Source organism: Nomascus leucogenys, chromosome 9, assembly GCF_006542625.1.
Source record: "Nomascus leucogenys isolate Asia chromosome 9, Asia_NLE_v1, whole genome shotgun sequence".
Taxonomy (NCBI): Eukaryota; Metazoa; Chordata; class Mammalia; order Primates; family Hylobatidae; genus Nomascus; species Nomascus leucogenys.
In genome coordinates this window covers 49490896-50644328 of record NC_044389.1, presented here as the reverse complement: position 1 = coordinate 50644328, position 1153433 = coordinate 49490896, and the positions used below count along the sequence as shown (strand labels likewise).

The 1153433-nt window shown below is 40.4% G+C and overlaps 6 protein-coding genes, 3 long non-coding RNA genes and 5 other non-coding genes across 30 annotated transcripts; 9 read left to right on the top strand and 5 right to left on the bottom strand.

Annotated features, from left to right (window-relative positions):
- Positions 1–50061: 50061 nt before the first annotated feature.
- LOC115836875 lies at positions 50062–50165 on the top strand. Its single transcript, XR_004031867.1, has one exon. It is a non-coding gene; the product is annotated as a U6 spliceosomal RNA (small nuclear RNA).
- A 12919-nt stretch (positions 50166–63084) lies between these two features.
- LOC115836829 lies at positions 63085–63188 on the top strand. The gene has a single exon (XR_004031836.1). It is a non-coding gene; the product is annotated as a small nucleolar RNA U13 (small nucleolar RNA).
- An 81104-nt stretch (positions 63189–144292) lies between these two features.
- USP46 (ubiquitin specific peptidase 46) lies at positions 144293–218277 on the bottom strand. The gene is made up of 9 exons (XM_003268371.4): positions 218061–218277; positions 189593–189673; positions 186496–186709; positions 184588–184817; positions 169111–169187; positions 157832–157915; positions 155179–155376; positions 151959–152037; positions 144293–151077 (listed from the first exon to the last, which is right to left on the bottom strand). The coding sequence occupies exons 1-9, from the start codon at positions 218094–218096 to the stop codon at positions 150976–150978; spliced, it is 1101 nt and encodes a 366-aa protein (XP_003268419.1). The 5' UTR covers positions 218097–218277; the 3' UTR covers positions 144293–150975.
- Positions 218278–271838: 53561 nt separating this feature from the next.
- On the top strand, positions 271839–273616 carry LOC115836699. The gene is made up of 3 exons (XR_004031718.1): positions 271839–271977; positions 272278–272417; positions 272961–273616. It is a non-coding gene; the product is annotated as an uncharacterized LOC115836699 (long non-coding RNA).
- LOC115836821 lies at positions 272716–272837 on the top strand. Its single transcript, XR_004031829.1, has one exon. It is a non-coding gene; the product is annotated as a small nucleolar RNA SNORA26 (small nucleolar RNA).
- Positions 273617–303094: 29478 nt separating the features above from the next.
- Positions 303095–311954, bottom strand: ERVMER34-1 (endogenous retrovirus group MER34 member 1, envelope). Of its 2 annotated transcripts, XM_030818434.1 has the most exons (4): positions 311652–311954; positions 311239–311378; positions 311019–311138; positions 304065–306502 (listed from the first exon to the last, which is right to left on the bottom strand). In XM_030818434.1, the coding sequence occupies exon 4, from the start codon at positions 306066–306068 to the stop codon at positions 304377–304379; it is 1692 nt and encodes a 563-aa protein (XP_030674294.1). In that variant the 5' UTR covers positions 306069–306502; positions 311019–311138; positions 311239–311378; positions 311652–311954; the 3' UTR covers positions 304065–304376. The 2 variants fall into 2 exon arrangements, with proteins under 2 accessions (XP_004089019.2, XP_030674294.1); XM_004088971.2 differs by lacking the exon at positions 311019–311138 and having other exon boundaries at positions 303095–306502; positions 311652–311734.
- Positions 308442–308564, top strand: LOC115836822. The gene has a single exon (XR_004031830.1). It is a non-coding gene; the product is annotated as a small nucleolar RNA SNORA26 (small nucleolar RNA).
- A 104205-nt stretch (positions 311955–416159) lies between the features above and the next one.
- RASL11B (RAS like family 11 member B) lies at positions 416160–420712 on the top strand. The gene is made up of 4 exons (XM_003268375.3): positions 416160–416511; positions 417132–417188; positions 418351–418427; positions 419210–420712. Exons 1-4 carry the CDS (start codon positions 416370–416372, stop codon positions 419678–419680), a joined length of 747 nt encoding a protein of 248 aa, XP_003268423.1. The 5' UTR covers positions 416160–416369; the 3' UTR covers positions 419681–420712.
- A 3954-nt stretch (positions 420713–424666) lies between these two features.
- SCFD2 (sec1 family domain containing 2) lies at positions 424667–952482 on the bottom strand. The gene is made up of 9 exons (XM_003268376.4): positions 951480–952482; positions 926486–926654; positions 872571–872698; positions 824622–824797; positions 700995–701244; positions 462065–462210; positions 449007–449141; positions 437465–437584; positions 424667–425833 (listed from the first exon to the last, which is right to left on the bottom strand). The coding sequence occupies exons 1-9, from the start codon at positions 952315–952317 to the stop codon at positions 425741–425743; spliced, it is 2055 nt and encodes a 684-aa protein (XP_003268424.1). The 5' UTR covers positions 952318–952482; the 3' UTR covers positions 424667–425740.
- LOC105738269 lies at positions 488023–500451 on the top strand. The gene is made up of 3 exons (XR_001114043.2): positions 488023–488094; positions 490627–490899; positions 498323–500451. It is a non-coding gene; the product is annotated as an uncharacterized LOC105738269 (long non-coding RNA).
- LOC115836873 lies at positions 810434–810540 on the bottom strand. Its single transcript, XR_004031865.1, has one exon. It is a non-coding gene; the product is annotated as a U6 spliceosomal RNA (small nuclear RNA).
- A 12454-nt stretch (positions 952483–964936) lies between the features above and the next one.
- FIP1L1 (factor interacting with PAPOLA and CPSF1) lies at positions 964937–1039642 on the top strand. 12 transcript variants are annotated; one of them, XM_030818936.1, is made up of 19 exons: positions 964938–965251; positions 966410–966454; positions 966562–966601; positions 970289–970346; positions 971787–971890; positions 977824–977888; positions 978535–978642; positions 979022–979152; positions 979443–979511; positions 987781–987890; positions 996841–996948; positions 1007838–1007931; positions 1010015–1010171; positions 1022572–1022598; positions 1024634–1024688; positions 1026033–1026088; positions 1032887–1033100; positions 1038601–1038738; positions 1039269–1039640. In XM_030818936.1, the coding sequence occupies exons 1-19, from the start codon at positions 965167–965169 to the stop codon at positions 1039414–1039416; spliced, it is 1812 nt and encodes a 603-aa protein (XP_030674796.1). In that variant the 5' UTR covers positions 964938–965166; the 3' UTR covers positions 1039417–1039640. The 12 variants fall into 12 exon arrangements, with proteins under 12 accessions (XP_030674801.1, XP_012354965.1, XP_012354967.1 ...); XM_012499505.2 differs by lacking the exon at positions 1022572–1022598 and having other exon boundaries at positions 1039269–1039642; XM_030818938.1 differs by lacking the exon at positions 996841–996948.
- Positions 1039643–1040230: 588 nt separating this feature from the next.
- On the bottom strand, positions 1040231–1152671 carry LNX1 (ligand of numb-protein X 1). Of its 5 annotated transcripts, none has more exons than XM_030818933.1 (11): positions 1152237–1152290; positions 1136256–1136281; positions 1102097–1102338; positions 1101428–1101580; positions 1092714–1092916; positions 1090112–1090483; positions 1074941–1075075; positions 1071799–1071976; positions 1069994–1070222; positions 1041369–1041527; positions 1040399–1040976 (listed from the first exon to the last, which is right to left on the bottom strand). In XM_030818933.1, the coding sequence occupies exons 3-11, from the start codon at positions 1102200–1102202 to the stop codon at positions 1040841–1040843; spliced, it is 1671 nt and encodes a 556-aa protein (XP_030674793.1). In that variant the 5' UTR covers positions 1102203–1102338; positions 1136256–1136281; positions 1152237–1152290; the 3' UTR covers positions 1040399–1040840. The 5 variants fall into 5 exon arrangements, with proteins under 5 accessions (XP_030674791.1, XP_030674793.1, XP_030674792.1 ...); XM_030818932.1 differs by lacking the exon at positions 1136256–1136281 and adding an exon at positions 1102827–1102973 and having other exon boundaries at positions 1152237–1152284; XM_030818934.1 differs by lacking the exons at positions 1136256–1136281; positions 1152237–1152290 and adding exons at positions 1107875–1107877; positions 1117468–1117471.
- Positions 1093798–1117435, top strand: LOC105738258. Its single transcript, XR_001114032.2, has 4 exons — positions 1093798–1093848; positions 1094139–1094232; positions 1095668–1095796; positions 1117151–1117435. It is a non-coding gene; the product is annotated as an uncharacterized LOC105738258 (long non-coding RNA).
- Positions 1152672–1153433: the final 762 nt, after the last annotated feature.

The window sequence follows — 1153433 nt, the reverse complement described above, 5'->3', positions numbered from 1 at the left end:
ATGACTATGGGGAAGTGTGAGGGTCAGTTTGTAGCTTCTCATACCCATGCTTAGTTTAGAGTAAATGTGGCTCAAGAATGTAATAGGTCCCCTTAGTTTTACTCAGACAAATAAGAGTAGGCAAAGCTGGTGCAGAGTGTACAGAATTGGGAGAAGGGCAGCACTGTTCTGGAAGCAACTATAGCAGATGGATGAAATTCTGGGGCAGGGTAGGCTGGGGTTGGGAGAGGAGAGGTCCCACTGGTTATTCTGCAGAGAAGTTCCTGGGCAGGGAAGACTGCTTAGGTGAAGTCAGCTCAGGTAGGAAGGGATTCATCATTACCATAGGCCAAGGCAAGCAAGATTCAACAAGAGTCCCAAGGCTAATAGCTGGGCATAGTGGCATGCACCTATAGTCCCAGCTACTCGGGAGGCTGAGGCAGGAGCATCACTTGAGTCCAGGAGTCCAAGGCTGCAATGAGCCATAATGGCTCCAGGGCACTCCAGCCTGGGTGAAGAGTGAGACACCACCCCAAAAAGGAAGAGCCCTGAGGGTGAGAGAACCAATACCAATGGCAGTAATGAGCAACTGCCAATGAAACCAATTTCTGGCCCAGGAGCTGACACTAGAACTGTGTCTCCTGCCTCCACATATTATGCACTGTTTCCCGGCTCTGCTTTATAATTACATCTTTACTGTACACTAACAGCTTTCTGTGGTGGTATTCCCAGAGGGATGCTTTGGGCTGCAAAATTGTAGAAAACCTGACTTAGAATGACCTAGACAACAAGAACATTTATTATCTCAGATTACAAGAAGTCCAGAGGTAAAAGTGGCTTCAGGTTTGGCTAATTCAGGGGATAAATGATGTGGCTGGGCGTGCAGGTTCTCCTCTTCTTTCTGCTCTTCTATGGTTGGCAGGTTGGCTTGCCTTTGCCCAATTCCCTTTATGGCTCTAGAATGTCTGCCACAGCTTTCAACATCACACATAGAGACAACAACTGGCAACGGCAGAAGGAATGAGTTCCTGTATATCTCTAGCAAAAGGAGGGACCTCTTGTGATTGACCTCCCTGGCCTGGAGCTGGAGCTCAGCGACCCTGAGCTTGGGTTCTGCAGATCTCCAAACAAAAATGGGTCCTTCAGCAAGGAAGAAATGGAGAACTACTACTGCGTAGGCATCCAAGGATACAACTGAATTTAATTTAAACAGTACAGTTCTATAGGGAGGCACTATTTTTTTTCCTTTATTTTCTTTTTTTTAAATTATTATACTTTAAGTTCTGGGATACACGTGCAGAATGTGCAGGTTTGTTACATAGGTATACACATGCCATGGGGGTTTGCTGCACCCATCAACCTGTCATCTACATTAGGTATTTCTCCTAATGCTATCCCTCCCCTAGCCCCCTACCCGCCAACAGGCATGTATGATGTTTCCCTTCCTGTGTCCTGTGTTCTCATTGTTCAGCTCCCACTTATGAGTGAGAATATGAGGTATTTGGTTTTCTCTTCCTGTGTTAGTTTGCTAAGAATTATGGTTTCCAGCTTCATTCATGTCATTGCAAAGGACATGAACTCATCCTGTTTTATGGCTGCATATTCCATGGTGTATATGTGCCACATTTTCTTTATCCAGTCTATCACTGATGGGCATTTGGGTTGGTTCCAAGTCTTTGCTACTGTGAACCGTGCTGCAATAAACACACGTGTGCATGTGTCTTTATAGTGGAATGATTTATAATCCTTTGAGTATATACCCAGTAGTGAGACTGCTGCGTCAAATGATAGTTCTGGTTCTAGATCCTTGAGGAATCACCACACTGTCTTCCACAATGGTTGAACTAATTTATGCTCATGGGGTTGTGCTATTATTAACTTCATTTTATAGATAAGAAATGTTGGCTAAGTTAAATGTCTCATCCATGGTCAAGGTCAGCAGGGAAGTGGTAAGGTGAAAATTCAGATAAGTGGTCTGACTTCAGACCCCATGTCTCTTAAGAGTCATTCTATGCTATAATAATTTACTCTCAACTGCACCAACACATTATGTGTTCTGGACTGGGCTGCTGCTAGCACCCTGTCCTATTAGTTTTTGGAAGTAAACCACACTTCAAGGTCCTATCTGAAGAAGCCTTTCACAAGTTTTTAAAAAATATAAACACAAAAACTACTAGGAGACTTTTTCCTTTCTTCTTCCTTTCTTCCCTCTCTCCCTTCATGTCTCCTGACTTACCCTTTCTTGTACTCTTTTTAAGCACCTAAGTCAACAAAATAGATCCTTAAGAGGATATCGCTTCTCTTGTCTTAACACCCCACACAGAAATCTGTGGAAATAACTCCTAGGCCACCCAAGAAACTGATAGCATTTCTCCAAGATGCAAATAGTTTGATCATGATGTGTTAAAAAGGAGTTTCATTGAGCAAAAAAGAAAACCCAATAAACATATATTCTGCAACAAACCACAGTAGTGTAAAATCCTGCTGTCCTTGATTTTATTTATTATTTATTTATTTATTTTAAAAGAGTTTTAGTTTCTGCATATGTTTAAAAAGGAAGCAGACCAATTCACCAAAGCCGATTCAACAGAAGCTAATTCATTGAGTTTACTTGCTTCTGTTAAGTACTTACAGAATGTGCAATGCCATTTCGTAATATAAGGCAGCTTTTGGGCAAATTAAGTGTTCGAGCCTTGTCTTTTCTGTCTGAACTTAGCGACAATGATGCCTAGTTCTGTGGGCAAAGCTCATGTTCAATGCTGAAGGAGATTATGCAGATTGTATATGTACACATACTATAGGGCCAGACTATACTGCATACATTGCATATGTAGTATAGTCTACCGTCTACAGTGGCCCATTGCATACTACATATGCCATGTATGTAGTGCTGTCTGGCCCATGTAGAAACTCAGTTTACTTTAGTTCTTGTCATTCTCCAGCTTGGTAATAAGTTACCCATCAGGGATTCTCTTCTCTTGAGTTTCACCTCTACCCCTGCCCCTGATTTATGGTGCATATGTCTGGGAATACCAGATTTCAGTTCTGCCATACTTCTTCCTGAGTGTCTGTGATCATGCTACTCTGTGTGTGTGGACCCCCTTCCCACCACCCACTCCTGAGTCCCCTTCTCTTAAATAACTCTTGCTCATCCTCCATGTCTTGGCTTAAATCACTTCTTAAGAAAGCCTTCTTTGACTCTACACCAAGTCAGGTCCTCCTGTTGAATGCCCTCTTGATACCCTGTGTTTCTCCTTCACAGCACTTACTACATTTGCGATCAAAGTATTGGCATGCTTTATGTCTGCCTGACATTGGGACCTAAAGCCACACAAGGGAAAGGACTATGTCTGTCTTGTTTGCAGCTGTATTGGCAGCATATACAACAACTGAATGACTGAGCCCCAGGGAGTGCCCTGCCAACTTTGTCATTTCTGTAAGACGTGAGCTTCAGTTTGAAATACATGAGCATTCCTGTAAAACTGCCTTGGGCCAGGCACAAGGGCACTATGCTTAGAGTGCCCTGCTCTGGCCAACATCTGGTTGCATCCCTGCCCACTAGGCAAGGAATCTGTGTGTCAAAAGGATGTGTCCCCAGGAGTCTGTGCTCTCAGAAGGGACTAAGCTACAGTATCCATGCAGCCCTATATCTGGGGAAAAATCAGGGAGTAGCTGTTTGCAGTGCAGTGACAGGAGCTTGGACAGAAAGGCTGGGGGTGTGGGGTAAGACTGGGGCTGGAGGAAAAGTGGGATAGACTTCAGTTTATGCCTGGGAATTGATCTTCCTGTACTGCCATGTTCAGGCTCAACCCTCCGAGGAGTCCAGGAATTATAATTCACACCTGGCCTTCCAGACCTTAACACAAGTATATCTGGAAAGGTCGGAGGATATGACCTTTTATTTAATAGTTCGTTAAGTTGATTTATAACTTCTAAATGTTTAGACTGAAAGTATACAAACCTCCATTTGTACCTTGTCCTAGTCCTGCAAATGTTGAGGCGTGCCTGTCTAGCAGGAGATGGGAGGTTTCTGGGCCCCATTCCTATGTCCCCATTGATCTGGATGCTCCTCCATTGGCCCCATGCTTACTTGGGCATTGGTTAGCAATGTCCCCCAAGGTCTCCCTCTGTTTACAGTTGCTTCTGAGGTAAAGAGTCCCCTCTCAGAACCAGGATGCGGTGGCAAGCTTCTATCTTTCCTAAACCAGATTTTCATTAGTAGCTAAAGTCCTCATCATAGCAGTGGGATAGCAAAGTGGGAGGAGGTAGGAGGCCACTTCAGTGAACACCAGGAGACAGGAACCACTGCTCAGAATCCTCAGCTGCAAGAGAGCTCAGGGGTCTAAGAGAGCCCTTCTGTCTTGCCTTGAGACAGACAGAAAAAGGCAAGACCTTATTTTTATAAGTTAAGACCAATCAGACAGGAAAAATTTTATGAGACCATCCTCAGTGGTAAACAGAGGTGGTCAGGGCTCACTACTGAGTGGAAATCTAGGGGAAAAAATTGGACTTCCATGAAATGTATTGGATGTTAAACCCACCGAGAAAATGCTATGCTTGTAGTTAGGTCAAACATGGAATTAGCAAAACAGACACCAAGATGATTTGCCTCTCAGCATTCTCAAAGCTTCTTAAATATTTTCTCCTAAAAGTAGACTTATTCTGATGTGCTCAGAATGCCGAGGGACAAATCAACTAATTCCTCATCACATGGCCACTTCTTTATTATATTTTGGTAGTGGGAGTGCTAAGAGCTTTGTTTTCTCTGGCACTCGGATTTCTATAAATTACTAGAAATAGCCTGTGGCAGCCAGCCTTTCACTTACTGGGGAGGTAATTGGCTTGTTAGTAAATTATCCAGAATGCTGAGACAACAGCCCGGCCAGATGAAGAACTTCTGTCTTTGTAGACTGAAACTTCTCTTCCATTTCTTCTGCCTTTGTCAAGATTAGCTATAGGGAGACACAGAAAGAGAGAGAGAGACACACACACACACACACACACAGAGAGAGAGAGAGAGAGAGATGAAACCTCTACAGCCATATTAGAGATGGGTTTTGGAGATAAATGCTCTTCTTGGGGGATAAACAACTTTATAAGCCTTCTTCCTGTTGGCGAAAATTTCAGGGCTTAGAGATTTGTTTTGTACCATCATCATAAGCTGTGCCATCAATGTGTCTTTATTTTTCTGAGCTTTAGATATAAAACACTGAAATTTATCCAAGTGTTGAATTGCAATTACATTATTTTTTTCTTCAGAAATCCAAGGACTTTATTTTCCTCTCCAAATAATGTGATTTTTAAGTTCTTTTGCTCATAAAAGATTTTCATCACTCTATTTAATACGTGCTGAAGCCCTTGAGGGGAAGTACACTGATGTCTGCAACTTCCTTTGAAACAGACAAAAAATAAGATGGCTGAGAAGTGAGGAGTGCCTCTGCCCGACCGCCCCGTCTGGGAAGAAGTGAGGAGCGCCTCTGCCCAGCCGCCCAGTCTGGGAAGTGGGGAGCACCTCTACCCAGCCGCCCCATCTGGGATGTGGGGACCGCCTCTGCCGGGCCGCCCCGTCTGGGAAGAAGTGAGGGGCGCCTCTGCCCACCCACCCAGTCTGGGAAGAAATGAGCGTCTCTGCCCGGCCACCCCATCTGGGAGTTGAGGAGCGTCTCTGCCCTGCCGCCCTGTCTGGGAAGTGGGAAGCGCCTCTGCCTGGCTGCCCCATCTGGGAAGTGAGGAGCGCCTCTGCCCTGCCGCCCCACCTGGGAAGTGAGGACCTCCTCTGCCCAGCCGCCACCCCGTCTAGGAAGTGAGGAGCGCCTCCGCCCAGCCGCCCCGTCTAGGAAGTAAGGAGCGCCTCTGCCTGGCAGCCCCGTCTGGGAAGTGAGGAGCACCTCTGCCCGGCTGCCTCATCTGGGATGTGGGGAGCGCCCCTGCCCGGCCACCCCGTCTGGGAAGTCTACCACGGAGGCCAGACGCAATGTGGGGGCTGGACGTGGTGGCTCATGCCTGTGGTCCCAGCACTCTGGGAGGCCGAGGCGGGTTGATCACTTGAGGCTAGGAGTTCGACACCAGCCTGGCCAACATGGCGAAACATATGAAAAATACAACAGACAAACCAACCAGCCAACCCAGTGACAACAAAACAGGTCTACCCTGGAGTCATACTCTAATTTTTTCTATTTTCCTCCCTTTCTGATCCTTTATCCCACTTTCTTTTTCTTCCTCTTCCTTCTTCTTCTTTGTTAAATAGAGGATTGAGTTATTATCATTGATCCATACAAAGTCCCTCTCTCATTTATTTTCTTTAATTCCCACCCCCCATTTCTATTCCCCATCTTCCCATGTGCAACCTTCCTAATATGTTTGATATGCATCTTTTTGTTTGTATGTACTTTTAGAAAATGTTTATTGTTTTGTGTGCAAAAAAAAATTAATAAAAAAATAAATAAATAAATAAGATGGATTGGTGAATGCATAGGGGACTGGTTAGCTGGAGAGAACAGTGATAAATCCGGAATAGGAAAATGCTAATTCTAGAATCTGGGTGTGGGATATGTGAGGGAATCACTGTAAAATTCTTTCATGTTTTTTATATTTTTTATTATTTTCTTAATAAAATGTTAAGTAAAATTTGAAAAGACTTTTACAAACTCCCTTATTGTGAATAGGCCAACTATTCCCTCAGTCAAAGCATTTGAACTGTTATTAACCTCAAGCTCCATTACACAAATAACAAGAAACAAACCAAAAATATTTGAATATTTTTGTCTGGTTTAAGATAATTAAAAATGACATTGTGATTTGTCTTTTAATAAAGAAACATTTAAAATTTTTATAGATCAAAATGTGTAGTGATTTCACACCCTTGAATGATATTCTCAAAGTTATAGTATTGTATAATATCTTAAAAGCAAGGGTTGCTGTAGCAGTAAGGGTTCATCTTATATATTTTCTTGTATTAGTAACCTGTATAGATTTCCAAAATAATGTAAATCCAGAGAAGTGATAGTCTACATTTCTTCAGAAGTTTCCTTTTCCAATATCTAGCCTGCTTTTAATATTTTAATATTTTAAAGCTCACATGCAAATTAAGATTTATAATCATGTATCACTTTCTTTGTTAAATTTAATTATTACATGTCCATGAAAGATGAAGATTTTATAGACAAACCATCATATATTTTTTATTTCATTAGCATGATCTTATCACGTCTCTCAACCTAAAAATCATGATAATCTCAATTCAACTGGAACATATAAAAGGGAAATTATTTTCAATTCCCCACACACTTTCAAAGTAAAACCTAGGCATAGAAAAACTAAAAGAGATACTATGCTCTGCAAAATGAATTTCTATTTTGTTAAATAAATAATTACTCAATAATTATTTTTCTTAAGATGGCCTTAAACTAATTGAATGGTCTATTAAAAGTTTGATTAGTGGGGAAAAAAAACAGACACCTAAAAAATAAAGGAATATATTTTCTTTGGCTCAAAGTTATTAAAAAGAATTGATGTATTTTTTAAATAGCCAAGGTCATTTCCTTCTCCATTTTTAAAAAATGTCTTTTGCTCACTGAAAGAAAGATTCAGACTTGACAATTTTGTCTAGAGAAGAGAAAATTATACCTACTGAAAAACCTGATTCAATTAATTTGCCAAGAAGAGTTAGTCAGCTAAAACAATACCTCCTGCTCACAGAATCTATATCTTTAAGTGAATAGCTTTATAATACTGAGGAGTTTGAGAACGAGTTTATATGAGAATGGAAGCAGATCCAACACATGCACATATGAAAATCACATGTGTGTCTTGAGGGTGCCACATGCATCCTGAGAAAGGGAGTATATAGCACCTGCAGGTTGGCACTAATAACATGCATACACTGTACAGACACTAATTACATACAAATCAATAAAAGTGATATAACAGGAAAAGAGACTTGTTTAATACTTGTTCCATCTTTACAGCATGAAAGCAGTTCAATCAACTGGGTTTTTTTTCGTTTTTGCAGTAATTCCTTATCAATGATTTAGTATTTCTATGAGGGGCATAAAAATGGCTTGCATTTGTACTCATCATTCTATTGGCTCTAACAGGTACTCTGCCTGAAGTTCAGTTTCCTTGGCTTTGACATTCACTACAAATGCTGATCCCTGCTGCTTTTCACATTGCCTCATGCTCTCTGAAGAAGTTTTACCTGAATATGGGTGAAGTTAAGAGCACAAAGTGAGCTTTGTGCTTATGAGACCACCAGGAACACAGCTAATCTTCCATACATGATTAAAACCACGTCTTCCAACGGAAGGGGCACTTGGAGAGGGAGCAACCTGTGAGTGTTATGCTGCCCAAGATGAGGTTAGGGCTGTTTCTCTTCCTCCAAGTAAAAGACTAAGGGCTGTTAACCTTGTGGGTTTGTCCTCTGGGAAACACTTCACAGGCACTGTGCATGTGGCCTCTCAGGGCCAGGTGAGGCTGAAACCACCCAATAACTTCTGTAAAGCCTCGAGAAAGCACATGACAGTTATCCTTAAGCCAGTACAATCTTCCGCACAACATGTAGTGTCACTTCTCCAATACAGTGGGTCAGGGTGCAGGACTTGGCTGCAGCTAGCAGTTATGGCTTATGTCAACACTGGCTGGAATGATGTTCCAGCTGGTGGGAGAAATTCAGTATGTGAGAAATTTCAAGGAGTTCAGCTAATATGGCAGAGCAGTTGCTGCAACCATCCCCTTTTGGTGCAGGGCTTGCCACCATAGCATAGCCCTCTACAAGAAAACAGCTTTTTAGAGTTGAAAACGTTCTCAAATCATCTTACTTTGCACCTCTTCCTCTGATAGTGGAAGCCAGTGTCATGGCTGCCAGCAGCTACCTGGAGCTGCATATGCGGTGGATGGTTGAACAGTAAGACATCGTGCCACATCTTCTGTCAACCTGGCAGAAACACCGTCTTCCCACATCCACAGCGTCTCATGGAGTAAAATCAATTTCAGGTTGCAGCAATCATCAACGGTGTGGAAGGCCCTCTCCGTGTGCCATGTTCCTTATAATCTGTCCATGCAGTAATCTCATTGTCTCAAGTGAGAGGCTGTCAGCCGGAAACATGATCTTCAGCACAGGTTCTAGACACCGCTGTTCTCAGGCCCACTATGTTGAAAGATCACTAAGTAATGATTAAGCATTCACAAAATAGAAGAGCTGAAAAGGGAACATCTATAAGCTTCAGCTGCAAATAGCTCTTGAACAGGAAAAGAACTAAAAAAGTTCTGGAAAATCGCTTGAAACCAGGAGGCAGACATTGCAGTGAGCCGAGATCATGCCATTGCACTCCAGCCTGGGGGACAGCAAAACTCCGTCAAAAAAAATACAAAGTTCTGCCTTCTAAGTTCTAATCTGATTGGAGCCTTTCCTCCAGCCTGTGTCTTCCAATGGTAATCTGTAAAATCCAGTAAGAATTTGCCATGAGAAATACTTCGAAATACCAAGCAAGATGGATATGTCCAGATGTCAGCTAAATATCTGGTACATAGGCTCCAAGTTGGCACATATGCACCAGAAAAGACTGTGTTTATATATGCTTTGTATTTCTCCAATTGTCAAATGCTTTACCATTTTCAGTTTTTAAAAACTGTTTATATCTTCTTTGGTCCTTAGCATGGTCATTTATTTATTTTTTTTATTTTACTTTTTTATTATACTTTAAGTTTTAGGGTACATGTGCACAACGTGCAGGTTTGTTATATATATACATGTGCCATGTTGGTTTGCTGCACCCATTAACTCATCATTTAGCATTAGGTATATCTCCTAATGCTATCCCTCCCGCCTCCTCCGCCCCAAAACAGGCCCCGTTGTGTGATGTTCCCCTTCCTGTGTCCATGTGTTCTCATTGTTCAATTCCCACCTATGAGTGAGAACATGGGGCGATTGGTTTTTCGTCCTTGCAATAGTTTACTGAGAATGATGGTTTCCAGTTTCATCCATGTCCCTACAAAGGACATGAACTCATCATTTTTTATGGCTCCATAGTATTCCATGGTGTATATGTGCCATATTTTCTTAATCTAGTCTATCATTGTTGGACATTTGGCTTGGTTCCAAGTCTTTGCTATTATGAATACTGCCACAATAAACATACCTGTGCATATCTCTTTATAGCAGCATGATTTATAATCCTTTGGGTATATACCCAGTAATGGGATGGTTGAGTCAAATGGTATTTCTAGTTCTAGATCCCTGAGGAATCGCCACACTGACTTCCACAATGGTTGAACGAGTTTACAGTCCCACCAACAGTGTGAAAGTGTTCCTATTTCTCCACATCTTCTCCAGCCCCTGTTGTTTCCTGACTTTTTAATGATGGCCATTCTAACTGGTGTGAGATGGTATCTCATTGTGGTTTTGATTTGCATTTCTCTGATGGCCAGTGATGATGAGCATTTTTGCATGTGTTTTTTTGGCTGCATAAATGCCTTCTTTTGAGAAGTGTCTGTTCATATCCTTCACCCACTTTTTGATGGGGTTGTTTGTTTTTTTCTTGTAAATTTGTTTGAATTCATTGTAGATTCTGGATATTAGCCCTTTGTCAGATGAGTAGATTGCAAAAATGTTCTCCCATTCTGAAGGTTGCCTGTTCACTCTGATGGTAGTTTCTTTTGCTGTACAGAAGCTCTTTAGTTTAATTAGATCCCATTTGTCAATTTTGGCTTTTGTTGCCATTGCTTTCGGTATTTAGGACATAAAGTCCTTGCGCATGCTTATGTCCTGAATGGTATTGCCTAGGTTTTCTTCTAGGGTTTTTATGGTTTTAGATCTAACATGTAAGTCTTTAATCCATCTTGAATTAATTTTTGTATAAGGTGTGGCAAAGGGATCCAGTTTCAGCTTTCTACATATGCCTAGCCAGTTTTCCCAGTACCATTTATTAAATAGGGAATCCTTTCCCCATTTCTTGTTTTTGTCAGGTTTGTCAAAGATCAGATAGTTGTAGATATGTGGCATTATATCTGAGGGCTCTGTTTTGTTCCATTGATCTATATGTCTGTTTTGGTACCAGTACCATGCCGTTTTGGTGACTGTAGCCTCGTAGCGTAGTTTGAAGTCAGGTAGCATGATGCCTCCAGCTTTGTTCTTTTCGCTTAGGATTGACTTGGCAATGCAGGCTCCTTTTTGGTTCCATATGAACTTTAAAGTAGTTTTTTCCAATTCTGTGAATAAAGTCATTAGTAGCTTGATGGGGATGGCATTGAATCTATAAATTATCTTGGGCAGTATGGTCATTTTCACCATATTGATTCTTCCAACCCATGAGCATGGAATGTTCTTCCATTTTTTGTGTCCTCTTTTATTTCGTTAAGCAGTGGTTTGTAGTTCTCCTTGAAGAGGTCCTTCACATCCCTTGTAAGTTGGATTCTTAGGTATTTTATTGTCTTTGAAGCAATTGTGAATGGGAGTTCACTCATGATTTGGCTCTCTGTTTGTCTGTTATTGGTGTATAAGAATGCTTGTGATTTTTGTACATTGATTTTGTATCCTGAGACTTTGCTGAAGTTGCTTATCAGCTTAAGGAGATGTTGGGCTGAGACAATGGGGTTTTCTAGATATACAATCATGTCATCTGCAAACAGGGACAATTTGACTTCCTCTTTTTCTAATTGAATACGCTTTATTTCTTTCTCCTGCCTGATTGTCCTGGCCAGAACTTCCAACACTATGTTGAATAGGAGTGGTGAGAGAGGGCATCCCTGTCTTGTGCCAGGTTTCAAAGGGAATGCTTCCAGTTTTTGCCCATTCAGTATGATATTGGCTGTGGGTTTGTCATAGATAGCTCTTATTATTTTGAGATACGTCCCATCCATACCTAATTTATTGAGAGTTTTTAGCATGAAGGGCTGTTGAATTTTGTCGAAGGCCTCTTCTGCATCTATTGAGATAATCATGTGGTTTTTGTCTTTGGTTCTGTTTATATGCTGGATTACATTTATTGATTTGCATATGTTGAATCAGCCTTGCATCCCAGGGATGAAGGCCACTTGATCATGGTGTATAAGCTTTTTGATGTGCTGCTGGATTCGGTTTGCCAGTATTTTATTGAGGATTTTTGCTTCGATGTTCATCAATGATATTTGTGTAAAATTCTCTTTTTTTGTTGCATCTCTGCCAGGCTTTGGTATCAGGATAATGCTGGCCTCATAAAATGACTTAGGGAGGATTCCCTCTTTTTCTATTTATTGGAATAGTTTCAGAAGGAATGATACCAGCTCCTCCTTGTACCTCTGGTAGAATTCAGCTGTGAATCCATCTGGTCCTTGACTTTTTTTGGTTGATAAGCTATTAATTATTGCCTCAATTTCAGAGCCAGTTATTGGTCTATTAAGAGATTCAACTTCTTCCTGGTTTAGTCTTGGGAGGGTGTATGTGTTGAGGAATTTATCTATTTCTTCTAGATTTTGTAGTTTATTTGCATAGAGGCGTTTATAGTATTCTCTGATGGTAGTTTATATTTCTGGGGGATCAGTGATGATATCCCCTTTATCAGTTTTTATTGCATCTATTTGATTCTTCTGTCTTTCCTTCTTTTCAGTCTTGAGAGCAGTCTATCAATTTTGTTGATCTTTTCAAAAACCCAGCTCCTGGATTCATTGATTTTTTGAAGGGTTTTTTGTGTCTCTATTTCCTTCAGTTCTGTTCTGATCTTAGTTATTTCTTGCCTTCTGCTAGCTTTTGAATTTGTTTGCTCTTGCTTCTCTAGTTCTTTTAATTGTGATATTTGTGTGTCAATGTTAGATCTTTCCTGCTTTCTCTTGTGGGCATTTAGTGCTATAAATTTCTCTCTACACACTGCTTTGAATGTGTCCCAGAGATTCTGGTATGTTGTGTCTTTGTTCTCATTGGTTTCAAAGAACATCGTTATTTCTGCCTTCATTTCATTATGTACCCAGTAGTCATTCAGGAGCAGGTTGCTCAGTTTCCATGTATTTGAGCAGTTTTGAGTGAGTTTCTAAATCCTGAGTTCTAGTTTCATTGCACTGTGGTTTGAGAGACATTTTGTTATAATTTCTGTTCTTTTACATTTGCTGAGGAGAGCTTTACTTCCAACTATGTGGTCGATTTTGGAATAGGTGTGGTGTGGTGCTAAAAAGAATGTATATTCTGTTGATTTGGGGTGGAGAGTTCTGTAGATGTCTATTAGGTCCACTTGGTGCAGAGCTGAGTTCAATTCCTGGATATCCTTGTTAACTTTCTGTCTCACTGATCTGTCTAATGTTGACAGTGTGGTGTTAAAGTCTCCCATTATTATTGTGTGGGTGTCTAAGTCTCTTCGTAGGTCTCTAAGGACTTGCTTTACCAATCTGGGTGCTCCTGTTTTGGGTGCATATATATTTAGGATAGTTAGCTCTTCTGGTTGAATTGATCCCTTTACCATTATGTAATGGCTTTCTTTGTCTCTTTTGATGTTTGCTGGTTTAAAGTCTGTTTTATCAGAGACTAGGATTGCAACCCCGGCCTTTTTTTGTTTTCCATTTGCTTGGTAGATCTTCCTCTATCCCTTTATTTTGAGCCTACTTGTGTCTCTGCACGTGAGGTGGGTTTCCTGAATACAGCACACTGATGGATCTTGACTCTTTATCCAATTTGCCAGTCTGTGTCTTTTGATTGGAACATTTAGTCCATTTATATTTCAGGTTAATATTGTTATGTATGAATTTTATCCTGTCATTATGATGTTAGCTGGTTACTTTGCTTGTTCGTTGACACAGTTACTTCCTAGCCTCGATGGTCTTTACAATTTGGCATGTTTTTGCAGTGGCTGGTACCAGTTGTTCCTTTCCATGTTTAGTGCTTCCTTCAGGAGCTCTTGCAAAATCTCTCAGTATTTGCTTGTCTGTGAAGGATTTTATTTCTCCTTCACTTATGAAGCTTAGTTTGGCTGGATATGAAATTCTGGGTTGAAAATTCTTTTCTTGAAGAATGTTGAATATTGGCCCCCACTCTCTTCTGGCTTGTAGAGTTTCTGCCAAGAGATCCACTGTTAGTCTGGTGGGCTTCCCTTTGTGGGTAACCCAACCTTTCTCTCTGGCTGCCCTTAACATTTTTTCCTGCATTTCAACTTTGGCGAATCTGACAATTATGTGTCTTGGAGTTGCTCTTCTCGAGGAGTATCTTTGTGGCCTTCTCTATACTTCCTGAATTTCAATGTTGGCCTGCCTTGCTAGGTTGGGGAAGTTCTCCTGGATAATATCCTGCAGAGTGTTTTCCAACTTGGTTCCATTCTCCCCATCACTTTCAGGTACACCAATCAGATGTAGATTTGGTCTTTTCACATAGTCCCATATTTCCTGGAGGCTTTGTTCATTTCTTTTTATTCTTTTATCTCTAAACTTCTCTTCTGGCTTCATTTCATTCATTTGATCTTCCATCACTGATACTCTTTCTTCCAGTTCATCAAATCAGCTACTGAGGCTTGTGCATTCATCACGTAGCTCTCGTGCTGTGGTTTTCAGTTCCATCAGGTCCTTTAAGGACTTCTCTGCATTGATTATTCTAGTTAGCCATTTGTCTAAACTTTTTCAAGATTTTTAACTTCTTTGACATGGTTTCAAACTTCCTCCTTTAGCTCAGAGAAGTTTGATCATCTGAAGCCTTCTTCTCTCAACTTGTCAAAGTCATTCTCCATCTAGCTTTGTTCCATTGCTGGTGAGGAGCTGCATTCCTTTGGAGGAGGAGAGGCTCTCTGATTTTTAGAATTTTCAGTTTTCCTGTTCTGTTTTTTCCCCATCTTGGTGGTTTTATCTACCTTTGGTCTTTGATGATGGTGACATACAGATGGGGTTTTGGTGTGGATGTCCTTTCTGCTTCTTCATTTTCCTTCTAACAGTCAAGACCCTCAGCTGCAGGTCTGTTGGAGTTTGAAGGAGATCCACTCCAGACCCTGTTTGCCTGGGTATCAGCAGCAGAGGCTGCAGAACAATGGATATGGGTGAACAGCAAATGCTACTCTCTGATTGTCCTCTGGAAGTTTAGTCTCAGAGGTGTACCTGGCCGTGTGAGGTGTCAGTCTGCCCCTACTGAGGGGTGCCTCCCAATTAGGCTACTCAATGATCAGGGACCCACTTGAGGAGGCAGTCTGTCTGTTCTCAGATCTCCAGCTGCGTGCTGGGAGAACCACTGCTCTCTTCAAAGCTGTCATACAGGGACATTTAAGTGCCATGATAAACATACACATAATGTGTCTTTATAGTAGCATGATTTACAATCCTTTTGGTCTATACCCAATAATGGGATGGCTGGATCAAATGGTATTTCTAGTTCTGGATCCTTGACGAATTGCCACACTGTCTTCCACAATGGTTGAACTAGTTTACACTCCCACCAACAGTGTAAAACCATTCCTATTTCTCCACATATTCTCCAGCATCTATTGTTTCCTGACTTTTTAGTGATCACCATTCTAACTGGTGTGAGATGGTATCTAATTGTGGTTTTGATTTGCATTTCTCTGATGACCAGTGATGATGAGCATTTTTTCACATGTCTGTTGGCTGCATAAATGTCTTCTTTTCAGAAGTGTCTGTTCATATCCTTTGCCCACTTTTTGATGGGATTGTTTGTTTTTTTTCTTGTAAATTTGTGTAAGTTATTTATAGATTCTGGATATTAGCCCTTTGTCAGATGGGTAGATTGTAACAACTTTCTCCCATTCTGTAGGTTGCCTGTTCACTCTGATGGTAGTTTCTTTAGCTGTGCAGAAGCTCTTTAGTTTCATCAGATCCCACTTTTCAATTTTGACTTCTGTTGCCATTGCTTTTGGTCTTTAATCCATTTTGAATTAATTTTTGAATAAAGTGTGAGGAAGGGATCCAGTTTCAGCTTTCTACATATGGCTAGCCAGTTTTCCCAGCACCATTTATTAAACAGGGAATCCTTCCAAATTTCTTGTTTTTGTCAGGCTTGTCAAAGATCAGATGGCTGTAGATGTGTGGTGTTATTTCTCAGGCCTCTGTTCTGTTCCATTGGTCTATATATCTCTTTTGGTACAAGTACCATGCTGTTTTGGTTACTGTAGCCTTGTAGTATAGTTTGAAGTCAGGTAGCATGATGCCTCCAGCTTTGTTCTTTTTGCTTAAGATTGTCTTGTCAATGCAGGCTCTTTTTTGGTTCCATACAAACTTTAAAATAGTCTATTGAGATAATCATGTGGTTTTTTTCATCAGTTCTGTTTAAGTGATGGATTATGTTTATTGATTTGCATATGTTGAACCAGCCTTTCATCCCAGGGATGAAGCCCACTTATTCATGGTGGATAAACTTTTTGTTGTGCTGCTGGATTCAGATAGCCAGTATTTTATTGAGGATTTTCACATTCATGTTCGTCAGGGATATTGGTCTAAAATTCTCTTTTATTGTTGTGTCTCTGCCAGGCTTTGGTATCAGGATAATGTTGGCCTTGTAAAATGAGTTAGGGAGGATTCCCTCTTTTTCTATTGATTGGAATACTTTCAGAAATAACGGTACCACCTCCTGTTTGTACCTCTGGTAGAATTTGGCTGTGAATCCATCTGGTCCGGGACTTTTTTTGTTTGGTAGGCTATTAATTATTGCCTCAATTTCAGAGCCTGTTATTGGTCTATTCAGAGATTCAACTTCTTTATGGTTTAGTCTTGGGAGGGTGTATGTGTCCAGGAATTTATCCATTTCTTCTAGATTTTCTAGTTTATTTGATAGAGGTGTTTATAATATTCTCTGATGGTAGTTTGTATTTCTGTGGGATTGGTGGTGATATCCCCTTTATCATTTTTTATTGTGTCTATTTGATTCTTCTCTGTTTTCTTCTTTTTAGTCTTGAGCGGTCTATCAATTTTGTTGATCTGGTGCTAATTTTGTGATGTGGTGCTAAGAAGAATGTATATTCTGTTGATTTGGGGTGGAGAGTTCTGTAGATGTCTATTAGGTCTGCTTGGTGCAGAGCTGAGTTCAATTCCTGGATATCCTTGTTAACTTTCTGTCTCGTTGATCTGTCTGATGTTGATAGTGGAGAGTTAAATCTCCCATTACTATTGTGTGGGAGTCTAAGTCTCTTTGTAGGTCTCTAAGGACTGGCTTTATTAATCTGGATACTCCTGTATTGGGTGCATATATTTTTAGGACAGTTAGCTCTTCTCGTTCAATTGATCCTTTTACCTCATGTAATGGCCTTTGTCTCTTTTGATCTTTGTTGTTTTAAAGTCTGCTTTATCACAGACTAGGATTGCAACCCCTGCCTTTTTTTGCTTTCCATTTGCATGGTAGATCTTCCTCCATCCTTTTATTTTGAGCCTATGTGCGTTTTTGCATGTGAGATATCTCTCCTGAATACAGTACACTGATGGGACTTGACCCTTTATCCAATTTCCAAGTCTGTGTCTCTTAATTGGGGCATTTAGCCCATTTACATTTAATGCTAATATTGTTATGCAAGAATTTGATCCTGTCATTATGATGTTAGGTGTTTTTTTTTTGCCTGTTAGTTGATGCAGTTTCTTCCTAGCCTTGATGGTCTTTACATTTTGTCATGTTTTTGCAGTGGCTGGTGCCAGTTTTTCCCTTCCATGTTTAGTGCTTCCTTCAAGAGCTCTTGTAAGGCAATCCTGCTGGTGACAAAACCTCTCAGTATTTGCTTCTCTGTAAAGGATTTTATTTCTCCTTCACTTACAAAGCTTAAGTGAAGCTTATGAAATTCTGGGTATGAAATTCTGGGTTGAAAATTCTTTTCTTGAAGAATGTTGAATGTTGGCCCCCACTCTCTTCTGGCTTGTAGAGTTTCTGCCGAGAGATCCGCTGTTAGTCTGATGGGCTTTCCTTTGTTGGTAACCCAACCTTTCTCTCTGGCTGCCCTTAACATTTCTTCCTTCATTTCAACTTTGGTGAATCTGATAATTATGTGTCTTGGGGTTGCTCTTCTCGAAGAGTATCTTTATGGTGTTCTCTGTATTTACTGAATTTGAATGTTGGCCTGCCTTGCTAGGTTGGGGAAGTTCTCCTGGATAATAACCTGCAGAGTGTTTTCCAACTTGGTTCCATTCTCCCCATTACTTTCAGGTACACCAATCAAATGTAGGTTTGGTCTTTTAACATAGTCCCATATTTCTTGGAGGCTTTTTTCAATTCTTTTTACTCCTTTTTCTCTAACCTTGTTTTCTTGCTTTATTTCATTAATTTGATCTTCAATCACTGATACCCTTCCTTCAACTTGATTGAATCTGCTATTGAACCTTGTGCATGCATCACATAGTTCTCATGCCATGGTTTTCAGCTCCATCAGGTCATTTAAGGTCTTCTCTACACTGTTGATTCTAGTTAGCCATTCTTCTAACCTTTATCCAGGTTTTTAGCTTCCTTGCGATAGGTTTGAACATCCTCCTTTAGCTCGGAGAAATTTGTTATTACTGACCTTCTGAAGCCTACTTCTGTCAGCTCATCAAAGTCATTCTCCATCCAGCTTTGTTCCATTGCTGGTGAGGAGCTGCGACCCTTTGGAGGAGAAGACGTGCTCTGATTTTTAGCTTTTCTGCTCTGGTTTCTCCCCATCTTTGTGGATTTATCTACCTTTGGTCTTTGATGTTGGTGACCTACAGATGGGGTTTTGGTGTGGATGTGGATGTCCCTTTTGTTGATCTTGTTGCTATTCCTTTCTGTTTTTTAGTTTTCCTTCTAACACTCAGGTCCCTCAACTGCAGGTCTGTTGGAGTTTGCTGGAGTTCCACAGCCATGGTGTCACCAGCAGAGGCTGCAGGACAGCAAATATTGTAGAACAGCAAATATTGCTTCCTGATCCTTTCTCTGGAAGTTTCATCCCAGAGGGGCACCCGTGAGTGTGAGGTGTCAGTGGGCCCCTACTGGGAGATATCTCCCAGTTAGGCTACATGGGGGTCAGGGACCCACTTGAGGAGGCAATCTGTTCTCTGAGCTCAAATGCCATGCTGGGAGAAACACTGCTCTCTTCAGAGCTGTCAGACAGGGATGTTTAAGTCTGAAGAAATTTCTGCTGCCTTTTGTTCAGCTATGCCCAGCCCCCAGAGATGGAATCCACAGAGGCAGCCAGCCTTGATGAGCTGAGGTGAGCTCCCCCCAGTTCGAGCTTCCCTGGCTGTTTTGCTCACCTACTCAAGCCTCATCAATGGTGGATGACCCTCCCCCTGCTAAGCTGCTGCCTTGCAGGTCGATCTCAAGCAGCTGCCCAAGCAGCGAGCAAGGCTCCATGGGTGTGGAACTCATGGAACCGGGCATGGGATATAATTTCTTGGTGTGCCATTTGCTAAGACCATTGGAAAAGCACAGTATTTGGATGGGAGTGTCCCATTTTTCCAGGTACCATCTGTCATGGCTTCCCTTGGCTAGGAAACGGAAATCCCCCATCCCCTCGCTCGCGAGGCGACACCCGGCCCTGCTTTGGCTTGCCCTCCATGGGCTGCACCCACTGTCCAGTGAGTCCCAATGAGATGAACCAGGTACCTCAGTTGGAAATGCACAAATCACCCGTCTTCTGCTCGATCATGCTGGGAGCTGCAGACCAGAGCTGTTCCTATTTGGCCATCTTTAGTTTACATTTTTAATGTATTTTTCTTATCTTATTACACTGGCTAGGGTGTCCACTATAATATTAAATAGAAATGGTGAAAGGAGGCAACCTTACATTGTTCCCAGTCTCTGAGGGAAATCATTTAGTCTTTCACTATTAAATATGATGTTAGATGAGTTTTCTGTAGATGCTCTTTATCAATTTACCAATGGATGTATGTTGAATTGTAAAAAAAAGTTTTGCATCTACTGAAACAATCTTATTTTTTTTTCTTTTTCAGTGTGTTAACATAATAAGGTAAGGGCGGTTCCAAGATGGCCAAATAGGAACAGCTACAGTCTACAGCTCCCAGCGTAAGCGATGCAGAAGATGGGTGATTTCTGCATTTCCAACTAAGGTACTGGGTTCATCTCACTGGGGCTTGTCAGAGAGTGGGTGCAGGACAGTGGGTGCAGTGCACCAAGCATGAGCTGAAGCAGGGCGAGGCATCACCTCACCTGGGAAGCACAAGGGATCAGGGAATTCCCTTTCATAGCCAAGCAAAGCTGTGACAGATGGCACCTGGAAAATTAGGTCATGCCCACCCTAATACTGCACTTTTCCAATGGTCTTAGCAAATGGCACACCAGGAGGTTATATCCCACGCTTGGCTGGGAGGCTCCCATGCCCATGGAGCCTCGCTCATTGCTAGCACAGCAGTCTGAGATCGAACTGCAAGGTGGCAGCGAGGCTGGGGGAGGGGTGCCCACCATTGCTGAGGCTTGAGTAGGTAAACAAAGCGGCCAGGAAGCTTGAACTGGATGGAGCACACCACAGCTCAAGGAGGCATGACTGCCTCTGTAGACTCTACTGCTTGGGGCTGGGCATAGCCAAACAAAAGGTAGCAGAAACCTCTGCAGACTTAAATGTCCCTGTCTGACAGCTTTGAAGAGAGTAGTGGTTCTCCCAGCATGGAGTTTGAGATCTGAAAATGGACAGACTGCGTCCTCAAGTAGGTCCCTGAACCTCAAGTAGCCTATTTGGGAAGCACCCCCCAGTAGGGGCAGACTGACACCTCACATGGCCAGTGGAGGTTTCTGAGACAAAACCTCCAGAGTAACGATCAGACAGTAACATTTGCTGTTTGGCAATATTTGCTGTTCTGCAGCCTCTGCTGCTGATACCCAGGCAAACAGGGTCTAGAGTGGACCTCCAGCATACTCCAACACACCTGCAGCTGAGGGTCCTGACTGTTAAAAGGAAAATTAAAAAACAGAAAGGACAACCACACCAAAAACCCATCTGTACATCACCATCATCAAAGACCAAAGGTAGATAAAACCACAAAGATGGGGAAAAAACAGAACAGGAAAACTGAAAATTCTAAAAATTGAGTGCATCTCCTCCTCCAAAGGAACACAGCTCCTCACCAGCAATGGAACAAAGCTGGGAGGAGAATGACTTTGATGAGTTGAGAGAAGAAGGCTTCAGATGATCAAACTTCTCCAAGCTAAAGGAGGAAGTTTGAACCGATGGCAAAGAAGTTAAAAACCTTGAAAAAAGATTAGACAAATGGCTAACTAAAATAACCAGTGCAGAGAAGTCCTTAAAGGACCTGATGGAGCTGAAAACCATGGCATGAGAACTACATGACAAATGCACAAGCCTCAGTAGCCGATTCGATCAACTGGAAGAAATGGTATCAGTGACGGAAGATCAAATGAATGAAATGAAGCCAGAAGAGAAGTTTAGAGAAAAAAGAATAAAAAGATACAAACAAATCCTCCAGTAAATATGGGACTAGGTGAAAAGACCAAATCTACATCTGATTGGTGTAACTAAAAGTAATGGGGAGAATGGAACCAAGTTGGAAAACACTCGGCAGGATATTATCCAGGAGAACTTCCCCAACCTAGCAAGGTAGGCCAACATTCAAATTCAGTAAAAACAGAGAACAACCCAAAGATACTCCTCAAGAAGAGCAACTCTAAGACACATAATTTTCAGATTAACCAAAGTTGAAATGAAGGAAAAAATGTTAAGGGCAGCCAGAGAGAAACGTCAGGTTACCCACAAAGGGAAGCCCATCAGACTAACAGCGGATCTCTCGGCAGAAACTCTACAAGCAAGAAGAGAGTGGGGGTCAATATTCAACATTCTTCAAGAAAAGAATTTTCAACCCAGAATTTCATATCCAGCCACACTAAGCTTCATAAGCGAAGGAGAAATAAAACCCTTTACAGACAAGCAAATACTGAGAGATTTTGTCACCAGCAGGCCTGCCCTACAAGAGCTCCTGAAGGAAGCACTAAACATGGAAAGGAACAACTGGTACCAGCCACTGCAAAAACATGCCAAATTGTAAAGACCATTGAGGCTAGGCAGAAACTCCATCAACGAACAAACAAAATAACCAGACAACCTCATAATGACAGGATCAAATTCACACATAACAATATTAACCTGAAATGTAAAGGGGCTAAATGTTCCAATTAAAAGACACAGACTGGCAAATTGGATAAAGAGTCAAGACCCATCAGTGTACTGTATTCAGCAAACCCATCTCATGTGCAGAGACACACATAGGCTCAAAATAAAGGGATAGAGGAAGATCTACCAAGAAACTGGAAAACAAAAAAAGGCAGGGGTTGCAATCCTAGTCTCTGATAAAACAGACTTTAAACCAACAAATATCAAAAGAGACAAAGAAGGCCATTACATAATGGTAAAGGGATGAATGCAACAAGAAGAGCTAACTATCTTAAATATATATGCACCCAATACAGGAACACCCAGATTCATAAAGCAAGTCCTTAGAAACCTACAAAGAGACTTAGACACCCACACAATAATAATGGGAGACTCTAACACCCCACTGTCAAAATTAGACAGATCAGCGAGACAGAAAGTTAACAAGGATATCCAGGAATTGAACTCAGCTCTGCACCAAGTGGACCTAATAGACATCTACAGAACTCTCCACCCCAAATCAACAGAACATACATTCTTTTTAGCACCACACCACACCTATTCCAAAATCGACCACATAGTTGGAAGTAAAGCTCTCCTCAGCAAATGTAAAAGAACAGAAATTATAACAAACTGTCTCTCAGACCACAGTGCAATCAAACTACAACTCAGGATTAAGAAACTCACTCAAAACTGCTCAAATACATGGAAACTGAACAACCTGCTCCTGAATGACTACTGGGTACATAATGAAATGAAGGCAGAAATAAAGATGTTCTTTGAAACCAATGAGAACAAGGACACGACATACCGGAATCTCTGGGACACATTCAAAGCAGTGTGTAGAGGGAAATTTATAAGACTAAATGCTCACAAGAGAAAGCAGGAAAGACCTAAACTTGACACCCTAACATCACAATTAAAAGAACTAGAGAAGCAAGAGCAAATACATACAAAAGCTAGCAGAAGGCAAGAAATAACTAAGATCAGAGCGGAACTGAAGGAGATAGAGACATAAAAAACCCTTCAAAAAAATCAATGAATCCAGGAGCTGCTTTTTTTTTTAAAGATCAACAAAATTGATAGAACACTAGCAAGATTAATAAAGAAGAAAACAGAGAAGAATCAAATAAATGCAATAAAAAATGATAAAGGGGATATCACCACCAATCCCACAGAAATACAAACTACCATTAGAGAATCTTATAAACACCTCTATGCAAATAAACTACAAAATCTAGAAGAAATGGATAAATTCCTTGACACATACACCCTCCCAAGACTAAACCAGGAAGAAGTTGAATCTCTTAATAGACCAATAACTGGCTCTGAAATTGAGGCAATAATCAATAGCTTACCAACCAAAAAAATTCAAGGACCAGATGGATTCACAGCTGAATTCTACCAGAGGTACAAGGAGGAGCTGATACCATTCTTTCTGAAACTATTCGAATAAATAGAAAAAGAGGGAATCCTCCCTAACTCATTTTATGAGGCCAGCATTATCCTGATACCAAAGCCTCACAGAGACACAACAAAAAAAGAGAATTTTAGACCAATGTCCCTGATGAACATCGATGCAAAAATCCTCACTAAAATACTGGCAATCCGAATCCAGCAACACATCGAAAAGCTTATCCACCATGATCAAGTGGGCTTCATCCCTGGGATGCAAGGCTGGTTCAACATACACCAATCAATAAACATAATCCAGCATATAAACAGAACCAAAGACAAAAACCACATGATTATCTCAATAGATTCAGAAAAGGCCTTTGACAAAATTCAACAACCCTTCATGCTAAAAACTCTCAATAAATTAGGTATTCATGGGACGTATCTCAAAATAATAAGAGCTATCTATGACAAACCCACAGCCAATATCATACTGAATGGGCAAAAACTGGAAGCATTCCCTTTGAAATCTGGCACAAGACAGGGGTGCCCTCTCTCGCCACTCCTATTCAACATAGTGTTGGAAGTTCTGGCCAGGGCAATCAGGCAGGAGAAAGAAATAAAGCGTATTCAATTAGGAAAAAAGGAAGTCAAATTGTCCCTGTTTGTAGATGACATGATTGCATATGTAGAAAACCCCATTGTCTCAGCCCAAAATCTCCTTAAGCTGATAAGCAACTTCAGCAAAGTTGCAGGATACAAAATCAGTGTACAAAAATCACAAGAATTCTTATACACCAAAAACAGACAAACAGAGAGCCAAATCATGAATGAACTCCCATTCACAATTGCTTCAAAGAGAATAAAATACCTAGGAATCCAACTTACAAGGGATGTGAAGGACCTCTTCAAGGGGAACTACAAACCACTGCTTAACGAAATAAAAGAGGATACAAACAAATGGAAGAACATTCCATGCTAATGGATAGGAAGAATCAATATCATGAAAATGACCATACTGCCCAAGATAATTTATAGATTCAATGCCATCCCCATCAAGCTACCAAGGACTTTCTTCACAGAATTGGAAAAAACTACTTTAAAGTTCATATGGAACCAAAAAAGAGCCTGCATTGCCAAGTCAATCCTAAGCCGAAAGAACAAAGCTGGAGGCATCATGCTACCTGACTTCAAACTATACTGCAAGACTACAGTGAACAAAACAGCATGGTACTGGTACCAAACAGAGATATAGACCAATGGAACAGAAAAGAGCCCTCAGAAATAATACCACATGTTTACAGCCATCTGATCTTTGACAAACCTGACAAAAACAAGAAATGGGGAAAGGATTCCGTATTTAATAAATGGTGCTGGGAAAACTGGCTAGCCAAATGTAGAAAGCTGAAACTGGATCCCTTCCTTACACCTTCTACAAAAATTAATTCAAGATGGATTAAAGACTTAAATGTTAGACCTGTAACCATAAAAACCCTAGAAGAAAACCTAGGCAATACCATTCAGGACATAAGCATGCGCAAGGACTTCATGTCTAAAACACCAAAAGCAATGGCAACAAAAGCCAAAATTGACGAATGGGATGTAATTAAATTAAAGAGCTTCTGCACAGCAAAAGAAACTACCATCAGAGTGAACTGGCAGCCTACAGAATGGGAGAACATTTTTGCAATCTACTCATCTGACAAAGGGCTAATATCCAGAATCTACAATGAACTCAAACAAATTTACAAGAAAAAAACAAACAACCCCATCAAAAAGTGGGTGAGGGATATGAAGAGACACTTCTCAAAAGAAGATATTTATGCAGCCAAAAGACACATGAAAAAATGTTCATCATCACTGTCATCATCACTGTCCATCAGAGAAATGCAAATCAAAACCACAATGAGATACCATCTCACACCAGTTAGAATGGCCATCATTAAAAAGTCAGGAAACAACAGGTGCTGGAGAGGATGTGGAGAAATAGGAACACTTTTACACTGTTGGTGGAACTGTAAACTAGTTCAACAATTGTGGAAGACAGTGTGGCGATTCCTCCGGGATCTAGAACTAGAAATACCATTTGACCCAGCCATCCCATTACTGGGTATATACCCAAAGGAAAATAAATCATGCTGCTATAAAGACACATGCACACGTATGTTTATTGTGGCACTATTCACAATAGCAAAGACTTGGAACCAAGCCAAATGTCCAACAACAATAGAATGGATTAAGAAAATGTGGCACATATACACCATGGAATACTATGCCGCCATAAAAAAGGATGAGTTCATGTCCTTTGTAGGGACATGGATGAAGCTGGAAACCATCAATCTCAGCAAACTATCACAAGGACAAAAAACCAGACACCGCATGTTCTCACTCATAGGTGGGAATTGAACAATGAGAACACTTGGACACAGGAAGGGGAACATCACACACCAGGGCCTGTTGTGGTGTGGGGGGAGGGGGGAGGGATAGCATTAGGAGATATACCTAATGTAAATGACGAGTCAATGGGTGCAACACACCAACATGGCACATATATACATATGTAACAAACCTACACATTGTGCACATGTATCCTAGAACTTAAAGTATAATAAAAATATATATATTTTAAAAAACCCATCAAACATTAGAGAGTTTTTTTTCTAAGTGCTGCAGAATTAAAGTCATGTATTAATGCATTTTACTGATGTATCCCAAGGACCTACAACTATACCAGACATATATTAGGTGCTCAAAAATATTTATTGAACAGATTAAAGTAATGAATCATTTCTCAAAAAAAAACATAATAAGGTAAGTTACATCGATTGATTTTAGAATGTTGAACCAACCTTACATTTCTGGGATAACCCTCTTCCCTTTCGTAGTAATATATTGGATTTGCACCATTAATATTTTACTGGAGGTTTTTGTGCCTATGTTGCTATGTTTGCGAGTGATATTGAAATGTTCCATTGATCTCTTTTTCTATTCTTTCACCAATATCATACTCTCTTGACTACTGTAGCTTTACGTTAAGTCTTCAAATCAGGTATTTTGAGTCCTCCAACATTTTTCTTCTTTTTAAAAATTATTTTAGCTATTCTAATTACTTTATGTTTCACATAAATACTCCTCTTCCTTTTCTTCCTTCTTCTTTTTATTCTTCTATTCTATTTCCCTAATTTTGCATGCAAGTTATGTTGGTCCCATAAGATGAGTAGAGATCATGTAAAACTGGCATTATTTCCTCCTTATGTATTTGCTAGAACTCACAAGTAAAGACACTTAGGTTTGAAGTTCTCCTTGCTGGAAGGTTTTTAACTATAAATTCTGTTTCTTTGATAGGGATAAAAGTACTCAAGTTTTCCATTTCTTTTTCTATAAACTTTAGCAACTTGTGTATTTCAAATAATTGGCCTATTTAATCTAAAGTGTTAAATGTATCAGCATAGTTCCCTTGTTGTATTTTTAATGTCTGTGGCATCTATTGAGATATCTCCTTTTTTTGTTTCTGATACCTGTAATTCTTGTGATATTTTTTTCCTCTCTCTCTTTCTCAACTCATTCGGGATATTACTGGTCTTTTCAAGAACAAGCTTTTGGTTTTGATTATTTTTTCCATTATTTTTCTGTTTTAAATTTCATTGATTTCTGTTCTTTATTGCTTCCTTCTTTCTACATACTTTGGGTTTGACTCTTTCTAGCTTCTTGAGGTACAATATTATATTTTGATTTCAGACCTTCTTTTCTAATATGAGCATTTAATGTTCCATATGTTCCTATAAGCACTGCTTTGGTTGCATCCCACAAATTTTGGTATGTTCAAAATGTTTTAAAATTTTCCTGGAAAATTTTTATTTATCTATTTTCATGTTTCTCAACTCTGGTATCTCCATTCTGCTATTGAATAATTCCAGGGAACTTTTTTTCCAGTTCTTGTAGTTTGAGGTCAAAAATCCTCATTCGGTTATTTCTTTTAGTTTTTACTTATTTGCTGAAAACTTGTATCTTTCCCTTCATTTCAAGAGTATGTGCCCTTACTTCATGGAACATAGCTATAATAATTGCTTTAAAGTCTTTGTCCGATAGTTCCAACATCTGGATCATCTGGGGTTGCAATCTGTTGATTCTTATTTTCTTGTGAGAATTACTGAGATTTTTCTGGTTCTTTGTTGAGTAATTTCAGATTATATCTTAGACATTTTAAATTTTGTTTTGAGTCTCTGACTCTAGTTTAAATGCTCTGGAAAATGTCTATTTTTATTTTTGTAATCAATCTGAGTAGGTTTGGAGTGCAAGTTCTCACCCGCCTTTTGCATGTTTCTGTTTCAATGTCAGTTTTTATTTTTCAAAACGTTTGCTCTGTTATTGGGTCTGCTCCATGGGAGCACCACCCAATCTAGGACATAGGAGGCATTCTACACTGTAGTTCAGTTCTCCAAGCCTTTGCTGTGCTGCTTCCGATCAGTTTTTTGCATGTGCAACTCAGTGGTGAGTTTAAGATTTGATACACAGATTCAAGGGATTTCTTCGTCAATTCCCTTCTTTCTGTGATATTTCCCCCACACTTTCCAGAACCCAGAGCCCCTTTTCCCAGTACTATAACTTAAAAACTGGGTTTTTATCCTCCCTGCACTGTTTACACACATCAAGGACTGAGTCCACCTTAAGGGCAGGGCAACAAGACCACAGGGTTCACTAATCGGAGAAAAAGGCTTTCAGAGAGTTAGGTGCCTTTATGGCCTCTGCCGCTACTACAGAAGTACAGCTTCATGACTGGGGCTTGCCTCAAAGCAGGCCTCAGAGAATAAAAAGAGAGAAAATGAAGAGAGGAGGTATTTCTACTGAACAATTTGTCCTGTAAGAAACCCACTTCCTGCTTTCTTTCCTCTGTCCAAAAAGTAAGCGTTTTTCTTGGAGCCTTTTCTATCCACAACTGCTGCAGACTTCCAGCATTCAGGCTGCTCTTGAGTATAAACCAGAAGATATGGCAGAGTTTTTTTAAAGGTGGGGGAGCAAGAGGGATAGGGGGTGGGCATGGTGGCTCATGCTTGAAATCCCAGCACTTTGAGATGTTGAGGTGGGAGGATTGCTTGAAGTTGGAAAACGGCTTCGGTAACAAAGTGAGACCCTCATCTCTACTTTTTTTAAATAAAAATTAAAATTCAAATAATAGGAAACTTGCTCCTGTATCAGTCATGATCGTCAAGATTTTATTTCCCTCCTCAATATGCCTACTATTACTCTTCAAAGTTCTCAGATAGTTGCTTTATATATTCTGTCTAGTTTTTAGTTGTAATCAAAGAGATGGGCAGACTGTGCTTAATCTATCACAGGCACTCAGAATTAATTTTGTCTACTTTCATTTTATTCACCAACTTTAGAATCTAAATCTTAATTTAAGATTTTTCCTCTCTTTGTTTTCTGAATCTCTTGCCATAGCAACTTTGATCAAAGTGTCTTCAGATTTTGGAAGTTGCCTTTGCTCATATGAAAGCACTTAAAGCTGTAAAGGGACTCACAAATTATAGGAACATTGTGTCATGTTACCTGTGTTTGATTTGGTGTGAGAAGCACTTGGGTCAGGTCCACTTCTGCCCTTATCAGCTAGAAGATCTTGAGTAAGTTATCAAACCCCTCTGAACTGCAGTTTCCCCATCTTTAAAATAAAGATCATCATACAAAACTCACAAGTTTGTTGTAAGAATTAAATCAGACATTGGGGTGCTAAGTCTGCCTATACGAGGTACTCAATAAATGGTAACTATTTTTATCATTATGAACAGTTTGTATTGTTGATGTTTATTTAACCAATTTTGGTCAAAGGATACTTTGCTTTATAGCCTTGTTTCAGTGTTATGGTAACTAATCATTAGACCTCAATCAAGATAATTGCAAACTATGGATGAGATCAGTCAGAAGTATCTCAGTAATGAAGATCCACAGGGGATCTGTTTGCTTGTACAGTAGCACACTTTGTCCTTCATTTCACCTTCTTTGGTTTCAGTTACCTGTGGTCAACCACAGTCTGAAAATATTACATACAGTAAGACATATTGAGAGAGAGACTATAGTCACATATTATATTATTATAATTATTCTATTTTATTATTAGTTATTGTTGTTAATCTCTTACTATGCCCATTATAAATTAAACATCATCATAGGTATATATGTATAGGAAAAAAACATGGTATACATAGGGTTCTGCACTATCTACAGTTTCAGGCATTCAATGGGGATCTTGGAATGTATTCCCCATGGATAAGTGAATACTATTTTTACTCTTGGTAAAAATAGTATATTTTTCAAAGAGGTGCAATTACAGAAGATGGCAGTGCCTCAATGACCAGAAAAAACCAGCACCTTCTGGAGAAACATTTAGCAGGGATCTGACAATACAGAAAAGAAGAATCGAAGTGGTTGTAGAAACACAAAGAAGAGTATAAGAGTACAGTGATATATTCTGTCTTTGGTAGAAAACTTTTCCTCCAGTACCTTTTTTTGTTAACTGTTGTAGCTTCAACTCATGTATTTCTTTGTTTCCTGAAATATCCAATTCTCTTCTATTCATCAATCCTCATTATAAATTCAAAACCATGTCACTGCCTGGAATTTCTTTGTTGAAATGGAGGTCACATTTTTAATAATCCAGCTTCCTTGGGGGCCTCTGATTATCTTTTTCCATATGCTAATTAATGATCATAACTGGTTGTTTTTTTTTTTTCCTTTCTGGTTTTCTATCACCTTTGTCACATCTGGCAGGTTATAACTTGCTTCAAGATTTGCTTCTTGATTTTTTTCTTCTTGCTAGCTCTCTTGTTTATGAGCTTATAATGCTTGCCTGGGACTTTTTAATTGCATTCTATTTGAATACAAATGGCTTCTGAACTTTTTATTCTTCACATTTCTGGAATGATAATAAGTAATAGAGTCAAATTTAACTGAGGAAGAAGAATATCGAAAGTTCGCTAGAGCAGAACACAGAATAATACAGCAATTCATTAGTTTTCAACACCCACACTAGAAAGCTCACTAGTGATCATTCTTTTCCATTCTGTTGCCATCTCTCCTGCATTCACAATGTCTGCTGCTATTTCAAAAGTGCCAAAATACAGTGATGATTTCTTCCACAGGGCAATGTAGGATGGAAAATGAGCTGGCCATTATTAAAGGGAAAGTATCAGTTATACTGAATATGAAATTCCACATCAACCAATAACCGTGTCTATTAAGTGCCTACTGTATACCTAAAAATGAATGAAAATGACATATGTCAAAAGCTCTTTCTTTCTCTATTCCACCTCCTTTGATACTCCCTGGTGGTCTTTAGTGCTCTCCCTCTATACTCTCCTGTTCCCCTCATTCTAATCAGCAATTTTTATCCCAAATATTCTTTCTCGAGAAACATAAACCTTAAAAACTTCACAGGTTTGACTTGACAGCCCCTCAGATCATGTGGGTGCAAAAAATACTGACAGTCTGCTATAGACTGAATGTGCGCCCTTAAAATTCATAGGTTCATAGGTTGAATCTTAACCCCCAAGATGATGGTATTAGGAGGTGAAGCCTTTGAAAGATAATTAGATCATAAAAGTGGAGCCCTCATGAGTGGGATTAGTGCCCTTATAAAGAAGTGCCAGAGAGCTCCATTGCCCCTTCTATGTGAAGACACGACAAGAAGACAAGCATCTTTGAACTAGGAAGTGGCTCCTCACCAAATACTGAATCTGCCGGCACCTTTATCTAGACCTTGCAGCCTCCAGAACTTTAAAAATATATGTGTGTAACTTAAACCACCCAGTCTATGCTATTTTTGTTATAGCAGCCCAAATGGACTGAGACACAGTCCAAAGGAGTGGGTAACAGGAGCACCCACTATTATAAATGTGGCAATGCCACTTGGGTTTGGGAGGGTTCCTGCTGAAATGGCTCAGGAGTAGAGATGAATTGTGAAGGGAGGTAGAGTGGGGCTCTTCTGTTTTGGCTGAGGACTCTGGAAATCTGCCATTAAGAACTGCTTATGTGATTAATTTTATTTTTTAAAAAGGAATCTGGTTATGGTGATGGACAGGGAGAATGGACATCTGAGAAGGGGCCTACATTAGCAAAATAATCCAAGCTGTGGTCTGGATTTATGGCTTCCTTTTGTACTTCTAAGACTTTAAAACTCTTCTAGTCGGCTAAGGAAAAATCTATCTTAAAATTATAATGTTGTGTCAAAAATGAATTCCTAATAAAGTTAATAAAAATAAATGTCTACATAACTAGCTGACAAAAGCTTAACTAAGAATTTTTCTTCTCATCATGATGGAGTAATTAGTTCTGGACCAGCCCTTCTATTGAAGACAACTATAAAACTGAAAAAGATATATGAAATGATTATTTTCCTGAGTATAGAAAGCACAGAACTACGATCCATCAGTGAAGTGAAGCAAAGATGAGACCCACAACCAGTGCTGATCTTTCTGGACTGTGGCACAGAGAGGGAGACCCTTCATGGTGATTGGCCACCTTGGTAAGCTGAGAGACAGAGATTAGAACTCAGATACCAAGTTCACTAAGATTGGTGGGGCCACCTCCACTACAGAGTGCTGTCTCCTCCATTGTCACAGGCTTTCTGGAGTGGCTCCCATGTAAGGACTGGGCAGGGCAAGGTGTGAAGGCTGTACCTGACTCTACTCCTTACTCCAGAGTACCCTGCTGGGTTGGCCCACATTCACTGGGCCTTCATTGAAGTTCATTTTCTGCCTTTGCCCAGTCTTCTTTCCTCTCCCTTCATAGCTGTTGATCCCTAGAAAACATCTTTCACCCCTAAACTCTACCTCAGTCTTTGCTTATAGAGAATCCAACTTGCTGTACTGGTTCTGCTGTACTGAATTCCATCAAACGTTGAAAGAGAAAATAATAACCATTTTATACACACCCAGAAAACAGAGGAGGAAAGAATACTCCTAACTCATATTATACAGACAGAATAACCTAATACCAACATCTGACAAAGACATTACAAGAAAACTAAAGATCAATATCCTTTATAAACATAGATATAAAAAAGGCTTAACAAAACAATTAGTAAAACAAATCCAACAATTTATAAAAAGGAAACTATTGTACGTCATGACAAATGTGGTTTCTACTAGGAATGCAAGATAGAATTACCTGAAAATCAATCAGTGTAATGTACTACGTTAACAAAATAAAAGAGGAAAGTAATATGATTATCTCAATGGATGCAGAAAAGGCATTTAACAAATTTCAACATTCCTTTATGATTAGAAACTCTCAACAAAATGGGAATAGAAAGAAATATTCTCAATTTGATAAAGGGCACCTATGAAAACTCTACAGATAATGTGATATTTAATGGTGAAAAAATGAATACTTTCTTCCTTAAGTCAGGAATGAGGCAAGGATACCTAATACCACTACCTCTATTCAACATCATACTGGATGTTCTAGCCAGTGGTATAGGCAACAAAAATAAATAAAAGGCAAAGTGTCCAGAAAGACAAAAGTATAATTGTCTTTATTCATATACAACATGTTTGAATGTGTAGAAAATCCTATAAATGTATAAAAATGCTAAAATAACTAAGTGAATTTAGCAAGTCTGTAGGATGTAAGTTCAATAACTTTAAATCAAATTTATCTATTTATACTAGCAAGAAAAAAGTGGAAGATAAATATTAAAACAATACCTTTTATAGTAACATATAAGAAAACAAAAATACGTGAGGATGGATGTAATAAAAAACACATTATCTCTATATTGAAAACCGAGAGAAATTAGAGAAGACTGAAATAACTAGTAAGTTTTCCTATGTTCATGGATTGGAAGATTTGACACTCTTAAGATCTTATTTCTCTCCAAGTTGATCCATAGATTGAAAACAATCTCAATCAGAATCCCAGAAGGTTTTTTGTAGTAATTGATGAGATGATTCTAAAATTTATATAGAAATACTAAAAACATAGAAAAGCCAAAGCACTGTTGAAAAAGTAGATCAAAGTTTGAGGACTTACTCTACTTGATTTTATGGCTTACTCTAAAGCTACAGAAACCAAGACAATAGGGCACTGGTGAAAGGCTAAACACATAGATCAATATGGATTAATGGAACAGTATAGAGAGTCCAGAAATAGATATATATGGCCAATGGATTTTCATTAAGTTGTCAAGGAAATTCAGTGAGGAAATGATAGTAGGTGGTTTTGAAACAATTTGATATCATATGTAGAAAAGAAATCTCAACTTTTAACTCATACTATGCAGAAAAATTAACTTAAAATGCATCATGGACTTACACTTGAAAGCTAAAACTCTTAAACCTTTTAAAAAAACTAAGGATGTTTTCACAACCTTGGAATGAAAAAAATAGCATAGACAAAACACCAAAACTACAAACCATTAAAAAAATTGATAAATTAGACTTGCATCAAAATTTAAATTTCCTTCTATTTGAAAGACATCATTAAGAAAAAGCAAGTTACACACTGGGAGAAAATCGCAATAAATGTGTTACATCTGACAAAGAAATTATTTAAAGAACCCCAAGAATTCAGTATTTTAAAAGGCAGACAATGCAGTTTTTTAAAAGGACAAAATACTTAAACAGACACTTCACAAGGGAATGGGAAAATGGTCAGGAAACAAGTAAAAAGCTACATGACATTATTAATGATAAGGGAAATGCAAATTAAAACCACGAGATACCACTTCATGTGCACTAGGATGGCTATAATCAAACACACAATGACAAGTATTGGTGAGAATGTGGAGAAATTGGAAACTTAATACATTGATGATGGGAATGTAAAATGATGTAGCCATTATGAAAAATAGTTTAACAGTCCTTCAAATGTTAAACCTACAGTTATTATATGACCCAGAAATTCTACTACTGGATATATACCAAAAAGAATTGAAAATACATGACCACACAAAAACTTGTACACTAATGTTATTTTAAATAGCCAAAAAGTGGAAACAATTCAAATCATCAATTCATCAATTGGTGAATCGATAAATAAAATGTGGTATAGCCATGCAATGGAAGGTAATGTAGCCATAAAAAATAATTATCCTCTGATACATGCTGCAACACGGATGAACCTTGAAGATATTATAATTTGTATGATTTTGTTATTCTAGCATTTCATACACTAAAAGCCCTGACTTCATCACCATGCAATATATCCATGTAACAAAATTACACTTATACCCCATAAATTTATACAAATAAAAAATTCTTAGAGGAAATATTGTGTTAAGTGAAAGAAGCTAGTCACAAAAGGTCACATATTGTAAGATACCGTTTCTGTGAAAAGTCCAGAATAGACAAATCCATATAGACAGAAAGTTGGTTATTGATTTCCGGGGACTAGGGAGAGAGGGAAATGGAAATCCATGCTAATAAGTAAGGGACTTATTTTGGGGGTGATTAAGATTTTCTGGAATTAGAGAGTAGTGATTGTTTCACAACATTGTGAATATACTAAAAACCATTAAATTGTACACTTTAAATGAACTATTTGGTATTTTAATTATATCTCAAAAAAGCTGGGTTTTTGATAGTATAAAAATAAAATAATTGGTACAAATTTCTAAGTCATTATCAGATTTTACATTATCTCCTTCCTAAAAGCCATTGCTGACTTGACCTAATTTTTGGTACAGAAAAATATTGTCATTGTATGCATAGAAGTTATGATTCATCTCAATTCTGTTTCAGAGATACTAACAGCTCTCTCCTTCCACCCCCACACAAGGGAGAACAGGGCACTGTATTACTTATATAAACTCTGCCACAGCAAGAGGCTAATTTATTTCTGAGCTTTGACAAATCAAATCTGGAGTCTGGTCTGCTTAATGCAGAGGGCTTACAGTGTTCCTCTGTTCTAACACTGTGTTTTCACTTTGGTAATGTTGGCATTTGCTCATGGAATTCAATCACCAATTCAGCTACCAGACAGATTTTAAAGGATGTTTTGTTCCAGTACTGACCATTAAAATAGCAAGATGGGTTTGTTTTTCACATCTTTCCATCACTTTAGCCTAGAAAAAAACTTCCTATGAAAAGTGAATTTGTATTTTACAGTTTCTATGGAGATTGTACAAATAATAGGAAGCCTAACATCAACTATGCTTGAGAAGCAGTATGCGAATGTACCTTTTGGTAAAACATGGTGCATTTCCATCTGTAATGTGACCTGCAAGACAAGGAGATATTCTATGGAGCAAAGATTAGACTGATTATTAGAAGATCTAGATCTAGTCCTGAATTTGTGGCCGCCTAACTTGTAGGAGCTACTTAGTGGCTCTGGGCCCCAATTCCACCATCTGTTACTTATAGGGACTAAATCAGTGGCTTCCAGTTTATTTGTTTTTTAACTGGCATATTAGTCAGGTGGATTGTCCAGAGAAACAGAACCAACAGAGTGTGTGTGTGAGGCTGGGGGGTTGGGAGCAATAGCAAGGGTGAGAGAGAGAGAAAGATTTATTAGACTTGTTACAAGACATCAGCTCATGTGATTATGGAGGTTGATAAGTCCCAAGATCTGCAGTCAGCAAGCTGCCCCTCCAGGAGAGCCAATGGTATAGTTCCAGTCCCAAGGCCAGTGGACTTGAGACCCAAGAAGAGCCAATGTCTCAGTTTGAGTCAAGAGGCAGGAAAAGACCAATGCCCCAGCTCAAGGCAGTCAGGCAGGAGGCGTTTTCCTCTTAGTGAAAGAAGAATCAGCCTTTTTGTTCTATTTAAGTCTTCAATGAATTGGATGAGGCCCATCCACATTAGGGAGGACAATCTACTTTACCCAGTCTACCTGTTCAAATGTTCATTTCATCGAAAGCACCCTCATAGACACAATCAAAGTAATGCTTGACCAAATGTCTGGGTATCCTGTGACCCAGTCATGTTGACACATAAAATTACCCATTACAACTTGGGAACCCTTACTTTAAATGGCATCTTGCTCAGAAGTCACGTCAGTGAAACAAATGCAAGAGATGCTACACTTATTGAAGATTTAATGTAGGGTCACCCCTGCACCTCCTCCTTATCCCTGTAGTGATCCCAAAGATAGATGCAGAGAAAGGGGCAGGCCAGCCACATGCCCAAGTGCCAGTCTCTAAGAGAACACTGGAAGCCTAAAACATCTTAGGTAAGGTACTCAGTTGAACAGAAGCTGCTGGTTTTGCATCAGTAGCCATCTTACTGTCTTCCACAGTGATTTTTTTAGTGATTTGTTTTGAGCATAAGGCCACTCTGAATAAAGACTATATTCTCTAGGCACCTTTGTGACTGAGTGTGGGTGGGTGCTGGCCAAAGGGATGAGAATAAAGTAATGTATGCAACTCTAGGTCCTGCCTGCCCCTAAAGGAAAGAGCACACCTACTCCTTCCTCTTTCCCTATTGCCACTGGCTAGAATACAAACATGATGGTGAGTCACCTTGGGTCATATGGATGACATCACCACCACACAACAAGAGAGAAGGAGCCTGGGCCCCCAGTGATCTTGCAGTACAAAGCCGCTATACCAGCACAGACCTTTATGTGAGAGAGAAATACGTTATTTCATTTATGCCATTGTTATTTTGTCTCTGTTATATGGAGTTGAATTTATAGCCTAACCAAAAATATGGATCTATCAGAATTTTTCTGAGAGAATAATATGTGTGTTTAGAAGGAATATTTTGGTAAGCTACTTAGAGTATAGAAGTGAGGTTCTTAATAAAGAGTATGATTTATAAAGCCATTTTATATCTGTGAGCTAACCACATTGGGTCATTCCTAAACTATTTGGTTCAAAAGAGGGAAGTCTAATAATGACCATCAGTCATCCATCCTCCCACATACAGAACAGAGTTCGGTGTCTTCTCCAAATAAAATTAAACAAATGTTTTAAAAATATCATTATGAAAAGGTGCTAAAGTATTATGCTCAAAGTGACTGTGTGTCCTCATTTAATCCTATCTTGAGGGTCAGCCACATGGATTTTGTTAGAGCCCCTATTAAAAACCACTGGAGGAGATGGTTCCTGTGTTCTCTTTCAACATCATCATTCTCTGGTATATTCTCCCTAAATAATAGTGTTCAAGGCCCACAGCATTGCTTAAATATAAGAAGCAATTATGTCGTCTCATTTAAGCAACATAGACACACATTTTCTTGAAAGAGTTTTCTATACTCATTGTCTCATCAGATATTTTTCTTAACCCAGTCCAATCAGGCTTGCATTTTGCTCTTTTTATGTATCTTCTCTTACAAACTCACCGGTGACTTCCACCATGGAAAACTGAAAAAATTGAAAAAGGTTATTACATCTTACGGTATTTCTCAATAGAATTTGACATAATCATTCTGTCCTCTTTGAAACACTTTCTTAATTTGACTTCTATATCCTCCCAGTTTCACTCCTATCTCCTTAGTTGATTAATCTTGATGGTCTTTACTGATTTATCTTTATTGTCCCAAATTCTAAGAGTTGGCATGGCTTTTCAAGCCTTTGACCTCAGATGTCATCTCTATTTTCAATACCTAAGGGATTGTTCAGTCTCTTGGATTTAAATACCATCTATATACTAATGACTTTCAAAATGTAACCCCAGTACCAACCTCTCCCTTGAGCTCCAGATTCACATATCCAACTTACATATCCCTCTGATATCTCCACTTTGATATCTAACAGGAATTCTAAGGATAATATATCTAAAACTAAATCTTACCAATTTATTTCAAATTTAAATATTGAGCATAGTTTACCTACAGTAAAATGCATAGATTTTTAAGTGTAAATTTTGATGAATTTTGATAAATGCATATACCTGTCCATTGATGATATCAACATATAGGACATTTCTATGACTCCAGAAAATTTCCACATGTCCTTTTTCAGCTAACCTCCTTCCCCTCACCCCTGCAGAACTAATCACTGTTCTGATTACTCTTACTAAGGATTGGTTTTACTTATTCTGACAATTACTGAGAAACAGGTGTTAAAATCTTCAACCGTAGTTTGTGTGTTTTTTTATTCATTTCGGCTTGGTTTCATGTAGTTTGAAATTCTGTTATGAAGTACCTACATGTTTAGTACTTATATGCCTTCTGATGCAGATCCTTTCATCATTATCTATATTTTGGTCTTCAGCTGGGTTAGAGTTGCAGTAGTCTAGTCTAGTCTAGTAGTGTAGCCTACTTTAAGGGCAAAGTGCATATGTTTTCAACCCTACTCCACTTCTAAATATTTTAGACAAGGAATATACTATTTCTCCAATTTGGTGATGTTTTCCTATATTTCAAAACAAGACTAAATTAAATGCATCCCTTTTCACATTAGTGGAATATATTACAATAACTCTCCTGGAGTTATAATAGTTTATTATCCTCTTTTGCCTGCTCTGTGAAAATATGCTATACTTTGGTTGGGAACATGCAGAAAAGGCCTACAGAAATCCAGCCACATGGATCTAATGTTTTGTCAACTTCAATAGAGTCTGTTTATTGTCTTAGTCACAGTAATTATGGAACAACAGCTTTTAACAATTCCAGTGGAGGAGGTGTCTTGTTTTGGCCTTTTAGTTTCTGCCTGTTTCTTCACTGATAAGAAAGACAAATTAGGTTTACAATTAAGCTAGAACTCTACTTCATTTGGAAAGGTCACATATCCCAGCCAAACCAACAGCCTGATGTTTAATTACAGAGCTAAGAAGCCAAAGGGCTTGCCACTCTTGTTTGCAACTCTGAAATTTACAGCTAACATTGATGCAATGCCACTGTGAGTATAACTGTAGAAATATTTGTGTGACATTAACACTATGCACCCTTATATTCTCCATTAGGGTAGAGAGTCCAAGTGTGTTTAAAATGCAAATACACAGGACATTTAGTTGTTTTGGTAGGTCAATGATTCAAGCACCAAAATTAAATTTTCTTGACAGAAGTGGCATCATTAATGATCTGATTGATCCCAGCTTTTTCCCCTTCTTCCATCCTTTGTCACTTCTCCACTCCCAACAATAAGCCAAGCATCATCAAAATCCTAAAATTTTAACTTATCTTTCTAAAAGGAGTCAACTTATACAAACAAGCAAAGGCCATCCTTTTAAAAATTTTATAGAGTTGCTTGTGAACATCTGCTATTGTTCAAATGTTTGTCCCCTCCAAAACTCATGTTGAAATGTGGTTGCATTGTGGTAGTTGGAACTTCGTGAGGAGACTGGGCCATGAGAGCTCCCCTCATGGTGGGATTAATGCTGCAATAAAAGACCAGGTTTGGCCCCTTTTGCCTTCTTTCCTTTCTGCTTTCTGCCACGTGAGGACACAGCAAGAATGCCCTCATCAGATGCTGGTACCTTGACCTTGGACTTCCCAGACTCCAGAGTTGTGAGAAAATACATCCCTGTTCATTACAAATTATCCAGTGTGTGGTATTCCATGATAGAAGCACAAAACAGACTAAAACAACATCCTAAACACAAAAACTCTAGTGTCTGCTCGTTAAGCTAGAAAATCTTGAATATTTATTGCAAATAAACAAAGGACAAAGGATGGGAAGAGGAAAAGAAGGAGAAAGAAGGAAATGGAAGAGATTGAGGAGAAATAGGCAGGGAAGGAAGAAGAGGACAAAAAAGGACTAGACAGCCTCTGATAAGCCAAATGGAGTAGTGAACATAGCCTGTTAATATTTCCTGTTTCTTCCCCTCTTCACCAAGTTAATTACTTGCCATCTCTTAGCTCTGAGTGTAATTATTACTGCCACAGGGAAAGCTTCCCTGACCTTTCTGCCCAGGTCAAATTTTTCATTACAGATTCCCTTGACACTATATACCTCTCTTTCTTTGCATTTCACCTACTGGTGATTTCAATTTTGTACTATTTGATTGATGCTTCCCTCCCCAAATAAATTGTAAGTTCTTCCAAGGCAGCAACTATTTCTGGTTTTTCTCACCATTGTACATCCTGTTCTTAGCACAACATGTTCCACAGAGGAGAAAGTCAATTAATATTTACCGAACGAATCTACTAAATAACCAATAAAAACACATGTGGGAATTAGAGCAAAGAAAAATACTTTTGCTCCTCTCCTGAGAAATACTGTCCCTAGCTTAGTGGTCCTAAAGTGTTTTGGTTGTAACACCCTTTACACTCTTAAAACTATTGAAGATCACATGAATGTTTATAGCAGCTTTTATTTACAATTGCAAAAAAATTGAAAGCATCCAAGATATCCTTCAATAGGTAGAAGGATAAGTAAATTGTGATATATTCATACAATAAAATATTACTCAATGATAAAAAGAAATGAGTTATTGAGCCATGAAAAGATAGAGGAAACTTAAATGCATATTTCTATGTAAAAGAAGCAATCCCAAAAGACTACTTACTGTATGATCCCAACTATGTAACATTTGGAAAAGACAAAACTATAGAGACTGGAAAAAGATCAATGGTTGCCAGGGGTTTAGGGGAAGAGAGGAATACATAGGAAGAACACAGGGAATTTTTAGGGCAGTGAAACTATTTTATACAATACGATAATGTTGGATACATGTCATCATATGTTTGTAAAAATCCATAAAATGTACAACACAAAAGCAAACTCTAATGTAAATTATGTGCTTTGTCTGATAATGTATCAGTGCTGTTTCATTGATTGTACCAAATGTGTCATACTGATGTAAGATGATGATTGCAGGGAAGGCTGGGATGAGGGTGATGAGGAATATATAGGAAGTCTCTGTACTTTCTACTCAATTTTTCTGGAAATCAAAAACTGATCTTAAAAATAATTTGTATCAGGAGACTGAGGCAGGAGAATTGCTTGAACCTGGGAGGTGGAGGTTGCAGTGAGCCGAGATCATGTCACTGCAGCCAGGCAACAAAGTAAGACTCTGTCACAAAAAATAATAATAATAATAATTTATATCAATTTTTAAAAGCCTATTGAAGATCTACAAAGAGCTTTTGTTTATATGAGTTAGATCTATTGATGTCTACCAAATTACAAACTAAAATGAGAAATTTTTTAAATATTTATTTTTAATTCATTTAACAAATCAATGAACCCACTACATGTTAACATTAAAATGTGTTTTATTACATATAACTATATTGGAGGCATTCACTTGCAGCCAAGATGGAGTTAACAAAGATCAGATTTACCCTCCCACCTGAGCTTTTTTTTTTAAGTTTTTTTTAAGTTTAAGTTTTTTTAAGTTTTTTTTTAAGGTTTTTAAGCTTTTTTTTTTTTTAAGTTGAGGTAAACCAAGGTTCACAGGGCAAAGTACTGTAGAGCAGTGGTCCCAACATTTCTGGCACTGGAAACCAGTTTCGTGGAGGACTATTTTCCCATGAACAGGGGATTGGGGTGGGGGATGGGTTTTGGATGTGCAATTCACAATAGGGTGCATGCTCCTATGGAGAATCTAATGCTGCCGCTGATCGGACAGGAGGCAGAGCTCAGGTGGTAATGTTTGCTCACACACCCCTCCCTCACCTCCTGCTGTGTGGCCCAGTTCCTAAGAGGCCATGGATGGGTACCAGTCTGGGTCCCAGGGGTTGGGGAGCCCTGCAGAGGACAGAGTAGCATGGGAGGTTAACTTCAGAGATCTTCCAGAGGCATCTTCAAGTATTCAGATGAATACTGAGCAGCCCATGTGTGTGTGACCATCTAAGGCTAGGGGAAGAACAACTTGAAAGCGTTGGAGGGGAACAGTGCCCGCTGCTCACATAAGACCCGGATTACTGTCTCATTTCAACAACCAGAGCAGAAAACTGTATAACTTATGAGGCCCTGGATTGGGCACTAAGAAGGGCCTTGCCTCAGTAGTGGGGTAAATTAATGGTAGATAAAATGCTGCTCTGATCCAGCTAAACAAACCTTAAATGTAAGACCCCAAAGAATCAAACTGTTGCTAAGTAACTTCACTGCATTCCAAAACAAAGATCAAGAATATAGGAATACAGAAATATGTGACGCCCTACAGGGCAAAATTCACACTATGTGGCATATAATAGAGAATTACCTGGAATAAGACAAAGTGGGAAAATATAATCCACAATGAGAAAAAACAATTAATTTACATTAACCTAGAAATGACAGAATGATAGAATTTGTACAAAAGGACACTAAATATTTTCCAAATGTAAAAACTACAAACCCACAGATCCAATAAGTTCAATGAACATCAAACATAAGAAGCATGAAGAAAACTACACCAAAACATAATAATCAAATTGCTAAAAGCCACTGATAAAGAGAAAACATTTTTTAAAAACACCCAGGAAAAAAGACACATTATTTATAGAAAAACAAGATAAAGATGTCTCATCAGAGACAATGCAACCTAGAAGATAGTGGAGCAACATCTTGAAAGTACAGGAAGAGTAAATCTAGAATTCTTTGCCCAAGAAAAACATCTTTTAATAAAGAAGGCAAAATAAAACTTTTTCAAACATACAAAAGCTGAAAGAATTTATCACTAACAGACTTACACTATGAGAAATTTTAAGAAATTATCCTTTAAGCAGAAGGAGAATAATACCAGATGGATACTTGGATCCTCACCAAGTAAATAAATGGTACCAGAAATTCTAACTAGACAGGTAATTTTCTTATTATTTAAATCTCTTTAAAGTTAAAGAGATAATTGAAATTTAAAGAAAAATTAATATTGATATATTGTGGGATTTATGTAAATTGTAGAAGTAAATTGTATGATAATAGCAGAGAAGCCTGGAGGATCAAAATGGAAGTGTCCTGCTGCAAAGTTCTTATACTGTACATCAAGTAGTATTGAAGGTAGACTATATTGTTAAAGACAAAACTCAAAAGCAACCACTTAAATAATGCAACAAAGAATTATAGTTAATGAGAAAGAAAAGGAGATAAAATGAAATCATAACAAATCCTCAATTCATCTAAAAACTGTCAAAAAAAGTAGAAAAAAGGAAACAAAAATAGAAAAAATTAAAAGCAAATCACAAGAAGATAGATTTAAAAGAAACCATGTCAATGATCACGTTCTGTATAAATGAACACCTCAATCAGAAGGCAGAGGTTTTCAGATTAGAAAAAAACAAATAAACAAGATCCAACCCTATGCTGTCTAAAAGAAATCTGCTTTAATTATAAAGACACAATAGAAACAGCCTAATTGATATAGAACACTCCAGCCAACAGTAGAATGCTGATACTTTTCAGGTATACATGAAACATTTGCCAAGATTAATTATATTCTGGGCCATAACATAAATCTATCTAAGTTTTAAATGACTTACATCATATAAATATGTTCTCCAACAGAAAAAAAAAAGGTAGATTAGAAATTAATAAAAGTATCTAGAAAATTCCTAAAGATTTGGATACTAAATAACATGCTTCAAAATAATCCATGGGTCAAAGAAGAAATCAAAAGGGAAATAAGAAAACATTTTGAACCAAATGAAAATGAATATACATATATCAAAATTTGGGGGTTACCACCAAACCATTCTTTAGAGGGAAACTTGTGCACTGAGAAGAAACAAACAATTAAATAATCCTAACTTTCACCTTAGGGGAAAAAAGAGCAAACTAAACAAAGCAGCAAAAGAAAGAAAATATAGACAGTTCTTAATTCACAATGGTTCAATTTAACAACTTTTTGATTTTATAATGGTGCAAAAGTAATATGCATTTAGTAGAAAGCATACTTGGAGTACTCATACAGCCATTCTATTTTTCACTTTCAGTAGAATTTTCAATAAATTACATGAGATATTCAACACTTTATTATAAAATAGGCTGTGTGTTAGATGATTTTGCCCAGCTGTAGGCTAATGTAAGTGTTCTGAGCATGTTTAGGGTAGGCTAGGCTAAGCCAGGATTTTAGTAGGTTGGGTGTACTCAATGCATTTTCAACTTATGATATTTTCAATTTATGATGGGCTTATCAGAATGTAATCCCATTGTAAGTCAAGGAACATCTGTAATAAAGATCAGAACAAAAGTCAGAAAACTGGAAAATGATGCCAGTTCAAATGGGTGGAAAAGGAAACTCCAAAAGTTTGTTCCTCCATAAAAGCCACAAATAAATTGGCAAAACTGTCAGAATTAGTTTTGTCAGAACTCTGAATACTAAGACAAAATTTACAGTAAACAGATGAACACCTAATCAAAAATAAAAAACAAACAAACAAAAAACAAAAAAATCTGCCTCTACGGAAGAGAGCTTTGTGGTGCTTTAATTAGCTTCAGCCCCATCTTCTACTCTCTAGCTCTGCAGGCTCCCCAGCAATGTGGGGAGAAAACAATAGCCCCCATTACCAAGATAGGATCTTAGTATGAAGGGAGCAGAACAAGCCTCATTCTTAAAGAATTGTAGTTGTTTTGACCTATGTCTCCCTGAATAAGTGGCTCAAAGGGCTTGTCTTTATTTCACTTAACCTGAAATTCTCCCAGAGCTAAGTCTACTCAGGAGGCATTAGTAGAAAATATTCCAAGGCAAATGTATGAGCTGCTGCCACCTGGGGCAAAAGATAAGAGTTTGGACAAACCACTAATTACTCTGGCAGGAAAAGCCAGGGAATAAGATGCCTTGGGAAATAAGGGCTTTGAAAAAGTAGCATATATTTCTGGGAATTTAGAAGGCAACACTAATGCCCAGGAATGATGCAGTATCAAAAAAGACCTGAGAACCTAATCTCTCATCTATGACTGACCTGCAGACCATGTTCAAGCCAGAAGTGAATGAAGGCAAAGGCAGAGCTGTAAACTGCCTGGCTGAGGAAGGTGTCTTCCAAAACACACACATAGCCCATCTGCAAATGCTAGATTTTTTTGTTGTTACTTAAGGCATTTAAGGAAATTTCTGTCAAATTTAGTTTAGTTGTCTACCTGATAACTAAACTAACAAAATGGAGATTTCAGTGGCTAGATGTAACAAAGAATACAGACTTTACAAAATTTATTCAAAAAGTCACTAAACAAACAAGTGACAACTACACAAGCAACAATGAAAGAGAAAGAAGAGAAAGAAAAGAAAGAAAGAAAGAAAGAAAGAAAGAAAGAAAGAAAGAAAGAAAGAGAAAGACAGAGAGAAGGAGAAAGAAAGAAAGAGAAAAAAGAAAAGAAAAGAAAGGAAAAGAGAAAAGAAAAGAAAAAAGAAAAAAGAAGGAAAGAAGTGAAGGAAGAGAAAGAAAGTAAAGAAAGAAAGAAAGAGGAAGGAAGGGGCCAGGTGCGGTGGCTCACGCCTGTAATCCCAGCACTTTGGGAGGCCGAGGCGGGCGGTTCATGAGGTCAGGAGATCGAGACCATCCTGGCTAACATAGTGAAACCCCATCTCTACTAAAAACACAAAAAATTAGCTGGGCGTGGTGGCAGGCACCTGTAGTCCCAGCTACTTGGGAGGCTGAGGCAGGAGAATGGCATGAACCCAAGAGGTGGAGCTGGAAGTGAGCTGAGATCTCACCACTGCACTCTAGCCTGGGTGACAGAGTGAGACTCCATATCAAAAAAAAAAAAAGGAAGAGGAAGGATGGAAGGACGGGAGGGAGGGAGGGAAGGAAGGAAGGGAGGGGAGGGATGGAGGGAATGAGGGAGGAAGGCAGGAAGTCAGGGAGGGGAGGAGGGGAAGAAGGAAGGAGGGAAGGAGGGAAGGAGGGAGGAGGGAGGAGGAAGGGAGGAAGGGAGGAAGGGAAGAACTGAAGACAGGGGAGAATAAGAACTCAAATGGTAACACTACAGAGAACTGCCAAACCACAGTGACAAACAATAAGAGAAAAAGAAAGGAAAATAAAATATATAAAACAACCAGAAAACAACAATATGACAGAAACAAAACCTAATATATCAATATTAACCTTGTGTATAAATATATTATTAAGTTCTCCACTTAAAAGATATAAACTGGCTAAGTGGATTTAAAAAAAAACTTGATCCAATGTTGCCTAAAAGAAACACACTTTACCTATAAAAACCCAATATAAACTTAAAGAGATGGGAAAAAGATAAGTCACATAAACAAAAATCAAAAGCAAGAAGGAATAGCTATATTTATATCAGATAAAACAGACTTTAAACCAAAAAGAGTTTTAAAAGGCAAAGAAAGTCATTATCTATTGAAGAAAGGATCAATCCAGCAAAAGAAAATAATTCTAAATACATATGCACCCAACACTGGACCACTCAGATTCCTAAAGCAAATGTTACTAGATCTAAAGAGACAGACTCCAATACAATAGTAGTAGGAGACTTCAATTCAGCATTAGACAGGTCATCTAGACAGAAAATCAGCAAAGAAACACTGGATTTAAACTGGACTTTAGACCAAATGGACCTAACAGCTATTTACAGAGCATTTTATCCAACACTGCAGAATACACATTCTTCTTATCAACACATGGAACATTCTCCAAGATAGGCCATATGTTGGGCCACAAAACAAATCTCAACAAATTTTAAAAATTGAAATTATATCAAGTATCTTCTCAGGCTACAATGGAATAAAATAGAAGTCAATACCAAGAGGAACTTTGGAAACTACTAAATACATGGATAAGAAACAATGAGTTCCTGTACAATCACTGGGTCAGTGAAGAAATTAAGATAAAAATCAAAAATTCTTGAAACAAATGAAAATGGAAACACAACATACTAAAACCCGTGAGATACAGCAAAAGCAGTACTAAAAAAGTTTATAGCAATAAGCCTACATCAAAAAACTAGATTTAAAATAAATGATCTAACAATGCACCTCGAGGAACTAGAAAAGTAAGAACAAACCAAACCTCAAACTGCAGAAGAAACAAAGAAATAATAAAGATCAGAAGAGAATGAAATAAAATAGAGACTAAAAAAAAATACAGTGGATCAATGAAGCAAAAAAAAATGGTTCTTCAAAAAGATAAACAAAATTTATAAACCTTCTGTCTAGACTAACCGAAAAAAAGAAGACCCAAATACGCAAAATCAGAAATGAAAAAGGAGGCATTACAACTCATACCACAGAAATACAAAATATCATCAGAGACTTTTATGAACAACAATACACTAACAAATTGGAAAGCCTAGAGGAAATGAATAAATGCCTGGTAATCTACAACCTACAGAGACTGAATCAGGAAGAAATAAAAAACCTGAACAGAACAATAACAAGTTGCAAGATTGAATCAGTAATAAAAACTCTTCCAACAAAGGGAAAGCCTAGGACTGGCTGGATTCACCACCAAAGTCTTCCAAACTTATAACAAAGAACTAATAAAGAATTAATCCTTCTCAAACTATTCCAAAAAACTGAAGAGGCAGGAATTCTCCAACTCATTCTACAGGGCCAGAATTACCCAGATACCAAAACCAGACAAGGACAGGACAAATAAAGAAACTTACAGACCAATATCCCTGATAAATGTAGACTCAGAACTCCTCAACAGAATACCAGCAAACTGAATTCAACAGCACATCAAAAAGATAATACACCATCATCAAGTGGGATTTATACCAGGGACACAAGTATGATTCAAATACACGAATCAATAAACATGATATACCACATCAACAGAATGAAGGGCAAAACCATATTATCATCTCAATAGATGCAGAAAAAGCATTTTATACAATTCAACATCCCTTCATAATAAAAGAAAAAAAAACTCTCAATGAACTAAGCATAGAAGAAACATGCTGCAAAATAATAAAGACCATATATGACAAACCCATAGCTAACATCATACTGAATGGGGAAAAGTTGAAATCCTTTCCTCTAAGAACTAGAATAAGACAAGGATGCCCATTTTCAGGACTCCTATTCAACATAGTACTGGAAATCCTAGCCAGAGCAATCAGGCAAGAGAAAGAAATAAAAGGCTCCCAAATTGGAAAATAGGGAGACAAATTGCCCCTTTGCAGATGACATGATCTTATATTTAGAAAAAAAAGCCAAAGACTCCACCAAATATCTCTCAGAACTCACAAACAAATTCAGTAAAGTTGTAGAATACAAAATCTACATACAAAAGTCGGTAGTGTTTCTATACAACAATAATGATCTAGCTAAGTAACAAATCAAGCAGGCAATCCCATTTACAATAGCCACAAAAAAAAAAATAAAATAAGAATAAATTTAACCCAGGAGGTAAAAGATCTCTACAGGAAAAACTACAAAACCCTGATGAAAGAAATTAAAGATGATACAAACAAATGGAAAGACATCCCATACTTATGGATCAGAAAAATTAATATTGAAATGATCATACTGCCCAAAACAATATACAGATTCAATGCAATCATTATCAAAATACCAATGTTATTTTCACAGACAAAATAAAAACAGGCCAGGCGCAGTAGCTGATGCCTGTAATCCCAGCACTTTGGGAAGTCGAGGCAGGTATCAGCCTGGCCAACATGGCGAAACTCTGTCTCTACTAAAAATACAAAAAAAATTAGCTGGGCATGGTGGTGGGCACCTGTAATCCCAGCTACTTGGGAGGCTGAGGCAGGAGAATCACTTGAATCTGGGAGGCAGAGGTTGCAGTGAGCCAAGATTGTGCCACTCCACTCCAGCCTGGGCAACAACAGTGAAACTCCATCTCATAGAACCAAAGAGCCAGAATAGCCAATGCAATCCTGAGCAAAAAGAATAAAGCTGAAGGCATCAGACTACCTGATTTCAAAATATATTATGAGGCTATAGTAATCAAAACAGCATAATATTGGTATAAAAATAGACATATTGACCAATGGAGCAAAATAGGGAACCCAGAAACAAACCCAATTATTAACAGCCACCTGATTTTTGACAAAGGTGGGGAAAAAACATCCTGTTCAATAAATGGTGTTGGGAAAACTAGATATTCACATGGAGAAGAATGAAACTGGATCCCTATTTCTCACCACATACAAAAATCAACTCAAGATAGATTTAAATGTAAAATAGGAAACTAGAAAACTACCAGGAGAAAACGGGGGAAAGGACATTGGTCTAGGCACATATTTTATGGCTAAGCTCTCAAAAGCACAGAAAACTAAAACAAAAATAGAGAAATGAGATTGATACAGTTTGGCTGTGTCCCCACCCAATTCTCATCTTGAATTCCCACATTTTGTGGGAGGAACCAGGTGGGAGGTAACTGGATCATGGGGGCAGGTATTTCCCCTGGTATTCTTGTGATGGTGGGTGGGTCTCACAAGATCTGATGGTATTATAAGGAAGAGTTCTCCTGCACAAGCTTTTTCTTCTTTGCCTGCTGCCATCCATGTAAGATGTGACTTCTTCCTCCTTGCCTTTTGCCATGATTGTGAGGCTTCTCCAGCCGTGTGAAACTGTAAGTCCATATTAAACCTCTTTCTTTTGTAAATTGCCCAGTCTTGGGTATGTCTTTATCAGCAGTGTGAAAACGGACTAATATAGAGAAAATATTAAGCTAAAAAGCTTCTGCACAGCAAAGCAAACAATCAACAGAGGGAAGAGAAAATCTGTCGAGTGGGAGAAAATATTTGCAAACTATCCATTCAACAAGGGACTAATATCCAGAATATACAAGGAACCCAAACAATTCAACAACAGAAAAAAATCACATTAAAAAGTGGACAAAAGACACAAATAGACAACTCTCAAAAGAAGACATACAAATGGCAAACAGTATGTTTAAAAATGTTCAACATCACTAGTCATCAGAGAAATACATATCAAAACCACAATGAGTGCTTCCTTCAGCATCACGTATACTAAAATTGGAATGATACAGAGATTAGCATGGCCCCTGCACAAGGATGACATGCAAATTCATGAAGCACTCTATATTTTCCAGAAAACAACCACAATGAGATATCACATTACTCCAGTTAAAATGGCCATTGTTCTAAAAATTATAGAAGGGAGGCTGATGAGGATTTGGAGAAAAGGGAACTCATACAATTTGGTGGGAATGCAAATTAGTACAACCACAATGTAAAACAGTATGGAGATTTCTCAAAAAACTAAAAATAAAACTACTACTTGATTCAGCAATCTCACTACTTGGTATCTACCCAAAGGAAAAGAAAACAGTGTATGAAAAGGATACCCCCACTTGCATGTTTATCACAGCACTATTCACAATAGCAAAGATATGGAATCAACCTAAGTGTCCATCAACTGATGAATGAATGAAGAAAGTGAGATATATGTATGTATACAATGCAGTGCTATTTGGCCATTAAAAAAATGAAATTATATCATTATCAGCAATATGGATGGAACTGGAGGTCATGTTCAGTGAAATAACCCATGCACCAACAGGCAAATATCACATGTTCTCACTAATATGTGGGAGCTAAAAACTTAATCTTATAAAGGTAGAAGAGCAGAATGATAGATACTGGAAGCTGGGAAGGTTGGGTGCATGGGAAGGGGAATGAAGTTAAGAGGTACAAACATATAGTTAGATAAATGGTGTAAGCTCTGTTGTTCAACAGCAGTTAACAACAATGTATTGTATATTTCAGAGTAGCTAGAAGAGAGAACTTGAAATCCCAACACCTAGAAATAATAAATACTTAAAGTGATGGACACCTCAAATGCCTTGACTTGATCATTACATATTCTATGCATATAACAAAACATAATATGTGCTCCATAAATATGTAAAATATTATGTATCAATTTAAAAAATCCCAATTTAAAATGGGCAAAATATTTGAACAGACACTTCAACAAAAGATACACAGAGAACAAATAAACCCATGAAAATATGCTCAACACGATTAGTTGCGGGGACAAGTATCACTCCATTTTAGATGCTAATCCACCATGTGACTCCTGACTAACCCCAAGTCCAGGAATACATCCAAAATGTCTAGTTGATAGTATTACTCCTTACATAGAAACACCTAGTTACTGGAGTCTCACCTTTCCTCCAAAACAACTCTTGATGTTGTTGCATGCATCATAGGCTGTGAGGCCCACAGCATTCTTTCAATTCACCATTATTTCCAGAGCACATGGACTTTCTCCCTAATATAGAAGTGCTGGGTCTGGAGGGTTGTGGTGTGGAGATCTACCTTTCTTGCAGCCACGCAAGACCAGGCTTCTGCCTGTAAGTTCCCTAATAAATCATGCTTTACGAACAAACTGGATTTGTCTGCATTGTTCTTTGGCTCCTGCATTTGGGGGCCACTTTACATATGTGGCCCTTTTATAGAACATTAGTAATTCAATTAAATATTAATAAGATGTCAATACAATCTCAAGGAAGAGCTTCAGAGAAGGGCAAGATCAATGTGCACCAAGGAGGCCTGGAGGTATACTGTTTTATGTGTGTGCTCAGTAAACAGACTGAATGAAAAGAAGAAAAAACAGATGTCAATATACACCCCTTGGAATGGCCAAGTGTTTGTGACGATGTGGAGGAACTTGAACCTTCATACACTGCTGGTTGGAGTGTAAAATGGTACTACTTTGGAAGCCTGTTTGCAGTTTCTTAAAATGTCAAACATATGCCTAGCATATGGCCCAGGCATTTCTCTCCTAGGTATTTACCCAGAGAAAGGAAAGAATATACCCATACAAAGTCTTATACACCAACGTTCATAGCCACAATGTTCATAGCCACTTTAATTATAATAGCCAAAACCAGAAAACAATCCAAATGTCCATCATCAGGTGAATGGATAAATAAATTATACAGTAACCATACAATAGAAGAGTACCCAGCAATAGAAATTAATGAGCTTTTGATACAGGTAAAACCATGGGTGAATCTCAAAATAATTATGCTGTGAGGAAAGCCAGACAAAAAGGATACATAGACTGTGATTCCATTCATATAAAATCCTAGAAAATGAAAACTAAAACAGACTGACAGAAGATCGTGATTTCCTAGAAATCAAGGAGTCAGGAAGGGGAGAGATGTAGGGATGAAAAGGAGCACAAGGACACTTTTGGGGGTGGTGGCTATGTTCATTATCTTGATTGAGGTGATGGTTTTGTAGATGTATTCACATGTCAAAATTTATTAAATTGTATATCTTAAGTATATGTCATTTACTACATTTTAATTATACCTTATTAAAGCCATTTAAAGAAATATCTATATTTTCCAAAACAACTTAATGAGAAAAGTGTCATTGCTTGATATTTTTGCACATCTGGTTTATGTCTTACTTAATACAAGGCAGCTGGATTCTCATATCTGCTTGCTGCATTCAAAATGTTGCATTATGTTGTTTTAGTTTAAGTATATAAAGAAAATCCATCTTCACACAAATATGTAGTGGGAAAGGGACAGAAGTTTTAATAGCTTTTTGAGATAATTGTGGATATTCTTCTTTGATACCACATCAGAGCTTGACAAGTGGTAGTGTCCTAAAGTTTAGTTGCAGTATGGAATCTAAAACCAAATTAACAAACTTTTCATACTCTCTTATGTTAAAATCTATTGATCCATTGTATAACTGGAATGGGTCTTTTTCCATTTATAGTATTATAATAGCGTGGTCATTTGGCAAATACTGGTTTGCTGAGTTATATAGATCTTCCAAATATTGGTACATAATGTTGTACGTGTATACAAGTTTACATATGTACACACGCACAATATGCATGTAAATAATATACCACTGATATTATCAAAAAAAGTCATCAAGTATTGGAAAGCTATCAAACTTACTTTATTCATCAAGTATTGGAAAGCTATCAAACACAAGTTTACCAAAATTCTAATTGTCACTTGAAAATTCAAATTTTATAATTGGCAACAAATACTGGCAGCTATTTTTCTTGAGATGACAGCTTCACTTTATTCATTTTCTAGAAAAGTCTGCCAAATATTCAAATCTAAAAAACACAATTGCTACATCAGTGCTATGGCCTGAATGTTTGCGTCCCTCCAAAATTCATATGTTGACACCCAATCACCAATGTGATAATATTAGCAGGTGGGGCCTTTGGGAGGCGATTAGATCATGAGGGAAAAGCCTTCATGAATAGAATTAGTGCCCTTATAAAAGAGGCCCAGAGAGCTGCCTCGTACCCTTTCACCGTGTAAGGAAGCAGCAAGAAGCCACCGTTCTAGGAACCAGCAAACGGGCCCTCCCCAGACATTGAAAGTGCCGGCCCTTTGATCTGGACTTCCCCGCCTTCAGAACCATAAGAAATAGATTTCCATTGTTTATAAACAGCCCAGTTTATGGTATCTTGTTATAGCAGTCTGAACAGACTAAGATAGTCACTCTAAAAACAAAAAAAATGGTTTTCCCTAAAAAAAGTGACTAGTTTGGCTTGCAGTTCAGTCTCACGAGAGCTTTCCTTCAAAACAATCATTATACTTTGGTATAGAGCAAATGTGTTATATGCATACTTACCATTTTGTAACACCAAATATTAAAGTTATTGATTCAAGGGTTGAGATTTAAAACAGTTAATTTTTACATCAAGAACATTCTGAACTGAAAGCAGTAAGTTTTTTATATGAGTGAATGGTGAACTAGGCATTGGGCACAATGCCTCATAGTTCAGTGTGATGCCAGTGCTTTCATTTCTGCTATGTCATCAGCAGTTTACCCACTGTCATATGTGAACTATCAGGTCAAATGTCAACACAGTGGAAAAGGGTCTCTGGCACCTCTTGGTGCATGGATCATACTTCAGGGACCATGGTCCTAGCCTGAAAGCACAACACTTCGTGTTTGCCCAAAGTTATCCTGAGAAGTTATCTAATCCCAAGAGATCTGAATGTGCCCTTAATGAGACCTTAAGAGTCCTATCTCATTCATCTAATGAGTATTTTTTTAATTAATAAATATCAGAGTTTAATTCACAAAAGTATAGGTGTAAGTTTTACAGATTTTCAACAGGATTGTGCTTGAAAAGATAAAATTGACCACATTAAATGTTAGATGATTTTTCTGTTCTTGTCCTCAAAGGAGCAGGTGCCAAATGGAATTAGACATGCAAAAATTATGACAATTTGGGACATTTTTAAAGGAAGGCTGTGTGAAAGTTTTCCATCATATATGCTTTGAGACCAAAATATTCTAATATGGTAAAAATTAATATAATAGCTTTCATACACACAGTAGGATACCCAAAGTAACTTTTTCATGACTGTGAGACTCATGTGTACTGTATGTTGCTGTATACTGAAGGACACAAAGCCCCAACCCAGGTCTGACAGTGCCTGTAAGAGCAAGGCTACAGACACCATCAGAGCTCTCTGATGATCCGGTGTTCACATAGTAGCCATTAATGGCCTTTTCCTTTTTTTTAAATATATATTTGTATTATACTTTAAGTTCTAGGGTACATGTGCAGAATGTGCAGGTTTGTTACATATGTATACATGTGCCATGGTGGAGTGCTGCACCCATTAACTCTTCATTTTCATTAGGTATATCTCCTAATGCTATCCCTCCTCCCTCCCCCCACTCCACAACTGGCCGCCATGTGTGATGTTCCCCTTCCTGTGTCCATGAGTTCTCATTGTTCAATTCCCACCTATGAGTGAGAACATGCGGTGTTTGGTTTTTTGTCCTTAAGATAGTTTGCTGAGAATGATGGTCTCCAGTTTCATTCATGTCCCTACAAAGGACATGAACTCATCATTTTTTATGGCTGCATAGTATTCTATGGTGTATATGTGCCACATTTTCTTAATCAAGTCTATCATTGTTGGACATTTGGGTTGGTTCCAAGTCTTTGCTATTGTGAATAGTGCTGCTATAAACATACATGTGCATGTGTCTTTATAGCAGCATGATTTATAGTCCTTTGGGTATATACCCAGTAATGGGATGGCTGGGTCAAATGGTATTTCTAGTTCTAGATCCCTGAGGAACTGCCACACTGACTTCCACAATGGTTGAACTAGTTTACAGTCCCACCAACAGTGTAAAAGTGTTCCTATTTCTCCACATCCTCTCCAGCACTTGTTTCCTGACTTTTTAATGATGGCCATTCTAACTGGTGTGAGATGGTATCTCACTGTGGTTTTGATTTGCATTTCTCTGATGGCCAGTGAGGATGAGCATTTTTTCATGTGTTTTTTGGCTGCATAAATGTCTTCTTTTGAGAAGTGTCTGTTCATATCCTTCACCCACTTTTTGGTGGGGTTGTTTGTTTTTTTCTTGTAAATTTGTTTGAGTTCATTGTAGATTCTGGATATTAGCCCTTTGTCAGATAAGCACGTTGCAAAAATGTTCTCCCATTCTGTAGGTTGCCTGTTCACTCTGATGGTAGTTTCTTTTGCTGTGCAGAAGCTCTTTAGTTTAATTAGATCCCATTTGTCTATTTTGGCTTTTGTTGCCATTGCTTTTGGTGTTTTAGTCATGAAGTTCTTGCCCATGCCTATGTCCTGAATGGAATTGCCTAGGTTTTCTTCTAGGGTTTTTATGGTTTTAGGTCTAACATTTAAGTCTTTAATCCATCTTGAATTAATTTTTATATGTTTCCTGTCTTTTTAATGATCGCCATTCTAACTGGTGATCTCACGAGTATTTACTGAGTGGTTTCTGTAGGTCAGGTCCAATTCTAGGTGCTGGACATTAGGGGGTATGATAGTTAATTTTATATGTCAACTTGGCTAGAACACAAGGTGCCCAAATTTGGCTGAACATTATTTCTGTATGTATCTCTGAATGTTTTCAGATGAGATTAGCATTTGAATCCTTGAAGTGGTAAAGCAGAGTGTCCTCGTCATTGTGAGTGAGAATCATTTAATCTGTCGAGGGTTTGAATAGAACCAAAAGGTGGTAGAAGGGAGAATTCTCTTTCTCTCTGCCTGGCTTCTTGAGATAGGATGTCAGGTTTCTTCTGTCCTTGGACTGAGACTTGGAGTGGAACTTACGCCATCAGCATGCCTGTTTCTCAGGACTTTGGACTTCTACTAGAACATCCACTACCAGTTCTTCTGGTCCTCAGGTATTTAGACTCAAGACTGTAGCTACATCACTGGCTTTCCTGGGTCTTCAGCCTGGAGATGGCAGATCACGGGACTTCTCAGCCTCCATGATCACATAAGCCAGCTCCTTATAATAAATCATATATCTATATCTATATCTATATCTATAAAATTGTTTCTGTTTCTCTGGACAACCCTGCCTAATATGGGGCTAAAAAAGGAAGCATGGAAATCAATGCAGAGGCTATTCCATAACTCCAAGCACCAGACCAGAACAGGAGCAGTAGAAGAGATGAGAAGTCATCACATATGCTGCTGATGTGTATGAGAGACAAGTGACATTGAACTCCAAGATCTGGGCCTGAGCAACTATAAAAATCAGATTGCCACTTACTGAGATGGGGAATCCTGTCAAAGGAAAAGGTTTGGAGGATCAGGGAGATCAGGAGCTATGGTTTTGGATATCTCATGTGAGACATTTTTGGGCACAGAAGTCTCCCTTGCTCTTCCCCTCCCTATTCACCTTGCAATTGTAGAGTGCTTTATGTGCTGTGGCACCAGGGCCAGTTTCACAATCACACAATCTATGCAGCTGGAGAGGGCTCCTCTCTCAAGGGGATCCCATGCTTAGTTTAATGCTCTACTGTTACTGTCTTAAAATTCTTGATAATTTTATCTTCAAACTTGTGTTTTGTCAGTGAAATCCAATGGGACAATGGAGCACACATGCGAGCAGCCAAGGTGCAGCAGGAAGCAACACACACACTCATTGACACAGTGGCAGCTCTTGTTCTGAGTAATTGGCCATGCAGCCTGGAGCACATGTGTATGTCTCAGTCTAGAGTGTCAGACCCCAAAGTAGCTGGCAGGACCTGGCAACACTGGCAGCTGGAACAAAGGCAGCAGAAGCAGCAGCAGCAATGGCAGCGGTGGACATAGCCAAGGGAGAAAGAAGGGGCTCACGTGGGAGCAGCAATGAGATCTTTGGTGGGAGGCCTGCTTGCCCATCCTCCTCCAGAGCCCATCCCTGCAACATGGGACAGATATTAAGTTTCTGGACTAAGTACCAGGATCAAATTGCTGGCTCTCAAGCGATGACCTTTGTCAGTAAATTATAACAAAATAGAAGCATACACATGGACATTGCAATAATATATCAGGGAGTTGCAGTAATTCTTCACAGAATCTCCAGTTTTGAACACTGGCATATGTTGCAAAGCAAATATACACAACTTTAGAAACCAAAATTAAATTTAAACATTATCACATTTGATAGAAAAGAGCACTATTTTCATCCAAAGCTTTGGATGAACCAATTATTAATGAAGAAGACAATTTTAAAATATTTTTTCCTGTATTGAAGATACATCATAGAGTGCATAAATGGAGGTTTTAAATTCTGTATCTTAAACTGCCTCCACAAGAATTTAGAGCAGGAACTGTCAGATGAAACACCAAAATGTTACTGTATACATTTCCAATTAAAATTTAATTCAAACTTAGGTGAAACTGATATGTATGAAGAGTTAAATCTCTTTAGAAAAATTGTTCTGAAACCATCATCAGTTCTAGATGTACTAAGGTTGATATTTTGAAATGACTTATTAAGATGCATCCTAGTATTATCACAAATCATAAAATAATCTTAACAGCTCTAGAAACAGTGTGTCAACAGAAAGATACTTTGCAAAATTAAAAATGTTCAGAAATTATTTACAATCTTGCATTTGCCAAGAGTAATTGACATCATTTTCAATTATATCAATTGAAAATGAAGTTATTAAATGTATACATTTTGATGAACTAATAAATTAATTTGCAGGAAGGTGACCCAGAAAAATCTTGTGATCAAGAAAGATTTTATATTAATTACTATTATGTGTTGCATCATATAAAAATGACACCTTTTATGAAATTTGCAAGTTTATATTGTTATTCATGTATCATTCCTATTCTTTTTATAGGTAATAAAATATTACATTTTATAGGTAATAAAATATTTTTAATGGAGAAAGATTTTTCCTTTAGTAACTTTCACAGGACTTTTTTCCCCCACTTTTTTTTAAAAAGCCTCACCTAACACTGTGGCAAAGAAGTCTGACAAACTTTTGCTGGTCTCAGTGTACTCTAACCAGCAACACACATCAGATTCTCCACATTGTCCACAAACCAACAGTGCTATGACTTGATCAGGACATTCCCATCAGATGCCTGCCTAAATTAACAATGAGTGATGTGCATTCACAGGTGCATCCTGGCTTCTTTTATTGTCAATGACAGGCACATTTGGAAGCTATTTTCTAAGGGCACTGATTTGAGTATGGAGACTAAAAATAACAAACCAATTATTACACATAATTTATTTAACTATGAAGCATATTATTCTCAGAGTGTGGAAATCTTTTCCATATGAAAGTAATTTTACTCAAGACCAATATTAAATGTCATTCACTGGGGTCAAATTATATGGAAGAAACTTATTCATAAAACTTACAGGTTCCAGTTGGAACCTATATAAGAGTCAGACTTGTCTGGGCACATCTGCAAATAGGTGAGGTGGGTTTGCTGACCATTGACTATAGAACGGAAGACTTCAAGGGAGTACTCATCCTGGGGGAAGAGGATGCCAGGTAAAACAACAAAACACCTGTAGTACCTGGGAGGTAGGTGCGGGGGAAGGCGGTTCTGTTTAGAGCATGATGATTGTAACTCTGATCCTTTTCTGTGTAGCCCCATTTCTGGGTCCAAAGGTTAAAAAGAACAAAGTAAAAGCTGTAATAGCTATTCAACTAAACTGTACAATTGGAGCACAAGCAGCACTACTATAAGACACCTCTAACAGAGTGCGGCACAAAGGAAATCCAGACAACCACATAATGAGAGACTGTGGAGGGGTATGTGTGTCTATACACTTTACCCATCTTCAATCCATTCTACAACCAGCAGCTAAAGGAGTCTTTAAAAAATGTTCAAACACACTTTGGCTAGACCCTCTTAGATTGCTCTAAGAAGAACATGGTTTCTCTGTGATAAGGTATTGGGGGTGGATACCAAGCTTAAGCCAAAAACGCGTCCCTAAATTGCTACGAAGAAGACAAAAAGGAATTTTTTTTCTCCTAGAAAAGATGGAGGAGAAAAGTGAAGAAATGAAGGCTCTATCCCAAATCATCAGTAGAGTCCAGGACACAAAGAATATTTGGTATAAAGACACCATGACGGAATGGATGAAGCTGGGGTCCAGGATATAGAGGAGGCCAGAAGAACCTACGTCCACTGGAATTTGGAGGAAGTGCTTGTGAGATGCTGGACTTTCACATGCCGTAGAAAGGGGCTGTTCAATTAAATCTCCTCTATATCTCAAGGAACAGGGAGTTGCTGGCTGACAGCTGAGCTAGAGCTGATGGGTGGAATGAATAAGATAATGGATGAATGAGTGAATAAATGAACAAACGAATGAATGAATGAATGAATGGGTGGGTGGAAGGCATCCAGTACTGTGAAGCTAGACTGGAGGATTTCAGCATGGTGCATTCTTCAGTACTTATAGGATAGATTAGGGGAATGATGTTTGAGTGTCAGAGACTCTAAAGTCTGTCTATTTGACTAAAAATGCCTTTTGATAATATTTCTAGCCACTTTAGCATGAGATTTCTAGTTATTATGGGCTTAAAATCTTAAGGTCATCCTTTCCTCCTCTACTTCCAAGCTGTCAGTAGATCCTAATGATTCTACTTCAAAACCTAGCTGGAATCCAACCACTGCTTACCCGTCCACTGCTACCATCCCAGTCCAAGCCATCATCTCTTACCTGGATTACGGCACTAGCTTCTTGGCTGGGTTTCCACTCTTTCCCCACTTTGAATTATTCTTGACCTTATTATAAGGTCAAGTGGCTTTTCTGCTAAAACCCTCAATGACCTCTCATTTCACTCACAAAGTCCAGTCCTTATGATGGCCTACAAAGACTGACATGGTTGCCTACCCCACCACTGCCTGCTGTCTCACCTCATCCCACTGCTATTGTCTTGCCACTGTTTCCTGCTTCTGTCACACCAGCTCCTTGCTTCTGCATGTACCTCAGGACATTTGCACTAGGAAGCCCTCTGCCTGGAACACTCTTCCCCCAAATACCTTCATGGCTTGCTTCCTCACTTTCTTCAAGACTCTACCCAAATATCACTTTCTCAGTGACATCTTTCCTGACCACCCCAGACAACTGCAAAGCTGCCCACCATCTGGGGCGCTTCCTAGTTCCATTCTCTGCCTTATTTTTCTCCATAATATATGTCACCATATGACAAAAGATATATTCCACTTAATGGTTTTATTTATTGTCTGTCTCTGCCTGATAGAATGAAAGCTCTATGGGACCAGGGACTTTTGTCTCTTTTTTCTGAAGTGTGTCTCTGGTTCCACCAAGGGTGCCTTACCCTATATTAGGTGCTCAGTAAACAAATAAATGCATTGGTCATTCTAACTCTGATTTGAAGTCCTTGCTCTTTGCAAACCTCCATTTATTATTGTAATGTTTGGAGCAAGTGTCTTAACCCCAGTCCTATTCAGGCAGTTGACAAGGCATGAGAAGTAAATTGTGCCCGGAAATGCACAGTCCACCCTCAGAAGCCCCAGAGGCATTGCTAGGGCAACAAAGATTATGTTTTAGCCAGTTTACTGGTTCCTCAACTGTTTCCTCTCATCATTCATAAATTTGCTGCAGAGATTGGCAGAGAACAAATTGGCTCAGGCTGCACGGCAGTTAGAGTTACAGGGGGCCTTTGGTAAGTTCCCCTAAGAAGTCCAATGACCTTGTCTGAGAACCAGCAGGACTCTGGCAGAATCCCCAGAATTCTGGGATGCCTCAGCACAGGAAGCACTAATTCTCCTTTGCTGGGCCTGCTGATTAGCCATTCCCCACAGAAAAGCCCTTCTTTGTGAACAATCACCACCATAACGCCAATACCAGTCCAATACCCCTACATTGCTTGTGATATTTATGTTCACTACCTATCTGTTGGTTTTGAGATTAAAACAATAGTGTATCTTGGATTGTGCTGTGCCTCTGTCCATACAACCTAATAATTAAGTTGCATTTTCATAATGCTTTCTGTAAGGACAGTCTTTGTTGGGAGACATTCTGCAGTACAGAAGCTAACCTTGCCTGCCCAGTCTGGATGCTAATGTTGGATTAAAAAAAACCCAAAGCCCAGAAAATCTTCTTTCCTCTAACTCACCAAAACAACAGATAGATTAGAGGAAGTCTTACTGCCTTGACAGGACAGATTTCATCACCTATTTTAGGCTGAATTGTATCCCCTACCCAAATTCATATGTTGACATCCTCCAATACATGAGAATATGATATTATTTGGAAATAGGGACTTTAAAGAGGTAATTACATTAAATGAAAAAAATAGAGTGGGACCCTATGCTGGGAAAATCAAATATCCACATGCAGAAGAATGAACCTGAATCCATATCTCTCACTATATACAAAAATTAACTCAAGATGGATTAAAGACTTAAATGTAAGACCTGAAACTATAAAAATCCTAGCAGAAACACCTAGGAAAAGCTCTTCTGAACATTGGCCTTGGCAAAGAATTTATGACTAAGAATTTATGACAAAGCAAATGCAACAAAAACAAAAATAGACAAATGGGACAAAATGAAACTAAAAAGCTTCTGTACCACAAAAGAAATAATCAACAGAGTAAACAGACAACCTACAGAATGGGTGAAAATATTTGCAAACTGTGCATCTGACAAAGGACTAATAGCCAGAATCTACAAGGAACTCAAACAGCTCAGCAAGGAAGAACAAATAATCCCATTAAAAAGTGAGCAAAGGGAAGGGTAGTGGGAGGGAGGGGGAGAGGTGGGATAGTTAATGGATAAGAAAAAAAAAAAATAGAAGAATGAATAAGGCCAGCAGTGGCTTTTGCCTATAATCCTAGCCCTTTGGGAGGCTGAGGCAGGAGGATCACTTGAGCCTAGCCTGGGCAAGGCTTGTGAACAGCCTGGGCAACAAAGTGAGACCTCATCTTTACAAAAAATACAAAAACTAACTGGGTGTGGTGGCTCATGCCTGTGGTCCCAGCTACTCAGGAGGCTGAGGTGGAAGGATCACCAGAACCCATGGAAGTCAAAGCTGCAGTAAGCTGTGATCTAGCCCACTGCACTCCAGCCTGGGCAACAGAGTGAGACCCTGTCTCAAAACGAACAAACAAAAAAGAATGAATAAGACCTAGTACTTGATAACACAACAGGATGACTATAATCAATAATAATGTAATTGTACATTTAAAATAATTAAAAGAGCATAATTGGATTGTCTGTAACACAAAGGATAAGTGTTTGAGGGGATGGATGCCACATTCTCTATGATGTGATTATTACATATTACATGCCTGTATCAAAACATCTCATATACCCCATAAATATATACACTTATGTACCCACAGAACTCGAAATTTAAAAAAAAAAATTTAATGGGCAAAGGACATGAACGTTTTCCAAAAGAAGATATACCAACAGTTAACAAACATATGGAAAAAATGCTTAATATCACTAATCATCGGGCAAATGCAAATTAACACCACAGTGAGATATCATCTTACACCAGTCAGAATGGCTATTATTAAAAAGTCAAAATCAGTAAATGTTGGCAAGGATGCAGAGAAAAGGGAATGCTTATACACTGTTGGTGGGAATGTAAATTAGTACAACCTCTATGGAAAACAGTACGGAGATTTATCAAAGAACTAAAACTAGAACTACTATTTGATCCAGCAATCCCACTACTAGGTATCTAACCTAAGGAGAAGAAATAATTATATAAAAAAGATACCTGATCCTTTTGTAGTTCATGAGCATGATGATTGGGTGTTCACGTACATGTGTGAGATGTGTCACCCTTCAATCTTGTGGCGATGTTGGAATATTACCTGTCTGACATGAGGAAAATTTAAAAATTTTTATAAGTTTAAAAAGATATCTGCACTCATATGTTTATGATAGCACCATTTATCATAGCAAAGATATGGAATCAACCTAAGTGTCTATTAATGGATGACTGGATAAAGAAAATGTGGTGTGTATATATATATATTTATACAAATATGATTCATCCATAAAAAGAATGAAATCATGTCTTTTACAGCCACATGGATGGAAATGGAGGCCACTATCTTAAGTGAAAAAACTTAGAAACAGAGAGTCAAATACTACATGTCGTCATTTATAAGCAGGAGCTAAACAATGGGTCCACATGGACCTACAGAGTGGAATAACAGACACTGGAGACTCCAAAAGTGGGAAAGTGGGAGAGAGGTGAGGAATGAGAAGTTACCTAATGGATACAATGTACACTATTCAGGTGATGGTTACACTAAAAGCCCAGACTTCACCACTCCACAGTACATCCATGTAACAAAATTGCACTTGTACCCCCTAAATCTGTTTTTTAAATAGGAAGGGGGGCAAACCCAATATGACTGGCATCCTTAGAAGAAGAAGAGTCCTGCATGCACAGAGAGAAGACCATGTGAAGAGGCAGCAAGAGGCGAGCCATCTGTAAATCAAGGGTAGCCATCTACAGAATCCAGGATAGAAGCCTCAGAGGAGCCCAACCCTGCTGGCACCTTGATCTACAACAAGCTTGTCCAATCCGCAGCCCACTGGCTGCATGTGGCCCAGGATGGCTTTGAATGTGGCCAAACACAAATTGACAAACTTTCTTAAAACATTAGCACATTTTTTTGAGATTTTTTTTTTTTTTAGCTTGTCAGCTATCGTTAGTGTATTTTATGTGTGGCCCAAGATAATTCTTCTTCTTCCGATGTGGCCCAGGAAAGTCAAAAGATTGGAAACCTCTGAATTCAAGACCTTCCTGCAACCAAAACTGTGAGAAAATAAATGCCTGTTGTTTAAGCCACCGAGGCTGTGGTATTTTGTGATGGCAGCCCTAGCAACCTAATACACCACCTTATTTCTCACGTTCTATTTCTGTTCCTGTGTGCTCTATCACAAGTGAAATGCTGGAAATTCTGAAGATATGAATGCTTCCAATATAAACACATTTCTTAAGTACCTGCTGCAAAGTTTGTGTAAATGTCTTTAGAAATTATGGCCCACAAGATTATTCCCATGGCAATGGAGAGATGGTTTTTAAAATAAACTTCTATGGTAATATAGATGACTTAGGAGCAACCGTGAAGTTGATTTGTGGTAGGCTAACAGCCAGGATCTTACACTTAGCTTTATTAGTGCACCAGAGTTGGCTGAAAACAAGAATGCTGAAGTTTTGCCATTCAAGCTCATTGAAATGTACAAACCAGACAGAAAATATGTTACTTTTCAGTAAAGGATATTTCTTTCTAGTGGCTAAAATACTCCTACTCCTTTCTAAGACATTGTCTTCTAACGAGCAAAATACTGAAGAAGATATATTATCAAATTGGCCAGGGACGCTGGCTCATGCAGGTAATCCCAGCACTTTGGGAGGGCGAGGCGGGTGGATCACTTGGGGCTAGAAATTAGAGACCAGCCTGGGCAACATGGTGCAACCCCATCTCTACAAAAAATCAGAAAGTTAGCCGGACATGGTGGCATGTGCCTGTGGTCTCAGCTACTCTGGAGGCTGAGGTGGAAGGATCGCTTAAGCCCAGGAGGTTGAGGCTTCAATAAGCCATGATCACACCACTGCACCCCAGCCTGGGCAACAGAGCAAGACCCTGTCTCAAAAAAAAAAAAGTGATGGGAGTGTAGCATTAGAGCAAAGGAGGGTGGTGGACAGTTGTAGAGGTGTTCATCCAGGTCACTATCCCTGTCTCAGCAGAGCCACCCTCCAGGCACAGAAAGCTGGTGCTCTCCAGAGCAGCATCTCTCATCCAGACAGTGCCAGGTTGGCACTACCAACTTTGAATGCTCCAAGGTGACCCTGCTTTTTCTGTTTAACTACTGCTTATCCAAAAAGGACACAGTTTGACTTGTGTCAATTTGATTTGGAAAAGGAAGGATTTGATTTCCTCTTTCTAACGACAAATTGCCTTCAGGTTGACATTTTAGCTGTTCACAAATTCTTCAAGTCCTCATTTATAGGCAGTTTCTTGCTTTACTCTGGGAGACATCAATCATACCCACTATATGTGGATTTTACTAAGCACTGAGAGCGGCCTTTCCTCCAAGTTTTGGAAAGCGCATTGCTGTGATCTCATGAATGGACAATTACACCTGGTTTCCAGCAGAAAAAAAATATCTATTCTAGGCACTAGCGTTCTTTATTTATCTCCATCAGCAATTTCCTGGCTGCCCCTTGCTGCTCTTTAACTGTGTCCTGCCCACATATGTGTGTGCTCAGTTTCTGTGGCAAGTTGGACTTAACCACATCCAAACATCCCTCTTGAATACCAGGGCACAGTTTACAACTTCTATTTCACATAGGAGTAACAAAATATCCAAGTAATTCTAGTGAAAGTTTGTTTGGTTGCAAGAAATACACAAACTAGTTTGAATGAAAGTAGGATTTTTGGGGGGCAGGGGGGAGGGTTGCAGGGGGACAGGGTCTTGTTCAGTTGCCCAGGCTGGAGTGAAGTGGCGCCATCATGGCACACAGCAACGTTGATCTTCTGGGCTCAAGCCATCCTCCCGCCTCAGCCTCCTGGGCATCTGGGACTACAGGTACATGGCACCACACAGCTAATTTTTTTTGAAGTTTTTTTGTAGGCTGGGCACGGTGGCTCATGCCTGTAATCCCAGCAATTTGGGAGGCTGAGGCGGGCAGATCACGAGGTCAGGAGATTGAGAATATCCTGGCCAACATCGTGAAACCTCGTCTGTACTAAAATGCAAAAAATTAGCTGGGCGTGGTGGCATGTGCCTGTAGTGCCAGCTACTCGGGAGGCTGAGGCAGGGAGAGTCGCTCGAACCCAGGAGGCAGAGGTGGCAGTGAGCCGAGATTGCACCACTGCACTCCAGCCTGGCGACAGAGCGAGACTTCATCTCAAAATAAAAAGGTTTTTTGTAGAGCCAAGGACTTGCTATGTTGTGTAAGCAGGTCTCAAACTCCTAGCTTCAAGAGATCCTCCCACCTTGGCCTCCCAAAGTGTTGTGATTACAGGTGTGAGCCACTGCATCCAGCCAGGACTTCTTATAAGAATACACAACTTATGGAAATTGAAGGCACTAAACCCAAACCTCACCCAGGCAAAGCAGCTTCCCTCAAGTTTGGCTCTAGTATGCAGGGTGAGAAGAGGGGGAGCTTGTAAGAAAGACTGGGGCTTTCCCAGAAATGCCACTCACAAGATCGTGTATAAAACAATCTTCAAAGTTGGTTGGAGGCCTAAGGAGGAAACAAAATTGTTGCAATGTATCTTTATGTGTGATGTGGTTTGGCTGTGTCCCTACCCAAATCTCATCTTGAATTGTAGCTCCCATAATTCCCACATGTTGTGAGAGGGATCCAGTGGGAGGGAATTGAATCATGGGGGCGGGTCTTTCCCATGCCGTTCTTGTGATAGTGAATAAGTCTCAGGAGATCTGTTGGTTTTCTAAAGGGTAGTTCCCTTGCACATGCTTTCCTGCCCGCCTCCATGTAAGATGTGACTTTGCTCCTCATTTGCCTTCTGCCATGATCATGAGGCCTCCCCAGCCACGTGGAACTGTGAGTCAATTAAACCTCTTTCCTTTATAAATTACCCAGTCTTTGATATGTCTTTATTTGCAGTGTGAGAACAGACTAATACAATGTGACTTTTTTTTTAATTATAAAAAGCATTCTGTACTGCCTCTGGGTGACACAGTGATTTTAACTACATAGGCCCTTTCTGTTCACCTTTCCTGCTCTTTCTCCAACAATTGTTGGAAGATGGGTTAATAAGAGTCTCTTGCAGAGCTCTCCCAGGCAACCTTTCTATCCGTGTCACTGCCTCATCCAATCTTTCATCTCCTCTCCTCTTTTTGCTGCTCTTCCATTCTTATCCTTTGCTTGCTTGGTCAGTTGCCTTTCTCAACTTTATTTCTGCACCTTCTCTCTTAAGTTTAACTTGATCCACAGCTTCATGCCTTTATTAAGCCACAAACTTATTTTTTTTTTCTTTTTTGAGGCTGGAGTGCGCAATCTCAGCTCACTGCAACCTCCGCCTCCCGGGTTCAAGCAATTCTCCTACCTCAGCCTCCTGAGTAGCTGGGATTACAGGCACGCACCACCACTCCTGGCTAATTTTTGTTTTTTTTAGTAGAGATGGGGTTTCACCATGTTGGTCAGGCTGGTCTTGAACTCCTGACCTCGTGATCCACCCACCTCAGCCTCCCAAAGTTCTGGGATTACAGGTGTGAGCCACCATGCCTGGCCGCCACACACTTATTCTATATGATCTTTCAATGCAAATCTTGTCTCTGTAACCATTGGGTCAGATTCCCAAGAGGGAAAATCTGACTGGTCACTTTCCATCCAGTAGGTTTATAGGTATGGGCCACGTGTCCACCAAGATCTAATCAGAGCAACTGAAGGAGGAAGGGGGTCACATGCTAGCTCCCTAGGTTAGGGCACACAATGCTAGGATGGAGTGTTGTAAGAGGCAACAAACAGACTGCTATGTCCTCCACTCCCAAGTCTCCCCGCTCTCCCTGGTAAAACCAGCCCAAGATGCCAGAGCTTCTGATGCTTAACCCAATGCAGTATCCACTAGAATATTTACAATGAATATGCTAAAAATGAAGTTTCTCCATCCAGAAATAGACCCACATATGTGCAGTCAATTGATTTACAACAAAAGTAATACTGAAGTGAGAAAGTATAGCCTTTTCATAAATAGTGCTGGAGCAATTGGATCTCTTTATGGGAGGAAAAGTAAACCTTGACCCCTACCTCATATCACACTCAAAAGTTAATTTGAGATGCAGTATAGATAGGAATGTAAAAAGTAAAATAAGGCTTATAAAAGATATATAGGAGAATATATTCTTGACCTATGGGTAGGCAAAGATTTCTTCAACAGTATACAAAAAACCCTATAATAGCAAAATAAAAAGTTTTTAATAAATTGAGGGTCAATAAAATTTTTAATAAATTGAGTCTCAATAAAATTAATTTCTGTTCTTCACTATAAAGATGGTAAACAAAAAAGCCACAGAATGAGAGAAAATTTGGTAATACATAGTACAAAAAAGGATTCATTTCAAGAATATATTTAAGACAGTGTTTAATAGATCAACAGGTGATTAGGGTGACTGTAGTTTACAATAATCTATTGAATATTTCAAAATAGCTGAAAGAGAATAATTCAAATATTCCTAGCATAAAAAATGACAAATATTTAAGATGATGGCTATCCCAATTACACTGATTTGATCTTTACAAATTATACAGATGTATTAAATTATCACAGGTACTCTGAAAATATGTACATCTATTATGTCTCAATGACAAACAAATAAATAATTTTTAAACAAAATTAAATTTTTAAAAAAGAAGACATAAAGAACTTCTACAAATCAATAAGAAAAAGACAACAAAAATAAAAATGGGCAAAGGTTAGGGACTTAACGTTAAAAAGTATCTAATTGGCCTATAAGCATATGAAAAGTTGGTCAACATCGTCTTTGACCAGGGAAATGCAAGTTCAAACCACAGTGAGATACCACCACACATCCACCAGAATGGGTAAAATTAAAAAGACTGAGCTACAAAGTATTGGTCAGGATAGAGAGCAACTGTAGCTCTTATATGTACATTATTGCTGAGAGTTCAGCCATTTTAGAAAACAGTTTGACAATAACCACTAAAATTAAACATATCTTATGATCCAGCAATTCCACTTCTGGGCATACACTACAGAGAAATTAGTGCTTCTGCCAATTAAAAGACATATGCCAAAGTTTTTTGGTTTTCTGTTTTTTGGGGGGATGGGGGGTGGGATGTTTCTGTTTTTGTTTTTGAGACACAGTCTCACTCCATCACCCAGGCTGGAGTGCAGTAGTGCAATCTCGGCTCACTGCAACCTTCGCCTTCAGGATTCAAGTGATTCTCCTGCAGCGATTCTCCTGCCTCAGCCACCCAAGTAGCTGGGATTACAAGTGTGCACCATCACACCTGGCTAATTTTTGTATTTTTAATACAGATGAGGTTCAGTCAGGCTGGTCTCGAACTCCTGACCTCAAGTGATCCACCCGCTTTGGTCTTCCAAAGTGCTGGGATTACAGGCATGAGCCACTGCACCTGGCCAGCATATATATTCTTAACAGTTTTATTTATAAGTCAATACTGAAAACAATCTGGATACCCATGAACTGGAAACTGGATAAATTCTGATATACTCTGATAATGGAATGCTATCTACAAATTTTTTAAGTCTACTGATAGAAGCAACAACATGAATGAATCTCATAGACATGTGCAGTGAAAGAAGCTAGACACAAAAGAGAAATACTGTGTGATTCTATTGATAGGAAGTCCACAAAGAGACAAAACTAAAGGATTATGCTAAAAATCAGAATAGTGGTTAATTCCAGCAAAGGCCAGGGATGGACAGGGAAGGAGCACGAGGGAGCATTCTCAGGTGCTACAGACTTTTTTATCTTGATCTAGATGGTAGCTACATGAGTATATACATACATGAAAATGTATTGAGCTATATACTTATGATATATTTTGTGTACTTCAATGTGAACTTCAATTTTGTACCTAAATAGAAAACTAAGTAAATAAATAAGTAGATTCTGAGTAAGAGACTAAATGGGCAGAAGCAATGATCCTTCTCATTTTTTGTCTTTCATAGACTATATTTAAAGCCATATGAAATAAAGGAGTAGAAATTAGTAGTACTGACACAGTAATTAATAATCTCTAAAATAGCCATGGCAGGTTGGGTGCAGTGGCTCAGGCCTGTAATCCCAGCACTTTGAGAGGCCAAGGCAGGAAGATCACTTGAGCCCAGGAGTTCAAAACCAGCCTGAGCAACATAGCAAGACCCGCCCCTACCTACATGTTTTTAATTTAAAAAATATATATAATAAAACAAAATAAAATATCCATGACATCTGATTATTAGGATTTTTTAATAAATAATTTTTTAATAAATCTGTATATTTTCTCATATGGAAATGAAAAATACCATTCCATTTTAAATGCTCTGGGGGTCTTGATTTTCCTCACAGTCTGCAGTTTGATTTCACGATCAAACACACAGCGCCATCTCTGCCCTTAAACTATGCTTGAAATCTCTGTTAGATTTGGAAAAGTGATGCAGGGAAACAGTTTTTAACTTCTCAAATCTGAAAAAGACCAAATGGATTTCTGTAAAGAAAGAATCAAATGGAATTAATGCTTTTTAGCCATGTTCCCTCTCTGGTGGGAAATGCAACCTTGACACAAGTACTTTCCACACTTGGCCTCCTGTTTGTTAGGAAAACAGGAAACAAGAAGTTGACCTTGGGAGGATGAATCTTGAGCAGAACTCTGCTCCAGGCAAAAGAGGTAGCAGGAGCAGCCACCAGCATGGGACTGAAGTGGGAGGAAAGGTGTTGTACACCTTGAGATAAAGTCTAGGAAACTTGAGCTTTTGTCTGGAAGCAATGTGCAGAAAAGCAGAAATGCACTTGAGCAGAAGGAGGCACTGGAGTTTGAATGACAGCTTGTCTTCATCCTTAGTGCCCTCCTGCTGACCTCCTGGAAAATTAGATTTTCACCCAAGGGAGAAAGTGTGCATGCATTCCCTCAGCCATAATTTACTTTTTTAAAAAAGATGGTATTAGACAAGAAAATAATTAGACTTTGAAAAGAAAAAAAAAATATGGTATGATGGAATAGAAAGAACTATCCAAAAGTTTCTTTGAAGACCTTGTTCTTCCATAAGTGGGTTATGTGGCTTTGTGTGACCCGCTCCCCATCCAAGTTTTCTGGGTCACAGATTCCTCATTTGTGAAATGAAGGGATTGAGTCTGATGATTTCTATCAGCCCTCCCTGCCCTAACACTAAGTTGTGTTTCATATTCTCTATTTAAAGAACATGGAAAGGATGTGATAAAGTTTTAAAAAGAGTTCCGTCAAATATCCTTTAAAAAGGAAAGTTAGTGCTTAGAGGGATCTGCTTCCACCAATGTGACATTTTACCCCTCTGAGCACCTCCTCTGAGCTGATTTCATTTTGATACTTTTTTTCTCTCTGTATACAACTCTTCCAAATGCCAGTTCCTCTATTAGCATCAGCCTCAATTCAGAATACCAACCACCCTCCTGTACCATCTCAGGAGCTCCAAATAGAATGTTACTAAAAGAACAATTGTTTTTTGTCTATTCACAGACACAGAGAAATGGATGAAGGCAATCATCAAAGCCTCAGCTCCCTTTCTTGAGCCCTGGAACATGCACCAGCTTCACTCAGAGCAAAGCTCTGGCTCAGCAGCCTGACTAGGATGTCTCCATTGAGAACCATTTATACAGGCTCACTGGCCTGAGCAAAATTGAGGGTTCACTGTTCAATGTCAACAGAAACTAAAAACAAACAAAAATAGAGCCCTCTAGAAAACAAGTTGAAATGACCATAGCTTCATTCCTATAATACAGGGTATAATTGTTATTAAGTGCTTTTCATGTGCCCAGTGCTACTACAAGTATGAGTCACTGAGCCCGGCCAGGACTCCTTATAAAAATACACAACCTATGGGAAATTGAAGGATTTGAAATTGGCAAGACCCCCTCACCTGGGAATCTTGTCAAAATGCAGATTCTGATTCAGAGGGTCTAGGGCACGTCACAACCTCCTGCAGCTCTGACAAGCTCTTGGTGCTGCTGGGGCTGCCGATCCACAGTCCACACTGAGTAGGAAGGGTATAGAGCCTTTCAGATTCATTCTGGATTCTGCATCTATCTCATAACTAATGGATCTAGTCTCTGGCATTCTATTAACCAAGACATCCTCTGATCAACAATCCTGCATCTGTAATATTTTGGTCATTGACTTAAGACTGCATTTTCAGGTGCTAGTAGTATTCTAAAAACAGTGACTAGAGTTTGGAGGTTGTAAGTTTGGTTTCATGTCCTACCTTCACCACCCATTTCCAGTGTATGACCTTGGGCAGTATAGTTAATAATCTGTGCCTCGGTTTCTTAGCTTCTTCATCTCTGCAGTCTCTAGAATTCAACAGAGCCATCACCTTGAGACAGGGCTTCAGTTTCCTCATCGGCACAATAGACCTGTCTCAAGGAGATGTTAAGAGAATTAAATCAGATAATGTGCCAGCACATAATTGATATTGGTTCAGTGTTAGCTAAGAAAATTTATATTATTTTTTGTTTCACTACCCCAGGTGTTTTAGTGCACTCTATTTTTCTTTGGTAGAAAATATGTATAGAGCCTGTAATCCCAGCACTTTAGGAGGCTGAGGCAGGAGGATTGCTTGAGCCCAGGCTGGAGTTCCAGACAAGCCTGGGCAACAAAGTGAGGCCCTATCTCTAAAAAAAAATAAAACAAAATATCCAGGCATGGTGGCATGCACCTGTAGTCTCAGCTACTCAGAAGGCTGAGGCAGGAGGACCCATTGAGCTCAGGAGTTTGAGGTCACAGTGAACTATGATTGCACCACTGTACTCCAGACTGGGTGACAGAGAGAGACCTTGAAAAAAAAAGGAAAGAAGGAAAGAAGAAAGAAAAAGAAAAAGGAAAGAAAGAAAGAGAAGAAAGAAAGAAAGAAAGAAAGAAAGAAAGAAAGAAAGAAAGAAAGAAAGAAAGAAAGAAAGTTCCAAGATGGCCAAATAGGAACAGCTCCAGTCTGCAACTCCCAGCATGATCTATGCAGAAGATGGGTCATTTCTGCATTTCCAGCTGAGGTACCCAGTTCTTCTCATTGGGACTGGTTGGACAGTGGGTGCAGCCCATGAAGGATGAGCCAAAACAGGGCAGGGCATCACCTCACTTGGGAAGCAAAAGGGGTTGGGGTATTTCCCTTTCCTAGCCAAGGGAAGCCGTGACAGACTACCTGGAAAAATGGGACACTCCTGCCCAAATACTGTGTGTTTCCCAAGGTCTTAGCAACCAGCAGACAAGACGATTCTCTCCCATGCCTGGCTCTGTAGCTCCCAAGCCCATGGAGCCTTGCTCACTGCTAGTGCAGCAGTCTGAGATTGATCTGTGAGATGGCAGCCTGGCTGGGGGAGGGGCATCTGCCATTACTGAGGCTTGAGTAGGTAAACAAAGTGTCTGGGAAGCTCAAACTAGGCAGTGCCAGCCGCAGCTCAACAAGGCCTACTGCCTGTAGACTCCACCTCTGTGGGCAGGGCATAGCTGAACAAAAGGCAGCAGAAAATTGTGCAGACTTAAACATCCCTGTCTGACAGCTCTGAAGACAGCAGTGGTTCTCCCAGCATGGCATTTGAGCTCCGAGAATGGACAGACTGCCTCATCAAGTGGGTCTCTGACCACCACATAGCCTAACTGGGAGACACCTCGCAGTAGGGGCCGACAGACACCTCATATAGGTGGCTGCCCTTCTGGGACGAAGCTTCTAGAGGAAGGATCAGGCAGCAATATTTGCTGTTCTACAATATTTGCTGTTCTGCAGCCTCCACTGGTGATGCCCAGGCAAACATCATCTGGAGTGGAACTCCAGCAAACTCCAACAGACCTGCAGCTGAGGGACCTGACTGTTAGAAGGAAAACTAACAAACAGAAAGGAATAGCATCAACATCAACAAAAAGGTCATCTACACCAAAACCCCATCTGTAGGTCACCAACATCAAAGGCCAAAGGCAGATAAAACCACAAAGATGGGGAGAAACCAGAGCAGAAAAGCTGAAAATTCTAAAAATCAGAGCTCCTCTTCTCCTCCAAAGGATCATAGCTCCTCACCAGCAATGGAACAAACCTGGATGGAAAATGACTTTCACAAGTTGACAGAGGTAGACTTCAGAAGGTCAGTAATAACAAACTTCTTCAAGCTAAAGGAGGATGTTCGAACCCATCACAAGGGAGCTAAAAGCCTTGAAAAAGGTTAGAAGAATGGCTAACAAGAATAAACAGTGTAGAGAAGACCTTAAATGACCTGATGGAGCTGAAAACCATGGCACAAGACTTTGTGACGCATGCACAAGCTTCAATAGCTGATTCAATCAACTGGAAGAAAGTGTATCAGTGATTGAAGATCAAATTAATGAAATAAAGTGAGAAAACAAGGTTAGAGGGGGTGGAGCCAAGATGGCCAAATAGGAACAGCTCCGGTCTACAGCTCCCAGCATGAGCAACACAGAAGATGGGTGATTTCTGCATTTCCATCTGAGGTACCAGGTTCATCTTACTAGGGAGTGCCAGACAGTGGGCACAGGACAGTGGGTGCAGCACACCATACATGAGCTGAAGCAGGGCGAGGCATTGCCTCACTCACAAAGCACAAGGGGTCAGGGAGTTCCCTTTCCTAGTAAAAGAAAGGGGTGACAGATGGCACCTGGAAAATCGGGTCACTCCCACCCTAATACTGTGCTTTTCCGATGGGCATAAAAAATGGCACACCAGGAGATTATATCCCGCATGTGGCTTGGAGGGTCCTACACCCACAGAGTCTCACTGATTGCTAGCACAGCAGTCTGAGATTAAACTGCAAGGTGGCAGCAAGGCTGGGGAAGGGGAGCCCACCATTGCCCAGGCTTGATTAGGTAAACAAAACAGCAAGGAACCTCAAACTGGGTGGAGCCCACCACAGCTCAAGGAGGCCTGTCTACCTCTCTAGGCTCCACCTCTGGGGGCAGGGCACAGACAAACAAAAAGACAGCAGTAACCTCTGTAGACTTAAATGTCCCTGTCTGACAGCTTTGAAGAGAGTAGTGGTTCTCCCACCATGCAGCTGGAGATCTGAGAACAGGCAGACTGCCTCCTCAAGTGGGTCCCTGACCCCCGAGCAGCCTAATGGGGAGGCACCCCCCAGTAGGGGCAGACTGACACATCACACGGCCGGGTACTCCTCTGAGACAAAACTTCCAGAGGAACCATCAGGCAGCAGCATTCGCAGTTCATGAAAATCCGCTGTTCTGCAGCCACTGCTGCTGACACCCAGGCAAACAGGGTCTGGAGTGCACCTCTAGCAAATTACAACAGACCTGCAGCTGAGGGTCCTGTCTGTTAGAAGGAAAACTAACAAACAGAAAGGACATCCACACCAAGAACCCATCTGTACATCACCATCATCAAAGACCAAACGTAGATAAAACCACAAAGATGGGGAAAAGACAGAACAGAAAAACTGGAAACTCTAAAAAGCAGAGAGCCTCTCCTCCTCCAAAGGAACACAGTTCCTCACCAGCAATGGAACAAAGCTGGTTGGAAAATGACTTTGACGAGTTGAGAGAAGAAGGCTTCAGACGATCAAACTACTCCAAGCTACAGGAGGAAATTCAAGCCAAAGGCAAAGAAGTTAAAAACTTTGAAAAAGAATTAGATGAATGTATAACCAGAATAACCAATATAGAGAAGTGCTTAAAGGAGCTGATGGAGCTGAAAGCCGAGGTTTGAGAACTACATGAAGAATGCAGAAGCTTCAGGAGCCGATGCGATCAACTGGAAGAAAGGGTATCAGCAATGGAAGATGAAATGAATGAAATGAAGCAAGAAGGGAAGTCTAGAGAAAAAAGAATAAAAAGAAATGAACGAAGACTCAAAGAAATATGGGACTATGTGAAAAGACCAAATCTATGTTGGAATGGTGTACCTGAAAGTGATGGGGAGAATGGAACCAAGTTGGAAAACACTCTGCAGTATATAATCCAGGAGAACTTCCCCAATCCAGCAAGGCAGGCCAACATTCAGATTCAGGAAATACAGAGAATGCCACAAAGATACTCCTCGAGAAGAGCAACTTCAAGACACATAATTTTCAGATTCACCAAAGTTGAAATGAAGGAAAAAATGTTAAGAGCAGCCAGAGAGAAAGGTCGGGTTACCCACAAAGGGAAGCCCATCAGACTAACAGGGGATCACTTGGCAGAAACTGTACAAGCCAGAAGACAGTGGGGGCCAATATTCAGCATTCTTCAAGAAAAGAATTTTCAACCCAGAATTTTGTATCCAGCCAAACTAAGCTTCATAAGTGAAGGAGAAATAAAATACTTTACAGACAAGCAAATGCTGAGAGATTTTGTCACCACCAGGCCTGCCTTAAAAGAGCTTCTGAAGGAAGCACTAAACATGGAAAGGAACAACCAGTACCAGCCCCTGCAAAAACATGCCAAATTGTAAAAACCATCGAGGCTAGGAAGAAACTGCATCAACTAATGAGCAAAATAACAAGCTAACATCATAATGACAGGATTGAATTCCCACATGACAATATTAACTTCAAATGTAAATGGACTAAATGCTCCAATTAAAAGACACAGACTGGTAAATTGGATAAAGAGTCAAGACCCATCAGTGTGCTGTATTCAGGAAACCTATCTCACGTGCAGAGACACATATAGGCTCAAAATAAAAGGATGGAGGAAGATCTACCAAGCAAATGGAAAACAAAAAAAGGCAGGGGTTACAATCCTAGTCTCTGATAAAACAGACTTTAAACCAACAAAGATCAAATGAGACAAAGAAGGCCATTACATAATGGTAAAGGGATCAATTCAACCAGAAGAGCTAACTATCCTAAATATATATGCACCCAATACAGGAGCACCCAGATTCATAAAGCAAGTCCTTAGTGACCTACAAAGAGACTTAGACTCCCATACAATAATAATGGGAGACTTTAACACCCCACTGTCAACATTAGACAGATCAACGAGACAGAAAGTTAACAAGGATATCCAGGACCTGAGCTCAGCTCTGCAACAAGCAGACATAATAAACATCTACAGAACTCTCCACCCCAAATCAACAGAATATACATTCTTCTCAGCACCACATCACACTTATTCTAAAATTGACCACATAATTGGAAGTAAAGCACTCCTCAGCAAATGTAAAAGAACAGAAATCACAACAGTCTCTCAGACTACAGTGCAATCAAATTGGAACTCAGGATTAAGAAACTCACTCAAAACGCACAACTACATGGAAACTTAACAACTTGCTCCTGAATGACTACTGGGTAAATAACAAAATGAAGGCAGAAATAAACATGTTCTTTGAAAGCAATGAGAACAAAGACACAGCGTACCAGAATCTCTGGGACACATTTAAAGCAGTGTGTAGAGGAAAATTTATAGCACTAAATGACCACAAGAGAAAGCAGGGAAGATCTAAAATCCACACCCTAACATCACAATTAAAAGAACTAGAGAAACAAGAGCAAACAAATTCAAAAGCTAGCAGAAGGCATGAAATAACTCAGATCAGAGCAGAACTGAAAGAGATAGAGACACAAAAAACCCTTCAAAAAAATCAGTCAATCCAGGAGCTGGTTTTTTGAAGAGATCAACAAAATTGATAGACTGCTAGTAAGACTGATAAAGAAGAAAAGAGAGAAGAATCAAATAGACACAATAAAAAATGACAAAGGGGATATCACTACCGATCCCACAGAAATACAAACTACCATCAGAGAATACTATAAATACCTCTACGCAAATAAACTAGAAAATCTAGAAGACATGGATAAATGGATAAATTCCTTGACACATACCAGGACTAAACCAGGAAGCTGAATCTCTGAAGAGACCAATAACAGGCTCTGAAATTGAGGCAATAATTAATGGCTTACCAACCAAAAAAAAAGTCCAGGACCAGATGGATTCACAGCACAATTCTATCAGAGGTACAAAGAGGAGCTGGTACCATTCTTTCTGAAACTATTCCAATCAATAGAAAAAGAGAGAATCCTCCCTAACTCATTTTATGCGGCCAACATCATCCTGATACCAAAGCCTGACAGAGACACAACAATAAAAGAGAATTTTAGACCAATATCCCTAATGAACATCAATGCGAAAATCCTCAATAAAATACTGGCAAACTGAATCCAGCAGCATATCAAAAAGCTTATTCACCACAATCAAGTCAGCTTCATCTCTGGAATGCAAGGCTCGTTCAACATATGCAAATCAATAAACGTAATCCATCATATAAACAGAACTGATGACAAAAACCACATGATTATCTCAATAGATGCAGAAGAGGCCTTTGACAAAATTCAACAGCCCTTCATGCTAAAAACTAGGTATTGATGGGACATATCTCAAAATAATAAGAGCTATTTATGGCAAACCCACAGCCAATGTTATACTGAATGGGCAGAAACAGGAAGCATTCCCTTTGAAAACTGGCACAAGACAAGGATGCCCTCTCTCACCACTCCTATTGAACATAGTGTTTGGAAGTTCTGGCCAGGGTGATCAGGCAAGAGAAAGAAATAAAAGGAATTCAATTAGGAAAAGAGGAAGTCAAATTGTCCCTGTTTGCAGATGACATGACTGTATATTTAGAAAACCCCATTGTCTCAGCCCAAAATCTCCTTAAGCTGATAAGCAACTTCAGCAAAGTCTCAGGATACAAAATCAACATGCAAAAATCACATATACACCAATAACAGACAAACAGAGAGCCAAATCATGAGTGAACTCCCATTCACAATTGCTTCAAAGAGAGTAAAATACCTAGGAATCCAAATTACAAGGGATGTGATGGATCTCTTCAATGAGAACTACAAATCACTGCTCAACGAAATAAAAGAGGACACAAACAAATGGAAGAATATTCCATGCTCATGGATAGGAAGAATCAACAACATGAAAATGGCCATACTGTCCAAAGTAATTTATAGATTCAATGCCATCCTCATCAAGCTACCAATGACTTTCTTCACAGAATTGGAAAAAACTACTTTAAAGTTCATATGGAACCAAAAAAGAGCCTGCATTGCCAAGACAATCCTAAGCAAAAAGAACAAAGCTGGAAGCATCACGCTACCTGACTTCAAACTATACTACAAGGCTATAGTAACCAAAACAGCATGGTACTAGTACCAAAACAGAAATATAGACCAATGGAACAGAACAGAGGCCTCAGAAATAACACCACACATCTACAACCATCTGATCTTTGACAAACCTGACAAAAACAAGAAATGGGGAAAGGATTCCTTGTTTAATAAATGGTGCTGGGGAAACTGGCTAGCCATATGTAGAAAGCTGAAACTGGATCCCTTCCTTACACCTTATACAAAAATTAATTCAAGATAGATTAAAGACATAAATGTTAGACCTAAAACCATAAAAACCCTAAAAGAAAACCTAGGCAATACCATTCAGGAAATAGGCGTGGGCAAGGACTTCATGGTTAAAACACCAAAAGCAATGACAACAAAAGCCAAAATTGACAAATGGGATCTAATTAAACTAAAGTGCGTCTGCACAGCAAAAGAAACTATCATCAGCATGAACAGGCAGCCTACAGAATGGGAAAAAAATTTTGCAATCTACCCATCTGACAAAGGGCTAATATCCAGAATCTACAAAGAACTCAAACAAATTTCCAAGAAAAAATGAAACGACTCCATCAAAAAGTGAGCAAAGGATATGAACAGACACTTCTCAAAAGAAGACATCTATGCAGCCAATAGACACATGAAAAAATGCTCATCATCACTGGCTATCAGAGAAATGCAAATCAAAACCACAATGAGATACCATCTCATGCCAGTTAGAATGGCAATCATTAAAAAGTCAAGAAACGACAGATGCTGGAGAGGATGTGGAGATATAGGAACGCTTTTACACTTTTGGTGGGAGTGTAAACTAGTTCAACCATTGTGGAAGACAGTGTGGCAATTCCTCAAGGATCTAGAACTAGAATTACCATTTGACCCAGCAATCCCATTACTGGGTATATACCCAAAGGATTATAAATGATGCTACTATGAAGACACATGCACACATATGTTTATTGAGGCACTATTCACAATAGCAAAGACTTGGAACCAACCCAAATGTCCAAGAATGATAGACTGGATTAAGAAAATGTGGCACATATACACCATGGAATACTATGCAGCCATAAAAAGGATGAGTTCATGGTTTTTGCAGGGACGTGGATGAAGCTGGAAGCTGTCATTCTGAGCAAACTATCACAAGGACAGAAAACCAAACACCACATATTCTCACTCATAGGTGGGAAATGAACAATGAGATCACTTGGACACAGGGCAGGGAACATCACACACAAGGCCCTGTTGAGGAGTGAGGGGCTAGGGGAGGGATAGCATTAGAAGAAATACCTAATGTAAACGATGAGTCGATGGGGGCAGCAAACCAACATGGTACATGTATACCTATATATCAAACCTGCACATTATGCACATGTACCCTAGAACTTAAAGTATAATGAAAGAAAGAGAAAAGAAAAAGAAAGAAGGAAAGAAGAAAGAAAGAAAGAAAGAAAGAAAGAAAGAAAGAAAGAAAGAAAGAAAGAAAGAAAGAAAGAGAGAGAGAGAGAGAGAGAAAGGGAGGGAGGGAGGGAGGGAGGGAGGGAGGAAGGAAGGAAGGAAGGAAGGAAGGAAGGAAGGAAGGAAAGAAGGAAATAAAATAGATACACATTCATTACTCAGATTAGTAAACCTTGGCTCCTAATACGACAACATTCCCTGAGTTTACCTAATGTCTACACCTAGTTAAAATAGGAACCTGCTGAAAAAGATCATTAAGGAATCAGTGGTGGAAGCTGGGGTTAGAAAGAGTGTGATGGGCTAAACTGTGTCCTCCCTACCCCTGCCAAAATTTATATGTTAAAACCCTAACTCCCAAGACCTCAGAATGTAACCATATTTGGAGATGAGGTCTTTAAAAAGGTGATTCTGTTAAAATGATCTTTAGTGTAGGGCCCTAATCCAACAGGACTGGTGTCCTTGTAAGAGAAAAAGATACCATAGGTGTGTGTGTACAGAGGCCATGTGAGGACAAAGCAGCAAGAATGTGGCCATGCACAAGCTGAGGAAAGAGGCCTCAGAAGAAGCCAACCCTGCTGATACCTCGATCTTAGACTTCCAGCCTCCAGAAGTGTGAGAAAATAAATTCCCATTGTTTAAGCCACCCATTCTGTAGTATTTGCTGTGGCAGCCCTAGCAGTGAAATGCAGGAGAAAAAAGAAACCCTGAAGCAAGAGGAGCTTTTATCATGCATAAACTTTACTCCACAAATATGCTGACATTTTCCAGGAGAGCTTCCGTTGCACATCATTTTTGTTATGTTCAATAAAATTATTTAATGCACAGCTAAAAGTGCCATTTTCATACATTCATATCAATAACTTTTTATAAATCAAGGATGGAGGAAGCCCTTGTTGGGCTGCTGTATGAATTTTAATTCATTCTCTGGTCTTCTTTCCTGTAGCTGAAAGGCAGACTTCTACATGAAGCTTGGGGCAACCACACATGGGATCAGCCCCTTAACTGCCAGGCCTGAGGAAATGGGCAGTTTGATAAGGGTGGTAGGCAGAAAAACAGCCCCCACCCCCACCCACCACCAGAGATGTCCACATCCTACTTCTTGGAACCTGTGAATATGGTCCACAGGGCCTTGCAGATGTGACTGAATTAAGGATCTTGAGACAGGGAGATTGTCCTGGATTCTCCAGGGAAGCCCAATGTAATCACAAGAGTCCTTGTAAGAGTAAAACAAGGGAATCAGAGTGAGTAGTAGGAAATGTGATGACAGAAGCAAGAAGTAGGAATGATGCGAAGAAGGTGCTATGAACCACAGAATGCTGGCAGTTTCCACAGGCTGAGAAAGGCAAGGAAACAGATTCTTTCCTGAAGCCTCCGGAAAGGACAGAGCCCCACTGACACCCGGATTTTAGACTTCTGACCTGTGTTGCTTTAAGTCATTAAATTTGTGGCAATTTGTTACAGAAGCCATAAGAAATGAGCACACTGAATATTCTGGTTTCCAGGCAGCAGGCTGTGATGGGTTTCTCAATTTAATGCAGATTTAGGGTTTGATGCATTGTTTTTGTTTTTGTTTTTGTATTTGTTTTTGAAACAAGATCTCACTCTGTCACCCTGGTGGTGGATAATACAATAATGCAATATCATATGTTGTACTATTATTCTTTACATTGTACAGAAATGCTTCATATACTCTAGTATAAAAAGTATGTTTTATAATAACATTTTAAAAATAAAAAAATTGTTAAGAATTTTAAGACAAAGAAATCTGTGAATTGGCTCAAGTCTAAGGTCCATGAAAGAACCAAGAACAAAACTCAGTCTTCTGATGCATGTAGATTACAACTGTTATGGACAATTCTTCCCTAAATATGCCTAGATCAACATTAACCCACCAAATGAGGATTCCTAAGCTTTGCAGAATACTCAGTGCACATAACCTTAATTCTGAAGATCCAAGGGCTTTGTATAATGGACCTGAAAATCACTCTTGTTTTTTAGGGTTAATGTGTCTTAAAAATGATAATACATATAAAGTGCTAAAAGTGATTCCTAGTACAAAATAAAGATTCAATAATTGTTAATTGTTATTATTGACCTAGAGCTAAAGAATCATTTCAGAAAGTTTAAATTTCAGGGTGTTTATGGAGTTGATGTTTTATACCTTTTAACACTTTTATGCTGAGAACTGGATGTGGACTATGGTCTTTCTGAAATAAGAAATTAATAAAAAGAGAAATCTAAATTCACAGCTATTGGAAGATTTCGCTGTGGTTATGATGCATTCAAATGGTAGAATCTGGGAATCACTAGGTTTCAAATGTTCAACTGTCAGAGGCTCTGGTGTATTTAACCTTCCACCTGCCTCCCATCTCTTTTCGTGCTTGAATATTCAGGGATTCTATTGCCCTCAAGTTCCTTCCCAAACTGAGATGTCTCTTGGGATCTTTTCACATTAGGGGTCTTTATCCTCTCACTCAACTACCTGAGCCAGGGGTCTGCACATTCTTGTTGATATTAACTTGAACAAGACAGAACTGGACAGGCAAATCTGTTCCCCAACCAGGGCCTCCAACACCCACCTCCTTACTTCTTAAACTCCATCCTTATTTGGTTTCTCAGATGCCAAGAGAGCAAGCTAACTTGGGGTGAGAACAGAGACCTTGAAGTACAACAAATCTGGGTCCAAGTCCTGAGTCTGCCATAGGCTAACAACATGACCTTTGCTGAGTTACTTACTCTCTAAACTTCTATTTCCGTATCCATACAAAGAGCCTAATATCAATTTCATAACAATTCATGACAATTTCATTGTCATGAGCATCAAATCACACAATGCATGAGAAAGTATTTAGCACAGTAGCAGGCATATAGTAAACACTCAATAAAATGTTAACTATTTTTGTACTCTCTTAGTTTCTATCCAGACCCTGCAACACCTCTCTTAGTTTCACTGCCTGGTTCCTCCTTCTCTACCTGCACCCTTAATGTTAGAATTCCTTTTCTCCCCCACTTTGCACACCTGCCCAAGGGGACCTCACCCAATCTCAGGACTTTCACTGACACCCACCTACTATGCACAAAACTCTGGGTGACAGCACCCAGAGCTCTCTGTCCAACCCTGATCTTTTATCCAAGCTCTAGATTTGCATTTCCAATTATTTATTTATTGTGTCACCTTAGATACCCTATAGTCACCCAAACAGAACCCACCATCATCCTCCTCTAACCCATTTCATTTCCTGTCTTCTCAAGCACACTTAATGGGGTCTCCCAAGGTAGAAATCATGAAGACATTCACAACTCCTCATGTCCACTCACCAAGCCCTGGAATTAAAAAATGTCTCCTGGCTCCAATGCTGTCCCAATCCCTCTACCCTGCCACTGCCTTGGTTCTGGTCTTCCTTATCACAAACCAGGAAAAGGAAATAGCCTTCTATTTGTGGTCTGTCAGCCCTCACACACCAAGTCTCCCATATCCATTCGTCCTCTAGTCCCCTACCCAATTCATCATCTTCAGTATATGCCAATGACTACAAAGATACTCTGAATGTCGGGAAAAGTGAACATCTTAACATACATTTCACAGTGAAATATTGGGGGCATAAACATTAAGTTCAAGAAAAAATAAAAAAAACACCCAGTGATATTATTATTATTTAACATGGTTCTGTTTTTTAGTTTTTACCATATTGTTTAACTACTACCCTGATAGAACTAGTTGCTCTGTCTTCTGGGGCCCCATTGTGTCTTCATTACAGATTTGCTTTAGCCTTTAACATGTATGGTAATTCATCTGCCTTTCTCTGTTTAGCCTACATCATTTGCATCTTTTTACACCCAGAATCTGGTATCATGCCTACACAGAGTCAAAGCTTGCTAACCAGTAGCAAACAGTCTAATAATGACTTTTGATGCTTCCTATTAGAAACTAAGAAAATTGACACTTTTCTTGAAATCACAAAATGGTAGCATAGGTTTTGTTTTGTTTTGTTTTGTTTTGAGACGAAGTTTTGCTCTTGTTGCCCAGGCTGGAGTGCAAAGGCACGATCTGGGCTCTCTGCAACCTCCGCCTCTTGGGTGCAAGCAACTTTCCTGCCTCAGCCTCCCGAGTAGCTGGGATTACAGGCATGTGCCACCACGCCTGACTAATTTTGCATTTTTAGTAGAGACGGGGTTTCTCCACCTTGATCAGGCTGGTCTCGAACTCCCGACCTCAGGTGATCCGCCCGCCTCAGCCTCCCAAAGTGCGGGAATTACAGGTGTGAGTCATCAAACCCAACCAGTGTTTTTGTTGTTGTTGTTGTTTGTATCAAAGTATTTTCCCTTCTTGAGAATTCAGGGTTTTTTATTTTGTTTTTATTTTGATCTTTTTTCCCTTCTAACATTAAGTCTAGGCCCTAGGAACAGAAGGGAGATTCCACCTATAACTTTGAGTTTCAAACTAGACTTTTTATTAAAGTAAGTAAGAAGAAAGTCTTTGAAGGAACCAGAGCTTGGACGATTGACCATGGAGTTTATCACAGAAGGAGATACTTGAGGGAAGCTCCTGCCTCACTAGAAGGGAAAAGCCTTTCCAGTGCTAAGAGGGAATCTGTTTTTCTCCTCTGCACACTCTAAAATTCAGCATTATCAGTGATCATGGAACAATGAAGCTTATGATATCAGGCTTCATCCTAACTAAGTTCGTAAAAGAGCAGTGCAGAAAGCACAATGTCACTTGTTTTATAACTGATTCACTCATTTAACAAGGAAATGCGGCACAAGATTAAGAATGCCAGCTCTGGAGTCAACAGCAAGTGTGACTGGGGCCACATGACTCAGTCAGATTTTTTATTTAGTCCTTTAGCACAAACCTAAGATTTTCCCTCCAATCTATAGAGTCTCAATCCTCTATTCTCTTTGTACATATAAGATCCTTAGATTAGCACATAGAACATAAGAAGAGATCTAGAAATATCAGCCATACAAGCTGACAGCCGAATCACATATGAACTCCCATTCATGACTGCCACAAAAAGAATAAAATACCTAGGAATACAGCTAACAAGGGAAGTGAAGGACCTCTTCAAGGAGAACTACAAACCACTGCTCAGAGAAATCAGAGATGACACAAACAAATAGAAGAACATTCTATGTTCATGGATCGGAAGAATCATTATGATGAAAATGACCATACTGCCCAAAGCAATTTATAGATTCAATGCTATTCCCATAAAATTACCACCGACATTCTTCACAGAATTAGAGAAAACTATTTTAAAATTTATATGGAACCAAAATAGAGCCCGAATAGCCAAGGCAATTCTAAGCAAAAAGAACAAAGCTGGAGGCATCATGCTACCCAACTTCATACTATACTATAGGGCTACAGTAACCAAAACAGCATGGTACTGGTACAAAAACAGACACATACACCAACGGAACAGAATAGAGAACACAGAAATAAGATGACACACCTACAACCATCTGATCTTCAACACACCTGACAAAAACAAGCAATGTGAAAAGGATTCCCTATTTAATAAATGGTGCTTGAAGAACTGGCTAGCCATATGCAGAAAATTGAAACTGGACCCCTTCCTTACACTATATACAAAAATCAACTCAAGATGGATTAAAGATTTAAATGTAAAACCCAAAACTATAAAACCCTGCAAGAAAACCTAGGCAACACTATTTAGGACATAGGCACGGGCAAAGATTTCATGACAAAGACACCAAAAGCAACTGCAACAAAACAAAAATCAACAAATGGAATCTAATTAAACTAAAGAGCTTCTGCACAGCAAAAGAAACTATCAACAGAGTGAACAGGCAACCCGCAGAATGGGAAAACAATGTTGCAATCGATGCATCCGACAAAGGTCTAATATCCAGCATCTATAAGGGACTTAAACAAATTTACAAGAAAAAAACAAACAACCCCATTAAAACGTAGGCAAAGGACATGAACAGACACTTCTCAAAAGAAGACATAGATACATGCAGGCAACAAACATGAAAAAAAGCTCAACATCACTGATCATTAGAGAAATGCAAATCAAAATCACAGTGATACACCATCTCACACCACTGAGAATGGCTATTATTAAAAAGTCAAAAAATAATAGATGCTGGTGAGGTTGTGGAGAAAAAGAAACACTTATGTGCTGTTGATGGGAGTGTAAATTAATTCAATCATTGTGGAAGAGAGTGTGGTGATTCCTCAAATACCTAAAAACAGAACTGCCATTCAGCCTAGCAATCCCATTACTGGGTATATACCCAAAGGAATATAAATCATTCTATTACAAAGACACATGCACACATATGTTCAATGTAGCACTATTCACAACAGCAAAGACATGGAATCAACCTAAATGCCCATCAATGATAGACTAGATAAAGAAAATGTGGTACATATACACCATGGAATACTATGCAGCCATAAAAAGGAATGAGATCATGTCCTTTGCAGGAACATGGATGGAGCTGGAGGCCATTATCCTCAACAAACTCATGCAGTAACAGAAAACCAAATACCGCATGTTTTCACTTGTAAATGGGAGCTAAAGGATGAGAATACATGGACACATGAGGGGAACAACACACACTGGGGCCTGTTGGAGGGTGGGAGTGAGAGGAGGGAGAGGATCAGGAAGAATAGCTAATGGATACTGGGCTTAATACTTAGGTGATGGTATGATCTGTGCAGCAAATCACCATGGCACACGTTTACCTATGTAACAAACCTGCACATCCTGCACATGTATCCCTGAACTTAAAATATAAGTTGGAATTTATATATATATATATATGTGTGTGTGTGTGTGTGTGTGTGTATGTGTATATATATACACATATATAAATTATATATGTGTATATATGTCTATATATACACATATATACAAATTATATATTTTTTATATAATTATATCTAATAAATTATATATGTAAATTATATATATACAAATTTTATGTGTGTGTGTGTGTGTGTGTGTATATGTATATATCAGCCATGGTTATCATCTGGGCCAGGCGATGAGCTGAAGTTGTGGACACCTGATCCCTGTCCCCAGTGTGCTTCCTGAAGGCTGAACTAGAGTTCTGCTGCTCTTAGGCGATGTGTTACTTCTCTTTGGGCAATCTGTGGAAGCCAGATCATTAGTTGCTGCTTGCTTGGTAGCCATCTTGGCAAATAAGATTAAAAACCAGGATATCTGTCAGCTCACTGAGTCCTCCTATGTGCCAGTCTCAGGCTGTCTTACTCTGAAGTATCCTCCACTTCTCAAAATCACAGATGAATGCTTCTGGGAAAAGTGGCATCTTGTCTATTTTCACACAAACTGCCATGTGTGCATCAAATCCATTTCCCCTTCTGCCTGGGAACACACCTAACCTTGTCTCCCAGCTTCCTTTGCAGTTAGGCCACGTGACATGCATTAGCCAATGCCATTGGCATGGAAGTGATGTGCACCCTTCCTGGTCTTGCTGATAAAGTCCCCCCACAGACAACCCTCCGTGCTCTATAGGGACTTTGGAAGCCACATGCTGAAGACATGAGAGCCACAGGCAAAAGACATCTGGGTCCTCACATATTACTTGGGTGAGGCATCCACTCATCAGCAATGCCCATTGTGAACTTTATGTGAGGGAAAACAAACTTCTATCACATTTGAGCAATTACACATTCTTGAGTCTGTTTGTTACAAGTTCTAGGATTACCTTAACAAATACATCTGTCTCAATCATCATGAACCTATCATTCCCATAGCAGTGCCTGGTACACAATAAGAATTCATGTCTGTGGAAACTCTAGATTTTACTAGAAATCAGAGCCTGGTGTTTACACAGATTAAGAGTAATCATTGACATGCAGGAGACAGACTCTGGAACTCTGCAGAAGAGTTTAGTTGTCTACATTTCTGAAACATCAGGATGCCACCAGGAGAGGAAATATAAGATATTTTTTCCCAATTTCAGTTCTCCTCAGATTTCATCAGTCTGATCATCCAGACTCAGAATTATCTGAAGTTATTTCATTCAGAGATGATAGAAACCAGGGCATTTAAGTATGCAGAGAGCAATTACATTCTGAGAAGAAACCTCTGAATAGCACAATCACTAGCAGCTATTTAAAGAGAATAGAAGATTGAGACTGCATAGGTGGGAAAAAGATCTTAGGTTTGACCTAAAGGGCTGAATAAAAATCCTAAAGGACCCTTATGGCCCCAGAGCTGGTGCTTTCTGGGGGTGTGAGGCCTGGACAGTTGGAGAACAGGCAGTAGTGACTAGAAAAGGATAGTATTTGGACAGATGCCTGAGGTTACATTCCAAATTCCTTCCACCTCACCCCACTTCTCATTCCTCAAAACATTATTCTCAAGGGAGGAGTCACGGTATATTGAATTTACCACTGAGGCCATTAAGAGAGGTGTGTGTTGTTATACATCACCAGAAAACATTTCCTTATTTCTCAAGGTCTTTTTTGATTAAAGAAGCAGAATCACACCAGCTCTTCCCAAACTCATCCTTCACTCTCCGTTAAAGAGAAAAGCAAGACTATCAAGTAAGGCAAGCAGCAACCTACAAAATGCAATCTTGGACCACATGAGCAAGAAGATGAGCGATGGACAAGAGAATGGCATTGCAAGTGGGAGTTGGAGGTAGTACGTATGTGGGACAGAAAAAGCCTTGAAATCCATGACCCTCATTGACCCCTCATAAGGGGTTATACTCAAAGCACCTCACCAAGCTTCTGCTCCATAAGCATAAACGGCCATGCCCTGCACCATGTGACCCCACCCCAGGCTATAACTAATTGAACCACAGGTGGACACCCAACCCAAAGGCAGCCAATTTAGAATTGCCCAATAGCCTGTGAGATAGCCTGGTAAGAAATCTCTGTCATACACCAATAATGATGATAAAGGCATCAAGTTATCTTTCTCTGGAATAGAAAATGAAGATGAAATAAAGATATGATACAAAATGAAAATATGGAGAAATTCTCAGGAATACAAAGAAGAGATAGAGGGAGAGAATCCATCTTCATTAGCAAGAAAGAAAGAAAAAAACAGAAAAGGCAGGCAAGATTCGAAAGAATAATGAAAGGTCAAGAGAAAGCAGAAATTATTAAATTAGAGTAAGCAGAAGTTGTGAGGAGGCAGAAGTCTAAATATACGTTAAGTAGAGCACGAGGGAGATGTTTAGAGCAGGTTCAAGATAAAGGCAAAAAGGAGGTGGGCCCCATAATGCTAGACCTCTTGAAGATCAACAAATTCCAACTTCTGGTATAAGCAGGGAGACAGGAGAGAGGGCCAGCAGCAAGATCATCGGTGTCCAGGACATTTAACTGGACACTGAGTGACCTTCTGCATGGGATGGTTTATTCTGGGCTCTCTGATGCTCTGCTGTCCTGTGGGTCTTACTCTTCTTTGGCTATTATGTGGCTTTCCCTCGATTCCCAGGTGGCCTGGCAACAAGCTTGAGATTCCTGTTTTCCTTAGTCCCACAAATATGCTAGCAAACTGTCCCCTACTTTTACTCGAAGTAACACAGGTTAAGTGTACTCCTTGCTACCAAGCAGTGGGGTGTGTTATTTGTACGGTGTGGATGTATGTGTTTGTCCAGTGTGTTGTATGCTGGGAGGATGAGGTGAGAAGCCAAATGCAGAGAACAGAATCACCTTGATAAGTTTGGGAGAACAGGGAGAACAGGGAGGTGATAAGGTAGGGAAGTCTGGGAATGGGAGTAATAGGAGTGAACAAACTCGTTTGGCCTTCTTCACATATGTCTGACACCTGGTCTATGGCTTCCTGTGTCCATCAGTTTCCCTATCTCTTAAATATGCTGCATATCAAGAGAAAAGGGTACATGTCTCTTCTATGGACATTCCTAATCTATTGTTATATTTATTCAGAAAGTCATCTCATCTTCTTCTAAAGAATGTGTTGTAGGCCTGGAGTGGTGGCTCATCCTTGTAATCCCAGTACTGTTCAAGGCTGAGGCAGGAGGTTTACTTGAGCCCAGGAGTTCAAGATCAGCCTAGGCAACATAGTGGGACCTCGTTTCTACAAAAGAATACAAAAATTAGCCATGTGTGGTGGTGCATGCCTGTACTCTCAGCTACTCAGGAGGCTGAGGCAGATGATCACTTGAGCCTAAAAGGTTGAGACTACTGTGAGCTATGATCGCACCACTGCACTCCAGCCTGGGCAACTCTAGAGGAACCCCGTCTTAATACAACAACAACAACAACAAATGCTTTATAGAGTGTACTGGTCAGGACTCTTGGTCAAACGGGGAAAAACCTCAATTTGGACTAGCCTAAGCTAACACTCTCCTCTCTTTCTCTCCTGTCTGTCTGTCTGTCTGTCTCTCCCTCTCTCTCTCTCTCTGTCTTTGAGGCAGGGTCTCCGGGTTGGAGTGCAATGGTGCAATCACAGCTCACTACAACCTCCAAGTCCTAGACTCAAGCGACCCTCCCAGCTCAGCCTTCCCCAAGAGCAGCTTGGACCACAGGCCTGTTCCAACACACCCGGCCCCTCCTCCTGAGTCTGCTCCTCCTGGCTTGTGGGGCACCTTCTCACAGGCCTGCTGTCTCCTTGAGGCTGAATCCTGAGAGCACAGATACTGTGTCCACATCCTCGCAGCTTCACCTGCCCAGATGACAGACACTCAGAGCAATTGCTATGACCAGAAGGGGACGGTCAGCTCCTATTTGAATCAAATGTTGAACTTTTGGCAAGAGATATGGGGCAGACCAAGCAAGCCCATTAAAGGAGTTGCTGGGGTCCCCCACACTCACACTTTGCATCCGCTGCCGGAGCCGTTATTGCCCTCACTGTCTCGGATTTGGCCAGCACTTAGTGGCTGCACGGGGACACTTCCCCTGTAGACCTGCTGCTCCCCTTTAGCCCAGTAGGAGGCAGCATTGCCCCTCCTTGCCCTACGCCTCGCCGGGCTGATTCCAGGCATCCCGCTCAGCAGGAAGAGGGTCCATTAAAAAGATTTTATCTTCGGAAAACCTTACCACCCCTCAAATGTCAAGACTTTCAGAAATTAATCTAGAGTTTTCTCCTTTTCAGCCCTCGAATTTTAAAACAGAATCATAAAATCCTAGAGCCAGGAGGAGCCTCTGGAGTCCTGTCTCATCCAGCCCTCTGTTTTAAAGATGAATAGATCGACCAACGCAGAGACTCAATTACATATTCTAACATTTGGTACCAGATTGCGAAGTCATTGGAACCAAGCATAAAAAGCTATCAAGGAGAGATAAAAGATCTGAAGGAAAGGTTGCTTATCAATTTCTGGAAAGCTGGACTAAACTTTTAATGGGAAAACAATTTATAAAATAACACCCAAGCAAGCTTTAAGAATAAACACTTGTAAATGATTTGGACAAGCATTGTGCAATAGAAATACGATGTGAGTCACAAATGCAGGTCATAGGTGGAATTTTAAAGTGGCTACTAGAAATTTTTAAAAAGGTAAAGAAAAAAGGTGAAATTTAAAAAACAGGTTAAGTAATATTTCAATAATATTTAACCTACATATCAAATATATTATTATTTCACCATGTAGTCAGTAAAGACACCTGTGAATAAGATCTTTTGCATTCTTTTCCTGTACTAAATCTTTGAGATCTGGTGAATATTATACAGTTATAGCACATCTCAATTTGGACAAGCCATGTCTCAAGTGCTTCGTAGCCACATGCAGCCAGTGGCTACTGTGTTGGATGGTGCAGAATTGAAAAACAGCTTCGTACAGAACCTTGTAGAGCCCTCAGGACAAGCTGCACAGACATTTGAGCTCACCCAGGGCATTCTGGGGAAATGTCTTATACGAACAGAATATAAGGGGCTGATATATTTTACCAAAAAGAGCTTCCTGTTTGAAAAAAATATATACTTTTCACTCCATCTCCTCTCCTCAGATACGCTGCAGAAGGATGCATGATCATTGCATCATTATTATTCTTAAACAATGAACTAAAGTGGACCAGTCAAGTTAATGCCAAAGGGAGTTTGATGGAAGAGGCTGTCCTGTTCTCGCCTAGAGTGACCTCACAATCCATGGCCCAGGAGGATTTTATAAGATATCAGCATGCCTGCAGAGAACAAATGAATAGTTTTTTCCTTAGTGCTAAAAACACCAGAGGCAATTTTCACATACCCACCCTTCGTTTTTACAGGACGTGGTGGGGGAGTCAGGCTGTAATCACAGTGTGTTAACTGAGGATAAAATAGAGAGCATCAGCTAGATTGCTCTTTCTTGAAAACAACAGCCAAAAAAGAAAAACAGCACTCGGGATTTTGAGTCGCTTTGCATGCTCAGGAAAGGATGGCAGTTTGAAGCACAACATCAAGAGGAAGACAAAGTTGAGCCCAACTGGGCACCAGCAAGGAGTGGGTGCACCCATCCGTGCCTCCCTGCTCCTTCCTCCACAGTAAAAATGAGGGCTCCCGTCATTTTGGGGTAGTGGGTGTTTCACAGTCTGTTCTCCTCAGCAGCTTTGAAATTCTGCGTTCTGAGTTCTCGTATTGTAGCCTGGCACAGAGTTGCAGGGACAAGGTCTGTTCACACCCTAATCTCCTACCCCAGCCTGCTGTCTTCCGGGCTGCCCCACAATCTGAAGTCGAGGGTTTCTCACTAAACACTGAGCAGAGCTGCAGGCAGACCTTGACCTTGCCTCATATGTTCAAGTGAAATAAGCAACCACCCTAAAAAAGAAACCAAGTTTTGCCTTTGCTGATGGATTCCTCCTTCTTTTTTTTTTTTTATTATTATACTTTAGGTTTTAGGGTACATGTGCACAATGTGCAGGTTTGTTACATATGTATCCATGTGCCATGTTGTTTTGCTGCACCCATTAACTCGTCATTTAGCATTAGGTATATCTCCTAATGCTGTCCCTCCCCGCTCCCCCCACCCCACAACAGTCCCCGGTGTGTGATGTTCCCCTTCCTGTGTCCATGAGTTCTCATTGTTCAATTCCCACCTATGAGTGAGAACATGCAGTGTTTGGCTTTTTGTCCTTGCGATAGTTTACTGAGAGTGATGTTTTCCAGTTTCATCCATGTCCCTACAAAGGACATGAACTCATCATTTTTTATGGCTGCATAGTATTCCATGGTGTATATGTACCACATTTTCTTAATCCAGTCTATCATTGTCGGACATTTGGGTTGGTTCCAAGACTTTGCTATTGTGAATAGTGCCACAATAAACATACGTGTGCATGTGTCATTAAAAAGTCAGGAAACAACAGGTGCTGGAGAGGATGTGGAGAAATAGGAACACTTTTACACTGTTGGTGGGACTGTAAACTAGTTCAACCATTGTGGAAGTCAGTGTGGCAATTCCTCAGGGATCTAGAACTAGAAATACCATTTGACCCAGCCATCCCATTACTGGGTATATACCCAAAGGACTATAAATCATGCTGCTATAAAGGATTCCTCCTTCTATGGAAGTACCTGTGATAAGGATACTGTCATTCTGAACCACTGAGTCCTTTGTTCCAAAAATAGTGATTGACAGTCATTGATCACTTACTGCCGGGTCCCTATAGTAACTCATTTAAAGCTCTGCATAATAATAGTCCTTCCATAGCTGGTTGTGGTGGCTCACGCCTGTAATCCCAGCACTTTGGGAGGCTGAGGTGGGCAGATCACTTGAGGTCAAGAGTTCAAGACCAGCCTGGCCAACATGATGAAACCCTGTCTCTACTAAAAATACAAAAATTAGCTGGGCTTTGTGGCAGGCGCCTGTAATCCGAGCTACTCGGGAGGCTGAGGCACAAGAATTGCTTGAACCTGGGAGGCAGAAGTTGCAGTGAGCTGAGATCACACCACTGCACTCCAGCCTGGGCAACAAGAGCAAAACTCCATCTCAAAAAATAATAATAATAATAAATAAAAATAAAATAAAATAAAATAAAAATAAACTAACCAGTTATGGTGGCTCACACCTGTAGTCCCAGCTACTCAGGAGACTGAGGCAGGAGAGTTGCTTGAACCAAGGAGGCAGAGGTTGCAGTGAACTGAGATTGTGCCATTGCAATCCAGCCTGGGCAACATAGAGAGATTCTGTCTAATAATAATAATAACAGTAATAGTCCCTCCCAACTATCCTAAGTGCTTTGTATACTGTATTAAAGTCCTAGGTTCACCATAACAAAGTACCACAGACTGGGTGGCTTCAACAACAGAAATTGTATTTTTCTGCAGTTCTGGAGGCCAGGCATCCAAGATCTAGGTGTCAGCAGTTTTGGTTTCTTCTGAAGCTATGGAGGAGGCTCTGTTCCACAGCCCTCTCCCAGCTTCTAGGGGTTTGCTGGAAACCTTTGGTACTCCTTGGCTTGTAGATGCAACACCCTAGTCTCTGCCTTTGCCTTCACATGGCATTTTCCCTTTGTATGTCTGTATCCAAATCTCTCCTTTTCAAAAGGGCACTGGTCATGCTGGATTACGGCACACACTAATGACTTTATTTTAAGTTGATTACTTCCGTGAAGACCCTGTTTTCAAATAAGGTCACCTTCTGAGGTCTTGGAGGTTAGGACTCCAGCATGTTTTGAGGGGGACACAATTCAACCCATAGCACACATATTAACTCATTTGTCTTTCCAACAGCCCTTCAAGGCAGCTTCCTGGATAATTTGCAGAAGAGGGCACCTGGGACACAGAGAAAGTAAATGACTGGCCGAGGTCACTGTCTTAGTCGGTTTTCACGCAGCTGATAAAGACATACCTGAGACTGGGTAATTTATAAAGAAAAAGAGGTTTAACGGACTCACAGTTCCATGTGGCTAGGGAGGCCTCACAATCATGGCAGAAGGCGAAAGTCACTTCTTACATGGCGGAAGCAAGACAGAAAACTTGTGCAGGGAAACTCTCCTTTATGAAACCATCAGATCTTGTGAGACTTATTCACTATCACGAGAACAGCACAGGAAAGACCTGCCCCCATGATTCAATTACCTCCCACCGGGTCCCTCCCAAGACACGTGGGAATTGTGTGAACTACGATTCAAGATGAGATTTGGGTGAGGACACAGCCAAACCATAGCAGTCACCGAGCTGGCAGTTGGTGGAGTCCCACAAGCTGTCTAGTTTGAGTGAGTCTGCTGTGCAACCCCATATGTATTGTTATTACTGTCTCAGACTTACACCTGAGGAAACCAAAATATACAGGTCACAAAACCCACCAGTATTACACAGTGAGTCATTGGTAGAGTTGGAGTTTGAACCCACTGCTATTCGGCTTCAGCACCTGAGCTGGTAAACACTAAACTATGTGACTTCTCTTACATAAAAATGTCTTCCCAGAATTCAGGAAAGGCTAACTTGCCACTCCACACTTTCCAAGGACTGCACAATTTTTTGGTGGTGTTGGTTATGCATCACAGTCACTGTTGGAAGGGGCTGGTGTCGGTCACTGGCGCGGGGCAGCAGGGTGAGTATCAGGAAAGAGCAAAAGGACCCAGGGGGTCTGCAAGCCCTTGACCCCCACCTCTAGCACTGCCCTTAACCACCTTGGGCTCTGTCAGGGAACCAGGAAGAGGATGGGCAAATAGGAGGGCAATTCTGGCCTGCTTTGGGTAAAATGAAAAGGGGACAGGAAATGAAAGGATTCAGGCTGTTAAGAGAAGCGACTGAACAGATCCTCCCTATCCTTTCTTCCTTACTGGAAGGAAGCGGGTCTTACTGTTGCGTGAGGAAAGCGGGGAGCCCAGCTCCTGAGCATTCAGGCCAGTCTTGGTGTGAGTCATAGGGTAATGATTTCTCTCTCTGAAAAATTTAAATGTAGAGACACAAAAGCTGGGAGTGGAGAGCTGTGTCTCATGAATGTCACAACTGGGGTCCACACCTACCCTCCTCAGGATTAACTATTCAATTCCTCCTGGAATTTTGGGAGAAATCCATTGAATCCCACCCCCCACTCCCTGTTACTAGTTGTTAGTGTTGGTTAAGAGAGCTTGAGTTGTTTTCTCTATTCACTTAGTTTGAGTCCTATACACTCATAAAAGTTATATCATTACCTTTCATTTCATTGAATCTAAACTATCTTTTCCCCATTTGCCCAATTTAATGAATTTCCTCCATTTAGTTCTCACTAATTACACACCATACTCAGTATCTAAAATAAATCCATTTGTTTTACACCCGTAGTGTAAAAGCTCCCTGAGGGTAGGGATTTCATCTTCTGTTTACTTCTATATCCTGAGCACCTAGCAATATTGATAATGAAGGAATGGCTATGTGTAAATTTTTTCTCCCATTTTATATACATGGTAACTTGCCATACGTACTGTTCTGCATATGTGTTTGTCCGCTTATCAATATATCATGGAGATTGTCAACATTTAGTGGGTCAACAGGCAGGGGACGGGATGTTTATTAAAATTACCTGCTTAGAGTTCCAAGCAGAATAAAAGCAATTCTCCATCCATGCATGCACAGGCTAATCCCAGGAAGTAGCTGTCACCCAGCATGAATTAAATTCGCTGTGCAAGGCATGCCTGGTATGCAATAGAGCTCTCTCACTTTTTCGTTGTTTTTAAACTACATGACCAACACCACAGCCACTGTTTCTTAGTACACACCATTCAAGATACAGCTAATTTTGAAGTATCTACTTCACTCCATAGAATCCTTTTATCTTGCAATCACACTAAACATAGGTGCCTTATACCTGACAGGTATTCAAGTGTGGGGAAAGGGTGTGAATGAAAAGTTAAGATATACTAAACCGCAAAGTATATTAACGTTTTTTCCAAGTTAAGGTAGAAAAAGGGAGGAAGCCAATACATTTTAATTTCTTTAAGTGAAAAACTTTGGAATAACCACAGGATTTAACCCAATAAGCTATGGCAAAATCATTTTGGTGACTTGTGCCTGGTGCCTGCCCATCCATCTACTTCGTGACTTAGCACCAAGTTTTTTATCTGAATTTGGGTGTGTACCACTTCTGTAAGACACAGCAAATTTAAGTGTGTCATCCCCAGATTGCAATGTCAAAGTTCTCATTTGTGGCCTGTCGACAAAAACATTGTAGGATGGAATAGAGGGGCATAGGCAGAATGATTGGAGTTTCAAAACTGGAACGATGTGAGATAAATGGGTGATCAGGGGTCAAAAGGGCTATTTATGAGGCTTACTCTTCTCCTAGACTTTAATTCTCCAGAACACTTATATCACCCCGTGGAAGTATCTTGCCTGTGAGTTTTTGTTTATTCTCTATCTCCTCCCACCGGAAAGTATGTTCCATGAGAGCAGAGACTTCATCTTTGTTCACTACTATATGCCTAGTTGCTGGCATATGGTACATGCTTAGTATGTATTTGTTGAATAAATGAATACACAAGAGAAGGATGAAGGTGACTTTTGGCTTCATCCCATTCCTATTGCTTAGGGGTCATTCATCTTAAGAACACTTCTAGAAATTACCAAAAAAAGTTTTTTTCCATACAAACAAGTGGGAGTGGAGCAGGTTCACTGTGCACTGATTACCAGTTTATCTGAGTACAGTGAGACAGAACACCCACAGGCAAGTTACATGAAGCAGGTTTATCACTTACAGGTAGGCAGCAATGGACAACAGAAGATAAGGCTTCATCCTGAGCTGGTCTCCCAAGGCTCACAAAGCTGCTTGGGGAACATAGAGTCTCCAAGGCACGTGCCCCTCTTGCACTGCATCTGAGGGAACTGGAAAAGCAGTCTACCTTGGGCTTTATGCCCAGGGGCAATGAGATTCTGGGCCAAAGCATTGAAAGACATCCTATTTCTAGGGTGGGCTGGAACAGAGCCCAGGCTGTTCTGGCCAGTCCCCTACTATCTCACAACATTGCATTCCCAGCACATTCTACAGTTATTCTTAAGAATTACAAGAAAGAAAGTAGGGAGAACTGGGTAAGTCCAAGGCCACCTGGAGAACGGTCCTGCAGGAGTCATTGAGAAAGGAGTGGCCATGTGGGGTTCAGTGGAAATTTTTCTCTTAAAATGTAGCTACAGCCCAAGGTCCATGGAGCTTGACTTCAATCTCACCAGTATTCTTTAGTTTTTCACTAACACTCTTTCCAAAGTCCTGCCCACCACCCCATGCCAAAGCCACATCCACACTTTTAGGCTTCCATTGACTCTTCCAGATACCTACCTCTGGATTAGTTACCAAATACTGAGTGAAATATTACTTCACAGTTAATGCCTTAAAATAAATACAGTATAATGGGAAATAGATATTTGGTCTTTATCCCCAGTTAGTGACCAACAGTTCTGAAACCCTTGGAATCCCCAGAGTGATAGGAGTGTTTCTGGTATGTTAATGGAGATGACTGGTGGCTGGGGGGCCCTAGATAGCTTCAGGATGGAGGCTGGTCACCCAAAAGACCAAGGCATGATTAGAGGGTTAGAACTTTTAGCCCACCTCAAACTTCAGGACCAACAGCTAATGATTTAATTAATCATACCTTCATAAACATCCCCAAACAACAGGGTTCAGGAAGCTTCCAAGTACTGGGAGGGTGGCATGCTAGAAAAAGGAATGGAAGCTCCGTGTACCCATCCCTGTCCCTATACTTTGCCCTATGCATCTCTTTCGTTTGGCTATTAGAATAAACCAGTAAAAGTGGTAATGTGTGCTCCTGAGTTCTGTGAGCCATTCTAGCAAATTATCAAACCTGAGGCGATAGCAGATATGTGGCTGGTTGGTCAAAAGCACAGGAGGCCTGGGACTGAAGACCAGCATCTGAAATAGGAGGGACTGAGTCCTTCACCTGGAGGGCCTGCACAGGTAGAGTCAGAATTGGTTGGAATTGAACACTCAGCGGGTGTCCAGAGAATCAGAAAATAGGATGTTGGTGTGGGGGGAAAGGTATGGGGGGAAAACCCCCATACCTTTTGGGTCAGAAGTGTTGTGAGGAGACACAGCTCAACAATAAACATTTATTATCTCATCATTTCTGTGAGAAAGGAATTTGGGAGCAGCTTATCTGGTTGGTTCTGGATTGGAGTCTTGCCAAGAGGTTGTAATCAAGATATTGTCCTGGGCTGCAGTCATCTGAAGGTTTGACTGGGTCTGGAAGATTTACATCCAAAGTGACTCACTCATATGACTGTCCGGTGGTTACAGGTGCAGGCAGGAGGCCTCGTTTCACCAGTTGGGCCTCTCCAGGGCGCTGCTCAGTCCATGACAGCTGGCTTCCTTCCCAGCAAGTGCCCAAGAGAGCAAAGTAAAAGCTGTAATGTGTTTTATTCCTGGCCTCCTAAGTCACAGCCTGTCACTTTAACAGTGTCCTATTGGTTACCCAAGTCAGCCCAACTGATTATAGAAGGGAATTACACAAGAACATGAAGACCAGGAGGTGAGGCTCTTCAAGGGCCATCTTGGAGGCTGCCAACCCACAGGGCTCACATACACTTTTCAAATAAATGAACAAAATATTTAATCAACTCCAAGTCCTCTGTACTCAGTCCATTTGGATCTAACACAAGAGTTTAGGCTTCTGACGACATACAACTTTTTACTGGCTTTAGCATTTTCACTCTGGAAAACCTCTGACAAGTGATCTACTTTCATTGTGCCTCAAGTCTTAAAACAAGAGCTGTAAAATCACCATGAAATTAAATAATTTTAGTGCCACGGAGAATGGTCATTAATGAGACCTTCCCACAGGATTGGCCCCACACAAAATCATGAAGCTAAGGTAGCTTGCTTTTTCTAACCCATCTCCACAAATCTCCCCAATTTCCCCCATCCCTGCTCCCCTACCCTACACATGCAACATTCAGTTTAATGGACAGAGGCGCGTATTTTGCAGGATTTGCTTCCACATGCCTTGAAAAAGTACCAGTTGGAGATAATAATTGTGTATACTTGCATGTTCCAGTAAACGCAATAAGGCCAATTTTTCCTGTAGCTTTAAGACATGTCACTGAATCTCAGTTGAACACCTGATGAAAACGGCTTACAAACGGAAGTTGAGATATGTGAAAATCCTGAACACTGGAGACGTTTGTTGGGGAGAGATCATCAAGGAGTGAGATCTCACTGAGGGGCAGCGGATTCCTACAGCTCATCTCAGGCTCACCTGGAGGGTACATGAATTGAGCGGAAGGATGGATAGAGTTCGCTTGTTTGCTCATTTAACACATATTTTCCAAGCACCTACTTTGTGCCAGGCACTGTTCTAGGTGTTAATCTATGCTCACTTTGGGTTTTTGCTCAAATATCATCATTTCAAGAAAGCCTAGCCTGACTGCCATATTTTAAATTGCAATTTTAATTGCAGTCTTCCCAATCCCTTATTCCGCTCTACATTTTCTTGTTTCATAACATGTGTTATGTTTTACTACATACCGTGAGTTACTTCTCTATTGCCTTTTGTTGTCTTTCTTCCCCCACCCAACTCCATGCCAGAATTTCAGCTCCACAATGGCAGGAATCTCAATCTATTTTATTCATTGATACAGTGCCTGACTCATAGTAGGAATTGAATTGAATGCCCAGCTGGTGTCCAGAGAATCAGAAAATAGGTTATTGGTGTGGAAAACCTCCATACCTTTGGGGTCAGAAGTGTTGTGAAGAGATACAATACAGCTCAACAGTAAACATTTATTATCTCATCATTTCTGTGAGAAAAGAATGTGGGAGCAGCTTTTCTGGTTGGTTGGTTGGTATTGAATACTTGGTGAATGAACTGATGAGTACTGGCAGCATAAGAATGAGTAAAATATATCAAATTCTCTGTCTTCTACAAATTCATTCATTCATTTATTCTCTCTCTTTCTCTCTTTCCATGCATATAGTTGCCATTCACTGGGTTAAGTCCAGCTATGATGCTATCACATTGTTCTGACCTGCAAATATCATTTTCTACAAATGCCCCAGGCAATCTGTGGCTTCTTTCCAGAGCAGCCTAAATGCCCTTGCTACAAAACCTAGATCCCTAGTGCACTGCATATTCTAATTTCCCATTTGTTTTTATGAAAATAAAGTTTGCCTTTGAAATGTAAATGCTCCAGGGCCCCAGTCAGGCTTCCTGAACTCTCTGCACAGCAGTACCTCTGGGTTTAGGGAAGAAAACAGATTTATTTTTACTTTCATATTGGTCTAACAAGGTTACAAAGCTATTACACACTTTTTTCAATAAAGTTAAGATTACCACCACCCCCCTTTCCAAACTATGAAAAAGACAAAACTCATTACTCTCCAAAAGCCACATAAAAGCAAAAACATTCCACTGACAGTTTAATAAAAAACAGGACATGCCAAACAGGAAGCATACAGAGAATGATAACTGGGATTAAGCAAGGGGGCTGGAGAGGACAGATTAAAGATTCTCAGTGAGCACAATCAACAACAGGAATGTTTAAGGGAGGGTTTCATTAAAGTGCATGAAAATGGTAACTGACTTCAGTAATATCTACTGCCTTTCAACACAGATAATGACATTAGTGTATGAGATACAGAATAGACATCAGGAACTATTTTTCCAGATAGAAGACAAAACGAGAACAAAAAGCCTTATATGTCAAGACCCACTGGGTACAAAAACAGTGAAATGAAAACAGAATGTGAATAGAAAGGGAACTTTGCTGAAACCAGCAATTAAGAGCTGTCTCAGGAATTTAAAGGAGTGTTTTGGTGGGAGGCATGGAGCGGGAAGGGACACAAAAAAATCTTTGTGGCTTTGTTTCTTTTGCTGAGGGATGAAAGGCCAATAGTGGTTGGTCTTGTGAAGGAGGGAAAGAATTGTCAAACCTGCATTTCAAGGGCTGAGCTGTTTAACAAGGTAGCCACTAGCCACATATGTGATTGAAAATTAAACAGAAATAAATTTTTTTTATACTTTAAGTTGTAGGGTACATGTGCACAACATTCAGGTTTGTTACATATGTATACATGTGCCGTGTTGGTGTGTTGCACCCATTAACTCATCATTTTCATTAGGTATATCTCCTAATGCTATCCCCCCCCCCTCCTCCAACCCCACGACAGGCTGCCGTGTGTGATGTTCCCCACCCTGTGTCCAAGTGTTCTCATTGTTCAAATCCCACCTATGAATGAGAACATGCAGTGTTTGGTTTTTTGTCTTTGCGATAGTTTGCTCAGAATGATGGTTTCCAGCTTCATCCATGTCCCTACAAAGGACATGAACTCATCCTTTTTTATGGCTGCATAGTATTCCATGGTGTATATGTGCCACATTTTCTTAATCCAGTTTATCATTTATGGATATTTGGGGTTCCAAGTCTTTGCTATTGTGAATAGTGCTGCAGTAAACATACGTGTGCATGTGTCTTTATAGCAGCATGATTTATAATCCTTTGAAATGAAATAAAGTGTAAAATTCAGTTTCTCAATCACACCAGTCACATTTCAAGTGCTCAGTAGCCACACGTGACACATTGGACAGCACAGGGCCAGAACATTTGTTTCATCATCACAGAAAGTCCTCTAGGACAGCACTGCCATGGAGCATGGCAGGTAGGAAAGCAAGTCTTGGTCAGTATTGACTCCAGCTTTACCTGTGGTTCTCTTACCCTCTAAAGAGCTACAGACTCCTAATGTTAGAGTCTGCAAGGACCGTGCAACTGAAGTCAAAATTCTCATCACCCTTGAGGCTTCCCCCTCCACACACGCAAATGAGGTTTGGAGTGATTAGAATAAGGCATTTATTAAACATATCTTCATAAAGGTGCCAGAGATACTAAAGTGAATAAAACACAGACTAAAACCTCCAGGTACTTGCACCCTTCAGCCAGTAGGGTAGACATGAAAGAGATTAATGACATCAAGATGGTCAATACGAGAATAGAGATGCATATGAGGCACTGTAGCATACTGGATTTTCAAAAAAAAAAAATGGCCATGGCAATATTTCCAGTTTCACATGTCTTTCCAGATGCTTCCCTCTCCATCAAGAGTGGGAATCCATTTCTTCTCCTTTTCCACCTAGGGAGCCTCATGGCTGCTCAGACCTACACAGTGGAATGGAAGTGATGCTATGTGACTTCTGAGGCTAGGTCATATAAAAGACACACATTCCTCCTGGCTTGCTGTCTCTCTCTCTCTGCCACGTGAAGTGCACACCTTTGTAACCCTCAGCCACCCTGTAAAAAGTCTAGCTACTTTGAAGTTGTAATGCTAAAAAGACCATGTGAGGAAACAACAGAAATACAGAGAGAGATGCCCAAGGAGCCCCAGCTGTTCCATACTCTGGAGATTTGGCCTTTCCCAGCATCAGTCAAGTGAGTGAATGTCCTCTCAAATGATTCTAATTCAGCCTTTAAGTCTTCCAGATGAGGTCCTGTTAACACTCAGGGATGGCTGGAGTGTAGGCAGATGTAGTAGAGGTAGGAGTTTCATTTATTCATTCTCTTATTCATTTATCCAATAAACATATATATTGAACCCCATTGTGCCAGGCACCTGGCTTGTGCATCAGTTAAGATTGCTTTTGACTGAAAACAGCTGCACTCCCAAAAAAGTGGTTTAAATGCTAAGGACAAGTTGCCTATTTAATGAGAGAATCAGAGGGGAGCAGTCCCTGGAATATGTTGCTGTTTCCAGCTAGCCTCTTGCTATCTTTCACCAACCTCAGAATGTTGGCTTTTTATCTGAATCCCTCATGGTCACAAGGTGGCTATAATAGCTCCACGCATCACACCCTCTCAAGCTTCTCATGCCACATCCAAATGTAGGAAGAAGAAGAACACCAGAGTTTCCTCTTGTGTGTTCTCAACTTTTATCAGAGAGAAAAACATTTATCTGAAGTTCCCACCAGCCAAGTTCCCCTTATATCAAATCAACCAGGAGCAAATCACACAGCCATCCTAGCAGAGGGTAGATGAAACAGGGAGGGTGCTGGGAAAGTGAGTATCTGGCCTTTTCAGCTTCTATAGTGGAAAACAGATGAAGGAAAGGGGAATTGGAAAAATTAGGGAGAAGACAACCAGCAGGGCCTGCCGCAGCGAGGCTCAGCAAAGCAGTTGGGACATAATCCTGCCTTCAGAATGCCAAGGTAGGAAACATCCAATTATGCAATGCACAACCATGGAAAAGTATGGAAAGGCTGCAAGCAGCACACTTGAGATGTGGCCAGTAGCTAATGGGAGGCAGAGGAGAGGAAAGGAAGGGAGAAGGGAGCAATAGCTATTCCCTGGTGGTGATACCTTTGCAACAGGCACCCCCTACACACACACACACACACACGCACACACACACACACACACCACACACACACACACACACATCACACAATTACCATTTAATTCAATAAGAATAATAGGATGTATTAGAAAACTCTGCTGCCATGTGGAGAGAGGTTGGATGGGACCAGGTCAGAGGCAGAAGAAAGACTAGATTTTTCTTTCTTTTTTTTTTTTTTGTTTTTGAGACAGAGTCTCACTCTGTCACCAGGCTGGAGTGCAGAGGCACGATCTCGGCTCACTGCCACCTATGCCTCCCAGGTTCAAGAGATTCTCCTGCCTCAGCCTCCCGAGTAGCTGGGACTACAGGCATGCACCACTACACCCAGATAATTTTTGTATTTTTAGGAGAGACAGGTTTTCACCATGTTGGCCAGGATGGTCTCAATCTCTTGACCTCGTTATCTACCCGCCTTAGCCTCCCTAAGTGCTGGGATTAGAGGCATGAACCAGCGCGCCCAGCCTAGACTAGACTTTTGAAAAAAAATCTACCTTAGTTTCAAAACAGAAATGGGAAGCGGAGTTTGAAGAGCCTACTTTGTTATTATGTATGTCTTAGTCCATTGGGGTTGCTGTAACAAAGTATCATTAAGTGGGTGGCTTATAGGCAACAGACATTTATTTCTCACAGTTCTGGAGACTGGGAAGTCCAAGATCAAGGCATCAGCAGATTTGGTGCTTAGTGAGGCCCTGCTTCTGTGTTCTCACATGGTGGAAGGAGTGAATGGTCTCTGTCTGGGTCTTTTATGAGGGTTCTAATCCCACCCAAGAGGATTCTTCTGCCCTTGTGATCTAATCAATGCCCAAAGACCTTGCTTCCTCATACCATCACCTTGGCAGTTAGGATTTCAATGTACGAATTTGGGGAGACACATTCAATCTAAAACAATATAATCTACAGAAACATTAAAAATACCCTCCCTGGAATTCCTTTAAATTCAAATGCTTTATTTAATCAGAGAAATAGAATAGGAGAGGCAGAAATCAATTTCTTTAGATTAAAAAAGCTTTGCAATGCATTAAGAGGGAACAAAGGAATTTAATAACACAAAGATACATGACAGTGGCAGACAATCCCCCAACCCTGACTCTCACACAAACGGTACACTTTTTCCCCATTCAGGAGGGGAAATGCTACTAATTTTTCACTGAACTATTTTCTCTTCTCCAGTCCAGGCTGGACTTGATAAATAGAAAGTATACAAACAAGAAATGGCTGTGAGATATTGTAAAATAATAATTAAACCACATACAAAATTGCTCTAGTTGAAAAGGACTCTAAGCATTTTTCTGTGGATAAGAAATGCCCACGTTTACCTGGGGGCTTCTATGTGTTCATAGGATATGGAGAGTGCGATTAAACTGGAAGGTAGGCAAAACATAAAAGTAAACTGGATTATTCTACTAAGAAAAGTTACCTTTTTGTTGAAAAATGAATCTACTACTAGGTCTTGCTTTTGTCCCAAATAAGTGTTCAACCAGGAGATTTGAAGCTTCCACAGGATAAAAAAGGAAAATACAAACATGCTATGCATATGGATTTTGAAAGGGGTTTGTGTATAGGTCATTAGTTGAGGAAGGGGAAGGGAGGTGGAAGATTATATCTGAGATGCTTAAATCACTCTTCAGGCTTCTCTTCATCACTGAGTTGCCCCAGCCAGGTGTAACCCTGGATAAACTGAGGAGACCTCCAGGTACAGTGACAATGGGGCCTGAAAAAGACAGGCAAATAAGTGTCCACTCAATTGCCTAAGTTGCTTGGCACTGTGCAGAGGCCTGATGGAGCCATACTCTACTCTTCCTGAGAACTCCATGCCCCTGGAACCAGTTGCCCAGTCCCAGCAGGGGCATGGTCATGTGAGAGTGACATGTTTGGTCACAAAATAGAGAGAAGAGTGACAATGAAACTGCTTCCTCCTACTCTCCCACAACCCAAGTCCCCCCACCCCTCTCTAATATAAGTATTGATGGTTAATTTTATGTATCAACTTGGCTAGGCCATGGTACCCAGATATTTGGTCAAACATTATTCTAGATGTATCTGTGAAGGTACTTTTTAGATGATATTAACATTTGAATCAACAGACTTTGAGTAAAGCAGTGTATCAGTCCATTTTCACACTGCTATTAGGTTAGCATAAAAAATAGTTACCTTTAATTATTAATTTTAAATGGCAAAAAACGCAATTACTTTTGCACCAACCTTATATAAAGATACTACCAGAGACTGGATAATATAAATTACCCAGGAATTCATATTATATTAAAGGAAAGAGGTTTAATTGACTCACAGTTCCACATGGCTGGGGCGGCCTCAGGAAACTTACAATAATGGCAGAAGGCGAAAGGGAAGCAAGCACCTTCTTTACGAGGTGACAGGAAAGAGAGTGAGCAAAGGGGGAAAAGCCCTTATAAAATTATCAGATCACATGAGACCTCAGCCACTATCATGAGAACTACACGGGGGAAACTGCCTCCATGATCCAATCATCTCCCTCCCTCAACATGCGGGGATTACAATTTGAGATAAGATTTGAGTGTGGCCACAGAGCCAAACCGTATCAAGCAGATTATGCTTCGTAGTGTGGGTGTGGGTGAGCCTAATCCAGTCAGTGGAGGCATTAACAGAACAAAGTCTGACTCCCCAAGAACAAGCAGGAATTCTGCCAGCACATGGCCTCTGGACTGTGACTCCTCCCCAGGTCTACAGCCTGCCTGCCCACTCCGCAGATTTTCAACTTGCCAGTCTTCACTATTGCTTGAGACAATGCCTTAATCTCTCTCCTCTGTCTCTTTACACACACACACACAGGCACCCACACACATTCCATTGGTTCTGTTTCCCTGGAGAACCCTGACTAATACACACACACGCACACACACACACACACACACGCACGCACCCACACGCACTCCTCCAAGGCATCAAATTCTTACTATTTAATTCAACAAGACAAACTTGGGGTTTCTTAGGTGTATCATCCACGGGTTTAACTGTGAACTATCCTTATAGTCATGGCTCATCATTCATGACAAAGAATCCCTATTTCACAGTTTGCCTGTGATGATTAAACCACCCCCTCCATCCCCCACCCCAGGAGGAAGCACTCCTTCCCGTAGTGCCTGGGAGTGTTGGCTTTTGACAGCTGTCAGCTGAGTCTCTCACCAGAAACTGTCCTTGGCTGAAGAGAATGATCTCAGCCAAGGTCATACACCCTCCCTGAGGCAATCCCACGCAAGTCTGGAATGATGTGTGGTAAAGGGGTGGGATTACGGTTTACCCACTTTGCCTCAATTTGGGATAAATCTGAAAGGTCCTCCAGCTCCAGAGCTCCCCTTGGAATCAGCTGTGGCCTTTGTTACACTGCACCTTGGTTCAGCTTCTCTCTCTGCCCAAAATTGCTTCACTTACCACTGCCTTCAGCCACCACACTTGCCGATATTGAGACCACTCCCCAGTATACCTCCTGCATGCAAATCTCTGCCTCAGAGTTCACTTCCAGAATCCCTGTGCTGTGGGCCCAGCCCACCCCCAAGCAGTCTTCTCACCATTAGTGGAATCCCGTATGTGAGGATTTGCAAAGATCTCAGACGCTGCCAATGGCTTGCTGTGTCAATTGCCTACCCCTATATGGATAAAACCAAGGAGGTTGTTGTGGGCAGCACTGTCCTTAGACTTGTGCCTAATAGAGGGCCCTGTACCTTGGAATGCCTTTATCAAAATTTTCTTTTTTTTTTTTTAGATGGAGTCTCACTCTTGTCACCCAGGCTGGAGTGTAGTGGCGTGATCTTGGCTCACTGCAACCTCTGCCTCCTGGGTTCAAGCAATTCTCCTGTCTCAGCCTCCCGAGTAGCTGGATTAAGACCACACCAGCTTTTTTACTTTTAGAGACGGTTTGCATGTGGCCAGCTCGAACTCCTGCCAGGACCTCCCCCAAAGTGCTGGGATTACAGGCATGAGCCACCATGCCCAGCTGCCTTCATCAAAATTTTCTAAGTCTCCCTCTGATGCCTGAGGGCAGTCAGGGCCAGCAGTGCCATCCAGGTAGGCCACCTCCTTCCTTGAGGGGGCTGCACCTCTATCTTCCAAGGGTATTCTAGCTACTAGGCCACATGATTAGGCTAATGGCAATTTTTACAGGATGCCTAACAAGCATGATCTTATTTGTATTCTGCTCTGAATAAAAAGTGAAATATAGATGTTTGTTAGTATTAGGTTGATGCAAAAGTAATCGCAGTTTTGCCATTACTTTGCATGGACTATTAGACTTAGACGTGGTCTCTGGGCACTCCCACTTTTCCCCTGCCACCACTTTGACCAGGCTGTATTCTTTTCCTTGGCTCTTAGCTTAGAAGTAACCTCCTTTGTGAAGCCTTCCATACTCCACCCTAGCCCATTAATTCTCCTGCCACATGTCATACCATATGTGCTTGCCTGTGTACCTGCCTGTTGCCTTGAGGGCAGGATCTATGACTTACTCATTAATAAATGCCTAGCACCCAGCAGATGCTAAGCACATGGTAGAGAGTTGTTGAATGAATCTGGTCCAACCCTTCGTAACACCTGAATATCTTTTTATCATTGCTTTACTTGATGGAAACAAAGCACAAGACAGTTAGTTATAGGTTTGGGAATCCTAGATATCAAAAAATGCTTTCATTACAATGGGCTCCCATTGGCTTTCTTGTGAATTCCACCCATCAGCCCTATCTCTGCCTTCCTGAGCTACTCAGAACAAGCCTGGATCCCTACTCCATGAATCACTCCTTGAGCATTTGGGGTCACATCCTCCCTTCCCAGACGAGGCAAATTATTTTCTCTTGGAGTCCCTAAGTTAAACATCTGGATACTTATCAACACATGAGAAGTATGTATTTCCCTAATGAATAGTGTTTATAGGAAACCAAATAGATTTCAGACCCAAAAAGGGTAACACATTTCTCAAGACCAAGAACTGTACATCTCTTTATATGCACTGCCCAGCACTCAATAGATGTTCAGATTAAACTACCTTTCACTCTTCTTTTTCTTTTATTGTATAAATGAAAAAATAAGCATGGCTCCACTAAGTCTTCCATAACATCACTCTTCCTTGACCCGCTCCCAGCCCTGTGGAAGCAATTCAATGAGCCTTCATGTACTTCTACAGCATGTTGTAAACCAATTTGAAAGTATTGGCCAGGCATGGTGGCTCACGCCTGTAATCCCAGTGCTTTGGGAGGTTGAGATGGGAGCATTGCTTGAAGCCTGGGCAACAGAAAAATAAAAAAAATAGCTGGCCATGATCATGCATGGCTGTAATCCCAGGTACTTGGGAGGCTGAGCGAGCCATCAGTACCTGGAGGCTGCAGTGAGCCATCATCGCACCACTGCACTCCAGCCTGGGTGACAGAGATACAGAGACAGAAAGAAAGAAAAGAAAGAAAGAAAAAAGAAAGAGAGAAAGAGGAAAGAAGGAAGGAAGGAAGGAAGGGAGGAAGGAAGGAAGGAAGGAAGGGAGGAAAGAAGGAAGGAAGGGAGGAAGGGAAGGGAAGGAAAGAGAGAGAGAAAGAAAGAGAAAGAAAGAAAGAAGAAAAGAAAGAAAGAAAGAAGAAAGAAGAAAGAAAGAACAAAAGAAAGAAAGAAAGAAAGGAAAGAAAGAAAGAAAGAAAGAAAGAAAGAAAGAAAGAGAGAAAGAAAGAACAAACTGACCAATGTGTGTTATCCTGAAGTGCTTATGTACATGTATGTTTCCCCACTAGACTGGGAACACCTTAAGGAGGGAAAGGTTTTATTTGTTATTGTATCACCAACAGTTAGCACAATGACTGGTACATCATAGGTACTAAATATATGTTCTGCGTGTGTACAGTAGAGTATTTGAACTAAAAATACCTTATTTGTGTACACAATTCTTTGTTCTATCCATTTTTAATAAAGAGATAAAGTTCTGCTTTGCTGGGCCATTTTGCGGCAAGACAAGATGTGCTATTGTACATATTGTACTGTTTAGATATTTGAGAAACATCAGACAGGAGTCTTGTTGGGCTTTCAGAGGAAAATATATGTGCTTTATGCTTCCACATAGTCAATGTAGAGTGCACAGGGTGTGCCCTGAGTTGAGTTGAATCACATCATTGCTTCAGTGAGAGCACTCTGAAGTTCCAAAACACGACTCCGAGAGAATGCAAATCACCCTTGCTCCTTCATGGGAACTTCTGTGGCAAAACAGACGTCTAAGCAATACTCCCCCTGGAGCAGGAAAGCTTTAGAAGTCAACCCTTACAATGAAATATTTTTTCTTTTTAAAATTAGTCTCCATCATCTCTTTAATCTTCTTTAGGGATCTAACGGATTGTTGGGTTAGAAGTCAAAACCCATGACAGAATTTACCCAAGAGGTATCTTCATCAGCTGTAATGGAAACAGAAATGTGTATGCTAATAGTAACAGACACATCAGAGCAACATCAGTTAAAATAGAAGCAGAGCTTACTGGAATTTTGTTGAGGCACCCCCAAGGCCAGACACTAAATCTACAGAAGCAGAGTCCTGATGAAGATTCCATGGCAACCATCACTAGGGGAGATGGGCATAGTAAGAGCGAAGACTAACTGCCCCGTTCCCTTTTAGAATTGTCCATTGAAAGAGCAAGCCAAATGTATGTCCCCCTTAGCAAGTGAGTTTACATTTTGTTTACATTTTGTCAGCCTGTTTGCTGGCACCATTTTAGATCTCTGTTGTATATTTATTTATTTTTTTTTTTTTTGAGACGGAGTTTGGCTCTTTTTGCCCAGGCAAAAAGTGCAATGGTGCAATCTCGACTCACTGCAATCTCCGCCTCCCAAGTTGAAGTGATTCTCCGGCCTCAGCCTCCTGAGTAGCTGGGATTACAGGCACGTACCACCACACCCAGCTAATTTTTTGTATTTTTAGTACAGACGGGGTTTTACCATGTTGGCCAGGCTGGTCTCGAACCCCTGACCTCAGGTCATCTGCCTGCCTCGACCTCCCAAAGTGCTGGGATTACAGGTGCGAGCCACCACGCCCAGCCTATTGTATCTTTATAAGCCCTCATAAATTAGTTTGGGAACAAAATGAGGAATAATGGAAAAGGAGAGCATAGGGCTGTTGACTGGTGGGCTTCTCTGGCATGATATCAAGCTAGAGATCACTAATTTTTTGCATGATAGGGCTTGATACCCTTAATTCTTTTCTCCTGGACTGATAGGTTTTGCCAGAGAGAAATACTCCAATTTCGGCCTGGGATAGAGGTGGCTGTAAAGCCTCTTTTCTGTTTTCATGTTTTTTCAGAACCTAGTGGAGAAAGGAATTAGGAAAGAGGGCATTAACTATTTAGTTGGTGTCCTCCTGTGATTTTGCCTTTGGTCGTTCCTTTACTATACACTGATTGTGGGAGTGGGGTGGTAGACTGAGGTAAGTGTATGATTTCAACCTGCCAGAATTAACTGTAAATCTTCCCAATGATGTCAGAGAGGTGTAGGTGCCTATAAGTGATTGAATGAGTGAGAATATCTAGTGGCCATATGACATAGAGAAATATTCAACTGAACTTTCTCTATTGGAAGCAAGGCTGTTCTTCAGTTTCTTGGACCATATTAACCTAGTGTTTTTCTAGGGCACTTAAAGAAGTCATCACTGAAAGATCCAGAAAGGGCCACACTCTTTGTCTGCCATTGAGGCTCTTATCCACCTTCACTCTGTAGGGACTCCACATCTTTGAAACCACTGTCAGAGAGGTGTGGGTGCATGTCAGGACAGTATGAGTTCACTTCCTCAAAAGTGCTCCTCCAGATTTCATTACATGCTAGGGTCCCGCTGGTAGGTGCCTTGTCTCCTTCTCTGTGACTGTCATCTCTACAGTCCTCCCAGAGTCCCTCCCAGTGACAGCCCTCCAGGTTCAAACCCAAAAAGATTGGAGAAGGTGGAGGATTTGGGGAGGCTGCCTATTTTATGTGAGGCCCTCTCTTTTCCACATACCAAAGATACAACAGGGAAGAAAACAGGAAAACTCCTTGTTTTCATGGAGCTTACATTCTCATGGGAATGAAATTTAAAGGTAGCAAGACCAATTTTAGGAAAAATTTACCCACTCATTCTAACTGTAAGTGAAGGATGACAAGTGGTGCATTTAGGCTTCTCAATCTTAGGAAACACAAGGTCTTTATAAACTCAAAAAGAGTGAAAACAGTGGCCACCCAGAAGCAGAGTGGCAGGTTGGTGAGTGGACAATGAGTCAGCAAGGATCCCTGACCCCCAATGAGGTCTCGACTAGATGTCCCTGGCCCATCCATGGAGGAGCTGGTGATCTCACATTCTCATTTCTAAGGTCTGCGTTTTCTCTGTTGGACATAGAAACACATGGATGTGCTGAGCACAGTGCCCAGGGACAAATGCTGATATTACAGCTGCTGGAGTCAACACCTCTTCTTTCTACCCTTTCTTGCTCAAGGCTGTGAAGATAAGTGTAACGTAACAGCCACTGGAACCCCCAAAACGCTTTAAGTCTTGAGAAAGATGTGACTGTGATCTGAGTCACATATGGTTACAACATCTGTTCTCAGATTATAGATTAACTGACCAGATGATAGAAAACTCATGACTATTACATCCTCTGTTTAAAGAAAAGTGAAATAGAGAGTGACACCTCACACGGCCGGGTACTCCTCCAAGACAAAACTTCCAGAGGAACGATGAGGCAGCAGCATTTGCAGTACATGAAAATCCACTGTTCTGCAGCCACCGCTGCTGACACCCAGGCAAACAGGGTCTAGAGTGGACCTCTAGCAAACTCCAACAGACCTGCAGCTACTTGTCCTGTCTGTTAGAAGGAAAACTAACAAACAGAAAGGACATCCACACCAAGAACCCATCTGTACATCACCATCATCAAAGACCAAAAGTAGATAAAACCACAAAGATGGGGGAAAAAACAGAGCAGAAAAACTGGAAACTCTAAAAAGCAGAGCGCCTCTCCTCCTCAAAAGGAACGCACTTCCTCACTAGCAACAGAACAAAGCTGGACGGAGAATGACTTTGACGAGTTGAGAGAAGAAGGCTTCAGATGATCAAACTACTCCAAGCTAGAGGAGGAAATTCAAGCCAAATGCAAAGAAGTTAAAAACTTTGAAAAAGAATTAGACAAATGTATAACTAGAATAACCAATACAGAGAAGTCCTTAAAGGACCTGATGGAGCTGAAAGCCAAGGCTCAAGAACTACGTGAAGAATGCAGAAGCCTCAGGAGCCGATGCAATCAACTGGAGCGATGGAAGATGAAATGAATGAAATGAAGCGAGAAGGGAAGTCTAGAGAAAAAAGAACAAAACAAAACGAACAAAACCTCCAAGAAATTTGGGACTATGTGAAAAGGCCAAATCTACGCATGATTGGTGTACCTGAAAGTGATGAGGAGAATGGAACCAAGTTGGAAAACACTCTGCAGGATATTATCCAGGAGAACTTCCCCAATCTAGCAAGGCAGGCCAACATTCAGATTCAGGAAATACAGAGAATGCCACAAAGATACTCCTCGAGAAGAGCTACTCCAAGACACGTAATTGTCAGATTCACCAAAGTTGAAATGAAGGAAAAAATGTTAAGAGCAACCAGAGAGAAAGGTAGGGTTACCCATAAAAGGAAGCCCATCAGACTAACAGCTGATCTCTCGGCGGAAACTGTACAAGCCAGAAGAGAGTGGGGGCCAATATTCAACATTCTTAAAGAAAAGAATTTTCAACCCAGAATTTCATATCCAGCCAAACCAAGATTCATAAGTGAAGAACTAAAATCCTTTACAGACAAGCAAATGCTGAGAGATTTTGTCACCACCAGGACTGCCCTAAAAGAGCTCCTGAAGGAAGCACTAAACATGGAAAGGAACAACCGGTACCAGCCACTGCAAAATCATGCCAAATTGTAAAGACCATCGAGGCTAGGAAGAAACTGCATCAACTAACAAGCAAAATAACCAGCTAACATCATAATGACAGGATCAAATTCACACATAACAATATTAACTTTAAATGTAAATGGGCTAAATTCTCCAATAAAAAGACACAGACTGGCAAATTGGATAAAGAGTCAAGACCCATCAGTGTGCTGTATTCAGGAAACCCATCTCACGTGCAGAGACACACATAGGCTCAAAATAAAAGGATGGAGGAAGATCTACCAAGCAAATGGAAAACAAAAAAAGGCAGGGGTTGCAATCCTAGTCTCTGATAAAACAGACTTTAAACCAACAAAGATCAAAAGAGACAAAGAAGGCCATTACATAATGGTAAAGGGATCAATTCAACAAGAAGAGCTAACTATCCTAAATATGTATGCACCCAATACAGGAGCACCCAGATTCATAAAGCAAGTCCTGAGTGACCTACAAAGAGACATAGACTCCCACACAATAGTAATGGGAGACTTTAACACCCTACTGTCAACATTAGACACATCAACGAGAGAGAAAGTTAACAAGGATACCGAGGAATTGAACTCAGCTCTGCACCAAGTGGACCTAATAGACATCTACAGAACTCTCCACCCCAAATCAACAGAATATACATTTTTTTCAGCACCACACCACACCTATTCCAAAATTGACCACATAGTTGGAAGTAAAGATCTCCTTAGCAAATGTAAAAGAACAGAAATTATAACAAACAGTCACTTGGACCACAGTGCAATCAAACTAGAACTCAGGATTAAGAAACTCACTCAAAACCACTCAACTACATGGAAACTGAACAACCTGCTCCTGAATGACTACTGGGTACATAACAAAATGAAGGCAGAAATAAAGATAGAGATGTTCTTTGAAACCAATGAGAACAAAGACACAACATACCAGAATCCCTGGGACACATTCAAAGCAGTATGTAGAGGGAAATTTATAGCACTAAATGCCCACAAGAGAAAGTAGGAAAGATCCAAAATTCACACCCTAACATCACAATTAAAAGAACTAGAAAAGCAAGAGCAAACACATGCAAAAGCTAGCAGAAGGCAAGTAATAACTAAAATCAGAGCAGAACTGAAGGAAATAGAGACACGAAAAACCCTTCAAAAAATTAATGAATCCAGGAGCTGGTTTATTGAAAAGATCAACAAAATTGATAGACCTCTAGCAAGACTAATAAAGAAGAAAAGAGAGAAGAATCAAATAGATGCAATAACAAATCACAAAGGGGATATCACCACCAATTCCACAGAAATACAAACTACCATCAGAGAATACTATAAACACCTCTATGCAAATTAACTAAAAAATCCAGAAGAAATGGATAAATTCCTCGACACATACACTCTCCCAAGACTAAACCAGGAAGAAGTTGAATCTCTGAATAGACCAATAACAGGCTCTGAAGTTGAGGCAATGATTAATAGCTTACCAACCAAAAAATAGTCCATGACCAGATGGATTCACAGCCGAATTCTACCAGAGGTACAAAGAGGAATGGTAATTCCTTCTGAAACTTTTCCAATCAATAGAAAAAGAGGGAATCCTCCCTATCTCATTTTATGAGGTCAGCATCATCCTGATACCAAAGCCTGGCAGAGACACAACAAAAAAAGAGAATTTTAGACCAATATCCTTGATGAACACTGATGCAAAAATCCTCCATAAAATACTGGCAAACCGAATCCAGCAGCACATCAAAAAGCTTATACACCATGATCAAGTGGGCTTCATCCCTGGGATGCAAGGCTGCTTCAACATACGAAAATCAATAAATGTAATCCAGCATATAAACAGAACCAAAGACAAAAAACACATGATTCTCTCAATAGATACAGAAAAGGCCTTTGACAAAATTCAACAACCCTCCATGCCAAAAACTCTCAATAAATTAGGTATTGATGGGACATATTTCAAAATAATAAGAGCTATCTATGACAAACCCATAGCCAATATCATACTGAATGGGCAAAAACTGGAAGCATTCCCTTTGAAAACTGGCACAAGACAGGGATGCCCTCTCTCACCACTCCTATTCAACATAGTGCTGGAAGTTCTGGCCAGGGCAATCAGGCAGGAGAAGGAAATAAAGGGTATTCAATTAGGAAAAGAGGAAGTCAAATTGTCCCTGTTTGCAGATGACATGATTGTATATCTAGAAAACCCCATTGTCTCAGCCCAAAATCTCCTTAAGCTGATTAGCAACTTCAGCAAAGTCTCAGGATACAAAATCAATGTACAAAAATCACAAGCATTCTTATACACCAATAACAGACAAACAGAGAGCCAAATCATGAGTGAACTCCCATTCACAATTGCTTCAAAGAGAATAAAATACCTAGGAATCCAACTTACAAGGAATGTGAAGGAACTCTTCAAGGAGAACTACAAACCACTGCTCAATGAAATAAAAGAGGATACAAACAAATGGAAGAACATTCCATGCTCATGGGTTGGAAGAATCAATATTGTGAAAATGGCCATACTGCCAAAGGTAATTTATAGATTCAATGCCATCCCCATCAAGCTACCAATCACTTTCTTCACAGAATTGGAAAAAACTACTTTAAAGTTCATATGGAACCAAAAAAGAGCCCGCATTGCCAAGTCAATCCTAACCCAAAAGAACAAAGCTGGAGGCATCCCACTACCTGACTTCAAACTATACTACAAGGCTACAGTAACCAAAACAGCATGGTACTGGTACCAAAACAGAGATAGAGATCAACGGAACAGAACAGAGCCCTCAGAAATGATGCCGCATATCTACAACTATCTTATCTTTGACAAACCTGACAAAAACAAACAATGGGGAAAGGATTCCCTATTTAATAAATGGTGCTGGGAAAACTGGCTAGCCATATATAGAAAGCTGAAACTGGATCCCTTCCTTACACCTTATATAAAAATTAATTCAAGATGGATTAAAGAGTTACATGTTAGACCTAAAACCATAAAAACCCTAGAAGAAAACCTAGGCATTACCATTCAGGACATAGGCATGGGCAAGGACTTCATGTCTAAAACACCAAAAGCAATGGCAACAAAAGCCAAAATTGACAAATGGGATCTAATTAAACTAAAGAGCTTCTGCACAGCAAAAGAAACTACCATCAGAGTGAACAGGCAACCTACAAAGTGGGAGAAAATTTTCACAACCTACTCATCTGACAAAGGGCTAATATCCAGAATCTACAATGAATTCAAATTTACAAGAAAAAAAACAAACAACCCCATCAAAAAGTGAGCAAAGGACATGAACAGACACTTCTCAAAAGAAGACATTTATGCAGCCAAAAGACATGAAAAAGTGTTCATCATCACTGGCCATCAGAGAAATGCAAATCAAAACCACAGTGAGATACCATCTCACACCAGTTAGAATGGCCATCATTAAAAAAGCAGGAAACAACAGGTCCTGGAGAGGATGTGGAGAAATAGGAACACTTTTACACTGTTGTTGGGACTGTAAACTAGTTCAACCATTGTGGAAGTCAGTGTGGCAATTCCTCAGGGATCTAGAACTAGAAATACCATTTGACCCAGCCATCCCATTACTGGGTATATACCCAAGGGACTATAAATCATGCTGCTATAAAGACACATGCACACGTATGTTTATTGCGGCACTATTCACAATAGCAAAAAGTTGGTACCAACCCAAATATCCAACAACGATAGACTGGATTAAGAAAATGTGTCACATGTACATCATGGAATACTATGCAGCCATAAAAAATGATGAGTTCATGTCCTTTGTAGGGACATGGATGAAACTGGAAAACATCATTCTCAGTAAACTATCGCAAGGACAAAAAACCAAACACCGCATGTTCTCACTCATAGGTGGGAATTGAACAATGATAACTCATGGACACAGGAAGGGGAACATCACACTCCAGGGACTGTTGTGGGGTGGGGGGAGGGGGGAGGGACAGCATTAGGAGATATACCTAATGCTAAATGACGAGTTAATGGGTGCAGGAAATCAACATGGCACATGGATACATATGTAACAAACCTGCACATTGTGCACATGTACCCTAAAACCTAAAGTATAATAAAAAAATAAAAATTAAAATTAAAAAATTTAAAAAAAATTAAAAAAAATGCTCATCATCACTGGCCATCAGAGAAATGCAAATCAAAACCACAATGAGATACCATCTCACACCAGTTAGAATGACCATCATTAAAAAGTCAGGAAACAACAGGTGCTGGACAGGATGTGGAGAAATAGGAACACTTTTACACTGTTGGTGGGACTGTAAACTAGTTCAACCATTGTGGAAGTCCATGTGGCGATTCCTTGGGGATCTAGAACTAGAAATACCATTTGACCCAGCCATCCCATTACTGGGTATATACCCAAAGGACTATAAATCATGCTGCTATAAAGACACAAGCACACGTATGTTTATTGCAGCACTATTCACAATAGCAAAGACTTGGAACCAACCCAAATGTCCAACAACGATAGACTGGATTAAGAAGATGTGGCACATGTACATCATGGAATACTATGCAGCCATAAGAAATGATGAGTTCATGTCCTTTGTAGGGACATGGATGAAACTGGAAATCATCATTCTCAGTAAACTATCGCAAGGACAAAAAACCAAACACCACATGTTCTCATTCATAGGTGGGAATTGAACAATGGGAACACATGGACACAGGAAGGGGGACATCACACTCCGGGGACTGTTGTGGGGTGGGGGAGAGGGGGAGGGATAGCACTAGGAGATACACCTAATGCTAAATGACAAGTTAATGGGTGCAGCACACCAACATGGCACATGGATACATACGTAACAAACCTGCACATTGTGCACATGTACCCTAAAACTTAAGGTACAATAAAAAAAAAAGTGAAATAGTGAAATGTACCCTTTCTAAATAGAAAAACTGCCTATAAGCAATTAAATTGCTGTAACTATGCACCAACCTTGTCTGAATAATGTTGTAATCCTGCTAAAATCCCCTCTGTCTCGGCCAATATAAATAAGTGAAACCTTAACTTTCCTATTCGTGAACGCTTACTCCATGCCTTTGGAGTTGGTGTTTCTGGGTGGTCCATCCTCACACTTTGCACTTGAATAAACTCTCTTTAAATTTGATGCTGACCATTTTGATTATTTTAAGTTGACAAGGCTGACAGCATATCCATATTTCCAGAAACATCTTTCTTATCTGAAACTTTATTTCCCCAGGGCACTTGGATTCACACTCTAGATAAAATTTATCAAGCAACTCTGAGTAAAACTGTTGGGAAAATCGAGGTCTCCCCTTAATATTTAGGGGATTAAAGACTTCTGTTGTCTTAACGTAGAGCACAGGTTTAGGCAGGAATGGCAATGGGCATTTGTTGATTTGGTGTCATCCAGTATCCATAACAGGTCCTGTTTTCATTTTCTTTTGGAAATCCACGCTCGCCTATTCTTAGGTCATGTGGTTCAGATGCACACCAGCCCTCCCGCTGCTCCCAAGACGTCACCCTATGAAGCCCAGGGATGAAGAAGCATGTGACTTCAGCCAAGTGGCTCATTCAAACTCCTCACCACAGTGATTAGTCTGAGGTAGCAACATGGGTTCTAAGCAGAGCTAATGAAATGCAAGGAGACCTTTTGTGGAAATGCCAGAAGAGAAGCAGGTGCTCCTTGATGAACTTGAACCTCAGACATTGGAAGACCTAGGACTACAGCCATCTTTTAACCAGCTGGGCACTTGAGCTAAAATTGAGGAAAGACAGAGAGAGAGAGAAAAGGAAACATAAATGATATCAAAGAAAAGAGGGAAGACAGATTGGATCCTGGTGCCATTATTTGAGCCCTGAATCAGATTGTACTTGAAACTGGATATAGAGCTCAAGTTTTCATCCAGATGAATCAATAATCTCCCATTTTTACTTAAACTAGCTTGCATTACGTTTACTGTCATAAAGAAGAAGCCTAGTTCATAAGCTAATGTGGATATCCTCACAGAGTAAGCGGGGGAAGGGACGCCTCACTGATGTGACTTGAAGGGAAACAGGCCCAGGACCAGCAGACTTGATTAAAGAGATGTGCAAACAACAGATCTCCTTGGTCCTCCTCCCAGAACTTAGGACTGCTGAGAGCTTGGGAAGAGGATGTCACTGTTTGTCTCAGGTAACACAGTGTCTATTTGTTTATAAATCTGGGGAGGACAAGTGATTTGAGTGATTGCAATTAGGAAATAACGAACTGCCTAATAAAGTAGATTTCCTAGATCTCTCAGACTCCAGAAAGGAATGTGATTCTCATAAAATTCTACCATCTGGATTCACCAAAAAAATTCTGCAGCAAGAAAAAGAACCCAGTTCCTGCATGCTAAACACAGAAACTCTTCTCAATCTGAAATATAAAGTAAACCACTGTAACGCCTCAGAGATTCAGTGGGCTCCTGCCATATTTCCGCTCTTTAAATTTCATACTATGACAAACCCCTTCCGGTTGTTTAGAGGTTGCTGCCATGATTTTGATGGCTGAGATTCCTGACCTGCAGTTTTTCCTGCCTCCCAAAACCAAGGTGCCCTTGTTTTCATGGGGCAGGTTTCATTTTGTGGTTTTCTTCAATTCCAAGTTTGAGCCTGGTGTCTAAAATAGATAGGCTGCCCTTTGCTGCTGATCACGGTGACCTTCTAAAGGGTTTAGCCAAGAGAGTAATCCCTGTTCATGTGAAGTACCCCTGCTGCGAAAGCTTAACTTAAACCACATTCCACAAATCACACACCCCCCCAGGAAAAACCTCCATCATAAAGAGATGATTGCACTTTTTGTTTTTCAAATAGAACTCAAGCCCCTGTAAATTGTGTCAGGGATTCTCCATAGGATAATGAGATTTGGGAATAGGATTAATACCAGAGCATGTATCCCCAAAGTTTCAAAGAATTATTATTTTTTAAATCCTGTTTTTCATTTTGTTAGAAAGTGAAGTTAAAGGGACAGCAAATTATTTGTTGGCTTGTTTGTTAGTTAAAACAGTATGGAGCAAGAATTTCATCTTTGGTCAGCTTATTTTAAAAAAGGATTCTCTACCCAACTAATGTACTCTTGAATTCTAGAATGTGGTTGCTTTTTGGTCTGGGCAAAAAAGTAAAATAAAATAAAATAAAATAAAACAGTTATATATTGTCATCTGTTCGATCAGGTATGCTCACAAATAACCCCACTCTCAGTGGCATCACAGAAGACAATTGTATTTCTTGCTCATGTAAAGCTCAACTGGCTGTTGGGGAGGCAGCCTAGGGAGCTGCCTTCTAGCTGAGTCTTGGGGTTACTACACGGAACTTCTGCATCTGGCCCGCAGAAGAGGGGAGAAGGTAGAGCAAGGAGGAGTATGTGGGAGGATTTAGGGGCAGGCTGGAAAGAAGTAAGAATCGCTTACACCCCTCTGACCAGAGCTCAGTGAGGAGTCCCTGTTAACTGCAAGGGAGGCTGGGAAATGCAATCTTCTTCTGTTCCCAGGAAGACAAGGACATGGGTTTTGTGAGCCTCCCGCTGTTCTTTGTCACCTCTGCTATGCCCATCACTCTAAGTCAGCATGCTGGCTTCTCTTTCTTCTGGGTCTTCTCTGTAATCCTCATCAAAATTACAATATTTGCATAATACTTTGTAGTTTTTAAAGCTTTTGCATGACCATTATTTCAATTAATCCTCACAACCACTCTGAGAGATAGCAATCATTAATCCCCACTTTAAAGATGAGCAAACTGAAGCAGGAGTAAACGAACAGCAGAGCTCAGTCTTGAACCCAAGTCTTACTGCTCTACTCTTCCAGGGAGGCAGTGTAGTGAGGTGGCCAAGGGAACTGGCTCTGGTCGCAGACTGCCTGGGATGAAATCCCAGCCCTGCCACTGGTTGACCACAAAACCTAGGGCATGTTGTTAGGAAGACACATCCCTGGGGACCCAGAATGAGGTGGCCTTTGAACTGGGGACTCACATGCACTTTAACTATTTCATTTCAACAACATGAAAAATCTCTAAGTATACCAACTCCACACCAGGTTTCTGTGGACTGTATAATTTACAAAGACATTTTCTCATTTGATCCTTGCCCCACATTCACCCCATGAGGGAGGCATGGAAGATATTATTCCCCATCTCTAAGGCTAAAGAAACTGAGTTCTCAATTAAATGATCTTTCCAAGGTTATATGGCTATTAAATAGTAGGGTCCACACTAGAATGTGCTAGCATATGAAGTGTTACTGCCTTTCTTACTATGGAGTCTCCCAGAAGCATACCTGAGACAAGGACTGGAGGTCAAGTAGTTAACTTTAGAGGCAATCCCAGGAAGTGAAGAAATGAGAGAAGAAAGGGAAGGAAGGCAGTGAAGCGTGCATTATTGAGCAGGTGACTCCTGTGGGCAACTGAGGCTTATCCTGCAGGGGAACTCTGGGAGATGGTGTAAGACACGACCCTTGAGGGTATTTATCCTCTAGCCCCATCTCTGCTCTCATTGGCTGAGACCTCTTCCCAGCAGCATTCCCTCCCTGGCCCATTCACGCTCCCTCTAGCCAGGCTGAGAGCAACCCTTTGTGTGAAAAATCCCCAGGACTTGCAGTAGGTGACTCTGACATGTTCCTGAATGGTGAGGGTGACAGGGATGTGTTTGGGCACCAACGCCTCTGCCAGCTTCCTATGTCTGAACAGAGGCCCCCACGATGCCCCTTCCTCTACCTCTACCCTATTCCTACTGCTTCCTCTACAGTGAGGCTCTTGGTAGAAATTGTGACTTTCCCAAGGGCTGCAAAGGGTCCTGAGTGGGAAGGAATTCTAAATGCTACATATCTAATAATGGTGTATAGATTAAATATTGAATCCAGGCCATTTCCTCAGTTAAATCAGCTTAACCTATTGGAGACTATTTCCCTGCCTGCAAAATAGGGATAATACAGATTGTAATGGATCGGTAGCAGGATTTTTTTAAAAACTGAAGTGTAAGCCCCATGACAGCAGGGACCATGCAGGTCTCAATCATAATCACCAATGTATTCTCAGCACTTAACACAGTGCTTGAGACATATAAATGAGTGAATGGGTGAGCAAAAGAGAGGAAGGAAGGGAGGGAAGGAGACAGGACAAGCTAAGAAACTAATGAAAATATTAAACTGCCTAGCACAGTACCTAGCCCACTGAGGATCTCACGAAGTGTTGATTCTTATCCTGCCTTCTGGTTTCTTGGCCTCCTGATATACAATATTATAACAGCTGAATCAGGGAGAAGATGGAAACTTTAAGCACCACTAAATATTGTTTTATTTCTCATGGAAACCATGAGGTACAGAGCTAGAAAAGCATTTCCCCAAAAAATGGGCCCCATGTCTCTACCCTCTGCAGCCTCTCAAGCATCACACGTCCCTGCCCTCTCTCCTTGCCCAGCCTCCATCCTGCTGTTCCTTCTCTGACTGGTAGTTTACCTGCCCAGGACTGTCAAGTGCAAAGTTCAGAGGAAGCCAAAAGCTCTACTTTTCTTGCTGCTTTTGCACCTTTCTCCTTAGCATCCTGCCTGCCATGCACCACCTCTACCTGTCTCCTTCTCTCCCAACCTCCACCATACCCTAGCTGTGTGCCCAGAGGAGAACACAGACTCTTCTACCCATCTTGGGTTTCAGTGAATGTTACTGTGAATGCCTAAAACCTAAATATAATGAACCTTAAAGCCAGAAATATCCACTTTTTTTTTTTTCCACAAAACACGTTCTGCATATTGATAGCCACAAAGCAATGCTGAGACACCACAGGGCAAATTCACTCATTCCACCATTATTAAGCAACCATTATGTACCAGGCACTATGCTTGGCTCTGGGGATATAGTGGTGAATAAGTGGTGAACAAAGGAGCCTGTCTCTCTTCCTCTGGAACTTTAAGTCTAGTAGGCGTGGGAGAGAGTAAATAACTAATCACCAAATAAATATATAATGACAAAGTCATATGCAATGTGAAGGAAATGTACAAAATCTTATGGGAGCCTGTAATAGGGACATGCCACCTCATCTGTGACATTTCACTAGGTGTCCTTGTAGTCTGTTTAGGGCCATAATAAATACCATAGACCAACCAGCTTATAAACAACAAAAATCTATTTCTTACAGTTCCAGAGACCGGGAAGTCCAAGATCAAGACACCAGCAGATGCATGTATGGGGAGGGCCTGCTTTCTGGTTCGCAGATGGCACTTTCTCCTTACATGGCAGAAGAGGCAAGCTAGCTCCCTCGGGCCTTGTGTGTGTATACCAGCACTAACCCCATTCATGAGGGTTCCACTCTCATAACTCAATAGCCTCCCAAGGACCCCACTTCCTAATAACATTACATTGGCAATTTGGAATCAACATATGAATTTTCAGGGAACACAAACATTCAGACCATAGCACTAAGAAAGTGGCATTTGGTGTGTAGATGCTAGGGGAGAAGATGTGAGATGTGAAAGGGAACTTCCTGGTAAAAACCCTTGAGAGAAAAAGGAACCACACAGATGCAAAGACCCTAAAGCCCACTGTGGCTAACACACAGTAAATAGTCCAGGAGGGGTGGGACTCTGGATGAAGCCTGAGAATTTCAATGATTTTCCTAAGTCACACGGCCAGTTCACTGGGACCAGACTAGATCCCGAGGTAGATTACACAGAGCGTTGTAGTTTAAGTCATTCATTACAGTGTGCCACGCATTGTTTTAGGCACTGATATAGAGGAAAGAAGAAAACAAGGCCTCATCTCTCAAGGAGTTTGGTTTTTGTCCAAGGAGCCCTAGGGGCCCCACTGAAAGAGAAAACACAATCAGACTTGTATTGTCACAAGACTGTGCTGCACTGCAGTGCAGTGAATGGGATGGGGGGACCATTTCAGAGACTGCTGCAGTTGTCAGAGAAAGAACAAATGGTGGCTTGGATCCAAGAGAGACAGAGAGGACAGAAAGAAGTGGATGAACTCAAGAGATATTTAGAAGGTAATGTTTATAAAACTTGGTGATTAATCGGATGTCAGCTTGAGAATGATGAAGACATTACAGGTGCTAGGATTTGAATGTGTCACCTCCAGAATCCAAGCGTTGCCAACGTGACAGTATTAAGAGGAGGGGACTTTAAGATCTGATTAGGCCACAAGGATTCCTCCCTCATCAATGGGATTAAGACTCTTATAAATCTGCATGCTCTCCCTTCCACTGTGTGAGGAAATCGTGTTCCTCCCCACTGGAGAATGCAGCAACAAGGTACCATCTTGAAAGCAGAGCGCAGCCTTCACCAGACACCAAACCTGCTGGCACCTTGATCTTGGAATTCCCAGCCTCCAGAACTATGAGGAAATTAATTCCTGTTCTTTATAAGTTACCCAGCCTGTGGGATTTTGTTACATCAGCAGGAAAACACTAAGACAGCAAGTAACTCCCTGATTTCTGAAGAATGTGGAATGCCTTCTGAGTCATCTAAGAATGATTAGTTTATATGCATTGCAGTTTAAATATTTGGACTCCTTAAAAGCATAGACATTGATGTATGACACGGTAGCTAACTAGAACTTGCCCTTTTCCCAAATGCATTTAGTTTAGGGTAAACAAAAGATGTATGGGGGAGGTGGGTGTTTGTTCTGGAGAAGTAGAATGTCTAGATTTGCCTCTAATTTCTTTAGCTTTGATTTTTCTTAAATGTTCAGCATATCCTTTATATCATGAGGGTTATATTGGCTTCCCAGGGCTGCCATGACAAAATAGCACAAACCTAGCAGCTTGAAACAACAGAAATGTATTCTCTCCCAGCTCTGGAAGCCAGAAGTCCAAAATCAAGGTGTTGGCAGGGTTGGCTCCTTCTGCGGGCTCTGTGGGAGAAGCTGCTCCATGCCACTCTCCTGGCTTCTGGTGGTTGCCAGCCCCTATTGTCATTCCTTGGCTTGTAGACATAACACTCCAATCTCTTCCTGGTTTCACTGGCTTTCCCTCTGTGTCTCTGTGTCTGTTTCTCCTTTTCTGTCTCTTAGAAAGAAACCAGTTGTTGGATTTAGGATTCAGCCTAAATACAGAATGATCTCATCTTGAGATCTTTAACTTAGTTGTACCTGCTAAGACCCTATTTCTAAATAAGTGCACCTTCCCACGTATCAGGGGTTAGGACTTGGATATATTGTTTTGGGGATTCAATTCAACCCACTACAAGGGTATAACCACCTATATATTAGAAAATATAATTGCAGACTTAGGGAGAGAGATTTCTGGGTTTTAAAGATGTGCACAGAAATATATTTGTTTCCTCTTTGTTGCCGAATTTTAATTACTATAGTCTTTTTCTTCTTCTTCTTCTTCTTCTTCTTCTTGATGCCCTAGAGCAGAGCTGTGGTTTCAGTAGTTACATTCCGAAGTTTATGTATAAACAGAGGAAACAAAAGATTTGTTCCATTGTGCACGGCCTTAGAGATTATTTACAAATTCTTTCAAGCTGGGACTAATTGTTTAGTTTAAAGGCTGATAATTTATTTGCCGAAGAGTCAGAAAATAGCCAGAGATTAAAGAACGGCTGTGGATGAATTAATTTTATCCTCATCACATGAATAAGAGCTGGAAATGTACCAGGAGTAAAAGTGAATAAATGAATTGAAAATCCTGGGCATGTACATTAAACTTAAATTGATCATTTTCAATCTGTTCTCCATTGCAAAGAATAGTAACGGAAGCTTAAAATATTAAGCATTTACTCTGTGCTTGCCAACCACTTTTCAAAGCACTTTATATTTATTATCTCATTCGGCCCTCACAACAACCCTGTGCCAATCATCACCTCCGTATTACAGAAGAGAATACTGAGGCACCAAGAGGTTAAATAACTTGTCCAAGGTCACAAAGCCACTAAGAAATGGACAGGCCAGGATATAAACTGAGGCAGACCATCAGAGCACCTACTTTTAATCAGTAAGCTATTTTTAAAGCCATCTTTCTTCAAAAACTAGATATAACATATATAAAATGTAGAGTTTTTTCTGCTAAAGGCAAAAATATGGGTAAAATTCTGCCAGTCACTACCAAGTGCCTACACTTCTATTCAGCCTTGATCTTCCTGCCTTCCCAAAATGATTTGATTGTTTACAATATGTCTTTCTCCAAAAAACAAGAGGAGAAAATATAGGAGAGTAGAATGACGGTTACCTGAGGCTGGGAAAAGTTGGCAGGGAACAGGTAGGTATGGTTAATGGGTATTAAAAAATAGAATAAGATCTAGTATTTGATAGCACAACAGGGTGACTATAGTCAATCATAATTTAATTGTACATTTAAAAACAATTTAAAAAGTGTAATTGGATTGTTTGTAACACAAAGGATAAATGCTTGAGGTGATGAATGCCTCATTTACCCTGATGCAATTATTATGCATCATATGCCTATATCAAAATATCTCATAACTCATAAATACATACACCTACTTACTATGTGCTCACAAACTTTTTTTATTGAAAAAAGAAAAAAAATATGTTTCTCAGGGTAAGCAGTCTCTACTTGCATATCTAGCCAATGCATAAAAGACTCTGGGCATTAGGACAAGGTCACATAAAGGATACTCTCCAAGATTAACAGTAAGAATATTCAAACTGTGGATTTTGTAAAAGAAAGGGAAGGGAAAGGAAGGGAAGGGGAGGGGAAGTGAGGGGAGGGGAGGGAGGGAAGAGGAGGGGAGGGGAGGGGAGAGGAGGGGAGGGGAGGGGAGGGAAAGGAGGGGAGGGGAGAGGAGGAGAGGGGATTTTAAGGAAAAGAAAGGGATGGAGAAGAAACCTGTAAATTAAAAGAGACTTAAAAAATTAGCCAGACATGATGGCATGCACCTGTAGTCCTAGGCTGCTTGGGAGGCTGAGGTGGGAGGATCACCTGAGCCTGGGAGGTCGAGGCTGCAGTGAGCTGTGATTGTGCTACTGCACTTCAGCCTGGGCAACAGAGTGAGACCCTGTCTCAAAAAATAATAATAACAATTTTTAAATGGTTAAGACTAAACAAACCATAGTGCTCAACAATGTACACTGGGTAATAAAACTATTTTTCAAAACACAAGACAATTATAGCTATAAAAGTCAGGAGAGTGCTTACTTCTGATTAGAACAGGGCAGGTGGAGGGGCTACTAGCATGTTTGCCAACATTCTGTTTCTTGTCTTGGGTGGTAGTCACAAAAGTGCTCAACTCACAACATCCAATTAAATCATTCATTAGTTTTGTGTGGTGTTGTGTGTGTCTTATTTTACCTCTAACATATTTTTGCGTTTTTAATAATAACTTAATTTCAAAGTAATTTAATACAAGTTAGGTAATTTGTATTACTTATAAATACAGAGGTAAACACCAGAAGTGGCCAAAACCAGCAAGCGTGGTTATTTCTGGGGTATTGCATAGATTACGGCTGATGAGCTCCTATTTTGCATTGTAAATCTTTTGGCGCTAGTTGGGTTTTTAAATTATATGTGTGTACTATGTTGATAAAAAAAGACTTTTAAAATAAATTCTCCCAGACTGGGGAAGACTAAGAAGACATGACAAATAAATTCAGGGTAGTAACCTGGATTGGATCTTCAGACAGAAAGAGAACATAAGTGGAAAACAAGTCAAATCTGAATGAAGTCTGAAGTTGTTTTAGTCCGTTCTCACGCTACTGATAAAGACGTAACCGAAACTGGGTAATTATGAAACAGAGAGGTTTAATTGACTCACAGTTCCACATGGCTGGGGAGGCTGCCACAATCATGGCAGAAGGCAAGGAGGAGCAAGTCACATCCTACATGGTGGCAGGGAAGAGAGACAATGAGAGAGCCAAGCGAAAAGGGAAACGCCTTACAAAATCATCAGATCTCATGAGACTTATTCACTACCATGAGAACAGTATGGGGGAAACTGCCCCCATGATTCCATTATCTCCCACCAGATCCTCTCACAACACATGGGAATGATGGGAGCTACAATTCAGGACAAGATTTGGGTAGGGACACTGCCAAACCATATCAGAAGGTTAGTTAAAAATAATGTACCAATGTTGGTTTCCTAGTTTTGACAAATGTACCAAGGTAACGTAAGATATTAAAATTAGGGGAAACTGTGTGAAGAAAATCAGGAACTCTCTGTAATATCCTTACAACTTCTCTGTAAATCTAAGTTATTCTAAAATTCAAAATCTATGTTTGCCCTTCTGCTATGTGAGGACACATAAAAGGTGCCATCTATGAGGAATCAGCCCTCACCAGACATGGAATCTGCTGGCACCTTGATCTTGGACTTCTCAACCTCCAGAATTACATCTTTGTAAACATCTTCACCCCATGATACCCCCACACTGCTTCATCTCATAAAGCAACAGTAACACAAGGCTCTTCTGGGAAACAGACTTATGGTGATGATTTCGAATGGAATTTGAGAAGACCTATTAGGAATAATTGCTTATGATTTTCCCAAGAATTCTAAATGGAATTATTTAACCAGATTATCTAGCTTTATAAACATGAATATACTTACTTTTTATAACTAAGGTGCCAAAAATATTTCAAATAAAAACATAAAAAATATTTTTAAGTTATTTTTATGAGCTGCCTTTTAGATTGTCTTATTGCAAGAATTTTAGACACACACACATGCACACACACACACACACACACACAAAACAACCAACTAAACCTGTCACATGGGAGAGGGATGAGTCATACTTCTGAATACGTCAAGTACTAGAATGGCTTATTCTGACTTTGGGGTAATCCAAAAGCTATAGGGGGGTAAAAGAAAAAATTTTAACAAAATTCACCTTTGCAGTCACTTCCATTTCAAGGTAATGGCAATTTCTTACTCTGTCTCTGTTCCACAGCTGAACTCCTGGAACGTACAGGCCTATCAGCTGGAAGCAGAATGGAGCGAGGAAGAGGTTTTAAAGGAGAGAGTTTGACCTGCTCAAGGAACTGGACAAAGCCCAGTGCGGCCAGAGCTCAGTGCAAGGAAGAAGCATGGCGGGATAGAAGGAGGGGCTGGCGTGTGTAGGACCTTAGTGTGGAACAGCTGACTCCATGAGATGCCACTGGAGGATGATACACCCGGTGGGAGCACAGTCTGACCCACTAGGTTCAAAGGTCCTTCTGCTCCTGATGTGATAACCTGAGAGGGACCCTACCAAACATGCATCACCTGGATTTACTCATGAGGAAATCTCAGACAAACCCAAATGGGGGAGTGTAGTATAAATTACTGGCCTGTACTCTTCAAAAGTCCTAATGTTACAAAAGACAAAGAACGCCTGAGATTAAAGAAGGCTGAAGACACATGACAACCAAGTATCTGTCCAGGATTGGATTCTGGAAGAAAATAACATTTTAGGTAGGACATTTTGGGGACACTTGGTAAAATTTGAATTTGGACTCTATAGTAGAGAATAGTATTGAATCAATGTCAAATTTCCTGATCATTTTAACTGTGGTTATGGAAGAAAATGTCCTTGTTAGAGGTTACAGACTGAAGTAATCAGGAGCAAAGGGTTATGATGTCTCCACCATACTCATAAATAAATCAGCAACAATAATGTAATAACAGTAATTGTAATAATCAAAACATGCATGTATAAAGAGAGATAAGATGACAAATTATTAAAATTGGTAAATCTAGATGAAGGATAGTTGCTTGTTGTCTATTCTTGCAACTTTTCTGTAGGTTTACAATTTTTCAAAATAAAAAGACAAAAGAAAGCCCTCAGGTTGCTGTGCCATGAATGGATTGAGGAAGCAAGACAGTATGGTGGCGTGGACTAGGGGGTTGGCAATAGACATGAAGAGATACCTCTGTGGTTGATGTATATGTTGGAGGTGAAGGAATGAACCTGGAGGAATGAAGGAAAGGAGGTGTTTTATTTATATTTGCCATCATCACAAATCTACCTGGTCAGTTTTTTTTTTAACTGGTCTATCAATGTAATACCTTTCAAGGTATGACAATAATCATTAAAATCACCATAAGCATAAATGTAATAAGTATCATCATTCATGTGACTATCAGAAACTCCACACAAATAACTTATTTCCATTGAAATATAATTTACTATAAATGCTCATGGGTGAGCTGGATCCATGCCAGAGTCTGGGATTTGGTAGATGTTATGGTCATCATCTATGTTCCAGGAGTTCAGCTATGGAACAGAGATAGATTAAGAAATTGCCATTATCTTAGTTGAAAAATTTGATCAGGTCATAGTTTTTCATTAGGTAGATGAGAAACTATGTTATTGTTGCTGGTGCTGGTGGTGCTGGTGGTGCTGCTGGTGCTGGGGGTGTTGCTGGTGTTGCTGGTGGTGGTGAAAGCGTTCTGCGGCTCTGACACAGTCAGGCTGGAGAACCCCTGCTCTAGGCATAGTCTGGGTTTGGCATTCAGATTCTACTCCTGCTGCACTTTGCCTCTCTCAGTGTTTCAGCACAAACCCACCCTCAGGCTAGAGTGGGTTTATTAATCATTGACGCAGGGATTGTCTGACAGATGAACAAGATCATTCAAGAGACTTTCAAGTCAAAGCAAGCAGGTGATATAATTCCTTCATTAAGGATTTTGAAATGGTAACTTCTTAAGTTCTCTTCCCAAGTCCTAGCCTTCAACTTTCAGATTTCCATGTTTTATCACAAGAATAGCAGAATAAATTTTGTGGCATTTACAATTTATGTCATATGACTTTGGCAATAATTTCAAGAAAACCCCAAATCAAGGAAAAACATTTCAGCAAGAAGACAAGTTTCACAATTAGACCAGTTGGAAATTCTAAAACCTGTTGAAAGAGCAACAGTGGAAAAACACACATTATCAACTTTCAAGCCTCTCTTAGGCCTGGAATACTCAAGAGGAAAGAATTTCAAATACCAGATGAGGACAGACATCAAGCCTATTACACTGTCTTCCAGTAATCTTAAAATTATATATCGAATTACTATACTTAGATGATGGTTCCAGGGCCTGTGTTCATTAAACAAATATGAAACTAAAAAAATCTCTTTTGGCATTCATAAAACCAGGTAGCTCTAGGGTTCAGTGTTAGCTCTTGGTCCAAAAGATTTAATGAGTTCCTCTAATTTCCCCAAGTACTTTCTCAGGACGAATTCAACACTTGCACATGGATACAGCTAAGCCTTCCGAGGCTACTGGTGTAAGTCCTTCCTGCCCTATAGGGAAAATGTTTAAGTTTAAAAATGCGGTTTACATATGTGCAAAGATATTCACTCCAAGGTTTTTGTTGCGTTGTTGTTGTTGTTTGTGGGTTTTGTTTTCATTTGTGTTTTGAGACAAGGTCTCATTCTGTCACTCAGTTGCCCAGGCTGGAGTGCAGTGGCACAATCATGGCTAACTGCAGCCTCAACCTCCCTGGGCTCAAGCAATCCTCCCACCCCAGCCTCTGGAGTAGCAGAGCATGCACCATCACACCTGGCTAATTTTTATATTTTTTGTAGAGATGGGGTTTCGCCATGTTGCCCAGACTGGCCTTGAACTCTTGAGCTCAAGTGATCTACCCACCTTGGCCTCCCAAAGTGCTGGAATTATACATATGAGCCACCGTGCTTGGCCTTGCAAGATTCTATGTATATATAAAAGTAGCTATGATACATCTATATTATGGAATTATATGCAGTAATTTTTTTTGAGATGGAGTCTCACTCTGTCTCCCAGGCTGGGCTGCAGTGGCATGATCCCGGCTCACTGCAACCTCTACCTCCCAGGTTCCAGTGATTCTCCCACCTCAGCCTCCCAAGTAGCTGGGATTACAGGCACACGCCACCACACCTATCTAATTTTTTGTATTTTTAGTAGAGATGGGGTTTCACCCTGTTGGCCAGGCTGGTCTTGAACTCCTGACCTCAAGTGATCTGCCTACCTTGGCCTCCCAAAGTGCTGGGATTACAGGCGTAAGCCACCGTGCCTGGCCCAGTAATTTATTTTAAATGAAGTCACTCTAGTATAGAAAAATCTTTAAGACTATTAAGTTGAAAGAAAGACCAAGTTGCAGAATAAAACTTAATAATCTTTGTTTAAAAATTAAAACTAAAAACATATATTTATATATATCTATGTGCAAATATACATGCGTTAATGCAAAAACAGGTCTGTAAGGGCCTACCACAAATTTTCATTAGTAGTTATCTTTGGGGGAAAAAATGGAATTGGAATAAAGGGGAACTTTCGGTTTTCACTCTATTTAACTGGATATTTTTGGTGAATTTTTAAATATGATCATGATTTATGTGTCAAAATTACTGCATACAATTTCATAATATGGATGTATCGTTATTTATTTAAAGAACATTTAGATCTTTTTGACATTATATGCAACTTTGCAGTGACTATCTTCACACACATGTAAACAGCATTTTTAAACTTAACACTTTTCTACATAGAGCAGGAAGGACTTACACCAGTAGGCTCAGAGGCTTAGCTATCCACATGCACATGTTGAATTAGTCAAGTAACTTTATTTTAAAAAATGCATATGGAAGTCAAACTACAAAAATAAGAAGAAAAAAAGCCTTGTGAAGATTCTTTTTTATTATGTTTTCCTAACTGCAGACAATAAGCATTTAGTACTTTCATCTTTTAAATAATACAAACATGTTTTAATAAAACCAAACATGTGATCTGACTGGAACTAGAGAAACCCAAGAGTGTTTCTGTATAAGAAGTTTCCTAAATGGCTCAGGTAAGAGGTTGCCAAATTGCTATGATTTGGAGCCACTCGTGTTGCCAAGGCCATCTTCAGTAGATGAATAGGGGCAGAGAAGGCTGCCCTCATCTTGGGCCCCACTGACTTGAAGCTCTGGAGAGGTTCTAATAGCTGTGAATCCGGACCTATGTGAGCACCGACTGCCCCTCTCTGAGTGGGTCCCTGGCATACATGTGAGGAAGGCTTGTGTCGGGCAAGACCCTCTGTCCTTCAAGAAGTGCAGAAACAGCACTTGTGAATAAATGCTGACTTCAATGGACACTGGCAGCATGATTGGCTCCCAGGGGCAAAATTTGTCACAAAGCTGGGTATAGAAAAAGTTTGCTCGAAGAACAAGAAGCATGACTTGGTGATATCAGCTCTTTCTGCCCTGTCTTTCATTGGCTGACCAAAGCAGCATCCATCTATGTGCAAGAGCCCAATCTGCAGAGTTTGTTGCCCTAAAAGAAAAGAAGATATTAGAGCTAATTTTGGAACCAGGCCACAGCAGAGACTGTATATGATTCAAAGGGTGATCATAACTTCAAAGAATAAAGGAATTAAGCTAAATGATGTTAGCACAGTCTCATTTTGTTTCTTAAATTATTCCAAATAACTTATACTTATTCCTATTTTAAACATGTGCTTCAGTGGAAGATTTGAGTGGTTCTTCCATGTTCAGCTAGCTCAGGCTTAATAATGAGTTTATAATAATAAAATAACAGCTAACACTTTCTGACCACTTACATTCCAGCATTGAATGCATTGAATGCACTGAACATAGTGACAGGCATCATGTTATGTGTTTGACACACTTTATCTCATTTAATCCTCACAACAACACTTAGACGTAGGTACTGTTGTTTATCTCCCATTTTACAGATGAGGAAACTGAGTTTCATACAGTTGGTAAGTGGCTGAGCCGACATTCAAATTTGTGTTATTTTTACTTCAAAGACTGTGCTCTTAACTGCTGTGTTATTGGGGAAAGCTCCATTCTTTCAGATGAACAAAAGCTTGCTTCTAAACCACCTCATCATTTGTACCTGAAATTTGCACCAGGTGGCCTGGATGGTCACCAAAACAAAGGCTTCCGAAAGGACTCTCAGAAAGCTCTTTTAAATCCTGGCCTCAGTGTTCTCATCCCTAGATGGGAATGATAATCAGAGAGAGAACATATCTCACAAGGTTGTTGTGAGAACCCAATGATCATGTAAAGTACTCAGCTTATTACTCATTGCAGATTAATTGCTTAATAAATGTGTGAGAAAAATAACTAACATTGGCAAAAGAGCACCAGTAAACCTATCAGCTGGATTAGCTTTCTGCTGCATATATGCTAAACATATTAGCTAGAAAACACCTAGCAGAAAGCAGTGTCTAAGTCATGGGACACTTCCCATTCTGTAAGTTTTGATAAGGCAGAAGAAAAAAATCTGGATCACAGCCCCCAGGGATCTCAGTGTGTGCTGGGGGCACAGGGAGCACAGAATGTCCAAATAGAGCAGCTTGCTACCACGTCTTCCTAAAGGGAAGGGGATGCCAAAAACAGTAGGTAGACTTCCTCCTCACAGCTTCTTCAGTCCTGGAGCTGAAGTCCACCTGCTTCACGATTTTACTTGGGGCTGACTCGAACCTACCTCCTTTATGCCATGGGATGGAGGGGAAAGAAGGAAGGGAGGTGGGAATGCAAGGTCCCAGGCAGAACAAGCAGCCACTTTACCCTTTTTTCCATCCTCCTACCAACAACAGTGCTAACTTAATGAAATTTAGTTAAAATGAGTTCAACACCGCTCTAAAGGGGAAAATAAGCCAAGAAAGGGCAGCGGGAGAGGCTGAAAAACTTTTGGGGTGAGGAAATAAAGGAGGCCTTACTTCTTCAACACCAGATTAGTGGTTTTCAAACTCTGTTCTACGGACCCCTGCTTCAGGGGTTCCACAGATGTTTTCATTAGAGTTTCACTTTTAAAATATAACTTGGCTTAATAACCAACAGATATACTCAACTGGGTTATAAATCAAATTTGAACTCCTTGGAGACTCTAACCGAGGTAATCTCAGAGGTTAACTTATTTTAATGAGAAATCATAAAAATAAAAGTTTCTGCACTATTTTGGTTTTATTGAAAAGACCTTGGAGATTGCAAGGCAGTCGTTTAAAAAACAAAATGAAACACAATATGCAACCATGTATCAGTGCAAACTTGAATTTTCATAATTCCATGTGAGTGAAATAAAATTTCAGATGTAAATTGGGTGCTAAGACCAATAAAAGAATACTGTTGGCATTGACAATCCTTGATTTCAAAATTTCATGTTCCTCAGATAGTTGCATTGTTCTTATTCTAAAAAGAATTTATAAAAGGAATGTATACTAATAAAATGCCACATAAAACACCATATATACACAAGTGGTCAACAGATATATGAAAAGATGCTTAACATTACTAAGCATCAGACAAATGCAAGTCAAAATCACAGTGAAATATCACTTCATGCCTGTCAGGGTGGTTATTTCCAAACAGTTGAAAGATAAGTGTTGGCAAGGATGTGGAGAAAAGTGAACCTGCTACGATTTGAATATGTCCCCAAATAAGCACGTGTTAGTAACTTAACCCCCAATGCATCAGTGTTGGGAGATGAGGCCTAATGGAAGGTGTTTAGGTCACGAGGGCTCCACCCTCATGAATGGATTAATGCAAATAATAAAGTGCTTGAGGCTGTGATTTTGACCTCTTGTTCCCTCTTGCTTGCACTCTCTTCCCTTTCCATCTTCCACTGTGGGATGGCACAGCACTGAAGTCCAGGCCCAGAGGAGGGCCCCTTGATCTTGGACCTCCCATACTTCAGAACTATAAGAAGTGAATCTTTGTTCTTTATAGATTACCCAGTCTCAGCTATTTTGTTATAAGCAGCACAAAATGGACTAAAACGGAACCCTTATATATTGTTGGGGGGAATGCACATTGGTACAGCCATTATACAGAAAAAAGTGTGGAGGTTCCTCAAAAAATTAAAAACAGAAATACCATATGGTCCAGCGGTCCCACTATTGGTTATATACCCAAAGGATATAAATTTGGTAACTTCCAAGACATATCTGCACTACCATTTCATTGCAGCATTATTTACCGTAGCCAAGATGCAAAACATCCTAAGTGCCCACTGACAGATGAATGGATAAATACATGTCATATATATATATATATATATATATATATATATATATAATGAACTATTATTCAGCCTTCAAAAAGGAGGAAATCCTGTCATTTGCAAGAACACGAATGAACCTGGAGGACATTATGCTAAGTGAAGTAAGCAAGACATACAAAGGCAAATACTGCATGATATCACTTATATATGGAATCCAAAAAACTGGAACTCATAAAAACAGAGTAGAATGGTGGTTACTAGGGCTAGAGAAGGGGAAAATGAGGAGGCATTAGTCAAAGGTTACAAATTTCAGTTTAAGATGAGTAAATTCTGATAATCTAATATATAGCATGGTGACATAGTTAATAATAATGGATTACATACATGAAATTTGCTAAGAGGGATCATAAATGTTCTCATCACACATACACAAAAGAGTATTTGCTAATTAACTTGACTGTAGTCATCTCACAATGTACACATAGGCCAAACCAGCCTGTTGTACACTTTAAATATATACAATACTTATTTGCCAATTGTACCTCAATAAAGCTGAGGGAAAAAAAATGCCATATACACACAGTTAGGTTCTGCATTAGATTTTATTTTTCAAAAAGGTTGTGCTACTGAAACAAAGCTTGAAAACAGCCCTAGATCATTTGGGTGATGGACTGGAGAGGGTGAAATTCTACATATAAGACCCTCTGGTTTCTGCTCTACCTCCTTATTGCTAAGACCAGCTCTTTCTCTTTCCTTGCCCTAAACCCTGCAGCTCAGGCCTCCACATGCTTCTTTGAGCAGGCACCAGGGAGAGATGGAAATTTCAAGAGCTACAATTGAGCTTGCATTCCCTTCCTCCTGCAAGCACCCACCACACAGAACAGTGACTCTGCTTCTACTCTGGGCAACCGTCACCAGTCCCTCCTTTCTTGCTTTAGGTAAAACCAACTAGGAAACTGATGCAAGCAAGTCTTGATAAGATCTCAGGGCTTCTGTTTCCTTATCTTGACTTTGGAAAGTTTGAACTGTTTTCCAGGAACTCTCTTTCCGCTCTAGCATTCTTTGATTTAACGCATTGATCAGTAAAATCTTCTAATGACATGCCACAAGAGAAAACATCAACAGGAAAGGGGCAAGACAAACAGAAATTTTGAGTCTGGCCCCATCCTTTTGGGATAATTCCAGAAAAGTAAGGGGTAGATGGAAAAGTGAAAACATAGAAGGCATGTAAAACAGCTGTGAGAGGTAGAAGTTGTCACTTTTGCGTATATATATTCATAGAACTATATTCTATAATCTACATTAGTTATAAAGTGCTATTGTTTCATTATAATTTTCCAAATAAATGTAGTTACTTCCTTATACTGCAGCTTCAGTCTCATTATTTTTTTATATTATTTAGCCACTGTAAAAGTTAAGGCCATTTCAACAATTAAACCTCTGCATCACAAAAATGTTTTTGCATTTATGCTAATGATTATGTTACTTCAAGTTAGAGGAATGACAAAATACATGGAAAATCCCTTAGAGTTGGTTGTCAGTCTAAACCACATCAACACCGAATACATTTGTCCTTTATGGGTTTAGAGATCCTGAATAGCTGAAGGCTTGTTCATTTGGTAACTTTCCAGTACCATCTGAAAATTCTAGCAGTATGAAACAAGATTGGCTATAATTAACTGTTGAAGCTGAGTCGTGGGTTCATAGAGGTTGTGTTCTATTCTACTTTTGTACATGTTTAAAATTCCCCATGATAAAGTTTTAAAAATAAACTATATCTACTTTCCCAGAAATCTATTTTAAAATACATTCTACCAGGCAGCTTTCTTTAAATGTTAGTGTGACAGAAGTCACTCACTCACCAGCCATGCCTAAGAACGCATGAAATCTCTGTTCCCTTCAGCTCTACTTTGCCATTTTTCTTTATTGAATATTCTCCCTGCACTTCCATCATTCACTTATTCACAATGCTTGTTCTCAGAATGTCACTATAGACATTTTGTTTTTTTAAGACAGGGTCTTGCTCTGTCACCCAGGCTGGATTGCAGTGGCACAATCATGGCTCACTGCAGCCTCTACCTCCCCAGGCTCAGGTGATCCTCCCACCTCAGCCTTCCAAATAGCTGGAACTTCAGTTGCATGCCAGGAAGCCTGGCTAATTTTTCTAATTTTTGTAGAGATGGAGGTTTCACCATGTTGCCCAGGCTGGTCTCAAATTCCTGGGCTTAAGCGATCTGCCTGCCTTGGCCTCCGAAAGTCCTGGGATTACAGGTGTGAGCCACCATGCCCAGCCGACTTTCTGTCCAATACTTCATTCCTCCATATATGTAAATGGAGAAGAGAAAAAAATCCTGTACCTAATGTAATTAAAGTTCTACTATGTAGCTTATAGTCTGGGGTCAGCAGACATAATTACAAATAAATGCCTCTAGCGAAAATAAAGCAGGAAAGCTTCAAAATGCAAAACTATTTCCCAAAAATTCTAAAAGAGTAAATGAGTTCCTATCCCATATCACTTTTTCTAACACCATAAATGAATCCCTATCCCATATCATTTTTGAGAGGTCTCACAGTTTTTGCCTACAAAAATCAAAACTTAAAACAATTGGGCCGGGCGCGGTGGCTCACGCTTGTAATCCCAGCACTTTGGGAGGCCGAGGCGGGCGGATCACGAGGTCAAGAGATCGAGACCACGGTGAAACCCTGTCTCTACTAAAAAAAAAATACAAAAAAATTAGCCGGGTGTGGTGGCGGGCGCCTGTAGTCCCAGCTAATCGGAGAGGCTGAGGCAGGAGAATGGCGTGAACCCGGGAGGCGGAGCTTGCAGTGAGCCGAGATTGCGCCACTGCACTCCAGCCTGGGCGACAGAGCGAGACTCCATCTCAAAAAAAAAAAAAAAAAAAAAAAAAAAAAAAAAATTGTAACCAAAACTTGAATAGCAGAAACAAAATAGGATATTTGTTCTCAGGTAGGGGAGGACTATAAGGATTAAAATTCTGCTTTGCCACTTTAGCTGGCTTGCCATGAGGCTCTTTTCCTGTACCTCCCAAAATCAGAAAGTGGCTTTCAGATCTTTTATTTAAACCCTTGCATCAATTTCTCAAATATTCCATTTTCTTTCCTTTCTTACTCTTCTTTGTTCTTCTGTGAAAAGAAAATTTCAGGACCTTCCCTATTTATTATGCCAAGGGCAAAAGTTAAGCCCTGGAAACTGAGTCACAGTCGTTTTTCTTCTCTGGTGAATGACCGTTGCTTCTTGAACTTTGTGTTGAGATGTTAGACATTAACGAGACTCCCTAATCTTTACTCAAACCTAGGCGAAATGAGTTGGATACCCTCATGATTTTCACCTCTTTACAACTGGATGTTAAGCAATCCTTTGGAGTGTAATCAACCGTAGCCAATCAAATCCTATATCTCTGTGTTAGCCTTTTTATGGAGAATGTTCTGATTCTGTTCTACACCTGTTTTTGCCTGTATAAATAATCTTCACTTATCCCCACACCGGAAGCACTAATAATCATTCTCTGGTATCCGGGTGTGCCTGGACAGCTACCCTCAATATTTGCACTTAAACTCTTTTAATTGGATCCTGACTCTTTTAAATTATTTTAGGTTGACCCTTCCTTTCCTGCTTTGTAACATTAAAAAGCTAAATAGGAATAAGAATCACCTCTCCTCTCTTCTTCTGTCTTAGATTTCTCCACGTTAGCCCCACACCCCTTGTCACACATTTGTTTTAACTCGACAACCCTTTCTAGGCACAAGCTTCAGAGAGGGACAGGACACTGTCTTCATGGAGCCTGTCTTCTCTCTTTTCATGATCTCTTGTTCCATTGCCCCATCTTGCAGAAAGGTAAGGGCTTGTTTAACTTCAGCCTTGGTTTGGATTCAAGATCACTGTTGTCACATTTGGGATTTAAAAAAAAAAAAAACACACATAGACAAGTAATGCAAACAAAGTAAGAGCAAGACTTGTGCAGCAGCTCTTTTGAGGACAATCAGAAGGTGTTTGGGGGGCCCTTCCCACTAGAGGGCACTGGACCCTGTCCCTGCATCTTCAATGGTCTCTACTGCCACCTGCCCTGTCCACACCAGGATGTCCCCACCCCAGCCCTATGACTCTGGAAAGCTCTTCAGCACACATAACAGGATCCAGACAGAACTTGGACCTTCTCTATTGGAACAAATTGGAATTCCTGAAATTGTTTGAACCCTCCATACAGAGGGAACTCAGTCCCCATCTCCTCGGTTTAAGGCCCTGCCTCAACTAGGGGTTCTGACCCCTCAGGAAAGCAAGGGCTCAAGACACAGACACACCTGAGCGTGAGGGACTGTAAGGGGAGGTGTGGAGGTGCCAGGAACTATGAACAATGAGCAAAGCATGTCAGTCGTACCAGGGCATGCCCACCATCACACTACATGCTTTCCAGAATTTCTATTCATTACAAAACTGCTTTGACCTTGTTTTACAGGTTAGGAAAAACTGAAGTCCAGATTTCTCCAGTTACTTGTAAGAAGCCTCCTTTGGTGTCTGGGCCAACATCACCAACCCCGTGGGCAGGATGAATTGCTGCAGATCAATGAGGCGCCAGCACACCAGTAGCCATCCTGTTTGTATGACTCTCCTTTCCTCCTTGCCCTCATGAGAACAGCAGACCTCAGGAAATGACTTCTCAGTCTAGCCCTCTCCAGCCAGACCACTAGGAACACAACTGTGGTTGAACAAATGCTCAGTGCATTGGAAGACCACACACTGGGGGACTGTGGGGCATCTCAGTAAGCAGCTGTCAGAAAGAACTTTGAGGATGGAGGCCCTGCTTAGGTCATTCGTGGGAGTGTTCCATGGATAGGGGTGTGCTTTGGATTGGGTGCTGTCAGGAAGTGGGGGAGATTATCTGATTGAGATCATAGTAAATCTCAGGTAGCACAGATGAGAGCAAAGCTAAAATGGCAACAGGTGAAGGGCAGCAGGCACTCGGATGAAGAGAGAGTTTGTGATTTCGTGGTTTACATGGTGGCCTTGTGTTTGTCTATGCTAGGATGAAATTATAAAGTGGTCTTGTTTTTTGTCTCATTTTATCACAGTCACGGCATGACCTTGTCTGAGGGTGGTGTTTTGTGTGATTCACGTGGAACAAGAAACACCACAGCCCAGTGATGAGCTCCAGGATGCCTCCTGACAACATCAGAGGGCGGCTGTCTCAGGCTAGCCCCTGGCTGTCAGGGGATGCTTGTTTTTCTCACATCTTCAGCGTCGTCTTTCATGCCCAGGAAATGTTAGGAAATGTTGTGGGGAATAAATAAAACAGTAGAGCCTAGTATCCCAGAACTACTTATGATTTGAGTAGCTAATATTATATACTTTCCATTGTTTTGTCAATTGGTCTCTCTCCTTTGGGGACTTGTGTGGAAAATGGCCCCTTCACCAACTACCACTCATCAGCACCCTACCCCAATACTATGTCCAACATCTGACTTAGGCAAACCAGGAAGCAAAGGCCAGGACTGAACTAGGATCTCATGCCTCCTGATCCTTTGCTTTCCCATATGCTAGGGGTATTGCATCGGCTGGTGACCAACCCACACTGGAACCTGAACTCCATTGAATTGAATCTAAAATTCCATGGGAGAGCGAGGTCAGGGAAACAACAGAAAGAGCAGAGAATGTGTAGGTTTCCTGTCAGCGAGGGACAAAGTGGGGTTTACCTAAGTCCCAGCTAACCTTGCAAAGCACACACACACAGGTGTTGGGCAGTTGTTGCGGCAAGACCCAAGGCTAGAAGCTAAGCAGAATTAGAAGTCTTAACCTTATTCCCTTCCTCTTACCCCCGAAACTCACAGCCCCTTATTCTTCTACATTATGTACACATTTCCATCTGAGGGGAGGTTGTATGGTGAATTCATTCTTCATAAACCTTCACAGACTCCTCAGATGACATAATCAGTTAAAAGACCAAGTCAATCAATAGCCATGCAGGAAGAGGGTTTTCTCTCCATTCTACAGCCTTCACCCTTCTGCTGAAGTCTCATACATCTGTGAAAGGAAAAGAACATCTCGGGACCCCAAACTCACTATACCAAAGGGAAAAGTTAAGCTTGGAAGCTGGGTCACAGAACACTGTCTTTCCTTTTGTTCCTAAACAGATAGCTATAAGAGGCCACGTCTCCCCAGGTGGCCTCCCAGAGTATGGGACAAGAGGAGTGTACAAATCATCCCCACTGCCCACCGTTAGATAAATGCATATTTGACTTCTTCCCCTATTCTGTTTATCTCTTGTAAAGTGCAGTTTTACTGAGCAGGGGACATACATAATCAACTGTTCCTCTACCCATTCCTTTCCACGTGCAACATGTGGATTTAGTGAGTGTGAATCAAAGCCTCCTAAGAATGTGACCATACTCTCCTTTTTTTTTCTTTCCTCCTTTCTCCTCTTGCCTACTTTTCCCCTTTAAATACTGAAGCCCTCAAAATCCTCTTTGGAAAAAGTAGGGGCCATAGATCATACTGTGGCTTGTGTCTCTTTTCCCTGGTGTGTCTTCAACCTTGGCAAAATAACCTGTACATTGATTGAGACTTGGCTCAGTCCTTTGGTTCATGTCAAAGCTGGCACATATGACATACCTAGCCTAGCAATTCATATTTAATATTTGTTCTCCGGGCTTTGGGGTAGCAGAGATAGAACAATATACCGAAGCAATTTCTCTTCAAAGAGTTTTCAAACAATTTATTTCACAGGAGAGGTGGAGAAGGCCAATCTTCTTCACACAAGTTTTATAACCCATTAAAACAGTATCTTTCTAATCCCCTCAGAGTGGAAAACAGGTAATTCTCAACCTGGAGACAAGCTCTAAAGTACAGAGCTATCACCTGCTGCAGGAGGTGTGAAGGCTCATTCTTAAAGTTTTCTCGCATTTATTTTCCATTTTCTTAGCACAGAATGTTCTTTCCAGCAAGGTCCATTAAGAGAGACTGAAATATGAACACGGCTGCATTGGATTCCAGAGGAGGACTTGATCAAATACATAGAAATGGTGGCTTCAATGATCAAATTATTTTGCTTCTAGTCAAGTCAGATACAAGTCTGAGTTTTCTTTTCAAAGCTCCCTTATGCTGAGAGGAAGTAAGAACAGAATCAGACTGCAATCTACAACACAAGTGCCTGAACTCCTTTTCCATGAAGAGCTTCTGTAGAATTCCACACTGCCTTAAGCACAACCTCACTCTTTCTCTCACTCTTGGGAAAGAAAAGAGTGAAAGATGCATCCGTGTAATTTACAACCTGAGTACGATCCCCCCAAGGTTGTTAATACATAGTTTATTATAATCATGTGGGAAGTAAGCACACAATTAGAAGTCTTTTCTATACAATCTAATGTCATTTCTGACTCTGGTATCTCATAACCAAAATGAAGCTATTTTTCCTTTGTAAGCTCCTGATGTCTTTTGTTCAAATCACTTTAAAACATAAAGGAACCTTAAAAAGCAAACAAAGGCTGATGCACAAATAAATTGCTTATGCCCTATCTTATTTTGGTAAGTCTAGATAGGCTCTAATTATTTGGTCATAATGTAAACAGATTGTTTAGAAATAACAGATATTTGATTCATAAAGCCCACTGTTGAGGCTTTCATGATACTGGCTCTTTTAACATGAGAAGAGGCAAAACGTGAAGTTCATTGCTGCAACATAATCAATTTATACTTTGTTTTTCAAAATGTGTTGTCCCTGAGCTAGAAGGCAGGCTGGGAAGAGTGTGGGGCTCCCAGGAAAAAAGATGGGGTGGCTTCATCCAACAGTGCCATCTGCATGGTGAGGCTGGGGCTGAACACCAAACTGTGCTGAATTGCAAGGAGTTTCCCCCACACGTGTTATTTCCACAACTTAAATTTTAAATTTCTTTCTCACCCAGACTTGTCTTCTGAGACAAAAAACGAGTCCGTAAGAGGGACCCAATCTGTGTCACCTTTTTATCCCCCAGCTCCTATCACAATGCCTAGAATGCAATAGGTGCCAAATAAATGCCTAATTAAAAATCTCTCCACCTGGGGTATCTTCAGAAGAAATCTACATGGGCTATCTTTAGTACTAACCCCACAACCAAAATTTTCCCTCAGTAAAAGAAAAATGACTGATACAGTTTGGCTCTGTGTCTCCACCCAAATCTCATGTTGAATTGTAATCCCCAGTGTTGGAGGTGGGGCCTGGTGGGAGGTGATTGGATCATAGGGGGTTTAGGACAATCCCCCTAGTACTGCCTCATGACTGAGTTCTCATGAGATTCGGTTGTTTAAAAGTGTGTAACCCCAGACGAGCAAGGTGGCTCTTGCCTGTAATCCTAGCACTTCAGGAGGCTGAGGCACCTGAAGTCAGGAGTTCCAGACCAGCTTGGCCAATGTGAGGGAACTTTCTATCTACTGAAAATACAAAAATTACCCGGGTATAGTGGCACATGCATGTAGTCCCAGCTACTTGGGAGGCTGAGGCAGAAGAGTCGCTTGAACTTCGGGAGGCAGAGGTTGCAGTGAGCTGAGATCGCATCACTGCACTCCAGGCCTGGGTGACAGTGAGACTCCATCTTAAAAAAAAAAGAAAGAAAAGTGTGCAACCCCTCGCCCTTGGCTCTCTTTCTCTTGCTCCTGCCATGTAAGATGGGCTTGCTTTCCCTTTGCCTTCTGCTGTTATTGTAAGTTTCCTGAGGCCTCTCCCAAAACAGAAGCCTGTACAGCCCATAGAACCATGAGCCAATTAAACCTCTTTTCTTCATAAATGACCCAGGCTCAGGTGTGTCTTTATAGCTCTGCCAGAATGGACAAATACAACGACTTAGTAAATATTTTTATCTTCATGTAAATATAAGGGAATGGAAATGGAAGGCTTCATTTTTTTAGTAAAGGTATTTTAAGTATCAATAAAAAGAGAGGAAAGGAAATTTGAAGAAATGGGAAAATACACTCTCTAGAATTTGTGTCACCTTGGTAGTGACAGGCCTATCCTATAAATCCCATGACAAAGTGAGGCCGAGGAAAGAAAACCACAGTCCCAAGAAGGTCTTCTCTTCCCTTGGCCTTCATGGCAGACAGAAGTGACCTTCCCAACAGTCTCTGTTCCCGCTCAGTCAGGTTCAACTGCACTGCCCCGAGAAGATGGACAGCAGCTGGGAGACTCAACACTTACTGGCACATTCCCTGCTCTTGGTCTATGAGGTTTTATTCCCATAATAGGGCCCAAGCAAGTACTCAGATGACAATCTTCTGTCCACCCACAGATGCCCTGGGTGATTGACGAGGAAAAGCAGCCCTACCCGTGGTTACTGTAGGCTTCACTGAGGCCACATGGCATGGACCTGTGCCTGCCCTCCTTCTGGGGCAGGGAGTGCTGTGAACCCCCCTGAGTATCTCTGAAGCTGGGGGTCCCCCATGGCTCAGAAACAGGCCCAGAAGTCAGGACACCAGGGACCAACCACACTCCTACTCCTTCCTAGAAACCAGATGCTGGAAGCTGCCTCCTTATTTGGGGAATGGATCTTTCATTTCATAACTGGTTAAAAGGATTTTATATGCAAAGTCCCCAAAAAGAAATTCACTGCGATGCCTAGTTAACTATCCCTAAATTCTTTTCACTGATATTCTCAATTTGCTATTCTCCAGATACCATTTCCTGAATTAAATTCTGTTGATCTTTTTCACTCAAAAAAAGTGATGAGTTATCTCCAGAACATTGATTTTTATCAACCTTGAGAGTAACACTGCCTTTATATATTATAATGATCAGAATGTTCTGTACATTTCCACTGCTTCAAAATTGTTTGTAATAATTACTTGGACATAAGACCTGCCACTGACTCACACTTTATAAAAAGGATTTTAAGTCCATGTGTGTAGCATTACCCAGATATAATTCTCTAGAAAGAGAATTCCCATTTTATTCATTTATTTATTTTTTGCAAACAATTTTAGAGGCAGGGTGTTAAACTGATTAAAATTTCACAAGATTGACATTATTGCTTAAAGTGCTTGAATTGGTTACATTTTAAAAAATTAAGGTACAGATTATTTTAAATAAAAACTACAATATTTTTAGCAACAAAATAATAGGAATGCCACACAAATACAGTAACTATTTTGGTTATACAGAAATGGAAGCCAAAAATAAATTAATGTAATACTGGAAAACAGAAATTTAATTAGGCAGAAAAGTAGGAAATAATTTTCCCTGACCCATGCCATTTACATGAGTTCATTACAATAGTGCTGATAAATGCCTTGACCATATAATAGCAAACAAGGGCAAAACATTTAGTGCACAATATTTTAATACACATGAATATACAAAGTTGATCAAAATGCAATGTTGAAAGATAAAATCCATCTGTAATAAAGCTACACTCCAATATCTAAAATAAGCCCTAAGCTCCAGTTAGAACATAGATCATTATTAGGCATGCCCATGAAATTAAGGGTATCCATGAAAATAAATGCATAGGGAGCATTTCTGACATTTTTTCCCTATTTTACCTTAAATCCAAAATATACCAGGCCATAAAACCAAATATGATTGACTTCCTATTCAAGCTAATGCCCTGCTTGTGTTGTGCCTCACTCTCTTTAGACCAGTCCATTTCCTATGACCACAGAAGGGAAAATGCATCAACACAATAGGACCAGATGCCAGCATTTTACCAACATTTACTTTTAAACACATGATTTTTTTAGCATGCTATGCCGTAACCTAGAGGCTAAACTAGTAAGTAACCAATAAAGCAAATGTTCCTTCTGTATTTTTTTAAAGTGTGAAACATTGTAACTTATTTTGTAACACCCAGCAGTTAAAAGAAATACAGCAGGCCTACTCACTCCTGCAGAGGACACAAGAAATCCTTCGCCGTTGCAGGGAGTACTGCGGAGCCTTTGGGCTATCGCTGACCTCACAATGGTCTCACATCTCCCACACCACTTCCTGCTTTACACTATGAATGAGGGATGTAAACTAAAAGTGTTTGCATGTTACTGTCTTTACATAAAGAGACGTGATTGGGAGAAACCTGCAGCTGCCTAGTGTTTGTTTCATTTATTGAGGAGGAAGAGGGAAAAAATTAGCAGATAGCTCTAAATTTTAAAAAGCTGATGGAGTGTTGCTGGAGAAGTGTGTTTTGGTCTTTTTCCAATCTTCTTTTCGTGCACCATACAACTGTTTCAATGTCTTTGCGATATTTTCTTATACTTACCCTTTTTCGTTCCAAAAATCTATCCATGAATGCTGAATTTTAACTGACTCTTACTATTCAAAGGAATTACCTCGATTAAATCACTGGGAAAAACATTTTGCACAACCAAATAGAAAAGAAATATCCTGAACTTATGACTTAGCATTTAAACATTACTTCTACAGGCTTCCAACTGAAATATTTTTTCTAATAAATTAGCTTCAAGAGGTGTTTCAAAGATAATTTTAATAACTTTTCGTATGAATCAGTTCCAAATATATTAGAGACCAACCATCATGTTCTTAAAACTTTGTAACTTGCAGTCAAATATATGGATTCTATATAGTACAAACATTCCCCTACATCAATCACCTTCAGTTGGAAAGTGCCTCTCCTTAAAAAGAGATCAAGACTCACCTTCCAGGTAGTGATTACTGTGTAAGTTTCATAGAGGAAAAAAAAATATTTATAAATGTGAAATTGCCTCTAAACAAGGCAAGGTACATTTCCACCACTTGTATAAAACAGTAACATGAAGATCACCCTGTTTTGTTTTCTCCAGTGAAAAGTAAAACATTTCACTTCAAGCATAAACAAACGAAATGTTGGCATGCTTACTTAAGTTCTGAGCAATAAACAGTTCAAGATATTTCAAAGATAAGAAATCCAGTTTTCATCTAGATAAAGTGCTATCCTCTTCATTGTTGCAAAATGGCCACTAACATTTTCCATTTCAATTTTAGTTCACATTATGCCCAAAGTTTGCATGTTCATTAGCAGATGCATTAGGTAACAAAAATATGTTCACAGTTTATTATAGTTTATGGAAGTTAAGTGACTTCCAAAGGAAGCCAAGATCTATGACTCAAAAACCAGCTCAACGGCAAAACACCAAATGACCCTTTTAAAGGTACCAATATTCAAATGCTCTAATAAATACATATATAACAAAAGTGAAAAAAGTAACTATAGTGAGATGAGGTTCTTCCAAAAAAATTCGGTCTTGTCAAGCATTCTAGGTGTCTTAGCCAAAGAAACAGCGCCATTTTGTTCATTCCCCCCTCCTGCCCACGGACACTTCCTTTGAGCCACCTCCATACCCAGCTAACTCTGGTATTCCCTCTAGGGAAGGTTCTGTATCAGCCCTGGGACTTGCCAGTGCCTCAGTAAACAGATGGACTATGTTAAAAAGTTAAGTTGTACAATGTGCTGATGGCTGGAAAGATGCAGTACCTTTGTTATTCCTGATAAGGAACAATGCCGTGCTGACTGGCTAAGGGGAGGTTTGCCAGCCCTGCAGCCATTGACTGCGACACATCAGCAGGATTGGAAAGATACCTTGAAAAGCTTAGCAGTGCCAGATACAGGATAAATACAACTCACAGGGCCTTACGTAAGTGTCGCTGAAAATAAACAACATAGAGTTATTTTCCTGAAACTTGGTTTTGGTAGAAAGGTACGAAAATAACTTTTCATTGTCCACAAAAACTTCTTCCTCTTGACTTTGCCTGCCCTGAGCCTTCTTAGCCCCTGGAATTCTAAATGGCTAGGTCAGCACAGCCCAGGGCCAATGCCAGCCAACACCAGCCACCATGGACAGCTTCTCTTCACCCTGTTTCATGTCAAGGATGATTTTAGTATCGAGGTTACTCACTTTTCAACATTTTCACTTGCACAAACTTAAAGCTATAGTTGCACCCCTAAAAGGTGAATATCTACCCAATTCTTCTGTCTTTGTATCAGAAGAGAGGCAGAGAAGCTGAAAATGGGTAGCAATGCTTCCAGGGACAAGTTAAAGGAATGCATTGTAAGAAGACCCTGGAAGCCATAGAAGTTTAGCAAACACCTAAAATAGACCGTAGACATTCATAGGAAATGTCATTCTAATACAGCCAGACATAATGAATGGCATAGCTTTCACCCAGTCCTAAAATTAGCAACTGTTATTCATATAAATCAGACTACCATCTGATTGCAGTTAACTCTATGTCAGACTGAAATAAAACCAAGAGTAGTGCTGCATGTAAAAACACAAAAGGAGAGAGTCTAACACAGCCAGACCATTGAGACTCGGAGTGATACCATTAGTGGGCCACTGGGGAAGAAGAAAGACTGCAGAGAAACCAGGTAATGGTGCTTTGAACATTTTCCCCCACTTGAATTAGTCCCACAGTTCTTTAAGTTACTCTCTTGACTGATAGAATAAAATATATCCAGATTCTGAATTTTTTGATATATCTGACGTCAGGCCATAGAATTCTTCAATAGCTTGAGCATCTATTTTCTGCAATAAAGGAGAAAGAAAACAACACAATTACTTAACATGATTCCTGGGGAAAGGAAATAAAAACTAATGGAATATATATTAAAATGCAAGGAACACAATTTGTTATGAAATCATGATTAGGAACTTTCAATAGCAAATAGAGAATTCCACAGACTTGGCTAAAGGACATCATCACATAAATTGTACATCTCTGGGAAAGAAGGCAATGCCTTCATGCATTAGCAACCCTGTGTGGGCACTCTTTGAAGAACAAGCCAAGACATCTCCCAAATGGTAAACTGATGGGTCCTGGAAATAGCCTTAAGTCTTTTCGGCCACCAGAGTTCATCTCTTTTAGTGTTATTCCACTAAAACTGCTACCCTAGTGGGTTAAAATAGATCATGTCTTTGAGTGTAGAATTCATTCCAGCTAGTATTCTTTTATAACAAAATCAATACATAGAATGTATTGGTGTAATATAAAGATTTCCAGATCCAACAGACTGAATATTTTAAACAATAATCAATACAAGAAAAATTTGTTATAATAATTTTAATAGAACTTTGAAGTCTATTGTTTGCCCTGTGTCAGAGGGGGCTTTAGTCATGATAGGAAACAAGACTTACACTGAAGTATGATTTACGGTGGCACAGATAGAGAGATCCCATGTCTATGGCTGAACCGTGGAGAACACAGCGTCAGTGAGTCCATGATCACACCCCTTCTCCCTTTCCATGGAGCACTGGGATTAGTAGAATTTGGTTTTGAATACAAATTTAAGTTGTTTTCAAATTATATTATGGGGAAACAGGCCCATTTTAGAAAATGTCTATACATATACATTCTCCGAAATACTACTGATGCTCTATGACTACTGGAGAATAATCTGCGAACCAACCTCTACAATGTCATCATCAAACAAAAGCCAGAAGCCGTGACTTTTCACAATAGTGATATAATGCCCACGATTAGGACCACTGGAAAAGAAGAAATAAAAGACAGTTAGCAAGTTAACATTTATCTCTTTATAAAACTCTACTTAGCTCTTTATAAGCAGTGATTCTCTGGGAAAAAAACTATGTCATCAGCATAAAGAACTTGGCATATAGCTCATGTCTATGTTCACAACACCACGCTGGACACAGGGGAATACAAAAGTGTGCAGAAGAGATGTCTCTTAAGGACTCATAATCCAGCAGCAAAAACAGACACTCAAATTCAGCAAATATTAACAAAAAATTACTCTCTACGTATTCTGTGCCAGGCCCTATTCTAGCTGTCAGGGGAAGAAGCAGTGAACAAAACAAAGACCTCACTTACTTGGGACTTGGGGTAGGAGCTAGATTGGCAATACACAAACTAAACTTATAAATGTATGTCAAGCGGCGAGAAGTGTCATGGAGAAGGATGAAGCAGGGTAATGGGATATGAGTGATGGGAGGAGGTAATATTTGATGGAAAGTGAAGGGAGGCCACTTTGATAATGTGAGCAGAAGGAAATTTCCCTGCAAGGAAATGGCAGGGGTAGGGGTAGGGGTGGGGGTCAGGGCGTGGGGAGAAGCCATGTGACTCTGGGATGGAAGTTTCAGAAATAGGGAATAGCAAGTGCAAAGGCCTGGGGTGGGCGAGTAGCACTTGGTGTGTTCAGGAACAGCAGAGAGGCCAAAGGAGGCCAGAGCAGCAGAGTGAGCGAGGAGGGGAAGACCAGAGGGGGCTGAAGGGCAAGTGTAGTAGGAGGAGTCACAGTTAAGATTTTAGGCTTTGCTTCGAGCAAGCCAGGAAGAAATGGGGAATTTTAAGGAGCTGTATGATATATGCTTTAGAAAGACATTAATAAACCAATATGCATAGTAACAAGTGTTAAAAAGCCATATACCATGCTATATGGAAAAAAGCAGAAAGGACAACTAAGCGGCTGTTACTATGTAGTTAGGTTAGATTTGCACAAGTGAGGAGATTTTAATCCTAAACCTAAAACTGTTTTTTAATGCACTGTTAAAGTTGAAAAAGCCAAACTTCCCCCTTTGTTTACCCTCTTTCAACACAAGATGATGCCAGTGATCTGTTCCTGCCCTTTCTCCAGCCTCCTCCAGCTACTGTCTCCCTTTCCCTCTGAGCTCCAGCCCATCGGGCTCCTCTCACACGCTGCCCCCTTCATATTATGGGCCTTTGTATTGCTGTAAACTCTGCCAGAGATAATCCTCCCCCAAGTGCATTCTATTTAGCCCTCTGCTCAAATGTCACCTCCCCAGATAAATCTCTGCTGACCACCTCACCTGAAGATGTATCTCCCATCACTCACTCATCTCCCTGTTTATTCCTGATAGCACTGATCAAAATCATAAATTATCTTGCAGTGGTTTGTTTTTGGGGGTAGCAGGGTGGTGTGTTTATTTGTTCATTATCAGTCTTTCCAGATAGATTATAAGCTTTGTGAGGGCAGGGTCCCTGTGCTGTGTGTCTTTTCATTACTCTATTTTCAGATCCTGGCATGGAATCCAGAATATACGAGCTTAAAAAAAAACTTGCAGCAGAAATCAATGCATGAGGCTATGCACCTGCTGCAACTGTGGGCCAGGAGGTCCTGGCATGGAAGAGAAGGCAGGCCCAGCTCCCTAACCTCAAAGCTTTCCAGTGCTACCTGGAAGCCACCCAATCCGCATGCATAGGCCAGCCCTGCTCCACATAGGAGAACAATGCTACTTCTGTGGGGAGGAGTTTGAAGAATCCTAGTTAGTGGCATGCATGACTTGGCACCAACTGAGCTCTGCTACCAGGGCTCTTCTGACCTTGTGCTCACATTACAGAAACTGACCTTAGAGAACCCAACCACCCACTGGACGTCCAGTTCCCTCACCTGGGTCTCTGCCAGTCCTCCCAAGGATTTGAATTGGGCACCCACAGAGACCCACACTGAAAGTCCTGTGTACCCTGTGCAAGGGGCCCTCCTGTCCACACCACTCCTGCCACCCACTTTAGCCACAATGCCCACCAGGTCGCAGGCTCTGCCTGCCCTAAGATCTTCCCCAACCCTGCACTAATGTCAGGCCTCATCCAGTACTCAGGGCTAGGTTCCAGATCACTGGAACCCTGTGTTCTTCAAAAGAATAACAGCTGTTCTTTAGGGAGAACACCACAAAACTGGCATATAACTAGCCAATAAATATCATTGTACTGAGAATACAAGAAAATATCCAGTGACTTAAAGTTAATACACACAGGATAAAATATGGGGTACTTCAGATGTGAAGTTCCAGTTTCTGATGCCATCTACCCTAGTACACAATTAGAAATATATCAACCTATTCCTCTGCATGGCAATGGTAGTCTCCTGGTAATGGTGTATTCACCATAATCCGATCTTAGCAGATGGAGGAGAAAGACTCTTGCTCTATGACATGCCCCAATCTAAAACCTATGAGGTCAGGGGGAAAGCTGTGCCTGCTCCCAAGACAGAAAATAAACCTGTCCCAACCGAGCAAAGAATAACAAACAGGTGAATTTTCAAGATACTTTTCTTCCCTTATACCAAATTATGGAATAAAAAATATCTGCTCAAAGGAATTTCGGCAAAACGCTTTGCCTCTCCGTATCTAGAGGCCTTCTCTCTCTTATCTTTTTTCTGATTATATACTTATTACAGAATGTTGGGGAAAGACCAAAAATAACAAAGAATATTTTTTAAGAATATATTTTTAATCACTCAAAGTGCCAAAAAATTATTAAATTTGATCCATTGCTTCTAGTCTTTATTTACACATCTTAAAATACTTTTGAGATCATACTATAAATGCAACTTGGCTTTTTAAAAATTAAAATCATAGCATAGACATTTATTTCTCCATGTTATTTCAAATTCTTCATAACCATCGTTTTCATGCAATGGAGATTTATTAAGTTATTTCTCTCATGATAGAACATTTAGATGATCATTATCGGAATGCTCTTTATGTGTCTGCAGGCATGTTTATATATTTTTTGTGATGATCAGTAAGAGTTTGGCAGAGATCCCAAAAGTACTGAGTGCCACGGCCCAGGAAAGGTGCAGCCGGGTATACTTCAGCGAAGGGGCGACCCTTACACTTACCCTGTATACCTGCTTCCGGTCTTGCCCTTACCTGCCACAGTGAACGACCACGGCAACCAGGTCATACATGCGGTCCAGGTTCACTGCATCACTGGAGGTGTTGAAGAGCCGGAGTTCCAGAGGGAAGACCACACGGTAAGACAGCTTGGTGTATCTGTGCAGCTGCTCCATGTACTTGAACCGCTTTAGGTGCAGGGCCAAGATCATGGGCAGCTTTTTTACCCTCATCCTAAGAAACCATGAAATAGAAAATCAGTTGTACCCAACACCTATTAGGGGAAGAGAATACACTGTCATCTGCACAAACAGAACAGGAGGAGTTTCTATCCAACTTCAAACCAGCAAACAACCAAACAGTTTGCAAGGATAAAGGTATGCTGGCTTATATAGAGCTGACTTATCCTATATCCCTGGCTCCCAGCAGGAGAAATGTACAACGGTGTGTGTCTATTTGTTGAAAGGAGATGTTCCAGAATTTTTGTACAAATAAAAATAGGCTGTGCAATTGTTCTCCATCACTGCTCTGTGCCTTCCAGAGACAAATGATATTTGGACAATCTACCCCCTGAGATGATGGTGAGGAGGGTTGAGAGCTTTTGAGAACAGGAAGCTGGGAAGAGGACAAGGTAGACGGTGCCGACTGCTGGACTTACGGGTTCTGAGGATTGGCAGGAGGATGGATGCTTCTGACACACACTCTTGGGCATCGGGACACCAAGCGTGCCAGGCTCACTCTCATTCTGACCCTTGTGATCTCGGGCAAGTCACTTCCCTTCTCTAGCTCTCAGTTTCCTCATTTACAAAATGCAGGGGTTGGCTTAGGGCTACATTTCACAAACTGGGCTCAGGAGAGCACTGGAGATGTTAACAGATGTGGTGTTTCTGTGGCTAAGTAAGTTTGGATGATGCTACTTTCTGCTTTGAAGATCCTATGTGTACATTACCAGACTGAAGATTTTGAGAAATCCTGCAGTAAAGGAATTGTTCTGTTGTTTGATGTTGGACTTCCCAAACTTATATAAATATAGAAAGGTTTGTTTACTAGGTGACCATTAACATTCCTCAGTAAAAAGTCATAAAGGTAACAGTTTATGCAGAGTACACTGCTAGAATAGAGGGTCTTCCAGTTACCTTCCAGCCCCCCATTCCATGAATGTACTGAGTTAAGTGTAAATGTCATTTAGTTTGCGTACATTTTTAATGCATAGTATGTGAAACGGACAAATTTTAGAAGAATAGTTTTAAGGAATCTATTAAGGAAAAGCCCTGTTCATACAAATAAGCAAGTAAAACAACAGTAGAGAAATAAGAAGTATGGGGAACCCCATATTTTATGGGAACACATGACATTGTAATATATAAACCCCCCAGGGCTGAATAAAAAATGTCTTAATGCCACAAAGGAAGACCCAAGGCCAGCCTTAGGCAGACTGAGGTTATAAGGATGGGGGACAGACATGAGTGACCTTCTTTATTAACAAAAGGTATCTGCCTACCTCCTTGAGGCCTGCCTGCTACAGTGACTAACCATCTGTAAGTTTTGCAGCAAAGAAAAGTGTACATGTTTGGAGTGAACGCCTGGGAAGGCTGGGCAGAGAAATGATCTCAACCTCAGGTCTAGACCCCTGAGGGTTTTAGACAGCAGTATTGAGCATCTGCCAGCTGCCTTGAATACTCCAGAACCACTGACAAGATAGATTTAACTCACAGGAAGCCTTCGCAGGATGACTGAAATGGCAACTTTCCTGGCTTGTAGGAGCAGATTAATGGGGGACAACTGGTTATTCCAGATTTTCCAAGAACTGTAACTGTCTGGTGTGTGGAAAAGGTGGTGCAATAACTTTCTAACTTTCTTATCACCTGTTCTTTTTCTTTTTTCTTTTTTTGATATGGAGTCTCACTCTGTCACCCAGGCTGGAGTGCAGTAGTACAATCTCAGCTCACTGTAACTTCTGCCTCCTGGGCTCAAGTGATTCTCCTACCTCAGCCTCCCGAGTAGGTGGGATTATAGACACCTGCCACCACGCCCAGCTAATTTTTGTATTTTTAGTAGAGATGGGGTTTCACCATGTTGGCCAGGCTGGTCTCAAACCCCTGACCTCAAATGATCGGCCTGTCTCGGCCTCCCAAAATGCTGGGATTATAGGTGTGAGCCACTGTGCCCAGCCTCTAATCACCTATTCTTATAACTGATGTGTTAATAATTTCCTCATGAGTCCCTATGAAATGATATATATTTTTTAAACCTCTGTCTCTAAATAAGAGGTCCTAATGTTTAAGCAATACAAACAAAAATAATATTGGGTGTCTACTATGTGTTATATACTCTGCTAAGTACTTTATATAATTTACCTTTAATCTCAAGAGAATAGTGATTATATTTAATCATTACTTGTTTATCTAGCATAGTATCTGGCACATGGCAGGGCTCAATAAATATTTGCTGAATGACTGAATGAATAAACAAATAAGTAAACAATCGGACAGACAACTCTCCAAGTTGTTCTCTCCAAGGTCAGCGTTCTTATCCCAGTTTCACTGGTGAGGAGGGTAACTGACTTCCCCAAGGCTCCATGGCTACAAGCCCAGGAAGCTGAGATTGATTCAAAGCCAACCCTGCTGGGCTGCACAGTCGGGACCCTTCTCACCACACAAAGATAACCCTGAGCTAAATCTTTACCTACCTTTTCTGGGCTTCTTGTTTGCTGCAGCATGTTTCACAATAATATTTTTGTTCACTACACAGTGTTTCTGTGTTGCTGAAGTCTCTGTAGAGGAAAATATTTCCATCTTTAAAAAATGTCCACATCTACTTGGTATACCATGTTTTAAATCCCCCAATTAACCTGTAGGGTAATTTTTAAGTAAAAATGGAAGAAGAAGTAATCAGAAAAAAATCCTACTTAAGACTAGGATGGTGGAGAAACTACAGGATGAAAAACAAAAATAAGAAGACTGGGTACCATTATGGTGGGGGACATGTGCTTTTCATTGAATCATGAATTTACTATGAGAGATTCAAATATAGTTTTATTTAATGGGACACAGGCAGATACAAATTAGGGTTTCCAACTGGATTCAGAAAAAAAACTCATGATTTAATGGAGAATACCTATAAGCCAGAAATTAAAATTATAATAGAAAAATACTGTTGAGTAAAAGTTCACCATAAACACTAAAACTTAGATCCAGAAAGTAAATCACATAACATGCAAGGTGACATTATTGTGTAGTTAATGAAAAACAGTATTTCTCTGGTAGTCCATATTTTCAAAGAGCATGAAAGTAAAGATAATGAAATTTAAACCATATACAAAACTGCCCTCTCAGTGAACTAAAGAAAGCTTGAATTAATCAGATGACCACCTCCTACAACACCTGTTCCCCCGCCGGAGGATAAGAACTTTTGCCTGCCTCCTTTGGAGAACAAAAGCCATTGTGTTTGTCATATGTGTATCTGCCTTATCATGAGGCTCTACTCTGCTACTTACGGTTTTTATTTTTTAAATGTCATGGTTTTTCATTCTTTTCCAGCCACCGAGATTCTACTTAACATTTCTGTGGTACTGCTTCAAAGGCTGAAAAGAACATCTGGACTAATACCCTACAGTTTTGAAAAATTCTGGGGCATTTCCTTGTTCATAGTGTCCTAGTACCATAATGACCAGATTTTATTAAACAGAAAATGTTATTTAAAATGTGTTAAATGCATTTTATGAGGCCAGCATCGTCCTGATACCAAAGCCTGGCAGAGACATAACCAAAAAAGAGAATTTCAGACCAATATCCTTGATGAACATTGATGCAAAAATCCTCAATAAAATACTGGCAAACCGAATCCAGCAGCACATCAAAAAGCTTATCCACCATGATCAAGTGGCCTTCATCCCTGGGATGCAAGGCTGCTTCAACATACGAAAATCAGTAAATGTAATCCAGCATATAAACAGAACCAAAGACAAAAACCACATGATTATCTCAATAGATGCAGAAAAGGCCTTTGACAAAATTCAACAACGCTTCATGCTAAAAACTGTCAATAAATTAGGTATTGATGGGACGTATCTCAAAATAATAAGAGCTATCTATGACAAACCCACAGCCAATATCATACTGAATGGGCAAAAACTGGAAGCACTCCCTTTGAAAACTGGCACAAGACAGGGATGCCCTCTCTCACCACTCCTATTCAACATAGTGCTGGAAGTTCTGGCCAGGGCAATCAGGCAGGAGAAGGAAATAAAGGGTATTCAATTAGGAAAAGAGGAAGTCAAATTGTCCCTGTTTGCAGATGACATGTTTGAATATCTAGAAAACACCATTGTCTCAGCCCAAAATCTCCTTAAGCTGATTAGCAACTTCAGCAAAGTCTCAGGATACAAAATCAATATGCAAAAATCACAAGCATTCTTGTACACCAATCACAGACAAACGGCGAGCCAAATCATGAGTGAACTCCCATTCACAATTGCTTCAAAGAGAATAAAATAGCTAGGAATCCAACTTACAAGGGATGTGAAGGACCTCTTCAAGGAGAACTACAAACCACTGCTCAATGAAATAAAAGAGGATACAAACAAATGGAAGAACATTCCATGCTCATGGGTTGGAAGAAACAATATCGTGAAAATGGCCATACTGCCCAAGGTAATTTATAGATTCGATGCCATCCCCATCAAGCTACCAATGACTTTCTTCACAGAATTGGAAAAAAACTACTTTAAAGTTCATACGGAACCAAAAAAGAGCCCGCATCGCCAAGTCAATCCTAAGCCAAAAGAACAAAGCTGGAGGCATCACACTACCTGACTTCAAACTATACTACAAGGCTACAGTAACCAAAACAGCATGGTACTGGTACCACAACAGAGACACAGATCAATGGAACAGAACAGAGCCCTCAGAAATAATGCCACATATCTACAACTATCTGATCTTTGACAAACCTGACAAAAACAAGAAATGGGGAAAGGATTCTCTATTTAATAAATGGTGCTGGGAAAACTGGCTAGCCATATGTAGAAAGCTGAAACTGGATCCCTTCCTTACACCTTATATAAAAATTAATTCAAGGTGGATTAAAGACTTACATGTTAGACCTAAAACCATAAAAACCCTAGAAGAAAACCTAGGCAATACCATTCAGGACATAGGCGTGGACAAGGACTTCATGTCTAAAACACCAAAAGCAATGACAACAAAAGCCAAAATTGACAAATGGGATCTCATTAAACTAAAGAGCTTCTGCACAGCAAAAGAAACTACCATCAGAGTGAACAGGCAATCTACAAAATGGGAGAAAATTTTCGCAACCTACTCATCTGACAAAGGGCTAATATCCAGAATCTACAATGAACTCAAACAAATTTTCAAGAAAAAAACAAACGACCCCATCAAAAAGTGGGCAAAGGACATGAACAGACACTTCTCAAAAGAAGACATTTATGCAGCCAAAAAACACATGGAAAAATGCTCATCATCACTGGCCATCAGAGAAATGCAAATCAAAACCACAGTGAGATACCATCTCACACCAGTTAGAATGGCCATCATTAAAAAGTCAGGAAACAACAGGTGCTGGACAGGATGTGGAGAAATAGGAACACTTTTACACTGTCGGTGGGACTGTAAACTAGTTCAACCATTGTGGAAGTCAGTGTGGCGATTCCTCAGGGATCTAGAACTAGAAATATCATTTGACCCAGCCATCCCATTACTGAGTATATACCCAAAGGACTATAAATCATGCTGCTATAAAGACACATGCATATGTATGTTTATTGCGGCACTACTCACAATAGCAAAGACTTGGAACCAACCCAAATGTCCAACAACGATAGACTGGATTAAGAAAATGTGGCACATATACACCATGGAATACCATGCAGCCATAAAAAATGATGAGTTCATGTCCTTTGTAGGGACATGGATGAAACTGGAAACCATCATTCTCAGTAAACTATCGCAAGGACAAAAAACCAAACACCGCATGTTCTCACTCATAGGTGGGAATTGAACAATGAGAACTCATGGACACAGGAAGGGGAACATCACACTCTGGGGACTGTTGTGGGGTAGGGGGAGGGGGGAGGGACAGCATTAGGAGATATACCTAATGCTAAATGATGAGTTAATGGGTGCAGCACACCAACATGGCACATGGATACATATGTAACAAACCTGCACATTGTGCACATGTACCCTAAAACCTAAAGTATAATAATAAAAAATAAAAAATAAAAAATAAAAAAATAAAAATAAAAATAAAATGTGTTAAATGATTCTACCACTTACACAGAACACATCAAAAGAAAACACGGATTCTTTCATTCATTAAGTCCCCAAATGTTTCCTGCCAGTCCTCTGGGCTAGGTTCTGGGGATCCACAGAGAATAACTGCCCTCATATGGCTCACACTTTAACAGAGATGCGTGCAAATGAATCACTGACAACATGAAACGATCAGTGCAGCTTCAACAGAAAGCATTACATGATTCCCCTGCTGAAACCCTCCAGCAGTTTCCAGTGCACTTATCCACCCTGCCTCCTTCTCTCTGCTCCAGCCACACTGGCCCTGGGATATCCTCTTCTCACCTTAGGGTGTTTGCAGGTGCGATTTTCTCAGCACTGAGAGCTTCCTCCCAGAGGCTTCTATGGCTGGCTAACCCAGTTGTTCAGCCTAAACATCCCCTCTTTGGAGAAAACTTCTCTGGCCACTTTGTCCACACCTATCCAGCCCCTATCACATTGCCGTCTTATTTCTTCCCAGCATCTGAAACCATTCTTCTGTTCATTTGATTACTTGCCTCCCCTCTATGTGCGCAGTACACTTATCATTCCTATATCCCCAGCACGACACACAATGGAACACATTAATATTTGTTGGTTGAATGAATGAACCAACCAAGACAGAAGCAGATGTAAAGTCCAGGAGAAAGCACAGAGAAAGAGGGAAAGTGTGCCAGGTGAACAAGTGAATAAGAGTCAATGACTCCAGAGAGAGAACACTGCAGTGCAGAGGCCTGGAGGTAGGGAAAAGCAGCGGGGGCGTATTAGTCTGTTCTCATGCTGCTAATAAGGACATACCTGAGACTGAGTAATTTATAAAGAAAAAGAAGTTTAATGAATTCACAGTTTCACATAGCTGGGGAGGCTTCACAATCATGGCAGAAGGCGAAGGAGGAGCAAAGTCATGTCTTACATGGCAGCAGACAAGAGACAGCAGGTGCAGGGGAACTCCCATTTATAAAACCATCAGATCTTGTGAGACTCTTTCACTACCATGAGAACAGTACGGGAAAAACTGCTCCCATGATTCAATTATCTCCGCCTGGCCCCACCTTTAACACGTGGGAATTATTACAATTCAATGAGATTTGGGTGCAGACACAGCCAAACCATATCAGGCAGCAAGTCACATAGCCTGAAATATGCTACCAAGAAGCCAGCGTGAACCCTAACCAACAGTCTCAACAAAGAAAAGACATAATCATGTAGTGCTTTTTAGAAATTCCACTTTTGACAGCATGGTGGAGGGGAGATTGGAGAGGGTTGAAAGGCAAGAAAGCCATTAGAATGCAAATGTACTAAACTTTCAGATTTCAAGTACATGGTGCATAAAACAAACTCATACTTAGCTGAATGAATGCTTCAATTGAGTAAGTGCTGTGGAATCTTGTTTTGGCTGCATGGGATTGACTGCAGTGGAATGGGGGAGTCAGAGGCAGGGAGGTGAGTATAGGTGTGATGGAGCTTCATATCCTCCCAATGTCTACTGCAGAGAAACTGTACTACCAAGCTAAAGGGTTACAATAGCCAAAGAAAGGCCAGCAACAAATAAGGAATCATTCATTCCTACTCATTCTTATTTTCCCCAAAAAGTTGTTTGATTTGTAGACCCAGGCAGGTGGAAATATAGCAGAAGTTAATACCTAATGTAAAGACCCATTTTACAAAGAAGCTCACTGACAGAGTAATGCTCTTAGGGTATCCATGAATTGAGAATTAGAAAATGAAGGTAAGTTAGGAGAAGGCGAGGACCCCAGCAGTAAATACTGAGGCAGAGCAGCTGTCAGTTAATGTTCTATACCTGTTGGAACAAAAGTGGGAACAATGGTATAGGAAACTCTTCAATGAGAAAGACAAGAGGGGCACTTGCTCTTTCCAACACTTGGGATAAATTATCAAAGCACAGAGCAGAGGTTGGGAGAAAAACACAAAATTCTTTGTATTGCTTTAAAAAGAGGCAGAGCAGCAATAAAACATTACTTAAAAATACACTTTGGGGCTTGATACAATTTGGATCTGTGTCCCCGCCCAAATCTCATATTCAATTGTAGTCCCCGATGTTGGAGGTAGGACCTGGTGGAAGGTAACTGGATCATGGGGGCAGAATTCTCATGAATGGTTTAGCACCATCCTCCCGGTGCTGTCCTCGCCATACATCGTGGAGAGTTCTTGCAAGATCTGGCCATTTAAAAGTGTTCAGCCCCTCCTCCAACCCCTGGCTTCTGTTCCAGTTATGTGATGTGCCTGCTCCCCCTTCACCTTTTGCCATAATTTTAAGTTTCCTGAGGCTTCCCCAGAAGCCAAGCAGATGCCAGCACCAAGCTTTCTGTACAGCTTGCAGAACAATGAGCCAATTAAACCTCTTTTCTTTATAAATTACCCAATCTCGGGTATTTATTTACAGCAATGTGGGAATGGACTAATACAGGGCTGGTCCAAAAGTAGTGAGTTATCTCAATTGATGGTTCACAGTCAGTTATAGATCAAATTCCTTGTTCTACTTTTTCCTTCGTTCTCAGGAAGGAAGGAAGGAAGGAAGGAAGGAAGGAGGGAAGGAAGGAGAGAAAGAAGAAAACGCACTTTGGGAACAAATCTAATAAGAAATGCACACTTTTACAAAAAAGGCACTAAAGCCTTATGCAAATATTTTAAAACTTCAAAAAATGGAGAAAGACTGTTTTTGGATGGGAAGGCTATCATTTTTTGTAAACACAGCTATTGTGTCCAAGTTAATGTCTATCTTTGATACATTTTCAATTAAAATCTTCTTTTCCACTCACCACAATAATTCAAAATTGATATTAAAAATCCTCAAGCAATGCTTCCCGATAATTTCCATGTCATGATCCACACAGAAATACTACATAAGAAACACACTAGGATATACTGACGAGGCTGCTCCTATGGCTGGCCATGGACTCTGGCACGGCCAGGCCCTCCCAGCCTCCCAGGAGCCAAGGAGATGAATACATCTAATCCATTTTCCCTGGCTCACCAGTTGGGAAGCTTTGTTCTAGAATCTAGTGCAGTGGCTCTCCTCCTGCCCTCCTGGCTGCTCATTAGAATCATCTGGGAGCTTTAAAAACAATCCCGATGCCCAATCCTGCACCCCTCCACCCCCCACTCTCCCTCCATTCAGTTACATCAGAATCTCTCCAGGTGGAACCCAGGCATTACTGTTCTTAAATCTTCCCGGGTGATTTCAAGGTGCTGCCAGGGCAGACAGCCATTGCTCCAATGCTTCCCAATAACCTGCGGATCTTGTCGGCACTGGGAGAATGGGAATTTAAAATGAAAGGAAGACAGAGGAAACAGAAGGTGGTGGTTTTAGGGCACTGAGCATTTGGAGGAGCAAGGGGAGATTCCGGGAAGGAGTCATGGAGAGGGTCTAAGGCACTCAAGTGGAAGACAAAAATAACCAAAAAGGCCATGCAAGGATAATTAAGATAAACTTCACATAGTTTAAGTTTTTGCCTGAGGTCACCCCTGAACTTCTCACAAGGAAAAAACATTTTTCTTTCTCAGTATTCTCCTATGACACAAATGGCTTACTCTGCCTAAGACACAGTAATGAGGTTTGAAATATTAGAATTATAACTCAGCTACCATACAAACTTAACAGCTTCTCCAGACCTGTATCCTGAATTTAAACACTATTTATATCATTTCTCTGGAATAAAAGTTCAGACACCAACTAAAATCCTTCTGGAAGAAGGTGGCAGAGATCTTACATTCAAACCCCACCATTTTAGCTTAAATTTTTATTTTTTAAAGTTATCAAAATGAAAGAAACATATCAGAAGAGGTATGCAGACATAACATTAGAGAAGAAAATTCATAATTCTAGTTTAAAAAACAAATCCTCAAAAATGCAATCCACATTAAACCATGAAAGGGGCCAAGAAAGAGCCCACCCTTCCCTTATCTTTTGTCTGAGAGACAGAGAAAGCTAACGACTCCACTGGCATTATTTGCTCCCTGCATCTTCCTCCCGCAAGTCCTTCTCCCATCATGGAACTCTGAGTGGTGAGTGGCAACACCTGGCAGCCTTCTCGTTCTGCTGCGGAGGTGACACCTCACACGCATGTTAGGGCAGGTATAGCCGAGTTGGTCAAGGTCTAGATTAGGTGTGATGTAAAATAGGGGATGGGGAGGCACTTCAGAGATATCAGCCTGCACAGTGCAATAAGACAGAGTGGAATATGTTTAAAAGGCACTCAGAGGCTACTTCATACTCACCCACCCTAGCCTGAACATTTCCAAGTGCCTCTAGCCTGCCTTCACCAGGTATGGATGACAAATATACACAATTTCTCCAGGAAAAAAAAAAATTATGGAAACCTAAACCTCAATTCTATTTCTTATAACAAGGTTTCCCAAAGGTGGAAATTATCACCAATCACTTAACACTTTACCTGGCTGATCTCAAATCTACAGCCACTGCCACCTGCCCTTTTGAACAGTTCAAGTAATTCCTGGAAAAGAGGGAAAGCAGCCAACCTCCCTAACTCCAAATTCTCACCAAGGACAGGAATGGGCATATAATGGCTTTCTCCCATTCCCTCATCAGCAACTAATGGTGGTACACCCTTAACGTTTTCCACAAACCCAAAGAATGGACTTAGAGTCACAAAGAACAGTGGAAACAAGACTTTTAATGGTGGTCTTGCAATATTGGATGTCTGGTTAGGCAGGCACACCAGGGGCAGGTACAGCAGGTAATTTCAGCAGGTAATTTACCTCCTAGCATGCAAGTCCCTCCCCCAGTTCCTCACTGGTTGAATACTATGGGGTTACAATCTTCCCGGACATTGCCTAAGTTTCATTATTCCCTCCTAAGGTCATACACCAGTCCCCTTTCTTGCTTAAGTTTCAATTTCCCAATAACAAAACTTTCTTCCCTTTTATGTGCTGACCCCTCCTCTACATCCTGTTCATTTATCGTGACTTTCTAGGTGCATGAGCCATGCAGTTTGTCACATCTGCAGGCTGGCTGACAGTACTTAGATTTATTATACCTTGAAAACAAACCATTTAAAATGTTTTCTCACAGAGGGAAAAACGGTTTCATGGGCCAGGCCTAGGGCCTCTACTGCACCATGCAGCCTCAGGACATGGCATCCTAGGTCCCAGCCACTCCAGCTCCAGCTATGGCTAAAAGGCACCAAGGTACAGCTTGGGATGTTGCTTCAGACGGTGCAAACCCCAAGCCTTGGCAGCTTCCATGTGGTGTTGGGCCTGCGGGTGTGCAGAAAGCAAAAGTTGAAGTTTGGGAGCCTCCGCCTAGATTTCAGAGAATGTATGGAAATGTCTGGCTTTCCAGACAGAAGTCTGCTGCAGGGGCAGAGCCCTCATGGAGAGCCTCTACTAGGGCAGTGTGGAGGGGAAATATGGGGTTGAAACTCCCACACAGAGTCCCCACTGGGGCACTGCCTAGTGGAGCTGTGAGGAGAGGGCCACTGCCCTTCAGACCCCAGAATGGTAGATCCACCAACAGCCCACCCTGTGCACCTGGAAAAGCTACAGGCCTCAATGCCAGCCTGTGAAAGCAGCTACAAGGGCTGTACCCTCCAGAGCCACAGGGGTGAAGCTGCTTGAGGCCTTGGGAGCCCACCCCTTGTGTCAGTGTGCCCCAGATGTGAGACATGGAGTCAAAGGAGATTATTTTGGAGCTTTAAGATTTAACGACTGCCCTGCTGGGTCTCAGACCTGAATGGGGCCTGTAGCCCCTTTGTTTTGGTCAATTTCTTCCATTTGGAATGAGAGCACTTACTCAATGCCTGTACCTCCCATTGTATCTTGGAAGTAGCGAACTTGTTTTTTATTTTACAAGCTCAGAGGCAGAAAGAACTTGCTTTGTCTCTGATGAGACTTTGGCCTTGGACTTTTGAGTTAATGCTGGAATGAGTTAAGACTTTGGGGGACTGCTGGGAAGACATGATTGGTTTTGAAATGTGAGAAGGGCATGAGATTTGGGAGGGAACAGAGGAGGAATAATATGGTTTGGCTCTGTGTCCCCACCCAAATCTCATGTTGAATTGTAATCTCCAACGTTGGGGGAGGTATCTGGTAGGAGGTGACTGGATCATGAGGGCAGATTTCCCCCTTGCTGTTCTCAAGATAGTGAGTTCTCATGAGATCTGGGGGTTTAAAAGTGTGTAGCGCTTCCCCTTTTGCTCTCTCTCTCCTGTGCCTACTTCCCCTTCGCTTCCACCATGATTGTAAGTCTCCTGAGACCTCCCTAACCATGCCTCCTGTACAGCCTGCAGAACTGTGAGTCAATCAAACCTTTTTTCTCCATAAATTACCCAGTTCAGGTATGTCTTTATAGCAGTCTGAGAATGGACTAATACAGAAACTCATGCCGTAAACAGAAGCATTCAGAAGGAAAAAGAGGCCACCATGGCCTATAAAACTCTTCGCAAACAAGGAAATTACAAACTTGTCCTAGACTCCTGGACACAAGCAGAAATGCCAAACCAATAAGAAGCATTCAGGTCACTATCAGTGCCAGGGTGGGGTACTCTCAGAGCCCTGGGAAATGGAACACAATCAGCCCCCAGCTCACACAATACATTACACCCAGATGAACCAAGAAGCTCTTCCAAGCTGTTGTTGGTGCCTTTGCCCTGAAAGATGGCCTTCTAACTGCAACAACCATAGCCAAATCCTTTTAATCTATTCTTCTAAAAGGTTCCAAGTAACCTAAGCTCCTGAAATAAAAGTTCTGTCATCTGGCCCTTACTCATAAAAATGATGATACTCTAACAATGTCTCTGACACCCTGCTGGAACACCCCAAGCCTTGCGGAGGCCCATGCTGACCACTTGGTCTACACGGGCACCTCCACTACCAGCCACTCTCTAGACTTGTTTTATTTCCTTCAAAGCACTGATCATTGTCTGTGCATTCCCACTAGAATGTAAGTGCTGTGAAAGCACAGCCCGCGTCAGGTTCACTTCTCTATCCCCAGTGTCTACAACACAACCAGGCAAATTATAAGCACTCATGGCCTCTTGTTGAAAGGAAGAAAGGCAGAAGGGGGTGAGGGCTCAAAGGGAATTATGTCTTTACAGCAACTCTGAGCACATTTTCAATGCACAAGTCAATAAAAATGTCTACAGTAATCCTGGGCAAGTATTATTGTTACACTCAGGGCTCCTTATCTTCTGTCCACCCTCATGAGAAAGAGTTTCTTTCCATGCATGATCTCCACAGAATGCTTAAAAGATGGAGGAACAAGCAACTCCCTCATTAGTTCTCAGCCCAAAGTGCATATTTAAAATAATAAAATAGATTATCTTAGAAAAAGAGTAATGGTAGGCATCTATAGCCCTTATTAACTTAATTGTATGGGAGAGCGAGACCGTGGGGGTGTGGTGTGTGTGTGTGTGTAAGAAAGAGAAACACTGATTGATGAAGGCCAAAGCCTACATCTGCATTAAAGATTAACACTTTATTTTTAAATTTAACGACCATTTTATGCTCTTTTTTCTCAGTAGGACTCTTCTCCAGACCACATAATCTCTCTTGGGAAAGGAGAGATAGAAAATAATAGGATCATATTGGTTTAAGAGAAGGGAAGATTATGTCCTGAAGAAATACAGGATTTTCTCTCCCACTTAGTTACAAGCCTGATCAAAAGCTCAAACTGCCTCAGAGTTCATAAGGTTACCTTAGACAGTGGGTAATGGATGTATTCTGCTCCACATCAACAGAAAGGTCAAGAAAATCTTCATCTTTGCTACTAACCTGAAACAAAAAAAGGAAAAAATATATTAGGCATGAAATATGTAGTAGATAAAACTTTGAACATGTATAGGTAATCACTGACTGCAATAAAAACCATAACTGCAGTTAAAGTCCTGCATGGACATGTATACTCATTGGCACCCAGTTACCTCAAAAACAACCCAATCTAGAGAAAATCCCAAATTTTCAATTTAACCTCATCCCTATCCCAGCTTTGACTTACAGCTTTTAATAGTTAAAAACCAGATTTTTCTCTGTTCATTTTTCCCATCGTTTCAAAGTAGGGAGTATTAAATATCCATATAGCCCAGATTGCAGAGTGATAAAAATGGAAATGGAAAAAGGACAAGAGACTTATAAAATCTACCACCCAGATGACCATCCTTGTTGAGTCGTTTCCACTTTTTGCCAGTCCCTTTCTCCCTTGCCCCATCATTCAAACTGTGTGGTAGGCCAGGGAGCCTGACAGGCAATGGGCTGGAGAATCGCACTGACCACACACAAAGCTGTCCTTTGGCCAGGAAGTGGTCATCACATGCAGAGCCCTGTGCTGTCCATGACAATGACCAGACCTGGGGCTGGCCTGCAGCCTGGGCTCACACAGGCCCGCCATACCGTGGGCAGCTCTCAGCTGAGCCGGTTCAGTGGCCCAAGCTGTGTCTCAGCCTTCAACAGCTCACTCCACACTAATTCTAGATCTCATATATCTCAAGGCTAACTGAATAAGTGCTTACTTCCCACTAACTCACCGACAACCCTGGGGTTTTACTGTCTTGTTCCCGGAGTAGCAGGAACAGGTGGCAACAACCTTCAGGTGCTCAGTCATTTAGCAGCAAAATGAAAACAACATTCCTTTTAAAGTGTGACAACTACCCTATGACCCAAAATTCCAGAAGTTATCTGAAGAAATATTCAGAGATGTGGATACACTCTTCTATACTTTTAGAAGTACACACGGGGGCCAGGCGTGGTGGCTCACACCTGTAATCACGGCACTTTGGGAGACTGAGGCAGGTGGATCACTTGAGGTCAGGAGTTCAAGACCAGCCTGGCCAACATGGCAAAACCCCGTCTCTACTAAAAATTCAAAAAATTAGCCAGGCGTGGTAGCACATGCCTGTAAAAATCCCAGCTACTTGCGAGGCTGAGGCAGGAGAATTGCTTGAAGCTGTGAGGCAGAGGTTGCAGTGAGCTGAGATTGTGCCACTGACTCCAGCTTGGGTGACACAGTGAGACCCTGTCTCAAAAAAAAAAAAGTACACACAGGAATGGATACTGAGACACAAGAATGGTTATTGCCCAGATCCGTATCCTGTCTCTGCCATTTATAAAGTCGATGGCTTCAGGCCAGTTACTCAGCCTCTGTTTCCTCATCTGTAAAGTGGGGACAGCAAGAGTGTCTATCTCATAAGGCTGCTGTAGGGAGGAAATAAGATAATACATGTGAAGTGCTTTAAAGAGTAAGGAATCAATAAATTAGGAAGGGATAAAACATTTTAAGTGGCTTAAAATGGTCAAAAAGTTGGGAATGGCTTTCTACATTGTGGTTATCATACTAATTGAAAAAGTAGGTTATACAACCACATATAAGTTAATCCCAATTTTGTATAAAAAAGGCATCTTTATACTTACACACACGCATCCCCTCCCTTGGCATTCTCTACCATCCTGTTTTAACTTTTTAATGACATTTATTCCTACCATGGTAGAATGCATTAGTAGCCCCAAATCCTCACCATTGCCTCTACTGGCTTCTTTGTCATATGGCTTCGCAGATACTCTCATCAAGAGGTGATTATGTTTTGCCACCCTTGAGTCTGAGTGTGACCATGTGACTTGCCTAGGCCAGTGGGATGCTAGAAGGCAGGTTACCACCAGCAAAGGCCAGAACAAGCATTTGTGAAACTGCTGTCTTGTATCACCGTAAGAAGGATAACCCCAGGCTGGCCTGCTGTTCCCAGGAAGAGGAGAAATCCATGGAGGAAAGCTGTCCTAACTAAGGCATTCCAGCCAAGCCCAATCTAGAGTAAAACCCCTAGTGATCTTGCAGACACGTGAGTGGGCTAGCTGAACTACAAACACACAAGTTTAGCTGAGTCCAGCCTAGACTAGTCAACCATAAGCCAACCCACCATTGCATGAGTTATAATAACAAATGATAATTTAAGGCTCAGAGTTTTGGGGTGGTTTGTGACAAAGCAATAGGTAACTGATACAACCACTTATCCTTTTATATGTTTTATTTTTATATGTTTACTGTCTGTCTCCCCCTCACTAAAATGAAAGTTCAAAAGACTGGCTTCCATAGTAACTAAGATCCCAGTACACCAATACGCCTCCAGAAAACTAGAAATTATAAACTCACATAACCAAAAACTAAAAGCAGCTACCTGAAGGCACTGGAGAGTGAACACAAGCAAGCACATGGGGAGTCCACACTTGGAGGAGGAGAGCTGTACACAACGAGTTCATGATTTCATGGCCTTTAGCTTGGGGTGCTGAGGGGGCAATGCAGTCTTTCTGGTCTGCAAGCCAGAAGACTAAATCTGGGAAACCATGCCCACTGGAAAGAAAGGAAAGAGGGTATCTCCAACTCTGCCCACATGTGGCTGACCCCTGATCCACCCATGCATGGAATACACACAAAGCAACTTGGCTATTAACAAAATGGCTGCCACCCAAGATTCAAGCTGTCACCCAAGAAACATAGTGAATAGTTTGGGTCCAACCAAGATAAGTGACTGTTAAAACTAAAGAAACTCAATATGCATTAAAGAAAACTAACAGAATCCGGCAGGGTGTGGTGACTCACACCTGTAATCCCAGCACTTTGGGAGGTGGAGGCAGGTGAATCACGTGGTCAGGAGTACGAGGCCAGCCTGGCCAAGATGGTGAAACCCCATCTCTACTAAAAATACAAAAATTAGCTGGGTGCAGTGGTGGGCACCTGTAATCCCAGCTACTTGGGAGGCTGAGGCAGGGGAATCACTTGAACACGGGAGGCGGAGGTTGCAGTGAGCCGAGATCTCGCCACTGCACTCTAGCCCGGGCGACAGAGCAAGACTCCATCTCAAAAAAAAAAAAAAAAAAGAAAAGAAAACTAACAGAATCCAGAGTCTCTGCTACTTAACATTCTCAATGTTCTGAATAAGATCTAAAGTTACACTATGTGACAAATGTCTTACCTAAGACATTGCTAAAAGAAAATAAACTGAGACCAATCCTGGGATGACCCAGATATTGGAATTAGCAGACAAGGATTTTAAAGAGGCCATTATAATTATCATCAGTAAAATAAAATATACTCGCAATGCACCAAAATAACGTGAAACCCCAGTAACGAAATGGAAACAATAAAAAAGAATCCAATAGAAATTCCGGAACTGAAAAACACAATACATTGAATGAATTTAATAGCAAAGTGGAGGTGACAGAGGAAAAAACAAGTGAATATGAAGACAGATCAATGGAAATTATCCAATGAGGACAAAAGAAAAAAGACTGAAGTAAAAATTAACAGATACTCAGGAATCTTTTAGCTAATACTGTACATATAATCAGAGTCCTAGAAGGGGAGAAAAGGGAGAATAGGGCAGTAGAACTATTTGAGAAAATAAAGGTCGAATATTTCCCAAATTTGGTGAAAGACATCCATTAATAGATTCAAGATACTCAACCAACACCAAGCAGGATAAATACAAAGAAGGTCAGCCAAGGTGCCTCACAGCCAAACTGTTGAAAACCAAAAATAAAAAGCAAATCTGAAACATCTACCAAAAAAAAGACAATAGGATGATCCAATTGGCAGCTAACGTCTCATCAGAAACTATGGAGGCCAGAAGACAGTGAAGCATCTTTCATGTGCTGAAAGAAAAAAATGATTAGCCTGGAATTCCTATATGCCACAAACAGATCATTCAAGAATGAAGGCAAAATGAGGAGAATTCATTGATATAAGAGGCCTGCATCACAAGAAAGGTGAAAGGAAATTCTTCAAGCCAAAGAGAAATGACACCAGTTTGAAATCCAGATCCTTAAGAATAAAATGCATCGATAATGATAAATATTTGTGCAAATACAAAATACTTTTTTCCTCTTAATTTTTGTATAATATTCACACCTCTTTAAAGGAAGAGGCATAACACTGTCCTGTGGGATTTATATTCTACATAAATGTAATATATATAACAACTACAGCATAAAGAACAAGGTAGAGTGGGAGCAGAGGGAATATACACCTATATATTTATACGCTTTCTATATTTTATGTGAAATAGTATCATTATTATATGTAAGGATACTGTGAAAAGTGAAGAATGTCTATTGTAATCTCTAGCAAAATCACTAAAAATACACACAGGCATGCGAAAATGTACTCAGAAAAGATCAAGAGGAAAATTAAAATGGAATTATAAAAATATATTCAAAAAGACTAAAATATGTTCAAAAAATAATTCAAAAAGAAAATATAGAAGAGGAACAGAAGAACAAAAAACAGAGGAAATAAATAGAAAGCAAATGAAATGGCAGCCCCAAACCCAACTATATCAATAATTACCATAAACATTAATGGACTAATAATTACAAATGAAAGACAAAAATTGAAGGAAGGATTTGTTTTCTTAAGGCAAGACCAATTTCTATGCCATCTGCAAGAGCTAAACTTTATATATAAAGACACAGGTTGAAAGTAAACGGTTGGAAAAACGACATACTATGCAAAGAGTTAGCATAAGTTTGTAGAGGGCTAATATCAGATAAAATAGATTTTAAGATAAAGTTATTAAGAGAAATAAAAGAGGACATTTCCTAATGATAAGAATGTCAACTTATCAGAAAAACACAACAGTCAAATATGGAAAGCCCCCATAACAGAGCCTCAAAAACACATGAAGCTGGAACACTATTTCACCAACAAAAGGGAATAAACTCCTAATACATGCTACAACACCAATGAATCTCAAAAACGTTACATAAGTGAAGGAAGTCATACATAAAAGACCACATATTGTATGATTCCATTTACATGAAACATCCAGAAAAGGCAGATCTCTAAAGACAAAAAGTAGATTAGTAGTGACCTCAAATGAAACAGGAATTAACTGCCAGTTATGAGGGATCTTACTGGTGTGATGAAAATTTTCTAAAACTAGGTTACAGTACTGGTTACACAACTCAGCAAATTACTTAAAGAAAAAAAATCACTAACCGGATAGGTTTATGGCACGTAAATTATACCTCACCAAAGTTGTTTTTTAAAAAGTCAAAAAATTCATAAAACAAAAATTGACAGAATTAAAAGGAGAAACAGGACAATCCCACAAAAATATTTTAATGCTCCTTTCTCAGCAACTGGTAGAAAAGCTAGTAGGGGGAAAGTCAACGAAGACATAAAGGATCTGAATAACTTTATTAACCAACATATCTAACTAACAATTATAGAATGCCACACCCAACAACTGCCAAATATTCTTTTCAACTCAGTAGTTCTCAACAGGGGAAATCTGGCTTCCAGGAGACATCTGACAATGTCTGGAAACATTTTTCAATGTTGTATCTTGGGAGATGCTACTGACATCTAGCAGGTAGAAGCCAGAGATGCTGCTTAACATCCTATAATGCACAGGGCTGTCCCCAACAACAAAGAATTATCTGATCCAAAATGTCAATAGTTCTGACACTAAGATATCCTGTTTTCTTTCTTTCTTTCTTTTTTCTTTGAGATGGAGTCTCGCTTTGTCACCCAGGCTGGAGTGCAGTGGTACAATCTCAGCTCACTGCAACCTCTGCCTCCTGAGTTCAAGTGATTCTCGTGCCTCAGCCTCCCAAGTAGCTAGAATTACAGGCATGCGCCACCACACCCGTCTAATTTTTGTATTTTTAGTAGAGACAGGGTTTCACCATGTTGGCTAGGCTGGTCTCAAACTCCCAACCTCAGGTGATCCACCCGCCTCAGCCTCCCAAAGTGCTAGGATTATAGGCATGAGCCACCGTGCCTGGCTGAGAGATCCTGTTTTCAATGGCAGATGGTACATTTACCAGGACAGACCATGTGGAAGGACATAAGACATATCTCAATAAATTTAAAATTGAAATCATACAGAATATATTCCCTAACCACAACAAAATTAGAAATCAATACTATTAGGATATATATGAAAATCCCAAATATTTGGAAATTAAACAGCATACTTCTAATTAGTATATGGATCAAATAAAAAAGATCACAGGAAGAATTAGAAAATATTTTGAACTAATGCCAAAGAAAACATACCATCAAAATTTGTAGCATGCAGCTAAACCAGTGCTTAAAGGGAAATTTATAGCTTTATATCTGTATGTTAGTAAACAAAAGAAAAGGGACCATTTTTCTACTTTAACTGCTATATCCTTAGTACCTAAAATAATTTCCAGCATTTAATAGGAAATAAATATTTACTAAATAAATAATAACTTAACAGAAGACTGAACAAATGGAAAGATATCTAAATGACAACAGTGGCATCTGAGTGGCAGAGTTATGATTTTTTTATTCATTTCTGTTTCTAATTTTTAAAAATAATCCACAGTATGTTCCTTAATTAGCAGAACTTTTTTCTTAACCTAAATGGCCCTTCTCTTCTCTGAAATAAGAAGATTATAGCCAACTGAAACCATAAATAAATTAGATAGCTAGGATCTCATTCTACTTAAGCTCTTATACGAAGAAGGTAATAAAAACAAAAACATTTTGTCCTGTTGGATGCAAATCTTTTTCTGAACTTAATGGTTTTGGAGAGAAGGAGAAATGGAACAAATGTAATTCATTAACTGAAAAAAGTCACTGTACTTCTCTCAATTCCAAATGCAAACTGCTACTAGAATTAGAGTGTGTGAAAGCACTGCTCAGAGGAATCACCCCTGCAGGGGCTACCAAAACATGGCACTAAACCTTTCCGTTTGGATTTTTCTCTCTCCTTGCCCTAGACTGACACAGTCAAAAGCAATTAATGATCAAATAATGTGGTTTTTTTGGGGTGGGGCGTGGAGGAAGGGTGTTGGTTTGGGGGTTCTGTGGGGTATTTTTGTTGTTGTTGGGTTTTTTTGCTTCTCTCTCTTCTAAGAAAGCTGCCAGAAAAGAAAACCATTTTCTTCCCACACACAAGGATCTCATTCTGGTCTAACTGAAAATACAGCTTGTCTCCAAGGAAACATCTATCACTAAGAGACTCCAATACTCTTAGCAAGTACAAGCTATATCTTATTCTCCTTTCTTCTCCCTCAATTTTGAGCATGGAGGTCTCTCAAAAACTCTTAGTTTAAAAGCATAAAGAGACCTCACTTAATATTCTTTTTAAAGTAATTAACTACAAATCAATTGGTAAAATAGATTACATACAGGGTATACATATAAATCATGAGCTTTGCTAAATTCTTAAGTAATTAAAATCATATTCAGGCCGGGCACAGTAGTGGCTCACACCTATAATCCCAGTGCTTTGGAGGGCTGAGGTGGGTGAATCACTTAAGGCCAGGAGTTCAAGACCAGCCTGGGCAACACAGTGAGGCCCAGACTCTACAAAAACGCCTGTAATCCCAGCACTTTGGAAGGCTCAGGTGGGCAGATCATCTGAGGTTGGGAGTTTAAGACCAGCCTGGCCAACATGGTGAAACCCCGTCTCTACTAAAAAATACAAAAATTAACCAGGCATGGTGGCAGGCACCTATAATTCCAGCTATTCGGGAGGCTGAAGCAGCAGAAGCGCTTGAACTCGGGAAGCGGAGGTTGCAGTAAGCCAAGATCACGCCACTACACTCCAGCCTAGGTGACAGAGTGAGACTCCATCTCAAAAAAATTCTTATTGAATTGGTGGTGTGCACCACTGTATTCCAGCCTGGGCAACAGAGAGAGACCCTAACTCTAAATAAATAAATAAATAGTCAGCTTCTAAATCCCCATATTCCTTTCTTGGGCTTAGTAGAAAAGGTGATGAGTTGGCAGTTCTGCGATGTTCAATCATGAGCCAAAAATGTGCTGGCTTTAAAAGGTACCCAATGGTGGGCTTTGGAAAAGTGCAACTACAACCAATTTGAATGAATCTCTGGGACTCAGAATCTCCACTAAGTATCACACCTCCCTCCATTACCCAGCCCTACTCCTATCTGCAAAAGCCTCAGAAGCTCTACTGAATCAATTTGAACCTCTGCAAACAAAGCAATGAGGAGCTGTAAAATTGGTACTTAATAAAGCAGTTCTTAAAACAACCTTTTGGCTCCAGTAACAGATACAAACATGTTAAAGCCACTGAGAAGCATGGAAAAACCAGAGATTTGTAGAGCAAAAGCTCAGCTTAAATGGAAAGAGGGAAAAGTAAAATAAACAGTGGCAAAATTAAGCTCCAACTGGGCTAACAAATCTTACGAACCAGACAAAAGAATAACCACAGGAGCATGCACGGCTACAGTGGAAAATCCCCAAGCCCCAAATCTGAAGTGCCTTTATCAAGGTTATCCGGAAAAGTCAGCAATGAATTACCCCTTAAAATAGTCTCTCCAAGTCTATTGCAGAATGAAACTGTTTGTCTCCATAAATCCCTCAGTTGACATTTGCACTGCAATCATAAACAACATTTACAAAGGGTGAGACCCAGGAAAAAAAAAAAAAAGAAAAAGAAAATCATTGTTTTCTGAAAGCATGAAGGCTGGCAAAAAGGTTTTCCAGGATTGAAGGAACTAGCAGCTGAGGCAGCGACAACGGCAAGGTGCTCCCAGGGGCTAATTTGCTGCTCAGGATCTAGTGCCATTTAATCCTACAGTGAGACTTCACAAACATGGGTCTTGGCAATTCTGAGTGAAGCACCATCTAAAGGCTGTCTGCCCTAGGCAAAGGATGTTACTCAAAAGAGGCTCCCTGTTTCTCATCCAGGTGAAGGAAATCTTTCCCATTTGGTCTTCTTGCACACTAAGTCCTCAACACTTTATAGTAACAGAAAAAGACCGCAGGCTCTGTGTTTTCTTAGAAAGTACAGGGCTTTCTAACAATTAAAGCTTTCTAAAAATGGAATGCAACGCCTTGGGAGATTGATTCCCTGCCTCTGGACGGGGTCCATCAGATGCTGTTGACCAATGGCTAGGATATCATAGAAGGGACTCAGCACTGGTAGAAAAAAAAGATTAAATGACTGCTAGGATCCCATCCAGTTGAAGGATCTAAGAAAATGGAGGTGATTATCCAAGTAACTCCAGAGAAAAAACACTCTTGCCTGAAATCATCTCATCATTTCAGGGGGAAGAAAAGTAGGTTTTTCAGATGGCCCCATTTTCCAGAAAGACATACCCGCACACTCATCTACTTCTACAAAGCAAGTATAAACAGTTGGAATCCCATTATAACAAATACTACAGTATCATCCAAAATTTTCAAAGGCATTTTTGGGCACAGGCTTCCCACTCATGATAACCCTCCAGGAAATAACAAGCTAGGTAAAAGCTTTTGCAATATAAATACTTGACAATGCAATATTTGCATTTATTGGGGTCAGCTGACCTTTTCATAGAAAAACAACAACAACAACAACAACAACAACAACAACTACAGATGTGTCTGAGCCCATCTTCTGAGTCTCCCTGAAAATCCACATAGAGTAAAGATGGATTTAGCAACAGTGTTACTGTAGAGTCTGGTGCAGGTTTTCTGGCTACAAATGTAAGAACTGAAGCCCCCTTGTTCTGGTTTCCATATCATAAACTCATGAAGTACTCTGTTCTTCTTCTTCACGGCATCTTGCAATTATAATTACTTAACTAATTATTCATTTTGTCATTAAAGTCTGTCTCCACGCTGGAAGTTCCAGAAAGGCAGGGCTCTCACTGTACCCTCAGTGCTTCAGGCTTTTACATAGCAAATGTGGAAAAAAACCCCACATATTTACTGAATAAAAGAATACTGTACAAAGCCACTAGATTAGCAAAAGTGAAGACATGAGAATAGCAGGGACAGATGATGTAGATAAATTAAAGCACTCACTCATATACTGAGTGTGTAAAGTGGTATAACCATTTTGGGAATTTGACACCTTCTAATCATGTTAATGAAAAGCATACCATATGACCTAACAAATTTACTTGATGTGCATATCCTAGAGAAACTGGGTTCAGGTGCACTAGAGTATATGTATTAAAATGTTCATAGCTGCATTGTTTATATTGCCCAAAACTGGCAACAGCCAACTATCCATCAACAGTAAAATGAATTAGTAAACTGGCATATTCATGCAATAGAATACCATACAGCAATAAAAATGAATAAACTAAAGCATCATGCAGCAACACAAATGAATCTCACAAGGGATACTGAGCAAAAGGCAAAACGCAAAGGATACATATTTATGATATGTATCAAAATATCAAAAACAAGCCAAACTGAACTATATATTTCAGATATGCAAAAATAGGTCATCAGTTCTATCAAACATTCAAAGAACAGATAGATAAAAACTTATAGAAGCTCTTCCAAAGAAAAGAGGGAACTAATTTTACAAGAATGTTGATAGCAAAACCAGACAAGTACGGCACAGAAAGGAAAAGTTCAAGCCAATCTCACCAATAAACATAGTGGCAAAAAACCCTAAAAATCTTAGATCTCACAATCCAACAATGTATATAAAAGATAAAGCCCCAATTCAGTTTATTACAAAAATACAAAGTGGGGTCAACATTAGAAACTCTATTAATGTGACTGCGTGCTGTGGCTAACGAATGTAATCCCAGCACTTTGTGAGGCTGAGGTGGGCAGATCACCTGAGGTCAGGTGTTCAAGACCAGCCTGACCAACATGGTAAAACCTCATCTCTACTAAAAGTACAAAAATTAGCCGGGCATGGTGGTGTGCACCTGTAATCCTGGCTACTCCAGAGGCTGAGACAGGAGAATTGCTTGAACCTGGGACGCAGAGGTTGCAGTGAGCCAAGATCGTGCCACTACACTCCAGCCTGGGTAACAGAGCAAGAGTGTCTCACACACATAAAAAAAAAAAAAAAAAAAAAAAAACAAAACAAAAAAAAAAACCTCTACTAATGTAACTAACTTACCACCACTTTAGAAACAATTTGGCACTACCTAGGAAATCTGAAGATGCACATGCCCCGTGGCCAAAAATTCTGCTCCCAAAAGGATACCCCCGAGAGAATTTTGCTCGTGTGGGCCAGGAGATAGTTTGTAGCAGCACTGTCTACAAGCCAAAAACTAGACACACCATAGAAGAATAGAAAAACAAACTGCAGTATATTCCTACAATGGTATACTACAAAATGATAACAATGAATGAACCATGCTACAAAGAAATGGCCAATTCTCAAAAATATTAATATAACCTTTAATGATAATAGCAAGTTTAGAAGAATACATGTATGCGATTTCATCTATATAAAAGCCATAAACATGCAGAACTAAGTAAATGTCTAGAAATACACATGCATATGTATGTACAACTACAAAGAAAAGATAGTATTGACACACAAAATGGAAGACAGCAATTACCTCCCGGGCAAAGGATGAAATTGAGAGGAAAATTAAATTGCAAAGAAGTACACAGAGGGTTTCAAAGTTATTGTTAACGTTCCATTTTTTCATAGGTGTTGGGCATATGGATTTTTTAAACTATTCTTTAAAATGTATATGTGGCCTATATATAAACATATGTTAAACACACACATATACTTATTTATAAAAATGATATATTTCCTAATTTAAAAAATAATTTCCGGACTTACCAGTCTAGACCAGGCTTTACTATGAATCATTCCTCAATTCTACCTCATGAAATAAATCAAAATCTTTTCCCATAGCATATAGTTTTCTTCTTCAAGAAACATGACAAACATTTTCATTTATTTATTCACTCAACTATTTATTGAGTAATTATTATATGTCAAATACTCCTTGGGCACCAGAGAGAGAAGCAAGACTGACACTATCCCTGTCCTCATCAATCTTACAGTTTAGTAAGGAAGACAGATGCTGCATACGAAATACATATAGATAAATATATGAATACAACATAGTGCTATCACAGAAAAGTAGATTATTGTAAGATTATACAAGGTGACTTCATTATTTGGAAGTTCAGAGAAGGCCTCTCTCGGGTTTTAACACAAGCTGAAACCTGAAGAGGATTTAGTCAAGCAATAGGGGTAGGTGGTGTGCATTCCAGACAGAAAGTGGCATGTGCAAAGGACCTGAAGCAGGAAGGGATTTGAAAGGCTTGAGAGGCTACACTAAAGCTAGAGTAAGAAACAGAATGGCAAAGATGACCCTGCAGAGACAGACAGAGCCAGCTTACATAAGAATTTGTAGGCAGTGGTATTTTCAGTGAGACTGCAGGCCACTACTATACTTTAGGTAGGAGAGTAACATGGAGGAAGGCCAGAGGAAAAAACAGAGAATCTAGTAGGAGTTACTACAGTAGTTTAGTTGAGACTGCCAGCCAAGAGTTGATGGGTGCCTGAGCCAGGATGGGAGTAGCAGGGAGGAAGAAAAGTATCTTAAGGGAGATAGAGCAGACAGGAGTGGCAACAGAATAGATATAAGAGGTGAGGTAAGGATGGTGCGAAGGAGTACACCCTTATTAAATGAGAAAGACTGAAAATCTGTCAATTGTCATATTTACAATACAGCCCTAATTTCGATGTTTAAAAGTACACAAAGTTATTCTGAAAATAAGCTGAATATCAAAAGGAATAAAAAACTATAATGGATTAAAACACATGAAATATGTTAAAATTCATGAGTTCATCACAAAATGGTAACACAAAAGACAGAGAGGGCAATAAAGTATATTAAAGGCTCTAACTGTTGGAAAAGTGGAAAAAAAATGAAATAAGTCAAGGATGCATGTTGTAATTTCTAGAGTAACCTCTAAATGAATTTGGAAATGTAATACATTAGATGCCAAAAAAATGAAAAATATTTCATTGATCCAAAAGAAGAGAGAAAAATGAATATAAAATAGATGAATTAAATAAAAACAAAGAGTAGGGGCCAGGTGTGGTGGTTCATGCCTGTAATCCCAGCACTTTGGGAGGCCAAAGCAGGCAGATTACTTGAGGTCAGGAGTTCGAAACCAGCCTGGCCAACAAGGTGAAATCCCATCTCTACTAAAGATACAAGAGTTAGCCAGGCGTGGCGGCGGGCGCCTGTAATCCCAAGTCCTGCTTAGGCAGGAGAATCACTTGAACCCGGGAGGCAGAGGTTGGAGTGAGCTGAGATCAAGCCACTGTACTCCAGCCTGGGCAGCAGAGTGAGACTCTGTCTCAAAAAAAAAATAAAAAAATAAAATAAAAATAAAAACAAAGAATAGGGTGGTAGAAACTTTCTGCCATTTTACCGTACACGTTAAAGTACACCACAAGAATGTTTCCAGAATGTGAAAAATGCTGTAGGACAAACACTCTGATTTCTTCAAAAAATAAATTGCAAGGAAAAAAGGGTGGGTTGGGGGGTGGTTTGGCGGGGAGGATCAGGATTGGCCAAAGTGTTAACAATCACTGATCCTGAATAATACACACATGGGAAATACCATACTACTGCCTCTACTTTTGTATTCATTTGAATTTTACTGGAATATAAAGTAGAAAGGAACAGAGGGAAAAGGGGAGGGAGAGAAGAAGAGAGAGCAATACAGAGACAGTGGCAGGGAGGGAAGATCTCTGGATACTTATTGGCATATTTATGTGCAGAAGATGTTTTGACAGGATATATTTTTAAATGTTCAAGCGGTTATCTCTGGACTAATGTGATCACAATTTTTAGAACGTTACAAATTCATCATCTCTGGGTGGGAAGATTACCGGTAACTTTTAGTCTCTTTTTGTTTAGCTATGTTTTCTCATTGCTTTTACAATGGGTAAAACAGAATGCTTGACTCAAAAATTGTCTAAAAGGATGGAAGAAAGACTGCCAAAACCTAAAAACTTCTCCCTTTTCATAGATGTTGATGTGTAAATCTACATTTCTTAAACATTTCTGCATCACAGCTCGCAATGGACTGAATGTGTGTCCTCCCAAAATTCATACGTTGAAACCCTCATGTCTTGAAATCCTCATCTCTAATAGGATGGTATTTGGAGATGGGCCTCTGGGAGGCAAACAGGTCATGAGGGTGGAGCCCTCATGATAAGATTTGTACCCTTATAAAAGGAGACCCAAGAGAGCTTGCTTTCTCTATCTCCACCAAGTGAGGACACAGCCAGAAGGCAGCTGTCTGCAAGGCAAAAAGAAGGTCCTCAACAAGAACCCGACCCTGCTAGCACCTTCATCTGGGACTTCCAGCCTCCGGAACTGTGACAAATGAATTTCTGTTGTTTAAGCAATCCATGATGGATTGCGTTGTGGCAGACCAGACTAAGACACAGGCTCTTTGCAGAATCTGACAAAAGCTACTAACTCTCTTTCCAGAAAAATGCACAATCTTACAGAATTTTCCATACAATGTCAGGAAACTTTGAAATCCCTAATGAACCCATAGACTTTCTATGCTGTCAGTAGTAGTTATAATAAAAAAAAACCTGACATTTATTGCCTACTTGCCATATGCCAAGCATGGCCCTAGGTGTCAACTCATTTAATCCTCCCACCAACCCTCCAAGATGGGCATTCTCATCATCCCTATTTTATAGATGAGGAAAGTGAGGACAGAGAAGATTAATAATTTGCACAGGGTCCACTAGCTAATAAGCAGAAAAGCCAGCATACAAACTTGGGCAGCCTGGCTCCAGAGCTCAGATCTTAAGCAGCAAAATATGAGGCCACCCACAGAGTTGAAGTTAAACATGCCAAGCAAATATGACACCCTGAATCATGCTCTGGAGAACATGTCTTCAAATTCAATTAACATTATGTACGTACCATGTGTCAGACCCATCCAAACACACAAGCTCATCCAACCCTCAAAACAATGCTATAAGTAACTCGCCCCAAATACCCAGTTAACTGCTGTAAAAACAGGAGTCTAACCTGTCTTCTGACTTCAAGTTCAACATACCACAGCTGATTGCCTCTAAACTGGGGTGATGGTCCTGTTCTACATCACACAAGACCTCCCCATGACCAAAATCTTTGCAAGGTAACTGGTTGACATCCAATTCAATAGGTTAAATCTGTAGACCCCAAAATTTGCCCATGCTGTAAAGCAATTCAGCATTTGAGGAGATTTTCCTTTATTATTCAGCTTTGGCCTGCTGAAACATCCTGGATGGATATGTGCCTCCAAAAGTTTGTACTTGAGTTTCATATGCATAAATAGGATTATTTACATATACTGCAAATAATTGCTAAATGCTATAATACCACATTGCAATGACATGCAACACAGCCTACATAAACATGAACATGCGAGTTACATGAGAGCCCCCCTAGTACTTACAGTTTCACAGTTCAAGCATCGAGTTTCATTGGTAAGCGTTCCCTGAAAAATCTCATGGACCCAGGTGAGTTCTGGTTTATTATTTTCTGCAGGTTCGTTCATGTTGCCATTTTTTAATTTTCCATTTTGTTTTTCCTGTTTCTTCTCCTCCTGCAGGATGTCCGCAATAGTGTTTAGCAAATAATTTAAAAATTCATGAGCATCCTGCTGCATGTAGTTATCAAAGAGATCTGGAAAAGAGAAGGTGGTTATTTCAGTCTCTGGTTCTTGAAAAGCAAATGGACATAATTAGTGTTACATGCCATACTTAATTTTTTTTTTTTTTTTGAGACGGAGTCTCGCTGTGTCACCAGGCTAGAGTGTAGTGGCATGATCTCGGTTCACTGCAACCTCTGCCTCCTGGGTTCAAGCAATTCTCCTGCCTCAGCCTCCTGAGTAGTTGGGACTACAGGTGCGTGCCACTGCGCCCAGCTAATTTTTGTATTTTTAGTAGAGACCAGGTTCACCATGTTGGCCAGGATGGTCTCGATCTCTCGACCTTGTGATCTGCCTGCCTTGGCCCCTCAAAGTGCGGGGATTACAGGCATGAGCCACCACGCCTGGCCCATACTTCAACTTTTATACTGAAAGGATGGACAGGTATGGAATATAAATACACTCATCTCTACCAGGCAGCTTCAATGAGTAAGTTTCCAAAGAATTTTTTTAATTCATTTCCATTTTCCGCCACGCACCAAGAAGAAAATTTCCCATATCTCCCTAAAGTCATCACATTTATATAAAACTACCAAAAGTTCTATTTGATAAGTTCCCTGATAAAATATCAATTTTTAATATGATGTAACTACCAATGATCAATTAATTATTCATTGGGTAATTTATTCAGAGCAACTGGGGTGTCTTCCCAAAGAACATATTAAACCCTGGACCAGCCTGGAAGCAGCTCAGATGAAACACAGAAGGGAGATGAGGGATATGTGTGAGCATGCATCTATCTGATAGTGTTCTGAAACCAAATACAAATGATTCCAGAAGCCTAGTGCTGCTCCCTGCCATAAGGACAAACAATCAAGAGATGAATGCAGCTGTGAAACTTCATTATTAATCACGTTCACAACTCGACAGAGTGCTCTGCTTCCTTCTCCACTCAAATTAGTTTTATTCTGGTATGTATAAACTGTAACTTCAAAATATAGCAATCAAATTAAAAGAGACTTTATAAAACAAATACCTGATTAACCATGCATGCCTGATGAAGGAAGGCTGAATCTAAGATAAATAGTAATTGCCATAACAAATATCTTTATAGTCTTAAAAATTGCCAATACAAAACTTCTGGAATACACACCTAGTTTCTACTACCAATCCCCCAGAGGAAGAAGATAGAAAAACCAGAAATATCAGGATTTTTAAAAACCATATAAAGCAATCAATTTGATATCCTTCAATTACCTTAGGCAAATGAAAATCAGAGGTATTATGTTTAAAACAGCAGAGGCTCTGATTAGATAATAGGCACTTATTTTAATCACCTATGACAAGTTTATAAGCCAGTACTATTTTATTCAATTATTGCATCAACCAATTTAGGCCAATGAGTATCCCACTACAAAGGCTGCCTTGGACACTATTCTCTCTTACAATGATCCTGCCCAGAATGGAGCAAATAAAATGGTCATTCTAAATTGGAATAATAAATGTGCGTTTTTAAGCATGTTTCTAACCCAGTTTTGTTTTATGTTTACTGGGCAGAGAAGAAATGTTGTTTCTTAAAAAATGACACCGAGTAGTTAACCATGCTTATGTTCCCTTTTCAAAAAAATCCCAGCTCTTCCTTTTGAGGAGATATAGAACCATCAATTCTCCTTATTTCAGAGGCTTAAATACATTATACTGCACACTACTCACCATTCTCTTTTCTCAGCCTTGAAATGAACTTCTTTGGTGGGATGACACCAACCTTCTTCTTCTGCGTGGCAATGCTGTGGAAAAGGTCCGCCAGGCATGTCAGCAAGTTTTCCTTCTTCTTTTGCTGGGCCTTGTATGCCAACACATTCTCCCGGAATGGACGGCAGAAGTACAATGCCTGAAGCACGGAGTTACAGTAGCATGTGTTTCCAAACTACCAAGGGACAAGACAGATGGTTCAAGTCATCGCCTGGGGATAAGCCACCTCTGGAATAAGTGGTAAGGGTGAGAAGGTCCCCGCTCCGTGAACTGGCCCAGATGTCCCTGTATTGGAGTCCAGCTCACCATATTAGAAAACTAGTTAACTACTCTAAACACCAGTGACCATCTGATCCACAGAGAAATGAAAAAAATGCACATCATTCCGGCGCTTCTCTAGCCCATCAAAGTCTCTAAAATGATAATAAGCACTCTGCCTCAATAAAGAGTCTAATGAGACCTGCTGGTGCTTAAAAAAAAGAGAAAGAGAAGGGAAAAAAATCTACATACTGCGGAGACCAGGAAAGCAGCTGGCTAAATAAAAGATGCACATTGCAACACATCAAAACTCCCACGACAGGGAAAATAAAAATCTGACTCGAAAAGAAATCCAGTAATTAGGAACCACTTGCTCGGCTGAAACAGCCTAAACTGAACGGGGGCTGGTTTTCATTTTTCAATATTCCAGTACTCCTGCCCACTGGCTCAGACCACATTTCCTCACTTAATCCCAAGCAACGCAGGCAAAAATATGCTGCCTCATGTCACTCTCCCAGCTTCCCACCCTCTGGACTTCTAAATGGCCCTTGCTCTTGCTTCTGCCAAGGCAGCAATTGTGCCAATACAATACTACCCAAGTTCCTAGCCTGCAAGCACATTAGGGCCCACCAGTAACATTTTATACCTCTCACAAAGCATGGATACTGAGATTATTATTAAAGAGGGAAAACGTCTCACTGATTTTCTACTGACTATAAGACCACCTCTGTAGAAGAACACAGCTGAGACTATCACTTTAGAATTTTTTGTGCACAATAAAATTTAAAGAAAAAAATTCTGAGGAAATAACTAACAAGATTAATAACACAGATTATGAAATGCTATGTAAGATTAAAATAGAACATGAACACCTTCTCAAAACTGGTTGTTGGCTTGTGTGTCGTTTACCCAAGAGCGAGACAGATGCTCTGCCATACTTAACATGACATTTCTACGTATGCTAAGATAGAAGGCTTCCTATTTTTATATTTTAATCTACTTTGACACAATTATGTAACAGGAGACAAACCTCTTTGTACAGAGAAGCTGGAACTTTCATAAATTACCATTCACAGGGAACATAAATGAAGCTATTAATAAACACACATCCCACAATCCTTATACAAACTAGGAAATGGCCTTAATTCTTTCTTTTTTCTCTCTCTCTCCACTATCTGCATTTGTATTTTTCTTAGCCAGGGCAGAATCCCCATGCCTTGAATAATTCACTTCACAGGGCTAAGCAGAGGCCTGTGCAAAATGGCAAAACGTTTGTTTTAAAATTATAAATCAGTATTTCACCAACACAATGCCCTATATTCCAGGACTTAGGTTTCCTCCTTCCATTCTTTTCTCTCCTACTCAGTATCTCACCTTTCCCCAGACACCCTTCAGTAACGCTTGGCCCCAATTCAGTGGACAACTCCTGGGAAGGGAAAGGAACTAACATTTACCGAGTGTCCACAGTATGTCTCAGCTTCATGTCAGGGTTTTAAACAGGCGCTCTCATTTACCCTTCATTATCACCCAAAGGGTAGAAGCCATTATGACCCCCACTTTACAGATGGGGAAATGGAGGCTCAGAGAGCGCAAGTAACTTGCCCAAGATCACACAAGCTAGGGAGTAGCACAGGCAGAATTCAAACCGAGGTCTGTATTACATTAAAGCCAATGTTCTTCCTATAATATCATGGGCAGCATTTACTTGCAGAGAATTATTTCCAGCTTTCCCAGTGAAAATTACTACTTACCACACCTGGGCATTGACAGACTACGTTCAGCATAATTATTCAGAAAACAAATTGTTTTTGAGTTAATATTTGATGTCACTTAACACCTACATCCCAGAGAAAGAAGGATCAAGTGAGGAAGAAAGCTCACGAGGATGGAGGGCACACCGTCTCTACCGTGTTACTACTCCGTTATCATTAACCTACCAAGGAAGCAGAGCTGCTGGGTCCAGCCTTCTACAAAGGAGGTTACTGCTGAGTGCAAAAAAAAAATGAGGCCAGGAATTCTGAGATAAAATGGTCCCAGTTTTCCCTCCCAGCCTGTCCTGCTTCAGGTACATCACCAAGTTACACTGTTAAAGAAACACACTGGCAATGTGCTGGTAACATTTTTAAAACACTGGTTGTACTGATGCATACTTAAACAAAGACTGGCTGAACAGTTCATCCAGATGACACAGGGAGAACATATAAAAGCAGATTTGGGGCCTGGTGCAGTGGTTCACGCCTGTAATCCCCACACTTTGGGAGGCCAAAGCGGGTGGATCATCTGAGGTCTGGAGCTCTGGCCAACATGGCAAAACCCCATCTCTACTAAAAAATTAGCTGGGCATGGTGGCGCATGCCTGTAATCCCAGCTGCTCGGGAGGCTGAGGTAGGAGATCGCTTGAGCACAGGAGATGGAGGTTGCAGTGAGCTGAGATTGCGCCATTGCACTCCAACCTGAGCGACAGAGCAAGATTCTGCCTCAAAAAAAAAAAAAAAAAATCAGATTTGGCTACAAAGACTAATGAAATTATTATGAAAGTTATGTGTGCAAAGCAAATTCCTTAAAGCATAGGGCGGAAAATGTAAATTTGACCCAAAATGCAATAATTAAATGTTTTTTGCTGGGACAACTCATACTTTCAAAAATAGGTTAAGTTGCTTTCTCCCCAACATTGGCATTCTACTAACTAAGGAGCATGACCAATCATTTAAAAATTGGTAGTGATAAAAATGCACTTAAAGTGGAGTTGCTTCATATACCCTAAAACATTTGATGAAAATAATACATTTTACATACTTACATTGACCAATCCGAAATAGTGTTCATTGATTGGAAACTGCTCTGGACCAATGTCTTTTTCCAGAGCAGAGGCATTGGTGCCCTAAAAGAGAGAAATAGCAAAAGTTCTGTTGCATGTAAAATAGACAAAAAGTAAAATCATACTTAAAAGAGTCTACGATTGAGACAAGCATCTCCCCTGGTCAACACGGTATTTGGTGATGTTTGCGCTGAAGGAAAATGTGTCAGAAGTAAAGCAGAAGAGTAGTTAATAATGTCAGCCTTATTCTTCTCCTCATTCAACTTATTCATCCCCTCAAACCTACTCTACTTGACTTCAAATTTCTATTTAGAAAACAAAGTTTGAGACAGGCAAACGAACAATCGCCAAGAACTTCTGAATAAAACACGGGCATTTCAAACAGCTACAGCAGCTTTTGTAATATTTGATGGCATACAGAATCATATTACCACTATCAAAGTCAATGTCTTCATTTTAATAAAGATTTACTGAGCACCCACTAAGCCAGACACACTGTTCTCTAGGTCTGGGCATGGATAACAGAACAGTGAGCTAAACACACAATGCCTGCTCTCATGGATTTCACATTTTAGCAGATGAAGACAGACTGAAAGGAAAGTGTTTTGGAGAGTTTATTTAAAAATAATAGTGCAGGGTCTGGGTGCAGTGTCTCATGCCTGTAATCCCAGCACTTTGGGAGGCCAAGGCGAGCGGATCACTTGAGGTCAGGAGTTTGAAACCAGCCTAGCCAACATGGTAAAATCCCATCTCTACCAAAAATACAAAAATTAGCCAGGTGTGGTGGCAGGCATCTGTAATCCCAGCTACTCCGGAGGCTGAGACATGGGAACTGCTTGAACCCGGGGGCTGGAGGTTGCAGTGAGCCAAGATTGTGCCGCTGCACTCCAGCCTGGGTACAGAATGAGACTCCATTGGAAAGGGAAGGCAAGAGAAGGGGAAGGGGAAGGGGAAGAAGGGGAAAGAGAGGTAAGTGAGGTAAGTACTATTACTATCCCCATTGCACATACAAGGAACTTAAGACTCAGAAGCATTTAAGAATCCACCCAAGGTCCATTGTAAGTGGTAGAGCTAGGATTTGAACCCAAGAGGCAGACTTGATAGTCCACAATCATAAGCAAATGCTGTACAGAGCAATTCTACTATTAAACCTTTTGTTGAGCCCCACTAAGGGTCAGTTACTGGCAAATGATTATCATCACTCCCTAAGACCTGAATGAGTCTTCTAGGATTAGGAAAAGTGACCCATGTTCAGTCCAATAAGGTAAGTAGTTTGGGAAGCAGGTAAAATAAGGCTCCATTTGTACCACAGACTCTATCATCATTCTAGAGAAGGCTCTGTCTACCTTCACAGGCCATCATGGAAGACCAACACCTCACAGAAACTCAAGACTTGAGAGACAGGTATTTTTAAATGAATAAGAAAAAGTTTTGGCCGGACATGGTGGCTCACACCTGTAATTCCAGCACTTTGGGAGGCCGAGGTGGGCAGATCCCTTCAGCCTCAGTGGTTCGAGACCAGCCTGGGCAACATGGTGAAATCTTGTCTCTACAAAAAATGTAAAACTTAGCAAGAGTGGTAGCACAAACCTGTAGTGCCAGCTACTCAAGAGGCTGAGGTGGAAGGAGCCTGGGGAGGTAGAGGCTGTGCAGTGAGCTGTGATGGCACCACTGCACTCCAGCCTGGGCAACAGAGCGATACCCTGTCTCAAGAAAGAAAAGAAAAGAAAGGAAAAGAAAAGAAAAAAGAAAAGAAAAGAGAAAAGAAAGAAACAGAGAGAGAGAAAGAAAAAGAAAAGAAGAAAGAAAGAAAGAAAGAAAGAAAGAAAGAAAGAAAGAAAGAAAGAAAGAAAAGAAAGAAAGAAAGAAAAGAAAGAAAAAGAAAAAGAAAGGGAAGTTACATTTTTAAAAATTGATCTGCTGCTACTACTTATTTTGGACTCACAACTGGCATCTCCTCTCACAGAAAGAAATGACCAAAACGTAACTGAGAACTAGTCGAAATGGCCACTTGTCCCTAAGCAAACATTAAATGCAAAACGACCCTCCTCAGGCCACAGAACTACAGTAGAAATGGCACACAGCCTCCCCTCATCATAACATCCTTCAAATTCCACTTGTCTCCTAGGTCCTTAATACTGTTCCACCAAACTAATAACTCCCTTTACCTGTCATCTGAGACTTAAGAGTTCAAGGATCATTTGCATCTAGGATAGTTTCCATGTCTTTTCATTAGTACGGGGGAGTCTGGGAGTGCTCACTGCCTTCACAATAATGTGACACTATATACAAGGCTGAATTTTTGAAATAACACATCAAATTATGGTAGGACTTTTTGGTATAGACAAAAATCACTAAAACTTTTCAATAAAGTTATATCTCAAGCATAAATCAATGTAAATAATGCATATTAAATATAACCCCATAGCCATTTTTCAAGCAAAATTAGGCTATATTGCTTAGAGCCCAGGAGGAATGTCAGATATAAAAGTACAGCACATGGAGAGAGATACCATTAAATCTTTCTTTATGATGTAGGAACATATTCAAGTTATGGAAATTCTTAAGTTCGGTTTTTTTGGGAGGCAGGAACCTGGAGGTGATGACTCATACTAAGGATGGCAACCCAGGGGTCAGTGTTCAAGAGAAATATGCTGAAGACAGAGGCCTGGCCCACTCAGGCAGGAGGCTGAGTGTACCACAGCACAGCACAGCCCAAAACAGCACAGCGAAAAATCAAAGTGAGCGCTCTGTGCTTTCAGTGAAATCTGGCTCTACTCTAAGGCCAACACTTCCTCACCACCCCTCAGGCTGAGCTTGCTTGGATCGGGAAGGGTCATGAGGAGAAGTTGGCTGGGCCCTGATCCTTGGCACTGCTTCTAGACCATGACACCCTCATCCTCGTGTAAAAACATTTCCCTGTCTTTTTTTTTTGAGACGCAGTCTCACTGTGTCCCCAGGCTGAAGTGCACTGGCTTGATCTTGGCTCACGGCAACCTCCACCCACTGGGTTCAAACAATTCTCCTGGTCCGGGCGCGGTGGCTCACGCCTGTAATCCCAGCACTTTGGGATGCTGAGGTGGGCAGATTGCCTGAGGTCAGGAGTTTGGTCAGGAGTTTGAGACCAGCCTGGCCAACATGATGAAACCCTGTCTCTACTAAAAATACAAAAATTGACCGGTCATGGTGGCAGGCGCCTGTAATCCCAGCTACTCAGGAGGCTGAGGCAGGAGAATCACTTGAACCCAGGAGGCGGAGGTTGCAGTGAGCTGAGTTCACGCCATTGCACTCCAGCCTGGGCGACAGGAGCGAGACTTCGTCTCAAAAAAAAAAAAAAAAAAAAATTCTCCTTCCTCAGCCTCCTGAGTAGCTGGGATTACAGGCATTCGCCACCATGCCCAGCTAATTTTTGTATTTTTACTAGAGATGGGGTTTCACCATGTTGGCCAGGCTGGTCTCAAACTCCTGACCTCAAGTGGTCCACCTGCCTCGGCCTCCCAAAGTGCTGGGATTACAGGCGTGAGCGACCACGCCCAGCCAAAACATCTCCCTTTCTGAGGTCTATGCCTCCCACCACTGTGAAGCTCCTTCCTTGACCCTTGTCTTGGCTGACCTGACTCATGGAAGACCTACAATTGTACTACAACTCTTGGTATCATCCCAGGTGATTTCAACACCCACGTGGATGGATGAGCCATCCCACGCATGCTCTCGCAGCAACTTGATGTCCTATTTTTCAATTGTCTTTTATTTCACTCCACTTTTTAAAATTCCATTCCACTTCAGCTACCCCTCCCATACACACCCCAGATCTGGCCATCACCCTGAAATCCTCAAATGCAGCTACCCACAGTCTACCCAAACTCAGCTGTCAGCCGGCTGCTTCTACTTCTTTTTTTTTTTTTTTTTTTTTTTTTTGCCTCCTTATACCCTCTAGGCAATGTTACCACTGGCTTCTTTTAAGCCCACCATCACAGCCACACCTACATCTCTCCAGAACCTCTAGTCCTCTACTTTCTCATTGAGCTTTGAGTCTATGGATAACGGACCCAGCTGCTCTTCTCAATAGCCCTCACCCTGCCCTTTGGCCATACCATCTGGCAAGAAAGCCAAGCCAGTGTAAACCAAACATTTTCCTCTCTGAACATACACCCAGACAAATGTGCAATGCTAGAGGGAAAAAAAGTCAAACAACCAAGCTGACTAGATTCACTGGAATGCCCCCATTTCAAGTGGCTCACAACAGGTCCCACATTTCAGGGTTTCTCCAGTGCATTCGCTCTCCACTCCACAGTACTCACTTCCAACGGTCCCCAAGCTCCTCAAAACCTCGCCATCCCCTTGACCCTTCTCACTGGCCTTCCACTCAACAGAAAAAAAAACATTAACTATTAGACAGGGACTCCCCCAACTTCCTACATGCCTCTTGCTTGCTAATGACAGAGAGGTCTCTCCTATCCAAGGGCAATCTCTCCTCCTCTATCAGATCCTTCCCATCAGCATTTAAACATGCTTCAGCATCTCCCATATCAAAAATACACACACGCACACTGCCCCAAACATCACCTCCAGTTACCAGCTCCTCCTCACTTCCCCCTCAGAGCTAAACTTTCTTAAACAACTGTTTATTCTGAAACATTTATGGATGAATCAGATGATTTCTGAGATGGGTTTCAACCAATCTGGTGGTGAGGTGGGGAGAAGTGAGGGTGGGGGATAAAGCTGTGTTGTTGAAGTTGAGTGATGGGTGTGTAGGGGCTCACTGTGCTTTCTGTTTATTTTTCACGTAGATGTATATAAGCAGAATAGTAGTCCCCCTAACCTCCATAACTAGAGAATACATGACCTGACATGGCAAAAGGAAATTCAGGCTGTAGATGGAATTAATTTGGTAACCCAGTGACCTTACAATAGAGAGATTGTCCTGGATTCTCCAGGTAGGCCCAATGGGATCAATCACAAGAGTCCTTCCAAGTGAGAGACAGAAGCAAAAGAGATCAGAGTGAGGCAATGTGTGAGGTCTCAGCTCACCCTCGCTGGCTTTGAAGATGCAGGAAGAGGCCAGAGGCAAGCAAGGCAGGCAGTCTTTGGAAACCAGCAAAGGCAAGGAAATGGGTCTCCTTACAGCCTCCCAGAAGAGCACAGCCTGGTACCACCTTAATTTTAGCCCGGTGAGACCCATTTCAGACTTCTGACCTCCAGAACTGTAAGATCATAAATGTATATTGTTTAAGACACTAAGTTGGCCAGGCACGGTGGCTCACTCCTGTAATCCTAGCACTTCGGGAGGCCAAGGCAGGCGGATCACAAGGTCGGGAGTTCAAGACCAGCCTGGCCAATACAGTGAAACCCCATCTCTAGTAAAAATACAAAAATTAGCTGGGCACAATAGCAGGCACCTGTAGTCCCAGCTACTCGGGAGGCTGAGGCAGGAGAATCGCTTGAACCCGGGAGGCGGAGGCTGCAGTGAGCCAAGATGGTGCCACTGCACTCTAGCCTGGGTGACAGAGTGAGACTCTGTCTCAAAAAAAAAAAAAAAAAAAGACACTAAGTTAATGGTAATTTGTTACAGCAATAATAGTAAATTAATACAAAATGTCTCAGGTGTTCCATAATAAAATCTTTTTTTTTTCTTTTTTATGAGACACGGTCTCACTCTATTGCCCAGACTGCAGTGCACTGGTGTGATCTTGGCTCACTGCAGCCTTGACCTCCCAGGCTCAAGCGATCCTCCCACCTCAGCCTTCCAAGTAGCTGGGACTACAGGTGCATACCCCCACACCCAGATAATTTTTGTACTTTTTGTAGGGACAGGGTTTTCCATGTTGCTCAGGCTGGTCTCAAACTCCTAGGCTCAAGCGACCTGCCCACCTTGGCCTCCCAAAGTGCTGGGATAACAGGTATGAGCCACTGCACCCAGCCTCCTAATAAAATCTTAAGACTTGTCTCTACTTCCTTATCTCCAAATCACTCCTTGAAAAGCCCCTTCTGGGCTCTACCCTCACTTCATCAACTGTTGAGCTTCAAATCTGGCAAACTCCATGGCACTTTTAGGTGGCTGGCTTTTTCCAAGGGCTGTCTGGGGCCCTCCACCCTTTCCCAGGCCCAGGCAGGAACCACTCACATGGCTTCAATCAGCTGCTACATGCCAACCATTTCCAACTCTTTCTCGGCAGCCTGGACACCTCATTTCTGAGCTCCAGGCTGAATGAATACTGGCAAATCCACTTACTTGTCTTACAGGATCTCAAAATCAATTTAACTAAAACTAGATTTTTCACTTATCTGGTGTTTCCCTGCTCAGAAAAGAACAATACCCTCCTCCTCTTCTTGGCTCATGCCAGAAACCTACGGGTCACACCGACATCGTCCTCTGCACTCTCCACCCATCCATCACTGTCCTATTGCCTCACCCTCATTAAGTCTCTCAATCCCGTGTGCTTCTCTTTTACTCTACTGCCACCAGCTAGGCCAGACTACCAGATCTCTCATCGGAATTACAACCACATCCTGAATGGCCTCTACTGCCCACTTTACCTACCTCTAACGCCACTGTCAATGCTGCAAAAATTGCATATGAAGCTGCTTAAAATCCTCCAGTGACCTTCATTGCTGTTTCCAACCTCATCTCTTGCCCCATCCCCTGTTCCAATGGCCCTCCTGCTGTTCTCTGGTACCTCAAATGCCCCCTGCTTACCATCTGAGTGCTCCTCCTTCCCTGCTTCTTCAGACGCCTGTGTCCCAGCATCCTGCAAGGCCAGTTTAAAGGTCAGCTCCCAGGAGAATTCTACACTGGCACCCCTAGGTTAAGTCAGCCTCTGTGACAGAGAGAATACTGCCCCTCCCAAAGGTGTCCACGCCCTAATCCCTAGAACCCATGACGACGTTACCTTATGTGGCAAAAGGGACTTTGCAGATATGATTAAATAATTAAGAACCTTGAGATGGGGAGATTATCTTGGATTATCCCAGGAGACACAGTGTAATTACAAGTGACTTCAAGAGAGGGAGGCAGGAGGGTCAGAATCAGTGATGGGACGTGACAACAGACATAGAGGTCAGACGGATAGACTGAAGATGCCATGCTGCTGGCCTTGAAGATGGAAGAAGGAGTCATGAGCCAACGGATGCAGGCAGCCTCTACAAACTAGAAAAGGCAAGGAAATAGATTCTCCCCCAGAGCCTCTGGAAGGTGTACAGCCCTGCTGTCCCTGGATTTTAAGGCTTGTGACCTCCAGAACTCTAAGATAATATATTTTTGTCTTTTTAAGCTACTAAGTTTGTGGTAATTTTTACAGCAGCAATAGGAAAGTAATATATCCCCCCCCAAGCTCCATTCCCCACTCATAGCATCCTGTATGCCTCCCTTATATATTCCAGTTATTATTTATATAATTAGTAACATCTGTCCAATGCCCTAAATTATATATATAATATATATAATTTTATATATTTTTTTTGTAAAAAATATATATATATACTGCTCATGGGAGCAAAGAATGTGTCTGACCTGCCCAATACTGCGTTCTCAGTGGCTAGCACATAGTAGTCCCACAATACCTGCTGCATGGACTGATGGCTGGATGAATGCATGCATGGACAGGGATGGGTAGGGCTGTCTGGTTAGCTTCCACGTGCATGATAATTTGGAAACATATGTTCATGCTCTCCCTATGTACTGTTCAGTGAGGCATAAGCAGTACCCTTCACCACTTCCCCATTCTCCCTTCCCTTTTATAGACACATACTCTAAGAATTGGTTTCCATGGATACAGAATGTCACTGATATTGACATTTGGAACCAAACTCTTACTTCACATGCTAGCATTTTTCATTGGTAACATGAATCTTTGTGCATCCTTAACAGACTTAGGGCTTAAATATGTTAAATATAAATGTTTGCATAATAAAAGAATACAGACATGATGGGGAATGTTTCATGAGATGATGATGATAATTGCTTACAGATAAATAAAGCAGTAGCATCAAAGTTTTAAATGACCATATCCTTCAACCCTGCAATTTGACTCTTTTTATTCTACTATATTTTCACAGAAGTGGAAAAAGAGATAGAGGCTGTAAAAAGACCCAAATAATATTAAGTGTGGCTTAAACAAGATGAAAATTTATTTTTCTCTCATGTAAGTATGCAAGGGGATGCAGCGTGGGCCTGATACAGCCGCTCTGCGGTGTTGAGGACTCAGGGTCCTTTTATCTTGTTGCGCTCTCATCCTCAAGAGCCAGTTTCCATCTTTGGAACCAATATGGCTACTCTAGCTCCTACCACCAAATGACCTCTGCCAGGGAGAAGCAGGAAAAAAAAATGGGAAAGGACTGATCCTCCTCTTTCAAGGATGCTCCCGGAAGCTCCACACATTACTTTTGCTCACAATCCTGCTAGCTAGAATCTAATCTAGTCATATGGCCACACCTAGCTGCAAGGGAGCTTGGCAAAGGTGGTCTTTACCTGGGCAGCCATGACCAGGTAAAATGTCTCTAGAAATGAAAAGTGAATTTTTTTTTTTCAGACAGGTTCTCACTCTGTCGCCCAGGTTGGAGTGCAGTGGTGCTAACAGGGTTCACTGCAGCCTCAACCTTTCAGGCTCAAGTGATCCTCCCACCTCAGCCCCATGAGTAGCTGGTACTACAGGCAGGTGCTACCATGCCTGGGTTTTTTTTTTTTTTTTTTTTGGTAGAGTCAGGGTCTTGCCATGTTGTCCAGGCTGGTCTCAAAATTCCTTGGCTCAAACAATCCTTTCCCCTTGACCTCCTAAAGTGCTGGGATTACTAGTGTGAGCCACTGTGCCTGGCTGAAAAACGGATACTGAAGGGAAAATCAGTAGTCATATCCCTGCAGCAAGGTTTGTAACAGGAAAAAAAAAAAAAAGGAAGTAACTTGAACTGGGTAAATAATTATAGTAATCCATATGGTAGAATACCACGTAGCTAATTTAAAAAGTAAAGTTACCCTACGGGTACTGCTATGAAAATTTGCCTAAGATACAATAAGTAAAAACATGTTACGGAGTAACAACGTGTTGTATAGGACAATACTGTAAATGTGGTTCATTCCATCAACAGACACTGAGCCCTGCGATGTGTCTGGCTCTATTCTACATCTGAGGGACACAAGGTAAACAAGACCAGGCCACTGTATTCAACATCTACATTTAATGGAAATTTCTGAAAGAAGACTTGAGAGATTATAACAGTGGTCTCCAGCATCAGGGAGTAGGCCTAGAAGAAGAGCAGGTCAAGAAGAGGCTTTTCTTATTATCTTCTTAACTCTTCGAATTTTTACTATGAGCTTATATTATTTTTTATTAAAATTTTAGGCCAGGCTCATGGCTGTAATCCCAGCAGTTTGGGAGGCCAAGGTGAGTGGATCACCTAAGCTCGGGAGTTCGAGACCAGCCTGACCAACAAGGAGAAACTCCATCTCTACTAAAAAAAAAAGAAATACAAAATTATCCAAGCATGGTGGCGCATGCCTGTAGTCCCAGCTACTCAGGAGGCTGAGGCAGGAGAATTGCCGGAAGCTGGGAGACAGAGGTTGCAATGAGCCAAGATCGTGCCATTGCACTCCAGCCTGAGCAATAAGAGCAAAACTCCATCTAAAAAAAAAAAAAAAAAAAAATTTAACAAATTTTTAAAAATGTAATAAAAGTTTAGTAAACAAATGTCCTGCAGACCAGTTGCCTAAGGCCCTCAGCAAATACCTCAGAGCTGTATTTGGCCATTTTTTTTTTTTTTTACCACTATGAAATGCCTTTGATTTCAGTCATTTTACCTCTCTGTGGCCTTAGCTTCCTGGCTGAGAGGTTGGGCTGCTGATTTCCAGCCTGACTATTCCTCAGGGCAGCAGAGAGAATGAAGCAAAACTGGGAATGTTATCAGCACTGTATAAATTGTAAAGTATGTTACAAACCCAAGAAACTGCAATTCTATTGCTAGCACCCTGCACAAGACACAAAAGGCAATGAGGGGCACTGAAAAATAATTGTTATATGACCAGATGGTGAACAAAGTACCTATCTAGGGGGGTAAATCACAGGGTCTGGAAGCATAAGAAACATAGGGTTCTTATTTCCATCAGTAAAAAATGTAGTAACCTTTGAAAAACAGTGGAGCCAACTTTATTAAAAATAGCATCTGAGCTGGGACAAGTTCCAACAAGGCTAGAATGTTAGCTCCTCAAAGCGCCTCTGAAAGCAATGCTATGACTGCCAAAGGGTGCTACCAAAACACAAACAACAACAACAACAAAATCCCAGGAAGGATGAGTCATAAATGCATAAGAAGGATAAAGAAAGAAATGTTTTGAAGCAACTTACAAGGAAAACAAGTTAGAATTTCTTCCTTGGTCAGGGGGTAAAGGATGAAGATGGCCTTGCCTAGAAAGAGGAAATAATCAAAACGATGGCATTAAAAGGTCTGGAAAAACCAATGAGAACACTGTCAAAATATGGAAGAGACTAAAACAAAAACACAGAGACCAGGAAGCGTCCTTGGAGAAGAGCCAGACCATGCCACAGATTAAAAAACGAAGGCCCAGAGAAGTAAACTTACTCGCCCAAGATCTTTCTTTTTTTTATTTTTATTATTATTATACTTTAAGTTTTAGGGTACATTTGCACAATGTGCAGGTTTGTTACATATGTATACATGTGCCATGTTGGTGTGCTGTACCCATTAACTCGTCATTTAGCATTAGGTATATCTCCTCATGCTATCCCTCCCCCTCCCCCCACCCCACAACAGTCCCCCGAGTGTGATGTTTCCCTTCCTGTGTCCATGAGTTCTCATTGTTCAATTCCCACCTATGAGTGAGAACATGCGGTGTTTGGTTTTTTGTCCTTGCGATAGTTTACTGAGAATGATGATTTCCAGTTTCATCCATGTCCCTAAAAAGGACATGAACTCATTATTTTTTATGGCTGCATAGTATTCCATGGTATATATGTGCCACATTTTCTTAATCCAGTCTATCGTTGTTGGACACTTGGGTTGGTTCCAAGCCTTTGCTATTGTGAATAGTGCCGCAATAAACATACATGTGCATGTCTCTTTATAGCAGCATGATTTATAGTCCTTTGGGCATATACCCAGTAATGGGATGGCTGGGTCAAATGGTATTTCTCTTTCTAAGGCAGCTCATTTATCTGAAATCCTAGGACATGCAGCCTTTCTTTCAAGTTTGTACAAGGAAGGGACACAAGAAAGGCCAAAGATAACATGTAAGGATTTCTAAGTACATAGAGAAGAAGTCATTAATTATAGACCATAAATTAAAGTAGATGACAGGAGAGGTGAACATTGCTGCTAAAACCACATTTGTAGATCTATGGTTCAAAAGGCTACTCTACTTATCAACTATACTTTCAAAGTACAAAGCACATAAAGGACCTATTTTCAAAAGGCCTAGTGTTCCCAGAATTCTGATGACAAAGATCATTCCTATAGTCTTAGGAAGAAAGTGAAGCAAAAATGAAGTGACTCAGCCCAAGATCTCATGATGAGTCAGAAGACAACTGACAGAATTCAAGGGTGATTACAGAGGAATTATGGCTGCCGATGCCTCTGATGTAATTAATAATAATAGAGAACTCATAAATAGCATAGACTGTGTACAATCACTGTTCTAGGGATTTTACTTGTATTTCATTCATTTTAATCTTCATAATAACTCTATGAGGCAGATGCTGCTACTGGCCTTATTTTAAAGATAAGAAAACTGAGAGGGCAGGGAACTATTCAAGTTCACACAGCTACTAAGTACTGGAATTGGGTTTGAACTTGAACAATCTGGCTCCAGTGTGTGTGCCCCCAACTACTACATAATATTGACTCTCAGGGAGGCAGTCTCCTTGGAACCACAGAACTGAAAGAACTGAAGAAACCGAAGAGGTCACAAAGTTGTTGGGAGAACCCCCTTCCTTCTGAAGCACCCCTTAAAATTTTCTAGAATGAGAACACACAAGTCCTTTTCCGTGGAATCTCTGCAGAGTACTGGCAACTCGTTTAGAGAAAACATAAAATTGAGGTTGGGAGTCAGAGGAGACATGAGATGTAGTTAAGAGGAAAGCAGATTTTTTTTTTCAAAAATCATTTCAAGGACTGTGGACCTTTTATCTAGCCAAATAACAAAAACAAATAATGTCAACTTTTAAAACGCTAAAAGAGAAAACCGTACCAAAAAGCAAATTTGAGTTCTAGAGAGTAAACCATTCTACATCTAATAATGAAATAATGTGCAATCTTTACTAAATACTTGGATAGATACTGACAATAACATAACAAAAACAATGGAAAAGGGAGAGAGAGAAAGTGCATATGCAGAACAAAATGTGTTAATATATTAATATAGTTTATCTCTTGGTAACATAGCTTATCTCTTGGATTACTGCAGGGAGAGGGGTGGGGGAGGAGAGAACTGGCAATGAATTAAATAGAGGAAAGAAATTATTTATTTTAATCCAAAGAAAGCTGCAGAATATCTGGTATGCCTTTAAAAGATACGAACCCACAGACCAGCCTGGAGCACCCTCCATCTCCTCCTCTGGCTGCCTCTCCTCATCATTTGGTTTCAATGTCACTTCTTCAAAGCTACCTTCCCTGACCCTTCCCACTCATAGAATCCTGTCTGTTCCTCCACAGCCCTTAGCACAATCTGTAACATCATAATTGTAATTATTTAACAACTGTCTTCCCACTAGACCACAGGTCTGCAAATTACAGCCCATGGGCAGAATATGACCCACCAATTGTTGTCATAAATAAAGTTTCACTGCAACACAGCCATGATCATTCATTTACTTATGGCAACTACTTTCACAATATTAAGAGCAGAATTGCATAGCTGTGATAGACACACTACAGCCCACAAAGCCTAAAACATTTACTGTCCAGACATTTACAGAAAAGCTTACCAACCCCTGTACTAGGCCATAAACTTTATAAGGGCAGCAATTAGGTCTGATTCATTTGCCAGCACCTAGTAGAATGTCTGGTTGTACAGAAGGCACTTGATAAATTTGCTTACTGAATAAACTTGGGAAGCAGGGGGAAAGTCAGCAGTAGGTGCCACTCATTCAGAGAACTTCACATCTACAGATTCGTTTAACTTTGCCTGCCAACCAAGGCAGATTACTCTTAATATCCCCATTCTACACATGAAAAAAATGTAGGGAACCTGCCCAAGCTCACTCAGCCAATAAGAGCAGATCTGGGATTCAAACATACGTAAATTCGGTTCCGGAGTCTGAGCTCTGGACCACAAGCCAGGAGAGAAGATATTTTCATTCACATTTTCAGTAATTCTTTAGCTACAGATGTAAGGCTTGGGCAGACAGCCAGAACTGTCTCTGAGTATGTCCACTTTGGCTGCTGGCTGTCACACATTACCTAACCACCGGGCACTTACCCGGAGTGGCTACGAATGCCTGACCTGTTTAGTTAGCAACATGTCACCACGGAGCCCCTGTCCCACTGAGCAATACTGAATGTGACTCTCTCTGCCAAATAAATCACTGATGGATACTCATTATCCCCATGTCATAGCTGAAGGAAATGAGGTTAACTAACTTGCCAAGGTCAAGTGTTAGCATGAGGCAGAGGTAAGTGGTGAACCTATGATCTTAACACCATTATTCTACAACCCTGGCTCCTGTTTCAACAGCCCATTCCTCTCCAGGCTTCAACAGGGAAAGCAATCATGAACAAGAAGGCAGTCAAGGGGCATTTTCATCCCACAGCATGACAACATGTCACTTCTATGTCTTATGTCAGGAGTCCCCAACCCCCAGGTACAGTTCTGTGACCTGTTAGGAACCAGGCGGCACAGCAGGTGAGCAGGCATTACCACCTGAGCAATACCTCCGGTCAGATCAGCAATAGTATTAGATTCTCATAGGAGAGTGAACTCTATTGTGAACTGCGCATCAGAGGGATCTAGGTTGCATACTCCTTCTAAGAGTCTAATGCCGATAATCTGAGGTGGAACGTTCATCCCAAAACCATCCCCAGCTCTGCCCAGGTTTGTGGAAAAATTATCTTCTACAAAACCTGTCCCTGGTGCCAAAAAGTTTGGGGACCGCTATCTTACATGATATTGAATTAAAAAAAAAAAACCTGAAAAAAACTTGGCCGGGCGTAGTGGCTCACGCCTGTAATCCCAGCACTTTGGGAGGCCGAGGCGGGCGGATCATGAGGTCAGGAGTTTGAGACCAGCCTAACCAACATGGTGACACCCCGTCTCTACCAAAAATACAAAAAATTAGCCGGGCATGGTGGCACGCGCCTGTAAGCCAAGCTACTAAGGAGGCTGAGGCAGGAGAATCGCTTGAACCCAGGAGGCGGAGGTTGCAGTGAACTGACATCCTGCCATTGCACTCCAGCCTGGGGGACAGAGAGGGACTCCATCTCAAAAAAACAACAACAAAAATTAGCCAGACATGGTGGCATGCGCCTATAATCCCATGTACTCAGGAGGCTGAGGCAGGAGAATAGCTTGAACCCGGGAGGCAGAAGTTGCAGTGAGCCGAGATTGCGCCACTGCACTCCAGCCTGTGAGGTGAAGACAGACTCCATCTCAAAAAAACAAACAAACAAACAAAAAAAAAAAACAAAAAGAAAACCTCAACATGACTTCATTTAATAATTGTACACAGAAGCCAAAACATCTCCACTGAAGAAAGCTGACCTGGGATTGACTACATGACCATCCCAAGTCATTCTAGCAAGGAGCATTAAAGAACATCTAGAAAGAAGCTATGGCTGGCAAAACAATTCTCCATGTATTTAGAGATAACGAAATGAAGTCCTCATGCAAAACTAAAACTTCAAGTCAAAAGCAGAACAAAGAATCTTGAGACCATGCCTGTTTTCTAGCTGCAGGTGGAAGACAAGGAAATAGCCACTTATGTCACTGAACTCAGTGAGCTAGAAGCAAGAACCTCATTTTCAATCCAATCTTTCTACAAAGCCACCAAGATGCTGCCTGAATTATCATGTCCCCTAAGCTCCTACTTTACCCACAAATACACCTCCCATCTGTTCCCAGAAAGGCAGCAGAGGAGGCTGGGGTCCTTGCAAAATCCTAAGTCAAAGAGGCCTCGATATGGTTTGGCTCTGTGTCCCCACCCAAATCTCATCTAGAATTGTAATTCCCACAATTCTAGGGGCCTGGTGGGAGGTGAATGGATCACTGGGGTGGTCTTTCCCCTTGCTGTTCTCATGATAGTGAGTTCTCACAAGATCAGGTTGTTTGAAAGTGTGTGGCACTTTCCCTTTCTCTCTCTTGCTCTCTCCTGCTCCACCATGGTAAGATGTGCCTGCTTTCCCTACGCCGTCTGCCATGATTTTAAGTCTCCTGAAGCCTCCCAGTCATGCTTCCTGTTAAGCCTTTGGAACTGTGAGTCAATTAAACCTCTTTTTTCCATAAATTACGCAGTCTCAGGTAGTTCTTTATAGCAGTGTGAGAATGGACTAATATAGGCCTGCTCTGCAAATTTTATTAATAGGGTGATTTCATCCTCCCATCTTCTCATCCAAGCTCAAGGTCTTCATCAGTGAAAATCACAACACCTGCATTCCCACCTCACAGCATGGGGAGCACTGCAGGAGTCAACGTGCCTCAATGCACTTGTGCAGCAACCCTGCCCTCGGGAACCAGTCCCTCCTGGGTCAGTATTGCACCATCAGAGATATTTTCCACTAATGTAACAAAAACATCCTGAAATGTGCTGATTATGAAATGCAAAATATAAAATTCTGGGCTCTCTCCTCCCACCCTCAAATAGGGTAGCAATGGGAGAAAAAATATGAGTAAGTTGTTCTTTACAGCAATGTTATTTACTCAAAACTCTCTGTGGTGAGCTACATCCAGAAACTGAAAACATGCAGATAAAATGAGTGGATAGAGTAATTTTCTATCTGTCAAGTTTAGTAACAAAAAATTAAGGCTTGCATTTTATTTCTCTTTGGGTTTTTTTATTCCATTTTGCTAGTTATTCCTTTTTATTGTATTTTACAAATATATTGGTCTGAGACGGATTGAAAATAACAATAAAACTGGTCCTTCCCTACAGACGCTGAAAATAATTACCAACAGCAAGGTATTTAAATAAAATTGAGTTTATTTTCCTAAATATATGAATAGCTGCTGAAGCTCACTTCTAATAAGAGAAATGCAAACTACAAATATACTAAGACACCATCTTTCCCCTGACTGGCAAAGATCAAAAGGTTTCTGGGTAGCACACTGCTTTGGCAAGGCTGCAGGCAGCCAGAGTCACACATATTGCTGATGGAGGGCAATTTGGCAAAATCCATCCCAGTTACAAATGCAAATCCATTTTTAGGAAGTCGGTCCACAGATATACTCCCACATATGGACAAAGTTGTTCCTTACCGCCTTGTTTGTAAAAACCGAAGACTAGAAAACTACCTACAACATGTCCTGCTAGTCAGTGAGGGCCTGGTTCAGTGAATTCAATACACTCAAGCAACTGAATACTCTGCAGCCATAAAAAAAGAATGAGGCGGCTCTTCCCACAGACCCTCCTACAAGATACAAACAGCAAGGGGCAGATCGAGACAGATCAGGGTATACTCTGTGCACCCTTGTGTTTTTAAAAACTAAGAGAAAAATATAAAAACAGTTGTTTGTATATGCGTATAACTCTAAATGGAAGCATAAGAAACTATAACTATTGATAGATAACAGAGATAAGAATTGGACACTGGGTCTATTTTCAACATACAATCTTGTGCACATTTTGAAATTTCTGCCACATAATACCTAGTACATAGTACCTATTCAGACACTTTACTTAAAATTTTAAAAAAGAAACTGCGCTTAGCTACTTCATGTATTTCTCAGGAAGGCTGTGTGCGCCAAATGACACAAAAGAGTGTGGTATAAGCTCACTCAAAGACAACATATCTTTTACTACAGGACGTGCTCTCATTCTCAGGAAAAGGAAAAACATTTGTGTCTTCACTAGTGACAACAAAAGCTTGGCCACACACCACCAGCATGTGTCTTCCAATGGCATTTTGGTGAGAAATCATAGCTTCTTCCTCCCTTTCTCCTGCAGCCCTTCCCTAGTTCTCCTTGACTGAAAACCACAGCTGATTCATAACACACATGCTCGTCTTCTCGCCACTGCTCATCAGCAGGAGTGGTTCTTATTTTATAGACCCAGAGAAGCCTCAGTGACCTGCCCAACACCGCTGAAGCTGGAAAGCAATCAGAGCCTGGGATTTCTGAGTCCTAGCTCAGGGCTGTCTACTACAGTGTTCGGTGGACTCTTTCACTAATGGAAACAAGAAGGGCACTGGAAGAAAGTGGTAATGCAATGCCCAGGCAACAGGCTAAGCACTAGCCATCAATCTCTCCGGTTAAGCCCCACAATGACCCAGGAAGGTAAGTTCTCTCATCACCCACAGGCTATGGATAAGACACATGTCTTTGCAAGGGTAGAGAACATCAAGCTCTCATACCCAATCAACAGTGGTGTAGAAAGTCCAACCAGATCTCAGCCATGTGCTCACTTGCCTCCCAAGGAAGCTCACCGACCAGACCATCATCTACAAAGCAGTTCAACAAATGGTGCTCCTCCAAGAGCCGATTATTTGAGCCACTACAAAAAACCTCTTATCTGAGCCAATGTCACCCAAACTATGGGCCATGAATCCTGGAGGGAGGGGAGTTACTCTTAGGTGGCACCAGTATGAACAGTTTTAACTGTAGCAATAATGTTTTTGAAAAGGATTAGAAAAGCATAAAATTAGCTCATCAAACACATCATTTTGCAGATGTTTCAGAATAAGGTCAAATTAGGGTGAACAGATTTAAGGAAAACTAAGTAAATAAGTTCAAGTGATACATAGATGTAACAAAAACCATGAACAATGATGACAAACTGACATTTGAGTATCACTGACCTAAGCAACTGGATCCATCCGACAGTTTTTCTCTAGAGTAAGAAAAGCTTGGAAATAATAGGTTATCCACCCCTACCCTGCCAACCATACAATATGCATTCGTTCTGAATGTTATTTATTTATTTATTTATTTATTTATTTGTATTTGCCTTCTCTCCATTACTACATTACCCCTGATTGATGAGGCAGGGAAACCCAGTTCCCAAAGCATCCTGAAACTCTGCATTTAAATGGGAGTGTCCTGTGGTGGCTTAACCTTAGAGTGACCTACCTCTAGTTTGCCCTGAATAGCTCAGATTACACCTACAGATCAATTAGTATTTTATAATTACTCTGAGCATTCTTTTCACTTTGAAAAGTACCTGACTTGGGAAGTCAATTAGACAGTTTCCTGTTGTCCTGTCACCCACTACAGCGCTGATTAGAGGAGTCCTGTGGGCCTCTCTCTACCCGTTTCTCCCAATACCACAGAAACAGGGAGACGGGGCCCCCTCACCACCACAGCACCCACAGTCAGAACCAAACCATGTGTTGAATTTGGCCTCTGCTTTTGCCAACTTCTTTCCCCAATGTCACTCCTCCCAAAGTGCCCCACTAAATGTGGATAGCAGGTCAAAATGGAAGTAGAATTTCACTGGATCCTGAAATACCAACAGCTTTGCACTTTGAGCAAACAGAAGGAAAATAATGATTAACTAAAAGAGTGAGAATAATTATGAAAATTAACATGCATGAAGGCATCACAGCTCACACAGTGCTTCCATGGGCAGGATCTCTTCTGATGCTCCCCAAAAGGCTTTAAAGAAGGTATTTCATTGACTACCTTTGTTGTAAAAAGATAAATAGGATCTGAGATTTACCAAACAGGATTCTGAATTCCAAACTCCTCCACTTTACAACTATATGGAAAATAGAAGTTGTTTTGTTTTCCCCAAAGCCTTGCTGCTCTAAAAATGGTCCCGAAACCAGCATTATCTATATCACCAGAGAGCTTGTTAGAAGTGCAAAATCTCCACCCTACCCCAGACCTGCTGAATCCAAATCTACATTTTAACTAGACCTCCAGCTGATGCCTATGCATAATAAAATTGGAGGCATACTGCTTTACTGCAAGCCAATTCTTCCATTCTACCAAATTACATCCCTTCATTCATTTATCAATATTTATTTATTGAGCACCAACCACATATGTGCTAGGCACTATGCTGACAGCTGGGAAATCAACACTGAATAATACAAATAAATATAGTGCCTGCCCTCATAGAGTTGTCAGTCTAACATGGTGGTTTCTCAACCTTGGATGCTCACATCGGAATCAACTGTGGCACTTAAAATACACACACACACATACACACACAGGTGCCTAAAATTCACCCCAGACTACCTACATCTACATACTGTCAGAAACGCTGGAGACTGTGACCCTAGAAGCTGCATGTCAATAAAGCTCCAATTGGTGGAACCACTTTGGAGAGCAATTTGACACACCTAGCAAAGCTGCAGATGGGCGCATCCTGAAAGCAGCTCATTGACTTCCAGGGTTATACCCTAAAGAAATGAAGGCACCTGAGCAAAGAAGACAGCAGCCAGAACATTCACTGCAGCACTGTTTCCAGAGAGAATATTGTAGAAACTACCAAACTGCCCCTAAATAAGAGAATGAATAAGTAAACCATGGTTAAGTCAAAGAATCCTGTTACAGAGCAGTCAGAATGAATAAACTCGATCTCTATGTGTTGACATAATCTCAAATATACTTGTTGAGTAAAGAGACAGTTGCAAAAGGCTACACGGTTTTATCCACACACAAACGTTGCAATCCATGGCTTATGAATTCATAAATACGAAGTAAAGTATAAGACATGTTTGGTAGACACCATACACCATACCAACTTCAGGAAAGTGGTTTGCTCTGGGAGGAAGAGAAAGGAAAGAGATTGGGGTGAGTTAGTGTCTGTTTTTAAGGTAAAAGAGTCTAAAAAGAGTTAGTGCTATTTTTAAGGTAATGTGTCTAAAAATAAAAGTAAACAAATATGGCTACATTTTAATATCTGTTAAATGTGAAGGGTAGGTAAACATATATAACATTTTTTTCATGCTTTTTTGTATGTTAATGTTTTGTGATTTAATTATTATTTTTAAATTTTCTTTTAAAAGCTTCACAGGTGATACAATATAAAGCCAGTGCTGAAAATCTCTGTTCTGGGAATATAAACTAATAAAAAACCTGGCTATTTAATATCAAGAAAAAGTTAAGTTGGTCGGGCGCAGTGGCTCACGCCTGTAATCCCAGCACTTTGGGAGGCCGAGGCGTGTGGATCACGAGGTCAAGAGATCAAGACCATCCCAGCCAACATGGTGAAACCCTGTCTCCACTAAAAATACAAAAATTAGCTGGGCAAGGGGGCATGTGCCTGTAGTACCCTACTCAGGGGGCTGAGGCAGGAGAATCACTTGAACCTGGAAGCAGAGGTTGCAGTGAGCTGAGATCGTGCCACTGTACTCCAGCCTGGCAACAGAGTGAGACTCCATCTCAAAAAAAAAAAAAAAAAAAAAGAGAAAAAAGAACAGAAAAAGTTAAGTTACTAGCTTAAATAATTTTACATTCATTTTTTAAAAACTTTCACATGGCAGGTAATTTCTTAAGCAATATTTTTTAAGAGGCGGAGGTTATTACCCAAGGGAAGCAGTATTTCTCCAAGCATGGTCCTCAGCTCACCTATAACAGAATGTGGAGGGAGTAGAAGGAGGAGGGAACACTAATTTAAAAGGCAGATTCCAGAGCCCCAAGAAGACCTACTTAATCAAACTCTCTGGGTGTTGAACCCCAGAGTCTAAATTTTTAATAAGAGAATGCACATGTGGGCACCATTCTTTGGTACACCAAAGAACCTAAAACCATACATTCTTTGTTTAATGAGGTAATACTCGTCATACTCTGAAAATTAAAATGAAATGTAGAGAATACTTTCTAAATATTTGAGACAGTAATTCCACCAGTATATATTCAAGCAGATCCAGATAAAAATTTTCCTGCACTGTGTACCTAACCTGAAGGACAGAGAAATGTATTTTAGGAAGACGACCATCATTTCACAATGCCTTTCTAAAAGAACTTGAAAAAGCAACTGGGTAAACAGGAAAACTCCGCAAGTCCAGCTTTGCTGCTGTTCTCACCAGAACAGGCCCCAGACACTATTTTCACTATAAGCCAATTTCAATTAAACAAAGCAAATGTGGCTTGAACAAGGCCTGCCTGGCACAGACAGGTCTCCCAAATTTACTCTCAAAACTCAAGATATCTTCTCAATGCTACTCTATTGTCTTTTTGTTACTAGTTTTCACCCCTCCACAGTGATTATCTTGTCATCATTTTTTTCACCTGCATCTTCCAATCCATCCCTACCTTTCATGACTTTTGCTTTGGTCTCCTTGATTTTCCTCTTCATTGTCCCTTCTTCTTTGTCCCTGTTTTCAGACAAAACCAGAACTACAATCCTGACTTTCAAGCCCTGGAAAACTGTTCTCAGGCCCCTGAGTTGAAAACAAACCAGCATAACAAACACATGAAAAGATGTTCAACCTCCCCTAGCAAACAGGAAAAGTGCAAATTTTAAACCACAAAGGCACAATTTCACACCCATCAGATTGGCAAAACATCAAGTCTAGCAATATCAAATATCTGCAAACATGTGAAGCAACTGGAACCCCCAAACGCTGCTTGGTGGGAATTCAAATTGGTATAACTTCTTTGGAGAGCAATCAGGCAACTTACTAAAGAAGACAATCAAATTCCTTTGACCCAGCAATTCCCTTCCAGGTTTACACCACAGAGAAACTGTCAACTGTCAACTGTGTATACTATACACAGGGAGATGAGTTCACAACCGTTCATTGCACTAAAACAGCACACTCGCAAATTTGTAAACCTGCTTACAACATTAAAATGAACGTGTCATAGCATATTTATATAATGGAATGTTATACAGCAGTTAAAATAAACTAGGATTATGTGTCTCTCAATGAATAGCAAAATCACAATTTAAACAATAAAAGCAAACTGAGAAGAATGTTTAGTATTATAAAGCATGTTTAAAACATGAAAAAATACACTATATCTAGTTTATGAATGCATACAAACCTAGTAAAAATATAAAAATATAAAATAAACACCAAATGTAGAACAGTGGTCACTCTGTGGGGAGAGGCAATGAGATCAGGAAGGACTCATAGGTGGTTTTAAATGTATATATAGTATTTTATTTCTTCACTGGTTGGGGAGTACACAAGTATTCACTCTATTACTCCACATTTCTATATGTCTAAAATTCACTATCACTCAGAAAAAAAGCCAAAGTCTGAGCTAATTTAAAAAGTATCTGAGGGTTCTGAAAGTGGCATTGGAACTTGAGGAAGAAAAGGAAGGTTGGCCCCATGAGGGTAAAGTGAAGCTTTGGGGACCACAAAGTCCCATCACCGTGATCTTAAAACTATCCATTGCAAAGAATCATTCTCAGAATTGGGGTAAACTTCCATGTACAGCACTTACAACATCCCTCAAACTTCAAGCCATAGTCCCAGAAGAGAAATATTCCAAAAACTCTTTACTGTTAGGGTTGTTCGCTAATACAGAGTTCGTCTCAAGAATGTTTTCGTGGATGGGCACAGTGGCTCACACCTATAATCCTAGCACTTTGAGAGGCTGAGGCGGGCAGATCACCTGAGGTCAGGAGTTTGAGACCAGCCTGGCCAACATGGTGAGACCCTATCTCTACTAAAAACGCAACATTAGCCAGGCATGGTAGCAGGCACCTGTAATCCCAGCTGCTCAGGAGGCTGAGGCAGGAGAATCACTTGAATCCAGGAGGCAGAGGCTGCAGTGAAGCCATCGCACTCCAGCCTGGGCAACAAGAACAAAACTCTATCTCAAAAAAAAAAAAAAAAGATTTTGCTGATTGATTTTTGGGTGGCCTTTTCTCTTAAAGACCACCAAGGCCTTTCAAACCCTCAGATCAGCATTTGGTTCCACCATAACTGAAGGTTTGTTATAAGAAGCTGCATTAAAATAATTAGACCAGAAAAGTTAACTAGACTAAAAGACACCATCTTTTACATCTCTTCCAGTTAGTTAGCTTTGGGTGGCTTCATGGGTAGGCTAGAGATAGAGATAGGTGGTTACCAAATACCTTTCTGATGATACTAAAGAATTTAATACCATCATGGAAGCCCAATCTATTCACACTAACTAGAAAGACCAGGAGGGGGAGAAAAAGACATCTGAGCTAGAGAAATTTCTCTTAATTGCTAAGAGAATCAAAATTGAAAATGCCTTTCAATTATAACCCAAACATACCAAAATTCCACTTAGTGAAGAATAAATAAACAGGTTTTATGGTATGAGTGAACTGAAGCACATAGTTGCTATACAGAAAAGGTATCATAATCTTTCATTCTAACTAAATACCAGCATTCAATTTTGTTTTCTCTGAGGAGTCCAAGAAAAACAGAAAAATCCGCAGAACTAATTGTCAGGTCCCGACCTAACATAAACCTCTACATATGAGACCAGTGGGGCCAGAAAAACAGAATTTCTTTTCTTTAAACATTAATCCACCTCACCTCAGATTGTATTTTCTAACCCCAGCAACTATCAGAGTAGACCCTCACATGACTTTACACCTAGCTGATACATTAACTAAACTTACAGTTGGCAACTATCTTTGAGAATGGAAAGCATGAATAACAGTTACAGAGGAAAAGGCAAGATATCTGTTCCCCCAAATCACAAGATTGACATATTTTTTAATAATTAAAAAATTGTTTCCAACCATTCTCAAAATACTTGCCTTAGGTAAGTAGTTGACTTATCAAGATAAAACTATAAAAATTCTCTAGTTTTGTTTCAAAATGTTGATGTTTACTTTCCCTTTATTTCAAGATAACTTCATTTATTTATATGTATATGTTTTTATTTACATGATTTTATTTGTTTGTTTTTGGTAGAGATCGGGTCTCACTATGTTGCCTAGGCTGATCTTGAACTCTTGGGCTCAAAGAATCCTCTTGCCTTGGCCTCCCAAAGTACTGGTATTACCAGTGAGCCACCATGCCCAGCCTACTTCATGTATTTAAAGGAACTAAAATCTGGCACTCAAACTGATGTCAAAAATTATCCTGAGGCTGTTCTACAGATGCTAAAATGCTAATATGTCATAAGTTCAATACAGTTTTAACCAAGGTAGTTAGGTAATGAAGTGGTTGCTAACCAATTAAGAGGTGCAGATTTTCATAAAGGCTTTATCTAAGAAATTCTACTACGAAGCTTTTTATGACCAAAAACAGAAAATCAGTTTTACAAGATGAGAAAAACTAAGGTCCCCGGAAATACAACAATTTGCCCAAAAGCACCATTAGATTCATGCTTAACTGGAGAGACACCCAATGGTGCAGATTTCAATTCTAACTCACATTGACTATAATCATGTCCTCATATAAAATAAAAGCCAGAAGTAGAACATGTATCCAACTTTGGTCAAACAAGAATATATTTTTAAAATGTACTGTTGTGTTAATTGGTCTTTCCACTGTACAGCTGCTGGGAGTTTGTTCAACTTCTATCTCTGCTGATATAACACTGTATTGAAATTGTTTCATCTTTACCAATGTTACACCCCCAAGATAAGGAACAGCTGAGCCCCTTGGGGACAGGGACTCACCTCATTCATTTATTAAGCACTTGAGTATAGTCTGTGCCAACACCAATATAGCAGGTCCTCAACAGACGGCCATTTATCGGAACAAAACTCGTAATCATTTGATACACAGCATTTTCTCACAGGTACATCTTACAGCATTATTAACAAATGAAGTAAGATTAGACGATCTGGACCAATTTGCATTGGTATGTCACATTTGGTTTCTTCTAACTAATGCTTCCTTTTTAGAAAATTTCTCAAGCTCTTCAAACAGAAAACTTAAAAAAACCCAAAAACAAAAACTTTCCATTTGCAGGGCCATAAAAATATATAGGAAGTTAAATCCATTGGTCTGGACAAAAATCAGAGGATTATCAACAGAAGACATTTCCTCATGCTTGGTAGCAGCTAGTGCATTATGAAAATTACAACACACCAGCCAAACAAGCTTTACTATCTCTGAACCAGACACAGCTGTGTGGCCAAGCTGCCTTGCCCTGAGCAAGTTCATCAAGAATTACCATGGCAGGAATTCACACGGAAGAAAAATTAAAACAAATAGAAACTAGTACTAAACTTCCAGTGGACAATAAAACTTCAGCAAGTGGGTGGGTAAGTGGAGGAATGAAGATATTTTCCAAGTTTCCTATATCTAAAACTGGCACAAGAAGTATGGGGAAAAGAGGGGATGTTTAGTTCTCAATCACACGAAGTATCTGCTACAAATTTGGTTTCTGCTCTGCTGGGTCCTTTCTTATCTGGTGGAGGAAACAAATCCGCTTTCAATGATAGATCTTCGTTTTTTCCTGTCACCCAGAAAAATGGTACCTTCTAACATCCTTTCTGAACACATATCAGCCTGTTCAAAATATGTTAAATGATCTGCTTAAAAAAAAAAATGCAATCACCACTTGCTCTTACTACAACTACTCAAACCAGCTGGAACCAAACAAAGTTAGGAGCCCGAAGGGTCAGTAAGAGGCCCACAGAGGAGCTAAGCAGTGAGGAGGGACCTGTAAGACACCTACCTGGAAACAATTCATTATTGAGCAAAGAATCTAAAGAGAAGTCCAGTGAATATTTAGGTCTGATCCAGTGAAACGACAGCAGTTTCCTCATACCCAGCCTTCTCCTCTGGGAAGGAAGACTGGGAGGGGCAGCAGGGGCGGTGGGTGGGGGATTGACCTGAGCAGGGGGCGGGGTTAAAGATTCCCACTTCAGCCTTCCTGTACATGGGAGGTGTTTATATTAGTGGTTGCTTCCACCAGGTCTGAAATGGCATGATCTCCACTGTCCCTCAAACACCTGGTAGGTGACATAACAATGAGAAAGATGATGTTGACAATGACACTCACTGAGTTCTAGCCATGTACCAGGCCCTGTGCCCGAGTAATACAACAATATTAACATCTCCTTTTGGTAGATAAGGAAAGTCTAAGACTGGGCAACTTGTTCAAGGACACAAAGCCAACATGTGTTAGAACCAGGACCTGCCAGGCATGGTGGCTCACGGCAGTAATTTGGCACTTCGGGAGGCTGAGGTGGGAGGACCACTTGAGCCCAGGAATTAGGGACCAGCCTGGGCAACATAGGGAGACCCAGTCTCTATGGAAAATTTAAAAATTAGCCAGGCATGGTGGCACGTGCCTGTAGTCCCAGCTACTCAGAAGGCAGAGGTGGGAGAATCGCTTGAGCCTGGGAAGTGGAGGCTGCAGTGAGCCACCATGTTCACGCCACTGCACTCCAGCCTGGGTGATAGTGTGAGACCTTGTCAAAAAAAAAAAAAAAAAAAGAACCAGGACCTGAACCCAGGAAGTCTGACATTAGAACCCAAACTCTGTCACTCTCTCTAGACACGGCATCTAAATAGAACATCAGACTCCTTCCTTAATGAATTACTGGTTCCTCACTTAATCTGGGTGATGGTCCTAAATTTGGTACCTTTTTAGGTCTCCGCCTGAGATGTCAACTCTCAGGGCAGTATTGGCCTGCTCCTTTCAGGTCCTCCCCACACCCTGTCTCCCTGACTGAGTTTCACTGAAACACGTTATGACATTCAGCCCAAGTGTGCCAGAAAGCCCCAGCAGCACTGAGGGCGGGTGGGGGGGCGCGTGGGGGGAGGTTGGGGGCTGGCTTCCCCTAGGGGCATGCTAGCTCTCAAGTTTCCAGCCTGCTTCTGCACAGAGAGGTGTAACCACACACAAGCAGGACAAGAACACCACCAAGGGCTGGGACGGAGCCTCACTACCCTGTGGTATCCTTAGGCCTGCGGCCACACCAGCAGACACAGAAGAAAGAGTATTCAAGCTGCTCCCGATTCACAGTTCCCTCAGGAGCTGGTCGTAGGAGAGAGAAACTGAGAGGGCATCACCTCTTCACAAGCAGGCCCTCCACAGGAATAAGAGGAAACCTGTCTCCTCGCAGAGAAAGGGAAAAAGAGAAAACAGAAAGGCTCCAGGATCCACTTCCGTATGGAACTCGCCCGGCACCAACCCGTACCTGTGCAGCTATCACTCTGGGAGGCCCCAGCATTTGCTCTGCTGGCCGTGACAGTGGCACGTCCCACTGTGCTGAAAGCTGAAGCGGGTCTCAATTCCACCCCTGAGCTAACATAAGGCTCCTTAATGCTCCTCTGCCATGTGTTGATCTTGCAACAGAATGTGGGACAGAAGATTTAAAAAGCTATGTGATGGGGGAAGGGCAGCCAGATCACCTTACACCAGGGCTTCTCCATCAAGCTTCCCTGGATTCCCTTTAGGGGCCAGTATTACTAGCTTCAAGGGAGGTTTTCCTCAAACTGGCACTGTAAGAGCACGTGTTGCCTCCGGGGACCCGCTTGGGAGGGGGCTGGAGGGGGAGGCGGGGTGCAGTCTAAAGAGTGTAGGCAAAACACACATCATCTCACCCTGCAAGGGACAGCAATGCCTTACTCCAATCTGAGCTCCCCAAAGGCTCTGACAAGTGGAGGTGCCAGCAGGGTCCAGCCTGGGGACCCAAGGGCTGGAGGTTCTTCCTACAGAAAAAGGGAAAGCAATGGGGGAAACCCAAATTAAAGTGACCACCACGTCCTGGGATCTGACTGCATCAGAACCCAGTGATGTCCCTGGCTGTATCCATGCCCGCCGGCCTCCCCTAGGTCTACAGCGGATCAGGCAGGATAACCCTGCAGACCTCCTCCAAGCCCACGGCCGGCCCCACCCTTAGGGCCTGCAAATATTACCGCCACAGAGCCTTGTCCCTTTTTCACAGATGAGGAAACTGAGGCATGCGGAGCAAATTACGGTGCTTTTTCAAACCAGGTTGAAGTTCACTTCTCCAGCCACAATTTTGCACTTTTTTACAGCTTTATTACATTTCCGATTTCTCCAGATACACAATTGCTGTTGCAAAGTGAATTTTAAACACCTCGGAAGGACTGAACTCAAAATGAGATGAGGGTGCCCCCCACCTCCAGCTTATCCCCCACCCCCTCCCCGGGGACGTTCAGGTTCGGTCGCTTCCCTTCCCTCAAGCCGCTTCCACCGCAACCCGAGGGCGGGGGGCGCAGCAGCGCGGCCCCGGGATCGCCGGGCGGGCTCCGAGGTCCCGAGGCTGAGGCGGGCACGGGGGGCTCGGGGACCCTCCCCGGCCGCTGAGGGGGCTGCGGCGGCCCGCCCAGCTCGGGGGCCGGGAACTTCTGGCGGCGCGGACCCCGCCGCCCCCGCCGCCCCCGCCGCCCCAGCCACCGGGAGTGTGTGCAGCTCGGGCTTCCCTTTCTTTGCCTCGCCGCGAGTCGGGCGCGACCCCGAAGCGGCTCGGCCACTCACCATATTACAGATGGAGGCGATGTTTCGGACAGTCATTAGTCTAAAGGTTGCAGCGATCCCTCACCGCCATCTTTACAAGGGGAAACCGGGACTGCCCATGGTGGCGCGCTGGCGGGGAGGCCGGGCGGCAGCGCGGCGGCCTGGGGTCCGGCTTTCAGTTTGGCTGGGAGAGGGAGGCCGGGAGGAGGAGGCGGCGGCGCGGGGAGGGCGGGGAGGGCGGGGAGGGAGCGCGGAGGGGCGGGGAGTGGCGGAGCGAGGGAGCCTGGGCCGCGGCCGGCGGCGCGGGGAGGAGGGGCGGCCCGGGCGCGCCGCGTGAGTCCGAGCCGGCCGTTCAGAGCGCTCGGGGCTGGGTTCCCGGGCCCCGCCGCGCCGCCTCCCTCCCCGCCCGCCCTCCCGGGCCTGGCCTCCTGCTTTTCCATTTGATTCCCTGCCTCTCTCTATTCGGACTGGAATGCCGGGCCAGGCTCCGGGGCGCGCCGCTGCGGCAGCCGCACCTCGCAGGTACCCCCGGCCGACCCCGACGCGGAAGCGGCGGCCCTCGTCGGCCCTCCTTGCCGTCGGGGAGCCCGGGAGCCAGGGAGCCGGGGACGGCACAGGGCGCGGGGTGGGGAAGCGGGCGGCCCGGGCGGGGGCGAACCCGGGGCCGCCTTCCGTCCTCGCATTTTCCTCGTCGCCTTCCTCCCACCGCGCCTTGGCAGCCCCCAGTGTTTATTTTTTGGCGAGGGGTAGGGGTGGCAACGTCCAACTTTTAGTTTCTCCCGAGGGTTCCAACCAGATGGCACCGGCGGGGACCCAAGAAGTAAAATGGGGCGAGGACACTGGAGCGGTCAGAGAGCCCTCGCCAGCTGCGGGCCGGGCGCCCGAGAAAGGGCGCCGAGAAGTCAGAGGAATCCGGGTCTGGGCGGAGGCCAGCAGCGGCGCGCTCGGGCAGCTTGTGACTTTAGCGGGTCCAAAGGAGACGTTCCGGTTCCGCGCAAGCACTAGGGACTGTCCAAAGAGCGGAAAGAACGAAAACGACACTTTTCCATATCTTCAAGGCAGGCATACCCCTCCCGGTGGCACCCAGCCTCTAGTTGTTGAGATGGGCGCTGTATGGGATCGTGCACATTTCCCGCATTAAAGGTCGTGGCTGCGGGCTCAGAGCGCGAGTCTATGCCCCACTTAGCGGATAGGTCCACGCGAATTGAAGGGGCCCGTTTCTGAATGTGTGGAAAAGTTACACATACAAGGTTGCAATTCGATGCTTTCAAAGGAGAAATTGTACAAGCGAGATGCGTGATAAATTCTTAGATCAATATATTTAATGACAAATTGAATCAGAAGAAAAATTAGTTGAAGATAGCTTTTATCTAACCAAGAGTAAAGATCTAAGAGCCGTTGATTGCTAATATCCCTAGAGTCTGGGGAGGAAACAGTAAAACAGACTTGTTGACTGAAGGTTTTGGGAGTCATGTCACTGTATTTTCCAGTGGACATGAGAAATAATATTCCTGCTTAAGTCTTTCAACCTAAATATTATTTCCAAATACATCTTGATAATAATTTCTTCCATTGTAAGTCGTGACTGATTTTCTTCTCTCTCTCTCTTTGTTTTTTTAAGAGACAGGGTCTCGCTATGTTGCCCAGCCTGATCTCAAACTCCTGGGCTCCAGCGATCATCCCACCTTGACCTCCCAAAGCGCTGGGACAACAGGCATGAACCACTGCACCCAATGTTTACATTCCTGATCTCCTTTAATCGCCACCATAACGATCAGCTGGTAGATGCTGTTATCTCCTTTTTTGCAGATCAGTCACTAAGGCTTAGAGGATCAAGTATCCTGCCCAGATGCCTTACCGAAATGTTACAGTTGGTGTGGTAACCTGGGCTGAGCACTCTGGGAGAGGAAGAGAAGAGAAGACAGGAAACAACTGAGCTATGACCAATCCCAGCACGGAGGCCCAGAAAACTTTAAGATTTGAGGATTAATGTCTCAAGGTCAGGAGCAACCTGAAGGCTAAAACTCAGATCTCAGGACTCAGTTTCACAGAAGTTCCACTATAAAGGCATTAATCTAAAGCTTTAAATGATATGAAAATTTTATAATAAGAGTTCAGTATTTCTGCCAACATGGGCACATGGATTGCAAAGTTCACAGGATTGAAAATACCATCGACATAATGGAAATTGAACAGCATCTGATTACTGAGTGCTATATCAGCAAGTTAAAAGGATCTTTTGCATACCTTTTAATGGTACATATCCTAAAACTGAAGTGTTCAATATAGACATCCAGATTGAAACTCAGGCAGTGAATTATATACACAACAAATCAATTGAACATGGCAGAGTTTGTCAGACTCATGAAAGATTAAATACATTTTACATTTCCACAAGTGTGGTATTCACAGGTCTAAATTGGAAAATTCTTGGGTTGAAGAAGAATAATCATAATCTTAGCTTCACTCATTGAGGAAACATTATTCAGGGATAATAAGAGGTAAAACCTTAAAAATATTGACAAGCTAATGAGAGAACTTTGAGGTAAGCTGATATGCAGGTATAGTTGGGACTGGGAAAAGCAAGAAAATGGAAGGATGGGTTAGAGGGTGGCAGTAAACGGCTGATATAGTTTGGATATCTGTCCCCACCCAAATCTCATGTTAAATTGGAATCCCCATTTCTGGAGGCAGGGCCTGGTGGAAGGTGTTTGGAACATGGGGGAGGATCCCTCATGACTTGGTGCTGTCTTAACAATAATGAGTGAGTTCTCCCGAGAGCTAGTCATTTAAAAGTGTGTGGCACCTCCCCACAACCCCTCCAACTCTCTCTTGCCCCTACTCTGCCATATGAATGTGTGTTCCCCCTTTGCCTTCTGCCGTAATTAGAAGCTTCATTAGGCCTCCTCAGAAGCAGATGTTGGTGCCATACTTCCTATATAGCCTGTAGTACCATGAACCTCTTTGCATTATAAATTACCTGGTCTTGGGGATTTCTTTATAGCAATGCAAGAATGACCTAATACAGAAAACTGGTACCGAGAAGTGAGTCATTGCTGTAGAGATACCTGAAAATGTGGAAGCAGCTTTGGAACTCAGTAACAGGCAGAGGTTAGAAGAGTTTGTAGGGCTCAGAAGAAGACAGAAAGATAAGGGAAAGTTTGGAATTTCTTAGGGACTGGTTAAATGGTTGTGACCAAAATACTGATAGCTAGGCCATGAACAGAATGCACCCAAGCACTTTGCTAAGGCTAAACATGTGTGACCTTTGCTCTAGTTCCCAGTAAGTTCCTTGTTTCCATTCAAGACCTCAGAAGCCTGGACTTCAAACCAAAATGCTGATAGTGATGTGGACAGTGAAGTCCAGGCTGCTGAGGCCTCAGATGGAAATTAGGAACTTACTGGGAACTAGAGCAAAGGTCACGCAATGTTACGCCTTAGCAAAGAGCTTGGCTGCATTCTGTTCATGCCCTAGGAATCTGTGGAAGTTTGAACTTGAGAGTGATGATTTAGGGTATCTGGCAGAAGAAATGTCTAAGTAGCAAAGTGATCAAGAAGTGGTGTGGCTGCTTCTAGCAACCTATATTCAGATGTGGGAGCAAAGACAAAAGGTAGAACTTATATTTAAAAGGGAAGCAGAGCAAAAAAAGTTTGGAAAATTTGCAGCCTGGCATGTGGCAGAGAAAGAAAAAAGCTTTTTCAGGAGAGGAATTCAAGCAGACTGGAACAATTACTTGCTAGAGATGTTTGCAGGATTAAATGGGAGCCAACTGCTACTATCCAAGACAATAGGGAAAAAGGCTTGAAGGCATTTCAAAGAACTTCAGAGTAGCTTCTCCCATCACAGGCCCAGAGGCTTAGGAGGAGAGAATAGATTCATGGACTGGGCCCAGGGCCCTGGTACCTTGCACAGCCCTGGGACACTGCTCACCACATCCTAGCTGCTCCTGTTCCCACTCTTGCCATGGCTCAAAGGGGCCTACATACAGCTTGGACTGCCACTTTGGAGAATGCAAACAGTAAACCTTGGTAGCTTTCACGTGGTGTTAAGCCTGCAGGCACACAAAGTGCAAGAATCATGGATTCTTGGCAGCCTCTGCCTAGATTTCAGAGGATATATGGAAAAGTCTGTCCAGGCAGAAGCCTGTTGCAGGGGTGGAGCCCTCTCAAAGAACCTCTACTAGGGCAGTGTAGAGGGGAAATGTGGGGTTGGAGGCTCCAACAGGGTCACCACTAGGGCACTGCCTAATGGAACTATAGGAAGTGGGCCACTGCCCTCCAGACCTAAGGATGATAGATCTACCAGCAGCTTGCATTCTGCACCTGGAAAAGCCACAGCCACTCAACTGCAGCCCATGAGGGCAGCCTTGGAGTCTTTACCCTGCAAAGCCATAGGGGCAGGACTGCTCAAGGCCTTGGGAGCCCACCCCTTGTACCAGTGTGGCCTGGATATGGGACATGGTGTCAAAGAATATTATTTTGGAACTATAAGATTTAGTGACTTCCCTACCAGGTTTTGGACCTGTGTGGAGCCTGTAGACTCTTTCTTTTGGCCGATTTCCCCCTTTTTGGGATGGAAACATTTACCCAATGCCTATACCCCCATTGTATCTTGGAAGTAAATAATTTGTTTTTGATTTTACAGGCTTATAGGTAAAAGTGACTTCCCTTGTCTCCAGTGAGGCTTTGGACTTTGGACTTTTGAGTTAATGCTAGAATGAGTTAAGATTTTGGGGGCCTATTGGAAAGGCATGATTGTAGTTTGCAATGTGAGAAGGACATGAGATTTGGAGGGGCCAGAGGTGGAATGGTATAGTTCGGATATTTGACCCAGCCCAAATCTCATGTTGAATTGTAATCCCCAATGCTGGAGGTGGGGCCTTGTATGATGTGTTTGGAACATGCAAGCAGATTCCTCATGGCTTGGTGCTGTTTTCATGATAGTGAGTGAGTTCTCCTGAGATGTGGTCATTTAAAAGTGTATGGCACCTCCCCCCACTCTATCTCTCTTGCTCCTGCTCTGCTATATGAGACACCTGTTCCCCGTTTGCCTTACACCATGATTGAAAGCTTTGTGAGGCCTCCTCAGAAGCCGAGCAGATGCCAGTGCCATGCTGCCTATATAGCCTGCAGAACCATGAGCCAAGTAAACCTCTTTTCTTTATAAATTACTTAGTCTCAAATATTTCTTTACCTCAATTTAAGAATGGCCTAATACAATAGCCTAAACTAATTTGAGGGAGGTGATGTGTCTCTTGCTACACAAAGTATGGTTCACGGACTAACAGCATTGGCATCACCAAGAGGTTGTCAGAAGTGCAGACTTTCAGTTCCTATCCCAGACCTAATAAATCAGACTCTCCAAAAAGTTTGGGGAGCACTGCTCCAGCTAATGACTTGTGGTAGAATTCTGTTTTTGCCTCACCAGCATCCATTCTCCTTTCAGTAACAACTCCTAGCTTCTACTTTGGGGAACTTTCCATCTCCCACACTCAGACCTAGGGTTCAGATGTGGCTAACCTAGCCCCATGCAGCCAGAGGAAGGCACATGATCCAGGCCTGGCCAATGACAGTGCCTTATGACCCAGCCAGAGTGACTGGTTCAGCAAAGAGGATGTAATATGAGCTGAGCCAATGAGACTTAGCCCTGGTACTTTTGGGAAAGAAATGCTCCCCTTCCTGAGTTTGCTGAGCTGATAAGATACTCATCTATAGCAGCCATCTTTCCACTACCTGAGAATGAAGCCAACATAGGAAAATGGAGCTGAGAAATGAAAGAGATCCTAACAAATTCATTTGTCCACTCACTACCAGATCTAAATCCTGGGCTTTTTAGTAACTCAAGCCAATATAGTCTTCATTTTCTTTGGCCAGTTCAAACTGGATGTCTACTAGTTACAACTGAAAGAATCCTAATACATCAGTCTCTTCTGGTCCCTGAAATTCATTAGGCTCATTCTGAATCTTTGATATTTCCTTTTCCTCTCTTCTTTGTCTGCGTTTAATCCATTTTGCACTGCTATAAAGGAATACCTGAGACTCAGTAATTTATAAAGAAAAGAGATTTATTTGGCTCACAGTTCTGCAGGCTACACAAGCATGGCACCAGCATCTGCTCAGCTTCTGGTGAGGCCACAAGAAGCTTTCACTCGTGGCAGAAGGTGGAGGGAGAGCAGGTGTGTCATATGGCAAGAGAGAGGGGAGGGAGAATTCGCTTTTTTTGGCAATCAGATCTCGTGGTAACTAATAAAGCAAAAATTAATTCATTACCGTGGCAAAGACACCAAGCCATTCCAAAAAGATTCATCCCCATGACCCAAACACCTCCCACCAGGTCCCACCTCCAGTGTTGGAGATCACATGGGAGACAAATACCCAAACTATATCACTGCTCTCTAAACCAGTTTAGAGGGTTCAAACTTTGCCTCCTCCAGTTTGTCTCTTCCTGAGACCTTCCTGGATAGCTTCCAACACATACTGCTCTCCCCAGCCCATCAATGAATTCCTGCATCCAGGTGACTAATGGTTCCATAGTTACCCTTCAGCTGTGACCAGTTTTGTGTCCACCTCTGTCTTCCTCCCTCTTTTTGCTTAGATGACAGCCACTCAACCTCTAGATGTCCGCTGCTACAGGTGGGATGCCCTTGTTATATATTCTTATAGCACCACCTGTCTTCCCTTCATGGCACTTATATTTGTAAATATATTCATGCCATAGAGTACTGCATGAAGGCAGTCAAGTGGGTGGTTCAAACGTAGACCCTGGTGTCAGCCTGCCTGGACTAGCTATATGACCTTGGACAAGTTTCTTAACCCCTCTATACCTCAATTTCCTTATTTATAAGGTGAAGATACTAAGAGTACCCCCTCAGAGCATGATTTTGTTAATTTATGTAAAGTACTAAGAACATGCCTGGCACATAATAGGCACTGTATAAGTGATATCTATTATTATTGTACATGGGATTATTTGATGTCTGTATCCCATCCCCCATCAGACATGAAAAAATAGGTCTGCTTTTGATCACCATTTTACACTTAAAAGAAAAGGGCCAGGCTGGGCGTAGTGGCTCACACTTGTAATTCCAGCCCTTTGGGAGGCTGAGGCAGGTAGATTGCTTGAGCCTAGGAGTTTGAGACCAGCCTCGGCAGCATGGCAAAACCTCATTTCTACAAAAAAATAAAATAACTAGCTGGGTGTGGTGGTGTGTGCCTGTGGTCCCAGCTACTCAGGAGACCAAGATGTGAGAATCACTTGAGCCCGGGAGGTCAAGGCTACACTGAGCCATAATTGTGCCACTACACTCCAACTTAGGTGACAAAGTGAGACCCTGTCTCAAAAAAAAAGAGGGCAGCCAGGCATGGTGACTCATTCTTGTAACCCTAGCACTTTAGGAGGCTGAAGCAGGAGGATTGTTTGAGGCCAAGTGTTCAAGACCAGCCTGGTCAACATAGCAAGACCCTATCTCTACAGAAAATTTTTAAAAATTTGCTAGAAATGGTGGTATGTGCCTATAGTCCTAACTACTTGGCAGGCTGAGGTTGAAGGATTGCTTGAACCCAGGAATTTGAGGCTGCAGTGAGCCATGATCGTGCCACTGCATTCCAGTCTTGGGCAACAGACCAAGACTGCCTCTAATAACTAAGTAAATAACTAAATAAAAAGGAAAGTACAGTCCGGGCATGGTGGTTCATGTCTTTAATCCCAGCGCTTTGGGAGGCCCAGGCAGGCAGATCACCTAAGGCCAGGAGTTTGAGACCAGACTAGGCAGTATGGTGAAACCCCATCTCTACAAAACAAAAAGCAAAGAACAACAAAAGTTAGCTGGGCATGGTGGTGCTTGCCTGTAGTCCCAGGTACTCTAGAGGCTAAGCTGGGAGGATTGTCTGAGCCCAGGAGGTGGAGGTTGCAAAGACCCTGTGTCAGAAGAAGGAAGGGAGGAAGGAAGGAAGGAAGAAAGGGAGGGAGGGATGGAGGGAAAGAAGAAAGAAAGAAAAAGAAAGAGAGAGAGAAAAGAAAAGAAAAAGAAAGAAAGAAAGAGGAAAAAGGGAAGGAAGGAAGGAGGGAGGGAGGGAAAGAAAGAGAAAGAAAGAGAAAGGGAGAGAGAAAGAAAAAGGAAGAAAGAAACAAAGAAAAGAAAGAGAAAGAGGAAGAAAGAGAAAGAAAAAAAAAGAAAGGAAGGAAAGAAAGAAAGAAAGAAGAAGAAAGAAAGAAAAAGGGAGTGAAGGAAGGAAGGAGGGGGGAAGGGGAAGGGGAGGGGAAAGAGAGGTCCATAGGAGTAGCCAATAAATTGAATACTGAATATTTGGACAATTGCCTCTCTCTAAGTGGTCTAGAAGCTTCTAGAGGGAAGGAATCTTGTCTTGTGCATTAAAAAAAAAAAAAAAAATCTTATCCAGTCTTAAGTACTGTGCCTGGCACATTAATTCCTTTCCTCCTTTCCCCTCACTGCCAAATGAGCTATTGCCACTCACTTGATATGCGAACACTGGCTGTCTGGTATGGAAAAATATTTTTCTGGCTGTAGACTTGAGTTTGATTACCAAATTGATTTCTGTGAATTATATTTCAATTCTGTGCAGAACTTTTTGACAGCGCTTTTCTTTAATCACCACGTATCCAATAAATATTTATTAAAGACATATTCTGTGCCAGACACTGTGTGAGGCACTTGCCATCCTGGGATAAAAGAAGGTGGAACCGGCGCTTACATAACTCAATTTCTAATGCAGCATACATTGGCATTGTTAATGTCTTTGCTACTTTTTGTGTGCTATTAGTATAAGGATAAGATAACTTTGGCATGAGTATCAAATTAGAATTCCTACAATGGAAACTACATCTAAAACCATGGGTGTATTTATGGGTGGTTAAGATTCCTTAAGTTAGCCAGGCAGGGTGGCACACGCCTATAGTCCCATGTACTTGGGAGGCTGTGACAAGAGGATCAATTGAGCCCAGAAGTTCGAGCTCAGCCTAGCTGACATAGTGAGACACCATTTCTATTAAAATAATAATAATAATAAAAGTTGTTTAAGCTTTTGAACTGCCAAGTAAAAGGCCATTGAAGGATTTTTAAGCTAAGTTGGAACATGATTAGATTTTTATGTGATAGTACCTTTTGATTAACTGAAAGAATGGATTACTCTAGTTGGCTACACTCTGGGGAAAGAGGGTTAAAAGACAGCAACATTTTTCTTGGTGAGGCCAGTTAGAAATCTGTGGTGAGAAAGTCCTAGAGTTGTTGATAGTCTGAATTTAGGGGAGTAGCCTTGGAAGAAGAGAGGTAGACATACTGAAGACCTTTTCTGGAGGTAGTCAGCTGAATTTGTGATTGACTGGGATGAAGGACAAGGGCTAGTCCCAGATTTCTGAGATTTCTGACTGGAATGAAGAGAAATGTCATTTTGGGTTTTTTGTTTTATTTTGTTTAACAATTGGGAATGCTGAAGGAGAAGGTTCAGGTGAGGTAATGAGGGAGAAATGAGTTTGGTTCAGAAATGTCGACTTTTAGATAACAGTGATACACCTGAATCATTATATCAAGTAAGCCCTTCACTATACACATGTAGGGCTCAGAAGAAAAGTCTGCACTGTAGAAATAAATCTAAGAGTGATTAATATATAGAAGATAATGGAAGACATGCAATTATAGATTAAAATGCCCAGAGAGTGTCAAGTGAGATACAGACAAGCATGTAGGCATGAAGAGCTCCACCATGCAGAGAGCAGGTGGATAAAGAGTTGCCAATGAAAATCAAAAGAGAAATTCCAAAGTGGCAGAAGAAAAGCCAAATTGGCCTGGCACAGTGGTTCATACCTATAATCCCAGCATCTTGGGAGGCTGAGGCAGGAGAATCGCTTGAGGCCAGGAGTTCAATACCAGCCTGGGCAACATAGTGAGATACCCATCTCTACAAAAAAAAAAAAAATTTAATTAGCCAGGCATGGTGGCACATGCCAGGAGACCTAGTTACTCAGGAGGCTGAGGACAAAAGATTGCTTGAGCTCAGGAGTTTCAGGCTGCAGTGAGCTATGATCACACCACTGCACTCCAACCTGGGTGACAGAGCGAGACCCTGTCTCTAAAACTAAATAAATCAATTTTTTAAAAAAGAAAATCCAAATTAACACACAACATCACAAAAGCCAAAGAGTATTTCAAGATGGAGGGAGTAGTCAAATGTATCAAATACAGCCAAGTGATCAAGGAAGATAGATAATAATATTAACAATGGTCACTTCTTGAACAAGACTTTAAGATGCATTTAATCCTTTTGACGACCCTGTGAAGGGGTAATATTAAAATCCCTATTGCAAGGACCACTTGGGGCCAGGAGTTCGAGGCCAGCCTGGGCAACATAGCAACACTCTGTCTCTTAAAAAATAAAAAATAAAAAAATTAGCCAGGCATGGTGGCACACACCTATAGTCTAGCTACTTGGGAGACTAAGGCTGAAGGATTGCTTGAGCCCATGAGTTAGAGGCTGCAATGAGCTATGAACATACCACTGCACTCCAGCCTGGATGACTGGATGACCAGAGTGAGACTCCATTTCTAAAAAAAGACGTTTTTAAAAAATCCCCACTGCAAAGAAGAGAAAGCTGAAGCTGAGAACTTAAGTAACTTTCCAGAGTCCGGTGAGCATTGTCTTAGGAGAGCCTATTACTAAAGAGTTCTTTGAATTACATCAAGGGCAGTCTGGATGGAATGGTTGGGAGATAATACATATGGGAATGGGTTGATCAGTGAAAAGCACATGAAAAGACACACTCTAAAGATGTTTGGCTGTGAAGGAAATGAGAGATAGGTGGTAGACAATTGGAGACCTCAAAAATGCCTTCAGTGAGTGATTCTCTGCCTGGTCTGCAAAGAACTCTTCTGATCTAGCTCTTTCCTGCCTCTTCCAACTTTTAAGCCAAAGACAGCACTCGCTTCATAATTCCAGGCCTATAGGCTCACAAATCCTCCCGTCATCTTCCTTTTGTTTCAAGTTGACTCGTTGCTCAAAACTCAGCTCAAACTTCACTTCCATAGGAAGTCTTCTCAGCTTCGTCTTCCTCAGTAAGTTTTCATCAAAAGTCACTTTTTGAAATTCTTTAAAAACCTAAACTGCCCAGCACAGTGCTAGGCACCTGCACAGGTGGTTCTCAGATACTCAGCGTGTAATGAATGATTTTTCCTGAAACACTTGGCTCACTTGATCAGAACCAGCATACTCACCACCCTGCTTTCCTGATGGTTCTCTCTCTTCTCCACATTCTGGTCTGAATTATGTGGAGCTGAGAGCCCTTGAGTGTATGGGAGGATGGAATTTAGAAAGTAAGTGCATGGTAAGGAAATTGAAGCCAAGAAGATTCCATAGGAATGAGACTTAGAGAGGTTTAGCCATAAAGAGAGATCTCAGACAGCAGCTTTAGGAGAGAATAAAGAGGTTTGTTGATTTGTTCCTTTTATCAAAATAGTTCATGTGAAAAACCTTGAGTATGTTTGTCATCAAAAGGTGAGGGGCTCATGAACGGGGGGCTTGATGGGGGAAGTTATTAGAAGGAGTGGGGGTGGGGCAGATCAAGAGCCCGGAAGCTTTCGAAAGGGGGAAGTCCTTCCATTAGGTTGAAGAAATTAGTCTGAGATGCCCTCCATCTTCTCCGTAGACAGAAATATCTTCTCCTTCATTACCCTCAAGGAGTTCCACTGCCTTGTTTACTGCTCAGTCCCCCAGAATGGCAGGCACATAGTAGGGCTCAATAAATATTTGCTGAATGAAGTTATGATCGAAAGAGGATAACTCTGGAAGAATACTAAGCATAGATCCTAGGATAAGGTAAGTAATATAGAGTTCCACAGTGGGCAGGTCTATGCAAACCTACCCCAAAGTCTGAGGCAGCTGAGAAGGTGAAGAAAGAGGCTGAGAAATCCGGTTTCTTAGAAAGAAACATTTAATAGGTACTTATGAACAGTAGCCTTATATGTGTCTCAGGTGGCATGAGGCAAAATGGTGGATTCCCCACCATTACCCCCATGACCCAGGGCTTAAATACTACAGGGAAAGGAGTGGCTCAGAAGGGATTTGTAGAACAATTGAAGTATTATAACGTCAAGGTTATTTGACCTAAGGGCAGGACCGAGGGTCAATATGTGCTCTTACACAGGGAACAACAGATAAATTGGAAATCTCAGAGGCCTTCCCAGAACTGGGGTTAATCAGAAGCTAACATGGTGAATTAGCACCCAAGATAGAGTTGCTTTGGCCTTCTTCACATGTAGCCTGGTCTTATTTGGAACAGAATTTCTTTGGGAACGTTTACATTCCTTCCATGTCCACAAACACTGTTTACGATAAAGGCAAAGCTGTTTCTTCTACCCAGATTATACTTCAGGGTCCTCCCAGCCCCTCACTATGGGTCACTTCCACAGCTTTAACAATCCCACCACCAGCTGGTGGGAGGGCCAGGATTCCGAAGCGGCACGCTGAACGAGACTTCTCTCAGAGGGGCAGCACCCTATAATTCTCTTTGGTCCTGTCCTCCTAGGAAGCTGTAAGCCATGTGGCCCATTGAAAACAAGGTAAGACCATTCTAAATGCCCTTGCTGTACAGTTTTGTCCCCAGTCAGGAGTGAGAGTTTCACTCTTCCACTTCTCAGAAAATTAGGTAGACAGCCAGATTAGGGTTTACACTGGCAGGGACACAGGCATAGCATCCTCCTAGTGGCGGCTGTGGTACTCTATACTCACAAAGCACTAAGCAAATTCTGGACATTGCTTACCGTCACCAGTGGCCAGAAGGAGGTAGGCTGTAAGGAACTGACCAGCGCAAAATTCTTTACTCAATTGTTAAGCCTTTCAAGATCTACATGAACTAGGTAAATGGATTCAAAAGTCTCAAGGGTGCTGATGGATTCAAATGATCACAAATGTCTTGTGCTTTTTTTTAAATGGAATTCTGGTTCAACAGAAACCTTTGAAAAACGTGACACTGTAGATGCTTCCATTTTCAGCATTGTGTTCATTGCCATTTGGACTTTTTAAATAAAAAGGGAAACAAGGATAGCTTAATTATCTTTGAGGGGCAGAGTGATTATGACCATTTGACAGAAATCACTGATAAAATAATGAGTTTCAATTTATAAATAGAGTAGATTCCTATAGGTTATTACAACTTTTTAAAGAGCTATTGTTTTTATATCTAAGCACAAAGCATCACAATTTCTGTATGTTTTTATATTTTTAATTAAATCATAACATGCATACAGAAAAGTACATAAGTCTTAAGTAAATTGTCACAAAGGAAATACACTTGTGTAATTACCAGGCAGGGTGAAAGAACAAAACATTATCAGCATCACTAAACCCCCACCCTTCTCTGATTCTTCCGATCACTAGCCCCTCTTCCCCATGGGTAACCCCTATTCTGACTCCTAACACCATAGCTTACTTTTGCTTGGGTTTTTTGTTTGTGTATGTTTATATAACTAAAACCATGTAGTGTGAAGCGGGTGTAGTGTGGGTTCCTTTAATCTCAGCCACTTGGGAGGCTAGGGGAGGAGGATACACTTGAGCGCATGTTTGAGTCAGGCCTGGGCAGCAAACGAAATCATATATATATATATCCACATATATTACAGGCATATATCATATATATATAATATATATACACATATAATATGTATAATATATACATATATATATAATATAGACATATATTACTATATTACAGGCATGAGCCACTGCGCCCAGCATGCTGGGCGCAGTGGCTCATGCCTGTAATCCCAGAACTTTGGGAGGCTGAGGTGGGCAGATCACTTGAGGTCAGGAGTTCAAGACTAGCCTGGCCAACATGGTGAAACCCCATCTCTACTAAAAATATAAAAATTAGCCAGGCATGGTAGCAGGCACCTGTAATCCCAGCTACTCAGGAGACTGAGGCAGGAGAACCTGGGAGGCAGAAGTTACAGTGAGCTGAGATCGCACCACTGCACTCCAGCCTGGGTGACAGAGCAAGACTCTGTCTTAGAAGTAATCATAATAGAGGCCGGGCGCAGTGGCTCATGCCTGTAACCCCAGCACTTCAGGAGGCCGAGGCAGGCAAATCACAAGGTCAGGAGTTTGAGACCAGCCTGGCCAACATGGTGAAACCCCGTCTCTACCAAAAATATAAAAAATTAGGTGGGCGTAGTGGCAGGCGCCTATAATCCCAGCTACTTGGAAGGCTGAAGCAGGAGAATCGCTTGAACATGGGAGGCAGAGGTTGCAGTGAGCCAAGATCTCACCACTGCACTCCAGCCCTGGTGACAGAGTGAGACTCTGTCTCAAATAACAATAAAAATAAATAAATAAATAGTAAAATAATGCAGCATATTCTCTTGTGTCTGGATTCTTTTGCTTAATATTATATTTATGAGATTCAGTCATGTTGCTCAGAAAAGCTGTAGTCATTAGTTTTCATTGCTGTATAGTATTCTATTATGTGAAGATGCCACAGTTTATTTACAAATTCAACATTGATGGATTTGGGCTTGTTTCTAGTTTGAGGCTATTACCAAAAATGCTACTATGAACATTCTTCTGTGTATCCTTTAGTGTGCATATGCACACATATCTGATTGGTAGATACCTAGGTAAAATTGCTGGGTCATAAGATGTGCATATGTTCAACTTTATAATGCCAAGCAGGTTTAAGGTATCATATTAACATTCCCACTAGCAGAGTGTCAGAGTTCTGATTGTTTCACATTGTCCTCATACTTAGTATTGTCAGGCTTTTTTTTTTTTTTTTTTTTTTTTTTTTTTTTTTTTTTTTTAAGACAGAGTCTCACTCTGTACCCCAGGCTGGAGTGCAATGGCATGGTCTCGTCTCACTGCAACCTCCGCCTCCCAGGTTCAAGTGATTCTCCTGCCTCAGACTCCCAAGTAGCTGGGATTACAGGTGCACACCACCATGCCTGGCTAATTTTTTTTGTATTTTTAGTAGAGACAGGGTTTCGCCATGTTGGCCAGGCTGGTCTCAAACTCCTGACCTCAGGTGATCCACCCACCTTTGCCTCCCAAAATGTTGGGATTACAGGCATGAGCCACCACACCTGGCTGGCTTTTTAACTTTAGCCATTTTGGTGAGTATACAGCTGTATTTCATTGTGGTATTAATTTAAAATACTGTCTTTTAATAAACAACCAATTGGGTTTCCTTTTATAGCAGAAAAGAGGGAACCATTTATAACTTCGTAATGCTCATAAAAATATTTTTGGCAATGAGTCCACATCATCCTATTTCCTTTTAGGATGGTGTTGATGATGAGTCCATGTCCTAACTAATACAAAAATAACAACATAGGATGTGACAGGGCCGTCCAAACCATCTGTTAAGCAGAAGGACTCATTTAGTCTCTTTGAAACAAAGAATGATAGAAAAATGAATAGCAGCCGGGTACAGTGGCTCATGTCTGTAATCCCAGCACTTTGGGAGTCCGAGGCAGGAGGATTGCTTGAGGCCAGGAGTTTGAGACCAGCCCTGGCAACATAGCCAGGCTAAAGTTTGCTAAAGTTAAAAAGCCTGACAATATTAAGTATGAGGAGAATATGAAACATTCCTTAAACTCTCATCTCTACAAAAAATTTTTAAAATTAGCTGCCACTTAGGAGGCTGAGGTGGGAGGATCACTTAAGCCCAGGAGATCAAGGCCACACTGCAGCCTGGGCAACAGAGCAAGACCTTGTCTCAAAAAAAAAAAAAAAAGAAAGAAAGAAAGAAAAAAGAAAAATGAATAGTCAAAAACTATAAGCAATAACAGAAAACCACCTTTTAAAAAATTAAATGTAAAATGTAGAATAATTATATAGTTCAATTTGGCTCATCTAATACAACCAAATGAAAGCCAAGAGATTAAATGATTAAGACCCATACCAGTTACAGACAGAGCCAGAACTAGTAGTCCATACACCCATGGCTTTTTATACCCTAACCAGAATTTTATTCAACATACTTAAGTCTAAAATTTCTCTTTAAACTCAATTTAGTTGGCCAAAGTTCAGATTAATTCTGTAAATGCACTTAGCTAAGCGTGAAAAAGATCAGTATGTTCATATGCTGTAATTATATAGCCATGCTTTCTCTCCCTGACTAATTAGGAGACAACTCAACACTGAAATCCAGTCCCAACAGAACATGTTATCTGGCTATCACTCTGCAGAAAGACAAAAGCAGTCTATCTAAATTCCCACTACTTTCTTTGCCAGCAAGTCAAGGCTTAGAGTTTTATAAAGCAATCCATGTATATACTTAGCTTTCTTTTCCTCTGTGAACTCGAGGGGGCTAGCTCCATAATGCGATAGCTTTCTTGTAGGAAGATGTCACCACTGGCCAACTGTCAGTAGGGCATGGACTTTAAGTCAAGGCTCTGCACCAATCAAATACATTCATCCAGAACTGCTAGGTAACAAAATAAAGCTAATTTGTCCCTATAAAGTTTATGGTTTGAGTCTCTGCTAACAGCATCAGCAAACCAGCTACAGACTCTTTCACTCACCTGGATCTGGGAAATAGACATTCTTTTCTATTTCACTGTGGCATTCAGGTACTATACCCCCTAAATCAAAGGCCCCACAATGGTAGCTCACAGACATATTTGGTTTCACTATCACTGGTTTAAATTTGAATTAGAGCCAACACTTGAAATCTAGCGAGTTTACACAAAAATTCAGATTATCATCTTCTCTTGAACCATGAAAAGCTTTAGCCATTCAGGGTCAGGATTCCTGTTAAGGGCCAGGTGTAGCTGAAAGAGAGTGGCCTCCCTGAGTGGAGACAGGTCTCGGTAGTTCACCACAGTCTCTTGTCCAGGCCTCTTCACTGCTTTATTCTCCCTTCCCTGGCCTCCACAGGCATTTGAGTTTATAACCCCTTCCCTAATCAAATGGCCTCAAGGTCAGGTTTCTGCCTGGAGAAAACAATGGTTGCACATTGCCAGCAATTATTTAAAGTCTCAAAACAGGCTGCATATGATTGTGATACCTGCAGGGCCCTGGTGGATTGCCCAACCCTGCCCTTATTCATTCCCTTTCTATGGATTGGATATTGGTATCACACAGAGCTCCACTGGCATACAACCCAGCCAGAGAGATCTGGAACTTCCGTCGTGCCCCATGAACCCAACTTCCATTCCTTCTTCCCAAGTACTGCACACGGGCAGAAAAGTGCTGAGGGATGTAATTCAGTTTTCTGTAATCTACAAGAAATCCAATTGACAAGGAGATCTGCGCGTCTGACTCTCCTTTTAAGCCTCTGTATGTTCCCCCTGTGAATCAGTGAATTCAACAATGCTATTTAAAATTCAATAAAGACAAATGAAATTATAAAAATGGATAATCACTTTTATGGAAAATCAACTAAACAAATGTTTTGCTCAGAATGTCAAGTACTAGGGGACTTGAATAAAATATTGAAAGTGCATTCCCTAGGGGAGATGAACAATTCAAAAATAGAGCATATGGCAACAGTGCTAATTGATATTTCAAATACAAATGGCACTCCATGTCCTAATGGAAGAGGAGCTGTGTTACCTGATGAGATGACACAAATCGTGCAGTGGGAGTCTCAAGGGCCCGGTGGACAGCAGCTGTGCAGGATCTGAGGCTATGGATATGAGCAACACTGTGTCCCTGGCAATCCACAAGGGAAATTAGTTCACATATAGAACTGTATTTTACAGGATTTACTGTGGTAAAAGCTTCTTAAGTTCCAGTAACAATAGATAGGCCAGGCACAGTGGCTCACACCTGTAATCCCAGCACTTTGGGAGGCCGAGGCGGGTGTATCACCTGAGGTCAGGAGTTCAAGACCAGCCTGGCCAACATAGTGCAACCCCGTCTCTACTAAAAACACAAAAATTAGCTGGGCATGGTGGCAGGCACCTATAATCCCAGCTATTCAGGAAGCTGAGGCATGAGAATCGCTTGCTCCCAGGAGGTGGAGGTTGCAGTGAGCCAAGATCGTGCACTGCACTCCAGCCTGGGTGATAGAGAAAGATTCTATCTCAATAAAACACACAAAAAACAGATGGCCAGAACCCAGATTATCTCAACAAAAATGCAGCACCACAAGGAGTTCAGCACTGCATAGCACTACTCCTGTCTGTTGGGCTCTTGTTGAAGGATCTAATTTATCTACCCTCCCTTCTCTTGAATCACCAGTAGTTGATCGTGTGGTATCATTTTGGAGTCTCTGCTAACAGCATCAGCAGACCAGCTACAGACTCTTTCACTCACCTTGATCTGGGAAATAGACTAGACGTTCTTTTCTATTTCACTGTGGCATTCAGGTACTACACCCCCTAAATCAAAGGCCCCACAATGGTGGCTCACAGACATATTTGGTTTCGCTATCACTGGTTTAAATTTGAATTAGAGCCAACACTTGAAATCTAGCGAGTTTACACAAAAATTCAGATTATCACTGAATTATCACCTGCTAGGGTGTGCATCCACTCAGTCATTTATTCCCAAGCTCTTTTTTGTGGGTTTTTTTTTTCAACCGGTCTTATGGAGCTGACATTCCCAGGCTCTAATGAGGTTGCCCCATAAGGATATCCATTCCACAGCCATTTTAGAAATCTCTAGAGAAGTGTGTTAGAAGTGAAGATTATTTTTCTTTTTTTTTTTTTTTTTTTGAGACAGAGTGTCTCCCAAGCTGGAGTGCAGCGGTGTGATCTTGGCCTCACTGCAACCTCTGCCTCCTGGGTTCAAGCAATTCTCCTGCCTCAGCCTCCCAAGTAGTTGGGACTACAGGTGCATGCCACCATGCTTGGCTAATTTTTTGTATTTTTAGTAGAGAAGGATTTTCACCATGTTGGCCAGGCTGGTTTTGAACTCCTGACCTCAAGTGATCTGCTCACCTTGGCTTCCCAAATTGCTGGGATTGCAGACGTGAGCCACGGTGCCTGGCCCAGAAATGCAGATTTTAGGGCTCTACTCCAAAAGACTCTCACCTAGTAGGTCCAGGTGAAGACCAGGAATTTACATATGAACCAGTACCTCCAGAGGATTCTGACTTACATGGTCTGTGGCGATACTTTGAGAAACATTATCTCAGAAGGCTGATGGCGAAATTTCATAATCCCATCTCCAGCATCAATTTTTAAAACATGCATTTAATACACGTCAAATATATGTCTTGAATTCATAATAATACAAAACCTGTCCCATCATTATTGAAGGTTGTTTTCCTATGAAATTTGATAAATAAAGGAAAAGAAAAATAATGTGTCCTGGCTTTGCTATATGAACTGTTTTTCAGAGTAACCAAATAGTGTATGAGGAAAAATCCATCTTATAGAAGCCTGGCTAATAAATACAGAAGGAATGATTTAAAAATTTTTAAATCACTATTTTACAATTACTCACATAAAAAAGTTGTGTAAGGAATGAATATAAATGGATGTCAAGGCCATTTAGTGAAAGGATGATGGCTAACTTTATTTTATTTATTTATTTTTTTTCAGATGGAGTTTCACTCATCGGCCAGGCTGGAGTGCAATGGTGTGATTTCGGCTCACTGTAACCTCCGCCTCCTGGGTTCAAGCTATTCTCCTGCCTCAGCCTCCTGAGTAACTGGGATTATAGGCGCCTGCCACCATGCCCAGCTAATTTTTGTATTTTTAGTAGAGTCAGGGTTTCGTCATGTTGGCCAGGCTGGTCTGAAACTCCTGACCTCAGGTGATCCAACCACCTCATCCTTCCAAAGTGCTGGGATTACAGGCATGAACCACAGTGCCTGGCCTGAGTGATGGCTAACTTTATACTGAAGGGATCAGATTTACACCACCTGAGCCCACTGATGAAGCCCAGAAAAATGGGGCAAATATGACAACATGTACCTTGTGATATGATGTACCAGGAAGTATGAAGTTTTCTTGTGCAAAAAAGTCAACATGAATTTCATCAAGCCACTTTATAGGAAATATGGGAGAAAAAGAAATAAGTTAAATTACACTAAAATGATGTAATAAGACAAATCCAGAATGTGGGTCATATGTAAAATTTGGACAGTTAATCCAGTTTCTACAACAAATCACTGGTCAGATGAGGGAAGAGGGTTGTTACAAACTAAAAGAGACTTATGGACATAACTAAATGCTATGTGTAGGTCTTATTTGAATCCTGATTAAAAGAAACTGACTGTAAAAAGACAGCTCTGAGATGCTCAGAGGAATCAAGTATTTTTGCAAACACTTGAGCAAAAGTAAGGGTAGATGGACAGATGAAATTAGACTGACAAAATATTGCTAACTGCTGAAGCTTGATGCTGTGTATATGGTTTATTATACTGTTTACTTTTGGGTATGCTTGACATTTTCCACAATAAAAAGTTTTTAAAATATGCTTTAGCTCTAGGCACCTGCCTCTTCCAAGTCAGGCTAATGAAGTCAAGAAGACTTAGCAAGAAGTTGAAGTTCTTATTACTCAGGAATTAAACATTTCTTTCAGGCAATAACTCCCCTATAAATGTCCTTCTAGAAAGTCAAAACTCAGTTTTCATATCCTGAAATCTATTATTTTTCTCAAAACCCAAAAAAGCCAGGCGTGGTGGCTCACGCCTGTAATTCCGGCACTTTGGGAGGCTGAGGCGGGCCGATCACTTGAGGTCAGGAGTTCGAGACCAGCCAGGCCAACATGGTGAAACTCCGTCTCTACTAAAAATACAAAAATTAGCCAGGTGTGGTGCCGTGCACCTGAAATCCCAACTACTCGGGAGGCTTAGGCAGAAAATTACTTAAGCCTTGGAGGCGGAGGTTGCAGTGAGCCGAGATCACGCAATTGCACTCCAGCCTGGGTGACAGAGCGAGAGTCTGCCAAAAAAAAAGAAAGGAAGGAAGGAAGGAAGGAAAAAAAAAGGAAGGAAGGAAGGAAGGAAGGAAGGGAAGGAAGGAAAAAAAAAAAAAAAAAAAAAAAAAAAAAGGAAGGAAGGAAGGAAGGAAGGAAGGAAGGAAGGAAGGAAAGAAAGAAAGAAAAGAAAAAGAAAAAAATCCTTGAGTCAAAGCCTAAAAAAGCACTGGCGGTTTTTCCCTGTACTCCATTACCCTCTTCTCTAAAAGCTTAATGAGATGCAGGGAGTAACTGGAACTCCATTTATAGTGTTGGCTACTCAAGAACCTTTAAAGACCCTAAAAAGCATCACACAGCTATTAAGTGAAAGCAAACTCTTTTCATTAAATAAGAAAAAAACAGCTGTCCAGACTCAGGAGTTTTTGGTGTTGTAAAATGCATTATTTAAATAATGATAAAATGTTGAAACAACAATGGTTGTACTTCACTGTCATATTTCTAGAATAAAAGGATAGTTACCTTAGAATGCTGCATCTATAACTTACTTTGTTCTTGTTCACCTTGAATAAAATGGATTCAGATTCAGAATTTAAATTTCCCGAATGAAAGCTACTCTAATTAATTAATCTGAGTGCATTTGTAAATTTTGAAGTCACTACTGTAAAAGTGTGTGTAGTAATTTAATTCTTAGAGACCATTTGGTTTTCATTGCCTTTAATGTTAAATCAGCTACTTCACTTACTCCCGGGTAGTTAACATTCACAACACAATTCTCTTGTCCAACATCCTTTCAAATGTCTGTTTCCACTCCAGAAGACATCGGCCAGTATACTTAGGCCTTTTTTAGTAGTTCTGTAAGTAATATTTCTAACTTTATTTTTTAAAAAGTCTTCATCAAGGCTGGGTGCAGGTCTCATGCCTGTAATCCCAGCACTTTGGGGAGGCCAAGGTAGGAGGATTGCTTGAGTCAAGGAGTTCAAGACTAGCCTGGGCAACATAGTGAGACCTTGTCTCCACAAAATATAAACAAAATTAGCTGGGCATGGTGGCACATGCCCATAGTCCTAGCTACTCAGGAGGCTGAGATGGGAGAATCATTTGAGCCTGGGAGGTCAAGGCTATAGTAAGCTGTGATGGTGTGCTGCACTCCAGCCTGGGCAACAGAGTGAGACCTGTCTCAGAAAAAAAAAATTCTTAGTCAATAACCTTTTTGTGGCTCTCCTGTGAAATGCCAAGTGCCATTAAAATAAAAATTTTGGATACCTGCCAGTGTTGCTCATATTGTGTTCTGGGAATACCTACATCAGAATCAAGAGGTGTGTTAATAATGGGCCAGGCAGTGGTGGCTCATATCTGTAATCCCAACAGTTTGGTAGGCCAAGGTGGGAGGATTGCTTGAGCCCACAAGTTTGAGACTAGCCTGGACAACATAGGGAGACCCTGTTACTATAAAAAGTAAACAAAATTAGCTGGATATGGTGGCATGGACTTGTAGTCCCAGCTACTTGGGAGGCTGAGGGAGGATTGCTTGAGCCCAGAAGGTCACAGCTGCAGTGAGCCATGATCATGCCACTGCATTCCAGCCTGGGCAACAGAGTGAGACCCTATCTTTAAAAAAAAAAAAAAAAGTAGATTTTTGGGTCTCCCTCTTGAGCCTATGAAATCAGACTTGTGATGGGGCCTGGAATTCTTTACCTTCAGCCAGTGTGTCAGGTGACTCTTTCACACACTAAAGTTTGACAACCAAGTTTCCAAGATCATGGGGTTCATGGGGTTTCTCTTGCATTTACAAGAAAAACAGAGGATAGAGAAACAAGTTTAACGGTACCATGAATAAAGCAATCAGCCAAATCTGGCATGTGGAAAACTCTGCAGGAAAACTGACCTGCTTTCTTCAAAAAGTCCAAGGCATATCCATCAACTCATGAATACATAAACAAAATATGGGTCCATACAATGCAATATTATTCAGCCATGAAATAGAATGAAGTACTGATATCTCCTACAACATAGATAGACCTTGAAAACATTATGCTAAGTGAAAAAAGACAGATACAAAAGGCTACATCTTGTGTGGATTTCATTTACATGAAATATCCAGAATGGGGCAAATCCATACATAGAAATTAGGGCTGCTGAGGGGAAGAGAGATGGGGAAAAGTTAAACATAAAAACGTTCTGGAATTAGATCATGGTGAGTGATCACATAACTATGAATATACTAAAAGCCACTGACTTGTGCATTTAAAAGGGTGACTTTTATGACACCTGAATTATATGTCACAAACTGTTATTAAAAAGTTAAAGGCATAAAAAAGGGTCATTTTTTCTAGACTAAAAAAGGCTTAAAAAATACAAAGGAGGCATAAGAATTAAATAAAATGAATAGATTTTGTTTGAATCTTAATTCAAGTAAACTTTAAAATGACAGTTTTAGACAATGGGGGAATTTGAATGTGGACTTGGAGTTACTTTTAAATTTCTTGGCAATCATCTGTCATTGTTGTCAGGTATGATTGTCTTTTTGTATTAGGGTTCTCTAGAGGGACAGGATTAATAGAATAGATGTATATATGACGGGGAGTTTATTAAGGAGTATTGACTCGCACGATCACAAGGTGAAGTCCCCCAGTAGGCTGTTGGCAAGCTGAGGAGCAACGAATCCAGTCCCAGTCCCAAAACCTGAAAAGTAGTGCAGCCTTCAGTCTGTGGCCGAAGGCTCAAGAGCCCCTGGCAAACCACTGGTGTAGGTCCAAGAGTCCAAAAGCTGAAGAACTTGGAGTCTGATGTTCAAGGACAGGAAGCATCCAGCATGGGAGAATGATGGAGGCCAGAAGACTTAGCCAGTCTAGTCCTTCCATGTCCCTCTGCCTCCTTTTATCCTAGCCGTGCTGGCAGCTGATTAGATGGTGACCACCCAGATTGAGGGTGGGTCTGCTTCTCCCAGTCTGCTGACTCAAATGTTAATCTCCTTTGGCAACACCCTCACAGGCACACCCAGGATCAATACTTTTAATCCTTCAATTCAATATTAAGCATCACACTTTTCTTTTGAGATGAATACTAAAATATTTAGGAGTGAAATAATGTAATATCTGGGATTTGCTTTAAAAATACTTTGACAAAAAGTGGTGATAGATGGGACAAATATGCAAAGTAAATGTTTTTGGCTGATGATTGTTGGCTGGAAGATAAATATATAGGGGCTTATTGAACTTTTTTTGTGTATGTTTGAAAATCTTCATAATAAAAAGTTTAGAATAGCCCAGAAGTTCAAGACCAGCTTGGGCAACATGGTGAAACCCTGTTTCTACAAAAATTAATATAATTAGCCAGGTATGGTGGTATGCACCTGTAGTCCCAGCTACTCAGGAGGCTAAGGCGGAACAATCACTTGAGCCCTCTTGTGATCAAGGCTGCTTTGAGCTGAGTGCACCACTGCACTCCAGCCTGCGTGAGAGAGTGATACCCTGTCTAAAAATAAAAAAGTTAAAACTAAAGGAACTCAGGACTTTTTGATTGTCTTATTTTGCTGTGATTCAAAAAATTTCACTTGTACTACTGAACACCAAAGGTGTTAGGGTAAGTTTGAAGGGCAAATATTAGAAGCTAGTTCTTACTTTTTAGCTCTTCTGCAGGGAAGGGCCAGAGGGATGAATTTTGAATGCTTCCATTAACTGGGAGAAATTAATGGACAGAATAGAAAGGCATTGGGTTTAAAGTTTCTTGGTCATTTTTTTTAAAGAAAGACCACTTAAATTGAAATTCTAAGCCACTTGAAATTCTAAGAGCATGAAATTATTGTTTACTAAGTATTCTGTTGATACCCATTCTAAGTAATGAATTAATTTTGCATCAAAATAAACTTGTGTTGGATTCGACATTTTATTTTGGAGGGCTTCGTATGGTGATACATTGCTTCTAGAACCTAGTTTTGCTCTTATAATCTTGTCAAAGATATTTAACTGCCTTAAAAATATACTACTGTTTATATACATACGCACATAAACATAGGCACTGAGAAAAGAAAAATAGTTTAGAGCAAGTAATCCCATTACTGAGTATATACCCAAAGGAATATAAATCGTTCTGTTATAAAGACACATGCACATGTATGTTCATTGCAGTACTATTCACAGTAGCAAAGACATGGAATCAACCCAAATGCCCATCAATGATAGACTGGATAAAGAAAATGTATTATATATACACCATGGGATACTATGCAGCCATAAAAAGGAACAAGATCATGTCCCTTGCAGGGACATGGATCCTCAGCAAACTAACACAGGAACAGAAAAACAAACACTGCATGTTCTCACCTATAAGTGGGAGCTGAACAATGAGAACACATGGACACAGGGAGGGGAACAACACACACTGGGGCTTCTCTGTGGGGGTGGGGTGGTGGAGAGCATTAGGATAAATAGCTAATGCATGCAGGGCTTAATACCTAGGTGATGGGTTGATAGGTGCAGCAAACCATCATGGCACACGTTTACTCATGTAACAAGCCAACATATCCTGCACATGTATCCCAGAACTTAAAATAAAATTTTTTTAAAAAAGAAAAAAATACTTCAGGACAGTTTGAGCTATGTGAAGTATGCAAAATTTATAGTGCCCAGAGAGACATGAGTATGGAACTTCGGTCATATACCCTGACCAAGTGCCTATGCCTTGGGGATCATTGTTTAAAGTCATTTTGTTCCTAGCTAGCTGCCTCACCCATTATTTTTATGTTCCTGGAATTTGTGACATAAAGAACTATTTGTAGCCAATCAATAGCTTATGTTATTTTAATGTAAATTCTTGATAAACAAGTTACAAACTGCTTCTTTTTTCCTTTAAAAACTCACTTGTAACTGCCACTAATCAGAGTGTACATTCAGGGCAACTTGAATTTATTTGAGCTCAGAGCTTGAGGATGGCCTCCTCAAGCTCTGAGCTCAAATAAATTCTCTACTTAATTATAGTTTCTGAATCTCATTATGTAAGGTTGACATTTTGGTGATTCAGCTGGGACCTGAAGCAGACCTCCAGTGATCCTCAGTGTTTTGCCTACAGCCCTGGTATCAGCACAAATGACTTTGTTCATCTAACCTTGCCAGAGTCACTAGGGTTCTCTGGTAAGGCCCTTGGTGGGTTTAAATCCTCTGTGACGGTTAAGGACTCAGAACTGATTCAAGCTACACACATTTCTACCCAATGGGGTTGGAATTGAAGCTCTACTTTAAGGTAGGTGGTACATGTGTTATTCTCTAGAGATTCTGCTGATTGCAGATTTGTGACTTTCATATTTCTCTGAGGTTAAGGGTTTGTTTCTAATTACTCCTTAGAGTTTTTCAACTTTTCTGTATTTGAAATTTTGGTCAGGGAGAAAACAGTTTCCTTCTGAAAAAAGAAAGTGAAACCTCTGTGGCTGAAGCAAAAGAATTATAATTTGAAAAACTGGCCAGATTCTGAAGCTCGGTTCAGTTGACAAATCTAAATTTTTTCCTTGAATGACCAAAATTTCTCCCAGTAGGTCTTTCAGAAGGAAAGTCTAAATTATAGACATTAGGACTATGATAACCAAGTTCTGTTAGTCCATTCTTGTGTTGCTATAAAGAAACATCTGAAGCTGGGTAATTTATAAAGGAAAGAGGTCTATTTTGGTGCATGGTTCTGCAGGTTGTACAGGAAGTGTGGTACCAGCATTTGCTTATGGTGAGGGCCTCAGGAACCTTACAGTCATGGCGAAAGGTAAGGAGGAGTAGGCACATCACATGGCAAGGTGGCAGGGGGAGGTGCCATATTTTTTTAAACAACCAGCATTCATGGGAACCACCAGAGCAAGAACTCACCCTTTACCATGGGAATGGTATCAAGCCATTCAAGAGGGATCTGCCCTGATAACCCAAACACCTCTCACCAGGCCCCACCTTCAACATTGGGGATTACATTTCAACATGAGATTTGGAGGGGCAAACATCCAAACTATACTGTGAGACTTTCTCTTTAAGAAGAAATCTACCACTAGAAACACCAGCTGAATTCATGTTTAATAATTACGTTGCCTCTTCATGCAAGTATTTAGGAAAATATGGGTCTCACATAACTTGAGATGAAGACCCTGAGTTACAATGGTCAAAATGGGGTGCCTTGGAAACACCTAAACTAGTTTATCTGCATGCTCAATTAGAAAAACCCAGCTCTAAAATAAAACAAAATAACTGGGAGAGCTATTTTCAATGGAAAGTAGAAACTTTTTTAGAAGCTTCTAAAAAAGTTTCTAGTAAAGGCATTTATTTGCAAGCGGAGAACAAAGGATTATTTAAAACAATTTCTAAATTGAAAAAGACTGCTGAAATTTCTCCCCCTTTTTCAACTCTTCCTTCCCTTTTGTCAGAACATCCTTGTCTGGACTTTACCTCCCCTTCCTCTTCCTCCTCTTTGTCCTGCTGTTCTGGTTCCATTTTGGGAACACCCTCTGTCCAGTACAGAAGAACCTGCCTTGGTTTATCAACCATGGTAAAAATAGAACTTAAAGGGATAACTAAAGAATTCCCAGATCCTTTTCAGAACTCTGTTGGATTTGCTAGAGGTTTTGAATTAAACATTTGAGCTTATGATCCAGGAATTTCTGATTTATATCAACAGGTTCACATCTTAGTGTCAGAAAATAAAGCCAAAGATTGGATAGCAAAGGCAAACTGGAGAAATCTTTTAAAGGACTTCCATAAGTTTTTTGAAGCCGATTGCAAATGGGCTCACAATACTGTCAAAGCTTTAGTAGACTCTATCCCCTTAGTTTTCCAACAAGTGGTTGATTGGAACAAAATACAACATGCTGAAAAAATCCTGTTGATCACATCATACTATGGGAAATTTGAAAGAATGTTTAAACACTATTCAGGCCTATCAGAAGAAAGTTATGCTAACCATCAAAATGATACTCTCCTTAACTCAAACTTTATACATGAATCAGATAAAGAAATGGCAACTATAATAAAGAAACAATGCCCCGGTTAGGCTACCTCTTAAACTCATAATCTAGTTAATTTTGCCAATCCAATGTTCTATACTGTAACCAAAGAAGAAAAGGAAAGGGAAGTTAAATCAAGAGGAAAAGTAAATAAGTCATGAGCTTACAACTAAAACAATTGTCCAGGCCTGGTGTGGGGGCTCATGCTTGCAATCCCAGCACTTTGGGAGGCCAAGGTAGGTGGATCACTTGAGTCCAGGGGTTCAAGATCAGCCTGTGTGACATGGCAGAATCCCATTTCTACAAAATAAAATAAACAATTGTCCAATCAATTTATAACCCCTACACAACCTAATAAGTGCCCAAACTGACCCAAATCAACCACTTTTCAATTACTAAAAAAAGCCTGAACATTTCAGAAAGGATTGTATAATACCTGCATCTCCTTTCAAGAAGAGGGATATGTATTTAGAATTAGAATATAAAATAGAATTATTATGTTCCAAAAGGTGTTCCAAACCTGATCATTTTAAATCATAAATTGCAATTCATATTGTCACAGAGGAAACTAAATTCATAAATAATTAAAAATTACAAGAGCTGTTACAAGTAGTATCTGATCTCACAGGGCCAGGTGGCTCATTCCTATAATCTCAGCTCTTTAGGAGCTCAAGGCAGGCAGATCACTTGGCCAGGAGTTCGAGACCAGTCTGGCCAACATGGCAAAACCCCATCTTTACTAAAAATGCAAAAATTAGCCAGGCGTGGTGATGCATGCCTGTAATCCCAGCTACTTGGACGATTGAGGCACGAGAATCACTTGAACCCGGGAAGTTGAGGTTGCAATGAGCTGAGATCACGCCACTGCACTCCAGTCTGGGTGACAAAGTGAGACCCTGTCTCAAAAAAAAAAAAAAAATTTATATCTGATCTCTTTGGCTTTGGGGAACCAAGGATTACTTTGTGCTGTGAGAGAGAACTTGACTTTAGTGTATGCAGTGTCTGACAAGCCACTGCAAAAGCTGCAGTTTGGGGAGTGGCTGACAATGGTCTCAGTGAATGCTTGTTAATGCAGAGTGCTACTTATTTCTTTGTGCACTTAGGTAAAAAGGTGGGTTTGAACATTTGGAGGTTGTGGGGACACTTGCCACCAAGAGATAAGACTCCTGACAGGGAAGGGCTGATCACAGAAGGGGCTGATTGGCATCATTTCACCCGCCAGCGACAAAGGAATGTCTTCATGGTGAAAGGCACTGTGGAAGCATTGCATGGCCCAGACCAGGAGATTTCCTTTTATTAGGGGACCTGGGATTGTAAAAGTGGGATCCTTGATTTTTTGTTTGTTTGTTTTTGAGACAGAGTCTCACTCTGTCGCCCAGGCTGGGGTGCAGTGGCACGATCTTGGCTCACTGCAACCTCTGTCTCCCAGGTTCAAGTGATTCTCCTGCCTCAGCCTCCTAAGTAGCTTGGACTACAGCCGCGTACCACCACACCCAGTTTTTTTTTATATTTTTAGTACAGACGGGCTTCATCGTGTTAGCCAGGAAGGTCTCGATCTCCTGACCTCGTGATCTGCCTACCTCGGCCTCCCAAAGTGTTGGGATTACAGGTGTGAGCCACTGCGCCTGGCCAGGGATCCTCGATTTTTAAAGAGCTAGATGTGCTGCCTTCCAGTTGTGCTTGCTTTTCATATATTTAAATATTAGGCCCTGGTAACTGCAAAGGCTTTCTTTGTTTGCCTTATTCATTAAAGGACTCCACCTTGAAGTTAGTAATCTAATCAAGAGACAAATTAAGTGGAAAAGAACACCTATCTAACCAGATTGGTATCCAAAATACAATGTTCTTAGCTGGCTGTACTGAAACTCTTTGTAAAATAAATCTACATCTATGAAGGAAACCTCCAGTTGTAAGTACATCTCCCTCACTGTACCTAAACCACTAGAAACTTTTGGGAAAACATTAGTTTAAAGTTTACCTGACAAATCTTGCCTTTATTTAAGATACTTAACATAGGCCTTTACCTATGCCCTTTTTTGTGTCAGCAAATAATGGTGTTTACATCTAACTTCTGTGTCTTTAAATAAAAATTCTCACATAAGAGTCATATCTTTAAAAGTACAAATTTAGGGTTGCCTAGCTAATATTGTGTAGAGCTTGATTATCTATAGAGGGTAGAAAAACTATTTGATAATTGGCCTAAAAAGGACGTTATGGAGCTGTAAAATATACTTCTGTGTGTATGTCTATATGTTTATAAGTATCGTGTATGTGATAGTTCCTTACAAAGATATATGAAAAAGCTCTAATAATTGGCTTTTAAAAAGTAAACACTTAAATATTTAATCAGAAAAATAGAAACAAACTCAAATGCCTTTAGTTTACATGACTTGGGTAAACGCTTAGTAAATAAGACTAGTTTAATATTGTTGGTTTAATGAAAACAGCTGTGTCTTCTAATCAACAAAATATGCATGTATTTAACTTCAGGGTTCCTGCTTAGATGGCAACTACCTAACATTCACAGGCTGTAAAAATGATTAAATAACTTGAGATAATAGCTAGTTTTGTTTAATGAACTATTCAAGCATAATTGTTACAGATGAATAAATTAGGCCGGGTGTGGTGGCTCACAGCTGTAATTCCAGCACTTTGGGAGGCCAAGGCAGGTGGATCACCTGAGGTCAGGAGTTTGAGACCAGCCTGGGCAACATGGTGAAACCTCATCTCTACTGAAAATACAAAATTAGCCAGGCATGGTGGCACATGCCTGTAATCACAGCTACTTGGGAGGCTGAGGCAGGAGAATCACTTGAACCCGGGAGGTGGAGGTTGCAGTGAGCTGAGATCGTGCCACTGTACTCCAGCCTGGGCAATAGAGTGAGACTCCGTCTCTCTCTCAAAAAAAAAAGAATGAATAAATTACATGAATGTAAATGGGATGCAAGTTTATACATGAACTCCATAGTTCCAAAACTCTTTTCAGAAACTTGATCTTAAAGTCATGTTGTATTAAATCAAGTAATAGATAATCAAAATGTCTAAGTCATTTATATGATATAGAATAGCTATATCTAAATCTGTTAATTAGAAAATTGAGGAAACATCTTTCTAAAAATTATGAAATGGTTTAAATTTATAAATACAGGCATAAATTACACACCAAAAATAAAATTCTAAGCCCCCGCCAACCAACTGGACCCCTTTTTGGCTAAGGCCATTCTAAAGTAAACCTGATTGAATAGGAGAATACTTAAGGGAAAAAATAGGGGTCCAGGTGTGGTGGCTCATGCCTGTAATCCCAGCACTTTGGGAGGCTGAGGCAGGCAGATCACCTGGGGTCAGGAGTTTGAGACTAGTCTGGCCAACATGAAACCCCATCTCTACTAAAAATACAAAAATTAGCTGGGCATGGTGGTGGGTACCTGTAATTCCAACTACTCGGGAGGCTGAGGCACTATAATCGCTTGAACCCAGAAGGCGGAGGTTGCAGTAAGCCGAGATCACACCACTGCACTGCAGCCTGGGCGACAGAGTGAGATTCAGTCTCAAAAACAAACAAAAAACAAAAAAGGGGGAGAAATATTAAGGAGAAAGAGAGAGAGAGAAAAAAAAGAAAAGGAAAAAAAAGAAGAGAGAAAAGAAAAGGCAATTTGGAATTCAGGCACAGCTGACCAGTATTAACATAAAAACAGAGACTTTGAGACTGACAGAACAGACTTTTTGTGGCAGCAAGACATCAGCATGACAGATAGCAGGCCCTGAAAGGAATTGAAGTATTTTACCCCCAAATATATTTCTTTTTTCTTTTCTTTTCTCTCTCTTTTTTTTTTTTTTTTTTTGTTTGAGACAGGGTCTCACTCTGTCACCCAGGTTGGAGTGCAGTGGCGCAATCTTGGCTTACTACAACCTCCACCTTCCAGGCTCAAGCAATCTTCCCACCCCAGCCTCTCTAGTAGCTGGGGCCAAAAGACATGCTCCACCATACCTGGATAATTTTTTTTTTTTTTTTTTTTTTTTTTGTAGAGATAGGTTTTGCCACGTTGCCCAGGCTGGTCTTGAACTCCTGAGCTCAGGTGATCCACCTGCCTCAACCTCCCAAAGTAATGGGAGTACAGGCATGAGCCAACATACATGACCTCCCAAAATATATTTCTTTGACATATTTTGAAGTGGCACTGCAAAGCTATCTCTTGTGCAAAAAGTATACCTTCTGTCGAGAACCACTTTCCCTTTCCAGGTCTTCTTTCTGATCCAGGAGTGAATTAACAGAGTTTGGCACCTTAAAGAAACACAATCTATTTATTTTGAAGCCTGCTACCTGGAGACTTCATCTGCATTATAAGATCCTTGGTCTGCACAACCCCTTACCTTAGCCCAGATACTCTCTTCTACTGATTTCAGGTCTTTCATTAAGATCTTTTAACCAATTGCCAGTCAGAAAACCTTTGAATCCAACTATGACCTGGAAACCTCTTCTTTGAGTTGCATGAGGGGGAACTTTATGTGTTCAAAATGACAATAGGAAAAAAGAGTAAATTTTTGTCCTAAGGTAAGTTGCCAATATAGAAAAGAAATACAGGACAAAACTGACTCCTTAAGCAAATTTTAGAAAATCTGTGGAAAACTCAACTTGTGAAAGGAATTTGGTTTGTGATCGAGTTGGCTAAAATTAGAAGGGAATTATATTTAAATTATTTTTCTAAAAATTGAGCCATAGGCACACTCATGGGCATAGAGACTGCCATGCCCATACCCACCAGTGCCCTGTCCCCATGCCAACATTGCCACCAGTGCAAAACTGTGCAGGAGACCAGTAGACCCATCCCCACCCCCAGCAGCAGCTGCCAGCTGCACAGAGGGTGCACAGAGTTTCATGCCTACCAGCATCCCACCCTTGTGCTAACACCAGCCCTGGAGCAAACACATGCACAGACACTGGGGGGACCCCTGGCTGGCCACACTATCCTGCCACCATCACCACTGTGAATACCCACACAGAAGTTGGCACCCCTGAACCTGCCAGCACCTCACTGCAGCCAATGAGTGTGCACCCTGCCATGCTACTCATGCTGCTGGCACACGCAAACAAGGATGGATCCCATTGCCACCTTCCTACAAAGTTCTGTGGCTGGCACCACCCATCAGACTCTTGTGAACACTGCCTCGGGAACAACTTGGCCCTTCCAGCATGGCAGGTTCCTAACTTCCAGAGACCACAGAACAAAGCCAGGTGTCTGAAATCAACACCCCAGAGTTAGAACACACAGTCCAGGAGTTCTGAGCTGAGCCTTGGCTCCCTAAAATCCTCCAGAAACAAATCCAGTCAATTGAACCCACCTTATACCACAATTAAATCTCCCAGAACATAAAACGGAATAAAAGAAAAAAAAACTTATCTAAAAGTCAGCAACTACAAAGATTGAAGGAATATTAGCCCACAAAGATGAGAAAGAACCAGTGCAAAAACTCTGGCAACTCAAAAAGCCATAGTGTCTTGTTACCTCCAAAGGATTGGACTAGTTCCTAAACAGGCTGAGATGGCCAAAATTACAGAAATAGAATTCAGATTCTGGACAGAAATGAAGATTATTGATATACAGGATAAAGTTGAAATCTAATCAAAGGAATCTAAGGATTACAATAAAATGATACAGGAACTGATAGACAAAATGGCCATTAGAACAAAGAACCAAATTTATCTGGTAGAGCTGTAAAACATTCTATGAGAATTTCATAATGCAATCCCAAGTATTAACAGCAGAACTGACCAAGCTGAGGAAAGAATCTCAGAGTTTGAAGACCTCTTTGAAGACCTCTGAAATAACTCTACCAGAGAAAAAGAGAGGAAAAACAATAAACAAGAAGGAACAACCTCTGAGTAATATAGAATTATGTAAAGAGACCTGATATATAACTCATTGATGTGCCTGAGAAACAGGGAGGGAAACCAAGCAACTTTGAAAACATATTTCAGGGCCAAGTGTGGTGGCTCACGCCTGTAATTCCAGCACCTGTGGGAGGCTTGAGGTGGGTGGATCACTTGAGGTTAGGAGTTCGAGACCAGCCTGGCCAACATGGTGAAACCTTGTCTCTATTAAAAATACAAAAATTAGCTGGGCATGGTGGTGCATGCCTGTAATCCCAGCTACTCAGGAGGCTGAGGCAGGGGAATTACTTGAACCCAGGAGGCAGAGGTTGCAGTGAGACAAGATCATGCCACTGCACTCCAGTCTGGGCAACAGAGTGAAACTCCGTCTCAAAAAAAAAAAAAAAAAAAATTTCAGGATATCGTCCATGAAAATGTCCCTAACCTCACTAGAGGCCAATATTCAAATTCAGGAAATACAGAGAACCCCTGCAAAACACTGCATAAAAAGACCATCCCCAACACACATAGCCATCAGATTCTCTAAGGTTGAAATGAAAGAAAAAAAGGCAGCTGGAGAGAAGGAGCAGGTCGCCTACAAAGAGAACCCCATAAGACTAACAGCACACCTGTTAGCAGAAACCCTATAAGCCAGAAGAGATTGGGGGTCTATATTCAGCATTCCCAAAGAAAAGAATTTTCAACCAAGAATCTCATATGTGGCCAAACTAAGCTTTATAAGTGAAGGAGAAATAAGATTCTTTTCAGACAAGCAAATGCTAAGGGAATTTTTTATCATCAGACTTGCCTTACAAGACGTTTTGAAGGGTTTGCTAAATATGGAAAGGAAAGATTGTTACAAGCTGCTAAAAACCACATTTAAATACATAAACCAGTGACGCTATAAAGCAACCACACAAACAACTTTGCATAATAACCAGCTAACAACATGATAACAGGACCAAATCTACACACATTAATACTAACCTTGAATGTAAACTGGCTAAATACCCCAATTAAAAGGCACAGCATGGCAAGCTGGATAAAGAAGCAAAACCCAATTGTATGCTGTCTTCAAGAGACCCATCTCACATGCAATGACACCAATGACATCCCTTCAAAGTAAAGGCATGGAGAAAAACTCTACCAAGCAAATGAAAAACAGAAAAAAAATGAGAGGTTGCTATTCTAATTTCAGACAAAATAGACTTTAAACTAACAAAGATTAAAAAAAAGACAAAGAATGCATTACATAATGGTAAAGGGCTCAATTCCACAAGAAGATCTAACTATCTTAAATATATACGCACTCAGCACAGGATTGCCCAGACACATAAAGCAAGTTCTCAGAGACAAATGAAGAGATTTAGATAACCACACAATAATAGTGGAAGACATTAATACCCAACTGACAGTATTAGATGGATCGTTGAGGCAGGAAACTAACAAATATATTCAGGACCTTAACACTTGACAAAATGGACCAAATAGACATCTACAGAACTCTCCACCTGAAAACAACAAAATATACATTCTTCTAATTTGTACATGGCACATACTATAAAATCAACCACACAATTGGGCATGAAACAACCTTCAGCAACTACAAAAATACCAAAGTCATACCAACCACACACTGAGACAACAGTTCAATAAAAATAGAAATCAATACTAAGAAAATCATTCAAAACCGTGCAATTAAACAAAAATTATACAACTTGCTCCTGAATGACTTTTGGGGAAATAATGAAATTAGAGCTGAAATCAAGAAATTCTTAGAAACTAGTAAGAACAAAGATACAATGTACCAGAATCTCTGGGACACATCCAACACGGTGTTAAGAGGAACATTTGCATAACTAAATGTCCACTTCCAAAAGTTAGATCTCAAATTAACAACCTGACATAAAGTCTACAGAAGCGAGAGAAACAAGAGCATACTAACCCCAAAGCTAGGAGAAAACAAGGAATAACCAAAATCAGAGCTGAACTGAAGGAAATTTAGATGCAAAAAAAAAAAAAAATACAAAAAGATGAATGAATCCAGGAGCTTATCTGAAAGAATTAATAAGATTGATAGTTTGGTAGCTAGACTAATTAATAAAAGAGAGAAGATCCAGATAAATACAATCAGAATTGACAAAGGGGATGTTATCACTGAACCCACAGAAATTACAAAAATACCCTCAGAGACTATTACAAACACCTGTATGCACACAAACTAGAAAACCTAGAAGAAATGGATAAATTCCTGGAAACATAAAATTTCCCAAGGTTAAACTAGAAAGAGATTGAATCCTTGAACAGACCAATAATGAGTTCCAAAAGTGAATTTAGTATTAAAAGGCTAACAACCAGAAAAAGGCCAGGACCAGGCGGATTCACAGCCTAATTCTACCAGATGTACAAAGAAGAGCTGGTACTATTTCTACTGAAACTATTCCAAAAAACTGAGGAGGAGAGACTCATTTCTAACTCACTCTATAAGGTCAGCATCATCTGATACCAAAACCTGGCAGAGACACAACATAAAAAGGAAATTTCAGGCCAATATCCTTGATGAACTTTGATGCCAAAATACTCAACAAAATACTAGCAAACTGAATCCAGCTGCACTTCGAAAAGCTAATCCACCACAATCAAGTAGGCTTTATCCATTGGATACAAGCTTGGTTCAACATACATAAATCAATAAATGTTATTCACCACATACACAGAACTAAAAACAAAACCATGGCTGGGTGCAGTGGCTTATGCCTGTAATCCTAGCACTTTGAGAGGCCAAGGTGGGAGGACAACTTGAGCCCAGGAGTTTGAGACCAGCCTGGGCAACATGGTGAAACTCCATCTCTACAAAAAATTCAAAAGTTAGCAGGGCATGGTGGCACACACCTGGAGCTGGAGAGAAGGAGCTCACCTACCAAGAGAACCCCATAAAGCTAACAGCACATTTGTTAGCAGAAACCCTACAAGCCTATTATCATTTCCCCAGAAGTCATTCCCCAGTGATCCCCCAGAATCATTTCCTCAGTTACTCAGCAGGCTGAGAGGGGAGGATTGTCTGACTGGGCGGTTGAGGCTGCAGTGAGCTGTGATCACATCACTGTGCTCCAGCCTGGGCAACAGAGTGAGACCCTATCTCAAAAAAACAGAAAAACAGGCCGAGCACAGTGGCTCACACCTGTAATCCCAACACTTTGGAAGGCCGAGGCAGGCAGATCACAAGGTCAGGAGTTTGAGGCCAGCCTGGCCAACATAGTGAAACCCCATCTCTAATAAAAATACAAAAAACCTAGCAGAAGTTGCAGTGAGCTGAGATCATGCCACTGCACTCCAGCCCAGTTCAAGACTCTGTCTCAAAAAACAAAACAGAACAAAACAAACAAACAAAAAAACAGAAAACCAAACAAAATCCATGGTCATCTCAAGAGATACAGAAAAGGCTTTTGACAAAATTCAACATCCCTTTATGTTAAAAAATCGTTGCTGGGTGGGGTGGCTCACACCTGTAATCCCAGCACTTTGGGAGGCCGAGGCGGGCAGATCACGAGGTCAGGAGTTCAAGACAAGCCTGACCAACATAGTGAAACCCCGTCTCTATTAAAAATATAAAAATTAGCTGGGCATGGTGGCATGTGCCTGTAATCCCAGCTACTCGGGATGCTGAGGCAAGAGAATCGCTTGAACCTGGGAGCAGAGGTTGCAGCGAAATGAGATCGTGCCACTGCACTCCAGCCTAGGAGACAGAGCGAGACTCTGTCTCAAAAAAAAAAGAAAGAAAAAAAACCTCAACAAACTAGGCATTGAAGGAACATATTTCAAAATAATAACAGTCCTCTATGAAAAACCCGCAATCAACATCATACTGGCAAAATATGGAAGCATTCCCCTTGAAAACTGGCACAAGACAAGGATGCCCTCTCTCACTACTCCTATTCAACACAGTACTGGAAGTCCTACCCAGAGCAATCACACAAGAGAAAGAAATAAAAGGCAGCCAAATAGGAAGAGAGAAAGTGAAAATATCTGTTTGCAGACAATATGATTCTATACTTAGAAAACCCGATAGTCTCTGCCCAAAAGCTCCTTGATCTGATACACAACTTTACGAAAATCTCAGGATACAAAATCAATATACAGAAATTATTAGCATTCACATACACAAACTGGGAGCCAAATAATGAATGCAGTCCCACTCACAATCACCACATAAAAAAATAAAATATCTAGGAATGGCTGGGCATGGTGGCTCATACCTGTAATCTCAGCACTTGGAGGCCACGGTAGGCAGATCACCTGAAATCAGGAGATCGAGACCAGCCTGGGCAACTTGGTGAAACTCCATCTCTACTAAAAACACAAAATTTAGCCAGGGATGGTAGTGCATACCTATAATCCCAGCTCCTTGGGAGGCTGAAGCAGGATAATCACTTGAACCCGGGAGGCAGAGGTTGCAGTGAGCTGAGATAGTGCCACTGCACTCAGCCTGGGTGACAGAGTGAGATTCTGTCTCAAAAAACAAGCAAAACAAAACAAACAAACAAACAAAAAACACCTAGGAATACATCTAACCAAGGAGGTGAAAGACCTCTACAACAAGAATTACGAAACACTGCTCAAAGAAATCCTAGATGTCATAAACAAATGGAAAAACATTTCATGCTCATGGATAGGAAGAATCAATATTGTCAAAATGGTTATACTGCTCAGAGCTATTTATAGACTCAATGCTATTCCTATCAAACTACCAATGACATTGTTCACAGAATTAGAAAAAAGAAAAATTTTAAACTTCTTATGGAACCAAAAAGAGCTCAAATAGCCAAGGCCATACTAAGCAAAAACAAAACAAAACAAAACAAAACAAAATGTGGTATTCATCACGTTACCCAACTTCAAACTATACTACGAGGGTAGAGAGCCCAGGAATAATGCCACACACCTACAATAATCTGATCTTTGACAAAATCAACAAAAGCAAGCAATGAAGAAAGGACTTTCTATTCAATAAGTGGTGCTGAGGTAACTGGCTAGCCATATGGAAAAGACTGAAACTGGACCCCTTCCTTACACCATATACAAAAATTAACTCAGGATGAAGTAAAGACTTTAATCTAGAACCCATAACTATAAAAACCCTGGAAGATAACCTAGGAAATACCATTCTGAACCTAGGACCTGGCAAAGATTTCATGATGAAGACATCAAAAGCAATTGCAACAAAAACAAAAATTGATAAATGAAACCTAATGAAACTAAAGAGCTTCTGCACAGAAAAAGAACCTATCAAGAAAGGGTAAACAGATAACCTATACAATGGAAGAAAATATTTGCAAACTATCCATCCAACATAGGTGTCATATCCAGAATCTATAAAGAACTTAAATTTACAAGCAAAAACAACCCCATTAAAAAGTGGTCAAATGTCATTAACAGACGCTTTTCAAAAGACATTCATGCTGCCAACAATCATATGAAAAATGGTTCAACTTCATTAATCATTAGAGAAATGCAAACCAAAACCACAGTAAGATACCATCTCACACCAGTTATACTGGCTATTAATAAAAAGTCAAAAAAAAAAAAAGATGCTGGTGAGGTTGTAGAGAAAAAGGAATGCTTATGCACTGCTGGCGGGAATGTAAACTTGTTCATTCACTGTTGAAAGCAGTTTGGCAATTTCTCAAAGAACTTAAAACAGAACTACCATTTGACCCAGCAATTCCATTACTGGGTATATACCCAAAGGAATTATAAACATTCTACCGTACAGACACATGCATGTGCATGTTCAACTCGGCAGCATACACAATAGCGAAGACATGGAATCAACCTAAATGCCCATCAATGGTACACTGAATAAAAAAATGTGATACAACACACACACACACACACGGAATACTATGCATCCATAAAAAAGAATGTCCTCTGTAGCAACATGGATGGAACTAGAGGCCATTATCCTAACCAAACTAATGCAGGAACAGAAAACCAAATATCACATGTTCTCAAGTGTAAATGGGAGCTAAACATTGAGTACATATGGATGCAAGGAAGAGAACAAGAGACACTGGGGCCTACTTGATGGTGGAGGGTGGGAGGGGGGTGAAGATTGAAAAACTGCCTATAGGTTACTATGCTTATTACCTAGGTGGCAAAATAATGTGTACACCAAACCCCTGTGACATGCAATTTACCTATATAACAAACCTGCACATGTACCCCCAAACCTAAAATAGAAAATTTTAAAAAAGAAAACAGGAAAAAAAATTTATTTTGCTGAGCCCTGACAAAAAATAAATAAAAGTCAGAAGGGTCATAAGTGTCTAATTAGTCAACAAAACTAGCATCTCTATCTTCAGATCACAAAAAGATGATACACTCAACACTGATTTTATTTTTCCAGAGAGCATAAGTTCAGCTCCACTACAAGGAATCTTTTTTCACTGTTGTGTGTCTTCAATTATTTAAAAAGGTTAGCTTCCCATTCCAGTAGACATAGCTGAAAAAAAAATATTAGTCTTCCCATAACTTCTTCGATCCTATGAGACCCTCTGATATATAAAAGGATAATTTCCCTCTTCTATAGAACAATATATCCACAAGTATATATATATTCTTGCACACAGATCATGTTCATCAACACCTTAAATGTTTAGTGTCATGGAAGAATTTGGCATCAAAATTTGTGTATGTTAATTTACTAAGAAAAATATTTGTAAATAAAATGGAAATTGAGCATCCTAAATAGAGTATTCTAAATGTAATTTATATTTTGTTCTATAGCTTTAGGTTATCACCATTATTGAAATAAATTTTTGTATTGTGCTGTCATTAAAAAATAATAAAATAAAAATTGAGCAAACTGATTCAAGACCAGAGTCTAGGACCCTATGTAAAACAACACAGTTTTCTTAGAGCATTGATCTGATCTTTAATAGATAATTGTTAAGAGGTTATAAAATGTTTATAGAAATCTCATCTTGTGTGGCCAAAGCTGTCAGATTGGATGAATTTGTTTATAGGCTTTATTAAAATTAGCTTTATTGTTATTAATATACTAATATGAAAGTAAAATTTGATTTTCTCCTTCGAACAAGAATTTCACATAGTATTAATAAGACATTGTAACATTTATTTACCTTTTGAGTAAACTGCATAAAAAAGTGGAGGAAGACTTTGCCTCATACTGTCTTTTTTTTTTTCTTTTCTTGACTGGAAACAGTCTCCTCTCTATCAGAGTAAAAGTTTTTGCTTTTTGAAATATGTTAATTATCATTTTGGGTAAACGAATGATTATTTTTTACAGTGACCTGTGATTCTATTTTGATCATATGTTTTAAACTTTTCTTATTTTAATATCCAGTGTTTCAAACCTTTAATATTTGACACACTTCCCAAAATTAAATTTTGAATTCTAAAATTAAGTCTTTTTGACCTGAACTAACTTGCACATAACAAACAGGAACCCCTGAAAATCCTCAAGAGACATGTTAGGCTTATTTAGTATGTTAAACTCATAGGAGGCAATGTTAAATAAGACATGGTGTTTAACTTTTTTGAGTTATATTTGCACAAATGTGTTATTAATATGTGTTCCAAAATTATGTGAGGTTCCTAAAATTTTGATATGTCTTGATATATGTTATATCTTATGTATGTATGTGTGTATGTTTTTGAGACGGAATCTTGCCCTGTCACCCAGGCTGGAGTGCAATGGCACGATGTCAGCTCACTGCAACCTCCGCCTTCTGGGTTCAAGCAATTCTCCTGCCTCAGCTTCCCGAGTAGCTGGGATTACAGGTGTGCGCCACTATGCCCGGCTAATTTTTTGTATCTTTAGTAGATATTGGGTTTCACCATGTTGGCCAGGCTGATCTCGAACCCTTGACCTCAGGTGATCAGCCCGCCTCGGCTTCCATGTGCTGGCATTACAGGTGTGAGCCACTGTGCTTGGCCTATCAGTCATATTTATAATTATTATGTTAAATTGTTGTATGCCACAGAAACAATAGAATTGCATTTTCAATTGCATCTTTAACCATGGCTACTCTAAGTCTTTTTTCATTCACAATCATTGCTTTACTTTTATTCTACTAAAAAAGTGGTTTATAATACATTATAGTCTATATTTTCTTCTTCAAGTGAATTCACTTCTTTTTTTGCTTCTTCAGGTAAATTCAGTGAAAAGAGCCCTGACAAGTACCCTTGAGAACAGGCTTCTGATAACTTTAGAGATCATACCATTAGACCAAGTCAAAATTTCCAGAACTCTAATAAAAAGCTTATGTGTTCATGAAATTGCTAACAAAGCATCAAGCAGAATAAGAATTATTACATGGTACTGACTTGATAGAGGACTAAAAGTATGTGTTCATGAAAATTTTTAACAAAACATCAAGCAAAATAAGAATTATTACACAGGACTGAATTGATAGAGGACTAAAGTTACTTTTATGACATTTTTTGTTTGAAACATTCCTGGTTCTTTTTATATTTTGTTTTCTAGAGTCAAGAAAATATTTTTCTTTCCAGTTATTTACAGCTCACAGAAATTGACTAAAGTATGCTTTTGTAAGCAAAATTGAAACAATTACCTTTCTGCCTACCTGATTTTTCCAAACTTTGGAAACTATTGGTGACTATTCCTATTTTATGGAAATATAATTATTTGAATAGGTTCAATAAAAATATGTTTTCTTTTGTAACAGGACATGTTAGATGAACTGGTAATTTTACTAAGGCTTGACAGGAATGGCATGTTTTACATATAACCAGACTGCTTTGAGGAATTCAAACTGATTTTATATAGCTGCTAAAAAGCTGTTGGAAAGACTGGCGAGGTACCTTGTCTACACTGTTTCTGACCTTGTGGTAAATGAATAATATCACTTTCTGAAGATCCAGGAACCTCAAGATATTTTTGAGACCTTGAGAAGAGAGGAATTCACCCAATTCATACAGGTACTACACGCACAGTCTGATGGTAAATCCCTGGCTTGGTATCCTAACTTCAAGAAGCTTTTAAAAGTTTAATCTTAAGTGGATGGGCATGGTGGCTCACACTTGTAATCCCAGCACTTTGGGAGGCCCAGGCGGGCAGATCACCTGAGGTCAGGAGTTTGAGACCAGCCTGACCAACGTGGAGAAACCCCCTCTCTACTAAAAATACAAAATTAGCCAGGCGTGGTGGTGCACGCCTGTAATTCCAGCTACTTGGGAGGCTGAGGCAGGAGAATCGCTTGAACCCAGAAGGCAGAGGTTGAGCTGAGCTGAGACTGCGCCATCACACTCCAGCCTGGGCAACAAGAGTGAAACTCCGCCTCAAAAAAACAAAACAAAACAAAACTTAAATTCCTTATTGAAACGTTCCAGCAGGCCGGGTGTGGTAGCTCACGCCTGTAATCCCAGCACTTTGGGAGGCTGAGGCGGGTGGATCACAAGGTCAGGAGATTGAGACCATCCTGGCTAACGCATTGAAACCCCGTCTCTACTAAAAACACAAAAAAATTAGCCAGGCGTGGTGGCGGGCGCCTGCAGTCCCAGCTACTCGGGAGGCTGAGGCAGGAGGATGGTGTGAACCTGGGAGGCGGAGCTTGCAGTGAGCCGAGATCGCCCCACTGCACTCTAGCCTAGGTGACAGAGCAAGACTGTCTCAAAAAAAAAAGTTCCAGGAAAGCCAACTTAAAATATGGCCATTCACTATTCTTGTTGAGTTTTATGCAAATAATCAGGCCAAGTATACTAAAACTTATTTTGCAAGTAAATTGGTCCTATTAAAATTTACCTTTAGGAGAAATGGGGAGCTGAAGAGGGAAAAAATATGTTTCAGAAGAAAACTATAGCACACCTTTTCTTGTATACCAGTCCTGAACACTGTTTTTAACATTTTATTATTTCTCTACAATTTGAACTAAATTCTAAATTATTTCCTGGCTATAACAATTTCCTAAAGAAGGACCAGGTTTTAATTTTCTTCATAATATTTGTAGTTGACTCCTTTATAGAATAGGGTTTTCTTTTTTTCATTTTGGCATTCAAATTCTCTTTTTTATTATAATCTTTATGTGTATTATATTTCTACTATGTATCCCTTGTTTTACTTCTGAGAAAACTAAACTCATGGTAATCTGAATACTAGAGATGATTCAACAAGTGACAGCAGCTATATAAATCAATGACTTGAGTGAGGTCTCATTTTTGCCACCCTGTGATGCCATCCCAATTAGCCTTTGGGGACTCTTAAAATTCCTCACCGAGATGTATCCTGTTTCTCCCACCCCCCATGTGGACCAGGACCATCTGGGAATGAGTCTTCCTAATGACATGGGACTCAACTCCTGAACATAACTAAAGCCAAAACTGTTTGAGTTCACCTTCGATGCTTTCTTTGAAAGGTCTTGATGAAAAGGGGGGAAATGAGAAAAAAAAATAGGTCAGAACAGTCTGAGCCATGTGAGGTATGCAAAAATCTATTTGGCCCAGAGGGACGTGAGTATGGAACTTCATCACGTCCTACCCCTGCTCCCCACATCCATTCCCAGGGACAATTGTTTAAAGGCGTTTTTTTCCTGTCTAGCCCCTTCCCCCATTATCTTTTTGTTTGTTTGTTTGAGACAGAGTCTCACTCTGTCACCCAGCCTGGAGTGCCCTGGCGTGATCTCGGCTCACTGCAATCTCCGCCTCCCGGGTTCAAGCGATTCTCCCGCCTCAGCCTCCTAAGTAACTGGGATTACAGGTGAGCGCCAACACACCCGGCTAATTTTTTTGTATTTTTAATAGAGATGGGGTTTCACCATGTCGGCCAGGCTGGTCTCGAACGCCTGAGCTCATGATCCACCCACCTCAGCCTCCCAAAGTGCTGGAATTACAGGCTTGAGCCACCGCACCCGGCCTAATTTTTGTATTTTTAGTAGAGATGGGGTTTTACCATGTTGGCCAGGCTGGTCTCGAACTCCTAACCTCAGGTGATCTGCCCGTCTCAGCCTCCCAAAATTCTGGGATTACAGGTATGAGCCACCACTCCCAGCCCCCATTATCTTCATGCTCCTGCAATTTGTGACACAAAGAACAATGTATAGTCAGTCAGTAGCTTGTGCTACCTTAATGTAAATTATTGGTTTACATTACAATTTAGGAACTGCTCTTCTTTTTTCCTTTAAAAATTCACTTTCAGAACAAGGATCACTGAACTACCAAAAAATAAAAATAATAATAAACCCACTGTGGCCATAATCCCAGCACTTTGGGAGGCTGAGGCAGGATTGCTTGAGGCCAGAAGTTTGAGACCAGACTGGCCAGCATAAGAAGACCCCATCTCCACAAAAACATTTTGAAAAGTAGCTGGGCATGGTGGCACTTGCCTGTAATCCTGGCCATTCAGGAGGCTAAAGTAGGAGGATCACTTGAGCCCAGGAGTTCAAGGTTACAGTGAGCCATGATTATGCCACTGCACTCCAGCCTGGGAAAGACCCTGTCTTTAAAAAAGCTAAAAATTAAAAATAAACCCACTTGTAATGGCTGCTAATCAGAGTGTATATTCAGGACAACTTGAATCTTTGCTCCTGGGTGGCCACCCTCAAACTTTGAGCTCAAATAAACTCTGTACTTAAAAATATTTTCTGAATCTTGTTATTTAAAGTTGACCACACACACACACACACACACACACACACACACACACACACACACGTATGTCTATGACTAAATGCTGAATCTTTGGCCAGGAAACTAACCCAAATTACCACATCTTTGTTATGGGAACATGCCATCTGTTTTTAGCCATTGATTTTACTATTACAGCAGAGTGTAGCCTATCTGCTTCATGATCAGTTAAAAGTCCAATTTTTTCCCCAAGTGTCACCTGCATGACAGATAACTCTCTTGCCAAATGATAATTGGGACTTGAAAAACATTTTGTTTTAATTGAGTTCAAGCAAGTAAATCATCTTGGCTAGGCATCAAAAATCTTGGACACCCAAAAGCTAGAGAGATTAAAAACATTCTTTTTCTTTTTTTTTCTTTTTTTAACACACCTATTTTCCAAGTAAAAAACTATTCTCTTTAGATTACTGGTATTGAGGAGGTGGTTACAGTACCCTCTTTATAAAGACCCATGGAAGAAATTGCTTTCAGGAATATTTGTGTTTCCCTTGAGTGTCAATTTTTTTTTTCTATTTTTTGATGTTTTACATTGACTGCCAGGCAGCTCAGAGCAAAAATTTTGGCCCTCCTCCAGCAAGTATTCCCCATGGGTTTATTTTGTGTACTAACCCTGGACTTTAATCATATTTTCCCTGCACTCCAACTTTCTCACTATTCTTTGAAAATCTCATTGTAATGTATTTGTGTAAATTACACTCAAATCCTTTTTGGACTAAACTGGGCTGTAAATAATGAATAAATGACCAGGTGCAATGGCTCACACCTGTAATCTCCGCACTTTGCGAGGCTGGGGCAGACGGATCACTTGAGGTCAGGAGTTCGAGACAAGCCTGACCAATATGGTGAAACCCCATCTCTATTAAAAATACAAAAATTAGCTGGGTGTGGGAGTTCCTCCCTGTAATCCCAGCTACTTGGGAGGCTGAGGCAGGAGATCACATAAACCCAGGAGGCAGAGTTTGCAGTGAGCCGAGATGGCACCACTGCCCTCCAGTCTCTACGATAGAGCAAGACTCTTTCTCAAATAAAAACAAAAACAAAAAACAATGAATAAATAATAAATCACAAATAATCATCAATAAATACAAAAACAGTAGAAATTAAAAAGCACAAATAAATTGCAAATACAAGTTGTTTTCAAGTTCTTGGTTAACTCCATTTCACTCTTAACACCTACTACTTCCCTCTCCCTTTATACAGGGATATCTGAAGCTCTCTTCTGATATTTATCAACGATAAATATGCTGGATTTTTACCACGCAAATGAAATTAAAGAAGAGAGGGCAGAACTGAGGGGGTTTTAGTTTTGTTATTAGGGCTTTCCAACATTGGGGGGAAAAAAGTGACTTAAATGCAGGTCTGAGGAAGACATTGGGATTAATGTGTTTGTGTGCAAGACTAAAAAAGAGGAAGAGCATGTGATGCATATTTATCCCAAAGAGGGTGGAGAAAGGTGGCATTAAACTGTTCCCAGATAACTTCTCAGCAGCTTTATTGTCCAGAGAGCTTCGTGGCTGCTCAGAGTGTACAAATGGCCATTTTTATTTTGAGTTTGTGGACGTCAGGAAACCTTTCTGCCCATTGACCCATCATCTCTGAATCTCTAAAACCAATCTTATGTTATATAGTGGAGGTTCCTGGGGCTCAGAAGCAAGCTTCCCTACCCTCAACTCCCCATATTTGGCTGAGACCTTCTGTCCAGTTCTGGAAACTGGATCTTTCTCCTAGTGACCTATCAGGTCACTTATAGTCCTACCTGCTTTCACCAAGCTCACCCCACAGCAGAGGTCAGGTTGTTGAATCTCAGTTTGGTGGCTTGGGCCTCTCTTTCTGCTACTGTTCTTAGACAGCATGGACCCAGGAATTCGATAGCTGGCAACCCATTCCCACCTCTGCCTGTTTTTCAGTACTCAGTGGGTACCTCTTCTTGGGCAAGTTATTCAATATCTCTGGGTCTCAGTTTCCTATCTGTAAAATGAAGATCGTCTAGTACATATATCTCAGTGTTAGTATGAGGAATCAAAAGAGACAATGCAAAAAAAAAAAAAAAAAGGCTTAGAACAGTGCCTGGCACAAATAGTAGGTGTACAGTAAACTGGACCATTGCTGATGATTAAGGAAGAAGCCCTTGTGTAAGCATGGAGTTTCCTCCTTAGCTGTGCTGTGCTAAGGATGGTATTAAAGGATAGCCAACAATTCCCCTTTCTAGAGCATCTGAGCAGCCAAGGTAGATTTACCCTAAAACTGTTGAAGTAAAGTTTAGGTGTCAATTTCTTTATTTGCATCGGCCTCACCTAGGGCCCAAGAGGGGCTCTAACCATGTGTCCATGGGGTTGCATATTTTTGTAAAATTCATTAAAGTATAATGTTTTTGCATTGTTTCTTTTAAGAAGGACCACCCAAATTGTATAAGCTTCACACCTCACAAAGTCTGGCTCCATCCCAGTATCCAAGTCATATGACACCTCTGGAGCCACCAATACATGAGGTGGGTGCTGCCAGTAGTAGATTGATAAATAGATACAGAATTAGAAATATTATCATACATGTAAAAAAGGATGATTTAAAACACTGAATTTCGGGCCGGGCACAGTGGCTCATGACTGTAATCCCAGCACTTTGGGAGGCTGAGGCGGGTGGATCACGAAGTCAAGACATTGAGACCATCTTGGCCAACTTGGTGAAACCCCATCTCTACTAAAAATACAAAAATTAGCCAGGCGTGGTGGTGGGCGCCTGTAATCCCAGCTACTCAGGAGGCTGAGGCAGGAGAATTGCTGGAACCCGGGAGGCGGAGGTTGCAGTGAGCTGAGATCGTGCCACTGCACTCCAGCTCTAGTGACAGAGCAAGACCACATCTCAAAATAAATAAATAAATAAATAAAATAAAACACTGAGTTTGTTACTTATTTAGATAAGCTACCTTGTTTTAAAATAAAGAATATAAGTTTCCTATCTTTAGAATTGAATTAGAACTTGTACAATACCCTTAATAATAATAATTTGATCTAACCCCCCAAAATGCTTCCTTCACCTTGCTGCTTAATCAAATTTCACAACATCCTGTTATTTTTGCAGATTAGTTACTGTGCAGAATATAAACCATGTCTTGGCTCCAGGCTATGTTGTCTCCTCTATTCATTCTGGTGGCTTTTTGGGCCTTACCCTACCACCAGAGCTCTATACCCTATAACTGACTTCCACAGCTGAGCACACTAAGATCTCCAGAAATTGCATCCCATAGCTCAGCAAAACACATTTTGCCATGAATTTAAAATAACCTCTCGGCCGGGCGCGGTGGCTCACGCCTGTAATCCCAGCACTTTGGGAGGCCAAGGCGCAGATCACGAGGTCAGGAGATCGAGACCATCCTGGCTAACACGGTGAAACCCCGTCTCTACTAAAAAAAAATACAAAAAAAAATTAGCCGGGCAAGGTGGCGGGCGCCTGTAGTCCCAGCTACTCAGGAGGCTGAGGCAGGAGAATGGCGTGAACCCCAGGGGGCGGAGCCTGCAGTGAGCCGAGATCGCGCCACTGCACTCCAGCCTGGGTGAAAGAGCGAGACTCCTTCTCAAAAATAAATAAATAAATAAATAACTACATAAATAAGCTTTCAGGTAATTGTCACTTTTTTTCAGTAAAGAAAAAATTACCAAAATTTAGAAAAGAAATACAATAGCCAACAAATGAAAACATTCGTTCTTAATAGAGTATTTGATAGAACAAATCCTTGATGCTAAGGGCCAAACAAGATGTCATCTGGGTCACCCAACATATCCATATACTTCTGCAGATGCTTCTAGTGATTCCAGGTGACCCTCTCTGTACACCTAAGGCCCCTTTTCAGGCTTCAGCCCTAGCTAGGAGTCAGGCAGGGGATGGAGAAGAGGTGATTGTCGTGGTGCTAGGACCATGTCTGCTGTGGGGGTGGGAGGGTAGACACAGGAGAGAGCAGTGGAGGCATCACAAGAGATCATTGTTCTGCTTTCAGGTTGGTTGTTGCCTATGCCATGGCTACTGCCCGCTCTTGCATTTTAGACGAGGGAGTGTCTCTAACTGTGGAAGGTGGGGGCTCTCCTTTTTTGTAAAACACTATATTTATTCTGATATCGTGTTCTTGAAGTTACTTACAAAAGGCTAATATAGTCTTTATTTTGTTTTTTGTAATGAAAATTATTATATCAATAATACATGCTCTTTGTAAAGAATTTGAATGATACCTCAAAAATATTTTTAGGAAGTAAGACACATGAAATCCCATCACCTTGAGAGAACTACCACTGACATTGTAGTAACCATATTTTCACACACACACACACACACAAACTATACTTGTACATGTATATACATAGAATACTATACATATATACATACTATACTATAAATATATACATAGTATACATATGTGTGTATTTATATTATATAGCTACATACATATAGTTATTTAAGATTGCAAGATAAAAGTGGTTTTATCATAGATATTTTCTCTTTCCCTCTCACTCCTCTCCCCCATATCCTTCATCCCCTACCCTCTAGATTACCATATTAACAGCAGGTTGTGAGTGTAGATGGGTCTAGGGATAAGCAGGAGTTAAGGAAAAAAGAACAGGTGACAGGCAGCCCAGACAAAGAGAACAGCACATGCAAAGGCAAGGAAGCAAGAGCTTATTAGAGCTGTGGCTCTTGAAACTTGAATGTGCATACAGATCACCTGGGGATCTTGTTGAAATACAGATTCTGAATCAGCAGATCTGGGATGAGGCCTGAGATTATGCATTCCTACAAGTTTCCAGGGAATGCCCATGCTGATGGACCATGCTTTGAGAAGCAAGGGTGTAAACTATTGTGCAGTTCAATGTAGTATCTACCAGCCACATGTGACTTTTATTTTTATCTATTTACTTATCTTAGATGTCTTGCTCTGTCACCCAGACTGGAGTGCCATGGTGCCATCATAGGTCACTGCAGCCTTGAATCCTGAGCTCAAGTGATCCTCTTGCCTCAGCTGCCTGAGTAGTTGGACTACAGGCCTGTTCTGCCATGCTTGGCTAATTTTTTTTTTCTTTAGAAATGGGGTCTTGCTATTTTGGGGCAACTGGAGTGCAGTGGCTACTCACAGGCACTGTCAGAGCACACTGCATCCTCAAACTTCTGGCCTCAAGGGGTCCTCCCACCTCGGACTTCTGCCCACGTAGCTGGGATTATAGGCATACCACCACCAGGCCCAACATGACTATTTAAATTTAAATTAGTTAAAAGTAAATAAAGTTTAAGATCCAGGTCTTGTGTTGTGCTAGTCACATTTCAAGTACTCAATAGCCACATGTGGCTACCATACTGGACAGCAGAGATATAGAACACTTCCATCACTGCAGAAAGTTGTATGGGACAGTGCTGGACAGCATTCAGGGAACTGCCGTTAGTTCAGCATGGTTGGATCATAATAGGCATGTGGGAAGTGGGAGGAGGAGGGAGATAGGTGGGGGTTGGTTTTGTTCCTGGTGGCAGTAAAGAGCCATTTAACAATTTCCAGTGGAGATGACAGCAGTGTGGAAGAATTCATAGGGAAGGGAACACTGGAGACAGGGAAGCTCAATGAAGGTGGAGGCTACTGCAGTGGATGATGCTGAAAGTAAATGATGGAGCTAGAACTAAAGTACAAGCAAGGGCTGGAAAGAAGAGGCAGACTCATGGATGGTCAACAGGAAGAACTGCCCGCATGGAAGAAGATGAGGAAGTAGGAGGCTGAGAAATGGAGGAGGAGGCTGAGAAAGGAAAGCATTTGCGTTAAGTTCTGGACAGCTGGGCTAAGGAATTGTTATTCTTCAAGACAGAGGACACAAAAAGGAAGTGGAGGGGTGGAAGAAGAGAATAAACTCTGGGCCAAAAGAATGATTTTGTGGTGTCTCTGGGAAATCCAGCTGAGAATATCTGGAGGGCTGGTGAGTATTCTTCTAGGTCCCTTTATTCAACTTCTGACAGATTAAATTTGGACAGACTGAACTCCCTCAAATTGGACAGACTGGCCAGGCGTGGTGGCTCACACCTGTAATGCCAATGCTTTGGGAGGCTGAGGAGGGAGGATCACTTAAGCCTAGGAGTTGGAGCCTGCCCCATGAGCTATGATCATGCCACTGCACTCTAGCCTGAGTGAAGAGTAAGACCCTGTCAAAGGGAAAAGAAAGGGAGAGGGAGAGAGATGAGAGAGAGAGAGAGCAAGAAAGAGAGAGAAAAAAAAGAAAAGGAAGGAAGGAAGGGAGGGAGGGAGGGAAAGAAAGAAAGAAAAAAGAAAGAAAGAAAGAAAACAAAGAAAGAAAGAAAGAAAGAAAGATTAGACATATTAATTTCTCTCAAAAAATTAGGCCTAATGATAAACCCAATTGAAACAATTCTCTTTAAACTGTATTATAAGCATTTTTAGTACCAAATATATATTATGTTGAACCTAACTCAAAAGCAATTACAAATCAGTTTATTTTGTTCTATCGTCTCTGTATTTAATAGACATTTCTCCTCTAAGCCCAGTGAACAGTTTTACTATTTCAAATGAACTGAGTTTGTAATGTTCATTGAATTGAGATATTTGGCCAGAAATGTGAAGCCTTCAGATTAAGGTGAATTTCTCTTAAATCAAACACAAATATAATTCTTTCATAATTCCTTCCCATTTTTATCCCGATTGGGGGAGGGGGGAAGACATTCTGCACAACTACCCCCAGCCCCTGCTATGTTGCTGCTGAATTCCTGCATTAGTCTCTTTACTAAGGAGATTTACTTCTCTTTTCCTATATTTTCCCATGTAGCCTGACCACATTCGTTGCCATAGTTAAAGGAAAGGTACTATCTCTCAGCTATCCAAAGGGACTATAAAAATAACAGATTCCAACTAGAGATATGTTTGGAAGACTCTTGAGAAAGGTGAAGGGACAATAAACTGGTATTCACTCTCCGATTTCAACAAGATTCTATGAATATCTGCAAGATGATGACTAGGTGTTAGGGTTTATTGATAAATTTTATTCAACTTCCTCTTCCCACCAAAACCACCTTAATCACACCTGAAACCACACCCTACATCAGATCCTATCATTCCCCTGTTAAAAAAAAAGAAACACACAAAAAACAAACAAAACACTTGAACAGCTTTCCATCATTCTTAGCACAAAGTATAAACTCTTCCACAAATACAAAAATTAACCAGGCATGGTGGTGCGTGCCTGTAATCCCAGGTACCCAGGAGGCCGAGACGAGAATAGTTTGAACTTGGGAGGTGGAGGCTGCAGTGAGCCAAGATCGTGCCACCACACTCCAGTCTGGGCAACAGAGCGAGACTCCATCTCAAAAACAAAACAAAACAAAACAACTCTTCCAGGGTTTCCTGCACGGTCTGGCCCCAAGCCATTCTCATCTCAGGTCACTCTGCTCCTTAAGTTCCATTTCTGGGAGTCCTTAAACAGGTAAAGCCCTTTCCTGTTTTACCTTGGGGCTCTGGACGAGCTGTTCTTTCTGTTTACAAAGCCACACCCCACCAGAGCTGTCTGTCTTGATCAGTTAACCAAATATAGGCTACTTTTTGGTTTCCCTTCCTGCTCCACCCCCAACACCTGGGGAAAGGCTAGGTAGCATGTTGTTTGAGGGGCTCTGCCTTCAGGTTGCTTGAGTTCAAATCCTGGATCTACCACTGGCTAGCTGCTCTGTGACTTTGGGCAAGTTACATAACATAATTATTTCCCCACCTATAATTTGGAGATGATAAAATATATTTTGAGGATTAGATTTGTTAGCAGATGGTTAGTACGTGAAACAGTAATAGAAGTTCTCCTTTTAGCATATACTCCAATTTTATTCTACTTGTTTGCCAAGTTTGAGCCTGTTACCTTGAGATTGCTATGGTTGCCTTCTCAACCTCCCCAACTCCTACCCTCCAACTGATTATGGTCTACTTATTGGACTCTGTAAATGAATAAAGAGGGAGCATGAGGAAAGGAGGTAGTCCTTCTAGCTTTAGGAGAGGCCATGGGATTGAGCTTGTTGAACAAGGCATGGTCGTGGCTTCTCTTTAAGCTTACGGTTTAGGCGGACACAGATGATGAACACACACCGGATTAGTGTGGCTTTAGTAAGGCCTAAGGGCCTTAGGCCAGCCCTGGAGTAACCTCGATGGCCTCTCCACAAGAGAATCCGAGAAAGGGTCTAGGGCCCAAGAGCACCAAAATCACCAACGCCGGGGATTGGTAGGGAGCCTGAAGAATCTAATTCCGAGAAGGATGCTCTGCGCGCAGACAGGGCTTATGCCCGTGCTACTGCAAGAGCCACACTTAGGCCGGCCCCAGACACCGACAGCCAATGGCCGGGCCCGTCCCGCCCCATCCGGGATTGGCTGTGCGTGCCGCGGCCCTCTACCCCGCCCCGCTCAGGGTCTTCCCGGGATTGGCTGAGCTCCCCAACCTCTCCAGGGATCGGCTGCGCGCCCCGCCCTCGCCCAGAGTCTTCCCGGGATTGGCCGCGGTTCCCGCGACCCTCCTGCTTCCCTCCCCGCCCCGCCCCGCCCCGCCCCGCCTCTCTGGTTTGTGCGCCCGGCGCAGGTCGCGGGCCTCTTTGTCAGCTGGAGTTGCGCGGTGAGTTCGTCTCCAGGCTTCGGCTTTCGGTCTCCGGCGGGGAGGGCGCCCGGCCGGCCCGCGGGCCTGATGAGGGGCTGGGCTTGCCTGGTGTCCCCACGAGCTTTGCCCGCCTCGAGCTCCTCTGCTCCCGGCGGCCAGAACGGAGGGGTAGAGCAGCCCTCGGCGGCCCAGGGGGCGGGCGGCCGGCCGTGCCCGTCCCGGGGCTGCGCGAGGCACAGGCACCGCGCCCAGCGGAACAGCCGGAGGTTCCTGGCACAGGTCTGGGCACCGTAACAATTTTGCGCTTTGCTTCCCCAGAGCTGACGCGCCACTACTTTGTAGCAGGTTTCGGGCGGGCCACGCGTGCGGCGACTGGAACCCAACCCTAGCCGACCTTGAGCTCCAGTAGTTCGTCTCTTACGTCTGCGGAAGTGCAGCTGCCTCAGTTCCTAGCGCAGGTAGGTTCCTAGCCTTGAGCGGGAGGGGGGGGGGGGGGGTGGAGAATGACTCAGCCTGGAGCACGTGGCCAGTGGGACCGGCGGGTTCCCCGGCGTCTGTTTGTCGCCAAGGTCTGAATCCGGCTCCCCTTAACTGGAAGGAAACATCCATGCAGGGGCTCACCAAACAAAACAGCTGTTTCTAGTGGTGGTTTCAGACTTAGAGAAGCAGAGATCCACGAGGTATTGAGAGCAACGCGGGAAATAGTAGTGAACCCTTTAAAAATCAAAGAAAAAAAATCCCGAAGCACCCTTTCCTGTGCCCTTTTAAGGTTGACCCAGTGCTTTAAGAGGCTAACACAGAAGGGTAAAGTAAGTCTCCATAAAACCCAGAGAAGAGACTGGAAAACTCCTCTTTGGATCCTGTCTGGAGTCACACCTGAACCAGAAAATATTTCGTTACAACTTGAGCGCCTTTGTGATTTTCTTTACAGTTTATAGAACAAGCGATACATTTCAGTTTTCTTTGGTTAAAACGTCATTTTAAACCTTTTCTTTCTATAGGCTGACAACTACAGGTACAAGCCATTGAAGCTGGAATGTCCTGTTGCTGGTATTTCAATTGACTTAAGCCAACTATCCCTTCAGTTACAATAGGAAAGTGCCTCTAATAAGGCCAAATATGCGTACTAACTTAAAGCAACCACGTGTCCGTGCAGTGCCACATGAGCTAGAGCAGTGACAAAACTGGTGGCAACAGGGCAGTGTAGCAGGTGCTTCATGTTCCCCTTTTCAACCTTTTCATTCAATTGTCACAACTCAGAGGTGGATTCTGTTAGGGACAAGCTGCCCCAGGACCACCCCGCCCATGCCAACTCAATGCAGCTGACCCTTACCCTGAATACTCTGCAGCTGCATTCCTGAACCGTTATCTAGGCGCCATAGCAAGGTCACCAGACTTGCTACACCGAAGCCCTCCGGGTGGCACGGGGGAGGTCATGAGAAACGTGGATAAACCTAAGTTACACCCCCTTGTAAATTCCTATTTTCACAAGATAATATATTGTAAGCCGGTCATGAGATTATATGTGGTAAAGTTAATTGACTAACAACCCCAGGGTCTCTCTCCCCCATATAAACCCCTCATTTTGTAAGCTCAGGGCTGCCACCTCTTGACTGGTGGAGAAGCCCGGCAGGTTAATAAACTTACTTGGCCTAACCTTGGGTCTCTCGTCTTTTCTTTCGGCTAACCTTACAGATTCTATTCTCCCATTTCACAGGTAAAGAAATGGATTAGGGATAACTCAAGTTTCATCACATGTGAGTATCTCTGAATGAGAGGCTTCACGTGTATAACTTTGCAGCAGTGTGACTTCTGGAAAGTCACTTGTCTCTTGAGATTTGGTGTCCTGGTGTAACAGTTATGAATTATTTTAAACAAAGTAGGAAAGGACCACAGTAGAGCTGTGAAGAATATAAACTCTTCGTATTATTTCATTGCATTGAGCCTAAGAAGGTTCACAAAGTTTGGCACAAAAGGAGTATCTGTCAGCATATTCTGTTTTTTTGTGTGTGTCTATGTAGCAAGTATTAATATTTATCTTGGAGTCATTCTTAATTTATAGCATTGTTCTTACCTTTTTATCTGAACTTTTATGTACCATATTGTGAAGTCTAGCCTCATAAATTTAGGTAATTGCTCATAAGTTTGGATAATGTTGAATTGTAATCCCGATATTAGAGGAGGGGCCTGGTGGGAGGTGATTGGATCAAAAGGGTGGATTTCCCTCTTGCTGTTCCTTGTGATAGTGAGTTCTCATGAGATCCGGTTGTTTAGATGTGTAGTATGGCTGGGGCAGTCGCTCATGCCTGTAATCCCAGCACTTGGGAAGGCCAAGGCAGGGGGATCACTTGAGGTCGGGAGTTAAGACTATCTTGGGCAACATAGTAAGACCTCGTCTCTATAAAAAATGAGGCAGAAGGATTGCTTGAGCCCAAGAGGTTGAGACTGCAGTGAGCCATGATCTTGTCACTGTGCTCCAGCCTGAAAAGAAAACTTAATAAAGGTTATGCAGTTGTGCACGTGTTATCTCAAGGCAGAGGCAGAAGAATGGCAGAGTTTAGATTAAAAGTGTGGCACCTCCCCTTCCTCCTTCTCTGGCCATGTGCTTCCTGTTACATACCCCATGATTGTAAGTTTCCTGAAGCCTCAGCAGCCATGCTCCCTGTGCAGCATGCTGAACCATGAGACAAACCTTTTCTTTATAAATTACCCAGTCTCAGTTCTTTATAGCAATGTGAGAACAGACTAGTACAAAAAATACATTCAACTAATGCGTTAGCTGGCTATAATTGCTAAGGGGGTAAGGAAAGGGAGATGGCTTGACATGGCTGGCAAGGGAGGCCTCACTCGACATGGAAGAGCTGAGGGAGATGCCATGGCCTTATATATAGTTGAGGGAAGAGCATTCTAGGCAGAGGGAAAACTAGTGCAAAGGCCCTGAGGATAGTTGTTTAAAGGTTTGGAGAAGCAGTGAAGCTGTAGAGAAGTGTCCTTAAGGAGGGGAGGGCTTAATGTCTGTATGTAGTAGTGGAAAGTTGGTTATTTTCAAACTATTGTAAAATGGTAATGTGCTCTGGCCTTCAGGGCTCTGAATGTTTTAATTTAACTGGAATGCTCCCTATTGCCTTATACTTTACTGTTCTTAACCTAACTTTTCTCTGACCACCATCAGCCCTTCTATGTGCTCTTGATTTTCTTCAGCACCCTGTAATGGCTCTGTAGCATCAGAACTACATTGCGTATCGCATGCGAACCTACCTAACTGCCTCTGCTTCTCTCCATTCTGTAAAGTCCACCTTAGTTCCCACCATATTACAGAGGGTCTAGTTAGGTGCTTGACCTTTTGTAGGTAAGTGGCTTATAATCCCCTTCTAAGGGCAGCATAATGTTGAGCCTAGGTTCAAATCTGTATATGTGATCTTAAACCACTTAGTGTTAGGTTCTATTAACAAGTAATTAAAATGAGTTATATGTGGTACATCAGACTACTTGGTAAGTAGTAAGTACTCAGCAAATGATATATTAGTTGGTAGTAACACCGTATAGTCATAATGTTAGAACAAAATGACAATACTGATATTTAGTATTGTGCGTGTTTTGGCAGCACATCTACTAAAATTGGAACTGATACTTAGTATTTACATAATACTGGAATAGCTCTAATGTTCTTTTAATGGAGCATTTAACTATGGGCCAAGTACTATTCTAGGTATCGTAAGAATCAGTGAGCAAGTATACAAAAATCAGTGGATATGGTTGGTTTTGATCACATAACTCATTGGCCACATTTCAGATATTCAATAGTTGCATGTGGCTAGGGGCAGCACAGACATAGAACATCAATATACAGAAAACAACCCCAGAGCCTTAAAAAGCCCTAGCAAGTTCTGTCAGAACAATGGTCCAGTGAAAGTGGGCCAAGAGAATGGCAAGGTTTTCTAGGTACTGTCAAGATGAAAGGTGTAAAAACTGTAAGTCTTAAAAGTCTGAAGGCTCTAGCAAATAGTTGTCAGGAATAACCACTGGTTTCACAAAGCACTCCATGGAGTCCTGGTGGTGGTCCTTTGCCCCTTGAGTTACTTGGGCAGAGGCCCTGTAACACGTCCATGGCTGCCAACACATCCACGGCTCAACAGCCTCATGTGGCTAGGGGCAGCACAGATAGGAAACATTTCCATTACTGCAGGGTTTTATTAGCAGTACTGTTGTAGACATTGCATGAATCAACCAACTTTTCAGAAGAGAAAACCTGTCAGAACCTGGAAAGACAGTGTAGTCTGAATGACCGCCTCCAGAGATAATCAGGCCTAATCTCTGGAACCTGTAAATGTTATCTTATTTGCAGATATTAATATAATTAGATTAAGGATCTCAGGATGGGGAGATTACCTTGGATAATCCTAGTGGGCCCTAAATGCGATCACAAGTTCCCTCATGAGAGGGAGATCCATACACAGCAGATTGGAAGATGCTGGCCTTGAAGATCGGAGTGAGGCAGCCCCCAGGAGCTGGGAGATGCCAAGGAACACATTCCCCGTCAGAGCCTCCTGAGGAGCATCATTTGATTTGGCTCAGTGAAACTGATTTCTGACTTCTGGCCTTCAGAACTGAGAATAAATTGCTGTTTTAAGCCACCAAGTTGTAATTTGTTACAGCAGCCTCTAAGATCACAAATATAGCTGGGGCAAGAACCCCACCACCTCAGCCTGTCTCCATTGTTTTTATTAGTGCCGTGTGGGTGGTTGGGAGTAGATCCTACATATATTCATTAGTCATTTTTTATTTTATTTTTTTTGAAAGAGTCTCACTCTGTCACCCAGGCTGGAGTGCAGTGGCGCGATCTCGGCTCACTGCAAGCTCTGCCTCCTGGGTTCACGCCATTCTCCTGCCTCAGCCTCCGGAGTAGCTGGGACTACAGGCGCCCACCACCATGCCCGGCTAATTTTTTGTATTTTTAGTAGAGACGGGCTAAAATATGTGGGGTCAGCAGATACCTCCTGATAAAGCATTGTGAAAAGTAAGGAATCAATTTATGGTTTATTGGAAAGTCACTTACGCACACTTGTATTTATACGCACAAGACACCATATTTTAAAAATTCAATAACTGAAGCAAATTAAGACAATAGGAAAAGCATTATATAATTTTGGCCCTGCGGGCTGTACAGCTTCAGCCAGCAGTGTCCTGGAGGTAATACAAACTGCTAAAGTGAGATAATGTTTTCATAAACCTCCATTTCGGTTTGTGTTTTAAGAAATGTAAACTTGAATCTCTGGGCAAGAGAAGATTCTCAAAATTTGGCACAAAGGGAGCATCTGTCAGCCTATTAGGTGTTTGTTTTTGGTGTATGTAACATGAGATGTAAAAGAGGACTTAAAAGGACATAATAGTACTAGTGTCCTTTAAAATATATATATATATATATATCTCGGCTAGGCACGGCCTGTAATCCCAGCTCTTTGGGAGGCTGAGGCATGGGGACTGCTTGAGGCCAGGAGTTCGAGACCAGCCTGAGCAACAAAGCAAGACCCCATCTCTACAAAAAGCCAAAAACTTAGCTGGGCACAGTCATCTAATCTACTTGGGAGACTGAGGAGGGAGGATTGCTTGAGCCCACAAGTTCAAGGCTGCAGTGAGACATGACTCACTGCACTCCAGCCTGGGCAACAGAGCAAGACCCTGACTCCAGAAAAGTAGTATGACTAACGAAACCAGTCTTCCCAGGGTCAGCTACCACAAGGCTCTGACTTAAGTCCTTGCCACTAGGTTGCAATAATACTAATTCTGAATTACGGGATACTACACTTAAACAGCACTATACTAGAGACTGAGAAGGAAATTGGGGCAAAGAACCTAAGTTTTTTAATGAGAAGTTCATATTGAACTCAAATTTATTATGTGATGGAATAACACATGGTTCACCTAGCCCCCTAAACTAACATGTTAATTGACAAAAATACTATCTGAAATCCTTTACATTTTCTAGGTGTATCAAAATTTCTTCTGTGTGAAACCATTTTTCACCTATTCTGTGTAAGAATATCTGATCTATATCAACTGACATGAATTACTAATGCTTTTTTATTAAAGTGTTGCAGCAAAACCACCATTTGACTGGACCATGATGTACTTGAGGCTATTCGTGGGCTCACGAATATTCAAGTAGTTCAAGCTTTCCTTTAATGAATGCTGTAGAGCTGAAGCATAGCATATGAAGGTCAAAACTCAGTCACTTGAAAAGATTGTATATATTGTTTACTTGTTAATACCCTTTGAAACTTCTCCATCTATAGAATCTCATTCTCATGATGAAAGTTAGGATCAAACTGAACCCTATTTGCCCTTTATTCTAAATCCTAGAGATGAACAGTTTAGATATAAAAATCCATTTAAAAGTGAAATTTAGATTATATATAGAACAAAGTATTGTGAGATTCTGAACATAATCAGGTCCTCACTTTTTGATGGGTGGGAAGAGTGAAAGAGAACAGTGTGTGTGTGTATATATATATATATATATTTTTTTTTTTTTTTTTTTTTTTTTGAGACGGAGTCTTGCTCTGTCTCCCAGGCTGGAGTGCAGTGTCATGATCTCGATTCACTGCAAGCCCCGCCTCCCAGGTTCACGCCATTCTCCTGCCTCAGCCTCCCGAGTAGCTGGGACTACAGGCCCCCGCCACCAGGCCTGGCTAATTTTTTGTATTTTTAGTAGTAACAGGGTTTCACCATGTTAGCCAGGATGGTCTCGATCTCCTGACCTCGTGATCCGCCCGCCTCGGCCTCCCAAAGTGCTGGGATTACAGGTGTGAGCCACCATGCCCAGTGAGAACAGTATATTTTTATTTAATGCTTAAACTGCCCACAATTCTTCATTGTTTTTTCTTTCTTAATTGAATCCCTGTTTCCAACATCTGAGCTCCATCTCCCACTCCCAAAAGAAGTTTCACTGTTACAAGTTAAATATTTCTGCTCAAGTATGGCCAGTCTCAGACTACTTTTGAGATGTGTCCATACAGAATAACAATTGCCAGCTCCCTGTTGAAGGTTTAACTGCTTAACCTGCAGGTAACCTGATGAGCTCACTTTGAAGAAATAAGGTAGAAATTCTCCTACAGTTAGTTCCTTACTGTGAGATAACAGTTTGTTCCTCCTAATAAACTTCTGGTTCCATCCTCTTTTTTTTTTTTGTCATATCCAGCTCTGCAAGTTTCACGCTGTTTAAATCATGTACCTACAAAAGACTGTGAAAAATGAAGATGCTCAGCGTGTTTCAGTCTGAAATTCCTCCAAGACCAATGAACAAAACAGGATCGTGCCCTGAATACACACCCAAGCTGCAGGCTCCTGCTTAGCCCTGTTTTGGTTTGGCTTCCATGAGATCTTCAGCCACAATAGCAGGAGATAAAAATCTTCCTAGAAGCTTTCATCAGCTGCAAGTTTTCTTACAGAATGAAACTTTTCTGCTATTTTTCTCATAGTTAATCGGCTATTTGAGAAAACCAAATTTCTGGCTCTCAGCATTTAATTGGATTCTGTGGGTGACTGGATGACTGCTTTGCACATCACCATGGGTATCATCCCTACCTTCTTTAAACCTTTTGTGCCAGTCAAAAATTCTTGCTCTTGATACGTCATCACCAGAAACTACTTTTTTTTGTTGTTTCTCTTTTGCGACAGGGTCTTCCTCTGTCACCCAGGCTGGATGGAGTATAGTGGAACAATCATAGCTCACTGCAGCCTTGGTACCCTGGACTCAAGCGATCCTCCCACCTCAGCCTCCTTAGTAGGTGGGACCACAGGTGTGTACCACCAGACCTGGCTAATTTTGTTATTGTTGTTTTTTATAGAGATGGGGGGGTCTCCCTATGTTGCCCAGGCCTGTCTTGAACTCACGGGCTCAAGTGATCCTCCCGCCTCAGCCTCCCAAAGTTCTGGGATTACAGGTGTGAGCCACTGGACCCAGCCAGAAACTACTTTTAACAGTTCTAATTGCCACTTGTCTTGGCTGTATATTCGGAAAGAGCCAGATTGGAATTATGGTTTTTTGATTGCTATTGATAGGGAGGTTCAAATGAAATATACCAAAATAGTCTATTTCAGGTGTCTCACTGACATATTTAACTTTACACAAAATTTAATATGAGTTCTTTGCTCTAACAGTCACCAATTTTAAGGTCAACAAAAGAATAATTCTATTCACATCTAAGAAAGTTAGTTGGCAACCTTAAAAGCTCTGTTGTAGCCAGCTGAAACATAACCTATTCCAGCAATTTCACAAACTACACAAAGAAAAATTGGTAAATATTTCAACAGATGAGTACAAATAATCTTTGGAGAAGCTGATAAAAATTTCAGTGCTATATCATCTTAGCCTTCTATTTTCCCACCTACAAAAGGGTCGAAAATAAATCAGCATTTTCTTGTCCAATTAATAGGAAAATGATATATGAAATACTTTAATTATATGTAGTCGGCACTGTCCCACCCTGAAAGAACCTAAGATTTAAAAATACATCCTAATAACATGTATATTGCCACTTGGCTGTATATTCAGAATGAGCTAGTTTGGAATTATGGATTGTTTTTTTTTTTTTTTTATTGCTGTTGATTGGTAGGGAGGCTCAAATGCAAGGTACCAAAATAGTTATTTCCAAATATATAACGAGAATAGATGCTGTTGTCTCCAGTCTGTATAATACAGTATGTGTGGTTGGGTTCCTAGGAATTCTAACACATAAGTATTGCTTCCCAAATTCATCCTGCAAATACTACCTAGTGGAGTCAATTTAAAATAAGCACACATACACTGAAAAATGCCATCTTATAAGTTTTGAACACATATTTCATACATCTCTCAAATCAACTTTTGAAAAGGTTTTCACAAATTACAACTGCACAATGTGGATGCTGGAATTAAAACAGGTTTTCTATTTCCAGAACTTTTCCATCATCCCAAATTTTATACCCATTAAATAGCAGCTCCTCATTCTCTTTTCCCCTAGCCCTTGAGAACTTCTATCCTGCTCTCTGTCTCTATGAATTTGACTATTCTCAGTACCTCATATAATTGGAATCATACAGTATTTATCCTTGTGTCTGGCTTATTTCACTTAACATGTTTTCCAGATTCATCCACATTATAGCAGGTATCAGAATTTCATTCCTTTTTAAGGTTGAACAATATTTCATTGTGTGTGTGGGTGTATACCACGTTTTGCTTACCCAATCATCTGTTGATCAACATTTGGGTTGTTTCCTCTGTTTGGCTATTGTGAATATTGTTACGAACATTGGTGTGCAAGTATCTGAGTCCTTGTTCTTTCAGTTCTTTTGGGTATACACTGACAAGTGAAATAGCTGGATCATATGGTAATTCTATGTTTAATTTTTTGAGGAAGTACCATACTATTTTCTAGAGAGGCTGCACCATTTCACATTCCACCAGCAAAGCACAAAGGGTTCCAATTTCTCCATATCCTCACAAACACTTGTTATTTTTCTATGAACGGTCGTAATTGTATGTGAAGACTCAGGTATCTACAGTATTTTGTATTCTCTTCCCAATTGCACGATTTTTTCAGTGCTTTGCTTTCAGGGAAAACAGACTCAGGCTGGTCTTTCTTATGGTATTAAGTACAGGCTACTTTAAGATAATTTTGTGGTGTTTGCTAAATTCAAGAATTCAATACAGGCCAGGCATGGTAGCTCACACCTGTAATCCCAGCACTTTGGGAGGCCGAGTCTGGCGGATCACCTGAGGTCAGGAGTTCGAGACCAGCCTGGCCAACATGGTGAAACCCCGTCTCTACAAAATATACAAAAATTAGCCGGTCGTGGTGGCTGGCGCCTGTAATCCCAGCTACTTGGGAGGCTGAGGTGGGAGGATCGCTTGAACTCGGGAGGTAGAGGTTGCAGTGAGCCGAGATCGCGCCACTGCACTTCAGCCTGGGCGACAGAGCGACACCGTCTAAAAAAAAAAAAAAAAATTCAATACACATTGTCATGTGCCTTTACTGGGGGAATCTCCTTTACCTTTTGGGGAGGCTGATAGGGCTGCTTAAAGTATTTGTATTAGAAAGGCACTGGAAGATGTAAACGGGACCTTATCCTATTTAAACCCTCTTTAAATTAGCTAGAAACGGGCTGGGAACAACAGGAACCCACCATTTAACTAAGGCGGTTAATCCCCCAAGTATGGTAACATACTGTACTGCGCCCCCTAAAAGTGTGTTACCAACAGGACCACAAACAAGTTTGCCCACTGTTTTTAATGCAAATGTCCCTTTCAAGATCGCAAACCCTTCAATACACAGGGCCTAATCCAGTCGCGCTTTACTACTACGGGTTACTCCCGCCAACTGGCAGGAGAGCCGCCCCGGGCCCCGCGGAAAAGGCAGGTGCGCGTGAGGGAAAACATGAGAGCCCGGGCCGCGCCCACCTCGGCCACAGACACTGCGGGTCCCGGATTCGAGGCGAAGCGGCCCAGAGCCTGCGGCTGCTCAGACCTCCTCACCGCGCCCACCTCCCAGCCACCTCCTGGCTCCAGGTCTGGAGCAGGAGGAGGACTACCGGGGTCCCTGGCACACAAGGAGGAGAAATACCTTCAGGGGCGGGACCAAGTAGCCCAGCGCTGGACGAAGACCCACACCCTCGCGGGAGTTCTGAGAGCCCTGGCAGGCCGCGACAACACTGGGGGACGTGTCTGCCAATCATCGGATGGGGGCGGTCCTGGGGGGGGCATGCAATTGGCTAAGCACGGAGAAGCTCGCGTTCCATTGGCCATTTTTCCGGTCCCAAGCCCACCCCTAGGCCTGAATCCCCGTCCAGTTCTGCCGGTCCGCTTATCGGCCGAAAGGCTGGGGAGGAGGAAAGGAAACCCCTGGCTTAGTTTTGGTTCCTTCTGCTGGCGCTCAGGCTGCCGGTAGAGTCCCAGACCTTCACCCGTGGTCCCTTGGGCCCGTTTCACGCCCAGATTCTGACATGTCCTGTCGTATTCTGTACCTCGCCTTCTACCCTGTGTCCCAGGCTGATCCATCCTAGGCAGGGAGAATGCAGCGTCGCAGGGACAATGCCAAAATCAAGATATTTCTCTTAGAGCTTTCTAATATTAATACCTTATGTCTAGGTCTGTATAGTATACAATAAGCATATATATTTTTTATAAATCTAAAACCACTCCCCCTCATTAAATCATCAAACTAGTCCCAATGAAGTAGGTACTGTTATTCCTTATTTTTCAAGCAAGGAAATATGAGCAGGAGGATTTAGTGATCGGCTCACGTCCTGCCGTGTTTACTTCCTAAATATCAGCTGCACCCTGTCCTCGTTCCTATTACCTTGCTTTAATTCAGACCTTCATAATTGCTTGCCTGGATTAGTTCCACAAATAGCTCCCAACTCCTTTCCCGGTCATCCTCCAAAGCCAAAGATTAATCTTCCTAATGCAAATCTGATCGTGTCTCTCAAACCCTTCTCAAGCCTCTCAAATGTCAACTCCTTCTGTGGCGCCTCATTGCCTGTAGGTTCTGGCAGAGACTGCTTTTTCTTGAAATATAACATGCCCACAGATGAGTACACAAAAATGCACAGTCGGCTGAAATTTCACAAACTAATCACAGTCCTGCCACCAACAACTAATTTAAGAAACAGAACACGGCGGGGCGTGGTGGTTCATGCCTGTAATCCCAGCACTTTGGGAGGCCGAGGTGGGCAGATCGCTTGAGGTCAGGAGTTTGAGACCAGCCTGGCCAACATGGTGAAACCCTGTCTCTACTAAAAATACAAAAATTAGCTGGGTGTGGTGGCACGCGTCTGTAATCCTAGCTACTCGGGAGGCTGAGGCAGGGGAATCGCTTGAACTTGGGAGGTGGAGGTTGCAGTGAGAGAGGTTGCAGTGAGTGAGTGCCACTGCACTCCAGCCTGGGTGACAGAGCTAGACTACATCAAAAAAAAAAGAAAAGAAATAGAAAGAGAGAGAGAAAGGGAAGGAAGGAAGGAAGGAAGGAAGGGAGGAAAAGAAAGGAAAGAAAAGAAGTGAAAGAAAGGAAAGAAAGAAAGAAAGAAAGAAAGAAAGAAAGAAAGAAAGAAAGAAAGAAAGAAAGAAACAGTATACCAGAAGTATTTCCTTCCAGTAGCTAACTACTCCTTTTCACCCAAAGGTAACCGCTAGCCTGACTTCTAACAGCATAGAGTAGTATCCTTGTGTTTCTACATTATATACATGTGATTTTTTGTGTCTGGTTTCTTTTTTTTTTTTTTTTTGAGACGGAGTCTTGCTCTGTAGCCCAGGCTGGAGTGAAGTGGCGTAATCTCGGCTCACTGCAAGCTCCGCCTCCCGGGTTCACGCCATTCTCCTGCCTCAGCCTCTCCGATTAGCTGGGACTACAGGCGCCCGCCACCACGCCCGGCTAATTTTTTGTATTTTTAGTAGAGACGGGGTTTCACCGTGGTCTCGATCTCCTGACGTCGTGATCCGCCCGCCTCGGCCTCCCAAAGTGCTGGGATTACAAGCATGAGCCACTGCGCCCGGCCTTGTGTCTGGTTTCTTTAACTCACTATTATGGTCGTGAGGTTCATCCGTATTTTGAATATAGTCACAGTTTGCTCATGAGAATGCTGCAGTGCATTCCATTTTGTGAATATACCACAATTTATGTATTCAACCAATTGTTGATAGGCACTGGAGTAGTCTACATTTTGGAACTATTAAAAATATTGCTGCTATGAACATTGTAATAAATGTCTTTTGATGCACATTATAAAAGATGATTGTATTTCTGTTTGGTGTATACCTACAAATGGAATTATTGGATCATAGGTTATATACCATGTTCAAATTTAGTAGATATTAAATATTTTAGAAGTTTTTCAAAGTGTTTGAGCCAATTTACACTTATTAGCAACTTACGAGTATTCCAATTGTTCCACATTGTCATCAACACTTGGTATTTTCCATCTTTTTTCATTTTAGCCATTTTGGTGGGTGATAATTGTGTTTTAGGTGATTTTAATTTGCAGCTCCCTGATGATTAATAAAGTTGAGCACCTTTTCATCTCTTTATGGCTATTAAGAAATAACTTCATGAAGTGTCTGTTAAAATTTGTACCCATTTTTAGTGTCTTTTAAATTTGTATTTTCCTAACATTTGATTATGAAAAATTTCAAACATTTAGCAAAGTTTAAAGAGTTTTACAATAGCGTCTGTAAACCTACCACAGAGACTATTCTACCATTAACATTATATAACACTCGCTTTAGGATATTTCTACCTTTCCCTGTATCTATCTTAATGTTGTTGCATTTCAAAGTAAATTGCAAACAGCAATACATATTTGGCCATTTAAATATTAATATTTCAGCATGTATATCATTAACTAGAATTTAATACTTCAGGTTTCTTTTGATGTAAAATTTACATGAAATGAAATGCACAAGTCTTTAGTGTATATATTTGCTGAGTTTTGACAAATGCATTCATTTGTATAACCCAAACTTCTATCAAGTATAGAACATACTATCACCCAGGAAAGTCCTTCATGCTCCCTGCCATTTCCACTTTCCCAGGGACAACCAATGTTCTAATTTTTTTCCCCACCGTAGGTTATTTCCCCACCTGTTTTTTTCCCCACCGTAAATTTTTTCCCCACCTGTTTCAGAAGATCATATAACTGGAATCACACAGTATGTTCTTCTGTATAAGGCTTCTTGCACTCAGCATGCTGTAGTTGAGATTTATTCATATTGTTGCATGTGTCAATAACTTATTCCTCTTTATTTCTGAGTAATATTCCGTTGGGTGAATATATCACAGCATGTTTATCCATTGAAAGAAGATTTTAAAAAATGACTTTATTGAAGTATGATTGGCATGCTAAAAAGCTATACATATTCAATGTACACAACTTCATAAGTCTGGAGATAAAGTGACACCCTTAAAACTATCAGCACAATCTATGCCATGAACCTAATCCATCACCTCCAAAAGTTTTCTCCTAACCTCGTTATTATTATTATTGAAAATAACCCTTAACATGGGGGGAGGGAAAGAGAGGGAGAAAAGTTGGAAAAACTGTTGGGTATGATGCTCAGTACCTGGCTGAAGGGATCATTTGTACCCCAAACCTCAGCATCACGGAATATACCCAGGTAACAAGCCTGTACATGTACCCCTGAATCTAAAATAAAATTTGAAAAACATAAAATAAATTTAAAATAACACAATGTAAGACATATCCTCTTAGCAATTTTTTAAGTATACAGTATTATGTTTTTGTTTTTAGAATTCTGAATATTCATCCTTTGTCAAGTATATATGTCGCAAATATTTTCCCCCATTTGGTTACTTTTCATTCTTTTAATGGTATCTTTTGAAGAAAACTTTAATTTTGAAATATCCAATTCATTAGTTTTAACAGTTAGTGTTTTTTGGTTTTATTTAAGAAATCTCTGCCTACTCCAGGTTATAAAGTTTCCTCCTATTTATTTATTTATTTATTTATTTATTTATTTATTTATTTATTTATTTTGAGACGGAGTCTCTCTCTGTCACCAGGCTGGAGTGCAGTGGCGCGATCTCGGCTCACTACTATCTCCGTCTCCTAGGTTCAAGCAATTCCCCTGCCTCAGCCTCCCGAGTAGCTGGGACTACAGGTGCACACCACTATGCCTAATTTTTTTTTCTTTTTTTTTGAGACGGACTCTTGCTCTGTTGCCCAGGCTGGAGTGCAGTGGCGCAATCTCGGCTCACTGCAAGCTCTGCCTCCCGGGTTTACGCCATTCTCTTGCCTCAGCCTCTCCTAGTAGCTGGGGCGCCCGCCACCACGCCTGGCTAATTTTTTGTATTTTTTAATAGGGACGGGGTTTCACCGTGGTCTTGATCTCCTGACCTCGTGATCCTCCCGCCTTGGCCTCCCAACTAATTTTTGTATGTTAGTAGAAACATGGTTTCACCATGTTAGCCAGGATGGTCTCCATCTTCTGACCTGTGATCCACCTGCCCCAGCCTCCCAAAGTGCTGGGTTTACAGGCATGAACCACCATGCCTGGCCCCCAAAAAGCTGTAATGTTTTAGTTTGCTCAGTTAGATCTGCAATCCATTTGGAATTGATTGTTGTGAATAGGGACATAGAGGTAGGTCCAGATGCCTGTTGTTTGTATGTGGATAGCTAATTGATCCAGCATGTTTATTCAAAAAATCCATTTTCCCACTTGCAATTGTCGTAAGTCAAGTGACCACGTATGTGTGGCCCTGTCTTCTGACTCTGTTCTGTTCTATCAGTTGGTTTTTCTACCTTTACAACAATGCCAAACTGACTTCATTACTTAGCTTTATAGTAAGCCTTAATAGTGTATCAGTGAACCGAATTTTCAATGTAATTAAATTTAAGTTTAAGTAGCCACCTGACTATTGGCTACTGTATTGGACAGCACAGATATAGAACATTTCTATCCTGGCAGAAAGTTCTGTTGGATAACACTGCTCTAGAAAGCATCTAGAAACCAATACCAGATGCTTCCTTTCATAGCTGCATGCTGGGCTGCTCTTCAAAAATATATATGTAAAACCATTTTTCAAAAACTCAGAGCACAGCCTCCTATAGTTACGACACAAATTCTTTTAACCTTGCACTTTTTGCAATACAAATATTATGTCAGGTGCAGGAGAGCTTAGTGAGTTGGGAAACATTTTCTTTGATCAGACACCAAAAAATAGTAGCCCCAAATCATAGGAAAAGATTCCTGCTGAACGACCATTACTTGTAGTTCATTACCTGCTCTCATCCAAGTCACACTTAATTCTCTTACTGCTCCAGGAAAGCCCTGGGCTGTCACTAGCTGTGTTTGAGAGAGCTTGCCTTCAGACTTGCAATCAGGGGTCTGAGTCAGATCTGGCTCCTGTAAGGGAATCCTCAAGCCATATGGTCTTAGTCTATCAGTGACACTGTAGACTTGTGACTGTAAAATGATGCATTGTACTTGTTTTATCCTGGAGATGTTACTTGAAAAATTGTGTGTATTTATTTCTCCCTATAATATTTGTATTTGATAACGGTTTCTTTTCCAATGTTTTGTGTTTTACACTACTGTGATGGCTATTTTATCATCAATTTCCAGACTGCAGTCTAGCCCAGGGCTTTATTTTTATTTTTAGAGACTGGATCTCGCTGCGCTCCACCCAGGCTGGAGTGCAGTGGTGCAATCATAACTCACTCCAACCTCAGCCTTCTGTAGCCTAGGGCTTTAGTCACGATCTAAATCTCCATTGGGCAACAAAATGTTTGTGGAGCACTTACTCTGTGAGGGGCACTATGCAAGGCCCTGGGGAGATAGATGACAAATAACAGATCACTGTTACCATTGAGCATCTACTATAGTCCAAGCTCTTGTATATGTTATTTTTCATGATCATAACAACTCTGCAAAGGTAAATGTTGCTGCTTCATTTTCAAGGTGATAAAGCTAAGGTTGTGGAGTGGGGGGAGTCCAACTCCTGTAGATAGTAAGTGCTGGAGCTGAGATTTAAGCTATGAATTCACCCTTACAGAAATGGGCCCTTTGAGAAGACCCTGAATGCGAATGTGGTGGCTGGATCTCTAGCTGCTTTTTTGGGCCACAGGGATGAGAATCACATCCTAGACGTTATGGTCTGAATTGTACCTCCCTCAGATTCATGGGTTGAAGTCCTAACTCCCAGTACCTCAGAATGTGATCTTATTTGGAATGTGACCTTTCAGATGTAAATAGTTAAGATGAGGTCATACCTGAATAGGGCATGACCAACTTGACTGGTGTCCTTATAAAAATGGGAAATGTGGACACAGAGAGATAAACACAGGAAGAATGTGATATGAACATGAAAATGAAGACAGAGGTACTTCCGCAAGCCAAGGAATGCCAAAGGTTCATAGCAAACCCCCGGAAACTAGAGGGGAGTCAGGGAACAGATTGGTGCTCACAGCCCTAGGAGGAACCAACCCCATCAATAGCTGATCTCAGAATTCTAGCCCCTAGGACTGTGAGAAGATACATTTCTGTTGTTGAAGACACCAGTTTGTAGTACATTGTATACCAGCCTTAGAAAACTAACACACTAAGGGCCGGGCGTGGTGGCTCACACCTGTAATCCCAGCACTTTGGGAGGCTGAGGCGGGTGGATCACCTGATGTCAGGAGTTCGAGACCAGCCTGACCAACATGGTGAAACTCCATCTCTACTAAAAATACGAAAAATTAGCTGGGTGTGGTGGCACATGTCTGTAATCCCAGCTACTCAGGAGGCTGAGGCAGAAGAACAGCTTGAACCTGGGAGGCGGAGGTTGCAGTAGCCGAGATCATGCCATTGCACTCCAGCCTCGACAACAAGAGCAAAACTCTGCCTCAAAAAATAAAATAAATAAAAAGAAGAAAACTAACACACTAGCGATGCTGAGAAACTCACACACTAGGATGGCTGAAAAACTCTCACACTTGGGATGGCTGAGAAACATACACACTAGGGATGAAGTGGAAGGAACGTGAGACCCTGAGGGTGCTGTGAAGCACAGTCTCCACATCAGCACTGGTCTGAACAAAAATGAATATTTTCTTATTTAAATGACTACTATTAGGGCCTCTGTTATTTGCATTCAAACCTAAATGACACTTAGGATAAAGTCCAAACACCTAATTATGACATACTAGGCCCATCAAGAGTTGGCCCTTGCCTTCTTTTCTACCTTCCCCTTTCTGACCCCGCATATTCTTCAGTCATATAGGACTACTCCTAAAGCTCTCTCCCCACTGCTTTCCTCTGTGCATACTTCTTCCTGTCCTATGAGTGATATCTTTCTTATCTTTTTCCCTCTGCCTGTGTATTATTTATTTATTTTGTTAAGCCTTCTTAGCTTGGCCACATCTTAACATAGGTTTTATATCCTCCAGAATTCCTTCCCTGACCTCATCAGGCTAGATCTCTTATCTCACGGTACCAGTGCTTCCTGCTATCTTAATGTTTACCAATTACATTGTAGATTGTACATTTCTTTTACAGCTCAGTGCCTGTTTCGTCATAAATACTCATTAAATCTTTGCTCAATGGTTGAAAGATCACTACTGTTTTTCCTTGGCCTTCTATGGAAAGGTATTCTCTGAATTTCTAAAAAATTAGATCTTATAGATATTTTTAATGAGCAGCTCAAAAACAAACCAAAGATAGCAATAAAATGAAGCATCTGGTACTGGCTTCTAGATGTCTTCTAGAACACTGCTGTCAATAGACTTTCTGTGAGGAGGGAAATGTTCTATATTTGTACTGTTTAATGTGGTAGCTCCTAGCCCTATGGCTAATTACAATAAAATAAAGTTAAATTAAAAATTTAGTTCTTTGATATGAAAGGCTGACTAATGGCCTCCAAATATGTCCACATCCTAATCCTAGGAACCTGTGATTATTACTTCATATGGCAGAAGGGACATTGCAGATGTAATTAAACTAAGGATCTTGAGATGGGGAAATTATCCTGGGTTTGGGTGGGCCCTAAATGTAATTGCAGGTGTCGTTACATGAAGGACACAGGAGGAGATTTTACTACAGGCCAAAAGAAGGCAATGTGACAACTGAAGCAAGAGGCCATCCTGCAGGCTTTGAAGACAGAGCTGGAGTAAGGGGCCTCCAGTCAAGGAATGCATGCTTCTGCAAGACTAGGTTGAAAACAAAACAAAAGGAGTGCATAAAATGCAACTCTAGAATCTGGAAAAGGTAAAAAAAAAAAAAAAAAAAAAAAAAAAAGAGATTGTCCCCTAGAGCCTCCAGAGGGAGTGTGACCCTGCTGTCACCTTGATGATGGCCTAGCAAAACTGATTTTAAACTTCTGGCCTCCAGAACTGTAAAACAATAAATGTATGTTGCTTTAAGCCACCAGGTTTGTTGTAATTTGTTATAGCAGCCATAAGAAATTAATACATTCAGCAGAACTGGCCACATTTCCAGAACACATTCTAGATGGTGCAGCTCTAGAGTTTTCTGCTTGCCACAGACACGTATGTGGGAGATCTCTCGGATGCTACATCTTTCAGACTTTAGACATTCTGAATATTAATTTGCTACATTCGTACATGAATTTATGGTATAATTGTTTTGCATATGGAAACCAAGCCTAGAAAGCTCACCTGTCTTCTGCTAAAGCAGAACACTAGGACTACAGTAAATCAAGGCCTTTCTTCAACACTGTGATCCCTTACTTTTTACTACTCAAGACCACTTATAAATGGCCTCATTTTTCTCATGAACGTTGATACCAAAGAGAGGTGTTCCAGTTCAATTCACCTTTGGAACACGAGAAACATCATCAAGTCAGATACAAATCATATTTCTTTGATATATGTCTCATTTAATAAAAAAATGACTTTGATGTCTCAGTTTTGCTTGATGTCTACATGTACAGTCCAGGCAGGAGCATATCTAAGGTGTGGAGGTGAAAGAGACTACCTCTAATCTCTGTTTCAAAAGGTTCCACACACAATAACCCTCACAGCAGTACAGCAGTGCATTGCAGAGTTCAGCTTTGTGCCTCTACCTGTCTGCACACATGTGAAAGTTTTATAATGGGTAAGAATTGTTAGCAAAATGTTAAGTCCTGCTTTCCTTGGAGATGGTAAGAGGAAAAAATAACCACTAAACAAATTCCATTAAAGCAATTACTACAATGCCTTGTATTATAATCCTTAGCACTCTAGTTAATGTTAACTAGTTGGGAAAGGACGTTCATAGCCTACCCACTTCCATTAAATTTTTTTTTCTTGTCGTAAAATATACATAACACAAAATTTATCTTTTTAACCATTTTCAAGTGTACATCTCCATGGAATTAAATAGACACAATGTTGTCCAACCACCATCACTTCCATTTTCAGAACTTTTTCATTATCCCAAACTGGAACTCTGTGCCTGTTAAATAATAACTCCGCATTTCCTGCTCCCCCCAGCCCTGGGAGTCACTATTTCTACTTTCTGTCTCTATGAATTTGACTATTCTAGGTAACTTATATAAGTGGAACCATATAGTATTTGTCCTTTTATGTCTGGTCCATTTCACTCAGCATGATGTTTTCAAGGTTTATCCATGTTGTAACATGTGTCAAAATTTTCTTACTTTTTAAGGCTGAATTATATTCCATTGTATGTACTGACCACATTTTGTTTATCCATTCATCTGTTGATGGACATTTGGGTTGTTTCCTCCTTTTGGCTATTGTGAATAATGTTTCTTTGAACACTGGTGTACATGCTGGTGTATTTTATTAGTGGGCTACACAAACCTATTAACCAGAGTTTGCATAATATGATAAATAGGTTTAAAGTCTCCCCTAAATAAGTGGTTATACAATTTGGTCATACATTAGAATTACTGGGGGTCTTAAAAATTTCCCAGTATCTATGTTGCACCCCTGAAAAATTATGTGACATTACCTGGGAATGGGGCCCAGGCATCAGTGTCTTTTGTAAATCTTACCTCGTGATTCCGCTGTGCAGCCAAGTTTGAGAACTAGTGCCCTAAACGATTGCCTCATAAATATTGTTTCGTCTAAGGCTCTTTTCCTTTCCCTACAATCTGTAAACCACACTCAGTTTTCCCATACTTACAAATCCAATTTAGCTGAATTAAATTCATTGTCATGTTTTCAAGCTCTTTCCACCAAAGCAGTTACTCATATAATTTAAGCTTAAGGGGGAATATCTCAGTTCTGTCTAAAATTATTAAGGAAATGTTTGCTCTATCAGCAATAGGATGCATATAGTCAACTATGTTTTAAAAATTTAATCTACTAATGAAACTCTAAACACGTTTTAATTGCAGGACTGAGAATTAACTTTTTATTTATTTTTTATTTTTTTGAGATGGAATCTTGCTCTGTTGCCCAGGCTGGAGTGCAGTGGTGTGACCTCGGCTCACTGCAACCTCCGCCTCCAGGGTTCAAGCAATTCTCCCTGCCTCAGGCTTCCGAGTAGCTGGGATTACAGGTGCCCGCCACTACATCTGGCTAATTTTTGCATATTTATAGAGATGGGGTTTTGCCATGTTGGCCAGGCTGGTCTTGAACTCCTGACCTCAGGTGATCCACCCACTTCGGCCTCCCAAAGTGCTGGGATTACAGGCATGAGCCACCATGCCTGGCCACAAAATTAACTCTTACTAATATAATTACTAAACACTGCCTTGGGAATGTCATGCTAATGTAATTTTATAGGAAAGAAAAGCATCATTATTTGCAGGTGACACAATTGAAATGCTTAGAAAATTCAAAATAATCAGCTTTTAAAAAGTTCTGAAGGTATACAAATAAGTTAATGGCAAGAAAAAGAGATAATCTTTATATAGGATCCTTGGATAGTCAGTCATGCCAGCTGAAAAATAAGAGATCCAATGTATAACAGCCACAAAAATTAAAAGACTTAAAACAAAAGATGCAGTACACATTTATTTGTTTGATTATAAACGATATTGGACAATGCTTCAGAAAGTGGCTTGAAGAACAGGCTGCTTAGGGGATAATCCTGGCTTCCAGCACTTCGTAGCTGTGGGAACTTGGGGAGTTATTTAACCTCTCTGTGCCTGAGTTCATCTATCTATAAAGTGGGGAAATAATAGTACCTACTGCATAGTATTAGAAGGATTAGATGAGTTTAAAATCTATAATGCTTAGAATAGTCCCTGCTACAATAGCATCATTTCGGTGTTAGCTTTTAGGTTTATTATGAGAAGTCTTTTAAGAAATGAATTGACTACATAGAGGGCTATAGCATATTGTTGAATAGAGTGAGTTTGTAGGTGTGAAAGGAGACAGAAAATAAATACACAGTGGATGACTGGGTGCAAAAGAAACAAGTCTGAAGCTTGAGACTAAATATTTTATATATTTGTCCTCCCTATGTAATATGAAATTGCATGAATGTGTATAAGATTTTTACACCAACACAACTCCAGTTAAATACAGAGAATGCTAAATATAGTATAAAGGGAATTTATAAAAATTCACATGGCAAAATAAATGGATTTAAATATAAAAGAATATTTGAACAAGAAGGGCTGTTATCAGCTTTTACAGCCTACTAGGCAGCACTTACAAAACAGTAGTGGCATAGTAAATACTACTTCAAGAACTAAGAATCTAGAAACAACTCCAAGTTTAAAGAAAGCAAGAGGAAACATGGCTGTATAAGGTTTTTCAAAACTCAAAGGGATGTACATATATATCCTATGTATACACAATATGTATGTATATACACATACATAGTTAGTTTTCTATATACTATACTATATATATATATTTGTGTGTGTATATATTTATACACATATATACATATATACACATATATACATATATACACATATACATACATATATATATACACACACATATATGACTGTGCCAAACTAATTTTTAAATTTTTAAAAATTTTTACTTTTTGTAGAGACAGAGTCTTGCTACCTTGTCCAGGCTGGTCTTGAACTCTTGGCCTTAAGTGATCCTCCCACTTTGGCCTCCCAAAGTGTGAGGATTACAGGCATGAGCCACCATGGTTGGCCAATATAGTTGAATAATTGCATAGAAACTTGAAAAATACTCCAAAGGCCTTGAACATTAAAAAAAAATAGGGAACCATTAGAAAACAATTTTTAAAACAAACTATGAAAGAAAAATTAATTTCTGCTTCAAAGACCTCGGTAGAAACAGACTGGAATATTAGACTGGAATATATATTACAATTTTAAGTATCTGTAAAATGGAACACAAAAGCATAATAACAGAATAGGAAGATTTAAAAATCAAGTATGACCAAAAAATTGATCCATCTCCACTTCCATCCTGGACATGGCGTGTCTTGCTTTAACTTCCGAAATAGCTCCTACTCGAATAGGTTTCTCTGCTTTTACCCTTGCCTTCCTAAAAATCCACGCTCCACATGGAAAGCCGAGTAATCCTTTTTAAAGAACTTAGTAAGACAGGGTCAACTCTCACACTTAATACTCTCCATTGCCTTCCCAGTGCACTAAAATAAAATCCAAATCCCTGCTCATGGTTCATAAGGTTTCACATGATCACTCACCTTATGCCAGCCTACTTCAGCCATTGATATGTCCTGTGCTGGGTCCCACCTGAGTCTTTGTACCAGCTGTTTCTTCTTTTCTTTTCTTTTCTTTTCTTTTCTTTTCTTTTCTTTTCTTTTCTTTTCTCTCTCTCTCTCTCTCTCCCCCTCCGTCCCTCCCTCCCTCTCTCTCTCTCTTTCTTTCTTTCGAGATGGTCTCACTCTTGTTGCCCAGGCTGGAGTGCAATGGCACAATCTCGGCTCACCGCAACCCCCGCCTCCCAGGTTCAAGCGATTCTTCTGCCTTAGCCTCCTGAGTAGCTGGGATTACAGGCATGCACCACCACGCCTGGCTAATTTTTTGTATTTTTAGTAGATACGGATTTCTCCATGTTGGTCAGGCTGGTCTCGAACTCCTGACTTCAGGTGATCCGCCCGCCTCGGCCTCCCAAAGTGCTAGGATTACAGGCATGAGCTACCGCACCCAGCCACTTTTTTTTTTCCCCAAGATGGAGTTTTGTTCTTTCCCCCAGGCTGGAGTAAAATGGCGATCTCAGCTCATTGCAACCTCTGCCCCAAGGGTTGAAGCGATTCTCCTGCCTCAGCCTCCCGAGTAGCTGGGATTATAGGTGCCCACCACCATGCCTGGCTAATTTTTTTGTATTTTTAGTAGAGACAGGGTTTCACCATGTTGGCCAGGCTGGTCTCAAACTCCTGACCTCAGGTTAACCACCCGCCTTGGCCTCCCGAAGTGCTGGGATTACAGGAGTGAGCCACCATGCCCAACCTCTACCAGCAGTTTCTTTTGTCTGGAATGCTCTTCACAATCCCCCATCTTTACAAGACAGGATTCTTCACATGCTTTAGATTCCAGCCTACATATTTCTTTCTCTGAGAAGCTTTATCTGAGCCCTCAGTTTAAGGTAATAAAAACAAAACAAAGACTAGAGGCTGGGTGTGGTGGCTCACACCTGTAATCCTAGCACTTTGGGAGGCCGAGGCAGGTGGATCACTCAAGCCCACAAGCTGAAGACTAGACTGGGCAACATGGTGAAACCCTGTCTCTACCCACAAAAATACAAAAATTAGCTGGGCGTGGTGGTGCACATCTGTAGTCCCAGCTACTTGGGAGGCTGAGGTGGGAGGATTGCTTGATCCCAGGAGGCAGACATCAGAGTGAGCCATGGCTGCCACTGCACTCCAGACTAGGTGACAGAGTGAGACCCTGCCTAAAAACAACAACAAACCTAAAACAAAACCAAAATATATTTCTATATGCCAGGCACTTTCTAACCCTTGACATACAAAACTCAAAATATTCTCACAAGAACCCAATGAGAGAGATTCTATTATCATTCCCATCTTATAGCAAGAAAACTGAATCCCAGCAAAGTTGTGTAAAAATCTCAATATACAACAAGAAAGTAGCTTATAAGTGCCTTTATTTAATTACTGTGCTCTGCTGCCTGTACAGGTAGCCTTCCAGCTACTCTCAACCATATCACTGTTTTTATTTTCACTATGGCACTTTTCAAAGTGTGATTTTTTAAATTTGTGAATTGTTCGTTTCTATTGATAGAATGTCTGTCTTGTTCACTGCTATATGTCCAACACCTAGAACAATGACTAGCACATTGGAAATATTTAATACTCATTTTATACATATATATATATATGTATAGTGTTTTTTTTTTTTTTTTTTTAGATGGAGTTATTGCCCAGGCTGGAGTGCAATGGTGCAATCTTGGCTCACTGCAACCTCCTCCCGGGTTCAAGCTATTCTCTCACCTCAGCCTCCCGAGTAGTTGGGATTACAGGTGCCCACCACCACGCCCAACTAATTTTTGTATTTTTAGTAGAGACAGGGTTTCATCATGTTGGCCATGCTGGTCTTGAACTCCTGACCTCAGGTGATCCACCCACCTCGGCCTCCCAAAGTGCTGGGATTACAGGCGTGAGCCACCATGCCTGGCCGATTAATATTTTTTGAACGAATGGATGAATAAGTGAAAATTAAGAAATCATTCAACTTGATAAAAATAAAGATTATGAAAGGACCAATTTTATTCCCACTCAAAAGTTCCTACATTCTTTTAATGCTATGCTGTCTGATGGCTATAGTACCTACTATCCCTCATTTATTCTAGAGAGGAAAGATAAAATACCAGGTAACGCACCATGCCATTAAGGCGCTACAGTATTTCTTCAGATTGGGAAGCCTCCCAAAGGTAATATTTAAACTGAGACCTTAGTGACAATAACTCAAGCCATGTGAAGATGGACATAGGGGAAGTATCCCAGGCAGAGGAACAGCTATAACAAAAGTCTCAAGATAAGAACAAACATGGGAAATCAAAGTATCTGATCATATATGGGTTTATGGGCTGTGTAAAGAGTTTGGATTCTATTCTTCAATGATAAGCCCTTGAAGACTTTTCATATAGGAAGTTATGTGATACTGGTTATGTTTTCTTCTTTTCTTTTCTTTCTTTCTCTTTCTTTCTTTCTTTCTTTCTCTCTCTCTTTCTCTCTTTCTCTCTTTCTTTTTTGACTGGGTCTCACTCTGTTGCCCAGGCTGGAGTACAGCAGCGTGATCTTGTTTCACTGCAACCTCTGCCTCCGGGTTCAAGCAATTCTCCTGACTCAGCCTCCTGAGTAGCTGGGACTACGGGGCGACCGCCACACCCGGCTAATTTTTCTATTTTTTTTTTTTTTTTTTTTTGAGATAGTGTCTCACTCTGTCACCCAGGCTGGAGTGCAGTGGCACGATCTCGGCTCACTGCAACCTCTGCCTCCGGGTTCAAGCGATTCTCCTGCCTCAGCCTCCTGAGTAGCTGGGACTACAGGTGTGTGCCACCATGCCCAGCTAATTTTTTGTTTTTTTAGTAGAGACAGGTTTCACTGTGTTAGCCAAGATTGTCTTGATCTCGTGACCTTGTGATCCACCCCCCTTGGCCTCCCAAATTGCTGGGATTACAGGCATGAGCCACATGCCTGGCCCTAATTTTTGTATTTTTTTGTAGAGTCGGGGTTTCTTCATGTTGGCCAGGCTGGTCTTAAACTCCTGACCTCAAGTGATCCACCCACCTTGGCCTCCCAAAATGTTGGGATTACAGGCATGAGCCACTGCGCCTGGCCAAGTGATACTGGTTATGTTTTCTAAAGTCTGCATTTGCCTAAAGCACAAAGAATAGATTTTTAGGGGGATAAGATTAAACACAGTAGGTTTCTGAAGTGGCTAGAGGAAGTGGTGGTTTAAAGTGGGGTAATACTGATAGATTATTCTGACTGTATTGTGGAAATTGAGTTGAAGGAGCTCGCTGGTTGATTGGATGTGTTGGACAAAAGGGAAAGAAAGGAATAGTGAAAGACCACCTGAGTTTTGGCATGAGCAACTGGGTGGATAGTGTCATTATTCATTGAGATAAGGAAAACTGAAGAATAAATCTGGGGGAGGGAGCTGAAAGTGCAGTTTGTCCATGCTAAGGTTGAGATGCCTCTTCAGCATCCAAGGGGAGATAACAGGTAAGTACAAAGAGACATGAGTTTGGAGTTGAGTAGAGAACTCCAGGTTTGAGATACAGATTTGGGGATCATTGCTGGAGACTCAAGAGAGCCAATTGTGCAGTTCCTGTGTAAGGGCTGGTAGGCTTGAGAAAGAGCTGAAGGCAAGGGGGAAAGGTGAAATTCACAAGCAACCAAGCAGGAAGAATTCTCTTCCTCAGGGGAGGGTCAGCCCTCTTATTCTCTTTAGGCCTTCAGCTGATTGGATAAGGCCCACTCACATTAGGGAGATAAACCTGCTTTACTTGGTATTCCCATTTAAGTGTTAATTTCATCCCAAAACACTTTAACAGAAACACTCAGAATACTGTTTAATCAAATATCTGGGTGCTCTGTAGCCCAGTCAAGTTGACGCAAAAATTAAGCATCACACTGTGATTCAGGGAAGGTGTTTGGAAAGAAGGAGTGGCCAACCATTAAGATTGGCACTGCACGATGTGTTAAGAAATTTATAGACCATTTATTTGGCAAAATGGTTTTTTGAATATCTTTGTAGAAATTATTAGGAAGGCAGAAGTTATGAAAGGGCAGAGTATTTCCTTAAGATACATTTCCAGTGAAATTACTCAGCCAATGAAAATGAAATTTTAAATATCCTATTATACATGGTACATTTGCTTCAAACTTTCTGAAGGATAGTTTAATACAGAAAAAAAAACTCATTAAAAAAGGCAACTAGGTTTAACATACATAAACTATATATGTATATATTTATACATCTGTTTAATTTGAGGATGTAAAATACTATTACTTTTTAAAGCTTTTTACTCTGAATTATATATTCAAAAAAAAAAATAGTGCAGAGAGATTCCATGTAGCCTTCACCCAAATTCCCCCAAGTGGAAGTCACTATAGCACAAAACAAAACTAGAAAATTGACAATGAGCTGTGTGTGCCAATATTACATTGTTCTATGTCATTTTGTCACGTGTAAACTCATGGAACCATCACAATTCAGATACAGAATTACATCCTCACAAAGATCTCACTCAAAAAGTATTATGTCCTAAGGCATTCATTTGGAAAACAGAAAAAAAAAATCATCCACATTTCCTCCCAAACAATTATTTTTATTGCATATATTCCCTCACAGTTGTAATTACTGTATAGCATAATATTTTCTTAACAGTGAAAGCACATTTTCTTCACCTTTGACTTTGTACACCTCTAGGTTTTGAAAACAAATCGACCCATGCTGCAGGATTATTGCAGCGTTGTTGCCACCCCTGAAATATTCCTTGTGGTAGTACTGATTGCTGGTTAAGATGGCTACATTTAAATACTCATCTTCTGATGCTTTCTGTGGAGAAATTAAAAAATATATATCTTGTATAAAGTCATAGATAACAATCAAAAGAATAAAAAGTATTTGTTCTTCAGTAGTCCATCTGTGTAACTATCATTAGAATTGTATGAGGAGCCTAGCCCAATTACTTCATGATTTAAGTGAATTTAGCATTGTCTTGTTTGCTTGTACTTTGTATGTAGATTCTCTAGATGCCAATAATGATGGGTTAACTTTTAAAGAAGGGAATATATATACACATATGCGTATATACCTATATATAAATTGAGAAGATGATTTAACTTTCGAAAACAATGTCTCAACTGAACACTGCAAAGCTAAAGACAAAAAAGCAAATGCTGTATTCTAATTGGTTACTTTGTTTCTCATAAAGGGACAGGTTAGCAATTATGTAACTATGTTATGTAACTAGTTTACACATATAGTAGAGTTTAACAAATAAGCAAATAAATCTTAGATAATAGGAGACAGGTTTCTCAGCAACAGAAAAGTTACAAATAAGCAAGGGGTAAGGTGAGGCTAGAATGAATCCTGTGGTGCTGAATGACAGTTGGAGATACCAGTATAAACTCGTTTATTTCACTAAACTATAGGTATAGATGTATAGGTATCTGTGTACACAAACATTTCCTAGCTGTGTCCACTGAGGGGGCCTACACAGTGATAACCTAGTAGCAGTAGCAATGAGCACATCTTGTGTCCAGATCTTGGTTTCTAAAACCATTTTTCAGTACAGGGAACAATGGTTTCTTGGGGAAAAAAATCACTGATTCTAGGGCTGGGCAGGAAAAATAAAAGATGAGCTTGCAGCATATCGGAGCACTGGAGAGTAAGGAAGTGCTGAAAAAAAAAATAAGGCCAAACAAACAAAAAACACATAGGGAGAGGAATGTCAAAAGGAAACAGGAACCAATTTTCCAAGAGCTCTCAAAGGCCAAAGCTGCAACACTTTGAGCAACAGTATGATAGTACTGGATTACAACCCAAAGAACAATGTATATATCCATGAGTCCACACTGATAAAAAATATTGGATAACAATTTTCCTTAAGTAAGCTTCTAATTAATAAATGTATCAGGAAATAGGAAGGTAAAACATCTGGTGAGCCTTTGAGCTGGCTAATAAATGTTTTTGCCAACCAACCTATTTTGTGTTCCTTCTGATGCATAACAATGGAAAGAGGATTTTTTTCCCCTATGAGTTTTGAAAATCAGAAATACCATTGTGTCCATCACTAGTAACGTTGAAACTATTTTATATAACTTTTCATGCCCTACAAACTTTACTTTAATCCAATATTGTGCAGCTTAACACACCTCAAAATCAGTCATGCTATTTGATGAAACTTTATCCTTTTAACATTCCAATGACTGCCTCTTTATTTCATATTTCCTCTTCACTTCATATTCGTACTTGACATTGTGAAATGAGGACCAGGCCAGGTGCGGTGGCTCACACCTGTAATCCCAGCACTTTGGGAGGCCAAGGTGGGTGGATCACCTGAGGTTGGGAGTTCAAGACCAGCCTGACCAACATGGAGAAACCCCATCTCTACTAAAAATACAAAAAATTAGGTGGGCACAGTGGTATATGCCTGTAATCCCTGCTACTCAGGAGGCTGAGGCAGGAGGATCGCTTGAACCCAGCAGGCGGAGGTTGCGGTGAGCTGAGATTGTGCCACTGCACTCCAGCCTGGGCAACGTGAGTGAAACTCTGTCAAAAAAAAAGGAAAGAAAGAAAGAAGGAATGAGAAAAAGAAAAAGAGAGAGAAAGAAAGGAAGGAAGGAAGGAAGGAAGGAAGGAAGGAAGGAAGAAAGAAAGAAAGAAAGAAAGAAAGAAAGAAAGAAAGAAAGAAAGAAGGAAAAGAAAAGAAAGAACCAAGTACCACAAATACCCAATACTGAAAGTTGCATTATCTTTTAATGGCTTCTCTAGTTTCAATGCATATTGCATAACAAACACAGGAAGTCCTATATCTTTCAGCTCAAGGAGACTTTCTCTTGTGTCCTATATTGCTGAAAGTTTTTCTTACCTTCTTTTGTGTGTGTGTGTGTGTCTGTGTGTGTGTGCTGTTTTTTTTTTGGGGGGGGGTTTGAGACAGAGTTTTGCTTTTGTTGCCTAGGCTGGAGTGCAATGGCACGATCTCGGCTCACTGCAATCTCCGCTTATTGGGTTCCAGTGATTCTCTTGCCTCAGCCTCCCGAGTAGCTGGGATTACAGGCATGCACCACCAGGCCTGGCTAATGTTTTTTTTTTTTTTTTTTTTAGTAGAGGCAGGGTTTCTCCACGTTGGTCAGGCTGGTCTCGAACTCCTGACCTCAGGTGATCTGCCTGCCTTGGCCTCCCAAAGTGCTGGGATTACAGGCATAAGCCACTGCACCCAGCCTACCTTCTTTTGATATCAACATTATTATGAACAATAAACCCATCTATAAGGGTTCTATTGTTCCAGAGTATGAGTTTTCTTTATCTTTTTGAGACAGGAGCTCACCCCATCACCCAGGCTGGAGTGCAGTAGCACAATCTTGGCTCACAGCAGCCTCGACCTCCCAGCCTCACGTGATCCTCCCACCTCAGCCTCCTGGGTAGCTGGGACTATAGGCACGTGCCACCACACCTGGCTAATTTTTTTTAGAGACAGGGTTTTGCCATGTTGCCCAGGCTGATTTCCAACTCCTGGGCTCAAGCGATCCACCTGCCTCAGCCCTGCAAAGTGCTGGAATTACAGGCACGAGCCACCACACCCAGTCTTTCCTTTTTTTTTTTTTTTTTTTGCCACAGAATCTCGCTCTGTTGCCAGGCTGGAATACAGTCGTGCGATCTCGGCTCACTGCAACCTCCTCTTCCTGGGTTCAAGTGATCCTCCTGCCTCAGCCTCCCGAGTGGCTGGGACTACAGGTGCCTGCCACCATGCCCAGCTAATTTTTGTATTTTTGGTAGAGATGGGGTTTCACCATATTGGCCAGGATGGTCTTGATCTCTTGACCTTGTGATCTGCCCGCCTTTGCCTCCCAAAGTGCTGGGATTACAGGCGTGAGCCACCATGCCCGGCCATCCGTGTTTTCTTAATGTAACTTGAAATTATTATTCTGTTAATAAATTATCAATCTGCTATGTTCATAAATTTGTTTATATGCAACCTTAAAAAGGAGGTGAGAATCTCACTGTCCATTCCTCTTACGTGTAATCGCTTTCAATTGTGAATGGCTTTTCCTGTTTTATTTGCAAATGCATACACATATACATATCATTTCCTCTTTTTTAAAATAAAAAGTAACATACTAGGCTGGGTGCAGTGGCTCACGCCTGTAATCCCAGCACTTTGGGAGGCTGAGGTGGGTGGATCATGAGGTCAGGAGATTGAGACCATCCTGGCTAACATGGTGAAACCCCGTCTCTACTAAAAATACAAAAAATTAGCCAGGAGTGGTGGCGGGCACCCGTAGTCCCAGCTACTCGGGAGGCTGAGGCAGGAGAATGGCATGAACCCAGGGGGCACAGGTTTCAGCGAGCCGAGATCGAGCCACTGCACTCCAGCCTGGGTGAAAGGGCCAGACTCTGCCTCAAAAAAAAAAAAAAAAAAAAAAAGGAACATACTAGGTACCCTGTTCTGCATCTTGCTATTTTTCAGTAATAGTATAATCTTTAGCAAGCTATCTGCCCTTTGAGTTGATTAATCTGTAAAATATGAACACCGAGAGGATTAACTAGAAAGATGCATGTAAGGAACTCACCCGAGGACTGGGCAGAGTGAAGCATTTGATATAATAGATGCCACCTCAACACTCCCTACATCCTACTTCCACCTGCGGCCCATATCATAAGATGGCTAAAATGCGTATCAGACTAACATTCCATTAGACCACTAAAATGCCCATGGGAAGTCAGGAAAGCTCAGATCATACCAGCCTAAATTATTTGTGGCTTTCTCCCTAAAGTAAGTTTTCAGTCAATTCTGATGACTACCCAATATTTATTCTTTGAGACAAATTTAAGGACATAGTCTTGTGTATGTGTACATTGGATTCTTCTACCTTCAACCAAAATCAAGGGAACAAAATTCCCTTATCTATTCAAACACACTCTTTGGTCTATCCAGAAGCCTACAAAGTGCTGTTGGGAGAAACTTTCCTGCACCAACTTAGTTCCAGTGTTTGGGGGGCTTGCAAATTAACAGATCAATAGAAAAAACATTTATTATATATGCATGCAAGAACACTATAAAGAGTAGCTCTCTGAACGGCAAGGGGTAAGGGTTTACAGATCAGCTTAATGGTGTGTGTCTTAAGGCTTCAGAGTGAAACTATGAAAAGTTCTGATAAGGCTTATTTACAATACCTTGGGAGGTCCTAGTGCTAAGTGCCCTTATAAGAGGAACACTCAGGGGAAGGTTTTGGCAGCTGAATTGTCAATAAGGCCTGCTTTACTCACCAAAGTTTAGCTAAGGCTTTTTGTCTGCAGCTGCTGTTTGTTCAGATATTCTCAAAGTAGACTTGTGTCATATTGATGGGTTGTTAGTCCCTTCATTGCCCTGTTTGAAACTTGACATGAAGTTTCACTGACAAGCTGCTGTGCTGATTGCTGTGGAGATAAGGCTGGGTTCAGAGGTTGGGAGTTAAGGGATCTGCGAGATTTGCGAAAGACACGAACGTAGATTAAAACAAAGATGAATAAGCAGAAAAGAACAATTAAAAGCACATAGCCCCATGATCTGAACCAGTCTCCCACTTTTGCAAATATGCCTTCCCAATCCAGTAATGGTACATTCTTCAGGTTCTCGGATGCTTCGCGGAGACGCTGTATATTAGACATTATTTCTTCCGAATGATTTATATAGAGGCAACACTGTTTGCCAACAGTTCCACAAGCTGTTTGTCGTTGGGTGGTCGGTATATCCAAGACATGATCCTTTCGGGATGCAGAGGCTAAACTGCTAACTTTTGATTGGTGTGCTTCCAAGGTCTGCTTAGTGGCACTGAATTCCTGTTCCATTGCTTTGGAAATGTTTAGAATTGCCTTTTCTAAATCATAAGTTCCCAAACTTGGAAAAAGGGCCCTTATTGTTGAATTGTGCTTGGGGTTGCAATACAGAGGTGGATTGTCTGTGTCTCGCTGGGTGCATCTATGTGGTGTTACTTTATGAATGAAGGATCTCAGGTTTGTAATTTGGCTAGCATTTAAGGTGAGGTATCTGGTGAGGGAAGGTACAAGATACCCAAGTCCACATCGCCCAGACCATTTAGGTGGAAACCCTTTGTACACCCCATTGCCGCATAAAAAAAAGAGGCCAGAGTTGTTCACAGACAAGGTCAGATTGGAACCTGTGAGCCACCAGGTGGGGGTCTGGTGTCCATCATAACCTTTGTCATTAGTTATGTTGACATCTGCACATCTCCATTTCCCATGTGCCTCTGTCAGGCCATAAGAGCAAAATAGGTTGCGAAATAGCTGGTACAGAAGCCCTTTGGTTTGGTTTTGGCAGCTATAGAGACAGGTGTCATTACCTGACCAGGTCAATCCAGAATTTCGATCTACCCATTTGTAGTCTTGTGTATTGGGCAGACCAATCAAGGGAACAGCTGAGCTGTTCCAGGTCCGGTTTGTGCAACCTGAAAGCCAGGAACATTGTCTAGTGCCTAGGCAAACACTTGTATCATCATAATCTTTCCTGGATTCATTTGTAACATCTATAGAGGGCATGAAGGTGCCATCTGTAGAATCAAACCATAGTATTTGATTACAGTATTGTTTAGGTATATTACCTAGGAAGGGTCCAGTTCCATTTTTATTTTCTATGCAAAGAGAAAAATTTCCCTCCAATAACCTTACTTGAGCAAAGGATAGACCTTGAGCTTCCATGGAGGCTTCCCAGTGCCGAGTCACTTTACCATAGGAGGAAGTAGAGTGATTCTGTACTTCTGCTTGTGGATACCACACCCTTTCATACACCCATTGTCCAGAATAGGTCCACCAGGTGCTTGCACTTGCAGGAACAAAAACTAGTTCTGGTTGTTCTGCATTATCTAGATGTTCACATAACCAGCAATTAGACTGATTAGTCAAGATAGATAGTGTCCGGAAAACTGGAGCAAGCAGGTGTTGAGGTTGTACTAGAATTGTCAAAAAAGCAGTAAGGGTTAGTTGAAGCAGGGCGTAGTTTGAAAGGGAGCCCATAGTGGAGGAACAGAGGGAGAACAGGCTAGGTTAAGACAAGCAAACTCCAGACAATGGAGATTCAATGAAAGGGGAGGGTTTTGTTTAAATTTCTAAGTCAGAGAATTTTCCAGGTCGAGGAGGGAAGATGTTTCAGCTAGTGGGAGATGGAGACAAAGTTCTTGGTCTGAGATATTGAGTAAAGCTGTCTACTTCATCTGCTCATGGAGCCTGTGAGTAGGTGCTGAAATTCCTCAATCTGAGGTAACCCATAGGCATGGCCTTCCAGTTGTCATGTGATGGTCTTGACCTAGCTTGCTGTGGCTTGAACAAATTCAGGAATTTTATTTTGATGACTGTGTAGCTGGCTAGCAGTACTTCATAAGGTCTCTTCTTTTTCCAGGGAGGTTACAATACATCTTTTCTTCTAAAAACTTTGAGATATACTTGATCACCTGGTTGAAAAGACGGCAGGTCTGTTAGTAAAAGCCACACATTTTTACCTGTTGAAAATATGCTCCAAGTATACTCATTATTGTATATAATTAGTCACAGTTTTGAATTGTTCACTGAAGTCCCCATAATGCGCATTCAATCCGTGAAAGTTTTAGAGATGCCAGTAGGCACAGAGTAGCCAAAAACTATTTCAAAAGCAGTCAGTCCTCCTATTTGGAGTATTCCAGACCTTTTTTGTTTGTTTCTTATTTTTGGTAGAGATGGGGGGGGTCTCACTTTCTTGCTCAGGCTGGTCTTGAACCCCTGGCCTCAACTGGTCATCCTGTCTCAGCCTCCCAAAGTGTTGGGATTACAGCCATGAGCCACCATACCGGTCAGTATTCCAGATCTTTATAAGGACCAAGGGTAATGCTTCCGGCCGTCTGAGTCCAGTTTATTGACAGATTTTTTCCTAGAGTTCATTTTATGTTTAGATTTTTATGTTTCACTTGCTTTGAGGATTGAGGATAGTAGGGGGTATACAGTTTTAATGAATATCCAAGAGTTTTGCAAGCAACTGATTAAATTCTGCTGTAAAGCGAGTTCCTTTATCTGATTCAATTCATGAAGGAATGCGAAAACAAGAAATAATCTCAGTTGTTAGTTTCTCTTCCACTGTTATGGCCTTAGCACATCTAGTTGGATAGCACAGTCCATCCATTAAACATGCAGTAAGAACAGTCTAAGACTGGAGACAAATCTATAAAGTCCATTTAGAGTACCATAAAAGGCAGTGTGGGTCTTGGAAGACTCTTTGCAGTATGCTTACCATCTCTAGAGTCTTGGTGAGATTTACAAGTACTGCACTGGGAAACAATTTGATCAGAAATGCTATGGATGCCAAGAGCCAACTGTCTTTTTGCTCTTTTTGGCTCTTTTGATCATCCTATTCACACATATGTAAATACCTTAAAATTTTCTGTATACTAATTATGTTCTGACGTTTGGAAAACCTTTCCAGTGGAGGGCCGGGCACGGTGGGACACACCTGTAATCCCAGCACTTTGGGAGGCTGAGACAGATGGATCACTTGAGGCCAGGGGTTCAAGAACAGCCTGGCCAACATGGCGAAACCCCACCTCTACTAAAAATACAAAAATTAGCTGGGCATGGTGGTGTGCGCCTGTGGTCCCAGCTACTCGGGAGACTGAGGGAGGAGAATCGTTTGAACCCAGGAGGCGGAGATTCCAGTGACCCAAGTTCATGCCACTGCATGAATAATTTCATGGGGGGGCATCCTGCAGGGTGAACAGCTTAGGATTGGCTAGTTTGAATAATTTCAATGGATTTCAAACTGCAGAGGTTGTCCCCTAGTTGCATAGCACTTGGCCCTGGGATGATTAAGGCAGACAAGTAATTGCTTACATGTGTGTAAGGGCCAGATAGAGGAGGTATGGCTCTGGATTGATTAGTTTGTATATCAAAGACATGCTCCTGGTTGGCCCCTTGTTATCTCTGAGAATTGGCTAGCCCCCAAGAAAGGTAGCCTCTCCTCAGCTGGAAAGGTTTTTTGTTTGTTTTTGGTTTTGTTTTTTAGACAGAGTCTCACTCTGTCACCCAGGCCAAGGCGGGTGGATCACCTGAGGTTGGGAGTGTGAGACCAGCCTGACCAACATGGAGAAACCCCGTCTCTACTAAAAATATAAAATTAGCCAGGCGTGGTGGCATATGCCTGTAATCCCAGCTAGTCGGGAGGCTGAGGCAGGAGAATCGCATGAACCTGGGAGGTGGAGGTTGCGGTGAGCCAAGATTGTGCCATTGCACTCCAGCCTGGGCAACAAGAGGGAAACTCCATCTCAAAAAAGAAACTGAGATTCATGAGCTGTGGACCAGGCAGCAGTGCAGGGAGTAGTAGCAAACCCTGTAAAAAAAAAAAAAATCTTAAATCACCCTTTCTTGTGCCCCTTTTAAGGTTGACACAGTGCATTAAGCAGAAGGGTTAAGTAAGTCTGCATAAAACCCAGAGAAGAGAATGTAAAGCTCCTCTTTGGAGGAGCTGGACTCCTGTCTGGAGTCACAGCTGAACAGATTCCTTACAGTTTAAGCACATTTGTGATATTTTTACATATCATATATGATGCATTCAAACTTAACCTTAGCTTTGACACTGCATTAAAACCAAGTGTTGGTATTTGACACTGTAGGCAGTAACGGCCCAGCAGAATAGTATAAAGACTGCTTGCACCTGAGAACATCTGAAGACTGGCTGACTCTGGTCATAATGCCTCCCAGAACCAGATTTCAATGGGTACGGACATTTGAACTGTTACCTACTTAGGCCATGGAATGTCTCAAGTTACTCAAACTCACCCGCAAAGGCCTTGCGTCACTTGCATTCATCCCGATCTCAAAGGCAGGTGTGCACACTTAGCAGCTGGCTGTTGCTACCAGTGGATTCCCAGTTGTGCTGCCTTTGCCTAACCTCTACGTACTCTCCCAGGCACAACCACAGAAACCTTCACTGAGATATTGAAATTAGCATTAACCACCCCACACACCTGTTTTTATTTACTCAGTTTTGACAAGCCTTTCCGTGTATATTGCTGTGAAAACAATGAGATAGCTGTGGGTATTCTAGGACAACTTTCTTCCTCTCAGGTAAGTTCCATAGCATATTTTTTTTCTTTTTTTTTTCCCCTTGGAGATAGGGTCTCACTCTGTTGCCCAAGCTGGAATGCAGTGATGCAAGCATGGCTCACTGCAGCATCAAACGCCTGGGCTCAAGAGATCCTCCCACCTCAGTCTCCCCTGTAGCTGGGACTACAGGCATGCACCACCATACCTGGCTTCTTTTTTTTTTTTTTTAATTATTTTTAATAGAGACAAGGTCTGGCCATGTCGCCCAGGGTGGTCTCAAACTTCTAAGCTCAAGCGATCCTCTCATCTTGGCATCCCAAAGTGCTAGTATTACAGGTGTGAGCCACCATGCCCGGCCTCATAGCCTATTTTTCATGTCAGTTGGATCCCGTGGCATCAGGCTTGCTCTTATGCCTATGTAGTGACCTCAGCTGCCACCCTAATTGACAAAGCCATTAATCTTACAATCGGTTCTCTTATTTACCTTTGTTTCTCATTCTGTGTCAACTCTTACGATTCCATAAAAGAGTGCCTTTCTACTTGACAGACCAACCCCTCCTCATCTTGCCACTCTGTAATGCTCTAAACCTGTACCTCTCCCTGATGGAGAACCCCACTCCACATAACATGATTGCCTTACAGTCACAGAGCTGGCTTCTAAACCACAAGAAGACCTCTTAAGACACTCCCTTGAGCCATCCACACTCTGGGCCGGGTGTGGTGGCTCACACCTGTAATCCCAGCACTTTGGGAGGCCGAGGTGGGTGGATCACCTGAGGTCAGGAGTTTGAGACCAGCCTGGCCAACATGGTGAAACCCCATCTCTACTAAAAAAATACAAAAATTAGCCAGCATGGTGCCTTGTGCATGTCTTCCCAGCTACTCGGGGGATCACTTGAACCCAGGAGGTGGAGGTTGCAGTGAGCCGAGATGGCAGCCTGGGCGACAGAGCAAGGCTCTGTCTTAAACAAACAACCAAAAACAGACTTACTCTGTTCTGTGACAACTCTTATAAACAAAATTCTCAGAAAGATAATAACCGGCTATGACATAGTGAGCTTGTACACTGGCAAAAGAGAAAACGTACACTACTTACACTAACTAGATAGACCCTGGGACTCTGCCATGTCCTTGGCAGTTTGGAAGCCCCATAGATGATGATGATTATTATTTGAGATGGAATTCTTCTTCTTCTTATTATTAATTGAGATGGAATCTCACTCTGTTGCTCGGGCTGGATTGCAGTGGCACGATCTCCGCTCACTGCAACCTCTGCTTCCCAGGTTCAAGCAATTCTCCTGCCTCAGCCTCCCGGGTAGCTGGAATTACAGGCATGCACCACCACGCCTGGCTAATTTTTGAATTTTTAGTAGAGATGGGGTTTCACCATTTTGGCCAGGTAGTTCTCGAACTCCTGACCTCAGGCGATCCGCCCGCCTGGGCCTCCCAAAGTGTTGGGATCACCGGCGTGAGCCACTGCGCCCTACCCCCCCACAGATTCTCGACCTCAGCAGATACTCCCATCACCAATGGGCATATAATTGTTATCCTATTACAGTCTATTTATTTTCCTACATAAATTGTTATTGTTCATTGCGCAACACTTAGGAAACTGATAGAGTATCTTTATGGAATTGTAGGGCTGAGAAAGCTGCTAAATGGGCAGACAAAAATGGACCCCCTGTCTCTTCTCCACCCAGCTTGCCACCCTACTCTTATCTCTGACTCACATTCATTGTCGGGCAAATGCCCCACAACCTAAAACAGACATGGTTACCAAAGGTGGCCAAGCGATTATGCGATGGATTAGACATGCGACCAAATGGACTTCTTTAGCCACTGTGCTCACAAAGGGGAGGCATAGGAGAGGCTCAGGAAAAAATAAAGCATTATACTCACAAGTCCTAAAGACAGGAACCATGCCAACCATACAGGGCCACATGGGAAAGACACCAGGATGGTCAATAGGCAGAAGACCATCGTGAGGGAAAGGTTCAGAGCACAGCCTCTATTGTCTTCCTGTTAAGCAAGCCGGATTCAGACACCAGGAGCCCTCCGGTCCTACTGGCCACGTGCTCGGGGCTGGGTAATTTCCTCCCGCTCAAGGCTAGGAACATACCTGCGCTTAGAACTGAAGCTGCCGCCCCTCCGCAGACGTAGAAGACGAACTCCTGGAGCCCAAGGTCGGCCGGGGTTGGGTTCCTGTCGCCGCACGCGTGGCCCGCCCGAAACCCGCTACAAAGTAGCGGTGTGTCTGCCCTAGGGAGGCAAAGAGCAAATTTGTTGCCGCGCCGGGACCTCCCCCGGGATTCTCCCAGCGGCTCCGCAGGACGCAGCGCCTGTGCCTCGCGCGGCCCTGGGACAGGCACGGCCGTCCGCCCCCTGGGCCACCGAGGGCTGCTCTACCCCTCCGTTCTGGCCGCGGGGAGCAGAGGAGCTCGGGGCGGGCAAAGCTCGAGGGGACACGGGGCGAGCCCAGACCCTGCCTGGGAGCCCTCCGCGCCGGAGACCAAAGGGCAGAAAATCACTCACAGTGCAACTCCGAGGGACAAACTGGCCGAGGATCGCCGCCAGGCCAGAAGACCAAGAAGAAGGCGCGCGGCGGGAACTGACGTGACAGGGGACACACGAGGGCGGGAAAGATCCTGGATTGGGGCGGGGCGGGGTGGGGCGGGGAAGATCCTGGGTTGGGGCGGGGAGGGGCACCGCAGGACGGACAGCCGGATTCAGGCACCAGGAACCCACCGGTCCCGCTGGCCAGGTGCTCCGAGCTGGGTAATTTCCTCCCGCTCAAGACTGGGAACATACCTGCGCTTTCGGCGCAGGAAAGACTCTGGGCGAGGGCGGGGCTGGGAGGAGGGCCGCGGGGCAGGCAGCCAATCCCAGGAAACTTCGGGACGAGGGCAGGACGGGGGCTGGACCGGCCCGGCCACTGGCCACCTGTGTCCTCTGCCTACCTAGGTCTGGCTTCCTAGGTCTGGCGGGTGAGACACAAGGCGAGCCTGCACTAAGCATCCTTCGAACCTTAGGTACCCTCAGCAGGAGAATCGGCTTCTTCAGGCACCCTGCTGGGCCTTGGCACTCGTCGATCTGGTTCTCTCAGCCCCTCGGTTTCTCCCTTGCGGAGCCTTCGCGATTACCCTCTCCTCCCCTTGGCGCCTAGGCTCTCAGTCACGCGACAGCCTAGAGCCCTGAGCTGCTATTTATGCTGCGTTTTTATTCACTTAAGTATTCAGCACGGCTTCATCAGCTGTGTACACTGTGCCAGGCAATCTTCTAATCCTTAAATGGACGAAACAAAGGCCTCCCTTGGACTGACATTTTTAATGGAGAATAAAAACTCATAATGAAATATAAAAATATTAAGGTTGTAAGAGCTAAGGGAAAAAACATGTGTTACAACTTGAAAATACAAAAATAGCAAATCATCTTTCTCTGTGGATGAATGAAACCCTTCCGATTCTAAGAAACAAAGAAACAAAACTCATCATGACTGGTGTTCTGTAGTCTTTGGAAAATACGTTTTACTGTAGAAATGACTAAATACAATGAAAGACTCTTTACCAGAAGCAGTGACTGGTTGGCCCCTGTATGCCTGAGGAGCACCCTATTTTGGTCCATGTTTGATAAAGCAGAAGAGACCTAAACAGACAAGGGGCGGCCGGGCGCGGTGGCTCACGCCTGTAATCCCAGCACTTTGGGAGGCCGAGGCGGGCAGATCATCTGAGATCGGGAGTTCGAGACCAGCCTGACCAACATGGAGAAACCCTGTCTATACTAAAAATACAAAATTAGCTGGGCATGGTGGCACATGCCTGTAATGCCAGCTACTTGGGAGGCTGAGGCAGGAAAATCAATTGAGGCAGAGGTTGCGGTGAACCGAGACTGCGCTATTGCACTCCAGCCTGGGCAACAAGAGCGAAGCTCCGTCTCAAAAAAAAACAAAAAAAAAAAAAAAAAACTGACAAGGGCCATTGCTCTGGGGCGTGGGACATGTGGTCCGCAGTTGGGATACTAACTGTTATATGGGTGGGGGAGTGGTCCTCAAACCCTGGAGCTTCTCAGTCCCTGCCTCTTTCAACCTCTAAATGGGCCCACTGCTTTTCCCTTCCCACTGTTCTGCTGGCTGGAGCAACCCCAACACCAGCAGCGCGGCCCCCATCCCTCTGGTCTGGGCTCTGCCAGCCCCACGGATCTAAGCTCTCCCCAGGCCATTATTTTTTTGTCTCCTCCTTCTTCATTGAGGTCCTCTCTCTGCCTTTTGCCCTTTTGCCTGGCTCAAGACATGAGTTTAACCACTGTTTATACTACCCCTTGCTAATGTTGACTCACTACCCCATATCTTTTTCTTTTTTCTTTTTCCAAGTAGCACTCTTTGAGATGTCTTTTACTGATGTTTCTTTACACGTTGTTTTTACGTGCATTGCAGTGTGATGAACATACCCATCCACTGAAATAACATTATTCTCAACTATGCAAAAGCAAGCAATACTCTTAGAAGAATCCTTTCTGCATGTGTCTTTAGACACTTTTACATTCATAACACTGTGGTCACCACCCCATTTCTTGTTTAAGTAACTTGACTTTTTCTCCTTCTCCCTTTCTCTACCAATTAAATTCACATTTTATTTTACCCCAAGCTACTTTTACCTAGTAGAGTGTTTATGTTTTTCACTGTAAGATTGAGTAGGGCCAGAGATGAGGAGAATAGTGATTGTGAAATAAAATGAAAGATATACTCAATTCTTGGGAGCAATAGCCTTGTTGTTGGGATATGTTTATTCATTTATAAAACTAATGAGAACCTACCATATGTCAAGCACTGTAGTAGACCTGAGAGAAAATAGTGAATAAAACCCCAAATCAAGGACCTTGACCTTGTGGAACTTTTAGTATAGTAGATAGAACAGACATTGATACACGAATCATGTAAAAATGTAAAATTACCACTTAAGAGCTGGAGTGGTGGTGTCAGGGACCTAGCTGTGAGTTTGAGGGAAGGATGATTAAGCACAAAATTGAAGATCATTTTATAAAGCAAAAGAGTGGAGCTTGGGGTATAGGTAGAGGAAAGAGGATGTACAGTGTGTGTGCTCTAGGAAGGATCTCATTGTATCCATGAACATGTAGAAAGGTTGCCATGGCTTTCTACACAAAAAGCCAAGGGGTGAGGTGGGGTGGAGAGAGATATAGGATAAGGCATGATATAATCTGGGCTACAGAGGGGATGTGGCTGGAGATGCTGGTGACTGCCAGACCATGCTGGACCTTGTAGACCATGTTTAAAATGTCCATAAATGATGCTCATTAACAACGTGTTGTATAAATGCATGTCAATAATAAGCTGATGTTTGCAAGACAAGCATGTGTTCAGGCCAGCGTGTTCACAGCTAATAATAGCTAACCATTATTGCACATTTATTTCATTCTTTGCACTCCTTTAACTGATCTATATAGATTATCTCATTTAATTTTTCCAACTACTGCACCCAATAGGCTGATTAAATTCCTCATTTTAGGCAGAGCGTGGGGGCTCACACTGGTAATTTCAGTGTTTGGGAGACCGATGTAGGAGGATCACTTGAGGCCAGGAGTTCAAGACCAGCCTGAAAAAAATTAGCCTGTTGCGGTGGCATGTGCCTGTAGTCTCAGCTACTCGGGATGCTGAGGTGAGAGGCAGTGAGCTATGATAGTACCACTGCATGCCTCGGTGACAGAGCAAGATCCCATCTCTAAGTTTTTTTTTGTTTTTTGAGATGGAGCCTCGCTCTGTTACCCAGGCTGGAGAGCAGTGCTGTGATCTCGGCTCACTACAACCTCCTCCTCCCAGGTTTAAGCGATTCTCCGGCCTCAGCCTCCTGAGTAGCTGGGATTACAGGTGCGTGTCACCATGCCTGGCTAATTTTTGTATTTTTAGTAGAGACAAGGTTTCACCACGTCGGTCAGGCTGGTCTCGAACTCCTGACCTCATGATCCACCCACCTCAGCCTCCCAAAGTGCTGGGATTACAGGGGTGAGTCACCATGCCTGACCTCTAACAATTTTTTAAAAAATGTTTGTTTTGCCCTAGAGGATCTACATATTGCTATTTTTTTTTTTTTTTGAGAGCTAGTCTATTCCCAGTCCAATAGTGTAGATGCTTAGTGAACATGTTAGGAGTTCTGAGCACATCTAATCAGTGTAGTAGCTCGTGACTCAAATGCCACTCCAACAGTTGCACATGTGTGCACAAACACACACTTAGAAAATTGAAATTACAGCTGCAATGGCAAGATGGTAGACACAGAATTCCATGGCAGCATGGAATTCTCAATTTCCGTAACTTTGAAGGTGTTTTCTTTAAAAATTTGTGGGGCTTAATTTGGAATGCTTTAAAATACAGAATTATATTAAGGCAGTCATATTGGAAGATGCATGTTGACCTGCTAAACCTAAATAATACAGCTTCCTCTACTGTAGAATTTGATGATATGGATTTCAAATAGTGCTTTTTCTTTAAAAAAAGGTCCTTAAAATGATTACATATTATCCATTATGCTTAGCATCCAATGTATTCTATGAAATCACTATATAAATTAAAGTAATAATTTATACAGTATGATCAGTCTAATTAGCATAAGGCACTCATTGAAAGTAGAGCTGAAATACATGATTGAACTCTATTAAAGAAAATTGAGTGAAGAGACAGACCAGCTTCTTCTGTAGCATGATTTTAATGAGACTGCTGAGTTGAGTTCTGTTCTGTATCAAAAAGGGAACACAAATCTCTTGAGGTTCTATTTCTGGCTCTACCAAAGGCTTTGCTGTTATACCTAGAGCAAGATGGAACCTGTTACTTTTTTTCCATCTGCAAAATGCAGGCAGTGTTTTTAGCTTTTTTCACAGGAGTAGCAGGATTAATGAGCACCACAAACGGCTTTCCCCATTTTGTAACTGCAAATGCATTCTTATTGCCATATTTTCATGAGAAATGAACATCTGCTGGTTTTTTCCAATAAGGCTAAAACTTTCAAATGTGGAATATGTAGTTTATCAGCTCCACTTTAAAATTCCAGTTCCAAGTTTAAACAAAAGGAGAATAAGATAAATATTTCAAGTACTAATCAAAACGGTAAGAAGGAAGTGAAAGAGTTCTTATAAATGGAGATCTTTTTTTTGGAAATATACTATTTATTTTCGGTAAGATTAGTAAGAGTATCTGAAATACGTTATTAAAGCTTATGTTGAACGAGGCTGGTTTGCTGGAAAACCTAATTTCAAAAGTAAATTGGTATGTCCATGGGAATTAATATGGCAAGCCTGTTGAGAAGTTTGTAGTTTGTTAGTTTTTATTTTATTTTATTTAGAGACAGAGACTTGCTGTGTTTCCCAGGCTGGAGTGCAGTGGCTATTCGCAGGCATGATCATAGCACAATACAGCCCTGGACTCCTGGGCTTGGATGGTGGGCATGTCTTGCCAGATAGCAGTAACCCGAGCAGACCCTGAGAATTACCCTGTGTTTCGTGGTGAATATTTGTTCGGTGTTCTGAGGTATGGACCCCAGGAATGGCTAAATCAGATGTTTACACCATACCTGTAAGAACACCGGGACCCTGACTCGTTCCTTGGAACACAAGTCGTACAAGGAAGCAAAGGCCTTTGTTTTGAGTGGAGGAGAGGCTACTAAGTAGAGGCTTCCAAACAAAAATACCTTTATAACTTACGTGTTATTCACAAATAGCAGTGGTTTTCCTGTCCAGCATGCCACTCCTGGATGCCCGGTATGTAAGCCCCTGGAATAAAACTCCATGTCTTGCCTGCTGTCTCCGGATCTTTTTTATCAGCCTCTCCGTGACTATACCCTCCCAGCTTGCCAGCCTGGGGGTCCAAAACGACGGGGCTCAAGCAATCCTCCTGTTTCAGCCTAGCTGGGACTACAGTCATATGCCACTGTATAGGGTAATACACTTTAGAATGACTCTTGATAACTCTGAGATCTTTCTATCGGTCCCCGTACTGGGCTGGGCGTGGTGGCTCAGGCCTGTAATCCCAGCACTTTGGGAGGCCAAGGTGAGTAGATCTCTTGAGCTCAGGAGTTTGAGACCAGATAGCAGTAACTCAAGCAGACCCTGAGAATTACCCTATGTTCCTTGGTGAATGTTTGTTCAGTGTTCTGAGCTATGAACCTGAGGAATGGCAAAATCAGATGTTTACAGCATACCTATAAGAACACCTGGACCCTGGCTCGTTACTTGGAGTGTAAGTTGTACAAGGAAGAGAGGGTAACATGGCGAAACCCCATCTCTACAAAAAATACACAAAGTTAGCCTCGTGTGGTGGTGCACACCTGGAGTCCCAGCTATTCAGGAGGCTGAGGTGGCAGGATTGCTTTTTGAGCCTGGGAGGCAGAAGTTGCAGTGAGCTGAGATCATACCACTGCATTCCAGCCTGGGCAACTGAATGAGACCCTGTCTCAAAAAAAAAAAAAAAAACCTAGCATTGATGCTGAGGGTCTGGGGGGATTGATGATGTACATGAATGAGAAGCATTCTTAAACTTTGTGATTACACAGATTTCCAGCTAGTCAACGATACTTTTATCCATCCTAGGTGACTGTTACTGGCCTGTACTACTGTGGGAGAGCTCAATTCTTATTTCAGCAGTTGGGTGAGACACACATTGTGATTGTGCTTGTTTTTGAAAGACAGAGTCCAGGTCAGAATCACAGGGAAGGAAATCAACTACTTCAAAATATTGAACTAGTTAGTGGGAAGCGCTTAACTTTTCACTCAGAAATTCCGAGTGGAGAAATTTGCAGCAGAATAATGTGCCTGGCTTGCCTCGGCTCCTTCTCTCACTCTTCCCCAGGGAAGGAAGAGCATTTTCTCTGACTGGTGAGTCTCAAGAAGTAACTGAACAGGGAATGGCAGCCTCTTCCTGCCTCCAGGCCTCTGAGATTGCTGACCTGCAAGAGCTAGTGTAAATTAAAAAAATTTTTTTTGTACATTTTTTATGCATATCTATGGAAGTCTTTTTTTTTTTTTTTTTTCCTTAAGATGAAGTCTTTCCCTGTCACCCAGGCTAGAGTGTAGTGGCACAATCGTGACTCACCGCAGCCTCGACCTCCTGGGCTCAGGAGATCCTTCCCACTTAGTCTTCCAAGTAGCTGAGACTACAGGTGTGCACCATCATGCTTGGCTACTTTTTGAATTTTTTTGTGGAGATGGGGTCTTGCTATATTCCCCCGGCATCGAACTCCTGGACTCAAGCCATCCTCCCACCTGTGCCTCCCAAAGTGCTGGGATTACGTACGTGAGCCACTGCACCTGGGTAGTGTGAATTCTGTTTTCTGCAACTGAGCCCATTCGACATACTTGGTGCTTCTGGCCAAACTGTTATTAATGTTCATTATGTGGACTCCAGGATGGATTCTACATAAAGAATGAAGACAACATCTATTCATAAAATTCCCCCAAATCAACTATCACCTCATTTCAGTAACTTACAGGAGAAATTGCCCTCTTCATATAGGCTGATATTCAGATGAAATTGGACGTACTAAATATTCTGGTTTTTTGCTTTTGCTCACATTCTTCTATATCCTTGACGGCAGTGGCTGTGGACATGCAGAGTGAATGGAAAAAGTGTAATGTTTTTACATTGGACCTTTCCTACTATTATAGCACAGTAGCTAACACATATTTGAAACTCAACAAATCTTTGTTGACTGAATGAATTATTACATTCAGGGATAAACTGAAAATGTTTTATTTATTTATTTATTTATTTTTGAGACAGAGTTTTACTCTTGTTGCCCAGGCTGGAGTGCAATGGTAAGATCTTGGCTCACTGCAATCTCTGCTTCCTGGGTTCGAGTGATTCTGCTGCCTCAGCCTCCTGAGTAGCTGGGACAACAGGCATATGCCACCACGGTTGGCTAATTTATGTATTTTTAGTAGAGACGGGGTTTTACCATGTTGGCCAGGCTGGTCTCGAACTCCTGACCTCAGGTGATCTACCCTCGGCCTCCCAAAGTGTTGGGATTACAGGCATGAGCCTCTGCACTCACCCAAAAGTGTTTAAAAATCACTGTAAAGTATTTTATAATGCCCTTAATCAGATTCTAGTAGCATGGTGGGTTACTTACTGATCCAGCCTGGGAGTCTTACCAAGCTAATTTTGGGACAGATCCATCATGGAGGCCATGGGTATGCAGTACTGAGAAAGCTTTTAAGCATTTATCACATGAAAGAGGGCACTACCACATTAGCCTGGATCTCATGTACACACATAGATACAGGTTCTCAACCAACGTTTCCAGGTGCAAATAGTTAAAAACGTTAGAGTCCATCCTGGACAAGCAGCAAAGAAAATGATATCAGCTTTCTGCTCTCTGGGGTCTGAAGCTCTAGCCTGTGTCCTATAATGGCTGTCATCTTGTCATTCACTTCACCTTTAGCCCGTGTTTAATAAGCCCCTTTCTACTAAATATGCTGCCTGACTTCTTGGACCTTCTTATGTCACATATTCCAACTGCCCATCCTTGCTCTAGTTGACCTGTTTCCCAATTGTTCTCCCTCTTTCTTCCCAGACTCCTGAAGACTCTCGCTTTTAGCCACACGGGTGAAGGGTGATCTGCACATCCATTCATGCTCTTAATCAGACAACAGGTACTTGGGAGCACCAACTGTGTACTGGGCAGTGGGCTATGTGCTAGGGATACAAAGATGATCAAAACATGGTCCTAACTCTCAGAGAGCTCACAGATGATGATCGTACAGTAAGTGATAAGGTCAAGGTAGCACTGGGCACTGTGGGGGACAGAGATGAGGCATCAAACCAGGCTGGGAAGGGTTCCAGGAGCAAAGCTGCCTTCCTCTGGTTGCCGTGTCCCAAAGAGCATCTATTTATAAAGGTGAAATTGAGAATCCTGAATAAGTCCTAGAACCAGACCAGAAAGCTTTGTGCTTCTGGGAGAAAATGGATAGGTAGACATGGGCTCTGAGGAGGAAGGAAAGTTCTACACACATTAGAGGAAATGCTAAGTGTTTAGGTTACTGGACTTAGAAACACCATTTGTACATCTTTGTGATGGGGCCTTATTGGCACTCTTTTAAAATTAGTCTTGGGGAACAGGGTTAAGTGGGGAAAAATACATTAATAAAAATTTGTTTATAATGCATAGGAAAAAATTGTGTGTGTGTGCTGTTGGTATTTTTACTGTCATTTTGGAGGAGGTTTATGGTTTCCTAACAAGCTCTGATTATTAAAAAGCATGTACTTGTATAGACAAGTTAAGGGAAAAGCCTGATTGACATTAATCTCACACATGTTGCTGGGAAGAATTTTTTTTCCTGGTTGTCTTTGAAGTGAAGATCAGAGGTGATTCTTTGTTACCAAAAAATACTTTGATGTTTTCCTGCACTACTGCTCACAGCCAGGATGTAAACACTAACATCCACAATCATTTTATGATTAGAAATTTGTTCAGGAAAACATAATTTGTTATTGCTCAGTTGTGACTTTAAAATGTTCCTGGGTGTCTTGAAGGGAAAGATAGTTCTAGAACAGAAGCATTGACCTCCATTAACGAAATCTATTTAGAAACTTGTTTAGCTGAAAATGAATGCATCAAAGTGGCAACAAAAGAACTTGCTTTAGTACAGTTGGAGTGGGAGGGAATCAGGATGCATCCGACTGCCGAGCGTGTGGGACTGAGCCTGAGGTTTTGGAGCTGGACAGGCTCAGCTTTGAATCCTGGCTCTGTCATTTATTAGCTATATGTCCTAAAGCAACTTACATTATCTCGGGTTCTTCATAAAGAAAATGAGCATAATAATATTGTTAGAATTCAGTGCCAGTACGTATTTAAGGTGCCTAATATGAGTAGATGCTCAAAAGGGTAGATATGTTGATCTTGAACAAAGTCATTTCACAAAATTTTTACTCTGAAGTGTCAAATGATATGGCATGAGTTTTAAATGTACTAAATGGCCCAAAGGTCTTACCTTGTGCAGCTCCTCCTGGTATGATATTGGCTTCTGGTTTTCCTGATTGATATAGAAGGCTGAAGTTGCCAGAATGTGACTCATTGAAGTGCATGGGTGGGACCTGGCAGACACCCTTTGGACCAGTCCCACATGTTGACATATATACCTGTGGTTTTCCATACAGTATATTGACAGATGCACAGATGATTTCTGGTTATTGCTGGCTATTTCTCACAAATGCTATCCTCTCCTTAATTTATAACCTAATAGATACAGAAAGAGGTGAAAGTAGTGCCTATACTTTAATCAGCTGAACGGTCCTCTAAGCTATGAGAAAATCCTACTGTGCCACTAAACTTCAAGAGAAAATAATAGGGAATTGATGGAGAGAGAAACTCCTTTCTGGCCCACCAGCACAACCAAATCCATCCACCCAACCATTCATCCACTAGCATGTGCTCAGCAGTGGGGGACACAATGTGAAGTAGACATCTGCCCTCACAGAGTTGACAAGCTGGGGATCACAGGGCCAACTGATTTGTTAGACAGAATGCCTTCATATCAGGTGAGGAAAAGAACATTTCATCCCAAATATGCACTCATTATAGAAAACTTAAAAAAAAAACCACAAATAAATGAAGAAAATGATAATCGCCTTTAACTTACTTCCTAGAGCTAATCATCATTAGCATTTTGGTGCAGTTCCTCCTTACATTTTTTTTTTTTTTTTAGTTGGAGTCTCACTCTGTCACCCAGGCTGGAGTACAGTGGCATGATCTTGGAGCAACCTCGACCTCCTAGGTTCAAGCAATTCTCCTGCCTCAGCCTCCCGAGTAGGTGGGACTACAGGTGCCTGCCACCACACCCGGCTAATTTTTTTTTTTTTTTTGGTATTTTTAGTAGAGACAGGGTTTTCCGTGTTAACCAGGATGGTCTTGATCTCCTGACCTCGTGATCTGCCCACCTTAGCCTCCCAAAGTGCTGGGATTACAGGCATGAGCCACTGTGCCTGGCCTCCTCCGTAAGGTCTTTGTGTTTGTGTATGTGTGTCTAACATGCAATCCACATTTTCTGTCTTGCTTTATTATTCACTTAATATTATATCATGAGCAGTTTCCCATGCTGTTAAATATCTTTAAAAATATGATTTTTAGTGGTTGCTTGATGTTCCATTTCATAGATCTACAAAATTAATTTTTACCATTTAGACTGTTTTTCTCCTTATTGTTTGCTACTGTAGTTAACAGTAAAATAATATCTTTAAACCAAAAATTGTGCCCAAATCTCCAGTTTTTCTTTAGGGTATATTTCTAGAGGTATAAATTTTTGGATCACTGGATATGAAAGTTTTGCTGCTTTTGCCAAATTACTTTCCAGAATGGGAAATATTTGGTTCTAGAACATCTGGATAATTTAAGCAGTGGTTTGGTTTAGTGCTTGCTGTCATGTAAATCAATCACAATGACATACTTAGCTGAATGATGGTGTTTTTTTTTTTACAAGTGAGTATTTGAACAGAAGCTTTTTAAATTACAGGTTACAGAGGGTGGCTTTGAGGACCCATGCTGAAAACAATGGTCCTTTTTTAGTGTTTTTCCTTTTCTTTTTTCCCTTTCTTTCTCCTCGCCTTTCTCATTCCCTCTTCCCCTTTTATTCACAGCAATTCAGACTTCTCCATCTCCACCCATGCTCTTCCACTTGTGCTGGTAACCCACATTCACAGTCTGGTATGTCTCCTTCCATAATTTTCCTCTTATATATGTAATTTTTTTTTTTTTTTTTTGAGGTGGAGTCTTGCTCTGTGCAGTGGCACGATCTTGGCTCACTGTAACTTCGACCTCCTGGGTTCAAGCAATTCTCCTGCCTCAGCCTCCTGAGTAGCAGGGACTACAGGTGCCCGCCACCACATTCAGCTAATTTTTGTATTTTTAGTAGAGATGGGGTTTTGCCATGTTGGCCAGGCTGATCTCGAACTCCTGACCTCAGGTAATCTGCCCGCTTTGGCCTCCCAAAGTGCTGGGATTACAGGCATGAGCCACCACACCTGGCCGTTGTACATGTAATTTATGCACATATATATGCACACACATGCACACATAATGTCACTATCTTACAGAAATGATGTTTCATTATACTTTTCCATGTTTGAAAAAAAAAAGGGTGAAAGGAAAGCAGTGTCTGGTGGTGAGTTCAGCGGTGATTTTCTGGTGGCCATTGCTGGAGGCACAGCTTAGAGCCAACTGCTCCAGCCCTTTCAATAACAGGTGCTTAAAAATTATTTTGTATTTCAGGTTGGGTGGTTCATGTTTCCCGCACTGCAACCTCATATATATATATATATATATATATATATATATATATATATACACACTTCATTTAATATGTCTTTGACATTATAATTCCTGGTGTTCCATTCCTTTCTAATTACCTTAGTCTGTTCCAGCTGCTATAATAATATACCACAGACTGAGTGGCTTACAAACAACAGAAATTTATTTCTCACAGTTCTGGAGGCCGAAAGTCCAAGATCAAGACTCTGGCCGATTCAGTGTTTCGTGAGGGCTGCTTCCTCACAGATGACAGCCTCCTTCTCACTCTAACTTAACATAGCAGAAGGGATGAGGGACATCTCTAGGGCCTCTTTCACAAGGGCACCAATCCCATTCACAAGGGCTCCACCCTTTCGACTTAATCATCTCACAAAGGCCAGATCTTCTAATGCTATCATCTTAGGGGTGAGAATTTCAACATATAAATTTTGAGAGAACATAAACATTCTGCCTGACCATAACACAAATTAAAACAGAATAATTTCTCTTTTTTAAACCTGAATCCTGACCTTATTCAATCACCCTTTTCCAATTCCCACCACTGATATATGTCATTGCTCTTTAAAATTTTTGCCAGTCTGATGGGCATAAAATAATATCTCACTATTGTTTAATTTTGGTCTTCTCTGATAACTAGTGAGTTTAAGCATATTTTCTTTAAAAATTGCCATTCATGTTTTTTTTTCTGTAAATGCCTATTGATATCCTTGGCCATTTTTCTTTTCAATTCTTACTTTTTTCTTATCCATCTTTAATAGCTCCCAATGTATTTTAAATTATATGTCTTTGTCTATCATCAGTGTGGAAGTTCCCAGCTCACAGCCCCCAAATATGTTGCTTTTGAATGAACTTTGTTTGCTGGACATGATTTTGCCAGTTGATACAGAACCCCTTCTATGTACTCTTTTGACCACAGGTGCTGGCAAGATAAAGACCACATTCACAGATTCTCCTGCAGCTGGGAATCTTTTATTGTTATTATTATTATTTGAGACAAGGTCACCCAGGCTGTAGTGCAATGGTGCAATCATAGCTCACTGCAGCCTTGAGTTCCTGGCTTAAGCAATCCTCTCTCCTCAGCCTCCTAAGTAGCAAAAACTACAGGCATGCGCCGTCACTCCCAGCTAATTTCAAAAGTATTCTTAACAAAACAAATAAAATAAAATCCTGTCTCACTATGTTTGCTCAGGCTGCAGCAAGAAATGTGGCATGAGTTAGGTTGCACCAAAGGGATGCATTCTTGCAAGACCTGGAAGATGGAAGGGAGGCAGAAGCCATCTTCCTCTGCTATTTCTGCTGTAAAGCAAGTTTAGAGAATTATGAATATTTGTAAGCAGACTCTGCATTCCAGTGTCTGATCATCACTTCCTGACTTTGAGAACTGAAGAAGCAGCAGTGATAGTAGCAATAGCTTTCTGGCGTCTCATTGTAATTTTGTTGATGTGTCCTTGAAATGGGTCCACAGTGGCAGACACCTGACTTCTGGTTCTTGTTCTGTGAACTTCTGATACTTTTGTAAACTCCTAATTTCCTGTATTAAACTCTTCTTAAAATATCTAGGGTTGTTCATGTTTCCTGCACTATATTCTCACTGACGCACTTTGTTTTGTTTAATGTATCTTTTACTCTGTAAAGTTCAAAATTTTTATACAGTCAAATATTTCTATTATTTTTACTGCATGGTTTATGAGATTCCTGACTTGGTTAAGAAATATCTGTGACCCTAGATTATACCATACATGGAGTCCAGATTATCTTTTACATTTTTATAATTTAACTTTTTATTTTACATTTTTATTTGCCCCGGAATTTAGTTTTAATATTATGTAAGATAAAGCTGAATATTACTTCTTTAGGTGGTGTTGTGGACTGAATTGTGTCTCCGCAAAATTCCTACATTGAACACCTAATTCCCAATGTGACTGTATTTGGGGGTAGGGCCTTTAAAGAGGCAATTAAGGTAAAATGAGGTCATTAGGTGGGGTCCTAATCCAATATGACTGGGGTCCTTATAAGAAGAGGAAGAGAAACCAGGGATGTGCGTGCACACATTAAAAAGGCCATGGAAAACTGGGCACGGGGGCTTACGCCTGTAATCCCAGCACTTTGGGAGACTGAGGACAGTGAATCCCTGGAGGTCAGGAGTTTGACACCAGCCTGACCAACATGGTGAAACCCCGTCTCTACTAAAAATACAAAAATTAGCCGGGGGTGGTGGCATACGACTGTAATCCCAGCTACTTGGGAGGCTGAGGCAGGAGAATTGCTTGAACCTGGGAGGTGGAGGTTGCAGTGAGCCAAGATCATGCCACTGCACTCCAGCCTGGGTGACAAAAGCAAAAAACTCTGTTAAAAAAAAAAAAAGAAAAAGAAAAAAAGGAAAGGCCGTGGAAGATACAGTGAGAAAGTATCCCATCCACAAGCCATGGAGAATGGCCTCAGGGAAAACCAAACCTGGCAGTGCCTGATCTCAGGGCTTCTGGCTTCCAAAACTATGAGAAAATCAATTCCTGTTGTGTAAGCCACCCAGTTTGTGGTATTTTGTTAAGGCAGCGGTAACAAACTAATACAAGTGCACAGACAATTGAATTAGCATTATTTATAACTTAATCATTTCTCTTGTTGAATTGAAATACCACTTGATCATGTAAAAATGTATATAAGTATAAGGCTCACTGTAGCCTTGGCCACTGGGGCTCAAGCAATCCTCCCACCTCAGCCTCCTGAGTAGCAGGGACTATTTGGGGATGCATCACCGTGCTCAGCTATTTTTTTTTCTTTTTTGTAGAGATGTGATCTTGCTATGTTGGTTGGGCTGGTCTTGAACTCCTGGCCTTAAGCAATCCTCCTGCCCTCCAACCTCCCAAAGTGCTGGGATTACAGGTGTGGGCCACCTCACCTAGCTGAGGGTTTTTTGTTCTTGTTTAATTTTTGTGGGTACATAGCAGGTGTATGTATTCATGGGGTTCATGAGATAGTTTGATGCAGGTGTGCAATATGTAATAATTGCGTTATGGTAAGTGGGGTATCCATCACACCATCATTTGTCCTTTGTGTTACAAACAATACAGTTATAATCTTTTAGTAATTTTCAAATGTATAATTAAATTATTATTGACTATAGTTACCCTGTTGTGCTATCAAACACTAGGTCTTAGTCATTCTTTCTAACTACTTTTTATACTCATTAACCATCCCCATTTCTCCCTCTGCCATTCTCCCGTCCTGCCCACTGCTCTTCCCAGACTCTGGAAACCGTCTTTCTACTCTCTGTCTCCACGAGTTTGTTTTAATTTTTAGCTCCCACAAATAAGTGAGAACATGTGAAGTTTGTCTTTCTGTGCCCGACTTATTTCACTTAACATAATGACCTCCAATTTGATCCATGTTTTGCAAATGACAGGATCTCATTCTTTTTTTTATGGCTGAATAGTATTCCATTGTGTATATGTACCATATTTTCTTTATCCATTCATTTGTTGGTGGACACCTGCATTAATTCCAAATCTTGGCTATTGTAAACAGTGCTGCAACAAACATGGGAGTGTAGATATCCCTTTGATATCCTGATTTCCTTTCTTTGGGGTTTATACCCAGCAGTCGGATTGCTGCATCATATGGTAGCTATATTTTTAGTTTCTTGAAGAACCTCTAAACTGTTTTGCATAATGGCCATACTAATTTATATTGCCACGAACAGTGTATGAGGGCTTACTTTTCTCCAAATCATTGCTAGCATTTGTTGTTGCCTGTCTTTTAGATAAAAGCCATTTTAAGTGGGGTGAGATGATAGCTCATTGTAATATTGAGCACCTTTTATTTTATTTTCTTTTTTTTTTGAGACGGAGTCTTTCTCTGTCCCCCAGGCTGGAGTGCACTGGCGCGATCTCGGCTCACTGCAAGCTCCGCCTCCCGGGTTCACACCATTCTCCTGCCTCAGCCTCCCAAGTAGCTGGGATTACAGGCACCCGCCACCACGCCCGGCTAATTTTTTTTTGTATTTTTAGTAGAGACGGGGTTTCACCGTGTTAGCCAGGATGGTCTCGATCTCCTGACCTCGTGATCCGCCCGCCTCGGCCTCCCAAAGTGCTGGGATTACAGGCTTGAGCCACCGCGCCCGGCCTATTGAGCACCTTTTAATATGCCAGTTTGCCATCTGTTTGTCTTCTTTTGAGAAGTGCCTATTTAGATATTTTTTCCTTTTTAAATCAGATTATTAGATTTTTTCCTGTAGAGTTGTTTGAGCTCCTTATATATGCTGATTATTAATCTCTTGTCAGATGGGTAGTTTGCAAATATTTTCTCCCATTCTGTGGATTCTCTCTTCACTTTGTTGATTTTTTCCTAGCTATGCAGAAGCTTTTTAACTTGATGTGATCCCATTTTTGTTTTGGTTGTCTGTGCTTATGGAATATTACTCAAACATTTTTTACCCAGACCAATGTCCTGGAGAGTTTCCCCAATGTTTTCATTTAATACTTGATAGTTTGAGGTGTTATATTTAAGTCTTTAATCAGTTTTGGTTTGGTTTTCATACATGATGAGAGATATGGCTATAGTTTTATTCCTTTACATGTGGATATCCTGTTTCCCCAGCACCATTATCAAAGAGATTGTCTTTTCCCAAATGTATGTTCTTGGCATCTTTGTCAAACATGAGTTCACTATAGGGATATAAATTTGTTTCTGGGCTCTCTATTCTGTTCCACTGGTCTACATGTCTGCTTTTGGCTGTACCATGCTGTTTTGGGTACTATATCTCTGTAGTGCAATTTGAAGTCAGGTAATGTGATTTCTCCAATTGTTCTTTTTGTTTAAGGTAGCTTTGGCTATTCTTGGTCTTTTGTGGTTCCAAGTAAATTTTAAGATTTGTATTTCTGTGAAGAATGTCATTGGTATTTTGATAGAGATTGCATTAAATCTGCAGATTCCTTTGGGTAGTATAGACATTTTAACAATACTGATTATTCCATCCATGAAAATGAAATATCTTCTCATTTTTTTGTGTGTCCTCTTCAGTTTCTTTCATCAGTGCTTTGTAGCTTTCATTGTAGAGATCTTGCACTTCTTTGGTTAATGCCTAAGTGTTTGATTTTATTTGTGGGTATTGTAAATGGGTTACTTTTTAATTTTTTTTCCGGATTGTTCACTGTTGGCATATAGAAATGATATTGATTTTTGTATGTTGATTTTGTATCCTGCAACTTTACTCAATTTGTTTATCAATTCTAATAGTTTTTTGGTGGAGTCTGTAGGTTTTTCTAAATATAAGATTATATCAGCTGCAAATAAGGATAATTTGACTTCTTCCTTTCCATTTTGAATGCCTTTCAGTTTTTTTTCTCTTTGTTTTAGTTTTTTTTTTTTTTATTATGCTTTAAGTTCTAGGGTACACGTGCACAATGTGAAGGTTTGTTACATATGTATACATGTGCCATGTTGGTGTGCTGCACCCATTAACTCGTCATTTAGCATTAGGTTTATCTCCTAATGCTATACCTCCCCCCTCCCCCCACCTCACGACAGGCCCCAGCGTATGATGTTCCCCACCCTGTGTCCAAGTGTTCTCATTGTTCAATTCCCACCTAAGAGTGAGAACATGCGGTGTTTGGTTTTTTGTCCTTGCGATAGTTTGCTGAAAATGATGGTTTCCAGCTTCATCCATGTCTCTACAGATGACATGAACTCATCATATTTTATGGCTGCATAGTATTCCAAGGTGTATATGTGCCACATTTTCTTAATCCAATCTATCATTGATGGACATTTGGGTGGGTTCCAAGTCTTTGCTATTGTGAATAGCACCGCAATAAACATACGTGTGCATGTGTCTTTATAGCAGCATGATTTATAGTCCTTTGGGTATATACCCAGTAATGGGATGGCTGGGTCAAATGGTATTTCTAGTTCTAGATCCCTGAGGAATCGCCACACTGACTTCCACAATGGTTGAACTAGTTTACAGTCCCACCAACAGTGTAAAAGTGTTCCTATTTCTCCACATCCTGTCCAGCACCTGTTGTTTCCTGACTTTTTAATGATGGCCATTCTAACTGGTGTGAGATGGTATCTCATTGTGATTTTGGTTTGCATTTCTCTGATGGCCAGTGATGATGAGCATTTTTTCATGTGTCTGTTGGCTGCATAAATGTCTTCTTTTGAGAAGTGTCTCTTCATATCCTTCACCCACTTTTTGATGGGGTTGTTTGATTTTTTTTCTTGTAAATTTGTTTAAGTTCTTTGTAGATTCTGGATATTAGCCCTTTGTCAGTTGGGTAGATTGTAAAAGTTTTTTCCCATTCTATAGGTGGCCTGCTCACTCTGATGGTAGTTTCTTTTGCTGTGCAGAAACTCTTTAGTTTAATCAGATCCCATTTGTCAATTTTGGCTTTTGTTGCCATTGCTTTTGGTGTTTTAGTCATGAAGTCCTTGCCCATGCCTATGTCCTGAATGGTATTGCCTAGGTTTTCTTCTAGGGTTTTTATGGTTTTAGGTCTAACATGTAAGTCTTTAATCCATCTTGAATTAATTTTCGTATAATGCGTAAGAAAGGGATCCAGTTTCAGCTTTCTACATATGTCTAGCCAGTTTTCCCAGCACCATTTATTAAATAGGGAATCCTTTCCCCATTGCTTGTTTTTGTCAGGTTTGTCAAAGTTCAGATGGTCGTCAATGTGTGGTATTATTTGTGAGGGCTCTGTTCTGTTCCATTGGTCTATATCTCTGTTTTGGTACCAGTACCATGCTGTTTTGGTTACTGTAGCCTTGTAGTATAGTTTGAAGTCAGGTAGCATGATGCCTCCAGCTTTGTTCTTTTGGCTTAGGATTGTCTTGGCAATGCAGGCTCTTTTTTGGTTCCGTATGAACTTTAAAGTAGTTTTTCCCAATTCTGTGAAGAAAGTCATTGGTAGCTTAATGGGGATGGCATTGAATCTGTAAATTATCTTGGGCAGTATGGCCATTTTCACAATATCAATTCTTCCTATCCATGATCATGGAATGTTCTTCCCTTTGTGTCCTCTTTTATTTTGTTGAGCAGTGGTTTGTAGTTCTCCTTGAAGAGGTCCTTCACACCCCTTGTAATTTGGATTCCTAGGTATTTTACTCTCTTTGAAGCAATTGTGAATGGGAGTTCACTCATGATTTGACTCTCTGTTTGTCTGTTATTGGTGTGTAGGAATGCTTGTGATTTTTGCACATTGATTTTGTATCCTAAGACTCTGCTGAAGTTGCTTATCAGCTGAAGGAGATTTTGGGCTGAGACGATGGGGTTTTCTAAATATACAATCATGTCATTTGCAAACAGGGACAATTTGACTTCCTCTTTTCCTAATTGAATACGCTTTATTTCTTTCTCCTGCCTGATTGCCCTGGGCAGAACTTCCAACACTATATTGAATAGGAGTGGTGAGAGAGGGCATCCCTGTCTTGTGCCAGTTTTCAAAGGAAATGTTTCCAGTTTTTGTCCATTCAGTATGATACTGGCTGTGGGTTTGTCATAAATAGCTCTTATTATTTTGAGATATGTCCCATCAATACCTAGTTTATTGAGAGTTTTTAGCATGAAGCCCTGTTGAATTTTGTCAAAGGCCTTTTCTGCATCTATTGAGATAATCATGTGGTTTTTGTCTTTGGTTCTGTTTATATGATGGATTATGTATGTTGAAGCAGCCTTGCATCCCAGGGATGAAGCCAACTTGATCGTGGTGGATAAGCTTTTTGATGTGCTGCTGGATTCAGTTTGCCAGAATTTTATTGAGGATTTTTGCATCGTAGTTCATCAGGGATATTGGTCTAAAATTCTTTTTTTTGGTTGTGTCTCTGCCAGGCTTTGGTATCAGGATGATGCTGGCCTCATAAAATGAGTTAGGGAGGATTCCCTCTTTTTCTACTGATTAGAATAGTTTCAGAAAGAATGGTACCAGCTCCTCTTTGTACCTCTGGTAGAATTCGGCTGTGAATCCATTTGGTCCTGGACTTTTTTTGGTTGGTAGGCTATTAATTATTGCCTCAATTTCAGAGCCTGTTATTGGTCTATTCAGAGATTCAACTTCTTCCTGGTTTAGTCTTGGGAGGGTGTATGTGTCCAAGAATTTATCCATTTCTTCTAGGTTTTTTAGTTTATTTGTGTAGAAGTGTTTGTAGTATTCTCTGATGGTAGTTTGTATTTCTGTGGGATCGGTGGTGATATCCCCTTTATCATTTTTTATTGCGTCTATTTGATTCTTCTCTCTTTTCTTCTTTATTAGTCTTGCTAGCGGTCTATCAATTTTGTTGATCTTTTCAACAAACCAGCTCCTGGATTCATTGATTTTTTTGAAGGGTTTTTTTGTGTCTCTATCTCCTTCAGTTCTGCTCTGATCTTAGTTATTTATTGCCTGCTGCTATCTTTTGAATGTGTTTGCTCTTGCTTCTCTAGTTCTTTTAATTGTGATGTTAGGCTGTCAATTTTAAATCTTTCCTGCTTTCTGTTGTGGGCATTTAGTGCTATAAATTTCCCTCTACACACTGTTTTAAATGCGTCCCCGAGATTCTGGTATGTTGTGTCTTTGTTCTCATTGGTTTCAAAGAACATCTTTATTTCTGATTTCATTTTGTTATGTCCCCAGTAGTCATTCAGGAGCAGGTTGTTCAGTTTCCATGTGGTTGAGCGGTTTTGAGTGAGTTTCTTAATCCTGAGTTCTAGTTTGATTGCACTGTGGTTTGAGAGACAGTTTGTTATAATTTCTGTTCCTTTCCATTTGCTGAGGAGTACTTTACTTTCAATGATGTTGTCAATTTTGGAATAAGTGTGATGTGGTGCTGAGGAGAATGTATATTCTGTTGATTTGGGGTAGAGAGTTCTGCAGATTTCTACTGGGTCTGCTTGCTGCAGAGCTGAGTTCAATTCCTAGGTATCCTTCTTAACTTTCTGTCTCGTTGACCTGTCTAATGTTGACAGTGGGGTGTTAAAGTCTCCCATTATTATCGTGTGGGAGTCTAAGTCTCTTTGTAGGTCTCTAAGGACTTGCTTTATGAATCTAGGTGCTCCTATATTGGGTGCATGTATATTTAGGATAATTAGCTTTTCTTGTTGAATTGATCCCTTTACTATTATGTAATGGCCTTCTTTGTCTCTTTTGATCTTTGTTGGTTTAAAGTCTGTTTTATCAGAGACTAGGATTGCAACCCCTGCTTTTTCCTTGTTTTCTATTTGCTTGGTAGATCTTCCTCCATCCCCTTATCTTGAGCCTATGTGTGTCTCTGCATGTGAGATGGGTCTCCTGAATAGAGCACACTGATGAGTCTTGACTCTTTATCCAATTTGCCAGTCTGTGTCTTTTAATTGGAGCATTTAGCCCATTTACATTTCAGGTTCATATTGTTATGTGTGAATTTGATCTTGTCATTATGATGTTAGCTGGTTGTTTTGCTTGTTAGTTGATGCAGTTTCTTCTTAGCACTGATGGTCTTTACAATTTGGCATGTTTTTGCAGTGGCTGGTACCGGTTGTTCCTTTCCATGTTTAGTGCTTCCTTCAGGAGCTCTTGTAGGGCAGGCCTGGTGGTAACAAAATCTCTCAGCATTTGCTTGTTTGTAAAGGATTTTATTTCTCCTTCACTTATGAAGCTTAGTTTGGCTGTATTTGAGATTCTGGGTTAAAAATTCTTTTCTTTAAGGATGTTGAATATTGGCCCCCACTCTCTTCTGGCTTGTAGAGTTTCTGCTGAGAGATCCACTGTTAGTCTGGTGGGCTTCCCTTTATGGGTAACCCGACCTTTCTCTCTGGCTGCCCTTAACATTTTTTCCTTCATTTCAACTTTGGTTTATCTGTCAATTATGTGTCTTGGACTTGCTTTTCTCAAAGTGTATCTGTGTGGCGTTCTTTGCATTTCCTGAATTTGAATGTGGGTCTGCCTTGCTAGATTGGGGAAATTCTCCTGGATGATATCCTGAAGAGTGTTTTCCAACTTGGCTCCGTTCTCCCCATCACTTTCAGGTACACCAATCAGACGTAGATTAGGTTTTTTCACATAGTCCCACATATCTTGGAGGTTTTGTTCATTTCTTTTTACTCTTTTTTCTCTAAACTTCTCTTCTCATTTCATTTCATTCATTTGACCTTCAATCACTGATACCCTTTCTCCCACTTGATCGAATCAGCTACTGAAGCTTGTGCATGCATCACGTAGTTCTCGTGCCATGGTTTTCAGCCCCTTCAGGTCATTTAAGGTCTTCTCTATGCAGTTTATTCTAGTTAGCAATTCATCTAATCTTTTTTCAAGGTTTTTAGCTTATTTGCGATGGGTTCGAACATCCTCCTTTAGCTCAGAGAAGTTTATTATTACCGATCCTCTGAAGCCTTCTTCTCTCAACTTGTCAAATTCATTCTCCGTCCAGCTTTTTTCCATTGCTGGCGAGGAGCTCCATTCCTTTGGAGGAGAAGAGGCGCTGTGATTTTTAGAATTTTCAGCTTTTCTGCTCTGGTTTCTCCCGATCTCTGTGGTTTTACCTACGTTTGGTCTTTGATGATGGTGACATACAGATGGGGTTTTGGTGTGGATGTCCTTTCTGTTTGTTAGTTTTCCTTCTAACAGTCAGGACTCTCAGCTGCAGGTCTGTTGGAGTTTGCTGGAGGTCCACTCCAGACCCTGTTTGCCTGGGTATCACCAGCAGAGGCTGCAGAACAGCAAATATTGCAGAACAGCAAATGTTGCTGCCTGATCCTTCTTCTGGAAGCTTCATCTCAGAGGAGCACCCGGCCGTGTGAGGTGTCAGTTGGCCCCTACTGGGAGGTGTCTCCCAGTTAGGCTACTCAGGGGTCAGGGACACTCTTGAGGAAGTAGACTGTCCGTTCTCAGATCTCGAATTCCATGCTGGGAGAACCACTTCTCTCTTCAAAGCCGTCAGACAGGGACATTTCAGTCTGCAGAAGTTTCTGCTGCCTTTTTTTGATCTATGCCCTGCCCCGAGAGGTGGAGTCTACAGAGGCAGGCAGGCCTCCTTGAGCTGCGGTGGGCTCCACCCAGTTTGAGCTTCCTGGCTGCTTTGTTTACCTACTCAAACCACAGCAATGGTGGACACCCCTCCCCCAGCCTCACTGCCACCTTGCAGTTTGATCTCAGACTGCTGTGCTAGCAGCAAGTGAGGCTCCGTGGGCATGGGACCCTCCAAGCCAGGCATGGGATATAATCTGCTGGTGTGCTGTTTGCTAAGACCATTGGAAAAGTGCAGTATTAGGGTGGGAGTGTCCCGATTTTCCAGGTACCATCTGTCACGGCTTCCCTCGGCTAGGAAAGGGAATTCCCTGACCCTTGGGCTTCCTGGGTGAGGTGATGCCCCACCCTGTTTCAGCTCACACTCCGTGGGCTGCACCCACTGTCCGACAAGCCCCAGTGAGATGAACCCACTACCTCAGTTGGAAATGCAGAAATCACCTGTCTTCTGCGTCGCTCACGCTGGGAGCTATAGACTGGAGGTGTTCCTATTTGTCCGTCTTGGAACCTCCCTTAATGTCAGTTTTTTTTCTCTTATCTGATTGTTCTAGCTAGAAATTTCAGTATTATGTTGAATAACAGTGGTAAAAGTGGGCATCCTTGTTGCGTTCCAGATCTTAGAAGAAAGACTTTCAGATTTTCCCCATTCAGCATGATACTAGCTGTGAGTCTGTCATGTATGGCTTTTATTATGTTGAAATATGTTTCTTCTATGCCCACCAGCTGAGATTTTTTAAATGTCTTTAATATTTATTGGTTCTGATGGATTTTTGTTTGTTTATTTATTTTTTGCTAACATCTAAACTACCTTCCTTTTTGAAGAATTTTCTGTTGTATTAGTCTTGGCCAAAGGCAGCACCTGTCTTCCAATGTAATAGCTGAAATGATCAAACATATGCATTCCTCTACCTACTAACATCTAGGATCTGGGAAAATGCTATGTGTTCAGCGAAGGAGGGCCTCTTGCCTAGTATTTTAAACCTAGAGCAAATTAGCAAAGAATCAAGGAAGTATAGAGTTTTGTTTTGTTTTTCTATATGTGGCAAAGGTACAAGAAATAGCATCAAGTGTCTAGGGACTGCAATGTCTAATGATATCATGGTATCCTCTCCAGTTATAGCATCATTTTTTCTTTAGAGTTTTAAAAAATTCATTGCGGCATTCAATGAACTAAATCTTTTATAGGTGACCCTTGAATAACATGAGTTTGAACTACCTGGGTATAGTTTTTTCAACCAAACTTGTATTGAAAATACATTATTTGGCTGGGCGCAGTGGCTCACACCTGTAATCCCAGCACTTTGGGAAGCCAAGGCAGGTGGATCACTTGAGGTCAGGAGTTCGAAACCAGCCTGGCCAACATGGTGAAACCTGTCTCTACTAAAAATGCAAAAATTAGCTGGGCATGGTGGCAGGCACCTGTAATCCCAGCTACTCAGGAAGCTCAGGTAGGAGAATTGCTTGAACCCAGGAAACAGAGGTTGCAGTGAGCTGAGATTGTGCCACTGCACTCCAGCCTGCACAGAGCGAGACTCGGTCTCAAAAACAAAAACAAACAAAAAAGAAAATACATGATTTGTGGAATGTGTAACCTGTGTATATGGAGAACCTTTCCTTATATGTGAGTTCAGCAGAGCCCACTGCTGGACCTGAGTATGCAAGAATTTGAGTATATGCAAGAGGTCCTGGAACCAATCCCCACGTATTGGGGTAACTGTATTTTGGCTATTTGCATATATATGCATAGGTGAGATTGGCTGGTAACTCTTTTCTTGCCCTGTGGCTTTTTTCAGTTTTTGTAACTGATTTTGTCAAGTAAGCCAAAATCATTTTTCTGTTGCTTGAGCAAAGGAAACCTGGCTGACAATGTGTTCTATTCAGATCTTTTTTTCATGTAATTTGGTAATTCATAATTTTCTATTTGTTTCAAGAATCAAGATTCTGTTGTTTTTTCAATCTGTAATCTTGACTAGAGGTCACTTGTTTGTGCGTGTGTGTGTGTGTGTGTGTGTTGCCAATACACTAACTTCCTACCTTTGTTTTCATTTTTTGGAATTAATTTGTTATAAAAATTTATTCTCGACTTATTCCTGAAGAGAAGATAGATATTCATAGGTGGTTAGCATCATCTCTAGTGACTTCCAGCTGTCCCATAATTACTCTCTGGGCAAAGATCCTCATCTCAGTGCAGAGGAATTACCCAGGCCCTAGGAGAGTGCCTCTGCGCAGCATCTTCATTAATTCCGAGAGGACTGTGGCGATCTCCTCTGGGAGAAGACTGGAGGTTTCTGTATGGACAAATGTCCCTAATTACCATATGACTCAAGAGAGATTGTCACAGACAGAATTTCACAAAATGGGACTGTTCCCACCCATTCCCTGTTTCCTTCTCCTGCCCTTGTCTTGCCTTTGTCTGGCCACCTTCTCCCCGTCCCCAACTCCAAGTCCTGTCTTGGCTTGCTGATTTTTGGCAATTTGGGATCCAAAGTAGAGAGAATGATGCCCAGGCCAAGACCTAGCTACTTAGGAGACTGAAGCAGGAGGATCCCTTCAGCCCAGGAGTTCAAGTGCAGCCTGGGCAACATGGTAGGACCCATCTCAGAAACAGAGAAAGAGAGAGAAACGGAGCGAGAGAAAGGGAGAGAGAGAGAGAAGAAAGACAGAACGAGAGACAAGGTATGAATGACAGAGTAAAAAAGAAGGTAGGAAAGAGAAAAGAGAAAATAAGGCCTCCGAGAAAGGGAGGAGCATCAGGACTTAGATTAGGACCACCAGGTTCTAAGGCAGTGTTAGAATGCAAGCAATAGGAGCCCTGCTGAGATGATGGGGAATTATTGCTGTGGGATATTAATTGGATTTCTTTACTGTTCTTCCAAAATACAATCAATGACTATAATTACCTTTTAATGACCTGATTTCTTGACTTTTTTCTTTAAATGTGCTTCATGTTTAATTCAGCAATATGAGCCCCAGGTTCACTTTTAAGGAGCCGAGCGTAGATTGGCTTCTCCTTGGTTGGCACTTTTCATCTTTCACTTGTGCTGGACTTTACAGTGAGGCTCAAGAACTCCATATACTATGCACTGAGTATCGTTGAAAAAATCTTCTTGTTGTTACGTTATTGAAATAGGGTCTTGCTTTGTTCCCCAGGCTGGAGTGCAATGGTAAGATCACAGGTCACTGCAGCCTCAACTTCCTGCACTCAAGCAATCCTCCCACCTTGCTCTCCCAAAGTGCTAGGATTACAGGCATGAGCCACCACGCCAGGCTGTTCAGTAATTCTTGAAATATATTTTATCAGTGGTCATGGAGATTTTCAGAACTTGTATTTCATTGTGGCATTGTTTCCTAACTGCCCCCAATATCCTTTTCCCCTTTCTTCCTTACTAATAAAATTCCCAATGTTTAGGTTGTATCAGTGATGCAGAATAAGGATTACATTTTTTAGCTTCCCTTACAGCTAGGTGTAGCCACGTGAGTACGTTTCAGCAATGGGATCTACATGGAAGTTGTATGTGGTCCTTCCAGGAAATGTCTTTCAAAGGAGTATCTACCCTTCTTCAGGTCTTCCCATCTTTCTGTTGATTGAAATGTAGGCACAGTGGTTGGAGCTGAGCAGCAAACTTGGACCACAGAGTAAGGAGCCTAATTTTGAGGATGGTGGAAGAACAAAACAGAAGAATTCTGAATCCTTAATAATTGTGGAGTCACCCTGTCAGCTGGGCCTGTTTTCCTATGGCCTTGTTACATGTATAAGAAAAGAAATTTTTGTCTTTTAAACCACTGTTTCTTGGGTCTTCTGTTATATGCAGCCAAATCTAGCTCTAAATTATATATATCAGGTATGCAACCATATATTGTTTGATATGACAAAAAAACACATTTCATTTCTGTTTGTTTGTTATGTATATTGTCTAGTCCTTGGAACCCCCAAAGAATGTGGCATCATAGTTGCAGACTGAATAACTGGAGAACTATTTAAGAGTATAAATGCAGCCTGACCAACATGGAGAAACCCCATCTCTACTAAAAATACAAAAAATTAGCCGGGCATGGTAGTGCATGCCTGTAATCCCAGCTACTCAGGAGGCTGAGGCAGGAGAATTGCTTGAACCTGGGAGGTGGAGGTTGCGATAAGCCGAGATTGTCCCATTGTACTCCAGCCCGGGCAACAAGAGCAAAGCTCCATCTCAAAAAAAAAAAAAAAAAAAAGAGTGTAAGTGGCAAAGTATGCAAGATGATTATTGTTAACACGGATGGGGGCCTAACCAGCAGCAGGAGGGTCCATTCTTCCTATAGAAACTTGATATTTTTCAGATATTCACCCACCCCTGTCAACACAGTGCAGGGAAAGCTGACTATGTTAGTCTGTACTTGCATTGCTATAAAGAAATATCTGAGACTGGATAATTTATAAGAAAAGAGGTAGAGGTTAACCTGTAGAGGCTGTACAGATAGCATAGCACTGACATCTGCTTCTGGGGGAGACCTCAGGATGCTTTTACTTATGGCAGAGGGTGAAGTGGGAGCAGGCACAACACATGGCTAGAACAGGTCAAGAGAGAGTGAGGGCGGAGGTGCCACACTTTTTTTTGTTTTTTTTGAGACGGAGTTTCGCTCTTGTTGCCCAAACTGGAGTGCAGTGGCACGATCTCGGCTCACTGCAACCTCTGCCTCCTGGGTTCAAGTGATTCTCCTGCCACAACATCCCGAGTAGCTGGGATTACTGGCATGTGCTACCATGCCCAGCTAACTTTTTGTATTTTTAGTAGACATGGGGTTTCGCCATGTTAGCCAGGCTGGTCTCGAACTCCTGACCTCAGGTGATCCGCCCACCTTGGCCTCCCAAAGTGCTGGAATTACAGGTGTGAGCCACCGTGCCTGGCCGCCACACACTTTTAAAGACCAGATCTCGTGAAACTCATTATTGTGAAGACAGCACCAAGCCATGAGGGATCTGCCCCCACGACCCAAACACCTCCCACCAGGCCCCCCACCTCCAGCATTGGGGATTAAAATTCAACATGAGATCTGGGCAGGGACAAGTGTCCAAACTATGTTACTCACCTCATCCCAGCTCTTGGGATGATCTAAGTGTTATCTCACATTTCTGGCAAGAATTTGGTACATGAATGGCTACATGACCCAAGGTGGGCTACTTAGACTCAAGAAGCAGTTTTCTGGATCTTCTAGGAAAGTTACTTCTCATTTCCTTGGAAAGTTTCTGAAAGAGACCCTTTCTCCCTTTGCTTGGCTATTGCTGTTCAGATCCAAGGCCTGACACTGCTGTAACCATCAGCACATGCTTGAAGATGATGCTGAAACAGAGGACAGCAAAGCCAGTCAAGTCACAGGCACATGGAGTCATAGGCACTGGATTTAATACTTTTGAAGCAGGTTCTACTTCAGGACTTTCAGTGAGGTAAATCGATCAATTTCCAGATAGGTGATATTGAATTGGATTCTCTACTGCTTGCAGTTAAAAATATTCTAAGTTGATATGACCATATGGTGGAAACAAGCCCTTAACTTGGAGCTGAATACTTGGATTCTGCTCCCAGCCCCACCACCAAGTGGCATGTGCCCATAAGCAAGTCACTCCACCTGTCTGGGCCTTGCCTTCCTTATCAGAAAAGGTGAAGCTTTGGGGCTAGATCAGTGGTTCTCAATCATGGGTAGTTCTATTCCCATAAGATATTTGGAAAAAATGGGACATTTTTCATTTTGACAATAATTGTGGAGACACTACTGACATTTAGTGGACAGGAGAGAGCAATGCAGAATTTCTTCAATGCTTGGAATGATCACATATGATGAGAATTTCTCACACCTAACATGCCTCTTGAAACACTGCATTAGATGTTCCTTTTATCTCTTTCTTCTCTTATGAATCTGGGGGGGTCATTTATTAATCTCTCTTGATTTGCTCTCTTGCTTTTCTCAATCTGTTGGCCTCTATTTGGCTGTCTAAATAGAAGCTATAGGACAGGGTTTCCTAGTTGTGGTCCCTAGGATAATATGCAACAGAATTACCCTGAAGAATTGCTAAGAATTCAGATTCCTGGGCCCAATCTGAAACCTACTGAATCAGCATCAAGACCCCCAGGTTGGGGCATGGTGGGATGTGCCTACAGTCCAAGCTACTTGGAAGGCTGAGTGAGGAGGATCTCTTGAGCCCAGGAGTTCAAGTCCAGCCTGGGTAATATAATGAGACCTTGTCCCTAAAAACAACCAAAAACCAAAACAATGTCCCTAGGTTACCTTTATGCAAGCTATAATTCACTTTACATTTTGTCTACCCAGGCCACAATGCCAACACTGTAAGTTTTTTTTTTTTTTTAATAAAAGTCACTTACGACATTTAAAAAAATAAAGTATCATTCATCTTGGTAGTATTTGAGTTCCTTACATAAATTATTTTACTTAGCCTCACAGCAACTTCATTTAAATAAGCTACTATCCCCATTTTACAGAAAAGAAGAACTAAAGAACTAAAGTTCGTATCTTCATTTCATAGATTAAGGAAAGAACTGCTCCATCTTTACAAGCTAGCAAATGTTAAGGGCTGGGACTTGAGCCCAGATTTGCTTCAGCCCAAAGCCTGACTCACGCCATTACACTCTGCCAGCCCATGCTGTTCCTTGTCTTTGGTAGTGTCTAGCAAAGACACATACCGGAGAAATGCCCCAGCTGCTATTTGCAGCCACACTGTTTGCACAAATGATGTACATTAAAAATATATGATGTATGTTATTCAATATACTGTTTATGAATAAAATTCAGTTAATAAAACAACATGTACAGTATGATGCCATTTATTAGCTATATTCCAAAATGTTAACAGTAGGAGGGATTATAGAATATGTATTTTTAGTGTACTGACATAACTCAAGCATGGCAGAGATGGCTGGCTGAAACTCATGTTTCCCTCTTCCTTACTTTAGAGTTATCACTTGGACACAGATGTCCAATCAGGGACTACACTTCCCAGCCTCCTTTGCATTCAGATCAGAACATATGGCTAATTCTCACCAGTGCAATGTGAGAAAATGTGATGTATTACTTCCGGGGTGGGGCTTTTTTATGCTCCCCTCCACCCTCTGTTAGCTGGGTGCAGAGGACTCCAAGGAAACAGAAACTATTAGACCCTCGACTTGAAAGGAGTCTAGGTTCCTAAATGACAATGTGGAGGAACAGCCACTGTCTGAACTCAACTGTTCAATTACAGAACTGAACTGTTCAGTTTAGTTACCCACCTGAACTGTTACACGAGCAAGAAATAAACTGTTGTGCTATGTCATGGAAATTTGGGGGTTATTTGTCATAGCAGCTAATGTTACCCTACCTAATATGAGTAATACATACTGACAATTACACTTTTAATTTTCTTCTTTTTATACATGTGTGATTTTAAAAATAATGATAAATAACATTTTTGGGATTCAAAGTTGTAGTTACAGCAAGGGGTCTCCTTACTAGTTTTTAACTCTCAAAACTCGCATCGTTTAACAAAAACTAGAGGGATCTATGAAGGAAGGAATAAAAGGCGGGCAGATTGACTAGCTGCCTCTCAACATTTCTTTTTACATGAAAGCTGACCATGCATAGAAAGCCATCTAAATATCCTTCAGTTATTACTGCACCAGAGGGACAAATCAGTGTCAAAAATTTAGGAACTTGTTACCCAAAATTTTGCTTTTCCTTGAGTTGAATGGCATTCTTCACATACGTATGAACATGGGGCATATGAACATGGGGCGACAGATTGCAAAGTACTCTTAAGCACATAAAGAAGAATGAATAAAATATTTTCCTGTCCTTCGTCATGGTACCTTGCATGGATGAAGCTTAATGTAATATCTAATTGGCTACAAAAGAATCACAGGCCTGTAATCCCAGCACTTTGGGAGGCCCAGGCGGGCAGATCACGAGGTCAGGAGATCGAGACCATCCTGGCTAACATGGTGAAACACCGTCTGTACTAAAAATACAAAAAATTAGCCGGGCGTGGTGGCAGGCGCCTGTAGTCCCAGCTACTTGGGAGGCTGAGGCAGGAGAATGGCGTGAGCTGGGGTGGCGGAGCTTGCAGTGAGCCGAGATCACACCACTGCACTCCAGCCTGGGTGACAGAGCGAGACTCCATCTCAAAAAAAAAAAAAAGAATCACAGGGTTTTGGAAAAGCTGAATGGTGCCTTGGGTTTAATTTCCAGGGAGTTATGCTGCAGCATCTTATCCAACAACTCATAATGAATTGCAGTAACATAATCCAAAGGCATTGAACATGAATCTGACTTCACCGTGAGCTGCATGAGAACCCTGAAGAGTATACGACAGCCACATTGTGGACGGGTTTTAATAGGTTTAAGGTTTCATCAAAAATGAAAAAGATGAAAGAAAAACCTGTAATTACTTCAACAGAAGAAACCAGAATAGTTTAATTACTTGGAATGAGAATTAAAGCACAAAATAAATATTTGGTGAGAGTTTAGCTATAAATACAGGGGACTATTTATTTTCATGGGCAAGATCAAGGTAAAATTATCATTTTTATTTCTCATGGTTCAGTGATTACTGTGTTGTTTGCTTTTAGTGTCTGTATGACGACAGAGATAGATCTTTGTGGACAGAGGTTTTATTTCAAATGGATCATTCCCGCTTCCTGGCTATGTCCACACAAAACCAAAATATCTAGATAAGTGCTATCAAGCTGTAAAAAAGGCGAATGATGCCAAGGTTTCTGGCATTTCTAAATATCTGAGTGTTTGTACAAATGTTTCCAAATATGTAGCTGTAGGCATTGGCAGTTTAGTTGACAAAACTCAGGTAAGTACTGGACTTTCTATTTTTAGCATACTTATTTTTAGCACAAGATTCTACCTATGCTTAGTAATGGATGATACAGTAACTGCTTCAAATTCTTGACCCCAGGAAGGGCCCACATATTCAAGGAGGTCTGGGAAAAGCCGCTTATCCCTTCAGCCTTCTATGGGCCACCATTTCCCTGTCACATGAAATCTAGTAAGTCCTGCAAACAGTCCTGAGTTATTACTGTCCTAGAGAGGCAAAGGCATGCCAAAGATGTGGAGAACCTGTTGTGATGACCTAATGGGCACCCTAGTCCTGAGCACCCAGTAAGCACACGAGAAAATCTGCCAATAAAGAGAATGTTCACAGACTGCCTTTACCACATCTGTCCACTTATCAGCATCTGAAGCTACATCTTCATATGGATGCATTTCCTGGTTCCTATCTAAAACCAATCCTTCCACTTTGCACTAGACCCCTTTCCCTCTTGCCTACCCAAGACATTGTTCCAACAGTTCTTCTTTCTCCTCCATTGGAAAGTTTTCTCTTCTTCTTCAGGATCCTTCCCATCTGCAGACACACGTGCTATTGTTTCTCCTGTTCGTCAACATGCACAGGCACGCAGGCATGGGCACACACTGCACTTTCCTTTGATGAATACTTCCCTGGCTAGCTACTGGCATACTTGTTTGAGAGCAAAACGCTTTCCAGACATGTCTGTACTCACTGTCTCTAAGCTTTGTCCCCTCACTTTCTCTTAAACCCGCTCTTATCCAGTTTTTAGTTCTACCCATTCCATCAAATCTGCCCTCTTTGGCTGAGGCTGCTGGATCCACCCATCAGTTCTCAACCCTCCTTTTAACTTGATCCCTTAGTAGCATTTGATATTTTGGGTCACTCCCTTCTTTTTTTTTTTTATTATACTTTAAGTTTTAGGGTACATGTGTACTACATGCAGGTTAGTTACATATGTAAACATGTGCCATGTTGGTGTACTACACCCAGTAACTCCTCATTTAACATTAGGTGTATCTCCAAATGCTATCCCTCCCCCATCCCCCCACCCCACAACAGGCCCCGGTGTGTGATGTTCCCCTTCCTGTGTCCATGTGTTCTCTTTGTTCAATTCCCACCTATGAGTGAGAACATGCAGTGTTTGGTTTTTTGTCCAAAGGGTTAATATCCAGAATCTACAATGAACTCCAACAAATTTACAAGAAAAAAACAACCCCATCAAAAAGTGGGCAAAGGATATGAACAGACACTTCTCAAAAGAAGACATTTATGCAGCCAAAAGACACATGAAAAAATGCTCATCTTCACTGGCCATCAGAGAAATGCAAACCAAAACCACAATGAGATACCATCTCACACCAGTTAGAATGACCATCATTAAAAAGTCAGGAAACAACAGGTGCTGGAGAGGATGTGGAGAAATAGGAACACTTTTACACTGTTGGTGGGACTGTAAACTAGTTCAACCATTGTGGAAGTCAGTGTGGCGATTCCTCAGGGATCTAGAACTAGAAATACCATTTGACCCAGCCATCCCATTACTGGGTATATACCCAAAGGATTATAAATCATGCTGCTATAAAGACACAAGCACACGTATGTTTATTGCAGCACTATTCACAATAGCAAAGACTTGGAACCAACCCAAATGTCCATCAATGATAGACTGGATTAAGAAAATGTGGCACATATACACCATGGAATACTATGCAGCCATAAAAATGATGAGTTCATGTCCTTTGTAGAGACATGGATGAAGCTGGAAACCATCATTCTCAGCAAACTATTGCAAGGACAAAAAACCCTTCTTGATCTTCTTTCTGTTTCACTTTGTTTCCAGGACACCGGACCCTTCTAGTTTTCTGCCTACATTAGTGCTTGCTTCTTCTCAGTCTCCTTTGCTGTTTCTTCCTTCCCCTCCAACCTTATTTTATATTTTGTTTTTATAGAACAAACTGTAAAACAAACTTTGTCACCCAGGCTGGAGTGCAGTAGTGCAGTCATAGCTCACTGCAGCTTTGAACTCCTAGGTTCAAGCAATCCTCCCGCCTCAGCCTCCCTAGTAACTGGGACTACAGGAGCACACCAACTCCCAGCTAAGTTTTTTATTTTTTTTGTAGAGAGGGAGTCTCATTTTGTTGCCCAGACTGGCCTCAAACTCCTGGCTTCAAGTGATCCTCCTACTTCGGGCTCCCAAAGTACTGAGATTCCAGGTGTGAACCACTGCACCTGGCCCACACAACCTAGTTGGAATATCTGGGAGTATAAACATCAGAACTTTTCTTCACTTGATCTAAATACATTTTATTGGAGACTTTATTTAGTCTTATAGTATATTCTGAATGTTTCTATCCCCCTCAAATTTAAATGTTAAAAATGTGATCATTGGCTGGGCACAGTGGCTCACACATGTAATCCCAGCACTTTGGGAGGCTGAGGCGGGTGGATCACAAGGTCAGAAGTTCGAGACCAGCCTGACCAACATGGTGAAACCCCATCTCTACTAAAAATACAAAAATTAGCTGGGCGTGGTGGTGTGTGCCTGTAATCCCAGCTACTCAGGAGGCTGAGGTTAGAGAATCGCTTGAACCCCAGAGGCGGAGGTTACAGTGAGCCGAGATTGCACCACTGCACTCCAGCCTAGGCGAGAGAGTGAGACTCCATCTCAAAAAAAAATAGTAATAATCAATTCAATGGTATTATGTGGGGCATCATGAGACCAAAGCTCTCACTAATGGGATCAGTGCCCTTTAAAGAGCGGCCCCAGAATGCTGCCTGGCCCCTTCTGTCATGTGAGGACACAACAAGAAGACATCTGTCCATGAAGAAAGTGGGTTCTCACCAGACCCTGAATCTGCTGGCACCTTGATCTTGGACTTCCCAGCTTCCAGAACTGTGAGAAATAAATTTCTCTTGTTTAGTCATATTATCAGGTATTTTGTAACAGCAACCTGAATGAAGTAGGGTATGTAGCTTTAAAAACACCATGCTGATGACAATGACTCCTGAATTTATTTCATAATTCCGGGCCTTTCTCCCACACTCCAGAAGTACATCTATTAATATCTCCACTTGGATGTCTAATAGACAAGCTCAACTCCTGATCTCCCATCTCAGTTAAAGGCAACTCTGTCCCCAAGGTGGTCACATCAAAAGCCATGGAGTGAATCCTGGACTCCTATTCTTCTCACAGCCCACATCCAATTCTGGTTCCGTAGAAATCCTATTGATGCCTTCAAAACATATCCAGTGTCCAACTACTTTTGGCCACCTTCACTACTTCCACCCCTTCTGGTGTCACCATAACCGTGTGCGTGTGTGTGTCTGTGTGTGTGTTTTGAGATGAGCTCTTGCTCTGTCACCCAGGCTATGCTCCATCATAGCTCACTGCAACCTTGAACTCCTGGTCTTGAGTGATCCTCCCACCTTGGCCTCCCAAAGCACTAGGATCACAGGCATGAACTACCATGCCCAGCTCAATTACTTGATTTTGATGCTCATACTCTATTGTTTGTCTCCTCTCTCCCCACACTGGAGAGTCTTCGTCTGTTTTGTTCACTGATGTACCACAGGTGGAGAGAACAGAGCTGGGCATAGAGGACACTCAATAAGTGTGTGTCAAATGCATTAAATCACTAAGTAGAAAAATCAGGTTGTAAGATTTTCCTGGTAATGATGATGATGATGATCGTGATGATGCTGATGATAGCTATCTTTTATTGAGCACCTACAATGTGCCGTTGACAGGCTATGCACTTTATCTCATTTCATCTTCAAAACAGCCACCTAGCATAGATACCTTTATTTACCCTATTTTTCAGATGGAGTCTGAGGCACAGAAAATTTCTGTAACGAGGCTGGTCCAAGTGCAGTGGTGTTTACAACTAGTAGATCACAACCAGTTACATATCTCTTTGTTCCTTCTCCATTCCCACTGCTTCACTTGACTAGCCTTTAAAACCTTTAAAAAACATTTAAAAAAAGAGAAAATTTTTGTAATTTGTCCCAGGTCACCATCACTGGAGGAGGCAGAGCCAAGATTAAACCCAGAGCTGCGTGCTCAACTTCCCCACTATTCTTATGCATTTCTGGAGTGAGTATTAATTAGTGCAGCTTTTCTGGAGGGTAATTTGACCTCAGCTTTAAAAAGGATATGTTCATACCTTTTATTGCAGAGAACTGCTGACAGATATGCACAAAAGTCTATGCACACCAATGTTATAACAAACAAACAACCAAACAAAAAATCAGGAAGAACCCAAGTTATTCATAGCAGGTACATTCATACAATGGAAAACTACGTAGCCAATGATACAACACTTTAAAAGAATGTAATGACATGGAAAAACCTTCACACCATGTGGTAAGCAGAAACAAAAGAATAACAAGAAACCAGAAATAAAACTGCGTACATGTCATGATCTCCTAATTAAAAAAATTTATGCATAAAAAATAACTGGAAGGAGGACACCAAAATGTTAATAATGGTTCTCCTGATACTGTGATTATGGGTGCCTTCTATATTCTCCTGAATAAATTTATGTGTAGCTTTTTACAGAAAAATAAGTATTATTATTATTATTATTTTAAAGATGGAGTCTGGCTCTGTTGCCCAGGCTGGAGTGCAGTGGTATGATCACAGCTCATGGCAGCCTCCAAACTCCTGGGCTCAAGCAATCCTCCCACCTCGGTCTCCTGGGTAGCTGGGACTGCAGGTGTGTGCCACCACACCTGGCTATTTTAAAATTTTTTGTAGAGATAGGGTCTCACTTTGTTGCCCAGGCCAGTCTCAAACTTCTGGCTTCAAGCAATCCTCCTGCCTTGGCCTCCCAAAGTGCTGAGATTATAGGCATGAGCTACCATGCCAAGCCACAAAAAGTTATTTATTATTTATTTATTTATTTATTTTTTGAGATGGATTCTCGCTCTGTTGCCCAGGCTGGAGTGCAGTGGCACGATCTCTGCTCACTGCGAGCTCCACCTCCCAGGTTCACACCATTCTCCTGCCTCAGCCTCCCGAGTAGCTGGGACTACAGGCACCTGCCACCGTGCCTGGCTAATTTTTTGTATTTTTAGTAGAGACGGGGTTTCACCATGTGAGCCAGGATGGTCTTGATCTCCTGACCTCATGATCCGCCTGCCTCGGCCTCCCAAAGTGCTGGAATTACAGGCATGAGAAAAAGTTATTTTTAAAAGGAGTCTCTGCTTCAACATTAAAATGTGCTTTTCCATTTATAAAATATGTTAATAAAATTTATTACAAAATTACACATACCTGAGTAGCTGAAATAAAAGATTAGATATCCATGAAATATCAAAGGGCTCCTAAGAAGTTAGAATGCAACAACTATATTTCATAGATCCAATTTTTTCCAATGTATATCCATATATCAATTTTTCCATATATCAAATTTTTGTATTTCATATCCTCATCTGGATAAAACATATTGAACCATTTCATTTAAGCACACTAGGTTTTCAATGTTTTAGTAAGGTTTAGCTTCTCTTTCCCTTTCTTTTGGAGGTATATTCCTTAAAAATGATGTTAAGTTCTCTTTGGAGCACTTGGTTCTCTTAACCAGGAGAGAAGTATCTCATTCCATAGCAGAGTGCCTCGATAAGTTGTTTCAAGGACATTGCAAATAAAATGTATCTACATTGTTTCATCACATTAAGAAGTTACTGTATTAAACACATTCCTAGGCAATACTCCATTCCTGGAGAATTATCTTCTTTACTTGGAAAACATCACTTTTTTTTTCCCTGATTACAAGTCATTCTGAGAGATGTCAGAAACCTATATGGTGCAAGTGAGTACTGTGGGTTTTCTTAACATCAAAAATAAGATCAATGCCTGAATGATTAGTTAACTTAGTAAACAAAGAAAGAAAAGGATACCTTTGAATTTGCTCATACAACAACTTGAAAGATTCAAAAATGTTAATGTTTCTAGGTTTATAGTCATGCGACTGAAGTGACTTTTGATATATATAATTCCTGAAGCCCACATAGAATCTTAACATTCTTGTGGGTTTAAAGGTGAAATGTTTCAAAGGATTGGGAATGAATGTATTAACAGAGAGACTATGAAGAGAATGAAAGAGCTGACAGAAGGTGCCACACTGGTGGGGAACATACACACACCAGTGTGCACACATGTGCACAGCCACACACATGTGCACACACACACACACACACACCTGTTCATATAGCTCCTACAGCAAACTGGGCTCAGTTTTGAGAACTTGAATATGAGCCAAATGCTTGCTCAAGGGAATGAGTCCAGCCTAGGTCAGCATAGCCCAAGAGACGGGGCCAGCTATGGAAGAACACAGGAGCCATCAACATCGAAACCAGAAACAATGACTGGAGACGTGAATTCCAAACCTGGAATGTAGAATATAAAGGAATGGAGAAGCACATTGTTTTCAGAGAATCCCAGAGCTGAAACACAGGGAATAAGAGGAGAAGAATCATTAACATGTATGAAATCCAGAAATCCTGTGGACCAGTAATGATCAGCACAATGCCTGGCCAGGGCTGGAAGCCCCGAGGGCCACTGCCTGTGGCTAGTTTTCCCAGCATACCCTAACCTCTTTCAGTGCTGCTGGAACCTCTGCCCTTCTCCTCTCAGGCCCACCTTCCTGCAACCCTTCAGCAGGGAAGAAATGTCTTCCTGGGAGATCCCTCTCCTAGGGTCACGACCTTCAGGGAGCAGTCAGGCCAGAGCATCAGGTTTTCGGAGGCCATAGGGAAGGGAAGGCCACCAGTGCCCTCTCAGAGGCCCCTGCATGGAGCCCATGGTGTCTGGCATTTTCACCTTCCTATTTGGGTATTATGATATCCACTTTTATTCATGAGGAAATTGAACTTATTCTGGGTCATTCAGTTCAAAATTAGCAATATTAGGTTTTAGAATTTCTTCTACTGTTCTCCAAAACTCAGATTCTGTTTTGTTTTTTTTTTTTTTTAGACTGAGTCTCACTCTGTCGCCAGGCTGGAGTGCAGTGGCACGATCTTGGCTCACTGCAACCTCCACCTCCAGGGTTCAAGCCATTCTCCTGCCTCAGCTTTCCAAATAGCTGGGACTACAGGTGCGTGACACCATGCCCAGCTAATTTTTGTATTTTTAGTAAAGACCAGGTTTCACCATGTTGGCCAGGATAGTTTTGATCTCTTGACCTCGTGATCTGCTCGCCTTGGCCTCCCAAAGTGCTGAGATTACAGGCGTGAGCCACTGCGCCTGAACCAAAACTCAGATTCTTTTACTTATGACATCATCAAAAGCACATCAGAGTTCTACTCCTAATAACAAATGTTTAATTTTTAATGAAATGCGGGTGTTAGACCTTTACTAAGTGCTGGCAGGAATTTCTAACAGAAGCAGATTTTAGAAACCCTGGTTCTTCCGTGTCCTCCCTCTCTCTCTTGCTCTGTCCGTTCATTCATTATTTTTTTATTCATTTTTGAGACAGGGTCTCACTCTGTCACCCAGGCTGGAGTGCAGTGGCGTGATCACAGCTCACTGTAGCCTCGACCTCCAAGGCTCAGGTGATCCTCCTGCCACAGCCTCCTGAGCACCTGGGACCACAAGGGTGCACCACACCCAGCTAGTTACTTTATTTTTTGTAGAGACTGGGTTTCACCATGCTGCCCAGGCTGGTCTCGAACTCCTGGATTCAAGCAATCTGCATGTCTCAAGCAATCTGCCTTCTGAAGTGCTGGGATTATAGGCATAAGCCACTGTGCCCCGCCCATTTGTTCTTTCTCTCTCTCTAGTCTTCTTTTATTTCTCCCAATCTTAAGGGAGAGCTTTAGCTCCTAGGCCTTCCTCCAGCCATCCATAGCTCTGGTATGGACAAATGCAGTTTTCACCATCATATATCAAATATGTCCTCGAAGCCAACCCTTTCCCCGACCCGCACATCCAGCCTGGTGCCTTAATCTCACCCTTTGTGGAATTCCGTGCCAGGCCTTATGTTCTAGTGCACACCTTAAAGGGGATCTGCATATCCAAAAAGCTGTGCTGCTCAGGAAGCAAGGAGGCCAGCCCCTCCGGCTGTCCCCACCATCCTCGCTGTGCTCTTTTCTGGATCTTACTTGCAGTGGGGCAGGAATTCCAGGCTTTTCATTTTTCTTACCTCTATGAGGAGAAAAAAAGAAAGAATGTTCAGATGGGTGGATGGGGGACATGGATTCCTCCACCTGAGGACTCCTAGAAAAGCAACTGAAAATGGAACACATGTTTTAATTTTTTCAGATTCAAGCCTCATGTTTTCCAACAGAACACAAATGTGACATGACGCTTCTCCACGGAAGCAACAAGTGTGGGGTTAAACAGGAAGAACAAAGGTGGTAACAGAGGCCGGTGTCGAGGGAGTGTGAAGGGAAGGTAGGGCTCTTGGCTCACACCACCGGGGGCAGGGGAAGGTGTGGGCTTGCCCTTTGTCCTCCTCTGGACTCTTATATGAGGCTGGCTTTTGCTTCCAAATCTGCCAGAACCTGAGATGAATGCCCGAGCCATAAAATAAATGGGCTGAGGTTCAAGAAAGCCCACCTAGCCATTCTTACCAATGGTGACTGGAGTTACATTCATAAACAAATTAGGAGGATCAGTCACACTGATGGACCAAAAGGTCATACTTATACAGCAGTAATGTCTGTGTGGATATGAAGCACATATGCTATTCTTACTGGTATTAAAGTGGCTGTGGATCAGACATCAGACCTGGCTCAGGGGTTGCCTCCTCAGGAAGCCTTCATTGACTGCTCCTGGCAAGGCCTCCAGGATAGATGGGACTTTGCTCCTGCGGCAATCCCTCCAGATACCCAGCAGCACATTTACCTGGGATATTCACTCTGTTCATCCATCTCTCTTCTCACTAGCCTGTGACCTCCTTGAGGATGAGAACTGTGTCTTTCTTGGCTCTCCAATACCAGCACTCAGTCTAGGGCCTGGCACACAGACCCTCAAGACCTGTGTCTTGAGGCACTTTAAGCCTTTAGGGAGTTGGAGACAGGATAATTAGCAGTTTACGTTCAGGGACCAGGGACCTAGACCTCCTAGGGCTGAATCCAGCTATCAGCTCATAATAACTGTGGGCTCTTAGGCCTCAATTTCCTCAGCTGTAAACTGGAACTCTGATTGGTACCCACCTCTTTAGACTGTTGAGTGCTGAATGAGATAATTATTTTAAAAGTTTAGCCCAGGGCCTGCCTAGTGGCAGTTCTGTAGTGATTCATTAACAATAGCTAATCTTACTATATCATTAGGCAAGAGAGCTTTTCTGAGCAAGAGCAAATGGAGTCTGGTTCTGTCCCTTTCTTTGCTTTGCATCCAGGTTTCAGAGAGTGATTCATCCTAAATCCTGCTTCACCCTATATGGCATGTAAACCCTTCCAGATTCCTGGAAACTACATCCTGGTTGTTTATCTCAGCAAGCTTAGCCATCAACCGAAGGCTCGTGACCACTATCTCGAAAAGCAGGTCAGTTTAACTTTGGTATTTCTGAGGAAGCTGATGACATCAGTCCATTTCTGGCTATTTGATGATTTCCTTCTGGTTGCTGTATGTCTTAGTCCATTTTCTGTTGCAATAACAGAATACAATAGACTGGGTAATTTATAATAAACAGAAATTTATTTCTCATATAGTTCCAGAGGCTAGGAAGTCCAAGATCAAGGTGCTGGGATCTGGTGAGGGCTTTTGTGCTACATCAGCTCATGGCAGAAGGTGGAAGGCCGAGTGAGTACACAAGATAGGGAAGATTGGAGCAAATGCATCCTTTTGTCAGGAGCCCTGTCCCACGACAACTAACCGGCTCTGGTGATAATGGGATTAATCCATACATGAGGACAGAGCCCTCATGACCTAATCACCTTTTAAAGGTCCCACCTTTTAACACCATCACAGTGACAACTAAATTTAAAATGGGTTTTGAAGGCCACATTCAAACCACAGCACCGGGTTACAGGATGAACACTAGAAAGATGGAGCCATGTTTAGTTCCTTGGTCCTTCCAGATATTTAAATAGCTCACAGATTGGGTATTTCTCAAAATTAACATCCTCCTTAACAATGAATACTCACTCTCACCCTCTGCCAAGTCCTTTTATTATTATAACCTCATTAATTTTCGTAACACTTCTATGAGAAGAGCCAGATAGCCTCCCTTTTACAAATCAGATTTTAAAGTCCCAGAGAAGTTAAGTGAATTGTCAGGGTCACGCAGAAGACAGCAATGTGTGTGTTGGGGGAACACTATAGAACTCAGGACTCTTGACAATGAGACCAGTTGACCCAGTGTGGATACGTGTCCTCCCTAAATCTCATGTTGAAATTTAATCCCCAGTGTTGGAGATGGGGCCTGCTGGGAGGTGTTTGGGCCTTGGGAGTGGATCCCTCATGACAGGCTGCAGAGACTTGCCACCCTCCCATCAAGAGGACAGTCTATTTCTCCACCTCCTTGAATCTGTGTAGGTCCTGTGACAGCTGCACTCACAGAATATGGCAGAAGTGACTCTCCACCTGTTCCTGGTGTGATCCTTCACTGGGCCATACTTGGTCATAACACTTTGGCCTGGCAGCTTCTGTTTCTACCTTTAGAAGCCAGTTGTCAAGTAAGAAGTGCAGGTACACTGAAGCCACCATGCTGCACGAAGCCCAGGTGAAGTGGGAGAGGCCTGGGGGGCAAAGCACTACATGAAAAGAGAAAGTCCAGAAGGCACAGAGGAACCAGCCATATGAGGGAGCCATTTTAAGTGTCCCACCTGGATGAGCCTTTGGATGACTGCAGCCCCGGATGCCATCTGATTGTGATCTTGAGACTCTAAACGAGAATGTCCTGGCTGATCCCAGCCAAAGCACAACTTTGTGAGCGGTAATAATACATTTTGGTTTAAATCCATTTGGTTTTGAGGTGGTTTGTTATGCAGCAATACATAATGTGAACACTGGCACAGAATAGGCAGTTGGTAAATACTTATCAAAGGAATAATTAATAGATTTTGTTCTTTTCATTCTTAGATTGCTGGAAGCTAAAAGGCCCACAGTAATTCTTAGTCACACCCAGGATCAGAATGTCTTCCAGGGTGGAAGTCTGTCCCTGTATCACAACATCCTTACCGGAGGCCTGTGATTTAATCCTTGCAAGACTAAAGCAAGAAGAAGACAACTTCTGCAAGGGTAGGGCTGGGAACTGAGGGTGCAGCATGGGAGATAAGACCAGGGCAGTTGGCAGGTTGTCCCTGGCCTCTTTGCTTATTGTGGCACATGCCATCTTTATTTTTTTAGTTTTTTTTTTTTTTTTTTTTTTTGAGACGTAGTTTTGCTCTTGTTGCCCAAGAGCTGGGGTGCAAAGGTACGATCTCGGCTCACTGCAACCTCCACCTCCGGGTTCAATTGATTCTCCTGCCTCAGCCTCCCTAGTAGCTGGGATTACAGGCATGTGCCACCACGCCCAGCTAATTTTGTATTTTTAGTAGAGACAGGGTTTCTCCACGTTGGTCAGGCTGGTCTTTAACTCCCGACCTCAGGTGATCCGCCTGCCCCGGCCTCCCAAAGTGCTGGGATTACAGGCGTGAGCCACCACGCCCGGCCAACATGCCATCTTTAAATCATCATACACATAGCTGAGTGAGACAGGCAAAAGGCAAGGAAGTCCATGAAATGCAAAAGATAGAGAGGTGAGCAGTGGCTGTGACTGTCTCTGGGCAGTGGAATTACAACCAATTTAAAATACGTCCTTCTTTTTGTTAATTTGTATTTTCTAAACAACCTTCAAAATATGTCTTACTGTTTTACTAAAAATAATAAATAATTTTTTTTTGAGATGGAGTCTCGCTCTGTTGCCCAGGCTGGAGTGCAGTGGTGTGATCTCGGCTCACTGCAACCTCCCCCTCTGGGGTTCAAGCAATTCTCCCGCCTCAGCCTCCCAGGTAGCTGGGATTACAGATGTGTGCCACCATACCCAGCTAATTTTTGTATTTTTAGTAGAGACAAGGTTTCACCATGTTGCCCAGGCTGGTCTCAAACTCCTGACCTCAAGTGATTGGCCTGCCTTGGCCTTCCAAAGTGCTGGGGTTACAGGTGTGAGCCACGCACCTGGCCAATAAACTTTTATTTAACAATTTCACTTGTGCTGTGAACTTTGCAGAAGGCCAAAACAACCAAACCAAGATTGTAACAAGACAAAACAACCAAATAGAAACCCAGCCTCCAAAATTACATTCTCTTCCTCCAAAAGATTAAAGCAAGAACTACCATATGATTCGGCAATCTCACTACTGGGTATATATCCATAGAAAATGAAATCTGTATGTCTAAGAGATCTTTATACTCCCATGTTCACTGCAGCATTCTTCAAAATAGCCAAGATATAAAATCAACCTGATGTCCATGGATGGATGAATAAATAAAATGTGATGTATATATACACACACTATTCAGCCTTAAAAAAGAAGGAGGCTAGGCATGGTGGCTCATACCTGTAATCCCAGCATTTTGACAGGCGGAGGTGGGAGGATCACTTGAGGCCAGGAGTTCGAGACCAGCCTGGGCAACAGAGTGAGACACTGTTTCTTGAAAAAAAAATTTTTTTTTTAATTTAGCCAGATGTGGTGGTATGCATCTGTAGTCCTAGCTACTTGGCAGGCTGAAGCAGGAAGATCACTTGAGCGCAGAAGCTCAAGGTTACAGTGAGCCATGATCATGCCACTGCATTCCAGCCTGGGCCTCAGAGCAAGACAAGAAGGAAGGAAAGAAGGAAGGAAGGAAGGAGGGAGGGAGGGAAGGAAGGCAGGAAGGAAGGAAGGAAGGAAGGAAAAAGAAGAAGGAAGGAAGGAAAAAGAAAGAAAGTGAAAAAGAAAGAAAGAAAGAAAAAAGGAAGGAAGGAAGGAAGGAAGTAAGGAAGAAAGAAAGAAAGAAAGAAAGAAAGAAGGAAAAGAAAGAAAGAAAGAGTCAGCTGGACGTGGTGGCATGCACCTATAGTCCCAGCTACTCTAGGAGAAGCTGAAGCAGGAGAAGGCAGGAAGGGAGAGAGAAAGAAAGAGAGAGAAAGAAAAGAAAGAAAGGTAAAAAAGAAAGAGAGAGAAAGCAAAGAAAGAAAGGTAAAAAAGAAAGAAAGGAAAGAAAGAAAAAGAAAGAAAGAAAAGAGAAAGAAAGAAGAAAGAAAGAAAGGAAGAAAGAAAGAAGAAAGAAAGAAAGAAAGAAAGAAAGAAAGAAAGAAAGAAAGAAAGAAGAAAGAAAGAAAGAAAAAGAAAGAAAGAAATGAAGAAAGAAAGAAAAGGAGAGGAGAGGAGAGAAGAGAAAGAGAAAAACAGATTCAGCTGGGCATGGTGGTGTGCACCTATAGTCCCAGCTATTCTAGCAGAGGCTGAAGCAGGACAATGCCTTGAGTTTATAAGTTCAAGTCCAGCCTGGGCAACATAGTGAAAGCCCATCTCTGAAACAAAACGAAACAGGAAAAAAGAAAGGAAGAAATTTTGTCATTTTTGACAATATAGGTGAACCTAGAGGACATTATGCTAAGTGAAATAAGCCAGGTACAGAAAGATACATAGTGCCCGATCTCACATGTGGGCTCTAAAGAAAGTCTGAAACTCACAGAAGCAGAGAGTAAAATGATGGTTAAACAGGAGGAATAAGTTCTAGTGATCTATCGTACAACATGATGACTATAGTTAATAATAATGAATTATATATTTCAAAATTGCTAGAAGAGTAGATTTTAAATGTTCTCACTACAAAGAAATGATAAGTATTTGAGGTGATAGATATGTTGATAAGCTTGACTTAATCACGCTGCAATATGTATGTACATATATCATAACATCACATTGTATCCCATAAATGTATAAAATTATTTGTTAATTAAAAATAAAAATAAAAATTAAGTAAATATCATGCAAAATTACATTCTCACCAGCTAATCATTTTTTTTCAGTCTTCAAGGCCATTATTTCAGGAAATAAAGAAATATGCCATCCTGAAGTAGCTTATAAAGGGCAAATGAGAGCGAGCCTTGGGTAGGGTGTGGCAAGGGGGTGGCAACTATCTGGAAGCCAGGTGCAGAGGACTCTCTCATCTTTATTTTGCCATGGAATATTTAGTTTCCTCAGCTTGGTCCCTTAGTGTCCCATCTAGCAGCATCTTGGACTCATCAAACACTCTGATTTATAATTATCCAGCATTAAGTTGCTCTTTGGCAACAATTTTTGGTGATTCTGCTCATTGGTGTGTGATTAATTACACCCTATTAAGAGACCAGGATATATTCTGTGGGAGTGTAACCTTGTCTAATTTGTGGGGAGCAGTTTTCAGCGCAGCCAGCTCAGGAACCATTTAATACTGAATCACCAGCGAAGAATCATTGCTTCTAAAGCAGGCAGCTCAGGATTTGGAAATCTGATGAGGAAAAAATAAAATAAAACTAGGAAAATTAGTTCGGGAGAGGAACAACTCCACCTCCCCAGTTAGGTTCTCCCAGGGGTCTCCTGAGGGTAGGTTCACAACTATTCAATGTCATTTGATTCAACTGACACTTATTGACTCCTGCTTTATGTCAGGAGCTGTTTGGGCCACTGGCTCCACATAACACATGGCATTCATTCATTCACTCATTCATTCATTTAGCAAGAATTTAGTGAGCATCTATTATGTCCCAAGCATATTCTAGATCTAGATTCTTTTCTTACATCACACCAGGGTAGGAATTTCTGTTTTGTGCATTGATATAACACAGGAATCTAGACCTAGAACAATGCTTGGCACATAATAGATGCCCACTAAATTCTTACACACACACACACACACACAGACACACACACACACACTCCTCCTGATGCTCTTTACCCTCTTCTAGTGGAAAGGAAGAATAACAATAAACCTTATATATCAGCAAATAATCTAGTATATTAGCAGGTGGCAGGTGCTGCAGAAAATAAGAAAGACAGGAGGAGATACAGACAGAGGAGTGACAGAGGGATGAGGGAAGTGAGGAGGCCAGAGCATGCAGGGCCTCTCAGGGTGTTGTAAAACCTTGGGTGCGGCTGGGCTCGGTGGCTCATGCCTGTAATCCCAGTACTTTGGGAGGCCGAGGCAGGCGGGCCACAAGGTCGGGAGATCGAGACCATCCCAGCTAACACGGTGAAACCCCGTCTCTACTAAAAATACCAAAAATTAGCCAGGCGTGGTAGCAGGCGCTTGTAGTCCCAGCTACTCAGGAGGCTGAGGCAGGAACCCGGGAGGTGGAGCTTGCAGTGAGCCGAGATCGCGCCACTGCACTCCAGCCCGGGTGACAGAGCGAGACTCCATCTCAAAAAAAACAAAACAAAACAAAACAAAAACCTTGGGTGCAACAGTGCATGTAGAATTCATCGTAAAAGCACCATTACTGAGCACCTATTGCATGTCTAATACTGTACATAGTTACTTCTTCACCTACACCATCTCAGCTATTCCTCACAAGGGCCACGTAAGGAAAATTTCCTCCCCTTAACTTCACGGACAGGAAACTGTATTATTTAACATGCTTGTATGACTAGTGAGTGTTTGAGTTGGGACCCAGAGCCAGTCTCTCTGCCCCAAAGCCCACACTCTTTCTACCCCATCACATAACCTTGCAGGAAGTGCAATAAAAATGCAATGACCTGGGCAATACTGAGAATAACATGAATACACCTGCAGCTTCAAATCATCGTAACAAAAGCAAACACTTTTCAAGAGCTTTGCACATTATACATATCAACTCATCTCATCTTCTCCACAATCCTATGAGGGCTCATCAGGATGTTTCCCATTTTGTAGATGAAGAATCTGAGAGGTCAAGTGACCCGTGTGTCATGCAACTAGTAAACGGTGGATCCAAGCTCTGAGCCAAAGTGGCTGGCTCTGTGTTCATAACCACCGCACTCTGTTGATTCATTCATTTATTCAGCGTTATTTGTTGAACACTGTGGCAGGAAGGGTAACTGCCCCCTCAAAATGTTCATATTTTAATCCTGGAACCTGTGAATATGCTATTTTACATGACAAAAGGGACTTTGCAGGTGCGATTATTTTAAGAACCTTGAAATGGATATCTGGGAGTATCCCAGCGGGCCCAGTCTTTACAAGCAAGTCCTTAAAAGTGAGAAACTTTCCTGACTGTGGTCAGAGGGAGTTGTAACTGTAGAAGAAGGGTCAGAGCAATGCACTGTGAGAAGGACTTGACCCCCCTGCCCTGATCAGTTGCTGACTTTGAAGATGAAGGATGGACATGAGCTAAGAGGCAAGAAAATGGATTCTCCCCTAGAACCTCCAAAGGAAACCAGTCCTGCTGACACTCTGATATTAGCCCAGTGAGATCATTTGGGACTTCTGCCTTACAGAACTGTAAGATGATACATTTGTGTTGTTTTAAGCCATTTAGCTTATGGTAATTTGGTAGCACAGCCATAGAAAATAAACATGACCACCTACTATGTGCCAGCACTGTTGTAGTCACAGAGGATATGGGAGTGAAGAAAATACAGCAGAGTAACTCATGGTGCCTATGATAGCAAAACACTGGGAAAAATTGTGGAGAGAAGCAGCATGAAGGCACCGTGGCCTAGGAAATGCCTTCCTTTCCCTCCATACCCTAAGGTTGGAGGCAGCAATCCTGTGCTACTGGAGAGGAGAAGGCTGCACCTTCTGTCCAGGGCTTTACTCAATTAAGTACAGTCTGCCTTCTGTGTCCTTGAATTCAGCATCTGGAGATTCAATCAATTGCAGATACAAAATCTCTGGGGAAAGAAATAGAAAATAACAATAAAACAATATAAATAATACAAAAAAATAGTGTAACAGCTATTTACATAGTGTTTACATTGTATGAAGTATTACAAGTAATCTAGAGATGATTTAAAGTATACAGAAAGATGTGCATGTGTTATATGCAAATACTATACCATTTTATATAAAGAACTTGAGCATCTGCAGATTTTGATATACTTGAGGGTCCTGGAACCAATCCCCTTCAGATACTGAGGGATTATTATATTTGCTTTTCAGGCTTTAAGCAGTCTTGAATTTGAATCTGAGCTCCTCACTTCTTGGCTTAAGCATGTCTATGAATCTTCTGAGACCATCTCCTCATCTGCAAAATGGGGGTATTGATACACACTTGACAACTACATATGTATGCTGTATTATGTATCTGTTCTCATACTGCTATAAAAAGAGACCGGCTAAATTATAAAGAAAAGAGGTTTAATTGGCTCACAGTTCTGCAGGTTGTACAGGCAGTGTGATGCTGGTATCTACTTGGCTTCTGAGGAAGCCTCAGGAAACTTACAAACATGGCAGAAGGCAAAGGGGAAGCAGGCATGTCTTACATGGCCAGAGCAGGAGGAAGAGAGACAGAGGGCAGAGGTGCTGCCATGCTTTTAAATAACCAAATCTTAACAGAACTCACTCACTATCATGAGAGCAGCACCAGGAGATGGTGCTAAACCATTCCTGAAGGACCACCCCATGATCCAATCACATCCCACAAGGCCCCACCTCCAACACTGGGAATTACATTTGGACATGAGATTTGGTGGAGACACAGATCCAAACCATATCATATGTGTATAGAGTTTTATGAAAAAAATCTGTGTCTATAGCTATAATTTAAATGACACTTGTGGGGCTGCTGTATCAACCTGCTATACCTGGTTTTAGATTTCATGCTACAGTAAAGAGTTAAAAAAATCATCTTATTTAAGGACCACACAACAAATCACAGTAATATACATGTCAGTCTCTTACCTTTGGGGGTAAAATTATGGGACATTTCCATTTTCTACTTTTTATATTTTGTTAATTAAAATAAAAAATCTTTAATATTTTTGTAAGCAGGAAAAAATAAAGACAAAATGAAAATGATAGTAAAGACCCGAATTACATACCTGTCAGGCTTCCTGGTAGCATTAAATAAGCTCTTGGTGCTTGAGAAAGAGCATCAAGGGAGGACGTGGGAAGAGATGCAGCACTTGAGCCATAAAGTTCAATGCTAATCAATATTGTGGTCATGAACCTGAGATCCTGTAGGATTCTGAAGCAGAGTCAGTTCAGGGTTGGATACTTTCTGGACTAGTATATTTAATTTTATTCTAATTATTTGGAAGATGGCAAATTCTTTGTAGATAGAATCAGAGTTTTATTTCTCTTGAATCCCTGGCAGCTCCTAGGGTAATGCCTAACTACATCATAGTTGCTGAATAAATACTTTTTAACTAATTGATCAATTTATGTTTCATGTACATTACATATAGTAACTTATTGTTGAGTGAACTAGAATACTCCATATGGGAAGTGGACTAGAATGTACTATATTGTACCCTGGTGTTAAAGAACAAGTGCCACTTGGGGCTCATAAAGAACTATTTGGAAAAATTCATTACATCTAAAGATAAACTTGGTGGGAACACTGCAAATAACTTATGAGGCCATCAATACCTTGATTCCAAACCAGAAATAGCAGACAGTTTGAGAAAAGAAAATTATAGATCAATTCTATTCATGAATATAGACGAAAATTTTTAACAAAATATTCGTTAACTTAATCCAGCAATTTATAAAAAAGAATAATAAAACAGCTATTTGAGAATACTGGTTTAATATTCAAAAATCAAATCATGTGTTACATTGTACTATCAGTCTAAAGAAGAAAAACCACATGATCATATCAATTGATGTGAAAAAAGCACTTGACAAAATTCAACATCCACTTATAAAAACATTCAGAAAACTAGGAATAGAAACCAATCCAAATTTTGATATCTAATTTTACTAGTTTTAATTATAAACACTCTGCAAACTAGAAGGAGAAGGAAACTTCCTCACTCTGATAAAGGATATCTACAAAAACCTATAATTGGCATCATACTTAATGTACTTAAGGGTGAAAGACAGAATGTTTTCCCTTCAGGATTGGGAACAAGATAAGGTTTTCCATTCTCAATGTTCTTGTTCATCATCATATTGAAAGGTTCTAGCCAGTGCAACAAGGTAAGAAAAAAATAGGCATACAGATTGGAAAGGAAAAAAAAAAAACTGTTTGCAGATGACTTGACTGTTTACATAGAAGTTGAAGGAATCTGTGGGTTGCTGGTGAGATGGCCAAATAGGGACAGATCCAGTCTGCAGCTCCCAGTGAGACGAATGCAGAAGGCAGGTGATTTCTGCATTTCCAACTGAGGTACACTGTTCATCTCAATGGGACTGGTTAGGCAGTGGATGCACCCCAAGGAGGGCAAGCAGAAGCAGGGTGGGGTGTCACCTCACCTGGGAAGTGCAAGGAGTGGGGAAGTCTCCCTTTCCCAGCCAAGGGAGGCCATGAGGGACTGTGCTATCCTGCCCAGATACTATGCTTCTCCCACATTTTTTGCAATCCACAGACCATTGTGTGCCTATACCACCAGGGCCCTGGGTTTCAAGCACAAAACTGGGCAGCTGTTTGGGCAGACATCGAGCTAGCCGCAGGAGGTTATTTTTTTTTTCTTATTTTTATTTTTTTAACCCCAGTGGTGCCTGGAACCCCAGCAAAACAGAACTGTTCACTCCCCTAGAAAGGGGGCTGAAGCTAGGGAACCAAGTGGTCTCTCACTCAACAGGTCCCACTCCCACAGAGCCCAGCAAGCTAAAAACCATGGGCTTGAAATTCTCACTGCCAGCACAGCAGTCTGAAGTCAACCAGGGATGATCAAGCTTGGTCAGGGGAGGGGCCTCTGCCATTACTGAGGCTTGAGTAGGTGGTTTTCCCTTGACCATGCTCAAAAGGACTGGAAGTTCAGACTGGGCAGAATTCAACATAGCGTGGCAAAGTGGCTGTGGCCACACTGCTGTTCTAGATCCCTCTTCACTGGGCAGGGCATCTCTGAAAGAAAGGCAGCACCCCCAGTCAGGGGGCTTATAGACAAAACTTATAGATAAAACTCCCGTCTCACTGGGACAGAGCACCTGGGGGAAGGAGAAGCTGTGGGCATAGCTTCAGTGGACTTAAACATACCTGCCTGCCAGCTCTGAAGAGAGCAGTAAATCCCGACAAGGAAGGTCTCCCAGCACAATGCTCAAGCTCTGCTAAGGGATAGACTGCCTCCCCAGGTGGGTCCTTGACCTCCGTTCCTCCTGACTGGGAGAGACCTCCCAATAGGAGTTGACAGACACCTCATACAGGAAAGCTCTAGTTGGCATCAGGCCAGTGCCCCTGTGGGATGAAGCTTCCAGAGGAAGAAGCAGGCAGCAATCTTTGCTATTCTGCAGCCTCCAGTGGTGATACACAGGCCAAATGTGTCTGGAGTGGACCTCCAGCAAACTGCGGCAGACCTGCAGAAGAGGGGCCTGACTGCTAGAAGAAAAACTAACAAACAGAAAGCAATAACATAAACTTCAACAAAAGGAACTCCCACAGAGAAACTCCATCCAAAGATCATCAATCTCAAAGATCAAAGGTAGATAAATCCACAAAGATGAGGAAAAACCAGCACAAAAAGCCTAAAAATTCCAAAAACCAGAATGCCTCTTCTCCTCCAAATGATCACAACCCCTTTCCAGCAAGGGCACAACACTGGAGAGAGAATGAGTTTGACAAGTTGACAGAAGTAGGCTTCAGAAGGTGGGTAATAACAAACTCCTCTGAATGAAAGGAGCATGTTCTAACCCAATGCAAAGAAGCTAAGAACCTTGACAAAAGGTTAGACGAACTGCTAACTAGAATAACCAGTTTAGAGAAGAATATAAATGACCTGATGGAGATGAAAAACACAGCACAAGAACTTTGTGAAACATACACATGTATCCACAGCTGAATCGATCAAGTGAAAGAAAGGATATCAGAGATCGTAGATCAACTTACTAAAATGAGGCGTGAAGACAAGATTAGAGAAAGCAGACTGAAAAGGAATGAACAAAGCCTCCAAGAAATATGGGACTATGTGAAAAAGACCACACTATGATTGATTGGGGTCCCTGAAAGTGATGGGGAGAATGGAACCAAGTTGGAAAACACTCTGCAGGATATTATCCAGGAGAACTTCCCCAACCTAGAGAGACAGGCCAACATTAAAATTCAGGATATATAGAGAAAACCACTAAGTTACTGCTCTAAAAGAGCAACCCCAAGACACGTAATTGTCAGATTCTCCAAGGTTGAAACAAAGGAAAAAGTGTTAAGGGCAGCCAGAGAGAAATGTCACGTTACTATAAAGGGAAGCCCATCACACTAATGGTGAATCGCTCTGCAGAAACCCTACAAGCCAGAAGAGAGTGGGGGCCAATATTCAACATTCTTAAAGAAAAGAATTTTCAACCCAGAACTTCATATCCAGCCAAACTAAGTTTCATAAGTGAAGGAGAAATAAAACCCTTTACAGACAAGCAAATGCTGAGGGATTTTGTCACCACCAGGCCTGCCTTACAAGAGTTCCTGAAGGAAACAGTAAATATGGAAAAGAAAAACTGGTAACAGCCACTGCAAAAACACACCAAAATATAAAGACCAATGACACTATGAAGAAACTACATCAACTAATGTGCAAAATAACCAGCTAGCATCATGATGACAGGATCAAATTCACACATAGCAATATTAACCTTAAATGTAAATGGGCTAAATGCTCCAATTAAAAGACACAGACTGGCAAATTGGATGAAGAGTTAAGACCCATCGGTGTGCTGTGTTCAAGAGACCCATTTCATGTAAAAAGACACACATAAGCTCAAAATAAAGGGATGGAGGAATATTTACCAAGCAAATGGAAAGAAAAAAAAAAAGCAGGGGTTGCAATCCTAGTCTCTGATAAAACAGACTTTAAACCAACAAAGATCAAAAAAGACAAAGAAGGGCATTACATAATGGTAAATGGATCAATGCAACAAGAAGAGCTAAGTATCCTAAATATATATGCAACCAATACAGGAGCACCCAGATTCATAAAGCAAGTTCCTAGAGACCTACAAAGAGACTTAGACTCCCATACAATAATAGTGGGAAACTTTGACACCCCATTGTCAATATTAGACAGATCAACGAGACAGAAAATTAACAAGGATATTCAGGACTTGAACTCAGCCTTGGACCAAGTGGACCTAATACATATCTACAGAACTCTCCACCCTAAATCAACAGAATATACATTCTTTTCAGCACCACATAGCACTTATTCTAAAAATTGACTACATGATTGGAAGTAAAACACTGCTCAGCAAATGCAAAAGAATGGAAATAATAACAAACAGCCTCTCCAACCACAGTGCAATCAAATTAAAACTCAGGATTAAGAAACTCACTAAAAACTGCACAACTACATGGAAACTGAACAACCTGCTCCTGAATTACTACTGGGTAAATAACGAAATGAAGGCAGAAATAAAGATGTTCTTTGAAACCAGTGAGAACAAAGACACAACATACCAGAATCTCCGGGACATAGCTAAAGCAGTGTTTAGAAGGAAATTTACAGCATTAAATGCCCACATCAGAAAGTGGGAAAGATCTAAAATTGACACCTTAACATCACAATTAAAAAAACTAGGGAAGCAAGAGCAAACAAATTCAAAACCTAGCAGAAGACAAGGAATAACTAAGATCAGAGCAGAACTGAAAGATATAGAGACGTGAAAAACCTTTCAAAAAATCAATAAATCCAGGAGCTGGTTTTTTGAAAAGATTAACAAAACAGAGAGACAGCTAGCCAGACTAATAAAGAAGAAAAGAGAGAAGAATCAAATAGACCCAATAAAAAATGATAAAGAGGATAGCACCACTGATCCCACAGAAATACAAACTACCATCAGAGAATACTAGAAACACCTTTATGCAAATAAACTAGAAAATCTAGAAGAAATGGATAAATTCCTGGGCACATACACCCTTCCAAGACTAAACCAGGAAAAAGTTGAATCCCTGAATAGACCAATAACAACTTTGGAAATTGAGACAGTAATTAATAGCCTACCAACCAAAAAAAAAGCCCAGGACCAGACAGATTCACAGCTGAATTCTACCAGAGGTACAGAGAGGAGCTGCGACCATTCCTTCTGAAACTATTACCAACAATTAAAAAAGAGGGATTCTACCTAACTCATTTTATGAGGCCAGCATCATCCTGATTCCCAAACCTGGCAGAGACACAACAAAAAAAGAAAATTTCAGGCCAATATCACTGATGAACATTGATACGAAAATCCTCAATAAAATACTAGTAAACTGAATCCAGCAGCACATCAAAAAGCTTATCCACCATGATCAAGTCAGCTTTATCCCCAGGATGCAAGGCTGGTTCAACATACACAAATGAATAAACAATCCATCACACAAACAGAACTAATGACAAAAATCACATGATTATCTCAATAGACACAGAAAAGGCCTTAAATAAAAGTCAACACTCCTTAATGCTAAAAAGATTCAATAAACTAGGTATTGATGGAACATATATCAAAATAATAAGAGCTGTTTATGACAAACCCATAGCCAATATCATACTGAATGGGCAAAAGCTGGAAGCATTCCCTTTGAAAACCAGCACAAGACAAGGGTGCCCTCTCTTACCACTCCTATTCAACATAGTATTGGAAGTTCTGGGCCAAGCAATCAGGCAAGAGAAAGAAATAAAGAGTATTCAAATAGGAAGAGAGGAAGTCAAATTGCCTCTCTTTGCAGATGACATGATTATATATTTAGAAAACCCATTCTCTCAGCCCCGAAACTCTTTAAGCTGATAAACAACTTCAGCAAAGTATCAGTTACAAAATCAATGTGCAAAAATCACAAGCATTCCTATACACCAATAATAGACAAGCAGAGAGCCAAATTATGAGAGAACTCCCATTCATAATTGCTACAAAGAAAATAAAATACCTAAGAACACAACTTACAAGGGACTTGAAGGACCTCTTCAAGGAGAACTACAAACCACTGCTCAAGGAAATAAGAGAGGAAACAAACAAATGGAAAACATTCCATGCTCATGGATAGGAAAAATCAATATGATGAAAATGGCCATACTGCCTAAAGTAATTTATTGATTCAATATTATTCCCATCAAGCTACTATTGACTTTCTTCACAGAATAAGAAAAAACTACTTTAAATTTCATATGGAACCAAAAAAGAGCCCATATAGCCAAGTCAATCCTAAGCAAAAAGAACAAAGCTGGAGGCATTATGCTACCCAACTTCTAACTATACTACAAGGCTACAGTAACCAAAACAGCATGGTACTGGTACTAAAACAGAGATATAGACCAATAGAACAGAACAGAGGCCTCAGAAATAACACCACACATCTACAACCATCTGATCTTCGACAAACCTGACAAAAACAAGCAATGGGGAAAGGATTCCCTATTTAATAAATGGTACCGGGAAAACTGACTAGCCATACGCAGAAAACTGAAACTGTACCCCTTCCTTACACCTTATACAAAAATTAATTCAAGATGAATTAAACACTTAAATGTAAAACCTAAAACTATAAAAACCCTAAAAGAAAACCTAGGCAATACCATTGAGGACATAGGCATGAGCAAAGACTTCATGACTAAAACACCAAAAGCAATGGCAACAAAAGCCAAAATTGACAAATGGGATCTAATTAAACTAAAGAGCTTCTGCACAGCAAAAGCAACTATCATCAGAGTGAACAGGCAATGTACAGAATGGGAGAAAATTTGTGCAATCTACCCATCTGACAAAGGGCTAATATCCAGAATCTACAAAGAACTTAAACAAATTTACAAGAAAAAAACAACCACATCAAAAAGTAGGCAAAGGATATGAACAGACACTTCTCAAAAGAAGACATTTATGTGGCCAACAAACATATTAAAAAAAGCTTGTCATTATCAGTTGTCATTAGAGAAATGCAAATCAAAACCACAATGAGATACCATCTCATGTCAGTTACAATGGCAATCATTAAGAAGTCTGGAAACAACAGATGCTGGTGAGGATGCGGAGAAATAGGAAGACTTTTACATTGTTGGTGGGAGTGTATATTAGTTCATTCGTTGTGGAAGACAGTGTGGTGATTCCTCAAGGATATAGAACCAGAAATACCATTTGACCCAGCAATCCCATTACTAGGTATATACCCAAAGGGTTATAAATCACTCTACTATAAAGACACATGGACACACATGTTTACTGCAGCACTATTTACAATAGCAAAGACTTGGAACCAACCCAAATGTCTATCAATGGTAGACTGGATAAAGAAAATGTGGCATATATACACCATGATACTATGCAGCCATAAAAAAGGATGAGTTCATGTCTTTTGTAGGGACGTGGATGAAGCTGGAAACCATCGTCCTCAGCAAACTAACACAGGAACGGAAAACCAAACGCTGCATATTCTTACTCACAAGTGGGAGCTGAACAATGAGAACACATGGACACAGGGAGGGGAACATCACACACTGGGGCCTATCTGGGGGTGGGGGTAAAGGGGAGGGCAACCATTAGGACAAATACCTAATGCATGCGGAGCTTAAAACCTAGATGATGGGTTGACAGGTGCAGCAAACCATCATGGCATATGTAAGCCTATGTAACAAACCTGCACATTAAGTACATGTATCCCAGAACTTAAAGTAAAATTTTTAAAAAAAAAGGAAAGTTCAAAGATTCTGATAACAACAACAACAAAATCCAAGAACTAATAAGTGAGTTTGGCAAGTTTGCAGGATGCAAAATAAACACACAAAAGTCAACTCTATTTCTTTGTATTAGCAATGAACAATTGGAAATCAAAACTTTAAAAAAATACCATTGACAATAGTTACTCCCAAAATAAAACACTTAGGTATAAATCTAACATCATAAGACATGTATGATGATCACTACAAAACACAGATGAAAAATAAATCAAAGAAGACCTAAAGAAATGGAGAGACATAACATGCTCATGGACTGGAAGACTCAACATAGTAAAGATGTCAATTGTCTCCAACTGACGTACAGATTTAATGTCATTTCAATCAAAATTGTAAGAGAATTATTAAAAAGACAGAGATAAGCTGATGCTAAATTTTATATGGGGAGGCAAAAAAGTAAGATAACCAAAACAATTCTGACAAAGAAGAAAAAGTTTAGAGAAATCATACTATCCAATTTTAATGCTTACTCCAAAGCTATAGTCATCAAAGCAGTGAAGCAATTGTGAGTACTAGCAAAGAGAGACACACAGCTCAATAGAAAAGAAATGAGAGCTTAGAATTAGACCCACACAAATATATCTAACTGATTTTTCACAAAGGCAATTCAAAGGAGAAAGAATAGCCTTTCAACAAATGCAGTTTGGACAAGTGAACATCTATATGAAGAAAAAGAAAGAGAGAGAAAGAGAGAGAGAAAGGAAAGAAAGGAGAGAGAAAGAAAAAAGAAAGAAAAAGAAAATAACTTTAACCTAACCCTCACAGCTTACATAAAAGTTAAAAAGAATCATAAATCTAAATGTAAAACTTAAAACTATAAAGTTAGCCTTCAGTGGAATAGATCTAAAAAGTTAGATCCCTTCAGTCCATTACACTTTAAAGAAAAGAAATTAAATTAGCTGGGCATGATGGCACGCGCCTGTAATCCCAGCTACTTGGGAGGCTGAGGCTGGAGAATTGCTTGAACCCGGGAGGCAGAGCCGAGATCGCACCACTGCACTCCAGCATGCACAACAGAGTGAGACTCCGTCTCATAAAAAAAAAAAAAAAATTAGCAAAAAGGCAATCTCCCCTTTAATTTAAAGGAACAATCAGGAGTAAAAAGGAAAGAAAACATACCGGGAAAAAAAAAATTGGTGAATCACATGGAGAAATGTGGCCTGGGAGATCTACCTGGGAACACGAATCCCCAGAAATAGCAGTGTCTTGACAGCCTTTCAACTCATTTATTCATTCACCAAATATTTACTGAGCCCCTTCTATATCTGAGATGCTAAGTACACAACAGTAAACAAAAAAGAACCCATCTTGTTCCGTACCCATGGAGATTACACTGAAGCAAGGGAAATAGCTAATAAGTACATAATAACAACCTGTGAAAAGTGCTATGAGAGAAACAACAGCGTAAAAAAGTAACTAGGTGAGGTGATGGATGTGTTAGTTTGCTTGACTGTAGTCATCATTTCACTTTATGTATGTATATAAAAGTATCATGTATACCTTAAATATGCACAATACAAACTTTTTAAAAAGGGAACGGGAAAGGGGAGAAAAGAGGAAATAATAGATTATCATCCTAGGAAAGACCAAAAGGGAGGCCTGCTTTAAGTTGGGGTGGGGATCGAGGAAGGTGTTCCTGAGGACGGGGTCAGAGCAGATGAGCAAGAACAAGCCAGAGCAAGACTGATAGGGAGAGGGCTCCAGGCAGGGGTGGGCTTCACATCAGACCTCAGCTGGAAAAGTGCTGAGGGAATATGAGAAATGGAAATATGAGAGACGAATTGCCTGTGTGGATGGGGAGGGGTGGCATGAGATGGGGCCAAAGAAGACACCCAAAGGCTTTTATGCAAGGGAGTGACATGATTCAATGCAAGCTGTCAAAAATTTGCATTGCCAATGTACGAAAAGTGGCCTCGTGAGAAAGTAAGGTAAGTGGTTGGAAAGCCTTGACAGAGGTCTATGGTGGCCTTATTGGTGACATGTCAGTGAAGATGAGAAAAGTGAACAGATTTGAGAGGTGTTTTGAAAGTATTAGTTTGAGGATGGGGCGCAGTGGCTCACACCTGTAATACCAGCACTTTCGGAGGCTGAGGTGGGCAGATCACGTGAGACCAAGAGTTCGAGACAAGCCTGGCCAACATGATGAAACCTCGTCTCTACTAAACATGTAAAAACAAATTAGCTGGATGTGGTGGCAGGCACCTGTAATCCCAGCTACCCAGCTACTTGGGAGGCTGAGGCAGGAGGATCACTTGAACCAGGGAGGCAGAGGTTGCAGTGAGCCGAGATTGTACCATTGTACTCCAGCCTGGGTAACAGTGTGAGTTTCTGTCTCAAAAAAAGGAAAAATTAAGTGTTAGTTTGAACACTGTAAAACTGTCCATATTTGGCTTTTTTTTTTTTTTTTTTTTGAGACGGAGTCTCTCTCTGTCACCCAGGCTGGAGTGTAGTGGCGCTATCTTGGCTCACTGCAACCTCCACCTCCCGGGTTCAAGCAATTCTCCTGCCTCAACCTCTCTAATAGCTGGAATTACAGGCGCGTGTCACCACACCCAGCTAATTTTTGTATTTTTAGTAGAGACAGGGTTTTGCCATGTTGGCCAGGCTGGTCTCGAACTCCTGACCCACCTCAGCCTCCCAAAGTGCTGGGATTACAGGTATGAGCCACCATGCCCAGCCGGCCTTTTTTTTTTTTTCTACAAAGATGGGAATTTCATATGATTTGGTCTAACAGATTTAGCAGGACTGGTGAAGGAGTTGGAGGGAGGTGTTAGGAATAAGAATGACCCCCATGTTTCTGGCCTTAGCAGCAGAGTATATGGAAGTTTATTGAGACGGGGAAGACTGGGGGAGGGACAGGTGCTGAGGTGTGGGGGTTGGTAGAAGAAGCTCAGTTGACAGATGTGAGGTTCGTGATATCTGTGTGATGTCCAAGTAGAGATGTCCATGAGGCAGTTGTTATAGGATTTGGGAGCTCAGCGGAGAGTTCTAGCTAAGACACACATTTAGGAATTTTAGCATATTAGATGATACTGAAATATGTGGGAATGGATACACACATCTAGAAGAAAATTTAAAATGAGGAGAGAAGAGGGCCCAGCAGCTCCAATATCTGGAGACTGGGTATAGGAGGAGGAGCAGCAAGAAACTGGAGAATGCGTCTGAGTTGTAGGAGGAAAACCAGGAGAGTGCAGCCTATGAAGGCCAAAGAAGAGCAGGAGTCAACAAAAAAGAGAGAACGGTAGACTGTGTTGGATGCTCCTGAGGGGTCTAGCAAGAGGAGACATTGATTACTTGTTGTTTAAACTCCAGGTTAAGGCCAGGCATGGTGGCTCACACCTGTAATCCCAGCACTTTGAGAGGTTGAGGCAAGTGGATCGCTTGAGCTCAGGAGTTTGAGACCTGCCTGGGCAACATGGTGAAACCCCATCACTACAAAAAATACAAAAATTAGCTGGGTGTGGTTGCACACACCTCTAGACCCAGCTACTCGGGAGGCTGAAGTGGGAGGAACTGCTTGAGTGCAGGAGGTGGAGGTTGCAGTGAGCCGAGATTGCGCCACTGGATTCTAGCCTGGGCAACAGAGCAAGACTATGTCTCAAAATAAATAAATAAATTAATTAATTAATTCCAAAGTGAGAAAATATACCTGCTACTCTATAAAACACAGATTTGGTAACATCACAGAAAAGAAACCCTAAAATTACTGTGAATGGATATAACAATATAAACACATACATTGTGTTTGCGCTGTGCCAGGCACTGCTCTGAGTATTTCTTATATATCCACTCATTTAATCGTCACCACTCCCAGTTTACAAACAGGACAAAGGTAAATAACTTGTTCCATGTCAAAGGGCTAAATGTAATGGAGCTGGAATTAAATCCAGGCATTCTAGCTCTGGGGTTAGTGCTATTAACTATTATACTCTCATGAATGATTGACAGATTCCTTAACGAATTTGAAAGCTGTCATTTGAAATACAGAATGTCACTGCTGATGCATTCAGATAGCTGCCAAAGGTGAAACAGTTTTCAGTTTAGAATTTTAGTGGATTTGCTATAAGCACATGTTTGTGTGTGTGTCCACGTGTTTTAACTTCTCTAATTCTGGGCAGACCTATTGCCATATGTGGTAGATTGTTTCAGAGCTGCTTACAACAGTCTCTCCCATCCAGCATGCCCTTAGCCTCTCCTCCATCAAGAGGAAGGGCCTATTCCTTTCCCCTTAAATCTGGGCTGCCCTTTGTGACTTGCATCAGCTGATTAAAACAGGGTGGAAATGATGTTCTTGGACTGTCAAGGCCTGGCCTCAAGAAGCTTTTAGTTAGTTTTTTTGTTTGTTTTTCGTTTTTTGTTTGAGACAGAGTCTTGCTCTGTTGCCCAGGCTGGAGTGCAGTGGTGCGATCTTGGCTCACTATAACAACCTCCTCCCAGGTTCAAGTGATTCTTGTGCCTCAGTCTCCCGAGTAGCTGGGATTGCAGGTGCCTGCCATCATGCCCAGCTAATTTTTGTATTTTTAGTAGAGATGGGGTTTCACCATATTGTCCAGGCTGGTCTCGAACTCCTGACCTCAAGTGATCTGCCCACCTTGGCCTCCCAAAGTGCTGGGATTATAAGCATGAGCCACCACGCCCGGCCAAGAAGCTTTTAGTTTCTGTTTTCACTTAGGAAAAGCAGCCATCGTGTAAAGAACTCAAGGCTCTTCTACTGGAGGGAAAAACATCTGAAAAGGAAGGCCCTGGAGGATGAGACAAAATGAATCCAGAGAGGTCAAGAGAAGAAAAACCGAGGCGTCTCAGTTGAAAGCCAGCACTGCAGCCCCAGATAGATGAGTGAGGCTGTCTTGGATCTCTGGCCCAACGAAATGCCAGCTGGACACAGCTGTGTGAGTGAACCAGCAAACACCACGTAAAACAGTCTTTATGCTCAGCCTGGCACAACTTCCTGACCCACACAATCGTGAACAATAAGAAATGGTTGTTGTTGTTGTTTAAGCCACTAAGTTTTAGGGTGGTTTGTCTTGCCACAATGTGTAACAGATAAATTCGATCTCAATCCTCTCTCTGTGTTCCTGAGAAGAAGAGTGTTAAAGTCCAGGAAGGACCTTTTACTTTGATTCACAAGTCTGTAAGACCTTCAACGCCTGGGTTAGATCCTCTTTCCTCTGTCTCCGCTTGGCTTCATGTACCCGATAAAGATGATTTTGGTGTCCTCAGACACCAAAATGTCAGTGGATTTCTTTGGGTCATGTAGTTATAGGTAACTTCCTGTATTTTTCAATTTTTCTAGAATTAGCAAAAATTATTTTAATAATGAGGAAAGATATACCAAAACTCTTTTTCATAACCGTGGCAGCATGGCGACCACTGTATGTGGGTTGCACAGCAGCCACTCCCAGACTTTGTCTTTCTTCCCAAACAGCCTGAAAGAACCAGGTGCTCATCTTCCCAGTCTCCTTTGGTGCTAGAGGCAGCCATGCAACCAAATACCAACAAGATGCCGATAGATACGAAGGTAAGTCTGCTGAGAGGCTTCTGACCAAGAGTTTTCCTTCTTGGGAAGGAAGGAGACCTCTCTCTTGTTTTGCTCCTTCTGTGCCCTGCCTTTGGTTGTGGACACATAAGACTGTGATGTTTGGAGCTCTGTAGCCATTTTGCAACCATAAGGCAATGGGTTTACAGTTTAAAAAACTAAAGAAAACAATCTACTCAAAAATAAAAAGGAAGAAAGAAACAGAGATTGAAAAGCACTTGGCTTCTTGATATCATCATTGGTTGCTGAACAAACCCTGAGACTTCCTGTCTGTTGACTACCTGTTAACTAATTGACGAATGTCCATATAGTTTAAATCAGCATTCAATTTTTTTTTTTTTTTTTTTTTACTCACAGCTGAAAGCATCCTAGCTAATACAGCATCTCTCTGGGTATTGAACATTCTCTTACTGGTACAATCGTCCCTTCAGTATACATGGGGGATTGGTTTTAGGACCACTGCATATACCAAAATCTGCATATACTCAAGTCCTTCAGTCAGCGCTGTGGAACCCATGCATGCCGGAAGGCAGCCCTCCATATACACAGCTTTCATGTCTTGCCAGTACTATATTTTTGGTCCATGTTTGGTTGAAAAAAAAACCTATGTATATGTGGAAGTAAATAGTTCAAATCTGTGTTGTTCAGGGGTCAACTGCACTTAGTTTTCCCATGCAGCTAAATTCAATTCTTCCCGCTGTAACTTAATCCTTTTCACTCTTTTTTTGTCACAGTGGAGACGAGACTTGCTGCTTATCAATCTTTGCAGTGGAGGGAATTCTGTGGCAGGAAGCTATCAGACTTGAACTGCAATACCGGCTCTTCCTGACTTTCCAGCTTGTGGGCCCGCCGCTGTAATCATGTGAACCATTTCCTTAAAATCAGTCACCCCCTGTGACTTATTTATATATATATGTATATGATCTGTTTCTCTGGGGAACCCTGACTAATACAATGATCTAAACCAATTTTCTGTTTTGATTTTAGCTATGTATTACGGCAATTTGTTATCTATCCAAAAATCGACAAAATAGAATTAAAAACTCCCGTGCACCTAGCACTCAGCTTCAACAATGGTTAATTTGCAACTTTTCTTTCTCATGCTATACTCCCACCCACTTAACTATGTCCCATATTATTTCCAGGCCAACCCCAGACATTGTATCATTTCACCTATATACCTTTCAGTATGCATCCCTAGAAACTAATGACTTTTAAAAATATAACCACAATACCATTTGCACACTTAAAAATAATTCCTTAATATCATCAAATATTCCCTCATGTTTAAATTTCCACCAATGATCTATCTCTTAAAAATTGGGGCTGAGTGTGGTGGCTCACACTTGTAATCCCAGCACTTTGGGAAGCCAAGGTGGGTGGATCATTTGAGCCCAGGAGTTCAAGATCAGCCTGTGCAACATGGTGAACCCCCATCTCTACTAAAAATACAAAACATTTAGCTGGGAGAGTAGTGGTGTGCACCAGCTATTTGGGAGGCTGAGGTGGGAGGATCACCTGAGCCCAGGAGGTCAAAGCTGCAGTGAGCTGAGATTTTGCCACTGCACTCCAGCCTAGGCAACCAGAGTAAGACCCTGTCTCAAAAAAAAAACAAAGTTACACTATGTATCATTTTTTAAAGTTAATACAGAAGTAGGACATACTCATTGAAGAAGTTTTGGAAAACATGAGAAAGCACATAGAATAAAAATGAAAATCACCTGCAGTCCCCACCAGCCTATAAGGTGCCATTGTATGATTAGAAAGAGATGGACCTTTCCAGCAGGCACAACCTGTGCCAAGATGCCAGCCACCGCTTATTGTCTCAAGTGGTACCCTCGCATCCTGCACAAACTGGGCCATTGTACACTCACGGCCCTGAGTATTCCACCAGTGTTTACATTTTGAAGTAGAGCCTTCCAGATTGTTTATGGATATAGGCATAATTTTTGTATAATCAGTTCCATGCTATACATTCTGTTTTGTAAGCAGCTTTTTTTTTCACTTAGTAACAGACCAGAAACATTTTCCCATGTCACAAAATTTGCTTCCCAAGCATGACTCTCTGTGGCTACACAGGGTGCCGTGTGTGACTATACTATAATTGGTGTAGCCAGTGAGCAGTTGTTTAAACCTACTGCCCTTGCAGTGTGATGCCTATCTTAAAACACAGACAAGAACATTATGTTCTTTTTGGTAGGAACATTAAAGCATGCAGGGGAGTTTCTGCACATGGATTGCATGATTATGAGGTTTTAAATTGGTTCCACCCATTGGTTTGGGAAGACAGAGAAAGTATGTTCCACTTAGTGCAACTCACATCTTGCAGGGTGGAGAGAGCTGTCTCTTGGTGCATTTAGATTCTTAGCTCTTCCATAGTAAACAAGAAGTTTCAGCGAGGGGCAGTGAGTCACAAAAATGCAACATATTTATTTGTATGGTTATTCCCAAAGTGAAGAAACCAGGAGACCTAGGGTTTGGGGAGCCAACCTCAGCTGATGCGTGAGGCTGGCAGAAGGCCACAGGCATGAGGGTTCTCTTGGACTGGCATTGCTGGGTGTCAGGGCATGAACACACCTCTCCCTGGATGCAAAAACCTGCTAATTGCCTTGTAAGAAACATCATCACAGACTCAAGGAGTTGACTAATGGATTCTCGGAAAATTGCCAGCTCATAATATCTGTGTCTTGAGAATTGGGATAAACATTGAGGTCAATTGCAAAGCCCTATTTGCCCAAACCCACAGCCCACAGTCAGTCCCAAGCCAGAGCCCTAGTGTTTTCTATGCCAGCTCTTATCATTTTTTCTGAATTCACAAAACTAAATGACTCAGTTTAATGAAGGCATTCGGACTAGGGGAGGTTACAGGGCAGATGCAAAGCAGGAATTCCTAACCCCAGAGGCCACTCCTAAGGGTCACGGTATTTGGTAAGTGTGTTGAAATACCTCAGATGGGAAGGCCACATACACGAAATCATCAGAAGGATGATTTCACATTAATCCATAAATTAAACTTTAGGAGGAGAGAAGGAGTCCATATCACTGGGCCTTGATGGAGGGCTTTTCTCAGGTAACAGGAAACACAGAACATCAAGTTCTCCTCAGAGTTGACTCACATATTAAACATGACCTGGTAGGTACTCTTGAATCTGAAACCACGATGAGCTGTCTATCATCACTTCCAAGGAGCCGCATTTTCTAGAATTTCACCCAGTTCTTGTATCAGAGACACTATTGGATGGTATGAGTTTTCTAGGACTGCTGTAACAAAATGGCACAAACTGGGTGGCATAAAACAACAGAAGTTCCTTCTCTCACAGTTCTGTACGTTGGAAATCTAAAATCAAGATGGTGGGCAGGGCCATACTCCCTCCAAAGCCTCTAGGGGAGGATCCCTCCTTGCCTCTTCCAGTTCATGGAGGCTTCATCCGGGTGTTCCCTGGCTTCTGGCTGCATAGCCCTAATCTCTGCCTCCTTCTTCATATGGGCTGTCTTCCCTCTGTGTATGTCTGTGTCCAAATTTCCCTCTTATTATAAGGAAACCAATCATACTGGGTTAGGGTCTGCTCTAATGACCGCGTTTCAACTTGATTGCATCTGCAAATACCTTATTTCCAAATAAGGTCATATGCACAAGGACCAGGAGTTAGGATTTCAACATGCCTTTTTAGAGGACACAATGTGACCCGTGATAGCTGGAAGGTCAAAGGTCCAGAATTATAGATACAGCTGCATCACCAACTGCTGTGTGATCCTAAGCAAACTGCTTTTCATCCCTGGGCCCAGGTATCCTCATGTGTCCCCAAAATTACCCTCATGACTCGCAGATTCAATTTTTTTCAGATCAATCAAAGAGAATAGATTCACTGTAGAAAGGGTCTACCAGGCGGGAGCAGCATCACAATGCTGGCAGGCAATGCCAGGACTGGCGTGGAGGGGTCTGCGTGATGGCCTGGGTGTGCCGAGTGGAGAATGAAGGGCACCAGGATGCCCCCAGCAGTCTCTGGCAAGGCCTTTTTTGGTGCTGGCAGCCAGGCCATACACTGAAGAGCAACCAGCCAAATTGCCATGCTCCTTCCCACTGGCCCCGTAGGCAGCCAACCCCTGGGACAGCAGTCATGATACTCAGTTCTAAGGCCCCAACGAGCACAGCCAACAGCCTTTGGCTTCCAGCGCTCATGATGAAACTGGCACGAGCAGGTGAGACCCAGTTGGCTTGAACAACTAGAGTAATCAATCCAGACTAAATATACCTCCCCTTGGCCCAGCTTAAATATTTAGACAGCCACAATGCCTGTGTGCAGAGGCCGTGAGTGGGTGAGAAGGTTTTAGCTCTGGTGAGGCTGAAGGGACTTGACATGTTATTGAATCAAGGGCTGTAGAAGGTGAAGCTGGGGCCGCCACACATTCCAGGAATGCGGATGTAGCACTCTCAGTGTGTATCTGAGGCTGACAGGGTTTGACAGTCTCCATCTGGGAACAATAACCGTGAGCAGCAGGCCAGGCCATGCTGAGGGCTGCTCTGCCTCCCTCCTGGCTCTGCCCCTCGTCTCTGTCCCTGAGCTGTGCACTCTGAGATGGATAGTGGAGGGGAAGTCCATATCCCATGGTCCCCTGCAGCACTGTGCTGCGTGCAGGAGCCCTGGAGAGGCCAGGGGTGGGGGCCAGCCTCCCCGAATGCTTGCAATTCCAGGAGCAGCGGGCTGAGGACAGAATCCATTTCCCCCCTCTGGGAGACCTGAGTGGAATGCCACAGGGGAAGGCAATTTGGGATGCTGACTGATCACCCAGCCAGCTGCAAAGTCTCCTAGCATCGGGTGGACAAGTCAGGGGGTGGCAATGTGTTTACGTCACATTTAATACCTTGGGCAATCTTTGTGTGAATGGGGGAAGGGAGGAGGCTTTCATCTGTGAAGTTCAAAGCACTGTTCACAAACTACCTCGGCTAATCCTTACTCTGATCTGAATTTTGTTGTGTAGTTAAACTGATTACAAGACTTTGGTGGATAGGGCTAGGCTGGGCCTCTGGGACAGGCTTCCCCATGCTTGGTTCCCACGTGGCCAGGCAGTGAGGTGGGGGGAGCGGGTTTATGGTGCAGACAGTGCTGGAGCAGGAAGGAAGATCTCACTACCACATCACACAGCCCAGCAGTGTTCTGCTTTATACGGGTGACACTGAGTGCAGGCAATGTGATGAGACATACTTTCTTGAGCTCCAGAATGACAATCTCTGACTACCTTCTGGACATGTCCACAGGTCTTTCAAACACAGCCTGCCCAGAACTAAGCTCAGTGTCTTTCCCTATCCGGCTTTCTCCCTGCAGTACTGCCCTTAGCCTGGGCTTCTGGGACCCTGCCCTGGCGGACATTGAGGCTCCCATTCTGTTCTCTTCTGGCTGTGCCCCTTTCCACAGGAACATCCCATCACAGCCCACACCAACCCCTCAATTATGTTTATGCTCCAGGACCCCAGAATTCCCTGCCCAAACAGCTCCAGCTTCTTCTAGGGCCTATGCAGGCCTCTGACACTGGTTTGTCCTCTGGAGGGTGCCATCTGCTGCAGGGGCAGTTCTTAGTGTGGATGGGGCATTGGCGGAGCTTGGCTGTGCAGACTGGAGTGCCACTTGTTGGGCTCCTCATGGTGCAGGAAGACGGGTAGGCTTTGGGTCACTGGCCTCCATGGAAAGTGTGATCCCAGGTCCTGGCCTGTCCCCCTGTATTATCCAGCTCTGTGACATATCATCATCATGTTTAAACCCCTCCTGCCATCTTGATCAGATCATCCTGATTAGCCAGTTACTAACTTCTCTTGACGCCACCTCTACAAGAGCTCTTGGGCACTCTCCCCTCTCTCCACCCACGCTGCCTCGGCCTCTCCTCTGTTCTCCTTGGTAAAGCAAAATAACAGCCTCCTCCCTGGTCTCCCTGCCTCTACGCCTGCCCCTCCCCAGTTCATTCTCTGCACTGTGGCCAGATGATCCTTTGTCCTCTAATCTTGTGACTTCATTGTTATTCACAATCGGAATAACTTCTACTTGACCTCTCCCAACTTGGAGGTCAAAGATCTACCAGTGAGGTACTGGGGAGCCTCACACCACACCCCTCAGCACCCTACACCATGCATGTGAATTGTCTATGACCCCCACTGGACTGTGAGCACCATGAGGGCAGTGTCGTTGCTTGTGTTGGTTCTTGGGGTCACAATGTCCCATGTAATGCCTTGGGTAGGTTAGATGTTGTGATGGTTATTGTAGACATCAACTTGACTGAATTAAGGAATATCTACAAAGTTGTTAAAGCATAATTTTGGGTGTGTCCTTGGGGATGTTTCCAGAGGAGATTAACATAACAGTCTGAGCGGACTGAGTGGGGAAGATTTGCCCTCAGTGAGATGGGCACCATCCAATTGTCTGGGGACCCAGAAAGAACAAAAACAGAGACAGGGCGAATGTGTGTATCCATCTGCTGGAGCTGGGATGCACCCTTCTTCTCCTGTCCTTGGACAAAAACTCCAGGCTCTCCAGCCTTTGGACTCCAGGACTTACATCAGTGAACTCCTGAGTTCTCATTCCTTTAGCCTCAAACTGAGAATTACACCATCTACTTCCCTGGTTCTGAGGCCTTTGAACTTGAGCTGAGCCATAAGCTCAGTTTCCCAGCATCCAGTATCCAGGGTCTTCGGCTTATAGATGGCCTTTTATGGAGCTTCTCAGCCTCTGTAATTATGTGAGCCAATTCCCCTAATAAATTCCCTCTTAGCCGAGCGCAGTGACTCATGCCTGTAATCCCAACACTTTGGGATGCCAAGGCAGGAAGATCACTTGAGGCCAGGAGTTTGAGACCAGCCAGGGTAACAAAGGGAACTCCATCTCTAGAAAAAATTTAAAAATTAGTTGGGTGTGGTGGTGCATGCCTGTAGCCATAGCCACTCGGGAGGCTGAGGTGGGAGGATTGCTTGAGCCCAGGAGTTCGAGGCTGCAGTGAGCTATGATTGTGCCACTGCACTCCAGCCTGGGCAGCAGAGTGAGACCAGTCTCTAAATAAATAAAAATGGACTGGATGCAGTGGCTCACACCTGTAAGCCCAACATTTTGAGAGGCCAAGGTGGGCAGATTGCTTGAACCCAGTAGTTCAAGACCCACCTGGGCAACATAGGGAGATCCTATCTCTAAGACAGATAATAAATAAATAAATAAATATTTTAAAAGCTCATCTCAGATATCTATATATTTATATTATTGGTTCTGTCTTCCTGGAGAAACCTGACTAATATAGATGTTTGACAAATATTTGTTGAATGCATAAAGGATCCAGACAGACAGTACCATTGCAAGAACTAGAATCTGCCAGGTGCGGTGGCTCACACCTGTAATCCCAACACTTTGGGGGGCTGAGGCGGGCGATCACGAGTTCTGCAGATCAAGACCATCCTGGCCAACATGGTGAAACCCCATCTCTACTAAAAATGCAAAAATTAGCTAGGTGTGATGGTGCGTGCCTGTAATCCCAGCTACTCAGGAGGCTGAGACAGGAGAATTGCTTGAACTCGGGAGGCTGACATTGCAGTGAGCAGACATCATGCCACTGCACTACAGCCTGGCAATGGAGCAAGACTCCATCTAAAAAAAATAAAAATAAAAATAAAAAAATAAAAAAACGAACTAGACTCTAGGTCTGCTAGTCAGTGTCAGACTTATGAGTGCATCAGCCAGGTAACTTCACAGGCCACAAATCTTTTTTTCTTCCAAATTTATTTACCTTATTAACAGCAATAATAATGATAATTTATGTATGCAATATAAGTTATTATTGATAACTGAGTGAGTAGGTGGGATTTCCAAGATACCTTAGACTGTTAATATTCTAAATTTGTGAAACTTCTCCTTATCTGAAAATGGAAGAATTCAAATGAGGGCTAACTTTTTGCAGACCTATTATTAAAGGGCTGGAAACTTGAAAGTGTTGAAAATCTATGGTTTCTTTTTTTATTGATACATAATAATTGTACATATTTATGGGATACATGTAATATTTTGATACATGCATACAATGTGTAACAATCAGGTCAGGTAATTAGGATATCCGTCATCTCAAACTTTTTTTTGTTGTTGTTATACTTTAAGTTCTAGGGTACATGTGCACAATGTGCAGGTTTGTCACATATGTATACATGTGCCATGTTGGTGTGCTGCACCCATTAACTCATCATTTACATTAGGTATGTCTCCTAATGCTGTCCCTCCCCGCTCCACCCACCACACGACAGGCCCCGGAGTGTGATATTCCCCACCCTGTGTCCAAGTGTTCTCATTGTTCAGTTCCCACCTATGAGTGAGAACACTGTCATCTCAGACTTTTATCATTTCTTTGTGTTGGAAACATTTCACGTCTCCTAGCTATTTTGAAATATGCAATAAATCATTGTTAACTATAGTCACCCTACTGTGCTACCCAACACTAGAACTTATTCCTTCTGTCTAACTGTATGTTTGTACCTATTAACCATGCTTGCTTCATTCCCCTCTTCACCCTTCACAACCTCTGGTAATGATCATTCTGCTCATGAGATCCACATTTTTAGCGTTCACATATGAGTGAGGACATGTGACATTTCTCTTTCCGTACCTGAACCACCAGTCTTTGAAGGGAGTTTAAACATTGCTGTGAAGCTAAAGCATCCTTGGAAATATGCCAACATGGAACCAACTCTATTTACTAGAATTTCTCTCTAGGAGAACATAGTATAATACTTCTGGAAAAAATGTTGTGACATTTTCTGGGGAGTATTTGAGTAACAAGAGGTAGTAAATATGGTGCCTTACAAAGTGCTTCCTTTTTTGCTAGGCAGGTATGCAAGTTGGGGGCCACAGCAGAGTTGTTGGGGACAATAAAATGGAAGCTGAGCTTCTACAAATAGTCCCCATTCTTCCTATTTCCCTCAAATCACTGTCAGTATCTCCTTACGTAGCACGGTCTCCTCTGTAGCTAGGTGTGCTTGTGCGTCTGAGCTCTCACCACTGAGATGTAAGCAGAATTTTTGTATAGGACTTCTGGGAAGGCTTTATAAAATGTACAGGATGTGAATACTTTTTTTTGCCCTTCCTTGGTTCCTCCTTCATGCTTCCTGGAATAGGAATGTAATGGCTGGAGCTACTAGCAGCTATATTGGATCACGAGGCAACCTTCAAGAAGGAAAGCAATGAACTAGGTTGGTGGACCAGAAAGCTAAAAGGAACCTCAGTCCCTTTTGAGTTTATAGAGCCACTACAGAAACCCTCTAGATTTCTTTTATGTAGGAGAGGAATAAGCCTCTTCCTGAAGGTACCACACTCAGGTTTCTGATGCTAGCAACTAAATCCAATTTCTAATTGAGTCAGGGACCAAATGATTAGCTTGCCATGGGGTCCTACATGCCTCAGTTAAGTTCATTCTGATCCTGGCCCCTAGTCAAGGACTCCCCTTCCTCTCCCTTTCTCCTTTTTCTCTTCCCACATTGGCAAAGCCCCAGGCACCTGATGTCTCCCATGAGCAACCCATGAACAATTCCCTTCCAACTTGGCAAGATCCACATCTTGCCAAAACAGTGATCAGTAGGGGGATTCAAACATAAGCAAGACTCTACAAATGTTGTAACAAGAAAAACTCTTTCTCAGAAGTTTGGGCCTTTTCATTGCTTATGGAATCTGTTTCCTGGAATAAAGTCGATGCAATGTGGTAGTATTCTTGAAATTGTAGACACAGACAACACTAGTCTAGGATGTTCAGAGCACTTTGTACAGCTCCTCCAGGGATCCAGGATGCAAGGGAGAACCGTGGGGAAGGGAAGCTACATTGTTCTTCCAGTGGGAAAAGGCAGAGAGTAGGAGGTGCAATGGCAGACCTTTCCCATGGCAGTCGTCCCCCTTCTGATGGTTCCATTCCATTTCCCATACATATGACTTCCTGAATGTGCACTGGTGGGGTTGTGCCCCATCTTGGAGCCTGGAATGGAGGGCTATTCACTGACTTCCATGGGAAGCGAGAGTGCCTCAAAAGGCAGGGCTTTGAAAGGTCAGCTGACTCGCCTGAGATCACAAAGCTTGTTGGCACAGAGTCCATTCAATAATAATAATTAATAATAATAATAGTAACTAAGAGTGATATTATTACCATAACATAAAATATAATAACAAATTTTGTGACAGATATCCTTCTTTGTACTTTACACATTTCAACCCCTTTAATCTTCAGAACAACCTTATGCGGCATTCATATCTGCATTTTATAGGTGAGGGGATGAAGAACAAGTAAATTAAACATCACCCAAAATTACCCCGCTGACTCATGGCAGAACTTAGATGGGGAGGGCCCTCAGTCCAGTGTTTTTGCTACCATAGCCCAGGTGCTTAGGAAAGGTTTCCAGATCAGAGTAATTTTTAAAATTTTAACTTTTATTCTTTTTTTAAAAAAATTTATTTCCATAGGTTTTTGGGAAACAGGTGGTATTTGGCCACATGAGTAAGTTGCACATGCATGTTTATAGCAGTACAATTCGTGATTGCAAAAATATGGAACCAGCTCAAATGCCCATCAATCAATGAGTGAATAAAGAAATTATGAGATGATAGATGATAGATAGATGACAGATAGATGATAGATAGATAGATAGATAGATAGATAGATAGATAGATAGATGATAGATAGATAGACAGATAGATAGATATGATGGAATACTATACAGAGTCATATTTGCAAGGGCACTTCTCTTTAGTGTCTTCTTGGGATAGTGCATCTCCATCTGCACATGACCAGGCTTCAGTGACAGGCTGGAGTCACACCTAGGGTTGGGGAACAGGATCCCAGAAGCAGAGAAAGCTCACTTTCTTCCTCTCTGCTCTGTCTTTGTCTTCCTCGCAGGCAAGGAGGGCCTTGATGGGCAACTTAGCAAATAACATTCCCTGGGGGTGGTCTGATTAGATGACCATTGAGTATTTAAACCTGGGGACAGGAGAATTTTTAAACAACAGGTGCACTGATAAAAAGCTGGTGTCTTATTTTTATAAACAGGATTCTGTTTGAAATGCACAAGAAGGATGTATGTGAAGCTTGTCTGTTAGCACGTCTGTAGTGACTCATTTACAAAACCTATTATCAACTATCACCCTCTACTTGATCTTTCTTGAAAATGTAGGGTTTTGATACAGGTATTATTTAAATATCTCTATATTTATGATTCTGAAATATAATCTGATGCTCCAAGGGTGGGGCTTCTGGGAATTATGACACACCCTGTGACCCCATCATAGGTGAGTGCTCTGGGGACACAAAAGTGGACCTCGCGCAGGTCATTGGGAAGACACCCCTGTTGCTGGTGGGATGCCTCAAGCCCAGCCATGCTTCACTGCACAAATATTTTTGGATCTCTTTTCTCTCTTTTTAAAAAATCTCTACTCACTCCCTATACGATCCCATATTTTTGAGTGACATCTTTTCACTTATGACTCCACATTTTTATTAAAGTATCTACTTGACATTTTCTCTTGGATGTCCAATGGACATCTCAAACTCAACATGTCTAAAACTACTTCTAATCAATCCCTTGAAGATGGCTCAGTTCCAGCTTTCCCATCTCAGTAGATGAAAACTGTCTTCTTAGACGTGAGGTCCAAAACCTTGGAACCATTCTTGACTTTTCTCTTTCTCTCAAACCCGACATTCAGACTCTCAAAAAAACTCTTCTTGGCTCACCTATAAAAGTATTTCCAGAATTTGACCACCCTTCACCACCACTACCTTGGTCCAAGTGCTAACTTCTGTCACTTGGATTACTGCAATAACCTCATAATTGGCCTCTCACTTCCACTCTTGGCCTCTTTGGTCTACTGTCAACATGGGAGCCAGAATAAACCTGCTAGATAAAAGTGCAATCATGTCAACCCTCTACTCAGAATCTTCCAGTGGCTTCTTAACTCTCAGAAGGAATGTATAGTCCAAGCTCTGATCTACAAGTGCCATATGCTTTTCTTGCCGTCTTCTTCATTACATTGCACACTGCATCTTCTTTGCCTGTCTCTCATTCCTCCACTCCAGCCTCCTTGCTTTTTCTCTAGCATGCCAAGACCACTGCCACGTCAGAGCCTTTGCACCTGTCATTCTCGCCTATGGATAACCCCCACCCCTCAACACACAACCTCTCCCCATTGGCCACACAATGGGTGTTCTCACTTCCTTTAGGCATTTCTTGAAGCCACCTTCTCAGTGAGGTCCCCTGTCCATCTGATGTAAAATGTTACCTCCTACTGGTATGTTGTAACCCCTCCTCCTGAGGTAGACATGGCAGTTGCTCCATCCAGAATCTTTTGCTCCCAGTGCACCCACCCTGAGCTGCTGTGAAGATCAGCTGCCAAAGCCTCCCAGATGTCCTGCGTCCCTGGAGAATTTCACTCAACTAACAGGTACTGCCTTGATGGGAAATCACATTCCCTTCTCCACCCACGCTAGCTAGCGCAGCCTGCAGCCAGTGATGGAAAGATATGGGAACACAAAAGGCCGCTTCCTTCGCCTTAAGGGGAAGGGGGAGAATTCTGCAGTGTTAGGTTATTCCAGAGTCCCTGTGGATCAGACCAAAGACCATATCTTGTTTGGCTTTTTTTCCATTCACTCCTTGATTCCTTCCTTCACTCTCTTTCATCTGAGAGCTCTCCCTCAAAACTAAATCAGGGCTGGGTATGGTGATTCATGCCTGTAACCCCAGCACTTTGGGAGGCTGAGACAGGCAGATCACCTGAGGTCAGGAGTTTGAAACCAGCCTGGCTAACATGGTGAAACCCCGTCTCTACTAAAAATACAAAAAAAGATTAGCCAGGCATGGTGGCAGGTGCCTGTAGTCCCAGCTACTTGGGAGGCTGAGGCAGAAGAATCACTTGAACCTAGAGGCGAGGGTTGCAGTGAGCTGAGATTGTGCCATAGCACTCCAGCCTGGGCAACAAGAGTGAAACTCTGTCTCAAAAAACAAAAACAGAACAAAACAAACAAGCAAACACCCTAAAAACTAAATCAGCTACACTGAATCCCTGCCTCAGGCTCTGTTTCTAGGGTACTCGACCTAAGACATTTTTGTTATTCTTTTCTTCTTAGTGATCACCTAACAAACTATATATTTAACTTTATCCATCTCCATCACTAAAATGTCACTCTGTGAGGACAGTCACTTTGCTTTGTTCACTGAGTCATCCTCAGTACCTAGCACAGTACCTGGTACATAGTAGATGCTCAATAAATATATGTGGAAAGAAGGAATGAGTCCTTATATCCCTGTGAATCCTGGAACTTACAAAAATCCTGCTCTTGTTAATCAGGCGGGGGGCCTGGACTCTTAATTCTGTTGCCCACACACTCTTCCCACTTTCTCATGCATTTTCTCTGGCCTATTAAGGTGACTTTGGATTCCAGTGGTCTACTCTGCCCTATCTTGGGTGACTTCCCAGTAACCTATATCACTTGCTTGTTTGTCCAAAGGCACCTGTCAGCTCCTCTTTGGACTACTTTCCTCATTCAATCTGCCCATCCACTCCCAGTAAAATAACAAGGTAAGCAAGAGGAATCTATTCATCGGCATCCAGGTGTGGTATGAAAACTAGGTAGATGATGAAAGGTAAGAGGTAGAAGACAGCCAGGGGCTGTTCTTCACAGTTGGAGTGTGAGATCAGAATGTGTGATAGAGATGGGAATGACCACAGGCAAGGGGAGAATCTCCCTTTTTTTGGGGGGGTGGATTGGGTATAACCCTGCTAAAGCAAGCTGAGAGCCACTGCCTGACTCATGTTAAAAGTGAATTTTGGCATAACTACAAGAGGATATCTTAGCACTGTGCTCCAGCCAAGCTGCGTTGCTATTACCTAGGAGTGATTAAAGGTCTAGAGACATGAAATCAGGCAATCCAGGCGGGGCTCAAATCTTGGAGGTTCTGCGCTCTTGACTAGTTAGCGACCTCGGTGCCTTCCTGGGCTGTTTCTGGTGAGTAGTATTCATTGGTTTTAATAACAGCAAATGCTTCCTGCTGCTCTTTATGTGATAGGCCTGTTCTGAGTGCTTGCTAAGTACTAACTTATTGATCCTTCTGATAACCCTGTGAGCCACATACCTGTATGTCTTATTATTATACAGACTTGTCAAAGAGGAGGCAATGGAAGTACAGAGAACTCAAGCAACTTGTCCAAGACTGCAGTCAGTGGTGGAACTGGGATTTGAACCCAGTTTTCTCACTCCACTGCTTGTGCTTAACTGAAGCAAAAGGAAATGCACTGAAGGATATTGGGTGCTTGCAGAATTAATGGGAAGCCAGTGTCAGGCCTCTGAGCCCAAGCTAAGCCATCATATCCCCTGTGACCTGCATGTACACATCCAGATGGCTGGTTCCTGCCTTAACTGATGACATTCCACCACAAAAGAAATGAAAATGGCCTGTTCCTGCCTTAACTGATGGTGTTATCTTGTGAAATTCCTTCTCCTGGCTCATCCTGGCTCAAAAGCTCCCCTACTGAGCACCTTGTGACCCCCACTCCTGCCTGCCAGAGAACAACCCCCCTTTTTCCTTTACCTACCCAAATCCTATAAAACGGCCCCATCCCTATCTCCCTTCACTGGCTCTCTTTTCCGACTCAGCCCACCTGCACCCAGGTGAAATAAACAGTTTTATTGCTCACACAAAACCTGTTTGGTGGTCTCTTCACACGGATACGAGTGAAAGCCAGGAGGACCAGCTCCAAAATAGGCAGGTGTGAAGGTATTCTAGAGAACTAGGAGGCAAGAGCAATAAGGAAAAGTCTTTAGCAGAAAGAGTCTCATCAGGATGAGTAGGCCCCAGCCATTCTTACTCTGCTGAAATTCTAACAAGAAAGGGTGGGCTTGGTCTAGCTCAGGTCATGGGCCTCCTCTTTGGATCAAATGAAGAAAATAACTCCTTTAATGGGTATGAAAAATAGTTAGAATGAATGAATAAGGCCTAATATTTGATAGCACAACAGGGTGACTATAGACAATGATAATTTAATTTTACATTTAAAAATAACTAAGAGAGGCTGGGCATAGTGGCTCAAGCCTATAATCCTAGCACTTTGGGAGGCCGAGGTGGGCAGATCACCTGAGGTCAGGAGTTCGAGACCAGCCTGGCCAACACAGTGAAGCCCTGCCTCTACTCAAAATATAAAAATTAGCTGGCTGTGGTGGCACATGCCTGTAATCCCAGCTACCCAGGAGGCTGAGGCAGCAGAATCGCTGGAACCCAGGAGGCAGAGGCTGGAGTGAGCCAAGATCACGCCACTGCACTCCAGCCTGGGTGACAAAGTGGGACTCCATCTCAATAAAATAAAATGAAATAAAATAAAATAAAATAAAATAATTAACTAAAATAATATAATTAGATTGATTGTAACTCAAAGGATAAATCCTTGAGGGGATGGATACCCTATTCTCCATGATTATTTCACATTGCATGCCTGTATCAAAGCATCTCATGTACCCCATAAATACATACACCTACTGCGTACCCACAAAAATTAAAAATAAAAATTATATATATGAAAAGAAAATAACACCGTATTTTTTTAATCTGTTGCTACATAACAAATTACTCCAAAACTCAGCAACCTAAGAAAACAACGAACACTTATTATCTCACACAGTTTGTGCGTGGGAATGCAGGAGTGGCTTGGCCGGGGAATTTTGGATTGGGGGCTGTCATGAGGTGGTAGTCAAACTGTCAGCGGGTGGCTGCAGCCATCTGAGAGCTGGACTGGGGGCAGAAGTTCTGCTTCATAGGTGTCCCCCTCACATGGCTGGCAAGCTGGCGCTGGCTGTTGGCAGGAGGCCTCAGCTCCTCAGCGCTTGGGCCTTTCTGTGGGACTTCTTGAGTTCCCCATAACACAGCAGCTAGTTCCCAGGTGAGTGATCCAAAAGAGCAAGGTAGATGCAACCTTGTCTTTTATGACACACACCACTCTTTCCGTAATCTCTTTTTGATTACACAGATCAGCCCCATTCACTGTGGGTGGGGACTGTCAAGAGCGTGAATAGCAGAAAGTGAAGTTCAGTGGCCATCTTAGAAACCAGTTACTACTTTCCTCAGAAAGAATCCAGAGCATGGTTAGGAATGGGGAGCAGATGTTACAAAACCAAAACAAAATCACACACAGACACACATGCGTGCACGCGCATGCACACATACACACACACAGAGAGATATCTTCTAGTTTCCTGCAAGTGAAATGGGAAAATAATAGTATCTACTTTACATGGTTGTCCAGAGAATTGGTGGGTTAGCTGGCTACATGGCACATTGTCAGCAATAAACAGATGTTAGTTATTATCGTTGTGGTTGTTCGTTAAATCATCAACTTGTTAGTCACCTTCTGGTTTAATAAAACTCTTCCAGTCAAGTTTCAATGGTGCTTTTGCCCTAACTGGCATTTGCTTTATTCACTTCTCACTGATTTCTGATCACACACCTCTCAGCATCCACTGCAACTGTGGTTTCTAGGTCATTCCATTCTTTGCACCACCTTTGCTCCTCTTTTCCTGAAATGTATAAGCTCCTCCATGCTGCCTTTTCTTTTCTCTATTTGAATATTTATCTCTACACAATTTCTCATCGTATCCTTCATTCTTTCTTCCTGTGACCAAATGGCTTAAATTTTCACCTGGAAATTCTATCTGTGCCCCAGTGTTAACAGGTCTTAAAAAGGAAAAACTCTAAAATTCTTCCCTGCCATTTTAAGCAGATACAGAATGTGGGCTTACCCATGCAAAGAGTAATAATTTTTACTACAATCTCTAACATTAAAGCATCATTTTATAGTTTATAAAATGTGATAGTTATCAAGTAGTATTAAGTACCAGTAACTTCTGGTAATGGAGTTAAATCTATTTACATTCTAAGATCTTTTGCTGAAGTTGAATGCAGTTGAGCTCTCAGGAGTGCCATCCCAGGGGCTGGGTGATCTAATCCTTTCAGAGCTTGTGGTGAGTGTAAGTGCCACTTCCACTATATCTAAAATCCCACAAGCCTACTCTAAGAATCAGTTGTTTGCAAGATGGACAGTACACAACGATTCATTCACTCAATTATTTGTAACCAACATTGTAAATGAAGCTACCAGGGACCTCTTACTGTGCTAGATGCTGGGGATAAAACAATGAATAAAGCTGACTCCATCCCTGTCCTCATGGAGCTGAGTTTGCAGGGCTAGGGCAAGGTGACAAAGACATTCAACTAATAATGGCATGAATATTTTGTTTTGTGGTTTAGTTCTGGTTGTTGCAGAGGGAAAAGCAGCAGATGCTGGGAGAGTATTCTACAGAATCTCCAACTCACTTACTCTGTCTCACTTGCCCCAACTTGCCCATGCCCTGGCTGTTTCTCAGACTCCATGATGGCGCAATTCCTGCTCAGTTAAGCCAGGGGGAGGCACTGACTGGAGGCAGTCTGACTGGAGACTGGAGGACAGGGCAGAGGGAGAAAAGCCAAGATGCTTCTGTTCCCTTTCCCTTCTTGCCTTGGATAGTGTCCTCCCCATTGCTCCTCAGCAGCCCCAGCTGCCAGTGAGGTGGCTCTCATTCGGCTGTGGTTTCTTTCTGAGACTCCTGCCTGGGCTCTGATTATACCATCTCCTTGCTTTGTCCCTTAAGCCGTGGGGTAGACGCAGCTTCCTTCTGTTGCCTATTTCAGGTGGTCTCATCATCCCATTTCGCTGCTTGGCTCTTCCCTCACCAGCGTGACAAATTCCCTGGAATCAATTCCCTGTTTTAAATACAGAGTGGTTTCTGTTTTCCTAGTGGGACTAGAAGGATATAATTGCTCTCTGTATTTTTTAACCCCAGCGACTGCATTTGCTGCAATGTCTGTTCCTGTCGTGGAGCTGGGCTGTGGCTTTCTCACAGACGGTGCCTGTCTTTGGTCATGGCAAAAGAATGTGGCCCAGGGCTGCAGGCAGTAATGGCTAATAGCACTGAGCAGAAAGAACTCAGGTGGGATTGGAGCAGCACTAGCTTTATTAATTTTTCTACCTTTGAGATGAGAAACCTATCCTAAAACCTCAAGTCTCCTGATTCTCAGCCCATTTCCTTAATGGAACCCACCTATTACCTCCAGAGTCCCACCCATTGCCCAAGCCCCTGGGATCATTCCACACCTACCCCCAGTTTCATCTGGCTTCATGGCCACCCAAGCAGAAATTATTTGTCTGCCCACCCCGTAACTTCCACCCCGAAAGTACTGAGGTTTCTGAAGTGCCCTGCAGCAGGGGAGTGGGGCTGGGGGCAGAGGTGAGGGGACAAAAGATGAGCTGTTATTTAAGCAGAACAGAGGTCTCAAGTCCAGGAGATCAGCTAGCAGCATGATCAGAAAGCAAGTTGGGACTGGAGATCAAAGGGCATGAAGCAGGGGCAGGAGGGGAGAGACATTTCTGGAGCTGTGTCCTCCAGCTGTGGTTCTCGTCTCTCTCCAAGCCCAAACCCTCCCGGGCAACTGCCCATTGTGCCAAGCAGTGGCAGCAGGTTTCAATCTAGTAATATCTTTTCTCGGTCTGGAATTGCTTCTGGAGCCCAAGGGAGGATAAGGACCAGTCAGAATTTTCTACCGGATACAAATGTTTCTCTCATTTACCTCTTTGTGCAGAAAGCCTGACCTCCTCAGAAATGTCAGCCAGAAAAATCCACACTCCTCGTAATCCTACAATTTCCCACTAATCAGATGTCTAGACAAGAACGGTCTCTGCCCCCTTTCCTGTTTGCAAATCTGCCTCGACAAGTTGTATCCTTCTGACAATACCGTTAAAATGTTCTTTATTTGCTCCGTGGGCCTTCTGAGACTTGGTTGCTGGAAATGCTATCAGTTCCTGGACCAATGCAATTCTCTTGAAATCTCGCTTTGATATTCCTCTGCTTAAATTTCATTCTCATGAGAGGAGCTCTGTTAACAAGGCAATTAGTACAGCTTTGAATATAAGTAGAGTACTGTGGTGTTTGCAGCCAGATGGCCCATGAGCCAAACTTGATTCAGGGTTACCGTGACTTTGGAGAGAAAGCTATTCTCACTGTAGCTGGAATGCATTTAGAGAACACAACGTGCTTCTTTAATTTGGTAAGAAAACTGTGGTGACCGGTTTCCATTTCTATCCATCCATTAGAGATCAGGAGAAGCTATCACTTGATTTCTCCTCCTTGGTATGCTACCCGTATCTAACAAGGATTGCAAAATCACATAATGGACGCTTAAACCTAATTTATATAGAGGACATTGTTTAAAACTTAGCAATAAGATAATGAGGATCAAAGGCTGTCAGAGAATGAAATTCCCAGCTTCTTCATCAAGTAGCGGGGGAACAGGGCACTGGGTTAAGTGATGGACCACCCTCACCTTCCCGCAAAATCCCACCCAAACCACTTCTTACTTGGCATCACTGGGGACCACACTGGCAATCACTGAGCCAGGGATGGTGCCACCCTCAGGGTCAAGGGTGGCTGCAAGTACTCCCTTCCACATGGAGAAAAAACAGTGACTCCATTCTTTAAAAGCAGCACATGCATATGGTATTGGATTTTGGAAACTCTCTACTTCGATTCAGATGCCAGAAGTATAAGCTCTGCACCTCAGTTTTCTCATCTATAGAATGGTCATCCTAATAGTTCCTACCTCTCTTAGGTGTGTTGAGGATTAAATGAGTCTATAAACGTGAAGTTATAAATGTGAAGCAATACCGGGTATGTAATATGTGCTAAACCAGTGTTAGCTATAATAAAGATATTGTTTAAGTTTTAAAATTCAAACATTATAAATGGGTATCCAGTGAAAAGTAAATGCTCTTTTTACCTCTGATCTACAGGCTCCTCATTTTCCTCCCCAGAAACAACCACTGTCACCAGTTTATTATGTATCACTCTAGAGATATTCAAAGTATATTTATTTATAGATATAGATACTGAAATAGATAAACAAATGGAGAAAGAAAGATAGATACAGATAACTCCCAATTTAAAACAACAACAGTAAATATTATACCCTGGCCTGCATTTTAAAAAATTTACATTGAAAAAAAGTGCTGTAAATAAAACATATTTACAATAAAAAGATTGTTCCTTATCAATCCCTACAGATTCAGCCAATCTTCTCACCAGCTGTACAACACCCCCTTCATCTGGCTGTGCACGTGGAGCGATTCATTTAGCCAGATCCCTGCTGACGGGCAATTAGGGGGTTTTTCACTCCCTTTCCTTTGATCACTCTGGCCCCTCCCCCTTCCTTTCTTTCATTCCAGCTAAGTGGGAGATGCCTTCATGAGTCTCTTCATAAGGACATTGATACAGATCCTCATGTCTTCTAAAACAATCAGGGCCAAAATTATTTACAGAAGTGACCAGGCAGCTTCTAGCAGAGGGTTCCATTTCCAGCCTACTGCCCTTACTATCCATAAGAGAGGAATTCAGAGCACCTGGGTCTTGCCAGACTTACAAAAGTTTATCAAGTTTTAAAATGTCTTTAAAATATCTTCAGGTTATTTTTCAGAAGCCATGTCACAAAGATATAGAATTGATGTGTATATAATTGTAAATTACATACAGATTATAATCTGCAGGTGTATTTGCATACCAACCTTGTTTTGCCAGCTTGCACAGCCATTTATCTCACTTTTTGATTTTTTTTTTAAGTTGCTTTAAAAGAGCACTTAATTTTAGCACCACAATAATGATGGCTCTGGAAAACAGTCTCCCTCCACACCCAACAGGCTTTGAAATACAGGAATTTCAGGTATAAATAACAATTGGCATGTTACAGTATTGTCCAAAGATTCAGTAACAAGTCATGAAAAAAAAAGTTATGTCTCGATTTCTTTCTAGAACAGGAAACATCTTTTTTTTTTTTTTTTTTCTGAAAGCTAAGCCCTGAAGCAAAATTTTGAATGTTGGTAAATTTGTCAGAAATAATCAAAAGGTCATCTGGGAGGTAGCTCTGCAACAATCAAAGGTCAAGGTTTTCGGCCAGATGGGTCTGCATCTGAACCCCAGCTGGCTGGGCTGCTCCACCATTTTTTATGTGGAACCTGGACTATGGGACCCCCAGAAACCTCAGTGCCCTCATTTTTGAAATGGGACTAAGGTCTACCATGAAGATCATCAAGTGAGGACTGAAAAGCACTGTGAATGGGCCTGGCCCGTAACAACACCCTGTGTTCATCACTCAAAGTGCCTGACGTTACTCTGTTTCTAAGCCCTTGGAAGCACGTGGATGAGAGAAAAGAGACTGGCTGCCTTACTTGTTTCCTTTTTAATTCTGTCTTAGTAGAATGGGAGTGAGGGAGCCAGGCCCCGACCTCACAAAGGGCCAGTGTCTGTGGGCTCTGTAATGTCTGGGAGGCCCATTAGTCTGAAATGGGGCCCCGCCAAGTTTTCATATGGTTTTCATATCACCAGGCTTGTTTCGACTTCTGCGAGCTTTCTTGCCACAATCCCTCTAGAGGCAAGGAAGGGCAGGTGATATGAAGCAAGGCTGCCTGCGCAGAGGCAACCAAGGGAACAAAGACAGAGAAACACCTCCAGGGCCTTGCGGAATCCCTGAGAACTGTCTTCCCCAGTGACTGTCTCTTCACTCCCCTTCCAAGGCTCCCAGCCTCTGGCATGCGTCGGCCTCCGAAGGACTCCGTCTGGTCTGCTCTTTCTTCCCAGAGGAGGATGGGCGGGAGAATTGGCAAACGAACAAAAGCCATTAGCAGCGTCTGGTCTGGCGGAGGCACAGCATTTGGGGCAGTCCTGGGCTCCACCAGGCAGACGTGGGCTGGGCCCTCCATCAGCTGCCTTTTGACAATTGCACCCCAGATCCCTTCCAGCTTGGGCAACTGGTTGTCCAGAAATAAATTGGATTAAATTAGGCTCTTCCTAGGTGCTATGTAAATGGAGTGGGCTCTTGATGTCGCTTGTGGGTCCTTTGTGGCAACAATGATAATGATAATAATAACTAATTCACAAATATTTATTGAGCTCCAGCTATATGCCTGGCATTGTACAAGTCCTGAACAAAACAAATAAAAACAGCCAAGGCTTGCTGTATTGACACTGTTGCAAAGAACTTTTCAGGTATTATTTTAATTAATCTGCTCATTATCCTTGTGAAATGGGTATTGCAATTACTCTTCTTCTTCAGATGAGGAAACTGAGTCTCAGAAAGATTAAGCAACTTGCCCCAAATAACATCACTAGAAAGAGGGCCACAGGAAAGGTGGTGGGCAGGAAAATGAAGCAGGACCCTGACAACATTGTGCAGCTATTGTGACTGTCTATCAGGGGCAGCCTGAGAGTGCTCCTCTAAGACTTCGGTTCCAAGCTGTTGCATCTAACCTTAACTGATGTGCTGTAAAGACCTTTCCAGCTGGGAAATCCTGACTCTGTAAACACAATGTCCTGCTTGCCTTGAGAGGGACCTTTTGCCCTCTAACCTTTATAGCTTTCACTTCCACCTCAAACCGGGGGCTTTCTCCAGGCTAAACAAAGGGGAGGTGTTCTCAGCCCCAGAGCAGGAGAGCCAGGCTTCCCTGCTCTTGCGATCACTAACTACTAAGTCGTCCTCTTGTTTTGAGACTAAGCTGCCATTTCCACCACACCCCCTCCTTCCGTCTCTCCTCCCCCAAGGCCCTGTCTTGCTTCTCTGTCTGCTGCTGAGTTCCTCTTGAACAGGGCTCCAGCTTGGAGTTTGCTAGTAGGGATAGGAGGGAAGGAGAGAAGTTTGGAAACTCCGGGGGGTCCTATTGTCTGCTACATGGAGAAAAGCTTCCAATGAGTGGCTCAAACCGGTCAGTTTTGTGGGAGATGGGAGGATAACACTTCTGTGTTTTCAGGCCTCAGGTCTGTTATCTAAATTCAAGGAAGTGGGAGAGCATAATCTCTTTGACCCTCGTTTTCTACTCCAGACACTGCACCTTTATCATAATCCGGATGTGACTAAAGCTGCATCTCCTGTTTAATCTCAGTTTCAAACATCCCTCATGTCCCGCATCTTCTACTCCCCCAGCTGGCTTCCTCCAGTTGCTCAACAGAAACCATTCTTTGGCCCCAGTGGGTAGAAGGTCCCATTAAGTTTCCTGCCCTCGCCTCCTTCCTTTCCTCATTTCTCTAGCTGAGTGTCCACTATCCATGTCTAGAGTCGCTTCCTTGCAAAGACCCTCAGCCTCTTTACCTCTCTCTTTTCACTGTGTTATCCTGGCAGAACACAATCTAGTCAAATCCTATTCTGTGCCTGCACGCAGGCCAGATGACAAGACCTGAGAAAAATACTCAGCCATGCTGGCTAGTCTCATTTTATATTCCTGACCACCAATCTCAAGTCGGTTTTGAGTCTGCCCAATAATCCTACCATGTATCCCTAGTTTATTTACCTCCTTCTACCCCACCCTGTGACTGTTTCACACTTTTTCCTCCTTCCTCAACTCCACAACACCTCCTTCCCCATCTCCACAACACCTCCTTCCCCATCTCCATCTCAGCTGCTGGCCTTGCTTTCCGCTTCACTGACAGGATGAAACAGTCAGGGGAGAACTTCCACACTCTCTCCCCATTCGCATCCACCCTCCTTCCGGCTTCAGTGTCCACATTCTGACTTCCTCCTGAAAGGGGCAGTGCCAGCTGCATCAGAGCTAAAGGTTTTCCTGAAACTGTCAACAAACTTCCACTTCCTCTATTTCGTTGGCCAGGACTGTGTTATAATCTTCCTCACTATGATGGAGATTGGGAAATGAGAATTTACCTTTCTTTGCTTCTGTAACAGAATCTGTAAAGGCCCAGGAGTTGGGATTGGCTGTTGGATTAGACAGGTAATCCTGTCTGCCACAAATAATCTTATTCCCCAAGACTCATTCATGGCAGCAAGGTGGTTTCCTGTATTTAGTACATTCCTTCTCCTGAAGGTTCCCTCCCTCATCAAAGTGTGGGGCCCTCACAGGCACTGTTGTCCTAAGTGAGGGAATGTTTTTCAGCTAAGCTAAGAAGGAGATAGCTATTCCAAGCCTTTTGACTTTCTAACTCTAACTCTTAACCTTAATCAACACTTTATTAAATTGATCAGACTCAATTTGCAACCAAAATATAAGTGTGTGGTTTATGTTTATATTCCTTTCTTCGAGATGTGTAGGTAGTTTCTTTTCACTCCCTCAACTACTCATTTATGATGGGAATTGAGATTGGTTTCTAAAAAAACAGAGGCAATGAAACTATACACTAAGAAATGATAAAAGAACAAAGGCTTAGCTAAAGGCTTAGCAATGAAGGTGTGAACGAGTCATACCAGAATATTCAAGATGAGGAATATGGATCCAGTTAAGCATCACTCTTAGGTCTGAGGTTCCTGGGAATTGTAATGAATAGTGCATGATTGTCTTGCAGAATGAAAGGATGGTTTTATGAAGCATCGGCTTGCTTCATAAAATAAGTAAGTTTTGGTCAGGTGCAGTGGCTTAGGCCTGTAATCCCAGCATTTTGGGAGGCCAAGGCAGGAGGATCGCTTGAGCCCAGGATTTTGAGACCAGCCTGGGCAACATAGTGAGACCTTGTGTCTACTAAAATTAAAAAAAAAATTACTGGGTGTGGTGGCATGTGCCTGTAGCCTCAGCTACTTGGGAGGCTGAAGTGGGAGGATTGCTTGAGCCTGGGAGGTTGAGTGAGCTGTGATTGCACCACGGCACTCCAGCCTGGGTGACAAAGCAATACTCTGTTTCAAAAATTAAAAAGTTAAGCTTTGGCATCTGTGTCTTGGTCAGCTCCTTCATGTCATCAATGCCTGTTGGGAAGGGTCATGGCGATGCATGTATCTGCTGCTGTTGTGTAGAAATCAGTCAGTTGCAGAGGCTCCTCATTGGGGATGAGCTTGGAGATGACCAAAGGAAGCCCTACGAGCTATTTTGAACAATGGTTCATGCTTCCCAGGTATGAGGTGTTGGGAGAGGCAAACACCAAACACACCAGGGACACTGCATTTGTCACATATACCACTGTGGAACTATTTCTTTTTATCAAGCTAGAAGATGATTTTCAAAAGCTCCTTCATAAGAATTCCTCTTACATCTCATTGGCCACTTCTGTGGTGAGGGATGCTGGAAAAGGAAGTATCTAACAATGGGAAATGGGATAGCTGTGGTGGGCTTAGACCAATCATGATGCATTCTTTAGGGCTGAGCATATTTCTGACCGGAACAAAATAGAATGAGAAAACCAACAAGAATTGGTTAGGAAGAAAGGATGGTTGGGGAAGGGGCTGGCTCCTGGAGGCCACCTACAGTGTCTGCCACACAGGCTGTTTAGCGTTGTGGAGGGAATACAGGCTTTGGAGCTAAAAAGACCTGGGTTCAAATCCTAGTGCTACTGTTTTCCAGCCAGGCAACTGTGGCTAAACTCTCTAGTCTCTCTAGGACTCATTTTTCTTAACTCTAAAATGTAAGTGATATGAATGAATAATCTATGTATTGCCTGGCACATAGTAGGGGCTCAGTAAACTGTAGCCATTATTATCACTACTACTAATCCGTCAAGTCCTTTCTTGAAAGTTTTCACATCCTCATCACAGTCACCGAGGTGGGAAATATATGGTAATTCCCATCTTGGCAAGAGGCTCGAACCTCAGAAAAGTTAGAACTAACCTAAGATCACATGGGAAGCTGGTGGCAGAGCTGGAACTCAGATGTGGAGGTGCAGATTTCCACCTTCCCCACCTTCTGCCTCCCGATGAAGTTTTGATCCCCCAGTGCATGTGGGCCAACCACTGGGGATGAAAACCCTTTTTAGAAATGCCTTCTGAATTCCATTTTTCTGTATCCCAGAGGGACACACTAAATGTGAGCAAGAGAAGCAGAAAGCTTCCAGAGGGCATCAGGACAGCATAGCTTGGTCTGTGCTGGTCTGTGCAGGGCCCTTTCTACTTCAAAATGTGAGCCAGGGCCCCATACAAATCAATTAAGATCCCAGAAGAGATTGTTTATTTACACATGGAGGGGAGCGTAAATTGGAGGTCTGCTCTTTTACCTGCCTGGCATTCATTTCTCATTAATAACCATCCTGTTCCCATTCCTAATCCAAGTGGTTCAGTGTGGCCGGCCTCAACTTCTCTGCTTCAGGGCTGGTCATGTGGTCTAGGCTTGGCCAATCAGCAATTTCTATCCTCTTGGCCAGGACGCTTGGTTCTGGAGTGGACCTGTGACCCAAGCCAGCCAACTCAGGCTCAACTCTGGAACTTTTGCCAGGAGACAGGTCTTTTCTTTCAGCTGGTTGCTGCTAGCTGTGAGGTTGATATAAGCTTGGAGCTTCCAAGGACAACTGCCTGGCCAGAGACTGCTTAAGAATAAAGACAAGCAAGAGATGAGAAGCAGGCCTGAGACCTATGGACCTGTGGAGATTGTTGGAGACTATAAAATCCAGCCATGCCTAAACCTACCGAATCCACCTTTAGATTTTCCCATTAAAAAAGCCTATACATTTTATTTTGATCCTTAAGACAGCTTAAATTGGGTTTCTGCTAATTTTTTTCCAAGGAGTATCCTAATTTGCAAAGATTCTTTTCCCATCCTCCCTATAAATCCATTAATCTACACGATAAAATGAAAACCATTCCAGCCAGCGTTGTTACTCTTCTGCTACTTAGCTGAGACGGGTCCTTCTCTCTTAGCTAAAGGCATCATGAATTAGTCTTTAGCATCAAAGGATGACACCTTGTCTGACACTATCTGCAACAATAACCCAAAGATCGAGAGATTTAAGTTTGAGTGGGAGACAGTTATGAGAAGGGGGTGATTGCTGACTCTGCTTTTCTACAGAAATTTCATATTTTTAAGCAATTAGACATCTGCTATAACATTATGGCCAGCTTAATACCACATAAGCCACCAATGTGACATTAGTACTGACTTCCTCAAAGCATTCTCGTACTCACCAAGTGCCAGGCTTGTGACTATTAACGCATATTCAGTAAATTATGCAGCCAATGAGAAGGAAAAGTCAAAGTTTTGCAGAAATTAGGACAAGACAGTCCATAAATTTTTACCGACTTCACCTTTCTCACTCAAGTAAGTGTTTAATGAGATAGAGAGAAAGGTGTGATCACAGATTGGAAATTATTCCCCACTATTAACCTCCCAGAGGGAATAAAGAAAGCCATTTATCTATCTATTCCATAGCACAGGCTTGAGAATTCTATTTCCAGCCATTTCAAATGTCCAGCCTATCTCCTAAAGGGGTGACCTTTCATCACCAAAGGAAGGCAACTCACCCAGGGGCTTTGTAGAGGATACTTTATAAATCTAGTATCTGTCTATAAATGCGCTTTCATTTTCACCTCTCTTTCTATGGGAAAAGCTGCCTTCAGCTCCCCTTGAACCTATTCTAAATGTGAGGACTAGAATGGGTGGGCACGAAGAGCTGGCCCAGGCCCTAGTGTCTGTCAGAATTTGTTTAGGGGCCTTGTGCACACATCTCTTGCTCTTCTTTCTGTGCTCTTTCAACTTCCAACTTTGATTGGTTGGCTGCTTCCTATTCTTGGACTCACCCCTGAACCTACATTCACCTGCATCTACAACAGTGCCTGGGGCACGTAGTAGGCATGCAGTCTGGGCCATCCTGGTGCATAGCTCCAAAAACACTGATCGTATTTACTCTACATGGCACTCCAGCAATGCCCTTTATATACAAAACAGTGTATGCGGGGCCCCCTGTGATTGGGTAACACAATGACTGCACTCAACATATTTCGTTGATAAATAGATAGATGAACAAATGAATGAATGAATGAGACCCTGGCTGGACATGCTTTGACTTCTTTCCTTGGGCGTTGAAGGTTCTCCTTTTCACTAAGTTCTAGCTTGCCTTTTCCTAACATGCATCTGACATACAGTTGGCACTTTGTAAATATTAACTAGATGACATCAGCCTCAAAATTAATTATGTTCCCATGTCTACCTGCTTTCCACTTAGGTGATTTGACTGGTTATTCTAGCTTCTGGACAAGTTCTGCTCAAGCGGCCAATTATTTTTTATTTTCATTTTCTTTTTTTTTGAAACCGGGTCTTGCTCTGTCACCCAGCCTGGAGTGCTGTGGTGTGTTCTCAGCTCACTGCAACCTCTGCCTTCTGAACTCAAGCAATCTCCCTACCTCAGCCTCTGGAGTAGCTGGGAACACAGGTGCATGCCACCACGCCTGGCTAATTTTTTTTATTTTTGGTAGAGACAGGGCTTTACTATGTCGCCCAGGCTGGTTGGTCTCAAACTCCTGAACTCAAGTGATCTGCCCCCCTCAGCCTCCCAAAGTGCTGGGATTAAAGGTATGAGTCACCTTGTCCAGCCTCAAGCAACCAATTTTTTATCTCATGGCTCTCGCCATCCTCCTCCAGGTTTGTGGCTCCCTACGGTTGGCCTTCACCTCCTGACCCCATCTCTCCTTCACTCCTCTTCATTCCACATGCGACTTCTGCCCCTGGAACGTGAAGGCACTAGGGGGAGTGGTTATAGCTTGATTTTCACAGAAAAACAAAGGTAAGAAATGGACCATAGTTCAATGATTAACTTAAATTGTGGCCTATTTTTGACAGTAGCCATAGTCACAATGTTTCAAATGCTTTCATTTTGGCAGGTTCTGGAGTGCACCTCTCCTGCCAATAGGCTCTAGCAGGGGTAGCTGGCTACTGTGAGAGTGGGGAACCTTAGGGTCCCCCACTCAGTTTGGGTACTAGCAAGTATCAAGACTAAAGCGTAAATGTCCTGCTTTTCAGCTTCCAAGTCCTTCCACAACCTGATAACATCTTACTCATTCAATCTGAGTTCCCATTCCGTCCTAACACAATTTCGTTGATCAGTGCAGCCTCTTCCGCTTCCTCCACAAGGCCACTTCCATCCCCCTCAAATGCACCCTCTTATCCAAATCTCATCCATCCTTCCAATTTCTGCCCAATTTCCAGCTCCTCCAAGAAGCTTCCTACAGCCACTCCAGCACTTATTCATCTTCCACTTTCTACTTAGATACTATTTGACATTATTTTTATAGATTATAGTATATCGTTCCCTCTTTCCTGTGTGGATCTTGCCTTTCTAAGCAGACTATAAATTCCTTGAATGCAGGGATCACGCTAAAGTCTTTCAGTGACCTTCACATTGAACTTATATGCACATGATGATTTAAACAAATAAACTTGACTGACCTGCATCAGAATTAAACACTTAGTATTTTTGAGGTATCTTTCCTGGGAAAATTTCATTATTTTAACATTTGAAACAAGATCAGCTTTTCAGCTTTTCAGCATCATGTTAATGAGGACAATTGAAGGCAAGCACGTTTGCTGAGGAAGTAGAATGAACTTTCTGTCCAAGACGGAAGTAGAATCCTTTCTTTGAGACCCCTGCTGGAGCCTGTTACGTATACATAGTTGTCACATTGGCAGGGCATACAAAATAATCAAAGGTTCTGTTGATCATTATAAACTCAAGTGGAGCTGTGGCATTTGTCAACAGCCACTAGTGTTCAGCAAATGTGCTCCTTGTCATTGAATGCTGGCCCGGTTTTGAAGCATTATTCCTTTTCTGAACAGGACTAGCATTATGTAATAGGACAGAAGGTAGAAAAAGCAAAACATCAAGAAATAAACAAATGCCACTTTTCCTTTCTTAAGCACCTTGCAGAGCCTTTGCTTATGATTGGAGTTAAATTCTACTCCACAGATTCAATTTTGAGGGGCTTCTTTTTCAGGCCTTGGAACTTCTGGGTAAAATGAAGAGGTGTTTGATCGAATGCTTAAGTTAAATTCAGTAAGCAATGCTCTTTCCACCTTTTCCATGGGGAAGAGGCTGAAAATCTTGGTAAGGTGTTGCTTTTCTGGGGAGCCAGTCCTAAAGTTTCTGTGCTCTGACTCTACATTGGCAGAGGTAACATCATGGTCAAATCACTGTTCTGTAGCTCTGATCCATGCAGCTCTAGGGGGAAATATATGAGAAGTCATTTTTAGCAACTGCACCCCTATCACAATACACACACACACACACACACACACACGCAAGCACACACGCACACACATGCTTCGGACTCTGGTCTTCTGCTCTCTCTTCATCTTAGCATTTCACATATTCCATTCCAAATACAGACCTCCTCCACCTGTGAGTCACAGAAAAGATAAAAAGGGGAGATAAAGGCTGAGAATAAAGGGGACTTTGCCCTGGGTAACTAGACAGTAGCGCCTACTGAGAAATGGGCAGCAGATTTAGAGTCGTGGGTCTCTGGTGCCAGACTGTCTGGGTTCAAATGTGGCCTTTCCCACTTTCTAACGGTGTCATCTTGAGCAAACTGCCTAACTTTCCTGGGTGTGAATTCTATGTCTGTAAACAGCTGCCAACAGTACTGGCCTTGTCTCATGGGTGTGTCGTGACAATTAAAAGAGCCAATACATATGGAGCACTCAGAACAGTGCCTGGGACATGGTATGTGCTTAATTCATATTAGGGAAAGGGGTGTAAGTCCCTTAAGTAACAGTGCCTGGGACATGGTACATGCTTAATTCATTGTAGGGAAAGGGGTGTAAGTCCCTAAGGTCCAGGAGAAGATCCACATGAGACAGCAAACAGTAGAAAACCATATCTGTGGCCGGGCGCGGTGGGACATGCCTGTAACCCCAGCACTTTGGGAGGCTGAGGTGGGCAGATAATGAGGTCAGGAGATTGAGACCATCCTGGCTAACACAGTGAAATCCCGTCTCTACTAAAAATACAAAAGATTAGCCAGGCGTGGTGGTGGGCGCCTGTAGTCCCAGCTACTCAGGAGGCTGAGGCAGAAGAATTGCTTGAACCCGGGAGACAGAGGTTGCAGTGAGCTGAGATCGCACCACTGCACTCCAGCCTGGGCGATAGGGTGAGACTCCATCTAAAAAAAAAAAAAAAAAAAAAAAAGAAAGAAAACCGTATCTGCCAGTTCTTGCATAGAGCCTGCTCTAGCTCATTAATTTTATTCAGCAACTATTTACTGAGTGCTTAATAGGTACCAGCCACATGCTAGGTGCAGAGAATAAAGAAGTAGAAAAAAATCGCACAGTCCTTGCCCTTGTACAGTCAAACACATGTGTCCATTCACAGCCACTCTTGGTATGAGACGCTGTGCCACTAGACACTTGGTGTGCAGCACAGTGCCTGGCCCACAGGAAGGCTCCAGAATTATTCACCATTATAGGCTCCTGATGGATATCCCTGATTCACTTCCCACTTGGATTCCAGAATCAGCCATTCACCAAAATTCCAGATAAACTCACTTTCTTGGCTCTCTGAGATGCCTCCCCACCCTACTTCTCTGCCTCTCCTTCCCCATAGAGAATGCTGCTGCCCAAACCACACCCTCCACACTCCTGTTTTCTCTTTTCAGCTGGTCCTTTGGTTCTTGCCAAAGCATTTTCAGTGGATGTCGCCTGCCTGTCCTGCTCTCCCTCTGACTTCCCCACCACCAGCCTGCCATTCCCAGTCTTGCCCCTCACCCTGTTCTGGGCCAGTGACCTAAATTCTACTTCCCTGAGACCTTAGTTGGCCACAGCGGCATCCTCTCACCCTCTCCATCCTCTCCTCTTCACAGTCACCTCACCCTTCAAGCCCTTCCCTTTCATCTTTCCACTGGTGCCAGTGGAAAAGTGAGCCAAAATTAAGGCTATGTCTGGAGCATCCTGAGAGCCTGCCTCATCTCCAAAGCCAGCCTCTGCTTCTGTGATCTCATCCCTACCACTCCCTGCCCCACTCCAGCCCCGGCTCCCCCATCCACTTCCACAATTCCAGCTTCCTCAGGCTCTTCCCACTGCCTCCTTTCTCATTGCATACAAAATGCGCAGATTCATTCATTCATTCATTCATTTACAAATACCCATTAAGTGCTAGCATGTGCTGTGTGTTAAGCACTCTTCTAGGTTCTGGGAATAGAGCAGTGAACAAAACAAAATTTCTACCCTTACAGAGCTTACACTCTAGTGTGGAGAGTTGGACAATAAACAGTCCACCAAATAATGCAGCATGTCAAATGGCGAAGAATACAAGCTTGAACCAAGCCTCCAGGCAGCGCTGGGCCTGCATGTGAACTGGAGAGAAAGGGTGGGGGAAGACAGAGAGAGGTCAGTCATTACTTCAAAGGGCTCTCCTTATGGGTCAAACTATTTCATAGTGGTGGGGGAAGAGCTGCTAAGGGTCGTATTGCTTCGCTGGTTTGCTGAGAAACTTCTGGAGCCTGCTGCTGGACAGGACTACAGTCTGGATATTGTTCTCTATAAGGTTATGGGGCTTGGCATGTGCTGAAACTGCAAGGAGCCTGCTGTCTTCTGCCCTAAAATCACAGTAGGTCTGAGGTTGATAACACAGTGTGCCAGCTTGACCAAGAGGAATCATTCCATCTCTTGCCTGGGAATAGAGAGCAGAGGAATGCCTTGGCTCTCGGCTGTACTGTGTATTTTGGCAAATGAATATAAGAAAGGCTTTAGCGTGGTCTTTCTACCTATCTCCTCATCTAAGTCCAGGTAATGAGGAATTTGGGAGAAGATTTGACAAGGTTATGAATGTGCTACCTCCCAACCACTAATTAAAGGACAATCCAGGCTGGAAAAAGAGCTCTTTGTTTCACTTTCATCATGAACATATCAAAGTATTAAACTTTTATGCATTACCAGGCTATTTTATATGACAAATTTTGTTGGGTATTCAACATATTGTATGGCACAAAAACCTGTTGTAATTTACTTGTCATTGAGCTGAATATATTTCCCAGTTAGCATGGGGGTACACATACTTTGCAAAACAATACTTTATTGTTGTTGTTTTTTGCTTTTAGAGTTAGTTAAAATCATCTCAAATGACACGAGAGCTTTTCTATCTTGCAACACTTGGGAGCAGATAGCTTTACATTCCAGCTGAATTAATAATAATTAATTATGGGCTTCACACAACATTCCCAGCAGAGATGCCCCAACATACCAGCCTTCATACTCCTGATGCTTGGAATGTGCAGTTCCTCTGTCAGTTACAATCTGCTGTGCACAACTTCTATTTTGGGCCTAGGTTGTTTCTTTATATAGAAACCAGTACCCTTGTCAAATCAAGTGAGTGCATGAGTCATTTGTGCATTTCCTAAAAACCATCACGTCAAATTTTCCTCATCTGTTATCCATTTTCTTTTTTAATTAGAAGGAAAAAGCATTAACAATGCATATATCTTGGTGAAAATCCTAAGTGTTCACAGACTACTGTTACAGTAAAACTGTTTCTTGGCCGGGCACGGTAGCTCAAGCCTGTAATCCCAGCACTTTGGGAGGCTGAGGCGGGTGGATCACCTGAGGTCAGGAGTTCAAGATCAGCCTGGCCAACATGGTGAAACCCTGTCTCTACTAAAAAATACAAAAATTAGCCAGGCGTGATGGCACGTGCCTATAGTCCCAGCTACTCGGGAGGCTGAGTCAAGAGAATTGCTTGAACTCAGGAGGCGGAGGTTGCAGTGAGCCAAGATCACGCCATTGCACTCCAGCCTGGGTGACACAGCAAGACTTCATCTCAAAAAAAAAAAATTTCCTTGGTGGTGACTGAATTTCATATTTGTTTAAGAAATGATCAGTCTCCATTTGCATTTTCATCAACTATGTAACTTAAATACCTCTGCTAACTTGGGGCTCAACTTCGATCGTTCATACTGTGACCTGTGATATTTTAGACATGAATGGCTGGAGACAGTGTCACTAATTAGAGTTTAGAAAGTATTTGATGGTTACCCTGATTTTTGAGTCCGATAAAGCAATAAGAACCAGTATGGCCCCAGACAAGACTTAAATTCTCACTTTCCAGGTGACTTGAGGTATGGGGGGACATGAAGCTTGTTCTTTCCCCATATCATGGATGGATATTTTTGAAAAGCTTTGATTTCCTTTAAGTCTTAGTACATTACGCTAAGGAGCTGATGCTCCGGGGAGAGGATACTGCCTTCTACACGAAGACAAACAAGGATGCCTAAAATGTCCTTAGGTAGCCCCTTCTGCACTCTAGGGGCAGTTAGAGGCAAATATGAGGTATGTCTAATCTACTTAAGAATTTGAACCCAAAGAGGTCTGTTAAACAATTGGCCCATTCGTCTGAATCTTTCTGAACTTTTCCTGCTTGTGCATATCTTCTGATGACAAAATCTTGTCAAGTATCCCAAGAGTACTCGCTCCTGTGAGGCCAAGGCCAATGCTTATTTGTTTTGCTCTTTTATTTTCTGAACCAACAACGAGTTAGAAGGAGAAGAGCTAGAGGGATATTCTTGTAAGATTCTTCCTGCTGGAGAAGAGAATGATCCCAAGGAACATCGCCACTGTCTATCTGCAATATTATTAGACCTTACATTTAACTGAGGGACCTTCTACCAATGGCTTTATTAATAATGTAGTAATGTCCATTTCTAGTGTCATTCAACGTTCCAAAGGCTTTGTGAAAATGGGCACTGAGACTTTTCCTACTTCCAATTAAAACAGTGGAAATTTACCAGTTGTTTCATGGACTGTTTAATATTTGAATTTATTCTGACCTATTGTCATGAGATTGCTTATCAAATGGGTGTTCTATGTTCCCAGAAAAATGACCAAGGCTATTAAGATTCAAATCATTGAGAGGAGAAGAAAATCTCAGATTTTAATTTAAATGAAAAAGAACTAATTTAACCTTTTATTTTATCTTTCTTTAATATATTACATTGAAATAGAGAAAGAGGGTGGAAGAAGACTTCCAGAATAAGGAAGATAAAATCTGACTGAGTAGCAGGGGAATATAATACTAGAACACTAGTTCTTCTTTCCTCCCTGGTGTGGAAAGGGGGACATGTGGGCCATTTTGCTGCCATGGAAACCAACCAAGGTATGTGGGAGGGGGAGGGAAGGCCCCTTTGAGGCCCATCCTCCCCTTCTTGGAACTTAAAGATCTTAACTTTTCTCAGAGTTGAAGTGTTCTAGTCAGGAGGTGATCTTTCTAATGGCAAGAGGTGTGTGTGTGTGTGTGTGTGTGTGTGTATTTTACTTGAGTTCCAATTTGCCTTCTTTCCTACTTCGCCTTTTAAATCTAGTGATTCTGGTTGTCTTTAGTCTAGAATCACCCAGAAGGAAAGTTGACAGTTAAAAACAAAACAATCGTTGAGCACATATTGGGTATCAGCACAGCCTTCTGTCGTGGGGATGCATGGACGGCAAGATATCTAACACATCGCATAGAGTCACTAGATACAAACTCTCTGTTATGCTAAGTTATATCTGTCCTGTTCCTATTTCCATACTCAGAGATCTCTTAGAAAATAAGCAGCTCAAAATGAATTTCCTCTCCTCTTTAATTCAGAGGATGTTTCTGAGCCACAGTTCTCTTTAATTTTTAAAACTGAGTATTAAAAACTGTCATCCTCAACACAGATGCAGAAGCTGCTCCTCCCGGGTTTGCTATTTCTTTACAATACTATGTCACAGGTGTCCACCTTTCCCCTTCTCCATTCCCAGTCCTTTCTAAGCTGCAGTGGAAGGTGAAGGAGCAATGAACCAGGTATTTGGAAAGCTGGTGAGCATGCCAGTCTGTTTTTCTGGAAGGATGTTATAGGCGAGAAGAGATCAGCTTGGTAGAAATGTGCTGCTGTGGATGGTAGGAAGTTCCTGTCACAGGAAGCATCCTAGACTAGGTTGGACAATCTCAGAGGAGGAGTTGGATTAGATGCCCAGTAATCTCATTTTTTAAAAAATAAGCATTTTATTTTTTAGGGCAGTTTAAAGTTCACAGCAAAACTGAGCAAAAGGTGCAAAGATTAGCCCTTTCCCCACCAATCTCTCCATTATCAACATCCCACACCAGAATGGTGCATTTGTTACAGTCCATGGATCTACATTTACATGTCACGATCACTCAAAGGCCACTCTACATGACTCCACATGAGGGTTCACTCTTGCTGTACATTCTATGGGGTTGGATAAATGTATGACAAGTATTCACTATTGTTGTATCATACAGAGTATTTTCACTGTCCTAAAAATCCTCTGTGCCCTGCCTGTTCACGCCCCCCTCCCCAGATTTCCCGGCAACCACTGATCCTTTTGCCACAGTCTTACCTTTTCCAGAACGTCATATACTTGGAATTAGACAGTATGTAGCCTTTTCACATTGGCTTTTCTCACTTAGTGATACACACTCAAAGTTCCTCCCTGTCTTTTCATAGCTTGATAGCTCATTTCTTTTTAGTGCTAAATAATATTCCATTGTCTGGATGTACTAATATCCTTATGTTAGTTTCTAGAGATTGCAGGATAGCACTGCTAGGGTATCCACAGAGATGAAATAAAAAGGATGTAACAGCCTGATATCTGTGATTTCTACAGGGAATGAATGGCTGAGCTTCAGAGTTCTGAATGAGGAACATTGCTGATGCTAGGGAGCCAACCTCAGCGTGGCTTGTGTGGAGCCCATGACTCTGTGCAAACAGGATGTGGGAGGGCTTGTGCAGTCCAAGTGACAGAGATGCAGCACAAACCAGCTGAATCTAAACAGGGACTGTACTGACTCCTGTAACTTGGGGTAAGTCTGCATTTTCAGGCATGGCTGAATGTAGGGTGGGAAAAGATGCTATCAGTGTCCTGGCTGTCTCTACCTCTCAATTGTCTTTTCTTCTGGGTTGGCTTCATTCTCAGCTGACTCTCCACGAGGTAGCCAAGATGGAGCTCCAGGCTCACTTTCTACCAGCCGGGTGACACCAGCACAAATGAAGAAGCTCTTTCCTAGCAAAACTCTCAGGGATGGATTTAATTGGCCCAGCCATGAAAGAGTCCCTGTGGTGGATGCCCCTTCTTCCGCAGAATTAGGGATTGGGATCATCATACCACCACCACCTGGGCAATATGAAAGTGGGGCAGGGGAGGTTTCTAAAGGAAAATTGGGAGTGCTCTTATTAAAAGAATGGAAAATGATTCTGAGCAAGGGAGGTCAACAGATGTTCTTTGTAGCCAGACTACAGGAAAACAGTCCAAAAGAGTGGAGATGGGTGTTGATATGATTTGGATATCTCACTCGAATCTCATGTTGAGTTGTATTCCCCAGTACTGAAGGTGGGAGTATTGTGGGAGGTGTTTGGATCAATAGGGCAGATCCATTATGAATGCTTTGAGCCATCGCCTTGGTGATAAGTGATCTCTTGCTCTGAGGTCACATGAGATCTGTTTGTTTAAAACTGTCCGGCACCTCCCCTCCCTCTCTCTCTCTGTGGCTCCTGCTTTTGCCATGTGATGTGCCTGCTCCCCACTCACCTTCTGCCACGATTGTAAGCTTCCTGAGATTTCCCTGGAAGCCAAGCAGATGCCAGCACTGTTTCCTGTAAAGCCTGTGGAACCATGAGCCAAGTAAACCTTTTTCTTTTCTTTTCTTTTTTTTTTTTAACCTTTTTCTTTATAAATTACCCAGTCTCAGGTATTTCTTTAGAGTAATGCAAGAACAGCCTAACACAGGTGTCAATACATACTACATAAGAGCAACGAAAACAGTGGTCTTGAATATGGTCTCAAAGCAATCAATTCAAAAAGAACCTCATTATACCCTTTTATAATTGAAGTTAAATGTCTACTGGGACATGATCTCTCCTTTTCTGGGCCTTTGTGTTGTTTGGGCTGCTAGAGAAGAGTGGAAGAAACGGTGAATTCACACTGAGTTCCTGTCTATCTGTTTCCAGCGTGTCTTCACGTACTGCCAGGACTAGAAAGGTAAACATGGCATTTCCTAGACTCTGTTGCAGCTAGAGTAATAGATACAAATGAATTTCATTAATTAGATGTGCTCAGAGATTTGAAAGGCAGAAGCAAGGAGGAAAGATTCCTTCTGCTGCTTGATTGCTTTCTGCTGCCATGCACAATTGAGATATTGGGCTTCTCTGCAGCAACTTTCCAATGTCTGGTCTCTAGCTTTGTGAGTTTTGAGAGAGAACAACAGAGGCAGCTGCTGTGTTCCGCTGATTATGGAAGAGGCAGCAGCTTCCTGCGTGGGCCAGTTCTGCAGTGCTGCTCTGGGAGCCATTTCTGCAGGTCCAGCCTAGAGCCCGCTACTCTAGCCCTTCCAATGACATTGAAAGCAGGTAATTTCCTGGATTAAATCGCCTTCTGCTCAAAACCACTAAAGAGTGTTTACTGGATCTAAACAAGCAGAGTTGACAAAAGTCTCAAGAAAAAATAAAGTCTGGTTCTTGCTCAAGGCCTGGATGTTCAGAGAGGGCTGGCGATGTGGGCAGAGGAGCAGCTCATTTGGCTTCCATGGGGTCGTGTTCCCGTGGAAGAAGGGAGCACCAAGGCAACTTCTGGAGCTTTTCTTATCAATATGAGGGCTCCTCCATAGAAATCACCAGGGCTTTTCTCTCTGTTCACCCATCAGAAACTATCCTCTGTTCCTTTAATTCATTTTCTTAATGTGAGGCCTTTGCTATATTCACTTATGCTTTCATTTATAATCCACAACTCTTTACTGAGCACCTCCTGGCAAGTGCTATTCTCTTTGCGAACAAACCCATCTTGCCCCCTCCTAACTCCCTGCTCCATACTCCCACGTATGTACATGCACACACATACATGCACACTGTACACAACACACAAACTTCTCAACTCCTTCACCACCCCCTCCGTGACTGCCACAACCCCAGGTTTTTAGTCCTAGTTTGTGCTTCTGTAATTCCTGAATTTTCCCTATCAAAGCGTTTTCTCACACTGTATTGAAATTACTCATTCACTTCAGTCTCTCATGCTAAATGTAGCTGCAGGGATGGCAAAGGTTGCATTTCTTATTTGCCACTGTAGACTCAATACCTAGCATAATGCCTGATATACACATAGCCCAGACATCCAATAAATATTTATTGAATTTATATTCTGGCATTCTAAGGGCTTCCAGGAACTGAATTGTCTGGGCTAAACTTCTTAAGATCAAAGGAAGTGCTAGAAACTCCAGATGCTGAGGTAAAATTGAACCTTGGCAAAATACTTCTTTCTTTTCTTCCCAAACCCCTCATGTTTCAATTCCCCATCCTCATCTCTTTTAGCTTGACAAAAAAAAAAAAAAAGGCTCTGTCCCTTACAGGATATGTAACTTTGGAGGTGTTTTTTAACCCGAGACTTTGCTTTCTCACTTGTAAAATGGAAGAGTAGTGAATTAAAGATGGCCACACGTTCTTTGACACCATTCCCACTTAAAGATAGGATCGATGTTCCTGCCCCTTGATCTTTAATCTGGGTGGGCTCTGTGACACTTGACCAATAGAACAGAGCAGAAGTGATGCTGTGCCAATTTCCAAGTGCAGGTCTTAAGAGACTAGCAGCTTCTACTTGGTTTCTTAGAATGCTCACTCAAAGGGAAGCCCGTCACCATGCTGTGAGAGAGCCTGAGCTAGTCCCAGCTGTTCTGCCCATTCCAGCTGACACACAGACATATGAACGAAGATACCATCTCGGATGTCCAGCCTAGTTGAGCCTTCAGATGATAGCAGCCCCAGCTGCCATCTGACTGCAACAACATGAGAGACCCTAGGTAAGCACTCCTCAGCTAAGCCTAGTCAACACACGGCACTTCGAGCCACTAAAGTTTGGGGTGGTTTACTAAGCAGCAATAGATAGCGGCAACTAGAAGTAATGGTAATACTTACCTCATAGGACTGTTATGAAGGTAAAATGAGATTTTTAAATGCAAAACCCCTGTGTACAACCTAGAATGAAACAAGCACTCATTATGTATCATCACTTCTCCTGCCTTTCCTCCTTCCTCTTTTTAACTCTGTGAATGTCCCAGAAGAAGAGGTAGGTGGAGTGGAGATGGGCTATATGCTAGGTATTTGGAATTTGAATAGCTCTCTTTTCTTTTTTACATCTTTCTCTTCCTTCTTTCTTTTCTGTGTTCTTTAAAGCATAGCCAGATCATTTAGATCTAAAATAAGAACACCAAATCAAGCCTTTGCGTTGCAGACAGCAAAATCACAGGTTTTGTATGGGCTTATGGTAATGAAAATCAAGCCTAAGAAACTAAATGATCCAAAGCAAAATTCCCCTTGACAGCTTTTTTCGTGTGTGTGTGTGTGTGTGTGTGTGTGTGTGTTAAACTAATACTTTAGCCTACATCATTATTTTACCATGTAAGCATCATAGAATTGCAGGCTTTTTGGAGGGGGAGGATTTTAAAAGTACATGGTTACCTGTAATTACGGTCTTGCAAAGTTTGATTTTATAGAAGTGACATTCAAGTCTGATTTAAACCATGCAGAAAGACATGGTGCATATTGGAAATGCTCTTTTTCTTTCTGACTCAAATGGCTGTTTATTTTGTTCTAGTGATCTCCCCAGAAGTCAGCCTTTTATTATGTTTATTGTAAGGTTGTGTGTCTTTCTAATTATGTGGCCCATCCTAGAAAACTTGCTACCTTCAGATTACCTTTCTATTTCTCCTTGCATTCCTGCAAACACCTAAACCTCTGTAGACAAGGGGTTCATCTCAGAGTCTGAACTGGCTGAGGATCATAAAATTCTGTCAAATACCTGGTCAATTAAGTTCAGGTTGGAAGAGGGGGTCAAATTAGATGCCTGACATGTGCGGATAAGGGCACTGGTTTATTTCACATTTTAGCCTTTAATGTGGGTGGGTACACAAAGCCACAGAGTTTGTTGTCATACCTCAACATAAAAGCCTCTGGAACAAGGTTGAAAGGGTAGCAGGGAGAGGGCCTTGGATGGGGGGTGGGGTGGTTAACCCGCGACTCTGGTGACATCTTGCCATCAGCTGCAGCTACAGAATGTTGCTTGCAGGAGGAATTTGGCCTGCCGTTGAAGATGTGTTTCTCAGATGAGACTGTAAGGGGCCGGAGCTTGGGATTTTAGGAGTGCAGGGCCCACCTCTTCCTTGGCATCAAGCCACTTAACTAAACCCTTGCGGTGTCTTATGACCAGGGACGAAGTGCGGGGCCCCTTCAGACATCGCAGCTGGCGCAACTGTTTTCTTTCCATTTCACAGCTCTTGGAGGAGGTGTGACTGACTGAGGCGCTGGAAAGCTTGTTCTATAATTACTTCTTGATCCGCTTCTAGGCGTGCTGTGCATGCGTCCGACCATGTGTGTTCGCGTTAGCTTGCGCCGTCGACAAGAGCCAGAGAACGTGGGTCTAGGATAAAACGTGGATGATATTTTTGCTTCGAATGTCACATTTTAACGGGGGTCTAAAGGTCTTAGGCTGGAGTCTTTGTGGATGATTGCAACTGTAGCCGAATCTATGAGCTGGGATGTACTCAAGCCAGTGCAATCGCTCCAAATTAGGACGTGCGGCACTAAGCGGGGCAGCAAACGCCGCTCCCGGCCCGCCCCGAGCAGGCGCCCTAGGTGGGGGCTGCAGCGAGTGCGCGCGCCGGCTGTGGAGCCGGCGGAGGCAGCGGCCCGGAATGGCTCTGTGGAGGCTGCGCTCTCTTCCCGGCCCCGCAGCCACAGCATCTGCCCCGTGCTCGCGCGGCGGGACCTACCAGGCGCCCGCCCTGGGCTGCGCCGCCTCGGACCACCCGCTGCTCCCCTCCGCCCGCTGCCTCTTCTCCCCGCGCCTCACGGGGCTCGCCACTGACTCCAGGCGCCTCCGGGGGCGTCGCGCGCGCGGAGCGGCGCCGGGGGCGGGGCCTCGTGCAGGGCGCCCCGGGATTGGCTGCCGGGAGAGGGGGCGGGGCCTGCCGCGGAGAAAACAGCCTGCGCGCCGCCCGAGTGCAGTCTCGGTCCCGAGCCTGAGCCCTGCGAGCGTCGGCGCCCGGCCCCACCCCGCCCGTATCTGCACTTATTTATTGTTGTTATTATTATTTCTTACCGCGGAGCTCCGCAGTCGGGTCCTCCCGCCCGCTCCCGCGCAGCGCTAGCCTTCTCCGGTCCCTCAGTCCCTTCCCGCGCGGCGCGCCGCAGCCGAGGCGATGCGCCTCATTCAGAACATGTGCACCATCGCCGAGTACCCCGCGCCGGGCAACGCCGCCGCCTCCGACTGCTGCGTGGGCGCCGCCGGCCGCCGCCTGGTCAAGATCGCCGTGGTGGGCGCCAGCGGCGTGGGCAAGACCGGTGAGTCCTCGCGCTTAGCCCTGCATCTGGTCGTGGACGACCCCTGACGGGAGTTGAGGCTGAACAAGGCGTAGGGAGCGGTGAGAGCTGCAGCCCGACCGCTCTCGGTCCCCCGCAGGGAGCCGCTGCACTTTGGGAGTGGGCTTAGCCGTTGTCTACGCCACCCGCCTGCTTCCACAGATCCCTGTTTCCACAGAAACAGGGATCAAGAATGGCCAGGCAGCTTTCTGGAGACCACCGGCACCGCCACCATCAGAACTTTGGGGTGTTTGAGCCTCTGGCAATGACTGGCACAGAAAGGAGAGTTAGATCTCCCCTCTGGGAGGTCTTGAAGGTTAGGAAGACATGGGTCTACTGGAAAGCTTAGGTGTGGCTCAGCCGGGGTCAGAGGAGGGGGTGGGCCCAGTGAGCCTTCCAGCTGCACAGAGCCATAATTCACGATGCCTTCTAGCCCCCTCCTTTTTGTCTGGAAGAAGAGTCAAGGAGCTACAGGGTAGGAATTTCACTTGGTGGCCATCTATGGCTTTCTTTGGGAGAGCTGTTTTCCAGGCAGGGGCTGGGGTGGAGAACAATCTAACTTCCAAGGTTAACACTTTGACTTTCTTTTTTCTGACCTGCAGCACTGGTGGTCCGGTTCCTCACCAAACGATTCATCGGTGACTATGAAAGAAATGCAGGTGAGACAATGCATTTGAGAAAAATTCTGTCCCATTGCAGGAGGACTGCGGTTCCCATTTTCCAGCGCTTCCCAGGCAGGTTCTTTCAGTGACAGTCCGAGCCTGAGGATCCTGCCACTTAAAACTTTCCCCAGTCCCCAGCCCTCCATGGCGCCCCCCTCCCATAACTACCATCTGGCCTCATTCCATTCCAAGCCCATTCATCATTTTATCAAGTGCCTGAAAGTATTCTCCTTGGTATGTTTTAACTATAGTGACCCCAGTTGGAAGCACCCTTTGTAGCCAAGAACCTCTCCCTTCAAAACACTCCTGCAAAAGTCGTAAAAAAAAAAAAAAAAAAAAAAAGGGATGGCCAGCTCCTTCCCCCACCCCTCTCCTTCGCTGCTGGCTGCCTTTCAGAGGTGACCTTTTAAAGCAAAGGCCAAAGGAGAGCAGTTGTAAACCTAAAGTTCCTCCTTCTTAACAAAGACAAACAACTGGATGGTAGAATTTTAGGAGGAGAATTCCCGAATAAATGAGAGGACACATTTTTCAATCCTTATGATTAAGAATAGCCACTGGGGAGGCTTAAGAGCTTTCTACCTATGCGCTATTAGCAAATTGCTTAACTCTGTAGACCCTATGAGTACCTACAGGGGATTATGTGAAACGAGCTGTATAAGCTATCCCAAGATAAGACATGGCAGCCTTCTGCTTTGATGTAGAGTTGATTATCATTATGTCACATTTTTATTCCAACTGATGACATTGGCTGTGTGTTTACTAACAGTATTTGTCTAGCAAGCCATTATATCTAACGGCCAAAATACAAAGTTACAGTCAAAGAATGAATCAAGTACTCAAGAAAACAGAAACCTCACATAGGCTGAGCAAGATAATTTGCATCAAGGGAGTACTCTAAAAATGGAAACTTTGTTTAAAATTAGATAAATAAGTTTTCAAAAACTTGCAAACTTTGCCCTGGTTTTAACAAACCTAACATAGGGTTAAAATTGCTGTTGTTTTTTAAAAAAATCTGAAGTAAGCCCACTAAATAGAAATAAACTATAGCTGTTTTGTGTGCATTTGTGCATTGTGCATTTTTTTTTCTAGCTTAAAACTCACAATGTTTTAAAAGTTGTACAAGAAGGAAGAACATAATCTTTTTTATTTGCCTTCATAGGTAATCTCTATACTAGACAAGTTCAGGTAGAAGGTGAAACCCTGGCTATTCAGGTTCAAGACACTCCAGGTATTCAGGTGAGAAGCTCTGAGACTCTGGGTGAAAGGGGAGCCTACTTGGCTGTGGAATCATTCACTTTTTCTCAAAGTTCCTCATGCTGCAGGATCAGAGAAATTTGGGGAGTCACATCTAGACTTTTACATGTCTGATAATTCAATTGTATCTGGCTGTTGGTCAATCTTAGCATGGTTTAGTTTGGGAGATTTGGCTAGGGGGCAGAAATCTTCCTTTAGAAGGATTCAACACAGCCGGAAAGCCCAAACCAAATGCAGTTGGAATTGGTGTTTTCCTTGCTATGGTTTAAAAGTCCAGTTTTAATATGTGTGTCTTTGGCATGAAAAACCAAGCTTCTGGGTATAGTCTGCAAATACTTGGAATCTCTTTTGTACTGGAAAGTTGCTCTATAGACAAAAGCGCCATGCTAGGGTTTTTTTCCCCCCGCCTCCTGAACTGGGCAGTTATCCAGGTTTAAATGCTTCCAGCTCCTATCTTTACTTCCCCAGACTTACTGTCTAGCCAGTTAATTTCCCATTTTGTGCAACTACAAAGTCTCTCTGCATGGAGTTCTCTGCAGGTCAATTTTCCACTTGAGTGTGGTGAGCTGCACTGTTATTTATTCCAACTCTGTGCAGCTGGATCAACATATTGTCAAGAAAGCTGAAGTGTGTGGGATGTAACTTGTTTATGGCCCGCAACCTGGCATTACTATGAAGGGCTCTTTTGAATTTGAAATCTACCCAAGCCCAGGCTCTTTGTACCACTGGCCAGCATTCACCTTGCCGTCACTCCTCTCTTTCAGGTCCATGAGAACAGCCTGAGCTGCAGTGAACAGCTGAATAGGTGCATTCGCTGGGCAGATGCTGTGGTGATCGTCTTCTCCATCACTGACTACAAGAGCTATGAACTCATCAGCCAGCTCCACCAGCACGTGCAGCAGCTACACCTGGGCACCCGGCTGCCTGTGGTGGTCGTGGCCAACAAAGCTGACCTGTTGCACATCAAACAGGTTGACCCTCAGCTTGGACTGCAGCTGGCCAGCATGCTAGGCTGCTCATTCTATGAAGTGTCTGTCAGTGAAAATTATAATGATGTCTACAGCACCTTCCACGTCCTCTGTAAAGAGGTCAGTCACAAACAGCAGCCTAGCAGCACACCCGAGAAGCGAAGAACCTCCCTCATTCCCAGGCCCAAGTCACCCAACATGCAGGACCTGAAAAGGAGGTTTAAGCAAGCTCTCTCTGCCAAAGTGAGGACTGTCACCTCCGTCTGAAGCAGGAGGAGCACTCAAGGGGGTTTGGTCTTCCCAGGAAGAGGGCCTGAGGTTCTCCCAGTGCAGGAACGTTGAATATTGGCAATGATTCCTGGTTCCAGAAGGGCTGGAGCAGAAGGGCCAAGAGGGCCTATGGAACTGCTACAGAAAAGGAAGTGTTGTTCTGAGCAGGGGGACAGGATTGATGAGGCTTGAAAGAGCCCACTGAGCCACTCATTGAATATGTGAAATGTACTCTGTGTCTTTTCCTTTAGAGTGGGGAGGGGGTATAATCGTTTTGGTTTCTGCATTCAACTACCTTGTAAATGGTGGTCCGTTGCAGTTTCACCAAATGTATTGATGTGATTTACAGTGGGAATGAAAGAACAGATTAAGCATTGATAGGCTTTCTTTTTTCTCCCTTTTTTCATTTTTCTCTTTTCTTCTTTCTTTTCCTCTTTTTCCCCAAGAGGAAGAATTGCTTTTCTCTTATCAGTATGATTTGTAACTCTGGAACACTATTCTTACAGAATGCCTTTCTAACCTGAAGGATACCCAGATTTCTTTCTTTATGTACAAGATGGAAAATCCCCTCCCCCTCAAAAACAGGTTGAGTTTATGGGCCAGAATATTCTGTATACCAGATGTTGGTAAGCTCGCACGGTTTGCGGGAAGGTTCTGGTTCCCCCTCACAAGATGAGCATGCTCAGTTGGGTGTGTGTGGAGGACCTGTGAACTTCACACTCTTCAACCCCAGACTTTGACTGTATAGTTTTTTGTTTTTGTTTTTAACTGTTCCATCAAGAAAAAAATGTGCCAGTTGATTTTGGTGTGACTTGTGTAAATGGTTCATGGCAATGACGTTGGGTTGCTTCCTAGGCCTGGCTGAGTTGTGCCTAAGGGTGGCTGAAATACTAAAACACTATCTTACAGCAAGTGAACAGGGGCTACATGCCAAATCCCCTCCACAGATGCACTTTAAAAAGCCACTCATGCTTTGGCTTAAACTGTAATTAATTTATTTTATGTACAATAAATCTCATTTGAAAAAGAGCAGATGTCTAACTTCGTCTCTATTGAAACGTTAACTTTCTGCCGTTTAGACAAAGTATGACCTAGTATCCTGTGATTATTGGGCACATTGAATCTGGCATTGTGCCTTTCAGGGGTTATCTCTCAAGGATCACAGCAATCCAAGGAGGTGCATTCTAGTATTATCCCCATAATACAGATGAGGAAACAGGCTTATAGAACAAGATCAGTAACTTGTCAAAGGCCACAGCCTGTAGCATTGTAAATTGTAATTTGCTGCTTTATATTCAAGAGTAGCTTATCTCCTATTCGCTAACTTCGTGGTCTTCCAGGTATACCTAAGACAGATGTCTGGCTCCACATAGCACAGCCTCGAGGGTATTCTTTCTTGAACGCTAAGATGACTGCTTCTTTACACATGCTTTGTGTGGCAGACCTCTTCTTTGGGTATGCTGCTTTCAGAAGATTCACTTTATTCTCACTGTAGAAGCTTGCAGTCATTGATCTGGGGCTGTGAAATCAGGAGCCAGTCCCATGGACCTTTGCCACACGTGTCTCGCTAAAGCTGCCAGCTCTCTCATCTATGCCACTTGGGCCTAGAAGGTCTTTCCTGCAAGCTAAGTGAGCCACCATCTATCTATAGGGGCAAATAATCACAGCTGACATTTCTTTGAGTCGTGCTTTCACATACCTGATCTCATTTAAGGCCCAGGAGAATACTGTGGGGTATTGACACCATTTTACAGATGAGGAAGACAGGCTCTAAGTTTTGAGTGATGTCTTCAAATTCACACAAAGGAGCTGACCCAATGCCACCTGCCTATATTTACTGTTTTTAGTCTTTTAGAGCATTTCATAGCTAAGACACTCCGGCATGCGTGGGGCGATGGGGCCACAGTGAATAGCAGTTGAGGGGCTACTGTGGGGTGGTGCCAGGATTTCCAATCAGTGTTCCCACAGGGTACAGATCCTGACAGCTGACAGGGTTTCCAGGGATGCCTCAAACCTTCGTAATATGCAAGGTAACTTTCTATGCTTTCAGCCTAACCTCATCTCTGAGAAGGGTGTGTGTGTTGGGGGTGGGCAGGGAAACCGTGCTAACATGGGACTGAAAACATCTCAGTTCAAGGGCAGTGACAAGCATCTCCAACTGGATTCTATTAACTTTTATTTCTAGTCAGCCTATGTGGTTGTGTTAACAATGTCCAGTGAGTGAGAGGTTGATCTTTATATGTTTACTGAAGATCCCTTCCCCACGTTCTGGAATTAAATAAGAGTTTTCCTGCAGGTGGCTTTATGCTCCTGAAGCACTGAGTAGTGCTGCATTTCAGTGATCACTGCCGCGCCACCGCCCCCTTTTCTTCCCACCAGCTTCCAGGCTGCAGGGCTCTGGCAGCCCTTGTCTGCTCCCTTGCTGAGCTGGGAGCTCCACCTTCTCCCTTCCTGGCCCCCCAGCTAGCGATTGCCCCTTACTTCCTCACCCCTGCACTGGACCCAGTGTCTCCTACTGCACCTTAGACAGGCTGGAAGGGAGCTCAGAGCTCTGGTGCACCCAGAGGGATGAAGTGGCTTGTGCAAGTCCACTCTAGGAGAGAGAGGGTGGGGAGAGAGAGACAGAGAGAGACACGCACAGAGGGACAGAGACAGAGTCGCAGCTGGAAACCACCCAAGTCCCCATTCTGTCCACTCTCTCAGGCGGACTTGTCTATTTATAGTTCTGGAACACATTTTTCTCTCTTCTAATAAGTCTAGATTTATGTTTTATTACTTTTGCTCCTCTCTTTCCTTGTTGATTAACTTTTCACTTAATCCCTGTTTTTGTTTTGTTTTAAAATTTATGATCTACCACCACCTGGCCCTGAGAAACGACCCTGTCCACCTAGGTAGGGGAATACCTCCTTTGCCACGTTGGAAAAGGAAGGCAGGGATGTGTATGTGTCTGGGGTACAGGGGAGCAGAGAAAGGGAAGGAGTTAGAATTTACTGAACATTTACAACATGCCAGATTCTACGTTATCCCCGTTCATCTTTTGAAGAATCCTATAAGGAAAGGTAGTAATATCGCTTCTACTTTAAAGATAAAGAAACTGAGGCACAGAGAGATGAAATTTACCTGCTTAGGACCACATCGGTTATAACAATTATTGTTTCTATTTATGGAAAATCTGTGTGCCAGACCCCATAGGAAGGTTTTTGAAATAACTGATGTTTGCTGTGATATCTCTACAATCCATCGTTAGTCTCCTCTTCAGAAAAGCAAAAGGGAGGCTGAGAACAATTGGCCGGCCCAGGCCCTAAGGGGCGGATCCAAGACTCCATCCCAGGTCCGTCTGATGCCACTGCCTAAGCCCTGGGCTGATGGTTCAGCAGAGCCCCACCTCGGAGCCCTCCTCTTCCCTCCCCTGGCCAGGTCTCCTGTCCTGCTGTTCTTGTCTCCCCTTTGCTGCTGTGGGCTCCTGGATTCTGCCAGGCTCCAGGCCCCCCTGGCTGCCAACCACATCTGCTGTTGCCATCAACCAGCTGCTCACTGGCCTCCAGCCCTGCTCAGTCATAAAGACGTCCAGGCTGGGAGGGGGAGGGGCGTGCAGTCCGGCTGTCTCAGAACCAAATCCACTTGTGTCACGATGTCTGGCTTTTGAGTTTCCTCCCTTGCCTCAAATCAAAAACATTCGCAACACTCTGCAGCCTGCCTGGCGCTGCGTGGTGTGCAGAGAGGGCTCAACCCTCAAAGTCTTCCTGGCTGCTCCCAGCTCCAGCACTCGCCAGGCGCCGCAGATCTGGGTTTGCCTGCCCAGCCAGCTCCTAACCCCAGGTTTAGGAGCCATGGGTGTATTTATGGTGAGCCCCTCGCTTTGGTGGAAAATGAGATTTTGACATTCATCTTACACTCCAAGAGGGAGAAAACAAAACAAATGTGTTTTCTGGGCAAATGAACAAGCTTGTAGGCACATCCCTCAAAAATGAGCCCCTGATAATCTCTGGTGCTACCTCTGCACCCCCCCCGGGGAAATGGGCACTGTCCAGCTGTCTCTGTGGATAACTCATGACAGGTCTCTTGGGGAGTGGCCCAGGATGAATTAGAGAGCTTGTCTGGTTATAATAACCAGGAAAACTGGTGTTGCACAGATTCCCTTTCAAGTCTAAAGAGAGATGGTTCCAGAAAGTTCTTACTATCCTCATTACTCTCCTGAATTTGCAATGGGAACGGGATTAGGGTTATTACTGACTGTGGCAAGATCCCAGCCACCACCCTCCAAGCTTCCCTCTCAAATAGTTTGCAAACCCTCCATCATCTGGTTTTGTCTTTTTAAATTCCTTTTAAGACAGAGATGGAGTCTCTTGATGTTTCTTGGGCTGGACAGCAGACATTGCAGACATTTGTAATACTGGATTCTTTGTTGTTGAGATTCTGTTTCCGGTAACCAGGGTAAAATAAATAATAGTGGTCTTGGGGGGAGTTTGATGGAATTCTTTGTTATTGGGATCCCATTGTAATGGAGGGGTGGCATAAACAGAGCCATCTGCATAGGCCCCGGCCTGCTAGGGACAACTCTTGGCTGATGTAGCCTGGAGTGCTTCCAACCACTTGGCCGTGCCTGTGCCCGCTACGTCTGCCCTGAGGTAGACTCCAGAAGAGGGTTTACAAAGGCAGAAGTCAACTGCTACAAAGTATTTACACTTCTATCAATTATGTTTATAAGGAGTGTGGCCAGTGAGGTCGCTGGCAGAAGGTTTGGATTTGTAAGTGCTTGTTTAAGTGATAAACACTCAGACCCAGGCCCCAGACAGGGGAAACCAGTCTTACCACTCAGCTCAGCCTTTTAAGTCACCATCAGGTGGCTGACAGCTGCTGGATCCCTTTAGAATGGATACATTTGGAGGGGTTGAATGGGCAATCAGTAAGTCCATCTCAGATTCTGCCTGACTTCGTGGCTAGCATTAGTGATGGAGAAAGTTCGATCAGAGACATACGGCCTTGCGTGAGCAATCATCGGACATTTATTACCAATAAATTCTCATGTGCTCTGCATGAGCTCGCCATGTGCCATGTTCCAAATGCATTACACATATTAACTCTTTTAATTCTCCCCCAACCTAATGCGGCAGGTCCTACTGTTATACAACACGTGGGTTGCAAGTGGTTCGTTTTTGCCCTGGAGTTCTCACAAAATTTCACTAGGTGGGTCTAGCTTTTTCTGCTATGGTCAGATGGAAAACTTAAACTTACAGAAAAGAAAGCTTTGTATTTCAATCAAAACTCATACCCACAAAGTCCATAGGGGTTGCTGTTATAATTTAGACTCCTTGGGACCAGATACCTTGTATTGGAGTCTTTCTTCGGAGGGGAGAAAACCTTTTATATGCAGATAACCCTCCAATCAACCACCTTCCCACTACAGTTCCAAGTAGCCTGGCAGACCTGCCCAGTGGGCCAGCTAGAACAATGCAGTCCTTTGTTATGGCAGGATGATTTACAACACATGCAGGCTACCAGCCCTGCCCCAGACACTACCCCTCCCTTCCTTGCCTTTTCAGAAATGTTTCAGAGCAAGAGAGAAACAAAGCCTCAGACCCTGTTTGCAATGTTCCCTCCTCAGTTATATAATCCTAAGGAACATCGAATTTTCCCCACACTCATAATTCTAAAGCATGTCTAACTTCTCGAGCAACTTCAAATTAAAAGAGTTGTAATCTACCAACACTTGCCAACAGGCTTTTATTTAGAATTAATGAACTTGTAGGTGGAATCAGGAAGATCACAAACAGAGGGTTAAGGCTAAATGGAAACGATCACTAATTGGACTTGCCAAAAGACAGACTGTCCCCTTCAGGAAAATAAAAAAAACTTTTTTTTTTTTTTTTTTTTTTAAGAATCACAGCAATCCAAGCAAAGTACCTCACTGAGTAGGTATCAATACCCTTCAGGCAGAATTCCATCATACTCGCAATTAGTGACAGGGACGCTGGTTGTGGAGGAGTATTTGGAGTGGTGGCAGAAAACTGCATCGGCATTTCCAGCTTGCGTAGGTCTTATCTTCTCAGCGGATGCTCAGAAGCCAAGGTCTGGATGCAGTCGGTCAGTTGCAAATAACAGCTCAGGAATGTTAAGTGGCTTCAGGAGTCGTGTGGACAGCACGATTACCTAACAACAGGAGAGGGCAAACACACCGCAGGGAATTAGGGGGGGCAATCTCAGGGTATTGGATGATGAGAAATAGAATGCAACAAATGTCTTTGGGGGAGGGCATGAAGTGAAGTTCCAGGAAGGAAAAGTAGAAGGCAGCCAGTTGAATGGCACCTGGCGCTAGTGCCCTGCCTGGAAGGAGGGGGGCACAGTCTGGGAGAGACGGCCTGTGGGACGGCTGGGCTGTGTCTACTGAACCTTTAGCCAATGGGGCACTCAGGATGGCTGAGACTGGCACTAGGTACATTTGAGAGGCAGAGCCCAGCCACTACCTTGCTGCTAAATTGAACTGGATCATATTCTCGCTTTGTAATGCAGTAATTTGACATCAATATCAAGGTTTCTCCCCATTTCAGGGAGCCTTTACTCCTCCAGGGAGCATGAGAAGGCACATGCAGGAGGTAGATGATGTTAGCTATGATGGTGATTGCTAGTTTCCTAGTACCATAAACTGGGTGGCTTAAACAATGGAAACTTACTGTCTCATAGTTCTGGAGCCTAGAAGTCCAAGATCAAGGTGTTGCCAGGGTTGGCACCTTCTAAGGGCTGTGAGGGAATCTGTTCCATGCCTTTCTCCTAGCTACCCTGCGCCTTCACATTGTCTCTCCCGATGCATGACTGTTGCTGTGTCCAAATTTCTCCTTCTTATATACACACCGTCACACTGGATTAGAGCCCGCGCTAAAGACCCTATTTGAACTTGATCATCTGCAAAGATCCTATTTCCAAGTAAGGTCATATTCACAGGTACCAGTGGGGAGGTTAGGACTGCAGGACATTTTAAAGGGGACACATTTCAACTCATAACGATGATGGTGATGATAATGATAATACTTGTTAATTTTTATGATGTGCCAGGTTCTGAGGATTATCTCATTGAATATCCATTTGATCCTGATATCGAGCTTATGAAATAGGCACGTTTATTATTCCTGCTTTGTAGATGAAGAAAATAAAGTACAGAAAGGCTCAGCAACTTGTACAAGGACACACATACAGTCAGCGGCTGAGTCAGGATCCCAGCGCAGACAGGCTGGCCCCAGTGCCCCCGTGCCTCCCTTCCCTGTCATCAAGGGCTCTGGGCCCTTTTCTCCCTTACTCCACACGCACCTTTGGGCTCCTCTGGCTTCTTTCACGGTGACCCTTTCTGCTTCCCTCAGTCTGAATTTTATTCCAGGATAGATTTAACTCTGCAACAGTGGGAGAGCCTATTCCCTGGGTCTGGGCTGGGGGCATGATGTGCTTTGTAAGGGCCTGGTTAGGTTTTGCACAAGCAGTATTGTATGCACCCTAGAAGAAGAGGGGACTATGGGAAAGCTGTCCTGGAGCCTGAATTCCGCAGCCCACAATCCCTTGGAAGCGGATTCCAAGGCCCACAGCATGACTACCTGGCTGCGCTCCTTTGGAGTGGTGCAAGTGGGCCCGCACACTTTACTATCCTCCTTGCCCACTCCCAAAATGGTCCCAGGTATACTTAAATTAGTGAATTAACCAACCCCATGTCCATGAGCTCACTGGTGGAAAACAAAAAGTCTATACTCCAATGAAGAGAAAAAGTGGAAGAGGAAGAGAGAAGGAAGCATTTCTTGTTGTTAAAGAAAGAATTTTTCAACAATCTTATGAGAAAGTTTTCTGTTTAAAAAACTTAGTTTTTGGAAGCATCTATGTTACTTCTCCTTGAAAGAGGATTATCTTTATATATATATATATATAGTTAATGTCAGCCAAGTCATATTTTTGGCAGAAACAAATTCACTGAAATCTGTGTTTCACGATTTTCCTTGAAAACCATGCAAGGAGACTTTGAGGACAGCGGGTGAAGATTGGCCTTCTCTATCACCTGCATGCATGGTTTAGAAACTGTTTGAATGTGTGTCTCCCGAGAGGGTCTCTACTTATTTCAGGTCTTCCTCACCAAACCTAGTAGGTAATTGAGCCTGGCGGCTTCTAGGCGAGTGCCATCAGCAGACCCTGAGGAGATCCCAGCTCCACACCGACTGGCCAGATGCCCTCCAGAAAGTCACAACTTACAGCCTCGCTCACCTCATCTCTCTCAGAAGGAAAATAACAGTGCCAAGCTTCAGGGAGTATGGCAAGGGTTACGTAAGATCGTGTATGTGGAGCACAGGAAGTGCTCAGCAACTGTGAGCTGCTGTATTATTGTGGTTTTGTGATTTGGTCCTAGATCTCCTTTTGAATCTTATGAAAGCTAAGAACCTTCTAGAAAAATACACAGATGTTCATACAAGATTATGTGTTATAGTTTTAGGGATGGTTCATAAACTCCTAGGAATTCACAGACCACAATTAAGAAGCCCTTTTTCGAGCTAGGTGCGGTGGCTCATGCCTGTAATCCCAGCACTTTGGGAGGCCGATTTGGGTGGATCACCTGAGGTCAGGAGCTCAAGACGAGCCTGGGCAACATGGTGAAATCCCATCTCTACTAAAAATACAAAAATCAGCTGCGCGTGGCGGTGCACGCCTGCAGTCCCAGCTACTTGGGAGGCTGAGGCAGGAGAACAGCTTGAACCCTGGAGGTGGAAGTTGCAGCAAGCCAAGATTGTGCCACTGCTCTCCAGCCTGGGTAACAGAGTGAAACTCTGTCTCTGTCTCAAAAAAAAAAAAAAAAAAAAAAAGGAAGCCCTTCTTCAGAAATCTTTTTAAATGTACACATAAAGACAAACACTGTGCTCTTTGGAAGTAGGTGCTTCGAAGGTGGCAGAGGCCAGCAGTCGTTCATGCAAAGGGCCCTCTCCTCCTGCTGTGACGTGGTGGTCTCCAGCACACTGCTAGCCCTTGGGGTCTTTAATTCTAAAGCAAAGATGGTGGATTCCTCTCTGGCTGGGGTGAGGGTGGGCCTGAGGGCTAGGGTACATCTCCATCCCCATGGGTGCTAAGTCTTCTCAGCAGGTTTGAGGAACTTGGAGTGAAACGGCTAAAAGTGTTGACTTCCAGAGCAGCAATAACTGAGCCCAAAGAATCTGTCATTCTCGGGTAGTGTGCTGGGCTTCCAGCCATGGCTGACAGAGACCGTGGACTTGGCTACTGCCACTGAGCTGGAACAGTAAGGTCAGTCCTCACATCTGAACAAGCAGGTATTTAACAGTAATCAGCCTACAACTTCATGAGGGCTCAGCCAGAGGCTGTCTGGGGCCTGCTCTGTGGAGGGGTGAAAAGAAACAGATGGAAAACAGGGGCTTCTCAAGCAGTAGGTTAAGGGGCCTTTGTGGAGGGGAGACTGCAGGACTGAGGCCAGGAGGCTTTGGGATAGTACAGTGGTTAAGAGCACAGGTTTAGGAGGGTCCAGTCTGCGTTGGACCCTGGCTGGGCCACTTGCCAGATGAATGACCCTGGAGAAGTTGCTTAACCACACTGAGCCTCAATTTCTTCATCTGTAAAGTGGGAATGATACCCACCCCACATGATTATGCGAGGATCAATGTGAACATCTTCGTAAAATATCTGACACAATGACAGGCTCCAGAGGGGCTTAGAATGGCAGCTGCCATGACTGCCTTTGTCACTGTCACTTTCCTCATTATGTGCATCCCTGGCTGCATCCTTCCACCCAGCTCACAGCAGTTATGGGGCAGATGCAGGGAAGGTGGAGTTGCCAGAGCCAGTGACCCCAAGTGTAAATCCGATCGCATTATTCCCAGGCTTAAAATCCCTGCAGCTTCATCACTGCCCTCTGGTAAGCCCAGCCCTCCCGGAGTGCATCACAGGACATCAGAACCTGAATGCTGCCAGCACTCCACATCCGGCCCTTGCCTCCACACCCCCAAGTCAGTCCCACATTCCAGCCTCCCTAACTCCTCGCAAGTTCAGACCTGGCACTTTGGGGATGCTTCTTTGTCTGGGAGAGGAGCTCCCCACTCTGCCCAAAGACCCCTCCTCCATTGCCCTTCAACAATCAGCTCAGGCATCACTCCCTCCAGAAAGCCTTCCCAGACCACCCCTCCCCCAAGCCTGAGTGTGTCCCCCTGGCTGTTGGTATCTCACGGTATTCCCTGTCAACTTAACTGAGTCTTTTCATTGTTTCTTAGCACAGTGCCTGATACACAGCAGGTCTTTGATTGAGTCAGTTAGTGCCTGATTGAGTGAACAAAAACCATACAGCAGTGAAGGAGGCAGGGAGTGTAGCCACGGTCAGTGGGAAGTTTTCACTCAGGGCAGCTGTAGCAGAAGATGCTCAGACAGCTCCAGGTAAATGTGTTTTCTCTCCATTCGATGAAAGACCTACTTGTCTCTAATTCCTATTTTGAAGAGCAAGCAGGATCATACTGCCGACATTTCACATAAAGCATGAAATATAATAGTTGGTGGTCTTTAAGTGTGTTTGCATCTTAGGCATCTTTTGGTATTGGCTACTTTTTTGAATTTTCAGAATTTTTAAAGCACATTTTACTAGAACATTTCTACATTATTTGGCTAAGATCACCCTACAATTCTAAAAAGTGGGCCCTAAACAGGAACAAAGATGCTCAAAAATGAAAAAGAAAATAGAAAAGTTTGAAAGCGGCTGATCAGATATGACATTTAATTTTTTTTAAACATAATCATCAAACATGTGCTAGTGGACAAATTAAGCACTAGAGAATTCCTTTCAGAGAACTGGTCTTTTCTCAGGCAACCAAGGGCACTGAAGAAAATTCCCACGGGTGATGCTCAATCCTTGCCCATCATATGGCTACTTTTCTCTGCATTTTCTAAAATGCTTCTTTTGATTCTCAGTGTTAGAAATCAGAGGTACATAGAACCTAAACCTGGTCTTCCCTGCTTCCTCTCCCTCTCCCCTTTTCAGGGTCCCTGCCATCTCTTCTTCTCCTCCTTCTCCTTCCCCTCCCTCTCTTTCCTCCTGTTCCTTTTTGGGGGTTGTTTTTGTTTTCTTCTCAACACAGGCCTGAGTGTCATTCAGGGCCGAAGAGTCAGCTGACTTTACCCCAACCCATCAACTCCTAGCCACCCCACTTTCACCTGCTAACAGCCAAGAGGGCTGGTGGCAGTGGTCAGCCTCCTTCTCAAGCCAGAGGCATCCAGGACACTCAAGAGCACCCCGCAGTGCCGCAGTGCTCAGAGCTTGGCCCAGCCACCATACCTGCCCTGCACCATCTACCCACCAGAACACCTTCCACAAAAACAGCCAGTGGGGAGGGAATCTTTGCTGATTAAAAATAAATTTCACACTCAAATATGAGAAATGGGGTTTTTAATGAAAACAAAAAATTGTTTTCGAAGAGACTGAATGACACTGCAAGCTGCAGGGCACTTATGACTTAGGTGTCAGCACGTGTTGCCAACTGCAGGCAGTTCTAGCAAGGAATGTTGGAAGATGCAGCTCATTCATCAACAACAAGCCTCTGTGTCAAAGCAGATACTTGACATCAAAAAAATATACCACTGACTGTGAGATGGGGTGGAGGACATCAGCCAGGGAACCAAATCCCTCTGGCAGCCTTTGGCCCACACTTGCTCTCTACTCCAGCTGGAAGGGGGATGTTCGGTCTTTGTTCTCAGGCCTGCCCTGAACTCCACATGGGCAGCCCAGCCCTCAGGAGTGACCCAGCCCTCCGGGCTTTCCGTTGCTCCAGACCATGGCTGTAATTTGTAGGTGCCAGCATCTTCCTGTTCTATTTCTGCTGAACACAGAGGAAGCAGGGAAGTCCAGGATTTACATTCCATAGCTCCCTGATTTCTAACACCCAGTATCAAAAGGAGCAAGCGGTACATTTTTTCTCCCCTTTTCTTTTACATTTGGGAGATTCTTCCCCAAAGTGACCCACATATGCACAGGCACCAACATGCATATTCATTCATTTGATAGGCAGCTTTTGGAGCATACATTGTATTCACGCTGTATAGGCACACGCACACATACACACTCACACACCTGTGTTAAACCCAGAAGGTTTGTATCATTAAGCCAGTGGCACGGTGGATTAGCCTTACTGAAAAACCCGGAAACATCTGACCTGACTAGCACTGCCTCAGAGCCACTGTGCTGTGCTTATAAGGCTCTCAGAAGACCTGAAGTGTGATTCAGATCTTTTCGTTGTTGTCTCCCTGGGGCTTCCCATCAATTTTAGAATAACCTGGAGGCAAGTTTTGGAGCCAGGATTAGGGATCCTTGAACCTCTTAAGTTGTGTGCAAAACTTTTTTTTTTTTTTAATTATTGTGTCTTCACTAAATATTCAACTCTGGGTTGGGCATGGTGGCTCACTCCTGTAATCCCAGCACTTTGGGAGGGCAAGGCGGGCAGATCACTCGAGGTAGGAGTTCAAGACCACCCTGGCCAACACTGTAAAACCCCGTCTCTACTAAAAATACAAAAAATTAACCGGGAGTGGTGGTGGGCGCCTGTAATCCCAGCTACTCGGGAGGCTGAGGAAGGAGAATCACTTGAACGTGAGAGGTGGAGGTTGCTATGAGCTGAGATCATGCCACTGCACTCCAGCCTGGGCGACAGAGCGAGACTGTCTCAAAAAAAAAAAAAAAAAAAAGGAAAAAAAACTATTGAACTCTATAAATGCAGAACTACAGGAAAGTGTGGGTGCGGCAAGCACGTGCCTTGCTATGAAAAGCAGTGGATGGGGGTCAACTTTCCCACTGGCCTTCCTCTTTTTCCTGAGCTGGCCATTCCCTGTATTTCCTCAGAGCTTCCCTCCCTGTTATTTTCTTCTTACAATCACAGGCTTCTGCTAGCCTCTCGGCTACCATCTAGCTGCAAAGTTCAGCCAGCCAGAGCTATCTGGCCATGGAGTCCCACAGTAGGCATCAAGTGAGTGAGGAGAGAGGCTGATGTCAGGCACATGCGGATCAGAGCAGGGGAAACCTGGAATCTCCCACTTGGTGTTTGTGGCAGTTTGGGATGGAGGAGGTTGCCCTCTTGATCCCTTTTCTGTAGACAGGAAAGAGGACCTTCTCCAATGCATCCATTTTCTCTCATCGGCACATCTCCCAACAGCCACAGGCAGGAGAGTGGAGAAAACGTCCCTTTTAGAGCAGAGCAGTCTTCAGAGGCTAGCAGGTGGGCATGTGGTTTCTGGTTTCCTATGTTTCATGCTATTCTTGCCACTTTTTGTGAAAGATAGTTCATTTCTGGAGGTGCTGTGAATGGATTCTATTCATTTCCTTTGAACAGCTGATCCCTGAATGCTTTTTAAATCTCAGATCCAAAGCCTTCTCCATGGGAGTCTGTGCTATCTAAAGGAAGCTATTCCTCCTGGTTTTTCTACACTAGCACCCATCTATGTCTGCTGTCCACTTGTCATGAGCTGGTGCTTCCATGTTTATTGTCAGTTACTACCCAGTAGAATGGAAGTTTCATGAAAGTAGGAATGTGTCTAGCTTGGTCACTGTTCTGTCCTTAGCATAAAAGACAATGCCTGGCACAGAGCAGATCATGTTTTTGCTTTTTAGACAGTCAATAAATGCCTGTTGAATCATTAGTTAATCCAGCTTAATAGGAATGATTGCAAGTTCCTGTATGTGGATCCAAAGAGCACCCACACAGCAGTAGAATAGGGAAGATTTGGAATAATAGCAATAGATACAAAAGACAAAGTGGTTTTAATTGTCTATAATGTCAGTGTCAGTCAATAGGTTGGTGTGGTTTGTGTGGTCTTTTCCAGAAAAGCTGCTTTTCTGTTACACTGGAATGGCACAAGTAGAGTCTCTAATGTTCAGTATTGGACATTCAATTAACATTCATGAATATCCACTAAGTGGCAGACTCTGTGGTGCTGAGAATATAATAGTTGAAAAATGCAAAGTCCTGAGGCTGGAGGGGCATACGCAAGGAGAAGAGTGGTAGGAAAAGAAGCCCCAGACGTAGGCAGGGGTGAGATCATGTGGGCTTTGTGGGCCATGGTAGAGAGGAGGAGGAGGTGACCCTAATTTTCTCTGAGCTGATCAGTCCACACCAAGGTTTGGCTTTTGGTTCCAATCAAGTGCGAGAGAGGGAGACAAACTGGGGTTGAGGAGAGCTGCGACATCGTCAGGGGATTCAGGTCCATTTCACAGGGTAAGAGTGGGGTGGCTACAGGAACTGATGATATTCAGTTTGGAGAAGAGAAGACCTGGGGGAGGACATGGGAGCTATCTTCCTATGTCTGCAGAATTGTCGTGCGGAAGAGGGATGAATCTCATTTTCTTTTAAATTCTATGTGGCTCAAGAGCTAGAACCAGCACTGATGAGTGACAGTGCCAAAGAGGCAGATTTGGGCTTCATCTAGAGGAGATATCAGAACCAAGAATGAAGCCCTCCTCGACAGTTAATTGAGTGTCAACTTGATTAGATTGAAGGATGCAAAGTATTGTTCCTGGGTATGTCTGTGAAGGTGTTGCCAAAGGAGATTAACATTTGAGTTAGTGGACTGGGAAAGGCAGACCTACCCTCAATCTGGGTGGGCATAATCTAATCAGCTGCCAGGACAGCCAGAATAAACGCAGGCAGAAGAACGTGGAAAGACTAGACTGGCTTAGCCTCCCAGCCTGCATCTTTCTCATACGCTGGATGCTTCCTGTCCTCGAACATTGGACTGCAAGTTCTTCAGCTTTTGGACTCAGACTGGCTTCCTTGCTCCTTAGCTTGCAGACGGCCTATTGTGAGACTTCACCTTGTGCCTGTGTGAGTCAATAGTCCTTAATAAACTCCCCTTTATATCTACATTTATCCTATTAGTTTTGTCCCTCTAGAGAACCCTGACTAATATACCCTCCAAACCTCAAATAGGCTGCAGTGGAAGGGGACAAATCCTCATCCTGGGAGATGGTCAAGTAAAGGCTGGATAGTAAAGCCAGAATGGAAGCACTAGCTATGTCTATTATTGCTGTTTACATCAATGATCAAGTGAGGGTTACTCCCTTGCTTGCCCAAAGGTCTTAGACAGTCTATTGGGTATAGATTCCGTAGAACCTATCCCCTTCAATTGGGTCACATGTGTTCTCGAACAGAAGTCTGAGTCTGAGCAGACAAGGGAACTAGCACGCATGCCACTTCGTGTATTGCTAGGGCAGCAAGGCGTGATTTCCACTGCACTCTAAAAAGCAGGAAGCTGGTCCTGTCTCAGATCAGCAGAGTTTGCTGTAGGGCCAGGGCAGCTGTGTGTCCGTCAAGGTCTAAGAAAGTGAGACCCGCCACAGCAGGTGTCACTCTGCAAACATCCAGGTAATTCACCTCCTTTCAAAAATGTGGAGATGAAGGACTTCATGATAAAGAATGCCTTTTCTGTTTCCCCTGCTGCCTGAGGAATCTTCCTAGGGCCTGCTAACTCTTCAGGGGAGCTTTTTGCATAAAGAGCAAGTAGCAGTCAAGGCTGATCCTTAAGCTCAAAATCCTTTGAGAAGCTCTCTCTGCAGATGACTGAGCACAGGGTCAGATTGCAGCAAAGTCACTGTAGATTCTGGGGCTCTGTTGTCAAACTCAGGTCACAGGACTTTGAAAACGTCTGCATTTTATTCTTTTAGAGTAGGGATTAACATGTCTGTCAGGCTATTACAATGCATCACTGTTCTGAAGAGCTAAGAATTTGATTCACCATGTTAGGGGCAACAAGAAGTGTGGTTTCTGATGAAAAAAAAAAAGAGGTCTTGCTCAAAAAGGCAATCATTCATTACACAGAACCTTATCACTGCTGGCAGGGAGGGTGTTAAATGAAGCAGAATTTACAAATTTATCAGAAATCTCACCAGCTATGACTATAACAGGTGATAGTAACAGAAGAATGGTCATAGTCAAAAACTGGCCACTCCCCTGCTCAAGAGTCTGCTGTAGCTCTCTAGGTGCCCAGGTACCATTCCTCAGTTGGGTGTCTGGAGACCAGCAGGGACAAGACCTTCTTGGCTTAACCTGGTAGCTCAGCCACTCCAACAACACAGACTGCTCCTACCAGGCCAGTTCTCTTGGAGTCAATAAACCCCTCAAACTACAAGGGTTACTGAGCCACTGCCATGTGCTCAGGCCTGGAAAGCCCCAGCCTTTGTCCTCAAGGAATTTGTATTTGATTGAGGAGACTGGGCCAGCAAATATGAAGTAGTCAGGGAGAAGTCCAGAGCTGCATTGCCCAGTATAGATGGTGGATGTGGGTAGAGATGTGGAAAGAGCCTGGAGCAACAGGTAGGATGTCACAAATGGGAAGGATGCAGCTCCTGGAGCTGGCTGTGTAGATATGTACAGTAGTGGGTGGAGGTAGGAGGTGGCACAAAGCTGTAACCCCAGAGCACTGGGAAGATAACACCCCCAGAGTCAAGTCTCAACCTGGGAGGATGAGAGTGGAAGGGAAGACATCGCAGGCTCTCCGACCTCTGGCATGACAATTCTGAGCCATGTAACACCAGCTCCTCAGGGGCCCCCAGAGGACCGCGCCCAGAGCATACCCAGCTTGGCAGTGTGTCATTTTGTGGCTTTTCTTCTTCACTGTCTTTTTTTTTCTAAGTTCTTCACTTCTGCTTCTTGGGATCATCTGCCAAGTAAACTACCTGCTCTCTCATCCCTGGCTCAGGGGCTGTTTTGGGGAACACACTAAGGCAAGGGTTTTACATCTTACCGATTTAACAGGCTGTGCATCCCCAGTCACAGGAGAACTTCCAGAGGCAGGGGTTCTCCTCTTCTCTCTCCTTGGGCTCCTGCTGTGTCATGCTGTGAGCCTCAAACCCTCCAGCACAGCAGTGTGGTGACTGCTCAAAAACGGCTGAGAGTAACTGCAGCCATCATTGACTGAGCATCCTGAGCCAGGCACAGTGCTAAGAAGAATATTCTCAAGCCTCTTCTGATTTAAGATTCACAGCCACCCTGGCGCATTTCCTAAATGAGGAAACTGAGGGCTTTTCCCTCCCAGATCACCTGATTAGTCAAAGGCAGAGGCAGGACTGGAACTTGGGCCCATAAAATAGAAAGGTCTATGTTCTTCACCACTGGGCCACAGAGCCAGTTTTCTTGTTTAGGGGATGGGATGGGGCCTGGCAGGAGGTACAGAGAAGAAAGCTACAACACTAGTCATTGTCTGGATAGTGATCCCTCCCACACTCCTCTGGCCCCACACTCTAATTGCCACAGTTGGGAGGTGGTTCCTGGAGTTATCCCTCCATATCTGGAGCCTAGAAAGCAGTGAAAACTCCTGAGTGATTCAACACTGATTGGACTCCAGAGAATATAGGCCCCTAAGGAATCAAGAATAGGGATAACAGTACCTTAGCCCCAGAAGCCCAGAGCTAGAAAAGAAGAGCTCTCCTTCCTCCCTTCACCCCACTGGACTCCACCCTGCCCCAGATTATTTTGCAAAGAACAGAGTTTCCATTTAGGGCTCATTTGCTTGGTGTCATAGCATTTAACCTGTCGTGATAGACTTTATCAAAATGACCCAGTCCTCCACCACTGGGAACAAAGGAACTCCAGGGCATGTAGGGCTGGTTCTGGCTGAAGGAAGATATTGTGACACAGGCAGCAGCAGGAGGGAGGTAACAAAGCCAAGAAGGTGATGGGCAGGCAGGCTAGGAGAGGGGCACTGGGACCCGGAGGTGGAGGGCCCTCACCCACCCTTCACACCCCTACCTCTGAGCTCTTGTTCAAATCATGGAGGACTCAGTACCTGGGTTCCTGGCTTCAACGATGCCACAAGCTCTTTGACCATTTTCACTTCAGAGACTGTGACCCCACCTACCACAAAGAGGATCAGGATGGGGTAGTCACTAGGATGAGGCCGGCTCACCTGCAAAACAAAACACGAGCAGTATTAGATGGATGGCAGTGATGCAGGCACAATGCAGCTGGGTACCATCTTCATTGTCCCTCTGTAGAAACCTCAGGACTACTACTGATAGTGGCAGGAGGCAGACAAATCCTAGGCAGATAGGGGTGGGTCCCTGGTGAAACCTGATGACAGTTTAAAGCCTACCTACAAGTCCCAGGTAAATCCATGGACCGGATTGAGAACCTGCCTTCCCATTTGGTGTGTCTTCCTCTGATTGATCCCTACCCTTCATCTATTTTACATATACCTACCCTTCCCTAATTGTTTTTTTACACTGTCATGTCCATCTTTGAGCAGTGACTTTGCTTTAGCCTTTTTTTGCATACTTGCAAACCAATCAGCATACACTCCCCATTCTGAGCCCATAAAAGCCCCGGACTCAGCCACACACAGAGAAAAACCACATGACTTCAGTTGGGGGACCACCCTTGCATCCCCTCTCTGCTGAGAGCTGTTCTGTTGCTCAATAAAATTCTTCTCCACCCTGCTCACTTTTCAATTGTCAGCATGACCTCTTTCTTCCTGGGCATGGGACAAGAACTCGGGAACCGCTGAATGCGGGTATGAGCTATAACATGGGTGAGCTGGGGCATGCCTGCCTAGCCACGGGCTAAGCCAGTGCACAAGCCAGGTATGGCCCAGTGGGCCAAGTAGGTGAGGCATCTCCTGTGGCAGGCCCGGGGCCTAGCAAGGCCTGGGAGTGGGGCATTGCTGGCTGTGGAGGTCCCTGGTTGGCAAAGTGGGTGAGAAAAATCCTACGTCACTACCTCCATTATGCAGGTGTGATAAATAGCCCTTAGAGAGATGATGACTTCTTAGCTACCAGATGTCCCAGTGGTCTGTGAAATCATTGACAAGGAAAATGTATAACACAGCACCTTATTATGTCTCTTTCAATAAAGATTTCATTGAAAGAAAAGTTAAAGGAGCAGGAGCTATTAAAAACAAGAGAAGGCTGAGGGACAACTTCTTTCTTCCTTGTTAATCTTCAGGTCTCAGCATAAATGTGCCCCCTTCTTTGTTGCATGGCTCTGTTTATTTCCTTCAAAGCATCTACCACAGCCTGTGGTTACTCTATTTGTTTGTTTATTTATTTGTTTACTTATTGGTCATCTTCTCTACTGGAACATAAACTCCATGAGGCAAGAGCCTCATCCTCTTGGTTTATGCTATTCCCAGCTTACCTAGTACAATTTCTTCTACATAATAGGTGCTCAATAAATGTTAGTGGAATTAATAAATAGTTAAAGCTTTAGGTAGGTGGACGCAGAGGGTGTACAAAGATGAAAGAGAACAGGGCCCACCCTCAAGGTGCTTACAGTACAGTACAGACTTACAGCCCTTAACTTCTTCAAGCTAGCCTGAGCTGAGGGTCCATGCTGCATGGAACCTACACTAGATGCTGTGGAGAATTCCTCCTGATTCCTTATGATTTCATCAATGAGGCAAAAATATTCTTATACACTAAAATGAGAATAACTCAAAGCAACCACTCAGGAAATGCAAAATGACCAATAACTAGACTCAGTGATGGAGACACTGAGGGGAAAAGAAGGGATTCCTGAAGACAGTATGTTTTGAGCTGAATCTGGAAGCCACAGTTGGTTTGATGAGTAGTGGGCAGGAGAAATAGTGTGAGTCAAGTTCCAGAGAAAATCAGTCACCAGAAGGGTGGAGTGGGACAGGGAGGCCCAGCCAGAATGCAGCATGCATGGAGTCCTTGCAGGAAAAAGTCTGCCAGCTGCCTGTGTGGCCACCAAAGCTAGAAGGTGGGCAACAGGCTTCACCTCCAGCAAGGAGAGGGGGAATGAAGGTAGTAAGTGTTCTTGCCCAACACAACGCATCTGTAGGTCACAGGTAGTCCCGAGGAGTGCCTGGGGGAGGAGCAGGGCAAGAGGAAGCCCTTTCTCTTACCACCCCCCCAACTCCTTTCTCTGAACTCTCTGGCTCCCTTGCCTGATTATACCCACGTCTCAACATCTTATTCTAAAAGCACTTTAAAGGGTGATGCATTAAGTGTTCCAAGTTACGTAAGTTATTCCTTGGCTTCTGAAGAGGAAATTCAGCATGCAAAGGCAGGCAGGCAGGAGGAAAGGAAGGACAGAGAGAAGAGAGAGGACTGGGGGACTATCTAATGACCTCAAAATAGGTGGTGGTGAATACTGGAAAAAGTTTCAAAACACTCTTTAGAAAAAGACTCAAGTCGGCCGGGCACGGTGGCTCACGCCTGTAATCCTAGCACTTTGGGAGGCCAAGGCGGGTGGATCACAAGGTCAGGAGATTGAGACCATCCCGGCTAACACGGTGAAACCCCGTCTCTACTAGAAATACAAAAAATTAGCCAGGTGTGGTGGCGGGTGCCTGTAGTCCCAGTTACTCCGGAGGCTGAGGCAGGAGAATGGCATGAACCCGGGAGGCGGAGCTTGCAGTGAGCCGAGATCGCGCCACTGCACCCTAGCCTGAGGGACAGAGCAAGACTCTGTCTCAAAAAAAAAGAAAAGAAGAAGACTCAAGTCCGCATCCTGCTCTGCACCTGTTTCCCCCTGACCAATTTGTCAACTGCTTTCTTCCAATCTGCATACCAGACACCATAGCAACGCTGCTTTTGTCCTACTGTACCCTGGAATTGCTCTCACGGGAGTCCGCAATGGCTATCATATTGTAGGAATCAATGGACACTCCTTTGTCATCATCTAACCTGACATTTCTATAGCATCTGTCACAGCTGATGACACCCTTCTTAGGTACCATGAGAGCACTTTCTCTAGGTAATTCCTTCTACCCTTCTAATTATTTCTTCTCAGATTTCTTAATAGGTTCCCTTTCTTGGTCTGCCCATTTAAATGTTGTTACTTATGGCTCCATCCTTGGCTCCTTGCCCTTTGCACTCAATGCAACATCCCTGAAGGACCTCATCTTCTCAAGTGCCTTCAATATCTTTTATGTACCTCTCAAACCTATGCCTTTTGCTCAGTCATCTCTATTGAGCTCCTGTGGACATCACCACCCAGCTCCTGCAGACGACACCTCCCAGGATTTCCGAACTCAACAGGTTTCAAATGTGATCCATGATCTTTTCCCCAAAACTCTTCCTTCTCTTGAATTTCTAACAGCATCACCACCTTTACAGTCACCTGAGCCAGGCACATGAGAGACATGTTAGACTTTGCTGTTTCTTTCATCTCCCAGATGAAGTTCTATTCATTCTACCTACTTAAGGTTATCAACATCTCCTTGATTACTTCCACATTAGATCACTGCTATAGCCTTCTGGTTTGTCTCCCCATCTGCAGTTTGGCCATACCCCATCCATTCTCCTCATTTCTCCCAAGTATGTTTTCTAAAATACAAATATTTATTATTGAATATAGCAAACATTGTACTATTTTTGTGTATTATCTTATTTAATTCTCAAAATATCCTTAGAAAGCAAACACAATTATTAGTGTATTTTGCAAATGCAGAGATTGAGGTTCATGCACAGTAATGGATCCAGGAGCAAAACGCCAGAGGTCGCACTCTGAAAACACCTCTCAGCTCCACCACACGCTCAGATTATCTGCACAGAGTCTCATAGCTCTTAGGATAAAGTTTGAACTCTGTAGTTCAGCATATAAGGCTTTTACAACGTGGCTCTGGTTTATGACTCTATTTTCATCTCCTCCACACACATTATTTGCTGGAGCCATTCGCAGTGGCTTGTGCCATACCTGAACACTGGTATTTGTTTTTTGGAACACCTGTTAAACATATGATAATTTACTGAGTGTATGCATATCACCAGTGTGCTGCTCCATTAATTTTAAAGTAAATCAGTGTAACCAGTACCCAGACCAAGAAACAGAAAACCACCACCCTGAAGAGACCCTCTCATAACCTACTCCTGTCACTACCTCCCCACAGGTAATCATCATCTTGAACTCTAACACTCTACCTTATACTTACTCAACCATACAACTTGGGGATTTTCCATATCAGTAAGAAACACCTGTAACCTATAGACACGGTGTGGACCACACCAGTGGGTTTTGGCCTGTTTGTGCTTAGTACTTAGCACCTGGTAAGCTTTCCGTAAGTGTTGCATGAATGAAATAGTTATATGAAGGAATGAATCATATCCACAGGTTAACAGGAAAGGCCCTTCTTTTCTTAGAAACTCTCCCTTTGCTTTATGCATAGTTCTTCTGGCTGAGTAAGTAACCCAGACCTTCCTTCCAGCCCTACAAACAATTGTTTCTCAGTTAATCCTGGGACAGAAATAAATTGGCTCCAGAACTTGAACGTGGTGCAATATGTTCCCAAAGACATATGCTTTCTATAAGAGAGTCTGGAATCCAAAGTACATTGGGAGAATCTTGGAAGGATGTATTGACAGATGAAAAGGGAAAAAAAGAAACAAACTGCAACAACAAAGAACAATACCCTGGGGCTAAGGAGTGGGGGAATGTTGGTTTTGGTACAAATAAATGGGTCCAATTAATGCATGCTGGTGTTTGCTATTTTGGTTTCTGTTTAGATTCATGTTTTGATACCAGACTTTTCTTGTGGAGCCGTTCAAGTCAACAGACTGTTGGGAAGTGGAGTCTTTTCAGTCTTTTCCATCAGAATAACACATTCCTTATAATCAGCCATACATGACTGAGTCCTGTTTGCATGTTAGTTCATGGTATAAGAAACTTTGAAGATGAAAGACTGAAGCATAACTACTGCAATTGCAAATGCACAGATTAATAAAGCAAGTCCGAGTCACTGTTCTTTCTTTCATTTTCTAAATCTTTGCTGGCTGTGATTTTAAGACATCAGTTCTGGTGAGAGAAGACAGTTTCCTTCCACCATTCCATCCCAGCCTTTGCAGCAGAGGCTGCAGAGACCCCTTTTGAGGTGTGTGCCCCTGAGAGAGCTCTTTGATGTGTTATCAAAGAGCTGGGGTTGTCTATCACTGGGGTTGTCAAAAGAAGGGTTTCTGCTGCTGCTTCCAGTTTCTAGGCGCCCTCTAAGAGTCTGGGATCCTGATTCCTCCTCCACGTCATGCTCCTCCACTCACTTTCTCTTTATTTGTGACTCATTTGTCCCTACAACAGGCAAGGGGCAGGTCATTCTCCAACTATGGGCAGGGCCTTGTAGAAGGAAGACAGTTCAATAGGAGCTTTGGCCTTAAGAGGTACTAAGCCTAGGAAGCACTCAGGTTGACACTGAAGTTGGCCCTTGGTAATGGCTTTTCTCCCACCGAGAATTAGTAACAGCACTGCCACTCCCTCTGAACAGTTCACGTCTCATGTTTCATTCACCTATTCATCCATTCAACAAATATTTATTGACCAACTACTGTGGGGCCAGACACCATTCTAAGCATCAGAGATTCATCAGTGAACCAAAGAGAAAAGAACCCCTGCTGTCACAGAGCTTATATTTTAGTGGAGGGAGAGTGACAGTCAATAAAATCAGTAAGTCAGTGGGTAAGTAAGGAAGGTGGTGAGTGCTATGGAGGAAAATCAGGTCGGGGAGGGTAAGTGACAAGCATCACTTTATGCAAGCCTTAGAATCTATGAAGCAGGCAGAAGCCCCATTTCACACGGAGACACAGAGGCTTAACAAGGTGAAATAACTTGTCCAAAGCAGCTGAACTATAAGCTGTAGGGCTGAGGTTGAAATCAAAGTTCATCTCGCTGCAGAGCTGTAACCGTTCTACCTTTCATTCCACATACCACCTTTTCTCAACAAATTCTTCAAATGAAAAGCATTTTTATTAGCATTCATCTCTTAAAACTCTGTATTTCTAGTTCTTTAGAAACATCAGCCAATCACCAGAGCCTTGTGGGACTTACTTTTACTTACACTTAATCCCATTGCAAAAGGTTTCCATGCTGCTAGAGCCCGTCGGCTGTTCAGCTTGACCTCTCTGCCTCATTTGCTGCAGTTGATGACTTCCTTTTTCCTGAAACTTCCCCCCTGCCCTCCACTTTCTAAGCCCTCTTAGCTTCTCTCCCTCCTTGGAGGGCTCCTCTTGCTCAACTTGCTCCACGACAAGCTGTGTTCCTGACTGCTCTGGCCTCTGGTCCCTGATCTTCTCCCAAACATCCTCCCTTGGTGGCCCTGTCCCTGTCCATAGTTCAATGCCTCACACATGCCAGTGTCCCCAGACTGCTACCACTGGCCCAGGCTCTGCTGAGCTATAAGGCTGTCTCTCAGGCTCCTAAATTCAACAAGTCTAAAGTGCAAGTTTTCTTCTTTTCCAGTTCTGCTTCCCAACAGAAACAATGTTAACACTGTCCATCCAGTCACTCCAAACTAAGCAAATGGCCCTAGACAGCCTCCACTCATTTACGGCTGCATCCTGTCAATCCCCGTCCTGTGGAATCCACCAGGCTTCATCTCTGCCCCCTCGTCCCCTTGACCCTACTTGACCTTAGACTTTCATCTTCTCACCTTCCCTCCCCAAGCCAGTCAGCTCTTGTCTCTGTCTTGTGCACTGCTGCCAGGGTGAACTTCATAAAATGTAAACTGGTTATATATTCCTAGCAAACATCCAATGGCACTTCAGTGTTTCTGGTCAAATGTCAAAATTCCAGCCCTCTGGGATCCAGTTTCTGCTTATCTCTGTCTTCATATTCTTCTACTCCCTGCAGGTCACCCTTAGCTCCAGCCATTTGGAACTGCCTGTACTCACCTCAATGTATGATGGCATTTCATTACTTTGGAGTTCCTAACTCCTGCTGGTCTGGCAAAATCCAACTCCCCTGGGAAGCTTTCTCTGACGCCCTGACTGAGCTACTACTCTGTGCCCTCACATCCTGTCCACCACACCACTTATCTCTCCTCTCCGCAATCCTCAATTTTCTTATCCATCTCCTTAACAAACTGTAAGCTACATGATATAGCTGTGCTTTGGCAGGTAGGGAACCTGGTTTGTCTCTATATCTTCTTTACCCTCAGCAATGACTAGCATACAAAAGAGCCTCTCAATCATTGCACACTGTCAGATGGAATACACAGACTGCCAAAATCAAGTTTGTGTTTTTGCTTTACAGTTCATACCAAAATCTATCTCACTTGAACTTATGGATCATGTTTAGCTAATGTTAAGCAACTATTGAACCCTATTTCATAGCATAGAGTATGACTAAGAAAAAGAAAAATATAAACAATGGTTTCAAATAGTGTTGCAAAGAGGAATTCCAGGACTTGTACTCATTTAATCAACAAACGTGAACACTGAGATATTTTCCTCTTGTCAGAAATGCCCTTAAGTCCAATGGACCTAATCCAATAGTTCAACCCTCTGAATCTTGCTTTTTCTTCTCTCCTCTCCTCTCTCTTTCTTTTCCTTCCTTTCCTTTCCTTTCCTTCCCTTCCTTTCTCTTTCTTTCTTTTTTTTCTTTCTTTCTTTTTTTCTTTCTTTCTTCCTTTCTTTCTTTCTTTCTTTTTCTTTCTTTTCTTCCTTCCTTCTCTCTCCTTCCTTCCTTCCTTCCTTCTCTCTCTCTCTCTCTTTCTTTCTTTTTTTTTTTCATCTTGCTATGTTGCCCAAGCTACTTTCAAACTCCTGGGCTCAAGCGCTCCTACTGCCTCAGCCTCCACAGCAGCTGGAATTACAGGAGCACTGCTGCACCCTGTCTTGTTTTTCTTATATGAACAATGTGGAACGGGACTAGATGACCTCCAAGGCATGTTCAGCTCTCACCATCCAAGGACCTGACATCAGTCTTTACTGACAGCCCATCATTTTTGCTCTGCATTCCAAAGCATCCTTTACCCCTGCTGTATATTCCTCTGCAGGTATCTGTCCAATCCACAAGCCAACAATCTCCCCTGCCCACATGGTCATAGGAGAGGCTCCTAGCACCCATGCAGTTACAATGTGACCCTATCCTTCAGCCACAGTTGATTGGTCCTGGAATGGCCCCCTGACCCAGGGTGGGCCAACTAGAGGCCCTTCCCTGGGAATTCAGGCTTGACCTAAGATAGATAAGGTTCAGTCAAAGCTCTGGCATAGCTACTCAACCATTTATTTATACTATTTATTGAGCATCTACAAAATGCAGGGCACTGTTCTCATGCAGGGCAGAATGGGTCTCACAGAACTGCCTGGTTTCCTGATGGCTTTCCAGTTCTTAGTCTCAATCCTTACTGAGGCCTCTCTCATTGCTGCCCTTGGGTTCCCCAGGACATCCCAAGGGCCTCGTAATAAATTTTCCTTTCTTTAAGTTATTGTGATTTGTTGGCATCTTACTTCCAATGGAAAGACTTTTAACTCTTACCCCCTCACCACCAGCAGCTTTTCAAAGCCTACCTGAGCAGTTGCTCTAGTTTTCCCTGTGGTCCTCTTTTTGTTGCTACTTAAGGCAATGGGGGACTCATATCCACTCAAATAAGAGACCCAGAGGTAAGCACTGGGCTTTCTGAGAGTCTTTTTCATAGTTTTAAAATTTTTTTCCAATTAAGCATGGCCACATAAGAAATGAAAGAACAAAAAAAGAACTTCTTAAAAAGCACACATAAAAGGAGGTAAAAGGGCCTCATGCAGTTTCATTAGATAAAACCCACCCTTCTCATGTCAATTTTAGCAGAGAAAACATCTTGACAAATCATGTCCTGTAGTCAAAACAAGCTGAGGTCCAAACATATGGAGTAGATAGAAAATAAATTATTTTCAGGAGACTGAGATCCAAACCACAAATTCCAGAAATGCACTTTAAAAGTGCTGCCTATTAGACATGATAGTTTTAAATTAAATTAATGTTGTAGGGAGAGGGGTAAGGTATGTTTTGATTTATTTATTAGATCATTATCAAGCTTTCCTCTAAGGAGCTCAAGGTATTCCATGCACAAGGATTTTAGAGAAAAGCCTGTCTGAAGAATGTCAGGTTCTGCCAAAGGTGTTTCTCCCTAGTTTGCTAGAGCCACTCGCTAGTGGGCTTCATACACTGCCCTTTGAAGCTGACAGTTCTGTGTGGCTAAGCGCAAGTCTATCCTCTGGTCGAGAAGTACATCAAGTTACTTCAAACACTTTCTCAGAACTGCTGTAAAAATGACCTAGTGGGTATACCTGCTCTTCTCCCCAGCTCATCTGGCTTACTTTATGGGACTTGATGGAGCAAACTTGGGAGAGGAAAGTTCCCTAGCTCAGTTTCTTATCCGGAAGTATTTTTTTAAATGTTATATTGTTAAAAAACATTATGGAAGAATAGCAAACAGGCCTTTCACTAACAAAGCCTTTCTGGGCTCACTTATTTTGAAAGCAGCATAGGAGCATGAGTGATTTTTCCATCCTCTAGATTGGAGGGAAAACTCCTAGGATTAGCCAAACACTGCCTTGCCCAGGTAGACAGCCAAACATATTTAGGTGGGGTACAGACTGTATCTTCCAAAAGTGCCCATGAAAATATTTTCTGCTCCTCATGCTCTTGATCCATTTTTTGTTTTTTTTTTAATTATTATTACACCTTAAGTTTTAGGGTACATGTGTACAACATGCAGGTTTGTTACATATGTATCCATGTGCCATGTTGGTGTGCTGCACCCATTAACTCGTCATTTAACATTAGGTATATCTCCTAATGCTGTCCCTCCCCTCTCCCCCCACCCCATGACAGGCCCTGGTGTGTGATGTTCCCCTTCCTGTGTCCATGAGTTCTCATTGTTCAATTCCCACCTATGAGTGAGAACATGTGGTGTTTAGTTTTTTGTCCTTGTGATAGTTTGCTGAGAATGATGGTAAAACATAAACTCCAAAATAAACATGATCAACAACAACAACAACAAGTGACACTCTTGTTTCATCAAACAGTGACAGAAAATGCAGGTGGATATTCCTTACACAATGCGACTATGTTCTATAATATATTCCATATTCTCCTCAGGAAGGATTGTAAAGTCCATTAGTGTATTAAAGGCACTGTGACGTTGGACTACAAAGAAACAATAAAATTTGTTGTTTAAGCCAGTGTTTCTGGAACATATTTGATCAAAGATCCCTTTGGCTAAGAAACAGTTATTTCTATGGAACATCTTTGGACAAAGAGCAGAGTTAGGGCCTCCTGTCACCTACACTGCAACTCCCCAAGTGCAGGTGGGGTGCAGCCTTCATTCATACCCTTGGCCAGACCCCCCTGTACAGGGTCTGACTGCACCACAGACACAGCAGCCTGTCTGGGAGAGGGCACATTGGCAATTGGGCCATCCTCAGACCTTACTAACCAGGCTCTGAAAGTCCACACTTGTTATTTTAGTCTCTCTTCAGGGTAAAGCCACACCTGTGAATGAAGGAAAAGAATGCTCAAGTGGAAAAGGTTGGAAACCGTGTCTAGTCTGGAAGTTTCTGTACCAACTAGCCACCATGAAGGGCTACTCAGGATAGGGAAACACTGACCAATTCTGGGCCTACTTATACCAACTCAGAAGTCCCTAAACACTTTGAAGAAGCTGACTACACTGCTTTATTAAAAAATATAGAAGGAAAATGCACCAACCAGGCACTGCAACAGAAGTTGCTGAAAATTGGGAACAGCAGGAAGGAGACCTGCAGGTCCGCTCCAGCAGGTTTACTGCTTGGTTTAGAGTCTGATTGCCTGGCGTCTGTCCTCTGGGTTTTGGAGTGGAACAGTTTTCCTGGAATATGCATTTATTGAGCTCTGAAAGGCCAGATCTCTTAGGTAGATTAATTCATGATTTTAAAGATGCTTTGATGCTGGCAAAACATTCTGTTACTTCCAAGAGTTATTATAAGTGAAATCCTGGCATGGACTGAGAGGTCAGCCTGTTATCTTATTGAAATCTTTTTAGATTTAGAAACTCTACAGTAGGTTAAAAATAGATCACATTTGTGTACTTTTTCCTCCTTTCATCCCCACTTCAAGGGTTGTTCAGTTATTTTGACCCACCCCAGATATCAGCCAGATAAATTCTGGCACTTGTCACCTAGGAGTCTGCCAGTCCAAAAGTCATTTCCAAGTGGGTTTTGAGGTGATGCTAGCCATAGGACTGAGCAGAGCCACTCATTATCCTACATAATCAGTTCTAGAATTAAGAGCAAAGGGCTGTCACTAAGACCGGTGTGTGCTATGTGGATTCATTTTAAGTGAAAACATAGGCTGCAAGGAGGAGAGTTTTCAGTAGTGCTGTCCCAGAGAGCTTGTGTCCTCCACCTTAGACCGCATGTGCTGACCAGAAAAGACCACAGTGCTCAGGTCAGAAGAAGCTGTATGAGGCCAACAGATCAGGCTGCTTATAATCAAAAGATAAAGATTGCCCTTGATTTTAGAAGAGCCAAAATACCAAATGTTATCTGTATGGTGCTTGCTAGGGTTAACAGGGTGCCAGCATTTTCATGCCCAGCAAAGAGAACATTTCTACACTCAGGATCACCTCTCCATGGTTACTTTACCTTCATGAACATGCTAAATCCAGTTTTAAGGAGATCAGTGAGGCCTGAAGACATGTGTTCAATGTCAACGGAATCTGGCCTCTCGGGATGAAATATTTCCTCCACAACTTGCTTCAACAATGGCTTATAAGACGCCTGGAAAGACAAAATACTGTGAGTAAAGGGATTGTTTGGTTTGTCTGGAGAGAGGACAGCTTTATCTGCAATGAAGAAAGCAAAGCAAGTTTATTTTGATACTGAGCAATGGCTATGATGTGTGTGTGTGTGTGTGTGTGTGTGTGTGTGTATGTCAGAGAAAAGACAATATAACAACATTGGGCTTTTAAATAAACTTTCACCCCAATGCTTTAGCATGCTTTTCTGCTTCTCATTCTCCCTTCTACAAGCAAATATGTCTTACTAGAGCTACAATCATACTACGACTAATTTTTCTGTTTAAAGTGACAATTTTATGTATACTGAGAAACAAAGTACTGTCGTTTGATACAGACATGAAGACATGAAGATGGTCTCCAGTTTTTCCTGAACATTCTTCGCATTATGCTTTCCTCTGCTAGGAACTCCAATGTTATTTACAATGTGCTGTCCATAACCAAGCTTAAAGCAATCCCTCTTCCTTATACAGAGCTCAACTCCCAAGTGTGACTTGGCCAGGAAAAGAAGCTAAGACGACATAAATGAATCTGACAAAGGTCAGAGAGCAGACTACACGGTATCATAAGAATTTCAGGAGAATTAGGGAGATGTTAGTTTGCAACAACTTCTACAGTTTGATAAATGCTGCTAAATGCCTTCCTTTTCTGTAACCTGAATAACCCATCCATGTTTAGGTTATATTGGGAGCCAGCTGCCTTATTGACCCTGCAGTTTCTGAGCTGTTTTTCACCACCTCTTTCCTTAGTTCTGGCTACCAAGTTCTTCCCATTTTCATTTCCCACTTGGTGGACCACCTTCCTCCCAATCCTCCAGTCAGATATGGCACGAAGTCTGGGGCATGAAGGGCAAAGGAGGAAGGAATATCTTCCCTCAGTGTACTCTGTGATCTATTATAGCTTCAGTAAAGCCAGTTTCTAACAGGGCACAGTTGAGGCATATCCGGTATTAAACTCTTTCTCTCTTTGACTGGCCAAATATGTGACTTGTCTGTAGCAACTGTCAAGGATATTTAGTGTACTGACCTCATTCCTGGCTTCATCTTGCTTTTCTTCCAGTCATTTTTTTTTACTCAAATTTTCCCTTTCCAATTTTCTTATTTAAAATAGCTTAGAAATAAAGCAAGGTATAAACCATCAAAATCATAAATAACCATTCAGCAGGAATATATCTGGCATCTTTCCCAGGGATAAGATGCAGGGAAAACTAGCATCTTCTCACTTGGGGATACCAACCTTTTCGTGTTTATTAGTCAAACAGACCATTGTTTGTCCAGAGATCTCATGGTTACATGACCATGAAGGGCAAGGCAATGAACAGAAACACCGGTCAGACAGGAATATTTTGAAAACTACGGCTCCACCTTGCTCATAAAGAAATTGCAATTAAAGCTATGCCAAGATGGATTTTTTTTTTAATCAGACTATTGAAACTCCAAAAGTTTGAAAATACACTCTTTTGATGAGGCCATGGGGTAACAGGCTCTCTTATACATTGCTGGTGGGAGGGTTAATTGTTACAATCAATGCAGAGAGCAATTCGGTAATACCTATCAATATCACAGATGCATTCGACACAGCAATCACACTCCTAGTCATTTATTCTTTGCATATGCTCATGTATGCAAATGAGATCCAAAAAGGCTGTTTATTGTTTGTAGTACCAAGATTAGAAACCACCCAAGTGCCATCAGTAGGGAGCTGTTTAATAAATGGGGTGCATCCACAGGGAGGAATGCCGTGAAAGAGAATAAGAAAGCTCTGTGCTTGTGTGGCAGAAACAAGGTACAGGATAGTGTGTGAATGAAAAAAGCAAGGTGAGGAATACTGTGTATGACGGGTTAGCATTTGTGTAAAAAGTGGCAGGGGGAATATGGAAGTTTAAATTGCTGAAATATGCAAAAATAAGCTCTGGTGTGAAACATAGTAACTATCAGCAGCAATGATTATGGGGTGGCAGACCAAGCAAGGGAGAAAGGTGAGAGGAAGACTTTTCATTGTATTGTTTATTTATTTATTTATTTATTTATTTACAGCACAGTTTAAAGCACCACTACAAACAGCAAGAATGATCTCAATTGTTAAAAATTAATAAATTATTTATGCATGAAAAGGAGATTGGGGTAAAGCACACCAAAATGTTATTTAGGGTTATTTCTAGGTTCAGGAAGTAGGAGACATTTATTTTATTTTTCCAGATTTTCCAAAATTAAGAGGTCTACTTCCAGAATCGTAAGATAATTTAATAAATATTATTTTAAATGTGAAAAAAGGGCCATGGAGTGGCCTCTGAATCCTGCAAATACTCTTCCCTGAGTAAACTGTTTTGAATGCTCTTCTATCACCTTAGCCTTTCTGGACATTGACTCGCTTAAACTTCAATCTCTTTAAAGCTCCTCCACAAGAAGTCCTTTGGCCAATAATCTGATACCTTAACAGCACTATCATCAAACAATAATTGACCTCTTCCTTGGTAATAGACTTCAATCTTCAGCCATGAACATTACCAGCTGGCTAAAAGACTACAGTCTCCAGCCTTCCTTGCAGCTGAGTATAACCACATAATTAAGGTCTGGGCAATGAGATGTAAATAGAGTAATGTGAGAATTTCAGAAGTCTCCTTTTTAAAATGGAAGGATATGCTTTTCTCCTTTCCTCTGCCCTGCTGGCTGGAATGTAGAAGTGAAGCCTGGAGCTCCAGCAGCCATCTTGGAAGACAGGGCATTCCTTAGAGATGGTGAAGCAGAGAGGTGGAGAAACTTTGGTAAGTGATGACTTACAGAGCCACTATCACCATAACATGGACAGGCCAAATTAGTACCTACTTTATATGTCACTATAAAACCTTGTATTTTTAAGCCACTGTTTTTCAGATCTCTGTTACTTGTAACTGAATGAAATTCTGATAGAAAGCATGAAGGGAATATAAAGATATAAAAGGACATTTCCTCCTTCCAGAAGCTTACAGTTGTTTATTAGTCTATTAAAACTCATTAGCAGAATCACAGAGAAATACACATAGGCTGTCATATTTAAGAGAGAAGAAAATATACCCCGATATGGTTTGGCTGCGTCCCTACCCAAATCTCATCTTGAATTATGGCTCCCATAATCCCCACATGTAGGGGGAGGGACCTGGTGGGAGGTAGTTTAGTCATGGGGGCGGTTACACTCATGCTGTTCTCATGACAGTGGGAAAGTTCTTATGAGATCCGATGGTTTTACAAGCAGCTTTCCCCACTTTTGCTCAGCACTTCTCCTTGATGCCGCTGCGAAGAAGAGCATATTTGCTTCCCCTTCTGCCATGATTGTAAGTTTCCTGAGGCTTCCCCAACCCTGTGGAACTGTGAGTCAATTAAACCTCTTTTCTTTATAAATTACTCAGTCTCGGGAATGTCTTTATTAGCAGCATGAGAACGGACTAATGCAACCCCTTAACCCATAAAAAAAAAAAAAAAGATTATCATTCTGCATAAGATGTACTGTACAAAAAGGAAGAGTAGTGATTCTGAAAAAGAGATCATACACAGCACAAAGGTGGCTCTGTAATTAAGCGAAAACACTATACTCTGTACCTCCTCTGTGCAAGGCACAGTGCACCTGGGGTGATAGGATTTGTTCTCAGGGGTCCTGTGACCCCAGTGTAGACTGGGAGACAGGGGAAAGCAGGAGTTATGGAGGGATTGGGGAAAGTAGGGACACTAGGATCACTCTCTCTCTTTCCCTTGCTCCACTTTCGACTAAATTTTGGGGAATGAAACATCCAGGAGAAAATGCTCGCTGAGCTGGGTTCTCCTTGGGGGTAGTGAGCAGAGATTTTAGAAGTGCTGTTTTCTTAACCTCTTCATTCTTGAGACTTTGTGATTGTTCTGTGCTACACTGGAAATGTTAGAAATCTTTTTTGTTTTTTATTTTTTTAAGGTATGTAGGTGAACATTTATTTAGCAGGAGAAAAGAAACCATGATTTAAAATACAGAAAAGTAACAGCAAACACATCACATAATCCAGGAAAAGAACATAAATGCTTTTATTAATTGCCTGACCTACCTCTTTGATATTCATTTCTTACATTTTTTTATTGCATTCTCTCTGATTATCTTTTCATATAACAACAATTTTGAAATAACATTTTCTACGAAAATGTGATAGTTATCAAGCTATTGTCTCTCAATTCCAAACCCTCTTCTAGACTCAGTTCTGTGATGCTGGGCTGAGACTCTGAAAACCACTTCTGTGCTTTGCCAGCTAGGTCCGTTAGACTCTGCCGATAGGGGGCACTAGAGGGAGACCGGAAGGCAGGAAGAACAGGCAGGAACTTGCTTCTCCTGTTTATTTGCAATTCCTGCCACCATCACCCTGACGATGGCCTCTCACCACTTGAAGCTGCCCCTCCTCTAGACTTTTAAGTCATAGGATTTAATAAATTACCTTTCTTTTTTTTCAAGCTCAAAGTGGCATTTTATTTAGTAAACTGTCAGTATGCATAATGCTATAATAGTAACAGAAGCTGATTAAGTCTACAAACAAAACACGACAAATCTTGAACACTGACAAAAACAGGTACAGATATTAACAGAAAAGATGAGATAATGAACATTATAAAAATTTATTCTAAAATACATTTATTCCACTAAAACAGTGTAGTAGAGGATGAGAGGGACACTCTGGTTTAATATTTTATCTAAAAGCATTAAGATTTTTAAAAAAGACATAAAATGGGAAAAAAGGAGAGGGGCAAGAATCAGGGGCTAGAAAGGCAGAAAAAAAAATTATCTTTCTTGTTTAAGCTTTTTAGAACTTTTTTATTTATCTATTTTTAATTGTAACCAAAAGCATACTAAATGATGTAAATATTAATTCATAGAGAAGTTGATAGGTTTTCCTACTTGAATGGGAATATGGGGAAAAAAAAACCCTCTAAATTTTCTACTGAAAGAACTAAGAACAACTGGATTACATTGTGTATTCAGAGAGCACAATTTGGTAAAGACTTTCTCAGGCACGAAACTACTTGTGCCTTCTTAATAAAAAAAATTTCCAGTTAAGTTTCTAACGAGGAGAACCTTTGGTTTCTGTCTCTCAGCCTCTTAGTTTGGACCATTTTGTGCCCTAAATCATGTCGCTGAAATCTGGTTAGAATGAACTGCTTGGCAATGACTTCTTAGATGGGAACCCTCTGACTTTCATGAAATTTTCTACTCAGCCAGGAATGACTCACTTCTCAGCAAAGGAGAAGGTGGTGATAGTGGAGACAGATGTGGTTTCTCTGGTACCCTACTCAAAGATTCTCTCGCATGCTAGGAAGGGCCAGAGCAGAGATTAGCCATATAATTTGTCTCCATATTAAGAGGGTAAACCATAGTACTTTAGTTTTCCTAATCAAACACTCTCTGCCAGTTCACCTTTTTGGAAGATTGGGAGAGGCATTAAAAACTCAGACAAATTTGTTCTTTCCTTTTCTTGCTGATCATTTATTTATTGCTTATATCACATCCAGTGTGGGTTGGCAATAGGAGATCTGTGCCCTGCCCAATCATTCAGAGACCCAGGTTCCTGCTATACCAGGGATCCCCAACTCCAGGCCATGGACCGCTACTGGTTTGTGGCCTGTTAGGAACCGGGCCACACAGTAGGAGGTGAGCAGTGGGTGAATGAGTGAAGCTTCATCAGTATTTACAATTGCTTCCCATCACTTGCATTACCGCCTGAGTTCCGCCTCCTGTCAGATCAGTGATGGCATTAGATTCTCCTAGGATCACAAACCCTATTGTGAACTGCGCATGTGAGGGTTCTAGGTTGCGTGCTCCTTATGCAAATCTAATGTCTGATGGCCTGTCACTGTCTCAGTCTCCCATCACCCACAGACAGGACTGTCTAGTTTCAGGAAAACAAGCTCACCTCTCCCACTGATTCTGTATTATGGTGAGTTATATAATTATTTCATTATATATCACAATGTAATAATAGAAATAAAGTGCATAATAAATGCAATGTACTTGAATCATCCTGAAGCCACACCCCCCCCACCCTGCACCACCTGGTGCCTTTCACGAAACAGGTCCTTGGTGACAAAAAGGTTGGGCACCACTGTGCTACACCATTCCCTAGAGCATTAGAATCCTACACTGAAGACTTTACCTCTCATCAGCAGATGATGAATGAGAGAGAGAGTATCAAGGATTTCCAGAGACTTTATGGGTCCAGCCCTAAAGTGATATGTATCACTTCCACCACATTTCATTGGCCATAACTAGTCACAATTCTACAAAGGAACCTGGAAAAAGCAGTCTAACTGTTTGCTCCAGAAGAAAAGGCAATGGAGTTTTGGGAATACACAGGATGGTCTCTGCCATAGACACATTGTTAAGTTTTGATTGGAACATTAATGTAAATATTTCCTTAACAACTGGCAAGCTGCAGGTTGTAGGTAAAAGATTATTAAACCCTTTTCCCTTCTGCATAAGAATTTAACCTTTGGTTAACTTTTTATCTCTGTTTCCCTGGAAACCTGATAAAGGAAGAATGTCAAACTATGCAGCCAGGCAAGATTGCTTATGACAAAAATGACCCCTGGTTGGTAAACTGCATTAAACTGGAAGAACTATAAAAATTTGATAGAAAGCCAGAGCTTTGGGCTTCTCTGAGTATAATGATTCTTGAATAATAATTGGACATGTCCCTTGGAGGAGTGCTGGAAGCTATGTCTGTGGAGTTCTTACAGAGAAATTAGCTCCTTACGGGATATGAGGTTTTTAAGGCAGGGGACTTGTGTATTCATCCCATGTGAATCTAGCTCTCTCACTCCTGAGCTGTCACCTTGAAACCAGTCCAAGCAGCTCCTCAGTAGCTGCGTGGACTGCTTCAAGCTTCATGGATGGTCATAGGGACTACTCCAAGGAAGAAAAATGCCTGATGCTCCCCTGATAAGGAGCTACGTTCCTGTCTCGGGCACACTTGTGTCAAGTGGGAGCCATGACCACAGAGCTGACTTATTTGTTAGATACAAACATAAAGTGCCTTGGGCCCACATTCCTTTTGAGGGCCCATGAAAATGCATTTTTTTAAATCAGAAGAAAAAATACTTTAAGGTGAAAGTGATGTTTTGATATGTAATATTGATGTATTTATTTTTACACCAATGCAATTGTACCATATGCTTTTTACTATTTTTTATTTTTACAAAAAAAGGGGCCCATGAAGGTCATATCGTGGCCCTGTATGAGAGCCTCATGAGGCTGGCCTGATAGCTTGGTAGAGCTTAAAGAGACCCCTTGATGGCTGATACACATGGAATAGTTGAAGTTTCAAAAAATGAATCTTTAAAAAAATACCACATTTAAGTAAAATATGATAACTAAAATACTTGTGTCAATGTCTCTGGTTACTCTGTTGGGGTGAACATACTGTGTGGCGGATCTGGAAGATTCTTTTGTTGACTTGAATGTTAGCTCTTCAGGAAAAGCAGTGAGTATAGCAGCAGTTCCTGACATAACATATAATAAGTCAGATACAATCTTGAGAAACTAGTGTAAAAACCGGGCTTACTGGGCGGATATTCATTTTGTTTCAACCCAAGACAGCACAGAAAAACATCTGTTCAAAATTGCCCATGGCTTCGACTAATCCATGGCTCCTTTATTTTTATTTTTTGCTACACGATGACTGTTTTTTCTCCTTTCATCTTCTTAAAGGAAACAATTTATTTGTAGATTTTAAAATGGTTCATTTGTCTGTCTGTTCATCCATCCATCCATCCATCCACCCATGCTTCAATCCAGAAGCAGATTAGTTTTTAAAAATTTGAGTATAGCCCCTTCAATTCAGTATGAAGAAGGTGAAGCCCAAACATATTAACATGTTTGCTTGAGTTCACACAGCCAATTAGAAGCAGACTCAGGACAGAGCCAAGTTTCCTGGCCTTCAGTTTAGTCCTACCCCATGCTGATTCCTTCAGAAAGGATGCTAGCAGGTCTGTTAGAAAGAATCAGGAGGAGGAATAGAACTTAGCACTTGGAAAAGAACAACTGGAGGCCAGGGCTGGGGACTGTTGACAAGAGGCGAGGCATACAGCCTGTTCAGAGAGCCATATTTCATTGGGCACAAGATGAATCAAGCCTCCTCAGGCACTGCTGGTTCGAAATGCTCTTGTTCAACATGCCAGAGGCACAAAGTACAGTATGCATTTGTGGAAGGTTTTCTGCAGCTCAGCCCTGCTCTTCAAGATGCATGCCAAGGCAAGCCATGAGACAGCCATACAGTATTTTGTCTGAAAGCCCCACATAAGCTCCCTGCCCTGAGACATCTGCCCAATATCCTCCTGGTGTCGCAGCTGAGGAATGGCATCACATCAGACACTGTGGCATTTAATGGGGAGATTAAGGCTCTCATTAAACTGAGCATTTGCAGTAAGAAACGGAAGGGTAAGAAGACTTTCTGCAGCCGGGCGCAGTAGCTCATGCCTGTAATCCCAGCACTTTGGGAGGCCAAGGCGGGCAGATCACCTGAAGTCAGGAGTTCAAGACCAGCCTGGCCAACATGGTGAAACCCTGTCTCTACTAAAAATACAAAAACAATGTAGCTGGGCATGATGGCGTGCACCTGTAGTCCCAGCTACTTGGGAGGCTGAGGCATGAGAATCGCTTGAACCTGGGAGGCAGAGGTTGCAGTGAGCCGAGATTGTGCCACTACACTACAGCTTCTGCGGCAGAGTGAGACTCTGTCTCAAAAACAAAACAAAACAAAACAAAACAAAACAAAACAAAACAAAACAAAACAAACACTTTCTGCACAGGCACAGTTGGGGGCTTAGGTTTCCAGTCAACAGAAGCAACCAACAAACACATCCTTTTAAAACTAATGGGTGTCAGCAATAAACCTTCTGCTGCACAGCAGCTAACAGGACACTCAGTTTTGAAAGACACCCTTTCTGTGTAGCCCATGTCCTAACAATGGAAAAGATAAAATGTTGCAAAAGAAGACAAAGGAAGGCCTCTTTTGTTCTTTACTGTTACAATGGCTGTGATAGCAAATGCTTACATAGTGCTGTCTCGGTGTCAGATATTATTGTAAGAAGTTTTTTGTTTTTTGTTTTTGAGAAGGGGTATCACTCTTGCTCAGGCCAGAGTACAGTAGCAAAATAATAGCTCACTACAGCCTAGAACTCCTGGGTTTAAGTGATCCTTTTGTCTTAGCCTCCCTAGTAGCTGGGATTACAGATGCCTGCCACCACACCCACCTAATTTTTTTAAATTTAAGAATTTTTTTTAGAGATGGAGTCTTGCTGTGTTTCCCAGGCTGGTCTTGAACTCCTAGACTTAAGTTATTCTTTCACCTCAGCCTCCCCAGTAGCTGGGATTACAGGTGTGAACCACTGCACTCAGCATGTTCTAAGAGTTTTATATGTATTAATTCACCAAATCATTAGAGCATTTTTACGAGAGAGCAACTATTATTAGCTCCTTCTTACAGAGTAGGAACCAGGCACAGAGATGTGAAGTTGCTTGCTCAAGGTCACATAGTTAGTAGAGGGGACAGCTGGGCTATGAACCCCGATGCTATGGCTTGAAAATCTGTTCTGTTATCCTCTGTGCTAAGTTCCCTCTCACTAAGAATTAAAAATGTAAGAGATGCCATTCTAGATAACATGCACAATCTAGGATCCATCTAGCCATCCATCTACCCACCCACTAGGTGGCAAGCACTGAGCTAGCCCATGCAGACACCATGGTGATCAAAGACAGGTGCTGTCTCCAGCCTTGGTGACATGTTCTTTAAGTCAAGAGCTTCTGTGGTTGCCTCTCGATCCCCATTGCCCCCACTCTCCAGGCTGTGAAAAGGTCCTGGCTGTCCTGGAGGGCCAGGCCTGTGGTGATGTTCTGGGATTTATTTCTGGAGGTCTAGTCCGATCCCACTCCTCTGACCCCTATGGAGATTTTATATGCTCGATGTAACGCAGCTGGGACACCTTCTCCTTAAAGTGACTAGATGGTGTCTGCTTTCTGCATCTGAACTGTGATTGACACCTTTTCCTAATGGGTTAATGGGTAAAGATTAAAATAAGAGGTGCCTCTAGTCCTAGCAAGGGAAACAGAAGTGGCTCTGAGACAGTGCACGCGCATCACAGCAGGATGCAGGACCACTGGGGGGGAAGGTGGGGCCAGTGGGGGCCCAAGGCCTAGATCCTAATATGCAACATAGGTCAGACGCGGAATAGGAATCCAGTGCCAGGCCAGCTAGCGCTCTCCCACGTGGCCGAGGAGCCCAGGATATCTGAATCAGATTCTGTCTGGAGACAGCATGGAGCTGGGTAGAAAGCATAGATTTCTTCTGGAGCCACAGGGCTGAGGACCAAATTGGGAGATGAGATGAACAGAAGATTGTTTAGCCAAGGACTATTTTTCAAAACCAGACACACAGCTGGACTCTGAGTCTAGTCTGGACACTTGTACTTTCCTATGTATGCATATTTTGTGTCCCAATAAATCCCCTGATCTGTAATAAAGATATATGTATTGTACTTAAGATGCACCTAACAAATATTTATTAAGCATCCACTATGTGACAGATGCCACTCTAGGTACTGGGGATATGGCAGTGAACAAAACCCATAAAAATCCCTGTTGTCACAAGGCTTACATCTGTAATTTAAAAATATTTTAAATTTGAAAAACATTGAAAAACTCAGAAGTAAAAATCACCCATAATCCCATTAAAAAGTGTCACGTGTATAGAATATGTAAAAATAAAGCAAGAAATCAGTGTTTCTCCTTATCCATCCAATCCTACCCATCCACCATAAGGTAACCATCATACATTTTTCCTAAATTTTAAAGACATTAAATATACATACCTATGAGATATTTATTTTATTCTATTTTTACAAAAATAGAATAATGCTTTACAGAATGACCTACACATCCCCCCCACTGCCACCCAATTGATCATGGACCTCTGTTTCAGTTGAGCTGGCCAAGAAGTGGACCCTGGGCCAAGGATTCAAACCTACACCCTGCTCAGCATATCTAGGTCGATTCCATTCATTGTAATGCTTGCAGAGCATTTCACCATGTGTCTGTATCATTATTTACTTAATCCCCGCAATGTACACACATTACCCTACCTCCACCCCACTTCCCACTCACTGACACTTAGGATTGTTGGGAGTGTACTGATGTTATTGACTATTGTAAGGGGGGACATATGCAACAAAGGGAAACTCCATTTTCCAAAGGCCATGGCTTCAAGACAGGGTTCTGAGGGCTGGAGAAATGACAGTGTTGGCAGCAGGGAGATAAGGTCTAAGAAACTTATCATTGTCCTTTTCACGTGCAAGATATATAGCTAATACATGTTTACGTGAAGTTGGCCAAATCAGTCACCCAGATGACATAAAATGGAAAAGACCTCATTCATTTAGTGGTTTATTTTCTCTTTGCCAACTACACCAGCCACTTGCTTCTTGACATTTTTGGTCTCAATGTCATCATATATCACTAGTTCTAGCATGTCTTTTGGAACTAGTCCACATTATAGTATTTAAGATTGCTGATTTTTTAAAATGACAAAACTACGTATGATTATCTGAGTGATTTTATCTGTATTTTGTCGCCATGGCATTCTCAGATCTTTGAGTAAAGGATGAAAATCTTTATGTTTCTAAGAAGTGTGACAGTTTCTAAGGTCTTCAGTATCTTGGTAGGATTTCAGATGATCATCAGCACCATCAATCAACACTTCTAGAATCTCTCTGAGAACCATATTATAGCCAGGGAGGAGGTTTTGGGCCGGCAGCAAAGATCTGGCATCTGCCCCTGGCCATCTGCATGCCTGTGGCACATCACTTGGCCTTCCTGGACCTTGGAATAAAAATGCCTCCCTGGCATAACTTGTGGTAATCAAAGGAAAAATCCAATGTAGACGTGCTCTTCAGGTATCAGCTCCCAAAGAAATACAGGATACTGGAGGAAGAATCTGGATTGTGCTAGGCTGCAGTGGGTAACATTAGCTCAAGTCTCCCTTAAAGAGTCAGCACCCTGAAGCTGAACTCCTCCCCACTAACAGCACATTCAGCTCTCCAAAAAGCCTCAACAAATAGAGTTTATTTTACTAAAGGTTTTATGGAGAAATAAATAAGATTCCCCACAGTTAAACTTAGTCATCTTTTCCATCAGAAACATTTGTTCTTTCCTGAGAGCTCATCTTTGGCCACCAGGAACCTTAGTTCTGTGTCCTACCTTGTCCAACAAAGACTCCCCAGCCTCAATGGCTCTAACCTTTCTTTATTCCTTCAGCTTCCCTTTGGGTCTTTCTATGTACTTTCCCCCTCTGAGTTTTTACACAGCAATTACACCTTAATCTTGATACCATCTTCTTACTCAATGGTCAAAAAACATTCTTCTTAGGTCCTCCTGCCCTCCTTTGAAAGCAGTGGAGGAATTTTAAATAACACATATTTTCATCACAAACTTTTTCCCTTGTTCTAACATTATTAGGTGCTTTTCATTATTCTACTAGTTCAAAATGTTTACAGACTGGTTAGATCCAGAAACTTGGGAATCCTCTAAGGCCAGCACCTCATTTGGTACCTGTAGTCACTGGCTCCCAGAAGAGAGAAGGGACTTGCAGAAGGCTATAGAATCAGCCTGCAACAGACTCACAGTTAGAAAGCCGTGGCTGACTCCCAACTCAGTGCTCATCCCACCGTATCGAGCCTGGGGCATAAATGAATTGAGAGGCTTTCAGATTCCGTGGGACCCAAAACTCTGAACTAAAAGAGAACTTGGAGATCATCTAGAACAAACCTTTGATTTTAGGAAGGTTAAAAGGGAAACTTTTTTTGTAGTTATAGACTTTGAATCCTGGAAGTACAACAGATTAGAAGGTTACTTTAAAACGTATATACTTGCCTGGTGGGTATGATTTCCAGGAACATATACAGACTTAAACTGTTTCAGGAGACTCCGAGCTCCAGCAATATCCCGAAGTGAAGTAAACAGTGCATCCACAGCAATTCTGGATTTGTGAAATGTCAGGTTAATTGAAGAGTCCCAGTCTGAAAAAATCCAGAGATATTTTCTTGAGTGAGTAAATCTTTAAGTTTTCATCATGACAGCTTGAGCTCGATGTAATGTAGTTGGGAGATTTTATTGTTTTTCTTTATTATTATTATTATTGCTATTTTTTACCCTGTTTTCCCCTGGCTGTTTACCAACTGGGCTGTTTCAATCGTCCATGAGCAACGAAGCAAATTAAGTATAAATGCTTTTGACAGAAGTGGAACTCAAAACTGCCTGGGATTGCAGCCACTGGCTTCCATCCCTAGACTGCAGATATTTCACAGAAAGCAAGCTCCTAGGGCCCATAATCCTTGGAACACAACTTTGGGAAAATACGAGGAGACACAAAGGAAAATACGAGAGACTGTTATGATCCAACTCGCTTGCTTGAATCCCACCAATAGTTTCCATAAAGCAGGACAGCAAGAATAAGAAAGATCACAGTGTTGCTCCAGGGACAGAACTCACTGCAATGGGCATCTGTCTAATGCGCTAACAAAGCACGTGGCACATTTCAGAGGGTGGCCATTCAAAGCTGATCAAACATGGGGGACTTAACAAGAAGACAGTTTTCTGCAACCTTCTGTTTCTTTTTCAAACTCAGAAGAACGTATCTCTGTTTTGTTAGAAGCTCATTCAGAAGAGACATGATCATGGATAAGTTAAAAAAATAGGAAAAGATTAAAAATATGTCTTCTTACCTCTCTCAAATACATCAGCTACATTAACTCATTAATCGTCACATCATCCGTATGAGGCAGGAACTATTGTCTTCTCCATTTTAAGAATAAGGGGACTGAGGTGCAGGTTAAGTAACACCCCTGAAAGCAGTTGTGTCAAGGACTGCCAAGGCCCTGCCCATACCCGCTCGGTCACCCTGGGTGTCCCCTGTGGGAGTGGTAAAGTTTCTGTGTATTTTGACTGCTTCCTACCTCAGTACCTGCATGTCAGGCAGTCAGTCTGTCTGTCTCTCTCTGCCTCTGCCTCTTCTTGTCTAAGGGCTTTCTCTGATGTAGAAGCATGTTCGGCTTGTGTATGGGGCAGGCTGGGAGTGCTGAGGAGTCAACACTCATGGAAATAATCCCATTCTCTCTTCCCGTGGAGGAGTAATTCTGAGTTGTGGTCTGCACAGCCTTTTCGAGGGGCCCCAGAAGGATGAAGCCCCCACTGCCCACAACATCAACTCACCCATTAATACCCCCATTAGTGGCTTTCCTTCCTCCCCCATCTCACTTCCCTACCTCCTGACTGTGCTTTGGGATATCTTTCCAAATTCAGTATTCGCACCCACATCCTTGTCTCAAGACAGTATTGATTTGAAGACAGGTCTGGCTCTATTTTTTTAGTAATGGCTTTGTTGAGATATAATTCACATACTATACGGTTACCCATTTAAAGTATACAATTCAAAGCTTTTAGTATATTCTGAGTTTAACAACCATCATCACCACCACAATTTTAGAACACTGTGTCACCCCAACAAGAAATCCCATACCTGTTAGCAGTCACCCCCGATTTCTGCCCCTCCAGCCCCTGGCAATCCCTAATGTGCTTGTCTCTATGGATTTACCTATTCTGGACATTTCATACAAACAGAATGACAGAATATGTAGTCTTTTGTGACTGGCTTCTTTCACTTACCATAATATTTTCAGGATTCATCCAAGTTGTAGCATTAGTACTTCATTTCTTATTGCCTACTAATATTTCATTGTATATAGAATATTCATGTATATGGAATGTGGAAATAGCATATTTTATATATCAACTCATCGGTTAATGGACATTTGGGTTGTTTTTGCCTTTTGGTTATCATGAGTAATGCTGCTAGTTTTACATGTACATGTTTTTGTGTGGACATACATTTTCATTTCTCTTGGGTATATACCTAGGAGTAGAACAGCTGGTCATATGGTAACTTTGTGTTTAACATTTTGAGGAAGTGCTAGGCTGTTCTCCAAACTGATTGCACTATTTTACATTCCCACCAGCAGTGTAAGAGGGTTTCAATTTCTCTACATCCTAACCAATGCTTATTATTAGCTATCTTCTTAACTATAGCTATCCTAGTAGATGTAAAGTGAGGATACACGTGAAGAGAAATAGTTTTTAGGGAGTAGAGGTAGATTCAAACAAGCTTAAACTAAAATGGAATGAATCTAACATACACAGAAGCATCCAAAAGAATCCAGCTGCATCAGACACAGCGAGGTGGCATGTGAGAAGCTGAGCTTGTACTCTCAGTCACTGTGTGACATTGTATGTAATAACTCTTAAAGGATGGGCAAAAGCCTCTGATTAATCTTCATCTCCTGGTTTCCAGAAATGTCCAACCCATTGCCATTAAAAAAAAATCAGGCTGGACGTGGTGGCTCACACCTGTAATCCCAGCACTTTGGAAGGCTGGGGCGGGTGGATCACTTGAGGTCAGGAGTTCGAGACCAGCCTGGCCAACGTGGTGAAACCCTGTCTCTACAAAAAATACAAAAATTAGCTGGGTATGGTGGCAGGCCACGTATAATCCCACCTACCTGGGAGGCTGAGGAATGAGAATTGCTTGAGCCCAGGAAGTGGAGGTTGCAGTGAGCTGAGATCGTGCCACAGCACTCCAGCCTCGGTGACACAGTGAGACTGCATCTCAAATAAATAAATAAATAAATACACAAACAAATAAAGGAAAGTGTGGTCAAGCTCAGTGAGAAGATGCCTCCTCACGTCAGTGGACCCTACACACATGGGATTCATAGACTGCAGGGGATTGGGGGGGTAGGGGAAGAATGAAGGGATTCAGGAAGTTCATGGGAACTTCCTGGAATTCTATGCCAAGCTTTGAGGAAAGAAGAAAATGTGTAGTTTTATGGGGAGCATGTCTATAATTCCCTCTTGATGTTAAAAGAGTTCATAACCAAGGCAAGTTTAGAGCCACAGGTACAGAGAATTGATTGATATCACAGCGTGCTTGCTGTTGGCATCACACTTCAGTTGAAATACACTAACTTGTGCTTTAGGCAATCACCAGCCAGAAGAAACCCTGGGAGGTTATGGCTTCTCACTCAACATGTGGCTTCTTTCCTTCGACCCCTAGGCTCAGCCATTTAAGATGTGAGAAACTGAATTAATTATACCTAGGAGTTGCGTACCATGTACTACTTTTTCAAATTTAAAAAGGCAAAAAAACAAGGAGAAAAAAACACTACTAGTTCTAATATCACGCAAAGTCTTTCAGTTTCTCTAAAAGTCAGTCCAGCTAAATAGACTAATTTTTTATTTAAAGTAATTCATTTTCTATAGAACAGAAAGAGTCATCCATTTTCCATATGGTCTATTGCAATTTTTTGGAATATGAGAAGTATGATATTCATTCATTAGGCTGGGTGGAATAGAATCATCTACTAGATTATACAGTATTTACTTAAAATCCTAGATCACACATGAAAATTGTGGATTATACATTGACATTAATTAATCATAGGCTGTGTAATTGCAGAGATTTGGGTCTACTGTGGAGTAGGTTGTCTGATATGTGTTTACAGGTTACTACTGGTAAATTGAACTCAAATGAACCCAACAGAAAAATAAGACTGTTAAAGAAACTGCTGGAAGGAAAATGCAAAGTCCTAAATTCACAAATATAGTCAACCTTGCTGAAAAATAGTCAATTTTGTCTATTTTTCAAGCCAACTGTACATGGGCAATTTCTGTCCAAATCATTAACCCTCTCCAATTTGTCTGTCATCCTCAAAGTTCTATGATACATATGTTTTAGGGATACTGGGCCAAAGGTGACTCATTTTTATCAGTCTTTAAGCATTTTTCATAATCACATCAATCCTCACCAAAAGAAGGATTTACATTTATTTTCCCAAACCCTATAATGAAAGTTACACACACACACACCCTTTAGAAATACGGATCAGTCATGATAAATGACTTATGCAAGATCACATCACTATTCCCAGCAGAGCCAGGGTTCAAATATCCCTGATTGCAGACCTGAACTTCTCCATGTATGCTGCCTCCCACAATTCCAAATCTCATCTGTGAATGCAGCTCATTCCAAATATATGCTGAATTGATAGATAAGATGGAATATGGGTACAAAAGCTGTTAAATGGGATGAATTATTTTCTGTGATAATAGTAATATATAAGCACCAGTTGCTCACACTATGCTAGAAACTATTCTAAGAAGTTTATACATATTAGCTCATTTAATCTCCACAGACACCTAATGTGCTAGGTACTATTATCATTCTCATTTTGCAGATGGAGAAACTGAGCCACAGAGAAGTTAAGTAACACAAACTCACTCAATCAGTACATGGTAAAGCTAAGATTCAAACCCTTACAGTCTAACTCCAAAGTTGGTCCTGTTAAACACTACATTCTGCTGTCTTTTATATCTGCTAAGGCCACATGTGTGTATATATATATATGTATGCTACATGTGCTATTTTATTTATATATGTGCTATTTCATATCTGCTAAGGCCATATATTTATATGAGATCAATAAAACACTTAATTCACATTTAAACCAAAGAGATGCTAAAATGGAGGGAGTTGCAAGTACCTTTCTTTTTGGGAAGACCTGGGCCTCTAGGTTAGATGCTAACAGTGTGGTTTGTAGCTAGACCTTAGATCCTTCTTTTTTGGCCATACGAGGTGTGAGGTATCCCGGGCCCGGTTGCACAGCCTCCTTTGAATCTCTGCTCTGTAAGGTGCTGTATTCAGTTACTTCTAATAAGCCCCTGACAGGCTGTTCCATTAAGCCAGCTTATGAGATAACGGCCTTTTGTAAGGAAACTTTAAGTGTCCAATTCCAGTCAATTCCCATTTAATCCACTTAGTTAAACAGATAATAAACCAGAAGCTGATTGTAACCTTTAGTCAAGCACGGTCTGTGTACTTCAGTTGCCCACTTCTTGATAGGGGAAGCCCTCAATCCCCTAGGGTGCCCTATGTTCTTCCATAACCAGGGGATGACTCATGCCTCTGTAATTTCTTTCTCTAGAGGGCTTGAGGACCTCCTGGGCAGGGGTCTAGTTACCCCTCAGATCAACAAAATAGGGCTCCTGTGTCAGCACCTACACTTCCTCTATTCCCCCCTCACCCTTCTCCACTTACTGAAGCCCCTTTCCTTCAGCAGAGTGAGAGGAATGGTTTCCATGGCTATGCACACCGCAGGGACCCACAGTGTGGGTCCATTTCCAGCCCCAACATAATTAAAATGGAGAGAAAACAGAACAGCTTAATGATCCTTCTGGGATGGCTGAAATGAAGCCCTGCTCCTTACTCCGGTCTACCTAGTTCTCTTCTGTTTGGTTCTCTCAGGAAACAGTCTTGAAACTTGCTGGTGCTTGGGGCACCTTTTCATAAGAACCTGGTTTCCATAAGTTTGGTTTCATTACTTAGGTATTTAGGAAAATAAAACATCTTTCATCAGAAGGGTACTTCAGTCTGGATTAGAGCTGAAGTAGCCCTTACCTGTGGCCTTCACACACACACAACACACACACACACACACACGCACGCACGCTGTACACATATGCATTTACGCAGGTCAAGCAAAAATCATGCACACGTGTGGCTTGATAAGCTGGGAGTAGGACGGCATAGCTAGAGTAGGATTTGAAATGTCTCCCTATTTACTGATACCATTATCTGCACAGTTCCAAAGGCCCCTCAGGCCCCTCACATCTGTTTGGGAAAAGCCAGGGTCAAAAAATATACTTTAACCCTGGTCAAGAGGCTATTTTCTCATCTGGTCTAAGACTGGTCTCATTTTTCTACTGGCCTGGGTTTGAGAACCTCAGGCCCACTTTCTAGTTTGCACTCCTGCCTGCCTGCCTGCCTGCCTCTCAGCAAGCCCCAGTGCAGCAGGGGCCACCTCCATGGGCTCCTGGGGCAGTTAGAGAAAGGGTTGGCTTGGGGGTGTGACACAGCCAGAGAGGGCAGAGCATTGGGGGTCACGACCTCCCCCATCCATCCAGCAGTCTGACAACGCCTTTTCTCTCTTTTCAAATGATTGTTTTTAAAATGGAGTCTTTTCTCATGGCTTTCAATAAATGTTTGGCAAATGAAAACAAAACTAAATGAAGTAAAAATCAAATAAACCTTAGCAAGTGGCATCATATCTGAAATTTTCTAGTGACGCTGACTGTATAAAACCCCTCTTGAGTAGGACAGTCCCGGGAAGTGCATGAGGCAAATAAACAACAATAGAAGCCCTCTTTCCAAATATGCTTGGACTGATGTGTGATTGGAAAAGTCATTAAAAGAGGGGGATCATGGAAAATCAATCTCTCTCTTACAAACATTTCTAAATTACTCTATCCACACCTCCATATGTATAAGTACATATTCATATATGTAATCTTTAAATTAAAATAGAAATGTGTTTTCATTCACTAATCCTTTGATGACAGACCAAGGTAATTTTTTTTTTTTTTTTTTTAGTATTGTCTGCTGATTAGAGTTCTTTTTTAAAAAACATTATTTACCATGTAGGATTTCCGAATACCATATGCAATCCCATTTAAAGTGGAACCAGAAGTTAAAGACACCTGCAGCACAATCTGAGGACAGAATTCTTCTAGATTTTAAATTGTTTTCTTCAGTCTTTTACATTTGCCTTGTTCACACCTAATTCAAAGGCATTTTTATTAATGACCCATTTTTACTGAGTCTTTCAAAAACATCCAATTTGGTTTTCAATGAGACAATTTTCTTTTTGAGTTCATACTTCATCAGTATGTGAGAACATTTAATTAAATCTTGCAACTTAATAACAAGTACAACTGGCACACACAGGTTTGAGAACAAACACAGACTTTCGGAAACACACAACTCAGCTGGGAAGAGCAGGTGTGCACAGGACATGGAAATAGCTTTAGAACCACAGTTCTACATTGGTCAGGGTTTTGGCGTTAGTCCTATTTTATAAAAGGATTGTGAAGTGTGAGTGATTCTGGTGACTGGGTCAGGTGGAGGCTGGTTTAGAATATATAAATTATATCTATTATATATACACATATTTATTAGATGCATTACATATATTTTACATAAAACAATATATAAGCACATTATTTCTGAGGTTCTATATTTATACTACTCAGGCAGTTGTATCTGTCATCAATTTCATGTTTAATAACCTAATGTGACTTTAAGTTCTAACATAAAAAAATTATAGGCGAGGTGCAGTGGCTCATGCCTGTAATCCCAGAACTTTGGGAGACCGAGGTGGGAGGATCACTTGAGGCTAGGAATTTGAGACCAGCCTGGGCAACATAGCAAGACTCTGTCTCTACAAAAAATTTTTAAAAAATAGCCAGTGTGGTGGTGTATACCTGTAGTCTCAGCTGCTTGGGAGGCTGAGGTGGGAGGATCACTTCAGCCCAGGAGTTCAAGGCTACAGTGAGCTACGATCACCACTGTCCTCTAGCCTGGGTGACAGAGTGAGATTCTGTCTCAAGAAAATTATAATCTAGGTTGTCAGACATCAGGTTTTATAGGGACAATTTCCCCTTTCATATTAGAGTTCTTGAGCTATGTACCACACAGCAGGGCACCTCAGCAGGTGTGGAGGTAATGATATAAAGATGCCTGGATTAGTGAGGAAGGCAGACTAACAAAATTAGAGCTATAACTATCTAGGTGAGGTCACAAAAGGCCAAAGACAAGGCATGCACAAAGCGGGGACTCCTTCTTGAAGTCCTCCCAGAAGTCTCCCTTCTGGCTCCTAGCCTATGCTGATCCCATGACCCTTGGTGCACTGAATCCTGCTTGGTGTCTTGGAGTCTCTTAGCCTATAGTTATTGCTCCTATTGTTTTGCAGTCTGCAGCCTACACTTATTGCTCAAATGACAAAGGAAGACAGGTGAGAGGAGGCGTGAGGCCATGCTCCAGTGGGAGCAGAGACTCTGGACCCTCCTTGCATGCCTAGCACAGGGCTTAGCTCACAGAAGACAATCACTACATAGTTTTTAAATAAGTGAATGGGGAAAATAGAGAGGTTATAGAAAAAATAGTTAAATCAGACCAAAAAATGACATAAAGCAGCAGCACTGATTTTCTTGAGCGGCTGATAAACTGTTTCTGCATGAAATTTCAAACAAAGAGCTCCCAGATGGTTTTGAGCAATTGCAGCCTACATGCGTAAGTGGATAAACTTCCAAAAAGGCTACTTGAGAAGAGCAACCTCAATTGGCTGATAAATTCTGCTTGTCTATTTAACAAGCAAAACTAAACTATGCATGGTTTAGGTATACACACACATATGACAAAAACTCTGAAGTTTGTGTTTATCATTCTCCTTCTCTGTTTTAAAGAGAAGGATGGGTGAGGAAGGCAGACTCATCTGGAGGTAGGTAAGCAAAGTGCCAGGATAGGGTGGTGGATTCATGGGTGTTTATTATATAAGTATGTTTTATACCACATAGATCATGTAATCTTTATATGTATCAGCTATTATCTTAAAAATATAACAAAACAAAAACCAGTTGCACTACTTTCTAAAACCTCCAGAAAATTCAGCTTTTTAAAACAGCTGATTAGAGGAAAAAATGTCAGCTGAAATCTATTATTATTAGGCAGGTTTGGGATGTGTGATGGACATGGAAAGACTTGTACATTCAGGAGAGAATGCGACATGGTTGCAAGTGGCTACCCAGCTAGAATTCTGAGGATTTTTGTGAGAAATCACGTGGTGGGAAGCCTGAAGGAAGGAAAACCACCAGGAATATGCTTCAGAACTTGCACAGTCTTAAAGGCAAGTTTGCCTAGCAGGGTGCAAAGTTGCCAGAGAGGCCCAGAAAGCAGGAATCCTGTTAGGGATGCAGGCACTGGGACAAGCAGCACTTTGGTCCTGAACATCTGTACTGCTCCAGGAAGCATTGCTACAAAAAGAATAAAATACCTAGTAATCCAGCTTACAAGGGATGTGCTGGACCTCTTCAGGGAGAACTGCAAACCACTGCTTAAGGAAATAAGAGAGGACACAAACAAATGGAAAAACATTCCATGGTCATGGATAGAATCAGTACTGTAAAAATGGTCATATATTCCAAAATAATTTATAGATTCACTGCTATTTCCATTAAACTACCATTGACATTCTTCACAGAATTAGAAGAAACTACTTTAAAATTCATATGGAAACAAAAAAGAGCCTGTATAGCCAAGACAATCCTAAGCAAAAAGAACAAAGCTGGAGGGATCGCACTACCTGACTTCAAACTATACTACAAGGCTACAGTAACCCAAACAGCATGGTACTGGTACAAAAACAGACACATAGACCAATGGAACAGAATAGAGATCTCAGAAATAAGACCACACATCTACAACCATCTGATCCAAATTTGACAAACCTGTCAAAAACAAGCAATGGGGAAAGGATTCCCTATTTAGTAAATGGTGCTGGGAAAACTGGCTAGCCACATGCAGAAAATTGAAACTGGACCCCTTCCTTATGCCTTATACGAAAATTAACTCAAGATGGATTAAATACTTAAATGTAAAACCTAAAACTAGGAGAAACACTAGGAGAAAATCTAGACAATACCATTCAGGACATAGGCACGGGTAAAGATTTCATGACAAAAACATCAAAAGCAATTGCAACGAAAGCAAAAATTGACAAATGAAAACCATCAAGGAGGTAGAAAAATAGACAATCCTAGATCATCACGAAAACAATGAAATAACCCCAACAGTTTCTAAAAATTTTCTCTAAGCTGCCTATGTGAAAAATCTCTCTAAAATGGCTCTCTTCTGACTGCCATAACTGTAAAATAACAGTTTATCTTAAGGTTTTATGTGTTAAATAAGGGAAGTGTGGAGGACTATAAAAAATATCATGATACTGTATCACAGTAATTAATACAATTTCATATGTTGGTTATTAGGTTGTCTATTAAATCAATCTAAATACACTGTAGACAAAGAGATTCTGAAGTTCAGCATTCAGAGTAACTGAAATACAATGTTTGAGGTTATTTCTTTAAAAAGGAAGGCATCAGATTTTTGATCAGTTACCTAATGTTCTATTATCGGCTGTCACCATGGGAAAATCAGATCTCTCACAGTGTTTCGACTTTGGGCCCTTTTTCCAGCAATTAAATCTACTGTAAGTCGGGGAAATGCCCGTATACAGCCACTTACACCAGGCTTAGGTTCACAAATCTTCCCATTCCCAAGGAAGGCAGCACACAGGCTCCTACTAGGAATCACAGCCAAGTTCTCAAACAGGCATAGCTCACTAGGAGTGCTTCCTAAAAGGCGGATTGTTTTTATTCCATTGAATCAATTCTATTGAATTACAAACTTGCCATTTTCACTATAATAAGTTCTCTTTCAAAGTGTGTTGACATTTCTGGTGGTTCTGAATAGCTCAAAATGGTTTGCTTGGACTCTCAGAGCTGACTTGAGAGACTACCTGGATCTGGTTGTTTTCAAAAGCTGTGGGGCGGTAGAGCCCAGGGAGCTATGCTGCCCCCGATAGAAGAACACTATGACATTACCACTGCCTTCATCTTCTGAACTAGGAGAAAACAAGGTACTCAAAAGAGTTACCACAACATGCCCATGAGTTAAGCACAGTTGGCAGTTTTCCTGTTGATATTTGCTTACTTCTTGTTTTGTTTTTTTTTTTCCCCTCCGGGGTGGGGAGTGCAGGGTGCTGCAAAAGATGAAGCAGCAACAAAGTTAACAAAACACAGGACAGATGAAAACTTACGATGAGGAAATTTTGATTTGCTTACTTTATTTTTCTTTGAATTGGGAAAAGACTGCCATAATTTGATTTTAGCAGGAAATAGTATTCCCCCAGTGTATAGTTTCAGAATGAATGGGCCAGTCCAGCATCTCAGAGAGAGTGACATGGAAGCCCAGATGTATCTTCTGTGGATGGTCCTTTTGAGACCTGCCGGAGGCTGATCCCTCCTGCCCTCCAGGAAGCATATCTGATGTGCCACTTCCTGCAACAAGTCCTGTACCTTCTTACCCTCCACGCTGTCTCCCCCTGTATTTCATCATGAAGATGTGTGGCTATATGTGTGGGAGGGGGATTCTACTTGATGCGGCTGCAGCAGAGGCCCCAGGGCTCCCCCAAGAAGACCACCTGGAAGGCTTCCTGGAGGTGCAGGCCAAGAAGGAAGCTGTGAAGGATGACATCAGGTACACCATTTCTGCTCTTTTCTGAATCTTAGCCCAAGACCAGTCTGGTTGCTGGTTTAAAAAATAGTACCAAAGGCCCACCTCACATGGTGATTTGTTTAAAGAGATAACGTTATACTTTATTTTAGAAATGCCAATAAAATTGGAATAGAGTGTGGGAGTCACATGGTGACACTTCTGGCTGTGATGTGTCCCTGGAAAATGCTTTTCTTATTGGGTTACAAAGAATACTTCATTCAGAGTTTAGTTTGTCTGCTAATTACACAAACCTCTGTCACAGCTAATTGTCCATTTGTAGAAAAGGATGGAATCAGAAGACCAAGTCATGGCATACTTAAAAGCCTTTCAAGTTACTGTCTGCCTTCCCCACCTCTTGTTCTCACTGTCATTTGGAAGAGTTCTTTAGAAATCCTTTTTTTCCACTATGCTTCTTGAGGTCCAGCCTCACTGACCGTGTTTTAAGATTCTGTAAGTATCGGGGGAATAGTAGTGTCTTTTTTTTTTTCTTCATATTTTTGGGGAAGGCAAGGTGGTTAATAATATGGGATTATTTTCTGATCTATTTGAGAAAGAGGCAAGAATAAAAGGGAAGCTTAGTGGCCTAAAGTTCCTTTCATCCCTTTGTTTCTTAGAAGAAGAGAAGGGCAATTTGAGTTTCTTTTTCTTCCAGTAGCAGACAGATCAAATGAGGCCCCCACTTTCTCCCCTCCCCCAACACACACACAAATCACTCTCTGCCCCAATCTAAGGTTCCACTGCACCTGTTGTTGTAAATATCCATTGAACCGAGCCAGCATCACTATGCCTGAAATTTAAGCTCCCACTAAATGAGGCCCCTTATCTATCATTTTTCTCTATTTTCTTTTGGAGGCAGCATGAATTAGTGTGTAGGTTAGGCATGCTTGATTCAGAGTTGAGACACAGTCCACAGAGGGTTGCCAGTGGGCCGTGGTGAGGAGAAGGGTAGAAATATTCCCCTTCTTCTCATCCCTTTCTGAGGCAAGGCTGAGCCTTGAAGGTGGATTCCAGAAACAAATGCAGAAAAATCAGGGAAGCTTACAGAAAGATGTCTCCCTCTTGAAACTCACTTAGGCTCAAAGCATATTCAAGTAGCATTGCAAGCAGGGTTAGGATCTGGAAGAAGTAGCACAGAAAGCAGCAGCTCTCTCTCTCTTTCCCTGACCCTGAGGACACGGCTAGACTTCCTGCTGGGGTACAGAGGCTGCTGTCTGCAGCCTTCTAGGTGCTCCTTACCCGGCCCGACCCCAGTCCAGATTTAGGCCCCCATGGTGATGCTCACTCATTTCCTTCAGCCTCTGGCAGAGATAACTAAGATGAATCACATTGTCTACAGGGAGATTTAAACTCTTAACAAAACTGAATTATTACAAAGATTTAGGGCTTCTAGACTTTCACTTGTTTCTGTGCAGGGACAATTTCAAGCCCACAGCTGTTTTCATAGTTACTATGTCCACCATGTTCATGTAGGATGGGTTTGAGAGAGTGGGGCTTGGGCTCAGAGTGCAGCTCTTTCCTTCTGCAGGATGGGGACGGGGAGAGTTAAAGAACTGGTGAACTACAGCCGGCTCCGTGATCTGAAGGCAGAATATGCACTGAACAGCTGAGAAGGTCTTAGCTTCTCATTTCCCAGAAAGAGCAAGGGATTTGAGGGTTAGTTTATAAATAAAAACTCTAAAGTAGTTAGAATTTCTTTTGGGCCCTGCTCTGACTTGAATGTGTCCCCCAAAAGCTCATGTGTTAGAAACTTAATCTCCAATGCAACAATATTGGGAGGTGGGGCCTCATGGGTCATGAGGGAGGAGCCCTCGGAGTGGGTTAATTATCATGGGAATAGGTTGTCATTAAGCAAGTCTGGAGCTAAGTGCCTCTGTCTTGTGTGCTTGCTTTCTCCTGCCATGGGATGGTTTTGCCAGATGTGGTGACATGCCTTTGGAATTTCCAGTCTCCAGAACCATAAGTGGAATTTCCAGTCTTCAGAACCATACACTTCCATTGTTTATAATTTACCTAGTCTGTGATATTCTGCTATAGCAACACAAAGTGGACTAAGACCAAAAAAAAAGAAAGAAAAAATGATCAACCTAGATGGGCCAAGTTGGGAACACTTAAGTTCTCTTTTCCCACACTAGCATACAACCACCTTCATTACTGCATCAAGTGCTTGCCTCTCTCCCAGTGGGAAAAAAAAATGTGCAAATTGTTCAGGACCAGCCTTAATGAACAGCCATGTGTTGCCCCCCAAGTTGCCACAGTGGTTTCACTGTGAGCTCATAAAATGAGACAGGTCTCAGGCCTGCAACCGGTTTGGCATCTCATGTAGGGTCAAGCATCCAGGAGGTGGTCAATAAATGTAACATGTGGCTAGATTCAAAACACGTAATTATTCTGAAAAAAAAATTTTATGGAAATTGTTGGCTGTGGCTTCAGGGCTCTACATTTCTAGAGGCAGGCTGTGGCTGTCTGGTTTGTTTGTTGTGAAAAGCCTTGGGGCCCAATTTAGGCAGGAAGCCTCTAGGAATTGCAGCTCCTAGAAATGCACCTCCAGGGGCTTCTGCAAAGCTTCACATAGTCATAGTCAGCATGTACTGAGCTCTTACCGGGTTTTCAGCACATCACCTGTATTATCTGATCGCACTTTGCAAAATTTATGTTAAAAAAGGTTGGAGAAATGAATGAGGATGTAAGTTCCAAGGATGTTCATGGCAATATTATTTATAACAGTGAAAAACTGGAATTAAATATCCATTAATAGGATACAAATCAATGTGTTTGATTTATTTATTGATAAAAAAAGATGACCACGCTAGATTAAGTGACAAGAGTTGGTTGCTGAAGAGTATGAATGGACATTATTGTCCCATAGAACTTTCTGCAATGATGAAAATAGTCTATACCTGTGTGTTCCTATACAGTAGCCACTAGCTACTTATGGCCACTGCGCACTTGAAATGTGGCCAGTGTGACAGGGGATCTCAATTTTAAATTGTATTTAACTTTACTAAATCTAAATAGCCACATGTGGCTAGTGGTTACTGTATTTCATTGCCCAGCAGTAGAATGTAAGCCCAGTGGGAACAAAGATCTTTAATTACAATGAATTAGAACTTCCCAAAACAGTGCTTGTGCTTGGCATATGGAAGGAGCTCAATAAATAGTTGCTGAATGAAACAATTGCCTGTTAAGTGTTGTTGTGTCAGGAATTACGGGAGATTTCTATTTTCCACTTTATATGCTTCCGTTTTGATTTTTAAATAAGCATATAATTTAAGTGTTTAATTAACAACAATAAAATTCTGTGTGGAGGCTGAAGCAATTCCACCTTGAAAGGTAATCTACCATGTTGGCTCCTGATCAACACCTGTTCCAGGAAGACCTCTAAGAATTCCAGTGTATCGATTGTTCCTTGTGTAAGAGCACATACTCACTGTAAATCCTGCCCTTAGGTCAAACATCCTTGATGTTGTAATACTTTGATTGTTCTACATATACCTTCTGAACCAGCCCTCCCCTATGGTATGTAAACCCTGGGTCTGGGAGTTAATGGCATGGGGATCCACCATTGCGTCTCACCGCTGCCTGATACACAGACATGGCTTCTGTTAAACATTTAAAGTCCCTATTAAATGTTTCTTTCTGGATATGTCAGCCTCTTTCTTTGGCATCTCAGCTTCCTCAGACTTTGGGGTAGGTTTGCATAGACCTGCCCAATGCAAAACAAATTCCACTTCTGAGAAGCAACACGTATCTATCTCATCCTTTCCTTTTTCTTTTCTTTTTTTTTTTTTTTTTTTTTTGAGACAGAGTTTCGCTCTTGTTGCCCAGGCTGGAGTGCAATGGCATGATCTCGGCTCACCACAACCTCCGCCTCCCGGGTTCAAGCGATTCCCCTGCCTCAGCCTCCCGAATAGCTGGGGTAATTACAGGCATGCACCACCACGCCCAGCTAATTTTTTATTTTTAGTAGAGACGGTTTCTCCATGCTGTTCAGGCTGGTCTCAAACTTCTGACCTCAGATGATCCGCCTGCCTCATCCTCCCAAAGTGCTTGGATTACAGGTGTGAGCCACCGCACCCAGACTTCCTTTCCTTTTTCATGGCTGTCTAAACGACTGCTCACTTTGGCTGGTGGGGAGGAAGGCCGACTCTTGGGTAGTGATGTAATTTATTGCTGGGTACCTGGATTAACTTTCCCTAAATAAACATTACTGGGTGCCACAGCTCCACCCACTTAAACTCATCCTCCTGTCCTTGATGCCTGGAAAAAACCATAGCCTCCATTTCATTTTTCATCAGTCAATGCAGTCTTCAGGATTTCCAAATGTCTGAACAAGGTTAACAGCAGAGGAGAAAAAACCTGATATATTGTCTTTGCCATTGAAATATGGGGTCAGGTACATATATTTTTGTAATTTACAAGGTCAGCCACAGTACTGATTTATAGCCTTTCTAAGTCAATGAGTGTCTTAGTAATAAGACTCTAAAATACCTCTTCACTTCTCCTGAGCACCCATCAAGTCTGTCTGCCAACTCAGTTTTCAGTTCTCTCCTCAAGCCTTGGTGAACACCAGTTAGACTCCCAATGGCAGGCTGGCCCCTCTAGCTCTGACTTATCTGCTCTTCTCCTTCAAAGCCTGACTCTAGAAACCAATTCCAGAGCACTCTCCTCTCCACTCCTCTGCCTCCTTCAGCTCATAGACCTTGTATCTGCTAGATCCATGTTTCCTAAACTTCAGTCATTCATTTATCACCTTCACTTCTGCAACTTCTTTGTACTGTCTACTCCATTATTTACTCAGTCTTCTCCTGTAAGTTGACTTTAAATCAACTCATGTATTCATTAGCTGTAATCTGATCTTCCTTTCTTTCAATAAATATTTTTGAGTGCTGACTACCGCTAGGCACTGAAGGTATAGTGTCCGTGTTCATGGAGTCTACACTTCAGTGGTGAGAAATAGACATATACATGTAAATAAATCATGTGATATTAGAGGTAAGTGCTTAGAAGAAAAATGGACATAGGGGATATTTTACATGTGGCCAAAAAGGGCATCTTGGAGGAGTCTGCATTTTAGCAGAGACTTTTTGAAGTGAGTAGGCAAACACTACAGAAACCTGGGGAAAAACTTTCTGGGCAGAAGGACAGCAAGTGCAAAGGCCCTGAGGCAGGAATGTGCTTAAGTTCCAGAAGAGCAAGAGGGCCAAGTGGCTGGCTGAGGGGTAGGGAACGCAGAACAGGTGAGAGAGGCAGAGAGGGCCAGATCACATGGGGGCAAGTACAGAATCACAGATGAAGGAGCAAGAGAGACAAGAGCACGCACATGGTTGAAGGCTGGAAAGGAAGGCACATTCACAAGCCTGAACTCCTTTTTAGGCTGATGAGTGGACTTACGTGGGGGGACCAGGAGAGAAGCAGACCATCTGCAAGGGGCTCCTGTAGAGAGCATACAAGCTCTGCACTTCACATGCCCATTTTCAATGTCTCCTCCATCCCTTCCCGACAGCAAGAACATGATGCAATTCAGTGGGACAGAAAGCCACATTATGAAACACAATAATCATCCAAATTGCTATAGGAGGAAGCTATAGCATGGCTTCATTGTCACCAGCCTCTGTTGTGAGAGGCTCAATATTGTAATGCCAGAGTCACCAACTGAAGGTGTGAAGAGGAGGGAGGAGAGTGCCAATCTCAGAAGCTCGACATCGGCACCTCTGCCGGATTTGATTGAAAGTGAGCTGGCAAGTGAAGGAAAAAATGAAAATCCTTGGCCAGGGAGGTTACTTACTGGTTCATTCTGGATCCTGAAAATTCAAGGTTGGTCAAGGTAGCTTTACGAAAAGGAAATTTTCTTATTATTCCAATAAAGGAATCAAGCATTAAGCCGACGTTTAAATTTCACAAAGGTAGTGCTCATACATTGATTCACTCAACAAATATTGACTAAGTGCCTGCCATGTGACACTGTCCTAAACGTGGGTTAGAACAGCAAACAAAACATAAAAACTTCTGCCTGCATCACACTTCCTCTGCATTTCTCCACTGTGCCTAAAAATGATGAAAATAGTTAACATTTACTGAGCACTTACTATGTTCCAAGTACTGTTCTAAGTGCTTTATATGTATTAATTGATTTACTCCTCAGAGCTGTTCTATGAAGTAGGTACTAGCATTATCCCCATTTCACAGGTAAGAAAAATAAGGCAGAGAGGTTGAGTAGCTTGCCTAAGGCCATGCAGCCAGTCGATGGCAGAACCATTATTTGAACCCAGGCAGTCTGAGCCCAGAGCCCAGACTCCTAAATGTTATGTTTTTACTATTGCAGGAAATCAATAAACACTGAAATGACTATGATAAAAAGTATAGTACAAACACAGTAAAATAGTCCAAATTTAAATAAATGGCTAGGAGAAAGATCAGTTTAAATTATGACAAACCTATGAGCTACTTAGAAACTGCACTTTTATTACCTGTAAATACATACTGATACTAGGGCTAATCTGTAATATACTAACAAGCAGAGGTCTCTACTGCTTGTTGTGATGAACACTTAGATTCCAACTCAAGTGCCCTATAGCTAATAACTAACACTTAATGTCCTTAAAATAATTTTTTATTCTCTTAAGCAGGCTAAGCAGTTGCCATTGTAATTTTATTGATTTTACTCTTTTGTTCAACAATCTTCACTCTCAATCTAGATCAAAGTAACCTAAATGGATAAGGTTTCATTGTGTTTCAAAGCCAACTCATCTTAAATATTGCTGGACTCATCATCGGTGTTCAACAATATTCCAGTTCTCCTCTTCCATGTGTGGTACGATTTTACTCTTCTCTGAATGAAGTAGGGATTGGGCAGTAAAACATGAGTGGCAGGGACATGTGCCACTTCTGAGCTGAAGCCTTTAGAAGCCAGTGTCTAATTTACCACTCCCCCTTTTACCTGCCTCAGTGATCATGGAAGCCAGGGGACTTCTGGATGTCTGGCAGAACCCTCATAGATCTGAGGTGGACCCACAGCACAGTGAAGAAACCAGCCATCATTTTAAACTACTGGGATTCTGGGGTTGTTTGTTATTAGTACAACCTAACAGATACAAATGCCAACCCTCCACGTTCTAGGTGAAAAAGAAAATGAATAAAGAATCTATATAGCTAATTAGAAAATAGAAACAAACATTAATTGGCCATTATGATATTTTAGATATTTACATGTTATCACACCTAATCTTCTTGGTATTGGCAATACTGAGAAGTAGGTATTATTTCCATTTTATTTCTATGGAAACTGATGTTCAGAATTGCTAGTAAGTGACATAGATGAGTTTCCAATCCAGGCTTGTCTGAATCTTGTGATTATGCTATGTTGTCTATAAAAAGCATATGCAACTAGATTACCCTAAGGGCCAAACATGGGAACACTAGGAGGGAAAGGCATTCAGTCACTGAGTCATTCTCCAAAAGGGATAGGATGCTTACTATGCGTCAGGCATTGTGCTAGGAATCTCAGAGTGAACAAGACAGTTCTGTTGATGAGCTGACAATCTAGTGTGGGCAACAGACAAGTAAAGTGGCAATTTCATTATGGTGTGATAAGAGGTAAGGATGGGTTTGGACTTAAGAGTACACTCAAAGGAATGGAAGAAAGAAAAAATGAAAAAAAAAAGCAGAGAAAGGAAAGCTAGGAAATAAATGAGGAATAATGGCCAAATAAAGAAGCACCATCAATGTCATCATCTCTTCCTGTCCAGATTTGCACACATTTGGTAAGAATATGCCATATGTTTCACCCTGGCACACATAACTCTGGTGGCATGCTGCCACTGGCTGGTGATATCAAAGTCACCTGTGAAAACCAAGAGAAGAAGCTCTGCTCTGCTGTTAACAGCAGTCCCCAGCCCAGCTGGCTTAGGAATTCAAACCCAAGCAGGGAGCCTACATTCCCTCTAGGGCAGCTGGCACCCCCAACTCAGGAGGACAGAAGGGCAATTTGCTTGCTAGTCTCCCCTGCTGGGCTATGACTCTTGGTCACATTTATCAGAACTTTACTATGCCTGACCTGCAAGCTACTCAATAAATGTTGATTGGTTGCCTGATAGAATGAACAGCTGTTGGGGTGGAAAGGTGCCTAAGGAACCTCAGGTGCTGTAAAGCATCAAGAGGCCTGAGCCCCTTTAAAACCCAGCCAAGGACCCCAGAATGGCTGGGGCTTGTTCCGACTACACTCAGCATGTATTAATAGATCTGCATTCTCAGTTTCACAGGGAGATCCCTCCCACATGGAAATTAAGAAATAAATATCTCTCCTGAGTGGAGATGTCAGAGTATGGGCTGCTAGGTCACAATGTAGGACCATGTGATCTAGAGAGACAAGTAAGTCCCACATTTGAAATTGAAGGCACAGTCCGTATCTGGGCATTTTGTCAATCTAACTATAGAAGGGTTAATGCATAAGGTAGATTAGAAGATGACCCGGGAGGACTCTTGTAATCTAAGGATTCCAATTGCAGCTAGAAAGAGGAATGTAGCTGAAATGACAGGAAACATGAACCACTGCTCGTAAGTTCAGATTTCAGAAGGGCACCCCTGTGTCCCTATTAAACTGATTTTTCTGAGGGCTCAGCCAGGGAACAATTTGTTTTGTGGTAATGGGCAAAGGGACTTCTTGTTGTAGGACTAAGCACGTACAGGAGAAGACACAAACCGATCTGACAAAGGGCTAATACCCAGAATCTACAATGAACTCAAATTTACAAGAAAAAAACAAACAACCCCATCAAAAAGTGGGCGAAGGACATGAACAGACACTTCTCAAAAGAAGACATTTATGCAGCCAAAAAACACATGAAAAAATGCTCATCATCACTGGCCATCAGAGAAATGCAAATCAAAACCACAGTGAGATACCATCTCACACCAGTTAGAATGGCCATCATTAAAAAGTCAGGAAACAACAGGTGCTGGAGAGGATGTGGAGAAATAGGAACACTTTTACACTGTTGGTGGGACTGGAAACTAGTTCAACCATTGTGGAAGTCAGTGTGGCGATTCCTCAGGGATCTAGAACTAGAAATACCATTTGACCCAGCCATCCCATTACTGGGTATATACCCAAAGGACTATAAATCATGCTGCTATAAAGACACATGCACACGTATGTTTATTGCGGCACTATTCACAATAGCAAAGTCTTGGAACCAACCCAAATGTCCAACAACGATAGACTGGATTAAGAAAATGTGGCACACATACACCATGGAATACTATGCAGCCATAAAAAATGATGAGTTCATCTCCTTTGTAGGGACATGGATGAAACTGGAAAACATCATTCTCAGTAAACTATCGCAAGGACAAAAAAACAAACACTGCATGTTCTCACTCATAGGTGGGAATTGAACAATGAGAACTCATGGACACAGGAAGGGGGACATCACACTCCGGGGCCTGTTGTGGGGTGGGGGGAGGAGGGAGGGACAGCATTAGGAGATATACCTAATGCTAAATGATGAGTTAATGGGTGCAGCAAACCAACATGGCACATGGATACATATGTAACAAACCTGCACATTGTGCACATGTACCCTAAAACCTAAAGTATAATAATAAAAAAAAAAAAAGAAAGTGTGGAAGGGACGAGCATTTTAAGGTAGAAAGAGTAGATGCCACCCTGTGGGAGTAGGAATGAGCATGTTCTTTAGGGGAGGACTGGTTAAGAACCTTGGGCATGCTCTTTCCACTGTTAGAAATGCCCTTCTGTTGTAGGGACATGGATGAAGCTGGAAACCATCATTCTCAGTAAACTATCCCAAGGACAAAAAACCAAACACCGCATGTTCTCACTCATAGGTGGGAATTGAACAATGAGAACTCATGGACACAGGAAGGGGAACATCACACTCCGGGGACTGTTGTGGGATGGGGGCGGGGGAGGGACAGCTTTAGGAGATACACCTAATGCTAAATGACGAGTTAATGGGTGCAGCCAAACAACATGGCACATGGATACATATGTAACAAACCTGCACATTGTGCACATGTACCCTAAAACCTAAAGTATAATAATAAAAAAAAAAAAAGAAAAAAAAAAAAAGAAAAAGAAATGCCCTTCTGATCCTGTGCCTGGTAAACTCTCCTTCTCTCTGATATACCAGCTCAGATGTCCCCTTTCCCATGACACCTCCCTTGATTCCCCCTGGTCCTAGATAGCAGTTTTACAGCCTAGGTTCTGAGACCCTCTATCCAAGCCATAAAAAAACATGCTAAATCCTGGCATTATTTTTTCCTGCAGAAGAGAAGGTAGCCTCAAACCCCTTTTCAACACAGTTCCAGAAAGATCTTTACAGCTGACAAAATTAATTAAGCACATATTAACTGAATACCTACTATGCAGCAGGTAATTTCTAGGGGATGTAATGGTGAACAAGACAACATACATACCTGTTTCATGGCTCTTACATTCTAGCTGAGGAGACAGATAATGAACAAATAGATATTGTAAGTAAATGTTAGAACATAATAAGTGCTAAAAATATAAACAAAGCAGTGCATGGCAGAGAGGGTGAACAGCTTTTCTGACATTTAATTCTGCTTCTTTTGGTGGGTCTTTCTATATAACAGAGGCTGGAAAACTAAACACTCAACTTCTTGGACTTCTTGCCCAGAAGCTGAGATGCTCCCTTGGTAGTCTTAAAAAGATTCCAGAAATACAATGTTGAATTATCACCCCACTGTGTTAAACGTAACTGTCTTCATCATTGGACAGGGAGTATTGGGAAGCCAGACACTCACTCTGTTTCACTTATCTGGCACATAGAAGGCACATACCAAATGCTTGCTGAATGAATGGCTCCATCTGAAACAGACGGCCTAGCTTAAACAGAGGGCCTGCCCTGATAGGGATGAGGGAAATTTACAAAGTTAGGATGTGGGCACAAGTTACCCACTGCACAGTGCATGCTAAGAGGCCGTGTGAATATACTACAGGTTAAGTACCCTTTATCCAAAATGCTTAGGACCAGAAGTGTTTCAGATTTAAGATGTTTTGATTTGGGTTTTGGAATGTTTGCATGATACTTACTGGTTGAGCATCCTTGATCTGAAACTCTGAAATCTGAAATGCTCCAGTGAGCATTTCCTTTGAGTATCATGCCAGAGCTCAAAATGTTTCAGATTTTGGAGCATATTGAATTTAGGTTTGGGATGTTCAACCTGTGTATACTAATTAAAGAGAAGCTACTGCTGATTCTTTCGCAGGGCCAAGAGTTTGATGAAAATGGTATATGAGAGGAAAGATTTTTCTAGTGTCTATGTGTGGTAGGACTGGAGTATACAGAAAGTGGAGGAAGAGAACTAAAATCTTGACTCTAGATGGTAGAAAGTGGGTTGCCAAAGAAAAGGGAAAAGAGCAGGCAGAAGCTACAGAATATTTGGCAAAAGATTAGCTTTTTAGTTTTTAGCCAAGGGACAAGGGGGAGAGTGGGATGTGGGACATAACAGAGAACTTGGAAAGCGTGTGCTAATTTGAAAGAAGTTGAGAGTTCTGATTCCAGCACCAGTGTCATGCTAGAGGAACTGGGAGCTGCTCTGGACAGATGTGACTATCTTAGCTGGAGGTGCTGACTTAGGAGAGGTAGAATCATGTGGCTGTTAGGAGGAAGGGCCAGGGAGCCAGGGAGACTGTTATGAGTCCTGTTCTGCCATTCATTAGTTGTGGGGGCCTGAGCAAGTTACCTGACTTCTCTGAGCTTCATAAATTCAATATGGGTGATAAAAGTACCTCCTTCATAGGGTTGTTGGGGAAATAAATGAGTTACTGTATGGAAAGCCCTTGAAACAGTGCTGACACTGAGAGAAAGGCAACTTTGTTAAAGTTACCTTTAGGTAGCACTCTCAAAGAATGACATCTCAGGAGAAGTACAGAAGGGAGAGGGACTAAGGTCCAGGGAGAAAGTATTTCACTCTACTTAATATAACTCAAAACAAGTGGGCTAGTAGTGGCTTGGCCTTGGAAATACTCTGAGCATTTTGATATGAGAATATTCCTCATCAAAATGGGATTTGCCTATATAGGAAAGCTTATAGATAGCTAAGGATATGACCTATATAAACCTGCCATGGAAAGTAAAAGCAAAAATTCCAAACATCCCATATTAAAGAAACTGAAACTCATGCCTTAAACAAAACAAAACAAAACAAAACAAAAACCCTGTTAAAGATAGGCATTAAGCTTATGCTAGGTATATGTTTTAGTTTGTTCTGTGCTGCTATAACAGAATATTTCAGACTGGGTAATTAATAAAGAACATAAATTTACTTCCTCACAGTAAATTAATGGATGTGGGAAAATCAATGTCAAAGTGCCAGGTGAGGGCCTTCTTGCTGCATCTTCACAGGGCAGAACCAGCTGTAGCTTCTCTTTAATTGATACATAGTATTAATCTGGCCTTCAAGCACTCACTATGCAGTGAGTAACTTGTGCCCATATCCTAACTTTGTGAATTTCCCTTATCCCTAACACGAAGGGTAAGAGAAAACCAACCCCCTCCATAGAGCCCCTTTATAAGGGCACTTAATCCTCATTCATAGGGAGGAGCTTTGTTGGTCTAATCACATCTTAAAGACCCCACCCCTTAATTACTATCCTACTGGCAACACTTGAATTTTGGAGGGGACACATTCAAACCAAACCCTAGCATATTAGGCTGACATGAAGAGAGACCCTGAGCTCACCATGCAATGGCTCTGTATGACCCATCCTGGCTTCCTTGTTCTTCTCCCAACCCTTCAATGTGCCTAAAATAGAATCATGTGGGAGGGCTGAATTCAGACACACGGTATACCTTTATTTTTAGCCCATTGAAAACATTTGTTTACCAAACAATCACATGAAATGAAAGCCTAACTACAAGAGCTCCAGGATGTCAAAATGTTAAAAGTGCAAACAATTATTTAGCAGATAAAGCCTTAGAAACTGACAAGGATAATGAGCACTAAAAATATTCTTAATGGGCCTTATTGAATGATAGATAACATTTGTAATTTTAAACACATTCTGTCTCTTTTAGTTGTATCTGGATTAATATAATTATATCATATGAACTCTCAATATTTATTTTATGTCATTGTGGACTAAGACTGAGAAATCTCTTGTTTCTTTATTCATACAAATTATGTATTACTGCTTATCTCATTTGTCAAAAGATTTCCATACTGCAACAATGTTATTGAGTTCTATACCAAAAGGTCTGTGGTTGTGGGAGAAGACATTGAAATTATATTGCTTTTATAATAACCATGTCTTAGAAATGTTAAGTTCTTTCTTATGCCCAAATATCTGGGACTTAAGAGAAGAACCATGACAAGTAGGGTTAAGCACTAAAGGAAGAGACCATAAGACAGAAAAAGATAATAGCTAACTATATTATTCAGTTCTTTAGAGCCCATGCCAGAGAACTACGCAACACTGTAAAGAGATAGATGTCATGACTCTTTTATTTAAAAGATTGAATTACCTATGTCTGCTGTTCTAATGACAAATTTATCATCTAAATTTTGCTCTCAAGGACAAAACTGCCTGGTCTCTCTTTTCACATGTTTAACATCATAGATACTCTATTTCAACTTTTGAATTTAGTTTTAAATATATTTCACTAAAGTGCCTGGGGACTGTTGCCTAATGCTTGATCAGAGACATCCCTCTGAGGAGAGCTATAGGTAGGTGAAGTAACCTCCAGGTTAACTGGTGGAAGGAGAAGGTGGCCTCCTTCTGAAGTCCCCTCCCTGGAGTCATTCAATGTCTTTGAGCTACTCAGAGATAATCAAACCTTCCGTGTCCACCTAGCTGCAGATATTTCTTGGCCAACTCCTGTATCAGTAAGTAATGACTGAATTAATAATATGGAGTAATATGCAGTCACTAAAAAAGGTCTATAGAGTTATCTGAAAATAACTAAGACATATTAAGTGGAAGAAGCAAGCTGTGGAACAATATGCAGAATATTGTCATAATGCTTTAAAAAGCTCTATATACTTCTAAGCATTTCTTTGCAGATAAATTTGTATGTGAATACTTACAAAAGAATGTAGAAGACTACATCAAACCTGATGAAAGGGGTTACATACGGAAAGGGGTGAAATTAGAAAAAGAGATCTCAAGAGGGACTTGTGTTTTTATCTCTATTGTTTAAATTTCATTCGAGATCACATTCGTATGCTATAAGCATTATGAATCTTATTCAATTATACATTTAAATTATTTTTCTTTAGAGAACTAAAGGCACAGCCCAGAAAATCTGGTTGGAATGCCTTGTTTTTATATCCCCAGCCCACACTTAAGATTTTCTCTCCCAAAATCCTCTTCCCCTCAACACATATATTTTAACTTAGTTTGGTAAAATAATTCCATATCCTTGTCATGGCAATGAGTATGAGGATGTTAACACTGACCTTTTTACAGATGTTTCTTTTTACTTTAATACTTACTGCTCATCCATGGGAAAATGAGTTGTACTTCTGCTAATGTCAAGGGCAAGACTCAAATTCAAAAAACATCACCGCTACCAATAAACAAAACCAAAGGGAAAGGATTCCTTATCAACAGACAGTTACAGCTCCCACTAGGACACTGCCTTCTCAGAGGCTTCAGTTATCAGATATTCCCGGACATACATTCCAAGCCATGAAAAATAACGTAAGTTTCAAATGGGATGATTATTTTACTGACTTTAAATTTAATTCTCTTTTTCTTTCTCTAACCTTTCAGTTATAGAAAGACTCATGAGAATTTTAACATTCTTTTCTCTTTTTTCAAGAAGGAATAATGAGTTTGGGATTTATATGTCGAACATTTTGGGGGGTTATATTCTTTTCTTTTCCCCAAATTAACTGATTTTAAAAAGCAAATGCTGCATCCTTTTAAAATAATCTTCTAACTTTTTTAGTTTTAGGAGAAAATAAAACCACACGCATTTGGAATAAGTAACTACCATGGAAAAATGAAATAGGTTATTTGCAAAAAATTGAGACAATATGACTCTTGCTTCAAAAGCATAGAAAATTATCACAGGTGGCTAATGAATCTCTTGGCATGGTACCAGGGATCTGCATTTTTAATACCACAGTTAGTTCTGATGGTTTGCCAGCTATGTTTTCCTTGTTGGTATAAAATGCATTTTCTAAAGCTGTGATTATCAGCCGTGAACATTACAGGTTGATCTCAGAATGCCAAAAAGATCCTCAAGATCTCATAGGGAAAGATTCTAAAATTTTCCATTTAAAAAATAAATATATTCCATTGAGTACTTTCAGAAGGATAGGAAATGGCATGTTTCAAAATTACCAAAGTATTCTTACTCTAAAAAGGTTAGGAACATTTGCCCTTTACTTCCAAAAAAACACAAGTTTGATGAAAATACCTAAAATTCAGAGTTCCTTCTTAAGCAAAGAGAAAGGAGTATCAGAGTTCTCAAGAATTTTTCTATAATTAGGAATAAAAATTACCATCATAACAACTAAGATTAGGGTCATAAACAATCACTATGTTTTTATCTCCTTAACCAAAAATATTAATTATGTTTCTGTAGTTTACCATAATAAAGCCACTTATTTTAATTTCTAGAAAATCTTAAGAGTTAAAAGAAATAAGCTCTCATCTTTTAAAAATCCTCAGTTACCAGGATTGGAACCTCTTAGAACAAAGGATTAGCATTATTACTATTCAGGACTCAGGGATTGTTTTTCTTTGAGTCTTAGGTACTTAGGGTTGGAAAGCTGGGAGGATCAGGAAAGGAGACATCAGAAGAAAAGGGTAATAATCTTTGGAATGAAATTGGTTGGGCATGTCAACCTCAGCAGGCTCGAAGGCACTGTCCTATTCTATTTTTGCATCTCTGTCCTGCTGACAGTTTCCAGCCCATGCAGGCTGCTCACTGCGCCCTGGTGTATGTGAGCGCTTTCATTCAGGCCATCTCAGGGACTCAGCTGTCAGAGCTGAGTTGGCTCCTGCACTGTTCTTACAGGCTTTCTTCTCCCTAATTACATATATTTGATCACTCAGCTAGAAAAAAGTCTTGGCAAACTGCACTACAATAATCATTTCTCCCTTCAGCTCACCATCAAGAAAAATATCTGCCATAATGAACTCAAGATTCACTGAAGGATGGCCATTCGGAAAGAGCTTTCCATTCACGGGGAAACTGACAGACAGAAGCCAGAAGTCATTTCATTATTTAGAGCGAGCTCCGGCCTTCATAGGCTTATGGCAGGTGAAACTCAGGTTCCATCAGGTATAAGTATTGTAAAAATACCAATTCTCTACAGATTAATCTAGCAATTCAGTACAATTTCAATGAAAATCACAAAGTGAAGTGTGTATGTATAATTTTACAAATTGATTCTAAGACACCTATGCAAGAGCATATGGTTAAGAATAACCATGAAAAGTGTGAAGAAGAACAGACTCATTATACATATATTGTAATTAAGACAGGGTGGTATTGGCACAGGGATAGACACATTTAGATGAATGAAACAAAGCAGAGGGCCCATGAACAGTTCCACGCACATATGGAAACTCGATATACTACCAAGATGGCACTGAGATTCAGTAGGGGCAAGGATGAACTACTTAGCAAATGGTGTTTGCAAAAAACCAACATAAAATTTCATCCCTAGATTACAAATTTCATGGAAAAAAATACAGGTGTATTAAATACCTAAATGTGAAAAGGCCAAAACTTTAAAATTTAAAAAAAAAAAAATTGAAAGATACCATGAACAGAGTGAAAAGCTAAGCCTTAAGCTAGTATAAGGTATTTGTAACATAAAACCAACAAAGGATTACATAAGCAAACAAAGAAATCAATAAGAAAATCAATTGGAAAAATACAAACAACCAAGTAGAAAAATAGCCAAAAAAAAAAAAAAAAAAAAAAGCAGGCAAATCCTAGAAGAAATCATGTGAATCACAAAAAATCATGTACAAAAAATTCTTTACACAGGGTCAGGGAAGAGAGAATGACACAAATTTAAAGGTGTGATACTACCCAAATCCACACGGGATACAGCAGAGGCCGGAACCCTGAGGTGGGAGAGTGTAGTGTTGTAAATAAAATAGAGGGATTAAACAAGATAAAGGCTAAGACATGCCTGGAACACAGCAAGTGCTCTGTTAATGCCCTTTCTCTTCCCTCTTTTGTCCCCCTGGCACATGGCTCTTAATCAGCAGAGCCACAGCTTTCCCAGCACTCTGACAAACGTCCATGAGCCCCCAAAGACTGGGAAGTAATGATGATGCAGCTGCGGCACCATAAAAGAAACAAGTGATTTCAGTCAAAGGGCCTGGACTCACGAGCCGACAACTTTGGACAGATTCTTGAACTCTCAGCCTCAGTTTCCGCTTCTGTAAAAGGAGATAACTACAGTGACCTTAAGGTTATCTTGAAGATGCCAATGAGCCAGTTAAAATGCAATTTAATCTGTACAGAATTAAACAAATGTAAGTCAGTGCTAATATTCTGTTCCTAGTGGGGACATGCCAAATCTCTTTACTGCAACCAGTGGTTCACATATGGAAATACTGCGCTAATTTCCAACTCCTACTTCTATGTATGGCTTGTTAACTCTGGAGGATGCAGCCATCAGCATAAGCAACCAACAGAAGAACACGCTGGATCCTCTCCTTTTCCTGACAGTGTGTAGTCTTCATGGGGGTGGACAGGCTAGATTTAAAACAATGGGCGGATTGATTATTTTTCTGCATCTATTTCCAGGGTTGTAATGTATATTCTCTTTCTCCCACATCCCGCCTTCTATTTTCTTCTCCCTACACAGGCTCTTTTAATACAAATTAATTAAAAGCAGGCATCTTAAGAGGTGGCTTAAGAAGACTCCTGCATCATCATAGGGAGTTAAAATTCTGAGCAAAAAGCCTTCTGGAGGAGAAGCATAGGACAGGCAGCCCCAAGAGTGGACTGGATAGATGTTGCCGAGCCACCAACTCTCTGAGGGACCTGAGGCAAAGCCAGGTGACCTCACTGGTGCTCCACGTTCTCACCACAAGTTCTATAGGACACTCAAATACTCTCAGGACACCAGTTTACTACACACATGCACATGCACATATTTTACATTTCATTCAAAGGGTAAAACATAGACTCCCTCTGTTCTATAAATCTACAATCATGTCTGAGCATTTTTTACATAAATCTTTCACATAAATGTTTTACATGAATACTTCGACTTATAAGTCCATATTTTAACAGTGGCATCTTTTCCAATGTGTACATTATGGAAGTGTGGTTGGGGTGCAGAGCCTAGGAGCTCACGGACTGCATAGTCCTGTTCTTTATGGACGCATTGCATTCATCTCCCACAGCCATTTGTAGCTTCAGCTGTTTCTGAAAGCAGCCACTTTCCCTTTTGATGTCTGAGGTTCATTATTTTCATTTTTGACTTTACCAACAGGTGTTCTCTCTTGAACTCTTTCCTACATGAGCTGTCTTCCCTCAGGGTTCCCACGGACAGGAGAGTTTTTCCTACAGTGTTACTGAGAGGCACAGAGAAATCAGTTCCTTCTAGTCCACTGGCTCCGCTCTCAGCACTGCAGTCTCTTGTGACCATGCTGAAGTCTCAACGTTTCCCCCTTCTGAGAACATGCAGGGACAGAAGGGTGAACCACAAGGGCCAGACCTAATGCTCCAGGAAAACAATGAAAGAACAATTTTCCATCCTTTTATTTAGGGCTTAAGTAAGCCAGGCCAGTAACACCAAATTGTGAGAGTGCACAAGATGTTTTTGAACCTTGGTGCAGAACCCAGAAAGAAGTGCAGCCTCTGGGGACAGGGTCTTGGACTAGCCATGTGAAGCCTGGCTTTATGTCAGGCCTCTCAAATGTGCTGTACAAAGCTACCTGCAGGTCTACTCTATGCAGAAGGGGTGGACTGATGGCACCAACAAACACATCTGTACACACAACAGTGCAGCAGACACTTGTGGACGGGGTATGAGACAAGATGAAGATGCCCTCAATTAAATCTGAGGGCAAAAGAAGACTGCCCAGAGAGTGGCACTAGCATGGCAACAAAATATTTCAAAATATTAATGGGTTTTACATACATGCATAAAATCACATTTTTCTGACCTTATAACCCATTTCAGTCATTTAGGTATTAGTTTTTAATGCTTGTGGATACTTGAAAAATTGAAAGAGGCAAAGTTAGACTTCTTGTCCCCAAGACTGGAAATATGTCCCTTGGTTGGGAGTTGGGTGGTGTTGAATGCAGTTGGGGTGGAAGGAGAGGAGAACTAACGGGAAAACAAAGAATAAGCAAATGTTCTACATTCCTGAGAAAAGGGGCCCTGCTCCCTAGCCATCTCTGCAGCAAAGCCCTGGGGGGAGAGAGAGAGAATGCTCAGACATGTTTGTAGGTTTACAAAGCAAAGGGAATCTATGTTTTACCCTTTGAATGAAATACAGGAAAGCAAAATACCTAGAGCAGAAATGGCTGTGTGATACGTCAGACAAGGTCATAGAGTTTTCCATGGCCCTGCACTGCCCATGGCTCATGTGGCATGACTGTAGGTGAAACCCAGAATGGACTCTCAAGGTGCCCTGGGCTCCCTTCCTCAATGGCTGAAGAGGGCTTCTCTTGACCTAATGGAGTTCAAAAAGACTTGGGGATATAGTGAACTGGACCCCAAAAGCCTTTCAAACAGGAGCTAGGGGGCACCCCCCAGGACCTTGTGGACTGACAGTGGAGGATCAATGAGACAAAATGTGTCATAGAGATGCCTTCAGGACAGACAGCACTGGGGAACAGATACCAGCTCCTTACAGTCTTGGCCTCCAGATTAGACATGACCCTGGAAAAAGGCGATGGGGGACCTGGAATTACCAGACAGCAATTCCATTCCCCCACTTAGTGGAATGGGAGCACAACATGTAAATTAAAGGAATTAGAGAAAAACGTTTAAAGTTGCATTTGTTATACACCCGAACATTTATCCTGAGACTGATGCCCACTACACTGGTAAAATCAACCCATAATAGATGTGTTTAGTTTGGGACTAACACACTCTAAGAGGTGGCTTTGATTGATTGATTCATTCATTCACTAATTCTCTCCCTCCCTTCCTTCCTCCCTGACTCACCAGAGCCAGCCATTCTGCTGAGTATTAGCAATGTTTTTCTTTAAAAAACTCCAAACACCTATTTTCTACCCTCAAGATTTAATAGTTTGGCTAAGACACGGAGAAGCATAGAGAGGCAGAAACAGAAACACTGACAACTAAATCTAATGCAACATGGTAAGGTCTATAACCAACATGCATACTACATTGCCTAAGAGCACAGAAGAAGGCTTGTTAACCTGAGACTAGGAAATCTTTGAAAACTGACAACTCCAATCTAGCCAACCAGTACCCTTAGAAAGACTAACTTACGACTGGAAAGCTGTAATTGACTCAATTATATTGAAAACTGGGGGGGTGTGTTGTGGCAGAAGCATCATCTGCATACTGACTATCTGTAGGATCCACCTCATTTTCCAGCCCCCTAGCAGTTAGGAAGAGTCATGTGATTAGTTCTTGCCAAGAGTCTGTAAGAAGTGATACTCCAAAAGCTTACATGAGACCCTCCAGCTCAGCTCTTCTTCCGCCACCATAGTGTCTGTGGAGACCTCAAGATGGTGCAGCTTTGAGCTGTCTGAGCCTGCATCAGCCTGGATCTTTGAGAAAATATGTGAAACACAAACCTCACTGAGCCATATTGAACATGTAAAATCAGCAAGAAATAACATCTTAATTGAATTAAGTCCTTGAATTTTTTTGGTTAATTTGTTACTGCAGCAAAACTTAATGGCGATGGAGGATTAAAAAAGGGAGCTGGATTACAAAAATGCATTTCAACACTGTGCAGAGGAGAAGGCGCTCTACCCCCAGGTGATCAGTATCTTAAGAACAAACTCCTGAAAGAGATGATGGAGTGGCAGGCCACAGAGTGATTATCTGTACACGGAGACAGTACCTAGAGATGAGCTCAGATGCCAGGTTGGTAAGAGAAGCCTGGACTAGAGGCAGAAGACAGGAGGAAAGCAGGAAAGCCACACTTCTACTTTCTCTCTGTTCATCTGTCTGAGTAGTAGCCCAAAGCCACTCCCTACTGTATCCCCTCTCACCTCCCCATCCCCTCTCACAGCCCCATCCCCCCTCACACCCCCATCCCCTCTCACACCTCTGCCCCAAATGGTCCCACGGGAGGCCCAGACAGTAACACACCACTATCAGGCGTCTTTCTGGGGGACAATCTAAAGGCAGCTGCCCTCCTCTCTGCAGGCCCCTGCAGTCTGCTCCAAGGGAATGAACAGCTTCAGACTTGGCACCTTACAAAGTCTGACAGCTCCTGAGAGAGAAAGCAAGTAAGTTCAACAAGGCCAGTTTAATTTTACTCCAGAAAAAAGTTTATCTTCTTTTCCACAAATAGTAAACATAAGCTTTAAAATGTTTCCATTATTACTGCAATAGTTAATTTTAAAATTTTAATTTCTTTTGAAATAGGCAGTAATCACATATGGGCAACATCTAGGTGACGCCAGCAGCATGGAGCTGCTGCACGGATTGCTGAAGGCCCCTTTCTTTCCTGATACATAACTCATGATTTAGCGTGGAACAGAAAGGTTTACAGCATTACAATCTGTTAGAGATAAGGGGACACATTATGGAAACCGGTCCATTAGAAAAATGATGATTCTTTCATTCCCTAAATGTCACTTACCTTCTCCCCCACCTTTTCCCAGATAAAAATAGAAATCTTCATGTGACTGAACCATTCCCTGGGAAAGTCATCAAACAGAAGGGAACCAGTGATAAAATGAATGCTAACATCTTGAAATCTAGTAAAAGTATCTTTTTAGTAGCCACAGATAGCAAAAAAGTGTTTATAACTTTAAAATGTCCCATAGGCCTAGCAACTTTCTCGGTTGGGTAGGGTGAATATAAAGGCTTGATGGAAAAGTAACGACAAATGAATAACAGTAACAACAACTACAACACCTAGATGGCTCCGTTATCTGAGTATTTACAGAGTGCCTGGTAGTACTCGGTGCATTACCTTCCTCAGTCCTCACAGTGAGCCCGTGGGGGAGTTACTATCATTGCCTCCACATGGCAAATGAAACACTCTAAAAGCAGCCATTAAACTACAGTAGTTTCCAACTATAGAGTAAAGAATGTGTATCTAGGTTAGTTTGCTTTATAACTTATAGACCTGGTGTCAGTTTATGCCAATGACTGTGACTTGGACTAACATGGGATAGCCAGGCTCAAGTAGACCAAAAAGGGAAGGAACCTCTACTACGTCTACAAGATAGACAAGTTCACAGACAGCGCTGGGCACCAACCCTGCCAGCTATGAATATTCCCGATCTAGGAATAAAGAAACAAGCTCAGGGAGGTTAGATCGCTCTCTAAAGTCATGCAGCCCCTAAAGGTGGTGTCAAGGGGAGTCAAAGCATTTTTTTTAGCAACTCCCTGTGAATTCAGTTTCCTTATTCAGGAGACAGGGATTGTGAGGAATGAATGAGAAGATGAACCTGAAACTGCTTTGTCAAGTGTCAAGGGCTGCACAAGTGTGAAGAGGATGGTGGTAAAATCCCAGGAGAATTAATCATCAAGAAGATAATTATCAATGGACTTACATTAGAGTTTATCCAGAAAAACTACTTCATCCAAGCCAACAACAATGCCAGGACAGCATTGAAATGAAAAGGCTGGGCAGGAACATTTGATAAATAATAAGATTAGCAGTGTACAATAAAGGACAGATGGGCACTTGTTGATTCTTGTTTGGTCAAACACCACTTTATAGTGGAGTGGCTGAGACCATGGACTCCTGAGCCAGGCTGCCTGGGTTCAAATCCTGGTTCTGCCACCTACTAGCTATGTAGCTGTGGGCGAGCTGCCTTACCTTTCTGTGCCTCTGCTCCCTCATGGCAGATGGGGACATTGCAAGTACCCATGGCTGGGGTTGCTGTGACATTCACAGGCAGCACTGGGAGCAGTGCCTGGCATAGAGGGCTGCATCTAAGCACGAGCTGCTCCCACATACATTTTCCATTCTTGACAGTTAACTTGCTTTTTGTCACCACAACCTCCTCTTCAGTGGCAGGTTGTCCCCAAGTCTTTGGTCTCTCACCTGCCTGTGGAGGACCGGGCTTGATGGGTGGGAAGCAGGCCCCATACCAGGCCAGTCTGAGTGCCTGTATTCTTCTACCAAGTATGTCTTTAGCCTCATCTTCCCATCTTCCTCAAATCTGTGGAAGGTGAGGAAGATGACAGAAGATTACAGGCACTCAGTTCCAAAGATGGAATGCCTCTGGAAGGTGAGGAAGTCGGGCGGGTGGCTGCAATCCAGCTCCCTTGGGAATTCACAGTTGTAATCTTAACTTGAAAATATTCAGTTGGGCCATATGAAATTGCTGTTTTGGTAGGTCGAAAATGGCTGAAAAGCAGGAATTTCATATTCCACCACCTGATCCACATGGGCAAACAGATCAAAAGCTCAGAAAAGCAGCAAGAGAAAGGAACAAGCAGTCTAGCAAAAATCATAAAGGGTGAGTCCAGAGAAAAGTAAATAAAATAACCATGGCTTACACAGCTGCATCAGAATCAAAGAAATGCATAAATTAAGTCCAGGATCTAATCATGTCCTTTAGCACAAACATCAGCTCAAGGAGCTGGCGGGTTTGCAGATGTACACATCTGACTAAAAAGTGGGAAGAGGAGGGATTCTTCCAGGCCATAAAAGAGACATGGAAGAGGCTCTGTCCTCCCTCAAGAAGTGGCTCCTATCTGCACGAGTACACACTCCTCTTTCATCTGTTGCTTTTCCTCCCTGTCCTTTTCATCCACAAAAGAGAACCTCCACCCACCCCTCCTGCCCCTGACGTCAAGCCGTCTCCCACACAGTACCCCATTCTTGAGACTTTCCTCACTCCATCTGGCGGCTACTTTCCTCCCACCTTCGAGCTTCACCTTTGTCCTCTCTCCCACAAGGGCAGCCCTGTTTAGGAGGAAATAGAGAGCAGACAGGGGCTCAGCTGTCCACAGTGGGCAGCTGGGGTTCCAGGATGCTCCCTTTATACTTGCATTGGACAGGAGAGCTTAGGGCAGTGGGTTTTCAGAACTGTTTACTGTTCAGTGCTAAGGGCAAGAGGTCACCCCAGCATCTTTCTCTTCCAGCACACCTTTGGTCTTCTTGCTACTAATTTTGCCGAGTCCCATTTCCCAGAAGAAAGAGAAAGACTATAATATAAGAAACAGATCTCACAGCCTCCATGTGAAACAATGATTATTATTGCTAATATTTATTAAATGACTACTAATGTGGTAGAACCTATGGTAAGCCCTTCATGTCTTCTATAACATTTAACTTCTCACAATGGCTCTATAAAATAGGTGCTGTGCCCAGCCTCAGTTTTCACGTGTGGGAACTGAGGCACAGAGGGGTTAAGTGATTTGTTTCAGGGAACACCACTGGTAAGTAACAGATCTAGAAGTCCAACCAAGCAGTTGAACACCAGAGCCTCTGCTCTTAGCCTTACTCTAAATACCCCTGAAAATTGGCTTTGTGTTTCCATAACCTGATAGGACATTCATAAAAAGACCCCAGCAGCAGATTCTACCTCAGCAATGTGGAACGGAAAAAATAATGTATTTATACACAGAAAAATAAAAGAAAATAGCTTTTCCATGATGACTATGGGACAAAGGCAGTGGTCAGTAATAATGATTTGGGGCTGAGAAAAATATCCCTTGCATGCCCAAGTTAGCATGCTCTAATTGAAGGAAAGGCAGCTACTTGGCTGTGGGAATACTTCCTACGGACAGAAGATAATCCCTTACATTAACCTGGTGTCCCACAGTAGGCTGTGATACCTATTGCTGTGGTCAGCAACACCATGGAGGCTTCACTGTGGGACTTCAGATTTGTTGGTGAAGAGAAAGCTATAGGGGTCCCACTCTCCCTCCCAGCTGGAGGTCTCTGAGATGCAACACGAGGAGCCTTGGAATGAATTTCTCCACAGCCAGAGCTCTAAATCTGGAAGAAGCCCAAGACTACTGCTGGAGCTCACAGAATGGTCATCCCTGGAGCAGCAGCCGTCTCCCCTACATCCTACCTGCCTCCCCATCGTACTCAGAAGGCAAACCTCCTTCCCCTTGGAGCCTGGAAGGGGAGCTGTGGCTGAGGAACCAGAGCAAAGCAGGGTGGCTTCATGACAGAGGTCAAGGGGACTGCGTTACATAGGGCTCTTGATGGCGAGTGACAGAAATCCAGCTTAAATTATCTTAAGGAAAAGAGGAAAATGTATTGGCTCAAGTAACCAGGCTGAGGGAAAGGCAGGTGGCCACCAGGGTCCTGGGACAGTGCAACAAGGACTTGGAACCCACCAGGCCCTTTCTGTCTCTTGCCTCTTCTCTCTAAGGCTCAGTTTAACTCTCCTGCAGATTGGTGGCTTCCTTGCAGTATAAAAACATGGCTGCCAGCTGCTCTCATGAGCACCTCTTCCCAGCTTCATGGTTAAGAAGGAATGCTCTTCCTTCCATTCCAGTTGGTAAAGTCCTAGACAAGAAAGCCAAATGGCCCAGTCCTGTGGGCAAAAAGGTGAAGCGCTATAAAAGACAGTCCCCATTAACATCAAGTGGGGGAAAAGGAAGAGTAGCTGCCCATGAAGGATTCTCAGAAGGAGGGCTGGGTCCCCGGCAGGCAACAGCACAGATGTCCACCAGGTAAGGATCTTCCAGTCCTGGGCCCCCAAAACTCTGCAGTATGGTGGGAGCTGCCCTGGGTGAGCAGCAGGGGAAGAGAAAACAGGGATGAGACAGCAGGGCTGGAGTTGCTGAAATCCTGGCAAAATTCGATTTGTGGTCAGAATGAAACATGCCTTCATAACTCAGGTCTTCAATGCTTTGGGGAACTCATGTGGCTTGGGAGACTGAAGGCACACAAGAGAGGAAGGCAAGTGGATCAGAGACACCCCACAATTCCAGAAACCACCCTGGGCTTCAAATGCAAATGTTGCTGCCACGCAGAAGGAGTGGGGTTGTAAACATAAGGGTTGGAAAAAAAAAACCAAACGCAGTCTGGTTGCAGTATTTCCACCTGAGCCCTGCAGAGCTGTTCTGCCAGACAGTCTACAAAGCACGCACCTGGGTCTGCAAGTGCTGGGTGTGTGCTTCTATTTAATAAATAACCCTGGCACACTGTATAAACATCAGATGAACATGAAAGCTGCAACATCTGGAGAACTGTCACCATCTGCCACTCTGAGGGGAGCATTTAAAGAATCAGCAGGATAGGAGCAGTATGTGGCCTGAGTTTAAAAAAAAAAAATGTTGGCAGCTGCTGCCAGCTATCAGTTGCTGAGAATAGAAGTGGTTCTTCCTGACGTGGCAGTTTATGGACTTTCACAAATCCTGGGTGACCCCTCACAAAGGCGGAGGCCAACATACCAACCGGCTCCAATGGCCGTCACTCACCAAGTGCGTTTACAAGGCTTTGTTCCTGTCTCTTCTGTGGCCTCACAATGGCAGACGCACACCAGGTCCCACAACCAGAGAAAAAGAGAGGGAGGTTACTCGTGGAGATGTCAGAAAAAGTACTGCCCTTGTGCCTGACTTCTTTGATTAAACCCTTGTTTGATTTTGTCCAGAGAGGCAAGACTTCAACATGTAGCTCTAAGTGCTGGGCCAGGCACCCCAGGTTTAGATGAAAAACTAACGCTGATAGAGGTATGTGTTTACATCAGACCGAGGTTATACTTACATTTTTCATTTGTTAATATAAATCTAAGTCAACCACCTCAAGCGGGACTCAGCAAGGGCTGCTCTTTATTAATGGGCTGGCCGTTGCTGTTTTTAAGAGAGTGCCATTAACCCTAACATACGGGCTCCTTGTGTAATTGAACAGTAAATGTGATTATGATCCCAACTGCCATCTCCAGGCACTCCTCGGAACACACGTTCTTTGTACAGGAGAAATAAAGTCAGACACAAAGGAAAAAAGGTTCATTTTCTCTTATTGTATAAAAATTGTTCCTTTAGATTAAGCAGGGTTATTCTTATTCCCCAAGGTGAGAAGCAAAAACAAAGACACTTTTAAGTCCAATTAGAAAATACACTCATGCGTAAACATTTGATCCCAGTCTTTATTACAAGGTTATGAACTTGTGCTTACATATTAAAATCTGACTGAGCTGTGAGGCCCTTTTGTTAATACTATAAGGCAGGCTCCACGTGTTTGTTTATTTCTGGGAAGGAAAGAATTAACTGGGCTCTTATCCCAGCTCTGTCTCAAATCAGGTACTTTCCTCACTTATTAATGGAGGAGGGGAGAGTGCTGGACAAGATGTTTTCTGAAGTTCCTTTCAGCAGTAACATTCCATAACATGGTGACATTTTTTATGTGCTTAAGGAGTTGTCATGACTGACCTTTCATTACGGTTTCACCCCCACCCTCAACAAGTGACGTTCGTCAGATCCAACATCCCCGTGTCTACAGATCTCACAGCCACCATAGGCAAAAGGACAAAGGAACAGCTCTCGGAGGAGCGGCTCTAACTTGGGACTAGTTGAGTCCCACATCAGCCACCCATGGCCAGAAATACGGCTATGGCTAGAGCAGAGGACAGGCGTCTCTGCACAGCTCTCCTGTTCCCCAGAGATGCCTTGCCATTCCATCTCAAATGGCTCTTATACTTTTTGGAAAGCTCTACAGGTAAATACAGTTCAAGCATGGAGGTAATTTACCATAAATAAGAACAATAAGCTGATAATCACTGTTAATCACATTTAAACATTAACCTGAACTCATTATGTATTAGGCATTATGCAAACTGCTTTATGTGTATTATCATGTGTAATCCTCCCAATAACTCTTGACAATTGGTATTATTACACCTACCTCACTGATGAAGAAACTAAGGCTTAGAGAGGAAAAGTAATTTGCAGTGTCTCATGGTTCAGAGGTGGTCACGTTGGCATTTGAATCCAGACAGTCTGACTCTTGAGTCCATATGTTTAACCACTATGCTATGATGCCTCTTACAAGACAGGCAGACAAGCAAAGCTTTGGACAGGATTTAAAGAGGCTTTGGTTCTAGGCTCATTCTGTAATGGCTGAGTGACGTCCAACAGGTCACTTTGCAAGCATTGGCTGCAGTTTCTTTCTGCCTGATAATAGGAGGTTGGGCTGGGTCAGTGCTCCTCAAAGCGGGGTATATGGGCTGCTCTACCCAGAATCACCTGGGGTGCTTATCTGGGCTCCATTGCAGATGTATAAAATCAGAATCCCTGGTGATAAGGTCCAGGAATCTATCTGTTGAACAAGAACCCCAGGTGATTCTTCAGCATATTAAAGTCTGAGAACCCTACATGATTCCTAAATCTCATCTGGGCTGTATTATTAAATGGCCCATGGTTTCCTTTTGTTAGAGACTCTTCAAGAATGCAAGCCATTCTTTTTCAATGGGGCCCAAAGTCAACCCCCAAATACCCAGAACATCCTCTTTAGATCAACTTTATGTGACACAAGCTCTTGCTTTCTTTATGACACGGGGCACATTCCTCCTCCTCTAAAATGCTTACGCCGTGCCAAATGAATTCCGCTCATTTACGAGGAATGCAAAAACAAGATGACATGGCCTTAGCTAAAATAATTTTCTTAAAGTTGTTTTGCAAATAGATGTGAATAAACATATGGAACTAGTTACTGAGGAAAGGGTCACTGGATCACAGAACACTGACAGTACATGAGGGAGGGAGGCAGGGAGGAAGAGAGAGACTCCAAATTGAAACACACACACACACTTGAATCACCTATACAGAAGAAAACAGGTAAAATTAGGCTGTAAGTGAACAATGTGAGAGAAAATAGGCTTCATTTTTACTGAGAATAAGTAAGTTTTGTCACCTTGTCCACGGTCTTAATTTTTTCTCTGAATTTATGTTCGTATTTCCCCCTAAAAATGTCCCTCTAACCCCATTATCTTCATTCTTTCCCCTAACTTACCTTTTGGCCTATTTATGTTTGTCCCTTCCTGCTGAAAGTGAGGTTACAGTGACAAAATAACCCACACCCAGTACCTTATAATTTAATGATTTTACTGCCCAACAGGTAAGGATGCAAAATCTCCTCACCTGAGGCCTCAACTCTGGCTACCAAGATGGCCAACTACTGGCATTAGTCATGCGGCCACCAGGCCCATGGCCTGCCTGCTGATGTTTCCGCAGAGAGGCACATCTTCTTCTTCTTCTTCTTTTTTTTTTTTTTTTGAGACAGAGTTTCGCTCTTGTTGCCCAGGCTAGAGTGCAATGGGCGTGCGTGATCTTGGCTCACCACAACCTCCGCCTCCCGGGTTCAAGTGATTCTCCTGCCTCAGCCTCCCGAGTAGCTGGGATTACAGGCATGCACCACCATGCCCAGCCAATTTTGTATTTTTTAGTAGAGATGGGGTTTCTCCATGTTGGTCAGGCTGGTCTCGAACTCCCGACCTCAGGTGATCCTCCTGCCTCAGCTTCCCAAAGTGTTGGGATTACAGGCGTGAGCCACTGCGCCCGGCCAAAGCACATCTTCTTTTCCATGCCCCTCATTTCTTTCTCTGACACACATACACGACACACACACACGCACAGCACACATGTGCTAACAGTAGCAAAAGTCACTCACAACAACAAAAATTTATTATACATCAACTATGCAAAGTACAGTTCCAGTTGCTATGAGGAAAACAAAGATGCAAAGATGTGTAAGATGTGGTCTCCCCTTTAAGGACCTTAGCGCCTAATTTTAGAGACTAGGAATGCTCCAGGAAGTGAGTATGGTAGGAGTTCGTGGTCACTGTGAGTAGTCTGGCTACAAAATGGCCTCCTGGGGGAAATGGGACCTGAGCAGGACCTTGCAGGAGAGGCTGAGGAGAGTTGGCAGATCTTTCTGGGCACAGAGAATGACTGCAGTCTCCACTCCCACTTCTTTTGATTCTGGCACATTGATTTTCCTTACCCTTTACCCTCAGCTCCCGTGATTCAGAACTTTACCTTGCTCACCAAAGCAGTCTGTCCATCTGGCCACGGTGAGGGCTCAGCATGGCCCAGAATCCAGATCAGTCTGAGACATGATCTTGAGACTCTTGCTGGAACCATGGGAAAGGGAAGTTCTCCTTCCTTGGGGGGCCGCTTGCTCAGAGGATGTAATCCTGGAGCTACTGGTGGCCATTTTGCTACTACCCAGAGAGGGACGAACTAAGAATAAAGCCAACACCGAGAGAGGCAGAGCCAAGATAGAGGCAGACTCCTGAGGACAAAGATTGAGGGAACCAGACCTATCCCTGGCCTTTTATTTCATATGAGCGGTTTATTTTAATCCACTTTTTAAAAGCTAGCTTGAGTTGATTAGCTGTCATTTGTAAGTTGGAAGGAGAAATGTCAGGGTGTTCACGGAATAGTGGGAAAACCAGCCTCCCTGGTTGATGTTGAGCAGCTGAAAAGGTGAGGTGTGGCCAGACTTGGCAGAGGGTGGGAGGGGAGGCATGAATGCAAAGCAATGGAATAAGAACTTTATATCGTATTAGCAAGAGGTGCTACTGACGACTTATGGGTGAGAAAATACTGATGACAGAGGTAACGTTTTAGTAAGAGTTCATGCACAAGACAGGAGGGAGGGCAAGATGAGCTCTTAGGTTACTTTCAGCCTGCAGATTCTGTGTAGATGGTAATAGCTGGTGACAGTCATGGCTTAGAAGTGGTGAGACTGGAATCTGGGATAAGCAGAAGGCAGTTATAGACAGGCTGAAGGCAATACTACAGTGGTGATGATAGGAATGCAGAAGGGAGGCTTGCAATGACATTGTGGAAGAACTGACCCCACGTTGGTGACTGCTTGTGACAGGCAAAGGGAAGAGAAGATGTTGAGTCCCTGCACCTCTGAATTGAGAGGATAGTGGTTCCACCGATGGAAATTACCGGTGGAGGGAGGATGATTCTCACCTAAGACTTTTGAAGGAATGTGACTGGAGCTTAAAGGTGGCCATGGTAATCCTTTAATCTCCCTGCGTATGGGTTGGACAAGACAAGCTTTGAGGTCCCAGCCAATTCTATGGCTCTCTGATTCCAGGACATAGGTCAAGGTTGCAAATGCAGATTTGGCACTGAAGGGAGCTCTCTGTTCTAAGCAGCTTCAGAGGGTACCTCACAGAAGCTCCAACTCAAAGCAGGAATCTCCTTTCCAGAAAGTCTGTTCGTTGGGCCTTCAACCTGAACACATTTTACCTCTGGTACCTTACAAACTCTCGAGGCCATCAACTTTGCTGCCAGATAGCTTTAACAAAAAATGACACCCTTTATTGAGTTGAAATAGTCTTCCCTATAAATGCGGTCTGTAGGCTGTAGTATTTTCTCCTGAAGGTAGCACATTTAAGAAGAAGCAGAGCTGGGCTGGGAGTGGGGTGGCAGAGGTCATTCTCCTTGGCCACATTCTCAAAATATGGTTGTCTTCCTATTTTTTTTCTTTTTTAAGTAATATGTTAAAATGAGCATTGTGTTAATGCTATGATGAAAATAGTTTGGCGGGGGGGCAGCATGACTGAAACAGGCTAAGAAAGTAGACAAAAGTTGTAACTTCTTGCCTCCCTGTCCGTCTGCTTTAATCAGCAGTAAGAAACCTGCCTTACCCCCAGACTGGCTCTCCCAGATGATGGAATCTGACTTTCTTTGAAATGAAGTCGAATCCCTTTTTCCCAAGACAGCTTATCCAATATTTTACTATCACGGTCATTGTGAATCTTTCTTTTCCAAATTAATTATCTCTGCTGATGACACAGCTGAAGTTTTTAGCTTGGATGAGATCCCAAAAGGAGAAGGAATAGAAAGAAGGGCCAAGGACTCACAAATCCACACAAAAGTGACTTACTTGTATATAAGCTCATTGATTTCCTTATTTCTCCTCCCCCAGGGCAACACACACAAACCTGGCTTTGTTTCAATCAAGAATGACTAAACAAACACAAGTTTCACCAAGTTGAAGTCTCCAGAAGTACTCCATTCCTATGAAGGCATTTTAATTATCCTCTATTGAAAAAAAACTGTATCTTCCCAAGTTTGCAACTTATTTTCAGAATGCCCTGATCAATTATTAGTGAGATTACTATGGGGACAATTTAGGGTTAAAAAAATAAAATCTTTCTCTCTGTTGTCATTGTTTCTGTTGTTTTCTCCTGATACAACCTAAGGTTGGAAGAGAAGTGAGAATCCTGGGGTCACTCACCCTACTGCTTTAAAAATGTTCACATATACTTCATTCTTTTGCATTAAGAATTTGCTGTAAGGTCCTTGGACTGTCTTCTCTTTCCCATTTCTGGGAGTCGGGTTCTAAAAGGCAATCTGTCTTTCTGAGAGTACCCATGTCTGTAAGGAAAATATTTTTAACTTGACGTTTTGTTTTTTAATCTAACCACCCTGCCCCGTTCCTTATCTTAAATTGAACTACTTCAAATATGAGTATGTAAGGTACAGTTACACACTCAACTGTCTGCAAAAGTCTCTCCATCAAATGAACTCAAATTCCCCTTTTCTAGCCATGACTATCTATTTATTTTTCCTCAGGAATGGGGAAAAATAGCTCCTTTGAGACAGGAGTCTCTTCTGTAAATTTGATGAGCAACAGCCTACATCTCTCTCTCAGCCTCAGTTTCACACTCCAAAAGATACACTATTGGTAAAAACAGAGGTGAGGGGAGGATAAAATGTTGCCTTTTGGTTTTGTAAGTTGGACAAGAAGCAATGGCTGTGCAACATTAAAAGTTCCATATTGTGTCGTTATCTGAATAGTTAACCAAATACCTGAAAATCAAGAGATGCCTAAGAAAAATTAGACATGAGAATGAAGGACTAGTCATACATTTGTCCTTGCCAAATTACATTTTTCTCTTGTCATTAATTGGGAAAAAGAATAATATAAAGATTGTATTCAATTATTTCCATTGAAAAGCTCAATGATGGATTAATTAAGACCAACACATCTTTCCCTGAAGCAGGCCACTTAGCAATGTTCTGGGCACCAATTTTAGAAATGGAAAGCCTCCAAGCGGTTGTGTTCCAAGATTTTAAAGCTAATTAGTACAGAGAAATTATTTTTATCTATGCATCATGTAAAGATACAAAAACTAGGTCAGGAATATTTCTGCCTATTGTTAGTTGCTTAAGTTCTGGACTGGTTGAAGGCACAGGAGCTTGGCAGAAGGGTAAAGATGCATACATCACAGGTTGAATCCAATCCAGTGTTAAGTCATCAGTAGTAACTGCTAATTGCTTTAGCTAACAGGTCCAACTTTTCCAAAATAGGAAAAGGACATTTTGCTATATCAAAAGGGGGTCCACATATTCCCAAAACCAATGTCTTTTCCAACAGCCCTGTCAGCACTGAAGTAATCTCCATCCATGTTTCCAGGCACATTCTAGGAGTTGCAGGCTAAGTGTCTTGAATTTTGATTTCACTGAATTAATGGTTCAAGGTAAACAAAGTGGGTTTGCAATGTCAAGACAATATAGTCAACTACTACAATCCACCTCAGATTGCCAAAGTAATATCGACATTGCGAAATGTGAGGGACACACACACATACACACACACATGGACTCAGAAGCGATGCTTGAATCTTTTGGTCTCAAACACCCATCAAGTGTAGTTTGTTGTCCAGCCTTCACTTGAGTACTCCTAAGGGTGAGCTAGCATAAAATAGGATGCTCTAAGATAAGCATCTGAGATAAAATAACACCATGTTAATTTAGTCAGTAATTTAGACAATGGTATCAGTTGAGATCCCATCTTGCAATGGAAAAAGCCTCGCAGAAATGACATTAATAACATGATTCCTAATCTGAAAGGCACAAGGTATGGTGGTGACTAAGTGAATAAAACAAAAGACACACAGGCACACACACACACACACAGTGCTGTTGCCATCTATTTCATAATGATCATTCACTCAGAAAGCATTTATTGAACACCTTCTACATGCCATAACCATCATGATAGGTGGAGGCCAGGCTGGAAAATATCAGATTTCATGTTATTTCTGCATTCTGTTGCACATATTTCCTTTTCTAGGAGCCATATTGAAAACACCCCAATAAATTAAGTGGACTATAAAAGCCCCCTCCAAAAAATGATGGGCCTAAGAGTGACATCTTTCATGGCATATTATTGGATTTCTTTGATTCCTCACTTCATGCCACAGACACTATTTACTGGTTTCCGGCCTCAGCCCAGAGCCCTCAGTTCCTCTGGCACCCCTAACCAATGCCCATTTCCCCCAGCAGCTGAGCACATGCTTCTTTTATTCTGGCCCTGCCATGCTAGTGTTCATTCTACCTACAGAGTGGTGTCCCATAACTTCCTTACTCTTCTCATGTTGATTGGTCAGAATCTGTGCATGCCCAATTTCCACAGCACTGTGCAGTATTCAAAATGATGCCAATATTGCTGACATTTCAGTTCCCAGAGGGTGTGGAGCAGAGCACATATGGAGGCTGTGCGGTGCCCACTTCTGATCTTGCATGCCTCCTCTAGCACCTCCTGCTGTAGCCAGCAAGCCTGGCTGGGTCTGGCCTTTAGGAAAACAGCTCAGTACGATACACGTGACCAAAACCTGCCAGGACTTGGTTTCCTTTGGTTTGACAGTTGTTATAGAAGGAGCCTAGGAGCTCACAATTCATTCTTTCATAGTCATAATAAGAAGATCATGGTTGTGGTCCTTTTTCTATTATTTATTACTCAAAAAACTTCACTCTAGTGTCTGCAAATAATACTCTATGCTAATAATGCTACCAGTTATTGTAATTCAAACAACATGGGTAAACATGCCAAATACAGACTTCATGGGTGCTAAAAATGTGCTGAACTTGGATCTGATTGATAAAGACTTTCTTGGGACAAGAATTAAAAATGGCATGATCCTATGAAAACGACATCCGATTTATAGGATCAACCCTTGACAGCCCAGTCTCGACATGTTGAAGTGCCCTGATTTATGGAGACACACCAGGCCACCTGGTGATGGGCCCATGCCTCGTGCCCTGCACCATTCTTTTTGTTCATAATTGCCAGGATTTTGTTGTGCTTTAAGGATGCATGCTTAGTAATCTTCCATATCTGGAATTTGAAATACTCTCAACTGATTATACGTGTGTTTTTTATGACATTCTCCTGTGCATGCACAAAGTAGATCAATGTAAGCACAGGTCACTTGATGACCTGAGTCCTTTCCCAGGCAGTGCCCATGGTCATCTGCTCATCTACTGCTGTGGTCAATCTTGTGATTCCTCAGATTCTTTAAATCCCTTTCCTCCTTCCCACATTACCTTCCAAATCACCTTTTTAATCTCTGTTTTCAGGCTCATAACAATCTCTCCCCAAATCTCAACCATCCCTTACTCAACCAAGGGAGCTCTTACTCAACCAAGCAGCTCTTTATCTGGTTCTTCCCATCTTCTGCATCTAGTTTTTAAAAATATACTTCATTTATTTGGTAGGACAGTTTTAGATTTATAAAAAAAGTGACAATGGTACAAAGATTTCTTATACAATTTATTGCTATCTGAAGCCAGTTCCTCTTATTACCCACATCTTACATAAGTCTGGTACCTTTTTTTACTATTAGTCAACCAATGTTGATACATTATCATAACTAAAGTATAAACTTTATACAGACTTTCTTTGTTTTTTAAAAAATTGTGTAAAGCTCATGTATATAACATAAAATTTACCACTGTAGCCATTTTAAGTGTACAGTTCAGTGGCATTAACAACATTCACATTATGCAGCCAACACCACCATCCATCTCTGGAACTCCTTTTATTTTGCAAAGCTGAATTCTTGACCCGTTAAACTGTAACCACACTCTCCCTTCCCTCCAGGCCCTGGCAAACACCATCCATTTTACTTTCTGTCTCTATGAATTTGACTATTGGAGATGCTTCATATAAGTAGAATCATACAATATTTGTCCTTTTATTTTTGGCTTACTTCAGTTAGCATAATGTCTTCTAGGTTCATCCATATTGTCCATCATCTGCATCTTTAAACAACCTCAAAGGCATGTTGCTGCACATTCTTGATCTTTCTACCATGGTCTCACTCCTACTTCTGGTTCTCCACCCTGGAGTTGGCCATCTTCCACATGGAACCCCAGCTTGCCTCTAGTTCTTGGACCTTGCCCTAAATCCCATTTTGCCTCTGGGACCCGAGAACCCCTCCTAGATCTTACATCTTCAAATCACTTACTACATGGCAGTCCTTGTTGTCCCTAAGTAACACTATACATGTTATTTTGCTTAATTTTCACAACATCCCCATGAAGTAGGTACTACTATTAATCCCATTTTACAGATGAGGAAGCTCAAGCATAACTTGCCAAAGGAATACAGTAAACAAATGGCAGTCTGAGAATTGGAATCTAGGCAGTCTCAAATGTCCTGTAATGTCTCTCAGTTCCTGCCAGTCCTGGTGTTCCTTCCATGGGAGAAGTGGTCCAGTTCTCTGCACTCCTGATAAGACCACAAATGCACACATTTCCTCATGAGACTACAGCTGGTGCTGATTCCTTTTGGAATCTCTCCCCATTGCCCTGTTTGCTGGTTTGGGTCTGGTGGTACCAGTGTTTCCTGAGCCATGCCTGAGCTGGTGAGACCCTTTGTCTACCCTCTGGGCTCTGGAGCCTGTGTCTCATGCCCTGCTCTGCACAATTCTGTCCCTTCCTTTTTCCCCTCCCTATGTCATTCCCATCAGTGTTGACTTGTTTCCCAGTTCCAATATAACTTCAGCCAGAGTCCCCTCAGTTATTAATTTTTTTGTTAAATTTAATTCTACAACTACAGGGAAGATGGCTCTAGCATCCCACTAACATTTTATTTTATCATCTGGAAGGCTGGCAATATATAATAATTCAATTCAAAAGCCACAATAGTCCTTTGGCCTGTATTAATAGAGGCCATTTCATAGCTGGGAAATGCTACCACCCTCGCAGGGGAAACACAGCCATCAATGTTTCCTCATTCCATTTCTAAAGTCATCTCTGCTCTCATTTAGACCGGGGCTACTGTGTGCTAGGCACTGTGCTAGGGCTAAGAATATAGGTTGCTGTTGCTCAACTATGCAGACAGCATCGTTGTTTGACATTTTAAATGCTGGGCACAAAAGGTATTCTTACTAAAAGGCACAAAGTCAGGGGCTGCATCAGGGAGGAGATAAGGTACTTAAAATGCCACCTTGAGTTCAAATGGGAGCAAGTCAGAACATGCAGGCATACTTGGTTCTGTTTAATGGCTGGGCTTTGTTAGTATCAGGTCTTCCAATCTGTGGCCATAGGGCAAATCGGTGATCGGGTGTACGGGTGTGTGTGTGTGTGCATGTATGTGTGTTCAGCATTTATGTAGCCGTCATTGGCTGACACGGATGACAGATACTATTATGAATTCTTTACTGCAAGAAGGGAAGATTACACAGAGGTTGTCAAGAACCTAGCCACAGGGAAGTGGGTGTGACAAAAATCTCTGATTTATACTTCTATCACTGCAAGACAGAATTGGACAGGTATAAGGGGGATGCTGTTGGTGTGGGGATTGGCATCCAACTGTGTGTGTGTCTGGGTGCTTGTGTGTGTGCATGTTTGTATATGTGTGTGTTGTGCTCAAGGGATCTCATGTGGGGGCAGCCAAATGTTACCTGGGGATGGGGCCATAAAACACATTCAAATATATGACAAAGATTCTCTGCTTGGCCAAATGCTAGTTAGGCTTCTGAATCCTCTGCTAGGCCCATATGTTCACTTCCTTGTAAAATCCAGTTTTTGCAAAGAATTCTGCTACATCAGTTTAGCAAGAACTGCTATCCTCAATTTCTGACCATCCTTGATATCTGATTCGGTTTCTCACCCTCCACCATTCCCCAGGTGATGTCCCATCACCCTGGTCTGTCTTTGGCAAGAATCCTGTTAGGTGGGTTTAGCCAGACTCTCCCTCGCCCCTGATGTCTCCCCTTAATAATTTTCCATCCACTGACTCCCAACACTCCTCCTTGGCTATAAATTCCCACTTGCTTATGATGTGTTTGGAGTTGAGCTCAATCTTTTTCCTGACTGCAAGACCCTGTTGTGATGGTCTCTATAGCTATCTTTATGGTTCTGAATAAAGTCTTCCTTACCGTGCTTTAGTAAGTATCGTTGAATAATTTTTAATAACATGTTTTTAAATCATACATAAATATAAATCATTGCTCTTGGCCCAAATATTCATTGGTAAGAAAATGGTTTAGGAAATTAGGGTTCATGACAGAAGGGAATATACTTATGGAACTCATAAGGGTCCTTCTCAAACATTCCATCTCTTGTTCTTCCAGGCACACAGTAGATGAACAGTTCATTCCCCCTGAAGTTGGCTTGGCCATGTGATTTGTGTTGGCTGGTGGAAAGGAAGCTGGGGTGATGGGTGTTACTTCCAGGCAGGACTCTTAAGAGGCTGTTTATAATTTGCTATTTCTCCTTCCTCTGCCCCAGTGATTGTGGAAGTGTGTGTCCTGATGAGGTCTGAACCCCTGGGCCTGAGGAGGAGTGACTACGATAAGCAGAGCCTTCTGCAAACCTGAGGTAGTGATGCAGAGGGAGTGAGATATGAATTTGAGTTTTGTTTAGCCCCTGAGATTTGGGGATTATGTTAACTGGAGCAAAACCTAGCCTCTACTGCCTAAGATGACCTGCAAGGACCATTATGGAAAACATTAATAGCGTGAGCCTGAACTGGAAGAAAACACGCAGAAACAAAAATCACTGTTAGTTTTTTGAAAATGGGCAGTTTTCTTCAATATAGTTGCATTTTTTTTCACTTATAAAAATGTTTAAAGAGGGTAAAAATCTCAAGGAGTAAAAAAGAAAACAATTGGGGGGTGGAGCCAAGATGGCTGAATAGGAACAGCTCCAGTCTAGAGCTCCCAGCGTGAGCGATACAGAAGACGGGTGATTTCTGCATTTCCATCTAAGGTACCGGGCTCATCTCACTGGGGAGTGTCGGAAAGTGGGTGCAGGACAGTGGATGCAGTGTACCCAGCGTGAGCTGAAGCAGGGCAAGGCATTGCCTCACCCAGGAAGTGCAAGGGGTCAGGGAATTCCCTTTCCTAGTCAAAGAAAGGGGTGACAGACAGCACCTGGAAAATCGGGTCACTCCCACCCTAATACTGTGCTTTACCAACGGTCTTAGCAAATGGCACACCAGGAGATTATATCCCACGCCTGGCTCGGAGGGTCTTACGCCCACGGAGCCTCGCTCATTGCTAACACAGCAGTCTGAGATCAAACTGCAAGGCGGCAGCAAGGCTGGGGGAGGGGCGCCCACCATTGCTGAGGTTTGAGTAGGTAAACAAAGCTGCCTGGAAGCTGGAAATGGGTGAAGCCCACCACAGCTGAAGGAGGCCTGCCTGCCTCTGTAGACTCCACGTCTGGGGGCAAGGAGTAGCCACACAAAAGACAGCAGAATCCTCTGCAGACTGAAATGTCCCTGTCTGATAGCCTTGAAGAGAGGAATGGTTCACCCAGCACGCAGCTGGAGATCTGAGAACGGACAGACTGCCTCCCCAAGTGGGTACCGGACCCCTGAGTAGCCTAACTGGGAGGCACCCCCCAGAAGGGGCAGACTGACACCTCACACAGCCGGGTACTCCTCTGAGACTAAACTTCCAGAGGAATGATCAGGCAGCAACATTTGCTGCTTACCAATATCTGCTGTTCTGCAGCCTCTGCTGCTGATACCCAGACAAACAGGGTCTGGAGTGGACCTCCAGCAAACTCCAACAGACCTGCAGCTGAGGGTCCTGACTGTTAGAAGGAAAACTAACAAACAGAAAAGACATCCACACCAAAAACCCATCTGTACATCATCATCATCAAAGACCAAAGGTAGACAAAACCACAAAGAAGGGGAAAAAACAGAGCAGAAAAACTGGAAACCCTAAAAATCAGAGCACCTCTCCTCCTCCAAAGGAACGCAGCTCCTCACCAGCAATGGAACAAAGCTGGACAGAGAATGACTCTGACGAGTTGAGGAAGAAGGCTTCAGACAATCAAACTACTCTGAGCTAAAGGAGGAAGTTCGAACCCATGGCAAAGAAGTTAAAAACCTTGAAAAAAAATTAGAAGAATGGCTAATTAGAATAACCAATGCAGAGAAGTCCTTAAAAGACCTGATGGAGCTGAATACCAAGGCACGAGAACTATGTGACAAATGCACAAGACTCAGTAGCCGATTCAATCAACTGGAAGAAAGGGTATCAGTGATGGAAGATCAAATGAATGAAATGAAGCGAGAAGAGAAGATTAGAGAAAAAAGAATTAAAAGAAACAAACAAAGCCTCCAAGAAATATGGAACTATGTGAAAACACCAAATCTATGTCTGACTGGTGTACCTGAAAGTGACGGGAAGAATGGAACCAAGTTGGAAAACACTCTGCAGGATATTATCCAGGAGAACTTCCCCAATCTAGCAAGGCAGGCCAACATTGAAATTCAGGAAATACAGAGAACGCCACAAACATACTCCTCGAAAAGAGCAACTCCAAGACACATAATTGTCAGATTCACCAAAGTTGAAATGAAGGACAAAATGTTAAGGGTAGCCAGAGAGAAAGGTAGGGTTACCCAGAAAGGGAAGCCCATCAGACTCATAGCAGATCTCTCAGCAGAAACTCTACAAGCCAGAAGAGAGTGGGGGCCAATATTCAACATTCTTAAAGAAAAGAATTTTCAACCCAGAATTTCATATCCAGCCAAATTAAGCTTCATAAGTGAAGGAGAAATAAAATCCTTTACAGACAAGCAAAGGCTGAGAGATGTTGTCACCACCAGGCCTGCCCTAAAAGAGCTCCTGAAGGAAGCACTAAACATGGAAAGGAACAACCGGTACCAGCCACTGCAAAAACATGCCAAAGCATAAAGACCATCCAGGCCATGAAGAAACTGCATCAACTAACGAGCAAAATTAACCAGGTAACATCATAATGACAGGATCAAATTCACACATAACAATATTAACCTTAAATGTAAATGGGCTAAATGCTCCAATTAAAAGACACAGACTGGTAAATTGGATAAAGAGTCAAGGTCCATCAGTGCGCTCTTTTCAGGAAACCCATCTCACGTGTGGAGACATACATAGGCTCAAAATAATGGGATGGAGGAAGATCTACCAAGAAAATGGAAAACAAAAAAAGGCAGGGGTTGCAATCCTAGTCTTGGATAAAACAGACTTTAAACCAACAAAGATCAAATGAGACAAAGAAGGCCATTACATAATGGTAAAGAGATCAATTCAACAAGAAGAGCTAACTATCCTAAATATATATGCACCCAATACAGGAGCACCCAGATTCATAAAGCAAGTCCTTAGAGACCTACAAAGAGACTTAGACTCCCACACAATAATAATGGGAGACTTTAACACCCCACTGTCAACATTAGACAGATCAACAAGACAGAAAGTTAACAAGGATAACCAGGAATTGAACTCCGCTCTGCATCAAGTGGACCTAATAGACATCTACAGAACTCTACACCCAAAATCAACAGAATATACATTCTTCTTAGCACCACACTGCACTTATTCCAAAATTGACCACATAGTTGGAAGTAAAGCCCTCCTCAGCAAATGTAAAAGAACAGAAATTATAACAAACTGTCTCTCAGACCACAGTGCAATCAAACTAGAACTCAGGATTAATAAACTCACTCAAAACCACTCAACTACATGGAAACTGAACAACCTGCTCCTGAATGACTACTTGGTACATAACAAAATGAAGGCAGAAATAAAGATATTTTTTGAAACCAGCGAGAACAAAGACACAACATACCAGAATCTCTGGGACACATTCAAAGCAGTGTGTAGAGGGAAATTTACAGCACTAAATACCCACAAGAGAAAGCAGGAAAGATCTAAAGTTGACACCCTAACATCACAATTAGAAGAACTAGAGAAGCAAGAACAAACACATTCAAAAGCTACCAGAAGGCAAGAAATAACTAAGATCAGAGCAGAACTGAAGGAAATAGAGACACAAAAAACCCTTCAAAAAAATCAATGAATCCAGGAGCTGGTTTTTTGAAAAGATCAACAAAATTGATAGACCGCTTGCAAAACTAATAAGAAAAGAGAGAAGAATCAAATAAATGCAATAAAAAATGATAAAGGGGATATCACCACCGATCCCACAGAAGTATAGACTACCATCAGAGAATACTATAAACACCTCTACACAAATAAACTAGAAAATCTACAAGAAATGGATAAATTCCTCGACACGGACACCCTCCGAAGACTAAACCAAGAAGAAGTTGAATCTCTAAATAGACAAATAACAGGCTCTGAAATTGAGTCAATAATTAATAGCTTACCAACCAAAAAAAGTCCAGGACCAGATGGATTCACAGCTGAATTCTACCAGAGGTACAAGGAGGAGCTGGTACCATTCCTTCTGAAACTATTCTAATCAATAGAAAAAGAGGGAATCCTCCCTCACTCATTTTATGAGGCCAGCATCATCCTGATACCAAAGCCTGGCAGAGACACAACAAAAAAAGAGAATTTTAGACCAATATCCCTGATGAACATCGATGCAAAAATCTTCAATAAAATACTAGCAAACTGAATCCAGCAGCACATCAAAAAGCTGATCCACCATGATCAAGTGGGCTTCATCCCTGGGATGCAAGGCTGGTTCATCATATGCAAATCAATAAACGTAATCCAGCATATAAACAGAATCAGAGATAAAAACCACATGATTATCTCAATAGATGCAGAAAAGGCCTTTGACAAAATTCAACAACCTTCATGCTAAAAACTCTCAATAAATTAGGTAATGATGGGACGTATCTCAAAATAATAAGAGCTATCTATGACAAACCCACAGCCAATATCATACTGAATGGGCAAAAACTGGAAGCATTCCCTTTGAAACCTGGCACAAGACAGGGATGCCCTCTCTCACCACTCCTATTCAACACAGTGTTGGAAGTTCTGGCCAGGGCAATCAGGCAGGAGAAGGAAATAAAGGGTATTCAATTAGGAAAAGAGAAAGTCAAATTGTCCCTGTTTGCAGATGACATGATTGTATATCTAGAGAACCCCATCGTCTCAGCCCAAAATCTCCTTAAGCTGACAGGTCAGCAAAGTCTCAGGATACAAAATCAATGTGCAAAAATCACAAGCATTCTTACATACCAATAACAGACAGAGAGCCAAATCATGAGTGAACTCCCATTCACAATTGCTTCAAAGAGAATAAAATACCTAGTAATCCTACTTACAAGGGACGTGAAGGACCTCTTCAAGGAGAACTACAAACCACTGCTCAATGAAATAAAAGAGGATACAAACAAATGGAAGAACATTCCATGCTCATGGGTAGGAAGAATCAATATCGTGAAAATGGCCATAGTGGCCAAGGTAATTTATAGATTCATTGCCATCCCCATCAAGCTACCAATGACTTTCTTCACAGAATTGGAAAAAACTACTTTAAAGTTCATATGGAACCAAAAAAGACCCCGCATTGCCAAGTTAATCCTAAGCCAAAAGAACAAAGCTGGAGGCATCACGCTACCTGGCTCCAAACTATACTACAAGGCTACAGTAACCAAAACAGCATGGTACTGGTACCAAAACAGAGATAGAGACCAATGGAACAGAACAGAGCCCTCACAAATAATACCACACATTGACGACCATCTGAACTTTGACAAACCTGACAAAAACAAGCAATGGGGAAAGGATTCCCTATTTAATAAATGGTGCTGGGAAAACTGGCTAGCCATATGTAGAAAGCTGAAACTGGATCCCTTCCTTACACCTTATACAAAAATTAATTCAAGATGGATTAAAGACTTACATGTTAGACCTAAAACCATTAAAACCCTAGAAGAAAACCTAGGCAATACCATTCAGGACATAGGCATGGGGAAGGACTTCATGTCTAAAACACCAAAAGCAATCGCAACAAAAGCCAAAATGGACAAATGGGATCTAATTAAACTAAAGAGCTTCTGCACAGCAAAAGAAACTACCATCAGAGTGAACAGGCAACCTACAAAATGGGAGAAAATTTTTGCAACCTACTCATTTGACCAAGGGCTAATATCCAGAATCTACAATGAACTCAAACAAATTTACAAGAAAAAAAAAAAGAAACAACCCCATCAAAAAGTGGGCAAAGGATATGAACAGACACTTCTCAAAAGAAGACATTTATGTAGCCAGAAGACACATGTAAAAATGCTCATCATCACTGGCCATTAGAGAAATGCAAATCAAAACCACAATGAGATACCATCTCACACCAGTTAGAATGACCATCATTAAAAAGTCAGGAAACAACAGGTGCTGGAGAGGATGTGGAGAAATAGGAACACTTTTACACTGTTGGTGGGAATGTAAACTAGTTCAACCATTGCAGAAGTCGGTGTGGCGATTCCTCAGGGATCTAGAACTAGAAATACCATTTGACCCAGCCATCCCATTACTGGGTATATACCCAAAGGACTATAAATCATGCTGCTATAAAGACACATGCACACGAATGTTTATTGTGGCACTATTCACAATACCAAAGACTTGGAACCAAGCCAAATGTCCAACAATGAGAGACTGGATTACGAAAATGTGGCACATATACACCATGGAATACTATGCAGCCATAAAAAATGATGAGTTCATGTCCTTTGTAGGGACATGGATGAAGCTGGAAACCATCATTCTCAGCAAACTATCGCAAGGACAAAAAACCCAACACCGCATGTTCTCAGGTGGGAATTGAACAATGAGAACACACGGACACAGGAAGGGGAACATCACACACGGGGGTCTGTTTTGGGGTGGGGGGAGGGGGGGAGGGATAGCATTAGGAGATATACCTAATGTTAAATGACGAGTTAATGGGTGCAGCACACCAACATGGCACACGTATACATATGTAACTAACCTGCACGTTGTGGACATGCACCCTAAAAGTTAAAGTATAAAAAAAAAATTGGTTGTTTTAAGATTCTATTCGTGTACAGATTTGAAGGCTTTGTAAAAAGAAAGCAATAGGAGTAAATTTTAGCTACTGCTGCTGAAGGCTGCTATTGTATTCAAATGAAGTTATGTCTACCTGGCAGGTGAAATGTTACTTACATAAAGGGAATTGTTAGGGGAGCCATTTCCCTTGTCTTCCAGAGTGAAGCAGAAAATTATTTCCTCTTTTAAAGTCATGGGAAATTGTGGCTCTCCTCCTATCAAGCTTTCTCTTTAATCACAAGTATCATCTCCAAAATCAGAAATCTACCTCACAGGGATTCACCTCCTCCTGAAATAGTAAAAATTCTGGTGGAGAGGAAGGGGAGCGGTAGCCCAAACTAGAAATACTAGGCTGGATGAACTATAGCCACAGGTGGTTTTGTTTAAGTCAGAATGCCAGCAGACCCTGACACTGAAGGAGCGGATGTTCCCAGTGACCCAAACACCTATGACATGGGACAATCTGCCACTTCACTGAGGCATTGATTTGAATGCTCCACTGTGGATAACAGGTGTGGCAGCCCCATTCAAAGGTGAGTGAGCCCTCACCAGCACACCTCATCACAGCTTTTTTATTCACTCATATTGAGAAGGATGACAGAGTTGAGATTTTGGCATTGGCTCTGAGGACAGGCAGCCTTGATAGGAGTCCTGGTTCCACCATTTACTAGCTGGATAATGTTAGGCAAGTTATTTTACTTCTGTCTACTTCAGTTTTCTCATCTGAAAAATGAGGACAATAATAGCACTTACTTTGTAAGGTTGTTGGAGGATTTAAAGAGTCATACATGTAAAGCTGTCAGCATGGAGCCTCACACACAGTGAGCTCTGTGTCGGGCCAGCTCATATTCCTGTTATTATTGTTACCCACATCACTCTAACTTCCTTGAGGTGGCAAATTCTACTGTAAACAATTACTCCCATGGGAGATTTGACTCCTTGTACTGTCACTGGAGGTGGAGAGAGTATTAAGAAGTTGTACATAACTGATGATTTTTATAAGAAATTCAATAATTTTTGTTTAATATAAAATCATTAAGGTTCTGAAGAGGTCACTTATACTTGACTGCACTTTATGGGAGAAATTATGTGTTACAGCACCATTTCTAAATCTGAACAATTGCTAAGAGCTTAGGACATCCTTTCTAAGAATATTAAGGGTCTACCTCTTTCTACTCTAAGGTCGAGGGGGTCAGGGCTGGCAGTCATACTCCTTTCCTGTAGGCGAGAACTTCATGGGAAGAGTGACAACACAGTATTATCAGAGACTGGCTACAGTAGCCCCTTGGGATCCTCTGAGCTCAAGGGGCCAGACGATAGGCCAGAAGAAAGACACAGGCATCTGGCAAGGAATGACTAAAAAAGAGGGTATTACGTTTCCTTCTAGATTATTCTATTCAGTTAAAAATGGAAGTATCTGAGGCAGACAGTATTCAGTAACAAAGACTGAATGGCTGGCTAGATTCTCTCGTGCTCTAGTTATCGGGAATATGAACATATAATAAAGAGGAAAATTGTTACAGAGGAGCTAGCAGTTCCTACAGCCTTGCTCATTATTCAGGTATATGAGTAAGGAACACAGAGGCCAGGGCTCTTCTTTCAATGAATTCTTACAGCCTAAGAAGGATGAAGAGACTTCGTCTATGGCAGATGAGAAAGAGCCCATCCACGTTTTTGACATGCGTTTGGTTAGAAGCCTGGAGTCAAGTATGAGATTGAAAGGGTAAGATTCAGGGTGATTTTACTACTTGTTTATTTTCTGTTTGTGCCCAACAGCTCCACAGAACAGAGATTTAAACAAAATAGACTGTTTTGTTCACTGCTGTATCTCCAGTCCTTGGAGCAGTCGCCGGCATGTAGAAAGTGCTTGATAATTACTTGTGGAGAGGGTGAAGCATGGAATGAAAGGAGAATTGTGGAGAGGGCAGCAGCGTAAGCAAACAGTCATCATAAGTGAGGAAGATACAGAATCTGGAGCTTGGAGGCCAGCAGGCCCAACAGAGAAGCTGTGAACACTGAAAGTCACCCCCGGAGCAAGGGAGGGTGCTCACAGGCCTCAACAGAATTCTGCAGGATGCTGGCCCTGCTCTCCCAGTGTTTGATGCTGGTCTCTGATGACCCCCTAGGCATTTCCAACAAGCATTCTAATTAGCATCTGCTAGTAAGGCCTGAATTATGTATATCTGAGTCCAACCTCCTCATCTATAAAATTGAAGTAATATATCTTTCAGGGTTGTTGTGACTATTACATTTCAGTAATACATGTGAAGTATGCAGCACTTGGCAATGATTAGGACTCAGCAAATAGTAGTTATTATTGTTATTATAAAATAATACAGATGGTTTATTTCCTTAAGGTTTGTTTTTAGATTGATTGCCTAATTATTGGATGTTCACTGTGATTAGTTGTTTTGGAAAAATAAAGAGGCATGTTTTGCTTTAAAAAAATGAAAAAAAAAAGAAAGGAACAGTAGATAAACTTACTTGTGACATTGATCTTAGGTAAAATGTATGCTTTACAGAGCAAGCCCCAGAATATAGAATCAAGACGTTGACAACTCTGGCCCCCTAAGAGTGAAGTAATACTAAAAATGTGGCATATTTGATAAGTATCACACATAAGGTAAAGCAGAGAAAAATTTAAATCCCTAAGAAAAATGTGTTTAGCCAGTGTAACCTGTTGGACTGGGTTTGTCATTGTTGTTTTGTAGAGATGGGGTCTTGCTATCTTGTCCAGGGGTCTTGAACTCCTGGCTTCAAGTGACCCTCTCTCTTCAGCCTCCCAAGGTGTTGGGATTACAAGCAGGAGCCAACACACCAGGCCTTTTTTTTTCTTTTTGAGAGTAGTTAATAGCAAGATAAAATAGAAAATACATAATTGGACCCAAAACAGGCTAAGAAAATGATCCTGCCATACTCTAACTGCCTGTTCCTGGGAGGCTTTTCCCAAGGGACTCCCAAGACTCCTAAGAGAACTCTACAGATGGGTGTGAATAATACACCAGCGGTGTAGGCTTTCTAGGGGCTGATGCAATGACACAACCCATACTCTTTTCTGTCTCTTCTATTTGAGGGTGCTCTGAGCTTGTCTTTACAAAAAGATGCATATACAAATGTTTTTTCTTCTGTGTCATTAAAAGTTCACACTTACATGCCCTGTGATGAGTATTTCAAATATATATTAATAAAATGAAGTGCTTTTTCACAACTATTAGGAGACTCCATTTTTATGTACCATATTTCACTGAAAAGGTGTCTTGGGTGATTGAAATCATTAATTCAGAAATAACAAGATCAGTCTTGCTAAACAGAAGACTGCAATAACACAAAATCAACATAGGATTCTGACATTTATCCTGGCACTGAACTGTATTGGGCTGTGTTATTAGGAACACAGTTTGAGTTAATTGGGATTAACTCAGTAAATCCCAATTATTTACACTCATAAAAGGACGAAACACACTTAATAGAACAAAATCACTAATCTGAAATCATGTTTATTTTCCCTTTGGAAAGCAGTTAGAGACACATATTCAGAGACATAAAATAATCCGAGTTGATTCCCCACCCCTCTTATTTCCCCTCTGCACACCTACCCAGGCCAGAAACCTAGCAGTTAATCAAGTGCCCCTTTATTGTCCTTACCCATGAGATCTCTTGTTCCCCAATATCTGTCACCACTGTTTCTTCTCTGTTCCCCTCATTTAGGTTCTCGTCACCTCTGGATTACCTCTTGTCTTGTTCTGCTCAGAGTCATTGCACAGCACAGGTCCAAGGGGCACTGTGTCATTTACACCGACTACAAAGTGAATGGTGCCCCTTGGGGTTGGCAATATAATGGCCTTGCCACCTGCCTTCCTTCATTTGCCCTCTTAGTCATCTTTTAATGCAAACATGGTAATGGTGTTCCATTTCTTAAAATCTTAAAAAGTAATGGAAATGATAATGTTGAAGATGATAATAATAACGGCAGTTACGTGCCACGTGCCACGCACAATGCTAACCAAGCATTTTACATTTGTTAATTTCTTTAGTTCTCACAGCAATTCTATGAGGCAGGCACTATGATTATTCCTGGTTTACAGATGATGAAAGGAGGTTCAGTGTTGAGTAATTTGCCCAAGGTCATACAATTTCTATGGCTCCTTTTCACTTGGAGGTGGAATAACCGTAGTTCAGAGCATGACTCAAACAGTGGCTTACCTGGGCTGAAACCTCATCAGCTGTTGAACATTATATGAGTTAGATCATGTAAAGTGGTTTTAGTGAGGCCCCCAAGTTAGTTCATGTTGTTGTTATTAGTATTTCAGGATACAGCTCAAATTTTTTTGGAGAGAATACGAGACATACAAAGTCCTTCATGACTTGGTGCCTGCATCTCTTTCCAGCTTTGTCTCTGGCCACAGACACTTTTGTATTTCAGTTGTTTCCCCAAAGGACACTGCTGATGCACTTCTGGTTTCTCGGCATACCTGAATCCTCTTCCTGGGACACTGTTTTCTTCTTTGACAGGTAAATATTATTTACTTATGACACTTTGTCTGATCCCTCCATGGTGACAGAAGCGCTTTGTTACCCCAAAGCACACAGAGCCTTCTTCTATTACTTCACCAGGTTTCTGACATGATATTTTTGCATATAGGTCTTCCTGCTGGACTGTGAGTTCTTAGAGAGCTGGGCCCAGCATTTGCTTATTACATAGCCTGTATTGGTGTAGTGCCTGGCATCTGGAAGACACTCAGGGTTGGCTCAGTTTATAAATAAACTGAATTTTAAAAATTCACCTTCATTTTCTGTGGTCCACTGATTTAAGAGCATCTAATTATTTATTATCTGCTATAGGCAATGGAAAAATTCTAGTTGGGATGTCTGACAATCTGAAATTAAAAACTTGACAACAGTGTTCTGCTGATGAGAATAGTATAAACCTTGAAAATGCACTTATAATAAAGGATGGTTAGAATGCCAATGAACATACAAACTCACATGGAGCTGGTACATTCAGATAGAAACTAGTGAGAGAACAGTAAATTTGCTTTCTAAGAAAGATGTAGTCTCCTGCCCTGCTTTCATTTTAGGCTTTAAGCATTCTCACAGGGTATACATGTCCCTCTATCCCAGAAAACATTGCTGGTTAACATGTATATCTCAGTTTCAAAGCATTTTATAGTTCTATACTATACTTGGAAAATATTTTCCAATGGGCCTGTGGCTAACCTCTCATATTATGTCAGGGTCAGTGCTGAGTAGAGGGTTATTAGAAGATAAATTCAAGAGAACTGCTATTTTTTCTAAGAAAACAGGAAGGTCATTGCTAGAAAGGACCAAGGTCCTTATTTTAGAGGAGAAAATCAAGGCCCAGAAAGTTAAGTGACTTCCTGAAATCACACAGCCTTCAGGCAGGGGCAACACCACACAGGAAGGCCCCGAGTCAAAAAGAATTTGGAAGGGGTACAGGGTGAGCCAAGAGAGATGGTCAGGGCTTAGAGAGCCACTATCAGGGGTTTAGATTATATTCCAAGATGAATGGGTAGCAGCTGAAGGATGTCACGCAGAGAAATGCTAGGATCTGGTCTGTGTTATCAAACATAAATATCCTACTACTGTTGGGAGGAGAAAGACCAGCTGGAGGTTCTTACAGTGTGCAGACATGTGATGATGGGGGCCCAGGTGAGAATGTGACAGTGGAACTGGAAAGAAGGAAATGGATTTGGGATGTATTTGAGAATTAGAACCAAGAGGACTTACGGACAGTAAGGAAGAGGAATGGATCAAGGATGACTTATGTTTCTGGTGTGGGTGGATAATGGTACTGTTTATGAGCTGGAAAGATGTAAGAACAAGGAACCAAGGTTCTGACTTTGGACATGTGGTTATGGGAGGCTAGAAGTGTAAGCCATACAATGGAGGCTGCACTGCACGGTGTCTGTCACAGCATAAGCATAATGGTGGTGGTTATTTTCACTCTCTCTCCATCACCCAAGTAGAGTTACTATGGCCAAGGGGAAACAGATCAGAATTGTGATGTAGTTTGTACAAGGGCTAGTTTGACTGCATAATGAATGGTAGACATATTTATTGGTAAATTGATGCAGATGTCTTGAATGTTGGGTATAAATAGGCATTCATTGAAATGACACTGATTTTGATGACTCTTCTACATAAGTAGTCAGAGATCTGCTTTGAATTACAGCTATTACTGATGACCTAAATCTCATGCAGAATTCGTTACCAAATTTTTCTACTCCAAAGTAAGCAGTTTTGACTTTTAATAAACTGCTTACCAGTATAAATGCTAGCATTCCTATTGATAGCTTATTGTTTGGATGTTATTTATCCAATCTCTAAAAATTGATTCATTTATAAGATAGTTCAAATTGTCTTCCACTGTCAGTGGAAACTGAATATCACCTTAAGAGAATATGCCTGATACTGTTTTGAAGCATGTTGATTTTCGGCCAGCTATGTGCTCAGACACTCCTCTACTGCTCTCTAGTGTCTATAATTACTTAGCAGACCTTTAAGTTTGCACATGTAGCAATCCACTGGGGAAGAAATAAAAACCTTTATTTTATCTATACTTCATCCCAATTTATTTTGGGAGATGTACATGCCATAAGTAGTCAAAATAATAATCCACCTGGAGCAGGAAATATTTTCAGAAAATCCATTCTCAAGGATTTCCAGTGGGCATTATTTACAATCATGATTCTCTAACCTCTCAGAGAGGTTATTTTTATTGAGTTCCAATGTGAACTACTTGGTCCCTTGGTTTGTTGTGCTGGCTTTTGACAGTGTTATGGTTCAACCTATACAAGATATTGTTTCAGTGTCTTCACAATAGACCTGGATGCTTGCCACATAACATAATCTACAAAGTGCACAAATAAAGGAACAGAAGGGCACGATAACTCTTTGCCTAGCCGCATGAGAGTACCAGATCTGATAAAACCAAATTCAATGTTCAGTGTGTATATTTGTCATTTCCAACACCCATAGAATCACATTTTAAGGACGGATACAACTAAAAATCACAGTACAGCAGAGAATTGCAGTGATATTTATGACTCTTCTGTTAAGTGTTTCCAAGAGAAGGAAAGCCACATTTTAAAGCAGTCAAAATAATTTAAAAGCTGTAATTGCGTGTGCATATATGTATGCACAAATGTTCAAAGGAGATGTATTTACCTTAGTTTAGTGGGGATTTATCTCAAATACCAAGATCTAAATTAAGCTGCTTGTTGTAGTGGGTCTTACAATATACTTAAATAAATAAATAAATAAATAAATAAATAAACTGCTTCAACAGCCTACATTTTCTAGACAAGTGCTATTTTTATTTATCTACAGAATAAAGTGGTCTGTTCCCAGTTCCAGGAGCTGAGAGCTCAGTTTCCAGGGCCTCTTCAGTAATTTGCCTATTCTAACTTATAGAACCTAACAATTCCCGTGTCTAAGACTTTGAAACCCATCTAGATAATGAAAATGGTGCCCTCTGCTGGAAAAAATCAAGAGGAACTAGAGTGACAAACCCTCTCCTTTCTCGTGTTGGTTTCATTACCTGGAATATGGAAAAGAAACATTTATATTTGTTTTAGGAGTTAACCTAGTATCCTTGCCTACACCCTTATTAAGGTAGATGCTCCATCTCTCTCTTCTATCCTGGAGAATTTAGGCTGTTTTGCTGAACATTTCTTTTCCGAACAGAAAGCCTCCCCCCAAATATTGACTCCACATAGTTTCTGACTGAGTACACAGGGTTATTAGTTTACCACTTCTCTGCAAAGCAGTTGGAGTACCTGTGTACATGAAGGAGAATGTAAGAGAATGGTGGATTGTTCAAAAAGCATCTCAAGCCTACTCATTGCCCCTGCCAGGTTCCCAAACAGGAAGGCACTAGGGCGGTAAATATAACCCCAGTGGGTGAGTTACTCCAAGGGCAGCTTTTGTAAAACTCTGGAGGCTACATTGGATATATTCATAGTGAAACAAAAGGGTTGAAGTTGAAGAACATTTACAGTATTAAAATCACTGACATAACAAGGTGAAGAATTTGAGTGTTGTCTTTAATAGGAACTTTTTCTGCTGCTCTATAAAATAATGACCTCAACACTGTGCCACAAAGCCACCATTGTCAAGGGTGCTCTCTAAACACTGCTATGAGGATCCAACCCACTTTTAATTCTTTATCAGGGAAACAAAAGAGTCACAAGGTGACTGACAGTGGAATCAAATGCTTTCCAACAGGACTAGACTCATAAAAGAGTTTACAAAGGTTTAAGTTTCTCTGAAGCCAGGGCCCCTTTGGTGTATATGTGACCTAAGAGTGACCATTATATAATAGAATGAATGGGAAACTGCCTGTTCACCATGAATCCGAAACAAGTCTAAGTAGTTCTTCTTGTTGAATCATCAATGACAAATCCTTAGGTCAGCAGAGGCCTGAAGTCATCTGTCATCCAAATATAAGGGGAGAGAGGCACATAAAGCCATGTGCAATGTTTAACCTCAGGTCCCAAGTATTTAATTTTAAGTCCTCTTTTCCTCATGGGCTGTCTTCAACTTTCCAAAACAACTTTAATGAAATGCAGCTGGATTCTGTACCTTTTCCAATAATGCAGGAGATGGGAAAAATGATTTTGCTTACTTGCCTACACTTTTTATACACTGAAGTGTGAATGAACTATCAAAACCTACTGAAACTTATTAAGCTGAATTCTGTCGCCAGTAACACATTTTATAGCTTTTTAAAGAAAAGCTATGGGGAATTTTGAGTAGGACATGGGTATTTAAAAACACAGTTCACTCATTTAATTGGGAGCTGTACAGCTAAGCTTCAGACAATTTAAGTTTTAAAATTTCTCTTGGGGTTTTAAGGGTATTGATCATAAAATGCTTATTTAATACTGTTTGACTGTGTGACTGCTGCTTCACAGTATGGGTCTTCCTTGCCCTGCTCCCTCCCAGGTATGAAGAGTGGGACATGGTATTCAGCATGTGTTAGTGAAAACACAGAAACAGTCAGCATTCTTCTGAATACCGTTTTAGGACCTTTCTGCTGCAGTGAAGTCATTTTGGTTATTTCCAGTAAATATTTATTTCATTTGGCACCATGCTTAGCTCCTTATTTTATTAATTAGCATTATGTTTCATTCTAATGCTAAAATAGAAGCCTTTCAAGTTATTGAGGATCCCAAATGCATTTATAATAAAATGCTTATATCATCTTTGTAACTTTGGGGATTTTGGTGTTGATAAATTCGAGGGTGTTTTGGAGAGGTTTCTAGCACCATGTAGCAGCATATTATAAAACCATGGCAGTTTTATTCTATTAAGAAATCACACCCCCAGAGGTATCTGAAAAACTTCCTTTGGAAGATTGCAAAAGGCCAGATGCAAATTTTTTGCTTAAAAAATTAGTCCAGGAATATAAATATCAAATGTTTATGATTTTAGAAGGTCCAAATATCTGTCTGGAATTCTGGGTCAAAGTTAGCAGGTTATGGTCAAGTTTTTTGAAAGTTCCTCCAAATATGCAACAGATGACACTTTGCAATTCCAGCTGTGTTCACCTATTCTTAGAACAAAGCCCTACATGTACTAGGAAATTTCCAATCAGATAAGAAAAACGCCAAAGAGAATGGGTAGACTGGTGAGGTGCGAGTATATGGACATTTTTTTTTAAATGCTGAACAAATCACCAAGAAATAATTTCTTCGAAGACACTGAGAGGACAGAATTAGCATACAATTCCTCTACATATTCTGTTTTTGCACCTGTCCCCCTGTGACGTCGCAGTCAAGTAGATCTCATGTTAACAGGCTCCCTGGCTTTGGTAGGTGCCTGGGGCTGGAGGCTGGCTTCCACCTCTTCCCTCCAGAGCTGAACCTCTTCGCACCGTGAGAATTACCTCCCCACCTTTCTTCCCTCTGTCCGTTCCCTGAGCAATTTAGAGGGAAAAAAAGTGTAAAGTTTTTTTTTAATAGTCATTGAGTATATGTAAGATTTTAAAACTTCTTGTATCCTCCACTTTAGGTATTAAGGGAAAGCTCAATGATAAGAATCTAATTCTGCAACGTTTGTGGCTAATAATGACGGTGCAAGTTCAAAATTACTCTGAGCTTGTGATAGAAGTCAATAAGTATTCTCTCAGCAACTATTGTGGGCTGGGTGTTACAGGGGATGAAGAGAGAAGAAAGACAGTACCTTCATCTCAAGCTTAGGATCTTCATGAAATTCTTTTTTTTGTTGTTTTGTTTTGTTTTTGAGACGGAGTCTCGCTCTCTTGCCCAGGCTGGAGTGCAGTGGTGCGATCTTGGCTCACTGCAAGCTCCTCCTCCCAGGTTCACGCCATTCTCCTGCCTCAGCCTCCCGAGTAGCTGGGACTACAGGTGCCCACCACCACGCCCAGCTAAATTTTTTTGTATTTTTAGTGGAGATGAGGTTTCACCTTGTTAGCCAGGATGGTCTCGATCTCCTGACCTCGTGACCCACCCGCCTCGGCCTTGCAAAGTGCTGGGATTAAGATGTGAGCCATTGCGCTCGGCATGGGATTCTTAAAGTACCTAATTTAAGTTCGTAAATTTCTAGACTACAAGAAAGAATTCAGTAGTTGTGATAAATGAGGTTAAGATTCTAAGCCATATGATATTGACAATATTTGAACATTTTTATCTATAAAATGGGAGTTTCATGTGGCTCAGCCCTGGTGAGAATTTAGAGCTTGATACATAATGTTCTATAATTTTTAGTTGCAAAGTAGTTTGAAAGGGTTTTTTTTTTTTTTTTTTTTCAGACGGAGTCTTGCTCTGTCACCCAGGCCGGACTGCAGTGGCGCTATCTGGGCTCACTGCAAGCTCCGCCTCCCGGGTTCGGCTATTCTCCTGCCTCAGCCTCTCCGAGTAGCTGGGACTACAGGCGCCGGCCACCGCGCCCGGCTAATTTTTTGTATTTTTAGTAGAGACGGGGTTTCACCGTGGTCACGATCTCCTGTCCTCGTGATCCGCCCGCCTCGGCCTCCCAAAGTGCTGGGATTACAGGCTTGAGCCACCGCGCCCGACCTGAAAGGATTTTTAAAATAAATGACCTATGTATCACTCCCTTTCCTCTTTTGTTGTAGTTATTTAATATCATTTGTTTTTCTAAAATATAAATGAGCAAACTTTCATTTTCAAATGGCCATTCCTTTCTTCACAAACTTTCCGCCTCAAAACAATGCTTTTCTAGATCTTGCTCTCCTTTTCGTCTCCTTTTCCTTGATGTCTCCAGAGTACAGATTCCTCTGGAGTGTCTCTTTAAACAGAGTTCATGGAAAGGTGAGCCATTTCACCAAAGAAAGGAGAGAGCAGAGGACTGGCAATGTGCCATTATCATCAGAGCCTCTTGTAAATCAGAATATGTGATAAGTTCTTCACTGAACTAACTCCAAGCAGTAGTATCTCTGTTCAGATTCATTTATCTGGATTTTTTTCATTTACTTGACTTATTTTTGTGCTTTTTACATTGTTAACTGAGATGGCAATGGTACACACAACTATTCTGCTATCCACAAAAATAAAACAACACATAAAACGCCGCAATGCAATTCCCTCTCATCAAACTGATCAATTCTAATAGCTAGGGTGTCACTTCCCCTATGTGGAGGAACTGCAAGTGAGACAGCACAAGCAATGGGTGTCTCAGAAGATCCTACCAAAGTGCATATGAAGAGAAAGTGCCAGGTTGAAACGTCTGCCAAGATCAGAGAGTGTGACGCCAGCTCATTACAGTGTCAGACAAGTAAGGACTTTCCAGTGCTTCCCTAAACTCTAACCTTGCAGGGGTCAGAAACCTACAATTCATCAGCTGTGGGAGGAGAAGGAGAAACCTTATGTGAAGGAGAGAGAAGGAGCCAGACACACCTCCCATCATCAACTGCAGCACGCAGAAGCCGGGAGAGAGAAAATGCGTTAACTGTAAATCACACTCCGAGTTTTGACTATGACATGGAGTTGGACTTACAAATTAGCAAATTAAGACTGTTTGTATTTCTTAAGGATGAACAGAAAAGTTATGGCCTCACCCAAATATTCATCCTGGGGTAGGGGAAGAACTGGATCCCACTGAATAATTTAAAGAAACAGTGAAAAACAAAGTAATGTTGCTTTAGGACCTGATCTTATGAACCACATTTGCCCAGTGTCCTGGTTACACAGCTTAGAGGTCTCTGTGTCCTTGAGCTCCAGGAAGGCTTTAAGTTTGAGTGATGAAGTCTGAGGGAGAATGACTGCTGCTGATTCTTGGGTTTCTGAATGTCAAAAAATCAGGCTTCAACCTTCGAGACTCTTCTTTTTATAGTCTGAATCCCCCTTAATTCGTTACCTCAACCATCAGGTACAGATGAAGACATCTTCTGAGGGACACCAAACCTCCATTTTAATAGTACTTCATGAGGCTGCAGTTGAATTTATTTCATTTCTGTACTTGTTTTCACTGAGGTACACTGACTCAGAGGCAATACAGGAATACATTTCCATTTTACTGTAGGATACAACCACTCTAGCAAGCTTTTCCGTTATTTTCCTTTCCTGCTCTAATTTAATCTTGCTGTCTCCCCCACCTTTTTGACGAATACAATGATATTAATACTTCTTTTTTTACTGTAAAGATATGTGTGACTATTTGCTGTTGCATGAAAATGATAATTGCTACAATGTGTTGACTATCTACCTGTTTCAAATACTTTATATATTTTATCCCTAATAGTTATAATAATCCTGGGGGAAAAAAGTGGCAGTATCTCCATTTTATAGAAAGAGAAACCTAACAAAGAACATCAGAGTTGCTCCAGTGTATGAAGTTATAACATCAGGGAGTCCAGACTCCCACCTGGGCGTGTTTAATCCCTGGTTCATTTGTTTCTGTAGGATGAACAGAGGGGGCAATCATTGTACAAATGGAACAAGAAACTTGGATGATGTCCCTAGTTATGTGACTAATTTGTGGATTATTTTATTAGTCCTTTAGCCATGTTTGGTGAAATAAAAACCATGCTGTGCCCATCAATTTCTCCTAAAGGGATGTTATAAGACCAACATGGATAAAGCATCCTAAGGAAAGATGATGGAAATAGTCTTATTAACAGAATAACTTCAGTTTTGTCTCTATTCATACTATAATTTCCTTTAATATTACATTATAGTGTTTCAGTATTTGAAATGTGATAGCTTAGGAGTTCAACTTATGATAAAGACACTCTGTAATTTTCCCTAGTGTGCCCATTTCAAATATAATGCAAAGAAAGAATAGAATGCCTGTGGAATGCTTATGGTAGTGACTTCAAAGGAGTTCAGAAATTTCTATCGGACAAAACCTTTGCTCCCTTGTTTACATAAAATCGACATCATCTAATAATGTATGTTTCCCACTTTGGCATTGGATTCTATTCACCTTGATTCCTGTTTTCATTTCTTTCTTTCTACTTTCTTCCCAATCTGCCCAATGCATTTTGTTTTCTCAGAATTCTGCCTTTTCTGTTGTTGGTTGCCAATGAGTTTTCTCCCTCTGTTCCCTTCTTTCATTTTACCTACTGATGCCCCCTCCCACCATCTCTGCTTACATGTTTCTGGTGCTGCTGTTCGCCTCCCTTTATTTTTCCTTCTTTGACTCTCTTCCTCTGTCTATACTCTGCACATTCTGGCATCATCTCTCTCCTTCCCTCCCTCCCAGCCTTCATGCCTCCTTCAACTTTTCCTCATTACTGCTGCATATATAAATAGGCTCGAGGCAATCTATCATTTACGCACATGCTCTCAGATAATCTCCTGCTGCATCTCACAGACAGTAGTTAACTGCAGCAGCAAATGTAACATGCTCATTTATTATCTTTTTAGAAGGAGTGCTGAAGCAGGGGTCAAAAATGAAAGAGACATCTCACATGATTCAGTGGCTTCTGAAGAATGAGCTGGTGATAAGAAGAAAGCTGTTTTCTTACATTTAAGATCGACTGAAAACATGTTTCTAATGAGACAAAGCTGCTGCAAAATATATAAGGCTCCGAATGATATTAATCTCTATCTTCCCAATGTGTTCTCATTAGTCTCATTCCACTATTACAATAAATAATGCTATTGCTAGAAATTTACAATGTGCCAGCCTTTCAGTGTTACTTTTTAAGTATTTAAAGTGAATTATCTAATTCAGGGATCTTCCTATGGCTGTACCATTTTTGTACTACATTAAGGAGACCAGCCAATGGGGAGAGCTGAGGCTGCTTGCAAAGCCATAGGTGGAGGCTAGCATTATTCCCATTTTTCAGATGAAGAAAATGAGGTGCAGATGGTTTAAGCAACTTGCCCAAGTGGAAGAACCATGTAAAGCACAAAGTTAAAACTGGGTATTTTGAGACTTGAAATGACAAATGTATAATATACTGTCCAGTATAGTATTCTCTTACTAAAGCATACACAAATTGAAGGCAGGTACTGTGTCTATCTTGTTCATCCTGGTAGCTACTAGTTTTAGAATAAGGGAAAAAAAAATAAGGGTAAAAGTCATGAAACATTTAAAGGATTCGTCTTTCCAACAAAAGAGAAATGCAGTGATGATAAAGAAACTGTCCACTGTTGTAACTCTTACCCATCAGTTTTATCTTCACTTCCATCAGACCCTGGGCTGAGGTGGTGGTGGGGAATGTGGGAAATTCTGGACTGACCCACCTGGACGTGGAACACACCTGGCTGTAGGTGGACAATGCGAGGCAGGCCCTTCAGTGTGCAAAATCAGATCCTGTGATGAGGAGTAGAGAGTAGGACAGGGAGGGAGAAGGAAGTCCACTAGGAGGTACTAGAGGGTATTCTGCGGGCAGAAAGGGGGCTGAGTAGATCTGGCCTGCAGGGAAGCTTGTTTTCAGGTTAATATGGTGAGACATGGGAAATAGATGGTTGGTGTTCAGTATGCTTGGGGAGAGGTAATAACAATACTGACATGCACTAAATATTACACCCTGTCTGAAGCACCTTGTGTTACCTCATTTCATCCTCACCAAAATCTCTGGGATTGGTATTATTATTCCTCCTATCTAAAGAAAATTGAAGTAAGTTGTCAAAGTTTTAATGACAGTAAAAAGGTACACTGTAGAGTCACTCTCAGATATGTTGATTTCAAAGTCCACATTTTTGCCCTTCCACCTTAGGAAGAGGGATTGGGGTTCAGGGAAGAACCCCTACCACCAACTGGGCTAGGGGGAGGATGGAAGGTTCCCAAACCTGGAGGATCAGGAAAATTACACAGGTTTTGAGGATGGGCTTGGCCTTGGAGGACAAGACTGGCACCCAGAGACAAAGTTCAGTGAAGGCTCAGGGAGAGGAGTTGGATTAAGGGCCTGGTTACTAATGCACCACATCTGAGCAGAATATCCTCAAGATGACTTGACATTGCTCCACCCAACTCCCAAATGAGGGAAGTGGTTTGAATTCTCTCTGGCTAAGAAGAGTACTGGTTCTGAAACTGGGGGTGTAGCTGTAGCTGTGGAAATGGGAGGCCTGTGTAGTAAGGAAGCCATTCTGCCATTACATTTTGAGTTCAGATTCTTTTATCTGCCAGTATCTGTCCCAAAGCAACCTTGAATCCTTTTGGAATGAGGTAGGGTATAAATTTTAAAAATGTACATGTCTATATAGTGGATATATTTCCCCAAGCAGCCTTAAACTGTGTGTGTATATTTTTCTTAAGTATGCTTTTTAATTTAATTGAATATTTTATTTATGTGCGGCAACTAAATCATCAAAGCACTTTCAGTGGCTCACTAGGATGCATACCTAGAAGCAGCTCCACGTTTTAGTCTCAAGTGTGTTTGCAGGTTCCATATAATTGTTTATGTATATTGCTTCTCTCTTCAAAATGACTGCTTCAAGAAAACTGAAGAAACAAAGACAGTGGCAAGGGGCTGGCATACAGGGTGAAATAAAAATGCCACTCCACTCATACCAGGCACAAGTTGGCAATATTGCTGGATTTCCACCCCAAGTTTCCAAACTCCAATAATAAAAATGGTCGTAAAATTAATTGGAATCATTGTAACTCTCTAGCACAGGTACTTTTCTTTTGACACGAAAATTATTTATAGACTGTTCTGTACTTAGTAATAAATAGCCTCAGAAAAAGGCTCTGAAGACAGAGGGAAGCGTGGGAGATATTGGGGTTGTCAAAACGATGATTGGGGGCGTGAACTGCAGGTCTTGGCAGTGCCATGGCAAGGGGAACAAGGTGCAGACTGCATTGCTTGGACCCCAGCCCTCCTCCCAGCTCTGAGGCTGGTCCCGCTCTAGACAGCTGGGCTTGGAGCTGCTCCTGTTCAGGGGTAACTCCCCAAAGGCCAGGAGTGGGGCTGTTCCTGGGGCATCTTCAGGCCAGCAGTTCCTCTGAATGGTTGGCGGAGAAATGAAAAGACACCTGGAGGGCTGTGGATCACAGCTGGGTGTTCCTGAGGGAGCTCAAGCATTCTGGGCAAGTCCTGGATGAACTCTGACCAAACCTAGAGGATCCCCTGTTTTTCTTAACGCTGCCTTGCTACTTCAGTTTTCTTCAAAACTCTAACATTTCACTAGCCTCTTATACTGCCTCAGACCACCCTGAAATTATGAGAGGGGAAGTGGAAAGAGCAGGGGACTTGGTGCCAAAGAACTGGATTCTACTTCTAGCTCTGCTGATCTTGACCTTGAGCAAGTCAATTAAACATTGCCCAAGTCAGCGCTGTCAGTGCCCTCACCTGTCAAATAGAGGGTGGATAGCAAGCCCCACTGGTCAGTGAGGGATCTGGAGATCATCTGGCCCATTTGACACAGGGACCTTGTTTTAGAGATGAGCAAACCAAGGTATCAAACAGCCTCGTGCTCCCCTGGACTCTCAGGTGGTGTGGGGATTACGCTTGAACTCCAGGGCTCTCGCCCTTCCTCTGATCCACTCAACAGATATACCACACTGTTGGCGATTAAAGTCCTGTCTGTTGTGAGACTCCATGGAGCAATTTAGATTGACACTGATATAGTTTCTGTCCTCACTGTTTGCAATGCAAAAACATTCCCTCATTAACAACATGAAAAAATGAGAGTATCTACATCTGCATAATATCATACAATATATTTATCATCATTACCATCATCATCGTCATCATAAAAAAAAAGCCTTGCAAACACCTACCCTGTTAATGATACCAACCAACATCTGTTGCTGGAGAGGAAATTAATTTACTTACAAATAATGGCTATGTAGGAAAGAAAACAAACTGATACCACAGAGCAGCAGGGATCAGTTTCGTGGAAGACAATTTTTCCATGAACCAGGGGGGTGGGGTGGGGAGGGGATGGTTTCAGGATAATTCAAGTGCATTACATTTACTGTGTACTTTATTTCTATTATTATTACATTTTAATATATAAGGAAATAACTATATAACTTACCATAATGTAGAATCAGTGGGAGCCCTGAGCTTTTCCTGCAACTAGATGGTCCCATCTGGGAGTGACGGGAGACAATGAAAGATGATCAGGCATTAGATTCTCACAAGGAGCGCGGAACCTAGATCCCTCCCACAGGCAGTTCACAATAGGGTTCGCACTCCTAAGGGAATCTAATGCTGCTGCTGATCTGACAGGAGGTGGAGCTCAGGCGGTAATGCTCCCTTGCCCACTGCTCACCTCCTGCTGTGCAGCCTGGTTCCTAACAGGCCGTGGACCAGTGTCGGTCTGTGGCCCAGGAATTGGGGACCCTTGCCCTAGAGCAACTATTGTGTTTACTTATGTCTTCTCTTCTAGATTCAGTTTCTTAAGAGCAAGAACTGAGTCATTTCCGTTTGACCAGCATGTAGCATCATGCCTGGTCTGGGTAAGAGAAATAAAGATTATGGATAATCTAAAAGCTTTCAATCTCTTTTCATGTCTTTCGGAATAAACCTTTGTTGAAGATTGCTGTGGAAGTAATGCCTGCTTTGAGGAACTAAAACCTTTCTTGACACTATCACAAGGAAAGGGGCAAAGAAAGAGTGGCAGAAGGAAAAGGAGAGGGGGATATAACTATAAGTGGATCATCGTGGTATTCCACGTGCATTCCACTGCTGTGTTATGTCCTACATATGAGGTCTGAGGGTCCTGGTCTAAAATCCAGTAAAGAACAAGAGTCCCATATTAGCTTGTGGATCCTCAGTGGTGGCAAAGAGGAAGACTGGTCCCACTGATGGCAGTAAAATGGGGCTCTCAGTCAATGCCAGATATATCCAGAGTGTCACTCTTTGCCTACTCAACATTAAACAAATGATTGAAATCTTGGTACTGCCTTTTGAGTCACTTTCTTCCTCAATCTCTAGTTCAAAGAGAATAAAGCCTAAACAAAATGCCACCTCGATTATGGAAGTTTTTTCCTAACACATTTACACCCCCTGAGTCAGTCAGGGACCAGACTTACTTGAAATCCTACATGCTGAAAGAGACAGGGGGATGCACAAGGTCATGCCTTTCCAAGTCTCTCTAGCCATAAGGACCCCACTGCCTCCCAGAGCTTGAGCAAGGAGGTCTTGGCTACTGTATGTGCAGACGCTAACAGAGCAATGATGAAAATCCTCCAGCTGGAGTGGAGTTGCCTGACCGTCACTGGAGCCTCCAGCCCTGTTTCCTGTGCAGGGCACATTGGAAACACATTGGTGTTATTTTCCCTTTTTAAATGCTGTTTTATGTTTCAGCTTTCAAGTTGTCCCAGTTACTGCGTCATGGCATCATCACATACCAACTCAATGTGTTTCATGTTCATTTGGAGAGAACATTCCCTCCCTTCCCCTTCTGAGAAATAAAAAGGAAGATGCTGGTGTTGTGGATAAGCAGCTATAGGAGTATATGGAGCTTGGGGTGAGAAGAGGGAGAACAAAATGAAATTCTAACTAATCTGGCCCATCTCATCTCAGAAAACCAGAACTCTATGAATGATTTATGATTCTCCTGACCCTTACAGCAATGCAGATTGTGGCTCTTGCCAAGAACAAATTAGGCTGTCTGCATCTGTTACTTTTCCCAACCGAGAAAATCTCCTTGTGTGAGGAAGGAGCAAGGTCAGCAGCCAGGACAAAGGATCAACCCAAGAGAAGGAAAAGATAAGGCTGCATTCCAGTGCTTCTATTGGAAACACCACTCATTGGAAGCAAAATCAAGTCTTCTTTCAAAACTCAGAATGAGCACTTGGTTGCATGTGTGCATCTAAAATACTCAGAATGAAAAACAAAATAGAATACTCAGAATAGCAGTGCCATCAGGCACATTCCAAATGTTTAACCCTTATCTTGCTTCAGGGGCATGCATGACTCCAGGCCAGCTATTGACTAGGTTTGGCTCAGGTAACCTTGACCTTATTCCCCAAGACTAAGGGTACCTCTCCATGTCACAGCCCTGGAAATCTTTAGGACTGAACCCCTCTGCGCCCACTTCAGAACTTTTCCCTTAGGCTCCTGCTATGTCCAATGAGCTGTTATTGTTGGCTCCATGTGTAGCTTTTGAAGGGAGCTTGAGGTTTCCCTCGTCCCACTCAAGCCCCAAAAGAAAGGCCCTCTGCACTTGGATCAAGGGATCGAAGAGCTCTCGGGAAAACACAGGAGGGCCCTGGTGTTAGGGGCAACTGGAACTTTCCGTGGCAGGAATAAAAAGGCGAAAAAGCCTATTGTAGTGTGTCTTCTCATCCTTCCCAGGAGCAGGTGCAGAAAGAGAAGCCTCCTACTTGTGGGAGGCCCACTTTGGAGTAGAACCAGGGGATGGGAGCTCTGGAGTGGATAAGGCCATTAGGTGTGGTCTAGCGCTCAGAGAAAGGCTTTCTAAGATTGCTTTTTCATTTTATTGCTGGCCTGGGGGAATTGGTAAAGCATCAAAAAGGCCAACCTCAGGGTTTAGGCCTGGAGAAAACAGGTCCCTTCACCTCAGAGAAAATAGACTTTAGGTAAAAACAGACCCAGAGGCTTCTATATGGTGTAACCCCCTCACCAATCTAGACAGTCAGATAAGGAATTAGGGCCAAACCCCAGCTATTTGATGAGGAGTCTGTCTTTGCCCAGAGGGTCTTCTATGCCTATATCCCTGGCAGCCCTTGGACTCTGGGATTTGGCATGGTGGTAAAAATATCTTCTCAAGAGACACACAATTAAAAGTTAAGACAGTCTAGCTTGGTCTGACTACTAATCAAGAGTAATAACATTATTTTCCTTATATTCTTCCTTATTAGATGATCTAATTCTTTCAAATACCTGGTAGAATATTGGTATAAATGCAAGGAACTTTTGAGTGGATGAAACCCAACCCCTTCATTTTACAGATGGTTAAGTTAGGATCCAGAGAGATTATTTCTCTAGGCTAGGCCACCCTGCTAGTTAGTGGTGAAACTGAGACTAGTGCACAAGGAAAGCTGCAGTCATTGGCAAGGCCTGGGATAATGAAAAAAACATGTAACACTGAAGGGGTAAAATCTTAGCAATCATCCATCAGAGACTCAGTAGAGTCCTACTATATGCCAGGCACTGCAAGGCTGAAGTGTGAGGTCAGACAGACATAGCCACCGACCTCGCAGGAGATACAAAATACTGTAAGTACCAAACAACAAGAAATGGAAGCAAGGCTAGTTTTACTTCAAAGAAGAATGAGTGCTTTGCATCACAAGAAACTTGTAGGTACCTTGGCCAACTGCATATTCAGCCATCACAGTACCTCAATGATGAGATTAAATCCTTCCTGTTCATATATATGAATATATTATTTCCACATTCATGAAAATGAAAGGGAAAGTTAATTTCAAAAGAACTATCTCAACTGTGTTAGTGCCAGCCCCTTTAGCCCCAGCTGGAGAAACAACTATAGGTGTGGAGCCACACTTCTTCGTAGTCAGGAGGAACTCCTTCCTGGTAAGATCACCCAAAAAGAAGACTGATGCTCAACCACAGCTGACATGAACGACAGAGTCACAAATGGACTGCGCATTTACTCCTGACTCTGCAAAAATGAAAAACAAGAGTGATGCTTCAAAATACTAAAGGAAATACTTTTGAGTAATAATCAATAATAAAATTAACAATAATGACATGGTATGCCATTAAAATACTGTTTAGACTAAAACATATTTTGGGGTGTTATGATCCATTCCAACAGTCCCTGAGCTATAGGGTTGGAGAACAAAGTTCCATGAAAATAAACCCTCATCTGGGGCAAACCCCACCTTATCCTTTTCTGTAAATCCAGTCAAATGTATGTTTCCTACTATTTCCCTCTGAAATTTAATTTCAGGGCATTTTGAATTAGCAATAAGGGTTCATATATGGAGTTGACTTTTAAAGAATTGGATGATTATTACTTTCAAGACCATAAGATGAGCCTTCAAGAGTGTTGGCAAGTAAAATCCCTGGGGACCTGCTTTAACAGATTGACAAGGACTACGTATAATTAGCACCCTGATTGCCTATACCCTAAAACCTTGTTTACACCAATCAATTGCTTTGACTCCCTAATTTCACAGGACAAAAGAGACTTCAGTCCAATACCAGTGTGAATGACCATGAATCTACTCAAAATTAGTAGACTGTGAATGAATTCATTCGTATTCCATTTAATAACTCTAATCAGATTGCAATTCTGTTCCTCTTGCCCAGAGGTAGTGTGTTACTAAAATGGTTGGGGGCAGGAAGGAGGTGACACAAATCAGAGGGAACTGTGGGAGGTATCAACATGAGAGGGGCATTTATTTTTCTTTGTTTTGGTTTTTGCCTTGATGAAAAATTTGTAAAAACAAATTGGACTACGATATTTCACATTCAACTCAGCTGACTGTGTGTCTGACAGGACCTGGTATGTGTGGAAGGCAGGGACATCAAGGTAAAATGTGCGAAGGGTCATGTTTCCCCTGCCAACCCCTATTAAATACTGTTTGACATTCTCATCCATTTGACTATCAGCTTTACGCTTCGTGCCTGCTTCTTCTATAATGTTGTTTTGGGTAAACCACGACTTCTTTGAAATCACCAAAAGGAAGACCACCTGTTGCATTATGATCATCATGGTTCAAGGTCAGGTCACTGTGAGAGTCTAAAGTGGTGTCAGAGATGAGTTCCTTGTTGTCCTCTCTGATCCTCCTGGGCTGTTCTGCACAGTGGGAAGGATGGCAGTCGCTGAGCTGCTGGGACACTAGGCAGCTTCCTCTGGTCGGCATTTCTCCTGTGGTCTATTTATTTACCTGTGTGTTCCACACAAGCCAGGGAGCTCCTCAGGAACTGTATCTTCCTAATCTTTGCACTCCTGTCCAGCAAGCCCCCAACACAGTGCCTGGGGTATAGCAGATGCTCACTAAATGGTGGGACTGGATGATGGGATGTTGTGGGAGGCAGGGACTGCAAACTCAAGTGCTTTCACAGGGTACTGCCTTTGCTCCCTTTGGTATCCAGTCTGAGGAGAGCACAGGTTGAGAAAGGCCAGAAAAGCCTCTTACCTGGAACGCCCATTAGGTGGCCAGGTGATGGTAGACACCTGAATTCTGTTGGAGGCCCCAAACAGTTTTTGTTCCCTATATCTAAAAATCAAAAGATTTCATATACAAATAGAGACTTCCAGCTTCTCTAGAAAAACTAGATACTACAAAATTTGGCCCACATTCCAACTCAGCAACAAGTGGCTGGAGCTGCTCCCTTTAGAGGGGACACAGACTCCAACCATCCACCATTCATGTTTATACTATCTGTGTGGCTCCATGAGTCATCTGACTTTGCACCTATTCTACTGGAGGAAAGGTTAGAAATCCACCCAGATTGTGTACAGAGGAGCCAGGGGATCCATAAGCCGAGTCCTGAGTTCCAAAGTTCCCAGGCCATAGCACCAAGCATCACGTTATCCAGAGTCTTGGCCTATCTTCCAGGCCAGCCTGCTGCCCCTGGTCCCCGCTGTGGGTATCCTTTGAACAGGTTTGGTAGATTTGTACCAGCAGAGAGAAGTGAGAGTCCCTCATGGGAAGGGCACTTGTTGTTGAGGACCTGTTACACTAACATAGCAACCACTCAACATGTGCTTGTTGATTGACAGGAGGCGGAGCTCAGGCAATGAAAAAGGGTCTTTGCCTACCACTCACTTCCTGCTACACGGCCTGGTTCCTAAGAGGCCACAGACCTATACCAGCCCATGGCCCGGGGGTTTGGGGACCCCTGCTCTAGAAGGATCTAGCATTCTTCTAGCATTGAAGTCATTAATCAAGAACAATGAATTAGATTAGAGTAAACACTATGACACTAGCTGCTTTCTTTGTAAAACTACACTAGCGATTTTGATACTTCTCAAATATAACTTTGCAATATAGTAATCAAAGCTAACTGCAGTTATGTAGCACAGTGTAGCTACCTCCTTAGAACTAAATTTGCTGAAGGGCTGTTTAGTGCTCATGTCGTCTTTGGGGAGGGAGCATACAGTGGCTCCAGAGAACTGAAGATGTCTCCCGCAAAGGGAGGTTCTACAGAGAGAATTTACATTTGTAAGTTGTTGTCCTTTCCACCAGGACAGTCAAGAGAGCACAGAGCAGCATGGGAATTAACCCTAATTACACTGAAGAACTTACATTGGAGGTACAGTACTTTTCTTTTAGCGTTACTGATTTGCCTTTTACCGAATTGTTTTTCCAGTATTTTGTTTCTCTTTGTTTATTTGGCTTGATTAGGTGGTTTACTTGATTTGCAATTTAAAAAATATAAAAACTTGGGCTTTTTATTACTTGTAAAAGGAATTTCCAACTATGTTGCATGGTGACCATGCTTAGCTTTATTAATAAACTAAAACAAACTAGTTTTCCACATGAAAGGTAGATAGTAAGATTATTATTTTAGTAGTTTAATCTTTTAACAGTGAAATAGGTGTATAGGACAATACAAAAGGTTGAAGTGTGATTAAAACTTGAACACTCAAAATTGATGTTAAATTCCTATGTATATGTTTGGGAATATGTATATGTAGGTATATTCAAGGACAGAAGAAAGCTTACATTTATTGCACACCAAGCATTGTGCTAGATACTTCACCTACAATGTCTCACTTAATCCTCAGAGTAAATTTCTAAGAGATGCATTATTATGCCATTTTACAGATGAGGACACTGAGGGTTTGAGAGTTTACATAATTGGCCCAAATTAATCTAAGTAGTAAGCTGGAAAGCTAAGACTTGAATCCAAGGTGTCTACCTACAAAGCCAACATGTTTTCCACTATTTGCTATTAAGTGATCTTGTGGTTTACTGAATAATAAATAATTATTCAATAATTATTGGATGTCCTGTAATAATCTGACAGCTTGGTCATGGTTGTCAAGGAGAAGGGAAGAGGAAGGTCAGAATGATACGGTTCAAAAAAGGAAGCATCAGAGCAGAGAGAGGCACCAAGAGAGGCCCCTGGTGAGAAATACACGAATAAGGGCATGATGGGGACAGGGCTTAAAGGTGGCATAATAAATAATCATGACTATCTCCCTTTCTCTTTATAAAGGATTTTAGTGGTAAGTGGCTGGATTTCCAAGCCAAACAGGGAGCAAGAGGTGAGGATATGTCAGAGAAGGCAGATTTGCTTGATAGATTTAGAAGGCCTGGAGAGGATACCACCACCAGACGGCACCAACATTGCTTGTCTGATATACAGCACTGGGTGGGGTATCTTTCTTCCTCCTATTAACAACAGCAGCCTTGCTTAATATCACTGGGGAAGGGTAAGTTTTCTTCCTATTAACAACAACCACTACTAGGATTACTATCCCCACCACTACCAATCTTGCATTTATTCAGCATTGGTTTCAACTCAACGAACATTTCTTGAGCCCCTCCTATGAGCCTTGATATAGTTTTAGGCAATGGGTATAAGGGTATGGGCAAATAAAAGACAATCCCTGCCTTCTGGAACTTAAAGATCTGTAAACAAATATACAAACAAATGGGTCTCTACTACATTTAAGCTCTAGAAAGTCAGAGACCTGTTGCACCAGTCTGTTCTCACACTGCTATAAAGGAATATCTGAGCCTGGACAATTTATAAGGAAAAGAGGTTTAATTGGCTCATGGTTCCACAGGCTGTACGGGAAGCATGGTGGAATCTGCTTCTAGGGAGACCTCAGGGAGCTTTTACTCATGGCGGAAGGCAAAACAGGAGCAGACGTCTTACATGGTGGAAGCAGGAGGAGGAGAGAGAGGTGGGAAGTGCTACACACTTTTAAATAACCAGATCTCGTGACAATTCACTCGCTCACTATCAGGAGAATAGCACTGAGGGGATGGTGCTAACCCATTCACGAGAACTCTGCCCCCATGATCCAGTCCCCTCCCATTGGGCCCCACCACTAACACGGGATTACAATTCAACATGAGATTTGGGTGGGGACACAGATCCAAACCAGATCACCCATCTCTCTCTTTTCCCTCTCTTCCTTCCTTTTGTCCTTCTTTTCTTTCTTTCATTCATGCCAAATGGCAGGCACTGTTATTGGTCCTGGGAGTAGAGTGATAAACAAAAGACAGGGATCTCTGTCCTCATCAGGCTTATGTTTTAAAGCTGTGCTGTTCAATACAGTAGTCAGTAGCCACATGTAGCTATTTACATGTACATATAAAGTAATAAAATTACACATTTGGTTCCTCTGTTGCACTAGCCACATTTCAAGTGCTCAATAGCCATCTATGGGTAGCAGCTATCATACTGGGTAATGCAGATATAGGACATTTCCATAGAAATGTCTATCCATAGATGTCCATATAGGACATCTCATAGAATGTTCTACTAGATGTCATTGTCTTCAAGTTTTATTTGCAGTTAGATTTTTAGAATCTACCACTGTGTCTGGCACATAGAAAGCAGTATTAAACTGTCATTAAATGTTAGAGTAGAGTGATAAGGACAACAATAAAGTTATGTCCCTGTACAGAAATTGCACAGCAGAAGAAGAACTTAATGGGATGGGGTCAAGGAATATCTCCCAGAGGAGACAGAAACAGGTGATAGGATTTGAACTATGATAAAAAGTTATGATGTACATTTGGTCAACGAAGGCAGCTTGCTACAACTCTAAGGAGGACAGTAGAAAAGGATTCCTTTCAAAGTTTAATCACAACCTTCATGATAGCACTGGTCAGATGCTTCTTGGATGGGTAGGCTGAAACCTGGGGGAAGACGAAAAGGGCACAATAACAGTTTTCAAGCCCCTGAGGAATTCTCATTAGGAGGATGTAAACAAAAAGCATGCCCTCCTTATTTTAGGAAATAAACAGTTTGCAATAAATGTCTGAAATAGTCCTGGTTCTTAAGTATTACTATGCTCTTCACAATGAATGCTCTGTGAGGCCTTCCTTTTAATCAGCAAATATGCTAGTCAAAGCCTTCTATAAAAAGAAGCAGTACTTAGGTGTCCATTCCTTAGCCACAAAAGGAAACTGAATAAGAACATGCATACGATATGTGGTCAGTGATGGAGACCTCTGAGGCCTGATTCAGAATAGCTGTAGTCTAGAGCTGCCCAATCCAGTGGTTATCTCAGCTACAGGAAAACCAGAAGATTGGAGAGCATGGAAAGGAACATAAATGTGGGCCACATGGAGGCCATGGTAGGTCAACTTCAATTACCCATGACTGCTTACCAGAGAAATAGAAAGGCAATTATCTTGCATAAAGGTGATCTGGTGGCTGGCCAGACACCCACTGCCATTGTAATCAGAATAAGTCCCATAGCATTCAGATAGCCCTTACACATGCCCGGCATTTACTACATTTAATTCCTACAATGACCCTACGAGATAGGTACTATTAGGATTCCTTTTGACAGAGGAAGGAACTAAGGCATGTAGATGTTAAGTAGCTTGCCCAAGGTCACACAGCTAAGTAGTAAGTGGTAGAGCTAGAATTTGAAAGCATTGATTATATGCCAAGTGTGGTGGGGACAGATGGGCCTAAGGAGGTTAGGTGGTGAGAAGGTTCAACACTTGCATATACTGTCACAGGCATTCTAGAAACTTCCTGCGGTGAATCCCCACCCTGAACTCTGAAGACAGATGGTGCACCACCAAAAGTAAGGAAGACAGTCAGGGAAACTGCTTATGGTTGGGGGTATTTTTAGGGGTAAAGTATCCATTCCCCCAGCACCCATGAAATCTCACTGCTCTCAGGACAGACAGGAATTTCTATTCTTTTTTTGAGACAGAGTCTCGCTCTGTTGCTCAGGCTGAAGTGCCACCAGTGGCGTGATCTTGGCTCATACTTCCACCTCTGCCTCCTGGGTTTAGTAATTCTCCTGCCTCAACCTCCCCAGTAGCTGGGACTACAGGCATGTGCCACCACACCCGGATAATTTTTGTATTTTTAGTAGAGATGGGGTTTCACTATGTTGGCCAGGCTGGTCTCGAACTCCTGACCTCAAGTGATCCACTCGTCTTTGGCCCCCTCAAAGTGTTGGGATTACAGGTGTGAGCCACTGTGCCCGGCCAGGATTTCTACTCTTAACTTTGGTCATGACTCCACTCCCCAAGTCCATGAGACCAAGGTAATAGATGTTGGAGAGAGCTGCAAATTCTGTACATTTCCATAAAGTTGCAAGGACAGTAAACAGCAGTAACCCACCACTGCTGATCTATGCTCATAGGGAAGCCCCTGGCTTGCCTCCCAGAGGTCAGGCATTTGACCCTGCTCAGCAAAGAACAAGAGCCCTAAGTTTTGGCCAATTCTGCCCCCTCAACCACTTCCACTTTTTCATAAGGAGAAGTTTGTGAGGTTTCCCTCTCCTCATACATTAAACTAAAGAGACAGGTGTAAGCACTATAAGATCTTCATGTTCCTTCATCGATAAGTAAGGCTGATTATTCCATTAAAACAGACTCCTGTTTTGGGAAAGATGATTCATTTTCTTAAATTTGCATCTATTTCCTGAAGTCCTTTGGCCCCTTGAAGAAGGGTCAAGCTATAATAAGATGGAACAATAAAATGTTCAATCAGAGAGACACAGAGTATTACATTTAAAAAAAGGATTATATGCTCTTACCCTGACTGAAGCATGCTTCATAGTTGTGCTTTAGAATAACATCTAGATTCTACTGAAACCTTCTACCTTGAGTGTGCATTCACAAAAGTAAAGCCGTCATTCACCAACAGGGCTTTCTGCCACATACTTCATTGTACTAACTGGAGAACTTGCCCTTTAATAAGCCCTACTGAGTGTTATGCACTACACTCCACACTTCAGGAGAAAAGAGGAAGGAGGGGGACCCAGCACTGTGTGTGTTCCTGGCAGAACTTCTCCCTCCCACACTCCTACCTCTCCTTCAACCCTCACTGCCTCATGACTGCAATCTGCTTTGGGAACCATCAGGACCATCACCAGCATGTCCTGCATCCCTTTGTACATCTGTCACTAGAGGGTCCCAGTTATTCCTCATCACTCCTGTTCCCAAGATGGGCTCTGCAAATTCCTGCTCTCCCTCCATTTCCCCTTGCCCAGCCCCCAATCACTGTGCCTTCTGGACTCATGTCCATCACCAGCAAAAGCCTCTATGTTCTCAACTTCTTTGAAACTTCCCTTCACCTTGCTCCACCTAAAATTGGCTCTCCCCTCTCCCATAGCTCTCTGAAGCAGTGGTTGTTTTCTCCCCTACAAACTTCACACCATTGGGCCTGGAGATGAAGTAGATATTTGCCTTTCATCAAAAATAGGGGCAATATTGCCAACAGCAGCTATCTTCAGGAACACCCAGAGATTTTACTTGTTTGGCTTTAGAAGCAAACTGCTTTAAGGGATTAACTCCAGTCCAAGAATAAGGATGCCTCTCCTGTCCTTGCTGAGTTACCTAAGTTATTAATAGCTTACTTAGTTAACTGAAGCAGGTTGTTTTCTTCAAATTCACAGGTTTTTATTGAGTATAACCTGTTCTGTTTTAGGTGTTGAGGCAAGCTTAAAATATAGACTGTCCTCCCTAAACCTAATCTAGCTAGGGAAACAGAAGTTCATGTGGGAAATGACTAAAGGAATGCAAGTGGTTCCCAAAGACCACATGTAAAAACCATTTTCATGCAGGGATCCCAGGCTCAAGGCCTCTGCAAGTCAGGAAGGAGCATGGATTCAGGAACAGGCTGGGTAGAGGCCCTCACAAGTGAAGGGCATGGACCCCACCTGAACAGGGCAGCTCCTGCTTGCTCTCTGGCCAACTGTTGCTGTGGCCTATGGGTCCCAACAGCCAGATCTTCCATTTTTTCAAGAGACATCAGAAATGCAGGTTTTAAAATGAAATATGGGCTGGGCACGGTGGCTCACGCCTATAATCCTAGCACTTTGGGGGGCCGAAGTGGGAGGATTGCCTGAGGCCAGGAGTTTGAGACCAACCTGGGCAACGTAATGAGACCCTGTCTCTACAAAAAAAATTAAAAATCAGCTGGGCATGGTGGTACGTGCCTATAGTCCCAGCCACTCAGAAGGCTGAGGGGGGAGGATTGCTTGAGCCCGGGAGTTTAAGGCTACAGTGAGCCATGATTGTGCCACTGCACTGTAGCCTTGGCAACAGAGTAAGACCTTGTCTCAAAAAGAAAAGAAAAGAAAAGAAAAGAAAAGAAAGAAGGAAGGAAGGAAGGAAGGAAGGAAGGAAGGAAGGAAGGAAGGAAGGAAGGAAGGAAGGAATTTTTAATGATAATTGTTAATTTGAAAATTTAAAAGCACTGTGAAAGGTAGCTTAGTAGAGAGTTAAGAGCATGGATTCCGGAGCTAGACTGTCTAGGTTCAAATCCTAGCTCAAGCACTTATTATAGGTATGTTCTGGGGCAATCTACCTCATTTCTCTATGTGTCAGCATCTGTACCTGTAAAATGGAGGTAGTAATAGTATCCAACTCGAAGTGTGGCTTAACAGCACCTGGAAGTACTCTATAAAAGTTTGATAACTGCTAATTGTCTGCCAAAAGTCAGGCTGCCAATTGGCAACTTCTACTCACTAGCCACCCTCCCTACATAGCCATGAAACGTCATTTATAAGCATGAGGAGCATTGGTCTTAGTGCATTTAGGTCAGTATATGAGAGAGCATTTTTAAGTGCTTATGAGTGTGGCAGACTGTAAGAGCTAGGAGATCTCAAGAAGAGCTTCATGCTGAACAGACAGGCTTCCTTAAGAAGATGAACATGAGCTGGGCTCTAATGAATGATGTTCCTGGCTGGAGAGCAAAAAGGAGAGGGTTACAGGAAGGTGGGTACATCAGTCAAAGTCTCTGCAGGAAACAGATAACTCACTCAAACTAGGTAATATGAGGAGAGTTGAATAAAAGGACTACATACAAACATGTGGGCAAGGTTAAAGGAAACTAATGAGTGGAGGGCTAGTAGTCCAGGGCCATACGTAGGCCCAAGGAGCCCATGCAGGAAGCACTAGAATACAGAGAAAACAGCTCCATGGAGAGGGTGGCCTCATTCTCCTCCTAAAACCTACAGCTGATGCCTCTGCATTAGCCAATCCCAGCCAGCAACCACAGGGCAAGAGAGCCTACTGGTGCAGTCCATGTAGAATGACACCCTCCCTTCCCCTCTCCCTCCCCACCCTGGCACAGAGCATCATGGAGAAGCATGGAGAAGGCAGAATAATGAGCACAATGAGAAAGATGAAGCAAAAGGAGAAGAAACTAAAATGTGCTTGAGAGAAAGAAAACTATTCTAAGACTTAGTTTTTAAACTTATCATATTCATTTGCTCTCCCTAATGTCCAATAAATAACAACAACACAACACTTTACAATGTTGGAAGGACACTGTAGCTATGTAAACTTGCTCAGTGAGGTGGGGAAGAGAAAGGGTAAAAAGTCAGCCAGGGTCAGGGAACGGAGAGGTGCACTTATAAAACACTCTTCAAAATAATGAAAGGTTTCTAGAGGAAAAAAAGCACACGTCTACAAAACTGTTGAACTTGAATGCTTAGCCAGGTTTTCAGAGAAAAGGTATAGAATCCAGCTGCTATTATTTTAATGCACATGAACTGAAACTTAATAGAATGTGACTGGCCTCAAAGTTCAATAGAAGTACTTTCCAGTTGTCTATAATCTCACTAGCATGCAAAACAATCTGCTTGATTCAGTCAAAACTTAAATGAGTTTCTTCTATGTACTTTTCTCTTTTGATGGTGCAGAAGAGATGTGTGATCCCAATAGAACAATCTAAACCCTGATGTGGAGACCTGGGTCTTAACAACCCCTCTAAAAGCACTGTGGGGACTCTAATGGCTTTCCTTTGGATGGTCAGCCACACCTCCCAACTACCCTTGATGAACTTGCCGTCTTCCATAAATGACTGTAAATTCCTACTACTTGCAAACTATTAGTCCTCTCTCACTATCAGCCCCTTTATTATTTTCGTCCAGTATTGATTGGCTCTAGAAGTAATAAATTTCACAGTGTTGGTAGCACTTCCTCTGTCATGGATTAACTTCCTTCCAGGGACCTTAGTAATCTTAGAGTCCTGTCTTCCCAGAAGCATTTTCCAAAGTCCTCACAGGCACTAAATGAACAAAGGATTACATGGTCAAATGAGTTTGGTAAATACTGGTTGAGATCCACCAAGTTAAATAAGTTTTCCTTAAGAACGACCTTTTGAGATCTTTTAATATCAAATGTAAAGGGAGAATCTACTGGAAGAACACATGGTATGCACAGATTTTCAAACTTCCTTGGCTAGAGAATACCTTTTTTTAGCAAGCACCTTGTACGACAGATGTGCTGCTGAACATATTTTGGAATCTGGATTACGAAAGAAGAAACTGGAGTAGAACGAAGTGACATGTCTTCCTCAAGCCTTCACAAATGATTATAGGTTTCCCTTGGTTCTCGTAATTCTGAGACTTAGTGCTGACCTTATATATAACCTCCATTTATAGACACACATAGTCTCAACCTCCATTTCTACAGACTGAAGAATCCTAACCTTCTTGTTTTTTCCTATTATGGCATCTGAGCTCTCCCGCTGTCACCCCCTGCTTCCCTTTATCATTTTAATTGCATTTCTCAGAACCCTGTCCAATTTGAAGCTATCTTTCTGGAGGGACAAGTTTGGAAGCAGCACACACATTCCAGGTGGGAACATGGATGGCCCTGTAAACACCTTCAGTCTGGTTTCCTGCAGCTTTCCCAAAACCCCTTGCATTTCACTGGCCTGCTGGCCTACCGGAGCTCTGTGCTCACTATACTTTCTCCGGCTGCACTGAAAGCTTGGAGCACATCACCTTCTAAGTCAAGGGCTTGTTTCATTTCCTCTCTGAGATTAGATTAGAGACCATCTTATTCTACCTCATATCCTCCACAGCATCCAGCCTCCCACATGATAACTGAGTCCTCAAAAGTTTTGCATTTGTTTCGCTGAGTTGACATTTTAGAAGTTTCTTCCCGAGTTATTATCTCGCTCTGGCCTCAAAGAAAACATATTCAACACATTTCTATAGCTTTACAAGATCTTGTTTATTCCTGACAGCTTCACAATTACTCTATATTTACAGCTACTTTCTTCGAATTACTTAAAACTATTTTCTATGAACTGTTTCTTAGGGCTTTGTACTGCTTCTTCAAGATATGACAAAAATTTATATTCAAAACATGACTTTTACAATAGTAAATATGTTGGCAATGACAAGAACAGTCTAGCAAACAGGTTTGTGCTTTTAGAGGCAGACACGCTAAGTTCTGCTGAATGTCAAGGCTGACTTGGGAATCCAGCTGCTGCTTACACTATAGCAATGAGGACAGAACATTCTTGGCGGAAATCCCTGTCCTTGTGGGCAAGTTGCCTTTAAACTAGACCTCCCAGTACCTGGCACAGTTATGGGCTCACAGTAGATACTCAATAAACTTTTCTGAAACGAATAAATCACTGAATAAAGAAATGAACAAGTGAACAAAGAAACATTTTGGAAGAGAAACATCTTAGGTATGGTATTGGTCACCTCTCTCAAGTGAAAGTTTTCATTCCTTTTGCTTCTTTTCCCATTTTGGGGCCGGGGTCGGGGGCGGGGGTGGGGGGCGGTCCAGCCTCTCCAACATATGTCTTTACACTCTCAGGACGTTCCTCAGATCCCAACTACAGCAGCAGGTAGTCTAATCAGTCATGTCCTTAGAATGGTGACAATTTAAAATTTCTGCACCTCTTTTGTTCTAGAAAATTCATGCCTTAAAAGACCAATGGCAAACTCTTCAAGATGCCTTGAGGAAATAAAGGTGACATTTGTTTCTATAACGTACCTTGAAAAAGCATCCAGTTCAAACACTGTTCCAAAGCACTAGCTATGTCTGATTACATATTTTACATTTGGACTTTATTTTCCCCCTAAAAAAGGCAGACATCAGAATATTATGTTTGCCAACTCATGAAACAATTGTTACTATTCTGTATTCTTTCTACGAGGATATTATTATGTGGCTGTGCTCATAATAAAACCTTCATCCTAACTCTCTGTGCACCTTATGAATTTCACTGCATCTTTGCTTTTTTTTCCCAAAGAAGTCATTCAGGTTCCTTTAATAATACCAGTAAATAGCTCCAGCCTTCCACAGCTGCAGAGGCTTACTGTCCTGAGAGATTTTCAGTGTTACAATTCATGCTTCCAATCAAAACAGTGACAGAGTTGACATGATTTAGTGAGAAGAAAGACTTGATTAGGAACCAGGACACTACTGAGCAAATATTAAACAACTACAGGGAATTTTTAATATGCAGTGTTCTCTCTGTTCACAACAAAAACAAGCCAGAAACAATTTCCTGTGCTGCAGCTAAGTGAAATGGAAGTTTGTTTTTAAGGTTCCTTGTGGTGTGTTGTGTACATTTCAGCAAAGCCGATTTCACCTATGAGAGGCACTGGCTCCTTAAATAACTCCATCCTTCTCATTTCAAATAGAAACCAGCTGCACTTCTAAACTGTAACAAGAACACCTATCCAGGAGGTCAAAGCTGGAAGACACCTCACTGTGAAACGCTTCAAGCTTCTTTAATCTGGGTTACAAGTTTGGTGTGCAGTGAATTGTCAGTGACAACCTGTGGCCTGGAATTTAATTCCTTGATGCCTTCATAACATTATTATTTCTTCCTCTCTAGAGGATAAACAAGCACATAATATACTATGAATTGGAGGCTGAAACCGACATTGATTGTGGGGAGAGGAAAAGGTTCTGGGAACACAAATCTGGGGATTTTTCATTGAGAATAAGTAATTTTGAAAAACCAGGTTTTAGGCTTTTTTTTTTTTTAATAGCTTAACTCCTTCTATGGGATAATTTGAGAGGACTCCATCCCCCTACTCTCTGCCCCACAAATTTCCAAAAACAACAGCAAGAAAGATCCTGGCAGAAGTCAAAGGGTCAATGGATCCTAAATAGTTTTCAGGTTCAAGTATGCACCATCAACAATGAGAAAAGCCCAGCCGTGTTATAACGACTCACCCCTTGACAAGAGATTCCAAACCGTGAAATCAAACAACTGCATATTTAGCCCTATGAATTGCATGGCTTACAAGTCACAGAGGGGTAAATTTGAAATAGGGAAAGGCTGGGATATCTTATTAGCATAAAATATCTCTCTCTCTTTCTCTCTCTCTCTCTCTCTCACACACACACACACACACACACACACACACACACACACACACACACAGCAAAGGCAGGGAAGTGGATGCAGAGGCTGCACTGTGATCCTGGTCAAATAGGTTGGTCCTCTGTGAAGTGCCCATAATTCCAGAAGAACCCAGGGCTGGCTATTTGGTCTGAGGGGCCACTCTCATGGTTTGATGTTCTGGGGGGGTCCACTTAAAACAAAAAAAAAAAAAAAAAAAAAAAAAAAAAAACCACATGGGCCTGACCACTTTGGACTGAAGATGTTTGGAGCACTTCATGAGCCGAATGTCCACTCACCTGCAAGAGAATTCAAAAAAAAAAAAAAAAAAAAAAAAAAAAAATATCTAACAGCAAGATTCAAAAAAGAATATTCTTTTCTTTCTCTCTTTATTTTTCTTTCATTCCTTTGTTCATGCAGGATAAAATTTTTACCTTTCTCTACCCCATTTCATTTTCTTAGCATTTCAGGAGAGATGAACCAGTGCTTTTCTGGTACTGCTCATCAGCATGTTCTGGCCAGTCGGCAAAAAAGGCACCTGCATTTATGGAGTTAATTGACATCTTACTAATTTTGCTCAGATTCTTTCTTTTACCTCCCTCTCCCTCTCCCCTCCTTTCTGTTATTTTTTTTTTTTTTAAGAGAGGGAAAGCTAATGAAAACCATGTTTATGTGCTCAAAGGCACAGAGGAAATTCATTACTCTGAGGAATAGCACACTCCACAGTGAAATGAAAGTAATCTTATTTATGACAGGAAGGGGCCCTAGCTAGACTGAACTCCACCACACTTCCACTGTTACATAGAAAAGGAGCTGCAGAGCTCCTGCACCAACTCCAAATGGCGGCCTCGCTGACAACAAACACATTTGCACTCTGTATTTGAAAACTGTTAGAAGCTCCGGAAAAACAGCCATCTAATAGAGTCAAGGAAAGAAAATCTGCTTAGAATAGGCCATTCTTCCTTCACACCTACAGTACTTTCCCAGGACTCCTTGTGGCTAAATGTTACAAAGACATCTCATCAAATCATTAGGTGATGACATTTATCAAGTACTGGTAAATACAGCTATGTTAGTTTCATAGCCTTAATTCCCCTATTAGAAGAGTTTTTCACTGTACATTCATGGGCCCTTTCCTGTGTAAATAAATAATGGAAGAACTTAAATAATTCCTTTCATTATAAATGTCAACTTGTACCCTTGCAGACGATTCTCCCTTTCCTTCTTGAAGATTCCATCAACTGTGAGAATATTTCCCTTTTTATTACTTGGGTTTTTGGCATGTGGCTTTTTTTCCTCATTCATTCAATTAGTCAATGAAAATCATTTAGCTGTTACATTCTAGAGGTTGGCGGGGAGATAGTCTCTACAATTTCTGTCAAAACTACTCATGAGTACTCTTCAAAATCTTAATATTAAGTGAAATGTTGGCAGTAATAAGATAGTTTTATAATATTTATTATATGGCTTCTGAGAATAACTTTTTGCTGGAAGGTCCTCTGAGATCATTAGGCCCATCTCCTCATTTATAGATGAGAAATCAGGCTCAAGGGCAGATCCCAGACTGTATATCTCCCTATTAAAAAATACTTTTTTAAATTCCAAGAAGCTTCACATGTTTACCACTGAAGGAAAGGTCTTATTGCTTGGATTCTGTGCAGGGGAGGGATTTTATAGTCCTCCCATCTTATGAAAAGGCTTCAGTATAAAATAAAGCCTGAGGTGCTGAGCATCTGTTGGGTCCTGGAGAAAAACAGACATACACCCTTTGCCATGTGTAGGGGATGCAGGGAGGTAAATGGGTGGACCTGTTTACATTGTGGTATGGTAGGCGCTATGATGTGGAAGTGCAGAGTGCTATGTAAGACAGAGGAGGCTTCCTCCAGGGTGAAAGGAGTTGGTATGGAGATGGAGTGGCAGTGATTGTTCCAGGCAGAAGAAACAACTTGTATAAAAGCCTGGAAAAGAAAGTTCCAGAGCTTTTGTAAAAACAGTGTCAGTTACGCACTGAAGGGGAGGTTAGAAAGGGATTATAGTCAGAGTCTCTGATTTTCACTGGCCACACCTAAAATCCAAGTGTTCCTTAGTTGCCCTGTCCAAGTTGACATTTTTAAGTGTGGTATGTAACATTTATTTGTGCAGTTATTCTTCCCTGTCATCCAAGACGCTATTCTTAGTTTTCCTTTGCAATACACAAAGGTGATCCACTCACCTTGAGAAGGCCCTGAATTCAGCTTATTCAGCATTTATCAAGAACCTCATAGGCACGACCCTCTCCACGTGCTGCCTCAGCCCTCTGTGTTTATAGTCCTTGATATAGCACAGATCACATGACATTAGGGCTCCTTGGGCTTCCCCCTGAGCTCCAGGAAGGACTGTCTTAGCCACCTCCAGAACTCCCGCACAATGCCAAGCATATAGCAGGAGATAAATGCTTCTTGAATAAATACATGAGTTTGGTGGGATGTACCTCAATTCTTAAAACATACTTAAATGCACCTTTTGAAAAAAACAGTGTCCTACATAGCTTACTTTGGTACAGATGGTAAGGGGAAAACCAAAAAATCATTAGAGAATCTCTATTTTGTGAAAAACGCATTAACTCAGCATTCCCTGTTATAAGGGTACATAGAAATATTTTTGAATTTATAATATCCACTAGAACATTTTACTGGTGTAGTACTTAGTAGCAGTTGTTTTGAATAAAAACTAGACATTACAAGGTAATGATTTAGCAAAACAAACCAAAAGTCAGTGAGTCAGGAGGAGAAAAGGCACTGTGTTAAAATGACCAGCTGTATTACAGGGTCTGCTATTTGCTACACCAGTTTCTCATTAAGCAAAGTTCACTATATTTAAGGTAATTTTAACAGAGTAAATACAAAAAAACACAGTAATAAAGACTAACCATATACTTGGATGGTCAGGACACAGGCCAGGATTATAGATTTTATTCTTCTGATCCACCACGGTTGGTCCTAAAACACCTGTCATTCATCTAGCATTACTGGGGACCTGCTGTGTGCCAGGCACTGTGCTGTGCGTTGAGAATACAAAGGTAAGACAGCAGCTCTGCCCTGAAGAATTTTTAGTAAGGAGTACAGGAAAATAAGCACCCAAAAAACAAAACGAACTTTTGGAAGAAGCAGCAGGAGAATCAGGGCAAGCTTCCCAGGAGAAGCAAAATCTCTCAAACGCACGTTGTCAGTCATCAGGCGGTTTAGATAAGACTTTGAAAACTTATCAGCACACGTCTTCCATCACTATTAGAAAAATAACTTGAGTGTACCCAACCCCAGCTTATCTTCCAAGTTGGTAACACATCTCTATGTTCCTGGAAGCTTTGACCACATGGCATGGTCAAATAATATATTTATTAAAATATATTCTACCTTTAAAACTGATTAAGTTTGGGGAGGAGAGAAATAGCAAATTGATAAACGGTCTTCTGTAGTAACATGTTTGGGCCACAAAGAGGCGCTCTGGATTCAAGAATGAGTGGGCTTCTCTTACTGTACAGTCTCTTCTCCGTGAGGGGCTTTCAAAGAACAAAATGCATTTATCTAACATCAGGAAGGCCAGCAGCTCTTGTAGGAAGGCAGATGTTTGTCCCGTACAAAGTACAGATGTTTTTGACTGAAGTTCCAAAATAAATCTTATTTGTGGAAGAAGAATTAAATGAAGGCAGAAACTGCTTCTTAACAGAGTGGCTTCTATAGAACATCTAAAATAACCATTTTCCTACCTGGTCACCTGGGGTGGAGGAATAAATAAAACAAACGAGCACATAAAATTAAAATATTAACCAACAACAACAAATGATAAAAACCCTCACAAAATAAAACATAGCTCTCAGAATAATGAGAACATTTTTGAAAGGACACACCGCTGGAAGCAGCTCTGATAATATTCCCCTTGGTGTTGGTTTTGGAGATCCTATCCAAGGAGGAATCTTCCTTAACTTTCATGCTGAACTAGCCAGTAATCTCATGTTTGGAATATTACAATCAGTAGCCATGGAAATAAAACTGATGTCACAAATTTTGCTTTTTGGTTAACACTCCTGGATTGTTCAGGAGCAGAAAGCAAGAAAATAACATCTGACCTGTGCTATTTCGTTTTTAGTAGATTAAGAAAAATTGGACCAACAGTATACTGTTATAACATGAACCTTTAAAAAATCTTCAAAATCTTTATGCAGATTTTCAAAACTCCAGTGCTTCAAGATTCTTATTTAGCTAGAACTCCTGAGCTCTTTAGTCATGAGTATTCGAAATATTCTTTGTACTAGACAAAATAAATGACTCGTGCTAGAGATGAGTAAGAGGTTCTAATTAGAAGACAGGTGAAAGAAAACTTATACTTCTCACTGTTTAGAACATTTAGTTTTAACTGAGCTTGTAGGGATTTTTTAAAAAACTGCTTAGAGATCTTGAAAAAATATGAATCTTTCAAGATTTCCCAAGTATTTCAGGACATTTAAAAATGATCAAGATCTGGCCGGGTGCGGTGGCTCATACCTGTAATCCCAGCACTTTGGGAGGCCAAGGCAGGCGGATCACAAGGTTAGGGGTTCGAGACCATCTTGGCTAACACAGTGAAACCCCGTTTCTACTAAAAATACAAAAAATTAGCCGGGCGTGGTGGTGCACACCTATAATCGCAGCTACTTGGGAGGCTGAGGCAGGAGAATTGCTTGAACCCAGGAGGCAGAGGTTGCAGTGAGCCGAGATTGCAACACTGCACTCCAGCCTGGGAGACAGAGTGAGACTCTGTCTCAAAAAAAGAGAAAAAAAAAAAAAAATGAAGATTTATCCTTCTTCCTGCTCTTACCCTCGTTCCCTCCCCTAAAAAGGGAAAGAAGAGCTTGAACCCGGGAGTCGGAGGTTACAGTGAGATAAGACCACACCACTGCACTCCAGCCTGGTCAACAGAGCAAGACTCCGTCACACACACACACACACACACACACACACACACACACACACATACAAAGAAGCAAAAGTTCTTGCCATAGTAATCATATTTGGGTGGGCACCGGTGGCTAATTATAACACAATAGGCTATTTTCTGCTTCCTAAAAATAAGGAGGACAATTATCCAGGGGTGGAGGTAGTTATGCAATGGTACCACATATTTCTTCACCCACTAGAAATAAACATGTAAAACATTCAAATCACATATGAAAAACAAGGAGAGAGAAGATGAATAAAAACAAGTTAAATGAAAACATACTGTGTGAAATAGTGAGGTAACTCACCCAAAGTTCTGATGCTGTTGCTATCTGTTTTATATCTGTAGTGAAGATGACAGATGAAATAGTAGGTGCAATATGGGTTTTATAAACCTAAGGAAAACATCTTAAAGTATTTGACCCAACTATGTTTTATCTTTTAAGTTTCAATTTCCATCTAGATTCCATGAGAATATGGACTTTAAAACATCCCACATTAGTAAGATTAAGTTCTTTTAAAATTAATATTTGGGAAAAATAATGACCAACTTGTTGCAGTATAAAGACCACTGGGTTGGGTCTGCCCAAAATCCTCTGTGACACACTTCTCATGCAGAGTCTAAATCCCCATGAAGGCAAACTAGGTCCTGCCTGCGCTGAGCTCTGCCACCTCTTCTTCTCCTCCCACTTGCTCATTCCACCCTCCTGGGTATTGTTCCTTGAAGAAACCCAGCAAGCCACCACTTCATGGCCTTTGCATTTGCTATTCTCTCTACCTGGTAGGTCATTCCCCAAAGAATCCAAACGGCTCACAGCCCAGTTCTCTGTAGGTCTGTACAAATGGCTCCTTAAAGTAGGGCTTCTCTTGACCATCCTATATAGAACAGCACACCGCTAAACCACTCTATCCATCCTGCTCTCTTTCCTTACTCTATTTTTCTCCAGAGCTATCATCAGCATGTGACATACTATGCGTTTGTTTGTTGTCTTCCCATACCAGAAGGTAAGCTCCATGATGGCTTACATTAGAGCTTTGTTGGTTTTATTTACTGTTTCAACCCCAGGGCCCATGATAGGGCCTGAAACTCGTATTTATTTAATCATTTAATTGATTTCTGTGACATTGTTGAGCAGTTAAGAAAAAGCTGATGAAAATTTGATATTGTTACAGAATAAACCAAGCATTATAAACCATAACTATCATAAATCTATTATTCATAGATTACTAAAATGGAAAAGGAATTAATAGAACATGTACACCCAGAAAAAGATAGATCTAAATCTTACGGCAAATCCAATATTGCTCCAAATAACATGATATCTGAAATAAGGCAAAAATGCAAAGTTCCTGACAAGCATTGCTCCTGACGGCAATAATCCAATGTCTCACACTTCAGAGGCCAATTTCCTTCTGGTGATTTCTCTCCAATTCATCCTGAGTGGACAGAATCACTCAAGTCAGAGTGATTTATATTTAGTCAATCAATTCTATGTCAGCAGGAAAACTCCACTGGGCCCATGAAGTGCAATTTTCACGCTTGGAGTTTCCTTTATTGCTAGACCAGACATTGCTGAGAAAGAGACCCAGCATATCAACCCTGAAGACCAAACACAACCCTCCCAAAGGATGCTTAGGACATCTAAATATAACAAAACTTATGCCAGCCTGACCTTGCTCATTAAGAACGAGACAGTGCATGTGTTCACGCAGGATGCATCTTCGATGGTGTGTACGCTCTTGTTCACCTTTAGACTAAGCATAGCCATAATAAGGTTTGTTGTGATAGCCTCTCACAGTGTATACTCAAGATGGCCAGTTAGGAAGCAAAGCAGCCCGTAAAGCTATAGAGGCCCTAACATGTCCAATTTCTACTTGATAAGTAAAGAATAATAGTGTTGGAATGGTTTTGGTCAGATGGGTCCTCTCATACCCAGATGATAGGAATGAACTGCAGCAAATTTCCCAGGGTGCAATGTGTTCCACAGATATTAGGAGCCTTAAAAAGGATTATAACCTTTGACCTAGTAATTCCATTTCTAAGACTTTCTGCTAAGGAAGTAATCAAAGATAAGGACAAAGATTTATGCACAAGGATGTTCAAAAGCTGAAAACAGCCGAAATGTACAAAAATAGGAAAATGCTTAACTAAAAAATAGTAAATCTTATAATACAACATTAAAAACAAATTTTTGAAAATGAATAATTTGAGAAGTACCTTTCATATAAAGGTTAACTTGTATTTAAAGCCCTGTTTATGTAGGTGTAGATAGATAGATAGATAGATAGATAGATAGATAGATAGATAGATAGATGATTAGATAGATAGATAGATAGATAACTTATACATATATGCTTATGAATTGAAAGAAATTTATCAAAATATTTACAGTGATTATCTCTAGATGGTGAGAATAAATTCTATTTAAAATGTTTATCTTCATAGTTTTCTACCATAAATAGATATTACTTAATTTAAAATAATACCATTGGCCTGATTATAAAAGGACACTACTTCAACATCAGGAAAAGAAATAAGGAGTAAAAGTTCCTCTTGGATTCAAAGGGGTTGGACAACCCTGACACTTGTAAATGTGTGATTGTATCAATGTTGTTGAAATTCTTTCCTTCTATGAGACATATCACTTAAAAAAATCACCTCCAAACAGACTTACAAACAAACAATATATAAAGTTATGCAGCTGAGCTTCTCAGCTCCCCACCTTCATTTTCCCAGTGGGTTCTCTGGTGGTAACTTATTGATTTAGGTAGGTAGGTCTTAGGTGATTACTCTGCTTTAGATCCCAAGTAATGCTAATTATTATCATAAAGGACAAGCTACTCAGAGGTTTAAAGTTCAGGCACAGAGACCTTGTCTACATTTCTGTTATCTGGCTCACCAAATTACAAGCGTCTGGTGAGTCAATATGAAAGATTCCAAACACAAAGGTCAACGCTGGGCTACTGATCTTCCTGACCCTAACTCAGAGCCAAGAATTGCAATGCAGTTTTCTCCTCCCACACTAAAACCATTAGCAACCAGCTTGTCTTGGCTGATTCTTTTCTTTTACAACTATTTTTGAATAGGTAATAACTCTTCCGGTGCCCACATACTAAATTAGCATGTCATTTCATGACTTTTCTTCTCTGTAAAGCCTTTAATGTGTCTGTAACAGTACTGTACTTGCTAATGTTAATTCACATTAATTAGATGATGCTCTTTCAAATCAAACTATGATCCCTCTGAAAATTCACATGATCTAGAGTGGATGTGGAAAGCCAGTTTATACACATCTTGTGGGTTAATCGGTTACTGTTTCAGAACAACTTTGCAACAGACAACTATCCAGAACCTTGTCCAGTTGTTTTTTAGAAATAATTTTCAGAGAGCCTCAAAAGGACAGAGATAGGGAAAGGTTAAGAAACTGTCAGTCCTATCATCTGTCTTTCTACATCCCCATCCAGGCACTCACTAAATCCTAATCATTCCAATAGCTCTGGTGTTGGTATACCCTCGTCGACTCCCATGACCCTGCGCCTGAAACAAGGTATCCTGTGAGATGCTTTCAGATCTCAGAGCCTAGACGGCTGTTCAGCACAGTCCTTTCCTTCCTGGGTACACAGTAGCCACGTTTCTCAGCATCCCCTGCAAATAGGAAGGACCATGTGACTGACTGAGGGTACAAATGAAATACACCACCGCCACACATGGCAGATAAAGACTTCCCATATATAGTCCTAGGGACCATGGATTAAACAAGATGGAGCCAGGGTGCCTAGGTTGTGTTTAAATGAGAGCAAATCATGACTACCTGTTCCTGCCCTTTGATGAAAATTTGGTGTGAAGGGTCTTAATGCTAGGGTGGGTGGTTCTGGCTTCTGTTCAAGCCAAATTTTTGCCCCACATTCCTCCTTCCAGAATTGCTCCTGTGGCCACCTCATCATGTAACCCTAAACTGCAAGCCATCATTGAAGTGGTAGATTTTTTTTAAAGTGTTACACTCTTTTAGAAATGAGTTCTACCTTGACTAAGCATGTACATCTTTTAGATGACAATATACTAATAATGTGAAATTTTCACGTAAAGCAGAAACCCATTTTAGAATGATAAGCACAAACTTATTGGGCCTTTTAATTCATGACAGAGTTGCCAAATGTCTGAGGTCAAATCTAAATGACCTGAATACTTTTACATGTCCTGTGAGTTTCAACAACACAAAATTGCAATTGTTTTTAAAAATTTATCTTTAAAAGGATAGCCTGAAACTCAAAACAATAAACTTCCTATTTCTAACATTTTATAGAAGGAAAAACATTTTAAAGTACTTCATTTTTAATAATAGCAACTTTCAACGTAATTTATTCCTGTAGGTTTAGTTTAAAACTAACAGAGATTACTAATTTTTTCTAAACTTGCAAATCATTTCCTCAACGGAAACATACTGTATGTTATGAACTTTAAAAGACACAGTGGCTACTCTCCTTTGAAGAGTTTACTGTCTAGTGGGAGAGAGGAAAATACAAATAAATAATGGCAATGCAATGCGGTATGCATTAAGTTCTCCAGGGGCGCAGTGGCAAGTCAAGGGTGAGGGTGTTGGGAAAGGCTCCTTAGAGAAGGTGACATTCGAGATCTATCAGGATTTGAAGATGTGGGAGAGAAGAAAGGAAGAGAGATGGTAGAAAAAAGCATTTCTGAACTTTTTGACTAGAATTTTTTTCCTCCAGTAAATTTATTTTAGATACTTCAGCAAAATCTTGTTTTGTTCACAGTGCCGACAGAAGAATACGTAGTTGTTCTTCTGTAGCATCCCTAACCTTGGCCCTGGAAACTGTAAGACAGAACCCAGGTGACACTCTGTGATGACTGGTGCCAAGCCAGCAGATGGAAACCATCACTGAGCCAGTTCTACCCCAATGACTGGATGCCAGCATCCTGGTGTGAAAAATGAGGAGGGGTCACAGGTCCATGTATCATAGAGCATGATGGTAAATGCCAATGGGGATGTTGTCAGGTGATTTGTGTTATTGTCAGAAACACTTCCACTATAATTTCTTGTTCTTCAAGGCTTTGGGAATAGGGAAAATATTATCCCTGGCAAGTTGGGAAAGGAGGCTGGACTGCAAAAGGATGTCAAATGTTAACTATTGAGAGATGCATGTAAAAAGGAACAAACATGGAAAAATGTTATTTTCTCTTACTGGGGGACTTAATTTACTTTTAAATTGATAGTGACAAAGAATAAGAACACAGTATCTTTCTATTCCCCTCCACCTATAAGTCAGCCCTGAAAATACGCCTGAGCCCACATCTAGGGCCTCTAAGGTCATGGAAGGCTCACATTAAATCAGGCAGCAGTCTAAAAATAACCTGTGTTCCGATTATTCCTTTTTACTTGCTCGGTTTTCTGAGAAATCTGTATATCTGTATTTATAGTGTCATAAAGAGCTGCTTATCCTTTTCCATCTAGCAAATTGGAGGTCAGAAAATGAAGGGAAAATGCCTAATTGGGAGAATAGCCTAAGAGAGAAAGTTTAGGCCTTAGAGTTGGGAGAACTGGTTTTGGATCCCTGCTCTGCGTGGCCTTGGCAAGTTTTAAACTTTCTCCTGATCTCTAAAGAGGGGATTAATTCCTGCCAGACTACCTCACAGAGTAATTTAGAGATCAAAATAGAAATGAGATAATACTTAAGAGGCTGGTTGGTTGGCTAGAAGAAAATGCAACAAGAGTTAAGTTTTTTTCTTAATGTTAAGTAACAATAACAAAATAATAATTATAACTGTAGGGGTGTGGAGATTTTGACATTTTTATGCATTGCTTTATCCCCAGTGCTTGGCACAGTGCCTGGCATATAGTTGGAGTGTGAGAATTATTTATTGTATAAATGAATGAATGGGGCCAAGGTAAATCTATAAAGCAGTGCTTTTACAGGCATTTTGAAAACTATCCAAAAGGCTAAAAGAGCCACATTAAACCTCTTTAGTGCATCACAGGCAATTGATTTAATTTATGGTGATCATGAGTGGTTGTTATCTTCTTGAGACCTTTGTGCACACAGAGTTTAGTAAATACTTAGACTCATGGGTACATGGGTCTAAATGTAAAACTAGACTCCAGGGAGGAAAAGTCATTTCCTGTGATATTACATTTAATTTTGGAGCTACATCTCACTCCTTCATTCTGATTTGAATTTGCTCCCCCAAAGATGAATACTGCTAAGATGAGGAGCTGACATCTGCAATGGGTTGTGACTCCAATTCAATGAATTCTCTACTCCAAAACTGCACTTTGGAAAACTTGGATATCAGTTTCCAAAGGTACACTTTGGAAAAAGGAATCATGAACCCATGTGAACCTGGCCCTAAAAATATTGGTATGGCTGTAGGAGGTACCAAGAATTCAGGAGGCTTAGCCACTACTCACAGAGTGGAGTCTGGGTGGGCAGATTGCTGTGATATTAGACCCCTTCCTCTCCTCACAATCCCAAATTCTAACTAATCTTAGTTCTCACTTTTCTTTGGCTGCTAGGAAGCTGTGTCAAATCTAGATCAATCTCATCTATATAGGACCTATGAATTTTATTTCATGAATTAAAGTCCATGATTTTCTTTATCATACCTTTAGCTTCATTTTTTCTATTCTCTTTTGCCCTGGTATTATCACTATTTTTGTAGTCTGTTTCTCTGCAAACTGCTTTGGACCTCTTTTGGAATGAGGCATAGTATTAATAAATGCAAGGTTTCTAGAGTGAAACCTGAAGATGGACAGTAGCTCTGCTCAGTATGAGCTCTGTCACCACTGGATGACATACTCTTACCACGTGCAGTTAATCATCTGAGGGAACACTTCATCTCGACATTGAGAATGTGGGAGATTGGGGGTGGTGGTGGAGGGAAGCCCCACTGATGACAAGCCAGAGTTCTAGAGACACTGTAGTTCAAATGAATCTGAGGCTGGCTTGGAACATAAACTCCACAGTCAGCAGTAGCCTTATTCTTGGGCATCTAGAAACAACCAACCAATGGAAACCTGCTGGTTTCAAGATGTCTGCTTTCATTAAATTCTTGTGGCTGCGCTTCTAAAACCCTGACACCAAGTCCTAGCCATCACAAGGAAACCTGAAGACTTGAAGATTCACTTACCTCCCCAATAAGAAGGATTCTAGGCTAACATTTGGCCCCAGAAAAATCTTCCAAAGAGGTGGTGGCTGGCTCAATCTTTTCTTATTTAACTCAAACTGGCTAACAAACACTGAAGACCAAAGGCTTTTCATCCAGCTTGTCCCAGGTAATAGGTTGAGAGATAAGATTTAAAGCCCTGTTTTTAAGATGGCATGATCAACTTGGAGGAAGATATTGAAGAAATGGTTGTAGAGATGAAAAGAAGGTTGAGGTGAAGTGACATAAAGTAGGCAAGCTATAAATAGTTGATGAATGAATAGTTGCAAGAATAAATGGTAGGCTAAGACACTATTTGTTCTTTCTAGATATTTGGTTTCACTTGTTTTGAAGACTGGCCATCCAGTGCCAAATTGAGACCACTACCTTCTGCCAAAATTCTAAAAAATAAAAATAAAATATTCCCCTTTTTTTCAGCAATCATTAGGGATAGTACTTTTATTGAAAGGTGTTTATGTCTCAGGCCTTTTTTTTTTTTTTTTTTTTTTGCCTTCAGCCACTCCAAATAAGGTTTTCAGTTAACCCATGGGATGACGTTACTCTGATGGGGTTCCAGAATCCCTTTAACTCTGGTCCTGTCACCACCTCAATCATCACACGTTGGCTCAGATTATCCCAGGGCCCAAGCATTTTGAAGAAAGCAGTCCTTGGTAACCTGAAGACACTGACACAGCTTCTAAACCCCTCTTGATTCCCCCTAGAATATTGGCTTAGGCTCTGTGAGTATCCACTGCATTTGTCCCACTGGTTACACTCTACCTTATCTATTCACAGATAAACAGGGCACACGTGATTAATCCAACCTGTGAGCATCTCCACAGCCCCTCTGTGCTGCTCTGCTGAAAGCTTCCATTACTACAGTTAGGAATAAAAGGAATGGAATGAACAGAAGAAGGGGGTAAGAAATAGAGGGGAAGGTGGCTTAGCCCTTCTGGGTGGCCAAGTCTGAAACAGAAATCTATACTTGGTCATATAATACCACGTTCAGTTTTTCAAACTCTCAAATCACACTTATACAAATAAAAATATCTTTATTTCCAAGTTATCATGAATGAAGCACAGATGGGGATATACTTCTTACAATGAAATTAGAAAATCAACATTAGAATAAACATGCCTGTTAATCCATGAGAACATCTTTTAGTTTAATTGATGCCAAACAACATAGATACTTCCAAACCGAAAAACACATCAAAGAAAACATATACTCTCCATGCTGCTGATGCAGAATGCCTAGTAAGTACAATTTAGAGATCACACAGTAGGCAGATCGTTATTTCCCAATCTCTATCAGTTTATCAAAGCACAATTTTTCACTGCCAAAGTAGGACTCTTATGCTAACTTTTCACTCTTATGCCACCTCAGCATGTTCTGTTGTGATCTACCCACTATCCAAGGGCAGAATATTTCCATCATAAATGCTAAAACTTTGAGTTAAAAAAAGAGATTTTGAAAAAGCTATTCAATTGATGCAGGAAAAACTACCACACTGTGAGCTCCTGGAGGACGAGGCCCCTGTGGCCTGCTGCTGTGCATCGCAGCACACACACAACATTTATTTAACTGGAGTCACCTCATGGATCTTATGGACTGGATTTTTAAATAAAAGTTTGTCAAAATGTAACCTCTGTTAAATACATGTATAAAACTAACATACTTGATTTCCGCAGGGATAATTTCATATGTTAAAAGTTTCAAGACATCTTTTTACTTAGACTGAATTATGTTCTTATCATGTACTTTCATGAACATGGATATGTAAATGACTACAGGTTTTCATTGTTTTTTCTTTTTTTCTTTCTCCTTCTCAGGAAAAATTTCATACAATTTTCCAGAAAAGTAAGCTATCACCACCAGTAAAACAACAACAACAACAAAATAAGACAGAAAAAAACTAAAATTCTTTTTGTTAAACTGTGATTACAGAGTTTCTTCCACACTGTTTAAGTTGCCCCCCAGTTCCACTCAGAGATTCTAGGAAACTCGCTGCTTTCAGGAGTAGAATATTCCCATTGTAAAAGACGTTTCAAGAATATGCAGTCCAAGTCCTGCATTTAGAAAGGAAAACTTGCCCAGAGCCCACTGCTAGTTAGAATCATAACTTAAGTTCCACCAGGGCAGGAGTTATCACTGTGCTTCCGATGCCTAGCACAATGCCTGGTACACGGTTGACATTCTATAGTTGGCTAAAGAGATGACATAACATGAGCTAAGAACGCTGCCTCCAATTTCCTGGTCCAGTCCTGCTACAGCAACATAGCCACAAGGCCAGTTTTTAAATGATGCACTAAATGGGAAACAAGGATATCAGAGCCATGTTTGAAGATTAGCATTTTCAGGGCTGAATTAATCTTGCCAGCTAGGGACATGTGGATACAGTTACAGTGAGAACCCTGCAAATCCATACTGGCTTATCATCATGTAGCGTTTTAGGCAATCACTCTAGGAGCCAGACCCTTTTGGGTGTCTGAAATGCTCCATAACTTCCAGACAACTAGAGTAGTAGTACTGCTATTACTTGAAGATCACTCTAATAGGGTACAGTGCAGGGCAAGCAGGAAAAACATAAAATGCAAACTTTTAAATTCAAACCATCATTTTTTTCTTAAAAGGAAAAGGCAAGAAATGGAGAATGACAAATTCCAAAGTTGACAATGGTTACTAATCTCTTTCAGTTTTTTCCCTGCTAGTGAAAGTGTAAAAGTTATAAATTAACTTCTTTGGCCAAATGATATGTGTACAAATTACTGTTTTGAAACAGCAATGAATTGCCTGTCACCTTAGTGACCTCATAGAGTTAATATACACCAAGGTAACAATCTCCTTAAGTTCCTAATTGACCACATTGTCAGTGAGCAGACCTGTCTTTAGTTGAGCTAGCCTCATCCAGAACCATGGGCTTATTTCCCTGAAGGGTTCTAAACTCCAGAGTTTTGCAAACACATCCTCTCAGCTTACCCTGTTCTTCCCATCCTTCCAGGCCTTGTTTGTCCACCTCCTTCATGAGGTCTGCTCAGTTACCCAGCCCCACACACTTCTTTTTTTTTTTCTTTTTTTGCCACAGTCTGAGGTACCTTCAGGAAAGAACTGGTCCAGCTCTGAAGTGTCCTGCACAGTGATGTAGGTAAAGTGGGCTGACCTGCCCAGTGTTGGTTTTCCAAAGTGCTTGGTTAGGGTGATTAGAGAAATCTCCCCCAGCCCCAAGAGTCTATAACTCCACCTACTCTTTGCATTTGTTACTTTGGCAATTCTATAAGTTCTTCACCTGGAAGTCTAGGAGTGGTCTACAGAAGGGTATGAACAATTAATATAAATATATTTAATAAAAAGTAGGCTGGTAGTGGTGGCTCATGCCTGTAATTCCAGCATGTTGGGAGGCCAAGGCAGGTGGATCACTTGGGACCAGGAGTTCAAGACCAGCCTGGCCAACATGGCAAAACCCTGCCTTTACAAAAAATACAAAAATTTGCCAGGTGTGGTGGCACCCACCTGTAGTCCCAGCTACTCGGGAGGCTGAGGTGGGAGGACCGCTTGAGCCCAGGAGGCTGAGGCTGCAGTGAGCTGCATTCAAACCACTGCATTCCAGCCTGGGTGACAGAGTGAGACCCCATCTCTAAATAAATACATAAACAAAAACAATAAAGAAAGAAAGTAAAGTAAGTACATTTCTGTACTAATTAAGATTTTATTTTTTCTTTATGGGATAGACTATGGTAGCAATTTTAAAGTTTTAAGAAAAATATATGTGGGCAGGCACAGTGGCTCATGCCTCTAATCCCAGCACTTTGGGAGGCTGGGGCGGGCTGATCACTTGAGGTCAAGAGTTTGAGACCAGCCTGGACAATATGGTTAAACCTTGTCTCTACTAAAAATACAAAAATTAGCTAGGCGTGGTGGCAGGCTTCTGTAGTCCCAGTTACTTAGGAGGCTGAGGCATGAGAATCACTTGAACCTGGGAGGCAGAGGTTGCAGTGAGCAGAGATTGCGCCACTGTACTCCAGTCTGGGTGACAGAGCGAGACCCTGTCTCAAAATAAATAAATAAATAAATAAGAAAAAAAAATATATGAAAGAAATACTTAAAGTTTTATTCTTTAAATTCTTTTTGTTGTCAAATTAGACAAAAGACTGCCAATATTTTAGTTTATTGATAACAAATATAAATACACCTTGGAAAAACTAGGTAAAATTATTTGTAGGCTAATCCTTTGTGAATCATACTACAGTACTCCTTCTCTGTCCTGTGGATATATGTTCTCTGTTCAAGACAATCAAGGAGGAACTATGTCTTATTTTTTCTGTGATTTCCTCATATTATGGCTCAATGCTACTTATTCAATAGAGATGGAAGAAAAGGGAGAGAGGGAAGGATAGAGGGAGAGAGTAAGAAGAAAAAAAGAAGAGGAAGAAAGCTCTTCCCTGGGGTTTTAAGTTTTCCCTGGTCAAGTATTTTATGAGTTAAGTATAAAGGGGGAGTGACTACCAGGCTCTTTTCAAGCTTGCCAAACTAACTTTTTTTCTGAATTCTACCAGAAAGTTGAATCAGTTACTTGATGAAATGTTCTCAGGACTTTTGAAGGTTAGGTAGGACCAGTGCATAGTAAACTGGCACACTGGAGATGAGAGACAAGTAGGCAAGCAGGTTATTTTCTGAACCATTTCATTGATAAACCCATGTTACACATATTTTATAGCTTCCTTTGAAATCTTTCTGGTTGAAACCAAAAAGATGGCAGTTTCTAGTACTCCATTCCAATACAAGAAGGCAAGCTTTTAGTAACAAAAATAATTCTATTCTTTTGGGCTTAAACAAATATCGAGCTGTAAAATTTTTCTTGTGATGTGTGGTATGTATGCATATTTAAGAGGAAATTATTCTGTAATTTCACACTTCCCTTTTTAGGAAGAATCTGGGAAAGTTTATGCCAATCTTCATCTTTGGAAAAATCTTACCAAAAAAAATTTAAACCAAAGTGTGCTAAAATTGCTTTTCCTTAACTTTGTTCTTCTACCCTGTCCAACCCTGGTGAGTTCCACTTCCCACTAAACTGCTCCAAGAGGCAAGAGGGGAATGAGGCAAGGCCTTCTGGTAAACAGGTGGTCAGAGGCCCAGAAAGCAGGATAGAAGCTCTAATATTTTCTTTCTTTTCTTTCTTTAGATCATATTGTACATGCACTCCAACTTGAAGACCTGTGCCTTAAACAATTCGAGTTTTTATAACTTGAATTTAACTATAAGATGTGTTCATTTTGACTTCATTAAGCTATAAACAAGAACATGGTCTAAAGGGGTTTGTTTGATAACTTCATTTCTTGGGTAAATTTAGAAGCACTATTGTAGATCTTTAAAATGCTTAACTCTGGAACAGAATACAGTGTTTAGAAACATATCCACACATATATGATTAACTGATTTTGATAAATGTGCAAAGGCAGTTCAATGGGAAAAAATAATCTTTTCAATAAATGGTACTGAAACTACCATCTGTAATCCAAAAAATGAACCTCAACTAACACTTTGTACCTTATATGAATATTAATTCTAAATAGATCATAGATCTGAATTTAAAGGAAAAATTATAAAACTTCTAGAAGAAATCATACAAGAGACTCCTTGCAGTTTTAGGTTAGGCAAAGATTTCTTAGACATGACACCAAAATCATACTCCCTTTTACATTGGTAAATTGAATATAATAAAAATTTAAAACTTCTGATCTATTAAAGACACAGTTGAGGGAACAAAATGAAAAACACAGTCTAGGAGAAAATATTTGCAAAATAATATCTGTTAAAGGAATTATATCTAGAAAACATAAAGAACTCTCAAAATTCAATACAGAAAACAACCCAATGAAAAAATGGGAAAGTATTTGAACTGATACTTTACCTAAGAAGATATATGAATGGCTAATAAGCACATGAAAAGATACTCAGTATCATTAGTCATTAGGGAAATGAAAATAAAAACCACAATGAGTGGTAGCTACAAACCTACTGGAATGGTTCAAAAAATAGAAACAGGAGGAGCCAAGATGGCCGAATAGGAACAGCTCCGGTCTACAGCTCCCAGCATGAGCGACGCAGAAGACGGGTGATTTCTGCATATCCAAATGAGGTACCAGGTTCATCTCACTGGGGAGTGCCAGACAGTAGGGGCAGGACAGTGGGTGCAGCGCATCATGCGCGAGCCGAAGCAGGGCAAGGCATCGCCTCACCCAGGAAGCGCAAAGGGTCAGAGAATTTCCTTTCCTAGTCAAAGAAAGGGGTGACAGACGGCACCTGGAAAATCAGGTCACTCCCACCCTAATACTGCGCTTTTCCAATGGGCTTAAAAAACAGCACACCAGGAGCTTATATCCCGCACCTGGCTCAGAGGGTCCCATGCCCACGGAGTCTCACTCGTTGCTAGCACAGCAGTCCAAGATCAAACTGCAAGGCGGCAGCAAGTCTGGGGGAGGGGCGCCTGCCATTGCCCAGTTAGTTGTTTGATTAGGTAAACAAAGCGGCCCAGAAGCTCGAACTGGGTGGAGCCCACCACAGCTCAAGGAGGCCTGCCTGCCTCTGTAGGCTCCACCTCTGGGGGCAGGGCACAGACAAACAAAAAGACAGCAGTAACCTCTGCAGACTTAAATGTCCCTCTCTGACAGCTTTGAAGAGAGTAATGGTTCTCCCAGCACGCCACTTGAGATCTGAGAATGGGCAGACTGCCTCCTCAAGTGGGTCCCTGACCCCAAGTAGCCTAACTGGGAGGCACCCCCAAGCAGGGGCGGACTGACACCTCACACAGCCGGGTACTCCTCTGAGACAAAACTTCCAGAAGAAAAATCAGGCAGCAGCATTTGTGGTTCACCAAAATCTGCTGTTCTGCAGCCACCGCTGCTGATACCCAGGCAAACGGGGTCTAGAGTGGACCTCTAGCAAACTCCAACAGACCTGCAGCTGAGGGTCCTGTCTGATAGAAGAAAACTAACAAACAGAAAGGACATCCACACCAAAAACCCATCTGTACGTCACCATCATCCAAGACCAAAGGTAAATAAAACCACAAAGATGGGGAAAAAACAGAGCAGAAAAACTGGAAACTCAAAAAATCAGAGCGCCTCTCCTCCTGCAAAGGAACGCAGCTCCTCACCAGCAATGGAACAAAGCTGGACGGAGAATGACCTTGACGAGTTGAGAGAAGAAGGCTTCAGATGATCAAACTACTCCAAGCTACAGGAGGAAATTCAAACCAATGGCAAAGAAGAGAAACGCTTTGAAAAAAAAATTAGACAAATAGATAACTAGAATAACCAATGCAGAGAAGTCCTTAAAGGACCTGATGGAGCTGAAAGCCAAGGCACGAGAGCTACATGAAGAATGCAGAAGCCTCAGTAGCCGACGTGATCAACTGTAAGAAAGGGTATCAGCGATGGAAGACGAAATGAATGAAATGAAGCAAGAAGAGAAGTTTAGAGAAAAAAGAATAAAAAGAAATGAACAAAGCCTCCAAGAAATATGGGAATATGTCAAAAGACCAAATCTATGTCTGATTGGTGTACCTGAAAATGATAGGGAGAATGGAACCAAGTTGGAAAACACTCTGCAGGATATTATCCAGGAGAACTTCCCCAATCTAGCACGGCAGGACAACATTCAGATTCAGGAAATACAGAGAATGCCACAAAGATACTCCTGGAGAAGAGCAACTCCAAGACACATAATTGTCAGATTCACCAAAGTTGAAATGAAGGAAAAAATGTTACAAGCAGCCGGAGAGAAAGGTCAGGTTACCCACAAAGGGAAGCCCATCAGACAAACAGCAGATCTCTCAGCAGAAACTCTACAAGCCAGAAGAGAGTGGCAGCCAATATTCAACATTCTTAAAGGAAAGAATTTTCAACCCAGAATTTCATATCCAGCCAAACTAAGCTTCATAAATGAAGGAGAAATAAAATACTTTACAGGCAAGCAAATGCTGAGAGATTTTGTCACCACCAGGCCTGCCCTAAAAGAGCTCCTGAAGGAAGCACTAAACATGGAAAGGAACAACTGGCACCAGCCACTGCAAAATCATGCCAAATTGTAAAGACCATCTAGGCTAGGAAGAAACTGCATCAGCTAACGAGCAAAATAACCAGCTAACATCATAATGACAGGAACAAATTCACACATAACAATATTAACCTTAAATGTAAATGGGCTAAATGCTCCAATTAAAAGACACAGACTGGAAAATTGGATAAACAGTCAAGACCCATCAGTGTGCTGTATTCAGGAAACCCATCTCACGTGCAGGGACACACATAGGCTCAAAATAAAGGGATGGAGGAAGATCTACCAAGAAAATGGAGAACAAAAAAAGGCAGGGGTTGCAATCCAAGTCTCGGATAAAACAGACTTTAAAGCAACAAAGATCAAAAGAGACAAAGAAGGCCATTACATAATGGTAAAGGGATCTATTCAACAAGAAGAGCTAACTATCCTAAATATATATGCACCCATTACAGGAGCACGCAGATTCATAAAGCAAGTCCTTAGTGACCTACAAAGAGACTTAGACTCCCACACAATAATAATGGGAGACTTTAACACCTCACTGTCAACATTAGATAGATCAATGAGACAGAAAGCTAACAAGGATATCCAGGAATTGAACTCAGCTCTGCACCAAGTGGACCTAATAGACATCTACAGAACTCTCCACCCCAAATCAACAGAATATACATTCTTTTCAGCACCACACCACACCTACTCCAAAATTGACCACATAGTTGGAAGTAAAGCACTCCTCAGCAGATGTAAAGGAACAGAAATTATAACAAACTGTCTCTCAGACCACAGTGCAATCAAACTAGCACTCAGGATTAAGAAATTCACTCAAAACCGCTCAACTACATGGAAACTGAACAACCTGCTCCTGAATGACTACTGGGTAAATAATGAAATGAAGGCAGAAATAAAGATGTTCTTTGAAACCAATGAGAACAAAGACACAACATACCAGAATCTCTGGCACACATTCCAAGCAGTGTGTAGAGGGAAATTTATAGCACTAAATGCCCACAAGAGAAAGTAGGAAAGATCCAAAATTGACACCCTAACATCACAATTAAAAGAACTAGAAAAGCAAGAGCAAACACATTCAAAAGCTAGCAGAAGGCAAGAAATAACTAAGATCAGAGCAGAACTGAAGGAAATAGAGACACAAAAAACCCTTCAAAAAATTAATGAATCCATGAGCTGGTTTTTTGAAAAGATCAACAAAATTGATAGTCCGCTAGCAAGCGTAATAAAGGAGAAAAGAGAGAAGAATCAAAAAGACGCAATAAAAAATGATAAAGGGGATATCACCACCGCTCCCACAGAAATACAAACTACCATCAGAGAATACTATAAACACCTCTATGCAAATAAACTAGAAAATCTAGAAGAAATGGATAAATTCCTCGACAAATACACCCTCCCAAGACTAAACCAGGAAGAAGTTGAATCTCTGAATAGACCAATAACAGGCTCTGAAATTGAGGCAATAATCAATAGTTTACCAACCAAAAAGAGTCCAGGACCAGACGGATTCACAGCCAAAGTCTACCAGACGTACAAAGAGGAGCTGGTACCATTCCTTAGGAAACTATTCCAATCAATAGAAAAAGAGGGAATCCTCCCTACCTCATTTTATGAGGCCAGCATCAACCTGATACCAAAGCCTGGCTGAGACACAACCAAAAAAGAGAATTTTAGACCAATATCCTTGAAGAACATCTATGCAAAAATCCTCAATAAAATACTGGCAAACCAAATCCAGAAGCATATCAAAAAACTTATTCAGCTTGAACAAATGGGCTTCATCCCTGGGATGCAAGGCTGCTTCAACATATGCAAATCAACAAATGTAATCCAGCATATAAATAGAACCAAAGACAAAAACCACATGATTATCTCAATAGATGCAGAAAAGGCCTTTGACAAAATTCAACAACGCTTCATGCTAAAAACTCTCAATACATTAGGTATTGATGGGATGTATCTCAAAATAATAAGAGCTATCTATGACAAACCCACAGCCAATATCGTACTGAATGGGCAAAACCTGGAAGCACTCCCTTTGAAAACTGGCACAAGACAGGGATGCCCTCTCTCACCACTCCTATTCAACACAGTGTTGGAAGTTCTTGCCCCGGAAATCAGGCAGGAGAAGGAAATAAAGGGTATTCAATTAGGAAAAGAGGAAGTCAAATTGTCCCCATTTGCAGATGACATGATTGTATATCTAGAAAACCCCATTGTCTCAGCCCAAAATCTCCTTAAGCTGATAAGCAACTTCAGCAAAGTCTCAGGATACAAAATCAATGTACAAAAATCACAAGCATTCTTATACACCAATAACAGACAAACAGATAGCCAAATCATGAGTGAACTCCCATTCACAATTGCTTCAAAGAGAATAAAATAGCTAGGAATCCAACTTATAAGGGATGTGAAGGAACTCTTCAAGGAGAACTGCAAACCACTGCTCAATGAAATAAAAGAGGATACAAACAAATGGAAGAACATTCCATGCTCACGGGTAGGAAGAGTCAATATCGTGAAAATGGCCATACTGCCCAAGGTAATTTATAGATTCAATGCCATCCCCATCAAGCTACCAATGACTTTCTTCACAGAATTGGAAAAAACTACTTTAAAGTTCATATGGAACCAAAAAAGAGCCCGCGTCGCCAACTCAATCTTAAGCCAAAAGAACAAAGCTGGAGGCATCACGCTACCTGACTTCAAACTATACTACAAGCCTACAGTAACCAAAACAGCATGGTACTGGTACCACAACAGAGACATAGATCAACAGAACAGAACAGAGACCTCAGAAATAATGCGGCATATCTACAATGATCTGATCTTTGACAAACCTGACAAAAACAAGCAATGGGGAAAGGATTCCCTATTTAATAAATGGTGCTGGGAAAACTGGCTAGCCATATGTAGAAAGCTGAAACTGGATCCCTTCCTTACACCTTATACAAAAATTAATTCAAGATGGATTAAAGACTTACATGTTAGACCTAAAACCATAAAAACCCTAGAAGAAAACCTAGGCAATACCATTCAGGACATAGGCGTGGGCAAGGACTTCATGTCTAAAACACCAAAAGCAATGGCAACAAAAGCCAAAATTGACAAATGGGATCTAATTAAACTAAAGAGCTTCTGCACAGCAAAAGAAACTAACATCAGAGTGAACAGGCAACCTACACAATGGGAGAAAATTTTCGCAACCTACTCATCTGACAAAGGGCTAACATCCAGAATCTACAATGAACTCAAACAAATTTACAAAAAACAAACAACCCCATCAAAAAGTGGGCGAAGTATATGAACAGATAATTCTCAAAAGAAGACATTTATGCAGCCAAAAAACACATGAGAAAATGCTCATCATCACTGGCCATCAGAGAAATGCAAATCAAAACCACAATGAGATACCATCTCACACCAGTTAGAATGGCCATCATTAAAAAGTCAGGAAACAACAGGTGCTGGAGAGGATGTGGAGAAATAGGAACACTTTTACACTGTTGGTGGGACTGGAAACTAGTTCAACCATTGTGGAAGTCAGTGTGGCAATTCCTCAGGGATCTAGAACTAGAAATACCATTTGACCCAGCCATCCCATTACTGGGTATATACCCAAAGGATTAGAAATCATGCTCCTATAAAGACACATGCACACGTATGTTTATTGCGGCACTATTCACAATAGCAAAGACGTGAACCAACCCAAATGTCCAACAACGATAGACTGGATTAAGAAAATGTGGCACATATACACCATGGAATACTATGCAGTCATAAGAAATGATGAGTTCATGTCCTTTGTAGGGACATGGATGAAACTGGAAACCATCATTCTCAGCAATCTATCGCAAGGACAAAAAACCAAACACCACATGTTTTCACTCATAGGTGGGAATTGAACAATGAGAACACATGGACACAGGAAGGGGAACATCACAAACGGGGGTCTTTTGTGGGGTGGGGGAGGGGGGAGGGATAGCATTAGGACATATACCTAATGCCACATGACATGCTGGTGCCACCAACATGGCACATATATACATATGTAACAAACCTGCACATTGTGCACATGTACCCTAAAACTTAAAGTATAATAATAATAAAATTAAAAAAAAAAAGAAACAGAAACAAAAAAGGAAATCCTGACAATACTAAGTGCTAGTAAGGATATGTAGAAGTGGAACTTTCTTATATTGCAGTTGAGAATGAAAAATGGTACAGACACTTTGGAAAAAAATCTTGCCTTTTTTTTTTTTTTTTTTTTGAGATAGAGTCTTGTCTGTCACCCAGGCTGGAGTGCAGTGGCGCAATCTCGGCTCACGCAACCTCCACCTCCTGGGTTCCAGCGATTCTCCTGCATCAGCCTCCTGCGTACCTGGGACTACAGACGCATGCCACCATGCCCAGCTAATTTTGCATTTTTAGTAGAGACGGAGTTTCACCATGTTAGTCAGGCTGGTCTCGAACTCCTGACCTCAGGTGATCCGCCTGCTTCAGCCTCCCAAAGTGCTGAGATCACAGGTGTGAGCCACCACACTGGCCAATCTAGCAGTGTTTTATGAATATAAACACATACTTACCTATATGATCCTGTAATTCCAATCTTCAACATTCACCCAAGTGAAATTAAAGTTGATCGACATATAAAAGCCAATACATGCATATTTGTAATGGCTTTATTGATAATTTCAAAAACTGGAAATAATTCAAATATTCACCTGGCTAATGAATAAATATATTGGTACTTCCACACAGCAGAAGTCTTCTCTTCTATGAGAATAATTAAACTCTTGACACACATAACAAATGCATTATGCAAAGTGAAAGCAGCTATGTTTAAAAGGCTACATCCAGGAGAGTTCTGGCTGGCATCTGGCAGGTGCCCCTGTGGGATGAAGCTTTCAGAGGAAAATCAGCAATCTTTGCTGTTCTGCAGCCTCCACTGGTGATACCCAGGCAAACAGGGTCAGGAATGGACCTCCAGCAAACTCCAGCAGACTGGCAGCAGAGGGGCCTGACTGTCAGAAGGAAAACTAACAAGCAGAAAGGAAGAGCACATCCACTCAAAGACCCCATCTGAAGGTTACCGACATCAAATACCAAAGGTAGAGAAATCCACAAAGATGGGGAGAAACCAGCGCAAAAAGGATGAAAATTCCATAAACCAGAAGGCCTCTTCTCCCCTAAAGGATCACAACTCCTTGCCAGCAAGGGAAGAAAACTTGACATACAGTAAGTTTGACAAACTTACAGAAATAGGCTTCAGAAGGTGGGTAGTAACAAACTCCTCTGAGCTAAAGGAGCATGTTCTAACCCAATGTAAGGAAGCTAAGAACCATGACAAAGACAAAAGGTTAGATGAACTGCCCACTAGAATAACCAGTTTAGAGAAGAACATAAATGACCTGATGGAGATGAAAAACAGCACGATAACTTGGTGAACCATACACAAGTTTCAATAGCCAAATTGATCATATGAAAGAAAGGATATCAATGATTGAAGATCAACTTCATGAAATAAACAGCGAAGACAAGATTAGAGAACAAAAGCCTCTAAGAACTATGGGATTAGGTGAAAACACCAAATCTATGTTTAATTGGTGTACCTGAAAGTGACGAGGAGAATGGAACCAAGGTGGAAAACACACTCTTCAGGATATTATCCAGGAGAACTTCCCCAACCTAGCAAGACAGGCCAACATTCAAATTCCGGAAATACAGAGAACGCCACAAAGATACTCCCAGAGAAGAGCAACTCCAAGACACAATATCGTCAGATTCACTAAGGTTGAAATGAAGGAAAAAATGTTAAGGGCAGACAGAGAGAAAGGTCGGGTTACCCACAAAGGGAAGCCCATCAGAGTAACAGTGGATCTCTCGGCAGAAACTCTACAAGCCAGAAGAGAGCGGGGGCCAATATTTAACATTCTTAAAGAAATGAATTTTCAACCCAGAATTTCATATCCAGCCAAATTAAGCTTCGTAAGTGAAGGAGAAATAAAATCTTTTACAGATAAGCAAAAGCTGAGAGATTCTATCACCACCAGGCATGCCTTACAAGAGCTCCTGAAGGAAGCACTAAACATGGAAAGGAACAATTGGTACCAGCCACTGCAAAAACATACCAAATTGTAAAGACCATCAACACTATGAAGAAACTGCATCAAGTAATGGACAAAATAACCAGCTAGCATCATACTGACAGGATCAAATTCACACATAACAATATTAACTTTAAATGTAAATAGGCTAAATGCCCACAATTAAAAGACATTGACTAGCAAATCGGATAAAGAGTCAAGACCAATCAGTGTGCTGTATTCAGGAGACCCATCTCACCTGCAAAGACACACAGAGGCTCAAAATAAAGGGATGGAGGAATATTTACCAAGCAAATGTAAAGCAAAAACAAACAAACAAAAAAAAAAAAAACAAAAAAATAACAGGGGTTGCAATCCTAATCTCTGATAAAACAGACTGACTTTAAACCAACAAAGATCAAAAGAGACAAAGAAGGGTATTACATAATGGTAAAGGGACCAATGCAGCAAGAAGAGTGAACTATCCTTAATATATATGCACCCAATACACAAGCACCCAGATTCATAAAGCAAGTTCTTAGACCTGCAAAGAGACTTAGACTCCCACACAATAATAGTAGGAGACTTTAACACCCCCCTGTCAATATTAGACAGATCAATGAGACAGAAAATTAACAAGGATATTCAGGACTTGAACTCAGCTCTGGACCAAGCAGACCTAATAGACATCTACAGAACTCTCCACCCCAAATCAACAGAATATACACTCTTCTCAGCACCTCAATGCACATATTCTAAAATTGACCACATAATTGAAAGTGAAACACTCCTCAGGAAATGCAAAAGAATGGAAATCAGAACAAACAGTCTCTCAGACCACAGTGCAATCAAATTAGGAATCAGAATTAAGAAACTCACTCAAAACTGCCTAACTACATGGAAACTGAACAACCTGCTTCTGAATGACTACTGAATAAATAACGAAATGAAGGCAGAAACAAAGATGTTCTTTGAAACCACTGAGAAAGAAGACACAACATACCAGAATCTCTGGGACACATTTAAAGCAGTGTGTAGAGGGAAAGGTATAGCACCAAATGCCCACAAGAGAAAGCAGAAAAGATCTAAAATTGACATCCTAACATCAAAATTAAAAGAACTAGAAAAGCAAGAGCGAACAAATTCAAAGGCTAGCAGAAGACAAGAAATAACTAAGATCAGAGCAGAACTGAAGGAGATAGAGACAGGAAAAACCCTTCAAAAAAATCAATGAATCCAGGAGCTAGCTTTTTGAAAAGAACAACAAAATAGATAGAGCACTAGCCAGAATAATAAAGACGAAAAGAGAGAAGAATCAAATAGATGCAATAAAAAAGATATAGGGGATATCACCACTGATCCCACAGAAATACAAACTACCATCAGAAAATACTATAAACACCTCTATGCAAATAAACTAGAAAATCTAGAAGAAATGGATAAATTCCTGGACACAATACCCTCCCAAGTCTAAACCAGGAAGAAATCGAATCCCTGAATAAACTATAACAAGTTCTGAAATTGAGGCAATAATAGCCTACCAACCAAAAAAAGTCCAGGACCAGACAGATTCACAGCCAAATCCTACCAGAGGTACAAAGAGGAGCTGGTACCATTCTTTCTGAAACTACTCCAAGCAATAGAAACAGAGGGAATCCTCCCTAACTCATTTTATGAGGCCAGAATCATCCTGATACCAAAACCTGGCAGAGACACAACAAAAAAAGAAAATTTCAGGCCAATATCCCTGATGAACATTGATGCAAAAATCCCCAATAAAATACTGGCAAACTGAATCCAGCAGCACATCAAAAAACTTATCTACCATGATCAAGTTGGCATCATCCCTCAGATTCAAGACTGATTCAACATATGCAAATCAATAAATGTAATCCATCACATAAACAGAACCATAACCTATCACACAAACGATCACCATATGATTATCTCAATAGATGCAGAAAAGGCCTTCAACAAAATTCAACACCCCTTCATGCCAAAAACTCTCAATAAACTAGGTATTGATGGAACGTATCTCAAAATAATAAGAGCTATTTATGACAAACCCACAGCCAATATCATACTGAATGGGCAAAAACTGGAAGCATTCCCTTTGAAAACCAGCACAAAACGAGGATGCCCACTCTAACCACTCCTATTCAACATAGTGTTGGAAATTCTGGCCAGGGCAATCAGGCAAGAGAATGAAATAAAGAGTATTCAAATAGGAAGAGAGGAAATCAAATTGTCTCTGTTTTCAGATGACATGATTGTACATTTAGAAAACCCCATCATCTCAGTCCAAGATCTCCTTAAGTTGATAAGCAACTTCAGCAATGTCTCAGGATACAAAATCAATGTGCAAAGATCACAAGCATTCCCATACACCAATAAGAGACAAACAGAGAGCCAAATTATGAGTGAACTCCCATTCCCAATTGCTACAAAGAAAATAAAATACCTAGGAATCCAACTTACAAGGGATGTGAAGGAACTCTTCAAGGAGAACTACAAACCACTGCTCAACGAAATAAAAGAGGACACAAACAAACGTAAGAACATTCCATGCTCATGGATAGGAAGAATCAATATTGTGAAAATGGCCATACTGCCCAAAGTAATTTATACATTCAGTGCTATCCCCATCAAGCCTCCACTGACTTTCTTCACAGAATTGGAAAAAACTATTTTAAACTTCATATGGAACCAAAAAAGAGGCCACATAGCCAAGACAATTCTGGGCAAGAAGAACAAACCTGGAGGCATCACGCTACCTGACTTCAAACTAGACTGCAAAGCCACAGTAACCAAAACAGCATGGTACTGGTACCAAAACAGAGATATAGACCAATGGAACAGAACAGAGCCTCAGAAATAACACCAAACATCTACAACCATCTGATCTTTGACAAACCTGACACAAAAAAGCAATGGCAAAAAGATTCCCTATTTAATAAATGGTGTTGGGAAAAACTGGCTGGCCATATGCAGAAAACTAAAACTGGATCCCTTCCTTATACCTTATACAAAAATTAACTCAAGATAGATCAAAGACCTAAACATAAGACCTAGGACCGTAAAAATCCTAGGAGAAAACCTGGGCAATACCACTCAGGACATAGGCATGGGCAAAGACTTCATGTCTAAAACACCAAAAGCAATGGCAACAAAAGCCAAAATTGACAAATGGGATCTAATTAAACTAAAGAGCTTCCGCACAGCAAAAGAAACTATCATCAGAGTGAACAGGCAACCTACACAATGGGAGAAAATTTCTGCAATCTATCCATCTGACAAAGCGCTAATATCCAGAATCTACAATGAACTCAAATAAATTTACAAGAAAAAAACAAACAACCCCATCAAAAAGTGGGCAAAGGACATGAACAGACACTTCTCAAAAGAAGACATTTATGCAGCCAACAGACATATGAAAAAATGCTTATCATCACTGGTCATTAGAGAAATGCAAATCAAAACCACAATGAGATACCATCTCACTCCAGCTAGAATGGAGATCATTAAAAAGTCAGGAAACAACAGATGCTGGAGAGGATGTGGAGAAATAGGAACACTTTTACACTGTTGGTGGGAGTGTAAATTAGTTCAACCATTGTGGAAGACAGTGTGGTGATTCCTCAAGGATCTAGAACTAGAAATACCATCGACCCAGCAATCCCATTACTAGGTATACACCCAAAGGACTATAAATCATTCTACTACAAAGGCACATGCACACGTATGGTTTTTGTTTTTATTTTATTTTATTTATTTATTATTATACTTTAAGTTCTAGGATACATGTACACAACGTGCAGGTTTGTTACATAGGTATACATGTGCCATGTTGGTTTGCTGCACCCATCAACTCATTATTTACATTAGGTATTTCTTGTAATGCTATCCCTCCCCCAGCCCCCAACCCCCCGACCAGCCCTGGTGTGTGATGGTCCCTGCCCTGTGTCCATGTGTTCTTATTATTCAATTCCCACTTACGCGTGAGAACATGCAGCGTTTGGTTTTCTGTCCTTGTGATAGTTTGCTTAGAATGATGGTTTCCAGCTTCATCCATGTCCATGGAAAGGACATGAATGTACATGTATGTTTATTGTGGCACTGTTCACAATAGCAAAGACTTGGAACCAACCCAAATGTCCATCAATAATAGACTGGATAAAGAAAATGTGGCACATATACACCCTGGAATACTATGCATCCATAAAAAAGGATAAGTTCATGTCCTTTGCAGGGACATGGATGAAGCTGGAAACCATCATTCTCAGCAAACTATCACAAGAACAGAAAACCAAACACCGCATGTTCTCACTCAAAAGTGGGAGTTGAACAATGAGAACATATGGACATAGGGAGGGGAACATCACACACCGGGGCCTGTCAGGGGGTGTGGGGCTAGGGAAGGGATAACATTAGGAGAAATACCTAAGGTAGGTGACTGGTTGATGGGTGCAGCAAACCACCATGGTACATGTATACCTATGTAACAAAACTGCACATTCTGCACATGTATCCCAAAACTTAAAGTATAATAATAATTAAAAAATCTACATCTACATGATTCCATTTTTATGATATTCTGGAAAAGGTGAGATTATAAGAACAGAAAACAGCTCAGTGACTGCCAAGGGCTGGTTGCGGGGGAAAGGGTTGATTACAAAGGAGCAGTAAGAGGAAACTTTTGGGGTGATGGGCAGTTCTGTATCTGAATTGTGGCAGTTACATGACTGCATTCATTTGTCAAAACTCATAGCAGTTCACTTTAAAAAGTGAATATCCCTGTATTTAAGTTTAAAAACTCAATAAAAATTAACACCTTATGTAAATGTCTATCAACTGAGGACTGTTCAAATAAATTACAGGCCACTTCCCAAAGGAATATAATATTCCTGTCAAAAATGAATAAAGTAGATTTATATGTAATAGCAGGAAAAGCAAGTTGTAGAAGTTTAGGCATATGGTGATTCCATTTTAAGGACTATATACACAAGCACGTTAGGAATTATATAGGAAAAGTTATGGAGAAATATTCTCCAAATAGTAAGAGAAGTTGCATAAGAGACTTTCATTTTCTGTGATTTGCATATTAAAATAATGTATGGAGTTTTTAAACAGATTTTTTTCATAATACAAAATTTTAAAGCTATAAAATCTTATGTCTCAAGCTGAAGACATGCATGTATTTTCCCAATAAAGCACAGAATTTAAATGATTTCATGACAGTTCTTAACGAGTTTCAGCAATAATTTGAAATGGAAACTTGATTCTGAGTACATTATAGAAGGATTTGTGTTGCCCATCAGTAACTGTCTGCCAAGCTAGAATATTTTATGTAACCAATGAAAACGGCCCACCAATATGACACACATCCCGTAAGCACAGGTGCATGTAAAAGCGGAGCTTTTACAGCCCCCCAACCTTCACTCTTTTTGGACACTATGTTGTCTCAGATCTGAAGTTGTCTTTTCACAGAAAAATGTCTAGTCTCTTTAAAACCACATATATCTGTTATATTTATGAGACCTGAGAACTCATCCTGGCAAAGCAAAGCCAAGGAAAAAAATCTATTGATAACATGACAACAATCCAAAAATGAACATAATGTCACAGTTCAACCAAACCCTGGGGAATGCAGATCTGGAACATGACACTTCATTGCAAGCCAGAATGTGAAAATTTTTATTAAGTCTGCATTCAGTGAAAAGAAAATAGTGGTGCTCTGGATCTTTCTAAGAGGGCTGGCCAACGTTAGGCTGTAAGTGTAATACTTTTTGAATAACAATTGGTAACACAAATTGACTCTTGAAATACCACATGCTCCCAGAATTTTCCTTAATAAGAACAGCATGTTAGAAAGATAATTCTGAAAAGAAAAACGAATACAAGTCTAGAAGAAGTCATATTTTCTGATTTACTGAGCTCTTTACTGGCATTTACTGGAATCCAATAGAACTCCAGCCTCCTGGAGTTGGCAAATCCTTTCATGAGTCTGAAGAGGGTTCCATGAAGCAGGAAGTCTGCCAAAATGAAATCACCTTTCCTTGGCCCACCCTCAACTGTAAAGACAACTGGATTGTCTTGGATACAACTCTTCAGATTGATAATTTGGCTCCTGTATATTTCCTTACAGATGTTCAAATGTTCACAGAAGAGTTTGTTTTAAACAGTTTTCACTGTAAAGCAGTTTGGTTTTAATTAAAACAGACTTGCATGGAGAGTTTTATGAACAAATCATGCCTTATATCTGAAGCCTCTGAGCGTTTGTCCATTATGAATTTTACTCTAAGTACAAAATGATAGGGAGAAAGAACATGGAAAATAAAATGCCAGGTTGTTAACAGAAAAAAGAAGACATTTAAAGTTTTTTTTTTTTTTTTTAAGACAGGGTGTTGCTCTGCATTCATAATGGAATACAGTGGTGTGATCACATCTCACTGAAGCCTCAATCTCCTGGGCTCAAGCAATCCTCCCACCTTCGCCTCCCGAGTAGCTGGGACTATAGGCGTGTACCACAATGCCCAGCTAATTTTTTTTTTTTTCTTTTAGAGATGAGGGATCTCACTTTGCTGCCCAGGCTAGTCTCGAACTTTTGGCTCAAGTGATCCTCCTGCCTCAGTCTCTCGAAGTGTTAGAATTATAGGTGTGAGTCACCATGCCTAGCCTAAAGTATTTTAATACTGACAAAAATATTTCCTTAAACAGGATTTGAATTCTGAGCTTTCCTTCTACCAGCACTATATATTCCCTTTCCAGGTAGCAGTTTGGCTACTCTAGTCTAGTGCCTTCAGAATTCTGAAAAGCTCTTCTGGGCTTTCACTTTCCATTTCATCAAAGAGAAAAAGAGATTCAGTCTTCCTTTATGAGAACCCCATTTGGGATCAGAGTTTGGCTCTTAGGCCACGGTCTAAAACATATACATACCATATGTGTTCAATAAATGTTCATTTTTTTATTTCTCACCCTTCGTTCTCTACTCTCTCATTTCCAATCCAGTTTGCATGTCCAATTATCAGGTCTATCAGAATAAGCCTTAAAATACCAATTTCATTAGGTGACTTGCTTGCTCAAAAGCTTCCAGTGACTCCCAACTGCCCATAGAATGTAGCCTGAACTTCTCTTCCTGGTATTCAAGGCCCTCCATAATCTGACTACAATATACTTTAAAATTCTCTAACACACTTTAAAGACAAATTTCTATTGGGCCAATCTTCTCACCAATTCCTGTCTTTCAGTGCCAGGCCCTAACCAAATCTGTCACTGGGCCTGAGTTTAGGCATATCTTTTGCAAGAGGACTGGCTGCTCCACTCCTGCCCCGATAGATCACAATAGCCTTAGTATAGCTACCAGGTAATGGGTGCCTCCTGTACATCATGCACTTTTCATACGTTATCTATTTTCATCATCATAACAACTTGTAAAGAGGACATTCTGATTCCATTTTACAAATAAGGAAGTTGGAGCTCAGTGACATTGTGACGTAAGACCATGTTGCTGTTATGGAGTGGTGAAAACAGGATTCTCTCCTAAGACGGTTGCTAGAGCCATTGCTCTGCCCCTGCCTCTATGCTGATTTCATTCATCTCTTCTGCTCTGAACCTTGTCCAGTTTTATCTTTGGAATCATTTATTTGACACTTACACTCTTTCTGTCTTGAACTTGTAATTACATGATCCACTTGTGCTTATCTTCCCAACATGGCTGTTAGAGGGCAGTGGCTTCATGCTATTAACAAATCACCTCCATCAGCATTGAGCACAGTACTATGGCACAGCACAAATGCAGTGGGTGAGTATGTTCTGAAATCCTACTTATAAACTTCTTTTTGAGTTGAATTCTCCCTCAGACCTCCTGTTTTTGTTTAGAGCACTGTTGCTCTTTGCTGAGTTAATGTTATCAAATGAAGTAATATACCGTTATCTGAGCCCATGTAACTACCGCAGCATGTAACTCGATATGAAAGAGGGAGGTGAGCTTGACTCAAATGTCAGTTTTCTAAAATTAACAAAGTATTTATGAATGAATGAACTTACATGAGTCATCTGAAGAGGGATCTTTATTTATAAATAATCCACATTGGAATTTGATTTTTTTTCTCTAACCGTACCTCAATTTCATAAGATGGGGTTCATTTAAATCAAAATTTAATTTCCTACAATGCAATAAAAATGAAACAATGTGAGATTCCGTATGTTTCATCATGGAAGCTTGCTAGTGTGTAAAATGGAAAGTACCTAGCCATGTTTAATGTAGATACTTTGCTTTGCTCTATTTGTCTAAAAATATCTGAGGAATGCCCTGAATTATGCAACTATAAATATCTCTGTTCTTTGGGTTTCCTATTCTTCCAATGCATGCTTCTTATTCATTGCCTTTTAGTAGTGGGTTCATTATAGAACTTCCAGCATTGTCGATAAGAACTGTACTTTTTTGATGGTTCATGCCTTACTGAAAAATTTGTGAAAGACCTTTACCAAGAGTGAAAATGATAACTAATTTTGAAAACAGAGGTTAAAAGATTTTAAACTTGTTGATAGAAAATCTTTCATGAATGGGATAAAACCTCTGTTGAACTTAAATAATTGCCTAGGTTTTAGAAGTTTATTCATTTCCCTTATTTGGTGAAAGGAAAAGAAAAAGAAAACCACAGGGACTATTCAGTCTATAAATCTGATACTAGACATATGCTATGCATATTTTCATAAAGACTTTTCTTATGTGATCCTTAAGCAGCATATCCGTGCCATATGGGTAGACTGGAATATAAAACACATCTCTCAGAAGAAGCTATTATTGGGTCAATAATATGCTAATTAAAAGGGTTTATGCAACCATCTGTGGGATCCCCAATGGCAGAGGTTTGTTTCTAGAACTGATAGTGCTGCAGCATCTTATGGTGCCTCCTACAGTGTTATGGATGCTTGAGACAGTTTCACTGATGGTGATGGGAAGAGAGGTGTTGGTAAACCTGGTGAATTCATAAGGTATGTTTTACACTTAATAGAGATTTACAATTGCTGCACATAACTTGGTAGATTTAAAGGGTTTCTGTGGAGCCAAGTTCCTCTAACTACCATTCTATTCAAAATAAATCAACATTACATTTACCTATTTACCATACTTGCACACAGTAAAACAGGATTTAAATCAGGAGATGAGATGTCCAATGACAGTAACTAAGTGATTAACTGTGCACTCCAGTTACCAGCTTTTGGGAAGGGTAAAAGTTTAGTTTTGTAAAAGTACTGGGTAAGGATGAGAGAAAGAGAGAATGAGCCACATTGTTTCTTCAAAATGCCTTTGAAAATGGAAGTGTTCACCTTGTACATGTGGTTTAAGGATGGTTTGATGTAGCCCTTAGGAAATTCACACATTACTGCTTCAAAAACCATGCTTCACTATTTCAGTGGTAATATAATTACCTGTTGTTGGTGTTAAAATACTTGAGTTTTAATCTTTTCAGGCATTCCATAGCACAGCTCTGTTTCCCAGAGTGTATCCACTTCTTCCATCATTTGCTACCCTCTAGAGTTTCCTTATTTTTATATTCATCCTCTTTTCAGTAGTGATAGCATGGAGCATAAATGTTCCACTTTGTTAAGACAAGCTGAGGGACAAATAAGCTATGTCAAAAGAATAAAACATATCTCAAATATACCTAAGAGCCAAGACCTGGTCTCATGGGTCTAACAAAGGGGCACATACACTTCTCTCAGCAGAGCTGGAAAATGCTTCTGCTGACTTCTGGGCCCTTTAGTAATCAACAACTCTGATGTGGTTTACAAAGCTGGTCTCGTTGGAGACTGCAACAGGGTTTTCTCTCATTCTCTACACACCACGGTGGTGGATTTGCTATCTATTCCTCAATCCAAATCTGGAAATGCATAAAATCATTTCACTGTTTTCAACCATCTGCTATTATAGACATTTATTTCTATATAAGTAGTATAAAGCTACTTCTAAAAAATGTGTATGTGTGTGTGTGTGTATATATATATCATCAAAAGATCCAAGAACACTGGGCCTTCATTCCCACATGGACGCAATCAGCTAAGGCTGAGCAAAGGTGTCCCTTCCTTGTGGTATAATTTAGCATGGTTCAACACACCATGTTCTTTGCCTTTCTCAATCCAGCACAGAAAAAGGAAATATGTACTGGACTTCCTGGAAATTGGAACTTTAAGGCTGGATCTAAATATTACAATACACAAATAAATAAAATATACATTTTCTTGTGACACATCTGGAAAATGTATATGGAGGATCTGGTATAAGATAAAATATTCTCAAAAACAAAATCTCTACATATCAGTTTCCTCCTTTTCTTCCCCAACCTATTTTTTTGTTTTCTTTTCAGCGAATTCAGCCATTTTATCCTAATGTCCTCCACTTACATATGTTACATTTCCAAGTGAAGTAACAAAACGGAGCCTCAGAATCCCTTTCTTGGAGCAGCCTCCTGTAGTTTCTCCTTGGGGCTATGGATTGTCATCTAAATGCTATCCCTGGTTTGTCTTGAGGCAAGGTTGGGCTGAATCTTCACAGCCGGAGGTATTAGGACTTACTCTACTTACTCTGTTTTTTGGAAAAGGGAAACCAGAAAGCACATGAAACTTTATAAGTTAGAAAAATAACAGGGCCACAGACACTACTTCTAAAAATAAATACCAACTCGCCATTTCTGACCATGGCAGTGGGTTCAGCTACCAATAAAATCCGATCATATTATATATTAATTGAGTGGCTTTCTATTAAGAGAAGCAGGGGTGAGAGGGAAGGAGGTTAGGAAAACATCTCAATAAAGCTCAGCTTCACAATGCTGAAGGCAATAGCAAATCAGATGGAACCAGGAAAGGCACCGTGGGGAATCTGATGAAACCCACATCAGTGACAAGTGAAAGAAAAGGGATGGCTTTGAGCCAAAAGGAGGAAGAAAACAGATGGCAGCAAAATTAAAGCATCTGATTAGGCTGGAGATCTTAGCTGTCAACTAACAAATATAAATAAATTAGGGAGACTTGACATATAAAAAACAGTGTTGAGAAAAGAAACCAGCCATGCTTAATTTTAAATAATTCGTGACCATGTTGCTGTGAAATCCATGCATTTGTCAACAAAGATTAGCTAAATTGAAGAAATATAAAGTGAAAAAATAATAATTACCTGGAACAAAATTTCTAGATAATTATAACAAAACACGAGGGTCAAAGCAGTGGAAGGTGTTAAAGTGTGCTAAAAATCCTATCTTGTTGAATAAAAAAAGCAACTTGCAAAACAGTATTACTTTTAATATCGTTCCACTTTTTATGTACTACAAGAAAAGGCTTTGTGAGGATACACACCAGATTTTTCAAGTGGTAACTGGAAATAGAGGGAGAATATTTGGGTACTTCTGTATTATTTAAATTTTTTAAAAAATGAACTTTTAAAAAATATTCTTTTAAAATAAACACTTACAAACCTTTAAAAAGTATTTCCCGAAGTATATTTTCAAAATATGAAATCTCTCTTATTTTTTGACATTGATATACTGATTATTTGCTTCTTGTGTTTCAATAGTAAAACATGTCACAGTTAATGTTAGACGCTGTGGTAGCCCTGGAGTTCAGTATTCAAACTCTTTTTAGAAAGAACTTGCCTTTGAGCTGCAAGGAGTGCAATTAGTAGACAGCTGCCAGCTGTCACCCCATTGGCATCCTCCTTAGCTTTTGAGACAGGGCCACAGTCCTCCTGGTCAGTACCAGCCAATAACTGAAGATGGTGAGGGCACTAGGACCTGGCCATTTCCTCCTAATGAAGTCTTCTCTAACAGTCAATCTTTAATCCCCAATTCCCCCTGGGGTTGGTACACTTGTCAGACCTGCATCAGAGTCTGAGGCTCTACCTCCCCAACCCTGCTTCCCCCACTGTCCTTTCACAGTTGTCAGATTTACATCACAGCCCAAGGCTTTCCCTGCTCAAACTGCAATCCTGCTCCCTCCCCCTTTTATTTTTCAAAGGCTTTATCCCCTCCTCCCACCTCCCATAAAGCTCTTGCACTTCGAACTCTGTCTCAGCACCTGGTTTCTGGAGAACCAAATCAACAGACACCTTTTGGGGTTCCACATACTTTACAGGAACTTCCTTCATTCCTTCCTTCCTTTCCTTCCTTCCTCCCTCCCTTCCTTCCTCCCTCCCTTCCTTCCTCCCTCCCTTCCTTCCTCCCTCCCTTCCTCCCTCCCTTCCTCCCTTCCTTCCTCCCTTCCTCCCTTCCTCCCTTCCTTCCTCCCTTCCTCCCTTCCTTCCTCCCTTCCTCCCTCCCTCCCTTCCTCCCTCCCTCCCTTCCTTCCTTCCTCCCTCCCTCCCTTCCTCCCTTCCTTCCTTCCTCCCTCCCTTCCTTCCTCCCTCCTTCCCTCCCTCCTTTCTTTTTTCCTTTTTCCTCCTTCAAAGGGGAATTCCTCTCTCCACCCCAACCCTGTATTTCCTTGCTAAGCCTTTAAAAAAAAATCACATAGCTCTGTCCTAAGATTATTGGCAGTGTAGGAAGCAGACACATAATCTGTCTCCATCTTTACATAGTGAGTCAATTAGGAGGCAAGAGTATTTCTGTTTTTTTTTTCCTTTTTGTCGGCACATAAAGTGTATCCACTTACCTCCCCACCCCATTTCCCACCTTCACCCCCAACCCCCCCCCCACAAAAAACTTGCTTTGAGTCTGGGGTGAGCCGTGGTAACTCACAGTCACCTAGTAGCTACTAAAAATATTCTAAAAATAAGCAATGCTACTGCAATAGAAAATTCAACTAACAAATCTGCCATCTGCATTCAAGGGACAATAGTAGGAGAATAGCAATGTTGCCCTGATGACAAAGTGTGATCCCCAATACATGACAGCAAAGAGGTGAGTTTCACAAATATTCAGGTTACCTGGAAGAGAATTCACGTACATTTATAGGATTTTACTGTTTCCTTTGTACAAGGTTTTACTGATATTGTTGCTTTTGATTGCATACACTCTACTGGAATTCATTTATTATTTGTTTTATAGTGTGGATTTTTAGGTATTAGTATTCAACAAAATATAGTACTGGTATTTGCTTTTCTAACCCCATAAGTATGGTATGGGCATTTAATTTGTAAATGCAATTTGTGTTTTATTGCCTGCTAGGTTCTAGTATTCTACGGCCAATGTATTTCTTTTTGGATATGTAATTTAGCTTTAAAAGCATAATTCTAAAGGTTTGAATACTACTATATATCCAGAACTTATGATTTCCTATACTATACAAATAAATTTAGAAATAAAAAGCTTTTCTTATTCTCTGTATAATAAAACGTAAATTTTTAATTTCTCCCAAAATTTCCTTATAAAATTAGATTGCATCTTACATATCTGAGTATATCTTATATTCTGCCAAATAAGGGATTTTGTGTGTGTGCTTAGCATATAATTCTTGGCATAGATAGATAGAGTGGGTGTTCAAAAATGCTTATTTGATGACTGAATGAATTAATCTACCAATTATTTACATATTTTGGAAAATAGAAAATAGTCTGTGGCTATCTCAACTTAAGATCCTGTCAACTAAGAAAAATTTTAATATGCCATAAATGTTCTGCATACGCTAATTATCTCATAGTTATAATCCAACTTCTTAAAATATAAATGTTAACTATTTGTGAAATGAAAAAAAAAATCTATAGCTTTGTAGAGCTGGAAAGAGATCAGTTAGCTAACCATCCCATCTTAAAAATGGGGAAACTAAAGACCAGAGGTCACTTAACTATCCAGAGGCTACACACAGCTATGAAGGTGCAGAAGTGGGCCCAGAATGTGACTCTCTAATATTTTCAGCTTAGTTTTCATTTCTCTTCTACCATGAGGTTGAAATATCCATACTAAAAAATCTTTTCAAAACAAATATTCAGTACCTATGAGGATGGAGTCAGCAGTGGCATAAATTAAAGTGAATATTTTAAATTTTATTTATATTTTTTTAGAGATGTATCATTCTGTCACTCAGGCTAGAGTGCAGTGGTGTGAACACGGCTCACTGCAGCCTTGATCTTCAAGCAATCCTTTCCTTTCAGGCCCCCAGGTAGCTGGGACTACAGGTGTGTGCCACCACACTCAGCTAATTTCTGTACTTTTTTGTAGAGACAGGTTCTCATTATGCTGCCCAGGCTAGTCTCAAACTCCTGAGCACAAGCAATCTATCTGCCTTGGCCTCCCAAAGTGTTGGAATTACAGGTGTGAGCCACTGTGCCTGACCTATACCATTTTTTAAGGAGCACAGATTTTTTTTTGGTGATATCCAGAAAATCATAAAATAAGATATGCTCTGGAAAATGTTTCAAAAGTAAGTAGAAAGTTCTGGTTCAATGGTACCTGACACTCCCACTTCAACAAAGCTACGTGTTTTTGTTGTTGTTTTTTTCTTTGAGACAGAGCCTTGCTCTGTCGCCCAGGCTGGAGTGCAATGGCACGATCTCGGCTCACTGCAACTTCTACCTCCCAGGTTCAAGCAATTCTCCTGCCTCAGCCTCCCAAGTAGCTGGGATTACAGGCACGCGCCACCACATCCAGCTAATTTTCTTTTGTATTTTTAGTAGAGACGGGGTTTTGCCATATTGGCCAGCCTGGTCTCGAATTCCTGACCTCAGGTGATCCACCTGCATCGGTCTCCCAAAGTGCTGGGATTACAGGAGTGAGCCACTGTGCCTGACCAAACCTATGTGTTTCTGTGACGTGTGTAGCAATTATTTTCCCAAGTTTTGACCTCTTTTCATATTTCAGTAACAAATATTTACTGAATGCCTACTATATTTCAAAAATTGTTCTACAACTTGAAGACCATAGATTTAAAAAACACAAATTTCCTGCTCTCCTGCCATTCTCAAAAGTGTGAAATCACAATTCTCACCAAGCACAGTGGCTGATAACCTATAATCCCAGCACTTTGAGAGGCTGAGGCAGGAGGACTGCTTGAAGCCAGGAGTTCAAAACCAGCTTGGGCAACATAGTGAGACCCAGACTCTACAAAAAATTAAAAAATTAGGCAGGCATAGTGGCATGTGCCATAGTCCCCAGCTACTCGAGAGGCTGAGGTGGGAGGATCACTTGAGTGCATGGGGTTGAGGTGGCAGTGAGCCATGATCACACCACTGCACTCCAGCCTGGGCAACAGAGGGAGACCCTGTCTCTAAAACAAAAAACAAACAAACAAAAAGCCCCACAATTATCTTCCAAGTATTTTCTTTGCAGGTTGTGTCCTCTTGACCCCTTAATTATCTGTTCCTCACGATATCTTCCTCTCACCTGTACCACGCACACTAATGCACACACATATACTTCTATCAGGTGACTGACATGCATGTTACACCGTCTTACGATTTTGAAATTCAGAATGACTTTACTCTTTTCCAATTTTTGGCTCTGTGGTTCCACTTAGGTTGTTTCTATCCAAAGAAAGCCATTTATGAATGGCATATTTATTTCTTCCCCCAAACTCCAAGGTGTGCTTTGCTAGTTTGTTTTCCTTAGAGAAATGAGGTTTAAACTGTCTCAGAAATGGGCATCTCCAGTAGGTAACCTTCTGGACTTCAACTGATAATATTTTGCAGGCATGTCTAATTCTTCTGAAAATGTGACAGCTCTTCCACCTGACAGGGCTTCTGCCCTGACTGGTCACATGTGAGGGAATGTGTGTACTGTCTGGTGACTGCTAAATGTGGCCCAGGCATTCATTTACCCAGTGCATAAGACCCAGCAGCATCACCAGCAAGGTAGCTCGAAAAATCTTTTAATTCAATATTCTAGGCTACACGCGGTTGCTCATACCTGTAATCCCAGCACTTTAGGAGGCCGAAGTGCGTGGGTCACCTGAGGTCAGGAGTTCGAGACCAGCCTGGGCAACATGGCGAAATCCTGTCTCTACTAAAAATACAAAAATTAGCTCGGTGTCATGGTGTGCACCTGTAGTCCCAGCTGCTTGGGAGGCTGAGGCATTAGAACCCCTTGAACCTGGAGGCAGAGAATGTAGTGAACCGAGATCGTGCCACTACACTCCAGCCTGGGTGACAGAACAAGACTCTGTCTCAAAATGAATAAATAAGTACATAAATACACACACACACACATATTCTAAAACTTAGTGAGTCACTTTAACCTTTGCAGTATTGTCTTGACCTAAAAAAATGAAGACACTAGGTGTAGTGGCTCATGCCTGTAATCCCAGCATTTTGGGAGGCTGAGGCAGGAAGACCCCTTGAACCCAGGAGTTTGAGATCAGCCTAGGAAACATAGGGAGACCCTGTCTCTACAGAAAATAAAAATAAAAAATTAGCCATGGGTGGTGGTGCATTATCTGTGGTCCCAGCTACTAAGTAGGTTGAAGTGGACAGATCGCTCGAGCCTGAAAGGTCAGGGCTGCAGGGAGCTGTGTACCTCAAATGTTTTATTTCGATGGCCCTCCAGGCCCTGGGTCATCTGGCTCCTGCCTCTCTTCTCTTTGGGCTTCAGCCATGCTGCCTGCATTCCTCCAACTCCCAGTGCCTCTTCTTGCTTCCTCTAAAGCTGCTCACATCCTCTGTCTCCCCATTTCCTGTCGTCTGTCAGGTGGAAGGTTAGGGAGGCCTTCCCTGGACTCCCACACACCACTACACTCCAGCCTGGGTGACAGCGCGAGACCTAGTCTCAAATAAATAAATAAATAAATAAATAAATAAATAAATAAATAATAAAAATAAAGCATCACAACATTAATCTTAAGAATCTTTTCCAGCTTGTGGAATAAATCAGATGAACAGTGTGTGAGAACTGGAAAACATGTCCCAAAGAATAAGCACAACAGAATGGCGTACCTTCTTTCAACCCAGTTCAATTTAACACAAGAGACTTCACACGGTTAATTCCATGTGGGAAGGACATTTTCTCGCTGGAAACGAATTTTAATCTTTGTGAGTCTGGAATTCACTAGGAAGAACACAAGATACGATACCAAGAATGTCTGCCCGGCCTTGCCATTAGAAGTCTTGTGACATGGAACTCTGTCTGGCACACTCATAACCTTAATGCAAGGGGATGGTGAAGAGGAAAGTTTAGTGACCGGAGTGTAGATTATTGGTACTAATAGTAACAATCAGAGTAACAACAAACAGTGGTATAGTGCACACCATGTGCTGTTCACCGTGCGGTGCACTCTTCATAACCTGTATTAACTTATTTAATCCTCACAACAGACCTGAGGGTCTGTCTACAGAGGTTAAATCACTTGTGCAAGCTTACATAGCAGAAGTAGGATTCAAACCCAGGCAGTCTGGGTTTCTGGTGCTCTAAACCACAATGTTTCACTGCCATTAGCTATTGTCTCCTCCTTGTTTTGTTCCCAAATGACAGAATAATGTTGAAGAGTGAGCAGAGAGGCAGCAGGGCATAGTGAATGGAAGGCATGCATCAGCTGGAATCATGAATCTTGCCTGGTTCAGCCTCCTGCACCAAGCTGCCTAATCTGAGTCTGAGTTTATCTCTTTCAAAAATTTCTGATAATGATAATGACTACCTTATGTCAGAAAATTAGATAAAATGCACAGACAAAATGCTCTCTCTCAGTGGAGGGGTTATAGGTCATTTTGTTGATGTTTTTGTTTTATTTGAGGTCATTTTAATTTTCTTCTTTTGGCTTTTCAGTATTTTAAAAAATTCTTTGATTGGCATGTATTCATTCATATATTCAGCATTCAGCAAATGTTTATTTACCCCTGTTACAGGCTATAGAGGTTAAACAGGAAAAAATAAAACACAATAGAAAATATTTTGATATGTGTACATGAGTCCACAAACAGTCTAACGTCAAAAGCAAAGGTAGTCATATAATGGAGGTAAGGAATTTCTTTCTCTAAAATTCCATGTTTAATGTTGTTGCTATGGCCACTTTTGACATCAGCAAATAAAAAGTCTTAAAAACACCTTTAAGTACTTAAGAGAAGCAAGATCTTACCAGGATACCTTATTCCCCCAATAATGGTGGACAAATGAGGTGTTGATTAGACATTTTCAAAATGGCACAAAAAGCAGTCATGAGCACTGCTTTCTAACAGCTCCAGATTAAGTGGCGGCAAACCTCACCAGCAACAGTCTGGCTAAATAGCTGTCGTGATTAAACGAATCAAGATAGGTTGTAGAGGAGGCCATGAGGAATATTTCAAGATGACAAAGCTCAGAATTGGATTAGATTATTCTAGTTCAATAAAACAGATAACATCTCTATGTCTGGAACTGAAAATTACAGCCATCCCCTTGAAGCCTGAGAGTTTTGCACACAGTGGTGGGAGGCTATGAAGAAAGAACAAAAACCAGGAAAAAGCCAGGCAGATAATGCACCTGATTGCCGACACCATCTCTGGCCTCACTCCAACCCATTCTCCACATGGAGGTCAGTGTTTTATAAAACACAGATACGATCAAGTTACTCATAGGTTGAAAACCCTTTCATGGCTTCTCACTGCTTTGTTACCTCAAGTATTTTATTTCGATGGCCCTCCAGGCCCTGGGTCATCTGGCTCCTGCCTCTCTTCTCTTTGGGCTTCAGCCATGCTGCCTGCATTCCTCCAACTCCCAGTGCCGCTTCTTGCTTCCTCTAAAGCTGCTCACATCTTCTGTCTCCCCATTTCCTGTCGTCTGCCAGGTGGAAGCTTAGGGAGGCCTTCCCCGGACACATCTTGATTAGGTCAGATCTCCTGACAGGCGCTCTCTCGAAACATCAGGTTATTTTCCTTCATAGCCTTTATTACAATTTCATAATTAACATTGTGTGATTGTTTTATTTCTGTCCATCTCCTGGCTAAACTGCAAGCTCCATGATGGCAGAGACCACATCTAATTTGTTCCTCACTGTATTCCTAGTGCCTGGCATAGTGTAGGCATTTATGAAGACGTACTGAACACAATAATGAATAAATATAATTTACAAAAAGCAACAAAGGTTTGAGAACATCTTCTATCACTATGGCAGACTGGTTAGACTCTGACCCCTTAAAGTTTCTTCTACCTGGTACTCTGGGAGACACCGGTCAGCTCCCCTTTCAGTCAGGTTCTGGGGGCATGCAACTGTGCCCTGGCCTGTATGCAGAAGTGACATGAGCCCCTTCCAGGACCAGCAACAGAGCATCTCCAATCTTCTATACCACTCTTTTCCCCAGGAGTATGGTCAGAAGTTAAAGATCCCAAGGTGTGGAACCACCTAGGGGAAGCAACCGAAGCCCCTGAGTTACCTGTTGGTTAAGTGGGCCGCTTGAACCACGCTATGCTTGGCTTGAGTGAGAAAATAAAATTTTATTAGGTAAAGCCACTCTATAATTTGAAATTTTTATTACAGTGGCAAGAGTTAATTATGTTGGTTAATACAACTGCTTATTTCACTAACTTGTTTCTCCATCTGGATATAAAGTGGCGCTAACTGCACTAGCAATGCTGACACTCGTCAGAAGTTAAAGTCCGGAAGTTTGCCACCAATAAATGAAGGCTCTGATTAAAGAAGAAAGTAAGGATTTTAAAATTCGTTCTACTGAGTATTTCTCCTCATCTTTTAGTCAAAGAGAAGGAATTTCTAAAAGTCAAACATGTAATAAAGAAAGAAGATACAGAAAAGATCTGAACATATTAAAAAAGGAGATGAGGCCATTAAAGAATAATGACTGGTCCCTCAATTAGATCTAATTTTTCTAAAGAGTCCAAACCTACAGGTCAGATATTCAGCACCAGACCTCCTTTCTTGTAAGAAAAGCACAATAGGGAATCTAATTATTTTTCAAATGCAAAAATATGACATTATTCCCCTTCTTAAAACCTTTCAGAAGCTTTCCATTGCTTTTCCTAATAAAATCTAAATTCCTTCATGCTGCAGGCCCACACATGATTAGGTCACTACCCACAGCTCAACTCTGCCTCTCTCTCTCCTTACTCTCTTCACTCCCGATACACTAACTTTCTTTTAGTGTCTGGAACTTTGAGGGTTTCCTCCACCTTATGGCCTCTGCACATGCTGTTCTCCCTACCTAATTCCTGCTCATCTTTCAGTTCTCAACTTAACAAGTAAATTAAAAACAAAATCTTTCCCAGTCCTCTAAATTAGTGCAGAATCTTGATTGCTCCTTACGAACTTCTTGTCACAAGTCCTAGTGACTGGCATCTAGTACATTCTCAACAATCATTCATTCATTCATTGATGAGTCAAAAGGCCAATGGAGATTAAAGAATAACAAGAAAATAAAGACTGTGCATTATCAACTGGAATACTCTTGAACTGATCTTCCCTTGAGATGTTAGCGATCTTAAATTTTCCAGCTAGTGACAGATCTTTGATCCTTTAGGTAGGACAGTGGGGCAGTCTTCAACTTAAAGCCCAAATGGTAACTGAGACTTACACAATGAGCATTTTGTAAAGATGGCTAAAATGAAAGTGGAGAAATCTGTTCTTGGTTCACTTTCAGGTGATTTTAGGTCAACAATTGAAACAAAATTAGTTACAAGTGACCCTAAAGGTATCTCTATACAATGCAATACTACACAACAAACAAAACTACTGCAACATGCAACAACATGATGGATCTGACAGACAAAATGTGGAATCAAAGAAGCCAGACACAAAAGAGCACACACTGTATGATTCCAGTTACATGAAGCTCAGAACTGGCAAAACAGGCCAGGCGCCATGGCTCACGCCTGTAATCCCAGCACTTTGGGAGGCCGAGGTGGGTGGATCACTTGCGGTCAGGAGTTCGAGACTAGCCTGTTCACCAACATGGTGAAACCCCGTCTCCACTAAAAATACAAAAATTAGCCAAGTGTGGTGGCACATGCTTGTAATCCCAGCTACTTGGGAGGTTAAGGTGGGAGGATCCTTTGAACCCAGGAGGTGGAGGTTGCAGTGAGCCAAGATCATGCCATTGCACTCCAGCCTGAGCAACAGAGAGACACTGTCTCAAAAAAAGAAAAAAAAAAAAAAACTGGCAAAACAAATATATAGTAATAGAGGCCAGAATGCTGGTTACCTCCAGGGGGACTGATGGGAGGAGGTACAAGAGAGCTGCTTCGGTGCTGGGAATATTGTATATGCACTGGGTCCAGGCATATGAAAATTTCATTAGGCTGTAAACTTATGATTTGTCCACCTTAGTAGATAAGTGATATCTTAATGAAAAAGAAAACAGAGAGTCCACTGGTCAACACCCTGCAATGATTCTATCATAGCCTATAGGATAAGGTCTAAATTCTCAGCAAGGCATACAAAGCTCTTTGTAATCTACTCCCCAGTCAGATGCCCTCATCTCAACTCCCGACACTCAGCACTTGCACTCTGTGCTCCAATCATATGGCTCTCCCTGAAGTTCTCTAGAAATGCCATCCCATTGCTCACATTCATGCTTCTGCATCCGCTTTTCCTCTGCCTGGAGAGGACTCGGCCTGCTGTCCACCCAACACCCTCCTGTTCCTCAGGGAATGGCTCCACTTCTCTGGGGCTGAGTCAGGAGCATCTTCCCCTTGTTTTCCTATTTTCTTTTTTAAAAATTTTAAATTAATACATAATAGATGTATATATTTTCAGGGTACATGTGATAATTTAATGCATTCTGATAATTTTTAAAGATCAAATCAGTACAATTGGAATATTTACCACCTTAAATATTTGTCTAATTCTTTCAAAGAATTAGAATTATTCTTTGTCGCTATTTTGAAATACACAATAGAGTATAATAAACTATAGTCACCCTCTGGTCTCTGAAACACTAAATCTTATTTCTTCTATCAAGCTGTATATTGGTATCCATTTATCAATGTCTCTTCATCCTCCCCTCTTCACTACCTTTTCCAGCCTCTGGTAACCACCCATCTATTCTCTGTCTTCATGAGATATGTAGACATAAGCTCCCATGTATAAGTGAGAACATGTGCTATTTGTCTTTCTGCGCTTGGCTTATTTCACTTAGTAACCTGCAGTCTATCGTTGTTGGACATTTGGGTTGGTTCACGTCTTTGCTATTGTGAATAGTGCCGCAATAAACATACGTGTGCATGTGTCTTTATAGCAGCATGATTTCTAATCCTTTGGGTATATACCCAGTAATGGGATGGCTGGGTCAAATGGTATTTCTGGTTCTAGATCCCTGAGGAATAGCCACACTGACTTCCACAATGGTTGAACTAGTTTACAGTCCCACCAACAGTGTAAAAGTGTTCCTATTTCTCCACATCCTCTCCAGCACCTGTTGTTTCCTGACTTTTTAATGATGGCCATTCTAACTGGTGTGAGATGGTATCTCATTGTGGTTTTGATTTGCATTTCTCTGATGGCCAGTGATGATAAGCATTTTTTCATGTGTCTTTTGGCTGCATAAATGTCTTCTTTTGAGAAGTGTCTGTTCATATCCTTCGCCCACTTTTTGATGGGGTTGTTTCTTTTTTTCTTGTAAATTTGTTTGAGTTCATTGTAGATTCTGGATGTTAGCCCTTTGTCAGATGAGTAGGTTGAGAAAATTTTCTCCCATTGTGTAGGTTGCCTGTTCACTCTGATGGTAGTTTCTTTTGCTGTGCAGAAGTTCTTTAGTTTAATTAGATCCCATTTGTCAATTGTGGCTTTTGTTGCCATTGCTTTTGGTGTTTTAGACGTGAAGTCCTTGCCCATGCCTATGTCCTGAATGGTATTGCCTAGGTTTTCTTTAAGGGTTTTTATGATTTTAGGTCTAACATGTAAGTCTTTAATCCATCTTGAATTAATTTTTCTATAAGGTGTAAGGAAGGGATCCAGTTTCAGCTTTCTACATATGGCTAGCTAGTTTTCCCAGCACCATTTATTAAATAGGGAATCCTTTCCCCATTACTTGTTTTTGTCAGGTTTGTCAAAGATCAGATGGTTGTACATATGCAGCATTATTTCTGGGGCTCTGTTCTGTTCCAATGATCTATATCTCTGTTTTGGTACCAATACCATGCTGTTTTGGTTACTGTAGCCTTGTAGTATAGTCTGAAGTCACGTAGCGTGATGCCTCCAGCTTTGTTCTTTCGGCTTAAGATTGACTTGGCAATGCGGGCTCTTTTTGGTTCCATATGAACTTGAAAGTAGTTTTTTCCAATTCTGTGAAGAAAGTCATTGGTAGCTTGATGGGGATGGCATTGAATCTATAAATTACCTTGGGCAGTATGGCCATTTTCACAATATTGATTCTTCCTACCCATGAGAATGGAATGTTCTTCCATTTGTTTGTATCCTCTTTTATTTCATTGAGCAGTGGCTTGTAGTTCTCCATGAAGAGGTCCTTCACATCCCTTGTAAGTTGGATTCCTAGGTATTTTATTCTCTTTGAAGCAATTGTGAATGGGAGTTCACTCATGATTTGGCTCTGTTTGTCTGTTATTGATGTATAAGAATGTTTGTGATTTTTGTACATTGATTTTGTATCCTGAGACTTTGCTGAAGTTGCTTATCAGCTTAAGGAGATTTTGGGCTGAGACAATGGGGTTTTCTAGATATACAATCATATCATCTGCAAACAGGGACAATCTGACTTCCTCTTTTCCTAATTGAATACCCTTTATTTCCTTCTCCTGCCTAATTGCCCTGGCCAGAACTTCCAACACTATGTTGAATAGGAGTGGTGAGAGAAGGCATCCCTGTCTTGTGCCAGTTTTCAAAGGGAATGCTTCCAGTTTTTGCCCATTCAGTATGATATTGGCTGTGGGTTTGTCATAGATAGCTCTTATTATTTTGAGATACATCCCATCAATACCTAATTTATTGAGAGTTTTTGGCATGAAAGGTTCTTGAATTTTGTCAAAGGCCTTTTCTGCATCTATTGAGATAGTCATGTGGTTTTGGTCTTTGGTTCTATTTATATCCTGGATTACATTTATTGATTTGCTTATGTTGAACCAGCCTTGCATCCCAGGGATGAAGCCCACTTGATCATGGTGGATAAGCTTTTTGATGTGATGCTGGATTTGGTTTGCCAGTATTTTATTGAGGATTTTTGCATCAATGTTCATCAAGGATATTGGTCTAAAATTCTCTTTTCTGGTTGTGTCTCCGCCAGGCTTTGGTATCAGGATGATGCTGGCTTCATAAAATGAGGTAGGGAAGATTCCCTCTTTTTCTATTGATTGGAATAGTTTCAGAAGGAATGGTACCAGTTCCTCCTTGTACCTCTGCTGGAATTCGGCTGTGAATCCATCTGGTCCTGGACTTTTTTTGGTTGGTAAGCTATTGATTATTGCTACAATTTCAGAGCCTGTTATTGGTCTATTCAGAGATTCAAATTCTTCCTGGTTTAGTCTTGGGAGGGTGTATGTGTCAAGGAATTTATCCATTTCTTCTAGATTTTCTAGTTAATTTGCATAGAGGTGTTTGTAGTATTCTCTGATGGTAGTTTGTATTTCTGTGGGATCGGTGGTGATATCCCCTTTATCATTTTTTATTGCGTCTATTTGATTCTTCTCTCTTTTCTTCTTTATTAGTCCTGCTAGCAGTCTATCAATTTTGTTGATCTTTTCAAAAAACCAGCTCCTGGATTCATTAATTTTTTGAAGGGTTTTTTGTGTCTCTATTTCCTTCAGTTCTGCTCTGATCTTAGTTATTTATTGCCTTCGGCTAGCTTTTGAATGTGTTTGCTCTTGCTTTTCTAGTTCTTTTAATTGTGATGTTAGGGTGTCAATTTTGGATCTGTCCTGCTTTCTCTTGTAGGCATTTAGTGCTATAAATTTCCCTCTACACACTGCTTTGAATGTGTCCCAGAGATTCTGGTATGTTGTGTCTTTGTTCTCATTGGTTTCAAAGAACATCTTTATTTCTGCCTTCATTTCGTTATGTACTCAGTAGTCATTCAGGAGCAGGTTGTTCAGTTTCCATGTAGTTGAGCGGTTTTGAGTGAGTTTCTTAATCCTGAGTTCTAGTTTGACTGCACTGTGGTCTGAGAGACAGTTATAATTTCTGTTCTCCTACATTTGCTGAGGAGAGCTTTACTTCCAACTATGTGGTCAATTTTGGAATAGGTGTGTTGTGGTGCTGAAAAATATATATAGTCTGTTGATTTGGGGTGGACAGTTCTATAGATGTCTATTAGGTCTGCTTGGTGCAGAGCTGAGTTCAATTCCTGGGTATCCTTGTTAACTTTCTGTCTCGCTGATCTGTCTAATGTTGACAGTGGCTTGTTAAAGTCTCCCATTATTATTGTATGGGAGTCTAAGTCTCTTTGTAGGTCACTACGGACTTGCTTTATGCATCTGGGTGCTCCTGTATTGGGTGCATATATATTTAGGATAGTTAGCTCTTCTTGTTGAATTGATCCCTTTACCATTATGTAATGGCCTTGTCTCTTTTGATCTTTGTTGGTTTAAAGTCTGTTTTATTAGAGACTAGTATTGCAACCCCTGCCTTTTTTTGTTTTCCATTTGCTTGGTAGATCTTCCTCCATCCCTTCATTTTGATCCTATGTGTGTCTCTGCACGTGGGATGGGTTTCCTGAATACAGCACACTGATGGGTCTTGACTCTTTATCCAATTTGCCAGTCTGTGCCTTTTAATTGGAGCATTGAGCCCATTTACATTTAAAGTTAATATCGTTATGTGTGAATTTCGTCCTGTCATTATGATGTTAGCTGGTTATTTTGCTCGTTAGTTGAAGCAGTTTCTTCCTAGCCTTGATGGTCTTTACATTTTGGCATGTTTTTGCAGTGGCTGGTACTGCTTGTTCCTTTCCATGTTTACTGCCTCCTTCAGGAGCTCTTTTAGGGCAGGCCTGGTGATGACAAAATCTCTCATCATTTGCTTGTCTGTAAAGGATTTTATTTCTCCTTCACTTATGAAGCTTAGTTTGGCTGGATATGAAATTCTGGGTTGAAAATTCTTTTCTTTAAGAATGTTGAATATTGGCCCCCACTCTCCCGGCTTGTAGAGTTTGTGCTGAGAGATCCGCTGTTAGTCTGATGGGCTTCCCGTTGTGGGTAACCCGACCTTTGTCTCTGGTTGCCCTTAACATTTTTTCTTTCATTTCAACTTTGGTGCATCTGACAATTATGTGTCTTGGAGTTGCTCTCCTCAAGGAGTATCTTTGTGGCATTCTCTGTATTTCCTGAATTTCAATGTTGGCCTGCCTTGCTAGATTGGGGAAGTTCTCTGGGATAATATCCTGCAGAGTGTTTTCCAACTTGGTTCCATTCTCCCTGTCACTTTCAGGTACACCAATCAGACGTAGATTTGGTCTTTTCACATAGTCCCATATTTCTTGGAGGCTTTGTTCATTTCTTTCTATTCTTTTTTCTCTAAACTTCCCTTCTCACTTCATTTCATTCATTTCATCTTCCATCACTGATACCCTTTCTTCCAGTTGATTGCATCGGCTCCTGAGGCTTCTGCATTCTTCACCTGGTTCTCAAGCCTTGACTTTCAGCTCCATCGGCTCCTTTAAGGACTTCTCTGCATTAGTTATTCTAGTTATCCATTTGTCTAATTTTTTTTAAAGTTTTTAACTTCTTTGCCATTGGTTTGAATTTCCTCCTGTAGCCCGGAGTAGTTCGATCATCTGAAGCCTTCTTCTCTCAACTCGTCAAAGTCATTCTCCGTCCAGCTTTGTTCCGTTGCTGGTGAGGAGCTGCCTTCCATTGGAGGAGGAGAGGTGCTCTGCTTTTTAGAGTTTCCAGTTTTTCTGCTCTGTTTTTTCCCCATCTTTGTGGTTTTATCTACTTTTGGTCTTTGATGATGGTGACGTACAAATGGGTTTTTGGTGTGGATGTCCTTTCTGTTTGTTAGTTTTCCTTCTAACAGACAGGACCCTGAGCTGCAGGTCTGTTGGAGTTTGCTACAGGTCCACTCCAGACCCTGTTTGCCTGGGTATCAGCATCAGTGGCTGCAGAATAGTGGTGGCTGTAGAACACTGGTGGCTGTAGAACAGTGGATATTGTTGACCCGCAAATGCTGCTGCCTGATCGTTCCTCTGGAAGTTTTGTCTCAGAGGAGTACCAGGCCGTGTGAGGTGTCAGTCTGCCCCTACTTGGGGGTGTCTCCCAGTTAGGCTGCTTGGGGTCAGGGACCTACTTGAGGAGGCAGTCTGCCCGTTCTCAGATCTCAAGCTGCGTGCTGGGAGAACCACTACTCTCTTCAAAGCTGTCAGACAGGGACATTTAAGTCTGCAGACGTTACTGCTGTCTTTTTGTTTGTCTGTGCCCTGCCCCCAGAGGTGGAGCCTACAGAGGCAGGCAGGCCTCCTGGAGCTGTAGTGGGCTCCACCCAGTCTGAGCTTCCTGGCTGCTTTGTTTACCTAATCAAGCCTGGGCAATGGCAGGCGCCCCTCCCCCAGCCTCGCTGCAGCCTTGCAGTTTGATCTCAGACTGCTGTGCAGCAATCAGCGAGACTCTGTGGGCATAGGACCCTCTCAGCCAGGTGTGGGATATAAGCTCCTGGTGTGCTGTTTTTTAAGCCCATTGGAAAAGCACAGTATTAGGGTGAGAGTGACCCGATTTTCCAGGTGCCATCTGTCACCCCTTTCTTTGACTAGGAAAGGGAACTCCCTGACCCCTTGTGGTTCCCAAGTGAGGCAATGCCTCACCCTGCTTTGGCTCATGCATGGTGCACTGCACCCACTGTCCTGCACCCACTGTCTGGCACTCCCTAGTTAGATGAACCCGTTACCTCAGATGGAAATGCAGAAATCACCCATCTTCTGAGTTGCTCACACTGGGAGCTGTAGAGCGGAGGTGTTCCTATTCGGCCATCTTGGCTCCGCCCCCCTGAAGTCCAACTTTTAAAAGTTAACAGATCAAGGGGAAAGAAGCAGCAATAACAATAATGACGGAGTCTGTGTTTGTGGGTTGTAAGGCATGAGCTAGACCAGGATATTCACCATAATATCAGTAATCACACCTAACTGTGGTACCTAACATTTATTGGGTGCTTCTTATCTACTATGCAATTTGCATTCATTATTAGATTTACTCTTTATGGCAGCCCTTTGAAGGTCTGTCATTATTCTCCATTTTATGTATCAGAAAACTGATGTTCCAAAAGGGTAACTTGCTAGGGTCACACAGACAGGATGTGGCTCAGCTCAGATTTTAATCCAGGCCCCTGAGATTCCAGTGGGACTGTGATCAGTGACACTCTCCAAAGAGCATCTTGGAAGCCCACATAATGGTGGATGACAGGCAGAAAAGTGGCATGGCCTCTCTCCCCTGTGTTCACTTTTAGCATTTAAATGTTCACAGCTGGAGAGCTACCCTTGGGAAATGATACCGGGAGTCCTGAGGGTTTGGAAAGTTGCCTAAAAACAGGCCCATTACAAAACCACATATGAAGCTGTGTGGTGATTTCCTGTGAGGTATTCATCCCAGCACCTACTAGGATAAAAAAGAACCACCCTGGAGGAACCCACAGGTTTACAGATCTGAGGGAACAGCTACCAATGTCCACATGCCAAAAATAAAAATAAAAAGAGAGAGAAAAAAGAATGAAACAGGACTCACCAGAGTCTTATGAGGGACACATGGCTCCCTCTGCAACCCACAACAAACATTAGAGTAAACGCCCTGGCACACCAAATGCCATCTGGTTTATTTTAGACAATCTTGGGCACAGTATATTTAGTGTGGCTTCCTAGGGTCTGGGTACTGGAGTGTGTGCCCACTTGCTTAGCCTCTCTCCTGACTGGCTGCAGTGAAAATGAGCTCGCTGGCCAGAGCAGACCACCATCAGAAGAGCCACCCGCCTCTTAGAGATGCTTCATGTGGTTCTCTCCTAGCCCCAGCACTCAACTGCAAAGGAAGGAAAATAAAGTACCCCAAAATGAACATGTGTATCCTGGGCACTTTCACCAAATTATGCTGCCAGATTTTTTCTATGTTATTCCTCAAGATACCTTCCAAAACTAACATTTCCAGGGTGTCCTGTGACTTTGTAATGTAGCTTTTTTTTTTTTTTTGGGGGGGTCATAGGGGAAGGCAAACAGACACATTTTTTACATTGACAGGCCTGGAAAAATAACAATGATTGCCTGTAATATACAATGGGGCCTTGTATTTTTACAGCTAAGCTGCATTAAAATACAGCCAGTGGACCTAGACTAAATCAATTTAATGACCTCAGGTGAGGACCCGGGGGAATGTCCATTCTCATAGTAAATCCCTACCATTCAGCCTCAGCCTCAGCCACAGTTTAGGACTGGGCTTCATCAAGTCTCAAAAATGGTAATGTGAAATGTATATGTTTTGCCTCTCAAAGAAAGGACCACTCCTGGAAGTAAGAAAAGAGTAGATTTTATAGGGAGAGGCTAATTATGTTTTATCCACAACGAATTCATTTATATATCTAACTTTTTTTTTCTAAGTATTGTTCAATCAGATTGCAAAATCATACATGAAAATTAGCTTGGACAAAACTAGTAGAGTACGGTGAACTGTCATGACTCATTCTAGAGATAGATTTTCCAGAATATATTGTATGTTTCTTTCTAATTGTTCAGTTTCTCTAGTAAAGCACCACTTTCAGCCACCAATAACTTATGTTTCAACATCCCCCACTCTTCAGTTTTAGATCCTTGTATAAATTGGAACACAGTGATGAAAGAGGAAGAGGGATGGGGCACTGAGTGGGGAGACCAAAGGATGATGAAGGAAGAGTAATAAGGAGGACATGGAAGGAGATACTGGGAAAAGGAGGAAAGTCTGACAAAGACAAAAATATCACAGGCTGGGCACCGTGGCTCATGCCTGTAATCCCAGCACTTTAGGAAGCCGAGGTGGTGGATCACTTGAGGTCAGGAATTGGAGACTAGCCTGGCCAACATGGTGAAACTCCGTCTCTACTAAAAAAATACAAAAATTAGCCAGGCGTGGTAGCGCAGGTCTGTAATCCCAGCTACTCTGGAGGCTGAGGCAGGAGAATCACTTGAACCTGGGGGGTGGAGAATGCAGTGAGCTGAGATCGTGTCACTGCATGCAGCCTGGGTATATACCCAAAGGAATATAAATCATTGTACTATAAAGGCACATGCACACATATGTTTATTGCAGGACTCTTTATACTAGCAAAGACATGGAACCAACCCAAATGCCCATCAGTGATAGACTGGATTAAAAAAATATGGTACATATACACCATGGAATACTATGCAGCCATAAAAAGGAATGAGATCATGTCCTTTGCAGGGACATGGATAATGCTGGAAGCCATCATCCTCAGCAAACTAACACAGGAACAGAAAATCAAACACTGCATGTTCTCACTCATAAGTGGGAGTTGAACACTGAGAACACATGGACACAGGGAGGAGAACAACACACACCATGGCCTGTTGAGGGGTGGGGCGTGAGGGGAGGGAACTTAGAGGACGGGTCAATAGATGCAGCAAACCACCATGGCACACATATACCTATGTAACAACCCTGAACGTTCTGCACATGTATCCCACTTTTTTTAGATGAAATAAAGGAAAAAAAAAAAAGACCATTATCAGGAACAGGGCGCTTGCTTATAAAAGAAAGAAGTAGGTATGTGCCATTCAAGATAGGGAGGGAGAATAATTAGAGGCCTCTCATTACTTTTCCAAATGTGGTAGAGCATAAAAATAAAGCCATGCATACCTTGTGCTGTGTTAGCAGCCAAAATGTAATGTTACCAACACCAGCATCTGGCAGGGAAAGGGCAATGCAGAGATCAGCAGGAACTTGATGCCAGCTTACAAGTGGAGATTGCTTAGAGCGTAGAAAAGTACTGAGCACTCTCAATAAAGCCATCTCGGAAAGTCAAGCAGAAGGGAATCTCCCCTTCATCCTCAGCAAATTCCATTGTAAATAAGGCTATCAGATAAAATCTGACCATTCAATAGACAGTTGCATTTATTACTAACTTAGCTAATTATAAATCTAATTATAAATATGATTAATTTTAACATTCTATCTTAAATAATGTTAAGGCAGAGGTGATTATGTGCTATTATAGAGATTATTATTAATGTTTTGCTAAATATAACATTAATTCAAATATTTTCTTTTTTTATGCCTATGAGTTGGGGAATTAATGTTATATCCCCAACTCATATAGGCATAAAAAAAGATTTGAATTAATGTTATAGTTAGTAAAACAAAAATAAGATATGTTTTTAATATATCAGACAGTCAGACAACTACATAGTTAACTGTATATTTAGCTTCAAATACATATAATGTCTCGGGGAAAGTAGCCATTTTAAGTATATGCAGAATTTTAGGACCAAAGTCCATATACAGTGGGCTGGCTGCACATTGGTATCACCTGGAAAGCTTTAAAAATTGCTATTTTCTAGGCCAATCCCTGTCCACTGACACCAGAATCTCTGAAGGTGGGACCAGGCACTGATAGTTTTAAAGACTGATAGGAAATTCCAATTTTTAGTCAAAGTTCAAATTTATTGTTAAAAAGGAAAGCAAAATTGCCCCTAACAATCTGCCCCTTAACTGAATCTTTTGGTTTCTATCTCTGGGTTTGGGTCTTTTATTAATTGCTTAAGACACAATGGTTGAGAACTCTCAGATAAGTGTGGAAGACTGAATATACAAGTTTATATCTGCTTATCCCCAGAACCCCTGGAAAACTGACAGTAAAGCAGTAAAAATAGGTACCACAAAGAAAATACGACAGGAGATATACTTGATGCAAGATAAAACGAGCCTTTTGGAAGATGGAAAGCACACAGACAAGTGGCAAGTAACTTGGAGCTGAGAAAACCATCAAGTAGCATGCCACTCAGTGCCACAGCATCTCAGAATTGCTCAGGAATTGGGGTACCAGGAGCTGATGGTGAGGGTGTAGAGTACAGCCAAGTGAGAGAAATGATTGTAAGTTTCTACTAGAAGCAGTTTAGAATATCAAATTTCTTCCCCTGATGAACTCCAGCCAGGTGACTGATCTCTCCCTTGCCTCAAAGGAAATAGGAAATTAATCCTGGATAAAATAAAACAGAGACCTCAAAACTAAGGACACTAGAAACAGCAAAGGCCTGTGCTAGTTAAATCCTCCCACAACTGTGAAAGAGAGGTGTCATTAGCCCCATTTTACAGATGAAGATCTGTAGTGAAGGGCAAAGCCAGCATTTACAACTACCATGGGCCTGGCATGATAACAACTTGCCTCATTCAATCTTCAAAGCAACCATAAGAAGTAGATACTTTTAGCTCCATGTTAGAAATGAAGAAATCATCGTTCAGAGATGTTACGTATCCAAGGCCCTGTATGTGCCAAATAGCCCAGCCGGAACATGGATCTTGGCTGTGTCTGACTTCAGAGCCTGAGTATTTAAACACGAATGTAAAAGCATAAAGCAGAGCCTGGTTTAGTGATACAGTATTTATTTTGCAAATGTCTTTTGGTAAAATCTCCTTTCTCTTTTTTTTTTTCCTGACTGTGGCTAGGAAGAGGTAATCTGCATTCCTCTTCTTCCGTATAGCCAACTTTCAAATACTTTAATTAATGCAATTTATCTCAATTCAAGCCTCCTTGATATGTCAGGAGGTTGACTGAGATGGACTTCAATAATTCTCAGAACAAAAACATAAGTGTACTATATTTTTGTTAAAAGCATTAACCAAGTACTTTTCTACAAATAGCAATATAATATACATTACATTATTTCTCCTTCCAATTTTGTAGTCTGAAATTTTATGCAGTAAGAAATCTCTAGTGCTACAGTAACTAGATACGTAAAGCAAGTTCTTCCTTCCTTTTTAATGATACTCCTCTCACTCTAAGTGGGAAGAATAGAATCTCACACTGAAAAGATTCTTGGGCTCATTGGTCCAACTTTCTCATGTGCTTACTACTGGGAACACTTGGTTCCAGAAAAATGATTCTCTCAAATGAGCAAATAATTTTCCATAATACTTAGGCCAAGACAATATGTCTTGCTCATGGAGTGTAGAATGAATAAAGAACAGTCAAGGTTTAAAAAGAAAAGAAAAAAGTTGTAGCATTAGGTCAGAGTGCTAAGGAACTAGAGGACCCATTAATTCTACTTTCTCTATGAAAAAAGTACTGTTCTTCGTGTTACTCTGATCATGAAGGTAACTGGGCTGGGGTAGGTTGGGAGGTGGAGATTTGGCCCAAGCCTCTAATCCATGAATGACCTCAAAATGTGGATATGTGGCATCATCTCCAAGTGAGGTTTACATGTAAGTTGAAACAGAAATGTCCTCAAGAGGTTGAAAGATGCTTATTATACACATGAAACTTAGATCTCTGTACTGCAAAGTTTCTCAAAGTGTGGTCTGGCTGTCCACGAGATTAATGCTATTTTCATGAGAATACTAATACATTATTTGCCTTTTTCATTCTCATTTTCTCATAAGTACATAATGGCTACCTTTGGTGTGATATCTCAACATATTGAATGCAAAAGGAGATAAGATAATCTACCTATCTTCTATTTAATGAGACATTAAGGAAATCTGGAAAAATAAAGAACAATGCCACTCATGCTATCTATATGTACTTTTGTTGTTTTTGAAAGTATAATTAAAATATATAAAGATATGTGACTTTGTTAACATGTAATGAGTTTATTATTTTCAGGTTTAATTTCTAATAGATAAACAGCAATAGATAAAATCCATATAAACAAAAGTTTTGGGGAGCTTATTATATTTATAAAAGTATAAAGAGGTCTAGATGATCAGAAAGTCTAGGAACTGCTGCTTTACTGGGTTGCAACACCTACAGTGAATTATAAATTTAGAATTCATCCTGTAATTTTCTTGTGAATTGCAAAAATACAGTGCATTATATTTTGTTAAAAGAATTAACCAAATAATTTTCTATAAATAGCAATATAATATACATATAAATAATAGAAATATAACTCTTTAAAATATGCCATAATTTTTATAAACCTGCTTTGACATGTCTTTAATTAAAATATGCTAAGAGCTTAAAAAACATCAGGTCTTTCTTGAGTTCTGAACATCCATTAGTGAAGAAAATGCAAGATTGAACTTATATCTTGGCATGGCAAATACTAATGCTCATATTCATGGAGCTCTTAGTCTGTGCTAGATGCATTTCTAAGTGTTTTCCACTGGCTCTCCTCACGGAGTCCTCACAACAGTGCTCGAGGATGGTATCAAAGCCCAGAGCAGTTCAATAACTTGTCCAAGGTCAGACTGCTGGTAAAAAGCTAGGATTTGGACCCAGGTAGCCTGTCTCTAGAGCTCCTGCTCTAAATCATATGGACCACCATGATTCATCCAGGCCATTCCTGTCTTAGGAATCTTCCTCTCTTACTTGCCAGAAGGCACTTTAGTACAAATGAGGAGAGGAGGACTACAAATCAGAATGGCTTTTAAGAGTATGGCAGGCCCTTAATGTAGATGGAGGTCCATGGTTCTGCCTTCTGTTGCATTTACGTTGTCAGTTCCTTTAGGGCAGAGTTCTGCTTACTCTGTGTTATGTATTCATTTGGGAAACATCACCCTATGTGTGAAGCGCTTCAGGGCTGGGAGATCAGATGGTAGTTTTAAAGGATTTTTTCCCTGGGGAGTTGTGTCACAAGAAATTCTCATAAAGGCAATATGTCCCCCTATTTCCATTATGCAAATCTGATTGCCTTAATCAGTCCTCCTTCAGCACCTGAAAAAGAAATGTAATACTAGGACACAAACTGATGCAAGAGAAACAATAAGTGATTTTTCCCAAGTCCACGATTAGACAGAGGGTGAGAGAGCTACCTGGCCTAATGTTTTCACATCCAGATGTGATGGCAGCCTTTAGTCTAGGGAGGTAACAAGATGCTATTAGGTGACTTAAAATACATATAATTATTATTGTAATTATATAATATAATATGTAACATAATAATAGTAATAATAGGTCAGGTGTGGTGGCTCACGCCTGTAATCCCAGCAATTTGGGAGCCTGAGGTGGGCAGATCACTTGAGGTCAGGAGTTCGAGACGAGGCTGGCCAACAGGGCAAAACCCCGTCTCTACTGAAAATACAAAAATTAGCCAGGCAAGGTGGTAGGCGCCTGTAATCCCTGCTACTTGGGAGGCTGAGGCAGGAGAATCACTTGAACCTGGGAGGCTCAGGTTGAAATGAGCTGAGATCATGCCACTGCACTCCAGCCTGGGCAACAGAGACTCTGTCTCAAAGAAAAAAATATGTACAATAATAATAATAATAGTCTCTCATTAAAGAGTTTTGTTTGCTTTCATTAGACCCATACTTCCTTGTAGACAACAGTTGATTTAGAAATTTTCCTCTTCATTTCTGTTCAAATGCAAATTCTAGTTATCAAAGAACCAAACAAAGAATGACAGGCATTTTTGTTTAAGTAACATGACTTACATACCTACTAGCAGAAACGTTATTTCTTGTCAGCTGGGGAGCTTGGGAGTGGGGAGAACAGTGCTCTGATGGAAAACCCAAATCAGGTGTTCTTCCCACCTGTGTAAATTTTTAATAATTTACTCAGCTCTTACAACTTTTATCCCATCGTGATATAAATGTAACACCAGCATAAAATTATGGCTGAATAGTGACACACAAAAAGAGTATTTTCATTTCAAGTGAGAGGAGATGCAAATCACATCTGTGATTAGACATTTAAAAAACTGTTTTTTTGAGCACCATCCAGGGACTTAGTCTCTTGAGTAACAAAGCTGGCTTTATTACATGGAACCCGTATAATTTAATAGGTGCACAGTGATACAAAAACACTATTACAAATGTGAAATGACCTGGCCCTACCAAAATAAAAACCATTAATCTAGTAATTTCTTGAGTTCTTTTCACATTCAGATGACAAAATAGAAGCTTCAATTGTAAATATAGGTTTATATTTAAAATACCTAAGACAAGGTTTTGCATACAAAAATAGGAGCTTAGCCTATGTTTGTTAGTACATGGCAAAGATTAACTTAGAAATTTCATCTTCTTCACAATTGGAAACAGTATTTGGAATAATGCCTTTGTCAGACTTTATTCAAAATTTATTTACAAATAGTGATCTTAGGACTTTCATCTTTCAACATGTGAAACTGGGTAATCAATCTTAATATTAGAAGTTTTAATTTTAAAAACCCATAGTAATTATTCTGTATACGACTTATGCCCCAATGTAACAATTCTCCAAAGCTAATAAAAGAAGCATAGTTCTTTAAAGGAAAGATATCATAAATACATTTAAAATAATAATTCCCATTTTAAAAGGAGATAAAAAGAGGAGGAAAGAGAAATACCTGATTTCACTTTCATAAATTCATTTAATGATCCTAACGAACAAATAAATGCTATCATCTCCTTTAAGAGATAAGGAAAGTGAAGCTCAGATGCTGCTGCTGCTTGCCAGTCTCAAGTCAGATAAACAGGGAAGTTAGGATTCAAACCCAAATCTGTCTGACTCTAGGACAATAGTGCTTACCTCTACTAAATGAGAAGAGTGAAAAAACTACTATATAACTTGAATAAGCTTCACTGTTATTTGATCAAGGTCCCCAGAATTTATTCAAGCCCTCTCCATGCTAAATGACCTTAATCACTAAAAGTAGATTCACTTGATTAAAGTATCCCTCTAGAACCACTTCAGATGAACATGACCAGTTCTTGGAAGAGGGTACCACTGGCAGAGTCTATGCTTATCAGAATTTTTTTTCTAGCTAAGCTCAAGGCATCAACTGTCTAGCCCGGATTTACTATCATTTGTAGCTAATTCTGAGGCAAATCGCAGTCTCCACCTTCCCTCCCTCTCTCCTTCCCTTCATTCTTTCTTTCCTTCCTTTCATATAAAATAGCAGTATTATCTCAAATTTACCTTGATTTTTTTTTTTGGTAATGGCTCCCAACACATCCATTTTCTAAAAATGTTGTTTTCTTTTTAATTTATCTTTTATTTCAACTTTTATTTTAGATTCAAGGGGTACATGTGCAGGTTTGTTACATGGGTATGTTGCATGATGCTGAGGTTTGGGGTACAAGTGATCCCCTCACCCAGGTAGTAAGCATAGCGCCCAACAGGTAGTCTTTTAACCCTTGCTTTCCTTCCACCCTCCCCCTCTAGCAGTCCCCAGCATCTATTGTTCCCATCTGTATGTCCACCAACACATACCATTTTGATTAAATACTTGAATGCAATAGACTGCCATTTAAAGAAATGTCTAACAATATCCTGCAATGCAAATGACCTTTAGGCAATTGGAAACGGAAGGGGGAGATTTATTACTTGGGTAACTGTCCTGAAGACACGATAGAGCCCATTACGCCTCATTTTCAAAACTACAGGCAGCATTACTTACTTTCAATACCAATCTCTTGGAAACTCTGAGGACAATCCAAGTAACAGTCCTAGATCACTGAAGGTGTTTAAAAGAGGAGAAGAAACAGTAAGACACAATGGTTGAGGGGAAAGACTCTGTTATTGAATAAGCTCACTTTCAGAGGTACCCTAAGGCAATTAAGTGTGACATTATTTGTCTTAATCACAGTCTTAAAGTATTTCCTTATGAGGTCTGAATTCCAGCTCCACCAATTTATAACACTTTGGACAAGTTTCTTAACTTACTTGAGCTTCAGCTTCCTCATCTGAAAAAACAGGCATAAAAAGGCAGTGACTTCATAGGGTTCCATGAGATAATACATGTAAAGTACTTAGCTCAGTGCCTGGCATGTAGAAAGTACTCAGTCAATTATGATTTATAATTAATCACGTTCTTAATATTTTCTCTTGGGACATCTATAGTTTTTCACTAGAATGTGTGCTTTATTTTTGAAAGCATCCTGCTTTTTAGAAAAGAGCCAAAGTTTTTCCAGTAGTTACAGAAGGCAAAAAAAATTTAATCAGAAAAATATAGAAAGTAGACAGGAAAGAACTCCAATCATGACAGCAGATACCCTGAGAGTGGCAGGAAAACTTTCAGCAGATCATCTCAGTAGAATAATAACTGCACAAATGACAGGCATATAACTAGCAGTGGTCATAGATCACTTACAGCAGTTAGCACAATAAATTCGATATGGCTTATGAGTTAAGAATATTTATACCATATATAAATTACTTCAAGGATACAGACCAGGGAAGTAGCCTGGGGGAAAGGATAACAGAGACAAACTTTAGTCTAAATATGAAAGGAAATCTGGAAAGAAAATGAATACTTCTACTGTAAGAACACTTACAGCACAAATAATAAGTCAGATGTCAGATTAGGAGAAAGCAAGGAAAATCTCTGAGATCCTGCTGAGAAACTAGCGCAGCAAACCGTCAGTAACACTCTTGTTCACCTAAAAGAATTCGTTATTTTTCTTAAACTGTAGTCATAGTTAAAGACATTAATTGTTATTCTGTTTTAATATTAATAATATCACACTTCAAAGTATGTCATAGTATCTTTTAGGTCAATATTATTCAAGAGCATTACTATTCTATTCCAAAAGTTTTATCTTACAAAAAAAATTTATAGTTTTTTTTCTCATTTGGTTTCTGTTACCATATCTTATCAAAATAAGAGTTTGGCTTTTTTAACTTAAAAAATTAAATATACATAGTGCTTCCTGATGCCATTCCACTACCATACTATGTATTTGTCATTTGTCAACAGTTTTAACACATGCACAATACAATTCCCTGTTTTGGAGAAATAAGTAAGACTGCTGACTGAGGTTTAAAAAAGAAAATGATGAACTGAGCCCTTAAATAAAAATACCACATGTTTTTCATCCATTTTCTCACTACTGTATTCACTGAACAGCTCTTATAAGAATAAAACTTTAAAGAATATGAACTTGTGGCAAGACCAGAAAGAATATTCTGGAACTACGCTTTGAAGTAAAATGATTCCCTTAACATCAGGAGACTTAATACTACAATTTCACCGTGAAAATAATCACAGATGAATGTTCTGACCAGGACTAATTGTCTTTGAAGTTCTCTAAATTCAAGTATTAAAAACAGTGCTTGACAAAACTCTTTACCTTATCAAAAAGTTACAAAGAAAACGACTTGTGGGCAAGGCTCAATCTACTTTGACTTGCATATAAAATCAAACCTGTAACATTAAGCGAAATTAAAAACTGTACAGGAATCATGTTACTAAGGCAATGTAAATTTGAGAGCCTGACCTTTGGTCCTTATTTCATAGTTACCAAGGTGACAAAATAACTGCTGGGTGACAGTAGCCACTTAGCAATCAAAATCAGAACAGTCAATGTATGTGCTCTTTCCTTGTGATTGTTTTACGGTATGTGTTCAAATTCTGTACCAAAAAGTACAGCTGTAAAAACAGATTTTATGGTGAAACAAAACATACAAAAAATAAATATTGTAGGTTCAGCAGAACATTCACTTGCACCTGTATGGGCCCTATGAGGTGTTTGGGAGTTGTAATATTGAAAACTGAAGGCTTTTTTTAGTGATCTGGGACCCCACCCAACCAACAATATTAGAGTTTTAGCACATTCTGTTCCGTCTGCCTAGAAAACCTTTCATTTTCCCTGCCTATTTCACGCCAACTCATCCTTCAGATGTCAGCTGAAGTGTTATTTCCCTGGGGATGTCTTTCCTGACTCCCTAGATTCAAACCCTCTCCATAATATGTGGAGATATGTTATTTCCTCTCCTCTGTAGCACTTGTCACAGCTGCAACTTTACATTTTTATATGTAGCAGTTATTTAACCCGTGCTCTCCCATTAGAATGCAGGCCTCATGAGGAAAAGGGGCTGATGATGCTCATTCCTGCCATTAAAGCCCTAGAACCCAGCACAGAGCTGGGCATGCACTTATGATTGTTTATGGAGAGATGAAAGGAAGAGGAAAAGTAATTATAGTTAATTGGTTAGCCAGTTACTACTGGTTGGTTAGGTAATGATAACTAGCATTCTACTTCAGGCCAAACACAGTAGAATGCTTCCTCCTCCACTAATCTTACTTGGTTTCCTTCTACCTTTTATCTTCTTTCTCCCTGTAGCCTCCTGCTATAGGGACCATGGAGTAAAATGTACAGGACTGGGATGGAGATCTCAACCCTGTGTATCATGGCCTTGTAGCTCCTGTACTCATTTCAAACATGCTTTACTCATCCTGGGCCTCACACCTTTCTTTTGGGGAACGTGGTTAGTACTCAAACATACATTTCAATCAAGGCTCTCTGGGGTCAAGATCATACCAAAAGAGTGGCTGTGATGTCACTGTCGCAGCCTTTCAGAATGGGCACGTGCATTTGATATGGTTTGGCTCTGTGTCCCCACCCAAATCTCACCTTGAAGTGTAATAATCCCCATGTGTCAAGGGTGGGACTAGGTGGAGATAACTGAATCATGGGGTGGTTTCCCCCATGTTGTTCTTGTGGATAGTGAGTAATTTCTCATGATATCTGATGGTTTTATAAGGGATTTCCCCCTTCTCTTGGTTTCATTCTTCTCTCACCTGCTGTCATGCGAAGAAGGACATGTTTGCTTCCCCTTCCACCATGATTGTAAGTTTCCTGAGACCTCCTCAGCCATGCTGAACTGTGAGCCAATTAAACCTCTTTTCTTTCTTGGGTATGTCTTTATTAGCAGCATGAGAACAGACTGAGAACAGACTGAGAACAGCATGAGAACAGTGTTGAACACAACAAAGGCTCTGAGAACAGAGGTCATAGACAGCAAATACAGGAATCTAGCAGGTGAATAGTCTGCCTGGTCTATGACTAGGAGAGAGCTGAAGGCTGACAGAGTTTGGGGTTCAAGAGGCCAGGAGGAGTCAGCCAGAAAAGAAATCTATAATACCAGATACAACAGAGTTCAGAGTCCTTAGCAAGTCCTTGCTTCTTTCCAGACTACAGACAGAATCATCTTGCTCATAAGCACTGCCCTTATGACTTATTAAAACTCAAATGTTAACATAACATGTTAACTGACATCACCTGTGATCATGAGACAATAAAAGATGGCCAACTAGTGAAAATGTGAAGTGTCTTCAAAATTTTCCTAGATATTTTTAGAGATTTAGGTTTACAGAAATATTAAGAAGAAAGCACAGAGTTCCTCTATACCATTGCCCTGACCCACTCCATAGTTTCTAAAGAGTTAACTGTCAGAAATAAAATGCTCCAAAATCTGTTCCTCTTGTTTCAAATTAATTGGCAATTTTTCTATTTTAGATAAGCATTAGCACCAGTTAACTTATTAAAATGACTTAATGTTTAGTTTATTTTGAGAGAAAATTTAGTATTGATGAAGGAAAGAGAGTGAGAGAATAAGACAGAAAGGAAAATTCAGACCTAGTCTTTGTACTCAAAGGTAACTACAAAAATGTGTTGGTGCGTACCTTTCAATACTTTTTCCTGTGTATATACTTTTAATTTTTAATATTCTACATAGTAACCAAATATTCTGCATATTATTTTGGTTAGATGATAATTACCTATATAATAGAATATCCTGGCCATATTTGTACTTTATTAAGTATTCTTCAGCCTTATTTTTAAAGGCAGCATAATATTCCATTTTATGAATAACCATACTTTATTTAACCAATGTCTCCCAGCTTTGGACATTCAATATTTATTTGTAAAATTTCAAGCATCTATCTTCCCCAATTCATTCTTTTACATATATTTAAAGAACAGTATTTTGTAGGGGTGGAAAACCCTGCAGTGAAACATCAGATAATTTATTTTAATCTTTATACAAGACACTTGTGTTGGCAAGGCAGGAGAGAAGAAAAGCTCTTCCTATGACCCTTGTTTAACTTTAGACGGATGTGCACAGTCCGAGGCCAGCAAAGTGATAAATGGGTTTTGGCAGCTCATTCTCCCTACCTTAAGTAATATTACAGTGTGTCATTGGAGTGGGTCATTTAGAACAGGAAGCCAGGGACACTCTGTGGTATTCTCCCAGGGTAAATTCACAGATACCTCATAGAAGGCTTTGGCAGGATTCTCAGTATGCACAGAGAGGCATAGAAAGTGGCTTTATTTTTAAGGCTCAGATTCAGCTGAAGGATCCGCTAGGGAATCCAGAGAAGGGAATGCCTGGGCTTGGGTTAAAATAGCTGGTTTATTCTTGCCTTCACAGTGCACAAAAGCTTTACTGATTTGCCCAGCAGTCATCTGCTAATCTCACACCTTGGGATAAGTAAGTAACACACACACATCCTCATTATGAGTGAGTCCACGACTCTGAAGGGAAGGATATTCAGGAGACTGTAATTCTAATTCACATTAATTTACTACATTTTCATATCTGATTGGAATTCAGTGTAGATATTGCAATTCAGCCCACCACGGGCTGCATACAGACTTCATCAGCAAAAGCAGCAAAATTTCAAATTTCCTGTGAAATTTCCTAAATGCTATGCTTCAAAATCATAGTAGTCAGTCATGGGGTATACAATTTTACTTTCGAGGTGGCTCTTTGATTTTTAGATGATAGAACTCTGTGGTGGAAAAAAGAAAGAATGCTGCTTTTGTTTATCAATTTTCTTATAACTTGTCTCCAAAATGGAAAAATGTGCCAGTTTGTTTTTTCCCCCAGTAATAAAAGTAATGCAACATGGTACTATAAACATCTATGCAATATAGAAAAGAAGCTCTAGACAGTAAAAGTCACCTTTAATCCCATCATCCCAAAATAGCTGCTACTATTCAGTTGGATAACTGGTGTGTATTGTTAGAGATTGTTTTCTCCCTGACACTTAAGTATTTTAAAAACCATATTAGACATTCTTGCTTTGTAACCTTCCTTCCACTTTAATAATATACATATACATCTTTCTGTATCAATCGATGTTTTTATAGCTTCATAATTAACTATTTTTAATATTTTTTAAAGTCCTGACATATTTTTTATGTTGACAATTAAATTAGCAAGACCATTTTGAGGGAAAGGGTCATGTGTTTCAATGTTGACATCTGGCTTTCTTCCAAAGAGAGAAACTTCTTAGTAGTCATTAATTAAAATAAAGAAACCAACCATTTATAGCTACAAATTTCTGCATCAGCAAAGAAAACTATGCACAATAAAAACAAAAATAAGACCATTAAAATGTCTAAAAACAGCTTGCTTTCTTAGAGTTGCTTTTATCAGTTGTTGACTTTTGAAATGAATTAAATTAGGATTTTTGACATTTTATGTGTTGTTCAACATGTGCTACTTACAACTAGGTAAAAATTAAAAGATCAGATGATTTGTACAAAGCAAAAGCATTAAAGCAGAAATTCAATTAAACTAAAAAAGATGTTCACTAGGCTTTATTAAATTGAAATTAAATTATGAAAAGCAAAAGTTAATTTTTAATTCTCAAAAAGAATCTTAATTAGTATCCAAAATGATGAAGGAAAAGGCTAGATAAATTTTAAATTGTTTAGGAATCATTTAAGTAACAGATCATAAGTAGATGCATAAGAAATAAGTCATTGACTCATGATGTGTAAAGTGATTGATTTAAGACAGCAAATTAAAATGATAAACATTATCAACTGGTGTTTATGCTGTGTACATAATAGCACCAAATCTGCACTTACTGGTTCGCTGATTATGTCCTACTTTTCTGTTCACAGCACAGGTAGAAGATGATCTAGAAAGATGCTTTAGTCTATAGGTTTACAGAATAAAACGCCTGATTCCACTTTGAAACAATGTTTTCTTAGGTTTATACATTAAAATACATCTCTTTGAGATTCTGATGAAAGCCATAGATTCCTTTTCTCTCTACAAAAATATATATCCATATTTTATAGACATAGAACACTCTCCCATTAGGCGCTCTTCTTTCTTGCTTACTAATGAAACTCTGAGAATAAAGACTATGTTTCCTAGTTGCTCTGTTAGCTAGATGTGCCATGTGACTAAGTTTTGGCCAATGAGATATAAGCATAAGTGTCATATTCAACTTCTAAAGAGTGTCCTTAAAGGTCAGTAGCATGGCCTTCTTTCACTCCCTCCTCCACTTCATCTTTATTGTTGGCTCGAATGTAGATATGACAAGTTGGAGCTTGAGCTGTCATGCTGAACTATGAGAAGGAAGCCATAGGCTTAGTGAAGCAAAACAGCAAGAGAGGAGGAGCTTCAGTCCTTGATGATTATGGAATTATCCTACCCATCCTGAATGAATTTTCTCTGGAGTCTGTATATTTGAGAGGGAAATGAACTTATATTTTATTAAGCCACAGTTCCTTGTAGGTGTTCTGTCACTCACAGCTGAGCCTAATATTAGGTGACACAGGTATAAACACATACAAGGTTACATATAATTTTTTTGGAGGGAGGTGGTCCATGGACCCCAAATTAAGAATATCACTTTAGAAATATGTATAAAAGGATAACCACTTAATGTTTGTACTCTGTAATTAACAAATTTTTCTTCACATCCATTATCTGTCTTAATCTTCACAATCATCAGAGAAATAAATATCATTTTTAATCCCATCTGTTTATTAAGAAACAAACAAAAAAATCCTGAGGCTCAAGGCATGTATCTTGCCAAAAGTTAACAATGCAGTAAAAATAATAACCAATGTGAATGATTCTAAACTCCATGCTCTTATCACTATTCCAATGACTGTAGTACATGTACAGGTATCCTCCAGTTTTGTAAAAAAATAAAAATAAAAAAATCATTCTTAAAAAACATGTAAGAAAGGCAAATGTATGCAACTTAAATGTAAGAATTATATTCTAAAAGGGGGATTCTATTTCCATATAACTAGAAACATTTTAGATATTATAAAATCTTTATTTTATTAAAATTGCTACTACTTTTTGATACTAGATAGTAATATAATTTGCACATAATTATTTAAAATACAGAAGGCAAAAACAGTCCTTGTTTAATGTGCAATGCTTCACTACCACCACCACCCTTTCTTCTGGTGACAGATTCTATTATACCTTCAGTGGCGTATACCCCACGTGCTTCCATAACAACTTTACAACTAGAGCTGGTGGGACAAAATTGCTTCTCTGGTGGATGATATGAGTCCAGAATGTCAGATACTTAAAGAAAATCTCATGTGCAACAGATCATCACCTACACCTAAGAAGAGGCCCAGATGAGAGACAAAGATGGAGAGAGAAAGGGTACTGTTAGCAATCCAGGCTCTGGTGTTAGTGATAGAGGAGCTAGAAATAAATTATTCAGCAAATAGTGAGGATAAAAGAGTCCTCAGCAGAATTTCCCTTTTAACAAAAAGCAGCCCCAAATCATTTATTTTCTAACAAAGAACAGCCTGAAATATCGAGCTGCAGACATAGATAAGCAACCTGGAAGCTTGCACAGGTGAAGGTTGGTAGCTGTGCCAATAGAAAAGGGCTACCTGGGGTTCAAGTATGTTCAACCTGGAGGCTCCATCTTCCCTTTTCTTTGTCACCCCGTGTACAGTGAAGAAACAGGCAACATGGCACCCACCAACCAGGCAAAGAACCCAGAGAATAACAAAATATTAGGGTGGGGAAAGCCAGGTTTTCACACCCTATGCAAACAGCACACCTAGTCCTAACTAGTTTTTTGTGCCCTATGCAAATGACACACCTGGTCCAACCGATCTTTTGCACCCTACGTAAATCAGACACCGCCTCCTCAACCTCATCTGTAAAACTCTGCATTTCACCATGGGAGTGGCAACTGATTTCCCTGGGACCCTTCTCTGTAGCAAGAGAGCTCTTCACTTTCTTTCACCTAGTAAACTCCCACTCCTAAACTCACTCCTTGTGTGTCCTCATCCTAGTTTTCTGTGGCCATGAGACAATGAATCTCAGGTATTTACCCCAGACAGTGATGCCGTTTCATTAGTCCCTGAGATGTCCAGGGCTACCCTCACTTTTATATCCTTTGATTAGACTCAGTCTTCTTCTAATTAAACCACCATTCATGGGTTCTGCATCTATGGATTCAAACAACTGCAGCACAAAAATATTCCAAAAAATAGTGTCTGTACTGAACAAGTACACACTTTTTTTCCTTGCTATTCCCCAAATCATATAGTATAACTATTTACATAGCATTTTCATTATATTAGGTATTACAAGTAACCTAGAGATGATTTAACGAATACAGGAGGATGTGCATGGGTTATATGCTAATACTATGCCATTTTACACAAGGAACTTGAGCATCCACAAATTTTGGTATCCATAGAAGGTCCTGGAACCAATTCCCGAGGGATGATTGTATGTGTTATTTTTCCCTCTGGAAATGCACGAGGCTTTGAAACTTTTTCACTTTCTATTGCTTGGATAAAGCTAATTTTACAAGCCCAATACAGTTGATCTGGTCCCTATAATTTACCTGAACCATGTTTAGCCCCCAGCAGTAAATACCACCTGAATGTGGCTAGCATACCAAGCATTCCAAGCCCTGCTGACCCTCTCAACACTGCATTTGGACTATCCTCTGAAAATGAGATCGAAATGCTGAAAAGAAAAGGTGGAAGACTTTAGTTTCCCTGCCCAAAGATCTGTAGACATGAGTGGGCATAATGACATACAGACATACTTCAGAGATACTGTGGGTTTGGTTCCAGACCACTGCAATAAAGTGAATATTGCAATAAAGTAAGTTGCATGAATTTTTTTGATATAAAAGTTATATTCATAGTATGTTTTAGTGTATTACATACGCAATAGAATTATGTCTAAAAACAATGTACATACCTTAATTAAAAATATTTATCACTAAAAATGCTAATGATTATCTGAGCTTTCAGTGAGTTGTAATTTTTTTGTTGGGAGAGACTTGCCTTGATGTTGATGGCTGCTGACTGATCAGGGTAGTGGGTGCTGAAAGTTGGGATAGTTGTGGCAATTTCTTAAGACAATAAAGTCTGCCTTATTAACTGACTTCCTTTCATAGCAGATTTGTCTGTGGCATGTAAGCACCACAGTAGAACTTCTTTCAGAATTGGAGCCAGTCCTCTGAAACACTGCTGCTACTTTATTAACTAAGTTGATGTGGTATTCTCAATCCTTTGTTGTCATTTCAACAATGTTCACAGCATCTTTGACAGAAGTAGATTCCATCTCAAGAAACAACTTTCTTAGCTTATCCATAAGAAGCAGCTCCTTATTTGTTCAAGTTTTTTTTTTTTTTTTTTTTTTTGAGACGGAGTCTTGCTCTGTCTCCCAGGCTGGAGTGCAGTGGCGCCATCTCCGCTCACTGCAAGCTCCGCCTCCCGGGTTCACACAATCCTCCTGCCTCAGCCTCCCGAGTAGCTGGGACTACAGGCGCCCGCCAACACGCCCGGCTAATTTTTTGTATTTTTAGTAGAGACGGGGTTTCACCGTGGTCTCGATCTCCCAACCTCGTGATCTGCTCGCCTCGGCCTCCCAAAGTGCTGGGATTACAGGCGTGAGCCACTGCGCCCGGCCATTTGTTCAAGTTTTATGGAATTGTAACAATTCAGTCACATCTTCAGGCTCTGCTTCTAATTCTAGTTCTCTTGCTGTTTCTACCACATCTGCAGTTACTTCCTCTGCTGAAGTCTTGAACCCTTCAAAGTCATTGATGAGGCTTGGAATGAACGTCTTCCAAACTGCTGTTAATGATATTTTCACCTCCTCCCACGAATCACAAATGTTCTTAATGGCATTTAGAATAGTGAATCCTTTCCAGAAGGTTTGCAATGTACTTTGCCCAGATCCATCAGAGGAATCACTACCTCTGGGAGCTATAGCCTTAAAAAAATGTATTTCTTAAATAATATGACTTAAAAATCAAAATTACTCCTCAATTCATGAGCGACAGAATGGATGCTGTGTTAGCAGGCATAAGAACAACATTCATCTCCTTGTACATCTCTGTCACAGCTCTTGGGTTACTAGGTGCATTGTTAATAAGCAGAAAAAAGGAACTTTTTTTTTCAGAGCAGTGAGTCTCAACAGCAGACTTAAAATATTCAGTAAGCCACGCTGTAAACAGATGTGCTGCCATCCAGGCTTTGTTGTTCCACTGATAGAACACAGGCAGAAAAGATTTAGCATAATTCTTAAGGGCCCTAAAATTTTCAGAATGGTAAATGAGCATTTGCTTCAAGTGAAAGTCACAAGCTGCATTAGCCCCTAGAAAGAGAGCCATACTGTCCTTAAAAGCTTTGAGGCCAGGCATTGATTTCTCTCTACCTATGAAAAGTCCTAGATGGCATCTTCTTCCAATAGAAAGCTGTATCATCTACACTGAACATCTGTTGTTTAGTATAGCCACCTTCATCAATGATCTTAGCTAGATCTTCCAGATAACTTGCTGCAGATTCTACAACAGTATTTTCTGTTTCACCTTGCACTTTTATGTTAGAGAGACAGCTGCTTTCCTTAAACCTCATGAAACAATCTCTGCTAACTTCCAACCTGTCTTCTGCAGCTTCCTCACCTCTCTCAGCCTTGATAGAATTGAAAATATTTAGGGCTTGCTCTGGCTTAAGCTTTGGTCTGAGGGAATGTTGTGGCTAATGTGATTTTCTATCCAGACCACTCAAACTTTCTCCATATTAGCAATAGGGCTGTTTCAGTTATTTATTGTTTGTGTGTTCACTGGAGGAGCACTTTCAATTTCCTTCAAGAACTTTTCTTTTGCATTCACAACTTGGCTAACTATTTTGTGCAAGAGGCCTAGCTTTCAGCCTATCTCAGTTTTTGACATGTGTTCTTCACTAAGCTTAATCATCATTTCTATCTTTTGACTTAAAGTAAGGGACATGTCATCTTTTCACCTGAACACTTAGAGGCCACTGTAAGGCTGTTAATCAGGTTAGTTTCAATATTATTGTGTCCCATGGAAGAGGAAAGTCCAAGGAGAGGGAGAGAGATACAGGAACAGCCAATTGGTGGAAGAGTCAGAACACACACATTTATTGATTAAATTTGCTGTCTTACATGGGGGTAGTTCATGGTGCCCCCAAACAATTATAATAGTAACAAAAAAGATCACTGATCACAGATCACAATGACAGATGTAAAAATAATAACTAAGTTTGAAATATTGTGAGAGTTACCAAAATGTGACACAGACATGAAGTGAGCATATGCCGTCGGAAAAATGGTGCTGATAGACTTGCTAGACACAGGGTTGCCAGAAATCTTTAATTTGTAAAAACAAAACCACACAAAAATATGCAATATGTGCACAGTGCAATAAAGTGAAGCTCAATAAAAGAAAGTGTACCTGTATATGTGTAGGGATTATTTGCCCCCAAAAAGTAGTTTTATAGCAAAAGGTACAATTTCTTAATGACATTTAATGAAATTTGAGCCTAAAAAAGATTGTTCTCTTCAGTCCTAATTTTCATATATTACAAGAAAACATTTCTATCACAGTTACAACTTTTCACTTGGACATCTGGGCTGGTTATTCCATCCCCTTTTGGTCTTTTCTAAAGAAACCTTTTATATACAAAAACATTCAGTTATTTTCTTTTGCCTAAAAAAAATCCAATTTTATAAAGTAGGTGTTCTCTACAGCATCAAGGTTGATGAAAACCATACCCTTGAACAGGAAGTTCAAAAGACAGAATGGCAGGCAAGAGCGGACCCATCTGCTATGGAAACATGTTACCATCCTGCGAGGCCCAGAACCCCTGACAAGAGCACACCATTATTTATGAAAAGCCTCTGCTCCCTGGCTCTTGTCAGACTCATTCCCAAGCCACTCCGGGGCTGAGCAAACGCGCTGATATCTAGTTGGCCTTGTGTCCTCGTAACTGTCAGGAGCAGAGGTGTTGGTGAAATATTAAGAGGAAAATGAGGTGGATGGACCAATCAGTGGCAAAAGAAGTAATTTTAAAAGCTGCAAGGAAAACAGGACCTGCCAGGTCTGAGCATTGAAATATAATTCTCCATCAAATTTAATGAACCTTTAAATGGTGATGAGCAGGAGCTCCCCAGCAGCCTTTCTCTACACTGGCTCAGAGTAGGCTGCCAGCCACACTTGCATTTATCCAACACGGGCTGCTTCCCCTTCCCTCTTCTTTGAGAACAAATTATTTCTTCATTCAACAGCAGAGTAGAACTTGGAGAAAATATGCTTGGTAATTGCCCTAATTTAAACATACCAGAGGTCATTTTATATATTGCTCACTCAAAGTATGCCAAGTAAAGGTCTAGGAATACAGTTCAGTTATAAGATGTATATCTTGTATATCCTTTAAGCACCCAATGGTATCATCATAGAACTTGCATTGTATTTTCTTCCTATAAGGGAGAACACTCCTTGTTCTCTGGAGAAAATCTAGCTTTGGGGGATATACATGTAGGTTATCAGCCTAAGTGTGATCACATTTAATTTTAAGATCTCACAGTGTGACAAGAAAAATAACAACATAAAAATAGAAGTTCTCCATTTGATCAGTGCATTCAAAACTTTATTAATAGAATTCCTTTAAGTGCTTGTGTTTTATGGGTCATATTTCAGTTTTAAGATCTAATTTTTACTTCTCATTTTTGCATATACACAAGTTTTCTGGAAAAATCATGGGAAATTCCAGTAATATTTATACCCTAGTTTGACAAATCTTCAATCGTCTTTACTGTATTAAAAGCTTATTCTATCTTTCCTGGACTCATGAACATTTATTTTTTATTTATTATTTTTTGAGACGGAGTCTCACTCTGTTGTCTAGGCTGGAGTGCAGAGGCATGATCTTGGCTCACTGCAACTCCACCCCCTGGGTTCAAACAATTCTCCTGTCTCAGCCTCCCAAGTAGCTGGGATTACAGGTGTGTGCCACCGCACCCAGCTAATTTTTGTATTTTTAGTAGAGATGGGGTTTCACCATGTCAGCCAGGCTGGTCTCGAAATCCCGACCTCAGGTGACTCACCCGTCTTGGCCCCTCAAAGTGCTAGGGTTACAGGCGTGAGCCACAGAAATAATAATATTATTATTATTTCTAATAATAATAAATGAACATTTATTAGGTCATCTTGTCCAACCCTCCTATATCAAGAATGAGTCACAGAACAATTCAGTAACTTGCAGTAGATCACATAAGCTGTTGCTATTAGTTTACTGGATTTTATGTCTAAAATACATAGCACTTTTCTTGGTGATAAACTGTCAAGTTTTTCTCTTTAGGCCAAAATTCTACGTGAGAGCTTGGTGTAGTATGATTAATGTGAAGCTCCAGCATATTTTGGAGCACTGTAAAATCAAGACCACTGCAACCATCATAAGACTTTGTTGATTTTTCAAAATCCTCTGGCATGGTCAACAGGAACTAGTTATTGGTTAAATTACAGGAGCAATTTTTTAGCACCATCATTTGCCTTATACTACAACAGATCAATTGCCTTATTATTCTTACTTTATAGACAAGGAACTGAGGCTCAGGGAAGTGAAGTACTTGCCTGGGATCAGAAAGCAGCAGACAATGGGATAAAATTTAAAAACCCAGTCCATATCTCCCAAGCTCACATTCTTTCTACTCTACCAAATTGACTTTAATCTCCATTTGTTGGAGCAAATATTCAAATTACTAAAGCATTCATAGGCAAGAAATAGATTTTAGTTCTAAAAATGTTAAGAGCACAGTCATGGGGGTGGAGCCAAGATGGCTGAATAGGAACAGCTCCGGTCTCCAGCTCCCAGCCCGAGCGACACAGAAGACTGGTGATTTCTGCACTTCTGCTTGAGGTACCGGTTTCATCTCACTAGGGAGTGCCAAACAGTGGGTGCAGGACAGTCGGTGAAGCGCACTGTGCGCGAGCCAAAGCAGGGCGAGGCATTGCCTCACTCGGGAAGCCCAAGGGGTCAGGGAGGTCCCTTTCCTAGTCAAAGAACGGGGTAACAGACGGCACCTGGAAAATCGGGTCAGTCCCACCCTCATACTGCGCTTTCCCAACGGGCCTGGAAAACGGCACACTAGGAGATTGTGTCCCGCACCTGGCTCGGAGGGTCCTATGCCCACAGAGTCTCGCTCATTGCTAGCACAGCAGTCTGAGATCAAGCTGCAAGGCGGCAGCGAGGCTGGGGGAGGGGCGCCCGCCATTGCCCAGGCTTGCTTAGGTAAACAAAGCAGCCAGGAAGCTCGAACTGGGTGGAGCCCACCACAACTCAAGGAGGCCTGTCTGCCTCTGTAGGCTCCACCTCTGGGGGCAGGGCACAGACAAACAAAAAGTCAGCAGGAATCTCCAGAGACTTAAACGTCCCTGTCTGACTGACAGCTTTGAAGAGAGTAGTGGTTCTCCCAGCACGCAGCTGGAGATCTGAGAATGGACAGACTGCCTCCTAAAGTGGGTCCCTCACCCCTGAGCAGCCTAACTGGGAGGCACCCCCCCAGTGGGGACAGACTGACACCTCACTCGGCCGGGTAATCCTCTGAGACAAAACTTCCAGAGGAACTATCAGACAGCTGAATTTGTGGTCTCACGAAAATCCGCTGTTCTGCAGCCACCGCTGCTGACACCCAGCCAAACAGGGTCTGGAGTGGACCTCTAGTAAACTCCAACAGACCTGCAGCTGAGGGTCCTGTCTGGTAGAAGGAAAACTAACAAACAGAAAGGACATCCACACCAAAAACCCATCTGTACCTCACCATCATCAAAGACCAAAAGTAGATAAAATCGCAAAGATGGGGAAAAAAACAGAGCAGAAAAACTGGAAACTCTAAAAAGCAGAGCACCTCTCCTCCTCCAAAGGAATGCAGCTCCTCACCAGCAACAGAACAAAGCTGGATGGAGAATGACTTTGACGAGTTGAGAGAAGAAGGCTTCAGACGATCAAACTACTCTGAGCTACGGGAGGAAATTCAAAACAATAGCAAAGAAGTTAAAAACTTTGAAAAAAAATTAGAAGAATGGATAACTAGAATAACCAACGGAGAGAAGGGCTTAAAGGAGATGATGGAGCTGAAAGCCAAGTTTCGAGAACTACGTGAAGATTGCAGAAGCCTCAGTAGCAGATGCGATCAACTGGAAGAAAGGGTATCGCTGATGGAAGATGAAATGAATGAAATGAAGCCAGAAGGGAAGTCTAGAGAAAAAAGAATAAAAAGAAATGAACAAAGCCTCCAAGAAATTTGGGACTACATGAAACGGCCAAACCTACGTCTGATTGGTGTACCTGAAAATGACAGGGAGAATGGAACCAAGTTGGAAAACACTCTGCAAGATATTATCCAGGAGAACTTCCCCAATCTAGCAAGGCAGGCCAACATTCAGATTCAGGAAATACAAAGAATGCCACAAAGATACTCCTCGAGAAGAGCAACTCCAAGACACATAATTGTCAGATTCACCAAAGTTGAAATGAAGGAAAAAATGTTAAGAGCAGCCAGAGAGAAAGGTCGGGTTACCCACAAGGGGAAGCCCATCAGACTAACAGCTGATCTCTCGGCAGAAACTCTACAAGCCAGAAGAGAGTGGGGGCCGATATTCAACATCCTTAAAGAAAAGAATTTTCAACCCAGAATTTCATATCCAGCCAAGCTAAGCTTCATAAGTGAAGGAGAAATAAAATACTTTACAGACAAGCAAACGCTGAGTGATTTTGTCACCACCAGGCCTGCCCTAAAAGAGCTCCTGAAGGAAGCACTAAACATGGAAAGGAACAACCGGTACCAGCCACTGCAAAAACATGCCAAATTGTCAAGACCATCGAGGCTAGGAAGAAACTGCATCAACTAATGAGCAAAATAACCAACTAACATCATAATGACAGGATCAGATTCACACATAACAATATTAACGTTAAATGTAAATGGGCTAAATGCTCCAATTAAAAGACACAGACTGGCAAACTGGATAAGGAGTCAGGACCCATCAGTGTGCTGTATTCAGGAAACCCATCTCACGTGCAGAGACACACATAGACTCAAAATAAAGGGATGGAGGAAGATCTATCAAGCAAATGGAAAACAAAAAAAGGCAGGGGTTGCAATCCTAGTCTCTGATAAAATAGACTTTAAACCAACAAAGATCAAAAGAGACAAAGAAGGCCATTACATAATGGTAAAGGGATCAATTCAACAAGAAGAGCTAACTATCCTAAATATATAGGCACCCAACACAGGAGCACCCAGATTCATAAAGCAAGTCCTGAGTGACCTACAAAGGGACTTAAACTCCCACACAATAATAATGGGAGATTTTAACACCCCACTGCCAACATTAGACAGATCATCGAGACAGAAAGTTAACAAGGATATCCAGGAATTGAATTCAGCTCTAAACAAAGTGGACCTAATAGACATCTACAGAACTCTCCACCCCAAATCAACAGAATATACATTTTTTTCAGCACCACACCACACCTATTCCAAAATTGACCACATAGTTGGAAGTAAAGCTCTCCTCAGCAAATGTAAAAGAACAGAAATTATAACAAACTGTCTCTCAGACCACAGTGCAATCAAACTAGAACTCAGGATTAAAAAACTCACTCAAAACCGCTCAACTACATGGAAACTGAACAACCTGCTCCTGAATGATTATTGGGTACATAATGAAATGAAGGCAGAAATAAAGATGTTCTTTGAAACCAACAAGAACAAAGACACAACATACCAGAATCTCTGGGACACATTCAAAGCAGTGTGTAGAGGGAAATTTATAGCACTAAATGCCCACAACAGAACGCAGGAGAGATCCAAAATTGACACCCTAACATCACAATTAAAAGAACTAGAAAAGCAAGAGCAAACACATTCAAAAGCTAGCAGAAGGCTAGAAATAACTAAAATCAGAGCAGAACTGAAGGAAATAGAGACACAAAAAACCCTTCAAAAAATTAATGAATCCAGGAGCTGGTTTTTTGAGAAGATCAACAAAATTGATAGACCGCTAGCAAGACTAATAAAGAAGAAAAGAGAGAAGAATCAAATAGATGCAATAAAAAATGAAAAAGGGGATATCACCACCGATCCCATAGAAATACAATCTACCATCAGAGAATACTACAAACACCTCTATGCCAATAAACTAGAAAATCTAGAAGAAATGGATAAATTCCTCGACAAATACACCCTCCCAAGACTAAATCAGGAAGAAGTCGAATCTCTGAATAGACCAATAACAGGTTCTGAAATTGTGGCAATAATCAATAGCTTACCAACCAAAAAGAGTCCAGGACCTGATGGATTCACAGCCGAATTCTATCAGAGGTACAAGGAGGAACTGGTACCATTCCTCCTGAAACTATTCCAATTGATAAAAAAAGAGGGAATCCTCCCTAACACATTTTATGAAGCCAGCATCGTCCTGATACCAAAGCCAGGCAGAGACACAACCAAAAAAGAGAATTTTATACCAATATCCTTGATGAACATTGATGCAAAAATCCTCAATAAAATACTGGCAAACCGAATCCAGCAGCACATCAAAAAGCTTATACACCATAATCAAGTGGGCTTCATCCCTGGGATGCAAGGCTGGTTCAACATACGCAAATCAATAAATGTAATCCAGCATATAAACAGAACCAAAGACAAAAACCATATGATTATCTCAATAGATGCAGAAAAGGCCTTTGACAAAATTCAACAACCCTTCATGCTAAAAACTCTCAATAAATTAGGTATTGATGGGACATATCTCAAAATAATAAGAGCTATATATGACAAACCCACAGCCAATATCATACTGAATGGGCAAAAACTGGAAGCATTCCCTCTGAAAACTGGCACAAGACAGGGATGCCCTCTCTCACCGCTCCTATTCAACATAGTGCTGGAAGTTCTGGCCAGAGCAATCAGGCAGGAGAAGGAAATAAAGGGTATTCAATTAGGAAAAGAGGAAGTCAAACTGTCCCTGTTTGCAGATGACATGATTGTATATCTAGAAAATCCCATTGTCTCAGCCCAAAATCTCCTTAAGCTGATTAGCAACTTCAGCAAAGTCTCAGGATACAAAATCAATGTACAAAAATCACAAGCATTCTTGTACACCAATCACAGACAAACAGAGAGCCAAATCATGAGTGAACTCCCATTCAAAATTGCTTCAAAGAGAATAAAATACCTAGGAATCCAACTTACAAGGGATGTGAAGGACCTCTTCAAGGAAAACTACAAACCACTGCTCAGTGAAATAAAAGAGGATACAAACAAATGGAAGAACATTCCATGCTCATGGGTTGGAAGAATCAATATCGTGAAAATGGCCATACTGACCAAAGTAATTTATAGATTCAATGCCATCACCATCAAGCTACCAATGACTTTCTTCACAGAATTGGAAAAAACTACTTTAAAGTTCATATGGAAACAAAAAAGAGCCCACATCGCCAAGTCAATCCTAAGCCAAAAGAAAAAAGCTGGAGGCATCACGCTACCTGACTTCAAACTATACTACAAGCCTACAGTAACCAAAACAGCATGGTACTGGTACCACAACAGAGACATAGATCAACGGAACAGAACAGAGCCCTCACAAATAATGCCACATATCTACAACTATCTGATCTTTGACAAACCTGACAAAAACAAGAAATGGGGAAAGGATTCCCTATTTAATAAATGGTGCTGGGAAAACTGGCTAGCCATATGTACAAAGCTGAAACTGGATCCCTTCCTTACACCTTATACAAAAATTAATTCAAGATGGATTAAAGACTTAAATGTTAGACCTAAAACCATTAAAATCCTACAAGAAAACCTAGGCAATACCATTCAGGACATAGGCATGGGCAAGGACTTCATGTCTAAAACACCAAAAGCAATGGCAACAAAAGCCAAAATTGACAAATGGGATCGAATTAAACTAAAGAGCTTCTGCACAGCAAAAGAAACTACCATCAGAGTGAACAGGCAACCTACAGAATGGGAGAAAATTTTTGCAACCTACTCATCTGACAAAGGGCTAATATCCAGAATCTACAATGAACTCAAACAAATTTACAAGAAAAAAACAAACAACCCCATCAAAAAGTGGGCAAAGGACATGAACAGACACTTCTCAAAAGAAGATATTTATGCAGCCAAAAAACACATGAAGAAATGGTCATCATCACTGGCCATCAGAGAAATGCAAATCAAAACCAGAGTGAGATACCATCTCACACTAGTTAGAATGGCCATCATTAAAAAAGCAGGAAACAACAGGTGCTGGAGAGGATGTGGAGAAATAGGAACACTTTTACACTGTTGGTGGGACTGTAAACTAGTTCAACCATTGTGGAAGTCAGTGTGGCGATTCCTCAGGGATCTAGAGCTAGAAATACCATTTGACCCAGCCATCCCATTACTGGGTATATACCCAAAGGACTATAAATCATGCTGCTATAAAGACACATGCACACGTATGTTTATTGCGGCACTATTCACAATAGCAAAGAGTTGGAACCAACCCAAATGTCCAACAACGATAGACTGGATTAAGAAAATGTGGCACATATACACCATGGAATACTATGCAGCCATAAAAAATGATGAGTTCGTGTCCTTTGTAGGGACATGGATGAAACTGGAAAACATCATTCTCAGTAAACTATCGCAAGGACAAAAAACCAAACACCGCATGTTCTCACTCATAGGTGGGAATTGAACAATGAGAACTCATGGACACAGGAAGGGGAACATCCCATTCCGGGGACTGTTGTGGGGTGGGGGGAGGGGGGTGGGACAGCATTAGGCGATATACCTAATGCTAAATGACGGGTTAATGGGTGCAGGAAATCAACATGGCACATGGATACATATGTAACAAACCTGCACATTGTGCTCATGTACCCTAAAACCTAAAGTATAATAAAAAAAAAAAAGACAAAGATCACGAAAAAAAAAAAGAGCACAGTCATAATTAATTAATAAACAATTTGTGGCAAAGTTCAATTTTAAAGATTTCACTTTGACAAAGACACAATCCATAATTTAAAAAGTGTGCAATGTGTGTGCCTTTCTAAACAATAGGGGCTGAATTAGAAGTCTTACCTTCTATAACAAATCAAGAGGCATTTCCTCGGGCATTGACTCTATGTGCTGGTAATGTTCTAAGTCGTTCAAATATATAATTTCACTTATAATGCTCATAAGGCAGGTGCTGTTGCTAGCCACACATTCCAGGTAAGAACCCTAAGGTATAGAGAGGTTAAATAACTTGCCCAGTCACACAGCTAGTAAACCACAGAATTAGAAATGAACCCATGTGATCTGATTCCAATATCCAGGGTTTTATCCACAATGCTGTATTTACTAATATAATAAAAAAATCCATTAAATGGTTATGTCTTGTTCTTTTACTTGCACTTACTCAGCGTATTAGTCAGGGTTCCCAGAGGAACAAAACCAATAGTCTATACAAAATGTTCATTTTACCCCTAAACACAGAGTGATCCTGGTAATCACAAATGGTGATATTTTGTAAAAATCTAAACCAAGAGGTTTAGATTACCTCCGGTTTGTACAAGAACCAAGAGGAGATCTATTATAGGAAGTGGCTGACATAACTATAGAGGTTGACAGGTCCCATGATCTTCCCTCTACAAACTGGAGAACCAGGAAAGCTGCTGGTGTCTTTGGTTTGAGTCTGAAGGCCTGAGAATTGAGGTTGGAAGGGGAGGGTAGACAATGGTGAGCAGGGCTAGTGTAAGTACCAATCTGAGTCTGAAAGCCCAAGAACCAGGAGCACTGATGTCTGGGGGGTAGAAGATGGATGTCCCAGCTCAAGCAGACAGCTATTCTGTTCTATTCAGGCCCTTGAAAGACAGTGCCCACTCCCATTGGTGAGGGTGATTACACAGTCTACCAATTCAAATGCTAATTCTTTCTGCAAACAACTTCACAGACAAACGCAGAAAAAATGCTTTACCAGCTCTCTGGGCATCCCTTAGCCCAGTCAAGTTGACACATAGCATTAATCATCACATGGAGTTAAGATGAAACAGAATGAGGTGTAAATCAAAGAAGAATATAGCATTCTCTTGGATCCAAATTTTTTTTTCATAGAATATTCTGCAATTACTCTACGTGTGCTATTACTGGCTACAATGTGTAGGCAGAGGGAACTAGGTAGATATAACACTGAGTTTATTGACTTCTTGTGGCTGTCCAAACTAAAAAGTAACAGTGCTCAAAGCACCCAATAATTACCATTATATGGTTCCTGGCACAGTGATTAGACTCTTGATAAATACTTACATTCCCCTTACATTGTGCTTTATAACCTGAATATACTAACCAATTGCAAGTCCTCAACCAAAAGCATGAGAAAGTCACTCTCTCCATTATAAATCATCATTGAGCTAAGACCACAGGGGATGTTTGATGACTATATGGCATATACAGATACATATCTGTGTGATATAGAAAACATATATAAGATTTATGTGCATAAATATACATTTTAATATATACATGAAGAAATTCCTTTCTTCACTATGGGAATAGTTACATATTCCTGTTGTGTAACACATATAGACAGATGGTAAGGATTCATATATTTGTTTAAAGGTAATTCCAGTGAAGCTTTGCCTTTGTAAAAGGATAGCAACATACAGAACCAAGTGTTCTAACAACCAAACATTACCCTCTGCCTCTAATCCCCTTAACAATTGCTTCTTACTCTAAGAATGATGAGCTCTCATCTCACGTTTAGATTTTTACAAAATATCACCATTTGTGATTACCAGGATCGCTCTGTGTTTAGGGGTAAAACGAACATTTTGTAAGTTATAGTTTAATAATATGTTTCCAATCTCCACTCAGGAATCTAAGACTTCCTGGCTTAAAAGGCATTAGAAGAGATAACTTGGGCAAAACTTTAACTTTGTTGTTTTATATGATATTTTGGTATAATTAGAATGGGTCATAGCAATAAAAAACTATTAAATTATGTCCTGTAATATAAACATTGAAGACTTTATGCTAAAAGTTTGAAGTGAAAATAACATATATAGAAACAGGACTTTTAAAATGCCTGATTATTTACAGGTTCCACTTACTCCTTAAAATGACCCAGGGTGACAGAAGGGTTTGATAAGCAGGGAGAACACCTTGATAGACCTTTCTCTCTCTGGCCCAAAGAGAAGTAAAGAAAGGCAATTATTCTTATACTCACAATACAGCAAACAGGGAGGGGTTGTGGGAAATCTTCATTTAACCCCCAAGAACTATTTTTCATGCAATTAGGAGATATGTCAACAACCAGGTTTCAAAACCTCAAAATAAACATAGCACTGGGGGTGCACTGGAAATGATGTTTTAATATAAATAGCTGTTTAGGGAATAGCAAAATTAATTATACATGGCTAACCACTGTAGAAAGACATCTAAAGCAAACACACATGATACAAAACTGCCATATTTCATCAAATCTAAGACATCATTGTGAAATATATCTCAAAGATGTTAAAATTGGAAAAAAATTGTACATCTTAAAGTAGATGAAATACATTAAGTATATAATAATTCTGACTTCAAGAACTATCCAGTACATTATTTCAATTACTTGTTGCAAACTACTATCCACCTCCTAATGCCCCGTAAATGCAACACATGATTAAATCTATACTTGAGCACACATGAAGCAGAATTTCAGACAATTATCTTAGTGTGTGTGTTTGTAACATCTAGGTAATTGTTGTATAATCTATCCTTTATATCCTGGGAGAAACATTTGCTGTCATAAACAACTCATCTTCTTTTTCAATTTTTTATTTCAACTTATTTTAGATACAAGGGGTACGTGTACAAGTTTGTTGCATGGGAATATTGCGTGATGCTAAGGTTTGGAGTATGGATCCCATCACCCAGACAGTGAGTATAATACCCAATAGGGAGTTTTTCAACCCACCTCCTTCCACTTTCTACTAGTCCACAATGTCCACTATTCCCATATTTATGTCCATGTGTGCTCAATGTTTAGCTCCCACTTATAAGTGAGAACATGTGGTATTTGGTTTTCTGTTCCTATGAACTACTCATATTCTTAAGTACTTTTACCTTTTAATAATAACTTAGGGGGGAAATCAGAACTCTGGATAATTATTACATTGCTTTATCAGGATGACTTTTAGTTTGTTCATTGATTTTTATAGGTTCTCTGTGTTGATTCTTAAAAATTGACACATAATTCACATATCATAAAATGCATTACTTTAAAGTGTGCAACTCAGTGGATTATATTATATTGACAAGATTGTACAAGTGTCATGACTATCTAATTCCAGAACACTGAAATCACCCCTTAAAGAAACCCAGGCCCATTAGTTGTCATTCCCCATGTCCCTCCCTTCTCTACTGCCCACTCCAACCCTTCCCACTCTACTATTAACCCTAGGCAATATTAACCTTCTTTCTAATCTGTATAGATTTGACTATTCTGGACATTTCATATAAATGGAATCATACAATAAGTGGCCTTTTATGTGTGGCTTCTTTAATGTAGCATAATGTTTTTAAGGTTCATCCATGTTGTAGCATGTGTCAGTACTTCATCTATTTTCATAACTGAATATTGTATGGATATAACACATTTTGTTAAACCGTTCATCAGTTGCTGAACATCTGGGTTGTTTCTATTGAGTTACTATGAATAATATTGCTATGAACATTCATATACAAGGTTTTGTGTATAAAAATAGAATCTTATTTCTCTTAGGTATGGGAGTGGAATTGCTGGGTCATATAGCAACTCTTATGTTCAACTTTCTGAGGAACTACCAAACCATTTTCCAGTCTGGCTCCACTATTTTATATTCCTATCAGCAATGTATGAAGGCTCCAATTTTCCCAAATCCTCATCAGTATTTGTTATTGTCCTTTTTAGATGATGATGATTATTATAGCCATGCTAATGGTTATAAAGTGGTATCTAATTGTGAATTTGATTTGCATTTCCCTAGTGGCTAATGAATCTGAGCATCTTTTCATGTGCCTACTGGTTATCTTCTATGGAAAATGGCTAGTTAATTTTATGTGTCAACTACACTAGGCTAAGGGATGCCCAGAGAGTTAGTAAAACATTATTTTTATGTTTGTCTGTGAGGGTGTTTGCAGAAAAGATTCACATTTGAATTGGTAGCCTGAGGAAAGAAGATCTACCCTCACACATAGGGGTGACCAACATTTAATCCACTGAGGTCGCAAACAGAAGAAAAGGCAGAAGAGGACCAAATTTGCAGGTCTCAGAGAGCAGAGAGCAAATTTGAGATATCCATCTTCTCTGGCCCACAGACATCAGTGCTCCTGATTCTCAGGCCTTCAGACTCAAACTAGAACTTACACTGTTGACTTTCCTGGTTCTAGAGCCTTCAGGTTTTAGCTAGAATTATACCACTAGCTTTCGTGGGCCTCTGGTTTAAGACAACAGATTATGGTATTTCTCAGCCTCTATAATCATATAAGCCAATCCATTATAACAAATATCTGTCTCTCTTTCTCTCTCTCTTTCTTAATATATATCCTATTGGTTTTATTTATCTGGAGAACCCTCACTAATATAGATTTTTGTACTGGGAGTGGGGTACTACTATAACAAATACCTAAAAATGTGGGAACAGCCTTGAAACTGGGTGATGGGTGAAGGCTGGAAAAGTTTTGAGGTGCATGCTAGAAAAAAGGTATATTGCTTTGAACAATATTTCAAAAGCAGCTCTGGTGAGGACACAGAAAGAAAGAAAAACTGTAGAGAAAGCCTCAATCTTCTTGATAATAATTATAAACAGAATCTTGGTAGAAACATGGATGGTAAGGGCCATTCTGATGAGGTCTCATATGGAAATGAGAAACATCTTATTAAAAATTGGAGGACAAACATTTAAAGGAAAACTAATACCAGTCATACTCAAACTATTTTTTTAAAAAAAGGAGGGGATACTTCCAACCTTATTCTGTGAGGCCACTATTACCCTGATACCAAAACCAGACAAATACATGAAAAAAGGAAAACTACAGGTATCTCTGATGAATACTGATGCAACAATCTTCAACAAGATACTAGCAAACCAAATTCAACAATATATTAAAAAGATCATTCATCATTATTGGGGGAACCCACCCCCAATATTTCAACATAGGTTCTTTCTATTTTCCATAAGTGTCAGCCAGCTGAGAAATAAAGAGAGACAGTACAAAGAGAGGAATTTTACAGCTGGGCCACCGGGGGTGACATCACATATCAGTAGGACTGTGATGCCTGCCTGAGTCTCAGACCAGCAAGTTTTTATTAAGGGTTTCAAAACAGGAGGGGGAGTAAGAACAGAGAGTAGGTACAAAGATCACATGCTTCAAAGAGCAAAAAGCAGAACCACTAATAAGGGTCTAACAAAGATCACATGCTTCTCAGGGAACAGGACAAAGGGCAAAAGCAGAACCACTGATAAGGATCCAACAAAGATCACAGGGCAAAGGGCAAAAGCAGAACCACTGATAAGGGTCTATGTTCAGAGGTGCACGTATTGTCTTGATAAACATCTTAAACAACAGAAAACAGGGTTCAAGAGCAGAGAACAGGTCTGACCACAAATTTACCAGGGTGGAGTTTTTCCCCACCCTAGTAAGCCTGAGGGTTCTGCCGGAGACCAGGGCATATCTCAGTCCTTATCTCAACTGCACAGGACAAACATTCCCAGAGTGGTCGTTTATAGATCTCCCCCGAGGAACGCATTCCTTTCCCAGGGCATTAATATTAATATTCCTTGCTACGAAAAGAATTTAGCAATATCTTTCCTACTTGCATGTCTGTTTATAGGCTCTCTGCAAGAAGAAAAATATGGCTCCTTTTGCCCAACCCCGCAGGCAATCAGATCTTATGGTTGTCTTCACTCGTTCCATAAAAATCGCTGTTATTCTGTTCTTTTTCAAGGTGCACTGATTTCATACTGTTCACACATGCTTTACAATCAATTTGTACAGTTAACACAATTATAACAGTGGTCCTGAGGTGATGTACATCCTCAGCTTACAAAGATAATAGGATTAACAGATTAAAGACAGGCATAAGACATTATAAAAGTATTATTTGGGAACTGATAAATGTCCATATTAATATGAAATCTTCATAATTTATATTCCTCTGCTGCGGCTCCACTGGTCCCTCCGTTCCAGGTCCCTGACTTCCCACAACACGTCATGATCAAATGGGATTTATCCCAGGGATGCAAGGATGGTTGAGCTTGTGCAAGTCAATCCATGTGATGTGTCATATCAACAGAATGGAGAAAAAAAAATGATCATTTCAAATAACACTGAAAAAGCATTTGATAAAGTTCAACATTCCTTCATGATAAGATACCTCAAAAAACCGTATAGAAGGAACGTACCTTGACATAATAAAAGCCATATATGAGAGACCTACAGCTGGTATCATGCTGAATAGTGAAAAACTGAAAGCCTTTCCTCTAAGATCTGGAACACAACAAGGATATCCACTTTCACCACTGTTATTCAACATAGTATTGGAAGTCCTTGCTAGAGCAACCAGACTAGAGAAAGAAGTAAAGAGCATCCAAACTGGAAAGAAAGAAGTCAAATTATCCTTGTTTACAGATGATATAATCTTTTTTTTTTTTTTTTTTTGAGGCGGAGTCTTGCTCTGTTGCCCAGGCTGGAGTGCAGTGGCGCGATCTCAGCTCACCGCAAGCTCCGCCTCCCAGGTTCCCGCCATTCTCCTGCCTCAGCCTCTCCAAGTAGCTGGGACTACGGGCGCCCACCACCACGCCCGGCTAATTTTTTTTTTTGTATTTTTAGTAGAGACGGGGTTTCACCATGGTCTCGATCTTCTGACCTCATGATCCACCCGCCTCGGCCTCCCAAAGTGCTGGGATTACAAGCGTGAGCCACCGTGCCCGGCCAGATGATATAATCTTATATTTGGAAAAACCCAAAGACTCCACAAAAACTATTAGGACTGATAAACAAATTCAGTAAAGTTTCAGGATACAATATACAAATATACAAACCAATATACAAATATCAGTAGTATTTCTATATATCAACAGTGAACAATCTGAAAGAGAAATAAAAAAGTAATCCCATTTACAAAGGCCACAAGTAAATTTAAATAATTGGGAATTAAGTTAACCAAAGAAGTGAAAAATGTCTACAATGAAAACTATAAAACACCGATGAAGGAAACTAAAGAAGAAACATAAAAATGGAAAGATATTTCCTGTTCATAGACAAGAAGAATCAATATTGTTAGCATGTCCATACTACCAAAAGCAATCTACAGATTCAATGCAATCTCTATCAAAATACCAATCACATTCTTCACAGAAATATAAAAAACAATTCTAAAACTTATATGAAACCACAAAAGACCAAGAATAGCCAAAGCTATCCTGTGCAAAAATAACAAAACTGGAGGAATCACATTATCTGACTTCAAATTATATTGCAGAGCTATAGTAACCAAAACAGCATGGTGCTGGCATAAAAACAGACACATAGACCAATGAAACATAATAGAGAATCCAGAAACAAATCCATACACCTACAGTGAACTCATTTTTGACAAAGGTGCCAAAAATACACATTGGAGAAAAGGCAATCACTTCAATAAATGGTACTGAGAAAACTGGATATCCATATGCAGAAGAATGAAACTTGATCCCTCCCATCTCTCGTCATATGCAAAAATCAAATAAAAATGGATTAAAGACATAAATATAAGACCTACAACTATGAAACCACTGCAAGAAAATACCATGGCAACTCTCCAGGAAATTGATTTGGGCAAAAATTTCTGGAGTAAAATATCCCACAAGCACAGGCAACCAAAGCAAAAATGGACAAATAGAATTAGTTTAAAAGCCTATGCACAGCAAAGGAAGCAATCAACAAAAAGACAACCTGCAGAATGGGAGAAAATATTTGTAAACTACCCATCTGACAAGGGATTAATAATCAGAATATATGAGGAGCTCGAACAACTCTATAGAAAAAAAACCTAATAATCTGATTTAAAAAGTGGGCAAAACATCTGAATAGACATTTCTCAAAAGAAGACATACAAATGGCAAACAGGCACATGAAAAGGTGCTCAATATCATTGATAATCAGAGAAATGCAAATCAAAACTACAATGAGATATCACCTCACCTCAGTTAAAATGACTTTTATCCAAAAGACAGGAAATAACAAATGCTGACAAAGATGTGGAGAAAAAAAACCCTCATACACTGTTGTTGGGAATGTAAATTAGCACAACCACTCAGCTTGGAAGTTCCTCAAAAGACTAAAAACAGAGCTACCATATGATCCAGCAATCTCACTGCTGGGTGTACACCCAAAAGAAAGAAAATCAGTATGTGGAAGACATATCTGCACTCACATGTTTGTTGTAGCACTGTTCACAGTATCCAAGATTTGGAAGCAACCTAAATGTCCATCAACAGATAATTGGATAAGGCAAATGTGGCACATATATACAATGGAGAACTATTCAGCCATAAAAAAGAATGAGATTCTGTCATTTGCAACAACATGGATGGAATTGGAGGTCATTATGTCAAGTGAAATAAGTTAGACAGAAAGGCAAACTTCGTAGGTTCTCACTTATTTGTGGGTGCTAACAATCAAAACAATTGAACTCATGGAGATAGAAAGTAGATGGATACTTATCAGAGGCTGGGAAGGGCAATAGGGGGTTGTGGGGTGGTGGCGATGGTTAATATGTACAAAAAAAAAGATAGCTGGAAAGAAGGAATAAGACCTGGTGCTTGGTACCACAACCAGATGACTATAGTCAACAATAATTTAGATAGCTGGAAAAGTATGACTGGATTGTTTGTAACACAAAGAATAAATGTTTGAGGAGAGGGATATGCCATTTCCCATGATGTGATTATTGCTTATTGCACGTATAGAAGTATCTCATGTACCCCATAAACATATACACCAACTGTTACCCACAAAAATAAAATTCTTTTTAAAATTGAAGGAAAAGCTACCTTTGCTCTAAAGAGGCAAAGAACCTGGCTGAATTGTGTTCATGTTTTAGCAAAACACTAAAACACAGAAGATAGAACTTCTACAAAACATAGAAGGTAGAACTTGTGAGCAAATAAATTGAACATTTAACTAAAGCTATTTCTTTTTTTTTTTTTGAGATGAAGTCTCACTCTGTCACCTAGGCTGGAGTGTAGTGGCACAATCTCAGCTCACTGCAACCTCACCTCCTGGATTCAAGTGATTCTCCTGCCTCAGCCTCCCAAGTAGCTGAGATTACAGGCATCCACCACCACACCCAACTAATTTTGTATTTTTAGTAGAGACAGGGTTTCTCCATGTTGGTCAGGCTGGTCTCGAACTCCTGACCTCAGGTGACCTGCCTGCCTTGGCTTCCCAAAGTGCTGGGATTACAGGCGTGAGCCACTGTGCCTGGCCAAAGCTATTTCTTTTTCTTTTTTTTTTTTTTTTTTTTTGAGACAGAGTCTCGCTCTGTCGCCCAGGCTGGAGTACAATGGCATGATCTAGGCTCACTGCAACCTCCGCCTCCCAGGTTTCAAGCGATTTTCTTGCCTCAGCCTCCCGAGTAGCTGGGATTACAGGCACCCACCACCGTGCCCAGCTAATTTTTGTATCTTTAGTAGAGATGGGGTTTCACCATCTTGGCCAGGCTGGTCTCAAACTCCTGACCTCATGATCCACCCACCTCAGTCTCCCAACGTGCTGGGATTACAGGCATGAGCCACCATGCCCAGCTCCAAAGCTATTTCTAAGAGAAGTGTTGAAAGTGAGGCTTGGCTCCTTCCGACTGCTTATAGTAAAATAACAGAAGAGAGAAATGACTTAAATATGAAATTGTTAGGTAAAAAACGAAGCAGAACGTAAAGATTTAGAAAATTCTTAGCCTATTCATATTGCAAAACAAGATAACAGTAAAGGTGTGACCAAGCAACCATTTGCTAATGAAATTTGTATGCATCAGCCATCTCAACAGAAGCCAGGTATGATCCTCTAAGACAATGGAAGAATGATCCCAAAGATGATTCCTGAGATCAGCAGGGCTGCCTTCCTTGGTTTCAAAAGGGAAGACCATCATTGCACAATCAGCCAGATCTCCTCCACCCAAAATAGTGAGAGCAGGACTGCCAAAAGGCTTGGAGCCTCAGCCCCGCCTGACAGAGCCGTGGGAGCAGAACCCCTAACCCAGCAGTTCTTGAAGGCAGGAGTCCCACTGTAGTGGGCCTGGAAGGGGCATCAAGCCAAAAAAGATTCTTCTCAAGCCTTAAGATCTCATGGAGTTTGGCTTGCAGTCTGGACTTACGTGGGATTTGTTACTCTTTTCTTCTTTGCTATTTCTCCCTTTTGGAAAGGATATGTCTATTCTATCCCTGTCCCACCACTGTATTTTGGAAGCATATGGTTTATTTGGTTTCACAGTGTCACAGCTAGGGCGCAATTTGCCTCAAGATGAATCATATCTTGAGTCTCACCCATATCTGATTTAGATGATATTTAGGTGAGACTGTGGGTTTTAAATTTTAGGTTGATGCTGGAATGAATCAAGATTTTGAGGACTGTTAGGATGCAATGTCTTTGCTTGTGAGAAAAACATAAATTTTGGGAGGCAAGGGGTGGCAGGCTATGGATTGAATATGTATCCCCCAAAATTCATATGTTGAGATACTAATCTCCAATGTGCTGGCATTAGGAAGTGGGCACTTTGGTAGGCGATAAGGCCATGAGGGCAGAGTCCTTATGAATGGAACTAGTGCTGTTATAAAAGAGACTCTGGATAGCACCCCTACTTCTTCTATCATGTGAGAACTTAGCAAGACACTGTCTGCGAACCTGGAAAAAGGCCCTCACCAGACACCAAATCTGCTGGCACTTTGATCTAGGAATTCCCAGTCACCAGAAATGTGAGAAATAAATTTGTTACTACAAGCCACCTAGCCTATGGTAGTTTGTAATAGCAGTTCCAACAGACTAAGGCAAATGTCTATTAAATTCTTTGTTCATTTTTTAAATGGTTTATCTTTTTATTGTTCAGTTTTAAGAGTTCCTTATCGATTCTGAATACTAGACTGTTACCTGATATATGGTTTACAAATATTTTTTCAGCTCTTTTAATTGCCTTTTCGCTTTATTGCTAGTGTCCTTTGAAGCAAAAAAGTTTCTAATTTTGATGAAGTCCAATTGTGCTGAACTGTTTTGAACCACAAAATTTCTTTATGAAAATTTTCATTATGATACAGGTAACTAAAATTAAAATGCAGGGCTTCTTACAATTATTCATTTGACAAATAACTGAATATGGATTCAGCTTACAATTTCTCTGCTGGTACAAAAGTCAAATTTCTTTAATTTGTAAAAGAGACAAATAACTATAAAGTAGGCAAATTAAATATTTAATAGTCAAAAGATAACAAATTAATTTTGTCATGAGGCATTCATAACAAAAGATTTTTTTCTATACAGGTTATGAAAAAACTGCTTGAAAAGGGATCAAAATAAATATAATCAATTTCTTGCCAATGGATAGAGGTTAAGGCCATCTCTAGATGTCCTGTTTGTAGAATTTCTATATTCTTAAATTAGTTTTGGAATCGACATCTGGACTAAATGCTAATATTATTAATTCACAGAACATGTTTGCTTGCCATCATTTCTTAAGATGTGAAGTTATACAAACATATTTCCCCTGCAGCATTTCAAAACATACTCAACCATTAATCTGTGCCAAAATGTATGATATATTTGCTTCTTCTGCAGAGAGCTACAAAAGACAGAACTTTGCTTTGGTAATAATAAAATGTGTTGACTTCCAAGCACTGTATAGTTTTGCAATGGAAAACAAGCTGGAGAAGCTTTTGAAGGTTTGTCAGAAACTATGATGTCTGGGTGGCAAGTGGGATTTCACTATCCCGAGGGACACTGCAAAACTGTCTTCCCAACCATCTGTTGCCTGTTGCTTTGTATCTGCAGTTCTGCTGGACTCTAGTCAAAAAGAGGATGATGAGTGAAAACTATTTTGGCAACAGAACAAAAAATAAGAAACCCAAAACAAACCTCTCACAAACAGTTGGGCTATTAGATTCAAATCATACGTGACCACATTTTTAGAAATGCACATATTCAACTCACTGAAAATGCCAAAAGAGACAGAATGGAAAAGGAAAGGTAACCAGGAGGGGACACCTCTTCTGGAAGAAACTTGTCTATTAATACTTGTTCATATGACAGAAAAGTTCATTGAGGGCAGTGATTGTATTCTTAGAATGTTAGTGCTGGCTAAATGAATATGTGAAGAGAGAGTACAAGAAAGGATCATAAGATCCAGATAGAAAGAAATGAGCTTGAAAATATCCACAGTATGTGACTTGGGATAAGGAAAGAACACTGAGCATGGCAGTGGTATTCTCAAGTGGGATCTTTAGTAACCATTCATTCACTTATTCAACAAATATTTGTGAAACTACAATGTACGGTACCATCTTAGACACTAGGGATGCAGCTAAACAAAACAGACCAGATCCCTGCCCTCATGGAGCTTACACTGAAAAGCTAATAATTATGGAGCACTGAAGTGTGCCAAGCACTGTGTTCAGAGCTTCATATATATTCTCTCCTTTGATCTGCACACCAACCCTATGGGATAAGCACTATCACCATTCCTATTTTACAGAGGAGACAACTGAAGTTTACATAAAGGGACTTGTTTACGTCCAAGACTTGATAACAAACACAGGTCTGCCTAACCACTGAAACTCCAATCTTCACCACTGCACAACTCCCCTCACAGATTCATCACATGACTCTAAGATCATACTTCTATATTAATAACTGCTATGCCATGTTGTTTATTTTTGGATGGCAATTATGCAAATGGGTGTTATACCATTTCATACTATATTATACTATTATAGTCATTCACAGATTAGAGAAAAATCTTTCATATTGGTAAAGTTTAAATCTATGGGCTGAAGAAAGGAAATTTTTTGTCTCTGAAGATTGCTGAAAGAGGAGACAGTGAGGAGATACAAAGTTAAAAGAGATGCACATAGCAGAAAGGAATAATGCTATGAGTTTTTCTAAGATGGAAGAGAGCTGTCTCCCACTAGAGATAAAGAATTAACTCTCAGCACCCAGGCAAAAGAGGAAAATAGGTTAAAAAAAAAAGAACTCTGGCAACTCTGTGCTAGGATGGTGTGTAAGTCTTAAAGTAATTATTAATGAAATTCAGAATATTAAAAAACTAAGAAAATCATTTGAGTATATATTGTCTCTGATGATTCTCCAGTAATTCATAATCTAGAAAATAACATATAAAATATTAACATTACCCTCCAGGGATATCTACATAAATCTTGTTGCTAAATAAGTTAATTATGACTTATTATTCCATAAAATGTCAATTTAGCTCAACTTTCAACTTTTCAAATTCAGAACACCTAAAGTCTCTCCAGAGTCCTGTAGATACAACTTTCATAGAAACTGCTTAGGTGACCTGTGATATAACACAGGCAGACATGAAGATTTCTGGGAGGAGAGATGCACTCTGAAAAATAGGACTATGGAGTCTGGTCCTTTTACATTCATTTTAGCAATGCTACATCTTCACTATTAGGCACTCTAGATCATGCTCACTTCCCACTTACAATCATCTATAGCTTTTCCTGTAAAAATAATTTTATTAATTGACATTCTGCTGGAATATCAAAACTCTTAAAAGATTCAATTACTAAACATTTAAAGAAATATAAATCTTCCAGAGTCAATATCAGTATCACTGTGAGTTTTTAGGCAGATGTGACAGAAAAGAAGACGTTAAAATTACAACAGGATGCAAAATAATCTCATTAAGTCAAAGCTATATTAGAAGTTGTCATATGACATATTGTGCAAATTACAGTGCATATTTGTGCTTCATTTCATTCAATAAATATTTACAGAATACAATAGGTCAAGCCTTGTGCTAGAAGCATATACACAGGACAAAATGACACAGTCTGAGCTTTTGATGGATTTACATTATAATTTGCCTGATAAAACATGTCATATGACACATAACAGGTCATATTTTTTAACATCTTGTAAGAAAAAAAATTTTAGGTCAAGGAAATAACCTCAAAATTGCTAGTTGAAACATAAAATGGTACAGCCACTCTGAAAAACAGTTGGGCAATTTCTTTAAAAAATAAACATACACTTACCATACAAACCAGCAATTACACTCTCATGCATTTAACTCAGAGAAGTAAAAATTTACAACTCCACAAAAACTTGTACATGAATATTCATAGTAGCTTTATTTTTAAAGCCCCCAAATTGGAAACAACCTACATGTCCAATAATAGACAAATGGTTAAACAAACTGTGCTACATATATACCAGGGAATACTACTCAACAATATAAAGGAACTGATTGATATATGATATAAAAAGAACTATGGATATATGAAACAACCTTGACAGATCTCAAGGGTATTTAAGGGGAAAAAAGCTAACCTCAAAAGGCCACTTAATGTATGATTCCATTTATATAACAATCTTGAAATGACAAAATTATTAAGACAGAAAACAGATTAATGATTTCCATGAGGTAGGTAGGGATGATAAAAATAAAAATACAGTATGTGAGATGGTAATGTGTTATCAAAAAAATAAAGCAGACTAAAAAAACAAAATAGAGGGCCCAAATGGGGAAGGAGATTATTGCTACTTTACATAGGTTGGTGAGAAAGGCTGCTCTGAAGGAGGTACAAGAGTGAGCCACGTGGATATTCGAAGCAGAGAGGACAGAAGAGTAGTGTCCATGGCTGGAGTGTGCACAGTGCATTTCAGAGGGCTCAGTGTGGCTGAACAAGGGAGGACAGAGGAGCAGGAGATACTGTTAAAACATTGGGAAAAAGAGGAGAGTTGATCATAAGTGGTCTTGTAGGCAACTGTATGGATTTTGACTTTTCTTGCTGACTGACCTAGGGAAGCTGCTGAAAAGTTTGGAGCACAGGGTTTATACCAGTGCCCAAAACAGTGACTGCAAATGGTAGGTGTTCAGCAAACAGTTGTTCAAGGGATGGCATGTTTTGACTTATATTTTTAAAAAAGGATCACCGTGGCTGCTCAAAGAAGAATGAAATGTGCTAAGGCAAGAGTCTGAAGAAACAGTATTGATGTGAGAGTAAATCAGTACAATTTCCATTAAGAGCAATTTGGCAATAATTTGGCAATATCTGTCAAAAATATCAATATATATAACTTTTGATCCAGGAATTCTTCTTCTAGGAATACATCCTACAGATATACTCACACATGTGTGAAATAATGTATCTGGAAGGCTTCTGTGTAATAGCAATAGATTTTAAACAACTTCAATGGCCACTGTGAGATAAGTTAGAGAAACTATAGAATACCCATACAACAGAATACCATGCAACCATAAAAATTTAATAGAAAGCTTTTTACATGCTGATATAAAACAGTCTCCAAGATACACATTAAATGAAAAAACCAAGGCAGATTCCAATGCTATGATTTGTATTTTAAAAGGTAATAGAAAAAAATATGTATTTGTGTGTGTGTAGATATGTATATCTTTGCAGGAGCACTCAAGAAATGGTAGCATCAGTCATCTCCAGGAAGAATAGCAGGGTGAAGGAGCTAGGGATGGGTGGGGGCCAGGATGGAGGGAAAACATTTCACTGTATGTAACTGTTAAACTTTTGGATTCTGAACTATGTAACTAAACAATGAATAACATTGAAATTTTCTTCAATATTTTTAAGATAGATTATTTATATACCTTAGTTAGGAAGGAGGGTAAGAAACATGAGACTTAAAGTTACAAAGATGTAGGTTTAAGAACACTTCCAGCATTAGTAGGGGTATAACATTAGAAAAGTCACATAACCTTTTGAGCCTCAGTTTCCTAACTGGTGAATGGAATTGTTGTAGAGTAGCCTAACTCTTAACCAAAGTTCATCTTTCCACTGTGCATCACATTCCATCCTTTCTCCTCTACTCAATTATGTGGCTTGTATTAGTTTGCTACGGATGCCATAACAAATATCACAGACAGGTGCCCTAAACAACAGAAATTTATTTCCTTACAATTCTGGAGTCTAGAAGTCCAAGATCAAGGTATCAACAGGGTTGTTTTTCTAAGTCTCTGTCTCCTTGGCTTGTAGGTGGCCATGTGTCTCCCCATGATCTTTCCTCTGTGTATATCTGTGCCCTTATTTCATAAGGATGGTAAGAGATACCAATTTCATTGGATTATGGCCCCCCTAATGACCTCATGTAGCCATCATTAACCTCTTTAATGACCCTATCTCCAAATACAGTTCCATTTTGAGGTACTGAGGGTGAGGACTTCAACATATGACATCAGGAGGATCACAATTCAGCCCATAACAAAGTATTGGCAACTCTGCTCTTTTTCCCAATGTCATCAGTTTCTTTAATCTCTGTTGGACCATTTTCATCAGCATACAAATGTGCTTTTATTTCTTTTATCTTAAAAAAAAATCTCTGACTCCACTTCTCCCTTCAGCAACCACCGTATTTTCTGGGTCTCCTTTACAGCATAAGTCTTCCAAAGAGTTGTCCATATTCATTGCTCAAATTCCTCTTTTATTCTCTTACACTCACCCCAACAAAGCTTTTGCCCCCTCACTCCACTGAAGCTGCTATTGCATTTGTCACCAATAAACTCTATGTCACAAAATACAGTGGTCAAAACTCAGTCCTCATCTTAACTTGTCCTGTTAGCATTATTGAGGTACTTTTACTTGGCTTTAAAGACACATATTCTATTAGTTTTCCTCCTAATTCAGTGGTTGCTCCTTCCCAATTTCCATTTCTGGTTTCTTTCTTCTTCCCCTCTATTGAACGTTAGTTCTTGATCTTGTTTCTTTCTCTAACTATACTCAATCCCTCAGTGATATCATTGTCTCATGGCTTTGAATAATGTCTACATTCCAATAGCTCTTGCATTTTTGCCTTGGATGTTCAATAGATGTGTTAAATTCAGCATGCCCCAAAGTGAACTTATGTTCTTCCCTTAAAAACCGGCTCACACATAGCCTCCCCTATTCCAGCTGACTTTAACTCCAATCCCTCTAGCTGCTCAAGAAAAGTAATCTTTGACATCATTCTTTTCCTTATATCTCACATCTAATCCTCCAGAGAATGCCTACGGCATAATCTGATATATATATATATTCTGGTCTCTTTTTACCCCCTTCACCACTACCATCCTGGTTCAAGCTTTCGTCACCTCTCACTTAGATTACTCTAAAAGCCTCCTAACAGGAGTCCATGCTCCCAGTCTTACTCCCCTCTTCAGTATCTTCTTGACATGATAGACACTGTGATCTTTTAAAAATGTATGACAGATAATTTCACTCCTCTGCTGAACACACTCCAACGGCTCTACATTTCATTCAGGGTTAAAACCTAAGTGCTTAAAATACCCTAGGACTCTTCAAGACCTACTACTACATTTTTCTCTCTTGCTAATTTTGTTCTTTTATTATTACTATTATTATACTTTAAGTTCTAGGGTACATGTGCACAACATGCAGGTTTGTTAATATGCATACACGTGCCATGTTGGTGTGCTGCACCCATTAACTCGTCATTTACATTAGGTATATCTCCTAATTCTATCCCTTCTCCGCTCCCCCACCCCACAACAGGCCCCAGTGTGTGATGTTCCTCTTCCTGTGCCCAAGTGTTCTCATTGTTCAATTCCCACCTATGAGTGAGAACATGCGGTGTTTGGTTTTTTGTCCTTGCAGTAATTTGCTGAGAATGATGGTTTCCAGCTTCATCCATGTCCCTACAAAGGACAAGAACTCATCATTTTTTATGGCTGCATAGTATTCCATGGTGTATATGTGCCACATTTTCTTAATCCAGTCTATCATAGATGGACATTTGGGTTGGTTCCAATTCACTACTTGTAAATAGTGCCTCAAAAAACATACGTGTGCATGTGTCTTCATAGCAGCATGATTTATAATCCTTTGGGTATACACCCAGTAATGGGATTGCTGGGTCAAATGGTATTTCTAGTTCTAGATCCTTGAGGAATCGCCACGCTGTCTTCCACAATGGTTGAACTAGTTTACTGTCCCACCAACAGTGTAAAAGTGTTCCTATTTCTCCACATCCTCTCTAGCACCTGTTGTTTCCTGACTTTTTAATGATTGCCATTCTAACTGGTGTGAGATGGTATCTCATTATGGTTTTGATTTGCATTTCTCTAATGACCAGTGATGATGAGCATTTTTTCATATGTCTGTTGGCTGCATAAATGTCTTCTTTTGAGAAGTGTCTGTTCATATCCTTAGCCCACTGTTTGATGGGGTTGTTTGGTTTTTTCTTGTAAATTTGTTTGAGTTCTTTGTAGATTCTGGATATTAGCCCTTTGTCAGATGAGTAGATTGCAAAAATTTTCTCCCATTCTGTAGGTTGTCTGTTCACTCTGATGATAGCTTCTTTTGCTGTGCAGAAACTCTTTAGTTTAATTAGATCCCATTTGTCAATTTTGGCTTTTGTTGCCATTGCTTTTGGTGTTTTAGTCATGAAGTCCTTGCCCATGCCTATGTCCTGAATGGTACTGCCTAGGTTTTCTTCTAGGGTTTTTATGGTTTTAGGTCTAACATGTAAGTCTTTAATCCATCTTGAATTAATTTTCGTATAAGGTGTAAGGAAGGGATCCAGTTTCAGCTTTCTACATATGGCTAGCCAGTTTTCCCAGCACCATTTATTAAATAGGGAATCCTTTCTCCATTTCTTGTTTTTGTCAGGTTTGTCAAAGATCAGATGGTTGTAGATGTATGGTATTATTTCTGAGGGATCTGTTCTGTTCCATTGGTCTATATCTCTGTTTTGGTACCAGTACCATGCTGCTTTGGTTACTGTAGCCTTGTAGTATAGTTTGAAGTCAGGTAGCATGATGCCTCCAGCTTTGTTCTTTTGGCTTAGGATTGTCTTGGCGATGCAGGCTCTTTTTTGGTTCCATATGAACTTTAAAGTAGTTTTTTCCAATTCTGTGAAGAAAGTGATTGGTAGCTTGATGGGGATGGCATTGAATCTATAAATTACCTTGGGCAGTATGAATATTTTCATGATATTGATTCTTGCTATCCATGAGCATGGAATGTTCTTCCATTTGTTTGTGGCCTCTTTTATTTTGTTGAGCAGTGGTTTGTAGTTCTCCTTGAAGAGGTCCTTCACATCCCTTGTAAATTGGATTCCTAGGTATTTTATTCTCTTTGAAGCAATTGTGAATAGGAGTTCACTCATGATTTGGTTCTCTGTCTGACTGTTATTGGTGTATAAGAATGCTGGTGATTTTTGCACATTGATTTTGTATCCTGAGACTTTGCTGAAGTTGCTTATCAGCTGAAGGAGATTTTGGGCTGAGACAAAGGGGTTTTCTAGATATACAATCATGTCATCTGCAAACATGGACAATTTGACTTCCTCTATTCCTAATTGAATACCCTTTATTTCTTTCTCCTGCCTGACTGCCCTGCTCAGAACTTCCAATACTACGCTGAATAGGAGTGGTGAGAGAGGGCATCCCTGTCTTGTGCCGGTTTTCAAAGGAAATGCTTCTAGTTTTTGCCCATTCAGTATGATATTGGCTGTGGGTTTGTCATAAATAGCTCTTATTATTTTGAGATACATCCCATTAATAACTAATTTATTGAGAGTTTTTAGCATGAAGCGTTGTTGAATTTTGTCAAAGGCCTTTTCTGCATCTATTGAGATAATCTTGTGGTTTTTGTCTTTGGTTCTGCTTATATGCCGGTTTACATTTACTGATTTGCCTATGTTGAACCAGCCTTGCATCCCAGGGATGAAGCCCACTTGATCATGGTGGATAAGCTTTTTGATGTGCTGCTGGATTTGGTTTGCCAGTATTTTATTGAGGATTTTTGCATCGATGTTCATCAGGGATATTGGTCTAAAATTCTCTTTTTTTCTTGTGTCTCTGCCAGGCTTTGGTATCAGGATGATGCTGGCCTCATAAAATGAGTTAGGGAGGATTCTCTCTTTTTCTATTGATTGGAATGGTTTCAGAGGGAATGGTACCAGCTCCTCCTTGTATCTCTGGTAGAATTTGGCTGCGAATCTGTCTGGTCCTGGACTTTTTTTGGTTGGTAGGCTATTAATTATTGCCTCAATTTCAGAGCCTGTTATTCGTCTATTCAGGGATTCAACTTCTTTCCGGTTTAGTCTTGGGAGGGTGTATGTGTCCAGGAATTTATCCATTTCTTCTAGACTTTGTAGTTTATTTGCATAGAGTTGTTTATAGTATTCTCTGATGGTAATTTGTATTTCTGTGGGATTGGTGGTGATATCCCATTTTGTTCTTTAAACATTCCAGACTCACTCCTGCTTTAGAGACTGCTCTAACTGTTCCCTCTCTCTGGAAAGCTCTTCCCCTAGATAGCCACTTGGTTATCTCCTCAGTACTTTAAGATCAATGAGCCTCTTCCCTGACATCTCTATTTAATACTTCCTACATGCACGTGTGTGTGCACACACATACACACACACTCTCTCTGACTCCCTAAATGACTGTATGATTACTTACACACACACACGCACGCACAGAATCTGACTCCCTTAACCACTATATGATTACTTTTTCTTAGTCTCATCAGCTTCCTTAAACTACTGTAATATTACTTGTTTCCATAGACCTATTCTTCTAACATACTCTATCATTCATCTAGCTTTGTTTGTACCTATCTATCAATCATGTTTACTGTTTATTGGCTGTCTCCTCCAGCTAAACTGTAAGCTCTGTAAGGGAAACGAATCATTGTCTGCTTTGTTCACTGGTATATCTCAAACACCCAGAACAGTGTCTGGCACTCAGTAAGTATTGAAAAACAATTTGTTAAGTGAATGAATACAAGCACTAGTACTATTGCTTCTATCACTTCTACCACCACCATTCATATTAGAAACATACAAACAGTAAACAATGACAAGTCTTCACCAGTTTTCCAAATCACTCAGGATGTCCATAAGACTACTTCTACAATCTCCTTTTGTCACATGAGGTCACAAAATTTCACAAAGCAGAGAGTTGAAAGAGAAAAGAGTAAGTTATCATTACATTCCTTTTAACTTGTGCCCACCAAACCCACAATTATTAGCCCATTTTCTCATTAAATATCCTCTAATGGGTAGTAATCTTTTGAGGGCATCTTACTCTACTTTGTGTTGCTATGAAGGAATATCTGAGGCTGGGTAATTTATCAAGAAAAGAGGTTTATTTTGCTCATGGTTCTGCAGGTTGTACAAGATGCATGGCAGCAGCATCTGCTTGGCTTCTGGTGAGGGCCTCATGCTGCTTCCATTTATGATGGAAGGTGAAGGGGAGCCAGCATGTGCAGAGATCTCATTGTGAGAGAGGAAGCAAGAGAGTCTGAGGAGAGGTGTCAGCCTGTTTTTAACAAGCAGCTCTAGAAGGAACCATTAGAGCAAGTACTTATTCCCCCTACCCACTTAGGGAGGGCATTAGTCTTATTCATGAGTTATCTGTCCCCATGCCTCAAAGAAACACCTCCCATTAGGGACTACCTCCAAAACTGGGGATCAAATTTCAACATGAGGTTTGGAGGGGTCAAACATCCAAACCATAGCAGAGAGTTTTTGTCCTTAATTTTCTTTTAATTATTTATGGGTAAGAGGTATGTGAAAGTTTATAAAATACTGGAAAAGACACTGAATTGAACCTCATTCTAGTTCAGTGGACACGGAAAATATGAAGGAAAAACTAATTTAGAAGTCTCATAAATACCAATAAATAATGGTACAAGCAAACTAAAAGGAAATCAGAACGGATATCAGGAAACTGATGAAGAAAACAATAATAATAATAGTAATCTGTTGCTTGTCATGTTAGTAATCTTAGCCTTCACTTCTGCTAATTGTTACTCATGTGGTAGTTAAGAGCTCAGGAATTAAATTGCCAATATTTACTACTTGGTTGAACTTGGGCAAGTTATTTAACTTGCCTCAGTTCCCTCATCTGTTCAATGTAGGATAATAATAGCAACTACTTACTAGGGCTTCTAAGAAGAATAAAAAAGTGAAGAGTGCCTCTACCTGGCTGCCCCGTCTGGGATGTGGGGAGCGCCTCTGCCCGACCGCCCCATCTGGGAGGTCTACCACGGAGGCCAGAAGCAATGTCGGGGCTGGACGTGGTGGCTCACGCCTGTAGTCCCGGTGCTCTGGGAGGCCGAGACGGGTTGATCACTTCAGGCTAGGAGTTCGAGACCAGCCTGGCCAACATGGCTAAACATATGAAAAATACAACAGACAAACCAACCAACCAACCCAGCGACAACAAAACAGGTCTACCCTGGAGTCATAGCCTAATTTTTTCTATGTTCCTCCCTTTCTGATCCTTTATCCCACTTTCTTTCTTTTTCTTCCTCTTCCTTCTCCTTCTTGTCAAATAGAGGATTGAGTTATTATCATTGATCCATACAAAGTCCCTCTCTCATTCATTTTCTTTAATTCCCACTCCCCATTTCTATTCCCCGTCTTCCCATGTGCAACCTTCCTAATATGTTTGATACGCATCTTTTTGTTTGTATGTATTTTTAGAAAATGTTTATTGTTTTGTGTGCAAAAAAAATTACTCAAAAAAAATAAATAAAAAAAACAAAAACAAAAACAAAAAACCTTGTTTATAATAGTGTCTGGCACCTAGTGATGTTCCTGAAGTCATTAATCAGAAGTACCATCACAGTTATGAAATACTAAATAAATTATACAAACAAAAAATAAATGTGTACACATGCATGTGTGCATATGTGAATGAACGGATAGAAATGGTTTCATAATGTGATTATTTAATTAGCCATAAGAACCACTTCTTATCCATGCTAGATAGCAAAATTACATTACCTTTATTAAATTAGGTGTTGAAAGGTCATTAGGACTATATTAAAAATTCTTATTATTAAAAAGTTGCTTTTATAACTATTCCAACAAAGCATACTGTGAGAATAAAATCTGGATGAGGAAAGAATGAACAGACACATAAGGCTCCCTATGGAATCAGCCGAAACCCAGTAAGTGTTCAAGATTATAGAAACTGAATTTCTGGATTTACTTCAGCATTATTCTGGGTCCCGAAAATTTGCTTTCTTTTTAAGTATTTTTCAGTATCTCTTTTTTAGTGAATGTAAGATATAATCAACGTTACAAGTAAATTGTAAAAAATGGTTTGCAAGTTTTCATTAAAATCTCATGACTATGCAAATACTCAGAACTTTTGCATAATTAATCACCACGACCCCCAAATGATGTTTTCAAATGAATCATGCAAACCCACAGTTGAGAGATTAAGTATAAAAAAGACAGATATCCACTTCTGGCACAACTTCATATGCGTCGATGGAGACAGAAAAATGTCAAACACAAAGATTACATGAAGCACTGCAGCTCCCATGGACACGGAAGAAACTACCAATACTTTCTATATGGTAAAATACTTAACACACTTCAGCTTTCATGCATTATAAAGAGGATTGACTTGTAGAAACTCAGGACCAGTGGCTTTATGTATCTGCAACAGGGACTCCTATGCTGTACATGAACCTAGTCAAAGAGCTGCACTTCCAAATGCTGACATACTGCTAAGGAGATTGGGGCTTCTCTCTGGTCCTGTTCTTCTCTTTGACTCTTTGACTCTCTTTGATTCAAAGAGCAACTCAGAGTTTTCAGAATGATATTCTAATTTGATAGTAGTTGATCTTTTAAATTCTAGATAGTGAAGGGTTCCAGTAGATTCTAGTTAACAGTACATGTGTGAAGTTTAAAATGTATCCGCTGATAGAGAGGAAATTACTCATGGAAGAAATATCTTTGATGCATAACACACAATCTGGCTGTACTGAGATAGTTGTTTCAAATGGAAAAGAATGCAGTTGGTAGTGCTTTTAATCAGAACTTTAAAAACCACTGGGTGAAGTTAAAAGATATAATGGTAGAGAAAAACCTCATTTGCAACAACAATGGAAAAAAGAGATAATACTTGGAAATAAACTCCAAATGTTTCAAACCTATAGAGCAACACTTTAATAAAACACTCTTGCAAAACACAAATGTAGACTTCAACAAATGGAAAGACGTTCCTGGTTCTTGATTAGGATGTCTCAACATCATCAAAAGATGTTTGTACTCACTAATTTATAAATTTTGTGACATCCCAATAAAAAAAAAACAATAAGCTTTTTCTCCCCGGAGAAATAAACAAATGAACTTTACTACACATGAATTTTCACATGAAACAATAGTCAAACGAGAATATCAAGAAAAACAATGAAAAGAAAGAGTTGTGAGGAGATCACAGCCACATCAGATATTAAAACCTACCACAAAATCTGTGTAAGTAAAATGGTGTGGTCCTGGAACATGAATACACATGCAAATCAATGAAGCAGAACAGCAAGTCCAGCAAAAGACCTGACCACAGGTGGAAATTATTCTAGTATATGATACAGGTGCAACTCAAAATGCTGGGGCAGTGAAGAACATTTTAATAAATGCTGTTGGGACAATTGGAAAGCCATGTCCAAAAGATAAATTTTGATCCATTCCTCATGTCATCCAAAACCACAAACTTCAAATAGATCAGATTTTTAATAAGTATACAATTAATTTTTGATGGATAAATTCCTCTACAATTCCTCTATAATCTGAGGATAGAAAAGGCCTTCTATGACTAAAAATCCAGATGCAATTTTTAAAATTTGACATATTTGACTAAAAAAATTGAATGGCAAAAACACCACAAGCAAAATGACAGGACAAATAAATTGGAAGAAAACATTTGCAAATAATATAAAGAATTAATATTCATAATTTATAAAGAACTTTTAGAAGTTGATGAAAGGAGACCAAAAGTACTCTAGAAAATGGGCAAAAGACATGAATAGAAAATACAAAAGATATAAAACTACATTAAAATATGAAAATATGTTCAATTTTACATAAAAGGAAAATTTATATTAAAATTATATCGAAAACAATTTCTCATCCATCAGTTTGACAAAAAAACAAAAGCTTGTTGGTGAGGCTGAAGAAAAACAGGTCCATTTTTATACATGATTTTCAGGAAGGCAAAAGGGTGTAAATCTTATGTAGGGGAATTTCACAATGTCTAACAAAAATATAGGAACCAAATTGAAGGAGCTTTTACTTGACAAATGTAAAACAATAGGGTACCCAAATTAATTCATTACTACTCATTGAATTAAGAATCCATGAGTCTATACTGATAATAAATAAATAAATACATACATAGGCAGACAGCTGGGGAGAAGGAAAGGCTCTTTCTTCTGGTAGAATGTCTACTGATGAGTGCAGGGAGTAATGGAATTGAAAATCACCCTTTACAACCATCACTGTAAGATTGTTTGAGAGAAGAATCAATGGGGAAAAGTTTGATGAGGAGCAGGATGTTTGTATGGTCTCAAAGAAAATGACCACACATTGCTTATTTCTTGCAATGGAGAACATAATAACTATACTATAAGTCAATGTTTTGACTGGGTGATCAAAATTAACATAACTGAAGGGAGATGATTAGCAAAGGGCTCTGGATATAACACCCCAAGAAGGCTACAACCTCACTTATGCAGTATTATGGGTGAGTAGGGGTTGGAAGTATGAACTTAATCTAAACAAATAAATGGATGGAGAATTATGGGAGCCAAGTTTTTCACTGTTGGTGTGGAAGTGTGCAGATAAACAAGGACATAAGGCTATAATCCATCCATTCACACAGAATGCTCCACCTGATAATGGATTAGAGCTGGAGACATTAGTATAAACAAACGTTTAGCTTAATCTGGATATAGAATGTTTCATAAAAATATTTATAGATATCTATATTTTCATGGTTTATATATATATTATATATATAAATATATATATAATTTTCTTGCTCTGTCAACTAAGAGGATGTAGAAGGACAATGACATTCCAGTAGCAATGAGCATATCTAGTACCAGATCTTGATTTTCAGTATCCTCCAGTGAAAGGAAGCAGGATTCCCTGAAGAAATAGCTGATTCTAGGACGAAGGCAGGAAATATACAAGATGAGTCTGGGTCTTGAAGTTCCAGAAGGTAAGGAAGTAAAAAAAAAAAAAAAAAAAGGCATGGGGTAGGGGATGGGAGAAAAGAAAAAAAAAAATCCCGTAAGGGTTGACAACACAGATGCCACTGAAAGAGCTCCCAATGGCCAAAGCTGGAACAATATGAGCTAAAAAAAAAAAAAAAAAAAAAAAAAAAAAAAAAATGACATATTGGATTATAACTCAAAATACAAAATAAATATGTATCAGTCCATACTGATATAAATAAATAATTGATTAAGTAAATAAATGGAGAAGAGAAAAATATCTTGTGCAGAAGAATTCCTAATACTTATGCTGAGGTTTTACAGATGTTATGTATGTATATTGCCTTCAAGGAGGTGAAGCATAACTCCTTCTTTATTAAGTGTGGGTTACTTCCTGAAGAATTGAGTATGGAAGTGGGAGTGGGAGTGGGAGGGGAAGAGTAATTGTACAGTAGAGAAACCTGAAAAATGCTTCTTTAGCCAGATGATAAAGGTCAACATCATGTCGATGGTATATACTCTTGATATGATGTAATGAAAATGACACTTTACCTCTGCAGTCTTCCTCCCCAACATTTATACCACCAATCTAATAATGAGAAAAACATCAGACTCATCCCAGCTAAGAGCATACAAAATGCTAAATAGTGTTCCACAATACTGTCACGGTCACCAAAAATAAAGAAAGTCTAAGAAACTGCCATAGCCGAGAAGCCAAAGGTGACGTGATGAGTAAATGTAATATGGCACCCTGGATGGAATCCTAGAACAGAATAAGGATATTAGGTAGAAACTAAGGAAATCTTTAAAAAGTCCACACTTTAGTTAATAATACTGTATTATTACTTGTAAATGTACCATACTAACATTTAAGATGTAAATAATAACAAAAACTGGATACAGGTTATGTGGAAACTCTGTATTAGCTTTGAATTATTCTGTACATCTAAAACCATTCTAAAAAAACAAAGTTTATTTAAACTAAAAACAAAATCCAAAATCCATGTCAGCTGAACAGCTTGTGCTAATCATTACTGCAGAATATCATCACAAAACACAGATGACCTGATCATTACTGCAGAATATCATCACAAAACACAGATGACCTGATGTTTCCTCACAGTTCAATTCTCCACAGCTCCTGGGGTCATACAGCACAGCCTAATTAAGAGATTTGGTAGTAAAAAAAGAATTAGAGTGGCTGGCAAGATGGCCGAATAGGAACAGCTCCGGTCTGCAGGTCCTAGCGAGATTGACACAAAAGGAAGGTGATTTCTGCATTTCCAACTGAGGTACCTGCCTCATGTCATTGGGACTGGTCAGACAGTGGGTGCAGCTCACAAAGGGCGAGCTGAAGTGGGGTGGGGCGTCACCTCACCTCAGAAGTGCAAGCGGGTGGGGAACTCCCTCCCCTAGCCAAGGGAAGCCATGAGGGACTGTGCCATGAAGAATGGTGCACTCCGGCCCAGATACTATGCTTTTCCCAGATTCTTCACAACCTGCAGACCAGGAGATTCACTCCCATGCCTACACCACCAGTGCCCTGGGTTTCAAGCACAAAACTGGGCAGCCATTTGGGCAGACACCAAGCTAGCTTCAGGAGTTTTTTTTCATACCCCAGTGGCACCTGGAATGCCAGCGAGACAGAGCCGTTTACTCCCCTGGAAAGTGGGTTGAAGCCAGGGAGCCAAGTGGTCTAGCTCAGCGGATCCCAGCCACATGGAGCCCAGCAAGCTAAGATCCACTGGCTTGAAATTCTCACGGACAGCACAGCAGTCTGAAGTCCACCTGGGACACTCGACCTTGGTGGGGGCAGGGGTGTTCATCATTTCTGACACTTGAAGAGGTGGTTTTCCCCTAACAGTGTAAACAAAGCCACCGGGAAGTTCAAACAAGATGGAGGCCACTGCAGCTCCGCAAAGCCACTGTAGTCAGATTGCCTCTCTAGATTCCTCCTCTCTGGGCAGGGCATGTCTGAAAGTAAGGCAGCAGCCCCAGTCAGGGGCTTATAGATAAAACTCCCATCTCCCTGGGACAGTACACCTGGGGGAAGGAGCGGCTGTGGGTGCAGCTTCAGCAGACTTAAATGTCCTTGCCTGCAGGCTTTGAAGAGAGCAGCAGATATCCCAGCACAGCGCTCGCACTCTGCTAAGGGGCAGACTGCCTCCTCAATTGGGTCTCTGACCCCCCCACCCCCCGCCTCCTGACTGGGAGATACCTCCCAGCATGGATCAACAGACACCTCATACAGGAGAGCTCTGGCTGGCATCTGATGGGTGCCCCTCTGGGAGGAAGCTTCCAGAGGAAGGAACAGGCAGCAATCTTTGCTGTTCTGCAGCCTCTGCTAGTGATAACCAGTCAAACAGGGTCTGGAGTGGACCTCTAGCAAACACCAGCAGACCTGCAGCAGAGGGTCCTGACTGTTGGAAGGAAAACAAACAAACAGAAAGGAATAGCATCAAATCAACAAAAAGGACATCCACACAAAAACCTGATCTGAAGGTCACCAACATCAAAGACCAAAGGTAGATAAATCCATGAAGATGAGGAAAAACCAGCACAAAAAGGCTGAAAATTCCAAAAACCAGGACACCTCTTCTCCTTCAAAGGGGCACAACTGCTTGCCAGCAAGGGAACAAAAATGAATGGAGAATTAGTTTGACGAATTGCCAGAAGTAGGCTTCAGAAGGTGGGTAATAAGAAACTCCTCTGAGCTAAAGGAGCATGTTGTAACCCAATGCAAGGAAGTTAACAACCTTGAAAAAAGGTTAGAGAAATTGCTAACTAAAATAACCAGTTTAGAGAAGAACATAAATGACCTGATGGAACTGAAAAACACAGAGAACTTTGTGAAGCATACACAAGCATCAATAGCCAAATCGATCAAGAGGAAGAAAGGATATCAGAGATTGAAGATCAACTTAGTGAAATAAACAGTGAAGACAAGATTAGAGAAAAGAGAATGAAAACAAATAAACAAAGCCTCCAAGGAATACGGGACTATGTGAAAAGACCAAACCTACGTTTGATTGGTGTACCTGAAAGTGATGGAGAGAATGAAACCAAGTTGGAAAACACTCTTCAGGATATTATCCAGGAGAACTTCCCCAACCTAGCAAGACAGGCCAACATTCAAATTCAGAAAATACAGAGGACACCACAAAGATACCCCTCGAGAAGAGCAACCCCAAGATATATAATCATCAGATTCACCAAAATTGAAAGGAAGGAAAAAAATGTTATGGGCAGCCAGAGAGAAAGGTCGGGTTACCCACAAAAGGAAGCCCATCAGACTAACAGCAGATATCTCGGCAGAAACCCTAAAAGCCAGAAGAGAGTGAGGGCCAATATTCAACATTCTTAAAGAAAAGAATTTTCAACCCAGAATTTCATATTCAGCCAAACTAAGCTTCATAAGCACAGGAGAAATAAAATCCTTTACAAACAAGCAAATGCTGAGAGATTTTGTCACCACCACGCCTGCCTTACAAGAGGTCGGAAGGAAGCACTAAACACGGAAAGGGAAAACCAGTACTATCCACTGCAAAAACATACCAAATTGTAAACACCATTGACACTATGAAGAAACTGCATCCAGTAATGGGCAAAATAACCAGCTAGCATCATAATGACAGGATTAAATTCACACATAACAATATTAACCTTAAACATAAATGGGCCAAATGCCCCAATTAAAAGACACAGACTGGCAAATTGGATAAAGAGTCAAGACCCATCGGTGTGCTGTATTCAGGAGATCCATCTCATGTGCAAAGACACTCATAGGCTCAAAATAAAGAGATGGAGGAATATTTAACAAACAAATGGAAAGCAAAAAAAAAGCAGGAGTTGCAATCCTAGTCCCCAATTAAACAGACTTTAAACCAACAAAGATAGAAAAAGAAAAGAAGGGCGTTACATAATGGTAAGGGGATCAATGCAACAAGAAGAGCTAACTATCCTAAATATATATGCACCCAATACAGAAGCACCCAGATTCATAAAACAAGTTCTTACAGACCTACAAAGAGACTTAGATGCCCACACAATCATAGTGGAAGACTTTAACACCCCACTATCAATATTAGACAGATGAATGAGACATAAAATTAACAAGAATATTCAGGACTTGAACTCAGTTCTGGATCAAGCAGACCTAACTGACATCTACAGAATTCTCCACCCCAAATCAACAGAATGTACATTCTTCACAGCACCACATCGCACTTATTCTAAAATTGGCCACACAATTGGAAGTAAAATACTCCTCAGCAAATGCAAAAGAACGGAAATCATATCAAACAGTCTTTCAGACCACAGTGCAATCAAACTAGAACTCGGGATTAAGAAACTCACTCAAAACCACACAACTACATGGAAGCTGAACAACCTGCTCCTGAATGACTACTGGGTAAATAATGAAATTAAAGCAGAAATAAATAAGTTCTTTGAAACCAATGAGAACAAAGGCACAATGTACCAGAATCAACGGGACACAACTAAAGGAGTGTTTAGAGTGAAATTTATAGCACTATATGCCCACAGGAGAAAGTAGGAAAGATGTAAAATTGACATCCTAACATCACCATTAAAAGAACTAGAGAAGCAACAGCAAACAAATTCAAAAGCTAACAGAAGACAAGAAATAACTACAGCAGAAGTGAAGGAGATGAATCCAGGAGGTGCTTTTTTTAAAAGATTAACAAAATAGATAGGTGTCTAGCCAGAGTCATAAAGAAGAAAAGAGAAGAATCAAATAGACACAATAAAAATGATAAAGGGAATATCACCACTGATCCCACAGAAATACAAACTACCATCAGAGAATACTATAAACACCTCTACACAAATAAACTAGAAAATCTAGAAGAAATGGATAAACTCCTGGACTCATACACCCTCCCAAGACTAAACCAGGAAGAAGTTTAATCCCTGAATAGACCAATAACAAGTTCTGAAATTGAGGCAGTAGTTAATAGCCTACCAACCAGAAAAATTCCAGGACCAGATGGATTCAGAGCTGAATTCTACCAGAGGTACAAAGAGGAGATGGCACCATTCCTTCTGAAACTATTCCAAACAATGGAAAAGAGGGACTCCCCTCTAACTCATTTGATGAGGCCAGCATCATCCTGATACCAAAATCTGGTAGAGACACAACAAAAAAAGAAACTTTCAGGCCAATATCCCTGATGAACATTGATGAGAAAATCCTCAATAAAATACTGGTAAAGCAAATCCAGCAGCACATTGAAAAGCTTATCTACCATGATCAAGTCAGTTTCATACCTGGGATGCAAGGCTGGTTCAACATATGCAAATCAATAAATGTAATCCATCACATAAACAGAACCAGTGACAAAAAACACATGATTATCTCAATAGATACAGAAAAGGCCTTCGATAAAATTCAACACCCCTTCATGCTAAAAACTCTCCATAAACTAGGTATTGATAAAAAGTATCTCAAAATAATAAGAGCTATTTATGGCAAACCCACAGCCACTATCAATACTGAATGGGCAAAAACTGGAAGCATTCCCTTTGAAAACCAGCACAAGACAAGGATGCCTTCTCTCACCATTCCTATTCAACATAGTATTGGAAGTTCTGGCCATGGCAATCAGGCAAGAAAAATAAATAAAGGGTATTCAAATAGGAAGAGAAGAAGTCAAATTGTCTCTGCTTGCAGATGACATGATTGCATATTTAGAAAACCCCATCATCTCTCAGCCCAAAATCTCAAGCTGATAAGCAACTTCAGCAAAGTCTCAGGATACAAAATCAATGTGCAAAAATCACAAGCATTCCTATACACCAATAATAGACAAACAGAGAGCCAAATCATGAGTGAACTCCCATTCACAATTGCTACAAAGAGAATAAAATACCTAGGAATACAACTCACAAAGGATGTGAAGGACCTTTTCAAGGAGAACTCCAAACCACTGCTCAAGGAAATAAGAGAGGACACAAACAAATGGAAAAACATTCCATGCTTATGAATAGGAAGAATCAATATCATGAAAATGGCCATACTGTCCAAAGTAATTTATAGCTTCAATGCTATAAATCAAGCTATCACTGACTTTCTTCACAGAATTAGAAAAAATTACTTTAAATTTAATATGGAACCAAAAAACAGCCTGTATAGCCAAGACAATCCTAAGCAAAAAAAAAAAAAAAAAAAAACAAATCTGGAGGTATCACACTACCTGACTTCAAACTATACTACAAGGCTACGGTAACCAAAACAGCATGGTACTGGTACCAAAACAGATATACAGACCAACGGAACAGAACAGAACAGAGGCCTCAGAAATAACGTCACACACCTACAAGCATCTGATCTTTGAACTTTGACTTTAATACCTCATCAATATAAACTAAACTGGGATTTATTGTGCAGCTGGTATGGCTCTAAGGTGAGCAGAGAACAGTAAGTCATGACATCTGCCATCAAAGGGTCTATCTCCCAGATGCATTTGCACCAAGTAGAAGCCCTAAAAATTTGCATCCTTTCTCCATTACAGGACATAAAATAATGCTTCTCAAAACATTTGACTGAAGTATTGTGACATGGTAGTTAAGAGTACAGGTTTTAGAAGCAGGTTCAGGTTTGAATCACTGGTTTGCCATTCAATAGCTGAGCTCTATTATTTCTCCAAGCCCTACTTTCCTCACTGAGAAAATGGGGATAATAATAATAGAGTCCTCAAGGGATCTTGGAGGATTATCCCATCAATCTCGAAAACCTGTTTCTTCAGTCTACCCACTTCTCTCAACTGTTTCTGCCTAAATCAAGCCTCCATCTTCTCCAGCCTACATTAGGACAATGGCTTCCTCATTGGCTTTTCCTTATGCATTCCCCACCCCTATTCCCACCATCATCTATTCTCCACACTAGCCATCAGATCCCAGATAAAATGTAAATCTTATCATGATTCCCTCTTGAAATCTCTTACTGGCTTCTCTAGCTCTTAGGATGAATACTAAATCCTTAAATTGGCAAACAAGGCCTTGAGTTACACTGTTTACTCTACCACATTAGTCACATTTTGTGCTTCCATCTACTCCCCACCCCAATCCCTTTGCCTTTTGCTTCAGAATTCAACTCAAACATTGCCTCCTAAGGAACCCTTTCCTGACCTCGAGACCAGACTGGCAGATCTTAGTGCCACTCCTCAAATATTTCTGGTTTTCTTCTTCCAGGCACACGGTAGGACTGCACTTTTCCTAGCCCCTGTAAGTTAGGAGGGACCATAACCTTTACTTTGGCCAATGAAATATGAGCAGAAGCTACTGTGTTACTTCTTTTCCTGTCCTGAAAATGGCCATGTGCTTGTTAGTGGTGGCTCTGTTTGCCTGTGTCCTGGAGTAAGGGGGACAAAAATACTGATGGAGAACAGAACTCTCAGCCTACTTCTCACGGACATGTAACATAAGCAAGAAATAAGTTTTCATTGTTTTAAGCCACTGAAATGTCAAGGTTGTTATTTCAAAATAATCTGTCTTATCCTGACTGGCAGACTAATTTAGAAACCCCACTAGAATGTTCTCCTAACAGTCTCCTCTATGACAGTTTTCACAACTGCAATCACATAGGTATATGTGAGTCATTTGTTTCATGACCTCCTCCTACTAGAATGTAGCCTCCACCAGGGCAGGTTTGTCTTGTTCACTTCTGGAACCTTAGCACCCAGCACAGTACCTGACATAATTCTCAATAAAAATTGGACAAATGAACACATTTATTATTGGATAATGTGTATAAAGTGGCTGGAATAAAACAAAGATATAGAAAGTGGTCAATAACAATGAGGCATTATTTCTTCTCACTGTTGTAAGAAGATGTTATTTCTTCTCACTGTTGTGAGAAGGCATTATTTTTTCTCAGCGTTTTAGTATAATTATTACATAATCATAGTTAATTAAAGGCAGCTTAGTATAATGGTTAGGAGCCAGACTCTGAAACCAGATTCCCTGAGGATTTGAATCCTGGCTCCAACACTTACTAGCTGTGTGACCTTGGTCAAATTACTTAAACTTTCATTCCTTTAATTTCTTCATTTGTAAAGTATGGGACAATAATTGTACATATCTCATGGGACTGTCATGAGGATTAAATGAATTAACTTGCACCTAAAATTATGCTTGGCACATAGTAAGGACTATGTTAGTTTTTGTTAAATACACACAAATATGCACACATACCACACATAGTATTAACATAAAAGGGGCTTTAGCAGCTTCTGTTGAACTATATATCTCCAAAACAGATGCACATGGAGGTTCCTGGTAAGTTGAAGTTACCGTACTCATCTTTTCTCCCCCACTGAATGCAAGTAGAAAACCTGGGCAGAGCACATGACCCCAGAATGCAAAAAACCATACTTTGAAGTCTCAGTAAACTGGTGGTGAGTATATCACTGTTCTTGTTTTCCTCCCAGCCTGTATTCAATCCAGCCCAAAAGCCAGAAATTTGATTTGAATAATTGTGGATTTCTCATCAGAACCTCTTTGAGGCCAGAAGGAAGTAGAATATTTTTTAAAGGCTGAAAGAAAAGAAATACATTCAATGAAAACATTGTTCAGAATTGAAGGTGATGTAGCTATTTTCAGTTGAAAGAAAATTAAGAGAATTGCTACAGGAAGTTCTTCAGATAGAAGGGAAATCATATCAGAAGGAAAAGTGGAACATCAGAAATAAAGGAAGAAAAACAGAAATAGTTTTGAAAATTGAAATTGAAAATTATCACATTATCTAACGGAGTTTTTAATGAATATAAATGTAGTATATGAGAGAACTACAATATAAAGAGATTTAGAGATACATGAGTAATGTTTCCATGTTCCACTTGAAGTAGTAAAATATTGATTGTAAAGAGACCATGTTAAGTATGTGTATTCTAATCCCTAGAGCAACCTCTAACAACCCTATACAAACAGAAATAGGCAAACACGATATTTTTTAAATGGAGTATTAAAAAATGTTTAAATAATCCCAAAGAACACAGGAAAGGGAAAACAGAAGAATGAAAATTAGAAGGAATAATCAGAAAACAAATTACAAAATGGTAGACCTAAATCCAAACATTTCAATAGTTACAATAAATGTAAGTGGTCTACACACACAAAAGACAGAGATTATAGACCGAGTTTTTTTAAATGAAAGCAAATCACATACATAGACAAATTGGAGCACAAGAAGGAGAAAACAGTACAGTTAGGAGATTTAGAAACACTAATTCAAGAAAAAACTGAAAGAACATGATAAGATTAACCCAAAGAAGAAAAGACTGGGTCAGGGTATCTTTAAATTTTTAAAAATATACAGCGAGAACCTGTTCTTTACTTAATGCCAGGTCCATCCTAGAAGCTTCCACACATATGGAAGTGGTACAAAATTTGCTTTCATCTTGAGTCCTAAAAGGCAGAATTAATGAATGTCAGTGAGAGGTAGACAGATCAATTGCTGTAAGAATCCAAAGAGAGAGAGGGCAGACCTGTCATCTCATTGGAGGTATCTTCCCTAAAGCTGAATAAAGGCTGAAATTTGGGTGATACTGTGGAAGAAACTTGAGAAAAGGAAAGGTAGTCACATTCATATTTTAATCTTTTACTTTATTACTGACAATTGGATATGGGCTGACATGGTATTTCTACTTTAGGCTTCAAATTTATAATTTTTTCCTGACATATCTATTTACAGTATGGCAATAAAGAAGACCATAAAACTCTCAATAGATTTAGAAAGACACTGACCTTCTAAAAGGTCTAACAATGTGATGCCTGCTCCAGAATAAAAACAAAATGCTGCAGAAATTTTTCCTTTCTTATCATATAGAAGACATATGCTGTTTTAATTTGCCTAGCACTCATCCTCCATTTTTCTGATATCACTATTTCTTTTGGGTACCTACATCTCTTTTACTCTGCCCATGAGAATTGGATGGGCTGATTTCCCCTCTGACTCAAGGATAAAGATGTGATCTTGACCTGGCCAATCAGAACACAGGATTTGTTCAGAGATTGGGAACATCACTAACCATAGCTATTCAGAGTTAATACTAGGACACTTTTTTGAGCAACCAGAATAGAAATTCCTTTTGTTTTCATTTGTATATGAACATGGAGAATGTACGTTAGTCAGGATAGAAAGGATTATGTTATAATAAAATGTTAAAACCTCAGTGACTTAGTAAAACAAAAATTCTCCCTCACATTAAATGTCCATAATGGACAAGCAAGGAAGCTCTGCTCGTTGATGTCACTCATGCATCTAAGCTGATGAAGGCCCACCCCATCTTGACACATGCTTCAATGTTTGCCATGGTAGGAAGAGGGGGACATAATAAATAATGTACTGGCTGTTAAAAGCTTTCTGCCCAGAAGTGCCACATGCCTCTTATGTCCACACTTTATTGGTAAAAGTAAATCACATTGCCAAACCTAACTTCAGGGGACAGAGAAGTAGAATCCTACCCGAAAGGAAGAAAGCTGGAAATATTTACTGAACAGCTAACAATTACATAAGACATAACAGGACATACTACACAGAAGAGCACTTGCAGACGTAAAGGAAGATGGAGTCCTGATAACACTGTTCCAGCTTCTGAATCCAATTATACCTGAAGCTGGATGGCCTTGGATAGTTGGGTTTTGTGAACCAATAAATATGATTAATTCAGCTGGATTTTCTTTCATATCTGACAATTAAAAGAACCCTGAGTCACATACTTCTCAACAAATAACAGAGCTAGCACAGTAATTTGGGGTTTTGAGGGAGATGGTAGAAGGCAGATGGATGTTAACATATCCTTTGGATGCCAACAGGTCTTTAAGCAACCACAGAGCCTCTAAGTACCATTACCTTGTCACAGATATCCTGGAATTCTGTATGCAATGAAAGTTGAAGAAGCTGACGAAGAAAGAAAACCAAAGATGCAAGATTTCTAACTAGACCTAGACAAAACTTCTGCATCTTATCTAACAGATCCTGAGAAATAGACTCAGAAGAGGAGTGTTTCTCATTTTCTACAGGAGGAGAGTAGCACTCTGTGTACTGGAACTGAAACCATGGAAACTTGAGGGAATTCCAGACCACGCTGACTCCTATCAAGCTGCTGTGCCCCACCCCAGGAGAGCTGAACACAGGAGTAGCACAAGAGGGGCCACATTTTAACCTACCACTTCCTGTCATCTGCCTCACCTGGCCCAGAGCAGCTTGGAGTAAGAGAATTTTCACTCTTGCAAGACTTAGCCAAGAATATCTATTAGATGGAGAAGAGGTGCATTCTTGTTCCCATATACAGCAGCTCGGGGTTGGCAAATCTGGGCTCAAATCCTAACTCAGCTACCTCTCTACTGGGTGGTAGAGAAAGTTTCTTAACCTCTGAGCCTTAGGTTCCTTATCTGTACAGGTGATCAACACTATCTACCTCAAAGGTAAGAGGTGATTTAAAAAAACAAAAACAAAAACACATACAGTGTTCCATACAAAGCCAAGCGCCTACTATGTCTTCCTCTCGCCACCTCCTTCCCATCCCACCACCCACTGTCCTTCTTCTTTATCTGGAGGTGTAGAAGGGAAGGCTGCTGGTTCGTGGGCAGACCAGGAGTTTTGTGCACACTAGAGAAGGAACTCATCGTGCTGTAAAGCATAGTAAAGTTCAAGAGCAAGTCCCCAACCTTGGTCTATATTTTGGAAAAACCTTTCAAACATGTCTTGATATACCAAAACACCACATGCAATTTTATATAAATAGAGTCACAGCAAAGGGCTTCTTTAAAAAGCAAGAAAACAGTAATCAGCTAGATTCATTTTTCCATCCAATCAGATTGATGGAGATTGTTAATAAATAAAACATAAACACAAGGTGATCTTTTCATGGAAAAATCTTATTTTTTTAAAGAAAATTTCCAGAAAGAGCACTGGACTTCCATTTCAGTTAAGCTGCACTCAGTTCACCCAAAACAACTCCACACTGATTGAGCATCAGTATTGTATGCCAGATACTATGCAATGTGAGATGGACACAAACACGAGTAAGAAGTAATGTTGCCACTAAACCACAGGCTCTTTGAGGGCAGGGGATTTTTTCTTATTTGCCATTGTTTTCCCAGAACCCATTCCTGCCTGGCACATAGTAGGTGCTCAGTAAATAAGGGACGACTGATGAAATGACCAGCTCAAGCAGTTTGTGGTCTCCTGGTAGTTAAAATTAAGTGACATAAGTCATATTGGTGACTGCATTTCTCCATCTTTGAGTAGTTATTGATTAAATAAAGAGGTTGTGGTGGTCAATAAAATTTGAAATGAGATACAATCACAAAGAGAGATAAATCAAATATTTCTATCAGAAAAAAAGTATTTTGAAAATCCTTTGAAAACATGACATGTCATAATTGCAATAAGTAGAATTTTCTTCCAAGTTCAGTTTACAGCAAGGTACAATAACAGTAAAGCAGTAATAAAGGTAGCATATTAGTGGCTGAGTGCTACTAAGGGTGGGCTGAGCAGTGATCCCATCCACCACCCAGAGGGTGGGACACAAATGACTCCTGATTTACAAAGGACAAAACTGAGAAGTAAGAACTTGCCAAGGTCACAGGCATAATTAGCAGGGATACATTCGATTCTGACTCTAGAAGACTTCCCGCCCCGCTTCTGCCTTTTAACTGCCATGCTATATCTATTCCCTCTTATAATCTACAAGGCATCTATGTAAAAAATAAAATAAAATAAAAGGCTTTTGTTTCAGTGGTATCCATATCACATGGGGGAACAAAAGCCACTTTGGGAAACAACTCTGATAGAATTCACTGTTACTTGGTAGAGACTTGAAATGCATTTTTAAATAACTGGAAAGAAGAGGCCCAACATCAACATTTGTAATCTTGCTACTAAAATCAAGTTTCTGGCTGGGCACGGTGGCTCATGCCTGTAATCCCAGCACTTTGGGAAGCCAAGGTGGGTAAATCACTTGAAGTCAGGAGTTCGAGACCAGCCTGGCCAACATAGTGAAACCCTGTCTCTACTAAAAATACAAAAATTAGCTAGGCATGATGGTGCATGCCTGTAATCCCAGCTACTCAGGAGGCTGAGGCAGGAGAACCACTTGAACCTGGGAGGCAGAGGTTGCAGTGAGTGGAGATTGCACCATTGCACTCCAGCTTGGGCAACAGAGCGAGACTCCATCTCAAAAAAAAAAAAAAAAAAAAAAGCCAGGTGTGGTGGTGGGTGCCTATGGTCCCAGCTACTCGGGAGGCTGAGACACAAGAATCGTTTGAACCCAGGAGGCAGAGGCTGCAGTGAGCTGAGATTGCACCACTGCACTCCATCCTGGGCAACAGAACGAGACCATTTCAAAAAATAAATAAATAAAAATAAAGTTTCCGCCCAAAGTAAGTAAGGGAGTGGATTAGAGGAAGAGATGGTAATAAAGCCAGCTTAAAACTCCTGTGGTTTGATGGTTAAGAAAAAAATAAAGTCTCCATAAGGTTAGCATATACTGTGAGCCCTGTGAGGACTGCCAGTGTTTCGTATAGGCATGTGTTACCCCTGAAGTATGCTTTCATTTCAGAACTTTCCAAACCCCTGAAGAGTGCTGTAATCCCCTGTAGAAAACAGATAAATTGAGGTATTCCAATAACACAGATGAAACCCAGAACCCTGGGGCCAATCAGCAGTGACATCACACCACATTCCAACGCTGGCCCCTCACTACAAGGAGTTCACACAGAAACCAGAGCTTTGTTTTCCTTCAGTTATCAGGGGTGAGAGAGTGTTGGATTTTTACAGAAAAGTAATTACTGCAGGAAGATAATTACCTTCCCTCAAACAGGCCTCCTCTGCCTGTCATAACCAGGAAAGCAAGGGGCCCCTTCTATGCACACCTGAAGGGTTCTTGTTTCACCAAATCCAACTCAATCATGCACTAACGGGTGAAAATGTATCCAATATTTTTACAGTCTAGTGACAAAAGGGCTGTGCAATTCTCAAAGTAATAAATGCATTTGATGAAAACTATACCTTAAATATATACAGTTTTATTTGTCAATTATACTTCAATAAAGCTGGGGGAAAAGAGACACAAAACTAAATTAAAAAAAATATCTTAGTGGCACATTTTTATAATTTAAGACAGATATCACTTCTGCTATCATTACTACCACCAGAGTGGCAGCTGTCATTTACTGGAGGTTATGTTTAAGGCGTTGTTCTAATGATGCTATGATCTTACTACTAGGATACTCATTTTGCAGATGAGAAAATTAAGGCTCGGCAATGAGATATAACTTGCTCAGGGCCACATGATGAACAAATAGTAGAACGAAGATTCGAACCCTGTCAATCTGTGAAGCCCTAGTCCTAAATCACTGTGATAGAAGCATTAATAACTTGTATTTTTCCTTGTAGGACAGGACCTAAATGTTATTAACAGTATAAGCATTCATTGTTAACACCAAATGTCTCTGGGGCACAAAGACACAGAGGTCCCGTCCCTGTTTCACAGCCCACACTGGGAGAAATAGACAGTATCAGGTTAGAGAGACTGTCAGGCGTCACACCCAACTGAACCCAAGAAGACATTTTGCTTGGATGAGAAGAAGAAAATTTATTGAAATTTTATAAGGTCATCAAAGTTTAATGTCCCCCAGAAGGGTGTTGGTATAATGTGGCCAAGCTATCCCATCATAAAATAAAAATAAAATCCTGTATTTTATGGAAATGAAAAAAAATTGCTAGCTGTCATCCAAACTCTTTGTGTATTTAAAGAGTGTCATTAATATTCCCAAACTGCCCTGTAAGGTCTCTTCTTCCAGTCAAACAAATGACCCCGAGTCCCCACACACTCAGGAGTTCTATTCGTAGATTCACTCAATAGATGCTTGCCAAGTGGCTACTACGTGCCATATCCGGTACTTGATACATTTCTGGGCCTCTAAGGACACTTATAACTGTGTGGATCTTGAGTTCCTGTTTACAAAAAATTGACACAATGATAAGTGAACTATTTCCAATTTGATCAGAACTGTTGCTCATTATAATCTTTTATTCCACCAACAGGGTGGTGGAGGGAAAACATGGCAGTGAAGGTAAAGCAGAGGCCATAAACTCCACTGCACCTAAGGGCCCACACGTAATACAAGAGAATGAAGAAAGGGATTCTGGGGTGGGCTGGGAGCACAGGCCCCTTCTAAGGGGCAACCATCATTCAACTCCAACCAATTCCTACCATTCCTTGCATTTTTCAAAAAGAAACACACAAACAAAATCCAGCTATTCATGTGAAGTCTCTATTGTTCAAGTTTGGGCTCCAAATAAAAGTTATCACAAACACTGAGTAGGCCAAACAAAACAGGGCTTGCTGGTTATGAGTCTGCCATCCAGTTTCTTTTCTGAGGCGTAGAAGGATAGAGGCTGATTGAATTGGGAGAATGCTGTTATGGACAGTTCTTTCAGGTCCCTTCCACGTCCACAAAAGAAGAAACTTTGTGAATTACTGGCAGAGCAGACTGAGTGCGGTGCTTACATAACAGACCTGGTGGCAATCAGAATAGTGTCCTGCAAAGGCAAGGCACAGACAGAAGCGACAACCCATGTGATCTTGACTCCCTTTGTGGAAGAAAGTGGGATTCCAGGCAACCCTGCCTGCATATTGTTTCATATTACATAAACATAACTAATTGGTTATGACTGGTACAATGATTATAGCTGCATTACCAGTGTGATTTTTTAAAAGCAGACATTAATCAAGAATGCTAATAATATAAGCAGCTACCAAGGTCACTCTTATTTTTCTTGCTTTTTTTTCCCCCAAAGTGAGTTCTTGCTTTTAATTTCAGCTGCCATCATCACATCACATTATCCATTTGAACCCAATTCTGACCTGATGGAATAACCTAAGGAATAAACTTCCCAAGACTCACTCACTTTGGTGCCAAGTAAAAAACATTCTGAACCCTAGTCTGGGCGCAGTGGCTCATACCTGTAATCCCAGCACTTCGGGAGGCTGAGGCGGGTGGATCACCTGAGGTCAGCAGTTTGAGACCAGCCTGGCCAACAAGGCAAAACCCCATCTCCATTAAAAATACAAAAATTAGCTGGGCATGGTGGTGGGCACGTATAATCCCAGTTACTCAAGAGGCTGGGAAAGGAGAATTCCTTGAACTCAGGAGGCAAAGGTTGCAGTGAGCTGAGATCGTGCCACTGCACTTCAGCTGGGTGACAGAGCGAGACTCCGTCTAAAAAAAAAAAAAATCCTTAACTCTGACCTCTGAACCCTGACATGCTGACAAGCCCCAGCTCACTCACCATGAAAGGGAAGGAAGAGCCTCAGCATAAACCCCGTCCTGCCAAGAACTTCAGCCACTAAATGGCACAGCTGTGTCACAATAAACAAAGAGAAATAAGCAGAATAAATAGGTGGGGAGGGAATGTCAGAGCCTCTCGGTCCAGTATTAGTAGGCAATACACGCAGACATAAAGAACTCGGACTTTGACTCCACATGGGCCTACGTTTGAATTATAATTTTTTTCGCCTAATAGTTTTGTGATGTCATGTAAGTCAGTTCACCTCTCTAAGCCCAGTCTTCCTCATCTGTAAACTGGGTAGTAACACCTACTTCACAGGATTGCTATGCGGTATAATGAGGGAAAGTCCACAAGGCATTTTATAGGCACTCAGTAAATGGCAGCTGTACTTATTCTAAATGTCTTCATTTCTAATATTATTATGGTAAACTTATTTTTATATTATTTTTCATGTTTTTAATTTTTAATTTTGTATTATTTTATATTTTTAACATAATAAACTTATGGCTTATTCATACAAAAAAACTAGGGCTTATTTCTGAACTGTGAGATTATTTGGAATATACCTACAATTCCTGTCCAATACTCCCTTACTGCTCCTATTAAATGGCTATTGAAGGACTACTTTGCTGACTCACTCTCTCCAGACAAATTTTCATTACAGATTCACATTTTCAATGAAGAATAGCATGCTGGATATTTACAGTTTTCATTTTCATTTCTTCTATTGCAAGGTATGTTTCTGTCCCCCCATTTCCACCCTAGCCTGATAGCTAGACATGAATCATTTTCTGCAGAAACAGAAAGCAAGATTTGCAAATACTTGAACATTAAGTTTAAACAACATTAGTCTAAGCAAAGGGCAAAAAGATTAGGCTGTATACATATAGAGCTTTCTCACTCCCAGGCGAGGTTTTTAAATGTTTCCGGTTTGGCCAAGGAAATGGGAAGAGAGAGGGAATGCATGGATAGCTGACTGTGAAACCATGGAAATCCACAGTGGGGACTGTCCAGTGCCAGAGACAGCTGAGGGAGCAGCCAAATCAGTGCCCTAAGGGTTACCTTGCTGCTAACATGAGATGGGGGTGGGGGGAGGCACTGACAAACATTGCTAGCAAGTTGCCAGTTGTGTGTCTATAAGAGGTGATGCTCGTTGATGCCCAAAATGCTACTAAAACCCAAAACCTCAACTGATCCCCTCCAAGAACACAACTCTCACCCCATTCATTGACCTAGGACCTTAACTGCTCCAGAAGAAAGGGCAAGGTCTTGGGTAGCTCAAGTGAGATGATGTCTCAAAGGAAAGCCATTCCTCATGCTTGATCAAGGGAGCTCCAGACAGAACACACTGCTCCAGTTCTACACAGATCTTCAGACAGGCCTCCTCAGCTTTCTGATTCAGTAGGTCTAGGGTAGGACCTGTAAGCTGTATTTTTAACAACCATCTCAGGTGATTCTGGCTTGCAGAATGGTGCTTGGAAACCACTCCATCTAGAGGAGAATTGAAATGGATTTTCATAGGTACCTCTGTGGTAACAGCAGTCCCATACAGGGAAGCAAGAGTCCAAAGGCTTTGTGTGCTCTAGTGATGAGTCTATAGAAATAGAATATTTGGGGGGCAGGGCTTTGTCCTATTAGACGGTCCAATATATTGCTTTCCTGCTTTAGACTATGAGACCAGTGAGCTACGTCATCCCACAGGGTGGTTTAGTGCTGTGCTGGTCATTTTTGGTATAAAATAAATATTAATTCCTATTAGTGTTGTTTGGCATGCTAGGAACACAGGACCAAGTATTTGAGAAACAGACACCAAATCTTCCTCTTATACAGGCAAATTAATAGTGTCTGATAACCAAACTTCACGTGGTTGGGCCAGAGAAAGCTGAGGGTCAAACTATAAAATTTTCTTCTGAGAAAAGAAGCATAAGAAAGTAAGTTCATCTTAACTATGCATAGGTTAAGTGTCCTTCTCTTGTGAAGTTATTATTAAAGAAAATCAGTTCCAAATATGTAGGTGTGAAAGAAAAATAGGAGACTCAATTCTAGATGAACAAAGTAGTTTGAGGGAAGAATAACAAGACTCGCTGTCAAGAAGATGATATATTCTTATGATATTTGGCTTATCAGGATTAGAGAAGAAAGTCCATGATAGTATAAGCAAAGTTTTATAAAGAAAGAAGATTTTTCTAGAAAATATTGGTCATTATCAAATACTTCCCTCATTAGCTAACATCCTAGAACCAGGTCTAGACCCCAAAGGATCAGCTATAAATCTAGCCTCCACTGAGTTTAAACCAAATCAGAAGAGAAAAGTGAACAGCATCATAAAAATGTCAAAACTCTTTGTTCATTCCTTCATTCAGCACCACCATTTTCAGATGGGAGATAGAAATGCAAAGGTGGAGAACATAGTCACTGCTCTCAAGGAACTTAATTAATAGAAGAGAGAACAAACAACAATAATAACTACATTCTGCAATCCCATGAGATAGGTACTATTATATCCCCATTTTAGACATGGAGTAACGGAGGTAAAGAGAGATTAAGTGATTTGCCCAAGATCACCCAGGGAGAAGGAACACATGTGGATAAATTTCAACCCTGTGTGGCAATACAAATATAAGTCCCTAGGATCCTCACAAATCAGTACTGAGGCACAGGGGTCATTTTGAGCTGGGATGATTAGGGAAGGAATAAGAAAGGCAGTGACATATGAGTTCCATCTTAAAGAATGAGTGGGAGTTTTATAGGTAAGAATGGGGAACAGGGAATGTATTTTAGGCATAGGAAATGGTATTAAAATATAGCACAGTTGGGGAAAATAACTTAAGATAGAGATGGTCTAAAATTATTTAAATCCTGAGGAGAGAATACAGAAGGGATCTTCTTCTTCCAGCATATTATAACATGTCAGATGAGATCATTTCGGTTATAATATTATGAGTAACATTTTATTTATCTTGATCTAAAGCCTTTTTCATTCTTATTCTCTTTTACTAGCATTTTGAAATTTTTCCATTTATCACAGTCAACAAAAATTTATCAGATATTCTCCTGTATGTAGGAAAAAAAGCAGCAAGTGCTCAGACAAGCCAGTCTGCTTCCTGCTGTTGAGTAGCTAACCTCAGAAGATGGGACACGCACTCATGTTTCTGTCAATGGGCACACACGCCTGATGGCAGGGCCCAGGTTATACATACACAGGGAAACAGATACCTGGGGCTAGGAGCAAACACACTCCTGCCACTTCATATTAAACATTATATATTCTTAGTTTCTCTGTTATGATAAAAGACTACCCAATAGGCTGCTGTAACTTAGAACTGCCAATTTCATGTCTGGCTGGCAGGGTTTAGGGCCTGATCACTAAAGAGAGGGGGCAGGTATGGTGCAAATAGAAGTTGTTTTAGAAAATGTTTCAGGAGTGATGGTTCCATCCAGGTTGGGAAGAGTATGGGAGAGCATCCAGAAAGGACTACAGAAGCTGGCTGAGGACAGATTTGTCAAGGAACATTTGCAAAGAGGCTGCAGCTGGATACTACCAACAGGCACTTCTCCCATGAAAGACAAAAGGAAGCGGACCATGCTGAGGGAGTTCAAGGGAAAACCAGAGAGTTGAAGTTGAGCTAAAACTAATATGAAGTTTAGCTAAAACTAACGGATATCTGTGGCATTAATGAGAGACACTTTCCCCTTAAAAGTAAGCTCCATGGCAACACACACCTTGCCTACTCTACTATTGAACCTTTGCCAGTGCCACCTTAGATGCACAGTTGTTCTTCCATAATAATCGGTTGAAAGGAGAGGAGAGAAAGAAGATGAAAGAACAGACACTTTTGCCACTTTAAAATGGCAGATTGTGTTAAGTTACGTCACATTGTTTTTTGTTTGTTTGTTTGTTTTGAGACAGAGTCTTGCTCTGTTACCCAGGCTGGAAGTGCAGTGGCGTGATCTCGGCTCACTGCAAACTCCGCCTCCCGGGTTCAAGTAATTCTCCCGCCTCAGCTTCCTGAGTGGCTGGGATTACAGGCATGTGCCACCATGCCCAGCTAATTTTTGTATTTTTAGTAGAGACGGGGTTTTGCCATGTTGGCCAGGCTGGCCTCCAACTCCTGGCTTCAAGTGATCTGCCCACCTCGGCCTTCCAAAGCGCTGGGATTACGAGTGTGAGTCACTGTGCCCATCCTCACACTGGTTTTTAATGATGGTGTACACATGGAATTTACCTTCCTTCTTAAAACTGGTACCTTGCAGGTCCCTCACACGTGGGACAAATAATTTGCCCACTTAACTACAGAGTACAAGTTGTGCGGGTGAGCCACACCTGCAGGGAAAGCAGGATTCCCGAAAATCACCATCTCAGCAGAGAGCACTCCTCTTTCTCCCTGAGTTCCTCCCAAAATGTTACTTGGCCTGTTTCATTCCTACTGTAATCAGGTTGGAAACAAAACCTTCAGAGAACCAGAGGATTTAAAGATGGGTTTAAAAAAAGACATTTTGCATTCCATGTGTTGGCTGAATGGAGTGCTCAGTACCTGATCAGGAAAACAGGATTGGGGACAAAAGGAAAGAAGAGAAAAGCAATAAAGAAGAAAAAAAAACTGAAGAAGTCGAGAAAGAAACAGCTAATTTAAACCAAAACTTCAGAATTTAAAAATCTGGTCATGTAAAAATATTAAAACACAAAGCAACAGTTCCACTAACAGCTGATGTGATTTGTTTTCATTTCATGAAATATTTTCTTCACTATATTTCAAACAATGGGATTTAAAAACTCTCATCCAAAACTCATGGTTTCCTTTGATGTTCCATTTCCTTCTTCAACCAAACTTTCTATTCTCCAAAGCTAAGTTCATCTGGTAAACTTGCAACATATTTGCCCCGTTGCACAGCATCAGAGGAAACGCAATCAGCTTCTTTCTTATTCCTTTATTCATGCAATAAATATTTATTAAGAGTCTTCTGTGTGCCCTCCCCCACCCCCCCAGCACAACTGGTGCTTGAGATACAACATTGAGCAAAACTCACAGGGTTTATGATCCTGGAGGGAAGGCAGACACTAATGAAAGTAACACACAAATATGTAATAAACTTTGTTCACTTTATGACACACAATGGGGTTGGGAGGCATTGAGCTGGTCTGGAGGGTCAGAGAAGGCTGATCTCAGGAGTTGTCTGAGCTGAGCTCGGAAACAGTTAGCTGGGCTGAGCTGGGGAATCAGTTGGAGACAGCTGCTCTTGCAGGCACTTAGTATCTCAGGCAGTATAATATATTTAAAGAACTGCAAGGCCTGTGTCTGGGACAGAGGGAATGAAAGACAAAAATGGCCTCCAGACTAAGAAACTGGCCACGGAAAAATGACCTTCTGCTGCTCTGAAAAGTCCAGTGTGGAGGGGTGTGTCACTTTGGTCCAGACAGAGAGGACATGGTGGGTATAGCACACTATTTGGTAACCATTTCTAGCTCCTCTCTACCCTGGAGAGTAATAATCCAGGTTTGTTTTTTTTTTAGCCCAATCGTGCATTTTTGCTATTCTGTTATTTTAAGCAAAATACTGATTTTTTTCACCATCAAATTGCAGAACAAGGGCCATGTCCTAAAAAAAAAAAAAAAAAAGCCAATAAAAAATCCAACATATGCATGTTCCCAGAATTGTTTTCATTTGTTGAATCTGACATTAAAATAAATGTAGACATAAATTGGCTCAAGAAAAAACTGTAAAGATAACAGGAAGTAATTAAGAATTTGATATTTTGATTTTTACGTGCACATACTCCATCAAAAAATTCCAACAAACATATCCTGATGGCTTTTGTTCTGTTCTAAATTCTGTATATGGCTGACCTGATGTATAACAGCTTCAACAATTCCATTCTAATATGTGGAAGGGCTGCTGCTCTGAAATGCTATAATCACCTCAAAGTCAAAAGCCATTCAATGTTCATTTCTAAAATAAAAGGCATGTACTCATCTCAAATGATGTCATTTTGTCTGGGCTTCTGCGTTTCCAAGGAGAACAACTTGAAATAATCAAGAATATAATGTGCAGACTCCCAAGGTGACCAGTTATAAGATATAGTATGTGCACGTTTTCTGATTTCTCTTGGAGAGCTGTGCGGTTAGGAGGGGAGGAGGGGTGAAGGGGAATGGTAAGCAAGAGATTAAAGTTTAAAAAAATAATAAAGACACATTTACAGAATAAATTGGTGCCTTGAAATATGTTTCTGGGAACAAAATTTAAAGCATCCTACATTTTTAAAATATATGAAAATATGTGCCTCACTTCTTAGCCATGAAAGAGATGACCAAAATACTACGAACTATAACTACAGTGTTATTGTTTACATGGTGCACTGTTTCTATGATTTCACAGAAGGGCTGTGCATTCCCAGTTAGCATGTATCCAATCACATTTTAACTACAAAGAAAACTTTCTTGGCCAAAGATTGAATTCTTTGCAAGGTGGTGATTTGTATGGAAAAGAACCCCCAAATTGTACATCACTATGTGAGAAGAACAGTACAGATTTAACTGTTTTTCTTAACTACCACAACACAAATAAGGAAATAAAGAGTTTAGTCATTTTACAGTATAATTTGGCTTTAAAAAAGCTTCAAAAATTAAAACTCTAAAGCATTTTGCATGTTGGGAAATGTAAATTGCTAATGAACACTGCACCACATCAGTTTCCTCTGCCAGTTGGCTTTCTGTCAGGTTGGCAACAACTCAAGAGCCAGACAGGAAAGCTCAGGCGTATATCTTGGAAGAAAAAAAAAAATGAAAAGAAAAAAATAGAGAAAGGGGCTTCATTTTGTAAACACTTCAGTGAAAATTAACACTCCATTTGGGACCAATTCAGTCCAGGTGCTAAGGGCAGAATAAACAAGCAACACATGAAGGCCTAAAAAGTCAGGCTTCTATGGGAATTATACTATTGGTTACATTTAAAGCTAAATTTTAAAATACAAATCAATATCAGCATGGTTGCACACATACATTCTCCTTCTGGCTTTAAAAATGTTAATCTTCCATTCTCACATCATAAAATGATGTAAGTCAAAGCCTAGAGCCTGTTGCATCTCTTTTAATATTTTTTCCGCTGCAATTTTAGGCTGAAATGGTTGTACCTAAATGTTTTTCCTCCCATTCAAGATCCTAATGAACCTTATTTTGAAATTAGAGGATCCGTTTTACATTCTGATTAAGGATAAATTTACTTTTATGCAATAATGTCTCCTAGAATGTGGGATATAAATTCAGCACCAACATTGTCAACAACTTCCTTTCCAATGTTAGTTTTAATATTTTTATGTTGACAGTATATCCATGCCTTCTTTATTCTAGGCACTGGTGGCCTTAATACACCAACTGCAAAACACATGCAAAACAAAATCCCACCTGATACCTTCACCTGGAAAGCATATGTGGGATCAGGCTTTCTATTTACCAATAGACTTTGCACTAAATACATATCAAAATACTAACAGTAGTTTTCTCTGGGTAGTGGGTTTATAAATTATTTTAAATTTTATTCTGTGTTTATTAAAGAGCAAAAGATCACACTGAAAATCCTGACTTCACCACTATACAATATATCCATGTAACAAAATTAGACTTGTGTCCCATAAATTTATAAAAATTTTTAAAAATAACTAAAACATCTTTCAAGTATTCTAAAATAAAAAAGTATGACTTCTGTAATAAGGAAAAATCCAATTATTAATAATCCATCGTAAAGGAAATTATAAACATAAAGAGAGAAGTTTTTAAGACACTGTTTTTAAGTTTTTAAGACATTAGAGGAAATTCCATACAATTATTGTTAGGCATACAAAAAATCTTGAAGCAATTGTTCAGATGTCAGTGACATTTTCATCTCTTCATAAGTAAAATATCAAACTCACTGTGAGAGAAGACAAGATACCTCTATTTTTAAAATATAGAGACATAAACCTGGTTCTTTAATGAATGCTCTTATGGTAGACATATCTAGTTTTTGTATATTGGTATCCCTTCCTTTGTGGAATCACTCCAACTGTCAATCTAAGTGGCAGTTGTGGGACTGCCAATTGCAGTGCTACCCCACTGACCATTTCTTCAAATCCCTTCCCCCACCTCCCCTCTCCCTCTACACACACACAGTTATGGCCACATGACTTTGGTTTGGCCAAAGGGTATCCCATCACCCTGGCGAGTGACTGAAGGTCAGTCAGCTTCCTTTCCTGGGACTGATCTACAACCTCTGGAAGAAAAAACCCTCTTTTTTCATGGGTTGCTATTCTAGAATGACATAAACCAAAAGTGGCTGGGGGGGATGAGGGGTTATACAGAGGCAATTGTGATAGGAAAGGATGAGGTCAATAACTAAAAGGAAGAAAATGCAGAGAATACTAACTAAAAATGCAGAGAATATAACTAAAAGGAAGAAGATGCAGAGAACACTGATCATGCTGTTGGGCGCCTGCCCCAACTCTCCTAAATATAGCTCTATCTCTGGCAAATGTCTCTATCTACATGCAAATATAAAAGGCAAACACCAACCAGAAAAACATATTAGCAAAATATATGACTAAGAATTAATAACCGTAATAATCCAAGTGCTCTGATTTTAAATCATTAAGCATAAAACGAATGATTCAGCAGAAGAAAAGAAAAAAGGCAGTACCAACAAAATGAAATTTATATGTGGGCTCTACTTTGTTCTTTATGATTCCAAACTTTCTACAATGAGAATTTATCACTGTAATAATAGATAAAAAAGCTTAAAGGCATTAAAATATAAAATTAAATTTAAGAATGTTGCCTGGGATCAGTATGCAGGACGAATGGGTGGGTATGCAAGGAGTCAGAGATGTCAGACAGAAGGCCATGGGCCAATGGGTGTCCAAGATAAAGAGGTATCTTTGGAGAGATCTGAACAGCATATCAAAGGAAACAGAAATGGGCTGCAGGGAGGTGCTGCCTACCATGGGGTTGAAGGTGAGTCAATGACTCCATTGCTTCCCTCCTGAGATGATGGTGTGACCCTGAAAAAGACAGACAGTACCGAGGAAGAGCTGATTTGGAAGTGGATGAGGGAGTATATTGATTCAGATAAAAATAAAAAGCATATGAAGCTAGAACCATAGAATGGCAGAGAAAGAAGAGATCTTAGATTTGTCTAAAACAAGATTCTCATTTTATGATGAGTATACTGAGTCTGCAGCAAGCTAAGTGACTTGCAGGTTACACAACTGTGGGCATACTTAGGAGTAAAAATTCGGCCTCCTCCCCCCTGTGCTCTTTTCAACCACATCACATCATCTCTCCAATTTGATCCATAGCTTTGTGTTCAAGAAAACTACTCTTATGTTCCATGCATTCCATCTCTTCTCTTTCATGATTGAGAAATATGTATTGTATCTAATGTAGAGTTAACAAGAATCAGTAATAGCTAATCTCTCAATTCATTGTATAATTACAAACACAATTATTACTGCCAGCATTGTCATAAAAATTGGTGATATGGACAGTATGTGTCATGCATTTGTACACATATAAATATTAGTACAAGAAGATTCATTCCAGTGTCTCAGATAAGAATAATCATTTTTGTGATGTGGCATGGAAAAATTAAGTACTGGAGAAAGTAATTTGTAGTGATCCTTTAATATGTTAGTAAAATTACTTAACTAGTTAGCTACCTCAATAGGAAGCTCTAAGTATCTTTCTACATAGCTTGTGATATATTTTAAATATGTATTAAACATCTTAAACTTCACTGATACAGTGTTTAGTAATATGTGCTATGGGTAACTATTTTAATATGTTGGATAGTAAAACTAAATGTAACGGTTCCAACATTTCTCCTGGGAGTGATTTTGGCAGACATATGTTATTTGTCAGAGTTTCCAGCAGAAATCTTAGAAATCAAGAGAAAAAATAGACCCTATTATACCAAACAATGTTGCAAACCACAATAGAAAACAAGTATTTAAAGCTGTTTTTTGTTTTCTTTTCTTTTGTTTTGTTTTGTTTTGGCAGCCCTGAAATAACAAATCTGAAACACTAGAAACGAACGTGTATTCTGTAATGGAAAAGTCTAATACTGGCATGGCACAATAAATGAGAATATTTAAATTAGAAACAAGAGATTAGGCAAAATCCTTTCTGAAATGAGTGTTCCCCCTACACCCTGAAGTTTTCCTTTAGCTGAGTGGGTGGATTTGACAGTCACTGTTTTGTACACTTTCACTTACTGTAATGAGCTAAAATTTTATTCAAGTGTGGCTGACATGAAAGCTGATGATGGATGTGTAGAATCATTCTTCCAGTTACCACAGCAACATCCTTGTCATCACCAAGCCAGGAGGTATGCTCAAGGTTTAAGGGACAATTTTTCAAGGAAAAGATTTTCAAAATCCTGAAAACTGTCTTTCAATTGGAATAGTGTCCTGAGGAGCAGAAATATGCAGCTACACATATCCTGAAATTTGATGAATTACTGAGGAAAAACTGTGGGATGAGACAAGAATACAGAGGTGATAATACGGGAAGCTTAAGAGGAAAAATTCTTATTAACTCCTTGTCTTTTACAATTCTCTGTTTGAGGCCGGGTGCGGAGGTTCACACCTGTAATTCCAGCACTTTGGGAAGTGGAGGCGGGTGGATCACAAGGTCAGGAGATCGAGACCATCCTGGCTAACACAGTGAAACCCCGTCTCTACTAAAAATACAAGAAATTAGCTGGCATAGTGGCGGGCGCCTGTAGTCCCAGCTACTCGGGAGGCTGAGGCAGGAGAATGGCATGAACCCGGGAGGCGGAGCTTGCAGTGAGCCCAGATCGCGCCACTGCATTCCAGCCTGGGCGACAGTGCGAGACTCCGTCTCAAAAAAAAAAAAAAAAAATTCTCTGTTTGGAAGTACTTCTTATGTTATAATGAAGACTCACTTTCTACAAGGCTGGAGAAAATTACTTGACTAAGTATGAAAAATGCTTTGTTTGAAAGACATAACTTCTCAAACATAATAAACAAAACGTCCACGCCTTGTGCTAATGGAGATGAAAGCTTTTATAATTAAGTGGTAGCCATGAAGAACAATGATAATTTTATATGGTCTACATTAGACCCGGACTTTTCCAAAGAAGAGAGATAACATAAACAAATCATTGCAAATAGATTTTTACTACTGGTTGTAGAATGTGGCCTTGTTTTACTATGGATAAGACTATATACATGGTTTCCTTTGGAAACTAGAGCTGAAGGCATTACCATGAGCTGCCTTCCACAACCCAAGGAAAAACAAATCCTCAACTCCTTCCTCATTCACAGTTGATAAGACTCTGCTCTGTTAGATTTCTAGTGGGGAATGTAAGAGAACCCCAATTGAGAGCTCACTAGACTGTGCCTACCTTCCCAGTGTCTTTAAGAACACTGCTTTCCATTTGTCTGTCAATGAACATTTAGGTTGTTTCCATAGCTTGACTATTATGAGTAGTGCTTCAGGAAATACCAGTATGCTAATATCTCTTTGAAACCATTAATGGACTATTTATTCAACCTTAAAAAAGAAGAAAATTCTGTAATATGTGACAACACGGATGAACCTTGAGGACATTACACTAAGTGAAATAAGCCAGTCACAGATGGGCACATACTGTGTGATTCCATTTATATGAGGTATAGGCAAATTCATAGAATCAAAGAGTGAAATGATGGTTACCCAGGGCTGGGGTGAGGGGAACTGGGGAGTTGCTTGCTAATCAATGGGCATAAAGTTTCAGTTATGTAAAGTGAAAGAGTAGAACTTATCCTACTTATTCTGCTGTGCAACATGGTGCCTATGGTTAACAATACTGTATTGTATACTTCAAAACTTGTTAAGAGGGTAGATCTCATGTTAAGTGTTCTTATCACAATAAAATAAAATTTAAAAAAATAACAGTGCTTTTTAAACCAGACCTGTCTTTCCTCATTTGTTATACATGGTTGAACTTAAACAAGGTAATGAACAGGTGAGAAAAATAGAGAAGAAAAAATTTAGAGAAGAACTAAAATCAAAATTTTTAAAAAGTTGATGATAATTTTTAAAAAGCATGGTTCACTATAAGGATAATTTATACATTTTATGCAAATAAATGTGAAGCTTTTGATTATTCCAATTCGAGTAACAGGAATCTCTATATCATTATTTTATGTCAAAGTTTTGGGAATTAAATAGCAAGGAAGCACAGATATAGATGTAGCTAGAAAAAATACCATTCTGACAGAACATGAGGAGAGCCTCACACTTTTCCATAAAACTTACTGTTCACATTCTAGTTTCTTAAAGTCCTAGAACTCATTTAGTGCAATTCCTACCAATGCAGAAGGCCCAGTGGCAGTTCCTCATGCTGGGAAGCTCTTCTCAGGGAGTAAATCAGACTTTCTAGCTGGTTTTAGTTTCCAGAGATGTCTGCCTTGTATTTAACCCAAAATTACCTCTCAGCCTTTTCTGTTCAATAGGCAGAGTTCTATGAGAAGCCTACTTCCACTTAAATGGTAACTTTATAGAATCTATTTGAAAGAAAAACCTATTCTACATCACTAGTAAACTTAAGCCAGATTAAAATGTAAACAAATGTAATTTTTTTGTTTTAGTTAAAAGTAATCAAAAAAGGAGATCATTGGGTACTTTCCCTTGCTTTCCAATAAAAGTACAGGGCATCGTTTTATCCATCTGGAGATCTTTTAGATTTCTAATAATTTCTAAAGTTAGAGATTCAAAAGCATTCCTCTGTAGTCAATTTCTAAGGCCGGGGCTCTAGAATAAAGACTGGAAATTGTTAAGTCCACAAGCTGAATTCTGTCCACCAATAAGATGTCTTTGACTCATGTAATGTTTTGGAAAATAAACCAATTTCTTAAACTTTGGTGATTTCAAATTTTTAAAAATCCAGATTCCTGGTTTCTTGAGAGATTGGCAATATCAGACTCATGCTTCCCCGGCAAAAATAAGAGGATCTCAGGCCAGGCGCCGTGGCTCACGCCTATAATCCCAGCACTTTGGGAGGCTGAGGCGGGCGGATCACAAGGTCAAGAGATCGAGACCATCCTGGCCAACATGGTGAAACCCCATCTCTACTAAAAATACGAAAAATTAGCTGGGCGTGGTGGTGTGTGCCTGTAGTCTCAGCTACTCAGGAGGCTGAGGCAGGAGAATCGCTGGAACCCGAGAGGCAGAGGTTGCAGTGAGCCGAGATCGTACCACTGCACTCCAGCCTGGCAACAGAGCGAGACTTCATCTCAAAAAAAAAAAAAAAAAAAAAAAAAAGAGGATCTCCAGTTTGACACAGTCTCCACCACTCCCTATTGCCCCTTTTAGTAAGACTATACATCCCTGCCATTTATCATTGCATTTTCACTGTTGTTTCCCCAAAACCTAACCTACTTTACTTATTTATATTTCTTGCTAGCCTCTGTAAATACCTGAGTTTGAGAGTCCTGTGCTAACCCATGGTTTCAACCATTTTTAAAGCATGAAGACACAATATAATTATGCTTTTGATATCTGTTAATTGAAAAATGGGAAAAAATTATGTAACTTCAGCACTATCTTTAAACAAATTTATCTTTGATAAATCACAACTGTATCTACAAATATTTGTATATTTATATGTAAGAGTAATATTTAGTTCATGGATGATCCATAAAGCACACATGAAGCAGTGAACCTTTGCACTAAGTCTTATGTTTTCCCAGGGATCCATAAGCCAAAGGTTGGGAATCACTGGTCCAGTAAAAGGAATTCTGGACTGGGAATTGGGAGACACAAACCTTAGTCCCATCCCCTCATTGAACAGGCTATCATTGGTGATTTGAGGCAAGTCAAATAACCTTTTGTGGCCTCAATTAACCTTGATGTCCTCATGAGCAAAGCAAATAGACTACATAATTGTTGAGAAATTTCCATCAATAAAACACAATAATATTATGCCTTATGACTCCTTTTACCTACCATAAAAACCCAGACATCTACAAAACTCCCAAAAAGTATACTTTGATGGATTAAAGGAAAGAATTGCCATGGAAAACCTGAAAACACAATGAAAACTAACTCTACCATTTCCAGATTTAGACACAATACCATATTTTCTGTCCCAAACCATGTTTGAAAAACTAGTAGTACATCTGCAAATACATTCTCCCAAAGAGAAGTTTTTATTACAGATACATTTCACTTGAATTCAGATATCTGGGCTATATTTATGAGACATGCAAGTTGATGGAAATGAGCACACAACTACTAAGAGTCAGAGTCAAAATCAGAACCCAGATCCACTTGACTCCAAATCCTGTGCTCAGAGCCTCTACATCCTATTACCACTGTCCCAGGGTTTCAATGCTTAGAGAGCTTAGACTAATGCTAGGTACATAAATGTGGTCAATAAATATTGATAATCTGAGAATGTTTGTAAGTCCAGCACACAATAGATCATTATTTCAGTATATAACGTAAAAAATTTTAATATTATAACTGTAATATTAAAACACTGGGCATCACTCCAACTCACAGTATCTTGCCTTAGAATTTCCTCTGTTAGAGAAGTCTGTAATTGTAGCAAATACAAGTTTCCTACCTAATGTACATTTTCACCTTCTATCTTCTAACAGAATCCTTACTTTGTTTATGACAAATATACACCCAGTTAAAATATACACTCATCAGATTCTCTTGCAGTCAGAAGTTGCCATGAAACCCAGATCTAGCCAAGGATGCAAGTCTTCTGAGTGGGGCTTTCAAGAAAGCTATTGTTTTCCTAATAAAAAAGGACAGATTTGGCTAGTATATGCCTTTTACCTTCATCCTTCCTTACTTCTTGCCCAAAGCATGGACACTTCTCCCTGCAGGGGAAGTGCCCAGGCATGACCATGATGATAAAAACCACACCTAGGACAGTGAAGAAGGAAGGCAGAAAGAGCATGAATTCTGCCTGGACTTCTTGCTTAGAAAAAGAAACCCCAATTGTTATGCTAATATGGTAAATTTTTCATTGTATACAACTGGGTATCCTAATGCATATAAAGATATAGTAATTGATACTCCCAAATTATCAACAGTAAAATAAGAGTTTGATAAATGTAACTTACAGTTCTTAGGGTATTGTCATGCCTCTATCATGAACCACTGCATTTTTAGATACTTTGAGTTATTCATTCTCTAGCTTTACACTAAGCCTAAACAGATCTAGCCCTTGTTGACCTGGACTTTAAACATACTATAGAAATACAGGGAAAATCAATGAGTAATAATGTGAGTAAATCAATGAGTAATAACAAAACATGTTTAGCAAAACAAATTTTTCCAAAGTAGTTTTTTGTGTCAAAAAGTAACAATAAAGTCTTGTTTTCCTTTGTTTCCTGATTCAGAGCCTTCTGACCAATATACCCTAAAGCACTGGTTTGCTCCTAATAGGTCAGAGGTGTGCCAAGCTGCTGCTTCACCTCAGTCCACAGGTCAACTGGGTAGGACCTAGACTGGCCAGAGTCCCCAGGGCTGGTTGCCTTTGATCATAAGAGTCTCGTCCACTTACCTCAATCTGCTATGCAAACATTCTCATTGTCTATGCACATGATGAGAAAAGGGTGGGGAAGCACTACCCTATATGACAGCTAGATGCTATCAAAATCATAATGGTGGTGGGAGGAAAATAGCCTATTTATAATACTAGATGGACCAAACATTAGTTTACACACACAACATCATTTTATTCTCAGCAAAATCAAGAATGGTCAATAGGGCAGTTATGTTTATATCAAGGTTCAAGGATGGATGATTTGCCCACTGACACTCACTGCTGAAAAACAGCAGAGCCCAGACTTTCAAATCAAGAATTTCTACATCCACACACTATGCTTTTTTTGACATACCTCTCTATATGATGACATTCCAAGTTTACACAGATCTTTAAAAATAGTGTTTTGATTTCTTTCTCTGAAGAAAATTCAAATGGTTTTCTTTGTTTTCTCTTGTGACTGCCATGCAAACACTAATGTATGTTGAAACTGATACTCTCTTAGAACTTAGCAGGACTGAGAAAGCATAACACTAATCAACATACTTGGCTGTACCAATTTTCTTTTTACAGCTCCCTACCCTTGAGAAGCAGACAGCCAACCCTTGTTATTTTGTGTAAGTAGAAAAGTGAATTTTTGCCCACCATGCTAGAAATCTCCTCAAAAGTATCTATTAAAAAGTGAACACAATAAAAGTAAAAGAGTATGCTACCATTGAGTATGCTTAAATTTTTGTTTTGTTTTGCTTCGTTTTGTCAGAGATTTGTATTGCCTTTCCACACAAGGGAAGAATATAGAGAAATTAAAGAAACTGTCAAAAGTAAACTACATACTTAACAGATAAAAGAAAATATAAATTTTAATCCACAGGGCAATCACCGTCAAGAGATATTATTGAAATAAACAAAATTTAAGTTTCCTAGCCTTGTTTTAGAAAGCTGGGCAACCAATAGATTTCAATGGCTAGAAGTGATACTTTACTTTCTTTATAACAATGCAGAAACAAAGAGGATACATTCATAAAAATAGGGAGGTATGGTAAGATCTATAAGTAGCTAATATAGACAGATTAAAAAGCATAGGCAATATCTAACGTATTAACCAGAATATTAATTCTCTGTTCAGAAAACAAGAACATAATGGGATGGTTGAGCATGCACGGCATAAAACGATATATGTAAGCAAACATGAGTTACAGAATATAATACATGAAATGGTTACCAGAGGTGAGGTTGTGGCAGGTTTAGAATATCATGTTTAAAGACATGGGCTGCAGATCCAGAATACCTGGGCTCAATTCCAGGCTCTACTGTTTATCAGTTGGGTGATGTTAGCACACTTAAATTTTTAGTATACAAAAATGGTTACTTTCTTGATCCTATCAACAGTTAAGATGGTAATGCAGAGTAGCCAATCATATACCCAAAAGATGCAATCCTGAACTCCCTAATCCTTAATGTTGAAATCCTAAAAGATCAGAACCCCTAAAGCTAATATCCTAAACATTGCAATCCTAAAAGTATAATTCTGGAAAAAAAATTTTTTAATCTTTAAAGATATTTACATTTTTAAAAGGTGACTTATTTGATAAACAACATGACAGAACACTCCATAAGCCACTTTACACAATAAAACAGCCAATAAAACAGCATAAACACTCAGGTATACTAATGACAGTCACAGGGGTATAACAGTTAAGATGAGAGGAACTATATTTATAGAGAAATAGGGTCAAAAAGGGAAATGTATACATATATCCCTCTAATTGGTAATTGTGTGCACCCAGCTTTATGTAACTGCAATCATCTGAATTACTATGATGAACAACCTATGTCTTTTGACAAGATTGATCAAAAACCAAGATGGCTGAGATAGGAAAAAAACAAAACAAAACATACGACGAGTCACCACCCACAAGAGCCAAGATTTTGAGAAATTTTGTCTTTCACAAGTGCAGATGTATGAAAAGGACACCTCTTCATTTATTGAGGAAGTTTCAATGTTTTTATATACATGTACAATGCTTACACACAAAGTCAATGTTGTGATAATGTAGTTTTGTGGAGTCAAATTTGAAAAAAAAAAAAAACATTAAATCAGTTAGAACTCTTTGAAAGTCTCTACACATTTTATACCTCCAATTTATACCGGATGTTGGTAACATGGCTCAGGCTGAAGAAGCCTCAGGATTCTGGGGATCAATGATGTAAGTTCTGGAGTCTAAAGTCCAGCAAGCCTGGAGTTCTGATGTCTAAGGCAGCAAAAGAAAAGTCTGTCCCAGCTCTCAGAGACAGACCAATTTGCTTTCTGTATTATTATAGTTCTATCCCGGCCCCAGCTGTTTGGATGGTGCCCACCAACACTGAGGGTTGATCTTCCCCACCAAACCCACTCAGGCTCACACACTCATTTCCTCTGGAAACACCTTCACAGACACACCCAAAATAATATCTTACCAGATTTCTAGGTATTCTTTAATACAGTCAAGTTGACAAGTAAAATTAAGTCCACAAGTCCACCCCTTGTCAACTTGACAACCATGCACATCTTCTTAAACCATACTTAATTTCCAAATAAAGACAATAACAAGAAAATGGTTCCACCAAACATGATTCAACTACCCCATGTTTGTGATTTTCAGGATTTTAGATGTTAGGAACTTAGGCTTTAGGGATTTTGATCTTTCCGATATGAACACTTGGAACTGGTGTTCAGAAATGTGTCTTTTAGGATTATCCAAACCTGTAAAACTAAAGCACTATATAAAAAGTAGAATTGTTATTCAATTGTTAATCGATTCCTTATTTTCAATAATTCTTTTTAACCAAATTTTCATCAACCACAAAATGTGCATGAGGCATACAATAAATTTTGCCACTCAGTAATAAGAAAGCCAAAACTATACATCGGAATAACATGAGTGCAAACCTTATGCCAACTTTCCAACAGCAAACTGTAGGCAAGTTCGCTGTAAAAGCCAGGCTAACCTAGTTCTAGCACACACAAAGCACATTTGGAAGGCAATTCAGTTCTTCCAATATGTACTGGGATAACCTTTCCTATTCTACAAGACCGAGTCAGAGTCACCACTGCCCCAATACTATGCTTTTTATCCTGAGATGTAAATCAATAATCATTTCAGCAGCTAACTGAAAACATAAATGCTTCTTTTTAGTACATTTTTGATTTCTCAACATACTTAGTAAGAGGTAAGTCTATACTGGCCAAGTAAGTCTATCTTCAGAAATAAAGTCCTATTGGTCTTCACAAAGGCTGAAAAAATGTCTGTTCCAGTGGTAAGTTTCAATATGTCAAATTTAAGTAACATCTTTACCCTGTTTAAAGTGTATATCCAAAGTTAATCTAAGCTGCAATGTGTATTTAGTATTATAAGGTGTCTCTAAAACTTAAAAATATGCTAAAATTTCCACAAATTCTTAATTTTTAATCTTTAATTTCTGAGTTTACAAATTTTCCTAATATTAGTATGCGTGCACAGAAGTATGTTAAAAGCAAGAACATGCAATATCCTAAGCAACCATAAATAGAGAAACTAATTAAAAAATGAAGTGCTGGGCCAATGAACACCTTGAGTGAATATCAAATGAATATTCTTACAGCATGATTTCAGTTCCAAAAGTACCATAGCAACATATAAATGTTTAAAAAAGCTATCCAAATAACCTTGGTTAAAACATGTCATCTCGTTATCTGTTTCCAAAATTATGCTTCTTAGGAATAACTTTTAATTAAATTCTCCTAGCATTCAAACTTACTTTGAATCCCAGCACTCTTCCAAGCACTGTATAAATCATATTAAAACTTTCTAAGTTGATATTTATTGATGGCCAAACACACACAATCACATATAGTGTTATACTTAATGAAATGGCTTTAAGTTTTTCTTAAATGGATTTTAAGTTGGCAAATAGGTTTTATACTGAGCAAGAAAATGTTTCATTTCTGTGGAAACTTCATTCAATTTCCATCTTGACAGGGTTTCATTTTCTGTAACCAATCATAAGAAAGGTCAACAGTGGGCACAAAGTAAAGTTCACACGCATGACAGACTAAGGTTTACAGCTGCACATCCTGCTCCTGAGAAGTCTGGACACTCCTCCCAGAGAGGCCCAACAGAGGACAAGAGGAAAAGATGGAGGATATATAAGCTGCCTCAGCTGCAACTTCCTGAATGAAGAAGTCTTCATACACCTACACACACACACACACACACACACACACACACACACCAGCCAATGAATGGAAATGTGGTACATTTTTAAAGTACTCACATTTCACATAGAACTTTTAATAACTTCTTACTTTCAGAGAGACACAGGCTCAATCCATGCTCATGGAAATTAGCTTTACACAAAATATAAATAATAATATTGAATTTGATACAAAATAACATGAATGCCTTCATGAGTTACATTGCAGTTATTATTGGAAGTGAAGGTAGTTAGATTTTATGATGTTTAATCATATTTCTCTAAAATTAGCAGAACCTACTTTACCGGGATGTTTAGGTATTATTCTGGATAATACCAATTAATTCAAATTCAAAATAAAATAAGAAAAGTCAAAATATAAGGCTGGGCATGGTGGTTGATAGTTGTAATCTCAGCACTTTGGGAGGCCAAGGAGAGAGGATCGCTTGAGCCCAGGAGTTTGAGACCAGCCTGGGCAACATAGTGAGACCCCATCTCTATTTAATTAAAAAAAAATACACTTACACACACATATGTAATATCTGTGTGTATATATGTGTGTGTATATATAAGTATATATGTTATACATACACACGTGTGTGTGTGCATGTGTATATATACATATACATGTATATACACAGACTCATATATGATATATATTATGTATATACACATATAGATATACATACTGGACATATATATACAGGTGTGTATATATATATACACACACAGGTATATATACATTGGAAATTGGGATATATATATATTTTATATATATATATAAAAAACACTACTGAAAATGGCAATTTCCAATCCTATAATATTGTGTAACATCTCAAAGAAACAGTTTTTAAAGTTTGAAATGACCATCTCACAGAGAATATATCAATAGAAACTCTTTGAATAGGATGTACTACATTTTATTTTTCCTTACAGATAATACGCTCTGTATTTTGCTATTTTAACAAGGTCTAGACTCTAAGGAATATTAATTAGACAAGCAATTAGAAGGCAGGCCATGTCACTACCATGCCATTGCAGAAAAATACTGCAGTGGAAACCTCTAATCCTATAGGCCAGGGGTCCCCAACCCCAGGCTGCAGACAGGTACCCGTCCGTGGCCTGTTAGGAACCGGGCACAGCAGGAGGTGTGCAGTGGGCAAGCAAGCATTACTGCCTGAGCTCCACCTTCTGTCAGATCAGCGGCAGCATTCGATTCTTACAGGAGTGTGAACCCTACTGTGAACTGCACATATGAGGGATCTAGGTTGCATGCTCCTTATGAGACTCCAACTAATGCCCGATGATGTGAGGTGGAACGGTTTCATCGTGAAACCATGCACCTCCATCCCTGTCCCCTGATGGCAGCTCTTGGTGCCAAAAATGTTGGGGACTGTTGCTATAGGCTGGCTAGCATTCATCAGGCCTCATGAAGTTCCAAACAACTCCAGTGAAGACGGTTACCTCCTCTTCCCAAAACAGTATTTATTTTGAAACCTGTTTCGTGTATCAGTGATGTTTGTGTCCCATATCTTTGTTAGACACTCACCTGTAATTTTCTGCAGCAAAGGTGACAATTCAGATTCCTCACAGAAGACCTGAGCCAATGCTTTCTTGACTTTTTCTTCTGCTTCACACAGGTCTTTGTCTACTGTGAGCTCTCCGGTGACAGAATAAATATATATGAGAAGGATCAGCAGTTCCTCAGGGCTGTAGTCCTCATTGGTTCTCTGGGTTACAGGCTTAATCATGGGCAACAGCTGATTTAACACAATGGACATTGCTGACTCCCCAATGCTCTAAAATAAAAGATGATATGAAAATATGTCAATCTTGTACAAAGACATAATTTATGGATTACATTAGTCTAATGATAGCTTTCAAACAAGTCTGTGTATGATATTTACTGACTGCATCACTTTTTATTTGTGTGTTTCTTGTCCTGGAGAGAATACTACAAGAAGTTTGGAATTAGAGTTTTTGTTTTGAAAGTCCTAATTTATAAAATGGCTAGTCAAGTTGTAGGTTCCATTATATCATCTTAATATTGCTTAAACAAATAGAAGTCCATTAATTTTAAAGAAAAAAAAAGTAAGTACTTCAGATACTTGAAATTTAAAAGAAAAATAGTATATTTGTAAGATAATATTATTTAACAAAAAAACAAACATGGCAGCATCTATATATCCAAATGAATGCTGACACTACTTCAGAGGAATCACCTCAGATTTTCCGGCATATTCTTTATAATAGTCTCTATATCAGCAAATACTAGCCAGAGTACTTTTTAAAACAACAAAAAGTCACTTTCTGCTAAATCTGATGAATAAAATACAGAATCACACAGGGTAATGTCACTTAGGGTTCAAAATTTCTTTGAGTGAGTCAGTAGATAACTCGCATTAAATTAAAAAAAAATTGCCTTTATATCTTCCACAACTTCTCGAGTGATATTTAGCAGAGGATTTCAAAATACTTTGAATGTGATAATAGCACTGTATTACTGGAGTAACTGTATAAGTTCCCAGAAACTGTATATATTTCTATCATAAATTCTGAGATTTTGGTGGATACAGAAATCCTCATCTTAAATAATATGATTTAACAGCTCTTAAAATATAAAATAATCCTATAGAAAAACTCTACACTTTGTATTTATATTCAATACAAATTGAATATTATATTCAAATCAGGGGCCAAATTAATACAACTTGCAACTTACATTATTCATTCAGAAGCATTCATTGAGCATCTACTATGTTCTAGGCACTAGGTCTAGGAATACAGCAGTGCACAAAACGAATTCCATGCTTTCATAGAGTTTACATTCCAGTTAGAGAAAACAATTAAAAAGCAAAACAAGTAAAACATAATACAGCAGCCCGCCCTTATCCATGGTTTTGCTTTCCATGGTTTCACTTACCTGTGGTCCAAAAATATTACATACAGTAAGATATTTTGAGAGAAAGATAGAGAGAGACCCCATTCCTATAACTTTTAGTATAGTATATTATTATAACTGTTCTAATTTTTAGAACAGTATATACAGGATTCAGGACTATGCATAGTTTCAGGAATCTACTGGCAGTCTTGGGTCTTAGAACATATCCCGTGCAGATAAGCAGGGACTAGTGTAGTATATATTAGAGTAGTAAGTGCTATAAAGAAAAATAAAGCAGGAAAGGAAACAACATCTTAAGATGTGGGTCTGTGTGTATGAATATGCACACACAGTTCGGGGCTGCAGTGAGCTATGATTGTGCCAGTGCACTCTAGCCTGCACAACAGAGCAAGACCCTGTCTCTAAAAAAATTTTTTTTAATGCTCAAAGAAGAAAAGCTTTATTGTGGATACAGTTTACATAGGAAAAGTCATGTTAAAAGGAAATATTAGAATAAAGAAATACCAATAGAAACTCTTCTTCTTTTTGAAGAGAAAGTTAACAGCAAACAGCTCAGTGTTGTTCTGTGCTGAAATGATTACCAAAATGAGCTTTTCTAGTCAAGCCATTTCCACACCTGGAAAAATGTGGATAGATCATCTCAAGGTTAAGGTTCACAATTATATTTTATACACAAAAAACAGCTGTTACCATTTATTTCCACTAAAAATCTTGGATGTTCACAATGTACCATAGAAAAATAAAATGTTCAGTCCTTGGAATGGACAAGGTAAAAATGGAAAAGAACACTACAGAGATTTTACTGTCACATGGTGACAAGACACAATTTACCAAGTGTAAACACACACGTGCTTCCAAAGGACCAGGGGGCCAAAAGTTTTGAAGACACCCTAGGGCTGCCCTGTAGCTTCAGGAGTCTCTCTAGAGCAGGGGTGTCCAATCTTTTGGCTTCCCTAGGCCACATTGGAAGAAGCCACACATAAAATATACTACCACTAATGACAGCTGATGAGTTTTTTAAAAATTGCAAAAACAATCTCATAATGTTTTAAGAAAGTTTATGAATTCCCGTTGGGCTGCTGCATTCAAAGCCGTCCTGGGCCACATGCAGCCCATGGATCATGGGTTGGGCAAACTTGCTCTAGAGGAACCTCAAGTGTTTCTTTGCTTAATAAGCTGCCAAAAGTAATTTAAAAGAAAAGAGTCCTGTGGTTGGCCTGTTAAAGGAAGGTCATGAAGGCTGCAGCTTTCATTTTTGCTGTTTACTCTACCACTAACTCCTTGGATGACAATAAACAGATTCTTTCATTGCTTTATGTCCCATTTCTAGAAACCAGCTGTATACATAAAGCATCTATCCTACAGGAGCCCTCTGGGTCTCCCCCCAGAGCAAAATGATTTTTTAAAATACAGTTATAAAAAGTTTATGTAGTTTTAAATTAGAATAGAATAATCATCATGATCATTTGTAAAGATTCATTCACTAACATCTGGCCTTCAGAGCTTCATTTGCAAGTCATTGGTCTATGATATGTGCAAGAGAATAAAATCCCTCATTAGTGATACCCTATCAGTATTCTGTTGTACATACCAATTTCTAAACTTACATTCTAAGTCTGTTTAATGCATCCCAAGAAGCCTATAACTGATCTGAATACAAAGTCAGGAATATTGACCAGTCTTAAAGAGCCATCAGAGACGGCTCTTTAAACAGAATAAAGAGATTCTGTTTCAAAAAAGCTAGATTCCAACCCCGATTGTTCCTCTAACTCCTTAACTTCTCAGGATCTCTTCCTTCTAAAATGACACGATCTGATCAGAGGATGGCTGGGCAATAAGTCATGCCATGCCCAGGTCTTCATTTTCACTTTCTTCCCCTTTTCCTTTTTTAAAAACTTTACCATTGTTGTGAGGGCAGCGATTCATACTCTTACTGCTGGCTACTTAGCAAAACATAAATGCTCAAAAAAGGCCAGGTGTGGTGGCTCATGCCTATAATTCCAGTACTTTGGGAGGCCAATAGGGGAGGATCACTTGAGGCCAGGAGTTTGAGAACAGCCTGGGCAACATAGTGAGACTCCTGTCTCTACATAAAACAAAAAACTAGCTGAGCATGGTGGCATGTGCCTGTAGTCCCAACTACTCAAGAGGCTGAGGCAGAAGGATCGCTTGAACCCATAAGTTTGGGGCTGCAGTGAGCTCTGATTGTGCCAGTGCACTATAGCATGCACAACAGAGCAAGACCCTGTCTCTAAAAAAAAATTTTTTTAATGCTCAAAGAAGAAAAGCTTTATTGTGGATACAGATGGACAAATCCAGAAATAATTGTAGACATGCATGTAACATGGGCTGGCATGGATACATATATTTCCTACTCTGTCCACTGGGAAGTAGTGCTCACTCAGTAGCAATGATCACAGCCAGTGGCCAGATCTTAGTTTCTAATATCATTCTCCAATAAAAGGAAACAGAATCCTCAGAGAAGTGATTCTAGGGATGGGGAAAGGAAAATTCAAGATAAGTCTGCAAGGTCTTTTTTAAAAGTAAGAAAGTGCTAACAAACCAAAATGATAAGCACAAGTCAAAAGGACACACAAGCCAAATGTAAGACTTCCCAGTGACCAAAGCTGGAACAACGTGAACCCCAAAATAAATAAAGTAGTATTTGATTTTGACCCAAAGTATACAATAAATATATGTCAGTCCATATTGATATAAATGAGTGGTTGGATTAATAAGTATAAATGTAGAGGAAGAGACAAATCTTCCTTAAGGAATTCCAAGTAACCTATGTAGATACTTTTACCTTCAGGAGGTAGAGCTTAATTCTCCCTATCCCTTGAATATGGGCTGCACGTAGTGACTTGCTTCTAAAAAGTAGAGTATTTTTGGAAGGGAGAATGAAGGCGTATCTTTACCTTAGCATAACCAGTGATAAAACATATTGATATCATGTCCCTAAGATGATGCCATCTTCCCTAACGTGATTTGATGAGAATGGTGCTTCACCTTTCCAGTATTCTTCCCCAGAACCCATAACCCTAGTCTAACCATGACAAAAGCATGAGACAAATCCCAACTGAGCAACATTCTACAAAATGCCTGGCCAGTACTCCTCCAAACTATGAAGATCATGAACAATCAGGAAAGACCCAAAATCTGTCACATGCCAGTTGAAACTGAAAAAAAAAAACCTAACTACTAAATGTAATTGTAGTATCCTGGATGGGCTCTTGGAATAGTAATAGGACTTTAGGGGAAAATTAATAAAATTTGAATGAAGTCTGGAGTTTATAGTTAATGTACCCATGTTAGTTTATTATATTTGATAAATGCACCACAGTAATGTAAGATTCTAACAATAAGGTAAAGAATATATAGAAACTATACTATCTTGGGAACTTTTCTGTAAATCTAAAGCTATTCTAAAATAAAATGCTTAGGGAAGGTAAAGGAGGAAGAAGGAAGGGGAAAAGAAGAAAGTAAGGGGAAGGGAGGGCAAGGATGAGAAATAAAGACTTCGTGGTCAGGAAGAACTCCTCACAACCAGAGCCATCAGCCAAGATAAGGGACTGACCCAGGAGGCAGTAAAGTCTCCATCAATGGCAAAGAGAGGCAGGGTGGTCATCTGCCCAAGATGAAGCAAAGAGAACCCTGTGCCACTTTGGCTTGGAAGATAAACTAGACTAGACCCTCCTAGTGCTATCCATAAAAGCATGGCTCCAAACTGAATGTTTACACATTTTCTGCTCTTCTCTATTCTTAGAATGGAACCTCGACAATAAGGAAGAAAAAAAATCCATGACTCCATAGATCGAAAACGTTTTAAAGGCAGAAGATAGAATCTCAAGAGGATTAATAATAAGAATGTGGGAATAAGATAATATGCTTGGGTTTCAATCCAGGCTGTACCAATTACTAGCTGTATGACCTTGGGCAAATTATTTACCTTCTCCAAGTCTCAATTTCCTCATCTGTAAAATGGAAACAATACCATAAATGCCTGAATATTAGACAATCCTATATCACAGCCATCCATGTGCATAACATTGGGACAATTGCTTAAACTACTTTGTGGTTTCAAATGACGTAATCCCCACAATAGGGTAGTCTTTGTAAAGAATCAAATATAAGGTGATGCCCTATTTTCTGAGGGCCAATTTGGGGAAAGTACCTGATTTAGGAATATATAATCATAGCTTTTGCTTTATCAGGTTGTTCTGAAGATGTAACATCAGAAGTGAATTACACAACCAGTAAATATAAAATATTACTACCACGACTCCCACCTACTACCCCACAGGTTCCTTTCTTAGAACTGATTAAGATGGTTGGAAAGAGAATTAGACCTTCTAAGAAGAGGAAGTTAGTAGTCTCAAAGGAGGGAGGGGCAGCCTACAAATACTGGGTTTGAAATCACATCTTGGAACTTAACTGCAACAGTCAGTGAAAGGTCAAAGGCAATATAAACATTATTAAACACTGCCATTTAAAAAGGACACGCACAGCAAACCAAATCCGAGACTAAAAGAAAAAAAGGTTTCCTTACAAAGTGCTGAGATTAAGTTTCTCATTTGTTTTGATATAAATGGGCTTACTAGCAGGAGGTAGAAGACTGAAGCTGTGTCTAGAGTGACAAAACTTTTTGTTTATCTGAAGTCTGGGGCTCCTGTTATTCTTGAATGAGTCCTCAGTCACTATGCGCAAAAGGCCCTCTGTAAAATATGTGTTTTCTTTAGAAAAGCTGACCTTTTTGGTTCAATTAAAATGCCACTGCAAAGTCAGAGTTTGTCTCTGTACTGGCTACCTTGGCAGGCACGAGGAGCAAACAGGCTTTATTCCACATGGCTGCAGAGCAGGCCAGGCTGGCTGTACACCTGCCCTTCTATGGTGCACAGCCTGAAAACACTCAGTAAAACTCCAAATCATGCTAAGCTTCTGCTGGAGAACCCATCTCTGCAACTCATCGTGTCAGTCCATTTGTGTTGCTACGAAGGAATACCTGAGGCTTGGTACTTTACGAGGAAAAGAGATTTATTTGGCTCACAGTTCTGCAGGTTGTACAAACATGGTGTTAGCATCTCTTGGCTTCTGGTAAGGCCCCAGGAATCTTCAATCACAAAGGAAGGCAAAGGGGGTGCTCAGCACATCACATCATAAGAGAGACCAAGAGAGAAGTGGGGAGGTACTACACTCTTTTAAAAACAACCAGATCTTGTATGAACTCAAAGCAAGAACTCACTTGTTACAAGCTATTTACTTCCAAGATACAATGGTGGTATAGAAATTGGATAGACGTTCCCATTCCAAAAAGGAGGAATCATGAAGAGGGCACCAAGCTACTAATGAGGGATCTACCCCCATAACCCAAACATCTCCCACCAGGCCCCACCTCCAACACTGGGGATCACATTTCGGTTTTTTTGTATTATTTTTGACAAACCAGACTTTAATAAAATTTCTGTTCATCAGGTGTAATTAATAAGGCAGTAAAAGGTAAATCCAGTCTCCAATATAAACAAAACACTTCAAAAAATCAGTACAAAGTATACCAAAGTTTGAGACTTCATGAAAGAGGATATCCAAATACCATTAGGCACATATACATGTACTCAGCATCATTAATCAACAGGAAAATGCAAGCTACATCCACAGTAAATCCGTATCATACTAACTGGAATGGCTAAGTGAAAAAAAAATTAAAAAAAGAACCTTCCAATATCAAATGTAGGTAAGGATGTGGAGCCACTAAACCTCTCATACACTGCTACAAGGAGTGAATATTGACATAAACACTATTAAAACCTGTTTTGTGACATCCACTAAAGCTGAACACTGGAATTTCTGATGAAGCAAAAACTTCATTCTTAGGTATAGGGGTTTCAATATGAGATTTGGAGGGGGAAAATATCCAAATATCATTCCATCTATGGCCTCCTCAAATCTCATGTCCTTCTCACGATAAAAAATACAGTCATCCCCTCCCAATAGTCCAAGGTCTTGACTCATTCCAGAATCAGCTCAAAAGTCCAAAGTCTCATCATAGACTCAAAGTAACTTCCTTTCACTTACAAGCCTGAAAAATCAAAACAAGCTATTTAATTCCAAGATAAAACGGTGGTATAGAAATTGGGTAGATGTTCCCATTCCAAAAAGGAGGAATCAGCCAAAAGAAAGGGGCAACAGACCTCACACAAGTCTAAAACCCAGCAGGGCAGACATTAAAGCTTAATGCTCCAAAAAAAAATCTTTTGACTCTATGTCTCACATTCTGGGCACACTAGTGTGAGAAGTAGGCTCCCAAGGCCTTGGACAGCCCTGCCCCTGTGGCTTTGAAGGGTACAACCATGAAGGTTGCTCTAATGGGTCAGAGGTAAGTGTTTGCAGCTTTTCCAAGCTCAGGATGCAAGCTGCCAATGGCTCTACCATTCTGCGGTCTGGAGGATGGTGGCCTCCTTCCCACAAAGCTCATCTCGAGAGTGTCCCAGTGTGGAATCTGTGTGGGGGCACCAACCTCACATTTCCCCTCCACACTGCCTTAGTAGAGTCTCTCTGCAGAGGCTCCACCTCTTCAACAGGCTTCTGCCTGGGCATCCAGGCTTTCCAATACGTCTTCTGAAATCTAGGGGGAAGCTACCAAGCCTGCTTCACTCATGCACTCTGCATGCCTACAGTCTTAAAACCATGTGAAACCTGCCAAGGCTTATGGATTGTGCCCTCCAGAGCAGCAACTAGAGCCTCAAAGCTGGGGCCCTTTGAGCCACAGCTGGAGCTGGATTGGCCAGGATCCTGGGAGCAGTGTCCTGAGGCTGCATAGGACAGTGGGGCCTCAGATCTGGCCCCTGAAACTATTCTTTCCTCCTACACCTCTGGCCCTGTAATGGGAGGGGCTGCAAAGGAGATTTCTGATGCTTTCAAGGCCATTTTCTCATTGTTTTGGATATTAGCACTTGGATCCCTTTTAGTCATGTAAAATCTCTCTAGTAAGTTGTTGCTCCACAGTCTGCTTGTATTCCTCTCCTGAGAATGCTCTTTCTATCTCTACTACATGGCCAGATTGTGACTTTTCCAAATTTTTATGCTTTGCTTCCCTTTTAAATATAAATTCCAACTTTAAGTAATTTTTTTTGCTCCTATATCTGGTCATAGGTTGTTAGAAGCAGCCATACCACATCATGAATGTTTTGCTGCTTAGAAATTTCTTCTGCCAGAAACTCTAAGTCATCTTGCATAACATGAGTGACCATCACTCCAATTCTCAATAACTTTCTCATTTCCAACTGAGACCTCATCAGCCTGGGCCATCACTGTCCATATTTCTATCAGCATTTTGGTCACAACTATTGAACCACTCTCTAATAAGCTCCAAACTTTCCCTCATCTTCCTTTTTTCTTCTGAGCTCTCCAAACTCTTCCAGCCTCTGCCCATTCCCAAGTTCCAAATCCACTTCCACATTCTCAAGTATTTTTATAGCAATACCCCATTCCTCATACCAATTTTCTGTGTTAGTTTGTTTGCATTGCTATAAAGGAATACCTGAGGCTGGGTAATTTATAAAGAAAAGAGGTTAATTTCTCTCACAGTTCTGCAGGCTGTACAAGCATGGCACAAGCATCTGCTCAGCTTCTGGTAAGGTCTCAGGAAGCTTTACAATCATGGCAGAAGGCAAAGAGTGAGCTGGCATATCATATGGTGAAAGAGAATGAAGGTCAGGGGAGCAGGTAGCATACTCTTTTAAACAACCAGATCTGAGCAAGAACTAACTCACTCCCGTGAGGAGGGCACCTAGCAATCAAGAGGGATCTGCCCTCATAATCCAAACGTCTCCCACCAGGCCCCACCTCCAACACTGAGAATCACATTTCAACATGAGATTTGGAGGGGACAAATATCCAAACTATATCATCCTCCAAGCTTCAACCAAGCCATGGTGTGTGCAGGCTCATAGGATATTGCCAGTGGGAGCCTGACAGAGTGCTCAAAGGAGCCCACATCCTAGTCCTTGGAATCTGTGACTGTGATACTCTATACGGCAAAAGAGACTTTGCAGATGTGATGAAGGTTGCAGATCTTCAGATGGGAAGATTGCCTACATTATCTGGGTGGGGCCAATCTAATCATATGAGTGCTTAAAAATAGAGGACTTTTCCTGGCTGTGCTGAGAGAGAGATGCGATGATGAAGAATCAGAGAGATTCAACATTTATGGCTTTGAAGATGGAAGAAGGAGGCCATGAGCCATGGAATGCAGGGGGCCTGTGGAAGCTGGAAAGAGCAAGGAAACAAATTCTGTTCCAGAGCCTCCAGAAAGAGAGACAACCCTGATGACATCTTGATGTTAATCAGTAAGACCTTCTGAACAGTAAGAGAACAAATCCGTGTTGTGTTAAGCCACTAAATTTGTGGTGATTTGCTACAGCAGCAATAGAAAATTAACACAAGTGGTTGATGTGAGGTAGGGCCTGAGAAGTTCTGCATCAGGGCACACAACTCAGGCAGAGAATCTGGTACATGGGGGTAGGATGCTGTGGTTTGAATGTTTGTCCCCTCCAAAACTCAAGCTGAAATTTAATTAGTATTGTAACAGTATTAAGAAGTGGGACATTTAAGAGATAATTAGGCCATAAGGGCTCTACCCTCATGGGTGGGATTGGTGCAGTTATAAAGCAGCAAATTCAGCCCTCTCTTGCTCTCTCAACCTTTCCACCTTTCTGTAAGTGATAATGCAGCAAAAAGGCCGCACTAAACGCCAGCACTTTGATATTGGACTTCCCTGCCTCCAGAACCATAAGCCAATAAATTTCTAGTTGTTATAAATTACCCAGTCTCAGGTATTGTTGTAGCAGCACAAAACAGACTAAGACGTAGGGCTCAATATGTACTTGCTGAATGATTAAATGAACAAGCAATAACATGCATGAACAGGCAATTCAGCTGTATCCATTCCATCTGTACCACTAGGGACCCAGTGCATGTCTTCAGGGACGTGAAGAGAGGAAGGGCACAGAGACACACTGAATTTAAAGCTTGCTACTTAATAATTTTACCAAGAACTAGTCAGTTCAAAATCATGTAATCTCATAAGCCAATATTTATCAGATCCAGAATAATTATATAGGAGGACAGCAGTTTTCTAAGTTTGGTCCACAGGCTCCTGAGATCCCAGAGATTCTGTCAAGAGGTCCATGAGATCAAAATTATTTTTGTAATAATAGTAATACATTCTTTACCTTTTTCACTGCATTGACATTTGCACTAATAGTGCAAAAGTATGGTGGGTAAATTTGCTGGTAACAACACAGATAAATGCAGTGGCTCCAAACTAATAGTCACTGAATTCTTTACCACTAGGCCATATATACTCACAGCTGAATTTTGTAAAAGCCAGTTTCACTTAAGAGCTCTTGATATGGCCAGGTACAGTGGCTCACACCTGTAATACCTGCACTTTGGGAGGCCCAGGTGGGCGGATCACGAGGTCAGGTGTTCCAGACCAGCCTGGCCAAGAGACCAGCCTGGTCAATATGGTGAAACCCCATCCCTACTAAAAATACAAAAATTAGCCAGGTATGGTGGCGGGCGCCTGTAATCCCAGCTACTTAGGAGGCTGAGGCAGGAGAATTGCTTGAACCCAGGAGGCAGAGGTTGCAGTGAGCCGAAGATCATACCATTGCACTCCAGCCTGGGTGACAGAGTGAGACTCAACTCAAAAAAAAAAAAGAGCTCCTGACCTGGCGCCATGTCTCACACCTGTAATCCCAGCACTTTGGGAGGCCAAGGTGGGCAGATCATGAGGTCAGGAGATCGAGACCATCCTGGCTAACACCGTGAAACCCCGTCTCTACTAAAAACACAAAAAAATTAGCCAGGCATGGTGGCAGGCACCTGTAGTCCCAGCTATTCGGGAGCCTGAGGCAGGAGAATGGCATGAACCCAGGAGGCGGAGCTTGCAGTGAGCCAAGATTGCGCCACTGCACTCCAGCTTGGGCAACAGAGTGAGACTCCGTCTCAAAACAAACAAACAAAGAGCTCATGACAAAGTGGTCAAAATTATTAATCTTATTGACTTTCAATCCTAAATGTCTCTTTAATATTGTGCATGACAAAATGGGAGTATGTATGAAGCACTTCTGCTGTATACTAACGACAATGGTTATCCCTAGAAAAAGCACTTGTGCAATTGTTTTGAGTTGTGTACTGAAGTAATCTCTTCTTTCATGCAACAGCATTGTTACTTGAAAGAATGACATAGAAGTTACAATTCTTAAGACTTGGCTATTTGGCACATATTTTCTCCAAAATGAGCAAAGTGAGCCTGTTCCTTCAAGGAAAACAACCAACATACTTACTGTCAATGTCAAAATTCTGGCAAAAATTGGAATTCTGGAAAACTTATATATGCCACTGCCAGATGATCTACTCTTAAAAACTTTTCTGATGAGATCAGTGGTGACATTAAATGTGATTTTTTGAATTACATAATAAAATGTGTTGACATTTGGAACATCTGCATAATTTGGTGAATCAAAATGCTTTCCAAATGACCAATGCATGATGTAAGAAAATCAGACATAGGCTAAAGATCCATCCAAAATACAAGGTAGACCAGTGAATTTTAATGTAAAAGGGTACAAAAAGCTCATTGATAGGGTTTCCAATGCCACATTACAACTTAACTTCAAGAAATCACTACTTGTAGAGTTTAGATATAGCATCAAACAAGTATATCCACAAGCATCTAAAAAAGCCATCACAATATTCCTCCCTTTTGCAACTATATGTCTGCATGAGGCTTGATTTTTTTCATATTTTTCAACCAAAACAATATATAGCAGCCTATTGAATGAGGAAGCAAACATAAAAATCCAGCTGTTTTCTATTCAGCAAAACATTAAAGATATTTTCAAAACTATAAACAAATGTCATCCTCATTTTTTTTGTTTTGGAAATATGGTTACTCTTCATAAAATACGTTATTTATACTATGAATCAATGGATTTATTTTTTTTTAAGAATACTTTTCAATTTTCTCAGTATTAATTTCTAACAGTGTAAATATCAATAGTTACCAATTTAAAGATATCAAATCCTAAAAAGAAAGCTCATTATTTTCTACTCTCTTTTCCTCTCTCCACAGCTGAAATACAGATAAAGTGGTTGTAATCCAGCTTCATCTACGTTGTTAGAGAGGAAGGCTGAGAAACAAGATAGAAGGAAGAAGATTAGTTCCCTGGATCAGAGCTTCTCAAAACTTAACGTGCATGTAAATTATCTGCGCTCAGTTAAATTCGTTAGGTCTGGGATGGAGCCTAAAGATACTGCACTTCTAAAAAACTTCCAGGTTGATGTCAATGCTTCTGATCTTGTAGCTCCTTCGAGTCCCCTGGTAAGGTACATGAATGGCCTCAGAACCTTAGCCCAGGTTAAAACCTCCAGTGGAGGGATTATGTAGTTCCAGCACAAATAATGCAGACCACATTTTGAATGGCATGTGGACTGGACCATCCAACTATTTCTAGACTGCAGTGTCAAAGTGAAATAAGCTATCCTGTTCGAGTCCCTATATCACTTCTTTTGGTATAGCACTTTAATCTGCATAATAATATAACACATAAATACATATCTCCAGCCAAATTTCTCTCCTTTGCTAAAAAACCCAGCCAAAACTGCCTATTGGACTTCTCCACTTGTATATCTCACCTGTAAATTTGATTCAATGTGTCTAAAGCTGGAATCACTATTTGTACCCCCAAATTTGCTCTTCATCCTCTACATCCTATACTATTGTGTGGTACCATCACTCTTCCAGTTGACCAAGTCAGAAGCTTGGAGTCTACCAGAATTCTCCCTTGCCCCTGCCACATCAAATCAGCTAAGTCCTGATGATTTTTATATATCCATCCCTTCTTATCCATTCCTTCCCCTACCACTTAAGTTGTAATTACCATCATCTCTAGCCACAATATATCTCATTCTAAAACAAAAAACTGATCCACTTAAAATTATTTAATGTTAAAAGTCCTCCAGACAAAGCCCTTAACATTACATATGCATTCTTTTAATCTTCTTGGCCCCAATTAACTGCTTAGGCTCAACAGTCAGGACTTCTTTTCTCACAGATTACAATTAAACTTTACTGAACTACTTGCATTTGCCTCTGGGCTTTTGTGCATGCAAATCTCCCTGCCTAGACTGTTTTCCCTCTTCACTTTGTCTCAGGATACAACCTAAGCATTATCTTCTTTGACCTTCCCTAAATGGGTTAAATGTGCCTATTTTGCAATCCCAAAGAAGCCTCTTTTTCTGTCTGCCATGGCTCTTATCACCCTAAATTTAATTATCTATTCATATCTAGCTTTCTTCTAAGACTGAAAAATCCTCAATAGCGAGAACCACATCTTATTCCTAATCCCATCTCCAGGACCTAGCTCCGCCCTTCGAATACAGCTGGTATTGAAATCATACTTGTCTCTACAATGAAATAGCTGACATTAGAAAAAGAGAAAAAAATAAACATTTATAAATATATAATTGTAGATTATCTCATTTAATCCTCCTAATTACCCTGCAATATGGCCATTATTATTACAGGGGAGGAAACTGAGTTTGAAAAAGATTACTTGTCAAAGATATCAGCTGGTTAATTTTTGAGCTGGAATCCAACCCAATGCCATCTTTCTTCAAAATATACCTCGAGTCTACTACACATTTTCGTCTCCAGTGCTTCCCAGTCAGAGGAAAGCTAGAGTTTGCAGGGAAGGGGAATCCAAATCCTTGGGACAAGGATGATTATGACAAGGATTCTGACGAGGACAAATAGTTAAGGGACCCAGCTTATAAGACAATAGATAAATTACATGAGAGTAGAGGCAGTAGCAGGGAAACTTTAGATATCAGAGGTAATCTACTGACTTGTGGCTCCTTAGAGTTCTCTGGTAAGGTACACAACTAGCCCAAAGTCTCAGTCAAAGTTAAAACCTGCAGGGGAGGGAAACCAGATTTCCCCCACCCCCTTGGCACATAAATACTATGTGCCACAAATATTAAGGCAGATATTCCCATCCAGGGTGTCATCATGCCATGACCACCCCCTTCACTAGCCCTAGTGACAGCTGGCTGGGGCCTAGGACAGCCAGTGGCCCTGGGCCAGTGACCACAATTTCTGTGAACCCAGTATATGCTGTGCAAATGCAGTATTTTGTATGTATACCTACTTTCATTCGCATCGATGTGAAGAGACCACCAAACAGGCTTTGTGTGAGCAATAAAGCTTTTAATCACCTGGGTGCAGGCGGGCTGAGTCCGAAAAGTGAGTCAGCAAAGGGTGGTGGATTATCATTAGTTCTTATAGGTTTTGGGATAGGCGGTGGAGTTAGGAGCAATGTTTTCGGGGGCAGGGGGTGGATCTCTCAAAGTACATTCTCAAGGGTAGGGAGAATTACAAAGAACCTTCTTAAGGGTGGGGGAGATTACAAAGTACCTTCTTAAGGGTGGGGGAGATTACAAAGTACATTGATCAGTTAGGGTGGGGCAGGACCAAATCACAATGGTGGAATGTCATCAGTTAAGGCTATTTTTACTTCTTTTGTGGATCTTCAGTTACTTCAGGCCATCTGGATGTATATGTGCAAGTCACAGGGGATGCGATGGCTTGGCTTGGGCTCAGGGGTCTGACACCTACCACTATATGAAAAAGGATGGGATGCACTTAAGAGATATGCACAAAAAATGCACGAAAAAGAATCAGATTCCAAAGTCATCTAACAGGGCAGAAATGGTCTCCATGAGCAGCTTATTTAAAGATGATAGACTGGAACTATGGCATGGGCTTCAGATGCAAAGAAGGGAGAGGGTGCTAGATCAATGTCATGGAAATTGTCAAGATAGATTTAGTTCCTTTAGCAATGGAAACAGAAGAGTGGTAAGACAAAGCAGAGAAGGGGCCAGATCATTTAGGGTGGTGTAGCCGGCCCATTGTTAGAACTTCTGCATTTCTTCTGACATGGAAGTCACAGAGGTTTTGAGCAGAGAACTGGTATGATCTTATTTTAAAGGGTTTCTCATTTGGGCTATGGTGAAGAGAACAAACTAGAGGGACAAGGGTATAGGCAGGGAGACAGGAAGCAATTTCAATAAACCAAGTGAGAAACAATGGGGCTTGGATCAAGGAAGGAGCATTGAATGTAATGTGAGCTGGTGGAATTTGCAAAGATTTTGAAGTTAAAGGCAGTGGTTTGTTGATGACTTATACTTATGGAGTATAAGCAGAAGAGTCTAGAATTATTCCAAGATTTTCAGAGGATGTTCAGACTTTTAACTTTTGAAGTTAAAGGCAGTGGTTTGTTGATGACTTATGAAGTATAAGCAAAAGAGTCTAGAATTATTCCAAGATTTTTAGAGGATGTTCAGAAAAGGAGGGGGTGTTTCAAAGGAGAAAACACAGCGGACAGAATTGTTGTAAAATGTAAGAATGGGACAGATAGAAATATTTCAGAAAGTAGGATGTCTAAGCCCAGGACAATAAAAGAGAATAGAATTAATTGAAGGATTCTGGAGTGAGGAGCAAAACAATGGCAAGGGTGAGAGGCAGGAAAGGTGGAAAAATGCACCAAGAAAACTTAATAGGATAAGCAGATGAAAATAAACACAGAAAGGTTAATCTCAAGGTATCAATGTGTTTCCCAAAATGTATTCCTATAAGGGGCACTAGCTGACATTCTGTGTCTGTGGAGCGTACAATTCTGATAGTGAGAAATAGTGAAGTCCTCGAGGAAGTGAAAACATTCTACAAACTTTCTCTTCTATTAAAAATACCACTGGAGGAAAAAATGTGGTATATTCACACAATGGAATATTACATAACAATGAGAATGAATGCTCTGTAATTTATAAAATGATAGTACAGATGAAACTCACAAACATAATGTATAATGGAGGAAGCCAGAAAAAATATATAATTATATCCATGTAAAATACAAAAGCCAAAGGACATGTATCTAGATTTTCAGAAGTCCCTACTCCTTAGAGGGAGGGAGTAACCGGGAGGGACCAAAAGAGGGGCTTCCAGGGTTGCTGGTAATCTTCCAGGTTGAGCTGGGTGCTGATTACACAGCTGTCTTCAGTTAGTAAAAATTCATTGAGCTGTACTTTTCTATATTATATTTACTTCAATAAAAAGTTTTTAAAATGACATTAAACCAGCCATATTTCCTGTGTCCTGGGAAGAACAGAGCTATCTACTTAGAGTTCTTATTACAGATTAGCATTTATCCAAAGTAAGGGCAGGAAAACATAAGAAGCTTACAGGATTCATCAAATAATCTAATTCAGCTACAAGTACCTTTGGCTAGGAAGATAGGGAAAGGCCTTGATTTCAGAGGATGGAAAGAACAACTTTCAATGGATGCTCAGTTTAAAACACGCATATGTTTTAAGGGAGATATAAACTTTTTTGTAACGTTTTTTCCCATCTCTTGGGAAATGATGTTATGCTGTGCTTCAAACAGAACTGCCAAGTTTAAGAGGCTGTTTTCTGTAAACAGGCCAGCTGAGCCGTAAGTTGCATGAAACAAGGGACAAGTGACTTCTTCAGAGAACAGAACAGACCACCACAGGGAATTGAGAACTACGCATCCAACAAAACTACCAGTCATTCATCTTTATCTGGCCATGTTTAATAATTTAAGAACTCTTATTGTCATGTTATCATCAATCAATTACAATGATTGAGCAGCCTCTAAAATCCCAGGGTTTTTAAAATGCAACTATCCGTGACCTAAATTTCCTGCTGGCCCCAATTTGTGTTGGCCCCAGGTTAGGCCTGTTTGTCTATCATCAAGGGAGCCAATAAAAATAATAAAAACAGGTCAATACTGGGCTTTCCAAAGCCTTTATAAAAATATGCACACTTCTCCAACCAGTGCCAACTCAACATGTCCACTCTTTGCTTGAGCTCTTGGTAATTTCTGCCCCTAATTACAAATATTTCACAGAATGTATACATTACCTAAAAACCTGTTTTTTTTTTCTTTTTTCCTTGCTTGCTTTTTTTTTTAGTCTGGCTAAGCAACAATTTTGCAACTCTGATCAGGCAACATAAATGATGTTATTTTGCTGTATTCAGCAAAGGAGCTACATCTTGGCAAATTAGGGGATATATGAAAAGATGAGAATCTAAATTTTAGCTATCTGAATGGAGAATGTGATACTGCTGCACACCCAAGCCTGTGCTAGAATCTCAGCTAGAATCTGACTTCCAGGATCCACAGAACAAAGCAAAAGTCTAAACTGAATGTTTACGGAGGAGGAAGAAAATGGCCAGTAAAAAAGGCCAGTTTAAAAGCTGTCTGTAGAAATGAGGGCAAGGCCAGTTTAAAAGCTGTCTGTAGAAATGAGGGCAGTTATCTTAAGTGCTACTTCAACCCATTTCCTGTCACTTGTTTGGGAAGGAGAAGGGCATTTCAATGGCTGAGGCCTCCAGCTACCTTATGAGAGTGACCAGCAACAGGGAAATTCTATTGGGTAACAAAGCACCATTCCTCACATTCATGACCTCCCTGCGGAAACCTGCAAGCTCAGTGGAGCCGGGACAAGGCCCTGGAGTCCTCTCCTACAAGAATCCCAGCCAAAAGCTCTGCAAATTAGACCAGCATATTTAAAAGGAATTCTGGGATGTTCTCTGCTCCAATGGAGAAGTCTGGACAAACTCCAGAAAAGGCTTGAGTGCTGGAATCAGGGCCCAAAGTCAAAATCAGGAAGGTAGCAAATTGCCTTTAGGGGTTTCTATTTTCCTTTCTCTCACTTTGGTCCTCCCACGTCCCCACCCAGAACTCACTGGCTTCTTCCTAGCATCAGCAAATGAACCACTGCTCCTCTAAGAAATGAATGACTGGATGGCTGCATTTAAAAAGAGGAGAGGCCAGGCGCAGGGGCTCAAGCCTATAACCCTAGCACTTAAGGAGGCCGAGGCGGGCGGATCACTTGAGGTCAAGAGTTTGAGACCAGTGATTGAGCCAACATGGCAAACCCCATCCATAGGAAAAATATAAAACAATTAGCTGGGCATGATGGCAGACACCTGTAATCGCAGCTACTCAGGATGAGGCAGGAGAATTGCTTGAATCCAGGAGGTGGAGGGTGTAGGGAGCCAAGATCACACTACTGCACTCCAGCCTGGGTAACAGAGAAAGACTCTGTCTTGGCGGGGGTCAGAGGGGAGGGGAGAGGAAAAGAGAGAAGGGGGAGGGGAGAGGAAAAGAGAGAACCAAAGAGGAAGTGAGATGACTCTTCAATGGTTAAATTTCTGGCTTGATGGTAGTTTGGCAGAATTTGGCATTGGAAGCCTTTCTGGATCTCTTGAAATAACATTCTACAGAAATTAACTGAAGGATACTTCATCTTCTCCTCCTCTTTTAAAAATGTACTAGTATACATTCAGAAGGAACATCTCATTTTCTTAAAGGAATAATATGAAAGGCTGTAATTGAAGACTGCTATACTTCTTAACTGTAGCAAGGCATTTGGCATCTCTAGGTCTCAAGTTCTTGGTAAAAAGCAAGATAATACCACACACCTCACCAGGCTTTCATGGAAGAGAAATGAGATGAACACTCTATAAACTACTGTATATTTGTTTTACTACTACATTTATTACTATTTTATTACCTTCCCCAAAAGGATGCTTCTATTTATTTAGAGAGAAGCCTGGTGTGCGAGGTGTATTTATGTTCCTCTAAAGATTCACCTGCCCACTGCCCCCAACTGCTGAGTCTTGGCCACTTGTTCCGTGGAGCCCCTGAGCGACTGCTGCACTGCCTCACCCCTACATAGCCAACTCCTTCAGACTTCCCTCAGGACAACCTTGACACGGTTTCATCACACCCACATGGTGTGAGCCACAGTAGCTCCACGTGCCTAGGTCCAGCCAACTAGTCCCACGGAGGCTCTGACTTCCACTGTAGCCACCTAGAAGACCCAGAGAATACCATCTAGAAGTAAGAGCAGTATTGGCAGAATGTGGTGACTCATGCCTGTAATCCCAGCCCTGTGGGAGGCCAAGGCAGGCAGACAAGTGGAGGTCAAGAGTTCAAAACCAGACTGGCCAACATGGCAAAACCCCATTTCCACTAAAAGTACAAAAATTAGCCGGGTGTTGTGGCATGCCTGTAGTTCCAGCCACTCAGGAGGCTAAGGCAGGAGAATCACTTGAACCTGGAGGTGGAGGTTGCAGTGAGCCGAGATCCCGCCATTGCAGACTGGGTGACAAAGCAAGACTCTGGAGTCTCAAAAACAAACAAAAAAAAAAACAAGAAGAAGAAGGGCAGTGTAGTCATTCCTTAGGAGAAAGTTTAAGACCAATGAGAAAGAAGAAGACTAGAAAGAACTAACAGATAAATTCCTCACCAGCTTCTCCCTTACAAACGATTCTAAGTAGCAACAATGCTATAACAAGTCTCTTCGGAGTTGACCCCATGACTGAAAAAGTTGTGTTTTGTGGAGCACTGGTTGGCTTGGCGTGCAGCCCCTGGAATGTGCTTTTCTTCCATCCCTAACTCACTCTCCTTGTTCCCTTACTCTTGCTGCTCCTGGATTCCACCTACCTTTCCTTCCAAGCGTTACCATGAAAATTTTGCCTCAAGTCTGTTTCCTAGGAAAACAGGATGAAGATACTTAGAGGATGGCACAAAGGTGAATTAGGCAAATAGAAGCTTCCTGATGCCACCACTGAACTGTTTGAGTTTGAGTGGGTTTGTGTACGTGTGCATGTACTGTCTCTTCAACTGTATACTTGCATAAATTTTGGAATAGAAAATCCTTGAAGAAAGGGAAAGAAAATCCTTGCCTATCTTTATATAATTAATGAAAAACAAACATTAACCATCCTGATTTTTTAAAAAAGAATCTTATTGTTTTATAGATCATGGAGCTGTAATCTCAGAGAGCCATGGCGTGCAATGGAATCTCCACTCCTTGCACTGACTTGCACGGCCCTACATGACCAGCTTTGCCTTCCTCTCCTTTTATCCAGTACCACTCCTGCTCCCACCCTAACTCTTCCCTTGTTTGCTCCAGCCACACTGGCCTCCATTCACCCAATTACCCTTCTCTGGTTTATATTTCTCTATAGACCTTTTCACCATCTTACTTACTATAGGTTTTACTTATTTATTTTGTTTATTGTCCGTCTGATTTCACTAAAACATTCAGGGAGACCAGGATTGTTGAATGTTTGGGTGTTCTGCTCACTCCTGTAGCCCAGTGTCTAAAACATACTTGATATATAGCAGGAAATCAAAATTTATTGAATGAATGGATGACTGAATAAATGAAGTCTCTAAATACTGACCCCTACAAGATACGATTTTCTCCATCTCTTCTCAGATGTAGTTTTTTAAATTGTCGCAGTAAAATATAAGTAACATAGAATTTGCCATCTTTATTATTTTAAGTGTACTTTCTGTCTGTATAAATTTGACTATTCTAGGTACCACATATAAGTGGTAACATACAATATTCATCCTTTAGTGTCTGGCCTATGTTATTTAACATGTCTTAAAAATTCATCCATGTTGTAGCATGTGTCAGAGTTTCACTCCTGTTTAAGGCTGAATAATATTCAACTGTATGAATATACCACGTTTTGTTTATTGATTCATTTGTCAATGAATATTTAAATTGTCTCTACTTTTCAGATATTGTGAATAATGCTGCTATAAACATTGATGTATCAGATATCTTTATAAAGAGGTAAAGATGTATCTGTATATCTTTTTGACATAAAGAAAAAAACAGGAGGAGACCTCAGAGGTCGTGACACTTAATCTTTGTCAATACACAATCTTTCTTTGCTTTTGTGGCAAAAAGAAAAAAATCTGTGAAACAAACCGGCTGCTTGCTAGGTAGAAATCATTCACTTTGCATTGGAAATGGCTGGTATGCCTTCACTTCATGTATTTGAAATGGACCTGCCTTATAAGGAGGTACATAGAGAGATTGGAGGGCTGAAAGACATAAAAAAAGAGATAAATTTTGAAGTTACAAGAAAAAAAGTGAGACAAACATAAACCGATTCTCTAGATTAAAAATGGTAAAGTTAGTGAAAATGAGGAAGAAAGATTATGGTAACCTGAAGTAAAATAAAGTATTTTCCCTATTCCTGCTGCAAGTGGTAATATACGAACACAGAAAGCAAAGTGGTACCCATCCACAACTAAGGCAGCCAGCAATCAAGCAATCAACACTTGGATTAAGGATAACACAAGGACCAGAGATCATTCTGAGGATCGAAGATGGTGTAATATCAAAAATGCCCACCAAAAAAAAAAAAAAAAAAAGGACTCCACATACTGAATTCTTTATAATCTAGGTCCACATGAGATAAAGCATTTGGTAGCATTTGGGAATAAGAGGATAGGGCTGTGAATAGGAGGGATAGAGGAGGTGTGATTTCATTAAACTAAGTCAGGGGCCTTTACCTCCTATGAGAAGATGAGTATGTGATACTATTAATCATCTCTTCTTCAGATAAACCTTTCTAACCTGCTCCATCTAACAACAGCCCCTTTGCCTAGACTTCCTCATCCCCTTTCTTTACTGGACAATTCCTACTTACTCTTCAATACCCAATTCATACATCCCTTCCTTTGTGAAGTCTTCCCAGACTGGTCAGATCCTCAGCATCACAGACATAGATGCTCCCTCCTGCGTATACCCAGAATACTCTGTAGCCTTTTCTACTCTAGGACTTAGCCCACCACCTTACAATGATTTCCAGATATTTATTTTCTCATTGGGCTAATGTGTCCAAAGCACATGACTCATTTATTTGAAGGTTATAATCTTGTGGTAACTGACCCAACAGAATTTGAAGAATGATGCAAGGGACAAATCTAACTTATGGAGAATACTGAATATTGAGCAGGAACACTGATAATAACCAAAGTACAAATAATGGATCCAAAATTCCAACCCTAAAACATAGTTACATTTTAAGATAACTAGCTCCTAGGCTTTTTCTGATGCTACTTAATGAGATAGTCCATACATATAATTCAACAAGTGAATCAAAACACTTGATTTAGGTTTTAATTTTGTTTAAAAATGATCTAAAAATACATGAGAACCTAGGATAAAGACAATGACAAATGCTAAATTTTACAGTGATTATACTGTTCACCAAAACCAAGAAGAAAGAGGAACAGTTCTTTCTTCATATAAGACTAATCTCTGTACTTGCAATGTTTCTGCCCATGAAAGCACTTCATTATTCAAAATTTTCAAGGTTAATTATGCTATATATTTTATTTTCTGAAAAACACAGATTATTAGGGAGCCATATGCAAAATGAATAATTAAAGGTAGACTTCAGTGTCTTGGAGTAATATGAGGCTTGATATTATGATGGACCCTCTTGCTACAATAATATATATACCACACACAATACAATAATATATACGTGACAGTAAATGTACTTTTTAATTCACTGTTGACTTGTAAGGAAAATCCGCATAGGTCAAATAAGTAAAAAACAGTGAGCTGAAATCAGACTTTAGATAAGCCAACAAAAAGCTGGCATTGCCTTGGGGAAACTACTGGCTTCCTTGCAGGAATCCAGAAATTTGGACTTGGGTTGCCTTATAGGTGGGAGAACTGAATCTGCAATTCATCTGTTCATTCAGGACCCCAAAGTGAGCTAAAGCAGTGGCAGATTGGTATTGTCCCTAGTGACCCCTTAGCTTCAAAGGAGAAGCCAAGACAAATGCTCTTTGAAGGAAATCACCCCTGATTTAGGCCTGCAGAAGTACCAAAGATTATTCTTCCAGATATGAGCTCACAACCCAAACCTACAAAACACAAAAAAGCAAGTCATGAATGAGTCAACAGACATATCACAGAGCAGATTCAAATACCATTGACTTCAATAGTGGAATTATTAATGAATATAAACTATATATAAAATGTTCCACAAAATAAAAGATGAAAGCAAAATAATTAACTTGGAAATAGGACACTATTAAAAGTAACCTGAACATTTTTTATTATAGATTGATATATTATAGTTGTACATATTTATTGGGTACAAAGTGATGTTACGATATATGTATAGAATGTGAAATTATTAAATCAAGTTAGTTAACATATTCATGATCTCAAATACTTACAATTTTTTTGTGGTGAGAACATTTGAAATTTACTCTCAGCAATTTTGAAATATATAGTATGTTAGTATTACTATAGTCACCATACTGTGCAATAGATCTCAAAAAACATATTCTTCCTGTCTAACTGAAACTTTGTATCTTTTGACCAGTATCTCTTCATTCTCTCCATGCTTCAGTCTCTGATAACTACCATTCTACTCTCTGCTTTTATGAGTTCAGTTATTTTAGATTCCACATATAAGTGAGATGATGTGGCATTTGTTTCTGTGCTTGGCTTATTTCACTTGACATAATGTACACCAGGTTCATCCATGTTGTCGCAAATGAAGGATTCCCTTCTTTTTTTAAGAATGCATAGGCCGGGCATGGTGGCTCACGCCTGTAATCCCAGCACTTTGGGAGGCTGAGGTGGGCAGATCACCTGAGGTCAGGGGTTCGAGACCAGCCTGGCCAACATGGCGAAACCCCATCTCTACTAAAAATACAAAAATTAGCCGGGCGCCTGTAATCCCAGCTACTCGGGATGCTGAGGCAAGAGAATCTCTTGCACCTGGGAGGCAGAGTTTGCAGTGAGCCGAGATGGCACCACTGTATTCCAGCCTGGGTGACAAAGAGAGACTATAACTCAAAAAATAAAAAAAAATAAAAATAAAAAAAGAATGAATAGTATTTCATTGTGTACATATATACCATGTTTTCTTTATCTGTCCATCTATTGATGAACATGCAGGCTGATTCCATAACTTGGCTACTGTGAATAACCCTGCAATGAACATGAGAGTGCAGATATCTCTTCAACATGGCAATTTCATTTCCTTTGGATATATACCGAAAGTGGTACTGCTGGGTAATATGGTAATTCAAAATATTTTAAGGAGCCTTTGTGTAGTTTTCTGTAACGGCTGTATGAATTTCCATTCCCATCAACAATGTGTACGGATTCCCTTTTCTCCACATCCTCGCCCACATATCTTTTTTTGTTGTTTTAATAATAGCCATTCTAATACAATCGTATCTCATTGTGGTTTTAACTTGTATTTTCCTAATGATTAGTGATTTGGAGCATGTTTTTCATTTTCTTTGTTGGTCATTTGTATATCTTCTTTTGAGAAATATCTGTTCAGGTCCCATTCCCATTCGTTAATTGGATTGTTTCTTACCATTGAGATGTTTCAGTTCCTTAAATATTCTGGATATTATAGATGTATCCAGTGCATGGCTTGCAAATATTTTCTCCCAATCTCTCTAGGTTGCTTCTTCACTCTGTTAATTGTTTCCTTTACTATGTAGAAGCTTTTTTAATTTGATGTAATCCTATTTATCTATTTTGTTGCTGGAGTTTTTGGGGTCAAATACAGAAACTCATTGCCCAGAAAAATGTAGTGTGGTTTTTCTTGCATGTTTTCTTGTAGTCGTTTTATGGTTTCAGGTCTAACATTTAGTGTCTAACTCATTTTCAGTTGATTTTTGTATATGGTGTGAGATATACAAAAGTGTTCAGTTTCATTCTTTTGCATGAGATACACAGTTTTCCCAACACCTTTAATTGAAGACACCATCCTTTTTCCCACTGTGTGGATTGGGCATCTTTGGCAAAAATCAATTTTCTGAAAATGCATGGGTTCATTTCTAGATTCTCTATTTCGTTTCAACCATCAAGGTATCTATTTTTAGGCCAGTGTCTGCTATTGTCATTACTGTAGATTTGTAAAATAGTTTGAAAGCAAGTACTGCAGCGCCTCCAGCTTTGTTCTTTTTTACTCAAGATTGCCTTGGCTATTTGAGTTTTTATGTTGTTTCATATCAATTTTAGAATTGTTTTTGCTATTTCTGTGAAAAATGCCATTGGAAATTTGATAGAAATTGTATTGAATCTGTAGATTGCCTTGGGTCATATGAACATTTTAACAATATTAATTCTTCCAATACATGAGCGTGAAATATTTTTCCATTTATTTGAGTCTTCTTCAACTAGTTACATCAATGTTTTATTCTTTTCAGTGTATAGAACTTTCACATTCTTGGATAAAATTATTCCTAGGTATTTTTTATAGCTATTGTAAATGGGATTGTCTTCTTGATTTCCTTTTCTGATAGTTAGCTGTTGGTGTATAGAAATGCTACTCATTTTTCTATGTTGATTTTGTAACCTGCAACTTTACTGAATTCATGTATTAGTTCTAACAGCTTTTAGTGAAATCTTCAGGGTTTTCTATACATGAGATCATGTCATCAACAATCAGTGATAATTTCACTTTATTTCCTATTTTGATGCCTTCTATTTCTTTCTCTTCTCTAATTGATCTGGTAAGGACTTCCAGTACTATCTTAAATAGAAGTGGTGAATGTGTATATCCTTGTCTTGTTCCTGACCTTAGAAGAAAAGCTTTCAACTTTTCACCATTGAGTATAATGTTAGCTGTGAGCTTGCCTTTCTTGTGTTGAGGTACCCTTCTACTAGACCTAATTTGTTGAGAGTTCTTATTGTAAAAGGATGTTGGCTTTGTCAAATGTTTTTTCTGCATCTAATAAGATGATCATATGGTTTTAAACCTTCATTCTGTTAATGTGCTATTTCACATTTTTTTATTTGCATATGTTGAACCATGTTTGCATCCCAGTGATAAATCCAACTTGTTCATTGTGAATTATCCTTTTGGTATGTTGTTGAATTCAGTTTGCTACTACTGCATTTTGTTAAGAATGATTGTGTCTGTGTTCAACAGAGATACTAACCTATTATTCTCTTTCCTGGTAATTTCCTTCTCTGGCTTTGGTACCAAGATATGAGTTTGGAAGTATTCCCTTCTCTACAATTTCTTCAAAGAGTATGGGAAGGATTGGCATTAGTTCTTTTTTAAATGTTTGGTAGAATTCAGCAATAAAGCCCTCAGGTCCTGGGCTTTTCTTTGATGGGAGACATTTTATTACTGATTCAATTTTCTTACCTGTTATTAACTGTTCAGATTTTTTATTTCTTCATGATAGTAGGTTGCATGTGTCTAGGAATGTATCAGTTTCTTCTAGGTTATCCCATTTGTTGCTGTATAACTGTTCATGGTAATCTCTTATGATTCTTTGTATTTCTGTGGTATCACCTGCAATGCCTTCTCGTTCATTTCTGATTTTATTTTAATCTTCTCTCTCATTTTCTTAGTCTAGCTAGGGGTTTGTCAATTTCAGCTATCATTTCAAAATATCTGCTCTTAATGTCATTGATTTTATCATTTATTTTTATTTTTATTTTATTTTATTTATTTTATGTATTTATTTATTTATTTATTATTTCTTTATTTATCGAGACAGAGTCTCACTCTGTCACCAGGCTGGAGTGCAGTGGTGTGATCTTCGGCTCACTGCAACCTCCATCTCCTGGGTTCAACTGATTCTCCTGCTGCAGCCTCCCATGTAGCTGGGACTACAGGCATGCACCATCACACCCAGCTAATTTTTGTATTTTTAGTAGACAGGGTTTCACCTTGTTGGCCAGGATGGTCTCAATCTCATGACCTTGTGATCTGCCTGTCTTGGCCTCCCAAAGTGCTGAGATTACAGGCGTGAGCCACCACACCTGGCCCTGTCATTGATTTTATTGCTTGTTTAGTCTCTATTCCATTGATTTATGCTGTAATCTTTGTTAATTCCTTTCTTCTGCTAACTTTTGGCTTAGTTTGTTCTTTTCTAGTTCCTTGAGATGAAACATTAGGTTGTTTATTTCAGATCTTTCTTCTTTGTTTGATATAGGTGTTTATTGCTATAAACTTCCCTCTTAGAGCTAATTTTACCATATCCATTAAGTTTTGGTATATTGTTTGTCCACTTTCATTTTTCTCAGGACATTTTTTCATTTTTGTTTTGATTTCTTCTTTGACCCACTGGTTGGTCAGGAGCATGTTGTTTAACTTCCACATATTTGTAAATTTCCCAAGATTTTTCCTGTTACTGATTTCTAGTTTTATATCATCATAATCAGAAAGATACTTGATATAATTTCAGTCCCCTAAGTTTATTCAGAGTTGTTTTGTGGTCCAATATATGATCTATCCTGAAGAATATTTCATGTGCAGTTGAAAAGAATGTGCATTCTGTTGCTGCTGCAGGTAATGTCCTATATAAGTTTGTTAGGTCTATTTGGTCTAAAGTGTAGTTCAAGACCAATGTTTCCTTCTTAATTTCCTCTCTGGATAATCTGTCCCTTGTTGAAAGTCAGGTACTGAGGTCTCCCACTATTACTGAATTGCAGTTTATTATATCTCTCCCTTCATATCCTTTAATATTTAATATTTACTTTATATTTAGGTGCTTCAATGTTAGGTACAATATATTTATAACAGTTATATTCTCTTGTTGAATCTACCTTTTTATCACTATATAATGTCTCTTTACAGTTTTTGACTTAAAAGTCTATTTTGTCTAATGTAAGTGCAGATGGCCCTTAACTTATAATAAGGTTATATCCTGATAAATCCATCATAAGTTGAAAATATTACAAACAATGTAAATCAAAAGTGCATTTTTGACTTTAAATATTTTCAACTTACCATGGGTTTATCAGGATGTGCCCCATCATAAGTCAAGAAGTGTACTGAATATGCATTGCTTTTGCACCCTGATAAAGGCAAAAAATCATAAGTCAATCAAACGTCAGGAACCATTTGTATAACTACCTCTGCTTTTTTTTGATTTCCATTTGTGTGGGATATCTTTTTCCATCCCTTCACTATCAGTCTATGTGTGCCCTTAAAAGTGAGGTAAGTCTCTTGTAGGCAGCATATAGTTGGGTCTTGTTTCTTAATCCATTCAACTATTCTGTTTCTTTTTATTGGAAAATCTAATCAATTTACATTCAAAGTAATTATTAATAGGTAAGGACTTAATACTACCTCTTTATAATTTGTTATCTGGTTGTTTTGTAGATACCTTATTTCTTTCTTCTCCTGTTCCTGTCTTCCTTTGTGGTTTATAGTTTTCTCTAGTGGTATGCTTTGAATTCTATTTCAGTTTTGTACTTCTTTTATACATTTTTGCTTTGTGGTTACCATGAGGCTTATGTAAAATATAACAAGCTATTTCAAGCTGATAACTGCTTAACTTTGATCACATACAACTCTACACTTTACTCCCCATGCTCATACCATATAGACATACACACATCATACAGCAGATTCAGATCTTAGTGTCTTCAATAGTAGAATTATCAACTGAAGAATATAAGTTATTAAAAAATGTTTAAAGAAATAAAAGATGAAAGCAAAATAATTAAGGTATGAATAAGGAATTATCAAAAACTACCTGATATTTTTAAAAAAGAAGAGTTTTTAAAAGTGAAAAACATATTTGAAATTAAAAACTCAAATACTGACTTCAAATTCCAAAGAGGAAAATAGTAAAATGAGGATAAATCTGAAGATATCAACAAAACCATAGCAAAGAAATAAAAGACAAAAATATGAAAATAATATTGAATGCGAAGGTCTAAAACGTTTAATTAGAGTTCCTAAATTTAAAAAAAATGAAGAGGAGACATAACACTAAATGAAATGATATATGAGAATTTTCTAAAACTGAAGAAAAACATAAAGCCACAGACACAGGAAATACAATGTATACCAAGCAGGGAAAATGTAAAGATATCCAGAATTAGATATTATCACATTATAATGGAATTGTAAAAAATAGATATACATGCACATCTGAAAAGCAGTCAAAGAAAAATGGATCACATACAAAGAAACTGACATTACAGTGGCTGCAGATGTATGAATAGCAACAATAGAAGCTGAAAATAGTAAAATAAATAATATCACCAAAATGTTAGTCATCTTTCTGCATTTAGCTCCCATTATAGTGCCAAGTACACCCCAAAATGCTCCAAAAATGCTGGTCTAATCAATCAATCACTTCAATAAAATGATTAAATTGGGCACAGGGAAGAATGGAATGAGACTTACATTAATGAAATTTGAAATTGGCTTATTTCCTCATTTGTTAGAGTCCTGGAGCAGGGGAGGGTGCAACAGTAAATTCATGACAAAGTGGGAAACATCTGCTAATATGAAACAGTAAGTCTTCATACCCACACCTCACCCCTGGTCTTCAGTCGAAAGAAATGACATTTATTCAGTATAGTTAGCATGGGATGTTTCTGTTTATAAGAAAGATTTGTGTCATCCATATAAATGTTTTGCCTATGCAGTACAGCACAGATGACTGTTTTGCATGTTTGTGACAGACCACAGCTCCATATTGACTATAGAAAGTCTTACTCAGCTCTAATTTCAGTTTACTCTGGGGTTTCAGATTCTGCTGACTACAGACAAAATTGTTCTCCCCCAACAATGGCTGCATACTTTAACCATCCCCATAGAATTCCACAGGAGTCTCAATTGAAATACAGAATTAATAAGGTACCCTAACAAATAGAAAAACTTCAAATCACTTTTAGAGTTAATAACTTCTCTACTTAATTAAAAAGCAAATATTAGTACAGAAATAAGTTTTATTTCTTAAAACAAAGCCATGTAATGCGATATCTTTTAGCTTGGCTTAAATTTTTGAATTTCCTGTTTTCAGGGACTAGGAAATTGGATGTTCAAATTCACTTGAGACAAATTGTAATGTTTTCCAAATAATTAAAATATAACAAAAAATCCTACTAAATTTAAAATTTTATTTGTACATGGAACGAGGCTAAAAATTATTTTAATCTGCAAGTAATTCAATGAGTTCATATAACTACTCCTGAAATTTTTTCATTTCTTTAGCATTCATTATAGACTGAAATTAGTTCCTAATTGAAAATTGAAACTCCTAATTGAAATATTACCATGAATCAGATTTATATCTGTTATTAGTTTATTTATGCTTTATCTTTTTTCAGGAAAGATTTAAAGCACAAAGATCAATGACTAATTTAGGACACTTTGGCATCTTTAAAATTGTCTCCATGAATATTTTATTGGACCTCATGACTATAAGCCATGACACTTTCGAAAATGGAAAAGCACACTAGCAGATAAGACAACTGCCACTTTCAGTGACCCTGGATATAACACTTAGGCTCTCTCCTCATCTGTAAAACTGGAACACTGAACAAGAGGATTCCAAAGGTCCCTGGTGCTAGCTTTACAATCCCATAACACATAAGGAATCTTTATATCTTCCTGGTCCCTGACTTCCTTAATTATTCATTAAGGCTCTAAACCCAAGACTGTGAATTTACAACCATTGTGATGGTTCTTCTCCCATCCCATTCTTCACACCTTTCTACTTGCCACATAGTTGCCCATTTTCTCTTATTTTCTATCTATTCAAATGATATGTTTTACTTTATTTTACAGAACAGTCTCATTCAATTGATAAAGTGCTCTCAATGTTGAAGATAATAATGGAATGTACCATGATAAAAATGTGTCATTGAATACTTAGATTTCAATTAAATAACAGTCAAACTAGATACATTATAGTCTACCTACAAACAACTTCTTTCAAAAGTCTGCAAATTAAAGTATAAGTAAAACATATTTTGCCAAGTCTAAAAACACTGGATAGATTTTTAAGTTAGTAATACAGAAAATACTCAAAGGAAATTTATTTTTGTGAACTGGTAGAATATAATACATAGTTGAAACACATAACTGAAACACTCCTTAAGCCTCGTAGAGCTCTTTGGGAGTGAACTGATGAGATACCTTGGGGAGGAAATGAAACTGTTACCTTGGCCAGACAACTTAGCCAACACAGAAACACTCTCACTCTCACCACACCCTAAATTGCCTCTGCTTTCCACCATGAGCTTAGAGAAGGGACCTGAATAGAGAGAAAGGAATAACTACCATGCTGAGCAAGTAGTAGCTGAGAGAAAAAGCCTTCTAGACCACTGTTCTGATTGCACTGTGAGAAAACTGACAGTTGGGTGGGTCAGACAGAAACAGGTTTTGGACGGGTGCAGTGGCTCACGCCTGTAATCCCAGCACTTTGGGAGGCCAAGGCAGGTGAATCACCTGAGTTCAGGAGTTCTAGACCAGCCTGACCCACATGGTGAAATCCCGTCTCTACTAAAAATACAAAAATCAGCTGGGCGTGGTGGTGGTTGCCTGTAATCCCAGCTATTCAGGAGGCTGAGGCAGGAGAATCACTTGATCCTGGGAGGCAAAGATTGCAGTCAGCTGAGATCGTGCCTCTGCACTCCAGCCTGGGAAACAGAGTGAGAATCAATCTCAAAAAAAAAAAAAAAAAGAAACAGAAACAGGTTTTAAACAGGTAGACATCATGAAATCAAATGTACTTCTTCCTTCTTCCTTATCTGTTTCCTGTTCCCTTTTTGTTAGCTTTTCCTTCTTCGTCTTCCTTTTCTTCACCCATTCATTTTTACATTTGTTTAACAAATGTGTGTTCAGGCACTGAGTGCCAGATAGAAGAGATACATTGGTGAATAAATAACATAGGTCATCCCCTTATAAAGCTTACAGTCTAGTGGGGGATAGAATCATATAAGCAGACAATGATAAAACAGAGAGTTCATTGAAGAAAGTAAATGGCATCCCTGGTGTTACAGTAATACACGCTTGGGGCACCCAATCCACAATTGAGATATCAGGTAAAGAAAGCTTCCTGGAGGAAGTAAAGACCATGCAGAATCTGGAGGAGAGAGGGCCAAGGACTGGGCTAGGAGAAGGGAGAGGGTATTAAGGTTTATTTATTTGTTTGTTTGTTTTGTAATCCAAAGTAAATTGAGCAAAAAAGTAAAAAAAATAAAAAATAAATAAACAATAAGAAATGAAAACTAACATTTAACAGGATTAAAATAAGAACATGCTTAAACTTTGGAACCCTTATGAAATCTTCCATCTTTCTTACATTTTTGCTACTAGGATGATGGAAACTACTTAACAGTTATAAAGAAACACCTTTCAGAACAAACTTGTACTAGCTTCCACTTCTTCATTCAAAAGTGGCCTGAACATAAACAGGCTGCATGTTCTTGGCTTCGTATCTGCGTAACAATGACACACAGAACGGTTAATCTGAGCAAGCACATAACAACAGTTAATCCAAGCAAGGATGATGATGTAGGCAGTTTCATCAGCATTACCTAATATAACAAATGCTTTTCAGAGACTACAAAATTAACTAGAAACATAACCCACTCCTAGAAAAATATCCCATTTAAAAATGTAATTTATGTCACTGACTTTCAGTACTATAACTAGTGGTAAAGGCCACTGTATTGGAGATTGTTTCTTGTGCCCAAATATTCAATTTTCCTTACATCATTTAGTAACATAACCACCCGTTTAGCTTGGCACATGGTTACCTAGGGAAAAAGACTACATTTCCCACCAGTCCTTGCAACTAGATGTGGTCATGGAAGTGAGATCTAGCCAATGGGAGGGTGGGAGACGTAGTGAAATTACAATTTCTGGGTCATCACCTTAAAGGGAACATACTGTACCCATCTGTTCCTTTCTGTTTCTATCTTTGCTCTCTGGAATCAGGAAATAATTGCAAGAGCTAAAACAGCTATTTGGGACCACAAAATGGAAATAGTATAGACAGCAGAACAACAGTAACTGGAACCCTCATACCAAGAAATTGCATTGCCAGCTCTAGACCACTGATGGAGATTTTTACATGAGAAAGAATAAAATTTCTATCTTGCTTATATCTACTGTATTTTAGGGTCTATTTATTAGAAAAGCACAAGATATATCCTAGCTAATTTAACTAATATCTACCCTGTTTGTCCAAAGGCCTTTTGAGATGGCTGGTGAATCACTCTTAAGCAAGCTGTTGGCAATAGGGAACTCAACTCATCAATCCCTCACTTACTGCTTACTTCATGTCAAATATCAATAGTGCTATGCAAAAAGAACTGCTCTTGTTTGTTATCATGAGGCTTTGTGGAAGCTTGGGAACTTCTTACTTGCTCTAATATACCCTGGCTGCCCATGAAACAATCTACCAGCTACAAGAGATTAACTTTCCTAGTGAGCAAGCATTCTCTTTGTAGATGGATTTGTTGTGATGAATTTGATGCATCTCTTTGCTAGAGGGAAAAAGCATTTAGAAAAAAACAAATAAAATATAAAAATACTCTCTCTAAATAGAAGCCAGTGAACATTACCAGTAGCTAATTGACTCTCATACATTATAGACTGATAAGAGAGAAAAATATTCTCCACTTAATTCAGGCTACAGGGGTTGACACAGTGGAACATGCAATCCAAAGAGAAATACAGAGAGTAACAAAATTCTTTTGAAATTATAATCCTTTATGATATTAAATTTATGATAAGTAAACTGTATAGCAACCATAATCACAAAACACCTTATCTCACGCCCTTGGGTTGTTGTAAAACATGGCAATTTTAATAGAAAATAATACTTGGCACCAGGAAACCAAGAATGGCATCCTTGAAAATGCTGCTCTGAATAGAAAACTAACATTTTAGGTATATTACAGAAGTAAGTAACTCTTAGCTGCTGTGAATTATAATAATAATTATAACATATTTATTTCATTTCAAGTGGCACTCCATTATGCAAATACTTTCACAAATTAAAATACGTTTTTGAGATTTAAAAAATTCAGTTGACCTTGTAGAGAAAGGGGAGAAAAGCCTCCCAGGAAGATCCAGGGATTGTGCTAGACTCTGTGGATACCAGGAAGATATCATTATCCTCAATCTCAAAGAGTTCAAAGTCTAATGGGGGAAGGGAGGACAGAGGGACAGGCCCTGAAACCCAACCATAATGCAGTATAAATTTTCCCTAACAGGTGCTATGTAAAAGCACAGAGGAGAAATTGATCCTATCTAGAGAGAAGACCAGAAATCTTTACAGAGAGGGTAACATGGAAGACAGGTCCGAAAAATGAGGCTTTTTACATGGCATCTTCAAGAATGAAGGGTCAGTACTCGGAAGCCAGGGTAGAGGTTCTCAACCTGAGTGATACTGTCCCTCTAGATGCTATCCCTCTAGGGGGCATCTGGAAATGGGGGTGGGGTACATCTCGTTGACACTACAACTGGGAACACTATAGACATTTACTATGGAAGGTGGAAAGTAGGGCCAGGACACTGAATATCCTTCAGTTATCAAGACAGCACTGCACAACAAAGAATTGTGCAGTCTAAAATGTCAATTGCATCTCTACAGGAGGATAAGGTGGTTGAAGTTATGTGATGGGATAAAACACTACAATGGTAAAAGCCTCTTCAAAATGGCATTTATAATTTCTCCTCCCCTCTTTCCCAATAAGCAGCCTTTACTTCCAGGGCAGTACCATATTGACTGTACATTCTACATCTAAGGGAGCAGAATTCAAATAATAGATATCATAGATTTGTATATTTATTATGACAATTTTCTAGCAGAAACCATGGGGTATCTTGAGGAAGGGGAGTTTTTTCTTATTGCTATAAAGGTGCCATATGAACTAGAAGTAGTCCTGTGTGTTTTCTAACTCCTAAACTATACAAGGAAAACTGGTTCTAGTGAGGGAGGAAGTGCTGGTTCTGATGGATATGGATAGAAAGAAGAGAAGAATGGGGGAGATGGTTGGTCTCATGACTCATTGTGTCCCAGTCCAGTTTAAAAGTGCTAAATATCATGAGGAGCTGCAACTAGCCTTTAATCCACCCACATTGATCTGCATGGACATGCTCTCTCCCAAGCCTTGGGGACTGGCTTCTGTTCTCAAGGTTAAATGGAGAAGGGCTTAGCAGTCATCATCTATTGGACCTAGTCCTGGTCCCAGGTTCCAGACTGCTATATAGTGCTGCTCTTAAAATTCTATTGTAGGCTCCAAGCTGCCTGCTTCCTAGTCTCTCATGTTGACTGTTGTTCCCTGGCAGGGTCCTATCCCCAACCAAAAGAAATCTTCAAGTCCCCAAAACAGCAAAGGTATCAAATGTAATTTTTTAAAACTCTTTTTATTATCTAAATTAAGCTGGAATTACTCTAATATATTAAGCTACTATTTTAGTTACCAAGAGTAATAAAAGCCATACCCATACACATATATATCACTGTTTGAAGATATTTAAATTTAACTGTGATTGCAATCTTTAAGGCTCTCAGACTCTCTTAAACCTCTTTCTAAGGTTAATTAGTAACCAATGAACAATTTTCAAAATAAAAGCATAATATATAAAAGTTAATAAAACTGGCTCCAAGTTAATTAAATTTATTTTCCTTCAGAAATATCTTGCCCTCCTTGAGATGCAACATGGATAACTTTGTGAAAACAGTGAAATGTACAATTCAGCAACTACTAACACAAAAAAATCAAAGGGATATTCTGCTTTGTAAGTAAAAATCTACAAGGTAGGCCTTATTCTACAGTCAGCACTTTTCTAACTTTTGTTCAAGTTGTGATCATGAAAACAGTGTTTAACACTGACTTAGCTCTTGACCGCGTGCCAGGTAGTGTCTCACACGCTACACATGTATGAACTCACTCGATCTTTATGACAGTCCTATAAGATGGTGCTATTATTATCCCAGTTTTAGAGTCTGAGTCTTTCCCACCCTTCAAGATCTGGTTTAAATTTCACTTCCTCACAAATTATTCCTTAATTATTTCCAACTCATATTATTTTCTACCTCCCCTTTTCCCACTATATTATGTGTATCTCTTACAGGACTTATCACAGTTCCCCCTAAAGCTCTTTATGAATGCTTCTCTTTCTTGTCATTACATCACAAGTTTCTGGGGAGGCAGACTCTGTCTTACTCATTTTTGTATTCCTACGATGCCTAGCAGAGATTCTTGCACGAAGGACATGTCCAGAAAATGTTTGTTGAACTTACTTATACTAGCATTAATATGGGAAAAAAGGAAGAAAGGAATTTAGCAGCAGCTCTGAAAACAAAGAAAGAGTCATGAATAAAAAGCAACAAGCAGTTATTCTGTTTCTGCAGATGACAGAACAAAAGAGATCCCAGAGATCATGAGATAAAACATTTAAATATTAAGTAAACATTAAACCATAATTATACTGAAAGAAAATACAGGTGAATGGGTACAAAATCTTTAGAGGTAGAAGGCCTAAACAGGACACCAAGAGCAAAATCAAGCAAGAGAAGAATTAAATAAATGTTCAAGGGAGCCAGCTCTGAGTTAGGCTACATGGTTTTGATTCCCAATTTGCTGTTTGTAGAGTCAGTTTATTCAACCATAAAATGGGGATGATGACAATATCTGACTTACACGGTTGTACAGTGGAATGAAGGAGATAATGACCATCAGGCTCTCAACACAATGCATGACATAATGTCTTCCATAAACATTTCAAAACAAACCAATGAAGGAAAAGATAGAGTTGACTGTAAAAAGAAAAAAGCATTTATGCTATAAAAGTATCAATGAAGTCAAAGAGTATCAAATGACAAACAGAAAAAAAAGATTACTACTATCATAAATATATGAAAAGCTGATACAAATTAATAAGAAGATTAAAACTCCAATAGAAAAGAAAGGAAAGCCGAGCTCAGCATTTCACAAAACATTAATATATACAAATGAGATAACAAACATGAGAAAAACACACCTTATTTAAGAAATTAGAAAGTGTTCATTAAATTTTTCTTCTTATTAAATCAGCAATATTGACAATGCTGTGAAGCAATGGACAGCATAGAGAGTCTTGTGGAAAGCTTAAATTGGCATATTTCTGAGGGCACTTTGCCAATAACCATCAAAAGCCTTAAAATGTGCACACCTTCCTAAAAATGTGTAATTATTATACATCCATAAAAATCTAAAAAAAGAAAAAAGTACATATTTTATGACCTAGGAAATTGAGGCATTCCTATACCAAGGAAATAATCATTGATATGCACAAAGATGTAAACTGTAGCCTTGTTTATAAGAATGAAAAACCAGACATAACCTAGTGATCTAATAATGAGACTAGTTAGTAAACTAAACACCTTTACAAAACTGTGACTGTCGTGGTCTCGTGGGAGATACTTAATGCCATAAATGAAACAAAAATGATATAACAGCTTATTATATGGTCCCATTTTCATTAAAACAACAACAATAACGAAATGTGTGTAGGATTGGGTGTGCGTATATACACACATAAGAAAGATCTGAAAGGAAAGATACCAAAATGCTAACATTGATTATTTCTAGGTAATAAAATTATAGATGACTTTGGAAAATCATAACATTTTCTAAATTGTTTATGATAAACCTATCTTCATAATTAAGAAAATAAAAATTATCTTTCCAAAGGGAAAAATTAAACATCAAGAGATATTCTTGCCCATTGTTCAGGTACCCCTGTCACTAGAATATATCTTTAATTGTGGCTGCACTGTGCTCCTTAGAAAAGTCACACAGTAATAAGCTTCAGCCCGCAGGTTCTATTGGTACAGAAGCAGCTCAAGCAGTTTAGCAGAAAAGTTCAATCAAATACAAAAAACAACTCAAGGGAACATCATATGCTTAATGGTTAAATGGCAATTAAAAAAAAGACAAATAACTAAGCTGTACTGGATAAGCTAAAACCTTAATCTCATGCTTACTCAGCAGCAAAAAGAAAAAGCAAAACAAACATTAATTATGGAAGATTTAGTGATCTGTATGGTTATAGTTGTAGAAACACTGCCAATCTGTGTTTACCCATGCTGTAACTCATTGCTTTCTGCAAATTTAAAGAAACCTTTTGTCTGACAGCTCAAATGCTTGGTTACAGCTAAGGGAACAATAGTTCAACCACTTTGAAAATAGGCTAGAGGACAAAGTCCTCACACTTCAAAACTGGTGTGTGTGTGTGTGTGTGTGTGTGTGTGTGTGTGTGTGTGTTTAGTGGCTTTCCAACTTCATAATAAATCTACGAAAGGGCCAACTTCATAAGGGAGCCAGTCTGAATACAAATCTATTTAGCCCCATCCTCCCCACATGGCAAGGAAGGAGCAGGCACATCACTATGTAACTAGGTTGCACATTCATTCATTCTTACGACTGTTACCAAAGATTCCCAAAGTAAACAGTAGGGAAAGCCATGGTATTACAGTATTGAAAGCAATCTATTAACTCATGCCTTTTCAAAACCAATGAGAGAATAGACCTAGTTGAAAACTCTTAATTCCATCTAGTAAGATAAATCTTGAACACAAAATGCTAGAAAAAGGGGCGGGGAGGTCCAAGTACGTAACTGTTTAAATTGTCTATCCAGTCTATCCGAAATATAGTGCTCACTTGTTTTTTCCTGCCCAGCATCCATTGCCCCTTCTCTGAATAATAGCACCCAGTTTTTATTTAGGGGACTACCTCTCCCATTTTGGTTCATATGATCACCTCTATTTCCTAACTTCAGGAATTGACAGGTAACTCAGGAATGGTCATGCAATGTATTCATTCCCCTAGACAGAATAAATATTCATCAAGCACATAGCCCAAGCTAGTCCCACTGGTGACAAGAATTATCAGCCTTAAAACTTTTCTCTAAGCTCCTGGGAAAGAAGTACATTCCTTTTGCCCAAGTTTCATGCTGAAAGAAGGTAAGCTATGGCTGTTGGGCACAGCTTTGCCATCACTTGGAAAGAGTATATCTAAAAACGAGACAGTAAAAAAGTGAGTAGGATTAAAAAACAAAGAAAAACAGATTCCCGATAAACTATTTTTAAAAGCTGGATCCAAACATGCCTGAAGCTATTCATCACCATTTGATTTAGATTCTGTCAATGAGACTAAAAGGAGACAATAAATATAGGGGAAAGGAAAGTTAGATGGGTGTTTCTTCCCTCCCCAGTTGATCTACCTGTCTTGGTCAGCATGGGTTACTATAACAAAATACCACCGACTGGGTAGCTTAAACAAGACAGTTCTTAGCTTGCAAACTTTGCTTCCTTCTTGCTGTATCCTTGCATGGCGGAGCCTGAGAGAGCAGTAAGGGGGGAATTCTCTAATTTATTCTTATAAGGGTACTAATCCCATTATGAGGACCCCACCCTCATGACCTCATCTGAACTTAATTACCTCTGAAAGCCCCCACCTCCAAATACTACCACATTGGAGCTTAGGGCTTCAACATAGGAATTCGGAAGAGACACAAACCTTCAGTGCGTAGCACTACCTAAATTGCTTTTAGACACACACAAAATAGACTGGAGGAGGTTACTCTATGCTACCTCCAAGCAGATCTGTGTGACTGTCATTGTATTAGAATACATCACCAGAATATTGGCTACATCCTTAAGTGTATATCACTGCTTACTCCAAAGCCCAACCCACTGCCTAGAACACAACATCACTCAATAAATTTTTGCTAAAAAATGAATACGTGAATTAACTAATCTTTTGGGACTTATTTTCAATACAAACTAAACAATAACATGAATGCTATAATAAAGATATCAGTAACATGATATGAAAATACACAGAAAGGTCTAACTGTATATTGGAAATCAGATAATCTGGAGTCACATTCCAATATTCAACTGATATCAGTCCCTCCTGAAACAGTCAACCTATCTCCTCATCTTCTCCTTAGCCTTATCTTCAACAGGCACAAAATACTTTAATAATCAAAAATAATCCCCAATCGCTGGCATCTTCTACTTGACTAGCTGAGAAACAGCTCTGAAACTGTAGCATAGACAGATGTTTGCGTGTGTGTTTTGTGTATGTGTCCTTATCATGGTCTACAAGGCCCTACAGTCTCTCTTTGACCTCGGCTGTTCTCCTTGCCTGCTTTGCTCCAGCCACATGGGCATCCTTGCTCTTTGAAAACACCTGGCACTTCTCACCTCGGGACCTTTGCTTTTGCTATAACCTCTGCCCACAGATGATACAAGTGGCTATCTCTTTTCAGGTGTTTGTCCAAATGTCACCTTCTCAGTGAGGCCTTCTTGACCCTCCTTTTTACAGTTGCAAACTACTCCACCTCTAATACTTCCTATTCCATGGCATTTATCCACGGCATTATATCTTCTAATATATGATTCACTTATTTATTTTCTTCTTCGTCTGTCTGTCTTTCCATACTAAAAGATAAACTCCATGAAGGCAGAGATTTCAGTCTGTTTTTTGTTCTCTGTTGAATCCTCAATGCCACGGAAATAACAGATGCTAAATAAATGAACAAAGAAATGTAACACAAGAGAACTACAATGAAATCATTAAGTGCTCTGATTCAAATTAAATATGAAGATTTTCCAATCAAACTATAGGTTATGTCTGTGAACTCCTTCAGAAGTTAAAACCAGAGAATTTCTATAAATATATTTAAAACCATAATCACTATAAAACATTCCCTTATATTACAGAAGACATAAAAATTATTTAAGAAATGAAATATGTTATCACAAAAAACTACATCTCTACTAAAAATACAAAAAATTAGCTGGGCCTGGTGGCAGGTGGCTGTAATCCCAGCTACTTGGGAGGCAGCTGAGATCATGCCACTGTACTCCAGCCTGGGCAACACAGCGAGACTCTATCTCAAAAAATAATAAATAAATAAACAAACAAACATAACATTTGAGTGGTATTCATTAGCAAAAAAATCAAGCATGAAAATATTCATAAATTATGGTTATATGGGTTTTGTTTTTTGTTTTTCTGAGATAGAGTCTCACTCTGTCACCCAGGCTGGAGTGCAGTGGCACGATCTCCATTCACTGCAACCTCTGCCACCAGGGTTCCAGCGATTCTCCTGCCTCAGCCTCCCGAGTAGCTGGGACTACAGGTGAGTGCCACAGTGCCCAGCTAATTTTTGTATTTTTAGTAGAGAGGGGGTTTCACCATCTTGGCCAGGCTGGTCTTAAACTCCTGACCTCGTGATCCACCTGCCTCAGCCTCCTAAAGTGCTGGGATTATAGGTGTGAGCCACCGCACCTGGCTGGTTATATGTTCTCTTATAGAAATTAAATAAGGAACTGTCATAGAAAAACAATAGGAACACACTTTGTGACTCCAAAATGGTTTGTCTATTGGAAAAACAGAAAGCACCAATCAGAAAGGGGCTTCCTGGATGCAAAAAGTCCTACTTCTGCTGCTTGTAACAGTCCCTGTCCCTGGAGCACTCTTTTCCTGATTTCCTTTCCAGTAGAGACCACCCTAGATAAATGGAAAGATAAGTTTAGCCCTGGCTGCCCCCACGTGCCTAAACAGGGGAACAGTAATATTAACATTTAATGTCAAGAATCCCCACCTCTAGACTCAGGGAGTCAAATGTTTTGTTTAGCAAAAAGAGTGTCCTGAAAATTAACAAATTTCCCATTACAAATTCAAACTGCTGACTTCTCTTAAAAATCTGCAACTTTAAGCAACAGCGAGGTTGAACTGCTTAATAAAAACAGGAACTAAAGAGTAGTTGCCCCTTGACATTAGGCACCTGTTTTCAGGTTCACCACTGTCCCCATGACTCCCTATTGTCTTACATCTTGTTTCTACTGCCTGACTGGCCAGGGAAGGGTTGAAAGTCCCGCTGTATATAGTCCAGTACCTTTCCTTATCGTTTGTAAGCATGAACCCTGAACTCCCTGCATTCTGTTGTTTGATTCATTAAACTCTTAGCCCCTTCTGCCACAGATTTAAATCCTACTGCAGAGTAACATGAAATCAAGGTCAGAATCGAATTTTCTAGGGGAAACTGAGTGAGGGGTATATAGGAACTCTCTGTACTATCTATGCAACCTTTCTGTAAACACAAACTACTGTATTCTACGTAAAATGTTTATTTAAAAAAATCAGATGGGAAAGCATGAACTATTCAATAAATGGCAACAATACAAAACAAAACCCCACGAACTGCCATTCTTCACCCACTCGATGTATGACTGTGTGCAAGTCATTCATCCTCTCTTATCTACAAAACGGGGATGGTAATTCCTCCTCTGCCTTACAGTTTTGCTGTGATGATTAAATGGGATAACAGATGTAAAAGGTCATGGAAGAGCTGTCACTATATAGTAAATGCTAATCTTACTACAGTAAGTGTACTAATAGGATATTAGTAATATATAATAAATGTGCTAATAGGATAGCACACCTAAAAATATTACAAAACAACAGCATCTTATAAGAATCTTCAAGGATGTTACACCAAGAAGGTTTGATTATCTATACATGGTTAATAGCACAAAAGAAATTATGAAGCCTAAGATTACATACTCAGGAAATATAAAAATATACATATTAAAAACAACCTCCTTATTGTAAACGAGTTGTAAGCATAAATTACATCTAACTTGTCAGACTGCTAAACTGAGAAATGACTAAATTTCCTGAAAACTAAGGATAACTTTAAGGTCAGCCAAATAAAGTTTTCAGCAATAATATATATGACCAAAACAAGTCTATCTAGAATGACAATGTTAAGAAGTGAACAAAATTCATCTGTAAAGGAAACTAAGACAAACGTTGATATTAAAATGTATGTAATGAGCTAAGATTACCACTACCTCCAAGGAGAATATAACAGGATTTCTTAAGTGGTTAGCCAGCTTTAAGATTCCAGACCGTCAAGATTGCTGTGATTATCTGTTTCAAAGAAACAGGCCTACAGAATACAAGTATATTCTGGTAACAGTAACCAAAAGACAAAAAATAATTTAAGAAGTCCTTGAGGCATCGTGTCACTACATCCATCACTTAAATCTATGGACTTCAGTAATTTGCTATTGAAAATTAATCAAAATGGTCCACAGGTCATTGGTCAGGTTTATTCAGTCATCAAAAAACCTGGCCTAATTAACCAAACAGATTATGAAAAATGTCTTTTCTGGAAACCTTCACCTTACCAACAAAGGGAACTTTTGAGACTAAACAAAGCCAAGAGCAGTTACTTATATGCCAAATTAAGACCTCTGTTTAAGGGGGAAAAGAAAAGTACAATGGGCTACATGAAGAAATATTTTTTCTTGTGTTTTTCAAAATATAGAACTTTGAGTACTTTTTGTTTCTATGACCGTTGTTTTTAAAACACTTTATTCTTATCAAAGTAAAATATAAGCATGGTTCATAAGATTCTATTCAAATAGTACAGAATGATTTACAATGAAAAGCAGCAGCCTCCTACCTCACCCCTTCCCAAGTCTGTGCCTACTTCTCAGAGAAAATCACTTTGGGTTGATTTTTGGTTTGGGTTACTCTAGCGATCAGCATTAAGTCATAAAATAGAGTGTTATAATTACACCACTTCTTTCAAAATCACTTTTTTAACACTTTCCATTGGCTTCCTACTATGACAGATTAGAATTTAGCTTGCTTGCATCCCCACCCTACACATACAACCAACATATACACAGACAACATACATTTATATAACAACTTTGGTTTCTCTATTGATTGCCTTCTTCATTTAAAATACCATAGTTACACTTTTGTCTCTTCTTCCATCAACTATAGAGCATCCTTTTTGTCTCGTGTGTAAACATACTAACAAATGCAGTTTTCTTTTCTTTTTCGCTCCTCCTATCACTACTACTACCACTACGTTATCTTATACCTCTGAGATTCTCTTTCTTTTGGTCAATGCTTATTCCAATTATGTAAGGAAAAAAATTCACTATTATCTATTAAAACCTTTTTGGAACCTATAATCATGTAAGTTATTGCTAGCAGTACATTTGTGCCTCACTTCTGAAGACTGTTATTCACTATGAAAATCCATTCTAGTAACACATATATTCTTTTCTTCGTATTACAGATGAACATAGATCAAATTTCTTAAAGAACTAAGTTTTACTCGGCCAAGGAAGTACCAGTAGTTTCAATTTATTGTTGAAACTAGAGGCTTTCCACAGTAGAAATCCATCATTAGAAAATAACACAGATTTAGGATAACTTAATGATTTGAAGGAAATCATAGACTAGCTGAGATTAACACAAACCGTCTTTTATCTTAATCCTTCTCTACAGAGTATCAGCCTCCTAAACCAAAGATTTCTTTTCATCACTACCTGACGACCTCTGGCACAAATCACCCTATATCCCTTCTGTCTCCAACCCAGTACACACGAGCGAGACTCTGTTTCAAAAAATAAAAAAATAAAAAGATTTTATTTTCTTGTTTAGAGCCACACATTTGAGCATCATGGCTGTAGGTACAGATATAGCTGCTGATAAAAAGTCAATGGATCTGAACTGGACAGATTGGACATTAACAGGATTATAGGTTACAGATGTCATGTAAAAACCCCAAGTGGCTTTAAAAACAGAAAAATCAGTATGTATCATGTAGTGGTAAAGCAGGCTAAGAGAATGGGCTCTACAGTCAGAATGGCTGGTTACAAGGACCAGCTCTGCCACTGCCAGTGGTGTGACCTGAGCATGTCACTCAAGCCTCTGTAGCCCAGCTTCCTCATTTTAAAAATTGAGTGCTGTAAGGGTTAAAAATAATGGTATATGTGAAGAACTTAGCATTGGCACGGCATATAAGAACTTAACAAGCGAGATCCACTAAAATTAGTAGTAGTAGTAATAGTATGTTATTGGTCAGAGAGACAACTTCACTGATTTTTTTATGTTGGACCTAATCACATCTTTCACTTCTGCACATTTGGTGAAGTCAAATAAATGACTTTCCTTTTCAGAAACCTGCCTTTACCTCTAATTGTAGTCAAGGCAAATAGTCCTGATAGGCAAATAGCCCCCAGGTGACCGTTCTGGTCTGGGCTCATTGAGATATTAACCCCACATTGCTACAGATCCTGGTTTCACATTGTGTCCTTCAAATGCTTTCACCATGCCACTTCTCATAGTCAGCCCCAGTTTTTAAGATGCATTTAAAATAAGCTTACATTTGGAACCAGCTAAGAATGCTAAAAACAGATGTGCTACTTTCCAGACAGACTGAAGAAATCGTACAAACAACTGATTCAGTACTACCTGGATTGTGACTAAAACCTATCAAATTATAGCTCCTGATAACAAGCCTGAAGAAAAAAGTTAATTTAGTGATAGTGCCCTGTTAGACACATTTAGGGCAAATAAAAGTACATTTCTGTGGCAATTTCCAAGATATTAAAAATGAGATAAAACCAAATGAGAGAAAAACAGAAATCTAGCTCAAGACTTAACATCACCATATGTGAAATATCAAATAAATAGCTACTCTAATCTCAAATGGTAATCTTTCCTTTCAGCCTTTCTCATTTTATTGGACCAAATATTTCAAGCCTCATCTGTGTTCTATTACAATCCTAAAGACAACATGATATCTAGGATAGTGTTTATATATAAAAATCATTTTAGATCAGGAGGTGACAGAAACTGACGTCCAGATTCCATTACCCTAAGACTTCATGTAATTACGTTGTCTTTTTAAAAATCCTTAAATGATCATTTTCTCCTTTGGCACAGAGTCTTTTGACTCCACTTTTGATGCTAACATAGTCTCATCATGAAAATAAACTGAAAGTAGGTGGTCTGGTTAGTCTTCACAATGCTACATTTTAATCAGGCAAAGCAGTGAAAAACATGATTGTCGAAATGCTGGCGTGTCTTCAAACAACAGTGCATGTTGTCCATTTTACTCTCAATGAAAAAGCTCTTCAAGAGATTTCGATAAAGGTTTCCTTCCTACTTGCAGTCCACATTTGTAATGTTTATATAAGTGGAGGATATAAATCTTTCTCCAATGAACCCCATGGTTTTTAAAGCAGACTTCTTGTTATAAACTGCCTGTTTCCGTTTTGCCTGCCTAAGCAAGCCAGGCAAAGACCATTCGTGAGAGACTGGAACTAATTTAATGTGCTCCAGGTTTAAGCCCCTAGCCTCTGCGCCTTTGCAGGGAGATTTTACACAGTGGATTACTGCTGACTTTAACAATGATTCATATGATAAGTGGCTTTTGATTTGTTTTTTAATGTCAGAAAATATGCATTGGCAAAAGAAATGTCATTGAAATCATTCTGTTAAAGCAATATCCATAAAAAGGGGTGGGGGAAGGAGAATTCAACTTTTCATCAAAAAAAAAAAAAAGTCTAAATCATGCCAACGTCTTGTTCACATAAATTTATAGTTTTACTCAATGCAAAAGAATACAAAGCTGTTTAGAGACAATTGGATTTAAGACTGGATAAACTGCAAGATATGATTGGTTGAATCGATATACTTTACCACAAAATTGGTTCTTATTATTAAAATACCAAAGCCACACGGAAGATAGACAAAAGCATCATTCTTTATCCAGCCTCAAAGACACCCTGTGTGCTTTTTTCAAAGATTCGCAATTCCTTGAAACCAACACTAATTAAAACAGAAACACATTCACAAAACCCGGAGTAAGATCCATCATCCCAAAGCATGTCGGGGGAGGAAAATTTCCTGTTTAACTCAAAGGAACAGAGCAGCAACAACATTAATTCAAAAGAAAACAAACTGAGAAACAAAAGTATGTATTATACTATTATTCTAGAGTTCTGCATTTAAGAGGCCTGAACTGTTCATCAAAACATACTTTTAAAATGCCAAATGTAATAAGATATGCTTGTCCTCAGTCATCTGTTAGTTTCTTCTGGTTTTTCTTGAAGTTCCTTTGAAAGGATTATCCAAAGTCTTACAGTAGGTGGCAGTATTGTAACATCATGCTCACACTTAAAAGGCCTCCAGGTCAGCCCAAAAGAGGAAAAAGGGCCATTATTCTTCATAAAGACTTAACTATGTTGGCATAATTACCCAAATTATTTCAGATTTTTCCCCCGAAGCCCAACCTGCTTTCTTACCACCTACCTATAATATTAAGATGTCTTAAACAATAGAAAAAGCAAATGCTTTTTATTGAAAAAGTCTGTCCAACAATCTGATACATGCTGATTGCTGTTTAGCAGTGAAAGAACTATTTATTGAATGTCATATTTCAAAAGCATGAAGACTTCTCCAATTGCAAATATCCATATGTTCTTTATTGTAAATATGACATTAGAAGAATGCAAAAAAAAAAGAAATGAATATTTCATCTTGCTCTAAAATGAAATGCAGAGCTGGTTTATAAACACAAGTCAATGTAACCTATGCTAATGAGATGTTAATTTCAAAAATATGGGGTAAAAAAATATTTACAAGTATAAGAATGTCTTCATATTTTCCAGGAATAAACCTTTTCTTTCCATCTGTCTAGCATGGCTCTTGGCTGGCCTGCTAGGAAATATGGAAACTGAAACTATTTGTACTGAATGCTCGGCTTCCAATGACTTACAAAATTCTGGGAGTTTGCAGAGAGGAAAATGCAAAGTCCTCACCATGTCCCAAGATAAAACACATAGATATATAATGGCAATTTTTTTCCATGCATAATGGTGATCCATATGGATTTCTCTTAATTCTGTAAATACAAGTGATTGCAACTTTTATTTAATATTGAAAGCCTTAAGGTCACTAAACAAAACAATAATTACTGTATTTGACTTTAAAAGAATCAAACCTCCTATCATCTTAGGCTAAGTACTGTTGTTTATCTTCAATTTCAACTCAAATTGAGTTGCTTGTTTGCTGCCTGCTGGCTCTAAGGGGATGGGCTGTTATAAATTCAAACAGGATTTTTTTAAATCTAATAATTTCAACAAAAAATTATATTAAAAGTATTATTTTATAGACACATAATCTAATATTTTTAAATGTAAAAAAAGAGATCCTAAGAATACTAAAACCTATGAAATATCATAAGAAGCCAGCAATTATTGTAATCAGGTTTAAATGCTATAAATTTTCAGTTTCAGTACTTCAAGTTATAGTTTATTCTAGTCTTATTATTATATATTGTACTCTCTCTACTTGTCCATTTTTGTTTAAGTTGTTTTGGAGTTAGGGATGTTTTGGTTTTATGCTGTGTGAGTAAATGTGTGTGCGTGTGTGTATACATGTGTTCATTTGAAGACCCTATAAGAACCCTCATATGTATACTTCTTGGAGAATATGGACTGCTCCTAGGCCTTATCACCCAGGTTTTCTCAATTGTTGTGATACATTCCTTTTCAAGACTTAACAGAAAAACTGTGCCTATAATTACCATCAAATTTCCCTCAAATTGAGCTAAACAGTGTATATCTGAGTTGCCAGATGGGACATAATTCTTCATAATTACTGTCCAAAAGAGCTTGTGACAGTTACAACAAAGTAATTCGCTAATGGAAGAGAACCAGGTATGCATTTTCCTGAAACACCTGTTTGAAATGCTGGGTCATTTGAGGAGTACGTAAAATGCTCCCATCTTCTAATTAGTTTCTCACCAACCAAAATATCACTGCCAAACTTAACTAGTTTGAGGGGCCAAGGTTATTCTGTAGCAAAGCCAGTATAACCACCACTCAGTCCCTCTAAAGGCAAGCACTTGTTTCATCTCTGAGTGATGGCATTTGTGATGGAAAAGAAGGCAGCATTTCCTTCCAATAATAACATTTTTCCTTATTATTTAATTTCTCCATCATCTGTAGTCAGAAAGCATCCTGACATGCTACATAAAATGCTTGCTTACTTTCTTGCTTCTCTCCCTTCTTTATCTATCTGATCCAATGAGTGGGGAGATGATTACAAACAACAGAGTATGAACTTTGGGTTGTATGGTATAAGAAGAAATACATTTGGTTTTTGTTTCTGGTTCCTGGCAAAGAGCGCCAAAAACCTTTAGAATTTCCTGAGTGATAAGAGTATCATTGTTTATTCATAACTAGCTCCTTTTGATTCATAACTAGCTGAGTTTATGCTAATAAGGTAACTTAGGGTAGAACCCCTAGATAGCCTCAGGATGGGGCTGGTCATCAGAAAGATCAAGTAATTAGAGGGTTGAAGGGGGTGGGACTTCAGATTGAGCTCTACAAAAACTCCTTAGCAACAAGACTTGATGAACTTCCCAGCTGGCGAACACATCAACAACATGCTGGAAAGGTGGCTGACCAGAAAGGGCATGGAAGCTACCTGTCCCCATACAAAATAAGTAGCACTGGGTAGCTTAAACAAGAGAAATCTATTTTCTCAGTTTTAGAAGCTGGAAGTTTGACATCAGGGTGTCAGTATGACCAGCTTCTGGTAAGGGCTCTCTTCCTGGCTTGCAGATGGCTTTTTTCACGTGTATTCACATGGCAGAGAGAAGGAGGGAGGCGGGAAGAAGAGCGAGAGAGAGTGAGAGTGAGAGCAAGAGAGGGAGAGAGAGAGAGAGAGAATGCAAGTTCTCTTGTGTCTCTTTTAATAAAGGCATTAATCCTATCAGAAGGTCCCACCCTCATGACCTCATGTAAATCTAATTATGTCCCAAAGGCCTCATCTCTAATTACTATCACAATCACATTGGAGGTTAGGACTTCAACATACGGGTTTTGGCAGAACACAATTCAGTCCATAGCACTGAGGTCATTGGCCAAAATCAGATATACAGCTTGCACTCATGTAATAATCCTTCTTCCTAGGAGTGAGTGATTATTCTGCACCTGATCCTTTAAACCAGGATATAAGAAACAGTCATTGCAAAAGAAGTTTGTCTTAAACAACAGCCTCTCCTATCCTTTCTCCCGTCCCTCTACCTCCAAACTCACCACCACCACCACCACCAAAACCCACTGTAGAATATAAGTAGCATTATGAAAGTGAATCTCCAAAAACTTTGAACTATTAAAGTAGATTTCAAATGAAAAAAATTACCATAGTATCCTGATACAATCAGATTTGAAAGGAAAATATAAGCACTGTCTCTATGACTAATTACAGAGTTTTTCCTCTACTTAAGGTAAAAGCAATAATCTGTTTCTGGAAAGAAGACTGGGCTTCCTGTTTGAAAAGTCAGAAGATAGGACAAGCACTTGTCTAGTAACTGAAAAAAGTTTTCCTCTATGAGGTAGAGTATCTGGTTTAGAAAAAAATATGTTCGAATTAAATCCTATTTATTGTTGAAGGATAAATGTAGATTAAAGTACACTCTGTCTTAATGGCATGAATTTAACCTTCATTGTGACCTGTGTCACTTCCAGAAGGCTCAACCTTATGACACATATACACTGAACTGAATCCATGCATTCAATGGATTCCGTTCAGTCATTCATCTCTGTGCACATTAAATTTTTCACTAATTCATCAGAAATATATAAATCCATTCTAAAAATCAAAAGTTTAAAAGTTCAGCAAAGTTCAAGTATTTCATGGAAAATAAGGTTGATATAATCTATAATAAAAATATGAATTTTATTTTATTTTTTAATTTTATTTTTTAAATTTTATTATTATTATTTTACTTTAAGTTTTAGGATACATGTGCACAATGTGCAGGTTTGTTACACATGTATACATGTGCCACGTTGGTGTGCTGCACCCATTAACTCGTCATTTAACATTAGGTATATCTCCTAATGCTATCCCTCCCCCCTTCCACCACCCCACAACAGTCCCCAGTGTCTGATGTTCCCCTTCCTGTGTCCATGTGTTCTCATTGTTCAATTCCCACCTATGAGTGAGAACATGCGGTGTTTGGTTTTTTGTCCCTGCGATAGTTTGCTGAGATTGATGGTTTCCAGTTTCATCCATGTCCCTACAAAGGACATGAACTCATCATTTTTTATGGCTGCATAGTATTCCATGGTGTATATGTGCCACATTTTCTTAATCCAGTCAATCATTGCTGGACATTTGGGTTGGTTCCAAGTCTTTGCTATTGTGAACAGCACTGCAATAAACATACATGTGCATGTGTCTTTACAGCAGCATGATTTGTAATACTTTGGGTATATACCCAGTAATGGGATGGCTGGATCAAATGGTATTTCTAGTTCCAGATCTCTGAGGAATTGCCACACTGACTTCCACAATGGTTGAACTAGTTTACAGTCCCACCAACAGTGTAAAAGTGTTCCTATTTCTCCACATTCTCCCCAGCACCTGTTGTTTCCTGACTTTTTAATGATCGCCATTCTAACTGGTGTGAGATGGCATCTCATTGTGGTTTTGATTTGCATTTCTCTGATGGCCAGTGATGATGAGCATTTTTTCATGTGTTTTTTCGCTGCATAAATGTCTTCTTTTGAGAAGTGTCTGTTCATATCCTTCACCCACTTTTTGATGGGGCTGTTTTTTTCTTGTAAATTTGTTTGAGTTCATTGTAGATTCTGGATATTAGCCCTTTGTCAGATGAGTAGGTTGCAAAAATTTTCTCCCATTCTGTAGAATGCCTGTTCACTCTGATGGTGGTTTCTTTTGCTGTCCAGAAGCTCTTTAGTTTAATTAGATCCCATCTGTCAATTTTGGCTTTTGTTGCCTTTGCTTTCAGTGTTTTAGACATGAAGTCCTTGCCCATGCCTATGTCCTGAATGGTATTGCCTAGGTTTTCTTCTAAGGTTTTTATGGTTTTAGGTCTAACATGTAAGTCTTTAATCCATCTTGAATTAATTTTTGTATAAGATGTAAGGAAGGGATCCAGTTTCAGCTCTCTACAAATGGCTAGCCAGTTTTCCCAGCACCATTTATTAAATAGGGAATCCTTTCCCCATTGCTTGTTTTTGTCAGGTTTGTCAAAGATCAGATAGTTGTAGACATGTGGCATTATTTCTGAGGGCTCTGTTCTGTTCCATTGGTCTCTATCTCTGTTTTGGTACCAGTACCATGCTGCTTTGGTCACTGTAGCCTTGTAGCATAGTTTGAAGTCAGGTAGCGTGATGCCTCCAGCTTTGTTCTTTTGGCTTAGGATTGACTTGGCAATGTGGGCTCTTTTTTGGTTCCATATGAACTTTAAAGTAGTTTTTTCCAATTCTGTGAAGAAAGTCATTGGTAGCTTGATAGGGATGGCATTGAATCTATAAATTACCTTGGGCAATATGGCCATTTTCACGATATTGATTCTTCCTACCCATGAGCATGGAATGTTCTTCCATTTGTTTTTGTCCTCTTTTATTTCATTGAGCAGTGGTTTGTCGTTCTCCTTGAAGAGGTCCTTCACATCCCTTGTAAGTTGGATTCCTAGGTATTTTATTCTCTTTGAAGCAATTGTGAATGGGAGTTCACTCAGGATTTGGCTCTCCATTTGTCTGTTATTGGTGTACAAGAATGCTTGTGATTTTTGCACATTGATTTTGTATCCTGAGACTTTGCTGAAGTTTTTTATCAGCTTAAGGAGATTTTGGGCTGAGACGATGGGGTTTTCTAAATATACAATCATGTCATCTACAAACAGGGACAATTTGACTTCCTCTTTTCCTAATTGAATACCCTTTATTTCCTTCTCCTGCCTGATTGCCCTGGCCAGAACTTCCAACACTATGTTGAATAGGAGTGGTGAGAGAGGGCATCCCTGTCTTGTGCCAGTTTTCAAAGGGAATGCTTCCAGTTTTTGCCCATTCAGTATGATATTGGCTGTGGGTTTGTCATAGATAGCTCTTATTATTTTGAGATACATCCCATCAATACCTAATTTATTGAGAGTTTTTAGCATGAAGGGTTGTTGAATTTTGTTGAAGGCCTTTTCTGCATCTATTGAGATAATCATGTGGTTTTTGTCTTTGGTTCTATTTATATGCTGACAAACATGAATTTTAAAAAGAGAAAGCATAATCAGATTTTTTTTAGCTTGTATTTGATTCTAGTTAGATCATGAGGCATAACCAAAGATCTGTAAGTTGGATTTTCGATTTTCAATCAAAGAAAGAAAGATCAAATGGAACGTAGACGAATAAATACACTCCCTCCAAAAACCCTACTAAATTACTTACAAAGAAAAACAAAAAAAAAGTTTTTTTTTTTATATATAAATAAACCCACAAATGCAAAAAAAAAAAAAAAAAACTTGAAGAACATAGCAACAGCATTTTAGGAGCTTGAAAGCCAATGAATAAGGGTTAAAGGACTTATGAAAGTCAAGTCAAAAAAGCCAAATCCTAACTGGTGGAAGAGGTGAGAAACAAACCTACTTATACTACAGAATCCTTGAAAGGCTCAGGAAATGGCAGCAAGAGGTTATTCTAAAATTGGGAGGGAATTGGGTAAATTAATAATACATGAGATAAAGTTCTTCAAGAAATAGTTGGATCCCTAAATGTCCCCACCAACACTCCATCCAGATCACTCAGCAGGAGGTTTAGTATCTGGAGAGAGTAAAATCGCATTTTGGTGTAGGAATTAACTGGCAAAACTTGAGAATTATTAACTGAATGTACACCAAAAGCTGGTTGCTGACACTGCGCACCCTTTCTTCTATGTGTCTCCCAGAAGATGCATCCAGACCTTTTCTATTCCATGCAGGAAATTGGAAAGGTACTCTTTGTGGGAATATGTCTATTTCAAGAAGAAAGATCTAATACTGATTCTGACGGCTCTCCAACAAACCTCATTCTATAGTAAACCCCAAAGCCACAAACCCACCATAAACTTAGCCTGTTCCACTGGCTTTTTAGATCTCCACTCTTAATCCTTACAACCTGGGACTATCCAGTATCTGCAGAAAGTTTCTAACATGGAATATGGAAGATAAAACAACTTTTTTTAAAAAAGCAATTTGGAAAATCCATGCAGGGAAAAGGAAATGTCCAAAAAAAATTACATCCTTGAAAAACTAAGAGAAAATATTGTATCCATAAAAAAGAACACTATTTAGAAAAATAATATTTAGAATACAGACATGTACACATATAAACACACAAAGATTGAAATTAAAAATATGAGCAAAAATAAAAATTCAATAAAAAGCTTTGAAGATAAAGTTGAGACTATCACCCAGAGGAAGAAGAAAAAAAAGAAGACAAAAGAAATAACAAACAAGAGGAAAAAGGTTAAAAAACTTTTTGAATCTTCTCAAAAATAGAATAGGGATTTCAGAAAGGGAAAACAGAGAAAATGGAAAAAGGGAATTTTAAAAAATCAAGAAAATTTTCCAGAGTTGAGGCTGTGTGATTCCATACTAAAAGAGTACCCAGCATACTAGATGAAAATAGACCCACAGCATGGCTCACAATTATGAAATTTCAGAATATTGGTAACAAGATAAGATCCTATAAGCTTCCATAGTAAGGAAAAACATGTATTACATATATTACAAAGGATTAGGAATCAGAACAGGTTCAGAAATCTCAAAAGCAATGCTGGAAGCAAGAAAACAGTGAAGAAATGCCTTCAAAATTCCAAAAGAAAATTATTTCTAAATTGGAATGGTATATTCAGCCATATTACTAATAGGAAGATAACATATAGGCATTTTCAGCTTTTCAAGGTATCAAAGGATATATCCCTATGTCCTTTTTGTCTGGAAATTACTAGACAACGTCCTCTAAAAAATAGGAGGGAAAAAAGTCATAAGCGAGGAAGATATGGCATGAAGAAAACGGGGGATCCAACACAGGGTAGAAGAAAAGGGAATCTGCAGAATGACAGTGAAAAGAACTCTGGATCACAACTGTGCACTACACATGTAAGATAAGCAGTCCAGACTGCAGCAGTGTCCAATTCAGGAGACAAGCACATTGAAAGCTATCATTGCCACTGTCCCATTTACCTCTGTACCACCTTTTTTTTTTTACCTGGATGTGCTCCATCAAATCAAGGAAGTAAACCAGGAAGGATAAAAATAAAGAGATCCGAGAAAAACTGACTCTATCCCAGGAAAACAGCAAATGAAATTTGAAGAATGACAGCAAAGAATGATGATGCCTACAGTGAGAACTGGAATTCCTAAGATAAAAAGAGAATAGAACAGAGGTTAAAGCAAACAAACAGTAAAAACAACAACGAACCACAGAACTGCCTGAAACTCTTACACCAACATAATTCATCTTCTGAAAAAGTCAAGAACCAAAGATGAAAAAGGCCCTTAAAAGATGGGCAAAAAGTTAGTAATAGTACAAAATAAGCTTAATAAATTAAACAAAAACACAATTATCAACTCAAAGGAAAAAGTAAATACAATCATAGAACTTTACAACTGTCAGATGTGAATAATTTTTGCCTGTGCATTATCAGCACTAATTATTATTACACTAGTCCCCCAAAATGCAGCAAAAATTTTAGTTAACTTGGTATTGTAGCTGTGAGTAATTTTATAGAGTACAAATTGCACTGTTAGCTCTTTAGTCCACAAATCACTACACAAGTAACAGATGTGCATCTTGATCAATGACTAATAATGTCACTTCTTTCAAAGTCTGTAGGCAACTAGTTACTGCATATCTCTTACTCTGGTCACACACAGACAGCAAAGTGTGTAGTGCTGTTGCCTCCTTGTCTCCCAATAATAAGCCCATATGACATTTAATTTAAAAAATAAATAACTAAAAGTAGAAATTAGCAAACAGAAGATGAAGATGTTCCAGAGGAAGTGATGCAAGCAAAAAATCTTCACATTAAAGGAACTCTCAGAGGTATGCATGACTTTGAATGCACAAAGCTTAAAATGCTGTAAGTTAACCCAAATTTAGAAAGAACTATGACTGTTTACCAAAGTATAGAAAACATGTTTGCTCCATATTGTAAGTTATACAAGAAGGTGAGAAATCTTCAAACTACTCAAGTTTTTTTTTATCGTAAAAACTCCACTATAATTCTCAATGTTGCCACTGCTTTAAATTACAATATACTAAATAAATACTAATTACCCTATACATGTATCACTGACAGTAAATGAGTTTGTAATATTCTGACTAAAATAATTTAATGGTCATGGAACAATTATTATTTTTCATTGATTATTAAATCACTTTGCATGGGCTCAATTCTGAACAGTCATTTTTACCATCCCACACTACTGTGCAAAGTGAGGACTATATTTGATTTTTAAAGCTATATGCATGAATTTGCTTGCTAAAAATTAAATTAACAGTACCTGGTTGTCTTAGTCCATTTTCTGTTGCTATAAGAGAATACAAAGACTAAGTAATTTATAAAGACATGAAGTTTAATTAGGTCACAATTCTGGAGCCTGAGAAGTCCAAGAGCATGGTGCCAGCATCTGGTGAGGGCCCCCTTGCTGCATCATAACATGGTGGAAGGTATGGCATGGCAAGAGGGCATGAGGGCCTGTGCAAAAGAGAGGCACCAGGGCCAGACTCACTTTATAACAACCTACTCTCTAGATAACTAACCTGCTCCCATGATAGTACATTAATCCATGCATGAAGGTTTTGCCCTTATGACCCAATTACCTCTTATTAAGCCCCACCTCCCAACAATGATGCATTGAGGATTAAGTTTCCAACCTATGAACCTTTGGGGGACACATTCAAACCACAGCACTGACAAAACCTAGGAATGTAATACATTTTTGCTAAAAAAAAAAAAAAAAAAAAGGATGACGGCAAGAGGGGAGAATTTTTTTTAAAATAGTGCTCACATTTTTCAAACTGCTCTACTGACAAAACCAACAATCCTTAGTGTCTGGAAAAGGTCAAACTTGAAAAGATCATAAACCAACAAAACATGGCTGAGTAGTGTAAAAAGTCAATATTAGAAACTGTTAAGTAGTTATATCAGGAAAAAATCACTATATATATATATACACACACACACACACACACATATATTATATATATATTTTTATATATATATAATATTCCAAATGAAAAGCCTAATATGGTGTGAGTCTGTATCACCACCCAAATCTCATGTCAAAATGTAATCCCCAGTGTTGGAGGTGGGGCCTGGTGGGAGGTGATTGAATCATGGGGGGCGGATTTCCCCTTTGGTACTCTGAGTGAGTTGTCATGAGATTTCGTTGTTTAAAAGTTTGTAGCACCTCCCCCTTCTCTCTTCTTCTTTCTCTGGCCATGTGAAAACATGTCTGCTTCCCCTCTGCCTTCCACCATGATTGTAAGTTTCGTGAGGCCTCCCCAGCCATGCTTCCTGTATAGCCAGTGGAACCACCAGCCAATTAAACCTCTTTTCTTTAAAGATTACTCAGTCTCAGGTATTTCTCTTTTTTTTCTTTCTTTTCTTTTTCTTTTTTTTCTTTTCTTTTTTCATACAAAGTCTAGCTCTATCACTAGGCTGGAGTACAGTGGCAAGATTTCAGCTCACTGCAACTTTCACCTCCCAGGCTCAAGCCATCCTCCCACCTCAGCCTCCTGAGTAGCCGGGACTACAGGTGTGCACCAACATGCCCAGCAATTTTTTTCTTTTTTTTCTTTTTATATATATAGAGAGACAGGGTTTGCCATATTTCCCAGTCTGGTCTCCAATTCACAAGCTCATGCAATCCACTTTGGCCTCCCAAAGTCCTGGGCCAGACACGAGCCACCACACCTTGCCAGGTACTTCTTTATAGCAGTGCAAGAACAGACTAATACACTGACATTGAAAACAATAAGCAAGTTTATTGAGCAAGGTAACAACTGAGTAATGCAGATACATCAACAATGATCTACACATATTTACTAAATAATCCTGTACATGTCACAAACACTTTCCTGCATGTTACCTCTTAATACTCAGAACAATCTGTGACAATGTTATTATAGTTTCTCCTATTTTGTAGAAAAAGAACTCATAGTTCAGCAAAGCTAGGTCCTATCCAAGGTCCCCGTGGCTGGGTTTGTGGCAAAGCTGGTGTCCATACCCAATCTCCTGACTCCTAGTCGTGTGTGTTCTATGCTGCACCACGGCAGCTAAGGCTAAGGCAGTGCCCTTACCTCCCCATCAAAGCCATATACACCTCTCATAATTCCAAAGCAATGGAAGCATATACATTTTTGGAATTAGGCAAAGAAGGAACTAGAAAAATCTTATAAGTTAAATATCTTGTCAAAAGTACGTCTCACATTAAATGATAAATTGATAAATTAAGTGAGCAATGTTACTGTGATTTTTAGCAAAAATAAAAATATTCCAGTGAAAGAGACTAATCTCAAGAAGCTTGGCCCTTTGAAAGTTTGCCTGCCTGCCTTTAGGCAACTAAGGGACTTTTGGCCACAGGAATGTACCCAATATTTGCATTCCTAACAAACCCTAATTTGAATTCCCTGCTCCTGTGCACAGACTTAGGGTGGAGGATTAAGACGAACCCTCTCAGTTTGCCTGAGTTTGAAGGAGTTACCAGGACTTGGGACATTCAGTGCTAAAACCAGGAAAGTTCCAGGCAAACTGAAATGAGGTGGTCATCCTATGGAGGTCGCATGATAGTAAGGGATATATGGTCAACACTGTGCTGCCTTCCTGCTCTCACTCTCCAAGGTTGTAAGTCTATACAGATATTAACATAATATCAACAATCCAAAACCTTAGTGCTTAATGCATCCTACCATGCCCTTGATAAAGCTAAATACAATGATACTCTAGAGGAGGGGGTGGCAGCCTGGAAAGCTTCTCCTTTGAGTAACAGACTTTTGGTTAATATTTGTGCTCAATGTATCCTTAGGGAACTGGACGCTGAGGTTGGAAAAATGTGATGACTCTCTTCAAAGACCAAGTGGAAGCTCAGCAGTAATATCAGTTCCTCTTTGAATATAAGAATGTCCGTTTGGGTATTTCTTCCTATAGTGCTAATAGTGGGTCAGAAATTATTTACAATGAACATAATTTCATTATACAGTATACCTTCTGCTTCATTCTTTCATGGATACATGCCCTCACTGTGTATTCAACTAAAAAGCCACTCAGGGAACATCAACTACTGCTAGACACTGTGTTAAGAGCAGAAAAATGATGACATGGTCTCTCTCCTCAAGAAACTATAGTATAAAGAAGTGACATACCAGTGTTCTTACAGTCCTTAGATTGTTTTGCTAGTAACTTTAAGGTCTTTCTCCATTAAAAAAAAATACAAAATTGGAAACAGTAGATAATGCATTTTGAGTGTGATTTAGGCAAAAAAGAGGATGGAGAACTCCAATCAGCAAACCCTTTCTCAAAGAAAAGGCCTAGCACTACACCACAATTTTGGTGAATAAATAGATATTTTACACATTGTAAGTTAAAAAAAAGTTGATGTATGTATGAACCTTTCTATGATTCTCTCTTTTGAACTGCCTTTTGAATTAACCAATCATCTTCTGGCCCTTATCACCATGGATACGAAGACTTCAACTATAGTTTTAATTTCAGAAAGTGGGTTCACTCATTCTCAATGAATCTTTTTGATATTTTCATGACACCTTGAGTCAAAGAACCCTCCCATAATAGATATCTGTACTGGATAGACTCTACTTGACTCTAATGCTTAAGATTCTGGGCTCTGAACTGTGGGCAGCTAGGAGAATAGATGAGTAGGGGTGGGAAAAGGAGCAGGCTGAAGTGTTGATACAAAGAGGCTCAGAGGGGCTTAACACAAGAGTGTGGCTGGAAAGATTTGTGTAGGCCAATAGTTCTCAAACTGTGGTCAGGAAAGTCCTGAGGGACCTTTCCAGGGGTTCCACGAGGTCAAAATTATTTTCATAATAATACTAAGTAATTATTTGCCTTTTTCACTCTCATTCTCTCAGGAGCATAGAGTGAAGTTTTCCAGAAGCTATGTGATGTGTGATATGACAACAGATTGAACGCAGAAGCAGAGACAAGAATCCAGCTGTCTTCTATTAAACCAGACATTAAAGAGATTTGCAGAATGTAAAACAATACCACTCATCTCACTAAATATTTCTGTTCTGAAAAACGTATTATTTATGTTAACATATATATATTTATTTCTATTTTTATTAATAACATGCATTATTACTCTTTTTAATAAATTAATAAGCATGGTGTTATGACAGATACTGATTTTTGTCCATGGTTCCTGGCTCATAACTCCCACAGCCTTTGTTACCGTCTTTTGTTATAATGTGGAATGTGTTAGACCTCAGGGGCAGGCTTCTGACCTCCTGCCCTCCTTTCACCTGCCCCGAGGCAGCACTCTAATCTTCCCCTGCCTTTCTGTTGTGGGTCTTAAGACCCTCCCAGAGATGGTCCACCCCATACCCTGAGGGAAGGAATGCTGACGTCAAGAAGCCTCCATAAAAACCCAAGAGGGGCCAGGCATTGTGGCTCACTCCTGTAATCCCAGCACTTTGGGAGGCTGAGTTGGGCAGATTACGAGGTCAGGAGATCAAGACCATCCCAACGAACATGGTGAAACCCCGTCTCTACTAAAATACAAAAAATTAGCCAGGCATGGTGGCACGCACCTGTAGTCCCAGCTACTCTGGAGCCTGAGGCAGGGGAATCGTTTGAACCCGGGAGGAGGAGGAGGTTGCAATGAGCCGAGATTGCACCACTGCCCTCCAGCCTGATGACAGAGCAAGACTCCATTTAAAAAAAAAAACCCAAGAGAACTGTGTTCAGAGAGGTTCCAGATAATCTAGCTGAACGCTTGGAGGTTCCTGGAGGATGCACACCCAGGGTAGGCATGGAAGCTCCATGCCCCTTCCCCCATACCTTGTGTTACACATCTCTTCATCTGTATCCTTTGTAGTATCTTTTATAATAAATTGGTAAACGTGAGTGTTTTCTTGAGTTCTGTGAGCCGCTTCAGCAAATTAATCAAATTCAAAGGGGAGTCATGGGAACCCCAACTTGAAGCTGGTCAGTTAGAAGTTCTGCAGGCCAAGACTTGAGACTGATGTGTTTGGGATGGGGGTCAGTCTTGGGGACTGAGCCCTCAACCTGTGGGATCTGATGCTATATCTCCGGGTAGATAGTGTTGGCACCAAATTGGAGGATGCTCAGCTGGTGTCCGCTGCTTTGTGTGTGGGGAAAAATCCCCACACATTTGGTCACAAATGTCTTCTTCTGTGTTGACGATTGTTGTAGTGCGAAAGTAGAGGAAAAGCATGGTTTGCGAGTTTTCGCCCATACAGTCAGTAGTTTTAATATTTTCCATTTTATTTCTAAGATGGTTGATACCAATAAATATAATTCATTCAAACGAAAGCTCTTTGGAGCCCACAATAACATTCAAGAATGTAAAGGGGTCTTATGACCAAAAAGTTTGAGAACCACTGGCTTAGACGATACACCGGAAAACCAAAACTACCAGCTAAAGAGTTTGCATTTTAGGCTTAACAAGACTAATTTCTGCCTAGCATTTTACTACTTCTCCTTCACTTCTTCCCTTCTTCAGTTACCTTACAATATTGGATGGATAGTATATCCCCCAACCCAAATTTCCTCCACCTGAATGTTAAATCACTCAGGCATGGCACTCTCTATTCCTTCTGCTGGGGAAAAATAAATCAGAACTTAATAGAACTCACTGTTGGGAAAGCATTCTCCACCCCTCAAAATCAAACGCTCCTTTCCAACCCCAAACTTGGGAAAGTTAACCATACATTATAGCTTATAAAGGACCAGGACTTCCAAAAGTCAAAACAACACCAAATGTGGAAAGTAACGTTTAGCTTAGTGTAAGCTTCAGAGCACCCAAAGTGACATAACCACAATGAAATCAATTACCTAGTCAGCAGGTGTTTGTCCATGTCACTTCCCAAACCAATAACATAGTCCAAGAAAGGCTGGAAAGAGTATCCAAATTAAAAGAAAGCAAAAAAAAAAAAAAAAAAAATTTGCCCATAAACAAAGAACCCACACAATATAGTATTAAGGAAATGGTGAGAGAGAGAGGAAGAAAGTGAGCGTGTGTGTGTGTGTGTGTGCATGTGGTGTCTGTGTGTGTTGACATGGAAGGGATAAAGAACTATAAACAAATGACTAATATTAAGGCATAAGGAAAACTGTTCATATTATGAATAAAATTTTAGAGTAGTTGTTGTTATATAATTGTTATATGGGATCATTTTTTCTCTGGAGTTGATGGTAGTTTTAAAAAGGAAACCAAATGAATTATTCAAATTCTGCTTCAAAAGTGAACCTTAACTCATCACAATGATTACACGGTTTTTTTTTTTTAACCAGCACACGTTATTTCTTCTATCTTCTTAACAAATATAGTTGATTTTTAAAAATTCTACACATGAGAGAAAAGCCAGCAAACTAGGTGCAAGTAGACAGGTGGCCAAGGAAAATATTCAGCCTGTATGTACCAGTAAGGCTGTTCTAAATGTTAAAATACGGAAACACTTCTGTAATAATGATAAATGAAGTGTGTGTAAATGCATCTGGTACACATAAACACTTTCTAGCAATGATAATTATGCTAAAATTATTTAGTAGGCGTAATCTGAAAAGCACTACCTTTTTGCAAAGTTTAACGTCTAAAGACAGTCCAGTTCCATATAAGACTTTAAATACGATTGTCTCCAGTATAAGCAAAAAGAGATGATGAGTAAAGATAGAAATCAAAATCACAATCTCTTTATGTTTTATATTGCTGCAGGTGTATAGAAAAATGAAATTCCCTCTTGGAGATGCATAGTGCCAAAACAAGAACTCCAAAACCTTCTTTGGAATAGAGTAGAAAAAAATGCCTCTGACTTGATTCATTTCTCATCAGGGACCTGACTTTTGATACAAAAAGGGGTCTGAAATTAAAACCAGAGTGACTATGATCTTGAAAGTCTACCTGCTTTCAGTCATGCTCTGTAAAAAGCCTCTTTTGTAAAAACTCTTAAGAGTTCATACAAAAAAACTTCATGCAAGTTCAAGCTAAAAGTAAATTCAGGAATTAAGATGTGCAGGCAAATACAGGATATAAAAGTATCAGTGGAATTCTGCTTCAAAGAGTTCTTCAAATTTTCTCATTCGTTCAACTAATAATGCCATATGGTTCTTTTACTTATTTATTTCTTTATACTTTAAGTTCTAGGGTACATGTGCAAAACATGAAGGTTTGTTACATATGTATACATCTGCCATGTTGGTGTGCTGCATCCACTAACTAGTCATTTATATTAGGTATATCTCCTAATTCTATCTCTTCTTCCTCTCCCCACCCCACAACAGGCACCAGTGTGTGATGTTCCCCTTCCTGTGTCCATGTGTTCTCATTGTTCAATTCCCACCTATGAGTGAGAACATGCGGTGTTTGGTTTTTTGTCCTTGCGATAGTTTGTTGAGAATGATGGTTTCCAGCTTCTTCCATGTCCCTACAAAGGACATGAACTCATCCTTTTTTATGGCTGCATAGTATTCCATGGTGTATATGTGCCACATTTTCTTAATCCAGTCTATCATTGTTGGAAATTTGGATTGATTCCAAGTCTTTGCTATTGTAAATAGTACCACAATAAACATATCTGTGCATGTGTCTTTATAGCAGCATGACTTATACTCCTTTGGGTATATACCCAGTAATGGGATGGCTGGGTCAAATGGTATTTCTAGTTCCAGATCCCTGAGGAATTGTCACACTGCCTTCCACAATGGTTGAACTAGTTTACAATCCCAACAGTGTAAAAGTGTTCCTATTTCTCCACATCCTCCCCAGCACCTGTTGTTTCCTGACTATTTGATGATCACCATTCTAACTGGTGTGAGATGGTATCTCATTGCAGTTTTGATCTGCATTTCTCTGATGGCCAGCGATGATGAGCATTTTTTCATGTGTTTTTTGGCTACATAAATGTCTTCTTTTGAGAAGTGTCTGTTCATATCCTTTGCCCACTTTTTGATGGGGTTGTTTTTTTCTTGTAAATTTGTTTGAGTTCATTGTAGATTACGGATATTAGCCCATTGTCAGATGAGTAGGTTGTGAGAACTTTCTCCCATTCTGTAGGTTGCCTGTTCACTCTGATGGTGGCTTCTTTTGCTGTGCAGAAGCTCTTTAGTTTAATTAGATCCCATTTGTCAATTCTGGCTTTTGTTGCCATTGCTTTTGGTATTTTAGACATGAAGTAATTACCCATGCCTATGTTCTGAATGATATTGCCTAAGTTTTCTTCTAGGGTTTTTATGGTTTTAGGTCTAACATGTAAGTCTTTAATCCATCTTGAATTAATTTTTGTATAAGATGTAAGGAAGGGATCCAGTTTCAGCTCTCTACATATGGCCAGCCAGTTTTCCCAGCACCATTTATTAAATAGGGAATCCTTTCCCCATTGCTTGTTTTTGTCAGGTTTGTCAAAGATCAGATAGTTGTAGACATGCGGCATTATTTCTGAGGGCTCTGTTCTGTTCCATTGGTCTCTATCTCTGTTTTGGTACCAGTACCATGCTGTTTTGGTTACTGTAGCCTTGTAGCATAGTTTGAAGTCAGGTAGCACGATGCCCCCAGCTTTGTTCTTTTGGCTTGGGATTGACTTGACAATGCGGGCTCTTTTTTGGTTCCATATGAACTTTAAAGTAGCTTCTTCCAATTCTGTGAAGAAAGTCATTGGTAGCTTGATGGGGATGGCATTGAATCTATAAATCACCTTGGGCAGTATGGCCATTTTCACGATATCGATTCTTCCAACTCATGAGCATGGAATGTTCTTCCATTTGTTTGTATCCTCTTTTATTTCATTGAGCAGTGGTTTGTAGTTCTCCTTGAAGAGGTCCTTCACATCCCTTGTAAGTTGGATTCCTAGGTATTTTATTATCTTTGAAGCAATTGTGAATGGGAGTTCACTCAGGATTTGGCTCTCTGTTTGTCTGTTATTGGTGTACAAGAATGCTTGTGATTTTTGCACACAGATTTTGTATCCTGAGACTTTGCTGAAGTTGCTTATCAGCTGAAGGAGATTTCGGGCTGAGACGATGGGGTTTTCTAGATATACAATCATGTCATCTACAAACAGGGACAATTTGACTTCCTCTTTTCCTAATTGAATGCCCTTTATTTCCTTCTCCTGCCTGAATGCCCTGGCCAGAACTTCTAACACTATGTTGAATAGGAGTGGTGAGAGAGGGCATCCCTGTCTTGTGCCAGTTTTCAAAAGAAATGCTTCCAGTTTTTGCCCATTCAGTATGATATTGGCTGTGGGTTTGTCATAGATAGCTCTTATTATTTTGAGATATGTCCCATCAATACCTAATTTATTGAGAGTTTTTAGCATGAAGAGCTGTTAAATTTTGTCAAAGGCCTTTTCTGCATCTATTGAGATAATCATGTGGTTTTTGTCTTTGGTTCTGTTTCTATGCTGGATTACGTTTATTGATTTGCTTATGTTGAACCAGCCTTGCATGCCAGGGATGAAGCCAACTTGATCATGGTGGATAAGCTTTTTGTTGCTGGATTTGGTTCGCCAGTATGTTATTGAGGATTTTTGCATCGATGTTCATCAGGGATATTGATCTAAAATTCTCTTTTTCTGTTGTGTCTCTGACAGGCTTTGGTGTCAGGATGATGCTGGCCCAATGAAATGAGCTAGGGAGGATTCCCTCTTTTTCTATTGATTGGAATAGTTTCAGAAGGAATGGTACCAGCTCCTCCCTGTACCTTTGGTAGAATTCGGCTGTGAATCCGTCTGGTCCTGGACTTTTTTTTGGTTGTTAAGCTATTAATTATTGCCTCAATTTCAGAGCCTGTTATTGGTCTATTCAGGGATTCAACTTCTTCCTGGTTTAGTCTTGGGAGCATGTATGTGTCCAGGAACTTATCTTTCTTCTAGATTTTCTAGTTGATTTGTGTAGAGGTGTTTATAGTATTCTCTGATAGTAGTTTGTATTTCTGCGGGACCGGTGGTGATACCCCCTTTATCATTTTTTATTGCATCTATTTGATTCTTCTCTCTTTTCTTCTTTATTAGTCTTGCTAGCGGTCTATCAATTTTGTTGATCTTTTCAAAAAACCAGCTCCTGGATTCATTGATTTTTTGAAGGGTTTTTTGTGTCTCTACTTCAGTTCTGCTCTGATCTTAGTTATTTCTTGCCTTCTGCTAGCTTTTGAATGTGTTTGCTCTTGCTTCTCTAGTTCTTTTAATTGTGATGTTAGGGTATCAATTTTAGACCTTTCCTGCTTTCTCTTGTGGGCATTTAGTGCTATAAATTTCCCTCTGCACAATGCTTTGAATGTGTCCAAGAAATTCTGGTATGTTGTGTCTTTGTTCTCATTGGTTTCAAAGAACATCTTTACTTCTGCCTTCATTTCGTTATGTACCCATTAGTCATTCAGGAACAGGTTGGTCAGTTTCCATGTAGTTGAGTGGTTTTGAGTGAGTTTCTTAATCCTGAGTTCTAGTTTGATTGCACTGTGGTCTGAGAGACAGTTTGCTAAAATTTCTGTTATTTTACATTTGCTTAGGAGTGCTTTACTGCCAACTATGTGGTCAATTTTGGAATAAGTGTGATGTGGTGCTGAGAAGAATGTATATTCTGTTGATCTGGGGTGAAGAGTTCTGTAGATGTCTATTAGGTCCACTTGGTGCACAGCTGAGTTCAATTCCTGGATATCCTTGTTAACTTTCTGTCTCGTTGATCTGTCTAATGTTGACAGTGGAGTGTTAAAGTCTCCCATTATTATTGTGTGGGAGTCTAAGTCTCTTTGTAGGTCTCTAAGGACTTGCTTTATGAATCTGGGTGCTCCTTTATTGGGTGCATATATGTTTAGGATAGTTAGCTCTTCTTATTGAATTGATCCCTTTACCATTATGTAATGGCCTTCTTTGTCTCTTTTGATCTTTGTTGGTTTAAAGTCTGTTTTATCAGAGACTAATATTGCAACCCCTGCCTTTTTTTGTTTTCCATTTGCTTGGTAGATCTTCCTCCATCCCTTTATTTTGAGCCTATATGTGTCTCTGCACGTGAGATTGGTCTTCTGAATACATCACACTGATGGGTCTTGACTGTTTATCCAATTTGCCAGTCTGTGTCTTCTCATTGGAGCATTTAGCCCATTTACATTTAAGGTTAATATTGTTATGTGTGAATTTGATCCTGTCATTATGATGTTAGCTGGTTATTTTGCTCGTTAGTTGATGCAGTTTCTTCGTAGCATCAATGGTCTTCACAATTTGGCATGTTTTTGCATTGGCTGGTACTGGTTGTTCCTTTCCATGTTTAGTGCTTCCTTCAGGAGCTCTTTTAGGGCAGGCCTGGTGGTGACAAAATCTCTCAGCATTTGCTTGTCTGTAAAGGATTTTATTTCTCCTTCACTTTTGAACCTTAGCTTGGCTGGATATGAAATTCTGGTTGAAAATCATTTTCTTTAAAAATGTTGAATATTGGCCCCCACTCTCTTCTGGCTTGTAGAGTTTGTGCCGAGAGATCTGCCGTTAGTCTGATGGGCTTTCCTTTGTGGGTAACCCGACCTTTCTCTCTGGCTGCCCTTAACATTTTTTCCTTCATTTCAACTTTGGTGAATCTGACAATTATGTATCTTGGAGTTGCTCTTCTTGAGGAGTATCTTTGTGGCGTTCTCTGTATTTCCTGAATTTGAATGTTGGCCTGCCTTGCTAGGTTGGGGAAGTTCTCCTGGATAATATCCTGAAGGGTGTTTTCCAGCTTGGTTCCATTCTCCCCGTTACTTTCAGTTACACCAATCAGATGTAGATTTGATCTTTTCACGTGTCCCATATTTCTTGGAGGCTTTGTTCGTTTCTTTTTACTGTTTTTTCTCTAAACTTCTCTTCTCGCTTCATTTCATTCATTTGATCTCCTGTCACTGATACCCTTTCTTCCAGTTGATCGAATCAACTACTGAAGCTTGTGTATTCATCACGTGGTTCTCGTGTCATGGTTTTCAGCTCTATCAGGTCACTTAAGGACTTCTCTACACTGGTTATTCTAGTTAGCCATTCGTCTAATCTTTTTTCAAGGTTTTTAGCTTCTTAGTGACAGGTTTGCACTTCCTCTTTTAGCTTGGAGAATTTTGATCATCTGAAGCCTTTTTCTCTCAACTTGTCAAAGACATTCTCCGTCCAGCTTTGTTCCTTTGCTGGCGAGGAGCTGCGTTCCTTTGGAGGGGGAGAGGTGCTCTGATTTTTAGATATTTCAGCTTTTCTGCTCTGTTTTTTCCCCATCTTTGTGGTTTTATCTACCTTTGGTCTTTGATGATGATGATGTATGGATGGGGTTTTGGTGTGGCTGTCCTTTCTGTTTGTTAGTTTTGCTTCTAACAGTCAGGAACCACAGCTGCAGGTCTGTTTGAGTTTGCTGGATGTCCACTTCAGACACTGTTTGCCTGGGTATCAGCAGTGGAGGCTGCAGAACAGCGAATATTGCTGAACAGTAAACGTTGTTGCCTGATCATTCCTCTGGAAGCTTCATCTCGGAGGGGTACCCGGCCATGTGAGGTGTCAGTCTGCCCCTACTGGAGGGTGCCTCCCAGTTAGGCTACTCAGGAGTCAGGGACCCACTTGAGGAGGCAGTCTGTCTGTTCTCAGATCTCAAACTCCGTGCTGGAAGAACTACTACTCGCTTCAAAGCTGTCAGACAGGGACATTAAGTCTGCAGAGGTTTCTGCTGCCTTTTGTTCAGCTACGCCCTGCCCCCAGAGGTGGAGTCTACAGAGGCAGGAAGGCCTCCTTGAGCTGCGGTGGGCTCCACCCAGTTCGAGCTTTCAGGCCACTTTGTTTACCTACTCAAATGTCAACAATGGCGGGCGCCTCTCCCCCAGCCTTGCTGCTGCCTTGCAGTTCAATTTCAGACTGCTGTGCTAGCAAGGATCGCGGCTCCATGAGTGTGGGACCCTCTGAGCCAGGCACGGGATATAATCTCCTGGTGTGCCGTTTGCTAAGACCATTGGAAAAAACGCAGTATTAGGGTGGGAGTGACCCAATTTTCCAGGTACTGTCCATCACTGCTTCCCTTGTCTAGGAAAGGGAATTCCCTGACCCCTTGCACTTCCCGGGTGAGGTGATGCCTTGCCCTGCTTCGGCTCATGCTCAGTGGGCTGCACCCACTGTCCAACAAGCCCCAGTGAGATGAACCCGGTACCTCGGCTGGAAATGCAGAAATCACCTGTCTTCTGCGTCGCTCACACTGGGAGCTGCAGACTGGAGCTGTTCCTATTCAGCCATCTTGGAACCGCCGCCGCCATATGGTTCTTTTAATGCTTAACATTATTTTAAAACACACTAAGATCAAAAAATATAAATGACAATAATAATAATGGTTACTACTACCACCACCATGACTGCCAAGGTCTACAAGGCCTAAGAATCTGCCCAGTCATCCCCTCCACTTCCAAACACTCACACTCCAGCAGTGGCCTCCAACCTGCTAGGGTGTAAGCATTGGGTAGTGGAGGTATTTTTGCCCTTCCTTCTACCTCTACCTAAAACAGTCTCTCCCCAGTCGGCCTCATGGCTCACTCCCTTTCTTCATTCAAGTCTCCACTCAAATATCACTTCTTCAGAAATGCCCAACCCTCACCATACTGTATCTGATAGCCTTCTCAATTCTTGCTGCTTTTTAGCCTATGACCCAGCTTCATTTTTCATCATAGCACTGATCAAAAGCTATATTCAAATTGTTGAAGAGCCAATACAGCAAGGACACCAACCAAAGGAACACATGCTACAGAAAACCTGATCAGCTTATAAGCTCATTATCATATGTACCTATTACTTGTGACATGCTGTATACATTTGTTGGTTTCTTTACTGTCTGTTTTCTTAACTAGAATGTAAGTTTTGTGAAAGCAGGCACTCTGTAATATTAACTGCTCTATTCCTACCACATGGAACATTTGATTATTAGTCATATAATAGGTACCCAATGATTATTTGTTGAAATAAGTAACTAATTTCTGTGTGTCTATGTGTCAATATATTTAACAATTTATCAGAAATGCAAAGAATATTCTCATATAAAATGCAGTCAGGTATTCAGTTACTCAAAGACCATATAAATGTACACATACACATAGACACACAGCACACAAGAGTTTTATAGCATTAGATACAATAAAGCAGTTAATAATAACATCTTAATATCTGTAACAATATCCTTGAAGATTCAGAAGTCACATGAAAGGCTTCACACATATCACAAGAGTCCCAAAGACTCCATCCATTTATCACTGATTCTGCTGGTAATGGTTTGGGGAGGAAGAATTCCTCTAAGAAAATAAATATACTTTACTGAAACAAAAATGTGAAGCCCTAATTCAAATTACATGCAGGGATATTTGAAATGCTATCTTCTCTTTCCTTCCAATAAAGCTAAACAAAATTTGCTATGCAGGAAGTGGGAGAAATTAATCTCACCCGCATCATGATGTTTATTTTAATCATAGAAAAAAATAGGTATTAACAAAATACTGGCAGATAAGAAGGTAATAAGCAGCAGAGTAGCAGGAGTATCAGGAGCAACTGTAATGGTCAAATCTATATTTTAAGTACCCACAATTGGCCAGGCACTGTGCTAGTGCAGTATATACATTATCACTAACACCCAGAACCACTCAACAGCCACCTCACCCACACAAATGAGGAAAATAGGGTTCAGGAAGGCCAAACAACTCTTCTTGGAGATTTGAAAGTAAGATAATGTTGATCATTACAGAATCTCCTCAAAGAAACGAATAATAATGATTTCTCATTTGACTGATAAGGAAACCAAGGAGCAAAAGATCTAAAGACTGAAAATTAAATCCTTTGACTCCCATTCACAAGCATCCTTGTCTATTGAGGCTAAATTAGTTCATGTGTTTTTAATTTCACCAAGATCTTGTCTTGTAATAAAAACTGTAATATTAAATTAAAACCCCACTCAGTTCAAATTTATAAATTTAAATCTTGCTAATAACTATTTATCCTTGACAATATTACAACAGTTTGGAATGATGCCTCCCCATCTGTAACTTCCTCTCCAATAGTGATTTGTGACATGAATTCCCATCTAATGGATATTGTCCAGATTTGGGATACAATTTTTAGAATATGATTGCTTGCTTACTTTTTAACTGATAATCTATAAAAATTTCAAATTAAGGCTACTGTAGTGGAAAAGAAAAATCAGGTTAAAATTAAAATGTCATTGACAGGAGACAAATTGCAAATTGGAAGAAGGCAGAACAAGATTAATATTGCTAGAAGATGGAGATTAGAAAATGAGAAATAGGGAGATCCAGCAGCTCTACTACAGCTGGTGACATTTCCAGTCCTTGAACACCATCAAGCACCATGGGAGGCTATGAGAAGAGGCAACAGAGGAACTACAACAACAAAATAACTACGTTAGCAACACATACGACTGACTCTGTTAACTGTGTCCCTTGGTTCCTAGTGCACCTGACATTACTTTGAATGAGTCAAATTTCAGTACCAGACAGGTTCCTGGCCACATTGTTTTTCCATTAGACTTATTACTAAAACAGCTTTTCACAACATCGGCTAACACTTTGAAAATCTGTTCCTATATTACCATCTCATCTGGATTATGTCTTTCCTTTTCACCCGCCCAACCTCACCTTTGTTTTTTTAACACATGAAAACAGTACAAATTTTAATCATGTTCTAAAACAGTGAGAGAAGCAGCAATGACTCAATGAGTTAAGAAGAGAATAAAAATCTCGGTTTTGAAACACGGAATCCTGGTGTGTCACCATCATAGTATTTAACCTGGAGAAAACCACTGTACATGTATGTGCTCTGACATTCTTCCTGAAGCTTGAAGCTTTGATAGAAGTAATTATTTTTACATGACTGCAAAAGCTTAACTGTCATTTTTATCCATGGGACAGTGGATATCTGTGTATGATAAATTTCGAAAACATTAAGTGATAAATATTTGCTAATAATATCCTGAACTTACTTTTTATTTGAAATTTTTATTGGTTTATCATGATAAGTATTTTAATGGCAGTTCTAGGGAAAAAAAGACTTGGGACTTCAACACCAATTAAATTCATTACAAGTGGAAGAACTACTCCAAATAGCATTTTTTTTTCACTATAATATTGACTCCAAATGACTTGCCCAGAATAAGTCAGTTCTAATTCTGGTTACCATATTTAATCATGATTTCAGAGATATGTCAAAACATCAAAGGGATATCACTGCAAGTAATATGCCAGAAGAAAGAACTGGTACTACAAAGTTTAAAGCCCTAATTTGTATTGTGTCCTATCTGGTTACTGTTATCTTTGAAAAGTAATATAACTTCAGCTTTATGCATTTAATTTGGTACCCAGATATTTTCAGGCATAGGCAGTAGCAGATTCTACAGAAACATATTTCTGTAGTTCCTCCAAGGAAGTTTTGTTTTCCTTTCCCCCAAAAGAGCACGGACTGGTCACCAGATGTGGAACCCATATGGCACACAAGCACGAGAGCCCTGGGACAGTAAGAATGGAGCCAATAAACTCAACAGGCAGGAGCACCCATTCTGAGATGATGGACAAATGTTCAGTTCTACTGGCTTTCTGAAAAAAATATATAAATCACTTTATTTTTAAACTAAAGATACGGCTTGGCCTGTCATTTTCTCCAATTCTTCTCTTTTTTTAGTTTGAAAGGAAATTTGCCCATATGTAATTTATTATTTAGTCTGAATTCTGTCCTTTTCGCATATAATTCATGTTGAGGTTTAAAGAAAGAAAACTAAATCAGGAACAGATAGTAAGATTGCTTTAACTAGTGAAAAGTTAAATTTTGTTTGCTGTAACTCTGAAGGAACTGTTACAGTTCATCAGTCACTAGGACCTGTATATTCTGTTTCTTGGTTATCTCTGGAATGTAATTCTTCCCCTCCAGGTGTCAGCCCTTTTTCCACAAGCATATGCCTTACAGTCACACCCTGCCACGTGAGATCATGCAACATGCTATGCACTATCAGAACTCTGTGCCTTTGCATATACAGTTCCCATTGTCTTGCATGTCTTTCCTGTCCTTCCCTAACTGGCAATTCCCTTTCATCCTTCAAAACATAGTCTCACGGAACATTTTCTCATGGAAATCTTGTTTGGCTTACCTAGACTAAATTGTGACTTTTTAATGCCTTTTAAAATGAGCCACTGCAAATAAGTCCACCAATGTGTTTCTTTTCTAATGTAAAAGAACTAAAGATAATACTGATGGCAGTTGACATTTATAGAGAGCTCTATTTATGCCAGACACAATGTTAACTACTTTGTGAAAATCTCACGGAAGGTTATAAACTTAATATATAAAAAGCTCTTACAAATTACAAAAACAATACTTCTGCATTATAGATACTACAGAAACACAAAGAAAATAAGAATCTCACAATCCACCTGAGAGAGGATAAAGATGGTCATAAATTCTTTGCTTCTCCTCCCCTTGGGAGGTGCAGTCTAATTCTTTTCCCTTCATTCTGGGCTAGTCAATTAAGTTCCTTCATTCTGGCTAGTCAGTTACTTTCTGGAACTTTCAAGGCTAGGTGATAAATTAAGTCTTACATTTGGCTGGGTGCAGTGGTTCACGCCTTTGGGAGGCCGAGGTGGGTGGATCATGAGGGCAGGAGCTCGAGACCAACCTAACCAGCATGGTGAAACCCCATCTCTACTAAAAATACAAAAATTAGCCAGGCGTGGTGGCATGTGCCTGTAATCCCAGCTACTCAGGAGGCTAAGGTAGGGGAATCGCTTGAACCTGGGAGGCAGAGGTTGCAGTGAGCTGAGATCGCCCCACTCTGTTGCCTGGGCAACAGAGCAAGATTCAGTCTCAAAAAAAAAAAAAAAAAAACAAAACAAACAAAAAAAAGTCTTACATTTTCTGCCAGTTCCCGCAGAACAATTTCTCTGGGTACCTTAACCTCCGTGTAAGAAGTCTGACTACCCTGAGACTGCCATGATGGACAGGCCATGCGTAGGCACTGCAGCTGAGTCCGTCCTTCTACCTAGTCCCTACAAAGCCCAGATATGTGACTGAAGCCATCTTGGATCCTCCCTCTACAAGCTGAATAGCCCCAAATAATCTTAGTAGATGCCATGTAGAGCCAAAGAATTTCTCAGCTCAGCTCTGCCTGAATTCCTGCCCCCACAAACTGTGAGCTCTAATAAAATGCTGGCCTTAAGCTACTAAGTTTTGGGGTAATTTGCTATGCAGCAATAGATAACTGAAAAACCTACTACTTAGAAAACTATGATAATAATTGCGATGTATTTTCCAGTATTTCTTCTACTTTATATATCTAATCTCCCTCTACTTTCTTCACCTTTTTTTTATTATTTAACAGAGTTAGTTTCATTGCATATATGTAGTTTTGTTTTTCATGTGAATAAACTCTCTTCTATTAACATTACATGAATAACATTTCCACACCTCTTTAAAAATATTCTTCAATAACTTAATTTTTAACAACTATAACATGCATTCCATCAATCTCACTGTAAAACATCTAGGTTGTTCCTAATTTGTCATTATTATAAATGAAAACCATAACAAAAATATTACAACATAAATCATATCACCATATTTGATTATATTCTTAATTATCTTAATTAATCGGAAATCAAATTACCATAAAAAATATAAACCTTTTCAAGGTTTACTGCCGAAGTGCTTTGACAAAATTCACTCTTCCAATACTAATGTTTCTGAATGAACATGTTACTGAGCTCTACCCAACACTAATTATTATTTGATAATCTTTGATAATTTTAAGTGATAAATTACATCTCAGCATTGTTTGGGGTTTTTTATTACTAGGAAAAGTGAACATTTTTTACATATGCTTATTAGCCACTATTATTTCTTCATCTGTAAAATGGCTGGCCACATTTTAAAAATCATTTTTTCTGTTGAATGATGTTTTCCTTATCCATATAAACAAATTCTTCACATGTAATATATATCAATCTTTGCCTTATGGCAAATACTTTTCCTATTTTGTTTGCTTTTATCAAGGTGAGTTGTTAACACACTATATGAAATTTTTAGAGCTAATAATAATGGCTAAAATTTGTTGTGTTTTCTATATTATTGCCAAAGGGTGACTACCTGACATAAATTTTTGTGTTCTAAAGACTTAATGAATTTGCTATTATGATTATCCCCTCTAGTTTACAAATGAGGAAACTGTGCCTTACTGAGGTAGATAATTTCTACCAAGATCACTCAGTAAGTATCAGCAGAATTTAGTTCTAGAACCCTCTAATCTTAAGGTCCTTTCTCTAAACCACTAAGCCATACTATTATCAAATCTGGTGGCTTTCCCCCTTTGTGATTAATGTCATGGCTTTTAGGTTTTTCCTTATTCCAAAATAGACCCAATGTTTACCAATATTTTCTGTTAGTTTACTTTTTATTTGGGGTATTTTTAATTTTTTTTTAATTTAACAATATAGAAATTTGATCTTGCTGTATTGCCCAGGTTGGTCTCAAACTCCAAGCCTCAGGAGATCATCCTGCCTTGACCTCCCGAAGTGCTGGGATTACAGATATGAGCCATTGCACCCAGGCTGGTTTTGGTTTTCTAATTTACCTTTTAATATAGCAATAATCACTCCCCTCATCAATTGTTATTGGCCACATATTAAATATTACTTCTTTTCCCACTGGTTTGTGATACTGCCTTTATCAAATAAAAAAGTCACTAAAATACTCTTGCATCTGTTCCTAAACTATCTTGCAGCAATATAACATTATTGGTAATTATTTTTATGGGGGGCAGGGGACTAATTGCTGAATTAAAATGTAAGAACCAAAACCCAAAAAGACTACTAGAAAATACTGATAAACATTACTGATGTATAATTGATATATAGATACATAATATTGATAAGTATTATCATATGGGCTGACACAAGTCTTTTTCCCAACGTTATTGTTTTTTAAGCTTTTTTGGCTGTTTTCAAGAATAACTTAATCAAATTATTTAAAAAATTATTCACTGACATTCTGATGAGCAATGAAGTTCATAAAATAAATTGAGAGGAAATTTTTAATGAACACGTACTATCTGCCAGGTGGAAAAATAACAATAAACAAAACATGGGATCCCTGCCTTCAGAGAGCTAAGGAGACAGATAAGTTAGGCAATATTTAAATTAATTGAATTATTTAAATTAGGGTGATCAGTGCAAGAGGATGGGCAGCACCAAAAAAAGGCAGCTTACTTGGACTTGAAGGATGAGGTAACACATATAGGTAGAGAAATGACCCAGCAAAGGAAAAGATCACTGTGGCTGCCTCCTTAACCAGAAACCAACCAACCCTCAAAAACCTGTCCATCACTAACTAAATTATTTTTAACACTCTTGTACAGTTATCAGGGGATTACATTTTTTCTGTGGGTTATTTACCCCTGATCTAAAAAGGGTATCCCTAATGAGGTGCATTTCAGCAAACTCCTTGCTGTTGAGGATGTCCTGGACCTTCTCATCCTTTCCTGTCATGCTGTCTTCCTGCGAAAGAAGATGGAGCATGTGGCTGACAGATGGAAAGACGGCCAGTATGTGTGACCTCTGTAAGTATCTCCTCTGGCCTCTTATCTGAGCATCACCTGACCTTCTTCAGTGATGAAAATCCGTCCTATCACCACTCTACAATTTTCTATAAAAGGACACCAATTATAATTTCAGCCATAGAAAGGTAACAAAATTAAGTATAATGTGAGAAAAGGACATTGTATATGAGAGATGTGAAAATAAATTTTAAAGAGGAAAAAATGGCCATTTCCTTGATTATTTTTCCTGTCACAGCAAACAGTGAAATTCTCCTGTGTAGGCAATCTTTACAAAGAAATCTAGATCTTAAATAAACCCATATAAGCCATCTATAGAAGGGTGTGCCACAGAGGGGATTCTTGTAAAGATGACACTAAAGTTCTACAGAAAATGAGAATCTTGGTATAAACAGGGCTAAGATTTTGAAGTAAATGCAAACAACAATACAAAGTCTTTGCATGAATTTAAAAACTATATTTGTTGTTTGGATCAAGCCTCACTACAGCAGAATATCTTCGCCTTTGGGGCTGAGCACTGGGGAATATAAACCCTTTATTCCTATATGAATCATCCACCAGTAATAATATATGGCTGGAAAATGGCAAATAAGATGAACTACATGTATGGAGGGGAGTGCTCCAAAGGAAATTCCAGGGTATATTATTTATTCATAAAACAAAAATAAAGAATTATTTCTGCAAAAAAATAAAAAATTATGAATCTGACTTTATTTGTAATTTCTGATAAATGTATGTACAGATGATTTCCTTATAAACAGGCAGAGCTGCACTTTTCATACTAGAAGTGCAGCTTGACAATTACATTCTTTAATTTATATTTTCAAATAAGCTCTTCAATGTAGTGTGGTACAGTTATTGAAAGCACAGACTTTGGAGTCAGGCAGAGCCAGGATAGAATCCAGGCTCCACCACTTATTAACTATGTAACCTAGGCAAATACTTAACTTCTCTAAGCTTCTGTTCCTTCCTCTGTAAAACAGGAACAAGGATAGTTCCTAGAACTATAAGGTTTGAATAAGACAATGCAGGTGAAGCATTTAAGCCTAGTTCTTGTCACTGGGCAAGAGCTCAATGGCGGTAGACGGGGTGGTAGTGGGGATCACCTATCTCATAATTTCAGTACAAACATCTTGAAAAGACTTCAGAATGATTTTACAAAGAACAGGCTAAAAATGGGAGTAGTGTGGTGAAACAAAAGTGATAAGGGTTTTTGGCAAGATTCATACATTTTTGACAAGATTAGACCAAGTTATAGACATGAACAGCTACATCCTTCTTCTACAACTCTTGGCAAAAACCCTTATGTACAAGTTGTCACTTAAACTTGTTGTCTTCTGTTGCTTCAACAATAACATTACCTCTTTTATGAGTTGGATGAAGATAAAATAGATACAAATGTTAAGATATTTTCTGTATCTCAGATATTGAAATAAGATATGCTTTGACAAAATTCAACAACCCTTCATGCTAAGAACTCTCAATAAATTAGGTATTGATGGGACGTTTCTCAAAATAATAAGAGCTATCTATGACAAACCCACAGCCAATATCATACTGAATGGACAAAAACTGGAAGCATTTCCTTTGAAAACTGGCACAAGACAGGGATGCCCTCTCTCACCACTCCTATTCAACATAGTGTTTGAAGTTCTGGCCAGGGCAGTCAGGCAGAAGGAAATAAAGGGCATTCAATTAGGAAAAGAGGAAGTCAAATTGTCCCTGTTCGCAGATGACATGATTGTATATCTAGAAAACCCCATCGTCTCAGCCCAAAATCTCCTTCAGCTGATAGGCAACTTCAGCAAAGTCTCAGGATACAAAATCAATGTGCAAAAATCACAAGCATTCTTATACACCAATAACAGAGGGAGAGCCAAATTATGAGTGAACTCCCATTCATAATTGCTTCAAATATAATAAAATACCTAGGAATCCAACTTACAAGGGATGTGAAGGACCTCTTCAAGGAGAACTACAAACCACTGCTCAATGAAATAAAAGAGGATACAAACAGATAGAAGAACATTCCATGCTCATGGGTAGCAAGAATCAGTATCGTGAACATGGCCATACTGCCCAAGGTAATTTATAGATTCAATGCCAACCCCATCAAGCTACCAATGACTTTCTTCACAGAATTGGAAAAAACTACTTTAATGTTCATATGGAACCAAAAAAGAGCCCGCATCGCCAAGTCAATCCTAAGCCAAAAGAACAAAGCTGGAGGCATCATGCTACCTGGCTTCAAACTATACTACAAGGCTACAGTAACCAAAACAGCATGGTACTGGTACCAAAACAGAGATAGAGACCAATGGAACAGAACAGAACCCTCAGAAATAATGCCGCATATCTACAACTATCTGATCTTTGACAAACCTGACAAAAACAAGCAATGGGGAAAGGATTCCCTATTTAATAAATGGTGCTGGGAAAACTGGCTGGCCATATGTAGAAAGCTGAAACTGGATCCCTTCCTTACACCTTATACAAAAATTAATTCAAGATGGATTAAAGACTTACATGTTAGACCTAAAACCATAAAAACCCTAGAAGAAAACCTAGGCAATACCATTCAGGACACAGGCATGGGCAAGGACTTCATGTCTAAAACACTAAAAGCAATGGCAACAAAAGCCAAAATTGACAAATGGGATGAAATTAAACTAAAGAGCTTCTGCACAGCAAAAGAAACCACCATCGGAGTGAACAGGCAATCTACAGAATGGGACAAAATTTTTGCAACCTACTCAACTGACAAAGGGCTAATATCCAGAATCTACAATGAACTCAAACAAATTTACAAGAAAAAAACAAACAACCCCATAAAAAAGTGGGCAGAGGATATGAACAGACATTTCTCAAAAGAAGACATTTATGCAGCCAAAAAACACATGAAAAAATGCTCATCATCACTGGCCATCACAGAAATGCAAATCAAAACCACAATGAGATACCATCTCACACCAGTTAGAATGGCCATCATTAAAAAGTCAGGAAACAACAGGTGCTGGACAGGATGCGGAGAAATAGGAACACTTTTACACTGTTGGTGGGACTGTAAACTAGTTCAACCATTGTGGAAGTCAGTGTGGTGATTCCTCAGGGATCCAGAACTAGAAATAGCATTTGACCCAGCCATCCCATTACTGGGTATATACCCAAAGTATTACAAATCATGCTGCTGTAAAGACACATGCACATGTATGTTTATTGTGGCACTATTCACAATAGCAAAGAGTTGGAACCAACCCAAATGTCCAACAATGATAGGCTGGATTAAGAAAATGTGGCACATATACACCATGGAATACTATGCTGCCATAAAAAAGGATGAGTTCATGGCCTTTTTAGGGACATGGATGAAACTGGAAACCATCATTCTCAGCAAACTATCGCAAGGACAAAAAAACCAAACACTGCATGTTCTCACTCATAGGTTGGAATTGAACAATGACAACACATGGACACAGGAAGGGGAACATCACACACTGGGGACTGTTGTGGGGTGGGGGGAGGGGGGAGGGATAGCATTAGGAGGTATACCTAATGCTAAATGATGAGTTAATGGCTGCAGCACACTAACATGGCACATGTATACATATGTAACAAACCTGCACGTTGTGCACATGTACCCTAAAACCTAAAGTATAATAATAATAAAATTTTTAAAAAAAGATATGCAATATCTGAATCAGGTATTGAAATCAGATATTCAATACCTCAGATCTCTGAGGTATAAGTTTGAAATAAAATTAGATGAAAATGCCTCACTAACTATAAAGAACTATACATACATCAAACCAATATGTACACTGTATTGTATGCTTCTTATAGGTCAGGCATATTCCAAGTGAAGAGAAAGCACAAATAAATGAGTTATAAAATGTCAGTCTAACAGTATGGGTATAGTTGTGCCAGAGTGAGATGGATGCAAATAAGCCATGCTACAACTGATATGTATTATTATAGGTATATGTATAAGGGACTATGGCATACTAAGAAAGGAACCATTCATGTGTTAAGTAGGATATATATCCCTTATAAATTGAAAACTAGTTAAAAAAAACCCTTCTTAACACTTAACAAAGTGTTTCAGACCTAACAGATGCTCAAAATCTGTGCTGACTATAATCCTTATTATTTAACTTGTTTGTCCCTACTCACTAGATAATGCAAGCCACACAACAGCACAGATCTTGTTTTTCTTGTTCATGGATTCAGCCTTGCTGTCAAAGCATGGCGTCTGGTGTCTAATAGATGGCTCAATAAATATTGATTGAATGAATGGATTTTATGTTCTGGTTACATAAGAAATCATCTCCATTTGGAGGTCATTTCATAAGCTCTCCTACAAAAGCAAAATGTCTTCGCTTCAAACTTTAGTCTATATTTTCTTTTTTTTTACTGTATTATTTTATAATGCTAATCAGAAACACACTCAATTATTCCTATACCCAATCAATATATGAATTATTCTTCAGGAGAATTTAGATCAGGTGGGTGCCATTAAAAACTATCCTAGTCAAAGAAAAGAGTGCTGATGGTGTATGCCTTGGTTGATAAATTCATCATATTTAAATAGGCAGCTTTCCTCTAAAATGTTATGTTTATGAGATTACTGCTAATACACTTTTTTCTTTTCTTTTTCTCACTAAGGCTATAATCTCTTTAAAAATGTAGTACCAAGAAGAAAACAAATCCATCAAATAAAAGTTACCTAAAAAATTTAAACAAAAAATGTTATATGTATATTAAAGTTTCATGTAATTATCTTCCTTCTAGTCTCAAAACACCTTGATGTACTCTACATGTACAGATTTTATGTCTTTGTACTTTATAATATTTTTTCTATCAAAACCAAAGTTAAAGAATACAAAACAAAAAATAGTGGGTATCATATATTCAATAAGACAGAAGAGAAATTCTATATTTTTCAATAAAAATTAGTAACAAGAAATGCCAAACCCCAATTCTTCCAATTTAATTCCCTACTTTTTTCTATTTAAAAATTATGAATCCAGAATGTTGCAAGGAAAACAAACTTTAAATACTTAGTAATATATAAAACAAAACAGCAACCAAAACAAAACAGTTCACTTACAAAAAGAAAAAAGGCTACACCATCCCTATGTGGACAAACTACTCAAAGGAATCTTCTATATTCTCTAGTAAAACTACAATAAAGATTTTTTTTAATCACATGGGTGGATAACAATAGAAAGCTCCACGTAGAAGGGTGATAATCTATCAACTTTTAACACATATTTTTCCCGTGGAATAAGCTTTTTGGCAATTTTGTTTTGCTTATTTACAAAATCAGGAGATAAAAAACCAAGACTAGTATTCTTGCATTTTATGTTAGGAAAGACGCCTGTTAAAAACATACGGTACAACCACTATGTAATTGCCCAGCTGTGGATTTCTTTTTCTGCACAGGACATGAAATATCATAAATTACTCTAGAAGAAATAGTTCCAGAATGTTTGTAAAATTACACTGCAACACAACACTGCAAGTCATAAGCTAGTACTGCTCCCACTGGACAGCCTTGAGTAAAGAAAGAAAATACGGAGGAGAACCACATATTCCTCCTAAAGTATGTCTGTCTTTGGGAGATTCGGATCATTTGACATTCATCACTTCAAGCATCAACACATTCTGGAGGAAAAAACCAGACAGACTAAATCAGGTTCTGCTCAGCACTCTTCTACTTCTTCCACCTGTCCACTTCTGCTTTGAGTCCTTTAACTTAAAAGTAAAGAATGAGAAGAACAGAGGGCGATAGCAAGACATAGGCCTTCCAGAGATCATGGAGAAATCCATGCACTAGCCCAACACTCCTGTCTAGTCTCAGGCACCCACTAATGTTAAGCTAACCTTTAGCACTCTTGGAATCCTTAAGTCAGAAATACTCTAGGTATTCTGCCAGCCTAGGCATAGGCTTCTTTCAGAAAAGCACACCTTTAGGCACATTAGACCTAAATGCCCTGTGAATAGACATAAGCAAGACTTGGTTTCTCCAAGGCTAACGCTAAAAAGAAAACAAAAATCAATTAGACAGTGTTATGTCCTTTTATTCTGAGGAACCCAGGTGTTTAACAAAGAAAAAAAAAAATCCTAGTACCACTGGGGTGGTTGTCATGGTACAAACAGCTAGAGGGAGTGGCTCAGGATGGAAGATTCAGTTAGTGTAGGGAAGCACAAACCACTGTTATTTCTCTTTTGGTCAGGCAAGAATAACCAGAATGCTTGTATCCTCCTTGTTTTTCACAAAATGAGACCCACCCATATGCGCCTTCAGTCACTGGCATAAGGTGTGTATTTGAAACTTTTTTAGTAAACCCATGAAATGGTAAGAACCAAAATTGTTAGCCTTAAACTTACTTTGCCTGATTACTAACTCTGGTTTCCAGCTGGAATAACATATGATATCACTGCTTCTAAGGCAAGGCCAGTTAAAAGGCACTGGTTTACATAGCCTATATATTCGACTCTCATTTTCTGGTCAGATGCTTGGCACAGATTCACCTAACTCCAAATCTGGCCATATGCCTACCCTGGGCAAAGGAACAAAAGTTCATGGTGTTATTTTCTTTTTTCTATTTGTCTCTCTTTCATTATTCAAAAATACAATACTTTAATGTGATAGGGGAGAAGAACTACATTAAAATAACTATTCTGCAAGAAGAAATGAAATTGAGATGATATATCCTTATGGAGAAATGTGTAGGTCTCATGAGGGTCCAATTAAAAGCTTACTGAGGAGTAAAACTCAAGATAAAAATCTAACGTGAATGCCAAATTTACAGACACATCAAAGAAAAACAAATTAATGGAAACACTGCATTTCAGTAATCCCAGTACTCATAAAAAAAGTTATCAATTAAATGCAGAATCCAGGACTTACTTTTCTCACAGAGGCAATACTAGAAAAGCAGGACTCAGATACTCATACCAGCCTATAAAATCCTACTTGGTCCTGTATCCCTGAAAATGGCACAAGTAGTAGTAGTGTACTGATAAATCCACATTACAAAAGAAATTGTATGCACATCAAAAAAAAATATTTGTTTCAGTTTGACAACGTTACTGTCTAGCAGACAGCATGTGCTCAATGCATTGTTATTACACACACTGAAACAGAATACTTTGGAAAAGGCTTTTCAGGTTTTCCCCTCCACTATTTGGAAGTGACACCTCTCTTGGCAAAGAACTTGAGGGAGGAGCTTCCCTGGAGAGGAGAGAAGGTGATGGAGAGAAGATTTATATTTCTTGGAACTAATAAAGTTTATTAATTCTCTCTATAAATAATACAGTATCCCCCAGGTATTCTGGATGATTTTAAACAATGGGGGCGGGAGGACAGAGGTTTTGTCAATTAAATAAAAGTGTCTAATCTTATGAATGTCTGAGGAGCCAACATGTTAGGCAGCTCAGATCTCTTTAATTCCTAATGTTCTTTGTCTGGGACTTTTTTGATACATTTCTTTGGAAAATTTAAAAATTCTAAAAATTTAGGGTTGCACTAAAATAAGTGAAATCTTCATACACTACTTCCAAACACCCAGAATCTGGTGATGTTTAAGAAGAGCACAAGCATCAAGATAATTCATTGTTTTGATCACTTCCTTAGCAGGTCATAAAATGATCAGAATTACAAGGCTCACAGCACGAACTCCTGTGATGAATATTGCAGCAAAAGGTGACCATATTAATTACAATGTAGTTCAGCTACCATCACAGAGACCCAAAATTACAGTGCCTTAAGCAAGATAGGAATGTATGTCTTACTCACACAAAGTGAAAATAGGTGGTCCTGGGCTGCTATGGTGTTTCCACCATCATGAGAGAACTGACCATGGTCTTTCCATCTTTTGCTCAAACAACACAGCTTCCTCTATGATCCAAGATGGCCACTCCTGCTCCTGCCATTCTGGCTGCATTTCAGCAAGCAGGAAGAAAGGGGACAAGGGAAGACATGTGCCTGCCCTTTAAATGCACAGCCTAAACCTGGCCCACATCACATCTACATAGGTCTCATTTGCCAGAACCTGGTCTCATCTAGCTGGAAGGGTAACTGGGAAGCACAGTCATTACTTGGGGTGGCCATGTGCTATGTAAAAAGGTGAGAACAGGTGGTAAGAACATAAAGAAGCCTCTCTGTCCTAACAGCCACAATGAGATAGCTCTCTGGACTCTGGTAAACCATGTAAACGTTTATCAATTTATGGCAGGTACCAATCTGTGGCAAGTAAATTCCATGTTTATAACAAACTTCTCCAATTCCCATGAACAGGAAGTTATGCCTGCTACTGCAAATGTGAAAATGAAGATTCTACATTTGAGGACATACTCATGAATAAAGTACACAAGGTCCCTACTCTCACTTATCTTATATTCTAGCAGAGAGAGAGAAAGTAAACAAAATAATGTCAATAAAAGAGAAGTAAATATAGAACAAAAGTGGCTCCAAGCTACTCAGGGAAGTCCTCCTTGAGGAGCCCACAATTGAGTTTTGATCTGAGCCAGCTATGTGAAGAGAAAGTAGCAATTGTAAATGATCTAGATTCCCCATTTGTCAAGATCAACGTTACCTCAGCTTTAGTTTTCTTTATGTAAGCCTGATATGTGTGGAAGAGGAAATGAAAGTATGAGCATGCGTGTGTGTGCATACGTGTGTGTGTGTATACATACGTGTGTATAAGGACAAAAAGGGAAATCTATAACACTAACACTAGAGTTAATACTGAATAACCAAGAATAATGTAGAACACTCTAAAGCCTGGGGCAATCTATGGACTGAGGAGGATAAAAAAGCAAATGGTTAGAGAAGTTGAGAGGCACAGTAGAAACTTTGTATTCTGTGATGGTTAATACTGAGTGTCAACTTGCATTGAAGGATAAAAAGTATGGATTCTGGGTGTGTCAGTGAGGGTACTGGCAAAAGAGATTAACATTTGAGTCAGTGGGTTGCGGAAGGCAGATCCACCCTTAATCTGGTGGGCACAATCGAATCAGCTGCCAGCGAACACAAAGCAGGCAGAAAAACATTAAAAAGAGAGACGGGCTTAGCATCTCAGCCTACATCTTTCTCCCATGCTGGAAGCTTCTTGCCCTTGAACATCAAACTCCAAGTTCTTCAGTTTTGGGACTCAGACTGGCTCTCCTTGCTCCTCCACTTACAAAGTCTCCGCTATTGTGAGACCTCGTGATTGTGTAAGTTAATACTAAAGTGGAGTTTATTAAGCATATGTGTGTGTGTATATATATGATATATTTATTAGGATATATCTATCACACATATAGAAGCATATATATATATATATATATATATATATATATATATCTCCCATTAGTTCTGTCCCTCTAAGAGAACCTTGACTAATACATATTCAAAAGCTATTTTTCTTAGTTGTTTTAAATGGTGCTTCTTGTTATATAAAGTTAACTAACTTTGAGTATATTGTTCTAAATAATTGCAGTTCAAAATGAATAATCAGCAGTTATGAATAAAATATCTGGCATGTTTTTTTTAATCAAAATGAGTTCTATGTAAAACAGGTTTAAAAATAAGCAAATACAGTAATTAAATATTTATATATTTATATTGCTTTAAAAATAATAATTACAGGGTTATTTTAACTAGGATAATCTGTCATGATTTCTAACTACTTAAAGTCACTGTTTTAATAAGACAGAGTTTTGCTCTTGTTGCCCAGGCTGGAGTGCAATGGCTGGATCTCGGCTCACCACAACCTCCGCCTCCTGGGTTCAAGCGATTCTCCTGCCTCAGCCTCATGAGTAGCTGGGATTACAGGCATATGCCACCACACCCCGCTAATTTTGTATTTTTTAGTAGAGACGGGTTTCTCCATGTTGGTCAGACTGGTCCTGAACTCCCGACCTCAGGTGATCCCAGCCTCCCAAAGTGCTGGGATTATAGGCATGAGGCATCATGCCCGGCCTTTAACACTTAAAATATTATGCTGCTTACATTTCACTATATAGACCCAAGCTAAATTAAGACATTCTTGAGCTATCAGTAATCCACTCATAAAAATCTTCCTAGCCTAAGATCTCATAAAGTCAGCCTAAAAGGTCATTCCCAAAGCATCCCTCAGTCCTAGACTAGATTGGGAGAAAGCCCAGTGTTGCTGAAATAATCATGATATATTCTCAGCATATTCAAGCAGTCACAAAGATATCTGATAAAAGATCACTCTCCTTAACTTATGAAAGGTGCTACAATGGGTTGACTACAACAAGTGAACAATTTTTTGTCATACTCAGGGCCAGTGAAGGCAAACTGCCACCATGTTTTTGCTCCAATGGTTTTGCCAACACAGCAGAACCAGAAAGATATGAAGTCAGGCCCAGGTCTGAGGGAATTTTCATCTACCTCTTACCTTCAAAAATCCCATTTCATTGATCTTAAGACTATGATTGATCGTAACACGCACCATTATTTTATGTGCTCTCAAGCTAGAAAAAAATAATTTCAACTAAAATATGCTACCAATTTCAGGATGTACCCAAATTTCAGAAATATGAAAAAATGGACATATCAGAATCAATGAAAAATGGTAGGTAGTATTCTTCTAGCCAAATCTGCCCCTTTTGTTTACAGAATGGAAAGTGACCTTCACTATTTTCAATTTAATCCTCAAAAAAGGAAGGTTGCCTGTATTATATCACCATTTCATTGATTCCAACCTCTTTTTGCATACAACTATTAAATATAAATGATGAAATGGGCAACTAATACTTTCCCATTTGACGTTTGTCCAAAAATATTTAAAACATTTCATTGAAAACAACTTCTGATTACTGTTTGGATCTCAAAATAGCTACAGAAAACAAAACAAAACAAAAACCTCTTCCCAGCTCTGGTTCTGAACAAGTTAAGAAATAAAGCAAAGCTTGAAAAAAACATGCAGTCAGGCATCTGGAAGTGGCTGCCTATGCCACAGGGCAGTGGTCGATGGCTTCTGCTATCCAGTGCCTTGAGTTCGATTTCTTAGAAACAGTTTGAGATGAAGAAAAGAATATTGGATGGACCTCTCCAAGATGGTCAACTAGACACAGCCAGGAGGAACATCTCCCACCAAGGAACCAGGACATCAGGAAGACTGGCAGACTTCTAGCAGATCTTCAGAGGGAAGGCATTGAGAGCAGACAGATGGAAGACACAGATACTAGACTGAAGGGGAAGGAAGCTGGGAATGCTGTACAGTGCTACCGGCACCAGGACTTATTTCTAGCCCCCAACAACTCCTGCAGAAGAGATGAGTTGAATAGGCAAGGAGCAACCTGCTCTCACCACAGGCTTCTGGAATCCTGGCAGGAGGAGACCCCTCAACTGCCAAAGACAAATGAGTTGGCAGAGAGAGATGCTCAGAGAAGTACTAGGGGCAGAATTCCAGCCACTGCAAAGCCCAGAGGGTTTGGTGCGGTGGCAACTATAGTGGAGCATGGACAGAGATACCCATCCACTAGGCTCAACTTGCTGCCATAGGAGACTTTAGCCCCCAAGGGAACTGTCAGATCTGAACTCTGCAAGGCAGTCTTCCCCATGAGACAGGGCCAGTCCAACCCAAGCACCCCTCAGTGTGCTGGCCTCTCCCAGCCTGGCTGTGCCTGTTTGCAGTCCAGTCTCCAGGTACCTCCTGGGGGCCCACATCATAGCTCCTGTGCTGGTGGACCATACCTGACCAGCAGAGTGCTCTAATAGAGCAGCCCTGTGGATATACATCAGCCCGCTTGTATCCTCCCACCACTGCAGCCTCCCATGTACCATTTTGCTGGCACACACCCAGCACATCGCTTTGCCAGCACGTGTGTGCAAAGGCAAACCTTGTCTTCCCTCCCATGCCAGCATGTATGTGTGTGTGCACCCTGTCACGCCACTGCTGCCAGTGAGAGTTCACTGCCTCCGCCTCCTCCTGCTGCACCACCATTGTTGTCTGAGAATTAGTGAGTACTAAGCTTACCAGCCCCAATTCTGCCAGCACCCCACCCCTGTGCCAACACTGTGGTGGCTTTGAAAAGAGGCATGGAAAACAGTGGACATGCCTCTACTCTGAGTGGCACCACCACTTGCATGGACATGTACAGAGGACACACACAGTCCTATGCCCACCAGTACCCCACCCCCATGATAACACCTCACTAGTGCAAAAGGGCACAATTGCTGCACAGGGGCTCCCAGCCCCCACAAGCTGTGCTGCCATTGCTTCAGCTGTGAATGCCGAAACACAGGCTGGCACCCCAACACCCACTAGCATCCTGCCGCAGCTGACAAGCATGCAGCCTGCTGCACTGCTGCTGCTAGTGCTGCTAGTATGTGCAAACAAAAATGAATCCTGCTGCCAGCAGACTTAAGTGCTTTGGCTGGCACCACCCATCAGAGTGTTGTGACCAGCAGTATGAGAGCACCTCAGTCCCCTAAGTGCAGCAGGTTCCTAACCTTGAGGAGCCAGAGAACAAAGCCAGTGCCAATACCAGTTACCCAAAGTTAGAGCACACAGGCTTGGACTCCTGAGCGGAGTCCTGGCTCCCTAAAAATCTTTCAGAAAGGAAGCCAGTTGACTGAACTCACATTATACCAAAAATAAACCCCCAAGGTCACCAAATAGGATAAAAGAGGAAAAAAACATCCAAAGGACAGCAACTTCAAAGATTGAAGGAAGATTAGCCTACAAAGATGAGAAAGAACCAGTGCAAGAACTCTGACAACTCAAAAAGCCAGTGTCTTCTTTCCTCCAAATGACTGCACTAGCTGGAGAGCAAAGGTTCTTAACCAGGGTGAGATGGCTGAAATAACAGAAATATAATTGAGAATATGAATAGAAATAAAGATCAGCAAGATTCAGGAGAATGCTGAAACTCATCTAAGGCAGCTAAGAATCACAATAAAATGATACAGGAGCTGACAGACAAAATAGCCAGTATAAAAAAGAATGTAGTCAATCTCATAGAGCTGAAAAGCCCACTACAAGAATTTCATAATGTAATATCACAAGCGCTAACAACAGAATATAACAAGTTGAGGAAAGAATCTCAAAGCTTGAAGACAGGCTTCTGAAATAAGCTAATCAGACAAGAATAAACAAAAAAGAATGAAAAAACATAACTAAAACCTCTGAGAAATATGGAACTACATAAAGAGACCAAATCTATGACTCATTGTCATAGAGATGGGGATAATGGAAGCAACTTGAAAAACATATTTTAGGATATCCTTCATGAGAACTTCCCCAACTTGCTAGAGAGGCCAACATTCAAATTCAGAAACTGCAGAGAACCCCAGGAAAATACTTTACAAGATCATCCCCAAGACACATAATTATCAGATTCTCCAAGTCAAAATCAAAGACAAAATGTTAAGGCAGCTAGACAGAAAGTATAGGTCACCTATACAGGGAAGCCCATCAGACTAACAGCAGACCCCTCAGCAGAAACCTTAAAAGCTAGAAGAGATTGGAGGCCTATATTCAACATTCTTAAAGAAAAGAAATTCCAACCAAGAGTTTCATATCTGGCCAAACTAAGCTTTATAAGCAAAGAAGAAATAAGATCCTTTTCAGACATGCAAATGCTGAGAGAATTAATAATTACCAGACCTGCCTTACAAGCACATCTGAAAAAAACACTAAATATGAAAAAGAAAGATTGTCACCAGCCACTACAAAAACACACTTAAGTACACAGACTAGTGATGCTGTAAAGCAACTATACAAACAAGTTGGCATAATGATCACTTATCAACATGAAGAGAGGATTAAATCCATACATATCAATTTTAACCTTGCAAGTAAATGAGCTAAATGTCTCCATTAAAAGGCACAAAGTGGTAATCTGGAAAGAAAAAGAAAAAAAAAAGAACCAATGGTATGCTGTCTTCAAGAAACCCATCTCACATGCAATGACACCCATAGGCACAAAATAAAGGGACGGCGAAAAATCTACCAAGCAAATGGAAAGCAGAAAAAAGCACAGGTTTCATTCCTAATTTCAGACATAACAGACTTCATTTGTTTGTTTGTTTTTGGTATTTTCTGTTTTTTTCATTTTTAAATTTATTTACAACTTTACTCAATGAAGAGACATAACAGACTTTAAACCAACAAAGATCAAAAAAGACAAAGAAGGACATAATTGAAAATATATAATAGAAAAGGGTTCAACTCAACAAGAAAATCTACCTATCCTAAATGTATATGCACCTAACACAGGAGCACCCAGATTCATAAAACAACATCTTAAAGACCTTCAAAGAGACTTAGATTCCCACATAATAATTGTGGGAGACTTCGACACTCCACTGACAGTATTAGACAGATCATTGAGTCAGGAAATTAACAAAGATATTCAGGACCTGAACTCAACACTGGACCAAATGGACCCGATTGACATATACAGAACTCTCTACCCCAAAACAACAGGATATACATTCTACTCATCACCACATGGCACAAACTCTAAAACTGACTACACAATCAAATATAAAACAATCCAATCCTCAGTAAACGCCAAAGAACTAAAATCATACCGACCACTCTCTCAGACCACAGTATAATAAAAGTAGAATTCAAGACCAAGAAAATCACTGGAAACCATACAATTACATGGAAATTAAACAACGTGCTCCTGAAAGAGTTTGAGGTAATTCATGAAATTAAGGCAGAAATCAAGAAGTTCTTTGAAACTAATGAGAATAAAGATACAACATACCAGAATCTCTGGGACACTGCTAAGGCAGTGTTAAGAGGAAATGTATAGCACTAAATGTCCACATCAAAAAGTTTGATGTCCACATCAAATTAACAACCTAACATCACAACTAAAAGAACTAGAGAAGCAAGAGAAAAACAACTCCAAGGCTAGCAGAAGACAAGAAATAAACAAAATCAGAGCTGAACTGAAGGAGATTGAGATGTGAAAAACCATTCAAAAGATGAACTAACCCAAGCCTTGGGGTTTTTTTGAAAAAAAAAAAAAAGATAGACCAATAGCCAGACTAACAAAGAAAAAAAGAGAGAAGATTCAAATACACACAATTAGAAAGAACAAAGGGGATATTACCACTCACCCCACAGAAATTCAAATAACAATTAGAGAATACTGTGAACACCTCCATGTACACAAACTAGAAAATGTAAAAGAAATGGAAAAACTCCTGGACACATACACCCTCCCAAGACTCAACCAGGAAGAAATTGAATCCCTGAATAGACCAATTACAAGCTCTGAAATCCAATCAGTAACAAATAGCCTACCAACCAAAAAAAAGCCCAGGATCAGATGAATTCACAGCTGAATTATACTAGATGTACAAGAAGAGCTGGTACAATTGCTACTGAAAATATTCAAAAAATTGAAAAGGAGGGACTCTTCTCCATCTCAGTCCATGAGGCCTGAATTATCCTGATAGAAAAACCTGGTGGAGACATCAAAAAAAAGGGAAAACTTCAGGCCAATATCCTTGGTGAACACTGATGCAAAAATCCTCAACAAAATACTAGCAAACTGAATCCAGAATTACATCAAAAAGCTAACCCACAATGATCAAGTAAACTTTATGCATGGAGTGCAAGGTTGGTTTAACATGTGTAAATCAATAAACATGATTCGTCATGCAAACAGAACCAAAGGAAAAAAACCACATGATCATCTCAATAGATGTAGAATAGGCCTTCAATAAAATTCAACATCCCTTCATGTTAAAAACACTCAACAAACTAGGTATTGAAAGAATATACCTCACACAAACTAGGTATTGAAGGAACATACCTCAAAATAGTAAGGACCATCTATGCCAAATCACAGCTAACATCATACTGAATGGGCAAAAGCTGGAAGCATTCCCTTTGAAAATTGCCACAAGACAAGGGTGCCCTCTCTCACAACTCCTATTCAACATAGTATTGGAAGTCCTGGTCAGAGAAATTAGGCAAGAGAAATAAATAAAAGACATCCAAATAGGAAGACAGGAAGTCAATCTATTATTATGTGGATAAAATAATCCTATATCTAGAAAACTCTATAGTCTTGGCTCCCAAAGCTCCTCAAGCTGATAACTTCAGCAAAGTCTCAGAATTCAAAATCAGTGTACAAAAATCACTATCATTCCTATACACCAACAATAGCCAAGCGGAGAGCCAAATCAGAAATGTAATCTCATTTACAACTGCCACAAAAAGTATAAAACACCTAGGAATATAGCTAATCAGGGAGGGGAAAGATCTCTACAATGAGAATTACAAAACACTGCTCAAAAAAATCAGAGACGGCACTACAAAATAAAAAAACATTTCATGCTCATGGATAGGAAGAATCAGCATTGTTAAAATGGGTATACTGCCCAAAGCAATGTACAGATTCAATGCTATTTCTATCAAAATAACAATGACATTCTTTCCAAAACTAGAAAACACTGTTTTAAAATTCATATGGAACAACAACAAAAAACCAGAATAGCCAAGGGAATCCTAAGCAAAAAGAACAAAGCTGGACACATCACACTACCCAACTTTAAATTATACTATAAGGCTACAGTAACCAAAACAGCATGATACTAGTGCAAAAACAGACACATAGACCAATGGAACAGAATAGAGAGCCCAGAAATAAGCCTGCACACCTGTGACCATCTAATCTTTGACAAAGCTGACAAAAACAAGCAATGGGGAAAGAACTCCCTATTCAATAAATGGTGCTGGAATAACTGGCTAGCAGAAGATTGAAAGTGGACCCTTTCCTTATACCATACATAAAAATCAACTCAAGATGGATTAAGGACTTAATTGAATGTAAAACCCAAAACTATAAAAACCCCGGAAGATAACCTAGGCAACATCATTCTGGACGGAGGAACTGGCAAAGACTTCATGATGAAGTTGCCAAAAGCAAGTTTAACAAAAGAAAAAAATTATAAATGGGATCTAACTAAACAAAAGAGCTCTGCACAGTAAAAGAAGCTATCAACAAAGCAAACATACAGCCTACAGAATGGAAAAAATTTTTGCAAACTATGCATCTGACAAAGGTCTAATGTCCAACATCTATAAGGAACTTAAAAAATTTACAAAAAAAAAAAACAACTCCAAACAACACCATTAAAAATTAAGTAGGCAAAGATTGAATACTAAGAATGAGAAGTTAAAAAAAAAAGTTGAGCAAAGGACATGAACAGATACTTTTCAAAAGAAGACATACATGTGGCCAAAAAGCATATAAAAAACCAGCTCAAAATCAGTGATCATTAGAGAAATGCAAATCAAAACCACAGTGAGATAATCTCACGACAGCCAAAATGGCTATTACTAAAATGTCAAAAAATAGGTGCTGGTGAGTTTGTGCAGAAAATGGAACACTTGTACACTGTAGGTGGGAGTGTAAATTAGTTCACGCAGTATGGAGATTCCTCAAAGAGCTAAAAACAGAACGACCATTCGACCTAGGAATCCCATTACTAGGTATGTACCCAAAAAAATATAAATTGTTCTATCATAAAAACACATGCACATGTATGTTCATTGCAGTATTATTCACAATAGCAAAGACATGGAATCAATCTAAATGCCCATCAATGAAAGACTGGATAAAGAAAATGTGATATATATACACCATGGAATACTATGCAGCCATAAAAAATAACAAGATCATGTCCTTTGCAGGAACATGGATGGAGCTGGAGGTCATTATCCTTGGCAAACTAACATAGAAACAGAAAACCAAATACCACATGTTCTCACTTATAAGTTGGAGCTATATGATGAGAACACATGGACATGGACAAACAGAGGGGAACAACACACACTGGGGCCTACCTGAGGGTGGAGGGTGGGAGAAGGGAAAGGATCAGAAAAAATAACTATTGGGTACCAGGCTGAATGACTGATACGGTTTGGCTCTGTGTCCTCATCCAAATCTCACCTTGAATTGTAATCCCCATAATCCTCATGTGTCAAAAGCAGGACCAGGTGGAGGTAACTGGATCATGGGGGTGGTTTCTCCCATGCTGTTCTCACGATAATGGGTGAATCTCACAAGATCTAATGGTTTTATAAGTGCCTGGCGGTGTTTCCCCTGCCTGCACTCACTCCATCCTGCCACCCTGTGAAGAAGGTGCCTGCTTCTCCTTTGCCATCCGCCATGATTGTAAGTTGCCTGAGGCCTCCCTAGCAATGTGGAACTGAGTCAATTAAACCTCCTTTTTCCTCTATAAATCATCCAGTCTCAGGTATTTCTTCATAGCAGTGTGAGAAGGGACTAATACAGTGACAATATAATCTGTACAACAAACTCCCATGACACGTTTCTCTATGTAACAAACCTACACATGCATCCCTGAACCTAAAATAAAAGTTTAACACACACACACACACACACACACACACACACGAAGCCAAATATCACCTTTAATACAGATGGAGAGGCCAAACCAGGTGGTAGAATGTGAGGTCTATTAGCCAAGTGAGCTTGCTAATATGGGGCTCTAGAAGGCAGCCTTTTCTTCTCGGTCAAGGGCAAGCTCTGAGCAGGCTAGGCCTCCCATGAAGAGGCAGGACAGAGCGCCTGTTCCCTATAGTCAGTTCAATGTGAAGAAGAAGAGTGGAGAAAGAAACAGCAGCTGTCACACAATAAAGGCAGATCCTAACCCTGGAAGGCTGAGCCCCACAGCGCTCTGCATAGTCAGGGTGCCTGCTAAGCGGAGAAGAGGCAGAGTTGAGCCTCTTCTTATTCTATCATTCCAAATTTACCAATCAGATAAAACATCCCTCTCACTAAAAGAGGGTCAGAGAAAGGCCAAGACCATAGGAAAACTCTTCTTGATGGAAATCAGGAGTGGGAGAATGTTGTTATACTCTAATAAAAAAAAATTCCATGTTGTGTTTTTGTGGGGTTTTTTGATACAATATTGCAAAAAAAAAAATGCTCCACAATTTTTCTTCCCAGGAAAAACCTTATCAGAATCTCTTCCTAATCTGTAAAGAGCACCCAACTCTGCCTTTGGAGATTATATCTTTTTGCCTTTCTTTACTCTTCATTCAAATGATATCATAGATTTTTTTTTAGATTTAAAAATCTCTTTATGTCTGGAAATCATTAGTCCAATACAATCTTTTCTGCATTATGCATGTTCTCTTTTTTAAAAAAATACTCATATTTTAAAAAATAGCAAAAAAGATACAAAACAGGATCAATAAAGAAAAAAAGTCCCTCCCTACATGTTATGAGATAGGGTTGGCGGCAAGAGAAACTTAATAAGATTTAGGAAGTAGAAGGAAGGCTGAGCAGATGATGCTCATCATTGATCAAGGGCCATAAAGGAAAGGCTCAAAGGTGCTAGTGGTTTCCAAGTCATCCTCACTTGTTCTCGCTCCATATCCAGCCCATCTTCCTGACTGCCAACCTTGAGAGCATCAAGTCTTGTCAATGACGTTTTTTAGAATTTTTTATTTCAACAGGTTTTGGGGAAACAAATGGTATTTGGTTACATTAATAAGTTCTTTACCAGTAATTTCTGAGATTTTGGTGTATCCATCACCCAAGCATGTAACTGTAAGCGATATGTAGTCTTTTATCCACCCCCCACACACATTCCCTCAAGTCCCCAAAGTCCACTGTATCCTTCTTATGTCTTTGTGTCTTCATAGCCTAGTTCCCACTTTCGAGTGAGAACATAAGATGTTTGGTTTTCCATTCCTGAGTTACTTCACTTAGCATCATCATCTCCAATTCCATCAAGGTTGCTGCAAATGCCATTATTTTGTTTCTTTTTATGGCTAAGTCGTATTCCATGGTGTGTGTGTATATATATATATATATACATACATATATATATATACACATACATACACACACACATATCACATTTTCTTTATCCACCCATTGATTGATGGGCATTTGGGCTGGTTCCATACTTTCACAATTGCAAATTGTGCTGCTATAAACATGAATGTGTGTGCAAGTTTGTTTTTCCTATAATGACTTCTTTTCCTCTGGGTAGATACCTAGTAGTGGGATTGCTGGGTCAAATGGTAGATCTACTTTTAGTTCCTTAGGGAATCTCCACACTGTTTTTTACAGTGGTTGTACTAATTTACATTCTCAACAACAGTATAAAAGTGTTCCTTTTTCACCACATCCATACCAATATCTATTTTTTTTTATTTTTTTATTATGGCCATTCTTGCAGGAGTAAGATGGTATCACATTGTGGTTTTGATAGGCATTTCCCTGATAATTAGCGATGTTGAGCATTTTTCCATATGCTTGTCAGCCATTTCTATATCTTCTTTTGAGAACTGTCTGTTCATGTCCTTAGCCCACTTTTTGGTGGGATTGTTTGTTTTCTTCTGCTGATTTGTTTGAATTCTGTGTAGATTCTGGATATTAGTTCTTGGTCAGATGTATAGATTGTAAAGATTTTCTCCCACTCTGTGGGTTGTCTATTAACCCTGCTGATTATTTCTTTTGCTGTGCAGAAGCTTTTTAGTTTAATTATGTCCCATCTATTTATCTTTGTTTTTGTTGCATTTGCTTTTGGACTCTTGGTCATGAAGTCTTTGCCTAAGCCAATGTCTAGAAGGCTTTTCCAATGTTATCTTCTAGAATCTTTACGGTTTCAGGTCATAGATGTAAGTCTTTGATCCATCTTGAGTTGATTTTTGTATAAGGTGAGAAATGAGGATCCAGTTTCATTCTTTTACCTGTGGCTTTCCAATTATCCCAGCACCATTTGTTGAATAGGGTGTCTTTTCCCCACTTTGTGTTTTTGTTTGCATTTTCAAAGATCAGTTGGCTGTTAAGTATTTGGCTTTATTTCTGGGTTCTCTATTCTGTTCCACTGGTCTATGTGCCTATTTTTATACCAGAATCATGCTGTTTGGTGGCTATGGACTTATAGTATAGTTTGAATTCGGGTAATGTCATGCCTCCAGATTTGCTTTTTGCTTAGTCTTGCTTTGGCTATGCGGGCTCTTTTTTGGTTTCATATGAATTTTAGAATTGTTTTTCTAGTTCTGTGAAGAATGACAGTGGTATTTTGACAGAAATTGCACTGAATTTGTAAATTGCTTTTGACAGTATGGTCATTTTCACAATATTGATTCTACTCATCCATGGGCATGGGATGTCTTTCCATTTGTTTGTATCATCTATGATTTCTTTCAGTAGTGTTTTGTAGTTTACCTTGCACAGGTCTTTCACCTCCTTGGTTAGGTATATAACCAGGTTTTTTTTTTTTTTTTTTTTTTTTTTTTGCAGCTATTGTTAAGGGTTTGAATTCTTGATTTGATTCTCAGCTTGGTTGTTGCTTGTATATAGCAGAGTATATAGTGGTTTATAGATTTGTGTGCATTAATTTCATATCCTGAAACTTTGCTGAATTCATTTACCAGTTTTAGGAGCTTTTTGGATGAATCTTTAGGGTTTTTTAGGTATACGATCATATCATCAGCAAACAACAAGAGTTCAACTTCCTCTTTACAGATTTGGATTCCTTTTATTTCCTTTTCTTGGCTGAGTGCTCTGGCTAGGACTCCCAGTACTACGTTGAACCGAAGTGATGAGAATGGGCATCCTTGTCTTGTTCCAGTTCTCAGGGGGGATGCTTCCAACTTTTCCCCATTCAGTATAATGTTAGCAGTGGGTTTGTCATGGACAACCTTTATTACCTTAATGTATGTCCCTTCTATGCTGATTTTGCTGAGGGTTTAATCACTAAGGGATACTGGATTTTGTCCATTGCTTTTTCTGCATCTACTGAGATGATCATGTGATTTTTGTTTTTAATTCTGTTTATGTGGTGTATCACATTTATTGACCTGTGAATGTTAAACTATCCCTCCATCCCTGGTATGACACCCAACTGATCATGGTGGATGATCTTTTTGACATGCTGGTGGACTCAGTCCACTCGTATTTTGTTGAGGATTTTTGCATCTATGTTCATCAGGGATATCGGTCTGTAGTTTTCATTTTTGGTTATATCTTCTCCTGGTTTTGGTATCAGGGTAATACTGGCTTTATAGAATGCTTCAGGGGGGATTCCCTCTTTCCCTATTGTGTGGAATAGTGTCAATAGGATTGATACCAATTCTTTGAATGTCAGATAAAATTCAGCTGTGAATCCATCTGGTCCTGGACTTTTTTTGTTGGCAATTTTTTTATTGCCATTTCAATCTTGCTGCTTTTTGTTCGTCTGTTCAGAGTTTCTATATCTTCCTGGTTTAATCTAGAAGGGTTGTGTATTTCCAGGAATTTATCCATCTCCTCTATGTTTTCTAGTTTATGCATGTAAAGGTGTTCATAGTAGCCTTGAATGATCACTTGTATTTCTGTGGTATCAGTAGTAATATATCCCGTTTCATTTCTAATTGAGCTTATTTGGATCATCTTTCTTCTTTTCTTGGTTAATGTCGCTAATATTCTATCAATTTTCTTTATCTTTCCAAAGAACCAGCTTTTTGTTTCATTTATCTTTTGTATTTTTGTTTGTTTGCTTGTTTCAATTTCATTTAGTTCTGCTCTGATCTTTGTTATGTCTTTTCTTCTGCTGGGTTTGGGTTTGGTGTGTTCTTGTTTCTGTAGTTTCTTGAGATGTGACCTTAGTTTATCTATTCGTGCTCTTTCAGACTTTTTCATGTAGGCATTTAATGCTATGAACTTTCCTATTAGCACCTTTTGCTGTATCCCAGAGGTTTTGATAGGTTGTGTCACTATTGTTCAGACTTTTAATTTGCATCTTGATTTCATTGTTGACCCAAAGATTATTCAGGAGCAGGTTATTTAATTTCCATATACTTGCATGGTTTTCAGGGTTCCTTTGGGAGTTGATTTCCAATTTTATTCCACTGTGGTCTGAGAGAGTATTTACTATAATTTACATTTTCTTACATTTACTGAGACTTGTTTTGTGGCCTATCATATAGTCTATCTTGGAGAACATTCCATGTGCTGATGAATAGAATGCATATTCTGCAGTTGTTGGATAGAATGTTCTGTAAATATCTGTGAAGTCCATTTGTTGTAGGAACAATTTAAGTCCACTGTTTTTGTTGACTTTCTGTTTTGATGACCTGTCTAGTGCTGTCAGTGGAGTATTAAAAGTACCCCACTATTGCTGTGTTGCCATCTATCTGATTTCTTAGGTCTAGCAGTAATTGTTTTATAAATTTGGGAGCTCCAGTGTTAGGTGCATATATATTTAGGATTGTGATATTTTCCTTTTGTACTAGTCCTTTTATCATTATATAAGGTCCCTCTTTGTCTTTTTTAACTGCTGTTGCTTTAAGGTTTGTTTTGTCTGATATAAGAATAGCTACTCCTGCTCACTTTTGGTGTCCATTTGCATGGAATATCTTTGTCCACCCCTTTACCTTAAGTTTATGTGAGTCCTTGTATGTTAGGTGAGTCTCCTGAAGACAGAAGAAACTTGGTTGGTGAATTATTATCCATTCTGCCATTCTGTATCTTTTAAGTGGAGCATTTAGGCCATTTTCATTCAATGTTAGTATTAAGATGTCAGGTACTATTCTATTCATCATGCTATTTGTTGCTTGGATGTCTTTTTTTTTTCCATCGTGTTATTGTTATATAGGTTCTTTGACATTTATGCTTTAAGGAGGTTCTATTTTGGTGTATCGTAAAAATTTGTTTCAAGATTTAGAACTCCTTTCAGCAGTCTTGTAGTGCTGGCTTGCTAGTGGTGAATTCTCTCAGCATTTGTTTGTCTGGAAAAGACTGTATTTTTCCTTCATTTATGTACCTTAGTTTTGCTGGATACAAAATTCTTGGCTGATAATTGTTTTGTTTATGGAGGCTAAAAATAGGACCCCAATCCCTTCTAGCTTGTAGGATTTCTGCTGAGAAATCTGCTGTTACTCTGATAGGTTTTCCTTTATACATTACCTGATGCTTTTACTTCACAGCTCTTAAGATTCTTTCCTTTGTCTTGACTTTAGATAACCTGATGACTATGTGCCTAAGCAATTATCTTTTTGTGATGAATTTCCCAGGTGTTCTTTGAGCTTCTGGTGTTTGGATGTCTAGATCTGTAGCAAGGCTGGGGAAGTTTTCCTCAATTATTCCCTCAAATATGTTTTCCAAACTTTTAGATTTATCTTCTTCCTTAGGAAAAGCAATTATCTTAGGTTTGGATGCTTAACATAGTCCCAAGCTTCCTGGAGGCTTTGTTCATTTTTTAAAATTATTTTTTCTTTGTCTTAGATGGATTGGGTTAATTCGAAAGCCTTGTCCTTGAGCTCGGAAGTTCTTTCTTCTGCTTGTTCAATTTTATTGCTGAGACTTTCCAGTGCATTTTTCATTTCTCTAAGTGTGTCTTTGATTTCCAGAAGTTGTGACATTTTTATTTATGCTGTCTATTTCACTGAACATTTTTCCTTTCATATCCTGTATCATGTTTTTGATTTCTTTAAGTTGGACTTCACCTTTCTCTGGCATCTCCTTGATTAGCTTAATAATTGACCTTCTGAATTCTTTTTCTGGAAATTCAGAGATTTCATCTTGGTTTCGATTGCTGGTAAGCTAATGTGATCTTTTGGGGCTGTTAAAGAACCTTGTTTTGTCATATTACCAGAATTGTTTTTCTAGTTCCTTCACATTTGGGTAAACTATGTCAGAGGGAAGATCTGCGACTCGGGGCTGCTGTTCAGATTATTTCGTCTCATGGGGTGCTCCCTTGATGAAGTGTTCTCCCTCTTCCCCTAGGGATGGGGCTTCCTGAGAGCTGCACTACACTGATGATTATTGCTCTTCTGGGTCTAGCCAACCAGCAGAGCTACGGGGTTTCAGGCTGGTACTGGGGAGTGTCTGCAAAAAGTCCTATGATGTGATCCATCTTCAGGTCTTTCAGCCATGGATACCAGCACCTGCTCCAGTGGAGACAGCAGGGGAGTGAAGTGGACTCTGTGAGGGTCCTTGGTTGTATTTTTGTTTAGCGCACTGTTTTTTTTGTTGTTTGGACTCCAGCCAGGAGGTGGCGCTTTCAAGAGTGCATCAGCTGCCATATTATAGGAGGATGCAAACTTGCCCTGTGGTTGCCTGGTTAAGTATTCAGGTTTTTCAGGCAGTAGACAGGACCATAGAGCCCCCAAGAGATTATATCCTTTGTCTTTGGCAACCAGGGCTGGTAGAGAAAGATCACCAGGTAGGAGCAGGAATAGGTCTGTCTGAGCTCAGACTCTCCTTGGGTGAGGCTTGCTGCAGCTACTGTGGGAGATGGTGGTATGGTTCCCAAGCCAATGGAGTTATGTTCCCAGGGGGATTATCGCTGCCTCTGCTGAATCACACAGATCACCAGGGAAAAGGGGTAAAGTTGGCAGTCACAGGCTTCACCCCGCTCCCATGTAGACTACAGTCCTAAAGGCTGGTCTCATGCCCACTGTGCCTCAGTAATAGGACCAAGTTTATTTCCAGGCAGCCAGTGACCAGGGCTGCGAACTTCCCCAGACCACCAGCCTCTCCACTGAGAAAGCAAGCAGACTCAGTTTTTCAGCATCTCAGGGAGCCTGCAGTGGTGATCCAGTTCCTCCAAATGGTCTGTGCATTCTCTCAGCTTTCCTGGCATGTTCTTGCAGTAGTTCTTGGAGCAGAAGTTCACGATGTGAATCTCCACACACTGCTCTGTCTGAGTGGCAGCTACAAGCTAGTCCTGCCTCCTATCCACCATCTTAATCCAAATCTCCATAGATGCTTTTGCAAGTGACAATACCCCATGCTGCCGAATGACTCTTGAATAGCAAGGCCCACAGAGAAGCAGAGTGGTGGAAGCTTCTTCTCAGAAAAACTCAATCCTAATTATAAATGGCTAAAAAGAAGGCATTATAAAACAGAACCTCCCAGGGTGTTGGTGAAGTCAGGAATGGCACTAAAATGAGCCATCATATTTCCAAGGCAAGCCATATGGCCTGAGAGCTAATAGAGGCACTAGAGGACTTAGAAAGTAAAATCCGCCAATTAATTATAAAATTAGCAGACATACTATTACTTAGCTTAGGTAAACTTGATTTGCTATAGAAAGATATTATCTAACATTCAATATATTTTAAAAAACCAATCCTACCTATTAAAAACTACTTTGGGGGTGGAGCCAAGATGGCCGAATAGCAACAGCTCCGGTCTACAGCTCCCAGCCTGAGCGACACAGAAGACGGGTGATTTCTGCATTTCTGTTTGAGGTACCGGTTTCATATCACTAGGGAGTGCCAAACAGTGGGTGCAGGATAGTCGGTGAAGCGCACTGTGTGCGAGCCGAAGCAGGGCGAGGCATTGCCTCACTCGGGAAGCACAAGGGGTCAGGGAGTTCCCTTTCCTAGTCAAAGAAAGGGGTAACAGATGGCACCTGGAATATCGGGTCAGTCCCACCCTAAATCTGCGCTTTTCCAACGGGCCTGGAAAACGGCACACTAGGACATTGTGTCCCGCACCTGGCTCGGAGGGTCCTATGCCCACGGAGTCTCACTGATTGCTAGCACAGCAGTCTGAGATCAAGCTGCAAGGCGGCAGCGAGGCTGGGGGAGGGGCGCCCGCCATTGCCCAGGCTTGCGTAGGTAAACAAAGCAGCCAGGAAGCTCGAACGGGGTAGAGCCCACCACAGCTCAAGGAGGCCGGCCTGCCTCTGTAGGTTCCACCTCTGGGGGCAGGGCACAGACAAACAAAAAGTCAGCAGGAACCTCCACAGACTTAAATGTCCCTGTCTGACTGACAGCTTTGAAGAGAGTAGTGGTTCTCCCAGCACACAGCTGGAGATCTGAGAACAGACAGACTGCCTCCTAGAGTGGGTCCCTCACCCCTGAGCAGCCTAACTGGGAGGCACCCCCCCAGTAGGGACAGACTGACACCTCACTCGGCCGGGTACTCCTCTGAGACAAAACTTCCAGAGGAACCATCAGACAGCTGAATTTGTGGTCTTATGAAAATCCGCTGTTCTGCAGCCACCGCTGCTGACACCCAGCCAAACGGGGTCTGGAGTGGACCTCTAGTAAACTCCAACAGACCTGCAGCTGAGGGTCCTGTCTGGTAGAAGGAAAGCTAACAAACAGAAAGGACATCCACACCAAAAACCCATCTGTACCTCACCATCATCAAAGACCAAAAGTAGATAAAACTGCAAAGATGGGGAAAAACAGAGCAGAAAAACTGGAAACTCAAAAAAGCAGAGCACCTCTCCTCCTCCAAAGGAACGCAGTTCCTCACCAGCAACGGAACAAAGCTGGATGGAGGATGACTTTGACGAGTTGAGAGAAGAAGGCTTCAGACGATCAAACTACTCTGAGCTACGGGAGGAAATTCAAAACAATAGCAAAGAAGTTAAAAGCTTTGAAAAAATATTAGAAGAATGGATAACTACAATAACAAATGGAGAGAAGGGCTTAAAGGAGCTGATGGAGCTGAAAGCCAAGTTTCGAGAACTAGGCGAAGATTGCAGAAGCCTCAGTAGCACATGCGATCAACTGGGAGAAAGGGTATCGCTAATGGAAGATGAAATGAATGAAATGAAGCGAGAAGGGAAGTTTAGAGAAAAAAGAATAAAAAGAAATGAACAAAGCCTCCAAGAAATTTGGGACTATGTGAAAAGACCAAACCTACGTCTGATTGGTGTACCTGAAAATGATGAGGAGAACGGAACCAAGTTGGAAAACACTCTGCAAGATATTATCCAGGAGAACTTCCCCAATCTAGCAACGCAGGCCAACATTCAGATTCAGGAAATACGGAGAACTCCACAAAGATACTCCTCGAGAAGAGCAACTCCAAGACACATAATTGTCAGATTCCCCAAAGTTGAAATGAAGTAAAAAATGTTAAGGGCAGCCAGAGAGAAAGGTCAGGTAACCCACAAAGGAAAGCCCATCAGACTAACAGCTGATCTCTCGGCAGAAACTCTACAAGCCAGAAGAGAGTGGGGGCCGATATTCAACATTCTTCAAGAAAAGAATTTTCAACCCAGAATTTCATATCCAGCCAAACTAAGCTTCATCAGTGAAGGAAAAATAAAATCCTTTACAGACAAGCAAATGCTGGGAGATTTTGTCACCACCAGGCCTGCCCTAAAAGAGCTCCTGAAGGAAGCACTAAACATGGAAAGGAACAACCGGTACCAGCCACTGCAAAAACATGCCAAATTGTAAAGACCATCAAGGCAAGAAGAAACTGCATCAACTAAGGAGCAAAATAACCAACTAACGTCATAATGACAGGATCAGATTCACACATAATAATATTAACGTTAAATGTAAATGGGATAAATGCTCCAATTAAAGGACACAGACTGGCAAACTGGATAAGGAGTCAGGACCCATCAGTGTGCTGTATTCAGGAAACCCATCTCATGTGCAGAGACACACATAGACTCAGAATAAAGGGATGGAGGAAGATCTATCAAGCAAAGGGAAAACAAAAAAAGGCAGGGGTTGCAATCCTAGTCTCTGATAAAATAGACTTTAAACCAACAAAGATCAAAAGAGACAAAGAAGGCCATTACATAATGGTAAAGGGATCAATTCAACAAGAAGAGCTAACTATCCTAAATATATATGCACCCAACACAGGAGCACCCAGATTCATAAAGCAAGTCCTCAGTGACCTACAAAGGGACTTAAACTCCCACACAATAATAATGGGAGATTTTAACACCCCACTGTCAACATTAGACAGATCAATGAGACAGAAAGTTAACAAGGATATCCAGGAATTGAACTCAGCTCTGCACAAAGTGGACCTAATAGACATCTACAGAACTCTCCAGCCCAAATCAACATAATATACATTTTTTTCAGCACCACACCACACCTATTCCAAAATTGACCACATAGTTGGAAGTAAAGCTCTCCTCAGCAAATGTAAAAGAACAGAAATTATAACAAACTGTCTCTCAGACCAAAGTGCAATCAATCTAGAACTCAGGATTAAGAAACTCACTGAAAACCGCTCAACTACATGGAAACTGAACAACCTGCTCCTGAATGACTATTGGGTACATAATGAAATGAAGGCAGAAATAAAGATGTTCATTGAAACCAACAAGAACAAAGACACAACATACCAGAATCTCTGGGACACGTTCAAAGCAGTGTGTACAGGGAAATTTATAGCACTAAATGCCTACAAGAGAAAGCAGGAAAGATCCAAAATTGACACCCTAACATCACAATTCAAATAACTGGAAAAGCAAGAGCAAACTCATTCAAAAGCTAGCAGAAGGCAAGAAATAACTAAAATCAGAGCAGAACTGAAGGAAATAGAGACACAAAAAACCCTTCAAAAAATTAATGAATCCAGGAGCTGGTTTTTTGAAAAGATCAACAAAATTGATAGACCGCTAGCAAGACTAATAAAGAAGAAAAGAGAGAAGAATCAAACAGATGCAATAAAAAATGAAAAAGGGGGTATCACCACCAATCCCACAGAAATACAATCTACAATCAGAGAATACTGCAAACACCTCTATGCAAATAAACTAGAAAATCTAGAAGAAATGGATAAATTCCTTGACAAATACACCCTCCCAAGACTAAACCAGGAAGAAGTTGAATCTCTGAATAGACCAATAACAGGTTCTGAAATTGTGGCAATAATCTATTGCTTACCAACCAAAGAGTCCAGGACCTGATGGATTCACAGCTGAATTCTACCAGAGGTACAAGGAGGAACTGCTACCATTCCTTCTGAACTATTCCAATCCACAGAAAAAGAGGGAATCCTCCCTAACACATTTTATGAAGCCAGCATCGTCCTGATACCAAAGCCTGGCAGAGACATAACCAAAAAAGAGAATTTCAGACCAATATCCTTGATGAACATTGATGCAAAAATCCTCAATAAAATACTGGCAAACCGAATACAGCAGCACATCAAAAAGCTTATCCACCATGATCAAGTGGGCTTCATCCCTAGGATGCAAGGCTGGTTCAACATACGCAAATCAATAAATGTAATCCAGCATATAAACAGAACCAAAGACAAAAACCGCATGATTATCTCAATAGATGCAGAAAAGGCCTTTGACAAAATTCAACAACTCTTCATGCTAAAAAATCTCAATAAATTAGGGATTGATGGGACGTATCTCAAAATAATAAGAGCTATCTATGACAAACCCACAGCCAATATCATACTGAATGGGCAAAAACTGGAAGCATTCCCTCTGAAAACTGGCACAAGACAGGGATGCCCTCTCTCACCGCTCCTATTCAACATAGTGCTGGAAGTTCTGGCCAGAGCAATCAGGCAGGAGAAGGAAATAAAGGGTATTCAATTAGGAAAAGAGGAAGTCAAATTGTCCCTTTTTGCCGATGACATGATTGTATATCTAGAAAACCCCATTGTCTCAGCCCAAAATCTCCTTAAGCTGATTAGCAACTTCAGCAAAGTCTCAGGATACAAAATCAATGTACAAAAATCACAAGCATTCTTGTACACCAATCACAGACAAACTGAGAGCCAAATCATGAGTGAATTCCCATTCACAATTGCTTCAAAGAGAATAAAATACCTAGGAATCCAAATTACAAGGGATGTGAAAGAACTCTTCAAGGAGAACTACAAACCACTGCTCAATGAAATAAAAGAGGATACAAACAAATGGAAGAACATTCCATGCTCATGGGTTGGAAGAATCAATATCGTGAAAATGGCCATACTGCCCAAGGTAATTTATAGATTCAATGCCATCCCCATCAAGCTACCAAGGACTTTCTTCACAGAATTGGAAAAAACTACTTTAAAGTTCATATGGAACCAAAAAAGAGCCCGCATCGCCAAGTCAACCCTAAGCCAAAAGAACAAAGCTGGAGGCATCACGCTACCTGACTTCAAACTATACTACAAGGCTACAGTAACCAAAACAGCATGGTACTGGTACCACAACAGAGACATAGATCAATGGAACAGAACAGAGCCCTCAGAAATGATGCCGCATACCTACAACTATCTGATCTTTGACAAACCTGAGAAAAACAAGCAATGGGGAAAGGATTCCCCATTTAATAAATGGTGCTGGGAAAACTGGCTAGCCATATGTACAAAGCTGAAACTGGATCCCTTCCTTACACCTTATACAAAAATTAATTCAAGATGGATTAAAGACTTAAATGTCAGACCTAAAACCATTAAAATCCTACAAGAAAACCTAGGCAATATCATTCAGGACATAGGCGTGGGCAAGGACTTCATGTCTAAAACACCAAAAGCAATGGCAACAAAAGCCAAAATTGACAAATGGGATCTCATTAAACTAAAGAGCTTCTGCACAGCAAAAGAAACTACCATCAGAGTGAACAGGCAACCTACAGAATGGGAGAAAATTTTTGCAACCTACTCATCTGACAAAGGGCTAATATCCAGAATCTACAATGAACTCAAACAAATTTACAAGAAAAAAACAAACAACCCCATCAAAAAGTGGGCAAAGGACATGAACAGACACTTCTCAAAAGAAGACATTTATGCAGCCAAAAAACACATGAAAAAATGTTCATCATCACTGGCCATCAGAGAAATGCAAATCAAAACCACAGTGAGATACCATCTCACACCAGTTAGAATGGCCATCATTAAAAAGTCAGGAAACAACAGGTGCTGGAGAGGATGTGGAGAAATAGGAACACTTTTACACTGTTGGTGGGACTGTAAACTAGTTCAACCATTGTGGAAGTCAGTGTGGCGATTCCTCGGGGATCTAGAACTAGAAATACCATTTGACCCAGCCATCCCATTACTGGGTATATACCCAAAGGAGTATAAGTCATGCTGCTATAAAGACACATGCACATGTATGTTTATTGTGGCACTATTCACAATAGCAAAGACTTGGAACCAACCCAAATGTCCAACAATGATAGGCTGGATTAAGAAAATGTGGCACATATACACCATGGAATACTATGCAGCCATAAAAAAGGATGAGTTCATGTCCTTTTTAGGGACATGGATGAAACTGTAAACCATCATTCTCAGCAAACTATCGCAAGGACAAAAAAACCAAACACCGCATGTTCTCACTCATAGGTGGGAATTGAACAATGAGAACTCATGGACACAGGAAGGGGAACATCACACTCCGGGGACTGTTGTGGGGTTGGGGGAGGGGGGAGGGACAGCATTAGGAGATATACCTAATGCTAAATGACGAGTTAATGGGTGCAGGAAATCAACATGGCACATGGATACATATGTAACACACCTGAACATTGTGCACATGTACCCTAAAACCTAAAGTATAATAATAAAAAAATAAAAAAATAAAAACTACTTTGGCAGCCAATAAAATAGATGCCTATTTTTTATTGCAAAGAAGTAAAACTTAAAACTGAAGCTATATTTTACCTTAACTTTCTTGAGTGACATTGTAACTCATTTACATTTTATTAAAAAACCATTTTCCAAGCTGGATTGCTTTAAAGTATAAATTCTACCTAAAGAAATAACTGGAGATGGATATATTACATATATATCTATAAAGTATATGTTTAGGAAGTAGGAAGTTTAAACATAACTGCTTCCTTAATACATAGTTTGCTATCATTTTATAACCACAATAAGTTATAGTCAATAAAAGGTTTTTTTCCTTGTATTACTCTTCAGTGATTTTATAGAGGAGAAATCAGATGTTGGGCAGCGTTCAAGAATACATATTACTTTTCAGTGTTCTCACTCTATGATACCTTGATTTTATCCCACAAAATCTTTTCCGGTGTTTCAAAGTTTTCTGAATCCAATTAGGATTATGGTTTTTATTATTATTATTACCACTCAAACCAATACACCATGCCATTTTTTAAGACAAGTAGAAAAAGCATAAGGCTTAAAAAATCATAATGCATTTGCTAATGCACAATTTTTCACTAATTTTTACTTTTATTCTAGATTTTAAAAATGTGAAATGCTTCACGAATTTGTATGTTGTCTTTGTGCAGGGGCCATGCTAATCTTTTCTGTATCATTCTAATTTTAGTATATGTGCTGCCAAAGACAGCACCTAATGCACAATTTAAAGGGTCATTTATTTGCTGTGTAATTTTGACAAAAAGGTCAATTGTTTCATTCTCTTTGAAGTTCAAGCACTAGTTATTGTTATAACTATAACAATTACATTGTTATAGTTTTATAATAAGTGGTATAAACACGCCTATAAAATAATTGTTTTCTTTTTCCATTTATTTATTTATTTATTTATTTATTTATTTATTTATTTTGAGACAGGGTTACCCAGGCTGGAATGCAGTGACGCAATTACAGCTCACTGCAGCTTTGACCTTCTGGGCTCAAGTGATCCTCCTGCCTCAGCCTCCTGAGTAGCTGGGACCACAAGCATGCACCACCATATCCAGTTAATTTTTTTTTTTCATTTTTAGTACAGACAAGGTCTCACTATGTTGCCCAGACTGGTCTTGAACTTCTGGCCTCAAGTGATCCTCCTCCCTCAGGATTGCAGGTGTGAGGCACCAGGCCTGGCCAATAAATTTTTAATGGGGAAAAAAAGCTTTTTTCTTGTGATGACTAGCATAAAAACATCAGCTATCCATTGCAGAAAAAGTAGGCTTTAAATCAAGGTTTAAAGAAAAATACTGTCAAACATTATCAAATGGTAAATATAAAAAGATAGTAACATTTTTCTAAGTGACAAACTCATTCTTCCTTAATAAATTTTAATTTAGGAAACCAAAATCCAGGTGAGAATATATTAAAGGCATTACTCACATAAAATAAGACAGCATTTGTAATATTTTTGACCCAGCTGAAAGAATAAATAATAATGACTATTTATTGAGGATTTACTGTACTTAGTTATGCATTAATACACATATAGTCTCACTCAATCCTGACAATAACAGTATGAGGTAGATAATTTATTCTTAGCTATGTATTAATTATGTGTATTAATACATAACACACAAATATGTGTATTAATACACATGTATGGCTGGGCGCGGTGGCTCACGCTTGTAATCCCAGCACTTTGGGAGGCCAAGGCGGGCGGATCATGAGGTCAGGAGATCGAGACCATGGTGAAACCCCGTCTCTACTAAAAATACAAAAAATTAGCCGGGCGTGGTGGTGGGCGCCTGTAGTCCCAGCTACTCGGAGAGGCTGAGGCAGGAGAATGGCGTGAACCCGGGAGGCGGAGCTTGCAGTGAGCCGAGATCGCGCCACTGCACTCCAGCCTGGGCGACAGAGCGAGACTCCGTCTCAAAAAAAAAAAAACAAAAAAAAAAAAAAAAAAAAAAAAAAAAATAGTACACATGTAATCGGACTCAATCCTGACAATAACACTATGAGGTAGATACTTTATTTCTCTTTAGATGAGGAAACTAAGCCAGACTCTCTTGCTATACTACAAGAAACGAATTCGTCATACTTTACACCCTTTCACCAAATTCAATGAATTTGTACTTTAATTAAAAGGCAAAGCTACTTTGTGAAAACACTCACTAATTGAATCATAAACATATCTATGATCAGTTTAAACTTGTTCTTTTCTACACTTTAAATTTGAAGCAAAATCAGAATTATTTTATAACTAGCACACATGCATTCAATGCCTAAAACACTGACAGTGATATTGGACCTTGGAGATAAGAGAGAGAAAAAAGGAGTCACGAAGATGCTTTATCTCCTTCGGCTTTTCAAATTGTACTCACTGCTAACAGATATTAGATTTTCCCCAAGAATACTCAAAAAGGTTTCTCTTTTGAGCATATAATATTATCTTTAGAAATTAAATGTATAAATCTATTGTTTCTAGGAGTGTAAGTCCAACACAAATCTTTTTTTTTCTTTTTTTTAAATTTTTTATTATTATACTTTAGGTTTTAGGGTACATGTGCACAATGTGCAGGTTTGTTACATATGTATCCATGTGCCATGTTGTTTTGCTGCACCCATTAACTCGTCATTTAGCATTAGGTATATCTCCTAATGCTATCCCTCCCCCCTCCCACAACCCCACAACAGTCCCCCGAGTGTGATGTTCCCCTTCCTGTGTCCATGAGTTCTCATTGTTCAATTCCCACCTATGAGTGAGAACATGTGGTGTTTGGTTTTTTGTCCTTGCGATAGTTTACTGAGAATGATGTTTTCCAGTTTCATCCATGTCCCTACAAAGGACATGAACTCATCATTTTTTATGGCTGCATAGTATTCCATGGTGTATATGTGCCACATTTTCTTAATCCAGTCTATCGTTGTTGGACATTTGGGTTGGTTCCAACTCTTTGCTATTGTGAATAGTGCCGCAATAAACATACGTGTGCATGTGTCTTTATAGCAGCATGATTTATAGTCCTTTGGGTATATACCCAGTAATGGGATGGCTGGGTCAAATGGTATCTTACAAATAGTCCTCAGGTCTCTTGCTGACTAGTCGTTAGATCACCAAAACCATTGTAAGTAGAAGAAATGCAGTAACCTATTTTTAATTGTAGATTTCTAAGACCGATTTCTTTTTTTTAGCTAAGGTTGTCTATAACATTACTTAGGCCATAAAGTAAACATTGAGGTTTCAGTGATGGAGGCCTGGTAGAAAGTGGTGGAAATGAGTCTCTCAAGAAATAAACAATTCTCAATATTAGCTGAAATTTCTTGGTGGCTCTCAAGCACTTGGGGAAAAACGAAAGGTTGTCCTCATGCTCAAAATAAACACAAATGCCCTACTTTCAAACCAAAGCCTGTAAAAGGGGCAGCTGCCCATATATTATGACTTGTTAAACTAATGGATGAGTATATACTATGTAAAGTAAGCATCTCCATAAACAAAGAGCATTCCGATGATCAGTTTATACATTCGCCTATGCTAAAACCCTAACTTGTAAGGACCCAGAAGTGACTGAGAACACAATACTGGTCAGGGTGATATGCAATTACGATAAAAGTAGGATTTTAGTATTTTAAATGTTTACTTCTTTTCCCCAATCTTATTTATTTAAGAGATTGGGCGGAGGCAAAGGGGTCTCTCTATGTTGCCAGGCTGGAGCACAGTGGCTATTCACAGGCCACTGCAGCCTCAAACTCCTGACTTCGAGTAATCCTCATACTTCAGCCTCGTGAGTAGCTGAAACTACCGATGTGTACCACCATGCCTGGGGTTCCTCAGTCTTTCAATTCTTTCTTTAATTGTTGAAAGAACCACACCAATTACTATGATCACATCTAATAGTCTAAGAGTCTAATATGGAACAAAAGATTCCAAAAATTAATTACAAATAAAAAATCGCTTAGAATTAATATGTCAAGTTTCTTCAGAAAACTTTAGTAAGCTTACCTAGAAAGATTATCATCCTCAGGAGAAAATCTCTGTATAGTCTTGTTTTGAACCAATTTTATGAGATTTTGGAGTGGGGCTCACTTTAGAGGACATGTGATGTAGACAGCAGCAGGGTGAAGAGATTGTCCATACGGTAGGGCAGGGGGAATGAAGGAGTGCACAATAGTGGCTTAGGGCAGGTTATCAGAGCCCATGAGTATGAAGAGGGTGTCCACAGGGGAGACAATGGCAGCCTAGAGCATGGTGTCAGAGCCAGAACCAGATGAGGAGGGCATTTGTGCATGGGAGAGTCTCACAGGGGTTGTTGGAACCCAAGGGCATGGAAAGGGCATCCAGGTGGAAGGCGGTGGAAGTGAGGATCCAGGGCAGGGGATCAGAACCTGAGCAAGGTAAGGATGGTGTCCATATGACTACCAGGACCCAAGTGGAGTGAAGAGGACATCTCGAAGGGATGGGGAGACTGGAGGAGAGGGGAGAATGTAGCAGCAGCCCTGCATGGATTGTCAGAACCAAAGCAGGTGACAAAAGGTATCCAGGTGGAGGCTGAGTGACAACAACATCCCAGGATGCAGTGTAGGATGCTGAGCAGGGTGGTGAGGGCAGCTAAGGAAGGCAGTAGCAATGGTAGTGACTCAGCATAAAGTGTCAGAGCCTGCAGAATGAGGAAGGGTATCTGTGCCATAAAAGCCACAGTGTGGGCTTAGTGTGGGCAGCTGGAGCCCGAGAGGCATGAGAGGAGGGCCTCTATGAAGAAGGCAGAGGCAGGGGCAGCACAGGGTGAGATGTCAGAGCTCAATTGAGGTAGAAGAGCATCCCTATGAGGAGGTTTCCACAAGGGTGCCTCTGTACAAAGTGAGAGAGAACATCCATGTGGGCTTGGCCATGGCCTGGAGCAGGAAGGGAGAGCCCAGGTGAGGTAAGGAGGCATCGTGGGGACTGGTAAAGTAATTAAATATGTCGAGGATAGTGGGAGACAAGTTCCTGACTGTCAGAGAAGGGAGGTACAATTATGGAAAGGGGGAAAACTAGAATGAACCCTGTACTATTAGACTAGAGCCCTGATATTAGACCAAGTACAGTGGCTCATGCCTGTAATCCCAACGTTTTGGTAGGCCAAGGTGGGAGGATCACTTGAGTCCAGGAGTTTGAGACCAGCCCGGGCAATACAGAAAGATCCCATTTCTACAGAAAATAAAAAATAAAAATGAGCCAGGAGTGCTGGTGCATTCCTGTAGTTCCAGCTACTCAGGAGGCTGAGGTGGGAGGATCACTTGATCCTGGGATGTCGAGGCTACACTGAGTGGTGATCATGCCACTGCACTCAATCTGGGTGACAGAGTGAGACCCTGTCTCAAAAAAATTTTAAAAAGAAATATGAAAGTAATATCAGCTCATAGTTTTTAATGAAGACAGAGATAAAGACAGTGATAGAGATAGAAATATGTTTTAAAATGGTATAACTGGTAAATTCAGAATCATTGTGAGTAATTTAAAATCACCTCTGACAGAAGATAAATCAAAGTGATAAAGAATTGAAGAAATTATGGTTTTGAAACACTTATTATTACTTATATTATTATAATTATAAATATCAACAACGAAGAAATAGGTCCAGGTTATTTTTTGGAAGTATTTTACTTTTAAGCAACTGATAATTCCTTTTTTAAACAAATAGAGAATAGAAAAAGTAAAACTTACCCTAACTGACTTTACTAAACTATTATAATATAATCTTTTTGGGAAAACCAGACCATGGGCAGAACAATAAAGAAAAAATATAGTCCAGGTGCAGTGGCTCAAGCCTGTAATCCCAACACTGGGAGGCCAAGGCGGGCAGATCACTTGAGGTCAGCAGTTCGAGATCAGCATGGCCAACATGGTGAAACCCTATCTCTACAAAAAAATACAAAAATTAGCTGGGCGTGGTGGCGCACACCTGTAATTCCAGCTATTGGGGAGGCTGACATGGGAAAATCACTTAAACTCAGGAGGTGGAGGTTGCAGTGAACTGAGATCACGCCACTGCACTCCAACCTGGGTGACAGAGCAAGACCTGTCTCAAAAAAAGAAAGAAAAAAATCCTAATTTCACCTATGAGCATAAATGCAAATTTCTATGGAAAATATTAATAAGCTAAATCCAGCAATTTGTATGTGTGTGTGTGTCTGCATATGTTTACATGTGTGTGAGTGTATGTGTGTGTGGGAACAAGTTGAATTTGTCCCAGGAATGCAATGAAGATTATTTAGCATTAAAAAAGTTATAAACTCAATTCACCACATTAACAGATTATGGGAGAAAAACTATATAGTCATTTAAAAAAATAATAATCTGCATTAAACAAAATGCAACACTAATGCATCACTAAAAAAAAAAAAAAACGGCAAACTAGGATTAGGAAGAAACTTCCTTAGTCTGATTAAAAACAAAACAAAACCGCAGTGAACATAATACTTAATGGTAACATTTGGGAACATATTCCTTAAAGTAAAGAATAAAATGAAGATGGCTGTTAGCATGACTCTTACTGAAAAAGGACCTAGCATGCCTAGTCAATGCACTATGAAAGACACTTGGTATTAAGTGTGGAAACGAAGAAACAAAACTGACTTTATTCACAGATAATATTCTTGCCCACACAGAAAGCCCAGGACAATCAATAAATAACAACCAGAAATAAGAAAACAAATATCATTACAAAATGCAAGTTGTTGGATCCATGATCACTATTCATGAGTCAAGATATTCCTACATGCCAACAATAAACAACTGGAAAACTGAATTTTAAAAATTGAATTCATAATGGCATTAAAACCTTAAAATACCCATGAATAAAAGCATAAAACTGAACATATGGATTTAAAAACACTGATAGATAAACTGACAACTAGAACAAACTAAAAACTGGGGATAAAAAAACACTTTTATTTGGGATCTTAGTATATTACATATTAATGGGAAAAAGATGAGTGTATTTTGGCTCCAAATGACAGAAAACCAACCACCATAAACAACAAAAATTATCATCTCAAAAAATAAGATATTTTGAGGTAAGGCTCATAGACATCATTAAGGATTCAGAAAGTTTTTTTTTTCTTTTTGCCTAGATAGGAAAAATACATAATTAAGAAATAAGCTCCATTTATTGCCTCTTGATATATGTTTGTGATACCTTAGACATTCTGGGATAATAAAGGCGGCTCACTGACATCCTGAAGACGACACAGCTTTGAGCCTTACCTGCTTCAATATTTTTGGCAATATTTGGTAAACTGAACAATATATAACAGGAGACATATTCCAGGGTATTCACTGCATAATTCTTCCTAATCTTACATGCACACACACAGACAACACACACACACGCACACACAAACACACCACAAATGCAACAGCCTAACTAAACATCAGTATAGATTGCATAAATAAATTGTATACTTATGATGTGGTTTAAAGGAATGAGCTAGATCTACATATATCACTTTATTTATTTATGTATTTATTTATTTATTTATTTTTGATATGGAGTCTCCCTCTGTCACCCAGGCTGAAGTGCAGTGACACAATCTCAGCTTACTGCAACCTCTGCCTCCCAGGTTCAAGAAATTCTCCTGCCTTAGCCTCCCGAGTAGCTGGGACTACAGAGGACCACCACCATACCCAGCTAATTTTTGTATTTTCAGTAGAGACAAGATTTTGCCAGCAGTGGAGCGAAGATGGCTGAATAGGAACAGCTCCAGTATACAGCTCCCAGTGTGAGCGACGCAGAAGACGGGTGATTTCTGCATTTCCATCTGAGGTGCCGAGTTCATCTCACTAGGGAGTGCCAGACAGTTGGTGCAGGACAGTGGGTGCAGCGCACCATGCGCAAAACGAAGCAGAGCGAGACATTGCCTCACTCGTGAAGCACAACGGGTCAGGGAGTTCCCTTTCCTAGTCAAAGAAAAGGGTAAGAGATGGCACCTGGAAAATCGGGTCATTCCCACCCTAATACTGTGCTTTTCCAACCGGCTTAAAAAAGGGCACACCAGGAGATTATATCCCGCACCTGGCTCCGAGGGTCCTACACCCATGGAGTCTCACTGATTGCTAGCATAGCAGTCTGAGATCAAACTGCAAGGCAGCAGCAAGGCTGGGGGAGGGGCGCCTGCCATTGCCCAGGCTTGCTTAGGTAAACAAAGCAGCCCAGAAGCTCAAACTGGGTGGAGCCCACCACAGCTCAAGGAGGCTTGCCTGCCTCTGTAGGCTCCACCTCTGGGGGCAGGGCACAGACAAACAAAAAGACAGCAGTAACCTCTGCAGACTTAAATGTCCCTGTCTGACAGCTTTGAAGAGAGTGGTGGTTCTCCCAGCATGCACCTAGAGATCTGAGAACAGGCAGACTGCCTCCTCAAGTGGGTCCCTGACCCCCAAGCAGCCCAACTGGGAGGCACCACCCAGTAGGGGCAGACTGACACCTCACATGGCCAGGTACTCCTCTGAGACAAAACTTCCAGAGGAATGATCAGGCAGCAGCATTTGCAATTCACGAAAATCCACTGTTCTGCAGCCACCGCTGCTGATACCCAGGCAAACAGGGCTGGAGTGGACCTCTAGCAAACTCCAACAGATCTGCAGCTGAGGGTCCTGTCTGGTAGAAGGAAAACTAACAAACAGAAAGGACATCCACACCAAAAACCCATCTGTACGTCACCATCATCAAAGACCAAAAGTAGATAAAACCACAAAGATGGGGAAAAAACAGAGCAGAAAAACTGGAAACTCTAAAAATCAGAGCGCCTCTCCTCCTCCAAAGGAACACAGCTCTTCACCAGCAATGGAACAAAGCTGGATGGAGAATGACTATGATGAGCTGAGAGAAGAAGGCTTCAGATGATCAAACTACTCCGAGCTACAGGAGGAAATTCAAACCAATGGCAAAGAAGTCAGAAACTTTGAAAAAGAATTAGATGAACGCATAACTAGAATAACCAATGAAAAGAAGTGGTTAAAGGAGCTGATGGAGCTGAAAGCCAAGGCTTGAGAACTACATGAAGAATGCAGAAGCCTCAGGAGCTGATGCAATCAACTGGAAGAACGGGTATCACTGATGGAAGATGAAATGACTGAAGTGAAGCGAGAAGGGAAGTTTAGAGAAAAAAGAATAAAAAGAAATAAACAAAGCCTCCAAGAAATATGGGAGTATGTGAAAAGACCAAATCTACGTCTGATTGGTGTACCTGAAAGTGACGGGGAGAATGGAACCAAGTTGGAAAACACACTGCAGGATATTATCCAGGAGAACTTCCCCAATCTAGCAAGGCAGGGAACATTCAGATTCAGGAAATACAGAGAACGCCACAAAGATACTCCTCGAGAAGAGCAACTCCAAGACACATAATTGTCAGATTCACCAAAGTTGAAATGAAGGAAAAAATGTTAAGGGCAGCCAGAGAGAAAGGTTGGGTTACACACAAAGGGAAGCCCATCAGACTAACAGTGGATTTCTCCGCAGAAACTCTACAAGCCAGAAGAGAGTGGGGGCCAATATTCGACATTCTTAAAGAAAAGAATTTTCAACCCAGAATTTCATATCCAGCCAAACTAAGCTTCATAAGTGAAGAAGAAATAAAATACTTCACAGACAAGCAAAGGCTGAGAGATTTTGTCACCAACAGGCCTGCCCTAAAAGAGCTCCTGAAGGAAGCACTAAACATGGAAAGGAACAACCAGTACAAGCCACTGCAAAAACATGCCAAATTGCAAAGACCATCAAGGCTAGGAAGAAACTGCTTCAACTAACGAGCAAAATAACCAACTAACATCATAATGACAGGATCAAATTCACACATAACAATATTAACTTTAAATGTAAATGGGCTAAATGCTCCAATTAAAAGACACAGACTGGCAAATTGGATAAAGAGTCAAGACTCATCAGTGTGCTGTATTCAGGAAACCCATCACACGTGCAGAGACACACATAGGCTCAAAATAAAGGGATGGAGGAAGATCTACCAAGCAAATGGAAAACAAAAAAAGGCAGGGGTTGCAATCCTAGTCGCTGATAAAACAGACTTTAAACCAACAAAGATGAAAAAGAGACAACGAAGGCCATTACATAATGGTAAAGGGATCAATTCAACAAGAAGAGCTAACTATCCTAAATATATATACACCCAATACAGGAGCACCCAGATTCATGAAGCAAGTCCTTAGAGACCTACAAAGAGACTTAGACTCCCACACAATAATAATGGGAGACTTTAACACCCACTGTCAACATTAGACAGATCAACGAGACAGAAAGTTAACAAGGATACCCAGGAATTGAACTCAGCTCTGCACCAAGCAGACCTAACAGACACCTACAGAACTCTCCACCCCAAATCAACACAATATACATTATTTTCAGCACCACACAACACCTATTCCAAAATTGACCACATAGTTGGAAGTAAAGCCCTCCTCAGCAAATGTAAAAGAACAGAAATTATAACAAACTGTCTCTCAGACCACAGTGCAATCAAACTAGAACTCAGGATTAAGAAACTCACTCAAAACCGCTCAACTACATGGAAACTGAACAACCTGCTCCTGAATGACTACTGGGTGCATTACAAAATGAAGGCAGAAATAAAGATGTTCTTTGAAACCAACGAGAACAAAGACACAACATAGCAGAATCTCTTGGACACATTCAAAGCAGTGTGTAGAGGGAAATTTATAGCACTAAATGCCCACAACAGAAAGCAGGAAAGATCCAAAATTGACACCCTAACATCACAATTAAAAGGAATAGAAAAGCAAGAGCAAACACATTCAAAAGCTAGCACAAGGCAAGAAATAACTAAAATCAGAGTAGAACTGAAGGAAATAGAGACACAAAAAACCCTTCAAAAAATTAATGAATCCAGGAGCTGGTTTTTTGAAAGGATCAACAAAATTGATAGACTGCTAGCAAGACTAATAAAGAAGAAAAGAGAGAAGAATCAAATAGATGCAATAAAATATGATAAAGGGGATATCATCACCGATCCCACAGAAATACAAACTACCATCAGAGAATACTACAAACACCTCTACGCAAATAAACTAGAAAATCTAGAAGAAATGGATAAATTCCTCAACAAATACACCCATCCCAAGACTAAACCAGGAAGAAGTTGAATCTCTGAATACACCAATAATGGGCTCTGAAATTGTGGCAATAATCAATAGCTTATCTACCAAAAAGAGTCCAGGACCAGATGGATTCACAGCCGAATTCTACCAGAGGTACAAGGAGGAACTGGTACCATTCCTTCTGAAACTATAGAAAAACAGGGAATCCTCCCTAACTCATTTTACAAGTCCAGCATCATCCTGATACCAAAGCCTGGCAGAGAAACAACAAAAAAAAGAGAATTTTAGACCAATATCCTTAATGAACATTGATGCAAAAATCCTCAATAAAATACTGGCAAACCGAATACAGCAGCACATCAAAAAGTTTATCCACCATGATCAAGTGGGCTTCATCCCTGGGATACAAGGCTCGTTCAACATACGCAAATAAATAAATGTAATCCAGCATATAAACAGAACCAAAGACAAAAACCACATGATTATCTCAATAGATGCAGAAAAGGCCTTCAACAAAATTCAACAACCCTTCATGCTAAAAACTCTCAATAAATCAGGGATTGATGGGACGTATCTCAAAATAATAAGAGCTATCTATGACAAACCCACAGCCAATATCATACTGAATGGGCAAAAACTGGAAGCATTCCCTTTGAAAACTGGCACAAGACAGGGATGCCCTCTCTCACTACTCCTATTCAACATAGTGTTGGAAGTTCAGGCCAGAGCAATCAGTCAGGAGAAGGAAATAAAGGGTATTCAATTAGGAAAAGAGGAAGTCAAATTGTTCCTGTTTGCAGATGACATGATTGTATATCTAGAAAACCCCATTGTCTCAGCCCAAAATCTCCTTAAGCTGATAAAAAACTTCAGCAAAGTCTCAGGATACAAAATCGATGTAATAAAATCACAAGCATTCTTATACACCAATAACAGACAAACAGCCAAATCATGAGTGAACTCCCATTCACAATTGCTTCAAAGAGAATAAAATACCTGGGAATACAACTTGCAAGGGATGTGAAGGACCTCTTCAAGGAGAACTACAAACCACTGCTCAATGAAATAAAAGAGGATACAAACAAATGGAAGAACATTCCATGCTCATGGGTTGGAAGAATCAATATCATGAAAAATGGCCATACTGCCCAAGGTAATTTATGGATTCAATGCCATCCCCATCAAGCTACCAATGACTTTCTTCACAGAATTGGAAAAAACTACTTTGAAGTTCATATGGAACCAAAAAAGAGCCCGCATCGCCAAGTCAATCCTAAGCCAAAAGAACAAAGCTGGAGGCATCATGCTACCTGACTTCAAACTATACTACAAGGCTACAGTAATCGAAACAGCATGGTACTGGTACCAAAACAGAGATAGCGATCAATGGAATAGAACAGAGCCTTCAGAAATAATGCCGCATATCTACAATTATCTGATCTTTGACGAACCTTACAAACACAAGCAATGGGGAAAGGATTCCCTATTTCATAAATGGTGCTGGGAAAACTGGATAGCCATATGTAGAAAGCTGAAACTGGATCCCTTCCTTACACCTTATACAAAAATTAATTCAAGATGGATTAAGGACTTACATGTTAGACCTAAAACCATAAAAACCTTAGAAGAAAACCTAGGCAATACCATTCAGGGTATAGGCATGGGCAAGGACTTCATGTCTAAAACATCAAAAGCAATGGCAACAAAAGCCAAAATAGACAAATGAGATCCAATTAGACTAAAGAGCTTTTGCGCAGCAAAAGAAACTACCATCAGAGTGAACAGGCAACCTACAGAATGAGAGAAAATTTTCACAACCTATTCATCTGACAAAGGGCTAATATCCAAAATCTGCAATGAACTCAAACAAATTTACAAGAAAAAAACAATCAACCCCATCAAAAAGTGGGCGAGGGACATGAACAGACACTTCTCAAAAGAAGACATTTATGCAGCCAAAAAACACATGAAAAAATGCTCATCATCACTGGCCATCAGAGAAACGCAAATCAAAGCCACAATGAGATACCATCTCACACCAGTTAGAATGGCCATCATTAAAAAGTCAGGAAACAACAGGTGCTGGAGAGGATGTGGAGAAATAGGAACACTTTTACACTGTTGGTGGGAATGTAAACTAATTCAACCATTGTAGAAGTCAGTGTGGCGATTCCTCAGGGATCCAGAACTAGAAATACCATTTGACCCAGCCATCCCATTACTGGGTATATACCCAAAGGACTATAAATCATGCTGCTATAAAGTCACATGCACATGTATGTTTATTGTGGCACTATTCACAATCACAAAGACTTGGAACCAACCCAAATGTCCAACAATGATAGAATGGATTAAGAAAATGTGGCACATATACACCATGGAATACTATGCAGCCATAAAAAAGGATGAGTTCATGTCCTTTGTAGGGACATGGATGAAGCTGGAAACCATCATTCTCAGCAAACTATCGCAAGGACAAAAAACCAAACACCGCATGTTCTCACTCATAGATGGGAATTGAACAATGAGAACACATGGACACAGGAAGGGGAACATCACATACCGGGGCCTGTTGTGGGGTTGGGGGGAGGGAAGAGGGATAGCATTAGGAGATATACCTAATGTTAAATGGCGAGTTAATGGGTGCAGCACACCAACATGGCACATGTATACATATGTAACTAACCTGCACGTTGTGCACATGTACCCTAAAACTTAAAGTATAATAAAAAAAAATAGAACCTTGAGAGAAAAAAGCAAGCTATTTAGGGATATTTATAGTATAATACCACTTATGTAAAATTATAACCCATAGCATAGATGCTCTATATTATTTATGAAAAAGTAAACATTTAATAAAAATATAAAAACAATGAATTGAGCTTGTAATTATCTCTAGGGAAAGAAAAAGGAAAATCAGATTAGAGATGGTTATATAGTATCAAAAATGCTTCAACTTTATCTCTAGTTTTATTTCTTTAATGAAAAAGGATCCATGATAAATATGAAAATAATGATAAATCATTGAGTCTATGTGGAAAGTTTACAGATACTTGTCATTTTATGTACATTTATGCTTCACAATCCTCTATCCTTTTTTAAAGGACTGTATAATTTTTAAAAATATTTTATAATTTTAAAAACACATACTATATATTTTTTTAAAAGTTTCCCATGAAAATATTTCATCAGTCATGAAAAGTTCCTGTCCCACATACAAATATCTGTATAGACACTACAAATGGAGATCACTTCCTTCATTTTTTACTAAATGCCATTTTAAGACACATGCTATACGTTGCTTAAGGACTAGAAACTAGGTAATGTCAGAAGAAATGTAAATAGCGGTAATATGTTACAGAAAAGCAAGGATCAAATAAAGATGCCATGAAGAGCAAGAAAGGTCCAAATGGCATAAAATTGAAAGAGGTGTCCAGAGGTTAGTCCAATGCTCAAAAAACATCCTTGGTATTGAATGAGAAGCCAAAGATGTTACTGTCAAAATTTTTTTTTAAAACAGTTGTGAAAAAAGTTTCTACTTGAATTTTAACTAGGGGGCACTTAGAGAATACGAAGCAGGGCACATGTCAACAATATGATTTATTACTAAGGCTATAATAAATGTCAAGGTTTTTCTCTGGAAGTCAAAACATTAATTATTAAGATCCCACGAGGTTCCCATAGCAACATACCTGAAGAAGGAGCCTTTCAAAAGCCAGAAAGTTGTCCCACTTGGCAGTCTGTGGGTGTTTCAACGTTTGAGCTGTGGCCAGCCCAAGCTGGAGGAGGCCACAATGATTCATTAGAGCTTTGAGGTTGTTCTTGAAGAGCTGAATATAGGACACGAGCTGTCCTGGTGTGACTCTCCCTGGAAAAACATAAGAATTTATCAGTGTACCCCCTTCTGGGAATAGTACAAATAACGAGAAGGTTTCCATTAATAATACCACTGTGTTGTATTTGGGCAGAACTTCAGAGCTGACTGCAAGCTTTCCTAAGCTATTGTGATTCTTACAACTATATAGTGACAAGAGCAAAATTGGTACTATTATTAATACTTGCATTTTGCAAGCAAGGAAACAGGGATGCTAATTAAGGGATCTGGCCAAGGTCATGTTGCCAGTAGAATTCATTTTATCATTATGTAATACTCTGTAAATAAGTTTTCAAATAAAGTCACACAAATAAATATTTGTTGAGCTCAACTTGGAGTACCTCTTTATGACATATGACATAGAAATCTAAGAGGGAAAAAGGTAAGATTTCTAATTGTGTATGTACATAAAAGATGAGAAATAGCTTATTTCTCATCTAAAACTTTACCATTGACATCAGTGAGTTCATGACAATATTCATGAGATAAAAGCAGTTACCTGGAACAAAAATGTATCAAGAATTACAGTGGCAAAACCACTGGAAGAGGAGGTATCAGCAGAAAGCGTTGGTGTGGGTAACAGCACATTTGCTACAATGGTCACCTACATTTAGAACAAGAGAGCCTACCTCATAAAAGGATAGAGACTGTACAAACACATGTACATCTACAAACACACAAACTGTTGAGGATTCACTCCTTCAGAGCCCCTAACTCCAAGTTTTGCCAATAGCTGTCTTTCCACTGAGTCTCCTCCCACTCTCCAGTCTGTGAAATTTCATTCCTGCCATTCCTCCATGCTATGCACAAAGCTCCCGGACATCAGATTCTCCTCACCAGGCAAAACGGCAATGGGGCCAAACATAGATGTAAGCCAAGTAATTCATTCCTGTATGTTTCACCCATGCCATGTTTGTGGGTTGTTATACTGAAATCCAAGTTTAGTTGCTTGTTATATCTAGGTTTTTAAATATTTTGCAATAAAACCACCTGCATTTATTTAGCAATTTACACAGTGCTTACACAAACACACCCTTTACTGATTCTCATGGCAACTCCTTGAGGTAGCAAACGAGGCTTGTGCTGCATCTATTAGCCCTGCCTGACATGCTAAGAAAGTAATGTCTTACCCAGTGCTAAATGGCAGATATCACTTAATAAATGGTTTTTGCTAAAAGTAAAGACCTTGTCACATGAAACTCAAAAGCCTACAACATATCTTTCTATCTTTTCACTAATTTTTTTGAAGAGATTAAGAATGTTTAAGTTCTTCATTACCAGTTTATCAGGGCAAGCATTTAAAGAAAAAGAACAGTGGGAATAAGTAGGAGGGTGAGTCTCATGAGTTTCTTTGGTCCCTTGGTAAAGCATGGGTTTGTTCCTGATTCTCAAAGCAGCAAGCTAACAATTTGCTTGCTCAAGTACTCATAGAAAAAAACCTCATTAATACTTTGTTTCTTTATCAGGTTTATTAAGGTATTTTCTACATGCAGTAAAATTCAGCCTTTTCTAGTGTACAGTTCTATGAATTTTGACAAATGGATATGGTTGGATAAGCACTGTCACAGTCAAAATACAGAACATTCCCATCATTCCAAACAGCTCCCCTTCTTGGTAGTCCATTCACTTTCCCCAATTCCAGCCCTGTTGGTTTACAAACCCTTATCTGTGTTTATCTGATTTCCATCTCACAGTTTTGTCTTTCTAGAGTGTCATATAAATGGAATCACATAGTATGTAGCCATTTGAGTCTGGCTTCTTTCACTGAACCATAATGTATTTGAGATTCATCCACGTTGCTGCTTGTATTAGTAGTTTGCTCTTTTTTCTTGCTGAGTGATATTTCATTGTGTGGATGTATCATAGTTTATTTAGCCATTTATTTATCTATTCACTAGTTAATGAGTATTTGGGTTGCTTTCAATTTTTCAGAAATTATGAATAAAGCCTTCACAAACATCTGTGTATAGGTCTTTCTGTGTGTATGTGTGTGTATACATACGTTTCATTTTCCTTTAGGCAAATTTCTAGGAGCAGGTTTCTAGGTCAGATGTTAAGTATATGCTTACTTTTAATTTTTTTTAATTTTTAAGCTTTATTTTATCACTCTTATCAAACATATCAGAAAGCATATCAACAGTGCATCTTATGTTAAGTTTACAACAAAATTGAACAATGTAGTTGTGTTTGATGAAAAAGTTTTATAGCAAAAAAGCACACAATACAGTCCATTGAAACGCAGGGTTCGTGCTTTTTAGGCACATTAAAAAGTGGAAAATAAAAGACCTCTGCTACTCAGCAACATAAAACAAGTTTAAAAGACTTGAGTGGAAATAAGACACTTAGGGGTTTGTGAAAAAAACTTCTTGGTACTGACCCACATATACATTTATAGTTCCATTTAGTTATTTTTTTTTTAATTTTTATTTTAGGTTCAGAGGTACATGTACTGGTTCGTTATATAGGTAAACTCGTGTCATGGGGATTTGTGGTACATAATGTTTTGTCACCCAGGTACTATACCTAGTACCCAATAGTTATTTTTTCTGATCCTCTCCTTCCTCCTACCCTCCACCCTCAAGTAAGCTCCAATATCAGCTGTTCCCCCTTAGTGTCCATGTGTTCCCATCATTTAGCTCCCACTTATAAGTGAGAACATGCAGTATTTAGTTTAAGCACATGTTTAATTTTATAAGAAATTGGCAAACTGATTTCCAAAGTGGGCTGTACCACCAGCAACATATGAGAGTTCTAGTTGCCTTACAACTTCATCAACACTTGGTTTTGTCAGCTATTTTTATTTTAGCCATTCTAACAGATGTATAGCAGTATGTCATTGTGGTTTAAAATTTCATTTTCCTAATCACTAATGATGTTAACCACCTTTTCATGTGTGTCTTTTGCCATCCTATATCTGTTTTGGTGACGTGTCTGGTCAAATCTTTTGCTCATTTTTCAGTTAGGTTGTTTGTTTTCTTATTACTGAGTTGTGAGTGTCATTCACTTTTATTGATTCAACATATATTTCTGTAACAGGCACTATTCCTGTTTCTAGGAATAAACCTGTGAACAAATCCAGACAAAAATCCTTATGCTTGTAGCCAACAAATAAAGAAAACAACTCCTTGATGATCTCCTAATTCAGCCTCTTACGTGTCATTCTATCTAAAGGGATGGGGACCTTTTGTGCAAATCATTAACATTTTTCAGAAATGATATTCTCTGACACCTATTATATTAAATATGTAAGAACAAATTTTCACACAAAATGGTTTCAAAACTTAATATTGCCATGAGCTCCACTTATTCATATAAACACTGTACTGCAGGTGATGGCAGTGTGGCTCCTAAACACATAGAACTTAGTCTATCAAGACAAACATTCATTTAATGATCATACAAATAATTACTTAATCATGATAGTGATAAGTACTGCCAAAGAAAAATACAAAGTATCTTGAAGATGTGAAAGGCTCTACATGATACGAAAACTGCCTACCTCTCCAACCCCATCTCCTCAACTGAAAGAAGAGGAATTAAATAGATTCAAAATATATACAATTCATTTCTTCTATAACTATGTTTTAGAGAGACTCCAGGAAATGGGAATCACCAGAGGAAGCCATCAGAGGATATGCTCAGATTTCTATTGTAATAACCGTATGTTCATTTTAAAGATAAAAGTGTCTTTGATTTAAAAACACAGTCCAGGCTCGGCGCGGTGGCTCACGCCTGTAATCCCAGCACTTTGAGAGGCCGAAGCGGGCAGATCACGAGGTCAGGAGATAGACACCATCCTGGCTAACACGGTGAAACCCCGTCCCTACTAAAAATACAAAAAAATTAGTCGGGCTTGGTGGCGGGCGCCTGTAGTCCCAGCTGTTCCGGTGGCTGAGGCAGGAGAATGGCGTGAACCCAGGAGGCGGAGCTTGCAGTGAGCCGAGATCCGGCCACTGCACTCTAGCCCAGGGACAGAACCAGACTCCATCTCAAAAAAAAAAAAAATATCCTCGCCAGGCGCAGTGACTCACGCCTGTTATCCCAGCACTTTTGGAGGCCGAGGTGAGTGGATCACCTGAGGTCCAGAGTTGGAGACCAGCCTGACCAACATGGCGAAACCCTGTCTCTACTAAAAATTCAAAAATTAGCCGGGCGTGGTGGTGGGCGCCTGTAGTCCCAGCTACTCAGGAGGCTGAGGCAGGAGAATCACTTGAACCCAGAAGGTGGAGGTTGCAGTGAGCCGAGATTGCACCACTGCATTCCAGCCTGGGCAACACAGTAAGACTCCATCTCAAAAAAAAAAGTCAAAATTTTTATCCAATCAGCATTTCCTAGCTGAGACCCAGACTCAGCTACCATATTTATGTAACGTCACCTTCTCATATAAGGCATATGATCTAAAGGAACAAATGGGTATATCTCCTAACAAAATATCAACACCACACTACCTTGTGTTCCTTGCAGATTCAGTAGTTATTCACCTTTTCTACTCTGTTCTATTCCCCTTTGTATGTCCTTTTTTACACACTCATGCCACTAATCCTTCGCTATGTATAAATCATGAAAGCAGATTTTTTTTTCCTAAAAATCCCTAAGAGGCTAACTGGAATTTAAGTAAAAAAGTAATTCACACAGATGCTCTAAAAAAAAAAAGGCCAGTGACATTTTAAAAATTTTTAAATTTAACCATAACCTTACCGAACACAAATGGAAATCAACTAATTGACTATCAAAAATGCTGCAGTAAGACTAACCACTGAAGTAAAATTTTTAGTTTATATAAACTAAAACAGCAAGCAACTAGACAAGTGTTGAAAAAGTAATGGACAGAACATTTATTCATACTTCACCTTACAAAAACAAGCAAACAAACAAAACCCTTGACAGACAGATTTACATGGTTATTTAAAAATGTCAACCCACCAGGCTTTACAGCACATTTTAAAAGCCATAAAACAAAGGTTATTTCATATTAAGACTGCATAAATACATAGCAACTTTTTAAAATGTGATTTTCAGTTAGGCTTTATTTTTCTTTCTTCTTTTTTTTTTTTCCTTGTAGAGACAAGGTCTTGTTATGTTGCCCAGGTTGGTATCAAACTCCTGGCCTCAAGCAATCCTCCCACCTCCCAAAGTACTGGGATTACAGGTGTGAGCCACCATACCTGGCCCTTATTTCACTTTTAAGAAAGAGAAACAGGCTTCTGGTTTCAATTTAGCTAAGAGAAAAACACAAAACTTCATCAAACATCAATTCTATACATTTTCAAAACTGTTATTAAAATATAAATTTATCTCTTGGGTAAAAGGTTACAGATTTAGAAAACAAAAGGATTTAATATTATGTCAGTATTGTTTGTGATTCTTATGATATTGAATTCAACTAAATTCCAATGCATTATGCAGCTGTATTAGTCCATTCTCACAGTTATATAAAGAAATACCCGAGACTGGGCAATTTATAAAGGAAAGAGGTTTAATGGCCTCACAGTTCTGCATGACTGAGGAGGGCTCAGCAAACTTACAATCATGGCAGAAGGGGAAGCAAACATGTCCATCTTCACAAGGTGGGAGTAGAGAGAAAAGTGAGTAGTAAAGAGGCAACAGCCCCTTATAAAACCATCATATCTTGTGAGAACTCACTATCACCCGTACAGCATCGGGGAAACTGCCCCCATGATACAATTACCTCCACCTGGTCTCTCCCTGGGGATTATGGGGATTACAATTCAACATGAGATTTGGGTGAGGACACAAAGCCTAACCACATCAGAAATTATTCTTCCAATTACTGCATATACTTGACAAATTATAGCTTTCTCAATCTGTTTTCTGGCTGGTAAAATATACTTAAAATATTTACACATGTATAATTCTTTATTGGCACTTTTAAAGACTATTCTATCATAATCGTTCTGTCAGATTTGATTTAATGGCAAAACTGTTATGATGGGAAAGAGCAACCATCATAAGAAATTTTGTCTAGAGGCCAGGCATGGTGGCTCACGCCTGTAATCCCAGCACTTTGGGAGGCTCAGGCACGCAGATCACTTGAGGCCAGGAGTTTGAGACAAGCCTGGCCAACACGGCGAAACCCCATCTCTACTGAAAGTACAAAAATTAGCCAGGCATAGTATCATATGCCTGTAATCCTAGCTACTAAGGAGGCTGAGGCATGAGAATTGCCTGTGCCCAGGAGACAGAGGTTGCAGTGAGCTGAGATTGCCCCATTGCACTCCAGCCTGGGCAACAGAGGGAAACTCTGTCTGAAAAAAAAAGAAAGAAAGAAATTTTGTCTAGAATGGCATATTTAGCAAACAAAAAATTGTAAAACCCTTGATATAAGAAACAGTCATATTGTCATTGAATGTTTTTTATTCATTCAATTCTGCAAAGATGAATGAAAATCCAGTGTGTAGAATTTGAATAAACAGACATATATGTTTTAAGACTTGCATTCTTAGAAATCTAATGTCAGCATTTCATTTTTCTCCTTTTCAATCATTTTCTAATATAATAAAGGCAATTTATATTAGAATATTTAAATATAATATATTCTGCTAAAACTCTGGTTTATTAGTTCATATACAACTGGCAAACAGGAATTATGTCAATATTATTCAAAAGTCACATCTGTTCATTTGAGATTTTTTCCCCATTATTTTAACATTTTGTGCTACCACAGACAGCAGCTAAACACAAAGTAAATGAGCACAACTGAACACATCAAGCTACGAGAGGAATTGAGTACCCTACGAAGCGCCCATTCATCCTTGCTTTTCCTCTTGGCTCTGCTGGCCGTGTGCCCCTGTTTTGGAAGTGCTTCCTGTTTGATTCGACCTGATCTCCGTTGCATTTTGCTCTTGACTTCCTAACTAAACAACCTCAACTCCTCTTATACCTTCCAATGAGCTACTGTAAACTCTTTTGCTCACATAAAATTCTATGTATGCTGTAACATTGATTTATAGAAATTTAGCATGTCTTTTTAACTGTGCTAATATTTTTATCAAGAGTTTTAATGTTTTTGTAAGTGCTCCAATTACAAGGTTGCATAGATTTTTGAATGGGCTCCTGCTGATACCATGAGCCCTGATTCCTAGTATGTGATGCAAAACCCAAGTTTTTCAGAAATGCATATATATCATAGCAGAAAAAATACCCACAACTGATATATACACGGGGGTGGCAACTTTACTAAGATTAAACTGTTGATTAGTAGACAGCACCATGAAAGAAATCCTCAAATGTTAATTCAACAGTCGACAAAAGAGAAACAGAATCTTGAGTATGCCAGATGGCCTATGAGTTTTGTAAATAATGTGCAAAAGACTCAAGAGGCTACCCTGAGCACATGTGTTTATATTGCCTCCTCAGGAGATGCATCAGAATGATAAAAAGTAATAAAAAGGGGTAGAAATGCACTCAAGAAGATCACCGAAATAGTCTATAAGCAGACAAAAGATTTCAACACCTTTTCCCCTCACCTGTTGGTTATCTCTGGAACTTACATTATATATTTTAGCTTTCTTTTTTGTTCTGCAACTAAGCAATATCTTATAGCTGTCCATGTTCTTAGTAGAGGATATTAAGTCCCTTGCCCTTCTCTTTATTTCTTCTTTCCCTCTTTTGTCTTTTAAAGTCATCAGTATTCATATTTTTACCTGGTCAAGATTGATAGCATTTCTATTTTATTCCATAATCATAGTAAATTATGGTTTTACTAAAGTATTTTGTGCTTTTTCTGTAGTTTGATTCTAAAAGTTCAAAATCAATAAATAGTGTTTACAACATCATAAACTGTGTAACAATTCTATTCTCCTGTAATCTGAAGATTCACAGTGATTGTGTCTAATTTAGAGCTTTTTCAAACTTTTATTTTAGGTTCAGGGGTAGAGGTGCAGGTTTGTTATGAGGTTACTTCTTTCTACTTGCTTCTCGGTAAGCCTATTTAATTTGAATACAGTTTTCTTCTGTCTTTTGGGAAAGTTTCATATTCTTTCATGCTAATTGCTCTCTGTCTTTTGAAACTACTAATAGTTCATGGGCCTTCTAGATTGCTTCCGTATGTTTGTCTTTTCTCTGATCTTCTACACTTCTTTCTATATTCTCTTCTCTCTCCTTTGTTCCTACATTTTAGGAGATTTTCTTGATTTATCTTTAAACTATTGACTGAAGTTTTTGGCTAAATATTTTATTTTCACAATGATATCTTTAATATCCGAGGGCCCTTTTTAAAACAGCTTTATTGACATATAACTTACAAACTATAAAATTCCCCCCTTAAAGTATACAGTTCAGTGGTTTTTGGTATATTCACAGAGTTGTACAACCATCAGTGTGGTATAATTTCAAAACATTTTTATTAGCCTAAAAAGCAACCCCATACCCAAATAAAAAAGATTTTATGTATCTATACATAATAGAATTTCAGCTGAACAAAATTTCCAGCTAAAAGACATAACTGTACTTAGCTATACCAGGAAATAAAAAAAACAACAGAAATGATAATATTCAAGTAAATTCAGCAATAATTGAACTCTTTTTTTAATATAGTAAAACTGTCATCATGTGTGGTTTTTTAAATTTAATGAAGTATAAATTTCTAGACGGTGAAAGAGCGATGGATGAGTACTAATTTATGGAGGAAAGCAAACAATAAAAATCAACTCCCACCTCGATAAGAGGCTTTGCTTGGAATATGTGAAAAGGCTCTGAGCACAGAAGGAGTTACCTGCCCATGAGCAACTCCAGTCTCAGAAGCCTCAGGGATAATAGAGGCAGATAGTGAGGAGTATAACCTACATAAAGCACATGAATCTTAAGCATACGGTTCAAATAATTTTTACATATGTATATATCCATTACTCACCAACCAGAGCAAGGTATAAAATATGTCAAGCACTTTAGAAGACTCCCTTGTATACTTACCCAGTTGATAGTCTCCTCCTAAAGGGAAACACAACAGATCATTTTTTGTCTATGTATTTTTTCTTGTCTGGCTTCTTTTGTTCCAAAATCTCATTTTTTGTTGTTTCTTGTTTTACTGCTCTATATGACCATAACAGTTTCTTTATCAATTGTACTGTTAAAACATATTTAGGTTTTATCGTCTGGGGCCATCATAAATACTGATGCTATGAGCATTCTAAGACATGCCTTTCAGTGGACACAATCATTTGTTTCTATTGGATATATACACAGGTTTGGAACTATTGGATGGGTGAATACTAGTTTTACTTGATATTGTCAGTTTTCCATGGTTGTACCAATATCCTCACATGTTTTACATTTGTTTTTTGTTTTCTGTTTTTAAGGCAGAGTCTCAGTGTGTAATCCAGGCTGGAGTGCAATGGTGCAATCTCAGCTCACTGCAACCTCTGCCTCCCAGGTTCAAGTGATTCTCATGGCTCAGCCTCCCGAGAAGCTGGGATTACAGGCGCCCATGACCACACCTGGTTAATTTTTGTATTTTTTTTTCTTTTAGTAGAGACAGGGTTTCACCATGTTGGCCAGTTACATTTGCTTTACCATAACTTAACGTAATTTTAAAATATGCATGTAGGCCAGGCGCAGTGGCTCATGCCTGTAATCCCAGCACTTTGGGAGGCCAAGGCGGGCAGACCACGAGGTCAGGAGATCGAGACCATCCTGGCTAACACGGTGAAACCCCGTCTCTACTAAAAATACAAAAAAATTAGCCGGGCATGGTGGCAGGCGCCTGTAGTCCCAGCTACTCGGGAGGCTGAGGCAGGAGAATGGCATGAACCCGGAAGGTGGAGCTTGCAGTGAGCCGAGATCATGCCACTGCACTCCAGCCTGGGCGGCAGAGCAAGACTCCATCTCAAAAAAAAAAAATGCATGTAATGAAGCATTACTTGCATAATGTAATGTATGATTGGTAAGTTTCTTTCATGGTATTTTACGCTGGGTAGCCAAAAGTCTAATGAGTAAAAAAAAAAATCACAACAGAAACCACATTGCCACATTACCATACTATTAATATGCACCTTCATTTTTCTTATTGCTTATTTGTTTATCTACTTACTTTCTTACCTTATTATACAGAAAAAAGTTGGAAAGGCAAGAAAACAATTTAAGAAAAAAGGTTACTTTGAAGAACAGGATGGTGGGGTCAGGGAAGACAGGAAGTGTACATTCATTTTTTTATTTTATATGTTGTCATTTGAATTTTCCATAAGCTTGTGCTAGTATAACTTTTGAAATATTGTCTAGGTTCTGACATAAAATAATATGTCTCATGTAGAATGGACAGATGTGTATTTTTCTCTGGGAAATTTGACTTTATTACTATCACTATTTGTACAATGCGTTCAACAGATAAAGAAAAAGAAGAGAGATAATAACTGCCTACTTCTTACCTCAATGGAGTTTAAACGAGAAAGAAATATGGTTAACATGCATATTTAAGTCAGCCATAAGAAAAAAATATCCTGCTCATAAAGACTATTAGATACTGAAACAATTTATTAAAGGGGGAAGAGGGATGAAATTATAAATCTTCTCCCACAGGGATTTGGAGGACCATACATACAGCCAACCGTATAGTGAAAGTTGGATAAAGCCCAGCTGGGAATTGATGTCCATTTTTATAGCACCATAAATACTAAGGGTTTTCTGGGACATCCTTTAAGTAGTATAGGTTTCTTGTTACACAATTTTTTTAGCTCTACAGCATTACAAAGGTAGAACAAGAAACTAATGTGAAAAGAGCACTTCAATTACATGAATCAATTCAAATGGGTTTAAAATTCAGAAATCTGCTGAAAGATCTATTTCAAGGCTACCATGGAGTAAAGTATAACTGCTGCAGGATCCGGAGTCACGAACAGAAAATAAACAGCTCTCTCCGAAGTTATACAAAACAGTGAAACATAAAACCATCAGAAACATTTATGGTTTAGCTTTCTTTGGAAATGCAGCCTTCTTGAGGCTAACTTAAACACTGCCTCAACATTTATAAACTCAGCAGATAGCATGGCAGATAATAGGTAGATTACCTCTGCTATCCAGGGGCAAATTACCAGGCTGCCAGGGAAACCATTTTCTTGGTGGATCCGCTCTGACTTGGAAAGGAATTTCTGCTCTTAAGGGCGCCTCTAAATAAATTTCCACCTACAGTCTTGGGCCTTCTCCCCATATCATTCTCTCGGGATTTAAAAACTGATAGCCATATTATCATGTTGAGGATCCCTTATATTGAGAAAATTTAAGAAGACTGATAAGAAAGATGGCTGACTAGAGTTGCCTCATGTTCATCTCCCCAACAAAAAAGAACCAAAACAATAAAAAACAACTAAATTTCAAGCAGAATGACTAAAGGAGAGCACTGAAGTACAGTACAGCAAGGGAGTGGTGGTAACCATGTGGGGCACAAAAACTCAGAGGATGGCACATAAAGAAACACCTTCCCATTCCCCTAGTCAGGATCTGCTCAGAACCAGAATGGACTTCTCCTCGAGGGGAAAGGGTAAGCTGGAGGCCTCCAGCAGCCCCCATCACCACTGCAGATATCTGCAATCTTTGCTACCAGAGAACATTGCAGTCCTCACAGGTCATGAGCCAGTTAGGGAGCTGCCTGGAGCTCACATGGCTGTACTACTTCAGAAAAGGAACCCACATTCTGTCCCACCACCCACCACCTCCCCACAACCCCGTGGCCCAAGCTGCTTTGCATAGCACCATCTTAAAACTAGAGCCTCTGCTAGAGTGTATCCTTCTCTGGGGGAAGAGTAGCCACTGCATCCCATCATCCCTGAGGCTCTGCCATCATTGCACCCACATTCATGTACACAGAAGCAGACCATTCCCTAGCCAAACCACTGAAGCTTGCACTCCACTGCGGTAAAGCTCCCTAAGGGGCACTCCATCTCCTGGATCCCAGCTGCTGCTGTGTGGTGCCCCATTCCCAGGCTACTAAGAGCTTAGCCCAGGGGAATACTTGCACTCCTGGCACCTGAGCCAATCTGGTCCCTTGAACCCCAGAAATCTGAGCTTCAGCCTAGTGGAGCAGCCATGCACCCTGGTGCCTAAGCTGATGCAGCACCCAGCTCCTCAGGGACACAAAGCCCTAGCCCAGAACAGTAGGTATATGTTCTAACCCCCAAGGACCTGAATCCAGACTTCAGAGAAACCACAGGGCCCCCCAGCAGCCCAGCCTCTGGGACCTAGAACCTGGTCCCAGTAGAGCTGCATCATCTCCCAGTACCTCACTCCCCAAGGACCTGGAGCTCCTGCACAGCAGAGCAGCTATATACCCTATGCTCCCTAGTTGATAAAGGAAACCAAGGCCCTGGCCCAGCAGAGCAGCTATGCCCACAGGCACCTGAAATAATGTGGTACCCTGTTCCAAGGGAAACAGAGCTTTGGCTGAGCTGTGGCACCCCACTCTGGGCCAGTCATGGCACCCTGCCTCCCTGGATGTGGACTAGCCCTTTGGAGTCTGAGCTGTTGAGGTACCCTGCCTCTCTGGGAAGTTGAGTCATTGTTGCCCTGCTCCCTGCACCCTGAAACACAGCTACAGTTGTGTACCCCCATTCCTGGGCCCTTGGTGCTACTGCACCTGGCCTCACAGAGCCGATGTCACTACCATGTCCCAGCATCCCAGAGTCCAGAGTCACAACTACGTGGCATCCTCTCTCCTAGTGCCTGGGAAGTTACTGTGCCCTGTTGGCTCTGGAATCCAAATTTCAGCTGTGCTCTGCTCCCCAGGGCCTGACCTTCTAGAACACCTCTTCTCCCCTGGTGCCATGCCAGCTCTGTGCCCTGACCCCTAGGAGCAGAGTCACAGACATAAACCTGTCCCCGGGTCTAAGCTACTGGGGAGTGCCTCAGACTCACAGTCCCCAACTTTGTGGGAGAGTTTCATCTACCTGTGCTTCAGTTAGTGAACCTGTGCCCACATCACAGGTGTCACAGTAGTTCAGCAAAACACTGAGTTCTAAACCCCAGCTCTATAGCCACTCCAATGACCTGTGCCCTAGAACACAGGGCCACTATCACTGCCTGTGGACCATGTCAGCCCTGGCACCAAGAAGGATATGCTCAGCTAAGTCTCCCAACTGTGGGGAAAAAGAGAACAGAAAAACCCTACCCTTACCACTGGGAACCCTAACCTACAGTGCCACCACTGCTGCCAAAAAGTCCTGCAGCCTAGGCCACTGAGACACCTATAATCATCACTGACATTGATCACAATTGAAGAAGCTACACAGAGAGTCTGTACCTACCCAGAACCAGAGTCAATGCACCCTGCACAAGTAACACCCTAAAATTCACCTGCAGGTGAAAGTCTTTCCCTACAAAAGCCACTCTATAAATTGGGAAGAGACAACCATTCTACCAGATACACAGACATCACCATAGGGACACAAAAACATTTAAAAAGCAAGTAAACATGATAGCACCAAAGGAACACAATTGTTCTCCAATAATTGACTCCAAAAAAATGGAAATTTATGAATTGCCTAAAAAGAAATTGAAAATAATAATCTTAAAGAGACTTAGCAAGATAAAAGAGAATACAAATAGACAATTGAATTAAACCAGAAAATAATTCATGATCTGAATTAGAAATTCAACAAAGAGATAAAAATCATAAAAAAGGAACAAACAGAAATCTTGGAGCTGCAGAATTCAGTGAATTAAAAAATATACTTGGGCTGGGCAAGGTAGGTCATGCCTGTAATCCCATCACTTTGGGAGGCCAAGGCAGAGGATTGCTTGAGCCCAGGAGTTCAAGGCCAGCCTGGGCAACACAGCAAGACCCTGTCTCTAAAATAATAATAATGAACTATAAAAATGTTAAAGAAATAATTGAGAGTTTCAAACAGCAGACCAGATCAAGCAGAAGAAAGAATCTGTGAACTTGAAGACAGTTCTTTTGAAATAAATCAGTCAGAGGAAACAAAAGAAAAAATATTGAAAAAGAGTTTAGAAAGCCTTTGGGACTTAGAGAGTAGCATTAACGATATAGATATTCTCATTATGGTAATTCCAGAAGGAAAAGGAATGGAGAAAAGCATAGAAGCTTATTTGATGAAATAATTACTGAAAACTTCTCAAGTCTTAGGAAAGATATGGACATCTACATCCATGAAACTATCAAGTCCCCAGAAAGGTTCAATCTAAAGAGGACCTAAACAAGGCACACTACAAAAACAAAAACAATTGTAAAAGCAGCAAAAGAAAAGAATCAAGTGACATACAAGGGAATCCCCATCAGATTACCAGCAAATTTCTAAACAGAAACCTTGCAGGCAAGGAGATAATGGGATGATATATTCAAAGTGCTGAAAGGAAAAAAATGAAAAACAAAACAAAACAAAACCGTTAGCAAAGAATACTACACCCAGAAAAGCTTTCCTTCAGGAATGAAGGAGAAATAATATTCTGCCCAGATAAGCAAAAGCTGAGGGAATTCATCATTACTAAACCAGCCTCACAAGAAATGCTTAGGAAAGTTCTTCAACTGGAAATGAAAGGAAAATTACTCTCATAAAAACATATCAAAGTATAAAACTCACTGGTAGAGGTAAATAATTCAGATTCAGAATACACCATTACTATAATGGTGGTGTGTAAATATTTCAAATTTCTACTATCAAAGTTAAAAGTCAAAATATTCAAAAATAAAAATAGTTACACCAACTTGTTAAGAAATACACAATATTAAAAGATGCAAATTTTGACATCAAAAATATAAACTGTGGGGGGTAGGGAGTAAAAGTCCAGACTACTTTTATGTGACCAAAGTTAAACTGTTATCAAGTTAAAACTAATGGGTGTGGTGGCTCATGGCTGTAATCCCAGCATTTTGGGAGGCCGAGGCAGGTGGATCCCCTGAGGTCAGAAGTTTGAGACCAGCCTGACCAACATGGTGAAACCCCATGTCTACTAAAAATACAAAAACTTAGCCGGGCATGGTAGCAGGCACCTCTAATCCCAGCTACTCGGGAGGCTGAGGCAGGAGAATAGCTTGAACCTGGGAGACAGAGGCTGCAGTCAGCCGAGATGGCACCATTGCACTCCAGCCTGGGCAACAAAAGCAAAACTCAGTCTCAAAAACAAACAAACATGGAGCCAAGACGGCTGAATAGGAACAGCTCTGGTCTACAGCTCCCAGAGTGAGCGACGCAGAAGATGGGTGATTTCTGCATTTCCATCTGAGGCACCGGGTTCATCTCAACAGGCAGTGCCAGACAGTGGGTGCAGGACAGTGGGTGCAGCACACCATATGCGAGCTGAAGCAGGGCGAGGCATCGTCTCACTCGGGAAGCACAAGGGGTCAGGGAGTTCCCTTTCCTAGTCAAAGAAAGGGGTGACAGACGGCACCTGGAAAATCGGGTCACTCCCACCCTAATACTGCAGTTTTCCAACGGGCTTAAAAAACAGCAAACCAGGAGATTATATCTGGCACCTGGCTTGGAGGGTCCTAAAACCATGGAGCCTCACTCATTGCTAGCACAGCAGTCTGAGATCAAACTGCAAGGTGGCAGCGAGGCTGGTGGAGGGGCGACCGCCATTGCTCAGGCTTGAGTAGGTAAACAAAGCAGCCTGGAAGCTACAACTAGGTGGAGCCCAACACAGCTCAAGGAGGCCTGCATGCCTCTGTAGACTCCACCTCTGGGGGCAGGGCGCAGACAAACAAAAAGACAGCAGTACCCTCTGCAGACTTAAATGTCCTTGTCTGACAGCTTTGAAGAGAGTAGTGATTCTCCCAGCACGCAGCTGGAGATCTGAGAACAGGCAGACTGCCTCCTCAAGTGGGTCCCTGACCCCTGAGCAGCCTAACTGGGAGGCATTCTCCAGTAGGGGCAGACTGACACCTCACACGGCCAGGTACTCATCTGAGACAAAACTTCCAGAGGAACAATCAGGCAGCAGCATTTGCAGTTCACCAAGATCCACTGATCTATAGCCACCGCTGTTCTGCAGCCACTGCTGCTGATACCCAGGCAAACAGGGTCCGGAGTGGACCTTTAGAAAACTCCAACAGACCTGCAGTTGAGGGTCCTGTCTGTTAGAAGGAAAACTAACAAACAGAAAGGACATCTACACCAAAAACCCTTCTGTACATCAAAGACCAAAAGTAGATAAAACCACAAAGATGGGGAAAAAATAGAGCAGAAAAACTGGAAACTCTAAAAAGCAGAGAGCCTCTCCTACTCCAAAGGAACGCAGATCCTCACCAGCAATGAAACAAACTTGGACGGAGAATGACTTTCACGAGTTGAGAGAAGAAAGCTTCAGACGATCAAACTACTCGGAGCTACAGGAGGAAATTCAAAACAATGGCAAAGAAGTTAAAAACTCTGAAAAAACATTAGACAAATGGATAACTAGAATAACAAAAGCAGAGAAGACCTTAAAGGAGCTGATGGAGCTGAAAGCCAAGGCTCGAGAACTAAGTGAAGAATGCAGAAGCCTCAGGAGCCAACGCAATCAACTGGAAGAAAGGGTATCAGCGATGGAAGATGAAATGAATGAAAAGAAGTGAGAAGGGAAGTTTAGAGAAAAAAGTATAAAAAGAAATGAACAAAGCCTCCAAGAAATATGAGACTATGTGAAAAGACCAAATCTACATCTGATTGGTGTACCTGAAAATGACAGGGAGAATGGAACCAAGTTGGAAAACACTCTGCAGGATATTATCCAGGAGAATTTCCCCAATCTAGCAAGGCAGGCCAACATTCACATTCAGGATACAGAGAACGCCACAAAGATACTCCTCGAGAAGAGCAACTCCAAGACACATAATTGTCAGATTCACCAAAGTTGAAATGAGGGAAAAAATGTTCAAGGCAGCCAGAGAGAAAGGTCAGGTTACCCACAAAGGGAAGCCCATCAGACTAACAGTGGATCTCTCAGCAGAAACTCTACAAGCAAGAAGAGAGTGGGGGCCAATATTCAACATTCTTAAAAGAATTTTCAACGCAGAATTTCATATCCACCCAAACTAAGCTTCATAAGTGAAGGAGAAATAAAATACTTTACAGACAAGCAAATGCTGAGAGATTTTGTCACCACCAGGCCTGCCCTACAAGAGCTTCTGAAGGAAGCACTGAACATGGAAAGGAACAACCGGTAACAGCCACTGCAAAAACACGCCAAAGTGAAAAGACCATCAAGGCAAGGAAGAAACCGCATCAACTAAGGAGCAAAATAACTAGCTAACGTCATAAAGACAGGATCAAATTCACAAATAACAATACTAACCTTAAATGTAAATAGGCTAAATGCTCCAATTGCAAGGCACAGACTGGTAAATTGGATGAAGACTCAAGACCCATTAGTGTGCTGTATTCAGGAAACCCATCTCACGTGCAGAGATACAAACAGGCTCAAAATAAGGGATGGTGGAAAATCTACCAAGCAAATGGAAAACAAAAAAAGGCAGGCGTTGCAATCCTTGCCTTGGATAAAACAGACTTTAAGCCAACAAAGATAAAAAGAGACAAAGAAGGCCATTACATAATGGTAAAGGGATCAATTCAACAAGAAGAACTAACTATCCTAACTATATATGCACCCAATACAGGAGCACCCAGATACATAAAGCCAAACCTTAGTGACCTAAAAAGAGACTTAGACTCCCACACAATAATAATGGGAGACTTTAACACCTCACTGTCAACATTAGACAGATCAACGAGACAGTAAGTTAACAAGGATACCCAGGAATTGAACTCAGCTCTGCACCAAGCAGACCTAATAGACATCTACAGAACTCTCCACCCCAAATCAACAGAATATACATTTTTTTCAGCACCACACCACACCTATTCCAAAATTGACCACATAGTTGGAAGTAAACCTCTCCTCAGCAAATGTAAAAGAACAGAAATTATAACAAACTGTCTCTCAGACCACAGTGCAATCAAACTAGAACTCAGGATTAAGAAACTCACTCAAAACCACTCAACTTCATGGAAACTGAACAACCTGCTCCTGAATGACTACTGGGTACATAACGAAATGAAGGCAGAAATAAACATGTTCTTTGAAACCAACAAGAACAAAGACACAACATACCAGAATCTCTGGGACACATTCAAAGAAGTGTGTAGAGGGAAATTTATAGCACTAAATGCCCACAGGAGAAAGCAGAAAAGATCCAAAATTGACAAGCTAACATCATAATTAAAAGAACTAGAAAAGCAAGAGCAAACACATTCAACAGCTAGCAGAAGGCTAGAAATAACTAAAATCAGAGCAGAACTGAAGGAAATAGAGACACAAAAAACCCTTCAAAAATTAATGAATCCAGGAGCTGGTTTTTTGAAAAGATCAACAAAATTGATAGACCGATAGCAAGACTAATAAAGAAGAAAAGAGAGAAGAATCAAATAGATGCAATAAAAAATGATAAAGGGGATATCACCACCGATCCCACAGAAATACAAACTACCATCAGAGAATACTACAAACACCTCTACACAAATAAACTAGAAAATCTAGAAGAAATGGATAAATTCCTCGACACATACACTGTCCCAAGACTAAACCAGGAAGAAATTGAATCTCTGAATAGACCAATAACAGGCTCTGAAATTGTGGAAATAATCAATAGCTTACCAAACAAAAAAAGTCCAGGACCAGATGGATTCTCAGCTGAATTCTACCAGAGGTACAAGGAGGAGCTGAAACCATTCCTTCTGAAACTATTCCAATCAATAGAAAAAGAGGGAATCCTTCCTAACTCATTTTAGGAGGCCAGCATCATCCTGATACCAAAGCCTGGTGGAGACACAACAAAAACAGAGAATTTTAGACCAATATCCCTGATGAACATTGATGCAAAAATCCTCAATAAAATACTGGCAAACCAAATCCAGCAGCACATCAAGAAGTTTATCCACCATGATCAAGTGGGCTTCATCCCTGGGATGCAAGGCTGGTTCAACATACACAAATCAGTAAATGTAATCCAGCATATGAACAGAACCAAAGACAAAAACCACATGATTATCTCAATAGATGCAGAAAAGGCCTTTAAAAAATTCAACAAGGCTTCACGCTAAAAACTCTCAATAAATTAGGTACTGATGGGACGTTTCTCAAAATAATAAGAGCTATCGATGACAAACCCACAGCCAGTATCATAGTGAATGGACAAAAACTGGAAGCATTCCCTTTGAAAACTGGCACAAGACAGGGATGCCCTCTCTCACCACTCCTATTCAAAATAGTGTTGGAAGTTCTGGCCAGGACAATTAGGCAGGAGAAGCAAATAAAGGGTATTCAATCAGGAAAAGAGGAAGTCAAATTGTCCCTGTTTGCAGATGACATGATTGTATATCTAGAAAACCCAATCACCTCGGCCCAAAATCTCCTTAAGCTGATAAGCAAATTCAGCAAAGTCTCAGAATACAAAATCAATGTACAAAAATCACAAGCATTCTTATACACCAATAACAGACAAACAGAGAGCCAAATCATGAGTGAATTCCCATTCACAATTGCTTCAAAGAGAATAAAATACCTAGGAATCCAACTTACAAGGAATGTGAAGGAACTCTTCAAGGAGAACTACAAACCACTGCTCAGCGAAATAAAAGAGGACACAAATGGAAGAACATTCCATGCTCGTGGGTAGGGAGAATCAATATCATGAAAATGGCCATACTGCCCAAGATAATTTATAGATTCAATGCCACCCCCATCAAGCTACCAATGACTTTCTTCACAGAATTGGAAAAAACTACTTTAAAGTTCATATGGAACCAAAAAAGAGCCCACATCACCAAGTCAATCCTAAGCCAAAAGAACAAAGCTGGAGGCATCACGCTACCTGACTTCAAACTATACTACAAGGCTACAGTAACCAAAACAGCATGGTACTGGTACCAAAACAGAGATATAGATCAATGGAACAGAACAGAGCCCTCAGAAATAATGCTGCATATCTACAACCATCTGATCTTTGACAAACCTGACAAAAACAAGCAATGGGGTAAGGATTCCCTATTTAATAAATGGTGCTGGGAAAACTGGCTAGCCATATGTACAAAGCTGAAACTGGATCCCTTCCTTACACCTTATACAAAAATTAATTCAAGATGGATTAAAGACTTACATGTTAGACCTAAAACCATAAAAACCCTGGAGGAAAACCTAGGCAATACCATTCAGGACATAGGCATGGGCAAGGACTTCATGTCTAAAACACCAAAAGCAATGGCAACAAAAGCCAAAATTGACAAATGGGATCTAATTAAACTAAAGAGCTTCTGCACAGCAAAAGAAACTACCATCAGAGTGAACAGGCAACCTACAAAATGGGAGAAAATTTTCGCAACCTACTCATCTGACAAAGGGCTAATATCCAGAATCTACAATGAACTCAAACAAATTTACAAGAAAAAAACAAACAACCCCACCAAAAAGTGGGCAAAGGATATGAACAGACACTTCTCAAAAGAAGACATTTATGCAGCCAAAAAACACATGGAAAAATGCTCATCATCACTGGCCATCAGAGAAATGCAAATCAAAACCACAGTGAGATACCATCTCACACCAGTTAGAATGGCCATCATTAAAAAGTCAGGAAACAACAGGTGCTGGACAGGATGTGGAGAAATAGGAACACTTTTACACTGTTGGTGGGACTGGAAACTAGTTCAACCATTGTGGAAGTCAGTGTGGCAATTCCTCAGGGATCTAGAACTAGAAATACCATTTGACTCAGCTATTCCATTACTGGGTATATACCCAAAGTATTACAAATCATGCTGCTATAAAGACACATGCATACGTATGTTTACTGCGGCACTATTCACAATAGCAAAGACTTGGAACCAACCCAAATCTCCAACAATGATATACTGGATTAAGAAAATGTGGCACGTATACACCATGGAGTACTATGCAGCCATAAAAAATGATGAGTTCATGTCCTTTGTAGGGACATGGATGAAACTGGAAACCATCATTCTCAGCAAACTATTGCAAGGACAAAAAACCAAACACCGCATGTTCTCACTCATAGGTGGGAATTGAAAAATGAGAACACATGGACACAGGAAGGGGAACATCACACTCCGGGGACTGTTGTCGGGTGGGGGGATGGGGGAGGGATATCATTAGGAGATATACCTAATGCTAAATGACGAGTTAATGGGTGCAGCACACCAACATGGCACATGTATACATATGTAACAAACCTGCACACTGTGCACATGTACCCTAAAACTTAAAGTATAATAATAATAAAATAAAATAAAACAACAACAACAAAAAATGGTCTATTATGACAACAAGGTGTTTTGTGTAAGCCTGAAGATAAAAGATAACCACAGAGCAGAAAACTATGGCAGATACACAAATGAGAAAAAGAAAAGGAATCAAAGCTTAGTACTGAAGAAAACTACTAAATCACAGAAGTAAATAATAAGAGAAGAAGAGAGGAAAAAATGATGTAAAAAATAACCAGAAAACAATTACCAAAATGGCAATAGTAAACACTTGCCTATCAATAATAAACTTAAATATAAATGGATTAAAGTCACCAATCAGAAGATATAGAGTGGCTGAATGGAAAACAACAACAACAACAAGATCAAACTCTATGCTGCCCACAAAAGACCCATTTTAGCTTTAAGGACACACTTAGGCTGAAAGCAAAGGGAAGGAAGAAGACATTTCCTGTAAAAAGTAACAACAACAACACAAAAAGCAGGGGTAGCTATACTTAGATAAAATAGACTTCAAGTCAAAAACTGTTACAAGAGACAAAGGTTAATATTTAATGTTAAAGAGGTCATAACATCAAGAGGACATAACAATTGTAAATATATATGCATCCAACATTGGAACACCTAATATATGAAACAAATATTAACAGTCATGAAGAATAAATAGATAGCAATACAATAATAAGAGTTCACTACCCCCGTTTGAACAATGGGTAAGTCAACCACATCAAAAATTAATAAGGAAATACTGGACTTGAACCACTCTTTAGATCAAATGGACCTAACAGATTTATATAGAACTTTCCATCTAACAGCAACAGAATAATATTCTATAGCAAACATAAAACATTCTCCAAGATACACTATATGTGAGGCCACAGTGTAGGTCTTAACAAATTTAAGATCACAGTCATATCAAGTATTGTTTCTAACCACAGTGGTGAGAAACCAGAAATCAGTAATATGAGAAATAGTGCAAAAAAATCAAAAATACATGAAAATCACACAACATGCTCCTGAACAAACATGGGTCAAGAAAGAAATCAAAAGAAAAATTTAAAAATATCTTGAGACAAACAACAATGGAAACAAAATATATCTTACCCTATAGGTGAAGCAATAGCAGTTCTAAGAGGAGACTTTATAGCAATAAATACCTATATTAAAAAGAAGATCCCAAATAAATAGCCTAACATTACACCTCAAGTAACTAGTTATCAAACTAAATCCAAGTGGCTCACGCTTGTAATCCCAGCACCTTGGGAGGCCGAGGCGGGCAGATCACGAGGTCAGGAGATCGAGACCACGGTGAAACCCCGTCTCTACTAAAAATACAAAAAAATTAGCCGGGCGTGGTGGCGGGCACCTGTAGTCCCAGCTACTCAGAGAGGCTGAGGCAGGAGAATGGCGTGAACCCAGGAGGCGGAGCTTGCAGTGAGCCGAGATTGCGCCACTGCACTCCAGCCTGGGCGACAGAGCGAGACTCCGTCTCAAAAAAAAAAAAAAGAAGGAAATAATAAAGACCAGAATACAAATAAATACAGAAGAGAAAAACCATAGAAAAAATAATTTTAAAAAAGATGGAAAAATAAATAAAGTTGACAAATGCCTGGCTAGATTAACTCAGAAAAAAGAGAAGACAATAATAAATAAAATCAGAAATAAAAGTAGAGACATTACTACAGACACTTCAGAAACTAAAGGAATCATAAGGTACTATTATGAACAATTTTATGCCAACAATGTGGATAACCCAGAGGAAACTGATAAATTTCTTAAGAAATGTAACATAGTAAAATTGAATAAGCAATTGAAAGTTTGAACAGACCAATAACAAATAAAGAGATTGAAACAAAATTTAAAACCTTCCAACAAAGAAAAGCCCAGAACCAGACGGCTTCATGGCTGAATTCTATGAGTCAAGGAAGAATTATTACCATTACCTCTTAAGCCCACACAAAAAAATTAGAGCTAAAGGGAATACTTCCCAATGTATTTTATAAGGCCAGTATCTCCTTGATATCTAAACTAGACAAAGACACTGCAAGAAAAGAGAACTGCAGGTCAATATTTCTGATACACATTGATGTAAAAATCCTCAATAAAATATTAGCAAACAAACTTAACAATACATCATAAAGATTATACATCATGAAAAAGTGAAATTTATCCCTGGCATGTAAGGCTACCTTAACATATGCAAATCAAAAATCACAAGCATTCCTTTACACCAACAACAGACAAGCAGAAAGCCAAACCATAAATGAACTCCCATTCACAATTGCTGCAAAGAGAATAAAATAACTAGAAATACAGCTAACAAGGGAAGTGAAGGACCTCTTCAAGGAGAACTACAAACCACTGCTCAAGGAAATCAGAGGACACAAGCAAATGGAAAAACATTCCATGCTCATGGAGAGGAAGAATCAATATCATGAAAATGTCCATACTGCCCAAAGTAATCTATAGATTCAATGCTATTCCCATTAAACTACGACTGACATTCTTCACAGAATTAGAATAAAAAACTATTTTAAAATTCATACAGAACCAAAAAAGAGCCCATATAGCCAAGACAATCTTAAGCAAAAAGAACAAAGCCGGAGGCATCATGCTACCCAACTTCAAACTATACTACGAGGCTACAGTAACCAAAACAGCATGGTACTGGTACCAAAACAGACACACAGACCAGTAGAAAAGAATAGATAACTCAGAAATAAGACCACACATCTACAACCAGCTGATGTTTGACAAACCTGACAAAAACAAGCAATGGGGAAAGGATTCCCTATTTAACAAATGGTGCTGGGAAAACTGGCCAGCCATATGCAGAAAACTGAAACCGGACCCCTTCCTTATACCTTATACAAAAATTAACTCAAAATGAATTAAAGACTTAAATGTAAAACCCAAAACTATAAAAACCCTAGAAGAAAATGTAGGCAATACCATTCAGCACATAGGCATGGGCAAAGATTTCATGACGAAAATATCAAAAGCAATTGCAACAAAAGCAAAAATAGACAAATGGAATCTAATTAAACTAAAGAGCTTCTACACAACAAAAGTAACTATCATTAGAGCAAACAATCTACAGAATGAGAAAAAATTTTTGCAATCTATCTATCTGGCAAAGGTCTAATATACAGAGTCTACAAGGAAATTAAACAAATTTACAAGAAAAAAACAAACAACCACATTAAAAAGTGGGCAAAATACATGAACAGACATTTCTCAAAAGAAGACATACATGCAGCCAACAAAATGAAAAAAAGCTCATCATCACTGATTATTAGAGAAATGCAAATCAAAACCACAATGAGATACAATCTCATGCCAGTAGAATGGCAATTATTAAAAAGTCAAGAAACAACAGATGTTGGTGAGGCTGCAGAGAAAAAGGAATACTTTTACACTCTTGGTGGGAGTGTAAATTAGTTCAACCATTGTGGAAGACAGTGTGGCAATTCCTCAAAGACCTAGAACCAGAAATACCATTTGTCCCAGCAATCACATTACTGGGTATATACCCAAAGGAATATAAATCATTCTATTATAAAGATGCATGCACGTGTATGTTCATTGCAGCACTATTCACAATAGCAAAGACATGGAATCAACCAAATGTCCATCAATGATAGACTGGATAAAGAAAATGTGATGGGGAACATCATACACTGGGGCCTGTCAGGGGGTGGAGGGCAAGAGGAGGGAGAGTGTTAGGACAAATACATAATGCATGTGGGGCTTAAAACCTAGAAGACAAGTTGATAGGTGGAGTAAACCACCATGGCACATGTATACCTATGTAACAAACCTGCACGTTCTGCACATGTATCCCAGAACTTAAAGCAAAATAGAAAATAAGAATATATATATATAAATTTATCAATTCAAAAAAAAATAAAATGTAATACATACACACCATGGAATATTATGCAGCCATAAAAAGGAATGAGATCATGTCTTTTGCAGGGACATGGATGGAGCTGGAAGACATCATCCTCAGCAATCTAATGCAGGAGCAGAAAACCAAACACTGCATGTTCTCACTTATCAGTGGGAGCAGAACAATGAGAACACATGGATGCAGCAAGAGGAACAACACACACTGGGGCCAGTTGTGAGAGGGGAAGCAGGGGGAGAAAGAACATCAGGAAAAATAGCTAATGCATGGTGTGGGCATAATACCTAAGTGATAGGTTGATACGTGCAGCAAACCACCACGCACAAGTTTACCTATGTAACAAACCTGCATTCCTGCAAATGTACCCCGGATGTTAAAATAAAATAAAATAAAATGACATATGCTAATCATATACTATAATGTATCACAATAACAGAATGAAAGATAAAAACCTCATGATCATCTCAAATGATGCAGAAAAAGCATTTGCTAAAGTTCAACATTCTTTCTTGATAAAACCTCTTAATGGTTTACGTACAGAAAGTTCCTCCAACCTAACAAAGACCACTCATGAAAAATTCAGTGCTAACATCATAATCAATGGCAAACAACTGAAAGTTTTTTCCCTAAAATCTGGTATATGGCAGGAATGCTCACTCTTTAAAAAAAATTATATTTTGAGTTTTGGGGTACATGTGCAGAATGTGCAGGTTTGTTACATAGGTATACACATGCCATGGTGGTTTGCTGCACCCATCAACCCATCATCTACATTAGTATTTCTCCTAATGCTATCCCTCCCCCAGCCTCCCACCCTCTGACAGGCCCCAGTGTGTGATGTTCCCCTCCCTGTGTCCATGTGTCTTAATTGTTCAATTCCCACTTACGACTGAGAACATGCAGTGTTTGGTTTTCTGTTTTTGTGTTAGCTTGCTGAGAATGATGGTTTTCTTTATCCAGTGTATAATTGATGGGCATTTGGGTTGGTTCCAAGTTCTTTGCTATTGTGAACAGTGCCACAATAAACATACGTGTGCATCTATCTTTACAGTAGAATAATTTATAATCCTTTGGGTATATACCCAGTAATGGGATTGCTGGGTCAAATGGTATTTCCAGTTCTAGATCCTTGAGGAATCACCACACTGTCTTCCACAATGATTGAACTAATTTACACTCCCACCAACAGTGTAAAAAGTTCCTATTTCTCCACATCCTCTCTGGCACCTGTTGTTTCCCGACTTTTTAATGATCGCCATTCTAACTGGCGTGAGATGGTACATCATTGTAGTTTTGATTTGCATTTCTCTGATGACCAGTGATGAGCATTTTTTCATGTTTGTTGGCTGCATAAAGGTCTTCTTTTGAGAAGTGTCTGTTCATATCCTTTGCCCAATTTTTGATGGGGTTGTTTGTTTTCTTCTTGTAAATTTGTTTCAGTTCTTTGTAGATTCTGGATATTAGCCCTTTGTCAGATAGACAGATGGCTAAAATTTTCTCCAATTCTGTAGGTGGCCTGTTAACTCTGACGATAGTTTTTCTTTGCTGTGCAGAAGCTCTTTAGTCTAATTGGATCTCATTTGTCTATTTTGGCTTTTGTTGCCATTGCTTTTGGTGTTTTAGTCATGAAGTCTTTGCCCATGCCTATGTCGTAAATGATGTTGCTTAGGTGTTCTTCTATGGTTTTTATGGTTTTAGGTATTACGTTTAAGTCTTTAATCCATCTTGAGTTGATTTTTGTGTAGGTGTAAGGAAGGAATCCAGTTTCAGCTTTCCGCATATGGCTAGCCAGTTTTCCCAACACCATTTATTAAATAGGGAATCCTTTCCCCGTTGTTTGTTTTTGTCAGGTTTGTTACAGATCAGATGGTTGTAGATGTGTGGTGTTATTTCTGAGGCCTCTGTTCTGTTCCATTGGTCTATATATCTGTTTTGGTACCAGTACCATGCCGTTTTGGTTACTATAGCCCTGTAGTATAGTTTGAAGTCAGGTAGTGTGATGCCTCCTGCTTTGTTCTTTTTGCTTAGGATTGTCTTGGCTATGCAGACTCTTTTTTGGTTCCATATAAAATTTAAAGTAGTTTTTTTTTTCCAATTCTGTGAAGAAAGTCAATGGTAGCTTGATGGGGATAGTACTGAATCTATAAATTACTTTGGGTAGTATGATCATTTTCACAATATTGATTCATCCTATCCATAAGCATGGAATGTTTGTCCATTTGTTTGTGTCCTCTCCGATTTCCTTGAGCCATGGTTTTGTTCTCCTCGAAGAGGTCCTTCATATCCCTTGTAAGTTGAATTCCTAGTTATTTTATTCTCTTTGTAGCTATTGTGAATGGGAGTTCATTCATGATTTGGCTCTGTTTGTCTGTTATTGGTGTATAGGAATGCTTGTGATTTTTGCACATTGACTTTGCATCGTGAGACTTCACTGAAGTTGCTTATCTGCTTAAGAAGATTTTGGGCTGAGATGATGGGATTTTCTAAATATACAACCATGTCATCTGCAGAGAGAGACAATTTGACTTCCTCTCTTCCTAACTGAACACCTTTATTTCTTTCTCTTGCCTGATCGCCCTGATGAGAACTTCCAATACTATGTTGAACAGGAGTGGTGAGAGAGGGCATACTTGTCTTGTGCTGGTTTTCAAAGGAAATGCTTCCAGTTTTTGCCCATTCAGTATGATATTCACTGTGGGTATATCATAAATAACTCTCATTATTTTGAGACAGATTACATCAATACCTAGTTTATTGAGAGTTTTTAGCATAAAGCACTGTTGAATTTTGTTGAAAGTGTTTTCTGCATCTATTGAGATAATTATGTGGTTTTTGTCATTGGTTCTGTTTATGTGATGGATTACATTTATTGATTTGCGTATGTTGAACCAGCCTTGTATTCCTGGGATAAAGTGGGCTTGATCATGGTGGATAAGCTTTTTGATGTGTTGCTGCATTCGGGTTCCAAGTATTTTATTGAGGATTTTGGCATCAATGTTCATCACGGATATTGGCTTAAAATTTTCTTTTTGTGTTGTGTCTCTGTCAGGTTTTTGGTATCAGGATGATGCTGGCCTCATAAAATGAGTTAGGGAGGATTCCCTCTTTTTCTATTGATTGGAATAGTTTCAGAAGGAATGGTAACAGCTCCTCTATGTACCTCTGGTAGAATTTGGCCATGAATCTGTCTGGTCCTGGACTTTTTTTAGTTGGTAGGCTATTAATTGCTGACTCAATTTCAGAACTTGTTATCGGTCTATTCAGGGATTTGACTTCTTCCTGGTTTAGTCTTGGGAGCGTGTATGTGTCCAGGAACTTATCCATTTCTTCTAGATTTTCTAGTTTATTTGCATAGAGGTGTTTATAGTATTCTCTGATGGTAGTTTGTATTTCTGTGGGATCAGTGGTGATACACCCTTTATCATTTTTTATGGCATCTATTTGATTCTTCTCTCTTTTCTTCTTTATCAGTCTGGCTAGCGGTCTATTTTGTTGATCTTTTCAAAAAACCAGCTTCTGGATTCATTGATTTTTTGAAGTGTTTTTTGTGTCTCTGTCTCCTTCAGTTCTGCTCAATCTTACTGATTTCTTGCCTTCTGCTAGCTTTTGAATTTGTTTGCTCCTGCTTCCCTAGTTCTTTTGAATTTGATGTTAGGGTGTCGATTTTAGATCTTTCCTGCTTTCTCTTGTGGGCATTTAGTGCTATAAATTTCCCCCTGCAAACTGCTTTAAATGTGTCTCAGAGATTCTAGTACAATGTGTCTTTGTTCTCACTGGTTTAAAAGAACATCTTTATTTCTGCCTTTATGTCCTTATTTACCCAGTAGTCATTCAGGAGGAGGTTGTTCAGTTTCCATGTAGTTGTGTGGTCTTGAGTGAGTTTCGTAATCCTGTGTTCTAATTTGATCATACTGTGGTCTGAGAGACTGTTTGTTATGATTTCTGTTCTTCTGCATTTTTTGAGGAGTGTTTTACTTCCAATTATGTGGTCAATTTTAGAATAAATGTGGTGTGGTGCTGAGAAGAATGTATATTCTGTTGATTTGGGATGGAGGGTTCTGTAGATGTCTATTAGGTCCGTTTGGTCTAGAGCTGAGTCCATCTCCTAAATATCCCTGTTAATTTTCTGTCTCACTGATCTGTCTAATATTGAAAGCAGCATGTTAAAGTCTCCTACTATTATTGTGTGGGAGTCTACATCTCTTTGTAGGTCTCTAAGAACTTGCTTTATGAATCTCGGTGCGCCTGTATTGGGTGCATATATATTTGGTATAGTTAGCTCTTCTTGTTGCAGTGATCCTTCCACCATTATGTAATGCCCTTCTTTGTCTCTTTTGATCATTGTTAGTTTAAGGTCTGTTGTTTTCAGACTAGAATTGCAACCCTTGGATTTTTTTTTTTTTTTTTTTTTTTTGCTTTCCATTTGCTTGGTAAATTTTCCTCTATCCCATTATTTTGAGCCTATGTGTGTCCTTGCACGTGAGATGGGTCTCCTGAATACTGCACACCAATGAGTCTTGACTCTTTATCAAATTTTCCAGTCTCTGTCTTTTAATTGGAGCATTTAGCACATTTACATTTAAGTTTGTTATGTGTGAAACTGATCCTGCCATTACGATGTTAGCTGGTTATTTTGCCCGTAAGTAGATGCAGTTTCTTCAAAGCCTCGATGGTCTTTACAATGTGGAATATTTTTGCAGTGGCTGCTACAAGTTGATCCTTTCTATGTATAGTGAGTGTTTCCTTCAGGAGCTCTTGTAAGGCAGGCCTGTTGGTGACAAAATCTCTCAGCATTTGCTTGTCCGTAAAGAATTTTATTTCTCCTTCACTTATGAAGCTTTTTTGGCTGGATATGAAATTCTGGGATGAAAATTCTTTTCGGGTGGTGGAGCCAAGATGGCTGAATAGGAACAGCTCCAGTCTACAGCTCCCAGCGTGAGCGACGCAGAAGACGGGTGATTTCTGCATTTCCAACTGAGGTACCGGGTTCATGTCCCTGGGGAATGCTGGACAGGGTGTGCAGGACAGTGGGTGCAGTGCACTGTGCGTGAACCAAAGCAGGGCGAAGCATCACCTCACCCAGGAAGCACAAGGGGTCAGGGAATTCCCTTTCCTAGACAAAGAAAGGGGTGACAGACGGCACCTGGAAAATCGGGTCACTCCCACCATAATACTGTGCTTTTCCAACGGGCTTATCAAATGGCACAAACAGATTATATCCCGCACCTGGCTCAGAGGGTCCTATACCCACGGAGCCTCGCTCATTGCTAGCACAGCAGTCTGCGATCAAACTGCAAGGCGGCAGCAAGGCTGTGGGAGGGGCGCCCGCCATTGCCGAGGCTTGAGTAGGTAAACAAAGCCGCCTGGAAGCTCGAAATGGGTGGAGCCCACAAAAGCTCAAGGAGGCCTGCCTGCCTCTGTAGGCTCCACCTCTGGGGGCAGGACACAGACAAACAAAAGACAGCAATATCCTCCACAGACTTAAATGTCGCTGTCTGACAGCTTTGAAGAGAGTAGTGGTTATCCCAGCACGCAGCTTGAGATCTGAGAACGGGTAGACTGCCTCCTCAAGTGGGTCCCTGACCAACAAGTAGCCACACTGGGAGGCACCCCCCAGTAGGGGCAGACTGACACCTCACACAGCCAGGTACTCCTCTGAGACAAAACTTCCAGTGAAATGATCAGGCAGCAGCATTTGTGGTTCACCAATATCTGCTGTTCTGCAGCCACCGCTGCTGATACCCAGGCAAACAGAGTCTGGAGTGGACCTACAGTAAACTCCAACACACCTGCAGCTGATGGTCCTGACTGTTAGAAGGAAAACTAACAAACAGAAAGGACATCTACACCAAAAACCCATCTGTAGGTCACCATCATCAAAGACCAAAGGTAGATAAAACCACAAAGATGGGGAAAAAACAGAGCAGAAAAACTGGAAACTCTAAAAATCATAGCGCCTCTCCTCCTCCAAAGGAACGCAGCTCCTCACCAGCAATGGAATAAAGTTGGACAGAGAATGACTTTCACGAGTTGAGAGAGGAAGGCTTCAGAAGATCAAACTACTCTGAGCTAAAGAAGGAAGTTCGAACCAATGATAAAGAAGTTAAAAACTTTGAAAAAAAGTTAGACGAATGGATAACTAGAATAACCAATGCACAGAAGTCCTTAAAGGACCTCATGGAGCTGAAAACCACAGCACGAGAACTGGGTGATGAATGCAAAAGCGTCAGTAACCGATGCGATCAACTGGAAGAAAGGGTATCAGTGATGGAAGATGAAACGGATGAAATGAAGCATAAAGAGAAGTTTAGAGAAAAAAAAATAAAAAGAAACGAACAAAGCCTCCAAGAAATATGAGACTATGTGAAAAGACCAAATCTACGTCTGATTGGTGTAGCTGAAAGTGACGGGGAGAATGGAACCAAGTTGGAAAACACTCTGCAGGGTATTATCCAGGAGAATTTCCCCAATCTAGCAAGGCAGGCCAATATTCACATTCAGGATACAGAGAACACCACAGAGAAATTCCTCAAGAAGAGCAACTCCAAGACACATAATTGTCAGATTCACCAAAGTTGAAATGAGGGAAAAAATGTTCAGGGCAGCCAGAGAGAAAGGTCGGGTTACCCACAAAGGGAAGACAATCAGACTAACAGCGGATCTCTGGGCAGAAACTCTACAAGCCAGAAGAGAGTGGGGGCCAATATTCAACATTCTTCAAGAAAAGAATTTTCAACCCAGAATTTCATATCCAGCCAAACTAAGCTTCATCAGTGAAGGAGAAATAAAATCCTTTACAGACAAGCAAATGCTGAGAGATTTTGTCACCACCAGGCCTGCCCTAAAAGAGCTCCTGAAGGAAGCACTAAACATGGAAAGGAAAAACCGGTACCAGCCACTGCAAAAACATGCCAAATTGTAAAGACCGTCAAGGCAAGGAAGAAACTACATCAACTAAGGAGCAAAATAACTAGCTGACGTCATAATGACAGGATAAAATTCACACATAACAATACTAACCTTAAATGTAAATGGGCTAAATGCTCCAATTGCAAGGCACCGACTGGTAAATTGGATGAAGACTCAAGACCCATTAGTGTGCTGTATTGAGGAAACACATCTCACGTGCAGACACAGACTCAAAATAAAGGGATGGAGGAAGATCTACCAGGCAAATGGAAAACAAAAAAACGCAGGGCTTGCAATCCTTGTCTCTGATAAAACAGACTTTAAACCAACAAAGATCAAAAGAGACAAAGAAGGCCATTACTTAATGGTAATTCTTAATGCCTCAATGGAAATTGAGGCAATAATTAATAGCTTATTAATGGTAAAGGGATCAATTCAACAAGAAGCACTAACTATCCTAAATCTATATGCACCCAATACAGGAGCACTCAGATTCATAAAGCAAGTCCTTAGTGACCTAAAAAGAGATACAGACTCCCACACAATAATAATGGGAGAATTTAACACCTCAATGTCAAAATTAGACAGATCAACGAGACAAAGTTAACAATGATACCCAGGAATTGAACTCAGCTGTGCACCAAGTGGACCTAATAGACATCTACAGAACTCTCCACCCCAAATCAACAGAATATACATTCTTTTGAGCACCACACCACACCTATTCCAAAACTGACCACATAGTTGGAAGTAAAGCACTCCTCAGCAAATGTAAAAGAACAGAAACTATAACAAACTGTCTCTCAGACCACAGTGCAATCAATCTAGAACTCAGGATTAAGAAACTCACTCAAAACCACTCAACTACATGGAAACTGAACAACCTGCTCCTGAATGACTACTGGGTACATAACGAAATGAAGGCAGAAATAAAGATGTTCTTTGAAACCAACGAGAACAAAGACACAACATACCAGAATCTCTGGGACACATTTAAAGCAGCGTGTAGAGGGAAATTTATAGCACTAAATGCCCACAAGAGAAAACAGGAAAGATCTAAAATTGACACCCTAACATCACAATTAAAAGAACTAGAGAAGCAAGAGCAAACACATTCAAAATCTAGCAGAAGGCAAGAAATAACTAAAATCAGGGTAGAACTGAAGGAAATATAGACACAAAAAAACCCTTCAAAAAATCAATGAATCCAGGAGCTGGTTTTCTAAAGGGATCAACAAAATCGATAGACCGCTAGCAAGACCAATAAAGAAGAAAAGAGAGAAGAATCAAACAGATGCAATAAAAAATGACAGGGCCGGGCACGGTGGCTCACGCTTGTAATCCCAGCACTTTGGGAGGCTGAGGCGGGCGGATCACGAGGTCAGGAGATCGAGACCACGGTGAAACCCCATCTCTACTAAAAATACAAAAAAAATTAGCCAGGGGTGGTGGCGGGCGCCTGTATTCCCAGCTACTTGGAGAGGCTGAGGCAGGAGAATGGCATGAACCTGGGAGGCAGAGCTTGCACTGAGCCGAGATTCTGCCACTGCACTCTAGCCTGGGCGACAGAGCGAGACTCCGTCTCAAAAAAAAAAAAAAAATGACAAAGGGGGTATCACCATGGATCCCACAGAAATACAAACTACCATCAGAGAATACTACAAACACCTCTACACAAATAAACTAGAAAATCTAGAAGAAATGGATAAATTCCTCGACACATACACTCTCCCGAGACTAAACAAGGAAGAAGTTGAATCTCTCAATAGACCAACAACAGGCTCTGAAATTGAGGCAATAATTAATAGCTTACCAACCAAAAAAAGGCCAGGAACAGATGGATTCTCAGCCGAATTCTGCCACAGGTACAAGGAGGAGCTGGTACCATTCCTTCTGAAACTATTCCAATCAATAGAAAAAGAGGGAATCCTCCCTAACTCATTTCATGAGGCCAGCATCATCCTGATACCAAAGCCTGGCAGAGACATAACCAAAAAAGAGAATTTTAGACCGATATCCTTGATGAACATTGATGCAAAAATCCTCACTAAAATACTGGCAAACCAAATCCAGCAGCACATCAAAAAGCTTATCCACCATGATCAAGTGGGCTTCATCTGTGGGATGCAAGGCTGGTTCAACATATGCAAATAAATAAACGTAATCCAGCATATAAACAGAACCAAAGACAAAAACTATATGATTATCTCAATAGATGCGGAAAAGGCCTTTGACAAAATTCAACAACCCTTCATGATAAAAACTCTCAATAAATTAGGTATTGATGGGATGTATCTCAAAATAATAAGAGCTATCTATGACAAACCCACAGCCAATATCATACTGAATGGGCAAAAATTGGAAGCATTCCCTTTGAAAACTGGTACAAGACAGGGATGCCCTCTCTCACCACTCCTATTCAACATAGTGTTGGAAGTTCTGGCCAGGGCAATCAGGCAGGAGAAGGAAATAAAGGGTATTCAATTAGGAAAAGAGGAAGTCAAATTGTCCCTGTTTGCAGATGACATGATTGTATATCTAGAAAACCCCATCATCTCAGCCCAAAATCTCCTTCAGCTGATAGACAACTTCAGCAAAGTCTCAGAATACAAAATCAATGTGCAAAAATCACAAGCATTCTTATACACCAATAACAGACAAACAGAGAGCCAAATCATGAGTGAACTCCCATTCACAATTGCTTCAAAGAGAATAAAATACCTAGGAATACAACTTACAAGGGACATGAAGGACTTCTTCAAGGAGAACTACAAACCACTGCTCAATGAAATAAAAGAGGGCAAAAACAAATGGAAGAAGATTCCAAGCTCATGGGTAGGAAGAATCAATATCGTGAAAATGGCCATACTGCCCAAGGTAATTTATAGATTCAATACCATTCCCATCAAGCTACCAATGACTTTCTTCACAGAATTGGAAAAATCTACTTTAAAGTTCATATGGAACTAAAAAAGAGCCCACATTGCCAAGTCAATCCTAAGCCAAAAGAACAAAGCTGGAGGCATCCCACTACCTGACTTCAAACTATACTACAAGGCTACAGTAACCAAAACAGCATGGTACTGGTACCAAAACAGAGATACAGACCAATGGAACAGAACAGAGCCCTCAGAAATAATGCCGCATATCTACAACTATCTGATCTTTGACAAACCTGACAAAAACAAGCAATGGGGAAAGGATTCCCTATTTAATAAATGGTGCTGGGAAAACTGGCTAGCCATATGTAGAAAGCTGAAAATGGATCCCTTCCTTACACCTTATACAAAAATTAATTCAAGATGGATTAAGGACTTACATGTTCGATCTAAAACCGTAAAAACCCTAGAAGAAAACCTAGGCAATACCATTCAGGACATAGGCATGGGCAAGGACTTCATGTCTAAAACACTAAAAGCAATGGCAACAAAAGCCAAAATTGACAAATGGGATTGAATTAAACTAAAGAGCTTCTGCACAGCAAAAGAAACCACCATCAGAGTGAACAGGCAACCTACAAAATGGGAGAAAATTTCTGCAACCGACTCATCTGACAAAGGGCTAATATCCAGAATCTACGATGAACTCAAACAAATTTACAAGAAAAAAACAAACAACCCCATCAAAAAGTGGGCAAAGGATATGAACAGACACTTCTCAAAAGAAGACATTTATGCAGCCAAAAAACACATGAAAAAATCCTCATCATCACTGGCCATCAGAGAAATGCAAACCAAAACCACAATCAGATACCATCTCACACTAGTTAGAATGGCCATCATTAAAAAGTCAGGAAACAACAGGTGCTGGACAGGATGTGGAGAAATAGGAACACTTTTACACTGTTGGTGGGACTGTAAACTAGTTCAACCATTATGGAAGTCAATGTGGTGATTCCTCAGGGATCTAGAACTAGAAATACCATTTGACTCAGCCATTCCATTACTGGGTATATACCCAAAGGATTAGAAATCATGCTGCTATAAAGACACATGCACACGTATGTTTACTGCAGCACTATTCACAATAGCAAAGACTTGGAACCAACCCAAATGTCCAACAATGATAGACTGGATTAAGAAAATGTGGCACATATACACCATGGAATACTACGCAGCCATAAGAAATGAGGAGTTCATATCCTTTGTAAGGACATGGATGAAGCTGGAAACCATCATTCTTAGCAAACTATCGCAAGGACAAAAAACCAAACACTGCATGTTCTCACTCATAGGTGGTAATTGAACAATGCGAACACATGGACACAGAAAGGGGAACATCACACTCCTGGGCATGTTGTGGGGTGGGGGCTGGGGTAGGGATAGCATTAGGAGATATACCTAATGCTAAATGACAAGTTAATGGGTGCAGCACACCAACATGGCACATGTATACTTATGTAACAAACCTGCACATTGTGCACATGTACCCTAAAACTTAAAGTATAATAATAATAAAAGAAAATTCTTTTCTTTAATATGTTAAATATTGGCCCCTACTCTCTCCTGGCTTGTAGGGATTCTGCCAAGAAATCCACTGTTAGTCTGATGGGTTTCCCTTTGTGGGTAACCCAAGCTTTCTCTCTGGCTGCCCTTAACATTTTTTCCTTCATTTCAACCTTGGTGAATCTGACGTTTATGTGTCTTGGGGTTGCTCTTCTCAAGGAGTATCTTTGTGGTGTTCTCTGTATTTCCAGAATTTGAATGTTGGCCTGTCTTGCTAGGTTGGGGAAATTCTCCTGGATAATATCCTGAAGAGTGTTTTGCAACCTGGTTCCATTCTCCCCATCACTTTCAGGTACACCAATCAAACATAGGTTTGGTCTTTTCATATAGTGCCATATTTCTTGGAGGCTTTGTTTGTTTCTTTTCATTCTCTTTTCTCTAATATTGTCTTCTTGCTTTATTTCATTAAGTTGATCTTCAATCTCTGATATCCTTTCTTCTGCTTGATCGATTCAGCTATCGATACTTGTGTATGCTCCATGAAGTTCTTGTGCTATGTTTTATAGCTCCTTGAGGTCATTTGTGTTCTTCTCTGAACTGGTTATTCTAGTTAGCTATTCATCTAACCTTTTGTCAAGGTTCTTAGCTTTCTTGCATTGAGTTAGAACATGCTCCTTTCGTTTGGAGGAGTTCGTTATTACCCACCTTCTGAAGCCTACTTCTGTCAATTTGTCAAACTCATTCTCCATCCAGTTTTGTTCCCTTGCTAGCGAGGATTTGTGATCCTTTGGAAGAGAAGAGATGTTCTCATTTTTGGAATTTCAGGCTTTTTGCGCTGGTTTCTCCCCATCTTCATGAATTTATCTACCTTTGGTCTTTGAAGTTGGTGACCTTCGGCTGGCGTCTCTGAGTGGACATCCTTTTTGTTGATGTTGATACTACTCCTTTCTGTCTGTTAGTTTTCCTTCCAGCAGTCAGGACCCTCTGCTGCAGGTCTGCTTAAAGTCCATCCATGTTGTGGCAAATTGATATCCTTTTCAAAGGCTGAATAATATTTAATTATATGTTAGCCCATTATATATATGTATTTTTTAAATTTTTTTATTTTTTCAAAAAATCATTACCAAGGCCAATGTCAGAGAGCCTTTTCCCTATGTTCTCTTCTGAGAGTGTTATGGTTTCACATCTTACATTTAGGTCTTTTATCCATTTTGAGTTTATTTTTGTGTATAGTGTAACATAAGGGTCCAATTTCATTCTTTGTATATGGACATCCAATTTTCCCAGCAGCATTTATTGAGACTATTCTTTCCCATTTTATCATCTTGATGCCCTTGTCAAATATTCATGTACAGGATCTAATACATAATAAGCACACATACTAATTATCTTTTAAATACAAAATACCAGCTGTTTTGTATGAAGTCAGACATTAGACATGTGCAAAGATGTAAAATAATGCCACTCTTTTCACTACCTTATTTTGTTTTAGAAAATATAGTTTAGTTATTTTTTGTAAAAATGTCACTTTTGTTAACATATAATGGGTTTATTATCTCAATATGAATTAATAAATATTTTTAAATACTCCTTGCTTTCTTTTCTAGTGTGTTGTTTTGTATCTATCCAGCTATCCATTCACCTATCCCACATATATCAATAGATGTAATCCACATAAACAAAAATTATTGAGGAACTCTTTGGGTTTTTAAGACTGTAAACGGGTTCTAAGACCAAGTTTGAGAACTTATGTTCTAAATCAGTGTCACTCTTGGATTCCACAGGAGAGTGATAGAAAAGCAACCCATTAAATAAATATGTAACAAATACCAACTGACACTATTAATTCAAGAATTTATTTATTAATTCCATAAACATTTCTTGGGTATACAGTAAGTTCAAGTTCTTGTGTTAGGTGCAAAGAATACTAAGAAGCATAGTTAAGAGTTCTCAGCCCCAACTACTCTGAATCTGGTGGTAATTGCTGTAATATAATAATAGTGCAAACAAAGAGATGAGAGCTATGATAGAGAAAATGTTGGGAGAGAACTGGAAAGCCCAGGATACTGAACCATAGGAAATGGGCTTTTATGTTTTTTACTTATTTTGGAGTGGAGCGTAGAAGTAGAATAAGGCTCTAACATTGGTAGCAGTCATTAAGTAGCATCTATGTGCAAGGCACAACAGGAGATACAAAGATATCTACATCCTTCTAGGAAACTAGAAGTAACAGAAGGCATAAAACAATTATCAGAAAGAGGGAGAGATCAGAAGAGCAGAGTGACATGAAGACAAAGGGAAAAGAACCCAACAAAGAAGACGTGATCAGATGCAAGAGAGACATCAAAAGGAACAATAAGTATCAGAAAGGAAATTTGTAAATAGAAATAATAATTATTAATTATTAATTCAATGAAAACTATTTCTGCCTCTTTCTATTGAAAATAGCAATACTCATTGTCTCTCTGTTACCCACCCATACTCATCAGGCAATCCATTCACTCAAACTACAAGCACTAAGCCACTCACTGTGTACCAAGCCAATGGCCAATGAAGGACATGACATGTACACTATCTAGCAAGGTTTTTGATCCACACACACTTAACTATATATCACATCATTGTAAGTGCTAAAAAGGCATCCATAAAAAGAGCTGTGTGTCCTCAGAAGCCAGAGCAATTAATTCAGCCTGTTGAGGGAATGAAAAGCAGGAAATCAGATGTGGTTCCACAGAGAAAGTGACATCTGTATTTAGTCATGAAGAATCAGATGGGTTTTGACAGGAAAGATGTGCATTTTTGTGTGCAAATGAGTGTACTGGAAGATGAGTGGTTATATTAGTCAAGGTTTTGGCAGGAAAAAGATGGCACGCCAACTGCATCCTGGCAGGAAGAAGCCAGGCAAACAATATCCTAACTATACTTTCCTCTCACTCTCTAAATCTCCTGCCTATGCCTCTCATAGGCCAAACTCAAATGAGAGGCAAAGCCTGGAAGAGGCAGTCCATGAAGGTCAGTCTCCAGAGGCACAGATATGGAGGGGTGGAGAGTGATCTGGAGGAACAACCAAATGAAAGTATTTCAGACAGACAACAAAGACCTGGATCTGCAAAAGTTCATGTAGGGAAATAGGTAATACAGAGGGAAAGCAATGAGAATAGGTAGGTGAAGCATGAGGCTAGAAGGCAGAACCATCTTTATAAACAGCATGCTTAAACATTTGGATACTATCCTGAGGGACCCACCAAAGGGTTATAAGCGGGAGCATGGCATAATCATATCTGAGCTTGTAGCTCTGTAGACGCTACCTCCCCCAATCCCTAGTTGTTTGACTCCTCTCTCTAAAAAGAGGCCTGATAATAGAAGTCAGAGAGATCCAGCTTTGTATCCCGGCTTACTTGCTATGTAACCCATCAATGAGGACCCAGTCAGAAGACATTAAACACACCAGTGACATGAACAGAGAAAACTTAACATACAGAATTGTTAAATGGGTAATTGAAAGGATAAAAAGAGAACTCCAAGGTACCAGGGAGGTAGCTACCACCACCAGTGTGGAGGAAACAGAAGCAGGAGATTGAAATTATTAAAACTTACAAACGTAGGGACTGAAAGAAAACCTCTGACAATGGAGCACTACTTGGCTGGGGTGGTACCTCCGAGGAGAGGATGCCCTGAAGCTAGTTCTCCAAGTGTTAGAAGAACCGCATACTGGATTCAGCTGCTACCACAGGAAAAACTTGCCACTGCTGTGGTGAAGGAGTATGCCGTTGGCAAGATACTCACAAGCAGAAGGAAAGTCCACAGAAAGCAGAAAGGAAGGAGAAGGCTGCTTCTTCTCCTCTAGCCTTGTGGTTTCCCTCTAGTTCCCCTTATTAGCATAGCCTGACAGGGATCCAGCTGGGCAAGCTGAAGTGTGGTGTGAAAGTCCCAGTCCCAGCATCACGAAGTGGGAGTTTAGATCTGAGAGACAAGAACTTAACAATTGGCACAGTAATCCTGGAAGATAAACCTCACCTTTGTGGTCTCAGTTTTCCTTGCCTGTGAAATGGGACTTTTAAAAAATTACCAAATTTATACTATTGGGAGCATTAAATGAAACAAACTATGCAAAACTTCTGTTATAGTACCTGAAACAAAGTAGCTATTCAATAAAAGTTAATTCCCTTCCCCATTCTCCAAATTGTGGTATCAACTAATATATAAAAACAAAGATTTGTGTGAGTCAATAATCAGTATATGTCTCTTATGAGGCAGCCAGATGTTCTCATCCTTTATAAATGACCATATATCACATGGTATGTTAGTCTTACTAGGTTTTAACTTATCCTTTTTGCAAAGTTGGGCAATCTCCCCATCCCCCCATCCATTTCTCACTCTTTCTCCTCCCATCCCTCTCTCTCTCTCTTTCTCTCTCTTCCACACACATAACAAAGAGATTTGCATGCCCACATGCTCCTCTTAACCTCAGAGAAAATTTTTCCCGTGAAGGCAAAAATATAAATGTGATCAAAAACACAGCTATTATTCAGCCAGAACTGGATGAACTCAAGTATCAAAAACAGGAAGTAGAACACTCTCAATGCTGTTTTTAAAAAACATGTATCCAACAAAATTTTAAAGTATTTTGATGTATTGCTGTTTTTCAAAGCCAATACGGCTAAATGTTGAAATTCAGAAATGAAAGTAAGTGTGGCATTGGTGGAAAACAAAAATCACAAATCTTATCTGGGGCTTTATTAAGAGAAGCACAAGCCGGGCGCGATGGCTCACACCTGTAATCCCAGCACTTTGGAAGGACGACGTGGGCAGATCACAAGGTCATGAGTTTGAGACCAGTCTGGCCAACATGGTGAAACCCTGTCTCTACTAGATAAAAACACAAAAATTAGCCGGGCATGGTGGCACAGGCCTGTAATCCCAGCTACTCGGAAGGCTGAGGCAGAAGAATCGCTTGAACCCAGGAGGCAGAGGTTGCAGTGAGCCGAGATCACGCCACTGCACTCCAGCCTGGGCAACAGAGCAAGACTTCGTCTCACAAACCTGACAAAAACAAGAAATGGGGAAAGGATTCCCTATTTAATAAATGGTGCTGGGAAAACTGGCTAGCCATATGTAGAAAGCTGAAACTGGATCCCTTCCTTACACCTTATACAAAAATTAATTCAAGATGGATTAAAGACTTAAATGTCAGACCTAAAACCATTAAAATCCTACAAGAAAACCTAGGCAATATCATTCAGGACATAGGCGTGGGGAAGGACTTCATGTCTAAAACACCAAAAGCAATGGCAACAAAAGCCAAAATTGACAAATGGGATCGAATTAAACTAAAGAGCTTCTGCACAGCAAAAGAAACTACCATCAGAGTGAACAGGCAACCTACAGAATGGGAGAAAATTTTTGCAACCTACTCATCTGACAAAGGGCTAATATCCAGAATCTACAATGAACTCAAACAAATTTACAAGAAAAAAACAAGCAACCCCATCAAAAAGTGGGCAGAGGACATGAACAGACACTTCTCAAAAGAAGACATTTATGTAGCCGAAAGACACATGAAAAAATGGTCATCATCACTGGCCATCAGAGAAATGCAAATCAAAACCACAGTGAGATACCATCTCACACCAGTCAGAATGGCCATCATTAAAAAGTCAGGAAACAACAGGTGCTGGAGAGGATGTGGAGAAATAGGAACACTTTTACACTGTTGGTGGGACTTGAAACTAGTTCAACCATTGTGGAAGTCAATGTGGCGATTCCTCAGGGATCTAGAACTAGAAATACCATTTGACCCAGCCATCCCATTACTGGGTATATACCCAAAGGACTATAAATCATGCTGCTATAAAGACACATGTACACGTATGTTTATTGCGGCACTATTCACAATAGCAAAGAATTGGAACCAACCCAAATGTCCAACAACGATAGACTGGATTAAGAAAATGTGGCATATATATACCATGGAATACTATGCATCCATAAAAAATGATGAGTTCATATCCTTTGTAGGGACATGGATGAAACTGGAAAACATCATTCTTAGTAAACTATCGCAAGGACAAAAAACCAAACACCGCATGTTATCACTCATAGGTGGCAACTGAACAATGAGAACTCATGGACACAGGAAGGGGAACATCACACTCCGGGGACTGTTGTGGGGTGGGGGGAGGGGGAGGGACAGCATTAGGAGATATACCTAATGCTAAATGACGAGTTAATGGGTGCAGCAAAACAACATGGCACATGGATACATATGTAACAAACCTGCACATTGTGCACATGTACCCTACAACCTAAAGTATAATAATAAAAAAAAAAAGAGAAAAAGAGAAAAAAAAAAAAAAAGAAAATGTGGCACAGATACACCATGGAATACTATGCAGTCATAAAAAATGATGAGTTCATGTCCTTTGTAGGGACATGGATGAAACTGGAAAACATCATTCTCAGCAAGGACAAAAAACCAAACACTGCATGTTCTCACTCATAGGTGGGAATTGAACAATGAGAACTCATGGACACAGGAAGGGGAACATCACACTCCAGGGACTGTTGTGGGGTGGGGGGAGGGGGGAGGGACAGCATTAGGAGATATACCTAATGCTAAATGATGAGTTAATGGGTGTAGCAAAACAACATGGCACATGGATACATATGTAACAAACCTGCACGTTGTGCACATGTACCCTAAAACCTAAAGTATAACAATAAAAAAAAAATAAAAATAAAAATTTTCCCTAAAAAAAAAAAAAAGACTTCGTCTCAAAAAAAAAAAAAAGAGAAGCACTGTACAGTGTTCAAAATAGGGGAAAAACAAGACAACATCTTTGTTCAGTTCTGGAATTCACATTTTAGGAGGGATGTTAACAAACTACAGCTCTGCCAGTAACTTAAAACTAGAAGTAAAAGGTGGGAAAGGCTTGTCTTTTCCCAAATGGTTGAAAGAACTCATCATATTTAATTTGGAAAAGAGAGAATGGTGGTGAGTTTATACGGCTGACACTAAGACGTCCCAGAACTAGGAGAGCAAATTAAGAAGTATCACCTTGTAATGGATCAGATTATCATCTAGAAATGTAACTCCAGAGATTTTTTCCATAAAAGTGTGACCACAGAGGATTAGGAATCCCAAATACAGTCAAGGGGATGTTGGCAGTGCAGGGAGGAGGAGTCGGGAGGAATGAACAGAGTCAGGAAAGAGGGAATGCAATGGAATTATAGCCAGGCTGAACATGGAAAAACTATTTAGAATTCTGCTTAAAAAAAGACAGGGTTATCAGGAGGGAGATATTTAGCATAAAGCCTAGAAAAAGATGAGTGAAGTAGAAAGAATGAATTAGTACATTTCCGAGAAAGAAAGGGGAAATAATCTAACTTGATCTGTTTGCTTTGCTTTCACTCTCATCAAATAAGCTTCTTATAATTTAGTTTCCCGTGTATAGATTTTCCCATAGGCAGAGACTGTAACTATAGCTTACTCATTCCAGTTTGCTTGACAGTCATAACTTCACTCTGCTCAGAGCTTTTATTCTCCTTCAAAAGTCCAGAAAATAGCTATTTCCCCCATTTTATGGACAAAGAAATTGAAGTTTGGCTAATAAGTGGCAGAACTGTGATTCACTCTCAGATATAATTGACTTTATACTCCATCACAATCAGAAGAGGCTAAAGTCACAGAAAACACTGAGAGACATATAAGAAAGTGGCAAAGTCTAGTAGTGAATGCTGCAAAGAGGTCGAGAAGGATGGTGACTGGCAAAAATGTCCTTATATTTAGTGGTCTGGGAGGCTTTCCAGTAAAAAAGTGTCATGAGCCAGACTGCACTACATTAGTAAGAAAATAATAAAGAAACAGAGGCATCAAGCATAGAACACTCCTTCAAGAACTCTGGCTACAAAGAAAAGACAGTATCATAAAGATAACTGTTTCACTTCGGCTCTAATATAATAGAATAGTTCTGCCACCCATTAAACACTGGGGAATATGTCCACTTTGTAGAGAACTATAGGACAGATACGTGAAGTTCCTCAACCACAATCATATTCCAGTGAAAGATTCTCCGTAAAATGTACCAGAGTTTGAGATGGGCATCATCTACTCATTTCTTCTGTGAGTGGCCATTTTAGACTTAAACAAATTGATTTCTTATGGTCTATTTGTTTTGTTACTTTCAGAATACATTTTTCATTATGAAAGCCAGTGGGAAAAATACAACTGCATTTCAGTGTTTTCAAAGTCACTTTTCTGGAACATATCTATTTAGTTAACTGACTAATAACAAGCTCTCAGAAAGATGACATGTTTATATGTGCAATGATAAAATGAATTTTTCTCTGTCTTTTAGCAATTAAACATTTTTCCTTTAAGTAGATGATGTTTATTTCTCTTGGTGCTCATAACATTTTAACATGAATTTACCTTGTACTGAGAAATTTTATATTTAAGATCTGAGGTTTCAATCATGGGATCCCTCCCCATAAATTTAAATACAAGGGAATCCTGAGTCTATAATTAAAATCTGTTTAACATCTCAAAAATACTAGAAGCCTTTATCACAGTCAGAAAAATTTATACTTCAGTAGAAACTATAGCAAGGATGGGAGAATTGTGCATAGTTTAAAATATATTTTATAGTTTTAAATGCTGTATGATAAGCTATATGATAGACAGTTTTCAAAAATCAATGTTTTATTATGTTTACAAGTTCCAGTTCTCTTCCTTACTGTTCATAGTTATGAATCTGTTTATACATGAAAATGAGACACAAGAAATTCTGGCTAGTTATATGAAGCAAAAATGAGCAGCCATACTGTGTTATCTGTTACTAAAGAGTAGTTGGCACATGGATGGAGTATGCTTTGAATCAATCTTTTTGGTCCTTCTTACAACAGAAGTTTGCTAACAATCCTCTGAATCCTCTGTTTTTTTCCTTCTTTCTTCTTCCCACTCTCACCCCAGCCCCTATCTAGAGTTGTGGGATAAAGCAAACAATTCTATCTTAAAAAAAAATTTTTTTTTGATTGACAGAAAACTCAAACATTTAAATGTGAATTGCTTATGGGATTATCTGTCCTTTTTAAAAATTTGTGGCTCTGCTTATTTTTCAAAGATACAGCCCTTTAGAAAAGTAGTTTGTTGCTCTTTTAAGAGTCCTGAATCGAGTAATAAAAATTGATTTATGCTCTGTGATAGTATCATAATGTTGTATCACTGAAACACAATATAAATTAAGCTTAACATCAAGACCCTTTGTGCATTCCTACTTTCCTTGATTCACAATTTTTTTTTTTAAAACAGCGTCTCGCTCTGTTGCCAGGCTGGAGTGCAGTGGCGCAATCTCAGCTCACTGCAACCTCTGCCTTCTGGGTTCAAGCGATTCTCCTGCCTCAGCCTCCTGAGTAGGTGGGACTACAGGAGCGCGCCACCACACCCAGCTAATTTTTGTATTTTTAGGAGAAACAGGGTTTCACCATATTGGCCAGGATGGTCTCAATCTCTTGACCTCGTGATCCGCCTGCCTCGGCCTCCCAAAGTGCTAGGATTACAGGCGTGAGCCACTGCATCTGGCCGATTCACAATATTAATTAGTTCTTGTTTCAACATACTTAAGAATAAGATGCTCAATGAGGTAAATACACTTGCTACTAATGTGTACCTAGGACTATGGAAAGGAAAGGAGAGAAGGGGATGGGAGATGGAGGGACAGAAGGAAGGAAAAGGGAAGAAGAAAGGAAAGAGAATTAATAGTCAAATGCCAGGATGTCTCAGTGTGGCAAATTTGAGACCCACTCTAAGGGTGAGGGACCAGGCTAGGGCATGTCTGTCTGCTAAATTGTTTTTAGTATGATAGTTCATTTATTAATTCAAAACTAGTAAAAGAGCTCTCACCCTTCAAAACCACTTCTGGCATTGGCTATATAAATTAGGATGATTTTATAAATAAAGTGCATAATATGTGGCATCAAAATTCTTGGATTTGAATTCCAGTCCTACCACTTATCAGATATACGGCCTTGGGCAACTTATTTTTCTCTGTTTCAGTTTCCTTATCTGAAAAATGGGACACTAATAGTATCTGTCTCATAGAATTACTCTAAGAATGAAATAAGATAACACATATAAAGAGTCCAAAGACCTAGCATACTGTAAGTTCTCAATAATGGTTAGTTATTTCACTTTTCTTATCATCATTATGTTCCTTGAAGCCCTCAAATATAGTCACCTAATACACTAAAAGTCGTATTTTTTTCATGTTATAACGCTGTAACATTTTTCCTCCTAGATTCATCCATATTCTGCTACTTTCAAATTTTGTTCTATTTCAACTTAGTTTGATTTTTGCCCCCATGTGTAATCAAGAACTTGGGCTATGAATCTCAGCAAAGAAAAATTTTCCCATCCAGTAAAATGTACTAATATTTACTGAATACCTAAGAACAGATTATAAGAGAGAAACTATATTTTTAAAAGAGAAAAATAAAATTTTGCAAGCTTCCAGAAACAAATTCTACCTATTAACCAGATTCAATATCCATATTTAAATATTTCTATATCAATAAAATTATTTAATATTTTTTAAACCAAAAAAATTAAAAGCCAAATTTTTTTTCTAAAATCAACGCATTAGTTCTGTGGTTCTCTGACTTTTTGATCAAAAGAAAAAAAGCCATTTAAAACTTAAATTCCATTGCAATCATATTCATCTAATACCAAAGACAAAGCTGGATGTGAAAAAAAACGAGAAATAGAAAAATTAGGTATGTGATTCCTGGTGAAGAAGAAATAACACTGATGTGACTTGACAATTAGGACTCTAAGGGTGAGGGACTAGGCCAGACCATGTCTGACTGCTCCATTGTTTTCTCAGTACCATTTCATTCACTAATTCAAAAGAAATAAGAGCACTTTTACCCACCATAAGTGGGGGAATAGGGGAAGAATGGGGGAAAAAAGGGAGTAGGGGTAGAATAGAATTAAGGAGAGGTAGTCCAGACCAATTTTGATAGTTCTAAAATAGATCAATAAGAAACTAAAATAATTATTCTTTGTAAGCAAAAACTCTCCTAGAGAGTTCCCAAAGCTGAGTCTAAGAAAAGTGGTCATTGCTGAGCCCAAGGGCAGTGTGCACATACTCCTTCCCTATTCTTTCAACAGTATACAAAAGTCATTACTACTTTGACCTAGATTCCATGTTGGCTAGGTTGGCCCACAATTCAGAACAGGTTTAAATAAGCTTCCTCAGAGGCTGCCTGTGTCCTAGGTTTAGGCTTACCCATACTCATCTTGATTGGCAGGTTTTCTCTGCTTGCCGCTTCCACTAGATGTCTCCGAACTTCCATCACTGCCTCTTTGTGCTTAGTGTTCAGTAAAGCTTCCCACAGGGCTTTGGCTGTGGTGTCACTGCAGGAAAACCACAAAAAGAGCTTTAGAATAAATTTCTACTGGATACCGGAAAGGGTTGGAAGCAAAATACTTTTTAAAATATATTTTTGAGCATTAATGTAGTCTTTCCTACTGATAGACTCTAAGTATTAGGATTAAATGTCTAATTCACATAATTGGCAGAAAATATTGAGAAATTAAGGAAACAATAAAATCAAGTGAAAAAAAGGGAAGAAAAGCTGTACTGTGTGATGAGAAGTGTGGGAAAACTATGTGATAAATTTTTTTAAAGATTTTACACTTAAATCTTTCAGAATGCAACTCAACATCAATAGAGTAACATAAATGTTATATAAGCCAAAATTAAATGCATGACTCAAAATGATTTATCAGTGATTATAAGCACTATATCAATTCGAGATTAAATACTTTTCCAAGAAACAAAGCAATCAGCAATGAGCATTTCATTCAAAAATTACTCAATAGACTTCCTAATTAGTAGGCTTCCTACTAAATGAAAATCAGGAATTATGCTAAGTAACCACGGCCTGAAGTATCCCACTTTGGGCCTTAGGTTGGAAGGATGGTAGTTAGTAAAACCTTTACAATTAACCGTTGATAACAGCACGAAGCACTGCATTATATGCAAGGTCTCATCTGGGCTCACTTCCCCAATAGCCCTCTGTCTCACCCAACATGCTATGTCCAAATTATAAATGAGGGCAGTGTTCTTTCCGGAAGATCTCTGCCATGTAGCCAAGTATACACATTTGTAGTAACGTTTTAAAAACTGAATACAAAGAGACAAGGATGACTTCTGTCCCTTTCTGAAGACTTTTTCCTCCAATTAAAGCCCCACTCACTCTCCTACTATCCACTTAGTAATAGTTCAAAAATGAATACATTTTTTAATTTAGTTTTAAAGTTACATCTACTAAGATTTTAATTTAGTTTTAAAGTTATACCCAATAAGACATATCTTCCAAATTTGAATTTGATATTGAATAATAGAATGATATATTTTTACACTGAGTTTAATGCCTGACACATTATAATCTTTCATTGAATAGTTTTTATTATCATCTATTTTTCCATAATGAACTAATGTTACTGCTCAACATACTCCACTTGTTTTAATCTGATCAAATCTGTCATCATTATAACTCTGCATCTAATATTCTTAAGTTAATTTAAGTAAGCAGGTAAACTACATGCCGAGCCCTATATTTGGTTGGGATATAGATTTTTAAAAAGCTTTGAATGGCATAGTTTAGAAGACAAGGCAGATACAAAAGCAAATAAATTACTAAAAAAGTGTGGTAATAAAAGCCATGGTCAATGCTTGCATAGGTTTTTATGCAAGTGTAATCCTAGCTGGGAGGACAGGGACTGAAGGAATGACTTTCTACTGGAAATGATGAGCAAGTACAAAGATACATAAGCTCTAAAAGCAGCCTGGGAAGAAGTTAAAACTCAATCTGGGAAGAAAATGGCAAAAAAAAAAAAAAGGCTTCAAGAAAGATATAAAATCTTGGTTACAAAACAAGAGAAAGAAGGACATTTCAGAATGCAAAAAATCCTAGGAACATGACCCTGAGGAGCACTGTTCTGTTGCATGCCAAGGTGCACGGGGAGGGGCAGTGGAAGGAGAGCATAAAAGAAGGTGCAGCCACACTCTGGGGGTTCTGCATTCCTTGCCAAGTCATGTCAACTTTGATATGTAGGTGACAGGAAGCCAAGGAGCATGTGATTGATTTCACACTTTGAGAAGAGCAGCATAGCTCAGCAGCTAAGAATACAGTCTTTATCATAATTCAAAAGCAGGTCTGTTTGCTATGAGGCTTTCAGAAAGTTACTTAATTTCTCTAAAGCTCTGCAGGCAACTGAAGAACCATGGAAGAATTCTGAGCATGGGAGTTACAATCCCAGTTTCCCAAACTTATGCTTCATAATTGTTCTCTAGTCTCAAAAATACCTCTCCACAAAACACAGGGATTTATCACATAAGTCTCAACGCAACCCGGAACTTTCAGAGTAGAATGTCACTACCCTCCTCTTTTCCATGAGAATATGCATCTGGCTAATTCATCTCTAAGATCACAGTAAGTTAGGTAACGTTGTGGTTGCCCCAACAGATTGCTGTAGCGGTTTATGGACTCCGCAGTCAGATAAATCTGGGATCGAACTCCAACCATGCTCCTCCTCACCCACTCCAAATACATGGCCTCCTAGACCATTCTTCTCCCGTATTCCAAGCACAGGAACACTCTTCCTACAAATATCTCTCTCCCTCCAGGTATCTGCTAAAATATCACCTTATCAGAGAGGTCTCCCCTTACTGCCCTGCTTAAAAAAGTGACAATGCCTATCACAGCACCTTATGCTAGCACTCTCTTGTCTACTTACTGGGCTTTACTGTTCTACATAATTCTAGTTACCAGCTGACTTATTATGTTTCCACGTTCATTTGTTGTTTGTCTCTCTCATAAAAGGTGGGGTCTCTTCTATGAAGGCAGGGACTTTCTTTTACTCATTGCTAATTCTTCACTACCTAGAACACTGCAGATCTCTGGTGGGTACACTCAGTAAATACTGAATAAATGATACTTGTTAATTGTGTAACTGTGCACATAATGCTCTCTTTTTGGTATCTGTGGAGTTGGAAGTTATAATAGTGAATTCACAGGGTTGTTGTAGGATTAAACAATGTAATTAATTTAAAGCACTTTCCTGATTCACAATAAATGTAAGTTGTGTGGTGGTGGTGGTGGTTGTAGTTGTCACTAGTATTACTGTTGTTATAAGTGGTATTGTCTTATATTCATGGTCTTTAACTCACTATGTTCAAGAGTCACTTAATTACACTGAGTATGCTTATTCATACAATCTTGATTAGTACAGATGTACTAAAGTCACTTGAAGCTTGTACCATCTGGCTCTTGTCTATTAAAATATTTTAAAAGAAATACATAGTTTCCATGACTCTAACAGTGATACGTACTCAGGTCATGTTTTCTTAAAAATTGTTTTGCTGATATAAACAATTCTGGGCCGGGTGCGGTGGCTCACACCTGTAATTCCAGCATTTTGGGAGGCCAAGGCGGACAGATCACAAGGTCAGGAGTTTGAAACCAGCCTGACCAACATGGAGAAACTCCGCCCCTAATAAAATTCGGAAATTAACCAGGAGTGGTGGTGTGTGCCTATAATCCCAGCTACTCAGGAGTTTGACGCAGGAGAATTGTTTGAACCCGGGAGGTGGAGGTTGCAGTGAGCCACAATCATACCACTGCACTCCAGCCTAGGCAACAGAATGAGACTCTGTCTCAAAAAAAAAAAAAAAAATTCTGAATGTCTAGATATGTGTGAGAGTTCCTAATGCCTGCTTCCTGTCCTAAACAGTTTTCTAAACACATCATACGAACTTCACATTACACATGGTCATTTTAAGTTTATCAAGGGAACATTTACAAGTTAATTAAGGTTCTCTGAATAATTGGCACTGAAGTAGGTCAAAGTCATACTTACTGATATTTCTTTTGTCTCCTGCACCCACTTCTTCACCAAGTCACTCTATTACTGCAATGTGATAATTCACACATGTACACCTATATCGGCATCTGAGTTGAGCATGGGAGTTAAGTCACTGCCTTTCTCTAATATGCTCATAAAAGTTGATCCAATGGGAAGTATTTCATACAACTGAATTTTCAGATGAAATCAACTCCTGATACTAAACTTTATGTCAAGAAAAGTTAACTGAAATCCATACTATAATTGCAATAATGGATTATATGTAAATCTTTATCATCTCCAACTGTGCAAAACTTTCTGTTTTCCTACTGGGGAAATAAGCAATACAGAGAGGACTATATACAATGGCCAATGTGGTAGATTATTACTAGGCAAGACTGCAGAGTGGCAGGAGCATAGATTCTGGACCAAACAACACAAGGTACCATTTTGCCACTTACTAGCTCTATGTCCCTAGGAGGACTTCTCTCTGTACATGTTTTCTCCTCTCTTAAATGGGGATGGTAATAGTACATATTCAGTAAGCTGTTATAAGAATCAAATGGGCTAATACATCTAAAGCACCTAGAACAAATCCTGACACATAAGTGCTACAGCACTAGTAGTAGCAGCAGCAGTAGTAATAAAAGAAAAATCAAAGGGCAGAATTTTCTTGTAAGATATAGAAAGAAGCCTTTTGTAGAACTGCAGTAGTCTTCCCCCACTACTTGTGTACATATATGTACAATCACTGTCAGTGACTTTATTTTCTAATATGAAAAGGTCAACAATAGATAATGTAGAATTCATACACACTGAAAACTCCAACTCAAGCAATCTCCCTATATATGACAGGTTGATGTAAATAATTTTTATTTTTCAGGAATAAAATTAAGAACTATACTATAGTTTACTTCAAAACAGACAGCTATAGAAAGTTAGTGTTTTTCTTACAAAGACTTTTAAGCAATGACTTTTGTTTCAGCTTATCTCTTCAATTTAATTATTGTAAAACTACAGTTATTACTTGTACAAGGAGTTCAGATTCTATATTCTATTTCCAGACTGACTTATTAAATGGTTGTACAACTCTTGGGTCAGAAGCAAATATTAGAGGTAATATTAATCATCTTTATACCTTCAGCAGGACTCCACCTAACCCAATACAGACAGATGAAAAATCTATTTTTAGTTTTTAAAAGCACCTAAAGAAAAATTTATAATATTCCTGAGAAAAACACTACAGCTTCAAACAAATCAAAACTGTGATTAGACTCTATTTATACCTAAACCCTTTGTGCTCTACTATAAATCTCGTTCATCTAGCTTAATCTTTTATCTTAAGTTCAGGAACAGCTGGTCAACATCTTTTTGATAATCAGGCCCACCCTAAAAGAGTTGTTTCTTTTTTTCCTGATGGTCAAATTAAGAAAAATTTTTGAAAAGTGAATAAAATATAATGTTAAATACAGTTTCAAATACCATCACTCCATTCTATTTCAAAAGCATTCCAGAATTTACAAAACTTCTTATATCTCATTTGATCCTCATCTCCTGAGCTAAACTATTATCTGAAGCTCCTTAAATCCAATTTAAAGAGCCTCAGAGAGGCAACTGACTGATTTAAGTACCCTCAATCTGTAAAAGGCAAAATCACAACTGAGGCAAATGGCTTCTAAACCCAGTAATCTTAATACTATACCACGCCATGCTTATATTATGCAAATCATCAAAGAGAATCAATTATGCAGAATGTCAATTGTTTTTCACTTTTCATGTTGGTTTTCTTTTCAAATCCGTAATATCCTTTAAGTTCACACATGGGTCCCACAAAGGACAGGATGGAATGGAGTGAAGAGTAAAGTAGATCCAGATTAATTCCTGAGGCAGGTAAAGCTCTAAGAACTCTGCACACTTTTGTTTTAAGCAACAACATACTATTCCCCTTGTTGGTCACCATTAGCCATTGACAGTCACTTGGCTACACAATGCTAATTTTCCACTTTTATTCAGCCTTTTTCCTTAAATGTTTCCCTCCAAGAAGACTTTGATGAATTTTTAATCATTCTACATATATATCACTCATATAACTGAAAAAGCAAAAAACTATTCTAAATCGCCTTACAGGTATTATTTCCAGTCTAGCTCTAACTCTGTGTACAACATGTCTTTGGGAAAGAAAGAAGGGGAAATATCCTCTACTTTTTTTTTTAGAAGGAGTCTCGCTCTGTCACCCAGACTCAAATGCAATGGCATGATCTCAGCTCACTGCAGCCTCCACCTTCTAGGTTCCAGTGATTCTCCTGCCTCAGCCTCCCAGATAGCTGGGATTACAGGCACGTGCCATCTCGCCTGGCTAATTTTTGTATTTTTAGTAGAGACAGGGTTTCACCATGTCGGCCAGGCTGGTCTCGAACTCCTGACCTCAGGTGACCCACCCGACTTGGCCTCCCAAAGTGCTGGGATTACAGGCATGAGCCACCAGGCCCACCCGTCTCTAATCATTTTTAACACTGATAAAATTGAGACAAAAATGAAATGACTTGCCTAACATCTCATTATATTACAAAAATTAAAAAGGAGGGTTAGAGCTCAGGTCCACCATTGGAAGTGCCAATGGGCCGCTTCTGTAACCTGGTTAGTCTTTTTGGTGCTTTATATCCCCTTACAGGTATTACTAATGTTATCATTTCCACTTATTGAAAACTATGTTATAGGCAGCATGACTATATTATCTCATTTAATAACAACAACCTTTCAGGATAAGTATCATTGACCCCATTTCATAAGTGAAAAAACTGATTCTAAACGAGATAAAATAGTTTACCCAATTACATGCACAATAAATTAGGGTTTGAACTCAGGTTCCTGTGAACTCCAAAATCCATCTGTTTACCATAATTCTACACTGTTCTGTAAAATAAAAGGCTTGAACTAAATGCCAATTTTTGAGATTCCTTGGGTCCCCAACAAGCTATATTTATAAGGTTTCCAGGCAGGGTGTGGTGGCTCACGCCTGTAATCCCAGCACTTTGGGAGGCCAAGGCAGGTGGATCACCTGAAGTCAAGAGTTGGAGACCAGCCTGGTCAACATGGTGAAACCCCATCTCTACTAAAAATACAAAAATTAGCTGGGCATGGTGGTGCACGCCTGCAATACCAGCTACTTGGGAGGCTGAGGTAGGAATATCACTTAAACCTGGGAGGTGGAAGTTGCAGTGAGCTGAGATTGCACCACTGCACTCCAGCCTGGGAGACAAGAGTAAAACTCTGTCTCAAAAAATCAATAAAAAATAAAAATAAGGTTTCCATTATGCCATGGTCCTCAAACTTCACATGCACGAATTTGATTAACTTTCCAAAGGTCAGCAAAAGATGAGTGAATATCCCATGCTGCTGTTTCTTTTATTAAACCTCTTTTTCTTTTTCACAAGTCCAGTGACATCAATAAAAAGAATTAACAACAAAAAAATTACCAACAGCTTGTGATTCCAATTAAACAATTTCTTTCCTTTTTTCTGTTTTTAATATCATGGTTTCAAAAGACATAAACTGAATTCATTGTAGCTACTAAAATACAATTTAATTTGTTAAAATAGGTTCCTTGAAATATACAACATGAAAGTAGAATATTTATTCTATGAAATATAAGTAGTTTCTATATTGTCAGTAACTATTTAAAATGCCAATACATACTAATTGTCATTTTTTGATAAATTATTCTGAATTCTTAAAAACCAAACTGTTTTTACAAATTGTCATGTTTGAAAAAGACCAATGACATACACATAATAATCACCTGCTACAAATAGCTCTTTAAGCTCTCTCAAAAAACTTCTGTACATGAAAATATGGTCATTTCAGTTCATTCCTGGCTCTTTATTCACCAGAATTACTCAACTCTGAATGAAATCTTAGAAGCTGCCTTGGGTTGGCATGTATGAAATGTCAAATGCAGTCTGCTAGAAACTAACAGGAAATATTCATCACCAAATAAAATAGAAAAAAGACAGCAAAATTTTTAAAAGGTGGTTGAATGTTGAATCATGGTGATACTTCAATCAAGTAGAAGGCATGCAATTAAGAGATGAGGGTGAAATGTGAATGCACACCATTATCTTGTGACTAAACTTAGTTTCTTCATGGCATGCACGGGAAGTTAAGCTTAATCACAGGATATGCAATAATAGTCACAGTATTCCAACAGAAATACAATGACAACAAAAAACCCAAACAATTTCAACTAATTTTAAACAGAGGGCAAGTTGAGTCATAGTTTTTCACAGCAGGGAATGATGGCTTCCATGAGGGGTGAGCTTAATGAGCTCTGAAGGTAGGTTTTCTAATTAAATTATTCACAGAGGCTTCAATAGTCATCTTTCCTCTTGACTACCTTTTAAAACAATTACCTCATCTTTAACAAATGTACCAATTAATCTTCATCTCAAAAGAAGCAAAAGCAGCTAAGTGCAAGATATGTAACAGAGTCCTTTGGCACTGGAAAGCAGCCCTTTGTTCATTCTTTCTTTCAAAATATAAGCACTTTCTGTGAGCTGGGCATGGATGCTGGAAACATGGCTGTGAGCATCCTCCCACACCCTGCCCGCATGGAGCTAGCCATCTAGCAGGGAAGGTGAAACTGAGCACACTCCAGCAGGGTGATAAAAACAGACTGAGAACTTTGGGAAAGTGCAACACCTAACCTCTGACACCTAAAAGTTGTCAGAGGCGTTTGAACCAGAGTAACTCCATCTTGAATAAGGACTGGGTAAAATAAGGCTAAGACCTGCTGGGCTGCATTCCCAAATGGCTTGGCATTCTAAGTCACAGGATGAGACAGGAGGTCAGCACAAGGTACAGATCATGAAGACCTTACTGCAAGCTGTTTTAGCTTGCAGTAAAGAAGCCGACCAAAACCCACCAAAACCAAGATGGCGATGAAAGTGACTTCCGGTTGTCCTCACTGCTCATTATACGCTAATTATAATGCATTAGCATGCTAAAAGACACTCCCACCAGCACGATGATAGCTTACAAATGGCATGGCAACATCAGAAAGTTACCCTATATGGTCTACAAAGGAGAGGCACAAATAATCCACCCTTAAAAAACGGACTAGGTAAAAACATATTAACTGTTTAACCATCATATAAAATAGAGAGTATCTGAGCTTCATCTCAGTATAAACATTTTTTATTCCTACTCTCTATCAGCCCATTAATGATTAACACCGTAATCAACACAAACATATTAATAATTTCCTCTTAGAAAACAGTAAAGCATAAGAAAGACTGTTTTTCATATAGATTTCTAATGCACAAATGGATTAACTCAGTATGAGGATTTTAAATCAATAACACAATTATATTACTTAAAAACCAAACACATATCCTTTCTCTGCCACATTTTTCTGACTCTAAAGGATATACTTTGAGTTCCTATACGTTAGTCCATGATCTAGTACACAGACCAGCACTTGCTCCACTGGGGAACTCTAGGCTGGATTGATTACATCTGTGTGTTTTGGCTCAAATTCAAGCCATGGAAAGTTAAGGATTAATTCATGTGTCAAGGAACTCTAGGACAAAGAGTTAGTGACAGTCTTACAGAGGCTCTTAGAAGCAAAGGTATCTGACTGCTTCACCCTTCTGTCACTCACCTCCATGAAGAAGGTTCATTTCAATCAGCATCATCTTATATGCAATGATTACACAGTGACTCCAGTATCTATCACTTTGGTAGATGACACCATTGTGTCTATCTGCACATTTGTATGAAGCTTCAAAGCCTTGGAAAAACTTGATGTGTTGAAAATTATTATAGCTTATTTTCTCTTCACTGGTAAAAACAAATTGATTAAAAACCAGCTTGAGTTTTGGTTCAGCTGAAATAGGAATTTGCATTGCTCCTATTATTAACTATCTTAACTCCCATAGATTTTGTTAAGATGTTTTGTACTATCTCCTTTGATACTCTAGAACTACAGAACAGTGTTGAGGTGTTACAACTCTGAGGAGAGAAGAATATACAGTAGTTCTTTTTTTTTGTTAGTTTTTTTGAGACAGGATCTCCCTGTGTAGCCCAGGTTGGAGTATAGTAGCACAATCACAGCTCACTACAGCCTAGACTTCCTGGTCCAAGTGATCCTCCCACCTGAGTAGCCAGGACTACAGGTGCATGCCACCATGCCCAGCTAATTTTTTTTTTTTTTTTACTTTTTGCAGAGATGAATTTTCACTATGTTGCCCAGGGTGGTCTCTAACTGGGCTCAAGCCATCCTCCTACCTCAGCCTCCCGAAATACTGGGATAACAGACATGAGCCAATGTGCCTGGCCTTTCTTTCTTCATTATAGTCAACCTGTAAAAAAAATTCTATTTAAAGCATTTTCAATATAGTAAGATAAATAATTCCGTGTGTGTGTGTCTGTATGTGTGTGTATTGTGTGACAAAAGTAGAGAGCTCTATGTTGTTGCTTAATTTCTGTGTTCCATGATATCCAAAAACCTGGGAAACCACTTCGAAAGGCTCCAGGCCTAAGGAACAGAGTAACGAGGAATCCTCAGGCTTCCTTCTAAATTTTTGCAGCCACAATTACCCTATTAATAAAGGAGACAGGAATTCCTAGTAAAAACCCCAAATAAAGGGATAACAAGCACACAGGTCTTGAATATTTCCCACAAGGAATAGCAAAGTTAGGAAGGCATTGAACAACTTGCACTCACATTCAACCTTGTGGACTAGAAGCACACCATCCCCTAATAAATGTCTTCGATACTATTTAAAAATGTACCCAGGGGCCAGGCACAATGGCTCACACCTATAATCCTAGCACTTTGGGAGGCCAAAGCGGGAGGATCGCTTGAGGCCAGAAGTTCAAGACCAGCCTGGGCAACCTAGCAAGACCCCATCTCTACAAAAAAATTTAAAAATTAGCTGGGCGTGGTAGCACACACATGTAGTCCTAGCTACTTAAAAGGCTGAGACAAGAGGATCGCTTGAGCCCAGGAATTTGAGGCTACAGTGAGCTATGATCACACCAGTTCACTTCAGCCTGGGTGACAGAATGAGACCCTGTCTCTTAAAAAAAAAAAAAAAAAGTATCCAGGATACACAGGGACAGAAATGACTGTCAAAAAGGAAGAAGTTCTTATACTCACGGACCCCTTGAAACAGGAGGCATAACATGCCAGGCAGGGCCACATGGGGAAGCACGAGGGTTGGTCAGGAGGCAGAGGGAACAAGGGAAAAACATAGGCGCATGCCCTTATTGTGGATTTTGTGGGAAGGAATGGCCAAGGCAGGGTAAGCAGGCTGAGGGGGCTTAGGATTTGCTGGTTTAAATCATTTCTGTGGGCTCTGGTTGTCTGGTACCTGGCACTGGGGTGATGAGGGCAGAGGAATATTGGCTGGGAGCATAAGGGCCCAGCAGAAGGAAGAGGGGTGAGCTCTGATTGATAAGTTTGCATATGAGAGGCTCATTCCCTGACTAGTTGTTTGCTATTTCTAGACTCCAGGTGCCAGAGGGTCAAAGAAACAGAAAACAAGAAAATATTGTTAATACAAATACTGATACTAATTAACTATGTCTTAGTCAAATAAGGCCTAGGAAAGTTGATAAAATAAAATTGTGACACATGGGAAAGGTTCTTGAGGCTTGCCTCACCAAGAGAAGATACATATGATCCCCAACCAACAATCAGGCCGTCTATCTCCAACCCTAACCCACCTTGCAATACTCCTTTTCTCACCATAAAAACTCTAACTTCCCTCTTACTTTTGTTTCTGATATTCACTCTCCTTAAGAACATAATATAACCTAGAAAATTACTACAGATGTGTGTGAGTGTGTGTGTGCACACGCTTACATATTTGTGACAGTAAAAACAAAAAAAAAAGGGGAAGACTCACTGCCTTTCTAGGGGACACAGAGGACAATAATTCTAATAACACTTTCCTAGAAGCTCTCCCATTCTTGAAGGTAAAATGCATTTGAGAGCCATGACCCACCAAAACATAAATGATTAACAAAAATAATGATTGCACCATTCAATCAAATCACAAAGAATTAGCCAAGAAAAAAAAAAGAAGAAAGATGAAGGAGTAAAAAATAGAGGAAAAGACACAGGACTGAGCTTCAAATGCAATCTAGAACAGCAATAAACAAAGAAGGTTCTAGATACCACATTTTATCAATTGCAAATGATCTGAATAAGTAAATGAACTAAAAGGCATCGCTGGAATGTATTTTATGAGATTTACTGATAGCAGCTTTCTACAAAAAATAAAAATAAAAATAAGTAGGTAAATCTGAAATCCCTAAGGGAAGTCACTATACAAGACTTTTGACTTATTTTTATCTCGTTTGAGTCTTACAACCATATATGGTAGGCATTATTATAACCAAATTTTCAGATAAGGGGGCTAAGGTTCAGAAAGCATAAGCAACATTAACCCTTCAGTTCAAACAATATTTAACAGGTAACTTTTTGTTTAAGCCACTTTGTCCAGATTTTTTTAGGATACTAAAGGGACATGACTACTAACTCTCCCCCAAAATCAAACCTCTAGGAACTAAAGAAGAAAAAACCAAGACATGGAAAAGTATATGAAAAAATGGCAAACCATGACAAAGCAGCTGAGTTTATGCAAAATATGCTAGAATGATTCAGTCTTAAACTATCTATAATTACAACTTGCCACATTAACGGATGACAAGAAAACATACTATCTTTTAAATAGATTCAGGAAAAACATTTCACAGATTTCAACACCAATTCATTATTTAAAATTTTATTTATTTATTTATTTATTTATTTATTTATTTTTTGAGACAGGGTCTCGCTCTGTCACCCAGGCCAGAGTGCAGTGGCGTGATCTCAATTCACTGCAGCCTCCACATCCTAGGCTCAAGCAATCCTCCCACCTCAGCCTTCTGAATACCTGGGACAACAGGCGCATGCCCCCATACCTAGCTAATTTTTGTATTTTTTGTAGTGACAGTGTTTCACCGTGTGGCCTAGCCTGGTCTCAAACTTCTGGGCTCAAGTGATCCACCTGCCTCAGCCTCCCAAAATGCTGGGATCACAGGCATGAGCCACTGTGCCCAGCCCGTGATTAAAACATTTTTTAAAATCTTAGTAAATTAGGATGAGCGCTTCCTTAACCTGACAAAAAAAAAAAATCTACAAAAAGTCTACTGTGAACATCATTATAAATGGGGGAACATTAGAGATACTCCTCTTAAAATCAGAAATAAGGCAAGGATAGTCACCATCACCGCTCCTATTTAAAACCATGTACAAGACAAAAAGAAAAAAAATCTTCTCATTCCTAGAAGATATGCAGTCTTGCTATCAGTTTTGTCAAGTACCAAGATCAAAAGAATGAAAACACAAACCAACCTAGACCGTCATTAAATGAATAATCTAAACCACAGTGTCCTAAAGATGTGGTTAGCAAGTTGATTTTCATAGGTCCACAGATGAACATCTTTAGTTGTCATTAATCTGTATTTATTTTAATGTAAATCACAGAAAATTTAACTAACAAATTAAACCCATGACTATTCAAGTATACAGACATTATTTTAGAATGAGGCTGTAAGTAAGTACTGATCACTTAAGTTTAAAAACAACCAAGCAAAACCTGCCTTTATAATAAAGTCCAAATAAGAAAAAAAAACAAAAACAGAAAACTTCATAATTTAATCCAAAAGCCATTAGTTGGTGCCTAGAAGGGAGTTGTCTTGATACAGCAGCAGAGTTCATGTAATGAGCAGGCTGGAAACATGTTCGCACAGAGTGTCAGAGCCTGAGAGGGGTGAGGGGATATCGTCTTGGGGAGGGTTGGTAGCCGAATACAGGGTGCTGGGATCCAAGCAGGAAGAGAAAGATGTCTGCACAAAGGGCCCAAGAGGGTGGGTGGGAGCAACAGATTGCAACCAGATTGAGGGGACATCCACGTGGGATGGAGGGTGGCAGCAGTCCGACCCAGGGTGGCAGAGCCAAAATGGAATGAGAAGGGTGTCTGTGTAGGGGTGGGCAGCTGCAGCCTGGCTCAGGATGTCAAAGGCCAAGCAGAGTGAGAAGGATACCCACACCAAGAGTATGATGCACTGTGGCAGCGGCAGCCCAGAGCAGGTGAGCAGACTGAGAAGGGTGAAGAGGAGTCCAGTGCAGAAGCAGGCCAAACCAAAATATCAAAGCCTAAATGGTATGGAGTCTCCATGCAGAGCATGGGGCAGGATGCGTTTATGTTGGAGACCAGGAGTGATGGAGGCAGCATCCACATAGAGGAAGAGGAAAAGGCAGCAATGTTGACACTATATTGGTTACATACAGGAGACTGAGCAAAGTAAGTAATCTACTGAGGGATAAGAGGGTCAGGTTACTCACTGTTCAAGAAGTAGTTACAAATATGCAAAGGGAAAAAACTTAAAATCAATCCTTGTGATGCTGGCTTAGAATTGGAAGTATTGCTGGGAACTCATAGTTCTCAATATACAGAGATTAGCATAGAAATAAAGATCGGCCGGGTACGGTGGCCTCACTTTGGGAGGCCAAGGCAGGTGGATCACGAGGTCAGGAGATCGAGACCATCCTGGCTAACACGGTGAAACCCTGTCTCTACTAAAAATACAAAAAAAAGAAATAGCTGGGCATGGTGGCAAGCGCCTGTAGTCCTAGCTACTCAGGAGGCTGAGGCAGGAGAATTGCTTGAACCCAGGAGGCCGAGGTTGCAGTGAGCTGAGATAGTGCCACTGCAACCCAGCCTGGGTGACAGAGCGACACTCTGTCTCAAAAGAAAAAAAAAAGAATTATCAATGTAAATACATGTGCACGTGTATATATGTGTGTGTGTGTATGTGTGTGTGTGTGTGTGTGTGTATAAATTCCTTAACTGTGTCCACTGTGAGGCCCTGGGAACAATGACACCCCAAAAGCAGCAAGTACACTGAGAGCCCAGATCTTGGTTTCTAAATACAATTCTGCACCAAAAAGAATCAGTGCTCTTAGAGAAATGACTGATTCCAGGACCGGCTAGGATAGGTACAAGATGAATTTGAAATATACCAGAAAGTATTAAAATGCTCAAAGAACGATGGTCATGTATCAAAAAGACACAGAACTCAGGGGATCTCATTGACCAAATATGGGACAATATTAACATCAAAGCAAATAATAAAAAATGAATTATAACCCATTGAATAAAATATGAATCTATTAGTTTATGCTAATACACACATAAAAAATACATACATACATACATGTGGAGAACAGAGAGCTTTATCTTACCATAAAATATCAATTAAGAAATGTAAAGAAAATGATAGAATTAGAAAAATCACTATTTTCAGCCATCACAGAAATAATTCAGCCAAGAAATATTACTAGATGCTAAAGCAGTGGATTAAAATTTGACGAGGAAGAGACTATTTACATAATCTCAAAATGCCTTCTTTATTCAAGTGATCAAAGCTAACATCACCATAAGTGGATGAATTTAAATTATGTTCCACCTGATGGGATGCAATAAACAGGCAGGACGCAGTGGCTCACACCTGCAATCCCAGCACTTTGGCAGGCCGAGGCAGGTGGATCACTTGAGACCAGGAGTTCAAGACCAGCCTAGCCAACATAGCAAAACCCCATCTCTACTAAAAATACAAAAATTAGTCAGGCGTGGTGGCAGATGCCTGTAATCCCAGTTACTCAATGGCTGAGGCACAAGAATTGCTCAAACCCAGGAGGCAGAGGTTGCAGTGAGCCGAGATCATGCCACTGCATACCAGCCTGGCGACAGAATGAGACTCCGTCTCAAAAAAAAAAAAAAAAAAAAAAAACAACCACCACCACCACCCCAGCATCACTTCTGTGATATTCCTGCCAGAAATACATAACCTGAATCTAATTGTGAGGAAACATTAGACAAACATAAACTGAAGAACATTCTCCAAAATTACTGGTCTGTATTCTTCAAAACTTTCAAGATCATGAATGTTATGGGAAGACTGAAGACTAAGAGGGAATGACGAGTGAATGCAGCATGTGCTTCTGACTGACATCCTTTCGCTTTTACAAAGGACATTATTGAGGCAAATGGTGGAACTTGTCTAATCTACAATATATATCTATACTCTAATGAGGGTAGTAATGTATCTGTTAATTTTTTATTATGACTATGTTGGAAAATATCCCTTTGAGAGAAATAAATACTAAAATATTTGGGAGTCATGGGCATCATGTTGGCAAATTACTCTCAAATGTTTCAGGCAAGGGGAAAGTATCTTACACTATTTCTGAAACCTTTTTGTATGTTTAGAATTATTAATAAATTTTTATAAAGGAATCAATCAATTCAAAAAAAATACCAAGCAGCTAAAATATAAAAGTTGAGTATGTGAATGAGGTGGTCTCCAATTAAATTTGGAAATATTACTCTAAGTAAATGTAAAGAGGAAACACAGCCATACCAAGCATCTAAATGCTCACAACCCTTCTTCTAGGGTAAAAATTATGCTGGGTATTGTTAAAACAATTTAAATTAAAAATGCTCTGAGTAATCTCTTTATATAAAACATAAGCTCTGAGGACCTGAGATTTCTTCCTTAGGGAACCTAATATATTTAAAGCACAGGAATCCCTGAAACAAAGAAAATTCTAAGTAAGAGTAAAGCCAAATTCTAGATTGTGTAAAACCCTTAGAGACTCTTACATTGTACTCCTCATAGAAATAGAGTAATATAGTCATGGACTAGTGTTGGATAATACAGGTCTTGGCTATATTCTAAAACTCACTTTTCTCCTTTTACAATTAATATGGTTCATAAAACAATTACCAAAATTGAGCTCTAATATTGGAAAAGTCATCCCGCAGAAAACAAAAACAGAAACAAAAGGTAAAGATAATCCTGATAGAAAAAGAAAGTGATATTATTCTGTTTATAGAATGATGGCTTTCTATAAATAAAGTACAAATATAGAGACTGCTTTTAAAGTAAAAGAAAAAAAGATGAATTCTGTAATCAGAAGCTGAGCTCTAAATCAATTTTGCTAGCTCTATCACCTTCAACAAGGTAAACTAACTTCTATAAACCCTAGTTTTCTCATTTCTTTTTTCCTTTGTTTTCTTTCTTCCTTTATTTTATTATTTATTTATTTATTTGAGTTGGAGTTTTGCTCTGTTGCCCAGACTGGAATACAGTGGTGCAATCATGGCTCACTGTAGCCTCGAACTCCTGGGCTCAAACAATCCTCCCACCTTAACCTTCTGAGTAGCTAGACTACTAGCACTACATCCAGTTAACTTTTTTCTTTTTTAGAGATGGAGTCATGTTATGTTGCCCAGGCTGGTCTTGAACTCCTGGCCTCAAGTGATCCTCCGCTGTCTTGGCCTCCCAAAGTTCTGGAATTACAGGCATGAGCCACTGCACCCAGCCAGTTTTCTCATTTCTAAAAGCAGAAATAAATCAGGGCTCTGGTTTCTCCATACAATAAGCACATGAAAATGTGCTCAGTATCCTTGAAGCCTGTGTATTTGGAGGAAAAAAAAAAAAGAGAGAAAATGTGCTCAGTATCATCAGCCATGAGGGAAATGCAAATTCAAACCACAATGAGATACCACTTCACACTCAAAAGAAGGACTAAAATTTAAATGATGGGTATATTAGTCTTCTCCAGTTGCCATAAAAAATTACCACAAACAGGGTGGCTTAAACAATAGAAATGTATTTTCTCACAGTTCTGGAGACTAGAAGTCCAAGATCAAAGTTTTAGCAGGTCTGGGCTGGGCGCGGTGGCTCACGCCTGTAATCCCAGCACTTTGGGAGGCCAAGGCGGGCGGATCACGAAGTCAAGAGGTCAAGACCACGGTGAAACCCCATCTCTACTAAAAATACAAAAAAAAAATTAGCTGGGCACGGTGGTGGGCGCCTATAGTCCCAGCTACTGGGAAGGCTGAGGCAGGAGAATGGCGTAAACCCGGGAGGCAGAGCTTGCAGTGAGCTGATATCACACCACTGCACTCCAGCCTGGGTGACAGAGTGAGACTCCATCTCAAAAAACAAAACAAACAAAAAAAAAAGTTTTAGCAGGTCTGGTTTCTCCCAAGGCCCCTTTCTTTGGCTTGCAGATGGCCCACTTCTTGTGTGTTCACATGGTCATCCTCTGTGCATGCAAGTGTCTGGTGTCTCTGTGTGTGATCAAAGTTAATCTTCTTGTAAAGACACCAGTCAGAATTGGATTAGGGCCTACCGTAAGAGCCTTATTTTACCTCTTAATTACCTCTTTAATTACCTCTTTAATGGGCTTGTCTCAAAATACAGTCATGCTCTGAGGTGCACGGCATTAAATCTTCAACATATGAAGTTGGGAGGAGGACATTCAGTCCATAACAATGGAAATTATCAAATGTTGGCAAGAATGAGGATCAACCAGAACTCATATATTGCTGGTGGAGGTAAAATGACATGTATCAACCAATTTCTACTTAAATGAAAGTACAACCCATAAATTATATAGAAAGGAAAGAGAAGTCATAGTATAGCTCCCCCAAAACACTTGTTTAAGAATGTTCATACCAGTAAAAAACTGGACACAGCCCAGGTTTCCCTCAACAAGAAAACGGTAAGGTAAATTGAGGTAGATTCATGCAACAAAATACTACTACGTAGCATTACAGATAAAAGCAATGTGGAAAAATTTCAAAACCTTTATGCCTAGTGAAAGAATCCTGACACAAGAGTATACACTATATGATTCAATTTGTGCATTTCTCAATTTTATAAACATTTTAAATTTTGCTTCAGTAAAAAAAATGCATAAACAGACTATTTAATAATCTGCCTTTCAGATTATCCAGATAGGTCCAATGTAATTACAACAGTCCTTATAGGAGGGATACAAGAGGATACAGAACTGGAGGAAAAGGCAGTGTGAAAACAGAAGGTCAGATTGAAATGATGTGGCTATAAGCAAAGGAATGCCAAGTCAGCCCCAAGAATCTAGAAGAGGCAAAATAATAGATTCTACCCTGGAGTCCAGAATGAACCAGCCTTGCTGATACTTTGATTTTAGGGCTGTATGACTGATTTCAGACTTCTGACCTCCAGAACACTAAAATAATAAATTTGTATTGTTTTAAGCCACTAAAAGTTTATGGTAATTTGGCATAGCAGCAATGAGAAACTCATACGCCCATCACTGGCATCCCAGAAGAAGACAAGAAAGAGAAGGATTCTAAAAAAGTACTGGAAGAAATAATAGCTGAAAACTTCTCACATTTTCAAGTAATAAACCTACAGATGCAATACACTAAATAAACCCCAAACAGAATAAACCCAAGGAAATATACACCAACACACATTACAGTTCAGCTTCTGAAAACTAAAGGCCGAGGAAAAATTCTGAAAGCACTAAGACAGAAATGATACCTTAACTATAAGAGAAAAACAATTTAAATGACAGCAGGTTTCTCATAAAAGATGGAGGCCAGAAGAAAGTAGTATATTTTTCAAGTGCTGAAAGAGAAAAACTGCCAACCCAGACTCCTATACCCAGTGAAAATATAAAAATATTCTCAAATGAATGAAAACTAAAAGATTTTGTTGCCAGCAGATCTACTCTTAAAAGAATGGCTAAAGAAATTTCTCTAAACAGAAAAAAAAGAAATCTTTAAATATGAGGAAAAAAGAACACAGTGAGAAAAATATAGGTAAATACAATGAACTTTTCTTCTTCGCTTCAGGTTTCTAGACTGTTTGATGATGGAAACAAAACTTATACTCTAATGTGATTCTAAATGTAAGTAGCAGAAATATTAAGATGACTAAATTATATGTATGGGAGGGTAAAGGGAAGTTATGGGAGCTAATGTTTCTATACTTCACTCAAACAGTTAAAATTACATCAGTAGATTGAGATGTTATTACATGTTATTACATATATATGTATACATATTATATGTAAACGAATATTACATATAATATACACATAATATGTATTACATAATATATGTATACAATATATTATATATAAGTTGTTATAAGTAATATCTAGTGTTAATTACTGAAAAAAACATAAAAAGATACATTTAAAAACACTGTTAGGGCTCGGAGTGGTGGCTCACGCCTGTAATCCCAGCACTTTGGGAGGCCGAGGCAGGCAGATCACCTGAAGCCAGGAGTTCAAGAGCAGCCTGGCCAACATGGTGAAACCTGTCTCTACTAAAAAACATAAAAATTAGCCAGGCATGGTGGTACACACCTGTAGTCCCAGCTACTCAGGAGGCTAAGGCAGGAGAATCGCTCAAACCTGGGAGGCAGAGGTTGCAATGGACCAAGATTGCCCCACTGCACTCCAACCTAGGCAACAAAGTGAGACTGTGTCTCAAAAAAGAAAAAAAAAAAAGTGCTATTACATAAATCAAATGGAATTCTAAAAAGAAGTTCAAGTAACTCACAGAAAGGCCAGATAAAAGAAATAGATAAATGAAAAACAGAGGCTACAAACACAAAACAAAAACTAAAATAGCTGGCTGGTGTCCAAATATATCAAAAGTTTTGTTAAATGATCTAAATATAACAAGTAAAAACAAATTGGCAGAATCGGTTCCAAGATGGCCAAATAGGAACAGCTCCAGTCTACAGTTCCCAGTGAGAGCAACACAGAAGACGGTTGATTTCTGCATTTCCAACTGAGGTACTGGATTCATCTCACTGGGGATTGTCGGACAGTGGGGGCAGGACAGTGGGTGCAGCCCACTGAGAGACAGCCAAAGCAGGGCGAGGCATCACCTCACCCGGGAACCACAGGGGGTCAGGGAATTCCCTTTCCTAACCAAGGGAAGCTGTGACAGACAGCACCTGGAAAATCGGGTGACTCCCACCCTAATACTGCGCTTTTCCAATGGTCTTAGCAAACAGCACACCAGGAGATAATATCCCGCGACTGCCTTGGAGGGTCCACGCCCACAAAGCCACGCTCATTGCTAGCACAGCAGTCTGAGATCCAACAACAAGGTGGCAGTGAGGCTGGGGGAGGGGCGCCCGCCATTGCTAATGACTGAGTAGGTAAACACAGCAGCCCAGAAGCTCGAACTTGGTGGAGTCCACCACAACTCAAGGAGGCCTTCCTGCCTCTGTAGACTCCACCTCTGGGGACAGGGAATAGCTGAACAAAAGGCAGCAACAACTTCTGCAGCCTTAAATGTCACTGGCTGACAGCTGACAGCTTTGAAGAGACAAGTGGTTCTCCCAGCACGGAGTCTGAGATCTGAGAATGGACAGACTGCCTCCACAAGTGTGTCCCTGACCCCGAGTAGCCTAACTGTGAGGCAATTCCCAGTAGGGGGCGACTGACACCTCACACAGCTGGGTGCCTTTCTGAGACGAAGCTTCCAGAGGAACGATCAGGCAGCAATATTTCCCAATCTGCAATATTCGCTGTTCTGCAGCCTCCGCTGCTGATACCCAGGCAAATAGGGTCTGGAGTGGACCTCCAGCAAACTCCAACAGACCTGCAGCTGAAGGTCCTGACTGTTAGAAGGAAAACTAACAAACAGAAAGCACATCCACACCAAAAACCCATCTGTACACCACCATCAACAAAGACCAAAGGAAGATAAAACCACAAAGATGGGGGGAAAAAAAAGCAGAAAAGCTGACAATTCTAAAAATCAGAGCACCTCTTCTATTCCAAAGGAACACAGCTCCTCACCAGCAACACAACAAAGCTAGACAGAAAATGACTTTGACGAGTTGAGAGAAGAAGGCTTTAGATGACCAAACTTCTCTGAGCTAAAGGAGGATGTTCAAAACCATCACAAAGAAGCTAAAAACTTGAAAAAACAATAGATGAATGGCTAACTAGAACAACTAGTGTAGAGAAGTACTTAAATGACCTGATGGAGCTGAAAACCATGGCACAAGAACTACGTGATGCATGCAGAAGCCTCAGTAGCTGTTGCGATCAACTGGAAGAAAGGGAATCAGTGATGGAAGATGAAATGAATGAAATGAAGCGAGAAGGGAAGCTTAGAGAAAAAAGAATAAAAAGAAACATATAAAGACTCCAAGAAATATGGGACTATGTGAAAACACCAAACCTAAGTCTGATTGGTGTACCTGAAAGTGACGGGGAGAATGGAACCAAGCTGGAAAACACTCTCAAGATATTATCCAGGAGAACTTCCCCAATCTAGCAAGGCAGGCCAACATTCAGATTCAGGAAATACAGAGAATGCCACAAAGATACTCCTCGAGAAGAGCAACTCTATGACACATAATTATCAGATTCACCAAAGTTGAAATGAAGGAAAAAATGTTAAGGGCAGCCAGAGAGAAAGCTCGGGTTACCGACAAAGGGAAGCCCGTCAGACTCACAGCTGATCTCTCAGCAGAAACTCTACAAGCCAGAAGAGAGTGGGGGCCAATATTCAACATTCTTAAAGAAAAGAATTTTCAACCCAGAATTCCATATCCAGCCAAACTAAGCTTCATAAGTTAAGGAGAAATAAAATACTTTACAGACAAGCAAATGCTGAGAGATTTTGTCACCACCAGGCCTGCCCTAAAAGAGCTCCTGAAGGAAGCACTAAACATGGAAAGAAACAACCGGTACCAGCCACTGCAAAAACATGCCAAATTGTAAAGACCATCGAGGCTAGGAAGAAACTGCATCAACTAATGAGCAAAATAACCAGCTAACATCATAATGACAGGATCAAATTCATACCTAACAATATTAACTTTAAATGTAAATAGGCTAAATGCTCCAATTAAAAGACACAGACTGGCAAACTGGATAAGGAGTCAAGACCCATCAGTGTGCTGTATTCAGGAAACCCATCTCACGTGGAGAGACACACAAAGACTCAAAATAAAGGGATGGAGGAAGCAAATGGAAAACAAAAAAAGGCAGGGGTTGCAATCCTAGTCTCTGATAAAATAGACTTTAAACCAACAAAGATCAAAAGAGACAAAAAAGGCCATTACATAATGGTAAGGAGATCAATTCAACAAGAAGAGCTAACTATCCTAAATATATATGCACCCAATACAGGAGCACCAAGATTCATAAAGCGAGTCCTTAGAGATCTACAAAGAGACTTAGACTCCCAAACGATAATGCTGGCAGATTTTAACACCCCACTGTAAACATTAGACAGATCAATGAGACAGAAAGTTAACAAGGATACCCAGGAATTGAACTAAGCTGTGCACCAAGTGGACCTAATAGACATCTACAAAACTCTCCAGCCCAAATCCACAGAATATACATTTTTTTCAGCACCACACCACACCTATTCCAAAATTGACCACATAGTTGGAAGTAAAGCTCTCCTCAGCAAATGTAAAAGAACAGAAATTATAAAAAACCTGTCTCTCAGACCACAGTGCAATCAAACTAGAACTCAGGATTAAGAAACTCACTCAAAACCGCTCAACTACATGGAAACTGAACAACCTGCTCCTGAATGACTATTGGGTACATAACGAAATGAAGGCAGAAATACAGATGTTCTTTGAAACCAACGAGAAGAAAGACACAACGTACCAGAATCTCTGCGACACATTCAAAGCAGAGTGTGGAGGGAAATTTATAGCACTAAATGCCCACAAGAGAAAGCAGAAAGATCCAAAATTGAAACCCTAACATCAAAATTAAAAGAACTACAAAAGTAAGAGCAAACACATTCAAAAGCTAGCAGAAGGCAAGAAATAACTAAAATCAGAGCAGAACTGAAGGAAAGAGAGACACAAAAAACCCTTCAAAAAATTAATGAATCCAGAAGCTGGTTTTTTGAAAGGATCAACAAAATTGATAGACTGCTGGCAAGACTAATAAAGAAAAAAAGAGGGAAGAATCAAATAGACGCAATAAAAAATGATAAAGGGGATATCACCACCAATCCCACAGAAATACAATCTACCATCAGAGAATACTACAAACATCTCTATGCAAATAAACTGGAAAATCTAGAAGAAATGGATAAATTCCTCGACAAATACACCCTCCCAAGACTAAACCAGGAAGAAGTTGAATCTCTGAATACACCAATAACAGGCTCTGAAATTGTGGCAATACTCAATAGCTTACCAACCAAAAAGAGTCCAGGACATGATGGATTCACCGCCAAATTCTACCAGAGGTACAAGGAGGAACTGGTACCATTCCTTCTGAAACTATTCCAATCAATAGAAAAAGAGGGAATGCTCCCTCACTCATTTTATGAGGCCAGCATCATCCTGATACCAAAGCCTGGCAGAGACACAACCAAAATAGAGAATTTCAGACCAATATCCTTCATGAACATTGATGCAAAAATCCTCAATAAAATACTGGCAGACCAAATCCAGCAGCACAACAAAAAGCTTATCCACTATGATCAAGTGGGCTTCATCCCTGGGATGCAAGGCTGGTTCAACATACAAAAATCAATAAACGTAATCCAGCATAGAAACAGAACCAAAGACAAAAACCACATGACTCTCTAAACAGATGCAGAAAAGGCCTTTGACAAAATTCAACAACCCTTCATGCTAAAAACTCTCAATAAATTAGGTATTGATGGGACGTATCTCAAAATAATAAGAGCTATCTATGACAAACCCACAGCCAATATCATACTGAATGGGCAAAAACTGGAAGAATTCCCTTTGAAAACTGGCACAAGACAGGGATGCCCTCTCTCACCACTCCTATTCAACATAGTGATGGAAGTTCTGGCCAGGGCAATCATGCAGGAGAAGGAAATAAAGGGTATTCAATTAGGAAAAGAGGAAGTCAAATTGTCCCTGTTTGCAGATGACATGATTGTATATCTAGAAAACCCCATCGTCTCAGCCCAAAATCTCCTTCAGCTGATAAGCAACTTCAGCAAAGTCTCAGGATACAAAATCAATGTACAAAAATCACAAGCATTCTTGTACACCAATAATAGACAAACAGAGAGCCAAATCATGAGTGAACTCCCATTCACAATTGCTTCAAAGAGAATAAAATACCTAGGAATCCAACTTACAAGGGACGTGAAGGACCTCTTCAAGGAGAACTACAAACCACTGCTCAATGAAATAAAAGAGGATACAAACAAATGGAAGAACATTCCATGCTCATGGGTTGGAAGAATCAATATTGTGAAAATGGCCGTACTGCCCAAAGTAATTTATACATTCAATGCCATCCTCATCAAGCTACCAATTACTTTCTTCAAAGAATTGGAAAAAACTACTTTAAACTTCATATGGAATCAAAAAAGAGCCCGCATCACCAAGTCAATCCTAAGACAAAAGAACAAAGCTGGAGGCATCATGCTACCTGACTTCAAACTATACTACAAGGCTACAGTAACCAAAACAGAATGGTACTGGTACCACAACAGAGACATAGATCAATGGAACAGAACAGAGCCCTCAGAAATAATGCCACATATCTACAATGATCTGATCTTTGACAAACCTTACAAAAACAAGCAATGGGAAAAGGATTCCCTATTTAATAAATGGTGCTGGGAAAACTGGCTAGCCATATGTAGAAAGCTGAAACTAGATCCCTTCCTTACACCTTATACAAAAACTAATTCAAGATGGATTAAAGACTTACATGTTAGACCTAAAACCATAAAAACCTTAGAAGAAAACCTAGGCAATACCATTCAAGACATAGGCATGGGCAAGGACTTCATGTCTAAAACACTAAAAGCAATGGCAACAAAAGCCAAAATTGACAAATGGGATCTAATTAAACTAAAGAGCTTCTGCACAGCAAAAGAAACTACCATCAGAGTGAACAGGCAACCCATAAAATGGGAGAAAATTTTCGCAACCTACTCATCTGACAAAGGGCTAATATCCAGAATCTACAATGAACTCAAACAAATTTACAAGAAAAAAACAAACAACCCCATCAAAAAGTGGGCAAAGGATATGAACAGGCACTTCTCAAAAGAAGACATTTATGCAGCCAAAAAACTGGTTCAAGCAATTCCCCTGCCTCAGCCTCCCGAGTGGCTGGGATTGCAGACACACGCCACCACGCCCAGCTATTTTTTTTTTTTTTTTTTTTGTATTTTTAGTAGAGATGGGGTTTCACCATGTTGGCCAGACTGGTCTCAAACTTCTGACCTCAGGCAATCCACCCGCCTCCCAAGGTGCTGGGATTACAGGCTTGAGCCACTGTGCCCAGCCTATAGTAAACTACTAATGTGATTGTTCCACTGTACCCCAGCCTCGGCAACAGAGAAAGACCTCATTTCTAAAAATAAATAAATAAAAATAAAAATGAAACAAATTGGCAGACTGGATTAAAATATAATGACCCAACCACATGAGTTTTATAACAAACTGGATCAAATATGACATTGGCAATTTGAAAATAAAAGGAAGAAAAAAGATATATTAAGCAAACATTAATTAAAAGAAAGCAGAAGTAGCTATCGATATTGGATAAATCAGACTTCAGAGCAAAGAAAACTAACAGAGATAGAAAGAGACATTTTATAATGATAAAAGGGTCACTATACCAAGAAGACATAGTGATCCTAACTGGTGTATGCACCAGACAACAGATCTGAAAAATATGAGAAGCAAAAACTGATAGAAATGAAAGGAAAAATAGGTTCACAAATATAGTTAGAGATTTCATTATCCCCCTCTCAACAATTGATAGAACTAAACAGAAAATCAACAACGATACATAAGAACTCAAAAACACCATCAACAATAACATTACATATACTTTTCAAGTATCTGTGGAACATATATCAAGATTAAACCATATCCTTATCCATAAAATAAATCTCAACAAATTTAAAATACCTGAAATCATATAGTGTGTATTCTTCAACCATAGTGGAAATAAACTCAAAATCATTAACAGAAATATAACAAGAAAAAAAATCTCCAAACCCTTGGAAACCAAATAACTCACTTCTAAATAACCTATCAATGAGAAAGTCTCAAGAAATATCATAAAATAGATAGAATAAAAATGAAACTAAAACATAAAATTTGTGAGACACATTTAAAGCAGTACTGACAGGAAATTTGATAGCACTAAATGCATACTTTAGAAAAGAGGAAAAATCAGCCGGACGCGGTGGCTCATGCCTGTAATTCCAGCACTTTGGGAGGCCAAGGCGGGCGGATCACGAGGTCATCAGATTGAGACCATCCTGGCCAACATGGTGAAACCCTGTCTCTACTAAAAATACAAAAATTAGCTGGGCATGGCAGCACGTGCCTGTAGTCCCAGCTATTCGGGAGGCTGAGGCAGGAGAATCGCTTGAACCTGGGAGGCGGAGGTTGCAGTGAGCCAAGATTGCACCACTGCACTCCAGCCTGGGTGACAGAGTGAGACTCTGTCTCAAAAAAAAAAAAAAAAAAAAAAAAAGAGGAAAAATCTCAAACCAACTATCTAACCTTCTCTCAATAACCTAGAAAAACACAAGCAAAATAAACTCAAAACAAGCATAGGGAATAAATTAAAAAGATAAAAGTAGAAACCAATGAAACTGAAAACAGAAAACAATATAGAAAATCATTGGAACAAAGAATTATTTCCTTGAAAAAAAAATCAATAAAATTAACAAACTTCTAGCAAGACTGAGAAAGAAAATAGAATCCATAAATTACTGATATCAAGAATAAAACAGGAGAGATCAATACAAAACCTACATACATCAAAGGGGTAATAAAGGAATACTAGGAACAACTCCACATATATAAATATGATGTTAGGTTAAGTGGACCAATTCCTTGAAATGGACCAATTCCTTGAAAAATACATATAGGGTGAATCACAATTTGCCCAATATGAAATAGATCATTAGAACAGTCTTACAACTATCGAGGAAATTAAATTCATAATTTGAAACTCCCAAAATAGACATTTCCAATCCTAGGTGGTTTCCCAAAAGAATTCTACCAAGTACTTCAAAAGAATTAAGACCTTTCCACACAACCTCTTCCAGAAAATAGACGAGAGGGAAATACTTCTAAATTCATTTTATGAAAATAGTATTACTGTAATACAAAAACCAGGCAAAGACAGTAAAAAAAAAAAAAAAAAAAAAAGAGAGAACCACAGAACAATTTCCCTCTTAATTATAGATCTAAAAACGCTTTAAAAAATATTAGCAAATAGAATTCAATAGCACACATAAAAAATTGTACACCACGACCAAGAGGATTTTATTCCGGTGATGAAAAACTGGTTAATATTTTCAAATCCGTCAATGTATCCCACCATATTAGCAAGTTAAAGAAAAACAATCACATGATCATATAAATCAATGTTTAAAAAAGCATTTCACAAAATTCATGATAAAACTCTCCAAGAAATAGAAATAGAGGGACACTTACTCCATCTGACAAAAAGCACCTTCAAAAAACTCTCACAGCTGGCATTATACTTGATGGGGAAACACTGAATGCTTTCCCCTTGACATCATGAACAAGGCTAGGATGTTCATGCTTACTGTTCTTATTCAACAGAATTCTGATCAGGGCAATAAGGCAGAAAAGGAAACATAACACATACGGGTCATAAAACAACAAATAAAACTGTCTCTATTTGCAGATGACATGATTATCGAACAGAAAATTCACAGTTAGGGCCAGGGTTAGGGTCTATGAAGAGATTCAGTTAAGAGGATAAAAAGATGAGCTACAGACTAGGAGCAAATATTTCCAAACTACTTATTTGACAAGAGGTTATATAAAGAACTCTTAGGCCGGGCATGGTGGCTCACGCCTGTAATACTAGCACTTTGGAAGGCCAAGGCAGGCGGACCACTTGAGGTCAGGAGTTGGAGACCAGCCTGCGTAATAATGGCGAAACCCCATCTGTACAAAAAAAACACAAAAATTAGCCGGGCGTAGTGGCGCGTGCCTGCAGTCCCAGCTACTCAGGAAGCTGAGGCAGGAGAATCACTTGAAACCAGGAGGCGGAGATTGCAGTGAGCCAGGATCTCGCCATTGCACTCCAGCCTGGGCCACAGACCAACACTCTGTCTCAAAGAAAAAAAAAAAAACTCTCAAAGCTCAAGAGTAAAAACAAAATTCAATTTGAAAATGGGCCAAAGATGTGAAGAGACATTTTATCAACAGTATATGCCGATGGAAAACGAACACATGTAGAATGTTCAACATCATTAGCCAGTAGGAAAATGCAAATCAACACCAAAATGAGTCATCTTTGAATAACTAATCCTTTCCCTGGGCTGCAGTGTTCTAGCCCCAGATATCCAGAAGAATTTCAACTTACTTTGCTGAGGTCTGTGCTTGAAAGACATCTCAGAAAGGCATTTTCTATCTCTCCGCACTCCACCTCAACACCCCAAATCACTAGTCACTCTTGATTCCCTTACCTGGTTTCATTTGCTTATCTCCAGCTGACATTAGATCACATATTCACTTGTTTATCTGTTTGTTATCTGTCTCCCCTATTAGAATAAGTTCCATGAGGGCAGAGAATTTGTCTTCATCAAGTAAGTGCCTGACACACAGTAGTCAATTAACATAAATATTTTGAAAAACAAATTACAACACACATTTCCATGCTTGGAGGGTTTGCTTCTGTATTTCCATCCATGATGCTTCATCTAAATAGGCTTCCCGGATTTCTAACCTTGCCTGCCTTGGACCCCAAAGATGTCTCCTTTCATTGCTAAAACCTTTTGAATTACTCTGTTCTCCTTCCAGCTTTGCTAAAAGGGCACCTACCTATACCCTGTTGATCCCATCCACCCCACTGACAACCATTGTCCCAGTGTGACACCATTATTAAAAGGCAGAGGTAAAAGAAAAATAGGAAATGGGCCCTCCAGCAAGAATAGCAACTGATGTTAGAGGAGAGCCAGAGCTGTGGGGACAATCTGGGCAATCCTGTTAAATATACTCTGGTCTATATAACATAAGATTTAGAAACATTACCATAAAGGTTGTGAATGGTTAACTCACCAGGAGTTACCTTTTTGGACTTGTTATTAACTTTTACTTGGCAGTAAAGATCAACCTAATTAGGAACTGCAATCAGTTACTATACTTGTCATTCAAATGTAATGAGCCTTTCCATTCCTCCTTTTCCATTTTAACTAACTTCAGAGGGTTCTTGTCTTTGTTGAAAGAAGCCATAGTTTCCATTTAGATTATGAATCCCCAAGCCACGGCGACCTGAGTTCAGTTTTCTTACAACATAGATAGCATAAACCATTTTAAAGTTTTCAATATAAAAACAATTCAGCAGTTTGAATGCACATTCCTTAACTAACAAATACCATGACAGAGTAGCAATATGTCAGCAATTATACAACAAGAATTTCTACCTTCAAACTTTATTTCCTTAATATGCATTTTAAAGGGGAGAATTCTGGAAGATATATCTATTAAACATAATTATTTATCAAGAAATATAATTTAAAATGTTTTTGGTACATTGAAGTATTTAAATATTTCGGCCGGGCGCGGTGGCTCACGCCTATAATCCCAGCACTTTGGGAGGTCGAGGCAGGCGGATCACGAGGTCAGGAGATCGAGACCACGGTGAAACCCCGTCTCTACTAAAAATACAAAAAATTAGCTGGGCACAGTGGCGGGCGCCTGTAGTCCCAGCTACTCGGAGAGGCTGAGGCAGGAGAATGGTGTGAACCCAGGAGGCGGAGCTTGCAGTGAGCCGAGATTGCGCCACTGCACTCCAGTCCGGGCGACACAGTGAGACTCCGTCTCAAAAAAAAAAAAAAAAGTATTTCTTAGTAGACGTGTTTATCTCTTCATTTTCATTTTCAGAAAAGAACCCTGCTTTACTTCACCACACCATTCAAAAATTATTTGTTAATTCTATTGTTTAAACCTGTAACTGAGCCCAGATGGTCTTTAGCAGAAAAAGTTAATCATAGCAAGCTGCATGCTAGGAAGAAATAGGCCTTTCTCCTTCCCAATTTGCAATGTTCACTTGAAAAGTACAAAAACAAAAAAAGTCATTTTGGCAGAGAGGCCAGGTGGGGAAGAAGAGATGCCCACAGCCTGTATCAACAGCACCATCATAACACTGCTATGTGAAGATACACCCTCTGTGTGCTGGTTGTCCAACTTAAAGCCAACACTTAATATATAGTTACTTAACACGGGCATCCAAGTTCAATAATTCTATCTGTCAGAGGCGTTTGAACCAGAGAAATTCCATCTTAAATAGGGGCTAAGATGAGGCTAAGACCTACTGGGCTGCAGTACCAGATGGTTAAGGCATTCTAAGTCACACTATGAAACAGGAGGTTGTCACGAGACACAGGTCATAAAGACCTTGCTGATAAAACAGGTTGCAGTGAAGGAGCCAGTCAAATCCCACCAAAACCAAGATGGCGAGGAGAGTGACCTCACTACTACACCCCCACCAGCACCATGACAGTTTATAACCATGAAGAAGTTACCTTATATGGTATAAAAAGGGGAGGCATGAATAATCCACCCCTTGTTTAGCATATCATCAAGAAATAACCATAAAAATGGGCAACCAGCAGCCCTTGGGGCTGCTCTGTCTATGGAGTGGCCACTTTTTTATTCCTCTACTTTCCTAATTTGCTTTCACTTTATGGACTCACCCTGAATTCTTTCTTGCATGAGATCCAAGAACCCTCTCTTGGGGTCTGGATCAGGATCCCTTTCCTGTAACATCATATCTACAAAAAGATTTTTTTAAAAAAATTAGCCAGATGTGGTGGTGCATGCCTGTAGTAACAGCTACTTGGCTGAGGTAGGATGATTGCTTGAGCACAGGAGGTTGAGACTGCAGTGTCAGCTGTGATTGTGTTGCTGCACTCCAGCCTGTCTCAAAAATAAAAAAAAAAAAAAGGAAAATGGGAATCCATCAGAATCATGAAAAACACAGGCAAACAGCCCCCAGGACAGCATCCAGCTGATAAGAGTGAAGCGCCATACATGAGAGTGGCAGAGAGCCTCCCTCTGTGACTCACTTTTCCACTGGGATCCATGTACCCCATGCCAAGGGAGAGTACTTCATTTCTCCCAAGCCCTGGAGCTAACTTGAGGAGAAGCTGGAGACACTGTGAGAGAAAGACATCAGGAAAAGCTTCAGGCATTTTCCCAGACTTGGGACTGAGCAGGAGGTGATCTTTAAGTATTTATCTATCTATCTATTTTTTATTGGAGACACGGTCTTGCTCTGTCACCCAGGCTGGAGTGCAGTGCATTAACATAGCTCACTGTAGCCTCAACCTCTTGGGTTCAAATGATCCTCCCACCTCAGCCTCTTGAGTAGCTGGGACCACAGGCATGCACCGCTACACCCGGTTTTTATTTTTCGTAGAGACAGTGTCTCATCATATTGCTCAGGATGGTCTCAAACTCCTGGGCTCATGTAATCCTCCCATCTTGCCCTCCCAGAGTGCCAGAATTACAGGCATGAGCCCCCATACCCAGCCAATGACACCATTTTAAATCGAGGTGCATACAAAGTCAGCCATTCTTTGGTGACCCAGTAGCATGGCCATGCAGGCATTTTAGTCTTGGGACAGAGACTGGAGTCCTTACTCTAGAGATCTTGCTCCAGTGGGGTAGGGGCCTCCACAGTCAGAATTGTGGAAAGTGTAAGCACTGGAATTATTCTCTCCCCCATTTCAGGCCAGGGGTCAGAGGAGAGCTGCCCTAGCTACAGTTTCTCCTGGGCAATGAGACTTGTGACCAGGGTCACCTTGGCAACCTGGAATTGGTCAGTGTGTGCCATTGCTAGGTGCCCCAGCCTGCTCCCCTGAAATCACAGTGCAGCAGGCCCTCTCTGCTCTATCTCCAGGCAGAAATCCAGGTATTTGGAGTACCCCCTTGCCTAGATTAGCAGCCTGAGCCACTCTGCTCCTCCTGTGCATAGATCAAGGTACAATGGAGAACTCTCTACTCCACATGTAGGCAGATCTCCTGGCATTTGGAGCACTTGCTCATATCATATGACTTGCTCATATGGCCTAGCAGTGTGAGTTGCCCCACCCCTCCTGTACAGAGATCCTGGCGCAGGGGGAGCCTATCTGCTCCACACCCAGGCAGATCTCCAGGCATTCAGAGCACCTTTTTGTCTGGATTAGCAGCTTGAGTCACTCCACCCTTCCTGTGCAGGGATTGTAGTAAAGTAGGGCCCTGTCCGTTCTGCGACCAGGCAGATCTTCAGGCATTTGGAGCACCCATTCACCTGGATTAGCAGCCTGAGTTTCCCACCCTTCCTGTGCAGAGACTATGGTGCAGTGAGGCCCTATACAGTCCATGCCCAGGCAGATCTCCAGGCATCTGGGGCACCAACTCTTCTAAATTAGAAGTCTGGACTGTCCCTAACCTTGTGCAGAGAACTTGCAGCCGAGGAAGTTTCCCAGCTCCGTGCCTAGGCACACCTCTGGAGGATTGGTGGGCACCCACTGGATTCTCCCTCAGTGCAGATGCTTGTGCCTTCCATCAGGGAACCTACAGGCAGACCTGCCCAGTCTGGTCCTGCTCATCTTTCCCTTTTCCCCACTGGCTGAGCAGGGAGCTCAGACCACTGCACATTTCCAGGAATCAGCCTATTGCCTGAGGCAACAGAAAGCTTCTCCCAATAAACAAGGATCAAGTATTTACCCAGCTGGGTTGGCCACAGCCAGCTCTTACCTATAAGTGCCACCTACTAGCTTACAGGTTGATCTCCACAGCCCAATATAAAACCTGCCAACAGAACTGGATACGGCTAAAGAAGCAAGGCCAAAAGACCCTACCCAGAACTCTCTACAGTCACACCCCTAGGGAGGAGGGGAAACGGAAAGAACCAGCACAAGAATTCTGGCATTTTAAAAAAATTTAACGCTGTGACACCACCAAAGGATTAGATTAACTCTCTAGCAATGGTCCCTAACCAAAATGGACACTCAGAAATGATAGATAAAGAATTCAAAGCATAGATTACAAGAAAGCTCAATAAGATCTAAAATAAGATTAAAAATCAACATTAAAGAGCTTCTAAAGCAACCCAGGAAATAAAGAAAGAGATAAACACATTTAAAAGAAATCAATCAGAACTTCTGGAATCAAAAAGATCACTTAAGGAATTTCAAATTACAATTGAAAGCTTTGTCAATAGACTGGACCAAACAGAAGAAAGAATTTCAGATCTTGAACATCAATCTTTTGAACTAAATCAGACAAAAATAAGAAAAAAGAATTCTAAAAAGTGAACAAGAGAAATATGACATTGTGTAAAGTGAACAAGCCTATGAATTACTGACATTCCTGAGAGAGAAGGAGAAAAAGTAAACAACCTGGAAAACATATTTGAGGGAGTTATTCAAGAAAACTTCCCTAATCTTGCTAGAAAGGTAGACATTGAGATATAAGAAATCTAGAGAACACCTGTGAGATAGTATACAAAATGAACATCACCAAAGCACAGAGTCACCAGACTATGCAAGGTCAAAGCTAAAGTAAAAAAACTTAAAGGCAGCTAGAGAAAAAGCTCAGCTCATGTATAAAGGGAACCCTATCAGGCTAACAGCTGTCTACTCCACAGAAACCTTATAAACCAGGGGAAATTGGGGGCCTATTTTCAGCACTCTAAAAGAAAAGAAAAGCCAACCAAGAATTTCATTTCCCACCAAACTAGGCTTCCTAAGCGAAGGAGTAATAAAATCTTTTCCAGACAAGCAAGCACTAAGAGAATTTGTTACCACTAGACCAGCCTTACAAGATATCCTTAAGAGAGTTCTAAGCATGGAAATGTAAAAACCATATCTGCTACCAGAAAAACATACCTAATGACATAGCCCACACAACCTATAATGCAACCATACCATAGAAACTACAAAACAACTAGCTAGCAGCTTCACGATAGGATCAAAACCTCACATATCAATATTAACCTTGAAGGCCAGCACAGTGGCTCATGCTTCTAATTCTGACACTCTGGGAGGCTGAGGCAGGTGGACTGCTTGAACACAGGAGTTTGAGACCAGCCTGGGTAACATGGTGAAACCCCATTTCTACTAAAAATACAAAAACTGAGGTGGGAGGATCCATGAGCCTGGGGAGGTTGAGGCTATAGTAAGCTGTGATCACACCACTGCACTCTAGCCTTGGTGAAAGAGTGAGACCCTGTCTCAAAACAAACAAACAAACAAACAAAAATTAATCTTGAATATAAACAGACTAAACACCCCCACTTAAACAGCACAGAGTGGCAAATTGGATTAAAAACAAAAAACAAGAAGACCCATCCATCTGTTCATTCAAGAGACCCATCTGACATGTAACAACACTCATAGGCTCAAAGTAAAGAGTTGGAGAAAGATCTATCACAAAAATGGAAAACAAAAAAGAGCAGAGGTCACTATAATTATAGCAGCTAAAACAGACTTTAAACCAACAACAGTAAAAAAGGACAAAGAAGGGCATTACATAATGATAAAGCTTCAATTCAACAAGAAGACTTAATTATCCTAAATATGTACGCACCCAAAATTGCAGCACCCAGATTCATATAACAAGCACTTCTAGACCTATGAAAAGACACAGACAGCCACACAATTACAGGGGGATACTTCAACACCCACTAACAGAGTTAGATCATCAAGGCACAAAAAAATTCTGGACTTAAATTTGACATTTGACCATTGGACCTAACAAACATCTATTGAATACTCCATCATCAACCACAGAATATACATTCTTCTCAACTGCACATGGAACATACAAGAAGATCAACCACATGCTAGGCCATAAAGCAAGTCTCAATAAATTTTAAAAAAATCAAAATCATACCAACCATACTCTTCAACCATAGTGGAATAAAAACAGAATTCAACACCAAAAGGAGCTCTCAAAACCAGACAATTACATGAAAATTAAACACCTTGCTCCTGAATGACTTTTCGGTAAACAACAAAATTAAGGCAGAAATCAAAGAATTTTTTCAAATAAATGAAAACAGAGATATAACAAAAGCTCCGAGATGCAGCAAGAACAGTACTAACAGGAAAGTTTATAGTGCTAAGCATCTACCTCGAATAGCTAGAAACATCTCAATTTAACAATCTAACATCAAACTTAAAGGAACTAGAAAAATAAGAACTGACTCAAAGTTACCAGAAGAAAATAAATAAAATCAAAGCAGAACTGAATGAAAGTGAGACCCAAAAATCTATACAAAGAACCCATGAAACCAAAAGTTGGTTCTTTGAAAGGATAGGCAAGAAAGACTACTGGCTAGATTAACAAAGAAGAAAACAAGATCCAAATAAAATCAGAAACAACAAAGGTGACATCACAACAGATCCCATAGAAATACAAAAGATTTTCAGGGACTATTATGAATACCTCTATGTACACAGAAACTAGAAAACCTAGAGAAAATGAATAAATTCCTGGAAACACACAACCTCCCAAGATTGAATCAGGAAGAAATTAAAACCTTGAACAGACTAATATTGACTTCTGAAATGGAATCAGTAATTTAAAAAAATAATAAACCTACCAACCAAAAAAAAGCCCTGGACCAGATGGATTCACAGCCAAATTCTGTCAGACATACAAAGAAGAGCTGGTACCAATTCTCTTGAAACTATTTTGAAAAACTAAGAAGGAAAGACTCCTCCCTAATTCATTCTACATAGCCAGCATCATGTTGATACCAGAACATGGCAAAGGCACAATTAAAAAAAAAAAAAAACTACAGGCCAATATCCCTGATGAATACAGATGCAAAAATCATTAACAAAATGCTAGCAGAACAAATCCAACGGTACATCAGAAAGTTAATTCACCATGATCAAGTTGGCTTCATCCTTGGAAAGCAAGATTTTTTTTTTTTTTTTTTTTTTTTTTTTTTGAGACAGAGTCTCGCTCTGTCACCCAGGCTGGAGTGCAGTGGCGCAATCTCGGCTCACTGCAAGCTCTGCCTCCCGGGTTCACGCCATTCCCCTGCCTCAGCCTCTCTGAGTAGCTGGGACTACAGGCGCCCGCCACCACGCCCGGCTAATTTTTTGTGTTTTTAGTAGAGACGGGGTTTCACCATGGTCTCGATCTCCTGACCTCGTGATCCGCCCGCCTCAGCCTCCCAAAGTGCTGGGATTACAAGCGTGAGCCACCGCGCCCGCCCGCAAGATTGTTTTAACATATGCAAACTAATAAATGTGATTCACCACAGATAGAATTAGAAACAAAAACCATATGATCATCTCAATAGATACAGAAGAAGCTTTCAATCCAACATCCCGGCCGGGCGCGGTGGCTTACCCCTGTAATCCCAGCACTTTGGGAGGCCGAGGCAGGCGAATCATGAAGACCATCCTGGCTAACACAGTGAAATCCCGTCTCTACTAAAAATACAAAAAATTAGCCGGGCATGCTGGCACGCACCTGTAGTCCCAGCTACTCAGGAGGCTGAGGCAGGAGAATTGCTTGCTTGAACCTGGGAGGCAGAGGTTGCGGTGAGCCGAGATCGCGCCACTGCACTCCAGCCTGGGCGACAGAGTGAGACTCCATCTCAGAAAAAACAAAAAAAAATCCAACATCCCTTCATGATAAAAACCCTGAAAGAGCAAGGCATCAAAGGGACATACCTCAAAATAATAAGAGCCATCTATGACAAACCCACAGCCAACATCATACTGAGTGGGCGGAAAGCATTCCTCTTTAGAACTGGAACAAGACAAGGATGCCCACTCTCATAATTCCTATTAAACATAGTACTGGGATTCTTAGCCAGAGCAATTGGGCAAGAGAAAGAAAGAAAAGGCATCCAAATAGGAAAGAAAGAAGTCAAACTATCTCTCTTCACTGATGATATGATTCTGTACCTAGAAAACCCTAGAGACTCCACCAAAAGGCTCCTGGAACTGATAAACGTCTTTAGTGAAATTTCAGAATACAAAATCAAGTACAAAAATCAGTAGCATTTCTATATACCAATAATGTTCAAGCCAAGAGTAAAATCAAGAATGCAGTCCCATCTACAATATCCACAAATTAAATAAAGTATCTATGAATATATATAACCAAGGAAGTAAAAGATCTCTATGAGAAAAACTACAAAACACTGCTAAAAGAAATCATAGATGACGCAAGAAATGGAAAAACATTCCACACTCTCAGATTGGAAGAATATTGTTTAAATAACCATACTACCCAAAGCAATTCCAGTGCTGATAGGAATTCAACACTATTCCTAACAAACTGCAAACATCATTTTTCACAGAACTATGAAAAACTATTCGAAAATTCACTTGGAAACAAAAAAGAACCTAAAGAGCCAAAGCAATTCTAAGCAAAAAGAACAAAGCTGAAGGCATCACATTACCCAACTTCAAACTATACTAACCAAAACAGCATGTTACTGGTATAAAAACAGACTCACAGACCAATGGAAAAGAATACAGAACCCAGAAACAAAGCCGCATGCCAATACCCATGTGATCTTTGACAAAGCTGACAAAAATAAGCAATGGGAAAAGCATTCCCTATTCAATAAATGGTGGTGGGATAGCTGGCTAGCCATATGCAGAAGAATGAAACTGGATCCCTACCTTTTACCATATACAAAAATTAACTCAAGGCAGATTAAAGATTGACATGTAGACCTCAAACTGTAAAACTCCTGGAAGAAAGCATAGGAAATAGCATTCAGGACACTGGATTTGGGAAAGAATTTATGACTAAGTCCTCAAAAGCAATCGTAACAAAAACAAAAATTGACAAAGTGAGGCCTAATTGAACTAAAAAGCTTCTACAAATTAACACAGGAACAGAAAACCAAATACCAGAGATTCTCACTTATAAGTGATAGCTAAACATTGAGTACTCATGGACATAAAGATGGCAACAATAGACACTGGTGACTACCAAAGAGAGAAGAGAAGGAGGGGAGCAAGGGTTGAAAAACTAATTATTGGGTACTATGCTCGGTACCTGGGTGATGGGATAAATCATACCATAAACCTTAGCATCATGCAATATACCCAGGTAACAAACCTACACTTGTACACCTTGAATCTAAAATAAAAGTTGAAAACAGAATATATTATAATAAGTCAAAATAACCCAAACTAGTAATAAACTCTACCAAAAGCTAAACATCCAGAGAAAAAGAAAATTGGACTTAAAATATGATTTTTTACAAACCAGAGTATCCACAATTTCTGAATTTATTGGTTTAACTGTACATGCTGTATGATTAAATAATTTAAATTTAAAGCTGTGGAAGTTTAAATTATTTTGAGCCTTGAAAGGAATGTGGCTACATAGGCTGAGTTGTGTAGCATGCAGCTACAACTTCTGCTTTCTCCTATAAATAAATAGGAAAGACCAAATGGCACCAGAGATAAGACCCCTCAAGACTATTACTTCTCTATATGGAATGTTACAGCAATCATCCTTGGCATGCAGCAATCAAACCACTATAACATGTGTACTGACCTTGGACAGAAAATGTTGTAACCCTGCTAAATGTCCCTGTCTCTGACTATATAAGTGAAACGTTAACTTCTCCCCTTTGGAGCACGAATTCTATTCCTTTGGAGTCTATATTTCCCTGGTGGTACTTTCAAAGCTTGTGCTCAGATAAACTCTATATTTAATCATATTTTCTGAATCTTATTATTTAAAGTTGACAACACATTCAACTACCCATGTGTCAAAGACTTGGTGTGGCCTTGGAATTAAAAAAATAATGTTTTTTCAAAAAATGAAAGAGTTGATTCAATTACATAGGAAAAATTTGGCTTAGGACAAATTAAGTCTCCTTCTCTAAACTTCTATAGAAACAAAACAACAATATTCTCCAACTTGCAGAGTTGTTTTTAAACTTAAGTATATAATAATGCATTTTAAAATACCTAGCACAATGCTTGACAAAATTCAGGTACTTAATATTAACTTGCTTCTTTCTCACTGACCTAGACAATGAAATGCATTTGGGGAAAAGTACATACAAAGAAATAAATAAGGAGTCCGTCCCAAGATGGCCGAATAGGAACAGCTCCAGTCTACAGCTCCCAGCATGATCAACACAGAAGATGGGTGATTTCTGCATTTCCAACGGAGGTACGTGGTTCATCTCACTGAAACTGGTTGGACAGTGGGTGCAACCCATGGAGAGCGAGCCGAAGCAGGGCGGGGCATCCCCTCACCCAGAAAGTGCAAGGGGTCAGGAGACTTCCCTTTCCTAGCCAAGGGAAGCCATGACACACTGTACCTGGAAAAAATGGGACACTGCAGCCCAAATACTACACTTTTCCCATGGTCTTAGCAACCAGCAGACCAGGAGATTCTCTCCTATGACCGGCTCAGTGGTCCCACACCCACAGAGCCTTGTTCACTGCTAGCGCAATAGTCTGAGATCAACCTGCGAGGCAGCAGCCTGGTGGAGGTGAGAGGTGACAGCGTGCTGGCAGCCCTCGCTCGCTCTCGGTGCCCCTCGGCCTCGGTGCCCACTCTGGCAGAGCTTGAGGAGCCCTTCAGCCCACTGCTGCACTGTGGGAGCCCCTCTCTGGGCTGGCCAACACTGGAGCCGGCTCCCTCTGCTTGTGGGGAGGTGTGGAGGGAGAGGCGTGGGTGGGAACCGGGGCTGCACATGGCACTCGTGGGCCAGCGTGAGTTCCGGGTGGGCGTGGGCTCCGCAGGACCCACACTCAGAGCAGCCCACCGGCACCAGCGCCACCAGCCCTGGGCAGTGAGGGTCTTAGCAACCAGGCCAACGGTTGCGGAGGGGGTGCCGGGTCCCCCAGCACTGCTTGCCCACCCCCGCCACACTCCAATTCTTGCTGGGCTTCAGCCACCTCCCTCCCCACAGAGCAGGGCTCAGGACCTGCAGCCTGTCATGCCCGAGTCCCCCTGCAGTGGGCTCCCACACAGCCCGAGCCTCCCCAATGGGCGCCGCCCCCTGCACCGCAGCACACAGTCCCATCAACCGCCCAAGGGTTGAGGAGCGCAGGCACACGGTGTGGGACTGGCGGGCAGCTCCGCCCACAGCCCTGGTGCGGGATCTGCTAGGCAAAGCCAGCTGGGCTCCTGAGTCAGGTGGGGACTTGGAGAACTTTTATGTCTAGCTGGAGGATTGTATATGCACCAATCAGCACTCTGTGTCTAGCTTGGGGTCTGTGGATGCACCAATCAGTGCTCTGTGTCTAGCTAATCTGGTGGGGACTTGGAGAACTTTTAGGTCTAGCTAGAGGATTGTAAATACACCAATCTGCACTCTGTGTCTAGCTCAGAGATTGTAAACGCACCAATCAGCACCCTGTCAAAACGGACCAATCAGCTCTCTGTAAAATGGACCAATCAGCAGGATGTGGGTGGGGCCAGATAAGGGAATAAAAGCAGGCTGCCCCAGCCAGCAGTGGCAACCCACTCGAGTCCCCTTCCACACTGTGGAAGCTTTGTTCTTTCACTCTTTGCAATAAATCTTGCTGCTGCTCACTCTGTGGGTCTGCACTGCATTTATGAGCTGTAACACTCACCACGAAGGTCTGCAGCTTCACTCCTGAGGCCAGCAAGACCACAAACCCACCAGAAGGAATGAACAACTCTAGACAGGAGGAACAAACAACTCCAGACGCACCGCCTTAAGAGCTGTAACACTCACCGCAAAGGTCTGCAACTTCATGCCTGAAGCCAGCGAGACCATGAGCCCGTCAGAAGGAAGAAACTCCGAACATGTCGAAACACCAGAAGGAACAAACTCCGGACACACCACCTATAAGAACTTGACACTCACCGCGAGGGTCCGTGGCTTCATTCTTGAAGTCAGCAAGACCAAGAACCCACCAATTCCGGACACAGGGGGAGGGGCATCCACCATTGCTGAGGCTTGAGTAGGTAAAAGAGGCGGCTGGGAAGCTCAAACTGGGTGGAACTCACCTCAGCTCAGCAAGGCCTAGTGCCTCTATAGACTCCACCTCTGTGGGCAGGGCATAGCTGAAAAAAAGGTAGCAGAAACTTCTGCAGACTTAAATGTCCCTGTCTGACAGCTCTGAAGAGGGCACTGGTTCTCCCAGCACACTGTCTGAGCTCTGAGAATGGACAGACTGCCTCCTCAAGTGGGTCTCTGAACCCCATGTAGCCAAACTGGGAGATACCTCCCAGCAGGGGCCAAAAGACACCTCATATAAGTGGGTGCCCCTCTGGGAAGAAGCTTCCAGAGGAAGGATCAGGCAGCAATATTTGCTGTTCTGCAATGCTTGCTGTTCTGCAGGCTCTGCTGGTGATACCAAGGCAAACAGGGGTTGGAGTGGAACCTCCAGCAAACTCCAACAGACCTGCAGCTGAGGGACCTGACTGTTAGAAGGAAAACTAACAAACAGAAAGGAATAGCATCAACATCAACAAAAAGGACATCCACATCAAAACCTCATCTGTAGGTCACCAACATCAAAGACCAAAGGTAGATAAAACCACAAAGATGGGGAGAAACCAGAGCAGAAAAGCTGAAAATTCTAAAAACCAAGCACCTCTTCTGCTACAAATTGCAGCTCCTAGCCAGCAACAGAACAAAGCTGGACAGAGAAGAGTTGGCAAAAGCAAGCTTCAAAAGTTCAATAATAACAAACTTCTCCAAGCTAAAGGAGCAGGTTGTAACCCAGTACAAGGAAGCTAAAAACTTTGAAAAAAGGTTAGATGAGCGGCTAACTAGAATAAACAGTGTAGAGAACACCTTAAATGACCTGATGAAGCTGAAAACCAAGGCATGAGATATTCGTGACACATGCACAAGCTTCAGTAGCCAATTCGATCAACTGGAAGAAAAGGTATCAGTGATTGAAGATCAAATTAAAGAAACAAACCGAGAAGACGAGATTAGAAAAAAAATAGTAAAAAGAAATGAACAAAGCCTCCAAGAAATATGGGACTATGTGAAAAGACCAAAACTATGTTTGATTGCTGTACTTGAAAGTGATGGGAGAATGGAACCAAGCTGGAAAACTCTACAGGATATTATCCAGGAGAACTTCCCCAATCTAGCAAGGAAGGCCAACATTCAAATTCAGGAAGTACACAGGACACCACAAACATATTCCTCGAGAAGAGCAACTCCGAGACACATGACTGTCAGATTCACCAAGGTTGAAATGAAGGAAAAAACGTTAAGGGTAGCCACAGAGAAAGGTCGCGTTACCCACAAAGGGAAGCCCATCAGACTAACAGTGGATCTCTCAGCAGAAATCCTACAAGCGAGAAGAGATTGGGGACCAATATTCAACATTCTTAAAGAATTTTCAACCCAGAATTTCATATCCAGCCAAACTAAGCTTCATAAGTGAACGAGAAATAAAATACTTTACAGACAAGGAAATGCTGAGAGATTTTGTCACCACCAGGCCAGCCTTACAAGAGCTCCTGAAGGAAGCACTAAACATGGAAAGGAACAACTGGTACCAGCCACTGCAAAAACATGCCAAATGGTAAAGACCATTGATGCTATGAAGAAACTGCTTCAATCAATGGGCAAAATAACCAACTAACAACACAATGACAGGATCAAATTCACACATAACAATATTACCCTTAAATGTAAATTGACTAAATGCTCCAATTAAAAGACACAGACTGGCAAATTGGATAAAGAGTCAAGACCCGGCTGGGCGCAGTGGCTCACGCTTGTAATCCCAGCACTTTTGGAGGCCAAGGCGGGTGGATCACGAGGTCAGGAGATCGAGACCATGGTGAAACCCCATCTCTACTAAAAATACAAAAAATTAGCCAGGCATGGTGGCGGGCACCTGTAGTCCCAGCTACTCAGAGAGGCTGAGGCAGGAGAATGGCGTGAACCCGGGAGGCAGAGCTTGCAGTGAGCCAAGATCACGCCACTGCACTCCAGCCAGGGCAAAAGAGTGAGATTCTGTCTCAAAAAAAAAAAAAAAAAAAAAGAGTCAAGACCCATCAGTGTGCTGTATTCAGAAGACACATCACACGTGCAAAGACACACATAGGCTCAAAATAAAGGGATGGAGGAAGATCCACCAAGCAAATGCAAAGCAAAAAAAAAAAACAGGGGTTGCATTCCTAGTCTCTGATAAAACAGACTTTAAACCAACAAAGATCAAAAGAGACAATGAAGGCCATTTCATAATGGTAAAGGGATCAATTCAACAAGAAGAGCTAACCATCCTAAATAAATATGCACCCAATACAGGAGCACCCAGATTCATAAAGCAAGTCCTTAGAGACCTACAAAGAGACTTAGACTCCCACACGATACTAATGGGTGACTTTAGAACCCCACTGCCAATATTAGATAAACGAGACAGAAGGTTAACAAGGATATCCAGGACTAGAACTCAACTCTGCACCAAGCTGACCTAAGACATCGACAGAATTCTCTAACCGAAATCAATGGAATATACATTCTTCTCAGCACCACATAGCACTTATTCTAAAATTGACCACATAATTGGAAGTAAAACACAACTCAGCAAATGTAAAAGAACAGAAATCACAACAAACTGTCTCTCAGACCGCAATGCAATCAAATTAGAACTCAGGATTAAAAAACTCACTCAAAACTGCACTACTACACGGAAACTGAACAAGCTTCTCCTGAATGACTACTGGGTACATAATGAAATGAAGGCAGAAATAAAGATGTTCTTTGAAACCAATGAGAACAAAGACACAACGTACCAGAATCTCTGGGACACATTTAAACCAGTGTGTAGAGGGAAATGTATAGCACTAAATGCCCACAAGAGAAAGCAGGGAAGATCTCAAATTGACACCCTAACATCACAATTAAAAGAACTAGAGAAGCAAGAGCAAACACATTCAAAAGCTAGCAGAAGGCAAGAAATAACTCAGATCAGAGCAGAACTGAAGGAGACACAGACACAAAAAAAAACCTTCAAAAAATCAATGAATCCAGGAGCTATTTTTTGAAAAGATCAACAAAATTGATAGACCGCTAGAAAGACTAATAAAGAAGAAAAGAGAGAAGAATCAGATAGATGCAACAAAAAATGATAAAGGGGATATCACCACTGATCTGACAGAAATACAAACTACCATCAGAGAATACTACAAACACCTCTATGCAAGTAAACTAGAAAATCTAGAAGAAATGGATAAATTCCAGGAAACATACACCCTCCCAAGACTAAACCAGGAAGAAGTTGAATCTCTGAATAGACCAATAACAGGCTCTGAAATTGAGGCAATAATTAATAGCCTACCAATCAAAAAAAAAGTCCAGGACCAGAAGGATTCACATCTGAATTCTACCAGAGGTACAAAGAGGAGCTGGTATCATTCCTTCTGAAACTATTCCAATTGATAGAAAAAGAGGGAATCCTCCCTAACTCATTTTATGAGGCCAGCATCATCCTGATACCAAAGCCTGGCAGAGACACAACAAAAAAAGAGAATTTTAGACCAATATCTCTGATGAACATTGATGCAAAAATCCTCAATCAAATACTGGCAAACAGAATCCAGCAGCACATCAAAAAGCTTATCCACCACGATCAAGTAGGCTTCATCCCTGGGATGCAAGGCTGGTTCAACATATGCAAATCAATAAACATAATCCATCACATAAACAGAACCGATGACAAAAACCACATGATTATCTCAATAGATGCAGAAAACGCCTTTGACAAAATTCAACTGCCCTTCATGCCAAAAACTGTCAATAAACTAGGTATTGATGGAATGTATCTCAAAATAATAAGAGCTATTTATGACAAACCCACAGCCAATATCATAACAAATGGGCAAAAACTGGAAGCACTGCCTTTGAAAACTGGCACGAGACAAGGATGCCCTCTCTCACCACTCCTATTCAACATAGTGTTGGAAGTTCTGGCCAGGGCAATCAGGCAGGAGAAAGAAATAAAGTGTATTCAGTTAGGAAGAGAGGAAGTCAAATTGTCCTGGTTTGCAGATGACATGATTGTATATTTAGAAAACCCCATCATCTCAGCCCAAAATCTCCTTAAGCTGATAAGCAACTTCAGCAAAGTCTCAGGATACAAAGTCAATGTGCAAAAATCACAAGCATTTCTATGCACCAATAACAGACAAACAGAGAGCCAAATCATGAGTGAACCCCCATTTACAACTGCTACAAAGAGAATAAAATACCTAGGAATCCAACTTACAAGGGATGCGAAGGACCTCTTCAAGAAGAACTTCAAACCACTGCTCAATGAAATAAAAGAGGACACAAACAAATGGAAGAACATTCCATGCTCATGGGTTGTAAGAATCAATATCATGAAAATGGCCATACTGCCCAAGGTAATTTATAGATTTAATGCCATCCCCATCAAGCTACCAATGACTTTCTTCACAGAATTGGAAAAAACTACTTTAAAGTTCATATGGAACCAGAAAAAGAGCTCGCATTGCCAAGACAATCCTAAGCAAACAGAACGAAGCTGGAGACATCACACTACCTGACTTCAAACTATATTACAAAGCTACAGTAACCAAAACAGCATGGTACTGGTACCAAAACAGATATATAGACCAATGGAACAGAACAGAGGCCTCAGAAGTAACACCACACATCTACAATCATCTGACCTTTGACAAACCTGACAAAAACAAGAAATGGGGAAAGGATTCCCTATTTAATAAATGGTGCTGGGATAAGTGGCTAGCCATATGTAGAAAGCTGAAACTGGATCCCTTCCTTACACCTTATACAAAAATTAATTCAAGATGGATTAAAGACTCAAATGTTAGGCCTAAAACCATAAAAACCATAAAAACTGGAAGAAAACCTACGCAATACCATTCAGGACATAGGCACAGGCAAAGACTTCATGACTAAAATACCAAAAGCAATGGGAACAAAAGCCAAAATAGAGAAATGGAATCTAATTAGACTAAAGAGCTTCTGCACAGCAAAAGAAACTACCATCAGAGTGAACAGGCAACCTACAGAATGGGAGAACATTTTTGCAATCTACCCATCTGACAAAGGGTTAATATCCAGAATCTACAAAGAACTTAAACAAATTTACAATAAAAAAAAAAAACCATCAAAAAGTGGGCAAAGGATATGAACAGACACTTCTCAAAAGAAGACATTTATGCAGCCAACAGACACATGAAAAAATGCTCATTATCACTTGTCAAGAGAAATGCAAATCAAAGCCACAATGAGATAACATCTCACACCAGTTAGAATGGCGATCATTAAAAAATCATCAAACAATAGCTGCTGGAGAGGATGTGGAGAAATAAGAACGCTTTTACACTGTTGGTGGGAGTGTAAATTAGTTCAACCATTGTGGAAGACAGTGTGGAGATTCCTCAGGGATCTAGAACTAGAAATACCATTTGACCCAGCAATCCCATTACTGGGTATATACCCAAAGGATTATAAATCATGCTGCTATAAAGACACATGCACGTGTATGTTTATTGCGGCACTATTCACAATAGCAAAGACTTGGAACCAATCTAAATGTCCATTAATTTTCGAGTGGATTAAGAAAATGTGGCACATATACACCATGGAATACTATGCATCCATAAAAAAGGGTGAGTTCATGTCCTTTTCAGGGACATGGATGAAGCTGGAAACCATCATTCTCAGCAAACTATCACAAGGACAGAAAACCATACACCACATGTTCTCACTCATAGGTGGGAATTGAACAATGAGAAGAACACTTGGACACAGGGCAGGGAACATCGCACACCAGGGCCTGTGAGAGGATGGGGGGCTCAGGGAGGGACACAATTAGGAGAAATACCTAATGTAAATGACGAGTTGATGGGTGCAGCAAACCAACATGGCACATGTATACCTATGTAACAAACCTGCAGGTTGTGCACGTGTACCCTAGAACTCTAAGTATAATAAAAAAAAGTTTAAAAAATAAATAAGATTTATATTTATACATGTTCATATGTATAGAATATAAAAACCAATCAACAATAGTAGACAATGACTTAAGTACAAAAATGAAGTAGATAAGGCTTTTCATGGATTTATATCATCATTTTTATACTTGGCCTCAAATCTTTTTTTTTTTTTTTTTTTTTTTTTTTTGTGAGAGAGTTTCACTCTTGTTGCCCAGGCTGGAGTGCAGTGGCGCAATCTCTGCTCACTATAACCTCTGCCTCCTGGGTTCAAGCGATTCTTCTCCCTCAGCCTCCCAAGTAGCTGAGATTACAGGTGTACACCACCACGCCTAGCTAATTCTGTATTTTTAGTAGAGGCAGGGTTTTATCACGTTGGTCAGGCTGGTCTCGAACTCCTGACCTCAGGTGATCCACCTGTCTCCGCCTCCCAAAGCGCTGGGATTACAGGCATGAGCCACCACCACCCCCAGCCTTGGCTTCAAATCTAACGTTACAACTTATTCAATCATTTATTGATTGCTGTACTCAGTTCACTAGTACATCTTAAAAGTATCAGAGTACATCTCCTACTCTCAAAGAATTTACAGTCTAGTGGAGGAAGGAGACATGTAAACAATTATAGTATAGTGTTCTGGCATTTTAATAGAAGTTGTAAAATGAAGAGTAGTTCAGTGAGGATGGAGGACAATATAGGGGAGAGAAGCTTTGTAGAGGTTCCAAAGTAAGAGACAACTTTCTTTCCTAGAAGTGAGAACCCTACCTTAAGCTAGCTTAAGAAGGAAGTCATGTTTTTATTTAAGCCCAATGTCTATTTATTTTTAATAACAGATAACTTTCACGATTGAAAATTCAAAGTACTCAAACTGGTATTTGTAGTAAGACATCTCCCTCCTGCCTCCATCCTCATTCATTTGACTAACTTCTCATTGTGTCTCCAGTCACCCAGCACTCCACTACAGAGGCAGCTAATGCTATCAGTGTAACAGGTAGCTAATGTCATCAGTGTCTTAAACATTCTCCAGATATATTTAATGTGTCATAAGCAAATGTGAATATAGTTCCCCCTTTTTTTACAAATGTTTTTACTAAACCAATGACAGTGTTCGAAATATTCCAGAGTCTAGAGATCCCCATGCTCTCTTCCGGCTTCACCCTCTCTGTCTTAGTCAAGTAGCCTCATTTCACTCACCGATCCTGCCCTGGCAGCATCCATCACCATGTGTTCATTCAACAAATATCTCTTGAATGCCAGGAGTGCCTGGCAATGGGGACACAGCAGCGAATAAATCAGATAAATATCCCTGCTCTCGTGGAACTCCCTAGTGGAGAGTTCTCTCCATAGCTCTCTAGCAAAGGAAGAGACCAAAATACAACATAAATATTAATATATTAGAAAGTGGTAAGTGCTATGGAGGAAAAAAAAATAAATAGGGAAGGGGACATGAAGTGCTAAGATGGACAGGAAAGGCCTCACTAAGAAGGAAAAAGGGAAATGGAGCCAAGTGTATATCTGCAAGAATAATGATCTGGGTCAAGGGAACTTTAAGAGCCAAAGCCCTGAGGCAGGACCCAGCACGTCCAATTGGAAGAACAGCAACGAAGCTTATGTGGCTGGAAAGAAGAAAAGAAGAGACACAGTCAGAGGTGACCAGGAAGCCAGATGGCACATAATATTGTAGGCCATTGTGAGGTCTTGACTTTCACCAGGAGGCATACAGAGAGCAATGGGAGCGGCAGATACTGAACCCAACAGAACCAGCAGCACTGCAGGTGCAGGGTTAGCGCAGAGCCAGGAGCGCCAAGCGCAGATGTAGTAAATGAAAGTAGGGCATCAGGTGAAGGTTGTTTAAGGACCTAAAAATGGTTAGAGATAGTGGAGCCGGGCGAGGCACAGAATAAAAACCCATTTCAACAGGAGGAAAACATAAAAGCAGAAAAGATTCTGCCTGCTTCTTGTTGAAATATTCTACATAATCCAGAGAACAACAGACAAGGACTGGAAGGCCATGTTAAAATGCATTTTAAGTTCTCAATTTCTCATTTGCATTGGCAGTAACTTCAATTGCTATAATTATAAACAGCCTTTTATAAAAATTATCTTAGCAAATAAATTTTGACTATCAAAGCTTATTGCTTTTTAAAGACTTTTCCATTGCAGGCACATTTGTTGCCAAGCACTCACTTGTTTTGCCTTTTAGTACTAACATTTTTATCCTTACTCTCATTTCATTGAGAAGTTTCTGGTAGGTTTGGTCGAACGTAGTAGTTATTATTGTTTTGATAGACATACAAATTATGCTAGGAAAGCTGTGATTTATTTCAATTCTTCTTTTGCAGATAAATTAATCAACATAATTCCCTCAGTCTTCCAAGCAATTGAAAAAAACTACCATTTTTCTCCCAGTTATTGCTTTAGACCTCTATTTGTTTATAATTTTCTCAACACCTATCGCTTTATCTTTTACAACCTGACTTCCGGTTTCACTATTTCACCAAACTTGCTATCTCTAAAGCTTTCTTCTTTATTTATATCCCTCTAGACTCATCTTGGACACTTATGACCATACCCTTTTTTTTTTTTTTGAGACAGGGTCTCACTCTATCACCCAGGCTGGAGTGCCATGGCCCAATCTCAACTCACTGCAACCTCCACCTCCCAGATTCAAGTGATTCTTCTGCCTTAGCCTCCTGAGTAGCTGGCATTACAGGCATGCGCCACCATGCCTGGCTAATTTTTGTATTTTTTTTTTTTTAAGTAGAGATGGGGTTTCACCATGTTAACCAGGCTGGTCTCTAACTCCTGACCTCAAGTGATCCACCAACCTGGGCCTCCCAAAATGCTGGGATTACAGGTGTGATTTTTGAATGGCACTCAAAGCTCATAATCTATGGTAACACTCACTCATAGTCTAATGAGAAGAAAAAGACAACTAATGAAGGCGAAGACCATGGAGACGAAATATGTATACGTGAACATAGCCTAAGTGAGAAGCAGAGCTGAGTCACTGCAGGGGCTCGGTTAGGAACGATTTTTATTTTAAACCCAAGAAAAGCCTTAGGAGTCATTTAGGCCAATGCCCTCATTTTATGAGATGAAATAATGAGGTGTAAAAAATGTGTCATGAAGACTTTGTCTGCAAGTGATGGAAAACAGCAACTAAATTTGGCTTAAACAATAGGAAATATATTCTCCCGTACAACATAACGTCCAAACATCATGCATCAAGGAGCTTATAGCTGCTTCTCTCTGCAGTTCTCTTGGCAAGGCCACCTTCCACGTGTTAGCATTAACTTCCAGATGTGAGCAAGATAGCTGCAGCAGTTATCAGACTCAATATGTCTGACATACTGGTCACATCTGGAAGAATATTTCTATTGAGTCTCTTGTCAGTAGCAAAGAAACCTGACCAAGAAGCCCTAAGACTTTCTCTCTTGTCACTCGCCCATTTCTAAAGCATCACTGCCAAGGGAAATGAGATTCCAAGATTGGCTTAGCCTTGGTCTAAGCTTGTAATAGAATCAGTGCTGGAGAGTCAAGGTTAAATAAAGTGACTATAACCAAAACATTACTTATAGGACTGAGATACTTTTATACCTATGTTTGTTCTACTACACTTTTAAAAATTTGCTTCTTTACCTGCTGTCCAATGATGGACTCTTCTTTCTTTTTGCAAACTCCTCTGGGGAGCTTACTTTTTTTTTTTGTAATTACCTTAGGTTTCTGTGGAAGTGGCATAGGGTAATGGTAAACACTAGTTTTAGAGCCAGGCTGTCTGGGTTCAAGTATAGGCCTCCACCACGTCTAACTGTATGCGCTACCTTAGGCATGTTATTTAACTTCCTTCCTCTTCTATAAAGGAGGATGCAATAGAATCCACCTCGTAGAGATATTGTGAGAAGTACATAAGTTAATACATATTAAGTGCTCAGAATGATGCCTGTTATACAAAAAGTCCTCTGAAAGTGTGTGCTATTATTAAGGGGCATCTACTATTTTTGCATGTCCAGCATCTGTTCCCCCATCTTCTGATAAGTGTTTCCATTTTCCTTTGAAGAACCACCCCTCTGCCATGCCATATGATATTAGCATAATTCTAGTCAGTATAAAGAGCTCCCAACCCACACTGGCCAAAATGTGGCATAAAGGCCAAGAAAAGTCAATCTTACCATTTCCCCAAGAATCTGAATCTTAAGCAGAAGGACTCAAAGAAAACAGTTAAAATTCAGTCTCTCTAATGTCAATGCCTTAAAGAGGCTTTTCCTGAGCCTCTGCTTCCTACATTCCTAGAACTATTTTGTCCTTTCAAAAATGTGATCAATAATCCTTCCTTTCATTCTTTTAGCTACCCAATACCCTTTAATAACCCTTTATTGCTTACATTAGCCAAAATTGATTTCCATTGTTTGTATAATCACTATGTTGAAAACACAGGACTCCCAAATTAACTCAAAGCGTAACTTTATTTTTGTCTCTCATCTCTTTAAATCTATTCAAGAGCCTAGCTCTTCTCTGGACCCTTCACATAGATAGCATAGAAGTTAAGACAGTGGCTCGAAAGTCAAACCCTTTTTTCTTTTTTCCTGAGATGGAGTCTCATTCTGTTGCCCAGGCTGGAGTGCTATGGCATGATCTCGGCTCACTGCAACCTCCACCTCCCAGGTTCAAGATATTCTCCTGCCTCAGCCTCCCGAGTAGCTGGGATTACAGGCACCCGCCACCACGCCCAGCTAATTTTTGTATTTTTAGTAGAGACAGGGTTTCACCACGTTGGCCATGTTGGTCTCAAACTCCTGACCTCAGGTGATCCACCAGCCTCAGCCTCCCAAAGTGCTGGGATTACAGGCATGAGCCATTGTACCTGGCCTAAAGTCAAACATTCTAGACTCATTTCTAGCTCTACCTCCCACTAACTCTGTTACTTAAAGTCTCTTTGCCTCAGTTTCCTTACCTATAAAATAGGGGAATAACAACATCTACCTCATTAGGATACTGTAAAACTTAATTTCCCAAATGTAAAATACTTGGAAGTGTACCTAGCTCATCATAACTCCCAAAAAATGTGAACAGAGTAGATGACAGAAGTGGTCCAATGAGGTCATCTCTCATTGACGTCAGGCCCTGACCATTTTTTGTTTCTATACTTTGGTTCACATCAACCCCCTCCTCTTTTCTAAGTCATTCAAGACATAATTAAAGCAGTGCCACTGCCTCAAGGTCTACATTGATCTACAAAGACTACAGTAACCTGATACTTTACTTGTAGAAATTATACTCCATAGCAGATACATTAATCTTAACTTCATATCATTTCTATTGTTTTCAAATTATGCTCGGGTATAAATCATAACTCCCCAACAAAAAGAGTGTTCGAAGAATAATATATATAGTATTTTATGTCGTTCTTGTTAGTTAACCTAGAGTAAGGCTCACAGTTAAGTCCTTAATAATTAACTTCTGAATGGCTCTCTGAACAGCTAAATGTGTTTCCAATCACATCACTTCTGGGTTTGTAGAGCTGCAAGCCTTTAGGCCTATGCTTTTATTGTATGTGTAAACATACAAAATAGACAAAAGTATAGAACTTCCCATTTTCTTCCCACATTGACCCACAAACATTGGGTATCCAATAAGTATTCTTAACTATCTACAAAAAGGCTAAAAACTTCAGGAGCTACATATACTAATTATATTAATAAATATGGGAGGAAATTCCAAATGCATCTGCTACAGTGAAGATTTAACACTATAATACTGAAAGATCCTGTTTTATTTAAAAATATAAAACATGAAAATAAGAAACAGATACACTTACATACTTTTTCCCCTTCTAATACTTTCATTTTTTCAACTAAGACTAATTCCCAAGAGAATTGTTAATAAAGGACAAAGTTGAGAAAGTGACTACCAAATATTTTTATTGTCATTTCTGGAGAAATTTTCATTTTTTAAACTCTGCATAACTTAATGTACATAATCTTCTCTGATTCCTCTAAGCATGTGAAAAAAATATACTTAGAAATAAAAACTTCTGTTGATATCCACAGGCATATCATCTAATATAAAAAGATGGGATAGTTTCATTGCTGTTTGAGTTGCTTTTTAGTGATGTGAAAAAGTCAGCTAGAAAAAAGAAACTGAGGAAGACTAGACTCAATTCCATGTGAAACTATCTGTGAAATGGAGATACATAAACTGACTCACTTAACCAATCCTGGGAACAAGCTTATATTACATGTAAATGACACTTCTATAAAATTCCATACTTTCTGGATTATTGTTATGTTTAGTGGATATGGTTATTTCAAAATTAAGAAAAAATGCTTTTTGCTAAATGCTACCCACTGTGAAATTTTCAACCAGACCAACTCTTCATTGCTTTTTTCCTATGGGAATACTCAATTTAGGAGAAAAAGAAACGGGAAGATAGAGAAAGATAAGAGGACAAAAACTACATATCTTACTTGGATTGTGAAAGACAGCCTGGTGCAACCACATTATAATTTTCTTCCTCAGTTTGGAGTGCAGTGAGCTCTATCATGTTAACCATCACATCGTTTGTGTGGCCTGGGAGCTGGGGAAGTGCTGAAATGATCTTCTCTACTAAGTTGTCCCCATGATGTCCAACTGCTCCTGTTTAAGCAGACAAGAAAATGTAAATTCATAAAACGGGAAGAAAAAGCAAGCTGGATAAATGTTTTATCACACGCCTTCTATCAAAAATAACGTACATTTTTAGTTTCTGTTCGACAAAACTCGCATTTTGCCCTTCATACAGCTAATCACATTCACAATCACCTAGTCAACATGTACCTCACAGGTTGTAATTAATGCTCCATGAGGGCAGAACTCATTTCTGCTGTGGCTAGTACTGTATCCCTAGCACCTAGTGTGTCCGGAATTGGTGAGTTCTTGGTCTTGCTGACTTCAAGAATGAAGCCACGGACCCTCACGGTGAGTGTTAGTTCTTAAAGATGGTGTGTTCGCAGTTTGTTCCTTCTGATGTTCGGACATGTTCAGTTTCTTCCTTCTGGTGGGTTCGTGGTCTCGCTGGCTTCAGCAGTGAAGCTGCAGACCTTCGCGGTGAGTGTTACAGCTCTTAAGGCGGCGCATCTGGAGTTGTTGGTTCCTCCCGACTGGAGTTGTTCATCCCTCCCAGTGGGTTGGTGGTCTCACTGGCCTCAGGAGTGAAGCTGCAGACCTTCACGGTGGGTCTTACAATTCATAAAGGCGTGCACGGACCCAAAGAGTTAGCAGCAGCAATATTTATTGCAGAAGAGAAAGAACAAAGCTTCCACCATGTGGAAGGGGACCCAAACGGGTTGCCCGGGCTGGCTCAGCAGCCTGCTTTTATTCCCTTATCTGACCCCACCCACATCCTGCTGAGTGGTCCATTTTACAGAGAGCTGATTGGTCCATTTTACAAAGAGCTGATTGGTCCATTTTCACAGGGTGCTGATTGGTGCGTTTACAAACGTGAGCTAGACAAAGAGTGCTGATTGGTGCATTTACAATCCTTTAGCTAGACACAAAGTTTTCCAAGTCCCCACTAGATTAGCTAGACACAGAGCACTGATTGGTGTGTTTACAAACCTTGAGTTAGACACAGGGTGCTGATTGGTGCATTTACAATCCTTTAGCTAGACACAACTTTCTTCAAGTCCCCACTAGATTAGCTAGACACAGAGCACTGATTGGTGCATTTACTAACTTTGAGCTAGACACAGGGTGCTGATTGGTGCATTTACAAACTTTGAGCTAGACACAAAGTGCTGATTGGTGCATTTACAATCCTCTAGCTCCAAGTCCCCACCAGAGTCAAGAGCCCAGCTGGCTTCGCCTAGTGGATCGCGCACCAGGGCCACGGGTGGAGCTGCCCACCAGTCCTGCACCGCATGCCCGCACTCCTTGGCGCTTGGGCCATCGATGGGACCAGGCGCACGGAGCAGGGGACAGTGCCCATTGGGGAGGCTCAGGCCCCATGGGAGCCCACAGGGGGAAGGGGCAGTGCTCGGCCATGGCGGGCTGCAGGTCCCAAGCCCTGCCCCGTGGAGAGGCGGCTGAGGCCTGGCAAGAATTCAGTCATGGTGTGGGTGGTCTGGGAGTGCTGGGGGACCCAGCGCACCCTCCACAGCTGCTGGCCTGGGTGCTAAGCCCCTCACTGCCTGGACCAGCCGGCCGCTCTGAGTGAGGGGCGCGTGAAGCCCACGCCCACCTGGAATTCGCACTGGCCTGCAAGTGCCGGGCAGGCCCGGTTCCTGCCCACGCCTCTCCCTCCACACCTCCTGGCAAGCCAAGTGAGCTGGCTCTGGCCTCAACCAGCCCAGAGAGGGGCTCCCACAGTGCAGCGGTGGGCTAAAGGGCTCCTCAAGTGTGGCCAGAGCAGACACTGAGGCCGAGGACGCACTGAGAGCAAGCCAGAGCTGCTAACACTTTGTCACCTCTCACTAGCACAGTGCCTACATATAGTAGGCATCAATAAGCATTTGCTGAATGAATGAATGAATAAATAAATAAATAATCTGCATCTAGTCAGTCAGGTAAATAGTGTCGTAAGATGATACTATCCTGAAATTTTAAAGCTGAATTTTTTTATATTCTATTCTTTTTTTTTTTCGTTTTTTTTTTTCTTTTTTTTTTTTTTAAAGAGGCAGAATCTCACTCTGTTGCCCAAGCTGGAGTGCAATCATAGCTCACTGCAGCCTTGAACTCTGAGCTCAAGCAACTCTCCCACCTTTGTTTCCCAGATAGTTGAAACTATTCCTAGGATTTGAGATCCTAAATTAAGCCAATTGCTTCAAGGATTTGAGATCCCAAGTTAAGCCAATTGCTTCAAGGGCTGAACTTTTCAAGTTACCAGGACCAGAAAATACCAATTCTGTATGATCCTGTGGATTATATGTGTGTTAGTGTCATTATCATAAGGCATGTAACATCTTCACTTGTCTTTAAGTCTTATATGGAATAAAATGAGAAGCAAGAATTGAGAAGTCTTCATAAGAGCTCAATCCATATATTCCGTTAGTTCTGTCCCTCTGGAGAATCCTGACTAATATGCTTATGAAATGAACAGAGATCATTTATACCATTTTTAACACTGCCTTGAGTAACCAGAATTGTAGTGATCTTGCAGGATCAGGCAGAGGGAACCTTTCACTTACTCTACTTCATTTTTTTCTCTAGCTGTTCTAGAAGATAGACATGTTAACTTATTTTACCCTCTCAATTACCCTCTGAGGTCCTTATTTTACAGATCAGGAAACTGAGAGGCAGAAGTTAGGCAACTTGCCCAAGGACTTTTGACTAGGAAAGGGCAGAGCTAAGATTACTATAACTAAGCTCTTGTAATCTCTTTAGTAACAGTAGCTACCATATATTGAGGATCTACCTCAATCCCCATACTTTTTACATAAATGATCCTATATAACATAAATTTGATCATATCACATCACAGCTCGAAACTCTCCAACTGATTCCCATTATACTTTGGCTATTATTCTAAATCCTTATTTTAACCTACAAAGCATTCCCTCTACCTACCCCTCCAACTGATCTCCTATCAGTGTTCCCTCTTGCTCACAACACTTTAGCCAAACTGGCCTCCTACTGGTCCTCAAGCATGACACACATGCTCCCACCTTAGGCCAATTGCACTTGCCATTCCCTGAGTCTTATATGTTCTATCATTAGGTAGCCACATGGCATGCTTCCTCCCTTCTTTCAGCCTCTGCTCAAATGTCACATCCTCTCAAAACTTACTGTCTTAAAACCAAATGTATTAATCTCAACTATTTCTTTTTTTTTTTTTGAGACGGAGTCTCACTCTCTCACCCAGGCTGGAGTGCAGTGGCGCAATCTCGGCTCACTGCAAGCTCCGCCTCCCGGGTTCACGCCATTCTCCTGCCTCAGCCTCTCCGAGTAGCTGGGACTACAGGTGCCCGCCACCACGCCCAGCTAATTTTTTTGTATTTTTAGTAGAGACAGGGTTTCACTGTGGTCTCGATCTCCTGACCTCGTGATCCGCCTGCCTCGGCCTCCCAAAGTGCTGGGATTACAAGCATGAGCCACCGCGCCCGGCCAATCTCAACTATTTCTATGCATCCAGGAATTCAGAGTGGCTTAACTGGGTCTGACTCAGAGACTCTCATAAAATTGCAGTCAATATGTCAGCTGGGGCTGCAGTCATCTGAATGCTTGACTGGGCAGGAGGATCCATTTCTCAGATAGCTCACTCCCAAAGCTATTGACAGGAGGCCTCAGTTCCTCATTGGCTGTTGGAAGGAATCCGATTTCCTCACTACATGGGCCTCCCATAGGGCTGCTTGAGTCTCTTCATGGTAGCTAACTTCCCTCAGAGCCAGTGATCCAAAAGAACAAAGCAAGGAAAAAGACGCAATGCCTTTTGGGACCTGGTCTTGAAAATTACACTCCTGCATTTCTGCCATATGCTATTTTAGGGAGAAGGGGATAAGTGAGTCACTAAACCTAGCCCACACTCAAGGGGAGGGGAATTTAAACTGTATTTCTTGAAGGAAGAGGTATCAAAGAATTTGTAGACACACATATAGAGAGAGAGACAAGGTCTTGCTCTGTTGCCCAGGCAGGAGTACAGTGGCTCAATCATGGCTCACTGCAGCCTAGATTTCCCAGACTCAGGTGATCCTCCCACCTCAGCCTCCTGAAGAGCTGGCACTACAGCATGGAACACCATGCCCAGCTAATTTTTTGTATTTTTTGTAGAGATGGGGTTTCACCATATTGCCAAGGCTGGTCTCAAACTTCTGGGCTCAAGTGATCCACCATTTTGGCCTCCCAAAGTGCTGGAGTTACAGGTGTGAGCCACCACACCCAGCTTGTAGACACTTTTTTGTTTTTTTTTTTTGTTTTTTCTGAGATGGAGTTTCACTCTGTCACCCAGCCTGGAGTGCAGTGGTGTGATCTCGGCTCACTGCAAGCTCCGCCTCCTGGGTTCACACCATTCTCCTGCCTCAGCCTCCGGAGTAGCTAGGACTACAGGCGCCCGCCACCACACCCAGCTAATTTTTTGTATTTTTTAGTAGAGACGGGGTTGTAGACATATTTTTAAACCACCACACCTACCTTCATTAATATTAATAGTCCATATTATTATACTGATATTAGTAATTTGTTTACTGTCTTCATTCCCAAACAAAATTTAAACTTCCTAACTGGAAGGATTTGGATATTTTTAGCACTATTTTGCCTATTCCTTGAGTAATAGATAATATGTATTTTTGAATGAAGGAATTATTTCAGGCCAGGCTCAGTGGCTGATGCCTGTAATCTCAGCACTTTGGGAGGCTGAGGTGGGAGGGTCACTTGAGGTCAGGAGTTCGAGACCAGTCTGGCCAACATGGTAAAGCCCCATCTCTACTAAAAAATATATATATATGTAAATTAGCCAGGTGTAGTGGTATGTGCCTGTAATCCCAGCCACTCAGGAGGCTGAGGCACAAGAATCGCTTGAACCCAAGAGGCGGAGGTTGCAGTGAGCTGAGATTGAGCCACTGCACACCAGCCTGGGCAACATGCAAGACTCTGTCTCAACAACAACAACAAAAAAGGAATTATTTCATATTCTTCCCACAGGTTAGAATACAAAAATTGGTGGATATTTTTCCCTCTTTACAAATGAGAAAACCTCAACAGCTCAATGACAGTCAAATAGCACAAAAAAGTCACTAAGCCAGGATGTGACGTTATCCTGGCATGGATCTAACACCAAAAATCTAGTCAGCCCTTTATATGGCTTCCCAACTGTGTCTCATGCCTATTTATTTTAAATAGTATCTTCTGAACCCTGAAATAAAGATATAAGTTAGTTAGTTTGCATGTTTTGGAAAAGCAGATCGGGAAGAAAAAAGATCAGACACTTTTCTGAGCACTAAAGCAGCACTGGAGTCCAAATATGTTTAGTCTCTGAAGCTGCTAACTTCTGGACACACCATATAATGATCATCTCTACTGTACAGGACAACAGTTCTCAAACTTTTCCCACACCCACACATAAGAGTAGTCACTGGAGCAAACTGCCAAGGTTCAAATCCTAGCTCTGCCACTTAATACATGTGTAATCTGAGGCAAGTTATTTAACTCCACTGTGCTTCAGTTTCATCCGTAAAATGGGGATAATTATAATACTTATCTCAAAAATTATTGTGAAAACTAAAGGAATTTACATATGCCGAGTGCTGAGATAAACAGTTCATTTTCAAATGTTAGCCATTACTAGTGGACTCAAATTTCAATACTTTGACAAGTAATATACAATCACACCTTAAAGCAAATATAAATACTTCAGTGTATTATAACCCCAGGATTAAGAACCATCCACTGGAATGAGAGTTCATCTTTAATCAAAAGGATTTTAATTTAAAAGTTTGCATGAAGCTGCCTGTAATCCGAAAACTTTGGAAGGCTGAGGTGGGCAGATCACTTAAGGTCAAGAGATCAAGACCAGCCTGGCCAACATGGTGAAACTCTATCTCTACTAAAAAGCCAAACAGAGGATCACGTGCAGATTTCTCTTAGGACTCAGAGCCAGGCAAGTCTACCATTCTTCCAATCATACCTGGGGTGGAGCCAAGATGGCCGAATAGGAACAGCTCCGGTCTCCAGCTCCCAGCCCCAGCGACACAGAAGACGGATGATTTCTGCATTTCTGCTTGAGGTACCAGTTTCATCTCACTAGGGAGTGCCTAACAGTGGGTACAGGACAGTCGGTGAAGCGCACTGCACGCGAGCCGAAGCAGGGCGAGGCATTGCCTCACGGGAAGCGCAAGGGGTCAGGGAGTTCCCTTTCCTAGTCAAAGAAAGGGGAAACAGACGGCACCTGGAATATCGGGTCAGTCCCATCCTAATACTGCGCTTTTCCAACGGGCCTGGAAAACGGCACACTAGGACATTGTGTCCCGCACCTGGCTCGGAGGATCCTATGCCCACGGAGTCTCGCTGATTGCTAGCACAGCACTCTGAGATCAAGCTGCAAGGCGGCAGCGAGGCTGGGGGAGGGGCACCCGCCATTGCCCAGGCTTGCTTAGGTAAACAAAGCAGCCAGGAAGCTCGAACTTGGTGGAGCCCACCACAGCTCAAGGAGGCCTGCCTGCCTCTGTAGGCTCCACCTCTGGGGGCAGGGCACAGACAAACAAAAACTCAGCAAGAACCTCCACAGACTTAAATGTCCCTGTCTGACTGACAGCTTTGAAGAGAGTAGCCCAGCACGCAGCTGGAGATCTGAGAACGGACAGACTGCCTCCTAAAGTGGGTCCCTCACCCCTGAGCAGCCTAACTGGGAGGCACCCCCCCAGTAGGGACAGACTGACACCTCATTCAGCCGGGTACTCCTCTAAGACAAAACTTTCAGAGGAACTATCAGACAGCTGAATTTGTGGTCTCACGAAAATCCGCTGTTCTGCAGCCACCGCTGCTGACACCCAGCCAAACAGGGTCTGGAGTGGACCTCTAGTAAACTCCAACAGACCTGCAGCTGAGGGTCCTGTCTGGTAGAAGGAAAACTAACAAAGAGAAAGGACATCCACACCAAAAACCCATCTGTACATCACCATCATCAAAGACAAAAAGTAGATAAAACCACAAAGATGGGGAAAAAACAGAGCACAAAAACTGGAAACTCTAAAAAACAGAGCACCTCTCCTCCTCCAAAGGAACGCAGTTCCTCACCAGCAACGGAACAAAGCTGGATGGAGGATGACTTTGACGAGTTGAGAGAAGAAGGCTTCAGACGATCAAACTACTCTGAGCTATGGGAGGAAATTCAAAACAATAGCAAAGAAGTTAAAAACTTTGAAAAAAAATTAGAAGAATGGATAACTAGAATAACCAATGGAGAGAAGGGCTTAAAGGAGCTGATGGAGCTGAAAGCCAAGTTTCGAGAACTACGCGAAGATTGCAGAAGCCTCAGTAGCAGATGCGATCAACTGGAAGAAAGGGTATTGCTGATGGAAGATGAAATGAATGAAATGAAGAGAGAAGGGAAGTCTAGAGAAAAAAGAATAAAAAGAAATGAACAAAGCCTCCAAGAAATTTGGGACTATGTGAAAAGACCAAACCTACATCTGATTGGTGTACCTGAAAATGATGGGGAGAATGGAACCAAGTTGGAAAACACTCTGCAAGATATTATCCAGGAGAACTTCCCCAATCTAGCAAGGCAGGCCAGCATTCAGATTCAGGAAATACAGAGAACGCCACAAAGATACTCCTCGAGAAGGGCAACTCCAAGACACATAATTGTCAGATTCACCAAAGTTGAAATGAAGGAAAAAATGTTAAGGGCAGCCAGAGAGAAAGGTTGGGTTACCCACAAAGGGAAGCCCATCAGACTAACAGCTGATCTCTCGGCAGAAACTCTACAAGCCAGAAGAGAGTGGGGGCCGATATTCAACATTCTTAAAGAAAAGAATTTTCAACCCAGAATTTCCTATCCCGCCAAACTAAGCTTCATAAGTGAAGGAGGAATAAAATACTTTACAGACAAGCAAACGCTGAGTGACTTTGTCACCACCAGGCCTGCCCTAAAAGAGCTCCTGAAGGAAGCACTAAACATGGAAAGGAACAACCAGTACCAGCCACTGCAAAAACACGCCAAATTGTAAAGACCATCGAGGCTAGGAAGAAACTATAGCAACTAACGAGCAAAATAACCAACTAACATCATAATGACAGGATCAGATTCACACATAACAATATTAACGTTTAATGTAAATGGGCTAAATGCTCCAATCAAAAGACACAGACTGGCAAACTGGATAAGGAGTCAGGACCCATCAGTGTGCTGTATTCAGGAAACCCATCTCACGTGCAGAGACACACATAGACTCAAAATAAAGGGATGGAGGAAGATCTATCAAGCAACTGGAAAACAAAAAAAGGCAGGGGTTGCAATTCTAGTCTCTGATAAAATAGACTTTAAACCAACAAAGATCAAAAGTGACAAAGAAGGCCATTACATAATGGTAAAGGGATCAATTGAACAAGAAGAGCTAACTATCCTAAATATATATGCACCCAACACAGGAGCACCCAGATTCATAAAGCAAGTCCTCAGTGACCTACAAAGGGACTTAAACTCCCACACAATAATAATGGGAGATTTTAACACCCCACTGTCAACATTAGACAGATCAACGAGACAGAAAGTTAACAAGGATATCCAGGAATTGAACTCAGCTCTACATAAAGTGGACCTAATAGGCATCTACAGAACTCTCCATCCCACGTCAACAGAATATACATTCTTTTCAGCACCACACCCCACCTATTCCAAAATTGACCACATAGTTGGAAGTAAAGCTCTCCTCAGCAAATGTAAAAGAACAGAAATTATAACAAACTGTCTCTCAGACCACAGTGCAATCAAACTAGAACTCAGGATTAAGAAACTCACTCAAAACCGCTCAACTACATGGAAACTGAACAACCTGCTCCTGAATGACTATTGGGTACATAATGAAATGAAGGCAGAAATAAAGATGTTCTTTGAAACCAATGAGAACAAAGACACAACATACCAGAATCTCTGGGACACGTTCAAAGCAGTGTGTAGAGGGAAATTTATAGCACTAAATGCCCACAAGAGAAAGCAGGAAAGATCCAAAATTGACACCCTAACATCACAATTAAAAGAACTAGAAAAGCAAGAGCAAACACATTCAACAGCTAGCAGAAGGCTAGAAATAACTAAAATCAGAGCAGAACTGAAGGAAATAGAGACACAAAAAACCCTTCAAAAAATTAATGAATCCAGGAGCTGGTTTTTTGAAAAGATCAACAAAATTGATAGACCACTAGCAAGACTAATAAAGAAGAAAAGAGAGAAGAATCAAATAGATGCAATAAAAAATGAAAAAGGGGATATCACCACTGATCCCACAGAAATACCATCTACCATCAGAGAATACTACAAACACCTCTATGCAAATAAACTAGAAAATCTAGAAGAAATGGATAAATTCCTCGACACATACACCCTCCCAAGACTAAATCAGGAAGAAGTTGAATCTCTGAATAGACCAATAACAGGTTCTGAAATTGTGGCAACAATCAATAGCTTACCAACCAAAAAGAGTCCAGGACCTGATGGATTCACAGCCGAATTCTACCAGAGGTACAAGGAGGAACTGGTACCATTCCTTCTGAAACTATTCCAATCGATAGAAAAAGAGGGAATCCTCCCTAACACATTTTACGAAGCCAGCATCGTCCTGATACCAAAGCCTGGCAGAGACATAACCAAAGAAGAGAATTTCAGACCAATATCCTTGATGAACATTGATGCAAAAATCCTCAATAAAATACTGGCAAACCAAATCCAGCAGCACATCAAAAAGCTTATCCACCATAATCAAGTGGGCTTCATCCCTGGGATGCAAGGCTGGTTCAACATACGCAAATCAATAAATGTAATCCAGCATATAAACAGAACCAAAGACAAAAACCACATGATTATCTCAATAGATGCAGAAAAGGCCTTTGACAAACTTCAACAACCTTCATGCTAAAAACTCTCAATAAATTAGGTATTGATGGGACGTATCTCAAAATAATAAGAGCTATCTACGACAAACCCACAGCCAATATCATACTGAATGGGCAAAAACTGGAAGCATTCCCTCTGAAAACTGGCACAAGACAGGGATGCCCTCTCTCACCGCTCCTATTCGACATAGTGCTGGAAGTTCTGGCCAGAGCAATCAGGCAGGAGAAGGAAATAAAGGGTATTCAATTAGGAAAAGAGGAAGTCAAATTGTCCCTGTTTGCAGATGACATGATTGTACATCTAGAAAACCCCATTGTCTCAGCCCAAAACCTCCTTAATCTGATTAGCAACTTCAGCAAAGTCTCAGGATACAAAATTAATGTACAAAAATCACAAGCATTCTTGTACACCAATAACAGACAAACAGAGAGCCAAATCATGAGTGAACTCCCATTCACAATTGCTTCAAAGAAAATAAAATACCTAGGAATCCAACTTACAAGGGATGTGAAGGACCTCTTCAAGGAGAACTACAAACCACTGCTCAGTGAAATAAAAGAGGATACAAACAAATGGAAGAACATTCCATGCTCATGGGTTGGAAGAATCAATATCGTGAAAATGGCCATACTGCCCAAGGTAATTTATAGATTCAATGCCATCCCCATCAAGCTACCAATGACTTTCTTCACAGAATTGGAAAAAACTACTTTAAAGTTCATATGGAACCAAAAAAGAGCCCGCATCGCCAAGTCAATCCTAAGCCAAAAGAACAAAGCTGGAGGCATCATGCTACCTGACTTTAAACTATACTACAAGGCTACAGTAACCAAAACAGCATGGTACTGGTACCACAACAGAGACATAGATCAATGGAACAGAACAGAGCCCTCAGAAATGATGCCGCATATCTACAACTATCTGATCTTTGACAAACCTGACAAAAACAAGAAATGGGGAAAGGATTCCCTATTTAATAAATGGTGCTGGGAAAACTGGCTAGCCATATGTAGAAAGCTGAAACTGGATCCCTTCCTTACACCTTATACAAAAATTAATTCAAGATGGATTAAAGACTTATATGTTAGACCTAGAACCATTAAAATCCTACAAGAAAACCTAGGCAATACCATTCAGGACATAGGTGTGGGCAAGGACTTCATGTCTAAAACACCAAAAGCAATGGCAACAAAAGGCAAAATTGACAAATGGGATCTCATTAAACTAAAGAGCTTCTGCACAGCAAAAGAAACTACCATTAGAGTGAACAGGCAACCTACAGAATGGGAGAAAATTTTTGCAACCTACTCATCTGACAAAGGGCTAATATCCAGAATCTACAATGAACTCAAACAAATTTACAAGAAAAAAACAAACAACCCATCAAAAAGTGGGCAAAGGACATGAACAGACACTTCTCAAAAGAAGACATTTATGCAGCCAAAAAACACATGAAGAAATGTTCATCATCACTCGCCATCAGAGAAATGCAAATCAAAACCACAGTGAGATACCATCTCACACCAGTTAGAATGGCCATCATTAAAAAATCAGGAAACAACAGGTGCTGGAGAGGATGTGGAGAAATAGGAACACTTTTACACTGTTGGTGGGACTGTAAACTAGTTCAACCATTGTGGAAGTCAGTGTGGCGATTCCTCAGGGATCTAGAACTAGAAATACCATTTGACCCAGCCATCCCATTACTGGGTATATACCCAAAGGACTATAAATCAGGCTGCTATAAAGACACATGCACACGTATGTTTATTGCAGCACTATTCACAATAGCAAAGAGTTGGAACCAACCCAAATGTCCAACAACAATAGACTGGATTAAGAAAATGTGGCACATATACACCATGGAATACTATGCAGCCATAAAAAATGATGAGTTTGTGTCCTTTGTAGGGACATGGATGAAACTGGAAAACATCATTCTCAGTAAACTATCGCAAGGACAAAAAACCAAACACCGCATGTTCTCACTCATAGGTAGGAATTGAACAATGAGAACTCATGGACACAGGAAGGGGGAACATCACACTCCGGGGACTGTTGTGGGGTGGGGGGAGGGGGGAGGGACAGCATTAGGAGATACACCTAATGCTAAATGACGAGTTAATGGGTGCAGGAAATCAACATGGCACATGGATACATATGTAACAAACCTGCACATTGTGCACATGTACCCTAAAACCCTAAAGTATAATAAAAATAAAATTAAAAAATTAAAAAAAAAGAAATTTCAGATCATAAAAAACCAAACAGAACAAAACAATACAAAAATTAGCTGGGTGTGCTGGTGGCTTTCCTGCCTGTAATTCCAGCTACTTGGGAGGCTGAGGCACAAGAATCATTTGAACCTGGGAGGCGAAGGTTGCAGTGACCCGAGATGGCACCATTGCACTCCAGCCTGGGCAACACAGTGAGACGCTGTCTCAGGAAAAAAAAAAAAAAAAGTTTACATGAAGCTAAAATTCAGAATTGAACTAAGAAAGTCAATTTAATTCCCAGCATTACCACCATCTCCTACCTTTTAATTTTGAACTTGAAAAATATTAGCAAAACACTCTAGCCAATCTCAAGAGCCAGAACATGAAAGGAAACCAAACTCAAATATTTTAGGAATTCATGAATCAAGTCTCTTTTTTAATTGTCCCTGGAAACAAATCAGAAGCCAGAATAGCCCACAGAATGCTGACTTAAATCCTCTATGCAAACATGCCTGACCCATAGGTGTCCAAACCCTGGGTAGTCTGGACATGGTCAAAGTAAGCCAGAATGAAAGAGATGGGCATCAGTGGCCATTTACTTCTCAAACAATTACAACTTTTTATATTTAAGCCCTGAGTGCTTATCAACTGGATAACCAGGAGAGAAAGGAACTTGCCTATCTTGTTTACCACTGTTTCCCTATTACCTGGAACAGTGCTTAGCACAAAATAGGCACTCAATAAATATTTGTTAAAAAAAAAAAGTACATTTAGACAAAGAAATACTACTTTCAGCAAAGATGATAACCAAAAGATGAGAAAGAAACTTGTCTACATTGTAAACATGATGTTAACAATGTCAAGTACTTCTGAATTATTTGAGGTTATTTTTGATACTGCCAATTTCACATCTAAGAAGAAATATAAATATATAAATTTTCTAATAGTAAATTATCAAGGCTAGCATCCAAAATATTTAGCATCTAATAACATAAATTAATATATAAATTAACATCTAAATCAAAGACTGAAAAATGTATTTCCTTTTGGTCTCTGTATTAAAATGGCTGTCAACTCTCTTAAATTGAAATTCAAATCATTTAAGTCATTCTAATAATTTTCAAGTCACCTCTCAGGCCTGTAATCCCAGCACTTTGGGATGCCAAGTCAGGAGGATTGCTTGAAGCCAGGTATTTGAGACTAGCCTGGGAACAAAGTGAAATCCCTGTCTTTACGAAAAATAAAAAGTAAAACCCTTCTGATTTTTAGAAGTTGTTGGTATAATCTTTTGTTTGCTCCAGCTGTCACTGGCTAAACAATGCCTCAATCTAAGCCACAATTTGATGTAAGAAACCTCACCAAACTCTTGTAACAACTACTCCATTAAGCTAATAGTCATGAGCTTCCCAGCTCCCTAAGCTTGCTGCGTCCAGAAGGGCAAATCCATAAAAAATGTGAGCATCATGACCATGTATTCTCCAGAATGCCAGGGCCAGGAGCACCCTTGCCAACAATAATGCCACTAACATCATCTACCCTACTACCTCATTCAATGTGGGGCCACTCTGAAGCAGTGGGCAAGTGCTGCATTTTCTCATTCACTATTACCATGGAGCCACCGTGACCTCCACTACCTCAGTTCCCTCAGTGCCCCTAGGGGGCCAGCTGCATCCACACTAGCATGCTCCTAGGCCCTATCTATTGCCTCCACTGGACAACAGTATTTGGTGACTTGTGGTCTTAATAACTAGAGGGATTATTTTTACTCACTAATACAGAAGTACTTCAACATTTAAACAAAAGGTTTGACAATACAGTTATGAACCCACTGAAAATCAATCCTGTATATTACTAATATGGGATGTAACACTATGTGGAAACATCTTTGAATCAAATGAGATTTTAAGCTGATCATCTGGAAGATAATCGGGATGATTATCTAAAAGGTATCTATTAAAAAGACATCAATTTATCAGTTATTAGGATCACAGTAACAAACTAGTCCTGATTAAAATCTATCTTCCAAAATCTACCCTCCACCATCTAGCAGTAATTTTAATCCTTCTAAAAGTGAGCAGGTGATAATTTTTAAATGGGATGTAGATCATGGACACTTCTTGAGTATCCTGTGCTCAAAGCTGATTGGTTTCAGAGAGGACCACAAATCAAAACTTGGTTCCATAAACCAGTAGATAGGCAAATACACTGGGCCCTGGCCATTCTGGCTTTATCACCCTACCAGGCCATTGCTGCTGTTACCTACCACCACTAAGCAGGTGACCTCACCCTAAGCAGGTGACCTCACCCTACTCAGGAGATCTCACCCCACTTGGGATCCAACACCCAGGGCCCAGCCAAGGTCTTCCTCCCTGCCAGACACCTACCTTACTGAGCCCTACCTAAATGTTTTTGAAGTGAATTATTCAAGAAGGTAAGAAGAAGCAGAGTCTTTATAATTTTTAATGTATTTGAGAAATACCTCAAGTAACTTTTGGGGGTTCAATCTCATTGCTTTATCATCGTATCTTGTGTTAGAATGCCCATAGCATCCCATTGAGACTAATATTTTCATGGTTCCTCTCAGGCTCTTGACAGAGTGGCTGAATTTTTCTTACTCTTTTTACATGTTGCCTTGAATCTACCCAGAGAAATCTTCTATCTGTTCCCTTTGAGCAACGCCCCATTAAATATTGTTTCACTGATCTCATGTACCTAAATGCCCCCTCCCACACAAACCTGCTACTAAGTACCTTCGCTAACTTAACCATTCACCCTGGAAGACCACCTACTAGCAGAAGGATTCTTAACAAATGTAAAGAAAGTAAGGACTTTACACTAACAATACAAAACTAACTCTCTCTCTTTGACAATTCAAAAAACAAAAGATGCTGAACTTTGACATTTATAGAATTAAATGTCAAATGTGACACAATACCATCACATCTGGCTAACTAACTCTTATGCTTTCTTTAGTAAGGGACAACTTTTGAGCCTCAATATCTTAATTCTTAAAATGATAAAGAACACTTAACTCACTTAATTTGTTGAGATCAAATAAGGTAATGTAAAAGTGGGATTTTTATTTTTATGCATTTATTCGAGACAAGGTCTCGCTCTGTCACCCAGACTGGAGTGCAATGGTGCAATCACAGCTTACTGCAGCTTCAAACTCCCAGGTTCAAGCAATCTGCACATCTCAGCCTCACAAGTAACTGAGACCACAGGCATGAGCCACTATACCTGGCTAATTTTTGTATTTTTTGTAGAGACAGGGTCTTGCTCTGTTGCCCAGGCTGTTCTTGAACTCCTAGGCTTCAGTGATTCACGAGCCTCAGCCTGGAATTACAGGCATGAGCCACCCAGTGTTGGGATTACAGGCATGAGCCACCACACCCAGTAAGAAGTGGTTTTTATCTATAAAATATTCATATAAATATGACTAGCTAATATCATTATTTTCTTTCTTAAGTTTTGCTGTGAGCCCAAGCTGCCAAATCTTAGACTATGCAGAAAAGTGTGCATCATTTTTTCTGCATTTGTGTATTACTAATGATATGATTCAAGAATCTCAGAAACATTTTCAATTAGAAAAAATAAGTGTGTTAACCTCAATTAATGTCTGGTATCTACAACCTTTAATCAACTCATTTATCCATTCACTCAATAAATGTATATTGAATGCCTACAGTTTTGAAGGTACTCTTGCTGGTTAATAAACAGTAAAGAAAACAGAGTCCCTCCCTTCAAGAACTTCCATTCAAGTGGGAGGAGACAGGTAATAAATGATCAATTAGTAGTGTCAGGGAATAGTAAAGGCTATGACAAATAAAGCCAGGTCAGGGGTAAGAGAGTGTCAAAGAAGGTCACCGAGGAAGGCCTCTCTGAGGAGCAGGAATGATGTGAGGGAGAAAGCCATGTGGATACCTCGAAGAAGAACATCCCAAGCAGAGCTGCAGAGGAAATGCAAAGGTCCTGAGGCTGGAACATGCTTAGCATGTCTGACAATGGCAAGGTAGCCAATGTTGTAAGAGGGGAGATCATGTATGGCCTTGAAAACAACAGTAAGGAACTTGACAGGAGGTATGATCAGAGGCCACTGGAATACTGAGCAAGTAAATGATATGTCATAGTTATGCTTTGAGGGATTATATAAGAAGCTGGCCTAAGTGGTTGCTTGTCTGTATAGGTTTCATACTTCTTTAATTGTTTTTTAACTATTTGCATGCTTTACCGTGTCAAATGCTGCTTTGAAGTTCAGTAGAATTAATGTGGTAATAAAATAAAGGAAGTTTCTGGGAAGTATTGGAAAATGAAACTCTAACTGGAGTCAAGAGAAAATTGGAGCAGATCTTTGTGGAGACAACAAGTACAGACAACTCTTTCCAGTTTGCTATAAAATAAAGCAAAAAAAAATGGAATTGAAGTTGGAAGAACATGAGAGGCCCAGACAGAGGATGTTCCCTGGGGGAAAATACAGGGAAAAGGAAAAAATAATGATCTAAGAAAGGGAGAGGGTATTTGAAAAACAGTAAATCTATGAGAGAAGTGAAAAGAGAGGATTTAGTCTACATAGGTGAAAAAGTTGGCATTAGGTACTGGCAGGGACAGTATATTTCTTTTCAATATGAAAGAAGGAAAAAGACATGGGTACAGATGTAGAAAGGGTGCTAGATTTGATGATGGGGAAAATATAGATTTTTTTAGTGGCTTATATTTTCTCAGTGACATTAGAAGTGAGAAAGGTGAGTATGGGGAAGGAGATCTGGACACTTGATAAGGGAGAACCTATAAAATGATTGCTGGTGGAGCCAAGATGGCCGAACAGGAACAGCTCCGGTCTACAGCTCCCACCATGAGTGACGCATAAGACGGGTGATTTCTGCATTTCCATCTGAGGTACCAGGTTCATCTCACTAGGGAGAGCCAAACAGTGGGTGCAGGACAGATGGCGCAGCGCATCTTGTGAGAGCCGAAGCAGGGTGAGGCATTGCCTCACTTGGGAAGCACAAGGGGTCAGGGAGTTCCCTTTCCAAGTCAAAGAAAGGGGTGACAGACGGCACGTGGAAAATCGGGTCACTCCCACCCTAATACTGCGCTTTTCCAATGGGCTTGGAAAATGGCACACCAGGCGATTGTGTCCTGCACCTGGCTTAGAGGGTCCTACGCCCACGGAGTCTCGCTGATTGCTAGCACAGCAGTCCGAGATCAAACTGCAAGGCGGCAGCCAGGCTGGGGGAGGGGTGCCCGCCATTGCCCAGGCTTGCTTAGGTAAACAAAGCAGCCCGGAAGCTCGAACTAGGTGGAGCCCACCACAGCTCAAGGAGACCTGCATGCCTCTGTAGGCTCCACCTCTGGGGGCAGGGCACAGACAAACAAAAAGTCAGCAGTAACCTCTGCAGACTTAAATGTCCCCGTCTGACAGCTTTGAAGAGAGTGGTGGTTCTCCCAGCACGCAGCTGGAGATCTGAGAATGGGCAGACTGCCTCCTAAAGTGGGTCCCCGACCCCCGAGCAGGCTAACTGGGAGGCACCCCCCCATAGGGACAGACTGACACCTCACTCGGCCGGGTACTCCTCTGAGACAAAACTTCCAGAGGAACGATCAGACAGCTGAATTTGCGGTTCACAAAAATCCACTGTTCTGCAGCCACCGCGGCTGACACCCGGCCAAACAGGGTCTGGAGTGGACCTCTAGCAAGCTACAACAGACCTGCAGCTGAGGGTCCTGTCTGGTAGAAGGAAAACTAACAAACAGAAAGGACACCCACACCAAAAACCCATCTATACATCACCATAATCAAAGACTAAAAGTAGAAAAAACTACAAAGATGGGGAGAAAACAGAGCAGAAAAACTGGAAACTCTAAAAAGCAGAGCACCTCTCCTCCTCCAAAGGAAGGCAGCTCCTCACCAGCAACGGAACAAAGCTGTACGGAGAATGACTTTGACGAGTTGAGAGAAGAAGGCTTCAGACAATCAAACTACTCCGAGCTACAGAAGGAAATTCAAACCAATGACAAAGAAGTTAAAAACTTTGAAAAAAAATTAGATGAATGTATAACTAAAATAACCAATGGAGAGAAGTGCTTGAAGGAGCTGATGGAGCTGAAAGCCAAGTTTCGAGAACTACGTGAAGAATGCAGAAGCCTCAGTAGCCATCGCGATCAACTGGAAGAAAGGGAATCAGTGATGGAAGATGAAATGAATGAAATGAAGCAAGAAGGGAAGTTTAGGGAAAAAAGAATAAAAAGAAAAAAACAAAGCCTCAAAGAAATATGGGACTATGTGAAAAGACCAAACCTACATCTGATTGGTGTACCTGAAAGTGACAGGGAGAATGGAACCAAGCTGGAAAATACTCTGCAGGATATTATCGAGGAGAGCTTCCCCAATCTAGCAAGGCAGGCCAACAATCAGATTCAGGAAATACAGAGAACGCCACAAAGATACTCCTCGAGAAGAGCAACTCCAAGACACATAATTGTCAGATTCACCAAAGTTGAAATGAAGGAAAAAATGTTAAGGGCAGCCAGAGAGAAAGGTCGGGTTACCCACAAAGGGAAGCCCATCAGACTAACAGCCGACCTCTCTACAAGCCAGAAGCTCTACAAGCCAGAAACTCTACAAGCCAGAAGAGAGTGGGGACCAATATTCAACATTCTTAAAGAAAAGAATTTTCTACCAGAATTTCATATCTAGCCAAACTAAGCTTCATCAGTGAAGGAGAAATAAAATCCTTTATAGACAAGCAAATGTTGAAAGATTTTATCACCACCAGGCCTGCCCTAAAAGAGCTCCTGAAGGAAGCACTAAACATGGAAAGGAACAACCAGTACCAGCTACTGCAAAAACATGCCAAATTGTAAAGATCATCGAGGCTAGGAAGAAGGTGCATCAACTAACGAGCAAAATAACCAGCTAATATCATAATGACAGGATCAAATTCACACATAATAATATTAACTTTAAATGTAAATGGGCTAAATGCTCCAATTAAAAGACACAGACTGGCAAGTTGGATAAGGAGTCAAGATCAATCAGTGTGCTGTATTCAGGAAATCCATCTCACGTGCAGAGACACACATAGACGCAAAATAAAGGGATGGAGGAAGATCTGCCAAGCAAATGGAAAACAAAAAAAGGCAGGAGTTGCAATCCTAGTCTCTGATAAAATAGGCTTTAAACCAACAAAGATCAAAAGAGACAAAGAGACCATTACATAATGGTAAAGGGATCAATTCAACAAGAAGAGCTAACTATCCTAAATATATATGCACCCAATACAAGAGCATCCAGATTCATAAAGCAAGTCCTGAGTGACCTACAAAGAGACATAGACTCCCACACAATAATAATGGGAGATTTTAACACCCCACTGTCAACATTAGACAGATCAATGAGACAGAAAGTTAACAAGGATACCCAGGAATTGAACTCAGCTCTGCACCAAGCAGACCTAATAGACATCTACAAGACTCTCCACCCCAACTCAACAGAATATACATTTTATTCAGAACCACACCACACCTATTCCAAAATTGACCACATAGTTGGAAGTAAAGCACTCCTCAGCAAATGCAAAAGAACAGAAATTATAACAAACTGTCTCTCAGACCACAGTGCAATCAATCTAGAACTCAGGATTAAGAAACTCACTCAAAACCGCTCAACTACATGGAAACTGAACAACCTGCTACTGAATGACTACTGGGTACATAATGAAATCAAGGCAGAAATAAAGATGTTCTTTGAATCCAATGAGAACAAAGACACAACATACCAGAATCTCTGCAACACATTCAAAGCAGTGTGCAGAGGGAAATTTATAGCACTAAATGCCCACAAGAGAAAGCAGGAAAGATCCAAAATTGACACCCGAACATCACAATTAAAAGAACTAGAAAAGCAAGAGCAAATACATTCAAAAGCTAGCAGACGGCAAGAAATAACTAAAATCCGAGCAGAACTGAAGTAGATAGAGACATAAAAAACCCTTCAAAAAATCAATGAATCCAGGAGCTGGTTTTTTGAAAATATCAACAAAATTGATAGACCGCTAGCAAGACTAATAAAGAAGAAAAGAGAGAAGCATCAAGTTGACACAATAAAAAACGATAAAGGGGATATCACCACCAATCCCACAGAAATACAATCTACCATCAGAGAATACTACAAACACCTCTACGCAAATAAACTAGAAAATCTAGAAGAAATGGATAAATTCCTCGACAAATACACCCTCCCAAGACTAAACCAGGAAGAAGTTGAATCTCTGAATAGACCAATAACAGGCTCTGAAATTGTGGCAATAATCAATAGCTTACCAACCAAAAAGAGTCCAGGACCTGATGGATTCACAGCCGAATTCTACCAGAAGTACAAGGAGGAACTGCTACCATTCCTTTTGAAACTATTCCATCAATAGAAAAAGAGGGAATCCTCCCTAACACATTTTATGAGGCCAGCATCATACTGATAACAAAGCCTGGCAGAGACACAACAAAAAAAGAGAATTTCAGACCAATATCCTTGATGAACATTGATGCAAAAATCCTCAATAAAATACTGGTAAACCGAGTCCAGCAGCACATCAAAAAGCTTATCCACCATGATCAAGTGGGTTTCATCCCTGGGATGCAAGGCTGGTTCAACATAAGCAAATCAATAAATGTAATCCAGCATATAAACAGAACCAAAGACAAGAACCACATGATTATCTCAATAGATGCAGAAAAGGCCTTTGACAAAATTCAACAACCCTTCATGATAAAAACTCTCAATAAATTAGGCATTGATGGGACATATCTCAAAATAATAAGAGCTATCTATGACAGACCCACAGCCAATACCATACTGAATGGGCAGAAACCGGAAGCACTCCCTTTGAAAACTGGCACAAGACAGGGATGCCCTCTCTCACCACTCCTATTCAACATAATGTTGGAAGTTCTGGCCAGGGCAATCAGGCAGGAGAAGGAAATACAGGGTATTCAATTAGGAAAAGAGGAAGTCAAATTGTCCCTGTTTGCAGATGACATGATTGTATATCTAGAAAACCCCATTGTCTCAGTCCAAAACCTCCTTAAGCTGATAAGCAACTTCAGCAAAGTCTAAGGATACAAAATCAATGTGCAAAAATCACAAGCACTCTTGTACACCAATAACAGACAAACAGAGAGCCAAATCATAAGTGAACTCCCATTCACAATTGCTTCAAAGAGAATACCTAGGAATCCAACTTACAAGGGATGGGAAGGACCTCTTCAAGGAGAACTACGAACCACTGCTCAATGAAATAAAAGAGGATACAAACAAATGGAAGAACATTCCATGCTCATGGGTTGGAAGAATCAATATCGTGAAAATGGCCATACTGCCCAAGGTAATTTATAGATTCAATGCCATCCCCATCAAGCTACCAATGACTTTCTTCACAGAATTGGAAAAAACTACTTTAAAGTTCATATGGAACCAAAAAAGAGCCCGCATCGCCAAGTCAATCCTAAGCCAAAAGAACAAAGCTGGAGGCATCATGCTACCTGACTTTAAACTATAGTACAAGGCTACAGTAACCAAAACAGCATGGTACTGGTACCAAAACAGAGACATAGATCAATGGAACAGAACAGAGCCCTCAGAAATAATGCTGCATATCTACAATGATCTGATCTTTGACAAATCTGACAAAAACAAGCAATGGGAAAAGGATTCCCTATTTAATAAATGGTGCTGGGAAAACTGGCTAGCCATATGTAGAAAGCTGAAACTGGATCCCTTCCTTACACCTTATACAAAAATTAATTCAAGATGGATTAAAGACTTAAATGTTTGACCTAAAACCATAAAAACCTAGAAGAAAACCTAGGCAATACCATTCAGGACATAGGCATGGGCAAGGACTTCGTGTCTAAAACACCAAAAGCAATGGCAACAAAAGCCAAAATTGACAAATGGGATCGAATTAAACTAAAGAGCTTCTGCACAGCAAAAGAAACTACCATCAGAGTGAACAGGCAACCTGCAAAATGGGAGAAAATTTTCACAACCTACTCATCTGACAAAGGGCTAATATCCAGAATCTACAATGAACTCAAACAAATTTACAAGAAAAAAACAAACAACCCCATCAAAAAGTGGGCAAAGGACATGAACAGACACTGCTCAAAAGAAGACATTTATGCAGCCAAAACACATGAAAAAATGGTCATCATCACTGGCCATCAGAGAAATGCAAATCAAAACCACAATGAGATACCACCTCACACCAGTTAGAATGGCAATCATTAAAAAGTCAGGAAACAACGGTGCTGGAGAGGATGTGGAGAAATAGGAACACTTTTACACTGTTGGTGGGACTGTAAACTAGTTCAACCATTGTGGAAGTCAGTGTGGCAATTCCTCAGGGATCTCGAACTAGAAATACCATTTGACCCAGCCATCCCATTACTGGGTATATGCTCAAAGGACTATAAATCATGCTGCTATAAAGACACATGCACATGTATATTTGTTTATCGCGGCACTATTCACAATAGCAAAGACTTGGAACCAACCCAAATGTCCAACAACGATAGACTGGATTAAGAAAATGTGGCATATATACACCATGGAATACTATGCAGCCATAAAAAATGATGAGTTCATGTCCTTTGTAGGGACATGGATGAAACTGGAAACCATCATTCTCAGTAAACTATCTCAAGGACAAAAAACCAAACACCGCATGTTCTCACTCATAGGTGGGAATTGAACAATGAGAACACATGGACACAGGAAGGGGAACATCACACTCTGGTGACTGTTGTGGGGTTGGGGGAGGGAGGGAGGGACAGCATTAGAGGATATACCTAATGCTAAATGATGAGTTAATGGGTGCAGCACACCAACATGGCACGTGTATACATATGTAACAAGCCTGCACATTGTGCACATGTACCATAAAACTTTAAGTATAATAATAATTAAAAAAATAAATAAAATAAAATAAAATGATTGCTGCCAAATGGCAACTGTGTCTTTCTATGTGTCTTTATTTTGTAAAGCATTCTTTTTTTCTTTTTTTTTCTTTTTTGAGACAGAATCTGACTCTGTCACCCAGGTTGGAGTACAGTGATGTGATGGTGGTTCACTGCAACCTGTGCCTTCTGGGCTCAAGTTATCCTCCACTTCAGCCTCCTGAGTGGCTGGGACTATAGGTCACCACCCCTGGCTAGTTTTTTCATTTTTTATTTAATTTTTAAATTTTTTGTAGAAATTGAGTTTTGCTGTGTTGCCCAGGTTGATCTTAAAACTCCTGAGCTCAAGCAGTCTGCCTGCCTCAGCCTCCCAAAGTGCTAGGATTACAGGCACGAGCCACTGTGCCGGGTTCTAAATCATACTTAACTACGTTATATTGATACTTGACTACACTATATTGCAAACTTTTACAGGGCAGAAGTTATGCTCACCTTATTTATGCTGTATGTTTAAAAATGTATTAGCTACTGAAGATGTAAAGAGCTGTTACTATGATGCTGGACAGTGGGACATTAAGTTTTGCCTAACTGAAGTCTTAGGGGAGAGTACAAAATTATGTGAACTTCCCAGTTGATTATGAAACAACTTTGTTACATTTTTGGCATAAAGAGGTAGAAGTAACAGTAATATATAGCATCCACAAAAAAACTCAACAAGCATCTACTTATCAGGTTTTATCTTTTAATCCCCTATGGACTCTGTGATGCTACAGTTATTACTTATATATTTAAATCACAGACTGGACACCTGGTTTTTCCAGTCACATAATTAAGTTTGCATCTCAGTATTACCATTTAGTCTACTTTCCATTTTTTATCTGAAAATTAATCTTATTAAGATTAAAAACTCAAATATACCTATTTTGTTTTTTATAACTTAATTCAACTTTGTTTCTGACCTATTAAAGGGAATGCCTACCAATGTCAGTTTTCCGATTATTCTCCCTGGACTTCGAAGTGGCTAGGCTATATTACTAACAGTATTATACAACCTAATTAGAGAACAATAAAGTTGACCTTTGAAAATAACATATCAAACATCAGAAAGTGTCTTTTCTTCATCTGCTTTAAGGATTACATTTGTTTCTTTTGTGTAAGTAATACATTATTACAATTTGAGATTATTTACTTAATCTTTAATACAATAGAGCTAAAAATAAATCAATAAACATTTGAAAATATTTTCTACAATTCTATTTCATCTCATTTACTAGTAACATTTAAGTTCAGCCTCACTTTTGAACACTCATTTCCTAAACCTCAATTGTCTGTGATAATTTTATGTTTTCTTATACAGTAGTTTTCCTTCAGCTGGGTCATCTATTAATAATTCTCCAACAAACCAGAATCTTCTTATGAAGGACTGTTTTGAATACTGGCATTCTTAAATTTCTAAAAATAAAATTTCCCAGGTGCACAGTTTTCCTCAGCATAATCTTGGGCTAAAGCTGTTGTTTAACAAGGCAATGGGCATTTATGACATTTCTACCCATTACAACATTTAACAAATGTTACTGTAATTGCTAATTCACCTGTCTGTATTCCACTTTAGACAATAAACTCTGTGAGATTAGAGACCGTGTCCATCTAGTTCATCTTTGTATCCTCAATCTGATATATAATAAAAGGTCAATAAAATATATGCTGAATCAATGAAAGTCTCAGCAATGTGGGGAATGGTAATGAAGAACTCCAGAGCAACGCACTTACCTGTGAGATCCAGGGTTCTGTCCACAAAAACCACTGATGCCCTGCCTGCAGCAGTCTTCTTCCTGTTCTTTGCAGGGGCATAATTGGCCAGATCCGCAGCGATGACCCGACTTAAGGAACCTACAGCAAAACATTCCTCCCGTACTCCTAAATGTTCACACAGAGAACTGAGGCCTGACACTAGGCATCTGATCTGCAGCAGCAGCTCTGGGGTTAGGGCAGTGGCGTCCACATCACCCAGGCTTCCCAGCTTCCTCTTGTCTGGTCGGGTGCTATTAAGGAGGTGCACATCCTGGGGTAGCAGTGGGAAAAGGGATGCAAAGGCTGGAGTCAAGGCAAAGTGGGGAGCAACAGGGGCAAGCAACAACGGGGCATGGAACACTTCGGCCGTGTAGTTCATGTTGCCCATCCATTCACACAGCTTCTCCTCCAGCTGCTCGAACACCGGCTGCTGCCCCTCCATCTCGGCCGCTGCCGCCGCTGGGACATGATTAGCTGTGAGGTGGACAGCGTGGCTCACGGTTGTGACCACCACACAATACTGGAAGTGACTGCGGCAGATGATGTCCCGTAGGATCTCCACGGTCCGGCCTTTCAGCAGGCAGCTCAGCACAAACACCGCCTTGGGCTGCTTGGCTCCACCACCAACTGCGTCGGGCTCGAACTCTCGCAGGTGACAGTCAGGACCCCCCACCGCCTCTAGGAGACGGGTGGATCCGCAGCCCCAGTGCAGGCTCTCGGCGCAGGCGGCGTCCAGGTAAACCACAGCCCGTTTCACTTTGGCCAGCACCTGCTCCCATCCTTGCTGGGTAAAGGACAGTACGCCTGAGGCGCTCATGGTTGGGGATTCGCAGACTTGGGGAACTACGGTGCAGGAACTTCTTTCAGAACTCACCGCTTCCGGAAATTGGGCTCCGGGAGACTTTGACAGCCAACACAGTACACGTGGTCCGGCCTCTGACACGCTCCCTGATGGCGCTCGGTGATGACGTTAAGCTGAGCGGTGATTGGCTAGGGAGGAGGCCGGGAGTGAGGAAGGATGGCGTGGCCTGGAAAGAAGTGGGTGGGGCTCTGCGGCTCTGGGCTTCCTCAAAAGCTCGTGGAGATCAGAAGGTGTTTCCTGGGATAGAGTTGAACTGAGTTCTTTCCGTCACTCGCCCTGTCTGCGCAGATAATCTTTTCATGTTCCTTGAAAAGTCTCCAAAATAAAAACCTAATCTGAAATTTGATATCTTCCTTAGATATGAACACGTCTCCAAAAGTACAGCCACCTTCTCAATCTAAACTCAGAGCAACAAGAAAAAGATAATAAAAACAACCAACTGTGTGCAATATTTTGAGTTTATAAATTGCTGTCACATACGTTATTGCCCACAAGCCTCAGAACAAACCCTGTTGTTCTCATTTTCACTTTCTCCATCTTTCCTCCCTCATCTCGTCATCACTACATCTTGATAGGCTTAAAAACTCTCAGAATTCAGCCCTTCGTCTCCATTTTTGCTGTCACAAAAACCCAACATCATCGCTCACCCAGACAATGATCTCTCAACATTTTCTGGGTTTTGATGTCTTTCCCCTCCAATTCTATTTTCTTCCTAATAAACAAAGTTGGTCCTACAACTTTCCTGCTTAAAAGCTTCTCCTAGCCCGGTTGCCTATAGGATATATCCACACTCTTTAAAAAGCATCAACATCCTTCATGATTTCTCAATTTCTCTCCAGCTATTCCCAACCTGGAGAAAAATTGTACCGATACAATGAAGTCAATAGGCTGAACCCAAAATGTTTTATGGGTTCTGTTTGTTCCACCAATATATTTACATTACTAAGTATAATCTCTGTGCTAAGCTTCAAAGATGCAATGGTTAATAAAATTCATTACCTAATCCACAAAGAATTTACCTGGTAAACTTACCAAAAATAATCATTCCAACAGTACTGCCTGTAAGAGACTTTTTCTAACTCACCACCACTATCACCCTATCACCTCTCTTTTCCCCCACCTATCAAACCACTCAACTGACGCATTTGCTAAGTACTTGCCATATCATGGGGTAAGTATTAACACTATTTTCTTTAAACTATCTGTTTTGCTAAATTATGCACTAGATGCTTGGTATCCCCAACACTTATAACAGGTGCTCAATAAATGTTCGTTGAATGAATGTTCAATTAATATCCATGGCCAGGCGCGGTGGCTCATGCCTGTAATCCCAACACTTTGGGAGGCCGAGGTGGGCAAATCACCTGAAGTCAGGGGCTCAAGACCAGCTTGGCCAACATGGTGAAGCTACGTTTCTACTAAAAGTACAAAAATTATCTGGGCGTGGTGGCAGGTACCTGTAATCCCAGCTACTCGGGAGGCTGAGGCAGGAGAATCACTTGAACCCGGGAGGCAGAGGTTGCAGTGAGCCAAGATCACGCCACTGCACTCCAGCCTGGGCAACAGAGAGAGACTCTGTCCCAAAAAAAAAAAATCCACATAATAATATATCCAGCCAATTTTTAATAAATATGTACAGTATTCCAAACACTGTCTGGGTTTTAAGGATATAAAGAAAACTAAGCCACAGCCCTGATTTCAAAATAATTATGATGAAATAAAGGGACCCACACATGTAAAACAAGTGCAATAAAATGTTACAGAAGCAAATATTTTTTAAAAATTTTGTATAGGAGTTAAGAAGGAGGAAAAATAAATTCTGACTAAGAGAAAAAGGAAGTAGTCAGAAAAAGCTTCATATAGGGCATAAGTTTTGACTTGCCTTCAAAGAAACCCAGGTGTTCACCAGGTGGACAGGATGGGGAGGAGGATTCTTAGCAGTCCAGGCACACAGTGTAGCATAAACAAAGTCGTAGAGGCATAAAACAGTACAACGTGTTCTCTGGAACTACAAAGGGTTTCCTATAGCTGGAGTGCATTGTATGAAAAAAGGCACAAGAAGAAATAAGAGCAAGGAATTAGAAAAGAAAGAAATGGACTAGATCAGCAAGAGCCTTATTTTCCATTCTAAATAGTAGCAGCCAGTGGGGAACTATTAATGTATTTTGGGGTATGGAAATAATTTGTTCACATCTGGATTTTAGAAAAAAAATGATTCTAGTCAAAACATGGAAAATAATTTGAAATGGAGCAATTTAGTGCAGAGGGAGCAGTTAAGAAAATAATAGTATCAGCAGCAAATCTGGGTGAGAGAGTTGAAAAGCGTAACAAGCAGATGGACAGAGTGGGGAGTGTGAATAGACATTAAGAATATAGTGCCAAAGGGCTTGCTTATCAGTTTGACAGAGAGGGTGACACACAAGGAGAATTTCAGGTTAGCACCCAGCTTTCTGTCTGGATGACTGGTAAATGCCAGTCATGGAGATTTGAAAAACCATTAAGAGAAGCAGATTGCAGAATAAATACAGAGTTTAATGGGGACATATTTTTGTTTGTTTCCTTATGGCAAGATAAGTGTAACATAAAAGTCACCATCTTAACCATTGTAAAATGTACATTTGGTGGCATTAAGTACATTCACATTGTTGTATAACCAATCTCTGAACTTTTTGTCTCACAAAACTGAAACCCTGTACCCATTAAACAACAACTCCCCATTCCCCCTCTCCACAGTCCTTGGCGACTTCCACTCTACTTTCTGTTTCTATGAGTTGACTACTCTAGTTGTTGGCAATGTAGTAGTTGACTACTCTAGATACCTCATGTAAGTGGAACAATACAGTATTTGTTCTGTTGTGATTGACTTATTTCACTTAGCATAGAGTCCTCCAAGTTAATCTATATTGTAACATGCATCAGAATTTTCTTTCTTTTTGAGGCTGAATAACATTCCATTGTATGTTATACCATTTTGTTTATCTATTCATCTGCCTATGGACATTTGGTCTGCTTCCACCTTTCAGCTATTGTGAATAATGCCACCTTGAATATGCAGCAGAAGAGTCATAAACCTGGTAGAACCCAGTAGGTAAAAGGGCCAATGATAGACCCAAGTTCACATGTTGAACCAGCAAAAAAGAAGATCTTTCTACATGTTTGTATCGTTGTCAGCATGAAAATTATTTTAAGAAGCTTAAGTTGAATAAGTTGTTGGATGACAGCCCTTGCTCTTCCATTTAAACCCAGGTCAGTGCCCAGTTACACCTGCATTAATCCTGATCTCAAGCTCACTTTTTGTTTCTACCCCTTGCATCTCATGCTGAATCATACATTCATTAGATAAGTTTGAGTGAATTAATACTTCATCTTCTCTGAAAGGGCAAGGCACTTATGAATTCAGGGTTGAATATTGTGCCAGCAACTGCGAGTGGTTGCCTCAATATTTATTTGTCTCTTCTTCTGTAGTAATAGGTTTATTCTGAACTCATAGACACACAGCTAAAGACTACTTTTCCCTCTGTGTTGTGCATTTCCAAAAGTGTGATTATGCTATTTATGCTGCTTTGTAACCTGCCTTTTTACTTCATAGTGCCTGGTGAACACCTTTATTTCCTTATGAATAAACAGTATCAAAGGATGGTTTTCAAGTTAAATAAATAAATAAATAAATAAAAAATAAAAGAAGTTTTTAAAAAGACTACTTTTCCAAGCCTCTTGCAGCTAGCTATGGACAAATGATGAGGCATGGCTGAATAAGATAGTTGGAAGTGACACATACGAATTTCAAATCATTCCCTAAAGGTGTATGGTTTTCTTTCCCTACAAATCCTGCTTTCAGTTCTTTTGTACATGCACCCAGAGTGGAATTGCTGGATCATATGATAATTCTATTTTTAACTTCTTGATGGACCTCTGTTTTTGTTTTGTTTTTTTACAGAGGCTGCAACATTTTACATTCCTACTAATAATGCACAGGGGTTTGGATTTCTCCACATCCTTGCCAACACTTGATATTTCCTGGGTTTTTTGATAATGACCATCCTAATAGGTGTGGGGACACGTGGTTTTCAATATACTTGTGGGACATCGAGGCAGAAACGTCTAGCATGCTGTTGGATGTATGATTCCAGAATTAAGAAGAGAAATATGGTAATTGGGATTATTGGTAATTGGGTATGCTTCAGAGTGCCTTAAGAGAACACAAAAAAGAAAGAAGACAATGATGGTGATGGAGAGAACTCTGAGCAACCTTTCTTGATGGGCAGAAGAAGTCAAGCCAGTGAATGGAGTAATGAGAGGTGCAAGTTTTTTTTTTTTTTTTTTTTTGAGACGGAGTCTTGCTCTTTCACCCAGGCTGGAGTGCAGTAGCGCGATCTCGGCTCACTGCAAGCTCCACCTCCCGGGTTCACGCCGTTCTCCTGCCTCAGCCTCTCCGAGTAGCTGGGACTACAGGCGCCCGCCACCACGCCCGGCTAATTTTTTGTATTTTTAGTAGAGACGGGGTTTCACCGTGGTCTCGATCTCCTGACCTCGTGATCCGCCCGCCTCGGCCTCCCAAAGTGCTGGGATTACAAGCGTGAGCCACCGCGCCCGGCCAGAGAGGTGCAAGTTTTAAGAATACAGCGGCCAACAGTGGCAAGTGTCAGAAAAGAGAAAAGAGATGGAATATGAGAAGAATCTACAGGATTTGTCCTGTGCAGGAAGAAAGTACAGTCATGACAAGGGAGTGCTGGGGGTGCAGTGCAGAATGAGTCAATGGATTGGGGAAAATGCAGCTTCTAGAAATTATCTACACAGTTCCTAGAAAAGAAGGTGGTAGGGGAATGAGGAGGTAAAAACGTTGGAAGAATATGAAGTTAGGGTCAAAGAAAGTAACTTGGCCTCTACAATTCAGGGAGGGAACACTTCTTTTTTTTTTTTCAGAGACAGAGTCTGAAAAATTCATTACCTAATCCACGAAGAATTTACCTGGTAAACTTACCGAAAATAATCATTCCAACAGTACTGCTTGTAAGAGACTTTTTCTAACTCACCACCACTATCACCCTATTGCCTCTCTCTTCCCCCACCTATCAAACCACTCAACTGATACATTTGCTAAGTACTTGCCATATCATGGGGTAAGACTTCTCACAGGCTGGAGTGCAGTGGCACAATCATAGCTCACTGCAGACTCAAACTCCTGACTTCAAGCAATCCTCAGCCTTAGCCTCTTGAGTAGCTAGGACTACAGGTGCACACGACTACACATGGCTAATTTTTTTTTTTTGAGATGGAGTCTTGCTCTGTCCCCCAAGCTGGAATGCAGTGGCGCAATCTCAGCGCTCACTGCAAGCTCCGCCTCCAGGGTTCACACCATTCTCCTTCCTCAGCCTCCTGAGTAGCTGGGACTACAGGCGCCCGCCACCACGTCTGGCTAATTTTTTGTATTTTTAGTAGAGACGGGGTTTCACTGTGTTAGCCAGGATGGTCTCGATCTCCTGACCTCGTGATCTGCCCACCTCAGCCCCCCAAAGTGCTGGGATTACAGGCGTGAGCCATTGCACCTGGCTGGCTAATTTTTTTCTTTCTTTTTTTTTTTTTTTTTTTTTTTCACAGAGACAGGGTCTTGCTGTGTTGCCCAAGCTGGCTTGAACTCATGGGCTCAAACCATATTCTGACCTTGGCTTCCCAAAGCACTGGGATTACAGGTGTGAGCCACTGTGCCCAGCCAAGGAGGGAAAAATTCTAGGATACAATAAGATCCAGGGTATAACCCTGAATGTGCCCTGTGGAAGTAGAGTGAATGAAGACCGTTAGACTCCAGAAGGTCAGAAAACATGAGTCAAGCAACATATGCAAGTCACACATCATGATGGAGGAAGGGAAAACTGTGGACTTCAACCACAGATATCACTTGTAGTTGAAGGAAAATGAAAAAGGAGAAGAGGTGGTAAATACAAATGGTATGAGCTGGAAAAGAGGAAGGTTTTCACAGCAAAGTGGGAAACATAATGGCCTGGTAGTGGCCCACAAGAACCGGGGGAATGACAACACTATCTCAAGCATTCACAGTACAACAGTGAGAAGGATAATGGCAGATATTCAGTATAGAAAGATAAGGAGAAGTCCTGTCCTTGGAGGGAAGTTAGATTTTAGTTTAGTGAACAAGTAGAGACATCCTTCTGCTAAAATACTGAAACTGTTGGGCATGCACATAAAATGGAACAAAGGTAGGGACTGAGAGCTAAATGCAGAGTTGGGAATCAGGTCTGGAAGAACTTGGAGGGAATAAGCACAGAGACTGCCTTAGTTTGGGCTGTCATAACAAAAATACCATAGACTGGGTGACATAAGCAAAGAAAGTTTATCACTGTTCTGGAGACTGGGAAGTACAAAATCAAGGTGCTCACATAATTCATTTCTAGTGGCAGCCCTGTCTCTGGCTCACCAATGGCTGGCCACCTTTGTGCTGTATTCTCAGTTGGTGAAAAGTAGGCAGAGAGGAAGCAAGCTCTCCTGTCTCTTCTTATGAAAATCCAAACCCCTCTCCATTAGGGAGGACCTAATTACCTCACAAAATCCCCATATCCAAACACCATCACATTGAGGATTAAGGTTTTGGCATATGAACTTTGGAGAAACACAAAACTTTAGACTATAACAGTGATATGAGGGAAAACACTAAAAGATTTGACAAACGATGACTAAGAATGAGGTGATACGGATAACCCCTAAAAGTTGTGCAATACAGAGCCTGTATAGCCACATGCAACTTGAGGGATTGTCAGACTATGAAGAAGCTTTTAGGCCATATGGTAGGAAGTTTAGATTTTATTTCATATTTAAGAGAAGGCCACGGAAGGTTTTGTGTTCCTAGAATTTCAGTGTGGCAGTGCAGATGGAAAGAAGTAGATAGATTTGAGACACGTTTTAATGAGAAGCGCTAACAGATCTTGCTAATGGATTTGCATAGTTGTGAGAAGGACAGATGGGGAAGAGAGAAAAGTCAAGGATAATTCTTTGATTTATGGCTAAAACAATTAGTTAAATGGTGGTTACTGATACTAATATGAAGAAGACTTTGGGAGTATGGGAGTGTGACAAGACAGATATGGGAGAGACATTTACAAGTTGTGTTTTGAACATAAGTTTGAAAGGCCTATTAAATATCCAAGAGAGGCATCAGGTGAAGCATTTGAGTCAGACTGAGTATCTTGAGCCCAAAGAGAAGTCTTCAAAGAGAAGACTGCACAGAGAAATAGGGGTGTCAGTGGCTCTCAATGACATGACATTAAAAGTCACGGAGGCCAGGCGTGGGGCTCAGATCCATAATCTCAGCATTTTGGGAGGCTGAGGTGGGCAGAACACTTGAGGTCAGGAATTCGAGACCAGCCTGGTCAACATGGTGAAACCTCATCTCTACTAAAGATACAAAAATTGGCTGGGCGTGGCGACATGCACCTGTAATCCCAGCTACTGGGGAGGCTGAGGCAGGAGAATTGTTTGAACCTGAGAGGGGGAGGTTGCAGTGAGCCAAGATCGTGCCACTGCACTCCAGCCTGGGTGACAGAGTGAGTCTCCATCTCAATAAATAAATACATACATACATACATACATACATAAAAGTCATGAAGCTGGAGGAAATGACTTGGGAGACAGGGTGGACAGAAAACACAGGAGAGCCCAGGCAAAAGTCATTTCTTGCTTTCAGATGTTATGGTGGAGTAAAATGAATTCCTATTAAAATGACCTACTTAAGACCATCGTGTTTATTTTATTAAAATGTGATTTGTATTTCTCTGCTCAAAATAGTCAGCTATTGTTTCTCTTCTGTCCAAAATCTAACATATCTCCGTTCACCTCATTTCTAGGTCATCCACAGGCATGATCAGTTCTTAGCTTAAGAACTTTCCATGTACTTGATGTTGTTAAGAGAGGACCTGGCAAATACAGAAATAAAACGATTTTGTTCTTACCCTTTTTTTTTTTTTTTTTTTTTTTTGAGACGGAGTCTCGCTCTGTCGCCCAGGCTGGAGTGCAGTGGCGCAATCTCGGCTCACTGCAAGCTCCGCCTCCCGGGTTCCCGCCATTCTCCTGCCTCAGCCTCTCGGAGTAGCTGGGACTACAGGCGGCCGCCACCACGCCCGGCTAATTTTTTTGTATTTTTAGTGGAGACGGGGTTTCACCATGGTCTCGATCTCCTGACCTCGTGATCCGCCCGCCTCGGCCTCCCAAAGTGCTGGGATTACAAGCGTGAGCCACCGCGCCTGGCGTTCTCACCCTTAAAAAGAGTATGTGAAGTTTACTGACAGCACAGACATGAATAGGAAATAATACAATTTTCCAGAAACAACTAGCAATAGAAAATTTATTTTTTCTTTTTCGATGAGCTAAACTTAGGACTAGGTAAAGTTTATTGTTAAAAGAGGTCAGGATGTAGAGGAAGATGGCTAATTGGGGTTTAATTTATCGTGGAAGTACATAAAGAGGAAGGAAAGCTCTACACATGTACAATTACTTTGCTTGTTCAAAGAAGAAAAGGCCTAAACAACACATTACCTGCTTGCCAATAACTTGTCAAATGCTTTGACTTTTTTTTTTTTTTTTTGAGACAGAGTCTTGCTCTGTCGCCCAGGCTGGAGTGCAGTGACGTGATCTTGGTGATCTTGGCTCACTGCAACCTCCTCCTCCTGGGTTCAAGCGATTCTTCTGCCTCAGCCTCCTGAGTAGTTGGAATCACAGGTGCGTGTCCCCATGCCCAGCTAATTTTTGTGTTTTTAGTAGAAACAGTGTTTCACTATGTTGACCAGGCTGGTCTTGAACTCCTGACCTCAGGTGATCCACCTGCCTTGGCCTCCCAAAGTGCTGGGATTACAGGTGTGAGCCTGATGCTTTGACATTTGAAACCTCAATTTAGCTTTGTTATTCTTCCCCAATATTGGTACAAATGTTATTTTAATGTATCAATTTACTGCTGAGGAAACTTAAGAACATTGAGAATTTAAGAACATTGAAATTTATGTGACAGCAAAGAGCACAGTTGGGCATAAACATCATAGGCATGCCAAACACATTTATGTGTACTTGCTATATATACTGGACAGTGAGCAAGGCATTTTTATTTGATCTCCAATTCTTGTCATCATTTAATTCATCATCATCTACTAAACACTCTCAGTACTTCTCAGAGATAAGTACATTAAAACTTATCTTTTAATTTTTTTTGCCAGAAACCAACAGACCACAAAAGAACAATAAAATGGAAAACAAATAGAATATATGGAGCATTGTAGTTTGATAAGGTCATAATATAAGAAACGGAAGGAGGAATATATAATATCTTCAAACTACCTACCTTTGATGTCTCCCCTGGTGAGTAGGGAGAGAAAGACACCTTTAACTAAGAAAGCATATTCAGGCAAGAAACTCAGCTTAGAAGCAAGGAGGAAGAGGTCTTTTCAGAGTAGTTATTAGTGATTTATGTGCTTCTCTGCTTGTGGAAATCATTTTCAAAGCTTAGCTCAAATGTTACCTCCACCACAAAAGCTATTCTAGTATTATTCATCATTTCTTCGGTTATGTTTAAGCAATGCCTTGAAAGGCAGCTGAAAAGAGAAAAAGATCCCTTAACAAAAGGCAATTGGTTTTCTCATGAAACCAATTAAATAAATAGAACGATCAATAGACAGGACTGTGAGTGATTGCCTTACGATACTCACAAACAGTTTGTAAGACTTCATTCTATTACTTTCAACAGTGACCAAGAAGATTTACTCAGCATTAAGCACTATACTAGGAATCGAAGTGATGGCTATGGGATGCCCTGTTTGGAGGTGGACTTGGTCTAGTGAAGAGCCTGAGGCAAACAGAAATACGGTCAAATAATTACTATACAGGATGATAGGCACATGACATAGAAGCAGCATGGTGTCTAGAAGGAGTGAGTTGCTCTGTCCCGCTCACCCCCCAAATACCTCTGACCTCATCTGCATTCTCTCTCACTCACTGTACTTTAGCTATATTTTGAGTTTCTTGAACATGCCAAGTATGCTTCTGCCTCAGGGCCTCTGCACGTCTTATTCCTCTGTTTGATAGTCTGTCACCCCAAAATCCATGGGGCTTACCTCCTGTCTCCATTCAAGTCTCTTATATCACTTCATTAGAGTAGCTTTCCCTGACCACTCCATATAAAATTGCACCCCATCACTTCATTTTATATTGCTTACTCTTTTCATAATTCTTATCATCGACATATCATACATTCACATGTTTATTATCTGACTCTCTTTTTAGAATCAAGACTCCACAAAAGAAAGAACTTTGTTTTATTCACTGTTGAATCTACACAGCTGGAAGAGTTCCTGGCAAAACAAATGGGAAGAGACAAAATGGGATTCAGGAAAGATTTCACAAAGGTGATTATACCCCCAGAGAGTTTAGAAGGATGCAAGAGATTATCATAAAAAGATTAGGGAGCTGGGAATAACAGGTAGAAGTGTATTCAAAGGTAGGAAAGATTAAAACCACATGGTTTGTTTAAATAATGTGAGATATTGGTTGGGCGTAAACCCTTCATTTGTGCTTCTATTACAACACATTCACCTTTTCTCTTGTAGGAGAGTTGTTTACTGCCCCTCGTCTTTCTCAATAACTTGAGAGCTCTTTAAGGGCTGGGACTGTTTCACTCATGTCTTCATTTTCCAAGTTCTTAAACAGAGCAGATATTCTGTAATTGCTAAATAAATAAATGATAAAACAACATTTATTCATCAAGGAGCAAGAAAACTCATTTATTTGTTCAATTAAAATGGATTTCTCTCTGTTGACAAGTGAATGCCTGTTTGTAAACTTTATAAATGAAAAAGACTTCAGAGATCATCTAACTTGGCCTTTCCATTTTATAGATGAGAAAACTGAAGCATAGAAAGGTTGATTCCTGACTACACAACCTGGTAGGTATAATGAAGAACTGAGGCCAGGCCTGGTGGCTCATACATGTAATCCCAGCACTTTGGGAGGCCTAGGTGGAAGGACTGCTAGAGACCACGAGTTCCAGATCAGCCTAGGCAACATGGTGAGACACTGTCTCTACAAAAAATAAAAAATGAGCCAGGTGTGGTGGCACCTGCTTGTCTGTAGTCCCAGGTACTCAGGAGGCTGAAGTGGGAGGACTGTTTGAGTCTGGGAGGTACAGGCTGCAGTGAACAGTGACCCTGCCACTGCATTTCAGCCAGGGTTACAGAGTAAGACTGTTTTTTAAACAAAACAAAACAAAACAAAACAAAACAAAAAAACGGGCGGGGCGTGGTGGCTCATGCCTGTAAGCCCAGCACTTTGGGAGACCAAGGTGGGCAGATCAACTGAGGTCAGGAGTTCAAAACCAGCCTGGCCAAAATGGTGAAACCCCCTCTCTACTATAAATACAAAAATTGGTTGGGCATGGTGGCACGTGCCTGTAATCCCAGCTACTTGGGAGGCTGAGGCAGAAGAATCGCTTGAGCCCAGGAGGTGGAGGTTGCAGTGAGCAGAGATCGCACCACTGTACTCCAGCCTGAGCAACAGAGCGAGACTCTGCCTCAAATAAACAAACAAAAAACCTAGAGCTCCAGTTTGAACCATGGTATGTCATCTTTTCACTGGAAGGTGTGCTTTCAGAAGTGGCCTGAACATTTGGTTTGCCTATTAAAATAAAAACTGTACATACTTCATGATCTATCTTCGAGAAACAGACAAATCTGCCAGGAGCCGCGTGGATCTTCATTGTCGTTTTTTGTTGTAGTTAAAAGTGTAAAGTCGAAAGCAATCTGGGTGTACATTAATGGAGAAAAACAGCCATATTCACTCTGTGATAGCTATACTATGCAATTTTATGAAGCACTTAAAATGGATATAGTTTGATTCATACTAAAATGAAAAACAGCTCCAAGACACAGATGCTAAAAAAAAGAAAAAAAAAGGAAGTCGCAGGATGATACTATACAATACTGTACTATTTAAGACTTGTCAATCTCAGGTTCTCCCACCAAAACAGCACAACACACGAAGTAAGCGTATGGGAAATTTCAGAATGATGAACTCCAAACAGGATATGCATCTCTGTAACAAGGGCTACCTCTGGAGAGAAGGGTAGCGGAATGAGGCAGTCTTTGACCTTGACGGTAATTTATGGTTTTTAACAAGGAGGGTGCATTCTTCATCTATTAGTTTTGCTTTTGTTGGCTGTGAAAATTAATTTTTCGAGAAATAGTACTGATTGTGATTTCTTCTCTATTCAGTGAGGAAAGGGAGTGACAGGTTATGATTCTGTATCAAGGCTGATTAAAGAATAAAAGAAGGCCTTTCGGAAGATTAAAAAACAAATAAAAAGTTGAGAAGATAGCACGAAGAGTAGAAGGGAACAATGGTGTGCTCGCCAGCAATGGCAATACGGGTTATTAAAAAGAAGGGTGGGGGCGGGGAACTCTGGCCGACTCAGGACGCCACGGTAGGAAGCCACGCAAAATAGCCAAGCGGGATCCTAGAGGGGCGGGGCCCACCTCAGCGCGCAGGCGCAACCAGGCCCAGGTGGCCGCCGCCGCGGAAGCGAAGCCACCTATACGCGCCTCGCCGCTTGGGTCTCCTGCGCATGCGCAGACGGACCTGCGCTGGAGGCTTCATCTTTGCCGCCGCCGCCGCCGCCGCCTTCCTGGAATTTGAGTCTCGAGCTTTCTTCGTTCGCTCGCCGGCGGGTTCGCGCCCTTCTCGCGCCTCGGGGCTGCGAGGCTGGGGAAGGGGTTGGAGGGGGCTGTTTGTCGCCGCGTTTAAGTTGCGCTCGGGGCGGCCATGTCGGCCGGCGAGGTCGAGCGCCTAGTGTCGGAGCTGAGCGGCGGGACCGGAGGGGATGAGGAGGAAGAGTGGCTCTATGGCGGTACGAAACTTCCTGTCCCTGTCTCTCGGGTTCTCTCAGGCCTCCCCTCTTGGCCCTCAAACGGCCGGCGTCCCTGGCCTCTCGCGCCGCCGCTTCGGGCCTCTGGTTGGGAGTCCTGTCCAGCCTGACTTAGGCCGAGCGCGGCGTGCGCGTGCCCTCAGCCCCCGCGGCGGTCTCCCGCTTGGCCCACGCCCACCATGCGCACTCACCCTGTGGAGGCTGGGCCGGGCTGGGGGGATGTGACCGGTCCTGGCCCCCGGCTTCACTGTGCTTTCCCCGGGGCGTCTCGGTCGCCTCTCTGCTGCGCCGTTTACCCTTGTTTTTTCTGTCGATTCTGAGGTAGTGTTTTTTTGTGTCTGTTTTTGCCCTGTGGCCTTAGGGTGCCCTTCCTGTCCCTTCTTTCAGAAACAGTCATTCTGTAATAATAGCTAAATAAAGTTAATGCTGTACAACTAACGTCTTGTTTCTTGATGGTCAGTTTGTATGGAATGCACCTGCAAGGGTACCTCCTTGTCTGAAAGTCGTGCTTTAAAAATAATTAATTAAGAGAGAGAGAGAGAAAGATGGCCCATAAAGAAAACTCTGAATGTCTCCTGTATTAAGGTGAAGTTATTCTTTTTTAAGAGACTGCCGTTTAACCTACATCATGGAGGTATCTCATGACCCTTCGGCTTATAGTTTTCAGTGTCATCTCATGTATTTCTTTTTCTCAAAATAAATTTAATGCATCGTGTACTTCTCTCTAGGAGGGTACTTGTTTGACATATGGTTTTTAACTTTAAGTCACAATCCCTTCTTGCTTGTTACACCAGATTCGAAAGTTAATGTTTGTTCCTTGCCTAAAACATACATTCTTGATTGTCTTTAGAATAGAATAGTAAAAGTGCACTTTGGGCACCATGCAGGTCCTTGATGATGTAACTTTGATAAGCTTGTAAAAAAAAAAAAAAACGTTGTCTTTGGTGGCAAGATTTAGCATTAGTTACTACTCTTTGAAATGTGAATGTGTAGGATTTCTTTTACAAAGATCTGGAAAATCTTCAATACCTCTTAAATTTAAGCTTATTTTTATAGCAGTAAAGTCTGATTTTTTTTTTCCATAAAATACGTATCTTGTTAAGTAATTATAAGGTGATCTAACTTTGGATGTGCTTATAGGCCCATGGGACGTGCATGTGCACAGTGATTTGGCAAAGGACCTAGGTTAGTGCTTGTGATGATCACTTCAGATTTTCATAATACTAGTTTCTTTAAGAGTGGTTTCTTTATTTTGTTTGCTTATTTATTTATTTGTTTATTTTACTTGGTAGATGAAAATGAAGTTGAAAGGCCAGAAGAAGAAAATGCCAGGTTAGTGAAATTTTCTGTTGATGCCTATTACACAGGTTGTGTGATACAATGGTTCTGTCAGTTGTCAAAATTATTTTCTTACAATCATTGGCTTCATTACAACACTGACTTACAACATTTTGGAGGACATTGAATCCTTTAAGGATTATTCCAGTTTCAGGACCTAATCTTATGCCAATTCTATTTGTTGGTAGTTTAAAGGACAAAGTTTTTGAACTTAGGATTGGACTGATTTTACACTGTTAAGTAACTTGTTACTCTTAAGTGAATTCAGTAGTGAAGTATACAGTATAATCATTAAGCTACTGATAAAAATATTTTAACTTAATTGAAAATGTTTTTAAGTAAATCAGGAACACTCCAAACTACTACTGCTTTTCCAGTTTATTAACATTTTTGATAGTATAATGGCACTTTGGTTGTAATTTCAATGCTATGTATTGTTTACATTCAAAATGTAATTAGCTGATTTGTTATAAGGTTGATTTCTTTGTTAGACTGTAAGAAAGATGTAAGTATTCATTTATAGAACATATACAGGGAGTCAGAATTTTACCCCGGATTTCAAGAAACAACCCATGCAAAGAAGTACATGGAGATGTCGGCATTACCCTGGCCACATGCATTAGTGTCTGTAATGGAGGGAGAGGTAGTTAGAAGATTTTAAAGAATATTTGGATTTAAAAAGTGGAAGATATACCACTTCATACCGAGTAAGCTGCAATCAAAAAGATAAAACAGGTGTTGGTGAGGATATGGAAAAATAAAACCCTCATACACTTCTGGTGGGATTGTAAAATGGTGCAGCTGCTTTGAAGAACAGCCTGGCCATTTTCTCAAATGGTGAAACACGGAGTTACCATATGAGTCCTCCACCTTAGAGGAATGAAAACATATTCACACAAAAACTTGTACGTGAATATTCATAGCAGCATTATTCTTAATAGAAAATGGAAAAAAATAAACCTCGCAGCTGCATCAACTGATGAATGGATAGATTAAATGTATTATATCTATACAGGGGAATATTATTTGGCAGGGACAATAAAATGAAGTAGATGTTACAACACGGATGAACCTTACAAACGTGGAAGCGAAAGAAGCCAGTCGGTAGAGACAGATTAGTGGTTACTAAGAGTTGGGTGAGTGATTGCTGATGTATACAAAGTTCCTTTTGGGAGCGATGCATACGTTCTGGAATTAGACAGTTGTGATGGTTGGACTATGTGAACATATTAAAACTCAGTTGTCCTGTTTGAATGGATAGATTGTGTAATATGTGAATTGCATCTCAAAGCTGTTACAACAAAAAAAGGATAGAGGGGAAAAAGTGAGAAATGGAAGTAAAAATAGCTTAGGAGGAGCTGAAACTACAGTTCAACTTCCTTACCCAAAAAATCCCCTGTAGTCTTTTCACTCATTGGTATATTATCTGAAATGTTATTTCATTTTAAAATGTATGTATTCAACTCAGTTCCTAATTCTGATCTCAACCACAAAGGTGAGATTAGTTTTAATTTATGTTATGGAAGTGATTGAATATTTCTTTGTACCCATTCCTTCAGTTGGTCAAGAAATTAATTACAGGGTATAGTTTTATAATCAAATATACTTTTCTATATGATAATCTTTATCCCATTAATTTTTATTTTTATTGGTTACAATTTTAAAAGCTTACTTTCTAATCAAACATTCTTTAATTTTAATTCTGCAATACACAACTTGCTAAAATTTATTGGAGGGAACCTGCTACCTTCCCTGAGTGTCACTGTCAACATAGCTTTATATTCCTTTCTACAACTTCATTTGGGGAGCCGTTGAGTTGATTTCATCCTATAGGGGGAAAAACAGCTTCCTTTACAGTGTTATTTTTCTAGAAAAAGCTTAAAATTTTATCATGTTTCTAACATTTTAATGGTGATAGAAAATTAAAACTTCCAAAAGAGTAGGCCTATTGAAGAAAGGTACTCTGCCAAACCTACTGCTATCTGGCTTGGTACATCATTGCATTGCTCTACCTAAGTTCCTGCTATTAGAATTTGCCTGTTTCCTACTGACTGGCTCATTGCTGAAGCCTTTGTTTTTCTTAAACATTGCATTGCAGTCTCCAATTGTGTTATATCTATCCAAGTTTTGACTAAAGAAAGGATACTGTTTTGTGACATAGAAAGCAAATGGGACTTGTTTCTGGCTACCTAGAAGCTTATTTCAGCAGGAGGTAAATGTACTGAACAATTACAGCTGCATATTTGTTTTCTTGAAGCAGGCAGTAGAACAATGAAAATATAACAGTTATGTTTTGACTTTTTATCTTTCATTTTGCTTTATTTGGTGATTGTGCTATAAAATGCCACTGTAAAGATCAAATTGATTTACATAGAAACTACCTGACAGAAAGTGAAGTTTAGAAGAGATTAGCAGAAATCTAATGAAAAGTGCTCTGAACTGTGTCAGCATCTGGACATTTTTGTTAAGAATGCTACTAAATAATTTAGAAAGTTGGGTCAAATCAGCTACTTGCTTTGTACTTCAATTCTCTTATCTGTAAAATGAGGTGATGGTTAATTCCCACTGTTGAAATTTTAATTACTAAAAAATGTAAGAAACCAATTACATTATGGTACTAGAAGTGTTATTTGCTGGTAAATGACCATATGCTTGAGTTTCATGGGAATATGAATGTTTTATTGTTACATGTCAGTTTTGTTATGAAAGGACAAGTTCAAGTATTAACTGGTCTTAAAAAAGTAAGCAGTTTTATCATTCATTAGAATTAGCTCCTTATTAATATCAAATTGGAGAATAGTTTTGAATGAAGATACATTTTTTAATCTTAAAATTTTATTTTTTATTCAACAAAGGACGTATCTTCAATAAGATTGATAACACAGAGAACCAAGAAGAAGCATGTATGTTAACTGAATACTGAAAGAGATAATGTGATTATACCACAAATCTGAGTTCTTGAGCACCAAGGAAAAGAGGAAGCTGTATTTTGTAGATCTGGGTAGTTACAGCAGTAGTACCTGGTACACAGTGGATGTTCAGTAAAGATTTAGGATAATTAAAATTGATTAAGTTTGTCATATATTTTTAAAATGTGTAAAAAGCTTGAATTATAGCCCACCATCAAATAATCATTAATAAACTGTGAAGGCACTTGCATTCTTTTTTTTTTTTTTTTTGAGACAGCATCTCACGCTGTCGTCCAGGCTAGAGTGCAGTGGTATGATCACTGCAGCCTCACTGCAACCTCTGCCTCCTGGGTTCAAGCCATTGTCTGCTTCAGCCTCCCGAGTAGCTGGGATTACAGGCACCCGCCACCATGCCTGCCTGGCTAATTTTTTTTTTTGTATTTTTAGTAGAGATGGGGTTTTACCATCTTGGCCAGGCCGGTCTTGAATTCCTGACCTCGTGATCCACCGGCCTCAGCCTCCCAAAGTGCTGGGATTACAGGTGTGAGCCACCGTGCCCAGCCTGGCATTTGCATTCTACTTACAATGTTGAGTACTTGTCTTATGCAAGTTACTAGAAGTAACGGAGTAAGACAGTCAGATTTTATCATTACTGTCTCCAGTGGAGACAATAATTTTAGGAGCTTTATTAAAGCTTAGAAATACTAATATAATCTATCTGTACTTCCGAAAAGTAATGTCTGACATGTATACTTATTTTTGTTGTTTGTAGTGCTAATCCTCCATCTGGAATTGAAGATGAAACTGCTGAAAATGGTGTACCAAAACCGGTAACATAAGGCTTTGAAATCCAGTTACTTTCGTGATACAAATCTTTATCAATAGCTTCACAGTTTACATAGAAAGCAAGCTGGCATTTTACATTACCTTCAGTATCGGGTGTTATCTGGCCCTTTCTTGCATCTCCTACTTCATCTGGTGCCATCAAAAACATATATAGGAATTAAAATGAGGAAAAGAAATAGTAGAAAGACTTCAGAGGAAAATAGTACGTGCAAAGGCTTGATGTTTATTGCTTTCAAGGAATTGAATGGTTATAAATCTACTGAATATAGTGAGCCTGGTTTTCAGAGCAAGTTTTGAGTCCCACAACCTTTCACTGTTACGATTTTTTAGCGTTGCTTTTTAATGTATGTGACAATCCCTGACTGCATGCCTGCATGTCATTGATACTTTGTGAGGTGAACATATCATTGGTCCTATGAATATTTGTACATTTTAATCCTATAAAAAGAAGGAAGTTATTGTTCTGCAGGTTTGAAGTTGTATACAAAAAACTATTTTGCCTATGTGGTCTACTTATTTACTATGATGTGATTAAGCACAAAATAGCCTTTAGGAGCCAAAGTAAAATCTTCACAAATGTAGAATTTGCATGTAGGGCCTCTTCTAAGTATACAAGAATACCAAGAATAATTGAGCTTCTATTTAACTATTTGGTACTTCTTATGCTTTGGGGTTTTTTTTTTTAATTCTTTAATTGATTTGGTACTTTGTATTTGTGACACTGTGAATCTTAAAATTGTTTTCCTCTTAGATTCTTTTTTGCCAAGACTTCTCAAATACTTATTTTTTATAATTTTATCTTGTAGATATCTTAGTAAGTTGCTTTAGATCCTTTTTGCAAGAGGGGCAGATATGATAGTTAAAAAAAAAATGAGGTGTTTTTACCAAAATGAGATGATGCCAAAAAAGATTTTATTTCTTTATTCATAGTCTTGTCCTTTTTATCATGTAGAACATCAAAATTATGAGTTGAAATAGGTGGCAGCATTATAAGCTTGTAACTTTTAAATTGTATCTCAAAAAAATACAGAGTGGGGCTGGGCATGGTGGCTCACGCCTGTAATTCCAGCACTTGGGAGGCCAAGGTGGGTGGATCACCGGAGGTCAGGAGTTTGAGGCCAGCCTGGCCAAAATGGTGAAACCCTGTCTCTGCTAAAAATACAAAAATTAGTTGGGCATGGTGGCGGGCACCTGTAATCCTAGCTACTCTAGAGGCTGAGGCTGGAGAATTGCTTGAACCTGGGAGGTGGAGGTTGCAGTGAGCTGAGATCGTGCCACTGCGCTCAAGCCGGGGCGACAAAGTGAGACTCTGTCTCAAGAAAGAAGAAAGAAAAAAAACAGGGTGGTTACTTTTTTTAGTTATTAATATTAGATGTTGCAATGGATTATTGAATGTATTTTATAATTTGTTTATGTTCATGTAGAAAGTGACTGAGACTGAAGATGACAGTGATAGTGACAGTGATGATGATGAAGATGATGTTCATGTCACTATAGGAGACATTAAAACGGGAGCACCACAGTATGGGTAAGTTATTTTTTAGTAAGTAACAATTGTGTAAATGCTATATAGTAAGGAGAGTGTTCATATATCAAACTCTCAGTGGTTGAGTCCATTGTTTTTACATTTTTCTATTTTAACGTGAAAGAACTCTTGTTAAAGCTTCATCATGAAGATGCTTCTTTCCTAAAATAAAGTTAATTGATTGGGCAAAGGTACATGGAAGCAGCAGTTTTTGATGCTGAATTTAAAGTGTTTTTATAAAAGAATTGAGTGCTAGGCCGGGCATTGAGGTTCATGCCTGTAATCCCAGGACTTTGCGAGACCGAGGCGGGTGAATCACCTGAGGTCAGGAGTTCAAGACCAGCCTGACCAGCATGGTGAAACCTTATCTCTACTAAAAATACAAAAATTAGCCAGGCATGATGGTGGGCACCTGTAATCCCAGCTACTCCAGAGGCTAAGGCAGGAGAATCACTTGAACCTGGGAGGCGGAGGTTGCAGTGAGCCCGGATCGAGCCACTGTACTCCAGCCTGGGTAACAGAGTGAGACTCTATCTCAAGAAAAAGAAAAAAAAAAAGTACTATAAATTATTTGATTAGAATTAGAAATCCTTAAATTGTAATTTGTATCTGTACTTATTATTATTTCACTTTATTACTTATCCAGACCTGAGTTTAGGTTTTTAATTTTTTTGTCTTAATAAAACCAATATCAGAAGTATTTCTTTTTGTTCTTAATAGTGTTTTCAGGTTTTTAATTCTGCTTTAGGCCTTTTAGGCCGATGTTTGTCTCAAATTTTGTATTCAATAAACTGGACCAAGTAAATGGACTGTCATTGACTCATTGAGCGCATAAAGAATCTTACAGAAAGATTGGAAGGGAAATATATTGAAGTACGAATTGTGATTTAGTTATGATAGGGGAATAAGAGTCAATGTGTTTTGTTTTTCAAATTGGCTGTATGATGTGGTTATTATAGCTTATGCGTTGGAAACATAAAATACATTAATTTATAGTTCATTAAGCAACCTCATCTGGAATCAACCAGTATATACAAAAATATTGTTAAATATTTTATTAGTAGAGTCATTTGTTTTCAGAAGTCATTTCAGGAAGCTTAAAGCCAATTCAGTTATTGTTATAGTCAGTCTTGTATTATAATAATGACTACCCATGTAATTTTAAAATCCTAGCACCTTTTTAGGGAACAGAGTAAAGAGGCTGATTTTTCATGTTAGGGGTGGCTATTGTAAATGTGCTCCTCATTCCCATTTGGGAAAGTAAATAATTAATGAGAACGTTGGGCTTATACTGTAGTACTAGTAGGCCTTTACTATCTGCCTGATGCAAAAGGAACACATATAAAATTGTAATAATTGCTTGTTCATTAAATATGTAAAACTATTTGTATTTGTAAGTTATAGAACAATTTGAAGCAAATGACAATTTTTTGGATTATGAATGGGACCTTTTTTTGGTAGAAATTGCACTCAAATATTGAATATACGTGGACTTCCATAGTACCTTACTAAACTTTATTTCTTACAGCAATTTTCAGTTTTATGCATTGTAATTATGTTTATACATATTTATTACCTTTAGACACTTTAGATTTCTATAGAGTAGAAACCATGGTATTCAAAACTCTTCAAAAAAACAAGAAACTGTGATTTATGAATTTTTCTCTTCCTCACATTGCCTTAAATATAGTAAGTGTGCAGTAAATGGTTATTGACTAAATAAACTGAATGTTACTTAGTTACAGTTGTCTCTGAAGGTTTTTTCCCCTTACACATTTGATTATATGAAAATTTTCAAATACTCACAAAAGTTGAAGGAATTGACATGTGAATGCTCATTTACCCATCACTTAGATTATACAGTCTACATTTTGCTTTGTTTGCTTGAACTCAGATCCCTCTATCTATGCGTTTACCCATTTATCAGTTGATTTATTTTTTATTCATTTTATGCATTTCGAAAGTAAAGTACAGGCGTTTGTGAAGAGTGTAAAGTTGTTTAACCTCTATATTTCAAGGTATATCCCTTGAAAACAAAGACAGTGAGAAAATGAAATTTGATAAACATTTACTTATGCACAGCGTTTTCAGAAGCAAATTTAAAGAACAAACTGTGTCCAAGGAATAGTACTGAACTGATTTATTGTAAATTGTTAGGAAATACAAAATAGCATTTTTTTTTTTTTTTTTTTTTTAGGTAACATACGTTTGTTACAAGTTCATTTTATATGTAAGTAAGGTATGAAGAAAAGCAACTCTTAAAGTAGGAATAATTTATCTTGGAAAGTAGTTTGTTACCTATCTCTGTGAGATTGATCCATTTATGTACTCAATAAATAATTTTTAAAGACATAATTTATCTGTCACTGTGTTAAGTAGCAAAGATAATGTGCGTTTATCAAACCATCTGTGATCATTCCATTATTATTATTATTTTTTTACATTTACCATACTACAAAAGAACTCTTGGTAAAATCACCATGAAATTTCCTGGAGTTAACGAATTAGATAAAGTTACATGAAAGCAGCAATTTTTTATCTGTGAATGTATTAATTGATGAGAATACAAGAAGTTATTATTTTCCATAGGTAGTGAGGATGACAGACACGTGAGTAAATATTTTCAGTGCAACATAAGTGCTAGAATAGAAACATGTACTAAGTGATTCAAAAGGTTCAAGAGGAGAATTGCTAAAAGCCTACAGATGTTGAAGAGAAGATCCCAGAGGTAACATTTGAACTTGTTTGAATAATTTTTGAGATGGGAGACAGTGGTTTTTAGGCGGAGGACACTGCTTAACAATAAATGTATTAGAGCATGCCTTGGAGGAAGTACATGGCTGGAGGATAAGGTAGATGAAAAGAGATGGTTGAAATCACTTATGGAAGGAGTTAGGATGCTTTTGCTATGTCTTTGTAGACCTTGCAAGCTTGTCCAACGCACCTTATTTTGTTGTTGTTGTTGTTGTTCTGTTTTGCTTTGTTTTAGGCTTTTAGCTGCCCAAAGCCATGCTTTTTAGTTTCTGTCTCCAGTGATAAGTGGAAAAGAGGGGTGATGAAGGGGCTTTACTGGCCTAACCAGAAACAGAAACTAAGGACTCATGACTGTATTCTGTCCCTTAGACACCCCTGATTAGGTTTTTAGACAGATCATATCATTTGAAAACACAACTCTAGCATCAGTAGTTGAGTGGGTTAGATGGAGAGACATTGACTAATAGATGTGAAGTAGTTGTCCAGGTGAGATGATAATCTAGACTAAGGCAGCAGTAGTAGAGAGATGAATGGGAAAATAGTACATTTGAATATCAGAGAAACAAATATAGTCAGGCATGTGGTATACACCTGTAGTCCCATGGACTTAGGAGGCTGAGGTAGGAGGATTCCTTGAGCCTTGGAGTTTCAGGCCAGCCTGGGCAATATAGTAAGATCCTGTCTCAAAGAATAAATAGGAACAAATAACATGGGTAACTGGTTGGTTGTGGATGGAGGAGGAGATAAAGGGCTCAGTGACTTAAAGATTTCTAGAGTAGTTAATTGGGTACAGGTGGGCGCTACTGCTCCCACCGCCAACAAAATAGATTCATTTGACATGTTTATTTTGAAGTTCCTATAGAAAATCCAAGTGTAGGATCTAGCATTTAGAGTGGTCTGAGACTTCATGGGGATCTATTGGACATTATATCAAATTTGCCTCTGCAATTTTTCATACCACTAAGCTTCTCTACACAGAATGAATACAAAGGCTTGTGGATTAAAAAAGAAAAATGATGTTTTAAAAGGCAGAATGGGGAATAGAAAGTAGCTGGGTGGAAAGCAAAGAAGCTTATTTATTGAACACTTGTGGCTAAGCCTTTTATAAAAATACTATTTTATTCTATACGGTCCTGTAAGAGAACAGTTGAGAGAAAATCCTTGATTTTTCTACATTTGTAGAAAAATCATGTACATCATATGTAGATACCGCTAAGTCACTTTTTCTGAATTTGGATTGTTAAAATGTAAACATCGTGAAGGCAGGAACCATATTTGTCCAGCTCCTCATACTTTTTCCTCAGCGTAGAACCACACTTGACATGGTTTGGTGCTCAGTAAGCATTACATGAATTAATCAGTCTATAAAATGATTATTTCAATGCTTGACAGTAATATTTGGTCCACTTTGTAATGTTTGCATTTCCAGCTGTGGAGCTATAGTTATTTGATACAAGTACTTAAACATTTTATTGAATTTACATTTTTCTTTTTTAAGTAGAAAAGAAAAATGACAGTGTAAATGTAACTAAACCTAAGTCTTAAATGTAGTACATTAGAGACAAAAGATGGAAGTAATTATTATTAGACCCAAAGCAGTGAATCTGAAGTCCAGATGGCTGAACTTCTGAGAGAAAAGAACAAAATATATAACATGAATATAATGTGAGAAATATATCATTGAAAACATCTATGACTTGAGGTCTTACTGATATCTTTTTTTTTTTGAGTTAGAGTCTCGCTCTTTCGCCCAGGCTGGAGTGCAGTGGCGCGATCTCGGCTCACTGCAAGCTCCGCCTCCTGGGTTCACGCCATTCTCATGCCTCAGCCTCCTGAGTAGCTGGGATTACAGGCACCCACCACCACGCCTGGCTAATTTTTTCTATTTTTTAGTAGAGATGGGGTTTCATGATGTTAGCCAGGATGGTCTGGATCTCCTGACCCCGTGATCCACCCGCCTCGGCCTCCCAAAGTGCTGGGATTACAGGCGTGAGCCGCCGTGCCTGGCCATCTCACTGATATCTTTTTGTTCAATGGGAGTTGGTCCTTCTTTGCCCATTCCCGTTTTCTTCTAACTTCCCTAGTAACAGAAAAGTCTATTTTAATTAGTATATTTGATACTACTACTCATATATAAGAATCCATTATATAAAAAAGTAAAGAACTGTCTGTAACCCCATATTACAGAAGATGTATACAGGGCTCATTTATACAAGTATAAATGCAATGAATTATTCAAATAATTGTATACAAGTCTTAGGTGTCTTGGCCAAGATTACACAACTAACAATTGACAAAACATTTGAATGTGGGTTGGTCCAACTTCAGATATTTTTTTCTTTATCACTGTGTATTATATTACATCTAAAAAGAGGTGCAGCTTAATATTTTTTTCAAATATTTCCATTCATGTAACTACAACCAGATCAAGATGAAACGTAATTGGCATCCTAGAAGTTTCTCTCGTTTTTCTTCTTGGTCATTAACCACCCACCACTGGCAAACACTGTTCTGCTTTCATGCTAGACTTATTTTTGAGTTTCATGTCAGTAAATTTCTCTTATGGACTAAGTACTCCATGAATAGTTGAAAAAGGATTTATTAACAATATCAAGTGCAGGAAGAACTGAAAGGCCACTAGATTTGACAACAAGTTGGAGGAATTTTACTTACACTTAAGATTGCTGTATATTTAATAACTGGGAGGCAAGGAAATGAAGACAAGGGGTATAAACTATTTTTCCCTTCTTAGCCTTATTTCTTGTGAAATTTGTTACAGTAGAATGTTGAGTTAGTGGCAAAACGGTTTTTGAAATGGAAACAAGTCAGGCTTTTTTTTTTTTTAATGTTCTTGCCTTTTATTGAGCAAGTGACTTTAACAATCAGTTTAAAATGTTTTTTAAAATGTGTGTTAGCTGGGCACGGTGGCTCACTCTTGTAATCTCAGCGTTTTGGGAAGCCAAGGTGGGAGGATTGCTTGAGCTCAGGAGTTTGAGACCAGCCTGGATGACATGGTATGAGATCTCATCTGTACAAAATTTAAAAAATAAAAATAGAAATAAAATGTGTGTCACACTATCCATTTACTGTGTGATTGTATAATTTGTACAAATGGAATATATTACTCTTTTATTTAAGCTTTTCAGGATAATTTCTGTTTTTTTTTGTTTGTTTGTTTTTAGGAGTTATGGTACAGCACCTGTAAATCTTAACATCAAGACGGGAGGAAGAGTTTATGGAACTACAGGTAAAATTTGTATTTTCTGTTGCATCAATAGGGAAATAAGGCACATATCTTAAATAGGTCTTAATAGCTTTTTTTTTAGTGGGGGCCAGAGTCTGGCTCTGTCACCCAGGCTGGAGTACAGTGGCACAATCTTAGTTCACTGCAACCTCCGCCTCCTGGGCTCAAACCATCCTCCCACTTCACCTTCTCAAGTAGCTGGGACTGTGGCTGTGCGCCACCATGCTTGGCCAATTTTCGTATTTTTATGTAGAAACTAGGTCTCACCATGTTGTTCAGGCTGGTCTTGAACTTTCGAGCTTAAGTGATCTACCTGCCTTGGCCTCCCAGAGTGTTGGGATTCCAAGTGTGAGCCACTGCGCCTGGCCAAGGTGATAATAGCTCTTTTTAAAGAGTAATTTTTGACCATACATCACAGATACTGGTAAAGTTTTTCTGGAGAGAGTCCAGTAGCACGTATTTTAGGCTCTGCTATGTTTGGAACCCTTGCCAGGTTTTTTGCCAGGAATAGTAAAAAGATGTTTGTTTTCTGTTTGTGTGTGTATGTGTGCCAGGAATAGTAAAAAGGTGTTTGTATTTTCTGTTTGTCTATGGTATCTCCCAGCTTCTTGCAAGTGTAGCTCCTTCATTTTGTAATTTTATAAAACAGGAACAAAAGTCAAAGGAGTAGACCTTGATGCCCCTGGAAGTATTAATGGAGTTCCACTCTTAGAGGTAGATTTGGATTCTTTTGAAGATAAACCATGGCGTAAACCTGGTAAGATTATTGTGGATTATATTAATTTCAATATTTTTAGTGTGAAGTCATCAGAAAATTTTTTTGAACATCAATTTAGAATTTTATTTTTTCATTATAATTTTAATTGTCTCAAGCAAATGATGAGTAATAATGACTTGGATTATTAAATCTTACTGGTGGCCTTGTATTACTTAAAATGTAGACTTATTGTTTATTATAATGGCATTTGTAAAGGGAATAATTTGATCAAAAATGTTATAGTCTTTTTGCCACCATAAATGATAGAGTGATAACTGATAGAACTCTAAATTTATATTTTTATAGTTTAGTATATTTTTGATGCTGCATAAAAATAGAGCTGAAATATTTGTACACTAAAGGTGTGTTTTATCTTTAGGTGCTGATCTTTCTGATTATTTTAATTATGGGTTTAATGAAGACACCTGGAAAGCTTACTGTGAAAAACAAAAGAGGATACGAATGGGACTTGAAGTTATACCAGTAACCTCTACTACAAATAAAATTACGGTAATTAATAAATACTCCGGAATACCCTTGACTTGTCTACCGTCCCACTTTTACTCCCCAAATAAATCGTTTCCCTGTAGAAGTGGTTAAATGCTATATGATAGTTTAAAAATTCCATTTTGTTTACCATGTTTGTTTTTCCCTTCCCTCCCTTTTAGAGTTTTGTATTTAATGATTATCTGATGTTCTTACTTTCAAATCACAGACTAGCCACAGCTAGTTTGTCTTTATGTGGCCTATTAATTAAATATTATGTGGTATCTTAATGGGGAATATGTTATTTAACTTAGGCCGAAGACTGTACTATGGAAGTTACACCAGGTGCAGAGATCCAAGATGGCAGATTCAATCTTTTTAAGGTGAATTTTAGTAAATTATCCTTGGTTGCTCTCATTTTTTGTTCTTGAGTCTGCTCCCATACCACTACTCAAGGGACAAGATTAAAGTGGAAATAGCTACCTTTTTTCCAAACCTTCAGCTTCCTGGTGACTTACAAATTTGCTGATTGTTGTTTTATCTCCACTTTTGCAAGCATGTGAATTTATAGCCTATTATACTAACAAATGCCAAGTAAAACTATTCTTTGCTATATGTTATGATTTCATTTTGAGTCATAATACATGTTTGTAGGATAGAAAAGTTAGTGGCAACAGATTACGCTCTCATTGTAGATAATACTCTAATCTTTATCAACAGAATTGGAGACTTAATTTGTTTTCTTTAAAAAAATGGTAAGGAAGGTGGCATACTGTTTATGACACTGATAACACTGATATCATTGGTGTAATGCCCTGATAGCTCAAGATATCTTCAAAAATCTTAGGCATTCTCTGAGAGGATTTAAGAACTCAACATAATGAGATAAAGCCATTGATTTTAAAAATTGGTCCTTTAAAGGAGTAGGTTTATGTGAGCGACTTTGAGGTTGATACTACAACTTGTATAACAAGTCTGATTTCTGGCTTCTCCATTACATGGTATGATCACAGACCCAGTCCAAAGAATAATACTATATTGTCATAGTTCTTTTATGGAAAACTGATTGTGTACTCTTTTTTCTTTACCTTAATAGTTGACTCTTGTATTGAATGACACTGGGATGAAGATTGGGAGTGGCTTTTAGATTGGGTTGTATACTCAGGGAACTTTAGTGGACTGGAAAGAGACCACTGCTCCCCTTTTGGGTTTGCAGCCCTGTCCACCAGAATACTGCCTTATGCAGTGTGTGTGCTATGTCTGCAGATACAACCACTCTACTGTACACAGTTCTATATAGATAATTTTATTTTAATTTACATCCTACTTTGCGTAAGTATTTGGTTCTTCTTTTGCAAATATTTTGAAAGTGTGTGATGATGTCTGTTGCGTTTTAAAGGGTCATCAGTTTCTTTTGGGTTATATTGTCTATATAGGCATTGAATATATTAAACTTGACTGCAATGGGTAGAAAAGTTGTCTTAATGAACTAGTTCATTAGCAGCAGTGCATTTTATTTTCTTTTAATAGAAATGAGAACTGCCATCGTAAACTGTTAGCTTCTGTATACTTTATTTTTTGTAATAGACTTAAAAAGAGAATAAAAAGAAACTCCTAGGGGTCAGTCTCATTGAAGGTAGCCATTATGAATGTGTATTTTATATACATACTGTGTACTGAGAAATTTATTTTGAAGTTTCTTTTGGTTATGTGAGGGGAGGTCATAGAGTGTTCCATTCTGATTGGATTCTGAATGAAAGATTTTAATTCGATGGGTACAGTCTTCATGGTTTTCTTGCCTTGATAGTGTGTTTAAATACTAATATGTTTGGTAGAAATACTGATTTGGGAATAGGGTGTATATTAAGAATATGTGTGGCAAACATATTTTCTTTATGTATATTGTGGTCTGTAGAAAATGGTGGAAATAGGGCCATCATGAGCAGGACATTGATTTTGAACTAGCCTGCAAACATTTGTGTAGCCAGTAGGAAGCTGTTTGAAAGTTCCTGAGCAGTAGAATGAAGTGCAGATCTGGTATTTAGAAAAGGAACTGGCAGCAGGATGGGCTGTAGAATGAAAGGGGTATGAAACATAGGGAGCTGTTGCCATACTATAGGAATAAAATGAACTAGGGCCTGAACTCACTTATGAGGATGAATGGGCAAAGGAGTGGATTTAAGAATTAAAATTTATTTTCATATCTGCTGCAAATAGAATCTTTTCATCCTTAAGTGTGAGACAACCCATCAGTCTCTTTAAGATAACTTTATTTACTTTCCATTAAACAATATGCAAACCCAGTAACAAGTAGAATAGTACACATGAACCCTTAGGTGCTTATCATACAGCTTCAATACTTAACAGTGTTTTGACATTCTTGAGGTAACAGCCTTTTATGTACTTCAATATGAATGAAGTTTTTTAAAAAGCAAAATAAAAGAAAAAATTTAATAGGTATAAAAATAAAGCCACTCAATTGGGTACAAAAACAATTGTGTAATTATTAGAGTGAGTGGCAAGAGAGAAGTGACTAGTGGGAATAGATAACATGTATGTATGAGAAAACATTGACTACAACGTTTTCTTAAAATATTTTTTATTCATTTGTGCACATATGCATAGCTCTTCCCCCCTGCCGCCCTACCCTCCCGACTGTGAATGTATGATCTTTGTCACCTGAAATTTTACAGTTATGTGTCTTGGTCTGTTTTCATCCATTGTACCAAGCATTCAGTTGCACCTTCTCGATTTGGAAGCACGTATCCTTCACTTACGGAACACTTTCTTCTTTTACTTTTTTCTCTGCTTTCTTTTCTATTCTAGATAAATATTGAATATCTTCAAATGGTCTTCTAATTTTTTTATTGTTTTTCTCTTTTTCATCTTTTCCATTATCTGGGAGAATTTTTTATTCTTATAATGTTTGTACTTAGTTTTCATTTCTGTTGTTAATTTCCAAGAAAATTTTTCTTTATTATTTAGTTGTAGCATCTTATTATTCATGTCTACAGTAATGCAGTATCTTTTTCCCTCCTCTCTCAAAGGATATTAATGATAGGCTGTTTTGTTTCTGTTAGATTTTTCTTTTCCTGCATAGTCTGTTTTCAACTCGATTAAGTTAGTTATTTTTATCTTCTGACTTAGACTTTTCTGAAATGTTTGTTGATTGTTGGCCATTCACTCATGTAACGGTGGGCTGCTAAAATTGATAGGAAGCTCTGTGCATCTGAATAGAACTTGCTTGACTGCAGGTTTCTCTGGAGGGCTGTTTTTTCACATTCTCTGATGTCAATATTTTTAGGTGTTTTTCTTTTTGTGATAATCAGATTTTTTCAGATAAGATATTCCGGTATTCTATCTAGAGGGTATATACTTGGCTGATGCAAATGTTCTGGTAGCTGGAGCTTTTAATTTCTGAATTTTTGAGGGTCCTGACATGATAATCGTTGTCTTTGCTTTCTCATTGCTGACTTAGGATTCAGTTTTCTTTGGTCTGCTCAGTCAGTCACTATTTTTTAATCTAATTTCAGAGTTCTAAATTTTGTTGCTTTCTTAATTTTTTTCTTATGGGTTGAAACAAAATTGTGATAATTTATTTATGGTTGTCTATTTTTCCTTTTTTTGACTTTAACATATAATGTTTTCGTAAGTTCTTAAATTTTTTTATAAATATAATTTAAAATAGCTACATAGTTTGTTATTTGGATACACCTTAGTTTACTTCACAAGGGTTTTTTTTTTTAAGATATTGTTTGTAAAGTTAAACTTTTATAAATGAAGCTATGATAGGCAGCCAAAGGAAATTTCAAAAATATTTTTCAGACTTTTAGTACAGTGGTAGCATAATTTGGGTGAGTATTTAGCTTCTCAAGGTTGTTGACTTAAGTTTTGTTTGGATTTGTCAGATCTGACATAAATTTGTTTTTAGAAAATTAGTCATAATATCTTATGGTCATTTCTTAAGATATTAGGTCATGTGAAATAATTTCATTATGTTACTGGTTAGACAAATTTTGAGTCTGTAATCTTGAGTGTAACATCTGAAGACAAATGGATAATCAAGTTGACTAGAAAGGTTGCTAGAATAGTGAGGATTTTCAGAATTGTTTAATAGAATGAGGATATTATGAAGAAATTAAGGAAAAAAGAAAAGCTGGGAAACACGGGCAATTTTTGTGTGTTTAAAAATCTGTGCCATTTTCCTAGTATCTTCTCTGACCTCACCTCTCTCTTTCTCTTTTAATGTCTCTCCCACATCTCTTTCCCCCATCCTTCCCGGTTTCTCCTCCTTGGTTTTTCATTGAGCATTGACTGTGCCAGGAAGTATCTGAGGCTTTGGGGGGATGGGGAGGTCACCATAATAGACATGGAGCCTATAGTCTAGACGTTTATTGTGCTTAATGGGAAAATTTAGGTATTAATTAAATAATCATGCTAAAGATGATATAGTTATAAACTACATGTTCTGTGGAGTTTGAAGAAGTGACATTTAAGTTGATTCCCAAAGTCAGTCAAGTAACAAATATTTATTGAGTACTTATTGCATGCCAGGTACTGTTTTAGGATGAGACATAATAATAAGGTGATGGAATTTGTGTGTGTGTGTGTGTGTGTGTGTGTGTGTGTGTGTGTGTGTGTATGTGTATATCTATGTTAATTTTTTGATTTCTTATTTATATATCTCAGCATCACAGGGTTGAAAAGCACCTCAACAAATCCTATTAGAATAATGAGCACTCATCTTGTGGATATAGATATCACCCTAAGTAGGCCTTCATTGGCATAACTGTGTTTTATGACTTTTTTTTTTATTTTCTTGAGACAGAATTTCACTCTTGTTGCCCATGCTGGAGTGCAATGGTGCGATCTTGGCTCACTGCAACCTCTACCTCCTGGGTTCAAGTGATTCTCCTGCCTCAGCCTCCCGAGTAGCTGGGATTACAGGTGTATACCACCACATCTGTATATTTTTTGTATTTTTAGTAGAGACAAGGTTTTGCCATGTTGGCGAGGCTGGTCTCCAACTCCTGACCTCAGGTGATCCACCCGCCTCGGCCTCCTAAAGTGTTGGGATTACAGGCGTGAGCCACTGCACCTGGCCATAACTGTATTTTAGATGTTAACTTTAAGTAGGCCTTTTAAAGGAATTATCTATACAAAATAATCATGGATATAACAGAACTTCAAAGGAAATAAAACATTGGCTTCTCATAATTACAATTACATGGTGAGAAAAAGATTCAAAAACAAATGTTTCTATGTTGAGATAAAATGAACTACAATTAGAACCTTTTTTTTTTTTTCCCAAGATGGAGTCTTGCTCTGTCACCCAGGCTAGATAGAGTGCAGTGGCGCGATCTTGGCTCACTGCAACCTCCACCTCCCGGGTTCAAGCAAATTCTCCTGCCTCAGCCTCCTGAGTAGCTGAGATTACAGGCGCCTGCCACCACACCTGGCTAATTTTCTTAGTTTTAGTAGAGACAGGGTTTCACCATGTTGTCCAGGCTGGTCTCGAACTCCTGACCTCGTGATCCAACCACCTTGGCCTCCCGAAGTGCTGGGATTACAGGCGTGAGCCGCCACGCCCAGCCTACAAGTAGAATCTTATGCTTTCTTTTAAAACCTCAAATGGATATTGCTCAGAAAATTAAAAAATCATGCTTTCATAAACGTTAAAGCCTGTCATAAAATTAGTGGCAGTTAATAGCTTCTTTCTTAGTCTCGCTATATAAATAATCAGTGAACCATTTATTTTCTCCCGGTTGCGCAAAGCCAAATGATCAATGCAGTTGATTTCAGATTGAGCATTTTTTAAACAAAATTATTGAAGCACACAGAGACTTAATACTTTTGGAGAATTATGGAGTATGAAAGGAAAATTTTGAACTCTGCAGTTTTTACCACTAGAGAGTTCTAAGACATTAAAAGTTATTTTTCTTTTTAACCGATGAAAGAATGTTTATGTGCAGAAAAAGATGAGATACTTTTGTTATGGAAGCAAGTGATTGTGCTTCAGACTGGAATCCTTTTGAATTCATGTTATTTTCCCTGTAAAGCGAAACCAGGAAGAAGAAGAAAATCCTATGACACTAATACATCATCCCAGGTGCCTTCAAAGGATTCCTTTTTGTATGGGAACTTACAAGCAGTCACACTGTTGCCATAATGAGATTCTTTTGGGTGGTTGAGTAACTTTCCTTCATTCCTCTTCTTCTGGTAGACTCAGTAAAATTAGCTAGAGAGATCAGTGATCACCAGAGAGTGAGCTGTGTGGCTAGAGCTTGAATCCAAGTGGTCCAGAAACACCGTTTTTATTCTTATCCCCTCTCAGGGGAATGGTACTCATGAATGGAGTGGCATGCATCTTCTCTGAAGGCAGGGTGTCTGTGCTGTTTTCTTCTCATGGCTAAATTAGGTAGTCTCTGTCTATTGATAAAAAGGCTCATAATAAAAATAAAAAATGTAAAAAGGAATTGTTGAAATCTCATTTCTCTGCCACACATAAGTGAAGTGATAGCTCTCAGTGTAAACCAAACAATCTGTAAATAGTCTGGAATATCTGTGTGACTCTCTTTACAAATGACAAACCTCAGCGTACTGCCAGCTGTGCTTTCCAGGAAGGTTACTGATCGCAGATTGGAATTTGGCATATATTGTAAAGGTAAAGTTGACATATTGGGTGTTCATATGTATTAGACAATTTCTGTGGTTCTTTTTTGCCTTGAGCAGCTCAGTAGATGATGGTGCCATTTATTTATATGGGGAAGACTTGTAGAGGATCAGATTAGGGGAAATTAGTAGTTTTGTTTTGGCCATGGTAACTTTGAGATGTCTGTTAGATGTGAAAGAAGTTACATAGAAATTACTGGTGGTCAGGGGAGCAATTGGGACAATAGTGTCAACTCTGAATATTCCTTGACATCCCCAGGCAGAACAATGCATTTCTTTTTGTGTCATTATAACATCTTTTATCCCTTAGATATTTTTTCATAATATTTATTATATTGCTCTGATTGTTGGTGTGTTTGTTTTTTCCTAAGGTCCAGGATCCTGTTGTGTTTCTATCAGCTTCTGGTACATAATAGATATTGAATAAATAATGTTTACATTCTCTCACCAGATCCTGTCAGTTTTACTGTCAGGTATCTGTCAAGTCCATTTCTTTCTGTTCCCATTGCCTTAGTGCTGATTCTCATCATCTCATTAGAATCAGGGCATTTAAAATTTTTTTTTAAGTGGTAGAACTCATTTTCAAATAAGCTAAGTGTAAGATCCTCATTATATGAGGTTATCAATTAGGGACTGGGTTGGACACTATTAATAAGAGATCTATCTGACTATAATGGCTTAAGCGTAAAAGTTTCTTTTTCTCACATAATGATTAGTTGGGAGGTAGATGATTTTGGAATTGAATTGGTGGTTCAAATATATCTGTCAAAATGTCTTGAGATTCTCTTGGCCTTTGCCTCATGGGAAAGGAGAGTGATGCTGAATTTAAAATGGAGCAGGGAATTTAAATGGAATTTAAGTAGAACATAAAATATGGTGTGATACTATTTAAGTGTAAGGAAACTTGAATTTAGTTTGTTTAAATTGAATAGTTTGATGATAATTTTAAGATAAAAAGGTGAGTATAAAAGCAGAAGAGCATAAAGAAGTCATTTCAGCAGACTAGAGGAATGTGACTGGGCCACAATCAAAGGATCTAATAAGAGCAGAAAGGATAGGCAAATCTTGGAGAAATTATGGAGTAAGTAGATAACTGGTTTTAAAATTAATATTAAGAGGGAGAAGGCCGGGCGTGGTGGCTCACACCTGTAATTCCAGCACTTTGGGAGGCTGAAGTGGGCAGATCACTTGAGGATGGGAGTTTGAGACCAGCCTGGCCAACATGGTGAAATCCTGTCTTTACTAAAAATACAAAACTTAGCCAGGCATGGTGGTGCACACCTGTAATCCCAGCTACTCGGGGGGCTGTGAGGCAAGAGAATCACTTTAACCCGGGAGGTGGAGGCTTCAGTGAGCTGTGATTACACCACTGTACTCCAGCCTGGGCGACAGAGTGAGAAGAGGTATTAAGACAGATGATTGATTTCAAGCTTTTAAGCCTACTGAACTGTCAAGATGATGGTACTTTTAATGGTGATGGGAAAATGGGACAAATTGTATGGATGTACAGTAGCAGATTATTCACATTTGTGTTACAGGAAATCACAGTCTGAATAGAAAATGGTCAGAATGGCTAAAATGGTCACCTGTTGTTTTCTTAGAATAAGGGTGGTGAACACAGAACGGGAAAATTCTTCAAGGCCTTTCTTGAATTTGAAACATGAAGTCATAACCAAGTATCTGGGACCTATTTGTAGTGATCTGTGGGAATTTATGAAAGTGCCAAAGAATTACAGTTTATTCAGCTTCTGTTATTAATGTGAACTTTTTGATAGTTGAAACATTTTGATCACATACTCTCTTTGGTGCCTTTCACCTAATACTGTTCTAAAATAGGCTAATTTTAATAAATATTCAGCAAAGAAACATTCTTAGTGTTTAACTTCAAATTAAATGTTGTAAACTTATTTTAACATCTAAAGTCCATTATGTTTGAGTGTTCTGTTAAATTCTACAAGCTAATAACCTTTTTTTTTTAAGGTACAGCAGGGAAGAACTGGAAACTCAGAGAAAGAAACAGCCCTTCCATCTACAAAAGCTGAGTTTACTTCTCCTCCTTCTTTGTTCAAGACTGGGCTCCCCCCGAGCAGGTTAGTTACATAGTTGTAACTCAATTATTGTACGACATTGGTATCTTTACATTGTATTTGTGCTATATTAAGTATAAAAGCTCTGAATGTTTTACCAAAAAACTGGAACATTTTACTTTGTTTTAGTACAAAATGAATTCTTCACAAGAAACTTCTTGATGTTTTTCCATCTAAAAAGCCTAGGTAAGCAAGAAGTGAAGTGTGGTATATAGTTTTGTGTATGAATAAAGAGACAGTCTTACATTCAAGAGAGGTGAATAAAGAGATAGTCTTACATTCAAGAGAGGTGGTAACAATAGTATTTGCTGTTTCCTGTGCTCCCTATTCTTACATAAAGAAAGATTGGACTTCTTAGTCTAGATCTATTGGCCTGAAGGTCTTTTGCTAATTTTAGTGAAAGAGGCTATTGAAATTTCAGCTTGGAAAATCTTTAAAATTGGAACCATTTTTTGTTGTTGTTTAATTTTATATGATAATATCTCATATGTTCCAGAAGGTATCAGATGTAAGAGGCAAATATGCTAGAAAATGTCTTTTTTACTTAAATGTGACAAGTGGTTACCCTATTATGCCATTACCAGGAAACTGGTAAAGGATAGTAGGCTAAGACTAGTGAAGTTTGAGGTTAGTAGTTTAATCTTGGACTAGATAAGATGACTAAAGTCTGGGCCTGAAACAAATTAATAACCCAACTATTACTAGTTCTCGGCCAGATCACTTACTTTTTGTGTTACTTGTTTAAATTTATTTTATATAGTTTTCTGTTTTTGTTATTCTGCAGTTTTGTATTGTTATAAGGGACATTTTAGAATAATCTAATACAGGAAGAGACTTTATAGTGGCATCTAGTCTAGCTCTAAGATAAAGATTCTTGAAGCCTTCAGCCAAAATTAAATGTCATAAAGTGATCCAGGATTTTTGTGAATTGTCATAGACATAATGAAATGTGATTATTTAAGCTAAATATAATCTCAAAATGTTTGGTTTTAAAGAATTTATGATAGCTAAGCTTTTAATATGTAGTAATATATAATATTTTAATATGTAGTATTCTTTTGGCTTATACATTTTTTAAGAGGTTAGCTTTCATTCGTTGAGTTTATGGTATTTTGTAATATAGAGTGATGGTAACAGCTTGGACTCTGGAGTCAGATTTCTGGAGTTCAGATGCTGGCTCTGCAACTTACTAGCTGTGCTGTCATTGGGCAGATTCTCTAATCTTCTTATGCCTTGATTTCTTAATCTCTAAAATGTAGTAATAGTACTTCCTTCACAGTGTAGTTATGTATATTCAGTGGATTCATTTATGTAAAGTGTTTTAGAACAGTGCTGGTACCTAGAAAATACTCTAGATGTTTGCTATTATACTTAAACTATTTAAAAATCAATAGTTTTTCTGTACTTTGCCTTTTGTTTTTTTATTGTTGATTGGCTTTTCAAAATTTGGGCCAGATTATGTAGGGCTGTGTGCCATTATAAAGGCTTTGGCTTTTCCTATAAATTAAATAAATGGGGACTCACTGGCGGATTTTGAGCAGAGCAATGAAATAATCTGATTTAGGTTTTTAAAGTTTCAATTTAGTCGCTTTACTAAAAACAGATTACAGAGTTACTTAGGGTGGGTGAAAACAGGGAGGCCAGTTAGGAGGTTGCAGCAATTATCTAGGCAAGAGATAATGGTAACTTGGACCAAGATAATGGTGTGGAGATGCTGAGAAGTAGTCAGATACCAGTTATATTTCAGAAGGTAAGCCAATAGCCCATCTTGATGGATTGGATGTAGATTGTAGAGGAAAAAGCAGTTAAGGATGAATCCAAGGTTTTTGTTCTGATCAACTGAACCAGAATGATGGTTTTGTCATTTACAGAGATGGAAAAGACCATAAGGAGGAGTGGTTATTGGAGGAAGAAGACCAAGAGTTCAGTATAGAACATAATAAAAATGAGATGCCTATTGGACATGCAAGTGGGAAATTTGAGTAGGAAGTTGGTTATATGGATCTGGAGTAGAAGGGAAGAGTATGGGCTGGAGATAATGAATTTAGGATAATCAGTGTTTAATATTACTTAAATGAAACTACGAAATGGAATTAGACCATAAAAGAGGTAAGTATTGATAGAGAAGTGGTAAGAGACAACCTTGGGGCACTCCCTTGTATGTCAGGAAAATAAGGATTAACTAGTAAGAGGATACCATTAATAAGGAGGAATGATGAATGAAGTAGGAAAAAAAACCCACTGTATGTCTTGAAAATGATGTGTTTCAAGAAGGAGAAATGTCAGCTATCAAATATTAAATCCAATTGACTGGTCAAGAAAATGAAGACTAAGAATGACCACTGGATTTTATTGATGGTCATTGGTGATCCTGACCAGGATCATTTTCATTTGTATAAAATGGAGATAAAAGATTTTGGAATGGATTAAAGAAAGAGTGGGAGGAAAAGAATTAGAAAGAGAAAATATGGGCACTTTTTGGAAGACTATTTTCTTTCTGTGGGGGCAAGAGAAATGGGACAGTATCTGGAGGGAAATGTGGGGTCAGGAGAAGTTTTTTTTCAAAACAAAGAAAAAAACAGCATTTTCTCTGGGCGCTGTAGCTCATGCCTATAATCTGAGCACTTTGGGAGGCCGAGATGGGCACATCTGTTGAGGTCAGGAGTTTGAGACCAGCCTTGCCAACATGGCGAAACCCCATCTCTACTAAAAATACAAAAATTAGCTGGGCATTGTGATGCACACCTGTAGTTCAAGCTACTCAGGAGGCTGAGGCGGGAGAGTCACTTGAACCCAGGAGGTAGAGGTTGCAGTGAGCCAAGATTGCGCCACTGCACTCCAGCCTTGGCGACAGAGTGAGACACTGTCTAAAAAATAATAATAATTACAGCATTTTGTATATTTATGGGAATGAGTTACTAGAGGAGAAATTGATGATGTAAGACACGGAAGTTGTAGAGCAATGTCGTTTAATAAAGCCAAAGGGATGAGATGTAATATGAAGTGGAGGAGTTGCCCTTAAGTAGAAGCATGGACCGTTCATTCATAAGAACAGTAACAAAGGCGGGATACAGGGCACCAGTGCAGATGGGTAGGTGGATAATGGAATGGGAATAATTGAAAATTATCTTCTGATTGCTTTCATTTTTCCCAGCAAAATAATATGCAGACTTATCTGGTGAGAGTGAGGCTGTTGGAAATAAGAGGCCATTGGAAGGTAGCATTGAGTGTTTGAGAAGAAAAGAGGTGGCCGGGCACGGTGGCTCAAGCCTGTAATCCCAGCACTTTGGGAGGCCAAGGTGGGCGGATCACGAGGTCAGGAGATCGAGACCATCCTGGCTAACACGGTGGAACCCCGTCTCTACTAAAAATACAAAAAAAATTAACCGGGCATAGTGGCGGGCGCCTGTAGTCCCAGCTACTCGGGAGGGTGAGGCAGGAGAATGGCGTGAACCCAGGAGGCGGAGCTTGCAGTGAGCGGAGATGACGCCACTGCACTCCAGCCTGGGCGACAGAGCAAGACTCCATCTCAAAAAAAAAAAAACATGAGAAGAAAAGAGGTCTGAAATACTTTTTTGGAGCTCTGTGAATAAACTAGGTGAAAGGAGTAGCTGGGCAGCTGGAGTGAAGTGTGGGGGTCAAGAGAAGCCTTTTTTTCAAGATAAGAGGAATCACAGTATTTTTATATGCTGATGAGAATGAGTTAAAGTAAAAAATTGATGACACAGGGAGAGAAACTGTACAGTACTACTTCCTTATCTAGGTTTTGCTTTCCTTGGTTTCAATTACCTGTAGTATGTTACAATAAGATATTTTGAGAGAGACCACGTTCATATAACTTTTATTATAGTAGATTGTTTTTAGATTGGTGCAAAAGTAATTGCGGTTTTGGACTATGAAATTTAAATCATAACTAGGCTCAAACACATCTTTATTAATCAAAATAGGAACCATTACAATCACATTTTTTGCCAATGAGAAATAAGTTTCTTTATTCCTGTAGTGTAAAAATCCGTGCTTGGGATTTGACAAACTCTTGGAAAGCATTGTCTGTATCCTGCTGATTGTGGAAGTGTTTTCCCTGCAAAAAGTTACTAAGATGCTTGAAGAAGTAGTAGTTGGTTGGCAGGAGGTCAGATGAATATGGCGGATGAGGCAAAACTTTGTTGTCCAATTCATTCAACTTTTGAAGCATTAGTTGTGCAACATGCAGTCGGGCATTGTTGTGGAGGAGTAGTGGGCTCTTTCTGTTGACCAATGCCGGCTGCAGGCATTGCAGTTTTTGGTGCATCTCATCGATTTGCTGAGCATACTTCTTAGATGAAGTGGTTGTACCGGTATTCAGAAAGCCGTAGTGGATTAGACTGGCAGCAGACCACCAAACAGTGACCATGATCTTTTTCTGGTGCAAGTTTGGCTTTGGGAAGTGCTTTGGAGCTGCTTCTCTGTCCAGCCACTGAGCTGGTCATCTCCAGTCATCGTATAAAATCCACTTTTCATTGCACATCACAATCCGATAGAGGAATGGTTCATTGTTGCATAGAGTAAGAGAAGACAACACTTCATGAGGATGATTTTTTTGATTTTCAGTCAGCTTATGAGGCACCCACTTACTGAGCTTTTTCACCTTTCTGCTTTGCTTGAAATGCCGAACGATTGTAGAATGGTCGTTGAGTTCTTCGACAGCTTCTCGTGTAGTTGTAAGAGGATCAGCTTCGATGATTGCTGTCACTTGGTCGTTGTCAACTTCCAATGGCCAGCCAAGGTTCTCGTTTCCTTTGTAAAACTTCTGGAACTACCACTGCACTGTATGTTCATTAGCAATTCCTGGGCCAAATATGTTGTTGATGTTGCAAGTTGTCTCCGCTGCTTTATGACCCATTTTGAACTTGAATAAGAAAATTGCTCGAATTTGCTTTTTGTTTAACATCATTTCCATAGTCTAAAATAAACATAAAATAGCAAGTAATAAGTCATTAGCAGAAAAAATAAATAAAACAAGAAATGCCCATTAAAATGATGTGTAACATAACCACTTATTTAAGAATGTATTGCAGTATCAAACTGCAGATCCCAACAGTGCAAAAACCACAATTACGTTTGCACTCACCTAATATAATTGTTCTCTTTTATTATTGTTGTTAATTTCTTACTGTGTTTAATCATAAATTAAATTTTATAGGCATGTATGTATAGAAAAAAAACATTGTACATATTGGGTTCAGTACCATCCTCAGTTTCAGGCATCCACTGGAGGCCTTGGGATATATCCTCCACTGAGGGTCTTAGAATGTATCCCCCAAGAATACAGGGGGGACTGCTGTATATTTTCAACTTTTCTTGAGATTAATGGCCATGGGTTTAAAATGAGACAAGTCAGCTGCTTTTTGGGTGTTTCTCTGACTCTTGTCAGGTATATGAGTGTTTATGAAGGTTAGCTAGAGTTGGATTTAGCAGAGGTTGTTGTATCAGGCAATTATAAAAAAGGGATAAAGGGGACAGGTACATGAGCATTTACTTGAGGGAGTTATTGTAATTATGGGCCATTGGCTAGGAAGAGATGGAGGGCAAATATAGGTAAGGGACAGCTGAAAGGAGGTAAAGAAAGGATGGAAAAATTAGCAGGGCTATCACTACTAAAAGACTAAAAATGAATAATTACCACTGCTACCTACAGAAGTTACCTAAGTTGTCAATACTGTCACTTTTGTACATAAAGGACAGTAGCCACAACTCATTAGGAAAGTTTGTTTTCTGGGCTCCATTTGATAAAAAGGATACTTTACAGTCATTGTGAAATATTTCCCATAAAAATATATATATATTTTTATTCATTATGTGTATGGAGATTGGATAGACATCTTTGAAAGTAAAATTGTATTGACCTTAGGGAGAAAACAGTAAATGTTATTCATTAAGACGTAATACAGGGTGCATAGTAGATGTTTTAAGACTAATGAGCTGTACTACTGACCTAAGTACTGTATTTCCATTGTTTACAATCTTAGATTGCCTTATTAATGTATAGGTAAGTGTTGATATGCTTGCACAGAACTTTTAAAAATATTTTTTCGTATTTTATCAATAGAAATGCTGGGTTTCCAACTTTCTGTATTACCCATCAAATTGGCATTGTTAAGTATAATTTTATATTTAATATATCAGAATGCTTTGCTTAATCTTCAGAAGTTTTGATCTTAACTTTTTGTGAAATACATACATACAGAAAAGTGGCATATCAGGAATGTACATCTTGGTTAAATTTTTACAAACTAAACATACTTTTGTAAACCAGGATGTAGACTGATAGAACGTTTTCATTACCCCCAAAAGTCCCCATTATGCCTCCTTCATTTGTTGTTGTCATTAAAAAAAAAAAAAGTTTTATTTTGACAAAAACTTAAACTTACAAAGAATTGCAAAAAAAAAGTACAAATCACTTCCATATACTGTTATCCAGATTTTCCAGTTAATAACATTTTGTCACATTTGCGTTATAATTTCTCAAAAACATTTTTCTTACTGAGCCATTTGAATATTAATTGTAGGCATCATGCCCCTTTACCCTTAAGTACGTAAGCATGTATTTCCTCAGAACCAGGACATTCTGTTAGATAATCATACGGCAGAGTTATCAAAGTCAGAAAATCTAATAGTGAATCAGTACTTTCATCTAATTGCAGTCTGTAAATTTTGCAAATTATCCCAATATCCTTTATGGCAATCTTTTCGTTCTTCATGGATTTAGGACTTAATCCAGTGTCACGCGTTAAATTTAACTATTTTATCTTTTTGTTTTTCTTAAATCTGGATCAACTTCTTAGCTTTTCTTTGTATTTCTTAACATTGAATTTTAGAAGAGTACAATCTGGTTGTTGAGTTAATGGTTCTTGGGTTTGCCTGATATTTTCTCATGATTAGATTCAGGTTTTGATTTTTGGGCAGGAATACTATGTAAGTGATGATGTACCCTTCTCAGTGTATTGGCTTGGAGATACATGATGTCAGTTTGTCATGTTATTTTATTAGTAATGATAATTCTAATGACTTAGTTGTGGTGGTGTCCTTTGGGTTTCTGCACTGCAAAGTTGCTATTTTTTTCCTTTGTATTTAATAAGTAATTTGTGGAAAGACTAAATATCCTGTTCCTCTTCAAACTTTTTAGGGATTTTAGTGCCAGTGATAATTTTTTCTTTAGTCAGTTATTACTGTAATGGCTGCAAAATAGTGATTACGTAACTCTTATTTCACTTAACATTTATTAGTTGGCATTCTACTTGAAAAATGAGCTTTCCCACTCCACCACTTATCACTTAGACTCATAAATTCTTATATTATGTGTGAAAAAGTGTGTATGTGTGACTTACAAATATAGCTTATTTGTATACATGGTGTTTAAACCATATGTGTGATTTATATATACTGTAATTCATTTTGATGTGAACATCAAATTGTTCCTCTTCAAACTTGCTCCGTGACCTTTGATATGTCTCCATCATGTTTTTTTTTTTTTAGGGTGTTTTTATAGTTTGGCATTACCAGGATGTTTCAGGCTTATCTTGTAGTTTCCCTGTTTCTTCCTTAGAAGCAGCCATTTTCAGAGGCACTCTGATTCCTTTTAGTGGGGAATGGTAATTAAAAAACAAGATCAGGGTGCTAGCTGTGCTCCTTATACTAGGGCATCCTTATTTCCAGGCCTTTTCAGCACTCAGAGCTAGGAAAGAATTGGCATTTTCAAGATGAAGTTTCCATGTGTGTTTTTTAAAATACATTTTAGTCATGAAATCATCATGTTTCTTTTACTTTCATTTGAACATCACAGGATTCTTATTCCTATTTCTCTTTCCCTATTCCATATTGCATCTCCTTTTTTTTTTTTCCACAATGAGAACCTGGCTCCCAGAGTCTTGAAATACACGTAAAACAGATTCAGAACTCTTACTGTTATAAGAAAACCTATTCAGTAGAGTTTAGGATTTGTTTACAGTTTTTTCTTTGTCTCTTTTTAGGCGAAGGGTATATAGTTCAAATATTGGGTTCAGAAGTTTCCTACAGAGTTGTTATATTAATAATTTAAAAAACATAATTTGGTTTATTGTATCTGTTTGTATGCAGTTTTAGCATTTATTTTTCCTTCCATGTTCACCGATTTATTTTTTGCATATGTAAAACATCTAACAGTTCCAAAGGCAAGAGTATCCAAAGGTATATAGAAACTTGATACATCTTTCTCTGTTTCTTTCATTTCTGTCAGAACAGATTTCATTTCGTTTCTGGTTTGTTTTTCCTGTGTTTCTTTTTACATAAACAAGCAGATGCATGAACATATATATATCCTGTTGCGTTGAAAGAGCATCTTATTAGTTCTGTAAAGTATTGGCAATATTGCACATATCTGAACTTTTTATGAAGTATGTCAACAGGGATAAAATTAACTTTTTTGGGAACTTTACTTTGAAAGAGTTATTTTGAAAGGTATTTTTTATAAAATAGTATAGGTTTTTATGAAACACGTCAGAGTGTTGCTGTTAACTGGTTGCACTAACAATACTTATATCCATTGCTGAAGAATATAGGGAAAGAAATACCAAAATTTTGAATAAGATTTTGTAAAACTGCAAAAATTAATATTAAGAATTCATAGAGGCACAGAAATGTATTTTTTAAATAATGTAACCTGATGTAAATCCTTAGTTCTTTTCTCATTTCTACATTGACGTCATACTATGTTGAAGAATATTTCTAAAAATATTCTAGAGTTAATAAAGTGTTGATAGCACATCTATATTTAAATACTTAGTACCACGGCAAGTAGTTTATATGACTTGAGAATGATACTGTAGGAACATACTAAAAGACTTTAGAAAAAGCATGTCAAGAAAAAAAAAAACAGAACAAGGGGGGTCAGAGACAACAATATGTAAGAAAAAACATAGAAAATTTATCTCACCAGAAACAGCACCTCTTCTCAGTCTCAGACAAGTACTGCCTCCAGAAAAGCCAATTCAAGCGTTGGGAAGTGGCAGGATCGATATGGGAGGGCCGAATCACCTGATCTAAGGTAAGGCTATTTTTAAACATTGGATACTCCCTGATGTTTAGATCATCAATGTTGTTATGCCTTATTAGTAAGATAATAAATTTTGACCGTACCATATTTTTACCCTCCAACTTATGCTTTTTCAGGGTACAGTTGTAGGTTTTTTAGTTATCTTATAAATCAAAACCCAGCACTTGTCTTGCCACCCATCTTTCTGGCTGTTTATGATATTTAATGAATTACATTGAACCATGCTAATGGATGCTCAGTAATTTTTTTTTTTCCTTCTCCTTGCTGCAGGTTAATTCTTTCTCATACCACATCCCATTTTAAAAAAATTCCCAGGTGCTTTTCACTACTTATCGAATAAAACCTAACATTCTGAGCCAGTATTTAGGACCCATAAAATTTGACTCTACTGAATCTTTCCGATCTTATACCCACTACAGTGCAAAAACCTGTGATTTCATTAAGTGGACATACTAGCTGCCCTGGAATATGCTATTTCCCTTATTGTTGTTATGCTTTTGTTAATGATCTACCCTCCATTGAATTTTGATTTGTGTTCTGAATCTTAAATTTACACAGCATACAACCTTGAATGGATATTATAATTTCTCCGAACCTGAAAACTGAAATAATAACTTCATCTTTAAGGGATGCAATGAGAAACAACTGTGTTCCAATATGAAAGTACATTACTTGCAGTGATCAGTCTGAGAGATTGTGCTTTGATAACCTGACTTCAAAATACAGACCAAGATACATTCCTAATTTATCATTTGAGGTTTTAAATAATTATGATTATACAAGGGGTAATTTTGGGGTTTTTTTTTTTTGCTTTTGTTAGAGAATTTTAAGCAATTTACCTGGTTGGCTCAATGCTATATAAATATGTTTGTAATTATTTTAATTTAAAAACTTAAAAAATACAAATGTAAATTATGATCAAATACCTTTGATCATAGCACCTAAAAGGGAGGAAATACTATCAAAATTTGATTTTCTTATGTTTCATTTTCTGTACAGTCTCAATTATATATTCCACATGAGTTGTAAGTATTTCCTGTTAGGAAAGAAGTTTAGTCATTCTTAAAAGTGGATATACATCTCAAAGTAAGAATGTCTAAACTGTAAGTCTAATAACTAATGTAGATAAAAATATATTACCTGCATTCTTAGAATAGTGTCAGTTGCATGTGTTGCTTTAGTAGGTTGAGGAAAGTTTTCATCTGATTATTTTGAAAGTACTCATTGATTTATCAATGTATTATATTGATTTGTCTTTGTTTTTGAACACTAAAATTCTATTTGAAAAACTAGTAGAAATTTCAAGAGTTATTTTAAATAAAGAAAAGTTATATCTGACAAGTGTAGAATGAAGTGTATGAGTCTTTTCACATACAACATTTCCATGGAACCTAAAAGTTCATAATTGTGCTAATACAACTTCTATGTAACAACTAACTCGATTATTGCATAGAGAAACACTTGGATTTATATTTAACCTGGCAGTATGGACAGCCTATTTACTGAACCTAAAAGGGCCAGACAACAAGAACTTATAAACTTATCATGCTATTGATAAAGAAACTTAAACTTACAACTGTTTTGTTGCATAAGTATTGGACTTGGATTTTAGGTTTAGTTTTGTCAGTAACCACCTGTGTGAATTAAGGAACGTTTCCTAACATGCCTATGCCTCCATTACCACAATTGTAACATAGTGGAGCTAGACTGTGTAATTTGGAAAGCCTCTTCAAACCTGAAACTCTTTATTTTCTGACTAGTCCCTGGTTTACAGTGGAAACTAGTCCTTAGAGATTTGAGAAATTAGAGAATTTGCCCAAATTCACAGCTAGTTAAGAGGCAAAATCAGGACTAGAATACCTGCTTTTCTGGCTTGCAGTACCAGTAGTTCAGGCAAGTCAACTTTCATAGACAAAGGCATAGAAATACTTAAAATAGGCCAGGCATGGTGGCTCACGCATGTAATCCCAGCACTTTGGGAGACCGAGGCAGGTGGATCACTTGAGGTCAGGAGTTCAAGACCAGCCTGTCCAACATGGTGAAACCCTGTCTCTACTAAAAATACAAAAATTAGCCACGCATGGTTGCAGTCACCTGTAATCCCAGATACTCAGGAGGTTGAGGTGGGAGAATCACTTGAACCCGGGAGGTGGAGGTTGCGTGACCCAAGATCACGCCACTGCACGCCAGCCTGGGTGACAGAATGAGACCCTGTCTCAAAAAAAAAAAAAAAAAAATACTTAAAATATGTTATTTTCAATGTAATTTTAAACTTTGTATTTGTTTCTTTGGCTTTGTTGTTATAACATCTGAAATTCTTTTTATATCAGCTATTTGACTTAGAATTTTTTATTTAAAATTGTTTTATTTTAGATATAGTACTTTATTTTTGGACACCAGATGGCTAATTTATAGTGAAAATATTGTTTCCCATACCTGAAAGAGACACATCTCAGTGCTTTATCTATAGCAACTCCATCTATACCTGCTTCTCTCTAAAAAAGATGCTTTGGAAACAAAAAAACACTCTTCACTTTAACTTTGTAATTAGTCTCAAGAATATATGTGAAAGGAAATTTGAAGCCGTATTTTCATTATGTGTTTTGTGCTTTAGAAATTCCAAAAATAGGCTGGGTGTGGTGGCTCATGCCTGTAATCCCAGCACTTTGGGAGGCCGAGGCAGGCGGGTCACCTGAGGTCGGGAGTTGGAGACCAGCCTGACCAACATGGAGAAACCCCGTCTCTACTAAAAATAAAAAAATTAGCTGGGCCTGGTGGCGCATGCCTGTAATCCCAGCTACTCGGGAGGCTGAGGCGGGAGAATTGCTCTCTCTTTCTCTCTCAGGCTACTTTTTCTCTTTTAAAACACACTCTCTCTCACTGTCACTCTCTGGTAGTGTAAGAAAAACTAGATTCCAGCTCTTGTAGTTAACGTAACTGACAGGTGTGGAGTTTGAGGCATTGCTTAAATGTTTGTAAAGAGCAAGTAAGTAATGATTAAGATCTTTCTCGTAAGTTATTATATGTGGGCTGGGCGCTGTGGCTCATTGCCTGTAATCCTGGCACTTTGGGAAGCTGAGGTGGGTGGATCACTTGAGCTCAGGAGTTTGAGACCAGCATAGGCAACATAGCAAAACCCCAGCTCTACCAAAAATACAAAAATTAGTTGGGCATGGTAGTGTGCACTTGTGGTCCCAGCTACTTGGGAGGCTGAGGTGGGTGGATCACTGGACAGGTGAGGCTGCAGTGAGCTGTGATCGTGCCACTGCATTCCAGCCTGGGTGACGGAGCCAGACCTGGTCTCTAAATAAATAAATAAATAAATAAATAAATAAATAAATACATAAATACATAAATAACAGTTATTATATTTGAAGTTGTGGCCTTATCATATGCTAGTTACTATTAATTTGTATAATATAGTGTTTTTCCAATTTTAACAGTATTCTTCAAGCCAAATCTATAAGTGTTTTTCAAACTTGTACCAGTATTCTTCAAGCTAAATCTATATGTATAGCAATGGCATTTTATTGGTGTAAGTTTGCTTTATAAATTCAAATTTTAACTCTTGTGAAACTAATTAATGAAGCAGTTTTAGTGAGTGCAGGAAATTGAAACTGGTAATATGGATGATTGCTATAAACATATCCTAATGCACAGTTTATTTTTTTATTTTGTTTCCATTTTATGTTACCAAGTTCTGTTCCTCTTAATTTTCAAGTGACAGTTTATTTTTCTTAAGCTTATGTTCCTATATTAGAATGCTTTTTAACTGATTCATACTCTTGAATGAATAGTAAAAATTGCTTTTCAATGTTAAGTCACAAATACATTTAAATATGCATGTATTTCTTATATTAAACACAATACTTATAATAAAACTGGACGTTAAATGAACATGATATCTAAGAATAACCTCTTCCTCTGACTACCTCCTTTTATGTCTTGATGAGACACTGTACTGAAAAGATGTGCCTATACCTTGGGGCATTTGATCAAGTGCTCTGAATGCATGTTGCTATAGTGTGTAGTTTGTATGATTTTATGTTATTGGACATATGAAGGCCTTTGGTGTTTTTTGTTTTTTTTTAAGTTTCTTATAGAGCTGTGTCTTTTCCTACCATTGATTCATTTAAAAGCATGAAATTAAGCATAAATATGGAAGGTAGAGCTTTATTCCAAGCTCTGTACAAAAGTGAGTAAGCTTGTTTGCACTTTTGAACACATTTGCGTCCTCCAGTGAGTAAAATTTGGGCTTATTTCACCTTTAAACATTCAAGGTTTTTTTTGTTTTGTTTTAAATAGAGCTTAAAAATTGACATTTTAAAAATTCAGACCCCAGAAAATTAGTATGATAAACACTGTTGAAGAAGAAGGGAAGGGGCTAAGCCTGAATCCTAGTGCTGCCACTTTACAATGCAAAAGAGCCTCATCTGTGGAAGTGAAACTAATTGGACATGTACTTTACTTTTTATTTTTTCAAGACAAGAGTCTCACTCTGTTTCCCAGGTTGAGTGTAGTGGTGGGATCATGGCTACTTGCAAACTCGGACTACCAGGCTCAAGCAGTCCTCCCACGTCAGCATCCCGAGTAGCTGGGACTACAGGCATGCCCACCATGCTCAGCTAATTTTTTATTTTTTGTAGAGATGAGGTCTCACTATGTTGCTCAGGCTGATATTGATCTCCTGAACTCAAGTGATTCTCCTGCCTCGGCCTACTCCCAAATCACACCTGAGATTACAGGTGTGAGCCACTATGCCGGCCCCATATACCTTAAATGTGATGTAAGGATTAAATAAGTTCTAAGCTATGAAAGCACCTATTTCAGGGCTTGAAAGATAAATCAGCCAGGCGCGATGGCTCACGCCTATAATCCCAGCACTTTGGGAGGCTGAGGTGGGCGGATCACCTGAGGTGGGGAGTTCAAGACCAGCCTGACCAGGCGGGGCACGGTAACTCACGCCTGTAATCCCAGCACTTTGGGAGGCTGTGGCGGGTGGATCACGAGGTCAGGAGATCGAGACCACGGTGAAACCCCATCTCTACTAAAAATACAAAATATTAGCCAGGCGCCGTGGCGGACGCCTGTAGTCCCAGCTACTCAGGAGGCTGAGGCAGGAGAATGGCGTGAACCTGGGAGGCGGAGCTTGCAGTGAGCTGAGATGGCACCACTGCACTCCAGCCTGGGCGACAGAGCAAGACTCCGTCTCAAAAAAAAAAAAAACACCAGCCTGACCAACATGGAGAAACCCCCTCTCTACTAAAAAAAAAATTTAAAAAATAGCTGGGCATGGTAGCCTGCGTCTGTAATCCCAGCTCGAGAGGCTGAGGCGGGAGAATCGCTTGAACCCAGAAGGCAGAGGTTGTGGTGAGCCGAGATCGTGCCATTGCACTCCAACCTGGGCAACAAGAGTGAAACTCCATCTCAAAAAAAAAAAAAAGACCAGACACTCAGTGAGTGTCGGATCTCCTCTTTCATCATGGGCTTTATCAGTCTCTTTAAATGTAGTACTGATAGAAAATAAATTGTATATCCAGAAAAGTGATTTGAATTCTGTGATTTTTATTTTAGACTAGGTTCTTTTTCTGGACGGGATTTTGCATTAATAAATTGTTACTCGAATATTAGGATATATTTTCTTTATAAATTATGTATATACTATAGAGAAAATTATTCTTGTGCTTGTGAAAGTAAAACGTACACACAGGTATAGAAACAGTACCATGTCAGACCAGTCATGTTGCCCAGGCTGATCTCGAATTCCTGGGCTCAAGTACCACAAAACTAAAAGATCAGTAGAAAGATATGTAATCAATGATATTCTTATGTTGATGGATATGACTTCAAATTTTTCTTGAAATAGTTAAATATTAATTTTTTATGAGCTACTTTAAGTTCTTTCTGGAGGGAACAAAATGTCTAGCAGTATGTAGACATCTCTTGAACATGCCCTTAGATTTGTAGTCTTCAACTTTCACTATATTGGAATTACCTAGGAAGCTTCAAAAAAGTATTGATACTGAGTCCCAGAAATGTTATTTTAAATAGTCTGGTGTACACCCTGTGCATCAGGATTTTGATATGCAGGCAAGGTTGAGAACCACTGATTTAGAGTCTTGATTCTGGGTTGGCATAAAGATTAAAATCAAATGATAGCTAGGCACCTACGGTTTTGAAGTAAAATGATAGATGTAGTTAAAATGGGAGCTGATATTTGTATAGCATTTTACAGCCTCACAGTGTTTTTCTTTATGTGCTTCTCATTTAATTTACATTTTCTGCCTCTTTGAATGTCTTTTGGTTGGTGACCACTATCAAAGATGCATGATACTTCTGATGCAAGCAAATGGATAGGTAATATATTTGCCAGGTAGAAATTGTGCACATATCTGTCCCTCTCCATCTTTTCTCTATACTCATAGTTGTCCCTCCATCTGAAATGTTCTACCTTCCCATCCTACATGTCTTTTAAGGCTCATCTCTTTCCTAAAGTAGCTTAAAAGATGCTACACAATTTCCATGCAGAACTGTTTACAGCCATCTATTTACATATGTGACCTGAATTAAATGTCATAACAAGTGCATCTCTTTTCAAGTTGGGAATATGAGATAGCCACATTCTAGGCTTTTTCTTAGCAAATGGACCTTTGAACTGATTGCTGCCCAGTTCTTATTAGAAGCCCTTCTGTGAGAAAACATTCATAGATGTCTACATTGATATGTGATTCACTCATTCTTTTAGAATATGGTTATGAACTTTCAAGCAATAATTCAAGCAATATTTCAAGCAAAATAATTTGAAAATTTGCTGTAAACTCTGGACTTTTGCCTGAAAATTGCATCTATACATATCTATTTATTTAGAAATCAGGGACGTCCTGATTCTTCTTTAGAGAACCATGTTGCTAGTTAAGAACTTGAACTGTTCTCAAAAGCACAGTTAAATTATTAGATCAAGCCTGACCATTAAGAGGGCTAGATATGCAGACCACGTTGTTTTGCTTCCCCTGATTAAATTGCTCTTATTGAATTGGGCGTTGTTGTGCTTCACTCAGCATTAAAGAGCATTTTGCGAAATAGCTCTTTAAAATTCAATTTTTTTTTTGGTAGGAATTTTGGAGACTTTATTTCCGTATTTTTGAAAACATGAGATTGCAATCCATTAGTGGGTTGTGAAACAATTTGGTGGTCCCAACCAATATTTCTTGGTTTTGTATTGTTTATTTTGCTTTTTTCCTATGCTATATTTAAATATTAATAAAATTACATTTTATCTTAATGTCACCATTTTTCCTTTTTTAAGTATTGTCTCATGAACCTTTTTTAGTTTTTAATGTAATGTGGGTACTGGATTGCTGTGTAAAATGTACTTCTTACTGTGTTTTGTAGTCAATAAAGTTTAAAAACTATTGTACTCATATTTTCTCTTAAACTCAAAGGAGAATTTTTTTCTGTTTATTCTCATTTGCAAAATGACAATAATGAGAGTTGCTACCTTATGGGTTTATCATGAAGACTAAATATATATAAAATATTTAGAACAGTGCTTACCTTGTGCGTAGTAGGTGCTCCATAAATACTAGCTGTCATTACCGGGAAAACAATCTTAGAGCAAATGCTTTGTTTTAATCTTACGCACATTAAAGACATTTGTTATTAATGATGTCCTTTGCTCTGGCTTCCAAGAAAAAGCAGCTGAGATTTTTTTTTTTTTTTTCGAGACAGGCTCTTGTTTTGTTGCCCAGTCTGGAGTGCAGTGGCACAATCACAGTTTACTGCATCCTTCATCTCCTGGGCTCAAGCAATCCTCTCACCTAAGCCATCTGAATAGCTGGGACCACAAGCATGTGCTACTGTGCCTGGCTAATATTTTAAATTATTTGTAGACACAAAGTCTTGCCATGTTGCCCAGGCTGGTCTCGAATTCCTGGGCTCAAGTAATCCTCCTGCCTCAGGCTCCCAGTGTTGGGATTACATGCATGAGCCTGACCTTCAGAGATCGATTTATGGCCTTTTGTCTGTCTTCTATTAGCCCTGATTTGTCATCTTAAACTTTCTGTTGCATCTCTGCAGGGAGCCTTCAGATTCTTTCTGGGATATCAGAATCATCAAAATATGATCATTTAATTCCATTGTAACTTCAGAGATATTTTTATATTCATTTACTGTGCCAGGAGGGGAGGTAGAGGCTCTTGGGAACATTTACTGCCTGTTTAAACTGTACATTAACTCAGACACCCAGAGTGGTTAGTTTCTTAGCTTTTTACTAGATGATTGAGTCCAGTATGGAGAAGAGGATTTTGATAATAGCATTAGCTGTTTACCTTACTGAACAAGTTTGTTGGCCTAATCAAACCTACGCTTTGTGGAACTCTTAAGTTACAGTAGATTTCCTCATAGGGAAACTCTATTAAATCTTCTTAAACAATGAAAGAAAAAGCTGTCCATTAAGAACTTTTGTGGAATAATATGGTTCAATATTTTTTTCCATAATGTGGCATCAGAATAATATTAGATTTTTAAATTATTTGTCAGTGTTAGATATTATGTGTTTTTTGTTACTGTGGTACATACTGTGTGTCTATCATAAAACTTTTTGGAACAAAACGGTAAGCTTCATTTATATGATTAAAGTAAATCAGTTTATGTGGTTAAAAAATACGGGCACAAGGAGATGTTTTGAAAATGTGGAGAATTGTAATTTTCTGAACTCCCTTTAGGGATATATACTTGTTAAGGCTGATTTCTCAGTTATATGTTTTTAGAAACATAGTATTTGCCATTTTGAATCTTTAGTGATTAAAAACAATCAATTTAAAGTTGAAAAAACTAATTAGACTTCTGACCATATTTAAGGTACATTTTAAGAGATGAATACTTCCATGTGTCCCAGACTTTTTGAAAACTAGAGATCCTGAGAAATTAATGGTAAAAGACAGGCTATAGAAAATTTTCCCCTCAACAGGAAAGTTATTCTTATATCTAGATCTAATTTTTACCACTTTTAACAATTTGGAGAATTTGCTATCTGACTTACAAGTCCAAACAAATTTGGTAGAATTTGTTCTTGATGGGAATAAATTTAAAAATGCAAAGGAGAGAGTTCAGTGATTGGCAAGAGAAAATAGTAGAAAAGGAAATAGAGTGAAAATAAAAATTTTGACAATGGAGGGCAGCAATTAACAGAGAGGAAATTATGACCTCAGAATGCACACCTGTATTTAGTAGGATGTTGGAATATGAAATGTTTGTATATCAGAAGGCTGATGGCATGTGCTTTGATAATGCAGTCATGGTGGGCATAGCTTTGCAATTTAAATTATAGGGAAGAAATTGAAGCAATATTTGTATTATCATAGAGATATTTGGATTTTTGTAACGTGAATATTAAGATCTTTCCCCAACTGTATTGGAGGATATGTTAATCCTCCAATGAAGTCATTCTTGATCTTTGGGATCATGAGGAAATCTAGGAAGTCAGTGACTCAGGCATAAAATTAGAAAGGCTTGAACAGTTTTAAATTGTACTGAAATTATAGAGAAGGGAAGTCTTAAGTGGGCAAGGGATGGTAAGTGGGAACTGACTATGTACTTGAAAACATTTCAGATGTCATGATATGCTTTTTATAGGGCTGTCTTTGTTAGCACAAAATAATTTGTGGAGTGTTTCAAGGTCTACTTGAGGTAAACTCTTACTAACTCATGATTTCGAGAAAAGTCTTAAATTCCTCACAGGTGAATTGTCTTGCTGGAAGGAAACCTAGCTCAAGGTGGGGGGGGAAGGTCTGTAGTCTTTGGGATCAGAAAGACTCAGGTTTGAAAGTTAGTTTTGCCATTTAATTCATGCTTAGGTTAGTGATTTCACTTTGGACCATGGCTTGTCTCTTAACAGGTATACAGTAATTTTTAAGTTTTTGTGAGGTTTAGATATAATGGGTTTGGCATCCAACCTATGGTAGCTGCTGTTATTTGTCATTTTAGGAGCCTAATCTAGTGACTGCGGAAGGATCTATGGTATTTTAATTGTTTTACTTCTATAAAGTTTTAAAGGCAGTATTGTTCAGAACTGAAATACAGATGAAGAGAAATTCATCTAATTTGCATCCACTTTTCATTGCCTATTTCTCCAAGTGACTTCTATATCATCTTAGGCATGCATACTTTTATAAAGTCCTTTATCTGCATAATAGCTTTTAACATTATTTTAATTATTTAAAATACAACTTACTAGGTTTTTCTCTTAAATTTTTCTCATAGTTTTATGATAGACTATTTTTCCATATCCTTATAAACTTTAAAAAGATTGTAGAAGTGAGGCGAGTATTTAAATATTTGAATTTTTCTATCTAAATGCAAGTTATCAGAAATGGCAAACTGGTTCCTGTTTTATGTTTTTTTAAACACTTGGAATATATCACAAGGAAAATATCTTGTGTATGTTAAAATGAGCATTATTTTCAGGCCTTTTTGGGGAATATTTAAAGTTTCTGTAATAGAGCTGTAGTATGTGTTACAATTGTAGTGGTCCCAAAATTTCCATTTGTCTAGCATTTGCTGTCTTATTTAATTTCACAAGGATACATTTATTTGGAGACTACTAAAACTAGTAAGTTTAGAAGAAGAGCTCTACAGAGACTTAAAACTTAACATTATGATCATTGTTGGATGTGTTGGTTCTAGCTTATTTATTAATAAAAATCTTTATGACAGTGCAAAGTAGCGAGCTTAAACTCAGGGATATTTTTCAATGTGTATTGTGATCTGATTTTATTTTAAAATTTATTGCAAACACATTTTGTTTTTATTTCTCACTGCTTCTATTATTTTTAAAGCATCTAATTCAGTGAAACTGAATTGATTCAATTTTTATGTTACAGGAGATTACCTGGGGCAATTGATGTTATTGGTCAGACTATAACTATCAGCCGAGTAGAAGGAAGGCGACGGGCAAATGAGAACAGCAACATACAGGTTTAGTATTTTAAAATAAATAATTTTCTTTAACTGAAGGATATCAGCATTATAATTTATTTATAATATAATAAATTACTATTTTATTCAATAGATAGTCATAGTGCTATGCTGTGTTTTAGGTGATACAAAGAGATTTAAAATGTGGAACCAGTCATCATTTATTATAAAGGCATTTCCAGTTAGAATTTATCATCTCTGAATCTTTTTTTAATAGGGTTTTTTTTTCTTTTCCTTGACAGAAACGTAATACAGGTTGAGTATCTCTTATCTAAAATGCTTGGGACCAGAAGTGTATCAGAGTTTGGAAATTTTCGAATTTTGAAATGTTTGTATGTATGTAATCTTAGGGATGAGACCCAAGTCTAAACATGAAATTTATGTTTCATAAATAAGTTATTTAATTTACTATGATGATTTGTTAATTTATGATAATATTTTTTCCTTTGGCAACCCTGAATAAACCGTGTAGTGGGCCCGAGTTTTTATTGTGATCCGTCACATATGAGGTTGGGTGTGGAATTTTCCACTTGTGATAAAATGTTGATGCTCAAAATGTTTTGGATTTTAGAGCATTTCAGATTTCAGATTTTTAGATTGGGAATTCTCAACTTGTATATAGGTTTACTGAATGAAAAATAAAAGACCACCAGTGATTTTACCACCTAAAGATAACCACATCTGGTACATCTTTTGATACTAAGCAAAATTGGGATACTATTATAATTATATTTCTGTGTATACTTCTTTCCCCATCTAAAATTATCATTTGTATGTTTTCATATTCCTAAAATATGATTAAAATATCTTCATGATAGCTTCATTGGATAAATATACTATGATTTATTTAATGTGACATTTTGGGAGGAGGTGTAGAGTTCCTTTGTTTTTAGGTGAAAAATTGAGGGGAGATAAATTATCAGTAAGTTGGATAATTAATGTTAGAACTTTAATAACTGAGACTTCCAGCTATTCAGTTTGGCCATACTTTTTTCATTATTTATTCCTATTTTCTGAGTCCTTTTAAAAATGTCCAGAGCACTTTATTCTTACCTTCGATAAGTTGATCATGTAAAATGTTCCTTTTAGCGTCTTTAAAGGCAAATCATTTCTATAGTGGAAGATGTTAGTCCATTTTTCCTTTCCCCTTACCATTAAAATGCCACGATTTCTCAAAATACATACTTTAAAAAATAGCTTATCAGCATGAGCCCTACAAAAAAACACTGCACTTAAATGTAGGAAGTGTTAATGGAAAGAGGGATTGTATGTTTAAAAGATTGCTTTAATCAGCAAGGATCTGAGAAGTATAAATTAAATATACAACATTATGTTGGCTGTCTTTCCCAAATTTATTTACACATCCTTGGGGAGCTTATCAAAAATCCAGATTTTGAGGTGCCACTTTGCTTGTTTTATTTCAGTAGGTTTGGGGTGCTTCTTATGGTGCCTGTCCCTTAACCTGTTCACACAAATAAGCATTTTGCAAACATTGCTTTATTTTTTAAGAATAAACCCTGGTCTTAAAGTTACAAGGCTCACATGATAAAGTTACTTACATATCTTGCTGCCTGTTGCTTGCAGTGTGTTGACGCATGCCTGACAGTCTCTTACTTTGCAACCTGGTGATGACATGCCTTTGTACAGTGAATGTCTGACCTGCTGCCATGTTAATTTCTTAAGGCTAGTGTCTGTGATTATTGATTACATTGCCTTAATTGAATACTTTAACTTTGGTTGGGTGACAAAGATACTACTTGTTAAACGATCTTTATGAAGTACTCTTTTCTTGTGTGGAGTGTTTGTATTAATTACTTTTTATTAAGAAATTTTTGGTAATGATCCAGTTGTTTTTTCTTAAGATTTGAGTATGCACATTTTTAAAAGTATATGTGTTTGTATACTCACATAGGCATATGTATACACATATCACACATGTAGAACTATTACTCTCCCCCCAAAAATACATGTGTGAATTAAACTACCTTTTACTTTGTTTCTTAGATTAAATGAAATTAATTTACCAAGATTCATCTTACATAATATTTATGCATCTGTTTAATTAACTGTGCTCTAATTTTAGGTCCTTTCTGAAAGATCTGCTACTGAAGTAGACAACAATTTTAGCAAACCACCTCCGTTTTTCCCTCCAGGAGCTCCTCCCACTCACCTTCCACCTCCTCCATTTCTTCCACCTCCTCCGACTGTCAGCACTGCTCCACCTCTGATTCCACCACCGGGTAAATAGTAAATAAGACATTTGACTTTGAAAGAAAATTAGCTCGCGAGTGTTTTTTAAAATTTTTGACAATTAAAATAATATCTTGATCACATTACATTAAAAGTAATAGATATAATACTTATCTTCAACAGATTCACACTGAAACAGATATATATATGTTTATTGCTATTTCAATATAGGAAAGAGACAATGTTCTAAAATTGAGAAGAATATACAGATACCAATCTTGTGATTCAAAAATATGATAATGATCCCCAAACTTAAGTTGCTAATAGAATATGTATAAATCCATACTCAGTTACAAACTTTACCAGTGTTAATTTGTTTTGAAAAAAACATAAAAGATACTTTTAGGATGGGAGTAGATCAAAAAATTGTATCTTGCGAAGAGATTGATTAATATTTCAGTCTGGTCTTCTTCTGTATACTGGTTTCCTTTTAGGAGACTGCTACTGGGTGCCTGGTATTTATTTCTTTTAAACAAAAGTAAATGTTGATCATATTTTTAGCAACTTTTGATTATTAATTAAAAACCAGGTTAGTGGTGATAGAGAAGAAACTCACAAATAATTCCCAAATTTTATTTTTATTTGAATTTTTCATTGGGTTGCCTTTCTTACTTTGCTTTTAATCTTTATCTGCCTTAACCAAGTTTTTATGAAACTAGCAAGATTGATTGAGATAATAATTACCTCTTCCCAGGGAGAAAGCTAGTAGTAAATGATGAAAAAATAGCTGCTTATTCTCATCAGGGCAACATGAAAGACGTATATTAGGCTTTACTTCCTATTAATAAAATCAGTTTATACTAGAGAGCCATGTACTCTCACTTTTATTTGCAAGAGAGCTGTCTTTGTTTTAAGGTGCCAGTTGTGATCCGAGTACAGAACCAAATACAGGGTCTGAATAGTCCTTCCCTAACATATTCATCCTTGGCCTCTAAATGTCAGCCACTGCTTCTGTCTTTCATCCTCAGTGCCTTTGATTTCCTTCCACTGTCACCTCTACTCTCAAAAAGTATGAGAAAAATATGAAAAAATGACTTGTGGCTTTAGAGGGTCTGTTGTCTCAAAAATAGAGGAAGGAGGAGGTTGGAATATAGGTTAGAGGTCCTTATTCCAGACAACATTAGTGTTTCCAATTTCAGTGAATTTCTTGTTCCAACAAATAGATTGAGCAGAAACCACTCATTAGTTGGGATTGACTTATGGTTCTTGTGTCATTAATATACTGAGTATTAACCAAATGAAAGAGGACTTAGGTGATTCAAAATGAGGACTTCTGTGATTTCTGTGTGAATCCTTTGTCCTCTGAAAAAGAATTAGATAAATAAAAGGTAGAAATAATTAATGTTTTAACATATTTTATTAATTATACTAAAAAATTATTAATGTTTGTGGTAATCTGTTAGATTCCTTTGTAATATTACTTAAACTTTACTAGGTAGTGATTTGAAATAATTTTCTTTTTTTAATGCTTAAAACTTTTTAAAAATTTTATTTTTAATTGATGGTAATACTTGTATACGTTTATGGGGTACAATGTGATATTTTGATTTATGTCTACATTGTAGAAAATCAAGTTAATATATTCATCACCTCACATACTTATCATTTTTTTTGTGGAGAGAACATTCTGAAATCTCCTAGCAGTTTTGAAATATACAGTTATTAATTATAGTCACCATGCTGTACAGTAGAGCTCCAAAACTTGTTTTTCTCATTTTGCTGGCACTTTTGTATCCTTTGAAAATCATCTCCCCTACCTCACCCATGGCCCCCAGCCTCTGGTAACCACCATTTTACTCTCCGCTTCTATGAGTTGGATCATATAAGTGAGATTGTGCAGTAATTGTCTTTCTGTGCCTGGCTTATTTCACTTAGCACAGTGTCCTCCAGGTTCATGCATGTTGTCACAAATGACAGAATGAAAGGATTTCCTTATTTACTAATATAGTATATCCCCAGATGGCTAACATTTTGTATGTTCAGTACTAATTATTAAAGTAAGTAGGACAGAGTTGGTATGAATTCATAACAACAAATACTTAGCTGGCATAAGAATATTTGAAACTCTGTAGAATATTGCTACAGAGGTAATTGCTGCACATAGGCAGTAGCATTGTCTGGAAGTTTACTTTTTTTCAAAATGATAAAATTACTTTTTTTTTTTTTTTTTTTTTTGAGACAGGGTCTCACTCTTTTGCCCAGGCTGGAGTGCAGTGGTGCAGTCTCGGCTCACTGCATCCTCCACCTCCCAGGCTCAAGCGATCCTCCTGCCTCAGAGTAGCTGGTACTACAGGCGTGTGCCACCATACCCGGCATTTTTGTATTTTTTGTAGAGATGGTGTTTTGCCATGTCCAGGCTGGTCTTGAACTCCTGACCTCAAGCGATCTGCCCTCCTTGGCCTCCCAAAGTACTGGCATTACAGGCATGAACCACTACCCCTGACCATTTCTTTTTCATGTAACCTTTGTTCATAAGTATAACAAATCTTTGAACAGTGTTTAGGTTATTAATGACATTATACTGTAGAGTGCAGATAATTACTTTTCTGTTGCTTAATCTATTTTTCTACTTAATTCTCAGCTACATGCTTTCCATATTTTAAAATCCAGATTTCCTTTTATGTTTATTCTTGGTTTACATTTCTATGCTCTTCTATCAACATTTAATGAGTTACAGATTCAAATGAATTCTAATGCTGGTTTAAGCAGTACCTAACTGGTATATATGCTGAGCAGGATACTAGTTCATTAAAACCAAATATTTGAAGTTGAGACTCTCTGAATTGCTCCTTACTTTTAGTAGAATGTGAGCTGTTGGGGAGCGTACAGACTATGTATTTCTATCTATGTTTCCCTACAGTTTTAGTCACAGTGGTCTTATATGTACTTGGCATTCCCTAATGTGTTTGCTAATTGAGTTAACGACATATTTATGTGTCCATAACACCAAAGATGATTTTCGGATTTATACCTGGTGCATTCAATCACGATGGGCACTGGCTCTGCATAACAGTATGGCTGCATAGATATATGCCAGCTGCCATGCTTAAAGCTGTAGTTTGCAGTTACCATTTACCACAGAACCACATGATTACACTATATTCCGTAGTTTGTTGTAATTTAAATCACCTTAAGAATCATAAGCAGCTAATGAAAGAAAGCTATGATTCAGGATTCTTTTTAAAGTATTGCCTTAAAAGATACTCCATTTTTCTTAAACTGTCTTGTTTTTTGCTTTCTTCAGAAATAATCAAAAGAAAATGGAAAAACATTTTTTAAAGAATTAATTTAAATGTATTTTAATGTTGCCTTTGTTTTTAAAAGTAAAGTCCAAAATATGATAACTATAGTAATGATATTTTATTCTCATATTTTAGGATGCTACTAGTTTTTTGTTTTGGTTTTAAATAGGGTGACCATACATCCAGATTTGCCTGGAAGAGTCCTACTTTATACCTTCTATCCCAGCATAATTATTATTATTCATTCTTAGAAGGAAATTCCCTGGTTTAGATGATACAATTTCTGATTGACTCTTGGAAATTTACAGAGCGCTTACTGCATAAGTAGATAGTTACTGTTTAACAATTATAAGGTGTTAGAGATAATTCTCATTTGAAGGACTTTTAATGTCAAATAGTTCACAGAAGAGGAGAAATGTATTGCCTCCTCTCACCCTTAAACACACACCTACAAACATATGAAACTTTGCTAGTAACACAGAGAGGACAAAGTATTTCTGGCCATAATAGATTTGTATGAAGAATAGAGGAGATTTATGTATTAGAATACAATAAAGAAGGAAGAGATGTCTGGAAGTGCAAAAGTATTTATCGTGGTTCCCTGCAGCCATACTAACAGTAGCTTAAAACAAATACTGGGCCAGGCATGGTGGCTCATACCTGTAATTTCAGCATTTTGGGAGGCTGAGGCAGGAGGATCACCTGAGGTCAGAAGTTCAAGATCAGCCTGGCCAACATGGTGAAACTCCATCTTTACTAAAAATACCAAAACATTAGCTGGCTGTGGTGGCATACACCTATAGTCCTAGCTACTTAGGAGGCTGAGGCAGGAGAATCACTTGAACCCAGGAGACAGAGGTTGCAGTGAGCCGAGATCACACCATTGCACTCCAGCCTGGGTGACAAGAGCGAAACTACATCTCAAAAAAAAAAAAAAAAAAAAAAAGAAAAGAAAAAAAGAAAACAAATACTAGCTAATTTAGTTCTTCTATAATTCTTCTATAATATCCAGAAAATCTGTTATTTCATTTTCTCATGAGTCAGAAGATAGTTTCCATTGTATTAAGTTTTTTCAGAAATACATTAGAGTGGTTTCATGCTTTTTCTGAGTAATAATAGATATAATAGCTAATACTTATTGGGTGCTCACTTTTCAGGGTACTATTGTGAGTACATTTCATGTATTAATTCATTTGATTCTTGAACAATATCTGAAGTAGATGATATTCTAATTTTGCACTGAGGAAGCGGGGACCTAAGTCATCTAAGTGATAGCTAGAAAATAGTAAAACCAGAATTCTAACCCAGGCCGTTTTGCTTGAAAGCCTGTTTTCTTTATTAACTATGTTGAAATGAATCAGTACCTATATCCAGAAAATCGTATTATTGGATTACGTGTATTTGTCACAGTAACATGTCTTGGAAACTTTTTTTTTAAAGCATTTCTCTGATGTTGAAGTACATGCATACGTATTTGTGGGTAGCGAAGTTAGGGAGATTATAAGGAACAGTCATCAAATTTTTGAAAATCTGAATAAGGTTTTTACTGTTTGCCTGGCTTGTGTTAAGAAGTCTGTGTTTAGCTGAAGTCAGTTTTGAAATATTTGTTTATTGGAAGAAAAATTGTAAAATTGGAAGTATTAATATTATAGGGTAGGTGATTTTGTGTGTTTGTTTATTGTGGTAAAATACAATATATTTGTCATTTTAGCCGTTTATAAATGTGTAGTTCATTGGCATTAAATCCATTCACAATGTTATGTAACCATCACCATGAGCTGTACCTAAAATTTTTCATCATCTCCAGTGAAAAGTCTGTGCCTGCTAAACTCCTTCCCTCCTAAGGATAGCCGCTGTAACCTCTATTCTACGTTTTGTTTCTATGAGTTTCCTTATTCTAGGTACCTCATATAAGTGGAATCATGCATTTGTCTATCTGTGTCTGACTTACTTTGTTTCTGAAATAATAGAATTTAATTAATGATTGTGAGCTAACTTTATGGTAGGCTTTTAATTTAGGCTCTTAAATGTTAATTTAGTGTCATCATATTTGATGTTCATTTTTTTTTTTTTTGTAGTGGAGTTTACTGAAGAATAGAAGTCAAATTCAGTTAAACTCATTTGTTTTTGTATGAACTCTTACAAGCCTCAAATGACTAGTTCTGTGGGTCTTGGGAACAATTGAAATGTAGCCCAGTAGTGGAATTCTGCTGAGTTGAAGAAGGGTCTTTGCTTTACTGAGATATAGCCCAACTACTCTGGACTACAAACCAGAGTAGTTGGGCTATAGGGTTTTAAAGTTAGCCATAGGGTTTAACTGTTTATCTAGATACCAGATGTGTAGGATTCTGCATTTTAGAAAGAAGTAGATTTCTTCCTAAAAGACTGTTGATTGTATCAGTGTCTGGCTAATCATCTAGTACTACTAATTTAATGAACTTTAAAATCTTACTTATTCCTTAAATATGTTAATTTTGGGTAGGGATGATATATAGGAATCGGGTCAGGGGGTGGGGGCGGGTGGCGAGTTGCTCATATCTAGGGTCATTCTGCATTTCCTCTAAGTCCTGCATTCTCATTAGATTATTTTTCTGTTAGCAGTCTGGTTCTTTAGCACAGCAGTTCTCAAAACTTTTTGGTTACGTCTTCTTTAAACTCTTTAAAATTACAGCAGATCCCATAGAGCTTCTACTTATGTATGTTTTATCTGTTTTTTAATATTAGAAGTTAAAACTGAGAAATTAAAATATTAGAGATGTATAATACACTCATTACATGTTAACATTTTTAAATTTCTTATGAAAAATAACTGTACTTTTCCTAGAATAATTTTAAAAATTTAGTGGGAAGTGGTCTTATTTTACGCTTTTGGAAATGTCTTTACTATGTGGCTTAGTAGAAAAAGCTGGTTTCTCCTGTTTGTTTTCACATTAAATCTATTGTGATATCACGAGTTATGTGGCCCCTGGAAACTCCACTATAAGAGAATGAGCATGAAAAAGGCAAATAACATCTTAGTAAATTTTTTTTTTTTTTTGAGATGGAGTTTCGTTCTTGTTGCCCAGGCTAGAGTGCAGTGGCATTATCTCAGCTCGCTGCAACCTCTGCCTCCCAGGTTGAAACGATTCTCCTGCCTCAGCCTCCCGAGTAGCTGGGATTACAGGCATGTACCGCCACACCTGGCTAATTTTGTAATTTTAGAGACGGGATTTCTCCCATGTTGGTCAGGCTGGTCTTGAACTCCCGACCTCAAGTAATCCGCCCACCTCGGCTTCCCAAAGTGCTGGGATTACAGGCATGAGCCGCTGCACCTGGCCACAGCTTAGTAAATTTATGAAAGTAGTTTTGACCTGGCAGATTCAGTAGGGTCTCAAGGACCTCCAGGAATTCCTGGACAAAACGTTGAGAACACTGCTTTGGCAGAAGCTTGGCCTATATTGGATATTGGATGAATATCATCAGTGCCCTTGAGGAAGTACACTTTTATCCCTTTAATTGAGAAACTATTTTATGACTGTAACGTTTATTAAGCTAATTTTATAATACCATGGATTTTTTATCTTAGTCAACAGATTACCTCAAATTAACTGGCACTGTTTGCCAGAAATGTAAGCATTTTCCAGAGTTACCATTAAAAAAGAACTCCTTGAAGTTTTTGAAAACTGTATTTATTCTTGTTTTTCTATATTCAATTTAAAAAGCCTGCCTGTCAGTGTTTTCAGTAAATTCAAAACAGAGAACAATGCTAATTATCTATAATAAATAGAATTTTCTGGCACAATTAAAATTTATTTAAATGTAAATTTTATAGAAATTAAAAGCTTTCTTAGGATGTTGATTTTTGAATGTGCTTTCTCCTCCATGATGCACCCTTTATAATAGTTACATTTTGAATACATCATTGACACCACATTTTGTCGAATCTAATTACAGTTTAATTTGTGCCTTCTGCTTACACTGCTCTTTCGATTGTCTCATGATTATATGGAAGCTGGTGGAGATAATTTCTGTACAAGGTCTCTATTAAAAAACATAGGTATTTCTATCAAAAATGTTTTGTGTAAGATAGAAGTTTATTTTCTGTAGGCTTTAGATTTTATAAAATAGAAGAGTAACAGATCCTAATAAAGGTAACATAGTTTGTCCATTTTATAGTGTATGTAAAATTATCTTTTTTACCTTTTAGACCTGAAGTATGCTGGTAAATGTATGCTGGTAAATTTTCGGTTACTTTGTTATGTGACCATACCACTTTTTAACACTTTTTTTTCTTAAAAATAACTTAAATCTTTTTTTGCACCTTGTAATTGTTTTAATCATGAAATAATGGTTTTGCCATGTTCTTTCTACATTCTGGTTTGTATTTAAGGGTGGATGGTAGATGAGATGGTACACATGTGTGTGCATATGTTTTTGTTTATGTTGAATTTTTAAAATCCTGATACATAGAAAAGTATTTCTGGTAGAAGGTGATATTTAAAGATTTTTGTAAACCTTGGCCTTTTCTACTCATTTTGAGTAAAACTTCTGAGATTGATGGCTTTGAAATACAAGTCATGAGACTTAAGGAAAGTGATCAAGTTTATCTATTTGTTAAATAATAGTGCCAGTGGAATTTGGAATTTACTAGTGAGAAATAGGAAGCGTAGTTTACATATTCTGCCATTTTTTTTCTTTCATTTGAATTTGAATAGAGAAAAGATAGACGGTTATTGCATGTATTGGTTTTCTACTGCTGTATAACAAGTTACTCCAGAATGTGATGGCGTAAAACAACATACATTTATTATTGAACAGTTTTCATGGGTCAGGAATCTGGGACAGCTTAGCTGGATCCTCTGCTTTAAGGTCTCTCTCAGACCTCACAATCTTCTCCAAAAGCCTGACTAAGGAAGTATTTGTCTCCAAGCTCACTCACCTCTTTGTTAAAAGGATTTTGTTTTTTTTCTAGGCTGTTGGATTGACAGGGCTTCAGTTCCTCACTGGTGTAGGCCTCTAATATGGTAGCTTGCTTAATCAAAGCATGTAAGCCAAGAAGGCAACAGAGAGGGTGCTAGTGAAATAGAAATCACTATCTTTTGTAACCTAGTCATGGAAGTAACATCCTTTGATTTTTTGTGTGTGTGGTAGAAGTAAGTCACAATGTCCAGCCCCCACACAGGGCAGGACATAAATACCAGCAGACAGGGATCATTGAGAGCCATGTCAGAAGCTATTTTGCCTTAGTTATATAAAATTATGACAGACTACATTGAGAATGAGTTTATAGACAATCTTTGTTTAGTTTTTTGTGAGTGCAAAGCGCACTATTAATTTTGTGGGAATTTTTAGTATGGGTAAATTCTTTTTAATATGATGTTTAACAGGAATGCTGCCTTTCTGTTTCTTTGCCTCAGTTCTTTCAATCTCCTAAATAGGATTTCAGGTCTTACCCCACCCACTTTTACATTTAAGTGTATGTGTTATATACTGGAAAAATTAAGCTGGGTGTGGTGGCTCACTCCTGTAATCCCAGCACTTTGAGAGGCCAAGGTGGGTAGATTGCTTGAGTTCAGGAGTTCGAGACCAGCCTGGGCAACATGAAGAAACTCCATCTTTATAAAAAATGCAAAAATTAAGGCCAGGCATGGTTGCTCACACCTGTAATCACAGCACTTTGGGAGGCCGAGGCGGGTGGATCGCTTGAGCCCAGGAGTTTGAGACCAGCCTGGGCAACATAGCGAAACCCTGTGCTCTGCAAAACTTTAGCTGAGCATGGTGGTACACACCTGTAGTCCTAGATACTTGTAGTCCCAGCTACTTGGGAGGCTGAGGTGGGAGAATTGCTTTGAGCCCGGGAGGCAGAGGTTGCAGTGAGCCGTGATCATGCCACTCACCCTAGGCAACAGAGTGAGACCCTGTCTCAACCAAAAAAAAAAAAAAGAAATCATCTTCTCTTTTGAGAATGCCAGATGGTGTAGGCTCTCTTAGTACTTTAAGTGTCATAGGTAGATGCTTTTGTTTCATAAAAATTTGGAATGGGATTTATTTAGTCTGTACTAAATTGCTCAGCAGTGAAATTAGGAGAGAAGCTTAGAATCGGATCCAGTGATCCTCATAGTATAGTTCTGGGCCAGCAACATCATCTGGGAAATTTAGGGGAATGTAGGTTTTCTGGTCCTGCCCCAGACTTACTGAATCAGAAATTCTAGGGGAAGGGCCCAGCAATCTGTGTGTTTTAAGAGACTCTCCAGGTGATTCTCATGCATGTTCAGGGTGGTTCTTATTTATTTATTTATTTATTTATTTATTTATTTATTTATTTATTTTTCTGAGATGGAGTCTCGCTCTGTCGCCCAGGCTGTAGTGCAGTGGCGCAACCTCGGCTCTCTGCAACCTCCGCCTCCTGGGTTCAAGCGATTCTCCAGCCTCAGCCTCCTGAGTAGCTGGGACTACAGGTGCATGCCACCATGCCTGGCTAATTTTTTGTATTTTTAGTAGACACAGGGTTTCAGCATGTTAGCCAAGATGGTCTCCATCTCCTGACTTTGTGATACACCCGCCTTGGCCTCCGAAAGTACTGGGATTACAGGCGTGAGCCACCGCGCCCAGCCTGTGTTCAAGTTTTAATACTACTAATCTGTTCAGTCTGTTAGAGCTTGAGTATTACTTTTCCAAAAGGTTTTGGCTGGCACTAGAAATCTGCTATTACTACTGTTAACGTATAGCTTTCCAGGAAAATCAACATTTTTTAAACTCACTTTTCAGATAAAGGATATAGAAAAGAAACAAAATACTTTCGTTATTTAAGTCTGTTGTCTAGGTTAGGCAGCATGTGTTTGCCAGGAAGATGGAGGTGTTGGGAGGGGAAAGAAGAGGGACGTTTGAGATGAATTTTCTCTTCCCTTATACTGTTTCTCTTTTATTAAGAAAAGTCAAATACTAAATAGTGATTTTTAAGTGAGAATGATGTTGGCCTTACATGATATCACATACCAGTTTGAAACTACATTCAGTAATTGTCAAAGAATTGGTTATATAGTGTTTCATCAACTTTATAGTCTTGTTTTAATGAACATTTACTTATAAAGATTTGTATTGAAATAACATCTTAGATGAAATGGAGGTCTTACAAGAAGGGCCCTTCCTAGTTGCTATGCCAACTTTCTGATGTGTAGGTATTGATTGGAAAGACCTATAAATGACATGGTTTTTTCTTTGATTATGTCTTTAATTCCAGTAGATTATTTTTGTCTGTCCTATGATACTGCTGTAGTAACAGTAACATTAAAGGCAGACAGTAATTTTAACTACCTTTGTAATGTACTTAATTCTTTGGTCATATGTCTTTTATCTCTACATTTTGTGGAAGTTTAACAACTTAAATGTTTTTGAGGGCTAAAGTTTGAAGGGGCTGACTAGTAATTTTTTAGTTTTTAGCATGAATTTACATTTTAGTAAGCTGTAGTAAGCCTTAGCTAAAGTGATACATCCTGCTCACATAATCATTTAGATAAAGTTATTAGGATTATAGTATATAGAATGGGTGGGTGATTTTGGTATATTCCTTTATCTTATAAATCTCATCTTACAAATCTGTATCTTATAAATCTACGAAAATAATCATGTATTTACTTATGAAAACTAGATCAAATAGTGAAGTGGTGTCCGTATTGTTCTAAAGAAAATTAGGTTGTAGTATATATTAAAAACATTTAATGCTCTGCCTTCCTTACTTTTCTCATTTACTTTGGAGTCTGGGACTCTACTAGCTTGTACGGTTTGCTGGATTCTTTTAGTTTAGTAATTTGGGAAACAGGAAGGTAACCTCAGGATGGATGAGAATTGCCTTTAGCTATGGGTCAGTTTAGTAGACTTGTGGATTCATAAAGATTTTTGAAACTTGATGGCTGCTTTATGTATCTTTAGTCTTGTTGGTTTTGTAAGTTTGGAATATGTTTTTATTGTATGGGTGGTTAAAATCAGGTGCTTTGGTCTCTTTTTTAAGGCCATTTGCTACCTTAAGATCTTTTTAATCTAAATCTCTTACTGTGATAAAACATGCACATCAGAACATGTTTAGTGTTAGAATATGTTTCCTTTCACAAGAAAACATTTGAAAACAATTCTGTTTCTTTTTTTGGCATACATTTAGCTAATAAATTAGATTATTTTTTGAACTAATTTTGATGCAGTTTTAAAGATAGGATTTAGGAAACCATTCCAACTGTTTTAGTTATTTATGGTGTAAAACTTTTCATGAAAAAGTTACTTTAAATTGTCTTACTTTTTTTTATTTTCCTGCTTAGAAATCTCTCATTTTTCCTCCACTGAAAATAGTTAAAATTTGCATGCCACATAAATTGCCTTTCATGTATCTCTTAAATTCAAAATGCTGAATTTAATTTTAGTATTTAGTAAATACATTTTACATTAGGCTTTAAGGGCACATTTGGTCCCTGTAAATTGAAAATATACATAGTTTATTCCTCAGAGTTTATAATGTATACAAATAATGAGTGAGAGTCACTCAAATTAATATTTGCTAGCACCTGTAGAAGTAAATCATTCACATTTATGTTAATGTGCCCTGGGGGTGTATATATATGAATTGGTTATTCCCCCTTTCTCTCCTTCTACAAATCAAAGGAAATGTTAGCCTTTTCTCACTTCTGCCAACAATGCTAGAACAGTCAACACTTGAATGAACCACAACATATTGAGCTTTACAAAAGTCAGTAATACCTATCATCTTGAGTTATCCTTGTACTACCTGCAGTATTAGAGAAAGAACCCACAGATCAGTTTTTCTATGAAAATGTTAAAGTAACAACTTCAGGCATTGATTATCATATTTAGTTAGGATTAACTTCATGGCATTTGATAATTGTGTGTGCATAAGTGTGCTTTTTAAATGATGTCTAACTTTGTGATTACTAGTGGGGGAAACCTTGTTATCAAGTTGTTAGACTGGGTTTTCATCAAGGAAGCTGGATGTTATACTCGAATTGTTAGTCCTCTACGAGAAAATAGAATGCTTCTCTTGAGTGAATAAGCTAGGATAATGAGGCGAGGGGTTTTATTTCAAAGTTTGTTTTGGTGATGGCATAAATACATAACAGGTTCTGAAATCCAATTACTATATTAAATTTCATCACTTGTTTTTTAGGTATTCCAATAACTGTACCACCTCCAGGTAAAACTTTTTTCATGTTTTCTCCATCATTGTTAATAAACACGAAATTTCAAGCTTATAGTTACAGGAGAGACGTTGTTGATGCGGTTAGAATATGGAATAGGCTATTGGGATTTCAAGGTCCTATTTTCAGCTCTGCCTTTGCTTCATTCCAGTTTTGATTAAGATATTTAGTTTTCTTATACCTGTCTTACCCATTTCTGTAGAAATAGAGATTCTGAGAAAATTCTTACCTATTCAATTTGTGAAGAAAACAGTATAGGATATAAAATAAAATTTTTCTTAAAAATGTCTTTACAGACCAATGCATTTTTTATGTAATATAGTGACTATAAGAAAAGAGAAAGATAATTTATTTTGACTTTATCATTATTTCTGATTTTTTAATTTTAATCCTGCTGGCTTAGTATCATGAGAAAATGTGTTCTGAACCCCACATAGCAACTAGACAGATAGCTGGTCAGGTGGCTGTTAAGAGTGGTGATTGTTTATTGTTGTAATAGTGTGGTCAGTAGGAGTTTATATGTGGCCCAGTGTTTTATTTATTTATTTATTTATTTTTACATTTTTGTCAGTTATTTCTTTCTATAGTGTGATATCACACCTGATAGCAAGTGTGTCTTACTGAGTTCAGTGTTAAAAGCCAAGATGTATAAAGAGAATGAGAGGTGATAATGCTTGCAAGGGTGGGTCTAAATTCAAAATGACTTCGATAAAGAGTGAAGTTTAGGTAGCATAGGACAGTATACATATTTAGATGTGGAGTAGAGACATTGATTATGTGTGAATGTGTCTGAAAAAGACTCATCAGGGAAAGTCAAAGGAATCATTTGTGTGTCTTTTTAGTTTAAAAAACAATGTGGTTGTGAGGCCGTATGAAATAGGATTGTGGACTTTAGGACTAATGTGGTAATTGCCAAATTTTGTACTTTTAAGATGTTTAATAGAGGAGTTATAGATCCTAAAACTAGATACAGTGAAGAACCTGGTAAACATGAAAACAATTTGAAGTGGGGCTAAAAATTGATTTAAGTGGACCTTTGAGAAGGATTCAGAGAACTGATTTATTTTTTCATAGAATTACTAAAACGGAGGCTTAGTGGAAGTGTTTTCACATAACCAGAAAGTGATAGGCAATATGACAGTGGAATACCTCTTGTTCTCATTTAGGACAGTGTCTGAATTGTAGTGTGAGAGACTTAAGTTAGATAATTTAGTGCATTTCCTAGTAGTAAGAGTTGTTAATTGTTAACACTTGGAAGGAATTGGTATCATAAGGAATTGACATCATAAGTTTTGGAACCTTTTTCTGCTGGGATGCTTTATAGCCTATCTGAATTTGAAAGCGTAGTGTAGATTAACTGTTTTTTAGCCATATTATTCTGTGGTATTCCATTTAGGTATTGTGAATTATTGAGAATGCAGACCCCATGATATAGAAGTACAAATTATATTCCTTCCAAACTAATCCACAAACTATATTATGTGCTTTTCTTTGTAAAACAGTTTGTTAGGGTTGTGCTATTTGAACATATTTTATGGTGGATATTCTTAGCTTTGAGCACTGTACGTTTACTGGTAAGATTTTATTTATAAATTACACATTTTAAGGAAATTTCTATACTTCTAAAACTCGAAATATTTTTTGAAAGAGGTAATTGCTATATATCTGCTTTCCTTCTAAAATATTTCAAATATATCTGGTGGCTACTGTTTTATGTATGGAGAAGGTAAGGCATTGAGATTAACTTTCTCATACTTACAAAATGGGCTGTGTGTGGTGCTGAAAATAAGACCGGTGTCCTGACTCCCAGTTTGTTTTCTGTGTATTAGACCAGACTGCTTACTTAAAGTTTTATTGCGCTAAAAATCTGTTTATAAGTTTGAGCTCCATTTTTTTCTGTCCATTATTACAACATAGAGAAGCACATTCATAGCCCCAGAGAAATTTAGTGATATGCAGCAACTTTGTTTCACTCTTGACATTAAGTGTACATTCTGTTAACATTTTTTATCTTATGATTGAATGTTTCAGGTTTTCCTCCTCCACCAGGCGCTCCACCTCCATCTCTTATACCAACAATAGAAAGGTAAATTAGTATGGATACTGATTTTTGATCATTGATAGCCTTTTGACAGAACCACCATATACTTATGTTGGAAATATTTTCAAATATTTAATTTTATAAACACAGCACCTGTCTTTTAATTTATAAATCTAGGTCTGTGTTAGTTACTTCTATATAAGATGTTGGACCTGTAGCCTGATATCAAAAGAGGGCAAAGAAAACTAAAATCATAATATTTTGAAATAATATCTTGCTTTGATTTGTGACACACTTGATGAAAGAAGCTCCTAGACTGTTAAAAACCCAGCAAGTCAGTTTTATGGGAAATACCAAACATAAATTACTGGAAATCATGGATTATACATGTCTGTTTTGGGATAAAGTAGGGAAAACTATTATGGGACAATAGTCAAGAAAAGCTGTCTTATTCCTTGATATTCCATCTCAGCTTCCACAAAGAAGGATTAGATCCATTCTGTGTGGCAGTAGCCTTATTTTTTGTACCGTGTACTTAAGGCTTATGTTAACTAGAACGCTGTACAAAGAATATTTCCTTCATGGGTGGCAGTATGGTGTTTAACAACATAGAAATCAAACAGTATTGCTAGGCAAGGTTCGTAAGCCCTTTGAGACTCAGTTTTCCTTTTTACCAAAAGGGTTGATAGAGTTATGAAGATTTTAAAAGCTACTGAATATAAAGTGCAAATATAATTCTTGGCAGATAGAAATCACTAATAAGAGTTATTGTTATTTCCTCTTAAGTGGCAAATAAACTTAAAAATAGTGTGTTTCTGAAAAAAAGATTCAAATAATATAAAAAGACAAAATATGTGAGAACTTTACATCAGTAGCATCAAACCCTGCATATGATTTTCAGAGGAAACTATAAAATCAAGAAAGTATGAATTGTGAGAACAGAAGGATTTAGTTTTATTAAGTGTCTGTTAGACACATTTATTTTCTCAGTCAAAATGTTAAAAAGTATTTGTTAATCCTGTCATTGGGGCTGAATTACTGATTTATAACCAAAAAACCAATTATTTAAGACTAAATTTTTAATCTGAAATATTCTGATAGCCTGAAATTTTCTGTTACTTTACTTGTAACTCAAGCTAAGTTGATTGGATTATTTATGTTAAATAGTATTAGTACATCCTATTTTTCTGTAAAATTAGGTATTTTAATATTTTTTAGGTAAAAAAACCCCCATGTTTTATTAATAAAATTACAGAACTAAATTATCATTAAATTGGTGGTTGGATAAAAGTTGTAATTTTAAGCCTTAAGTTTTTCCTTTTGTACTACATTATTAAAATTCAGAACTTATTTGTACCAGACATAAAAATACATCTTTTTCTTCAACAGTGGACATTCCTCTGGTTATGATAGTCGTTCTGCACGTGCATTTCCATATGGCAATGGTAAGTAGCAGTATTTAGATGCCCAGATTCAGTTTGAATCAGTAAAGTACTTGAATATTTTTAAAGCAATAAAAACGTGTTCATGGTTTAACATCTTACAGAGCAATTAAAAAATATTAACTACCGGAATGAGTGGTCTATGTATCTGCCAGGTTAGCAAACAATAAATTTAATGTATTTATCAACTATACTTTTAAAAATTAATTCATGGTGACACAACAGGGATATTTGTACTTTGCCTTTTCTAAAAGGATTTAGGATTTGTCACCAATTTGTCTCAATCTTCGTTGTTTGTAACTTTTCTATTTCTCCACTCATGGCACACACCTAACCTTGTTTCCATCTTTCTCCCTTGCTGGTTTAATTTTTTTCTATATCATGTGTAGGTCCCCTTTCATTTTCATTCTTGACAACTTTATCCATTCCAAGGCCTTCTGATCCCATTTTCTTCTGCATCTCTTGATCAGTCATTTATTTTAAAAATGCTGTGCGTTGTACTAATTTTTTTTTTTTTTTTTTTTTTTGGAGACACAGTCTCGTCTGTTGCCTAGGCTGGCGTGCAGTGGTGCGATCATGGCTCACTGTAGCTTCAACCTCCTGAACTAAAGTGATCATCCCACACAGCTAGGACTACAGGCGTGCATCACCATGCCGGGCTAATTTTGTAGAGATAGGGTCTCATCATGTTGCCTAGGCTGGTCTTGAACTCCGGGGCTCAAGCAATTCTCCTGTCTCAGCCTCCCAGAGTGCTGGGATTACAGGTGTGAGCCACCACACCTGACCTGTACTAAGTTTTAAGGATAGAGTAACCTGTATAGAGTGCTTGCCCTCATAAAAGTTATAGGCTTGTGGGGAGATAGCTGGGTGACAGGAGATAACTGGGTGATAGAGGGTGTCATGGGAGCATAGCAGAGGGGTCTCCTACTCCAGAGAGGTGGAAGGGTAGATAATATGACTTCCGGGCTATTCAAAGATAAGGGAGTGAGAGGGAACATGGTAGGGATTAGGAGCTGGAAGAAGTGTGTTGTGGCTGGAATGTAGAAACTGTGTGCTTATGCAGGACATTATAGCCCTGCTGTGGAGTTTGGACCTTATTCAGAGGGCTGTGTGGAACCAGTTAGTTTTATGCCGAATTGTGAAGTTGCTCCATTCTGGCTAGTTACGATGAGGAAGTTTTGAATTTATAGGGTGAGTAGAAAGGTGGGGTTGGCCTTCTTGGATTGGAACGACAAGAAGTTGTGGAACATGTGGGGGAGTAAAAAATAATTTTCTCCCTACTCTTCCTAGGTCTTAGGATGGACCCTGTATTAAAAGGCACATTAACAAGAGAGAAAAGAACAAGTTTATTAACATGTATACCTCATATATCCATGGGAAATAGCCAGGGAATGAGTAGTTCTCAAAGAGATGGCTTAGAAATCTAGATTATATAGCATCTTCAGTAAGGAGCAATGAATTTTTAGAGAAGTGACAAGATAAAGGAAAAGGGCCTTGAGTCTTCATGAGCAACCAGTTGTGGAAAGGCAATATATACTATATAAAGGCTAGTCGGTGAACATTCTCATGCAGTTTCCTCTGATGCCTTGTCCATACTGATAAGGGTCTAAATTTGTCTTCAGTGATCGACTTTTGTCTTTTCTGGTAGAGGAGGAGGGACACCTTTGTCTTTGTAAACTTACATCGTGCTTTTAGGCAAATTAGGGAGGGCAGGAAGCTTTTATTGTGTCTGCATCTGCTCAGCCACCTTCAGCTCAAAATAATCCTTACGTCAAAGAGGGATGTTTTGGGGTGACATATTCTAGTCTCCTACAGAAGTAATCCAGAGGAAAAATTAGGATGTCATGTACTCAATATCATTGAAGATGGAGATGGAGAAAATTGAATAGACTCCAAAGGATTTATTTGATAGAATCTCTAAGTCTTAGTGGTAGATCAGAAACAGGTACCAGTCATACACTTCTAGGTATCTCTATCAGGGTATTGTACTGTCCTTCAAACTCTACCTGTTCAAACTGCATTTGCCATTCATTCACTACAAAAGATGGTATTTATGTTGACTTACTTGTTTCAGTGACTGTGTTTCTTCCTCTTCTCCCCTTTTTTTGCTAGATATTTAAGTAGTCATAGTCCTTGGGTTGTAATCTTGATTCTCCCTCTTACCATTTAGGTAACTTAGAGATATTCAGCCATTAAATGGACAGCTTTTTCTTCCTTTTAATGTGGAGTTCATTGAAATACATTGAAGCACCTTAGTCTTGCCATTTAGTAAACCATCAAATGTTACCTGTTATTTTTTATAATTATCACCCTAATCTCCAACAAGCTCCAAGTTCCCTCCCTTTTCTGCACTCTGAGGCAGTGTAGCATCATTGTTAAAGCATAGGCCCTGCAGTTAGACAGCCTAGGTTTGGGTCCTGGGTTCATCTCATCTTAGTAGCTTTGAATAATAACCTACATCTTTTTTTTTCATCTGTAAAATGAATTTTGTCTATTAAGTACTTGGTGTCATCTGTAAAATAAATTTTCGTCTGTAAAATAAATTTTGACTATTAAGTACTTTATTAAGTAAAATAAATCTTGACTATTAAGTACATGATGCCTTTAATATGTAAGCATTTGGTGAACATTACTTATTACAGTTTGATTTTTTACTATTTTATTGAGACTTTCCAGTTTCTACTTTGTTATTCAGTTCCATGTATATTTGTTTCAATACAGATAAACATGAGGAATACTCCATATTAGAAAGAGAGAGTAATTCTTGAGATTACCCATTCAGTTTCATTATAGAAGATTTTATTTTTTAAAAATGCTAACTTGGTATTTAACTTTTTCTCAAGGTAATACATGCACATTTTAATAAAAAAGTGAGACTCTCCTGCCCACTCTTTCCTGCCCCCAACTCTTCTCTTAGAGACAAGGTTTTTTTTTTTTTTTTGAATGGAAAGCCTCTTTAGTAATAACAATTATAAACCATATTGTAGGAATTAAATAGAGGAAAATTACAAGTTTCCTAGTAAAACAAGGTTTTAGAATGCATTTGATAAATACGGCTTCTGTGTTTGTGATTCTGTTTTACCTTTGTTTTTTGATGTGTTTTTAATTCAGTGGTCTCCACAGCATTTCTATATACGCTTATCACCTTATTTCCTGAGTATATAACTTACATACCATCTGTTGTCTTTCAATATGATAGATGTGTATTTTGCTGAGTTATCATTAGTACCCTTCTGTTTTTTCCCACCAATAAAATTATATTACTATTTTTGCTCCTCTTCTCATTTATATATGTATTACTATTTTTGCTCCTCTTCTCATGTATGTTACTGTTTTTGCTCTTCTTCTCATTTATCCGTTTCATGTACCATTCTACTGTGGTAAAATGAGAATATTAGTGCGTCTTTCTAAGCCTTCACTGAACTCTTCTTCTTTCCCCACCACCTAGCTTTGCTCATCTATACTTCTTACAATGTTTACATTTTGTCCTGTAACAAAAATAGTTTGTGGTCTGACAGATTTTTAAATCTAAAAGCTAAACAATAAACAACATTTACATTATTATGAATGTGTAAATATTGTGCACTGCAGAGATAATTATACACCTAAGCTCCTCAAGGGAGAAAGTTACATGACAAATAATTCAAATTAACAAGTTGAGTATTCCTTATCAGAAATGCTTGGGAGGAGATGTGTTTTGGATTTCGGATGTTTGTTTTGGAATATTTGCATATACATAATGAGATATCTTGGGGATGGAAACCTAGTCTAAACATGAAATTCATTTGTTTCATGTACAGCTTATATCTATAGCCTGAAGTTAATTTTACTCTATTTTAAATATTCTTGTGCGTGAAACAAAGTTTTGACTGTATTTTGACTGATAACCATCACATGAGTTCAGGTGTGGAATTTTCTACTGGTGGCATTGTGTTGGCTCTCAGAAAACTCTGGATTTTGCAGTATTTTGGATTTTCAGATTAGGAAATCTCAACCTGTGCCATTGTTTTCCCTTGTATGTCATCAGTTGTGTAAAGTCTTACACATTTTAGTGGGGTTCATATTTGGAACATGCCTTTCTCCACCTCAAGTACATAAAGATATTCTTTAATACTTTTTTCCTCCCAGAAAAAGTTTTCAAGTTTTGCTCTTCACATTTAAGTCGTTTGGCCATCTGAAATTAATTTTTTAGGTAGAAAGATCTAATAGTTCCCAAATCATTTATTGAATAGTCTGTCCTTCTGAGGGAGCTACGATTGTTGTGTCTGTCATCTATTACATACCTATGTGTATGAATCTGGTTTTGGGCTTTCTAGATATTCAGTTGGTTAGCTGTCCCTGTGCTAATAAATTCCATAGTATCTTTAATTATGAGTTTTATAGTAAATCTGGTATCTAGTGCATCAAAATCAATTGTTGCTTTTACATATGTATTTTAGACTGAACTTAGCAAGTTCCATGAAAAACTGTTGAGATTTTGATTAATAACATTTGTATAGTACTTACTACATAATGCTCTTTGAAGCAATTTATATTAATTTATGTAATCTTGACAGAGTTTTAAAGTAGTTATATTGTTACTATCTCCATTTTATAGATGAGAAAATAAAAATATTAATTTCCACATATCACACAGTAAGTGGCAGAGTCAGGATTTGAACCTATGTTGCCTGGCTTCAGAGTCCTTGCTTTTATTTACTATACCATATTGCAATTGCATTGATGCTCTAGATCAGTCTTTGTGGAATTCATACCTTTACAGCATTGAGTTTATTAGTGATCAAGGACTTTCTCTCCATTTACAGAGGTGTTGTTTTCAATAAACTGCTATAGTTATCTCCATACACTTCTTGAATGTCTTCGGTTAGATTTAGTCCTTAGGTACCTAATGTTTTTGTTGCTGTTGTAAGCGGTATATACATTTGAACAGTGTGTTCTGTTTATATTTGCTTGTATTCAGAAATAGTTGTTTGGTTGGTTATTTTTATAGCCATTTACCTTTCTGAACTCTCACTATAATTTGTAAAGTCTATTTAGGAAATATTCTTGCAGATAATGAGTTTTGCTGCTTTCTTTTCAGATCCTTGTTTGTCCCTTTTTTTATTTTTCTATTTGGTCTGGCAAGAACCTCCATTATAATATTATAGAACAGTAAATTACATTATAACAACATTGTAATGTCAAAGTCCTCAAAGTGGAGTTCTTGTATGATCCCTTTTTTCTTTATCAAGGAAATGCTTCTAGATTTTTACTGTTAGGTTTTTGATAGAACCATCAGATTAAGGAAATTCTGTTCCTCTCCTAATTTTCCGAGGGCTTATAAAACTATGAATAGGTACTGGTTGTATCAAATGCTTTCTGAGATTATCATAATTGTTTTTCTTCTCTGTTAATGTGACAAATTACATTTCTACATTCTTCTAATATTAAGGTACTGTTGATTTGCTGAAATAAACCTAACTAGCCCATGATTGAGTATCTTTTTTTCTAGATAAACACTGATAATGTGTTTCTAATTATTTAGGATTTTGACATCTAAGTTTATATGTATAATAAAATTGGCTTAGGATTTCTCCCTTTATTTATACTGCCGTTACCTGATTTTGACACCAAAATTATACCAGCCAGATGGGATAAGTCAGGGAATAATCTTTTTTTTTTTTTTTCTATTTGCTGGGAGTTTGTGTAATATTGGAATGATCTGTACCTTCACTCACCTGTAAAAGGCATCTGGCCTTGTAGGAAGATTTTAGATTACTGATTTTTTTTTTTTTTTTGAGACGGAGTCTCGCCCTGTTGCCCAGGCTGGAGTGCAGTGGTGTGATCTTGGCTCACTGCAAGCTCCGCCTCCCAGGTTCATGCCATTCTCCTGCCTCAGCCTCCTGAGTAGCTGGGATTACAGGCGCCTGCCACCGCGCCCTGCTAATTTTTGTATTTTTAATAGAGACAGGGTTTCACCATCTTGGCCAGGCTGGTCTTGAACTCCTGACCTCATGATCCACCCACCTCGGCCTCTCAAAGTGTTGGGATTACAGGCGTGAGCCACTGCACCTGGCCTGATAGACATTCTTTTGGTGAAGTCTGTTGGTTGTAAGTTTTGCTTATTTTTTTGTTGATGTTTACAAAGGCTGTTTGAATCTTGAAATAAAATGTTGTTGAGTACACTTTTCTAGGTTGATATTTTTTTCTCAACACTTTTTTTTTTTTTCTTTTTTTGAGATAGAGTCTCACTCTGTTGCCCAGGCTGGAGTGCAGTGACACGATCTCTGCTCACTGTAACCTCTGCCTCCCAGGTGCAAGTGATTCTCCTGCCTCAGCCTCCCAAATAGCTGGGATTACAGGCATGCACCACCATGCCCAGCAAATTTTTATATTTTTAGTAGAGACGGGGTTTCATCATGTTGACCAGGCTGGTCTCAAACTCCTGGCCTCAAGTGATCTGCCCGCCTCGGCTTCCCAAAGTGTTGGGATTACAGGCGTAAGCCATCACGCCTGGCCTCCTCTCAACACTTTGAAGATGTCCCAGTGTATTCTGGTTTCCATTTTTTATATTGGGAAGTTTGTGGTCAACCTAATTCTGATTCCTGTTCACCTTGTATAATGAAGGGTCTTTATATGTTAGGTTTTTAAGATTTGTTTCTGGATCTTCCCCTGATACTGTGGGTATTCATTCACCATGTGATATTTCTCTTTTCTGTTTATAAAATGAATTTCTATTATAATCTAATGACACATTTTTGGTGGGCGTTTTGTTTTTTTAAAGTACCATAACGTTTGTTTTTAATTGTGTTTTTTCTTTAGTTGCCTTTCCCCATCTTCCTGGTTCTGCTCCTTCATGGCCTAGTCTTGTGGACACCAGCAAGCAGTGGGACTATTATGCCAGAAGAGAGAAAGACCGAGATAGAGAGAGAGACAGAGACAGAGAGCGAGACCGTGATCGGGACAGAGAAAGAGAACGCACCAGAGAGAGAGAGAGGGAGCGTGATCACAGTCCTACACCAAGTGTTTTCAACAGGTTTGTTGGGTGTGCAGGAGTTTATACTATGTATTTTATAACCACTTTCAAATTTATTTTTGTTATGAGGAAGTGAATTTCAATTCACTTGGAAAAGAGATGCTCAGGGAGTACTTAGCCATCTTAAAATGATAAAGGATTAGAGGCTTCCCATTACCTTGAACAGCAGTCCTTAAATTTGTTTGATTACTTATCTCTTAAAAGAATTTTGTACCCCTTCATTTATTTTTATCTTGCCGCCTAAGTTTTTCATCTTAAGCTTAAATTAGTTGACCATATAGATATTTCCAGTGTATTATAAATATTAATATTTAAAAATAAAATTATCACCACTTTTGTTATTATTCTGTTTTTAGAGACAGGGTCTTGCTTTGTCACCCAGGCTGGCTGGAGTACAGTGGCATGATCATAGCTCACTGCAGTCTTACATTGGAAGAAGATGTCATCTAAGACTTTCAGAGCTAGAGAAGAGAACTCACTGCCTGGCTTCAGAGTTTGAAAGGACAGGCTGACTCTCTTGTTTCCCAATGCATTGTTCCCTAATGTAGGAAGTCCTGGGCTCAAGTGATCCTCCTGGCCTAGCCTCTCAAGTAGCTAAGACTACAGTCATGCATCACCATGCTTGGCTCATTTTTAAAATTTTTTGTAGAGACAGGGTCTTGCTGTGTTGCCCAGGCTCACTCTCTTAAAATATATCCAGTGGATTAACAACATTATAGTGATTTTCCAAAATTATCCATTTTTTAAAGAAAATGCACAAATAGGTTCTCTTTAAGAATTGGAAATTTTACATTTCTTTTTGTATTCAAATTTTTACTTCTATACCATTTCACTCAAAGAATTTTGTTCTAATGTAAAAGTTTCATAATCTTAAAACTTTTTAAATGGGTTTTCCTACTAGTCTTTCTTGCAACACATTTATGTGTTGTTTTAATGTTTAAGGAAATTTTTCTTATATGTGTTTTAAAAAATTTTTATCCTGATTTTAGTTATTATTTTTATATTCTGTCAATACAAACCACATGTACAACAGTGGTCTCATAAGATTACAATACTGTTTTTACTGTATCTTTTGTTTAGATACACACTTACCATTGTGTTAAAGTTTTCTACAGAATTCAGTGCAGTAATACGTTGTACAGATTTGAAGCCCAGGAGCAATAGACTATAATATATAACCTAGTGTATAATAGGCTGTACCATCAAAGTTTGTGTAAGTACACTCTGTGGTGTTTGCACAATGAAATCACCTAATAATGCATTTCTCAGAACATATCCCTGTCATTAACTGACACTTGACTGTATACATATACTGCAAATTTTGAAAATAATGTAATGGAACTGCATCCTTTAATGAGAAGGAAGAGCTTTCCTCCATCCGCGGTGAGTATTACTATTGTTAGGGAAAAACAGAGTTTGTTCAGAATGCTTAAAATATTCAGTAAACCATCCTGTAAACAGATGTGCTGCCATTCAGGCTTTGGTGTTCCATTGATAGAGCACAGGCAGAGTCGATTTACCATAATTCTAAGTCGATTTACCATAACTCTAAGGACTCTAGGATTTTCAGGGTGGTAAATGGGCACCAACTTCAACTTAAAAACACCAGCTACATTAAGGAACAATACATTAGGAAACAAGAGAGTGAGCCTGTCCTTTGAAACTTTGAAGCCAGGCATTGCCTTCTCCTCTCTAGCTATGAAAGTCTTGATGGCATCTTCTTCCAGTATAAGGCTATTTGATCTACATTAAAAATGTGTTGCTTAGTGGAGCTGCCTTCATCAGTGATTTTAGCTAGATCTTCTGGATAACTTGGTGTAGCTTCTACATCAGCACTTACTGCTTCACCTTGTACTTTTATGTTATATAGACAGCGTCTTTCCTTAATCCTTACAAACCAACTAACCTCTGCTAGCTTCCATTTCTTCTGCAGCTCCCTCACCTATCTGTGTCTTCATAGAATTGAAAAGAATTGGGCTTTGCTCTGGATTAGGCTTTGGTTTAAGGGAATGTTGTGTGGCTGGTTTGTTCTTCTATCCAGACACTCAAACTTTCTCCATATCAGCAATAATGCTGTTTTCATTTTCTTAACCATTCATGTGTTCACTGGAGTAGCACTTTTAATTTTCTTCAACAGCTTTTTCTTTGGCTTGACAACTTGTCTGTTTGGCACATGAGGACTAGACTTTAGCCTATCATTACTTTTGACATGCCTTCCTCTCCAAGCTTCCTCATTTTTAGCTTAATCATTTTTAGCTTTTGATTTAAAATGAGAGATGTGCAATTCTTCCTTTCACTTGAATGCGTAGAGGCCATTTTAGGGTTATTGATTGGCCTCATTTCAACATTATTGTTTCTCAGGGAATAGGGAGACCCAAGGAGAGGAAAGAGATGACCTGAACAGTGGATCGGTCAAGAACATTTATTAAGTTTGTTGACTTACATGGATGCGGCTTATGGTACCCCTAAACAGTTAACACTAGTGCCTCAAACTAGATCCTGTTCAGAGATATTTTAACAAATTACTGAGTTTATTTTGGTGCAAAAAAATGTTGAAATCCATGCATTATTTTTTCATAGTATGCATTTTCCATGAACTTTTTGAAGACCTCTCATATTGTCAAGCTGTCTCGGACTGGTTGGTAGCTTACAACTTTACCTAAAAAAATGCACAAGAAGGAACTGATAAGGATTTATTCATCTTTTTTCCTTCCTTTGGCTCCTGCTAATATGACTTATACATTGTAGGCACTTAATAAAATTTTATTGACCAAATAAGTAAACATTATTATACGTGTGTGTGTGCATGAGTATATGATTTGTGTTTGCTTGGTGGGAAATGTGCTGTTGACTTTAGCCAATTAAGTGCATGATTCTTCTAAGCTCAAGGGTATTACTTTCCAGAAAGTCAAATTGTTTCTAATGTGGAAATGAATATATTTGAGATAGCATTGCTGTCTCTAGAATGTACATATTTATAAGTAAGGAACTTAATGCAAAACTTGATAAGAAATAAGAGTAAAATAAATTGCTTTGCCAAGCAGGACTCATAAATTTTCTTTGCATAAATAACATATTGTTTATAGAAGATTTGGCTAAATCCTCTAATTCTTCGGCTTCAAATACATGCACAGATATTGTTGAGTTTTTATTGAAACTTAAAAGTGTTAGTGGTTAAACCACATTTGATATTCAGGTTGCTGAACTGTAGGGCATTAGGAGTCAATGTTTACCTAAATTTGACTAAAATGTTAAAGGCCACAGAGGCAAACAGTGGAGGAATTTTGAGTTGTTCTGAATTATCCCAGGAAAAAATTATACTCTGGAAAATCCAAGTGAAGTACAAGTAAAGGTTTCTGAAGGCTGGTATTTTAGCAGTATGGCATGTAGTATATGTTGCTTTACAAATTACAAGGCCATTGTTTTGAAAATTACAGGCCAGTTTCAACTTGTTTTTTAGGGAGCTTAATTATGGGCCAGAAAGAAGGCTGGTCATTCTAGGATGTTTGAAATGAACTCTAATGATTTCCAGGTCCAGAGAAATCTTTGTGGTTCAGCCACTTATCAGAAAAGGGGATGGAAGGAGGAGGGTCTTTATATTTTGTGTGTAGGACCCAATCTTCTACCATCTTTTGTAAGGTTCCCATCACGGGGCTGCTTTCAGAATCTAAAGGCTCCAAGCTCAACAAGAGTTGGTTTTAGGGTAAGAGGAAAAAGAGTTACAAATGACACATTATGAGATAATTGACTTTAATTATTTTCATGTAAATCTAGTTGGAGTCATTGAAAAGCCTCATTTTTTGAGAGAAGTTAACTATATTTATTTCCTATGGTGCTAATTCTACTTCAAGACATGATACTAAAAAGTTCTGCTTCTGAAAAAATTAAGCATTAAATTCACCAAAGACTCATTTATTGAGTGCCTACTCTCATACCAAGCACTTTATAAATGTTGTCAGTTCTGTAAAAAGTCTTGAAAAAGACTGTTGGCAGTTTTACAGATGAGAAAACTGAGGTTTAGAGAGGTTAAGTAACAGCCTGGGTCACTCATTTAGTAAGTGGCAAAATCAGGATGTGATCCTGTGTGTACTCCACTTGTACTCTTTCTGCTCCTCTCTACTGACTGGCATGGCATGTTACTTTTCAGGTGACATGTCTCCACACTCCAAATACAAAAGTACATACTTATGGGTAGAAAAAAATAGTGGAATTACACATACAAATATGTGCAAATGTGTATATTAATATTTTGTTTTTTAAATAAGATTCTAAAATTTTAATGTATCACAGATAATAACTTGGTCAGCAGTACAATTGGGCATTAAGCATAGCATTAATGAATCATTAATTTTGCTAGAACACAGGCTGACATGTCTTAAAACATGGCTTATAGTTGTCACCTGACTATGTTAAACCCTGAGATTCCTTACCATCTTGATGTTTCATACAAATTACTACTTTAATAATTCATATTAAACATTTCTAGAAATCAAAGCTCTTCAGCGTACTCTTCTAAAAGATTATTTTATTGTAAGTGAATTTACTGATGTTAAGTTGTAGAAAGTGTCGACTTCTATGCTAAACAAAAAAAAAAAGAGGAAGAAATAAGAGACTTGAAGGATAAAGAGAAGGATGGAAAGAGAATGTCAGTTGAAGGACATGAAAGGAAAAGAGGTCTAGGGAGGTAAAGAAGGACCACCGCCTAACTCTAGCCATTAGTCTCAGTTTCACCAGTCTGTGTAATTCAATCCAAAATCTGTATAATTCAATCCAAAATCAGAAAATGGAGATGCAGCTTCTATTTATGCAGTTGAAATTATTAGCCATGTAGTTCCCCCTCCCAAACACAGACACACACAGACACACACACAGATGTAATTAGGATGTCTGAATGCAGGTATGTCCAGTCTGCATTTTGTATGGATACTGTAGAAGTTGCTTTGATGTCTCTGTTCTTTATTTTTATACTTCTCTATTTGATGAATATTTAATGATAAACCTAAAGTTTAAGAACTTATTTGCTTTGTTTTGTAGTAATTGTGAGTCGTATATTTTTATAATGTTAAATGTATGTCCAAGACTTTCCAAGAATATTGATTAGAAATCTGATATACACAAATATTATTTTAATTCTAAAAGGAGCAAACATTTTAAAAGCTGATAACAATTTAAATCAGTTGCAGATCTCACTTTTTCAAGAAGTGAAAAAAACCAAAGCATTGTTATATTAAATCTTTTTAACAGCTATGAAAGCACAGAACAAAATTGGTCATTTAACATGTGTAATTATTATATATTTATATTCTTAGCTCTAGTGCTATTTTGAGAACAAGCATTATTTTCCTCTCAATTCAACAAATATTTATTCCTCACTAATGTTATAAAAGATGCTAATGTGAGGATTTTGGATTTGGACTGCAGATCACATCTCTTTTACAGTTTGAATCCATTCAGAATTAATGGTCCAGTTGTCAAGAAAACATTTCTATTTCAATTTCAGCGATGAAGAACGATACAGATACAGGGAATATGCAGAAAGAGGTTATGAGCGTCACAGAGCAAGTCGAGAGAAAGAAGAACGACATAGAGAAAGACGACACAGGGAGAAAGAGGAAACCAGACATAAGTCTTCTCGAAGGTTTGCTCTTTAATAAAATAGTGAACCAATAGTATGTGAGAGATTTTGACTTACTACATTATTGCATTGGAAGAGGGGAAATTTTGGCCGATGAACCAGTCTTTAGTAAGTTATGAAACAAAGCAGTGCTTGGTTTCATTAAAGAAAAATTCAGGGCCTTGTCTCAAATTTTTTTAAAAAGGCATTAAACAAAATATCTATTGTTTGCCAAAAATCAACCCTATACAGTATTTCTGGTTTTGAGTTAATGCCTGTTTCTAATTTGTTACTGTATATTATAATATGCATTTCAGAAGCTGTATAGCCACTGGGAATCTGAGATAATATCAGTGAAGATGGCCGTATAAAATAAATACAATCCCTGCATAAAAGTCACATAAAACTGATTATTCCCCACACTGTATTTATGAGAAAATGCATTAGATTATTTTAAACCCAGTGTTATATTGAGAATTTCCTTAGAGTGATTGGATTTTTGTCACTGATTGTGTATTTAAACAGAACACACCTTTTTTTTTTTTTTTTTTCAGTAATAGTAGACGTCGCCATGAAAGTGAAGAAGGAGATAGTCACAGGAGACACAAACACAAAAAATCTAAAAGAAGCAAAGAAGGAAAAGAAGCGGGCAGTGAGCCTGCCCCTGAACAGGAGAGCACCGAAGCTACACCTGCAGAATAGGCATGGTTTTGGCCTTTTGTGTATATTAGTACCAGAAGTAGATACTATAAATCTTGTTATTTTTCTGGATAATGTTTAAGAAATTTACCTTAAATCTTGTTCTGTTTGTTAGTATGAAAAGTTAACTTTTTTCCCAAAATAAAAGAGTGAATTTTTCATGTTAAGTTAAAAATCTTTGTCTTGTAATATTTCAAAAATAAAAAGATAGCAATGACTTTATATCCAAGAAAGGAATGTGAATGAGTCACTTAACAGGGAATCTAAAGAGCTGTGTTAGCTGTGTACATACACAAATTATCTGAGAAAAGGTCAAGGTTCCACTTGGGCCAGTTTTTTTGTTAATCAAACACCAGTCTCATAAGAGGCTGCACCACAAAAGGCAACAAAGGGCCCCTCTAAGGCTTGAGATTAAAACTAGTCTTTATCATTAATGCTGTGACACTCTTGCTTAGTATATTAAGAGACTCACACATTTTTGATATCACAACTTTTTGATAGCTTTTTAATATTCTAAATTAGGGTTCCTGGTGAAACCAAATGGGGTACACTTTCATATCCAAATTAATAAAACCTATAAGGCATTTGGGTGGCTTCTATGAAATAAATTACCCTTAGTGTAGTCTCTAGGAGGCACGTGTACAAACACTCTTCATTGTGGCACAAATTTAAATCGCCTCATGACCATGTCTATGAGCCAAGGTCAAGCTGGTTTGGCCGCCTTGATGCATTTTCCAAGGCCCACTGGTGGAGCAGCACGAGTTTTTATACAGTTACTAACAATTGTGGTAAAAAAGAGCTTTAGCCATTTCTTACTAAAACAAAACAAGTTTATAATTATCTGAGCATTTTTAGGGATAAGCATCTAGGAGGTATTCATCGGTGATGGTAACAACATGGTATTTGAAAGAATAAATTACTAGGATCTTTTAAATGGTGATAATACAAGTAAACTTAATTAGTATCACATACTAAAAGACAACTATAATTTCTGAAAAATATTTATTTCTTGTTTGATGAAAGCAACGTTTCTCAGCAATGCATTTTAAAAAATCTTTTAGCTGTAAATTAAAAATGGCCATAATGTACCCTTGGCAGACTTCAGCATATACCAAATTTTAAATTTAAATCAACCTGAATTCAGTGGGGTATACAAATCATTTTAGCTGTTTTAGGGCTTTTTATTGAATAGAAAAAATATAAACAATGTTGTAGAGTAATGAGAAATCCTCCACACTGAAAAAAAACTAGTGGTTTTAATTTTTTTGGAATCATATTTTCTGAGGTGTAACTGGCTTTCATTAGATCATACTTTTCCTGACATTTTTACAGTGTATTCTTTAAATATAAAAACTGACAAGATAAATACAGTGTTTCAACTTAGCCTATTTGTGATTTTTCTGTTTTTCTCTGACCCATCATTGATTCTATAAAAAAGTGCCAGGCCAAGAAACAATAGTTAGAGTAATTCTTCCTTTAAGTTCTTTCAGCAGTCTTGCCAAGCAAGCATGTATCATCCCTGATGTACTTCTACCATTGACAGCAAGAAGAATATCACCACATCTAAAAAAAACAAAACAAGATATGATTAGTATTTTAATTCATTGCTGAAGTTAATGCAAGTTTATCTTAGTGGTCCTAGTTTTTGCTACATCTGACCATTTTAATTATGTTAACTTCTAATTGAGATATTTCTTGCCTCTTATTTACATTCTCCAAAGTCACTATCCATTCAGCTTGTGTTAGAAGGAATGCTAAAAGTATGGGGAGTTGTAGTATGGGACCAAGAATATGTGTAATTATTTTGGATTTCTCAGAAGTTGAATGCTATGTAAATACTTTTAATCCCCACAAAGTATAATAAATACATGCCTTATCTCAAATGGGGCCAAGCTTTGGCATTTATGAAACAACATTTAATATAAGAAGTCTTTTTGGTTAGTCATTATTATTACCTAATTCTTCCATCATTGTATGCTGGTGTTCCTTCAACAATGGATTTGATGAAAAAAGGTTTGTTTCCATTGTATTCTTCATAACCTCCTACAATGCAGAAGCCCAGACTTCCAGCTGTGTTTCTTCGTAATATAATATCTTTACAGTTATACAAGCACCTGAAATAGAATGTAATCAGTGTACATGTACATTTAAGTTTCACAGTTAAGGGAAAACTTACTGTGATTCATCCTCCATTCCTTTTGTTGGCATTTTTAATGGCTAAGTAGCACTGCATAGGTCCCACTCAAAATTGTATCGTACCTTGGTGACCTTTGTGCTGTTAGCTGGCTTTTTGTAATTGAACCTGTTTTCCATAATTTTGAATATCCTTAAAAAACATGGCACATGGATACATATGTAACAAACCTGCACGTTGTGCACATGTACCCTAAAACCTAAAGTATAATAATAAAAAATATAAATTAAAAACTGACACCCCTATTGTGTTCTGTTACACATCTACTGGGAACGATAATCATATTTTTAACTTAAGACAATGCTTGAATTTGTGTTAGCAAAAAGTTGGATAAACCTAAATCCTTATTGGTGAACAAACATGGATGTCATATTTTTATTTACTTGATATAATTTTAATGAAGGCAAAAATCCTTTGAATAATCTCAGTGAAAGCAATTTAAACCTAATCCTAGTAAATGAATTCGTATACTTTTTTTGACCTTGGAAAAATACCACTTTACACCCAGTTCTACGTTTGATAAGTCATAGAGAAGCATGCATGCATAAAGTGAATGGAAACAGATACATTTAAAGATTATAAGAACAATTCAAATAGGAGGAAAACCAAACTGCAGGAAACTGAATAGGAAGTTATAAAGGAATGGGAGAAGGAAAGGCCCAGCTCTTCTGTAAATTAGAATCCTCAACTAAAATAGCAAATGAGATTGAAGAAGTTTTTATTCAGTGGCCCCCAATGGATCAGTGTTCATATAGGTACAGGCCAAGTGTTAACTATGTTACAATTGCCATAGAAGTGTGTGTCAGGAGCTGAATTTTACTCCAGGATGACGTTGTTCACCACATTTGTAGCTGTAGTCTGGGAATTGGTTTGAAAGGAAATTGGCATTTTCATGTTGCCAAAAATCAAGATATGGCTATTTTGTTTATATACCGTACCTTAAAATATTAACTGCTTTTTAGAAACCAATAAAAGGTCTTGTGAAATCTTAAGTGATAAAGTTGATCATTACATTTGTTATCAACCTTGTTAGTCAATGTGACGTGACTTTTTTCATGATGATGTTTTCACTTGAAATAAAATGAGCTTTAGGGTTTGTTTGGCAAATACCTTTAAAATGTAATGCTGAAATTCAACTCTAACCAGTTCTGAATCTATTGTCATACATCATCTATAACAATTTCTTTTACTGAAATGATTGCTTAAAAGTATGAATTTCATTAAATTTCCTATTTTGTAAAATATTTATCTGCTGCATTTCACAGTAAACCTTGATGTCAGTGGTAAATTCATTCTTTGGGAGCTGTGGTGTGTCAGATACACATTTTACATAACGGTTCACTGACGCCTCATGTACAAAGCAGGTAACTAGCTATTCTGTAAATACCAAAGCATTACATTCCCACCTGGGAGGATATGTGCCCAATTTTTTGGAGAAAGGTAAGAATTAGATGATTGTTATCCAAGGTCATCATCAAATATCAGTTTTAATTGCCCAGTTTGATTCTTTAAAATATATAAATGAGTATACTTTTACTGAATATTTTATTTCATATGGAGAAGCTGTAACATAACCAAAAACATTACGTGTTCTAGTTCAAAGCTTTGAACCCAGTAAGTCATAGTGTGTCCATTTTCTAACCTTTTGATACTGGAGAGAACATAAGTGCTTTGATCATCTTTCTGCAGATGTTTAAACAAAACACAAAATCCCCTGCCCTCCTGAAGCATCCATTCAAGTTGATGTCAGTGTTACTAGTTTTATTTCATTAAAAAGTAAATGCCTTCTTTTAGTGGTGTTGAGTATTTAACTTTATTGCTGCAGCGAGAACTCCATATGTTAACCCATTTCAAAGTCAGACCTTGGTTAGTTGGGTCTGACTTTGTGGGCATTTTTTTCTTAAGTTGGGTTATTTCACTCCCCCCTGGGAAATGTGGCAGCTGTTTTTGATCAGTGACCTCAGATACTAGGTGGCTTTAAACTTTGAATGTAAATGTTGGCTTTTTTTCTTATTCTGCACTCATTCTCTAAATTTAGGCCTATCGAAGAAGATTTGGCATAGTATAAGGAATAGCAAGGAGTTTGGTAGTTTTTCCCAATGAGAAAATTATGGTTACCTCAAGAACAAATTTAATGAAATGAGTTAATGAGTATGGTGGCTCATTTGATTTCCACTGAAATGAGTTAATAAGTATGGTGAAGTCTTGAGCTGCTCAAGAAGCTAAGCTTTTTTCTAAATTTTTGTATATCCCCTTATATTACTAATTTAGTCAATACATATTTGAGAACACTGACTTTGAACTGTCTGCAGACCACAAAGAACACTAAGGCAGAGCCTCTTTCCTAAGAAAAACACTGTTTAGAAAATAAACCAAGTGCATCAGCCAAAGCCAGTTGTGAGATCTTATTTCTTCCTGATTTAAATTATTTTAAATTTTTCATTGCTAAATGGTGTTAGAATAGCAGAGATTGGAAAGACAGTCGATGTAGGATGTTTTGAGCTCTGTGAGAGCAGAAAATTGGAAATTGAATCTATAGAAACAGTCCTCTCACAAAATGTGGCTTTATTATTTTGCTAGCCCTGTGTTGAGGAAGGTTTAACTTCTTGGCCCCAATTTATATGAACGATGACCATTAACTTAATAGATTCCAGTGAATAATGTAGAGCCTCCTACTTTGATTGACCTAGCATTTATTCCCTCTTCTGCATCAGGTGCCTCTCAGTCTGTGGTGAAGGGACCACCTTTTTTTTTCCGTAGTTTATTGTAGACTAATACTTTATCGTTAAATAAAAAATGAATTTCTAGAAAAATGAAATCTTTAGCTCCAATTTTTATTGTACCTAGCAAATATAAAATGTTTTAATATAACCAACATGAAAAAACTATAAAAACTATGCATTGTTCATTTAAGATGTTTATGGGAGATTAATATGGACAATCACTGTTATAAATTCATAATTCTGTGTTCAATTTTTTTAAAGTTATGAGAGAAATGCCGAGTCCCCATATTAAATGTCTATATGCATACTTTGAACAAACAGGTATAGCAATGTTTAATATAAGTGAGGTTGCTTACTACAATAAGTTGACACTGATACTTGCAGAGGATAATGGATAGCTAAACCATTTTCTACTACACTATTAGCAGAAAAGACAATCTCACAGATATGTTCAGGAGAACAGAAGATTTTAAAGCAATTTTAGTAAGCTCAGGCAAGTGATAATTTAACTTCAGAATTTGTCTTTATTCCTCAATGATAGCCAATTACAACAATTTATACTATAGAGTCAAATAATTATCTCTCAATGACATGAATTCTGAATTCATGAATTTCTTCTGTGTTGGTTTTTTCTGAAAATCAGAACATTCTATAAAATCTGTTAAGATGTTTGATGATATAACTTTTTGCAGCTATGCAATATCAAATTTATCACCTACTTGATTGATAATTGTTATCAAGTTACATCATAACAATTTATGGAAGCTGTTCTTCCAAGTGTCTTACATTTTGCCCTTTGATGTTATTGGCCATTGAAAAACATCTTGCCTTTTTTTCCTTGCAGGAAATAGTAAGCTCGTAAAAATATTGAAGATAATATGGCAAATAAGTTTGGCTACCCAGTTTACATCTTTCTTTAAAAAGTTGGGACCAAACTGGCTTCCTATCTTGCAGAAAAAATAAGGGTTTGATCTATGGTTCAAACATTTTTGACAGAACTTCTCTTGTTACTCAGCATGAATAGTTTGTTATGATTAGCTTCCTTATTATCACATAATGAATAAACTAGTAAACTAGTATCTAATGCACTAGCCTTTATGTAGTCACAATTTTTACTGTATCACTAAACACATTATTTAGTTTGGCTGACATCACGGCAAAATTTTCTGAAGGAGGTACTGTATTAAGTTACATTCTTCTCCAGCAGCTTCTTTAATCTGGGGAGCCAGTACTCCAGCAAGTTTTACAATCAATGCAACTGCACCAGCATAACATTCTCCTACCTAAAACTTAAACTTCCAATTCACCAACAATGTAAACTTCCTTAGTTTTGTATGGTTCAGAGCTAGTTGTGTTTATTGCCAAAGAACTTTTTAAAAATTCTGATACGTGTTTAAATTGTACATACCCTAAAAAGATTTGCCTGTGTATTAAAGTTAAAATGAAAAATATGTTGCTGGCTTTTTTGGAAGTTGGTTTTCATATCATTAGTTATGAAACATAGTGCCCTTTTTACCACAGATTCACCCAATGTTTCTAAGCAAATTTTAGTTTTCACAAATACCTTGGCAATGTGTATATACATTTTTAATCTTACTAACTTAAAATACTACTTTATTATAGGAAGTCCACAAAGTATATAGTTTGTGCATGGTATATTGGCATCTACTTCTGGTGGCTTTTTAATTAAATACTCTTTCAAAAAATTATTTTGGCTTTTTGTTTGTAAGAGGCATTTATGATTCCATTGTTTTATTAGCCAACACCTCTCCACAAGTGGTTTTACTACTTCACCAACAATGACAGCTGCAAACCCAAGCTCCACAGAGGAGTAAAAGCAGCATAAACTTTTTGTTTTAAGAAAAAAAAATCACATATTATTTGGAATCACTTCTATTGTACTGTTTTCAGAAAAGGTATGTCTTGTGTTGACAAACATCCAGTGAAGCTTAATTCACCATCTATAAATAGGCTACTTCTCTAATTTGGCCAATAATGTTGAACTACATACTTAAAGCAGCTTTGATTAAAATTTAAATGATCATTAAAATACATTTAAAAAGAAACCTGAAGATGGCCAAATAGGAACAGCTCCAGTCTACAGCTCCCAGGGTGAGTGACACAGAAGACGGGTGATTTCTGCATTTCCAACTGAGGTACGAGGTTCATCTCACTGGGGAGTGCTGGACAGTGGGTGCAGGACAGTGGGTGCAGCACACCGAGTGTGAGCTGAAGCAGGGCGAGGCATTGCCTCACCTGGGAAGTGCAAGGGGTCAGGGAATTGCCTTTCCTAGTCAAAGAAAGGGGTGACAGACAGCACCTGGAAAATCGGGTCACTCCCACCCCAATACTGCACTTTTCCAATGGGCTTAACAAACGGCACACCAGGAGATTATATCCTGCACCTGGTTCTGAGGGTCCTATGCCCATGGAGCCTCGCTCATTGCTAGCACAGTAGTCTGAGATCAAACTGCAAGGCCGCAGCGAGGCTGGGGGAGGGGCGCCCGCCATTGCCCAGGCTTGAGTAGGTAAACAAAGAGGCCTGGAAGCGTGAAATGGGTGGAGCCCACAAAAGCTCAAGGAGGCCTGCCTGCCTCTGTAGGCTCCACCTCTGCAGGCAGGGCACAGACAAACAAAAGGCAGCAATAACCTCTGCAGACTTAAATGTCCCTGTCTGACAGCTTTGAAGAGAGTAGTGGTTCTCCCAGCATGCAGCTTGAGATCTGAGAATGGGCAGACTGCCTCCTCAAGTGGGTGCCTGACCCCTGAGTATCCTAACTGGGAGGCACCACACAGAAGGGGGGGATTAACACCTCACACGGCCCGGTACTCCTCTGAGACAAAACTTCAGAGGAACGATCAGGCAGCAGCATTTGCGGTTCACCAATATCCACTGTTCTGCAGCCACCGCTGCTGATACCCAGGCAAACAGGGTCTGGAGTGGACCTCCAGCAAACTCCAACAGACCTGCAGCTGAGGGTCCTGACTGTTAGAAGGAAAACTAACAAACAGAAAGGGCATCCACACCAAAAATCCATCTGTACATCACCATCATCAAAGACCAAAGGTAGATAAAACCACAAAGATGGGGAAAAAACAGAGCAGAAAAACTGGAAACTCTAAAAATCAGAGCGCCTCTCCTCCTCCAGAGGAACACAGCTCCTCACCAGCAATGGAACAAAGCTGGACAGAGAATGACTTTGATGAGTTGAGAGAAGAAGGCTTCAGAAGATCAAACTACTCCAAGCTAAAGGAGGAAGTTCGAACCAATGGCAAAGAAGTTAAAAACCTTGAAAAAAAATTAGATGAATGGCTAACTAGAATAACCAATGCAGAGAAGTTCTTAAAGGACCTGATGGAGCCAAAAACTATGGCATTGAGAACTACGTGACGAATGCACAAGCCTCAGTAACCAATGCGATCAACTGGAAGAAAGGGTATCAGCGATGGAAGATCAAATGAATGAAATGAAGTGAGAAGAGAAGTTTAGAGAAAAAAGAATAAAAAGAAAGGAACAAAGCCTCCAAGAAATATGGGACAATGTGAAAAGACCAAATCTACATCTGATTGGTGTACCTGAAAGTGACAGGGAGAATGGAACCAAGTTGGAAAACACCCCGCAGGATATTATGCAGGAGAACCTCCCCAATCTAGCAAGGCAGGCCAACATTCAGATTCAGGAAATACAGAGAACGCCACAAAGATACTCCTCGAGAAGAGCAACTCCAAGACACATAATTGTCAGATTCACCAAAGTTGAAATGAAGGAAAAAATGTTAAGGGCAGCCAGAGAGAAAGGTCGGGTTACCCACAACGGGAAGCCCATCAGACTAACAGCAGATCTCTCGGCACAAACTCTACAAGCCAGAAGAGAGTGGGGGCCAATATTCAACATTTTTAAAGCAAAGAATTTTCAACCCAGAATTTCCTATCCAGCCAAACTAAGCTTCATAAGTGAAGGAGAAATAAAATACTTTACAGACAAGCAAATGCTGAGAGATATTGTCACCACCAGGCCTGCCCTAAAAGAGCTCCTGAAGAAAGCACTAAACATGGAAAGGAACAACTGGTACCAGCCACTGCAAAAACAAGCCAAATTGTAAAGGCCATCAAGGCTAGGAAGAAAGTGCATCAACTAATGAGCAAAATAACCAGCTAACATCATAATGACAGGAACAAATTCACACATAACAATATTAACCTTAAATGTAAATGGGCTAAATGCTCCAATTAAAAGACACAGACTGGCAAATTGGATAAAGAGTCAAGACCCATCAGTGTGCTGTATTCAGGAGACCCATCTCATGTGCAGAGACACACATAGGCTCAAAATAAAGGGATGGGGGAAGTTCTACCAAGCAAATGGAAAATAAAAAAAGACAGGGGTTGCAATTCTAGTCTCTGATAAAACAGACTTTAAACCAACAAAGATCAAAAGAGACAAAGAAGGCCATTACATAATAGTAAAGGGATCAATTCAATAAGAAGAGCTAACTACCCTAAATACATATGCACCCAATACAGGAGCATCCAGATTCATAAAGCAAGTCCTTAGTGACCTACAAAGAGACTTAGACTCCCACACAATAATAATGGGAGACTTCAACACCCCACTGTCAAAATTAGACAGATCAACGAGACAGAAAGTTAACAAGGATATCCAGGAATTGCACTCAGCTCTGTACCAAGCAGACCTAATAGACATCTACAAAACTGTCCACCCCAAATCAACAGAATATACATTCTTTTCAGCACCACACCACACCTGTTCCAAAATTGACCACATAGTTGGAAGTAAAGCACTCCTAAGCAAATGTAAAAGAACAGAAATTATAACAAACTGTCTCTTAGACCACAGTGCAATCAAACTAGAACTCAGGATTAAGAAACTCACTCAAAACTGCTCAACTACATGGAAACTGAACAACCTGCTCCTGAATGACTACTGGGTACATAACAAAATGAAGGCACAAATAAAGATGTTCTTTGAAACCAATGAGAACAAAGACACAACATACCAGAATCTCTGGGACACATTCAAAGCAGTGTGTAGAGGGAAATTTATAGCACTGAATGCCCACAAGAGAAAGCAGGAAAGATCTAAAATTGACAATCTAACATCACAATTAAAAGAACTAGAGAAGCAAGAGCAAACACGTTCAAAAGCTAGCAGAAGGCAAGAAATAACTAAGATCAGAGCAGAACTGAAGGAAATACAGACCCAAAAAACCCTTCAAAAAATCAATGAATCCAGGAGCTGGTTTTTTGAAAAGATCAACAAAATTGATAGACTGCTAGCAAGACTAATAAAGAAGAAAAGAGAGAAGAATCAAATAGATGCAATGAAAAATGACAAAGGGGATATCACCACTGATCCCACAGAAATACAAACTACCATCACAGAATACTATAAACACCTCTACGCAAATAAACTAGAAAATCTAGAAGAAATGGATAAATTCCTCGACACATACACCCTCCCAAGACTAAACCAGGAAGATGTTGAATCTCTGAATAGATCAATAACAGGCTCTGAAATTGAGGCAATAATTAATAGCTCACCAACCAAAAAAAGCCCAGGACCAGATGGATTCTACCAGAGGTACAAGGAGGAGCTGGTACCATTCCTTGTGAAACTACTGCAATCAATAGAAAAAGAGGGAATCCTCCCTAACTCATTTTATGAGGCCAGCATCATCCTGATACCAAAGCCTGGCAGAGACACAACAAAAAAAGAGAATTTCAGACCAATATCCTTGATGAATATTGATGTAAAAATCCTCAATAAAATACTGGAAAACCGAATCCAGCAGCACATCAAAAAGCTTATCCACCATGATCAAGTGGGCTTCATCCCTGGGATGCAAGGCTGGTTCAACATACGCAAATCAATAAATGTAATCCAGCATAGAAACAGAACCAAAGACAAAAACCACATGATGGTCTCAATAGATGCAGAAAAGGCCTTTGACAAAATTCAACAACTCTTCATGCTAAAAACTTTCAATAAATTAGGTATTGATGGGACGTGTCTCAAAATAATAAGAGCTATCTATGACAAACCCACAGCCAATATCATACTGAATGGACAAAAACTGGAAGCATTCCCTTTTAAAACTGGCACAAAACAGGGATGCCCTCTCTCACCACTCCTATTCAACATAGTGTTGGAAGTTCTGGCCAGGGCAATCAGACAGGAGAAGGAAATAAAAGGCATTCGATTAGGAAAAGAGGAAGTCAAATTGTCCCTGTTTGCAGATGACATGATTGTATGTCTAGAAAACCCCATCATCTCAACCCAAAATCTCCTTCAGCTGATAAGCAACTTCAGAAAACTCTCAGGATACAAAATCAATGTGCAAAAATCACAAGCATTCTTATATACCAATAACAGACAGAGAGCCAAATCCTGAGTGAACTCCCATTCACAATTGCTTCAAAGAGAATAAAATACCTAGGAATCCAACTTACAAGGGATGTGAAGGACCTCTTCAAGGAGAACTACAAACCACTGCTCAATGAAATAAAAGAGGATACAAACCAATGGAAGAACATTCCATGCTCATGGGTAGGAAGAATCAATTATCATGAAAATGGCCATACTGCCCAAGGTAATTTATAGATTCAATGCCATCCCCATTAAGCTACCAATGACTTTCTTCACAGAATTGGAAAAAACTACTTTAAAGTTCATATGAAACCAAAAAAGAGCCTGCATTGCTAAGTCAGTCCTAAGCCAAAAGAACAAAGCTGGAGGCATCATGCCACCTGACTTCAAACTATACTACAAGGCTACAGTAACCAAAACAACATGATACTGGTACCAAAACAGAGATAGAGACCAATGGAACAGAACAGAGCCCTCAGAAATAATGCCACATATCTACAACTATCTGATCTTTGACAAACCTGACAAAAGCAATGGGGAAAGGATTCCCTATTTAATAAATGGTGCTGGGAAAACTGCCTAGCCATATGTACAAAGCTGAAACTGGATCCCTTCCTTACACCTTATACAAAAATTAATTCAAGATGGATTAAAGACTTACATGTTAGTCTAAAACCATGAAAACCCTATAAGAAAACCTAGGCAATACCATTCAGGACATAGGCATGGGCAAGGACTTCATGTCTAAAACACCAAAAGCAATGGCAACAAAAGCCAAAATTGACAAATGGGATCTATTAAACTAAAGAGCTTCTGCACAGCAAAAGAAACTACCATCAGAGTGAACAGGCAACCTACAAAATGGGAGAAAATTTTTGCAACCTACTCATCTGACAAAGGGCTAATATCTACAATGAACTCAAACAAATTTACAAGAAAAAAACAACCCCATCAAAAAGTGGGCAAAGGATATGAACAGACACTTCTCAAAAGAAGATATTTATGCAGCCAAAAAACACATGAAAAAATGCTCATCATCAGTGGCCATCAGAGAAATGCAAATCAAAACCACAATGAGATACCATCTCACACCAGTTAGAATGGCGATCATTAAAAAGTCAGGAAACAACAGATGCTGGAGAGGATGTGGAGAAATAGGAACACTTTTACACTGTTAGTGGGACTGTAAACTAGTTCAACCATTGTGGAAGTCAGTGTGGCGATTCCTCAGGGATCTAGAACCAGAAATACCATTTGACCCAGCCATCCCATTACTGGGTATATACCCAAAGGATTATAAATCATGCTGCTATAAAGACACAGGCACACGTATGTTTATTGCGGCACTATTCACAATAGCAAAGACTTGGAACCAACCCAAATGTCCAACAATGATAGACTGGATTAAGAAAATGTGGCACATATACACCATGGAATACCATGCAGCCATAAAAAATGAGTTCATGTCCTTTGTAGGGACATGGATGAAGTTGGAAACCATTATTCTCAGCAAAGTATTGCAAGGACAAAAAACCAAACGCTGCATGTTCTCACTCATAGGTGGGAATTGAACAATGAGAACACATGGACACAGGAAGGGAACATCACACACCGGGGCCTGTTGTGGGGTGAGGGGCGGGGGGAGGGATAGCATTAGGAGATATACCCAATGCTAAATGACGAGTTAATGGGTGCAGCACACCAACATGGCACATGTATACATATGTAACAAACCTGCACGTTGTGCACATGTACCCTAAAACTTAAAAGTATATATATTAAAAAAAAAAGAAACCTAACAGTCTCTCAGATTTCTATACATACCTTGGTGGCAGCTAAGGAACCTTAAAATATAGGTTTTAATGTGGGGTCCTACTGTGCATGACTGGGATGCAGATTGTACAACATAAAACTCACCTTGCAAGTTCAACAACATCCCTTTCAACAAGAGTTTATTGATCATGTTTGAATGATGTAGCAACGTCAAATTGCTATAAGAGTTTCTAAACAATTTCAATTTCTGTCCTTATTGCAAACCAATAATACAGTTTGTGGATTAGCACTAGTCTACTGCCCATTGTTCTGGATAATTTTTAAAGATGTAAAATATACAAAAGCAGTATTACAGATTTCTTTTTTTGAAAGTTATTAAGGAAGAAAAGATGCTGCCTAAACAGGAGTATAGAATTAAAAACTCTTGGCAGGGCAAGCATTCCCAGCACTTTGGGAGGCTGAGGCAGGCAGACCAGTTCAGCCTAGGAGTTCCAGACTAGCCTGACCAACATGGCGAAACCCCATCTCTACCAAAAACACAAAAACTAGCCGGGTGTGGTAGCGGGCACCTGAATTCCCAGCTACATTGGCTGCTGAGACTGGAGGATGGCTTGAGCCTGGGAGGTTGAGGCTGCAGTGAGCCAAGACTGTGCCACTGCACTTCAGCCTGGGTGACAGAGTGAGACCCTGTCTCAAAAAAGAAGGAAAGGGAAAGAGAAAGGGAGGGAAGGGAAGGGAAAAAGAAAGAAAGGAAAGTAAAGGAAAGGAAAAAGGAAAAGAAAGGAAAGGGAAAAAAAGAAAAGAAAAGAGAAAAAAGAAAAAAGAGAAGAAAAGAAAAAAGAAAGAAAAATTAAAAGTTCTCTCGGGTAAATTTGAGCATTTTTCTCATCCGTATGGTCCTTATCTGTATCATTACCATGAGTTACTACCCCCAAAGTCTACTTTTCAAGCACTCCACTCTGATCCTCACCTCTCATGGACTCAGTGCCCCATTCCAACAGATTTCTGACTCCATCTGGACTGGATGCCTACTTTTCCTAGATGGTTGGGAAAGTCCTCTAAAGAGGTAACATGTAGTCCATGACCTGAATAACAAGAGGTAGCCAGAAAATGTGAAGCACAGTAGAGTATTTCAAGCAGAGAGAGCCTGGACTTTTAAAATTTAATAGAAAACAGAATATTATCTACAAGGGACTCATCACAAGAAGCAGCACTACAGGAGGATGAAAGGGCCAGGTGTCCCACTGAACCTAAGTCATGACAGAAAAGCAGTGAGTGATGAAACCAGGACGAGATGTCCTGGGATCCACTCCCAAGCTTGGCTATACTGTCCCTCCTATGCTACAGTGTTTGAAACATGCATGGAAAACATCTCCAGTTGTGTATTCTGTATTACTGAAAGTTACAGTTGACACTTCCTTGGCCAAGTTTTCCTATTGTATTAATTCTAAGTGACAACTGAGCCTTAATAGTTTTAAAAGATTGAGCCAGTCAGTGCCCAAGGACATGCTGGCCATTCTTCAGTAAGTCAATCAGAGGAAAGATCCAGAATTTATCATTTTATAAAACAGAACTAGAGACCATAATAAGGGCATGGAAAACATTCCAAACTGAACTCCAAAGTAACACAACCATGAAGTTCAATGCTGCTACAAGGTCGCAATGTCCAGCTTCACCTGGCAATACAGTGAGGCCCGTTTCAGCTTCCTCCCCCAGATGCTTCTGTCTCTACCCAGCCGGGTTCCTCTCTACTCTGATCTCTCAGTCCTCTCCCCCCACCACAGGTTCTGGACACACAAGTCCTTTTTGCTATTCCTGGACCATGCCACGTTTGCTTCCACCTGTGGGCTTTTGTTTAACTGCTCTGCCAGAATACTCTGCTGTGCTTCCACTGCCGGCTACTTCCTGTTATTCAAGTCATGAACTAAATGTCATCTCTTTAGATCTTTCCCAACCACCTAGACCAAAGTGGACATCTAGTCCAGATGGAATAAAAAGTCTTGCAAAGGAGATTTTGGGGTAGTAACTATGGGTAATGATACAGATAAGAACTGGGAGGACAGGAAAATCCCACAAAGAAACAGAGCAAGAGAAGGACTGTAACATGTCCACTGTATGAACCCATAAACAGGCCTGTAGTGATATTAATGAATGTGATTTTGTGGCAAAAGTGGGAAGGGGAGAGAAGTGAGATGTGGTAAGTTGAGTGAATAAAGGGAGAAGTGGATACAGTGACAATCACTTCAAGACATTCACTTGTTAGAAGAAAGAAAAAGCTGGAGGACTCAGAGGAGCTTATGATGCTTTAACAGAGCAGAAACTTGAACCTACTGAACTGGTGAGAAAACACAGCCAGCAGAGAAGGAAGAGCACAGAAAGGCAGGAAGCACAATCTTTGAGAAGGCGCGGGAGGGGAAACTTCAGAGCAGTGCAGTGGACAGGAGAAGGGAATCCTCCTTCACGGTCCCAGGAGGCAAACAGGAAAGGCTGGATGTGGATTTATGCAAAGCAAGAGGTATGAAGGCAGAAAGGTAACGAAGGCGCCATTCATAGGAGCTAGATTTGTTTGTGAAGTAGGAAGTGCAGGTATTTGCTGGGGGGAAAGGGGTTGTTAGAACTGCTGGAGGTTTAAGTTGTTCAGAGTACGTGGGACACCGCTGCTGTAGAGAATGACAGAAGACAGCTGACAAGAGCAATGTCAGAGGATATGGGCGCAGCACTGTGGGCCCACCTGAAGGTGGTGACCACAGGTTTAAAGGTATCTGTTGTTTGATTTTCCCCAGCAGTGTTCTGAGACTGAGTTGTAGGCTTGGAGAAAATGTACCTAATTGGACAATCCAGGGGGTTGTGATTTTGCCAGATAGTCCAGAAGGGCAATGGAGTAAGAAAGTGGAAAATAATGACTCCAAAAAAAAAGAAAAAGATGGTTGACGCGATTGCCTGGATCCCAACGGTGCTGGGATGGAGGTGAAGACAGAAGGAAGAGGTTGAGGGAAAAGGTAGAGGGGTCTATGAACTCGAAGGGTCTATGGACTAGATGGTAGAAGTCTGTATTCACAACATCTGACTTTATGATTTCAAAGGGGGATGGTTCTAGGAGACGACAAGTTTGGGTGGAGGCCATGGAAGAGGGTGACTGAAATACTGGCTCTTTTAAAAACAGCACCCTTCTCTGCCTTCTTGGCCCCTGTGTCACCCTCTACACTAAGGACTTACCCTTTTTCTCTGAAAAGTTCCATCTGCATCCACTCCTTTACTGCTCAATACCTTCTTAAAACTTCTCCTGCTTAAGCCTCTGACTACCCCCTTAGGCCAAATCCAACGAATATTCTTCTGTTCTTTCATTGGTCATTTCTTCTCGGTTTCCTTCAAGGGCTCTCCTTTCCTCAGCCCTCTTCTCAATGAGCCCCAATATTTTACTGAGCCCCTACACTGTACTACCCACATATTGATCCTGCCCAAATCTATCTTTAAAATAAAATATGTTTTAGCTGATATAGGGTCTCATTATGTTGCCCCGGCACTGGTCTCAAACTCCTGGGCTCAAGCAATTCTCCCACTTCAGCCTCCCAAAGTGCTGGGATTACAGGCATGAGCCACAGCACCCAGCCCCAAATCGATCTTTAGCTTACACTTTTCTCCAAAGTGTGGTTTCCAAAGTGTGTGCCTTTCAGGGTGTCTGAAGGTAAAAAAACACTTTTGTAATAACACTAAGACATGATTGGCCTTTTTTATTCTTGTTTTTTTATGAACATAGAGTGGCATTTTCCAGAGGCCACGTGATAGGTGATATAACAACAGACGGAATGCAGAAGCAAGTAAGAGCATATAGTTATCTTCTCTTAAGCCAAACATTAAGAAGGTTTGCAAAAAATGTAAAATAATGCTATTCCTCTGAGATTTTTAAACATTTTCTCATAAAAGATTATTTAGGTTTATTTTAAATGACAATAAATTTCTCAGATTAATTTACGGTAGGGTAATTTTATTAGATATAACCTACATAAACAAAAGCTCTTTGGGGTTATCAGTGTCTTTTAAAAAGTGTATAACAATCTTGAGACAAAAGGCTTTGGGAATTGCTATCCCAGACATGTCTATTAAACTTGGACATCCCACTGGTATCTCAAACTCAACATGTCCAGAACAACAAATATATCTTCATTCTTCCTTAATATTGCAAAATAATTCCTAATTCCTCACTCACTCTTGGTATCTATGCTCTTTATCACACAACTTTGCAGTGCCCTTCTACTCTGATTCTGGCCTCAGCCATGAGCTCATCAGTGGGATGCTTGCCATGGACAGCCAAACCCTAGACATGCAAGAATGACCAACCAAGATTAGCAGCCACCTAAATACGGAGCAGAGTGCAAATGCATGAGTGAGCCAGCCAAGATCAGTCAACCCTAGCCTGGGTCAGCTGAACCCCGCAGACTCGTGAGCAAAATATATTCTTATTGTCACATGCTATTGAGGTTTTGTGGTTGTTATGGAGCACAATTGTGAAAATAATTGGTATTCCTCTCTCCTATTTTGATTATATCCTCCAGCCAGATGAGGATATCATCATTTACTCCATTACTCCAACAACTTTTCTTTCTTTTTTTTTTTTTTCTTAGAGTCTCACTCTGTCACCCAGGCTAGAGTGCAGTGGCACGATCTTGGCTCACTGCCTCTGTCTACTGGGCTCAAGCAATTCTCCTGCCTCAACCTCCTGAGTAGCTGTAACTACAGACATGCACCACTACTCCTGGCTAATTTTTTGTATTTTTAGTAGAGATGGGGATTCACCATGTTGGCCAGGCTGGTCTCGAACTCCTGAACTCAGGTGATCTGCCCACCGTGGCTTCCCAAAGTGCTGAGATTACAGGCGTGATCCACCACACCTGGCCTCCAACAATTTTTCTAAATTCCCAAAGCAACCCAGTGAATGACAAAAGTCTGCTTCATTCGGATTCCTCCTAAACTTGCTTTATGGTAGAGAGAAAACAAATTATATAGCTCACATTATTAAAGCCAAGTGTAGGATTAGCATCCTCTTGAGGGTGCTCACAAAACTTCCATTGCATCATGGTAAAATCATAGACTCTAAGACCAGAGAGCCTGGTTCAAATTCCAGCTCTGCCTATTAACTGGCCATGTAACCTTGGACAAGAGAACCACTCTGTGCTTTAGTTTTCTACCTTTAATGTGAGGATGCCACTAGAACCAAAATCACAGAGTTGATGTGAGTTTTAAATGAGTGAAAAATGCAAAGAACACATAAAGCTCTTACAAAAATGCCTGGCACATAGAAAGGGCTTTATAAATATTAGCCACAGCTGCCTCTTTTATTATTACTGCATAATGTGAATGCACCTGATAGCATCCCTGTCTTATAGTTAAAATATGAAAGTTCTTTGACTTTAAAAGGAGAAGACATGAGATCTGCTTTCTTGCAGATCTTCAATATAAACAATCTTCATTAAGATGTTTTATGAGTTTCAGGAGAGTAAAAGGTTAAAATTCTTAGGCAAGAGGAGAAATGAGTTAATGTGTATTACTATCATACTAGTCCAGATGAGAGCATGTTTGGAAAGACTTCCAGATGTGGAATGTGGGCCCTGAGAGCCAACAAAGAATGAAGTAGAACCTTCAGTGTTTCCTGAATCACCTCCAACTGAATGGCAGCTGATAATTTGTATAGCTGAGAGACAATGTCTGGAGCTGTTACCCAGGGGTCACTCTTGGCACACAATGCACACAGTAATGCACATTTGCATTGTCCTTCATAGCCTACTTTTACTGTCTCCTCGATTAGTTCAGAATAAGCACAGCTTATCAATGCTACCCTCTTCATATATATTCTCTGTCGTACTGCACTTAAAGACATAATTACAATGGATTTCCTGTTTCTAGACCTGCTGACATGTTATATCATTTTTCTTCATTGGTAGAGCACCTTAGCTAATTGGCTAGATCATACATCAGGGCAAATAGTTTCCTCAAAATTTGTTAAGTGAAAGGGAAAAATGTTTGGCCAAGTAGATTTGTAACTTGGAAATTTCTATGGATTCAAAAATATCCATTTGTGACTTAACTGTATGAATTCAAGTAACATGATTTTGCTGACATATGACAAATTGCCTGAAATTCTTAGGGTGAATGAGATTCATGCTAAATTGCTAGAGACATTTAAGCCAGTGGTATTGCATCAGTCAGGGAGAAACTGGTGTCCTCGAGGCTCCGCGCAGTTGAGATTAGAGATGAGAGCAGATGCCCCCTCCCATGAAAACTGAAGGGGGCTCATACCCTGGGACTATCTGAAGCCTGTTCTAGGGGCATGACCTATTACTGATGACTTCTGAGAAATACCAGGAGGACACACTTCTAGTTTCAAAATGGCAGAGTGAAGCCTGTGTTTCCTCTTCTGCTTTAAAACATTACTATAAAAGCAAGTAGGAGACTTGGAAACAGAAATGCAAATTCCATCTTAAACAAAATAAAGAGTCACCATATATGAGGGAGAGGTGCCAAAGGCAGTCAAACAGGAAAAGATGGAAGAGAAGACACCCACAGCTGGAGAGGATAGACCAAGCCAGTAGAGCCTTGAGGTCTTAGCAAATGGCCACTTTGATAGGCAAAACACCCATTCTACATGGGAAGACCAGACACAGGAAGGGTGGCTGCTAGCTGGCTCCCCTGGGACCCCAAGATTGGCAGAAAAGAAAGGCATGGGTAAGCCAATGAGAACCCGAGATAATGCAGAGGTATGGGCTGCAGTTGGCCGGTGTGTGAGAGTGGAGGAAGAGAGACTATGGATTGTGTCCAGCCAGGCTGGGCTTAGTCAGTTGGGGGCAAATAAACACACTCATCGTCTGGTGCCATAAGGAGAAATTTCTACTATCTGGAATATGGCACTGGTTCTTTCCCCATGTTATAAACCTCCAGCAGATAGCTTATCAGAAAAATTTACCTTACTCAAAGATTTAAAAAACAAAACCAAACCAAAAAAACGGCAGAGATGCACTGCAAGAGACAGGAGGAGAGAGGAAATAACAGGAAAAATAGGAACGGACAAAAACCACTCACCAGAAAAATTCTGCCATAGAAATGAAGTGCTACTATAGAAAATAAAATTTATGAGGGTGGAGCCAAGATGGCCAAATAGGAACAGCTCCAGTCTACAGATCCCAGTGTGAGTGACGCAGAAGACGGGTGACTTATGCATTTCCAACTGAGGTACTGGGTTCATTTCACTGGGGAATGTCAGAAAGTGGGTGCAGGACAGTGGGTGCAGCACACCGAGCATGAGCCGAAGGAGTGTGAGGCATTGCCTCACCTGGGAAGTGCAAGGGGTCAGAGAATTCCCTTTCCTAGTCAAACAAAGGGGTGACAGATGGCACCTGGAAAATCGGGTCATTCCCACCCTAATACTGCACTTTTCCAATGGTCTTAGCAAACGTCACAACAGGAGATTATATCCCGCACCTGGCTCGGAGGGTCCTACACCCATGGAGCCTTGCTCATTGCTAGCACAGCAGTCTGAGAACAAACTGCAAGGTGGTAGTGAGGCTGGGGGAGGGGCGTCCGCATTGCCCAGGCTTGAGTAGGTAAACAAAGCGGCTGGGAAGCTCGAACTGGGTGGAGCCCACCACAGCTCAAGGAGGCCTGCCTGCCTCTGTAGACTCCACCTCGGGCGCAGGGCACAGCCAAACAAAAGGCAGCAGAAACCTCTGCAGACTTAAATGTCCCTGTCTGACAGCTTTGAAGACAGTAGTGGTCCTCCCAGCACACAGCTGGAGATCTGAGAACGCACAGACTGCCTCCTCAAGTGGGTGCCTGACCCCTGAGTAGCCTAACTGGGAGGCATCACCCAGTAGGGGCAGACTGACACCTCACACTCTGAGACAAAACTTCCAGAAGAACGATCAGGCAGCAAAATTTGCTGCTCACCAATATCCACTGTTCTGCAGCCTCCACCGCTGATACCCAGGCAAACAGGGTCTGGAGTGGACCTCCAGCAAACTCCAACCAACCTGCAGCTGACAGTCTGGACTGTTAGAAGGAAAACTAACAAACAGAAAGGACATCCACACCAAAAACCCATCTGTACGTCACCATCATCAAAGACCAAAGGTAGATAAAACCACAAAGATGGGGAAAAAACAGAGCAGAAAAACTGGAAACTCTAAAAATCAGAGTGCCTCTCCTCCTCCACAGGAACACAGCTCCTCACCAGCAATGCAACAAAGCTGGACGGAGAATAACTTTGACGAGGTGAGAGAAGAAGGCTTCAGACGATCAAACTACTCTGAGCTAAAGGAGGAAGTTTGAACAAATGGCAAAGAAGTTAAAAACCTTGAAAAATAATTAGACGAATGGCTAACTAGAATAACCAACGCAGGGAAGTCCTTAAAGGACCTGACGGAGCTGAAAACCATGGCACTAGAACTACATGATGAATGCAAAAGCCTCAGTAGCTGATTCGATCAACTGGAAGAAAGGGTATCAGTGATGGAAGATCAAATGAATGAAACGAAGTGAGAAGAGAAGTTTAGAGAAAAAAGAATAAAGAAACAAACAAAGCCTCCAAGAAATATGGGACAATGTGAAAAGACCAAATCTACGTCTGATTGGTGTACCTGAAAGTGACGGGGAGAATGGAACCAAATTGGAAAACACTCTGCAGGGTATTATCCAGGAGAACTTTCCCAATCTAGCAAAGCAGGCCAACATTCAAATTCAGGAAATACAGAGAACACCACAAAGATATTCCTCGAGAAGAGCAACTCCAAGACACATAATTGTCAGATTCACCAAAGATGAAATGAAGGAAAAAATGTTAAGGGCAGCCAGAGAGAAAGGTCGGGTTACCCACAAAGGGAAGCCCATCAGACTAACAGCGGATCTCTCAGCACAAACTCTACAAGCCAGAAGAGAGTGGGGACCAATATTCAACATTTTTAAAGCAAAGAATTTTCAACCCAGAATTTCATATCCAGCCAAACTAAGCTTCATAAGTGAAGAAGAAATAAAATACTTTACAGACAAGCAAATGCTGACAGATTTTGTCACCACCAGGCCTGCCCTAAAAGAGCTCCTGAAGAAAGCACTAAACATGGAAAGGAACAACCGGTACCAGCCACTGCAAAAACACGCCAAATTGTAAAGACCATCAAGGCTAGGAAGAAAGTGAATCAACTAACGAGCAAAATAACCAGCTAATATCATAATGACAGGACCAAATTCACACATAACAATATTAATCTTAAATGTAAATGGGCTAAATGCTCCAATTAAAAGACACAGACTGGCAAATTGGATAAAGAGTCAAGACCCATCAGTGTGCTGTATTCAGGAAACCCATGTCACGTGCAGAGACACACATAGGCTCAAAATAAAGGGATGGGGGAAGATCTGCCAAGCAAATGGAAAACAAAAAAAGACAGGGGTTGCAATCCTAGTCTCCGATAAAACAGACTTTAAACCAACAAAGATCAAAAGAGACAAAGAAGGCCATTACAAAATGGTAAAGGGATCAATTCAACAAGAAGAGCTAACTATCCTAAATATATATGCACCCAACACAGGAGCATCCAGATTCATAAAGCAAGTCCTTAGTGACCTGCAAAGAGACTTAGACTCCCACACAATAATAATGGGAGACTTTAACACCCCACTGTCAACATTAGACAGATCAAAGAGATGGAAAGAGACAAGGACATCCAGGAATTGCACTCAGCTCTGTACCAAGCAGACCTAATAGACATCTACAGAACTGTCCACCCCAAATCAACAGAATATACATTCTTCTCAGCACCACACAGCAGTTATTCCAAAATTGACCACATAGTTGGAAGTAAAGCACACCTCAGCAAATGTAAAGGAACAGAAATTACAACAAACTGTCTCTCAGACCACAGTGTAATCAAACTAGAACTCAGGATTAAGAAACTCACTCGAAACTGCTCAACTACATGGAAACTGAACAACCTGCTCCTAAATGACTACTGGGTACATAATGAAATGAAGGCAGAAATAAAGATGTTCTTTGAAACCAACAAGAACGAAGACACAACATACCAGAATCTCTGGGACACATTCAAAGCAATGTGTAGAGGCAAATTTATAGCACTAAATGCCCACAAGAGAAAGCAGGAAAGATCTAAAATTGACACCGTAACATCACAATTAAAAGAACTAGAGAAGCAAGAGCAAACACATTCAAAAGCTAGGAGAAGGCAAGAAATAACTAAGATCAGAGCAGAACCGAAGGACATAGAGACACAAAAAACCCTTCAAAAAATCAATGAATCCAGGAGCTGGTTTTTTGAACAGATCAACAAAATTGATAGACCACTAGCAAGACTAATAAAGAAGAAAAGAGAGAAAAATCAAATAGACACAATAAAAAATGACAAAGGGGATATCATCACTGATCCCACAGAAATACAAACTACCATCGCACAATACTATAAATGCCTCTATGCAAATAAACTAGAAAATCTAGAAGAAATGGACACATACACCCACCCAAGACTAAACCAGGAAGAAGTTGAATCTCTGAATAGATGAATAACAGACTCTGAAATTGAGGCAATAATTAATAGCTTACCAACCAAAAAAAGCCCAGGACCAGATGGATTCACAGCCGAATTCTACCAGACTTACAAGGAGGAGCTGGTACCATTCCTTGTGAAACTACTGCAATCAATAGAAAAAGAGGGAATCCTCCCTAACTCATTTTATGAGGCCAGCATCATCCTGATACCAAAGCCTGGTGGAGACACAACAAAAAAAGAGAATTTTAGACCAATATCCCTGATGAACATCAGTGCAAAAATCCTCAGTAAAATACTGGGAAACCGAATCCAGCAGCACATCAAAAAGCTTATCCACCATGATCAAGTGGGCTTCATCCCTGGGATGCAAGGCTGGTTCAACATAGGCAAATCAATAAGTGTAATCCAGCATATAAACAGAACCAAAGACAAAAACCACATGATTATCTCAATAGATGCACAAAAGGCCTTTGACAAAATTCAACAACACTTCATGCTAAAAACTCTCAATAAATTAGGGATTGATGGGACGTATCTCAAAATAATAAGAGCTATCTATGACAAACCCACAGCCAATATCATACTGAATGGGCAAAAACTGGAAGCACTCCCTTTGAAAACTGGCACAAGACAGGGATGCCCTCTCTCACCACTCCTATTCAACATAGTGTTGGAAATTCTGGCCAGGGAAATCAGGCAGGAGAAGAAAATAAAGGATATTCAGTTAGGAAAAGAGGAAGTCAAATTGTCCCTGTTTGCAGATGACATCATAATGTATCTAGAAAACCCCATCGTCTCAGCCCAAAATCTCCTTAAGCTGATAGGCAACTTCAGCAAAGTCTCAGGATACAAAATCATGAGTGAACTCCCATTCACAATTGCTTCAAAGAGAATAAAATACCTAGGAATGCAACTTACAAGGGATGTGAAGGACTTCTTCAAGGAGAACTACAAACCACTGCTCAATGAAATAAAAGAGGATACAAACAAATGGAAGAACATTCCATGCTCATAGGTAGGAAGAATCAATTATCATGAAAATGGCCATACTGCCCAAGGTAATTTATAGATTCAGTGACATCCCCATCAAGCTACCAATGACTTTCTTCACAGAATTGGAAAAAACTACTTTAAAGTTCATATGGAACCGAAAAAGAGCCTGCATTGCTAAGCCAAAAGAACAAAGCCGGAGGCATCATGCTACCTGACTTCAAACTATACTACAAGGCTACGGTAACCAAAACAGCATGGTACTGGTACCAAAACAGACATAGAGACCAATGGAACAGAACAGAGCCCTCAGAAATAATGCTGCTTATCTACAAGCATCTGATCTTTGACAAACCTGACAAAAACAAGCAATGGGGAAAGGATTCCCTATTTAATAAATGGTGCTGGGAAAACTGCCTAGCCATATGTAGAAAGCTGAAACTGGATCCCTTCCTTACACCTTATACAAAAATTAATTCAAGATGGATTAAAGACTTATATGTTAGACCTAAAACCATAAAAACCCTAGAAGAAAACCTAGGCAATACCATTCAGGACATAGGCATGGGCAAGGACTTCATGTCTAAAACATTAAAAGCAATGGCAACAAAAGCTAAAATTGACAAATGGGATCTAATTAAACTAAAGAGCTTCTGCACAGCAAAAGAAACTACCATCAGAGTGAACAGGCAACCTACAGAATGGGAGAAAATTTTTGCAACCTACTCATCTGACAAAGGGCTAATATCCAGAATCTACAATGAACTCAAACAAATTTACAAGAAAAAAAAACACCATCAAAAAGTGGGCGAAAGATATGAACAGACACTTCTCAAAAGAAGACATTTATGTAGCCGAAAGACACATGAAAAAATGCTCATCATCACTGGCCATCAGAGAAATGCAAATCAAAACCACAATGAGATACCATCTCACACCAGTTAGAATGGCGATCATTAAAAAGTCAGGAAACAACAGGTGCTAGAGAGGATGTGGAGAAATAGGAACACTTTTACACTGTTGGTGGGACTGTAAACTAGTTCAACCATTGTGGAAGTCAGTGTGGCGATTCCTCAGGGATCTAGAACTGGAAATACCATTTGACCCAGCCATCCCATTACTGGGTATGTACCCAAAGGATTAGAAATCATGCTGCTATAAAGACACATGCACGTGTATGTTTATTGCGGCACTATTCACAATAGCAAAGACTTGGAACCAACCCAAATGTCCAACAATGATAGACTGGATTAAGAAAATGTGGCACATATACACCATGGAGTACTATGCAGCCATAAAAAAGGATGAGTTCATGTCCTTTGTAGGGACATGGATGAAGCTGGAAACCATCATTTTCAGCAAACTATTGCAAGGACAAGAAACCAAACACCGCATATTGTCCCTCATAGGTGGGAATTGAACAATGAGAACACATGGACACAGGAAGGGGAACATCACATACCGGGGCCCTGTTGTGGGATGGGGGGATGGGGGAGGGATAGCATTAGGAGATATACCTAATGTTAAATGATGAGTTAATGGGTGCAGCACACCAACATGGCACATGTATACATATGTAACTAACATGCACGTTGTGCATATGTACACTAAAACTTAATGTAGAATAAAAAAATAATAAGAAGAAAGACACGAGAGATCCTAATAATAAAAACAAAAAACAAAAAACAAAAAGTGGGAAGTGAAATCTTACAACATGCCTGAAAATACTGGAAATTTTTATTTTATTTTTATTTGAAAAAGGTACAAATTTTGATTTTCTGTATTAAATCACTTATTCAAACAATGATTTACTCAACAACAACAACAAAAAGAAAACAAAAAACAAAAAACAATGGAGAAGTAAAGGACTCTTTGCAATATAATTGATGAACGTGAAAGCCGCCAAAAGTGTATGAAAGCAGATAGAGAGGCCAAGCAGGGGGAAGGCTGATAAAAGAGATGCTAATGGCAATGAGAGAAATGAGTGTTGCAGAGAGTTGTTATATTGTGCTGTGTTGTAAAACTGGAAAAGGCTAAGGTGAAATAATCCTACCAGTAAGAAGAGAATAATTGAGTTTGCTAGTTTCTGAGTTAAATGCTGGCCAAGTAGAAAGAACTTTTTAATGCACCTTCTGGAGTGATTTTCAAAATTTTTTGTGACTCTCAGGCCTTGACTATGAAATAAGGAAGGTGATTTCTTAAAACTAAATAAAGTTGGTTATTGAGGTAAAAAAAAAAAAGAAAATTAAATTTATAACCAACCATATTACTATGAATTTAAAATATTTCTGAAGCAACTGCTCTATGAACAAGAGTTTGATGCAGAGATAAGACTTCAAGGAAGATGATACAAGAGAAGAAATGAGCCAATGGAACAGAATAGAAAAGTGAAAGAGAAAAATAAAAACACCACAGCAATGCAAGTGGTTGCAAAGGAACAGAAATAATATTGAAAACGCAGTGAGCATTGAAGGACAGATGCAAATAAGCCAGGAAAACATGCAGCACTATTTACAATAGCAAAGATACAGAATCAACCTAAACGCCCATCAGTGGTAGACTGGATAAAGAAAATGTGGTACATATACACCACGGAATACTATGCAGTCATAAAGAAGAACAAGATCATGTCTTTTGTGGGAATATGGATGGATCTGGAGGCCATTATCCTTAGCAAACTGACTCAGGAACAGAAAACCAAATACTTCACATTCTCACTTATAAGTGGGAACTAAATGATGAGAACTCATGGACACAATGAGGGTGACAACAGACACCAGGGCCTACTTGAGGGTGGAGGATGGAAGGAGGAAGAGGATCAGAAAATATAACTAATGAGTACTAGGCTTAGTACCTGGGTGCTGACATCTGTACAATAAACCCCTGTGACATGAGTTTACCTATATAACAAACCTGCACATGTACCCCTGAACCTAAAATAAAAGTTAAAAGCCAAGAAAACAAAATGGAGAAAAAAGAGTTGAAAAGGATCCGTGAACATTAAATATATGAAATATAAAATATATCAAAGAAACAAATTTTTAGAGTCCCTGAAAAGCAGCAACAAAATAATAGAACAGTGATTTTGAACGTTAAGTAAAAAGGCCAAGCCACATATGGAGGGAAAGAAATGACATGAGCCTCCCACTTCTCCACACCATTCAATGCTACTTAGCAGTGATGCAATGCCTATGTAGTCCTATAGGAATGAAGTGTGATACAATAATTTGATATCCAGGCAACCTGGTGCATGGCTGTTTAGATGTACCATAACTTATTTAACCAGTTCCTAATTGGCAGTGGATACAACGATGGTGCAGTGCCTATCATGATACCCAAGAACATCAGATTTGTTTTTAAATAAAATGCATGGTACATAGGAGTGTATATGCTACCATTGTGTTTGTGTGTATGTGTGTGTATACATATAAACACAGGCCAGGGGTGAGCAAATTACAGCCCAACCCAACACCTGGTTTTATAAGTAAAATTGTATTGGAACACAGCCTTCCTCATTCATTCATGTATTGCCTGTGGCTGCTCTCACACCACAACAGCAGAAATGAGTAATTGCCACAGAGACTGTGTGGCCCTCAAAGCCTAAACTATCAGGCCCTTTTTAGAAAAAGTTTGCCAACCTCTGACATAGAATACACAAGAAATTGATAATGGTGATCACCTCTATTGAATGGATCTGAAGGGAGGGAGACTTACTTTTTGTTCTCTTTACACTCTTTGGTGCACTCTGAATTTTCTACCATGTTTATTCTGTTACTACAGGGAGAGGATGGAATGAAAGAAACTAGGAATCTCCAGGGTTCTGCAAATCAATGTTGTCTATGCCGGGATATCATGCTTCCTTACCACTGTCCATTTAGAGGAAATGAGCAAAGTGCAGACTCTACTACTTCTTCTTCTATTTTTTTTTTGAGACAGAGTCTCACTCTGTCACCCAGGCTGGAGTACAGTGGTGCGATCTCAGCTCACTGCAACCTCCACCTCCTGGGTTCAAGCAATTCTTGTGCCTCAGCTTCCCGAGTAGCTGGGACTACAGGTGTGTGCCACCACGCCTGGCTAATTTTTTGTATTTTTAGTAGAGATGCGGTTTCGCCATGTTGGCCAGGCTGGTCTCGAACTTCTAGTCTGAAGTGATCCACTCACCTCAGCCTCCCAAACTGCTGGGATTACAGGCATGAGCCACCACACCCAGCCCAGACTCTACTTCCAGCAAAAGCAGAGAAGTGCCATGCCCAAGGGCAAATGACAAAAGGTAGAGGGGAAGAAAGACATTCGCTTGGTTGTATTTGGAGCAAAAAGCACCTCACATTGTCCTCTCTTATGCAAATAAATAATGAGGGACTTTGATTATATGACAGAATAGCTTTCAGACACAAAAAACAAAATGATTTTAATAGATCCTAGTTTCAGAAAGATTTTTAAAAATAAAACTTTAAAGTAATACTCTCTACTTTCACTCAGGCTCAGTTCTAAAATGTCCAAAGGGTTTTAAACTGACCTAACGCTCAGATTTTAACTGTTTAAGGATTTTTGAAAATGTACTGATTTAGAAAATAATTTATCAACTAGTGAAGGCTCAAAAAGGAATCTAGTTAATTTTGTATTTGAGGCAGGGTTTTGTTTTTCTTAAAAAAGTCATTTGAAATGTAAAAAGAGAGAGAGACTTATCCCCACCTTCAAGAAAAACGTTCTAAAACTAAACGTCTCACTTTCATTTTTCCATATTTAGTCCTATGCTAGTATATCTTCAGTGATGCTAATATTTAGCATTATTCACACATCGGAATAGCAAGATAATCATCTGAAGGCCAACAGTTCACGCTCTCATGCAGGTGAGCAAACACCGACTTGTCTGTTCTTTGAATAGTTCTGTACTAGCCATTTTGTAGGGCTGACCCCAAATTCTTCCCTGAAGTAATTAAGTGAGACAAGTAATTACGTCACTGTAAGGCTCTAAAATGTCACTAAAATGACAACCCAGCTACTTCCTGAAGTTTTACACAAGAACTCCCCAGGAGCAGGCACTAAGGAGAGACGATCTAAGAAATGTCTCCAAACAAAAGGTGCTTAAACATCTTAGCAAAGGCAAAGTGTTCTGGGGCATTGTTTTATGTGCAGCCAAGGCCACTCAAAAGATAAAACTGGCCAGACACGGTGGCTCACACCTGTAATCCCAGCACTTTGCCAGGCCGAGGCAGGCAGGCTGACTGAAGTCAGGAGTTTGAGACCAGCCTGGGCAACATGGTGAAACCCCGTCTCTACTAGAAATACAAAAATGAGCTGGGTGTGGTAGCGTGTGCCTGTAATCCCAGCTACTTGGGGAGGCTGAGGCAGGAGAATCATTTGAACCCAAGAGGCCAAGGTTGCAGTGAGCAGAGATTGTGTCACTGCACTGCACTCTAGCCTGGGTGACAGAGCAAGACTCTATATAAAAATAAAAATAAAATAAAATAAAATAAAATAGAAAATAAAATAATAAAATAAAATAAAATAAAATAAAATAAAATAAAGGCACAGAAGGCAGTCAGCCTCCCTGCAAGGTCCCAGGGCTGCCACTAGCAGATTAGGCAAAGGTGAACCTTCTCCTAGGCAGTGCAGCTCAGCTCCAGGGGGTGTAAACACAGGCTGGGTCTCTGCCCCCTCTGCCTGTCTGTGGAGCTCCCTGCTGCATGAACAACCTACACAGCTGTTCATGGCAGTCCTGTGAGCTCCTCAACCTGAACGCCAGACAGTATTTCCACATCCAGGCTTTCCTCTTTGCCCTAGAATGTCCGCATGCATTTTCAGTTACAAATGGGAAGAGAGAATTATTTCACAGTCCCACAACCAAGACTGGGTCTAATTAAGATGCTAGGACCATGAATCAGCCCTAGAGAGTGAAAGAGTGGTTTAAGAAATGTAATCGTTTCCTCCCATGCCCCTACAGGGATGCTGCGTTGGGACTTACCGTGGTAATTCCAGCCACATGACCCAGGATGGGGACCAGTCACTGGGTGGAGCCATGTTGTGGTTGGAGTCCAGGGCTGCTGGGCTGCTGCAGTCTTCCTGGGGCTCATGCTCTTTGACTTCCAAAGCTTTGAGTACTATCGAGGATGATGTTCTTTTCAATAATGCCACTGCCTCACTCCGGCTGACCTCTGTCAGTTCGACCCCATCCACATTCAACAAAATGTCACCTGACGGCCAGAGAAGCAGAAGCTATCTTTAGTGAGAGCACAAACAGGGACTTCTGCTTAAAGTGCAAGGGGGTAGGGGCTGACTGGGATTGCAGGGATGCAGAGAGGGCAAAGGTTTTCTTTGTTGACAGGAGGCTGGGTGCTCACATAGCAAATGGTAAACAGTGTGTGCATTCCAAGGTGCTGTTAAGACTTGTTTGGGGTTTTCTAAAGCACACCTATCAGTGTTTGGCTCTTGCTGAAGGAAGGAAGGAAGGGAGTGAGAGAGGAAAATTAGTCTTGTTCACTATTTAATCAAAGAAAACCTACTTTTTCACTCTTTTGTTTCTTGCTTTTAGCATAAAGTAGGAGGATTTGGCAAAAGCTCCAGCATTTGCACAGAGCCAAGCATGTAGTAGGCATCCAGTAAATATGGATTGAATGAAAAGAAACTACCCATGAGAGTGTCTGGCAGAGGAGTCTTGGAGCTGCACTCTTAAAGAAGCAGAAAGAACAACATTTTCATTGCTAAGGTGAAAGTAGCTACTATTGGTTAGGTGCCTACTATGTGCGGGATCATTTCCATACAGATCATATAATCTTCTAGCTTATGTTCTGTTAACAAGTCATTTGTTAACAAGCCACTTTGTTTGGCCTCATCATTCTCCACCCAGATGTTTTGCGGAAAAGAGAAATTAAAATATACATCTCCCCTATTTCCATTTTCTATTTTTTATCTTCATCCTGTTTTTTTCTGTCCCCTTTTGCTTATCTTTCTTATACAGAATAACCACAGCAAGAGCAAAAAGATAGGAGGAGAAAAAAGAGAAAGGCCCTGAGTCCTTTCTGACCCGAAAGAAGCATCTTTCAGACAGCTGACTAAATCTCTTAAGATACCATCCCCCTGTGGCTCCTCAGGCTCAGCAGCTGTACTTGGGAAACTTCACAGTTTATCTCTTGAATCTGGACTTTTAAATGGCGTAATTCCTCATCCATCTGAGCTACCCTCTTGTATGAACTGACAATATTATTAAGGGTACATATTTGTAGAGGCAAATTTGATATCATCTTCCTTTATTTACTCAAAGTGGCCCAGAACACATGAGCTTAAAGTAGTGAAATACTTTTCACCCTGGGAAAGTATCTAGCATGATACTTTCACTTAATGAGTATTCATTGAATCAAATCTATCAAATGACTTTTTCTATCTAACCCATATAATGGAATAATTCATGAATTATTTCATGAATTCCACCACCGGATCAACCCACCAAAGAACCATTAGAATGAATGGAACTACATTATGCCATTTAATAGAGGCAACTTGCTCATAACTGTAGCAGTTCTCTATTAATTCCTGGAATAGTTTGGAGATTCTAGCTTTACTTGCAGGCAAGTTGGCCAGCAACTAAGAAAAGTGGAACCTGGTCTAGTATCTGTACTCAAACCAATCATGGTCAATGGGTAACAAAAGTCCTGGCCGATCACTCCCACATTCTCTCATTAATTTTGAAAATAGTCACCTAACACAACAAAGCTACTAATTTCTCTTAATACTCTGCCACCCCAGTGCCTTTAAAATCCCTTTACTTTTTACCTGTTTTTATTCTTCCATCTCTGCTTATGACTCCTCCGGGCTCAACACTGATGACATAGATAGGCAAATCCCATTCTCTATGTGATGCTCCCCCTGCGACGGTCATGCCGAGAGATTCACCGGGGTCTTTTCGGATATTTACCACCTTCTCATGACAAATAAGTGTAGGATGGAGGGGCTGAAGGCACAGACGGAAAAACAGCACATGAATTCACAACTCTGGTAGTTTTTGAATGTAGAAAATGCAAAGTGGGTTTCCATTTTCTAAATGCAAAAACTACCAAAGCTGCATAAATTATGCAAAGTGCATAAATACAATGGTGGTTCTTGAAATCACAGAGAAAGACACCCTCACCTTATCCACTCCCAACCATAATAGGGTTACACTGTCCCAAATTCTACAGGTTAACTCAGATGAAGTTTACATTTCAACAGGGAAGAGTAAAAATGGAGGAAGGAACAGATTACAGACCATTAGAAAAATATATTTCTAAAATATTTTCGTAGAGACAAAGTCTTGCTTTGTTGCTCAGGCTGGTCTCGAACTCCTGGCTCCAAGTGCCTTGGCCTCTCAAAGTGCTGGGATTACAAGCATGAGCCACCGCGCCTGGCCATGGAGGAATCCTAAGCACACAGAGTGAACTGCACCCAAAATTTCTCAAGTGAGTCATTAATTCCTGATAGTAGTGAGTCAGCATTTCAAAAACACTCTGTCATTTATAAATATCAGAAACTTTTCTACGTTAAAAAAAGTAACCATATTTTATAGAGTCTTCTTTCACACCTGCTCAGTGCTTACCAGGCAGCCTTGCCTGCGGTGAGCAAGAGATGTTTAGTTGTGCACTGAGGGGCTGGATGCAATGGCCGAAATACCACAAATATGACGTGTGCATGTGTCCTGTGTCTCATGAACCAGTGTCCATGACCATTTCCTTTCTCAACCAGAAAAGAGATCAATGTCAGCAATGGAAAAAAAAAAATCATCTGTGAAAGCTTCACACCCAGGGTTACCTGACTTTGGCTGGAGAGGAGGAGAGTTACATACGATAGAGATGACTTTTCTATCTATCTTTTTTCGCCATTCTCCTCACCCTACTTTGGACACCTTACAATGTTCCTTGATGTTTAAAAACATAATTTATGGTAAAATAGTTTAAGCTAATTAAAAACACAATGGGTACCTGAATATTTCTCAAACTATAAGACACATTTCCATTTTAGAATATTTGCTTTGGATATTTAGAATAAAACATTTTAGACAAGTAAAAAAGCATAAAGAATAACAGAATGACCTACCCATGTACCTCAAAACCCTCCATCAGAAATAAACATTCCATGTACACTTAGTCGCTCTATGACTCTCTGCTCACAGGCCTTTCCTCCCCACAGAGGTAAACCATGCAAAATTTGATGCCTATCATTCCTTAACTTTTTTAATTGGCTAAAAGTTTTCTGTCCCACGAATCCTGCTTTGTCTTCTTTGGTATTTCTTTGAATTGTTTAAGCTCTTATTTTTAAAAAGCTACCTGGTTTCCTAAACCAAACAAGATTTTAGTAAGAATATAAAAACTGAAATAATCAAAGAGCCATATATGTCTCGGTTTTATTTTCCATATGTTACTTTTTTGTGAGGATATTTCAGAAGTCAGATAGAATATAAGTTAAAATGGAAATAATTACAATTCCCACTAAGTCAGTTTGTACGTTTCCAGGAATTAAGACATATGACAGAGGGTTGCAGCAGAAATGTGATCAGATCCTCCCAGATCTTTCATGATGAGGAGGTGGAAGGAATTATAAAACCACAGTGCAGATGGAGGCTACCTTCTCCATAATTTGATGACTTAGAATATGACGTATTCTAGTTGATTCAACTAAAATTAGTTAATTGGATAAAAAGTTCAATTAGTTAATTAAGCTAATAAACTAGTTTTTCATTAATAAAGATGATCAGTTAAATTTAAACATTAAGCATTTACTAGCAAAAAGACATCAGGGAGTCCCTATCCATAAAATGTTTTAGCAGGATATATCTGGTCTGTCTAGACTCCTTACTGAAAAGAAACAGGTCATTTATGGATTTATCAGGCTTGGCTGGCTGGAGAACCTGGAGGGGTGTATAACCTTGTAGGCTCTGTAATTAACACAGTATAAAGCAGAGTTGTTCCAAAATAAAAAATTTGAATATTGTTTCTGTATATATTACTCAAAAACTCAATTTGTAAGCTATTCCAACCAACATATAGATTGACGTAGAAAGCAAACGGCATTCCCTACTCTCTGTTGCAAGAAGAATGAGCTACCTTTAAGAATTTTTTTTAGTTACAAGTGATGCCATGAAACCAGAACTCAGGAGAAATGACTGAAAGAAGCTCATCAGCATCACAACAGGATGCCAAGCCAAAGCTATAGGACTCTGAATTTGGACTAAACAAGGTTTGTGTTGCTTAAACACCATCCAAATGAAGAGGTTAAGGCATTGCCTCTAATAGAAGCCACAGAAAGAAGTATAAATTGGGCTGAGTCACTTCATTTGAAGTGAGGATGCAAACTGGTGGCCTGAAGAATGAATTCCACCCACAAATCCACAGTGTTTTAGAGTTTTCTGGATTTGAATGCCATATAACATGTGCTGTCTGGTTTGCCCCAATCCCCACCACTCCCTAATGTTACATGAACTTCAAGTGTTTAAATTATCTTCCTGGGCCCTTCAGAAACACAAACAAAAACTAAAAGTAGTGGGGACATCATTGATTTCTAGGCAGACTGAAAGATTCAAAAGCCAGAAACCAGGCAAGCTGCTGGCTTCATTTCAAAGTGAATAAAATACAGTCCTCAAACAAGATGACTCTTGGTAAAAACATGCCATTTATTTGGCTTAGGCTAGAAATCAGGTCCCTTTATGAGGTCTGCATGATCAGGTTTCAAAACTTTCCTGCACCTTCCTCTCTCCTGCCTGGAGGGGAGACACCTGTTATCTCTTCAAGTCCTAAATATGGGACTTTGGGCTTTTACTTTTACAAGTCAAAGTGTTTCTTTAAGTAAAAAAAGTCCAGAGATGACACTTAGAAATGTTAAAGCAAGCAGACTTCCCAAGAAATAGTCCCTTGCAGGAGCAGGGGACCTGCCCTAGAGGCCTCACCTTGGGAGTGTTGCTCCTCTCCCCTGGCCCTGGGGACCAGCTGCCATTGCTGTTCCAGCCGGCTTCCTGAAAGATGTCAGGGCTCCGCTGCCGAACCTGGCGGGACACGACGAGGTGAACACGTCTTTCACTGGCCTGGGCAAGAAGACACAGGCATTAGCCACTGTCAGTTTCCATCCACTGCATTCAGTGCCAGGGGCTTACAAAAACATCACTTTGATTATACCATTTTTTTTATGGCAAAACTTGATTTCTAGTTTGTTGGGGTTTTTTGTTAATATCCACCTTGTAATTTGGCAAGAGCATGAGAGCTCTTTCCTTTATCCTTAAACCAGGTAGTGAACATCGCTCCAACGGAAAACTAGGGAAGGTTTGGTTCCTTCCAATCTTTGAAAAGGCATCATCAGATATTGCTAATTCATTTGTAATTAATGGTTGTACCACACACAAGCCATGCCCTCAGTTCTTCCCAGATAGAATTAGGTGCACTGTGTAAAGTAGCAGCCCAAGGCAAAGGTCTAAGATCAATGGTACGCAGTAAAGAAAAAGAGATGGAGTTAATGGCAGTAACCTGCCACTGCAGGAAGAGAAATCCTGAGCCTGACAGTTGCAAATATTTGGGCATAGGAAAGGTTTAGCACTTTAGAAATATGGGGATGACTTCATACATTAATATGTACAGCCTAATCAAAATCCTTTACCTTCAATTCCCAATCACAAAGACATGGAATCAACTTAAGTGCCCATCAACTGATGGGTAGCTAAAGAAAACGTGGTATGTATATACCATGGAATACCATTCAGCCACAAAAAAGAATGAAATAATGTCTTTTGCAGCAACTTGGATGGAACTGGAGGCTGTTATTTTAAGTGAAGTAACACAAGAATGGAAAATCAAATACTGCATGTTCTCACTTGTAAGTGGGAGCTTAGCTCTGGAGATGCAGAGGCAGAGTAATATAATGGACTTTGGAGACTCAGAAAAGGGGAGGTGAGTGGGGTGAGGGATGAAAAACTGCCTATTGGGTACAGTGTACACTATTCAGGTGACAGATGCACTAAAATCTCAGACTCCACCACCATACAATGCATCCATGTAACCAAAAACCACGTGTATCCCTAAAGCTATTGAAATACAAAATGTTTAAGAAACTGCAAAAGAGTAATTTGCCTTGATTTCTTTATTTTTTATGGAACTACCACTTACTCTGACTGCTAATTCTCTCTGCTACATACATTGATACTTGGTCAGGCATTCAGAATAGCAAATATAGTACTTATTGGAAAGGTCCACTCCACATGATTGATATGGTTTGGCTGTGTCCCCAGTCAAACTTCATCTTGAATTGTAGCTCCCATAATTCCCACATGTCATCGGAGGGACCTGGCAGGAGGTAACTGATTCATGGGGGTGGGTCTTTCCCATGCTGTTCTTGAGATAGTAAGTCTCACGAGATCTGATGAGTTTATAAATGGGAGTTCCCCTGCACAAGCTCTCTTGTCTGCCACCATGTAAGACATCCCTTTGCTCTTCCTTCATTTTCCACCATGATTGTGAGGCCTCCCCAGCCATGTAAAACTGTGAGTTCATTAAACCTTTATAAATTACCCATTCTCGGGTATGTCTTTATTAGCAGCATGAGAGCAGACTAATACAATGATACATTTACAAATTGTCTCTCTGCCACAGATTAGTTTCACATGTGTTGGGTAGTATGGGACATTATTCCAGAATTGCTGACCATTGAGATTTCAGAGCTGCAGGTTCAGACTAAATCTTAGACCTATGAAACTCAGATAAATAGAGCTCTCTGGTGGCCTAGGCTGAAGTAGCCAGCTGACCTCATTTATCACTTTAGTAAAAGTTGAAAATGAATGAGATACGGAAGATTTGATTAGAAAGATTCCCAAGACAGACCTGGTTTAGGGACAAGGGAGATGAAAGAGAGGAGTAAGGTTTGGTGGTTCCTCTCTTCATCCCATCCCTTGCTCCCTCACCACCACAGCAGAGAAGGGGCAGTGACCTGCCAGCTTTCTTCCTATACAGGGATGGTTATTGGGCTAGGGGAGAAAGGTCATCAAATGAGGGCATTGAAATTCCATGCTCTTTTCCATTGACTCAGACAATGGGGGTGGAGGTATTTGCTTCCTGCCAGCTATGGTCTGAACATGTTTCCCCAAAATTGAGATGTTAAAATCCTAACCCACAACATGGTGGCATTTGGAGGTAGGGCCTTTGGGAGGTGATTAGGTCATGAAGGCAGGTCCCTCTTAAGGAGATTAGTGCCCTTATGAAAGCGGCTGGAGGAATCTTGTTTGCCCTCTACCATGTAAAGACAAAGTGAGATGGTGCCATCTGTGAGGAAGTAGCCATCCCCAGACACCAAACCTGCTAGTGTCTTGATCTTTGACTTCTTGACCTCCAGAACTGTGAGAAATAAATTTATGTTGTTTATAAGCCACCTAGGATAGTGTATTTTGTTATAGCAGCATGAATGGACTAAGACACTGCCTTTTCTGCATCTTCCTTCCCAGAGCACACAACTCACTCACTCTCAGGAACTAGGACGTTGTTTTAAAAATCTCAAGTAAATACTTTGGGAGGCTGAAGCAGGCAGGTCACTTGAGGTCAGGAGTCCAAGACCAGCCTGGCCAACATGGTGAAACCCTTTCTCTACTAAAAATACAAAAATCAGCCAGTCGTGGTGGCAGGCACCTGTAATCCCAGCTACTTGGGAGGCTGCAGCAGGAGAATTGCTTGAACCCAGAGGGTGGAGGTTGCAGTGAGCCAAGATGGTGGCACTGCACTCAAGCCTGGGTGACAAAGCAAGACTCCATCTCAAAAAAAGAAAAAAAAAATCTTTAGTAAAAACCACCCACCAATGAAACCATATCCCTATGGTTGTCTGACACTAACCAGTCCAAATCTTCATGACTTTGCATTCTTATAACACTTCTTCTCAGGGCTCTCTTGAAACTTAGGGGTCATGATTTGGGTGGCTGTAAATTAAATGAACTTTTAGAGACAACTGCTAGCATACAGTAAGAGTGTCTATTGTAACATCAAAATGGACGATTGGCCAGGTGAGTTGACTCATTTCACAAAAATTAGAAAATCCTTCTGAAAAGGGCCCAAAGGAGAAGTTGGAGTCCTCCGCCCATGTCCTTCACACAAAGTCCGGCCATCACTTCTGATCTCCCCAGCCAAGGCTAATGTGCCCTTCCTTTGTTTACCTATCTTGAATTCCCTGGTGTTTCTCATCACATATAAAGCTTGTGTCTGAACAGAACAAAAATAAAAAGCCCAGGAAACAATCGTGAAGAAAGCTGACATGAAGAACGATGGAATTAGCCGACTAAATCCAATTCTTGGAAGAGTATTTTGTAATAGCTGTGTCTTTCTTTGTATTATAAGCCTCCCTTCTTCTAAATAAGATTATCTTTGGGAACTCTCTAAAGCAAAACTTACTAAAAGATAAGAAGTGGTGAACGTTCAGGTCAAAACCCCAATTACTGAGCTTGAATTTGCTCTCTTTGGGGAAACTCCGATGTTTTGAAGGATCCCAGCAGCATGTCCGTAGGCCTGCAAATCGTATCATGTTCATTTTGGATTAGGAGCAGCCACATGATCTAAGCACCTCATAAGAACTGAGAAAATTTTAGACTTACACATCGAATCAACTTGCCAGGCAAAATCCAAATTGCCAAGGAGAAGCCTGCAAGAACTATTTAATTCACATTTTCAAGGATAAATTTCTCACTGGATTTTCAAATGCTGGCTTTGGTATTAAGTTGTTGGCAGGAACAACACTACAATAAATAATTCTGGTATCAATTTACTTGGAAAGAAATTCTCTGCAAGACTGGATCTGTGGCTCTTACCAGCCACCTTGTAAATTGCTCACAGGAAGACCTTGTTTGATGCACTTTTGTGGTGTTTGAAGATATAAGGTAGAAAACGGGCTAATATGCTTGTCCTGGCTTTAACCCCTATCAGGAGCTGGATTCAGTGTAGAGAAACATCCCCTAGCACCAGAGAATCTTTCTTTCCACTAGTATCAATGTGGTGTGAGTGTGAGGAGGGGGAGTATAGGGGAGACACAGAAAGACTGAATGAGAAAATGGCAGAAACTTGTTTATTTCACACCTACATGATATGTACCAAGAAAGTGGATACAGCAGATCTGTCATTCCGGCAAGCAAGGAATAGCTTACTGCAAGAAAGAGGTAAGACAGCTTCTCTCTGGCATCTCTTGGGATATTGCAATTTGGGCAAAAGGATGGTTTAACAATGGTGGCTACCTTAATTAGAAGACATGACTTAAAGTTTGCTCTCCTCTCTCCCTTAAGAATCCTAGATTGTGATCTAGGCAAATTCTGGACATACTAGTTACAACCTGCATAGCTTGACTGCTGTACCATATTCTTTCCCTCCCAAGAGCTCAAGCATTAGACTCCCTCTCTCTTTTCCGCCCTGGGTCAGTTCACCCCTCCTTAGGAAACTTGGTGGTCCTCCGCTCCTGGGAGGGCACCATATTGATGCCAAACTTAGTGAAGACACCCAATTGGCAGAGCGCACTACAGCCCAGAGCTCCTGGGCTCAAACGACCCTCCCGCCTCAGCATCCAGAGTAGCTGGGGCTACAGGCATGCCACTTCACCCGGCATCCCTCTCTCTTTTCTACAGGCTAAGAGGAAGGGGTTCTGATGCCATCCATATTCTCCCCTGTGGACTTCAGCTTATTGGCAGCCTCCTGACAACCACTCTGTCCCCAAGGCTGATCTATGCCTGCCCTGGGCCAGACACCACACTGGGAACCTTGAGGACATGGTTCCTGCCCTCCTGGAATGTTTCCTACTGCAGGGACAGTCATATGGGAGTGCCATGGAAGAGAAATGGGGAATATACTTAAGGGTCTCAGAGGTGGGACCAATTACTTCTGGCTGAGGAAATAGGAACCATCTAATAATCAGAGAAAAAAAAGAGGGTTAAAACTAAGTAGCGTTTCTATGGAAGGACTGGCTTTCTGTCGTTTTGTTTAATGACTGCTTTTCTCTTTTGAGATTTGACTCAAAATTGCCAATCATATTTATATGATGGAACTTAGCATTTTGCAGAGCTATACACTGGAGCACAGGGCATCTTTCTACTGTCTTGGCATTGCATGAATCCATACAGTGACTAAGAGAAGAAAAACATAGTCCAGAAGCCTCATTTATATGTACCCATCTTTAAATAACAAAGCCTACCTCTTGTAGCTGGAAGGAGTCTGGGAGTGTTGCACTGTGATCTCTTGCCAAGCAAGCATCTTCCTTTATGTTCAGTCTGCAATTGACTCTTTCCCTTCCAAAATCCACTGTGGCTGATGAAAACTGCTCATACTGTCAGGGCGTAACATACATTTGCAACTTCCCAGAGCAGAGAGATGGAAGTCAAACATGCCACCACACAAGGGGCAGCATTTTGCAGAGCTGTACACTGGAGCACAGGGCATCTTTCTACTGCCTTGGCATTGCATGAATCCATACAGTGACTATGAGGGCCAGTGAAACCATACAGGGAGAGTAAGAACTGGTCAAGTACCTGTTCTCATCCAGCCAAAGGCTTCTCCTGCTCATTGGCAGAGACAGATTGGAGTTAAGCCAAATGCATGATAACATTTGCTGCCTTTTTGACATATAGGTATATGCTTAAGTAAAATGTATGATAAACTATATAAAATGCACTGGGTTCATTTGTTATTGTGTTTCTTGTATCAGTTTTACAAAATTTCAAGTTAAGAAAGTTAAGAGTTGCCACCCTCTCCCCACAATGCCCCAGGGTATTATTCTATACACACACTAGAAAGGAGACTCCAAACCCACTGCTGGGCATTAGGACCGTGTTGTTCAAAGTAGGCAGACCATGTACATAGCTCCCTTTATAGCATAGCCTTGGTACGCAGGAGACTCATGCTTGATTGCGTGGGCCCCTTGTTACAGAAACAGCTGAGAGCTGTAATGTGACTGATAACTATATAAGCTGCTTATAGAGCTCATCCTCTAGGGTTTCATCATCAACATATTTTACATTAACCTGATATTTTAATAATCACTTCTTTAAAAAATGTATCCTACATTCCTCATTGGTTTCTTTTCCAAGTACCTCAGAATGAGACAGTTTGGCTTTAAATGACTTTTCAACATATACTTGTGGGGATGGCTCTTTCTACACTGTCTGTGGTTGCCCCATTTTAGAATCCCTTCTAGCAACTCTTCAAGTATCATTCTCAGCGAATCCATCTTGTGCTCACGAAGCCCTGGGAAATTGTGAAGGCGCTGGTTCCATAAAATTAGAAAGTCACAGACACACAAGAAATGTCAGACATCATCTCATCCAACATTTTCTCTATAGCCTATAATTCAATTTCCCTACAAATTCCTTGCCATGTTGTCACCCAGCTCATGCTTCAGTATCCCCAATGACAGGGAGCTCACTGTGTCCCAAGGCAACATTGGCCATTTTTAGATAGCACTAATTTGAATGTCTGTCCTTAGGTTGAACTTAAATTTGCCATCCTATTGCCTGCCTATTGGTCTAGTTACACCCAGTAGGGCAACCCCACATCAATTTCTCTGTGACAATCCTATTTGAGGATCACTCTCATTGCTCTCTCTTAGCTCTTTCCCTTTCCAGGTCAACTATTCCTAGTTTTTTCCACATTAAATATCTTTTCAAGTCATCTCAAAAATGTAATAAGTTCTGGACTCGCTGTAATAAAGTTGTGTGTGTGCACATGCAGAATAGAACCCAGAAGATGAGTTCTGGACTGACCAGTACAGAGTACGGTATTTTTGTTGACAAACCAGCTGCACTGAGGACCTCATTAATGGCGTTTCAATTTTGTCATTCATACAAGCATAGGAGATTGTTTCTATGCTCTATGAATCCAAAAACTCAATCGATTCCTTTCTTTACCTATGGATTAATTGAAAGGTGACAAGGAGGTATTCAGGACTGTACTATAGGACAAATTATAGCAGAGCAGCCCACCCCGAGACCACATAATGCCATACAGACCTTACGTGACAATACAGACAACTGGAAGCATCAGAACTGAATGATATGCTAGAAAAAAATCAAAGTCATCAGTCATTCCTGTTGTTATGTCAATGTATTTCACAACAAGGTTTGGAAACAGAATCCTTCCCCTTCCCTTCCTTCCAGTGAACAAAAGAACTTCCGGGAAAAAAAAACCCTTCCACTGAGCAACGAGTTGGAGGCTCCAGAAATACAACTCTAGAATGAGAGGCTCCAGAAATACAACTCTAGCATGAGAGGCTCCAGCAATACAACTCTAGAATGAGAGGCTCCAGAAATACAACTCTAGAATGAGAGGTTCCAGAAATACAACTCCAGAATGAGAGGCTCCAGAAATACAACTCTAGAATGAATTAACGGTGTACTATAAGTTGATATTCCCTATAAAATGGGTTTGGTCAGGGCAAATCTGGTCTGTATTAATTTGTTTGCCATTGAAACTTTGGACCCCCAGAAAAGTGCCTGATATATTATTAAAAAGTTTATGAGTATCTCATGCTGAAGAGGTGGTAGCTCCTTCAATGAGCTAAAAGCAGTCAGTCTGGCCAAGGGAGAGAAAATTAAGGAGGCTTTGAAGAAACATAGTAAATAGGATCTTAAGATTTGATCAGGGTGGAAAAGGAGAATTAGGGCAGCAATATGGTTTATTTTTCCCAGTAGACTATAGCTCCATGTTCATCCTTATGTTCCCAGAAGCATATATCTTTAGATGCAAAGACATTAATGATAATACAGATGGTGACTTATATGGGATCATACAGATGTCAGTGACAAGGGCAAGACACAAGGATTTAGTTCTTGAGTCCCTGAATCTGCTGGTGGCTGAGTCAGTAAAATGACTCAGCATCCTTGCCTCCGACACCATTTCTTTTAGGATATCTAGAAGTTACTCTCATGATTATGTTCTATAAAAAATATATATTTGGGGGCATATGTGGGTTAGAGGAAGGGTAGTGAAGTTTCAAGATCGCCTAATATTTGCAGTGTGTAGCTGCACATAATGTTCACTCATGAAATTCTAAGTTGAAAAGATGTACAGTTTACCAAGTCACACACTTTATCAAGAATTCATAAAATTTGGAGCCCTATATAAAAATCACTTGAACTTTGAGAATTCAGCTCAAGGACATTAAAAAATATTCTATAATCAAGTCTATGTGCATTAAATTTACCACAAACCATGGTAAGACAATTTATTTAAGTAGGGATTTAATTCCAGATTAAGTGTACTGATCTGTTAAAAAAAAATACAGATCTATCAGGTTTTATTTCACTGGCGATTCTGACTGGCTCCGGGGGACTTGAATGTTTACAGTACCACAAAAGTTCTACCCATTTTTGCAGGTATATAGCAGAATTCATGAGCTAGAATCATGTATTTAAAATGCATGTAGGTAATGCAAGTAGTCCATTATTGGCTTTGTGGCTCTGTCTGAAGGTCTATCTCATTAAAAAAAAAAAGTTTGAAGAGCCTGTTGTCAAATGTTCTTTGATGAAATGAATTCTCATTTAAATATTGATTCATATAAGGAAAAAAACAATTACACATATGCCAGTATTGATGAAAGCCCCTATTATCATCGGCTCTACAAATGGCTTTGAGTATTTTCAGTTTCTGCATCAAGTCTGGAATTGCCTAGGGCAAAAAGGCTTAAGAGGGACATTCAAATTTGAATCTTTGGTCCATTATTTCTTTGTTCTGTTATCTTAGCTACGACATCAGACAGTTCCAAAAAGCTGCCTCTTTCATACAGTTATTCCAGTCATGATGCCCAAACACTTGAGAAATTGACAATGGAAAAAAATAAAATTGTACTTAGTAGCTACATAAGTCATCAGCACCATATTTGAGGCTTCTATCTCCATAAGGACTTTCTTCTTAAAAGGGCCTGGCAAACCCAGGCTGCTGCTGAGTAAGCTGAGGTTAGAGCTCAACATATGTAAAGCTGGTCAAATATAAAATGGTTGTGGCCTCTCTGTAATAACTCTTCACTGAAGTAACACAGAAAAAAAGCTGAATGTGGGGTACTGTGGGAGAGAACATGACCAAAAAACATGTTGTCTGGGAATTTCTTTGTAAGGCAAATGTGATTCATGGAGTAGACATACAAAGGCAACATAGCCAAGGATTGGTTAGAAATTTGAGTCTCAACCTTTGAAGGGTATTTAGTTTAATCCCCTCAGCCTGGTGTGCGTTACAAATATCACATAAATAAAATCCACTCTTCAGAAACGGCATGCGATTGCTTAGCTAGGATTTTCCAGCATTCCGTGTTTTCCATTTCTTTTTCAACTAGCTTTGCTCTCATTTTTTTTAAAAGGTTTTTCCTGCTTATGAAGCATGTTGGCTTTGTTTAGTAAGCAAAAGAATCTTTTAGGAAGTCCCCGTGTTAGGCAAGATTTTATTCCATAAATTAACTTTCTCAAGGAAGAAACTGTTTTTCCTTTTCTGTTATTAATCTACAAAAGCAAAATGCCATATGTAGTCAAGATTTTTCCAAATGACATGATGAGTAAGAGTTTTTCTTTTGCTTATTGCGAAGTATAGTTGGCAAACATTATCTCCAGAATGTGAGTTGCACTGACTGACCTGCAGAGGGAGTTAACAAGTGTAACATGAAAAAATACTGGTGGTCACCTAAAAGGCTAGTTTTCGAAGTGAGAAAAAAAAAAATCATGTTAAGAATGCAGTTTCTTCATAAAGAAATACAATGGACTCTCCCTTTTCCATTGTGAAGGTTTTCATAAACATAGCATATTTTCTCTTCTCATTCATTGGCCGCTAATGCCACCTGCCTAATGCTGACTTGGTTGTTTTGAGATAAAAGGCAGGAATACATTCCAAGCTCTACCAGGCCAGGACCTGTACCAACCTAGTTCAGCATGGTACCACACACCTCTTGGCACAGAGAAGTTGCTCAGCCAATAATCACTGAACAAATTCAAGGGGACAAAGAGTAGATATGGTATCTTGGGGACAAATGGCACATGAAAGCAGATTTGGTGCTTCTTTGGTAAATGGTTTGATAACCAATCCCTAGGACATAAAGTTAATGTATAAAATATATTTTATATACACATAGATGTTCATAATTTCACTCCATTTACTCATTTGGCAAATATTTATCGAGTGCTTACTATTGCCAGCCATTGCTTTAAGTGCTGAGGATATGATACTTTTTTTTTTTTTTTTTTGAGACAGAGTTTCACCCTTTTTGCCCAGGCTGGAGCACAATGGTGTGATCTTGGCTCACTGCAACATTCGCCTCCCGGGTTCAAGTGATTCTTCTGCCAAGTAGCTGGGATTACAGGCATGTGCCACTACCCCTGGCTAATTTTGTATTTTTAGTAGAGATGGGATTTCACCCTGTTGACCATGCTGGTCTCGAACTCCTGACCTCAGGTGACCCACCCGCCTCAGCCTCCCAAAATGCTGGGATTACAGGCATGAGCCACTGCGCTTGGCTGAGGATACAATACTTTACTGTACTGTCTGGCAGGTAATATTAGTTGGTAGTAATTGAAGAGTGTTGTAGGATAAAGTGTATATGAGCAGAAATGGACACAATTCTAAGTAGAATTGACAGTGAAGAGCTCTCTGACAGTTGAGGGGAGATGTGAATGAACTGTAGGAATGTGGCAAATGGATATTTAGAAGATTCTTCCAGGCAGAGGAACAGCAAGAATGCCAGGCCTGAGGCAGAAATGCTTGAAGAGCAGCAAGAAGGCAATGTGGCACATGGTTAAACATGGGGAGAATACTAGACACCCTCTTCTGTAATAAATGAGGCTGGATACAGAACAGAAGGGCAGGAGACATATGGCACAGCAGGCCATAGTAACAATCTGCAACTTTAACCTAAGTGTCTCAGGAGGCCTCAGAGGGCTGAGAGAGAGAGAGAGAGGCATCCTGACTGGAGTGGTTTGGTAAAGAGCTCATTCTCTGCTGTGCGCAGAGTAGGAGAATAGATGATTAAGTGTGGAAGGCAGAAGGCCAGCAAAGAGGCTCTGACCGTCCCTCAGACCAGGTCAAAATGGGTTGAGGGAGGGAGACGCTGAGGTGAGTCAAGGTTCTTTTTGGCTCAAGTCACTGGGTAAATAGAGGTGCCATTTTTACAGGCTGGGAATGGCCTAGGGGAGAGCATGTTGGGCAAGGGATGGAATGGGAGGAGCCAAGGGTTCAGTTTTGGACATTAAGTTTGAGATGCCTTTGCCATATCCACAGGAAGATATGAAGCAGGCATCTGGAGGTGCAAGTGTGGTCAGAGGAGAAGGTGAGGTGGGCACACGAATTTAGGAATAGATGGCATACGCCTCAGAAAGAAAATGTCTCTTTTTTTGTTTATTTTTTGAGACAGAGTCTTGCTCTGTCTCCAGGCTGGAGTGCAGTGGTGCAATCTTGGCTCACTGAAACCTCTGCCTCCTGGGTTCAAGCAATTCTCCTACCTCGGCCTCCCAAGTAGCTGGAATTACAGGTGCCCACCACACCCGGCTAATTTTGTATTTTTAGTAGAGATGGGGTTTTACCATGTTGGCCAGGCTGGTCTTGAACTACTGACCTCGTGATCTGCCCGCCTCAGCCTCCCAAAGTGCTGGAATTAAAGGCGTGAGCCACCATGCCCAGCCAGAAAATGCCTCTTCTAACTCTGGTTTTGTTCCCCACCTGCTCTACTGGGCATGAGCTCGGGCCCTCTAGGGCAGATGAGCATCCATGGCGGCCGAGAACCACCTTGGAACTGGGACACCACCAAGTGGCACAGCTCAGAAGCTAAGGTACCACGTGTGTTTTCTGCCCTGGTGGGCAGAGGGAGAAGGCTAAGTCCCCTTGTACCCTCTGCCTCAGGCTGCCCAGGTCTACAATGACAGTAATACCATCCAACACTTGGTCCTCTTCCAAGAAGAGGGATAAGCTACTGTACAGGACAGTGAAGACAGTCGCCAGCACCTGGAAGAATCACATAACCAGATCTCAGGTGCAGGCAAATTTATTTGTGTTTAGATAACCAAGTCCTTGAGAGCAAACAGTCTTTTGATGATCACCCTCTGTGGAACTTGGTGCAGGGCTCGGTCAGTTACTGCTGCTGACTTACTGCCTATTCTCAAAGTATGAAGACTTCAGTCCCTAAGTGGAAGTTGATATAGACTTGCTGGATAATTGAGAATGCTTCTTAAGATAAGGCCTCTGGATCTTGCCCTTCTCCTTTCAGCTCTCCACTGACTTTAGAGAGATCATTCTAGAAGATCATGCCATTTCCTTTCCTAAGCCCTTCCAAGAATGCCCCCATGGCTTTGCGGATAAAGTCCGAGGTCCTTAGCATGGCTCGCAATATTTCACATGATCTGTCTCTTGTCCATGGCTGCTTTTTAAAATACACACCCCAGGCTCCAGGTACTATTTATCATTTCCCTAATAGGCTGATATGGTTTGGCTGTGTCCCCACCCAAATCTCATCTTGAATTGTAGCTCCCATCATTCCCACGTGTTGTGGGAGGGAGCCGGTGGGAGATAATTGAGTCACGGGGGTGGTTCCCCCATACCGTTCTTGTGGTAGTAAGTCTCACGAGATCCGATGGTTTTATAGAGGTTTCCCCTTTTGCTTGACCCTCATTCTCTCTTGCCTGCTGCCATGTGAGACTGGCCTTTCACCTTCTGCCATGATTGTGAGGCCTCCCGAGCCATGTGGAACTGTGGTTCCATTAAACCTCTTCTTCTTCTTAAATTACGCAGCCTTGGGTATGTCTTTATCAGCAGCAACAGAATGGACTAACACATGGGCTATTAAGGAAATGTTCCTTTGTCTTGTGTCTCCTTAGGATGACCCTTGCTGACTTGTACACTGGAGAACTTCAGCTCATTCCTCAAGCCCCAAGTTCAAGATCTTCCTCCTCTGAGGAATTCATAGGCCCGGCCAAGCAAAAATCTCCCCTGCGCCTTCAGCAGCATCATACAATTTTTCCATTGCAGTAGTGTTCGACTGCATGGGCAGTCATTTAGATAAAGTCCAGCTTTCCTGCCACACTGGAGGATCCTTTGGAAGAATAATCTAAGTGGTCCTCCCTCCAATTTCTGCATCAACCCAGGGGCACGTAAGCAGCAGAACTTAACAGATATTTGCTGGATGAAGCGAATGAATGGGTTAGAACATAAGAGCCCAGAACAAAGTCTTTTCTTCCAAGAATAAAGCCCCCAGCTTATGAAACGCCGCTGAGACACAAAACTATCAGAGCATTATACCGGGTGAAAAAAGCCAGTCTCCCAAGTCCATATATGATTTCATTTATATAACATTCTTGAAATTCAAAATTATAGAAATAGAAAATAGATTAGTGATTTCCAAGGGTTAAGGAGGACGTGAGGTGGGAGGGAAATGGATGTGGCAATAGAAGGCAACTTTTATAGGGATCTTTGTGGTGATGGAAATATTCTGTTATGACTGTTAATGTCAATAGCATGCTTGTGATGCCATACTATGGTTTTGCAAGATGTTAACACTAGGAAAAACAGTAACGAGACAGGGATCTCTCTGCATTATTTCTTACAATTACATATCAATTGATAATTATCTCAAAATACAAAGGTGAGTTACAATTGCATATTAATTGATAATTATCTTAAAATAAAAAAGTTAAAGAAAAAAATGTCAACAGTGACCCTGACAAAGTCAACAAAATACATATAGGTGCTTGATGACATTATACTGGTCAGAAAAGTGGATCAGTTTGAACAGTCATGAACTCTACTTGCCTGAGTGATCAAGAATTTTTGTCCCTGTCTTATTAGGGGGCTTCCTCTCAGGTTCATACTTGGGTTTCCATGTGCTTTCCAAGTCACCTGGACTTAGCCATGGAGACTAAGACTTACTCTGTCCATAGGATCCCTGGAGAATGCATGGCATAGCTTTTTTTTTTTTTTTTTTAAGATGGGTCTTGCTCTATTGCTCAGGCTGGAGTGCAGTGGCACGATCTCAGCTCACTGCAACCTCCACCTCCCAGTTTCAACTGATTCTCCTGCCTCAGCCTCTTGAGTAGCTAGGATTACAGGCACCTGCCACCACACTTGGCTAATTTTTTGTATTTTTAGTAGAGACCGGGTTTCACCATGTTGGCCAGGCTGACCTTGAATTCCTGACCTCAGGTGATCCACCCACCTTGGCCTCTCGAGAGTAGCTGGGACTACAAGTGCACACCATCACGCCCGACTAATTTCTTGAATTTTGTAAAGATGAGGTCTCACTATGCTGCCCAGACTGGTCTCAAACTCCTAAGCTCGAGCCACCTTCCTGCTTTGGCTTCCCAAAGTGTTGGGATTACAGGTGTGAGCCTCTGCACCTGAATGAGCTACCACATCCAACATGGCACAGCTTCTTATGGGAGTTAATACAACTGGATGTCTTAGATGTGCCCAGAATGTACGTAAATGACCCCTGGGTCTACACTGAACATACTGGGTGCAGGGATGACACAACCCTGCTGACCCTGAGTGATCCTAATTCTGTGAGACTGTAGCATACAACCCAACGTGTTTATCTGCAGTCAGACTGGATGGCTGACAACACAACACCTAGGGAATGTCCATGGTCTTGAAACCCATCATTTGCTTAAGTAATGTTCTTTTTTTTTTTTTATTTGAGACGGGTCTCGCTCTTGCTGCCCAGGCTGGAGTGCAATGGTGCAATCTCAGCTCACTGCAACCTCTGCCTCCTGGTTTCAAGCAATTCTCCTGCCTTAGCCCCCCGAGTAGCTGAGATTACAGGCATCTGCCACCATGCCTGGCTAATTTTTTTGTATTTTTAGTAGAGATGGGGTTTCACCCTGTTGGCCAGGCTGGCCTTGAACTCCTGACCTCATGTGATACACCCGCCTCGGCCTCCCAAATTGCTGGGATTACAGGCGTGGGCCACCATGCCCAGCCGAGTAATGTTCTTACCTGGGCAGAAGCTTTGAAAATGTTGGTCTTTCCATCCTGACTCCTTGAAAGGGAGGCACCGCATGACACATGTGGTAGTGACTGGGTGCCTGGTTCAGGGGGATGTGCGTTCTTGCTCATGTCCGGGGTTTCTGACTGGGATCCTGGAATGACCTCTGACTCACCTGAATCAGATGAGCTGCACTTTCTGGGCTGCCATATCGAAGGTCATGTCCGTTGATGGCTAACACGCGGTCGTTCTCCTCGAGCTGACCATGTCGATCTGCCACACCGCCATCCAGCACATTGAAGATGAAAACCCCAGGCTCATCCACCTTGCGCACCAGTTTTATTCCAAGCTGCTCCTCGGGGCTACTTTTGTTGAGAATCACATGAAAGCTGTCATCCCGGGGTCCGTAGGCATCTGGGACCTGTCCATTGTTCCTGCTGCAGAACTTCTGTTCACGCAGCACAGTCAGCCACAGCACCTGGCAGGGCTGCCGCAGGAGACGCACAGCGTAGTTGTGAGGGACATTGCTGATGTCCATCCCGTTGACCTGGGGGAGGTGGAACAATCGTGCGGTCAGCTCCACCCGCCACAACCCTTCCTGAAAGATCCAGGCCCACAGAAAAGCCAGGATCCTGTCTTTAAAGACTGCTCTGCTCTCCCACCTCATCCTGTGTCCAATAACCGCACCTTCCAACAGTGTTTAACAGTCTAACCCTGTTCTCTCCAAGTGTGGCCTGCAGCACCTCTCCAGGCCTCTGTGAGCAGACACCGTCTTTCTCCACCTTGTTCTTACCCAAGCCCACATATTTATTCCCAGAATCCTGGCCTTCATTTCTGTTGTCATTATTTTTTAGCTGGCAGGAAAAGAGGGAAGGAAGATAAGGTAGGAAAAGGCAAAAGAAAAGCACTTTTCCCATTTGCCTCAGTCAAATGATTGCATTAAACAGCTGTTAAGCCGAGTTGACATTTTCTTCCCAAAAATCTCCAACTGAATTTTTCTCCCTGAACTTCCAGTCCTCACCACTGTGTATGTATGTAGATGTGATAGTGTGTGACTGAGGGTCTGAGTGTGTGAGCATGATGGAGTGTATGTGCGTGTGATACTGTGTGTGTACGCATGGGAATGTGTCAGGTCTCAGGGTGGTCCCCTGCAAGGTTTTTTTTGCCCGTGTTCTCAGCAAAAGGAAGAAATCCTTGCACAGTTTCAAACAAACTGATATGAAAGGAAGTTTCCAGGCTCTTTTATTGAAAGGCTAGATCTCTTTATAAAGCTACTTAAACAAGCTTAAGCTCGGCCCTCTCATTTGTGCCTCACTAATAATGTGTAGGGCTGATACTGCACGGAGCTTTCTGGTTTTAATTTCTCTGGCTACACAGGCCCAGCCTGGAGGCTGTAGCCCCCTTTCGCAGGAAATGCTGCACTCTGTGTTTGAGGCAAGAGGCCCCATGGAGCAGAAATAACTTTCTTCAATTTCTGTAGTTTGATAAGATTTCTTGTATTTGCAGCCAATTGTTAGAGAAGGCTTGGAACGGGCTTTACAAAGGCCTTTCTTGAGGATATAATCACCTGTTCTCTGGTGCAGCTCCACAGGCTCCCAGAGCTCACCAGAGCAAAGGCAAAGCTCACCACCTTTGTCCAAGCACAGGTGAGGGGAGCACCTGAGGTGGCAGGGCCGGGTTCCCCCATCACCTCTGGGCCCAGAGAAAGTCAGGGGAGTCAGGGTTGCCTGCTAAATAGTCCTGGCAGCCCTTTTGTTTGTAAGCGCCAGTTGAAGGCCACAGGAATCAAAATATTTTATTATGCAACCCTCCCAGGCAGCATAGTTTCCACTAGAACTGGGAGGCAGCCGTGCACAGTGTAGCTGATTGTACTGCGGCCTGCCCCGAGGGCCCTGTATTATGCTCCACCTCGGAGGCCAGCAGGAATTTCAGCATTTCTGTGAAAACTGCTTTAGGTTATTTCTCCTCTTATTCCAACCAGTTTGCCAAAGAAACAGCTCATAATGTGACAGGAGCCGGTCCCTCAGCAACCTAGAAGGGATGGGATAGAACGGTTATCTGAGTGTCAGATAGAAAATATACGAGCAGGGAGGGGTTTCTTGTCACTTTTGGCAAACGTTGGACTTCTGTCTGGTAAACAGCTCTTTTTATCCTTTCTGTTCTGAAAATTCCTCTTTCCTCTTAACCAAGCCTCTGAGGACAGTGACACCCAAAGCATTCTATTCCAACACCTGTCTCCCCTGGAATGTCTCTGGGTTGGTGGAATTAGCATAGAGATTACTTTTATTTTCAGGGAGGGCCGTAAGACTATAGGAAATTGACTTTCAAAGAGTAGACGATTGTGATTAAATAAAATACAAAATGTTCTATTAATCTACTCTAAAAACAATTTAAGAAAATATATGTCCCAGTTTTATTTTATATTAATGCTCTTTAAAAAAAGAGATAAAAGAAGAAAGAAGAGGTGGAGAAAGGGAACGAAGAGGAAAAAGCTAGAAGGGAGAAGGCAGAAGAGGGGACAGACAAAATGATATAGAGACAGATAAATATTTATGTACAGAGAGAAAGGGGTGAGAGAGTGAAAGAGCAAGACAGAGAGAAACAAAGATCTCAATTAAATGACAAATCTCAGAGAGTAATAAAATGATAGAAAGTCACTATCCACATTTATTTTACCATTTCCCTCATTCATCCATCCATCTATCCAATTGTTTGCTCAGAAGCATTTTTTTATATCAAGCCCCTTGCTGCAGCCCCACAGCCACATCATTCTCTACCTTTAGAATGATGTCTCCTGGCAGTAGCCGGCCGTCTCTGGCGATCACCCCATCACGATAAATGTGTTGGATAATGATATGGACCAGTGGGGTTTCGCTACCTCCCACCAGCCTAATGGAGAGGCTTTCACTGGGATCTACTCGATTGATCTTGATGCTGGTAATTTCACCATCTGGAATCAGGTGGTACAACCTTGGAAAGACTGAAATGGACAAAGAGTGTTTATTTAAGACACCCACCAATGGACCTTTCCAACTACTCTTCTTGCCAAACTTCGGTGTCAGCCAAACTAAACTATTCATTTTTCCTCATACATGTTTTCCATTTTCCTGCCTCTGTGTCAATGTAAGTTTCTCTGCTTGGAATGTTTTTCATCCTGAGCTTAAACCCAATTTTTCCTTCAAGGCCCTTCCAATTAAGCTCTACCCTGATTCCTCCTTCCCTTGCTCTAGACAGCCCATTTCCTATAAAGCTTTCTAGCTATTTCTCATGGCACTCAACCCATTATTGTTATTTTTACCTTTTTTTTTTTTTTTTGAGACAGGGTCTCACTCTGTTGCCCAAGCTGGAGTGCAGTGTCTCACTACAACCTCCGCCTCCTGAGCTCAAGTGATCTTCCCACCTCAGCCTCCCAAGTCGCTAAGACTACAGGCACATGCCACCATTCCTGGCAAATTTTTATATTTTTTGTAGAGACGGAGTTTTGTCATGTTGTCCAGGCAGGTCTTGAAATCCTGAGCCCAGGTGATCCACCCACCTCGGCCTCCCAAAGTGCTGGGATTACAGGTGTGAGTCACCTCACCCAGCTTATACTCATTTCTTATATACCTCATATCATGCCCATAAAACCTGAGGGCATAACCTCTGGCTGTTCCATGGTTCTCTACACATATCTCTGCATGCAGGGGCCTTCAGCTGAAGTTTATTGAATTAATAGAAGTGAATGAATCATTTTTAATGGAATGAATTGCAGTTTTATTGCTTGCTTATTGAGAGGTAAAAAACAGAACCAATTTGCCATTTTGCCCTCTCAGATAATTTTGAAAACCCTACAAGTGAGGAGGTTTGAGGCTGAGAGAAGGGGAGTGAAGTAACTGACTGGACATTCCAAAGTTAGGTGGCCCTGAGAGCCAGGTCAGAACCCAGAGCTCTTGTGACCGGTACTCTCTGTCAGGTGTCCCTGGAGCCAGGGGTTCACAGCCAGGCCAGAGCCCACGAGGGACTTGCTCTATGGACCCTATGAGCCAGCAGCACAGACTGGCATTGTTTTTTTTTTCACTTCAGTTTGAATAGAAGTGCTCAGAGGGGACACCAACAAGTGATGGGAACAAGCCACACCTAGCTTGGTGGAAAAAGTGGCTCCTCCAAGCAGCTAGAGGCTCAAGTTTGAATGTAAAGGGCTGAGATGCTTCTGTCTTCCGTAGGTGCTGACAGCTGCCTCACCTTAAGAGTCTCCTTTTGTTATGGCATCTGGAAAGATCTCACATGGCAGGCCTGCTTCTGAATAGTCTGTTCCTAGTGAGCATGTTCAAAACCCGTGACCTTAGTCCATTTTCCCTAATGAATTAATAAGTACTCAATTCTCTAAGAACAATAAAGAATTAAAATTATTTCTAAGTATGTTCGGGCAAAGTAACTTAGTGGGCAGAGGAAACCCGAGATGTCGTAAATGTGGGTCCTTAATCTCTATACTGATTGAACAGAAGTGACTGCGTAAGGCAGGGGTAGCTGGCTTCAGCAGTCAGCTCCTGGTACTAACAGTACTCGGGTGATTGAGTTCAATTAATGTTTAAACTACTTTGGTTATGTTAAGTAGGCTACACCACAGGCACTTGCTAGAGCATGTCTGGTATAACAAGGGAATGGAAACAAATTCATTCTGAGCAAAGAAAGATTTGGAAATAATCACAAAAGCCAATTTTCCCTCCCTCATTCCCCTTCCCTTGTTACCATCTTTTCCAACAGATTTACAAAAACCACACCACCAAACCTAAACCGCTAGAGAATGTTTGATATGATAGCTTGAAAGGACGTACCATTCACACTTGTAAATGATGTTAGAGCAACACCAATGAGATCCTAGTGACCTTAAAGAGATAAAGGAATTTTTAAACTGCAAAACTTGTGCTGCTCTGGAAAGTAAGGAATTTGCTCAATATTATGTCCTTACTCAAGGACTAAAGGATATAATCTTATTAGCTGAGAGTTTGTTATATGCTGACATTGAGTTAAGGTATTTGAGTGCATTTTTTTGTTTAGTCTTCACAATAACCCTATGAAATAGATGATGATAATCTTTTTTTTTGGGGGGGGTAGCGGGGAGACAGGATCTCACTCTGTCACCCAGGCTGGAGTATAGTGGTATAATCTTGGCTCAAAGCAGCCTTGACCTCATGGGCTCAGGCAATCCTCCCATCTCAGCCCAAGAAGCTGGGAGTACAGATGTGTGCCACCGTGTCCCACTAATTTCATTTTTTGTAGAGACAAAGTCTCACCATGTTGCCCAGGCTGGTCTCAAACTCCTGGGCTCAAGAGATCCTCTCACCTTGGCCTCGAACTGCTAGGGTTACAGGTGTGAGCCACCATGCCCAGACCCATCTCTGTCTTTTCAGATGAAGAAATGCTGAAGCTTAGAGCATTAAGCAACCCAGCCAGGGTCACACAGTTGATAAACAGTGGCGCCAGTCCCATCTCTGTCTTTTCAGATGAAGAAATGCTGAAGCTTAGAGCATTAAGCAACCCAGCCAGGGTCACACAGTTGATAAACAGTGGCGCCAGTCCCTTTACTGACATTAAAACGATGGATAAACCATGCCAGGAGGCTAACTGTAGGTTGCTGAAGCAATGAGGCCCTCTGGCCATTTTTGAAAGCATTGTTGCCTCACAAATGCTGTGATGACATTGATACCAGGCTAGCTGAGTCTTAACACCTCACTCCATTCTGGAATTACAGCTTCCTAGTGTGTCTAAGGAAATCCAATCTCTCCCACTCCAGCCCGCCTACTCATTGAACATGGCTGCTATCTCTGTCTTCTGGAAACATGGCTCCAATCCTGCAATAACTCTACACAAGAGCTCCCAGGTGTGTTCACTGCCCCCAAATCAAGTACAGACTCCTAAATAATAATCAGGACACACTATGATCTGACCTTCACCTCATCTTCTGTATTGGTCTGGAAAGAAAATAATTTGTTCAATATTATGTCCTCACTCAAGGACTAAAGGATATAATAATAATTATTAACTGAGAGTTTACTATATGCTGGCATTGAGCTAAGCTACTTGAATGCACTTTCCAACACACAGTCAGCATCCCGACATCCATCCAAGTCACATGGATTACACTGTCCCCTATGGCTGGTCATTAATTTATACTTCATTCTTCATAGTACAGGCATACCTCTGAGATATTGTGGGTTTGGTTCCAGACTGCTATAAGAAAGTGAGTCTTGGGCTGGGCGCAGTGGCTCACGCCTGTAATCCCAGCACTTTGGGAGGCCGAGGCAGGCGGATCATGAGGTCAGGAGATCAAGACCATCCTGGCTAACACGGTGAAACCCCGTCTCTACTAAAAATACAAAAAATTAGCTGGGCAAGGTGGCAGGCGCCTGTAGTCCCAGGTACTCGGGAGGCTGAGGCAGGAGAATGGCGTGAACCTGGGAGGCGGAGCTTGCAGTGAGCCGAGATCGCGCCACTGCGCTCCAGCCTGGGTGAAAGAGCGAGACTCCTTCTCAAAAGAAAAAAGAAAAAAAAAAAAAAAAGAAAGTGAGTCTTTTGGTTTCTCTGTGGTTATAAGAGTTATGTTTACACTGTACTCTAGTCTATCAAGTGTATAATAGCATGTTTTTAAAAATGTACATATCTCAATTTAAAAATACTTTATTGCTAAAACATGCTGTTTAATGATCATCTGAGCCTTCAGCTAGTTGTAATCTTTCTGCTGGTAGACAGTCTTGCCTTGATGCTGATGGCTGCTGACTGATCACAGTGGTGGTTGCTGAAGGTTGGGAGTGGCTTGGCAATTTCTTAAAATAAGACAACAATGAAGTTTGCCACATCAACTGACTCTCGTGAAAGATTTTTATGCAGATTCTCTGTAGAATGCAATGCTGTTTGATAGCATTTAAACTTCAGTAGAACTTCTTTCAAAATTAGAGTCAATCCCCTCTAACCTTGCTGTTTTATCAACTATGTTTATGTAATATTCTCAATCCTTTGTTGTCGTTTCAACAATGTTCACAGCATCTTCAGCAGAAGTAGTTTTCATCTCAAGAAACCACTTTATTTGCTCATCCGTAAGAACCAACTCCACACTCGTTCAAGTTTTATTATGAGATTGCAACAATTTGGTCATATCTTTTTTTTTTTTTTTTTTTTTTGAGACGGAGACTTGCTGTGTCGCACAGGCTGGAGTGCAGTGGTGAGATCTCGGCTCACTGCAAGCTCCGCCTCCCAGGTTCACGCCATTCTCCTGCCTCAGCCTCCCGGAATTTGGTCATATCTTTAAGCTCCACTTCTAATTCTAGTTCTCTTGCTATTTCCACCACATCTATAGTTACTTTTCTCCACTGAAGTCTTGAACCCCTCAAAGTCATCCATAAGAATTAGAATCAACTTCCTCCAATCTCCTGTTAATGTTGCTATTTTGACCTCCTCCCATGAATCACTAATGTTCTTAATGGCATGTAGAAGGGTGAATCCTTTCCAGAAGGTTTTCAATTTTCCTTGCCCAGATCCGTCAGAGGAATCACTATGTATGGCAGCTATAGCCTTTCAAAATTTATTTCTTAAATAATGAGACTTAAAAGTAGAAATTACTATTTGATCCACGGGCTGCAGAATTGATATTGTGTTATCAGGCATGAAAACATCATTACTCTTGTGTCTCCATCGAAGTACTTGGGTAACTACGATGCATTATCAACGAGTAGTAATATTTTGAAAGGAACCTTTCTTTCTAAGCAATTGGCCTCAACAGTGGGCTTAAAATATTGAGTAAACCATGCTGTAAAAAGATGTGCTGCCATCCGGGCTTTGTTGTTTCGTGGAGAGAGCACAGGCAGAGTAGATTTAGCATAATTCTTAAGGGTCCTAGGATTTTTGAAATGATAAATGAGCACTGGACTCCACCTTAAAATCACCAGCTGTATTAGCCCCGAACAAGAGAGCCAGCCTGTCCTTTGAAGCTTTGAAGCCAGGCATTGACTTCTCTCTAGTTAAGAAAGTCCTAGATGGCATCTTCTCCCAGTATAAGGCTGTATCATCTACACTGCAAATCTGCGGGCTGAGCGCGGTGGCTCACACCTGTAATCCTAGCACTTTGGGAGGCCGAGGCGGGTGGATGACCTGCGGTCAGGAGTTCAAGATCAGCCTGGCCAACATGGTGAAACCCTTTCTGTACTAAAAATACAAAAAATTAGCCGGGCATGGTGGTGCACGCCTGTAATCCCAGCTACTTGGGAGGCTGAGACAGGAGAATCACTTGAACCCAGGAGGCAGAGGTTGCAGTGAGCCGAGATCATGCCACTGCACTCCAGCCTGGGCTACAGAGCGAGCGGGACTCCATCTCCAAGAAAAAAAAAAGAAAATCTGCTTAGTGGAGCCACCTTCAATGATTTTAGCAAGATCTTCTGGAAAACCTGCTGCAGCTTCTACAATCAGCATTTGCTGCTTCGTTACAATCAGCATTTGCTGCTTTGCCTTGCACTTTTATGTTATGGAGATGGCTTCTTTCCTTAAACCTCATGAACCAATCTCTGCTAGCTTCCAACTTTTCTCCTTTAGCTTCTTCACCTCTCTCAGCCTTCACAGAATCAAAGAGAGTTAGGACCTTCCTCTGGATTAGGCTTTGGTTTAAGGGAATGTCGTGGCTGTTTTGTTCTTCTATCCAGGTTACTCAAACTTTCTCCATATCAGCAATAAGGCTGTTTCGCTTTGTAAGTCACGTGTTCACTGGAAGTAGCACTTTTAGTTTCCTTCAGGAACTTTTCCTTTGCATTAATGGCTTGGCTGTTTGGCATGAGAGGCCTAGCTTTCAGCCTGCCTTAGCTTTCAATATGCCTTCCTTACTAAGGTTCATTTCTAGTTTTTGATTTAAAGTGAGAGACATGTGGCTCTTCCTTTCACTTGAATACTCACAGGCTATTGTAGGGTTACTAATTGGCTTAATTTCAATACTGTTATGTATCAGGGAATAGGGAGGCCCAAGAAGAGAGACATGGGGAAATGGCCAGTGAAGCAGTCAGAACACACAATTATTAAATTTACTGACCTATAAGGGCGTGGCTCGTGGCACGCTAAAACAATTACAATAGTAACGCCAAAGATCACTGATCATATATCACCATAACAGATATAATAATGAAAAAGTTTGAGATGCTGCAAGAATTACCAAAATGTGACACAGAGACATGAAGTGAGCACATGCTTTTGGAAAAATGGAGCAAACAGACTTGTTGGCTACAGGGTGACCACAAGCTTTCAATTTGTAAAAATAAAAACAAGGTATGCTTTTATTTTATTTTAGTCTTGAATAGCTCCCTTGATGCCAAGAACTACATTTTATATTCTTTACATAAAATGACAGCACCTAGGCCAGTGCCTTACATATAATAATCTCTTTTATAAATGTTTTTGTAATAAATATGCAAATAAATCTTTTTCAAGGTAACTATTTTTTTTTTTTTGAGATGGAGTCACCCAGGCTGGAGTGCAGTGACACAATCTCAGCTCACTGCAGCCTCTGCCTCCCAGGTTCAAGCAATTCTCCCGCCTCAGCCTCCCAAGTGGCTGGGATTACAGGTGTCCGCCACCATGCCCTGGCTAATTTTTGTATTTTTAGTAGAGATGGGGTTTCACTGTGTTGGCCAGGCTTGTCTCAAACTCACGCCCTCAGGTGATATGGCTGCCTCAGCCTCCCAAAGTGCTGGGATTACAGGAGTAAGCCACCACGTCTGGCCCAAGTAGTAGAGAACTTTACATGGAGTGGAATTGAGGAGTCTTTAATAAGAGGAAGAGACTGGTGGAAAGGAAGTTCTAATCTTTTCATTTAGTCATTGCACAGACATTTAGTGGACACTTATGTGCCAGACACTGTGCTAGGCCTTAAGAACAAAGATTCAGAAAAATAATCCCTGCACTTTGAGGTTCAGTTACATGAAATATGATCATTGCTGATACAGGTGCTTCAAAAACACCTAAAAAGGGGGCTGAGGGAGTGAGGTTTCCAGGAGGAGGCAAAGCCTTACACTAAACCTGGAAGAAGGAATGTGAATGCCAGCTGAAAGGAGAGTGGGAGTGCAGGCTGGACAATAGAAGGGAGGCGAAAGAAAGATATACAGCATTTATAGGACTGTAATAAGCTGAGAGCTGTTAGAGCATGCAGCATGTACGTGCAGGGTGAGAGGCAATCATGAATAAGTACACAAGAAAAGGTCTGATAAGGCTGCTCATGAATTTTGAGGGCATAATACATACAGTGGTTTGGGTTCTGCCTCCCAACTCCCAAAAGTAGAGGGCAGTATAACCCAGGAGCTAAGAGAGTAGGCTCTGGAACCAGAGGACCTGAGGTTCTGCCATTTTCTAGCTGGGTGACTGGGCTAGTTACCTAATCCCTCTGGGTCTCCGTTTTCTCATCTGTAAAATGGGAATGATAGTCCTATCCCCTTAACATTATTGTCACATCTAAATGACTTAAAACACTATGTGCATGCGGAAAGAGCTCAATTTTTTAAAAAAGCTGTTACTACTACTCTGAAGTTCTAACATAAAATGCAAAGACAGTAGGACAGTATTTTCTCAGCTCCACTTATATTGGGGAAAACATATGGGATCTAAGACTCAATAGCTTCCTTTGCATGAATTCTACAGCCAAGTTACCTGGATTCAAAGTTTAGCAAGGTAATTTGAGCAACCTAAGTAACCTCTCTGTGCCACAGTTTCCTCATCTGTAAAACAGGAATGGTAGTAGCGCCGGGTGCAGTGGCTCATGCCTGTAATCCCAGCACTTTGAGAGGCCGAGGTGGGTGGATCACCTGAGGTCAGGAGTTCGAGACTAGCATGACCAACATGCAGAAACCCAGTCTCTACTAAAAAATACAAAAAATAGCTGGTTGTGGTGGTGGGTGCCTGTAATCCCACCTACTTGGGAGGCTAAGACAGGAGAATTGCTTGAACCCAGGAGGCAGAGGTTGCAGTAAGCCGAGATCATGCCGCCGTCGCACTCCAGCCTGGGCAACGAGCAAAACTCTGTATTAAAAAAAAAAAAAAAAAAAAGGAATAATAGTAGCTACCTCATAGGGTTGTTGTGAGGCTTAAATGAGGAAATGCATGTAAAACACTCAGCACCACACCTCAAATGTAGTTGAGAGTAAGGAGAGCAAATATATATACTGCATTTATTATATGTGCCAGTCATTGTTTTAAATGTTTTTCACTCATTAACTGTAATTATTCTTCTTCATATGCATAATGGTACTAGCACCTGAAGGTAAGGGTTTCAACACTTTTTTCTTCAATCTATGTAAAAAGATGATAATATTTTCTGCCTTTAGCTACTTTATGTGAGGAGTAGGCTAATCAAAGTAAAAAAATATTATATACCCTTGGGAAGAGAGGGGTCACAGAAGGTGGATGGTGATCAGATTGCATCATCCCTGAAGTCCCCCTGGAAGCCCAGCCCATGTCCATCCAGCCTTATGGGGAGTTCATTTACCTTCAGGGGCAGTGGTGTTTTCAGAATTTTCCCTGCCCTGGTCAGCATGGTTGGCAACTGCACTCCCACTCTTTGTCCTTCGAAGAACACTCAAAGCTCGATTTATTTTTTTAAAAGATCTGCTTCTAATAGTGGATCTCTCAAAGGGCCGGGCTGAGGAATAGTGACAGGAGGAACAGTAGTTATGATTTAATAGAAATAATCATTTATGTACATATCTGATAAGATACATACAATAAGACATTAACAGTGACTACCTCTAGGTGGTAGGATTGTAGAATTTGCTTACCTGTATTTTTTAAGTTTTCTACAGTGAAATATGTATGACGTGCTTAAAATCCTGCTTTTCTTTTTTGTTTCTGGGCTGAACTGAATACAATAGCACTTTTCTTGAGCAGCATGGCTGAAAAATTACTGACACTGCAGGAGTGATGAATCATTAGGTCTAGTTTCAGCCCCTTTCACCAAGTCAGATTACACACAGTTTTAATGATCGGAGGTACTTGCGGTTTCATTTCACTTTGGCGAATTGGACACTGGGTTCCTGCCAAAACTACCAGAACGATTTCCCCTTAAAAAACATTTCTAGAACTTTCCACAGTAAGTATTCCACAGAGGGCAATCCCAAGCCAAGGAGCCCATTCCCGGACAACCACCCATTTGACTCACCCCTAGTTCGGTTGCTCCGGCCAGAGTCCACTGGGCTGATTGCTGGCTGCCCGTCCTCCGCCGAGGACACATAGGCAGGGTTGTCTAGGCCAGGCTCATCTGTCATTAAGGAGATGGTGGCAGCTGCAGAAACCTCTGGGGAGGGAGCCGTGGCTGTGAGGCTCGCACAGCCGTCTGGACAGCCATCTTGTGAGCGCCTCTTCCTGTCTTTGGTCAGGCCGTAGTGGGAGGCACCTTTACAGCTGTAACAGAACCGGCGGGGAGGTGAGGAAGAGCTTTGGCTCTGCTGCCATTCCTCAGTCAGACCTCTTCAAATACGATTGAAAAATGTATAATAGGCTTGTTGAACTTGGAATTCGATTTCCCTGCCGCTATATCCTCTCTTCCCTTTTCACACGTCGGTACTCAATATACATTTGCCAACCAAGTGAATTAATAATTTGAGATTTTTTAAAGACGCCCACTGCATTCTCTTAAAGCAATCTCTACATTGGCTGCTGGAATGCACATTTATTCAGGTCGCCATGGTGTCTACATGACCAGGGTTTGAGGCTGGCAATGTTGAACTATTTGGTAATTCCTGCTTGCTGGTGTTTATTTTGACCATGAAAGCCCTTAGTCACACTCTCACTCCTTTCTTTTGGATTTTGTTCCCACAGCACTGAACGTAAATATAAAGCTCCTCCCAGATTCCATATTTAACTGTCCGTGGAAACAGAATCACCCTCACCACAAAGCCACAGGAGTGAGTTCAGCATTGCGATCCTCTAGCGGCAGCTTGGTGGCTTCCATTCTCTTTCTCTGGGCTGGTCTGGGAGGGCATCCCTGGTGCTGGGGGCTCCCATGATCTGAGAAGTGTCATTCATTGCCATGTTGTCTAGCATTTAGAGAGTAAAACAGCTTTTGTGGTTTTTAGCAAAAACATATTTGTCTCTCCCATTCACTGTCCATACTATAAAAAAAAATCCAAAAAACTCCACAAAAACCAAACTTTGTGAGAAAGGCAAATTATTGGTGCAATAGAAAGAAGTTGAAAAAGAACATTCTTGAGGCTCAGAAGACCAAGGTTGGAGCTGATCTAGGTCCATATTTTGCCATGAACATGAACACTGCCACTCAGCAAGTCACTGCAGTGCACAGGCTAGGTTTTGGTCAGGAAATGGTGATTTAACTATCTCACTGCACTGTGGGGAGGGTAGCTACAGGTAGCCACTCCAGTTTCCATAGTTGTGAAGGCAGAAATCATATCACGAGCCCCTTTAACAAGTGTCCATTTGCATATAATGGATGTGTTAATTATAAATTCTTATCAATTCATTATGCAAAACCCTATATGATTGAGATATTTAAAATAGCCCTTTGAGATCCCACTTCAGGGATGCTTCATGTTTTTGAAAGTAGATGAAATGAAAGGTCAGTCTACAGTGATATGCACACATGACTTTTACTGCCCATAGAATCACAGAAATGGCAGGATGGAAGGTCCTATTGTGAAGATCTAAATCCTTGCTCTGAAATTTACGTAGCTGGGTGATCTAGGGAAATTTTATTTACCTGGCTAAACTTCCCAATTTGTATATACTTTCTGGATTGCTGTGAGGTTTGATCGACATTAAGTCTTATCAGGGGTTTAGTACGTTTTGCCAAAATTACTAGAATGCAAATTCATTAAAGTCGTCATGGTATCTACATGACTACAATCAGTTCTCATGAGATTGTAGCTATTTCCATATTTCGTCCATCCTAAGATGCTCTTTTCATGCTTTAACATGTCTAAAATCAGGATGCATGTGTGATTGATAGGGTTGTGAAGTTTCTGTTGCCAGGTGGCAGTCATGATGCAGACGCCGCCATCCCAGCACTGCAAACCCAGTCGCACGAGTACCCTTTATCACTTCCATTGAGTTGCCTACATGCTTGTTATTACACCATCGAGTTTAATTGCCATTTGAATGTAATGATTCAGTACTAAAATGAAAAGTTATAGAAAGCCTCAAAAACAGAACAATTGGATATTGATGAAGTACATATTCATTGTTAGAAGCAGAATCACAATTCCGTGTTTTCTTGCAAAGGGACAAGCAAATGTTTTATCTGCTTAGAAAGATGCACCCAAGGGAATTAAAAGTGGTGTTACATTTTGTTATTGAGAACATTCAAAAAGGATTGCCTATTTCGTGCCAAGTAACACAACCAAGGGCAGGAGAAGCTGCCAAATTCATCTGAATGGATTTCAAAGCCACAAGAGTCTAGTTCACCAATCTATGCATCATGGGGATATCTTTGGTGTTTGGGGATTATTTAACTGATGGCACATTTTAAAATGTCATCTTCTTTGCTGTTATATGAACATGATATCTCTTATAGTCAGTGGCATCTTAGATTAGATGAAATGTGGTTTTAATATTAGTAGAAATGGAGTTTGGTTATACAACCTTATGTCCTCATCTTCTAGATGAGAAAACAGGCCTCCAACTTACACTGCTAGTGCTTGTCCTCAGCTGGAAGAGTTCAAACTCCTGGCTTGAATTCATGAGGTTTTACCGTACTGATTAGCTGCATTGGCTTGGAATCGTTCTGTTTAAAAATAGTGAAGAGGTTGATCTGGGAAACTCAAAAATTGGTGAAACACTGTGTGATGGAAAAAATAAAAGCCAACTTGCAGTTGAGCAGCTCCAAAGTAACAAATACTTGAATGAAACACTTCCAGGCAGGCTGGCAGTATCTGATTAGCAGTGCATGGAAAGGAAGTTCCTAGCTGGTCTGGAAACGGTCTTTTCTGAGGAGGCAGCAATGCTCTTGACCATGTACCCTGCCAGAGTAGTAACGGTATTTTCCAGCTGGACAAATGGCTGGCAAAGGCACAAGCCATGGCTTTGTTGGGAGGACACAGCATGTCCTAGTAAAAGAAAGTGGCACCTTTCTCTGCTCCCCATCAATGGAGGGTTACAGTATTTTAAAAATATCTGAATCCCAAGATTATGCCGTTAAGAAACCATTGCACTTTCAAATTCTTGGGGTTCTAAAGATAAGTTTTTGAGTCCAGGAAAGGAAAACCTCATAAGGTAGGTAAGTAGCCTTTCCTTTGGTCTCATATCACAGCTGTTCTTACAACAGCTGGGGAGGGTACAGATTCTTGATTTAAGTATTCAGACTCATGTGCTTTGTGTAATAAAGGTTCTGCTAATGCAACTCATACTGTGTAATGTTAGCTTTCTCCAGTCTCTTGGCTTAGCTTGAGCCAGAGACAGAGTGATCTATGAAGGTAACAGCTTGTACTTACTAATTATCTCTTTTGTGGTGACTAATACTGGGGAAGCTTGATTTACAAGCATTAAAGATGGAAGAAGCGGGGAAGAGCTGATTAGCATTGGCCAGGACAAGAACATACGGTGAACCCTGGGTTGTGTTCAAAGCAAGGAGGATTTATGCTTCCTTTCAGTTACTCTGAGCACTAAGTACTCTCAGGTGGTGATGGGTGATGGCCATGAACTTGAAGGATGAATACAAGGAACACAGAAAACCCCTTTTCAACCAAACCACAAGCTTTGGAGGTGCTGTCCGTTCAAATGAGCAACTCTGAAAAATCAGTTTTCTTGGGAGATCCTGAGCTCTTTTATCAAAATGAGTAGAGGTAAATCTGTCTTAATATAAGAACGTTAATACTCAATGCCAGAATTTTTGTCTCTTTTGGGGTTGGAGGGGGGATAAGAAAAGAAAATGAATCTCCTTCCTGCAAAACTTCTGAGTTCACTGCTAATGAGAGGTGGAGATGAGACACAGGAGGGAACTCAGATGTGATTCACAGAGGTTCTGATAGGGTATCCTCTGCAAAGGTCACCCAACAGGGCAGCATGATCTGGGTTCCCATGAAGAGCTCCTTTCTGATGCTGAACTTATCCACTTATAACAGAATAAGAGTTGTTCACAAAGTGTACCTCAATACTCACCAACATCATCCAGCCATACGACCTCCCTTTGATCTCTCCAACTTTCTGTAAATTCTTTCTCTCGGTTCACTGTTGCATTAGCAAACATTGAGTCAACTCTCACTTTGGGTTCATTAATTGCCCAGTCTGATCTGACTTCAAACAAGAGCTTGCAAATTCATATGCTCGTCAGGTGAGAGAATGAGGGAAGGAAGGCCATTGGGGACCATGGTGAGCAGTGCTGCTCGACTTAAGGACACAGTGGCTGCTCCACCCTTCCCTGTTAAAAAGGCTGGCCCAGTGTCGCTGGAGAAATTTAGAAGCAAAAATCTAGTTTTCAATGTAAAATCTCTTGATTTTTTAGATGGTAGCAAGATTTTAAGATTCGAAAATCTTAAAAACACTGTGTGGTCCAAACAAAACACATCTGCAAGCCAGCTGTAGCTCCAGAGATGGCACATTCTAATCTCTGGTAATTAAAAAAACTACCAACACAAGTAGATGGGACCCATTTTTCTTTTCTCAGTACTCTAGAATAAAACACTACCCTCTCCTCTTTCTCCAGTCTTCCTCCCTACCCAGTGTGTGTGTGTGTGTGTGTGTGTGTGTGTGTATGTGTGTGTGCATGCAGAGGGGAGATGACCCCTAAAGAGGGCTTTCCCATAATTATTTGCCCTGGCCCCATTTCTGATCCAAGTCCAAAAATGAGACTAATATTTCAACTGTATTTCTTTCATTCATGAGAGCACTAATGGCTGGCCCATAGCTATTATTTAATGAGAAAGGGAGACTCAGTCCTAATTTATGTATTCTTTCTTTCAGGCAGCGAGAATCAAGATTAGGGGACTCTGTAGGGAAGTAAGTCTCCTTGCCAGCAGCTGGATTTTAGGCATTAGCTGCTCTACTGAATGGGATGAGTGATCTGAAACTTTGCTCAAGGTGGGGTTCCTGGCGCCAGGCTGGGAGACCGTGCTGCCAGAAAGGAGATGGTCACTGGGAGACTGAAATGGGCTCTCCCTGAGCACTCGGGTGAGTATGGGCCTCAGTAATGTGTGCTCAGCCCCCAACTCCATCTCCATGGCCAAACCCTGGAGCTGGTCCTCCTGACACCACATCTCCATGGCTTTGCAACCAACCTTGGCCTATCCCTCTGCCCCTGGTCTAGCCCTCCAGCCTCTACCCCACTGCATCTTAATCGTATCAATGATTTTTTTTTAAACTCAAAAACTGCCCAGGGAAATGTTCCCATCGCTTCCAGGCCTTCCCTGATCCAAGAGATCATGGTCTCTTGCCTACAAATCTACGGCAGCCCAGAAGGCAGTCTGGCAGAAGACAGCTCATATCTATTGATCTTTTTTAATGTATTATGCTTCACGGATGTGGTCTCATTTAAGCCTCCCACTTGTCCTATTAGTTATACCACCTCACTTCACAGATGAAGATATGGACACTAGAAGGGAGAAATGCCTTGTCTGAGTTCAGAGTGGAGCTAGACTCTGAAGCCAGGCTGTGGGTTCCATGCTTTCTCCCCTTATATGGCTTCCCTGATCCCTAGACTCATATCAAACTGCCCATTCCATGTCATCACTTAGAAGTCTAATGGGCAGCTCAAATTAACACTTTCATCCTCCCTGCCAAAGCAGCTCTTCCCGCATGTTCCTGTGTTACTAAATAGCTCCTTATCTGTCATTCAGGCCGAAAATCTCAGATTCATCCTTGATTTCTTTCTTTCTCTGGATACCCCAAATACAATCCAGCATGAAATATTCAGAATCCAACTACTTTTCATCATGGCTACTGCCACCATACTGGTCCAAGCCACCATCATCAGTGCCTGGATTATTCCAACAGTCTCCCAAGAGGAGTCTTGCTTCCACACTTGTGTTGCCTGCCCATCTATTCTCAACAGAGCAGCCACAGTGATCTTTTCATAATGGCTCTCCATTTTACTAAAGCATAAGGTCCTTACAACGATCTATACGGCCCCATATTTTCTGTCTGTTGTGACTTCTGACTTCCTCTCCATCCATTGCTCATACAGCCCCCCGCTAGTCCTCAAACTTGCCCACCATGTTCCTACTTCTTCAGGGCCTCTGCACTTTGCTGCTGTCCCTGCTGCCTCAGATATGCCTTCCCCAGATTCCCATCCAGTTTGTTCCTGCATCTCCTTCAGGCCTCTGATTAGAATCCCTCTTCTCTGACCACCTGATTTAAACAGCGGCTTCCTTTCTGGCACATCCTGCCCCTGCTTATTTTCTCTCTATGGAATGCAAGCTCCAAAGGGCAGGGATTAAGGTTCTTTCTGCTTTGTTAATTGTTTCATCTCCAGTGCCAAAGACAATGACTGGCATATAGAAGGTGCTCAGTATATGACTTTTAAATGAAAGAACGACTTTTGCTAATGAAAGAGCATGGGGTTGTATTAGTCCATTTTTACACTGCCAATAAAGACATACCCAAGACTGGGTAATTTATAAAGAAAAAGAGGTTTCATGGACTCACAGTCCCACCTGGCTGGGGAGGCCTCATAATCATGGCAGAAGGCGAGGAGGAGCAAAGTGACGTCTCACATGGCGGCAGGCAAGAGGGCTTGTGCGGGGGAACTCCCCTTTATAAAACCATCAGATCTTTTGAGACTTATTCACTACCATGAGAACAGTATGGGGGAACCGCCCCCACGATTCAGTGATCTCCACCTGGGTCCCTCCCACAACATGTGGGAATTAGGGGAGCTACAATTCAACACAAGATTTGGGTGAGGACACAGTCAAACCATATCAGGGGTGAATTATCTAAATTGGCTATCTACACTAATCAGATGACTCAGGCCATCTGTGTTTCTGCCCAGGGAAAGTACCCCCCTTGGACTATAGCATCTCAGTGTAAACACCATACCATCTCTGTACTCAGGCTTTTCAAGCTAAGGGCCCTGCACCATGAACAAGGCATAGAACTATATGTTTAATGAGTTTTGGGATATTGACCTCAAGAGAACATTTAACTGACCAATTAGGCTAAACATTTTAATTTTAAAAATTATTTAATTGAGGGACAATATTTTAAAACCTAAATACCCCATCCAAACAACATATTTAATGAATCTAAATCCAAATGCAGCAATATTTTCTATACCAGAAAACTATGATTCAAGGATGTTTCACAGGGAGATGGGAATTAACTGGTTGGGGGAAAAAAGTCTAGTTCCACAATCACACCAGTAGAACCAAACTTTGAAAATGTAGGAGCTCTCTCTCCAGGACTGAGATGGCTTCCTCACATTAGTGCCTGAGAAGTGTTGGCTCATGGAGTCCCACATCACTTATGGCCGCCAGTCAAGACACATCAGCTCTGCCTTGGCTAGCTGGTTAGCTGTGGGCAAGTTGTGGCCACAGAGCTATATAGTAAACATTGCTTGAATTGATCTGAGCAACTGTCACCCTTTTGGTGTTCTGTTGGTTGAAATTACCGCATTGGGAATTGTGTGATTCCCTCACACCACCCTGATAATGCATAATTACTTGTGGTCGATTGTGATACCAATGCTAGTCTCTATTTTCTCCTAGCAAGCTTGTGAGTTCCCTTTCCATTTCCCCGCACTGCAATTTAAGCACCGCCCCCACCAAAAAAATGGCAAGAAGGAAAGACCGACTTAAGAAACTGATCTTTTTTTCATGTATTTCCCTGGTAATTTTGATATGATTTTATTTGCTTTGAGTTTGAGAAGCATTATGCATGTAATAAAACTGAAGGGTAATGACCATAACCTTCCTTTGATGGGTTATGCTGCTACAGTGGATTTTTAATCATAATATTGAAATACATTTTTCAATAAACACTCATGGGAGGGTCTTCTAAGAAAGATGGCACAGCACAGAGGAAAAAGCACATGCTTTCACTTTTTAAGCAACTGGATGTGAATCCTACTAGGTCTGCCTTATGGAAGGGCCTCCTAAGAGGGCAACTCTACTGGCTCTGCAACTTTGGACAAGTTCCTTAATTCCTCTGAGCCTTGTCTCTCATACATAAAATGGGCACAATGTTTATTTACCATGAGGTTTAAAGATTCACACAAAAGGCCGAGTGTGGTGGCTCACACTTATAATCCTAGAGCTTTGATAGGCTGGGGTGGAAAGATCACTTGAAGCCAGGAGTTAGAGATCAATAGCAGGACCCACATTCTACAAAACAATTTTAAAAATTAGCTGGGCATGGTGGTGCATGCTTGTAGTGTCGGCTACTCAGGAGACAGAGGCAGGAGGACTGCTTGAGCCCAGAAGTTTGAGCCTGCAGTAGGCCATGACTGGTCCACTGCACTCCAGCCTGGGCAACAGAGCAACACCCTATCTATTTCTTTTAAAAAAGAATCATGCAAAATGCCAAACAGTACCTGGAATATATAGTAACTCAGTAACCAGTAACTAGCATAATTATTGTCTAACATCAAGGCATAATGTTAGACACTGTGGATGCAAAGAAAACAACAGTGAATGTACTTGGTTCATGAAAACAGAAAAACCTCCATGCCACATTATCAGAGAGAGAGAGAGAGAGGGAGGTAAGAGCTAAGTGTCAGGAGAGCTCAGAGGAAGGGGCTACTAATTTTGCTTGGGGTAATTGGAGAAGGCTTCTTAGAAGAGAAGAAATCTGAGCTGAGTCTAGAAAAATGGGTGACATTGGTCTAGCAGACTAAGTATGAATGGTATATTCAAAAGCTCCAAGGATGCAGGTGCATGGCAGGTGCCAGGAATGGTAGATTCAGGGCAGGCTTTGTCCTATGTGACACCAATGGGGAAAGAACACACCTGAAGTGAGATCCAAGAGGAGCAGCATGTTGGTGGCAGTGCTGGGGATAAACCCAGGATACCTGATGGCCAGTCCATCTACCTACTTCTGGGGTTCAGTAAGCCTAAACCATGGCCGTGGGGGTAAGAGACAAGTGGGCATTGCCAAGTCTGATGCCAAGACAGGAGAGGGGAGGAGGTTTCAGAAGGAATGAAGTTGACAACAGAGGGCTTGAAGTCAGCTCCTTGCAGAGACTCCCTGACCATCAATCCAAAGTGAACTGCTGCCCCTGCCTGCCAGTCACACTCTTTGGAAATTATATTGCTGGTTTGTTTTCTCCCAACAGAATATAGATAGCTTCCATGGGAGTAAACATCCTGCTTTTCTTGCTCGCCACTAAATCCTCAGCACTATGCAAAGAGCACTGGCGGACAGGGTCTGGCAGGGTGGGGGTGGTTGGGTGTGCCAAAGGAGCCTGAGAGATTCTAAAAGCAGCTAATTGTTTTCTTGCTCCTTTTATTAGAGTCTGTTTATGCTTTTGATTGTGTTAGCCTAAGCCTAGATATGTTTTAATAGTTATGGGCCACCTTGATCTTTTTTTTTTTGAAAGAAAGCAGATATATAGTTTAAATATATGATAACTAATTATTTCATGACTCCTTTAATGAAAAGCACTAGAAATCTTTATTGTGTGAAATAAAAATAAATGCATCAGTCAGCGCCTTCCAAAACAGTTCCACTTGCACTCCCTGAGCCCACCCTCAAATAGGTCCTATCCCTGCTAATTGAGTCCTGATCATGCTACTTGGAGGACACTCAAGTAACAATAATACAACTTCTATTCATAGAATTCCTCTAGTCCTCAGGCATCCTGGTCCTCAGCACAGACCTCCTGTAAGGAACTTTCTGCGTTCAGTTTGGGTAATTATGATCTACATGTCACCTCAACTCACCATACCTGCATCTTCTTAAATAATAGCTTTTTGGCCTAAGGATGGCCTAAAGACATTAGGTAAAGTCAGTCTTCCTTGTTTGGATTAGTTTTTCTCCCCCTCTAAGTTAAAACCCATGTTTCCTGGCACTGAATTATATGGCCGCTCACATAGCTATCAGAAACTGCACATGGAAAAAAGTTACGAGCATTTTTGTGTAGTCAGAGGTGAACCGAATATCAGTTGAGAAGTAAAAGAGGTCATCAGCTGGGCAAGTCCACCATCTGGTAGTCAGTGTAGATCCGAGTATGAACTTGGGGCTGAATGGCCCTCGCCCCAGAGGACAGGTGGATTTCTGACATCATTTACCACCAACCACACACGGCTTCCCCTCATTAGCCCCTTTCTTCTGCCTCCAAACTGCTGGGAAAATGTCCCCAGTCCTTCCAACCACCCCTGTTTCACTTGTTAATGAACACCAGACAGGAAAAATTCAAAACAAGCTGGAAAGTGATGTGAAAATGCAGGCCACCATCATGGGCATCTGGAATCTGTCTTGGCTTCTCAGGGTGGGGCCAGGAGAGGCGCGATGTGCCCTCAAGGTAGAGTCTGCTCAGGTGACAAACAGTCCAATCCCAACCTAAGGAAGCACACTGACTTGGTTTACCAAAGATGCTGACATGTTCCTATGCATGGATCACCTGGTGCTGAACAGGCATGAGACACACTGGCTAGTCTCTGCACAGTTCCAATTTCAGGGTGGGAGGGAGGCAGGGAAGAAGTGGACATTCTTCCACTTAATGTTAATGACTCTCCTTTAATGCTGATGTTTTTCCTATTGGTTTACAGAGTTAGTGTCTGTAAGAAACTGTGGCTGCATCTTTTTATCCTTCAAATCTCAACTCACAAATTAATAGTAACATAATTACAGCCAACACTTACAGTGCCCTCACTAGAGACCACATACGGTTTTACATGCTTCCTATTAACCCATTCAATCCTCATATCATCCCTATGAGGAGGGTCCTATTATACCCCCACTTTACTAATTAGAAATTAGGGCACAGAAAGATTAAGAATGTTCCAAAAGTCACACAGCTGGTAAGTGGAAGGGCTAGGATTTAAACTGAAGGCAGAGAGAACTTTAATTGAAGTGTGCACCTCAGGACTGTAATAGGCCATGCACCCTGGTGGCTGATTATTTGGGGGGCAACTGCAACATGGGACGTAGGGAAAAGCATGGCAAATTAGAAGCAGGTTTTTCATAACCTTATATTCTTTATAGATCTATAAATGCCAGCTACTGAGTAACTGCCATGAGGAATACAAATGGCACAGGCTGGCAAGCGAGTCTGTCATAACGGGGTTGGCATCTTCAGCCTGCAGTTGACAGGCAGGAGTGGTGAGCATCACACTGCTGGGCCTCTGTTCTGCCTTGTCATCAGGGCCATTTGTCAGTGCTGCATGTCTCATAGGTCAGTGCATGGAGGAGGTGGTTGTGGTGGTCCCCACATGCCCTCAGGCTGGCTGTCTCACTGCCCCTCTTCCTCTCCAAAAAGAATTAGCTCCAAGCACAGGCAGCAAGCATCGTAGAAGCAGAGGCCTAAAAGGATCTTTCTAAGTGTGCAGGCACCTCCAGTTGATTTATTTCATCCTTCTCTAGAGAAAGCACCTTAGTCCAGGCACTCATATATATTCATATTCATGGTCTAAACACATAGTATTTGAGGTGGGAAACAGGAGGCCGACTTACCCATCCTCCACTGGGTGGGGAGGTACCCCTTCTCTCCTGTTAATAACAGCGGTCATAACAGTAACCACCTGAGCTATCATTTGTTCAGTTTTGTTCAGTGATTTTTTTTTTTTTTAATCACAAAGCATGGTACCAGGACTTATTTTATTAAAACTTCCCCCCATTGGTTGTATTAGGCCCATCTTATAGATGGGGAAAATGAAGCTCAAAGAGGTTAAGTAATTTATCCAAGCTGACAAAACATTAAAGCAAAAGAGCTGAAAGACTAGCTCTGTCTGGGATCTTGTTGATTTAAGCCCTGTGTCTGTCAAGGTATCTGACACACTCTGACACACACACACATGCACGTACACACACACACACACACACACACACACTCCTTAACAGGCGTCAGGCTGTTCTGAGCACTCTACCCTTTATTCATTTAATCTTCACAACAACCTCATGAGATAGGCAGGATTATTATCCCCAGTTTGCAAATGCGGGAACTTAATACAAAGATTCACTTGCCCAGGTTTGCACAGTTTGCATCTAGGGTGACCAACAATCTCAGATTGCCCAGGACTGACTGGATTCTTGAGACATGGGATTTTCGGTTTTAAAACTGGTCAGCCCAAGGCAAACCAGGTGTGTTGGTAGTCACCCTATAAGTGACAGAGACAGAATTTAAGTCAAGAGTTGTGAATGCTCATAACCATGACATACACTGCATCGTTTTCCTTTGTGGATGTTTTGTCCCCACGTTTAGTAGAAACAGAAGCTAGTTTTGGAGGAGCTTTGTGGTTTCAGGTACCTCCCAGTGTGCGCTCATCTGGTACTAAGATGGGTGTCCAGAATGTCACCCCCAAACTGCTGCTGAAGGCACAGCCTCTCACAGCAACCCCTGCGGGTCCAAATCTTATGCAATTGCAGGGCTTCCCAGGGACTGAAAGAACTGATTCCATTGTTTAGTTTAAGAAGAGCTGAGCTGATAGCCTGGAGTGCCTGATGAATACCAGTGCTGCTCCCTGGGGTGACAACTCGGAATTCCAAAGCCACAACCAGATGTGGAGTTGACAGTAGTTAATGAGGGATGGTTGAGGGCTTGGGCACAGTCCACACGCCAGGTCAATTCTTCAGAGACGCCAGAATCGTTTATTCATTCTGTGAGTCTCTGGCATATTTGGGGTCACCGAGTTCTTTTCCTCCATACTTTGGGGAGGGGGAGCAGGCAATTCCCATGCGACAGATGATTTGAGTTTTCTGTTATCTGTCCATGGATTCAAATGTGTATGTGATGTGATGTGGTGGGGGTCAGGTTCTTTTTGGTTAACTTTTGGTGCTTGCAATTCTTGGTTCAAAATTATTCTATTTACTTTTGGCTGGGCACGGAGGCTCATGCCTGTAATCCCAACACTTTGGGAGGCTAAGGTGGGTGGATCACTTGAAGTCAGGAGTTGGAGATCAGCCTGACCGACATGGCGAAACCCCACCTCTACTAAAAATACAAAAATTAGTCGGGTGTGGTGGCGAGTGCCTGTAATCCCAGCTACTTGGGAGGCTGAGGCAGGAGAATCACTTGAACCCAGGAGGCGGAGGCTGTAGTGAGCCAAGATTGTAACACTGCACTCCAGGCTGGGCAGTCTCAAAAACAAAACAAAAAAACCCCAAATTATTCTATTTACTTTTAAAACACTTGGAGACAACCAAAGTCTAGCTTTTGGTTTTCGGGAAACTGGGCTATGGATCAACGGCGCTTTCTATTTCAGGACTGACTAGGAAGTGTTTTTACAATAACTGGAAAGGGTGGGTTTCATGGTGGTGAGGGTTTCTAGAAGTCAGAACTGACTGCCTAGTGAGGTTTTCTGATCAGTTTTGAAAGCAGCCTAGGTTTTCAGCTGCCTGTGATGAGCCCTTTTTGAGTCCTCATGTTTTTGTGAAGTCTGTGCAACCCCAGGGGCTGTGCAGAGGTTGTCAGAGCTTGATATGGAGATGGAGGTGTGGGGGGAGGTGAAAATCATTCCCAGACATTTAAAAACAATTCCTCCGTTCCTCAAAGTGCATTGCATCGCATTCTCAGAATAACCACGATATGTCCGAGTTTGTCCAAGCCCCTTCTGGGCTGGGTGTCACAGGCCCTCCTGGATGTGCTGCATGACACTCAGTGGAAAATTGTGTTCTTCCTTGCTCGGTGTTTGGAAACGTGTCATGCAAAGATAGCTGGTTCCTCATACCAAATATTTTTACAGGAAACAAAAATCCTATTTTTCCAGCCAGTTTCTGTATTTGCTAAATGAGCTTCCTCTTCCCTCCCAATATATTTAAAAGAAACAACCTTACTCCTTCTATAAAACATATTCCCCAAAATTGTGTTATGCAAATGAAGGGGGAACAGAGTGGATGCTTTTCCTGTTTGCAGGAAATGTTATTATATTAAAATACTTATTGGATAACTGAAAGCTATTCTTCTTCTATCACCCTCGGGCCAGGCCTACTCTTTGGTTACTGCTCTGCTGGATTCCTCTGACCCCAGGCTGGAGTGCAGTGGCATCATCATAGCTTACTACAGCCTCAACCTCCTGGACTCAAGGGATCCTCCCTCCTCAGCCTCCTGAGTAGCTAGGACTACAGGCGTAAAACACCACAACTGGCTAACGTTTTCACTAATTTTTTTTGTAGAGACTATGTTGCCCAGGCTGGTCTTGAATTTCTAGGCACAAGCAATCCCTCCATCTCAATCTCCCAACCAGCTGGACTACCAGCGAGAGCCACCACACCCAACTCTGCTCAGTTCCTTTTGTTTGGCAGACAAGGCTTCTTGGGCTAGACAAGTCTTCTTGCAGTCAGAAACACTGACAAACTGTCCCTCTTCACATCAAACCCATCCCTACCACAGGTCTTTGTCCAATCTGGCTTCTCACCTGGAGTGGCCACCACTCAAACAAATCCTACTCTTTTTTCCTAAGGCCTGCCTCTCATCTCACCTTCTCCACTGATGCTTCATAGTGATCTCTCCCCTCTCAAAGCAATCATTTATTCCACAAATATTGAAGTGATTACTAAAGTCTACCAAATGTAAGGCACCAGGCTTGGTGCTCCTATGACTCTATGCCAGTTAGCAATCCAACACAGAAATAAAGCAGACAGGCAAACAAGTCCAATATGTCTATATTTGCTTAGTGCCGGGACCTTAGGGTTTTATTACATATTGACACAGAGAGTTGCATGGATGTTAGTCGGGACTGTTTGACTAGACTGCAAACTTCCTAAGGCCATGTCTCCTGTCTTTTGTATCCTCCACTGTACATACGGGGTTGAAGACACAACAGACATTCATGAAATACTTCTTCACTTTTATTAGGATCAAATAGGAATTGTTCTTTTTCTGATTTCAGAAGTAATTGAGGTTCAGAGAAGAAACTTTTTAGGATATGGAAAATAAAGAAAATATTATTCAGCCTGGGCAACAGAGCAGGGTCCTGTCTCAAAAACACAAAACCGAAACCAAACCAAACCAAACCAAAACCCTGTAATTCCACCCCCAGAGAAAACTGCTGCTAATGTGTTTTATTTATTCTTTCAATCTTTTTTCTATGCATAGACACATATACTTCCGTATGTTTATGTTTTTGTATTGATTGTGCTATCAATCTATTAACATGCTTGTCCTCCTATCCAGTGGTTCTTAACCTTGGCTGAGCAATAGACCCATTTGGGAAGATTTTTAAAAATCTAGCTTACGAGGTACCTCAGATCAATCAATCTCTGGCAGTGGGTCTGCTAAACATCAGATACAGACAAACAACTGCATAGATCTCCAACTAGATTAAAGAACAGGACCCTCCAGAGAGCTTCCAAGAAGACACCAACCTAGGCGTGGGTTTATGTTCCTGACGAAGAATAAGGATTGTTATAAAGAATGCTCTATTTTGAATTGTGAAAATAATCATTTAAAGCTGTACAATTTTTTTTGTTTGTTTTGAGACAAAGTCTCACTCTGAAGACAAGGTCACCCAGGCTGAAGTAATATGGCATGGTCTCAGCTCACTGCAACCTCTGCCTCCCGGTTCAGGGGATTCTCCTGCCTCAGCCTCCTGAGTAGTTGGGACTACAGGCGTGCACCACCACGCCTGGCTAATTTTTGTATTTTTAGTAGAGATGAGGTTTTGCCATGTTGGCCCGGCTGGTCTCGAACTCCTGACCTCAAGTGATCCCCCTGCCTTGGCTTCCCAAAGTGCTAGGATTACATGCGTGAGCCACAGCACCCAGCCTCAAGCTGTATGATTTTATATGATATGCACATCTCATGTGAAATCAGATAGCGGCCTATTAGTAGGAGACTAGGAGACTAGGGATTTTTCTGCTTCTTAGGTAAATTTGGAAATACAGTTGTTGCATCTCCAAATGAAGACAGACCCAGATGCATTGTAGAAATCGCTCTGCATTTAGGTAGTTTTAGACACTTGAAACAATTAGTGGCCCTCTTTACTTTGCTAATTATCCTAAAATACTCAATGAAGGCTCCATTCACACTGTCCCACCATCCTCTTGCTTCCCCTGGCAGTGATAGAGGATTTGGTTATTTATAGTAATGGAATAAGTTGATTAGGATACTGAGAACTTACATTCAGAAGACATCTTTCTTTTCTATTCACTTAATTATAGTCTGGCTGGTCAGCCTAGTCTTAAATTGACCATCAATGGGATGACATAAAACTTACGTTTTAGATAAGGGTCTTTGCTCTTCTGGAAAACCAGGAGATTTGGTTCATTGCTCTCTTACTGTTAATAGTATTAATATGTTTCGAGGAGATACAGTTTGATAAGAAATAGTCCTACGGTTTAAATTATGTTGTTGTTTTTTTTTTCTCTTCTAAAATTATAGTGAAAGCTTTCACTAGACCTTGACGGCACTATGGTCATTATCTTGTCAAAACTGTGGTGGATTTGAAGAGCTAGTGATGAAGAATGGAGGTTTCCTGTCCTAGAAATAACCAAAGGCCCAGGCTTGGAGGTGGCAGAAAAAGTGGCAGTTAAGGTAACAAATGTTTGTTGAGACCTGTACTACCATTTCACACATAGCATCTATCACATTTAATACTCACCTCCAAATCTGAGGACCAAGGTGGTACTCTCTTCATTTTACAGCTAAGAAAATAGATTGAGAGAAGCTAAGTCACACACCCAAGTTCACACAGCAGGAAGGCCCAGATGATTTTTCTTAAACTTTATTCAATTCTAACACAACCAGTAAAATGACAGATCAAGAAATGAAAAACAGGTCTGTAATGCTTTAAGCCTACACTCTTTCTAGAACCAGTCAATATTATCTCCAGGGCTGACTCAATTCCTAGAAGGTGAATTGGGTTTCTGAAGAGACTACAAGTAAGGTTTAGGGGAAATAAACATAGTTGATCCATTTGGGTCCTGCACAAAGATGCCCAGCTGAGGAACTGAAGGAACTGAGGAACTGAACATCCAGCTACTGCTCTGCTTTCCAAGAGGCATGCTAGCAGGAGATGCATCTGTCGAGAGGAAGGAACCCTTTCTTTGCAAAAAAGCTCTGTCTGCTTGCCCAAAGGGGTGTTTTCTTCTGATTTTCACATGATCTGGGGGTGCTTTCTTCTAATTTACACGTGATCTAAGACTTCCTCTTGTGGAGGGAGTCTTAGAGCGTAAAGATGGGGATTTGTGGTTGATTTGGAAGCTCTCAGAAAGCTCTGTGTATTGGACAAACAGTAGTGGTCTACGTTGGATAGACTTTTGCAATCACAGGGCCTCACATGTGTCATGCTCCTCTTTCACTCTCATGTAGAACTCCCCAAACTACTCATGGTGGGCTATAATCCCCTTTTGTTACACATTAAAAAAAATTAACTAAAAGCTCTGGCCAGGTTGGGAGCAGTGGCTCACACACATCCCAGCACATTGGGAGGGTGAGGAGGGCAGATCATTTGAGGTCGGGAGTTTGAGACCAGCCTGGCCAACACGGTGAAAGCTGGACTCTACTGAAAATACAGAAGTTAGCTGGGTGTGGTGGTGCATGCCTGTAATCCCAGCCACTTGGGAAGTTGAGGCAGGAGAATCGCTTGAACCTGGGAGATGAAGGTTACAGTGACAAGATCACACTACTTCACTGCAGAGTGGGTGACAGCATTCTGTGTGTATCTAGCTAACCAAACAGCTCAAAGACGCTTGGTTTCCTGCCTGGAATTCCAGCTCTATTTTGACCTCAGCAGAGCTTAGAAATATTTCTGTGCCTCAGTCAAAGTTCACTGGCCATCATCCCCCATAAAGAGAGAACTGTCAGGCCAGTGGATGAAAACATTAATTGCAAAAACCACAATTACTTTTGCACCAACCTAGTAACTTGAGGGTTCAAAACTGCTTACAGGCAGCCTCAGTTAGGGGAGGTTCTTGGATCAACGCCATGGTAGGCAATCCTGTTATCCTGTGGCCAAAACAGTATCTCCCTTTCAGGGAGGGCACTCTGAAGGCCAGGAAAGGGCTGTGTTGGGGGTTGGTGTGGGGAGGCACTGGCAAGCTAGGCTGGGCTGGTTAAGATAATGAAATTCTTTGTGAGGTCAGTCACATCTTTAGGAAATACCATCCTGTAATTTAATAAAATGGGCAAAGAGGTAATTTGCAAATTGGACTCCGCAAATTTCTAGTATCTAATTACTATTTAATCAATAACTTGTTTATTGACATTCGATTTTTTAAAATGCAAGCCATTGTGTGGAAGACTTTGCTTAAAGGAAAAGCATCACAGTATGTTTTGGGCAGTTTCTAGAAAAGAAAAAAATATTAAATAAAGATAACATACGCCATGTTCAGCAGGAAACCTCTTCCAATCAACAGTGATATGAACAAACAAAACCCCATCAGTGGGCATGGCACACTGCTCCCTGAACACATTCCTGTGTCCATCCTCATGTTGCTATCAGAAATTCCATTTGAGGAGCTCATAAATGTTGATGTAAAATGATGAGTACTGGTTATTCCATTAGTGAGACACAGTAGCTGCTTCTGAATCATTTTCATAATCTTGAATTCTCATGTCTGAATTACCAACTGATCAAACCACCAAACCCTGGCACAAAGTGGGGAAACCAACAAATGCCACTTAGTATCAGACTGCCTACTTTCTGGAAGAAATTTTAAAGCCCAATGAAAACCCTTGGCCAAGCAGCTGGTAAAGATAAGGTACGAACTAAGGCACAGCTTTTCACAATAACAGTGATGAGAGGCTTTTCCTTCCAGACCCCTGTGCTACTCTGGATGCAAATAGCCGCTGTCTCAATGCCTTTCCATGTAATCTAGTATCTGCTTGAAATTCTCTTTTTTCTGCTCAACAATACCCTATTCCGTCTTTCTGCCTTCACAACCCAGCTTAAAGGCATCTTTTAAGAGCCTTTCCTTCAGGCTCATGGTAAAATTACTCTCTTTTCTCTTGAACTTTTGTAACCTCTGGAACTTATCACTCGTGAATTCCTTTGACTTCTTCTGTTATATTGTGAGGACCTTAATGGTAGAAACTCTGTCTTAAAATCTTTGAATCTCCAGCAGCTGGCTCCACAGAAGGCTCACGATGTTTATAAAATTATAGAGCTAATTCTTCTTTGTCAGAGACACAATCATCATGCTAAAGCAATAGAAATGAAACCTAAATGAAGAGTGAGGAATACATAAGAGGCTAAATATATGCTGGATCAAATAAGGTTTTAGACTCTTCCCTGCCCCTAAAAAAAAAAAAAAAAAAAAAAAAAAAAAAAAAAAACAAGAAGAACAAAACCTGACCCAAGCTTGTGTGTATAAACATTAGTTACAACTGAAATATACTATTGGGAACTAAAATATTCAGTTTTCTGTTCTCAGCACCAATGTCAGTTTCTTCAATTCACATTTATAAACAGATATGAATTTCAATGAACAGATATTGTTTTATTTCTACATGTTCAGTGAACTAGCAGATTCAAGGTATAAGCTATTTTTCTAAGACAAGGATGATTTATTCATTATAACTGACTTTCTTCTATTTTAGGAATTTATATACTTAGATGTAGAGCGCTTTCATAATGTGGTGTGGTGTTCCCTACATGATGGCTTCCAAATCCTTCTGAGAGTGAGTTTGCATGAATTCCCCCATACCCATAATTAGTCTCTAGGAGCCTGGTGCTGACTCTATTATTACAAAGGTTCTTAGCCCCAGGGCACTCCTTGGCTCCACTGGTTCTGGAGGGCAGGCTCCAGCCCCCTTTCAAGCACTGCATTCATGCACAGGAAATGCTTTGACTCTTCTGTACATTTCCAGTGTCTCTCTTTACATTCTTCAGCATTGTCACCTTTGCTCAGCAAAAGCCTGAACTTTGCACCCTCACTGGATTGGTGGGAAAGCTCATACTCACACATCCAAATCACAGGGTGGACAGTGCAACAGTGAGCCTCAGCAGGGGAAAGGGGGCTACCAGGGCTGTCAGCTACTGGACTTCGTGAGGACAATGACTTTATGAAAGTTGCCTCCTCCCTGACAGATTCAGTATCTTCTCCAACAAATAAGGGAAGAATTACAGGGATTCTAGTTCCATTACAAAGGCAAAATGCCACCAGCAATTAGGTGATGTTTATGGTCTAATAAAGTTTACTTTTTCTTCATTCACCCACAAACTAATATTTTTTAGCTTACTATGTGCCAGGTTAATATTTTCAAAGTTTATTTACTACTCAGAATTCAGGATTGCCCATGTTTAAGTGTTTTCCAGTCTGTCTCCTAAAATTCTTTGTAATAACATGTGCAGGTTGTTGCCTAACCCTTTGTGTCCGCTCAGTGTATTTTCCCTTTGAAAACTGCTCTTTTGCCAGTTGGAAGAACTGTCAATCAATCATTGGGGGTCATCCAGAGATGACAGCCAAAATATTTGAGAAATACATAGTCCTCCCTTATCCATAGTTTTGCTTTCCGCAGTTTCAGTTACCTGTGGTCAACTGCAGCTTCAAACTATGAAGTAGAAAATTCCAGAAACAATTCATAAGTTACAGTTCAATAGTAGCCATATGCTATGTCACAATGCTATGTCATAGCTATGTCATTCACCTCACTTCATCTCATGTGGGCATTTTATCACCTCATCACATGTAGAAGGATAAGTACTGTACAACAAGACATTTTGAGATAGACCACGTATGCACAATTATTACAATATATTGCTATAATTATTTTATAGCATTGTTAATCTCTTCCTGTGCCTAATTTATTAATTTAGCTTTATCACAGTTATGTACATGTAGGAGAAAACAGTGTATACAGGGTTCAATGCTATGGTGGTTTCAGGTATCCACTGAGGGTCTTAGAACACATTCCCTGTGGATAAGGGGGGACTACTGTATAGCCTAGACAGCAACTAGTGAGAACAGATAATTGACCAAACCTGGCCTAAACAAACTGGCTAAGTTTACCTACCCCGGCACCATCTCCCTGGAAGGTGGGGACTAGTTGGGAGAAGCGTGTGATCAAACCTAGCCAATCAGGACATCCATAGCCAAAGGTATTGGCTCTGGGATGGACATGTGACTCAAACATCAGATCAATCAGAGCTGAGACGACACATGTCTGGTTGGTGGGAAGAGGCTACCCATAAAAAAAGCCATCACAGAGGAAAGCAGAATAGCCCAATACAGAGAGAATGCATATTGATGTAGTTCCAAGATACAGGGATGTCTGGAGTTTTCAGTTCATGAACCATTCTGGTCTTGCTGGCTTATTGGCAATTACAGCTTAAGAGTCCTGACCAACACACACACACACCACACACACACACACACACACACACACGCACACACAGAAAACAACACGAGAAAACTTAGAAAACCAAAACTTAGGCACTGAACTGACACAATCTAGGAGATAAGGGCACCGGAGCTGGAGCCGGACTGAGAAACACAATAGCTACCTTCCCCCAGGCATTAACTTCAGAGACAGGAAGACAGAATCTGCCTGGGAGCAGGCAGTGGGGACGGCAGCATAGTTGAGGAGACAAGGTACTTCTAAATTTCCCTAGTCCAGAGACCTAGAGGCCATTGCAACAGAAAAACCGGGTAACGTGGGTGCTGATTTTTAAGCCAACCAAGCTACTGCTTTACATTCACGTATTTCTACATTCACGTAGAGACTGCAATGCCTAGGAAATGAGAACAAAAGTCTAGAAGAGAAGGGACATTGGTGGCACATTGCATCCTGGAAGAAATAGTCCACCCAGTAAAACATGAAGCTCTGTTGGCAGGGTCAGATACAGGGAGACCCTGGGAACAGAGCAAGCACCGTATCTGACAGCTCCATATACACTGTGAGCTCCCAGAGTGTGAGAGAGTCAGGAGGAGGTGTACAAGCTACCACCATAATTAGGACAGAGCCACATTGGAAAGAACTTATTACACAGCCCAGGTAAGGCTGGGCTGAACTTACTCAGCATCTGTGGGCCAGAGACAGCATTTGCCTGGTTCCTAAATGCATGAAAATCAGAGCCACAGGAAATGAACATACACCATCCAAGGGCAAACACAGTCCCGAAAAAGCTTCTCTATTCCAAGACAGGTACAGAGAACACATTGACATGGGGCCTGTGGATAAAAATGCTACAGAGACTAGAAAAAATGTATGCGAATACTTTTCAGACCTCAATATGGAAAAAAAACTTTCACACTTTCTACCATTTAAAGAAATAGAAGTTTGATATGTTTAATCAAGTAAAAATTGAATACTTTCTCCATCAAAAAGTGTTCTAAAGCCATTGCAATTATGTAAAAATGTTTGCCTTCACACACAAGCCTAGCAAATAATAGTTGTGTTAGAGCAATTTGGTTATAGAGTTGTGCTCTCTACTTTCCCAAACATTCCTTAAGATTATTTTTAAGTAATGTTTTAAAATATACAGAAAGAAAAAAAAAGAAAAAAAAATAATATATACAGAAAGAATCATAAGTAAAAAAGACTAATGATAACAGAAAAAATAATTGCAAGATATGTAATCAAAGATCATATTTAACATATAAAAGGTATACAAAAGTCACCCAAAAAAGCCACCAAAAATGACTAATATTGAAGAAATGTATATGGGAAATTAAACATAAGAAAATTGTTTATTCTCATTTATAATTAAAGAAGTGCAACATTATACTTAAAGAATACTGAGATTATATTTTTATGTATCAAATCAGCAATGGTAACACCCATTGCTTATAAGGATCTTAAGTGAAATACTTCATAAAAGCTGATAGTAGGAGTATAAACTTTTTAGAAAGCAATTTGGCATATGTATCTAGTATTTTTAAAATCTCTTACTTTGAATCAGTAATTTTACATCTAAGAATTCAGAGTAAAAAAAGTAGTAGTATTTAGGATAGTGAAAACTTAAGTATGTATCTAAGTAAATGTCCCTACGTCTAGGGGATAGTTTCATTGACTGTGGCATGCCAAAGACAAGACTATGCAGCCAGTTAAAACTATAATTTTTGTTTAAGTATTTCAGGGTCAAATCACATAGTGTCTAGAATTTGCTTTAAAATGTTCCAGAAAAAAGGAGGGGGGACAGGGAATTAAAATTGTAAAATGAGGTCAGGCACAGTGACTCACACCTGTAATCCCAGCACCCTGGGGAGGCTTAGGCAGGAGGTTTTGCTTGAGCTCAGGGGTTTGAGACCAGCCTGGCCAACATGGTAAAACCCCGACTCCACAAAAAATACAAAAAATTAGCTGGTGTGGTGGTGTGTGCCTATGGTCCCAGCTACTCAGGAGGCTAAGGTGGGAGGATGGCTTGAGCCTGGGGAGGCAGAGGTTGCAGTGAGCCAAATACACACACAGACACACTGCTTTAGTCTCATACTTTCTTGCTTCCAGTAAGTTAAACTCAGCTGAGAGGTCCCCCCGCCCCACTACTTTTTCTAGCAGGAAGTGCTGTGGACATGAGGTGGGCAAAGAACACTTTATGGACAACAGAATTTTGTGATTAGCAGAAAACTGGGTCAGAAAAGAAGAGGCCACCTGTTCTTTTCCTGCACTAGCTCACTGCATTCTCTTAAGTAAACCACTTTATTTTCCAGGGCCGCATTCCTCTCATCTATAAAGTGAAATGCTTGGATTGGACAATCTCTAAGACCCCTAATAATCTTGAAATTCGATGGCTCAGCCGTTATCCATCTCATTCTATACCCACAGCTCCCTGGATGAGACACACAGAAATAGACAGTAGTTGGGACAATATTTAGTTTTCAAAATGTTTTTGGTATAAATGATTTTAGCTTGAAACTAGTTATTAGGTTCTTCCTGCTCTGATGCTTCTCCACCATGTAAACATATAAGCCTGGGGTGAATGTAAAGGAAGGTGGATGAACTCATAATCGTGTAAACTGTGAACAGGATTAAATGTGAGAGTGAAATGCCCCACATTTGTAATACGTTTGAACCAAGCTGCTGGTAAGCCACAATTTCTGCACTTCATTTTTCTTGATATCAGATCATAATTGCTGCTCAGAGTTCTAAGAGAGATCTTAGGACAAGTTCTTCCAGGCTCGGGTGTTGTTGCTCTTTGTTCTATCAGAACAACATCCTGGCAATATATTTATTTCTCTCTCTAAAGGAATATTTAGGGAACAGACACAGTGAGTCCTCTTTGAGGACTGGAAACCACTTGCTACTTCAGTTGCTCTTTCTGCTAGAAACGAGTTAACAGGCTCTGGTGCAGCTGTAAGAAATATACAAGACAAAAGCTGACACCCCAAGCATCTCTTCAGTCTTGCAATGAGAAACAAGGATGACCTTATTTCTAAATACAACTATGCAATGGCTTAAGTTCTTAAGAAAGGGATGGACCAAGGACACAGATACTATCACAATATATTGAGTGTTCTCTTCAAGAAAGCAGCAGGTGGCTGGGCACGGTGGCTCATGCCTATAATCCCAGCACTTGCGGGGGCTGAGGCAGGCAGATCACCTGAGGTCAGGAGTTCAAGACCAGCTTGGTCAACATGGTGAAACCCCATCTCTACTAAAAATACAAAAATTAGCCAGGCGTGTTGGCACGCACTGTAGTCCTGGCTACTCGGGAGGCTGAGGCAGGAGAATCACTTGAATCTGGGAGGCAGAGGTTGTAGTGGGCCAAGACAGACTCCATCTCAAATAAATAAATAAATAAATAAATAAAATAAAAAAAAGAAAGTACCTGGTGACACAAAACCATCAGCTGCAAAATGTTTGCTTTCCATAAAGACCCTGCAAAAGGCCATTCCCTCTTGAATGGAGCAGCTCATCCACAGCACTGCATTTTGATAGTCCTCATAGGAAATTCTCCTCATGCCAGTTGGAAAATAACATTCCCTATGTGACCATTTGGAGAGGAAGTTCCAACCACAGGAGACAGACTAAACAGAATTCCTGAGAGCATTCAAATCATTATGCTAGAAACAAAGACATCAGACCATACTTTGCTAGTGCTCAGCTCCTGTAGGGCAGAAGGGTGATGGGTTTCTGCTAAAGGCTGCCTCACCTGAGGATGAATTCAGGTTCACCCTTCCCTCAAGGAACACTGCAGACTGCCCAGGAAGTTTCTGCCAGCATCATCTGTTCCAAATATTTCCTCCTCTGGGAGCCTGCCAGGCTGACGCTCTGTCCTCATTTGGGTCCAAAGATCCCATCAGGGGAGCCCATATATTGTTTTCCTGGGGTTACACAACAGCACAGACACACATTACCTCCAAAAGGACCCTGTTATTAAGCACATATGCTCCCTAGGTGCAGAGAGAGGGCCACATATCAACACATGGCATAATTTTGTTTATTTGGTTAGTTAATTGCCTTCTGGACAGCACAGTGGGCCTGGCCTGAGACTAACTGAGCTTTACCTTTTAAGACTGCTGTAAATCCTCTAGGCAGCCATGGAAACAGGGGCTGAGGCACATGGAGACTTGAAAACGAAGAGAGGTCCAATAGAACGTACAAAGGAACCAGATTTGCCTGAGGAGCTTGTTAAACATAGAATCCTAGGCCCCATTCTCCCTTTAGGAATTACAGTCCCTAAGACAGTCATTCTTAATCAGGGGCAATTTTATCCCAAAGAGACATCTGACAATATCTGGAGACTTTTTTATTTGAGATGGAGTTTCCCTCTGTTGCCCGGGCTGGAGTGCAGTGGTGTGTTCTCAGCTCACTGCAACCTTTGCCTCCCAGGTTCAAGCAATTCTCCTGCCTCAGCCTCCTGAGTAGCTGGGACTACAGGCACGTGCCATCACACCTGACTAATTTTTGTATTTTTTGGTAGGGATGGGGTTTCACTGTGTTGATCAGACTGGTCTCGAACTTCTGTCTTCGAGTGATCTGCCCACCTCGGCCTCCCAAAGTGCTGGATTACAGGCATGAAACACTGTACCCAGGCTGGAGACATTTTTGATTGCCACGATTTGGGAGGATGCTCCTGGCATGTAGTGGATAGAGGACAGGGATGCTGCTAAACATCCTACAATGCCCAGGACAGCCCCCACAACCAAGAATTATCTGGTCCAAAATGTCAGTAGTGCTAGGGATGACTGCTTGATGTGAGAGAGGGGTGCCAAGCATCTGTGTTGTTGACAAACTCTCCAGGCTATTCCAGTGCACGCTAAGGTTTGAGAACCTCTGCCCATGCCCTGGCAGCCAACTGACACATCAAGGTGCCAGGGCAGTGAGGGTGGGTAGAGGTAGATGGGAGTGGACACACCAAAAGCATGGGCAGTGACAGTCACAGCCTACTTTATGAGTGTATCCAAGTAAGACTTGTGGAAGACTTTCATAATAGGACCTATCAGAAAGGGATGGTTCTCAGGAGAAGTCTAGGGCCCAGTTACCCCACGGAGAAAGGGGAAGGGCAGGCTGAACAAGTGCACGTCAGAAATATCAACTTCAATGCTAATTATTCCACCATTGCCTTCACGGCTTTGTTGGTTTGGCTCTTAAAGGGTCTCTGCGAATCCTCTTCTCAAGGGCATATGTTTCTGGGTAGGGGCCCATCTTCAACCCTGAATGTCATAAGTTGATATGAGGAGAGCAGGAATTAGTGGTGGGGTGCAGTGGCTCACACCTATAATCCCCACACTTTGGGAGGCTGAGGCAGGAGGATCTCTTGAGCCTAGGAGATCCAGAGTAGCCTGGGCAACATAGCAAGACCTTGTCTCTAAAAAGAAAAAATAACAAAAAATTAGCCAAGCATTGAGGGCATGCTTGTAGTCCCAGCTATTCAGAAGGCTGAGGTGGGAGGATCACTTCAACCCAGGAGTTTGAGTTTGCAAAGAGCTATGGTCACACTACTGTACTCTAGTCTGGGTAACAGAGCAACACCCTGTCTCTAAAAAAAATCTTAATTCTAGGCCCTGTATTTTGGTCACTTGGTGTAAAACAACCTATTTGTCTGTGGGGGAGGATGTAAATATTTTCACAAGAAATATCTCAACTGTCTTCTGTACTCAAGAGAGTACCAAATCAAGAGTCAGTGATTTGTGCTCTTTCTCAATTCTATTCAGCCATATACATTATCCAGGCTGCTATGTCTGGGGACCTTGGCATCCTTGCCCATAGTAATGGTTGACCTGTCTTAATAGCCTTGTTGTAAAAATTATTGAGTGAGGACTTGTAAAACAATTACAACAGAAAGAAATGACTGCTCGTGGGTACAAAGAAACCAGTAGTGTTAACCTGTTAAGATGAAAATGTTTTTCTATTAAGTCATGAAGCTGATGGGAGATGTTTGTCATTTTGCAGGGAATATTTATGAATCCTCCTTGCTATAAGGAAAGAGAGGAGAAATAGCACCAATGTTTTCTCTCTGCATCATAATTTAAAGGTTTAGACTTTTTTAAGGAACACAAAGGATGTAATCAAAGTCGTATGAGACTCACCAACATTGCTGTTTCCATTACAAACTAAGTCTGTTTAATTAGGTTACATAGACCCCATAAACCATGGAGACCAGGCTTTGTTGTTTTGGATGCTTAAGCCGTGACTCTTTTAGTCCTTTTTGCAAATGTTACCATAGTCATTATCTTTCTCCTTGAAATGTTATTATTTCCATAACACAAAACGTACATTTTGATGTTGTCACAAATGAAATCTCTCCCCTTCATCAAGAATAGCAAACTTTATTTCACTCTGCTTACCTGCAAGGGTACATGAGAAATCAATCTAACAAAACAAATTGGCTCATTATGTTGTAATGAAGTTGAACGTAAATTATTTTTTATGGCTAGATTTTATCATTCTATTCTGTTAGTGAATACTTTAAAACTCTGCATTAATGTTCTCAGAGGTAAATGTTACTATCAATTATAAAAATCATTGCAATTCATTGATACAGATGGGAATAAGATGTGGAAGGATGAGGGCCAGGGAAATGAGTTGGGTTTCTTGGCTCTATAGCCAGTGACTTACATATGCCATGTACTTCCTAGTCAATTCCCTGCCTTTATGCCATCTCTCTTTCACTTCCTCATTCATAGTAATTCAATAGATGAATTACTTCTCGTTCATCTATTGGCACAGTTCATGAGCATATCGGGCTGGGACTAACTGTATGTCTACATTTGATATGACCCCTGATAACTGTTGACAAAAGCACCATCACCCCAATTTTACCAATGGGGAAGCTCAAATACCAAAGGATTGGACTTAGTCAAAGTCAGTACTTCCAAGAGGTACTCAGGGACCACACCGATAGAAGCCTTGTGGGTTAATTACTTGATCCTGCCCCCAAGTCTTCCTACCTGTTTTTAATAAGCATTTTACTGTACCCTGTAGCTGCTTTGCCATTGTGTTGTTCATTATTCCATGTAACAAGGTTGCCTGGTTTTCCTTACATAACCAGGAAGAACTGGGTAGACACTAAAACCATTTCGACATAAACACAATGCTCTCCATCTGTGAATACACTTCCCATATTCTCAGGTCAGTCTCTTAGTGGAAATCCCATGGGAAATGCCTTACAATTTCTTCCAGTGCCCAAAGCCCCCTACCTCGCAGTGCGAATGAACAGATTCCCACTCCACATCTTCTTCAAGAGGGGACTCTTACACAAAGGCCACACACAGTCAAAGTTGTTCCCTAAGGAACTCTTACAAAAGCAGTCCCAGTAAAATATCTAGAAATGTATCTAGGAATGGTGCCTAGATCACCAGCAACTCCTGAGCTAAAGAAGTTTCCTCTTCCTCCCCGACCTTTGTCCTAGAACACAGTGCATTCTACAAAAGCACATTACAAAAAAATGATTTTGGCAGTCCTGATTTACCAGCTCTGGACCAGAGCTCAGGGCCTCTGTGTCCCTGGTTTGGTGTTTCCATTTCCATATTGCTGCTTCATAAAGAGTTTTGCAAATACTATGTGACACAGCTTCCTTAAATGAATGCTTTAAATGCCTCTAAAGAGACCTTGATTACACTAAGAAGCAGAAAATGTTCTTGACAAACCACTGCTTTGTTTTTCTATAATTAGTTGGGTTCTCTTCCTCTTCTCAATTCTACACCTAATGATGCATCTTGTGTTGTTATTTAAATAACACAAAAGACATGGTAGATTGCATTTACTACACTATGATATAAATATTTTAGTATAGATGTAAAATTTCTGCTCCAACCCCAGGATCTTTATTTTCTGTTTTTAGCAAAATCCAAATATCTCTGACTTGGTGTTAACAGTGATGATTTCTAATTACTTAGGAAAATCTACCTTTTTGTTTACCGCTTTTTTATAACCTGAGCCACTAGGCATGCCATTAGGTGAGAAGACTCACCTCTAGGTTTGTTTTCTTTGCATTTTAGAGTCGCAGTGGGGATGGTATGAGTACTGATTTTCCTGTCAAAGTTAATTTGCCATAAGACATATAATAAAAGTGCATGTATTAATAAATAAAAAAGGCAGCTAACTTGCATGAACATCTGACGCTTCTCATGGAGTCAAACACCAAACAAGTCATAAACGAAGTAAAAGCATTCCTGTAAATGCTTTCAAATGGTAACCAACACCCTTGAAGTCCTATGTGTACAATAGCCTTGGGTCCACCCTTTCTTAATGGACAATGTTTTGTCTGAGGGTCAAGTTCTAGTCTTCCCTCTGTCTAATCTAGTTCATGGGTGGAGAAGGGAGGAAGGCTCTTGGGTTTCTTCTACCAACAGGTGGCCAGATGCAGGTTCTCTGGAAAACATTGATTAACTTTATTCCTTTTATAGCAATACACAATGAGTAGTTTCAAAGGATCAGAAAGTGGACATTTTTTATGTTCCTTTAGTATTTTCTCACTCTCTCCATCTCTCCGTTTACTTTAGTGTGACTTTGCATCAAACACGGGGCTCTCCTGCCAGGCTTGTGAGACTCAGTACTGCCAGGAGCCCCACATAGGTGGATGGCCCTGGGCACCTTCTTTGTACCACTTCCCCATCTGTCATTAGGCCGTGCCCTGAGTTCCACAGGAGCCTACCCAAACCACGCCCTGTAACACAGTCAAGGAAGAGAATGTCTTTGTCACTGACAACAAAAGAACAGCTTTCAGTGAGCAGCACTCCTTCCTCATGAAACACACTCTGGTCCAGCCAGTTTGCTTCCTTTCAGGAGACGGTGTGGGGAGGTCAGTGACCTGAGTGAGTTGCATCTGTACCTCTCTGAGGACAGAATATCGTAAGGCTGGGGGAGAGAGCCTTGGCTACTGTCAATAATTGCTTCTCTAATTATTCTGTCTCATTCTGAATACCAAAGATAACATAAAGTATGTGATAAAATTTACATAGCAATTGGTTTCAACCAACCATTGGCTAGATACATTTCATTAAAACAAAACAAAACAAAACAAAACAAAACAAAACAAAACAAAAAAATCACAAACTCACTCCCAAGCACAGAATCCAGAGGAAAAGAGCACATGAAACACACATGGCTTGAAGGATGGGCATGTGGATTGCTCCTGTGGATGGGACACCATGGCATCCAGGTTTTATCTGCACCCCTTTCCACTAGACTGTCTACAGAACAGTTGGGCAAGACCCTCTTCTTTCAGGCTAACAGCCAGGATCAGCAGCCATAGAAAAACACCTTCTGGCAGCAGGGTCTTCTGCTACCTAGAACAGCTTTCCCTGTGAAGTTCTGCTGCATTTGGGGTTCTCGCTAACTCCAAGGAAAATTAGTGGAGGAGGCAAGCCTATAACATGAAGGGTGGCATGAGACTAGGACCCCTGCTTTTTTGAATGCATGAGGGTTCATCATTGAAAAACCACTCCGTTGCACTTTAGATACAATTAATCTGAATAAGCCCTACGATAGGAAAAGTCAGAGTCAGTCCACTTGCTGTTAGATTGCTTAAACCTAGTATCATGGCATGCATTTGGTTAAAAGCTCTTCCCCATGTAGCCTGAGTCTCACTTGGTTCATCTATTATTCAAAAGCTGTGATTGAAAGAGCCTTCAAACTCACAGGTGTTCAGGTCACTGGGGATGCTGCACAAATATTTGAAATGCAGCAGCCATTAGTGTCCAGTCTCATTATTTTCATGGCCAGGAAAGGCTAAACATGAACATGCTGCAACAAGAACCCTTTTGGGGAGAAAAAAAATAAAAGGTAACTGAAGACCCTCAATAGGGACAACATGTTCTGTAACTTCTGGAAGTAATCAGAGGGAACAAGCCAAATGGCCGATTAACAGTCATGCACAGACAGTCTTCCGTGGCCAAGTGCAGGAGATGTGACGGGTTGAAGGGGGTCCAGAAAGAAGACTAAATCAACTTGGTCCCACTGAAAGTGAAGTCAGTTCCAAGGGCTGAATGTGTTTTAAAGGTTTTTGTTTTTTCCTTTAGGTTAAATTTCCTGGATAAAATCAGATCAGCCGTGTAATCACCCTGCTACAATAAAAGGAGCTCAGTGTGCTTTATGGCAACCACACCAGTCAAGGGCTCCGTCTGGCACCAAGGGGGCCATAAGGGCCCCCTGCCAAGTGGAGCTGAGGGATGCTCGAGGCCAGGGTCTGGACCTTCTCACTATAAAAAGAATAGTGAAGTATACAGATATTTACCTACTGAGTTATGTTTGGGCTGATAAAAATGCTCAGATGTCCTTTAGTTTCTCTTTTTCATATTAGTTTAATTTTTGAGACAGGGTCTCACTCTGTCGCCCAGCTTGGAGTGCAGTGGTGCAATCTCTGCTCACTGCAGCCTCAACCTCCTGGGGCTCAAGCAATCCTCCCACCTTAGCCTTCCCAGTAGCTGGGACTACAGGCATGTGCCACCATGCCCAGCTAATTTTTTTAGTTTCTCCTTTAAATGACTGTTTGTGTAAGAATTGTAGGACTTTGAAAGGATTTGAGCTTTGCAATTTCTCTAGTACAATGTGAGCACGTGATTCATATGAATATTCACTTGCAGAAACTGTTTTTGTTCTAACTTGTTTAATGCCTGCTCTGATCTTAAAGTGATCTCCTTAACATGTATGTATACACAAGTCTCTAAATACCAGGACGGCTGTTACCCAAAACCCACACTATCAAAGATATTGCTTGCTTTATATTTTCAAAGTGAGCTTTTGGAGGACAGGGACAATGGTTTCTTGTAATCTGCTGAGGGAGTCAACCCCAGTGAGGCTGTTCCTTCTCTGTAACCAGCTGCAATTAGGATTTCTACTGTCCTTGCATGGGGCATCCATGGCAAAGGTTGACTTGGCCATGTGGTTAGAACTGGAAATTCAGTATTTTCAGTTGCTCCAGTTGTTTTTGCTCGGGCTACTAATCAATACCAAATCTAGTGCTATCTGAATAGAATAAAATGGCATAGCAACTACCCCATTCTTGCTAACAACTCCAAATGACAACATGGTGGCTCACACCTGTAATCCCAGCACTTTGAGAGTCTGAGGCTGGCAGATTGCTTGAGCTCAGGAGTTTGAGACCAGCCTAGGCAACATGGCAAAACCCTGTCTCTACAAAAAATACAAAAATTAGCCAGGCACGGGGGTGTGCACCTGTAGTCCCAGCTACTCAGGAGGCTTAGGAGAGAGGATGGCTTGAGCCCGAGTGGTGGAGGCTGCAGTGAGTCATGACTCTGCCACTGCACTCCAGCCTGAGTGAGAGTGAGACCCTGTCCCCGCCTCCCCAGAAAAGACAGTGAGGCTTTACTTGAGTGTGCTCCAACTCAACCTCAAAGCCAAGTGCCATGCCACCTTGTAAAAAAGCTTGTTAAAAATAGTGTTATTAGCCTGGCTGACATGGTGAAACCCCATCTCTACTAAAAATACAAAAAATTAGCTGGGCAGGGTGGTGGGTGTCTGTAATCCCAGCTACTCAGGAGGCTGAGACAGAAGAATTGCTTGAACCCAGGACAGGGAGGTTGCACCGAGCCAAGATTGCTCCACCACACTCCAGCCTGGGCAACAAGCAAAGCTCTGTCTCAAAAACAAACAAACAAACGAAACGCTGATATTATTGTAAACAGCTACAGACTCTGTAGACATTGACACAGTGCTGATTTAAGTATCCTCACTTATTGGGGTCAAACATTTGTCTTTAGTAAAATAAGGGCACTGGATTTGATTCTAAAAATAAATGGCAGGAGAGCTGGGAATGGTGCTGACGCCTGTAATCCCAGCACTTTGGGAGGCTGAGACGGGCGGATCACTTGAGGTCAGGAGATCAAGACTAGCCTGGCCAACATGGTGAAACCCTGTCTCTTCTAAAAATACAAAAATTAGTCAGGTATGGTGGTGCTTGCCTGTAATCCCAGCTACCTGGGAGGCTGAGGCAGAAGAATCCCTTGAACCTGGGCGGCGGAGGTTGCAGTGAGCCGAGACCACGCCACTGCACTCCAGCCTGGGTGACAGAGCGAGACTCTAACTAAAAAAAAAAAAAAGAAAGAAAGAAAGAAATGGCAGGAATGCGTTCTGTGATTTCAGGATTCTCTAGTGAGTGGGTGGAGGTAACAACCAAGTTAGGATACCATCAGCAACTGAATCAACTTCGGCAAATGGCTCTCTAAAACTACACTGACGGCAAGGTCATGCCAAAAAAAAGAGGTTGGGCTGAAAAAAATTGTTTCTCTAAGGAAAAGTGTGAACAATTAGTGCCAAACTATTCACATAGTGGAAAGTTCCATGCTTTTGGAAGATGACACACTTGGTAGTTTCTAAGAAGCTGATCTAATCAGCACATTTCATATATTTTCTTTTTTCTAAAAGAGACTTAGAGTTCATGATTCTTTTAGTGTAGATTCTAACCATTTATATCAAATGGAAAGAGCAGGGATCTATTCAGTTGTGTGTCAAATTCTTAGGATCACTGAATAGTTCTGACTTGAGACAAGAACAATATAAGGCCAAGAAAACGGACTGTTTCAATTAAGCTCAGCAGAAAAAAATACACATGAGCCAAAACAGAACAACTTAATACTTAGCAATCACTTAAAAATCTGTAAGCTCAGTCTGAGTCATAAAAAAAAAAGTAGGCCAAGAAGCTTGAAGGAATACAGATTTAAAAGTAAAAGAGGCAAACACTAAAATAAAAATGTTTAAACCTTGCAGTGCTAAACTACTTTCAGATAGCTTTATAATAAGTGAAATTTGGAGAATTATATAAACCCCACACAGATAAGCTTGGACAAAAAATAGGTGAAGGAATATTTGGCAAACGTGAGCATGCATAAATCAGCTGCTCCAGATGACACATGGCCCTGGGGAATAGAATTTGACTAATATGCTTACTGAACAATGGTGCAGTAAAAATGAATAATTATTTCTGAAAAATTACCTTGCACGCAGGGGGATGGCAGAAGACTGGAACAAGGCCAACAACATGTGATAGTGATGCAGAGAGAAAACAGAAGGAAAGGGTAGTGAAAAATTAGTGTATGAGATATGCAATTGTCAGCTTGAAAAATTGGGAATAACTATTAGGAAAGTAAAATTGAGCTTCCAGAAAGCCAGGGATAAAGAAACAAAGGACAGTTTGCATTTAAATGATCACAGACAAGTTCATGAGATCATCTTAAAGATTGTAATACTGTTGTTGTAATTAAGAATACGAAGGCATGGGGTAGGGGGTGGATTGAGCTGAATGCGCAGTGTCTTGGGATTTTATGTTCACTGTTAGTCCAAAGAAAGCTGAAAATGATCAGAAATCACAAACTAAAGGGGCATTAAGCCCAGCCACGGGAAAGTGTTTCAAAGAGTGTCCTAACAATCCGCCATCACATTGATCTGAATCAATACTCTGACTGATAACCTACGAGCAAGTGTCACAAAATTTATGGATGACACTGAGGTAGGGAATGCCATACAGGACAGAGGCAAGAGGAGGGAAAAAATAGGTTAGACATGGGTACATCTGCAATTAGAGAAAATCCATGACAAAGACATGAACAGGCTGGAGTAATTTAGAAGGCAACACAATTTCGGAATGAGAAAATTCAACATGAATTTACACTGAGTAAGAATAGGGGTCAAGGTGGAGAAGGCCATTGGCATTTGCAATTGCATTTAAATCTATATTCGGCACACGTGGACCAGAGTGATGCTTAACCAGGTAAGAACCCTCCTCTCCCATCAGAAATAAATCAGGGGGAAAGCAAGCGGAAGTAGAGGGAACTGATGGTCATGAGCCCACCCAGGTGCCAGCTCCTCTTATGTGGTTCTCACTTGCTACTCAGGAATCCTGTGCTGTAGGAATCATTAGCACTTCATAGGTGTGGATTTGGAGTCAGATTGTCCTGTCTGCTACTTTTTTTTTTTTAAATAGAGATGAGGGTCTCACTATGTTGCCCAGGCTTGTCTCAAACTCCTGAGCTCAAGCAATTCTCCTGCCTCAGCCTCCCGAAGTGTTATAATTACAGAAATGAGCCACCACACCTGTCCTGTCTGCTACTGTTATCGAAGGTCAGTTGCCCTCATGGCTCCCTCCCTCACTTTCTGGGTTCTGCTGCTTTCTTGGCAAGGCCTGCTTACGTAGAACAGCATCTCCTTACCTGCTTTATTTATTTCATGCCACTTATTTCCATTTGATGTACTACATGTGTGCTTATTTACTGCTCTCTCACTGGAATATAAGTTTACTGCAGAATCCCCACAGCCTAGAACATGCCTGATATGTCATAGGCATTTGATAAGTATTTGTTATTAAATTATACTCTTCTCAGGAATGAATGTTTTCTTTTTGCTATCTAAGTGTAAACTTTAATTCATCTACAAGGAGGCTACCTAGCTTGGAAAAGAAGAAAAAAAAATCACACTTACATAAAGAAAACGCTGAACAAAGAACTTCCAAGAAGTAAGAAATATCTTGCTCAATTTTTTTTTAGAACATTAATTTACTTCCACTGGACAAGGCAAATCTATTTCTGTAAACCACTATTTTTATTAATAGAAATTCCCTGCCTTTGCTAAATGGTAAACAAATGTTAAGAATTTGAAGGAGAATCACATCACTGGGCTCCTTTGAGATCCATATGCCTCAATTCAACCCTGTCAACCATGCCAAGAAAGAGGAGAGCAGCTTATGTCCAAAGAAACTGGGAAAGAAAAAACAAACCTGCCTGATGCTTTCTTTAGATGACACTAAGCAACTGAATGGGGGATTAAAAAACAAAAACAAACAAAAAAACAAAACAATAAAAAAACCACCACAGTAAACAAACAGAAAAAACCAAACACACATTGACTTCATCTCTGGGTCTTTTGTAACTGAAGAAACAACGCCTGAGTTACATGGAATGCTTTATCTTAGTCTTCTTCACCTTCGCTGTCCTATTTTTGAACCCTAGACACCACACCTGCCTAGCTGTCATTGGGCTTTTAAATTCTCTGAAATAGACTATATAGGTGTTTGAGAGCAATACATGGAAATTAGTAAGCACCTGAGAGGTGCTGATTTCTCTCTCTCTCTCTTTTTTTTTGTTTTTTTTTTTTTGAGACAGTCTTACTCTGTTGCCCAGGCTGGAGTGCAGTGGTGCCATCTCGGCTCACTGCAGCCTCTGCCTTCTGGGTGAAGCGATTTTCGTGCCTCAGCCTCCTGAGTAGCTGGGACTACAGGCACATGCCACCATGCCTGGCTAATTTTCTGTGTTTTTAGTACAGACAGGGTTTCACTGTGTTGGCCAGGCTAGTCTCAAACTACTGAACTCAGGTGATCCAGCCCCTCAGCCTCCCAAAGTGCTGGGATTACAGACGTGAGCCACCATGACCGGCCCGAGAGGTGGTGATTTCTTTTGTGATGTTAAAGGAATTAGTTTCCTGATGAGGTTGAGCTGCTATCTGGGTAGAACCCAAGGAGGCCAAAAGGTGGGTACTTCAGGGAAGACCCTGGAGTGATAAGACACCAGCACTGCTGCCCAGTACCATGCGAGTATCTTTTCTAAAGAGAAAAGTGTGCAGGGAGCGAAGAAAGGAAGCTGGCTTGTACAGTAGCAGAGATGGACACGCAAGTAGCTGACACTGATCGATAATGCCCATGTGCCAGGCACTGTACTGGGGCTGCGTGTGCATGATATAATCTGTTAGTCCTCACAGTAGCTCCATGAGGTTGATGCAATGACATCATAACACAGAGAAGTTAAGGCAATTGCCCAAAGACACACAGCCAGCAATTGGCAGGGCCAGGCTCTAACTCTGGAGTCCCGCTTGTGATCATAATGCACTTGACCAGCACATCCCCGATGACACCTCAGACCTATGCAGGGCTTGCATCGCAGGAAGGTGGAGGGAGTGGTACCCAGATGCTTTTTTCTATTAAAAACTGCACCAGCATCTAAGAGGGAAGGATTATTCCAGATGAGTTTGCGATAAGATCCCTTTGATCCTTTGTAATCTTTCATCAATTAGCTCATGCAGCCAAAAATATTTCTGACTAATCACTTTAAAGAATGACTTTGAGAACTCCTGTAGTCTGCTCTCTTATGCCTACTTCAGTGGAAAAATAATTGTACAAACTAGGAACTGCCATCTTCAGCATAATTTTAACTGGCCAGAGAAACTACCCAAACATTACCCAGAAAAGTTTAATCTATAAAGCAATTACTTTTCTGTTTCAGAATCCATCTCAGCCCCCCCAACTTGGCCCTAGTGAATTATAAAGGTGTGAAACAACCGAACACATCCAAGCAAATCTATCTCCATGACAACACAGTAACGATGCAGTCCTGGAATCAGGATGCCTGCATTCCAGGCTGGCTGGATTACCTAGGGAAGTTTCCTCAGCCTCAATAAATCAGAGTTTTCTCATCAATGAGATGGGGAGCCACTGCATTTGCTGCAAGGTTCCTAGGAGATCATTTATTTCTCATCACCATTAATTTCTCATCTCTGATGTTTATAGTGCACTTAAAATGTTCCAGGCATCTAATGCTTCCTGTGTATTGCATTTAATTCTTACTCCCATGAGGTAGGTGCCATCATTAAAACCTGATTTAAGGATGAGAGGCTTGAAGCTTAGCTGAGGTTACATAGCTAGTCAGTGATGAGCCAGGATTTGTACTCAGATTTGAATGACTTCAGAGGCCACATTTTTTTTTTTTTTTTTTTTTTTGAGACAGGGTCTTACTCTGTCGCCCAGGCTGGAGTACAATGGTGCTATCTTGGCTCACTACAGCCTCTGCCTCGCAGGTTCAAGCAATTCTCCCGCCTCAACCTCCTGAGTAACTGGTAGTACAGTGCACCTCACCATGCCCAGATAATTTTTGTATTTTTAGTAGAGACAGGGTTTCACCATGTTGGCCAGGCTGGTCTCAAACTCCTGGCCTTAAGTAATCCACTCACCTCAGCCTCCCAAAGTGCTGAGATTATAGGCATGAGCCACCACACTGGGCCAGAGGCCCCATTTTTAATCAATACAAGCTAAAGCTTGTTAATGTTCCATGACTGAACTCTGCCCTGCCTCTCTGCTGCCATCCTTTGTATATGAAACTCTTAAAATTACATAAAAAATCCTTGGAATAGCATATTCAAACATAAAGCCTTACTGCTGTCAAATGGACCCAGGCTGCACGTGTTCAAAGTTGGTCAAGGAAATCCCATGTTGCCATTCCGAGCGGGCCCAGGTGGTCAGACTCCATCGGACGATGCTCCATTCATGATGGGTGCTGTGCAGGGTCACTTGCCACACTGTGTCACCTCTGTGTCATTGCTTTGCCTAGAGCTGGTAGTTTACAATTTTAACCACTAGCTTCAATTTTATTGCTTCCTCTGGACACATTTCATAAAACGATGAATGCTTTACTCTTGTTTCCAAAAAAATGTCATAACTTGTTGAAGGTCACATAGCTTGTTACTGGCAGGGCTGAGTCATTTGGGTAAATTATTAGGCCTTAGTTTCTTCATCTATAAAATAGGGGGATTAGACTAAATCATCTCCAAGCTCTCCTTCAGCTCTCAAAAATTTATGGTTCTGGGCCACAGACACCACCAGCCAAGCAACAAGCTGGATTCAGTCTTTCTCTTCAAATGGGGGAAGGAGGAACATAGGAAAGAGGAGCTGCAGTGTGAGGGCAGCAAGGAGCTAAATAGCTGAGGAATGGCTACTGGGGAGGGAGTCAGGGGCAGAGTCAAGAGACTGGCAGATATGGTCAAGACCGAGCCACTCGTGCAGGCAGAGATGTGTGGGAGGCGAGGCCTCAGCCGCTGACAAGTAGCTCAGGCCTCTCTCCATGGACTTTCTCCTAAGCTAGTTACCCCTTTCTCAGCTCAAGTCAGCCGTTTCTCTGCCTCTTCAGTGAGAGGGAGGAAGAGACTGTATGGTTACAGCAACTCCAGTTTCTTGATCTCAGTCCACCTGTGCTCACTGTGGATAAAGTTAGTTGTTACCAAATTATATCAAATCGAAGACTATGTCTATTGGAAGGTGCACCATTATTTTTACAGATAACCAAGAAAGACAGACACTGCCAATTATCTTTGCATGGTGTTGTCAATTCTAAGATGGAATCTGCTTTCAGGAGACATTAAGAAGTATGTCTTAGAATTGATGAAATATATTCTAACTCCCTCCATTACTCATGATAAAATCCACAAGTTAAGGGTTTCCTATGTACCAGGCACTATATTAAATGCTTTACATAATATCACAATAGCCTGTGAGGTAAGTGTTATTCCCATTTATTGGTGAGAAAAGCTCAGAGAAGCTAAGTAACCTGCCCAAGGTTACCCAGATAGCAGAGACTATATAGGAACTGGGGTCAGTCTGACTCCAGCATGTGCCTTGAATCACTAGGTCATCTCACCTTCAGCAGAGAGCTACTGGATTACAGTCCTTGGGATGACAAGTGGACTTGTTTCTGGGGTCCCTGGCTTCTCCCTCCCCTACTGTTCTGGGTAGAGCTGCTAACGAAAGAAGAAAGTGGGGAAGGGCTCACAGGTACATTCTTGGCTCATGGGGCAACCAGGAAGACAGCTCCAGCTCTGGGTATGCAAGAGTTAAACACAGGAGAAATGGGCTTAGAAGGGCACCAGAATTCCCAGAGCTGGCTCTACAGGAAAATATGAGAGAATAAGAAGAAGGAGTCAGAAAGAAAGGACGGTGAATTTGGTACCTCAGAGCTCCCATGAGAGGGATGATGACTGTAAGGCTGATGAATATGGCTCGAGGGTCCTGGCATGCATGTGCCTTTCCAAGAACCTGACGGGGACCTACCAGTTGTGAATTCACAATTTTACCTTCCTTTTTAAAAAGAGGACTCAAATTCTGAACATTGCAAGTTTCACAAACCTGGATCCTCCAGTTCCAATCTTGGTGTTAATGAAAGCAGGTGTGGTTGGGGGTGGTGGGCCTCAGAGAAAGCTGGAAGGGAGTGGGGCCACATGAGCACACAGAAGGAGTGATGGTTAAACAAACAAAAAAAAAGTCGGGGGAAATATGACTATGAGAAAAGGATGTCTGCTTCCTTGGCCTGCCAAGTTTTATTTGGCCTGCAGAAGTAGACCATTTCCTGCCCTATTCCTTCCAAGACCAACCCCACAGACTGGCAGTGAGCAATTTTCCTCCATTTACTTTGAAGAAGTTGTTTTACCAATGAGCCCTGAAAGTGGGCAGATTGTCATAGAACCCTTAGGTATATATTTTATTCTTTAACAATGATTTTGTGCCTGTTTTATCATGGATATATTAATGTAGTAGTATATGTGTATAATTTTATATAGACAACTACACATATGACAGGCAATGGAGAAATTTATTGATTGATATAGGTCTGTGATCAAGGAGTTGCAAGATTATTGCCTATGGAGATATTTCTCCAGTTTCTTAAAGTTCTCCCATTAGAACACTTATACACTGTTGGCAGGAGTGTAAATTAAATCAACCATTCTGGAAGGCAGTATGGCAATTCCTCAAAGAGCTAAAAGAAGAACTACCATCCCACCCAGCAATCCCATTACTGGGTATAAACCCTGAGGAATATAATTCATTCTACTATAAAGACATATGCACGCAAATGTTCTTTGCAGCACTATTCACAATAGCAAAGATATGGAATCAAACTAAATGCCCATCAATGACAGTCTGGGTAATGAAAATGTGATACAGATATACCATAGAATACTATGCAGCCATAAAACAGAACAAGATCATGTCTTTCGCAGGAACATGGATGGAGCTGGAGGCTACTATCCTCAGCAGACTAATGCAGGAACAGAAAACCAAATGCTGCATATCTAAGTGGGAACTGAATGGTAAGAACTTCCGAACACAAAGAAGGAAATGACTGACACTGGGGTCTACTTGAAGGCGGAGGGTAGGAGGAGGGAGAGGAACAGAAAGGATAACTATTGGGTACTGGGCTTAATACCTATGTGATGAAATAATATGTACAACCCCCATGACATGTGTTTACCTATGTAACAAACTTTGACATGTACCCCCCGAACCTAAAATGAAAATAAAAAAAAAATAAATTCTCCCCTTAAAGCTTCTGGGCAACAAAATCATAAAAGACAGTTTCAATTTTCTCTTTTTCAGTTACTAGCCTAGTATTTGGAATTTGCCAAAGCTATATTCCTCAGAATTTACCTCAAGAGCTCCTTTGTATCAGTGGAGGATGAAGAACGGAGAAGAGGAGGAGGAGGATGAAAGAAACTTAAGAGATGTGGCAACTAATTGCAAATGTGTAGATTGTATTTAGCTCATGATTCAAACAAACTAGATATGTGTTATTAAAGAATTATGGTTGTTTTTGGTGTGATATTAGTATTGTGGTCACATTTCTTAAGAATCTATCTTTAGAGACAGGTGCTGAAATGCTTGCAGATGAAATGACATTATCATCTGAGATGTGCTTCAAAAACAGTTAAAGGAGATATTGATGAGATGGCCTTGAATTCACAATTGCTGAAGATGGGTATGGGGCATATGGAGTTTTATTATAACCTTTTATCTCCTTTTATATTGTTTGTAGTTTTCCATTATAAGTTAAAATGAAGAAAATAAGTCAACCAAGCATGAAGCGGTCAGTGAGATTCTTACAGACATCCCAACTTTGCCTCTTATCCACCTGACATAGTCATGGAACTAGAAAGACAAACACAATTTGCCAAGCATCAGAGTGGCATCTTGAAACTGCTGGGTTTTGTTTAGGGTGACCTCCCTAGGAAGAGAACACTTTGGACCAGGGAGTGAACAGCTTGGAACTGGAGTGGCTTTACTGCTGGCAAAAAAGAATTTGCTAATTCTCAAAGGGGGGAAAAATAAGACCATGAAACAGGATCACAATGCTCTTTGGACATCAAAGAATCATTACAAAATAAGATTTTGGTGAGTTCAATGAATCAGGGCCATGAGGCTTCAATTTCCTTCAAAATACCCAAGTCTAAAAATTCAAGGAAAAATGCCCTGTTAAGCATGTGCTGAACTGAAATGCTTCAAGAGTCATTGTGCCCAAATGGGCCCTGGCTTTGCCCCAAGACTGGATCTTGTTCCTGTTGGAATATGATTTCTCCACCATACCCCATTTCCTCTATAAACTCTACCTCCTGCCTTCCAGGTCCTCGTCCAAATTCTACTTCAGATGCTTAAAACACAGGACAAGAAAAATCCAGGGATCAGCAACATTTTTTTTCCCCTTTTCAATTTCGATAAGAAAGAAACAAATTCTTGGAGACTCAATTTGGAAAACATTTGCTGGCAAATCCATAAAGCTCACCCTGTTGGTTTGAACTTTGAAAGTGTTGGGAATGGCTAACACAGTGAAAATGAAGTGGGGAGGAAATGGATGCTAAGGCAATCCACTGTATTCCACTCACCCCCGACTCATTCACCCCAGAAAAAATCCAGCCATAATCATCTGGACCTTCCTGTGTGGATCTCCATTAGTACAAAGCTTTTTAAAAAAGGCACTTCCCCAGGTCATGGAGTTCATGGCCCAATACCTGGTCTGACTGAAGTCAGCAGGCAGGAAAAGGAGCTACTAAGGGTGGTCTTGCCACACAGCCTTGACCTAGAGAAGGGGATACTGAAGAGCCAGACCAGGGCGTAATGGGTAGACGGAAATAGATATAGAAAATGGAGGCAAGCAACCTCCCCACTTGAAAGCCTGGAATGCCCAGCTGGGTTTGATTTAAAGCTCTCTTTGGGCCCGTTAGCCCAAAAATGAATGTTCTTGTTGCATGAAGTCTGTGCAGTTTGTCAGAGGTGTATGTTGCAGGTTAGGTTAGAGTCAGTTAACCTAGGAGGTGGTTGGTGGTTGGAATCCTTGGTTCTAAGAGCTTGGTGTGTTCTGTGGCTCTGACTCCTGGAGCCTACCACATTTTGCAGGAAGGACATACATAAGGCTGCCCATAACTCCTACTGCTCTTGGCAGTTTCTCCCGGAAACCTCATCCTTCTGTTACAGTAGGTAGTCAGGCAGACATGAGCAGGGAAGGCCACCCGCCCCACAATGAGGAATGTCAGGCAACCATCAGGTAATGGTCGGGCAGTTGTTAATTGTCTCTCTAAAATAATCATTGGTTGAAGCCAGGGCCAGACAGTTTCCCAATAAATAGAAAACACCTGGTGATCAGCTTCCTAGTAAGATCTCAGGAGTTGGGTGAGTGGACTCAAGAGTGCGCACTAAGAGGCAAAACGGCAGAGTTTAACTGGTATATGAATCCTCAACTGATAAGGAGAAAAACCCCTCAAGTGAGCACACACACAACTTCCGTAAACACACTGTGCATGCTCACCCCCCAAGTGCCTGAAGGCCACTGTGGATGCAGACAGCTCACTCCCAGGGAAGAATCAGGGGAGAAGAGATGCAACCCCCCTGGAAGCATGCCAACATATGAAACCCCAAGTCAAAGGTCAAACCGCCCAGCTGATCTGAAGTCACCCGCTTGGCCCCCTTCTAAGTGTACTTCCTTTTGTTCCTGCTCTAAAGGTTTTTAATACACTTTTCACTCCTGCTCTAAAACTTGCCTTGGCCTCTCACCCTGCCTTATGCCCCTTGGTTAAAAATTCTTTCTTCTGAGGTGTTAAGAATTGAGGTTGCTACAGATTTGCCACCAGTAACATTTCCATAGCCTTAGATGATTTAGGTTTCAAAATTGGAATTGCTCATTTTAATCTCTGGAGTACAAAACTCCAATGGGAATAAGCTATTCCCACTTAGTACTACTATCTCTATAGGGATAAGAAAATAAAGTACAATTTTCTCTCCAGATTATATAATGAATATTGTTCCTAGTGATTCCACTTACAAACCAAAAATATTTGACTCTAAACTAGAAAGAGCACAGCATTTCCTGGCTTCTTGGGAAGTCAGTCACACAGCTAGTGGCACTAGTTTCCAGGACTTGTCATCCTCCAGTGACCACGCCTAGCTGTCTTGTTGATAACTGTCTTCCTAAAATGAAGGGCAGGTACTTTGAAAAGCGAGTTCCAAACTAACTGTGCATCCACTCAAAGCTCACTCAGACTTTGTACCACAGGCAAGAGCAGGTCACACCACCAGAATATGGCACAAACATGAGAATAATTTTCAAGGATGATAGGAACTAAAAATTTTCAAAGTGGGAAGGAGATGAAAAAACTCCACTTTTCTGTAACTAGCTCATGAGGGTTTGGTGTGTGGAGAACGAAATGCACCACCAGTACTGGCACCACTCCACCAAATTCTAAGTTTTTTTCTTGTATTTTTGTTAAATATGTAGGCTGGGCACAGTGGCTCATGCCTGTAATCCCAGCACTTTGGGAGGCTGAGGTGGGTGGATCACCTGAGGTCAGGAGTTCAAGACCAGCCTGACCAATATGGTGAAACCCCATCTCTACTAAAACTACAAAAATTAGCCAGACGTAGTGGCAGGTGCCTGTAGTCCCAGCTATTCGGGAGGCTGAGACAGGAGAATTGCTTGAACCCGGGAGATGGAGGTTGCAGTGAGCCGAGATGATGCCACTGTATTCCAGCCTGGGCAACAGAGCAAGACTCCATCTCAAAAAAAAAAAAAAAACTTAAATATTTAAAGAAATGTTACAAAAGCCACAGGTGATGACTGACCAACACAACGACAATCCCAGTTATTCAAGTACAGTGCTGCATCCTGAAACATCTGAGATGAGCCTAGCTTGTATCATTATGAGCAAGGTCAATATTCCCTTCCATAGAAACCAACCAGGGTCTTCTTTATCACAGCCTTCTCATCTTTCTGGGCCTATATTTACAGCCCTGCACGTGGAGAGACTTGTAGATGAAAACCTTAGAACAATGTAGGTTCTGAGGACCACCCATATCAGAAGTAGGGGCGGAGTTTATTTTCAAAATGCAGATTTGGAGGGCTCTAAATCAAACCTATTAAAATTAAAATCTTTGGGAGAGGGGGCCCATCCATTTTCATGCTTAAGCCTTCCAGGTGATTCTCATGAGGCCACCCCATTTTCATTCTTGACAAGCTCCCCGGAGGATCCGTATGGGCACTACAGTTTAAGAACTCTTCACTCCAGCTGGAAAGCCAACTTACCCTGACTTTCCCTGTTGAAAATTATCACATTTAGGAGTTGGCCAAGATATGAGGCAAATTCATTTAATTTGGTTTAACTTAATTCTGCCCCGAGCTGTGCAGAGGCTGGGCATATGAACATTACTACATCCCAAGATCTCCTCAGAACTCACAGGGTAGAAGTTCCTGATGCATATAGCACTGAGTGGGGACACAGAGAGGAGCGATAATTTTCAACAGGGAAAGTCAGGGTAAGTTGGCTTTCCAGCTGGAGTGAAGAGTTCTTAAACTGTAGTGCCCATACGGATCCTCCGGGGAGCTTGTCAAGAATGAAAATGGGGTGGCCTCATGAGAATCACCTGGAAGGCTTAAGCATGAAAATGGATGGGCCCCCTCTCCCAAAGATTTTAATTTTAATAGGTTTGATTTAGAGCCCTCCAAATCTGCATTTTGAAAATAAACTCCGCCCCTACTTCTGATATGGGTGGTCCTCAGAACCTACATTGTTCTAAGGTTTTCATCTACAAGTCTCTCCACGTGCAGGGCTGTAAATATAGGCCCAGAAAGATGAGAAGGCTGTTTCCATGCTCATGCCCATGATGCTGAAAGTTATTTTCCCAGATTCCCTTTGGGGTCTAGGAAATTCAAAAGGAATGTTCATGGAGGTCTGCGGGTGAGGGCATGTGGGGAAAGAAAGGGCTGTCACTCATCCTTAGGGCATGCTCTTTGTAGACCCGAGGGCTGTCCTAGATTCCCCGTGCCCTGATCTATGGATTGGGACTCCACACCAAATACTCTGGTTTTAGGGTTCTTCTGTCAAATTCACTGTCCTCATGGTTGAGGCATCAGGTGACAATAAACATATTTAAAGAAGGAAAGGCCCTGGTATAAACACACCTGATAGTAATGACTTAAGCATACCCTGAGACTGACCCTGTGTAGCAGACACACATGCATGGGGTTCGGAGTTCCAAGCTAAGGAATCCGGGAGTGGCCAACCCGGAGGGTCATTCCTTATCTATGAGAAACAGCTTAGCCCCTAGCCTGTCCCAGGAAACGTGGGCTGTATAGGAGACTGATGATGTCCTTTGTTGAAAGTTGCTAGGTGGAGACTGTTAGGGACCTAAGTGAATATAAAATGCATGCCTTTTGCAAGTGTTTGCAGTTCTGTCCAGCTCTCGCCATTGGACTATATGCAAGGGGGTTCTGCTGTCCAATCTGCTGCCACTGGACTCTCTCCCCTATATGTAAGTCCCCAGTAAAACCCAGTGTCTCATTTGCCAGTTCTGGGTCTGCTCTTCATCCTTTTGAACCTGGTGTCTTTCCCACTGGAGTCAATAGGTGTTTGGCCCAACATTACGAATTGGTTTGGCCAAGTCGTTATAAACTATTGGCCCTCAAGTCCAAACCAAGCGTGCCTAAGTGATCTGCTAAATTTGACACAGGGTTTTTGTTTTGTTTTAAATTCAATTTGAATGCTTTCAGGCATTATATATTCATTCTGCAGTTGGCCAGAGGCCTCACCACCTCCCTTTGTGTTATGCCTGAATGATACACATTTTAAAATAATTCCTGGCTGGGCACGGTGGCTCATGCCTGTAATCCCAGCACTTTGGGAGGCCAAGGCAGGTGGATCACAAGGTCAGGAATTCAAGACCAGCCTGGCCAATATGGTGAAACACCATCTCTACTAAAAATACAAAAATTAGCCGGGTGTGGTGGTGGGCGCCTATAATCCCAGCTACTTGGGAGGCTGAGGCAGGAGAATCATTTGAATCCGGGAGGCGGAGGTTGCAGCTAGCTGAGATTGTACCATTGCACTCCGGCCTAGGCAACAGAGTGAGACTCTGTCTCAAAAAAAAAAAAAAAATCATGCCTTGCTCCTGTAGGCATTTGACTTGGAGAAACCTGGGCCACATGCTAAATTTGAATCCATGTACTGGATTAGTTCCAGTGTCTGAGCTGGGCATGAACTCAGGAACACAAGAGTGCATTGGTGTTAGAGAGAAAGGAAAATCCAGGAGGGTCTGTGCATCTGGAAGCACAAGGAATACAGGGCAAGCTTCCCCTAGTGCCAGGAATCCAAAGCTCAGATAAAGGGTGGAGGAAGCCCAGCAGATCCCCCAAGCTCTGCCTGCTTTTGGGATCCTATGGCCCAGAGTAGGTAAGAGAAGGCCTCCGTCTTGGACATGCAGCCATCACCCATCATTCCTGCTCCCAAGGGTGCTAAACTGGCCCAGCAGCCCTATTTACTGTTCCAAATGACAGTTTTTCAAGCTTTGGTGACAACCACAGCCAGCTCCTAACCTTTTTGCTGGTGCCACTTACCATCCCTGAAATACTTCCTCTTTCTACCTGTTTCTGCCTCATTCCTCTAAGCACTTCAAGATCCAGCTTAAACCCCCAACTCCTCTGGAAGCTTTCCCTGATCAATTTCACCAACGTGGACAATCTCTACCTCCTCTCAACTTACCACCTACTCTACTTATAAATGATTTGTTTCCATCTGCCTTGAATCGTTGCTTATATCTCTTATGTGTATAAATTTCAGCTTCTCAATTAGACTGTCAGCTCCTAGAGAGGAGGTACCATGCCTCAATTCTTATTGCCTAGATTCCTTAGAGAACATGACAGTACCTGAAATGTGTCACTAATTCACTGATTAATTATCCCCAGTAGCATCAGGGAACAGCTGCACAGAATTCTCTCACAAAGCATACACAGCAATTGGAAGCTTCTAAGAAAGTCAGATAATGTGGAAACACCATCCTGGCAATTCCCTAGCATCATACTTTCATAGATTGCTTGCGTCCGTTCAGTTATTCAGCAAAAAATGTTGCCTTTGATTCATGTACTTGTAGAAGAGAAAATTATTAAGTGGTATAAGGACCTTCCTTCAGATGTAAACAAATGGAAACATTCCTCACTAGCAGGAATCTTTGTGTAGGAATAGCAGGAATCTGTAGTCAGTGGAGTGGTGGCCCCCAAAAGATGTCTACCCAGAACCTGTGAATGTGACCATATTTGGAACAAGGGTCTTCTAGATGCAATTAAGGATCTCAAGATAAGATTACCATGGAGTATCCAAGTAGGCCCTAAAGCCAGTGATAAGTTTCCTTATAAGAAGAGGAGAAGGCAAACAGAATTGAAGAGGACACTGAGGAGAAGGCCATGTACAGACAGGTGGAGGCAGAGGTAGAGTTATGCAGCCACAAGCCAAGGAACACCTGCAGCCCCCTCTACAGAACTAGAAGAATGCAAGAAAGCATTCTCCCCTATAGCCTTCACAGGGAGCATGACCTTGCTGACACCTTGATTTCAAGCTTCTAGATGCCAGAACTGTGGGAGAATAAATTTCTATTGTTTTAAGACACCCAACTTGGGTTAATTCATGACAGCAGCCCTAGGAAACCAACATAGCAATGAAGAAGGATAGCGGATGGGAATGGGTGGGCAGGGAAGAATATCATGGCACCGGATTTCAAAGATCCCAACCTCAGCATCCATTGAGAGAGGAATGAGCCTTTTCATAATCTCTGCCATTGTCTGTTTGTCTAGAAAAGCTTCTGCAAGGTCATTATTTCCTCAGAGATGCTCATGATTCAGATTTAAGCTAGATACTTTCTCTTGGATCCTGGAGTTACATTCCAATAAGATGGGACCAGATAATCCTGAAATGCAGAACAAATGATCCCTTCCAAGAACCTAGCTCTATTTATCAAAGAGCACCTGCTGTGTTAGACAAACTGACTGGTCCAGCTAATTACAAAGGAGGCACGGGCTACCACCACGTAGTTATGGCTGGTAGCACTATCTAATGTGACCAGACAAGCTTTTCTGATCTGGGCTCTATGAACTCCATTTAAAGTCTCTGTTTTCATTTGCCCACTGACTGTAATTTACACATAAGCCAACTCTTGCTATTTTTCCCGTCTGGTTAGGTTCGTAAGGAGGAATACATTTTTGCAAATGTTCCAAACACAAGGCACACACAGCAACACTTTTCATATGATTGCTAGAAGTCGTTCACATCAGTCTGTAATCCTTATTCAAAGCTTACTAACAAAAGGAGCTGGAAAAATATCACTAGAGGTTGGTGACATGAGGCATTTCCTTGCATAAAATGGACATGGGTCATGTAGGAAATTGTCTTTATTTTTCAGAGATGCACAATGATGCATTTAGGGGTGATATGTCACGATGGCTACAATTTGCTCCAGACCATTGCAGCAAGAAATATATGAAGCAAATGTGGCAAAATGTTAACCCATTAAATCAAGGCAATGGAAATATGGGTGCTCAAGGCATGTTTCTTTGTATCCCATAGGTTTCAAAAGCATCAAAAATAAAAATAACATGGATATATACATTTTATACATAGGGTTCTTTTTTTACTGATACTATACTTGTTTTCAGGTATAGAGACTGTCTCAATAAAGGGACGATGCCTGCTTGCAATTATAAATACCCAACAGAGGCAGCAGATCTATGCATACAAATTCTATTCTTAACTGCTCTTCAGTTCTATTTACGGAAGGAAGAGAAGTTACATCTATTGAGGAAAAAGAGTACCCTGAAAAAGCAGCATTGGCACTGAAGCAGGAAAAAAAGAAATGCCTTGTTGAGAAAGTACTGCATCTGTTAATATGGGGCTTTTTTGTCAAGTCACAGACAGCTAAGCATGCGGCTTTAAACTGCTGGCAGGGCACTTTGTCCAAGTGCATCTAGTGTGTGTGGAATTTATTCCTCTAAATGGATATATCCGCTAGGGAATGGACTCAGATCTCACCCCAACATGCTAGGCACATAAACACACAGGCACGGACAGAGAGTGGACTCACAGTTCTGAATACAGGAAGTGCAGGTTGCCCACATTGTCAATGTAGTTAGCAGGACTGAGCCAAGGCAAGACCAGCAACAGAAGCGCCTTCATTCTCCGAGCAGCGTGCTGCCTTCTCCCTGGCCACCTTCTGTCAGCTACAAGGGCCCAAACCAGCCAAGCTCCTTTAAGCAAACCTTGCCATGCCCCCACGATCAGTAGATCATAAAGAATTTGACTGAGAACCTTTAGATTAAGCCACGTTAATAAATCACGGGCCTGTAAGAAGATTATGCTCTCTGATTCTCAGATGAGAGGATGCAGGAATGCAAGGAGCTACCATGGTTGGCGAGAGAGCTTAGGCTGAGAGCAGGCAGGCTGATGCCCAGGAAAGGAACCAGCCCCTCCTGCAGGATGCGGACTGGTTCTTGGGAAGCAGCTGGTACATTTACATCACCAGCTGGGAGCAGACAGGCTGGGAGTTAAAGTGTGTTGGAAGAGGGCATGAGCATGGCACATTCAGACCCCACGGTGTGAATAATTAAATAATGAAAAGCTGCCCTCCAGTTTGCTAGAGCGGCACTGTAAGAAATTCCCATCTTTGGAGCAGCCTGGAGATCTGAGGTTAAAGCAAGCATTCAGATATTATAACACAGGAGTGGCTGAAATATGAACCAACCCCACCTTCCTCCAGCACTGTATGTATATTTAGAGTACGATTTAAAACGTTTTACCGATCACCGTCTTGACTGCACTGACATATGAAAGAGATGTGACAGTGACAGCTTCCTTGCTAATTTTGAAAATTGGCTCTAGGGGAGAATAGGCTGTGCCATTCTCTGTCAGAATAACAAAGAGCCTGGATAGACATAAAGTTCTGTCCAAACAACGTACAGGTTCCTGTTTGGTGAGGAAATGAGTCACTCCATTCTTCCTTCTCCCTGGGGGGATTGAATTGAGCTCTGAAACCAGCTGTATGACCCTTGTTTCATTTAAGCTCTCAAGCCTCAGTCACCTTACCTTTGAAATGGAGCTAATTATGCCTTACCTGCCTGGTCTGTCAGGGACTGGGCCACATCCCCTCTTCCAGCTTTAAGATCTGGGATTTGAAACTGCGTCACCAGCCTCAACACTAAGACTTCTTTGCAGGCCTAAGCTCTGGAACACCACAGAAGCCCCCAGGACTCTCCCTTACCCCATATTCAAGAAGATTAAATTC

What these genes read in the sequence shown, in the direction of transcription:
- LNX1 (XM_030818931.1), bottom strand. Translation starts at nt 1,152,328, where the DNA reads ATGAAGGCGCTTCTGTTGCTGGTCTTGCCTTGGCTCAGTCCTGCTAAC. An exon ending in GTGCAGCTCATCTGATTCAG is followed by an intron (nt 1,075,076 to 1,090,111) that starts GTGAGTCAGAGG and finishes CTTCTTGCCCAG; the next exon opens with GCCAGTGAAAGACGTGTTCA. An exon ending in AGAGGAGCAACACTCCCAAG is followed by an intron (nt 1,071,977 to 1,074,940) that starts GTGAGGCCTCTA and finishes CTGTGCCTTCAG; the next exon opens with CCCCTCCATCCTACACTTAT.
- FIP1L1 (XM_030818936.1), top strand. Translation starts at nt 965,167, where the DNA reads ATGTCGGCCGGCGAGGTCGAGCGCCTAGTGTCGGAGCTGAGCGGCGGG. An exon ending in TGCATTTCCATATGGCAATG is followed by an intron (nt 1,026,089 to 1,032,886) that starts GTAAGTAGCAGT and finishes TTTTTTCTTTAG; the next exon opens with TTGCCTTTCCCCATCTTCCT. An exon ending in AGACATAAGTCTTCTCGAAG is followed by an intron (nt 1,038,739 to 1,039,268) that starts GTTTGCTCTTTA and finishes TTTTTTTTTCAG; the next exon opens with TAATAGTAGACGTCGCCATG.
- ERVMER34-1 (XM_030818434.1), bottom strand. Translation starts at nt 306,068, where the DNA reads ATGGGCTCCCTTTCAAACTACGCCCTGCTTCAACTAACCCTTACTGCT.
- SCFD2 (XM_003268376.4), bottom strand. Translation starts at nt 952,317, where the DNA reads ATGAGCGCCTCAGGCGTACTGTCCTTTACCCAGCAAGGATGGGAGCAG. An exon ending in GGCTGTCTTTCACAATCCAA is followed by an intron (nt 872,699 to 926,485) that starts GTAAGATATGTA and finishes GTTTTCCTGCAG; the next exon opens with TGACACCACAGCCAAAGCCC. An exon ending in GATTTAGCATGTTCATGAAG is followed by an intron (nt 437,585 to 449,006) that starts GTAAAGTAACCA and finishes TTTGTTTTGCAG; the next exon opens with GTGAGCCGGCCTCATCCTAG.
- RASL11B (XM_003268375.3), top strand. Translation starts at nt 416,370, where the DNA reads ATGCGCCTCATTCAGAACATGTGCACCATCGCCGAGTACCCCGCGCCG. An exon ending in CAGCGGCGTGGGCAAGACCG is followed by an intron (nt 416,512 to 417,131) that starts GTGAGTCCTCGC and finishes TCTGACCTGCAG; the next exon opens with CACTGGTGGTCCGGTTCCTC. An exon ending in AAGACACTCCAGGTATTCAG is followed by an intron (nt 418,428 to 419,209) that starts GTGAGAAGCTCT and finishes CCTCTCTTTCAG; the next exon opens with GTCCATGAGAACAGCCTGAG.
- USP46 (XM_003268371.4), bottom strand. Translation starts at nt 218,096, where the DNA reads ATGACTGTCCGAAACATCGCCTCCATCTGTAATATG. An exon ending in TCGCCTCCATCTGTAATATG is followed by an intron (nt 189,674 to 218,060) that starts GTGAGTGGCCGA and finishes TCTCTCTTTTAG; the next exon opens with GGCACCAATGCCTCTGCTCT. An exon ending in AAGGCTGAGAAAAGAGAATG is followed by an intron (nt 184,818 to 186,495) that starts GTGAGTAGTGTG and finishes TCTCTTTTCCAG; the next exon opens with ATCTCTTTGATAACTACATG.